This window comes from Equus caballus, chromosome 1 (assembly GCF_041296265.1).
Source record: "Equus caballus isolate H_3958 breed thoroughbred chromosome 1, TB-T2T, whole genome shotgun sequence".
In the NCBI taxonomy this organism is placed as follows: Eukaryota; Metazoa; Chordata; class Mammalia; order Perissodactyla; family Equidae; genus Equus; species Equus caballus.
In genome coordinates this window covers 64,945,971-66,098,260 of record NC_091684.1, presented here as the reverse complement: position 1 = coordinate 66,098,260, position 1,152,290 = coordinate 64,945,971, and the positions used below count along the sequence as shown (strand labels likewise).

Below are 1,152,290 nucleotides of genomic sequence, written 5' to 3'. Positions count from 1 at the left end.
TGCCACCCGTCCAGGATCCGCTGTCTAGTTTAACTGTTCTTTCGCTCCTTCGACTGATAAGGGCTGACTGTGTCTGAGGCGCTGTTCTAGGTCCTAGAAGTACAGCAGTAAACAAAACAGGTAAATTAGATGTTAATGCATCTGAAAAGAATTCTTCAGCAGAAGGGGGTGGAGCAAAGAGGTTGTGGATCAAACTTGGCAAAAAAAGGGTGCCCCGCACAGTCTGAGGTCAAAGTTGCAGAATCAAGGGCCTGGCTCCTATGGGCAGACTTGGCACGTCAGGCGTCACCAGGGCAAGGAGAATGGTCCCTCTGAGCCAGCGCAGCCCCCTGGTTCTAATCCTTCCCTACAGGGCCCATCACACCCCTGATTTGGCCTCCTTCCCTTGGGCTTAGATGTTAGAGGGTGTTCCGTCAGTGGAGGACACAAGCCTGGAGTCACTGGAAAAGGCTTCTACCTTCCTCTCCTACCCTCAACATACTTGGTGTTAATAAGTGGACCTTTCAGCCCATAAATATTTGTTAAACTTCTGCTCCGTGCCAAGTGGTATGCGGGGGGCCCCCAGAGAAAGTGCTTGCCTGCATGGGGCTTATCTGGTCAGGGTCACCTTGTGGTTAAGAGCCTGGGTTCTGGGGCCGGCCCCATGGCCGAGTGGTTAAGTTCACACACTCCGCTTCAGCAGCCCAGGGTTTCGCAGGTTCAGATCCTGGGCGTGGACATGGCACCACTCATCAAGCCATGCTTAGGCGGCGTCCCACATGCCACAACTAGAAGGACCCAAAACAAAAAATGCACAACTATGTACCAGGGTGGCTTTGGGGAGAAAAAAGGGAAAAAATCTTTTAAAAAAACAAAAAACAGAACTGAGAACATTTAAAAAAAAAAAAAGCCTGGGTTCTGTGATCAGACTGTCGGAATTCAAATCTCAATTTCCCCTTTCTATCTGGTCACCTTGGACTAATGACTCAACCCTCTGCCTCACTCACTGAGAAGATAGAAATGCTATTGAGTGGTACCTAACTCGTGGTCATTGTGAGGCTTCAAGCTGATTGTGCACATAAAGGTCTCAGCACAGAGTACACATGCATTAAGGATGTTTGCAATTATAGCGATTATTACTATTTTTACTAAAATACATGGGCTGTGAATTCCCAACTAAAAACCAATCCTCTGACCCTTTTTAATTCACTCAGATGGAGGTGTCCTTTGCAGCCTTGGCGATTGGGCCTCTAGACATAACTCCTGCCCCACTGCCTGCACAATCAGTAGATCCCGGGAAGTACTTCACCCCAGGGAGGAAGAAGGCCAGGGAAGGGGGCTGACATTTGGCAGTCGTGTGGCTGAGGGCTTGAACATTTAATTTGGGCCATAAAGTAAATGTGATCTCATTTTAAGAGTTGTGGGTAGTTAGACCAAAATAAGATTTTTTATAGAGAGGTATGGATATTGTTATATACGTTTGTTATATAACAGGGTGTCCCATGAGGTGGAACTTAACTTTTTTTCTCTTTAAAAGAGAGGCTGCCAGTTAAAAGTCATCAGCAAACAATATGTTAAGAAACTGGTAATACTGGTTGTCTCTGGGGATAGAAACGAGGGGACTGAAAGACAGAGGTAGGAGGCACTAGCTCTTTGCTCTGTGCTCTAGTGTACCTTACGTCTCTAATTTTGTACTTTCTGAAGGTATTGCCAATTTTTTAAAATTAATATCTGATAGTAAAGAAATCAAGTCATCTTGGAGCAGACTTTGTTTTGGAAAGTACGTGAGTGTTCTGTTCTGAAAGTAGTTGAGTGGTCCCTCCAGTTACATAAACATAAGGCAAGTTGGCAGCAGGTATTCAGGGAGAAGGATACGTTATTAGGATAAGGTGACAAAAAAATGTAAGTTAACACAGTCTTAAATACCTAAGATTTTCTTTTCTGACACTGAAAGTATCCACATTAAAAAAAAAATGGTGAACTTAATTTTAACAATATGTTTTATTTAGCTCAATATATCCAAAATATGATTTCAACATGCAATCAACATAAAAAATACAGATGAGATATTTTACACTTCCTTTCATACTAAGTTTTCAAAATCCAATGTACATTTTACACGTAACAGCACATCTCAAGTTTCAAGCACTCAATAGCCATTTGTGGCTAGTGACTGTTGTATTCTGATTGGACAGCACAGGTTGGTGGAAGAGAGTAAGCAAATAGAATTACAAACTGCTAAGAGCCAAGGAGGAGACGGCCACAGAGATGTCCATGGCCTCCTGCACCTCATGGAGCTGGCCACTCAACTCCTCCACTCACTGTCCGAGGAACTTCCAGTGAACACCTCTTGGGAGCTAAAGTGGCCAGAAATCACTTGCTGTTGTCTACCAACCTGGCCCAAAACCCAGGGCCTATTCGAAAGTGGATAATCCACACTCAGCCAAGGCAGAGAGAGCCTAGTGTAAAAAGACACAAGTCTCACGATCTCCTTAGGAAGATTTTTGGCACAGAGTACACACTCTGTGTAGACTGTGTGCCTTAGGCCTATGCTCCCAAACCTCTCCATTCCTGGGAAGTATTGCCTCCAGGGGAAGCCAAGGGTTAGAAGAATCATGCCCCTGTACCCTTCAGTCTGCTCCACCACCAAAGGACAGCCCTGACCAATCCGTTTATCACATACAAGTCGCGGAGCACATAGCCACCTGAGGTTAACATTAGAAATAAAATAAACCGGAGTCCCCAGATAGGCTACACAGTCTCCCCGGTACTCAAGACAAGCAATTTAGGGGCCGGCCCAGTGGCACACCGGTTAAGTGCGCATGTTCCCCTTCAGCAGCCCGGAGTTCGCCGGTTCGGATCCAGGGTGCACACATGGCACTGCTTGGCAAGCCATGCTGTAGTAGGCGTCCCACATATAAAGTAGAGGAAGATGGGCACGGATGTTAGCTCAGGGCCAGTCTTCCTCAGCAAAAAGAGGAGGATTGGCAGCAGATGTTAGCTCAGGGCTAATCTTCCTCAGAAAAAAAAAAAAGACAAGCAATTTATTCAGCCTGCTGCAAGACAGTGCTGAAGGTCAGTATGAATACCCAGAGTTCCCAATATGACCACTGGTCCAGCAGAAATGGTCCTGGACTAAGATATCCAAAACTCATGTTCTAGTCACCACTCTGCCCACCATTGGCAGCCTTGTCTTAGGCATGCTGCCTCCCCACTTTTGGTCTCAGTTTCCCAGTCTAGAATGGCGGTGAACACTCACCAGGTCTGCCTGCTTCAGTTTGTCTTGTGAGCTGTGCTGCCGGAACACGTGGAAGGAGCCACTGCTGAGAGAGTCTCCAAACTTCACCAGTTCCTCTCACCCCTTGCCCTCCTCCCTTTTGGGAATTGTCCCCAGAGCTGAGCTCCATGACTGTGCCCAGGGACCCGAGCCCTTTTGCCAGCGCATACCACAGCTTCTCCCACATTCCCTGGCCCCCTTCCCCAATACTTAAACCACCAGCTAGCCTGTTTCCATTACTGTGCTAATTGTATCCCTCAGTAGAAGGTAAGCCCCATGAGGACAGGTGTTTTTCTTTGTTCTAGTCACTGCTGCATCCTCTATGCTTAGCACAGTGCCTGGCATGAGGTAGGTGCTCTAAAAATATTGGTCTAACTACAACTAGAAGGACCCACAACTAAAATATACAGCTATATACTGGGGGGATTTGTGGAGAAAAAGCAGAAAGAAAGATATATATATATTGCTCTAGGGGCCAGCCTGGTGGCATAGCAGTTAAGTTCACCTGCTCTGCTTCAGCAGCCCGGGGTTCGCAGGTTCAGATCCCAGGCGCAAACCTAGCGCCGCTTATCAAGCCATGCTGTGGCAAGTGTCTGTATACAAAGTAGAGGAAGATAGGCACAGATGTTAGCTCAGGGCCAATCTTCCTCAGCAAAATAAAAAGAGGAAGATTGGAGGCAGATGTTAGCTCAGGGCTAATCTTCCTCAAAAAAAAAAAATGTATATATATATATATATTGGTCCAGTAAATGAAGGAGTGGATTCAATCTTAAATTCTCTCTCAGCCTTTAGCCTCAAGGAGTGAGTGACAGCCTTGGAGCCAAGCAGGCCTGGATTTGAATCCTTGCTCAGTCACGTTCCAGCTTCCTCTCAGCTGCCCCTCATCTTGAGCCCATAGTCCTATTAAGAATGTCCTCCTTGCTGCAGGATCTCTCTATTCAAAGACTGCACAAGCCTGCTCCTGCTTGTCCTCGCACCACTTCCCAAAAGGCTCCATTCCACCCTTGCCCAGAGAGGGCCCCTCGCAGTGCTAGAACCAGGGGTGGCAGGCCTGACCACCACCTCCCCCCACTTCTGCCTGCAGGCCTAGGCCCCAACCCTGGCCCGGAACATAAGAGCCAGAGCCAAACCCTTCTAGCATATACCACCATGGGTGATTTATTTAAGGGTCTCCAAATAATCGCTTAAGTGTTGCCATGGCAACCTGAAGAGTTGCCATGGAGATTGGAGCGGGAAATGTCCCCATGGAGACCCCTGGGAGACTCTCTAGGAAATCATTACCAGGTGGATGGGGTTTGGGAAGGGGGAGCTAGACAAATAAGGGAGCCCATGGTGGTGTGCGCTCGCAGGAGAAGGGGGTGAGGGGCAGAGTGGGAAAGAGTAGTTTAGAAAGGCAGGCAAGTTAATGATCACCAACTCTAGGGTCCTGTGTGATAACTCCTATTGTATCCACAGAATATATCTGCAGGGAAGGGCAGGAAGCAGGTAATCGTGGGGGGCCCCCAGAAGAGGGTGGAGGAGAGAGACATATTTTTCACTCTATGCTCTCCTTTGTATTCTGTTCAAATTTCTTTTATTGTAGGTATGTAAATATTAAATATTCCAAAATTAAAATTAAACAAGTTATTTACAGAGCATTTACTATGTTAAATATTTTATATCCACAAAACAACCCTGTAGGTAGGGATGATCCCCATTACACAGATGGGGAAACTGCGGCTCAGAAAGTGGCCCACATGGGGCTGGCCTGGTGGCACAGCAGTTGAGTGTACCCATTCCGTTTGGCGGCCCGGGGTTCTCTGGTTCAGATCCTGGGTGCGGACATGGCACCGCTTGGCAAGCCATGCTGTGGTAGGCGTCCCACATATAAAGTAGAGGAAGATGGGCATGGATGTTAGCTCAGGGCCAGTCTTCCTCAGCAAAAAGAGGAATGTCAGCTCAGGGCTAATCTTCCTTAAAAAAAAAAAAAAAAAGAAAGTGGCCCACAGTCAAACAAATCAGTGGGAATCAGACCCAGGGCTCTGCAGCATCCTAAGCAAGTCTGGGTTGTCTGATCTGCCCCCAACATACTGAGAGCCTTGAGGTAACCGTCACCCCGCTGGGCCTCAGTTTCCTCATCTGTAAAATAGTTTGGCAATTTGGACCAGATGAAGGCAGAAGTCCCGCTAGCCCTGACGTCCTGTGACTATGGCTCTTTAGAAGGATTTCTGAGGGCGGTTATCACACTTCTCTTCTTTTTCCTCGCCCTCACCCCACTCCCTAATCCCCCTCCACAACGTGGATCTGCAGGATTGTAAAGGAAACATTTAAAGAACTCAGAATGTCAAGCTAGAGGGACCCTTGAAGAACCTCTGGATTCCATCTTAGCAGGGGAGGAGGGTGTGGCCAAGGGAGGGAAGGCGAGCCACCAGGGAAATGCAAAACCAAATCTCGAGATGCCTCCGCACACCCATTGGTATGCCTGTAATCAAAAGAACAAACAATCACAATTGTTTGCAGAGATGTTGAGAAATCGAAACCTTCATATTCTGCTGGTGGGAAATTGGAACCTTCATATACAGCCTTAAAAGGCTGTTTTAGCTTGGGCTACTACAACAAAATACCATATTCTGTATGGCTTAAACAACGACACTTATTTCTCACAGTTCTGGACACTGGGAAGTCTAAGATCAAGGTGCCAGCACGTCGAGTTCTTGTCGACGGCCCTCTCTCTGATTTGCAGACAGCCGTCTTCTTGCTGTGTCCTCACACGGAGAAGAGAGGAAGCTCTGGTGTCTCTCCCTCTCACAAAGGCACTAATCTCATCATGGGAGCACCACCCTCATGACCTCATCACAACCTAATTACCTCCTAAATGCCCCACCTCCTAATGCCATCCCATTGGGAATTAGGGCCTCAACAGCAGTTTAGGGGAGGGACACAAGCATTCAGTCCATGACAAGCTGCTTTGGAAAACAATCTGGCAGTTGCTCAAAAGGTTAAGCAGGATTTACCACAAGACCCAGCAAGTCCACTCCTAGGTGTATCCCCAAGAGAATTTAAAATAGCTGTCAACACAAAAACTCATACATGAATGTTCATAGCAGCATTACCTAGAATAGCCAAAAAATGGAAACAACCCCAATGTCCATTAAGGGAGGAATGGACAAACAAAATGTGGTACACCCATACAAAGGAATATTATTCAGCCATAAAAAGGAATGAAGAACTGACACATGCCACAATGTGGATGATCCTTGAAAACATTATGCTAAGTGGAAGAAGCCACTCACACAGGACCACACAGGACCACATATTAAATTATTCCATTTTTTGGGCCAGCCCTGTGGCATAGCGGTTAGGTTCGCACATTCTGCTCCAGCAGCCTAGGGTTCATTGGTTCAGGTCCCAGGTGCGACATGGCACCACTTGGCAAGCCATGCTGTGGCAGGCGTCCCACATATAAAGTAGAGGAAGATGGGCACAGATGTTAGCCACTCTTCCTCAGCAAAAAGAGGAGGATTGGCAGCAGATGTTAGCTCAGGGCTAATCTTCCTCAAAAGAAAAAATTATTCCATTTATATGAAATGTCCAGAATAGGGAAATATATAAAGACAGAAAGTCGATTAGTGGTTGCCTAGGGCTGGGGTGATGGGAAGATTGGGTAGTGACTGCTAATGGGTATGAGGTTTCTTTTTTGGGGGTGATCAAAATGTTCTAAATTGATTATGGTCATAGATGCATGACTCTGAATATTCTAAAAGCCACTAAATTGTATACTTTAAATGGACAAATTGTATGGTATGTGAATAAAGCCGTCTGAAAAACAGTCAGTGGGAAAGTACAAACCCAAGGTCACACGACCACTGAGGCCAGTGGTCAGGGCCAGTCCTGCCTCCTGGCCAGCCTCCTCCTCCACCTTCTGCCCCATTTCAAGGGGGCCAGCAGGGCCTCTAAGGCTGCTTATGAAATGAGTGGGTGCCAAGGGCTGGGGGTTTCATTTCCTGCACTCCTCCCAACACCCCTCAGCCAGAGCAGCATTCTTTAACAAACTGGGCTGCCTCAAGATTTCATTTGAAGAAAGAGGTACACTATCAAAAAAAGCAAAAGGCTGAAAGCCACTGACCAAAGAAAGTATTATGGAGGGGTGGCAAAGTGATTAGGAACCTGGGTGTTGGCTTTGTAGGAAGCCTGTCTTTTTCTTTTCTTGAGGAAGATTAGCCCTGAGCTAACATCTGCTGCCAATCCTCCTCTTATTGCTGAGGAAGACTGACCCTGAGCTAACATCATGCCCATCTTCCTCTACTTTATATGTGGGACGCCTACCACAGCATGGCTTGCCAAGCAGTACCACGTCCGCACCCGGGATCTGAACTGGAGAACCCCAGGCTGCCAAAGTGGAATGTGTGCACTTAACTGCTGCACCACCAGGCGGTCATGAAGCCTGTCTTTTTATTCTGATACTTTGACATCTTGGGGCCTTGCTGACCCTAGAGAGACTGCCCATCCTAGGATTAGCCAATTCATAGAGATAGTAAGACTCTCCTATGAATGCACCTTTCACATGCTAACCAAGCAACTAGGAGCCCATACCCCAGCCGCCTTCTTTATCAGGTCCTCACAGGGCCCTCACACTCTGGGCCACTCTTCCGCTGCCCTGATCACCCCAGGGCCACGTAGCAGACAACTAGGGACAGCCCCTGCACCCCCAAGCTCACAGAGATTACTCAGAGTAGCCAATCCTATACCTGCTCACCCTGCCTCACCAGTCCTTCCTGCAGAAGCCACAGCAAAGGCTTTTGCCCATGTGTCGCTCCCACGCTGCCTCCTAATTGACCCTGGTGCTTCCCACTGTGGCCCTGCCTGGCAGGCCCCCTCCTCTTGGAAACTGTAACATACTATCTTTTCTTTCTTTTCTTTTTTCAGTTGAAGTATAATTGACATATAACATTATATTTGTTTCAGGTGTACGATGTAATGATTTGATATTTGTATATATGCAAAATGATCACCACAATAAGTCTAGTTAACATCCGTCACCATATATCATTACAAAAAAATTGTTTTTCTTTTTTTCTTTTAAGATTTTATTTTTCCTTTTTCTCCCCAAAGCCCCCCAGCACATAGTTGTATATTCTTAATGTGGGTCCTTCTAGTGGTGGCATGTGGGATGCTGCCTCAGCGTGGTTTGATGAGCAGTGCCATGTCCGCGCCCAGGATTCGAACGAACGAAACACTGGGCCGCCTGCAGCAGAGCATGTGAACTTAACCACTCGGCCACGGGGCCAGCCCCTGTATATATTTTTTTTAGTTGTGAGTCCTTCTAGTTGTGGCATGTGGGACGCTGCCTCAGCATGGCCTGATGAGCAGTGCCATGTCCGTGCCCAGGATCCAACCGGGCGAAACCCTGGGTTGCCAAAGCCAAGCGTGTGAACTCAACCACTCAGCCACAGGGCCGGCTGCTGATGAGGACTTTTTAAATCTACTCTCTTAGCAACTTTCAAATATGTGATACAGTATTATTAACTATTGTCACCATGCTGTACACATACTCTTTTCAATGACAATTGTCCCCAATCTGTGGCCTCACCGTACCTAAATAAAAAGGTCTGCATTTTTTTGTAAGGAAGATTAGCCCTGAGCTAACATCTGCCACCAGTCCTCCTCTTTTTGCTGAGGAGGACTGGCCCTGACCTAACATCCCTGCCCATCTTCCTCTACTTTATATGTGGGATGCCTACCACAGCATGGCTTAGCCAAGCGGTCCCACGTCCACACCCAGGATCCGAACTGGCAAACCCCAGGCTGCAGAAGCGGAATGTGCGCACTTAACCACTGCACCACCGGGCCGGCCCCAAGAAGGGCTATATTTTAAGGCAGGCCTCATTCTGCTCTAAGCTTGCCTTGGCACCTATGACCTCAGGCAAACTCCTTCACTAACATGCTCACTTTCCTCATCCGTCAGCCTGGTTACCAGCTGTGCCTACCCCAGGGCCCTCACACACAGCTGTGTTGTATATATAATTGATTGTGGCTTAAACAAGGGGGCCCTGCCAAGGGCCCCAGTGGGGTCTCCAATCCAGCGCCTACTCTGCTTTCCAAACTGTGGATCTGCCAGGAAGAATGAGTATCTCTTCCTAATTTACAAAAAGGCCACTGGGCCAGCAGCAGCCCTCAGCCACCTCATGGGGCTGCTGTCAGGACTAAAAGAGATAAGAGTTGCGGAGTACCTAGTACAGCACCTACCACTCCAGAAATAGTGCCATTGTGGTCTCCAGAAGGCAGGAGGGGGCTCCTAGATACTGTGACAACATCAAAGAAGGCTTCCATTCTTTTTTGTTTTGGGCGAGTGGGAGGCTGTCCGTGTACTCAAGTCAACTTTATTGAAATCTCAGTGGAAGATGAGCTGAGCTGACGCCAGGCTGCAAATGAACAGATAACCCACACCCATGGCCACAGCAGCTTCATTCACAATGGCCAAAAAGCAGAAGCAACCCAAGTGACCACTGGTGGAGGAATGGATAAACAAAATGTGGTATATACATGCAATGGAATATTATTCAGCCTGAAAAAGGAAGGAAATTCTGACACACACTACAACAGGGACGAACATTGAGGACATTGTGCTAAGTGAATAAGCCAGTCACAGTAGGACAAATACTGTAGGGTTCCGCTTATAAGAGGCGCCCAGAGTCGTCAACTTCTTAGAGAGAGAAGCAGAAGGGTGTTTGTCCGGGGCTGAGGGGAGGAAAAGTGCGGAGTTAGTGTTCACTGGGTACAGAGTCTCAGTTTCACAAGATGAAAAGAGCGCTAGAGATTGCACAGAAATGTGAATGTACTGAATGCCACTGAACTGTACACTTAAAAATTGTTAAAATGGTAAATTTTATTTGTATTTTACCACAGTTTTTTTTTTAAAAAGGCACAGCCAAGTCATACTTTCCAACAAACCCATGCACATTACTGTTCCCCTTCTTGTCCTATAGAAAAACTGCTCAAGGCAATGGGAAGTAAGCTTTAAAGTGTTTCTCTACTGGTGCGGTCGTGACACTTGTTTGGACTCCCTTGGGACAGGCCAGACTGAGCACTGTGTGATGTGGGTGGGACACTGGTCCCCTGCCCACCTCAGTTATTATAATCTAATTATACACACACACACATAGGTACGGACATTGGCTGAAGTGACAGGAGAAGAGCTCTCTCTTTATTTCAATTCCTGCTTCTTTGTTTTCCCCTGAGGTTCAACGTTTCCTTGACTATTTGTTTTCATGTTTGTTAGTGGCCTGTTATTACCGCTACGAGAGCAACCAGGAGAGAAAGTGTGCTCCTTTGTTTCTAGTCCCACTGGCTTCCAAACATCACTGTTGGGGCCGGCCTGGTGGCGCAGTGGTTAAGTTCGCATGTTCCGCTTCTCGGCGGCCCAGGGTTCACCGGTTTGGATCCCGGGTGAGGACATGGCACCACTTGGCAAAAGCCATGCTATGGTAGGCGTCCCATGTATAAAGTGGAGGGCGATGGGCATGGATGTTAGCTCAGGGCCAGTTTTCCTCAAAAAAAAAAAATCACTGTCCTGTTTTTGATAACTTGCTTCATCTTTGGCATCAGGTGTATTCATCAGAGTTCCTAGTAACAAGAACCAAATCTGGCCAATGACGCAGAAAAGTTTTGTCTTGTTTTGTCTTTGGAAACAGACAGCTCACAGAATCATCACAAAGGCTGGAAACCGACGATGAGAAAATTGGCAAAACCCGGGGCCAATGGCAGCAGAGAACCAGTTGGGTCATACCCCAGGTGTGGTCTGGTCCAGACCTGGGGCACCAAGCCAGTGGGCCGGGTGCTGCCTTAGCCCCACTGCCAACATAAGATTCTCTCTTCCCCCTTTTCAGAAGCATCCAGTTTGCCATGCTGGCCACCAGGGAGCAGGGACGGGGTAGTGAAGTTCTGTCCTTCCTGTCCTGGAGAATGGGAGGCAAGGGAAGGCCTTCACTCACTGGAGGGAACGGGGATCGAGATGCCAGGCCGTCCAAAGTAGGATGCTCACCAAGTTACTGAAGTACTGAACAAGTTACAAAGCATTTTCATGTCCATAAAAGTAATGATCAATGGCCACCGTTTGTGAGGTTTTGCTATGTAGCAAGCACCCTGCTGAGCGCATTAAGTGGTACATCGTCAACTCTTACAATGACCCTCTGAGGCTGGTAATCCTCTCCCTGTTTTGTAAATGAGAGTGGTTCCATCACTTTCCTGGGGCACACAATAAATGTTGGAACCAAAAAGCAAATGCAGCTCCTTGTGACTCTAAAGCCACCAGGCTTCCCAAGTGGTTGATTTGACAATCACAGCACCTCCCTCCCCAGGAGCAGCCAGAGCATACAACCCCAATCTTCTGACTCTAGATGCATTCTATCAGGACCTTTGGCTGCTCTTCAAGATCCCAGGATGCTCCAAACACCAGGGCTCCCCACTGGATGGTCATAAGGAAAAAGACTTCGGCTAGCTGTTTCCTGCATGTTCTCTGTTTTAGCTAGCATATTAAAAAGATGTATAACGTGTAAGTTAAAACTTCTCATTCCAGGGCCAGCCCCAGTGGCCTAGTGGTTAAGTTTGGCACACTCTGCTTTGGCAGCCTGGGTTCAGTTCCCGGGCACAGACCTACACCACACATCAGTGGCCATGCTGTGGTGGTGGCTCACATATAAAAAGAGGAAGCTTGGCAACAGATGTTAGCTCAGGGTAAATCTTCCTCAGCAAAAAAAAAAAAAAAAAGTATGATAATTACTCTATCATTGTGACTTAATTCTTTAAAAAAATAAATAGAAAAAGCAAAATCTTCTCATTACAGGTGTGATGGAGCAGCTGGTATCACATTTATCCATCCCTGCCCCCTGTGTGAGCGAGGATAGAGGCTGGACTAAATATATTAAATAACTCTTTGCCTTATATGCGACACCAACTAGTGCAGGTCTATGATCACCAAGAGAAAGTTTACTTCAGCATTCCCCATGAGGATGTTTTCTAAACTATGGAAATTAGTGTCCGAGGAGAGGATGGCAGTCTCGTCAGGTGTGGAAAAACAGCCTGGAGTGCACGGCTGCCAACGCCACTGGGATTTGGGGGCAGGGGCAGGAGATGCAGAGAAAGAGCCCAAAAAATCTACACTAAAACTCCCTGTGAGGGCACAAGGAAGCTTTTTGAGGTGATGGAAATATTCTATATTTTGTTTGTGGTGATGATTACACACCTGTTTACATTTGTCAAAAGTCATTGAACTGAACTCTTAAAATGAGTGAATTTCATTGTAAGTAAATCAATATGTTGTATTTTAAATCAATAAAGTTGATTATTTCAGAACTCCCCTTGAGGCTTGGCTGACTCCTAAACCACCCGCCGCACAGGGCAGGACTCTGGAAGCAGAGCAGAGAGCAGCCTCTGCAGTTAGACAGCTGAGTTGGGGTGTCACTGCTGGGACAGGGGGAGTTTGGCTCCAGCCGGAGTGCAGAGACCGTGGTGAAGACCTGAGGCTCTCAGACGAGGCCCAGAAGGCCATACACATGCAGAAATGGCCATGCCTTAGGAATGGGAATGGAGATGACAATACAACAATAACTACACAATTTTGGAAGCTGGAAAACAACGGAACAAGTGGTAACTAATTTAGCAGATCCAGACAGCTGAATCCTAAATTGGCAGGGGAAGAAGCTAAAAGCAAGTAGATTTACTTCATGTCATTTCCAGAATGCTTAGGAATCAGTGTCACCAAAGTTAGGGCTGAAGGTGGGGCTAAGAACAAGAGAATTTATTAAAAATTTAAGAAGAAATTAGATACCCCAAATGCCCTCTCATATTCTACTATCTAGACAATTAGTGGAAGACTAAAAGTTTATTCTCAGGAGAAAGTAAACCAGAGGCTATCTAGATTAGGAGGTAGTGATGAGGCTAGTAATGGGGCTGTGTACTTAAAGCATGGGGTGACGCAAATGTTCCAGACAGCTTGGAGCCCCAGTCTACTTCATTCACTCAGTGGCCAGGACACTGTCACTCCAGGTGATCCACGGAAGAGCCTATTTTGGGGGGTCTGACTAGTCCAAGGAAAAAGATCTAAGGATGCTGATAACAGGGGTTCAGCAAGGAAATGGCTCAGCCAGACCATCCTGCAGTGAAGCTCATAGTCAGAAAGCTCTGCCGTGTGCTCAGTTTCCCATCAGCTTTTTAGTGCCCCCATTCAGTAAACCAACATCGTGAGCCATCTGACAGAAGCCTCGAACATGGAAGGCACAGGCTGAGAAGAGAAACCTGGAGGAGATGGCTCATGCAGGGAGAAGAAAAATGTAAAAACAAAACAAAAAGTTTATCATTAATACCCTTAAAGAGATTTAAAAAATATAATGCATTGCTAAAACAGGAACACAACACTATTAAATGTATATGTAATACATATATAGACATATTTTATATAGATATTATATACATGTACATACAAACCTGAAACAAGGACACCATATTATTGTTTTTTAAAAAGACAACATTCAGGCAGACCGTGTGCGTCCCAACTGCCGAGGCCCGACACCAAGCTCTGGCTCGCTTCCCTCCTGCAACCTACACCACCGGCCAAAGAAGAGTGGGTAAAGTAAACAATGGCCAGTAATCACAAACCTTCAGCAGCTCGCCCTGTGTCACGAGGTGGAATTGGGTTGACAGGAAGGCCTCCTTCTGGAGTACGACCTCCATCAGGAAATATTCGAGTGGCAACTGGAATGCCCCCTGGAACAGCAAGACCAGGCTCTCGTAGTGGTCCCATAGGAACAGGAGGAGTTCTGTCTTCTCAAATCAAAGTTGCTGATCGTCCTGTAACACAGCAAGGTTTGAGTGGAATGAAAACTGGGATGAAAGGTCCCCAGAGGCAAATATTAGACAAATCTTACTATCTTGGGCTTCTTCGAAGTAAAATAAGTGAACTTACAACAGAAATTAATAAACTTCAGAAAGAAATAGAAATGTACAATCAAGAGAATTCAGTATATTTGTCATATGAAAAGAGAGCTGAGACTTTAGCTGTTGAAATCAAAGAGTTCCAAGGACAAATAGCAGACTACAACATGTTGGTAGATAAACTTAATACCAATACTGAAATGGAAGAAGTAATGAATGATTACAACATGCTTAAAGCTCAAAATGATCAAGAAACACAAAGTATGGATATCATATTTACTGAAAGACAAGCGAAGGAAAAACATATTAGAAGTGTAGAAGAAGAAATTGAACAGGAAAAACAAGCAGCAGATGGCATTATCAAAAATATGTCTCCTGAAAAGCAAGTCAAATACATGGAGATGAAAACAACAAATGAAAAATTGTTGCAGGAACTAGATACACTTCAGCAACAACTAGATTCACTGAACATGAAAAAAGAGAGTCTGGAAGCTGAAATAGCACACTCCCAGGTAAAACAGGAGGCTGTATTGCTGCATGAAAAGCTTTATGAGTTGGAGTCCCATCGAGATCAAATGATTGCGGAAGACAAAAGCATGGGATCTCCGATGGAAGAGAGAGAGAGATTACTTAAGCAGGTTAAAGAAGATAATCAGGAAATAGCCAGCGTGGAGTGACAGTTAACAGATATAAGAGAAAAAATAAATCAATTTAATGAAGAAATTAGACAGCTTGACATGGATTTAGAAGAACACCAAGGTGAAATGAATCAGAAGTACAAAGAGCTCAAAGAAAGGAAGGAAAGTATGGACACTTTTATTGAGACTTTTGAGGAAACTAAGAATCAGGAGCTGGCACGGAAGGCACAGTAGAAGCCCACATCATCGCCCTTCTGGAGCACTGTAGTCGAAATATAAATCGTATGAAACAGATATCCTCTATCACCAATCAAGAGCTGAAGATGATGCAGGATGATCTCAATTTTAAATCTACTGAGATGCAGAAATCACAAAGTACAGCTAGGAATTTGACTTCGGATAGTCAGCGTCTACAGTTGGATCTACAGAAAATGGAACTTCTGGAAAGTAAGATGACTGAGGAACAACAGTCTCTGAAAAGCAAAATTAAGCAAATGACAACTGATCTGGAGACGTATAATGATTTGCCAGCTTTAAAATCATCAGGTGAAGAAAAGAAAAAGAAATTACATCAGGAGAGAACAGTATTATTGACCCGCAGAAATGCCTTTAAGAAATTAATGGAGAAGCTAAACATAGAATATGAGGCACTAAAAACACAATTGCAAGAAAATGAGACGCAGTCTCAGCTTACAAATTTGCAGAGGAAGTGGCAACACCATGAGCAAAATAATTTTGTGATGAAAGAATTCATAGCAACCAAGAGTCAAGAGAGTGATTACCGGCCAATTATGAAGAATGTGACCAAGCAGATTGCAGAGTACAATAAAACCATTGTGGAAGCTCTGCGTAGCATGAGCAGAACCTGAGTCTGAACCAACTGCAAGTTGCTGTAGCAGTATCCTCTTGCTGCTAAACTTTGTACAGACTGCAAAAAAATGGCTTACGCTTGAAGAGTTTACTTACAGTTTTTGAATGCTATAATTTTTGTGGCCTCTGATGAGCGATGTTTTAAATAATATAATAGTTCAATAAATAGCTTGCCTTTTAAAAAGCAAAAAAAAAAAGACAACATTCAAAAAGCAAAGAGGAGCTCTTAAAAATTAAAAATATCAGAAATAAAACACTCAGTAGAAGTAATGGAAGACAAAGTTGAGGAAATCTCCCAGAAAGTTGTACAAAAACACAGACATGAAAAACTGGAGAGATTAGATGAGAAAATTAGAGGACTAATCCAGAAGGCCCACCTTCTAAATACCAGGAAAAAAACACACACACACAGAGAAAATGGAGTGGAGGAAATGATCAAAGAAATTTTTGAAGAAATTTTCCAAAACTGAAGGCTGTGCACATCCAGATTAAAAGCGCACGGAGGGCTGCACGCAGTGGGTGAGAAGAACCCGCACAGAGAGAAATTGCTGTGATGCAGACACGCTGACCAAAGGAAGGTGCTCTGTCTCCCAAAGGGAAGAGGCTGGCCAGGAACCAGGGCAGCCTGTGCGCCCCACAGAAGCACCGAAAGGCAGACCATGCTAAAGCAGTGCTTTCAAAATTCTGGAGGAAAATTATCCCCAACTTAAATTTCACACCCAACCAAATTATCCATCAAGTTTGAAAGTAGAAAAAGACATCTTAGGGTCAGCCCTGTGGCCTAGTGGTTAAGTTCGCATGCTCTGCTTCAGCAGCCCGGGGTTTTGCCAGTTTGGATCCTGGGTGCCAACATGGCAGTGCTCATCAAGCCATGCTGAGGGGGCATCCCACGTGCCACAACTAGAAGGACCCACAACTAAAAATACACAACTATGTACCGGGGGGCTTTGGGAGAAAAAGGAAAAAAAAAAAGAACAAGACATCTTGAGTCATTTAGGATTAAAAAATTAAATAAGGTAGTAAGCAAAGAAAAGAACAGACAACAGGAAACAGGAAGATGACACAGGAGAGAGGGGAGGGGAGACTGAAGGATGAAAGCAACGCAACAGGCCTGGCTGGCAACCGGCCTAAATGGATGAGGTCAGAAAGCTCTAGGAGAGAGATCTTCAAGAAAACTAAATTGGTAGAACATCATCTGAATGTTCTGAGGGGAGATTTCAACAGCTGGAAGAGTTTGGCACTGAGTACAAAGAAAACTAAGTGAATGGGGAGGAGGGGATAATTATTAACTCCAGGGAAAATAAAAACTTGTGCATGAAAAGAGAAGTAATGTGCTTACGGTGTAAACACATGAGAATGGTGTTTACCTAGTGCAATGATGTAAACATCCATGTTGCTCTAACTGAACCATTATATGGCTATATCAGGAGGATGGGAGCCAGGAAGAGTGAATGAGCTGTTGGAGTGGGGAAGACAATATATAGTACCTAAAACCGAAAAATCATGAAATAGTAAAAACAATATAACTTAGAGTATTGTGGTAAATGCAAAAAGAATAAGCCATAAAAATTGATGTGGGGGGTGCTGGCCTGGTGGTGTAATGGTTGAGTTTGCACTCTCTGCTTTTGCAGCCTGGTGTTCACAGGTTTAGATCCCTGGCTTGGACCCACACAACACTCATCCAGCCATGCTGTGGCAGCGTTCCACATGCAAGGTGGAGGAGTATTGCCACAGATGTTAGCTTGGTAACAGTCTTCCTCAGGCAAAAAGAGGAAGATTGGCAACAGCTGTTAGCTCAGGGCCAATCTTCCTAACCATAAAAAAAATAAAAGAAAAAAATATTGAAGGAGGATACCTCTGATTAGGGAGAAGAAAACAGCTCTTTTTCATAAGTCTTGCACCATTATTTGACTCTTGGAGATTTATTAATGAATAACTTTTATAAAAATTAAAACTTTGCCCTGATTTCTATCTTAGAATGTACAAGCTGAGGCAGGCAGACACAGGAAGCAATGCTAAGGAGATATGGACCAAAAATCTGAATCCTAAAAGAAAAGTTTAGTTGCAGACAGGGAAAGAAAGAGTTGAAGAACTGCACAACTTCCAGAAATAGGCAGGTGTGGGGGCCTGGAACTGGCCACCCCAAGATATGTCTCTTTGGCATGAGGATTATTTTGGGCTGATTACTTTTAGAAACTGCAGACAGGAAAGAAACTGAGAAGTGTAATTTACTTACCCTTTGATAAGAGACATTTACATTGTAAAGGAAACCTCCATCTATAAAGGTGTCTCCCTCTCTGTACCAGGAAGAAGGGGGGATAACCTTATCTCTAGAAACTCTTATCAATGTGGAAGGCAAGGACTTAAATCTGCATAATAATCTTACCCCTGTTTAGTGTACTTTTCTGGTAACCTCCCATAACTGACTCCCCCTCCTCCCCCAACATCCTCCTTTGTTTTTGGCTGAAGATGATATTTAAGGTGGTGGCTTCAGCCATTTTGGCGAGTTGCTCAGTTTGCCTGAGCCTCTCCCATGTATACATATTATAAAGCTTTGTTTAATTTTCTCCTGTTATTCTGTCTCAGGTGAATTTAATTCGTTCTCCCGCCAGAAGGACCCAGAGCAGGTAGAGGAAATGTCTTCCTCCCCTACACAGACTAATAGTGAAACCTCCTTAGACTCATCCAGGAAACCAGCACACATAACACGACCTTTAAACTTGACCTTCCAGGATGCAGCCCTGTTCCCCAGGGAAGGTGGCATGGGCTGGAAGTCCCTAGAACTCAAAGCAGCCATGGCTCCCCACCCTTTCCTCTGCTCCTCTCCATCCTCTGCTCCATCCTCCACCAGCCCTTGCTCCACCCCTTGGGACTCCTGCCTGGAGGTGATGACTTGTGCTCAGGCTTGCAGAGATCAAACTGGCTGAGGGAATTAGGATGCACTTCAGAGCCAGCAGACAAACCTGGCTTTATTTTTGTGCCCAACTCCCTCCCCCAACATCCTCTATCCTCAGTCATGGTCATGTTTATAGTATCTAGGTAGACAGCTCAACCGACCCACCTGTGCAGCTTCACCAAACATTCCACACGCAGACAGCAGTGCGAGGACTAAGGCTGCAGAGAAAGGAAAGGCATTAGAGGAGAATTAAGGTGAGGAAGTGAGTCAGCCGGGTATAAGACTGCAGGCTTCCGGAGGAGTTCTCACGTAGCAGTAGCAGCCACTTGTTTCAGCTTTCAAGTTGGCCTGGGAATCTTGCCAAAATATGACCCACTCTGCCCCACTGAGCACTGTGGGTAGGAAGGGCGAGCTGGCTGGTCTCCTGTCCTTCCTCGGCCCCCAGAGCACCCCTGGTAGGCTGGAGGGGCTTGAGTATCCTTGGATTTTGCATGCAATGGGTTTCTTTCTCCTAGACTTGTTTGCCTTGCCCAGGGTGGAGCCAGGTTGGAGAAGTGATTCTAGGAAGGGGCTGCCTCCCTCCCACCCCCAGAAGCTGCTCACCAAGACTGAGGATGGGTCTTTGGGGCCTGGCAAGCAGGAACAAACCCCTTGGGGGTCAGAGGAAAGCTACCGTTTTGTAGAGAGTTTGCGGTCTTGCAGTCAAACTATTCAAATTCAGGCTCTTGACCTTGGACAAGACATCAGCCTATTGGAGACTATTCATGGAAGAAATCCTGGAGAAAAAATAATTCATTCACTTGTGGTCGAATTCATTCATTCATTCATTCACTCCATAAACACTCTGATATGCCAGGGTCTGGGCTCATTTAGTAGGAATTTTTTAAAAGTTACCTACCTCAGGGGCTGGCCTGGTGGCGTAGCGGTTAAGTTCGCACGTTCTGCTTCCACAGCCCAGGGTTCACCGGTTTGAATCCTGGGTGCGGACGTGGCACTGCTTGGCACACCATGCTGTGACAGGCATCCCACATATAAAATAGAGGAAGATGGGCATGGATGTGAGCTCAGGGCCAGTCTTCCTCAGCAAAAAGAGAGGATTGACAGCAGATGTTAGCTCAGGGCTAATCTTCCTGAAAAAAATATAATAAAATAAATAAAACTTTTCTTTAAAAAAAAAGTTACCTACCTCCCATCCAATAGGATGACTACTATTAAAAAAACACAAAAAGCAAAAAAAACCCCCAGAAAATGACGTGTTGGCAAGGATCTGGAGACATGGGAACCATTGTGCACAGTTGGTAGGAATGTAAAATGGTGCTGCCACTGTGCAAAACAGTGTGAAGGGTCCTCAAAATATTACACATAGTATTACCATATGATCCAGCAATTCTACTTCTGGGCATATACCCCAAAGAATTGAAAGCAGGGTCTCAAAGAGATATTTGGACACTCATGTTTATAGCAACATTATTCACAATAGCCAAAGGTGGAAGCCACCTATGTGCCCATGGACGGATTGAATGAATAAACAAAATGTGGTATTTACATACAATGGACTATTATTCAGTCTTAAAAAGGCAGGAAATTATTATTATTATTATTATTATTATTATTATTATTATTGGTGAGGAAGATTGTCGCTGAGCTAACATCTCTGCCAGTCTTCCTCTATTTTGTATATGAGATGCTGCTGCAGCTTGGCTTGATGAGCGATGTGCAGGTCTGTGCCCGGGATACAAACCCACAAACCCCAGCCCGCAGAAGTGCAGCATGCGACCTTAACCACTACACCACTAGGCCAGCCCTGTGGAAAGAAATTCTGACATACACTACAACATGGATGAACCTTGAGGACATTATACTAAGTGAAGTAACTCAGTCACAAAAAAGACAAACACTGTATGATTCCACTGATAAGATGTATGTAGAGCAGTCAGATTCATACAGATGGAAAGCAGAAGGGCAGTGGCCAAGGGGTGGGGCCTGGGGAGATGTTCTTTAATGGGTACAGAGTTTCAGTTTTGCAAGATGAAAAGAATTCTGGCAATTGGTTGCACAACAATGTGAAAATACTTAACACTATTGAACTATATACTTAAAAGTGATTAAGATGGTAAATTTTATGTAATGAATATTTTAGTACAATTAAAATAATAATAATTTTTAAATTTTTTTAAAAAGAGAGACACAATTCCTTCCACCAACATATCCAGATCTAGCTGGGCAGTGGGACAGGGACACAGCCATGCCACATAATGCCCAGCACATGATAGGTGCCAGTGACAAGTGCTGAATACTTGTTGGAAAGTGCTGCAATCAAGAATGAGCATATGGGGCCAGCCCCGTGGCTGAGTGGTTAAGTTCTCGCACTCTGCTTCGGTGGCCCAGGGTTTCGCCGGTTCAGATCCTGGGCACAGACATGGCACCACTGATCAGGCCAGGCTGAGGTGGTGTCCCTCATGCCACAACTGGAAGGACCCACAACTAAAATATACAACTATGTATATTTTACATAGTTGGGGGGATTTGGGGAGAAAAAGCAGGAAAAAAAAAGAAGACTATAACTGGGGGAAAAAAAACTTATGCTAAAACTGGCCATGTGGGCACCACAGTTTCCTAGGTGAACAGACAGTATAACTTGCAATGTTTAAGGATGTGACCCTGTTAAATATGTATTTTGCTTGCCAACATTTTGTGTTGTGGGATACATATGTGTGTGTTTATTTGTGTAGCAAGGATATTAGGCAGACCTGCTTAGAAATTCACTTCTAAGCAACAGTATCTATGGCAGAGATTATTCATTGTCCTACAAATCCATGCTCTCTTCTTTGGCAATGATAGAACTCCCAGCTTTTAGCTGGGCATAGGGGCAATAAGAACAAAGACTATATTTCCTAGTATCACTTGCAGTTAGTTACATCCATGAGATTAAGTCCGGCCACTGGGATGTAAAATCAAGTGCCTTATGTGACTTTCTGAAAGTGTATTCAAAGAAAGTGTGAAACTTTCTTTTTATTTTCTTCTTCTTGTTGGCTAAAATATAGATGTGATGGCTGGAGCTCAAGCAGCCTTTTGGGAGTTGAAGCAGCTCAAGCCATGTGCAGAGGAGAGTGGAACAAGATGGAAGGCATCTATACCATGGAGCACTGTAGCAGCCTGGGTGGCTAACTGTGGTCTCCATTTACGTGGGAGAGCAGTATACTTTTATTACGTCTAATCTGCTGTTATTGTGAGGTTTCTGTCACTCACAGCAAAACATAATCTAAACTGTCAAAGTGGCCAATAAACCTTGGGCTTATTTCCTTTGGTGGCCTCTCTGAACCATTTTGCCTTCAGCTTCCCCCAAACTCTCAGCCTGATGAAACCAAGGAAGTTCAGTTGGTCTTACAGGCCTGTTTTAGAGAGACCACCCTGGTCCATTGAGTGAGATGAGCTCCAGGTGAGAATGCCTGGAAGCAGGTGCAAACACTTCATAAAACAGTTAGGCATTACCTGGTAAAGTTAAAATGGCATACCCCATGACCCAGCAACTCCCCTTAATATATTAGAGATTCATTTACATGTGTTAGGAGTCACGTGCAGCAGCATTATTGGTAATCACCAAAGATTGGACACAGTCCTAATAACCATGGATAGGAGAATGGCTAAGTAAATTGGGGCTGTTTACACAATAGGATCACCATGTAGCAGTGAGAAAAAGTGAACTACCACCATGAGTACCGACATGAGCCAAACTCCAAAAAGTCATGTTGCACAAAAGAAGCAAGCCACAGAAGAAAACACGCAGTCACAGAAAATTCAAAACCAGGCAACTCTAGATCATGTGGTGCCTAGTGACATACACATTCATGGCCAAACTACAAAGAAAAGCAAGAAAATGGTTCCCACCAGATTCAGGACAGAGGTTGGAAGAGGGGAAGAGATGGGGTGACGGGCTGTCACAGAGGGGAGCACAGGAGGCTTCTGGGGTTCTGAAAGGTTCTCTTTCTAACCCTGGGGGTGGGGGCAGGAGAGGGGGCATTTGCTTTGGAATTATTCTTTTCTTTAAACTATACATATTCTGTTCTGCTCTCTTCCAAATGTTAGAGAGACGGGAGCGGGGAAGAGCTTGGTCTCTGCTTTGACAGAGCAGGGGAGAGAGGATGGATGCCTTTGCCCCTCTTCCTTCCCCGTCAGCAATAATGAGTCACTCCACCATTTAGCCCTTACTCCATTCTGCCTGAATTACTGTGAGCTATTAACATGTCTGTCTCCCTCTGTCATTATTCATTCAGCTGACAATTACTGAAAGTCTCCAAAGTGTCAGCAGGAGGGAGGGGGCGACAGGAGGGGGTTAGCCTATAAGAGTCAACAAACCTGGCTTCTTTCCTCCTGCACTCGGAGTCTGGGGGAGACAGACAAGTCCCCAGCAGCGTGGCCTCACTGGCCCTGCACCTTTAGGCCCTGGGTTCTAATAGAGGTAGGAGCTCCGGAGCTGGGGAGGGATCTACCAGCGGCGATTCCTGCAGCTCTGTATCCCCCACTGCCTAGCCCATTAGCAGAGGCTCTGGGGAGTGCTGGTTAGGGCCACTAAGCAAGTCAGTGTAAAGCTCTCCACGCTTTGAATGCAGGCCGCATTGACCATCGCTGGAAAGGGGCTTCAGAGACTCCTGGTTCTAGGTTCACTGTTTCCCAGATGACTAAGACTCACTTGGGTGCTGGTTACAGATTCAGGTTCTCAGGCCTCTGCCCTGGAGGGCCTGGCCTGGCAGGTCTGTGGCCCAGGAATCTGGATGTCAGACTCACCCTTCGGGTGTCACAGTAATTGTCTAGTGATCGTACATGTGCTCTCTTCTTTTTTTAAAAATATTTTTAAAATATTTATTGGTTTTCTTTTTTTTTTTTTGAGGAAGATTAGCCCTGAACTAACATCTGCCATCAATCCTCCTCTTTTTGCTGAGGAAGACTGGCCCTGAGCTAACAACAGCCCATCTTCCTCTACTTTATACGTGGGACGCCTGCCACAGCATGGCTTGCCAAGCGGTACCATGTCCACACCCAGGATCCGAACCAGTGAACCCTGGGCCACCGAAGCGGAACGTGGGCACTTAACCGTTGCGCTACCGCGCCGGCCCCATCTGCTCTCTTCTGAATGGAAGAGACATGTCACCATTTAGGAGGCCCTGACGCGGCTGCTGGGGGATTAGCAGGGTGGCCACCTCATTCCTAGAAAAGTTCTAGGCCTGAGGTGGAGGAGCTACATTCGCTTCTGCCCCTCAGTCCCTCTCTTGGGGTTAATGAATGTTTGTGGAAACAAAATGAACTAAGAATACATGAGAGAGAACCCAGAATTTCTCTGGAACGTAAATGAATCTTGCTCCCAACTTTGAAACCCCCAAAGATTCTTCTATTAGTGATGGGTATTCATTTGCAAATGTTCAGAGGTAGTACAGTGAGGCTGTGAAGACCTCATCTCTGGATCTGGGTTATCATCGCTGTTCCACTTGCTAGTTGTGTGACCTTGGGCATGTCATTTGACTTCTCTGTGACTCAGTTTCCCCACTGGTGAAGTTGACAGGATAATGGTACACACTTTAGAGGGTTGTTCTGAGGACTAAGAGAGTTGATACATGTGAAGCTGTTAGAATACTGCATGGCCAAGAGCTAAAAAGAATGGTAACTATTGCAATTGTGTTCCCCATTGCCTTTGTCTTGTGATGAGAAGGTGGGACCAGCCCTGGGTGGAGCCGACCTCAGGAAAGAAGGGACTCCTCTGGAGCCAGCCAGCCTCCCCAAATAAAAGAGGCTCAGAGAGGCTGGGTGGGGCACTCCGCAACCAAAGAGGAAAACCCCCCGCAGAGGGCAGAGCTCCGCGGACCAACAACTGGCCTGCCCCGGTTGGGAGGCTTCTATGGCTCCTGGCAGCTCACTCCTGGGCGCACCTTCACTGTCTTTAGCCTGCTTCGGTTTCCCCATACGTATCAGCCAACATCTGTGGAGTTCCTGAGAAGGCTCATGTGCTTGCCTTCGGAGGGTGGGAGTACAGGGGAGCAACTGGAGACCAAGACTGGTTTCTCAGGGGCCTCCGGAGGAGAGGAGCTTGGGTAAGTAGGCACTTTTCCTGCCTGGGCTTCAGGTTCCCCCTTGAGAACAATGCAGGAACTGGACGTGTGATGAGCACACCCAGGTGTGCTCAGAACAAGAGGGGCGTGGTGGATGTGGCTGCTGAATTGAGATCAGAGGTGACCCGGGGAGGGGAGGAATATCAGGAGGCTCCCTGCAACCCAAGGCAGTTTCCTCCCAAAAGGTTTATGCCCAGAGTGATTATCCTATTTTACATGTAAGAAAATTGAGTCACAAAGCTATTAGACAATTAGGAGGTGCGGAAATCAATGAAAACCACCCAAATGAAAATAAACAGAGGATATCTACTCTGAGTTTGCTGTAGCAAGGGCATCAGCCACCACCATGTGCTTTTGATGTGTATAGAGAAGTGGTAAAGTTTTATAGTGGAAAAAAGGGCAGACTTCAGGTACTCTCTCACTGGAGGCTGGAGGCATGGGGAAGCTGGAGGCAGGTTAACTAGCAGTGGGGCATCCTGTTTGATCAGTTAGGGGAGCATACTTGGCTTTCTCCAGTTGGTCCTAAATTGCAAGTGGATGCGGGAATTAGGGAAGCTGTCCATGTGAAGTTCTGGCCATTTAGGGCGATTGTTCCAGAGGTGGTTCTTTGGCTTCCTGGCCTGGTTGCTACAGACAGACTGGTTGGCTCTCTGAACTGGTTGCTTCAGATTGTGGGTCAGAGTTCTATTTTTATATACAGCCTGGCCATTGTCCATTTGTATATTCAGTCTCTCAGAGGTCTTCACGGCCTTGCACTCCAGCAGTCACCTCTGCGGGGCCTACTGCTGCTGATGCATGAACACCCTGTGTGACTATGCTTGCCTAAATGAGGCCTCCAGGGAGGGGCTTTCCCACCAAGGAACAGCTCCCCCAGAACTGCACAGAGCTGATGCTTCCTGGCAGAAAGCTGCAGGCCAGTGTTCCATCCAGCAGCTGTTTTTTTTAGCTGCTGCTTCCACACAAAGGAGGTTTGCTTAGAGACAGCAGCCTTGCCGACAAATGTAGGGAGTTGTTCCTAAGGCCATTGATGCTAACCACAATTCCATCACTTTTCCATCTTTGTGATCCTGAGCAGGTTGACTTGCTTCTCTGAGCCTCTGCGTTGACTAGAGGCTTTGTTACCACTATGTGGGGGATGGGAGAGATGATTGAGTGAATGTCTGTGAAAAATGACTTTGAATGCCCTGGAAGGGGTGGAGCCCAGGTGAATTTCTGATGTACCCAAACCAGAGTTCTCAAGCTGCACTGCCCCTTCTAACATGCTGTTTCTGGCTTGGGTTCATTCTTTCCACCTCCAAGAGTCTAACTGGGCTGTGGGTCTATTTACATCTGATTTACATGTGTCTGCACAGATAAGACAACTGTTAATTTCTAGCTTGTTCTCCAGCAGCTGGATTTCACTCCTTTCAAGACAGGGGTAGATTTGATGCATCTTCAAAAGCTCACCTGAGGCTTCTCAGCCACTCCCTGGCACTAGAGATTCTCTCCCCTGTGAGATGGGAGACACATTAGCGCTGGGAGGGCAGGAATGCTGAGCCTCAGGTCCCTCACCTGTAAAATGGAGCTGCTCACAGTACCTACCGCCAATCGGTGTATTGGAGAGTGACTGAGGGCTGCAGGAGAAGCATTCAGTAAAGTGCCTGGCACGTACTTAGCACTCAGGAAGAGGAACGGTCACAGTTTGCTCTGTGGCTGGGGTTGTAGGAACCCCAGAGACACTGATCCTCTCAGACTATTCTCTGGTCTAGACTAGAGAGACGGAAGTACTCCGTTAGGGAGTTCCTGAGCTCAATTTTGGGCACCAGAAGCAGGTCATCTCCTCTCCTTCTCTAATTCAGTCTTCCAACCAATAGTTTTGAGCCTTTATCATTCATCAGGCTAGATGCTGGGGATACAGAGGTGAACCGGCCAGGGGTGCAGTGGAGCTTATGTCCAGTGGGAGGCCATCACTAACCACAGTCACATAAAAAGTAATGCAAAATGTGATGAGTGCCAGAAAAGAAAATTACTGCTCAAAGGGAATAGAAGCCAATTCTGATAATTTGGGGAGATGCTAGGACTAGGTGGGCTTCTGAAGAAGTGACCTTTAAATTGAGACCTAAAGGATGAAAAGGCGCTAGCTCCCCTTTGTCCCACTTTCCCTTGCCTTGGTTCTTGCAGTCCTCAAGTACTTCTGAAGTGTCTGCTCCAGGCCTCCACTATCCCAGGCACTGTGAGGGATATGAGAAAAATAACAGTGCAAGGTCGCTGTCTCCAGTGTGTTTCCCTGTTTCCCAGGGACACTCATGAATGATGTGAGGCAACAGATAATGGCAACAGGGGGAAAAGTGATTCAAAGTATCAGCACTCTGCAGTTCAGGGCAGGGGAAGGTGAGGTCAGCAGGAGGGTTTCCTGGCCCTAAATGATGAGAGGGGTTTGGGCAGGTAAAGAGGAGCCAGGAGGAATGGTCTCCAAGGGGAGATGGAGAGGGTTGGTCACTGGAGCACTGGGGGGTGGGGGTGGGGGCGGTGGGGGTTAATAGGAGATAAAGTTAGAAGACAGCAAGCCTTGGGGGTCTAGCTAAAGAGCTGCACTTTGTCCTGTAGGTAATGGGGAGCTAGCTGGGACTCTTGAGGAAGTGAGGGAGTAGTATAGTGTTCTGAACAATGGATGGAAGACTATGCTGGCCAGTCCTGACCCACTAGGATTCACGGGAAAGCTGCTCAGACCTGAGGTTCAGCATCGTTGTTGTCAAACTATGGGTCCTTTGGGAGAAGTAACCAGGAAGATATTATCATATAGTATCAGAACCCTTCCAAATGTGACTTTAGACTAACTTCTGGAGAAGAGTCACACCTTAAGAGCATTCTAACAGGAAGAAGGGATAAAGGGGAGGAGCTGGGGCATAAGCCTTGCAGGATTGCTGCAGTTTGGGTGGGTACTGGGGGAACTAAAAGCTGAACTCGAGGACTCCAAAGGAGGGCATGGGCTGGAGTAGAGGGAGCAGTGAACTGAGGTGATGAACTTAAGTTCTTGGCCCAGTTCTGACAGTAATTGGCTGTATAGTTTTGGGCAAGCAACTTTCCTGCTCTTCATTTGCAAAACAAGGTGGGATGCCTCAGGCCCTAGCCTAATGCCTGGCACACAGTAGACACTCAATAAACAGTTGTTAATTATTTGTTAATCATAAATTAATCCCTTCCTAGAATATGAATCTCTGATCTCAGAATTTTGCCCTGTCCTGGCACTCTGGGCAAGATTCATTACTAGATACAGGCCTCTCTCAGATTTCCTGTTTTAAAATCTGACGGCATTTGCTTCTGGGCTATTCCTGTACCAAGAACACGAGCAGTCTGAAGAAAAATGACTTCATGATTTCCGAAGCTACCAAGAGCCAAGCTTAAACTAATTTTTTTCTAACAGGTATAGTTCATTTCAATGTCATAAAATTCCTAAAAATTGTGGGAAACATGGCGTTTTCATAAATAGAATTCCATTTTCAGCATCCTGGGGGAGTTCATTCTTTTAAGGAACTCTTCAAGGAAATCCTTTTAAGTGTCACATCTTCTATGTTGGGCCACCTGCAATTTCCAGAGTAGGAGGGAGAAATGATCCTGGAAAGGATTGCTTCTCCAGTCACACACATCCAAGTGTTCATACTAGTGCAGTCTGTACTCACAGACACCGACGCTCACACTGAAATAGACCCGCTCCTGCTCACAACGCCCTCACACTCTTACTGTGCATGTGTGCACATACATGCTCACACATGCACACACGCTGTGCACGTACACACATTCTCGAAGGCAGCCTTGTTTACTCCCAAAGGCGCCACACACCAGGATCTGTTTCTCCAGGGAACAGCTGTTGCTTATCCATCAGGACATAAAGTCCAGGGTCAGAGCCCCTTGGGCCCCGGCTCACTCACTCTGCAGAGAAGGCCCAGTTTCTAGGTATCTTCATTTGAAAACTCCCCCTCCAATCAGTGGTGGAGAACTGGATTCTGTTTTTCAAAGATGCCATAAATAGTTACCCCAAAAGCAAGTCCTGGTGGAAGACTAGGTTTCCATTCACTCACACAACAGGGGTTTTTGAGTCCTACCAGTGGCAGGCACTATGGTAGGTGCTCAGAGCTTGACAGTGGACAAATTAATATTGCTCCCGTTCAAGCAGAGCTCATCGTCTTTGGGGACCTTCTATTGTAGCCATAACAAAATTTCCACAAACTTAGAGCTTTAAAACAACCTACAGGGGTGGCCCCGTGGCTGAGTGGTTGGGTTTGCCCTCTCTGCTTCAGCAGCCCAGGGTTTCACCGGTTCGGATCCTAGGCTTGGACATGGCACTGCTCACCAGGCCACGCTGAGGCGGCGTCCCACATGCCACCACTGGAAGGACCCACAACTAAAAATATACAACTATGTACCGGGGGACTTTGGGGAGAAAAAGGGAAAACAAAAAATCTTTAAAACCACCTACATGTAGCATCTCACAGCGCTGTGGGTCCATGTTGGCTTAACTGGGTCTCACAAGGCTCAACTCAAGGTGTCAGCCAGCTGGGCTCTGATCGGGAGGCTGTGGGAAGAATCTGCTTCTAGGCTCATTCAGGCCATTGGCAGAATCTAGTTCCTCGCTATTGCAGGACTGAGGTCCTTATTTCCTTGCTGGCTGTTAGCTGGGGATTGCCCTTCACTCCTAAAGCCTCTCTCTTGGCCCTGCATGTGGGCTTATACAGTAAGAGCCAGCAACGGCAAGTCAAGTCCTTCCCCTGCTTGGAATCTCTCTGACCTCCCCATCTGCTGCCTGCAGCTGGAGAAATTCTTTGCTTTTAAGGGTTCATGCGATTAGATTGGACCCACCTGGATAATCCAGGCTGCTCTCCCTATTTCAAAGTCTGTAATTTTAATCACATCTGCACAGTCCCTTTAGCCATGTAATATAACGTATTTCATATTCACAGGTTCTGGGGACTAGGGCATGGACATCTTTAGGAGAGTGCACTCTGCCTACCACAGGGATATAGGAAAGTAAGTTGACAATTTTAACAATAGACTTTTTTTTTTTTTTTTTTTTTTGCTGAGGAAGATTCACCCTGAGCTAAGATCTGTTGTCAATCTTCCTCTTTTCTTACTTGAGGAAGATTTGGCCCTGAGCTAACATGATGTGGTGATGAGAGTTATTAATAGAGCTCTGTGCCAATCTTCCTCTATTTTGTATGTGGTTCACCACCACATCATGGCTGGTGAGTGGGGTAGGTCTGTGCCTGGGGTTCCAAACTCTCGAACCTGGGCTGTGGAAGCAAGAGTGCTATGCCCTGGGTGGGCTGCACCAACAATACACGTTTTTAAATATTAATAAAGAGGAGGTAAAAAGTTGCAATGAGAGCAAGGAGCAGACAGCCCTTTCAAGAGGAGGTCAGTCTGGCTTCCTAAAGCAGGTAACATCTAAGTTGGAATACGCTCTGAATCAAAGGGTTAATGCTCTCTGGCAGTACTGTGCTTGCAGAAACCTGGAGGAGGCCCGGCCCTCAGGACTACATTAACTAGGGGATGGATTTCTGAGCAGGGGCATCTTCAACAGGCTCTGGTGGGCCAAGCTTGTACACAGGGCGAGGCAAGAGAGGGTGGGGGGCCTGGTACTTAGCCCTCCAAGGGTGGCTGCTCCACAGTGGGTGGAGTTCAGCTACCTCTGTTGAGCTCCCAACCTGCCGCCCACGTCCTGGGGCATCTGAGAGACTGTGTGAACCTCTCTCACTTTGCTTCTCATGCTGCTCCTTTCTCAGGTGCTCTCATTCCCCATCTTTCCATTTCTAGCAGATATTACTTTTGAAATGAGGCCTCAATGCAAACCTCTTTAGTTTGTTCATTCATTTACATATTCACTTATTAATTAAAAAATATCTATGAGCACCTACCACATGCCAGGCGCTGTGCTAGGGGTATACAGCAGAGAACCAAGTAGAAGGGGCCCCTGCCCTCACCTGCCATGTAAATACAAGTGAAATGGAAGTCTTTCAGCTGGAGTCCACAACCATTCATTCAGGGACCTGGAATCATCTGCTCAAAAACTGTTGCTACATGCTGCAGAGAGGCCTTCCTCTTAGATGGATGAGAGAGCAGAAGCCAAAAGAACAGTGACACCCACCATTGACTGAGCACTAACTACTTTCATCCTGTTATGAATACCCCTATTTTACAGATGAGGAAACTGAGGCACAGAGAGGTTTACCCAACGTTACCCAGTTAATAAGATGCAAAGCCACTATTTAAATCAGGCCTTCTGACTGCAGAAGTTGCCAGCTCAAGCACTACATTAGGGGGTTATATGCCTGCCAGATCCCAGGCATTGTGCTCAGGCTGCATATAAGGCCTGCCATCGAATTCTCCTAATTACCCTACCAAAGGGTGAGGTTTATTGCCAATTTCGAGGTGCAGAAATTGAGGCTCAGAACAGTAACTAGCCCAGGGATACACAGCCAGTGAGTGTCAGCACTGGGATCTGAGCTCAGATCTGTCTAGCTCCAAAGTGATTACCGTTTAGGAGGGAGGGAGTGTGGGGAGACAAGAGGGATGAAGAGTCAAGGTGGAGAGAAAGGAGCTGTGGGAGAAGCAAGGGTTAGAGGGAGAACAAGGTGGGGTGCAGTAGGGCAGAGTTAGAGGAGGTGTAAAGGGGAGGCCCCAGCTGGCACCAGGAGGTTAATGGGCGGAGAGCAGTTTTCTGTGGGAAGTTGTACTCAGAAGCTGGACTGCAAAGCACTAATCAAGAAGTAAGCTGTCTATGAGCATGTGGAGGTCCCAGTGTCAGGCAGTGGTTCTTTCCTGAGGACACGAGAGAGGGCAGCCGGGCCTTTGAGAATGGGGAGACCCGGGCCTCTTTGCTGACAAAGGGGAGGAAGGTCTGAGTCATACCAGAGGGAGACTGGTAAGACTATGTGCATGTGAGTATGTGAGTGTGTGTGTGAGGGGTGTGTAAGGATTGTATCCAGAGCATGAGAGTGCTGTTCTCAAGGAGAAGGGGCCCTCTTTTTCTATGATTAGAAGAAAAGAGGAAAGGTAGGTAAATCTATAGCGAAATTCTTACCCAGTAGAAGAGTGAGGTGAGAGGGTGATTTGTAAAATGGGGACACCCATCTTTGTCTTTCATCTGTCCCGCATTATGGTGAGATTGCATTAGTTTCCCTGGGCTGCCGTAACAAATTACCACAAACTGGGGAGCTTAAAACAACAGAAATTTGTGGCCAGTCCCATGATGTAGTGGTTAAGTTCAGTGCACTCTGGTTTGGCAGCCCAGATTCGTGGGTTTGGATCCTGGGTGTGGACCTACACCACTCGTTAGCCATGCCATGGTGGCGACCCACATACAAAGTGGAAGAAGACTGGCACGGATGTTAGCTCAGGGCTAATCTTCCTCAAGCAAAAAAACCCAGAAATTTACTAGCTCACGGTTCTGGAAGCCAGAAGTCCAAAGTCAGGGTGTCGGCAGGGTTGGTTTCTTCTGGAGGCTCTGAGGGAGAGTCCGTTCCAGGCCCCTCTCCTAGCTCCTGGTGGCTGCTGGCACTCCTTAGCACTCCTTGGCTTGTAGACACATCACTCCAACCTCTGCCTCCATCTTCACATGTATTGTCCTGTGAAGACACACACTGTGTGTGTGACTGTGTCCAAATTTCCCTCTTCTTATAAGAACACCAGTCACTGAATTAGGGCCCATCCTAATCCAGCATGACCTCACTTTAACTTGATTGTATCTGCAAAGACCTTATTTCCAAATAAGGTCACGTTCACAGGTGTTGGGAGTCAGGGCTTGAAGGTATCTTTTGGGGGGATACAATTCAACCCAGAACAGGGCACAAAGGAGATAGTGTGTGGGAATGTGCCCTAACAGGTATAAAATGCTACAGAAATACAAGGTCACACCAAGGTGACAGGTTAAAGGAATCCTAAAGTTGAATGTGTTTATAAAGTAAATGATTTCCTTTAGAATTTATGTTTTGATAAAACCCCAGAGTTTCCAATAATGGGTTTGCTGAAAGTAATGTCTGTCACTGTACAGCCCCTGGGAGAAAGCACTCTTAGCAAATGGGCTTCCTCACTGGTTCCGGAGAAGGCTTCCAGGGATGAAACACACATGTCCCCCACCATCCTTTTAGAAGTTACTGGGAGGGGCCGGCCCGGTAGCGCAGCAGTTAAGTGTGCACGTTCTGCTTTGGTGGCCCAGGGTTCGCTGCTTCGGATCCCGGGTGTGGACATGGCACCACTTGGCAAGCTATGCTGTGGTAGGTGTTCCACATATAAAGTGGAGGAAGACAGGCATGGATGTTAGCTCAGGGCCAGTCTTCGTCAGCAAAAAGAGGAGGATTGGCAGCAGATGTTAGCTCAGGGCTAATCTTCCTCAAAAAAAAAAAAAAAAAGAAGTTACTGGGAGACCATGGCTCCCTCCTGCCCCTTCCTGTCTCAGGCAGCCTTTGGATCCGGGATTTACCCACAGTTGATTCCAACCATAAACCAAATTAACCTACAACTTCTCCTCTCCTGTTCTTCCACACCCTAGATTTCTGGTTAATCCAGCTAAGAACAGAGGTCCACGTTAAGGGTGGATGCCTCTGTGGGTGATTTAGGCTCTGCACTTGCTGTAGAGGAAATGGTGGCCAGAAGGGGGAACCATCTCTCAGAGGGAGGAGGGGGCGGGACAGCTAGAGAGCCTGTCTAGATCCCTGGCACTGTCCAATAGCCAGCCTTACCCTCCCTTAGAACCTTGCCCAGCCACAGAAGCCCGGACTATCTGAGCAGGGTTTAGTTCTTAAAAGAGTTTAGTTCCGCCATTTGGGTCATGGAGGCCTTAAGAGTTTGATGAAAGCTATGGACCTCCATCCCAGAAAAATAATACACATCCACAAAAAGGTTCAGATAATTTCAAAAGCTTCACTGATACCCTGGAGCTTATTCACGAACTCAAGGACAACAACGCCTGAAAGAATATACTCTCTCCACCCGGTTTTCCTGAGAAAACTGAGATCAGTCGGGGTAATTGATTTGCTCCCAGCTTGTGCAGCTATTTACAGGGAAATTCAAAACTGAAGTGCAAATTCTGGTACTCTTGTTTTAACCACTATATCGAGTTTGTTTCCATTAAATAAAAGCGACTCCTCTCCTTAAAGAAGCAGAATCTTGTAGTAAGCTTTGCTTTTGGCTGGAGGAGAGGAGTTGTCGGGGGGGGGGGGGGGGGGGGGGGGGGACGGTGTGTGGTGGGGGGGAGTGACAGCGTCAGTAGAAAAAGCACCTGTGGCCCCAGTGCTTGTAAACAAGCTTCACTCATTCCAGCACAGACGTCTGCAATGGCGCTGGGATCCCTCTCGACACTAGCGCGGTGGGGTTACTGAGAGCGACCCGTTGATTCTAGCTTCGAAGGACCTCCTCCTGCAGTCGGGAGGTAAGTGTCCACAAAGGGCTGTGATGGAAGGCAGACGTTCTTGGACTTGGATCCGAACTGAAGATCCTCATTGAGCGCATCAGGGAGGCAAGGTTTCCATAGCCCATTGATTTACCTTCTCGAGACTAGCTAGAATCTGAGAGTGCCATATAGGGAGGAGGGCACCTCTCCTGCCAAAAACATCGACGGCTCCACTGCAGACCCCCACCTCTCCTCCTCATCCAGCAACACATCCCCTCCTCCCCTCAACATCCAATGCTCTTTAGACTCAGGACCAACTCACCTAAAATGGGGGTGAGGGGAAAGATCCTGATTAACTGAGTCTCAGGAGATTATACTGGGAAATTCTTTATAAAAGAGTTCCTGGATTGGGGGCAGGGCTTTGCTTGAGGGGGTCTCCAATAGCTTGGGAGCTTCCCGCGGGGCCCCCAGCTCCGTGTGCCCCATGCCCGGCGGCGCTTGGGCCTCGGGGACCCGCAGAGCAGGCGAGCGCGCCGTCCCCGCCTCCAGGCGGGCCGGGGGCGGGGACCCCTCCCCTTCGCCCATCCCCTGAGGGCCGGCCGCCCTGGCGCTTGAGGGAGGGCCGGGCGGAGGGGAGAGGGCGGCGGGGCGGGGCTCGGGCCACGGCGGAGCGGGCGGCGCCGCGGGGCCCCGGTGAACCGGACCGGGGCGCACGGGCCGGGCCGAGCCGAGGCGGCCGCCGAGCCGGGTCGGAGCCGTCGGGGGCCTGGCGCACCCGGCCTGGCCGCTTTCCCCGCGGCGCTGGGATCTTGGCTGGGGGCGGCGCCGGGGCCGGGGTTTCGGGGCGAGTTGTCTCGCGGGGCCGGGGAGGGAGCGGCGGCGGCGCGGAGGGGGCGGGGGAGCATGCCCGGCTGGAGCCGGGCCTTGGGGCGCGCCCCGGCCGCCGTCCCCACCTCCGCCTCCTCCTTCTCCTCCCCCGTCTCCTCCTCCTCCTCTTCAGTCCCGCCGCCGCTGCAGCCAACATGGCTGCGCTCCTGAGCCCGGGAGGCGGCCGCTGCTGAGCGCCGCTCGCCGCCCGGGCCCCCAGCCCGCCCAGGCCGCGGCCCATGGCCCCCGGCGCTGCGCGGCCCCCAGTGCGCTAGGGCCGCAGCCGGGCGCTCGCCGCCCCGAGGCGCCGCGGGGCCTCTCGCCGCCGCAGCCCGCCCGCGCGCCCGCCGGCCTCGAGCCCCGGAGCCGTCCGGCGGGGCGGGGCGGGGCGGCCCGCCACCATGGAGCCCCAGCGCCGGGAGCTGCTCGCCCAGTGCCAGCAGAGCCTGGCCCAGGCCATGACGGAGGTGGAGGCGGTGCTCGGGCTGCTCGAGGCCGCCGGAGCGCTGAGCCCCGGCGAGCGGCGGCAGCTGGACGAGGAGGCGGGAGGCGCCAAGGCGGAGCTGCTGCTCAAGCTACTCCTGGCCAAGGAGCGGGACCACTTCCAGGACCTGCGGGCGGCGCTGGAGAAGACGCAGCCTCACCTGCTGCCCATTCTCTACCTGAACGGCGTCGCCGGACCGCCGCAGCCCGCCGAGGGCGCCGGTGAGTGCCACCCTGCCCCGGCCTCTCGGACCTGCCGTCCACGACTTCTCTCTCCAGCTCTCCGAGGGGGAACGCACGAGGGCCATCAGTCTACCTGGCGCTGGCCACGCGTGGAACCTTCCCTCCTTTAGCCCGTCTCGGGGCGAGAGGGTGATGCGTGGACCCCTGCTTCACACCTCCTCCCTCCCGCAGTCCGGCCGTTGCTGTGAACAATGCCCGGCACTGCAGGCCTTGACCCTCCCAGGTGCCACGGCAGCAGGGTCCTCCCGAGACCACTAGGTCCAGCCGCGCGGCGACCTCGGAGGGATGTCCGTCAGTCCCTTTTTTAAGGCTCTTTACCATCCGCCAGGCCTTTGGGAGCCTCTGCTAGCCTTTAATCAATGACCCAGTCTAGAAGAATGGAACCAACGCCAGGACTGGTATTCCTGAGTTTTGGGCCCTGTCTTCTTGCAGGACCACTGGTGTCTTTTCACTTTGTGGCTCTCACATCTCCCTCTGCCCAGAGCTCAAATCTGTGTGCTCACTCAGACTTGTGGTTGATTATGCACAGTGCCTGGTAGGTTTCTTTGGAAACTATGGACCCGGAAAAGTTGGGGAAGTTGCATTGCACCATGGGAAAATCCTAGTAGTGGCTGCTGGGGCTCAGATCCCTCCCTGACGGTACTGAGCTGCCTGAGGGGGGAAAGTGGTGGCTGGTTCCCTTGGGTGGTGGGTGATGGGTTTGTGAGTGTGTGTGTGTGTGTGGGGGGGGGGGGTACTGCTGGGAGTTTGTGACAGGTGGTAGTCTTGGCCTGGCATGGTTGGGGAGTGTGGAAAGCCAGCCTTTTAGAGAAGGAAGCTTGAGGGAGAAGGCTTACCACTGAGGAAGGAAGAGAGCCAGCATTTATTAGGCACCTACTGTTGTGGCACGCCTGCATTTTATCACATTTACTTGTTACCGCTCTGAGCTGTCTATTATTCGTACTTCGCCAGAGAGAAAACTCCGGCTTGGAGTGGTTAAAATGCTCAAAGTACTGAAAACCAGGAGTTTTCAATTATGACTTATTGTTTTATTGAACACATTTTGAGGCAGGACGCAGCAACTGCCACCTTTTTAACGTCTTCTCCTTGTTTTAAGAGCCATCCGAGAGGGCTGACAGACTGTGCTTAGCAACTTGTAGGCCAAAGGCTATGAGACCTGTTTATTTGGCTGTTAAAAGCCTCACTTGTTAAGGGGATGATTTTATAAGCTGTTCCGGGTAACAGCTCCAGTGTATATTGGCCATCTCAACCTCACTTTTTATAGGGAAGGAAACTGACATACAGAGCCTAAACTTCTGGCCTGCAGCCCATCATTTCTTTGGTGGCCCGTCTGTCTCCACTTTGAGTTTCCAACTCTAGCATTTATGCCCCTCACACCTGCCTTCTGTCCCCTAGTTGTGATTATATATGAGTTTCTGGGCAAACTCAATTCTCTCCTGGGATGGTGCTTTGGAAGATGCTAAGAAGGGCTGTCAGATGTGGCCATGAGGATAAGGACAGAGGGAAATCTCACTGGGGTAATTTTTTTTCTTTTAATTGCTTTTATCTGTCTGTCTATCCATCTGTCTGTCTTGGAAGGAGAAAGTTTATCAAGGAAGCGCAGAAGTTGGAGTGCAGACTCAAGTCCTCATTGGGATGTGTTTGAATCAGTGCTAGCTTTAATCTCTGGAATAGATGGACAAATTGCCATTAATTAGGTCCCTCCCCTTTTCATTCCTGGTGGACAAGGTGGGGCCTCACAGGGTCAAAGTTCCAGGAGCTGGTCCTGACCTTCAAGGAAGGGATGGAATAGGGTTTGGATTTTATCCCTCAGGGCAGTGGTTTCAGACTCTAGGTTTATCACAATGCAGAGTTCTGTAACTTTGCCAGAGGATCATGAACTCCTCAGGAAAATAATTTTCAAAGGGGAATTTAAGTTTGTTTTAGCTAATACTTTAGAAAAAAATTAGGACAGCGTTTGATACGGCAAGATGCCATCTAGAGCTTCTGGGGGAGAGGGTGATGTGATGTGTAAGTAAGCGATAGAGTGTTGGGGCCTTTGTAAAGTAAGAACTACTGTGCAGGGGTTTGCCAACTTATTTTTTCTCTTAGCCAGGAAGCAGTGCATGATAGAGCTGCTGTGGTTGAAGGGGTGGAAACACCTGTCTCATCTCCAAGAAGCCAAAGTCAGGGAAACCCAGCACTGTGTCCTGCCTCCTTGCTCTCTCCAGCGGTTTCCACTCTGCAGGCAGGTCCACAGCTCTGTCTGTAAGTGGGCTTTAGTGCAAGGCCCTTGTGGGAACCTGAGAGAGGAACCAGTTGGCTTCCTGAGGATGCATAGCATCAAGGGGAGGCCCCTTTGTCACCAACTCTGCATAGGAGGTGCCACCATCACCTTGGTGGATTCCACACCCCGTGTGGGGCCCTGCTCCAGAAGGCCCATCCCCTGGCTGGCACTCTCTGCTGTGGGAGTTTGCTGTACTGCAGGCACATGATGTCCAGCAGCCCCTTCCCTGGGGTCTGGAACGGGGAGGAAGCTGTCCTAGGTAGTACTGGGCAAGTGAGCAAACCAAACCAGAGCAGTCTCTTCTGCTCGTGTTGTTTATAACCAGATGTTTATAACCCACCGTTCTCAGGCCTGGAGTATGAAGGGAACAAGAAAGTACAGTGCCGTTTTGTTTTAGGGGGTAGAGGGACTTCTGTACTAGGATTGATGATAACATTGCTGTTGGGCATTTTGTGTCTTATACTTAATATCTCGCCCCAGGAGATGAGTGGTGTCATCTCTGCCTTATGCTGGGTTCCGTTCCCCTGTCTGTGAGGTGTGAGGATAGGGTAGAAAGCAGCCGGGAGTCGAGGCTAAGCCCCACGCTCCTGATTCTGTCTTGGCATTTTTTCCTGTGGCCTGATTAGGCCTTCCCCTTACAATTGCAGGCCATTTCCTGCATTGGGGAACTCTGTGGACTTATGTAGCCTTTCCTTGTCCCAATCCTGGATCTGTAAGGAAGAAGTGGTCACCTTTGCCCTGGCTGGTGGTGGTGAGAGGATGGAACTCTTGTTCTTCCCTGGATGACTCAGGGCCACAGTTGTACCAGGATCCTTTGTTTTTCCTCTTTGATTTAGTTACTAACATCTGAGTTTTCTCACTTGAGGGTCCTTGACTACCTGCCTCTGGAGTGAGAGCCCCTTCCTGGCTGGGAGCCTCAGCTTCTTCATCTGTGAGATGGGGCTGGGGATGCTAGGCTGCCCGCCTCAGCCACTGGGAGGGCAGAATGTGACTCGGGAGGACTCAAGTGCCTGGTCCTCTGCTTGGTCCAGCGGGGGGGGACAGAGACAGGGATGTGTAGGATGTAATTCCAGCCTGCAGCTCACTGCCTCTTTGGAGGAATGGGACACTCAGGAGAGTGACATTGTGAGATAGATCAGTTGAGTGATAGACCTGCAAGCAGGCTTTTCCTCCTTTTAAAACTCTGCATGCTATACGCTTTCCCCAGACACTCGCATCCCTGCCTCCTGGCTCTAATTACCATCTAAATGTGGAGGGCTCCCCAAACCAATCCACGCTGGACCTCTATTATGGGGCAGAAGTGGCAGAAGTTGATGATTGCCCTCTGGCCCCTGTCCACTGTGTGGTCAGAGCTGAATGTGTCTTTCTTGTCCCCTCCATGCCTCTCTTTAGTTTCCTAGTGAGCTGGCTGACTTGGCTTTACCAGAGTTAAGAGATTGGAGACAGTATCGTCTGCTGGAGAAGCCGAGGAAAGCTTCATGGAGGAACTGGGGCTTGAGCTAGGTGTTGAAGAGGTGCTGCAAGTGCGCAGAGGGAAAGGAGGAGGACGTTCTGGGCACAATAAGAGTAGATACGACGAGAGCAGGGGCCTCGCCATGAGAGGAGCGGTATGTTTTCAGGTTGTAGAAATTAGACCAGCCTGAGTAGAGCTGGACATTGGCATTGGCTCTGGGTGGATGGGATGCAGAGGTGATCTGGAGGACCATGATGGCTAGGCTGAGCCAGGAGTTTGCATGTCACTTGGAATTTAGGCATTGTGCACTTGTTAGAAGTTAAAGCTGGACGAATTTTATTTTTTTTAAGGAATAACTCTGCCAGGCTTTTCCAGCAGGACGAGTGCGGTTTGCTGCTGACTCTCAGATGTGGATTATTTATTATTCATTAGAGGTTATCTGGGCCTTTTGTTCTCTCCCTACTCTTTTGGATACCAGCCACCTTTTCTTTGTCCACTCTGCCCTAGAGGGTCAACAGGGACATAGATGTAAGTAAAGGCTCCAACCACTGTAGTTTTTCTTTTGGTTCTTTTAAGTGTATTATTGAGAGGAAGCGATGGAGGAGCTTGATAGTAATGGTCAACAAGAGGTTTCTAAGAGAGAGGCTGATTTTATTTATCCCTCTGTGTATTAAGTCAGGGCATCTTTATTGAAAGTGACAGAAACGTAGCTCAAACTGTATTAGGCAGGAAAGAAATCTACTGTATAATATTCTAAAACTTTGGGGTGGATTCGGAAACTGGCCTTTGGATGATTGATCGTGAATGTTGCGGGCTTTTCCCGTGGGCTTAGAACATGGCCTCAGACTCTTCTGGGCTTCATCTTCACAGCCCCTGACCAGAGGATAAAGGGAGCTCTAGCCAATCAGCCCAGGCTGAAAAATCTTTTGGAAAGATCCTGATTGGCCTGACATATGTCTGCATGAAGCCCAATCACTGTAGCTGGGGTTGGAGGACTAAGGTTAGCCCAGCGGTGGACCCAACCAATAGGATAGGGTGATGGGGTACAGTGATTGGCAGCCCATACCAGTACCATTTGGTTCTTTAGAGTGAGGAGAAGCAGTTCTCCAAAGGAAGAAGATCAGGAAGGATCACATAAGACTGCAGGTGAATGTCCACTACATGTGGTCTCATCTTTGTGCGATTATACAATTAGCAGAGGAAGTCACTGCTGGAGTAGGGTGGTGGGGAGAAGGGGTCAGACTTCACTAGATTCTAGACCTTGAGCAAGGCAGTTGACCTTTCTGAGCTTATCTCCTACTCTACAAAATAATTAAAACAAGAACTACTTCACTTTGCTGTTTGACAATCTGTGATAAGAAAAAAGAGCATCTTGTTACTTTGGTAAGCAGTGCAGCCTGGAAGCAGTCTTAGAACCAGAAACCTGGGATTCTCCTGATATTGCTGAGGGTTATGTGAGAGCTCCTTGTAATTATGCTGAGGAGATGTCAGGTTGCTTTTGCTGTGGCTGTGGGTCACCAAGAGCTGAATTTGCTGTTGTAGCCTTAATCTAGAAGAGATCCTGGCCCAAGGTAGGTGTTCAGTAAATTTCTGTTGAATGGATGACTAGTCAGCTGTGTGTAGAGTGAATGGTGTGTCCCTGTGTAAGTCTAGGTCCTCCTCCGAAATATGTGCAGATTCCTAAGTGGTGACTTTGCAGTGACAGAAGGCTTTGGGAGTGCAGGAAGGCTAGAGTGAGTCCCGGGTGCACACAAGGATGTCACCACCCACAGTATGTCTGTGATGGAAGCAGGTGGTGTCTGAAGTCCCCAAGGTCACCCATCAGGTATCAGCACTGTGAGGCTGGCTGCCAGGAGCCATGTGGAGTGCCCACATTACCTGTTTTAGGCGTGGAGAGCCCTTCCCTTGTTGCACTCAGAATTTGAATGTCAGCTTGGTGTCCTTGAAAGAGTCCTGGATGGTGATCTGCTCCTAACTGTGCAACATCTTGACCTTGGATAAGCTGTTTAACTACCCGAGGCTTGGATTTTTTTCAGTATAACAGTGAAACTAGAAGTTTAGCACTGACTGAGGACTTGCTCAGTCCTGTGGGGTTCTCAGCTCTTCCAAGGTAGCATTAGGTCCAGGGAAGCTTGGTGTTGGGGTTGGACTAGATTTCTGAGTCTCCTTCCGTCTCTGTACCATGACTTCTGTTTTCTGATTTAGTGTTGGCACTGAGTGATTTTTGATACTCAGACTTTCTATTTTTTGAAAAAGTAAGCAGCATAGGAGAAATATTTTGTCTTAGTTTTTTGTTCCACTTCATTCCGACCACCTGTACATCTTGCAGGCCAGTGCAAGGAGGCTCTTCAGTAATTTCCTGTGACCTTGGGAAGACATGAGCCAGAGAAATATTGGGCACAGAGCAAGAGGACTGAGCTGCTGCTCAGTCTGTGCAGTAGGCATGCCAAGTGTGTTCAGCAGAGAGGGATTTTGAATGGGATTGAGCTGGGGCTACTGCATCTTTTTTCGCCTTGTACATGGGGCAGATTGCATTATCTCTGAATTGTGTCTCTATTGATCTTTTTGAGACAGAGTTCCATGACAGTGCTACAGAAACATTTTAAACTAAACACATGTTTGGAGTGACCCGTATGGGCCATCCAACACGAAACCCTTTGGTGAATAATTGTGAGGTGACTGTTTACCTTGATATTCATTGCACACTAAGGGTCGTAACCCATTTGCTTTGAGGTTTTTTTTTTTTAATTGTGGTAAAATATATGTAACATAAAACTTGCCATTTAAACCATTTTTTCCTATTTTTTTAGTGGCAAAATATACATAATATGAAATTGAGCATTTTAACCGTTTTTAAGTGTCCAGTTCAGTAGCATTAAGTCCATTCACATTGTTGTGCAGCCGTCACCACCATCCATCTCCCGAACTGTTTCATCTTGAAAAACTGAAACTCTGTCCCCACTCAGCAGTAGCTCTTCCTTCTCCCGCTCCCACCAGCTCCTGCCAGTCAACGTTCTGCTTTCTGTCTCTGTGAACTTGACTGCTCTAGGTACCTCATGTAAGTGGAATCATACAGTATTTGTCATTTTTGTGACTGGCTTATTTTACTTAGCATAACATCTTTAAGGTTCATCCACGTTGTAGCATGTCAGAATTTCCTTTTTTTAAAATTTTATTTGAGTTTAAAAATTTTTAATTATGGTAAAGAACACATAACATGAAATTTACCATCTTAACCATTTTTAACTGTCTAGTTCAGAAGTGTTAAGTACAGTCACATAGTTGTCTAAGAGATCTCCAGAATCTTTTCATCTTGCAAAACTAAAATAGCTCCCTCCCTTTTTCCCCTTCCCCTCCACCTCTGGTAACCACTATTCTACTTTCTATTTCTATGACTTTGACTACTCTAGGTACCTCATATAAGTGGAATCATACAGTATTTATCCTTTTGTAATTGGCTTATTTCACTTAGCATAATGTCCTCAAAGTTCGTGTTGTAGCATGTTTCAGAATTTGTCTTTTATAAGGCTGCCTAATGTTCCATTGCATGTGTTTACCACATTTTGTTATCCATTCATCCGTCAGTGGACACTTGGGTTGCTTCCCCCTCTTGGCTATTGGGCCTGAAGCTGCTGTGAACATTGGTGTACAAATATTTGTGTGAGTCCTGCTTTCAGTTCTTTTGGCTGTATATCCAGGAGTGGAATCACTGGTAATTCTAAGTTTAATTTATTGAGGAACCTCATATTGTTTGCTTCAAGTTTTAATTAAGGTAATTCGTTCTGGCCACAGTAACTTGACTTATGGGTAGGTGGCCTGGCTGGAGTCCTGGTTCCAACGTTTTCTTTCCTTTTTTCTTCTAAAAATTCTGTATTTTCCCCCCCAACCTATTTTGGAAAGTCTCAGGACAGTTCCTTTGGACTTTAAAGAAAGATTTGAGTTTCAGTTGTCATCTGTGACTCTTTTGAGGTCAGAAGTTGTTAACTGTATCATCCCAGCAGGATTCATATCTGGCAGCCAAAGGATGTTCACACATTTTCTTCTTGTTTGCAGTACTAACATCTCTATCCGCAAAGGCCTTGAAGTATGTTAGTTATTTCTGCTTTGTAGACGCTACTACCATTCAGGGTTGGTTTGGTTTTTCAGTCTTGAATTCAGGGTAATGGCCATCAAGATTTTCTTTCAAAAGGCCTAGATCAGTATTTCCCAAGGAAACGTCTTCTAAACACTAGTTCCATGGGATGTGCATGGTATTACTGGATGAAAGCGTTCTGTGGTCAAAGCATTTGAGCAGTGCTGGTTTGAGCAGGTCACACAGGCTCCTTTATTGGGGCCTCTTGAGAGGGCTTAGGAGCCAGTGTGCTTTGGGACTTCACTGCAGTGGGTTCACTATGCAGTGTTTCCCAAACCGACTTGACCACAAAATCCTTTTCCATGGAGCATCTTGCGACATCGGTGCTCTGAGAAGTGCACTTTTGGGAAACTTCAGCACTAGTGCACGGAACTGGAACATCTGTGTACACCATTATTTTTCATATTTTCTCCCAGCTCTCTCACTTGGGGCACCAAAACCTTAAACTTTCCTGTTGTTTTAAATTCTAATACCAGCTGAACTAGGCACATGTGATCCTGGGCGAGTAGATTTTTTAGATGTGTCAATGACTTAGATGTGTAGTAGATTCCAGGAGCAGTAGATGTTTCAGTTGTATGACGTTGGGTAGGGTGTGTGACTTCTCTGGGCCTCAGTTTCCCCAGTGTGGCGTGACAAGAATGAAGTCTGGTTTCGTGATGGCTGTCTTTGAGATGGTTCAACTTCTTGCAGTCTTCTCTAGGTGTTAGCGGGCAGGACCAGGCTTTGGTCCACAGTTGGGGCTTCCAGAAGCGCCTTGGAAGGATGTGTACAGATCTGTCTTGGTGGTTTGGTGACTGCAGGTCTGGGGACTGGCTAACTGTTGGGCAAGTCTTTCCTGAGCCCAGGGAGGTGCTGGGCTGGGGAGCAGGAAGATAGTCTCTGCCCTGAGAGTGTTAAGTTACTTCTGGGAAGACGGGTGATACAGATGAATGAGCCAGGTGGCCTGAGCATTGTTGGGGGGTTTCGAGCCAGGGAGGGAGTCCACAAGAGTAGAGACAGCTGAGTTTCATGAACCCTGTCTTGGGGACTTCCACAGACTGGGGTTTAGATCTTGGCTCTTCCTTCTTCAGTGGTGTGACTTCAGCAAGTTGCTTAACCCGTCTGGGCTTCTTTTTTAATCTGTAAAAGTGCTATTAGTATTCTCCTCCCAGGGCTTTGGTGGGGACTGAGGTGATGATGAGAGGAGAGGGCAAGCTGTTGGCCCTGCCGCTGGGGTGGCCTGCCCTTGAGTAGAGAGCCGATGTCCTGCCTGTGCTTGGGATCAGGAGGTATCACAGGGCACAGGCCATACCTGGAGTTGGAGAGAGTCTAGTGTGTGCGTGGACCAGGAGTCCCACACTCCTGGGGCTGCTCAAGACACACTTTCAAGTGCTGTGGCCCTGGAGCCCACATTTTAAGGAGGGCATCGCTATGAGCTGTGAAAAGTTCGGCTCCAAAGGACCTTGGGAAGAGTTTGTGTTGGAGGAAAGGAGCCTTCGAGGGGCTTGGATGCCTGTGTTCAGCTCGACATAGGGCAGTGATGAGACCCTGTTCTCTTTGACCCCAGAGAGCTGAACGTGGGCTGAGTGGTAGAAGATCAGTGGAATTGAGCTCAACTTGAGAAAAGACCTCTCTCCCTCCTTTGCTTTGAAACTTCGTATTATAAAATTTTCAAACATATGCAGAGATGGACAGCATAATATGACAAACACCCAGCTCGCCCAACAACTTTTGTTTTCTGTAGTATTTTAAAACAAATCCCAGACAGCATATAGCTTCCCCCATATGCACTTAAGAAATTGTCTCTAAGAGATAAGGGCTTTTAAAAAAACCTAGCCAGAAGACCATTTTCACAACCAACAATATTTACAATAATTTCTTAACGTCATCTTATTCCCAGTCGATGTTCAGTTTTCCTTGTCTTAGAAATGCCTTTTTATAGATGATTTTTTCAAATTAGGATTTTAATAGACTCATACATTGTGCTTAGTTGATGTCGCCTTCTGTATCTCTTTTGTAATCCCTAGCAGCTACCTTATGGGCCCTTTTGTTTAAGGAAGAGCTTCTCTTTTTGGGGGACGGGGTGGAATATTAGCCCTAAGCTAACATCTGCTGTCAATCCTCCTCTTGTTGCTGAGGAAGAGACTGGCCCTGAACTAACATCTGTGCCCATCTGCTCTACTTTATATGTGGGACGCCTACCACAGCATGGCTTGCCCAGCGGTGGCATGTCTGCACCCAGGATCCGAACCAGTGAACCCCGGGCCACTGAAGCCGAACGTGGGCACTTAACTGCTGAGCCACCCGGCCGGCCCCAGGAAGAGCTTGTTTTAATGGTTGGTGCCATCCAGCTATGGAGTGGACCATTCTAGGTGGTGACGTCCCTTCCCTGGGTGTCCACATAGACAGTGGGTGATCACAGGGTGGTTTCTCAGAGAATGGGCTGTGCAGTCGGATCGTAAAGCTCTTCAGCCTCGGTTTCCTCACAGGGCTGTTGCAGATAATTAAAGGAAATAACGTGTGAAGTGTAAATGTCCTTTATGATTTAAATTTTTTTTTTTTTAAGCTGTGGGACCCTTTTCATTAGCTGGACTTTTACATGAAAGACGTGTAAAACAGACAAAGAGGTGCTGTGATGATTGGGTGTGGAGGCCTGGAGCTTGCACCTTTTCCTTGTGGCACTCCCTGAGGTACCTCCACGGGGTTCCCCAGAGTTCTCCAGGGTTCCAGGGAACACAGTTTGAAAAACCACTGGCTTGGATGCTTTTGTTTTAAGATGCTCCCCATGCTGAGCGAGAGAAGAACCACCCAAAAGCCTCAGCTTCCTGTGCCTGAGCCGAGTGGGATTGGTGAGTCACAGCTGGACCCAGAAGCTGTGACTGTGGCAGCTGTGCTTCAGTGAGATAGTCTTGTCTTCACCTGCTCCTCTGTTCACCTTTGTAGGGTTCTTTTTGGGATGAATCATGTTCTCAAAAATGACAAATGACCACAATGCGGCTAATAGAAAAACCACTCTCTGCTACCCAAGACAGTGATGTGGGAAGGAACAGAGTGAAACTCCATCAGATGGGGTCCCTTGCTGTGGAAAGTGGTTGCTTTTTTTGAAAAATTATTCTTTTAAAAAAAGGTATTGTCACCAGCTCGTCCTACCCTTATACTGCATAAGAGAACTGTTTGCCCTTGATGTATAAATAAGTCCCTGCTGGTATGCAGCCTGCAGGTGGGGGCCGTGGAGCTGCCTGTGTAGGAGGCATTGTCCTCAGAGGCAACCCCCTGGGACTCCAGGCTGCTCACCTGGGACTCTGAGTTGCTGCCTTTGTGGCCGTCTCAAGCCAGAGTGTGTTTTCTCTGCTCACAGTGTTTTTCTAGGTGTGGTGTGTCTCTCTCAGGCAGCTCTCAGGCCTCTTTCTGAGTCAACTTCAGGTTGCTTGTCTGAATGGTACCTCTCTGACTCCATAAGATGGCCTGGAACCCTCAAATGAATCTTGTTCTACATCATTTTTGGCCATTGTGAACCTGCTGTCCACATGTGGTAAAAATCTGTCTAGCCAATAGTGAGGGATGTGATAACAAAACAAATGGGAAGAAACTTATTTTTATATTTTGATGTAAGAAGTCATACTTCACGAAAGTTTAATGACCTTTTCAAGACTCATGATAGCCTCTCTTCTTACTCCGGGTAACCTCTTTTTCTTCTTATCTGGCCAGAATTTTCGTTTTCTCTTTGTTTCTTAAGCAGCTTAAGATTGTTGCATATCAGGGCTGGAAGGGATCTAAGAGACCCCTTTGCCCAAACTGCTTATTTCACACCTGAGAAACAACAGTCTGGAGACACAAGGGGACTGCACTGGGATCTCAGAGCATGCCACTGGCAGAGCTGGACACAGGATCCAGGTTGCTTCCCAGACCGGACTCTGTCCAAGGCCTTTCTGCCTGCCTCAGGCTGGGCGGGCAGTCTGGGCCACCTTGGCTGGTTTTTCCTGATCCAGGCCTCGCTTTGCAGGCACCAGCCTTTCCAGTGAGGGTGAGTAAGTGACGTCGAAGTTAATGGAGTTGTGCTACAGCTTCTCATTCCTGACCCTTGAATAAAATCTTTTATTAGCCCACGCAGTTGGTATTTATGTTCTGCAGATGGACAAACTGGGCCAAGAGAGGTTCCTCTGCTTGCTCAGGGCCAGCAGCTGCTGGGAGTCTGGGCAGGCTTCGCAGTCCCTCTCAGTTTCTTTATAAAGACTGCATTTGTTCTGTATTCTCAGCCATCCTCTGAAGGTTTCCATTGAGATGTCTGTGTTCTGCACCTTGGACACCCCTCCGCTTGTCACAGTATTCATTCATTCAGCAGATATGTTCTGAGCACCTGTCACACAGGAGGACTGTTTGGATGCAGACGTAGGACATGACATCTAAATTTAGTGCTGAGTCAGAGAGTGGGTCTGATGTTGGCAGGAGGCACCTCGTTGTCTCATTCGTTTTGTGATACAGCAAAAACTTCCAGGGCTGACTGCCGTGGCTGCTTATTGCTTAGTCACAGGACAGAGTTCAGGCAGGAAAATGACGCCACCAAGCCTCTTGGCTCAGAGGAAAAAGCCTTTAATAAAGATAAGAGGGTAAATGCCCCATGGACACCGAGTTGGGGCCGGTCTCAGTGGGACCTGGATCTAGGAAAAAGCAGAAAAGTAAGCAAAACCAAAATGTGCTGGTCTGGTCCCCTGAAAAAAATATAGCTGAACTTGAGGCAACTTAGAATTTAGGGACTGTGTGTGTGAGTATATACATGTATATGCCTATGTATTCTCCTGACTCATTTCTGATAGAAAATGGTAGACTACCTTTGTAAATCATGTCATATTTCCTCCCTATTAATGAGCCCAGGGAGAGGGAACAAAACAGTGACCAGCTGTCCTTGCTTTCTGTGGGAAGTTGTGAAGTTTCATATAAACTCATTCTTCTGCCCTCAACCTCCCTTGTATTAAGGTTTCTCATGAAAATTCACTAGAGCCAGTCATGCTGTCTTCTTGTATGAGATCACACAGCCTTTAGCCTGGAGCCCAGAGAGATATGGACCCAGGTTTTATCTGTCCATCTGTCTATCTGTCCACCCATCCATCATCCATCCAGCATGTACCTGGTCAGTGCTCTGCACCAGGCTCCAAGTGCTGAGCATGCAGAGATGAGGAAGACATTAGCATCACGCATGAACCATACCACAGACCCATATTGAACACCCAGACCTCGATTTGTTCTTGTAGCTGGAATATATATCCTATTGTTCATCAAAGGTTTTCGTTTTTGGTTACTCTGTCTATTTTGGAGCTTTAAAAAGTGCCAGAAAGTAGTCAGCCTAGTTGATTGACTTCCTACTTCTCACCTCCCATTTGGCAGTTTCTAGCAAATGGTGAGTATTTTTGCAAAAATTTATGAGATTCTCAGAAGGGCGATGAAGAAGATGGTTCCTGCCCCTTAGGAGTTTATCATCTCATTGGAAAGCCCAAACCTGAAGGAGCAGGTGTCCAGCAGTACAGATCTTGAAGAGCAGAGGAAGCTGCCTCAAGGAGAGTGCACAGCAAGCTGGCTGTGAGGCTAGGTGGGCGCTGGAGAGGGGCACGGAGGGAGACAGGCCTGGTGAAGGTAGTGCGCAGAGCAAAGGCCGGAGACCAGGGAGAGAATCTGTTCCATGAATACTGGGTGTTTATGGGAATCCTGGGCTTCTGCTTGGGGCATGCCCTCAGTAGCCACTGGGAAAGTGAGGCCGGTCCTTCCTAGCTATCCCCTGGAAGGCACAGAGCTGCTGCTTCCAGTCATTCTCCCTGTGATTGGTTCTCTCTGAGGCTCCTTGAGCCCAGGGCTGGAGAGAGGAGTGGGAAGATTTGGCACAGGGTAGGAGGGTGGTCTGTGGGATATGGCAGAGGGCACTGTGTCCAGAGGAGGGTCTGGTGAGGTGTATAGGCCGACCGGCCTTTGCAGAATTCCTGAGGTGTCTCACTGGCTTTCTGTGAGTTGTTAGGTGGATTGGAAATCTTTTTCCTAAGTTTCAGGTCTGAGAGTTACAGCTGGGCTATTTAGAAATCATAGTCTGAGTCCTCTGGGGAACTTGAGACCAGTTCCCATCTGCTCGCTTTCTCTTTAGGGAAGAGAAGGGAGTGGCTGAGGGGGAATGAGTGACCACTGCTTTCTAGCTGTGTCCCCATGGCCACCTCACATAGCCTCTCCAAGTCCCTTTTTTTATTGGCCCTGAGCTAACATCTGTTGCCAATCTTCCTCTTTTTTTTTTTTTTTTGGCTTGAAGAAGATTGTCCCTTAGCTAACAGCTTTGCCATTCTTCCTTTATTTTGTATGTGGGATGCCACCACAGCATGGCTTGATGAGCAGTGTGTAGTTCTGTGCCTGGGATCCGAACCCACGAACTCTGGGCTGCCCAAGTGCATGAACTTAACCACTGTGCCACCTGGCTGGCCCCTCCAAGTCTTATCCTTATCTCTCAGATGGGGTCCTGATACCACCTCCTCCTCAATGCAGGTGTGAAAGTAGGTGAATGGTGCAGAGAAATGGTCATGTGCACGTAGATGGTTGTGTACTGGGCAGATAGTAGGTTTTTATTGCCTTTGTTGCTATATGGTGCCGTGTCTGTTATTTTTGTATTTTTCTCCTTTGAACTCACCAGCAGCCCTTTGGAGATCCTTACTCCGCCTTACAAGTGAAGGAACCAGGGGGAGGCCAGGTCACTTGGGAGTCAGTTGAGTGGGGTGGTTAAGAGTCTGTATCTAAGCCAAGTATTGGTTCAAATCCTGGGTCTGCTACTTACTGTGACCGGGGGCAAGTCACTCTCCCTCTCTGTGCTTTGGTTTTCTCATCTGTGAAATGCGGATAATAATAGGAAGTTGTATTGTAAGGATCAAAGGAGTTACTGTTAGTAAAGTGTTTAGAGCAGTGCCTGGCACACAGTAAGCGTGATGTCAGCATCAGCTGTTACCGGTATTGTTATTAGTGCTCCAGTCTCGTGGCTGGTTAACTGCCACCTTAAACTGTGACTTCCAGGGCAGGTTGGTTGGTTTGTTCCGTGACTCTAGCCCACACTCAGGGTTGGTCTATAGACCAGTGCTGATCTGCAAACTCTTAGTTCCTGGTCTGTGATGAAGTTAGCACGGAGATTGAAAGCAAGCATTTAACAACCTTTAGAGCAATTTGACCTTGCTGAGACTCATTAAGTGGGTATGGACTGCTTCAGGTGCTGTCAGATCACATGGGGAGTCATGTGTGGTATGAGCTGTGCGTAACAGTCATCGGTAGTAGGACCATGTGATTACAAATGAAAAAGTGGAGTGGCGTGAAAGCTTCACTCTATTGCTGCCCACCCCTGAACAGTCAGTTTCCTTGGCAGGATCCCCTGCTGACTGGAGCAGGTGGGATCTGTGGCATTTTGCAAGCTGGTACGTGATGTTTCTGCTCCAGCAGTCTGTGACAACTCAAGGCAGTGAGGTCTCTTGACGGAGATTTTTATTAATGAGCAATTGTTTCCATTCAGTGCTACTGACGCTTACTGGGGCAAATGCCTTTCTTGCTGTTCTACCAGGCGTGGTTCTGGCAGGTTTGGTAAGAACCCACAATGAACTCTATCCCTTTCTACCTCCTAGGCTGGCAGAAACTAGAAAGCTTGATGATGTCAACGGACAGCAGGGGGTGGGGATGCAGGAACTCACCCCTGCTGGTACTGCTGTCTGGAGCCTCTGGCAGGGCTCCTGCAAAGCCCTGACTCTGTCCCCTTCCTGGGTGTGCACCCCCTAGGCTCTCACACAGCTCCCTGGGGGGACAGGACCCAGAGGTTCACTGCAGTGCCGTATGGGGTGGTGTCATCCCTGAGAGAGCTGATGGCTGCAATGGTGGACGCATGCCCATAGTCCTCTGCAGCAGTTCCAGGAGACTGATGAGATGCACACGGCAACAGGATGGATCTTAAAGCCTTGTGTTCCATGAAAAACTAAGAAGTAGAGCAAGGTGGATAATATAATGCCATTATGTAAATTAATAATACAAAACAATACCCATTTTGCAAGAACACAAAGAAAAAGATAACCACACAAGAATGGTCACCTGTGGCCATGGGGGAGGAGAGTGGTAAGAGAAATGGGAATAAAAGGAAATAAATAAAACCAGAGAGGGAGGAAAGAAGCATCACTTTTCTGTTAGTTGCTGTCCTTGAGGGAGGGGCCCCTTGCCTGTCCTGTGTCAGCTGCACTTGATTGCTCAGCTTCTGGTAGTGTGGCGTCTGGGAGTCTTGGCTGAACTGGCAGCCTTAAGCAGATAGTTCACCCAAAAATGGCCTCAGTAAAGTTACCCATGTCCATACAGGGCTGTTGCAGTCCTAGTGGGGCAGGGGCAACTGTAGTTCATGGAACAATGGTCTTAGTAGGGACACGAGTCTTTTGGGATTCCTTTGGATTTTTTTTGAGGTCATATTGGCTTATAACATTGTGTAAATTTCACGTGTACATTATTTCAGTTTCTATATAGACTGCATCGTATTCACAACCAATAGTCTAGTTTTTATCTGTCGCCATACATATGTGTCCCTTTCCCCCTTTCACACTCCCCCACACCCCCTTCCCCTCTGGTAACCACTGATCTGTTCTTTGTCCATGTGTTTATCTTCCGCATATGAGTGAAATCAGTGTTTGTCTTTCTCTCTCTCACTTGTTTCGCTTAACATAATACCCTCAAGGTCCCTCCATGTTGTCACAAATGGGATGGTTTTGTCTTTTTTTTATGGCTGAGTAGTATTCCATTGTATCTATATACCACATCTTCATCCATTCATTAGTTGTTGGACACTTGGGTTGCTTCCACATCTTGGCTCTTGGTGGATAATGCTGCGATGAACATAGGGGTGCATAAATCTCTTCGAATTGTTGATTTCACGTTCTTTGGATAAATACCCAGTACTGGAATACCTGGATCATATGATATTTCTATTTTTAATTTTTTGAGAGATCTCCAAACTGTTTTCCATAGTGGCTGCATCAGTTTTGCATTCCCACAAGCAATGTATGAGAGTTCCCTTTTCTCCACGCCCTCTCCAACACTTATTTCTTGTCTTGTTAGCTATAGCCATTCTCATGGGTATGAGGTGATATCTCATTGTAGTTTTGATTTGCATTTCCCTAATAATTAGTGATGTTGAACATCTTTTCATGTCCCTGTTGGTTATCTGTATATCTCCTTTGGAAAAATGTCTGTTCATATCCTCTGCCCATTTTTTGATTGGGTTGTTTGGTTTTTATTGTTGAGTTGTATGAGTTCTTTATATGTTTTGGAGATTAACCCCTTGTCGGATATATGATTTGCAATTCTTTTCTCCCAGTTGGTGGGTTGTCTTTTCGTTTTGTTCCTGGTTTCCTTTGCTTTGCAGAAGCTCTTTAGTCTGATGTAGTCCCATTTGTTTATTTTTTCTTTTGTTTCCCTTGTCTGCGTAGACATGGTATTCAAAAAGATGCTGGTAAATCTGACGTCAAAGAGTGTACCGCCTATATTTTTTCTAGGAGTTTTATGGTTTCAGTCTTAGCTTCAAGTCTTTGGTCCATTTTGAGTTTATTTTTGTGCATGGTGTAAGAGAATGGTCTGCTTTCATTCTTTTGCATGTGGCTGTCCAGTTTTCCCAACACCATTTATTGAAGAGACTTTGCTTTTTCCATTGTATTTTCTTGGCCTCTTTGTCGAAGATCAGCTGTCCATAGATGTGTGTTTATTTCTGGGTTTTCACTTCTGTTCCACTGATCTGTGGATCTGTTTTTCTGAGGACACAGGTGGTTTTCAATAATCATCTAGGTGATTGTGAGGAGGAAGAGGTGAAGGACACCTGATTAAACATGACGTTATGAATATGTGTCAGCAGTGCTTGTAAAGACCCACATTCTCATCTTGGCCATAGTGGGAAAGCATGGGTGATCATCCTTTAAGTCAATTAAAAATAACAGCTCTGTTCTGTGTATTTATTAAGCTCTTGATGCCATGTGCTGCAAACTGTATTAGGGAGATGGGGATTTTAGCTTCAGGGAGGTAGAATTCTGCTCAGGATAAGGAACTTTTTTTTTTTTTTTTTTTTTTGGTGAGGACGATTGGCCCTGAGCTAACATCTGTGCCAATCTTTGTCTATTTTTTGTGGGATGCCACCACAGCATGGCTTGAGGAGTGGTGCATAGGTCTGTGCCTGGGATCTGAACCTGTGAACCCTGGCCCCTGAAGTGGAGCACATGAACTTAACCACTATGCCACTGGACTGGCCCCCAAGGAGCAACTTTTTGTTTACCAGGAACTACTGCTTTAGAGAAGGGAATGAGCTCCCAACAGCTGGAAGTATTGAAGTGGAACCTCAGGCATGGCAGGAAGGAGGTCCTGTCATGTCCATGATTGAAATAGATGCCATCTGCAGTTCTTCCTGCTCTAACTGAACTGGGATTCACGTTTTAGGTTTGATGCTGGTAGTTAAAACAAGAAGGTTGCTTGGTTTAAAGATTGGCACCTGCGCTAACATCTGTTGCCAATCTTTTTTTTTCTTCTTCCTCTCTCCAAAGTGCCCCTGGTACATAGTTGTATATTCTAGTTGTGAGTGCCTCTGGTTATGGCTTGTGGGATGCTGCCTCAACATGGGCCTGATGAGCGGTGCTGTGGCCGTGCCCAGGATCTGAACCGATGAAACCCTGGGCCACTGAAGCAGAGCACGCAAACTTAACCACTGGGCCATGGGGCCTGCCCCAAAAGTTGCTTGGTTTAAAAAAACATACCGGGGCTGGCCCCATGGCCGAGTGGTTAAGTTTGTGCACTCTGCTTCAGTGGCTCAGGGTTTCACCGGTTTGGATCCTGGGTGCAGACATGGCACCGCTCATCAGGCAATGCTGAGGTGGCGTCCCACATGTCACAACTAGAAGGACCCACAACTAAAAATACACAACTATGTACTGGCAGGCTTTGGGGAGACAAAATAAAAGTTAAAAAAAATCTTAAAAAACCCCCCGTATAATTAGCCATGTTTATGGCAGAGAAATTAGAAAATGCAGGTAGTCAAAAGGGAAATAAGTTGCAGGTAACCTTAATAACTGGAGATAACCACGATGAAGCTTTGTGCTTTTTTCTTTTAATCTCCTCTTGGATATTCTATAGGCATTTCTTTTCTTTTTTTTTTTTTAATGCTTTTTGGTTGAGGAAGATTGGCTCCTAACCAACATCTGTTGCCAGTCTTCCTCTTTTTTTTCTCCCCAAAGCCCCAGTACAGAGTTGTATATCCTAGTTGTAAGTCATTCTAGTTCTTTCATGTGGGATGCCGCCACAGCATGGCTTGATGAGCAGTGTGCAGGTCTGCGCCCAGGATCCGGACTGGTGAACCCCAGGCTGCTGGAGTGGAGCACGCAAACCCCACCAATTGGCCACAGAGCTGGCCCTGTGAAGCTCTTTTTTTAAAGAGTGAATAAAGGCATCATTTTTTTTTTTAAGATTGGCACCTGAGCTAACATCTGTTTTTTTCTTCTCCCCAAAGCACCTCCCCCGCAGTACGTAGTTGTATATTCTGGTTGTGAGTGCCTCTGGTTGTGTTATGTGGGACGCTACCTCAGCATGGCCTGATGAGTGGTGCCGTGTTTGTGTCCAGGATCCGAACCAGCGAAACCCTGGGCTGCCGAAGCAGAGCACATGAACTTAATCATTTGGCCATGGGACCGGCCCCAAAGGCATCATTCTTATGTGCATGGTATTGCCCTAGCAAGATGTATGTGACCAGTTCCCTTGGTTGGACATTTAGAAATCTCCCATTTTCCAGTGTCAGTAATGCCACAGTAAAGATCCTTATGCAGACATCTTTGTGCACTTATTTATTTCCTCAGGATAAATTTCTGGAAGTGGTGCTGTTGGCTCAAAGGGTGTGGACATTTGTAAGGCTGTTGATACAAACTGTCAGGCTGATGTGGATTCTAGTCACTCGTACGTTTCTCCAGGTGCCGTTATTGGACCGTCTTGTTCAGAACCACCTGGGAAGCTTCTGAAAAAGGAAGGCTCCTGGGCCCCACCCCAGGCCTCCTGAGGCAGAACCTGGGGAGCATGGGTCTTGGCGTCTGTGTTTTTCACCGGCACCCAGGTGATGCTTCTCCGCAGGGTGTGGTGCTTCCTGGTGTCCGAGCCTGCCCAAGGAAGGGAAGCAGAGAAGCCACATCTGTTCTGTCTCATCTGAGCAAGAGCTGTGATGTTTGTGCGGGTCAGGGAGGCAGCAGAGTGAGAAGAACACAGTTCAGGGACCTACCTCTGATCGCCATTTTCCTTATCTGTAAAGTGGGAGTCTCAGAGTGGTTTTGACGAGCTGGAAGTGCTCCGTATATGAACACGTGTGAGTGTTTCTCTTACTGATGTCACAAGGTGAGCAGTATCTCACTGGGCTGGGCCAGATCTGGGAAGGGAGCTCTGGGAAAAGTGGGTCAGGACAGAGAGCTCATCTTTCCTTCTCTTCCCCAAGGGGACCCGGGGCTGATAAACTGTTGGAACAGGTGCTCTTGGCTAAGGCCCCTCCAGGCCCTGGCGTCTTTCTGTCCAGGTCAGCAGAGAGGAGCTGCTTCTGCCCCTGGAGTGCTGCTTCCCATGTCTAGGGGAGAGAGTGCCAGGAGGACTGGGGGCTGAGCCCTGTGTGGGTCCCCCCGCCAGTGCCAGGATGGGGTAGAGAAGGCCCAGAGGTCCCTCCCCAGTAGTGTGGCTCCCAGAAAAAGTCACTGCTACTGCTTTTCATCCCTTCTTCACTATGTGAATGTACTACTTCCTAACAGGAGTTCGTAGTCCCGATGGGGTTGCTCAGGTTACCCAGCCTAAGATGAACTATTTGCTAGGTGTAACCTCCAGGAGGCTACTCTAGACGGGCTATTTACCAGTTGTCCCTGCAAAGGTCAAGTCTGCCTCTGACAGTTCTCTGCTTCCTGGTCTGTAAGTCTAGAAGGGAGATCATTCATTCACTTATTCAAGCAGACACGCTGAGCTGCGGTGCTGTCAAGATGAATGATCTGCATTAGGGAGCAGATGGCAGTGCCGCTGGCTCGGCGACTGTAAGTTGTGCTCAAACGTGGTTAGAGATGAGCTGCTGGGAAGCATGGCCAAGGAAGGGATTGCTTTTGTCTTGCGGAAGGGAGAGCCAGGCTGAGAGTCAGTCTCATGGAGGAGGTAATTTGAGAGCTGGGCTTTGAGGGCTGAGTCAAAGTCCTCGAGTGATGGTTAGGTGTGTTCCAGGTGCGGGGAGAGAAGCCTGAGGAAGAGCAGTGAGGCAGGAAGTGGGTGACCTTGGGCATCCGGGTGACTGGCTGGTGGCCTGGTCAGAGAGGGGGTGGAAGAGATGAGCTGCAGAAGGAGGTGGGGGCCGGGCCGTGGACCTGGCCTCCAAGTCTGCTTCTGATGCTTCTGAGCTGTGCAGCTTAGGCAGGGTGCTTAATGCTTCAGAGCCTTGACTTCCTCACCTGTGAGATGCGGTCATAAGACCAACCTTAGAGGGAGTTGTTAAATGGTGTAATACATATCAGATGCTCAATAAATGTTTGTTTCCTTCTTTTCAATGCTGGGATGAGACTTTTTGACTTTATCCTAATAGGCCAAAGAGAGCCATGGAAGGTTGTGGAGCATGGAGTTAATAAGATTATATCTATTTGCTTGGGTGTTTCTATGTTTTGAAGACCACATTGGTGGTCTGGTGGAGGATGCTTTTGGGGTCTAGGGTGGTGAGGCTAGAGACATGGCCCAGGATGTCCCTTTTCACTAGGATGGGTGAGAAGAACCCTCCCCTGTCATCGTCTCCTGCTGCATTTCTTGTGTGCCAGCTCTGCTGAGCTGCTGGGATGGCATGCCTGAGCACCGGGCAGAGGTTTTGCAGGGAGATGGCTAGGTTTTGAAATGTGTTCCCAGCAAGCCAGCTACCCCCAAGGGGGGCTACAGAACTGGACCCTTGCCCGGCGCAAGTCTGGTCATGAGAAAGAGGGATGAGTGTCAGGAGAGGAGCCGCAGGCTGGACCAGTGCATGTGGGCACAGGCCGTGATAGTCATGGTGTGGTGTGATGGTAGCTATAGGAGCCGTTTATTGACCACTTAACAGTGTGTGCCAGGGAGCTCACATGGACATCTCATGGGTCGTCCCAGCAACCCAAAGAGCAGGGGCTGTTATTGTCCCCACTTTACAGATGAGGAAACTGAGGCACAGAGAGGGCAAGTCAGTTGCCTAGAGTCCCAGCTAATGAGTCAGGATTTCACTCCTGATGGTTGGAATCCAGAGGGCACACCCACTGAGCCATGGTGGGACATCGGAGCAGCCTTTGGAGCCTCTAGATTTGGAGTTTTGCTTCAAGTTGCTATTGGCGAATTTCTGTTGCCCTAAGGAAGAGCACCTTGCACGGAGAACTGGTTAGTGATGGGAAGGCTGCCTTTGGTGGTGGTGAGTGCCCTGGGAGGGCCTAGATGGCTGCCTGTCAGGGGTGCTGCAGGAGTGGGAGGAAGGGGAGTCAGTGCCTCCTGCTAAGCAGACGGGTTACATGCTGCCCTTCCCTGCCATCGAGACTTCCTAATTGATGCTCCTTCCTTATCCACATATTCTTCCCCTGCTTCCTCTGAGGGTGGATTTTTGAACTGGGGCTAGAGGCGTGGGTGAGATGTGGATGTTTGCAGAGGCAGGCAAAGACACAGCCCTTTGTGTGGGGGTGGGAATAAGTCTACCGTATCTTAGAGAATGTTGCTGCTATATCCTTAATGACTGCAGGGACCTCAGACATCAGCGCTGCAGGTGGGCACCTCACTCTAGGCTGGTCCATAAGTTGTCCAAGTACATGGAGGCGTGGCAGGTCTGGGGCAGTACTACTCTCTTTCCTTGCCAGTCAGGATGCTCTGGCCTGCCCGGCCCTCCCAGGGCCACAGAATTCCTCTCATCTAGAATTGCAGGTAGCTCGTCACAGCCAGTTGATAACAGCTGTTCTTGAGCTGCAAACCTCTTTGCGGCATCTGGGTAAAGGGAGATCCTAGGATTGCTGCCTCATTCTGGCATGATGCCGGCCTGCTCAGTGACCTTGGGCCAGTGCCTTCTCTTCTCAGGTCTTTGCATCTAGCAGTTCCTGACCCTGTGCAGCACGGCAGCTTCCTCTACTTTCTCAGCTACTGACTCACCTTCCCGGCGTGCACAGGCCTGTCAGGAGCCAGGCCTTGGAGGGGCAGGGACCCGTACTTCCTTGGGAGCAAGGGGCAAGCTGCGGCCTGAAGGGACAGACGCAGGGCCCAGCCTCGTGACTCGTGTGCCCTCAGGAGCTGCTCCTGTGCTGGTGCCAGATGGTGCCATCTGGGGGTTGGATTAAGAGAGCTCTGTTGGCAGGAGGAGCAGTGCTTTCCTGGCTTTCATAACCCAGCCCCTGGCGATCTCCACGCGGCTCTTCTGGCCTCTGCTCCTGGGTGCCTCTGCCTCTCCTCTTGCTGCCCCCACACCCTGGAACCCGAACAGGACAGTTTATCCTCAGGTGGCGCCTCCACCTCTCTCTCCCTCACCTTGTCACCAGCCTCTCCTCTGTGGACAGGTTTTAAAATCCTAATGAGCAATTCAGCAGGATTTGCTTTTGTTTTTCTCACTCCCTCTCCGAGAAAAAGAGAGTCTCAGGGAACTGCAGATCGAAGTGTCGTGGAGCAAAGAGGAGACAAGGAAGCTGAGTCTAGGCCTTTAGGTGACCAGGTTGACAGGGGAAGTGGATGGCCACCTGGCCTAGGTGTAGGGGCTGGCTGTGAGCCACGTGTCACTTAGTCACTGATGGAGGAGGCTGATCTGGTGCCACAGGAGCCTCGGGGACCCTGGGAGGAAGGTGCTGCTTCGGAGCTGGGGTGGTCATGAGTAGTCTTGGGTGGTGCCACGGTCCTGGACCCTGACCAGGCAGTCACAGGAATCTTGAGGGTCTCTGGGGAGCCCCAGAGGGCTGTACTATCTGTGGGCAGTGGAGCTGGAGGGGAGAGCCCTGCCTGGAAATTCCACCACCTTCAGGTGACCCGGAGGCAAAGGGACCAGAATATTTTGGTAGAATATTTTCAAATGTCTTCCCCATGTCTCCTATCTTTGGACAGGCTCTCATTTTGGGAATCACATGATTTTTTTTTAAATCTGCCACTAAGAAATGGTACAGTAGACTTTTTTCTTTATGTATTGTTCTTTATTTATGGTTTATTAAGAGAAAAAATTCTCCTTCTTGGGTAGATAAAACGTGTCCGCACATACAGCATTACTTACCTTGTTATTTATTTATTTATTTATCTATTTAATTTTTTTATTTTTTCTTTTTCTCCCAAAGCCCCCTGGTACATAGTTGTATACTTTTACTTGTGAGTCCTTCTAGTTGTAGCATGTGGGACGCTGCCTCAGCGTGGCTTGACGAGTGGTGCCATGTCCATGCCTAGGATTCAGACTGGTGAAACCCTGGGCTGCTGAAGCAGAGCGCGCAAACTTAACCACTTAGCCACAGGACCGGCCCCTCACCTGTTTTTTTCAATCAGCAGTTAAAGAGCAACAATTCTAAAGAATTGTCAGGGCATTGGGATTATGAGCCATTTTATTTTTCTTCAAATTTTTCTGTTTAAACAACTTTCTAATGGTACTATTTTTTTTCCCAACATTTGTTTTGTAAATTTTCAGATCCACAGAAAAGTTGAAAGAATAGTAAAATAATTATTTGTATAATCTTCACCCAGATTCACCAGTGGGTAGCAGCTTACCAAATTTGCTTTTTCATTCTGTCACTCTCTCCATATATATTCACATGCAGTTTTTTTCCTGATTCATTAGGAAAAATGTGGTGGATCTCAGGACCCATCGCCTCTAAACCCTTAAGTGTGCATCACCTGTGAACCAGGACTGCCTCCCACAAAGCACACCACCATTGTCACACCTGAGGACTTCAGTGCTGATAGAAAAACAGTATCTACTGTGTTGTCTGTTTCACGTCTCCCTAATTATCCTAAACATGGCTTTTATAGAGTTTTAAAAATCTAGGCTCTAATAAATATATATTTGTTTGTTATGCTAATGTTATTTTAAAAACATGGATTATAAACTTGATTACTCGTGAGTGACATATCTTTGTTAGAACGTGTTATAATATAGACGTGTGTACACACTGCTGATATCTTCTAGGCAATCGTAGAATTCTTGAAACTTGGCAGGGGCCTGGGAGGTCTGTTCTCCTCTCTTTACAGAATCTGTGGTCAGAACAGTTGAGAGACCTTTCCAGGGTCCCAGCGTTGAGGTCTCCATGTGTGTTTTGAATTTCTTCAGTTTATGAAATCTGACACCTCTAAGTCTGGACATTTTAAGTTGTCTTGCTAAATTATTTTAAGTACCCAGGGCTCCAATGTACCGTTGCCTGGAGTGTTCTCGGTCATTTGACATAAAACAGAGAAAAACCAGTAGCATCTTTTGCAAAGCTCAAAACTTCTTCCCCTCCCTGCTTTTAGTGTAGGGTCACTGGCCTCCTCATCTCTGGACACCCTCAGAAGATCTGATTGCTTCAGTGGGCCATTGAGGACCAAAGCCCAGCCAGGGGAGGAAGGAACTCCTGGAGAGGAAGGAGGAGGGAGTGTGAGCAGTGAGCAGGAGGTGGAAGGGAGAGAGAGAGAGGGGCCGCGGCCAGTGCAGTTCTGCGCTGCTGGAGCCAGGCTGCTCAGTTCACCTGCAGGTCTGTTAGCTGAGGGCCTGCTGTCTGCCTCCCTCAGGGAGCAGCATTGGGAATGAGCTCTTAATTGGAATTGTTCAGACTGGGTTTACATCCAGCTGTGGGACTGGCTCATCACTTCCCGTCCCTGAACTCCTCATCCACTCAGGGCTGCAGCGAGGATCTAGGAGGAGAAGTCAGGCGAGTGCCTTGAAATGCAGAGGGAGGATGTGGCCCTGCCCTCACGACTGTCCATCTGGGGCGTTGGCAAGCTCATCACCCCAGGAACTGTCACAGACTGGTGCAAGATGGGCTTGCTCTGGAATGGACAAGCACCAGAGAGGGGAGCGGGGGTAAGGAAAGGCCGTTTTCGTTTTCGTGAGGAGGAAGCTTGCAGTGTGGGCCCACAGGGAGGGCTTCTCCGACGAGGTCAGGCTCAAGTCTTAGTGGATGGGCAGGGATGGAGAAGGGACATAGTGGGGGTCAGGGAGCAGAATAGTCCCGGCAGAATAGTGCCCTGGGCAGTGGAACTCCCTGCCCTGTAAAGGGGATCCCCCAAAACAAACCCACACTGAGAGGGCTGCTTTGGCACTGTGTGTTTGGAGGAAAGGGTTACTTGGGATTCTGAGTAGTTCTTCCTACCCCATCTCAAAAAAAAAGCTTTATTCTTTGCTGACAATAGAGCATGCATGTTCCTGTAGAAAATGCAATTAATGAAGAAGGAAAAAGCAAAGTGCACACAATCCCAGAGGCAACCATGTTAACATTGTACTGGGTGGGAATGGAGCTTTAATTGTATGCCAAGCATTGTGCCAAGTGTTATCTTATTTCATCCTCACAAAAACCCTGGGAGGTGGGTACTTCTATTTTCTCTGTTTTACAGGTGGGGAAAGTTAAGGAAGGTGCCCTGAGTCACACACAACGTGCGTGGGCTGGTATTCCCAGTAGCCAGGCAGGTTCCAGAGCTCACGCTGGTAACCCCTCCCCCCACTACTGAGCACCCCTGCAGGTACCTGATGGTTTTTGCATGTGCACACACATCCTTACAGACACACAGGCTGGGATTCAGATTCTGATGGGTGATAGAGCTTCTGGCTGGCATGCAGTGGATACGGATAGCCATGGTGGTTCTACACCATCTTCTGCCCCACAGCTCCTGTGTGAAAGCCTTTGGTCAGTGGCTTGGGGTTTAGAAAGAGAGATTTTGTCTACTTGCTCTGGTGGCCTGAGGGATAAAGAGGTCAGTCCATCTGTGGGAAGGACCCAAGATGGCCACACTGAGAAGAACTGGGAGTGGAGGAGGGGATGTCTCCAGCTCAGGTCCAGGGGGCAGGTAGGGTCTAAAACTACCCTCCTACTCCCCCTAGCCCCTGTTAATAATGTTTCATCCAAGGAGAACTGGAAAACCAGGTAATGGTGTCTGGAGTGACTTCTAGGTCATAGGGTATAGTTCTTTTTTACTTGACCATTTGAGCTTCCTTGGACTTCTGTCCTTCTGTCCAAGGCATGGAATGGTCCACAGCTGGTACTTCCCCATGGCGTCCAGAAACTGGCTGTGGACTTGGCAGGTCACAGACAGGAGTTGCTGCCCAATGAGATGTGGGATTGGTGGGTGTTGCTGTCTAGGGGGCAGGCACTCATAGATCCCTTCCTGCCCCCTCCTTCCGGCCCGGGACAGTTGTTAGAGCAAGAGTGAGCACCCGGGTTTCCAGGGGCACTGAGAACCTGGCACGACCTCTCGCAACCTTGTTTTCTCATCTGTCCAGTGGGGCTGCTGATGTCTGTTCTCGCTGCTTACCAGCGTTATGGGAGGAACTGAGCTGGTGGAGCACAGTTACTGGGGAGCGCAGTCCCGCTCCTGCCTTGCATTTAGTGCGTGTGCACATTCCTTCTCTCTCTCCTTGCTCTGATACTGGCAGGTAGGCTAGGTGAGGTTTATTTATCCGCCAGTCGAGAATGGAAGAAACTGAGGTTCAGAGGGGGCAGTTTGTGTGGTCCGATGGCCCCCATGCCAATGTCAGAGGCAGGGCTGGAAACAGGTCTGACCCCAAGGCCAGTGCCCTAATCCTGCAGCACACAGCGTACTGGTCTTGCCATTCTGAGCTTCGTGTCCCTTCACCTACTTATCCAGCACCCACTATATTGAGTCTGAGAAGGGAGGAAGAAGCTGGTGGCACAGGAAGCTAGGGCTCCAGATTGAGCTTCCTTTGCCCCTGATGGTGGCTTCAGGATGCCTTTGGTGGGTCATTTGTTTGTTCACCAGTTGTTTATTGAGCACATGGGGTTGCCTGGCCCTGTGAGAGATACTGGAGCTACAGAGATGAAAGAGGGACCACCCTGGTCTCAGGGCACTCACAATGTGAGCTTGTAAACAGTCAGTGCTAATACAGGACACAGGTGCAGTGTCCAGGCAGAGCATGGTGGGGCTTCAGGGGCACAGTTTGGCAGTCCTGACCCTGCTGGAGCCTCAGTTTTCCTGTCTGTCAGATGGGGGCATTGGACCACTTGATCTTTGGGGTTGCTTCTGTCTTTTACATTCTGTGACTCCTCATGACATCAGTGCTATCTTGGGGGTTAAAAGACACCTGGCATCAACCAAAATTTTATGTTTAAAGTGCTCCCAAATCAGATGGAGAGGGAGGAGTCTATTGTGTTATATATGTTTATCTTTTCCCAAACAATTACTCGTTCTCTGATAGGCCAAATACGTTTGTTTTGTATGGCCAGGGAGTGTTTTTCTCAAAAGTTGGCTTGGCTTATGGCTGTGTGCTGGTGCCAGCAGGCTGCTTATGGGTCATGGGGTAGGAAGGGATTGAGGGCATGTGTCAGATGTGTACTGCGGGCCTGAGCCAGGATTGGGTGTGACTACATTAAGGGGTGTCCCGGTGAAGCAGCTACCATCCCTGGACCCTAAAGCCATGCCTTGCCTGTGCGTGTGTCTATCCTCTGAGTCTGGGGCTTGTGGGCACCACACACATGGACTGTGAGAGCAGGGCAAGGTGGTCACTGTGAGCCCGAGTCTCTGAGCCAGGCTGCAGGAAGGGGCAGGCTGTGACCAGGTCTGAAGGAGGGCTGGAGGGTGAGGAAGGCTGGTGAGCACCCTGTCCCCCGGGGGCTCCCCCTTTCCAGGCCATGCTAGGGGGCTTGGTTAAGGTTATACATCCAGCAGGTGACAGAGCTGGGGCAACTCCTGAGCCTGTGTTCCTGCATCCTGAACCTCTGCAGAGAGCAGCTTTTCAGCAAACCAGTGTTTCATTAAGGTGAAGTACTAAGGTGCTGCATTTTCAATACAGTCTGAGGGCCTTTCCATGGTATCCTGTGGAGTGGGCACTGGAGGGGAATGTGGGTGTAGGGAATGGTCTGAGGAGAATTGCTGCTTTCTTCTCTGCTGTGTGTGTGTGAGTGTATGTGTGTGAATGGGGGGCAGGGAGGAGGAAGGGAGGGAGAAAGGTGAGCTCTCCATGTATGAGTGAGCTGCCCAAGGTGGCAGGGATGTTTATAACTGCGCACACAGAGCAGAGACACCTGGACTCTCACCACCTTTCCTCCTTCATTGAATCCCTACTATGTAGGCAGGTACCTACTGCGTGGGAAATGCAGAGATAAACAAAAGCCTTCTTTGAGAAGTCCTCAGCATGACTGGATACTTAATTTTTGGCCCAGTGCAAAGTGAAAATGCAGGGCCCCTTGCTCGTAAATAATTAAGAATCCAAGATGGAGACAGCAGAGTATGAAGCCCGGTATGGCACCTTGTGAGATGCACAGGCCGTGCATCTGTGGTGCTGGCCCTGGTCCGTGGTCTCATAGGTGAAGCCAGGCCTGGTAGACATCAGGTAGAGCCATAGTTGGGTATAAGCAGGGTGCTAGTAGAACAGGGAATTTCTGGATAAAGGGATCTGGAAGGCTCCTTGGAGCGGTCCCATTTAAAGCTGGGCCTGGAGGGTGGCTGGGCCCTTGGTAGAGGCGGTGGTGATGGAGGTGGGAACATCTGGGCAGGGAGGGATGAGCATGTGGTCCTTTGGCCTGGCCGGAGGCCTGGGTGGTTGAGGGGAGCACTGGGAGAGTGTGGACAGCCTAGACCCAGCCCTGGAAGACCCTTGAATGCTAGCCTCAAGGCAGGCTTTATTCTGCAGCCAGGGACTGTCGAGCTTGGAGATGGCACAGAGCTGGCCCTGGAAGTGCTCTTGGGAGGTGGTGCTCACTGATATCCCAGTAGCTTGGGATGACTCGGATGTTGAGACATTCTACACTTGTTACTCCCTTCATCCTCCCGAGCCATCGTAGATGAGGAAGCAGAGGTGCAGATAGGTATTATGCACCTTTCCCACTGTGCTAGGTGTCAGAGCTGGGACCCTAGAGAACTGAGGCAAATTGGGAGGTGGATGGAACCGTTGTGCTGTAAGAGATATCACTGGGATGGTGACAATAGAGAGAAGTGACAAGTATTGATAGGATGTGGAAGGAGGTCAGGTGGACGTGGGCACTGAGTGGGTCTCCATAGTTGAGTTCCCACCAGCTGAAGACATCCTGCTGCAGTTCAATGTCAGCAGTGGTGGGGCCATCCAGTTGGAGAAGCTGCTTGCCTTTCTCATCGGTAAATCCTGCTCTGGGTTTTTGGCCCGAATCTGTCTCTAAGTTTCCCTGTTTCGTTCTCATCACCCTTTGGCTATGTAAAGACAGTAGCCTGTTCCTCCAGACCTTTTGTTTTGTCCTTTTTGCAGCTCTTGATTCCTTCCTTCCTCCCACATTTGTTGTGGTCTTCTGCTGAATATGGTGGTACAGGCTGGTTGAAACAGCTGGGATAGATGCACCTGACTCAGCAGGCCTCAGCAGATGCTATTGGGTTTTGGATCATCCTGCACTTAAAAGATGTTTGTTATTGTTGACCCCTACCCACTGTGAGCCGTGAGTGCCCGTCCCCACCATGTGTCCACTGAACCATGTCCCCACACATTTCCAAACACCCCCTCAGAGGGCTGTACTCCCATACCCCTTGCCCCAGACCTGCCCAGGTGACTCATGTGACAAGTTCTAGACTCCTCCTTGTGACCACCTTTCTTCTTCCCCACGGTTTCAGAGGATACAATATATTATGTGGAGGGACAGGGACAGAGATGAAATAGCCTGTGACTGACTCCACCTGACACCTTCCTGCGTCCTACACAGTCTCCCAGCGTGGCAGGCGACTTGCTTGGTAATTCGACACTGCCTTGCTAATTGTCTGCTGAGGTCACAGCAAGCCCTTGTCACCACCCATCCACCAGGACCACAGTCTCCAACTGGGCCGACTGGTTGAGCCACTGTTCTGGGCACTCATGGGAAACAAGTGGCCTTTGTGGTAAGCTGGTGGACAGAGTGGCCCTCAGCATGGGCGAGATGGCTGTACACGTAGACCTTCCAGGCTGGGTGGGGCCCAGGGCAGCCAGCTCTGAGCTTGGTAGGCCCACAACAGACCCTACTTTTCTTGATTATGGGGGGCGTAGAGTTGCAAGGACTGCTCCTCTCCCCTCTTGGTTGCTACTGGAAACAGTGTCTCTAGTGTTCTTGCAATGTTGATATCAGGAGACTTCATTGGTTCTTCTGCCCGGCCTAGGCCTGCAAGTTTGCCTGTGGGCTGTGACCCTTCTTCATGGCTAGGTTTTTACCATGTCTCCTTGAGTTGCAGACACAGAGGGGCAATGAGACTTTAGGAAATTTGAATGTTTCGATTTTGGCAATTCTTCCTCAGTTATCGTGAGGGAATCTCTCCATCAGTCCCCCCCAAACACAAACCCCCAATGCACCACACATTGCAAAAGACCACACACCTCAAAGGAACTTGGTGAATATTAGGTGACCTGGCTTAATTAGGCTTAACACATGAAACTGGAGAGAAGGATATTTAGTAACAGGGCCTCAGAACTCTGTTTGCTCGACGTGTGCTGGTGCTGTAAAGGTATGCATTTGGGCACATGCCTGTCTGTCTTTTGAGACTATTTTAAGAGGCTCCAGTGAGTGATCTTAGAGTGAAAAAGTGGCTGGCCCTTTAAAATGGTTTAGAAGAATTAGTATCATTAACTAAAACTGTGTCCAACAGCTTTGCCTGATAAATATTAGTAATGCTTTTAACCCCCTCTTCTAATCCTGTTTACATGGGAATTCTACTTTTCTCTATCATCGTGGTTTTGTTACCTCCACCTTGAAACGATTTTTTTTGCATGTTCTTTTGTAGCATTTCCCTCTCTAGGACCTCACAGGTCATCTGGAGGGAAGATGTGCCAACATAGACTGGGACATCCAGGCAGGAGCTGCAGGAGAAGGGGAGCTGTCCACTCCCCCGTGGGCCTGGCTGAGGGCGTTTCTCTGATCGACTGTGAGGGGCTGAGCAGATAGGCTCCTGCTGCATTCTGCTCCTAGGCATTCAGCCCGCTTGTCCTGCACTTTGTTCTGCTCTGTCCTCTGGTGCTCCGGACAGCCCTCCCCACTTGCCCCTCTCATCTTTGATGTAGTCACTGTGGACAAATAGCTCAGAAAATGAAAGAACGAGTTGTAGACTCAGAATGTTTGCCCCCAAGGAAAGCGCATGTTTGCACAAAATCCTGTCTGATAGTTTCCATTTAAACCGAGAAGTCAGGGGCCCAGCAGGCTCTAGGAAATATGAAAATTGGCACTTTGTTGGGCTGCATGCTGATGGTAGCTCCGTGTCTGAGCCCTGTCTGTCAATAGAGATCCAAATATTTCAGATGAAAATCACTGGCTGGCCGTGGGCGGCTGTCGCCTCGGCCGCAACTGCACATGCTGTGTGCTGCTCGGGAGCCTGCTCATCTGCCCCTCAAGGTCTCTTCTTTGTTTTTCTGAAATGTGGTGAAATGGAACGTGCTTTTAAAAATAGACATTTTCTGGAGAAGGCCTAGCTGGGATTATTGGCTGCGGCTGTCCTCTTTCTGCCCCGTGAGTCCCTTATCTCATCTTGGCTGATGGGACACCGGCAAGGGCTGCTTCTATCTTTTTTCCTTTTTCTGCTTGATAGTTTTTCCAAATATATTCCTTTCGATCACTTATTTATTTGCACACAGGCTGAAGTTTATATAGAATTCCTTAACCATGTTAGGCTTTTTTTTCTTAATAGTAATTTTTTTTTTTTTCTGATTATCAAAGCACTGCTCATTAAAAGAAAGAAATGAAAGGAAAAGATTCCAGAACTATACATGGTAGGAAGCCTGAATTCCCTTATTATCCTGGGGGCCTGAGGCTGGGGAAGAAGGCACAGTGGTCTCAGATGGCAGTCTTTGGGGTGGGCAGGCCATTCTGGGGGGGATGTACTGTGGCTGCTGAGTGGGTGAGGGACAGGCAGCAGGAGCAGGGTTTGACTTAGAGGCGTCTCAGTGGTAGTTAAAGGTGCAGGGCTTGGAGGTGTGTACCTCTGGGTCCAAGTCTAGCTGAGTGATCTAGGGGTGGTTCCTTAACCTCTCTGAGCTTCAGGGTCTGTGTCTGTAAATTGGGGCTAATACCTCTTTCCTGGCTGCTGTGAGTTTTAAGTAAGGTAACATACTCACTTGATGGTTTTTCATGGCTTTCACTGTGGATGGTGTCTGCACAGAGCCTGGCTCTGAAGCAACTGTATTAGTGTGCTCCGGCTGCTGCAACAATGTAGCGCAGACTGTGGGCTCCAACAATAGCCCTTTATTGTCTCAGTCATGGAGGCTGGAAGTCTGAGGTGTTGGCAGGGTTGATTTGTTTTGAGGCCTCTCTCGTTGGCTTGTAGATGGCTGCCTTCTCTCTGTGTCCTCACATGGTTTTTCCTCTCCCTGTGCTTGCATGTCTTTGTCCAAATTTCCTCTTATAAGGATTAGGGCCCACCCTACTGACCTCATATTAATTTAATCACCAATTAGAAGACCCTATCTCCAAATACTCTCCGAGTACACACTGAGGTACTAGGGGTTAGGACTTCAGCATATGAATTTTGAAGGGGACACAGTTCAGCCCTTCACAGCAATGACATCTATTATACATGGTTCTGTAGTGATGAGGGGCTCTGAAGCTGGCCTCGGCACTATCTCCAGCTGGTGGTATGACCTGGCTCAGTGGTGCCTCCTCTGGACATCTGTAGAACATCAGGGCTGGGCCGTACAGGGCTCCCCTCTATAAGTTCTGAGGAGGCAGAAGTAACTGGAAAATGTGGATCTAACGCTTAACTCTTCAGGCTTTAACTAAGCATTTGCCTTGTACTGGGGCCGGGGTAGCAGGCGCAGTGATATAGACCTGGGGGGTTTCCGTCTGCTGGGAGGAGACTGGGCACGCTACTGTCAGGGCTACTTGCACACGGCCAGTGGACCAGGAATTGGGGGAGACAGGGGTCTTTGGGGGCTGGTGCGCTTTGGTGTCATTTGCTGTACTCTGTGGTTGTGGATGTGGATTTTGGTTTTTTTCTCCTTGCACAAAATAGTGAAGTATTTCCTCTTGTTACTCAAGATTAACTTTCTCTCCTGAGGTCTGCCGGTGTGTGAAAGATAACCCACATCCCTTTGTGGATCTCTTTGTGCATTTGGAATACTTCTCTGATTTCCTGCCCCATTTCCTGGTGTTGACTTGGGGCAATTCAAAGACCTTGTGTGACCAGATTTTGCCTGGGTTGGGGGTGGAAGGAGCTTTGCTTTCTGCATTTGAGGAAAGGACCATGGGCCTGTTTTTGAGGGCGGCAGTGTAAGATCGTTATGCCCTCAAGTTGAAGATAAATGTGAGCACTGGCTTCACTGAAATAATAGGTGTGAAACTGGAACACGACGGAAGGCTTTGTTATGGAGGAGAAGGATGCTCAAGATATTTCATCTTCATTTGGTAGGAGGTGGGGGTGGCCAGCAGAAGTAACCCTCACTGCTTGAATCTGTCGGTGCTGTGGGGAGCCCGAGGTCTGTCTGGAAGCTCCTCCCCCATGCTCTGGGCGTCACAAAGGTGACCGTGTAATACCTGAGTGGATTTCTGCAGGGGAGTGTGTGCAGCTGTCCTTTTTGTAGAACATTGTAAAAATCCTGTGGTTCTGGGAATGGACTCTTTCCACCCACTTTTTTTGTGTGTGTGTGAAACATTGGCACCTGAGCTAACATCTGTTGCCAATCTTTTTTTTTTTTGTCCTTTTTTCTTCTTCTCCCCAAACCCCCCAGTACATAGTTGTATATTCTAGTTGTAAGTGCCTCTGGTTGTGCTATGTGGGACGCCGCCTCAACATGGCCTGCTGAGTAGCGCCATGTCCTTGCCCAGGATCCGAACCGGTGAAACCCCAGGCCACCGAAGCGGAGCGTGCAAACCTAACCGCTAGGTCACGGGGCCGGCCCTCCACCCACTTCTGAAGGTTGCCTTTTCAAAATCCACGCAATCGCTTTGTAAATAAGAAGTGAGCCCTCCTGGACAGTGTCGCTGTCTCCAGGAGGAAGGGTGCGTAAAGCGTCCTAGAGCTCTACTCCGCTGGGAAATCCATCTTCTTTGGGCTGGGCCTCCCAGAGTCCCCCGGAAGGGCCAAACTCTTCTTTACACTCTCTGTTTCTCAGGGCCTCAAAAAAACAATAGATGGGAAGACATCATTGTCCTTTTATTTTCTCCTGAGTCCCCTTTCAGTCCCGGTCCTTTAAAGAATGTTGGAGATACAGATTGGATTTTAGAGTTAATTCCAATCAGTAATTAATTACAGTAAACTTACTAAGAACTGAGCACCATGAAATGGTGTTTCTCTTGGTGGACTGGCCCTTAGAATCCAGCAGAGCAGGAGTGATTCATGCTTCCTGTCCTGCCCTCGGCAAACATCACTGATCCATCGTGGGCCCCTTTCCTGATGAGCCCAAGTATGGCCTCGCTCTCTCTGCACAGTGGTACAGGCACTTGTTACATGACATGGTAGTTCTTTCATGATGGACCTCTTGCCTTTTCTGCTCTAATCCATGCCCTTCAATTCTCATGGAGAGACTAAAACCAATCAATTGTCTTATTTAACTGGCGGAGCGTCAGTGACCACCAGATGACCAAATCAAATGTTTCTTTGCCTTCTGTGTCCTACCCCAGCATTTGGTGTGGCAGACCAGCCCCTCCGACCACTCTTTGCCCCATTGCCTTCTAGAAGATTTGATTCTCGTGCTCCTGCTGTCCCCCTGAGTGGTCTTTCTGTGTCTCTTCCGGAAATTCTTATTCCTTCTCCTGTCCTCAAGTCTCGTATGTCCCAGGATTTTGTGCTGTGTACACCTAGAACAATGCTTACCACCTGGTTGTGGTGTAAGAAGTCCTAGATCTGGCTTTCCCATTGCCCTCACTTTTTTCTTACCCAAGGGCTTCGCATTATCAGTTAGTGACTCTGGGCTTGTCCCTCACATCCTCCAGGCTCTATGGGATGACTCCCAAGTGGATTGCATTAGCCTGAAACTCTCGCCAGCTCCAAACTCCAGGTTCCACCTGTCAGTAGGCTCTCGGCACAGGGATTTTCTTTAACACATTCAACTTTGGTCTCAATAATCTCATCATCCCCCTTGACCAGCCTTCTTCAGTTCTCTGCCTCTGTCAACTGCAGTACTTTCCCAGACGCCCCAACCCAAACCCCCAGCGTCATCCTCCACTCCTCCCCACCCGTGGTCTTCCTCATTCCCTGCTCCCACCTCTGCACAGTCTCTTGTGTCCTCTCCCAGCCCACACACCCATGACCAGCTCTTGCAGGAGCATCCTAACTGTTCCCTTTGCTTCCAGTCCTTCCGTCTTTCCATGTTTCCTGTTCACAGTTGCTGGACACAGTTTCCTGAAGCTCACCCCTGCTCTCTTATTCCTGTGCTTAGAAACCTTGTGCTTTCTTGGGGCCCCGAGTGAGGAGCTGGGACTTTGGCTTGTAGGAACCAAAGTCATTGTAGGATTGTGTGAAGCTTGGTGGGGTTTGGACCACCCTGAAGGCCCAAAGATTTTGGGTAACTGCAATGGAGAGGGAGAAAGATAAAGCTCTTACCATCATCCATCTCCAACACTCTTTCATCTTGCAACCTGAAACTATACCCATTAAACACTAACTCCCCATTCCCCCCTCCCCACCCCAGCCCCTGGCAGTCACCCTTCTACTCTCTGTCTCTATGATTTTGACTACTCTAAGCACTTCATATAAATGGAATCAAGCTGTTTGTCTTTTTGTGACTGGCTTATTTCACTTAGCATAATGTCCTCAAAAATCATCCATGTTGTGGAATATGTCTGAATTTCCTCCCTTTTTAAGGCTGAGTAATATTCCGTTGTATGGATATGCCACATTTTGCTTATCCATTATTCTGTCTGTAAACACTTGTGTTGCTTACACATTTTAGGTATTATGAATAATGATGCTATGAACATAGGTATAGGAATAACTCTTTGAGACCCTGATTTCAGTTTTTTTGGATATATGCCCAGAAATGGATTTATTGGATCACCATTTTTAGGGAAATTGCCGTACTAGTTTCCACACTGTCTATACCATTTTACTTTCCCAGCAAAAAGAGTTCTAATTTCTCCACATCCTTACCAATACTTGTTATTTTCTGGTTTTTTGATAGTAGCCATCTTAAGGGGTGTGATGTAGTATCTCGTGGTTTTGATTTGCATTTCTCTAATGACTAGTCATGTTGAACATCTTTTCATGTGCTTATTGGCTATTTGTATATCTTCTTTGGAGAAATGTCTATTCAAGTCATTTCCCTATTTTTGAATCAGGCTGTTTGTTTTTTTGTTGTTGAGTTTTAGGAGTTCTCTATATATTCTGATCTTACTTCCTTGTCACATATGTGATTTGCAAATATTTTCTCCCATTCTGTGGGTGGCCTTTTTACTCTGTTGGTAGTGTCTTTTGATGCACAAAATTTTTAAATTTTCGTGAAGCCCGGGATGTCTGTTTTTTCTTTGGTTGCGTGTGCCTTTGGTGTCATATCCAAGAAATCATTGCCAAATCCAGTGTCATGAAGCTTTTGCCTTATATTTTCTTCTAAGAGTTTTGTAGTTTTTGCTCTTACCTTTAGGATTTTGATTCATTTTGAGTTGATGTTTTTATGTAATGTTAGATAAGGGTCTAAATTTATTCTTTTGCCTGTGGATATCAAATTTTCCCAGCATAATTTCTTGAAAAAACTATGTTTTCCTCATTGAATGGTCTGGTACCTGTGAAAAATTATTGGCCGTCTATGTGAAGGCTTATAACTGGGCTCTCTATTCTGTTCCGTTGGTCTGTGTGTCTGTCTTTAGGTCAGTTCCAACACTGCTTTGATAACTGTAGCTTTGTAGTAAGTGTTGAAATCAGGAAGTGTGAATCCTCCAGCTTTCTTCTTCTTTTCCAAGATTGTTTTGGCTCTTTAGGGTTCCTTGGGATTTCGTATTAATTTTAGGATAAGTTTCTCTATTTCTGCAAAAAATGTCCTTGGGGTTTGACAGAGATCACACTGAGTGTTGGATCGCTTTGGGTAATATTGGCATCTTAACAAATCCCTTGCTTTTTTATTCATTTCTTTATGTTTGTTGTCACTGTTTTGTGTTTTGAATAAGAGTAGAAAAAAAGAAGGAGGCATTTCTGGAAGAAAAGAGGCTAGCAGCACAGAGGAGAGGAATGAAGGAGATTGGGAAAGATTCACAGTGGAGTCAGGGAGCACCAAGAGACCTGGGTCTCCATTTGGGAGCAGTTCCTTTATAGTTACAAAGCACTTCCAACATCTGTTATTTTATTTGGTCAGCACAACGGTTTCTGAAATACAGATGAAGACTTTTTATAGCCCATTGTACAGATGAGGAAACTTAGGCTCAGAAACATTATTTGCCCCTGGTCAGGCATGAGTTGATGGTCAAACCTGGGGGAGCCTGGGTCCATCCAGCTCCTGATCCTGTTTCCTTTCTACTCTGCAGAGTCACTTTGTACCTCCCCCTGTGGCAGGGGTCTTGGTGGGTTCAGACTCAGCAGGAATATTGTGGTGCAGGGAAGGTCAGCGGTTCTCCATGATCTCGGAGTCCTGGGGACCCTGCTCAGTTGCCTTGGTGGTCAGTGATTTTTCAAGGCAGCACATCAAGCAGATAAGGAGGGTGGTATTGCTGCCGTTGAAGGAAGGAGGGCAGAAACAGCAGCTCACTGCTGATGAAGACAAGACCTTTCCTTTGCAGCTACCCTCCATGGCCTTTGTTGACTGAACGTCCCTGACCTGTCCAGCCTGGAGTGTCATGACCTTGCCTGCTCTCCACCTCATGCCATGAGAGTTGGGCGGTTCCCAGAGCCATGATCTCCTCTGGCTGATCCCTCACTTACCCTGACTTGAGATTAGTGGAGAACGGCCATTCGGGGGATGATGTGGACAGTGGGTGAGAAATGGCTGGTGCACTTCTTCTGCATTCAGTCCGAGCATCTGAATCGTGAACAAGTTCCCCAAACCCCGTTGGTTCATTCTTTTTCCTGCTGCCTTCTTAGCCAGGATTGATAAGCTTATTCCAGAGACTGTACTAGTCTCCCCAGGGTGGACCAGGATTAGCTGATGGCTGGAGGAGTGACAAGGTTGGAGGAGTCAGAGCCAGGACAGAGGACAAGGCTGGAAGCTGAGGCACAGCAGAAATGACTGGCAGCCATCTTTCTCATGCTTCCCTTTCTTCCTTCCCACTGGTGGAAAAGATAACCTTGGCCACAGTGCCGAATGCTGGCCCATAAGCCACTTCCTTGCACAGCTCCTTGTCAGAGTTACTGACCCACCGTTGTGACTCCTAGATGTCTCTCCTCACCTGAGCATTGTCACTGAGCAGGGGAATGGCTGCTCACATCCTCTGCTGTCTGCTGGGACGAGGAACTGGTGAGTTTCGGTTTTTCTGATCTTATTGGAAAGGCAGTAGTACAGGGTTAGTGGGAAAGAGTTGTATTTGAATCTGGACACTTTCTAGCTTTGTGGCCTTGGGCAAGTTACTTGGCCTCTCTGAGCCTATATTTTGCCATCTAGAAAATGGGTTGTTTTCTCATAGTGGTGTTAGGGGGATTAACTGAAATAATCCACGTAAATAAATAGTGTCTTTCCTGCAACAAGTACTCAATAAATATTAGCTTCTGTGAGTAGTCAGAGTGTGATACTACATTCAAGAAAAACTTGAGCCCAAATATCTAAGTGTACTCATTTCTGTCAGTCTCTTTGATACCCAAGAAGTTCAGGGAGTAGGTGGATTGCAGGTACAGTTTGATCCGGAATTAGGAGGGTTGTGTGTCCGTCTTAGCTTCACCATTAAGCAGCCTGGGCAAATCAGGCCATCTCTCAGCCCCTGACCATGTGCCTTTGTGTTTTCAGTTCCTTTACTTGACCTGTTGGCTCTCCTCCTAGCCCACTGCTTGCTCCTCCTCTGTCTTCTTTGTTGACTCCTCTTTACACCCCTTAGCCTTGAATGCCCAAGGTTTGTTTCTTGGGCCTCTCTGCTGCCTTCCTTGTCCACACTCCCTCCTGGGTTATCCCATCCAGTCTCGTTGCTTTAAATACTAAGCGTATGCTGACAATTCCCAAATTATATGTGTGCCCCAATGTTACCGCTGAACTTCAGACCACGTGTCCGGCTGCCTGTCTGCCATCTCTGCTTGGGTGTCTGTGGGGACCTCAAACAGGTCGGCCAAACGTGAGCTCACGACCCCTCACCTTCCCCCCTGCAGCTGCTCCTCCTGCAGCCTTCCCGTCTCAGTAGCGACCACTCCATCCTTCCGGTTTCCAGGCAGAGAACCCCGGAGTCATCCTTTGCATCTCTTTCTTTCCCATTTCCCCTTTAGTCTGTCAGCAGATCTTTCAGTTCTGCCTCCAGAACATCCTCCAAACCCAGCCTTATCACTAGCTCCATTTTTTTTTTTTTAAAGATTTTATTTTTTCCTTTTTTCTCCCCAAAGCCCCCCAGTACATAGTTGCACATTCTTCGTTGTGGGTCCTTCCAGTTGTGGCATGCGGGACGCTGCCTCAGCGTGGCTCAATGAGCAGTGCCATGTGCGTGCCCAGGACCCGAACCAACGAAACTCTGGGCCGCCTGCAGTGGAGCCTGCAAACCCAACCACTCAGTCATGGGGCCAGCCCCACCAGCTCCATTCTTATCACCCCAGTCCAAGCTACCAGCATAGCTCTCTTGGGTTATTGTGTTTGCTGTCTGACTGGTTTTCCTGCTTGCGTCCTTCTTTACCTGTGGACGGTACTCAGTGTAGCAGCCAGTGATCCTATTAAAATGTTAGTCAGACCATGTCTGTCCTCTGCTCAAAACGTTCCAGAGGTTTCCATCTCACTCGGTAAACTCAGCATCCTCTGTATGGCCCACAAAGTCCTGCCTGAGTCAGCCCTGCTGCCCCTCTGACCTCATCTGCATCTTCCTGCAGGTCACTCCACCTGGGCCACAGCCCTCCTTGCATAGTCTGACCCCAGGGCCTTTGCATTTGCTGTTCCTCTACCTGGAACAATCTTTGTCTAGCACTCTGTACTTCCTTCAGGTCTTTGTTCAAATGTGACCTTCTCCAAGAGACCTCCCCTGACCATTGTACCACAGTAGCCACCTCTCCACCCCACCCTAGTCACCCTCCATTGAACTCTGATGTATTTTTCTTCATGGCATTTATTACCTGATGCAATTTGCATTTCTTTATTGGTTTATCCCCCTCCACTCCTCTCCTCCACTCATGTGAGCTCCACGAGGGCAAGGACTCTGTCTTGCTCCCTGCTGCATCTCCAGGACCTCCTGGCACAGTGCTCACTAAGCCTTTGGTGTGTGCATGGGCTCTGTGTTGCCTCGGGCAGACATGCTCACCAAGGGGCGGTGTCTTGTGTGGAGCACGGTCACTCCATCTCTTGCAGTGGGCTGATCGGTGCCCATGTGTAGGTGGTGGTGAGACTATGAGAAGGTCAGAGCGGGGCCTTTGTGATGCTGAGCACACAGTGAGCACTCTGGCTTGTTCTGTTTGAATCAGAGAACAAGAGATCCGCGAGGAAGCTTGGGGACGGCTTGAATGGGCCATGGCCGGGCAGAATGGTGGAAGGGGAGAGGAGGCTTCCTTACCCTCAAGGTGAAGGAGACAAAGACACAGGGCCATGCTCAGATGGTGGGGGGACACTCACATTGGTCGGTCAGGCGACAGTGAGAGCTAGTGTCCATGTGCCTGGCTCTGTCCTCGTGGCTTTACCTGTCCTTACTCATTTAGTCCTCACAACCCATCGTTCTTCCTGTTTTATAAATGAGGAAATGAGGTACAGAAAGTAGAAACAACTTGCTCAAGGTCACACAGCAGGTCAGTGGCAGACCTGAGCCCAGGTGGTCTGCCCAGAGCCTGCACTTGTGCCAACCCCCTCCACTGGGGCGGGCAGCACACTCCTCCGGGTCGCAGTCCAGTAGAGGCGGCGGCCTCTTCTCCGTGTGCTGAGTAGTGGAGAGGGAGCCCAGTGGAGAGCAGGAGGGAGCCTGCGGCTCCAGGTACCCTGCAGAGAGCTGCTTCCTGCCCATCGTGGCTGCTGGTGCTGGTCACTTTATTCCAGAGCAGACAAGCCCACTGTGAGAGTCCGGCTGCAGCCTTGTGGAGGCTGGTTGCCCTGTGCTGCCCTGGTTTCCTGTGCCGTCTTGGTGTGTCCTCTTTGCTGCTATGCCAGGGGCATGAGCTCTGGTGAGGGCAGCAGGGCAGTGACACTGCAGCTGTCCCCGCCTGCACTCCCTCATCTGTGTTCCTGTCTTGGGAGTGCCCTCAGGCTTGGCCGTGTTCACTGATGGTGAACATGCCCCCCTATATCATTGCGTTTTAGTAGAGACTCTAAGCGTCCCAGTCTTGTCCCCAGTCCCTCCAGGGCATAAATGGTAGTCGAGACTCCCTCCTGGGGAGCCCACCAGACACTGCTTTGGGCATCCTCCTGTGCCTTCCAGGTGCAAAACTGTCACCCCGCCCTGTCCGGAGCTGACAGAGCTGACAGTGGAAAGCAGGGCCTGTTTTTGGTGATGGACAGCCAGAGCTGAGGGGTGTTCCTACCTGGCCTGTGGGACTGATGGCTGTGGTTCCCATGCTGTTCTCCCTGTCCTAGAGCCCAGCACTCTGACAGGGAGACAGAACAAAGAGGGCAGCTCTCACCAGATGCAGCTTTGTGCCTACCAAGAGCGTCCAGGAGCCTTTCTCAGCTGTTGGGGAAAGCATGCTTTCTGACTGCTGACACTTTTTATCTCTGGAAATTCAACAAACCTCCATCTTCCCTTCTTCACGTGGCAGGGGGGAGGAAAACCAAAACAGTCCAACAGTTAGTGAAAGAGGGCTCTTTACTTTAAAGATGCTGAATGATTAATTCTGGGTGTGTGTGTTTTATTTCCCCTCCCTTCCCACATTTTGCCTTGGGGCATTTTTGGCTGGAGGTGGGGTGGATCGCAGATGACAACACTGGCAGCTGAGGGTTTGCTCAGGGACTCGGTTTTACAGTCGACCCCAGAGCCCGCGAGGAGGTTCCGCCGGTTGGCCTTCCGCATGTGCCTCCTTGCAGGTTGATGCTCCAGCTACCTGGGAAATGAACACCCTGCTCACCTTTGAAAGATGGACCACTGGTTCTTATCATGACCCCAAAAAGGGGGAATGAGCATCATTACTGTGATGCTTTCGCAGGTTCATTATTCTTGTCCTAAAACTTTGCAGAGTACTACAGCTGTATCTCAGTTGGGGAAAACTAATCTTAAGTCTTAACTTACAAACCTGGTACGCAGGGTGAGGGGGAGGTGGATTGTGCACACTCAGGAGAATCTTCACCTGCCCCTAAGTGAGCAGCAGGCCTCCTCTGTGTCACCAGCCTCCCTGTGCATGTTAGGGGGAAAGTGATTTTCCCACTCTGAGGTGGGTGTGTAGGGGGCACAAAGCAAGACTTCCTTGATTGATGCATCCAGCTTTGGCTGTCCCATTCCCAGGCCACGGTCACCCCATAACTCCCTGAAATGGTGGGGCTTGTCAGCCTCCAAGTTTGGGTCTCAGTGTCCACAGCCTTGGGCCATGCTTTTAAAGGGAAGGAGGCTGAGGCTCTAGGGAGGGGCATGGCTGCACAGAACCGTGGTTCTGCAAGAGGGCTTCTTAGCAGCCAAAGGAGCCCACCCTCCCAGCATCTCCCGAGGTCATAGAAGCAGGGGAGGTGGCTTGGCAAGAGGTGGCCAGGGCACAGCACTTTTCGCTCTCCTGCCTCCTTCTTCGTCTCTGCAGCTCATGGAGTCAAGGGCCCTTGAGTGAGGGCGCCCACGCTCAGGGACCTGCCTGTGCTCCAGCACGGGCATGGGTGTTGGGGTGGGTGGGAAGCAGCAGCGCATGTCAGGGCTGTGAAGCCATGACTTCATGTGAAGCCGTCTCTGCCTCCCAACTTTAGTCTCCATGCCTGGCTCAGCTCGCATTGCCTGTTGAGTATCCTCTCCAGCACTTTGTCATCGTGGACTGTTCAACTTCATCACTCTAGTCTAGTCTTCAATTTAGGTAATCGAAGATTGAGAGCGACAGGTTGGAAGGTCTGGTGACCATAATAGCAGCAGCTAACACTTAGAGCTGGCCGGGCCAAGTGCTGCTTCAGGCCCCTTTCCTATTAACTCAGAGTTGATCCTCTAGGAGCTAAGTATTCCTCTTTAGCCCATTTTACAGATAAGCAGGGGAGGCAGGGGGAAGCTGAGTGACTTACCTGAGGGCACACAGCTGCTTAGTGGCAGAGTTGGGAGTTGAACCTGGGCAGGTGGATGCACTGTCGATATTCTAGTCACTACTGCCTCGTTTTACAGATGAGGGCCTCAGGCTCAGGGAGGGGAAGGGACCTCAAGGAGTCTCACAGTAGGTGAGCACCCTCCTTAGCCTTGGCTTGTCTGCTTTCTACCAGACCTGGTTCAGTGCTATGCGGGGCTCAGGTGCGCCATGGGAACCTGATGCCCACCTGTGAGTACAAGTACAAACCCCGTGTTCCTCAGCTGTGAGCTAGGAGAGGGGACCAGGGTCTGGCAGGTGCCCTGGTGCTGCCTTCTGGCTAGGCCAGGGAGCACCTCCCTGCCAGAGCCCTCAGGGAATACAGCTTGCCGCCTTCCTCCCCGTTCCCAGGTACTGGGGGGGGGGCGTGACCTCCTGCAGCCAAAGCTGTCTCAGGTCGCCAGAGCTGTCTCAGGGCAGTGCAAGAGCCGGCCTCCTAGCCCTCCTGGAGCACAGGGAGGACTCTGCATGCTGGCTCAAGGCTGGAGCAAGCCCCTCTAGCGTGTGGGTTTCATGGGGAGGAAGTGTGAGTCACTCGGGCCTTTACAAGCTCCAGGTGAATGGAGGGATGTGTTAGGGGACATGCTTCTATCTCTCTTGTCCCCACAGGCTGTGGAAGGGGGCCTTGGGAGGGCTGGGGCATTCCGTTACTGCTTGGGTGATTTTACTGGAAGTTCTTTTGAAGTGGTCTCTGTGACCCAGTGGGGCTGAGTCACAGGGTAAACACAATTAGCAGGGCCCGCCGGGCTCTCGGGAAGGACGCAAGACAATGTGTGGCCCAGGCTGGTCCCAGAGACTATGCCCGGAGAGTCTGCTGGCTCTCTCCCAGGGCTTCTCCCATAGCTTCTGTTTGCATCCCTGTGGACCACATGCCCTGGGTGCTTGGTAGAAATGCAGAGTCTCAGGCCCCCCAGTCTTCCCAGTCAGAGCCTGCACTTTGACCAGATCCCTGGATAATTGCTGTGTGTCTCTCTCCAGTCCACACGTCCACGAAAACCTGGTCTTATTCTTTGCACTCCTTTTCTGGAAGTGTTTCCAGATCATCCAGCTTTCTCCAGGTCCTCTCAGGAGCTCTGCACAGGCTTTCCTGAGTTTGTGGGGAGCATCTTGAGCCTCCAGTGCCCTGCTGCCCTGTGGTGGGGGGCGTGGACAGGGAGGGAATGGGGGCAGTGCCCAGGGGGTGTGTCTGGTAGGGGAGCCAGGCTGATCTGTTAGCCTTTGTTAGTCCTGGGCCCTCTCTGAAGTAGAGGGTGTGCCTTAGGTTTCAGGGCAGGTGGGTACAGGTGCCTTCAGGGGAGCTCCTGGGGAAACATCTCCAATGTGGCCAAGAGTGAGGGGCTGGGAGGGGCCGGGAAGTGTGCACTGGTGAGACTCTACTCCTGTTGGCCTCCAGGTTCGATTGTGAAACCCCAGAGGTAGATGATGCCGTACACCAGCTTTGAAAGGATGCCGCGTGACTTGGAGGAGAGCGACTCCTTTTGCCTTTTCCTGACAGTCTTGACCACACAGGCTTTTTAAGACAACAATAGCTGCAGAGACAAAGCATGACCACGACAATGTCGTCTTGAGGACTTTTTTCCCCCTGAATGACGTCTAAGGCCCTGGGAACATGGTAAAAACTGGGCCCTGTCCAATTTTAATTGCTCCCTCCCAGCCCCCATCCCCAGGTCCCAGGAGCTCTGCCAGCCGACTTGGGGGGTGATGATGCCCAGAGATGCAGATAAAGATGTCATGCCGCCCCTGGGTCAGGCCCCAGAGCCCTGGCAGGACTTCTGGGACAGGGAAGAGGAACAGAATGTTGGTTGGCCAGTTGACTCCCCTAGCTGGGGAGGGAGGTGGTGGAGAGAGAGAGGGCTGTCTGCCGAGTGTAATTAACAGTGGAAACTCGCCCTGAGGGAGGAGAGATGATGTGAAGGGGAGGTACGGTTTACTGGAAGATGGGGCGCTGCTGATGCCCATGAGAAACAAGCAAGGCGGTCCTGCAGGGAGCGTCTCCCGGACACAGGCTGCGGTGTTGGAAGCAAGCTTGGGTTGAGCTCAGAGATTTCGAAGATGTGAGTGGGAGAGTTTATTTGTGCCTGCTTTTCTGAGTAGGTGTCTTTTGAAAACAGTCCATCCACATACCAGCCGGCTAGCCTTCCTTGCCCCTATAAAGGGAAAAAAAACTTAAGAAAATGGTGATTGAGTTCAGAAGATAGGCACTGTGTTGTGTTGGTGTCTTTTGAAGATATCAATGGATTTGTCTGAATTGCATCTGAGTTTTTCACAGATCTTTAACCAACACTTAACATTTATGATGTGGGAAGAGAGATGATTTGAGAAATTTGTGATGCTCATTCTTTCGTTGAGACAAAAGTGCAGAGATGTTGGACAGCAAAATGAATCATGTGGGTTGATCTTGAAATACGGGAGGTATTTCATTGAACATTGCTTATTTATTTTTGAGTAGGATCAAGGAATTTCGGGGCTGAATGGGGTTTTCTGGTTTTGTGTCCTTTCAAATGATGTGCCTGTCCCCCCTGTGATGTCCCTGCCAGGTGTGCATGGAGGTGAATGTGTGTGTTGCCCCCCCACTCCCCCCAGGTCTCTTGGGCCCTCCTGACCTGTTTAGAGCTGCGGCATGTTCAGCATCTACCTGCTGTTTCCAGTTCTGCTGCTGGAGGAGGCCATGTCAGACAAATTGAATCCCTTCTGACAGTCCTATTTGAAGACGAAACCCCTGCCGGCTTCCCTGGTCACCCTCTTCAATCCACACTAAACACCCGCAGGCTCTTCACAGCCTCAGAAAATTCCATAATGAGGCCACCGGTTCTTCCTGGCTGCTGTCCTAGTTCTTGCCATTACCAAAGTTCCTTTTTTCTTGTTTTCTCTCTCCTTTCATCTCTTTTTTGGTGGGCACACTGCTAGGTTACTTGCACACTGGCTCTCTTCCCTCCATGTGTGATCTCCATCTCCTCCCCCGAAGTCTTCCCCTTCCCCTCAGGGTCTCTACTGTCCCCCTGATGGTCTCCCCCACCATCAGTTTCCCTCCTCCTCTCCCTCTCCCCTGTTGACACCCATCTCTGCATGGAAGCCAGGATCATATTGACAAATGTCTGTAGGAAATCCCCAGACCTCGTTTTAACCTGGGCCTGTTGCTCTTTTGCTGAGCCTTGCCCCAGGTGTCCCAGCCAGAAGCCAGCTGGCTCACTCCAGGTTCCCCTCTGCCTTTAGGTCAATCAGTCTCCAGAGCAAGAGGGGGTCGGAAAGGTCAGGAGGCAGACACACCACAGCCTAGACCCTGCTGTCTGCCCCTCCCCAGCCTGGCCCCTGGGATTGGATTTCTAGGCCCTGGTGTGATATGGGCTCTCAGCCTGGTGTTGACTGAAGATCAGTTGGTCTGCCGTGGTTTGGGGTATACACAAGAGTGCCCTTTGGGGTTAGTAATAAATGATCTCCCCTTCTGTCCCCAGGCTCCACCTACAGTGTCTTGTCCATCATGCCGTCAGACTCAGAAAGCAGCAGCTCCCTCAGCAGTGTGGGTGAGTACCACCTTCCTGGGCACTCTCCTTACTGGAGGACACTGGGCAGGTCAGGCTCTGGGTGTGAGCTGGGGCAGCCCTGGGTTTGTGGGATGGGAAGTTGGCCTCACCTGTCAGATCGTTCATGGGGTCATCTTTTTTTTAATTATTATTATTTATTTATTTATTTTTTTAACTTTTTATTAAAGTATAGCATACATGCACAAAAGGCCACCTATCATGTGTGCCACTTTATAAATTTTCATAAACTGGAAACACTCATGAAATCCTAACCAAGTCAAGAAAGAGAGCATTGCTGGCACACAGAAGTTTGCCTTGTTCTCTCTTCCAGTTGCTAGCCAGCCCCATGGGGTCATCTTTTGTTGATTCCATTCACATTTTCTCTCATCGGCAATAGATCCTCTTAACGGAGGAGGCAGAAATCTGGCTCTGGGTTAGAAGGGAGGTGGGTGCTGGGGAGGCACGTGTTTTGCTGTTTCTTTACCTTTTCAGGACATAGGACTTCTCAGTGAGCCTATTGCCCCCAACCCAAGGCCTTATAGTACTCGTCCATGAGACTGGCCCCTTTTGGGACTGTCCTTTGTAAGTAGGAACAGCCCACTGGGCAGTGTGTTGCCCTGAGGACAGGAGTAGCCAGCTCATGCTGAAATGGATGTTTCCAGAAGTTTGTAGTGTGAGGCTGGTCCTTCTTTCATTCACTAAAGACGTCCCAGCAGAAAGGTTGTCAGAGACTTCCAGCCTTCCCCCACCTCTGTGGCCCACCCGCTGTGTTCTGTGCCCTCTATTTAACACCCCTAGTGCAGTTTCTGATGTCCTGACCTCACCTTGTTGGATGGATACACCTTCAGTGTGAGTCCAGGAGTTTGTGGGTCAGGAGCGCTCACAGAGGTCATCTGGTCCAATTGTTTTGTTTTCCTCCATATAGACAGATGGGGAAATTGACAGCCAGAGAGGGAAGTCTCATGCCAGAGATTCCAGAACTAGCCAGAGGCAGACCTTTCCTGTGTTAATTTGACTAACACTTACAGAACACCTCTGGTGTGCCAGAAGTGGTTTTGGGACTTAGTGGTGAATAGGCAGATGCGGTCCCTGGGCTTGTGGATCTTAGGGCCTATGGGGGAGACGGTTAAATGAGTAAGCACAGTAAATGAAGTCAGAGTGATGAGAAGGGAAGATGGGTACCAGTAGGGGCTACCACATTCATTGGCTAGGGCTACCATAACAAACTACCACAAACTGAGTGGCTTACATCACAGAAATTTATTTTCTCACAGTTCTGGAGGCCAGAAGTCTGAGATCCAGGTGTTGGCAAGGCCACACCTCCTCTGAAGGCTTCTGGTGGTGTGCTGGCAGTCTTGTAGATGCATCACTCATATCTCTGCCTCCGTGTTCACATAATGTTCTTCCTGTGTGTCTGTTTCCAAATTTCCCCTTTTACAAAGGCCACCAGTCATATTGATTTAGGGGCCCGCCCTACTCCAGTGTGACCCCATCTTAACTTGATCATCTGTAAAGACCGTATTTCCAAATAAGGTCACATTCACATTTACTGGGGATTAGGACTTCAACATCTTTTTGGGGGACAAAGTCCTCATCCTATCTAGGGTTCAGGGAGGACTCTTCGGGAACCACGATTCAGAGCGCCTGACAGTCTTTATTACTTCGTCTTTTCTGTTTTGGGTCGGTGAGACACATTTGTTCAATGGTGGGATTGTCCAAATTTTGAACTTGGGACTAGCTTTCAGGAAGCGTAGGGGTGGGGCAGTCAGGATAAGGAGAGCAGCAAGGTGGGACTTTGTAAAACAGTGACCTGGTTGAGCCCTGAGTGCACCTCTTGCCTCTCTCGTGCCTCACCCTTTCCGGCTCCCTGTGCCTCTTGCAAACAAGGTACACTAATCTAACTGATACCTGACAAATTCATTTACAGTGACGCTTCAAGGCTTACAGCGGTACCTTTCCTAGGAGTATTTCCATTTTCAAAGGTGACTCCACAGAGGGGTGTTGCTTAAACCACAGTGAGGATTGTTAATGTGGAATTTCAAGCCCCAGTAGGAAGATATTTTTTGTGCAGCTGTACCTTTACCTACTCTGGAGGAAGCATCTTGTCAGTGACCTACCATTTGATTCTCTACACTTCTGAAGCTGGTTGGGCCCCTGAGACGGCAGGGCCAACAGTGTCCCCAGATACTTGTCAGCAGGCAGAGGACAGAGTTCTGCTGTGCTTCCTGTAGCAGGCCGAGCCTCAGTATCTGTGCCCAGATCTCAAAGGCTGAAAGACCTGGGTGCATCCCTTCAGGCCAAACCCTCTTCAAGTCATTGGGAGCCACGTTTTGTTTCTCTTGCTCTTCTGCTTGCAGTTGACATTGCCCTTGGGGTGAGTAGCCCCATTTTTCTGCAGGCTTACTTGAATGTTCTCTGGCTGTATTGGCCAGAAGGCTTTTGGCTGCAGCAGTAGGGAATACCTGCTCACACTGCCTTAAACAGCAAAGTCATGTGTGGTCTCACACAGCAGGAAGCGCTGAGGCTAGGCCGAGAGCCCAGGATGTGGCTCTGCGATCCTCTGTGTGGTGTCCTCCTCTCAGGCTGATGGTAGGGGATCTAGTAGCAGTTCAGCCACCACATCTAGAGCTGACAGTGTCCAGGGCTGCAGTGTCCATTATGGGAGCCACCAGCCACAGGTGGTTATCTAAATTCAAACGAATTAAAATGAAATAAGATTTAAATCACTGGTTTCAGCAGTCACACTAGCCACATTTCAAGTGCTCCATAGCCACCTATGGCTAGTGGGTACCATATTAGACAGAGGAGATTAAAGAACATCTCCATCATCACAAGTGGTCCAGAGGATGAAGACGGTCGTCTGCTCTAGTGTCCTTAGAAGCAAAGAAGCCGTCCCCAGAAGTCCCTTGCCATAGTCTTCTCTCACTGATCACAACTGGCTCGCTACTTGTGGCTCATGCAGTGTGGTTCCTGGGCCGGGAGCACTCAGGCACTTGTTAGAAATGCAGGTTCCCAAGCTACATCAGAAGCTCTGAGTGTGGAGCCCAGCATCCACAGTTAACAACCCTCCAGGTTTGAGATGGGCTGACCTAACCTAACCCCTGGCAAGAGAACTGGAAGGTGTGTGGCTGGCGTGGACCAGCCCTGGAGTTGGTGAATGGTGGGGTCAGCCATGGGACCACTGCAGCGCCTCCTGGAGAATTCCTCCTGGCTCAGCCTCACCTAATGACAGGCACAGCTCTGCTTTCCTGGCCTTGACTGGTGCCTCATAGCCCTGGCAGAGGGAGGCTGCTAAGTCAGATGGAGACTAGCTGTGTTTGTTTATTCATGGTCTTTCTCCATGAACTTACGGAAAGGTAAGAGCAAGGTCTTATTATAAAAATATCACCTCTGCTTTCTCACTTATATCTCTCTAGCAGAGAACATTAGGGAAAACAACATCAAGTTATATTTAACATACGAGAAGACTGGTAGATGAAGCCTTGGGTATGTAGCATTTTTTCAGCAACAGTGGTGCCTGGCCGGCTCCCTTGGTTGGCATTAGATCTCCAGGTAGTCTGCCCCTTTTCAGCTCTCCAGCTTGACTCTACTAACAACTCACCACACCTTTGCTAACTAACAGTCTTAAAGGTTTCAGAGTCTTTCTGCCAAGGCCTTTCCAGACAGTTTTCATCAGCTAAGTGCATGTGGCTTCTTTGAGGCCTTCCCCCACCCACTGCGGCCTGTTATTAAGTAACCTGCCCCATGGGGAGGCCCCATGGATCTGCCCAGGAAATGCATGCTCGTTTCAGGCAATTGAAAGTTTTTCATCCCCATTTATCCTGACCTAATTTCTCAGGTGCCTTTTATTTCTCATCTTGGATAAATGGGAAGTTTTAAGAAGAAGAGATATTCTTTGGCGGCCTTTATAAAATAAGCCTTAAATTTGATGCAAATTGAAATACCAGGAGAGATTTCTCATTAAGCAGAGAGGTCTCTTGGCTTGTTGGCAGGAGAAGGAGTTGGAGGGCTTCCTTTGTATTCCAGTGAAGGTTCCTTGAAAGTGCAGCTTCTGGTTGATAGGGGAAGGTGGAGCGAGTCTTCTGGAGGCATGCTGCGCCCTGGCTCCCTGTACCCTCAGATCCTTCCTTCTCTGCTCCTTTTGGGTCAGGGGGCTGTTTTCTCTCAGTTCATCAGACGAATGGGAGCACCTTCTGCTCTTGGAGCACATGCTCAGCGCTCAAGGGATCACATAGAGGCCTGGCTCCTGATCTTAGAGTCCGTCCAGGCTGCTACATTACCACACAGTCTGGGCAGCTTAGAAACAAAAATGTGTTTCTCATAGTTCTGTAGGCTGGGATGTCCAAGATCAAGGCAGATTCTGAGTCTGCTAGGGCCCAGTTCCTGATTCATAGATGGCATCTTCCTGCTATAACCTCACATGGCAGAAGAAGGGAGAGAGCTCTCTGGGGTCCCTGTTAGAAGGGCATTAGTCCCTTTCATGAGGGCTCCACCCTCATGACCTCATCACCCCCCAAAGGCGCCACCTTCCAATACCACACCCTGGGGGTTAAGATTTCAACATAGGAATTTTGGGGGACACAAACATTCAGACCATAGCACCAGAGAGGAAAGTGACTGGCCCTTCTGCCTTGTGTAAAACAGAAAGAAACAAATAGCTCAGGGGAAGGAGCAGTTATTTCTGAGGGGGGAGGTCAGAGTAAGTTTTGGGGAGAATGTGGCCCTTGAGTTGGGCCTTCCAGGAATGGTACTCCAGATGCAGGAGGAGCCAAGAAGCAATAGGCTGTCACTGCATGTCTTGGTTTGGGTTTTTGCAAAGCAGACCCTTAGTCAAGGATTCAAGAGCAAGTAGTGTATCTGAGAGGAGATCTGGGAACTGGCAAGGCCGTAGCTGCTGTCTTGGAATCTAACCTCCTTTCACTTTAAGTCCTGGGAGGAGCTGAGCTGCAGGCCTATACTGACGAAGGAGGGTGTCCCCCTGGTTTCCATAGTTAGAAGAAAGAGCCCTTCCTGCACTTCATCAATGACATGGCTATTGGACAGCTAATGAAACAAGGGGAAAAAAGTCACTCTGACCAGCAAATGCAACTTTGGTCTAGACCAGAGGTTCTCTGACTTTATCAGACATCAGAGTCACCTGGAGGAGAGTGCCAGCTTCACCCCCAGGGTTTCTGATTCAGTAGGTCTGGCTGGGGCCTGATGGCTACATTTCTCACAAGTTCTCTCCTGAAGCGGAGGCGCTTCCAGCAGCACTGGTTCAGGATGTGGGTCGTCTATCTCCTGACGGCTCTCCTCTCCCGGGCTGGAGTGGGCATGGCTTAGTTTGCTCGCTGCCCGTGACGACCGTGTTCTGCTGCTATGTTGCTTCTGCCCCGACAGCCACAGCCGTTAGGCGGCCATCCCCACACCACCTGATCACTTTTGGCCAGTGCCAATTTTCTCCTTGGCTTCTGGCACGATGGGCCCACAGGGCTCTGAAGCAGAGTTGCAACCTGTCCAGCTGTAAATAAAGTCGAGAGGCTTGCCTTCAGGGCCAGCTGGAGCATGGTTAAGAGGGAGCTAAGGACAAAGGGGCTTATGGCCAAGAAGACCACCCAGCTGCCAGGCTGCTCGCTGTGCCTCAGTGGTCTATGGAGGTGGCTGCACCCACCCAGGGTGACTGGGAGGAGGAGCCAGGACTCTTGTGGTGGTGAGAGGGACTCTGCACCTGTCCTGCTCCCACTCTCCCTCTCACACCAAGGCCCAGATGAGAGATGGCTCTTTGTCCAAAATCCAGGGTTTGCGCCAGCTCTCCTGGCATCTTCTAGCACCCCTTTTGGGGTCATTTTAGTCCAATCGAAATCCCTTACTCTCTGGATCCCATCCTGGACATCAAAAGGAAAGAGGAAATCTGCCCTCTTTTCAAGTGGGTTCCAGATTTAGAAAGAGGAAGGAGTGAACTTGGGGAGAGTGGACAGGTTTGCATTTGAATCCAAAAGAATAGCTGCGGAGGGTAGGAGAACTGAGGGAAAGGCATCTGACGTTTTTGTGGACAATTCACTTGATGTTAGTTTTTATTTTGCTTATCATTTAAAATGTTTCCTGTAACTGCAGTGACTGTTGAGGGGGTTGGCAATCCATATCTCTTCACCACTCACACTGCTCCTGGGATGGTGGCTTCAGTTTAGCGCACCACAGGTTTTTTTAACTTAAAAAAAAATTTAAAAGTCATATTCATTAAGGTATAAATTGCATACAAGAAAATTTAGCCTTTTTAGTATATAGTTCAGTGAGTTTTAACAAACACTTATGGTCATTTAGCCACTGCCACCATTAAGATACAGAACAGTTGCTTCACGCCCCAGAATTTCCTTCTGCAACTTTGCAGTCTTTCTTTCCTCCACCCTCAGTCCCTGGCAACCATTGATCTCTTTTCTGTCCCTGTAGTTTTGTCTCTGCCCAAATGTCTTATAAATAGAATCAGTAAGTATGTAGCCTTTGAGTCAGGCTTCCGGTTAGCATAAGGCATTCAAGAGTCCCCTGTGCTCTTGTGTATGTTGGTAAGTTGTTACTAGTAGTTCATTCCTTTTCATTGCTGAGTAGTATTCTGTTGTATGAATGTAACAGTGTGGTTTATCCATTCACCAGCTCTTAGAAACAGTTGTATCCTGGTTTTTATGTGAACATAAAGTTTTATTTCTCTTATGTAAATACCTAGGAGTGGGATTAATGGGTGGTATGGTACATGCATGTTTAACTTTATAAAAGACTGCCAAAGTGTTTTCTAAAGTGGTGTATCATTTTGTATTTCTACCAGCAATGTTTGAGAATTTTAATTTCTCTGCATCCATGCCAGCATTTGGTGGTGTCACTTTTTAGCTATTCTGGTAGTGATAATGGGACTTGGTAATTGTCTTTAAACACTTGCAGGTCTGTTGTGTGGAAGAGGAATTACAGTTGTACCTTATGGCCATTAGGCAGGTGCATCTAGGGTCAGTGGCGAAGTTGAAGAGACAGATTTTAAATCAGTACACAGAATAATTTTCTGGGGAGAGATTAGACAGGCTTTGCTGCATAGTGAACTCCTTCACTGCAGAGGAGTTCAAACAGTCTTGGTGGCTATTTAAGGGATTCTGGCAACTGTTTGGATGAGTGGACTGCATCATCTTCAAAACGTCTTTCAACCTGAGATGCAAGTAAAAAGAGAAAAACTGTATTTTTAGTTGAATGGGGATGGAGAGGATTTTCTGTTAGTTTGGAACTTCCTGGCTTAGCACATCTTGGGATTCTTCTTGAGGTCCACTGCAGCCCTCCTCCACTCTCCGCCTTCCTCCTTGTGAAAGTAGAGGCACCTAGGCAGCATTTTCCCTTAAGCCAGAGAGCCTGCCAGTGATGGATTGGGGTGGCCTCACTTGTATGTTTCACGTGTGCTCAAACCTTTGGGGCTAGGGAAGGGCAACTGGAGACCACTCCTGTTGGGAGGCCATGTAGCAAAGTGGTTGAGGCCCCAGCTCTGGAGTTAGAGCTGAGTTTGCAAGGGGGTCCACCGTTTTCTGGACATCAGTTTTTCATGGGGTGATCATAGCAGGTACCTGGAAGGGTGCTGCGGGATTAATGAGGTGAAGATGGAGTGCATTTAGCACAGAACCCAGCTCCTGGCTTGTGCTGGGCAAATGTCGGCATTCACCTCATTGGTTGCCCCCAGATCGTCACGGCTGCACAGCCTGTGGCCTCATCCCACTGGAGACTGAGACAGGAGGCCGTGGCTGGGGTGCTGACAAGTCTCATAACCTGTACTTCTGTCTTGCTTCTTCTCCTCTCTCCAGCTTCCTTGAAAGCCAAGGGAAGCATCTTTCTGTTGCCTCATTTGTAAAATTGGGTGAAAATTCCTCATCTCCCTGGAGGTAGGTTGCTAGGCCTTGTGGTGCTTTTCAGTTCTGAAACTCGAGATTTGCTATTTTTCTGATACTGCTTTGACTTGATTATAGCGCAGAGCAGCCGTTCTCAAAGCTTGGTCTGCTGCCCCTGCGGTCCTTTCAGGGTGGTGAGGTCAGACTGTTTCCAGAATGATGCTAAGATGTCACTTGCCTTTTCCACTGTTGTCCTCATGCAGACTCCACTGTAGACTGGTGTTTTCTGAAGTTCCATCCATGGTATGTGATGTTGCACAGACAGGAGACTCTAGCTCTCTATATTAAGGCAGACGTCAGACAGCATTATAAAGATGAAAAGCAATACCACTCTTCTCATTGCATTTTTTGTTTTGTAATGGAAACGGTAGTTAATTTTTCATAAAAAACATCTTCTGTGAATATGCAACGGGTTTTTGGTTGTTTTAAAATTAGTAGATATTTAAAAATTCTTTTTAGTTTTACTTTCTAATCTGGTAGGTATTGTTAGATAGATATACCCAAATAAACAAAAGCTCTTTGGAGTCCTCAGTCATTTTTAAGAGTCTGAAGAGGTCCTAAGATGAAAAAGTTTGTGAGCTTTTAGGTTAATGTGAACCTGAGACCTTGGGCTCTGGGGTCGGGTAGGTGGAAGGCGGAGGTGAAGGGAGGGTCACATCTCAGTGCTGTCATTCTCTGGCTCTGTGACCTGGACACGTTGTTTGACCTTGGTAAGGTTTTGTTTCCTGATCCGTAACATGGGAATAACAGTGGTGTCTTCCTTAAGGAGATTGAATGGGGTAATATATGAAAAGCATTTCAGAAACTGCTGGGCATGAAGTCAGTGTTGTCATTTGGGAGGCAGCAAGGCACCGTGGCCAAGAGCCTGTGCTTTGGATCCAGGCACCTGGGCTGTCCTCCCAGGGCACCGCTTGCCATTTGTGCATATTTGAGGCCATTGCCTAACCTTGCTGGGCCTCAGTTTCCTCACCTGTGAGAAGGAGATGATAACATTCGTACCCACCTGTGGAGTTGTTGGGACGATTAAATTAATGCCTGAGACATCTGTGTTGGCTGCTGTTGTGTGGGTTGCTCATGAACATGAACGTTGAAATTCCCCTTTTACGGGTGCTCTTTGAGTCTTTTCATCCCACTGTCTTGGATTTGTCACTCTTCCACAGGTAATTTCCCCCCTGGAGTTGGTTAGAAGGTGAGTCATAGCATCTCCAGAACGGGCATCAGACACATGTCCAGAGGAAACCCTACTTGTCGGAGCTGGGTCAGTTACTGCAAATCAGATGACAGTGTGGAACTGGCCCTGGGCTAAAGCTCATAGAAGTGACTTCATTTGCCAGAGGAGGAAGAAGTGACCCAGCCCACACAGAGCTGTAACCAGCCTGTTTTTCAGAACTCCAGGGGACAGGGGTGAGGATATGGGGTCTTTTCGGGGAAGGCTTCTCAGGCTGTGTAGTAGAACCACGTGGGGAGGGGAGATGCTCATGGAAATGCTGGTCCCGGCATTTCCACCTTAGAGAACGTTCTGACCCCAGAGGTCTGGCCTGGAGCCCAGGAACCCTGGTGGTGGTGGTGGTGGTGGTTTTACAATACCATGTACTTCAGGGGTGCTGGTTCATATGGTTGGGGTACCAAGTCTGGAAAAATGCTGAGCTGAGGGCTTGAGGCACCTGCCTCAGACCACAGTCTAGCTTCTCACCCACAGTGTCAAACTCCCCATTCTCCCAGCACTTCTGGATGACACAAGGCCGCACCTGAGTGCCTGTCTTCGAGGACACTTGGTTTGTACGAGCAGTCAGCCATTAGAGATCAGCTAGGGGGTGGCAGTTGGAGTGGCACAGAGTCAGAAGTCGTGCCTCTTGCCCTTTGCACATTCTAGGGCGACTGAGGAGACAACACTGTGTCCTTGGGGTGAGTCAGCCTTCCAGATCACATCTGTAAGATGGGATGTCTTCTGTGGGTTCCTGTGACCCCACTGAGGATCTCTGAGGGTTAGAGATCTCAGGTGAATATATGAACAGTCAAATATCAAAGCACCATGGAGTCGTCTCTTTTTCCTGGGCATTTAATGAAGCACTTTCTTCTTAGAAACAGATTTTGATCTTGTCAGAGCTGCTTTGGAGCCAACTGCCTCGATCCTCAGGAACTTCTTTGGGTTCCGATTGTCCCTTTCTCCTCAGGCCGTATCTTCCAGTATGCTTGGGGCTCAGGTTGGCCTCCCCATGCCCAGGGGTGGGTGATAGCCAGTATTTCCAGACTAGGACCACAACAGTTCATCCTGGAGGTGTCAAAGCCGGGTTGCGACGAGAGTGGAGGTGCTCAGCCAGGGCCAGGAGAGTGGGTGGGTAACTGCCTGGATGCTGAAGCCAGACTGCTTGGGCTCAGGTCTCACTTCCACCTCTTACTCTCTGACTCAGTGTTATCATCTGCGAAAGAGGGATGCTAACAGGACCTCCTGCTAGGATTGTTGGGAGTAGCTTATGCAAGCCAAGCGCTCAGAACAGTGCCTGCACCTGGTGAGTGCTGTGTACATACAAGCTCACTGTATTACCTTCTTCCTTCCAGGTACCACAGGGAAGGCACCGTCTCCGCCACCCCTCCTCACTGACCGGCAAGTGAACGAGAAGGTGGAGAACCTCTCCATCCAGCTGCGGCTCATGACCCGAGAGAGGAATGAACTGCGCAAACGCCTGGCCTTTGCGACTCACGGGACGACCTTTGACAAGAGGTAGTGGTCAGCCCACACCCTGCCCAGCACTCACCACCTTGCCAGTCGGCCAGGGTTATCCTGATGCCATCACCATCGCCTGCCCCCCAGGGGCTCCTGAGTTCCCCGGGGTCAATGCTGCACTGCCAGGGTGTCCCCTTGCCCCAACGTTGTCACAGTGAAACGCTCTCCCTGTGGGCCTAGGGGGAAGGTCACAGTCTTATTCTGCTTCCTCCAGATGAAAATCAGAGCCCATGACCTGAATCTCACAACTCAGGGATTCAGTGGAGTTGGGGTGTGTGTTCATCAAACATTTGGCACCTGACAGTGGTGTGCTCATGTGTGTCTGTGTGTGTCTGTGTGTGTGTGGCAGAAGAGCCTGGGGCCAGCCTCCTAGCCTTTCTGTTGGCCTTGCAGGTGATCATTTGGTGGGCGGTGTTGGCAGCAGCTGAGGGGCCTGCTCCCACTTTGGCGCCTCCTCACTGGTTAGTTGGATGGCCTTGAGCTTGTCACTATCCTCTTCTACGCCTCTGCTTTCTGGTGCCAAGACAGTATGCTTCCTTCTTAATCCCTTGTCTGCTGCTGTGTGCACCCCATGCCATGCCCTAATAGACATAGTCATCCCATTGCTGAGCCCTTGGTGGGTCCACATGTGTGTGTGCCTGTCTCTGTGTGTGCGTCTGCATGGGGATCTGTCTGTATGCATGTGTGCACCACTGTCTCCCAGAAGACCCCAGCCTGCCTCCCGTTGGGTGGATCTTTATGCAGTTTGTAAACACATTAATTGAACCCTGCCATATATGCATTTTAGGAAGGGTGTAGTCTACCTGGCTTCTTTGTTGTTTTGGAGAAAATCTTTGATTTCTTCTTTTATTGGAATTTAGAGGTAGATACCAGGGAAGGGTGGCCGATGGGGTGGGGCAGAGGGAGAGCCTTTACCCACTTGCATAGTCCAAGAGGGCTTCATGGAGGAGGTGGAGGAGGGACACAGAGAAGTTTATCCTTCTGGGAGATGCTAGTAGGGTTCCTGAGGGGAGGGAAATTGATTTAACCTCTTTCCTTTAGAAGCATCAGGGGTGTGCACCTTTTCCCAAGAAAGTTTCCTCTGGGGGTGATGTCAGGGCTGCAAAGCCTGTTTCTTGAGGTTACCTTTCTGAGGATATGCCCCTCAGTCAGACAGCACGAAGGCAGGGCCAGTGAAGATGTGGTGCACTAGAGTGCATATTGTCCATGGCTGCTTTCATGCTGCCAAGGCAGAGTGGGTGGTTGCACAGAGACTGCATGGCTGGCAGAGCTTAAGGTGTTTACTCTCTGGCCCTTTACAAAAGTTGCTGATACCTGCTTTGGAGCAGGGGTTCTCAAACTCAAGCACATACTGGAATCACCCTGAGGGCTTGTTTTTGAAGCACAGATTGCTAGTTAGCCCTACCTCCTTCCCAAGTCCTGAATCAAGAGGGCTGGGGCCTAACAAGTTCCCAGGTGATACTAATGCTGCAGGTCTGGGAACTCCACTTTGAGAACCACTGCTGCTGGCCACTGTTCTCAACCTTGGCTGCACATTGGGATCCCGTGGGGAGTTTAAAAGGAAAAATCCTGATGTCTGAGTCCTCGCCTTAGGGATGGCTGATGTAATTGCTCTGGGCCTCGGTGTTCTAATGTGTGCCCATGATTGAGATCACTGTTCTCAGGAGAGGAGAAGCATCCTCACAGGTTTTTGGTGCCTGTAATATGTGTGCAGGCCTGTCACATGATCTCCCAGAAGCTCCTAGAGAACAAGACGGCACCTTCTCAGCTGTCCAGGCCCATGCAGGGAGCTTGGGCAACCAAGGCTCTTTCCGTCCTGGGGATTCTGACTCTGTTGGTCTGGGTGCAGCTAGGACACCTGAACTTAACAAGCCCCCAGGTGGTTGTGGTGCATAGGAGACCACTATTTGGAGACCACTGGGCGGGAGTGACCCAGGATATGGCTTCTCAGGAGAGAGATGTTCCTTGTCAGTGTGATCCTGGGGCCTGTGTTTATGGGGCTGTTTGCTGTCTGGGCCAGGCCCTACCACAGGCTGAATCCCGACTATGAGAGGCTGAAGATCCAGTGTGTGCGGGCCATGTCGGACCTGCAGAGCCTGCAGAACCAGCACACCAACGCCTTGAAGAGGTGTGAGGAGGTGGCCAAGGAGACTGACTTCTACCAGTGAGTGGGGCCTGCCTGGCACGGGCTCCCAGCATCCACTGAATGGCTGCCTCTTGCCCTCCCTCCTTTATATCTGGACTTGGAGCCAGGGGTTCTGGTTCTAGTCCTGCCACTGCCACACAACAAGTACTGGGCTTCAGCAAGTGGGATGTTTTTGGGCCTCATTTTCCTAAGTGCACAGTGAGGCTATTAACCCTTCACGCCATTGGCTGCAGGCTTTAGGAGCATGGTAGGTAACAGAGTGTTTGAAAACATGAGGTGGTAGGCCAGGCAGGTCACTGGGCTTCTCGGTCACTGTCCGGGGGCTTTGCTGCAGCTTCTGGCCATGGGGGAGGCAGATGGGGCCTGTTCCCTTTTGGTCTCCTTGTGTCCCTCTGAGGGTATATGCCTGCCCAGCCGCTGATGTTTGCCCAGGCCTCAGTACTTGGAGGTGCCAAGTCTATACCAGGTAGGGGCATATCTCTTTTTTTCCTTTTTTGGTATATATGCCTCTTTTGGTGTCAAGTTTTTAAAAAATGGTTTGCATCCTTCTGGCATTTATCTGATAGCAGGCTTTGGCCTGCCTCTGAGTGTTGCTGACCTGGCTGCTCTTGGCTCCTGTCTGGTGTATTGGGAGTATTGGGACCTGGAGGGGCTGGTGATGATTTGGGGTGGGGGTTGGGGACTAGCTGGGACTCACTGTGTGTGTGGGATTTCAGCACACTCCATAGCCGGCTCCTCAGCGACCAGACCCAGCTGAAGGATGATGTCAACATGCTAAGGCGGGAGAACGGACAGCTGCTGCGGGAACGTAATCTGCTACAGCAGTCGTGGGAGGACATGAAGCGGCTCCATGAGGAGGACCAGAAGGAGATTGGTGACCTCCGAGCCCAGCAGCAGCAGGTAGAGCCGGGCTGGGCAGCTGGGGGCAGACCAAGGTTGGTCATCTACCCACCCACCCACCATCCACTCACCATCCACCTGATTAGGTGTTTCTGGAGTGTCCGCCTCATGTGAGGCACTGGGATATCTGTGAGCAGACACTCAGCCCTTGCTTTTCTGTACTCTGCCATCCAGTTGGGGAGACAGACGTTAATCAAACAATCACACATATCTCTGTGTCATTAGGAATGTTTCAAGGGCTACCGTGGAGGAGGCGCTGTGCAGTATGTCACAGGAATTCTACTTAATCTGGGGGCTTGGGGGTCTATAGCTTCTTTGTATGGATCATGGGAAATCAGATGGAGAGAAGCTTGGAAATATTAAAGCGCTGGGCCAGTATGAGATGGAGCATTATCATCATTATTTGGGTCGGAGTGTAGCCTCTTGCTCTTACTGCTCTGTTCATCCAAGTGAGTTTCTTAGGTTTGCTCCTCTCTTATTTCACATTGACAAAGGCATGCGGATCAGGGCAGTCAGAACACTGGCTTGCTGTGAGTGGTGTTGGCCACTACTTCTCCTCTTGTAGCTTACAGTCTGGAACTATCTCAGCTGCCCAAGGATATGGAAGGGGCTCAAGACATGTTCTGTGTCTACAGGCGGTTAGATGTTTGGGGTTGGAAGGCAACCCCAGGAAGAGGCAGAGTGTCCTCTGAGCCCTGTACCATAGATCTAATTAATCAGAGAAGCCCTCCATCAGAGTCGTTTATGGTTCTCTGAGTTAAAGCAGGACTGTTGGGGTTTGCTTGACACAAAGCTGGTATGTAGTAGTCTGAACTCATTTGATGATTTAGCATGACATTATCTTCATTGCTTTATTTTCATTTACAATTAAAAATTGTGAAACTGCTTCAAACTTACAGAAGAGTTGCAAGTACAGGGCACGGAATTTTTTTCCCTAGGTATCATTTTAAGAGTAGGTTGTCAACCTGATGCTCCATCAGGTACCCTGAGTGGCTGAACACTCTAAAGTGTACTTCTTAGAAACAGGGATGTTCTCCTCTGTAACAGTAGCATAAGCATCAACATAAGGAAGATAACATTGATACATACTACCATCTCATCATCAGACCCTGCTCACGTTTCTCCAGTTGTCTCAGTAGTGTCTTTAATAGGAAAAGGATCTCATTCAGAATAAAGCATTGCATTTAGTTGTCACGTCTCTTTGGTCTTTGGAACAGTTCCTCAGGTGTGACCTGATGCTTTGGAAGGTTATAGGCCTGTTATGTTGTAGGCTGTCCCTCAGCGTGCATCTGTCTGATCCTCATGGTTTGATTCTGTTTATGCGTCTTAGGCAGGACTATCACAGGAGTGGTGCTGCCTTCTTCTCATTGCATCCTATTGATTGGGACTTGATTTGATACGACTGGTTACGATGCTGTTCACTTTGGTCACTTGACTAAGGTGGGGTCTCCAGCTTCTCCACTGTAAAGTTACCTGTCTTCCCTTTGCTTATCTGTCTGTCTCTATATGGATTCATGGTTTCCTGTCCTATTCTGTGAGTTATAATCCATAATGGCCAGTAGGAGCCCCTTCAAGCTAGCTTCTCTGTCTTTTTGACATGTCCTCCTCACTCTTTGAGCACTTCCTTGCTCTTTGGCACAAGAGGATGTTCCAGGCTCATTTTTTAATTTCCCTGCCCTAGCCCTGGAAATCAGCCGTTTCTCCAAGGAGTTCTCCTTCCTTTTAGTGGAGAATGATACTTAGAAGCAAGATCTGAATGCTGAGTGTGCTCATAGCTACTGGGGTGTTACTGTTCCTAAGCCCTCTCAGTGGACTGAGTAGGGAATTCTGAGGACATGCCACTCACATACACACATCTCTATTTCCATGTCCGTCTCTTTCCCTCCCTCTTCTATATCTATATCTAAATCTTCAAAGTGTAATATATATTGAAAACCATGTGTTCACACTAACACTTCCAGTTCCAGTCCAACACTGCTGTAGCACAGCCTTCGTTCTAGCTTTTCCCCTTTCCGTTTCTGTAACCCTCTTTCACAGCAAAGAGGAAGCCGGTCCCTACTATTCTTACTCTGTTTCCTTGGTCAGCCCCCGTGTACCTGCCTCCCATCCTGCTGCAGCCCTCTTCCCCACCCCATCCTCTTCCCGTCCTCTGTGGGCCCTCCTGCTCCATGCCTTCCCTCCCTCAGGCTCCACCTCTGCACTGCCCCTCCTCGGCCCTGCAGACTCTGATGCCCACTCGGGGACTACAGCCCTCTGTCCTGCTCTGCCTCACTTGATGGCCATGAGGTTAAATTTAATTTGTTCAGAAAGGTGAAGGCAGAAGTTTATTTTTTATTTTATATTATTATTTTTTATTGTAAAATTAATATGCTTTTTGTAACATAAAAGAATCAAACGATAGAGACATTTTAAAAATAAAAAGAATTCTTTTATAGTCTCATTCCTCAGAAACAACTACCATGAGGGCACTACCAGTGAAAAGTTTGAGATTTTTATCTGTGCACATAGAAACCTTTATATCCTATTAATTTATTTCACAAAATGGAATCATACCACTCATTTTGTTGCTAACATTGTTTTTTGCTGAATACATCATGTGCATCTTTCTGTTTCAGTACAAATTCATTTCCTTGTTTTTAACTTCTGCAGAGTATTGAGTTACATGGAAGTACCATAATTGATTCAACCAGTCTCCTGATCCTTGGGCTATTTTCAGCATTTTCCCGTTATAAGCTATGTTCTATTGAAAAATTGGCTTCTGATGTTTATTTTCTTTCGCTGATATTTATTGTGGTCTTATGTGGAACACCCACTGCAGGCTCAGGGAGAGACCTTAAGATGGATATACCTGGAGAGATCTGATGTCTCTTTTGTGAGCCCTCTGATTAGGGGATGTGGTTGTGTGAGGTCATGTCTGGAGGCAGAGGTGATAGGCTTTGACCGAATCTTGGTAATGGGAAGGGTTCTTGGAAGGGGAGGGAAGTGCAGGCCAGGGCAGCAAGAGTCCACCTGTGGGCAGAAAGCCTTGCAGTACAGCAGGAGGAGAGGGAAGGGAGAGGGGAGAGGGGACTCCATCACTGACCTGCGGTGGCATGATCTCAGAGAAGCCGCTTCAGCAGTCTCCGCGTCCTGCATCTCTTTAACAGTTCTGTTCAGGACTGGGGTGGGTGGTGCTCTGGGGGTGTTGCTTTGGGACGAAATGAGACACCAAGGAGAAAGTGTTGTATGGTTGTATGGTTAGTACCATGTTGAATGCATTGAATTCCCCCTGCAGAGATCCTTCCTCCTGCATGTCCACAGAGCTTCCTAGAGCAAACAGTTAGGACTGAGGGTTTTCAGTTTTTTTAAAGGCAAACCATTTTTACCCCAAAAGAAACCCCTTGGAAAAATCCAGAGTGTGAGGCAGCTAAGTATGAGCAGCTGTGGTGAGGCGGGGCGCGTGGGGCTGCCCAAGAGGCAGGGGCAGCCACAGCTGTCTGTTTGCCCCACTTCTCTGCATGGGGCTGTGAGTGGTGGCTGCCCCCATCTGAGGGCAGGTACCCCTTCCCATTGTTACCTTCACCCCACTTTGTTTCCTTGCTCTTTTGTTTGCTGACGCTTTTTTCACCCTGGTTTAAACTTGGCGTAGTTAACCTTTTACCTCGGGGTTTAGTTTAGATTTTATTTTTCTTTGAGCATTTCATAATTTCAAATGTGCTTGTGGTTCCATCTTAGTGTAAGGGAAGTTCCACAGCCTTGCTAGAAAGGGGCAGAATGGGGTTTTCTAGGTGGAGCAGAGCTGGTCTCTCTGGTTGTCCTGGAGGTTGAAGGGTCCTGTATATAAAGCAGTGGCACTGTGTGCCGGCATGTGTGAAGTGCTCCATACCTGATTGTTGTCATTATTGTCTTTATTCTAGTCCTATCAAGGCTGAATTAAAGTCTGATTAGACTTTAATTAGAGTAGTCACAGCCCTCATACTCTGCTGGTGGGAGTGTAAATGGTACAGTCAGTTTGGAAAACAGTCTGGCAGTTTCTCAAATTGTTAAACATTGGACCAGATGACCCAGCAAAAACTCCTAGGTTTATACCCAAGAGAATTGAAAAGATTTATCCACACAAAAACTTGTCATGTGAATGTTCATAGCGGCATTATTCATAACAGCCAAAAAGTGGAAATAACCTAAATGTCCATCAACTGATGAATGGATATATAAAATGTGGTATGTTCTATACAATGGAATATTACTCAGTGTGAAAAGGAATGAAGTACTATTACCTGCTACAATGAGGATGAAACTTGAAAACATTATGCTAAATGAAAGAAGCCAGAGGCAAAAGACCTCATATTATATAATTCCATTTATATGAAATGTCCAGAACAGGAAAATCTGTAGAGGCAGAAAGTAGATGAGTGGTTGCCTGGAGCAGGGGGATGGAAGGTTGGAGAGTGATGCTCATGGGTCTTAGTTTTTTTGTGGTGATGAAAATATTGTGGAATTAAATAGTCGTAGTTGTTGCACAGTCTGTGGATTCACAGCCTTGAGATATGACAAAAAACACTGAATTCTGCTCTGTGAAGGTTGAATTTATGGTATGTGAATTATATCTCAAAAAAAAGACTCTGGTTATCACCTTGTCATAAAAAAAAATTCTTCCCTCTTGAGGCATGAGGTTCATTGCCTCCCATTCTCTGACTTCCCTTAGAACTTTCACAGCTTGTACAAACATCCAGACTGAGGTTATCCCCTCTCACCCCCTTTTCTCGTTCTCTCCACAAATGACATGGGAAGCTGTCCCCCACACCCCACCATCACATTCCTTGTCTCCTTTCTTTTCCTACAGCTGTGACCCTTTGAGGGGGTAGTTTATTACAGTGGCCAGTGAGTTTCCCCAATTCTGTGCAGCTGGACTGATGCCCCTTAGCGAGTGTTATTACCTTGGGACTCCCCCAGGAGAGGAGGCCCGGCTGCTGCGGAGTTGGGGGTGGGTGGGTGAAGGGTGCATCTCTGAGCTGCCAGGGCTACCTGCTTTCCTGGGCTGGGGACTTCTCCCCTTCCCCAGATCTAGGGTAGGTGCCTGGGCTGTGGACAGCCTCAGTCTTGGGTAGGCCAGCAGCAGAGGAAGCAGGGGAGCCGGGGGTGGCCGCAGGTTTCCTCCCCACAGGGCCTGAGGGCAAAGGTTGGCCTCCTTGGACAAGGCCGGTTTTGTTGCCTGGTTCCTCCCACGCCTTGTTAACTGAAGAGGCCCTCACAGGGTAAATGGTGCTGTTTGACTTGAGTGTTTGCTTGAGGGATTTGTGGGGCTCCCCAGCCCTCTGCATGATTTATCTCTGAGGAAATGAGGCAGCCCTGGGTGGGAGGGGGGCCCAGGCCTGGGCCCTCTCGCCTGGAGAGCAGCACATAGGTGCTTTGCATGCATCTGTGTGTGGGGAGGGTTGCAGCATGGTGGTTCCGTCTCCAGGGTACCTCAGTTGGAAGGCACCATCTGGATTTTTCTGGGTTGCATCAGAAATGCCCAGGAGATCCTGGGCAGAGATTGTCAAGCCTTGGTTGGGGGAGCCACGTAGAGGATAATTTTGCATCTTCTTTCTTTACTACAATAATGCATATTCTTTGGTGAAAAAAGAAAAAACTTTCAAACAACATGGAGGTACCCACCCCCACTTCAGCCCAGTGTCACTCCCTGGAGATGACTGACCCCTCTGACCCACTTGGGATATACCCTTGTAGACGTGTGTTTAATGTCAGACAACACACACAGTTGTGATTTATTTTCTGCCACCTGCCTTTCTTTTTTTTACCCTATATCGTGAGTCTCCTTATATTTTCTGTACATTTGGAACATCCAACAAGATATTTCTTGGTTTAGCTGTCAGTTAATTTATTCACTCCATTCTGTGTGTGTTGGGAATCTTGGTTGTCTGCCCGTTTTCCTATTACAGATAGGTTTTGGTGGGTATACTTACATATGTCCTTATGTTCCGTTGTGGAGGTTTTTCAAAGTTTGATTCTTAGAGGTACATTTGCCAGGTTCAAAGCGATGCTCTTCTTTTTCTATAGGTTCTGCCAATTTATTTGGGAAACTTATAAGGCCCCAGGAGACTTCTCTCTCCTCCTTCTGGCCCTGTCCCCTGTCTTTAAATATACTTTTTTCTTTGGTGATTCATGAAAGTTGACTTCTTTTTCCAGGTGTCTCAGGAAAGGGGTTTCTCAGTCGTGGAAGGGCATGCCCCCGGAGGAGCCCAGAGAGGAGGAGTGTTTCTGGCTGGTGTGGACTAGAGATGAGGGCAGCTTTCTTGTCAGCCTCCCTGCGGGACGCAGCTCAGGCCCTTTGGGGATGGGACCAGACCCTGGCTCTGTGCCTCCTCTGGGCCAGTTCCGCCCCCTCCTGATGGGCTGGAGGGGAGTCGTCTCTAAAGACTGCAGCCTGCCTGAGCCGAGAAGTTGACTGCCTTTCTCGTTTTAGAATTATGGGCCAAATTTAAATATTCTCTTTCTCACTTGGACTTCCACTAGCCTTAACTGGGAAGCTAAACATTTGACTGTTTGTGTGTAACTACCTGCTAAGCACATAATCTTCTAATGATATAAACAAAATATTCTAGACTAAAAGATAGGATAGTTTTTCAAATTCTCTGGACTTATCTCTAGAGGGTTAAACTTCCCACATTTCTTCAGAGGCTTTTGATTATATTAGCACAAACATGATTGTTCTACAAGCACAGCCCTGTTTGTAGAGAAAAGCTGAGAAGTGTTGGGGGCCTCCGAGCCTCTTTGGCTATCTGGACCCTGTGCTGTAGGAAAGGATTATTCTGTGTGACTCTAGGGCCGAATGAAAAGGAGAGGTTGGAAGTTGAGGAGCTCATAATAAGCAAGAGCTTCTTGTGCAGAGTTTCACCTGTGGAATGGGCGGAGTCATGGCCCAAACAGCAGAGGGTGTCAGCCTGATCTCCCCAGCTCCCTTCTGACCAGGATCCCGTCATGCTATCAGAGCTGGATTGAACATCAGAAGGGATCCTTGGGTCTGCCCTGGGATTTTCCCTGACCAGCCCCATCTCACCGGGAACTCGTGACCCACCCTGGCAGCTGGTCACTCTGCCCTGAATTGTCCCTGGGTTGTCACGCAGGTGCTAACCCAAGCTCCCACGGTTAGGGCATTTTGGGGACTATTCTCAATGAAGAAAGACCAAGCCATGGTGTAAACTCAAGATTCTGTTGTGGGCTGGTGAACACGGGCTCTGCTGGGCCAGCAAGGGACCAGGATGACCAGAACTAGGTCTTTGTTTGCATCATTTTAAGGCCGCCTTTAAAATTTGTTTCTTAATGAAACTTAGAAGGCACGACAATAGTAGAGCACTTTTGGTTGGTCTACCCAGGGTTGCCACCTTGTGGGAAACTCAGGGAATGGCAGCAGTGCTTTTGTTCTGCAATAACTGCTCGAGTCATTTGGAGACACTGTGGTTCTCACCTGGCTTAGGGGATGTTTAGAGAGGAAAACATTTGAGGTGAGGTGAATCCGTGCCCATCTTCCTCTACTTTATATATGGCATACCGCCACAGCAGGGCTTGACAAGCAGTGTGTAGGTCCGCATCTGGGATCTGAATTGGCCAACCCTGGGCTCCTGAAGTGGAACGTGCAAACTTAACCACTGCGCCACTGGGCCGGCCTCAAGGTGATTTGTAGTTGGAGTGTCTGAGGTACTGCCCACAAATCAGGGCAATCCAGTGTAGAAGCTGGAATTTTTCCAGATGTAAGTGGAAGGCACTGGTTGACCCAGGTCCAGAGAGCTCTCCATTGGCTCTGTGTCCTGGGTATGTGCGGGCACATGTTCCTTCCCAGCTCTCAGTGCTGGGCGCGGCATCAGTGGTGTCCTTGGTGTCCTCAGCCCCACTGAATGCATCTGGACAAATTCAGACGTCCTCACTCTGTCCTGCACTCAGGAACCCAGCTCTCTTTTGTCTGGTGACTTACAGAAAAGAACAGTGTTGTATCTCTGTCTCACACCATACACAGAAATACATTCCAAGTCATTTAAATATTTAAATGTGAAAAGTAAAACGAACACTTTTTAGAAAAGATAATAGGAGACTATTTTCATGATCTCAGAGTAGGAAGAAAAGAACTTCTTAAATAAAACAACCAAAGCCCAAGCCATAAAAGAAATGATTGATAGATTTTACTGTATTAAAATGTGAAACTTCAGTTTAACAAAAGACACTGCAAGGAAATTTAAAAGCCATATATTGGGAGAAGATATTTGTAATAAATATGACTAGGAAAGGATTAGCACCTGGAATTTAAAAATAAATCCTACAGGAAGAAAGGAAGAGAGAGAGAACAGCAGGAGGGGAAGGAGGCAGGGAGGTGTGGGGAAGTGAAAGCTGTGGACAGGAGATTCATAGAAGAGAAAGTGTCTGTAGTCAGTAAACATAAGGAGAGTTGCTCCATTTTTCTAGTAATCGGGAATGCAAGTTAAAAAGACCTTATTTTTGGTCCATGCGATTGGTAATACTTTAAAACAATCTGACCATTTCACAGTAACCAAGAATAGAAACAACAGGAATGTCCTTCAGTGAATGAATGGACACACACAATTGTGGAACATACATACAGTGGGATATTTTCACCCTTCAAAAGGAAGGAAATCTTATCGCATACTGCAAAGTAGATGAACCTTGAGGACATTATACTAAATGAAATGTCAGTCACAAAAAGATAAATACCATATGATTCCATTTATGTGAGGTGCTTAGAGTAGTCAGATTGATAGAAACGGAAAGTAGAAGGGTGGTAGGGCCAGCCCTGTGGCCGAGTGGTTAAGTTCGTGTGCTCCGCTTTGGCGGCCCAGGGTTTCGCCGGTTCGAGTTCTGGGCGCCGACATGGCACTGCTCATCGGGCCATGCCGGGGCGGCATCCCACATGCTACAACTAGAAGGACCTACAACTAAAAATACACAACTATGTACCAGGGGGCTTTGGGGAAAAAAAGGAAAAATAAAATATTTTTAAGAAAAGAAAAGAAAGTAGAAGGGTGGTGCCAGGGGCTGGGGGGAGGAGGAATGGGGAGTTGTTAATGGATAGAGTTTCAGTTTTGTAAGATGAAAAAGTTCTGGAGATTGGTTGCACAACAGTGTGAATATATGTAACACTACGGAAACATACGTTTAGATATTTTAAAAATGGTTAAGACGGTTTTATGTTATGTGTATTTCACCACAATTCAAAATTAAAAGAATTATCGGACTGTGTGAGATCTTGGTGAGGATCGTTGATGACAGTAACTCTCAGAACTCCTGCCCACAGCTGGTGGAATATGAATCAGTACGGCCACTTTGGAGAGCAATTTGATATTGTCCAGTACGTGTGAAAAAGTCCTTATCCTGCCACTTAGCTGCTCTGCTTCTTGGTGTCCCCCTAGAGAAGACTCTCCCAGGTGTGGGAGAGGACAGGTGTACAGCAGAAACATGGAGACAGTGTAAACGTCCATCCGCTGGAAAAAGGAGGTGGTGTGACGTGTTCACACAGTGACAGACTGCCTGCATCGCTTGACCAAACCTCAGAAGCAGCCTTGAAGAGAAAGAAGTACATGTAGTGTGAGGCCTTTAGAGACTTTCATTAAATACATAGATAGTGTAAATAAAATGTTATGCACGCAGATGGTCAGCAGCAAATTTAGGGAAGAGATTAATTCTGGGGGGGAGGAGAGGCCTATTGGATAAGAGAAGGGTATTTGGGGGGCTTTAGAAACACCTGTAATGTTTTATTTCTTTGAAAAGCAATTTGAGACATGTGACAAGATACCAAGATTAGAGCTAAGTGGTGGGTACTTAAAATTTTGTTACATTATTTGCTATGCTTTTCTGTATGTTTGAAGATATTCCTTTTAAAAGAACAAAGACTTTAAATGACAGAGTAGGGCTCAGTCGGTGGTTTTCTCCGGTTTCTCAGTGTGCAGTCATGATCTGCAGCAGTGAGGCATTTTTACAAAACAGTGAAGATTTTAATTGCCCGAGGAACCTATACTGTTTCTTAAAATGTTTTGTATTTTGGTGTCCTTGTTAAGATTTCCTTTGAAGGAAAGAGTTTTGCTTTAAAAAAAAGAGAGAGAAAGAAAGAAAAAAAGAAAAAGGAGGAAGACTGAAAGCCCTGAGGAAGCTGATTTCTGAGACGCTCCTGCAGCCCGCAGCCCTAGGAGCTGGTGCTTAGCTCTTAGATGAGCCACTCACTTTCCTTGTTTCCGTGAATCTGATTTTTTAATTAGTTCTTCTTTGGCTTTTCCTGTTAATTGTGTTTATTGATGGCTAACCCTCCCTCTGAAGGGAATATGCAGCAGCCCTGGGTTCTGGTTCTCTAGGCTGAAAAGATCTGATAACTCAGGTCTCTGCTGAACAAGCCAGGTGATTCCTGGACTGTGGGAGCTGGAACGGCTAAGCAAGCTTTTCTGGTTCAGTCCTGTTATTGAGGAATAAGGAAACTGAAACCCAGAGATGTGGACTGACCCTCCCAAAGGCTCAGATCCCCTGAGGTGCTCAGCAGAAGTCAGCAGGCCCCTGACAGCCTCTTAACTTGTTGTTTACTCTCTGGAGCAGCACCCCAGAGCGCTTAGTTCCTGTAATTCAGAGTTGAACGCTTCCTTGCTTAGAACCCTCCTACGGCTCCCATTTCAGGAGGCGTGCTTCACCGTGAGCCTTGAAGCTATGCCTCCTTTTGACCCCCCTCCTCCATATTCACTGGGCTCCGGTGGCTCTGCCCTGCCCTTCTCTTTGTGCCTGGAATATGGCTGGGGATTCCTACCCTGGGACCTTTGCACTTGTTCTCCCCTCTGCTGCGTGTGCTCTGGGCTGCTGCTCTTCATTTGCATCCAAGCTTAGAAGTCACCTTCTCAGAGAACCTCCTTAGGTGTTAGCCTCTCTCATGGCCTTCTACTCTGCTGCTCATTATCCTGTTTTATTTTTTAATTTCTTGATAGCCCTTATTATGCTCTGAAGTTATTTTATTTGATCTATCTACCTCTCTCCCTCCCTACCTATCTCTGTCTGTCTATGTAAGTTGTATCCTTCCATCAGGATAAAAGGTCTTTGTGTGTCCTGTCCAGCATCACCAGCATCTAGAGCTGTACTGGACATAGTAGGGACTTGTGTTGGAGGTCCTCGACACCACCATCGGGGATTTGTTAGGAGGACTCACAAAGTTCAGCATATGATCATACTCATGGCTAAAATTTGTTTCAGTGAAGGGACACAAAGTGAAATCAGCAAAGGGAAGAGGTGTGTGGGGTGAAGTCCAGAGGAGACCAGGTGTACGTTTCCAGATGTCCTCCCCTGTGGAGTCACATAAGACGCTTAGTTCCCCAGCACTGAATCATGACAACATGCATGAAGTGTCATTGCCAGGGAAACCCTTGAGATACTTCCTGCCCAGGGTTTTTGCTGGGGGCTGGCCACGTAGGCTCCCTCTGCCTAGCGTGTACTGAAATGTCAGACCCCCAGAAGAAAGCAGGTACTCAGCCTAAGCCACACTGTCCAGGTCAGGCCCTGGGAAGCCCTCTTATCCCTGTGGGGAAGTTTTCTATCAGTTTGTGCAACTGTTTGTCATTCAGGTTCCCAGACGCCAGCCAAGGGTCAGCTTGCAAACAGGCCCTTCTAAGGACAGAAGTCTCAGGTCTGTTTGGCAACTCTTCTGCACACTACTTAAGAAATATCTGTGAATGAATGAATGGACCAAGTGTGTCTGCAGGGCCTGTGGAATCAGCCTGAGACTCCCGAAGGCCAGAGGGTGTGGCCTCCCCTCCCTTACCAACAATAGTACCTCCAGACAGATGGAGGTGAGAGTGATGAGTCTGTCCTTCCCTTGGTAAGTGTGACCGTCTGGTCCCCAGGTGTTGAAGCACAATGGGTCATCAGAAATTCTCAACAAGCTGTACGACACCGCCATGGACAAACTGGAGGTGGTCAAGAAGGACTATGATGCCCTTCGGAAGAGGTACAGTGAGAAAGTCGCCATCCACAACTCAGACTTGAGCCGCCTGGAACAGTTGGAGGAAGAGAACCAGCGCCTGCTGAAGCAGACGGAAATGCTGACCCAACAGAGGGACACAGCCATCCAGCTGCAGCACCAATGTGCTCTCTCCTTGCGGAGGTAGGAGCTGAGGCTGCAGTGGGAGGGAGCAGAGCCAGCCTGTCTCCGGCTCCATAATCACCAGAGGGCCAAATGGGTCTTCTCTGCCCTGGGGCCACTCTCCATTGTGGGCTTGTGGGTATCTAGAAGCCTCCCAGCCGTTTGGTGGGGGTGGGGTGGGTAGAAACAGCACAAGTAATTTTGCTTTTTCAGTCAGAAAATGCTTATCTCCAGCAAACGTTTTCTTGACACTCAATGTGTCTTGGGAATTGTGCTTTCTCCATCTGCACAGCTCTGGTGTGTTCTCACATACTCTGTTTCTTAGGTCTCCCCACAAGCCTCTCCTCTCTTTGTTAGTCACTTGTCCTAGGCATTGTTTCTTCTAAAGTTTCATTTTTTATTAAGGTATGTAATTTGTAGGGTGTGACCCCTGCCCTCAAATAGTGTTTCATAAAGTACATTCCTGCAAAACACCAGTTCTGGAGCACTCATCGGTTTCATATGAAAAGTGTTTTCTGGATATAGAAAGGTTTGGGAACTGCCAGGGTGCACACAGACAGGTGTCTGCCCTGTGAGACTTTTCAGAACCTTCACTCAGACACCGTGCCCCAGACTCTCCAAGAGGGTGGCACAGCATGCAGTGTGTCCCGAACCTCAGTCATCTGAGAACACCATCTTAAGGGAGCTCTGTGCAGGATAGACGTTCTCGGGAACACCCTCTCAGAGGTGCTGCTCGAGAGCTGCAGGCTCTAGTGTGCAGGGTTGCCTGTGTGGAAGGTGCCTCCTGGCCTGGAGGGAGCTGTGTGCTCTCGCCCTAACCTGGTGGCTTTGGGCAAGTCGCCTATGTCTCAAAGCCTTGTCACCTCTATCTGTAAAGGAGGTGGTTGGACTAAATGACCGTTAAGGCTACTTTTGTCTCTCATATGCTGTGATTCTAACATCGTTTTGTTTTTATTTTTTTGAATAATGTAGCTTGACTGTGGAAGAAATACGCTGTTATTTCTAGTAGAGCAGAGGGCATGAAGTCCTCAGTTCAGCTCTGGAAAGGCTGAGTAAAATTCCAGGTCCGGGGAACTGGTACTCCGTGACTTTTCTCTCGGGAGTGCAGAGAATGACCTCACTTGAAACTTCATGCTTGACTGTCCAGCACAGTGGAGCTGACCGGGCAGGTCCCCACCTCCCTGTGTCCTGGCTGCCTTTCTCCCCCAGGTTCGAGGCAATACACCATGAGCTGAACAAGGCCACGGCCCAGAACAAAGACCTGCAGTGGGAGATGGAGCTGCTGCAGTCAGAGCTGACGGAGCTGAGGACCACACAGGTGAAGACTGCAAAGGAGTCAGAGAAGTACAAGGAGGAGCGGGACGCGGTGTACAGCGAGTACAAGCTCATCATGAGCGAGCGCGACCAAGTCATCTCTGAGTTAGACAAGCTGCAGACCGAGGTGGAGCTGGCCGAATCCAAGCTCAAGAGCAGCACGTCTGAGAAGGCGGCGGCCAGTGAGGAGATGGAGGTGTTGCGACAGGTAGGCGGCTGGGCAGCCGGCCTCCCAGCTCTGGGAAAGCCGCGAGGGGGGAAGGGCTGCAGAGCCCTTGGTGTCCAAAACAGCAGTGTCCTTCTGAGTCGGAGCGAAGAGCTTCTCATCTTATGCCTGCTTGCTGGCTGGGTCATCAGCCACTGCCCAGGTAACTGCTAAGCTCACGCTCAGTGCCCAGCTGTAGTCTGGGCTACAGGGGACGCAAGGGGAGGTCCAGCTGTGGCCCTGAGCATCCAGAGCTTACAGTGTAGGAAGAAAGTCAGATGAGACGCACAGACGTGTGTGCTCCATGCACAGACAATGTCACACTCACACCTGTAGTTCAGTAATTGTAGGTCAGTCTTGTGCTGAAGGTCAGTGGGTGTCTCAAGAACTTGCTCATTAAGAAGCAAGACCCCAAGACCAAGTTCCCACAGCCATAGGCACCTTTGGCCTTCTAGTCTGGAGGAGCACCCTCAGGGGTTCTTTTCTCTCAACATCTGAGGAGTCTACTTTTTAAAGGGGCAGTCAGGCCCCTACTGGGAAGATGGTAAACGAGTCTGAGCCTGAGGCCATGCTAAAGCCTTGTTCCCTGGGGTCATGTCTCCAAGGTCAGGAGGCACTGCAAATGGGCTTGGCTCCTTGGATTCTCTGCATCTGTCCTACCTCAGCCTCATGGCTGACACGTCTCAACCCCAAGTCCAGGTGTGCCTTGGATGGGCCCGTGGACTCCCCCTATTTGGGATTCTCTTCCATCCTGTTGGTTGGTGTTGTGGCTCTCTTTAGGCTATGAACTTGATCAGAATAGACTTTTTTTCCCATTGACTTAGTTCTCTGTTCATGCCTCTCCATTCTGCTTTTCTGTGCAGGTCAGTGAGAGTGCAGGCATTAACATTGGTCTGTGAGAAGCGAAAAGCAAGGTATTAAAGGTCGGGCAAATTGGCAAGGGATGGTGAGTGTTGAACTGTTGTAGCCAGAGCCCTCTGGACTGAGCATGAGGCAGGGCTGATGCCCAAGGGGGAGGCAGGGCCTGTGAGCCTTTCTGCAGACTGTGGTGCCTCCTTATGCCCAGGCAGTGCTAAGTGCTGGCAGTGCAAGGGACACGGCCCCTGGTCTCAGAACTGTCTCCATTCTGCTCAGCTGAGGGAGGGGTTCTTTTTCTTTCTCACGAGCTGTGCCTTCCCTACGCTCTCTTCCCTTCTCTGTGTACCTCCCTCTTGGTGCCCCTTCTCTCTCACTGTCGTCCTCTCTTTCTACTCTCTTCTCCAGAGTGGATTGTAACAAAGAGAGGGCGGTCAGGGGACCTATCAGGGTCTTTGCCTTACTCTGGAGACCAGGTCAGCTCAGCTCTCTCTCCTGCTTCCCGCCTCCCAGAGTGGGCGTGTCCACGGGAGCTTCCCTCCCAAGGGCCACTGTCCCGGCCTCTGGCGTCGCCTGACGGGGTCTGGTAAAGGCTCACTGCCTTCAGGAGGGTGGAGGAACTGCCTGGGGCAGCTGATCTCTGTCACTGGGATGCTGTGGGCCCTGCTGCCTGTAACAGAGCAGCTTCCAGATAACAAGTCGCTTCCCAGGACAGGCCCCTCTACTCGAGTCCGTGTCCCATAGAAAGCGCAGCTCGGTCACTCCTGCTGGCCGTGGCTTCCCGTGTCCCTACCTTCCTGCTGCCCCTGAGTGCACTTGCATCTCCGACTTCAGTCCTGCTTGAGGAGCTGAGCTTGGCACTGGTGGACAGAGAGTCAACACGTGTGAGAGGAGGAAGTGCTATAGGGAACAGTGTGACAGAAGACAAGGCAGAGGACCAGGGTAGCATTTCAAGAACTTAGAGGCTGGGAGATGTTGTCCGAATGGAAGAGACAGGTGTCCCTGGGACCCTGGCGTGGGCTCTACCCCTGCAGGGGGCTGAGTTGCAGCCCATAGGCCTTTCTTGTTGGCCTCAGGCCTGGGCTGGGCAAGTGTCTCTTGAAAACCAGCCCATGTCTTCCTGAGCCTGGCCCCAAGATCACCCAGAGTGGGCAGATCTTGGTGCTTTTGCAGACTAAGGGCTGATGTTTGGGGACGGTACAGTATAGAGTAAGGAGCAGTGGAGTGAGAGTCTGAAGACCTGGGATCTGGGTTCAGCTCTCCCCAGTGGGTGGGACCTGGGGTAGTCACTTCCTAGACTCTGCGATTCCTCAGAGTAAATCGGGAGGCCCCAGCTCCCAAATTCTACCACCCCGTTTAAGATACCTCATTCCTACTGTTCTCTCCCAATAAAACTAAGTATGTACTTCTTGTGTTTCTCATAAAGAAACAGTGTTTTGGGGGTGGATTCATCTTGGAGACCAGCAATGATGGGGGCCCAGTGGGAAGGAAGGAGAGATGGGGGAGAGGGGAGAGCTGCCTGATTCCTCAGCGCTGGCCTCTCGTGGTGTCTCCATCTGTGGCCCTCAGCTTCAGATGATTATCCAGAGCAAGATGGAAAACCTTTCAGTGAAACCGTATGTTAACACATTTTGAATATAAAACTGTATTAATGTACAACACCAAGTAAAATGTAAAAAAGTTATTGTTAAACCTATTACTTATAATAAATTATTGACAGAATTAATAAAAATCATTTTTAAAAAATAGCAAACTAAACAAACATTCAAGACTGCATAAAAGCAGGAAAAAAATCAAAACAAATAATTTGAATCGATTGGGAAATGTGAGGTCTGAGCAGAGTGTGCCACTGTGTCACTCTTGAGTTAGGTGTATTTTTTGTTCCGGTTTTTTTTCAACTCTTTCTGACTCTATATTTGAGAGGTGAAGGGTAATTGTAAGCTGACTCCACGTATTTTCCTCTGCATCCCTCGTCCTTGTCTCTGGTCTCTCGGTTGATCCACTAAGGTCTTTTTGAGTGTGTTTAGCAGGGGTGGCTTCTCTGACTCTGTGGAGTGAGCTGTGGAGTCCGTGGAAGCATTCTTGGTGTGTTTGTCTTCCTTATTCTTAATCACTCAGAGGGAGAGATACCCGGTCCAGAGACAGCAGTATCTGTTCCTCTCATGCCTTGTTTGGATTTTGCTTCTTGAGAAAGCCTTTGAGTTAGAGTAGGAGTGACTCTTGCAGTAGACACTCACGATGTCATTTGTCGTTTTCCCCGTGTTCTCTAAGGAGTATAGAGGCACAGAGGGAGCTTTCTGAGTGCTTTTAAGAGTTTGACTTGAAATTTTAATGGAGCATGTGGTGCTTTGGGGAGTTGTCAAGGTGCAAATGCTTCGGATTTCAGCTTTTTAGATGAACTGAGATACACAGGATGTCCCCAGAAAAATACTGGTGTATTTTCAGATTTAAAAGTAACTTGGAGCTGGCCCCGCGGCCAAGTGGTTAAGTTTGTGTGTTCCGCTTCGGCGGCCCAGGGTTTCACCGGTTTGGATCCTGGGCGCAGACATGGCACCGCTTATCAAGCTGTGCTGAGGCAGCATTTCACAGGCCACAACTAGAAGGACCCACAACTAAAAATATACAACTATGTATGCTTTGGGGAGCAAAAGGAAAAAAATAAAATCTTTAAAAAAAATACTTTTTTTTTTATACTCCGTATGCCAGGTTATAAAAACCGGCATTGCCGACACAGAGGGTTGGGAATTATCATGAGCAGTGTCTGTACCCTTCACTGCAGTTGGACTCCCCTCACTACATTTTGTCACGAGAGCTCTTTCAACAGACATGGTGGGCTCTCTGTAAGATATCAACCACTTCACTGGCAGGGCAGATCCTGCAACAAGCACTCCAGCGCAGACATTCTGCCGGGGCCACTGACACCATGGCTGGGATTCTGGCCCAGGCTCCGTGGGACAATTAGAGTTTGGACTGGACCCTAGCCTGGTGTTACCAGGAGTCTGAGCATAGCCGTGAGGCGTGTAGTCGTAGGGGTGGGGAGTGCAGGGGTCTGCTGGGATGGGCTCTGGCTGGGATCCCAGTGTTTCCCTCCACCCAACTCCCAAGGGCTCAGCCCCGGCCCTTGCACTGGTGGGAGGGCACTTCCAGCCCAGGAGGCCCAGAAACCTCCCCTTCTGCGTGCCCCTCACCCCCACCAGATCAAAGACACGGTGACAATGGACGCTGGGAGAGCCAACAAGGAGGCTGAAATCCTTCGAAAGCAGTGCAAGGCTCTGTGCCAGGAGCTGAAGGAAGCCCTCCAGGAGGCGGACGTGGCCAAGTGCCGGCGGGACTGGGCCTTCCAGGAACGGGACAAGATCGTGGCAGAGCGGGACAGCATCCGGTACGGGGTGCTCTGGCTCAGGTCTTTCCATGAAGCGCTGAGTCTGTGGGGAGGGTCAGAATCATTGCTACATGTCCAGGTAAGGTGGGAGTGACCTAGGTGCCTCCCAACTCACCCTAGGTGATGCCCCAGCCTTGTCTCATAGCGTTAGAATTTTCCATTGTGTCTCTTCCCAATTCACTGCACCTGGATATCCAAGCATGCTCTGTGCCCACGTGAGAGCCCATGAGGTGCAACAAGGGCAGGCTTTTTTCTTGAGGGGCTTGTGATGAAACCAACACATCAGATGTGCATACTGTCAGCCAATATTCATTGGGTGCCTACTATGTACCAGAACCTTAGATCCCTTTAGCAAGGAGACCCTGGGAGAGAAACAGCCTCCCAGGCTGCCAGGCAGGTTGATGTGTGTGAGGAGCTGGTGCTGTGGGGGCCGCAGGCAGCTTCATTGGGCAGGGCAGTGGGGAAGGGGGATGCGTGGATGGTGAATTCCAGGGCCAGGGTCAGAGCTGTGATGGGGACATGCATGGCACTAGGGAGGATGGGTAGGGAGGTCTCCCCTAAAGGCATAGTATTCAGGGTAGAACTTAAGCATGAGTGGGATTTTTCCAGGTGGAGAAAGGGGGCAGGAGTTGCAGCCTGAGGGAACATCATGAGGAAAGGTGTGTGGTGTGCTCAGGGAAGGGCGCAGACATGGAGTGGCCGGAGCAGGTCGTGCATTTAGGGAGTCATGGGAGAGGCGGCTGACAGGGTTCTGGAGGGCAGGTTGTAAAGGCTTCGAAAGGGAAGCCCAGGAGCATAGACTTGATCCTTGGCTGGGCTGGAGCCAGGAGAGGCTGTGGTGGTGGTGGTGAGTAAGGACTTGGTCGTTGAGAGTTTCTGAAAGATTCCTTGTGGCCTTTGGAAGGAAAGACTGATGTCCTCTTGGGCTGGTCAGGAGATGAGGGTTCAGGGTGGTGGGGGATTTGGGATCATGGAGAGGTAGGGACCAGCTCTCGGGGACCAGCGAGTGACAGGATGCAATTCTAGAGGTGACACAGAGCACAGACTCCGCTGCTGCCAGGTCACCTATCCCCACCTCCTCTCTGAATGGCTGCAGTGGTCCTGGGGTCCCAGAAGCCACATATCCTTTAGTAGAGAGTTGTCAAGCCTGCACTTTGCACCTGCACAGAGCTCAGGGCTGCAGAGATGCATGAGGCATGATGCTTGTTGGAGTGGGGGCTCAGTCTAGTTGTGGGATAGGCGATAGCCCTCGAAAGGTCCATGTGTGGGTAGTTACAAGGCATGTGGTGGATGCGCAGGGGCCTGCCAGGTGGGCTGGGAGTGGGAGGGTGGTCATTAACCCTAGGCATATTGAGGGTGAAGCAGTGGGACAAGCATTGGACATTTGGAAGCCGATGCTTCTTGCCTGGTAACTGTGGGGGTGTCTCTTCTCCCAGGTCCTCAGTGTCCCCTCTGACCCTCAGTGGGGTTGGCCTGGGTGGTCTCATCTCTAGACTCTAAAGCACTCCTTCTGTGCATGTGGGGATGAGGCAGGCACCTGGGGTGTTTGGGAATTGGGGCTGCAGGACTGTCCACTGCAGGCTGTAAGTCCTCTGTCACCTGTCCCTCTCAGTGACCTTGTCTTCTGCCGCCTCTGCCAGGACCCTCTGTGACAACCTGAGGCGGGAGCGGGACCGGGCAGTGAGTGAGCTGGCTGAGGCCCTGCGCAGCCTGGATGACACTCGGAAACAGAAGAATGATGTCAGCCGGGAGCTGAAGGAGCTGAAGTACGCTGGTGGGGGTGCGGGTGGCCCCTGCCTGTGGTGAGCCCTGGGAGTGGTCCCCCCTGCCCCCAGGGCAAGGCAGTACCACGTCCAGGCCTGGCTGTCGGTCCCTTCACTCTGCCTGACTTTCTCATTCAGTAGAATGGGTCCAAATGCTGCCTCCATGCTGAGAGTTAATTAGAAATTCTTGGGTCTGGCCCTGTGGCCTAGTGGTAGAGTTCGATGCATTCAGCTTCAGTGGCCTGGGTTTGCCGGTTTGGATGCTGGGCATGGACCTCGGCGGCGGCCACACTGTAGTTGTGACCCACATAGAAAATAGAGGAAGATTGGTAACAGATGTTAGCTCATGGTGAATCTTCCTCACCAAAAAAACGAAAAGAAATTCTTAGACCAGCACAGAAGGGGCAGCAGCCCTTTGCTGAGCACATGAAGGTGGATAGGCACCGTGTGCGAAAGCGCATGGGAAGGAAGGTTCTGCTCTCAGGCGGTCCCTTTGGGCACAGGCAAGCAGGTGTTGCCCATTCTTTCCCTCCTCCCTCATTCATTCACCAACTCAACAAGGATTTACTGAGTGTCTGGTCTGTATGGGCCAGGCCCATGGTAGGCACCGGGGAAACGGCTGAACAAGTTGCCCTGTGGGGCTCACAGCACACAGGAGGAGACAGACCAAAGGCAGGTCCATCAGAGAGACAAGTGTGTCAGTAAACAAAGTGATGGCAGACTGATGCTGCGTTTTGAAGGCAGTTGTGACTACCCCTCGGCCCTCTCAGCCTGTGTTATCTGGATGTCCATTTGGAGGAGACTGGTTGGGGTGTCAGACAACCTCCGTCGGTTACAGGCCTGCTCCCAGGGGTGTAATTTCAGATTTGGTGGTCCTAAGCATTGGATTGAAAATACAAAGGTCAAAGTTTAAAAAGAGAAATTGGCAGAGCCAGACAGCCATCTCTGCAGTCCAGAACCAGACCCTAGTTGAGAAATAGTGGCTCCCTGTCCATCCTTGAAACTTCATAAGCTGTTGGAGTGGTGAAGGGTCAGTGAGAGGCTCGTGAGTCTGCAAGCCTTGCACACTCGAGCAACACCTTTCAGAAGGGAATGATAGCTTCCCCTTCCTCCCCATTCAGTAACATCTCCTAACATAAAACAAATAGCTTCATTTATTAAATAGAACCCCAGAACCTCTGGGGCTTGAATGCTGTAAGGAAGGTCTCAGGGTTTAAGAGGCAAAGTGATGGACTCTCTCCCGGGACCCACCTTGGGTCTTGCAAGTGATGGAATCAAACTGAGGCAAAGCCCGGGCCCTTGGAGTCTTGAGCTTGGGAGGAGGGTTTGCATTTTAATTGAGCTGGAGTTGCCTGGAACTTGAAAGTCGAGTTCCATTTGTTTGTTCATTCAGTATATTTGAATTTGCACCTCCTCTCTGCTGAATTCTCCAACCAGCTGGATGCTGATGAGGGAGTTGGTGTTGCTGCCCAGGAAGCCCCCAGTGTGCAGAAGCAGCACACATGCTCTGGTGGGTGAGAGGAGAGGAGCACAGCAAGCATTAGGCACAGAGCTTCAGGCTGCACAGGGGTGGGCTGGGGCTGGGGGCTGTGGCCCAGGAGGAGGCTTTGGAGCTCTGCCTCGGAGGCTGGGTAGCATTCTAGAGCCGGCCAGTGAGAGCACAGCCCAGACACAGGCACGGACCTGGGAGTGTGTCTACTTGAGCAGGATGCAAAGTAGGTCACGAGTGTGCCAGGAGCCCAAGGGCAGCACTGATGAATTGGAAAGGTCATCTGGGCCCAGGTTTTAGGGAGAAGGTTTATATGCAAGTCACTGCAGATAGTACAAGGTTTCTGAGTCTTTTTCCACCCTCTTAACTCGGTCTTTCTGAGAGCTTAAGTTTTTAATTTTGTTTGTCTAATTTATTGATTTTTATTTTTTTATTTTTTTATTTTTTTAATTTATTTTTTATTAAGGTTATAAAAGTTAACATCCTTGTGAAATTACAGTTGTACGTCATTATTAGTCATGTTGTAGGTACACCACTTCACCCCTAGTGCCCTCCCCCCACCCCCCTTTCCCCTGACAACCACCGATCAGTTCTCTTTGTCCCTACGTTAACTACCACCTATAAGTGGAGTCATACCAAGTTCGTCTTTCTCTGTCTGGCTTATTTCACTCAACATAATACTCTCAAGGTCTATCCATGTTGTTGCGAATGGGACAACTTTGTCCTTTGTTATGGCTGAGTAGTATTCCATTGTGTGTATATATATATATATATATATATATATATACCACAACTTCTTTATCCAATCATCAGTTGCTGGGCACTTAGGTTGGTTCCATGACTTGGCTATTGTGAGTAGTGCTGCAATGAAGATGGGGGTGCATAGAGATTCTGAAATTGCTGATTTCAGGTTCTTAGGATAGATACCGAGTAGTGGGATGGCTGGGTCATAAAGTGTTTCTATTCTTAACTTTTTGAGGAATCTCCATACTGTTTTCCATAGTGGCTGCACCAGTTTGCATTCCAACCAACAGTGTATGAGGGTTCCCTTTTCTCCACAGCCTCTCCAACATTTGTCACTCTTGGTTTTGGATATTTTTGCTATTCTAACAGGTGTAAGGTGATATCTTAGTGTAGTTTTGATTTGCATTTCCCTGATGATTAGTGATGATGAGCACCTTTTCATGTGTCTATTGGCCATCCGTATATCTTCTTTGGAGAAATGTCTGTTCATGTCCCCTGCCCATTTTGTAATTGGGTTATTTGATGTTTTATTGTTGAGTTGGGTGAGTTCTTTGCATATTATAGAGATTAACCCTTTGTCGGATAAATAACTTTTGAATATTTTTTCCCAATTAGTGGGCTGTTTTTTTTGTTTCAATCCTGTTTTCCCTTGCCTTGAAGAAGCTCTTTAGCCTGATGAAGTCCCATTTGTTTATTCTTTCTATTGTTTGCCTCATGTGAGGGGTTATGGTGTCCGAAAAAATTCTTTTGAAGCTGATGTCAAAGAGTGTGCTGCCGATATTCTCTGCTAGAAGACTTATTGTTTCAGGCCTAATCTTTAGGTCTTTGATCCATTTTGAGTTTATTTTAGTAAATGGTGAAAAGGAATGGTTGATTTTCATTCTTTTACATGTGGCTGTCCAGTTTTCCCAGCACCATTTGTTGAAGAGACTTTCTTTCCTCCATTGTAGGCCCTCAGCTCCTTTGTTAAAGATTAGCTGTCCATAGATGTGTGGTTTTATTTCTGGGCTTTCAATTCTGTTCCATTGATCTGTGGATCTGTTTTTGTACCAGTACCATGCTGTTTTGATTAGTGTGGCTTTGTAGTATGTTTTGAAGTCAGGGGTTGTGATGCCTCCAGCTTTGTTCTTCTTTCTCAGGATTGCTTTAGCAATTCGGGGTCTTTTGTTGCCCCATATGAATTTTTGGATTCTTTGTTCGATTTCTGTAGAGAATGACATTGGAATTCTGATTGGGATAGCGTTGAATCTGTAGATTGCTTTAGGTAGTATGGACATTTTAACTATGTTTATTCTTCCAATCCATGTACATGGAATGTCTTTCCATCTCTTTATGTCGTCGTCGATTTCTTTCAAGAAGGTCTGTAGTTTTCGTTGTATAGATCTTTCACTTCCTTGGTTAAATTTATCCCAAGGTATTTTATTCTTTTTGTTGCAGTCGTGAATGGGATTGAGTTCTTGAGATCTTTTTCTGTTAGTTCATTGTTAGCATATAGAAATGCTACTGATTTATGTATGTTGATTTTATACCCTGCAACTTTGCTGTAGTTGTTGATTGTTTCTAATAGTTTTTGTATGGATTCTTTGGGGTTTTCTATATATAAGATCATGTCGTCTGCAAACAGCGAGAGTTTTACTTCTTCGTTGCCTATTTGGATTCCTTTTATTTCGTTTTCCTGCCTAATAGCTCTGGCCAACACCTCCAGTACTATGTTGAATAGGAGTGGTGAAAGTGGGCACCCTTGTCTTGTTCCTGTTCTGAGAGGGATGTGTTTCAGTTTTTGTCCATTGAGTATGATGTTGGCTGTGGGTTTGTCATATATGGCCTTTATTATGTTGAGGTACTTTCCTTCTATACCTATTTTATTGAGGGTTTTTATCATAAATGGATGTTGGATCTTGTCAAATGCTTTCTCTGCATCTATTGAGATGATCATGTGGCTTTTGTTTCTCATATTGTTAATGTAGTGAATCATGTTGATTGACTTGTGGATGTTGAACCATCCCTGTGTCCCTGGTATAAATCCCACTTGATCATGGTGTATAATCTTTTTGATATATTGCTGTATTCAGTTTGCCAAAATTTTGTTGAGGATTTTTGCATCTATATTCATCAGTGATATTGGCCTGTAGTTTTCCTTCTTTGTGTTGTCCTTGTCAGGTTTGGGGATCAGGGTGATGTTGGCTTCATAGAATGTATTAGGGAGTGCTCCAGCTTCCTCTATTTTCTGGAACAGTTTGCGAAGGATAGGTATTAAATCTTCTTTGAATGTTTGGTAGAATTCTCCAGAGAAGCCGTCTGGTCCTGGACTCTTATTTTTGGGGAGGTTTTTGATTACTGTTTCTATTTCTTTACTTGTGATTGGTCTATTCAGATTCTCTATTTCTTCCTGATTCAGTTTGGGTAGGTTGTATGAGTCTAGGAATTTATCCATTTCTTCTAGGTTGTTCAATTTGTTGGCATATAGTTTTTCATAGTATTCTCTTATGATCCTTTGTATTTCTTCAGTATCTGTTGTGATTTCTCCTCTCTCGTTTCTAATTTTATTTATTTGAGTCTTCCCTCTTTTTTTCTTAGTGAGTCTGGCTAAGGGTTTGTCGATTTTGTTAATTTTTTCGAAGAACCAACTCTTTGTTTCATTGATCCTTTCTGCTGTCTTTTTTGTTTCAATATCATTTATTTCTGCTCTACTTCTTATTTCCCTCCTTCTACTGACTTTGGGCTTTGTTTGTTCTTCTTTTTCTAATTCCGTTAGGTGTCATTTGAGGTTGTTTATGTAAGATTTTTCTTGCTCATTGAGGTGAGCATGTATTGCAATGAATTTTCCTCTTAGGACTGCCTTTGCTGCGTCTCAAATAATTTGGTACGGTGTGTTTTCATTTTCGTTTGTCTCCTGGTAATATTTGATTTCTTCTTTAATTTCTTCAATAATCCATTGTTTGTTCAGTAGCATGTTGTTTAGTCTCCACATTTTTGGCCCTTTCCCAGCTTTATTCTTGTAGTTGATTTCTAGTTTCATAGCATTGTGATCAGAAAAGATGCTTGATATTATTTCAACCCTCTTGAACTTATTGATGCTTGCTTTGTTTCCCAAGATATGGTCTATCCTTGAGAATGTTCCATGCGTGCTTGAGAAGAATGTGTAACCTGCTGTTTTTGGATGAAGTGTCCTATATATATCTATTAGGTCCATCTAGTCTAATTTTTCATTTAATTCTATAATTTCCTTGTTGATTTTCTGTCTGGATGATCTGTCCATTGGTGTTAATGGGGTGTTGAGGTCCCCTACTATTATTCTATTACTGTTGATGTCTCCTTTTAGTTTTGTTAAGAGTTTCTTCACCAATTTTGGTGCTCCTGTGTTAGGTGCATATATATTTATGACTGTTATGTCATCTTGGTGGAGCACCCCTTTTATCATTATGTACTGCCCCTCTTTGTCTTTCGTTACCTGTTTTGCTTTGAAGTCTACTTTTTGTTCATTATTGGCTTGGAGTATTGTCTTCCACCCCTTCACTCTGAGTCTGTGTTTGTCTTTGGGGCTGAGGTGTGTTTCCTGGAGGCAGCATATTGTTGGATCTTGTTGTTTGATCCATTGTGCCACTCTCTGCCTTTTGATTGGAGAGTTCAATCCATTCACATTTAGTGTGATTATTGAAATGTGGGGGCCTACTGTTGCAATTTTATCACTTGCTTTCCGGTTCTTTTGCATTTTGTCCTGATGGAGAGCTGTTACTTTGTATTATTCCTTCTGCTTATCTCCTTTGTTCTGGATTTTGTAACCCCTTTCCTTTTTTTGACTTTTCAGGAATGAGTTTCTTCCTGAGCAATTCTTGAAGAGGAGGTTTTGTGGTGATGAACTCCCTTAACTTTTGTTTATCTGGGAAAGTTTTTATTTCTCCATCGTATTTGAAGGATATTTTTGCTGGGTAGAGTATTCTTGGCTGCAAGTTTTTATCCTTCAGAGTTTTGAATATTTCATTCCAATCTCTTCTAGACTGTAAGGTCTCTCCTGAGAAATCTGCTGATAGCCTTATGGGGTTTCCTTTGTAAGTTATTTTCTTCTGCCTGGCTGCCCTTAGTATTTTCTCTTTGTCATTGACTTTTGCTAGTTTCACTACTATATGTCTTGGGGTTGGTCTTATTGCGTTAATAAAGCTTGGAGATCTATTGGCTTCTGTGACATGAAGTTCCATCTCTCTTCCCAAGTTTGGAAAGTTCCCAGCTATTATTTCTTTGAACAGGCCTTCTGCCCCCTTCTCCTTCTCTTCTCCCTCTGGTATACCTATAATCCTTATGTTGCATCTCCTAATTGAGTCGGATAATTCTCGGAGAGTTTCTTCATTTCTTTTTAGTCTTAATTCTCTCTCCTCCTCTGCCTGCAGCATTTCTATATTCCTATCCTCCAAATTGCTAATTCTGTCCTCCATATTATTGACCCTACTGTTCAGAGAGTCCAGATTTTTCTTAATCTCCTCCATTGTGTTCTTCATCTCCAGTATTTCTAATTGGTTCTTCTTTATGGTGTCAAGCTCTTTTGTGACATAGCTCCTGAACTCGTTGAGTTGTCTATCTGAATTCTCTTTTAGGTCGTTGAGTGTTTTCATAATGGCAGTTTTGAAATCATCGTCATTTAGGTTGTAGATTTCATTGTCTTTGGGATTGTTTTCTGGATGCTTATCATTTTCCTTCTGTTCTGGAGATTTAATATATTCTTTCATACTGCTTGATGGTGTGGGTTTGTGCCTCTGCATAGAGATAGAGTTTAGTCGCTGCTTCCACTTGTTGCGACTGGTGTGTGTGGGGGGGCAGCTGTTTAGACTGCCCCAACCAGGACCCCTGTCAGCTGTTACTGACTGGGTCTGGACCCCTCCTCGTAGTCACAGTGGTCCTGTGGGGTCCCTTGTCAATTGTGGGGGCAATCGCAAGGGGGCCTCAGGCTGCTGGTGCCTACTGCTGCAGCCCACCTAGACGTGCTCCCTCCTTGTGGTCTGCAGCAGTGTTGTGGGCTTTCCCATCAACCAGGAGCAGGATCACCTATAATCTCTGATTTGTCCCTAACAGAGCCCACCAGATCACACTTGTCCACTGTAAGTCCCAGCAGAGCTATGGGTATCTTCTGCAGTCTGTCATTAGCTCTCTTAGCTGTGCTGCTTTCGCCTCAGGGCCTTCCTGCCTTGTGATTGCCAGTCAGGACCTCTCCACTAGTGCTGTGCAGAGGCTTTCACTGAGGCTGCTGTAAGAACCTGGAGTTCCCCCGTGGGCTACGTAATCGTTTCACTGGAGCTCTACTCTGCCCCACTTTACTCTCATGGGATCTCTGGGAGCCCCTTGCCTAGTCTGGGACACGGCCAGAGTCCTTAGGCCTGGCAGTGGCTTGTAAGCTGCTGCCTTCTGGGGAATTCTGCTCTAGGGAGCTTCCTGGGGTTCTAAATGCTGTGTGGGGCCTCCCTGCCAATGGCAAGCAGAGGCCCTCCCTGCTGGGGGGGTGTGGGATCCTGGAGCAACCCCCCGGGCCACAGAGCCGGGTGTTGGAGCTCCACCCAGTCCCCAGGCGCGTCCACGGGAAGTCCAGGCACCCCCTGTACTGACCCATGTGCAGGAGACCATGAGCCCAGCAGCAGCTTGCAGCCTGGAGCCGCCCCGGGGGATCCGCCCACCAGGAGCTTTCCTTTTTCCTGGATTCTGGGCATGGCCTCTCTGCTGATGGCGAGCAGAGGCTTTCCCTGCCGGGGAGATGTGGGACCCCGGAGCCTTCCCCCGCGCCACAGAGCCAGGCACTGGAGCTCCAACCGTGTCCCCAAGCACGTCTACGGGAAGTCCGGGCACCCCCTGCACTGAGCCCTGCACCGGGGACTGTGAGCCCAGCGGCAGCTTGCAGTCTGGAGCCGCCCCAGGGGATCCGCTCACTGGGAGCCTCCCGTATTCCTGGATTCTGGGCGTGGCCTCCCTGCTAATGGCGAGCAGAGGCTTTCCCTGCCAGGGAAGCGCGGGACCCTGAAGCCTTCCCCCGCGCCACAGAGCCAGGTGCTGGAGCACCAAACATGTCCCCAAGCACATCTAGAGGAAGTCAGGGTGCCCCCTGTACCGAGCCGTGCGCCGGAGACCGTGAGCTCAGTGGCAGCTTGCAGTTTGATGCCGTGCCGGGCCTGCCAGGAGCTTCTCTTTGTTCTGGCTTCTGGGCGGCGCCTCTCTGCTAATGGCGAGCAGAAGCCTTCCCTGCCGGTGGGTGCAGGACCCTGGGGAATTCCCCCTGGGCCTAGGTGCGATCGCGGGGGGGCTTGGGTAGTGGTGTTGTCACCTGTTTCCACCGTCGCTCCGCTGGTGAGTGCACACTCCTGTCCTTGGTGTCTGGCGATGCTATGGTGGAGTCCGTTGGAAGAGAGCCTCCTGCAGGAACTAGGCTGTCCGGGGGTCGGGGGTCGGGGGTGGGAGAGCTTTCACCTATTTCCACCTCCTCCCGGGGGGGAAGTCTGTCCGCGTTCCGATGTGTAGTAGCATGAGACTTTTAGACGTCTTGAGATGCTATCTGGATATCCTTTGTTAATCGGTGAATGTCCAATTAGTTGTAGATTTGACGGGGGAGAGACAAAGAAGACCTCTCACTCCGCCATCTTGGTCCCGCCTCAAATTTTCTATTGATTTTTATTTTTAATTTTTAATGTGTTGTGTTGTGTCTAAGAACCGCTAGCCTAGCCCTGGATCTCAGAGATCTTCTCCAGTATTTTCTTTCTAAAAGTTTTATATTTTTACATTTAAATTGATGATACATTTTGAGTTAATTTTTATGTAAGGTTTGGTGTTTAGGTTGAGATCCGTTGCCCTGATGTCCAGTGTCTCCAGCATCATTGGTTGAAGACTGTCCTCCTCTGTTGAGTTGCTTTTACACCTTTTATACTTTGTGGAGCTATTTCTGGATCCTTTCTTCTCTTCCATTGATCTCTGTGTCTGTCTTCCCGGCAATTCCACAGTCTTGATTACTGTAGCTATATAAAAAGTCTTAATGCGACCGGCCCGGTGGCACAGTGGTTAAGTTCACACGTTCTGCTTCTCGGCGGCCCAGGGTTTGCCGGTTCGGATCCCAGGTGCGGATGTGGCACCGCTTGGCAAAAGCCATGCTGTGGTAGGTGTCCCACATATAAGGTGGAGTAAGATGGGCATGGATATTAGCTCAGGGCCAGTCTTCCTCAGCAAAAAGAGGAATATTGGCAGTAGTTAGCTCAGGGCTAATCCTCCTCCTCAAAAAAAAAAGTCTTAAAATTGAGTGGTTCCTCCTACTTAATTCATTTTCAAAATTGTTTTAACCATTCTAATCCCTTTGCCTTTCTCTAGAAATTTTAGGTTAGTCTTGTTTGTATCTACAAGGTCTTGCTGGTGTTTCCATGGGCGTTGCATTAAACCTCTAGATAAATTTGGGAAGAATTTCTGAGTCTTTGTTTAAAAACCACTATGAAAACCCATTGATGTTCGAGAAGCCTTGACCTGACCCCTCTGGATTTATTGGGAAGCTGGCATGAAGTATGAGGGGGAAAGGAGCCCCACTCAGCTTCCATGAGTGGTCCGCCTTGTTTCCGAGCTGTGTCTTGGGTGGGCTGTTTTGCCTCCCAGAGGGCTGTCCCCATGGCTCTCTCTTCACAGGGAGCAGATGGAGTCGCAGTTGGAAAAGGAGGCCCGGTTCCGGCAGCTGATGGCCCACAGTTCCCATGACTCGGCCATCGACACGGACTCCATGGAGTGGGAAACGGAAGTTGTAGAGTTTGAAAGAGAGACGGTGAGCTCCCCTCATGGCTTTTCTTCCCTGCTCTCTGGACACAAAGACTTTGGGTGGGGGAGGGGGAGGATGGCCCTCTTGCAGTGTCCCCAGTTTCACAGCTGCTAGTTTGGAGGTACGACTTTTCCTCCCAGATACAGGAGGTACAACTTTTGGAGGACATGAATGCATCCTTTCCTTGCACATGTCCCTGCTGGGTTGCAGCAGGTTGGCCTCCTCTGTCCTCTCCAGCAGTGGACACTGGCCCAGTGCCTGGAAGGCAGAGGGAAGAGCAGAGCTCCTAGGGGTGATGCTGGCAGGGACGTGTGTCTGCCGTCGCTGAAAGGGGCAGATTTCAATCACTCATAGGCTTCATCCTGGGGACCCAGTGCCCCATCAGACATTGTGAAGGGGCAGTCCCCATGTTGGAGTGAGTGGCTTGGGGTTTAAGGGCCAAATGTTTCTCGTCACTGCTCTGTAAAGTGTGCTGCTGCTGCTGTCTTAACAGGAGGACATTGACTTGAAGGCGCTGGGGTTCGATATGGCAGAAGGTGTGAATGAGCCTTGTTTGCCAGGGGACTGTGGCATATTTGTCACTAAAGTAGACAAAGGAAGCATTGCTGACGGCCGCTTACGGTAAGAATTGAGGAGACCCATGTTCTAGAGGGAAGGTGGGACCCTCCAACCCAATGCAAAGGACCTGAGAGCCGATGGCAGTTAAACGAATGTAGCCCAGGGTCGAGGGACTCCCAGTCTGCCTGAGGCCCGCAGGCTCAACTGCCAGTGTCGTTCTTAAAGGACTCTCTGTCTCGCAGTTGCCTCTGAGTCTGGTCTTTCTCCAGTCGCCAGGTGCTGCCTTTGCTTCTCTGGGTAGGAAGGGGCTCAGGCGGTGTGTATGAAAGTGTAGAATGTGCATTGCTTGCTTGCTCCTTGAAATAGCAATGATATAAAATAGTGCTTACTATTTGTTAAGCATTGGTTTAAGCACTTTATGTAATTAGTTCATTAATCTTTACAGTCCTGTGAGGTAGGTGCTGTTTTGCCCCCATTTTACGTATGAGGACCCTGAGGCCCAGAGGGGCTAGGTCACACAGCTAGTAAGTGATAGAGCCAGGACTTGAACCCAGGCAGTCTGGCTTCAGTATCCAAGAGTTTAATCATTCGACCCTCTTGGAAGAGGAAGTCCTTCTGATTGTGTATCTGGGGCACCTGCTTTCTGGCATTCAGCTCCCCAAATGGGAGTGGCAGGGTCTGCCCCCTGGTCTCAAGGCCTGCATGAGCACTGAGCTGGCTGTGCCCCTCCCCAGGGTCAATGACTGGCTGCTGAGGATCAACGACGTGGACCTCATCAACAAGGACAAGAAGCAGGCCATCAAAGCTCTCCTCCATGGGGAGGGGGCCATCAACATGGTCGTGCGTCGGAGGAAGTCCCTGGGAGGGAAGGTGGTCACGCCGCTGCACATCAACCTGAGTGGACAGAAAGGTAGCAGGCCCGTGGGAGTGGGCAGAGCACCCCTTTCTTGTGCAGAGAGGATGCATGTGTCTTCAGGAGCACCTCATTACCAGGGATGAGGTGTTGCTGCCGCTTAAATGCAGTGCATGTGCTTCCCTGGCAGGGGGCCAGCTGGGTCCTGGCTCTTGCTTGTCTCTGAGTGTTTGATTCACCAGACCGTATGTGGCTGAGCCCCTAGGTGGTGTGACCTGGCTGGGATGCTGAGATGGACAGGTCGTAGTCTGCCAACCCCTTTATAAGTTTATCTCACAAAGACGAGATGAGACAACCAGAGGGCAATGTGACCCGGGCAGGGATTAACCAGGGCCACTGTGGTTCGCAGACAGCGGCATCAGCCTGGAGAATGGAGTGTATGCTGCCGCCGTGGTGCCTGGAAGCCCAGCTGCCAAGGAGGGGTCCCTTGCTGTGGGAGACAGGATTGTGGCAGTAAGTCTCGGGGACAGAGCCGGGGCCTTCTGCCACCGCAGACAGCTGGATTACGTTTGGGAGGTTTGAACAAGAAATAATGAGTGGAGTTTTTATATTCACCTTGTTCTTTAAATGTGAATATTTAAACCTGATTTTTTTCTTCTGATGGTATGTTTCTGTTTACTGTTAAAAATTAGGAAATACAGAACAAGTATGGGAAGGAAATAAGAATCCTTCATGTTACTACCACCTATAGATAAGCTTTATTAACATTTTTCATGTATTTTTCTACAGCCTTTATTCCACACATCAATGTATATTTAAGTCAGTTTAAAAAAAATAGGTATTTTTATATGACTTTTTAAAAATCTTTTTTACTAAAAATTATATCCATTTATTTTTAAATTTCTTTTTTATTACCAAAGTAAGACTTGTTTGCTGTAAAATATTCAAGCAATACAAAAATGTATAGAAAGTGGTAGCCCCCCTTTTCCCTTTAATCCTGCTCCTAGAGATAATCACTGCCCCCATTTGGAACATGTGCTCCCAGCCAGACCATAAGTGCTCATACAAATCTGTATACACAGATGTAGGTTTTCTGGGTTTTGTTTGCTTTGTAAAATACCATAATGGAATTATCCTATCATATTCTACAATTTGCATCCTACATTGTGGATATCTTTCCAAGTTGATCCTTATTGTTTTTATCCACCTCATGGTGTTCTGTTGTTTGATTATTTATAGTTTGAATCCTGCCCCCACTGATGGACATATAAGTTGTTTTCAGTTTCTGCAATTGCAAACAGCCCTGCCATGAACTTTACCTGTGTGCATAGCCACACTGGGGACACCTGATGGCATCCTTGGGGACCAAACCCCTGAAATGCTGTGAGATTGCTGAGTTGTAGGCATGCATGTTTAATACTTCTAACTGTTTTAAAATTGAACATGTCATACACTTGTTCACGGCACACATGCAGAATTCCAGTTGTGCAAAAGGCACACAGTGACAATAATTCTTCCTTCAATTCTAGACTCCTCATCTACCAGTTCCCACCCTGACGGCTACTCTTTTTAATGATTTATTGTGTTTTCTCCCAGAAACGTTCAAAACATGTATATCTCCCACTATTCTTTTTTTATACCTAGATGAGATCATAATATACACTGCTGCTAATTTTTGTTTTTAACAGTGCACCCTGAGGTTCTTGCAATTCACATCTTTGCATCTGTCTAGGTCATTTCGGTAGCTCCATGTTCCTTAGTGGCAGCAATACAAGCTGTTGAGTGAGTCCCCCTGATGGACAGTCAGGGTATCTTTGCCTTGACCAGTAGTGCTGCACAGTCACTGCTCCATCCTTCCATGGGGACTCGCGGGAGTGTGCCGTGGGTGAATTCCTGGGACGGGGAAATTGCTGGATCAGTGGGTATAAGCATTTAACGTTTGATAAGATCTTTCCATTGTGCCCCAGAGAGATTGTGGCCTCTTCAATCCCACCTGCAGTGTGTGGGGGCACTCCTGGCTTCACATCTTTGCCAATGTTTTTCAGATTTTGAGGGGAGCTGGAGTTTGAAAGCAATATGTGTCCATCATGAGAAAGTTTAAGATGTGGAAAAGTTATAAAGAAAAAAACAACCAAATGATTCCACCACTCCAAGATAATCACTCTGCATATATATTTTTTACCCTTTGATTTTCAAATAATTACAGAAATACTTATAATTCAGTTATAATGTTAAATAATAATAAATAAAGTTGCAAAGATAATACAGGGAGGTCCTATGTACCCTTCACCCAGTTTTCCCTAATGCTTACATCTTACATAACTATACCATCAAAACCGGCAGTAGACATTGGTATAGTGTGTGTGTGTATAGTTCTGTGTCATTTTATCACGTTTTAGGTAACCAGAAAAAATCAAGATACAGAACTGTGCCATCACCACAGAGATCTCCTTCGTAGTACCCCTTTAACGCCCACAGCCCTGTACCCCTACTCATAATCCCTGGCAACTGATTTGTTCTCCAGCTCTATCATTTTGTCAGTTGGAGAATATTATCTAAGTAGAATCAAATAGTCTGTGACCTTTTTTTTGTTATTGAGTCGGTAATAATTTACCTTATTGTGAAATTTCCATTGTACATTATTTCTTGTCTGTCACCACATAAGTGCTTCCCTTCACCCCCTGTGCCCACCCCCGACCCCCCTTCCCCTGGTAACCATTGAACTGTTTTCTTTGTCCATGTGTTTGTTTATATTCCAAGTATGTGACCTTTTGAGATGGCTTTTCTCATTCAGCATCGTGCCATGAGATCTGTCACATGGTTAGGTGTACCTATAGTGTGTGCCTTCTCATTGCTGGGTAGTATTCCATGGTGTGGATTCATCCCAGTCTAACCTTTCACCTATTGCACATACACTTTTTAAAAAGATTGGAACACATCTGAGGGATGTGGACAGAGATTTAGGCATAAGGGAGAGTCTCTGTGAACATTGATGATACTTCCATCTCACGTGGTACATCCATGACCTTTTACACCATGATCTTGGTTTCAGTCTCCTCCTGCCCTTTGGGGGTGTAGGTGTTTATCTTCCATTTAGTGCATGAAGGAGTTCTGAGCCGTGGTCCAGCATCACACAGCAGGAAGTGGCAGGGCCGGGATGTTCCCTGGGACCCTTGGTGTTCTGGTCCTAGACAGACAAACATCTTCCTCTAGAGTGATTTTGAGGCTGTGTGTTTCATTTGCCCCAGAAGCCCCTTAACTGGACTCCATGGGCATTACTGGGAAGAGGCTTTCTCTCCTTTGACGACTCCGGATTTGGGTACCTTACAGAACCAGGCCCACTGTCCAACACAGGTTGGCAGGTGGACAAAGCTCCTATCCTGGCTGTGGGCCTGATAGGCTCTCTCTTCGGCCCTAGATCAATGGCATTGCATTGGACAACAAATCTCTGAATGAGTGTGAATCTCTGCTGCGTAGCTGCCAGGACTCCCTGACCCTGTCCCTCCTGAAGGTAAGGGCCCCCGCCCCACCCTAGCTCTGCTCTCACTGTCCTTAGGGCTGGCGAAGCCTCAGCTCCATATACTGGAGCTACTTTTTCACGTCACTGGGATCCTTGAAAAAGGGTACTTATTTACAAAGTGCAGGATATGCATGAGGCCTGACAGGGTCCTGGTTTAAAACAAAAAGGAAAAATAGTTAGGAAGGATATTTTGGGCACAGTTGGTGCATGTGGATCTAGAGTGGATAATTAGATGACCTTAGGGAATTGTTAATTTTCCTGAGTATAATGATGGTATGGGGTTATATAGGAGAATGGCCTTATTTTGGGGGCAGTATATGCTAAAGTTGTTAGGGGTGAATTGTCATAATATCTGTAACCTTCAGATGTTCTGGAATGCAGATAGTTAGAGACAATTTGGCAAAATATTGTAGAATCTAAATGGTGGGTTTATGGGTTTATTGTACTTTTCTATCAACTTTTCTACATAGTTGAGAAGATAATAGAATGTTGGAAAAAATTCGCTAAGAGGTGTTTTTAAAAATCACTTTAAGGTTAACATGCTTTTTTGGGAGCAGTGTTAGGTTTATAGAAAGGTGGCTCTAGCAGAGCCTTCTCGTAGTCCCCCGCTTCCTCCATTAATATCTTCATTAGCAGGGCACGTTCGCTGCAGTTGATGAGCCAGTAATAATACATTAGTGTTAACTGAAGTCCATAGTTTACATGAGGATCCATTCTTGGTGTTGTACATTCTATGGGTTTGAACACATGTATGATGACGTATATCCATTATTACACTATCATACAGAATAATTTCACCACCCTAAAATTCCTCTGGGCTTCACCTTTTCATCCCTCCCTCTCCTAACTCCTGGCAACCACTGATCTTTTTACAGTTTCCATAGTTTTGCCTTTTCCAAAACATCATATAGCTGGAATCATACAGTTTGTATCCTTTTCAGATTGGCTTCTTCCACTTAGTAATGTGTTTAAGTTTCCTCTATGTCGTTTCATGGCTTGATTGCTATTTCTTTTTACCACTGAATAATAATCCACTGTGAGTGTACTATGTGACATGTATTTGTAATAATGAATTTTTTACTTTTACGTTTAACTTTTTAAAAATATGCAGGGCACTGTACAGGTGATTCAGAAAGGGCTTAGAGCCAAGAGAACTTTACGGTTCTCTGTGGATTCACAGTGGCCACGTTCATGAGAAAGCCTCACCTGTCAGGGAGAGGTGTACATGCGTGGATGTGTGTGTGCGTGTCTGTCTGTCTTTTGGGGAGGGGGTGTGGCGCATTCCTGACCATCACTCTACCTCCAGGGACATTTTTCAGTGGCAGCTCCAGGTCCTGTGGTCTCACCTGATCTCTTTCTCACTCCTCTGCGATCCCTACTTAGGTGTTCCCTCAGAGCTCCTCGTGGAGTGGCCAGAACATCTTTGAAAACATCAAGGACTCTGATAAGATGTTGAGTTTCCGAGCCCATGGCCCAGAGGTCCAGGCTCAGAATAAACGGAACTTGATGCAACACAATAACTCCACGCAGACGGACATCTTCCACGCAGACAGGCTGGAGGACAAGAAGGAGTTGGGCCCCCCAGGAGGCAGCAGCTCCTTCCTGCACAAGCCATTCCCTGGGGGAGCTTTCCCAGTCTCCCCCCAGGCCTGTCCCAGCACCTCTGAGCGCAGCCTGAGCTCCTTCCGCTCAGACACCTCTGGGGAGCCTGGCTATGGGCTGGTGGACGTGCGCAGCCGGCGGCTACTACTGCCCTTTGAGAATGAGGCAGGCCCTTGTGGGGTGACTGAGGCCCCTCTGGGTAAGGCAGAGTCTGAGAATGCCAACAGTGGTGGGACCTGGCCTAAGGCCATGCTCAGCTCCACAGCAGGGCCCGAGAAGCTCTCTGTTTACAAGAAGCCAAAGCAAAGAAAGTCTATCTTTGACCCTAACACTTTCAAACGCCCCCAGACACCCCCGAAAATAGACTACCTGCTCTCAGGCCCTGGGCCTGCTCACTCCCCCCAACCCTCCAAGAGGGTGGGGCCTCTGACACCCCCAAAACCTCCCAGGAGGAGCGACTCTATTAAGTTCCAGCACAGGCTGGAAACCAGTTCTGAGTCAGAGGCCACTCTGGTGGGCAGCTCCCCATCCACCAGCCCCCCGAGTGCCCTACCCGTTGATGTGGACCCTGGGGAACCCATGCACGCCTCGCCCCCTCGCAAGGCCAGGGTCCGCATTGCTTCCAGCTACTACCCTGAAGGGGATGGGGATTCCTCCTACCTGCCTGCCAAGAAGTCCTGTGACGAGGACCTCACCTCCCAGAAGATGGACGAGCTGGGGCAGAAGCGCCGCCGGCCAAAGTCTGCTCCCAGTTTTCGGCCCAAGCTTGCTCCAGTCGTGATTCCCACTCAGTTTCTGGAGGTAGAGACCGGCACCCGGGTAGGAGGTGGAGGCAGGGTGAGGAGTGGTTGACCTGAGAAGGCCCCAGAGTGGCCCTGAACGGTCCCCAGGCTCACCATCAACCTTGGCTCCTCTGCCCTTGCTCTTGGCACCTACCCAAGGGAAAGGGGTGGCAGGGGAGGCCAGTGGGAAGTAGCCCCCTCAGGAGATTGGAAAGTAACGTGGGGTGTGCAGTTGGTGGGTCTGTCATGCTAAGAGAGGAACCCTTTCTTGGGCATAGTGTTTGATTTGCTTATACAACAAGAAGATTTTGGACAAAACCAGGTGACATGACCTGCTTTGAAGGGTTTAGGGAGACAGGATAGCACACATGAGTCTGCTAGCCGGCAGCAGGAAAGGCTGGCTTGTTTTTGTGGGTACTGTAGTCGTTTCCAGAAGGAAGAGATGGCTGTGAGCTGGAGAACAAATCCATGCTCTCTGCAGACAAAGGGCTCTACACAGCTGTGCAAGTTGTGTGGCATTGTTACTTATGTGTGCTTAATGCATATGTGCATTCCACCTTCTACACACGTAATCTCTGTGTATTTGAAAGAATGGATTCTTTCTCTGCGATTTTCTTCCAGAGTATTTTTGAAGGAAGGGCTTCCCTTCCAGGTGTTGTAAGTCAACATGAATGAACAATGACTTCTCCTGACCGTCACTTCGTGTGTCCGAGTGGGAGGAGCTAGTGCACAGGAGAAGAAATCACTTGCAAAAGCCTGCACATTTCCCTGTTTCCAGCCACCGCGTCTTGGTTTTGCAGGAGCAGAAGAGCATGCCAGCCAGTGGCGAACTCTCCCCAGAGCTCCAGGAGTGGTCCCCTTACTCGCCAGGGCACTCTAGCCGGCACAGCAACCCCCCACCCTACCCCAGCAGAGCATCTGTGGGTGAGTCAGTTGGGCAGGGCTGGGGAGGAGGCTCAGTGTGGGCTCACAGGGCTGCCCAGTCCCGGGGAGAGTAGAGGCAGACATTTCAAGGAGCAGCTGTGTGTCCTCAGCCCAGAGGTTCAAAGAACTAGCAATTGCTGCCCCATCTGGGATGTTTAATCTTGTATCGCTGACATCTCTTAGCTTTTCAGAGTATTTTCTTCCCATAGCAGCCTGGGAAATAGGAAGCATTAAAGAGAGTTCTCCCATTTTACAGATGGAGCAAGGCCAGTAGCTCGCACAGGTCCGGGGCTGGCTGGTGCTTTGGGGCGATTGTTCTCACCCAGCCCATTTCTAGGCACCGTTCCCCGGAGCATGACCCCGAGCACCACTGTGAGCTCCATCCTGAGGAACCCCATCTACACTGTGCGTAGCCACAGGGTTGGCCCTTGCAGCTCTCCGCCTGTCCCCAGAGAGGTCGGCCCCCAGGGTTTGCATGCCAGGTATGTGAAGTCACCCCACACCTCCCTGCACCCCAGCCATCCAAGCCCACCTGGACATAGAGCCACTGGTGCATGAAGAGGCTCATGGACAGAGAAGCTTCCTTGCCTCACTGGAAAGGGGCTGGTTAGAGCAGTGCTGGGACCCCAGGGAACTTTAAGGATGCTCTTTATTCCCCAACATGGAGCTTGAAAGGGTATTGAAAGAAAGGTAATAGTGAAGGCAGCTGAGGCTTGAGTGCTCACATGCCAGGCCCTGTGCTCAGACTTTCATAAACATCATCTCATTGAATCACCACAGCAAAGTTGGGAGCCAAGGACTGCTATTGTCTCTGTTTTACAGATGAGGAAATTGAGCCTTAAAAAGTGAATGGACTGGTTCAAGGTCACTCACTCATTCATTCATTCATTCATTCAATTATTTGACAGGTTTTTATTGAGCATCTACTACCTGCCATGGACTGTTTTAGTTCCAAAGGGATACAGTGGAGAACTAAGTAGCCAAGCTTCTTCATGTGACATTTGTGTTCAAGTGTGGGAGGCAGACAGAAAAAATGAACATAGTGATTGATACCAGATGGTACTGGGTAGCTCTGAAGATTGTAACACAGGGCAACAAGCTAGGCTGTGACTTGAAGAGGGTGGAGAGTGAGATTCGGTGGTGGGGAGGGCCCCATGGTGGGGGGAATGCTGCCATGGCCAAAAGACTGTGAAGAGGCCAGCTGTACAAGACCTGGGGTGGAGTCCCCAAGAAGAAGGGCTGTGGGTGCTGCGGCCCAGGCACCTAGGAACAGTGCAGGGAGCTGTTGGGACAGAGTGAGAGAGTTTGGCAAAGGTATGGTGAGTCAGGAGGAGAGCACAGGGCATAGGGCAGGAATCCTGTGGGACTGCAGCCAGTGTGCAGACGTTGGACTGTGTTCTGAGTGCAGCGGAGACCACTGTAGGGTTAGCCAGGGCAGAGATGTAGTCTCCCTGCAGCGCTAGAGAAGGACATCGCTGGGCCTGCCTGCCTCCAGCCTGGCATGGCGATGCCTGGGCTCTCTCCCCTCCGGTTTCCTCGGCGTGCTCACCTGAGCGAGGCACGCAGGTCCTTCTCCAAGGGCCTCAGTGCCTGTCTAGCCTCTCTCTGCCCACCCCTGAGGAGAGGCTCTACTTCCCTGGACCCACCGAGGATTCAGAGCCTCTGTTTTCCCTGCAGAAGGCCCTTCCTCACAGAGAGCCTGATCCCAGCCCAGGGCTGAAGTGGATGTGCCATCTCTCCATTGGCGTGGCCCTTTCTACTGCATGCAGAGCTCTTTTTGTTTATTTTTTTAAGATTGGCACCTGGGCTAACAACTGTTGCCAATCTTCTTCTTTTTTTTAAGGATTGGCACCTGGGCTAACAACTGTTGCCAATCTTTTTTTTTTTTTTTAAGGATTGGCACCTGGGCTAACAACTGTTGCCAAGCTTTTTTGTTGTTGTTGTTCTTTTTCTGTTTTATCTCCCCAACCCCACCCCGTACACAGTTGTATATCTTAGTTGCAGTTCCTTCTAGTTGTGGCATGTGGGATGCCGCCTCAACGTGGCCTGACAAGCGGTGCCATGTCCGCACCCAGGATCCAAACCCTGGGCTGCCGCAGCGGAGCGTGCAAACTTAACCACTTGCCACAGAGCCAGTCCCCAGAGCTCTTTTTAGATACCGTCTCCAAGCATCCTGTGGACAGTCGCTGTCCTCGGCTGACAGCAAGTGGCTCCTGGATCTCCCTTCTCCCAGCTCAGGGAGGCCTTGGCCCAGGCCCATCACTTGTGTTTTTTCCTAGTGGCCTCGTCTGGTCCTGGTCTTCTTCCCAAACCCCTCATCTGTCTGATTCTCTCACAGTGTCCAGCACCAGGGCCGCCTGAGCCTGGACCTCAGCCACAGGGCCTGCAGCGACTACTCTGAGATGAGAGCCTCTCATGGGTCCAACTCACTGCCCTCCAGCGCCCGCCTTGGTAACTGCACCACTAGAACCTTGCTGTGGTGGGAGCTGGCCTTTTTTCATCTTTGCCTGGGTCCTCACGCCCAGACCTCTTGGTGGCCTGCCCTCACAGGCCTCTCTCCCCTGTTGGGGCCAAGGTCAGCTCCGTGCTGCACTCAGAGCCATTTCCTTTGGCTTCTTCTATGTCCTTTCTGCTTTCCCTAGTGGTCATGTGGTTGTTCCAGATGCTCCCTGTCCCTGAGCTTGTCTGTCTTTCTGGGGATTTAGTATTGCTGTTCGCTTATGGGAAATGCAACCCAGGGTAGATTCTAGCAGTTACCTCATAAACAGACTGGTGGCGCTGCTTGCAGCATTGTGGAGGGAAGGCGAGCAGTCACCTCTGTCACTTGGGTTACTGTCCCTGTTCCAGGCCTAGGAGTGAGATTTGTGTGATCCTGTTCTGGAACAGACTAGGCCTACACGGTTTATTCGACACTGGGCATTAAATATCTACTTTTCTTGACTGTTCCACATTTAGGCCCCATCTGGGATAAATGGTAGGGCCTCGCCTTGCATTTTGTCATGACCAAGTGTCTTTCCTGACTACCCAAGTGGTGGTGAGGGAGTGAGGGGTGGTGTTTAATCACAGGCCTAAAGTTCTGTCCCCTTATGGAACCATAGGATCTTCAAGCAACTTGCAGTTCAAGGCAGAACGCATTAAAATCCCATCAACGCCAAGATATCCCCGGTCTGTTGTGGGCTCTGACAGAGGTGAGACCTTCTCAGGACCCCCTCCCTGCCTCCTGTGTCACTCTGTCCTCATGATGGGGTATCTGGGCACAGCTTATAAGTTCCTCGTCATCTCAGCCAGTCAGGAAACACTGGTTGAGCCCAGCCTCAGGCCTGGTGATGTGAGGGGATAGAAAGACCACAAAGCCCAGCTTGTGAAGTCAAGGCTGTGTGGTGTGGCCACGGCAGGGAGCCAGGGGTCTGGATCGCAGCTCCCTCTTCGTCTTAGGTGCTGGAGAACTGAGATGCAGGACTGTGGCCCGCATTACCCTCCACCTCTCTTGGCAGGTTCCTTGTCGCATTCCGAATGCAGCACGCCTCCACAGTCACCCCTGAACATTGACACCCTGTCCTCATGCAGCCAGTCCCAGGCCTCAGCCTCCACATTGCCCAGAATTGCCATCAACCCTGCGGCCCTCGGGGAGCGAAGAAAGGACAGGTGAGTGTAATGTTGTCATCTGTGCGGGGGCACGGTGGTGGACAGTGCGTCCCCACAGTGGGCCAGGCTCGGTCGAGGGAAGGGGCTTGTTGGAAGAAGCAGTAGCAGGAGTTGGAGAGTTCCGACTGAGGTGATCCCAGGGTGAGGCCTTCTGGTTTGGGTCACATAGCATTCACTGCTGTGTTGCCCCAGCATGTCACTGGTAAGTTCTGTGGGCACGTGATGCAGGAGGAGGGGCCTAAGTAGACGGCAAGCTCAGAAACAGAGTGGGCTTCTTCCACTGTGTGTCCAGAGGAGGGGGTGGGCTACAGCAAATGATGCTGGAGACAGCCTGACGGTGATGACGATGTGGTGGCACTGTTCACTGCTTCCCAGGCCCTTGATTAAGTACTTTCCATGCATTAAGTCATGAAACCCTCACAACGTGAGCATCATCATCATCATCGTTATTATTGGCTCTGTCTTATAGATGAGGAAACAGGCCAGAGAGTTGGAATGATCTGTCTGTGGTCACGTGGTTGGTAACTGGCCCACCCTAATTAGAATCAGGACTAATTCTTTTTATTTTTTTGTAAATTATCTTATTGAAGTCATATTGGCTTATAACTGTGTAAATCTCAGGTGTACATTATTATATATCAGTTTCCATATAGACCAGATTGTGCTCACCACCAATAGTCTATCTTATCTGTCACCGTACGGATGTGCCCTTGGCCCCTTTAACACCCCCCGCCCCCGTAACCACTAACCTGTCCTCCTTACCCATGTGTTTATTTCTCTTTCACGTAGGAGTGGAATCATACGGTGTTTGTCTTTCTCTGTCAGGACTCATTCTTACCCTTTGCTTTTTGGCCCCAGAACATAGCAACGTTGTTTGTCCCCACCTCCCTCAAGCTTTTTATTGTGAAATAAAATACACATACAAAAGAAGTATGTGAGGCACAAACGTACAGCTCAGCCATTTGTTGGTTCCTTTTGAAATGCAGGCTGATCTCTGCTGAGGTTTTAGGTTAACTTAGGCTGATGTCAGTCCAGACACGCCCCCTCTGAGATGTCCATCACTCCCCCCACAAGCTCTGCGCACGCCTCATGCACCCCTGTTATCCTTCAAAGTGGAATTTGCTAGATCGCATTTATGTTTAAGAGGTTCTATCTAAATGTAGGTCTTTAGGAGGTCTGATTAAACTTGAACTTGTCTTTATTTAATCCTTTAAGGGGAACAGGGTTACTCTTATTGACTCAAATCCAAAAAGCTGAGGGTCCTTGTAGCTGTGAGCCATGGGAGGGACTCTGCTCGGCAGGCCCTTCATTGAGAAAATCTCATTTGACTTGGAAATCTGAACTTGTAAGACAACAAACCTAACAAGTATTAGCTAGAGAGAACCTGAGAGGGAACTGAAGTATACGTTAGCATGCCAGGCCCATGGGGGAATCAGGTGTGATTCCTGTGGAAACATTTGTGACATTCTCACCTGTGTGGTACAGACAGGAGCACAGACCTGCAGTGAGTAGTGCATCGGGGGGTGGTTTTACTCCCCCAGGAGAGGTCATTGAGAAACAAGATCTTCCCCAAATGAAGCGGCTTCCTAAGAAACAGAAAAGGCCTTGTCACATGTGGTCAGGCATCCCCTTAGCTTCCTACAGTGTACAGAGAACCAGGAACCGTGCCAGGGGAGAGAACAGTGTCAATGACTCCTGCCCTCACAGTGCTTAGGATCAGATTAGAGGCATAACATTTAACGTGTGTGATCTGACTAAAGAACGGATTACTTACTAAAAGTAGCCCCTTTTTCCCGCATTCTAAAGTACATTTTCATACAACTGCTCAGTACAGTAGTCCTCTCTTACCCCTGGGGGCATTTGTTCCAAGAGCCCCCGTGGATGCATGGAACCACAGATAGCACCAAACCCTATATATGCTGTGTTTTTTCCTATACGTACGTATTTGAAGTGCAACAACAAAACCAGCATGAATTTCTTTTTCTTTCTTCACATATTCACAGATAGAAGATTCATTCATTTTTTTTTTGAGGAAGATTAGCCCTGAGCTAACTACTGCCAGTCCTCCTCTTTTTGCTGAGGAAGACTGGCCCTGAGCTAACGTCCGTGCCCATCTTCCTCTACTTTATATGTGGGACGCCTACCACAGCATGGCTTGCCAAGCACTGCCATGTCTGCACCCGGGATCCAAACTGGCGAACCCCGGGCCGCCAAAGTGGGACGTGGGCACTTAACCGCTGTGCCATCAGGCTGGCCCCAAGATTCATTCTTAGCATAGATCTTAGTAACCTCAGCTTACGATTTTTTTCCTTTCCTTATTAAGATGAGAACTTTCACCTTTTCATTTAAAGGAAGCATTTGATGGCTTCTCTTTGGCATATCCGAATTGCCAGCATCACTGCTCTTGCACTTTGGTGCCATCGTTAAGTAAAACAAGGGTTACTTGAACATAAGCACTGTCATAGCCCGAGACAGCTAGTAAATGACTAATGGATGGATAGTGTATACAGTTTGAATATGCTGGACAAAGGGATAATTTATAGCCTGGGTGGGGCATAACGGGACAGCATGAGGTTTCATCATGTTACTCAGAACAGCGCACAATTTAAAACTTGTGAATTGTTTATTTCTGGAATTTTCCATTTAATATTTTTGGACCCCTGTTGACTGTGGGTAACTGAAACCATGGAAAGTGAAACCTTGGATAAGGGAGGGACTATGTATAGAAAATTGGGAAAATTAGAAAAGTAGAAAGATGAAAAGTCACAAATAATCTCATCAGGATTCAATTGCTGTTAACCTTCTGAGATATAGATATATATATATAGTTTAAATGCATGTTTTATTGTTTATATTATTTTATATACATAAACACTTCTTCCTTCACATTATGTCTTAAGCTATTTGTAATACTATGAAATATACTTTACAAACCTGTTTTACAAAGCAGCCTTAATGTTCTGAGAAAAAGTCTTGTGCATACTATAAGGAATTTAGATCATTCACGAGATTAAAAAGGAAGGATTCCCATCCCCCAGAGATGCCATTGTTAACATTTTGGTAAGGTCCACCATGGAAATCTCTTATGCATGAATGGACACATAAAGATCTGTACAGATTTATATAAATGGAATTATGCTGACCTGTCTTCTCATGACAGTCTGTCCTTTCCATGTCTTTCCATGTCAGTAAATGCTGATTATATAATTTTTAACGGCTTCATGGCTTCTGTTGTATGGCTATTATTATGATTTGGTTGCCTGCTCCTGTATTGAGATAGATGTATTGTTTGGAGTTAGATCAAAGGGAAGAGTATACAGTGAGGAATGAGGAGCCCTGGACAGCAAAGTAGCTCTGCCCACACCTGTAGCTGCCCTGGGAGGCAGCTTCCTCCCGTCTCTGGGCCTCTGTGCTGTCCTCCTGGGCTGGAGGCATGAGGATAGTGTTGGGGTGGCTGCTCACTAAGAGTTCTTACAACTGTAAACTGCCTGGTGCTCTAATGTGTGTTGAGTCTTCAAGTGACTGAGGGTGCAGGCCAGGACTGATCCATCTGAGCTGGAGGGTCGAGGAAGGCGTTGCAGAGCGGGTGAGTTTGGGAAGGGGAGAACACCTTGGAAGATGGGAGAGGAGAAGGCACAAGTCAAGAAGGATTTTAATCTCAGCATCGCCAGGGGACTGGGCCCTGAGTGGTAGGGATCCAGCCTGAGGCCTGCTGAGCCCAAGAGACTCCTGTGCCTCTGGGTGGCAGGGGTGGGTGATTCAGGCGCCTGCCCTCCAGCTGCCTGTCCTTTACCATGTTCTCTGGAGGGGATCCCAAGGAGATGGTGTTCCCGCTGGCTCCTCCTGTGGCCCTTGACTGCGATTTTGTCCTGAAAGGAAAGCCCAGGGCAGTGTGAAGTGCAGTCCTGATGGCTGGCTCAGCCTCACTTGGCTGTCTTTCTGTCTGTTACATTCCAGGTGTCTCTGGTTGTCTTCCTTCTCCGAGCATCTGTCTTTTCTTTCTAACCTTTTGCACCTTCCAGATGTCTCCACCACCAATTCCTCTTGAGATTGCCTGTGGCCACCAGGCCCAGGGCCTCTTCCCTGAGGAATCTGAGGTTGGCCTGTCATGAGGCTCCCTTGTGCCTCTTCTTGCTCTGGCGTGATGGATGGCTCCCTCTGGCCAGCAAGTGCATAGTTGCCACCTTGCTCCTAGCCTCCCCGTTTGCTCCCTTTTTAACGGCTTGGGTTTGCAGCAGCTTAATTTCCATGATCATTGTACATCACCTGTGTACTGGTAAATATAAAAACTGGTCCTTTTTATCGTTTCTTCTTGAGTGAATGTCATCCCAAAAGCCATTTCTTTTCCTCTCAGGGCATCTTGAGACCCCACTGGGGTTCATAAATTGCACATTGTGAGGCAACTCTCTAGCATTATGAAAATCTTTGTGCTTTTCCCCGGTGTATATCAGTGTTTATAATTCACATGGACCACTCTTTGTGGTTTTGGGACCAGGTACTTCCATGTCCTTTTGGGGGTGTGATGTTTATATTGCATGAATTGGCGGGAATGTGTATCACTGTCATACAAAGGTGGGGTCATCATGTCCTCATCCAGCTGTGTCATAATAGGAGCCCCCAGTGTTCCCTGGCTCTATTTGCATAGCTGATTGCATGCTTGACCTCAGATCTCCATACCTTTCCTTTGCATCTTGGTCCCCAAAACTGTTGGCTCTCTTCCAAGGCCCTACGTGGAGGAGCCGCGCCATGTCAAGCTACAGAAGGGCTCCGAGCCACTGGGCATCTCTATCGTGAGTGGAGAGAAGGGCGGTGTCTACGTCTCCAAGGTGACTGGGGGGAGCATTGCATACCAGGCTGGCCTGGAGTATGGAGACCAGTTACTTGAGGTAAGCGGGAGCTGCCCTTCTGCAGTGCATTCTTCTCTCCCTCCTCCCTTCCTTGGAAAAGCAGTAGCCCCCAAGTCGTCATCCTAGGTCTCGTTATCATTCCCCCTCCCCCGTCACTGAGCCTGCTCTGGGTCTTTCCTAGTTCAATGGCATAAACCTGCGGAGTGCCACGGAGCAGCAGGCCCGGCTCATCATCGGGCAGCAGTGTGACACCATCACCATCCTGGCCCAGTACAACCCACACATGCACCAGCTCAGCAGCCACTCCCGGTCCAGGTAGGACCTGGGCCTCTGGGCCTGGGACTGTCTGGGCTGGGGGAGGAGAGATGGGTGTGGCAGGTGCATAGCTCACTGTGGGGAGACCCAGAGTGCCAGCTGCAAATTCTGAGCATTCTGCTGCCATAAGAGGAGAGTTGACCAGCCCTGGAGTTTGCAAAAGGACATATGGAGGGAGGATGTCTCTTCCTGGAGTAGTGAAGTAGGATGCGGAAACAGATGACTGGGTCCCCTGTGCAGCATGGGTGTGTGGTAGCCAGGAGCTGAAGCCTGGGGGCTAGGATTCTTGCACAAAGTGGTTCGGCCCCTTGTCCACAAGCAGATGCTGCTTGTATCTGCCCCTGTGCTGTGGGTTGCAGGGCAGAAGAGAGATGGGGAAGACACGCTCTTGTCATGCAGCTTCGCTCAGCTCAGCGAAAGAGCGGGGCTGAGATGCACAAACAGGAAAAGGGACTGAATTCATGTGTCCCCGTGTCAACACTTGCGGAGAAGATCCCTCAGTTGAGGATGGGTAGGGAGGAAAGGACAGGCATATCCTGCAGGGTGGACCACCTGAGTCCATTCTCTTGAGGCATCTGCTCTTCTCAGGGTTCAGGGTGTAGAGCCATGTGACCTGGTCCCTGTTCACAGCCTAGCCCTGGTCACTGCCGGAGAGAGGGTAACTCTGGGTGGCTGAGGGCTTTGTGCTGCTCCTTATTCTTCCTGTTCTCCATCCCTAGCTCCCACCTGGACCCTGCCAATATCCACTCCACTCTCCAGGGCAGCGGTGCCACCACCCCGGAGCATCCCTCTGTCATTGACCCGCTGATGGAGCAGGATGAGGGCCCAGGCACCCCCCTGGCCAAGCAGAGCACTCCCAGTTCCAGGTCAGCAGAGACATGCTGTGAGCCTTCCATCTGTACACCTTGGCCCAGTGGGGCGGGTCAGGGGGTCTTTATTGTGGTCCGAGCACGTCTCCTAAAGGACGTGGGTATTGGACAGCTAGACTGCACACTGGGTTGTCAGGATGTCGGGTGGGAAGCACACCCTTCCTTTTTGTCTCCCTCCCTCCTGCCCTTTCTTTCTTTCTTTTTTTTAAAGATTTTATTTTCCCTTTTTTTTTCTCCCAAAGCCCCCCGCTACATAGTTGTGTGTTTTTAGTTGTGGGTCCTCCTAGTTGTGGCATGTGGAATGCTGCCTCAGCATGGCTTGATGAGCGGTTCCATGTCCGCACCCAGGATTCGAACCGGCGAAACCCTGGCCTGTCAAAGCAGAGCCCACGAACTTAACCACTCGGCCATGGGGCCGGCCCCCGTTTTTTTTTTTCTCGTTTTCTCATTGACTTGTTCTTGGCTCTGCCTCTTTTCTTTCTCTCCTTTCCTCATTCACTCATTTTCTGAGTCTGTCTGTAGACAGAATTACACAGTCATCACCCAGCTAGGCCCTGGGCTCTGGTGTCAACAGCAGTGTCACCTCCAAGGGGCACTGGGTTTAGAGGGTGAGAGGCAAGTGCCCAGGTGTGTGTGGCATAGCTGACGTGCTGGGAGGGGTCCAGGCACGATGGAGCAGTTAGGAGGAGTGTGGCAGGGAGTGGTGACAGCCAAGTCAAACGTTCAGGATGAGCAGGGGTTAGCCAGGCAGGGGTGGGTGTGGAGAGATCAGGAGGAGGCAGGGCACACAGGGAAGCTGGAGGGGAGATGGGGAGAGGGCCACCTGGGCCGGGGCATGCAGTAGCCATTCAACGGTCCTGGACGGAGCTGCTTCCCCGGCCTCACCCAGAATGTGGCCAGCTCTGCGTTCAGGATCAGTTACATTGGAACTGAGTGCAGCAAAATTATGATCACCTGCTGGCTTCTCCCCTGAGATCCCCCTCATCAATCTCCCTTGCTGCCCTGTTCCTTTCACTCAGTTGGCTAGCATTTATCTCCCTCACTCCGTCGTGAGGTCTTTGATGGCAGGGACACCTTTCCGTGCTTTAACACAGAGCTCGGGAAAAGCTGGATGAGTTCTTGTGCTCTGAATGGTGAGACCAGCTCTGCCTTTCTCAGACTGAACAAGTTCAGGAAAACAAGTATAATCCATGTGGGAGGGACACAGGCTGCAGCATGTGATTGACAGGAGCATTGATTTCCGCTCTTTCCCAACTGGCTTTGTGAGCTGGGGCCATGGTTTCCCCTCTACCAAGCCTCAGCCTCCTGCCTAAAAACTAAGTCACTAGGACTAGAGCCCGGGGTGGGATCTCTTTCAACTCCCTGTGGTTCTGAGACCCCATGGAACAAGCAGAAAGTGGGGCATTAGCCACTGTTTGTCATTTACATGTCCTACTCCCTCCCTGTGCATGATTGGGGAACTGCATTTTCCTTCCTGAAAGGATGGTGGGAGACGCCAATAAGAAGACCCCAGAGCCACGTGTTGTCTTCATCAAAAAGTCCCAGCTGGAGCTTGGACTGCATTTATGTGGGGGGAACCTGCACGGGGTGTTTGTGGCTGAGGTGGAGGATGACAGTCCTGCCAAGGGTCCCGACGGCCTGGTGCCGGGAGATCTCATCCTCGAGGTGAGTTCTGAGCTGCTGAGCAGCGGGCCAGGCCACCCTCCGTTTGCATTTCAGGCTTCCTATGGTCTCAGGTGACACAGGAGACCGAGGAGCAGAGCCTCTCACCTGGCAGCCCTTGTCAGTGTTGAGTGCTGCCAAGACCCTGTGGGTAGATCACCGGAAAGTGAGCAAGATGCCAGCTTGGCCCCTGGCATCTAGAGGGAAGATGCTCTGCCCTTGTCAGCAGCAGGACTCTCATTTGATGGGGAGTGTCATCTCCTTCTCACTGGGTCTCCTGTTTGATGAAAGAGGTGGTTCGTAGATATTGAAAGATACAGTAGCGCAAGCAAGATGAAGTGCTGCGTTCTGAATAGCCCTTACTGGCTGCGGGGCTGGAACAGGGTTTCTCCTGGGAGAAGCTGTGGGGGACAGAGCAGACACTCGGCAGAGGAGGCAGGCAGATTCCCAGTTAAGGAGAAGTTGAATCGCCTCCCACAACCAGCCCCTCATGGGTGCCCAAGACACCGCTGGCTTCTGCCCTCTGCCTTCTGACCCCAGTCCCCTATCCCTGGGCAGTATGGCAGTCTGGACGTGCGCAACAAGACGGTGGAGGAGGTCTACGTGGAGATGCTGAAGCCCAAGGATGGCGTCCGCCTGAAGGTGCAGTTCCGCCCTGAGGAGTTCGCCAAGGTCAAGGGCCTGCCTGGCGACAGCTTCTATATCAGGTATCAGTGGCCAGGGGAGGGCCTTTCAGTGGAAACTGTTCCCGGTGAGCATCTCTGTGTTTCTTGCCCCCAAAGGGTGGCACTGTAATCATCATTACTTGGGCCCCAAACCGCAAGCTCACGGCAAGTTGCTTGTGACTTAGATAAAACCTCAAGGGCTTACAGACCCAGATGGAAGGCTGAGAACCTCTTTAGGGTTTGGGGCCTGGGGAATTTTGAGGCTGCAGAGCCCCATTTTCATGTGGGCTGCATTCCTCTCTTGGTCTCCCCCTGACCAGGGTCTGCAGGTCCCTCTGCAGGTTTGTAGATGTTGAGGTAGCCACAGTGCCCTGAAGTGCTGTATGAAATGTGTGAGGTGGCAGGCATCAGGCATTTTCTAGGAGGGCCTCAGAGCTTGCTTCACATTCCCTAAAATCTGAGGCCACAAAAAGAATAAAAACACTGATCAACTGTATACCATGAGTTACGGGTCCCTGTTTCTAGGACCCCCTCCTGGGTGGGAAATGACATGTTTGCATCCTGGGGGGTTTCCAATCTGTAGGAGCCATGAGCCTTGACTCGGGGGAGAAAGGCAATTGGGAAAGGCCCACTTGGAAGGGGAGGTATGGCCTTGGTCCTTGGCCAGAAGTTCTTTATCTGATAGGCGTGAGGCAGCTCTTATCACCAGGGAGCCTCTGACTTCAGAGGAGGAAAGGCACCTTCTTTGTCCTGTATGTAAAGTCTGGGTTCCCTCCTTTGGGAACTGCCACCAGGATGGGAAAAAGTGGGTCCTGATCATGGTCTGGGGAAAGCTCAGAGCAGAGGAGAGTGGCCCCAGGAGTCTGGCTGCCACGATGTGTGACTTGTCCTGCAGCAGCCAGAAGTCTCCTGATCCTCTTCCCTTTGTCACTTCGTCTAGGGCCCTGTACGACCGGCTGGCAGAGGTGGAGCATGAGCTCAGCTTTAAGAAAGACGACATCCTCTACGTTGATGACACCTTGCCCCAGGGCACATTTGGGTCCTGGATGGCCTGGCAGCTGGACGAGAACGCCCAGAAGATCCAGCGTGGGCAGATCCCCAGCAAATATGTGTAAGTGTTCTCCATGTCTGACCTTGGGAGTGGGGTGGGGGTAGCATCCATGGAGCTTTCCCACAAGATGAGGGCCGGGGACGGGGATGCTGGAAGACTCATTCTGCTGCTCATCTCAGCTTCTGGTCTATACTTTTTGCTGAAATTGCTTGTCCAGAAAGCTGTACGTAAGTCAGTGCTATACGGAAGCACAGTCGCAACTTAGGAGACATAATTTTTTTAACAGATGTATTGAGATATAATTCATGTACCAATCAATTTACCGAAAGTGTACAAGTCAGTGGCTTTTATTCTATTCACAGATAGGTACAACCATCACCACAGTCCATTTCAGAACATTTTCCTCACTTCAAAAGAAGCCCTGTCCCCTTTCGCCATTGCCCCTCATCATTTGTCTCTCACCCCCTCCCCCCAGCCCCGGGCAACCACTCACCTACTTTCTGTGTCTGTAGATCTCCCTGTTCTGGGCTTTCATGTGGATGGAATCATATAGTATGTAGTCTTTTGTGACTGTCTTCTTTCACTTAGCATTGTATTTTCAAGGTCTGTCCATGTTGCAGTGTGTTTCAGTGCCTCATTCTTTTTTCTGGCAGGAAATGTAACTTGTAATGTCACCAAGTGAAAGCTGTCTAGCAATTCCTTTGACACTCATCTGAATATAGATATTGGTCTTCTCTAAGAGCTTGCCCCCAGCTCTGGTGCTTGTGTCAACCCCACAGCAGTGGTACAGGGGTCCTCGGCGTGGGTGGGTGAAGTTGCCGTGAAACCTGCAGAGGAGTGTTGGAGGAGCCTGTAGTCCCAGCTCTCGCTCTCCTCATGGGCAGGATGGGCAGGAGATGGTCCCTGTGGTCCCACCCAGCACTGCCATTCCCTGTGACTGCAGGATGGACCAAGAATTCTCCAGGAGGCTCAGCATGTCTGAAGTCAAAGACGACAACGCCACTGCAAAGACGCTGTCGGCGGCTGCACGCAGATCCTTCTTTCGAAGAAAACATAAGCACAAACGCAGTGGGTCCAAAGATGGGAAAGACCTTCTTGCCTTGGACACCTTTTCCAATGATTCCATTCCACTCTTTGAAGGCAAGTGGCTGAGCTTGCTTTTTTAACAGGCTCTCAGGATTAGATTTGCTGTTAACCACAGAAGCCTCACAACAGTGACTTAAACAAGATAGAGATTTGCCTACTTTCACACAGAAGTAGTCTGGAGGTAGGCATCTAGGTTGGGATGGTGGTGCTGGTGTCTTCAGAGTCTCCTATCCATAGGGCATGGCTTCCATCCTTAACGTTTCCCCGTGGTCACCACATTTCATTGTAGCTCCATCCATCACGTCCATGTTCAGGCAGCAGGAAGGAGGAAGGGGCAAGGCAAAAGTGTGCCTCAGTTTAGTGTACCTCTTTAAATAGCTTCCCTGGAAGCCCCACCCTTTGATTTCTACTTACATCTCATTGGCCACTTGCATGGGCAAGGGAGGCTGAAAAGGCAGGTTTTTGGCTGGAGCATTGCTGGCCTCAGTAATGCAGGTTCTGTTAGTAAGGAAGAAAGGAAGGAGAAGTATTAAGCGGGCAAAAAGCAGTTTTTGTTCAATGTATTGCTTGTAGTTTGTTTTGGGTTATTACAGGCTGCTCGGTGGTGACCACTGACCACCAGTCTCTGCAGATCTTTGGCCTTTTCTGGCCTCACTCCCTGTGTCTGTTAATGATTCTTACAAGATCCTCCCAGGCCCGGGTGCTGATGTAGGCCCAGAGTTGCATATTAGGGAGTATCAGATCCCCTGTGAGGTCACCCTTGTGGAAAGGCTGTATTTGTCCTGTAAAGCAGGAGGCTCTCATGAATGCTGCTCCTGGGACCCCGCATGTACGTCCATTGTTCTAGAATGTGTGCCCTCCTGGGCAGGCAGGGTGGGGAGGTGGCCTTGAGCAACAGAAGGTAGGATAGCAGGTTTCCTTCTTCCCTCCTTTCCTTGCTCCCTCCCCTCTTCCCCTCCTTCTTTCTTAATTTTTTAAATTAAGGCCTTAGGCACAGCAAGTTGAGTGAATCCTACCTATGTTCATGGCCCACTGTCATGTCAGTCAGGACAGGGCTTGAGACGCCACAGCCCATGAGCCAAATCTAGCCCACTGCCTGTTTTTGTATGGCCTGCAAGCTAAGAATGGGTTCTTAGACTTTAAAATGTGTGAAGACTGTATTAGTCACTGGGCAATAATAGTTGCTTGATTTTGCCTTTTGGCCTTCAAAGCCTAAAATATTTACTCTCTTGCCCTTTACAGAAGAAGTCTGCCGACCCCTTACTCAAGGCATGGTTTCTCTCTTAGATTGCTTTTGTTTTTTCTCCTTTCATTTCTTTGACCTCCGCTTTCATATCCCCCCTCCCTTTTCTCCCATAGACACCGTCTCTGGAGTAGTCAGTGGATGTCCAATAGATATGTTTGTCTTTGAAAAATAGCCTTTTGTCTACTCTTCTTTTAGTTCTTCAGGGTTTTTTTGCATTATATTTTTTGAAGTTGTCTTTAAGAGCACGCACCTTTTGAATTGTTATATCTTCCTGGTAAGTTGACCCTTTTGTCATCATGAAATGTCCTTCTTTATCTCTAGTCACGTCTCTTGCCTTGAACTCTGTTTTGTGTGATATTGTTATTGTTGTACCAGTTTTCCTTTGGTTAGCATTTGCATAGTTCATCTTTTTTCATCCTTTTATTTTAAACTTTCTGTAGCTTTATATATATGTTTTTTTTTTTTTTTTTAAAGATTTTATTTTTTCCTTTTTCTCCCCAAAGCCCCCCTGGTACATAGTTGTATATTCTTCGTTGTGGGTCCTTCTAGTTGTGGCATGTGGGACACCGCCCCAGCATGGCTTGATGAGTACTGCCATGTCTGCACCCAGGATTTGAACTGGCGAAACCCTGGGCTGCCGAAGCAGAGTGCGTGAACCCAACCACTTGGCCACCGGGCTGGCCCCTCTGTAGCTTTATATTTAAATGTTTCCTATAAGCAGCATGTGGGTTTTTTCAACCCACAGTGACAATCTCTTTTTTTCATTTTATTGAAGTATAATGTGTGTACAGAACAGTGTCACTTTTGGAAAATGCCTGGCCAGTGTTTCTTTAAAACTACTTCTGTGCTTGTCTTTCCACTCCTGCATCTTAGCTCTTTGACCATGTCCGTATGTGTTTTACACCTTCTTTTCCCCCTCTATTTTCTGTGTTTTTGGTTTTTTTGTCTCCGTGTTTCAACCTGGATAGCTCAGATATTTTCCACTGAACTTTCCCTCTTCATTACTCCACTCTTCTGTTGTGTCCAATGTTCTTATTTCAGAAATTGCATTTTTCAGTTCTAGTTTCTGTTTGATATTTTTGTGGTAAAAAACACATTTAAACCTACTATCTTAACCATTTTTAAGTGTACAATTCAGTGGTGTTAAGTATATTTGCATTGTTGTGCAGCAGATCTCTAGAACTTTTTTATCTAGCAAAATTGAAATTCTGTACCCACTGAACACTAATTCCGCCTCCCCTCTTGCCCCAACCCTTTACAGCCACACCACCTTTTCTATTTCTATGATTTTGAATACTTTAGATACTTCATATGAGTGGAATAATACAGTATTTATCCTTTTGTGATTAGCTTATTTCACTTAGCAAAATATCCTTGAGGTTCATCCATATCGTAGCATGTGACAAGTTTCCTTCTTTATTTACGGCTGCATAGTTTTCATTGTATGTATCTACCACATTTTCTTTATCCATTCACTTGTCAATGGACATTTGGATTGCTTCTGCCTCTTGGCTACTGTGAATAATGCTGGATGAACACAGGTGTACAGATGTCTCTTGGAGATCCTGCTGTGAATTCTTTTGGCTATATACACAGAAGTGGGATTGCTGGATCATATGTTAATTCTATTTTTAAATTTTTTGAGGAACCACCATACTCTTTTCCATAGTAGCTGTATCATTTCATATTCCCAACAGCAGTGCACAAGGGTTCCAATTTCTCCACATTCTTGCCAACACCCGTTATCTTCCGTTTGCTCGTTTCTTTTGATAGTGGCCATCCTAATGGGTGTGAGGTGGTATCTCAATGTTTTGATTTGCATTTCTCTTAATTAGTGATGTTGAGCATCTTTTTCATATGATTGATGGCCATTTGTATATCTTCTTTGGAGAATTGTCTGTTCAAATCCTTCACCCATTTTTAATCAAATTATTTGTTTTGTTGAGTTCTAGAACTTTCTTATAAATTCTGGATATAAACCTTTCAGATACACACACACACACACACACACATGTACATCATTTGCAGATATTTTGTCTTCTTCCGTAGGTTGTCTTTTCATTCTGTTGTTTGTTTACTGTGATGCACAGAAGTTTTAAAATTCAATGTGGTCCTATTTGTCTATTTTGATTTTCTTGCCTGTGCTTTTCTTGTCCCTATTCAAGTAATCATTGCCCACACCAATGTCATGAAACTCTTCCTCTATGTTTTCTTCTAGGAGTTTTATAGTTTCAGGCCTTATGTTTAGGTCTTTAATCTATTTGGGTTTAATTTTGGTATATGGTGTGAGATAAGGGTCCACCTTCACTCTTTTTCATGTGGACATCAGTTTTAACAACACTGTTCGTTGAAGAGACTTCATTTCCCCATTGTGTAGTCTTGGCACCCTTATCAAAAATCAGCTTGCCTTATGGGGGCCGATCCCCATGGCCGAGTGGTTAAGTTCCTGTGATTTGCTTCGGCAGCCTAGGGTTTGGATCCTGGGTGCAGACATGGCACCACTCATTAGGCCATGTTGAGGTGGCGTCCCACGTGCCACAACTAGAAGGATCCACAACTAAAATATACAACTATGTACTGGGGGGATTTGTGGAGAAAAAAGCAGGAAAAAAAATCATTTTGCCTTATATACAAGCATTTATTTCTAGGCTCTCTATTCTGTTCCATTGGTCTCTAAATATATGTCTTTATGCCACTACCACACTGTCTTGATTACTGTTGCTTTGCAGTATTTTTCAAAATCAGGAAGTATGAGACCTTCAACTTTGTTCTTTTTAAGATTGTTTTGGCTATTCCAGGTCCTCTGAGATTCTGTATGAATTTCGCATTTTTTTTTTCTGTTTCTACAAAAAAATGCTATTGGGATTTTGATAGGGATTGTACTGAATCTGTATAGATTGATTTGGGTAGTATGGACATTTTAATGATAATGAGTCTTCCAATTCGCGAGCACAGAATATCTTTCCATTTATTATATCTTTGATTTCTTTTTGCCATGTTTTGTAGTTTTTTGTAGTTTTCAGCATACAAGTCTTTTACCTCCTTGGTTTGGTTTATTCCTAAATATTTTATCCTTTTTGAGGCTATAGTAAATGGGATTGTTTTCTTAATTTCTTTTTCAGATTGGTCATTGTTAGTATTAAGAAATGCAACTAATTTTTGTGTTTTGATTTTGTGCCCTGAAACTTTGCTGAAATCACTTATTAGTTGTACCAGTTTTTTAATGGATTCTTTAGGGTTTTCTACATAAAAGATCATGTCATCTGCAAACAGATAATTTTACTTCTTGTTTTTCAATTTGGATGCCTATTGTGAATTTCTTTATCTTGTCTCATTTCTCTGGCTAGGATTTCCAGTACTATGTTGGATAGTAGAGGCGAGAGTAGCCTCCTGGCCTTGTTCCTGATCTCAAACCGAAAGCATGAGCTTTCAGTCTTTTGCCGTGGAGTGTGATGTTAGCATGGGCTTTTTATATATGGCTTTTGTTATGTTGAGGTAGTTTCCTTCTATTCCTAGTTTGTTGAGTGTTTTCTTTTTTTAATCGTGAAAGGGTGTTGGTTTTGTCAAATGCTTTTTCTGCATCAATTGAGATCATCATGTGGTTTTTGTCTTTCATTTTGTTAATGTGGTGTATCACATTGATTGGTTTTTGATTATCGAACTATCTTTGCTTTCCATGTATGAATCCCACTTGGTCATAGTTTATAATCGCTTTAATATGCTGTTGAATTCAGTTTGCTAATATTTTGGTAAGGATTTTTGCATCAGTATTTATCAATGGTATTGGTCTGTAGTGTTCTTTTCTTGTGTCTTTAGCTGGTTTGGGTGTCAGAGTAATGCTGACCTCATAGCATGAGCTTGGAAGTTTTCTCTCTTCAGTTCTTTGGAAAAGTTTGAAGAGGTCTGGTGTTAATTCTTCTTTAAATGTTTGTTGAGTTCTCTGGTGAAGCCGTCTAGTCCTGGGCTTTTCTTTGTTGAGAAGTTTCTTGGTTCCTGTTCCAATCTCCTTACTTGTTAAGGTTTGTTTAGATTTTTTGTTTCTTCATGATTTAGTCTTGCTAGGTTGTGTGTTTCTAGTCATTTATCATTTCTTATCACTTATCCAATTTGTTGACATATAATTGGTAATTTCTTATAATTTTTTAAATTTGTGAAATGTACTGTCTCATTTCTAATTTTAGTTATTTGTCTTCTCTGCTTTTTTCTTCATTAGTCTGGCTAAGAGTTTGTCTTAAAAGGTCTTAAAGACCTTAAAGTTTGTCTTAAAAATGTCTTTCAGTCTTTTCAAAAAACCAACTTTTGGTTTCATTGATTTTTTTTCTATTTTCTATTTCATTTATCTCTGTTCTTATCTTTATTATGTCCTTCCTTTTGCTGATTTTGGGTTTAGTGTGTTCTTTTTCTGGTTCTGTAAAGTGTAAACTTAGGTTGTTGATTTGAGATCCTTCTTTTTCAGTGTCAGCATTTATCACTGTAAACTTCCCTCTTAGAACTGCTTTTGCTGCATCCCATACTTTTTCGTGTGTTGTGTATTTTCATTTGTCTCCAGACATTTTCTGAATTCCCTTGTGATTATTTTTTTGACCCATTGGTTGTTTAAGGGTGAGTTGTTTTAATTTCTACACATTTGTAGACTTTCGTGCTGCTGTTGATTTCTTGTTTCATTCCGTTATGGTCAGAGAAGATACTTTGTATAATTGCAGTCTTAAATTTGTTAAGACTTGTTTTGTGGCCTAATGTGATCTATCTTAGAGAACGTTCATGTGCATTAGAGAACAATGTGTGTTCTGTTGTTGGGTGGAGTGTTCTGTGTGTACCTATTAGGTCTATGGTGTTATTCAAGTGCTCTGTTTCCTTACTGATCTTCTTTCTGGTGGTTCTATTTGTAACTGAAGTGGGGCATTGAACTCCCTACTAATATTATGTTACTATCTGTTTCTCCCTCCACTTCTGTCAGCTTGAGCTTTGCATATTTGGAAGCTCTAATGTTAGATGCAGATATATTTATAATTGTTGTATCTTTCTGTAGAACTGACTTTTTGATTGTTATATAGTGTCCTTTTCTGTCTCTTGTGATAATTTTTGTCTTAAAATCTATTTTGCATGATATAGCTATGGCCAGCCCTGTTCCTTTTAAGTTCCAGTTTTCAGGAAATATCTTTTTCTTATCCTTTGACTTTTACCCTACGTGTGTCCTTAGGTCTAAAGTGAGTCTTTTGTAGACAGCGTATGGTGGGGTCTTGTTTTTTATCCATTCAGCCAATCTGTGTCTTTTGATTGGGGCTTTTAATCTACTTACATATAACGTATTACTGATATGAAAGGACTTATTATTGCCATTTTGTTGTTTTCTGTATGTCTTTTAGCTTTTTTGTCCATCTTTTCCCCCCTTGCTGCCTTCCTTTGTGTTTCATTAATTTTTTTGTAATAACGTTTTGATTCCCTTCTCATTTTACTTCATGTATATTTTATAGATATTTTCTTTGTGCTTGCCATTGCAATTATGTAAAACATCTTAAAGTTATAACAGTCCATTTTAAACTGATAATTACAATCTCATATAAAATTATATTTTTGTGTCCCCCCACTTTATGTTGTTGATGGTACCAATTACCTCTTTTTATAATGTGTATTTATTAGCATAGACATAGTTAGTTTTAGCTTTTGGTTTTTAATATCTATACCAGATTTGAAAGTGATTTATGCATCTATATCACATTACTTCCAGATTCTCTGTCTGTCTGTATATTTACCCTTACCTGGGAGTTTTGCATTTTCTCTGGGCTGCTTACTCTGGTTGGATTCATTGACTGCTGAGATGCTGTCTAGCCTTATGATTCTGTAATTAGGAGGACTTCAGTGAAGCAGATTATTCAGGGAGGAACAGAATCTTCTAATTGGTACCTCACAGTGTGGAATGTTAACAGTCATTACCTGATTCTTTTTCAAGTAAGTTGAGAAGAACAGTGACTTAATGACCATAAACAGGGAAATGGAAAAATAGATGTAGTGTATCCATGTGTGGGATGTTCAAGAGGAATAAAAGAGATCAAGATGAGTCAACACGGATGCCTTCCAGAAACATAACACTGAGTGAAAGAAGGAGTTGCAGATTTTACAGTATCGTGCCATTTTTGTTGGAACACACACATACACAACATATTTTCTAGTCTTTTTGAGCATATAAAAATCAACATGTAAGAATAGGGAAGCATCTGGAAGGGTATACGTCCAGCTCATGATAGTGGTTACTTCTGAGGAAGCTGGTGGGGACCAGGATTGGAGAAAAGACATCGAAGAGGATGTTTGGCTTTATCTGTAGTATTCTAATTTTTAAAAGAGAGGATGTGTTCATCTCTTGCCCTGAGGCTCTTCAGAGTGTTTGGTCCAAAATGCTTGGGGTTCTTGGACAGCGAATGTGGTCACCAAAACCTCCCCCTGCCTTGTTAGCAGATGAGACACCAGGTTGAGACATGCTGTACAGAAAGCCATCTATATGTACATGGATAATCACCAGTCCTAGAAAATACATGTGGAGGTGTGGATGAGGGAAGGGGGGAGTGTTCACTTCCCCCTCATTCTGCTCACGCGCTCGGTTCTTAGGGAGCTGAGGCTGTACCCAGCACTGTGCTGTGTGTTCACTTACAGCTCTGCTTTCTGGCCCCTCCTTCCTCATCTCCTAGTTAAGCCTCGCTGTATAGTTGTGCATAGGCCTTCCAGGCTGACCCTCTCATTGACCTTTCCTCACAAATCCACCTTAGCCTACCCTCACCTCAGCTCTGCCCCTCCCCGTCGCCATCACCCACCGTCCTGCCATGCCGTGCCTGGGCGCAGCGCCCATCCCACCTGGCCTTCTGGTCTCTGCATCCTCTGATCCACATAGTGTTCCTCTCGCTTCTGCCGCTCCCCGGGCTCTCCTGTTCTGCTGCCTGGAGCTCTTGGGCAGCTCTTGTATGGTTATCTTGCTTTTCATGTGTTGCTGTCCTAGACATGTGATGCTGATTAGAATGTGAGCTTGACTTTAATGGCAAGGGCTGTGCTTTATATTCTTTTTAAAGTGTTTCCAAGATGCCAGCACAGTGATACCAGGAAGATGCCAAGAAAAGAGTTGTGTGCTGGTTTTTAGACCTCTCTTTCCACAGGGACTTTTTATTCATTTGGTGGGAGACGATACACATATCAACTAGGACACTAGTTGACTGTTGTAACTGAGACCAAATGACAGTGGCCGAAGCATGATAGGAAGCTTATTTCTCCGCCATGTAAAAGTCTGAGCTGGCAGGTGGTCCCAGGGAGGCAGCTCTGTTCTGGGGAATCACCCAGGGACCCAGGTCCCTTCTATCTTGTAGCATGCCATCTTCTAAGGGTTGTCCTCATCTGCGGAGTCAGAGGTGGCTCACAGCACCTGGTCCTGTGTTTCAGCCCATAGGAAGGGGGTGAGGAAGTGCAGGCTTTGCCTCTGCTCACCACACTGGGGAGGTCTGGGTCACCTGACCATGCCTTCCTGCAGGAGAGATTATACCTGCTAAACCTCAGAGGATGTATCTCTAGAGAGCGGAGAATGGATACTGGGGATGAGGGGAGCAGGCCTAAGGCACATGCGGGAGAATTTGAGCAGAAGAAAGTGCTGAAATGACTGTTAAAGACTGACTGCCTTAAGTGTTCATGGAGCAGGGGACACTTGTGCTGGACTCCAGGAGTGAGCATGCCCTGGTGTGCCCGGCACGTGAGACTCTCAGTGCTGAAACCGCGCAAGTCCCAGCAAACTGGGGTGAGATGGTCACCCTACCTGGCTCTGAATTTGTGGAGTGAAGGGTGTGGGCCTATCTGGGTGAGCAAGGTCAGGTGAGCTGTGGGCTCCCAGCCCCTCCCCGTCTGCTCCAGGCTGGTGCCCATGACACTGCCCCTCTCCCCTCAGATTCCGTGAGCCTTGCCTATCAGCGAGTCCAGAGAGTAGACTGCAGCTCCCTGAGGCCCGTCCTGATTCTGGGGCCTTTGCTGGACGTGGTGAAGGAGATGCTGGTGAACGAGGCGCCTGGCAAGTTCTGCAGATGCCCCCTTGGTAAGGGGTTCCCCCCTGGGCCTTCTGGGCTGTGTCTGTCCCTGTGTCCAGTCCACCTGTCTCCTGGGGCCAGATCCTCTGGTGTTTCACAGCCCTCCTGATTTGGGTGAGATTCTTGGCTTCCGGTTCTTTCTCTGGAAGAGTGGACAGCAGGACCAGGTTCCTAACAGCTCTTCTGCACAGTGTTCTTCCCCAGAACGTGCTGTGACAGCTCACTGTGCCGGGGGGCATCCTGATTCCCATGTGTGTGCTTTGCAGAGGTGATGAAGGCCTCCCAGCAGGCCATTGAGCGGGGCGTCAAAGACTGCCTGTTTGTCGACTACAAGCGGAGGAGTGGCCATTTTGACGTGACCACAGTGGCTTCCATAAAGGAGATCACAGAAAAGGTACCTGTTGCTTCAGACCAAGGCTTAGGTGACTGTTGAAGCATTGAGTGGACCCCCTGTGCCTTTGGACCTTGGCCTTCTGTGTCTCTCAGGCCACTGAGCTCACCTGTGTCCTGTTAGGGCAGATTAACCTACTCAGGGCTCCCCTGTTGCTTCCGAGTGCTTCCGCTTTCATCAGTAGGAAGCTAGCCTTGGGCAGGCATGTAGGAGTCTCCATCTGTATGTGTCAACTCTCCCCCTCTGAGGGGATCTCACAAGAGCTTTGAATTCTAGGAAAGCCCTCTCACAGGGAATTCTACAACAGGGTCCTGGCATTCCTCTGTTGGGCTTGTGTGCAGAACTTTGTGTGTGCCTTATCCTGGAGACGATGCACAGCTTCCACCAGGGCCCCTGTCCTTGAAAGGGTTACAGGTGGTGCTGTCTGTCTTCAGGCCCGTTTCCCAGGTAGCATGAGGAGGCACAGGGAACTCTGCAGTGTGTTGGAAAGGCCGCCCCCGAGAGCGTGGGCACTCCTTGGGCTCGGTCCTTCTCAGCAGGTCAGCTCACCTCGTTGGGCTTTGGTTTTCTTGTTACGTGAAGGAGTTGGCTTCTTACAGCTCTGAGTGTCGGTTGCCCAGTTGAGGTGGACGAGCTCCAGTCAGGGGTGTCCCGGAAGTTAGAAAGCCTGCCAACAGTTGGGCCCCCTCACTGGAGCTTCCAGGGGCTGGGGGGAGTGATAGGCAGAGTGCCATGGCCTTCCTTTGGCTCACACTTGACCTGGAGGCTCAGGGGACCCCAGGACGCATTTCAGCCACAGCCGTGCAAAGACACGCGTGACCTTTCCCCGCCGCAGGCCCTGCTGAGAGTCTTTGAGTCTTCGTTCGCTCCGTCTGGCGGAAGGAAGGTTTCTAAGCCGGGCAGGGGTGGAGCTTTAAGAAGGTCCCCATATCTGGGCAAAGGCAGGAAGGGAAGTTTGGAGTTGGTCTGTCCAGACCCTACTCGGCCCTGGCTCCCAGCCTCGACCACCATCAGAGCTGATAGCTTGTGGGGAGAGATTTTCCAGGATAAGGTTTCCCCACGGTTCATCATGTGTGGTCTTCCTGAGAGACTGGTCTTGCTGCCTTGTTCATGGGTAGAACTGTATGTGTTCACTCTCCCCACGTCCCTCTCAGAACCGGCACTGTCTCCTGGACATTGCTCCCCACGCCATCGAGCGGCTGCACCACATGCACATCTACCCCATCGTCATCTTCATCCACTACAAGAGCGCCAAACACATCAAGTAGGTGACCAGCTCCTCGGAGCTGAGCCTGGGGCCTTGCCGGGATGGGGCTGCTGGCTTAAACAGCCAAGGCAGCAGGGCTGTTGGCTTTGAAGTAGGTGGCATGTATAGGAATGAGCCTTCCCCCTAAAGCCCCCACCTCATGTTCAGAGTCACGCAGTGTTAACCAAGCACGGCCCTCCGTGCCTACCACCCTTCGCCCTGCTGGGTGCTGCCACAGTTCCTTGAGTATGTCCAGCTTTGCATAGCTCCCCTCCTGCCCCATCCCCCTTTCCCTTCTCCTGTCTCTCAGCTTGGTGCTCACAGGGATGCAGGAACTGGGTGACCTGGGCTAAGTCCAGCTTGCAAGGAGCTGGCTTGTGGCTTGGGTGAACCTTTACTTTCACTGAGCTTCAGTTTCCAAACTGGTTGGGCTAACAGCTCATCAAGGTCCCCCTCCACTTTGCCTTTCTGTGCTTTGAAGCTTCTGGTACCTGCACTCGAGGGCCTGCTCCCTGTGCGCATGCACTGGGGCACCCACCTTTCCCCCCTCTGCCCAGAGCTCCCCATGGGCTGCAGGCTACTGCTGTGCTTTACGAGGGGAGCTCATGGGGCCCCTGTGTGATGGAAAGAGGAGGGCCTGGGGAGGCGAGAGGCTCAGCTTGGTTCTCCGGATGTCCTGACAGGGAGCAGAGAGACCCCATCTACCTGAAGGACAAGGTGACTCAGAGGCATTCCAAAGAGCAATTTGAGACGGCTCAGAAGATTGAACAGGAGTACAGTAGGTACTTCACAGGTAGGTGGTGCATCTGAGCTGGAGAGGCAGAGCAGGGAGTGGGGATGGAAACAGGATTTCCAAAGACATGGTTCTGGAAAGCGGTAATAGCCCACACTTCTGGGTGCCTGGTGAATGCCACGGTAAGCACTTTTATTACAAATGTTCTGATTGCAGGCACCGGGCAACATCAGGAATTTTACACGTTGAAAGATAAAGTTCACTAATTTTGGCCTCAGGTCCTGGTCTGGCCTTTTCCTCTGGGATTTTTAAACGTGTTACATAGCATAGCTCCAGTGTTCCCTGGCAAGGCAGCACTTGGTGGTGGCTGTAGCCATCTGTCCTTCACACCTTCCAGGGCAGTCCAGTTTTGCCATGAGGTTTGGTCAAGAAAAGCGGTGTCCTTACATCTCTGGTCTTTGAGACAAAACAAACCAAAAGAGGCATGGCTCCAATTTTAGCTGCCATTTTGCTTTGTGTCTTTCAACCTCTTCCATAGAATCAGTCGTTTGTAGGGGGGTTAGTGACATTGTAGTCACAGAGAGGCTGGGACAGTGATTTTAATTAACTTGTAGAGAGTGCTATGATCTAATTTGGTGCTTCTCATGCAACAATTGGTCTCAAAAACCAATCTTCATCCTTCTGTCTATATATATGTTTGTGTTTTTTAACTTCCAGTCCATCGCAGACATTAACAATTACTAGAGACATGAAAATTTAAAACTCCAAAACTTACAAAACACAAGCCTTGGCTTTTTATTAGATTCAGCAGACATAAAATTACTCTGTCACATTTCCATAGCAGTTTCTAAATGCTCCCTGTCAATTTCTGTACGTACCTCGTGGCAAGCAGCTGGGGCCTGGGTTGTCTACTGGCGCTGTTTGGTGGAGCACACCGAGAGCCATGGTCTTGTGTCTTCTGAGGTTTGGTGTTAAAAGCCTGCAGAACAGGCCTGGGCCCCAGCTGGAGATGTGTCGTCTTCTCTGGGCCATGGGGTACCGGCTCCTGACACCCGTCCTTGCTTCCTATAGAATCCTACTGCCTATCAGACCATCACAGCACACGCCCAAACTGCCTTCCAATGTACTGGAGTCCCCACTGCAAGATTGGGCAGACCCAAGCCAGGGCATGCAGTGGGGGTGAGCAGTTTATGCGAGCAGTCAAATCCTAGCCATTCATGTTCCAGACGCTGGAAAGCCTGGCAGAATTTGACACCCACCTTCATTTGGGGCCTGTATTTTCAGCATCCTACTGAACAGTTGACCAGAGGGACAGATACGAAGCCAAAGGGATTTGCACTCAACTCTCAATTTTCTTTTTCTTCCCTAATTCCTTGCTGATGGATGAGAGTCAGGTGGGAGTAGGGCAGAAGGGTCAAGTAGCTCAGAATAGGCAGGAGAAGAGAAAGAGGAAAAGATGTATTTATTTGCCTCAAACCTGAGGTCTTACTCTGAGCTCAGTGATCTGTGTGTTTGGGGCTCTTTTGCAGGCATTGTCCAGGGAGGAGCCCTGTCGAGCATTTGCACTCAGATCTTGGCAATGGTCAATCAAGAGCAAGATAAGGTCCTGTGGATTCCAGCCTGCCCACTGTAGAAGATCACTGTGCTGGGGAGTGACTGCAGCTCGTCTGCCACTGTGAACACCTGGCTCAGCTCTTCGTTAGTGATGAGAAATGGAAGTCTATGTGTATATAAACATGAAGGGGAAGGATCCATGAGCAAGGACTCCAGAAGCACCTCCTTTGTATACAGAGGGCTGGCGGACTGTTCCTCTTACACCTGTGCTTTAAGACAAAACAAAAACCACAAAAGACTTTCAATTAGAGGGGTTTGACACCAGCCTTTCTTTAGCCAGCTGATCAGAGATGCTGCAAAGAGAACCTTTCAGATCACAGTTTACAAGCCTTTTCTAAGTATTTGGTTGTTTATGTTTACTTGAATGGCTCCGTGTTGTCGGTGCCCAGCCCTGCCCCTCTATCAACCCAACCCCCCGTGTTGCTTTCGTGTTGATTTTGTTCCTGTTTTCAGCCAAACAACTCTGGAACCTCACCGGGGGCTGCTTGCTTTGGGAGGTTCTTGTCGGTGGGACCAGAGCTTTGACAAACTTCCTGCTCCTCGGTGGCACCTCTCCTGGAAGGACCTCGCGACTGCAGATGCTTAGACATCTGTGGTGGCAGAACCAGTGCCTTTGTGGGGCTCACTCGCCAGGGGCAGTGTTCTCCCCACCTGCACCAGGGAAGGTGACTTTTGGCAGTCTTACACACTCATCTCTCAGACCTTCTCTCCTGCCTTCCATGTCTTCTCCTTCGTCTGCATTTGTTGTTTCAGCATTCTGTCTGGTCCGTTGGAGCGTCATAGGTTCATGATGACACAGCTCGTTCCAGGCAGGGCGTTAAGCTAGGGCTGATGCATGCCACTGGGTCCTTTTTAGGTTCTGTAAATAGTGACAGCCTTTATCAGTGCAGTTTTTGCAGGGTAATTCTTAAACTCTATCGAGTGGGCAGGCACAGTGCTCTTTTTGATATGAAAACATTCGTGTTTCAAACTTTGCATTGAGAGCTCTTGGGGGAAGCGTAATGATTAGTGTTATCACTGTCAAAAATCTAAAAAGAGAAACTGGGATCTTTTTAGTCTTGGCTACAGCACTCACGGCATGAACAGTACTCCATGAAGATGTCTTCATTCTTCGTTTGGGGTTTTTTTTGCACTTCTGACGCTGGATGTCTCTGGCTGAAGATTTGATGTGGTCCCTCCTTAAACTGTGCGTCTTGTTAATAATAGGTACTGTACTGGGCTCCATGTAAGTGTCACTGGGGTATGATCTATATTTTAATACTGTTCCTAACATTTCATTTTACTAGCAAGAAATCTTTGATTTCATTTTATTCTTTGTAATTCTAGACACTAGATTGTAGTTTAGTCATACTGACATTTTTTAAAAAGGGATATATTTTCTTGCACAATTGTTCAAAAAGAGACATGTTTCAGTCCTCAATGCTGCCCTTTGTTTTACAGGTACAAGTTTTCTAGCTCAGACAACTAAGACAACCATAGGCTGTCTCCAGGTCTTACTCGCATGCCCTTGGGGCTGTTCCTCTGAGTTGCAGACAGAGTGGGACTGTGATGGTACAGTGTGCGCAGGTACTGTTCTGACAGACTGGGATTTTCTGTACTAAAACCTTACTTTGTATCAAAAGTTACACAGACTTTAGTATAATAATAAAGGTCAGTTTCTGTAACTGGTTGTGGTGAAGACACCTGTGTTTCACTTGTTTCTGTCTTTTCCTGCTCCCTCAGCTTTCCTTTATTCCTAACTTGACACACCTTTCCTCCCTCTGCATGTGGCCAGGATTGGCTGATGTGTGAGGTTCTTTCTAGCTCTCGTGATAATCAGGAGCCCCTTTCACCTGCTGCATCAGCTTTGCTCTGACTCCGTCCTCCTCTCCCAGGTGTTCGTCCATCCGTCCAGCACAGCGTAGGTACTGGTTGCGGCCAGATGGCTGATTTGCTTAAGACTCAGATCCTGCCCCTGGGTGCTCACATTCAGGTCTGCAAGTTTGGGATGGGTTGTGAAAAGCAAAGGAGATTTGAAGGACACCAGGATCCCCTAATATTCTCAGTCAGGACCCTGTCTGCAAGGGGTCAAGGGCCAGACCAGGTGAGGAGGGCCCAGCCTGGCATGGGGCTGCATTGTGCTACCACCCAGCATGCAGGGCTCTCCAGAGCAGCCTGCTTGGGCCTTAAAGTCCATGTTCCAGAGTGGCAGGGAAACTGGGAAAAGTGGCCAGGAAGCCAGGGCTGGCCTCATTAAACAACCTGAGGCCTGGGTCAGAGCAGAGCCCACCTACTCTGTTCTTTTTGCTTGGAGGAGCTTGAGAGCAGAATGTTCTGGAAAAGCCTCATGCTGCCATTGGCTGGGCCAACAAGGGTAGACTTGTTATTGGTGCCTCCCTGGTTCTTTCCTGCTGGGTAAAGTTCCACCATGGACCTGCAGTCTTGGCCTCACCTTTGGCCACAGGAGTCACAGAGCTGTGTGGGGCTGTGGCAGTTGAGAGGAGCTGGGACCGGCGCAGCTCTCTGGGACCCAGGGCACACCCCTCTGCCATGTGTACCCGTCCACAGAGCTGCCCACACCTCCTTGACAGCCCAGACTCAGTGCTGTCCTCAGACGGGGGCAGCTGCTGCATAGATTTTGTTACCCACTCGGCAAATGGTACGGCGGCTGCTTGTTTTAGGAATAGTTTCTTTTAAAGAACTCAATTATGATACCAAAACCTTCACAGTTTGCGCTTGTGGCATTATGAGTGATTTTATTTCTTTAGACTTTTTTGTATTTTCCAAATTTTCTATAGGGGACTTAGTTTTCTTTTATAATTACAAGGAAAAAACCACTATGCCTTTTTAAATTGGAGGACCGGTTAAGTCCCTGAGGTCACAAACCGTTAGTTTCTGGATGCACTGAGGCCTTGTGGGGCAGCCCCCAGGGTCCACCTCCAGGCAGCTCCAAGAGAGGATTTGTGCTTGTCTCTAACCAGTCTGAGACCAAGGCTGGGGGGGACCCAGACAAATGAGGCTCTGCCCCAAGTTGTTGTCTATCTCATGCAGGCCCAGGTCATTCTGGAAAGGCAGAGTTGACTTTCAACTCCAGCCGTGAGGACTTGGACAGAGCATGCTCTCGTGGCCTCAGCATCTGAGCCTCCAAAGATTATGCAGACCTGATCATCTCTAAGGCCCCTTCCTGCACTGACATCTGTGATGTGGGTGGAGAACGAGACTTCACTCCTGGTCTCACAGAGCCAGAAGCTTTTTTCTTTTTTTTTTGGAAAAACTTTTTTTTTTTTTTTTTTTAAAGATTGGCACCTGAGCTAACAACTGTTGTCAATCTTTTTTTTTCCCCCCAAATCCCCCCAGTACATAGTTGTCTATTTTAGTTGTGGGTCCTTCTAGTTGTGGCATATGGGATGCCGCCCCAGTGTGGCCTGACGAGCGGTGCCATGGCCGCACCCAGGATCCAAACTGGCGAAACCCTGGGCCGCCAAAGCGGAGCACACGAACTTAACCACTCGGCCACGGGGCCGGTCCCCAGAAGCTTTGACATACATGACTTTTCGGAGGCTGAAAGAGACCCTTGACATCTAATGCTTTGGTGCAGAAACTGAAGGAGCCTGGACTAGGAGCCAAGCACTGGCCCAAAGCCTCAGGCCTCTCAGCTGAGACAGAGATCTGAGGCTGACCAAAGCATCTGGCCAACTGGCATTTGGCTTTGGCAAGCTGAGCTGCTGCCCCCATTGAGGTTGACAGGGCAGAGGGCAACCTGGGTCACGGATGCCAAAGACAGAGAGAAATACACTGAAGTGCAGGCTGGGGCACAGAGCAAGCATAAACTCACAATTGGGGCCCGTGGCTGGCATTGGAATGATCATCCTCTCACGGGAGGGAGATCCAAGGCCGCATCCTGGTCAGCCAGGCCTTCTCCACTGCTCCTTTCCACTGGCGTTCTAGCCTGCAGGTTTCCTTGACCTGATTTCACCTGTCCATGCTCTTTCATCTGCTTGTAACTTCCAGATTATAGGATCTGGCCTCTTGATGGTTCCCCCTTCGCTCCTTGCCCTTAGGAGTTTATATCTTTTTTTCAACTGTGAAATGTGTCATACATAGAGAAGAACATATACAATGTAAATATACAGTCTAAAGAATAATAAGGCAGACAGTGTGTTCGTCTTTAAGGAACAGAACACTACCACTACCTTAGAAGCCCTCTGATACCCAACCCAGTTGGATTCTCCACCTTTTCCACTAAAGTAAGTACTGTACTGACTTGTGGTTTAATCATTTGCTTGCTTTTCTGTATATTTTTACCCCTGATGGAGATACCGTGAAACAAGGTAGTGTTCAGTGTTAGAAACACTGGGCATCAAGCACAAACTTAGCTGTATGGGGAAAAAACAATGTTGCCACTATTAGATGAAGTCACCTGAAAAAGTAATGTGATCTCTGGGCCAGAGTGAACCTCAGCTTCTCTGGGAATTTACAAGGGCCCCTTCTGGGGAAGTCAGTGAGCAAGGACTTCAGTGAGTAATGGGAGGGGCGGGGCCACTGCAGTCAGGGCATGTGACAGTGCCATCCACAGGCTAGGTCCTCATTGTCTGGCAGAAATATCCTCTGTGGTTTGGGCTGTGGTTTTCTGTTTTCGCACTCAACACAGCTGTCCTCTGGATTTCAGCAGTAAGGCAAAGCTGAAGGCTTCTGTGGGGTGAGATGCTGATTTCTCTGGCTGATCTAGAGAGCAGGAAGTTCGTCTGCTCACATCAGGACAAGCCTAGTAGAAATAAGAATCTGGTCCAGGATCACCTTTACGTTCTGTTTTTAGCTAAGCCTCATGAAGTCAGCAGTGATCTTCATGCTGACAGCTTTAACATTTCTCTCTTGGATCCCTGCTCCAAACCAGACTCGTCCTCTAGATCCAGCTCTCATCCTGGTACCTGTCCTCTACTTCCCGGAGGATTTCCTGGGGTTTTCTTGATTTCTTTCTTTGGCTCTCCTCTTCTTCTGTCCTTTGATGGATCTCCTGTTTCCTTTGCCACTTGTGAAGAAAAAAGGGTTAACCCCTGACCCGAATTCTTTCTTCAGAGAAAGGTGGCTGGATTTACCCTCTTCGAGCACTGTTTTCTAGAAGAGTTCTGGATTAAGAAAAAAGTAGCCAAGTCTGTATTCACCGTCATCTTCTGATTGTCCGTCTGGGTTGGGAGGCCTGGGCATGGACACGTAAGTCCCAAGAGCAGTGGCTGTGGTGGCAAGTGCTGCGGGCTGCTTCCTGCTCCTCCTTTCTGGGGCTCCAGTTACTCATGTGTTGGACGTACTGTCCTTGGTCCCTCAATTTGTAATCTCCTGTCGGTGTCACTGTGTCATTTTGCTATTGTTTGACAGAGATTCACTCAACTTTTGTCTTTTAATCCTTTCTATTGAGTTTTTCAGCTTTGCTATCATGTTTTCAATTTCTCAATGTCCATTTTTTGTTTTTCCTTTTTCTCCCCATAAGCCCCCTGGTACATAGTTGTATATTTTTAGTTGTGGGTCCTTCTTCTAGTTGTGGCACTTGGGATACTGCATCAGCATGGCCTGATGAGCGGTACAGTGGCCATGCCCAGGATCCGAACCAGCGAAACCCTGGGCCGCTGAAGCAGAGCACACAAACTTAACCACTCAGCCACGGGGCGGGCCCCTCAATGTCCTTTTTTATATCATCCTGTACTTGTTTCATGCATATGGTATCTTCTCATATCTGAAGATAATATAGATTTTTTTCTTCTCATATAATTCTAATTATGTGAGAATTTTTTTCCCTATTTGTCCTGGTCTCAATCTTGCACATTAGAAACTTTGACCTCAGGTGTCTGGTAATCCTTGCGTGTCTGCTAATGATTAATCATGGGGATTTGAAGTCTAGAACAAATGGGTAGGAGTGTAGCCTTTGAGTTTCTCTGTAGGGGGCCTGGCTGGGCGGCTCACTGGGGACTCTCACTGATGGTCTCCTTAGGTCTGTCTGTGAGAGTTGATCAGATTCCCCAAAGGTGTCCTTCTCCTGATGGAAAGGGTCAGCCTGGCAGCATCTGTGAGTCTGCTGGGGGAAGGCTGGGCTCTCTGCCTTCAGCACTCACTGTGGCTGCACGCGGTCGCTTGCTCCTTTTGTTTGTGTAGGCCACCAGTTCTCCCATCTGCGCCTGGTGTCCCTTAGTCCACAGACCCTCTCTTACACTCTCCAGGGAAGAAGCCTGCCTGCTTCTGCCGAGTTGGGGGAAACGCAGTACCTGTAGCTTGAAATCCAGGACTCTCTTTCTTACTGGCTTTCCCGGATTCCGTATTTAAGCCATCCTCTCCACCTCAAGTTCTAGAAGCAACTATGCCACACTTCTTTGTGTTTGAAGATTCTTCGCTTTTTCCTCTTAGTTTAGGATTTGGCATGCTCAGGTCTGTCTGTTAAGTAATTTGCCACTGGTCTAGCTTCTAAAATGATTTTGTGCTTGTTGCCTCTCTGCTCTCCCCGTATTTCTGGACTTATGTCTTTTTAAAGAAATCTTTTCACTATATTTACTTTGTTTTAATGAGGTTTTAATAGAGGAGCAAAATTAAGCTTATGTATCAACCTCCTTTCTTAACCCAGAAGCAAGTTTTATACCTTTTTGTATTCCTTTACTGTTATTTTATTCTCACTAGGGTCTTGGAAGGACCTAAATTGTATACCTCATTCCTTTTAACAACAGCATCCCCTTCCAGTTCATGGGTCTGTCAGTCAGACTTCAACCAGAGAGGCAAAACCAGTAGGAGTCAGTACAATATATAAATGTAAATGTATAGATTTGTCACAGGGACTTAGCTTATATGATCGTGGGTGCTGATTCAGCAAGCCTGAGCTCTGTAGGGCTGTGAGGCAAGGCAGGAAGGGAAGAGTAGCAACAGGTTCAACTCCACAGGTACAGCTGACGCTGCTTTCCACTGGTGGAATTTTTTCTCTTTTTGTTCTTTTCAGGGAAATTTCAGTTTTTAAGACATTTTAAGGCTTCTGCTTCTAAGGCCTTCCAGGTGATTAAATCAGTCCCACCCAGGTTATCCAGGATGCTCCCTTACTCTTCATGTCGACTGTTTAGGGGGTTTAATCACATTCTGCAAAATCCCTTCACAACAACACCAAGCTTCGTGTTTAACTGAATAACTGGGGACTGTAGCCTGGCCGAGCTGACACATCGGAAAACCATCACAGTGGCTTTACCAGTAACTAACTTAGCCAGTTCCCAACAAATGGGCATTCAGCTTAAGATGGTGGTTGTTGGGTTTATAGACTTATTTAACTTTATCTTCATGGAAACTTTTATGCTGAGTTTATAGCTTATAGATAAGGACATCAAGGCTTCAGGCAGTTACAGTAAATTGCCTAAGCTCTTTCCTTATGCCTTGTTACCTTTAGGATAAAAGCAAACTTGTGCTTATTCTGGAGTTGCTCTCTTTAATGTCTCATAGATGCTACCTACTCTGAGGAAGTTAACCATCTAAGCTACTATTTGAGTCAATTAAAGGTAGACATAGATGCTAAGAACTAAGCAACTGTGAGAATAAGAAGAGAGACTGGCAAGGCCCTGGGTGCCCACGTGCAGACTGGAGTTCAGGAGGCCAGGCTACCCCCAAGCACATCGTGGGATATGGCTGGCATATGGTATGCATCTCAAAACACGTGACAATAAAGAACGGAATCAAAAGCTACTTCCAGTTCAGTGACAGTGCGTGCTGGCGTTGGTTCTCTGTGGAAGTAATAAAAATGATAAATTGAAAATTGCAACCTTTTTTTGGAAATGGCAGTGACTCTTTGACAGTTTATTTTTATTGAGGTATATCTGCTAATAGAATGAAGATAATATATGTTTAACTTCTGCATTATACAAGTTTACATTTTCCTTGAAGTACAGAAACTTGTTTTTACATTTTTGTGTTTGACATATATCAGATACTTACTTTTGATAAGATTTTATAATTTCTAAATAATTCCCTTTGCTATTTTTCTTTAATTTTTTATTGAGGTAGCATTGGTTTATAACATTATATAAAATTCAGGTGTACATCATTATATTTTGACTTCTGTATAGGCTACATTGTGTTCACTACCAAAAGTCTAGTTTTCATCTGTCACCATACAAATGTCCCCATTTACCCCTTTCGCCCTCCCCCAACCCCCTTCCCCTCTGGTAACCATCAATCTATTCTTTGTATATATGTGTTTGTTTGTTGTTGTTTTTTCTTCTTCCACATATGAGTGAAATCATATGGTATTTGTCCTTTTCTGTCTGTCTGTCACTGCGTATAATACCCTCAAGGTCTATCCATGTTGTTGCAAATGGCAAGATTTCACCTTTTGACGGCTGAGTCGTATTCCATTGTATAAACCTTCCCTTTGTTCTTAAACGCCAATGTATTTTTTTAAATTACATTTTTTATGACATCCTAAATAATCTGTTACAGTCACATGCTGCATAATGACATTTCAGTCAATAACTGACCATGTATACAATGGTGGTTCCATAAGATTAATTCCATATAGCCTAGGTGTGTTTTACCATCTAGGTTTGTGTAAGTTGACTCTGTGACGTTCGCATCATGACAAAATCACCTAACAACGCATTTCTCAGAATGTATACCCATCGTTAAGTGACACGTGACTGTGTTTCTACATATTACATGTCTAGACTAAGCAGGTGATTCTCTAGGAGTCTGCTGCTTGAGGTCGTCTTCATCTATGGGGAATACACTTGTTTGTTTAAAACGAAAAATCTCAGAGTTGAGTCTGAAAGGTATGTGTCCATGTGCATATCCTTGAAGATCAGAAGGCAAGTTCCTTATTTCCCATCAAAGCCCAGGTAACTGGCCCTTAAAAATGCAGGGACGGGACTAATCAAAATGTCAACAAATGCACAAGAACCTGCGATGGAAGCCCATCGGGAGAACTTCTCTGGGTCCCTCACAGGCTGTGCACTTGTTTCCCCAGCAGTCCCTGGTGGAGGGCCCAGGTGTTGGGGAATGGGAGAGTACTGGCCTCCATGCCAAAGCTTCATCCTGACTGGAGTCCATCTTTCAATCCTGTAACAGCAGGCTTGATTTCCTAGGCTGTGTAATGGGTGGATTATATGACGCTCTCGACACTGCTGGTATTCACAAGAGGTCAAGCGTTACTGCTAACCATCCAACTACCCAGTCAGCAAAAGTTGGTGCCATAGCCACTGCCCAGGAAGAGAGCTCAGGATGACAGGCTACTGCCATTGAAGTTGTGCCAGTACACACATGTCTTCCTGATAACACTCTTCAGCGTTATGTCAGATCCACAGAGAGGATAATTGCAAGGGCTGATCACATTCGAAGAAGTTGAAGGCCTTTATATATCTATCCACAAGCAGGAACTGAGTCAGCATCTGGTCGCTTACAGCTCAGCCCCAAATAACATCACAAAATCATTCCACTTCCCAGAGGAGGAACTAGCTGAGCAAGTCAAGATGTGGCTGAATGTGCCCAGATGACAGCAGCTAACTCAGGTGGGAGGGTACCAAGACCAAGGTAGGAGTGAGACAGTTGTAGTCCTTCAACTGCTAGCGGAGATTCAGCCATCCTGGCTGCAGCAGAAGAGGTTAAGAGGGCCCATAAGCAAGCACCATCAGTTATCCCGCAGGGATTAAACTCTCACCCAAAAGGTATCCTGATGTCTCCACTGCAGTCAGTTGGTGGAACAAAGAAGCACACACCACCATGTGCCAGGTTCAGAGCCCTGGAAAGGATACCAGGAGCTATAGTGACAATACCCAGATCAGCTGACAGGATCCAGTGTGTTTCTCTGGCGGTGAAGACATCCCCCAGGATGCACTCAGTGTCCTCACGCTAGTTGAGATAGTCGGACATGACAATGAACAAATCTATGGGAAAAAGAAATGTGAGGATGAAAAGCCAGAGGCCCACAATGGGGGAGGTGCATGTCCCGTGGTTGGGAGCCCACCTATGTGTGGGAAGTGCTGGGGGAAAAGTCTTCTTGGAGTCTTTGTTGTGGTTTCCCCACTGCAGGCCTCAGATGACCCTCTCGGACCCTATGGAGGCCTGTCTGTTGCGTGAAGGGACGTGGCATGAAACGCGTCAGTGAAGGGGTGGGGGTGGGAGAAGAAAGGTCTTCAGGATTTCCTTGTCGGGGGTCAGTGGGGAGGGACACTGAAAGCGCCTCCTGGGCTTAGAAGGCCTCTCTCTGGAAGGATTTGGTGACCAGATCTTCCTGAAGTGTTATTTTTTCCTTTTGTTGCTTTGAAAGTAGAAAAGATAGAAAAATAACGTACACTGAGTTGTCTCATCCCAGTCTCACTGCAGCCTTCATCCCAGACATATAGCACATTTTTGTCAGTTTATCCCTACTGCTTGTTGATGCAGACACCAGCGAAATCAAAGAGGAATCCCTCCCGTTCTCACCCAGGAGGAGCATATGCAGTGTTCTTTGTCTTACTTTTCTCACGTAACCCAATATACTGGATTAGCCTTTTGCTCTGTGTTCAACTCAACTGCTGTGGTGGCAAATGGAGCTGAGAATGCAGAGGCACCAGGCAAAGAGCCTGGAGGCAGGAGAACGCAAGCCAGGTCAGGAGGACACCAGCTTCAAATCCCATCATGTGGAGCCTGTTTCCCTGACAACGCAGGCACTGTGAAAATGCTGCCCAGCCCCTCAGGGAAGGCAGAGATGGAGACGGTGTCTAGGGGTGGGTGGGTGTACATGGGGAGCTGGGCATCCCTGGGGCTACTTGAGCTGCTATCATTCCCTATTCTTCTTAGGCAAGTTCAGAACAGGGAACGTGGTGTATAGAAAATGGAAACAAAAAGGTTTTAAAGATGTTTTATGTTGAGCCAGACTGGAAGCCCTGCTTTGTGCCCACACTTTGAGGTAAGGGGGCAAGAGAAGACTCGGGCCCTGCTTTGGGGTGTGTGGGTAGTAATTTCTATATGTGGAATAGCCTTGCAGACCCTGGTGTTACGAGAGGTGGAGATTTTTTGCTGGAATGGAAAAGTAAGATTGCCCCCCTTGCATCCCCCTTTTAATCACTATATAATTTTTGAGCTTGGTGTGTTGGCTGAGACCTTGATACATGAAGGGAGGAGCTTGGAGAAGGGGACACCAAGTGTTATTTTTCAGGGGTCCTGGGAAGTGAAGGAAAGAGAGTGTAATGGCTGCCCACAGAGGAAAATGGCAGTGCAGTTTCCACTAAGCGCTAGGAGGAGTCGTGGTCCTCTAGTAATGCCACCGTGCTGTGGGGGTGGCAATGCTATTAGGATGCACTGCAGGTCATGACTGAACATAACCTGGAAGAAAAAAGGGCTGGCCCCCAGCGATCTTGTGCTGTGTGCACTGCCATGGGAATGGGCCCTAATAATTGCAAAACACCTACTGTGTGCCATATGTTATACTAGCTGTCCTTCATAGGCTCTACACTTGACATTTTCCCAGGGTTAAATTTTTTTTTTAATGGTCAATATTTAATTGTAGCATTCTTTTATCGAAATCAAAATTAATCTCATTTTTATGAGACCAATTTAACTACATTAACTTTCATTAGATGAAAAGAGGGCCAAACCATGTCATTTTAAAACAAAACATGGATTTATTAATCAGATATGCAAAGCTTGACTTAAAATCACATGCTTGAAAGCACTTAAGATTAAAATAAATTCTAGATGAAAAACCTCTTTTTATTGCAAATATTAATATAAGCACATGGCAAAACAGGCAAACGATATAGCAGGGCATGAACAAGAAGTCAGATTCCATCGTCTGACAGTGGGAGAGGTCTGGTAATAACCACCTTAACTGTGATCACACTTAGCATCAGTAATCATTGTGGAAATACATGAAAAAATCAAATGAGAAAAAAAAAATCAAATGAGAACAAGCAAAGGCTATTTATTCCCAGCTTGCTATAGCAAGGGGGTCAGCCACCCTCACGTGCCTTGGGAGAGACTCAGAGGCAGGCAGGGGAGTGAGAAAGCTTTGTAGTGGGAAAGGGAAGTCTTCAGCTGTTGGCATGGGGAAGCTGGAGGCGGGCTAACTAGCAGTGGGGCATCCTATGCCATGGGTTAGGAGTTCATAGCTTTCTTTGGGTGGTCCTACTAAGCTGGAAGCCAGGTCAAAAACTAGGGAAGTTGGCAGGTGTTGATCAAATCTTGGCTGTTTGGGGCCGATTGTTACAGTAGTTTGGCTTCCTGGACTAGCTGTTAAATCCAGCTGCCAGTTTAGAGGAAGTTTAGGGAATGAAGAAACAATCAGGCAAATCTACCATAAGGAATATTCTACAAGACAATGACCCAGTCTCTTCAATGGTACGCATAAAAAAAAGGTGTGCGTGGTGGGGGGGGGTTGGATGGGTGAGGGGACTATTTTAGATTAAAAGAGACTTAAGAGACATATATAACCAAATACAAGAAAAAAAGTGAGGAAGATTTGGGAAACAATTGAGATTCGAATATGGTTTCAGAATTAACTGATGTTAGGTAATTGTTAATGATGTTAGGGTGCTGGTGGCATTATGTAGGGGACTATGTATGGCAATGCAAGCTTAACTCTTCAGAGATGTGATGTCTAATGTAATTTCTTTTGAAATGGTCCAGCAAAGGGTAGGTGACACAAAGTGGCACCATGTTGCAATTTGAGATCTGGATGGTGGGTACATGGGTTTTCATCACAGAAAAGCAGACTAGTCTGTTTGAACTTACAATAATGCTTTGAAAGGAGCCTACTTTGATCTATCCTCAGTTCTACTTACTTCAAGGAATTACCATTACTCGTTATGCCTACAGAGGAAAAAGACTTGCATTCCCCCTTCCTATTTTTACCTAGTGAAAATCATAACCTACCTACTTGATTTTCCCCCATCCAATGGGATGGAGAATTTTCCTTATCAGAACATGTGTATCTGTCTCATTCCTTTTACAACTACACACAGAGTAATTGGATGAATAAACCATTATTTAATATAGATGACTTAGTTTTTTATAAGCTTTTCTACTGTTAAAAGGATTATCTAATCCTACTCTCAAAGAAACAGTGAAGGAGGTGTTAATGGAACTGGGCTGAATGCTTGCCCCAAGACACACAGCCAAGTAAGAAAACCAGGCTTTGAGGCTAAGTTCGTGTTGTTTCCAGGGCCCTGGAAACAGGGCTCATAAAACCAGTGCTCCCTCTAGCACCCCCATTTTGGAACTGAGTTATCTTTGGCCTCTCAGAGAGGGATCTGTCACCTGGTGTATAATTTGGGGGCACTTGATCAAGAGTCAAAATACTTCAACCACCATTTTGGATCTAACAATGGACGGGTCACTTTAAACAATAACCTCTGATTTAGTTTCCTTTTGTATAAATGGGGCTGCTACTTTCTTATAACCAATAACATAATGTCATTGAAGGGTGAGGAACAAGCAGCAACCACTGCCCAGAAAGCCAAAGAGCTCACTCACCACCATCAATGGAAAATGTGTCCCACACCATGCGCTGCTCTCTTTCTGATTCAGCTTTCCTGCAAGTGTGTCTGATAGAGTCATCTGCCTGTATCCTAGCTGCAAGGGAGCCTGAGAAAGCAAATTTGGGTTTCTAGCTTGGAGAGGCAGGACCCACTTATGTGGGGAATTTCCCAAATGGAGGAAGGACTATTCAAAAGATGCTGGGTAGCTTCAAGCATAAAAAATGTACACCATGAATCTAAATGTCTTCAGATAAGATAAATAATTCATAACATGTAATAACATCATGCAGCCATTTTATAAGCCTATTTTGAAGAAAATTTAGCATGGAAAAATGCTCAAAATATGTTATATGAAAAAATATACAAAACCCTACACTGAAGATGGTCTCAGTTTTTAAAATGATGCATAGGGAAAAAGCCTTGTAACATGGGTGTCCATTTGGGTCCTCTGAGAAGCAGATGCCAACATGGGGATTAGATGTACGAGAGGTTTACTGGGGAAAACGCCTGTGAAGATAAAGGGGGAGGGCATCGAGTGTGCAGAGAAGCCTTCAGACTAGAGCAGCTCTGACTCCTGTGAAGAAAGAGGGAAGGAGGGACTGAGTAGGAAGAGCCTCAGACTGCAGTGCAGTTCTGAGAAAATCTTCACCAGGCCAAAGGCCCTGAGCAAAGACTGCTCTTTAGAAGAGTCCCACGTTGGGCAGCAGTGGGCCAGCGCTGCCACCTCTGCTGTGCTCAATCGCTTTCTGGAAGCAACCCAGGGAAACTGTGGCCTTGGGCTCACGGGGGCAGCAGCTAAAAGCTGTCAGTCTGTGAGGAACTCTGTGCTAACAGCAGGTTCTGAAGGAGATTGAGGGGTACATCCTCCTGGCCAGCACAACATGTTGATAAAATGAAGGGTGACTTTCGAGCCATGTTTCTTTGCGGACAAGGCGTATTGTATAGCAAACAGTGGTTATTAAAACTGCCCAAGTAACCCGTTTGCTACTCTTTTGAATTCCTTATTACTGGGAAATATGACACATGTACACAATGTACTAAGTTATGACTATAGACAATAATCGTACAGCAAGCATCCGTGTAACCAGCACTCTGGTGGAGAGCCAGCCCTCGTCCCCGGGGCCCCTGCAGTCCCCTCCGTGGGCACGTGGAAGCCCTCAAGAAGGGAACCTGCAGCCTGACGTCAGAGCAGTTGCTTCTGTGCTTTCCTTAGTAGCTCTACCACCTAAGTTTGCTCTCTCCCACCATTTACCACTTTTTAAAATTCAGTTTGTGATTTGGTTTTCCTGAAAATTTGCCTTTAAAGAGGATGAGGAGGTAGCTGAAAACTCTAAAGCTGTTTTCTTTTCTACTGTTCTGTGGTCTTGAGTTCTAAGCTTTGGTGCTTTACAAAAGTGAGGGTCGGTCATCTGGAAAACCAGCCCATTTATGTGAAGAACGTCATTTTATGATTCTGATTTTAATTAATTCAGATTTTAAGCCCTGCTATCTGCTGAGGGTTTCTTCTTCTACCAGGCGTGTTCCACGGTCCCTGAATTTAGGTTCTGTGGATTATAAAGATCCATAGGTAACTCCAGGGACCTTTTAGAATAAGCAAGATCCTAAAATGTCAGTACTTAAAGGGAAGAAAACTGGAGATTATCTGGTTTCAGCCTTACAAATTAGGAATAAGGAAACCTTGTAACATGGGTGTTACATTTATGGAAATTTTATGGAAAGTGACTTGCCCAGGGTCTCAGAGTCCTTGAAGGGCTTCTGCTTCTGCTCAGGAGATGTGGTCTCTCTGCCTCCCTGACATCAGTGTGATTGCAGGGTTAGTAGGGTGGCCTGTGCACCTCTTGTGGCCAGGTGCAGCCTCTCTATCCCTTGTCAACACTTCTACCCCAAGACAGAAAGAAGTGTAAGAGAGGTGGAATCCTTGGTAAGGGTGAGAGTGTCTCTCTGGTCTGTAGGTGTTGAATCAGAGTTTCTCAACTAGTTGTATGGCCAATCATGGGCCATCAGAGGAAGTGAAGACCTGTGATGTCCTGAGGAAGCAGTGATAATAGTAATGATGACAGTCATATGATTCTTGCTATGTGCCAGGTGCTTCCCTAACTATTTCATATGTATTAACTTGCAACATTTACAGATGGAGAAACTGAGGCACAGAGAAGTTGAGAAACTTGCTTAAGGTCCTAACAACTAATCAGTGGCAGTGCCAGAGTCTGTGCTCTTAACTCCTCTCCTGGAATGCCTGCCAGGGGGTTGAGAAGTGGCCATCCCAAACCCAGACCTGGGGCACTGGGCCAGCCCTAGGAGATGGACCTGTGTTTGGAGGAGTGGGCAGGTGTGCTGATCCAGCAAAGGACATAGCTTTGCCAAGGGAAATGGGAGCCAGAAGAAAGGGGAACCAAGCAGGACCTGGAACCTCTCCTCTGTGGAGACATCAAGCACAGCTGAGCAGTGTGACATCCTTAGGGCAGGGACAGCTGCCTCTCCAGCCTCCTTATGCCCTGCCCAGAAGGCATGTAAGCCCTCAGGGAAGTTTCTGAGCTGGCTGGCTGAAGGCGTGGCTGGAGGCCTGAGATAGCAAGCCTTGCTCACTTCCAAGATGAAGGCAGGATGGGCATCAGCCATTAGGGAAGGGCCAGAGAGGGGTGCGGAACCCTGTACTACATTGAGACCCCATGCGCTAGTAATTGTGGCCCAATGTGCAGACAGAGGATCTGTTCACTTAGGAGAATGACTTAAAATGTTGTCTCACAAGAGTCTGTTAGCTTTTGGAACAAGTCAAGCATGACACCCTCTTCCCTGCCACGCCCCTATCCCCTCTAGAGGTCATTAGGATGTGGAGGTAATCCATTTCCAGGATGGACACCATTGACTATGAGAGTGGTAGACTCCTTAAAAATCCTTTTAAGGAATTATTTTCAAGAAAATATTTTTAGAATTTAACTAGAAGGAACTGCTAGAAATAGACATATAGTTGGTTGCCTGATGGAGTAGATGTGTTTTTCAAATATTTTATCAACAAAGCTGCAATTGTATATGCCTCTGATATAGAAAAAAAGAGAAATTTTAATTTAATGGATTATTTTTGTGTGTGACTTCCCCTTCCATGTCCTAAACCTCCATCTGCTGTCTTTACCATACCTCTTGCAGTGCCCTCCTGGCCATTTCCCTTATAAACTTTGCTGGTCTAGCACAGAGCCTCCAGGTCACATTCTCTGATGGCCTAGAGCTGGAAGGATGCCCTCCCTGCTCGGAGCATCTTCCTCTTTATACTACTCCCAGAGCACCTCACGCTTTATCTCTGTAAGAGCTATCAACATGTTCAGATCTGTTTGAACTTTTCTATACCATTATTTTAATTTTTTTACAAAAAGTTTAGGATCCCTAATTTATGTCATAGTTGAGAATACTTAGCAACACCTCATTTGTGTAGAGGTTCTTTTACCTTGCAACCTCAGTTATCTGAAGTGGTCAAAAGGAAAATTAAAAAAAGACATCAGAACAGTGAGAATAGATGCCACAAAGACCATGCGCTAGAATTCACAACACTGCATTAAAAAAAAACCCAAACAACCCTTCCTTGTTTGGACAACGAACATATTGGGGCATATTTTGGTTCTTAGCGTTAATACATTTTATTATCTGTGTTTTTTAATTGACAGAAAATTGAACTAGAGGTTGGAGAGGATTGTTTTGGGCAGATATACTAAGCTTAACAAGAAGACAATAGACAGAAAAATCACTAAAGAGGAAACAACAACTCAGGCCATCTGTCTATCATATCTGGAGAGCCCCTGCCACTTTCCAAGCAGTGCTGCCTTACCCCTCCACATGAGGGGGCACCAGCAGGGAAATCAGGCTCGGGCAGCAGAAGTCTGGAGCTTTGTCGGCCAGCGAGCATGTGGCTGGTTCTATTTGCTCTAATGATGAGCTGATGATGACTGTACTTGATCTATTCAGGGCCTATCATGTGCCAAATATTTTACATGTATCATTTGTATCCTCAAAATGACATTGAAAAATAACTGCTTCTTACTTTCACTTAATAAATGAGGAAACCCACGATGACTATAAATAATTTGGCCCTAGATCACAAATACAGAAAGTGGTAAAGCTAGAATTGGAAGTTATGGAGCCCACCTTCTTTACACTGCCCTTCACAAGCAGGTCTGTTAAGCAACGCTGTCTTTTGGAAGGAGGAGAAACCAGAAGATGTCTCTTCCTGAAACAGGGAGTGGGGATTTATAGTGGGTCCCTTTGCACATGAGAGGCTCCCATATGGGCCAAAGCAATGGAGACAGAGGCCTGGGGGGCTCTATGCTCAGGCAGTGGCTCAGGCAGCCTTCGTAGGCTGCATGTGCCCAGTCCAGTGCTGGAAGCAGTGCAGCAGATAAGGAAAAAGAAGACCACGGTCTTAATCTCAGAAGCTTCTAGTTTAGCTGTGGAAACAAGACACTCAAATAGAAAATCACAAGGGGGCCACAGTATTCCTGGGTTATTTAACTGTTGTTGTTTTGTTTGCTTTGTTTCCTGACGTCTGTCCTGGCTCCACACCTGAGTGGGCCATCTGGGCACCAGGCTCTGGGAGGTCAGACAAAGGCGAGCTCCTTTTGTGAGGTAGAGAGTGATGCGATGGGAACTCCAGTGGACTTCTCAGCAAAAGTGTTTTTGAAATAGGCCCTGACCTATGGGCAGAGCTCTGCTAAGAGGAGAGGAAGTGAGAGGCAGTCTCTGGGTGGTAACATCAGAAGCCCAGTTCCCTCTGTTCAGTCTCTTAGGAAGCCCATCTTCCTATTGGGCTGAGTGGACAGGGCTGTTATTTATTGCCTAGACCTCCATCAGCTCCTGAGTCCAGAGAGCCAACTCACTCCTAGTTGATGTGGAGATTTGGATTAGAGAGGTCATTCTTTCTTTGTCCCACCCTCATGGGCTCCTAACTACACCTTTCAAGTGCCATTCATTGCTGTTCTTCATCGAACACCTGCATGTGCTAGGCGCAGGGGAACAGAGGTGAATAAGACATGGTCCCGTCCTGAGGAGCCCACAGTCTTGTGGGGAGACAGGCACGCCAAGCGGCTGTGCATCGATGGCTGAGCGCTGCGGTAGAGTCTGTCGAGGCCGCTCCCTGCCTTCTCCGCGTACCACTGTCCTTCTGTGTGGCCACCACTCCCTGGGTTTAGAGTGCTTTTTCCCTTTCCTCTGTGAGCATGGAAGATCATTCAAATTCTGGGATTTTCTTGCTGTCCTGGTTATGTTGGATGTGGGACCAGGATCAAGGGCCAGGGTGGCTCATACAGTTAGGATCCCTGAGTGCTTCTGGGCAGAGTGGCTGTTACACGATGAGCTCACAAGCATAAGATGAGGGGCAGCTCTGGAACAAAGGACCAATATGGCAGTGAGCAAGTGTTATAGCCCAGCTGTGCAGAGAGAGTCCCTCTTTGCCAGCACCATTTGAGGTGATGGTAGAACACAGTAGTGTTCAATGGTAGTTGGGAGAACAGAGAAATGGGGTGAGATAGTCAATTGTTTGGCTGTGGAAAAGGGATCCCTGTGAGCTGGGTAAGTCTTGGTCACACGCACGCCTTTGAGACAGGGCTGTCTGCTTTGATGCTCTGGCGGAGTAGTCTTGGTGCCCAAGGGCTCACCAGCCTTTTTGGCTTGTGTCGTTTCTTCTCTTTTTTTAGCTCACTTCAGGGTCTCCAAAAGGCAAGAAGCATCAAAAGGGGATGCTGACTGTGGTGACAGACAATTACTTCAGTCTGTCTGAGCCAATTTTGGAAGTTTTCACAGGGGAGCTAAAAACCTTCCTGGATGATGAACAGGATGAGTGGGAAGGCTTTGCTGCACAGACAAGGGGGACTGGGTGGGAGGGCTGGTGAGGGGGAACAGTACAGGTAGAGAAGCCAGGAAGGCCAGGGCACGGGTGGGATCAGGAAGGAGCCCAGCTCTTAAAGATGGTGGGACTATAGGATGTAGAAGGGAGAAATCAGCATAATTCATGGTTAACAGACATGTGGCTTTTTCCCTAGAAGGGAGTCTAAGGATTTTACAATGATGAGGGGACTTATACAAATTTGTGTTTCAGAAAAGCTCATGCCAGCATAGAGCTAATGTTTCAGCTTGTCTAGTTCAGAACTCAAAAATGCTCCTACCCTCACCTCCCCATTTTCCTCCCTTCTCTCTCTGGCCTCAAGATCAGTAAACATTGTTTTGAAGGACCACGGTGCGCTGTTTGGGTTGGAGGGCCAAGTCCAACGGCAGGAGGACAATCACCTCACAGAGACTCAGTGGTGGACAAGGCATGATGGTGGCAGAAGAGGTGAGGCCTGTGGTGACTCACCTAGTTTGGGGCAGTGGGTCCCCAGCCAGGATAATCATTCTGTCATCAGCATTTGGAGTAGGAAGAGGCCCCCGAGCCCACGCCGGCACTGCCCGGCTGCGTCTCAGCTCCTGTAGGCCTCCTCTTTCCTCTTAAGCCCCTATGCACTGGGCTCAGCTCTCCAAGCACATGATGACGATCAGCTCAGTCATGGCAAAAACCTTCATGGAAACCGCAGTGGATCAGGGCAAGAAAAAATATGCACAAGAGGAGCAGTTGGCATCATACAGCAGGGGTAACCTGTAGCTGGAAAGAGTGGGGAGAAAATGTGAGCCGAGGGGTGGGGATGTGTGAGCCATGAGAAGGGCGCTGCCAACAGTGTGACACCCATTCCAGGGTCTCCAAGTGAACGGCTAGCCCTGTAGCTGTGGGTGGAGGATTCAGAGCCTCCCCACCTCGGGTCTCTCTCTTCTTCTCCCGCCTGTATACCTTGAACCTGCACTCACAGAATTGGGGATTTACATGTTATACTGGACCAGGGGAGTGGGTGTCACTCCATTGCCTCTGGACTGACCCCGCTGTGTTGCTTGGGTAATGCACCATCCAACTGACTTTTTGATGGAGCATTGACAGTGTACCAGATTCTTTTCTTTTTTTAAAAATGTTTTATTTTTCCTTTTTCTCCCAAAGCCCCCTGGTACATAGTTGTGTATTTTTAGTTGTGGGTCCCTTCTAGTTGTGGCATGTGGGACTCTGCCTCAGTGTGGCCTGATGAGTGGTGCCATGTCAGCGCCCAGGATTTGAACTAGCGAAACCCTGGGCCGCCGAAGCGGAGCGCGTGTACTTAACCACTCAGTCATGGGGCCGGCCCCCCCATATTCTTTTCTGAGTGCTCAATATACAAGGACATTGAATCAGACATGGGCCCTGACCTTGAGATGCTAGCAGCTACCTGGTGATGCTGATGCTAGGAGGATCTGTCACTTCACACAATCATGGGGAGCACTCAGCCTCTGTCAAAGACTGTGGAATGTGCACTTCATTTAGCTCCCAGCAAAACACAGAGTTCTTTACTTATGCTGTCATCTTCCCCTTAATCCTTCTACTACCCCCCCACCTCCAGGTCTTTCAGAGATCCTCATTAATCATTCTTGACCATAAGTGGCTTTTCTCCCCAGGAATGGACTTCAGAACATAACCCCGACACACCTCCCTCCCCAATCCTCTACACACAGTCAAGTGACAACTATCCATTCAGAGATCATTTGTCTTGGGAGTTAGTCATAGTTTTAAAAAAACGACTTCTCAGATGCTTTATCTCAAATATTGTTGCTGTATTCTCAGAGAAGTGAGACTAATTTTAATGTTGCAAATATTGGCTGTAAGAAAGAGAGAAGCAAAATAATGGAGAGTCAGAGCCCAGAAGTCTGCGGTGCTGTATTCTAGTCTTGATTCTGACATGAGCCGACTCACAGGCTTTTGTACTGAGCATCATTTTCATCATCTGTAAGTTTGAGATTGCAAACAACTGTGCATGTGATTTATGGAATCATTCAGTGTGGTTTAGGTATGAAATGATGCATGGGAATTGTCAAGGATTCAGTGGTTACTTTCAGGGAGGGAAGGAATAGGATAGGAGAGTGACGCACGGTTCTCAGGGACTAATTCTGCTGCATGATAGGAGCAGTTGTTTTCATACAGCAGGGGTATCTTGTAGCTGAAAGAGTGGGGAAATATCTAAGCCCAGGGGTGTATTGTTTCTTTAACTGTATTACCTCTTGGGCTATGAGCTCGTCTTTAGCAGAGTTTTATCTGTGAGACCCCTGTGAGGCCTGGCTTGTGGGTGGGCCCCTTACAGAGTTATTTCATTTGCTTATGCCAGGTAACCTAGGGAGATCAGTGTCAATTTTTTGAGTTCCCCAAATATGTTGGTATTGTATATTTAAACTCCAAAGCCTTTGAGTCCTATACCTTGGTTAAGAATTCTTTGGGGAGACTTTCTTACCCAGAACCCAAGCTAAGATAGATTCCCTTGTCTTCCTGTGTGAACTTTTCTAATTTCCCCTACATCTGAGAGTAAATATTACTTTTAGAGAGTCTCAGTTTTATGTGTCTGTGTGAGGAGTGTCTTAGTTCCAACACCTTAGCAAGGCCAGGGGCTTCTGTCCCCTCTCCCTGTGTGGGCATTGAAGGCAAAGTTTCCTAAAATACAGCCCCATCCTACCACCCTCTCCCACCTTAGGCAGCTAGAGCAGCTGCTGATGCTTAATGCTCTGGAGTTCTGTTCCCTTGGTGTTCTGGCAGCAGGGCATTTCCTTACCCTCTTGCAAGCTCAGCTCTGCATCAAAATTATGTTAGAAGTTTTACCCAGTATTTTCTAGGTGTTTTGTTGCATGGAAACTCTTCAGGTCATCCTGCCTGCCCTCATGCCAGAACAGAAGACTCATGGGCATCAGCAGCATTTTACTTTTTGAAAAACTATCTGAACCACATTTGCTAGAGCTGGGAGGCGGGTATATGGGCATTCATCCTGAATATTTTTCAGTTTGTTGAAATATTTCATAAAAAACAAAGGGGTCCTGCTTCATATCTAATGTCCCTTTCTGTTTCCAACTAGGAGTAGCTTTAAGTGTGTGAGCGAGTTTCAGAGAGAGGATAGGATTCTTTGGTGTGAAAACTTTTCAGGGGTTGGGATAAGAAGTTTGGCTTCATGGATACAGGGTAATAGAAGTTACAGGCAAAGCCTCTAGGGCTTTGACCCTCTACCCCAGGCTGGATGAGTATGAGCTTATTCAGCACTGGGCACAGGGAGTCCTATTCCATTCACCAAGAAGTTACCAACTCTTCTTGCCAGATGGACTATCTGTCCATCTGTATGGGGTGTGGCCATTTATGGAAATGACTACAAATCCTCATCCTACTCGCAGCCTCAGCATCATATTGTACCCTGGTGGCCAAGTGGGAATAAGTGGCAAAACTACTGTGATTGCTACTTCTTCCTTCTTCTGAGCCTTCCTGTCTTCAGTTTACTCAGGTAGGTAAAGAAAACTCATAAAGAGACAGCAGGCAGCCAAGGAGACACTGAGAGTAAGGATAGTTCAGATGCAGCATCTACAGGACCACGACCATCTCAGAGGTATGCTTTGAAGGTTTTTGGTGAAAAGTTTTTGCTTAACAGCATGAGGGCACACTGCTTCATTGGCAATTAAGAGGAAAATCAGTCCTTGTGGATTTCAGGCTGCCCTCAACAGTGTCTGTTTCGATCTGAAATGCCTAAAATAGCGTGTTGCATTAGAAAATATATATATTTTACACATTCACATAAAAAGTTCAAGAAAGGGTATGATGAAACAAGGAGGTTGAAATACACACTGATAGAAGTTAAAAAAAATACACAAGATCACTTCTGTTAATTTTAAGGTACTGCAAAAACAGTTCTGGCCAAGAAAACATCTTCAAGTTAGAGTCGAGGAGTTTAGAGTCACATGAATATCTTGGAGTTGTTGCCCGTTTCTCCTGGGGACCTGTCTATCCTTCTGTCTGCCCAACTCTACTCTCCTCCTTGTTTCCCCTTCTTTAGTTTTTGATACTTGCTTCTTGGTGAAGCCATTCCGACGGATGGGGCAGCACAAGAAAAGTCAGGTGAGTTTCCCCAGGGACTCACATTACCTTCCTAGGGGACATCTCCCCTTTTAACACAGCTGCCATTGGGAAGGCTGCTTCCTCCTCCTAGTAGCTGAGGTTTTAAGATTGAAGAGGATTTGCCCAATATCAGGTACCTTCTAGTAGATGCAGTTTGGCTATTATCTCTTAGGGACAGGTCTGCCTTCCTCTTCCACTCCACTTAGGATTCAGATCCAGTCCCGCCTCTTCCAGGATCCAGGAGTATTGCCCTAACTGTCCCTCCTCTCAGAGATTTCTCCATTCTGAGAACTGGCATCACTTTTGTTGTCTATACCACTCATTTTACTCAAGGGCCGTTGACCAGAGTACAGTCATGGCCTCTGGGAACACTGTTCTCTTTAGACAAGTCTATCATTTGGGGAGGAACACAAGTGGAATAGGGGAGAAGTAAAGGGATATCCACATGGTAAGTGAGTTGAGTCTGATACTTCCTGGGAAACAATAGGATGACTGATGGCACAACCAACTCCCCCACTTTTGGGTTGCTCATTCTATACCCTACAGACCCTGCCTTACTCAGCTAGTTCCACCTCTGTCTCTTCTCTCTTGAGATTCTAAATTTCATTCTTCAAAGGGAAGAAACACTTCATCTTTTGCATCCCTTTGTCACCTAACACAGGGCTGACTGTGCCATAGGTTATCAACAAATGTATGTTGCATGAATGAATAAATGAATGCTCTGATAATCAAATGAGACTTCTCCATTCCTAAATTCCTAGGCACCAGATGAGCAACTCAGAGTCCATAGTTCTTCCATCACCTCAAGTCCCAATGTCTAAAATCGTCTCTTCTATTTTCTCCTTAAAATCTGCCCTCCTTCTTGACCTTCCCATTTCTTCTAATGGTACAGTCATTTTCTACACCTCAGCAGAAAGCTCAGTCATCTTGGAATCCTTCCCCTCTTCATCCCGAAATCATCGTTGAGCTGGTTGTTTCTTTTTACCTCCACACAGCTACAACCTAGGTTTAGGCCTTTGTCACCCAAACCTGGACTCTTGTGAAAAGACTTCTGCTTCATTGCCTTCTACAACCAGGCTAACCTTCCTAAAACATTTCTTTATTCAAGTCAGTCAACATTTAACAAATAAAAATGTCCGTGGTTCCTGTAACCGGTGAAATACTACTCAGATGATTTAGCCTGCACTCAAGGCCTCCCCAATCTGACTAGCAGATTCTTAGCCTTCCTCTTTTCACCTGTACTTTGCAAAGTTCCTGTCCAGCTGATTGCTCAATGGCTCCCCAGCAGGACTCTGGCATTCTTAAATCTCTTTTTTCATCCTGCTCCACAGCCCATTTTTTTGGTCTTTGCAAATCCTGTCTGTTCTTCAAGGCTCACCAGGCTCAAGTCCCATCTCTTTGACACCTTCGCCAGCTGCTTATGAAGACCACTGGCTATTTGCCCTTGAAGTTCTTGAAGCTTAACCTTCAGTGCCCCACACTCACTAGCTCTGGGCCTTATTTCGTATTTGTAATCTTGCATTATTTTTCTTAAAGAAGATCTCCCGATTTTATAAACTTCCAGCCCACATAAAACCTGCACCCCTCTCAGCTCCTGACCATGGCAACTCATTTGCTGTTTAACTGATCTGTGGGGCTGAGTTTGCTTACAAATTTCTTGTTACAATAGGATTGGAAACATGCTCAGAGCTACACTGTCTCCTACTTCTTTTACTTCCATTTGGATCAAATCCCCAAGAGTATGTTGATATGTATTTTGTGCAAAACTTAAGAGCTCCTGGATGGAGCAGAGGAAGGGAAGATTTTGCACTTGGCATCAAGGGACATGTCTTTGGGAGGATTAAGTACAAATGGCTGTGAAAGGAGGCAGGTAAAGTAAGTACCCTAAGAGAAGTACAAACAGAGTGTTCCCAGACTGGCTTTTTACCCACAGTGTTCCCACATCCCAGCAGGGCATTCTGGGTATGCTGGGAGGGGAGAGAACATCAGCCAAGCCTCAAGACTGACAGTGAGGGGACAAGGGGAGTCTGAATTTCTTCCTGGTGCCTAGCCCACCACCCTCTCCCACTGGACCCCTCCACAGCAGCTGACGAGCCATTCCCTATGCTCCTGATCCTGCCCGCCAGCTCTTTCCCGGCTTCCCCAGCAAGCTGTGGTCTGAAAAGAGGTTGAAGTGCTTCCCAGGCTAGCTTTCCAAAGGGCGAGGCTTTGAGGAGAGCACTCACTACTTTTCCTTTTGTTTCTAAATCCCTTTCTGTGTCCATGAATCTTTTTGAATTTATAAAATCAATGAAAGCAAAAACTAAGTCTATACAGTTTGCCCTGGGTGGACAGAAAAAGGGCAGAGAACTTGAGGAGAGGCCCTGCAAGTGTGGGGTCTTCATTAGCTTCAAGGCAATAGCTTCTGGTCAACCTTGTTCTTCCTTTTGAGCTAAACTCTTCATTCTCCTTGATTTGGTACTCCTCTCTGTCATTTCTTTGAGGTAAGAGCTCCCTGTGCTATGGATGCCAAAACCCTGTTTCAAGTATAAAGAAAAACAGAGAAGCTGTGGCTTGCTGTCTTGCTCAGATATCAGGAAGTCAATTTCCTTTCCTGAAAATTGGTACTGATGCTTCCTTCTACTAGTCAAAGAAGCTCATGTCACCCACCTACTCCCTTCTCTGCTTTTGCTGGCAAGAAGCTCAGAGCTACATTTTGTGCAGTTAGTTACCAGCCTCCTGAGGCTAATTCTTTGGGATTACATTTCTCCCCTCCTCTCCACTGCCTGAATCCCCGCCTCCCCCTACTTTTTGTGTTAACGAGCTTTGGTTCTATTATATTTTAATGTATTTACATAGGTCAGTTTGAAGCTTTAGCTGAATCCTCCATTTCATCTATTCCCTGTATGAGAAACCTGGGCCACCCCGAGCTGGGACTCATGGTAGCACAGCTTTCTTCCCTTCAGGACTGAGCAGAAGGACTTTCTCCTCAGCAGTGGCTTCTGATGGCGGCTCCTCCCAGACCTGGCAACAGCTCTGAGGCCTCCTTCTAACCCAGCTTCTGAAAGACAGCTTCAGAAGGCTCCTGCATTTATGGGACCCATGTTAGGGTCCCATAGGCCCTGGCTCTCTAAACCCTTGTAGGGACTACCTGTTTCCCTTTCTCCCCATCCCTAAGCGTCTTTCCGGCCTCAGGGAGTGGAGCAGCGCCCCGGAGTGCTTCTTTGTGGGCTCTTTCTCCCTGCCCTCCTCTCTTCACTGGACCTAGTTGCCCTGGAAACTTGGACCTGGGAGGCTGCCCCAGTCTTGGCAGGCCTGGTTGCCCTGGCAACGTGGGTGGGGCTAAGCCTACCAATTGCCAATGACAGTTACTCAAGAACTTTCTGTTGGTCCTCAACAGCTGGAAAGGTTGAATAGGCAACGGCTATTTAACTGCATTTCACAGTCTGCCACAATAGCTCCAGTGTCACCTACAGCCCTAAACTGGAAATGCTGCACCTGAGGGCATCTCAAAGATGTTCTTACCTGATAATTCTGATCTAGGAGAAAAAAATCTAACGCCAAAGTCCACTTAGGGCAAGTTTTCCGAAGTGTGATCTGAGTTCAGTACCGTTTAGGATACTTGTTTCAAATGCCAAGTGCCAGGTCCCCCTCCTACTCCTGGGGAGGGCCTCGGGAAGATGAGTTTTTAACAATCCTCCCAGTTGACTGACGTTTTTGAGGACCACAGATAGAGGGGATGATGTATCTACATATAGAGATATGAAGGCATGAGCAGAAAATTATAATATTTATAGTTCATTTTTAAAAAGCAACTTTATTGAGGTTTAATTTACATACAATAAAATGTACGGTTTGAAGAGCTTTGACAAATGTTTATACTTTGTAACCATCATCACAATCCAGATAAAGGACATTTCCTTTAGTCCATTTGAGGTCAGTCCCCACCCTCACCCCGACCCCCAACCCAGCTCCAGACCCACTGATTTGCTTTCTAGTACAACAAATTAGCTTTACCTTTCTAGAATTTCATATAAATAGAATTATACAGTATGTCCTCTTTTGTGTCTGACTTCTCAGCATAATGTTTTCGAGATGCATGTTGTTGCACTTATCAATACTTGGTTCCTTTTAATTGCTGAACGATAGTCTATTGTTTGGATATACAAGACTTTGATTATCCATTCACTTGTTTTGGTTTGGGTTGTTTCCAAATTTTGGCTATTATGAATAAAGTTGTTATAAACATTCTGCAGTGCAAACAAAGTTAATTTTTCTGTTTGGCGTGAGGTAAGAGTTGAGATGCTTTTTTTTCCCCCCCAGACTAATAATGGTATCTAGTTGTTCCAGCACCATTTATTGAAAAGACTCTCCTTTCCCCCACTGAATTATCTTGGCACCTTTATTGAAAGTCAACTGGCCATATATGTGTGGAGTCCATTTCTGGCCTTTATAACTCCATCAATCTACATGGCTACCTCCAAGCTAATTCCCCATTTTGCTAATTACTATAGCTTTAGAGTAAAAGTTAAAATCAGGTAGTGCGAGTCCCCAAAATTCTATTACATATTCTTTGCGTTCCATATAAATATTAGAGTTAGCTTATTGATTTCTACAAAAAGGCTGCTGGGATATTGATAAGGATTATGTAGAATCTGTAGATCAATTTGGGAAAAATTGACATCTTAACAATATTGAGACTTTTAGTCAATAAATATGGTATATCTAGTCAAATCTTTTTAAATTTTAGAAATGTTTTGTAGGCTTTTAATGTACAGATCTTGCATGTATTTTAATTTATTCCCAAATATTTCATATTTTTGGCTGCTCTTGTGTCATTTTTCCAACTGTTTGTTGCTAGTATGTAGTATATGGAAATACAATTGATTTTCATATATTGACCTTGTATCCTGCAACTTTGCTAAACTCTTATTCTCTTAGCTTTGTGATATATTCTTAAGGATTTTCTACATACGTAATCATGTCAGTGGTGAATAAAGACAATTTTACTTCTTTTCTAATCTGTATATCTTTTTATTTCTCTCTCGTTGCCCTATTGTAATGGATAGAGTCTTCAGTAAAATATTGAATAAAACTGGTAAGAACATTCTCCTGATCTTAGGGGAGAAAGAATTTGATTTTTCATTATTCTGTGTGATGATGACTGTAGGATTCTTTTTTTTTTTTTGAGGATTGGCACCTGACCTAATAACTGTTGCCAATCTTCTTTTTTTTCCTTCTTCTCCCCAAAGCTCCCCAGTACATAGTTGTATATTCTAGTTGTGAGTGCCTCTGGTTGTGCTATGTGGGACACTGCCTCAGCATGGCCTGATGAGCAGGGCCATGTCCACGCACAGGTGCCATGTCCGAACGGCGAAACCCTGGGCCACCAAAGTGGAGCGCGTGAACTTAACCACTCAGCCACGGGGCTGGCCCCTACTGTAATTTTTGTAACATCTCACATAACCATAGTACAATGATCTGAACCAGGAAATTAACATAGATTCAATACTATTAACAAATCTGCATACCTTATTCAGATTTTGCCAGTTGCCTTCTAATGTGATTTTTCTGGCCCACAATCCAATCCCGGACCCCACTTTGCATTTCCTCAGTCTCCTACAAATTCGAGGCAGCTCATGACTTTGACACTTTTGTATAGCATTCTTTTGCACAATGTTCCTCAATTTGGCTTTGTCTGATACTCTCTCCTGATTAGGTTGAGGTTCGCAGTTTTGGCCGGAACACTGCAGAAGTCATGCTGTGCCCTCTTAGTGCGTTTTATCAAGAGATACAAGACGTCAGTGTGTTTTATTACTTGTGCTGTTAACTTTCAGCATTTGCTTAAGGTGGTGTCACCAGATTTGTCCACTGTAAAGTTACGATTTCCCTTTTATAATAAATATCTTTCTGGGGATATAGTTTGAGACCGAATATCTCCTTTTTTTCATACTTTTGCCACTAATTTTAGTATCCATTGAAGATTCTTGCCAGCAATAATTATTAACAGAGTATTTCCCAAATGGTGATTTTCTATTTTCATCATTCCTTCTACATGTATAAATCGAATTTTACTCAAAGGAAGAGCTATCTCTTCTCCTCCATTTATTCATTATTTATATCAGTGTGGACTCTCGGATATTTATTTTATTCTATGGGTTATAATCCGTTACTATTACTATGTTTTCGTGTTTAAGTTGTCCCAGGCCTGGTTGTTGGGTGCTCTTTTCAGTTGGCTCCTGTCACTTTGCTGTTCTCCCATCATATATGTGATTGGATTTTTTATCCATTAAGTGATTTCCCCTCTGGTTACAGGTAGCACTTTCTTTCTTCTTCATCGACCTGGTAATTTTTATTGTGCATTTTTAATCTTATGTTTATCAGTGCTGTCTTTTGTTGCATTAAAGAGTGTTTGGTTTTGTTGTGGCAGGCTGTTAAGATACTCATGGTTCATCTCAATCCTTTTGAAGATTTTTTTCAAACTTTTAAAGGGCAGTTCTAGATTATCCTGCTCTAGAGTTGCTTAGCCATACTATTAAGACATGGCTCTTCTGGGATTTCTACTAAATCCCGTATGTATTCAACAAAGTGGCTCCACTCTGGCTTGTAGGCATTGAGATGATCCCAGCGCTGTGTGAGCTCTCAGAGCTGTCTGGCTTAGAGCTCCCTGGAAGTGTCCTTGCCCTAGGAGTTGTTCCCGTCCAGCTTCACTGAGTTTGACGCTGTGCATGCACACATTCATATTTAGCTAAAGATTCAAGTGCACCCCGTGCAGATTTCTGGGGCTCGTTCTCTGTGGAGCTCCCTCCTCTCCAGTACTCTGCCTTGCAAATTCTAACTGCTTCAGCCTCCCCATGTAGTGATAGCTCATCATGGTTTTAATCTGCATTTCTTTGATGGCTACTCATGTTGAACGTCTTTTCATGTGCTTATTGTCATCTGTATGTCATCTTTGCTGCAGTATTTCTTCATGTCTTTTGCCCATTTTCCAATGGGATTCTTTGTATTTTTTTTTTTACTGTTGAATTTTGAGCACTCTTTATATATTCTAGACATGAGTCCTCTGTTAGATATAAGATTTCTAAATATTTTCTCCCAGTCTATAGCTTGCCTTTTCATTCTCTTAACAAGGTCTTTTACAAAACAAAAGCTCTTCGTTTTGATGAAGTACTATTTATCAATTTTTTTCTTTTATGGATTGTCATGTCTAAGAACTCCTTTTTTTGGTGTCATGTCTAAGAATTCTTTACCAAGCCCTAAGTGCTGAAGATTTTCTCCTATGTTTTCTTCTAGAAGTCTTTGAGTTTTACATTTAAATCAATGACCCATTTTGAGTTAATTTTCATATAAGATTTGAGGTTTAAGTCAAGTTTAACTTTTTTGCCTAAAGATGTCTAGTTTCTCAAACACCATTTGTTTTCTTCTTTTGAGGAAGATTGGCCTTGAGCTAACATCTGTGCCAATCTTCCTTTATTTTATGTGGGATGATGCCACAGCATGGCCTGATGAGTGGAGCTGGGACCATGCCCAGGATCCGAACCTATGAATCCTGGGCCACTTAAGCGGAGCACGGGAACATAACTACTATGCCACCGGGCTGGTCCCATCAACCACCATTTATTGAAAGTACCGTTCTTCCTGCATTGGATAGCTTTTGCACATTAAAAAAAAATCATTTGGCTGTACTTGTCTGAGGCTATTACTAGGTTCTCTATTCTGTTCCATTGATCTATATGTCTCTCTCTCACTCCACCAATATCACACAGTCTTGATTACTGTAGCTATATAATGTCTTGAAATGGGGTAGAGCTATTCCTCCCACTTTATTCCTTATTTCCAAATATATATATATTCCAATACTATGTTGAGCATACTAATCAATGAACATGCTGTGTCTCTCTATTTATTTAGAACATTCTTAATTTTTTTATTGGCATTTTGTCATGTTTTGCATTCAGTCCAGTATACGTTTTGTTATATTTACACCTAAGTATGTAAAAAAATTTTAACAATTGTAAATGGTAAGTATTTAAAATTTCAGTTTCCATGGGTATATAGTATTACAATAGATTTTTGTATGTTAAACTTGTATCTTACAATCTTACCACTAGTTCCAGGAGTTGGGTGTTCTTTTTTGATTGTTTTGTTTTGGTATATTCCCTGGGGTTTCTATGTAGATTATCATGTCATCTGCAAATGGGACAATCTTACGTCTTCTTTTCTGGTCTTTATGCTTTTATTTCCTTTTCTTATGTTATTTCACTAGCTAGAACTTTCAGCACTATGTTAACTAGCAGTGGTCAGAGAAGAAATCCTTATCTTGTACCTGATCTTACGGGGAAAACGTTTGATCTTTTGCCATTAAGTAAGATGTTAGCTGTAGATTTTTTATAGGTGTCCCTTATTTTTTTCCAGCTTTATTGAGGTATAATTGATAGGTAAAATTATGCATATTTAAAGTGTAGGATGTGATGATTTAGCATACATATACATTGTGAAATGATTACCACAATCAACTTAATACATCTGTCACCTCACAGTTACTTTTGTTATTGTTGTTCTTGTGAGAATGCTAAAAGTCTACTCTTGTAGCAGTTTAAGTACACAGTGCAGTATTGTTAACTTTAGTCACCATACCGTTTGTTAGATCCCCAGAGCTCATTCATCTTATAACTGAAGGCTTGTACCCTTTGAGCAGCGTCCCTCCATTTCCCCTGCCCCAAGGCCCTGCTAACCGCCATTCTACTCTATTCTTCTGTGAGTTCAACTTTTTTTTTTAGATGCTACATATAAGTGAGGTTATACAGTATTTGTCTTCCTCTGGCACATAATGTCCTCTAGGTTCATCCACGTTGTTGCAAATGGAAAGATTTCCTTCTTTCTCATGGCTGAATAAATTTCCATCATATATAGACATACCACATCCTCTTTACTCGTTCTTCTGTCAACAGATATTTAAGTTGTTTCCATATCTTGGCTATTGTGAATAACGCTGCAACAAACATGGGAGTGCAGACATCTCTTCACAATACTGATTTTGTTTTCTTCAGATATCGACCTGGAGGTAGGAGATTGCTGGATCATATGATAGGTTAATTTTTTGAGGAGCTTCCATACCGTTAGCCAGAATGGCTGTACCAGTTCACATTCCCACTGACAGAGTACAAGGGTTCCCTTTTTTCCACATCCTTGCCAACACTTATCTCTTGTCTTTTTGATAAAAGCCATCCTGACAGGTGTGAGGTGATATCTCATTGTGATTTTGAATTGCTTTTCCCTGGTGATTAGCGATGTTGAACATCTTTTCATGTATCTGTTGACCAATTTATGTCTTCTTTGGAAAAATATCCTCTGCCCATTTTTAAATTGTATTGTTTGGGTTTTTTTTTTTTTTGCTATTGAGTTTACAAGTTCTTTATATACTTTGGTTATTAATCCCTTATCAGATATATGATTTGCAAATACTTTCTCCCATTCTGTAGGTTGCCTTTTCATTTTTATTGCTTGTGCTTTTGGTGTGATATCCAAAATATCATTGCCAAGACCAATGTCAAGGAATTTGAGATTTTCACTATGTTTTTTTTCTAGTTTTAAGGTTTCAGGTCTTATGTTTAAATCTTTAATCCTTTTCAAGTTAATTTTTGTGAGTGATGCAAGATAGGGGCCCAATTGCATTCTTCTGTGTGGTTAATCCAGTTTTTCCAACACCATTTATTGAAGGGACTCTCCTGTTCCCATTTGGTATCCTGAGGCTCTTGTCAAATATTAGTTGACCATATATGTGAGGGTTTATTTCTGGTTCTTGTTTCTGTTCCATTTGTCTATATGTCTATTTTTATGCCAGTAAGATACTGTTCTGATCACTATAGCTTTGTAATATAGTCTGAAATTAGGAAGTGTGATGCCTCCAGCTTTGTTCTTCTTTCTTAAGATTACTTTGGCTATTTGGGACCTTTTGTGGTCTCACAAATCATAGGATTGTTTTCTCTATTTCTGTGAAAAATGCCTCTGGAATTTTGGATTGCACTGAATCTATAGACAGCTTTGGGTAGTATGAACATTTTAACAATACTAATTCTTCCAACCCATGAACACTGGATATCTTTCCACTTGTTTGTGTCTTCTTCAATTTCTTTCATCAAAGTTTTGTTTTCAGCGTACAAATCTTTCACTTCCTTTGTTGAGTATATTTCTAAGTATTTTACTGTTTTTGATGCTACTGATGGAATTGTTTTCTTTATTTCTTTCTCAGATATTACACTGTTAGTACAGAGAAACACAACTAATTTCTTTATGTTGATTTTATCTCCTGCAACTTTACTGAATTTGTTTATTAGTTCTAAGAGTGTTTGGTGGTGTCTGTAGGATTTTCTCTATGTAAGATCATGTCATCTACAAACAGAGACAGCTTTACTTCCTCTTTTCTGATTTGGATGCCTTTTATTTCTTTTTCTTGCCTAATTTCTCTGGCTAGGACTTCCAGTACTATGTTGAGTAGGAGTGGTGAGAGTGGGCCCCCTTGTCTTGTCCCTGATCTTAGAGGAAAAGCTTTCAACTTTTCACCGTTGAGTGTGATGTTAGCTGTGGGCTTGCGATATATGGCCTTTATTATGTTGAAGTATATTCCTTCTATACCCAATTTGTTGAGGGTTTTTACCGTGAAATGATGTTGAACTTTTTCAGATGCTTTTTCTGCATCTATTGAGATGGTCATATGATTTTTATCTTTCATTCTGTTAATTTGATGTAGCACATTTATTGATGTGAGTATGTTATAGGCCATCCTTGCATCCCAGGGATAATTCCAGCTTGATCATGGTGTGTGACCCTTTTAATGTGATACTGAATTCGATTTGCTATTATTTTGTTGAGAATTTTTGCATCTATAATTCATCAGGAATATTGGTCTGTAGTTTTTTTCTGGCTTTGCTATCAGGTTAATTCTGGCCTCTTAAACTGAGTTAGGAGTGTTCCCTCCTCTTCAATTTTTTTGCAGGAGTTTGAGAAGGATTGACCTTAATTCTTCTTTAAATGTTGGTACAATTCACAGGGAAGCCATCTGGTCCTGGGCTTTTCTTTGTTGGGAGATTTTTGATTACTAATTCAAGCTTCTTACTCATTATTGGTCTGTTCATATTTTCCATTTCTTCATGATTTAGTCATGGAAGGTTGTATGTTTCTAGGAATTATGCCATTTCTTCTAGGTTTTCCCATTTGTTGATACATAATTGTTCATGGTAGTCTGTTTTGAATCTTTGTATTTCTGTGGTATTAGTTACAATGGCTCCTCTTTCACTTTTGATTTTATTTATTTATGTCTTCTCTCTTTTTTTCTTAGTCTAGCTAAAGCTTGTCAATTTTGTTTATCATTTCAAAAAAACCAGTTTTTTATTAAGTTGAGGAAGTTCTTTATTAGTAGTACTCTGAGAATTTTTATCATGAATGAGTGTTGAATTTTGTCGAATGCTTTTTCTTCATCAATTCATATGATCATGTGGGTTTTCTTCTTTAACTTGTCAATATGGTAGATTGCATTGATTGATTTTCAATTATTGAATCAGCTCTGCATTCCTGGAATAGCCCTACTTGATCATGGTGTATAATTCTTTTAATATATTGTTGAATTCTCTTTACTAATACTTCATTAAGGATTTTTGAGGGATATTGATCTGGTTTTTTGTTTCTTGGGATTTTTTTGTTTTTGTGTTTTGAATGTATTTGTCTGTTTTTGGCATCAGAGTAATACTGGTTTTGTAAAATTAATCTTGAAAAGATATCTGCACCCCATGTTCATGGCAGCATTATTCACAATAGCCAAGATGTGGAAACAACTAATTGTCCATTGACAGATGAATGGATAAAAAATATTCCATTGCATATATACAATGGAATATTATTCCACCATAAAAAAGAAAGAAATCCTGCCATTGGCAACAACATGGATCAACCTGGAGGATGTTACTCTAAGTGAAATCAGTTAGACCCAAAAAGACAAAGATTGCATGATCTCATTTACATGTGAACTTTAAGAAAGTAGAACACATGGATGCAGAGCATAGAATGGTGGTTGACAGGGGCTGGGGGCTGCGAGAAATGAGGAGATGTTGGTCAAAAGGTACCAACTTTCAGATATAAAATGGATAAGTTCTGGGGATCTAATATACAGCATGGTAACTATAGTTAATAATACTGTATTGTATACTTGAAATTTGCTAAGAGAGTAGATCTTAATTAAGTATTCTTGCCACACACACACAAAGTGGTGACTATGTGAAGTGATGAATATGTTAATTAACTTGATTGTGATAATTATTTCACAATATGTACATATATCAAATCATCACCTTGTACATATTAGATATATGCAATTTTTATTTGTTAATTATACCTCAATAAAGCTGGAAAAAATGAACTGGCAAGTTCTGTCATCTTCTATTTTCTGGAAGAGATTCTATAGAACTAGTGTTAATTCTTTTAGTGTTTGGTAGAATTTAGTGGTGAAGTCATTTGTGCCTAGAAATTTCTTTTTTGGAAGTTTTAAAACTATGAGTTCAATTTTCTTAATAGTTTTATAGGGCTATTTAGATTATCCATGCTGTATTAGATGATTTGTGTAAATCTGTGCTTTTCAAGGAACTGGTCCATTTCATCTAACTTGTCAAATTAATGTGTATTGAGTTGCTTGTAGTATTCCCATATTACCCTTTTGATGTCTGCAGGGTCTGTAGTGATATCCTCTGTTTCATTCTCGATATTGGTAATTTGTGTCTTCTCTCTTTTTTTCTTTATCAGTATTACTAGAAGTTTGTCAATTTTACTGTTCTTGTTGAAGAAACAGTTTTTGTTTTGTTGATTTTCTATATTTTTCTGTTTTCGATTTCATTTATTTCTGCTATTATCATTATTATTTCTTTCCTTCTGCTTGCTTTTGGTTTAGTTTGCTCTTCTTCTAATTTCTTTTTGTGTGATATTGGACTGTTGATTTGAGCCTTTTCCTAAATGTAAGCATTTAATTTGGTGCCATGAATTTTCCTATCAGCACTGCCTAGCTGCATCACATAAATTTGGTTGTGTTGTATTTCCATTGTCATTCAGTCTAGATGTTCATCCTTTGGACCAGGGGTCAGTAAACCTTCTTGGAAAGGGCCAGATAGTAAGTACCTTAGGCTTTGTGTGACTTCTAAGTTCTATGTCACTCTTCCTTTTCTTTTTTCTTCCTCCTTATAACATTTTTTCAATAGACTTTATTTATTAAGAACAGTTTTAGGTTCACAGCAAAATTCAGGGGAAGGTAAATAAATTTCCCATATATTCTCTGCCCCTACACATGCACAGGCCAGCCCCCCCGCCCCCCCCATTATCAACACCCCCCAGCAGAGTGGTGTGTTTGTTACAATTGATGAGCCTATATTGACATATCATTATCACCCAGAATCATAGTTTACATGAGGGTTCACTCTTGGTGTTGTACATTCTATGGGTTTGGACAAATGTATAATGACATGTATCCGCCATTATAGTATACAGCATATTTTCACTGCTCTAAAAGTCCTCTGTGTTCCACCTATTCATCCTTCTCTCTCCCCAACCCCTGACAAACACTGATATTTTATTGTCTCCATGGCTTTGCCTTTTCCAGAGTGTCATATAGTTGGAATCATACAGTATGTAGCCTTTTCACTTTGGTGTCTTTCAATAACTAATATACATCTAAGATTGGTCTATGTCATTTCATGGCTTGATAGTTTATTTCTTTTTCATGCTAACTAGCATTCCATCTTCTGGAATGTTAAAAAAACACAGGTTTTTTAAAAAATCCATTTGCCTACCTGGGGACAACTTGTTTGCTTCCAGGTTTTGGCAATTATGAATAAAGCTGCTATAAGCATCCATGTGCAGGTTTCTGTGTAGACATAAGTTTTCAACTCCTTTGGTTAGGAGTGTGATTGCTTGATCATATGGTAAAAGTATGATTAGTTTTGTTAGAAACTGCCAAACTGTCTTCCAAAGTGGCTGTACCATTTTGTGTTCCCACCCTCAGTGAATGAGAGTTCCTGTTGCTCCACTTCCTCATCAGCACTTGCTGCTGTCACTGTTCTTGATTTTGGCCATTCTGACAGGTGTGTAGCATTTAAAACCGTAAAACCATTCTTAGCTTGTATGCCATACCAAAGCTGGTTTGTGGGGCTACAGTTTACCAACCCCTGCTTTATACCCCTTCCTCAGCCTCCATATTTTGAGCGTGTGTCTCTAGCCTGGCATGGTGCATGTCCTGGATGAGCTTTTCTGCTTAAAACACACATGCACGCATACACACACTATTAATGGTTTACTTCCAATGTCTCCACAACGTTTTCTTTTTCCAGGGCCCATTTCAATTCTTCCTACCACTTCCATGAAATTTGTTCTATATGATTCATTCTTTACCTCTCTTTCTTCAGAAAACTTACTCCATGTAATTTTGATGACACTATTTGTGCTGAGTATAGACTGCCACTTTAACTGTTTTGGGTACTTTATTTCTGCCACTGGCTTGTGGTTCCTGGAGAGCTAAGATTTATCTTAACAACCACAATGATAACAATGCTTTGTCTGAAAACAACTGTTTCTGGGTTATGAAGTGCTTTCATAGGCTTTTTCTTTTTAATTCGTCAGAATCCTGTGAAGCAGTCTGAGTAAGGAGTTTTCTCTCTAGTTGGCAAAGGAAGAAACCGAGGCTCAGACAGTTAACATGGACCAAGGCTCCACAACTAGTAAGTGACAAAATCAGATCTAGACTCCCAGTGCTGGCCCATTGCTGCTTCAGCACCCTGACCCCCAGTAGTAGATGGGCCCAGCCTGTTGAATGAATGCCTGATGCTGAAAGTGTCAATGTCTGTTGCCTTGGCCATGTCATCCAGTCCACCACATCCATGCCTCCAATTCTTCTCCCCACTTCCTGCACTTTTTTCTGCTGCACGCTACTGTTGTTTTAGTGAGAACTTGGGCTGTCACCCTTTAAGAAGAGATGCTCAAAATAGGAAGCTTTATCCTTTCATATTTGGAAAACATTTCTCCAGCGAAAGAAGGCTCAGCCTGAAACATACTCATTTTTCAACATACTGGAGCTGTTCTTGGCAAGAAGGGCCACATTCCAGAGGGAGGGCTTATCACCCAGCAATTTTATAACTGTCCCACAAAGAGACCTTCCCCACCACTGCTGTGTCCTCCATGGGAGCACACTGAGGGTGGGGGTCTGGGTCTGTTGGGCTCTGGCACAGGAGACTGCCTCTTTTGCAGAGTGGTCCTTGCACTAACAGAGGAGATGTTGGTGGAGAAACAAGGGATGGGATTTTCACAGCCTCAGCAAGTGACTTGGCAAATGCTGGAGCCAATGCAGGCCTGCTCACTGTTGCTGTGCTACAAATATCCTGTGAGCCCAATGCCCTTGCACTTAGAGGAGGGTCTTCAGCCTGTACCTGGGATTTCACAACAGCCGTTTCCCCTCTGCACATGCTAAGCCCAAGCCCGGGCCCTGCCTGGCAGGGGTTGGCCAGTGGCATTGCTCTCTCCACACAGGCATGGCTCCCATGGGCTTGCCAACCTCCACACCTGCCCCAGAGCTGGAAGACAGCCTGGGCACAGACACCTGGGCCTGCTGGCTGCACATCAAACTCCTAAAGGTAGGACTTTAAAAGGAGAAGCTTGTCTGGACTCAGGCAAGGAGGCTCCCTGGAGCACACGACAGCGATGCTCAGGTCCCGGGGGCCCTTTCTATGGGGCTCAGCATGTGTTAATTAAAGAAAACACAGCTGTCCTGCCTGGAGAAACTCATTTTCCTTTAAGGTCCCTTCCTTTGTCCAGTCCTCTTCTACAATCATAAATTTTTTCACTCATTCAAGTCTTTCTTAGTACCCCCTCTCAAGAAGTCTCAGGGTTGGATCCTGTGGGGAGGATGGATGATAGGTAACATCATTGAGTGCTGAGTGCAGCGCGGGCACTGTTCTAGGCACTGCCCTCACATTATTTACTTAACCCTTAACAACAACTTCACGAGCTAGAGACTCTATTATCTGGAGTTTATGGAGGAGCAGACCCGGTCACCTGCCGAAGCACGCCATTTAGCAGGGCAAGAGCCTGGAGCTGGAGCACAGGTGTGTGCTCTTGACCTCTGCATTCTATTGTGCCTCCAATTTGTGTATCAGTCAGGGAGGTTAGGCACAGATAGAGAAACCAACCTGGGCTGGTGTAATCAGAAATGGATTTCTGAAGGATAAGAAGTGGACCATGGAATCTCTGAGAAGGTGGATTCTGGCTGGATGCTCCCCGATCCCATTTCATGTTTCTAACCACATAGGAAGATGATATTTCTCACCTTCCACTTAGGGCAATGGAGAGTGGGGGAATGATGTATAGCACTTCCAGGCCTGGCCCTAAAATTTCTTGCCAGATCTTTGGTTTTCACTCTCCTGTGAAAGAGAAGGAATCTGAGACAGTGAAGCCACACTACAGAAGCAGCTCAGGCCCCAAGTCACTGCCTGGATTAGTACTGCCCAGGTGAGCTGTCCAACCTGTGTGGACCTGCCTGTGACTGGGAAATAAACCTGGTTATGGTTAGGTGCTGAGATGTCAGGGTTTATTTGTTTCGTGGAATGGCCTGGCCTATTCTGACCAATAAAGCCAAAAAACTAGGTTTGATGGCTCCATGCTCAGATACAATGCCCTAAATCATGTGCCAACTGCTTCCATGGGGACATCAACGCTACTCCTGCAAACACAGATACAGCAACTTACACTACCATCACTGCAATGGTGGACAGCAGACACTGTGGATAGAGACTCTACTGGGCTGCCTCTGGAGAGCAGGGGCTGGCACCACCATTGCTTGAATGGATTCTACACAACCTAGATGACTAAATTATGGTTTCTACCCTCAAAGGGCTAACTGTCAAGTTGGAGGAATGAAAACCCATAAAAGGACATTGTAATGGAAGAGAAAGTGGTGAGTGTGCAAGGAAAGAGAGACACTGGACTGTGATTCCTGGAAGAAGAGAGGGTTTTAGGTCAAGATAATTGATATATGTGTCCTCGGGTTCCTGGGATATTTTCTAAATCTATGTCAAGTTAAGTTGCCATCTGTTGCAATTCAAGAAACTAAGGAAAAATATTGAAGATAAAAGTGGACACAGAATTTATATTTATTAGCAACAACAAAAAATCCTACAACCCCAAAACACATACACTCAGTGTATGTGTAGATGTGGATATACACACTTATGCCTACTCTTGACTCTTAGTGCGTAGTTAATTTCTTCTCCTTCCAGTATGACTTTGTTTGGCAGAGTGAAGTGAAAGGTAACTTTATTTGTTGTTTTAACTCTAAGATATTACATTTCTTCAGGTGTTTTATTAATGAACCCAAAGTCCTACTCTTTTTCAGTCAATACTTTCATTAATGACACAATAATAACAACATCATCAGTGGCTCTACTGCTACTCCTGATTGTCATTTATTGGGTTCAGTATCTGATAGAGTTCTGAAAAAAAAAATCCCATTGTGTTAAAATGCTTTTTCAGACAGATTTAATGGTCAAGACAGAGAGCTTTTAACACTGACGTCCCCAAATACACTCTTGTTTTTTCATACCCACCAATCATTCATTCTCAAGTCTACTTTCTGGTTAATAACATAAAACATTGCACTCATTAGTAGCCATTTAAAATACAATCCCTGGCAAAATTATTGACATATTAATATCATATTTGTGTTGTATGCTTCTGTTCCCAAATCTTCCTGGGTCCCTTGAAGGTTGATATCCTGCAGGTCTTAATAAAGGACAACCAAAGATTGGAAATGAGCCAAATATCCATAAAATGGAGACTGCTTTAATAAATTATGATACATTGCCCGTGGAATACTACACAGTCTTAAAAAATAATGAGGAGGCACTTCATGTCTTGATATGGAATGACCTCCAAGGCATATTGAGAAAGAGCCAAGTGCAGAACAGAGTGTAGAGAATGCTCCCGTTTTTGGTACAAACGAGACGTTAGAACATGTGTTGGCTTGCAAAAGCAAGAAATATCTCTGGGAAGATATATCCAAGAATAAGATAACATTTATTGCCTGTTGGAAGGGAAATCATGTGGCTGAAAGACTGGGTTGAGGGGGGAACTTTATAACATATTTCCGATGGACTTTATTCTTACACCCCTAAATAATTTAGTGTGTATTTCCTAAGTGTGTGGACATTCTCTAACATAACCACCATGCAATGGTCAAAATCTGGAAATTTAACATTAATATACTGTCACCTAATCCACAGTCCATACTGAAATTTCAGCTGTCTCAATAATGACTTAATAGCCATTTTTTTCCCCCGTCTGGGACCCATCTCAGGATCACATGTTGCATTTAGTTGTCATGTATTTTAGTCTCCTATAAGTTGGAATGGTTCCTTTGCCTTTCTTTATCTTTTTGTCAACAGCAGCAATGATTAAGCCCCTTTAAGTGGCTTCTGAGGCAGTAGATGTAGGCAGGTGGGAGCTGGAACAGGTGATCCAGAGGATGGGAAACACTGGGGCTGGTTACCAGCTTCAGCCTAGCCAGTGGTCTAATATGTGGAACCCTTTTGAGGACTTATTCTGGAGAGGGTGAGCATATGCTTCTGGGGCGTCGGATGGGTGGGTGTGGCTTACAGTCATTCTAAGTTGGGTCTAAATAGAAATTTGGCCCTATTTTGAGGGCACAGGCTGGTGAGACCAGGTGACATTTAAGTTACATTTTTAGGTACATTTACAAGGGGAGGTTGTCTATAGCTTTCACTAGAATTTTTTTTAAGGCTTTTTATAATGTGAAGTTTTAAACACAGACTAAAGCAGAGGAACAGTTTACTGACCCCCATGAACTCATCACCCAGCTTCAACAAACATCATTCTTCTGTTCTTCTTTGTTATCCCTCTAGTTTTTTCTGTTGAAAAACTTTAAAGAAAATTCCCCATACATCTTATGGTTTTACCTTGAAACACTTCAGGACATATTTACAACAGATAACGATTTTTAAAAACATGATGTGCCACAACTTTATCATATCCAACAAATTATTACTTTTGTCTTAATAAAATCTAATATCAATACACATTCCATTTACAATCTCTCATGAATGTCTTTTTGCAGTTGGTTTGTTTGTATCGAGGCCTGAACAAGAGGCCATTCTGTTGTGGCCCTGAAGGAGAGTAGTGGAGGAAAATACTGCCCCTGGGCAGAGCTTCAAACAGTGCAACTGGCTGTTCATTGCAAAGAAGAGATGACTAGAGGTGTGATTCATGGGCAGTGGCTAAAGGTTTGGCTGGCTGGTGAGGGACTTGGAAAGGACACAATTAAATGATCACGAGGTATTCTGGGAAGAGGTGTGTGGATAAACCTCTCTGATGACCACAGAATGTGAACACCTGCAGCCCAATAGTCATCTAAGAGTAACTATAGCAGAGGAAGATTTTGATAATCAGGTGGATTAAATAATCTGTTCTCTGAGTGTCAGTTAGCTTCTTTCCCCAGTCACCTCTGTCCTTGCCCTAAGACCTCATGATCAAAGTGGCCAAGGCAACAGTGATGGAGATTGTGCTTAGGCTCAAAAACATGGACCATCCACTTACTAAAGCCTATCTGCCTACAGCCCTGCTGAGTGGCCAAACTGCCAACAGCAGAGACCAACACCGTGCCCCCTGTATAGCACCATCCTTTGGGAGAATCAGTGAGCCACTTTCAACATGTAAGGGATAGTATTTTGATTTCACTGACATAGACACTCTTTTTTTTTTTTAATTGAGGTATAGTTGACATACAATATTATATTAGTTTCAGGTGTACAACATAGTGACACTTATTCTTGGTATGGGTTTATTTTTCCTGACTGCCATCCTTCTTCCAAAACTATTATCCTTGCACTGACAGAATATCTTCTTCACCACAATGGTATTCCACCTTAGCACATGAAGTACAGCAATAAGTTCATGCTCATGGAAATCACAGGTCTACCACATTGGACTGCGCTGGAACTGCTGTGCCGCTGGCTCTCGCTGAGCCCGTCTGGCCCCTGCTGCTGTGTCCAGGCTCTTTTGCTTCCTCCATCACTTTATTGTTCAGTTCCTTAGACATTTTTCCTGATATTTCCTCGTTTTTTACAGATACATTACTGTCACTCTTACCTTCCTTATAATCTGGTTTGAACCAGTTTCTCTTCTTCTTCATCAGTTTCTCTAGTTAAGTGGGAAGATGGAGAGGAGTGGCTTAACTGGGGTTTAGGCTGGATGACATTCTTGTCAATTTGCCCATTAATCTGCTCTTTTTTGAATCTGTGTGTCTAGTGGGTTAAGAATACAAAATAACTTACCACTTGGTTCTGTGTTGTTCCTTGCTTCTCATACGTGCTTCTCATGATCCTTCCAATGATATTTATCTGCAGACTTTGTCTCTTCACTTGAGCATTTAGTACCATAAATGACTTTGTGATCGTAAGATATTTTTGGTTTCCTGTGGGACTAGTATTACTCTTTTTTTGGACTATCCTGTTCCTGTTTTAGGCAACTCTCCTTCCTCAGCTTATTTTTCTGTTCATATGTGGAAGCTATAGGTTTTTCGTAGATACCTTTTATCAGATTGAGAAAGTCCCCTTCTATTTCAATATTTTGCTGAGAGTTTTTAAAATCATAAATAGTTGTTTAATTTTGTTGTTTTTTCTATGTCTCTTATGATCATCATGATCTCTCTCTTTTATTCTGTTAATGTCGTGAATTACATTGATTTTTCAAATGTTAAACAAACTCTGTATTCCTGAGATAAACCCCACTAAGTATTATCTTTTTATATATATTGCTGGATTCAATTTGCTAATATTTTGTTAAGAATTTCTGTTCATGAGAGATATTAGTCTACAGTTTTCCTTTCTTGCAAGAACCTGTTTTTCTTATCAGGATAATGCTGGCATCGTATAATGATAGGAGAAGTCCTCCTTCCACCCGTTTTTTGAAACTATTATTTCCTCCCTAAATGTTTGGTATACTTCACCAGTGAAGCTGTCTGGACTGGTGCTTTCTTTGTGAAAAGGGTTTTTTAAAATTATTATGAATTCAATTTCTTTCATAGATACAGTATCACTTAGATTATCTCTCTTCTTATGCCAGTTTTTGTAATTTGCCTCTTTTAAGGAATAGGTAATTTCATTATGTTGATGAATATATCGGCATAAATTTGTTTATGTAATTCCTTTCTATCATTTTAGTGTTGTTAGGACATCTAGTTACGTCTCCTCTTTAACTCCTGATGTTGGTAATTTGTGCTGTTTCTTGCTAAGTCTAGAGATTTACCAATTTTATTACATATTTAAATGATACAACTTTTGGCTTAATTAGTTTGTCTCTGCTCTTTGTCCATTTTCTATTTCATCATTCTTATTCCTGCCTTCATTTTCCACTGTCTTCTATTTATTTTTGGTTTAAGCTGCACTTTTCTTCCTACTTTCTTAATCTGGGAGCTTAGATGATTGCTTTTAGACCTTCTGTCTTCCTTCTAAGCATTGCCTCATCTATTCTACAAATGTCTTTTTTTCTTTTTCAGTCCTGATTGGTGTGTCTGATCCTGGGAGGGCACTAGTGAGTTTCTCAGTCCATGCAGCTGCAGCCTCCTGCATTGTGACTCCTCCTCAGATTTTAAAAGGAGTTTTGTGACCATAAAGTTCTAGATATTTAAAAACACTTAAGTATGGGTTTTTAGGTAATTTCCTCCTGAATCGACATAGAATCTTTCTACATAATAAGACCTAGAGCAGTAGACTGAATGTTCTCGGGGAAGAAGAGATGTGTTTCAGATTTTGTATTCTCTCTCTCCTGCTTCAGAAGAATTGTTGCTGCAAAGGGTCTCTTATGTCAGCCTCCTTTTCTCCTATTTTTCTTCATGTGAAATCGCATGAACTCTAGTTATACCCAAGTTTTTGGTGAGCAGAAAGTTGAACTATCTCTTCAGACTCAGTGGATTTGTTAGAGAAACAGGCTTCCAGATTTGGTTCTAGTCCAGTATGGACCAAGAAATGGAAATATATTGAAATGAGGATAAAGGCACTTAAAATTATATCAGAGATCCTATTTGGTGAAATAAGAGTAAATTCCTTTTTATTTCATTTCCTGAAATTCCATTTTAAAAGAGATGACCTTTTAAAGACAGACTTTTTTTGTGATGGGCACTGGATGCAGTAGCCTTCCTGGGCTTTCTCAGCAGGGATACAAGGCCTGGCTAAGATACCTAAGGTATTTTCCCTGAGTTAAGTTAGCATTAAATGTGAAGGAGATGGAGAAATGGAGAGGAGATGGATAGTCTCAGAGTCTACTAACATCAGAAACTTTCTTATCACCCTTTCTCTCTGTATTTTCAATTTATAAGTCTTTTTGAAAAACATTTCAGCTTCCACTTCCAGTTAGGACTTAAAAAGTTGCAAGAGACCATTACTCTCACTGGAACAATGAGAGTAAGCTGGAAAAGCCACAAAATCATAGTTGTAAAAAATTCATCACAGACCCGAGGATGCAAAAAATTTAAAATGAACTAAATTACAGAGAGAAAAGAGTCCTTTTTAGGGGAGTAAGACATGAGGCTGCTTTCATCAAAGGGGTATGGTGGATGGAAGAGCAAACCCACCATAGATGGGGAATTTTTGAAGACTCACTGAGAAACTAGCTGAGCTGGCTGAAATTCACATGAGCTGACATGATGTAGTAAAATCCTGAGATGACCTAAACATAAAGTGGCATCCACCTGCCAGTCCTCACCCATAGGGCCTCACCAACTGCATGGCCCTGGCCTGGTGAAGGTCAAGACCAGGGGATGAATGTGGAGGGAGACTGCCTACGAAGACTCACCCATCAATTCTTTCCAAGTCTTCACTGAGTTCATAGTAGCAGTGAGGACAGGGAAGGAGGATAGAGAGACTACCTTGAGGCACACCTGCCCACTAGTTCTTTCCAAATGAGCACATAAGCAAATTGAGAAGATATGTAAATAAGAAGGAAGATGCACCCCATAATCAAGAGGAAAAAATAGCCAATAAAAACAGGAAGGAATGACCTAGATGTTGGAATTAGCACACAAAAACTTTAAAATAAGTATTGTAACTCTGTTAAAGTGTTCAGTGGAAAAGATGGGCAAAATTAGTGAACAGATGGGAAATTCCAGGAGAGAATCTGAATCTCTATGAAAGAATAAAATGGAAATTCTAGAAATGAAATGAAAATTTCATTTGAAGGACTTAACAGCACACTACATATAACAGAAGAAAAGATCAGTGAACATTAAGATTGGTTAATAAAATGTATCCAAACTGATGCATATGGAGAGAAAAATTAAATAAAATTTAAATAAATGAAAAAGTTACAACAAACTTTCAGAGAACTGTAGGTCAATATCAAACATTGTAACATATGTATACTTGGAGTCTCTAAAATAGAGGAGAAAGAAAATGGGGCAGAGGGAATATTTGAAGGGTTTATGCTTGAGAATTTTAAAAAATTAATGGAAAATATCAATTCACAGATCTGAGAATCTCAGGAAAACTGAAGCAGAATAAATACAAAGAAAATCATACTAAGGCACATTATAGTCAAATTGCTGAAAAGCAAAATTAAAAAGAATGTCTTAAGCACAGTCAGAGAAAAAGGATATGTATTGTAAGGATACAATAATAAGAATGACAGCTGACTTCTCATCAAAAACAATAGAATCCAGAAGACAGTGGGATGATTTCTTTAAAATGCTGAAAGAAAAAATCATTCAAAATACTTACTTCAAAGATGAAATAAAAATGAAGACATTTTCAGGCAGAAAAAAGCTGAGAGAACTCAGCACTAGTAGAATTTCAGTATAAGAAATCATAAAAAGAAGTTCTTCAGGCAAAAGGAAAATGATTCCAGATGAAACCTGGATCTGTATGAAGGAGGAAATTGGAAAGAGTAAAGAAGTTTGAAGATGTGTGTGTGTGCACCTGTGTGCATGGGCATCAGGATGTAATTATTATTGTTTTATTTGCTCAAGGGGTATTTAGATTTACCCGTATATGTAACACTGTCTTTACTTCATATTAAAGCATGAATACTGGTATACTGGTGGTGAACTCTCTCAGATTTTGTTTGTTGAATTTATCTTTAGTTCATATCAATTGTTAATTTTTTTTTCCAGGTAAAAAATTTTTATGTTGGCGGTTATTTTCTTTCAGCACACTGAGATGGTCATTCCATTGTCTTCTGGATTCCATTGTGTCTTCTGAGAATTCAGCTATCAGTCTAAATGCTGCATCTCTAAAGATTTCTTTTAAGGTTTTCTCTCTCTCTCTCTTTTTTTTTAATATTGGCAACGAGTAACAACTGTTGCCAATCTTCTTCTTCTTTTTTTCTCCTTCCTTCTTATTCTCTCCAAAGCCTTCCAGAGATCTCGTCAAGATGGCAGCATAAGCAGACTCTGAACTCATCTCCTCCCATGAACACAACCAGGTTACAACTATTTTTGGAAAAATTACCCTGGATAGAATACTGAAAACTGCATAAAAAGAACCCCCACAACAAGGGACAGTCCTGACTAAGGCAGAAGGGGCAGAAATTCCTGCCGGAGAGAAAAAAGTCACCTTCAGGAGAAACAGAGTTTCTCAGCCAGCCAGGCGGAAGCCACCCTAAGGTACACAGCCCTCCCTGGAGGATTGAGGTCCAGAGGGGGAGGCAATACTGCTATAAGCATCCTTCAGACTCAGCACAACAGAGATGAGGGTCTTACTATCTGGCTTCACTGGCTATTAACTGCAGTGGGGATACCCCCAGAAAAGCTATTGGACAAAAGCTGAAAAGACCCAGGTCTTAAAGGGCCCATGCACAAACTCACCTGTCTCAGCAAAATAAAATCACCAGAGAGAAGGCTGACAGTCCTTTGGTGAAACGAGACTCACCTGGTGGGTTGGGGGGCATCTTGGTGAGAGGAGGGACCTCTCTGGAGACTGAGACGTTGGTAGGGGCCATTGTTCTGACCTGGTCCAGGCATGCTGACACAGACCCAGGCAGACGCCATTGAGGTTCTTCCCCTGGCCTGTTAGCCCAGGGGTCTACAACACCCACTAGAGCACAGATTTAATCCAGTTCAGCCAGGGCAGGCCTCCTGCCCTAGGGACCCACCCCACCCAACAGCAAGCCCTCAGGCTACTTGTTGGCCTGCATTGACTGGATGCCTTGATCCTCTACAGGCAGGCAAGTGTGTCTGCCTCTGTGAGGCAGGGCCTGTGTGAGGACCAGGTGAACTGTGGAGGGCATTGGTGGAGAGGTGGGGGCCTCTACAGTGGGACATCGGTGTACACTACAGGGGGTTGGGCAGTGTGCATGGACCAGGACTGTTTGATGGTGTGTGTGGTCCTGTGGGGGATGAGGCTTATCAGTGGCAGAAGATCTGTGCTTCACAAATAGCCATAAAAAGTATCAGCCCCACCTTCCAAAGCCTGAAACAATTGAGTGCTCCCTGCCTAGGGCCAGCCCCACTCAGCTGCACTCCCAAGAGAACTGATAACAGCCTTGTAGGCCTGAGGCCTATAGCAGCTGTAAGCCTCTGAGCCTAGCAACCAGCTACACTGGGTACCTACCCAATTAACAGGAAAACTGTAACAGGAGTGTGCAGTTAGACCTTGTAGCCAATGGTGCTGAAGCTCCCCAAACCGGATTTACAAACAGCTGGCCAGGGAAGGAAAGACTAGACTCCCTGGGTACCTGCAGTGGGAGCAACCCTGCCACAGCAGCAGGACACAAGTAGCCCACAAAGGAGTCACTCCTGGATCTTTGGGATTGGTGATGAGAGGGAAGCACACTGCTGGGCCTCAAAACGCATCTCTTACATAAGGCCACTTCTCCAAGATCAGGAGACAGAGCCGACTCCCCTAATACATAGAAATAAGCACAGAGAAAGAGGCATAATGAGGAGGCAAAGGAATACATTCCAAGCAAGGGAACAGGACAAAATCCCAGAAAAAGGAGTAAATGAAACAGAAATAAGTGACTTACCCGACAAACAGCTCAAACAAAATCTCATAAGGATGCTTACAGATATTAGGAGAAGACTGGATGAACACAGTGAGCTCATCAACAAAGAACTGGAAAATATAAAAATGAACCAATCAGAAATGAAGAATACAACACTGGAAATGAAAATTTCACTAGAGGGACTCAGTAGCAGAGTAGAGGATACAGAAGAACAGAACAGCGAGTTAGTGTAAAGACTAGAGGAAATCACCAAAGCAGAACAGAAAAAAGAATTAGACAGAATAAGAACAGTCTAAGGGAACTCTGGGACAATATCAAGCACACTAACATATGTATTATAGGCATTCCAGAGGGAGAAGAGAGAGCCAAAGGGGCAGAAAATTTATTTGAAGAAATAATAGATGAAAATTTTCCTAATCTAAGAAAGGAAACAGACATTCAAGTACAGGAAGCACAGAGAGTTCCAAACAAGATAAGCCCAAAGAGGCCCACACCAAGACACATTATAATTAAAATGTCCAAAGTTAAAGATAAACAGAGAGTCCTAAAAGTGGCAAGAGAAAGCCCATAAATGACATACAAAGCCCATAAGGCTATCAGTGGACTTCTCAGCCAAAACCCTACAGGTGAGAAGAGAATGGCATGACGTATTTAAAGTGCTAAAAGGAAAAAACTTACAGCCAAGAATATTCTATCCATCAAGGTTGTCATTCACAATGGAAGGAGAGATAAAGAGCTTCCCAGACAAGCAAAAATTAAAGGAGTTTATCACCAAGCAACCAGTTCTACAAGACATGCTGAAGGGACTTATTTAAGTGGGAAAGTGATGACCACAAATAGGGATAAAAAAAAAATCAAACCTCCCCCCCCCCAACAAAAACAGGCAATAAAATCACTGGTAAAGGTAAAAATATAGTAAAGGTAGCAGATCAACCAGCTGTGAAGATAAGATGAAGGTTAAAAGACAAATGTACTAAAATTAACTATTTCAATGATAAGAGGGTAATGGATAGGAGCACACAAAACAAGAGATTATATATGATTTCAAAAACGTAAAATGAGGGAGGAGGGGAGTGAAAAAGAACTTTTAGAAAGAGGTTAAGCTAAAGAGTCTATCAACTCGATATAGACTGTTATATACATAGACTATTATATAGGTTCCTCATGGTCATCACAAATCAGAAACCTGTAATAAGTAAGCAAGTAAGTAACACAAAAGATATCAAACATATGGCTAAAGAAAGCCATCAAACCACACGGGAAGAGAGCAAGAGAAAAAGAAAGGAACAGAGAACTACTAAAACACCCAGAAAAAAAAGTAACAAAAAGTCCATAAATACATATTTATCAATAGCTACTTTAGATGTCAATGGACTAAATGCTCCAATCAAAAGGCATAGGTGGCCACCTGGATAAAAAATAAGACCCATATTTATGCTGCATAAAAGAGACACAATTCAGACCCAAAGACAGTCACAAACTGAAAGTGAAAGGATGGAAAAAGATATTCCATGCAAATGGCAAAGAAAATAAAGCAGGGGTGGCAATACTTATATCAGACAAAACAGACTTTAAAACAAAAACTGTAACAAGAGGCAAAGAAGGGCACTACATAATGATAAAGGGAACAATCCAACAAGAAGATATAACACTTGTGGATATCTATGTACCCGACATAGGAGCACCTAAATATATAAAGCAATTATTAACAGACATAAAAGGAGAAATAGACAGTAACACAATAATAGTAGGGGACTTTAACACTTTAGTTACACCAATGGATAGATCATCCAAACAGAAGATCAATAAGGAAACACTGGCCTTAAATGACACATTTGACCAGATGGACTTAGTGGATATACATAGAACATTCTATCCCAAAACCACAGAATATACATTCTTTTCAAATGCACATGGAACATTCTCCAGGATTGATCACATATTAGGCTACAAAACAAGTCTCAATAAATTTAAGAAGATTGAAATAATACCATGCATCTTTTCTGACCACAAAGGTATGAAACTAGAAATCAACTACAGGAAGAAAACCAGAATACCCACAAAAATGTGGAGATTAAACAAAATGCTGCCGAACAACGATTGGGTCAATGAAGAAATCAAAGGAGAAATCAAAAAAATTCCTGGAGACAAATGAAAATGAAAATACAACATACCAAAATCTATGGGATACAGCAAAAGTGGTTCTAAGAGGGAAGTTTATAGCAATTCAGACCTACTTCAACAAAGAAGAAAAATCCCAAATAAACAATCTAACAGCACATCTATGGTCCTGGAAAAGGAAGAAGAAACAAATCCCAAAATCAGCAGAAGGAAGGAAATAATAAAAATCAGAGAAGAAATAAACAAAATAGAGACTAAAAACCAATAGAAAATATTAATGAAACCAAGAGCTGGTTCTTTGAAAAGATAAACAAAATTGACAAACCCTTAGCTAGACTCACCAAGAAAAAAAGAGAGAAGGCTTAAATAAATAAAATCAGAAATGAAAGAGGAGAAATTACAAAGGATACCTCAGAAATACAAAAGATAATAAGAGATACTATGAAAAACTATACACCAACAAATTGGACAATCTAGAAGAAATGGATAAATTCTTAGAAACATACAACATTCCAAAACTGGACCAAGAAGAAGTAGAGAATTTGAATAGACCAATCACCAGTAAGGAGATGGAAACAGCAATCAAAAACCTCCTAAAAAATAAAAGTCCAGGACCAGATGGCTTCCCTGGTGAATTCTACCAAAGATTCAAAGACTTAATACCTATCCTTCTAAAACTCTTCCAAAAAATTGAAGAGGAGGGGAGGCTTCCTAAATCATTCTACGAAGCCAACATTACCCCGATACCCAAACCAGACAAGGGCAACACAAAAAAAGAAAATTACAGGCCAATATCAGTGATGAACATCGATGCAAAAATCCTCAACAAAATACTAGCAAATGAATACAATATATTAAAATGATCATACATCATGATCAAGTGGGTTTCATTCCAGGGATGCAGGGATGGTTCAACATCCGCAAATCTATCAACGTGATATACCACATTAACAAAATGAACAATAAAAACCGCATGATCTTCTCAATAGATGCAGAGAAAGCATTTGACAAGATACTGCATCCATTTATGATAAAAACTCTAAATAAAATGAGTATAGAAGGAAAATACCATATATGGCAAACCCTCAGTAAATATCATTCTCAATGGAGAAAAACTGAAAGCTAGCCCTCTAAGAACAGGAAACAGACAAGGATGCCCACTGTCACCACTCTTATTTAACAGAGTATTGAAAGTTCTAGCCAGAGCAAGCAGGCAAGAAAAAGAAGTAAAAGGGATCCATATTGGAAAAGAAGAAGTGAAACTGTCACTCTTTGCAGATGACATGCTTTTATATATAGAAAACCCTAAAGAATCCACTAAAAAACTTTTAGGATAATAAACGAATACAGTCAAGTCGCAGGATACAAAATCAATATACAAAAATCCGTTGTGTTTCTATACACTAACAACAAAGTAGCAGAAAAAGAAAGTAAGAATACAATCCCATTTACAATTGTAACAAAAAGAATAAAATACCTAGGAATAAACTAAAGAAGTGAAAGATCTGTACACAGAAAACTATAATACATTGTTGAGAGAAATCAAAGACACAAATAAATGGAAAGGTATTCCGTGCTCTTGGATTGGAAGAATTAACATAGTTAAAATGTCCATACTACCTAAAGCAATCTACAGATTCAATGCCATCCCAATCAGAATCCCAATAACATTCTTTGCAGAAATAGAACAAAGAATCCTAAAATTCATATGGGGCAACAAAAGACCCCGAATTGCTAAAGCAATCCTGAGAAAAAAGAAAGGTGGAGGCATCACAATCCCTGACTTCAAAACATATTACAAAGCTCCAGTAATCAAAACAGCATGGTACTGGTACAAAAACAGGTACCAGACCAATGGAACAGAATTAAAAACCCAGAAATAATACCACATATCTATGGACAGCTAATCTTCGACAAAGATGCTGAGGGCCTACACTGGAGAAAGGAGAGTCTCTTCAATAAATGGTGTTGGGAAAACTGGACAGCCACAAGCAAAAGAATGAAAGTAGACCTTTCTCTTACACCACGCACAAAAATCGACTCAAAATGGATTAAAGACTTGAATATAAGACCCGAAACCATGAAACTTCTAGAAGAAAATATAGGCAGTATGCTCTTTGACATCAGTCTTAGCAGCATATTTTCAAGTCCCATGTCTGACTGGGCAAGGGAAACAAAAGAAAAAATGAGCAAATGGGACTACATCAAACTAAAAATCTTCTGCACAGCAAAGGAAACCATCAACAAAACGAAAAGACAACCTAACAATTGAAAGAAGATGTTTGCAAACCATATATCAGTTAAGGGGTTAATATCCAAAATATACAAAGAACTCATACATCTCAACAACAAAAAACCCAATAACCCAATTAAAAAAATGGGCAAAAGATCTGAAGAGAGATTTCTCCAAAGAAGATATACAGATGGCCAACAGGCATATGAAAAGATGCTCAACATCATTAGGTATCACGGAAATGCAAATCAAAACTAAAATGAGGTATCATCTCACTCTAGTCAGAATGGACAAAACAGGAAGCCAGAAGTGTTGGAGAGGACATGGAGAGAAAGGAACCCTTGTACACTACTCGTGGAGTGAAAACTGGTGCAGCCACTATGGAAAGCAGCATGGAGTATCCTCAGAAAATTAAGAATAGATCTACCATATGATCCAGCTATCCCACTGCTGGGCATTTATCCAAAGAACTTGAAAACACAAAGGCATAAAGATACGTGCACCCCCATGTTCATTGCAGCATTATTCACAATAGCCAAGACTTGGAAGCAACCTAGGTGCCCATCAAGGGACGAATGGATAAAGAAGATGTGGTATTTATACACGATGGACTACTACTCAGCCATAAGAAATGACGAAATCCGGCCATTTGTGACAACATGGATGGACCTTGAGGGTATTATGCTGAGTGAAATAAGTCAGAGGGAGAAAGTCAAATACCTATGATCTTACTCATAAGTAGAAGATAAAAACAATGACAAACACATAGCAACAGAGATTGGATTGGTGGTTACCACAGGGGAAGAGAGGAGGAGGGAGGGCAAAAGGCGTGATTAGGCTCACATGAGAAGTGATGGACTATAATTAGTTTTTAGGTGGTGAACATGATGTAATCACAGAATTCGAACTATATCACGATATACATCTGAAAGCCATATAATGTTATAATCCAATGTTACTGCAATAAAATAAAATTTTTACAAGCCCTTCAGTACATAGTTGTATATTCTACTTGTGACTGCCTCTGATTGTGCTATGTGGGCCGCCCACCTCCGCGTGGCCCAATGAGTGGTGCCACGTCTGCGCCCAGGATCCAAACTGGTGACAACCTGGGCCACCAAAGCAGAGTGCTCGAACTTAACCACTTGGCCACGGGGCCCACCCAGGTCTTCTCTTTATCTTTGATTTTTTGCAGTTTCACTGCAATGTGTGTAGATGTGGCTTTGTTTTTAAAATTTTCTGCCTGGAATTTAGTTGGCATCTGTCTTAGTCTGTTCAGGCTGCTATAACAAGATACCATGGACTGGGTGGCTTAAAAACAAGAGAAATTTATTTCTCACAGTTCTGGAGGCTGGAAGTCAAGGACCATGGACTAACCTGGTTGGGTAAGGGCTCTCTTACTGTTAATAGCCAGCGCCTTCTTGCTGTGTCCTTACATGATGGAAGAGGCTAGAGGTGTCTCTGGAGCCTCTTTATAAGGCACTAATTCCACTCATGAGGAATCCACCCTCATGGTGTAGGCACCAAAGTCTCCACCTCCTAATACTATCATCTTTGAGGGTTAAGATTTCAACATATGGATTTGGGGGGGACACATTCAGACTGTAGCAGCCTCTTTTATTGGTTTTGAACAATTCTCAGTCATCATTTGTTCACATTGCCTCTGTGCCCATTCTCTCATCTGTTAGACCTTCTCACTATGTCCTCTATGTCTTTGTCTATCAGGAAGTAAATATTTCCACGTATCTGCATAGTTAGGACTTTCTGAGCAAATGTTATTGATAACTTAGTTAAAGGAAGTTAAAGAGTGTTAGGACTGAAGCCATCTTCTCTCATTCAAAAAGTAACAAAACTTATCTTCACCAAACTCCCTGTCTCTCCAAGCCAAATGCTTGCATTCTGGATTGGTGACTTCCCTACTTTACTTCCTGACATAATTCCTTTACATTTCACAGGGGAACAAAACCTGGAACATGGAGCCAATTGTTTACATTTGGAAGGATAGTAAATGACTGGAGAGCCGATGTTTCACCCCATCTCCCCTGCTCTCTTAGAAAGAGGAGGTGGTAGCTGGGCATCATGTAGCTTATATAAACTGCCAGCCTCATAATTTCAGGATTTCTCTCCTGTAGCGCAAAAAACTCTTTGCACATACAGACCTAACCATATGGCCTTTATTGCGTCACCCTGAAGGTGGAAGAAATTAAGCACAGGGAACTGATATAGTTATTGATGTAAATTATAATCTGCCTTATTCCAAAACCTCATGTTTTCATTCAGGATAACAGGCAAAATAGAGATATTTAAAACTTATCACTTAGTCTTTCTTCTTTATTTTCTGTCTTCTTGTCTTGATTATTCTCCGAATAGTCTCTTCTGGTTTTAGTTTCTTCATTTTAGTTCACAAATTCTCTCTTCGGTTTTGTAATCTACCATTAAACCATCCATTGAAATAGCTTTTGGTAATAGAAATGTTTTATGGGGTTTTTTTTTTTTGAACTTTTTATTAAGATTATGATAGTTTACAACCTTGTGAAATTTCAGTTGTACATTATTGTTAGTCATGTTGTAGGTGCACCCCTTCACCCTTTGTGCCCTCCCCCCATGCTCCTTTCCCTTGGTAACCACTAATCAGTTCTCTTTGTCTCTATGTTTAACTTCCACCTATGAGTGGAGTCATACAGAATTCGTCTTTCTCCATCTGGCTTATTTCACTTAACATAATACCCTCAAGGTCCATCCATGTTGTTGTGAATGGGACGATTTTATCCTTTTTTATGGCTGAGTAGTATTCCATTGTATATATATATACCATATCTTCTTTATCCAGTCATCTGTTGATGGGCACTTAGGTTGCTTCCACGTCTTGGCTATTGTGAATAATGCGGCGATGAACATAGGGGTGCATGGGACTTTTGGAATTGCTGATTTCAAGTTCTTTGGATAGATACCCAGTAGTGGGATGGCTGGGTTATAAGGTATTTCTATTTTTAATTTTTTGAGAAATCTCCATACTGTTTTCCATAGTGGCTGCACCAGTTTGCATTCCCACCAACAGTGTATGAGGGTTCCTTTTTCTCCACAACCTCTCCAACATTTGTCACTTTTTGTTTTGGATATTTTTGCCATTCTAACAGGTGTAAGGTGATATCTTAGTGTAGTTTTGATTTGCATTTCCCTGATGATGAGTGATGGTGAGCATCTTTTCATGTGCCTATTGGCCATCTGCATATCTTCTTTCAAGAAATGTCTGTTCATGTCCCCTGCCCATTTTTTGATCGGGTCGTTTGATTTTTTGTTGTTGAGCTGTGTGAGTTTTTTATACATTATGGAGATTAACCCTTTGTTAGATAAATAACTTGTAAATATTTTTTTGCAACTAATGGGTTGGTTTTTTGTTTCAATCCTGTTTTCCCTTGCCTTGAAGAAGCTCTTTAGTCTGATGAAGTCCCATTTGTTTATTCTTTCTATTGTTTCCCTCATCTGAGGAGTTATGGTGTCCAAAAAGATCCTTTTGATACTCATGTCAAAGAGTGTACTGCCTATATTCTCTTCTAGAAGACTTATTGTTTCAGGTCTAATCTTTAGGTCTTTGATCCATTTTGAGTTTATTTTTGTGAATGGTGAAAAAGAATGGTTGATTTTCATTCTTTTACATGTGGCTTTCCAGTTTCCCCAGCACCATCTGTTGAAGAGACTTTCTTTTCTCCATTGTATGCCCTCAGCTCCTTTGTCGAAGATTATCTTTCCATAGATGTGTGGTTCTATTTCTGAGCTTTCAATTCTGTTCCATTGATCTGTGCACCTGTTTTTGTACCAGTACCGTGCTGTTTTGATTACTGTAGCTTTGTAGCATGCTTTAAAGTCAGGGATTGTGATGCCTCTGGCTTTGTTCTTCTTTCTCAGGATTGCTTTAGCAATTCGGGGTCTTTTGTTGCCCCATATGAATTTTAGGATTCTTTGTTCAATTTCTCTAAAGAATCTCATTGGGACTTTGATTGGGATAGTGTTGAATCTGTAGATTGCTTTAGGTAGTATGGACATTTTAACTATCTTTATTCTTCCAATCCATGTGCATGGAATGTCTTTCCATCTCTTTATGTCGTCATCAATTTCTTTCAGGAAAGTATTGTAATTTTCGTTGTATAGATCTTTCACTTCCTTGGTTAAATTTATCCCAAGGTATTTTGTTCTTTTTGTTGCGATTGTGAGTGGGATTGAGTTCTTGAGTTCTTTTTCTGTTAGTTCGTTGTTAGCGTATAGAAATGCTACTGATTTATGTATGTTGATTTTATACCCTGCAACTTTGCTGTAGCTGTTTATTATTTCTAAAAGTTTTCCTATGGATTCTTTGGGGTTTTCTATATATACAATCATATCATCTGCAAACAGTGAGAGTTTTACTTCTTCATTGCCTATTTGGATACCTTTTATTTCTTTTTCCTGCTGAATTGCTCTGGCCAACACCTCCAGTACTATGTTGAGTAAGAGTGGTGAAAGTGGGCACGCTTGTCTTGTTCCTGTTTTCAGAGGGATGGCTTTCTGTTTTTGTCCATTGAGTATGATGTTGGCTGTGGGTTTATTGTATATGGCCTTTATTATGTTGAGGTGCTTTTCTTCTACACCCATTTTATTAAGGGTTTTTATCATAAATGGATGTTGGATCTTGTCAAAAGCTTTCTCTGCATCTATTGATATGATCATGTGGCTTTTGTTTCTCATTTTGTTAATGTAGTGTATCATGTTGATTGACTTGCAGATGTTGAACCATCCCTGTGTCCCTGGTATAAATCCCACTTGATCGTGGTGTATGACCTTTTTGATGTATTGCTGTATTCAGTTTGCCAAAATTTTGTTGAGGATTTTTGCATCTATGTTCATCAGTGATATTGGCCTGTAGTTTTCCTTCTTTGTGTTGTCCTTGTCAGGTTTGGGGATCAGGGTGATGTTGGCTTCATAGAATGTGTTAGGGAGTACTCCAGCTTCCTCAATTTCTGGAATAGTTTGAGAAGGATAGGTATTAAATCTTCTTTGAATGTTTGGTAGAATTCTCCAGAGAAGCCGTCTGGTCCTGGACTTTTATTTTTGGGGAGGTTTTTGATTACTGTTTCGATTTCTTTACTTGTGATTGGTCTATTCAGATTCTATTTCTTCCTGCTTCAGTTTTGGGAGGTTGTAAGAGTCTAGGAATTTATCCATTTCTTCTAGGTTGTCCAATTTTTTGGTGTATAGTTTTTCATAGTATCCTCTTATGATCCTTTGTATTTCTGCAGTATCCATTGTGATTTCTCCTCTCTCATTTCTAATTTTATTTATTTGAGTCTTCTCTCTTTTTTTCTTAGTGAGTCTGGCTAAGGGTTTGTCGATTTTGTTAATTTTTTCGAAGAAATAACTCTTTGTTTCATTGATCCTTTCTACTGTCATTTTTGTTTCAATATCGTTTATTTCTGCTCTAATTTTTATTATTTCCCTCCTTCTACTGACTTTGGGCTTTGTTTTTCTTCTTTTTCTAATTCTGTTAGGTGTCATTTGAGGTTGCTTATGTGAGATTTTTCTTGTTTATTGAGGTGGGCCTGTATTGCAATGAATTTCCCTCTTAGGATTGCTTTTGCTGTGTCCCAAATGAGTTGGTATGACGTGTTTTCATTTTCATTTGTCTCCAGATAATATTTGATTTCTTCTTTAATTTCTTCAATAATCCATTGTTTGTTCAGTAGCATGTTGTTTAGTCTCCACATTTTTGCCCCTTTCCCAGCTTTATTCTTATAGTTGATTTCTAGTTTCATAGCATTGTGATCAAAAAAGATGCTCGATATTATTTCAACCCTCTTGAATTTATTGATGCTTGCTTTGTTTCCCAAGATATGGTCTATCCTTGAGACTGTTCCGTGTGCGCTTGAGAAGAATGTGTAACCTGCTGTTTTTGGATGAAGTGTTCGATATATATATCTAATAAGTCCATCTGGTCTAACTTTTCATTTAATTCTATAATTTCCTTGTTGACTTTCTGTCTGGATGATATATCCAATGGTGTTAATGGGGTGTTGAGGTCCCCTACTATTATTGTATTGTTGTTGATGTCTCCTTTTAGTTTTGTTAAGAGTTGCTTTACAAATTTTGGTGCTCCTGTGTTGGGTGTCTATATATTTATAAGTGTTATGTCATCTTGGTGGAGTGTCCCTTTTATCATTATAAATTGCCCCTCTTTGCCTTTCTTGTCTGTTTTTCTTTGAAGTCTACTTTGTCTGATATAAGTATGGTGACACCTGCTTTCTTTTGTTCATTATTAGCTTGGAGTATTGTCTTCCATCCCTTCACTCTGAGTCTGTGTTTGTCTTTGGGGCTGCGGTGTGTTTCCTGGAGGCAGCACATTGTTGGGTCTTGTTCTTTGATCCATCCTGCCACTCTGTGTCTTTTGATTGGAGAGTTCAATCCATTTACATTTAGAGTGATTATTGAAATGTTGGGGGAAATGTTTTATCTTTTTATCCTAGTGGTGGTTGCACGTCTATAGTTCATCAAAGTATGCACTTTTAATAGATGGATTTTACTGTATGTAAATTATACCTCAATAAAAAGTATAAAGTAAAAAGATAAAGCAGAAGATAGGGCAGAAAAAATTTCATTGGATTTTTAATTTTCACATATTGTATTTTGCAGTTCTACAAATTCTATTTGGTTCCCTTACACATCTGTTATGTCACTTTTTATAGTTTCTAGTTTTCTGCCCAAATGGTTTAGACTGGCTTTTTATCTCCTGGAACATAGTAAACCTATTTATTTTATAGCCTGAGGTGACAATTCCATTATTTAAAGTCCCTGTGGGTCTGTTTCTTTGTTTTTTCTGCTCATTCTCATTCATAGGATCTTATCTTCACATATGACTGGTTATCTTTGTATGCTGGACATTGTGTTGGGAAAACTAATTTAAAGTCTAGGATATGTCCTCATCTTTCTGAAAGTGAGTTTTCTACTGCTTTTGCCAGGTGACTGGGAGCTCTTTCAATCCAGAATCACTTGCTCCAAATTCAGGCCATGTTATTCCTCAGTCTCCTGAATACTCTGAAGACAGATTTTATCTCATCTTTGTGAGGCCAGCTTATTTCTGCTTACTCTTACTTGTAGTGTTCAGCCTTTGGGGCTCACAGCCCACAGCCAGAGGTTGCATCCTGATCCCACACTTGGAGGGACCTGGAATGCAACATTTTTTCCCATAGGCCCTTGAGGCCCCCAAAAGCCTAAAACTGCAGCTCAACTTAGGGCAATAGAGGCCCAAGTACCTCACATCCTCTCTACGTTCCAGGCCTCTCTGGGCTCTTGGCCAGACAATTTTTTACTATCTTTTGAGCTGTGTGATGCTTTTAAGAACATACTTATTTTTTTTGTATTTTGTCCAACCTTTATAGCTTTATTCAGTAAGAGTTTGTCTAAATCACCTAGTTTGCTATTGAGAGTCTTGAAAATTTAACACTGATATTTAAAAGAAATTTTTTCTCTCTCCGTTTTTTTAGTTTTTGTTAAGATTATGATAGTTTACAACCTTGTGAAATTTCAGTTGTACATTATTGTCTGTCAGTCATGTTGTAGGTGCACCCCTTCACCCTTTGTGCTCACCCCCCACCCCCCCTTTCCCCTGGTAACCACTAATCTGTTCTTAAAAGAAATATTTTTACTAAATTAAAGAAATATTGATTTCCCTAGCTATGAAAGTTATACCCATTCACTGTATTGAATTTTGAAAACTAAAACAAAAAAACAAAGATGAGGAAATATCTGCTCTAGGAATACCACCAGGCAGAGATTAATATTTGTTGATGTTGTGGTGTATTTCATTTTACTCTTTTTCTCTGTGTATTTAACTAAAAGAATTCTAATGCATATACATTTTTATATCCTGCTTCTATTTCTTAAAATCATATTGCCAACATTTTCACCCATAGTTAAATATTTTGTGAAAAAATGGTTTTGTTGGCTTTGTAATATCTCAACATAAGTGTATCAAAATTTTGTTTAGCCATTGTCCTATTGTTTGATTTTTGCAGGAATTATAATTTTTCTTCATTATGTATGGTAAGGTATTTCTGATTTTCTGGGGTATTCCCCTGCTTTAGCCAAGGATTGGTATTGGGACTCTCCGTTTTATGAAAATTTTGTGTTTATAATAGATTTCAGCCTCAGATTCTCTCTGCCTGGGACAGAAAAGGACATTCATCAACCCTCTGAAATAAGTCCAGAAAGAATGTTTCACAGCACTCCATAAGGTCTTGGTGCTCCTTGGCCATCCTAACGTCTGTGTGGGAACCTTTCGCTGGTGTAGGTGAGGGGTCTGAATGCCCATAAAGTATGTGATAGCCCCTTTGGACATAGTGAGAGGAAGAATCTTCCAGCACTTCTACATGTCAGTGAGCAGAACTGTGCTCTCTAGAGTCAGCTTTTGTTCAGACTGTAGTCACTGAGCCCTTGTAAGTTATGCACAGGTAAGAGGAGTTGACACCCATTATCCTTGGAAAAGGTACAGCAGGGCATCTTGGGTTTCTTTGAGTGTGTGCGTGTGTTTAGAAAATGCTGCTTTTCCCTTTAGTAGTCAGTTTCAGAGGGGGCGAACCAATTTGCGCAAGTTGCCCGGGAGGGTCTCCTGTGTGCAAAGACACTTTGACTACAATTTCAGTTTCTCCTGAAACTTGAAGTTAGGGGACCTGGTGAGGTTGATTAGCATGGCCATGCCCACAGGATTGTGGTAGGAAAGAACCCCAAGGACTCAAAAGGGATCCACCAGAAAGGAAAGAGGAGTCTGTGTTGATGGTCCAGAACCAATGAGGGGCTAGAAGCCCCGATGGATTCAGAGCCCCTACTCCAGCGTGATTTGAGGAACAATATCTAAGCATGTGGGTGCGAACTATAGAAGAAGTGAAGTCTCGGAGCCCCAGCGTTGGACCTCACTTTAGCTGGGACAGGAAGCTGAACCAGCAAGAATCTGTCAACAGACAACCTGAACCAACCTTGCAGCTTGGCTTTCAATAGTGACACCTTGTGGCAGCATCTAGCAATAGCAGCAGAGGGCTGAGCTTGTTCTTCGTCCATCTGGTGCCAGGAAACTGGACTGAAGAATTACGATTCTTGGACTATGCAGGGGAGGAGGGAGGGCTCAAGAGGGAGAGCCTGGGCTTCCTGTACGTAACGGTAGGCGGACGCTTGTGAGAGGTGGCTCCACTGAGTTCACATCCTTGCTCTGCCATGATCTGTGAGAGGTTGGCAAGTTACTGCATCTCTTTATGTCTCAGTTTCTTTATCTGCAGAATGATGATAATAATACTACCTATCTCCTAAGGTTGTTGTGAGGATTAAATGAGTTAATGCATGGTAGAATAATGCCTGGCACCCAGTGAGTGCTCAGTAAACGATGGAGGCTCATGTTGTTATTGTTGTTAGAAAAGATAAAGTGAAATGAGACAGTATTGGCACCAAGTTAGCTGATGCTGGAACAAGCTCAGGGGTAGCTGGAGCGATTCTCACTTTGCAAATGTTGCCACCAAGTTTCAGAGAATGTACGTGACTTGCTCCAGAGCACACAGGCATGATTTGAACTCTGGTCTTCTGATCTGACTTACATTTCCCAGAAGCTTGAAATTAACCTAAAAACCAGATCTCCATGATTCTTCAGCCATGATCAGAGTCAGATGCAAAGCTATTTTTATGGCAAATGAATGTGAAGCCCAAGGGAACCCTACAGGAGAAAAAAAGCCCTATTTATATCACCTCTGATTTTCTCCCTCAAATCTTGTCGCCTCTTTTCCCTCTTCCGTGCCTCTGCCTCAGTTTACACCTCATCTCCCGCCTGGACTCTGCAGTCAACTCCTAACTGGTCTTCCTCATCCTAGCCCTTCTCCATGCATCTGGAAGACTGATCTTCCTGAAATATACCTCCCCCTTGAGCCTCCCAGGGTCTCCTCACCTCCTCTGAGACTGTCTGGCCTGCTTAGCTGTGTACAGTCGGACTCCAGGCTCCTGCTGAGCCTCTCCCCCATCCCTTCTCCCAGGAGCCAGGTGCTCTTTCCTTCTGTTCCCAAAGCATCTGAACACTTCTACAGTGTCAGTCATCAGGTGGTGTTGTGACGGTTGTTTGCGCTCAGTCTCTCATTGTCAGTTCATTGAACTGTCAGTTCATTGAAGGCAGAGATTGTATCTAATCCACTGGTATCCCCTTGGTGACTAGCACAGTGCCAGGCTAGGCAGTGTTGAAGAACGGGACAGATCATCCTGTGGGCTCACTTAGCATACAGAGGTGGTCACTCCTTGAGTTTAGGGTCAAATGCAACGCCTCATTGCATCATGGGTAGTATGAAGCAGATGGGAAGAACATAAATGGCCATTATACACTATATTGATGCACCAATTATATGTCTTTTAGGAAAGCTAAAGCACTGCGGTTTAGCTATACCTAAGAGCTCTCTAATCAACAAACAAAAGAAACAAATTATTATTGCCAGAATTTATTGAAGAACTTTGTGCTGATAGCAGTGAGCAACAGCTCAAGTTGGAAAGCTTCGACAGGTCCCAGATGGCAGGTGAGAAGCCAGAGTCCTGGGGTACTCTGAAGGTTTCTATGGGCATGTTGGGGGCATCAACAGCATCTCCCCAATTCTTCTGATCGATGGTGAGACAGTGGAGAGGTTTGGTGCTGTTAACCGGACTCCCCGGATTCAACCCTACCTGAGCTGCACTAGCTGTGTGACCTTGGACAACCTCCTCAGCCTCTCTGTGACAAAGTTTACTCATACGTGAAATAGGAGTAGTGGTAGCACGCTTCCCTCATGGTGTTATTGTGAGGAGTTCCTACCTACAGAGTGCTTCGAACAGTGTCTGGCAAGTGGTAAGCACCATGCCTGGGTTAGCTCTTGTTATTATCAACGCAGGAAGCTCAGTCCTATTCTTCTGAAAACTGAGCACCATAAAATCAAGGGCTCCAGGGGAGGAGGGTCTTGCTTCCTTTCAACCCCTAGATGCTCCACACCCCTGTGCTCACCATCTCTGCGGTTCTTTTGCATACACTAGGTGTAGCTCTGGCTTTGAAAACAGGCAGGCCCCATCTCCTCTCTCCCACAGAACAGGTTAACAAGCCATCTTTCCTCTCAGAGTAAACGAACCTGGACCATCTGAGCGATAGATGACCTGAATGCGTTCGGCCCCAGTGCCCTGTCTCCTTAAGAAGCAGCCCCCTTGCTTCACTCCCTTGGTGTTGCAAGTTTAAAAACAAAAAGCATTCTGAGCTTTGAGTTATGTCTGCCCACTGTTTCTGTTGCCTGGCTATACTGAAGTATGTTCTTTCTTGGGCCCTTCCATTATAGGCACAGAAGGTTTTCCCCTGATATATTGCTTAAATCGCAGCAATCACTTAATGATACACAGAGTGCATTTTCTAGTACTTTTCCATTAGTGTCTCCTGGCTGGACTAGTTCATGAGCAAAATGTGACCCCGTATCTCTTTCCCTTGCCTCAATCCCCTCTGCTTCTGATGGTATAGTAGAGAGATCTCTGGGTTCTGGATCCCTCCTATCATCTATCAACTGTGTGAACTTGAGCAATCCTTTCACGTGTTGGGGCCCAGGGTCTTCTGTTAAATGAGATGATTGGACTAAGGTGATTGCTAAGGATCCTTCTAACTCAGAATTCTTTGATGCTTCAGCTCTTCTCCCCACTCCTGACTCAGAACTGATCATTCGTAAACCCCGTAAAGGGAATGGCAGGGGTGCCCCGTCTGCTGCATCTGGGGGAGGCTCAAGAGGGCCAGGCTACATATCATACCATAGAGATACGATGCCAGATTGCTCAGCCTGTGCGTCCTACCTCCAAACATGGACTCTGCTGATGCAAAGGATCCAAATGTTCCCAATGGGATAGGTGATGATGACTCCTTGGGTGTCCAATTTGGGGTCTGGAGATCTTGTCCAGTTGCCAGTTAGCCAACATTTCAGCAGGACTAAAGACAGCTCTTAGGAGCCTGAGACCAGCCTCTTGCTTCTCTTACGCCTGTGTGATGTGTAGCATAGGGCTGGGTGCACTGTAAATGTTCACTAAGTATTTTTGAAAAATGGTAATAAATCAGTGGTAGGTAATAAATCGTGTGGCTCCTGGAAAACTTAATATCATCTCAGGCTGCATTAATAGAAGCATGTTAACTAGAATGAGGAAGGTGATAGCCTCACTGTTGCATGCTGTAGAGACCTCACCTCTAGAACTAAGTTTCATTTTGATTACCTCTAAAGCTTCATGAGAGTTGGGACAAAGTTTGCTTTTTTTGTTACTCTATTGCCAGTAAACGCATTGTCAGATAGCGGACTTGCAATAAACGTGTTACCTATCTAACAGAGGGAGATCTTGTCCTTCCAGACTGCAGGGAGGGTCATCAGTGCGCCTTGTGGAGAGTAGCAGAAGTAACTGGGGAATATTTAACCCAACCAACCCGGAGAAGCCTGAGAGTCTTCCTCAAGTAGTGGAATAATGCACATCTGTGTTTTCTCCTACCTGACTAACAACCATTCCCTCATTTAGTCACCGTATCCTGATTTTACTTTGGAAATTCCATTGAGTACGGCCCTGTGGGACCTGCTGATCCCATGAGTACAGCCTTGGTGGGACTATTTCTCAGGTGCCCGAGGCTCCCTGGCTGGGTGGCACGTGATCCAAACTAGGTTTCCCTAGAGTGGCGGCTCTCACAGGACAGGCCCTGGACCGGCAGCACTAGCCTTGCCTAAGAACTTGTTAGAAATGCAAAATCCTTGAATCCTATCTCGGAATCAGAAGCTTTGGGGATGGGGCCCAGCAATCTGTGTTTTAGTAAGCCCTCCAGGGCATTCTGATGTTAAAGGGGGTCTCAGCATTATCTGAGGGTTTGACTCTTGATTCCACCAAAACATTGAAAACACTCTGTACCTAATGTCTGCTGGCCAGGAGTAGGGGTGAGGTGGGGATATGGGCTGTGTGACTCTCAAGAGACTGGCGAGGCATTCTTGCTCCCGAGATTCCTGGAGCCTGTCCTGTCAGGGACCCAAGTCTTCAGCTTTTCTTCAATTCTATGAGTTTCCCCATCTTCTCCAATTAAGTCTTTTGTTTTTGTTTTTTAATTTTGCTTCAGTTAGCTAGAGTCAATTTCTATTTCTTAGAATCAAAGAGCCCAACTGACACTAGATGGGACGGATTTGGTGAGGTAATCCATACGGTCTGTTCCAGCCCACCACACTCTGAATGAATGTGTCAATAAATGCTGTTGACGGAATGAAACTGGATCTCCTCTAGTTTGAGCTCCAAGAGAAGGTAAAATTAGGGGGCAGGGGGAAGGTAAGGAACCACATCTTGATTCTTGATATTGATTCCAGGCAGAATGACTAGAGTTCTGCCCAGACCAGGATTAGAACAAGTCCCAGGAAACCTGCCCCAGCACAGCTTCTTTGTTGACTGGCTGGTGACCTTAGGGAAGTCATGCAACCTCCCCAGGTCCCCGTTTTCTCTCTCTGAAGGAGAGGATTATTCTGTGCTCTTCATTCTTTCCTCTTTTGTAGCTAAATTAAGATGCATGCATGACTAACAGCAGCCATGGGGTGGCCTGCACAGAGTGCTGCCTGTTGGGTTGTGAGCAATCTGCTGAAGAAGTCTTCATCTTGGTAATTTGGGCCAGATGCTTCGGTGCAGACCCTGCTGACTCACCAACAGCCCTGCCTTCCTGAGGGCGGCACTGGGGGTCAGCTCTGAGCTAATACCATCTGCCTTCCCAGCAGCGCCCTGCTGGAGTAGGGCCGGGTGGGGCGGGGGACGGAGGGGCAGGAACAGCAGGCATTTAGGGAGAGGACACAGGGGTTCTGAAGGATGGAGAGCTTTGCCAGCTGGTATGAGGATTTATCGGAAGTGAGCATTTTCTAAGGAGAAATTGGTATAAATGAGTGTCTACCTGGAATTCAGAGGGGCTGTGAAACTCACATACATTTAGAACAGGAAGTGTTCAAAAGCACTGGTTCACGATGTTTTCATGGCTGTTTGGGGGCAGGAGAAGCAAGCTCAGGAACCAGACAGTGCTGCAGTTTGGGAGGATGAGCTAATGACGCTCTCACGCTTTGTGCCCTTTGATGGTCTGTCTGCCTCCCTCGCCATCCCTTTGCCCCTCTGCGCTTCTTCCTGGTCCTCCAGTCCTCTGGGTTTCAGCTTCTTGTTTCTGCATGCCTCCTTCTCTACAAGAACCCATTTTGATTGCAAATGACTGATACCTAACTCATAACAACTTGGGGACACAGGGGGACTTTATTGGTTCGTGGAATCAAATCTTGAATTTAAACAACCAGTCTTCAAAAGGAAGGGTGCAGCTGGCCATCAGAAGGGCTGGAGCCAGGGCTCACATCTGCCGGCTGTCTCGCCTTTGCTTCTCTCTGTGTGTCTCTCCCCAGAGACCACCTCTGCCACGTGGTGTGAAACATGGCTGCCAACAGGGCCCTCAGTTCACCCTTTGCAATTCCCACTACTGGAGAGAGGCTGACTTTTACTTTCTGGGTCGGTCCCAAGCTGAACTAAAGAAGAAAACTCAAGTGACTAAAAATCACAGCTCAAAATCATGACTGTCCTAGCTCTGCCAGTGACTACTGTGTGACCTTACAAAAGTTACTTCACCTCCCTGAACAGCTGTTTTCTCATCTGAGAAATCGGGACAAAGTTCCCAGATCAGAGAGGCAGTCGTCACCTAGTGGTTGAGAGTAGAGACTCTGGGGCCAGACTGCCCAATTGCAGTCCCAGTCCCTGGAAGCAGAGCACCCTCGGCAGGCCCCCCGTCTCTGGGTGCCCCGCTTCCTCATCTCCTATGTAGGGATAATAATAACACTTACTGATGAGGGCATTGTGAGGATTAAATGAGTTGTGCCTAAGGAGCACGGAGCAGCGCTGGCTTGTGAACTGTGGGCTATTCCCTCCTCAGCTGGTGGCCACTCTCCACCTTTCTCTGCTGCTCAAGAACACCAGTAAGAACTAAAAGGGATGTTCTGATAGGAATGAACTTGAATCTGCTCTAATTTATATTTTTTAAAGTAATCGTTCCAGAGCCTAGTTTCCCTATTATTAATGGACTGCTTTCAAGAATAGATTCTATTCTGAGCACTGTGTCACGTGCTTCACATCCATGATTTAATTTAATTGTCACAACAACACAGCAAGGCAAGCGTTCTCACCGCTCTCTTACACATTCAGGGGACGCGGCTCCCCGGGAGAGGAACAGCAACTTTCTAGAGGTCACACACTGGGCTCATGGAGGAGCCGAGATTCAAACCAGCTTGTCCAGCTGCAAAGCGGGTACGCTTGACCCCTGTCTTGGAGGCAGCTTCTGCTGGAGGCTGAGCCTGGGCATCCTGGAGGCCCCAGCCAGGCCTTCCCGTCTGACTCGCCTCCTCCCTGAGTCAGGGGGGCCAGTTTACCTACAAGCTTATCCTCGGTCCACTGGCGTTTGGTCTTCTTCATCTTTGTGCTCCTTTGGCCTGACCGTTTCCCCGACTAGATGATAAGCTCTGTGTGGTGGACGTTGTGCCTGAAGCATCTGTGCCCCTCACACCCCGCCCTGAGGGCAGAGGGCGCAGCCAGCACTCTGGAAAAGCCCCCTGACTGGAGATTTGGGTGGGAAGAGGGATGAGAAGGAGCATGTCAGGCCCCCTCCCCACCAGGCAGTGGCGCCAGTCCGCAGGCCAGGCCAGGCTCCCTGAGTGGCTGGTGCTGGCTCAGAGCAGACAACGCAGCCTCGAGGCGCCTCGGGGGGCCCCCAGCCAGAGAAGCACCAGTTACTGGCATTCTCCCGGGGATGGGTGGCAAGGAGAGAGGCCCAGGGGAGCAGGAAGACTGGAGCAGGGTGTGGCCATTTGCAAGCCCAGCCCTAAAGTGGACCGAGTGCTCAGGGTTCCAGCTTTCCTGGGGACAGCCAGGGTGGCTATGCAGCCCCAGCCCTGCAGCACTGACGAAGCTGGGCCACCCTGGGCTGGCCATTAGGACTTTTCTGAGCCTGAGATGCTCTGAGCATGACCACCCTGACGTGGACAGTAAGAAATAATAGCTGAGGCCTATCACAGCCCAGGGTGGAGGTCCGGGGGTACCAAGAGGGCCCTCAGACCCAGGCCCAAATCACAAAAGGCCTCAAATTTAGATTGCGGACGTAATCTCCAAATCAGAGCGTGGGTACGTTGAGGGAGAGCCCCTGCCAGCGTACAGGACAAAGGCCAAAACAACTTCATTGTTCAATGTGACCATTTAAGTTGGACCATCATTTCTGTAAGCCAGGTATTGCATTTCCTCATTTTTGTATGCCAGGGCCCTCAGAAAACGGAGGAGGCCTGGGCCCACCCCAGTGCGCAGAGCCTGGTGGTGGGAGTGCCTCCTGCCTCTCCCTCATTCTGCAAAAGGAAAGCAGGGCCTTGGGCACTTGCTCCACTGGTCTTCCCTCTGACTGCAGCTTCTTCCCTCACCTGTAAGCTGGCAGGAGCAAACTGGGGACTCCAGGTTCCCCTCTAGCTCTATTTTCTTAAAAAATAAAATGTAGAACCCTCCTTACACATGTGGGGCACCTGAAAGCCACCTAATTTAGGACTACTATTCATTCATTCATTCACTCATTCGGCATGGACTGGGTACCTCTGTGCCAGGCACCCTGGCAGTGGGCTGGAGACAGGGCTGAGAACCCAACAGACACCACCCACTGCTTCAGGGGGATCTGAGGTTTATTGGAGGAAACAGACAATTGAGAAGGCAACTGCCAAAAGGGATGAGAAGTGCCCCAGTGGGGGAAGTACACATGGAAGATCAAGAAGGGCTTCCTGGAGGAAGAAGAACCTAAGGTGAGGGAGAGTTAGCCCAGCTTGAGAAGGGAGCGGTAGAGCTGGACGTTGGACCTCAAAGACTCCTTGTTCATGGTGGGGAGGGCCTGGCTCTATCCCCTCCCTTCTTGGTCCCTCTCATTGCAGGGACCTATGACCTGGGGAGGCAAGAAGTCTATTTCCATCTGTCCATGGGCACTGCAGTGTCCTGCAAAGAAGGATTGAGAATCTGAGACAAGCTAGCAACCCTCTCCACAGGAAAAGCATATCTGTATGAGTCCTCCTTAGTTATACCCACAACTACAGAGATTCTGCAGGTGCACAGAGGAGCCTGGGGTGAGAACCCATGGATTAGAGGCAGAAGAGGTGGAGTTGTGCTCCCCTCTGGGAAGTGCCTCCCTTCCTGAGGAGGGGCTCTGCTCAGGCTTCTCTCCGTGCTCCCCACTGGCACGGCTCTCCTGGAGTGGGCATATTCCCCTACGGGGTACACTTTTGTTTTTGATGAGACAGACAAGCCCCATTCTTGGCTCACAGTAAGTGCCCACATGATGCCTGCTGAAACACCATTTGCAAAATGCGATGGGCCCAACTGGTTTTCCGCCAGGGCGGGGTGAGTTGGGCCTGGCTGGGCCGGCGTCCCTGCCTTCTTCATTCAGGGACTCAGCAGGATGGGTTCCCAGTGCTCACATTTCCAGGCCACTTGGGACTGTCCTGGCTCTCTGTCCCACTGTTCGTTTAAGGGCTGGCAGCTCACTTTGGCAGAGTGCTGAGGATGAAGACGGGTCTTAACAGCAGAGATTTACAGTCATCACTGCCAGACCAGGATCTCATCCTCTATGGGTCTGTGTCCCAGACCAGAGGATGGTGGGAGACAGCAGCTTGGAGCAAAAGGAGTTTTGGGGCTTGGAGTGAGAAGGCTGGGGTGCTAACCATGCTGTGCTATTAGTTTTCCAATGGATTCTTTGGGGTTTTCTATATATAAGATCATGTCATCTGCAAACAGCAGGAGTTTCACTTCTTCCCTCCCTATTTGGATTCCTTTTATTCCTTTCTCTTGCCTGATTGCTCTGGCCAAAACCTCCAGTACTATGTTGCATAAGAGTGGTGATAGTGGGCATCCTTGTCTTGTTCCTGTTCTCAGGGGGATGGCTTTTAGTTTTTGCCCATTGAGTATGATGTTGGCTGTGGGTTTCTCATATATGGCCTTTATTATGTTGAGGTAATTCCTTCTATTTTTGTTAAGAGTTTTTATCATAAATGGCTGTTGGATCTTGTGAAATGATTTCTCTGCATCTATTGAGATGATCCTGTAGTTTTTATTCCTGAATTTGTTGATGTGGTGTATCACGTTGATTGATTGGCAGATGTTGAACCATCCCTGTGTCCCTGGTGTGAATTCCACTTGATCATGATGTGTGATCCTTTTGACGTATTGCTGAATTCAGGTTGCAAAAATTTGTTGAGGATTTTTGCATGTATGTTCATCAGTGACATTGACCTGTAGATTTCCTTTTTTGTGCTGTCCTTGTCAGGCTTTGGTATCAGAGTGATGTTGGCCTTGTAGAATGTGTTAGGAAGTGTTCCATCTTCCCTAATCTTTTGGAATAGCTTGAGAAGGATAGGTATTAAATCCTCTCTGTAAGTTTGGTAAAATTCGCCAGGAAAGCCATCTGGTCCTGGCATTTTATTCTTTGGGATGCTTTTGATTACTGTTTCAATCTCTTTTCTTGTGATTGGTGTATTCACCAACCTCTAGATTGTCCATTTTGTTGGCATATAGTTTTTCATAGTATTCTCTTATAATCCATTGTATTTCTGTGAAGTCTGTTGTTATTTCTCCTCTTTCATTTTTGATTTTGTTTATCTGAGCTTTCTCTCTTTTTTCCTGTGTTAATCTGGCTAGGAGTTTGTCAATTTTATTTATCTTCTCAAAGACCCAGCTGTTTGTTTCATCGATCCTTTCTACTGCCTTTTTTGTTTCAATAGCATTTATTTCTGCTCTGATTTTTATTATTTCTCTCCTTCTGCTGACTTTAGGCTTTGTTTTTTTTTTTTTTAAAGATTTTATTTTTTCCTTTTTCTCCCCAAAGCCCCCCAGTACATAGTTGTATATTCTTCGTTGTGGGTCCTTCTAGTTGTGGCATGTGGGACGCTGCCTCAGCGTGGCCTGATGAGCAGTGCCATGTCCGCGCCCAGGATTCGAACCAACGAAACACTGGGCTGCCTGCAGCAGAGTGCTCAAACTTAAACACTTGGCCACAGGGCCAGCCCCTGTTTGTTTTTGTTTTTTTTTTTTAATTTCAGTTAGGTGTAATTTGAGATTCCTTATTTGGGATTTTTCTTGTTTGTTAAGGTGTGCCTGTATTGTGATGAATTTCCCTCTTAATCTGGTTTTTGCTGCATCCCATATGAGTTGGTATGGTATGTTATCATTTTCATTTGTCTCCAGATATTTTTTGATTTCTCCTTTAATTTTTTCAATAATCCATTGCTTGTTCAATAGCATATTGTTTAGTCTCCATATCTTTGTCCCTTTCTCAGCTTTTTTCTTGTAATTAATTTCTAGCTTTATAGCATTATGATCAGAAAAGATGCTTGTTATTATTTCAATTTTCTTAAATTTATTGAATCTTTCCTTATTTCCCAACATAGTCTATCCTTGAGAATGTTCCGTGCACTTGGAGAATGTGTATTCTGTTGTTTTTAAATGGAGTGTTTTATATATAAGTCCAGCTGGTCTAGCTTTTCATTTAATTCCACTGTTTCCTTGTTGATTTTCTATCTGGATGATCTATCTATTGATGTGAGTGGGGTGTTGAGGTCCTCTACTATTATTGTGTTATTATTAATATCTTCTTTTAGGTTTGTTAATGGTTGCTTTATGAACTTTGGTGCTCCTGTGTTGGGTGCATAGATATTTATATGTGTTGTTTCTTCTTGATGGAATGTCCCTTTGATCATTATAAACTGACCCTCCTTGTCTCTCTTTACCTGTCTTATCTTGAAGTCTACTTTGTCTGATATAAGTATTGTGACACCTGCTTTCTTTTGTTTGCCATTAGCTTGGAGCATTGTCTTCCCCCCCTTCATTCTGAGCCTGTGTTTGTCATTGGAGCTGAGATGTGTTTCCTGGAGGCAGCAAATTGTTGGGTCTTGTTCTTTAATCCATCTCACCACTCTGTGTCTTTTTATTGGAGAGTTCAATCCATTTACATTTAGGGTGATTATTGATGTATGAGGGCTTAATGCTATCATTTTATCACTCATTTTCTGGTTTTCCTGCATTTCCTTTGTTATCTCGTCCTGTGTGTTCTGGTCTACCCATTGAATTATGTAGTTTTCTATCATGTGTTTATTTGTTTTTTCCTTATTTATTTTTTGTGTCTCTGTTCTGCTTTTTTGTTTAGTGGTTACCCTGAGGTTTGTATTCAGAATCTTGTGTATAACATAGTCCATTTTCTGATGGCCTCTTATTTTCTTAGTCTAAATCAATTCAGTCCCTTTCCTCCTCGCCTCCTAAGCTGTTTTTCTCATATCTTATTCTGACTTATGTTGTGAGTTTGTGGTTAAAGTGACAAGATCGTCTTTGTTTTTGGTGTTTTTCTTCCCTTTAGCCTAATGCTATAGTTGAATATTTGCTGTCCTATTCTGATTCTGTCTACCTATTTATCACCTTACTCTGTGTTTTGTGACCCCTTTGTCTATTTTTTTCTTTTTTGAGGTATGAAGGCCTTCTTTAGGATTTCTTGTAGGGGGCATCTCATGGCTACAAAGTCCCTTAGCTTTTGTTTGTCTGGGAAAGATTTAATTTCTCCCTCATATCTGAAGGATATTTTTTAATGGATAGAGTATTCTTGGCTGAAGACTCTTGTCTTGCAAAGATTTGAATATGTCATTCCATTCTCTACTAGCTTGTAAGTTTTCTGCAGAGAAATCCAGTGAAAGCCTGATAGGGGTTCTTTTGTAGGTTACTTACTTCTGCCTTGCTGCCCTGAGTATTCTTTCTTTGTCATTCATTTTTGCCAGTTTTACTACTATTTGCCTTGCAGTAGGTCTTTTTACATTGACAAATCTAGGAGATCTGAAAGCTTCCTCCACACATATTTCCCTCTTATTTCCTAGATTTGGGAAGTTCTCTGCTATTATTTCTTTGAACACACTTTCTGCTCCATTCTCCTTCTCTTCATCTTCTAGAATACCTATAATTCTTATGTTGCATTTCCTTATTAAATCGGACGTTTCTTGGGGACTTTCTTCATTTCTTTTTAGTCTTAGTTCTCTCTCCTCCTCTGTCTGGAGCATTTCAACATTTCTGTCTTCGATTATGCTGATACGCTTATCTGTGATGTCCACATGAGCGTTCAGGGAATCTGTATTTTGTTTATCTCTTCCATTGTGTCTTTCATCTCTAATATTTCTGATTGATTCTTCTTTATAGTTTCAATCTCTTTTGTGAAGTAGCTCCTGAACTTGTTGAATTGTTTCTCTACATTCTGTTTTACCTCATTGAGTTTTTTGATGATAGCTATTTTGAATTCATTGTCATTTAGGTTACATATTTCTGTGTTCTCAGGACTGACTTCTGGGTGCTTGTTGTTTTCTCTCTGGTCTGGAAATTTGATGTAATGTCTGATGTTGGAAGATTGGGTCTTTCTCATTCTGATATTATTCGGTTGCAGTTGCTGCCTATCGCCATGGGTAGGGGTCGAGAGCTGTGTATTCTGAGCCCTCTGCCTTCAGCCGAAATCCCAGGCAGTGGAACAGCACAGGGTGCGTGGAGGGGAGGGGCTCTTTCTCCTGCATGCACTGCAGGATTTCTCAATCAGGTCTCATTATCTGGTCTCCTGGGGTCTTGGCTTGATGAGGTCACCCCCTGCAAAAGCTTTCACCCCATTCAAGGGCTTTCTTCTAGGCTGCAAGGGCCCTAGGGTGTCCTTGGTGATCCCGCGATCAAGCGGCCCCCATTCAAGGGCTTTCTTCTAGGCTGCAAGGGCCCTAGGGTGTCCTTGGTGATCCCGCGATCAAGCGGCCCCTCCCCTGCTCCTTCCCTCACGGATCCTCCTGGGGTCATGCTGGCAGTCTTTAGGCGAAGGAGTGAAGATCTCTCTTACCCCATTCCAGCTCCTCTGATGGGGGCTCCAGCCTCTCCATCCTCTGTCAGGTGGCTGCATGTCTCTCTGAGGTTTTTGTGTTGTTAGGGTGTCTTCTGTTGGAGTATGGATGTCCCTTTTTGTTATATGTTGGAGGGGAGAAAGTCCTGGGCAAGTTCACTCCACCATGATGCTCAAGGTTGGAAGACTTTTGAGTTCTGACCAATCAGAACAGGGAAATCTCGGCTGGGAGCATTTAGCAGTGACTTCAGACGACCTCACGTTAGAGAAAGGGTTAAACTAGCCCTAAAGAAGGCTATTCTAGATATACTTTAACAAAAACTGCTAAGAAATTGCCTTGAAAGTAGCAGGCAGATCCACAAGTAACTTAACTGCCAGAACAAAATACATTTATTTTTAAGGAAAATGACACATTCCAATACTCAAAAACATATCATTCATAATGTCCAGCATCTAATAACAATTTTTGTAAATCAGAAAAAAGAGGGGGCCAGCCCCATGGCCAAGTAGTTAAGTTTATGCTTTCTGCTTCGGTGGCCCAGGGTTTTTCCAGTTCATTTCCTGGGCATGGACATGGCACCACTCATCAAGCCATGCTGAGGCGGTGTCTCACCAAGCACAACCAGAGGCACTCACAACTGGAATATACAACTATGTACTGGGGTGTCTTTGGGGAGAAGAAGAAGAAAGAAAAAAAAGAAGAAGGTTGGCAACAGATGTTAGCTCAGGTGCCAATCCTTATTCTTTTTTTTTTTTTTTTTGAGGAAGATTAGCCCTGAGCTAACGTCTGCTGCCAATCCTCCTCTTTTTGCTGAGGAAGCCTGGCCCTGAGCTAACATCCGTGCCCATCTTCCTCTACTTTATATGCGGGATGCCTACCACAGCATGGCATGCCAAGCGGTGCTGTGTCTGCACCCGGGATGGAACTGGCGAACCCCAGGCCGCCGAGAAGCAGAACGTGTTAACTTAACCACTGCACCACCAGGCCAGCCCCTCAGGTGCCAATCTTTAAAAAAAAAAACAACAGGAAAAATTCAGTTGTTAGAAACAGACCTAGAAATGACAGAGATGATAGAACTAGCAAACATAGACTTTTGAATGAGTTTTAAAAAATATGTAAAGGACTTAAAGGAAAACATGAACTTAATAATAAGATTGATGGAAAATAAAAATAACAAAATAGAGCTTGTATAGTGAAAGATAGAATATCTGAAATGTGAAATTTCCTGTACACACGTAACAGCAGATTAGAGTATGCACTGTAGATGGAAAGACCAGTGAGTTTCAACCAGGAAATATAAACTACACAAATGGAGGTATATAGAGAAAAAAAAACATTGGAAAAAGTTAACAGAGCCTCACTGCCTGTGGAAAAATATCATCTGAACTAACATACATGTAATTGGCTTACCAGAAAGATGATGGAAGCAGAAAAAATATTTGAAGAAATAATGACCGAAATTTTTGCAAATAGGCTGAATATACAGATGTGGGAATTTCAACAAACTACAGAAGAAACGCAAAGAAAACCATACCAGGCACATCAGAGAATTGCTGAAAACTAATGATACAGAGACGATTCTTAAAAGCAGCCTGAGGAAAAAATTACATATAGTAGAATGAAAATAAAAATGATTATTGACTTCTTATCAGAAACAATGCAAGCCAGAAGATAACGGAAAAATCTAACCAAGAAATTGTGTCTCATAGAAATTAAGATATTGCTGGCTTGGTGGTGTAGTGGTTAAGCTCATGTATTCCACTTCAGTGACCCAGAGTTCACAAGTTCAGATCCCAGGTGTGGACCTACACACTGCTCATCAAGCCATGCTGTGGCAGCATCCCATACAAAATAGAGGAAGATTGGCACAGATGTGAGCTCAGGGCCACTCTTCCTCACACACACACACACACACAAATATATATATAGTCTTAAATCATACTGCAAAGTGGAATTTAAACTCAGATCTGTTGACTCTAAAGTCTCTGATTCTTTCTTTCTATTTCCCAGCTTGCCCCTTTTTAACTTATGATGTTATGTTTTTGTAAGAATTACCATGTTTATTGTAAAGAAAATTCAATATATGAAAGTGCTAAGAAGTAAATAAAAATAACCTGAAATCCACACATCACCAGTGATAAACCATTAATACGCTGCTATATATCCTTCCAGATATAACAATGTGTAAATACACATGTATGCACATAATTTAATGGGCATGGGGTCATACTCCATGTAACCAAGACTGATGATTGCTGCCAAATATATCTTCTCATTTTCTCCATTGGTAACAGGAATCTGGGCAACATGCCCAGTTGAAACATTCCCTTTTCCAGGCTCCATGGCAGTTGGGAGTGGCCACTGAATGGATGTGGCTTAGCAAGGCTCCTGGCAAAGCTGTTGTGGCCCTTCTCTGGGATTCTCAGATGATGGGAACCGATGGCTGAAGCCAGTAGTCGTATTGTGGCCTTGAGAGCAGAAGCCACCTTCCAAGAATGGCAGAACAGTAGGACTGAAGGATCCTGAGCCTCTGATGATTTCAAGGCACTGCCACATCAGCTTGAACTGTCTGTCTCTAACTTCTTTTGTGTTAAGAGAATAAACCATTAGTCTGTTTAAGCCATTGGCCTTTAAAAACTATGTGTTCCTGGGGCTGGCCCCGTGGCCGAGTGGTTAAGTTCGCGCGCTCCGCTGCAGGCGGCCCAGTGTTTCGTTAGTTCGAATCCTGGGCGCGGACATGGCACTGCTCATCAGACCACGCTGAGGCAGCGTCCCACATGCCACAACTAGAAGAACCCACAACGAAGAATACACAGCTATGTACCGGGGGGGCTTTGGGGAGAAAAAGGAAAAAATAAAATCTTAAAACAAAACAAAACAAAACAAAAAACTATGTGTTCCTATGTACATTTTTAAGTTGACATCTAAAATATTTTATACGTTTACATAGTTGCAAAGGATATAATTCTGACTTATTGAAACTGTTAACATGGTAAAGCTGTCACATCACTTTAAAATGTATTTAGGGGCTGGCCTGGTGGCTCAGTGGTTAAGTGTGCACGTTCTGCTTTGGCAGCCTGGGGTACACCCGTTTGAGTCCTGGGTGCGGACATGGCACTGCTTGGCAAACCATGCTGTGGTAGGTGTCCCACATGTAAAATAGAGGAAGATGGGCATGGATGCTAGCTCAGGGACAGTCTTCCTCAGGACAAAGAGGAGGATTGGCAGATGTTAGCTCAGGGCTAACCTTCCTGAAAAAAAATGTATTTAAGGAAATGTAAATTTCCTAGTAAACTTATACCATCATGTATTTGAAAATAAATGAACAAAATAACAGTCAAATTATAGATCAGTCATCTTTCTTCTTGAACTCTTATTTCCATTCCATGTATCTTACAGAATTTCATCTGAACATATTTTTTATGCTTAAAAGTCTTTTACAGATTACTCTATCTTGTGTCTCTGCAATAAAATCACACACACGTACACACACGTACATATACACACATTAAATTTTTAAAAATTTCTTGTGACCATATGTCTCCAAAGATCAAAAATTTGTCCTGGATTGAGTTATATTAATATCTTAATGAATGCACAATTGAACAAAACAATATAAGTAAATAAAATATTTTATAAATAATAAATATAAAAGTAAAAATATACGGAAATCCATTTCTTAGTAACACAAATTGAGCATTTTAAAAATTGTTTCATTTTTCCATGGTTGAATATTACTTACTGCTAGAATGAGACAGAGTTCAGCTAATTTCTGTTCCTATTGATTGTTCTTATAGAGGTAAGCAGTAGGAAACTTTGTTCACGTAAACAAGTAAGTAGGAATGGAATTTTTTTACAGCATCGTAATTCAATTCTTTGAGCTTTTTATGAGTTATATGCTAAAAATCACATAATATCACTAAAAACCATTTTTAACATTCTATCAGCTAATAGTTTGACTAAGTCTTCCTTTAGTTTTGTTGAAGGCAAAGAATTAGAAACTATTGATTTGCAAAGGATTTGTAACTCAATCATTAGAGTTAATTCACGTTCTCAATTTCTGGGAAGTATGTTGAAAAGTCTATGTACCAAGACCTATCAAATGACTGCTAATTATCCTCTCATTCCTTTACAGAGGGACATTTGTTTAAACTGATAGTCACAAAAAGAGTTGGGAAAAATCCAAACATAAATTTCAACTTACCCTTATCCACATAACATTTTTGATGAAATGCTTTTGTCTCATTGCAAGCTTTAAATATATTTTCATCCAAACCTTTGAAAATGTCCACCAAATATCCTGGATGGCAAAGTTTGTTCTCATTGCCAAACTAATTGCCCAAGTCAAGTTTACTTATTTTGAAATGTGATGCACATTCAGAAAGTTCACTAGGCAAACATTTATGGGTCAATAAACGAAAAAGGAAAATCACATGATCATTGCCTCTGCCGGAAGCCCACCTGGAGGCCCTCTCCACACATCCCTCCCTCCCTTTCTCCTGGAGGGTACCACTTTCCTGACTTTTATGGTAACCACTCTTTTCTTCCTTATAATTTTGCCATGTATATACTCATCCCTAAGCAATACAGTTTTGCTTAATTTTGAATTTTTATAAATAGAATCTTACTGTGTGTTTTTCTGAAACGTGTCAACATTATGTTTGAGAAATTCACATGTATGTGTATATCTAGTAGTAGTGTGCTAACGTTTTCATTTTGATACAGTTGTCCATCATATGAAATTACCACAAAATGTTTATCCATTCTGCTATTAATGGACATTCGAGTAATTTCCAGTTTGGGATCATGAATCATGTTGCTATGAATGTGCATTTTGTTCCACCTAGAAGTAGAGTTGCTGAATTCTAGGGTATGCTTATCTTCAATTATAGTATATAGTGCCAACCTGTTTTCCAAAGTGGTCATACCAAAATTACACTCCTACTCTTGATATGAGAGTCCCCATTGCTTCTCATCCTCACCCACACTGGGATTCATCAGTTCAAACACTGTGCATTCATACATTCTTTGTAACTCCTGTGTATCTGTCAGTCTTTGTCCTTTTGTCAGTTTTGGTAGGTATATACTGATACGGCACTGTGATTTTAATTTGCATTTCTCTGTTAATGAATGGGGCTGAGTTCCTCCTGTGAATTCTTTGTTCAAGACTTGCCATTCTTCTATTGGAATGTTTGCTCCTTGCTGTTTTGTATGTGATCCCATCGTCAGTTATATATGTTGCAAAGATCTCCCACTCTGTGGTTTGTCTTTCCAACCTTTAAATGGTTGTTTTTGATGAATAAGACGTTGTTAATTTAATGAATCTGAATAACAATCTTTTCCTTATTGGTTGGTGCTTTTGGTATTCTGATTAGAATGTTTTTTTCCTACTCTGGGGCCATGAAGATAGTTTCACATACTATCTTCTAGAAGCTTTATTGTTTGCTTTTATACTCAGGTTTACAAAACACCTGGAATTGATTTTTGTGTGAAGTAGGGGTTGTTTTATTCTTCCCCCTCTACGGATATTCAGTATTCCAGCTTTATTTATTAAAATATCGTCCCTTTCCCACTCTTGTGTAGAGCCACACTTGTTATATATCGTGCATGTGTGTGCGTGTGTGTGTGAGCGTGTGTATTGTGTTGCATTGCAAGGTTTCTGGGGTCTTTTCTATTCTTTTGCTCTATTTGTCCAACAATGTGTCAAAACAACACTGTTTTAAATATTGTGCTTTTATAACAAATCTTGATATTAAGTAGAGTGTGTTCCCCCAACTTCTTCTTCTTGAATGTCTTGGGTATTATGGTAGTCTGGGTCCTCCAAGAAGCAGACCCCAAGGTGACATTAAAAATTAACAAGTAAATTTTATTAAGGGAAATACTTATGTGAGAGAAAATAAGGGAGGGAGCTTGCTAAGACTGGGAGAGCTGTCAGACTGTAATGTAAGTCTGATTCCAAGTGAAGGGGAGAAGAGAAGATTGGGTAGAATCATTCTAGGCTGCTGTGCAGTCAAAGGAAGGCTTGGCAAAGTTATTGGTGATTCATAGAGACAAAGCTGGCTATCAGAAGGGTCTTGTGTCTCCCAAGAACAGGTCTGCTTTAGTATCCTAAGTGCATTGTCATTGGCTGGGAGCAGCCCATGAAAGGTGTGGCCTCAGTACAAATTTGGTGATGAATCTCAAAGTGCAGTAACTGGGGCCCTTGGTCATTTACTCTCCCTGTAGTTGGAGGTCTTCAAGTCTCATGCTCCTGACTGTCACAGTCTACACCTTGTTGTGGGCAGATCTTCGTCTCCACACAAGTTTAGAGAACAGCTTCTATAAACTTGCCTGTTGGGATCTGATCAAGATTACATTCAATCTACAGATCGGTTTGGGAAGAATTGTTATCTTTAAAATATAGGTCACCCAATCCATGAAACTGACATGCAGCTTTGTTTAGTTACATCTTCTTTTATTTCTGTTCACGGCGTTTCATTGCTTTCTGCAAGGTCTTACTGTTCGTTGAATTAATTCCTATGTATTTCATACTTTTTGCTGTTTGTTGCTAGTGTACACTGTAGGGGAGGAAGACACTTCTTCCACCCACTCTAGGTCCTTCTGGCTTGGCTATGAATTAAATTGACATGAGATAGAAAAACAGGAGAATATCAAACAAAGCTTTATAACATGTATACGTGGAAGAGACTCAGGAAAACTGAGCAACTTGCCAAAATGGCAGAGTCTCTCATTAAATACCATCTTCAGCTAAAGACAAAGTAGAATTTTGGGGGTGGGGAGAGTCAGTTATGCGAGATCACCAGAAAAGCACAGTAAACAAGAGTAAGGTTATTCCGGAGATTTAAGTCCTTGCCTTCTGCATTGATAAGAGTTTCTAGAGATAAGGTCATCCCCCCTTCTTCCTGGTACAGAGAGGGAGACACATTTACAGATGGAGATTTCCCTTACAAATGTAAATGTTTCTCACAAAGGGTAAGTAAATTCTACTTTCCAGAGTTTCTCTCATGTCTGCAGTTTTTAAAAGTAACCAGCCCAAAATAATCCTTATGCCAAAGAGACTCATTTTGGGGTGGCCAGTTCCAATCCCCCACAATACAAATGCAATTGATTCTTGTATATTGACCTTCTATAGAGCAACCTTGCTAAACTCATTATTAATTCTGACAATTTATTTGCACGTCATTTGGATTTTCTCTGTACACAATAGAATAATCTGTTACTGATTGTTTTATTTCTTTCTTTCTAATCCTTATGCCTTATATTTATTTTCCTTGCCTTATTGTACTGCCTACTTCTTGTACAATGTTGAATAAAAGTGGACATATTTGTCTTGGTCCAAATCTCAAGAGGCAAATTTCCCCTGTTTTACTAGTAAATTGGATTATGGTGTATACTTTTTGTTTACTTCCCCTGATCCATTCTCCACACTTTTCCACCTGCACTGTGCTCCAGGAGGCAACTTGCAGGGACTGAATCAATGGGCTCCATTCCCCTTTTGCTTTAGATTGGTTATGGCCAAATAAAGGCACTGATATGAGATAGAGTAGGGAGGAAAATTAAATTGGGGTATATATTCCCCAGTCTACCACACTGCCATGTCACATAGATTAGATGTGTCCTTCTACCAAAGGCCACAGCTTATGTCATGTAGCCCTGTCCATATAGCCACTCTTTCCTTCTTATAGTAATTCCTTCCTTCTCTTGCCTCTTCAGGTCTTTCTACCCATTATTAGCCTTAGGATACTACATTATCCGTTGTTAGTTTCTTTAAACTCTACCCCACCTTCATAAAAATGCCCATATTAAATTCTTTTCAAATCACCCCATCTGAGGGTGCTGTCTGCTTTCGGTTGGGTCTCCAGAACAATTGAAGTTTAATGTACATTTTTATTTAGTTTGCCTTTATCAGATAAGGAATTTTCCTTCTATTTCTATTTAGCTGAGTTTTTTTTTGTTTTGAGGAAGATTAGCCCTGAGCTAACTGCCACCAATCTTCCTCTTTTTGCTGAGGAAGACTGGCCCTGAGCTAGCATCATGCCCATCTTCCTCTACTTTTATATGTGGGACACCTACCACAGCATGGCATGCCAAGGGGTGCCATGTCTGTGGCCAGGATCTGAACTGGCGAACCCTGGGCGGCTGAAGCAGAACGTGCGCACTTAACCACTGCACAACTGGGCCGGTCCTAGCTGAGTTTTTTAAAAAAGTGTGAATCAATGTTGAGTTTTATCAAGTGCTTTTTATGAATCTATTGAGATCATAACATGATTTTTATTCTTTATTTCATTAATGTGGTATATGGCACAATGTTAAACCTTCTTTGTATTCTTGGTATAAACCCAATGTAGTCATGGTGTATTATCAATTTTATAGACTGTTGAAATTAACTTGCTAATATTTCGTTAATGAATTTTGCACTAATTAAATCTCAAGAACAAGATTTGGCCTGTAGTCTTCCTTTCTCCTAGTGTTTTTTGGCAGTTTTAATATCAATATTCTGTAGGCCTCATAATATGACTTGGATTGTATTTCTTCTTCTTCTAATATCTGGAAAAATTTGTAAAGATTGGCATTTTCTCTTTAAATGTTTAGTTAAACTCCATGCAGAAGGCATATGAACCAGAAAATTAAAACAACTCAAATTCATATGCACTTAATAACACAGCCTCAAATATATAAAGTAAAAATTGACAAACTAAAACAAAAAAATTGACAAAATCATGATCAGATTTTAACATTCTTCTCTCTGTAACTGACAAATAAAAAAGATTTAAACAACACAGTTAGCAAACCAGGCCCAATAACAATGTGGAACACAGAACCCAATAACTGCAGAGCGCACATTCTTTTCAAGCTTACATAGAACATTTACAAAACCTTGACCATGTTCTGGGCCATAAAGCAAGTATCAAAAAAATGTCAAAAGATGAAAAAAATACAGAGGCTTTATCGCCCCAAAATGTCATTCAGTTAGAATTCAATTTGAAAATTAGAAAAAGATAAGTAAAAAATTTACAAACATTTGGAAATCTAAAATTTGCTTTCAAATAACTTAAGCCAAAGAAGTAATCACAATGAAAATTGTAAATTATTTTAAACTGAATGATAATAAAAATGCTATATACCAAAATACGTAGGTTATAGCTAAAGCTATGCTTATAGGGAAATGTATAGGCTTAAATGCATAATTTTAATATAGTAGTTTTATATTAGTTAGGCAGTATAAATTTGAATACCAATAGTATATAAACACTATATTAATAATACATTAGTAATATGTTAATTATTTAATGTAGTTACTGATATATTTGAGTTTAAATTTACCATTTTACTAGGATCTTTCTATTTTTCTTGCCTATTATAGTTCCCCAATTCTTCCTTTCTTGCTTTCTGTTTGATTTATTGACTATATTACACCTTTGACATTATTAGCTTGGGAGTTATACATACATTGTACAAATATTCTTTTGGTGTTCACCCTAGAAATTACAACATTCATCCTTGACTTATGAAACGTCTACTAGTGATTAGTAACATTACCATCTTTCTGGACAAAGGAAGGTTGTCAGAACATTTTTAAGTCCCTTCATCCCCTTCTTAACTTATGTTTCCGTTGCTGGCATATATTTAAATTTCTTAATATTTTAAACTCAGCAATACATTATTATTCTTGTTTAAGCACCCATGGCCATTTGCATTTACCCACATTTTCATCATCTTCATCGCTCTTTATTCCTCCCTGCATCTCCAAACCTTCAGTCTGGAATCACTCTTCTTCTATTGGAAGAACGCCCTTTAGTACTCCCTTTTGCTGATTTGCTACTAAAAATTTTCCTCAGATCGTCTGAAAATGTCCTTATTTTCATTTTGAAAGTTATTTTTTGCTAAGCATAGACGTCTAGGTTGCAGGTATTTTCTTTCAGTTCTTTAAAGATATCATTCCGTTAACCCTTAGTCTCTCTTGTTTCTTTTTCTTTTTTTTCTTTTCATTTCTCTGAGGAAGATTCACCCTGAGCTAACATATGTTGCCAATCTTCCTCTTTTTGTTTAAGGAAGATTTGCCCTGAGCTAATATCTGTGCCAATCTTTCTCTATTTTGTATGTGGGTCACCATCACAGTGTGGCTGCTGATGAGTGGTGTAGGTCCACACCAGGGAGCAGAACCCAGGCTGTGCAAGTGGAGCATGCCAAACTTAACCACTAGGCCAGGGGGCTGGCTCCTCTCTTGTTTCTTTTGAGAAGTCAGTTGTTTGTCTAATTGCTGTTTCTTCAAAGGTAATCTGTTGTGTTTTTCTTTACTTATCTGCTTTTAAGATTTTCTTTTTGTCCTTCATTCTCTACAGTTTTACTATGATGTGCCTAGGTGTTTTCTCCCCTACCCCTTAATAAATCTTGCTTGGGGGTTGTAGGGAACACTTAAATCTGTGACTTTATGTCTTTCATCAATATGGGAGCATTCTCAGTTGCTATGAGTTTAAATATTGCTTTTATTCCATTTCCTCTCTATTTTTTCTGAGACTCTAGCTACAAATATTTTGGACCTTCTTGGTGTTTTATCTGAGTCTCTAACCCTTTCTTTGTACATTCCCATACGTATTTTCCTCTCTGTGCTTCATTCTGGACAATTTTTTCTAACTAATTTTCTAATTCACTGATTCCTGTTTAGGTATATTGACCCACCCATCGAATTATTACTTTTAGTTGTTGCATTTTTAAATTATAGAATTCCCATTTGTTTCTTTTTCAAGTCTGGTATGTCTTTTTTGTAGAGTTTCCAGGGCTTTTTTTTGTCAACATAGTTTTTTTTTCTTTTATGTCCTTGAACATAGTAAGCACAGATTAAAAAGAAAACTTTATTACGGACATTAGTGTATATATGGATCTGCATATCAAACATACATAGAGTGGAAAAAATAGTATAATGATTTCCCATGTACTCATTGTTCTTCTTCAATAAATATCAATATTCTTTCATTCTTTTACAAGATATATTGTCCCCTCCTGCTGCTGTCTGTATTCTTCCTCTCTTCTTCCTTCTCTTCCTCCTCCTGCGTCTTCTTCCTCCTCCTCCTCCTTCTCTTCCTCTTCTTTCTCCTTCTTCAGTGGAGTAATTTAAAGCAAATCCAAGACAGTAGTATATTTTTCTAACAGATATGGACTTTTTAAAAGCATAACCACAAAATCATCACACTCAACAACACTAACACTAATTCCTTAATGTCATCTATTACCTTGTCAATTTAAGCTAATTGTGGTTTGTCTTGGTTTTATCGTCATCTGCCTGAATTTTTCACTGGGTTGGTCAAGAACTCATTAAGAAAGTGAGTATGAGATCTCTCTGAAATGCTGCAGCGTGTGCAAGGGACCACTAAGGCTCCAACTAAATACTAATACAACCAGCTAAGGTGCCCCTTCACACACTGGTCTCAACCCCTTTTCTTGCCTCTAGACTGTTCACGTGCATAACATTCTCTCATGAATAACAGCTCTCATTAGACGTAGTGATTCTCACCTGAGGAAGACAGACACAGCAGAATGGGGTAGGGGTCAAGAAGGAGCTGAGACAACTACAGTCGTGCCACATAATGACATTTTGGTCAACTATGGACCACATCTACTGCAGTGGTCCCATAAGATTAGTACCATATAGCCTAGGTGTGTAATAGGCTATACTATCCAGGTTTTGTAAGTACACTCCATCACGTTCACACAATGAGAAAATCGCCTAATGATGTGTTTCTCAGAACACATCCCCATCATTATGCAAGACCAAGAGAACAGGATTAGGCAGGAACCCAGGATGCCCAGTGAGACCAGTGAGACCAGGTGCCAGGAGCTGGGACGCGTTTCTGCTCATCTGCTGGGCCCTCACCTTCTGTAGGGCTCTGCAGTCTGCAGGGCACCTGCGGACCCGAGGGTGGCTCAAAAGCAAGGCCTTGCATAGAATGAACGTGGGCATGCCACTAACTAGTCGTCTGACCCTGCACAAATCATTTGTCTCTCTGAGCCTCAGCTTCCTCATCTGTAAAATGCAAGTTGTGATGGTACCTCCCTTCTAGGGTTGTTGTGTGGCTCAAGCTAGAAAAGGCAGGAGTGGTGCCTGGCCCACGGCGGGTGATCAGTCAGTGATGGAGTTGTCTGTTACGGTGTCATTTCTGCTGTGCTGGGCTGGGCAGGGTTCTAGAGTTTATTTGACAGATCAGACGAGGCTTCAGGGAGGTGAAGAGACTATCCCAGGACATGTGGCTGCTAAAGGATAGAGCCCTATTTCAAGCCCCGGTGCCCTCTACCCAAGGTAATATGTCCTGGGCACATTGTCACCTCCAGTGCAGGGGCCCTGTGAACTGCACAAAATACAACAATCAAGTTGAGGACCCAGAGGTCAGCCTGGGACCCCTGTGCTCTTAGGTGGGCAGGGGTGTGTTTTATCTGGTTTGTGTCACGCTGTGGACAAAAGCGTGCCAAAGTCTTCAGCTGGGGTGGCTGGGGGATTAGGAAACTGAATGAAGAGAAACTTTATTTATACCTTTGTGGCTAAAGCTTTCATATGGGTTTTAAAGGACATATTCTGCTTGTTGTGTACTGCCTCTGAAACACACTTGAATTTCTGTACATGGGCTCAGGAAAGAGTCTTGCTAGTGTGAGATCCACACTGACAACTTGGCTTGAGGCTTGGAATCACACTGCCTGAGATCAAATCCTGGTTCCACCACTGATTGGCTGGGCTGGGGGCCTGTTGGCAAGCAGCAGCTTCCTCCTGTGTAGGACGGTGATGATAGCGGTGTCTGTTTCACAAGGTATCTGTCCAATAAGATGAGGCTTAATTGAGGCCGTGTTACAGAGGGCACTTAGCCCAGGGCCTGGCAAACAGGAGCTGCTCCATAGTGATAGCTATGACCACAATTAAGACACAGAATCTCACTGAGACTTACAAAGCATTATCTTTGCAACCAAAATATCAACAAATTGTTCTCCCCAGTTGTGGACATGAATCATAGCTCAGTTTGGAGCCCTGGTGCCTAAGCTCCTAAATGCCTATTACCTTCACGAAGCCAGCGTCTGCATCTGGTGCAGCTCTGTATCCCACCCCCCGGCCCCCTTCCTGCCCCAGGCACAGAGCTTAGCACAGTGTTCTCCATAATGATCTGCTCACCAGAACTGAATGTGCCATCCACCAGCTGGGGGAAGTTGTTCCAGAGGGATGGCATAATGGCAATGCCTGGGTATGGGGCCAAGGACAATGAAGCAAGGAGGACCCTATTGGACAGATACCTGGCTGTGACTTCAGCAATGTCCTTGCTGATTAAAGGTGGTGCCTTTCCAGGGAACTTTCCAGACGTGTAATAACTGGTGGGATGCTAATAACACATAGTGAGATTTGATACAGCTGATCCTGGGTTGGCCATTTAGCCCCCCTCTGACTCAATTCATATCTCAAAAAATGGGAATAAATAATACCTGCCCTTTTAGATCAAGGATCGAATTAGCTCCTAAGTGTGATGCTCTGTAAATGTAAAGGCTTTCTCTCTCTCTCTCTCTCTCTCTCTCTCTCACACACACACACACACACAAACACACAGTTTACTAGCAATTGGTTTTTCCATCTTCCCACCCTGACAGGCTGATGGGAAGATAGGAGAGTCCAGAAATCCCTTTCGCTGCCTTAGTTTGATCCTATCAATTTCCCTTCTTGACTGCAGGGTCCAGAGAGAAGGGGCTGGCACGCTGCTTGCTGGGCAGCAAGAGATGGATCATTAAACACGGTGGTGATGGTCCTGGGGGTTCTTCACCCCAGTTGGTCAGAAAGGAGACAGTTTTTGGAAAGGAGATTCACGAGCAAAAGGTAATCTGTCTCTAAGGGGAAACGCCTCCACGCCAGGGCAGAAGGGAGCTCAGGCGTTCACTTTGGGAGGGGAGAGAGTATCCTGATACCTCCACCCTCCCCTCCTGTGGAGTCTGGATGGCTCCAGTTCAGCTCTGAGTCATCAGGACTCTGCCTTCCTGTGGGCTTCTGAATTCACTCCTGACCTCCACTCCAGCACCAGCATTGCCATCTACAATCCTCAATAAACAATAGTAGTAGTAATAATCATCATAATAATGACGATTTTGTGTGGTTTATTTCATTTAATTCTCATGACATCCAAGTAAGGCAAGTATTATTCTTATTCCTATTTTACCAGTTGGGAAACTGAGGCACAGAGAGGTTAAAATGTACCATGTTACAAATTCATATGCCTGGTAAATCAGAATTCAAATCCTGGCAGTCTGACTCCGGAGTCTATGTGTTTTACGCCTACACCTTACTTGCTGCCCACCACTCAGATGGAAGGGATGGAAGGGATAGAAAGAAGGAAGGAAGGAAAAAGGGAAGGGAGGAAGGAAAGAGAAGGAAGGATGGGTGGAAATCAACACCATAAAGGAAAGCCGGAATCGTGTATTATAAATAGAGGATAGCTCTTAAAATTGCCACCACCACCACCACCACCACCACAAACTGAAACAGTGTTATCAAATCCTAGCTGGCTGTTATCAAATCCTACTGTTGCCTGCCCCATTATCTAGGTCAAAAAGGCAACAGCAAGTGTTGGAGAGAAGATGAAGAGAGATGCGCTCCAAATAAGGCTTTCTCCTACGGATCGTCAGAAGGATTGGGAATGATCAGAGAAACGAACAGCTTCCTCCCTGGGGAATTCCATCTAACGCCAGCTCCAGCACCACCTCCAACTGCCCCTTGGTTCTTTCCTTCCCACTACAGCCTAGGGAGATACCCCTCACTCCCATTCTGCCATTTGAAAAATGAAGGGTTTGATTACAGGACAATTGCTAGGGTCCTGTGCAGCTCTAACATTCCTTCCAACTTTCCTCTTCTAGGATTCTTCCATTCCTGTATGATTTCTCAGGTGGGCTATAACCAGCTGATGTCCAGGGAGGGAGACGGGGTCAGGGATGCACCATAAGCAGCTGCTAGCCCCACGGGAAAAGCATGCTTCTGTCTCCAAACTCTCCTCAGAGCCTCTCTGTACCGCCCCCCGGCCCCCCCTCCCCCACCATCCTCCCCGCTTGGAGTCTGACAGCATTGAGAGCTTCATGTAGGCTAAATGTCAGTTTGAAAAATAGGATTCCATTAGAAGATTATTGTCTGCCTCCTTGCTCAGGCCTCTAAGATGGAGCCTGTCCTTATTTGATTTGGTTCAGGGGCACTTTCTAAAGAAGGGGGTGGGGGAGACTATTTATCTCTGAGAGAGAGACAGAGAAGAAGGTTTCTTTTGGGGTTTCGTTTATAACTTGGAAAAATGCTTTGAAATATCTTCACCAGTGGGTGGTCTGCAGGGTGATGCCAGGTTAAGCAGAACATCTATGCCAGGATACCTCAGCACCTAGCTTGAAGCAAGTTCACCAAGTGAAAGTTAGGCCGGAGGAAGGAAAGGTAAATTAGTGGGTAATTATGCACTTTACACAAGAAGGATTTCTATAAGGAATCCTTTAAACAGGCAATCCCTGGTGACTTTTAAATAAAATTCTATTTCTTCCCAGAGTGTGGTAAGGACTTAATAAGACGACCATGTTTCAACCAGATGCCTTTTGGGGATTAATTTCCTCCTGTAAACTGCTAATCTCCTTTCTGTCTCTATGGATTTGCATATTCTGGGCATTTCACAAAAATGAAATCATATAACATGTGGCTTTTTGTGTCTGGCTTCTTTCACTTAGCATAATGTTTTCAAGGTCCATCCATGTTGTAGCGTGTGTCAGAATTTCATTCCTTTTTATGGCTGAATAATAATCCTCCATTGTGTGGCTATACCAACTTTTATTCATCTACTCATCAGCTGATTGACATGTGGATTGTTTCCACTCTTTGGCTATTGTCAATAACGCTGCTATGAACATTTGCAGACAGGTTTCTGTGTGGACATATGTTTTCATCTTCTCTTGGTATACACCTATGAGTAGAATTGCTGAACCATATGGTAACTCTGTGTTTAATTTTTGAGAAACTGCCAGACTGTTTTCTGTGGCAGCTGCACCATTTTACATTCCCACCAGTAATGGGTGAGAGTTCTGGTTGCCCCATAGCCTCACCAACACTCGTCATTGTCCGTCCTGTTGTTCAAGCCATCCTCGTGGGTGTGAAGCATTATCTCCTTGTGGTTTTGACTTGCATTTCCCTGATGCACACCTGGGATTTGAACCCAAGTCTGTGCTGCCAACAGAGTCAACAAGCACAGTGATTCTTAACGGTGTGCGCCCACCACGCCCTCCTTCCCTCCAACTCTCCCCACAGGCTGCCGCCATCTCTGCTCAGGCTGGTCCCTCAGGGATGCTGGGGCAAAATCAGCACTGAGAACCACTTCTCTTGTGGCTGATATTTCACAGGGTCATGAATTTCATCACTTTACAAGTGAATTATCAGTAATTTAAGTCTTTTTCAAAGGGCAATAATCATAGTTTTTAGCCTTCGAATCCTCAGTGTCTGGCATATAGTAGGTTTTGGTAAATGTTTGTTGAATTCATCCATCCATCCAACAAATATTTATTCAGCATCTACTTTGCGTCAGGCACTGTTCTAGGCTTCGGGGATACAGCAGTGAATAAAGCAACTAAAAATTCCTGTTCTCTTGAGACTTACTTTCTAGTGGATGAAAGAATAAAGTTTACAAATTTGTGTTGGAGACAATGAATGCAAAGGGAACTTGTAAGCTTTACACGCTACATGAAATAAAGGAGCATATTCATGAAGAAATGGCAACGATACTAAACATAGCAGCTATGGAGTGGCATTGACTATGTGCCAGTCACTGTTCTAAACTATATGCATACATATATGTATGTATTATATAATATGAGCATTATATATAATATATATAAGAATCATGTATGAGGACTAAATGGAATTTTATATACATTTCATACATATATGCACAAAAATATGTAAAAATCCATTTAATTCTCACAACAACCTTATGAAGTAGAAGTTATTATTACCATATCCACTTTATAGTTGAGAAAACTGAGGCACAGAGAGGTTAAGTAACTTGCCCAGGACCGTACAGTAAGTGGGAAAGACAGGATTTGAACGCAGGCACGTGGCCACAGTGCTTGCGTGCTTGACCTTTATGCTCCGGCCCCTCTCAATGGACAGGAAGCAGGCATGAACTTGGTCTGAGTTGGCTTTCTGTGCTCTGAGGCCTGCTTGCCACAGTTTTTATTCATTGGATCCAATCTGCTTGGCACAGGCCTGGGATATTTGGGTTGGTGGCAAGCTAGCCAGGTCATCAGAGTGGAGGCAAGGACCCACTCTATCATCTATCTGTTCCCCTATGGCTGTCGTCAGGCTGTGTGGTCCATGACCTCATGCCCTTGAAACTGACCCTCCCAGAGTTTGCTCCTTCTAGCGCCTATGCTGCCCTTCTAGCAAGAGTCCTAGCAAGAATCTGCACCCATTCCTGGCAGTCACTGAGTGACCTCATGGCTGTGGCAAGGGCTTAAGAGTCAGGAACCTTACTTCCTGTGCCGGGCCTGGTCAGCGTCCCCAGGCAGGGCAGAAAGCCTTCCAGAAGCTGTGGGAGGGAGGAAGGCAGGGAGCAGGGGACTAAGTGGGGTCTGTGCACATTTTCTCCCTAACCCGGGTGGCCTGTGAATGTCCTCTGGGTCTCTCCCTGTAGAGGGTGGGGTGGTCCATCAAAGGTTGGTCTCAGCACCTTTGGTTCTGTTACTTAAAATGGACTTTTGGGGGCCAGCCCGGTGGTGCAGTGGTTAAGTGCGCACATTCTGCTTTGGTGGCCTGGGGTTCGCCGGTTCGGATCCCAGGTGCGGACGTGGCACTGCTTGCCACGCCATGCTGTGGTAGGCGTCCCATGTATAAAGTAGAGGAAGATAGGCACAGATGTTAGCTCAGGGCCAGTCTTCCTCAGCAAAAAGAGGAGGATTGGCGGCAGCTGTTAGCTCAGGGCTAATCTTCCTTAAAAAAAAGGACTTCCGAAGTGTCTCTGAGCAGGAGTCATGGGGTGGAGAAACATGCCAAGGACCCTGAGAATCCAAGAAGCTAGGCCACAGGAGCTTTCTGCTAAGCAGCGAGCGGTGGGGCTGCCGAGTCTTGTTCATGGCTACACTCCACTGCCTAGGCCAGGGCCGTGCCGAGTAGGCACTCAGGGAATATCTGTTGAATGAAAGGGCTGAAAAGGAAAGTAAATCCTATCTAGTCCAATCTTCTCAGGAAACTGAGGCCCAGCTCGGAGAAGTGGCTCAGCTAAGCCTCTATTTATAACTAACAAAGAGGAGACACAGAGAACCAGGCCAGCCTCTGGCTGTGCACTTTAGAAGAGGTGTTCTTTCTATGGCACCAGGTGGCTGAGGTCTGCGGGTGCTTCTCCTAGAGGAGTCCATGCACCGAGCCCCTGCCTCTCCTCTCCAGTGACTCTCTCTGATCTCCAGGAACATCTGCTCATTAGCAGCCCAAATTGGAGAGGCAGGAGGCAGGGAGGAGCCGGGTAACCCTTGCGGTTTGAAGGGCCTTCATGGGAGGAGGAGAAGGAAGAGGAGTGGGAAAAAGGGAATAATGACATTGATAGTAATGGCTTTGACTTATTGAAGACCTACTGCGAGCCAGGCACTGTGAACGGGCCTCTTTACACACATCATTTTTAATTCTTCAACAGTCCTAAAATATGTTATTGCCCGTGGTCAGATGGCCCTGGTCGCTGCTTAAAACAAAGCAAATGATGGAATTCTAAACAGAATGGAAAAAAATATGGGTGGGCCCAGGTACCCCAGACAGATGCTCAGGGGTCTTGTGCTCAGGCCAGCAGAGGGTTTGGCCAAGCTCCTGCTACCTGAATTGTGGGCTGCCCACAGTCCTGAGGCCTGCAGCCCACAGCACAAGATACATAGTCACAAGGTCTTGGGTTCCATTCCCAGCCCACCACGTGCAACCATTCACCTTCTAAAAGTGGATGAGAATACCCACCTCCAGCATTGTAGAGAGGATAAAACACGCGTGATGGAAAGGATCTCAAATCCATAACACGCAGCATAGTAGGCAGTAAGCAATTGTTAATTCTCTTTTCTCTCCTACCTGCAAACCAATGGCTACTTCCAAGAAAGATCAGGGCCTTGCATCCTTTTCCCAAAGGAATCAGCATTTTAACTGATGGCTCAGAAATCACAGAGTCTGGAGGCTCAAAAAAGTATTTCAAAAGGTAATTGAGAACATAAAAATAACCACTGACTTGTACACATCAGAAAAATTGAAATGTCCTGACATTTTGAAGCTGATATATGAAAGAAACTTGATAGAGGTTTTCCCAAATTTGGTAACAATTCTGAAGATATACATGACGTTACCAATAATAAGCTGTGAAGTTGAAAGGAGCTTTTCTAAACTATCAGCGATAAACAAAATTTGGTAAAAAAAAAAAAAAGTAATTGGGGGACACAGGTAGGGGCCAAGGGACTTCCCCTAGGTAGTCCCTGAAGAGCCTTACAGACTCCTTAAAGACTAGGGCAAGTGTCACTGCATCTTTTTCTGGCTGCCTCTCTCTGTAGCAGGGCCAGCCACCTGTGCAGGGAGAATAAGGTCTGGGATCCCTGTGTAGCAGCTGACCAGGAAGCCCTGGCCTGCCCGTGTCAACCTCTCGGGGCTCAGTATGCCCTGATGTGCTCTGCATGGAGGCGAGGGATGGGAGAAATGGGCAGTGGAGGCTGCTACTGGGGAGTTTGAATGGAGGAAGGACACTGGTGACGTCTGACACCAGGTAAGGGAGTAGGGTTTGCTACTATGAGAGTGTTGCAGCGTCTCATCACCATCTTGACAGGTGGAGAGGAGGATGGCAAGGATAATTATCTTAATTGGATGTCCACTAGACGGGATGAGAAGAGTCCCAGAATGCCTGAGATTAACCCTTGTAGGATGGGGACTCAGGACAGATTAAGTTTGGTTTCAGAAAAGTGCTAAAGAAAGTAATGTTTCTTGTGTGTGAGTGTTGGGATAAAATGTAAATTTGCTATAGATGTCTATTACTAGCATACTTCAGTGTAATAGAACAATATGGATCCATACCGTTTTATGTTTCCTTTAATGATATAGCTGAAGCCTCGATGCTGTCATTGCTGGTTAAAGAGTAGGTGAAGAGAGTAATTATAAAAATTATGTTTACATACTTTAAACATTTTATTCTAATTTAAAATACATGAGTACTTATTAATTTGGCTTTTTTTTACTCTTTATTATGGAAAATTTTTAATGTATACATAATAGAATAGTATAATGAACCATCATGTACCCATCATCCAGCGTCAAAAATTATTGAATCATGGGGCTAACCTGGTGGCGTGGTGGTTAAGTTTGGCGCACTCTGCTTTGGCAGCCTGGGTTCACAGGTTTAGATCCTGGGCGTGGACATACACCACTCGTCATCAATTCCGTGGTGGCGACTCACATACAAAATAGAGGAATATTGGTGACAGATGTTAGCTCAGGGCTAATCTTCCTCAGAAGAAAAAAAAAGTTATTGAATCAGAGCCAAGCTTGTTTCTGTATCTGTTTCCCCAACCCATTATTACTTTGAAGCAAATTTCAGATGTATTTTTACTTCATCCTGTATATTTCAGTCTGCATCTGCTATGGACTGAACTGTGTTCCTCCAAACTTCATATGTGATGGTGTTTGGAGGTTTGGAGATTCATAAGAAGAGACACCAGAAAGCTGGCTTCCTCTGGTTCCACCCACACACACCGAGGAAAGGCCGCAGGAGGACACAGTGAGAAAGTGTCCATCTCCAACCAAAGAAGAGAGCCCTTGTCAGGGACCAACCTCGCTGCACCTTGACCGTGGGCTTCCAGTCTCCTGAACTGTGAGAAATGAATGCCTGTTGTTTAAGCCGCCCGGTCTGTGGCATTTTGCTATGGCAGCCCATGCGCGCAAATAGAGCATCTCTCAAAGATAAAGATTCTTTAAAACAAACAAACATAGTAACAATAACATGATTGTCCCTAAAGAACGTATCACTGACTCCTTCATTTCCTCAGATATCAGCAGGTGAACTTGCGGCGTGGGGCTCAGGCTCTTCTCCTGGGCGTGCAGCAGCTCATCGGAGCCCTGTGTTGCCTTTCAGTGAAAACCACATCCGTAAGGCACAATCCGCAAAGTGCAGTTAGAGTTTTTTAACATGGAATGAGAATTTAAAGATATTTTTGAAGAAATGAGAACAGGATTCTCCCAGGTGGTTATTACTCTCCTCCATCATCTTTTACAGTTGTCTCGCTCACACCTATTTTGACATCATTTTGGTTTTTTTAAGAAACTCACTTTCATTGTACATTTCCAAAGCATTTACCTTAGCTTTCACAGAAATGACTCTCATTTTTTTACTCATACTTAGTTAGTTTTTCATAATACTTAGTTGTGAGTCAATAGTAACAAATACAGCTGGCATAAATAGGTTTGGGAATAAACACAACTAATTCCTGCTAAGGATCCTACTCAAGTACTTGCAGAAGGGCCTTGGAATACTGGAGGGTGGGTCAGCCCATGGTGTGTTTTATGGAGAAACTAAGAGCATCAAATGATTTTGTAAGTCTGTTAGGTGGAGACTGAATAAATGAGCTTCTTCCGGGTATTTTGGGAGTCTTTTTTATTAGCACAAATGGCTCCACATCATTCTTTTCATATATTGCATAGCATCTATTGCATAGACATGCCATATGTCTTACCCTATATGTTTCTTATTGGTAGACATAGAAATTGTTTCTAGTTTCTGTCTGTTCATTTTGCTTTTTGCCAATATATAAAATGTTCTACTGAGCCTCCTTTCTTTCTTCCTTTTTTTTTTTTTTTGAGGAAGATTAGCCCTGAGCTAACATCCATGCCCATCTTCCTCTACTTTGTACATGGGATGCCTACCACAGCATGGCTTGACAAGCAGTGCCATATCTGTACCTGGGATCCGAATTGGGGAACCCCGGGCCACCGAAGCAGAATGTGCGAACTTAACGACTGCACCACCGGGCGGGCCCCTGAGCCTCCTGTCTCATATACGTGGATGTACTTTAACCGGTATATATCGGCAGCATACATTTCTTAGTGTGGAATTGCTGGGTCAAACAAAAGATATATGTATTTAAATTTTTTATTGACATTGAAAATTGTTCTCCAAAATTGTTGCAGTAATTTATAATCCCACTAACAGTATTTAAAAGTGTGTATTGCACACCCACTCACCAATCATTACCAAACTTTTTCATCCTTACCAGTCTGATAAATAAAAAGTGATATCTTACTGTTGTTTCTATTTAAATTTCTTTAATTTCGAATGAGTTTTAACATTTTTCACGTGTTTAATGGATATTTGCACCTATTTTTCTATGAACTACGAGTTCATATCCTTTGCTGTGCTGATCTTTTAAAATAGATTTGTGAAACTCCATTTAGTTTAACAATATTGGCCCTTTGCTTTTCTATATGTGACATAAATTCGCAAGGAGGCTGAGATCACTGACCTTCATCAGAAATATGCGCTCTCCCTCCCGTTGTGTGGAGTTGTCCCTGGGAGGTTACCAGCTGGGGACTTCACTTCCAAGCCCATTTTAGGGTGGGTGGGGCCGTGTGACTGAGTTCCAGCCAATGGCTACAGCGTGGATGATATGCTACTGCCAACCTTAGCCCATTAGAACTTCCAGCAGCTCTCCTCCTTGATGCTGAGGGTCTCGGCCGGCAAGCCCGCTGTCAGCTTGGTCTCTGGATGATTTAGAGGAGTAGAGCTGCCCTGTGCTGCCCGTCAGTTGAAACTACTGGGCTTGAACCATTGTGCGTTTTAGGGTCTCTCTATTTTTAAACAATAGTTAGCCTCCACTAACTCGTACACAAAATACCTAACAAGTAATCTAGTCTAACTTCCATATTAAATATGTGTAGTATTTATTTTTTTACATTTTCCATGCTATTTATTTTTTAACCATACAGATTTTTTAAAAGTTTTATATGGTCATTTTTAAAAAAATTACTTGGGTTTTGTGTTGTACTTGGAGAGACTCTCTCTACCTCAAGATTATTTTTTAAGTCACCTAGAAGTTTTAAGGTTTACATTTTTCATTAAAATTTTTGCTCCATCTGTAGTTGAGTGCAGGGTAAGGTATAAAGTGGGTTTCCAGCTTAGTTTTTTTTCTTTCCCTAAATGGTTAGGCAGTTGTCACCATTCCATTTATTGAATAATCTTTTTTTAATCACTGATTTGAATTACATGTTTATCATATACCAAATTCAAACATGCATTTGGGTTTTTATATAGACTCTCTCCTGTTTGCCAGTTTGTTTGTCTATTAATGCACTATGCCAAAGTGTTTTAATTAATGTACATTTACGATAAATACTTTAAAATATCTAGTAAGAAAGTCTGTCTTTCTTTCTTTTTTCTTTCTTTCTCTCTCTCTCTCTCTGTCTCTCTATTTCTTCCTTCCTTCCTTTCTTTTGAGGAAGAGTGGCCCTGGGCTAACATCTGTTGTCAATCTTCCTCTTTTTGCTTGAGGAAGATTGTCTTTGAGCTAACATCCATGCCAATCTTCTTCTACTTCATATGTGGGACACTGCCACAGCATGGCTTGATGAGCAGTGTGTAGGTCTGCTCCTGGGATCTGAACCCATGAACCCTGGGTCGCCAAACCAGAGTACGCTCACTTAACTACTTTGCCACTGGGCCAGCCCCTCTATCTTCATTTGTTCCCCATCATTTTCCTATATTTGTTTCTCCAGATAAACTTTAGAAAGAATTTGTGTAGTCAAAAGAAATTATGTGGATACTTTTGCTGGGATACTTTTGCTTTCAATGAGGAAAAGTGAAATTTTTACAAGACTGAAATTTGTGTTAAAGAATATATGTCACTTAATTTATTCAAAATATTATTAAAATTCCTCAGGGGAGAGTTAAAGCTTTTTTCATACAGATCCTGCACAGTTCTTGTGAAATTTATTCTTAGGTACTTTATCTTTTTTCTTCTTATTATAAATGGGGTCTTTTCTTCCAGTATATTCTCTAACTGGCTGTTGTTTGTCTAAGAAGAAACCACCCAACGCAACTGTGGTTTTGTTTCTAAAGTTTTTCAGATGATTTGAATTTATAATCATATCCTCTGCAAATCTTATTCAACCTGCTTCCTCCTTTATAATATATTTACTTCTTGTTTTTCTCCTTATCTAATCGTCTTGGCTTACACTTCCAGAAAAATATTCAACCATGATGTTGGTGGGAGATTTGTGCCACCAACAGGAGATGCTCTTTTGTCATCTGTTGGCTGCCATCAAACTCTCTCAGGAAAGGGGGGCAGTTTGCCATGACAGCCCTCTAAGGACAGGCAGTCCTCGCTAGACAGGCCCTCCATGACCACGCTGTACGCAATAGTCACCCTGCCAGCTCAGCCTCCTCACCTCCACCTTCAACTCCTCTGAGCACTGATGACGTGGCTCAGGAAACACTGTCTCCCCCATGGGAATATAAACTCTTCCAGGGCAGAAACAGGTCCTTTTGTTCACTGCTGTTCCCTCCAGCCTAGTGCTGTGCCTGTCACATAGGAGACATGCAAACCATATGTGGTCAACGAAATGGGACAAGCACTGATAGCCTTAGGCTGTCTCCTATCAAAAATGTCCTTCCCAATAATTGCCCCTCACATTTCTATAGCCCTTTCTGGTAACAAAGCCCTTTCATAGACATTATCTTGCTTGACCCTCTCATCAAAAGCCTGCAAATTTTTCCTTCTTAATTCTCCTTTTACAGATATGGAAAAAGAGGTGAGAGATGTTCAGTGACTGGCTCAAGATTGCTCAGCTAATAAATGGCAGAGTGGGATTCCTTCATAGCCTTCCGGTTCTTTCCATTGGGCTGTACTGCTGTTTAGTTGACCATCCTTTGGGAAGTAGATCTGAAGATTTTCTACCTTGATAATGCCATGTGACTTTTTTGAAAAGCTATCACTCAGGGGGAAGAAGGAAGTGAGGGAGGGAAGTTGTGCCCCCAGAAGTTGCTGTTGATTTTGTCCCTGCCAGCAAAGGTAGCTTTGTGTGGGACTCTGGGAAGGTGGGGTAGGGCTGTGGGTCTTTGGGGATGAGTGAGAGAGGGGTGGCAGCCTAGACATTCCTCAACTCATTATCTGGATGAACAGGTCTAAGCTGCGGTGTCTTGGGGCCCCTGGGAACAGTGATGTAACATTGGCCCCTTGCGGCTAAGTCTGGGCCTCTTGGTTGGTGGTCCTGTGGAGGGTAATACAGACCTCTGGTACTTTGTGGCCCTCCCTGCACACACAATCCTATTCTAGCCACTTTGGGACAGCTCAAAGGAGAGAAAAGGGGCACTTCACCCTCAGGGGTCCACGTTCTGAAGGGACAGAGATAATTTAACACCTACTATGTGCCAGGCCGGATGCAGGCCACCTCACACGCATCATATTTCACTTAGTCCTCACCACAACTCAAGAGGGAGCTCAATGATGTCCATAAACAGTCTCAGAGAGTGAGGGTCACAAAGTCTCCCTACTCACCAGAGTCAGAGCTGGAATTCCAACCCCAGGTCTGCAGTGCCCACGTTCTTTCTATTGTATCTTGCCGCCCTCCCACAGGAACGCGAGGTCTAACGCACATGGGGAAATCTAGGGTGGCAGCGCAGGAGCCCGAGGCTGCCTGGAAGGTGAGTTGGAGGAGGCGTGTGAATGGCCCCCGGGGAAGGCAACAGGCTCTGAGAGGGATGGGTAAACAGTTTGGTCTCGCAGTAAGGAGACACGAGAGGGATTAAACCCAGGCTCTGCGTTAAGGGATAACCTCTGAGTCAGCAATACTGAAGCTCACATTCCCCTGAGTGGCTGACCTTGGCAAAATGGTGATATCAATAAAGTTTAGTTACTTTTCCACCCCCCTCCCTGAGCGCAGATTGGCGGCTGATCCTATGAGCCCCTTCTGTCAGCTACATGTCAGCTCTCTGTCTCCCCCACTCCATGTCAAGCTTCAGTCCTGTGCTTCTGTGGATATTTACTCCACTTAAGGGATTCTCGGAGACCTGAAAGCCTTCTGGGCTGTCTGTGGAGAAGGAATTGCCACCATGGGCATTTGGGTGGTGTACAGGCTGCAGGAGGATCTCCTGGCACCCCTTACTGTCTGGGGGACTGTGCTTTGCCTGCTCCCAAGCGTACCCTAATGGTCCACCGGCTCAGGAAGTTGGGGAGCTCAGTAAACGACTTTTCCAGTCTTGATGCTAACTCAGAGAGAGTACTGCTGGTGGCTTTTCCCTTCCCTGGCCCTGGTACAAGGCCTTCCAGTGTCATTGACTCTCTTTAAATAAGCAAAGAGGAGCAACAATCCTGAGTGGCAGTCCGCAGATAGGCGACTCGATTTCACTAGCAGGATGGCAAATCTTCAGGGGTTATTATTTTCCAAAGGGCTGGCCACCTCCCACCCCTATCTCCATTAGTGGCTTCTTAAAATGCAATCCAATATCCTGGTGAATATCACTTTGAAACCAAATCTGGCGTCCCCCGTCTCGCCTGAATCCCTGTAAGCTTCCTGCCCAGTGCTCAGAGCTGACTCCACACTGGCGCCCTGTGGCTAGATCCTAACATGACTTGGCTTGGGAGGTGGGATGGAATGAAAGTGGAGGCTCATACTTATGGGATGGACAATGAGACACTAAATCTGAGGCACTGCCCTTAGGAATTTGGGTCCCTTGAACTGTAGGTAACAAGTAAACCACAAATATGTACGCCCTCAGCCAGCATGAAAAATCCTTAGTCAAGGATAATATGGATGTGCAAGGGTCCTGCCAAATTGGACGACGGGGTTATGAGCTATAAAACAAGTTGTGGGAGTCAATCCCTCTGAAACTTTCCTGAGGTCAAGGGCATCATTATCTTCCTAACCTCTGGGGGTAAAACAGACTTTCCCTCTCCTCACGAAAGCCCTCCCTCCCTGCGCAAGGGGCCTCCTCCCTCCAGCCTAAGCCTGGCCGTCTTCTTTTGCCCCAGGGCTCCTCTGATGCGCATGTCCTTCTCTTCTCAGAACGCAGGAGCATTTAGAACACGACTATACCCTCCTTTGCTTCTCCTGTCACTGTTTCAGCTCCTTGTTTTATGGGCATTGAGCCTTTCTTCCTAACTTGATTACAAACTCCATGAGGACATGTCTCCTCCTCTATTACCCCCTGTGCCTACCACAGGCTTGGTAAGCAGTAGGCCCTCAGGAAATACTGAATAATTGATTGAGAATTTTGGTTTCTAATCTCAACGAATAATTCCTAGTTGTTTTTTTTTAAAAAAAAAACAAAGAAGATGAAGTAGAAGAAATATAATCAGGAAGCATTTGGATATTTTTCGCAAGATATTCTAACTGTGCCTCCTGTGTATGTGCACATGTGTGTGTATATGTGGGTGTGCTTGCCCTTATAGGTATACATGTGGTGCTTTGGATCCAAAATTAGGCTCATTAAGAAGATGCTTGCTGACCACCTGCATATGGATGCATCCCAACAGTCCTTAAATTGTCCTCATTTGAGATGCTTTTTCCTTCGTACATTGCAACAAGCCCTCAGTAATGACAGGGAGCTGAGGCTGGAATACCTAATGAGCTGTGGATTAAGAAATGATGTGATAGCATCTTGCAGATTGTAATTAACACACAGTCTCTATTATGTCCTCTTGGAACTGCATCTTCTTGCTGACATGTAATTCCTCCAAATAATCACTTGTCTTTTAACATCTTGATGCAACGACTAATTGTGAAAAGCTCCTGCACAGAAAGGCCACTGGAGCAACTGGAGGACAATTACATAGGAACCAGTGGCTGTTGAGAACAATTACCTGGACTGGAATATGTGGTAAGTGAGACCAATGGAAGGCAACGAGACATTGGCTAGGCATGCAGATAGCACCTGCCTGTGGCTTCTGCCTTCTTAATGGGTTTTCTATAGAACTAACATGTGGCTCCAGAGTAGAGGAATAAAGCACTCATCTGGAGTATTTGAGAGGACTTGAATCTTTTTTTTTTCTTAAATGATACTAGTCATAACTATCTGTAGAAAAATTGGAAAATATAAGCAACAAAATCACTACCAACATCCTGGTTAGTATAGCCATCATCATCCACACCACCATCATCATCATCACCATCAAAATTGCTACCATTTAGGAGTTTATACTCCATTCCACATACTTTGCTAGGCATCTTAAATACGTTATCCCTAAATCTAACAAAAGTCTTGCAAGGGGGGTAACTGTAGTCCCATTTTATAGATGAGAAAACTGAGACTCACACCTGTCCCAGCTCACACAAAGCAATAGCTATTAGAGGCGGACTTTCAGTTCAGGTCTGTGTGTCTCAAATCTGTGTATATGCTGCCATGCCTGGATGTGTCCTCAACTTTAAGATGACCCTTTGTCTCCTGACTGCCGTAAGCAGTTGCGGTAAGAATTCAGTGAGATACTAGATGGGAAAGCTTTGCAAACTGTAAAGTTTTGGATAGATTCAGGGCTTGTTAGGCAGTGCCTGGCATCCATCCAGATACCATACCCAGTTGCCAAGTAAGTGAGCAATATTCACTGAATGGGGTTTAATTGGTTCTCATTGAGAAGCTGAGACTGGGAAGGGCTGTGCAGTTTTCCTCTGGGGAAGAGTAAGGAAGGGAGAGGAGCAAAGCTAGGCAAAGCTACTGGACATCATGAGTTGAGGGGAAAGAGAATGACTCACTGACTGCAACAGAGATTGAGCTGGGCAGTGGGAACACCCTGATAATTCCCATCAGTCACCCCAAATAAGTATTTATTCTAAATCAAAACAGTGTGCTTAATACGCAACTGCAGCCTCAAAACGAGTTCACCAGCCCCTCTTCCAACCAAATTATCAACCTCTTACATAAAAATTCTATAGCGACTGCGTGTGTGGGGACAAGGAGGGTGTGAGTTTAAAGATGTGGGGTGGGCACAGTTAAAGGTCTGAGTGTGAGAGAGGGACCAGAGCTAGACGTGGAACATTCTTCTCTCTACTTCTGCATCAGCCTTGCTGAGCTTTCTCTCTGCTTTGGTCTCTGCCTGCCTCACTGCCTCTCTTGCCTTCCTTTCATTCTGACTCTTGACTTCAGGAAATATGTGGAATTCAGAAGCTTTGTCTCTATTGTGTGTGTGTGAGTGTTGGAATCAGGAACTGGTTCTCATATTGAAAGGCAGAGGTACAGAGGCCTCAACATCCTAAATGTCTACCCAGGATGCCAGCCAAGTGCCCTGCCAGGCTAGGACACTGAGCCCAGCTTCCATGTTGGAGGTCCTGATGGCAATCTGAGAAATTAATTGAGGTTCTGTTGGGCAACTCTCTGCGAGGGCAACTCTCCAGCCCCCTGTGGCTTCTGCATTTGTCTTGGAAGATTACCAAGCGAGGAATGGAGTTTGACCAAAAGTAGGTGGAATTGACTCATAAGAGCCAACTCAGGCAGTCGTTACCATCCAAAAAAGAAAAGAGAAGGTGGATGAGGAGGAAATTGGGCAGCATCAGCGAAGATGGTACTTTACTGGGAAGAACTTTCAGCCACAGCCTGGGAGGGGACAAGGCTGGCTACGTGCAGCCACACATATCCTCCAGCTGGGGCCAAGGCAAGAAATGGAGCCTGACCTTGACCTCCACATCCACGCGCTGTGAAGGTGAATCCTCCCAGGTCCCATCTGTCCTGGTCTCGAGAAGTAACCAGTCTGGTGATCTAACACTGTTCACACTGACCAGGCATCTTGCAACTTGCTGCGTGGCCCTGTGATCAGTGAACCGGCAGAAGCAGGGAGCCAACGATTGCTATTCTGCTCACGGTTATGTGGTGACACCCTTAGAGGGGACACCAGTGGCCATGAACTTTCTTTCTTGGTGTTGTGTTCTGTATATCAAAGACCCCTTCTGCCTTCGTCCTTGAAATTGCTGCTGGGCTTGATAGAGAAGGGAATGTTGATGTGGTATTTGCTCCGGGGAGGTTTCTAGAAGTAAAGAGTGATGTGAGGAGGAAGGATAAGGGATGGAGGAGGTTTTATCAATGGAAAGGAATGAATGAATGTTTAGGAAATTAAGCTGTTGAGTTGCAGCAGTGAACACAGTACTGGATAATTTGAGCTGAAAAATCACATAGCGCAAAAAATTGCGCACATACATATAATCGAATGGGTCTTCTACACCAGGGATCTGCCAACCTAGTAACCACAATCCATCAGTAGATCTTGATGTTGATGCCAAAGCTCCCCCACAGGAGTCTGCAGGGATTTCCGGGGGAAGACAGTACTGTCGTCCTCAGTGTCTCCTCCCTGTTTCACAGCACTTTGCCCCTCCACTCTGTCCTGCACTGCAACCAGGTTATCACAGGGAAGTGAGAGAGAGATCTTCTGGTCAAGGTGGGACTTGGCCCCTGGAATGCAGAGCTCAAAGTTGTCATCCCCCAGCTTAATTCTTCACCTAGATAGAGAGGGTGACTTGGAGAGGGTGTGGTGAGCCTCCCTAATACCCTACTGAGATGGGCTCACATGAGGCAAACCTCAGAAATACTAATTAAATAACAAAATCTCCAGGGATTCAGCCATGGAGCTCTATCAAATCCTGGCATCCTTGGCCAGAGCTAACCCAGCCGATAGTCCAGAACTGGTGTCCTCACCGATCTCCACTCTGCAGTGAGACGTCAGGAACCATTTCTTTGAGCCTCTGATCCAAGATGCCCCTCATTTTTCATCCTGTTCCCTCAGTCTCTGGGTCCATCAAGTTCTACCTGCTCCTCGGCTGCATTGCATCTCCCTTTCATGGGACAGTAACTGCTCTCTCCTTGCCTCTCTTGTTTCAATCTGTCAAAATACTTGATGAGATTCTAGAAACCAAGGTTTATGAAAGATGCCTGAAGAATGATGGGATATTTAGATTGGAGAAGATGAAATGCCAGAAAGAACTATCATCACTCTCTTCAACCCACCGTTACGTGTGTGTATATCTGGAAGACTAATCAGATTTGGGGTGGCCCCAGAGGTAGAATTAAGATCCATGGATGGGAGCTAGAGAGGGGCAGATTCCAGGTCAGTGTAAGGAAGTTAGCAGCTCTAATAGGAACTGAGCCACCATTCAAGCAGCTGATACTGCAGGAAGTTTATCTGTTATCAACATTATCATCGTCTTCATCATCATCACTATTTACTGAGCACTTGCTGGGCACCTCTGCTAAGCACTTTACCTGCACGATCTGTTAGTGTGCCTTCTACTTACTGCCGCAGTCCTTTCTCTCGGAGGCTCATCCTCTCTATCCCCTAACCCCCCTGGCTCTGGTCCTCGTAAGGTTTGGAGCACGAGACCAGCAGTCTCGACAAAGATGGAAAGTCTGGGGAGAGGGTAGGTCGAGTAGGGAGGCGCCTACAAAACTGCAGGGCGTAGAAAACAAAGTCCTCGCCAGATGCAGAAATAGATTCGCCCTCGTGTATCTGACAACTAAGACTCACCCTTAGTCAAGTAAACAGATAAATGTACCACTTGGCCCAGCCTTCCCTTTCTGAGCCCCTTCACCTCAAGCGGCATGAGATATACCATAACCACTCCCCATCCTACCCTGTGTGGAAAGTGCATAGAGAAATGAGTGATCCACAAGTTTAAGTGAAATTTAAAGATTTTGTTTTCCTTTTCCAGGGCAATTTTTTCTACTAGAGCTGATCTCTCATAGTACAATGAAAGTTTTTGTTTCCTTATTATTAAAAGAATGTTACGGTTCTGAGAGTAAGTGGGAGTATTTCAGGGGGCTTGGCAGGTGGCTTGGTTCCCCTCTAGCCATGCTACAGGGACAGATAAGGATGGACAGAAGGGGGATGTGGAGTTTGTGTTTAATGGGTACAGAGCTTAAGTTTGCAATGATGAAAAAATTCTAGAGATGGTTAGTGGTGATGGTTGCACAATATTGTGCATGTACTTAATGCCATTGAATTGTACACTTAAAAATAGTTAAAATGGTCAAAGAAAAGAAAGGAAACAGTGGCTAGGCATAATGTTTGGAGACGTGGGTGGTAGCTAGCAAAAGAAACAATGAAAAGAATTAAAAGGGATTGGTTCCTCTTGTACATTGCTGGCGGAGGGGGTGCAAAATGGTAAACCCCAAAAGGGAGCAATTTGCAATATGGATCAGAATCACAGGTGCTCACTCCTTTGGAGTCAAGGATCTCATTACTGGGAATTCATTCTAGGAGTGTCCTGCTCTTAGACAAAATCGCGACAGACGAGGGTCTTCACTGAAATGGCGTCAGGAACAATAGAAGACTGACATTGGAAACAGCCCAGTGTCTACTCAGAGGGGGCTGGTTAAAGAAACTATGATGGAGCCACACCGTGGAATGCAGTGTAGATCTGTGTGTGTGTGTGAGAGAGCGAGCGAGAGAGCAAGCTTCCTAAATACTAATGTGGAAGCGTCTCCAGGAGGATCTGTCCATGGTAAAGATTTATTACAAGGTAAAAATATCAAAGAACAGAATCGTGTAAATAGAATGCTGCCTTTGTGTAGGAAAAGAGGTGAAAATCTGAATATATGCGAACTGTATATGCATAAAAGAACACTGGAGGATACATAAGAAACTAAAAAATGTGGCTGCCTGAGGGGGCAGCCGTGAGGAAGGGAGTGAGTAGGCAGAGACAGGGGTGGGAGCTGGACTCTCATTGTATGTTTGTATATTGTTTTGATTTTTTAACTGTATGAATAAATTACCTAGTCAGATTTTCTTTTTTTTTTAAAGAGAGTTTTTCTTTGTTTTCTTTAAGATTTGCTCTGAGTTAACATCTCTTGCCAATATTTCTCTCTCTTTTTTTTTTCTCCCCAAAGCCCCAGTACATAGTTGTACATTTTAGTTGTGAGTCCTTCTAGTTCTTCTTTGTGAGATGCTGCCAGAGCATGGCTACTGACAGATAAGTGGTGTGGTTCTGTGCCTGGGAACCGAACCAGAGCAGCCCGAAGCAGAGTGCACCGACCCTTAACCACTAGGCCATCAGGGCTGGCTCTAGTCAGATTTTCTTTAAAAAACAACAACAAAAGAATGACTAGGAGGACCCTTTGCAAATTCTAACACACTGTACAGATACAAGGAGTTAACAGTAAGAGAACAATAACGATAATAATAATACTCTAATTGCTACCATTTCTCAAGTACCAGATGCTTGCTAAATACTTTATTTCTGTCATCTTCTCTGATCCTTACAAAACCTTATGGACATAATGATCTTCATTTTTCTAGATGGGAGAACTGTCAATCAGAGGAGTTAATTAGACTGTCCAAAGCCACACTTCTAGAAAGGCATGGAGCTGGGATTTGAACCCAGATCTGTTTGCTGCCACACGTGGCTCTTGATCTGTGCCACTCTTCCCTTCATGCCCTTGCCCTATGGTAGATTTTATTACACAGGGAGCTTTCTTTATTTTCCACACTGCCAGAGCGTCCCTTGCCATTGACATGGCCATTTGCCAAGGAAAGCTCAACTCTTTAGTAGTCTTCTTCCATGTGCCATTCTTGGAAAAAACCAAACACCTTGACACTGTCAGTCTGCCTTAGGCCGTGTGGTCATTCTGTCTTCAGGAGGTATTTTTGGTCTCAATTTTCCTACAATATCCGGGCAACTGCCATGATTAGACACCATGCTTCCTTGCGGTTGCTCCTAGCCTTCCTGAAATATCCATTCAGGACCATGCTGACTCCACCGCCTTGGATGGAGCCCAGAAGAAGGTTTTTATGGAACACGTCTTTAAGCTGGTTAACGATTTAGGAAAAACTTGGCAACAAAGGCAATATGCACACGTATGCACAACAGAATCGTTTCCTGTGTTCAGACAACCTCAGAGCTGTGCACTTAAACCTGCAAATAGGGCCAGGTAATTACATGGTCCCAGAGGAGGCCCAACAGTCAAACAAAAATTTAGTTGTAAAAATAATTGGATTGCAGGATATTTAAAAATAGAGTCCAGAGGTAGAGGTGCCGGCTCCATCTTCATCTGACTCCAGAGAAGGGATCCAAAGTCGAGACGCAAACGTGCTGGTATTTTGCAGATTGAAATTCCAGGCTACATTTTCCAGTGTCTGCTGCTAGTGGGATCGCCAGATGGAAGGAGAAGGCTTTTCAAAAGATTCCATTGGGGAAGTTTGCAGCCTGCCAGTGCACAGTGTTTCCACAAATAGAGCCCAAACCCCATTTCCCAGCACCATGCTTAACGACTTGTCTCTCCCAGGACAGTTGATACATTTTTTAAGTTAGTGGTGCTCTGTGCCCAGAGAGTGAGGCAACTGACGTGCAAGTGCTTCCCTGGAGGGATGAGTTATGGGATGTCTTATGGGAGCTGAAGGACCAGTTTGTTTCAGGATAAATGGCCATTTTGTGTTCTGTTTTTCTTATCTCAGCTGATTTCCCACAGCCAGCCTAGTGCATTTGGGTGTAGCATTGGGGTAGGGAGAAGAAAAAGTAGTGTGTGTCTGTTTTTTGCCATAACCAGCAGGCAAGGTATCCCAGAATATCATCTTCACTCAGGCCTTCTCCTCCACCCGGGATCTGAGCACGAGGTTACAGTTGCAGTCTCCCTGGCTAAATCAAGTTTCCTTTCTGGGTTTCTAGACTTCTTCCTGGTAGAGTTTATTGGTGGGGAACTGACATTTCCTCCCAGCTATGGATATGTTGAAAACCAGTGATGCTTTCTGCAAAGATGTCAAGGGTGGCACGTACTACGATGGGGAGAGAGGACTGATAAACAAGTCCCTGAAACTAGACACTGTCTGACCATCTCACTGGGGGTTTCCAGCTTTGGGAGCACTGGCTCCTGTGCAGGTCTCACATGCTGCTGGAGCATCTGGCGATCAGTGATCCTGGAGGTCCCCTCCAGTTAGTGACACATTTGGTAGTGGCTGCTCAATGTAGTTATTTGCCTATGCTGTGGGTAGTTTCTCTTTCCTGTAGCAAGCTTCAGCGAGCCCCCAGCAAGATGCTGCTCCTGCGATTTTGTATCTTGCTTTAGAGTTCTCAGCCTGCTTCCTGGCAGCCCTTTTAAGGAAATTGTTCCCATGTTCCTAGAGTTAGGAAGTCACTGTAGAGACACAGTTACACCTGGAGCTTCTTACTCCATAAGAAAATGCTCCTGGGATTGCAGAGAGAATTCACTAGTCCTTGGTGGTTGCCTCTGACCTCAGGTGGCCATTGGTGACAGGTCCAAATTCTCCTTCCTGTGTCCCATTGTGGGCTAACCAGGCAAACGAAATCCCATGGATAACCGGAGTTCCCCCTGCTCCTTGGGATGGGCGTGCAAATCATCTCCAACATGACCCCTAGGTTATTTTCACTTAGGGTCAGGTACAGCAGAGTCTTGTTCAACAAACACAAGTGAGGTATGAGTGGAGACGTCCAGCTGCCTCCAAGAATCCGTTTATATTTTCACTGTACACAGGCAGTCGTCTCCTGCTCTGCTGCTGCTGAAGTGGCGCGGGTCTTGCATCCCTGCTTCAGGGAAGGCAGGGCCTGATGGGAGCAGCTCCACGGACACAGGAATGTTGGTTTCCCACATAGGCAACCACTCCACCATTCACACTCGATCCTCTAACGCAGGCTTTCTCAACACTATGGGCATTTGGACCAGACAGTTCTTTGTTGTTGGAGGCTGTTCTGTGCACTGAAGCATTTGCAGCAGCAGTCCTGGGTTCCACCTAATAGACGCCAGTAGCAATACCCTCCTCCCCTAGATGTGACAACCAAAAATGTCTCCAGACGTTGCCAAATGTCTCTTGTTGGGGGGGAGGTTTGTAAGTGGGGTGGCAAAATCACTCTGGTGGAGAACCACTGCTCTAATGATACCAACCTGCTTAGAGTTCCCTGCACATATCACGCCACAGGCGGTTTGATCTTTGCTCATGTTCCTACCATCAGGGATGCTTCCCTCCTCCCCAGTTCCTTGCCAGCAAACACCTGATCCTCTTTCCACTGAGACTTTCTCTCCCGGGAAGGCTTCCCTTACCTCCCCCTCCTGCCAGTGTTCCCACTGGATCTCTGCACGGCTCTGCCCTAGCTTTGACCATGTTGGAGTGGTCATTGCTTATGCATCTCCCTTGAGCTCCTAGGGATCCAGGACAGGATCTTACTCTAGACTGTAGAGTACCTGGTACCTGGAAGGCGCTCAGCTGAATGGGATCCATGTAGCCAATAGCAAACTGTGGGGTGTATCCTCTCTAGAGGGTTGGCACATCCTGGCCACTTAAGATGGTCACGCATGAATTGGCCCCAATCTTTTCAAGTTGCTTAAATAGCCTGCCAGTACTATCTATTGGGGGTAATAAGTTCTCTTCTACTCTCGCTGAGGCAGTTCTTAACCCCCAGGGATTCTTGGATGCACTTCAGGCGGTCTGCAAATTTGCTGAAAGTTTTTTGTATATGTGCAAACAGGCATTGATTTCTTTCCCCCTGGGGGTGGGATCCCCCAGGTTTCATCAGTTTTCCCAATGGATCTGTGAGTTAAAAGCTGTTAAGAATAATTGCTTTAGCCGCATAACCTAGAGCCAACAATCTAAACACCAACTGCTGGCTTAGCTGAGTGCTGCGGGGAGACAGGGAGGCGCTAGACTCAGACCAGCTATGAAACAAGTAAAGATCATCTCAGGGCTGGACTGCACGGCACAAGTGATCAGTGCAGAGGGGTTCCAAATGGAGGATCAGTTACGGTGCCAGCTTCACTGGTACCTGTGGAGGACCCCTGGGAGGGCTTTAGGGTTTTTGGCTCTCAGGTTCTTTGGTCCAAAACTTTTAGTGACTACGAAGAAAAGTGGTCACTTGTCACTATATACTATAGCTTCTTTAAAATCCATTCGTATCTATCTTGAGAACCTGCTCTATCCAAAGTTCTGTGTCCATTGTTTGGAGAAAAAGAGCAGCCTTTAGAGGACAAACAGCCTGGTTTCCCAACAGCTCTGCCCTGTAGAAGGTTGGGGCTTGGACAAGTCACTCAGCCTCTGAGCCTCAGAACCTCATTTGTGAAACAATGACAGTAAAGTCTCTTGCGAGTGGGTTGTTTTGTCTGTTCCCTTCAGCTGGAGAAGTGCTCCTTCCCCACCTCCATCAGAGGCTCCGGGTGGGATGTTGACTACAATGCCCCACGCCCCAGGCTGGAGAGACATTTGATGTGGGTTTGTCCAATCAAAATGGCCTATCCTCCTGGGCTCACTGAAGGGCTGGCAGTGGGGCTGGGATTCAAACTTGGCCAGTCAAAGTCTTTCCATGGGATTTTTTAAATGGGAGATCCATCTCTGTCCTGACTTTTAGGTTAGACTGATTTAAATTGGGGCTATTTTCTGCAACCCAAATTGTACTGACTAGCAAAGCACCTACATTGGACAGTTACTGAAGAAGTAGAAATAATGTATATAGAATAGCTAGTGTGGTACCTGGCACCTAGATGCTTAAAAACATACATTTTAAAAAATAACAGAACAAAGTGTTGCAATTAAGAATTTCTATTTACCCCATATTTGAATTTGGGCTGCTGAAATGTATTAGGCACACCCTCCCTTTGTGTCTTTGCTCCTGCAGATCTCTCTGCTTGCAATGGCTCCCCTCTGCACTGGCCATCACACTATGTCAGTTCTGCTTATTCTTATGCTAAAGTCTATTTTGCCTGATAATGAAACAGCTAAACAGCTTTTTTTTGGGTTACATTTGTCTGGTGCATCTTTCCCCAGTCTTTACTTTCAACTTTTCTAGCTTCTTAAATTATAGATGTGTTTCTGGGAAATTGCACATTCCTAAACAAGTTAAATCCAATAGGTACTTCTTTCTTTTAACTGGTAGGTTGAATCTATTTATACTCACCACAATTTTAGATATGTTTGAGTACATTCTGCCATTTTCTTTTATTATCTCTGTTTACTTTATGCAGCTTGCCCCTGCCCTCCTCTTTTCTGGCATCTTTATTTCCCTTTTAATCCCTCTTTGATTTGGGAGCTATCCATTCCACTTTAATTCTTTCAGTGGTTACCCCTAAAATTTTAACATGTTTACTTGACTTAACAATCTCAAGTTAATTCATATCTCTTACAAACGAAGAATCTTGATGTGTCCTGATGCGCTGTCTCTAACACGTTAGTGTGTCTAGTATTTTGGTTCCATCTTGTTTGATACTGTCCAAATTTATCATTAATATTATTGCCATTTTTTCAGAAATCAGTGCTCATTTAGTATTACCCATCTGGTAACAGTTATCTTTGCTCATCAGTGCTTCTTCCTGACTCCCTTCTAGGTTCACTTTCTTACCCTCTGAAGTTCATCCTCCAGAAAGTCTTTCAGGGAGTCGGTTGGTGACAGATTCTCTCAGTTTTTATTTGTCTAAAAACATTTCACTTCGGCCTCTCAGTGAGTCACAATGCAGCTCAGCACAGAATTCTAGGTCGACAGTCATTTCATTCAGTCCTTTGAAGATACTGTTCCAGCGTCCCTGGTTTCAGTTTTGCTGTTGAGAAGTCTGCTAATTGTCTTTCCCCCATAGGTGATTTCTCTTTCCTCTCTTGTTGCTTTTAACATTTCACTCTTTGACTTTGGTGAATTCCAGTTTTTCTACAAGGCAGAGGTGGATTTTTATTTATCCTGCTTAGAACTTGTGCTTCCTGAATTTATGAATTCTTGTTTCTCACCAATTCTCAGCCATTATCTCTTTGAATATTATCTCTCCCCATTGCTTGTGATCTTTTATTGGAACTCTCATTAGATATACTATATGACAGTCATTCTCATTCTATCTGCTGCACCTCCATGTCAGTGCTCTTATTCGTTTTTCCTTTTGTATATTACATTCTGGGCATTTTTCTCAAATCTTTTTCTTTTTTGAGGGAGATTAGCCTTGAGCTAACATCTGCCGCCAATCCTCCTCTTTTTGCTGAGGAAGACTGGCCCTGAGCTAACATCTGTGCCCATCTTCCTCTGTTTTATGTGGGATGCCTGCCACAGCATGGCTTGACAAGTGGAGTCTAGGTCCACACCTGGGATCCGAACTGGTGAACGCTGGGCTGCCGAAGCGGAGTGTGGGCACTTAACTGCTGCACCACTGGGCCAGCCCCTCTCAGATCTACTTTTATTTACCTAATTCTTATAGTCCAATCAAGTCTAATCTGCTATTTATTCTACTCACTGAGTTTTAAATTTTCAGTGGATACAAAACATTTTTTTCCGTAAGTTATTTTTGGTTCTTTCGCAAATCTGTTTGTTTTTTGTTCTATTGTGGGTTTTTTCCAATTTTTCTATTTCCTTCTTTTATACCTTTAATAATTTAAAGTTACTAATTTAATGTTCTTGCTCATATTATTCACCTACCTGAAGTTCTTGGCAGTCTTGTCTGATCTTGGTTTCCTTCTATCTATTGACCTTTCTGCATGATGTGACTCTTTTTCACCAGTTTTTAAATTTGGGATTATTCACTCATATTCAATGAGGCTTTATCTTTGGGAATCCTTCCCATCTTGAGTTGAGGATGGTATCTTCTTCTTTCAAGTTTTTTTATTCTTGGCATTTAATATACTTTCATGTGCACCTTAGATGTCCAATACACTCTTGTCTTTGTTGATGATATGGACAACCTACAAAAAGATAACTAAATCTCCTTACTCTCCTTAGTGGAAGGGGACCTATCTCTCCACCACATTCCCTCTAAGCATTTTTGCTTAACACTGTGAGATTTTCATTGTTGTTGAGACATACGTTCTTGGAACAAGAGAATGCAGCTGACTTTGGGAGAAGAGAAGCGAGCAAAGTTTCTGGAAAGGAGGAAAAGCGAATGGAATAATCCTTCAGTCACAGGAGGAATAACAATATTAAACAGCAAACAAAGATGAGTAAATAAGAATGCTATCATTCCCGGGTTGAGATAGGGGAGCAAAGACAGGAATAACATGGTGATGGACCAAAGAGGTGGAGGGAGGTATCTCATTGTATGCTTCAGAGGATGGAGACTCCAAGAAAGTGGAAATAGGTGTTTATAACCACTTTTCTGCTTTTATTAATAATAGCAAAGGACAACAAAAGGCCAAGACTTACCCTGTGCCAGGTACTGTGGTAAGAGCTTTATTCGGATTCTTTCGTTTGACCCTCCTAACAACTCATTGAGGAGACACTTTCATTCTCTCTAATATACAGATGAGGAAACTGAAATTTGAGAAGCTAAGGAACTTAACCCACACTCCACAGCCAGAGAGAGAAGTAAAGGTGAAATTTGAACCCAGCTCTGTTGAACTCCAGAGCAGGAACGTGTAGCCGATTCAGGGCTGAACTAGCACTTCCACTGGCTTATAATGTAAAATCCTTTAATCTGTGTGGTAGTTCTCGAGGGATCCCTCACGTGGTGGTGGGGAGAGCTGCTGTGGATGGGAAGACCCCATGTATTGAAATTATTAACAGCACAAAGCACATGGTGGGCGCTTAATAAATATTTGCCTAATAAATAAATAATGTTTTTTCCTTTGTAGATTTGAGGAGCTGAGGCCTGGAGAAGTGGAATAGGACATTTTAGGATTTTCCTCCCTGTTCTTCCCTTGGGTTTAAAGAACTGCAGAGTCAGCTGGAGAGACCAGTGTCCTGATCGCTTTCCCTGGCAAGGAGGCCGGGCTGGGTGGGATTCTCAAGAGGCACGCCACACTGCAGGCTGATAACAGTGACTGGGAGTCACTGGCTGGCTGTTTGACCCTCTCCTGGCTGGGGGGCAATTTCTAGATACTGATCCTGCTGAGCCCTATTATTGTCAATCCTCACCTTGGATAGAACACATAATGAAGGGATTCCTCCCTTGTCCCACCTTCTGCACACACAGCCCAGGCTCACCCCCAGCCAGTGCAAACTTCAAGACGTTGTAGGGCTGGAATGCCCATGCTGTGGGGTCTCCCTCGATCTGTGCTGTGCAGGCAGACCCATCATCTCAAGTATCTGTTCTCCCTGGGAAAGGAGACAGCCCAGAGTGACAGGAGTCTGGGGGGATGGGGAGCGGTGGGACGGTTCATCTGCCGGGAGTTTGCCACCATGATTCTATATCTTTCTTTTATAAGAGAAGCGCCTTGTTTCCTACTGTTGAAGCTTTAAACCTCCTTATAGTACAGCTGCAACCTGTCTGTGTTTACCAGGGAAGTGGAGCACCCAGAAGAGGCCACCAACTGGGGCAGCTCTGTGTTTCTTTGTCTTCCTTCTGTCTTGAGTCTCCTTTCTTTCTTTCTCTTTCTTTCTCTCTCCCTCTCTCTGTCTTCTTCCCTCCCCCCTCTCCCTCCCTCTGCATCCCTCCCTCTCCCACCCTCTCTCCGTCCCTTAACTTTTCATTGCCTTTCTTCCCTCTCCTTCCCTGCTCTCCCAGTTCCTCTCCCATGCCTCACACTTTTGTCTCTGTGAACTTTTCCATAGCTCCATTCACCTCCCAATGCCTTCCTTCTCTCCAAGGTAGCAGCATGACACCCAGTCCTGCCATTCTCCCTTACCCCCACCAGGCCTGAAAAGGTCCTGGCTTGCCTGCAACCCCAGGGCTCATCCCACAGAGGTTCTTCAAAGCTCCCATCCTGGCCTCAGGCTGCGTCTGGGTTCCAGGGAGAGGCCAAGGAGCTGGGCTGCCAGATGCACCTGCTGAGTTTAAAGTCCCTCCGAAGGAGCATTTCCTGGACTGAGGTGGGTGGCACAGAGTGCAGGATGCACAGAGGCCCAGATGCTGTGGAGGCAAACTCCCTGGGTGCCTGTTATCAGCCCAGGGGAATTCTGAGGTCCTCTGTGTGACCTACAGCAAGGCCTCACCTGGTAGTGGGCTTCCAATGGGGCAATGAGCCCCATGGGGCTCAGAGACCCTGATTAGCATTTTAAAGAAAGGTCAGCAAGAAAGTATTTCTGAGACCTGCTGGGAACAGGAAGCACGATGTTGAGGAAAGTTCACCACCCCCAGGCTCCCAACAAGCCCATCTGCTGACAAGGTGGCATTTGAGAGGGCAGAAAAGGCACCAGATAAGGAAGAGGGAGTGGTGGATTCCAACTTCAGCTCAGTCACTGATAAGAAAAGAGTCTGGGCAGGTTACTTATTATCTCTAAACCTCACCTCCCTCCCCTCTCAAGAGAAAAAGTCCAACAAAGTGTTCTCTGAATTCCTTCCGGCTCTAGAATTATGATGGTCCAGGGAGGCGGCAGAGGTTGGCGACTGCTGTCCACCAGCCTGGGGAAAAGCCTTAGAACAAACACTAGCTCTTTGTGTGACTTTGGATGGGATACTCGACCTATCTGAGCCTCAGTTTCCAAATCTGTCTAGTGAAGGTAAGACTTACTTTATGGGATCTTGTGAGAACTGAACCAAATAGCAAAGTACAGTGTTTCCTGAAGGATGAGCTGCGAGACCCCTGGTGGCACAAAGGATGTGTGCCATGCTTGATCCAGACACTCACTGAGAAAGTTGTGTCCTGTGCAATTCTTTCTCCACCCTGACTGCCGTGGGGATAGCTGGTGCACTTCTAACACCTCTGTAACACTTGCCAATTTCTCCTTTTAGCAAAGAGAGTGCAGGCCGCGGGGTAAGGGCCCTCAGTTGACAACACCAAGCTCTGACTTGATAACATCGTTTTTATTCATTCTGTCTATTTTTACACTGCCCTTCTAGTTATTATTTATTTATATTATCTCACTTATGTTAATTTTATTTATTATCATTTACCTTCTATTTATGGTGATGCTGGTTTTCCATGAAGGTAATGTTACCAAATTTCCTTTTGAAATAAATTTGAGTAAATAAAAGGAACCAATTGGAGACAAATATTAAGTAAGTAACAGTAAAGGCAGCATGACGATCTGGTAAAAACAGTGAAGGCAATCTAAGAATTGGGGAAATGTTTGCATTCAAGTTGGGGACATGTAAAATGCCCCCAGGGTCCCTGACATCTTCAGTGGATAATCATGACTATATCTGCCCTAGAAGGAAGGGCACTTACTGCCCGCATGCCGTTCTCCGCCTGTCACTTCTGCTCCCAGGTAGTGCTCATGCCAGCAGTCTCCCTGGAAGATCCAGGGATGAGCGAGTAGAGAAAGCCCTCTGGGCAGTGTGATGTGGGGATCAGTTCTGTTCAGTCTTTAGATTGGTTCTGACTCCAGAGGTCTCCCCCATTGAATTTAATGGAAAGTCATCGCAATGACTGCCACATTATGAACCACTGAATTTCTACACTAATGATAAAGGGGCTGGAATTCCCATCTGAGCCACTGTATTTTAAACGGAATATGTATTTCCCGCTGAAATAAAAGCCACTTATGCATACCAACCAATCTATCTCAGTATAGTGTCACCAAGACAGATCTTGACAGTAGAGCCAAGAGCAAGTCAAATACAAGCTTTCAGTCCATGACTATCCATCACCAGGGAGTTCCCAGGTCTGTTAAGGGCAGCTTGTGGGTTACTTTGTTCAACTTACAGCTTTCAATTTTGTTATAAGGAGGGAAGAACAAAGTGAGATTTATAGATAACCAAGAGGAGGTTTTTGCAAGCCTCCAATCCAGCCTAGCACCTTGCAGAAAATGCATTTTACACAGTATCTGGGTGCTTCTGGGGGATTTCTGGAAGTGAAGACTCAGCCACATGCCCCACAGGGTCTGCCTCTAACAGTGTGCTCTGTCCCAGCTGTGTAGTGCAAGGTGTCTTTCTAGAAGTGTCAACCGTATCTGGGGTTTGTGCTCACATAAGCCCATGTCAGAGGTTCCCAGGGACGAAGAGCTGGTGAGGTACTCGGTGGATGCCCCCAAACAGCAGTGGCTTTAGCACTTGTGGAGAAACCAGAGGTCACTCTTCTCTGTGTTTGGACTTCCTAAAATGGTCAGGCAATTGCCACAGCTCTCCTTGTGGATTGGTAGGACAGCCATGCAAAGTCCACAAGGAAAAACTCCCTTGGTGGCAGACTCAAGGACTCAGGTCCTGGCCAATGGTGAGGATCTCTCTCTCCTTCTTGTCCTCAGGCAGTATTCCTAGAATGGTGTTTCACACATTCTGGAAATCTAATAGTGATCTTCTGCTCAAACATGGCAAGCCCCTTCCTTAAAAGCTTTTAATGAACTTTCCTCTTGAACTTGGCGGCCAGTTTATTGGGCCATGTTTCCTTTACGGCTTATTCCTCTGCAACTCCCAGGACATTGCCAAATTGGGGTTTGTCTTGTTTGTTTCTGCAAAAACATTGAAAAAAGCAGGATTTCTTGGTTTCACATGGAGAGCTTTACCTCTCATAAGAATATCATGGTTTATAATTTTCTAAGCCATTAAATTATTACCTCATCTTTGGGAAGCAGGAAGCTTGGCAACTGTGGGAATAGATATTAAAATTGAAGAAGGGAGATGACTTCAGGGAGGCCAGCTGTCAGTGTGAAACGAAGGGATCCTGCTTCAGATAACATTCTGCCAAAGCAGACACCAAGGGAGCAAGCTGGGGTCAGAAGTCAATGAAACGCACAAAGACGGCGGACTTTTGACTCATCTCTTCTTATTCTCCAGTGGGTTTATAAGTGGGAAGGATGGTCTCAGCATTGTCCTTATTTGCAAATGTGGCAAGAGCTACTAAGCAGGGGCAGGATTTTGACTTGTCTGCAGTGTCTTTTATGATGGAGTCATTAGAGCACCTTGGAGCATGAGGGAGGAGTTGAGCCCTAGACTGCCCAGATCTTGAACCAGAGTTCTTGCAAACATCAAACCAGGGACCCTCTAAGAAAAGGATTAGAAGGTCTATTGGTCTGGAAGTCAGAAGAACAAGTAGGGAGTACTGGATAGAATCTCTTTCTCTTTAGTGCCTTCTCTTCCCATCAGTAAAGATGAGTGGACTCATTTTTGCCCCACCTATCTCCCGGCAAGGGCCACAGTACTGCTGTTCTGATGGGACCATATTGATCACAGAGACGAGAGGGAGATGGGAATCTGCAGAACTGTTATTCTGGAAGCCCTGCAGAATAGAAGTGGAAGATGAGTTCTAACGAGGCATGGTCTGGGAGCCGGTCTCTTTTGACCCAGCCACAGATGCAGTTTAGGGGAATGGAGACTATGTTCCTGCAAGTTGGTATCTTGGCTGGCACTGGGGACAATGATGGCTGAAGATATCATTTTCCCCAAAGGCACTGGCTTTAATGTGTTGGAAAAGGAGAGAATTTTTCTGTAGGTGCCTTGTCCTGGCCCACAAATTCTTCACTCGGAATTGTCTGACATGAGGCCAGTGATGCAAGAAAGGCTGGGGAGTAGCCCACAGCCAGGCTCCCTCCCTAGAAGACAGGCCTGGCTCTAGGATGTCAGATCAGTGGAAGTCTTCCTCAGGACATCTTTGTGACTACTATGAATCATTTACACACAATTTTAGGACTTATTTAAAACATGATAAATTACCGAATAACCTAAATATCAGCACTACACCATCTAATGGAGTATTATTCAATTATTTTTTAAAAAGTGTTTTTCATGATACTTAATGACATGGAGAAAAGTGCTTACCATTTAACATAAAAGGAAAATAGGATAAAAATTAGATATTTAATCTAGCCCTAATTTTGCAAACATACCTAAGAAAAAACTGTGGAAGAAATCTGTTAAAATATTAATAATGGTTATCTGTGGGTGGTGAGATTTTATATTCTATTCTGAAACTTTTCTTTTCTAAATTCTTTCTGAGTCCGAATTATTCTTATACAGAAATAAATATAAAAGAAATATTTATAGTAAACCCTTAAAGCTTTTTTGGAGTCCCTTCTCCATCCTGGAGATCAGTGTTCCACCTGGTACTCAAAGGCCCCTGGGCATGATTTCAAGGAGTGGGCTGCTGTGGTCTTTCTCCTTCACTCTAAATCACAAAGAGGTAAGCTACTCCAACCGTAGTGGGTCTCTTGTCATGCCATGTAACTCAGCAGATCCAAGCCTCAGCTTCCTTATCTGAAAGTGGGAGAATAGCTACTGCCCTTTCTTACAAAACAAAGAGATTACATATAAATACAAAAAAAAATAAGGAAGGAGAAAGTACCATTAGCCATTTAGAAGAGAACACACGGTAATTTAAGGAGTGGTAAGTTACTAACAGTAGTTATAGCTTGCAAGATCTGACATGAAATCATGGTAACAATATGAACCCTGTCAGCTGCCTTTATCACAATAGCTGGTAGGAGCGGCAACTGGATAGTTAATATTATTGTGGTTGGCTGTTTTTACAGCACAAGTTTTCTCTTTGGAATTTTCATATCTCAAATTTCTGACCATTTTAATATGCCCCCTTTCCGGACAGTCACAAAATAATGTTATGTGCCAGGAAGAGTCACCAGAGGGTGCTAGATCACTGACAGAATCCACCTGGCTCCACAGCAAAATCACCAAGATTATGTCAAGTATTGGAACTGGGTCCAGGCCCCAGAAAAATGAAATCTAGTGTACATTAATTATGATGTTGGGCCAACATTTAAGTAAGTAAGTTTAATTGATCTCCTTGGCTATTACTTTAGTCCCTCTACTTTTTTGGTTTGCATGTTTATGCACTTTCTTTTATCTATTTCTCTTAAATCAGTAGAGATTGTTCAGATTAGAATTCTTTAGAAACTTGAAACCCTGATTGGCTTTGAAAGCTGCCACAGGCATGGGTTCATATGGTAAAGAGGCTCTCTGAGAAGCTCTCCTCTCTGAGAAGCTTGTAAATGAATTTAGAAATAAATAAGTGGGCCGTATTGTTTTCAGAACACAGGAGGGTGAAATTTCTATTTTTGTTGAGGCTTTCCATTCTCGTGTAGTGGCCCTCAATTCCCAGCCTGCAGACACACCAACAGGAAGTGAAAAGCACTGGGCTATTCATAGGTGCTTCTCTGTACTCTTTACACTTCCGAGGCTGTCCCAGAGAGGCAATGAGTGGGCACGCATGTCAGGGGTGAGAGAGCCCATTCAGGCTGGAGTGGCTCTGCCAGGCCCTGGAGACTGTCCACACCTGGCTGGCTGTGGGCTGTAGTGTAATGTGGTGTAATGGCTGCAGCAGAGGGCAGGGGCAACTCGCCTCTGTTCTTATCCCAATGAAGGGCCTTTGTGGGGTGCAGATCAGCAAAGTGGGGACAGGGAGAAACAATTCTGCTTGTGCTCACCTCTTTCATGGCATGGTGCATGCACACACTTGAGCAGTGGCTTGTGGGTCAGAAGATCTGGTCCTGGTTCGGCTGTCTGCTTTTGGGTCAGAGTAATTACAGACAAGGTCTGTATGTCTTCTTTTTCATCCTTACAAATAACCATTTGAGGCAGGCAGGGAAATTCCTGTTTTTATTCCAATTTACAAGTGAAGAAACACAATGAATGAAAGAAACTTAGGGTTCCTTTTAAGTTTGAGGTTCTGTCCTGTTTGAGTAGAACCTCTTCTTCAATTGGTGAGGCCAGCTGCCGGGTTTTCTGAACCTGACACAGAAGTTTGTGGATGATAAGGAAGTACCAGGAGAGAGTTGGGCAAGGCCTGATGAAACCTACTTCTGGCGGATGGTGGTGGATGGGGGCACTGTTTTGTTCAGTGTCAACCAGTCAGGCCATTTGGGGAGGTGAGGGACTGGGGATTGTAGGAATGGTAGGCTCTTGACTTTGACGGTAAGGGTCTCTGATGAATCCCAACTAAGCCTAGGTTTGGGATAACATAGAAGTTGCTGGGGCCGGCCCTGTGGCCGAGTGGTTAAGTTCGCACGCTCTGCTTCGGTGGCCGAGGGTCTTGCTGGTTTGGATCCCAGGTGCAGAACAGCACCACTCATCAGGCCATGCTGAGGCAGCGTCCCACACAGCATAACCAGAGGCACTCACAACTGGAACATACAACTATGTACTTGGGGGCCTTGGGGAGAAGAAGAAGAAAAAACAAGATTGGCAACAGATGTTAGTGCAGGTGTCAACCTTTAAAACAAAAAAGTTACTAAAAGCTTCAATTAGCAAAGGCAGGGGAGATAAAGAAAATAAGAGGAGATGATGTCTAGGGGCCGCCCAGCACCCTCTGGAAGGATGATGAGATAATGAAGCTGATGGTGGACGAGAAACACAGCTGAGGATTCTGTAGTCGAGGTGAGTGAAGTCACAGCAACCAGTGGCCTCTTGCTAATAGCCCCAGACTGGCATTTTAGAGGAACCGAGGCAGTGGGGGAGGTCCAAGAAGGCCTAGAGGGGATTCATTGGTTTGCAAAGCTCAGTTTTGTGGGGGAGAGAATCTATTCTGGGGGTTCACTGTCTCCTCTACTGGAGAGATGGTATCCTTTGCTGCTCTTTGTATGTTATGGTTGTTTTGTTGTTAAATTTCAGATCTTGGACTTGATTTAAGGAAAGTCCTTAACTTTCCTGGCAGAGGCGGAGGCCCAAAGGTAGCAAAATACAGCCATTTAGAAGGCTAATAATTCAGGGAACCTCAAGACCACTGAAAGGACCCAGGGCCTTTGCACACATGGGACTGATGCGTCAGGGAGGTCTTCAGAGTGGCTGTTGAACACGGGAGACAGAGGCAGGAGCTACCACCCTAGAGATAGACAGTTTCACTTTCTGGAAAATACTGTCTGTAGCTCTTTTTTACGTGCTGCTTTTTGAGTACCAAATACTTAAGGAACTCTTCCCTTATTCCATTTTCGCCTTTGACCTTGGCTTTAACTCTTTTCTAATGGATATGTGTCTTAAGCCCAATGAAGGAATTCTGAAATCAAGCAGGAGAAGCTGCAAACATCCCCTTCAGCCTCTCTGCCCAGCTCTGCCTCCCTTGCCTGGTCCTCCCCTGCATCCTAGGGCCTCTGAGGGTGAGGGGAAGGGCTGAGCTCTGGCTCAGGCAGAAAGAGCACTGGTCTATACAGTGAAGGATGCTAACTTGGCCATCATCACTGGAAGGGCTGCGAGGAGCCTGAGAATTCCAGTTGGGCTTAAACTAATGAGCTGGAAACTTTGGGGAAACCACTGTGGGCAATGAGGGGATAGGGTACGCATTTTCCTTTTAATTAGCACTGGAAAAGCTTGTGGTCCAGCTGGTAGCAGGAGGATGGACAGTGTCCAGAGGGAGCAAAGTTTCTGAGAGTATCAGAAGGGAGATTCCCTTGGTGGTGTAGGGACAGAGGCTGCTGAGCAAACCCAGACTCCCTTCTGCATCTTTAAGGGGGGAGGAGGGAAGACCCTAAATGGGGAAAATTGGGCTTGAATGGAACGTAGAGCACCCCTTCTCCCAGCTGCCCTCCTCACACAATGGAGTCAGAGGCTAGATAAAAGAGGAAGACTTTAGGGGTCGGCCGGTGGCCAAGTGGTTAAGTTCACGCACCCCGCTTCCCCGGCCCAGGGTTTCACCAGTTTGGATCCTGGGCGCCGACATGGCACTGCTCATCGGGCCACGCTGAGGCAGCGTCCCACATGCCACAACTAGAAGGACCCACAACTAAAAATATACAACTATGTACCTGGGGGCTTTGGGGAGAAAAAGGAAAAATAAAATCTTGAAAAAAAAAAAAAAAAAGAGGAAGACTTTAGGGAACTCTCAGGTCTGTTCCTGAGGCCAGGTCCCTCCTGCCCACCTCCGCCTATTCTCTTAGGCAGTCTCTGTGCTTCATAAGGAAAAGGAAGAAAAGCCACCTGCTGCCGTCAAAGGTCACAGACCACTTGCCAGCCTCCCGGGTGGTCCTGTCTTCCAGCCATGCAAGGGGCACTGGGGCAACTGGGAAGGGGAGAGGGAAGAGCGAATTAGGGGTCAGTAGGGGCCGAACTAAGGTGTGTATCCTGAAGAACGGTCCTTCCCACTCAGGAAGCCCGAGAATCTTGGGGTGTCCGGCCAGTGGAATCGAGTCCACAGCCGGGCACTTCTCCCTTACCCACTGGGGACTCCTTTGGGAAAAATGGCCTACCAGGGGTGCCCCGCTATCCTTTTCGGGTCCCTCAGGGCGCTCGGCTGGGGCGCACAGCACCTTGGAGAGAGGTGCCGGTCCCGCGCTTGGGTTTGGGGCGCTCTACCTTGCGCACTGGGGCTCAGGGGTGTGTGCCAGGCCGCCGCCGAGGGGTCTGCTTGCTCCCTGCCCAGCCCCGAGGCGAGGCGAGCCAGCGTGGCGAGCCTCCTCCCTTCCCGCCCGGGCGGCCTGAGCCCGCGCCCGCTCCAGTTGCTGCAGCTGCAGCTGCTGGCGGCTGCGGGGATCGTAGGGCGCGCGCCGAAGAGGCTTGGGCGGCGAGGACCAGGACGAGGAGGAGCCGGAGGAGGCGAGGAGGAAGAACGAGAGCGGAGGCCGAGGAGGCTCAGCGGCGTGGCGACGCAGCTCAGAGATCCTGGGAGCATGGGCTGGCAGCGGCGGCGGCGGCCCGGGAGCTGGACGCGGTGAACCTGCCGCGGCCCGGCGCGCACAGAGGGGCGGCGAGCCGGAGCCGGGCGTAGCCGAGGGAGGAAGCCTGGTGCGGGGGCGTCCGGGCGGAGAGGGCTGATTATACATTATTAACGAGTTACCGCCTAATAAGCAAAGAGCGGCTCTTTAGCGGCGCGAGCGGAGAGGGCGGTGCGCGGGGAGGGGAGGGGGGGGGTGTCCCCAGCTGGAGCGCAGGGCACACGCGAGCGGCGCGGCGCCTAGGGCACCGGAGCCCGAGCGAAGAGCCGGGGCGGGCCCGGGGGCGGCGCGGACCCCCGGACGCGGGCGGCCTGCGGCTCCCCCTCGCTCTTGGCGCTCTGGGCCAGCGCGGCCCCGGGAGAGCGGGGCGCGGACCGCGGAGGGGGAGCTGCCCGCGCGCTCCATCCCCCCCCCCCCCCGGGCGGGCGGGCCGGCGGCCAGGGGGAGGGCGGGCGGCGGAGGCTCGCTGTATATATCTCCGCGCACCCCGCCAGGCCGCGCACAGCACCCCGAGCCCAGGCGCCTCCCTGCCTCCCTGCCCCCCTCCCCGCGCTCCGCGGCGGCAGCAGTAGCAGCAATATGGCTGTTGATGGGTGTTCGGGGTGGCGCTGGCCGCGGGAGGAGCTCCCCCGAGCCCCTGCGCCGGCTGCCCGTTGCTAGCTATGGCAAATGGTGGCGGCGGCGGCGGCGGCAGCAGCAGCGGCGGCGGCGGCGGCGGCGGCGGCAGCAGCAGTCTTAGAATGAGTAGCAATATCCACGCCAACCATCTCAGCCTAGACGCGTCCTCCTCCTCCTCTTCCTCCTCTTCTTCCTCCTCGTCTTCGGTCCACGAGCCCAAGATGGATGCGCTCATCATCCCGGTGACCATGGAGGTGCCGTGCGACAGCCGGGGCCAACGCATGTGGTGGGCTTTCCTGGCCTCCTCCATGGTGACTTTCTTCGGGGGCCTCTTCATTATCTTGCTCTGGCGGACGCTCAAGTACCTGTGGACCGTTTGCTGCCACTGCGGGGGCAAGACGAAGGTAACCGCGCGGCCCGGGCGTCCGCCCCCTGCGCCAGCCCCGCGGCTTCTCGGTGTTCCCTGCAGCCCACCTCCTAGCTCCACACGGCGCCGTGCCTCCCTCCATCCCTGCCTGCTTTTCTCTCGCCGCGTTCCCTTCCCTCCGCGCTCCCTGCGCCCTGGATTGGGGCAGCGGGTGGCGCGCCGGGGGTGAGGAGTTGCCCCCAACCGGTGCGCTCCGGGACGCGGACCCCCAATCCTGTCCCCTTGTTTATTGTAGGGTTGTTTGCGGCTGGGCCGGGGCCGGGGCCGGGGCCGGGTCGGGGGCGCGCGCTGCTGGAGTGCCTTGGTGCGGGGTAGGGAGAGTCAACCCCACGGGCAGGGAGGAAGCTCGGGGCCGCTAGGTGCGTGTTCCGCACGGCTCACCTGCCGCGGCTCGGCTCCTTGAGGTGGGCAAGGGGGAGCACACAGCCCGCGCTTTAGAAACCTGTTGGTGAGATGAGTTTGTGGAGTCGGAAGAGAAAATCCTTTGGGCAAGGGAGAAAGTCTTTTGGACTAAGGAATCCCGGGAGAGAAACATGGCCAGAGGAAGTGAGGGATCTTGGAGGGGCTAGAGAAAGTTGGGGAGATCCAGCCCAGTTTTGGAGGCAACCCATGGAGGCTGCCAGTTTAGGAATGTAGCCAGGTCACAAACCTGATGCCACCTCCCCCTCCATCCCTTAGATTTTCTCGTGGAATATTTTCCCACCCCAAGTTTTTCGTTCTGTGTATTCTCGCTCCTGGGCATCCCCTTTAGGTCCCCGGAAATGCCACCAGCAACGCTGAGCTGGAGCGGGAGATCCGCCCGAAAGCTGGCAGAGACCGCGGTTTCACGCAGAGCCTCCTCCCTGACGCTTTTGAGGTGGCTGGATGTGGGCTTAAGCTATTCCTGGCACAGAGACGCCCACCAGCACCAAGGCTCACTACACTTCATGTATAGTTGCTAGGCTGACTGCCTGGTCTGTCCCTGTCTCCCTAGAGATGTCCTGCGGCCCGCCCCCCCCCCCCCCCCCCACTGGCTGAAGGTGAGGGATGGGGGCAGTTTCTCATTGAAAACTGCAGAATGAAAAAGAAAGAACTGGAAAAAAGAGTGGCCAAGCTGCTTTCTGTTTGAATAATTCCCGTCCCAGGGAACTTCCCAGCGCCAACGTTTTCAGAGGGAGGGGTGGTCAAGGGGAAGAGGGCAACAGTGCACCTCCGAGTGTTCATGCCTTTTCTAGTAAAGTTAATCCAGAGGACCCCTCAAACTTCTACGGGGTACAGCAACTTGTACCAGCCTCCTTAGTTGCTATGGGAAGAAAAGGAAAGCAAGGGACTATGAGTGAAAGACCGGGGTGAACTGAAGCTCTCTCCTGATCATTAATTATACATTCTGTTGGGTGCTGGAGCTCAGCTGTGTTTTGTGGCAGCACATTTGTGTTTTGGAAAATACTGGTGTGTTGGAAATAAGGGAGAAAAATAAAAGCCATCATTCTCTTCCTCCCCTTCTTCCTCCTCCTCTAGATGTTGACCAGCCAGCTTTCTTTGGAGTTCCCTTCCCAGCCATAGAGGTTTCTCCTTACTTGACAAGGTGGAAAACCCACATTCCAGAGAAGCCCTCCGACTAAGCAAAATCCTAACTGTGAGACCCCGAGACCATGCCCCTTGCCCAGTGCTCATCCTAACAAGCGCTGATTCACAGAGCCTTCTTACTGGCACTTCCCCTGCCCCCTACCTCCCGACAGTCTTCAGCCCTGGGAGTCTTTCCCTTTACTGAGATTCAGCCTGCCCTGAGGCGAAAGGTGGCTCAGAGTTGTGTGCACCTCAGATGTTCTCTAGACTAAGTGATCTTGGTGAACTTTTTAACTGCCTCCTTATCCTTAAGGAACTGGGCAATCTGGATCATAATGAAAACTTTTTTCAGTGAGCCAGTTTTGGTGTTTGTGACTCGGGTTTTCAGCGCAGCTACTAAAGTCTTTCTACTCTAGAGGGTACATCAGTGCTGCTGCAGTGCCTGTGATGATGAAATGCAAATCTGATCGTTCCCATAAAGAATCTCTTTCCTAAATGGTGACCAAGCACAACTTCTGTCAGTTTTCTCAAGAAAGTAGGTTTTTGGCAGTGATCATCAGAAAAAACAATCCCTAAATATTTGCCTATATTTTGTAGCTACAAGACCTGCTGAGTTGACGTAACTGGAAGTTTCAACAAAGAATCTACGTGGAACGAGAGATGCTTGCAGGTGGTTGGGAAGATGTGAGGCCAATGGAGAATAAGATCAGGTCACTTTTGATACCCTTAGTGTCCATTTTAAAACACACCCAGGATCTCTTAAAACCTGCCCTTTGATTTGCCTCATTAAACTGTGTGTAGCCAGCTCATTATACCCAATAATAGTAACTTAGGCTTTTTATAAGCTTTTTTTCTACCATTGAGGTCTGTATTTTTACTGCAGTCATAGTTTTGTGTCCTTCATTCTTTTTGCTTTCCAAGTATTTGATAATTGTAAAGACTCCGTACGGAAGAATGCACTTGGCTTGTTTGGAATAATTGTTTTAGTGCTGGGTTTCCCAGGCAAACCTAGCTGCTTCTCCCCTGAATTCTACCTCAGATGTGTTCACCCTCATCCTCCTTCAGCCCTCAAATGGTCTGGCTGGGAGGAAGGCTGGTCTTTTTAGCGTCTGAGATTCCATGGGAGGTGAGTTTCAGCAGGGAGCTCTGGATTCGCAAGTGTTCAGCCGCTGAGACTGCACCGTCCTGTTTGATCACAGGCACCTGGAACTGGGGGTGTGCGTGATGAGGCCTCTCATCATTAGGACCTTTCGGCTCCAAATCTCAAATGGTGAATGACTTTCCTATTTTAAAAAGAATGGTGTGTGGATTTTTTTAGGAAATAAAGAAGCAAAATAATCACATTTCCCACCTGTTGGGAACTGGGCACAATCATTCCAGTACTGTGTTCTTCAAGTGTACTTTTTCACGTTCCTCTTTTTTTCTCTGTTGGGTTTCATCAGAGCTCTTTATTCACTTGGCCGTGATGTTTGAGGTCCAATCCAGTCACAGGCTGTAGTTAACAGGGAGCTACTCTGGCAGCTTGAATAAGGCCATGACCTTGAAGAAGTCATTTAACCTTTTGGTCTCTCTTTCCCTGTGTTTAAAATGTTGCGATTGAATTCTGTGAGTTTTAAGGTCCCTTCCTGCTCTATGGTTTAGTGTAGGAGAGTGGAAGGAGTTGAGGAAGTATGGGTAAAGTTTCTAGCTCAAAACGTGTTTTGCAATTCCTGTAGGAATTCAGCCTCGCAATGCCTATGTGTCTTTATTCCCATCTTCTCCTCTCCTTCTGGCACACAGTCTGCTTCTATTTAAATCTCTGGGGAGACTGAGGCCAGCTTTCTGATGGAGCTGTGGTTTGCTAAGGGGCCTGCCTGTGACTGGGCATGGACTCACTCCTGCTCTCAATTTGAGCTGTCCTCCTTGTATAGGTTTGGGCTTGATCGAGGCTGGTCTGCATATGATGAATTCTTGAGGTATTATCTCCATGGCTGTGTCTGAGAAAACAACACATTTTCTCTGTCAGGTTTGTGACTAATATAAATATCAGATCCCAGTACGTCTTGGAAGTTACCCAGGGTCTGGCCTGATGCATCCAATCAGGGCTGGTGCTTCAGTGTCTCAGAATTCTTGATTCCAGGTTGGCCCTGGGGTCTTATCTTGTTCTGGGAAATTGGCTACATTGGACGACCTTCAGATAATCCTTTTTGATCAGATCACTTAGGGTGGCCTTGGAGAAGTTCTCAGGTCTCAGTCTCAGGGGAGCTTGAACTCACCTGCCCTTGACCAGAGAGCTTTTGCTTCTCATTCCTGGCTCTCTTCATTGAGATGCACACTTTTAGTAGAGTCCCTGCAGTCAGACAGACCCAAGTGCAAATCGTGCACCTCACACTTATTAGCAGAGCGTCTTTGGCTGGCAGCCACTTCAAGCCTCGATCTCTTCATCTATAAAAAGAGCATGATGATGCTTACTTTGTAGGATTCTTATAAGGAGTGACAATAATGGGTGTATAGCACCCAGCAAATGCCTGGCACTTAGTAGGTTTCCTGTAAATGGGAGCTACAATAGGTCCACAAGGTGATGAGTTTATTGTCTCTTTGATTCCTTGAACTCTTGGTATCAGTAGGGCACAGACTACAACAGATAGAACTTTTGAGCCAATAAGAACCTCTAGACCCTGAAGTCTACTGTCCTTGGGTCAAACAACCAGTTAGGGTCAGACTGAGATTTGGGCTCATGGCCTTTGGCTCTTGCAAAGCCAGAAGATTGGGGAGGACAGCCAAGGAAGGGTCCGTGGATGAGGGCTTAGCAGGATGGCTAGTATTGTGATGGTAGGGAAGTCAGTGGACAAGCATTGACGTTGTGGGGCTCCGGGAGCTGTAGACCTAGCAGAAATGAAAGGCTTCGTGGGCAAATGTAGCTGTCAAGGGTCCCTTGAGAAAGGACAAATTCCATCCCTCTTATCCCTGGCCCAGAGCTCCTAGACATGTCCCCAGTAATGTAAGAGTTTCTTGGCCAGGGTGCTCTCTACCTGGACCAGCTTTACCTTGACCGCCCCCAGAGCAATGTTTCCCAAAGTGTGTTCTGTGGAGCAGTTGCCCTTGAAGTTACCTTGTGAAAAAAAATTGAGAGTCATGGCATACCTGAGTGCCCCCTTGGAGGGTCCCATCAGAGGCTTGGAGAAGTCCTGCGGTGGAGAAATTGGTTTAACTGCTCGTAACTGTGTTCACTGTGAGCAGCCTTGCCTAGATGTCAAGCCTGCTGCGCATGCACTACCCAAGAGTCAGCCTGTGACCTTGGGCCAGGGCTTCACTGTTTTATGCCTCAGTCTCCTCGTCTGAAAATTGGGGATTGTAATAGAACACAGCCCTAGCGCTAGGTACTCTCATTAACCCCATCACGTAGCATTTCCTGGGAGGACACTGGATGACCGCAAGCCATGGGCTGGCCCTGCTTCTAGGTACCCAGGGGCCTTTCCACACATGCATCAGGAAGAAAGGAAGAGGTGCCTTGGTGTTTGGCCTAGGGGAGAAGGGATTCCGAAGGGCAAGGCCAAGGAGGCACTGCACTAGAGTCTTCCTCCCTGGAAGGGGACGTTCTCTGGGTGCCTGGTAGCAGGGAGTAAGTGCTTGCTTTGAGCCTCTCTCTCTTACCAGGGCAAGAGAAGCCTGGTGCTGAAGCAAGCAGGATTGGATTGCAGTGCCAGGACATCCTTCCCAGAGTGGGCAGCAGGGGTGTCCCAGCTCACAGTGGCAGTGGTCGTGTGAACCTGAGAATCACAGCAGCCAACACCACCTTCCTGGGACTTCAGGGCCGGGGAGCCCCTGGAGGAACACCTCTGTGGTTCTGGTGAAAAGGACTGTGTGTGTGCTGTGATGCCGCAGCTCCTGGGGCCCTGCAGAGAACACTGGTCCTCATGGAGATGTGCCTGGGGGTCCCGCAAGATCACACCTCCCTCAAGACCTTTGAAATTCCACAGCCTTTTTGTGCACAGCAAGGAGTGGATCAAGAGAGTCTCTGTTTTTGAAATGCTTTTTGAGTAGCTGGAATCCTGGCTCTGGGCACACGAGGAAGGAAACTTGGGGGCTCCACCGTCAGAGTTAGGGTTGTCTTAGCACTCTGGGCCTAGGGCTCAGGAATGTCAATTAGGGTATCAGCCTCTACCTCTAAGGGCTGGAGAGAGCATCTACTTCGTCTAGTCCTGGGGCTTCTCACACCTCAACATGCACATGAATCACTTGGGGAGTTATTAAAATGCAGATTCTGATTCAGAAGGTCCAGGCTGGGGCCTGAGATTCTGCATTTCTGACAAAGACACAGGTGATGCTGAGGCTGTGTAGGCCACGTTTTGAGTAGCAAGGAGCCGGTCCATTCCTCAGTCTCCAGGCAGTCCCTCCCGGAAGACGTGCCTATTTTTAAATACGGAAATTCCCAGCTCGTTAGCAGGAGGCGGATGGGAAGAGGAAGATTCCCTGTGCTGGGTCAGCCAGCTCAAGAAAACTGCTCAGGCCTCTCCTGTGCGGTTCAGTCTGGACGCATATTGCTAAAGCTCATTGTTCTGGCGCCTGCTCCCAAGGAACCCACGAGCACTGGAGGTTTGGAGTTGGGCTGTGGTGGCCAGAGCAGCATTTTGTGGATGTACAGAGTGTGGTCTGTCTTGCCAATCAACATGTGGGCTCTCTCGCGCGCCATTGGTCCTGCTGCAAGGGGTGAGGCTTTCCGAAGTCCAAATGGCAACTCAGCCAAACCACCTTCTTGCAAAATTAAAGGCTCGCGGTGTAGCCAGGGTTGCACTGTGGTGATGCTCCAGGAAGCCAGCTGCTGGCCACTCCCTCTGGAGTGTTTGAAGTCAGCAGGCAGCTGAAACTGCCAGCCTGAGTTTCCATAGGGACCTGGGCGGGCCTTCCCAAAGGGAGGGTTCAACTTGAAAGGCTCAGGCTCCAGACTTCTTCACTGAGTGGGGAGAGATGTGTGGCCCTGTGCTGTGCAACCCTCCGGTTGTACTTCTCAAGAATTCCAGCAGATTGAAATTGAAAGTAGCTTCTTTTCTCGCCATAGCAAGGTTTTTCACAGCTCATACTGCCGAGGACTCTTTCCTTGAGATGTGCTTTTTATGTTGTTCCGTCATCAAAGAGGAGAACTTGGAATAAACTTCAGCCATTAGCATCTTCAGCAGCCACAATGAAGAAGGACTTAGCATAATGCCCAGCACAAGATGGGTTCTCAAATAAATCCTATGGTTATTGTTATCGTTGTTGTTTTGCTTTTATTACATAGTAAGTACATACTGTGTGCTGGAAACAGAGCTAGGTGAAAAATAAAACTGAGCTAGGAAAACAATAGACCCACTTCTGACTTTTATTTGACAGGGTGGGAGGGAAAGAAACAGTTATCTTCTCATAGGTGTGCACATGTCTGGTCTCTGAGTGGAGGCGGGAGCTGAGTCACAGAAACACAAGTGCACATGTATGTTGGGAGGACCCTTTCCATCGTGCTTGGCTGAGGGGCTGGGTGGGAATGTAGTTAGTGCAAACACATTTTGGTGCTTTTTTGCGGTAATTTGTTAGAAGCTATGGAGAAACTCTAGGTGAAAGGGATGGGCTTGATTTGGTGACAAAACGATATTTGAGTCATTCCTGGGTTTTAATTATTCACGCCGCTCAGGTCTCTCTTGACCAGTGGATAACAAGGATTTAGTTCATGACAAGCTGGTGAGGTGAATGAGTCAGGCAGGGGAAGGAAGGGTAGCTTCAAAAGAATGGCTGCTTGAAAATGGAATTTGCCTTGTTTTCTGCGTGATTTGGTGATTGTCTTTGGGACATTATGTCTAATTGCCAATTTGGAAATGTGAGTCTCACTCCAGGTCAGGAGTGGATATACTTCACATTGTCAATCCAGCCTCGGAATCATCTCCCTCTAAGATCTTAGTACCTGTATGACTAATGCTTCTTTACATGGCCCAAAGCCAAATTATTTAAAACATCTCATTTACTTTGTATTCTTTGTGCTGTTTCTTTGGCCTCCCCACCAGATTTTCTCAGGGACTGCTTCCTGTTGACTCTGGCATTTCAAAGGTAGTTAGCAGGGAAGCCTGTGTTCCTTTCTTCTCCCCTTCCTTCTGCTCTTCATCTTTTCCATTCCTTCCATTATTCCCTAGTGAGTCCTGCCAAGTCCAGGAGCAGAGGGACTGAAGTTTGCAGGTTAATGGATAGGGTCTGGATCTTACAAGTTGATAAGCACATGGAATTACAAAGTCATGGTGGTGGAAGGGAACTTTGGGGCCTGGGTCCTACTTCCTCCCCAGAGCCAGTGCTGGGAGCCCTCTGCTCCATTGCCAGAGGCGACGAGGGTGTTCATCATCTCCTGAGGTCACCATTCCATTGGAGACAAATCCGCCTTAGAATAAACAGAAAAACTTTCTCCTTGCACTAGCACCTCTTTGCTTCTGGTCTGTTTCCAGGACACACAGAACAAATCTTGATGAATGATAGATTTCAAATTCTAAATGCGGCCAAGGAAGGCCCAGAGCTGGGTAGTGTTTAGATGTTGGCAATGTTGTTGAGACGTAGAAGCCCTTAATTTAATTGCTCCCGTGCAGGCCACTTTTGTTTCCTGTCTCACGACTTCCAGTGTCCTCCTTGTCCTTAGGTGGTGAGGTTTTCTCTTGCCCCATTCCCCAAAGTTTGGAAAATGGCCCATTTTGGTGGTTGTTTCTGGTAGTCTGCCCTCTGAGAGCTGTTGGGTCTTGTCAGAAGCTGTGGCTGGAGGTTTTGACTGCCCCTGGGCCGTCATGTCACCTCTTCTTCACTGGCATGTGCCCCGGGTTTCCAGAGTTTTGCTTCCTTCACAGTTTAGTGCTGGGCTTGGCTGAGAGCAGATGTGATTTTGGGGCCATGCCAAGAACCCAGATGTGGAGAGTGATCCTTTGTTAGGATGCTGCAGTTGGACTCTGCTTTCTAGGTGTTGGCTCTCCCCAAAAGAGGAAGAAGATGTAGCGATCTTGGGCCTCTATCTGCATCACTTAAAGACAGCTGCTTCCTAGAATTGAGGTTGTCCCTCCCCACCGCTCATCTGTCTCTGCTCTTCTAGGCTTCTCTATATCACTGCTGACATTTCCTCTATTTTGTTGAGCAGAAGGAAACCAGAAAAGAAAAGAACATACAAGAGAATAAGGCGAGGGAGATGTTCACACAAAGAAAAATGGAATCTCTTTTCTGGGGGCTAGAGGTTGGATAAATATATAATTTGATGGATTTTGTTTTTAGTCTGTTCGTCTTTGTCTTAATGAGTAAATCATGACTAATGACCTCACGCCCAAGGAGTGAAACGTTATACAAAGACCAGTGGAAAGAGTGATTTCACTTTTGAAGATTTTAGCTTTCCAAGTGAGAAGTTCTATCTAATTAATTGCTAATGGTGGCCTGTGTGGCTCTGTGGCCCTGATGCTAGGAGTTGTAAGGCTTTGTGGGGTCTTGTTTACGTGCGTGTTACATGGGGAGCAGAATTCTTCCTTTGCAAGACTTTGGAAAGTAGACCTTTTGTGGTTCTGGAAGGGGAAAAAGTGGGCACCCCACGAGCATCAAATGGAGAACTCAGAGCTGGGGGCTCTGAGGCTTGGAAGAAAGGATCAGAAGATGAAAGGTTTATCCTAGTGCTGGGGTTTTTCAGGACTAGCATGAGCTGGCAGCAGCCGTATACAGTGCTTTTCTTCTTTGTGTGTCTGGGAGCACTTTCCTTACAGTGCTCAGAGGAGTTGTTTTAGCTACACGTGAATTACGGCCACTTCTCCCCTGGATTGTGGCAACCACAGCTGGTCAGGTGGTAAGATTCCTGAATGGTATAGGAATGGTGTCTCTAGCTGAAACCACAGATATCAATGATTTGCTTCAGTCTTAAAAAAGATATCCATTTCTTAAGTTCATATGCAACCCTATTTTCCTCATAATATTTCTTTTTCAATTTCAGTGTTTTACACTTTTGGCCTTCATCTTAAGTGCACTATGTGTTCATTGAACAAAATGTAGGCAATAGAGAGAGGTTAAAAAAAAGACACCTCACACCCACCAGGTGCTTTTTTTTCCACAAAAAACCAGAAAACAACAAGTGTGGGCGAGGATGTGGAGAAACGGGAACCTTGTGCACTGTTAATGGGAATGTAAAATGATGCAGCCACTATGGAAAATGGTATGGAGGTTCCTCAAAAAATTACAAACAGAATTAGCATATGATCCAGCCCTTCCACTTCTGTTTACATATCCAGAAGAAGATATTTGCACACCCATGTTCATAGCAGCATTATTCATAGTAGCCAAAAGGTGGAAGCAGCCCAAATGTCCATCAGTGGAAGAATGGATAAACAAAATGTGATATATACATGCAATGGAATATTATTCATCTTGAAAAATGAAGGAAATTCTGACATGGGCCACAACATGGATGAATCTTGAAGACATTATGCTAACTAAAATAAGCCAGACACAAAAGGAATACTGTATGATTCTACTCATGTGAGGCACCTAGAGTGGTCACATTCATAGAAAGAGAAGTAGAAGGGTGGTTGCCAGGGGCTAGGGGGTGGGGAATGGGGAGTTGCTGTTTAATAGGCATAGGGTTTCAGTTTTGCGAGATGAAAAAATGCACAACTATGTGAATATACTTAACACTACTGAACTGGACACTTAAAAATAGTTAAGATGGTAATTTTATGTCTATTTTTCCACACTTAAAAAAAAAGAAAGGGGAAAAAATCCCTCCAAATCCTACTTCTGGGAGATGACCATCATCCGTGGGCACGTTTTCTTCCCAAGACACGCTCTTCACCACGGTCCTCTCATTGGTTGGTGGGGCAGTTAATATTTGTCGTCCAAGGACTGGTAAGTGGCCCTCCCATGAGAAGTTCCCAGGCTGGCCCTGTTTGGTTTAGATGGAATCCACACTGAGAGCAGAAGAACAGACAGAACAACCCTCTTTCTGCGCATAGAGTCTGGTTTAATGGCGTCTATTCTTAGAGTGAAGTTGAAGGACTACTGGATTTTTGATTTGATGTATGAGTAGCTGTGGTATCTTAGGCATGTCATTGTCTCTGGGCCCCAGTTCTCACATATGTAACATGCTCTCTGCGTCAGTGATTTCAGTTTACAACCATGTCTTAAATCAGATTTCAAAGCTACCATTTTTATCCGATAAAGAACCCAAGACTAACTTATTCAAGGCGATGGCCAAGGGAGCAGTGCTGGTTCCACTATAAACCGCAAGAGTGAAGTTTGATTGACATGTCCCCAGAAATTCAATATTGACTTCGATGAGGTGGCGTATTTAAGTATTACATTCTCAGGACACAGGCCCCATTGGAAATATCATCATTTAAATTGTCACTTAAAAAAATTCTCAGAAATAGGTTTTTGTGACTCTACTGTTACTTCTAATGAAAGCCACATCACTGTTGAGGTTTTAATTTTAATTTTTGCTGTGGGGGAAATGTTAAAAACCTCTTTGATTATAGACTATAAATAGTGTCATATGATAGGCTGGCTTTGTTGAGGCTGGGCATAAAAAGAAACATTTGGTAAAAAGGGAGGTCGTGCAAGTCAACTTTGATGCTGTTCCTTAACTTGCCTCAGAAGGCAAGCCTGGAGTGAGACGGAGCATCTCAGCTCTGCTGCATGGAGTGTTCCAGCCGCCGAAAGCAGGGGTAAGAAGACCGGAGCTTCTGTGACAAAGGAGTGAGCGTCTGAAGGAATGATCCCCACACACTTAATAACTTCTGAAATACGATTTCCCCCAAATCAAGAGCAGCCAGTACATCAGAACTTACGGAAGAGTCTCTTAGGTTACATAACATCAATTAGCTGATGCTACTGGGGCTGTGTATTAAATTTTAACTTGTCACAAATACATTGCATTAACAGTTCACAGATCCATAGTGTATCAGGTAGCTTTTTGGTGTTATTGAGTGAATTGGTGATTGTGTAGGACTTGACAAAGCCCAGACAAAAATACTTGTTAGATTTTTCTAATCATAGTTTAACTTTTATTGGGGGGCTGCAGACAGCCTGCAAATATTTCTTGCAAAATAAACTAAAAATTTAGGCAGTAGTTTTTGTATCTGCAGTACTGAATAGTTGGTGTACGGCCATGAACCAGATATGACAGGGACTTTTAAAACTCAGGGCATCTTTTCACTTTCCAGTGGCAGGCAATGCAAGCACTGTATTTTTAATTGGTCCCTTTTTTAAGTCAGGAGCTGAAATGTTAGCATGCAAATCTCTCCTGAGTTGTATGGAAACTAATAAAATTGTGGAGGTTTCTGTTTGTGCTCCATGAACACAGAGTGTAATGAAACTGCAGCGGCTTCCTCCGGGATGATCCTGTTTACACGCCAGGCAGGGCTTTGAAATGATTTTAGTCGTGAGAAGAGAAACCAGCAAGTCAGGCCGGTCCTGTTCTTTCCTCCCTATCTCATGGGCGCCTCTTCACTTATGCGCCTCTTTCCCTCCCGACCTCAGAAAGTACGAATTTAGAACAAAGACCTCTGATCTCTACTATAGCCTGTCCGCCACCCGTTTTAGAAAACAGCAGTTGATTCTCGAACACTCTCCTAGCCTCTCTGTCTCCCTCCGCAGGCGCTGCGCTGACCTCCACACTTGGTGGTGCTTTTGTTTGGGTGAGTCTTTCTGTGTGACCTGGAGTAACTGGCTTCTTAGGAAAAAAATTAATAATAAACTTTTTCGAGTAGTTACTAAGCATTAAGCATTGTTTTAAGCTCCTCATGTTTATTATGTTATTTAATCCTCAAAACAATCCTCTGGAGTAAACAGTTTTGTAATCTCCATTTTATAAATTAGAAGACTGAGGCATAGAGAATAAATATATGTATTTTTTTGGATAACAAAGTTTGAGTGCTTAGTATGTGTCTGGTAGTATTTCTATGTATTATCTTATTTGATCCTCACAACAGCCCAGTGAATAGGTGGTATTATCACCCTCACTTTATAGATTAGGATGCTGAGGCATGAGAGGGTGAGTAACTCCCCCAGGGTCACCCAGTAGTGAGGGGCAGAGCCAGGTTTCAGTGCAGGCAGGCAGGCGTTGGAGCCCATGTGTCTAACCCCTGCACTGTGCACCTATAGTTACACCTCCTGTAGTGGTAGGTCAGCTCTGCTCAGCTCATCCCTGCCATGGAGCGAGGGGAACTTTGAGAACATGGATAGGACAGAAAAGAGGAGGTGGTGTATTGAGACTCATGTACCATGCCTGGATGAGACGTGAGATTCCTTGAACAAGTTCAAAGAATTCTGTACTGTCAGGATAGAAACGAACATTAAGGGTTATCTAGTCCTTTTAGTGTCTCTAAGTCCTGGTATTCCTTGCTGGAAAATGGGATAATCACTTTTTCTCTATCTGATAGTCAGATGTGCTGTGTGCAGTTGTGCAGGTTGCTCACTGCACAACTCTAGGGCTCCTATAAGATGAGATTCACATCAGATAATACCTAACTATACTTTATGAACGATGGCACATGTACCACATGTATGTGGAGGCACAGAATAAATATTGGGGCATTTTTCTGAGTATCAGTCTTCCTTGAAGTTTTGGATAAAAACACTATTTTTATTATAAAATAGTAAATTATTTTAGTTCCATTATTACATTATTCTTCCATTATTATATCTTCCATACATTATATCTTCCATTATTACATACATGGCAGATATTAGGAGCAGGATGCAGAATTCAAGCATATTTTTAAAAACTTGAGAGAGGGGTGTGTGTGTGCGTGCACGCACACATGGGCGCACACATGCGGGAAAGCATAGAGACGTGGAAAAGTTTGACATCCACCAGCAAAGTCTTCTTATTAAAGTATGGAGCTACACATCCTGATGTGGAACGATGATGCCTTAGTCTTCACATGCTGTTTGCTCATATCTCAAACTCTGAAACTGTTAATAAAAGAATGGGAATTCTATGAAAAGCAGATAAATATATCTGAATTCCCTGATCTGTTGTACATAAAGTGCATTTAGGGTGTGGGTGGGACACAGAATTCAGTCTGCACCCTCAGAAGAGGTGGTAGTAACTCCTTTGCTGGTTATGAATCTCCCCTTGCCTTAGGAAGGTTGGTTCGTTGCTCCTCTCCACCTCCACAGCCTGGAAATACGTTATTGTATCACAACACGGATTTCCTCCCAGACCGTTGGGCATTGAGGCCTTGTGTGTGCCAAGCCTCATGCCGGATCGTTTGGGCAGCAGGAACTGGGTCAGTCAGTCCGCACAGCTTTGGAAGGGTGGCTGTGCCTTGCCCAGGGATGCAGAGTCGTGTAAGACATCGTTTCCTCTCTGGCAATGCCAGTAGCCACATCACATGAGTCCAGGGGCACCATTCACTCCATAGTCATGAACGAATTCCCTGGAATTGTGCAGTGCACAGCCCACATGTCCATATCGTGGTTTTTCTAGGCATCTAGCTGGGTTGATATAATATACTCACATGAGAAATTAAAAACACAGTGCAAGGCCCATAATTCTTAACGGCCAAATGAGTAAGAGAAGCACTAAGAACTTGAAATTCAGAAAAGGTGGAGAACACTGAGAATTGGTCAGAGGGGGTGGCTAGAGAGAGCCCAGTGGGGAATGGGGTTGTGAAGGCAGACCCAGCCTGGTCATCCCTAGGCCCAGCCCCGAGGACAGACTGTTTCCATGACTCTGACCACTAAGTGGCTCCTGATGTGACATTGGAAGCCTCCCAGGTCCCCATACTTGTTTTGAGCACGAGCCTGTGAGATGGGTGAATGCTTGGGTGCCAGCCCGTGTGTGTCCCTAAGGCCTGTAGATGAGATATAACAGGACCCCAAGGATTTGGAAAAAGCTTCTCTGTTGCCAGCTGTGCTATTTTTAGGTCCCTCTCACGGCCCTGGCTGTCCCCAGGTGTTTGTCAGCAGAGCATCCTGTGCCTGCCTATGTGGAAAATGGCAGTCAGAGCCCAGGCCTGCCTAGTAGGCCACAGTAGTCTCACTACCAGGCCTGGTGACCAGGCTGAGTCTCTGAGCCTGGCAGGCTGCTGTGAGGGTCGTTGCATAACTGGCCTTTCTGCTGGTCGTGGTGCCTGCTGGTTCTGGGTGAGGAGGTTGAGCCAGAGCAAACAGGTCCACAGTCCACTGCCCCTCCCGAGCCCTGGTGCATTGGATTGGCTCACGGGCCCAGCAACAAGCTGGCACAGTCAGGAGCTGCTTTTGCTCTGAGCTGCCTGACCATTGCTGCAGAGTGCCCAGGCCTGAGTGACATACCTGTACTGGGAAGTGTGGAGATGGCCTGGCCTGGTCCACAAGTGGTCCAGATGTGGTGGAAGGCTGGGCGTGACCTAAGAAATGGCCCACTCCTTCTCTTCCACCCTCCACTTTGCCTCCCCCATCCTTCAAGGCTCAGCTCACTTGCTGGGAATGTCACCTTCCTGGGAAACCCACCTGAGTCAGATCTTGCTCTCTCCCCTGATACTCCCCACTGTTTGTCTTTTCCATCTCATGTGGAGATCATCCATCTGATGCTCCTTGTGGACAGATCTGGTAGTTTTCCTTTTTTGAACTCGTCCTGTGCCTGGCAGGTGGTCCTGGAGAGCAGGCAGTGAGTGTTGGCTGATCAACACCAGTGTGGGAGCAGTCTTCAAAGAAGGCCCTCGATGAACCACAACTCCTGGTATTCTTGCTCTTGTGTGGTTCTCTCCTTTGAATCAGGGATGGCTCTGGGACTTGCTCATAACCAATAGAACATGTTGGGAGTGACACTGTGACTTCTGAGGCTCCGTCAGAAGGACCCTGCACCTTTCTCTTGGTCTCTTGGAACACTGGCTTTTGGGAAGCCAGCCACAGTATATAAGAAGTCTGACTATTCTGAGACCCTGAGTCTGAGAGCTCTGAGCACAGGTAGTGTTGTTGAGAGATGTCCAGGCCACGTGGAAAGGCCCTGGAGGATGAGATGCCACATGTAGGGAGAGAGAGAGAGATTCTCCAAGGAGCACCAAGGCACCAGACATGGGGGGAAGACCCCATCTTGGAAGTGGATCCTCTAGCCCCAGCTGACATAAATCAGAGATGAACCAGCCAGCTCATTCCTTCCTGAATTCCTGACTTAAAAAGCGTGAACAAAATAAAATGTTTTAAGCCACTACATTGTGAGGTGATTTTTTACACAGCAACAGATGACTAGAGCAAGTAACTACTGTTTAGAGTGGTCCTTCCACAAGATCCAGCTCTTGCCCTCTCTCTAGGTTCCCGTTAGCCTCTCTTCCCAAGCTCTCTGTACCTAGCCATATAGGACTTCCTTCATTTCATTAAACTTTTTGTTTTTATACCTCCAGGCCTTCAAACATGCTGTCCACTCTACCTGGAATTTTCTTTCCTTCTCCCTCCTCTCCTATTCGGCTTAGCTGACTCCTATTTATCTGGTGATATGCTGGTAAATGTTTAACAACTGGATCTCCAGGAAAAAAGCCCCTATTTGTAGCATTTGTCAATTCCTGTGGTGTAAGTACTCCCCTCGTGGCCAATTTCAAGATACCAACATGATGTCACGGAACACGGAGGGAGGTATTATTTTCCGCATTTTTCAGATGTGGGAACTGAAGCTCAGAGAGGTTCACTTACTTTCCTAGGTAGATCACAAACAGATATGGATTCTGGTCTGCGAAGACCATGCTCATTCCCCTGTACTGTGCTGTTCTCATGAAGAACCGGCAGCTGACCCTGAGCACAGGAAATATTGCTGTGTAGTAATGTTGGATTGTCCTACTTCTAGAGTAGTGGTCCTTCCATTGCTTCTCTTGAGTTGCTGCTGCATCTTCTTCACACTTACCTACCTAACCAGTCACAGCGGCTCGTTTCTCTCTTGGAGCCATATTATGTTATCTAGACTCTGGTTCAGGTAGTGGTTATGGAAAGCAGGGAGCCAACAGGGACCCGTGAGTCCATTTTGAGGCTTGATTAACTGTGTGTATCAGTCAGGGTAGGCCAGCTGCTGTAACAAGAAACCCAGATATGCCAGGGATTTAATACAGTAGGAGTTTATGTATTACTCATATAAGGTACCATTGATGGGGTGTGTGTGTATGGGGAGGTGTGGGGACTTGTTCATGCAGTCATTCAGGGAACTTGGCTTCTTACACCTGTGGACTTGCCATCTTCTAGGGGGCCCTGAAGGTCTCTGCTGGGTCCTCTGCATCCATCTGACAGATGGGGAATGAGAAGTAGGGATCATGAGGTGTGGTTTTTGTGGGAGTAGTCCTGGAATCATTCCCATCACTTCCGCCACACAGTTCATTGGCCAGAACTCAGTCACGTGGTACCTTAACTGCAAGGGATCCTGGGAAATGTAGTAGTGTGCCCAGGAGGAGTAGTAAATGGATTTGGAGAACACCCAGACTGCAGAAGGGGCTCCAGAATGCCATGCTGGGAGAGAACTGCAGTGAGGGCTTCTGCTGTCAGTAGCTGGCTCTGCCATAATTAACGATTACGGTGATGCAATAATAATACTGACTGTTTACTGGGTGCTGCTAGGTGTCAGATGTGGTGGTAAGCACTCTACACGTTTCATCTGACTTAATCCTCTCAATAAGCCTATGATGTAGGCATTGTTATCGTCATCCCCATTTTACAGTTGAGCAAAAACTGAGGCTTGCAGTGGTGATAGCACTTGCCCAAAGGGTGTCAGTTAATAGTGACAGGGGACTCCATCTGAACCCAGGGTTTTCTAGCTCCAGAGTGTTAACTCTTAGCTGCTTCCTGTGATGCTCTGGTGTTCCTCAACTCTCCCCCTTCTTGTCCCTGCTTTCAGCTTATAAGCTACTCTGCTTCTTAAACACCTTCAGGAACAAAGGGACCAAGGGGCTTAACTGCCTCCTCTCTCCACATTCCAAAGAGAACAAAGGTGTCTCAGCTGTGGCCGGATGGCATTGCCCCTGATTCGTCCTGGTGAGCGGTGGTGAATTGACGGTGGTTGCCTGTGCTAGTCCCTATGGTTTGAAAGCATCCTCTGCCCCTCAGCTCTCTCCCGCTTTGAATATTACCGTAAGTGGCTCTTTGCCTGGAACATGGAGAGCATAAGGGAGAAGGATGGCACAGGCTGGGTCCCGGATCCCTCTCCTCTTCCTCCCTGTGGTGAAGTGCTTCCCCCTGGGAAATGTCACTTCACTTTAGCCTGTTCCACCCAGTTCAAATTTCACATGCTAGCTGAGCGACTTCAAGAGTTCACTGCTGAGACAATAGGGGATTGAAGGTGAGTAATAACGTGAGTAACGTGGCTGCTTTTCTGAAGCCCAGTGGAGAACGTATATGTCCAAATGAGCAACATCTCTCATTCTAGTTGGTTCAGTGTAGTTCCCAAGAGCGTGTCCTCTGGAGCTAGACTGCTTGGGTTCAAATCATAGTTCTGCTACTTTGCTGACTTTTAGACCTTTGGCAAGTTGCTTCACCTCTCCAGGCCTCAGTTTACTCACCTGGAAAGTGGGATTAATAATAGTAACCACTTCCGGGGGTTGTTGGGGGGGATAATATGTGTTAATTGCATAGAGTAGCACCTGATACGTATTAAGGGCTATGTAAGTGTCAGGTATTCTTGTTAATTCACTTTGGTCGTCGTTGGGAGACTGACTTTTGCCTGACATGGAACATGACAGTAATATCCTAGGTGGTTGCTTTATTGTCCAGAACTCTCCACTCTAGTCCCCCCAGCTCCAGAGGGATGGCTGGCATGCCTGTGCCCCTGCTGGAATGTAGCATTCCTGAAGTCTGGGACTATGGGTATCCTCCTTTACATCTGCAGTGCTTGGGGCTGTTGAGGTCCTTTGCAGAAGTTGAAGTATCGTCCCCATGTTAAGGGGTCCAAGAGGACGGGGACCTTGTTATGTTTATCTCTGTTTCCTTAGCAACCTAAAACAGGGTCCAGCCTCACAAAATGCTTTTTGAATAAATGCAGGACTGAAAGAATGAATGGTTTCATCCATACTTGGAAAATGAGGATCTCTCCTTGGGAACAGGTTTGTGATAGCATTGGTGTGGTCTTTAGAATGTTGCTGGGGTGACATCTCTCAGCATTTGAGAGTCAGTTTGATTTTAGGGAACCATCTGGGGTAGTTCGCAGGCAAGTATAAGGAATGAGAGAAGAAACCAACATGGGTAAGGTATTTCTGGTCCCCCAAATGTGTAATTATGATGTATCGAATCTGAAGGTTCTGGGTGGCGTATAGATTACCTCTGTAGGCGATTTCCAAAGAAAGGTTCCAGAGGTGCTTTGAGTTTTAGCAGCATTGGAATAAATGTGTAATTTCTTCTCCCTCCTCCCCACTGCAGAGGGGCAGCACTCATTTTAATGTTAACTTCAGTCTCTTAAATTCAAGCTTGTGAACTTAATAGCATAGCCTTAGAGTTGGATAAATGTGGGCTGGAATCCAGCTCCATCTTGTACTAGCTCAATAGCTTTGGACAATTTACTTCATCTTGCCAAACTTACGTTCTTCATCAGTAAAACGTGAATACTAAAAATACCTGCCACATAGGGTCTGTGTGCAGATTAAATGAGGTGGTCACCCTGAGCACTTAACATCTCTTGGGGGCTCAATAGATGGCTCCTGTTCTGATGAGGTTGACTTATTTTAGACCACTCTCCTCCTTCAGTGGCCATGGTGAGGGTGCCAGGATGAGGAAGAGGAGGCTGCTGGAGGGAACATGGTAGTGGGATCAGCAGTGAGTACCAAGATGGGCCAATAGTGAGGAGGTGACTTTTCCTTGGGACACTCCAGGTGGAGGCAGAGCTTAGAGCAAGAGAAAAGTGGAGCCAGAAATGCTTCCTACCTTCTGCCTCAACATCACCCTCCATCCCCAGCCCACTATAGGAAAGAGGAGGAAGGGGGAAAATGAGGGGAGGGGAACAGAAGAAGTTTGGAGGATGAGAGACTTCACTTTAAAAGTGAGGGGGCCTCAGTTGGCCCACCTGCAAAATGAGGCTTGGATGAGGCAATTCCAAGGGTCTCTTGCAACCCCTCTGTTTTTGTAAGAATTTTAAGTTTGTTCCTAAGTCTTCTGCCCTGTGCCACTCACCTTCCACAACCTCAGGCAGATGGAGACAAAAGGGATGGCAAGTTATGGAGGGCCTGGAAAGCGCTGCTTCCAGGGTCTGTGAAGAGGCTTTTGAGTCAGGTGGGCCCGTCTGTCTTCTGTCTTGGGCAGCCTTCCTGTCCTGTGAATGCCCGCAGGGGCCTACTGAGCTGTGAATGGACCAGAGGACCTTTGGGGCTGTAAGGGTGAAGAGGAAAGGGCTTCTCGAACCTCAGCCTCCCCACCTGTGTGGCTCGTTTCTTATTTGACAATTTCTCCCATTTAGGAAAAAGTGTTTCTCGGATACTGGAGGTAGGCCAGGTGCCTGTTTTAAGGTTTACATAATATGTGTTATTTGTCCTCAGACTTTTTCCTCTACTGGGGATTATGTGTTCTGAGGCACCAAAAACATCTTTCTATACACTGAACTCCAGAAAGACTTCTGGATCATCTTTCTTTCCCACCTCCTACTTCCTCTTATCTCAAGTTTATTCTGCCACAGTCATTAGTTAAGCAAATATTTTGCTCATCAGCAACTTGTCTCAAACCAGATTAGGCTGTGAAGAGGTCCCAGGGCTTCAGTCATGGTGGTGCTTCCTTGGGGGAGCCCACAGTGGAGCTCGGGCTGGGTGAGGGATAGACATGGGGGCTCCTTCCTCTGCTGGTGCAGTGAGGTGGAAGGGGCATGGGATTTGGGGCTCAAGGACCTGGGCTCAGCTTGTGCCTTCCCTGCAGATGGGCTGTGTGGTCTTGGGCAAGTTGTCTATCTTCCCCAAGCCTTAGCTGCCTTTGCCCGTTGTAGCAGATCACAGAGAAGATTCTACCTAGCCCATGAGACATACTCAATAAGATAGTGGCCACCGTTTTTATTATGGATCCAGGTGGAATGATGCCATTTAGCAGAAGTAGATATCTTCAAGCCCCCAGTTAAGCCTGCCTTACACAAAGTGCTGTGTTAGTTGTGGTGGAGACGAACCCTGGAGAAGTCCGTATTGCTTCACTTGCCCAGCTCTCCAGCTAGATTGTGAGCTCCTAACTCTGGTCCTTCAGGATTCCACACACTCTGGGCTGTGGGCTTCCTCTTCCTCTGTATCCCCAGAACCAAGCATGCAGTATGACACAGGGTAAGCACTTGGAAGACACTGGTGAATGAATGAACAGATGGGCATTCAACAAACTCTTGCTGATGGGTTGACTCATATTCCACACTGGGTAAGTTTATATTTTGGGCACTGAATCTCTTTCTTGTCTGTGGTTTCTTGAGCTCTGAGAGTATTTAATTATCTCTGGAGGCTGAGGTTGAGCCTTTCAGGTCACCTTCACCAAGTTTTGGGCTCCAAGGAGATGAGATGTCCATCCAGGCCTGGGCAGTGGCAGGGTGTGGATGCCTGGGGGTGGGCCTGCAAAGGTAACCTCTCCCCATTCCCTGTGCCCGTGGTTTGGCACGGGGTCCTGAAGCGCCTCACGCCCAGCTTCCCCAGAAGAAAGGGTATTTATATGCTCTGTGTGTGTGGGACAGCAGCTTCCTGCCTACAGACAGTCTTTGGCTGTGTTTGATAAAGTGACGAATTTGCTCTTTTCTTCCCCACCTCACCCTGTCTCCTTTTTTCATCCCCATGTGAAGGGGCCTCTGTCAGGCCAGCCACCAGCCATTGTGAGAGGAGCCAAGTTTCTCGTCACACTGCTCAGCCGAATTGCTGCAAGTGGGACGGAGGAGGCAATCTTAGCTTGAAAGCAAACATCCTGTCAGAGAACAGAGTGATGATGGTTTTTGCTGCACACGGGGGATATCAGCACAGAGGTGAATCTTGGCATCTGCTTCATGCTAATTAACCCCACAGTGCACACTCGCATTGCGGTGTGAGCCGGCCTGCAGCCTGAACCGCCTTCTCTAAGGAAGGACCCTTGGAAGCCAAACTCAGTTGGCCCAGATGCCCCCATGGGCTTCTTGCTTTACTTGTTACCCCTACTGGGTCTGATTTGAGACAAAAGCATTGTTTTGGGGCCAGATGGCATTAAGTTCCTTAACGAGGCACAGAGTGTGCTGGAGAGAGGTACACAGCAGCTAGGGGTGGGGCTGGTCAATTCCAGTCAACCAGGGTTTATTTGGCTCCTGGGGAGTTTTAAACCCAGTGCTGTGACTGGGGGAAGGTTAGGGCAGGGGAGCTGCCATTTACTGAGAGCTTACAGTGTGTTATATTATGAACTGGCCACTTTGCACCTTAACTGGTGAAATTCTCATAGCAAGCTTGAAGGGCAGGTGTTCTTCAGGAGCTGAGACTCAGAGAGGTTAAGTAATTGCCCTAGGGTCACACAGACATCCCAAGAGGTGGAAGACGCAGACCTTGAGAACTTACAACCTTATTGTGTGGGCACAAATTCCAGACCTTTGTAGTATATTCCCACAATAAACAATTATTGGGCACCTGTTGTATGCCTCTGCACAGTGCAAGTGATCCAGAAATGAATCAGCCCTAGCTTTGTCTTCCTGGGAGCAAATAGCCTCGAGGGGACTCTTCACCTTCATTGCTTTGTTTTGGGGTCAGGAGCGGTGTCAAGGATGTATGACAAGATGAGAAAGTAGGGACTCATTTTTGTCGGTGAAGAGAAGCAGCTCCCTCGATGAAGTCACATGCTTTGAATGATGAGAAGGAATCTGCCAATCTTTTGACTTTCATTTTGTAAATTGAGGTCTAAATACATACTGGGCATGCATCTTAAATATCCAGGTTGGTGAATTTTTACAGAGGTGTGCCCCTGTGTAACTGCCAGTTCTTGGAGGCAAGAATCCTGTCTTGTGTTGTGTGTTCAGGCAGAATGATGAGCTGCGGACTGGGCGTGCTCGGAGGAACCAAGAGGAAACAGAGCTCAGCGACCCTCCCCAAATCTGCTTTCCATCATAAGGGAAAAGACGATGAATATTCATGTATCTTGATCTCTTTTTGCATCGTTTACATTTTGCTTTCTCTGGATTTGAAGTTCCCCACCTGCCAATGGGTTCTGAAAAATAATTGTTTCACGCATCATATTCCTACTGCATTGGGAGGAAAAGAGGGGAGAAGAAAAGAAACTGAGGGAAAGAGAAAAATGCCTGGATTCCCTGAATAGTTTAGCCAGCTTTGTGTGAGTGCTCTGGAACGTGTCTGGGTCTCTGGTCCCTGGAATGTGTACATTTTCTTTGGGCTTTGTGGGGGAAGTGTATTTGGATCTGGGTAGGCCCATGTTTGGGAGCAGAGAGCCAGGAGAAACCAGACAGCCACCAGAACTCCCAGCTCTTTCTTCCTCGGGCTCTTAGCTTTTGCTGTCGAATTGCTTCCATTATGTAACGAGCAAATGTATGCTTTACTATTTGGTGGACCTTGGTCGTCTTGCCTTGCAGGTTGGATCATAAACTCCTCTCTCAGTTCATAATCACAGTGCCATGTTCTTCCCATACAGCCTTTCCCCTGCCTTGCCTCGTCTTGTCTGAGCACACCCAGTAGATCACCCACCTTGTTGTGTGCTCTGTTGGGGTCTTTGGTGAAGTTGTCCCTGCCTTGCCATCACAGGGATATGGAACTGGATTATCAGGTTATAAGCCAATATCTGATTGTAAGCCAACAGTGCTCATTTCTAGACATCTGGGTGAACATTGACCGCGGTGAATAGCATAGGAGGAATTTGGAAAAAAAATCACAATGTCACGGGGCCAGCCCAGTGGCATAGTGGTTGAATTCGCATGCTCCACTTCAGTGGCCCGGGGTTCCTGGGTTCAGACCCTGGGTGCAGACCTAGCATGGCTCCTTGGGCCATGCTCTGGCGGCATCCTACGTAAAATAGAGGAAGATTGGCACAGATGTTAGCTCAGTGACAATCTTCCTTAAGCGAAAAGAGGAAGATTGGGCAACAGATGTTAGCCCAGGGCCAATCTTCCTCACACACACCCCCACACAAATTGCAATAGCTCACACTTATTGAGAACTCACTATATGCCAGGCCCAGAGTGAAGGACTTTATGTAGCTGAATCACTTATGGTGCTTTTTGGTGGCAAGTAGCATAAGTGCTGACTTTAATTGGCTTAAACATTAAAAGGACTTCATTGGCTCATATAATTGAAAAGGTGTGTGATTTCAGGTGAGGCTTGATCCAGTGGCTCAATGATGTCTCCAAGGACCCAGTTTCTTTCTGTCTCTCCAATCTAGTTTCCTTACAGGTGGCCTCATGCTGAGGCTGCTTTGCCTCTGGGTTCCAGGATGGCTGCTACAGCTCCGGAGGGCACTTGCTGTTATGTTTATACTTGGCAGGAAATAAAACACCTTTGTTCCAGCATTCCTTGCACAGGTCCTGAGGGTCACAGTAATTGGACAGGCTGAGGTCAGGGGGTGTGGTCAGTGTCCCCAGAACCTTAAAGATCCCCAAATGGAAAACAGAGTTTGCAAGGATGTGGGAAGATGAATGTTTGGAAACCAGTCAACCAAAGTCCTCTACACATGGATGGCTGCATTTAATCCTCCCAACACCTTTGCGAGGTTGGCATGACTATTACCACCATTTACAGATAGGGAGACTGAGGTACCGAGAGGCCAAGTTGTAATTTTTCTGAGTTCCTGCAGCTCATGACTCGAGCCAGGAGTTGAGGCTAGACAGTCTGACTCCAGAGCCTGCAATTCTGACTACTCCACGGCATGTTTCAATGAGTCTTGTCTTTTTTTTAAATTGAGATACAATTTATCCTTTTAAAATGTATAGCTCAGTAGTTTTTAGTATATTTACAAAGTTGTGCAATGATCACCACTAATTTTCGAACATTTTCGTCACTCCAAAAGGAAGCCTTGTACCCATTAAGTTGTCACTCCCCATTTCCCCTTGTCCCAGCCCCTGAATAATCTACTTTCTTTCTCTGCACATGTGCCTAATCTGGACATTTCATGTAAATGGGATCACATAGCATGTGGCCTTTGTGTCTGGCTTCTTTCACTTAGCCAGTGAGTTGTTTGTGACTGGGATTTGCTATGCTTGACCCCAAGGATTCTCCATTCCAGTCTTTCCCATCATGAAAAGGACAGTGCTGCTGGTGGGCTGGGGAAGAAAGAGATTCTCTGCTATTGAGAGAGAGATGCTCCGTGGACAGGCTCTCTCTTTACTTTCTGGGGAGCCACCAGGCTGGGGTTCTGTGAGGGTGGGGCGGAACCTTTGTCTCTGTACCCCTGTGTCGTCCAGATATGCATGGCAAGGGTTTATTCTGCATTCTCTGGCATCTGCATGGGCCAGGTGCTGTTTGAAGCCTTGGGAGAACAACAAGGAAGAGGGCTGGTTGGGAGTAGGGGTGGATGGGGCAGATAATCCATAATCAATAACTGAATGGGATACTTTCTAGTGGCACAATGGAGCAAAATGAAGAGGGTGATGGGCTTGATGGTGTTTGAGGGGGCCACCTCAGTGGATGGTCAGGAAGGGCTTTTCTGAGGAAGTGGTCTTGGGGCTGAGACCTGCCTGAGGAGAATGGCGGTTGAGGATTCCGGGCAGGGCCCTGGGCCGGGACCGAGGAACTGCCAGTGTGGGGCCTGAGAGTGGGAACTGGGCGGTGTTCCAGCTAATCAGAGATGATGGTGACTGCCACCTTGTTTCTGCTTTTCCCAAATGGCTCCGCCTTCATCAGGACCTTCTTTTACAGCAGCCTCTGCCCCAGAGGCATTGGCCGCTGCCCAAAGGTTGTGGTGAGGTTCATCCCTGAAGGCTTAGGAGGCTGCTTGGGGCTTTATGTCCTGTTTTTTTTTTGAAACTTAAGCCCAGACTTCCTCCTGTTTCTGACTCAGGCCTGAGGGTGCTGATTAGCTGTCTTTTCGTTTTTGTTTTTTTTTAAAGAAAAGTTTGGTTATTCAAAGGCCTTCATGCTCTTTCTCTTTCAGCGTTGGGTCAGCCAGATTTCAGGGACTTTAGGGCCTGGTCCAGGCGCTCCGATGGGAGCTACGGAGGCTAGTGTTTGCTGAGTCCACCGTGTCAGGGAGTGGAGATGGGCAAGAAGATGAGGTTCTTGCCTTCAGGGATGTTCTGTAGTGGAGAGGAAAGACCTAGCACACACCATACAACCCACACCACAGCAGCAATGGAATGGCTTGTTTTGGTGGGGGTGCTAATGAAGCAGTTCCAGGCAGAGGGCATCACTGAAAATGCCCACCACAGTGGGAATGGATTCAGGAGTGAACAAGATGTCCACAATCCCTGCCTTCAGGGCCAAGTGGTCAGTTTGTCAGGGCCTGAGTTGACCAGATAATCTCCTTCTTACACACATGCACACACAGAAGTCTAGAGACTGATGAAAGACCATGGAGCATGGCAGGGTCCATCCTCATCTGCTGCGGGGCTCAGGGGAGGCGCCTCTGCAGAAGCAGGACCTAAAGGAGAGGAGGTGCTAGCCAGGCCCAGGTGGGCGAAGAATATGCAGAAGGATCAGCACGTTTGAAGTCTCCATGGCTCCAGTGAAGCTTCTTGGAGGGAGTGGGCTGCAAGCTGGAGAGACAGAGAGGACTTAGAGGGGCGGATGGCAGCATATTCCAGGCCACAGAGACCCTCGGCAAGAAGACGGAGGGAGAGAGAATAACTCTAACCTCTAGGAGGGGAGAGATAGGTCTCTTTTGCTCCTCGCTCAACCTCTAGTGGCTGGCACAGTGCTGAGTGTGGAGAAGGCACTGAACTTCTCAGGGGGACTGAGTGTGTCTTAGTTTCTTACTGCTGCTGTGACAAATGACCCCAAACTTAGTGGCTTAAGACACCATAAATTATTCTCCTACAGTTCTGAAGGTCAAAAGTTTGTAATCTGTTTCACTGGGCTTAAGTCAAGGTGTCCACAGGGCTGGCTCCTTCTGGGGCCTCTGAGGGGAGAATCCTGTGCTTGCCTTTTGCAGTGTCCAGTGGCTGCCTGTGTTTCCTGTCTTGCGCCCCTTATTCCATTTTCACAGCACATCCGTGCAGTCTATTTCCACCATCACATCTCTTACGTTCTCTTCTGTAGTCAGAGCTCCCACTGCCTCCCTCTTAGCAGGACCCTTGTGACTACATTTAGGGATAATCCAGGATTCTTTCCCCATCTCCAGATCCTTCACTTAGTCACATCTGCAGAGCCCCCTTTGCCATATAAGGAACATTTGCACGTTCTGGGGATTAGGACATGGACTTCGTTGGGGGCCTGCTTCAGCCCACCACAGTGTGCAATGGGTAATGTATTTCAGGGAGAGGGAGGGTAGGGAGTCTAAGAAGCACGCTCAGCAGGGGAGCAGCCCCTTGAAAAGAGGTGATGAGGACCAGTCCTGCACTTGGCTTGACTGGCCCGACTCTGCCGTGCTGCCCTTCGTCTGCGGCTGCTCCTGATCCCCTCTTACCACTGAGTGAGGCGAGCTGGTGTCCTCAGTCTCAGAAGCATCCCACTCACATCCTTTCCTGACGTTCAGCTCCTTTCCTGCCCCGTGGTTCTTCTTCCTGTCTTGTTTCCCTTTCTAGCTGATAAATCCCTGTATTTGCCAAAAGGTTGCCTAAAGATCTTGCCCTAGAGGCGCCCCAAGTCTGGCGTGACTCACCTCACCCCTGCCCTGTTGGGTTAGGGGAGTCAGAATTTGGGGCCAGGCCAGTGTGATTTATTGGAGGCAGACAGTCCTGGGAAGGGAAAATCCAGCAAGGCCACTGCCAAGGGCCTGCTGCCAGTGGGGGAGTCTCTGGGCAGGTCAGCTTCCCAGATGGCTTGTCGCTGGTCAAGGTGCCCAAGGTGGCACGGGGTGACTAACACAGCTTTTTGCAAGAGATTGTTGGCTGAACACCGTCAACCCCTGATGGCTCTGCCTGCTTCAGGAAGGGAGTGCTCCACGCACCAAGGGAGGCCTCGTGATGGAGTGACGCTGCCTGCTCGGCTCGGGGCCCCAAGAAAGGGCTTAGGAAGAAGGGAAGTGCCAGATGCAATCTGGCATATCTTTCTTGCCTCTAGGGAGAAATGCCTTTCCATGGGTTCTTGACACTTGCTGCTCTGGGTCTGGATGTTTCTCTGGAATAGGTGCTTGTACCTGACTGTTCCATCTCCTTCCTTCCAGACTTGGGGCAGGGCTGGGTGACCCTAAACTTGGAGCCAGCCTAGACTTTCAGCAGCTTTGCCTGCAAAGGGACTAACACAGAGGGGCCCAGGCAGGCAGGGCGTCTGAGTGAGAGGTGGAAGGCAGAGCCTGAGGAGACTGCCCGGGCTGCAGTTTTTCACATGGCTGAGATGATGGCGGCCCAGTGGGCCTGTCTATGGGTGTGGCCCCAGGGGTTAGAATGGTGTGGCAGCAGGGGCGGATTCAGTCCCAGCTCTGCCATTTGTAGCTGTGGGGTCTTGGGCAAATTGCATATTCTTCATAAATCTCAGTTTTCTGGAAAATGGGCACCTCCCTCATAGAGAGTTTGTGGCGATGCAGTGAGTTAGTAGTGGTAAAGTACGGGGTATTTAGGAAGCACTAAATGTGAGCCACTTCTGTTGTCATTACCAAGTGTCAGCTGGCTGGAAGGCCTGCAGGGTATGGCCTGGAACATGGAAAACCTTTCTAGAAAGGGGAGTAAGCGATGGAGGCCGCCCCTCCCCCAGCCATGGGAGAGTGTGGGGAGGCTTCCTGGGGCTCGCTCCCCCGGGACACCACTGGGGACTGTCCCGGCAGATTCAGGAGGCTGCCCTGGAAGCTGACATGCCCTGGGTCGGGAGGGCACTTAGCAGAGGGCTGAGAGGCTGCCAAGCCCCGTCTAGCATCCCTGATGGCCTGCCACCTGGCCTCTCCGAGAGCAATTGAGAAGGAGGGAAGTGGGCAAAGCTCATGTTTGGAGACAGACAGACCTGGCTTGAAGCTCAGTGCAGTCACTTCCTAGTTGTGCAACTTCTCAGAACCTCAGTTTCTCCATCTGAAAGATAAGAATCATGCCCAACTTGTTGGGGTGCTTTTAGGCTTAGGAAAGATGGAGGGTACCATTCGTGGAGTCCTTCCTGGCTCCAGGCACAATGCCAACTCTTTCTACTTGACCTCCTTCAAGGCAGGCATCTGAGGCAGTCCCTGGTGTGAGTGCTAGCGAGGACTCAGTGAAGCGCCTCTTCTTTTTTCTTTTTTTGAGGAAGATTAGCCCTGAGCTAACTGCTGCCATTCCTCCTCTTTTTGCTGAGGAAGACTGGCCCTGAGCTAATATCCGTGCCCAACTTTCTCTACTTTATATGTGGGACGCCTACCACAGTATGGCTTGCCAGGCGGTGCTATGTCCGCACCTGGGATCTGAACCAGTGAACCCCGGGCCACCGAAGCTGAATGTGTACACTTAACTGCTGCACCACCCGGCCAGCCCGAAGCCCCTCTTCTTACAGGTGGCCTCTGAGGACCTCGCAATCCTGTGGCTGCAGGATCGGGTGGGGTTCTAGGGAGGAACATCCCTCTGCAGTTCATGGGGAGCCCAGCAGCTGGCTTCTTTGCTCCAGCCGCTGGAGTGTTTGCTGTTAGAACTGTGGGTTTTATGGCTGTTCCCTTGTGCTCAGCCTCCAGGCTGTTTTATGGGTCTCTGTGTTCTTGGAGCCACACCTCAGATGGAGCCAGGCCTTTGAGATGTCCCAGAGCCTCTATGGGCTACAGTGGCATATGGTAGCCACAGCCAGCCGCCCGTGAAAGGAAGGGGCCAGTGGGGGGAGCGAGGTCACCAGACGAGGACCTAGGGTTTCCAGTGACCCCAAGGCCCTCACAGAAAAGTGTTGCATTTCCAGGAGCCCCCCTCTGATGAGAGCCATTTGCTAATCTTTGGGAAGGGAATGACAATCTGCTCTCTGTACTCTGACCTAAGTTAATCTCAAAGGACCTGAAGAGGAGAATTTGGTAACTTTTAAAAACTAATAAATGCCATGCCTGCTGATTTTTTTTTTGAAGAGGCTTATTTTATTTTCTTGTTTGGTTCCTATTTCCCTCTTCCTTGCTGTCCCTGATAAGAAAGCCTTTTTGTGCTCACTGTGGGTGTTATAGGAGGCAGTTTGGTATACTAGTGAGAGGCACGGGGTTCAGGTCAGACAAATCTTGGTTTGAATCCTGTCCTCACTGCTCGATTGTTTGGACTGTCACTGGACTAGGGGAGCACTGCAAGCATGTACTTCCCAGAGGCCTGGGAGAGTCAGCATCCGCTGTGTATGGGGCAGCCCTGGACAGTCAGGAGTTGCCTGGCCCCCAGTGCCAGTCGCTTCCCTGGAGAGACGTTATTAGCAGGTCCCCAACAATACCTGGCATTTATTGCATTCCCTTCTTGTGTCAGGCACTGTTGTAAGAGCTTCGGATTAACCCTGTGAGGTAGGAAACATTATTATCCTCATTTTAGAGGGGGAGAACTGAGCTTGAGTAACTTGTCTGAGTTCACACCGCTGGTAAGTGGTAGAGCCAGAATTAGAACCCAGGCAGCTGACGCCAGGTCTAGACTCATGATCATCAAGCTATATTGCTCCTGAAGCTGTTCTTTCTCCAAAAGACCATGGTTCTGCATGAGTATTGGGTAGGCCTAGGGGTGGGGGTCTGTGGAAGGAGCAGGAGGTGGCACTTCCTGCTGTGTAATGGGAGGTGATGGGTGTGAACTCAGGCTGACATATTGCCCGAGCTGTTCTGCCTCACCCCCACCCCCACATTTTGACTCCTTTCCCTAAACACTGACCAGGACCCCAGAGAGTTGAGGGTGGGGTGTCCCATCACTGAATGGATCTGTACTGCTCCCTACCCCGACCCCCGCCAACACAGATGCTTAGACACTGTTCTGAAGGGACAGAGCACTTGTCTGCATGTTTTTTTCTCAAGCCCCGAACTACGTCCTTGAAGTGGGACATCAGAAGGCAGTCTATCCCAGCCCCGTGGTCCGTAGAAACATTTCTCTCAGTCCTGCACTCCTTGCTGCCCCACCTTGTGCTACAGAAATCCATGCCTAAGTGATGGGGAAGGGGAGGCAAGAAAAATCGAAGGAAGCCCAGAGTGAGGCTGGCCCTGCAGAGACTCCTGAGAACTCCAGCATCGCAGATGCCAGGGCCTGTTGCTTTATTTTTAGCAGTATGAGGGGCCCTGAGGGCAACAGGGGGATGTGGGAATCCTATTTTTTGCTCTGTCTTGCTAATGGAACCTCCAGCAGCTTTTATGCCTTGTTTGTTTTCCTCTGAAGTCTGTCGTACCTGCAGCCCCAAATTGTGCTTTTCCTTAGACACAGCTTGGAGGAACACAGATGATGATGATGGCGTCAACTGTTGGGCTCACAGACTCCCTTCCTACCAGCTCCAGCTTCTCCAAGAAAGAAAGTAGCTGTCTCTGGTTTCGTATGCTTCCCCATCCTGGGCTTGGGTAAAAGCAGTCAGCTTCTCCGTCAGATGAATGAATATTCCCAGAGATGTTTCCTGGGAATGTTCTGAGAATGTTCCCACGCCTGCCCTTATTGCTTAGAAGTCTCGAGTCTGTGGGAGGGATGAGGACAGCTGCTTCAAAGGAGGGGTCTGCTGAGGGCTGGACAATTAGAGGACAATGTGTTGGGTGCTAGTCCCACCACTGTAGGACTGCTAGGAGCACCAAGGATGTGAGTACGTGGGCAGGGGTGACAGATGGTAAGATGTGGGGCAGGGAGGCATCTCCTAACTCTTATTCTTTCTCTCCATCATCAAAGTTTTTTAAAAAATAGCAGTTTTATTGAGATATCACTCACATACCATAAAGTTTACCCTTTTAAAATGGTTTTTAGTATATTCACGAAATTGTGCCACCGTCACCATAGTCTAATTCCAGAACATTTTCATCACCCCAGAAAGAAACACTTTGCCCCTGAGCAGTCACTCCCCATTCCCTTCAGCCCGCAGCCCTGGCAGCCACTAGACTGCGCTCAGCCTCTACGATTTGCCTCTTCTGGTCAGACTGTCCTATAATTCAGATCACACGATATTTGGCTTCTCTGGTCTCCAGGTCACGCCACACGAGTGAGCCTCTATCCTTTCTCTAAGCACTTTTGTCTGCAGTAGACACAGGAGTCATCAGAACTGGACAAGGTACCACCATGAGGGCATCTCTCTCTCTCTCCCAACTCAGGCTTCAGTGTCTGGGTGGAGATGGGACACCTGGCATGTCTACTATCAAATTTTACTGTCAAGCATTGGTAAATTTTGTGTGCCTTTCCAGGTGGAGTAAATTCAGAAGGCCCCTCCTGCCAACGGGCATGGTGAAATGTATAAAGGGCTGCCTCATTCTCAGTGCCCTTTAGTACAGTATACTTTTGGTGAGAAGCAAAGTTAGTTTCTTAGGTGGCATGGATCCTCTTGTAAACAAAGGAGCAAGGGTTGAGCATCTGACCTCTGATGATAGGTTCATCTGACCATTAGAACAAGACTGTGGCCTCCAAAAGCCTGAGCCTTCTGTGTTGGAACCAAACACAGGATCTAATCGTCCTGCGACTGGTGGGAGTGAGCTGCCAATAGATATTTTGGTTCCTAGATTATGAAAGGGGAGCAAATGCACACGCCATGGGTATAAAGGTCATATGGTCCGAGTCTAAGGCAATGGCACTATTTGTGCTTGATTGACCAAATCATGGATTGACTCCCTCCTCATTCATATCACCAACACACACTAATCAACATCACAAGTTTGGGTTTGAATATAGGTTTCCTTGTAGCTCTGCTTTTTAATGAAATTTTTGAGGTTGTACTTTCTTTCCACCTGTGAGGCTTTGGTTGGGATGGAGATCACAATGGGCCCTTGTGTCCCTGGACACGAGTGTGCTGGTCCAGCTGTGGGACCTTGGGCAGAATCTTCACTTGTGAGCCTCAGTAACCTTCTCTGTCAAGTCTCTGACTCCCAGGGGTGTAAAGCTCAGATGAGATCATGTTTCTGAATGTATTTTGAAAAGGTGAAAGGAGCTAGCCATACCACACAGTCAGATCTTCCTGTGCGTGAAGGGCCAGGATGCAGTCTTTCCTTTGCTTCACAGATGAGAAAATGGCCTTTGTTCAGTGGGAGGAACCTTTGACCATCTCCATATGGGGAGAATCATCATGTGGCTGTCACTGTGTTAGGCAGTTTAACAAGCAATTTCATGCCCTGTAGTGGGAGGCAGAGTGGCATAGTGGAGGGGACCCGAGGACTGGAGCAGAGGCCATTGGTGCATACCTAGGCTCTGTAACCTACTGATTCTGTTACCTTGTGACTGTGTTACCTGTTACACTATACCTTGTGTATTTCATAGTAACTTCTCTATGTGTCCTAATACCTAAAAGAACGATTGTGAGGGCTCAGTGAGAACTACGTGTGAAGTGCTTGGACATGATCAATAAATCCTACTGCTTGCTCCACCCTCCAGGCCTCCTCCTTCTCCTCCTCCTTTTGGTTGGTCTGCGACCCTCATTTTACAGATGAGGAGACCTGGGTCACTCTTTATCTAGTTAGGAATACCTTCTGTAACAATATTGGGGGTGGGGGTCATTCCCACCTCTGTTTGAATACCCCTGGGGGAGAGGGAGCTTACTACACTCTGAGGCATCCTGTTCATTTTGGCGTAGCTTCACAGAAATCTTCCAGTATGCTGAGGTGGATGGTGATGTATTTACATCACAGTAATGAGCTGTTCATCTTGAAAAAGTGATATGCTCAGCCCACTTCCCACAGTACAGGCTTGGGATGATTTTTCATCACATGGAGATGGGTTGGCAGTGAACTCTATCTTGACTTGATGTCCCCTGCATATAGACGAAGGCCCGTGGCATTTTAGGGACTACTGAGCATTCAGGATAAAGGTGGAGATTTGCCCAGGGAATGATAGGGTTGAAGAGGGGAGGTTGCCATCAGGAGAGCTCTGGCAGCTGAGGTAGCATGACATCATTATGTCCAGGGTCACAGCCCTTGTTGTGCCTGACCTCTAAAGTCAGCATTGGGTTAGGGGTGTCCAGTGCTGTGCAGTCCTCTCTTAAAACAGATTAAGGGGGGACAACTGTGTGATGATCTCTCTAATTGCGGAAGAAGCATTTAATATAATCCAGTGGGCACTTTGTGAGAGAACGTGGCAAACTTGGCATAGAAAGGAATTTTCTTAATTTGATGATGGATAGTTACTAGAATCTATAGCAAATGTTATTATTCTTAATAGATAAATGTGAGATGCATTCCCTTCAAGTTCAGGATACAACAGGAATACCCACTGTCACCTCTCTTATTTGACATTGAACTGTAGGTCCTAGCCAATGCAATAAGACAAGAAAAGGGCAAGAGAGACATAAGCAGCAGACAGAAAGAGATAAAAGTGTCATTATTTGTCGGTAATCTGATTGTCTGGCCAGAGGAAATCCTAGACTCTGAATTTATAAATTATTAGAATCAATGGAGTTTAGCCAGGTGGCCAAAGGCCAAGTACAAAAATGCATGGCTTTCTAATACACCAATAGCAACTAATTGGAAAACCAGGTCAAGGAAACCAAGGTTCTGTGTAGTGCGAGACATTGACATTATCCCATGTGGCATCCGTGGTGGTGATTGTCTCCTAACTTATATTTATACAGTGCAGTAAAGCACTGTCACGCACAGCCAGCCCACTGGGGCAAGACAGATATCTTTGTTTTGATTTTTACAGAGGAGGAACCTGTGGCTCAGAGAGGTTAAAGTGACCTTGCTCAAGATCCCTCTGTGAATAGGAGGCAGAGCTGGGACCTAGCCTCCCAGCTCAGCACACCTTCCTCTTTGCTGCTCTCCACTCCTGCTTCAGATCTTACTGTCCCCAGCAGTTGGTCTTGTCCTGTCAATTCTTTGTTATTCATCTCCAGTAGTGGCAGAACTCGATGGGAGGCATGGTCCAGAAGCCTTTATATTTGGGTTAGAATGTGCTCTATGATTTCTTTTATAAGCAACAGCTTGTCCTTCCTAGTATGCTTGTGTGTGTGATGCTGGGAGGGGTGGCTTTCTTCTGAGGATGCCCAGCCTGAGATGGGAGGAGGAAGACAGGTCAAGCAGTTTTGGGGCATGGTCTGGGTTCCCTCTTTTAATTTTGGCTTGTGTGCCCTCCACTCTGCTTCCTCTTAGTCTGATTTACATCTTTGCTTTTTTGTTTTATTAAACTCCTCTTCAACACTTATAACAATAGCATGTGTTCACTGTAACTGGTGGAATAATAATATAAAGAAAAGGTAGTCTTCTTTATTCCTTCTTTGACAGCTCTCAGCTTCACTCACCAGTGGTAGGAGCCTAATACAGACACTTCCATTCTTGTCTCCAGGTGCACGTCAAAACGTGCAGACAGGTTTCCCATTCATGCTGGGAGGGTTGACGGGCACTGTCTAGATGCTGGGGTTACTGCAGTGAACAAGAGAGAAAAATCCCTGCTCTTGTGGAACTTACAGTCTGGGGGTGAAATATCTGATAGTGAGGTGTCTAAAGTGCCAGCCAGTGATAAGGGCTATGGAAAAAATACAGGAGGAACTCCCCTCCCCCTTTGTAATTTTGAATGAGGCGGTCAGGGTAGAATTTACTGAGAAGGTGAAGTTTGTACAGAGACCTAGAAGACGTGGGAGAAAGCCATGCAGATCTCTGGGGAGGAGCATTGAGGGTGAGTGCAAAGGCCCTGGGGCGGGATTGTGCCTGGTAGTGCATTCTGTCAAGTGGAGCAGAACATGTGACGGGAAGAGAGGAAGGAAATGAAGTCATAGAGGGAGGGGGAAGGAATTGGAGGAGGGAAGATGGTGTAGGGCCTTGTGGGCTTTGTGTAGGGCTGTCTCATTGTGTAATGAAAAGGGAATCTTATTATACTCTTTTTCCTTGCAGCTTAATTTTCTCATTTAATAGTACATTATGGCCACCCCTCTAGGTCCATAGATAGAGATCTCATTTTTAAAAATAATTACTAAATATTCATGTACCATAATTGATTCAGCTATTCTCTTTTGATGGACTTTCAGGTTATTTTGAGGTTCTTTCTTTCTCCACTATGGCAGTGCTGTAATAAATATCCTTGTATATGTTACCTTCCATTCTGGTGCTTTTTATATGTTAGAGTGTAGGATTTCCAGATCAAGGGGTGTGTGTGTATTTATTTTTAATAGATGTTGTTAGATTTCTCTCTAGAAAGGTTGTAGCCGCTTTTTCTGATGGAACTGTTCTTGTGTTTTAGATGACTAGCTTTGTCCCCAAGTTGCTAAATAGCTCATCTGCAGAGAGGGGAGCTCACACCTCAGAAAAGAACAGCTCTGGAACCCTCCATCTGGTGGGAAGGTGCGTGGCCTTTTGAAGTGTACTGATGGTAACAATATCATTTGCTTCTTTTTTGGAGCTTGTGTTTGATGGTTGTGACGTCAAGATAGCCAAGAAGATGAAAACACAGCTGTTGCTGTGTTGTTTGCTTTATGGCTAATTTTCCATATGCTTAAAATAAGCACAACAGGGAGGAGCTGCACGGACACCGATTCACACCTTGTCCAATGCTGGACTGTGTTCCTGTAGCATCTTAAGGATGAGCTTCCTCATTGCGCCCCGTTCTGTCTGTGAGCATGTGAATGCTGGTGGAGCGGCGATGGGCGTGCGCTTGCTTGACCCCTTCCGCTCCCCGGGACATTCTGGAGCGGGAGCTTATAAAGTTTGAAGCCGACTTATCTGTTTAATAGCCATATGTACTTGTGCGATTTGTACTGTTGGACATTCAGGCTGTTTCCCATCTGTCACAGTTCAAACAAGGAATAATCTTGTGATGAGTCTTTTCACACATGTGTGAGGGTGTCTGTCGGGTAGATTTCTAGGAGTGGAGCCACTGAAGCAAAAGAAATTTGCCACTTACATGTTGATAGATATTGCAAAATTGACTTTCCTCCAAGAGGGACTAGTGTCCTCATCCACAGGCAGTGCAAAAGAGTGCTTTCTCCTCAAACCCTCTGCAGCATAGGGTCTTGTCACACATTTTTATTTTTGCCAGTCTGATGGGTGAGATGTCGTATCTCGTTGCCGTTTCATTTTATGTTTATTTCTCGTAAGGGCGAACACCTCTTCAGATGTTCAAGAGCTATTTCTGTTTTGTGTTGGTGAACTGCCTTTCAAATCCTTTGCCCTGTTGTATTTTTCTGGTGGATTATTAGTTCCTTCTCTGGCCCCTTCCAGCATGGTCTGTCCACATTATAAGGACATTTGACACTGCGATCAGATAACCTAACCTGTGTGACTAATTAGAGGTCGGTCCATGCTTTATTGTCAGGAGTGAAAATCTAGGTGTTGGAGAAGAGGAAGCACGTCTCAGCAACGAGCTGTAGATCATGGCTGTCTTCTGACAAGTGTGTTGTACTGACTGTTCCTCAGACAGGTTAAATGCAGATGTCATGGAGAGCTGTTGGGACTCCAGAGCCCGTCAGCCTGGGAACATCTTTTATATGGTCTCATTTTTATCCTGTCACTGGTTTGAGGAAATATGAGGAAATGTGGCTGTTTGCTACTGTGGCTTTTTTCTCCATTTGCTCAAATTTACAACCCCATTGTGGGAGCTGTCGAGTCAACGACTCCACTGGGTCATTCTGCTAGTCCAGGTGGCCTAACTGCTACTGCAAACAACTCCCAACTTCAGTAACACAATAAAAGGGGATCGCCCGCCTTCAAGATATGTGTTATAACACCAACGTGGGTGTTCCTGATGGGGCAGCCCCCCCACCCCAGGGTCTGGTCAAGGATCCAGGCTCCTTCTGTCTGTGGCTCAGCTCTATCTAGGTCCCCAGCGGGCTCCTCTGTGTCCTCAGCTGGCAGAGGGGAAAAGGGAGAAGACGATCATGAGTGGGAGGGTTTTGTGGGCCAGACGCTCTGCCTACACTCCACTGGCCAGAAATCAGTCTTGTGTCCCATCTAACCAGAGGGAGGCTGGGCAGTGGAGGCCGTGCCCGAGGTGGTCAGTCCTGAGCCCAGGTGCTTCATGTGCCATGATATCTTAGCACTGTGTGGGACTTGTAAGTTTTCAAAGTGTTTTCTCAAGTGTGATCTCCGTCCTTCAACAGCTCTGTGATGGGGGCAAGATGGGTGCTTATAACCTCTGTTTGGAGCCAAGAAGGCCCAGGGAGGTAAGTATCCTGCTCAAGGCGAGGCACTTAAGTATGGACACAAGGTGCATGTAGACTAGGCTGGAGAACAAAGCTCTCACCTGGCTGGCCCTTACTAACATGACACAAGAGCAATCATCCACTCTGGGCATGGCTGGGCCAACCTCTGTGCATGGGAGAACAGGGCTTTTTGGTTAGGGGACAGGGGAGGTTGGCCGGAGCACATCCTCTACCCTGGTGTGTGGCAAGAGTGGAAGATGTCTTTCACCCTTTGTAAAATAGCAGCCAAATGGCGAGGTGTGACAGTACTTCTTCTGGTAGGAAGGCTTGGCCGAGGTGTCCCATGTAGGACAGAATCACTGCAAACCTGGTGCCTCCAGGGGAGCTTTCCTTCATCTTGACTTTGGCCATGATCTCTTTCTCATCATTTCCATGGGACATGAGCATTGAAATTAGGGCTTTCTTCTTCACACTCCCATTTCCTTTTAATTAGTTATTTTAAAACATCTGATGCTGCAGTGCGATCAACATGTGAGCTGCGCTAGCTCATCTGTTCTATTTCTAGCAGCAGGGAAACAAATGTGGGATGCTGTGGCCTCCCTTCTGAGTATGGACTGTGTCTCCAAGAGCCCATTGGATGGACTGAGCCAAGGCAGCTCTGGGTACACTTTGGATGCTTTCACCTCCAGAGTGGATGCCTGGGTTTCCTTGTAGTGTGAACACCTTGAACTAACCTGGTCAAAGCCTGTAGAAACAGAATCACAGGTGGTTGCGTGGATGGTCATGGTAGCAAAGACAGCACCAAGCAACAGAAAGAAGAGGAGCCATCAAAATACTGATGGTCAGGGCTCAGCACTGTTAGTCTTAATTGAATGGCCACTGGGCTTGGTTTTCTCATCTGTACAAAAGAAATTAGATCTTTCCAACTACTCTCACTGGGTTCTTATGAGGATCACACAAGATAATATGTATAAAAGTGCCTTGTAAAATGAAAACCCCTTTGCAATATAAATTATTATATTAATAGCAACAACTGTCATTTGCAATCCTGGTGATTCATCTGGGGTAGGAGACCATGGATCTTACCACTGCTACTGTTATTACCCCTCATTGTGCTTCAAATTATTACTCCTCATTGTGCTTCAAAGCTGCAATTATCATGTGCAATTTAATTTGATTCTTAATGATCATGGAATGTTAGTACTGGAGAGAATCTTGGAGATTAACTAATCCAACTCTATCACTTTGTAGATGGTGAAATTGACCTGGAGGGAAGAGACTTATCTGTGGTCTCTGGAACCCGGGCCTTCAGACTCTCAGTTCTGCAGAGGGGGTGTTTTGCTTTTTGGGTTCTGATACCTTGTGCTTTCTGAAGAGGCTGGAAACTGGGAGCTTTGGGTGGGGCATTTTTCCTTAATCATTAGGTGGAGTTGCACCTCTGACTCATGTCTGCTTGCTCACACTGACCCCACTCCGAGCTCCATTGTTCGAAGCTCTGGGCAAATTTGGACAGTGCTCACAGGAGAAGCTCAGATGCTGGGAGAGTTGGGCACAGGGTCCAAAAGAGAGGGGAGTAGGAACTGAAGTGGTTTGCCAGCAAGAAAAGAAGACCAGGGCAGTTCCAGAACAAGGAAGACAGAGGTGCCCCTGCTTCTGACCTTAGTCCTTGTCAGGCCTCGCTCCTCCTTCTGTGGTCTCTAATTGCCTCTTCAGGGGGTGCTGGCTACCAGGGCACACGCAGGAAGTGCAGCTGTCAGATTGCGAGGCCCCCCTGGAGAGAAGACTGGGGAGGCACCAGTGATGCTTGAAGTGTTCAGAGAGCAGTCAGGCTGAGTCTAGACAGAGGAATAAAGACCACTGGGTGGAAGTCCTGACTAGACTGATTTTGGCTTCCTATTCATTCACAACCACCCCGATAGATCCCTTTACTGTCTTCAGGTCTTGTTCACATGTCACCTTCTAGAGGCCTACAGGATCCCCTCTATTTAAACATGTGACTCACGCCCCCACACTTGGGTCTCTTTCTGGACTGGGTTCACCATCCAAAATATACAGAAAAGTTGCACATTGGCACAGAGATATCCTGTCTAGCCTTCTCCCAGCTTCCCCTAATGCTCACATCTTAGATGACCACAGACAGAGCACTACTGGAGCCCACACATTTAACATTGGTATAATACCATTCACTGAACGTCATTCATAGACCTTCTTAGAACGTCACCAGTTTTTCCACTAATGTCCTTTTTCTTTTGCAGGATCCAATAAACAGGAGCCCACATTACATTTTTCTGTCATGTCTCCTTAGTCTTCTCCAATCTGTGACATGACTTCATCTTTCATGACTGACATTTGTGAAGAGCACTGTTTAGTTTTTTTGCAGAATGGCCCTCAATTTGGGTTTGTCTGATGTCTTCTTATAGTTAGTATGCATTGATTTTCTTTACTGTTTGTTGGGTCTCTTCCTGAACTGGATTGTGGGCTCCCTCAGAGCAAGCAGACTTGCCTGTCTGGTTTACTGATGTACCCCAGCCTCTACTGGAGTGCCTGGCACCTGTGCTCAGTCAATATTGGCCTGGTGAAAAGACGAGGGGGTGAGCTCCATGGTGTCAGCAGAGCCTCTGAGCTGGAGTGAGAGAAACCAGAGCAGCTGGGGCCTGGCAGAGCCTCGGCAGGCAGCTGCGCTGGACGGGCCCTGAAGTCTCTTCCAACATTCAGATTCTGTGGTTTTATAACCCAGTGGTGGTATATGAGCTCAAGTTCATGAAATTCCACAGGTGTTAGCTGAACATGTGCTTGCTGTAGAGCCTGTGCTGGGCAAGGTGGGGCACTCATGGGCATCTGGGAGCTGCGCTCTGGAGTGGATTTATATTCCCTGTGTGCCAAGAGCCCAGGGAAATGCATGGGAAGGGCCAGTGGGCATGCTGCAGACTTACTGGTCTAGAATCTCGACTCTAGATCAGTGGTTCCAAAGTTCCAGCTTGCTTCGGAATCACCCAGCTGACTTGTTATAACAGTTTGCTGGCTCTTACCCACAGAGTTTCTGATTCACTTTGTCTGGGGTAGGGCCCGAGAATTTGCATTTCCAAGTTCCCAGGTGATGACGCTGCAGGTCCGGTGACCCTGCTTTGAGAACCACTGTTCTAGATGTTAGAAGGAGAAACATGCCCCTGTCAGTTAGCAAAGCCAGGAAGGCTTCATGGAGGAGGAGGTCAGGCTTGAGTGGGATAGGATTTACACAGGTTGGGGTGGGACTTGAATCACACACAGCTGTCTTGCTGCCACCACGTGCAGTCTGTGGGTTTCTTTTGCCTGCCTTTGTCCTGTTGGCCTCTGGTCTCACTGTGGCCCTGTCCAACCTTCTTGGTACCAATGAGCAGTCTTGGCCAGGGGAGTCCGAGCCCCAGAGGAGGAGGCTGACTGACCTTTTGATGGGAGTTGACCTTGGCTGGCTTGCATGAAGTCATTCTGAGGCCGGGACGTGACCCGTATGGCACAGGCTTTCAAAATGTGTTTATTTGCCTGGCCTCCCTTGCTACCTGTTGGCGCTGTTGGAGGTGTTGCTGCCGGGCTTTGGGGCTCTGTTTCTGTTTTCCTGTCTGGCACCAGCTTGGCGGAGACAGACAAGGTGTGTGGCCACCGTTCCTTTCTTCCTGGCTCCATGTTCTTTTGGAGGCCGGCACTTAGTAAAATAGAGCATTTGCGTCTCACCAGAGTATCTGCCATGGAAGCAAATGGGTTCTTTTCAGGAGAGAGAAATTTTGTGAAGGAGGGAGAAAGCCTTTAGGGAGATAAATAATGAAATTATGTTTGGACTAGACACACTGATGATAGGAGTGTTCACATGTGTGCGTGTGTGTTTAAACTTCCAGAATCATTTGGGAATTTTTGTTCCTTTAAGTGACATTCAAAAATTGACGTTAGAGGTGAAGGGAGGCATCAGGAAGCTTGGGAGAGGTCATGTTGTTTGTGTGGTTGGAAGACTCTGGACAGGAAGGCGGTGTGTCATCCAGATCACACAATGTTGGAATAAGAGGGTCATCGGTGTGCTTCTGGTTCAACCCCATCATTTTAACTGAGACCTTGAAAGGCTAAGTGACTTGCCCTGCTCAAATGTACCCCCCTCAACTCTCCCAGGCCAGACCAAATTGTTCTCTCTTTCCTCTGTGCTCCAAAGTTGTTTTATTTATAACAGACCTCTTTTGTTTTATAAGTAGTCACGTACAGGTTTGTTTTACCCACTAAAGCAGGGGTCAGCAAATTACAGGCTGCCAGTCCAATCTGGCCCATTGCCTGTTTTTTTTTTTTTTTTTTTAAAAAAAAAAGCTAGGCCAAATTCTTTTTATTTCTACCAATATGCAATGTTACATAACATTTATAATTACACATAAGCACCTAACAGACAGTTGGTGGTCAGTAAATGTTTGTTCAATTAAATCATCAAAAATTGTCAAAAACACATTTGATACAATTGTGCCTCGGGTGTTAAACTTTCCCTAATATAGAGAATCCAATGGTAGACACCACTAACAGCATAATTGAATATTGCACAGTTCAAGCCCAAGTGTATCTAACTTTCTAAAACGCTTGGCATTTAAAAGCACATGAAGACAATAGCATTCTAGCCCTGATTCACTGCCTGTTTTTTTAGATAAAGTTTTATTAGAACGCAGCTGTGCTCATTTGTTTATGTACTGGACATGGCTGCTTTTGCACTACAGTGGCAGAGGTGAGTATTTGCTGCAGAGACCCAATGACCTGCGCAGCTTAAAATATTGATTATCTGACCCTTTACAGAAGAAGTTTGCTGGCCCTTGCACTAGAAGGTGAGCATCCTGAGGGCAGGAATGGAGTTTCATTTATCTTTTCATCTTCCATTCCTTGCTCATAGTAGGTGCTCAATAAATGTGTGTTGACTAGGCTTGAAATGCAGTGGATTGATTTGTCAAAGATTGAGTGTGCAGGGCTAGAGCCACCACTTGGCTGTCCTGGCTTCCCCAGCTTTCATCCCACTGTGTGCCCCAGTTTTCCCTCTAGATAAAAAAGATAATATTGTCTGCCCTGCTGAGTTCATTGGTGTGTGGTGAGTATAGAACAGGATATTAAAATATCTAATTAGAGCCGCAGGCCTGGCTTCGGATCTTCCTGACCATTCTAGCTCAGATTGGCACTGGATTTCTCTTTCTCAGACTGTCTTGCTCTCCTGCTACCACCCTCTCAGAAGCTCCCTTTTGCCTACAGGCTAGAGTACTCATTGGGCCTGTCATTCATGACCCTCCTTACTTTGGCCCAATCGACTTGTCTGTCTTGATTTTTCACTTCTCCAGTGTAACCTTCTGCTGCATCCAGAATCTTCTGCATGGTGTCCCCTATATATTTATTGCACCTTTGCCTGGGACCCTACCTCCCACCCGACCTTCCCTCTTCTTGCTTCTCTGCTGTCTGTGCTTGCAGGTCCCCCTTGTGCTGACCTTGCTAGAGTCCTTTGACTTTGGCCAGCGTGAGTGACTGTCTCATTTGCCACTCAGTGTAGTGTTTCTGTTGTTATATTTTAATTCTTGTGGATGCTTGTTAAAAAAACAGGAGCCCAGACCCCAGACCCGGGGAAGTAGAATCTCCACGGGGGACTCAGCCCGCTTATTTGTTTTTAACAACCACCTCATGTGGTTCTGATTCTGACCACAGTTTGAGGAGTGCTACATGAAAATAGAGTGCTTTACAGTAGTATTTATCCTCTCATGGGACTCTTTCTTGTCTCTTCAAATAGACTAGAAATGTCTAAGGCCAGACCTGGGTCTCACCTTATCCAGAGGAGCACATACATGTGTGAAGATGAGGGCTGTGGGATGATTTGTCCGTGAGATTATCCCCTACATCGGGCCTGCATCTGGTAGGCGCTCAGTAAATTTGCTTCTTGATCGATACAAGATATGAAAGTGCTCGGGAAAGCAAAACAGGCTCTGCAAAGCAGGGGTTTGTTATCGGCGCAGGCCTATGTGTGCCTTCTATGGATGCTGCTGAGGACATCCTCAGATCTCCGGGGACTCTGCAGCCCCAACACAGAGAGGCAGCCCCTGAGAAATGCTCACCAAGCAGAATCCCGTGGGCCTCTGTAGCTCTGTTCTCTTTACTTTGATCTCCCTAGGCTTATGCAAAAGGCTCCTTTTTTCCCTCTCCTTTGGGCTTATCCCAATAATGCAAAGCCATAGAAGTGCATGCTGCCGGGAAAACTTTGTTTGGACACTTAAGAATGTAGAAGAGGGTTTAGCTTGTGTAATGAGTTTTGCTTTCCCACTTAAAATGCCCGGAGAGAAGTGCAAATGTTTCATCTCTGCCTCGAGAGTTATACTGTGTGTTTACACAGGCCTGTGCTCTGCGGCCTCAGCAAGGGTTCCTCGCCTTCCTCAGGGTGTGACAGCACAACTTTGTGTGGAGTCTCCAAGCAGACATGGCGCTCAGGCCTCACGTCTTCTTTCCAGTTACGTGGCAGGAAGGTTATATTGCAGAAAAAATAATTTCAAACAGCGCTTTGTTTGTAGTCATTGCTCAAGGTTATGTAGAACATGAGCGGGGAGAAGAGAGCCTTGCGGGGACCACCCATCAAGGTTGTGAACCTGGGCCGGAGTCAGAGCTCTCTGTAACGGGACTGGAAATTCTTTGTCTTTATTGGAAAGAGATAAAACAATAAAAACAGATAAAATAAAAATAGGGCTAGGAGCCGGAGTGAGGGCTGAGTTAGAATTCTGTGTACTTCCTGAGAAGGGTACAGCCGTCTGAGCATGTATGTGAGCCTTAGCTTTGGCAAATCATACAGAGGAAAACTTCTTTCTGCTATTGTTTCATTATCAGTGCGTTTTCTGTGTGGGAAAAAAAGTAAGTTCTAGAACTTCCTTTCCTCCTCCCTCATGATTTCACTCCATTAATACTGGGCTTAATTATTCTGATTTATTATGTTAGAGGCTTATTGCTTAATTTAAAAAACGGAATGGATTATTAGCTTTTTAATAAACAATAGCATTTACTATCTACTGATGAGGCCTCAAATCATTTAATTTATTACTATATCTCTGTGTTGTTTCTGAAATGGAACAAACAAAGTGGAACATTACCTACCAGAAACTGGACTTGTTGCCTGTGCTTCTATGTATGTGGATAGTGGAGGGTGGCCTGTGCAGGATCCAGGACACATTTCACATGGAGCACGAGAAGAGACCATCCAACATGAGACAATGCAATCTGTGTCTGAATGCTAGAATCAGTCTTATTCCACCATCCCCAGAATCAAGAACATGGGTGGGAATAGCTCAGCGGAGTGCCTGTGTGGTCTTGTGTGACAAACGGAGACAAAATCTGCCCTAGAGACTCTCTAGTGATAACTCTGAAGCTGACTGAGTTCAGTCAAAGTGGAGGGTGTGACATCCTGATTTCAGGAAAATGTCCATTGAAAATTGAGGCCCTTTATTATGTAGAGGGGATAGAAAAATGTGTGTTTAGATAAACACATTGTTTGACTTGGACATTCAATTTCATTGTGGTATAAATTGTGCTTGGTCAAATTGGCTTCTATTTTTGGTAAAAATGAGATCCCAGAAGGCCATTCTGGCTTATGCACTTAGGAGAAAGAGTTTTTAGAAAGGAGTTTTGGTGTATTCCCTCGCAGAAGTAGCATGGCTATAATCATTCATAGAGGCTTGACACTGAAGAAGAAAAGCAGGAGTAGGATCAGTCTTTGTCCTCAAGGAGCGTGCAGTCTGATAGGGCGTACAGGACACCTGTGCTGTGTGTGACTAAAGGTGGTGAGGACCTGTGCTCTTGGATGCCGAGGAAATCCACCAATAAGGCAGGAAAGCTGTGCATCTGGGGGCTCACAGGCATGTGAGCTTTCCTACAGGAGGTGGCCTTTGAGCTTATCCTTGAGGAATAAGGAACAGATGGAATAGGTAAAGGGAAGAGAAAAAGGTGATAATGTGCAGAACATTTTCAAGGGAGGTTAAGGAATATTTTTTGGGAGCCTATTCTGAGCGTGGAGCTCCAATCCATTGAAAGAGATCAGAAAAGTACTTGATTCAAACCTGAGCAATATACCTTGCACTTATCTTCACTCCTTAGGAAATTATTGACTATAATAATATCTTTAACTGTATCAGTTAGTTTAGTTGTGACAACAACATGAGGAAGTAAGCACTGTAATTGTTCTCATGTTATAGAAGAGCAAACTGAGATGCTTGTAGTTAAGTGACTTGCTTGAGGTCATGCAGCTAGTCTGCTAAGAAGAGACTCGGTCCTGCTAGTCCCACCCTGGAGCTTGTGCTGTCGGCTGTGGCACCGTGCACTGCCACTTCTCACCCTGAGCTGCAGTGTGTCTTGCTCTGCTCACCTCCCTAGCAGAGTGTGAGCAGCTTGAGAGCAGGAACTCGTTCACTCTTCTCGGGTCCCTATCATCCAGCACACTGTCCAGCACGTGGTCTGAGTTCAGTAAGCGTACGTCAAGTACAAAAGATTTGCTATGGAGATTTTAAGGAGGGAGTGATGACATCTTCTGGGTTTTGAGGGACAGCTTGGAGAAGGTTAGGGAGGGCATTTCAGGGTAAGAGAAGAACATAAGCAAAGAGCCCAAGTGGGTAAGTGAGAGGGCTGTGAAGAGAATGAAGGATCCTGGTGTCCCTTGGGCAGGAGTGTGGGGTGCACATAGGGAGCTGGAGATGATGCTGGGGAGGGAGGTGGAGGCCATGCTGTGGTGGGTCATGCTGAAATGCTCGGGAGTGCTGGCTTCTCAGGGTCTGAAGGATTGGGTCAAACCTCCGACCTCTGAGTTGATATCAGATGGCCAGGCCTTCTCCCAATCATGCTTTGTGTATGTACCAGAGATAGAGTTTGGGACTGAATGACCCATGGACTGGATTCCAGGGAGCATTTCCTTGGTTAGAAACATTTATTGAACAACTTAAATGTACCACAATCTGTGGCTGGAGAGACAAATAAGGGTTGCTCACAGCCTAATGCTCTTATCTGTATGTTGGCTTGTTGGTGCTTGTTGCTGGGAGAAGACTATCTGGGTGGTGAGGCCCAAGGTCCAGCCCAAGACAGCCTGGGCTTAGAAAGAACCAGCACTGTACATGGACGCTGTTCTCTGACCCGAGTTGCTGATTGGTGGAATACCCATGTCCTGCTTTCTGGGTCTTTGTAACTGAGCTAAGCAATTGAAGAAATCAACAAATTGTCACTAAATCAGGTCCTTAGTAAAGTATGATAAAGGATAACATATGAAAAAGGATGCAAGTTGATTATCCTACCCCATAAATCAAGCCCTCTGCAATCTGTGTCATTTATGAATGAGACTTTACTCTTCAGAAATGGGAAGCTCCTGTTAAATTGACACAGGGTTATACCTCCTTAGTGTCTCCTTATGGTCATGACTTGGGGTGGGAGACCAGGTCTTCAGGAAGTGGAGTTGGATGTGGTTGCCTCTCCTGTTGAGCCAGCACTGAGGCTGAACTTGGAAGCCAGCGCTGAGGCTGACAAGGATGGGCTGTCTCTGGGAGAGTCCCAAAGCCGTAAAGAGTCAACACCCCATCTTCTCCGTATCTCTTCTGCCTCAAAGCCAGGACTAACCTCGATCCTGCTCTGCTTGTGTGGAGAGTTAAGTCATTCATCAGAGAAGGATGGACCAGTCTCCCTCGAGGATGGGCTTTTTGTCATAAAGCTGATTATTGTATTGCTCTCTAAAATTTTCAGATTTTAGAAAATTATAGCACCACAGGCTCCAAAGACCAAATATTTTATAATCATTTCTTTTTTGGGATTAGATTCTCCAGGTGTTAGGACTAGTCCCTGGAGACACTGCCTTCTGAACTGGTGTCCCTGTGTGAGAAATGATACCCACTCAGGCTTTGTTAAGCCTGTGTTTGCCAGGATCTGGATTCGAGTAGCCATTTGTGTCCCCATCCTTCTTTCTGTCAAACTGGGCCAGTGATACATTGACCTGATTTCTGATGATCTTCAGCTTCTCAGAGTAGAATTCACTGTGGTCAGGCCAGGATAGGGCTGACCAGGAAGAAGCCCAGCCTGGGAGTCCAGGGATCAGAAGCAGAGTCAGGGTCAAGGAGGAATGGGCAGAACCATGGGGGTCAGGCTGAGTGGTCAGAGGTTGGCAAGAGCAGCCCTGCTTGTGAGTTTGGCACAGAGGTGCCCATTAGCCATGACAGTCCTGGACCTGTGAGTGATATTTGTAGCCAGAAGAAGGCTGGAGGCCCACAATGCTGCTGACTAGAGCAGGAAGGGATGGAGACGCTAGGATTAACTCACCTCGGAGAGTCAGCTTTGCCCCGCAAATTGGCAGATGTGGCTGGTAGCCAGTCATGGGTGCAGACAAATTGCACAGAAAATGGGGCCTCCCTGGCTGGCTGCTTGCCCCATGCTTTGGGGCCATGCCCATGGCTAAGCAGCCACATGTCTATTAAATAAACTCATCTGAAAGTCTCATCTGGAAGCTAATATGGAACCAAACACCTGGGTGTCTGCCAAGGTCTCCACCACTCAGGTCAAGAAGGCCTCTAGATGGGCACGGCTCTGTTTGCTGCTCTTGTGGGTGTCCTGGCGGGGGCAGGCGCTCCCTTGCAGTTGGTCAAGAGAGGGCAAATGACTTGCTTGTCTTAGGGAACCCAAAGGGGAGAGATTCAGGGCATGGCAAAGCAGAGGCTGCTTCCTGGTGAGTGAGCATTTCTTCAGGTTCCTAAATTCCAGCTTGAAGATGATATTAATACTAATTGCTAGCACTTGTTAAGCTTATTCCACACGTATTAACACATTTACTCCTCATAACAACCCTGTATGGCAGGCATTGTTTTTTCTGTTTTACAGAGGCAGAAGCCGAGGTACAAGGAGGTTAAGTGACTTGCCAAGGCCAATTAGCCAGTGAGTGTCAGGGCCAGGGATTCAACCCCAGGCCTGAGCAGCTCCAGAGCCGCGTGCTGGGCTCAGTGTCAGTGACGGCGTCCACGACCTTGGGGATGGACTCCACTTGTGCCTCGGTGGGGCTGGGTTGAGATGCATTTGATCTTGCTGGAGAAATTGACAATCTTAGCTCGTGGCAATTTGGGAAGTGGAACCTCAGAGCTGTATCCCGAGGGTACGTCTCTTGGTTTGCTGAATTTTTAAAAAAGAGATTTTACTTTCCTTTTTATGGCAGCCCTTCTTGCCAGGATATGGGAGACCTATGATGGCTTACAGAACTGGCCTCTGTCCTGGCTCTCTTCCACCCCTCCTAAAACTCAAATGCTCTTTGAAGGCCTCCCTTTACCTGTCAAGAGGTGTGTACCTCTGTAGTGAGAGCCAGAGAGCAGGGCTGGACACGGCAGGGTGGGCAGTCCTTCCAAGGCCGGCCCCTGGGCAGGTTTCCAGTCACCAGCCCAGGCTGCTGTGGAGTACATGGGGACGGCCACGTGGGCCATTCCCCAGGGAGGGAGAGAGTGGTAGGAGGAGGCAATTGGGCTCAGGGACTGATTAGCCCCGGCCACCAAGTCTTTGTCTTGCCTGGGTTAAAAGTCCAGATGTGGGTGTCAGACAGATCCTAGTGCCTGTCCTGGCTTTGCCTCTTAGGAGCCTAGAATCAAGGAGGCACTTCACAATTGTGATTTCTAGCTGTGTCGTGGTCAGGCAGGCGTGTGCTGGGGTCCGATGGCCTGAGTTCACTAGTGAGCCATGTGACCTGAGCCTCTTTACTCTAAGCAGACAGCTACCTAACTTGCAGGGGCCGGGGCAAAGTGAAAATGCGAAGCTCCTTGTTCAAAAATTATTAAGTATTTGAAGATGGTGACAGTGGGGCCTTTCTGAGTGTGGGGACCTGTATGACTGTATAGGTTGTACTTGAAGCCTCAGTTTCTCATCTGCAAAATGCAGCTAATAGTAATATATCCCTCATGGGCTTGTTGTGAGGTTTACAAAAGACGATAATGCACACAAAGCCTTAGGCCACGTGGTAAGGGCTTGATAAATGTTAGCTCTTATGAGCACAATGTCAGAGATTTACAGCCTCTTTTTGCACCATTGGTAAAGGACTGGTAGAGTGAAGGGACCCTCAGGAATGACTCAGTGTAAGGAACAGTTCTGGGCTTTGTTCTCTGCCCTTGTCTGCTGTGACTTGGGACTTTCACCTTCTTTGCAAAGCATGGGTGCTTCCTCTGAGGGAGCAAGAGGCTTCCTACATGTACACAGGCTGGGCCCTGCTGTCCCCTGCCGAGGACTGGAGGAGGGTCAGCAGAGATGGCTGCTGTTGTTGCTGCATTCATTTTTTATTTGCTGAAGTATGTTAAAGTCAATTACTAACGTCACAGCATTTCAACCTTAAAGATTTGACTCCGCCTTTCTGAAAAATAAGGATATTTTCTTATATATGCACAATAACATTATTGTAGACATCAAGGTTTTCTTTTCTTTTAAACAGCATTTCATGGAAAGTTTAGCTGGGTGTACGTGGGGAGGTAAAGTGATTAGTGTAGATTTGCTAGGGTGAAGGGCTGTTATGCAAATTCAAACTCTGTAAGCTTGTTTATATTTAATTTAGTTGCTATCCATAGAAGGCAGTGGCTCATAATTTTGGTAAGAAAGATCCCTGGACACCTGCCTAATTGCCCCAGTGGGTTAGAATGACAACCACTTCCAGGAGGAGTCTCTATGTCTCATTTCCTTTGCTCGGGTCTTTTCCAGCTCCCTGCTCTGGGACTCACTGTTTGGATAGGAAAAAGAGAGAGAAGGCCAGATGCTCTGAGTGCTCAGCACAGGGGAACCAGGGCCTGGGGCAGAAATGGCTCACCCAGTCAGCAGATGTGGATGGAGAGGCTGGTACATGTCCCGTAGTCTAGAGGTGGAGACCACAGACTTGGGCCTTGTCTCTCAGGAAGACAGATGATTAACACATACGTTAACAAATGTGTGAGAAAGAGCTGCCAGTCCTTGCAAGTGCTCTGGAAAGGAGGTGGGGGTGATGGGAGGGTGTGTTGTCTAGTTAAGGAGGCCAGGAAGGTAGAGCACCAGAGAGCCGAAAGCTCTGGAGCTAGAGGGAAAGTTGAGCTCTCTTAAAGCTGTCTCTTCCCATTTCCTCCTCAGCCCTGAGGGGATGGTGAGAGGCAGTCCTTCTCTTCTTTCTCTTCTCCCCAGGCCCACAGCACCAGCAGCCTGAGAGGTCACACCAGGCTCTCAAGTCAGAGCCTTCCCTCATGGGTGGGCTGTACCTTCTCTCAGGCTCTTCTCTAGAGCCTCCTGGCATTTTGTCCCAAACACAGTATTTAAACAGCAGCCCCCTTTTGAGACCTGTGAAATGGCTTGGAGGGACTTCAAGCAATGGACCTGTCTGACTCTTTATTTCAAGAGGCAAACTGAAGCCCACAGAAGTTGAGTGCCTTGGTCATTGGGCTAATCGGTGGCAGAGCCAGGACCAGATCCTGGTCTCCTGGCCCTCAGAGAAACAGATCACTCATTTTTTGATTTTATTGGGGGATGCCAGGATTGAGATAAGGCCATTAGAGGCCATTGAGAAACCCTTTGGATCAATGCACCACCCAAGAGAAGAAGGCCCACTGGCTGAGACTCCTCCTAAGTGTCACCAGCGCTCTTTGATGGAAGTGTCCAGGGGCACTGTCCAAAGCTAATGGCCTCTAATCCCACTGGTTTAATTTAGCTCCAGTCCTGAGGGAGGCTGTGCTAATTATAGCCGGCTGACCATGCTTGGAGCTGTAAGTAGTGGGGGGAGGCACCTGTTTGGTCATTAGTAGGCATTTATCAAGGTACCTACAAAGGGTTCAGCCACTGGGCTAAGCATTGTGTGGGCACAGTAGGCATCTGGAAGCCATAAACTGTGCTCTTAATTTATAGTTTAGTCGGAGAAGTCAATGTGAATAGTGGAGTAGGAGGTCAAGACCATGACTTGGGAACCAGGCTGTCAGAGTTCAAACCCTGGCTTTTCACAGCTTTGAGACCTTGGGAAAGTTACTCAAACTCTCTGTCCTTCAATTTTCTCATGCAAAATGCAGGTCTTAACATCTACATAACAAGGATGTTGTAAGATTACATGAATGTATATATATGTAAATTATATTTTATATATTCATTTATATGGTATAGTTATATAATTATTATTATATGTAATTATTCCATTCTGTAATATAATTATATATTTATATATAAATATGTGTATATTATTTAGAATAGCCTGGTATCTTAAGGGTAATGAAATTGTTTGTTAATTTATTATTGTATGAAATGGCCTAAGTACAGCTCCAGGTGTAACCTGTCCAGGAGTGACCGTCTTGCTTGGAAACCTTGATCTTGGAAGAGCACTGAGTTGAGGCCCCTCGCAGCCTTTGAGGAGACAGTACTGTGTTGCAGTTAAGAGTGTAGGTTTTTCAACCTGGGGTTAAGTTTTAGCTCTGTTACTTCCTTTTGGGCATATAACTTGCCATCTGTAAGTGTCCATTCTTTGTCATTGAAATGGGGCGCCACGGTAATGAGCAATCATGGGGTTTTGGTAGGAGTGAATGAGACAATATTTGTAGAACACTTAACATAGTGCCTAGCACGTAGTAACTGCTAAATGATGTAGTCATTGTTAATACTCCTCTTCTCATCTCACTTTGGTAGGTCAGGCGGCATCTCCAGTCTGATGGAGTTATGTCACCTGGAGAAAGGGGCCAGTACCTTAGATGGCAGAGGGCAGCAGTCTTGAGACGCCTGGGCCTGATGATGGGAGGCCGAGTCTCCTTCCTTTCCAGTCCGCTGTTCCAGCTTTTAGCTGTTAGTGTCCCTCCTCTTAGGCCCCATGGAACCTTCTCTTCCAATGCCGTTTCTCTGTCCTTGCGTCCAAGCTGGGTTCTGAGTGCCTTGTCCCGGACACAGCATGTGGCAGCCACCTGGGAGATGCGTCCGCAGTGGACAGTTGTGTTTGTTGTGACAAAGGAAGAAGAATTAAAGGAGTGGGAATCATTTGTTCTGTATGGAGAGAGGCCAAGGGGTGGAGGAAGGGACAAGATACCTGGGAGCTCTCCTGGAAGAAGGACACATTCACTTTATCCTGCGCCCTCGAGCAAGGAGGTCAGAGTGGAGTGTCAACGAAGCAATCTGTCAGGGAAAGGGCGAGTTCTCTGGGATTAGGTACCTAGCTAGTCCAGGCCTTCCAACTCCAAGCATGGAGAGAGGACCAGTAGCATGAGTCCCTCCCCAGACCTGCTGAGCCCCACTCTGAATTTTAAGATGCCCAGATGTGCACACGGAAGTCCGAGGAACACTACTCTAGACCAGTGCTTCTGAAGCCAGGAGTCATTCTGCCCAACCCACAGCTGAGAAAACTGAGGCTGTTACATGGGCCGTGAGCACTGGTGCTCAAAGTTCTGTTTCTGTCCCTGGGCCGCCAGGGAGCATCGACTGTTTTCCTCGAGTAGCAGCATCAGCCGCACCTGGGAGCTTGTTAGAAATGGAAATTCTCAGGCCCCACCCCAGAGCCAGTGAGTCAGAACCTCTAGGGTGGGGTGGGGCTGTTGCAACCAGTGCTCCAGGTGGCTCTAAAGCATGAGTGAGCTTGATACCCGGGAGCGGGAGCGAGAGCACTGCTCCTCTGCCCGCTGTGTGCTGGAATCACTTGGGAAGATGAACAAAGGAAGTGCATGGGTCACCAAAGAGCATCTAGTGTGGCAGGGGCACCAGGAATGTCAGAAGCTACCTAGGTGATTCTAATGCGCAGCTAGGCTTGAGAACCAATGCTTTAGGCCCATGAAATAAGCCTCAGTTTCCTCAGCTGTAAATTGGGTAGAGTTGAGTGGAATGACCCCTGTGCCTGGCAGCATAGTGACAGTGCCTTGGGAGCCTTTCATTTAGAACCCTGGGACCTGGAAAATCACACAGGGAGGTGGGCTTCCCTCTGTCAGGAAAGGTGCAGCCAAGATTCCTGTGCTGGGGGAGGCTGGACTGGATACTGCTCCCTCCTCGGGGGGGATTGTCATGTGGTGGCTGGCTGTACTAAATGCTATACAGGTGATACCCTGCTTGATGCAGTGCTCTGCTCCAGAGAAGGAGCTCGCTAGTTCCTTGAGAGCCCAGCGCAGGCTTCCTTCTCCTGTGCTGCCCACCCTCTGCCACCAGGGCCTAATTCTGGGGCTTGCCTTTATGTTGGGGAGATGATGAATTCTGCGCCCTCCCACGCTCCCTTGGATTAGAATGGTGTGGCTGTTGGGGGAGCTGGGCCCCCTCACTCTGAGTACTGGTGGTGGCAAGAATGAGGTTTAGAGAAATATTTACCCAAAGTAATCCCTCTGCTATGCCACTGCTGGTCTCCCAGGAAGCTAGATAACAAACACAGGGTTCTGCTCGTAATTTATTGAGGCGATGGGCTGAGCCTTCCAAGGGCTGGGACAAGGCAGGAAGAAAGGCGGTGGTTATGGTCTCCAGGCCCAGGCCCTGCAGTGGCCAGGGTCTGGGGGCTCCTGAAAGTAGCCGTTAGCTCCGACGACAAGGGGCAAGCTGCATGGGCATCATAAATGCTGGATTCAAAAGCGTCATGAAATACCAGATGTGGAAAGTAACCATAATTTAATCTTAGAAACGACGTTACATGGTACTTACCCAGAGGCACTGTTCTAAGTATCACCTCACATGATCCTCACAACCACCCCATGAGCCATGTGTCATCCTTTCCCCCATTTTACAGGAGCAGTTGCTTCTGGGGAGTCTGTGATGGTCAGCCCTCTGCATTTCACAAATGAGGAGACTGAGGCACAGAGGTGCGGTACGTGCCCTAGGAGTCATAGTGAGCAAGCAGCAGAGACGTAATTAGAAGTCAAGTCCCAATCCTTAAAGCACGTCTTGAAAACCAAAGGGTTTAGCGAAACCTCTTCTTGGTTTTCAGTCTGGGATGACTTTAATACACAGTGCCTGGATTATGTAACACCAGAAAAAATAGTTCGCAGGATATTTGTCCTGAAAAGATTCACAAGAAATCATCTAGCCAGTAAAGTTGAAACTTTTTAGACCATGTCTCACAGTAAGAAACATATTGTACGTTGTGTGTATATGTGTTTATATGTGTATATTATATATGCATGTATATATGTACACACATGCATATGTATACATATATTTGTATGTACTATTTTGGATTATATGTAGTGTGTGTATGTATATATCTGTATCTCTACCTATCTACATATGTATATCTCACAGAAACAAAAGTTAATGAAATAGTAGCTGTTCTTACCACATGGGCCAACTTGATGTTTCTGTTCTATTCTTTTTTATTAAGAAAAATATTGCTCATAATCCAGTAAGTAGATTTCATGTTCACCCAATAGGCTAAATCCTGCCATTTGCAAATTACTGGCGTGGCCCAGCTCTCTCCCATTGCGTAAGAGGGAGCTGAAGCTTTGCCTCACATTACATATTTCTCAGTCACAAATCAGAGACTAGGATCCAGCTTCACTGATCGCCATTACCACCCTTGCCAACCCCGCCATTGCGCCTGAGACTTCGCTAAGAACATTTTGGGGCCACTTGCTAACATGCTCTGTGCTTTTGTGCCCACGCTTTTCTCCTCTTACGAGTGCACTGCAGTAGCCTGGCCAGGCCCTGTCTGGCATCGCCCATCCCAGTGCTTCGCTCCTCTCCTGGCCACTGTTCCTTGGCTCCCCTTTTAAGAATCAGAGCGTGGATTTTGAGACTGAGTCCCGAGGAGTTTTGGGTTGGTGGATTTAAGTGTGAGGTATTCTGAGAGAGAACTCATTTATCCAAGTCCACAACCCCTTGTTCACAATTCTGACATCCTTAAAGCTCTGAAAAGTGAGGGTTTTTATGTAATTCACGTGGGTGCAAACCTGCCCTGAACTGATGTGAGGCTGTTGCTGGTCTTTATTCATCCAGCTAAGTCCGAATGGTCGTACATCTCATGCAGAAATGGTGGTGTGTGTGACTGTGGTGAGTAGCCCAAACCCCACTGATTAATTTTCTAAAATCGGAAATCGTTGGAATTCTAAAACACATCTGGCCCCAGGGTTTTGAGTAAGGAATTGTGGACCTGTAGATATATTTGAAGTGTGTGTCAGTGTGTTATTGATTAATCAATGAATTAAAAAAAAATTTTTTTTTTGAGGATGATTAGCCCTGAGCTAACATCTGCTGCCAATCCTCCTCTTGTTGCTGGGGAAGACTGGCCCTGAGCTAACATCTGTGTCCACCTTCCTCTACTTTATATGTGGGACACCTACCACAGGATGGCTTGCCAAGTGGTGCCATGTCCGCACCCAGGATCCGAACTGGAGAACCCTGGGCTGCCAAAGCAGAACGTGTGCACTTAACCGCTGCGCCACCGGGCCGGCCCTCAATGAATGTTTTTTGAGAGGAAAGATTGGTAGATGGTAGAGGACCAGTAATCAGAAGGTCAACTGTTACGGCTATAAAATGAACGCTGCTGGGCTCTGTGAGGATGGAGCGGGTGATGCCTGTGAAAGCACTTCGCAAACTGTAACAGTCTGTACCTATAGCAGGTGTTTGGTGTGGTCTGGTTTTTTTGGAAAACTGAACTGTAGTCTCTAATGATGCACTCTTTTCCAACTTTAACAAAGGCCTGCGTCGTGTGTGTGAGTATGTGTCGTGTGTGAGTGTGTGTGTGCTGAAAAGGTGTCACTTTTATTTTGCTGTGTCACAGATGAGGAATAACTAAGCTGAACAAAAAGACAGAGAGGAATGTCTCTGCATTCTTTGTAGATTCTGTTCACATCTACTCTGCTCTAATATTTCCTTCTTCCTCTTTGTTCTTTCTTCTTTATAATATTTCAGAGACCCCTTAATAGAAACTGCTGACTACACACTGGAATGTGCTTTTCTTCATTACTATTAGCCTTGTAGGTCATTAAAACCGCACTCTTGCTGGGTTTTTTTGTTCCCAATAAAGGCTTTGAAATTTCAAAGTTTTTAAAGCTTCTGCCTTAGAAGGTCCTGGGAACTCTGGGCTCCTGAGACTAAAGAAGTGCATATCCAGCTTTCAGTCAGGTACAGGAAAGAGCACAGATCCAGGAAATCAGGCTAAGGGAGCATCAGATTTGAAGCCAGGATTGAAAGTGTGGCCTTTATGAAGGCCCTGGAGACCAGACCTGGGGCCCTTGCCAGGTGGGAAGCTGGATGTGAGATTCCTGCATAAAGCCAGCCTGTCCAGGGGGCTGTATCCTCAGGGATACATCCACCAGAGGGCAAAGGGAGCAGACAGGAACTTACCTGTTTTGACTTTGGCTTGGTGGTGGGAGGATGGAACAGTGTCTCCTGTGAGAATTTGTAGTCAGATCTGCCTGATTACAGGTTCATGTATACTACCTGCGTGACCCAGGAGCCCCAAGCTGTGAAATTAATCTGATGTAAGTTTGGGTTGGTAGTACCCCATAGTGTCTCTCAGAATCGAATGAAAATCCTCTCTGGAGGGATATACTCATCGCTCAAGCTTTGAAAGTTTCCTGTAGGTAAAACCTAGCCATTCAAACATGAGCTTTTTCTTTCAAATTACAAAACAGACGAGCAAACAAGTCACCATAAGTGAAAGTCAGCAGAAACAGCAAATAGAAGAATCAGACCCCCAAGTGTTTCAGACATAAGACTAATTGGCTATACAGAGATAGTGCGGGTTCGGTTCCAGACCATCACTATAAAGTGAATATTGCGATAAAGCGAGTCACACGAACTTTTTGTTTCCCAGTACATATAAAAGTTATATTTACACTATGCTGTAGTTTAGTAAGTGTCCAATAGCATTATGTCTAAGAAAACAATGTACATACCTTAATTAAAAGATACTTTATTGCTAAAAAATGCCAAGCACGGGGCCGGCCCTGTGGTTAAGTTCATGTGCTCTGCTTTGGTGTCCAGGGTTTCGCCGGTTTGGATCCTGGGCGCGGACATGGCACCACTCATCAAGCCACACTGAGGCCCTGTCCCACATGCCACAACTAGAAGGACCCACAAGTAAAATATACAACTATGTACTGGGGGCTTTGGGGAGGAGAAAAAAAAAGAAGATTGACACTGCTCAAGGGCCAATCGTTAAAAAAAAATGCTAACCATCATTTAAGCCTTCAGCAAGTCATAATCTTTTTGCTGGTGCAGGGTGTAAAAAATGTAATATCTGTGAAACACAGTAAAGTGAAACGGAATAAAACAAGGTATGCCTGTATAATGTATTTAAAATGTTAATAGAATAAAGTAAGTTGTAAAAAATGAGCAAGAAACACTATACTAATTTAAAAAATCTATGGATGTTTGAAGAAAAACAAATAGAACTTCCAGAAATGAAAAGTATAATGACTGAAATTGAATTTGAAAATACCTTCTTCAGCATCAAGCATGCACTTTTATAGGTTCTTTTTATTAGAAACATTAAGATAGCAATTCTAAATAAGGATACCTCAAAAACAACATGAAAAATATCAATTTGCACAGTTTTGCAGGATGCATTATAATGTGTTAGAAAGAAACCAGTTGTGGGATCCAGGCAGGCTTTCATTTAATGTCTGTATAACCTGGGGTTACTTCTTAACCTCTCTGATTCTCAACTTCCGCTTGTGTAGTCTGACCCCACAAGTTTGCTCTGAAGGTTCAATTAGATAGTTTTTGAAAGAGTCTTGATTTCACTTTTCCCTTCACTTCCCTTGATTCTGGAGACTACATAGTTTCCACCTCCTTCTCCCTTGGGAAGGGTCCTGCAATTTCTTGTTTAATTAAATTAGCTCCTCAGACAAATAAAGGGACTCTATTCGTAATTGCCGTTAGTTCCTCCAGGGCCTTGTATATGCTCAAGAGTTACACATTTTCATCTGGAAGCTAGTAGGGGAGCCTGGTGGCTCTATGAGGAGAGCGCCAGGAGGCCTGAAAGGTCAACTGCTGGCCAGAGAAGCCAGGCCCGGGGAGCGTGGCTCTGGCCAGGCCTCCCATCCTGGGGTGGTGATGGACGGCAGGGTTCTGACTTTGAAAGGGGCCTGAATGTGGTTAATATGGTGACAGATAACGGGTCTTGGTCAGACACAGCCTGCAAATCCTATCCCCAATTAATCTAATCCCAACTCTTGGGGAATCTGAACTGCGCATTGAGCTTGAACTCTACTTTAGGGCTCAGGCCCAATCTGTTACATGGCCCTGCAGGCATCCTGTCCCCTGGCCTCTTGGTCAGCTCTGGCAGAGGACGTCCCAGGGCCCAGGCCCTGAACGGTGAGGACGGAGGATGGGAGGTCCCTGAGTAGGGGTGCTTAGTGGCAAAAACAGCCTTGTGTCCAGATTTTCTTCCCCACTTTCTCCCTCCTTCCTTCCCCCTTCCCCGCTTTTTCCTCTTTTCACTTTCTTTCCAGCCATTCCTCTTTTACTTTCTCTCCTTTTTCTCTTTCCTCTTTTATCTCCCTTACTTTCTCTCTCTCTTAGCAGAGGAATGCCAGAGCATTTGTTTTTCATTCCGGGAAAGGAGTACAATGAGAACTTGAGGGGTGGGTCTCATCTGGGCTTGCCTGGACCCAGGACAATGCTTGGCACATAGTAAAGTTTTAGAAGCTTTACTTCTATACACTGGGGTTGTCCTGGACCTTGGAATAGCTTCTGGATCTTCCTGGTGTGTGTCTAAGTCATGACAGTAGAATTCTACCCAGGAAGAGAAGCAGCAAACCTGAGCAGCGCCGGCCTCCAGGAGGAAATGGCAGGTTCCCACTCCCCAGTGACACGGGCACGGCCCAGTCTTGGAACTCACCATGGTCAGGCCTGCAGATGACGTCACTGACCTTCCTGGGACAGCTGCAGCCAGCACCCGGACACTCCAGAAACGCCAGCAGTAATTGGAAACTTTATTTTCACATGCTTCCCACAGCATTGATGTGTAGAGAAGTGCCTCTGCTGTGGGACTTCTCAGGTGGCTGCCCTGAGCAGGGCACCTGGGAGACCAGGGTCCCTGAAGGCAACCTCCGTCCTTCCCGGAGCAGGGCTCCTGTGGGGCGGGACGCGTGGACACTGCCCGGAGGGCCGCAGCTTCATGTCAGTGGGATTCCATTTGAATAGGCCTCCAGAGCCATGGGATCATTCCTAGGCAATAATTTTCAAGGCCCTTTTTGGTTATTCCATTTAAAAAATATTTTCTTTTTATTTACCTATCTCTGCTGCCTAATCTTCTCTGTGCAGCAGGTGAACATAACAGAAGTGAAAGGAGAGAGAAACACAAAGAAGGATTTTAGAGAAGCGAGTTTTGTGGAGATGCAGCAGCTGCCTTCCTGTGTCTGAAGGTCTGTAATGGGAAAGAGGCATTAGCTGATTCTGTGTGTCCCCTGATAAGGGAATTCAGGCTGTGGGGAGGCACATTTCGTCTTGGAATTCCAGTCGGGGTGGGGAGCTCACATCTTGCACCTACTGTGGGACAGCCACGGTGTAGGGGGTTTGCTCATGAGCCTCAAGTGTTAGAGACCCTTTATGCTTTCGGAGATAGCCGCCAGCATGGTGCCTCGAATAGACATCAGTTACTGGCCACTTTAGTGCTAAGGGCTGTACTGATCACCTTATTTAATCTCATGACTGCCCTGTTGGGTGGGAGCTCTCATTAACTTCATATTACAGATGGGGGAGGTTGACTCACAAAGAGTCCGGTTGCCCAAGGTCACAGGCTAGTAAGTGGCAGGGGCTGAACTGGGACTGAGGCAGGCTGACATCAGTGCCCCCCTCCTCCCAGCTCTTAACCACCAGGACTTACTGCCCCATGTTCTTTTAATGTGGGTTCAACCCACTGGTCCTTCTTTTCACGCTTTCTTCTCTACTTCTTTTTACCGTAGTCTTAACTGTCATGTTAACATATTACCTTATAAAACTGCTGAGAAGATACCACTTTGGGAAAATGTGCTTCCCAGTGAAAGCTCTGTCCCTCCTCCTCTGCCTTGTCACTGTTCGTCTCCTTTCAGGGAGCGCGTACTATGGCAGTTGTCATCTAAAAATGGACCAGCTCAGCTCGAGATGGATTCAGGAGGGGGAGGTGACCACGTGCAGGAAGCCACTGCTGAGTGTAGTGCGGGAGACTAGAGGACACTTGGGGTCCAGTCTAATGAGGACAGTTCCCGGTGTGGCCCTTGATGGCGCTCCCACCGTCGTAGAGATGGGTGCTGCCAGAAGCGTGATTCGGCCGGGGAGGTGATGGCATCCTGGCCTTCTCACCACCTGCCTGAGCTATTGCGGCTGCCTCCTGACTGCTCTGCCAGGTTTGCTTCACTCCCTTCTCCAGGCTGTCCTGCATGCAGCTGCCAGATTCATCTCCTCAAATACCGATGTCGTGATGTCACTCTGAACTCCCTTTACTCTGCTCTGTGCCAGAAGCCTGAACTCCTCTACCCTGAAGTCCAGGCCTCTGCCCTGAGACCCTGGCTTGCCTTTCCGACCTCCCCTTCTTCGTCTGCCCTCCATGAACCCCACCCGACCCAGACTGGTCTGCAGTGCGTCCTCAACAAGCCCTCACGACTGACATACTTGTTCTTATCTGGGATTCTCTCCTCCTCTGCAACGTGTCCAAGTTCCCTGTTCATTCAGGGCTTAGTTCATTCTTTCATTCACTCAATACTCATCTCTCATGAGGTGACTTGGTGCCAGAAAGAGGCCGGGAGAGCCTAGATGTAAAGACAGGTCTCTTGCCCTTGAAGAGCTCTCCGTGTAGAGTAGGGGCATGTGTGAAAGCACCTTTGATCAACATAGTGAGAGCCACTCCAGGTCGTGTACAAAGCCTCCACTTACAGGAAGCCGTCACTGATTGCTCTGTCACTGTGAACTTGCCCTTTGCTGGAGCCCCACAGATAGATCCCAGTCCCTGTTCTCTTTTAGTGCCTTGTTTTCTGCCTGGTGTTATTCACTTTCATTTATTGCCAGTTTCTCTTGGACTTAATCCTAAAGGAACATATCATACTGCACTGCACCACGTGCTTATTAATAGGAATACGAGTTTCTATTGAGGTCTTATTACAAAGCACATATGTTCATATCTGTGATTCTCCGTGATTCTCATAACAACACTGTGGGACAGGCAGGACAGATGTGATCGGCCCCAGTATGCAGAGCGATTAGTGACTTGCTCCTAGTCACACAGTTCATATGTGGTAGAGCCAGGACTAGGGCCTGGGGTCTTGCATGTGTGTGCCACACAGCCCCACAGAGAGGTGGATGGAGGCAGTCCTGTCACTGTGGACTCTACCCTGGGCCTGCAGGGCGTTTGCTAAGGGTGGGATGAGAGAGTGGAGAGCAGAATCTCGTGGCTGAAATACAGGGGGTTCATTACGGAGCAGAGAGGTACACAGCGGGGTCGGGGCTGGTTAGGTAATGCGTGATTTGTACCCCTAATTATTCTTATCTAGGCACTCCACTCCTTCTCTTCCTCTGTGGAGACTGGGAATGGCTGCATGCAGCGAGTTGAAGGGATAAAGGGGTGGAGGCGGGGCAGGAGTGGGATAGGATGGATGAGCAGAGAGCCAGCGAACAACGCCTAGGGCCAGAGGCAGTCAGGTGACCTGTTACTTCTCCCTGTACTGGGATGGGCCCTCGGGTTTCCTTATCACCAAGAGAGGAGGAAAAGCTTCAGGCCCACCCAGTTTAAGAATTTCAGAATTCTTCGGGGTTCTTTAAAGTGTTCAGTGGAACTGGGGATAAGGTATGCAGAAAGTGGAACCCAGCTCCCTCTCTGCCCTGCTGTTGAGGTTTGGCTGTGCATTTACAGCGGAGGTGCTGCCGGCCATGGTGAATACTAGCTAGCTGGAACGGTTGGGCTTTTGAAGCTCAGCTGTTTGAGCTATCTATGTGTTAAGAAAAAAAAAAAAAATCTTACCTTACTTTAACAAGAACAAAATGTGTTTCTTTAGCCTGGCTGTGAATCAAAAATAGTTGAACTTTTTTTTTTGCTCAAGTTTAAAAATAAAAAGGTCACCTTTGGGCTGAGACCAAGAATGGAAAATTTTAGGGCACAAGAGTAATTTTTTTCCATCTGTCCTGGCAAGGGACGATAAGACGTTTTGATGGGAGGTTGTGTGTAAATGGTGGGTGTGTGTCCCAGTCCGTCACTGGCGTGCAGTGCCTGCTTGGTTAAGGTGCCCTCGCTGAGAGGCCCCTCCCTCCGCCTGGCACAACTGGACGCGCGGAGCTCAGGGAGACTGCGACTGAGTGTAAGCAGCCAGCTGGATGGGCAAAGGAGGAGATGATTAAAATTAATGGAAGCTTCAGCTCCTACAAAGGCAGTTTCATAACATAAAGTGCAGGTTAGTATCCCAAAGGATCAATTACCAAAGCTCTAGATTAGTTAGTGACCAATGTCTAGAGGTAACTGCCAGGCCTAAGGAATTGCACTGGCAAGTGAGAATAAGGATGGGGACACTTGAGTTTTCATTAAACAAAAATCTGGACAGTCCTTGACTACTGTAGTTAATTTTGAAGGATATTATGGTTAAAGCTTTGTTTGTTTGAGATATTGTATGCACCCTCTTAGCCATGGTTTCCTTTTCTGCAGTTTCCTGGGAAACAAAGGTTTCTGCGGGTGACGGAAATCTCGGAACTCGAAACCGCGGGTAAGGAGGAGAGCAAAACCGCAGATAAGCAGGGACTACTGTAGGTTTTGGTACTATCCATGGATTCAGGCATCTGCTGGGGGTCGTGGAATATCCCCCGTGGATAAGGGGGGGTTTTAGTGTACTTTCTTTTTATAGTTTAATATTGTTAAGATGTGAAGAAACTGTTTTATGTATGTTAATTTTACTGTTTCTGACAACATCTTCTGAGAAAGTATACATTTGTGCAACAGATTGCCTCGGATGTTAATTCTAAATTTAGAAGCTGCCAATGGATGCCAAAATCAGTTACACAACATTCAGGTGCTTACTGAAAAAGTCTGGATACCCATGAGGCTGGCACAGTCACTGATGAAAATTTAAGCAGCTGAGCTTCTCTCTTAGGATCCCAGGATTGTGAGGGTGTGGCATACCAGCTGTGGACAGGCTTTAGACATGTGCATCAACAAATACTTATTGAGCAGAATCAGCATGGATGGAGAAAAGACGAACCACCATGAACAAACCCTCCAGTTTGCACCAATCCAGGCGCCCTGAGTTTTCATCTTACTCTGTCATATACTGGCTGTGTGACCTTGGGCTTGAGGCTTCCAGTTGCAGCCTTGGTTTCTTCATCTGCAAAATGAGGGTGTTGAGTCATATATGCTCAAGGGTCCTTTCCAGATCCCCAACTCTGTAATTAACAAACCAGAATTCAAAGATTCAAGTAGGAACTTTAGCTGTCTCTTATCTGGGCTGTTTGTAGTGGTCAAAATTGATAACATAGTGAAAAACTTCCCCTCTGGTTAAAATAGCCATTGCCCTAAGCTCTGTGAGGATCTCATCATTCTGACTCCTTCCCTGAAAGCCTCTGGACCTCCTGTGAGGCAGATACTGAAGGCTCACGGTCTGGCACTGCAGGGGTCTTCAGCCTAGGCCCCTGTCTATCCTGATGGTCATGGCTCTGCCTTTCCCATTGTTAAATATGTTGACCATCCCCCTGACTTACGAGTACTGTCTCTGGGTGGAGTTGACATAGATGATGTAACATTTTTGAGTCTCTGTTTCTGCACCTGAAAATGGAGCTGATCATAAGCAGTAGAGTGGAAGTCGTTAGGAGGGTGGGCTCTGAAGCCGGACTGCCGAAGTTCAAGTCTTGGCTCTGCCACCTATTAGCTGAGTGATCTTGGGCAAGTCATGTAGCCTTTCTTACCCCAATTTATTGCCTGCAAAATGGGGATTATACTAGCACTTAGTTTATCGAGCTGATGATGAGATTGAATAATGCATGTGAAATGCTTCGACTAGATAAGCATGGTAGAAATGATAGCTCTGTGTGTGCATGGTGTTAATATAGCACCTGTGTCATAGGGCTTTGTTAGATAGCAAGTGAGATAACGTTATCGGAAGGAGATTTCACCTGTCCCAGGCTCTCACAAAGCACACACTATCCTCATTTTTCCAGTGGCCCCAGGGGTGGGCCATCTGTGGAAACAGGAAGGCTGGCTAAAGCTCTAGTTCCTTGCTACATCTCAGCTTGAGGAAGTCCCCCTTGGGCCCAGTGGCCTCATGGTTTGCTGGTGTCTGTAGGGACTTTGGAAGTGGCAGAGGAGGGTACTCGAGGTGGAGGCCTGGCCCAAACTGTGCTATCCTCAGCCTGGCTGTGGGAATGGAGGCCCCAACAAGCGTGTCTCTCTCGCGGCCCCCTGGCCAGGGTCAGGAGGTCAGGTGCTAAGGTTTAGTCTGCTGGTGCGGTAAGACCAACCACACTACAGACCATTTGAGTGCAGCTCTTGGGGGCTGAAGAGTCAGCTACTTAGCATCCAGGAAGCCCAATACCTGTGTCCAGAGCCAGAGCCGCTTAGAAGAGAGGTGAAGGCCCCAGGCCACATGGATCGTAAACCCTGCTCCACCCTCTCTCTAGTGGCCACGCACAGGTCAGGCTGCTTCTCTGAGGCTCAGTTTCCTCATCAGGGATAGGGTGGAATTAGCTAGATTAGGGGCTTTTAAAGTTTATTATTTTCCTTGAGACCCACAACAAGAGATACACTTTTTTCCTCCACCCAGCACACACAACCATGTATATAATTAAACGAAAGTGTCACAGAGCAGCACCTTCCTATATGCAGTACTTTGCATTTTCTATGCTGTTCTGTGATTTTCATTTCAGTTGAAAAATGCTAAACTATTAAATTGATTCTGTGACCCGCTAGTGGATCATAACCTGCAGTTTAAAAACACCAGGCTGAATAATAGTTGGGGGCCCTTGAGCACCGTTATGCTGTGATTCTGCCAGGACAGCAGTGGAGGGAGCAGTGGCTTCTCTCTTTTGGGCCAGAGACTGGATGAAATGTCTAGTGTTTTATACCAAGCAGGTTTTTAATTCTGGGGGTGGAGCCAGGAGCTGCTGATGCTGCTTTCCTTTTTTGCCTCAAAAACAAAAGGGTCTTTACAGAGCTGCATAGACTCAAAGGTCTGGATACAATCGTGTGGAGCTCGAGCTCCTCCTCCAGTATTCCCCAGTTACAGTGGGAATGAAGGGGGGGATCCCCAGCCGAAGAGGAGACCTGGGGTGAGCCCCTCTCACCCTGTGGGGAACAATAGATAGTGTGATCTCAACTGGTCCCCAGCGTGGCTGGGCCCTTCAGCCTTCCCATCAGTGTGGCGCTGTGGGTCAAGCTGCAGCCCCATGGACTGAGTGCATGCAGGGAGGATATTCAGATTGTTTGACAATTGCGCAGCCCAGGTACTGATGCAGTCCTGGATCAGGTCCACCTACTGCACCAGCTGCTAACTCTTGAGTTGCATGATCCTGAGGAGGTCTGGGGTTGCAGGTTAGGGGCCAGGGTGATGGTGGCAGGGACGCAGGAGTTGAGTGCAGCAGCTACTTATTAACATGTACAAAGTATTTCATTATTTTAACACTGGTAGAGCTGCATCACGGTGTACATCCCATTCTCAGCCCTGGGCTATGCCCTGTTGCCTTAGATTGTCCCAAAGAGGCCACCATTAGACCTCACCTAGTGTGGACCAGCTGAGGGTGGTCTGAGCATGTACTGAGTGTTGTCAGGTGACAAAGGCTGTGCTGACCAAGGGCATGGAGAGTGACTAGACTTTTGGAGCTGAAGCCCTCAGGCAGAATAACCCAATAGGTCTTTTCAAGTGTGTGTCCAGAAGTCAGTCACTCACACTCTCAGGGCAGCGTTGGAGCCTAAACATACACCGCTGTATTATGATGAAGTTGTTTCAGCAGCTCTCCACCTAAGGCTTATAGGCTGCAACCACTTTAAAGAAAGACTCATTAGAAAGTGTATTGCTTGGGGAGGCCCCGAGGCCCAGCAGATGGGGACTGTGCCAGGACTTCTATGTCTAGACACCTGGCTTACTTCCGAGCCTCTGTTTCTTGGGTTTATTTTGTGCCTTCTGTCGTCTTCCATCTGGACGGGCAGAGATCTTATTTGGAATTCCAGGACTGCTGTTGAGGCCTCTCTTGAGACGAAGCAATGTCCCTGACTGGCAGGGGCAGGTCTACTTTATTGTAGGAATCCTTGGACCTGGTTGGAAGCCGAGCCTCTTCTTCCTTAGGTCACCTGCCATCTAAGGCACTTTCTGGCACTGTCTTTAAGCTGGTGAACCATGGGTCTGAGTTCTCGGTTACTCCCTTCCAGGGCCTTGATTGTCCCCCTGTTCCAGCAGAATCGTGATCAAATGGATCTGATGAACTTGCTCTCTCCTCACGGCTTGGCGAGGAGTGGTGCTCAGCACATCCCTCTGCAAGTCTCTGCTCTGAGGGAGGTGCCACTGGGTAGCACTTGACTCAAGAGGCATGTCCTGTCATTTGTGTTCTTATTTTTGTAAGACCAGAGTTACAAACATTCCAGGAGTCAACTGGAATCTGGAGAAGTGAGAGCCCACTTTCTGAGCCTTTTTCCTTATCCATACAGTGGGGATAAGAATACCCATTTCACAGTTTGAAGATCAAACAAGACAGAGAACATGAAAAAGCTCGGCAAATGATTCAGCTCTAGGTGAAAGAAAGGAGTTTACTGTCATTCATTAGTATTGCCCTTATTTAGCATTTCTTATAATTTGCATATCCAAATGCCTTATTTGGTGCAATCTTTCTGTGATTCCGGGCTGGGATGTTGGCTTACTTGCTTACAGAATAGTATAAAGAGAAAAAAATCACTTTCCGAACAATCTCGATTTCTTAACTTGGCCAGATGGCTTAAATGTTTTTGTAAACATGGGGGAGAGGGGTCCAGAATCATCCAGCCCCTCTTCTACCAGCACATTATTACTGTGTTTTCTCCATCTCCTGTTCATCTCCGGAAATCTTAAAAAGGATGAGAATTATATTCTATGTCACTGCCCAAGAACCATATAAACAGTACTGAGCTGCACACTTGTTTCTCATAAATCCAGTTGGGCTAACATTATAGACCTGTTTCTGTCACCTCTGGCTGGCTGGGTGTTTGTATTTATCCACACATCCTTTATGCCCAGGGCACACACTGTATAGGTGAAGCTTGTGTCCTCCCAGCTAGAGATTGCCTGTAACTCAGGAACTCTATGTTGAAGTGCTAATTGTGGGCCTTGATTCATAGTGTTCCTGAAAGCTCTGGGGCAAGACTAAACTTCCTTTTGGCAGTTATTGACAGCTGCCAAGATTGAAATAATGAGCCCAGAGGCCCTGATTCCCCGCAAACCACTCTGGGGTCAATCTCCTTGCATGGCTCTCTCTACCTTTTGAAAAACTGCTTCTTGTGCTTCTCTTCGCTCATTCTGTTCATGTCCATCTCCTACTCTTTTGCCAGACTTAATTGCCAGAATTATCTGAGTGAGTTATTTATATTAGTCTACAACCAGCCAACTATTGCAACTAGAGACCCGTCAAATAGAACACATGCTCAATTGCCTTAGTGACTTTCAGTCTGGGCCCTTGCAGGGCCCACAGGAGATGGGTTGAGGGATTGGGGTATGGTTGTGCATATGATCAGTGGGTCAGAGGCTGGAGCTGGGGAAATGCCCCAATGGTTATATTTTCTTAGACTTACAGGTGTTTTTGGCTCACAGGTGTACATTGTTGTGGCATGACCATTGGGTGTTGATGGAAGATGGTTCCTTGGTGTTGGGTATGAGGCACTTGGCTGGGTGTGTTCATGACCCAGGGATCCATGCTCGTCTTGATCCTCAGTTCTGGATGGATCTGATCCATGTCTCCAAGGTCCTGGGCTCCACCTGAGGCAGCATGATCATAGCTTCAAGACGAGTGAGGAGTGGCCTTATTTTTTCACTGTCTTCATCGTCATCAACAACACGGACACTTCCATAGGAGCACTTTAGAGGTGACAGCGATCTGTCCCCTGAAATATGACTTTCCATTCCTCCCAATCACTTTGAAGACTGGAATCCCATTCTTAAAGGTGAGGAAACAGGTTCAGTGAGGTTAAGTGACTTGCCGAAAGTCCCCCAGATGGTAGGTGGTGGAAAGTGGCTTTGAACCTCAATCTTGAAGCCTAAGCTCTTTCTCTCTGGCCACACTGTGTATCCACTCTGGATTCTTGTCCAGTCCTCTTTGAGAAGAGCTCAGAATGCTTTTGAAAACATGAATTTTGCTATTGCTCCTTTATAGAATGTCAGTGTTTGCCCAAGTTAGTTCTTAGGTAGTGATGATCAAGAATATAATAGTTCATTGGGATTTACCTAGTTGATTCTAGCACAGAGCCAGAGGCCCAAAACACCAAGATGCCTGGCTTCTCTGGCATTAAGTCCCTCCGTAGATGCTGTCCTCTTGAGGAGTGTGTGTGCAAGGGGCGTGGGGAAGCTAAGTTTGGATCTCTGCTCTGTTCCCTTTTCATCTGTTTAGTTTAACCTCCAAAGTCTTATACCACGTTTTCTGTGCCAAATGGAAAATGATGTTTTTATATTGCTTCATACATCATTTTTAACTCCTGCTTGGGGGCTGGGATCTTGGAACACTTCAAGATACTTAGCACAGGACTCTGCTTAAAGCTATGAGAAGTTTTTGGATTTTTTTTTGGTTGTGAAGTTAGCTGAACTAGCAGAACTTACAGTTTTACAATTGTTTTTTGTGTTCGGTTCAGAAAGACAAGCTTGAAAAAACAGGTGACGCTGAAGTGTATTTTAGTGAATGATTTTTTTTCCTGTTAGAAGGGAGGTTGGTTATTCTTTGATTCTAATTTTCAGGTTATTTCTCCAAGATCCACATTTCTGGTTTTTTTTCCTGACCCATAGGGTCTTCAGTCCTGGATACTCATTACTTGTAATAGTCTGAAATGACCCTTGATCCATAGAGTTTTATTTGGGTTCAAATCAAGTCTTAAGAGGCACCAAAGGCCTTGTGACGTTGTCAATAGTGACTGTGGCCTGTGAGGAAGGGCCCTGTGGAGTCCATCAGCCACATCTCCCCATCTCTCTGTTTCCCCAGCCATCCAGCTCACTCCCCTAGGATGAATGCCCTCCTCTTCTCAGTCAGGGGGAATTCTTTGTCTGATACATGTTTCTGTGGTACACACCCATGTGCACATGTATGTGTGCAAATATGTGTGTCAGAGGGAAGAGATGGTGAGGGAAGAGGTATTGTAGGTAGAGTTCTCATTGGGGAATGGTTTTTTTGCAGAAGAGACACTTTCACATGAAGGGAGAAGTTAGTAAGATGTCTACGCCAACCCCACCACACTCCCTTTGTGACTGATTGTTCCTGCATCTTCCTTGTTTCCCATCTTCTCCGACTCCCTCAGGAATTGCCTAGTCCAAGAGGATGCACAGTGATGATTGACTCCATAGGCTTTTTGCCATGACCATGAAGTCAGGGCCTTCCAAGTGCAAGGAGTCTTTGCAGATGGCAACGTTTCCAGGAACAGGAAGGCCTTGGAAAGTATTTGAGCTCATTAGCTAGAGGCAAAGGTTCTTTTGGATGCTTTCTTGGTCTTCGTCATTTCCAAATTGTAAAAGCAATTTCCGCAGAATCTTCCTCACCTCATCAGAGAGGACTTTGTTCTCAGGGAATGTCTTCAGGGAGCCTTTGAGAGTTTCTCTGCTGGGCCCTATGGCATAAACTGGGCTGTCAGAGGGTTCAAGAAACAGCAGGCTTGCCTCAGATGTGGAAAATCTGGCTCTGACCTCGCACCAACGTAATTGCTCAGCCTGCTTTGAAGAGCTTGTATTGCCCTGCTGAGGGGCCTGTGGCTTCTCCTTCCATTATCTGTAGCAAGTGGCCTAGGCCAGTGCTTCCCAGTCACGGCCACAAGAGTCACCTGTTGTTGGAACCTGGAAAAAAGAAATCAACTTCCACCCCAGACCGACTGAATTGGAATATCCAGGAGAGGAATGTGAAATCTGTACCATTTAAACCTACTCTACAGGGGATTCTGTTGCTTTTCCAGGCCTGAGAACCCTTGGACTCTTTACTCATCGACTAGGCAGTGGGAGAAGGCAGGAAGAGGGGTGAGATGACACTCAGGTGGGTCCTTGTGTCCTTTTGGTCTCCTGGAGCTCAGCTTCTGGCTGTTCACCTTCATGGCACTAGAAATAGCCTGCTGTTGACATTGAGCCTGGGAGGTTGGGGGGTCAGTAGAATACTCTAGGCTCCGGTAGGCGCATTTCTCTGGGCACAGCCCTGAGATAGAAGCAGCTTTCTGTGAGTGGGATGCTCCTGACGCATTGCAGATGGGCTCACTGCTGAGCAATTCAGCGGGTCCTCCTGGCCCACAGAGGCGCCCAGGTCCTGGCTAGGTTGCATCATGGACGAGCAGCTTGGTTCATGGTGCAGGGGTGCTGGGTGACTGCCCAGTGGGAGACTGGCATTCTTCTGGACTAGTGCTCACTGTGGGCCCAGTGGTGGGGAGCTTACATCTCACCCAAGGAGTGCCGCCTGCCCCTGCCCTCTGTCCTCTCATCTCCCAAGTGCCCCTTTCTGTGTTGCAGGGGGAGAGGGAGGCTTGGGCGATGGTGAAGCACCATTTATTCATGAAGGCCAATTCAGGAACATTGAAAAGATCTTTGGGCCGCATTTTCAAAAATTCATAACTAAAGTAATTTTATGGAGACCCAAGGGGGCAAAAAGTGAAAACAGATTTAGATTTCATAGTTCATAAATATATGTGTATATTTCTAAAAACAAATCCCCAATACTTGAAATTCCAAAGGTAGAACATGCATATATGGGCTGCCTACCCACCTGGTAGACAAGTGCCTCCTTGGGTGTTTATGATAGCTACCACCTAGGAAGTGCTAAGTGCTTGACCTGTCTTAACACTTGTAGTCCTCCCCACACCCCAACGATGTATGTACGCAGTTACCATCCCTGCTTTCAGATGAGGAAACAGATGCAGAGAATTAAATACCCTTCTTAAGGTCACACAGCTGGTAAATGGAGGAGTTAGGTTTTAAACCTGGTCAGGGATTTGAACCACTGGAGGCCTTGGGTTTAGCTGCTGCGCAGCACTGTGTTTCATGAAGCAGAGGATAGCCTGGTTCAGGGCAGTCCCACCCCGTATGACACCTTCTGCTTTCCTGCCACCCTTTGTACTGGCAGGGATCTCTGCTCCTAGGCATCTCCCCGTCTCTTTGCATATAGTCTTCCTAGCCTTCTGCATCCAAACCCTTTCCTTAACCCTCTAGGTTTCAGAAATGTCTGGAAATTGCAGATTTGTCCAGGGAGTGTTTTCCCACCGCGGCTCAGGAAGGTCTGTGCCTCTGTTGCTGACATTGACCTCCTCCTTGCCACTTCTGGCCTTTCACTGGGGCTGGACTGTGCAGGCATCTCTATGCTTAGAAGTGTTGTGTCCTCTTTGTGGAAATTGACTTCCCAGAGTCATCCTGGGAAGGAGAGTGTGACTTCTAGGTGCACATCTGCCATCTGAGTGATGGCTGGAGTAGACGTGCTGGCCAGGCTGGACGGTAGGGTTCTGGTCCTCTGTCGGTGCTTCACACACATCATGCTTGGGGAAGAGAGGGTCTTCCTTGCACGATCAAGACTGCAGCATCAGCTAAACCCTGGCCGAAATCTCAAAGCATCACTGTGCTCATCAGAATTATTTAACTAGGAATGCATCTTAGTAGCGCATTGTCCCAGGCACTGGGCAGGACAAGTTAAATTGGAAACAGTTCCTGGCCTCTTGGGGGGCTCCCTAAGGCTGAGTGATAGTTTCCTGGAAAGAGCATTGATCATGGAACTCAGGGGCGTGGAATCCAGTCTGCATCTGCTCTTCTCTTTCTCTGATCTCAGTTTTCTCATCTGTAAAATGAGAAACAGTGCACAACATGACATCTTAAACTTACACGATGTTATCTGTCAATTACATCTCAATAAAGCTGGAGAAAAAAAGAAACTTGGTGCTTTTGAGAATTTTCTACAGAAGTTCTTAAAGGAGAGAGAAGAATAAAGTGAATGATCCCATTCCTCCATCTCTTCCCTCAAAATATAGGAGCAAAATCCAAAATCACCCACTGTGTGTACAACATTTACTTAATAAACTTGTGCAGGTTGTTCCTGTCACTGCATGATGTTTGTGTTTTATTCAGTATAAAAACAGTATTTTCCCTACATCTTTGAATCAATTTTATTCTCCATGAGTATGTTCTCTGAGTGGCTTTGCATACCACTGACACCCAGAATCTTGGTTGAGGCCTTACCTTTGGGAGACAAAGGTTAGGGAGCAGGGCCTGTGCCATGCTTGGGTTTCGGGGGCAGCATACAAAAAATAACCCACGTGGACTCGTGCTTTTCTCCTTTTCTGCTTGTTTCAGGGTCTTATTCTAACACTGCTCTAGCATCTTTCCTTCACAGACTTAACGATTATGTCAACATCTTATCTTAAGAATGCTTCACTCTTGAAATGTGCTCAGAAGGAGCACATCCAGCCCTTGCCACTCCCCAGCCTTGCTTGCTTCTGCCTAGACACAGCCTGGTTCCCTGGGGAGAGGCATGCCCAGATCTGAGATGTTTGCTCAGGAATATTTTCCAAGGCCCCTTCCAGCTCTTCTTTCTGTGGGTCTACGTGAGGTCACAGCTAAGACAGGCACGCTGACAACTGTGTAGATGGCACAGCAATATGTTAATCCAAGAGATAAAAGAGAAAGCAAAGCAAGAGAGAACAGTGTGAAATCCCAGAGGGAGCTCGAGGCCCCAGAGACTTCCCATTGCTTCCAGCAACAGAACGAAGACAACTCTGGATGCCGTGGCACCTCTGGGGACCAAACATGCTCAAGTCTACACTGCAGGCATTGAGAGAGAGGCAGCCCCAGCCAGAACCAATATCAGATGGGACCCTCCGGGGAGCGATGATCCGATGTGGTCTGGGAGCAGGGCCAGTCCTCTGTCTTCTCTGACACTCCACCCTTGTAACCGGATGCACCAGGACTTCCCAGGAGGCAAGTTCCATCTCTGCCTTCTTTTCCTTTCTCCTTTGCTCTGCACTGGCTTTGGTGGTGAGCATACCAGGCATGAGCATCATTGCCTGGCTCCAGAGAGTCTTTTGGATGGCTAGGGTGGGGTACCTGCAAAGCCCCTGAATCTTACACTTCTCTGCGCTCCATTCTCCCTCCCTCTTAACATCCTCCTCTTCTGAAAAGGAAGCTGTTATCTCCCTAAATAAACTAGCACTTTCATCCTTCAACATTGGCAATGGAGAAAAATACTCTATGTGGGCAAAGGTAGCTGAATGTCCCTGACTCTCTCTGATTTTACTTATGTCTTGGGGAATTTCTTACTTATTAGTACTACCACCAAGATACTAGTTTTAAGGGGGTGCCATTTTCCTCTAACCATGGTGGCCCAAGCTTGGGTGCATGGCTTTCCAACCTTTTCCTTATCCCTTCTGTTGTGTTGAGAATCTGGCCTAGCATTTAAATAGGACTTTACTGAAAACTTGGGGATAGCAAAAGGGAAATAAACAGAGGGTAACAGAGGCAGATAACTGGCTTACAGGGCATAACATATCCCTCTTAGCTCACAAGCCCCCTGTCAGCGTCCTAGTTTTTGGCCTGTCTCCATGGGCTGGGGTCACTGGTGTCTCTGCAGCCCACAACTAGATGTCAGCCCTCCAGAAATCCCCACCAAGAGAGTGCAGCCCAGAGAGGGAGATGCAAGGACCATCTCCTGGGCAGTTTTAGGCCTGTCTCCTGGGTACAGCTCTCCTGTTGGAAGCCATCCTCTTCTGCAATGCCTGAAACAGGGAATGAGAGCTGCCTTTCCTCATTCTGGGAGACTTCCTCCCAGTCTGGAGGGGTGTGACCTTACTCCTCAAGATCATGATGAGACGATTTCAACACGGTAAGTTCAACACCTCTGGCCAGCATAGGAGATATCAAAAGGGGTGCGGCACTTACATTTCCTTCTTAGTAGAAGCAGGATAACGTAGTGGTTAGAAACATGTGCCCTACTGTCACTGCTGGGGTCGTAATCCTGTCTCTGCCTTTGACTAGTTGTATTATCTTGGGAAAATGGCTTTGCTGCTCTGGGCCCCAGCTTGCTTGTTTGTCAAGTGTGTGTATTATAGTGTCTCCCTCAGTGTTGAGGGCAGCTTGTGATTGTGGGGTTAATACACACAAGGCATTTAGAACAGTTCCTGGTCAATGACTATTGTTGGTGATTTATTCCCAGCAAGTCTGCTCTGTGTGTGAGTCCAGCCCATAAAGGGCCCAGAGTGGGAAGTTACCACCATGATGCAATGTAGCACAGCCTGGTTTCTCAGAGTGTTCCTGCGTGTGTTCCTTATTAGGTTCCATCCAACCCTAGCATGTAAGCTCTGTGAGGTGGGACTTTTGCCCATCTTGTTGGCCACTGTATCTCAAGTGCTTGGAACAATGTCTGACTAGTAGTAGATGCTCAATAATTACTTGTTGAATGACTGAGCTCTGTGGGTTAGGTATAGCAGGTAGTATTAACCCATGTGACAGAAGAAAAAGCTGAGGTCCAGAGACATGAAGTGACTCTCCTAAGGTTGCATGAGGAGTCAGCAACAGAGCCGGAGGAGACCTGGGGTCTCGCTCAGGAGGAGGACTCAGGAGACCTGGTCCAGTGCTCCTGCCCCAATGTGCTGTTTTCTCTATCAAGAGTCTTGCCCTTGGGTAGGCTGTAGCAGGGCCTAGATAAAAGGTGGGCTGCTCTCAGGTCAGCTTCCTGCACCCCATCCACCCTGCTGCCCTGGGTCTCTCTGTGTGCACTTACGTGTGTATGCTGCGAGTTGGAGGCTCTGGAGCTTGTCAACCAGTGGTGTCTGCTGCATGAAATCCTCCCAGGGGACAGCTTCGGGCCAGGCTTCTTCCACCCCCTTGCTGAGTGGGGTGGAGCAGATTGCTGCATGCCCTCCTGAAGCAGGCATTGCCTGCATTAGGCTTCCAGGTCTGGATGTGGGTGCAAGGTGAGGGTGCACCAGGCAGGTTGGTTTGGTTTCCTGATGGTGGTGCACAGATTGCCCTTCTGTGAATAGGATATCTGTTACCTGAGGTACTGGGTACCAGGCACCCCTTGTCCCTTTTTCAGCTTCCTGTGGGGCTGGAAGGGTCCTCCAGGGCCATTTTTTAAATCTTTTTTCCCTCCATGCAAGATTGTACCAGATATAGTTTAGAGATATTAGTTGTCCTTTAAAAGGTGCAAGAAATAGGCCCAACCACTTCTGAAAATTTTTCTAAATTGAAGGTTGCAAATTTTTTTTTCTGTAAAGAGCCAGATGGTAAATTTTTTAGGCCTTGTGGATCATGCTGTTGCAACTACTCAACTGCGCATGTGTAGCATGGAATCAGCTATAGACCATCCATAAGGGATGAGCATGGGTGTGTTCCAATAAAACTTTATTTACAGAAACAAACATGGGGCCAGATTTGGCTCAGGTTCTGTTTGTTTGCCAACCCTTATTCTAGATGATCATCTTTGGGGTCAGCTCCTTTCCTTTGGTCTTGCTGGTCCTGGGTACTGCTGGAGTCAGATCATCCAAGGGGAAGGCAGTTCCATGTCGAATTTTCAGCCTCTGCTTCAAAACCCTTCTCAGAGAATACCTGTTCAGGAGAGGGCCTGAGATGTTCTGGAAACATGTGCCTCAATGCAGAAGGCTTGCTGTGTGTGGAAAGGCTGGCTGTCTCTCCAAATTCCAGTTGATCTGGAAAAGCCACACAGAGATGGGCCTGGATGGGGTGTCTAGTCTTGGGTGGGGCCGGATTACTGTAAATGCTCAGACCCGTGAGTTCCTGGCTCCATAGCCCCTCCCAGCCTTCCTAAAGCCAAGAAAAATGAAAGGCAAGGGCTGTCTGAACTTGGGCAAAATATTTAAGGTTTAGTGGGTAGGATGAAATATAAGTGACCAGTCTGCTCCTTCAGCCAAGCCCGCCTGATTCCTGAGACATTCATGGTGGGGATTGCAGATTGGTGGGGAGCCAGTGGGGAGCCTCAGCAGGCTTGGGATAGATGTCTGGATCTCAGGAGCTACTGCCTTCTGAGAGCAGATTTGGTACTATTTTGCAGCTCATCTTTGCACAAGGAGATTTTTATGGAAATTTGACCACTCCCAACTAAACACCCTTGCTATTAGCATCTTTCCTTTTGACAGAGGAGTTTTCTTCCTCTGCTCTGATGGATTATCCAGGCTGGGCTGGGTTCCTGTGTGGAGTTACGGGCAGTCTTTAGGGGAAGCATTTGGTGTGGTAGGAAGATCATGGTTTCTGGGATGAGATTTATGTCTTGGCCATGTGCCATTACTTGTAATGGCCTCAGGCAAGTTCCTTAACCTCTCTGAGCTTCAGACTTCACCTGCATGAGGGGCTGGTGGCACTGTCCCTACTGTTTCTGGAGAGGACTGAATGAAAGTTGATATACGAAGCACTGAGCAGAGTGCCTGACACATAGTAGGTACCCTGCAAAAGAAAAGAAAAATTCAAGTGTAATATCCAGGTCTGGCTCAACATCTTTGAGGTTGTCTATATGCTTCCCTAACAAGTAACCCCCCAGCAGTAATGTTTTAAGATGTGAAGGAGGCCTGAAAGAAGTGGCCACTATGTGAGGAACAGGCATTTTTGAGAGTCGGCCTGTTCCTTCCTTTCCCCATTGGAAACATTCAGCTAGGATGGGAGCCAGAAGCATCAGGGGAAGGGGTCTAGTCTGAGAATCTTGGGAAATAACCTTTTTGTGTGCACTTTTCCAGAAGAAGGGGACGGGAGTGGCCTGGGGCTCTGGATATTTCAGGATACCTGCTTTGAAGATCTTGTCTTGCCCCTCTTCTAGAACGGGTGCTTTTGTAGATTCTTGGAGGCCGAAATGTTCTTTTATTGTTGCCCTACATGAGGCACCTTTTGTCCAAACACAACCTACTTCCCCTGCTTCCTGTGTCCCATATATCTGTGCAGGCGGTGGTCCTGCTCACCCTTTTCCTGGCAGGTGGACCAGAGCTTTCTGCAGGTTCTCCATCGAGCTGGGTGCCCCTAGCACACAGTGAGCCAGTGGGAGGCAGTAAGCTGGGAATGAGTGTAGGACGGAGGCCTTGAAGGCATGGAGAGGGGACAGGACAGGACGAGGAGAAGACAAAGGAGGAGAAGGAGGCAGCTGAGATGGCGCTCGCTCACCGCAGAGAATGTGATCTCAGCCAGCCCCGTGCAGACTTTTCTCCAAATGAGAAAGGAATGAGAAAATGTAATTTTAGTGTCTGGCTTTTTTGTCTGATTCCCTGCAGAGGTTCCTTCTGGGCTGTGGTGTTGGGTATCGTCCTTCCCCTGCAGCGGCCAGCCGTCCAGCCAGGATAAGTGAGTTTGGATGTCTCCTGGGGAACAGCCTGAGGAGGAAGTGGAGAGTAATGCATGTGCCCAGGAGGCCTGGGGGGCTTGGATTTGGGGACGTGGAGGTAACATCAAGGATATTGCAGAGGATTTAGGGACAAGGTAGTGGGGTCATCAGCCTGACTCAGTCTGGGCTGAGCTATATTGGGTCTCTGTTCCTACGCCGAGGCACGAAGCCATGTTTTCCAGGCCCTGTTCCCTGGCCCCACTGCCAACACAGGTGTACATTTTGGTGGAGGCCTGCCGACCTCTGTACAAAACCAGGCAGTGGAATCTTTCCTTGGACTAATACCCGGCTGGGAAGTATGCAGTCCTGGGAGAATGTGTTCCAGGCAAGGCCTGGGGCACCCCTGTGCCCAGCTGCCTTGTGGCTCCTGGCACGGGAGATGCCAGGCCATATGCACAGCTGGCTGGACAGGCTGTTGCGTGTGTGTGTGAAAATCAAACTTGGGGAGATTATAAACCAGACAGACTCCCCCAGCCCAACCCTGAGGCCCTACCTTCCCCAGAGAGCGCTCAGTGATGCTGTAGGGAGGATTCACACTTGCTGGAAAATCTGCTCAACATTTTCAGCCTGCTCTCCCTCCCGTCACTGCCAGTCAGTGTGTTAGGGGAGTAGAAACTCATTTCAATATGAGTTTATGAAATAATATAATTAGGGAGATAAATTGAAAAATGCATATAATATGCTTACATGCCAGATATAAATTACTTTTATCTACACCACTACACCCACCCATTAACCTGGAGACTTGGGAGTTGTCTGCGGCATGAAACTCTCTTGGGAGATTTTCCCAGGGAACCCAGCTCCTAGGAACTCCTTAAAAGCAGAACTTAAATGATAGCACATAGATTAGAGCATCTTGGAACCCTCATGATTCCATTTAAATTTGTCTTTCAATGACTTCATCATGGATCAGAAAAAAATGCAATCTCTTTTTGGCACCTTTTGCACCTGGTGTGGCACAGGAGGAGGAAGGAGTCTGGCAGTGAGGATCATGGGATGCTTGTCTTTCTATGCTGGAAGGCAATTCCGTATGGAAAGAGAGTAGACTTTTTTGGTGTGTCCCCAGAGAGCAGATTAAGTGCCATTGGTTAGAGGTTATAGAAAGGTGGATCTTGGATCAATACAAGGGATCTCTTTCCAGCAAAGCATTTTGGTTAAAAACATGGATTTGAGAGTCAACTGGAATGTGGTTTGACGTCCAGATCTACCACTTACTAGCTGTGAGGCCTTGGGGAAATTCACTTCTCTGGGTCTCAGTTTCTTCAACAGGAAGGTGGATAAAATGGTAATGAAACCTCGTAAACTCGTAGGATTGCTCTGAGGATTAAAGGAGAATGTAGAAGAATACAATTAACTCATAGTTAGGCCAATTCAATAAAAGTAGGCATTGTTGATGGAAGATATAGCGTTGCTAGCAGTAGTAAGAAAATTAGGTATACTATATATTTAAAGTTGCCTTGCAGTGAGATGGGACGATTGGCTGACAGTGAATGCTTCTTTGTCCCTGGAGATTTTGGCAACAGCTGGCTGGCTTCTTCGCAGCGGTGCTGCATGGAGATTTCTGGAGGAGATTCAGAAATCAAATTCTTGGACTGGATTTAGTGATCTTCAAACTTGGCTGTGACTATCTCAACCTCTGGGGAGTTTTTTCCTCTTAAAAATAATAACAATTGTTTTAGAAAATATTCGCTACAAATAATTCAAGCAACAGCAATGTTCAGAGAGAAATTTTTAAAATAATTCAGAATCTCACCACCTAGAAATAACCATCTTGAACAGCAAGAGAAAGTCACTGAAGAATCTTTCTATGGATATATACAGCTGGAAGGATACATAAATCATAGATTGACAGAAATAATTTTAGAATAATAGGATCACACTCTACTTCCTAATTTTAACAGAGTATTAACTTACTTTGCTTAAGTTTCTGAGGTGGAACATCTGAAGGAAGTGCTGAACTCTGTATAAATATTTCTTCATTGAAACAGTTGTTTTTTAAAAGATCTCACTAAGGTTATGAAAAATATTAAGAAGTTGGAGTTATTACTTTCCATTATCAACTACTTTCAATTTTAGTCTTTTGAGTCCATACTATAAAAGACAAAAAAGAGATTAGCATTCACATACCTTCTCCTGCTCCTGCCTCTGCCTTATTTTGGTAATAGCATTGTTTTTACATTGTTAAAGTTGATAATATTTAATAAATCCCAGAGTTGTTTAGTGTCAAGCCTTTCCCTAATGCAGGCATTCAATTTTCACTTGTATTCTCTCTGTCTCTAATTTATCCAGCAATCTGAAATGGTGTTATTTTCGCCTTCAGTTTGTTTTCTTTGATCTGTAGTCTAACTTTTCTTGTTTTATTGAATATATATTCTGATTAATTTCTTCTATGCGTTAAGCATTCGTAGGAAATTTCTTCTATTTCTTTTTCTGTTTTCTTCTAAATGGGGTTCTTCATCTTCTTGGTGCTATGTTCCTTGTTTTTCCCCTGTAGTATGTGTATACAAATGCCATATTGTTTTTACCTTGCTTATGCTGAACTTCTGTAGCTGTGTCTAGTCCTTCCAATAGCTCTGATACTCTGGGCAGGTGCTTTATGACTCCTTTTGTAATTGATCTAAACTCTCTGCCTTGGTGTCTGAGCTGAAGTTTGAGATGATTTCTGATGCCCGAGAGCACGGTAGGGGAACCTGGAGACGAGGGAGGGTAAGAGCTCAGAGCTCTGTGTTCTTTTGGGTAGGACTGCACGCTGCTTTCCCGAGATTTTGTTAGATGTCCTGTTCCAAGGTTCGTTTCACTCATGGAGGATGTACCGTCTTCCATGAGGGGATGCCTTTAACATTTACATGATCTCCTTAATTAAACATTGAACCCTGGAGCCCATGCTTCTGTGACAGAGAGAGACCCCTAATTCTTCACACTGTTTTACAGTTGTTTCCAATTTCTCTCTTCATCTCTCTCCCTATCAAGTCAGAAAAGGGAAAAAAAATGATACGATCATCCTGCTTGCATACAGCCAAAGTCTGCTTTTTTCCAAATGTTACAACTAGTGAAGTATCTCAGGATTTTGGTCTCAGCAGTAATGCTTCTGGGGGTGGGGTGGGGACAGCAAGCTCGAAAGTCATGCCAAATCCTGTTCCCCTACCCTCACCCCAGTTCTCCTCCCTGCTGGATGAATGTTGATAGCATTCTTTGTTTGATCGCTGCTGGTTTTTCTCGTCCTTTTTTTTTTTGTTTAATTATGTATTGGGGCATGGAGTTACTGTGATCTGGCTACACCCTGCCATCTTTCTCCAAAAGCCTCTCTGAGTACCTTTTAAAAAAATGCCATTTCCCAGGCTTGGGCCCGATACATAGAATCAGATTCCCCTCCTGGGCAAGGGTACAGGAATGAATATTTTTACAGTTTCCGAGGTAGTTCTAACTCAACCAAGTCTAGTGTCCATTGTAAGTTTCCTGTAAGATTCTCTGCACCACCAGGATTCTGCCATTCATTCTGTTCTCTTGAAGAAGCAGGGAGGGGGTGTTAGCACAGGGTTCCTGCCAGCTCTTCTCCCAGATGTTCCCTTGGTTTCTTCTTGCTGTGTGGGAGAGGCGTGACATATCTCCCCTCATTCTAATTATTTCTTTTTCCAGCTGTAGGTAGGAGGGCAGAGGTTGGAGGGTCATCTAATTCCTGCTTTCCACAGCGACCTAAAAGTACCCTGTATCTTTTAGCAGACTTGCCCTTGAGTTTGTGTACTGATAAATTGTTCTCCACCCTGCATGTATGTTAGGATCACTTTGGGGCTCTAAAAATACTGTTGCCTGGGCCTTACCCCTAGAGATGCTGTGTTCATTGGTCTGGGGCCCAAATCACTGACCTTTTCTTAGAGCTCCCCTAGGTGTTCTAACTAATCTTCTTCCAGGATTGAGAATCAGTAGATTGTTCTTTCTTATTTCTTTAGTGACTCATGACCCTTTCTCCATTTCCCCTACTCATACTCCAGGCCTTGGTTATGGCACATGTATTTTCCACCCACTAAATATCTCCCAGGGTAATGTTACTTAGAACAATAGAGTGTTGTGGTTGAGAACAAGGGCTTTGGAGTAAGAGAAAGCTGAGTGTGGATCCTCTTTTCGCCCCTGCTGCCTGTGTGACCTTGGCAAGTAGCCTAACCTGTGTTAGATTCTTTAGCCTCTTTATGTAAAATAGGGATTTCAGATCTACCTGGCACTGTTTTGAGGACCCAAATTAGTTTTAAGGACTCAAATTAGTTTTGAATGACAATCATTACATATTATACTAGTCTTATTTTGGTTAGTGTTTTCCTGGTGTATTCTTTTCTGTCTCTTTATTCTCAGCCTTTCAATAAGATTTTGCTTTAGATATGTCTTTTGTAGTCATCACTTAATTGAATTTTGTTAACTTTGTAATCCAGTCTGATAATCTCTATCTTTTAATAGGTAAATTTAATCCATTTATGTTTATTATAATTACTGATATAATTTCTGAGTTTTTCCTACTGTTTTATTTTGCGTTTCTGTTTACCAGTCCTTTCCTTTGCTCTTCTTTTCTTTCTTGTCTCATGTTGATGGGACGTGAGGACATCCCCTCCTTTTTTCCTTTGCTGATTCAAAAACTATAGATCATTTTCTATTCTCTTGGTGATTACTCTTAAATTTTTAATATGCATACTTAGCCAAAAATCTTTTTAGAAATATTGAAAGTGATACAGTATTATTAATAAAATACTGTATATAAAGGATCCAGAACAGTGCCCAAAAGCCATTAAAATGCATAATAATTTCCAGTTACTAGTGCTGCCTTACTACTGCCAACACTACAATTAACATTAGTATCATCATTTTACCCAAAGAGCTGCTAAGCATTATTTTTATCCATGAGTACATTATCAAGAAGCTGAACATTATGAAAATAATTCAGAAGGAATTTCAGTCTGAATAGTGACAGTTTTTCCCAAAGGAGGGCCTGTTAGGAAAGATAGCTCTGTGTCCTGGTGAATTTTGTCCCTGGACTTATGACAACATCTTTTCACATGAGTCTTCTCATTTGTAAAATGTTACACTGAGTAATCAATGAGATAAATGTTGCAAAGTGCTTAGCACATAGTAGGTGTTCCATAATTGGTAGCTGTTTTATTGATACCAAGCTGAACTTCCCTTTTCAAAGATCACAGACTTAACTCATTACCTTCCCCTGTTCCCCTAAAAGGCAGTTCTTAGTGTGTGTCCCTCTGGCTCTGGCCCCTGACTCAAAGCTCCTGTGGGCTAAGCATGGCTGCGACCACTCAGCTTCACTTGGCTGGGGCACAGCCGGGTGGGAGGCAACCCAGTGCTGTGAAATCAATCACGATGATTCTAGGAGGAATTATTGGTGAATTAGCGGAATGCTACGATGGATGGCCCAGATGGAGGTAGGTGTAAAGCAGAACTTTGCTAGATGAAGTTGTTTTTGCATAGCATATTGATCTTCTTGGGGTGGGAGAAAAAAGAAGCAGCAGCTCCTCACCCCTCTCCTGGAGTGGTGGGTGGGAGAGGACAGGTGGGAGTCTGTGGGCCCCCTCAGCTATCTTTTTTTAGATGTACCATCAGGTACTGCAGCTGTATTCCCACTGCTCCCCCGGCAATGCAAAGGGCAGATTACTAAGTAGGGCTGGGCTGGCAGTGAGCTTTGCTCTGTTTTCCCTCGGTGGCTATAGTGTTCCCAGAGGTAGGTGGTGCAGATACTCTGAGATGGGGTGTTGCCATGCCTGGTGCCCACAGACTGAGCTCAGAACAGAGAAGTATGGCTGGGGATCCAACCCATGGCTCCCTAGTGCCTGGGTTACCCATCTCTGATGGACCCTGAAAATAGAAGGGGCTAGCAGTAGGGTGAGCCTGAATGTCTGGGGACGAGGGACCCTGCCAGACCTGGGTCCTCTCCTTGTAGTTGTCTCCCAGATCTACCCTTGAGAGGACAGAGTTCTGGTCCCCAAGTCTCAGTTCTGCCTCACCTCCACAATACATTGTCTGGGAAGTCCTAGGCCACTCACTTATCCCATCTGGGTGTCTATTCCCTAACCTGTATAATGAGAATTGCAGGTAATTTAGTGGATTAGGGGTCAGGAGACGAGATCTAGGCTTTAATTCCACCTCCATCACTGCATGTTCTTGGACAAGCCTCCTGACTCGGGTGCTTCAGTATCTGTAAAATGCAAAATAACAACACCTGCCCTTGCTCCCTCCCAGGGAAACTGAGAAGGGCAAGTGAGAGAATGACCTTGTAGGTTCTGGAGCTGAAAGAGAATTAGAGATAAGAGAGTTCCTCAGGGACATCTGCTTCTTAGCTACCGTGGGGGGAGCTGGTAGATGGGTGGTGTAGGTCTCAGAGTCCCCAGCCTCTTCCCAGAGGTTCTCCTGGACCAACCAGTCTGTACTGGCATCTCTTCAGCTCCATGGATAGATGCAGGGCCATGACTGGTAGCACAAAGGAGACAGGTCACTGCTCAGAGGGAGGAGGGACGTGCTCAGAAAGCAGCCCAGCCTTAGAGGTGACTTGTACTAAGCGGGGCTCTATGCCAGGCCCTGTGCTAACCAGTTCCCATGCAGCATCCCACTAGATCAGTATCTTAACAACCAGCCCCTCACAGGCATGGGTCAATCAGATTAGATGCTTTTTGTGGAGCTGGAACAGGATCCTACAGGCCCCCTGTTAAGTCAGGCTTAATACTTTGGTCATAGGTTGTGGGAAGATCCAGGGGGTCCACAGAGGAAGGACCAGGGTAGGGGGGTGTTTGGGGATTCATAGACTCAGGACTTCATGGTCTAGCTGGGCCAATGAGGACTGGCTTCAGATTAGCCCTGGACTTTGGTACTGGCATCCTCCAAGACACACATGAGGAAATTGATGTTCAGAGAGCTTAAGTGACTTTGCCAAGGCCACACGGCTAATAAGCAGTGGAGCTGGGATTTGAACTCAAATCTGGCTAACTAAGGAGTGTATGTGGGGATACTGATACCAATAATGGCTCCAGAGTTGGAAGAGGTCAGAGAAAAGTAGCGACAGGGGTGCTTCAGTGGCCAAAGAGCCCGGTGGGGAATCCTGGCCCACAAGACCACAGTTGGCATTCTTGGGTGCTGATGGCCAAGAGTGAGAGTGTGAGTATGTGTGAGTGTGTGTGAGGAGGCTGTAGGGTGTAACTTGTGTACAGAATGTGTGTGTAGGGTGGAGATTCTGTGTGTGTATAGGGTGGGGATTGTGTCTGTGGGAGTATGTGTGTAGGGTGGGGATTGTGTATGTAGGGTGTAGAGTGTGTGAGTGTGTAGAGTGTGTGAGTGTGTGTGTAGGGTGAGGATTGTGTCTGCTTGAGTGTGTGTGTAGGGTGGGGATTGTGTGTGTGTGCAAGTGTGTGTGTAGGGTGGGGATTGTGTGTGTGTGAGTGTGTGTGTAGGGTGGGGATTGTGTCTGTGTGAGTGTGTGTGTGTGTGTGTGTGTGTGTATAGAGTGCTCCTCAGAGGCTCCACTCTGCCAGCAGCGTGCTCATCCATCATCATAACCGAAGCCCATTCCCTTCCCGCTGAACCCTGCCAAAAAATTAGAGTGAGGGAGAGGCGTAAAGAATGTGCATGCCTACCGAGGAGCAGGCAGCAGTTTATGGTCTGAATGACCCATTGTGATGATTTGGGTGACAGTGGGGCCTGCATTGCCACCAAGAGTCTTAATGACTCCTTAGGAGCTGTTATATTCTAAATAACAGAATGTTCTCAGTTTCTCAGTGCTAAATAGGTTTTTTAAAATATTATTTCTTCTTTTAAAGGCAGAACAGAAGGAGGAAGAGTGGGAGACAGAGAGCAAGAGAGACTGAGAGATTTCAGACATCATCGAGTAAATTCTGAGGCTCTAAGTCAGAAGAAAGAGAATTCTGGGCGATTTTTATTTGTTTTTGCAGTCATGGGAGGGTTTCGATATGGAATATACTTTCTAAGCAAAGTCACATGTCTTTGACTGTGGCAGAGCCCTTCTCAGCCCTCATTCTGGTGTGTTTGTGGTTTGGGGAAGGTGAGCCAATGGGGAACTGGTGAGGATGAGATTTCTCCTGTAACAAGGCTTGGGCATTGCAGACTCAATTTGATTCTGTTGAGTGAGTGGTCCTGGTGAGGCATGGCATACGATGGAGCAAAAGGAAGGCATTTCTTGTCACTGAAATTGAAAGTGAAAGGAAAGGATGGAGAAGACAAGCTTGGATGTAGAGAGAATTCAAAGATCTTGGGAGTTGAGGGTTAGGTGACACGGTTCCCTCAACTCTGGGGCTCTGTGTTCCCTTGGAGATTTTAGAATTAGTGATACCCAGTGTTTAGGGCTGTTTCTGGGAAATAAACATGAACACAAAATAACAAGGGGCCCCTTTGAAGGAAATAAGTGAGGGTCAATAAGCTATGATTTCCTCTTCTATGCCAGGCATGATACCAGGTCAAGCAAATTGCTCAGAAAAGAATCAGACATGGCATTTGCCTCTAGGACCTCAGGCTCTGTACAGTAAAGTCTGGTTTTTGTTTGTTTTCCCAGTCATTGGCTATGGTGAATTATGCATCCTCCTTGTATCCAACAGAAAATATTGTCAAGATGGCTGTTGAAAGAAATGTACAGAGTTTGGCTTCTGTTGGGAGGAAACTAGTAATACTACTACTGTTTATTGAGGACCTACTGGGGCATTTTAGATAGTTGGCTTTTGAAGTCCAGATGATGACCCTGTCCAATGGGCTTTTTTACCCTCCAGCTGACAGATGTGTTAGAGTGTAATGGTAAGAGCATGGGAGACAGACTGCCTTGTTCAGTCCCAGCCTACTGCCAGTTAGCCGGAGGACCCTGGCGGAGTTCCTCACCTCCTGTGCCTCTACTTCCTCATCTCTAAAATGGGGGTGATAACAGCAGTACTGTTGCTATTCTCATAATCGGGTTGTTGAGAGGAATAGATGAGTTCTTGAATGTAAGAGCCTTAGCTTTAGTATTTAGCACATTCTAAGTGCTAAAAAATATTGATATTACTGTTATCAATGAGGAGATTTAAGCTTGGTGAGGTGAGGTAACTGGCCCATGGTCATTTACCAACACCTGGTAGAGGTGGATTTCAAATCCTCCTTCAGAGGGAAGCCACACCCCAACCTTGGCTTTTGCAGTGTTTTCTGTTAGAGAAAGGAGAAGCTTTTTGTCTTCGGGGACTCTGAGTCTCAGTGGCAACTCCTTCAGTGCTATTGGAACAACGCTGGAAAGACCATGGCGGGATGTAAGCCCTCTGGGAAAGCCCTTGCTTGCTGATTTTAACAAGAAGGTGTGCTGGCTTCCTTCTGCTCCGAGATGCCCGCCACCATGCCCTCACCTGAGGGCAAATTCTAAACCCTAATCTCTAGAGAAAGAGTAGTTGCCAATTTGAATAATCACACACAAAGCGCCTGCCATCATGTGTTTTCCTTTTCTTTGTCTTTTTTAAAAAAAAAAAACTAACTTAAGTCTTGTATCTGTATTTTTCAAAAGAAGAGTGATAAACTTCTTGAACCAAACCTGAGAGGTCCTGGGAACTGTCAGTAGATGAAGAGGACTCACATGGTGGCCATTTTGACTTTTGAACCCTGGTAGGGACCTTCTAGAAGGTTAGCTTTTCCTTCTGGAATCAAGATCCACGGAGTAAACTGATGTTTTTGGTATTGGAGTGTGTATGTGTGTGTAGATCTCAAGAAATCATAGTAATTTCCTGCCTCACCTTCACATAACATCTTCATGTAAAGATTGGCCCCCGGGGTGATCCCCACACCCTTATAAGAACTCTCTAGCTTGTAGATTTAGGTTGTAGGTAGAGGCATAGGTTATAGATTTAGGTTGTATTTGTAGATTGTAGGTGTGGGTGTAGTTGGTAGGTTATAGGTTGTAGATGTGGGTTGTAGGTATAGATTGTAGCTGAGAAATAGAAGCAAGAGGCCTTTCACATCTCAAGGTCACATAGCTTTGGGAGTAGACAGACCCGGACCTAAAACTCAGATCTTTTGATGCAAACATCCTTGATCTTTCTGAGTATATGTTTCTCCATGAGAAATGAGATGTATTTCAAAGGTAATGTTTATATTTTGCTGTTATAAATATACATAAATGTGGGTAGAAGAGGGACCTTATCTCTGGTCTCTCTACATAGAGACACCCATTGGTTACCTTTTGATGCATTTCCTTCAAGCCTTTTTATTCTGTACAGATGTTTAAATTATTTCCTTTTCCTTAGCTATGATAGTACTCTTTATCCAATTTTGTATGCTGCCTTTCCCCCATCCCCAGTTGCTCTAACATTCCCTGTGCTGCTGTAAGTCTGTAAACGTTTTTAATGACTGCTTGCTTCTCGGTGTGGCTGTACCACCCTTTTTCAGACTTTGTCTAGTGTGGGATGTTTAGGCTGTTTATACTGTTTGGCTTTATAGCTAAGATAACAGCAATCATCTTTGTGCTAAAACTTTTCTTAATGATATCTTTAGGTTTCCAGGGGGAGTGTGGGGCTGGGTGTTGCCACACCTAGGAGAGGCTGGGGAAGGCCTGGTTACTCTTTGATGGGGAAGCCTGGCCTGGGGTTACATGGCTGCCTGGCTCAAGTGTGCCCTTGGCAGGGGCTGCTGGTCAGGAGGCCAGCACTGGGGAGTACAGTGGGCTAGCCCTTGGGTAGATGGATCAATAGAGGGGAAGGTTCTCTCTCCTTTAGACAGTAGTAGGGTATTCAGGCACAGAGCTAAGGAAAATGGATGCCTATCAGAGATTTGCATTAGAGAGCCAGTAGAGGTAGGCCCAGGGTTGGAAGGAATAGCCACACATTTGGAACCACCCCATAACATGTCCCTCTCACATTTCTGCTATAAGTTGTCAATAAGTGACAGATGATTCTCTCTCACAGCCAAAGCCTAAGCAGCGGCAATTTTCCCTCCTTTGTCAGAGTTTGGGAAAACCTAGTTGATGCTGATCAGAGGGATCTTTGAAGGTCAGTGGCTGGAAGAGTGACGCTTTCATAGGGGTGGGTGAATCTTGCAGGGAGGGAACAGGAGAGGAGAGGGAGGGGCAGAGCCTGGCACAAAGAAGGGTGGAGGGTGGGATATGGAAGAAAGAGAAACTCAAGGAGGTTATGATCCTCAGGAGTCCTTCCAGCCCTGGATGTTCCCCATCCTGGGATGCCTTTCTTCTTCTTGTTTAGCTTGTTTTTGCATATGAAGCAGTCAAGTCCTAGAGAAGTTATTTGTCCAAAGCCATGTAGTCATTGAATGGGGACAGGAAACTGGACCAGAGAGCTCCAGCTTGCCTGGTGCCCTTGCGTCAGGGTTGTGTCTTACCTTGTTGAATCCCCTACATGTGTGACATGACCTTGTGAGGACACTATGGGCATGTTAGCAACACTGGGTGGTTTCCCAGGGTGAAGAAGGCAAGGGCCTATCATGGGGCAGATGGTCAGCCCATGTTTGGGGAATGCATGAGTGTTCTTCATCAGAAACACACGTGCATTCCTTCATTCTACAAATAATTTTAAGCACTTACTATGTCTATCCTGAGCATAAAAGAGAACTTCTATTTCTGCGGAGGAGAAAGTCATCAACAAGAGTTATAGAATTAATTAATTACAGATGGTAGAAGAGCCAAGGAAGAGTGTTTCCAGGTGCCAAGAGAATATATGCAGAACGGCATGGCTGTATTTGGGGCCACCTTTCAGGATCATCAGATGTCCTGGGCTCAGAATTCAGGGTCTCATAGTGCTAAGGGGAGAGTTTCATTAAAATAACTAGATTTTTCCACTTGGACTCTGGTTTTTGGCTCTACTGTTGACTAGCCAGATTACTTTCAAAAAAGCATTTGCTTCTTTACATCTCATTTGCTTTATCTATAAGCAAGAGATTACTTGAATGAAGACATTTTAAAATCCTGCTGTAAATCATTTAACTACCCCATTACCTCCCCCTTACCTCCCCAATGGAAACATACCCAGGAACTCTTAACCCTGCCTTAAAAATATTCAGTACATGCAATATTTTAGTGTTCTCTCTCTCTCTTTTTTTCTTTTTTTGCTTCGGAAGACTCTCTCTGAGCTAACACCTGTACCAGTCTTCCTCTATTTTGTATGGCCACCAACAAGTGGTATAGGTCTGTGCCAGGGAACCGAACCCAGGCCACCAAAACAGAGCACACTGAACTTAACCAATAGGCCATGGGGCCAGCTCCCTGTGTTTTCTCTTTTGAGTGGGATTTGACCATTGACTGGTTCCTGGTGGGTAAAACTTGGAGGGAGGGAGATGTTTTCCAGGCTTAAGTGAGTAAAGAAAAGATCTGGGAAGAAATATAATGACCCCAGCTCCTTCCTACCCAATGGGAGTGTGCTTGGTAGGGGACACATTTCTCTTTTCATTTGCCGATCAGTCCCTCATCTGCTGCCAGCCTCTTGCCCTCCCTATTTGGTCAGATGGTCCAGAGAGCCCACTGCTCTGCAGGAGAAAATCTGCCCCTTTTGTACACATCGTGGAGAGCCTCAAAGTCATCTTGTGTTGGAGTCAAATGACATCTTAGCACGTGCCTGCTTGGGGAGATCCTTCCGCAGTCGACACATTGCATGACACATGGTGGGGTTTCACATCACGCTGAAATGCATGGCAAGTGTCTTCTCTCTGGGAACGTCTATTCAGTGCGTTTCCCTCCCAGTTGCTGCTTTTTGTAGGAGATTATTTCTGATGCATATTGACTTGGTACTGCAAAACACTTCAGAGGGATAATGAGCTGGATAGTTTTCCTTTTCATTTTTCTTTGTTATTGTTGTCGTTGAATTCATATGGGTGACTGGGCTCTCCACTTACACTTTATTGATTCCTGAATTTAGGGGATGGCTCTGTAATTGACAATTTCCTCCATGCAATGTGGGCAGAAAGAAGTATTATACCTGTGGATGCTGACTTTGCCAGAAACCATGTGACTCTAGGACCAAGGCTCTTGCCTGAGATGAGGGCACTTCTATCCAGCCCGGGGTTGACACAGCTAAGTACCCTTGAGCAAGTCCCTTAGTGCCTCTTCCCTGGCTCTAGTTTTCCTATGCTCTCCTACCAGTGGTCGGACGAGGTGGCTTTGGGCGCCAGCCCTCCCAGTTCTCCCATTTTCCGGGCTGAGGTGGAAGCCCTTTTGTTTGGTAGTTTGGCGTGTGAAGGCTTGGGCATTCCTGCATTCACGGATGACACCGCTGACCCCATGAGTTCTTGCCATTGTTTTCCCAGGAGGCCTGAGGGATGTGTGCTGAGTCACACACAGGCACAGTCAGAGGCCCTTGTGACTAAGCTGTGCATTTTCGGGAGGGCTGGCAGGGCCAGTGGTGCAGCCTTTGGACTGGGACAGCCTGAACCTACTGCTGCCTGGATGAGGAATAAACTGTGACCTTGCCAGTGTCGGGGAGGGAGACCTGCCCATGGAGCTAACCCATCTGGGCTCAGACAGCGATCTCTTCTCCATTCCGCTACTCTGGCTGTCAGCGTTGCTTATGCTTAGATGAATTACTCTTGTTTCAGATTATCATGGAAAATCTTGCTGTCAGGTTCTTACGACAGGATTAAGTAGAATAGGTGATAAAGGTCGTCAGTGTTATTTACAGTCTCTTGACTTTTATTCACCCCTGTAGCCTGTAGACAAGTTGGATGCTTACAAGAATGGCAGAATCTTGGGATTTGGAATCAGGCACACCCGCATTTGAAGCCCAGCAGTGCTGCTTTTGCTGTGTTGCCTCAAACACTGGCCTCCCTGAGCCTCAGTTTACCTTCTCTAAATGGTGGAAAATAGCATTGACCTGAGAGGTTTGCTGATGAAGACTAAGTGAGCGAATGCTATGTTTTGCAGCATCCCCACACTGGTGGGACACAGACGAAATTTCTTATTATAGTCGTGTTTTTGAATTCATGTATGAAAAAATAGAACTAGCACATCAGAGCTCGTGATTTCGTAGACATTATTGCTCAGGACAATGCTAATTTTAAAGAAGCGAGAGAATTTAAAGTTGATTTAAAGAATAATGTGCAGTGAATTTTAGTGTAGGGCATACAGATATGGCAGAAACCAAACAGTGGGTGAATAGGACAGAATTTTGGGTACTCCAAGCTATGTTATACTGAAAATCTCATATAGGACACACGGTAGGAGTAGCATCAATGTGTCTTTGCTTTCTTGTCCACTCCTGGGGCAGGAGAGGTGTGGGGAGCAGGTGTAAGAAGCTCAAGGAGAAAGGTTGCTGGTATCTCAGCTTTGCATATCATGTCACCCTGATGGGCGACGCTGTTTGTTCCCAGCCATGAGTTTGCTAAGTGATTATGGGCAAGATGGCCACTTTTCCAGAGCCTTCCAGGACAAGTGTTAGTCATTACAGAATTAGAGCCCTGGAGGTAGAAGTGATCCTGGAGACCATCTACTCCGTTTCATACTAGACTTAGGTTACTTTTTAAAAACAGTTGTTTTACAAAAAGAGAACCCAGAGAGGTATAGACTTATTCAAAGACACACAAATAGTGAAGTGGCTGGGACCAGTCTTGAGGTGTCTTTCCCTGAAGATCTTTCTTTCCTCTGTCCTGCTTCTCATCATGGGCAGTAGCTTCATTGTTTGAAGTGCCTTCTCAGAACAGGACCACCCTGGCCTCCGATGTGTAAGTCCAGTACCATGAGGATCTACTCTTCAGCAGTGCCTGTGTTTCTCCTGTTGGTGAGAGGAGTGGAGAGCCAACTGTTTGGACTCTGTGGGAAGAAGAGGAAAGGAATTTTAAAATCACAAGTTTTGGCTTTTTGTGCCTGCAGTGTTGCATACTAGCTAAGTGACCTGGGCCTGCTGCTTGCCTCCTGGAGCCTGAGTTTCCACCTCTGTGGGATGGTTTGACTTTTGCAGGTTTGAATGGGATAAGAGATGGGAAAGACCTAGTGCCTGGCTCCCTTGATCCATGTAGTTGAGACTGAATCTGAGGCCAGACTGTGTGCTCTAACGTGAGCTCAGGACCTTTCCACTCCCCAGCCCCCGACTTTTCTGATAGGGGCTCATTCTGGCACTTTGAATTGGCCTGGTCACTGCCTGCTTGGAGTCTCAAGGTCCTTTTTTCTGGGTGGCTTCTGGCATGGGGGTTGGGGTTGGGGTTAGATGATCTCGGAATCAAATCTCCATTATTTATACTACTTTCTACTTCCTTTCTCATGATTTCTAGATAATAGTCTGTAATTTTACCTCGTCCCTTCATTTATGTGATTATTCTGTGCTAGGTTGTAGGGATACCGGGGGAATTAGATGGAGCCTTTGCTTGGGAGAACTTGCAGTCGGGTGAGGGGGCTCTGTGGGAAATGCACAGAACGCAGTGTTTTGATAAGGGTAAGTGGGGGTGCCAAGGTGGGAGCCCAGAGGAGGCCACCCAACCCAACTTGGGAAAAGGCAGCTCAAGGGAAAGGCTTACAAAGCAGGCAGTGCTTGAGCTGGGTCCTGGGGCATGAGGGGAGTGGGCAGGGTGCTTGGAGTGGCAGGGGGTGCACTCCTGGTGGAGGGAATAACACAAGAAAGGCCCAGAGGGGACGACCTACATGGCATAGGAGAGAAACTACAGGCAGTGTGGGCGGGGAAGGAGGGGGCAGGCATGGGCGCAGGAGTGGAGCTCAGTGCATAACAGCAGTCCCCCAACCCCGAACACTGGTCCCTCTGTCCGCCATTCCCCCGTCATGCAGGAGGTCTCAGGGGAGAAGGGTCCGAGTGCTACGCCTTTTCTGGGTTCTTTTGTGTGTGTGTGTCAAAGTATACATACCATAAAATGTACTGTTTTAGCCATTTTAAAATATACAATCACAATGTTGTGTAGTCATTACTGCTGTCTATGCCAGAACTCTTTCAACACCCCAAATAGAAACCCCCTGTCTGTTAGCAGTGACCCCGCATTTCCTCCTTCCCTTAGCCCCTGGACCCATGGACCTACTTTCTGCTTCTATGGATCATCCAATATATGGAAGCCTACAAGATATGGCCTTTGTACCTGGCTTCTTTCTCTCAGCATCCTGTTTTCAAGGTTCACCTATGTTATAACATGTATCAGGTCTCCCTTCCTTTCCGTGGCTCAGTAATACTCTGTCGTATGGATCTACCACATCTTGTTCAGTCATTCCTCTGTGATGGACACTGGGGTGTTTCCACCTTTGGCTATCATGAATAATGCTGCTATGAAACTTTGTGTACAAGGTTTTGTTTGAACACTTGTTTTTAATTCTTTTGGTTATATGCCTAGGAGTGAAATTACTGGATCGTAAAGGTAATTCCGTGTTTAATGTAGTGAGGAATTGCTGGATTTTGGAGGGAACATCTCAGCTCTACTCTCTACTTAGAGCTGAGCCCTTCTCACTTGCACAATTAGGGGCAAGCTCTGAGAAAGGGGCTGAACAATTACCATGTGCAGGCACGGCGTTGCATCCTCACTAGCAACCCCAGGAGGTGGGCACTATTCTCGTTCCCAATTTTCAGATGAGGAGACTGAGGTACATAGTATTTAAACATCATACCCAAGGTCAGTCATGCAGCTCCTGAGTAGTGGATCTGGGATGCGAACTCAGACAGATTGTGTCCAGAGCCTGGTCTTTCCCCGACACACCACATGATACCTTAGAGATGGGAGTATCCGCAGATGACATCACGGGCTGAGCCTGGGAGGCCTCCTGACTTGCGATGGGAGGCTCTCTGTGCAGCACGGAGCCACTCAAGTCCATGGGTTTGAGGGCTGCTGTGGGGCCCACTCAGCTGTACCACCATCTTTTTGTTCTTTTTTTTGCCTTGCCTCTCCTCTCCCACCCCTGCCAGCCTCACTTCTCTGTCTCTTTAATAAATGGAGATGGTTTATGGGCTCTTCTAGAAAAACACCATAGAAAGACCCTGCCTTGGTTATCTGGAGAGGGAGAGAGAGAGCGAGAAAGAGAGAGAGAGAGCACATGAGCTCTTTCAGCACATCTGGGGAGGACCCACGAGACCACCCAGCCTGGGGGTTTTCATGGTGCATCTAGGCCTGCTGCAGAGGTGACCCTGAGTTGGGCTGGGGCTCTGATGTCTGAGTGCGCCCCGCCTTGTGACTGCCCACAGAACTGTCGCCTTCATCTGCTGTTGTAAGCAGTGCCCACAGAGGACACTCCATGCTGGGGCTATTAACGGCTTGTTGAAGAGCCCATGTGTGCTCCCCTGGCTGAGGCTGCAGGTGGGGAACCGTGGGGAAGGGGTGGCCTAGCCTTGGAGAGGGGGCGGGCCCTCCTGGGAAGTGAAGAGGGAGCCCCAAACAAGTTTGTCCTGTGGGAGCTGACCCCGATTATGGTTTACAGTGCAAATTTGGGAGCATGCCAGGGCTGTATTAATACTGCATGAGGCAGTAAGGGGACCTTGGGCTTGAAACTGGAGCCCTGGCCTAGAATGGAACTGAACAGTGGGCCTTGTCTTAAAGGGACATGACGTGTTCCCAGAAGTATGTGCAGCATTATTTCCCTCTAATGCTGTTTACTATATGTGCACAAAAAAGGAAATGGCAATGGAAGACTTGGGAGGTGTTTTTTATTGCACATGGTAGCACCGTTTAATGTCATTGACTTAATTATTTTTTCTTTTGTTACCTTGATGAGGAGGGGGAGAATGAGAGAGAGAAGAGAGAAGAGGAGGAAGCCTATGTTTCTGTCTGGTATTTTGCTGAACTCTTTCAGTTGGTAAGCAGATTGAGAAGGCTAGGTCTCACTCACGGGTAGAACAGGACGGATAACACTTTGAAAGCTCAGACCCACCAACATAACCGAGAGTTCTACGTTCAAGGTGCCGATTTCTACTCATCTGCTCTTGTACTTGAGTTCATGGCTGTGCCTATTGTTACCACAGGGAAGGGCAAGTCAGTGCTGTTTCTTGTTGGACTATTCGGGCCACTTGCACTTGTCCAGAAACCTAGCAACTGCATAGTGTAAATATCTGGATGCTACTGGCTTATGAGGAAAAAACGAAAGGGGTGTGAGTGATCTGTTTGAAAGGGTAACCTCTATGCAGATGGTGTCCTACAACATTTTCCTAGACATTAAAGGAAGATTCAGCTGTGTGTAGTATAGTTTTAGTGTTGAGTGTTTCATGTTTTAGAATACTTTTATTCTTTTCAAATTGGTGGTCCACTATAGTAGTTAGGATGCTTTTGGCTGCAAGTAATGGGAAACACTGACTCAAATTGGCTTAAATAGTAAGGAAGTGTATGTTTCATAAGTAGAGAGAAGTGACGGGTGGGGGTGGGGGCCCTCCTGTGTAGATGGCTCAGTGGCTGAGTGATGTGGTTGAAGCCCTGGATCCTTTTGTTTCTCTGCTCTGCTGTCCTTAGTGACAGCTTCATCTTAAGTCTGTTTGCTTTCATGGCTGCAAAATGGCTGCAGCAGTTCCAGGCATCACATTGGTCATGGCAGTGCTGAAGCAGGGCAGGGACCATCTCTTCTGGAGGGCTTTCTATAGAGAGGAAACCTTTCTGGGAAAGCTCCCCAACAAGTTCTCCATCTATCTCATTGACTGGAACTCAGCCAATTGCCCACCCCTAACACAGTCAGTGGCAGGTGGAATTGGAATGCCCATTGATGTAGACTAGACAGCACCCATCAGCTGGCGAGGGAATGGGCTCAGCCTACCTGAGGCCCAAGGCAGTGTAGAGAAGAGGGGGGAACCTGAACAAAAAGGAGCCATGCTAGAAAAGAGGAGGGGTAATGTCTGACTTCTTTTGCATCGATGAATAGCGGAAGGCAACTCCCGTTTACCTGGGATGCACAAGGCATCATGGAATGCCAGAACTCGGAAGGAAAATTAGAGACAGTGTCAATCTCTTCACTTTACAGATGAAGACACTGAGCCCCAAGAGTGGAGGTGACTTGACCAGACTCACTGGACCCACCCTGGAACCCAAGGTCCCATTGTGTGGATGTGACCAGGCAGTCGAGCTTATACTGACTGATGTTACACAGCTTGTGGAAAAGTACCAGACCTGGGTGGGCGAATGATGGCAGGGCTTCTAGAAAGTATTTGTAAGGCCTGTCATTTTCATTCAGTAGATTTAGTGATGAACCACCGAGTCTCTAACCCTGCCCCCTCTGGATGCTGCAGGAAAAGCACAGTCAGGGAGCCTTAAGGGATCCACAGGAAAATATGCTCCGACCATGATGGTGTAGCAGAAACTGGGTATGTGTTCTCTTCTGGAGAGAGTTTTTGTTTTTCATATTCTCGCTACCTGATTCCAAGGACTTACTACAATGTCTGGAACACAACTGGTGCTCCATAAATGCATGTCAAATTACATCAATTACAACTGCATGAGGCCCAGGAAATGTTGATTTCATCTTATTTTAACCTGTACAAGGTGGCTATAAAATTAAGTTCTGGTAATGATTCTCTAGACAAGCTTCTCCAAAGAAAACTATTAACCCCCTTGCCTTCCTGAAAGTGACCCTGTCTGGCCTCCCTTGGGGGCTGAGACCTTGGTGGTTAGGTATTGACTTGGTTGGGGAATCGGGCAGTGATGGTGGTGCAGCCGGCTGGTACCGAGGGAGGCTGGAGCTCGTGTCTGTGCAGCGTCTGTGACTGCCCTTGACCCCAGTTTCTAGAGGAAATGTGTCCTCCTCTCGCCTCCTACCTGACCCTCAGGCCCTCCTCAGAGCCTTCTCTCGCTGTCAAGTGCCTCTGGTTGTCCGTTATGATCTGACATCAATTGGAGAAGATGTGGGTGGAGAGTGGCTCATGGATAACTAGGCTCAGACCCCTCAGTCTCTAGGTGCTGCCCTAAATAAAGCAAAAAAGCAACCCAGAGCTGCATCAGTGTGCCTGGCATTTTCCTTTTCTCCTCTAGAACTGAGTCACCAGGGCTGTAAATCATTCAGAACTCAGAACACTGCACGCACCCACCACCATGCCAAGGTTTCTAAAATCAGGATCGGGTTCCTGTGTGATCTCGAGAGCGTCAGAAACTCTAAGGCATTTGAAGATGCCCGGAGGAGCAAGTCACAGCCTTCTTCTTATTCCGAGAGTGTGTAGTTTGCACATTCTTGGCTTCCTGGACATTTGGATTCTTGAGCTCTGTCGATCAGGGATGAAGAGCAGACTCCGTCCAAGCTGCTCCTCTTGCTGCCTGAGGGGCAGTTCTCTGCGCCTGTGGTATTGATCGCGTGCCCTGTGCTCCCTCTCCACGGCGCGCACTCCCACTACCGGCCTTTGCGCAGTGGAGACTCCTCTCACTTTCTAGGTGTCAGCACCTGAGTTCTCTGTAGAGTGAATTTTTGTAAAACAAATTCTCTTCTTGCATTGACTTCACTTGGACAGCGCAGATACATTCCCGTGGGGGAAATATTATTTAATCATTTCTTTTCTACTTTTTAATTGAACTGTAATATGATACTGAGAGGTGAACACACCACAAAGTCTATGCGTCTACATAAACTCAACATACCCACGTCACCAACACCCAAATCAAGAAACAGAATATCTTCATAATGTCTTGAAATAAACACTTAGAGATACAAGGCACATGTATGTTCTTTCAGTAGCACTTCTGTACTCCAGCCTCTCCTCTCTGACACCATCCTGACTACACATCACCAGTGTGGGAATTTCTCTCCTGCATGGGGGTACCCGGCTTGCGTTTCCTGTGTCTGAGCGTCTGTCTTTGTCTTTTTGTATGAGTATTCATATACCTCCATTTTAAGCAAACCCAACATATGAAAAGCCAAATTTACCAATGAAACCAACTGGGAGCTGTCTTATTTAACACCAGTGTTGCTTTCTTTTTCACTGTTCCCTCAAATGGATGAGGTCCTCTCTTGCATTTATAAAGTGATTCACCTTAACAAGCCATAACTATTAAGCACCTACTGTGTGCCAGGCGTTCTGGCAGAGACTGTGTGCATGTGTCTGTGATGTGAGTGCAGTGGAGGAAGATCCAGGGTTGAGTGAGACATGGTTTCTGTTCTCCAGGATGTGCCAGTCTGGGGGGAGACGAGATGTGCACTGGCTTGACTGTCATCTTGCTACGTGAGTGAGAGCGGGGAGAGCTGCTGTGAGAGAATTGGGGGAGGGAAAATATCCCCATCTGAGGATGGGGAGGGAGATTCAGGAGGACTGTGTGAAGGGGGGCACCTTTTACACTGCCACGTGGAGACATGACTCTGCCCCTCGATGGGACCTGTGCTTCCTGTTATGATGTGAACAACAGGGAAAGGAGTCTTATTATGCTTTGATAGTACGTGCTGCTATTTAATGCATGAAGCTTACTCAAAGGGAAGATTTTGGGTTTATTGAAGGAAATTAGAGCTCTCTGTGTTAGCAGCTCTATAAGTTCACAATGTGATCCCCAGGTGTACTTCACCAGGTGGCTGCCCTGAGATCCATTGCTCGTACAGTTGGCAGGTCAGCAGAGTTTGAGACTTTGCAGGTCACCCTCCGAGGGTAGAGGCCAGAGGCAGGCCTTAAGCTAGGGCCCCCAACTCTGCTCCCTCCATACCCCGCTGCCCTGCCAGCTTGCTCAAGCCCTGCTCCTGGGCAGCAGCAGCTGGGAGGTGTGGGTGAGGGGCTGTTGCTAAGAAAACGCTGATTCCACCTTGCCTTGTCTGACATGTGTGTTTAAATTAGCATCTTTAAATGCACTTCCCAAAAGTTATTCCATTTTGAAACTACTGAGGATTTGGGGGCATGTGGGGGGTGTTGAGGGGGAGGAGAGGCAAATTGAAAAGGCAAAACATTGGGGGTATTTTTTAAGAAGTTAAATAAAGGAAAGAATGTCAGCTGCAGGAATGCAAGTCTCAGCATGGTTGCAGAACCCCCCTGTGGGATGACAGAACCCCTCTATTCTGCCCCAAGGTGCTAGCGGTGGCCTCGAGGAGCCAGTTGGAAATGGCTTGTGGGAACATCTAGGAGGTCCTGAGTCCTCTTTGGGTCCCTGGACAGCACTGTACTGAGTGAAGATTTGGGATGGGCACATCTGACTGATAACCACAGAGAGGGGTTGGGTGTTTGGGAATCTAGATGAGGTATTGAGGTGGGTGTCATTCATCTACCCAGTCATCACTCCCAAGGGACCAGGTGGAAAAGGGGACTCTAATAATAAAAATGATAATGCTTAAAATAGATACAGATAATGCTCACATTTACTGGGTACCACCTATGTGTTAGGGACTGAACTAAGAGCTTCACATATTTTAACTTCGCTAATACTTCCAGCAGCTCTCAGAATTGGTTCTCTGTTATCCATGGTTTAGAGATGTGGGAACTGAGGCACAGAGAGGTTAAGTAACCACATCACTGAAGCAGTGAGTGGTAGAGCTGGAGTTGAAATCCTGGCTTCCTAGCATTAGTGTGCCTGCCTCTAACCTTGCACTTTGTTGCCACCAGGAATTAGGCACCAGGATGGAAACTAAGGAAACCAGACGAGGGCAAGAATGTGGTAGTGGAAGATGGGAGATGAGGCTCAGAGAGATTTGCTGAATTGAAGATGGTGCATCCTGGGGCTTTTTAAAGGTTGCTTTTGGATGAGGGTGTCACAAAAGTGCCAGTCTGTCCTGGATATTGTCTGCCCCTAGAATCCTGTGTACGAAGAACATGCCTCGCTATTGTGTACCTCAGGGCCTTTGCATGTGCTGTTTTCAGGTGGCTAGAATCATTGTTCTGCCTGCTTTTTGTATGCTGGCTCCTTCTCATCTGTCACTCTTAGCCACTGGGACAGAGAAGCTTTCCTGATCCTCCAATCACACTGATTCAACAAATATTTATTGTGCATTCATACACATTATTCGAGGTATAGGGCACATAGTATTGAACAGAAACAAATCAGTGCCCTTAAAGAGCTTAATTCTACTGGGGGGAGATAGAAAATACATAATAAACACAACATGTAAGTAAGATTTTATAGTGTATGATTCTGTTATTCTCTATTTCAGCATCCTGTTTGCTTCTTTTAAAGCCCTTATCATGATTTGTCATTATTTGCTTTGTTTTGGCTTGATCCTTGTCTGCTAACCTCCAGTGAGGTCCCATGAGGACAGGGACCTTGGCTGTCTTGGTCACTCTGTGTCCCAAGTGCCCAGTTGAGAGCCTGGTATGCAGCAGATGCCCAGTAATTGCTAAATAAACAAATGACAAGTAAGGCTCTTGGACTTTGGGGAGTAGCTATATTGAGAAGTTTGAAAGAATTTTCTCTAGCTGAGCTTTTTGAGATTTCGATGCCTTCCAAAGGCCAGGGTTGTTGGGAGAAATGGTGCCCATCCCAACACAGGACGTCACCCGAGCTCTAATCTGTGCCTTTCCCTCCAGGCAGTCCTTGAGAAAGTCTCCTGGATGCCTCAGAGGCTGTCTCTTTAAAGTGGGGCTAGTAGCGCCCTTTCCTCTCGTTAGGTGAGGAGGCAGGGTGAGGGAGCAGGCATGGGGTGAGCTGCTCCAGGAACAAGGACTGTATGGTGTGGGCTGGCTGGTGGACCCCGCTGGGGTGAGTGCTGCACAGAGGGCAGGCTGAGGGAGAGCAGATGACACACCATTCTAGTCTGCATTCCTGGGTTGGCATGGGGACCAAAGAGATCACATCATCGTACTTGAGATGTTATTATGCTTAATAACTGTTATAATGGTAGCTAACGTTTAGGGAGTGCTGCTGCATGCCGGAAACCGCGCCAGGACCTTTAAGTACATCCTTCCGTGGAGTCTTCACTGGCTCCTGTGTGATGTGGGAACCTGCCAGGTGAAGTGACTTGCCCAAGGTCACACAGCCAGTGGAGCTAGGAACCCAGCCCAAACCAGCCCCAGACCGCACACTCTGTACCCTCAAACATGTCCCTTTTCTCACTTTTAGTGTGAAACAGAAGGCACTTACCTTGTCAACAGATTTCTAGCTTGAACCTTAGAAAACATTTTCCATTCTGTGTTTCACCAGGGAAGGCCTTAACTGTTGAGGTAATAGAAGAATTAATTTGCTTTATAAGCACTCATGGTATTTATTCTTCTTGCTATTAATAAAAACTACAATAACTCAGGCGTTGGGTTAGAGAGGCAGCAGGAGGGAGCTGGGTGACCTTGGCTGGGATATTAATACTCTTTTGCAGCCTCCTCTCGATTATTCAGGCTAATGGAATGGGAACCAGTGCTCCCAAATAATCATAAAACAAAAAAAATCAATTATCTGCTCCCTGGGGTGTTGACTGACGAGTACGTACTAAGCCTTTTATGAGGGGGGCTTCAAATGTGCAAGGTGGGAAATAATCCATACTTTGCAAGTCAGGGATGGAGAAGCAGCTTTTGCTCTGGCCTTTCATCTCTGGGTAGAGATGGTGTGTGGATAGCATCAGCAGCCAGGTGGGGCTAGTACTGTTTTTCTCTTTCCTAAAGCAATGTGGGTGATGGAGCAAGTTGTCTTAATCACCCCTGAGCATTTTGCTGGCTGGTGCAGCTGCATGGAAAATGTCGGCGTGCTGGTCTGGGCCAGGCGCAGGTTGAGGCCAGCATGTCTTAGAGCTCTGTAGGGCTGACGTGGCGTGCAGCTTGAAGGGAATGGAAAGGTCATAAAGGCCTGAGACAAGGGAATGCACGGAGCCAATGGCACTGTCCCGTAACATTATACAGAAGATGAAATTGTAGCATGGAGCTGAGAGATGCCGGGCTGGGGAAAGAGACCTCAGCATTTTCCATGATTAACTTTCTAATAGTAACTGTGTGTGTACAGCTGGTGCTTAGCAACGGGGAGATGATCTTCACCGAATGTGCATTAATAAAAGTGCACGTGCCTTCCCACCAATGTTGGATTTTCCCCATTTTGTTTCTGTCACTGTCAGACCACCAACCTATTGTTCTTGATGGCAAAGTGGGGAGGCAGCTAAATTTGTCTAATCTCCTAATTGACCCCCCTTCCCCCGGAATCCCCAAGCCTTAGGTGACCACAGAGCTCCCTTTCAGCAATGTCATGAAGAAACGGCTGCTTAGTGAGGTTACCCAGAAGTTGAGGACGGAGCTGGGACTGGTGCCCACGTCTCCTCCTGTCCAGTCCTGTGCTCTGGAAGGCAGTCCTGGGCTTTTTTCCTCCTCCGCAGAGGGGCAAGGGGGTGGGCTGAGAACACCCCGTAGGTATTTGTCTCCTTGTCTCAGCCCCTCAGGGAGGGGCTGGCAGGGAAGAGGGCTTCTTGCCCTGTGAGCCCCAGCCCAGCAAAAAGACCAGCAGGTCGTCGTACCTCTGAGCCCTGCTGTTCCCACAGACTGTGATGTTCATTAGATGCATAGCTCATAATAAAGCGCTCACCTAACTGCACTAATGCCTCTGTTGCTTTCTGGAATCTCCAGGGAATCCAGTTCTGTGTGTTTAGCCCTGATGCAAAATCTCTAGGAGCCTGGGCTGCCTCTGAGGAAGGCTGTGACCCCACGCCCAGGGAGCCTGCAGCCCCCATGCTTGGTGTTGGCCTGTGTTTTCCAGGGGCTGTTTGGACTGCCTGCTTGTAGCTGTGTATTTGCCTTCCGGTTCTTTAACGCAGGAGGCCTGGGTTTCCTTCTGATATGGTTTGATATAAGTTAGGCAGCTGGAAACAGGGCGGAATTCTTGCTGAGGACCCAAGGGCAGTCTGTCCTCCTTGTCTTTGTCTCTCCAGCCAGAGTTTGCAGCAGGGAGAGGAAGCACTAGCACCTTCTCCCCACAACACGCCTCCCCTGCGTTCGCACACGCCTGCGCACGCACGCATGCCCGCTCCCGCTCACCGTCGCCTTTCTTTTTGTTTTGTTTTTGGTGAGGAGGATTGTCCCTGAGCTACCATCTGTGCCAGTCTTCCTCTCTTTTGTATATGGGATGCCACCACTGCATGGTTTGATGAGCAGTGTGTAGTTTTGTGCGAATCTGCGAACCCCGGGCCACCAAAGTGGAGTGTGCGAACTTAACCACTATGCCATGGGACCGGCCCCGACCCTTGCTTTTTTAAATGCACATCCTCATGTCCACAACACCCTTGCCCCTCACCCCCTCACTCGTGTGCCCCCACACACCCATTGCCCGATTGTGTACATTTGCTCACACGCCTGCAGCTCCCCAAACATGCCTCCATCGGTCCACCTCCATGCACTCAGATGCTCACCCCACACCAGCTCCCCTCACATGGGCACCCCCATCATATCCTTTTACACGTACACAGAGGGGTTCTTGACCTGCTTTGGGGCACCTGAGCTGCAGAAATGTGATGAGGCATGAGAAGCGGAAAGTTCTGCAGGTGTCCTGCTCACTGATACCATAAGAGCAGGAGGGTGCAGGGTCCCAGCTGCTTCTCGGGCACATGGGGACTTAGAGGCCTTGGCTTCAGGCAGTGCTTTTGGGAAGGATCTTACTTTCTCCTTCTGAAATGTACTCTTCAGCCAGCATTTATTATGCCCCACCGTGTGTCAGGCACTGTCCTAGGCACTGGGGATATGCCAGAGAACGAGGCACACGTGGGCCCTGCTCTCGTGGGTTTCTGTTCTGGTGGTGGGATAATTAGGTAAACAGAGTAAGTCAGATGGTGATAGGGGCAAATGGACAAATAAAGGAGGAAAGGGGGCCCTAGCGATGAGGAGGCGCTTAGTAGACAGGGCCAGACCAGCTCTTTGGGAAGGCGAGCTGTTAGCAGCTGTGGGGAGAGCATTGCAGGAGAAGGGGCAGCAAGTGCTGGGTGTGGAGTGGATGGGGGGATGGAAGGGGCTGCAGTAGGCAAAGGCCAGGACCACGGCACCCTTGGGTGGGGGCCCCAGGTGGCAGGAGGAAGGTCCCCTTGATGAGGGTTTCTTAAACATGTGTTACCCTCAAATGACTGTGATCCCTTGAAGCCCCTGGATGAATGGGACTCGTCTCAGTGGCCTTATGTGCCCCTCGTGTGGCACCTGGCACCCGTTGATGCTCTGATCACATTTGCTCCTTGACGCTCTGTCTGGTTCAGTTCTACACGGAGCTGCTTCTGTGTTCTGAGATATTTGTGAGGCTGGCTTTGGAGATGATGGGATGGAAAGACCTAGCTCGTCCCTCGAGAAGCTCCCAGCTAAGGACATACTCAAGGATGAGTGACTATTTTGAGTGCCCCGAGAGGGGTGTGCTGAGACTGGTGGACCCAGGGCTGGCAGGAGGGCACTACACAGGGGACAACTCTTTGGAGGAGCTGATACTTGACCAGAATCTTCAGGAAGGAGAGAAATTGGCATTGAATGGGGGAAGGAAGAGGAAGGAGCCACTGCAGGCAGAGGGCTGACTCACAAGGAGCTGAGAATGACACCCACACAGTGTGCGGTGGGGGCTCCCAGCAGTTGGGGGCTCCAGCAGTTCTGTCTACTCTTGCATTCCTGCTCTGTTTGTGCTGCGCAAAGGAGGGAGCAAGACAGGCCCCTAGTACTTCACCTGGCGAGCTGCTGCTGTCATGGGCCAAGCCCTGCAGCTCCCTGTCCTCCCTCCCTAACCCCTGGGACTGGGGGGTGGAACACCTGAGTCGCGCCGTGCCCTGTCCCTCCTGCTCATCATCCTAGTTCCCTCCCCCAAGTGCTGGGAGCCAAATTTCCTGGCTTACGGGTCCCGTCTGGCCTTCTGGCCCGTGCTGCTGTTTGAGAGACAGGCCAGGAAGGCCTCCCTAGGGATAAGCAGAGTACGATGGAGGCCTCTGAGTGTGCCCCCCAGAATCCAGTGACCCCATGCTCCCTTTCAGAGGGAATGACTGGTGGTCTGCAAGTGCATTTGGTTTGGCCTTCAGGGTATCATAGATTTGTTTTTGAGTTAATTGCCTACATTTACAAAGCAAGAAGTTTTTCTTAAAATAATTGAATTTCTAACTTTTCTTGAAAACAAGATTGAAGATGGGCATTTGTGGGCCGTGTCCCCTTGTGGTGAGGATTGCTGAGAGAATAGTTACAGCCCTCTCACGCAGGGCCCCTTGCCTACCGTGGCAGCCTGGCCCTGTAGGCACATGGGCTTGGACCCTTTTTTGCATTCAGGAATCAAACGCGTAGAATCGTGCTTCTGCAAGTTCTCAGGGATGGCTTTTGAGCCCTTAAACTCTTCCAGGTCATTCTCACTTCTCAGCTAGAAGCCAGTGGGTGGGAGCCCCCTCTCTGTTTTCATTTGCTGCAGGAGAGCTGGGTTTCACTGTATATTGTCGGGGGGGGGAGTGGGAGTGGGCAGGGCTCCAGATACAGGCCACATCTGCCAACTTCTGTAAAACTGGTGTCTAGATGTGGATGAAGAGGTAGAAGGTCAGAGGTCTTGGAAATCTCAAAGGCTGAGTGCAGAGAGCTCACAGGGGCCGAGAGTGGGGGCACAGCCAGGGTCTCCTTTTCTTCTCTCTCACTCCTCAACTTTTCTCTCATCCAGGTCTACTCACTAAGCCAGGTCCTCAGTGAATCTTTATAGGAAGAAAGAAGACATGGCTGATATGGCAACGGGTCTAACGAGCTGGTTACCCCTCCACTATACCCATAGCACAGGGTTCCCGCTGGCTTCTAGGATTCACATGTGGTCATTTCCAATAAGTGGGAAGCCTGAGAGTGGACTGGGAGGAGGCACTGCACTGGGAATTTGCCTCTTGCGTCTTCGCTGAAGTGGGGAATCGTGTTCTGTTCTCTCACCTCTGGCCCATGCTCAGAGGAGGGGACTGAGCTCATACTGCCTGGGTAAGCTTCTCTGATGGGACCACACGTGGAGTAGGCATCAGATGACTACCTGGGGAATGTGCTAATTGGACAGCCAGGACACAGAGGGATTTGCTTCCCGCCCCGCGCCCCCCCCCCCCCCCCCAGCCCAGTCCTTTCCAAGGTGTGGGGTTTGCCTGCAGCTTCTGGAGAGGCCTGGCCTCACTCTGAGGGCAGATAACCCTTGGGCTCAGAGGTCTGTAAGGTGGCACTGCCAGGTGCTCTGGAGCTAGAGCAAGGCCTGCTGTACTAGGGCAGGTGGGGGAGCACATGCCGCCTGCCACTGATGTTAGCAGGGAGGTTCCAGGCTTGGGTCCAGGCAAGTAAGTTGGTTTCTCAGCCTTCAGAACTTCTAAAGATAGGCTTGAGTGGTGTTCTGCTGGCACCAGGAATGACGGACCATCTGGGCAGCACGGGCCCTGGGCGGGCAGTGCTGCAAGGAGAGGGGCCCAGATGCGGGAGGGAGGGCTAGTGCAACGAGGGTGAGTCAGCCTTCTTGCTAGGCCAGGATCTCCTCCTGGGCCACCCCCAAGGAGAGGGTTCTGCTGCCTGGTCCGGGGAGACTGCAGCCGCCTGTAATTTATGTGGTTCCTATGGCTGAGTGGAGCAGATAAAGCCTGAAAAGAATAAATGAATTGTCATTGCCATTTGTGCTTCTCAGGCCAGAAAGCCTCACATATTTAAGAAGATGGGTTGCTTGGTTTATTTCTTAAATTTCCATTTGAAGTCCTTCCGCATTCATCCTGAATTGTCCATCCTCCCCTTCTTTTTTCCCTATTTTCCCTGAATTACTCTTTTCCCTATTTTCCCTGAATTGGCTCTTTTGGGTACTTGGGATATTCATTTGTATTTATGCAGTGCTTTACAGTTTGCAAGGTCCTTTCAGGCACCACGTATATACTGCGCTCCTTCTAGGTGCTAGATAGGTGCTGGAGAAGCAGCAGCATATAGGCAGACGTGGTACTTGCTCTTGGGAATGCGATGATAAGCTATTGCTAACATCTAGGAAGACAACAGAAAGAAATGATACTGAGTGTTTCTTTGTGATAGGTGGGAAAGGCCTCTCTGAGGAGGAGACATTTGATCTGAGAGGAAGCCAGCCAGGTGGAAATTGGGGGGAAAAGCATTCTAGGCAGTGGGAACAGCTAGTGCAAAGGCCCTGAGGTAGGAATAAGCTGGATTGTTTTAGAGACAGCAAAAAAGCCAATCTGAATGGAGTTTGGGGCATGTTGGGGGGAAAATACTATGGAAGAAGGTTGGCAGGGGCCATTTCTGTAGGGCTGTGTAGGTGGTGGTGCAGAGTCTGGATTTCCTTCCCAGTGTGATGGGGTATTATTGGAGGGGTTTAAGTAGCTGTGCATGTGACCTGATTAACATTTTTAAAAGCTTGCTCTTGTAGCATGAGGCCAGGAAGTGCAGGTGGGAGTAGAAGCAGAAGGACCTAGAAGGAGGCTACTGTGTGTATCTTGCTGAGAGTCAATGATGCAACTGTAGCGTAGACTCTAAGGCTCAATGCAAATTTACTGTCTCCATCCTTTGGGCAGCCCCACTAGAGAGAGAGGAAGAAACAGAGCTTCAAAGAGTACCAATGACTTGTCCCATGGCCAGCAAGCAGCAGCACTAAACTCGCACCCAGAGCCCCGGTTTAAGGACTTCCACACTCTCCTGACCTCAGCTCTTGTGTCTTGGGAGGCCTCCTGCCTCTGCCTTGCATGACGTGATGCTGGGCTGTGAGCTGAGGGGCTCCCTGTGAGTCCTGTGTTAGTTTGCTCCGGCCTGCCATAACAAATACCACTGACTGGGTGGCTGTTACTTCACAAAGCGGCCCCCGACGCAGAGGGCAAGGAGAGACTGGATAAAGAGGAGACCTCTCCAGATTGGTAGGTGGCAGGTTTAACAAGCAAGGGGACTTACTTATGAGGCTTGTTTTGGGCGGCCTCAAAATGAGATCTCTGCACCCGCCCACCAGAATCTTAGAAGTTTGTATAGAGGACTTAACTGGGTTCAGGCCCCTGTTGTTCAGTTCAGATGGTCTCAGCAACACCTTACCCTCTCAAGGCTGCGTCCTTGGAAAAGCTCCACTGTGGGACCAGCGGGCAGAATATACATTTCAGGGACAGGGGCAGGGGTGAGGAGCCTCTGGTTGCCTGGGTCCCACTGACAGGTCAACTGATGGTCACATCCTCTTGATGACCTCCTCCAACAGTGACTTAGACAACAAAATTTTATTGTCTCACAGTTCTGCAGGTTAGGAGTCTGAGCTCAAGGTGTCGGCAGGGCTGGTTCCTTCTGAAGCCTCTCTCCTTGGCTTGTGGATGGCTGCCTTCTCCCTGTCTGCACGTGGCCTGCCCTCTGTACGTGTCTGTGTCCTCATCTCATCTGAAGACACCAGTCAGATTACATTAGGGCTCACTGTAATGACCTCGTTTTAACTTGATCACCTCTTTAAAGTCCTGTCTCAACACACAGTCACGTTCTGAGGGACTGAGGGTTAGGACTTCAACAGAGGAATTTGAGGGGACACAGTTCAGCCCTTCACGGCCTCTTTCTTCACAGAGCCAGCTTGGTGGGCAGCGTGAAGTCTACACGTGGGGCTGCTTTCCTTTCAACACTCGGGGCCCACACTTGGTTTGTCTCCAGGACGATGACCGGCCAGTGCTAACAGACATTTATGGTGGCCATGTGCAAGAGTCCAGCCCCATTGCCACAAGTGTGGGAGGGAAGATGGGGTCCACAAAGAGGGCGGTGCACTTTGTTTGTGCGAGGAGGTGAGTGGAAGAAGGAGTGAACTACAGTATCTCTCATAACAACTGACTTTACAAAGTGTCACCTGGCAGCGCACAGACGATGAGCTGTTCGCCGGATCAGGTGGTTAAATAACAAAGTTATCAAAAGGAATAACCAGTGTTTCTCGTGCACTTAGTAAGTAGCAGGCACTCTCCCCAGCATCCCGCGTGCTCTATTTTGACATCACAGAGATTCTAGGAGCTAGATGTTATCATTATCATCCTCCTCATTTCAGAGACGAGGGAACTGCCGCTTGTACAGTTTTAGTGACTTGCCCGTGCTCCTCGGCCAGGTGGTGCTGGGGCAGGGATTTGCACCTCTGCTCTTTTCGGATACAAGAGCCTGTTTATTGAACTACTATGAAATGCTTCCTTTAAGAACTTGTCCCGAAGAGAATGGATGTTTCAAGTTCTGAATTAGGCTTGATTTCTTTGGTGTTGCAGAAAGTAGACAGATTTCATCTATGTCGAGTGTTAAGTTTGTACGTGAGGAGTTTTTTCCTGGCTACACCAGTGGTTCTCAAAGTGGGGTCCCTGGATTAGCAGCATCAGCATCTGAGAATTTCAGAATTTGTTAGAAATGCAAATTCCCAGGCCCTACTCCAGGTCTACTGAATCAGAAACTGAGGCTAGGATGGATCTAGCACTCTGTGGTTTAACAAACCTTTCAGGTGATTCTCATGCTTGCTGAATTTTGAGACTACTGGTCCATGTCAACCCCAACATACTAGCAGGAGTTTGCATTTGGAAATCCATGGCTGGATATCCTTGAAGAACCAGATTTCAAGGCAGGTGGGATGAGGACTAGAGCAGCATCTCTCAAAGTCAGTTCCATGTGATGTTAGTAGGTGTTACGCCAGAAAGATGTCTGTGGTCAATATGTTTGAGAAACGTGGGTTTCTTTATTGCAGATCTTTAATATATTGCTTCTTCTTTTGCTCTTTTTGGAGATCCTGATATTTGTATTTCTTGAACTTATTTGCCACCACTCCCTTTTTGGGGAAGCAAATGATAAGACTAATTTTTGTGAAACATTACACTCCATAGAGGCATCGGGGAGATACAAATGATTGGATTGGGATCCTCACAGTGATGAGTTTCAGTCAATCAATTAAGCAGTATTTCCTGGGAGGTATGCTGTGTTCCTTCCTGCGTCAGAAGCTATGAACAGTTCCAGAAATGAATAAGGATCATTATTTATCAAACACCTACTCTATGGCAGGCTGGGTGCAAGGCCCTATTACCTTAAGGGGTTGATACCATCGGCCCCAATTAGCAGATGAGAAAACCAAGGCACAGAGAGGTGAAATTGCTTGTCTTATAGCTGGTAGGTGGTGGAGCTGGGGTGCACTCGAGGACTGTGTGAGCCCCAGTCTCTTCCCTTTCTCTCTCTGTATCACCTCATGGAGCTTGGAGAGGGAGACAGGAGCCACTCATGGAGCAGAGGACCAAACCCCCAAGTGGCAGCTGAGAGATTATGCTGTGCAGTGCTGAGGGCTGAAGGAGGACTTGAGTCAGCCTGGCAGCATTGATAGATGAGGTAGGCGCATTCGATGAGCCATTCCTCAGCACAGTTTTAAAAAACAACATTAGTTATTTTTCTGATTATACACATAATTCATGCTCCTGGTAGGAAACTCTGAAAATACATAAAAGTTTAAAAATGCATACCTGTTAAGATGGCTATTATCAAAAAACCAGAAAATATGTGTTGTTGAGGAGGTAGAGAAGTTGGAACTGTTGTGCATTGCTGGAGGGAATAGCTGCTGTGGTAAACGGTATGGCGGTTGCTCAAAAAATTAAAGATAGGATTATCATAGACTCCACAATTCCACTATTGGGTATATACCCAAAAGAGGTGGAAACAGGGAGTCAAACATATTTGTACATCCACGTTCATAGCAGCATTATTCAGAATAGCTGAAAGGTGGAAGCAACCCAAGTGTCCATTGACAGAAGAGTGGATAAACAAAATGCGGTACATACACACACTGGAATATTATTCAGCTTTAAAAAGGAAAGAAATTCTGACACGTGCTATAACATGGATGACCCTTGAAGATATTATACTAAGGGAAATAAGCCAGTCACAAAAGCACAGTGCTGTATGATTCTACTTGTATGAGATTCCTAGACTAGTCACGTTCTTAGAGACAGAAAGTAGAAGAGTTGTCTGGGGTGGTGGTGGGGGGAGGTGGAGTTAGTGTTTAACAGGTTGGGGCAGATGAAAGTTCTTGAGATGGGTAGTGGTGATGGTTGTATGACAATGTGAATATACTTAATGCCACAGATTGTACACTTAAAAATAGTTAAAATCATAAATTTTATGTTATGTATATTTTACCACAATTTTTAAAAACTATAAAAATGAAAGCAACTGTTACATCCCAGAGATGATTGCTGTTAATATTTGGGTATATTTCATGTCACTCTTTTCTCTATGCATTTAGATGCACTTATAGATCTTTTCCCATTTCATCAGCAATGCTTTGAAAATATCCTTTTTAATGATGCATATTGGTTTCTCAAGTAGATGTGCTGCAATCAAATAAAACAGACGGTTAAAATGTTTAGCCATCTCCCTGTTGTTGGTCCTGTAAGGTAGTTTCAGTTCTGCACTGTTGTAGGCTGTGCTGTAGTTCAGGTCTGTGTATGTTCATTTCTGTTCGCATTGCAGATTGTTTCCTTGGGCTAGACTCTGAGAAGTGGAGTTCACTGGGCCAGAATGTGCATGTTTTTAAGATTCTTTCTGTGCATTGCCAAGTTGCTTTCCAGAAAGGTCGTGTAGCTTTCAGGCAATCTCACCAAAAGTGTGTGAGAAAGAGTGTCTTTTCTAATTACCTTTCCTTGCTTCCTGAAAGGGAGCCTAGAGGGTGCAGAGGGAAAAACAGAAGGGCAGCCTGGTCACCTCAGCCCTCAGGGCTGGGGCTTGGCCTGTGCACTTTCCTCTTGGGCAGTGAGTGGGCGCCTGGCTAGTGAGCCAGGTCTGGGCTGATTAGCTGAGTGGCCAGGGGTTCGGAGCCCGCCTGCGGGAAAGAACAGCCAGTTCAGGGATAATCCCTTGGTATTGGCGCTGTGGTTCCAGTCTAGAGATTTGTATCAGGGCCGATTGCCAGTCCAGCTCTGGGCTGGGGCAGTGCCGGGCAGTCTGCCCAGCTGGTCAGGCGTAGTTCACTGAGCCTCCTGAATCAGCCCTCAGGTCTCATTTCCGGGGGAAGGCTTGAAAGCCGCCTCTGAGCTGCTTTTCTCCAGTATTCCCTGGTGGGACGTTTTAAGGAGGGAGAAAATAGCGCCTGCTCTCTCATGGACAGTCTTCTATTCAACAAGGAGCTAAACTAAGTTGCAAGAATGTATGTTTTCCTGTAGTGTTCCAGATAGCCATTTACCTTTTGAATGAAAAAAATGAATTGGGAGGCTGGAAAGCATTTTCTGTTTTTTAAATTTTTAAATTTTTTTGCGGATTGTAGAAGCAAATGTTTGTTTGCCCCAGCCAATTTGGGCCATAGCATGCTGCTCTTTATTCTGAGCCAGCAGCATAAACATTGGTCTGGAATGAATGGCCTATTCCTTTGGAATTAAGCTCTGTGATGGGCGCTGGGAGGGACTTAGAGATCTAGCCTGGGAGGTGGCCGGGACCTGAAGGCGTCAGAAGAAAAACTCTTTATCTGCATCTCTCTTTCTCTCTCCCTCTCCCTTTTTCTGTCTCTCCACGTTTAAAAGTTTCCTTTCTCTCTCTCTTTTACACACACACACACACACACACACACACACACACACACATTTGGGACTTGGCAGCATCAGCTTTGACTGTGTCCTTGGTTTCTTTCTGAGTGTTGGAAGTCCAACAAGACTCCCTGAAAATTGCTTTCGATTTTGGATTGTTCTGGAAAGGACGTGTCTCCGGGCAGTTTCAATCATGCCCAGGGGAGTGGGGCTCCCTTGATCTGTATCCCTTGGATGTGGAAATGATGCGAGGAAACAGGATGAGTCATGGACCTAACGATTAGGGTTCCTCTGAGAAAGCTCACTGTCGGTGGTTTGAGAACTTTCAGAAGAAAGTCTAATTAGCTTTATGCGTGAGCCAGTGGGATTAAATTCACCAAAGAGGGATGGGGAAGCCATGCTACAGGTCCCTAAAAGGACATGGCAAACAGAGTCTGTGTCTCCCAAGTAGCATGGTTTCAGGGATTGATATCCCCTGGTACCTTTTCTAGTCTGTTGCTAAATCCTAGTCGTTCTCCCTTAGCCATTCCCTGCGTGCATTCCTCCTCTCCATCGCCGCTGCCTCTTGTCTAGTTCAGGCTACCAACGCTGCTTGCTTGGACTATTGCAGTATTCTTCCAGCTGGCCTTATGACTCTCTTGTGTTTGATTATTGATACATCTGAGTACCCAATTAAAGTTTCTAAACATTAGCTGATTATTTCACTTTTCTCATCAAATATTTTTTCATGGCTCCTCATTAGCCAAAGGAAAATGAAAAATCCAAACATCTTTTCTCGGTGTTCAAAGATCTCCATAGTTCCTGCCTGTCTTCCTTCCCCTATATGTCCCTGGCACCAGCCCGCCGAACTCCTTCCTGTTTGTGCACCTCTATTTCCTTCCTCCCGTGGTAGTTCATTCTATCCTTTCTGCTTCCTTGTCTGTGCACTCTAAATCCCACTAATTCTTCCTAGTCCAGAGCCAAATCTAGATCTTCTAAAATGCTCCAAACTAGGAGTAATCGCTCCCTCCTCTAACCAGCACCCCTCCCCTCAATTCCCTCTCTTAAAGCACTGATCTTTTGTGCCTTCTATTAAAGTTTTCTGGACACTAGTCTCACCTCCTGGAACTATGTAAAGCTCTGATTCACCATTGAGTGCCCCGTTGTCAGAGTACGTGCCTTGCATGTGGCAAATATGCAATAGTATTTGATGACTAAGTGCACAAATGACCAAGGGGGTCCTGTGGTTTGCCCAGACCTCACTTGGACTGGTTCCTACTGGCAAGCAACGTGCTGCCCAGGTACCACTTCACTTAAGCATGCTGGGGAATTTCCAGGCATGCAGCAAGGGGCAGCAGGTTAGGGATTCATGAGTAGGTGGAAAAGGTGATCACCTCAAGAGCTGGTGACTCAGCCGCCAGCCACTAACCTGGGGCTTCTTTGGGCTGTGACTCAAGAGCGATGGTATGAATGAACAGACAGTTATGGAATCTCAGGGGGCCTGGGTCTTCTGGATCGGTACTTCCCAGCTTTAGAAGTACACAGCCCAGGGCCTCATGCAGGAGTGCTGGAAGCCTCAGTATAAACATGGAACGTTTTCTTGGGGAACTAGTTCTTCTTGAAGGTTTTGGAATAAATATTCTTTAATATTCAATCCCAGTTGTCATGGGGAGGAATGCAAATATGCATGCATTTTAAAAGATGAAATGTAACACTTTACAGAAGCCTCCTGCCTGTGGAAGGCTTGCTTTAGATTTCAGCCTAGGCTCCCCCAGGTAGGAGGTGTTCATTCTTCTTGCCTTCAGGGGCTGTGATGGAAAAGTTTGCAAGGATCTGGGCTAGTTCACCCACCCCCTGACCTGGTTGCTAGTTGCCCCATCACTGCCTCCCCACCCCATGGCCAGTCTTCAGCAGGGTGTAGACTGTGACTAGAGATGTGACTTGGAGCCTGCACAGAGCTGGGTCCGAATCTCTCCTGATGGACAGATGCTATATCCAGAGCATGATGGGGGAGGGTCCCTCATGCTCTGTCTTTCCAGAGGAGAGGTGTGAATGCTGGAAACACGATGAGACTGTGAAAGGTACATGTGGCAGAACTTACATAGCTGGTGAAGTGTAATAAGCCCATGGGGCTCAGTGTAAGAAACACACTCTTTTCAGGCAGGAGCATGACCCAAAAGAGGGACAACTGGGGCACTTCAGCTGCTGCTGCTGCTCAGCTGTGCCGGTCGTGGAGAGACCCTCCAGTGCCACATCCCAGCAGCGTGTGCTGCTCCCCCTCCTAGAACCCCTCCCACCTTTCAGTCTCACTGAACATTGCCTCACATGCTCTCTCCCTCAGTGTCTGGCTTGTTAAATGAGTAAACACCTGATGCAGAAGGTTCTTGTAATGACAATTCACATAAGTTTTTTTGTGCTTGATGCCTTGTGATTAATATGGCACGGGCCCCTCCCTGTACTGGAGAATCCCACAGCACCTTTGCAGTTCAAACAGGGGAATCGACCAGTTGTTTGCTCCCTTGGGTTTCTAGAGAAACAGTTTAAAGAATGCCAGCTCCACTCAGGCAGGGACTTGCCTGATTCATCCCCATATCCCTACCTGCTGGAACAGTGCCTGGGGCTTAGTAGGTGCTGGACCAACGTTAGATGGCCAGATGCAGGAAGTAGATCTGTGAACACACAAGGCAGCCAAGCACCAGAGGATGTGCTCAGAATCTCTGAGAAAGTTGTTTACTAAAATGTTGTGAATTTAATGACCTCTTCAATTTGAAATAAAGCTACCAGGCTTTTCTGGATCTTTCTTTAGGAGCCTAGAACTAAACTCTGGGTCTCATGCAGTCCCCCGGCTGGGTGGCTCGGTGGGAGTCCCTTCATGTAGATGTGTATAGAATACCAAGTGAAGTGACCTCTCTCTCCAAGCCACTGGTCCTGGGGGGAGAAGTCAGCGTGCTCTCTTTTTAAGGGATTGAACTGACTGTCTGAGCCTTGGAGGAAAGAGAAAAAAATCTTGACATATATTAAAACAGTGTTTGAGGAGATCAAGAATCAGCCTTTGCGGAGGCCGCCGTGATGCTCCCCCAGGTAGACTGCTTTACCTGGGCCGTGTTTATCTGAGTCATGAGGTCATCAACTGTCTCTAGGAAATCACTGCCACACTCAACTGTATCTTTCCTTTGGTATATTTTACTTACATGAGTTGGGCCTCCTTCTCCAAAAAACTTAACACCCCGGATATGATGTGGCTTTTGTGCCTTTATGTACCATATATATTCATCACTCAAAAAAAAAAAAAAAAAAGAAAAGGAAAGAAAGACGTTGATCCCTATGGTGAAGAGGTGAGAGTTTCACCTTTGAACTACCCTTTGTCTACTTCACTGAGATTCGTGAGGTGGTGAGGTTAGGTTTTGTTTGCGAGATGGATTTTATTATTACATTTTTAAACCAAAAAGTCTGTTACCATCCCATCTTCTTCCTTGACCTAGAGGGTTTGGAGTTGATGAATCTGCAATATTCTAGCCAAAAAGGGTCTTACCTCTCTACAAAAAAGGGTCTTACCTTTCTACGCTTCTTGGAGTGGCCAAGTGGTCTTGGACAAATCAAAACAAATTGAAAAGTTTGTATTATACACGCGATATTTACTATCATCATTGTCATTGTCATTTTTATTATAACGACTTGTATTTGGTATCTATTGGGGGTGCTTGGAGCTGTACACATATAATCTCATTTAATCCTCACAACAACGTGGAAAGAAGGTATTGTTACTGCTGATTTCTAGATGGGAAAACTGAGGCTCAGAGAGTTTAAGTAGTTTCCCCAGTTACACAAGGGGTGAGTGAAATTTGAACTCGACCAGGTGAGAAGTTGGGCTTTGCCCTCCACAGACCTGGTCCTTCTCTTGGTGTCCATGCGATGTCAGAGAGGTGGGCACCATGCTCTTTCCTTCCAGATCAGACACAGCAGGCAGTCTGAGGACAATCCAGATGGTATATGGTTAAACCTGAGCTCTCATTCCTCTAGGGGATCCTGGTGGAAAAGCGCAGAGTAAGATGAAGTTTGCAGAGAGGGCTTCCTGGAGGAGAGGCTCTGTAAGGGCTGGGAGCTTCTGGACAGGTAGGAGGAGGGGCAGGTGTTTGTGTGCAGGCGGTAACCTGAGAAAGGATTCAGAGGCAGCATGCTCAAGTGTTCTGGCCTCAGTCTCCCTGTCTTCCTAGGCATGTTTAACTATGAATGAAGCAATACAGGAGGCATTTTCTCCAAGTAAGAAAAGTGTTATCACGAAAGGAAGGGCATTCCCAGTGTCAGGAGCATGATCATCAGTGGGAGTGCCAGGTAGAAACGTCTCTTTTCGTGACTTTCTCTTTCATCCCAGGCAGCTGTTGTGTCTCATGGCACCAGGAAGTAGTAGAGAGAAGCTACTTTGGGAGTCTCAGACGTGTGTTTCGGTCTTCGCTGCTAGGGCTCCCTGCTGTGGGTCAGCGGGACTGCCCAGAGACTCTGCTTTGTGCGGCTCACCTGCCGGATGAGGGGTTACCCCGGGAGATTCCCTTGGGCACTTGTCGCTCTCAAATGCTCAAGCGGATGATCTAATTGTGATGACACACAGTCAGCAACTGTGAAATCCCTGCCACATCTCAAATTTGAATTACATCTTTTTGAGTGGAAAAATTGTCTCCTGCCTCCTGGGACATTTGCATTTAACTAGGACACACCTGACCCTGGTCTGCTTACAGTCTTGGAGCATTTGCCAAGGAGGCCGAGGCATGTGCCCACCCCTGCTCCCTTTCCCCATGAGAGCAGTGCCTGTTTGGGGTTTGGTACTTGAAGGCAGTGTCCTGGGACATGCCTGGGGCCCCATATGTGCTGGCTTTCTCTCCTCTGCAGAGACTAGGGCCTGGGGTCTGGGTCTGCTGATGACCAGCTCTGCAGACTCACCAGGGGGAGGAGGAATGGGGCCAGGAGGCAAGGATGGAGGGCAATGTGGGTGGGGGAAGCAGGCCTGAAATGATAAGCTCAGTGAGTCACTCAGTGTCTGCTCCAGCTGGAGAGAGTCACGGAGGGGTTGATGGCACTGCCTCATGCAGCAGGCAAGGAACCAACCATGAGATGGCATCAATTCATTGTCGGGGGTGGCACATCCTCCCTGGGTACAGGCATGGAGGAGCGGGCGCGGAAGAAGGTTCACTGGCCTAGGAGGCAGGAGAGCAGAGGGCTTGGAGGTGGGCTTTGCTGTGCATCCATGAATGGGAGCGAGAGCCGTCCATTGGTGCTCACACTGCAGGCACCATGAGTGCTTACAAAAGTGATCTCATCCCCTCCTCATTGCCATACCTGGAGGGAGGCACTATTATTCTTCTCAGTTTGTGGATGATGACTCTGAGGCACAGAGAGGTTAAGCATCTCGTCTGAAGTCACCCAGCAATGACTAAACAGGTCTGGATTGCTCTTGGCCTTGGGAACCTATGGGCTTAATTGCTGCATCAGTGATTCTCAGCCTGGAACCTGCATCAGAACCACCTGAAGGCCTGGGCCCCATGCCGTGGTGTCTGATTCTGATTTGGCCTGGGATGGGCCCGAGAATGTGCGTTTCTAGTAAGTTTGCAGGTGATGCTGATGCTGTGGATCAGGGACCACACTTTGAGAACCACTATTGTATACTCTACTCATCCTCCCCATCCCAGTCTCCACACCTGTGAAATGAGAGGGCTGGAGTCTCCTACCATGAATGCCATCCTTCTAATCATTTATAATTACATTTTGTTTTGGCCAATCTAATTTATGAAAGAGCAACAGCAGTTTCATAAACTCTCCTACTGCCACTGTGTTTCTGTCACTTGTCTCCTTTCATTGTTGACAGTTTGCTGTTACATGTTTTGACCCTTTCTTACTTCACCTAAGGTCCTGAACTTCCAGGAGTTCACTTTGGATTATACCCTTTATCAATATAAAACCTCTTGTATTGTCTGATTCAATGTCTCTTGTCTTGCTCCAGATACCATTGCCTCCAGCCTGGTATCATTCCTTTTACTTGATTTTTGCTGACGTATTTTGGTCTGTTCTTTTACTTTTAGCTTTATTTTATCACTTTGTGTAGGGTATATTTCTTATAAAAAGTATATAACTTTATACATTTATTCATCATATGTTGTATATTTTATAGTGTATGTATGTTTGTGTGTACGTGTGTATATGTATATGACACACATATATGTGACATGTATAGATTTTATTCTCTCTCTATATTTTATTCTAAAAGTGACTATGTTTTGGCCTTCTGACTTTCTTCTATTTTTTTGTGTTTCTTTGCCATCTCTTTTGTCTTGCTATAATGAACCATTTTTAATTTTATTTTATGCTTTTCTCTAGTAAATTGAAATGTTGGCTCTACATTCGTTGCTTCTCATGTATTTATAGTTACTCTTCCGCCGTGTTTGCCGATGGTTAGTGCAGTGTGAGACAGCATCTCCTGGCTCCCTACTGTGTACAGTAAACAACAGTAAGTTTCCTTCTTTTCATTCTCCCCCCCAATAATGTAACATTCCTGCTTTTATTATATAATCTGGTATTTTAAATCTCTATTGCATTATTATTATATTTTACGTTTTTACACTATCTTCTCTTTAAAGAAGTTTTATTCTGATTTTCTTTGTGATGTGTGATCTACACAGTTATAGCAATTATTTACACCTAATGGATCTTAATGTTCACTGTGGGATCTTTATTACCATTGCATCCCCTATTATTGAATTCCTTATTTGGGTTAATGTCTTTGTCGTAAATATGAAAAGCTTAACATCTACATAAGCTTCCTGAAAAAATTTGTTCTGATTTATTGCCCTTTGTGTCTTTCAATATGAGTGACAACTTGGCCCTTTTGTTGAGTTTTGCAGGAGACAAGTCAGATACCAGCCAGAGTTTTCTTTCTTTCGTGGGTAATCTGCCATTTTCTCTTTGGATGCTTATACTTTTTCATCATGAAATACATATATATATATATATATGTGTATGTATACATGTACATATACACACAATATTGTATATATACAATACATATATGTATAGATATATACACACACACACACACATATACGTATACATGTAGGGACATATATATATATGTCCCTAGTGGTCAGTGAGCCTTTTGACCTTCAGACCTAGTCCATCTTCAGTGTTGGAACATTTTCTTATATTTTCATAATTTTTCAATTCAGTTCATTCTGTATCTGTCCTCTGTATCTGTCATATTTTTGTGTAACCTGCTGTCTTAGACTTCACAGTATTTCTGCCTATATCTTTCTTCTCCTTCTTTTTGGGAGTGCTTTTATAATTTGTCCTTCACAGCACATCTTGTTTCAGAGATAAATTCTCTTGACTTTTATTGCAGACATGGAGTAGATATGGTTTCCGAATGCTTCAGTTATCCTAAGAGTTATCCTTCACCGAGCACCTCTGTGCTCTAGGCGCTGTGCTAAGCGTTTTGCGTGCATTACCCCCTATAATGCTTGGGACAAGTCTGAGAGGCATGCACTCTGAGTTCCTCACTCTATAGATTGGGGAAACAGGTGCTCAGAGAGGTTGAACCCTACTCAGGCTCACCTGGGCAGCCATAAGTGCTGGGGCCAGCATTCGGGGCCAGCTGGTTTCATGATAGAACCTCTGCTCTTGGCCATGATGATATGTAATGCTTTTCTAACCACTAATTCTTTTTCACATCTCTTCTTTCTTCACTTGGAATGCTACGTTCTCTGCTTTTTGTGTTTAAGAATACTTTAACAGGTCTGCTGGGAGGTTTTTGTGTTTTCCACCCATGAATGTGGACAGTGTTTGCTTGTAAATAGGGAGGGTCAGTTCTCCTGGGTCCCTTTGCTGTCCACCTCACTGCTGATATACCAGTGAGGTGTCCTTTCAGCTCTTACACTAGAGCACTGGTTGATGAAATGAAGTCTTGTATGATCCAGCAAACTGTAAGGCAGGGCAGGTGAGCTCAAGTCATGAGTAGTCCCAGAAGGGAAACTTAATCCCTGTGATATTTCTTCTCTGACTTTGGTGAACCCATTGCACCATGAGCCAACTGTTTGCATCTGGTTTGTTGTTTGACCTGGCCACCATGCTGGGTACAAACTGTGCTTGAACTTGTCCTCCTTCCTGGAGCTGCCACCTGCCATATCAGGGACAAGTCCTAGCCCCAGCCAGTTCTGTGCTTGGCTTACCTGCCATGTGATCCCTGGGGCTTCGCAGGGCTGCTGCTGACACATGCTGCTGCAGATCCTCAGTGAGGAGAGAGAGCCTAGTGCATGCGGCTTCTCTGCCCCGTGCGTGGCTCACCATCCCAGTCAGTCCTCCCATCTAGGCAGCTCTGATGTGCAGTTCTTCAACGCCTCCACTCCTGTTGCACAAGCATTCTGCCACTTCTCACAAGGCAAGCCTGCCCAAGGGGACTCACTGCCTTCTCTCTTTCTTCGTCACTTTCTTTTTCAGAGATTCTTTTAGGTTTCTGGCACAGGGATGGCACCTATTCCTAGTTTCCTGAGCTGTGCAGGTTTTCCAGGCTTGCTGTACTTGTTTGGTTATGTCAACAGGACTCTGGGCAGGAAGGCGTTGCACACCTGTGCTTATGTTGCCGAAGTGACTCATAAATGGACTGTTCCCTGTGAAGCTGGTTGGATAGCCTTTCTCCCTCCACTGCCCGTGCCCGGGGACAAGTTCCTACTTCCTCCTGACTTCTCTACTCACCTACTACTTGCATCTTCCACCTTCTCCCTTTCTCCCCACCTCAGCTCTCAAGTCTTGGCAGGAGAGGACTGGGGCCTCCAGATTTGACATTGAGGCCATTGAAGCCTCAGATTCTACGACTCTGTGACAGCACTTGTCCTGGTGATCGAAGTCAGGCTGAACTAAGCTTTCTTTTAGGAGACCAAGAGACTTTATAATAAAGAGTGAGTCCTCTGCCAGCTCTCCTTGTACATCACATGGTCTCAGATTAGGGACTTGGGTTTTAGAAGCCTGTCTGGTGGTTTCTGGAACTCAGAGGTAGGTGCAGTAATGCAGCATTGGTTCACTGTTGGGAGGTGAGAGCAGCAGCAGTGTCAGGAATAGACTGAATGTATAAGCTCAGTTGCTCTCAATGGGAATGGACTTGGTGTATCACTTCCAAATACATTCCAGGCATAGTCACATCCTTGAGGTTTAGTTGCTGGACAGTCATTTCAACCAAGGTACCTGATATTCCAGAAGCATCAAATGTGATATGCAAGTGGCTTTTGCTCCCAGGCTGAGAAAGGATGATCTTTCCTCCTTGGACTTTGATTATTCATAAGTGATGGTTGATAATAAAGCACTGGCTGCTTCAGAAGATTCATTAAGCAAGGTTGCAGGGATTTTCCAGTGAAAGCTAGGACAGAAAACCAAAAGGACACATTAAGATCAGTGATTAACTCCCCAGATGAGTTTGAAGTTTGCTTTCTGAGATGTTGCTTGCTGACATGCATTGGCCTCTGGGAGACACTGGTCTTTTGGTTTGCCTTGTTAGAAGAGTAGATGGTGATGACCTAGTGAGGAGAAAGAGTACAAGAGCAAGGTTGGAGGGCAGGGGGCTGGTGAGGAAGGGGAGCAGGAAGCTCGAGGGGAGGAAGACAATGAGTTGAACTTTGGAGAGGCTGAGTTTGAGGTGCCCACGGGACACTAGGTAAAGACAGCCAGTAGATAGCAGGAGTGAGGAAAATAGGTCCATGGTGGTGCAGAGGGTGTCATCAGGGTCCTATTTAGCTCTTTGTTTTGGGAAACTCACTTAAGGCTTTTGAACTTCAGTTACCTTACCTATAAAATAGGAGTGTTCATAGCTCTCTCCCAGTGCTGTTGTGAAATCAAGTAAGTCAACAAACCTGGTGTTGCTTTGGGTTTATATTAGATGATATAAACAGCACCACCAAGTGTGTTTGTGTGCACACATACACACATACATATTTATGTCATTTATGCAGTTCCTAGGAGGAGGATGCAAAGATGAATTTACTTATGCATATATTGGAATAAATGGACTCAACTTTTATTAGAAATTATAAACATATCTTAGACCTCAGGTGCACATAATTGGGTGAGTCAATTTAAAATTAATTAATATTCCCCAATTGTCTTTCAGAAAGTTTATAGCAATTATAATTTACATTCTCATCACATGATGTTTAATTATCACGAGAAACCACACGATATTTGTTTATCATCATTTGTTGCTACTGGTCTGACAGGGTGCTGAAAACTTCTTCCTTGAAGAGTGCTTTTTCTAGAATATTCCAGGAAATAAGACAGCCATGAAGTGTTCTCTTATCTGGAGGGCCTGTCCCCTGGTGAGGAGGATTTTGAGTAGAAGGGTGACAGACATAGGATTTTGTCAGTGGGGTGGTAGGGAAGGTTCTGGAGTCTAGGATGGTACTGCAGGCTGGCCAGGCTATGTGGTCAGGTGGCTACAGCTGCATCACAGATGATTCGGGGGCCCTGGGGCCAGGGAAGAAGAGGTGGGCAGGAGAGTCCGCAGGCAAACCTTGTTGGAGATTAAGTGCTCTCCAAGACCATCCGTACCCAGATGAGCCTTCTGCCTACTTCCGAGGTTGGGGCTTCTAGGCCTCCAAGGAGGGCTCTGCTTCTTTAGCAGGCTGTTGCTTGCTGAGAATCTCTGGCAGATGGTCTCGGCCAGCCTTGCTGCCAGCGAGCTTCCCAGGCAGGAAGATTTCCAGAGACTGGCAGCCTTCAGTGAGAAGCCACAGGGAGCAGGTAGAGGTGGCTCAGTAGTCCTCTGCTTCCTCCTCAGGGAAAGGAGATGTCTGTCTCTGGTCTGCCTCTGCATGGCGTGGGGCTGCTTCCCTTCTTTGCCCACACCTTAGGCTGAGGCCAGAGCACGGCCACCTGTGACTGCCTGTGCCAGTATCTGAGGCAGCAGCCTGGACTCGGGCTCCTAGCGCACTTCCTCGTGGTTTCTCAGGGGGACATTCTGGGAGTGGATGCATGGAGAATTTGCTGTTTCTCCTTTTCACAAATGAGAAAACAGGGCACTGAGAAGTTAAGGGCACTCATTGGCTAATGTTCTTGTTGGCACGTATCTCCAGGGATATGTGCAGAAGGAAATGGGCAGGCCATGTCCTATCCTCTAGCTGTGGGGAGCCGTTGGGGGCTGTAGAGCAGGACAGTGGCATGACAGAGATGGGACTTGATGGTAAGATTCAAGGTCGGGCAGCCTGATGCTGGAGGGTGTGGGAAAGAGACAGACCAAAGTCAGAGCAGCCAGCAAGGCATCCGTCACGGTGATGCCAGCACCAGGCCACGAAGGCAGGGGCCAGAGCCAGGAAGGCATTTTGGACTTCTAGCCTGCTTCTTGGGACTCTGCCCCGGTATACTAGTAATGTTAGGAATTCCAACTTGGATTTTTTTAAAAACTGTTTTTCTTTTGGGGAACCCAAGTGTTATAAATTGAATTATGTCCCCCCAAAGATATTGAAGTCCTAGGCCGCCCCCCAGTACCTGTGAATGTGACTTAATTTGGAAATAGTCTTTGCAGATGATGAGTTAAGAGTTAACTTGCGAGTTATGAGTTAACTTACAAGTTGGGAGTTAAGTTAAGATGAGGTCATTAGGGTGAACCCTAATCCAAGATGACTGGTGTCCTTGTAGAAAAGGGAAGTTTGGACACAGACACACACACACAGGGAGAATGTCGTGTGGAGAGTAAGGCAGAGATGGGGGTGATGCATCTGTAAGCTAGGGAACGCCAGAGATTGCCAGCACAGCCCCAGAAGCCAGGGGAGAGGCCTGGAACAGATTCTCCCTCAGAGCCCTGTTGATACCTTGATCTCAGACTTCTGGCCCCCAGAACTGCGAGACAATAAATTTCTGTTGTTTGAGCCACCTAGTCTGTGGGACTTTCTTACCGCAGTCCTTGGCAGACCAGTACACTAAGCTTTCCAGGTCCTATTTTTCCACTCCTTGGAAACTTGCTTCCACTGATGTCAAATGATCACGTGTCTGACTCCCTGACCCTGAGGAGTTCACGATGATAAGCCCTCCTCATTGGGTGGCAGAGGCTGCTCTCTGAGCCACAGGGAATCCAGGCGGCTCCTATGGGCAGAGGCTGCCAGTTCCTGGGGCCTTTCCTCCTTCCTCCCTTTCCTCCCCGTGTACCCGCCTGACCAGCCCCTCCAAAACCCCCGTGGGGTCTGCCAGCAGGTGGAGCTGCCCCTGCCACCGAATGTGTGTGCTGAGCCCAACCAGGCAGCTGGGCCACCCTCCTTCTGCACAGCCCTCCTTAGGAATTCCCTCAGCGCCTCTCTTGCCCTTGACCCTAAACTAAGGAGGGGCTGGATCATGAAGACTGGGACCTCATGTTTGGGGCCCCCACAGGCTGGTTGATGAGACACGCAGACTAAACAGAGGCTATCTTTCAAAGTCAAGTGCAATGTGGTGAGTTTCTTTGACATTCAAAGTCCTCTGCCATGGTTATCTCATTCTCCTGAGTGGCACAGTGGCTTGTGTGTTTATCCCGTCTGCCCTGTATTGTGGTTGTCGACTTTTCAATGTTTGGTTGCATCGCCTTTATATTACTTACAAGCTCCTGGAGGGCAAAGACTCTCGCTATCTTGTTCACTGTTGCACAGGGGCAGCCGACATTTGCCCTGGGCTTGCCTCCTTCGGCCTCAGTCAGCAGGCCTGCCTGGGATGTTTTATCAGTGTCATCCTCATTGTGCACGGGAGGAAACAAGACTCCAGGGCTGGAGTGATTTTTGTCTAGCAGAACTAGACACAGGAGTCCCCTGGCACATAGTAGGATCATAAGAAATAGGGTAACTTGATTGGCACCATATTGAAGTTCTGTGTTTAATCATGCCCTCCATTGTTCCACTGGTGCCAATCTTGTGTCCTCGGCTAAGACCATGAACCACCGGGGACAGGGATAAGATCTCTGCAGCCCCAGGACACCCAGCCCTGCTTGGACATGTTCCCCTCCTGTGCTGATTGATGGGGGGGGGTGTGAAACGTGTGGCCTTTTGCAGGCAACTCTAGGAGGGTGATGAGCTTTACAGATCTGCCTGGTGCCTGAAATGGAACCACACACATAATTCACTCACATGTATCTGCTCAGTCGGGCTTACATTCGCTCTGCCATCCTGCCTCCAGCTCACGCTTGATGCCTTACAAGTCTGGACTCCTCCTCCAGCACATGGTGGCATGGCTGGCCTGTCCCAAATTCCTGACCTTTAGGCCTTGGGTCCCTGTGGGCAGTGTACTGCCATCTGAACGCTGGGCTCTGGCCCTCAGTGAGTCTCCTCTAAGTGTCCTGATGCCTTCCTCTGCTTTCGAAGCACGGTGCCTGCCTGGTGGTGGGTGTGGAAGAGGGTGAGAAGCCAGGGTGCCAGGGAGGGTGCTGGGCTCCTTATCCGCAGCTAGGGCCCCCCAGTTAGAAAACCTTGCCAGAAACCTAGAGTTGTTATTGAGTCTGTTTAAAGGGTACGACCCAGTGCCAGGAACTGTGGGGAAAGTGAAAACACAATCCCTGTTTCCAGAGAGACAAGACAACCAGCAGAGAATTCTAGTTAAAAGTCAGACTTGTGTTCAACTACTGGTTCAGATCCACATTTACTAGCTTTGACCTTAAGTGAATGATTTCATGTCTCTTAATTTCTTTGTAAACTTTCACAAGGTTTTCGTGAGCATTAGCATAGCACGTGGCACATTGCAGGTACCCAGTAAATGTCAGCTTAAAACACTGGCATCTGTACCTCCCCTGCAGTGATGACAGCTGACCTGTCGACAGTGCCTGCTGTGTGTAGGCCCCTTTAAAAGGGCTTTATAAGCATTAACTCATTTCATCCTCACAGGAGGTCAGGGGAAGACTGAGGCACAGACTGGTTATTAGGAACTGTCTAAGACTCCAAGGTGCGGACCAGGGTTGGACACAGGCAGTCCAGCCCCGAATTGCACCTTCACCACCATGCTATGTGGCCTTGCTTAGATCCACCTTTGAGACCTTGGACAACTTCCCTAACCCTCGGTTTCCTCATCTTTGTATTTGGGATGAGCCTTGGGAGAATTCCTGGAGCTTTGTAAAGGGCTTACAGGATGCTGGCACATCATAAGCACTTAGTAAAGGGCAGCAGGTCATTCAGTAAGGAGCACATGTGCACAGGTGAACAAAGGTGCAAATGATGACATACAGAATGCCAGCAAGGTGACACAGCTCTTTCATTACAGGTGTTTAGAGTGTGGAGCTCAGCGTGGGCTGGACTAGGAGAGATGGGGAGGGCGTTCCAAATGAGCGTTAGTTGGGCAACAGGGTGGAGGTGGGAAAGCAGAACACAGAGGCTGGCGTGCCATGAGGGTTTGGGAAGTTAGCTGGGGACTTTCAGTGTGGATTGTGACCTGTGGGCCATGGGGAGGCACTGAGGCTTGTCATGCTCGTGGGATCATTTCAGAGTCTTCTGGCCTGTTCACAGGTTGGCTGTCATGGACGGGAGGGACTTCTCGTTCATTTGAATTGGTCACCTATCCCTGGTGAGCAGAGCGGTAGTCACAAAGGCAGGGACCAGCAGGGCACATAGGGTGCTCGTGGGTTCCCTCCACCTGCTGTCCCAAGGGCCTGGCCCAGACCCTGGACACATCCAAGGCTGCAAGTTTATTGCTTTTCAGCTGCTGTTTGTGTCACAAATGCCTGTCCCACCAGGGGCATTAAAAATAACCCAGTGGCTAATAGCATTTCTCAAAATAACTGCTTGCAAAGTGCTTTGCTGAGGCGAATGGCTACTAAAATTAGACTCCCTGGAGAGTGTGTGTGTGAGATTTTTAAACCCATTTCCCCCAGGGTGAGGCCCACAGTTTGTGCCCTTTTGTTCTGTGGTTCCTCCTGCCATCGCTGGGTGTTCTGAGTGTGTTTACTGGCTCATCTTGAGATGCCCTCTTCCACCCTCCAGCCCTCGGCAGGTTGGAACAGCTGCTGCCCTACATTGCCTGGGTGTCCTGCCCCAGGAGCAGAATTTTGAAGAATCTTGGGGGGCGGGGTGGCCTCATTGTAGCAGTGGCCTCATTCCTCAATGCGCCAGGTAATAATAGCACGCCGTGGGGGAATCTCACTCAGCACGCTGTCCTGGGGGGGAAGTGGGCCACGGAGCAGTGAGGCAGCCCCACTCAAGGTGCCCTCGTAACTGAGGGCGCGGACACATGCTGTTCAGGCCATCGTTCCAGGCCAAGCCTCCGAAATTCTTCAGTCCTTTGGGCCCCCAGGCAGTCAGGCCACTCAGGTCCGCTCTGCTCTCCATTCACTCATGATCCGAAATGGAACGTGGGTATCCTGAGAGCAGTGACAAAACAAAGTGAGTCAGCACGGTGGGGACATTTGGATGCAGGACAAACAGAAGCTGAGGGCCAGTGGCTGGTTTTCCCAGAGCTAATGACTTGCATTGAAGGAGGTAGGCCTCAATGTGCCCTTTTTTGAAACAGAGGAATATTTAGTGATCCAGCATTTATTGAGTACCTGTGTGGGCCTGGCTCTGTGGTAGGCACTGAGTTACAGAGACTGGGTCAAAGTGAGAATGAGGGCAAGAAGCATTTACAAGCCAGTGTGCGTGAGTGTGTGGCAGCCCCATAGGGCCTGGGGTTCTGCATTGTCCAAGGTGAGAAATGCATCCTGGACGGGCCAGCTGCATCACCGTGCTGCTGGCCTTGAATGGTCCCTAGAGATTTGGGTCCTATGAGCATTTTACCCACAATGGAGGCCCAGGGAGAAGTCAATTTCCGGTTCCTTGTGGGAATGTTTTTATAGTGGAAAGAGCACAGGTTCTGGAGTCAGGGGGACTGTGTGACCTTAGGCAAATTGCTTAACCTCTCTGAACCTATTTTTTCAACTGCTAAATGTGAATCAGCAGAGCACCGCCCTCTAAGGGCTGTTGTAAGGATTAAATGACATAACAGATCCAAAGTGCCAAGCACGGGCCTGGTGTGTAGCAGGCATTTCACATATTATAGATATTAGCAGTCATAGTCATATTAGTATTAAACTGATCAAAACTGTGTGTTTGCCAGAGAAGTTCCAATAATCATCGCCTTCATTCAGGGTGATGATAATTTCATTTTTGAGTATTATCAAGTCATTGCTGTCTGTAAGGACCTCAAAAAGCTTGAGTTACTTACTGGAGACTGGTTAGGTTCATTTCTGAAAGTTAGAGTCAGAGTGAGATGGGGTACATTTTTTAAAGTTTACATGTAATCAAATCTTGGTGAATCACCACCTATGTTAGATTCATTATGGGAGCTGGATATTTAAGAGGAATCTTTTCCACAAACCTATGTATAAAGCCAGAAATTGTTGACTCTTAAAGTTGGCAGGGACCAACTTTAAGCATCAGAGCAAATGGTCCTCTAACCCAGTGATTCTCCACCAGGCGTGATTTTGTACCTGCCCCCGCCCCGCCCCACCCCGCCCCGGGGACATTTGGTACAACTTAGGTGGGATGTTACTGGTGTCTGATGGGAAGAAGCCAGGGATGCTGCTAAACATCCTACAATGCCCAAGACAGCCCCCAACAATAAAGAACTATCTGGACCAAAATGTCACTAGTGCCAGGGTTGAGAAGCTCTGCCCGAACCTGAAGATGAGAGAACCAACCCCTGATGAGGGGAGGTGACTTGCTGAGGTTGTCCAGCCTGTCTGAGCCCGAGCTGGGACCCAGTACTGAGTTGGCTGACCAGAGGCCAGGTGGTTTCCTAATGCGCCTTGGTGCCTTCATCTCATTGTGCGAAGCAAATCATCAACTGGATCGTACTCCTGGGGCCTTAGTCTACACTTCATCACGTTCAAGAGACATTCTCTCGTGATATGCTGAGTCCTGTTTGGGGAAATCCAGTCTTCCCATTTGGGCTTGCTGATAGAATCAGGTTGCTAGATTTAGCAAATGAAAATACTAGATGCCTAGTGACATTTAAATTTCAGATAAACAGGATATAAGTTTTTAGTTTAAGTATGTCTTCTGCAATATTTGGGCATACTATATTAATAAGTTACTTTTTGTTTATCTGAAATTCAAATGTCACTGGGCATCCTATCTTTGACGTGGCAACTCTGTGAACTGAGATCACATGCAGGCCGGGGGACCTCTCCGCCCCTTCATGAGGATTCCATCCTTACCTGTAGGTCCCTCCGCCTGGACAGGAAGGTGGAAAGGGATGGGTAGCCCTGAGAGGTGAGCACACATCCCTAGCTCCTGCCCCTCAGGTGTTTGGGAGGGACTGGCCATCCACACCGGGCTAAAGGGATATGGCCTGTAAGCTGAGAGGGGGGCCAAGCTGTCCCTTTTTATAACTAGAGAATAGTTCAAGTGAAGCATCAGCAAGTGAGCTGTGTCCCTGGAACATCAGGTCTGGGGAAGTCGTGGCTACTTTGCTCCTGAACCAGGAGCAGAGTGTCCTCTTCATTCCACTGGCTTCCAGAGAACACTGCCACCTGGGACCAAGGAACGTGTGAGCTGCAGCTGGGCCAAGGCACCTTCCAGGCCTGAGGTGCTGTCTCTGCATGGTCCATGCGCTCTGGGCCTGCCCCCAGGGCCAAAGCCAGGCAGCTGCAGTCAGTGCAGGGGGAGAGATGGGTGCAGGCACATGCACCCACAGAGCTGCGTCTGAGCTGGTGGGCCTGGCCATTACCAGCTCCTAGGCCCTGGCCCCCTTGTTTGGAAGAGGACTAGTTGTGGAGGCTGTCAACAGGCTGGGTGAGTAGGGATGCTGGCCTGGCCGCCCCACCCTCTCAGCCTCACCCTGTCCTGCCTTCTCTGTTGGCCCTGCTTCTTTGCTAGCCCAGACACTGGGCTCCAAAGCTGGTAGAGGTGAGGTGCTGACAGCCAGTAGCGGGGGTAGATGGGTCGGTTGCTGTCCCAGAGCATCCCCTCTGCCTCCTGACCTAAGGTCCAGGCTTGCTGCTCCTGGGTGTCAGGATGCTACCGTTTCCCTCTCCTGTGGCTTCCTGCTAGGGAAGCTCATCCCCCTAGCCGTTCCTGAAGGACACTCAGCTGGCCATGGCCTCAGCATGGTGGCCTTTCTTCATGTTGACTGAGAACAGCCTTCAAGGGTCTTTAGGGGTCACTGCTTAGGGGATTTACCACATTGCCTGCCATCTTGTGGACATCCATGGTCACTTGAGGACCAACAGGTGCATCTGGCCTTTGCTGTGTAGGTGCTTAATAAGTGCATGTTGAGCAAATACGTGAAAGAGAAGAGCGCAGTAACTGCATTTGCAGAAGGTGTCTGATGATAAATGTTCTCAGCCGTGAGTGGCTGTCAGCATCAAGGCCTTGCTAAGACAGAGACCGGCCCCAACCTCAGGATTCCTGGCTCCAGAGGTCTGGGGTAGGGACTAAGACTCGCATTTCTAACGTGTTCCTAGGTGATGCTGCTGGTCCAGGGCCACACTTTGAGAACCACTGCCTTAAATTACTACCCTTCTCAAAGGCTTTGCATTTTAATTTTATTTTTCTTAAAATATTCATTAATTAACCAATTAGACAAATCTTTATTGAATATCTGCCATGTCCCATGCACCAAGTTTGGGGGATAAAAGAAAAATGGCCTCAAGGAACTCATAGGACAGTGAGGGAACTGCACATTAAAAACACTCACCAACTAATCTAATTGCTTTTACTGGGATGTTTTGTCAGAAGTGCCCTGGGAGTGTAGAAGGGGCATGGGGGCATCCCTTTGAAGGCGAGTGTGATGCTATCTCTCGCTCTGTGTATTGTACTTCTGTGTGGCTTGTCTCTCTAGTTGACCTGTGAAATCCCTAAGGGCAGAGGCTAAGGTGAATTTTGGTCTTCTTTTTCCAAGTGTGTTTTAGTTCTGGGGGCATAGTAGGCAACCAAAAAATGTATTGCCCAAAGAAAAGATGTCAGTGGCAAAGAAGTGAATCCCTAATGGTGCAATTTCAAGCCCAGGTGTTTGTGGGGGCTTACTGATTTGGATTCTATTATATATGCCTACTTCTGGTGCTGACCTGGATGGAGGCCAGCGTAAGCAGGAGGGCACCTCCCTGGTCCCCAGCATCAGCTCTCTACCTGAGTTTATGGCGAATGCTGTTGACATCTCACCTTCAGGGATTCTTGAAACCTGCCGTGCTCTTAGCAGGCTTCTTTCCAAGAGCCTTATGGCCCGAGCAGGAGGAGGAGGCCTGGGTAACTTTCTTTCCTCAGAACCTGGGGACTGAGGAGGGAGCGAACCCCCTCCATGGTGACTGCTTGGGGCTACGACTGGAAATGAGATAGGAAAAGCCTGCTGCTTGTTCTGACCAGGGCCAGGAGAAACCCCCGGCTTTGCCCAGGGCCAGGGCTGGCTTCCCTGTGGCTTTTCCTCCACCCACCTCTGCTCTTCTCTCTAGCTTCAGGAGTGGCAGACAGGAGAAGAACTAAGCCTGATGTGCCATCATGAATAACAAAAGTATTCGTAACAGCTCACACTCGTGGAGCACTTACTTTGTGCGGAGGACTGTTCTTTACAAATAACTTTAGATTCATAACAGATTAAAAAGGGTCAAGAGAGGTTAGGAATGGTCAATATTAATGGAGTACATGCTCTCAGACACAGGTCTGAAGCACTCTGCCTGTGTTACTCATTTAATCTTTAAAACAACCCACAGAAGTAGTTGTATAATTGGCCCCATTTTAAAGAAAAGAATACTGAGGCTGTAGGAATCTGAACAAAGCTGTCCTTTGGCATATGGGAAGAAAATAGTAAGACTTCCATTTCTTTTACCATCCTTTTAAATGACCGTTTCCATGTATATTTGTAATGTATGCAATATTAGCACAGTATGGTGTCTGATGCACATACAGGCACCCACATAAGGGTGTACACTGATGGGGGCTGCTCATCCAGGAGTCCTGCATGATTCCAAAGTAGAAGTACTTTAATGACAACGAGATTGCCTGGCTTGAGGATAGACGTTAGAATCTCTTTCAGCAGGGGGAGGTCTGGATGAAGAATAAACAGAGTCAGTTTTAGAGTAAATTGGCTTAGAACATCCCTCAGTTGATGTTTGATTGATGCAGATGGTGCTTAAGTGTTTCTGTGGATGATGTGTAATCTATTTATGGCAACAAGTCTCAAGAGAGTGGTTCTGTGCACCGGGGAGGTAGCTTCCTGCAGTCACATTTTGCACACCTTGTTTCATCACCTCCCTAACAGGATGAATGTGGTAGTTGATGGGTGACAGGAGGCAGCATTAAATAGAGCAGTGGTTCTTAAAGTGGGTTCCTTGGATGAGCAGCATGAGCATTACCTTGGAACTTGTTGGAAGTGTAAATTCTTAGGCTTCACCTCAGACCCCCAGAATCAGAGACTCTTGCCCCCATTTGCCCAGCATGCTTTGCTTTAATCCACCCTCCGGGTGATTCTGATGCATGGGGGAAATTGAGAGCCATTAAGATACACTGGCAGGAGCCTGGAGTGTGAGAATGGGTTCTGCTGGTTCTGTGGCATTGGGCAGGTTACTAATGGCCCTGAGGCTTGGTTTTCCCATCCGACTAACAGGAGTTGTCACACCTCTCTCCCAACTTTAATATGAGGATTAAAATAGGAGATAATTGATGCAAAGTGTGTAGCACCATGCAGAACATGTAAGAGGTGCTTAATATCAGCATAAGCTATTGTTTTCCTCATTAACTGGATTGCAATGAGGTGGTAGTACCTTTCTGTAAGAAGGAGGCGCAGAAACGTCTGATTCCCAGTTCCTTCACTCACCACCTCTGTGACCTTGGGCAGGTTTGTCTCGATGTCAATCCGATGGGGAGAACAACATCCATCTAACAGGATCAAATGAGATAAGGTGCCTAAAGTACTTTGTAATTTGTAAAATACCAATCAGATATGAGAAATGTCTAGGTAGTTATTCACTGAGGAGGCTCATACTCTGTCCTCTTGGAAAATACTGCCCCTCCTCCCAAATAATAAAAGACAGTCAGGAACCTCTGCTTGCTGGACCTGCAGGTTGTGCCACAGAGGCCTTTTCACCCCAAGAATCACTTTGTTTTCTCTCTGTGCCACTTCTGTTCCCTCCCACCATGATCCTACCCTCCAGATCCTGTCCTCAACTCATTACCCCCGTGGTCTGATGTTGATCCTTTATTAAAATGTCAGCTGCAAGTCATGAAAACTCTGTCTGGTTTCCTGGAGGAGGGAGGGTGGTGGTGACTATCCAGCTTGCCCTTTTGTCATTACAATAATTGCTTGGGTGGCTGTGCCAAGACAGCAAATAAATTGCCTCCTCCCATTAAATGTCTCCATGCTGTTTTTGCAACGTGAATTGCCCCAGTGTGGAGATAAGCTTTGCTCATAATTTCACCAGATTCTTAAATGAGGAAAATGGGCAAACAGCTTTCCCTTCCCCACACACTCCCACTTTTTCCATGACAATGTCCAATGACAACACATCCATCACCAGAGCCACCCTGAGTCTGCCAGCACGGGCTGTGAGAAGGTTCCTGTCTTCCCCCAAGAATACTGAGGGCCCTGTGAGGGTGTCTGCAGAGCAGGGATAGAGCGGAGATCTGGGCGAAGAGAGCCCTCCACCCTGGTATTTCCCATCAGGAGGCAATAGCTCTTCCCTCCAGGAGGAGAGGCACGTCACTTTCCTCCTCGTTGCCTGCCTCAATGAGCCACAAGTTGATGAAGTGAGAGCTGTGTCACAACCATGACTCCTCATTAGGCTGATGATGAATAAGGACAGCAGGAAAAATGAGTTGGGCTCTGCGGTGGCATTTCTCTACTTTTCCAGCAAACTGCCAGGATGTCGTTCTCCTGTAAGAGCTGAAGGGAATGGAGGAGAGGGGAAGGGTTGGAGTAGAGAGATTTCTGATATGCTCTTAGTGGCTCAGCCAATTAAAAAGAAATTAAAATCTCTTCTGGCTGCTGAAATGCAAAGGCTCGTCCTGGCCCCTCTGAACACTTGAACAAATTAATCGGATGGATATTGACCGGGTATCAGCCAAATTCTTAGATACCAGTTCTTCTTTCTGTGGTGGGCAGAGAGGAAGAAGGAGTGTATGGAGGTGGGAGGGCTCAGGGGGGATGGGGGCATCTTGGGGGCCGTTCAGGGATTGAAAGCATTTAAGGGTAGAGGAGACAAAATCTGCTGAGATTTCATCTTGAAGATAATCAAGGGACTGGGAGAGAGACCTTCTCTAGCCCTGGAGAAAACAGTTTGAGGCTGTGAAGCACTCTTGCCTCTAAATTCTTCTTTTTCTCTATAGACTCTCAAGCCTTGTGAAGGATAAAATGAGCTATAAGGAAGACTTTTGTGACTGTGAGAGTGTTGCTGGAAAGGGCAAGTGAAAGGTCCAGAATGGCCCCATGGTGCTATTAGTTGGCAGGGAGATAGACGGGATGACTTTGCCCTTATGCAGTGTCACACATTTGTCTGGAAGCTTTTTCCACTATGTGGTCAGGTGACCTCGGAGAGACAGAAGGAGGAGGCTGCCTCTCCTTCCTGGGCATTTTGGGTCACCTCAGTTCCTCCCTGACCTTGTGAGGTCCTCAATCTGCTTCCCCACAATGTCTATTTCCTTTTTGTAAATTCTCTTTAAGAACTTGGAAAATGGCAGCTGTGATCCTTTGGCCCGAGAATCCAGACGGAATGTCTCCTCGTGGTCAGGGCAGATGAGCAGGCAGGGAGCAGAGCCCTGTCATGCCTCTGCTTCTGGTTGCCTTGGCCAGCTCTTGCTGTGTCCCAGGGACAGTGCTCCCTCTTTGGGAGCAGTTCCCGCCACACACTGAGCCATAAAAAATTAAACTGCAAGGTTACCGAATATTTAATTTGCCCGAAGAAGAAAGGCTTGCAGATTCTTATGAATTCTTTGCTTTGATTAAATAAAATTGAAGGATGGGAGTTGTCTTCTCAGCACTTTAGCCAAAGGCGGGTCAGAACAGTTACTTTCTGCCCACAGTGTGGTCTTGGTTAACAGCTGGAGTCCTGCAGAATGCACCTGCCCGTGTGTCATTGCTGCCTCTCTCTGCTCCAGAGGTTTGGACTTTGCCCGGGTTGTGGTCAAGAAGGCCAGTTCTAAGGCAGCAGCCCTTTATAAAGCATTATCTCAACAGATCCCAACTCCATTGTTCTCAGCCTTGGATAACCCTCTGATCTTCATTTTCCTTACCTATAAAATGAGAACAATAATAATACTTTACTTATAAGATTATTGTGTCAGATAAATATCAAATGCCTCATACCTAGCACCGAGTAGGTGCTAAGAAATTATTACTATCATTATTGCTTTGTTTCTACAATACCATGATTGGGTTGATTATCTCCTTGTATTTTGGAAAAGCATAATTTTGGAGGAGGATGTGCTTATCCAGGCTGCTGCTCGCAGTTCCTTGGAGTTATCAACTGACCCGTCCATTAACAAGCCCACTTCTTCATTTGTTCGCTAGTTCAAGGCTGTTGGATCCATTCTTTAGCTAGATGCAGGAAGTATAAGTGACTGGACTCCTGCTTTTAAGTAAAATATGCTTTCACTGGAGAAATAACATGTATACACTATGTATATATGTATGTGTGTGTGTCTTAATATGTTCGTCATACAGGGAGAAGAAAGGGTCATAGAAGTTGGGATTACTATAGGTAGGGGTATCAGGGAGGGCTTTACTGGAAGGTGAGACCTGTGAGGGCAAGGTGTGGGTCCAGCACTTTGGAGAAGCCTGCAGCAGACCCTGTGGTTTCAAAAGAATTCAGAGTGTGGAGACACAGCCCACTGTCTCCAAATGTGCAGCACCCTTGGGGCAAGCCTAGGCCTAAAGGATGCAATTGTAAATACAAGTCTTCTTCCCCAGGCCTTTATTTGCTGAATTTCCTGCTCTGGGAAAGGGGGACTGCTTCCTTATTTGCCTGGGTGCTTTACTGGTGTGGTAAAAGTAAACATGGCCCTGGCTGAGTACCTTTGGCTCAGCTGGAAGAAGATCTGCTCTGCTGCAATTTAGGAGGGGGCATCGTGTATCAGTTCACGTCAGACCAGAGTTTTATGACTTGGATTTGCCTACTGGAGCCCTGGGTCACTGTGCCAGACCCAACCACAGGGCAGAAGCTTGAACTAGATCTCTGCAGCCAGATGGGAGGCGGGCAGGGCCAGCCCTTCCCTGTCACTGGCCTATAGCCAGCCCAGGTTTGGTGGGAAGTGAGGGACACGTCCTGATGTCTGAGTGCCCTGTGATTTATTGGCCGGTAGCTCAGTCCCTTAGGGAGCAAACGCCAACTTCTTGGTTGCCATACATTGGTGTCCTGATTGGCGAGGTCAGCATGTCCCGAGGGAGGTACATCCGGCTTCTTTCTTGGTTGAAGGTCGAGGTGCCCCATGGGACCATTCTCCTCTTTAGCCTATTCAATCAGTCAGTCGATGAGCAAGTATTTCCTGAGTCCTGAGGTGTCAAGTATTGGAAAAAATCTCTAGGTTTGGCTCTGCAGGGGACACAGATATTATAATGTAGGGACCCCGTCCTCCACCCAAGGAGCTCCCAGTCCCATCAAGGGAAGCAAGAAAGAGACACATGTGAAAGGTTAAACAACTTATACTAGCCTCAAAGATAAGAACTACGAGCAATAATCCAGGAGACGTCCTAAGGCAGGATCTGCTCAGTGCTACACAAGTCCAGAGCAGGGAATAACCGGCTGGGCACGGAGCGGAGAGCCCGCCTCCTTGGGCAGCTTCTGTGTCTGTTTCACTAGCTTCTTTACGTGAAAAGAGAGAAATTCTGTCTCTTTCCAAATCCCAACAAGGATGAATAATATCTGGACATCCTTTTCTATTTCCTAGTCTCCTCCCACTGCTTATGGAAGTCTTATGGGCACATTGTAAATATTTGCAAAGAACAGAAGAGTGCAAAGAAGCAGAGGTAGAATCACCCATAGTCATGTCAGAAACATTGACGACTCTTCACATTTTGCTTTATTTTCTCCCAACGGTAGTACTATGCGGTTTTCTTTATAATGCTGAGATCACAGAGTACGTGCAGTTTAGGGTTTTGCTTTTTCCCTTAATATCATCATACTGTCAGCATTTCCACATGTCTTGGGGACACTATAAACATATTTTTAAATGACTATTATGCTGTGATATGGAGACTTACTCCTTTTCCTTATATTTGCCCTTTAGTTTTTCCTCTTTTTTGGGCTATTTTAGGTAGAATTGAACTTAGTATCTTCCTGCAGATTTATATACATTATCTCATCTGTTCATTTATTTAAAAAACTTGGAGTATCTGCAGTGTGCAAGACAGGGGGCTTTCAGCCCTGAGAGGGAAAGGGCCTTTGGACACAGAGTTGGGTATTGAAAATGTTACAGGACAACTTGGGAGGAAACCTTCGGAGGAAATGGCAAAAAGGCACATATATGAATTAGTAAAGAATATGCACGGTTTTGTGATGCTGTTATTGATAGCCACTGTTCCAGGCTTGTGATAGGACCGTGGGCAGGTTAATTGTTCTGGGCCTCAGTTTCTACATCTATAGTCACTAGATGGGTTCAAAGCTGCTCCCTGCCTCCAATAGTCTGTGGTTCCAACTACACATGTAAGATCACTCAAGGGTCCCTCTTTCCTGATGCCTGCCTGAGGCTATTTATGTCTGTAGTGTTCCTGGTGCACAGATGCTGCTGCTGCTGGGCCTGGACACAGCCTGCTCTCTTCTTCTCTTGGTCATGATCATGGTGTTCATTTGCTCAGCTCATCTTTTGTGTAAATAGTTCAGGGCTTGACTGCAACCCAGTCCATTGGGAATTAGCACAGATAGAATGGAGTTTTGTAAAATTGTGAGCAGAGCAACCAAAGAAGTAAGACTCTTCACCAAATGCTGACGTGCCAAGAGAGAAGTCCCCTTTAAACCTTGAACAGGGTAAATCTTGGACAAATGGGAGGAAGCCCTGCTGCCTTAAGCCCATGATAAACTTAAAGGACGTATTGTCCTGAGAAGTGATGAAAGCCCTGACTTTTAAAAGGTGCCATGGAATTAAAGGCCAGAGGATGTCTGGTACCTGCAAGGTACGTTAGCTGAGTGATTTTGTGTGGCAGGGCCCACGTTCCACAGACCCCAGATTATGGCACGCAAATTTATGAGATATTGTTCTTGGTTTGTAAATAACATGATTGAGACAAGCTAGCACATTTAAACAGAAACTGAGAGACCAGCTACTTTATTAAAGATCATAGTTTCCTGCTGGGATCACGCCTGTAGCTTTGCTAGCTCAAAGAACTTAGTGTTAACAATTCACACAGAAGGAATCAGGATCAGGAAATTGGCCAATACTCAGCTTACTCTGGCATGACTGGAGGATACAACCACAAAGGAATGCAACAGAGTGTGGTTGAGTGGGAGTATCATCTGTCATAAATGACAAAGTGCCACCTCCTATGCCATACTCATAGCAGACATCCTTAATTTATCAGGACACTCCTTTCAGCCAAGCCAAGACGCAGACTCAGAATCCTTCTTGATACAGTGCTCTAAGCAGCCATTGCCAAACAAATGGAGTTAATTTGCTCCTGGAGTAAAACCTTTTTGTCATTCCCACACGTAGATGCGTTATTTCTTCTATGGGCGACACCATATGGAAAAATAAGTCACCATCTAGAAGGTTCCTTGGTAAACAGAGACATATGGTGGCCTGATAAATTGCCTTTCTCTCCTCTTGTGATGTTTTCCATGGAAGTGGGTGCTGTCTTAAGTAAGGCCAGCGAATGTGAAAAAATACAAATATTCTTTTTATTACCAGTCACCAGAATGAAGTTTGTCCCTGTTATGATAAGGAGTTCTGTTATGGGCACTTCCCAAAGGGCTCGTCGCTGCGATTTCTCATGCGTCCTCCATAGCAACACCTGAGGGCTTGGCCAGGTCGGTGTTATCTCCACGGGGCAGATGATGGAGGCTCAAGGAGGATGTGACCCTGACGCAGGAAGTCTCACAACCAGGAGCTTTTCCTGGAAACCAGGTGTGCCTGCCTCCAGGTGCAAGTTCTCTTGGGGCTCCTTTTTAAAAATATTTAAATTGTTTTAAGCTGTCGAGTTTGTGCTAATGTGAATTCCCCTAGGGTAGGGTCATGTCTTACTTATTTCTGTATCTTTGACTACTTTTCCTCCCCAATCAGAAGTACTGTGACTAACACACAGGAAGTGCTCAAGAAAGTATTTATGGCATATAAGTCAGCAGAAGATTCATTCATTCAGGTAAGAAACGGGGATGCTCCCTCCCATCCATGCTGGCCTTTTCCAGTCCCTTCTAGGGGGGAGTGTGCTGAGGTTTAGTCGCAAGAGCAGTCGGGCTGTGAGGCTGCTTTGGCACAGGCACCGGAGTAGCAGATAATGACATTATCACTTCACTGGAGGCTTTCTTCCCCACAAAGAGGCTAGTCATTAAATCCTTATTTGTAGCCCCTGACAGCAGGAGAACAGCCCCAAGAACAGGGTTTAGAGCTGCTTGGGTCCTGAATGGAGGGGACCCTCTGTAGGACTTCCAGGAGAGTGGCGGTGCCTTCATTGCAAAGCCTTGGGGACCAGGGACTCCCATGCCGGGCACTCAGGGCAAGGCAGCAGGTCAGACCAGCACCAGGAGGGAGTGGGTGGGAAGTAGATTGGATTTAGGGCTGTCGAGAAGGATGGGAGGCCAAATAGCCAAGCTCCCCAGTCCCTCCCTGGACCATCTTTGTTTTCTGATTTAGAATGCGTCCCCTTAGGGGATGGCCTTTTGACATGTGCTAATTATAAATTGTCTTTTGGTGCATTTTGAGAGTTCTAATAATTAGAATTTCTAATTCCAGTCTTCTGCGCTGCTCCCAGCAGCCTGATCCTGAGAGAGGAACACTTGACACATTTGCTGTCCTGCTCAAAGTCACTGCAGGAGGCCAGGGGCACGCAGGCTGGAGGAAAGATCCAGATTTGGGGATTAGGCATGGAAACTTCTTGCAACCCAATACAAATGTCCCAGAAGACCTTCTCTTTGTGGTTTGTTATTTTTAAAGTGGAATGTTTTCAAGGCAAATGGATGGGGCAGGGTGGTCTCAGGAATAGACCCGGGTTCTGGTCCTAGCCTGGCCAGAGCCTCACTGTGGGACGCTGGGCAAGGGACTCTTTGAACCTCAGTTTCCTTGCCTGTAGACCTAGGGAGTCAGATCTCTGATTTCCCGGGGCTGTTCCAGTTCCAAGATATTTGAATCTGTGAAATGTGGTCATAGTGTATTCTGAGTTGAAGCCCTCAGATGATGGAATGACTCTTCCAGGGCTAGCTCTGTGACTTCATTTGCATGTAATTTGATAACAAGATATTAAATAACTTTGTTCAAGGTCAAAGTAAGAGTCCAAGCCCTGTGTTTTTTTCCACCCTAACACATTGTCTTGCTTAACCTCCCCAGCCTTGATTTCTTCATCTGTGAAATGGGAATGATGATCCTTGGGAGACAGTCTCGGTGAAGCTCTGTATAAGGTACAGAGCCATAAGCATGCTTCGGCATCTTCATACTATCACTCTGGGCTTGCACTGATCCTTTGGAAGAGGCATGTGACACTTTCTTCACTGCCTCATTCCACATAGGGCCACAATCCTAAAGCATCTTTAGGGCCTTGCAGCAGTTGGGTGCCCAGAATTCTGGTGGGGAGAAGACGGATGCTCCAGGGCCAACTCTGACTGAAGACTCACCCTGCTTTGTGGGGGAGTTGCCTTGTGGGGACTCTGATGGACATGGACGTCAGTCCTGAGAACCACTGGGCATCCGCGCTTTCTTGTGCGTTTAATGGCGAGAATGTGTGGCATGCAAGGATGTTTTACTGGTACACAGCCCATAAGCTGTCATTATCATATTTATAGATGCTAAGTGGGGGAGGGAGGTGCCCAAGGCCCATGTAGCTAGTGAACTGGGGAACAAGACAGGGACAGGACAGGAACTGAAGTTTCTAGCTCCAAGAAACAGCCCAACAGCCCCATTGTGTCACTCCCCACCTCTATATGCTTCTCTTGTGGTTGTCCCAATATCCCCTCCAGGCCTCTCGGTCTGGGCTTGTGCCCTAAAACTGTCCCTTTCTAGGTAAGGTCCTCAAGCCTTAGAATTTGAAAGGAGAGAGTGTTAGTGTTGGAGGGACCCTTAGATGTCATTTGGTCCAACTGTTTCAGTCAACTGATGCTGGAGTAGGGGCTAAAATGGTGGAGTAGTTCCATGACCTCATAGCTTGTTGAAAGAGCCTGGGGTTACCAGCTCTACTGACCAGGGGGCCATTGCCCTTTCTCCCACACTCTATTGCCTTTCTTCCCTTGGAATTCCATCAAGGAGTCAGAAACTGGTGAAAGCAAGGTCCAGGGCTCTGTTTTGTTTGGCTGATCTTTGAGAGAGAGGAAAAAAAAGTATTTAAAGCCTCCAGACATGACATGCACCACACTCCCCATATCAGTCAGCTTGGGCTGCTATAACAAATACCTCAGACGGGGTGGCTAGACAACAGATGCTTTTCGTCTCAGTTCTGGAGGCTAGAAGTCCAAGATCAAGGTGCTGGCCAGGTTGGTTTCTTCTGAGGCCTCTCTCCTTGACTTTTAGATGGCTGTCTTCTCTCTCTGTCCTCACATGGTCTCCCCTCTGTGTGTCTGTGTCCTGATCTCCTCTTCTTATAGGGTTGCCATATCAGCTCATATTGGCTTAAGGCCCACCTTAATGACCTCATCTTAACTTAATCACCTCTTTAAAGACTCTGTCTCCAAATCCAGTCCCATTCTGAGGTACTGCAGGTTAGGACTTCAACATACGGATTTTGTGAGCGCAGATCAGCCCCCTAAAACTCCCTCTCACATTCTCGTGTCGGATTTACACCTCTGGCTGTTTGTGTGACCCCTGTGGGCATTTGCATTTTCAACCCTATCATCTACTGGGAGTCTTGGTGGATGATCAGGAGAGACCCCCAGAATGGAATGAATGTCCCAGGGATGATAGAGAGCGGGAAGCAGCAGGGGCTGCCTGTGGTCACCCCCACCTTCATCCCACAGTGACTGCTCCATGGACCTGCTTGGAGTGAGGATGGGAGGATGGAGTCTGCTCAGAACACGGTCAGTACTGAGGAGGGAGCTGGTTGTCCTTCAAGGGTGCGTGGCTGATTAAAACAATCATATTTACTGGCCCTCAGAGAGACATATTTATAGCCATGGTGACATGTTATTAAGGATCTAATTTGGATCGAGACTCTGGGAATCTTATTTTTAGGCCTAGAGGAGAGTTTTTCAGGTAGGTGACCAGGAGGTCTCCAGTGGCTGTGGGTTCATTCCGTTGAATTTGAGGCTCTCAAGGTTGGAAGAAATTGAAAGGTCCTGTCAACCCATCCTTCCACGTGATGCTTGTATCACTGCTCCAGTGTCCCCATCAAGGGACCACCCAAGCTCCTCTTAAATGCCTCTAGTGCCAGGGAGCTCTTTCCATCCAAGAAGGGCCATCCTTCCTAGGAAAGTCAGAAGGAACTTTCTTCTTTCTACATCATTCAGCTGCCGCTTGTGGTTCCACCTTTGGGAGGACGGAATATGTCTAACTATTTGGCAGCCTCTTCAGAGATCTTGAAGACCGAGCTAAAGGTCTTCTTGGCCTTCCCTGCTTCAGGCTAAGGGCCCCAGTTTATCCTTCAGCAGTTCCTCTCAGGATATAGTTGCACCCTGTTTTTTTGAGAGATATGAATGTTCAGTTCTGGGGTCCAGGATCTCCTCCAATGACTTGCCTCATTGGGACAGCTGAAATTCTATCCACTTTGCCAGTTGTAGTAAACTGACTTTTGTTGAGGAAGTTTGGGGAAAACAGGCTACTTCTAAAAAGAAATCCCTCCACAGGTACCTGTGCTGTAGGTTCGGCGAGGAGAAAGACAAAGCCTGAGTGTTGATAGAGGGGCATTTCCCCATGTGAGGGCCAGCACCATACACGTGCGGGGACCCAGGTCTGGCTACAGCACGGGGCGGGGGGGATAAGCCACAGCACGCCAACGACGGGTAGTCCTTCCGGGAAATGAGTGTTTGGAGAGCTTTGCTTTGCACTCCAAGCCTGCCCAGCCTGAGAACAGTGGAGTCTCAGTCTCTGTCGGTGCCCCTGACAGGGAGAGCCTGGGGTGCATCTTGTGCATGGCTGTCTCCCCAGGTCACAGTGGCACGCCTTCAGTGTCACACTGAATGGCTTTCGTGCACTCAAGCCCCCACTCTGCAGCTGAGCTACCCCTCGTGGGAACTTGAGCGTGTCCTCACTTCTTGTGCCTTCAGGCTCTCCCTGCCTCCTTTGTTGTTCTAAGGATGAGGTGCCATGATGCCTGTCATAAACACAAGCTCTGAAGTTCTCCACACATGTCACAGATGGAAGATTAGGAAGCTGCCTCTGCATGCACAGGTATTTATATTTCAGTGCCTAACAACAAGAACAGAACAGAAAGAAAGAAATTAGTTTTCACCTGTGGGAAAATCAGACTTCAGAAGATGCTTTATAGGAACTGTTGTAGTGGGGTTGGCCTAATTGTCCAAACACCAATTTTTTTTCTATTCCCTTTAAAAATTCTCTATTTTCTATTAAAAACAAGAAAACAAACTATGTGTATGTATATGTGTGGATATGTGTGTATGTGCATGTGTATATGTATGTGTATGAAGTATGTGTTGTGTGTGTACGTAGTATGTGGTGTGTGCGTGTGTATGTAGTGCTTGTATGTAGAATGTGTATGTATGTGTGGTGTGTGGTGTGTATATGTAATGTGTGTGGTATGTGTGTACGTATATGTAATGTGTATATATAGTGTGTGGTGTGTGTATGTAGTGGGTGTGTGGATGTAGTATGTGGATGTGTGTGGTGTGTAGTGTGAATTTATTCTTTGGACAAACCGGGGATGTTTCTCTGGGCAGGAAAGCCCTCATACCCACTCCCACACCCCACCCCGGTTTCCTCCTCTCCTCCTTGGCTGGCATAGTTGTGCTTACATTACCTGAAGGATCACAACAGGAGAATCCAAGTTTCAGGACGAACAAATGCCTAGAAATCACACTTCTCAGGGAAATAGCTTTTGGTGGCTCTTCTGGAGAAACCCTTGTCGCTGAAGTAAGATGAGATTTTCCCAAGTTAGACCCAAGCAAGGCTGCAGATCCTGTGGGCACGCTTTTAAAAACGATTACAGTAGTTGTCAGTATGACCAGGATTATAGTCCACTGGCTTATTTCTACTCTTCTGCCTGGCTTGCAGCTAAAAATAAGATTCAGGTATTAGATTTTTCTTTTTGTCTTCACCAAAGAGCAACCTCTGTGAGTGCTGGCACTGTTCCCAAGAAGAGTCCCTCCTCAGAGGCCTTGTACAGTGACCGAGTCTTTCTGCAGCTCTGGGCGCTCAGGATAAGGTGTGCAGCCTTTGGTTTACGTTGCTGGGGTGAAGCTCTTCTGACGTGCCCTTCTTCCAAGGGTAGACTCCATCTGGATGCCGTCCTACAATTGTGACACCAATCCCAATCCTGATTACCAAGTAAGATTCTAGTCACCAGTTACAATGTGTGGGGTTTTTTCCTACCAACAAGCAACTCTTGGACACCAGCTGGGTGTCCTACAGTTCAACTCAATTCTGACTCTATTTACCTAGAGATAGTGTCAGATCCCACAGGTTAAGGGCTCAGTCCCACAAGACTAGGCTCACATAACTCACAGAAGCATCTTACCCACCAGATTACCAGTGTATTATAAAAGGATATAACTCAGGAACAGCCAGATGGAAGAGATATGTAGGGCAAGGTATGGGGAAAGGGCGTGGAGCTTACATGCTCTCTCCCAGCACCCCAATCTCCACGTGTCTCCGACCCTGAAGCTCTCCAAAGCCTGTCCTTTTGGGTTTTCGTGGAGACTCCATCACACAGGCACCATTGATTAAGTCGTTGGCCGTTGGTGATTAAATTCAACCTCCAGCCCCTCTCCCCTCCTCAGAGCTGGGGGTAGGGGTGGAAGTTCCAGTCCTCTAATCAGATTGCTGCTTCCTCTGGTAGCTAGCCCCATCCTTGGGTAACTCAGGGATGGTCCAAAAGTCATCTCATTAATGTAACAAAAGACACCTTTATAGGGTGCTCAGCATTTAGGAAAATTTAAGGAATTTAGGAGCTCTGTGCCAGGAAAGGGGTTAAAGACTAAATATGTATTGCTTATTATAAATCACAATATTACACACTCCAGGTGTTCCCTTTGCAGTGACCAGTGAGGGACTTTAATGACAAGATTCTGTAGCATCACCTTGGTTTGCTTAACCAGAATCGTTGCTGGACCATAAACTCCATGAGGGCAGAGACTGGATCCATCTTAATTTTCATTGTATCCACGGCATAGTGTAGACAGTCCATAATCATTTGTGGGATAAGTGAATATATTTCCATTTTCCAAAGCCCTCCCCAGAATTGGCACAGGGAGCAGAGAATTACACCTGTGTCTCTTTCCTAGATCCCTCCAGTCAGTGAGCGTTGGAGAAGATGGCTCTGGGTTTCTCCCCCAGCTCCCAAATCCTACGTCCATCCAAAAGAGGCTCAGAGAATGGAGAGCTAGAGGCACAAGTAGGCATCTGACCATTGCCTCCTTGTTCACCATGACTGATGGAATTAGTATAGTGTTGGCAGCATCCTTAGGTCTTCATCTGCTATTAGCTAATTGAAATTACAAAAAAAAATCTGCATTCCCGGACAGCCTGTTCTTGATGCAGTTGAAGAAAGACTAAGGAGTTATATCAGCTACTTCCTGGCTCCTGTGGTCCTATTTTTGGCCTCAAACCCATTGTGAATTGTTATCTTTCCCCCCACCATCAGTGGGAAAATCCATTAACAAATTAAAATTCCCCCCAGAGTCAGAACGGCTTTAGTTTCTGGGTGACTTTTTCTTAAGTGACCTTAATTTTAATCACCAATGCCATACAGGTTTGGAAGCATCCACAGTCACTGAAACTCTTGTTATTTGTTGAGACACCAGAATGCTGGGGTTTCCACAGTTTGGCCAAGCTTCTGGGCTCGTGGTGATCCCTCTGAACGTCTTGTTGGTTTCTGAAGGTCTTTGCGCTCCTTCCTTTATTGGCCTGTCCCAAACAGTTTCTCAGGTCACTTTTTAAAAGTTCACACAGTCATGGGAAGTTTTCCACCACCTCGGGTTAAGGTATTCTAGCCCCTCAGGAGTCCCCTCTGGAGACTGTTACTACCTTTAGGAGCCTTTTGAAAGACACATTGAGAACAAGTGAGACTCAGTTCTCAAGCTGCCCCCAACAGGCTGAGTTATCCTTGGTTGGCTGAGAGAGCTGTCCAGCGTCATGGCAACTCCCCAGCTCATTTCAAAGTGAACTATCTTGACCAGAAATCCTCCCTCTCCAATAAACTGAAAGGGGAGGCTTCCGATTTCCATAATTCCGGGCTTTGGTGGCCTGCAGATGTTTTTCTTTCACCTCTGTTTTCTGGAGCTGCATTCTACGTTGTCTGACTTTGATAAACTGGAGGAGAATCAGAGTTCCTATTGGACCTCCGAAGGTGTTGGTGGGGAGGAGGTGGGGATTGGCAGGCAGGCCCTAAAGCAGTGATCTGTGGGAGTGACGGCCAGATGGGTGGGAGGAGCAGAAGGAAGTCCTGTGAGTGCAGGGTGGGAATTCAGACCCTTGTGCTTTGAGGTACTTGGGGCGAAGGGGTTTTTGGGGGAGAGGCAGAATGGTGAAGAGTTTGGCTAACCCGGAGAATTTGTTGTTCTCAGCTTTAATTGTAAGCCTCTTTGCTCACACAGAAGAGTAAGATAAAGTGGTTTGCCAAGACCAGGTTGGGTTAAATTTCCTTGTTAGTAATAAGAAGTGTGAGAAGCATTTATTGGGCACTTGCTGAGTGCCAGGACTTGGAGACTCAACACAGCTCTGTGAGGAAGGGACCATTATTATCTGCATTTTCCTGATGAGAAAAGTAAGCCGCTGTATTAGTTTGCGAGGCTGCTGCAACAAATACCACAGACTGGGTGGCTCAAACAACAGAAATGCATTATCTTTCAGTTCTGGAGGCCAGAATTCTGAGATCAAGATGTCAGCAGGGATGGTTCCTTCTCGGGCCGTGAGGGAAGGCCCTGTTCTAGGCCTCTCTCCTTGGCTTGTGGACGGCCATCTTCTCCCTGTGTCTTCACGTTGTCGTCCCTTCTGTACTTCCCTTCACCTGTCTCCAATTTCCTCTTATTAGAAGGATACTGTCCTTTTGGATTAGTGCCCACTCTAATGACCTCATTTAACTTAATCACCTCCTTAACGACCTTATCTCCAAGTATAGTCACATTCTGAGGTACTGGAGGTTAGGACTTCAACATCATTTTTTTGAAGGGGACACAGTTCCTTAACAGTTCCGTAACAGGCACAGACAGGCTAGGTAACTTGCTTGAGGTCACACAGCTACAGGATTAGAAGCCAGGCAGTCTGACTCCAGAATCCCCTGATTCTGTGCATACAAAAATGAGAAAATGCCAAAGCAGGGTTATGCAAATTATGGTCTATTTTAAATGTTTAATGTCTTTTAATTAATTTAAAAAGGAGGTCTTTTAAAAAGAAAAAAGTTGAATACAATATGACTACGCTATCAGAGGACAATTAGTTAATATGTAAACAATATTAATTCTTAGTGTACCACCAGGGATAAAATCTGGTACAGGATAGAAGCCTAAGCTTGACAGGCAATGGTATCTCTTCCCCATCCCATGAGCGCATGTGCGTGGATGTGTGTACACCCTCATCAGGGATAGCTTCAGGCTCTAAATTTGAGGCTCTCTGTAGAACTTGGCTAGTGGCCTCCTGCGCCTCCCTGCCCCCTTGGGGAATCCTTTCTGAAACTTTGGGACTCCCCAGTTTTTGGTCTTGAACCACTGTGCTCTGCTTCCTCCAAAGTCTAGAAACTTGGGTTCTGGTCTCTACTCTATCAAGAAGCAGCAGTGACCTTGGGAAGGTCAAATGCCTCACGGTTATCTTCCCTGTCTGCAAATGGAGGTGTTGGGTAAAAGGTGACCCTTCTGGGCTCTGCAGCTCCAAATGTCCCCATGACTCTGATGCCGTGACTGAGAGCTCTGCCACCTGATTCTGTGCTGCTTATTAAGCCAAACTAAACTGCAAGGTCTGGGACTCTATTGGATTGTCCTGGATGGCACCCAGAATCTTTGGGGTCTTCTAATCACCCAGCATTTTATCTGCTGAATGCTGCTCAGCCAACATCATTCCAGACAACTGCATGCGAGACGAACTTTCCATCATGAAAAAATACGATCAATAAAGAGGGGATGGTTAAAGTGTAGTTGTTTGATGTGAAGCCTGTCCTTTCCTACCAACAGTGTAGCAATAGCCTCTGCAACCCAAGATTTGTTTTAACAGATGGATATATAAGGCCAGGAGCCACTGAAGGTGATGCTGCATGTCAGAGAGAGGTGGCAATAGCTTTATAATATGGTGTCCTTCATGGTGTCTGGCTAGAGGTCACTGTGAGATCTTGGGAAAGGCTCCGTGTTCTTCCAGCTGGGTTTTCCCCTTCACAGTTTCTATCTTTTTTCTTTCTTTACTTTTTCCCCTCCTCTTCCTTTTCATTCCTTTCCTTTCTTCCTCTCTCCCCCATCCCTCTCTCCTTCCTTCCTCTCTTTTTTCTTTTGAGTACTGTTTATGTGATTTAGGCTTCACTCTCTCCAGGGCTTTCAAATTAAAGGTGACAACTTGCCTCCCTTGTGGGCGTCACCATTCCATGTGACATAACACGCGCGTCCTCAGCTCTGCGAATGAGTGTCGAAGCGTACAGAACTCTCTCGCATAGAAGGGTTATTTGCTCCTGTTCTCCCTTCTCTCTTATCTTTCTGGCCCCTTACTATCTTGGTGGAGCTAGATTCAGCCCGTCTCATCTGTGACTCTTTCTCTGACTATTGATGCCTTCAATGATTGATTATAAAATAACAGTGACTCCTTTCTTAGAAGTCATCACGATTTAACACGTATATAATATACATAATACAGTTGTATGCTTGGCTGGCCTTTGTCTCTCACTAGAGTATGGCTCTTTGAGGACAGGGACCCTTTCTGCCTTTTTCACTGTTGCCCTCCCAGAGCTTAGCACAGGATGTGGCTTACAGTAGGTTCTCAAAGTGTGTTTGTTGAGTGAGTGTGTGAGGTGGGTGGGAGGGTAAACCAGTCTTCTTTGGAGCTGAAGAAACAGGTTCAGATAGCTAGGTGGCTTGTCCAAAGCACCCCTGCTAGGCAGCAGATGACACAGACCTGGGCTCTCTCAGTGCACTCCATTCAAAGGGACAACAGTGGCACCAGCCACTCCCCTGCCCATGGGGAGCTTACTGTCTAGTTGGGGAGACCGGGGGAAGGAAGGGGAGAGCTGTGCAAGGAGCCCATGCTAGGCAGAGTGAGGGGAGGCATGGGCAGCCAGGCTTCAGAGGGGCAGGGAGCTCTGGGCCACAGATGAGTGGGTCACCCCTGAGCCACATGGCCTGTCTTTGCCTCCACCTTCAGCAGCTGCAGTTGGCTCCCGATGTTCTTGCCAAGGGTGTGACTTTACAGGACTTCTCACCTCCTGCTGGCTGAGCCCCTGCCAGGAACACTTTTCTGGGGTGCTCCTGTTCCCTGCCAGGGCGGATTTGGGTCTGTCCTTTTCCTCCCAGCATCCCATGGACACCTCCATAGGCTGAGCAGGGTGTGGACTGCGCAGCCCTAGGGGCCACCGGACATCAAGACTGTGATGTAGGCAGCACCCTCTGTCCCTGTGCAGTGGCTGAGGGATGGGACAGGGACTGGCAGGGACTGGCACACTCTCTGAATATATGAGGGAAGCGATCATTTGCAGGAAGGGCCCACCCCTGAACAGCATTTGCTTTACAGTGGGGGAAGGAGCCAACACTCATTAGATGCCTGCTGTTTGCCAGGTGCCAAGAAGGCTTTGCATGTGGTATTGTATTTAATCCTCCCTACTGCCCTCTGAGGCTGATACTGTTGTTATCCCCATTTTACAGATGAGAAGGCTGAGGTTCAGTGTTTTTCAGTGGCTCACTCAAGGTGGGCAAAGCCAGTAAGTAGCAGAGTCCAGATTCAAACTCAGGCTCCTCCCACTCTGACCCCACAAGTATTTCCATGATACCACCGTCCCTCCTAAGACCTGGGAGAACCCAGGAGACCGGAGGTCCTGTCCTGGGGCCAGCAGGGAGGCCCAGCCGGGACGCCAGGACTCCCTCTTTCCACTCGCACTAAAATGCCCTTGTGGCTGCAGGCTGCCTGGTGTGCCTGGGCCCGTGGATCTCCAGCCTCCGAGCCCTTCCCAGAGCCGGAGAAGGCCAACCAGTTGCTCTCAGCGCTTGCTCTCTGAAGCCAGCTGTGAGCAAGGAGCCTGGCTTCTGCTGAGGCCTCTCTGCTGCCCCCAGCATCGTCAGAGACTGTGTTTGGGCCTCAGGTGGGCTGGCCTTTTCGTGAGTTCCATTTTGGGTGTGCTTCAGTCTGTCATCTATTTTTGGTTTAGAATTTGTGTCATATCTCTTTCTTGCCTGCCCCTGCCGATTTACACACAACCACAGTCCTGTGTAGAAGACAGGTGCTCGGCCATCTCAGCCCCTGGGGCTAATGGAGGGAAGCAACGACTTTGATGTAACAAGATAAGCAATAATTTAGAACGTTCTGTCTAAGTTCTATGATATAATTTTCTCCCACGGCAGATTTACCTCCTCAATTCTGTTCAACTCAGACCAGTATGAGAATGGCTTTCCCCTTCCTGTCTGCACACCAGTCTGGGTTGGCTGTCAAGAACACGAGTACCCTGAAGCCCTGAAGAGAGTTTGCCTTAGAAGGCAGGGAGCCTGGTCCTTGTCCTGCCCCTACGTCTCACTGGTTGTGTGACTTTGACACACCCACTTAACCTCTCTGAGCCTGGGAAGACTCATTTCTCAAATGGGAATTCAGTAGCGATACCTGAATTGCCCAAAGGAAGGGACAGTGCTAGACTGCGATTGCAAGTGGAATGCTCTATGGCATACCTCAGATTTGCTGCTTCCCCATTAGCAAGAGGCTTTGTGGGGGGCGGATTGAGAGCTATTAAGATTTGAAATGAAATTAGGAGACCATCTTTCCAGTCTCTGTGTCCTTCAAGGATCATCTCCTCACCTTTCTCTCTGTGCAATGATGACCTCAAGAAGGGGGAAGGGAGCAGCCTGGTAGGAATGGAATAATTTACTTGTAAAGGCCTTCCCACTTCTCCAAGGGCTTGCAGATGGAGGATTTGACTTGAGCCTCCCAGAACGGGTGAGAGAGGAACAAGGCTCACTTACCTGGTAGCCCAGATGAGGACATGCCAGCACCCAGAGAGGTCAAGTGATTTTCACAAAATCACACAGCAATTTGAAGGCAATAGCTGGGGCAGAACTCAGGGGTTTTGACTCCCGATCCAGTGCTTATCAAACTTTAGTTTGCACAGGAATCTCCTGAGGATCTTGTGAAAATGCAGCTCAGGAGATCTGGGCTGGAGCCTGAGATTTGGTATTTCTGACAAGGGCCAAGATGATATTGATGCTGCTGGTCTGGGGACCTCACTTGGAGTAGCAAGCGGCCCACTGAAGCCAGGAGGCTGGGGTCTTTGCAGCCTGATCAAGCAGGAGTGAGCCCTCTGCCTGTGTGAAACCTCAGCCCCCCCTTTACTGATTTGTGTGCCCCTGGCTCGCTCCCGAGGCTTCCTTCCCTGTGCTGTGAGGGCCTGGGCTCCTGCCCGACTGCTTCCCTGGCCCGCTGGCTCCAGTTTCATCTTGCTCAGTGTTGAAGTAAACGTCACGTCTCAGCCAGTTTCTTGCAAGCCTGCTGGTCTAGGTGCGCAGTCCCCGTTCCACGGAGATCTGAACGCTGGAATGACCTCCTCTTGGAGCAGCAACCATCCTGAGTGCTAACCTAGTTTGTATTTTTAGAGTGTGCTCCATCGATTGCTTAACTTGCAGAGCAGCTCCTCTCTGCTCATTGGGGAGGTGCCAGCAAGGAGTGTTCTTCCTCAGGCTTTCTCGAGCTACCTCCCTCCTTGTTCCTGTCTCTCATGAGCTCAGAGTCCTTTTTCCTTGGTGCAGTATCCTTAGCATTTAGGATGGAGAGTTTATTCACCCCATTTGGTAGATGTGGTGGAAACACTGAGGCCCAGAGTGAGTGACAGGTCAGGCTTGGGCAGCACAGTGTGACACGGCCGAGAAGCAGGGCTCCAAAGCCCTTCACCTCCCCACTGGGCAGAGGTCATGGAAAAGGGACATCGTCCCAGGCCAAGCAGGGTCAAGGGCTCTCTCTGAGCCAGATGAGATGGCGGTCTGAAGGGAAGCCAGGTGGGGGCCGTGTCCCGTGTCACCTGCAGGTAGAGTGAGCTCCTGGCTCTGGTTTTTATTTATAAAGTTCAGCTGGAAAAATCCACATGCTGGGAGAATGGGGTCAGGGCCACTTAAGCCAGTGGTTTCTGCTACACCCTCCCCACCCCACGGAGACCGTTGACTCCAGCCGGAGACAAGTGGCCAAATGCCTCTGTTTGAGTTTCACCCCAGTGTCTCCCCATCTGGCAGAGGTGCAGATGAGCAGCACTCAGCCAGGAGGCTGCAAGAGGCAGACTAGCTCCCAAGCTGGGCTGGGCTGGGGAGGCCTCTCTGGGTTGTGGGGAGGGAGGTGCTCTGAAACTCGGGGGTGATGTGGTCAGTGGCCAGCACTTCTTAACCAAGCTCTGTCCTGGACCTAAGGCCCGTGGATGTGACAGCTTCGTTTATTCTTCCACCCATTAAATGTGAGCATCAGCTGTGTTTAAGGCACCAGGTGGGATGCTGTCGGTGTTACAGGGCTCGGGGTGGGGCAGGACGTGAACAGGACAGTTTCTTTCTCAGGGACTTGAGATGTCTTCCTGGGAAAGCGTACTGTGTATATCTGTGAAAGTAAAGGCTAAAAGCATCAGGCAGTGTGTGCCTGTGTGTGCTTGTGTGTATGGGTCTGTGGGAGTATGTGGGCATGTATAGGTGTACGTGTGAGCGTGTGTCTATGTGTCTGAGTGCACATATTTGTGTTTATGTGTGTGAATATGTCTGTTACAGTGTGTGTTTATGTGTGAGTTTACATGTGTGTTTATGTGTCTCTGTGTGCATGTATCTGTATGTGTCTGTGTGCCTGCGTGCTCACGTGTATGGATGTTCTGTGTTGTCCATCAGTGTTAGTGTTTATATGTGTGTTTGTGTGTGCATATGTCTGTGTGAATATGTGAGCCTCTGTGCTTATGCCAATTTGTGCATGTGTCTGTGTTTCTCTGTCTCTATGTGCAGGTATGTGTATGTCTATGTGCAAGTGTGTGTGTGCATGCACCTGGGTGGATGTGTCTGAGTTTGTGTGTCTGCAAGCATGCTTTGGGCTGTGGCTGTTTGAAGTCCACCCTCAGTGGGAGGCACCCAAACAGCCCCAGGTCCACGCTGCTCTGGAGTTGGCCCTTGATACCTTGGATAGCGGATGAGACAAGGACACGTTCCCTGTGGAATGTCTCTGTTTGGGTCCATCCTAGATGTCCCCGCTGCACAGAATACACTGGGCAGTACTTACAGGTGAAAGGAGAAGAAGAAAAAGCAAACAGGACCGACTTCACTTGATTCAGCATGTGCCTGGTCCCACACTGCATGCACAGCAGACCTGGAGTGCACCAGACCTGTCTCCTGTGCTCTGCGCAGAGGGAAGCTGAGGCAGGAAGTAAAGAGCCTCTGGGGGAGGGGGCAGTGTAGCCCAGCCTTAAATTGAGACTGGAATGGCCCCTGGAAATGGACAGTAGGTGGTTGGCAGTCGAGCTTCCACTGCTGGGCAATCTGCCCCCTCCCCCCTCCAATATTGTAGCTTCGTTAAGCTTAAGACTACACAGAGTTGAGACCCAGCACATCCATGTCTGGTCCTGACCCTTACTGTGTGACTTTGAGAAAGTCACTTGACCTCTCTGGGCCTCACTTCCCTACCTGTAAAATGAAGACACTGGATCATCTCCTCATCTTATAGGAACCATTAAATTCTGTAACTGAACAAGTCACTGCACAAGTGGCAGTCTGGACAAGTGTCACAATAGAAGAGAAAGCACAGTGCTCTGGGAATAAGGCTAGAAAAGAGGGAGAGTCTAGAAAGGCTCCTTGAACTTGGACTTGAAGGATGAGTGTGTAGGGGGAGACAGAGAAAAGAATGCAAGAAGAATCTGAGAGGCACAGGATGGCACAGCATATTTGATTCATTTAGCAAACATTCATAAAGCACTTACATAAAGCAGGCATTGTTCTAAGATAGGGGTTGGCATTGTTCTAAGATATGGCCTGCAGGGCAATCTGGCCCCCACCCCTGCTTTATAAATAAAGTTTTATTGGAATATCCATGCCCATTTGTTTACCTATTGCCTGTGGCTGCTTTGGGCTCCAGGGCAGAGTTGAGAAGTTGCAAGAGACTACATGGGCGCAAAGCCTAAAATACTTACTACTGGGCCCTTTATGGAAAATGTGTGCCGCCCCATTCTAAGTCCTTTACAAACGTGGACTCATTCAGTCCTCACAGTTTGAGAAAGTATTATTGCGCCCATGTTACAGATGAAGAAATTCAAGCTCAGAGATATCAGATAATGTGCCTGACTCCACACAGTTAGGAAGGAGGAGATGGGGCATGACCCAGGCTCTTGGGCTCCAGAGGGCCTGAGCTCTGGCTCCTGTGCTGTGCTGAGAGCAGCTCCCTGTGGAGGGAAGACAGACGGAAGTTTTTGAGCGCTGGTCTTCAGAACACTACTTTGACCTTGCTAGGCTTTTGACCAGGGCAGTGATGTCTCAGAGCTCTGTTTTGGAAATTGCCATAGCATGGATATTCAGGGGCCAGCCTGCCTAATGGGGGTGCCCAGTCTCCAAACTCTCTCTCTCAGGCTCTAGATAGTTCTTGGAGGCAGCACCTGCGTGTATTACCCAGGTGCTGTTCACAAGGGCTTCTCCATAAAGACTTCCTAATTTAGTTTATTAGTCAGTGTTTATTCAGTTGCCATGTGCTGTGGTATGTGTCCTAGTTGCCTGCCTTGGATTGTAAATGATTGGAAGACCTGGGTTATGTCTTTCTTGGTATGTTGTCCAGGGGAGAATGGCTTCTCATCAGGTCAGAGGATTCCAAGGCCACTATCCTATCGGGAAGGAGCTGTCAAAATGCCTGTACCCAGAGGGGCTTCAACACGAGCAGAGTTACGTACAGGAGTGACCAGTGATGGTAGCAGATGCTGTCAGTGCCCTGCGCATGTCCCCCAGCACTCTCCATTCCTATCCCACCCAGCTGCTCCTCCTGTCAGCTCCTCCCGCCCCCCACTTCCTGAAGCCAAAGTGAGCCAGGACAGCTGGAAGTGCCCAGAGTCAACACCCCCAGGAGCAACCCCAACCATAGACCCTGAAGGGAGTATAAGTACCCCAGACTCCAGCCCCTCAGGTAGCATGTTCTGAGGCGTGTTCTATGCCAGCGCTGCCCGTAGAACTTTCTGGGATGATGGAAACATTCTGTATCAGTGCTATCTAATATGACGTCTACCAGGCACATGTGGCTATTGAGCTCTTGAAATGTGGCTAGTAAGACTGAGGAACTGATTTTTTAATTTTAAGTAATTTAAATGTAAGTAGCCAGGTGTAGCTGGTGCCTGCCACATTGATCAGGGCAGTTGTGCCCTGCTTCCCAGAGGTCTGCAGTGGGACTGAGCCGCCCCCGTCCATAGCAGTGTCCTGACCGTTATCAAACCCTGCATCAAATGCCTCTGCTTCCCTGCTCCCTGCTTGTTTCTTCCCTGGAACTGCCACCCAAAGAAACTATTCGTGCAAGTCATATGAAATCACCATTTTTTAGGTCAGAAAATGGTTGAATGGCTGTACTCTCATATGACTGAGTTTGGCGCTGACATCTATGCTTTGGGTCTGTGCCTGGGGGAACCCAGCCTCACGGGGTGTTGAGGTTTGTGTTGGTTCTTGTGTGCAAGCCGTGGGAGGGGGTTGAGGTCATTCGCTGCTCTGGCTGGGTTCTAATCCCCACTGTGCCTCAAAGTGGCTTTGTGGCCTTGGGCAAGCCACTGACCCTTTCTGTGCCTCTGTCCTCAGTAACGATAATCCTGCCTGTACCCCTGGCTTGGTGCCTGCCCTGCCTGCCTTGCAGAATGTTTAGAAGGAACAAGGGAGCTCATGGGTGGGACTATTCATTAAAGGAAGTGAGTCCAGTGAGAACGTAAGGTACCCTCCTGTGTGGGGCCGTTCCCAGCTGCAGTGTCCCAGCTGTATTCTCTCTGGGTGGAAGGATGCCCATTCATGGCTGATGGAATCCAAACGGTGTGTATCTTTGATGCTATAGAACTGGCATTCTCGCCTGCCCCAGGCCGCTGAATGTGAGTACCCTAAAGCTGTCTTTGCATATTTGGGTCTTTTTGGCAGGGAGCACTTAGCAGCTAGCATGAGCTCCTGAGCAGGAATGCTGGGAAAACTCAGCCTGGCTGCCATTTGATCAGAGCGGGAGCACTATTTAACGGATGGCTGCTCAGGGCCTCACATTTATTTCCCTCGTCCACAAAAAGTCAGCAAACAGTCTAACTAGGAGGTGACGGTGAGGTTTTTCATTTTTGGCTTTTTCCCGGAATGGAATTGGACAGGATGGGGCAATGCACCTCAACCCTGTGGATTTTCCTAGCCCCTCCATCTTCGTGAACTTCCTAGGGGTTTGTTTCTTCAGCTCAGGCTGGCCTTTCCCAGAGCTGAGAGCATCCTAGAATGCCCATGCTGGAGGGAGGCTGCTGGTCCATCAGACCATTCAGGAAACCCGAGCTCATGCCAACAAGTGTAGCAGGAGTTTATATGGGGAGCTTAGGTATAAAGGTGTTGGAAGAGGTCAAAAGTCAAGCAGGCGATGGAGAGGCAAGCAGGAAGGAGCAGTGGTAGGAGGCTGCTTGTGGGCTGGAGGGACAGGGAGGAGGCAGTTTAGTTTCCTGGACCCAGGCTCCAGCAGCACCTGGGGATGCTGGGACTTTGGGAGGCCTGCTGAGTGGGGCAGGACTGCCACAGGGGAAGGACTCTCTGGGGAGAGCAGGAGATGTGAGGTGGAGAGGCCCTGTGGACATACCACCCAAAGCAGAGAGAGAGGGAGAAATACCCTTCTCTCCTCCTCCTTACAGGCAGAATGCAGTCTTCTGCCTGTCTTCCTACTGGCCAGGCCTACTAGAAGGCAAAAGAAGGGAGCAGGGCGAGTCTGAGGGCAAGCAGGCGAATGCCCAGTGTGAGGACCGGAGAGAGAGCCTTTAGATGAGATGTTCTCCCCCTGGGGCCTGGGGATGAGCTTCGGGGAGTCTGTGTACCTCTGGGAAATGTAGGCGCTATTTTGTCTCTATGTCTGCTTGTGCCTTTCACTAGAAAGAGAGTCAGTATCTTTCTTCAGATTCTCAAATTGGCCTGTACCCACCAAAAGTTTCAGTTTCAGCATAATCAATAGTCCAAACACCTCGTCTTATGCATGGGAAATCTGAGGGTGCAGAGAAACAACCATAGGTGCCTATATTATACCTGTATCTTTATCTATAATAGAAACTCTGCTAAGTGGCTGTTGTCCTTCAATTATCCTGAGTGAGCCTGTTAGGAAAGTCCTCACTCTGCTCTCTGCGTCTCCAGAGCCAGGTGTGTATCTTCTCCTCCCGGGCAGCCTTCCTGAATTCAAGCACACAGACCAGCTGCCTCCACCATGCTCCTGCCGCCCATGGCAGCCGTGCCATCGATCTAGTCCAGGTGCACCGCACAGTGTGTGAGGCAGGCAGAGCTGGCCCTGGAAATAGAAGTCAGTTCGCCTTCATTCATTTCCCTCCTTTAAAAAACATGTGCCTTGCACCTACCATGTGCCAGGCCTTTGGCTACTTGCTGGGCAGACAATGCTGATCAAGATAGATGATGTCCCTGCTGTCACAGAGGCAGGGGTAGAGTCAGAAAATAAGACAGCAAAAACACAAACAAGATCATTTCTAATCATGATAAATGCTGAGAAGATAACAGAACAGGGTGATGGAATAGAGTATTGAGCGTGGAGTATGGGAGTTACTTTTGATGAGAAAGCCCTCTCCTAGGAGGTCATTTTTAAGCTGAGATGTGAGGGGTGAGGAGTCGGCTTTCCAAGATCTGGAGAGAAAGCATATCAGATGAGGACAAGAGCCCGTGCAAAGGCCCTGAGAATAAGGACAAAAACAAAACAAACCCCCCAAAACAGGCCTATGCCATTAAAGCCAAATGAGAGCTCTTGCCTTACAGTCCTTGAATCTTCAGACTGGCCCTGCCTCGCCTCATGCAGACTCTTCTTTAGTGCGTGAATGGGCTGCAAAGTGCCCCTTTCTTAGCCATGCTCCGTTCTCAGCTGGATGTCTGGCAGGTGGCTAGAAGCTGGCTCTCTTCCTCCCAAAACAATGGTGAACATTTTTGGTGTCTCCAAGATGCCAGGAGGACGGCAGATTGTTTCTGTTCAGTCCATCAGTCTCACAAAAGCCCTGAGATCAAAGAGCATGGGCTTAATTTATTTTGTTTATTTTGCAGAGGAAATAGTGCTTCCTTGGACTGAAAGCTCTGAAGACTAAAAGCTGAATGGAGGGGGGGGAGTTTGGATTAAATGAATGGGCTGGCCAGCTCTGACCCAGTTTCCACCCAGCAGAGCAGTGATGGGGGAGGGAATTGCATTCCAGTTCTCTCTGCGCTGGCCCAGGGGCCAGTCACTTCTCCAGCCTGCCCTTTCATGGGGGACGGCCCTCTGCGTAAGTCAGGCTTGATGCAAGTGCCCTTGAAGGTAGCTCGGGAGGAGGGGCGGAGGCTCATGGTGTGCAGCAGCCTCGTGCACTGTCTGATCCTTCAGGTCTGCCTGACATTACCCCCTCACCCTAGCAGTGAGGGCAGGTGTAGATGTAGTGAAGGTCACTTTAATTTTTTTATGAAGCCGTCAAATGTGAATGAACTGGGGAGAAGAAACCACTGCTCTTCTAGACTGCAAAAGAGCATTCAAAATGGGGAATTCTGAGGAGGCCGTGAGTGGGCTGGGCAGTGAGGGCAGGGGACATTCCAACTAATTGCTGGAATAACTAATTAGTGCTGTGGTCACAGTGAGCAAGATGTGCCCATGAGAAGCTTGGTTCTGGGAGTTGTGGGTTCATGTTCCTGGTCCACATTTCATTAGCTGTGTGCCGTTGATAAGATCACTCTGTCTCTTTTAGAGGCCTCAGCTCCCTTACCTCTAAAATGGGGGTAATGATACCTGTTTGTTTTACCTTTCAGGGTTGGTGTGAGGTTCCAAAGGGACACAGGGCTTGAATGTGCTGCCGGGCACATAGTAGGTACTCAGTAAATACTGGGTTGCTTAAATGAAAGAATGCATGAATAAGTGAAAGAGACCAAAGCTGGTATATTATTCTAGAACTTTACAACTGTGAGGAATGATGATTAATATGGTAGTGACAGGGAGGAAGTTAAGGGAGACGGTTGCAAAGGACCCATGGAGGTCCGCCGCCCCAGGGGCTTGGTCAGCTCTTTCAGGAGCCCTCGCTGCAGGAAGATCAGTCTCTGGACAAATCGCAGCTTGTCCTGCTCATGCAGGATGGGTACCTGGGAAGCACAACCCTGGGGTGCTTGGGTCTGTTTATGGATTTCTTGTTCCTCTAGATTGCTTTTAGACAGCTGTTCATGTGAGGACCTTAAAGGAGAATAGAGCCCAAGAGTGGTGGAAGGCTCTAACTATGGCATTTTGAGTGTGCTCCACTAATTAAATAATTACATCATTGATCCCCAAATGAGGAAGGAAAGAGTGAAGGCGTCAAAAAAACAGGACACGTTCATATGTAGTGATCGCCGACAAGCTCTGATTGTGACAGGCCCTTATGAATGAGGAATGAAGACTTCTCTAACTTAGGGCTGGTCAAAAGAGGTTCAGGAAGGCTGAAACACAGGATAAACCCAAACTAGTAAAAATGGCTAAAGATAGCCACAGACCTTTGTAAAATAATAGGCCCAGAGTTAGAAGATGAATGAGCCAGGATGATATCACTACTCAGGACAGGTGACTCTGTTAGCAGACAGAGGGACAAAACAGAAAGTGAGCATTTCTGTGTTTTCTCTCTATATTCTCCACCTAGAATTGTTTTTCTAAAAGATAGAGCTAGGAACAACAAAAGATCCCGAAAAGCCAAAGGAATCCTGAGAAAAAAGAACAAAGCTGGAGGTATCACACTCCTTGATTTCAAAATATACTACAAAGCCATAGTAACCAAAACAGCATGGTACTGGCACAAAAACAGACACACAGATCAATGGAACAGAAGTGAGAGCCCAGAAATAAACCCACATATCTATGGACAGCTGATATTTGACAAGGGAGCCAAGAGCACAGGATGTAGAAAGGAGAGTCTCTTCAATAAATGGTGTTGGGAAAACTGCACAGCCACTTGCAAAAGAATGAAAGTAACCATTCCCTTACACCGTGCACAAAAGTCAACTCAAAATGGATTAAAGACTTGAATGTAAGACCGAAAACCATGAAACTTCTAGAAGAAAACATAGGCAGTACGCTCTTTGACATCGGTCTGAGCAGCGTATTTTCAAATGCCATGTCTGACAGGGCAAGGGAAACAAAAGAGAAAATGAATGAATGGGACTACAGCGAGCTAAAAAGCTTCTGCACAGCAAAGGAAACCATCAATGAAATGAAAAGACAACCTAACAATCAGGTCTCTGCTACTTCCTTTGGAGGGTCTTTGATCCCACAACAAAACACCCAGCTTGGGTGGCTTAACACAGAAATTAGTCTTCTCACTGAAGAAGATGGAGGCCAGAAGTCCGAGATGAAGGTGTTGGCTGGGTGGCTCTGTCTGAGGCAGCTCTCCTGGGCTTACAGATGCGGGTCTTCTGCTGTGTCTTCACATGGTTGTTCCTCTGTCTGCATGTCTGTGTCCTGACCTCCTCTTATGAGGACGCCAGTCGTATTGGATTAGAGCCGGCTCTAATGACCCTATTTTAATTCATTTACCTCTTTTTTTTTTTTTAAAGATTTTATTTTTTTCCTTTTTCTCCCCAAAGCCCCCCGGTACATAGTTGTGTATTCTTCGTTGTGGGTTCCTCTAGTTGTGGCATGTGGGACGCTGCCTCAGCGTGGTCTGATGAGCAGTGCCATGTCCGCGCCCAGGATTCGAACTAACGAAACACTGGGCCGCCTGCTGCAGAGTGCGCGAACTTAACCACTCGGCCACGGGGCCAGCCCCAATTCATTTACCTCTTTAAAGACCTTATTTCCAAATACCGTCACATTTGGAGGCACTGGGGGGTTAGGACATCAACATAGGACTTTTGAGGGGGCACAATTCAGCCCATAATAGTACCCCACCTGGTGCCCTGTGAATTTGAGACTTCCTGCTCTGACTGGTGGGACATGACCTGTTCCCAGCCCATGTGAGCTCCGGCGGCTGTTCTCTGTGCTCCTTCAAGGCGTGTCTCCCCCTGCCTTGGGCAGTTGTCTCACACACCTGTGCTGATCAACGCTTAGCTAAAGACTCATGGGGGCGCCTCGGCTGATCTCCAGAGTGTTGCCTGAGCCCTTCTCTTTGGTGCCCAGCCTCCAGCCCGGAGACTGTCCAGGCCACAGCACAGTGAAGGGGGCCCCAGGTGGAGCCCAGGGGTCTTGCTGAGTTGAGGAGATGGAGCTGGGATTCCAGGGAGGCCAAGGCTGGAGGCTGGGGCATTCGTGGGCTCCCCTCCTTTGTTTCTCTCAGGAATTCTCAGGAATTGCTCTCCTGCCCTGCCTGAGCTCCACTGTCTGCAACTCCTTGTTTCAAATGTCAAGTCTTATTTTGCAGTTGTTTCATGAGGGGGGTAAATCAGGTCCCTGCTGCTTCCTCTGGAGGGTCTTTGAGTAGTGGGAAACACCTCTAGTGTTCTGGAACTTTTCATTCTTGCTAGTATTTCTCAGTGAGTGTTAGAAGATGGGTTCTGGAATCTTCATTCTAATGATGTGGTTTATCCCTGGGAATAATTTTTGATTGGATTGTTAAGCTGAGTGCTTGTGAGCTCTTAAAGATGCAAGTGGTGGTCCTAGGAGCCAACCTGGGCTCCATACACACAGGTCAAGCTAGAACCACCAATTATTAAGGAACACATCTCAACCTGTAGGGCTTCCTTTACCATGAGTTAACCTAAAGTCACAGGAGTGAGTTTTGCTATGTACCAGGATTTCCTCTGTGCCAGGTTTTGTCCCTACAGTATCTCTGTCAGTCAGTTGCTGTCATCCCTGTTTTCCATATGAGGAAACTACAGAGAGATTAAGGAAATTTCCCAAATCTAGGGTTTGAACTCAGTTCTCCCGGCCCTTAAATGAGATGCTACATTGTCCAGCATCTTCATCAGCATCTTGATTAGGGAAGATCCAAGAGCTGGAACTTCAACTCAAATCAGCAAAACAGAAGCAACAGATCAGACACGAGATGAAGGGTCCTTCTTTGTCCCTGCATTGAGAGAAGAAAACATCCTCAGAAGCAGATGGAAGCTAAATACTTAGTCCTGGAAAAGGCCTCCTTTTTGAAAGGGAACTTAGGGCTTATTCAGTTCCCAACTTACAGCTGGGGTTAGTGGTGGCCAGCAGCCAATAGCTCCTGAGTTCGTGTCACACTCATGGGCAGACAGGAAGCTTCCCTGGCAGGACTTTCTCCCCGTGGTCCCAATCTCCGTTGTATGGAGGGACTTTTCCTTGTACATTTCTAAATTGTATAATTATCCGAGTAGCTGGTGGATACAACTTTGTCGATTATAAATAAATCATCACCTCGCCTCCTCATCACCATCAAAATGTCTTTCACGCTCCAATTAAATTAGCTCACTTACTTCTTTCTCTAATAAACTTTTCTGAAAGTTAACCCCCTTGACTCCATCTGGAGAAGAACCCTGGTTAGATGTCAATTATGCCTTGCTCTCCTGGGCACCCGCTTCCCTCTGTCCTGTGAGTGTAACTCACTCTGCGTGACCATCATGCCTGATCTGGGGTCACGCATGTGGTCTGGGTAACCACACAAGGCATCACCAGTCTTACTCTATTGTGTGGGGGACCTGGACTGAGGGAGAGCAGGGGCAGGTGAGGAGAAGATCACCGTCTGGTAACTTCCTCCTTCCAGGGGCCGGGTAGGGCAGTGGGGGGAAGGGGAGAGTCTTGCTGAATTTTATTAAAAGAGCACTTTGCTGTCTTGGAATGCCAGCTCATGTCCAGAGCAGTGAGGAAATATAGGATTTGTGCTTTTATTGTCACGCTTTTAGCAAAGTTTTGATGGGAAGGAGACATCAAGTGGGGAGTTGAGTCAGAGCCAGGGGTTTTCCCACGCAAAATGCTTGTGAGACGTAGTTTTCTGTGGTGAAAAGACTCGTGAAATTAAAAAAAATGTTTGGTGAATATCTGCAAACTTTTGTTTACTGCAGGGTTATAATTGAGCTATATGCTTTGGGTAGAAAAACCCAGGCATGTAGGTCTCTGTAAATACAGGTGCCCTGACGTGGCGATGGCTGGTAGCCTGGCCTGTAAGCAGGAGGGGCAGTCACTAGAACACGTGGTCCACACGCTACAGAGACTGCCCACACCTGGGCGGGTGAACATCTGGCCTCTGTTTGAGTACACCAGGCTGCCAACCCAGTTTACAGGTTACCTCTTCTGGAGCCTGTCCTTGTAGCCCAGGCTAGAAGTGAGCTTTCCTCCTCTGAACCCCACTTGCGCTTCATCCATATCTGTGCTATTAGGGCTCTGGACACTCTCTGCCTGAGATTTGAGTCGGTTACATACCTTTTTACCTCCTTACCTGGACTGTACCCTCCTTTGAGGACAGGGTCCAGGTCTGGGTCATCTTTGTGACCTCTCCTTGGTGGACAGGTCACCTTCGGGTTAAGAGGTTCCTTTTTCTTTCTCCCCAATGTCCTCCAGCCAATGTGTTGCTCAGGGTGAAAATAAGAGGGTGGTTCCTCCTCTGTATTCTGGGAGCCTCTGGGTCCGGCTGCCCTTGTATTTCAGGGGCTCAGAGCTGATGGAGAATGGCTTCAGCTGAGATTTGAAGCTAAGCCAATAAGAGTTTTGGTTTGCTGCATTAGCTGGCCTCTTGTAGTGGGTCTCACGTGGCCCTCCCCCTCACCTGGACTCAGGACAGTGCGGCCTTTGGGTGGGTCTGTGGCAGGACATGACGGCTGAAACCCTGAAGTCTCGAACGTCTGTATGAGGGGCAGTACATCCTCTTCCTCATAGAATATCTTAAAGTTTAAAAAAGAGGCTTTTTATGATAAAATCATGTGTCTATGGTAGAAAACTTGAGAAATACAAAAAAATTATAAGAAGAAAGCAAGTTCAACTGTAATTCTACAATGCAGCCATCATATTTTGGTGTATTTTATTATTATAATGAAATGTTATTCTGAAAACATGATTGGATCATAATGTATGTAAAGCTTCAAAATATAGTTATGTTTAAAAATAGAATTAACACATATGATAAACATTCAAATAATTCATAAAGTATAAAATGAAAAGGAAAAGTTTTACTCCTCCCCCTCACCGTCCCTGACACCTCTCTCTAAAGGTGTCTACTCTCAGAGAGCCTCTTGTACCCTCCATGGAGGGGTGTGCATTCACTGGGTTTTCTGTGTGTGAGTCGTTAAGCTTATTTCTTACTTTTTAAACTTAGAAATAGGAAATGAGCATTTTCTTCTGCTATTTCTAATATATTTTTAATGGCACCACCTCAGTCTGTCATGACTGTTTACTCTGTTGTTGGACATTTAGTTTCTTTCCAGTTTATTTGTTACTAAAAGTAACACTTCATAATAAAAACATCTTTTACATATAATTTTTCCTGCCTCTGCTTATTTTTTCTGGACAGATTTCCAGAAATGGAATTATTTTAGCAAAGGACAGGAACTTGTATGGCTGTTGGTAGATACTGTCAAATTATGATATATATTTTTCTGTAGAAATAGGACCATTTCTTTTTCCCATAAATTCTTTTTGATATTTTGAAGATTAAAAAAGTAATACAAGAAGACCTGCTCTTTATAACAAGTTCCAATGGTACAGAAGTTTGTGGAATGAAAAGTAAAAGGCAACCCTCATCACCATCTCACCTCTCCTCTGAAATAAGGTCTGGTGGAGCCGAACCAGGAATCAGACAGACCTGGGTTGGAGCGCGGATGTTGCCATTGATTAGCTGTGTGGTGGTGGGTTGGTTAAGCAGTTGCTGGGATTTGGTCTCCCATCTGTAAAATGAATGTGCCAACCCTCGCCTTGTCAGATTGTGTGAGGATGAGGTGGGTGTATGCAGAGGGCCTGGCCAACGGTCGGCACTATTACTATTGTGGTCTTTGTTGAATGACTGACTGCTGTTCTCTGTGTGAGGTGTAATCCACAGACTCAGGCTGAAATCGTGCTAGAAAGCAATACCCTCATTCTGATGAATGCCGGTCCTTCTCTGTGAGATTGCTTTCAGTCTGAGCTGATAGAATCACAATGCTGTGAGCTCCCCAAGTAGGAGACAGCATTCCCAGCAGCGTGGGGAGCTACAGCTGTTCCACTGAGCTTCAGCTTGTGTCCTGGTGTGGTTGTCTAGGCCCTTCGACTAAGAGGATATCATCGCTCTTTTATTAGGATGGACACACCCTGCCTTATTCTTCCTGAGAACTCTGACAGTAAGGAGAGAAGAATCAGGCAAGAGAAGTCCCAGCGAGTGTCCCCTTGGAATGTCAGCCTGCTCAAAATTGTAGGCGTGACACCATATACCCTGCTATTTATATTGCACTAAATTCTGCAAATATCTTTAGTAACACTAAGCGCTGGGTTGTTTTAACAGCATCTCTAATTATAACCTTTTTAACGTTTCTCGTGCTGTCATGCCATCCTGATTAAAGTGCCGTAGTGAGTAAAGCTGTTTGCACCTAGTGGCAGCATTGCTAATGAGAAGGTGCCACTAAACTGACCTCCAGGAAAAAAAGGCTGAGCCATCATTTAGAATACTGAGGACCCAATGAGCCACTGCTCTGGATCCCAGGATCCAAAACATCCCAGATCAAGCGTCTCCCGTGTGGTCTTCAGGCTGCAGGTGCGAGATGAAAGAGCAAGTGCGCTGTGTGATTCCAAGGGAGCCAGAGGAAGGCAGTTTTTTGTAAGGTGTTTCTATTTTAGTGGCCTCAGCATCATTTAATCTACCTGATCAACAGCTACTCTGAGTGTGCCTGGAAGAGGGGCAGGCCCTGTGAGAGCTCAGTCACCAGGTAGAAACTTATATAATTCCATCTATTTGTCAAATGTTTATTGAGCATCTTCTCTGGGAGAAACCCAGATTATAATAATAAGAGGAAACCCTTGATACCAAGGGGGATGAGCACTGCTGCAGACTGGGTTCTCTGGAAACTGATACTGAGTTTGGCGAAGGATGTTTATTAGGCATCAATGCCTGTGAAAGGAGGGGCAGAGGCAGGATCAGAGGGACAAGTGGAGGGCTGATGCAGGACCCCCCACGCCTCAGCCAGCCCTGCAGGAAGCTCAGAGTGAATGTTGCCCGACAGAGTTGATCCCTTTGGGCCGGAAGGGCTGGACCTCTATACTCACCTCTCATGCAGTCACCAGATGCTGACTATTCCAGGAAGGGTGTGACCTTGGGTCAAGCTACTTTGTAGCTGAGGCAGATCCTGATGGAGCTGCAGGCTGTCTGCTGACCCCACCTCCTTTAGCTGAGCCACACGTCTTTCCCTGAAGGTGCATCGGGCCAGGGTGTCTCCACAGGCAGGCACGGCTGATGAGGGAGGGCGTATGAGTTCCACAGGAACCTTGAAGGACACCTCGGGCTCTGGGAGTCACAAAGGAACAGGGAGGGCTTCCAGGTGAGGAGGACAGTGTGAGTGAAGGTAGGGAGGTAGGAAAATAGCACATCACAAGGCAGAGAGAGTATGAAAATCATTGCAGCTTGGAGGTCTAGGCAGAGATCCTGTCACCATTGAGAAACGGGTCACCTCTTATGTGACCTTTCCTGTTGTTTGCTGTGTAGCTATTCTCTGAAGCCTGTAACTCCCATCACCTTTACGGAAGACAGGCAAACCTGGTGATGCATCTTCGCAAGTGACCTGGAGTGGCCTTTGCTCTGTGTCCTCCAGCCAGTGCCCCTTGGGCACCTGGGGAGATTGTCTGCTTCTTCCTGCACAGAGCCTGGGTTTTCAGGGCTCGTCCTTCATAGAGGTGGCGGTGACCTCTGGGGCAGCTGACCAGGGCCTTGAGAATCTCATTGAACCTGGGCACCCATTTCAGTTCACAGGCTCTTCTGAGGTGGGCACAGGGGATCTGGATAGAACTCTCCAACTCCCAAGCTTGGTAGGGCTGCCCTCGCCCTCTGACCCACATCTGGATGAAGCTGCCTGCCAGACAGCCAGATTGCTGGGCATCTCATAGCCCCTCAGATGAAGAAAGACTGGTCTTTGGCCTGATGGCTTGTCTGTTTTGATTCCTGAGAAAGCCCCCAAGCTGAAGGGAATTTTGTAGGCAGTGACTCTGTTCAGCTTCACTGGTGGTCTGGGAATCTCCTTAGCCAGGTGCTTGAGGCATCAAAGAAAAGAACATGGAAACAGAAGTCATATCCCAAGGAGGCAGGTTACCAGGTCCAGCCAGCTCCCTCCTGGCACCTGCCTTCCCCACTCAGTGCCTTCCTCTCACATGCTCCCTGTTCCTCTCCCAGCCTCCTGCCTTCCTCTGGCTCTCTAGCCCATGCTATCACGTGACCGACAAGGGCCACACCGTGAGTCCTCATTGCATGAAGTAGGATTTCCTCCTGACTGTCCTCAGAGGCCCTGGCTTGGGTGTTGTGGTGGTATTTTAGGCTTTGACAAAGGAGGAGAGATAGAGTGGCCCCTTGGCCTGTTTGTGGCTAACCTCCCTTGGCCTTAACTGATGACTGTGGTGACATCTGTGGATAGTAAGCGGGTCCCAGCGCAGCCCTGTGTGACTGAGTTTCCTGAGTTATCCATATCAGCAGTCAAGAAGCCAGACCGCTTGGCTGCTAATTCTGCTCGCTGGTACCTGGTGTGGAGTTTGGGTTTCAGGTCCCTCCTGCCCACTCACTACTGAGTTCTATTAGGAAATATTGCATACCTAAAAATAGCAATTACTTATAAGTATAGTAATAGAAGTGTCAGAAGGTAAAGTTAATTAGGAATTTTCATTAAAGGATCTTGTTGAAATTGGTCATTCGTTTATATTTTTCTGATCTACAAATCAACCGTAGGGACATTTATATCTTTTTATTTTCCCATATGTGCTAGCATTGTGTGTGTATCTATGAGAGAGAGAGAGAGGGAGAGAGAGGGAGAGAGAGAGAAAGAGAGAGAGAGAGAGAGAGGGAATCTTTCTGTGGAAGATCCTGAATGGGTTGTTTCCCTTTAAATGGGGCTTGCGTCAGCTCAGCACACGAGATATTCTTGGAACTTGCCTTGATAGAAAGCTGACATACTAGCCACATTTTTTTCTTGTGGCTTCCCTGGGTTTTCTGAACCTGAGCAAAGCTTGTTTTCCATCTCTAAATACTGCTGGCTGGTTTTTGCTGTTGGGATTCCAGCATTTGGGCCTATCTGGGGCAAGCTTTGGGCATCTCGTAGGTGTTCCGCAGCTGTAGTTGGGTTGCTATAGGAACCAGATGTCACTGTGCGGCATGGGGCCTCTTTAGTTCTCCATGTGCCGCCCCGGCCTGGGGAGTAACAGTGACAGTGACACCCTTGTTCACAGCCCCAGTGGGGAATTCCCTGTTCCATCCAGCAAGGCTTTGCAAGGCCCCAACCATGGCGACCACCGCAGGGGGTCAGGAATTCTTGAGGTGTGTTTTTCCCTTGCTCGGGGGAGCCTTCACCTTTAGACAGGCTGCCCAGCTGCCCCTCGGGGCTCCGCAGCGCTCACTGGGGCAGGGTGTCCTCGGGCATTTGGGAATGCCTGGGAGGCACCAGGATAACCTCTAGAGTGGTTGGGAACACTAAGGCTGATAGCCACCCTGGGGCAGCCTCCCCCTAAACCTGGAGACAACTGAGGCATTTCATGTGGCATTTTACATCTCGAGAACCAGCTAATGGGATGGTGAATGTAATTGCCATGTGGCAAATTAAGCTTACAGTGCTGTTTCATTATTAATTTCAATCAAAGTCATTAGTTACTATTTAAGGATCTGTCTGCTTGGCCCCCTACACCATACTTCATCCGGCTGCCTGCAGCTTTTGAAGAAGAGGGAGAAATGGTCTCTTTCTCTTCGCTGCTGCTCATCCTTGGAGAATTTACTCTGGTGAAATACTGGGTGATTCTCAGGACTGAGTCTTTGCCAGAGCAGAAGGAGTCTAGACAGCTCACCACAATAATTCCATATGCTTGGAAGTCTCAGCCCCATTAAGCAAGTTCCTACTATGTGCTTACCACCTTTCTAAATTATATCCTTGTATTCTCAAAACAGCCCTTTGTGGGAGGCATTTTTTAATCCCCATTTCTCAGATGAGGAGATTGAGGCTCAGAAAATTAAATGAATCACCAACGTTCGCCTAGCTAGGAAGTGGCATAGCTAAGATTTGACCTTGGTCTCTGATTCCAAAGGCTGATCCCTTCATGTTCCACCTGAGAGCCAATGCAGGGCCAGGCAGGCCTGATTCCTTGTGTGCTGAGGTCTCTGCACTTCATGAGGACTGTCATTCTCTCCATTGGGCAGTTATCTCATCCTGTCCTCCATGGACCCCATGAAGCCCAGCCTAGATGAACTCCCCTAAGAAGGATTTTGCAAGCCATGACCACCACCAATAAGTGACTCTGAAAATGCCCATGAGGGGATTTAGTGATGGATCCAAAGGAGGCAGGTGTCTGTGGCAGCCCCTGTCGGCTGGAGCATCCCAGAAGCCTGCTGGGACCACTGAGAAGAATTTTCCTATGGGAAAACATGCATGAGGAGACAGTCTGGCCTCTCAGTGGGAGACTGGTGTTCCCCAGGGGCTTTTCTCTCACCCAGTTGCCCATCTGTATGTGTGTACCCATCTGCTCCTGCATCCTGGGTGATCTCGGGCCATCACCATGGTATCTGTGTTGCTGGGCCAACACATTAGCTGAAAAGCAAACACATGCCAGGAAGGAGGGCTCTCCCTGCACCTTGGTGACCTGTGCAGAGCGAGGACTCCTGAGCCAGGATGGGAGGAGGAAAGATGACAGGGTAAACAGCAGGTGTCAGACACTTAGGGAAATGTATTCAGATTCACACTGAACAGGATCAGCAGCCCCAAGTACAGAAGTCGAATGTGCAGACTCCTGTTGCCACCTTGCCTTCCGCTGGGGGCTGAAGAGGTAAGCGGGAGGGGGAGAAACCAGCCACTTGCATACTAAGTCCAGTGCACATGGGGAGTCGGGGCCAGATGTAGATAAAAGCTGCCAGTGACACTCTTTAGGGAGCATTGCCATGTGCCAGGCTCCAGGAGAGATTTCTCTCTCACTGGTCCTCATCAGCAATCCCAGGTCAGTACCTTTATTGTGCCCATCGGATAGTTGAGGAAACTAAGGCACTGAGTGACTAAGGCACTTGCCCAAGGTCTTACAACTGGTAAAGTAACAGATCCAGAAGGCAAGGCCAGGCTCATCTGACATCAAACCTGGGTCCCCACTGGGGTTGCAGGGCCTGGAGGGCAGCATAGGAGCCGGGGCAAGAGAGGGCTAACGTGTAGGGTGCAAAAATCCCATCTGGGAGGGTGAGGACACCAGTGGGGCAGGAGTGACAGCAGTGATGGAGTTGGAGAGGTGGCATATGTCCAGGTGGCATGGGGAGAGGAGCCCTCGGTTCCAGGCTTCCTTTTGCAGTCATGGGGAATCTAGGACTGGTGCTCCTGCCCTTGGATGTTCATTTAACTCACCTCCTGGTTCTAGGTCAGGAGAATCGACCCCTTGGGGTGGCTGGTATAGCCTGGGAATATGGTGGGGTGGGAGTGATGGCTGAACAGGGACACAGTGGGTGGTCAGGTAGGAAAGGCCTTGGGTGGCTGGAGCTAGGTCTTGACTCCGTGAGCAAGGAGACACTCAAAGCAAATGGACCTTTCCCGTCTCCTGGCCGATCACTTTCCTGACCCCCACCCTCCTCTAAGAACTGTGAGTGGCCAAGCAGTCTCCACTGCTGGCTCAGGTGGGAGAAGGGTGGTCCCCATAGACCCAGGGAGTTTCTGAAGCTTTCCTTAGGCTACACTGGCCTGGATCAAGTGAGTGAAACCCCCATGTTCCTCATTCTGCCACCTGGGGACCCTATCTTTGTTTGCAAGACAGAAAAAAATCTCAGCCTATTGTCCAACACTTCTATTTACAGCCACCAAATAATTAAGCAGATCAACCTGTCCAGGATCAGTAGGGGCCACCCGGCTGGTGGGCCATATGGTGAGTCTGCAGGGTCACCAAGTGGCTAATAGGAGAGAGGAGAGTTTGGAGAGCCTCTTGTTGATGTTCATGCTTCATTTCTTCCCAGTGTGTTTTTGATCAACAGAAGGATTAAAAATAGCATTTGAAAAAAAAAAATTCTGCTCGCTGGATATGACCCTGGAGGGCTCTTTGGATCACATTTACTTGCTTCCCTGGTGACACAGTGTGCTAAATTCTAAACAGCCATAGGAAGAAGCCCAGCTGAAGACTCCAGGTGTCCCCTTTCTTGGTCGGTTTCTGAGGTGTATCATGACCGTAACTTCTTGTTTGCTTTTGTCAAGACCCAAGGGCTTCTTGGCCAACTCCTGTGATAGTTCATCATATTCTCTCCTTGCCACCCTCTAGTGCATCCAGTATATCATAAGACTTCTCTACCCTCACTCCAATCCCTCCATGGCTCACTATTACTTAGAGGGTAAAGATCCAACTCCTTAAACTAGTGTCCAAGGCCGCTGAGGCTTGGGCTCAGCCCACCTTTCCAGCTCTGTACCCTACTCTCCTACGCCATCTTCAGTCACTTGGGCCGCCCCACCCTTCCAGATACGGGGGCTGCCTCTTAGAAGTTTGACTCTCCCTGGAATGCTCTCTCACATCCTCTTTGCCTGTTCAAATCCTGCTCACCCCGCAAAATCCAGTTCACATTCAATCTCCTGGGCTTCCTACAATCTCAGAATGATGTCTTTTTTTTTTTCTGGACCTTTAGAGCAATTCTGTCTGAGCGCTTTCATTTGGCAATTAATCATGTTCTGCCTGGCAGTATTTTCCCCACTATTATCTCAAAGAGTTATTTAAATATTTCATCAGCGTTTAGTCTTCATGTTTGTCCTGCCACCTCAGCTGGACTGAGTCTGCTAGAGAGCAGAGACAGGGTCCTTGCTTCTCCAGTGGGCAGTGATGTGTGGTGGTCGCCCACGCGGTCTCCAGAGCCTGCTGACACGTCTCATCCTCGCTCTGCCTTTTACTAACCGTGGAATCTTAGGAAAGTTTTAACTTCTTTGTGTCTCAGTTTCCCCAACTATAAACTGTGGATAAAAATTGCACCCATCTCTTAGAGTTGTAAGGATTCAGTGAGTTAATATGTGCAAAGAAAGGGCTTAGAACAGGGCTTGATAGTGTTTGCCAAGATCCTTATATGCCCACTTCCTCTCCACCCGGCCACAGCCCACCACCTTGGACGCAGTACACAGGCTAGACCTGCTTGTTCTTTTCATCTGGTGTAGAGTCATTTGTACAGATGAGAAAGCTCTGACTCAGAGAGGGTAGGAGGGTTTCTGAAGGTCACACAGCAGGAAGTAGCAGAGGGCCTAAGGTGGCAGGGCTGAGATTGCAGTGCTCCAGGGGCCACAAGGCCTTTCTTTTCATGTGCTGCCCTATTGAGGGCAGCTCTTATACCTTTTCACTCCAAATTCTTACCTGTTGTAAAAACTATAGAATAAGCACTTTAAAAGACATTTAAAAAATCAGTCATAATTCCACCAGCATAGCACGACAGCTGTCCCTATCTTTCATTTTTAAAAATACTTTAAATCCCTGAAAAAATTATTCTTATTTTTATCCTGTGCCAATGACAGTATATTTTAACGGCACTTCCTGCCTTCCCGTCCTTTCTTTCCCTTTCCTTCCATCCTTCCCACCTGATAACCTCTGGGTAACATGATGCTTCCACCCTCTGTCCAGAGTTTATCTCCTGAAGGAGGATGCAGTCGCCAGATCCCACTCAGAAAGCAGCCCTGGCTCACTCTTGGTATTGGAGCTCTTTGCTCTGCCGTCTGGCGGCCACATAAGTTCCAGATGCTAGAAGGCCAAGGGGAAAGCTAGGCAGCAGGGAGAAGCTGGAAATGCCTCCTTAGTCCTTACTTTTCCATCCACTCAAGTGGAGCATTTTGGCTGAAGGATGGTGTGTATGTGTGTGTGTGTGTGTGTGTGTGTAAAGAAATAGGACTGGAATAGTTTTAGGCACCAGGAACCCCCTCACTTTCTAGCCTGGTACATTCAGATAATTTTCTTTTGGTGCCTCTGACCTGTAGTAAGTTTTAAGCTCTATATAGTCATCTTTACTGCATATGGCTTTCTTAGCACTTACGTATGTTCATTTTAGACAGTTATTGAATTGTGTGCCAGAGGGGCATATTTCAGTACATGTGATAACAAAATGCAAATGGCACTTCCCTGGGAAGGCCATGCCCTGTGCTGCTGGAAACAGCCCATGCTTTTGGTGCCGTAGTAGCTGTGTGACCTTGGGTACGTTACTTTACTTCTCTATGCTCAGTTTCCTTCTCTGTAAAATGGAGGTGATCACTCCTAACCACGCTTGGCGCATTAGTCGAATGAGATGCTGTGTGTAAAGCCCCGAGCAGAAAGCCTGGCAAATAGCAGAGCGGGGATAGCAGTCCCCTCCTTCTTCCTTTCCCGAAAACTTTTCTTTAGAGCTTGTGAAACTGCCAAGGAGTTAATAAGCTGTTAACAAACACTTAAGTGTTCCAGGGAAGCTCAGACTACAAAGGATTGCTTTTGGAGAGTGAAGAATCTTCTTGTAATGTAAATAGTCAACTCCAATTTAAGTTTTGAACTTTGCTAAGCCTCTAGTTTAACCTGTTAAGCTCTAGCTGGGATTCTGGGACTCAGTCCCCGCTGGGTCTCCACTGAGAAGCAGGGCCAGGGCCCGTGACCCGTGGAGGCCGGCTGTGCTGGGGTCTTGATTTCCTTAGGAAGGGGCTTGGATTGGGCCTGTTGTACAAGCCGCCTACAGCCGCTCTTAGGAACATCTGGGGATCCCGTTTCATCTTCCCCTCCCAATTCAGATACGTCTGCACCTGCCGAGACTGCTTCACTGCCTCCACTTTTTGGGTGTCATTTGTCTGAATTCCACTCATGGTCTAAGATGGGGAATGAAAGCATTTGAAAAGCCCTCCTCCTTTTCAGGGTTCTGGGTCCCGTGGTACAATCAAAGACTGAGAACTCTTCACCTTGTCACTGCCAGCCGGTGAACTGAGCAAGTCCCTCTCCTCGCTGGTCTTTTGTGTGCTCATTTGTAACCTGAAGACCAAGGATATATTTAACCCTGGAGGGGCTGGAAAATTTGGAAACCTAATTCATGCAGCAGCCCAGTGTTGTGTGAGCATTGTCTGTCTTCCTGGTGCCTGATTTCTCAGACATTTAGTCGTGTACTTACCACGTTAGAGAATCTGGCCATGGACAGAAACTTAGAGTTTGTTTAGGCTTTAGGGTTTCCCTGCGTGCGAGAAGCACCCCATGGGAAATATGCCAGGGCCCTTCTGGTGATATATGGACAAGCCCTGGAATCACCAGGAGGAAGAGAGTCCCTTTTTAGTTTTCTTCTAGTCCTTCCAACTATCTCAAGGAGAAAGTTTCCGATTGGTGTTTTGAACACCTCGCAATGCTCGCTTGCCTGTGTCCCTTTTGAACGAAGGTGCAGCCAGCCTCCTGCCAGGAGCCTTTGCCAGCAGTGACAGCCTGCTGGAATTTTGTGACCCGGTTTTGTTTTGCATTGTTTATTTTGAAAGTTATCTTCTGTTTTTTTCACAAGTAATACCAGTTTTTCACATATGGTAGTGTTACAGGGTTTCATTAAAATATATCTACTTGGGGCGGGCTCCAGGACCGAGTGGTTAAGTTTGTGCATCCGCTTTGGTGGCCCAGGGTTTGCAGGTTCAGATCCTGAGTGCAGACCTAACACTGCTCATCAGGCCATGCTGAGGTGGCATCCCACACAGCAGAACTAGAAGGACCTACAACTAGCATATACAACTATGTACTAGGGGGCTTTGGGGAGAAGAACAAAAAAATATCTCTACTTAATTAAAAAAATACGAGTCTGCTTAAGGAAAAAGCTTCAGTAGTTAAAAGTGTAGGTGGCATGCAGATAGGGCAGAAGCTGTGATGGGGTGTGTGAACAGCACCTTTAGGAGGCACTGCTTGAGTCCTTCTTCTGGATTAGTCCAAGAGCAGCTGACCTTGACTCCATTTGTGACCTCACCATTGACAAATAACATCGGGGCAACTTCCACCAGCCAGAAAGTTCATTGAAGTTGGGGCAGCATCTTTTTCATCCTTGTCATCCTGCACCCTGCACAGGGACCTCGGCATATTATTGTTCATCTTTTTAACTCACATATCTATGAGCCACCTGCTTTTCAGCAGCTTTGTGCTGGGCCTGAGGATCCGAGAGTGAGAGCCAACACGCATCAGGCTCTCGGGGCTATGAGGACACTGGTAGATGCTGTGTTGAATGTGGAATGTCTTTATGTGAAAGAATTAACACTAGATTCATAATGATCCCAAACACTCGTCACACAATCAGGTCGGCCTCTCACTGAGGTAAGGGCTATGCTGCCATCTCGAGGTATGGGGAGGGGGTTCTCGGTAATGGCTGCTTCTCCAGAACACCATATCTCCTGGTTCTGGTCACCTCCAGCTCTCTTCCACACTGTCCAGAACCATGATCCTTCCCCAGGAGCCTGTCATTCTCCCCCAACATGGCAGGAAGGATACTTGTTCCAGTGCAGTCCAATTTCCCAGCAGTTGGTTCTTCCGTGGGGAAAATGGCTATGAAGGTGAGAGACAGGCCCTGCCGCAGATGTCAGAGAGTGTGCTTAAGCCTCCGCCCCACCCCCTCAGTGATCCGCGCAGCTCTGAGGCTAGCCTTTGTGTGTTACTTCAAAGAGGCAGGTGCTATGGTTGTACGGTTGGGAAAGCAGAAGGAAGCTGGAAGCTAACTGGGGATGGTGGGGATAAAAGTCCTGTGTTGGGCAAGGGAGGGATATCTTTGAGGTGACGGCATGTTGGTGCCGTAAAGTTTAGCTGAGCTCCTCAAAGGGGAGGCATTCTGTGGCCCAGATGTGGCTCTGATTGCATCGCAGTTACCTTTGTAGCCTGGGATCCAGGCTTGGGATGATTAGGACATTTTGATACACACAGGCCTGATGCCACCATGTGGATTGGTGATGACAAAATGATCTGTCAAAAAATGAAATGCCTTTTTTGTGAAAAATTAAAGCAGATGTCATGATCGTTGCCTGATTCCTGAGCCCCTGACGTTTCTCAATTCTGAGATATGGAGTCATTTCTTCTTTCTTACTCTGAACAGACTTTGGTGATCTTTCCTCACCCCTGACTCTGCTCCATCCCTGACCTTGACCCCTCCATGGCCCTCGCTCACTCCCTTACCTCACACCCACCATTCTTGACCCACACCTTTCTCCCCATCCCACCCCTGGTCCCTCTGTAAGTCTCTCCCACCCAGGTAGAGGAGGGCAAAGTCAGTTTTGCATCTTGCTTGATAATTTAAAAAAGTTGAAAGTTTAAGCCTTTGTTTTTTAAGTTGTAGCAGAATGTCCCGGCTTTAAATGACTGTGTAAGGAGAGTGCTGGGTTGAAAGTGAGGGTCTTTGAGTTCTCTGCCTTCTGGGCCTGGCTCGACGCCACTTCCCTGTGTGCTGATACCTGGGGCCTTTCATTTTCCTGGGACCCCGTTTTCTCACTGGCTGTTGAAGGGGTTTGGGCCAGATGAGTGAGTCTTGTTATTTCTGGATGTCAGTCTGCTCCTAGGTGTGACAGTGACGCCAAAGCTAATCTCCAAGGCCCCTTCCCATTGTAAAGTTCCATGAGTCTGACACTGAATGGCTGTACTTGAGTCCCACAGTTGTGAAATGAGGAAGTAAAATGAGGACAACTCCTTGTTCTAGATGGATTTTATGAGAAAGGCATCGTAAGAGAATAAGATCAACAAATGAGCAGGGCCTTCTCTGTCTTGTTCACCACCATATGCCAGATGCCTAGAATAGTGCCAATAAAATGGACTGGTTGAATGAAACAACACTTGGTGATTGTGTGTTTTGTGCAAAGCAATAAATAAGCCTCAAGGAGGCAAAGTCTCTTTGGCCTCTCCTTAAGTATCATCCTACCCCAGTAACCCAAATGTGCCAGCAAGGGGAAAGAGAAGGAGAAAGGAAGAGTGAAAATGTGGCTCTCTGAGTCTGGAATCCTGCACATGTGAGAGTTTTTCCAGTCCTGAGGGTCCCAGCCTCGGAGCCCCTTGCTTAGTTTTCTAATTGCACAGACTCCAAGGGGAGGCTGCAAATATCCAGCAGAAGCTGCTACATTCATATTGTAGCTATTGAGACACCTGTTGGCTGCAGCTACCCTGAGGCCGAGCCCTCAGCTTCCGCTCAGTGGCCTGTGGTCACCTCTGTATTCTTCAGACTGGCTGGAGCCAAAGTAAACTAGGAGAGGGGTCCCAGGCCTGCCCTCCAGCTCAGAACCTTCCTCATCCCCAGGTCCTTATGCCCTTCTGCTTCGATAGTCACAAAGGGCCTGATGCAATCCCTAGGATCCTCTTCTGCTCCCCAGGGCCGAAAGAGTGTCTGTGGCATACCAGGGGCCTCGAGATACGATTATATTTTAATCCTCATGCAAGATTGTAGATTGTCACACCATGAACAGTTTCCCTTTTGAGAATATTTTGATAGTTTTGCAATCTGAGAATGGGAGCGAGTCTCTGGCCCCTTCAGCGCTTGGTCTCGACAACTGAGACCTTCAGGTAAGCAAATGATCACTCACTACGTGTGGTCTGGCCTAGAGTAACAGGAAACTGGTGCCTTGATATGCTGCTTTCAGGAGAGACATCAGACTAGCTGATCTGAGCTGGAAATTAATCTTTTATCTCTAGGAACTGGTGCAAGTGCAGAGATGGACAGTGGACACTTTGAGGGAAGGGGCAGCTGCTGTCCCTAAAGAGAGCGGTTCTCTGCAGCCTTGAAAGACCAGGGTGGAATGTGACCCAAGAAAATTGGGAAGAAGACAGAGAGGAGTGGAAGGGCTTTGTTGTGTTAGGGATGATCTGTGAATTTTAATCAAGGCACGTTGATAGTCAAGGCCCCAGACTTTGTTGGCTGACATATTCCTTCCACCAAACTTCACTGAGGCCCACTTTGTGCCAGCCACGATACAAAGGTGCATTGTATCCATAGCAAGATGAGTTAGGTTGAGTGACTGTGGCAGGAACTGCGCTGAGGTAGGCTGGTGAGGTGTGCATGGACGTAACGTTGAGTGAACGGCACCTCTCTGCATCCTCCGTGGTTATGAGTGTCCCCATTGTGAGCTCCTCCTTGACTGCTTGCAGAAAGCACCTGCTTTGTTGGCTCTCCTGGGGAGTATTTATGCTGATAGTTCACTAGCTTTAGCTTCCCTGGTGAATGTTCTGGATGGTGCTGGAACCAAATTGTGGCATGGCTGTGGGAGGATGGATTTCTCTTTTGTTGTGGATAACATCCAAATAATTTGTACAGCAAGAAGTAGACTGGGAATCAGGACACCAGGCTTCTAGACATGGCTTCCCACACATCTGTTAACAGGACTTAGAAACATGATTGGCTTATTGCTTCAGTTCATCTGGTCAAGGGAGAGGCTGGGTTGCCTGGTATTTTGTGCATGCACACACATATATGAAAATCTCACAATGTATTCTTTTGAACATTAGCTCTGAAAGAGGTAAATAGATAGTAAAGGGATTTTGTTTGAGAAAATTTGCAAAATACTAGGTTAACCAAAATTATTAAACAGGTTTCTTCTTACGGCAAAACTTTTCAGGGCCTTTCATATACTAATATGGGGAATCATCACAGGGGTTACAGTATGCAGTGATTCCCAAACTTAGTTGACCGTGGAATACCTGTGTTGTAGAGGAGCTTACTGAACTAATGTTCCTTGTCATCTACTTTGAGAATTGATAGTCTAGAGCAGTGGTTCTCAACTGGTGTCAATTTTGCCCCCTAGGGGACATTTGGCAATGTCTGGAGACATCTTAGTTGTCACAACTGGGGAGGGGAGCGGGTGCTATTAGCATCCAGTGAATAGAGGTTGGGGATGCTGCTAACCATCCTACAATGCACAGGACAGAGGCCCACAGCAAAGGTTTATCCAGCCAAAATGTCAACAGTGCCAAGATTGAGAGACCCTGGATGAAATGGTCCCTGAAGCCCCCACCCTCTTTCCAGCTCTAACACTTGGGGGATTGGGTGGTTTGGTGACACTCCTCCACTTGGCACAGCAGTCCACCTTGAGGGATCTCTGGTCCTTGAATGTCGTTTCTCTCAAGAAAGCGGGAGAGGTGAGGCCATTCTGCCTCCTCCTTGTAGATACTTGCATACTCTTGGCTTAAGAGCCATGTATCTGTAGATCCATATATTCAGGAGCCATGGTCCTGGCTTTCTGGCAGTTCAAGGACTAGTATCTAGGTGGGAAGAACACGAAGTCTCACTTTCCTAGGTCTTGTTTCCACCCTCAGTGGCCAAGCTAGGGGAGCTCACTTTGCTCTGTTGCCTAAGAACCTTGGATTTCAAAGCCCACAGCCGGCCAGGAGCCCATTCCCACAGATGGAGCTGGGATTCAAGAAGAATCTCTAGCTCACAGAGATTCATCATCTTTATGAAGTTTTAGAATCACAGATGGTTTTTGTGGATGCTCAAGGTATTCCAGCTTTTCATGCTTCCTGTTGATCCCCCCACCCCTCACCTTCCACAAATGTAAATTTTTCTCCAGTAACCAAAACACAACATGTAATGGAAATTCCATCACAGGCTGACCCACAGAGACCTGAAGGGGATCGGTGCAATTTTATGCGAACAAGGTACTGTCATGACTAATTAGCCTCTCACAGAAATGCATTTTCCTATGGACAGCTTCAGGCACATCAGCCTCCCACATCTCGGGGTATACTCTTTGTTAGCTTCCCTTCGTTCTCTAAGCTTCAGAGGTACGATCTCTCTAAGGATTCTCTGCCTCCATTGGGTCAGGGGAACAGTCCAACCCAAGATGGAAACTCACTTCCTGCCCAGCCTCCACCCCATCAATCCTGTGCTTATTCTCATCACAGGGAGCCTCATTATCTTTAGGGATATGAGCCGTTTACTGAGAAACTTGCTTCTCCCTTGGAAGGCCTTGGAAGGCAGCGTACGCAATGATCAGCAGGCTCAGCAAGCCCAGCTCTGTCACCAATAGTGACTTAGGAGGCCCTTGGGGAAACCATGTTGGGATTTGCCATCTCTGTCTTTCCCATCTGTAGAGAGGGGAGCAGTGTTCTTTGTCCAGAGATATCAGATGAGAATGCTGAAATTTATGCAACAAACATTGTTGGCCACTGGCCCTGGAGGGGATTGTATGAAACACCTTTTTCAAAAGGGCATTCAGTGATGGATGACTTATTGGGTGCAACTCCAGGCTCCAGCTTAATTGGTTCAGATATTATGGAGTGTTAACCATGGGCTAGGGAGTGCTGCTATTTCTTCTGAAGGTTGCAGAATCTGTAAATATGGAGACATAGAGAAGAGGTGGGAAGGCTCTTGTAAGGTTTTGGTCAGGCTTAAGAGGGGACATCAAAGACCTCCACCACCACCAGTCAGCACCAGTGCAGCCCTGGCAGTTTGCCTACTGTTTTCTGTGTCTCAGCTAATTCTCACCGATACCCTCTGTGGTGGATATTAACAACTCCCATTTCCAGGTGAGGGAACGGAGGCTCATGGGAGGTTAAGAACCCACTCAAATTAGTAACCAGCAGAGCCAGGATTTGAACTCATTTCCAGCAGACTCTAAAGCCATGATCTTAATTCTGTGCCTCCCATGAGTGCTGACTTGAATCTGGGTCCTTAGCTCCCCGCTTGTACCCGGTCTCTGTGGCCTCAGGCTTGAGCCTGGCTCGGGGCTCTGGAGGAGGGTCTGAGTGACCGTCTGGGCCGTGACAGCACCCTGATGCTCACATGCAGTAGTAGGCAGGGCTGTCTAGCTCCTCCTTTGGGAAGGACAGCTGTGCACTACACCCAGAAATTGTACGACCATGTTAGAACTCAACTCCTCTAAGAAGAATTTTTTTAAGCTGTAGCCGCAACGAATAAGTGGATTATAAAATCAATTTAGTGGGTCACAACCACTGCTAAAAAAAAGAAGATATGAAAGTATGTCTGTTGTAATAAGGTTAGGTATTGTTTCGTAGGTAGTCCCTTGTTGTCATTACTTATATACTAGATGTGTATGCGTCATGATGTAATACATATTTCTTACTTTCAGTGAAGGTCACAAGTTTGAAAGCACAGCCCTAGAGGGAAGATAGGCAGGCAGCAGACTCTCCCAAGAGAGGCGTGTAGTGTTGCTCTTTGAATCTCTGCTAGGGTGTGGGTTGAAGGAGGCAGAGGGCACAGCAGGTCTCGGTAGGTCGGTCAGCAAGGGTTGGCTGAGAGTCCACTCCATGCTGGACTCTGTGAGGGGCTTTGGGCGCTTCAGAGACGTTAGAGAGGAGGCATCTGCCAGTCCTTAAGCTCCTCGTTTCCAGTTAGAGAGAGCAGCTCTGCCCAAGACGACAGGATGTAGCCAGGCAACAACTGCAAGAATAATAATTGAGCAGTGCAACGTAGCCGTGGTTTAGAGCAGGAACTCCAGAGCAGCCTGCCTGGGTTTAAATCTCAGCTCACTTCAACTTCTTATAGCTCTGTGACCTTGGGTAGATCACCTAACTTCTCTGTGCCTCAGTTTCCTCATGTCTAAAATGGGCATAATAATGGTACACACTGCATAAAGTTGTTATGAGGATCGAGTTAGTATTTACAGAATGCTGAGAACAATGCCTGGCACAGAGCCACCGTAGATTTGTGTTTGTTATATAAGAGTGAGTTATAGGAGCTTTATTCGAGTGCCTAAGAGACAGCTTTACCAAGGCAAGACTTGAAGCAGGTCTTGAAGATTACTCCATTTATTATTATTCTTCCTATCATGATCATCCATAACAACTCTTAGTATAAATATATTTCAGACACTGTGCAGTCTTCCACATATGTCCAGTGAAGTGGGAATCATTATGCCCATTTTACAGATGAGAAATGAATGTTTAAAGGGGCTGAGTCAGTCCCTAGACCCCCGGTGGGTCTGGCTCTGAAGGCTGTGCTCTTGAACCAGAGGATTCATTCTGTCCTTGGCCTGCTGCCACGGCTTCCTTTGAAGATGTGGCCACTTTGGTCTTTTCCCGGTCCTGAGAAAGGGTGCTGGCCTCTCCATGGGGCAGAGGGAGGGTTTTGAAGCCCATGGGTTCTGCAGAGTGCCCCAGGCCCACCCTGAGGGAGCATTCAGACGTCCGCTGTGGAGACCTGGTTTCCTGATGGCTCCGATGGTTGTTCGGCCCCCCAGATGGCCTTGTCTGGTAGCGCTGAGGTCTGAGATGTGTCAACAGCCCACTCTGCCTCATGCCTGGTTCATCCTCTCTCAATCTCAGAAGCTAAGGCCCTGCCTGGACAGAGAGCCTGTGACAGACGCAGGTCCCTATTTGCAGTGCTGTGATAAGAGGCTTCCAAACAGGATGCTCAGCCCAGCAGAAGCCTATGCATTTTAAATGCCCTCCTGCCTTTGGAGAAAGGTCCTAGAAAACGGCTGGAATCATTAGGGCTCTTAGTCATCTGGCTCAGCACCGGGGAACTGAGGATTTTGCCTCTATTCTCAGCAGAAGTCCTGCTGTCATGCTTCCAGGTGGGTGTGGGCTGATTGGCAGCTGACTGGTGGGAACAAATGAGGTCAGCGTGAAGGTGGGCCCCTCAGCTACACCCCGTCAGTAGACTTCCACTCAACAGCCAGTGGATGCCCCGGCCTCCCCCAAGCATGGTGGACAAACAGGAAGGAGAAGGCAGGGCTGGGGAGACACCTGCTCACGAGCCTAAACCGAGCACAGTGGGAGCCTGGGGGTGGGACACGGGGCTGCAGGGTCGTGAAGAACTTCCCACAGGAGAGAACTCAGGCAAGGGTAATGAAGGATGTGGAATTACTACGATGGTAGATCTGGGCAGTGTCTTTACGTATAACATTCACTCCTTCTGGAAGCAACCACCAGCCCTCCAACACTTACCTCATTCATTCATTCATTCAACAAATATCTCCTATGTGCCTGCTCTGACCCAGGCCCTGGGGGAACCATGGTGAACACAGTAGCACACTGCCTCTCCCTCTGGGCTCATGGTCTAGTGAGGGACATCAACATTAAATAAATCTGCAAATGTATGTGAAATTCAGATACAGAGAGTCTGACAGAGGAAACAAATGGGTTGCTGTGAGAAAGAAGAACAAGGGGGCCCTAATTTAGGCTGAGCCATGCTGTGTGCATCTGTCAGAACCATGCCTGTCCTTTGAGCTCTGCAGAGATCCCCCCTCCTTTGTGAAGTCAGCCTGCTCCCCAGAGGCCATCTCCTTCCACTTCACAGGCCTCTGCCCTGCTCTGTCTTCTTCTCTGGTGTCGTATTCTACTTTTATTTAGTTTTGGGCACTTGTTTTATTTGCCCTGATAGATCTTCAACTCCTGGAAGGAGAGGCCGTATTTTATTGTCTGAGAACCTGCTACGAGCATTCCCTCTGTGAGCGGTGCACAGGTAAATTGTTGTTGAATGAAGGAATGAATATAGGCCTTCTTTCCTAACCCTAGAGGTACCCTATGGGAATGTGGCAGATCCCTGTGCTGAGAGCACAGGTTCCACAGCCAGGTTGCCTGGGCTTATCTCAGTTGCTTACTGGCTGTGTGACCATGGGCAAGTGCTTTGACCTTTCTGTGCCTCTGAGTCCTTCTCTGCAGAATGCGAGGTGTTAGTAATAGTTGTGAGGATGAAAAGGGTGAGTGCATGTGTGTTGCTTAGATTCGTACTTGGCACATAGTAAGTGCTTGACAAGTGAGCAGTAATGAATCAGACACATTCAATATCTCACAAAATCCCCACAAACCCCTTGCAAAGCATTTGTTGTTATTTTTATCTTATAGCTCAGAAACCTGAGGTTTCAAAGGGTGTACTACCTGCTCAGCAAATTAGCATTTACTACAAAATAAACAAACATAAAATGAGGAAACCCTGCAAACCCAGGACTGTTTATCCCTTATGAGAGCATACCATTCCTATGACCAGCTTAATTCTCGACTCCGGAGTCGGAGGCTGAGACGTGGATGTTCCAAAGTCCCCTCTCCTGGCCACAGACTAATGTGCTGTTCATGGATGGGCTGGGCATTTGAGATTAGATGCTGGCCTTGGAAGGGATGAGGGAGGGAATACTTAACTTCTGGGAGGCGGGTCTCTGCTCTGCCCATCTCAAAGAATCAGACTCCTCTCTTATCTTTCAAGGGCCTTGGGGTGGAGATGGCATCCTGAAAGATCATGCTCTGCTGTGGCAGCAAGCATGGCCTTATCCCACTTGTGAAACCCCTGAACGTTTTCAGTTCACACCGACTCTGTGTGAGTAGCCAGCCTGGTTGGCATGGACTGAAGAGGCAAGGAGGGCAATTGCTTGGTTTTGATTTTTCATTCTGTGGCCTCTGAGCTTGAGGATATAGATTCCCTACCCTTGGTGTCTCTTTTCTCTCCATCAGCAATGACAAGCTCTGTCACATTCTCTTCTTGGCTCCTTCCTAAGGTATTGGGCACATAACTATGTCTGCCTCTTTTGAGAATAAAAATTATACCCCTTATTTTTCCAAAAGGAGAGGGGTATAATTTATGACTAAAATGAGGGTGCTCAGACTGCGAAAATATCTCCTGTTTAGCCATTTCCATGTCAATTAGAGAAGGCATTTCTAGCTCAGACCCAGAGGAGAAGAAACTTTCTCTGTCACTGAGAAGCCCCTTGGGAGTGTCTCCTGGTGAGAGCAGGACCAGTAGAACCACGATGGGGAAAAGCCAAATCTCCTTAATTTATTCATTGACTTTCTTTTTAGACTGAAAAATAATCACATGCTTTTTGCCAAAACCAGCCCTGGGGCAAGAATCCAACAAAACATCACATTAGTTAGTTAATCTAATTTCCAAAGAGAGACCCTAGCTCAAACACTCACCAGCTAGCACTGATGCAGAGATGAGAAAAGGATCAGAGAGCTGGGGCCTGTCGTTCCCTTAAAATTCGCATGAACACCCACCAAGGTTAAGGCTTGGCCGGAGCTTCATCTGTCCTCAGATTAGAATGTTTGAGGATTGTGTGTGCATATGTGAGACTTTTGTATCTGTGATGGTGAGAAACACTCAGTCTGGGGAAAGGATCTTACAAACTGGGTGCTTAGAACAACAGAAATGTATTCTTTCACAATTCTGGAGGCCGGATGTCCAAGATAAAGGGTCTGCAGGACCAGGCTTCCTTGCCTCTTCCTAACCTCTGGCATTGGCTGTCCATCCTTGGAGTTCCTTGATTTGCAGCTGTGTCACACCACTCTCTGCTTCTGCCACCACATGGCCTTCTTCCTGTGTCTCTGTCTTCACATGGAATTCTTCTCCCTGTGTCTCTCCTTCACCTCCTCTTCTGAGGACACCAGTCATATTGGATTAAGGGCACACTTGATTACATTGGCAAAGACCTTATTTCCAAATAAAGTCACCTTCAGGTACTGAGGGTTAGGACTTATACATATCTTTCGGGGGGACACAACACAACCCATTACAGGTACCTTGCCCTGATGCTGGAGAGATGGGTCAGGGTTTCTTCTGCCACTTGGGGCTTTCCTGGGAATCAGGTCCTTGGAAGGAGGAGGAAACCTCAGGGGGAGGACTTAAGCCTTGAAGGTCCTTGTTTTTTAGCTCAGTGTTTCTCAAAGGGGTCCTCAGACTAGCAGCATCAGTATCAGCTGGGAACTTGTGAGAAATGTAAATTCTTAGGCCCCATCCCAGACCTACTGAATCAGAAACTTGGGGATAGGGCTCAGCAGTCTCTGGTTTAACAAGTTTTCCAGGTGATTCTCATGCACGCTAAAGTTTGAGAACCATTCCTCTAAGTTCTTGCCTTTTATCCTCACTGCAGCCCTTTCTAATGGGGTTGCCTGTGGATATTGGTAAATGTTTTGGGTTAAAGTAGAAAGTTCCTTGGTCAAATGAGTTTGGGAAGCACTGTATTGGTCTAAGTCAAAGAAGTTCCTTGACTGAAGGGTAGTTCTGAGCTTTTGATATGCTTTATGGACTGAATGCTGAAAATTTCCAGGAAGGAGAACAGTAGCATTTCCAGATTTCATTGATAAAGAGACTGTCATTTTTGTGTGGAGTATCCCATTGGACTGGTGTTATGCAGAGCACACACTGGGAAATACTGCTCTAGTCTGCATATCAAGACAGTCACCAAGTTTTTTTGAATCGCCTTCTAAGAACCAGGCCCTGTGCTGGGGGAATACATCAGTGAACAAGACATAGCTTCTCTCTCCATGGATCTTACAGTCTAGTGCAGGAGCTGGCAAAATACAGGCCATGGGCCAAGTCTGGCTTGCCATCTGTTTTTGTATGGCCTGTTAGCTAAGAATGGTTTTTACATTTTTTAAATAGTTGAAAAAAATTTTAAATGAAGGCTATTTCATGAAATGTGAAAATTGTATGAAATTCAAATTTCAGTGTCCCTAAGTAAAATTTTATTGGGATGTGACCACTCTCATTTGTTTGCATATTGTCTGTGGCCACTTTTGCTCTACGATGACAGAGTTGAGTAGTTACTGTAGAGACCATATGGTGTATAGCCCACAGAGCCTAAAATATTTACTGTCTGACCCTTCACAGAAATAGTCTGCCGACTCCTGGTCTAGTGAAGCAAAGAGGTGCTGCACAAGTTTTTGCAGGTGCCTTGAATGTTGTGGAGGAGGAGTGCAAGGACCACATGATTGCAGGGCTTTATTTACTGATGGTGATGGTGGTGGTAGAGGGGGAGGGAGATGGGGTGTTAGGAAAGGCTTTCTGGTGACAGATCTTAAGGATGAGTAGAAAGTCTGCAATGTGACTAAATGGAGAAGGTTTTTACAGGGAAAGGAAATGGTATGTGCAAATCCCTGAGTCAGAAAAGAGGATCACTCATTGAAGGGGTGGAAGAAAGTCCTGTATGGCAGAGCATATGGAAGGTGAGGCCAATAGTAGTTTGATATGTGACCAGCTGCCAGGCAAAGGCAGACATGCAAGAGCACCTTTGAAGGCCATGCTGAGGATTTTAGACTTTACCCTAAGAGCAGTGGAGAGTCACTGAAGAGTTTCAGTACAGGAATGATATGAGTGGTCTAACCTTTGTGAGGTCTCCCTGGCTTCAGTGTGGAGAATGGATGGGAGACTGGAGCAGGAATGGAGACTCGGCAAATAATTATGAAGCTTAGCAGTCAACCAGGGGAGAGAAGGTAGGGATGGAGAGAAGTGAGTGGATTTGAGGTGTAAAGGCTCCCTGTGATGCTCACCCAACCTCCTGGGCCCTATGTGTTCCTTGAAAACCAAAAGAATCTTGTTGCCTGGGTGCTAGGCCTGCATCCTTTTGGACCCTGATTTATTAATAAACATTGATTGCTTATTGCATGCCTATTACCTATCCTTAGGCACAGTGCTAGACGTAGATATAAGAATATTTATTTATTTATTTATTCTATAAAATGTGTACATATATTCTATAGATATAAAAATTAATAAGACCCGGTGTCTGACCTCAAGGTTCTTAGCTGGGGGAATGATGGATGTGTCCATAGTCCTTGAATGTAATGAGAGCTAATAACCAGAGGAACAAGTAATACTCTGAGGGGACACAGAGGAAGTGTTGAGCTAACACTACTGGGAGATGTTAATTCTAATTAAGAAATCTGGAGAGACTTCATGACAGAGGCAGCTTTTAAACTGTATCTTAAAGAATGTGTAGGATTTGGACAGGAGGGGAGAGGTAATTAATCTAATGAGCCCAGTGATGGATTTGTGACAGTGTGAGGTATGGGCAGGGACGGACTGGGGGACTAGGGGAACAGCTGGAATGAGTGATAAGTAGCGGCTTATGGAGGGCAAAGAGGTGGTCCTCGGGCTCCCTATCTGGCTTGGAAACTTGACCCAAACTGCTGTTTGCTCCATGTTCTTGCCACCTTAATCCATCAGCCATCAGGCTGTGCTGAGGCTATGACTAAATCTCAGGAGTGGATCAACAGGGCAGCAGAAGGCTCACCCTTTCTCTGATGGTCAGGGCCCTGCCTCCCTCATTTCATGGCCTCCCAAGGCAGGTACAAACCATGAAACACATCCACCTCCCCATGACCTTGTTTATAGGCACAGCCCTCAACCTGGGCCAACAGCAGACTGTTGTATCAACAAGTCCTCTTTGGGTTTCTTTCCATCCATCCTATGACTTTAATTGCCTTTGACCTCTGCTTCCAACTTTCTCCTTCTGGATGGTGGTTGGCCCCTGGCTGTGCCCCAAGACCAATTTTCTGGTTCTTGGTCCTACTGTCCAGGGCTGTGATGCAGTTATTTCTGTCCTGTGCCAGAAGATACTTAATAAATGTGGGCGATGATGATGGGTCCCTTAAGAATAGTTTGGCTGATTGATTTTTAAAAGTCCTTTTAAAAATAGTGAAATGAAACAAACATCTGGAAAAGCATATAAAACATAAAAGTACAAAATAGTGAATAATCATGAGAAAATCTGTGTATCCACCAACTGGGTCAAGACGTAGAATATTTCCAGTCTCCCCAGAAGCTTCTCCATGTGTCCCTTCTCCTTGGCTGGCTTCTTACCTTTGATGTAGCAAGTCTAAGAAATCTGAGTAAAAATGATCTCTGTCTAGCTTTCGGTCAGAAAAGCAGCTTCAGAAGAAGAAACACAGAGACTTGGGATCCAGGCAAGAATCTGACCTTTCTTCCAGAGCAGCCCACGTAAAGGTGGTCCCTTCTCCATGTGTTCTAGGGGCTGGACTCACAGATGTTATGGCCACAGGGGCTCTCAGGCTGCCGTTCTCAGGTGATGACCACACTGCTCAGACAGGGAACCCTGTCCTCAGTGCAGTTCTTAGATCCTCTTAAGAAGAGACTTCTGAGATTTAAAAGAAGCTTCCCATTTCATGTTACCTTTGTCGTGGTGGGCTTCTCCCTCTAGGGGGATTGTCCAGGGGAGGTTCTGGGTCCTCAGGTGAGAATGTGGCAGAACCAACAACAGTTCAGTAATAACTCACTTGTAAGCCTGACATTCAGGTTAAGGCCATTTTTGCAAACTGCATTTTCTAGCAATTGTCTTTGGTTCCCTTCTGGTTCGAGTCTGTATTTGTGGAAGGAGGCTAGTCTGAACAGGCAGGAGGAGAAAGACGATTTCCATCAGAAGAGAAGGCTGAAAAGCTTTGCCTTCTCTTGCAGAAGAAAGTATGTTCTTCTCGTGATTTCATTGCTTGCCCCAGTAACTCTCCAATATTTATACTGGGTGCATTGACACCAGATTTGCACATTCAGAAAATTTGGGGGAGAGAGGGATGCTGTAGGGAAGGAGACCCCTGTGTATGCACGCGTGTGGGCAAGACCTTTTGGCTTCCTGTTGGCTGGTGTTCTCTCTCTGACCTCATCTTTGGAGTGGACCTGCCACTTTGTCAATTGTGGCCCTCCTGACGGAGGTCTGGAGACCAGGAAAGGGTGTGGGTGCCCCTGGGGGTAGCAAGCCGAGGTCCAGACACTTGGTGTGCTCTGTCTGGGTGGAAAACCTCATCTGAAGCCAGACTGAATCACACCAGTTTCTAAGACATTCCTCAACCATGTTAGGCAAAAGAGTCCCCTGCTGACAAGCTGGGGTAGAAGGAAACCTGATATAATTTTGGAAAAACCTTCTTCGAGAAAGAAGGTTCTCACAGCTGCTGAGCCTCTCGCCGACGTCCAGGGTTGGAGGGGTCCCAGGCCACAGGGAGGAGATTGATGGGTCCAGGGGTGCCAAGTGGTGAGCTGAGGCTTCGCAGTGCCGGGGTGCTTGCCATTCCTATCTCCCATCAGGGAGCAAGAAGGAGAAGAAGTAGCTGCCTGAACCTGATAGAGATAGAAGTCCTCTCCCCTCTCTCCCGGCTGTTGAATTATTGTTATTATTTCACATTAACAGCCAGCCCAGACTCTCTTGTATTTGGCTGCTGGATTGGAAACCTAGATGGAGACTAGGACTGTGGGAAGCCGGGAGCATAGGAGGCTGAGGTTTCGGAACCCAACCAGGCCTCCCGAGGGGGTGCAGAATCAGAGCGCAGGAAGACAGGCAGCTCTTTGGGGCCTGGAAGTCTGAGCCTGGGGCCCCACGCTGGGCAGCTGTTAGCATTACTTGGTCCTGAGTGCATCTGTATGCCTGGTAACCTGGCCATCTTTCTCCTTCTCAAGGTCTCTCTCACTTGCTAGGCTTTAGTTTCCTGAGTGGGGGTCATTGGGAAAGGCAGTGGAATGACCTAATTGCGACAGCTCTTTTGACCTGAAGCGAAACCCAATCCAAGTTTAGCAAATGGATGAGGCAGAAAAATGTTCATTTGGTGAGGGCTATAGGCGCGTACTGGATTAGGTCCTAAATCACGGTGGAAATTTTCCTGGAACGGGACAAATCCTTTTGTAAACAAGAACATTCATCTTTCTTTGACTGACGTGCCTGGTGAGGCATGTGCCTTTCAGAAGCCCCGTGACATCTGATCTTGTTGGGATTTGGTGTTTGTATTTGAAAATGTAGCTGCACTGAGGAACAGCGATTTGGGAGCCAGCACTCAGTTTGAGCTTGAATCATGGAAACTGGCCTGCTTTAGCTAGGATGTCAGTGCTGCCTGGGAAAGGGCTTGCTTCTCCAGTGCTTACTGAACAGAGTTTTAATTTACTCAATCAGTACATATCTATTAATCACTTGCTGTATGCCAAACACTCTGGGTATGAAAAAAATGGACCTTGACTTCAAGGAGCTTTCAGACTAATTGGGGCAATATGACATGCATGAATAAAAAGACAGCTGAGGCTACCAGCCAGTGCCTGTCTGGTGTTGAGTGAGGGGACTGGGGTGTTGGCATGGGAGTTAGGGCAGGGAGAGCTTTAGGGTGCTGTAGCCAGGGAGAGGGCTTCACCAGACCCCTGGGATTTGATTGAGGGGGGATGAAGATGGGCGGAGAGCAATGGAGAGGGCGTCCTAGGAGTGGGAACGGTGGGCACAAAGGTGTGCAGGTAAGGAGGACCAAATCAGATCAGAGATATCTGGTGGGAGAGCAGGCTCAGTGGGAGCAGGGAGGGCAGCAGGCAGGCCTGAAGACTAGGCCGTTAGGGCTTTGAGTTCTGTCCTATGGGCAGTGAGGAATGGGGGAGATTTTGAGATTCCAGAAAATATGAACATAATGAAAGCAAAGCAGAACAAAACAAAAAAACAGAATTTGATTAATCATTCTTTTAATACCTTATTAAGTGCCCACTATGTGCCAGGCACTGTTCCAGGCTCTGAGGATGTGGAGGGAGAAAATCAGGCCAAGACCTTGCCCTCCTGGAGCTTACCCCGCCATGGAGGTTGATGGGGAATAAGTGTGCCGTGTCGGAGGTTAGGTAGTGGTGAGTATTGTGAGGAAAAGTGCACAAGCCAAGGGGATGAAAGCTATCTGTCTCCTCTGGGGCATGAGGCTCTTGTTTAGATTGTTCATGAGTTACTCAGCTTTTTACTTTGTGTTGCTTCTGTCTGTTGACTTGGAGGGCAACGTTCAACCACAAGCAATTTATCCCACTTGCTATCTGTTGGTAAATTCTCCCCACTTGTCCCCCGAGTAGTTTGAGCCATGGCAACAATTGCAGGGTTTCCAGGGAGGTTGTTTTAGTTCTGTGTGTTTCCCACTGAAGAGGTAGTGAGGGCTTCCAAACTCAGCAGTGAAGATGGGAACTCGAGCTCTTTGGTTCGGCCCTGACCCCTGACAGCCAACGCGTTCCCTTCTCCCTGCTCTCTGGGCCAGTGCTAGCTGAGCTGTTGGAGCCTGAGGGACCTTGCTTCTATTCCTCAGGCCCTACTTTTTGCTGGCCTGAGTCTGCCCCTGACTGAGGTGACAGGCACACCCTCAGCTCCACGTAGTTGGCCTGGCCACTATGAGAGTGACCTCTCTGGGTCTTAATCTGCCCTCTGTAGAATGAGAACTAGGTGAATGGTTCCTAGACTTTCCATGGGACAGTCAATTAAACTTTAAAAAACATATGGAATATCACAGGGTTGCCAGCTTTTTATTTTGACAAGCAAAGGCATAAAAAAGAAACTGTCAAATGCCAGCTCTGCCATCATTGTCATTTCATTAAAAGGGCATGTTAATACCCAACAAAGGAGTGATGACATAATGTCAAAGAAAAGGACAGTTCTTCCCTGGAGAATGTTTCAGCCATCTTTCACTGACATGCATACGTTACATCATGCTGCTGCTTTTCATCTCCAAACTCCATTCCGGAGCAGTGCTGTTCCATGGCCTAACACGCATGGACTGCGGCCCAGAGGGCCTGTGAGCCAACCTCCCAGGATCCTTTGCTATGGAAGGCAAGACCCCACCTGGGTCAGGTCTTCTTCCCAATCCACAGATGGCGATATGCTCCCTTCCTTCTTGTGCTTCTCCCTTCTTGACCGTTCCAGTGTCTCTTTCTCTCAGTAATTCCTCTCCAGAAGTGGGGACATCCCCGATTGTCCTAGGCTGCCTTTTGGGAGCTAGGAGAAGCTGAAAGAGGGGAAGAGCCTGTGACCTCACTGACCAAAGGTGCTGGTCCCTCGAACATCTAAGCTCCTTGTCTTTGGGTGGCATTCAGTTGTTCTCCAACCATGGTCACATGCTTCTTTAGACTTTATTTGCCTCTCCCCCAATACCTTGAGTTATAAAAGTTCCTGTGGCCATGGTATGGAGATTTTCCCCTTCTTTTGTGAAAATGAGGGGTTTGGATTTTCCGTAGGTCTTAGTTATCCATATCCAGGCTGCTTGACTAGAAACCAAATTTGGCCTCTGCTTTGGTGAAGTGGACAGATGAGATTTACTGTCTGGAAAATATGGATTCACATCTTGATGAACTGTTTGTTAGCTGTGGGACCTTAGGCAGATCATTGTCCAAGGTCATACAAGTGCATAGTCGGACACTTAGCTATTAATAGTAACTGCTATTTACTGAGCCCTCACCATGTGCTTTGCATTCGTCATCATGGTTGACCCTCACAGGTACTCTCTGAGGAAGGTATTTGGAAGCCTACTTTTCCAGTGAGGAAACCGAGGCTAGGATGAGGTGGAGTGACTTGCATTGAGTCACGTAGCTGGGAAGAGGGGAAGCCAGGAATCAGACTCAGACTCTCAGACAATGATGCCTGTGCCTCCCACACTTCTCGTGCCACAGCCTCTTGTACGAACAAGGTGTATTTCCTCGAAAAGGCTCCCACCCTTCTATGACCACAGGCTCTTCCTTTCTAAAGGAAGGGAACCAGACCCCACAAATTCTAAGGTCCCTTGCAGCTCTGACCTCTACAGCTTTGTGACTTTGAGAGTCATTTCATTTTCCAAAAAAAAAAAACCAACAAAGCACTTTCTAAGGGATTTGAGTGATCTCCTTGAAACGAGAAGTCATGCTAGATTGCCTTCTCATAAAATGCAAGATTCTTCCTACATGGAAAAGGGATTTGTATTGAGCTCACTGGGCCTCAGTGGGATTTGCAAGGCCACTGTGCTAACCATAGACCTTCAGAGAGCCCCAGTGCCTCAGTTGTCCATCTTTCAAATGTGTAATAATGCCTAACTTGCGATATTAACAGGATTAACTGAGCTAACACGAGACATTCAGAAAATTGGATTCATTATTAATCCTCCTGAACTTCTGGCCCTGCCTCAGCCTTGCCTGGTGTGATTATAAGTTATTCCTCAACTGGAAAACGAATGTGATTTTTGTCTTCAGACTGGGCCCCTCTGCCGGTTTTCTTGGCTGGGTGATTCCTGAGCAGTTCTCCCAGTCGCTGTGGCTGAGGGAGCAGAGCTGAGGACTCTGCTAATCCAGCTCCATGTCTTGGATGCTCAGAGAGTGGACTCTGGATTGTCACTCATATGTTTCCATGTTATGAAGCTAATTGAAGGAGAAGGAGATCATTATTTTGCAAATGTGGTATATTGGCCAAGATGTTTGCATTAGTCCTGAAAGTTTGGGGTTGACATTAATTTTAAGTAGCAAATGTGGCCATTTGAGAACACATCTCAGCACAGGACATTATGTCTAATGTGTCATTCTCTTCCCAGGTTAGAACCCACTCCCCTAGGCCATTTCTCCAACTCCCTATCCATCCATGGCTGCTTAGAACCAGATTTAGATGTCTGTATTACAAAATGTTGTTATTTAGAAGCCATAGGATCTAAGAGGATTGTTTCAGTAGTAGTAATAAACAGCATTTCATAAGGAGATTCCATCTCTTCTTTGTATGTTTGTCTATCCTGAGGCAGCAAGGACTAGAAGAAAAACATGGCCTTTAGTCTTAGAATAGGCTAGATTTAAATTTCAGCTCTGCCACTTACAAGATGAGTGATCTTGGAAATTACCCAATCTCTCTGAGCCTCATAACATTCCTACCTCACAGGCTTGTTGTGAGGATTGAATAAGATGCTGTAGAACCACCAAGGAGAGAATACGGCACGTAGATGCAAGAGGGAATCAAGCATTTCCTGAGGGCCAGCTGACCCCCTCAGTGCTCAGGAGACTGGTGAGCAGCTTAGAGTGTGGCCCGGAGAAGAGCCCGAAAGGACCTCCATCCTCCCCCAGAATTTCACACCACTGGACATGTGTAAGTGAGGGATTTACAATCCAGACCTCAAGGTCACACAGTTTCAGAGCCAGACAGAACCTTGGGGAGCGTTTACACAGCCTCTTTGAAATTGAGACAAAGAAACCTGAGGCACAAAGATGGTAAGCAACTTGTTGAAGGTCACACAGCCCATTTCTGCTGTCACCTTTTCCCCCACAAAGACCTGTGAAGAGCACTTGTTCACACACAGCACAGGGGTGCTCCTCAGAGTGAGAATCTGGTCGGCGCACACAGGAAGCAATAGCTAAAAATGCCTATGATGGTGAAATATCTTGTGAGACCCAGTAAACTCGGATGGTTTCCCAACATCCCAGAACAATCACTTTATCCAAGCTTCTTTTTAAGCTCCAGTGGCCTGAATCTGTGCCTCTTTCCTGGATGTGTAGCCTGCAGTTAGCACACGGGTTCATCTGAGACAAATGTGGTCCCAGGGGATGGATCGGGAGGCTGCAAGGTGCAAGGGGCCTCTGACCTTCCAGGGAGGGGCTGGGTAAGTGGACCTTCCCAAGGGCAGAAACCCACCATGCCACTCCCTCCCACCAGCTCTGGGTGGGGCCTGGGTCCTCTGCCGCCCTCTCTCCCCTGCCCATGAATATTAGAGCAACCGCCTCCCTCTCCTCTCCCTTTGCAGAACTCTTGCCATGAAAATTCCAGCTGGTGGTGCCCACATTACGCTTTATTTGCTTGAGCTGCTTTAGGTAATCGGCCTAATCCCTAATATGCAGGATTATTGGTACCTAGGAGAATCCCACAGCCGGGCCACCTGCCCAGGATGGGGAAGAGGCTGCCGGGGGAGTTCCCTCTTAGCTTCTTTGGCAGGAGTGGAGGTAGCTGGAGGACCCTTCCCCAGCATTTAGACCTGGGCAGAGGAGCCAGGAGAGAGGCCCACATGGAGGTATTGTAGGTTTTGAAGTTCAGGCATTTCTGGGTCTTAGGCCAAACTGTGCCACAGAATGTCATAATCATTGCCATGAAATAAAGCATCTTTTAAAAGCTAAAACGGGTCTGTGGACTTTTACTCAGTGGATTTCAAATTTTTTTTCTGCAGAAAGCCCCTTCACTCAGATGCAATCTAGCACAGAACTTTAAAGGTGAAAACTACTTAGTGTAGAAAGGCCTTGATTTTCCTGGGGGCCGGGGGACCTTGCCTCCTTTGTCTTCCTTTGCTAACCCCCTAAGGCATCTAACAGAATGCATAACACTGGGCTCCAAAGAGCAGAAAACTGTGGGTTAAACCCACTGCTCGCCCTGTTTCTCAGATGACGACTTTGCTTGGAGAGGTTAAGTGACTGGCCAAGGTCACACAGCCTGTCCCTGGCAGAGGCGGGGCTAGAATGCAAGATTCCTAACTTTCGGCACAGAGCTCTTCACCCTGCCACCATCTGCCTAACAGGAGAGAAGGACTGCCGCTCTGTGCTCAGCAGAGGGTGGCTGCATACGGGACTGCTGGGTCAGTTTTGGTGGATGAGAGGGGGCAGGGAGAGGCAGGGGAGGTTGCTGGGGATGGAGCGAGGATGGGGGTTCCAGGCAGATGGAAGGAATAACTCAGAAGCAGAATCTGTCAGTGCCAGTTCGGGAGAAATGGCTTTCTGATGTCGACCAGAGAAACTTGAGGACAAAGTAGGCCTGTGAGACATGAGGAGAGGACAGGTGGTGGCTTCTAGGTCCTTCTTTGCCCTGCAGCCTCTGGAAGTGGAGCACAGAGGAAATGCCCTGTGGTGCCAAGGCCCTGGGCAGAGGGTCCAGGCATGGACATCCAGGGATGGAAGGTGCTCCTGGCCCCTACTCTGATACCAGAGGGATTAGGGGAGGCAGTTCTCTATCAGACTCCCTGCCCCCCGGGTGCCTCAGACCCTCCCTGCAGGACTCGGCCAAGATTGCCTCCCAGGGTGTTGGAGTGCCTAGGGCCACTGGGCGGAGCAGGCAGGCATTAAGGCCCTCTGAGGATGCTGATGGCGCCGAGGGAGGCTGAATCTTCTCCTTTGGTGGCATCTGCCTAGAGAACCGTGGTGCTTAGCAGGAGGTTTCACAGCCTGTCAGCTCTGCCATGTCCATTTCCAATTCGATGCTCTGCTCCGTGAAGGATGATTTATGGTTCCAAGCTGGTTCTTGGCTGAGAAAGGACCCGTGTCCCTCTGTCCTTGATTTAACCGCCCTCTCAAGGCACAGGGACCTAGAAGAAGGGTGTCTGAGGCCCACACAGTACCCAGACGTGGGGTGAATTGAGTGCTCATGATGATGATTAACCTTTCGCCGGTACTTTGCAACAGCCAATAATCCTTGTGCATGCACAGCTACTCATGCTGCCTCTGGGAGGACGTTAGGACAGATTCTTGTCTCTTTCTGGTGTCAGACAGCTGGGTTTAAATCTCAACTGTGTCTTCCTGGAACAGCTCCTTGACCCCTTGTCTACAAATGAGTGCATTCGTACCCACATCATAGAGTTACTGGGACGATGCTCAAAAACGGTAGGCAGTGTTATCATCACCACTGATTAGTAGTATTATCTGTTCTAGATATTGTGCTTGCCAAGAATCGACTTCCCATTTGCTGCAGCTCTCCTTTCTCCTTCTTCTACTCCTTCCCTTCCTCCACCATTCCTTCGTACCTTTCACCAAGATGTGTCAAGTGCTTACTCTGAGCTCCTAATGTTTCCTTGTTGAGGATCCAGCAGTGAGCAAAAGAGATGAAATTCTTTCCCTTATGGAGCTTACAGTACGCAGGTTACCAGATGGTGGTATAAATGCTCCGAGGAGGTATAGAGCATGGATGGGGAGTGATCAGGGTGAGGTGGGGTGGCAGGGAAGCATTCATCAGTAAGGTAAGGATTTGAACAAAGACCTGAGCAAGACGCCAGAGCAGCTATGTGGATATCTTGGGTCGGGGAGCAGCCAGTGCAATCAGCCCGAGATGGGGGTGGGCCTGGAACATTCAGGCAGCATAAGGAGGCTGATGAGCCTACAGTGAGTGAGTGAGTGAGTGGGAGACTCGTAGGGTGATGGGCAGGAGCGGGACAGATGGGTGAGTTGGACCGTGTAAAGTATGACTTGTCCTCTGAGTAGGACGAGAAGCTAAGGGGTGGGTGTCGGCCTGGCAGGGACAGGATCTGAACTATATTTTTAAGAGTAGTTTTCCTCCCAGATGATCACTACTTCAACAGCTTCCCAGATCTGGGATGAGGAGCCAGTGTCCAAAGAATTGAGACATAATTAAACCCGAGACAGACTTGGAGTTTCAGGACTAGGGGCAGTCCCAGCACGGAGCAGTGAGTGGACTCTGGAACGCTCCTGGTGGCTGGCCTCCCCATCCCCAATGCAGTCACCTGGCAGGTGTGGTGCCCAGGGTGGCCCTTGGCACCTGGCTCAGCCTGACAGGTGTTGGTGCAAGTGTGCCCAGGGGTGAGCAAACTCAGTCGGGCGGGAGCAGGTGTGGCAGTGCCTCACAGGACGGGTGTGGCCAGCATGGCCTGCCTCATGGCAGGACTTGGCAGTTCCAACATCCTGTTGGGGTGCAGGTAGATAACCAGGGCCCTGCCTGACAAGGCGCAGTTGGGTGGGGATCTGAGAGTTGAGCCACATGTTCTGCGAGGGCTGGCTTTGGAGTCCAGGACTCCTTTCTCCACAGCAGCACTGCTTCCTGCTCAGAATCAGAGGACAGCAATGCTATCCTTGCGCACCTTTCATAAAGCAGTTGGTCCTTTCAGAAAGTGCTGTGTTTCCCCCTTACCAGATTACAAGGCAGGACTCGTCTCTATTTACAGAAGAGTCTTTGAGAAATGAAATGACTTGTCCAAGGCTATCCAGAAGAGCTGGACTTGGACTTGGGTATCTTTCCATCCTCGGAGATCACCCTACCACATCACAGACTCAATGTTCCCAGTATACTGGGTCCAATTCAGGAAGGATGAGAGACGGAGAGACAGCCCGGATCTGATGACTGGGGGCTGTGGGGTCCTGGGATTAGGACAGCCTTGCTCCCCAGCACTGGGCCAGGGCAGCTCCCACTTCTGGGGAAGGCTGGGCCTTTGAAGCTAAGAAGGGCTGCCCTGTGGGGCCCCGACACCCAAACCTGCCCGAAAGAGGCCAGGTGGAGGCTTCTGCTGGTCCTAGGAACACCCAGACTCCAGGTTGCAGGCTGGTGAGGCAGAGGGAACTGCTTGGGAGTGATGGCTTGCCTTGAGCTAGATTTGGAGGAATCATCTTGTCAGGGAGGCAACAAGAATGCGAGAAATAAAGCCAGCCAGGAGTTTATGTCTTGGCTCGGTGGTTGCCTGGCTGGGCTGGGTGACACTGGGCATGTGGCTTCCCCCCAGGTCCTCAGTGTTCTCATCTCTACAGTGAGGGGTTGGGCATCTGAAGGGATTGCTGAGGTCCCTTCTCAGGCTTTGAGATACGTGCTCTGTATAGTGGGTACTGGGGATTGTGGTACTGTTGGGCCGTAGGCCACAGGTGACGTAGGAGGTATGAGGCTTTCTGTGGCCATGTCAACAGAAAGCCACTGAACAGAATGCTGGTAAAAGGAATGGGGAGAAGGCAAAAAAGGGATGAGGCCATGAGCCTGTGAGAGGCTGCCCATGTGGGCAGGCAGTAGGAGGGGACTGCTGGCCACCCTGTTCTCCAGTGTGCCCCCCAGATACCTGTACCCTGCAGCCCTCCTCACCCTCTGGTCTTGGCATTGTCCCCAGGAGGCAGCTGTGGCTTGTTTTACACAAGACTCTGGTGGGGGAGTGGTCAGGGCTGGAGGGAAGAATGGCCTCCAAGGCAACACCGAGCCGCTTTCTCAAGGGGATGGCTACAGCCGGACCTCCACCTTCCAGGATACCCCCATGCCCTACCCAGTCCCAGCTTTTCTCTGCTCCTCCCTCCCCCATGTTCCTCTTCCCTACTAGGCATCCTTTTCTCCATTTCAGAGAATTTCCGGTGGCCTGTCTGTGGCCCGGGTAGCCAGAGCCTGCAGCTGGTTGGGTTTCTCTCTTTTACACACACACGCATGTGCACACACACACAGTGATTTTCTAGAGGATGAGCGGGGATCAGGACCAGGTCTTTCCTGACATGGGGGAGCCTGTCTGACCTTGCTCAGGAGTCCTCCCTGCACAGGGGCTGGGTCCTTCCCTGCAGTGGGAAGTGGAAGATGTGGGGCTTGATGATGCCCACTGCGCTATTCAGACCAAAGCACCTCTTCCCCCTGAGGCAGCACTCTGCGGGGCACAGGAGAGAGCAGTGTGCGGGGACCCAGGAGTCAACCTCTCTAGGGGCCTCAGTCTCATCTCAAATGGGACGTTGATCTGATGGAGTTTAGAGTCAGGAGAGATCTAGGAGTCATCTGGTCCAGGGCTCACTCTGTGTAGGAATCCCTGCCCTAGCTGTCCTTGGGAGAGTGCCACACAGCTCCTGCTGGAACCCCTCCAGAAGTTGAGGCACCTGAGCTCCCAGGCGCCCATTGCCTGTATGAAGGATCATAGCCGTTAGAACCTAAACTTGGTTATCCTCCATTCTGTAATTCTTTTTGCTTGTTTGTTTTTGTTTTTGCCGAGGAAGATTTGCCTGAGCTAACATCTGCTGCCCATCTTCCTCTTTTTGTATGTGAGCTGTCACCACAGCACGGCCACTGACAGATGAGTGGTGTAGATCTGCGCCTGGGAACTGAACCTGGGCCACTGAAGTGGAGCATGCTGAACTTAACCACTAGGCCACCAGGGCTGGCCCCTCCATTCTTTAATTATTTATTAAGGTTTCACTTTGACCAAGTGTCCCTCCCCGGGCCACCAATTGATGAAGTGGTGCAGCTTTAACTGAACATCCTTGGAGGTAGCCAGTCCCATCAATGGGTGGGTGCTCTGCCTCATAAGCTATAACTGCTGTATGCCAGGCACCATGCCAAGCACTGTGCATCACTTATCTCACGTCAGCTTTGCCACCACCTTGATGGGGTTGGCATGCCTACCCCTGTTTCACGTGGAGGAGGCTGAGGCTCGTGAGCTGACATGCCCGTGGTAGTCAGCTTGTAAGCGGTGGAGCAGACCTAAGCCCAGATGGGCCCTCTGCCTCCAGCCCAAGCTCTCAGACTCTGTGCCTCCCCCTGAGAAATGCCTGCTCTCAGTTGCTCTGCCTGTAAAATGGGGATAATTCCACCTGCCTGTTGGATTTAGCATAAGCTCTAAGTGAGATGATGCATAGAAAGCACTTCATTTTTAGCTGCTGGCACCCAGTTCTGGCTTGATAAATGGTGGTCAATCACTATAGACTCTGCCCCTTTGCACCACCCCCACCTCCCTCATGTGTCCTCAACAAGCCCAAAACCTCTCTGGGCCTCTGCCGTCTTTCCTCTGGGGTGTGGATTATACCTGCTCCCGGTGAGGGGTGCTTTGGCCAGAGTAGGTTAGAGATAGACAGGGCCTTTCCCGTCAGGCCAAGGAGCCCTAACCTGGCCACTGGCATCCGGCTTTGCAGAGCTCCCACCTCCTCCTCATTCCCCCACCCCCGCCACTCCCCCAGTCCTGCCTCGCACACTTGATAATTAAGCACACAACATCTAGTGTAAGCAAATAATAACAAGGGCATTATCTCCCTTTAGTCTATGTGTTTCTTTGCCTTTCATAAAGTAATTAAAATAACGAATGCCTTGTTAAACAATCTGTAAGAGAACTGGCGAGAGCGTTATCTGCCATATACCTCTTGTGCCGTAAAGTACTGAAGCATGGAAACCACTGTGATGGAGAGAACTCCCTGCCTCCCAGCCCTCTTCATGCCATTCTCTCCTCCAGGGTCAGCCAGGTGGCTGTGGAGCCTGAGCCCGGAGGGTTGAGGAGCAGTGAGCTAGCCCTCCAGGCCTCCAGGCTGTGGCCATGGACCAGTTCAGAAATGTCCCTAAGGGACACTACTCAAAAGGAAACATAAGAGCCTCTGATTTGTGGGCCTTCTCCCTTCCCTAATCTCTTCCCAGTCCACCCCACATTCTCTGTTTCTGTGCTTGGGTGAAGGGCGAGGCCAGGAAAGAGCTGGGGTTAATATGTGTGTCCCATTTCAGTTCAGGGCAGGGATGATCAAGCCATGCCAGGATAAGTAAGAGCAATAGTTCTCAAAGTGGGATTCCCAGGCCAGCAGCATCAGCATTACCTGGGAACTCGTTAGAAATGCTGGTTTGAGGAGGGGTGCAGCACTCGGTGCTTTAACCAGCCCTCCAGGTGCTTCTGATGCCCGCTGAAGTTTGAGAACCACTCCTAGAGTGTCAATGGCTCAAGGAGAAGTGGGAGGTGGGGGGACTAATTAATTGAACATGTACTATGTGCTTTGGGCACTGGTTAATCCCAGAAAAACCCATGGGGCAGGCAATATAGTCCCTGTCTTATAGGGAAGGGCCCACAGGGGTGGAGGAACTGAATCTACATCTTCGGTTACTAAGGCTGCCCTGGGTCTGGGCCTCCATGTCTTCCACAACACGCACCTGTGCAGAGTCTTCACATGGCCAAGACTTGGGGTCCTAACAGGCCACTGAGACTGTCCTTAGACTTGGGCAGAACGCTCCATGGATGTCAGCAGGCAGCCCCCAAATATGCCTAACCTGTGCTCCCCCACCCCCTGCCCAGTTTCCTCTTGGACTGTTCTAGTCCTGTGGGGCCCAATATGCTTGGAAATAAAACATGAGCTCTGGTGTTGTTTCTCTCTTCCCAGCTTCTCCAAGCCAGGGGAGGCTGCAGGGGGAGGCGTCAGGAGCAGCTTCCGGCCTGCCTGCAAGTCTCCAAGAGGATGACTCACCCAGTACCTCCCAGCTCCCCTCTCCCCACTCTGCCTCACCCCTTGCCCGCTGCTGCTTCAGACAGAGGTTTTCACCTCTGCCGTAGGTTACCCCACCCCCTACTCTAAATCACAGTGATTTCCAGTGTCGATTTGCTTTGGAAATTAATTCTAGCATTTTCAATGATGAACATACTTTGCTGATATCTTTTTGAACATCTATGTCTGCAAAAATAGTCAGTGGGTATTTGAGTAGGGGGCCCAGTTAAATTTAAATTTTAGATATATAATGAATAAGTTTTTATTATGAGTACCATGTGATGTTTGAGGCATACTTACACTAAAAAGGTATCTACTGTTTATGTGAAATTCGCATTTCTCTGGGTATCCTGTATTTTACTGGGCCACCCTAAGCCTGGGCTCTGTGGTCAGTGAGGGGCTTACACTCATAACCCTTTTTATTCATTCATTTAGGTTTGTTGAGCCAGGTGCTCTTTTAGGCACTCAGGATACAGCAGTTGGGGGAGGCAGACTGTAAAGGAAATAAGTGTGTGAATTATAGAGTGTATTAGAGGTTTTAAATGCTATGGGGAAGAATAAAGCAGAAAGGTGGTACTGTCAGAAGGCAGAGTTGCAACTTTAAAAGAGTAGCCAGAGAAGACCTCATTGAAAAGGTAATATCTGAGTAGACTTGAGAGCTGTGAGGCAGCAAGCCATGCTCTCTGTGGGAGAAGAGTATTCCAGGCAGAGGGCACACTGCATGTAGAAATGGACAGTTTAGGGTCCCATATGGGGCTCAGTCATCTGATGAGTTCAGTCTTGTTTCCTCAAGCACATTTTAAGCCATGAAAGGGAATGTATTGTCTCCTATAACTGAAAAGTTCGGATTTCAGGCACAGCTGGATTCTGGTGTTCAAATGATGACATCAGTATTCTCTCACTTCTACTTTCCTCTCTGCTGCTTCATTCTCAGGGAAGGATTGCCCTTCCTACTCTTCCCAGCACAAGTCTTGTGCTTGAGTCATATTGGGTTGGCATGGGTCGCATGGCCATCCCTGGCCCAATCACTGTTGCCAGGGACGTGGAATGGTCCAATTGACCCGTCTTCATTCTTGGAGCCAGCGTGAGCCTATTAGTCCCTTTAGAATCACACAGACTGAGATGACGAGATGGAGATTTCCTCAGGAAATGTGTTCCTGTGGGAAGGGCATGAAGGCTGAGCAGGCAGAACACAGCATGCCAACCCACGTTCCTCCCAGCCACTCTGTGACCCCTGCAGGATGCTTCGCCTTCTGAGCTGTGCGATTTTTTTTCTTTAAAGCAGGAAGAGAATAATCTCCTTCTTCTTTCTTTCACAAAGATATTTTAAGAGGAAATAAAGAGAAGATTCTTTTAAAAATGACTTTAAAAAGATCAAAGCCATATCCATCCCTTCTACGCTACACCTGTGCCTTCAAGCCAGTTCCCACCTCAGCCTGGACCCTTCCAGTTTGGTTCTTTGGGTGGGGTTGTGTTTTTTAAATCCAGTTGGTCCCTATGTCTCAACCTTTGTTCTCTCTGTTGCCAGGAGGCCCAGAAGATTAATAATGGCTCAAGCCAGGCGGATGGCACTCTCAAGCCAGTGGATGAAAAAGAGGAGGCGGTGGCTGCTGAGGTCGGCTGGATGACCTCCGTGAAGGACTGGGCGGGGGTGATGATATCTGCCCAGACACTGACTGGCAGAGTCCTGGTGAGTCCCCAACTCCCTCTTCACATTGGTCCTGCTCTCTGGTCCTTGATTGCTTTGTTTATAGGGACGTGGTGTTTCACTGAGTCTTCTCCAGGCCACTGGCTATTGGGAGGTGGGGGTGAGCAGGAAGTGCTTATATATGGTCATGGAGGACAGTCTGGGTTCTTCATGCACATCTAACCCAGTGGTTTTTGGAAGGATTTGCAGAGAGTGGGCCAGTGTCCAGGGAGAGAAGGTCTTTTGGGGAGGGAGCCAGGGAGTTCTGAGTGTGTGTGTGTGTGTGTGTGCGTTTGCTAGCCTTCTGAGGATGCTACTGTGCTCCTCTGGCCATCATGCAGAGAGCCTCTTTTGGGGGCAGTTTCCTAATCTCCTGCCCTCTGTGACCTGGATCTTGCCCACAGTGGAAATCCTCAGTCATGCTGGTGGTGAAACTTGTTGGCAGCCTACCTGCAGCCGCCTTGCCCCATTTGGTGCATTGCCCATATGACTTTATTTCTGATGAGGCTGTCTCCTAGCTCCATCTACAGCCAGCACTCATCCTCCTCCTTCTCTGTGCATCTCCTGCATTCTCTCTGATCTGCTTGTATAGAGCTTGGCTTCACTGGCTGGTTGAGACCATGAGTGAGTTTCTGGTTCTTGGCAAGTATTGAGGGTGGGACAAGCATAGAATGACCAACCATCCCAGTTTGCCTGGGACTGAAGAGTACCTGGGACATTGGTCTTTCAGTGCAAAGACTAGGCAAACAGGCATGAATTATTCACTCTGAACTGGCTGTACTCCTGCCATATGTGGGCTCTTCCCTGGGGTAGCCATGCCCACCAGCTTTCTTTGGCCTGCTTTGGGTCAGGAGTTTCCCTGAGAAGGATGTAACCTTCAAAATGATTTCTTGTTATGATTCTGGAAGCTGTTTTGTATGGGCTGCCCTTCCTGGGCCTGAAGCTGGGGCTCAGTCAAGAATCATTTGGCTCATAGATAGAATGAATGGGGGTGCCCTGATGGCTGGGAGGATCAAAGATCAGGCAGAGATGCTGGAAAATAGATGTCAGCGCCCTCAACGTTTTGTGGCAAAAACTCAGTGAGGAGATGATAGTAGCTGTAGGGAGGTAATGAAAATTTCACCATCAGAATCCTTCTTGGGGAGAACTCTACGTTATGTTTGGGATAAATACCTCACAAATGGCTTGAAGGAAAAAGTAAGACACTGAATGCCATGCTTGAGTGACAAAGGCGATGGCCAAGCAGGCTTTAAAGAGGACAGGGTTGTGTTAACTGAGGGACCAGTCCTGAGCTGAGCCTTCTGAAGAGTCCAGATATGAAGCCCTGGCTGATATCAATTGGTGGCATAATAGAAAGGGGAGAAATTTAAAGTTGGGGTTTTGGCGGAGGAGGAAAGAGAAACTGGTGAGGCCAGGTGCTGCATGAGGAAGACAGAGAGGGGACGATCTGGGTTGGTGGGGCCCAGGAGAGACTGGGCAGCACTGAGTGTCTAATGAGGCATTGAGGGTGGCTTATTCTGGACTGTGCTTTGTAACCACCATCCTGTCTGCCCTCCTGATTCTTCAGTAAAGTTTCCATTGCTCTTTTGTGCTTGTATATGAGTGGATTCTATATGGGAAACTTAAAGACACTGAATTCTGGGTCTGGGCATTCATATGGGATGAAATGGCGGCAGTGCATTCTATACGGATGGTGGTGATGATAGATGATGAACAGCTGACCGTTTGGTTACACAAATAACACCTGCTACTTCCATGTGGCCGTTGTCAACAGTTCTAATTATCTTTGTCAGCATTAACCGAGAGCTACCAAGCACTTACTCTGGGCCAGGTGTTTTTTTCAGGCGTGAGGAAAACAAGAATGATCCTGATTTCATTGTACCATGGGTGGAAGTTTTTGAAGGAATGTCCGGAGGAGAAATACTATGGGTACAAGCATTGTGTGTGTGTGTGTGTATGGGGGGTGGCCGAGTCTACAGGAAGTATAGGGGATCATGAAAGCCTTGCTAGGGAGGAAAGCCTTTAAGCTGAAACCTCTGTTTCAAGATGAATTGAACACATGCTTTATGATAGAGATGATATAAAAAATAAAAAAATAAAAACATTCTTGAGCTTGAAAACAAGAAGGGGAGGGGGGACTGTGGCCCTCTTTTTCTAGTGGCCGCTTGGAGCCAAGTTCGTGGCCCAGTGAAAATACACAGCATCTCAGAGTTTTTATTCTATGTATTTACATCTCCCTGGCTTTGTCTCCACATCTCTTCTGTCATTTTCTCCTTGCCCTCATTTCCTCACTGTCTTTTTGGAACTTTACATGTAAGTTTGTGGTTATGTGCTCCATACAGTTTTGTGAGCCAAATTAATCCTTTGAAGAGTAAGGCAGGATATATATAAATAAAGAGGGCAAGAAACACACAGTAGACTTTTGTATTGTTTGGTTGTACTTTATAGAATCGTAGGCCAAAATCAATATTGGAGATAGTCTAATTCAGGATTGGTAAGTTTTTCTGTAAAGGACCACATAGTAAATATTTCAGACTTTGCAGACCATAGGGACTCTGTTACAACTACTCAACTGTGCCATTGTCGTTTGAAGGCAGACACAGACAATACAGGAGTGTCACTGTGTTCCAATAAAACTTAATTTACAAAAACAGATGTGGGCAAGATTTGTTTCATGGGCCATTGTTTGCTGACTCTTCGATCTTGTTCAACCCCTTATTTTATAAATAAAGAAATTGAAAGGCAGAACTTCCTTAGGGAGGAATTTCTTAAGATAATATAGCACAACAATGACAGTATCAGAGAACCCATTTATAGTGGGAAAAGTTATAGACACACAGAGACACACACAGATAAATGTAGGCACACACATGCATGCCATCTCCATTAGCACCTTGTTTCTGAATATTGATATAATTTCCACCTTGACCTCAGAGTGACTATCTCCCTGGGAAAACTATGTCTTGGGGCCAAGCATGGCCTCACCTCAAGGAGTAAGCAGTGTTTACGCTGCTTGGGCTGTACCTCAACCCCTTTACAAATTCAGTGTTTTGTGCTGCTCTTCAAAGACAGGTCTTGCCAATATAGCCATCAGCTCCTTGAGGAAAGATAGAGCCCTGAGAATTACTCTTTTGGTTGATTTCCCCCCTATTTCCATGCTACTACTTTTGAATATGGCTCCAGGAAACATGCACGTCTAATCTATGAACTGAAAATATATGCTACTTGCTTTAATGTCAGGGGGATGATCCATTGAAGTCCGGAGAAAGGAAAACACAGACCTTTCCCTTTATCTTCTTAAATATATCGCATGTGTGGCATGTTACATTAACATAAGCTGGACCATTCTATCCTTATCTCCTAGGGCCCAAAAGAAAATGTGTATCAAATACGCCTTCCAAATACAAATAATCCTATTGGTTTAATAGAGGCAAATAGGTGCATTCCCTGCTGTGCTGTTTGCACATGAATTTGGACCAGTTGAACAAAATGGAGGTGCACGTGGGTGTACACTTAACCAAATATGTGACATTCATGGCCTTCATTCCTCTCTTTGGGTGGCTCATGCTGCTGATGACATTTCTCCTCAGCATCCTCTACTTTTCTTTTTCAGTGGTCCCTGGTGGCAGCTTCACACCTGGTTCACATTTCCATCTCACTCTTTCTTCCTCTCATCTAAGCTCATACTCCCTGCCCCGCTTATTTATTTATTTATTTTTTTACATTTTAGGTAAATCTATATAAAATTCTATATATTCACCTGCAGATGCCCTATGTAAAGACCAGAGGTTTCACAGGCCTGTACTTTTAGTAAGAATGCCCCCTAGCAAACAGGTAGGTCCTTCTCTCTGTGCAATTGGGAGTAAATTGAGATTTTGGTTTTTTTTTTTTTTAAGTCCCCTAAGTAAGGTTTCTTCTCAAGGAACCACATGGTAATTCCCCTCCAGGACTTCCTTCCCCTCTTTGTTTTATCCTGTGCATAAATAGAGTTATATTTTGGGGATGAATCAATAAGTCGAAGGTACGCTTTCTTTATATTATTAAACATGAACTTTTGTCTTCGTCTGATGAAAGATGCACTACATTGCACTAGACTTGTTACTTGTGACCCAGCATCACCAAATGGGAAAACATGAGTCAGAGGAATCACTTAATCCAGCAGGCGCCCACGATAGATAGTGAGCTGCCTGCCACTGAAAATGTTCAAAAGGATCACGCTTGGCGGCACTGTTGCTGATGGTTGGTCAGACTTCATCCTCATAGCTTTAATTAGGTTTACAGAAAACTAGATCTAGGAGATGCTCCAGGATAAAAATGGAACTTGGACAGATTTCATTTCTCATCCCCTTTTCGAGATGGCCATGCTTATCAACATGTAAGGCGCAAAGACATCTTGCAGTAAGAAAGCAGAAGGACTTTGTTTTGCCCACCATTTCCCATTCCTCTTTCAGCATGGAACTTTTTCCCCATTAAGCACCTGTGGGCATCACAAAGCACACACTCTGGGAAACATGTAACTGCCTAGAGATGGGCAAACTGTGACCTGTGGGCAGCAGCTGGCTCACTGCCTGTTTTGTATGGCTCACAAGCTAAGGATGGTTTTTACATTTTTAAACGGTTTTTTAAAAAATCAAAAGAAGAATATTTTGTGATGTGAAAATTATATGAAATTCAAATATCAGTGTTCGTAAACACCGTTTTATTGGGATGCAGCCATGCTCACTTATTTACATATTGTCTGTGGCTGCTTTTGCAATGTGCTACAGTAGCAGAATTGAGTAGTATCCACAGAGTCCGAAATACCTGCCAGCCTAAAATAGTTATTGTCTGGCCCTGTACAGAAAAATTGTGCCAACCTCTGGACTAGATCATCTATGACATCCGTGACTGTCAATATTCCTAAGTAGCCAATAGGACTTGCTCCACACTTCCCTATGGCACAAAGTGATGGGTAAGATATACCATCTATCCTGTTCTCATAGAGACCCACTACATTTACTTTCACTAGCTCAACTCAATAATGCAGTAGAGATGGGGAGACAGAGGCCAGAGCCAGCTGGGCCCCCAAGTTCCATAGCAGGTTCTCAACTGGCTCAAAATATGGATTTCCTGTTCCCAATGTCAGTGGAATGTGTCTGGGAATTCTGTAGCAGGGTTACTCCCGAAGTCTTCCCTCCACCTGACTGTGTCCCTTGCAGTCAGCACTCTCTAGGCCCCGCCCGGTAGCCCAGAGTCTAGTCCCTACCATGAGGGCACCCCTGGTTCAGGCCTGCAGGCCAGGCGCCTCAGCCGCCCTGGCTGCTGGTCTGCACAGCTGGTCTGCAGGCCACATGCTCTGTGTGCCAGCCTCTCCTGTGCATTCTGTAAAGAGCAGCTGTTAATTTTACTAGCTGGTTTATTGGCTCCTCTGATCTCCGCTGGGAAAATGAAGGAGAGGTTCAGAAATCAATCTTCAACTCTGGAGAGAGGAAAATCTTCCTGGCCCAGGAGGAGCCTGCTTCATCCCGGCTATTCATCTACGGCTCCCAGGGCCTCTGGGCTCCCATGGCAATTGCTTATGCTACTGTTGGCTCTCTCCTCTGGAGTTTCTGGGGGGAGTGAGTGCCTCCTTTGTCCTTCCACCTCATCTGTCTGTGCGTTCATCCATCTATATCCATTCATCCATCTATCCAGTCCACATGCCTTTAAGGTGTTCGCTGGCACAGAAAATTGAGGGTAGCGCCCAGTCAGTGGGTACCTAATGACTAAGGCAGGGCACTCCGGCGCCTTCCCTTGCCAGTCACCTGTGCCTCTGTTCTCTCTGTTTCAGCTTCTCTGTCAGGACTGGAGATAGGAGCCCTGCCCCTTTGCTGTTCCAGCATTATCTGAACTGGGGCTCCTGCTCTCTTTTGATCTCCATCTGGCTCCTTGTTTCTCTTTCTTATTTGATTGGAACCATCAAGGAGGATAGGTGGAGCACTTAGCATCCCCAGATCTCCAGCTCATGCTTCTCTGTCCCTGGAACATGCTTCCATGGGAAGGGGTGCTGAGGCCCTTGGAACGTGGAAGGCTGCTATGTGTGGTGCAGTAGGGTGGTTAGGAACCCAGCCTCTATAGTCACTCTGCTGAGTTCCAGCTCCACCCCTCCCTAGGGCTTTTACCCTCAGCTAGTCACTTCATCTTTTGGTGCCTCAGTTTCCTCATCTGTTCAATGGGCATAATAATAGTTCCTGTCTCTTAATGTTGTTGTGAGGATTTGATGCATTAATGCATGTGGAATGTTCGGAATAGTGCTTATTACATGGTTAGTGCTTAATAAGCATTAGTATTATTATTGTGTTATTGTTGTGTGAGCCCAGTCACTATGTCATGGAGGAAATGGGCTGGTGTGGAGACACACAGGGTAGGGAGTGGAGTATAAATCCTTTCCTGTGACAGAGATGGAGCAGCCCTCAGACCTCACCAAACTCAGCCGTCCTCTTAGAGTGCTGAGCTAGCTCTGGCATGGCCACTTGAGGGACCCTGGTTTGGGTCCAACCAGCTGATGATGTTTGCTCCATGCACACAATTCAGGCCCTGTCATTTCTGAAGCTGGCTCATGTAGCCTGACTCACCATTGTCAAGTCAGCCAGGAAATTCTCACTTCCTATAGCCGCCCTAAGCTGGGCTGGGGCCAAGGGTGGACTGGGCTCTCCCTGGGAGGTGGGCGTTTTTGGTACGTGTGTCACAGGAAACGCCTTGGCAGGATGACAGATGAGTCTTCTGGAAAGAGGGTCAAGTGCGTTCACTGTGGTCCCCATATCTAGTCCTCCCTGGATGCAGGATGAGGCTGACAGATATGGGGCTGGTTTCAGAGGGCACAACAGCATCAGTATGTGGGGAGCTGTCTTTAACATCCATTTTGGTGGGCAACAACCACAAATCCATTGGAAGGAGGCAGGAAAGTGTGTTAAGGCACTAGACAGTAAGGACACAGATTCTACTGTACCCACAAGGCATCTCCTCTGAGCTATTCATCCATTTCTTCAAATTTCCTGGAGCGCCTACTAGGTGTCAGATGCTTTTCAGGCACTGGACACATGTTGGTTCCTCTAGCAAAATCTGCAGAGTGAAATCATCCAAAGTACTGAAAGTGAAAATGTGATGCCTGCCTTTTGCTACAATGCTTTTGGGTGGCAAGGTTTGTGAAGTAGTTTGGTGATAAATCAGAGCCTGTGATCTGTGCATCAGTCCTTGGACAGGCCTGGGAGCCTGACTCTTCTAATCTTGATCTCACATCCTGTGGCTTCCTGCTGCTGGACCCAAGGGGCCTCAACAAATGTGTTTCTATGACTAATATGAAACTAACTCCTTCCTCCCCTCCTCCCTTCCTTCCATCCTTCTTTCCTTCCTTCCCAATCAGTAAAAGCTGGCGCCCCCTGGAAATGGAGCGCCTGTTTTTGGAGCCCACCATCTTCGGTTTCTCACCCAGCTTTTCCCCCAGGGCCTTCAGAGGATGCCTATGGTGTAGCAGCCCCTATTTACCAGAAAAATATGCTGGTGGACTGAGACTCTCTTTAGAGCCTCCATTTCAGCTGCGAGGAAGTTTGTTCAGCAGGGATGCTCAAAAATAGAGATGATGATGATAAAGTTGCCAGCCATTGTCATTGTGGGGGAGCACGTGCTTGGAAAGTCACACTCGGGACCATACGCAAGCTGATGCTTCCAAGTTTAGTTTACTGAGCTATGTTTAGGAGGAGGCAGACTGACGTGTGCTTCCAGGCCCCAAACATCCCAATTTGGTGCACTAGAAGCCCCATTTTTAGGGTCTAGATCCAGAGTGAGGCTTTTTCCAGAAAAACAACTACTTCAGGGGAATGACAACAGAAATCCACCATTTTCCCTAAAAATTTTATTTCAAAAAATATTGTCTAGTGTTTGAGTAGTGAGGGAACTAGGACAGGACAGTTGCTTCTTTGTCTTTCCTAAGGAATTAGGGCACTTGAAAACTCAATTAAATGCACCAGGCGTCTTACGCGCCAGGGCTATCGTTTTGCTCATCCAGTTAATTTTAGTTCATGAAATTGGCTTGGTGCTGACATGGACGGCACAAAGAAACTGCGAAGCCAGGGGCCTGTCAGAGTGGAAGCTCGCTTCCCAGTTCACTAGCCTGCGGGGGCACAGATCTTTCCCGAGGGCGTGGAGGGTTACCTGTCGACTGTTTGTGCCTCTTTCCTGGGCAGCAGACCTCGGAGCCTTCCTTGTTTGTTGGAGGTGGGTTAATCCAGAAAGTAAATGGACTGGGCATACTGGTTTCTTGCACCTGTGGAGAATTTAGGCTCCAACAGATTAGTCTGAAGGCTTGAGAAAGCATGACCTTCCCAGAGCTGTTCCCAGACTGCCCTAGCAAAGAGGCTGAATTTTGACCTTTTCCCCATTTCTCTTTTTAGTCTTTTTTTTTCCTTTCCTTTTTGTGGCTGTTGGTGGAGTGACTAAGGGAAACGGGGAACAGGTCTTTGGAAAGGAGAGAGGAAGAAAAGACCCTGTTTCCACACTACCCTCCCTCAAATTCAGGCTTTGTTTACAGTAAAAATAGCTTGAAACAGAGGCTGAATCACAAAAAGGTGGCATTTCAGAGGGCAGAGGCTGCTGGCTCCACACCAGCCTGCTGCGTTAGTTGGCCTCTGGGCCCCAACTTGCACAGGAAGGCGTGGGGTTTGCCATCTCATTGGGAGGGCTCCAGACCATCTTCCTTATGTGTCTGCTAGAGCTCTCTGGCGCTAATTATACCAGCTGGGCACTCACAGAGCCTTCTGCCTGGGCCTGTGCCCTGGGGCTGAAAAATAACTTCCTGCGAAGGAAAGCAGCTGTTTTCAGGAGCTGCTTAATCCCACTGGTACCTGCGTGGGCTCCCAGGGAAGCTGCCATGAGGCCCTTGTCTCCCTCTGAGCCATGAAGGGGGCAACTTGGTTTCTTGCCACCTTAGACCTCTCCAGGAAGAAAGCTTAGATCATCAGAAAGAAGGAAGAGTTTACTCACCTAGGTTCATCCCGTGTTGTCTCTCTGGGCCTTGGGGCTTGGTGACTGTGTTTGAGATCAATTTGGGATCTGAGAGTAGAGGTGACAATCACTTTCATCTGAGGAACTGTGATCAGCAGAAAACTGGGTTCTTATCCTGGCTCTGTGGTAACCTCTCTGGTGACCTTGGACAAGTCAATTCCCTTTCAAGGTCTCGGTGCCTCCATGGATAGTATGAGTGGGTAGCAAGCATCTATGACTTGTAGCCCAAAATGTTTCTATGTTTTCTCATTTCCTCTACTGCCCTTCAATCAGCCAAGGCAGCAAGGGTTTACCTCAGAACTGTAATGCACTTGGCAATGTGCTAGGCACTGGGAGAGCTGCAGAAGGAGAAAGAAGGTTAGTCCTCTTCTCAGCTGCTGGAGCAGCCAGAGAGAAGCAGGATATAGTCCAGGGGCGTCCCTGTGTGGCCCTCTCCTGGCTTTGCATTTCATTAAAAATAAATCCTGAAACTCCGTCTGTGTGATAAGGTCTGTGCCTCTCACTAGTCTCCTACAATTGTTTTCCTTCTAGATTCCTTTCCAGGTGGATCTCAATATGCAGAGAAGGGAAGCATCCAGCAGAGCGAGCATGGCCTGTGACTGTGGAGTTGAGCAGGAGGAAGGATGCCTTGGGAGGAGGGATCACATCCCCAAGGGCCAGGTCCTTCCCAGAGAAGTTGCCTTCTTTGAAGCCATTTCAGTCTTGAATCCCCCTCCTTGAGCTGTCTTCAAACAGTGGGAAACCTCTGAGAGGATGACGTTCCAATTCCCCCCAGTGTCAAAAGAGCCTTTTTCCCATTGAGCAGTCTCTGCTTGGGGAGACTCTGGGTGAGATACAGCCTCTGTCCTGTGCTCTTTGCTTTGCTTTGACAGAACAGCTGCTGAGGCAGTCATTGTTCCTGAAAGTCCGTTCCTCTTCTGGAGGCAGAAGCAGCTCCATCTCTTGGTGCCTGTAAACATTTCATAAGAGGCACATTTATTTAAAATAATGACCGGCAGAAGCACCCAGGAGGGGCTGGGGAGTGAGGAAACATCACCATTGCAAAAGTCATTTTTTATTTCTGGAGCTGGCGGGAGCTGCCAGGCTAACCCCTACATTTATAGCAAGGACGCGAATGTGGAGGGTTACTAATGGCTTTGGTGTTGTAGGGATTCTCCAAATGAAGATTCATTTTAGGTGAACTTCTTAAATGAACTTAAAAAACAACCACAACAAACCCTCAATTGGCTGACAGTTTCAAATGTTTCCAGTTTAAAAACACAGTTGAAGCAAAGACTGTCCGTATCCTTGGGAGTGAGGACTGAGCCCTTCTCGGGATGCCAAATTATAAAACCTCACTGTTCCTCTGACCTGTGTTCACTTTGCAAACCAGCGCATTTATCTGATGGTTTTTCCCAGAAAGTTTCAGCACTGAAGCAGGTTTCCATGGCGTCTTGGCCCAGAGGGAGTTGCTGTGTGGGGGCTCAGGGTCGTCTCCAGCAAGCAAAGCTTGTAGAGGCAGTTCGGCAGGCCACCCTTCCAGTGCCAAAAGATACAATTCCTCCTCCCTGGGTTGTGATGGAGAGATCTAGATAGAACAGAAATAAATAAGTAACCAGATTCTCTTTCCTAACTCTTTCAAACACAGCCTCTGGTGCTAATTATTTCTGCTGTAGATTTTGTCAGACCTTGAATCCCAATCCTCTGCCATAGGTGGTATATTTTAGAGATGCAATATGACATGAAAAACAATCCGCTTTCCTGAAAGATAATTTTGTGTACGTTAAACAGACATGTTAACTCATTTACAAGTGAGTTGTTTGTTCTTAGGAATCTGGAGGGAATCTGAATTTCTAATTCTGGGCTCTTTAGTAATTTTCAGAAGAACTGAGGGTAATAATTAAATTTATTTGAACTTCCCCAGGCTGTCTTCTTTTCCACAATCTCAAAGCATTTGAAAAGGAAAGGAATTCTCTACCTTGATGAAATTTTTAAGAGGGTAGAGGGGACCTTGGCCTCAGGAGGAACTTTATAGCAGAATGGGGGAACCTAAGGTAAAGAGGGTCAGGAAAAATGTACAAGGTCACTTTTGGAGGTTCGGACATGGAGTTGAGTGAATGGCCTTCAAGCTGGTTTTGTCTTCATAGCCTTGGCTGCTAAGACTTGGGAAAAATACCAAGCAGAGGAGAAAAGAGAGATGGAACTTAGTTAAGGGTATTTGCAATTAGAACACATGTGACATGTAGCATTTTATAGCTTTGGTGTTCAAGGATTAGAAGAGATCTAGTCCGGGGACAGTGAACAAGTTTCAAGTCCGAGGCCCGTTCTGATTAATTGGTAGTGGTTACTGAGAATGCTTTGCCCGAGATTCAAAGCTCAGCAACAGAGTACTTGGGGCTCTGCTGTACAGAATGCTGTGATTGATTAGTGATGTCTGCCATGAGCCATGGCTTGGAGGGTGGCAGTACCAGTGTTATTTATGCCTTTTTGTGCCTTGGCTATCTCTGTTCTGGATCGTTTTACCCCAAATTTGCTTTATGTGTGATTTAAGTGAGGCTTGTCCAAGGTCACACAGTCAGTCCCAAGCAGCAAATGGACAAAAACTCATGTTTCCTGACTCTGTCTAGTATTTGATACTCCAGCTCCATAGGTTAGATCTCAGAGGAGCAGAAAGTTGTCAGCTTCCTATGTGAGCCTTTTTTCCTTTCCTTTTCTTTTTTTTTTCGTATTGCAGCCTGACTTCATATTTTACCATCTGGAGACTTTCTTTAGTGTCTGGAGAAGTGGAGGGGGTGGACTTCAGATTCACAGTGATTCTACAAACAGAAATGCAAGCACAATTTTCCCACTTGTTAGGTCCACTCTCAACACTCTTTTAGCACAGAGCACACATTGATCATGGCCCTCCCACTGCAAAGCTTTCTCCTTGGCCAGCTCCTGGGGTTCCATTCTCCCAATCTCTGCAGATGCCTTTCCCCACGCCCCACTCCCCTGGCACCACACCATGAAAAGCTTTCCGTGGGGGTTGATGCGTCATTGTTTCCTCTTCTTCTGAAGAAGCCTCACTTTCTATTTCCTCCTATTTTCTCCCTTAATGTTTTCTCTCTTCAGGTATTTATGCTCACATCTTAATGGCTATGCTTTCAAAGATAAATACATTTTGCCTCTGACCAAAAGCAGTTTCTGCCCTGACTTGAACTGAAAAGGCTGCGACAGTTGCAGGTGGGAGCAGGGATAGAGTCCTCAGCTTCATCCTGGAGCCATAAAAGTTTGCTAAGATTTTATTGCTTCCATCAAAATGAAAATGGGATTCCAAGGCTTCAAATGTGATAGATAAATAATAAGGAAAACTCCTGCTTTTGTAAACAAAATTCTCTTCATCAGTTTTATGAGTCTACCTGTTGTGTCTGTTTCCTGGCATCTATTTCATTCTGATGTCAGACAGAACCTTCTTCAGGAATTTATGCAAAACTGGGGCTGAATAGAGGATTTTAGACAATTGGTAGCGCTTGGAAGAAGGCTGACAAATCATGTTCTTGGGCCATAACTCACTCCCAAACTCCTCATCCATTCCTCAATTCTTGATCCTCCCTTCCAGCTTAATGGGAATTGGAATAGAAAGCTCCACTAGCTGGAAGACCCAGGCTGGGCTCAGATTCCTGGGTTGTGATTGATAGGGCAATGCAACAGACAGGACTGCAGTTTGATGGACCAGGCTATCTTTCACGTTTGAGGTGGCTGGGATTCTTCGTCAGGACTGAATTGCCATCTTGGCTTCAGTAAACAGCTGCATACAGATGGGAAAAGCTCAGCCTACACTTCCAAGCACTGCTCAAGAGAGCCCCATGCTTCACCTTCTCTGGAAGCCAGTGCTGCGGGGAGCCCAGGTGCCACTCTGGATGGCCAGGAAAGTGCTCAGTGAATGCTCCCTGGAACTTGTTTCTGATAGGAGTGATTTGAAACTGATATAGACATCTTACATCCTGGCCATAGCCAAATCCTGTGGATTTGCCCTCCATGTTCCTGCCTCCATTGTCCTGGTTTAGACCCCATGACCTCTTCCTTCGCTCATTAGAATGGCTGCTGTGTCACTCTCCCAAGTTGCCCCATCTCATCCTTTTAGTCCACCTTGCATGCTATTGCCAGATGAATTTTCCCCAAAGCCAGCTGTGCTTAGGTTCCCCCATGGCTCAGAGACTTTCAGTGGCATCCCATGGCCTAAAGTCCAAATTGCTTATGCAGATGGTCAGGGCTCACCATCATCTGACCCCCACTCTCTTTCCAGACAATCTTCCCTCTCTTCTCCTCCAATGCTTTTGTGTCTGCAAATCCTACTGGTCTGTAAGATGCAGCATAGGCTCTTCCCCTCTTCTGTAACCCACTTCTCTTGGACACTCTTCATGTACATTTGTGCAGGTGACATATGTGCCTCATTAAAGGCAAAAACTGAATGGTTAAGGACACTGGTTGTAGAGCCAGCCTGGCTGAGTTTGACTTTTGCTCTGCCATGTATTAATGTAACCTTGGGCCAGTGACAGTCCTACAGATAGTACCTACTTCATTGGATTATTATGAAAATTAAATGAGCTAATATTTACAAAGTGCTTAGAACAGTAGCTGGCACAGACTAAACATTATATAAATTGTTTGTTAAACAAATATAGCAAACTGTAAATTCCTTGAGAATAGGAAACATGTATTTTAGTAGTATAATCCGCTTTGTCTTGTACTGAGCTAAAATAGTCCTGAACCCAATTGCCATGACAATGAATTGAAAAGCAAGAGAGAGAAAACATGTGAAAGCACTTTGTTACTTCTTCATTCAACTGATATTGTTGAGTGTCTAGAAGTACCAGCCTCTCTGCTAGGTAGTTGTTGATGGTCAAAATGGAGTGAGGTATGGTTTTGGTGTTCAAGGAGCTCAGTCTAGGGGAAAAGACAGAGATATAAATCAGTGTCTAAACACGTTGACTATAACTGTATGGAAGACAAATAGCAAACATTATTCTGTTCTCACTCCCATGTTACAGATAAGGAAACCAAAGCACAGAGATTTTTTAATAACTTAGGAAGACTGTCCAATAAGCATCAGAATTGGAATTTAAACCTGGGTTCCAGTGACTTGATGGTCCAGACTCTTTCCGCTGTGTCATGGTGCTTCTCATTGAAGAAAGACTGAAGGAATGAATGAATGTATGAAAGAACGAATTAGAAGGTCCCAAAAACACATGGCTCTAGGAAGAGGAGATCAAACCAGAGATTTGCCGTAGAGGATGAGTTCTAAGTCAGGTTGGGCAGGTAGTAAACACCTGAAGCGATAATCATTTGTCCAGTAAGCATTTGCTATGGTGGACAGTTCGGGCAGTTTCATTGCTTCTCTTTTTGGGGCCACCTCACCTCAATTGTCATACCTTGATGTCCTCCAGCCATTTCTCTCTGAGGCAAAGGTGGCTTTATTTTCTTCTCTGTTGGGTAACCCAGGACAAAAGGTGGATGTGATGATGGATGGAAAAGGTATGTAATCATTCCCTCTTTCATCTACTTTCATCGTAATGGCCCCGTTTGTAAGGTTTCCATAGGTACAGGGACAATGCCTCTCCACTGGGGTTCTTCAGCCACCAAATGATCAAGGCATCAGGGGAAAGACTGGAGTGAGGCTGGCTGGTTTCCATGGCAACCGCTGCTTGGCTCAACCCTGCACATGCTTCCCTCTTTCCATGGAGACATGTGTTTATTTATTATTGCCTCAGCCTGGGGGTGCCGGAGTGGCTACAGAGGTGCCATCGCCCCCTCTACTGCTGAGTCACTCTCTCAGTTTGGAGGTGGACCCTCAGATGGGTGGCCAGAGGCACAAGATTTGTCCTAGCAAGAGAAGCTCTCCTTTAGGCCCCAGACCTTCTGCTATTATAAGCATGATGATGGTGATCCCAGGGGTGGGGGGCATTAGAGATGCTGATCTAGAACCATTAGTCAGACACCATGAAGGGTCCTAGGGTGAATCACAAACTGCCCTGAGGGCTGATGGTGATGCACCTACCTTTCATAAATGGACGGCTTGTTACATGCTCCTGGGGATGCCTGTGAGCTGGCTGAGTGTGCATGCGTCTGAGAAACTCTAGACCTGGCTGTCCAACACAGGAGTCACCAACCCCAGGTGGCTGTTGAGCATTTGAAATATGGTCAGTCTAAATAAGTTGTGCTCTAAGTGTAAAATTTAGCACAAAAATTTAGTACAGAAAGAAGACTGCAAAATATCTTATTAATAATTTTTATGTTGATTACACCTTGAAATATTTCAGATAATGTATCAAAAACCTAATCCAGATTAAATTACGTTTCTTATTAAAATTAATTTCACCTGTTTCTTTTTACTTTTTAAAAATGTACCTCCTAAATGGACAGTGGTGATGACTGTACAATGTAAGTGTAGTTAATGCCACTGAACTGTTACTTAAAAATGGTTAAAATGATAAATCTTACCTTTTGTATTTTTTACCATAATTGAAAGAAAGCGAAAAGAAGAAAATGTTTGATGGGAAAGGAGCCATCTCTTCCAGGCCTCTTTCTCAGGCGTCTGGACCACTTTCCCAGATGCCCCCAGGACACCTCCTGTTTATCTCAGGGGCCAGGACTGAATCACATGCTTGGTCCTAAACTAATTGCTGGTAAAGGGATGAGACGGCCTGGCTGGCTCCGACTAAATAGGTCTACCTATTTAGGAGTGAGACCAGGGTCTCTGCTGTGTGTTACTTGCCTCCCTGAACAAAACTAGGACTCTCTGAGGATGGAAGACAGGGAAAAATGGCAGCCAATACTGTGATCTTAAAGGGAAACATACAAGAAAATCAATGTATGTGAGCTTCAGATGAAAACAATTTGAAAAAGTCCTCCCCTCACTCAGAATATTACTGTCTTTAAATCTGTCTATAGTTGTAAGTAAATCAGTTAAGTGTTAAAAATATGTTAGAAGTAAGTGTTAGAAAATTTAAAATTCCATACATAGTTGCATTATATTTCTTTTGACAGTGCTGCTCTGTACCATTAGTGGTTAAATGCAGGGTCTGGGCTATTATCTCCCATTTGCAAACTCTGTGACCTCAGAGAAGCTGCTTTACTTTGTCTCATTTGCTTCATCCATTACATGGGAAGAATGATAACACCTGCTTCATAGGGTTGTGAGTTGAGTTTATACACGTAAAGTACTTAGAACCGTGTCTGGCATGTAGGAAAAACCGAAGGAAGCTCAGCTCTCATGAGAGCTGCATGGGGACTAGTGGCTCTTACCAGAGCCTCCATGCCTTCCCTAACCTGTACGCCACAGCTCCTCCTGCAGGCAGAGCTGAATCCGAGATGCAGAGGAATCACCCCAAAGGGAGTTTTAATCAGATGCGGTGATGAGTACTTGATGGATGGCTTTCCTCCTCTGGATGGTCCCAAGCTGACTCTTCGTAGGTGAAGGGCTTCTTCCTGAGCCTTGTGTCAGTTTTGTGGAAAATACAGAGAGGAAAAAAGATCCACAAAAGGAAACTGTTTTGGGGTGCTATCTCATCAGGGCAGCTCTGAATTAACTGAATTCGAGCTGCTGTGCTCACTTGCGTGTCTCCAGGATAAGCAGGCATTTAAAGCCAGGTTGGCCAGTGTCCTTGCTGCCAGAGTCCCACTTTATGACTCTTTTTAGGGGTTCATGCCTATCAGGAAGGTATCTTGATGGTGTCTCAGGGGAAGAAGGTTTAAAGGTTTAAAGTTGTTTCCAAGTCAACAATTGAAGAAAATAAAACCACAAGTGAATTTGTGATTGCTCTCACAATTATTTGGGACCAAGGGCACACATGGAGGATTTGGTGGGATCTCCAGGGAATGGGGACGTTCTTTATGTCATTGAAGCTTAGACTGCAATCATTAGATCTTGACAAACTCTAGTCTCAACTCAAATTGCTACTTATTACCTAGAGAAATAGAATTTCAGTGCTAGAAGGTACCATGGAGAGTACAGCAGAGAGGAAACTGAGGCTTGGAGGGAGTAGTGATGAGGATTTTTAGGCTGGTTAATTTTAAAACTACAGATGAGAAGCAGGCTCCGGGGAGTGGAATTTGCTTGTCCCTTTGTTGGGAAACATTTACATTTCTAAGGGAAACCTCTGTCTGTGAAGATGCCTCCCTCTCTGTGCCAGGAAGAAGGGGGAGGGCCTTATCTCTAGAAACTCTTAATCAATGCCAGAGGCAAGAACTTAAGTTGTTTACTGTCTGGCAACCTCATGTAACTGACCCCCCCCCCCCAAATCCTCCTTTGTCTTTAGCTGAGGATAATATTTAAGCGGTGACTTCTGCCATTTACTCAATCCGGTTTGATTCTTATCTAAAAGTTGTGGGACCGCCAAATGGCCAGACCATACAGGGCACTGATACCATTTTAACTTTTTTACATATTCTTTCCTTTGTCTTGTAAAGAGATAACTCACATACCTATGCCTTAAATTTAGCCTTACTCTCCACCCAACTTTGCAGCAGAAGCAGCGGCAGCAGCAACATGCCGGCAGCAGCTCTGCCTGCCCATGGGTCCTGTCCCCATGCCAGCAGCGGCAGCAGCAGCTCCCCATGCCAGCAGCATCTCTGACTGCCCTTGGGTCCTGTCCCCATGCTATTCCATACTATTCTCTAAATAAAAGAGCACTACTGCCAGATCTTAAGAGTCTAAGAAATCTTTCTTTCGACTCCTCGGCTCACCCATCCCGCATCAGTAGGAGATGTGTGTGTGTTTACACAGCAAATTAGTGTCAAGCATCACCTTTTGCTGAAGGAGTTTTCCTTATATTTTTGTAACTTTCAATTTTTTTTTTGTAACTTCCCCCTATTTTAAATTACTTCTATTTCCTGGCTTAGGACCTTTCATTTTTCTTTATAACACTCATAATTCTCTAGTATAGTATATACTTACTTATTTATTGTATTTGTCATCTATCTTCTCTTGTCATCCTCCTCCCCCCGAATCCATACTAGCTCCTTAAGAGCAGGGATTTTTGTCCATTTGGATCACTGCTGTATCGTTAGCATCCAGTTCCTGGAATATGTTATGTGCTGAATGAATGAATCTGTTGAATGAGTCGATGAGAGACTAATGGGTTTCATTGATCCATCTAATTCAGACTCTCTTGGAAAGAAATAAGAAAGCCATTTCCACCTTAATTGGGACTCTAAGGTCAGAAAGACATAGATTTGCCTAGGACAAAGCTGTAAATATTGACTTTCTAAGAGGTCATAAGTTTTGGGACGTTGTACTTTCCTCTTTTGAGGTAGAAAAGTCATTTCACATCATCATGCCCACTATGCTGCTTGAAATAAACAGTAGACAGGGTGGATACTTGGGGCATCATTCCTTCAAAATGGAAGGCATCTTTCCTATGAAGTACCGGCAGGGTTTTACTAGGCTAAGGGGAAGGGAGCAGGTGTTCCAAATGAAGGGACTGCTGGAAGCAAAGCTGTGAAGGCAGGCGCGCTCCTCCATTCAGTGATCCTTCATCTGGGCACCTCTCCTGTGCTGGGCTCTGAGCTGGATGTGGATCTGTGGGTTCTTTATGGGTGCACTTGAGGGAATAAGGGTTCATGACTAGGACACTGAGGGAGAGAAGGATTAACATTTTCTGCCAGGTTCCTGAAATCTGCCTTCATTCTTCCCTGATGTAGGCTGAGCAAGAAAGAAAGGCAGGAAGAGTCTCGTCAAAGGAACTGTGCTAGGAGCTCTAGATGAAAGGGTTCCTTTGTGAGGGAAATGAAGGAAGGAAACAGAAGTGATTCTGTGGTTGAACCACAGGCTGAATGAAGACCTGAAATAAGGGAAATGCTTCTCAAAATTAGAGTCCGGCTCGGCTTCCTAGAGAAGACTCATGGGCAGGGGGACCCACCGAGCTGGAGGGCTCAGTGTGAAAACCCAGACAGAGGCAGGAAGGCAATGCAAGTCTTTGGTAGAAACTGAAGAATGTTCTTAATGTTGGGTATGAGAGGAGGATGCTGCTGAGTAGGACGGCCTCAACCTAAGGAAGAACTTCAGGGTGATGATAGAAAATTTCCAAAATATTTTTGTTTAGTCTCTATACACACATTCATTCTTTAGCAAATTCGAATATTTATTAAGGGTTTACTGAGTGCCACGTCTGGTGCCAGGTCTATGTTCTCTCTTTAATCCTCACATCCCTATCTGAGGTGGGACATGTGCATCCCCACTCTATGGACCCTGTAGGTGAGGAATCTGGTGTGAGGAGGCTATGTAACTTCCCTTAGTAAGTGGCAGCCCCGATGGAAATGCTGGCCCATTTAGACACCAAATGCTTCACATTGAAAAATAATACAGCATGGCGCTGTGGGCCGGAGATGAGGAGCTGCTGGCCTGGGAGCTGGATGCAGTCTTGATGCCACTTTGTGCCTCTGAGGAAGCATTTACTAAGAGGTTACCTACGCTTTAACTCCTATAATTGTAAATCTGTCACGTAGCTTTAAAAGCTTTTAGTGATAATCTTCCAAAATTAGAGGGTGCTTTATGACAGTTTCTCTTTATTTCTCATTTTATTGTTGTTGTTCGGTTGGTTGATTATTGTCTTTTCTGCTTACCTGGTCTGATTTTTTCTTTCTGTCTGCATCCTAGAGGTTTTTCTCAACCACTTCTCTCTGTTTCTTTTCCATCACTCTTGTTTTCTCCTCCTATATATTTATCCAGCTGTCTTGTTTTTTTTTTTAACTTTTCCCTTTTCTCTGTACTATCAGCATCCCTTAAATGCCCGTGAAAAAAAATTCAAGTATGTTCTCATTGCTTGTTGAATAGAAGACAGTTTTATGCTTCAATGTTAAAATTGTTGATGATTTTAATACTTCTCTCTTTAAAATATAACAATGTTAAGCTGGTTTTTTACTTAATTAGTATCCGAAAAATACTGATTCCCTGTTGGGCAGGGGTCTTTGATGGGGGACAGGTTGCAGTTCTCTGTTAACAGTCGTGTCAGGAAGTTCCTGTTTGAGCTGTTGTTTCTCCTTGTTAGTTATTACTTGATTTAACAGAAATTGTTAAGCAAACACTGTTTTCTACAGTGTCAGGGGAAGGCCTTGTTATTTCCCAAACATCAAATGAAACAATGCTCGAAAACCAAGAACTTCTGAATAGAAACCAGACAGTTGCCTGGGTGTCATCCGCATCTCGTGTTGGTGTTTGTAACTGAACGATGAAAACGAATGTACATGGAGGGCTGTGGATGCAGCTTTTAACTTGGATCAGACGCTGGGTGAAGAGCTGTCGCTTACAGCATCCCACGAACAGTCGTATAATGAATAATAATTCTGTCTTGAAATGACTTCCTTACATTCTTCCTGCCAAGTGATCACTATAGGTTAGTTGGTTTAACATGAAGATAATACTGCTTTATATGTGCATATAGTACTTCTTGCTCATCAAGTTACTCTCTCATACACTACCTTATTCGGCCTTTGAAAATCTCAAATGTACTGAAAATAAGGAGACCTGGAACTAAAATCTCTCTTTGCGTTGTGGAAGCTGGGGATCAGAGAGGTTGCGTCACTTGCCTTATGACATACAGCAAGTCGGTGGTGACAGTTGACCTAATCCAGGTCTCCAGACTCCAGAGCCAAGGTTGTTTCCTGAATGCCTATGGTGGGAGGACGACATCACTCTATGCATATGCTGAAGGTGGGGGATGGAGAACTGGGCAGTCAGCTCACCAGCTTTGTGGCCCTCACCTTAGCAAGAGACAGAGTCTCCTTCCTCTTCCTGAAAAGCCAAGACAAGAACAAACGGTGTACACTTTTCCCAGCTAATCCTTTGCCCCAAACCTTAGGCCCTTGTGAGACGGGGGTGGGACAGTGAGGAGCTGCAAACATGTGACCCACATGAAGGCGACAGCCTCACTGCCTTGCTGAAACCCTTCCCCTGCTGGCCTGAGTCAGCGCATTGTATCAGCCATCCGTTGGCTCCAGGGGCGCCCGGGGCTGTGGGAACCAGTGTTGCTTCAGAGGGACAAGGACAGAGCACTTTCAGAACTAGGCCTTATTTTCTCAGGTTTTAAACTATTTAAACGCTAGAGACTTCTTTGAACTCAGTAAAAGAAATAAGGCCCCTGCCTTTGTATCCCTAAGATTGGAAGTGCATCTTCTACTCCAGACACTGAAAAGGGCAAATGCTCACTTAAAGAATATATCGTGTTCTGCCAGTGGTTTCTCACATTTGTTGAGGAGTCACTCTGAGCCAGGCAGGAAGCACTGAGTGGGCCTTTCCTCATTTAACCCTCACACCCAGACCAGGAGGTACGCACTGTTATAATCAGCGTTTTACACAAAAAGAACCCCTGGCTCAGGGTGGCTGAGTGACTTGCTGAGGGCTGTACAGCCACTAAGTGGTCTGACTTTGGGCCTCTGCTCCCCAGGATCTCCAGCAAGGGAGGTCCTCTAGAGCAGTGGCTTTCGCACTCTTCCAGGCCCAGAGCTCTGTGTAAACTGACAAAAACATATGTGCTTTGGTTACAGGGCTAGAGTTGGGGGAGGCTAGAGCTCCCTTTTCTGGGAGCCTGTCTACTTTGAAGAGGGGTCCGTTTCCACCACACCCAGTAGGGACCCACTGCAATCAGTGCTGCCTGTTGAGCCTTTGCTTCCCTCCTGTAAAATCAGGAGTCCCATCCTCTAGGCAGGGAAGAGCCAGCAGCTGTCTCCTTGGCCTTCTTCCTTTGGCGAACCAGCCGCCAGGAGTCGCAGAGGTGTCCTCTTGGTCCTTGGGAGTGGGAAAGGGAGCAGGCCTTGTTTGTGAAGACATAGATGTGAGTGCAGGAGATGGGGGTCCTTCTCAGCAAGCCCCTGGTTTGGGGGGAAAGCGCAGGTTGGGGAGGGGTGAGGTAGAAAATGCCATTCTCCCGTGGTGGCTGGAGGTTGCTGAAAGGTGAGCTGAGACTTCTAAGGCAAGGTGAGCCAAGGAGGCTGCTCCGCAGTGTGCTGTGGGCAGACCTGCCTAGATCCCACTACGCCCCCTTCTTCCCCAGCTGCCCACTCTGTGGGAGCCGGCTCCGCCCAGGCCTGAGGGCAGGCGGGCTCTGCCAGCTCCCTTGCTTCCTCACCTCACTGCCAAAAAAAGAACTTAACGGCATTTTAAATCTAAGTGTTCCAACTCTTTGTTTAAAAAGTGAAGCATTTCCTGTTTCTTTGAGTTACCAAAAAAAAAAAAAAAAAGCCACAGTTGATAAAATAATTATTTTGAAATTAGTCATTTATCTTCTAGAAAAAAGTTTTTCTGGTTCTTCTGATATTGGTAGGCGCTTCTTCCTCCTTCAGGTGACTTTCCAAATAATGCCCTGAGGTGACTATCCTTCACAATTTCTGTTATCTGAGCCATTCAAGGCCCTCAGTGACTCCTGGGGTAAAGAAGTGGGCACTGTCCCATTGCGGGTTTCCCTCTTGTGTGTTCCATTGCTTCATTCATCTCCCTGCCCAGGACTGACCCTTCTAGCTACATGGGGACATTGAACCTGGTGGCTTTTGTGGTGGAGAATGTCTACAGAGCCCAGCCTATACCTGAAATTTCCTAGCCCCTGACAACTAGATAACTGATTTTCCCTGATGTGGTCGTTACCCATGTGGAAGGGCGGCCCTCTGGGTGGCCACAGCCCCCCCACGTGCCATTTCGCTTACCCTGGTCTCTTGGCCATGCCAACAGCAAGAGCACCTATGACCTAGAGGGGCCAGGACCACAGCCTGGCTGTGCACATGGGCCTGGGTAATGCCCTGGATTTAGCAGGCAGGGAGTCTTGTTTCCAGGATTTATTCAATCAACAAATCCAGGGTTTGTTGCAGGTAGAGTTCTTAGTAAGCAGGTTCTGAGGCAGAGTTGAGTGTGCAGGATGTTTATTAGGGAGTGTCTATGGGCCCAGTGCCCATGGGAGGAGGGGAAAGAGGCAGGATTCCACAGAGGTTGAGCTGTGATGCAGGCCTGCTGTAGCCTCAGCCAACTGGGTGGAGAGAGCTGGAACTAAGATGGTTTGCCAGCATTGTCCAGGGAGGAGCTGAAATGGGCCTCTATCCCCTTGCCTCAGTCAGTCATAGGAGGTGGGCTGCCCCTGAATGGCATGACCTTGGGCCAGGCAGCTCTCTGCTTCTGAGCAAGCCCTGAAGAGGTTGCCGACAGACCTCCCTACAGCTGGGTGGCAAGTCTGGCCTGGAAGAAGGGGTCCGTGTCTGTCAGGGTTTTCTCATGGCTGTGGTACTGTGTTAAGGCACTGCAGGCAGAGGCGAAAGGCTGAGTCTCTGCCCTGAAAGTGCCTACAATCTTGTGGCTCAGACTCCAGTGTGACGGATGCTGCCATGGAGGGCACATACCTGGTCCTCCACGGCCTTGTTACCCGCCTTGGCACCCTTATGAGGTATATTGCCAGCACCTCATTTTGCTGATGAGGATAATGAGGCTCTGAGATGTTGAGTAACTTGCAGGGGTCAGACAGCTGGTAGGGGAAGCACCAGGGTTCAGATTGAGGTCTGACTCTGAAGGCTGTGTGCTTTCTCTTATTCAAAATTGCCTCTGAAACTGGAGGCAGGGCCAACAAGAAAGATGCAACTGTGGGAGCTCGGAAGCCGCCCCTCTGCTACCCCTGCCCATGCCCAGTCTTACATCGGGGCCCTGGCTGGAGCCATACCCCTGCCTGTGATGCCGTCTCTCCACGCTTCCTCCACAAAACCTTGCCCCCTTCTCCAGCCCACATGGCTTCTTCCTCACCTCGACTTTTCTCAGCTGGCCGTAATTATGTTCTCATGTCGCTGCACTGGAAAAGTCCCACTGATGCTATAAGCCTGCACACTTCCAAAAGGCAGGAGTGTTGTATATGTGCTGACCTAGGCTTGGTGGGAGATTCCTGTGCTCATAGCCTAGGAAGTTTGGTGTGAGCTGCTTCCTTCCCCCAACAAAACTACTTCTCTAACTCTCCTCTCTGGGAATCAGGGTGTTGTGAAACTCTGGCACCCACTCAACCTCGGGGGTCATGGGGAACCCACGAGCATGCCCACTGGAAGTCCAACTGGTCAAATGTCCTCATGTCTGTGCCTTCTTGAGGGGTCTGTCTTCTTTGACCTCATGTACCTGTGAGAGGAGGTGGAGGACAGACCAGGGCATCAGCAGGTCTGAAGTAGTCCAGTAATCCCCATGTTTACTGAAGGAGGGGGCTAACATTGAAGCCATTTGAAAGTAGGTTTAGACAAAACCCAAAGGTTCCAAGGCCTTGACATCTAGCCCCCGTGACCTACCACTTAATCAAATGACCAAGGACACGTTAAGTGGGAGAAATGTGTAAATGTTTAGAGAGCAGTGAGTTGTGAGCTGTAAATGGCCCTGGCATGTTTATAAGAAATGAGCAGGCCAGAAGAGAAACCCCCATAGCTTTTTTTTTCCCTTGGGTAGAATTACCAAACTGATGGATGGAGGGAGTACTCTGATTGTTAAATATTTGGGCCTTGGGAATCTTTTGATGTAGCACCTTGTGACAACTGCTTGCAAAGTGAGCTCAGACTAGCTTAAATTAGCTCAGGGCTGCATGTTTGGAAAAGGAAACTAGAGGTTGGAGGAGACTCCCTCCATGGTTGTTTTCAGCTCTACTTCCAAGCGTTCAGGACTGTAGTAGTGGCAGTATCCAGCCTAGGCCAGATCAGGGCACCTGGGGAAGCGTTTGTCTCTGCTAATTTACCACCACGTATGGTACTCCCGTCTGGGCAAGTGTGGAGAAGGATCAGATCAAGGAAACTTATGATTCTCAATCAGGTATTGACATACATCCAGACCAATCAATCTCTCTTTCCATCTCCATCTGCTGCTATCCACCCTTCCCACAAGACTTCTCAGCAGCCAGCCACAATTGCTCCCTGGTCACTCTGCATGTCCCCCTCCCCTGCTGCCTCCAGTCCTTTCTGTCACCCACGGTTCCTTCAGTGGAGGATGCTCATGTGACCTCTCTCTAAATAGTCCTGCTTAAACCTTCAGGGGCAAGCTCAAAATGGCATCTCTTCCCGGACCCGCCAGCTAGAAACAATCACAATCTCTTCTAAATGCCACGTAAGTCAATTTGATAGATCCAGAGTGAAAGTGTGAACCATCTTTGTTTTGTATTAGTTGGCTGGATGGGTGGAAAGATGGATGAGTAGACAGGTGAAGAAATGAATGGAAGGAAACATGGATAGAGGGATGAACGTAGTGTCTTCTGACTGAAAAACACTAGATTTCAGCTTTCTTAACCTCATCTGTAAATAGGACTAGTAACAATAGCACCTATCTCATTCTGTGAGAATTAAATTGGAAGTGCTTGATGCCTGGGGTTGGATAAGTGTTAGCTATTGTTATTGTGGTTTTTGGAAATAACTCCATAACATGTTCAACCGTATTAAGAAATTATCCTTTTTAAGATTCTATATTAAAATTCAGAGATTCCTTGGGCTTGCATTTCCCCATCTAGACCCACTCCTTCATGTTGCTGATGAGGAAACTGAGTCCAAAAGAGGAAGGGTGAGACTTGCCTACACTCTCAGAGGTGGAGGCAGGCGTGGTGTCAAAGCACAATTTTCCAAAAGTTAGAAACAATGACTCGTACAAGCATCAAATGTGCACATGTCAAAAAGTGCATTTAGCTCCTTAATGAGGGAGTCAACAGGATAGCAAAGTGTAATTATACAGGTGCTGGAGAAAGAACATTGAAATAAGATTGCTAGATTAGAGACAAAACTAGTTGATGCCTTACAGGGCAGTAAAAGCATAAACTTTGGGATTATCTTCTCTACTGAACAGAAATCATTTGAATTTCTACTCGGCAAAACCCCACACATGAGCATGCGACTTCATGGACTCTGAATCTTTAATGATAGTAAACAACAAGTCAAACAGAGGGGCTTTCCCGGAGGTAATTAAATATTCTTTGGGTGGGATGTTAAGCAAGTCCCCAAATATGACATTGAAAGGACATGCTGCCCTTCCTGTGCTTTAATCCTGATAATAGAACCAAGTCTTCTCACCAAACCCACTCCCTTTCCTTCCTCTTTCTGCTCTCCCCATACGTACATAGAGCTGGGGTCCTTGCTTCCATTTCATCATTGTTAAAATGAGGATCGTAGTACCTCCCTTGTGGGCTGGTTATGCTCATTTATGGCTTGGCACTGGGCAGTGGCAGGGCAGAGGGTCACACAGTCCCGGCACTGCAGGAACTTGACAGCACTTAGAGAAGCCAACTTGTGCAGATAATTGCACAACCATTTAGCAATGGCTATGACAGGCAAGAGTGAAGTACTGTGGGAGCCCAGAGAGAGGGGTGACCTGGCAGAGTAAGGGAAGAGAAAGGGCCGAGACACGAATGTTAGATATGGCGTTTCCAAGCCCCATAGATCTGGTGGTGGGTGAAAAGGAGGAGAGACATGTTTGGCCAGGTGAACAGCATATGCAAAGGTGTAGCGAATAAAAAGTAAGGTGCTTTTTATTTAGTGTGTATTTCTTGAGCTTCTGTCGTGTGCTAAGTTCTGTGTTTGACCCTGGGATGTCTGTAGGGAGTGGAAGAGAAGGGGAGACTCATCAGTGAGGTGGAAAACAAGTCCTAGTCCTTTAGGAGTTTTCCAGGACACTGGGGTCTTGGGTGCATCTGGGAGGATGGAAGGGAGATGGAGTGGAGTAGAGACAAAGGAGGCTGGAGAGACGGGAGAGCCCAGCCTTTAGCTGAGCGGTGATACAGATGATAACCCTTGACCAAACAATTCATCTTTGTCCAGAACTTTCTCTGTGCAAAGCCTGTGTCTGCCCTCTGGGGGAGGCAAATGAGTGTAGGCACCTGGTGAAGCTCTCAGGCTGGGGAAAAAGGACACACTCACAGGGAAAGCAATCAATGTGCGATGGTGGGTGAGATAACTGGTTGCTCGAGGCTCTGGGGGATGGGGAGCACTTTGTGGCTTGGGTGGTCAGGAAGAATTTCTGGAGAGGGGGCGTTCTAGATTGAGTTGGGTAAACAAGAGCAGAGAGGGCATTCTAGGCAGGATTACAGCTCCTGGCAGAGGGCTGGAAGCGGGAAGATTTTCCAGGGTTCCTGCGAGAAGAGTTTGAACAGGTCTGGCGGGCCCAGTGGTGAACACCTTGAGTGTCCAGTTGGTGAATGGAAAGTCGGTATTGTATTAGGGATTGAAAACTCAGATGCTGATAGGGGCTAGGAAAGTCATGCAATGAGGGAACTGGGGGTCTTGATCAGCAAAGTGAGAGACTTCCCAGCAGAGGGAGCGGCTGCCTTGGAGCTCTGGCTGACTGTGGCCATTTGGCTAGTTTGTGATTTTTCAGGGGAAGTCAGAAATCTGAGTTCTTGTGAAGTTTTCTGGCTTTTTACATGTTGTCAACTAAGTGAAAAAAAAAATTGAAATCACTCTCTGGATCAAGAAATAGATATGTGACCTGTGGGGCTCCGGCCTATGACTTCTCTATAGACAATGTGGTCACTGAAGGTCCTTACAGGCTTGGTGCCACAGGGCAGATGGTGGAGGGAAGATGGAGGTGCTGACCTAAAGAACTAAGCAGGGAGCAGCAGCATCACGGTCAGGGCCATGTGCAGTTGTGGCCAGGGGTCACAATTAATACTGAGCAGGGCTCACCCTGACCAAGAACCACAGACTCAGAACAGAGGGAAACTAAAGGAAAGGGAACAAGGTGTCTGGTTCAGGGCTGAGTGAACAGCATGAATCCAGTTTTTTTCCTTGCTGTCTTTAGAGAAGCCTAGGTAGCGCTGGTCTGTACTTGTGAGAAGGGCACCCTTAAACCAGGTGGGCTTATTGGGATGGCTCAGTGTCTTCTTATAGTGGCACTGTAAAGAGAGCACTGGACTGGGAGTCGGGAGATCAGGCTTATGGAAGTCATTGCTGTTTACTGAGTATCCACTGTGTGTCACGTACTCGGTGCATCTTCTCACTAATTCTCCTAATTCCCTAAGCTTCCCTGTGAAGTAGAGAACACTGACTGTACTTGTTCAAGGTCAAAGTCACAGAGCTGATCAATGGCAAGGCTAGTATTGGAATTCAAGTCAGTTAGATCCAAAGGCCAGGTCCTTCCCCGTGGACCCTACTACTGCTCTGGCTCGTGCTGAGTCCCTCCCCATGCTCCATGTCCAGCACTGTGTCACCTTGGTTGGTCACTTCCACCTTCTCACTGAAGAGCAAGAGAGGAAACCACAGGGCTTGCCTGGTCCAACCTCAGCATGCTGTGATTCTGTAATTGAGGCATTTGTTTGTTGGGACTTTATGATCTAAAGGTCTTGAATGTTTAGCTTTAAACAAGGAGCTAGGATTCAGAGATGTGTCATCCTCAGATAGCCAGTGGTGGCAGTGTTGAGAATGAACTTGGCAGACCTGCAGGAAAGGATGTGTTCTCATCATTCTCAGAAGGGCTTTTTGTAGGAAATAGGTACATGGATGTCTAAAAAATAGGCATTCCAGAACGGCGGTCACTGAGGCTCCAACCTAGGGGCTTAGAATGCAGCTTTTGCTGTTTTCATATCTTTCTGCCCTTCTGTCCTCTGTGAATGTTCACAAACCCCCCAGAGGACCTGCAGCTTCAAAGAGAAATATTTTTGATGTGTTGAGTCTATTTTTGGCTGGCTGGGGTTGGTGCACATCCAAAATGAAAGCATTAAGTTTTACATCCATTTTATCTATATCAGCTACTCTCTCCCCCAAATCCCTTAAAAAAATAACAGAAACAGAGCTGTCTTCAGGCAACGTTCAGTTGGTTCATATTTTGGGGGCCAATATGTCATGCCTCACCTCGCCATAGCTGAGACATGCATTTAAGATTTCCATGGAGCCACAGAAAAAAACACAGGAAAACTTGCACTTGCCCTTAGAGATTAGAGGATGGTTTTTTTTTTTTTAAATGTGGAGCTGTTTCTCTGACTCAGCAGGGGAATGAGGTGGATATGAAGGCAAAAGATGTCCTCTTGCCATGAAACAAGTATTTTGGGTCGTGGATCTTATTGATTAGACTTATGCAATTGGACATTTCTCTTGTGCACACACACGTTCTCTCTCTCCCCTATCTCCTACTGCCTCAATAATTTCCAGAGAGACTTCTGAAGACAGAGGCAGCCAGAAGATGGGCTTCTGGAATCTTGCATCAGTTCCTGGATTGGCTGGGGAAAGGAAATCCTCAAGTATAGGAGAGGTCTTGGAGCAACAGAGGGAGTTTGGTAAATCTGTGTATCAAAATTGCTCCTTAAAAATTCTCAGTGAGGTAACTCTTGTCCTTAGGTGATTCTAATGTGCAATGGGGTTGAGGAGCAATGAACCGGGGGCCTTAATCAGACTGACTTAATGAGCATGGGGCAAGAGTCATGGAGCCCAGATTCTTATAAGCCCTTGTCTGAGTCTAGCCTAGGCTTTCACACCTAGCTGCCACTTAGAATCACCTGGAGAACCTGGAAGATTCTAGTGCCTAAGATTCTTATTCACTTGGTCTAGGTGGGACACAGACATCCATATTTTTTAACTCTTCCTAGATGACTTCACTGTGATTTCCGCTCTAGAACGGTGTGCCTCTCAAACTGTAACATGCAGAAGAGTTAGTGGGGATCTTGTTAAAATGAAGATTCTGAAGACCTGAATAAATGGCAAGATGTATCATGTTCATGGACTGGAAGACTCATCAGTAAAGGTGTCAGTTCTCCCCAAGTTTCTCTGTAGATTTAATGTATTTCCAATCAAGATCTAAGCAGGACTTCTTGTAGATATAAATAAGCCAATTTTTAAAATTTATGTAGAAAGGCAAAGTAGCTACAACAGCTAAAATAATTTTTGAAAAAGAGTATATTTGGAGGAATCACGTTACCTGATTTTAAGACTTATAAACTATAGTAGTCAAGAGAATGTGGTATTGGCAAAGAAATAGACACAGAGGTCAATAGAGCAGAATAGAGTCCAGAAATAGACCCACAACAAATATGGCAATTGCTTTTTGACCGAGGTGCAAAAGTAACTGAATGAAGAAAAGACAATTTTTTCCACAAATGGAGTTGAAACAATTGAACATCCAAAGGCAAAAAAACCCTCACCTGTACCTAAACTTCACAGTCATACAAAAGTTTACTCAAAATGGACTGCAGATATAAATGTAAAACTATAAAACTTTTAGAAGAAAATGCAGGAGAAAATCTTTGTGACCCATGGTTAGGCAAAGAGTTCTTGGACGCAATACCACAAAGACGATCCATGAAAGAAAAATGCATCAATTGGACTTCATCAGAGTTAAAAACTTTTGCTCTGTGAAAGACACTACTTTGAGAATGAAAAGGCATGCTACATACCTGGAGAAAATATTTGAAAATCACACATCTCACAGGGGACTTTGTATAGCTAGGATACATGAAAAACTATCAAAATTCAATAGTAAGAAAACAGCCCAATTCAAAAATGGGCAAAAGACTTGAACAAATACTTCATCAACTGTCAGTGTCTGACAGTTGGCAAAGTGCTCCCTTGTAACTAACTCCACAAGTTAGGAGAATCCTAAGGAAGATACCTGGAATTATTCACCTCAGCACAGTCTTTCAGAGTTTTATTCTTTTCTCAAAGCTATTATGTATTATTCTCTTCAGACATTCTACATTTATGTGGGATGCTCGGTAAGGATTCTTCTCTGCATCTTCAGGCAGTATCACTGAGACCCTGGGAAGTTAAAGTTATAGAGGACTGTTAGTGAAAGAGCAAGGAGGAAGTTGGTATCTTACCCACCAGAGTGCCCAGGAGCCTGCTGAAGGCATGTTGAGTGGCCTGAACCAGCACGGAGCACAAAGCACAGGGAATAGGTTCTCAGGATTCTTGTAGGGAGTCTGCTGCAAGCTCACACATGAGGGTGAAGATAGCAGTATAAGAGGCTGGATGGAAGTAGAGTAAAGAGCAGGAGGGAGGAAAAGAAGAGCAGAAGCAAAATGTGGCTGTCAAGTGCAGGTTCAAATATATAGTGAAGGACCGAGGGTGCGCACCTTTGACAAATGGCGAGTCTGCGGGAAGCCATACCTCCTCCTAATTACTTTTCCTCTGCTTCCAACCAATGGAGGTTGGGCATGAAAGTTCCAGGGTTGAATGGTAGGCTCTTTAGAATCAGAATATCTGGGCTTCAGTCCTGCTTCAGCTGACAGCTACCTTGTTGAGGCTTCTTGAACAATCAATTAATGCCTCCGGAAGGTCCCTGGAAAGGGTATCTGGGTTGCTCTAGGTTTGGGAGTGGAAGATGTCCATGGACAATTACCATTGTCTGCCCTGGAGTGGGTTGTGGTGCTTTTGAGTGAGGCAGCAAGAGGAGCCAGGGGACCTCCAGGGCAAGGTGCACTATTTTGTAGGTTGGGGTTTGAGGTGTGAAGTTGTGATGGCTCTCTCATTTGCTCCAAGAGCCGCTGTCCTCAGTTGTGCTTTAGTTAAAAACCTCAGTTGATTCCTCTGTGCAGATGGGTCTCGCGCCTCAATTTTCTTGACAGTTACTCCTCGACAGGACCCTCATTGCTGCGTACAACCTCAATTAATCCTTGGTTAAAATGCACAGAGACTGAAAGGCTGTTTGCCCTTGTTCCTCTTGTTCCCTCTGAGCAGACTGGATTTTCTGCAGCTCCGTTGGAAAAGGAGTCAGCTTTGAAAGCAGGTTCAGATTTTAGCCCAGTTCCTATTTATTTATAGCCCAAGTTATTTCTGCAACTGCTGTCAAAGTGAAAATTCTGTTTAATCCGAGGCAGGTAAACCTGCCAATTCCATTTTATTACCCAAGCAGCCTTCTCTGCTGTGGTGAAGGAATGATGCCATGTTGGGTCTGGTCCTGGCTGCCAGTGGATTGGGGACCAACACAGTTAAGTCCTGCTCCCCATTCAGTTCTGGGTGCCCAGGTTATTGCCACTTATGTCATTTGGTGGGAAAAGCAAGAAGTTATGAGCCAAAGGTTCCTATTCTGGTTTGGCTGCTTGCTGGCACCATGACTTGGAAAAGTTACTTAGCTTCTTGGAGTCAGGATTTACTCATTGTAAAATGACAGTATTACTAACTACAAATATAAAAGAGCTAATGTAAGCCTCCAGCACAGTGTTTGGTAGGCAGTGGTTTCTTAATTCATGGTTTGTGGAAGCTCTTTGAATGAATGAAGTCTGACATTGGAGAGTTGAATGAAGAAATGAACACATTTGTTCAGCAACAATTTGTTGAGAATCTGCTAGGCGTGAGACAGTATACAAGCTGGTGGAGAAAATTATTGTCCCTGGTTTCACAGAGCTTACATGATGGGGAAGGAGAGGACAGTGAATACAGAAATGTATAATCATGCATCTTAAGTCTGGTTTTAAAAGACCTGGAAGGGAGAAAGGCGTGGGAATAACTTGCCTAGGGGAGTAGTCAGGGGAGTTATCTTTGAGCAGGCAGCATTGGAGCTGAGACCAGAAAGGGGGGTGGGGATTAACTGAGCAGAGAGGAGGAAGAGCATCTACCCACTCCTAAGGCAAGAAACAGCTACACATATGCAAGGAAGGAAAAATAAGGCCAAGGAGGCTGAAGTGTGGTGAGCAAGGAGGGGTCTGACAGAAAGGAGGCTGGAGAGACAGGCAAGAGCATGTGAGCCTTGCAGGCCATAGGAAGTATTTTGCATCTTATCCTGGGCACCACCAAAAGCCATCAAAGGGTTTTAAGCAAGGACATAGTGTAATTCTATTTATTAGGACCAGATGAAGTTGAATTGAATAAAAGATTACTAAGAGTACAAATGCCATTTTTATGGGAAGAGCTGTGCACTCAGCCCTGAGGTTCTGGCATAAAGCAAGGTTGCTGTTGATGATTGTCTTTGGTTCTTCCTGACTCTGGTCCCTGCTGTGGAGCTGGAGACAGGCTCATAGATGCTGCAGCCTCTGGGGTCCATGAGGTTCTGCTCATCTGAAGCTGTAGACTTTCCCATGACCTGGGCCTATTACACCTTTAGTTCTGAGAATCCCCAGGAGTGGGAATCCAGAAAACGTCAGCTGCGTGGCCTGAACTGGAACTCCAACTTGATGATTTAATTCCACTATTGATTGGAAGAAGAATAGTGAAGCTGTGATGTCAGCTGAAATAAACTGGGTTGAGGAGGCACACCATGTATTTTTCAGAAAAAAAATTCTTAAGAAACTCAAACTCCCCATTGGGAGATGGTTCATGCTAAGCCAGCCGTGTCTCTCTCCTTCCACCTACCAGAGGACCCTAAGCACTTTGAAAGTCCCCTCTTCAGCCTCATCTGTGGAGCGGCCTGGTCTAGAGAGCAGCAGGGACCCTTTCCAGTGTTCCTCCTCTTTATACAAGCAAGAGTCTTGGGAGAGATTCATCAGAGGTCCCTTTGACTGATGCGTGTCTTTTTATAAGCTAACCCTGCAGGGGAGAGTCCCTTCTAGGAAGAGGCTATGGCAGAGCAAGATAAGGGAAACTCAGGAAGACAGGCTGCAGCTCCCACGTCCTGCAAGGCTGCAGCTGCCCTGTAAGCTGGGTAGCCAGGGCTGAGGCAGGGCATCAGGCAAGGTCCACCCAAAGAGCATCTTGCATTTATTGAGAGCCCACTACCTTTGGGGCTCTGCCCATTCCTCATACCATCCTGTTTACTCTTCCTAGTGATGCTCTGCTTTTTAGATGGAGCCAGTGAGGCTTGGAGTGGTTACATACAGTGCCCAAAGGCATAAGGGCAAGAAGAGGTTGATATAGACTGAATTTTTCTGTCACCCCAAATTCATATGTTGAAACCTAATCTCTAATATGATGGTATTTGGAAGTGGGACCTTTGGGAGGTGATTAGGTCATGAAGGCGCACCTGTCATGGGATCAGTGCCCTTCTAAAAGGTCTCAGACAGCTCCCTCACCCCTTCTATCATGTGAGGACATGGGGAGAAGACAGCCATCTGTGAACAAGGAGGCGGGTTCTCACCAGACACTGAATCTGCCGGGGCCTTGATCTCGGACTCCACAGCCTCCAGAACTGTGAGAAATAAATGTGTGTTGTTTAAGCCACCCAATCTATGGTATTTTTGTCATCACAGCCCAAATGGACTAAAACATGGGTAGGACTGGATTTGAATGCAAATCTTTCTGGCTCTGTCCGCATTGTCTCACAGCCTATCCCAGTTTCCTCCGTGTGTGTGTGTGTGTGTGTGTGTGAGGGAGAGGGTCAGTGATGTTCTCCTCTCAAGCATGTGTCCTAGAGCTAAGCCATTGTCTTTAGGGGGGCAGCAATGAAGGGGCACTGGCTTCGGAGGGTCCCAGTGTTGGCTCTGGACGGTCGGCTGGCAATCATTTCCTCCTCTGTGAGGCAGGGTCAGTGTGCCTGCCTTGCTGGCCTGCCCTCTGCCAGCCTGCTGTGAGCCTGAGTGAGATAGTGGATGTGAAATGTCTTGGGAGGACAGAGTGCAGGAGAGGAGGCCAAGGTGTTAATGGGCAGCCAGGACTGCAGCTGCCTGCTGAGGGAGACCCTGGGCCTGGATCAGCTCAGTTCTGAGAGGATGGAGAATTGGGCCATGGTTTGCCTTGGCTGGGTCAGAAACAGTATTTCCTGAGCCACATTACCAGCTTCCATTTGAATGGCCGAGGAAGTGCCTGGGTGTACTTCTCCCTGCCTGGCTGTGGGTGTAGACACACTCATCCCTTGTCTTAGAGCCCAGCACTAGCCAGGGGCAGCTCTTGACTCGCAAGATGGACGACGCAGACTAGCCAGAAAGGCCCTTGGGCTACTCCCAGCTGGAGTCAGTACTCCTGTTGGCAGCCAATGACCTGGACCACCACCCCTCCCCAGCTCTCCTCCTACTTCTGCTCTCACCTCCTCCTTGCAATTACTCTGCAGTTGCAGTGGGAGGTTGTGGAGCAGTTAGGTGGAAACATGCTTCCTATTGCCTCCAGTCTTGGAGCTCTCGGAATCTCATTGGTTCTAGTGCTCTCCTGCCCTGTCTGTCTGTTCTTTGCTAAAAGCACATCCAGACACCAGCCAGTCACCTTGTTGCTGGGGGGAAAATGGAACCCCAGGCAAGTGGCACAGTGGCCTCCCTGGGAGGAAAGTCTCATGTTTGGGAGCACACACTGTTTGGGACTCCTCTAGGCCTGTTATACTTCAGGGCCCCCCTTCTCATTCTTGTCTGCCAGAGCAAAGGGCTCTGGATTCAGAATTGGGAATTCAGGCCTGGGGCCTGGTCTGAGATCTATCTAACTTTCATGATGATAATGATGATGATGATAGCAATACTTAATACTTAATATTTTAGTTAAAATAGCTATCTTTCACCAATGGCCTATTTAGTGCCAAAGAAATAGACCTCATTACATTTAATCCTAACAACATTTCTGAAAGACAGGCATTTTAGTTGTTTTACAGATAAGAAAATTAATGCCCAGAGAGGTTAAATGACTTGCCCAGAGGTAAACAACTGGAAGATTACTAAACTGAGCTTTGCACCCATATCTCCATGACTATAAAGCCTAACTCTGTTCACTGACACACTCTGACATGTGACTTCAGAGAGCCCCAGGATCACTTACTCACAGGCCCCGCCAGAGCTGGTGGGGCTCCAGATCATTCCAGCTCCCTCACCCTGGCAGTGATGATGCTGTGCCCTGGCTCCTTAGTTCCTGCCTCCTGCCCTCCATGCGACTTGCAGAGAGCCCAGCTATCTGAGCAAGTCTTCTCTAGGCTGGATGCTTTGGAAAGTCCCGGGCAGTGAAGGAAACTCAAAGCGGCTTGACTCAGCTTCTCCCCTGAGTTTCCTTTTGGAGGCCTGAGAAACACCTCTCGGAAGTGGATGGGAAGAGGAGAAGTGAGTAAAACTGGAACAAGAAGACAGAAGACCTTGGATGTGCAGAGGATGTTCATCTCCCCAGGTGCTCAGGGAAGCACTTAGCTTCAGAGTGCCCTGAGGAGGGATTGCACCCCCTGGCACCACAGAGGTCAAAGGGGAGTGAGACTCTGCTAGCCTTGACTCTCTACTTTGCTGAGACAACCAGAGACCAGAACAAGGAGGGCTTCCCCAGGCTGGACATAGCCTCACACTCCACCAGGGGCCAGGCCACCCCATCCCTGGGAGGGCTGGGAAGTCCAGCAGCTCTCTGGCCCCTGGGCCCACAGAGTAGACAGTTCTTGGAAGCTGTCCTCTCTATCCGCATTGGCTCTCCTGCTTCTCCCTAGGCTCTTATCCTTCCTTGAAGGCCCACTCGTCACCTGCTCTGGGAAGCCTTCCCTGGCTGCCCCAGAATCATGGCTCCAGACCTCATTCTAGAACATCTATTGCATTGTAGTCTACTTACCACTTTATATACTTTTCTTCCTTTTCTCCAAGACAAGACCATGAACTCTTTTGAGCCTGGGATGGTCTCTTTTTCTGTGCATACTCAGTTCCATGAAATATTTAAAATATTGCTGTCAGGGTGGGCCCTGTGGCCCAGTGGTTACGTTTGTGTGCTCTGCTTCGGTGGCCTGGGGTTTCTCTGGTTTGGCTCCTGGGAGCAGATATGGCACCTCTCATCAGGCCATGCTGAAGTGGCATCCTACATAGCACAGCCAGAGGGACCTACAACTAGAATATACAACTATATACTGGGGGGCTTTGTGGGGAAGAAGAAGAAGAAAAAAAACGAAAAAGAAGAAGATTGGCAACAGTTGTTAGCTCAGGTGCCAATCTTTAAAAAATAAAAATACCAGTGGCATAATTTAACATACACAATGAGTTTCTCCTCTTGTATGTTTAGATCAGTTTATCCTCCCTTTCTTTGTAGTTGCTATTAATTATTCTTATTCTCACTTTGCTCTGCCTAGTTGTTTCTTTTTTACAGCTTTGCTTCTCGCTGCCTTTCCCTCATTGGCCTGTATCTGTTTTTTCAGCAAATAGTCATTGAGCACCCACTATCTGTCAGACACAGTTTTAGGTGCTGGGAGTACAGAAGTGAACAAAATATTGATTGGCTCATGCAATTGAAAGTACAGAATTAGGGCCAGCTTGGGGTGAGGCTCGATCCGTTGGCTCAACAATGTCACTTCTGGAGCTGACATCCCCGTGGGAGTTCCCTTTGTGGGTTAAGTAATTGGGGACCATTTCCTGGACAAGCCTCAAGTCTATCTTGAATGAGTAGTTCATCTGGTAATGAATGAGGGCACCCAGGCTCACACACTTGTTCCTGGAGTTGGAGCCTCCTTCTAAGGTTTCATAATGAGAACATGCTTTTTTTAGGGGAGCAGGTGTGTAGTAGATTCTGGACTCCTACGTGGCTGTCTTCTGATTATTCCCAGAGAACTGCACCTCTCCGATCTGGTTTAGCTAGGGCTGTTTTTGTCACCCCCACAGGGCTGCGTTATTTGTTCCTGGAGCAGAGAGACATCTGTCATCCTTGCTGAGACTTGACAGATGCCACATTCAAGTAAGTGGCATCCGTTTAAACACACACACAGCAGCAGTAGCTCTGTTATTGCCACCCTGGCTCAGACACTGCACCCTTGTTTTCCCATCCTGTGGCCTGCCCTTCCTCCTGCTGGGCACAACTTCCTGCACTTCCCTGCCAACCTGTGTTTCCACTCTGCAGGTACAGAACCAACAGTACCTGTGTGTGCTATGACACTCAGCAGACTTGAGCAAGAGGGTTTGAGCCTATGAGATGCAAAGGAGTGTCCCACTGCAGAATTGTAGATTGTAAGTGCCTGCTGGGCAGTGAGCACAGCCCCGCTTCTCTGAGCTGGAGCAGGATTTGGATGGTTAATTGGAGCACATGGGAAAAGCAGACAGGACGTTAGCTCCTTTGGGATATGAATGGGTCTTCCTATGGGAAGGGCTTCACTTGGCCCTGTTCTCTTTGGGAGAGAGAGCGTGGGGAAATGGTATGGACACACAAAAAATGGAGCTCACTTTTAGTGTTAAGGGGAAACTGAGGATGCTCTGCCCGTATTATAAGAGAGGGAAGGCTTGACTGAGGATGACTTCTAAAGCATAAAATCATCCTAGTTTTTGATACTTTATCACTCCCTCCCTATCCTAGCAGTAATAATGCTGAAACAAGTTTGTGGACTTGTTATGGAAAAGGTTGGGTTGAGTGTAGGGAATATCTTCCTCCTTGGGAGGCTCCTGGAGGGAGAGGGTAGCCCGGGGGAAGATGCTGGAGGGCCAGGTCCCTGGGGCCTTTGAGAGAAAAAGGAAGAGGTGAGTCCAGGCATCGCGGGGACAATCATTTGTTAGGTCCTAGGCAGTGTCCTGGTGTCCTGTCCCAGATGGGAGGGTGGGGGAGATATCAACCCATAGATAACATCCTGCTCTGGTGGTTGGGCGTGGGAAATTGGGGAAGGAGACTGTTAAATATATTTAACCAGTTCTACTACAGATAAGTTGATAAGTCCTACTGTTTACTATGAATGCTTATAAAAGACCACTAGTTGAAGAAGACTGGTGGAATCCTGGAGGGACTCAGATTCTCAGCTGATCTTCAACTGTTCCTCTTAAACCCTCCTCTTTCACAGAGCCCTTCTACTTATATATTTTTCTTATATTTTGCTTGTGCTTAAATATTTTGTTTGGAAAACGTCATCAGGAGCTAAAATGTTTCTTTATATCCTGGATCAGATTATCTGCAAGCTCCCTCTGACTCTAAGCTGGTTTTGTGACTTGGTGTCCCAAAGACCCCAGCCCGCTTCACCTTATCTTGCTTTTTATTTTTAAGCTCCTCTTTCTTTCTTAAGCTGACATTTGAATCCCTAGGTTGTTCTTTCTACATTTCCCCAAATTATATTTGTGACTAATCCTCTTCACATTGTTTTAAGTAATGAAGAGAATCTGAATCTGGCAGTAAAACTGAAAGCCTTCTTTATAACTATGGAAGTTTCTGGAATCTATAAAACATCAGTTTATATACAGGAAACTATAGTTTAAGAAATACTAGCTTTTCTCTTAATTTAAGTGACTGCATCTCATGGGAAATGTAATTTTTAAAATAAGTCACATATTCCAATAAAGAGGAAAAAACGCTGCTAGATAAACAATGAAGATGTGTGCTTAAAAAATGATTCTTTATTCAGCTAGAGAGGCACCAGGGGAATAGAGGAAGGGAAAAAGTCTGAATGGAATCTATAAGACCATATTTTGAGATTGAGGCTGAATTTATCATCTGTCCTTCTCAGTGGATTCTCCCCAGGCAGAGCCTCTCCTGGGCCCTCCCTGTCCTGGCTTTAGCAGAGGAGGCTGCCGGAATACTCCCAGAGCTCAGGAGTGTCAGGGGTAAAGCCAGGATCGGTTAAGGGATGGAAAGCCTCACCAGGGTGAGAACCTGTATCATCCAGGACTTTTTTGTATACAAATGAGAGAAATCTGGTTCAAGCGGCTTAAGTGCAAACAAAGGCAAAACACAAACAGAGGAAGAGTGGGGAGGGATCGGATGATGCTGGGAACTGAAAAGCCCAGGGAGTTAGGTTTGGCTTCCGACTTAGCTAACTCCAGGCACTTGAATGATGTCTTTAAGTCTCATCATGCCTGGCTCCCTCCATTTCTCCTTCCCTCTCACATGTCTGCTTCTGTGTTGGTTTTATACTTCAGCAGGCTTCCTCCTCGTGGGGTCCCACAACAGAATAAAATACGTATTATATTCGCTTCTAACCCTTAGCTCTCAGTGGAAAGACAACTTGTCTTTTAGATAAGAAGTTCCAGCAAAAGTCCCAGAGCTGACTCTCATTGGAACAGGTTTGTTCACATGCTTGTGCCTGAACCAGTCATCATGGCTGTGAAGATGAGCCTGGTGCTCTTAATGGGCAAACCTGGTGGATACCCATTCCTGGAGCTGGAAGGCAGAGGTGGGGCCTTTCTAAGATTGAGAGTGAGGAGGAGTTTTGTTATCAGAAGGGTCAGTGGATGCTAGGCAGGTAAAGACAATAGCTATTCACTGTTATATGGTGCTCAGGTAGATTTGAGGGGCCAGGCCTGGGGTGACCCATGTTTGCCAACTGATACTGTTTGGTGATTTCTTCCTGTTTGATTTCCTGCAAAGTACCTCAGTTGTTGGCATGGTATTCCTGCCATCCTGATCCTACATGCTGAAAGGTCACACAAAGCCTAATTTACCAACTTCGATCTGATCTAGAAGGCAAGGCAAACTCTGTGCTCACACTTCCTTCCCGATTACAGAGTAAAGAAACCACTTCTATCCTCTAGGTTTAATGTTAATTTTTGGCCATCAATTGAGAGCTGATGGCTGTTGGAGATTTAAAAAATTACCTATATATCTATCTTTCTATCTGTTTAATTTTACTATCTGACTTAATTTTATCAATTGAACAAATTTTTATGAAATACCTCAGCTGCCTGTTATTGAGTACTTACTCTGTACCAAGAAGTTACATGCCTTATAATGTTGTCATATTTTGACAACAACCCCATGAGATACATGATTAGCCATATTTTACAGGAGAGGAAACAGGGTCAGAGTGTTACGTGACTTGTCAGAGGCTGTGCAGCCTGGAGCATCCTGTGTGCTTATGTGTTTGTGCTGGGTTTGATACATATAGGGATGCATAAGACATGTTCTGTGCCCTTGAGCAGTGTGTAATTGCTGTGTGTTTATAGTTACATAAAACAATGAGTAATATGCTTCTACTGGAATAAAAAATAGAACAGAAGGAAGTGATTAATTTTGCCTGAGTGCAGTCTAGAAGGAAGGAAGGGACATTTGAGCTAGCCTTTGATGAGTGAGTAGGAGTTTCCCACATGGCTACAGTGCAGAGGGAATTTGTTCTTTAGCTGAGTAATGCATGAGTTCTGTATGAGAGGGAGCTGCCAGTCTCAGGGGATGTAGTATCACCTTGAGCTCTGCCTTCTCATTTTACTGTATGGCCTAAGTGATATGTATTTGTATTAGTTCAGATGCTTTAATTTGCAAAGAACAGAAACTCCAACACGAGCTGGCTTAAACAATAAAGGGGATTTATTGTCTCATCTAATTTAAAAGCACAAAATTAGGGCTGGCTTAGGGCGAGGCTTGATCCGTTGGCTCAATAATATCACCAAGGGTCTGGCTTCTTTCCCTCTCTCTGTTCTGTCTTTTGCTGTGGTGTTTTCATCAAAGCCTGGCTCCTTTTAGAGCCCTAAGATGGCTGACAGAGCTCCTGGGGCTATATGCTTCTTTTGTCATGCCCATAAGGAAGGATAGGTGGTTTTGTCCCAGCATTCCCAGCCAAAGACCTGAGAGTCACTCTGATTGGAATGGCTTAGTCACATGCTCAACCCTTGTTGCCAGGGGACAGAGTACATTGATGGAGTCAGTTTCCCTAGAACCACATGGATTCCCAAATGGAATTTTTTTTTTCTTTTTTCCCAAATGGAATTTTTTTTTTTTTAATTTTTTTTTTAAGATTTTATTTTTTTCCTTTTTCTCCCCAAAGCCCCCCAGTACATAGTTGTATATTCTTAGTTGTGGGTCCTTCCAGCTGTAGCATGTGGGACGCCGCCTCAGCGTGGTTTGATGAGCGGTGCCATGTCCGCGCCCAGGATTCGAACAGACGAAACCCTGGGCCACCTGCAGCGGAGCGTGCGAACTTAACCACTCGGCCACGGGGCCGGCCCCCTCCCAAATGGAATTTTTGAGGACTGATGGAAGGAGGAACTGGACAATGGATGCTGAGAAGGCACCGAAGAAATGTTTATTACAGCACTCAAGTTTGTATATTCTCTCTTTTGAGTGTAAAGGTGGTATACACTTAGTGCACATAACCTTTGATGCTCAGTCTGTGGTACCTCAAACTCTAGGCTTGACCTTGGGCAGTCCAGCCATTGAATTACCTTTTTTCTCTGTGTCGTCTCTTCCTAGTTTGTCCTTTGGACAAGCTTGCTTTGACTTTGTCTACGGACACCCACTCTCTGTTAGTATATGATGAATTTTGTGGACAGACAAGGGTGCTCTGGGCACAATGACATAAGTATCACTCAGAATGGTCTAAAACTTTATAGCAACTAATTTCTTAGGCCTTTCACAGAGCTGCTTTCTTCAAAGAGGGTAAAAATCTGACACGGCATTTTCTAAAACTCTTTCTAATCACCAAGACCACTACTTTAGCTAAATGTATTCTCAGTCATGGAATAGCAAAAAAAGGGGCTTCCCAAGATGTTTTGCAGGATGAGAGGAAGAAATATGCAAGGCCATTAGCCAGAGGTGGCAAATCCTATGTGGATCTAACTGAGGTAAGGTGGCTCTAGGAAAGGCTGAGTAGTTGGAGGCAGGCAGACCTGGATTTCAAGTCCTGGTCCTGTCACTTTTTAAGAGGCAGAATGCCATGGGGGCGAAGAATACAGACTGTAGTCAGATGATTTGTATCTAAATCCTGGCTCTACTGCTTATGAGCTATGCCTGGGTTCAGTCCCAGCTCTACCATTTACTAGACCTGGATCAGGAAACGGTCATCAAGTCTGAGTCTTCCATTCAGGGGATGGTTTTCTGAGGTTTCCTCTCGTCATTTGGCCTTCCAATTTAGTTGGGAGGGTGATGACTGTCACCTGACCTCCTTGGCTGTAATTGTTTCATCCGTAAAATATGGATATGAATAATATCCACACTATAGGGTTGTTGTAAGGATTAAATGAGTTAATATGTGGAAAACACTTGGAAAAGCATCTAGCAGGCACTAACAGTGCAGATCTTGTAGGGTTGCTGTAAGCCTTTGAGACATTGGATATATATTGTCTGGCATATAGCAGACACCTGATAAATGTTAGCCATTATAATTATAATTATGTTGATCAAGTGCTTAATAATAACGTGAGTCATCTAAATAGAGCTTTGTCATTTCTGGAGTGCTTGCTGCCAAAATTGCCCTTTGGATCTCACCACTGCTCAATGATGGGGTTCCTTCTCCTGTCCAGTGGCTCTCAGGGGACGGTTGAGTGCCTTTCCAGGGCGTCATGGCCAGGTGGTCACTATCAGGACCAGGACAGAACTCACGGGGAGAAGCTTCCCAGGCCAGGGCTCGTTTCACAACCCCCTTCCTTAATCCCTGGGGCTTCCCAGCCATTTGTCATAGGCTCGTTTGAAATGCATGTGGTTCTCATCTGTAATATCCTGATTGTCCCATTAATCTCCTTTAAGCTTCATGAAAAATACAAAGGGCCAGATCAGGAAATAGTCACCAAGTCCTAATTTTTCATTCAGGGGATTGTTTTCTGTGGACGTGAAGAGACTGATGTTTCCCATTTGGTGTTTGGTTTTCCAGCTAAGTCGGGGTGATCTGTTGCCTTCTGAATTATCAACCAGTTTACAAAGTTGTGTCTATATTTTGCTTCTAATGTGTCTGTATTTTTTGTTGTTCTCTGTCTGCAAGTGCTCTTCCTCCTAATGGTTGTTGAGCTATACTGCCCAGAGGGAGGTGCTAAGGAAATTCCTTTGGATAAGACCTTAGAGCAGCAAGAAGCCTAGAACTTCCAGTCACCCACCCTGTGCATATTCCTTAGACCCTGACCACAGATCAGTGTTTACTACAGAAAGAGCAGTGTTTGTTTTGTTAAAACACACACACACACAGACACACACTCCCAAGTCTTGACTTATAGATTAATTCACTGTTGAATATGGTAACTAGCCATGTGTAGCTATTTAAATTTAAATGAAATCACAAGTTCAGCTCCTCAGTCTCATTAGTGCTCAAAAGCCAGATGTGGCTAGTGGCAACCATATTGGATAGCACAGATAGAGAACATTTCCATCAGTGGAGAAAGTTGTGTTGGAGAGGTTTTCCATAAAGGAGAAAGGGAGGGGGCCTGGCACATGAGTGTCAGGGCTTAGCTACATGGCACTGCAGACCAACAAATATTAAGTATTCCTCTTTCATAACTCTTTGCGTATATTTGCCCTGCAATTTCCAAGGACCCATATGTCAGGAGAAATAAGAGACTATTGTTCCCTGATCTAACACAAGCATTCAATGAAAATAGGATTTTTTTTTATGTTGTAGAGAGATATAAATGCATATTTTGTTACCTAATGTGAACAATGAACTTGGACAACATATTTCATATGTTTCATTCTGTGGTGGCTGGCCTTGTGTGACCAGAAAGCAGGGTAGAGCCTTGCTTATATTAGAGAGGGGAGGTTCAGGAAGACTGTTTGTGGACATTGCCTGACAAATCGAGCACCGGTCAAACACTTTTCAATATTCCTCTACAGTCTGAACTTTAAAATTTCTGGCTGTGGACCACTGTGGTGGGCACATCTGCTTGTGGACAACCCAGTCTACTAATTTGTTTCCAAAAAGCACACATGGAATGACTGGAAGAACAGACTGCTTTGAATAATATCAGGTTGGTGTTTGCTGTTGTTTTGTTACTATCAGTAGATTACTCAATAGTACCAGATCCAAAGAGATGAGAATCATTGCACGAACATTGTAAAAAATCTGTGGACCTCTTGGGGATCCTCCAGACCTGGTTTTGGTAATGACTATTTTAATCAGTTTGCAGAGTTTAATTCACATACTCAGACAAGGGTTCTGAATCCTTTTGTCCTTGGAAGGAAGGAAAAGCAGAGGGTGACATTGGCTGTCTGGGCTAACATGAAAGCAGGGAGGGTCTATGCTGCAGGGAAGTGCTCATGTAGCTGCCTGAAGTGGGCTCATCCAAGCAGTGCCCAGAGCCTCTGGTGAGTATTGGGGTCATGGTGTTCCAAATCGTCTGTGGCCAGCTTACCAAATAGGCTGGAATCTGGTGGAGAATATCTGTAGAATTTTCCAGAAACCAGAACTCTCAGGACAAGAAGTTGATCTTCCCCAAATATCCTCTTTATCTTGAGCTACTTGTAGCATCCTGGGAATTTCAACCCATGTTAAGGGTCATCTTTTTGGTGCCCTTTGACCTTTAGTCTCCTCAGAGTTGACTGGTGACATTAAGATGAGAATTTCTTGACTCTTGTCACTGATAGAAAGATTTATAATACTGTAAACATATCACATTAATAAATGTAATAATATCTCTTTACATTTTTGCAGGCTTTTGAATAAAACCCCCCTGAAACATTATCCTAGTGGGTTTCAAACTTTTTTTTGGGTCCTTCAAAATTTTTGTTCAAATGGCACTTTGGCTAGAACCCAATATAGTACAGATAAAAGTGGCACTGTAACTGAAGGCAGAGAAAGGGTAGAGCCCAGATCACTGAACCTCTGGCCCCCAAGACCCTCCCCTAGCCTTTGAGTCAGCTCCTGCGTCTCCACTGAGCAATATCAGAGCACCACCCACTGAGTCCTCAGTCACCAGGGAGGGTATCGTGTCCTCTGGTCATCACAGTGACACAGTGCTGCCCTAGAATTAGGGAGGCAGCTGAAGAGGAGAGAGTGGCCCCCACCCTGCTTGGCTCAATTCAAGGCAGATCTGTAGTGATAGGAATGCAGGGGAAGGGACTTGTCCAAGGTCACTGGTGGGGTAGGGATTCCCCGTAGGCTCTTTTCTAGAGTAGAGCACGTTCTAATAGAACTTGACTCACTTTCCTAAGCAAAGTTAGAGTTTTTGAGCACTGGCCTCCATGGAACCTGTCTTCACAGTGGCTGTGGGCTCCACTCAAGGGTTCTGCTGCTAAGACCCTTAGGAAATTTTTCAACCTATCTTGAACTCTAGGCTGCTCCAGTTCCTCTGGATTTGCAAACTCAGGCATGAGCACCTGGAAGCTCCTGCTGTAGTCTCCACCGAGGCTCATAAGATCCACCGTGCTCATTTGGCCTCTTACACTGTCACCAGAAATGCCACAGCTGCAGTCATATTGTCCTTGGGCGCATTTGGTTTTTGCACAAGGATGAAAGAAAGTTGTCCTCCAGGGACTCTTGTCTCTGTAATGTGCGATGTACCCAATGCCTCAGTATTTTTGCCTGTGAAATGAGCATATAAATAAATCTATGTAAGACTCACTGGAAATTAAAGCTCCTAAAGAAAAATTGTCTAACAGCAAATTTTCCCAAATAAGTGTTGATTGTAGGCCCAGAAAGTTAGAATGGCTGGCCTCTATCTCAGAGACAGTTACCACCATGCTCTATGAAATATCATTGCTGTTCTTATTCTGAACCTGAAACCAAAGGAACCAAAGCTGTGGCTTCTTGTCTAACCTTTGCTAATTGTTTTCAGAGGGACTCTCTGTGCTGAGCACTTTCTTATAGGGGAAAGCAGAGGATGGGAAGGAAAGGACCTGAGCTTATTTTCCAAACTCCCTTTCCCTGCTGACTCACCCAATGGATTGGGAACAACTTTCTGAATCTCCATATCCACCATAGAGATGGGGGTGATGTTACCCTTTTGCCCAGCCAATGGGAAGATGCGGAGAATTCCAAGGATTGCATTAAGAAAGTGAGTCGCAGAGCAAAGGAACTCCTCCTCAGAGGCCAATAAAATCTTAGTAAGCTTATGAAAAGCCTTCCTAGTTTTAGAAGTAGCTGCAAGGAATTTGGCACCAGATTTTAGATTTGTTCAGAGAGTGAGAGAGAGGAAAGGAGATGCTGCTTTTGTCTGGAATTCCAGTGTCTTCCTTTGCAAGGCCAGCAATGCAGAGATATACCCCAAAGAACAGCAACAGCCTATACTTGGAGTGGAAGTACTTAATTTGGTCTAATTGTGGCAATTTCTAGGAGTCATTGGGAAATTCAGCACCTAATGAATGTAACCCTCTTCTGTCACATTCCTATTGGAATATTCAATATTCTCTTTTTCATACTTGTCAGCTAAGGGAATTACAGCAATATGTTTCTGGAGTGTGCTGGGGTTAAGAACAAGGATATAAAAACCTCCTTCTTTCCCACCAGATGGGTCCCAACAGCTCAGGTGAATGTCACATCTGTGGTAAAAGAGCCATTGATTCCCAGCAGGCTCCAACCAGGGCCTCCACTTCCCAGGACTGTGCCAGGCTGACCTCCTTTCCTTGGGCTCACCCCTTGCTGGGTCCTCTGTGGGTCATCCATTTAGCGTGTGGCTTGTGGATGTCCAGGTCTGCAGGCAGATACACTTCTTCTACAGCTCTGGACTGGAGGACAGAAGACATAGGAGGAAGGACATTGGGCTGTTCACTTTTCCCTTCTCTCTCCTTTTGCCTTGAACTTAATGTTTCCAACGGCTGATGGGAGGCTGTTCTATGCAGAGTAAACAACTCAGATATGGTATTTCTGAAATGATATTTCATATTCTGCATACTCTATCGGCCTCTTGATGATTTGCATACTTATTTACGTATTAAGGACCATGAAAGTCCTGCAGTAAAGTGACCTGGACAAGCTTTCCTCTGTTAGTGCCAGCAGTCCCTACGAGACCAGGCTGCTGCTGTTCTACAGGGCACAGTGTAGATGTGCTGCTTCCTGCACTGACTCATCCTGTGAATAAAGTTTGGATGCAATCAGGTGACTATCAAGACTAAGTTTTTGGCATCTGATTTTGTGCCCTTGAGTAAGTTACCTAACTGTTACATACCTCAGTTTCCTCATCTGTAAAAGGGGAAGTACATACTTCATAGCTACTTCATAGCTTCATACCTACTTCATTGTCATAAGAATTAAGTGCTGGGGCGGGCCCCATGGCCGAGTGGTTAAGTTTGTGCACTCCACTTCAGCAGCCCAGGGTTTTGCTGGTTCAGATCCTGGGTGTGGACCTAGCACCACTCATCAGGTCATGCTGTGGCAGTGTCCCACATAGCAGCGCTAGAAGGACCTACAACTAGAATATATAACTAAGTACTGGGGGCCTTGGGGAGAAGAAAAAAAAAAGAGAAAGATTGGCACCAGATGTTAGCTCAGAGCTGATCTTTAAAAAAGAAAAAGAATTAAGTGCTTTAGTTAGGTTCTTAGCACAATTCCTGAAATATAATATGTCCTATATGTGTTAGCTATTATTATTATTAATGTATTAATTATTGTTTACTGAAAGCTTTTACCGTTGTGCTAAGTGTTGTCAATGCCTTCTCTTTGTGTTGTAGAGCATGGGATAGTATAAGAATCCTACCTTTGGGAAGGATTGTAAGCACCGTTGTTTTGTTTAAGCCTCACAACAGACTTACAAGGAAATTGCAGTTGTCTGTCTCCTAGCGGAGGAAGGTGAAGTATACACACCTGAGCAGTAGAGACTAGTCCTTAGTCCCACAGCACAGAGGACTCAAGGTCAGCCTTGCTGGCTCCAAGTCCACGATCCCCAAGCATCTCTGTAGAGCTGCCTGTCAACCAGCCCTTGATGGGCACCTGGAGACATGAGCCTGGTGTCAGCTCCACATGGATCCTTCTCACATGGTGAAGGGAAACCTGGGTTCAAATCCTAATTTCACCCCTCCCCTGTTCCTTGCCTTTATGCAGGTTACTTGACTTCTCTGATCTTCAGTTTTCTCTGCTGTAAAATAGAGATAGTAATACCGATGTCTTATGGGCACAATGAGGCTAATGACATACAATGTGTGCAAGGGTCCAGCACAAGACCTGGCATATAGTTAGTGCTCAATAAGTCTTAGCTCATAATGATACTCTGCATCAGACTTTGCGCTAGGCTGCTTAACATGCATGATATCATGTAATCCTTACAACACCACCTGAGGGAGATCTGTATTCTTCATTTTTCAGATGGGGAAATGAAGACTGTGCGATTAAGTGACTTGCTGAAGGTCATAAAGCCATGGATTGTGAAGTTGAGGTTCAAACCTGGCAGCCTTACTCCATGGAAAGACCTTTCCCATTCCTCTTCTTTAGAGCCATGTGCCTGTATGCAGGGTTTGTGCATGACCACATTCCTCGGTCAGCAGGACAGTCGGGCAATGACCATTTTTGTCATTTCTTTGTGGGACAGTACTGTCATTTGGACTTGAGGACAATGTTCCTGAGGCAGGATAGTGAGGCAGCAGTTGAGTGCTGTTCGCCAGGAGGGATTCACCATCTCCAGTCTTGGGTCCACCGGTTCTGTCAGTGCTGATGGTCCATTCATAGGTGCATGCTTGGCTGGGGTTAGCATCTGTGCCCCCAGCACAGGACCCAGCAATCCCCTGGGTCTATTTACCTATTTAACAGTCCAGGTGACCAGAAGAGACACTTTGTTGCAAGACGAACTGAAGAAGTACCCAGGCAGTCTTCCAGCTGATTAGGGTAAGAAACTCAATGCGTTGCAGGACAATGAGAATTTGAACAAATTCGTAATCTGAATTCTCCAGATAAACTCAAGTTAATGATTTCAAAACTGTGGATGCCCTTCAGCCTGATGGAAAAGAGCAAAACAAATGACCCAAGGTACCAGATGCAAGACACTGGAATAGGAGGGAGGGAAAGAATGCAAGGGAGAGTCCAAGATGACTACCATGCTTTTCCTGTGCAGTTGGCTCTCTGAATCCAGGGGAAGACCCAAGTTGGGTTATTAAGGGAGCATTGATTTGGATGTGCTGAGAGGATGGAATGTTTTTGTTTCCCAGACAAGATAGCACACTTGGCTTTGCATGATTGGGTTTTAAATTCCTCAGCAGAGCATCACTTGGCACTGGCCTGAGTCTGTGAAGTGCCATAGTTTGGGAAGAACATCACTTTTGCATTTCAAGGTTGGTCGTGGGAGCAGCAGATTCCAGGGCTCAATTAAAGCACATTTTCCCAGGATTTTCTTATTTTATGTTTCTTGGCTCAGGGTCCTAAAGGATCCTTCTGGGGGAGGGGAGTACACATCCAAGGTTAGTCAGTACATGAATGTGTCCAAGACGTGGGTCCAAGGGGATGGAACCGGGTACAATTGGGCTGTTATGGAAGAGGAGGATGAAGGCAAAGCCAAGCCAGGGGGGAATGGGGATCCTTCAGTCATTGATCCAGTCAGCATTTACTGAGTACCCACTGTGTATCAGGCATTGTTCAAGGCACGAGTGTAAATCCGTGGTAGATGAGGTCAAGCAGAACTCCACAGAGTCACCTCACAGACAGAGTGAGCCTTGGGAGCAGCGTGGTAGAGGGGAGGGAGTGCTTGATTGGGGGTCACAGATGTGTTGTATGACGATGCTTCCTTAATAACCCATCCTCATTCTTCTTTTCCACTCTCAGAGCCAACTTAGTAGGAAAAGCACTTTACTTTCTTCCTCTCCTTCCTCCCACCCAGCAACTGGTACTCTAGGATATTTATTTTGCCCTTGCCCCTCAGGCTGAAAGGTGGACACAGATATGAAACTCGTAACTTCATCTCTCTGGGATTCAGTTTCTGGACAGAAGGAGGGAGGCCAGGGTCTTCTGGACCCACTAAGGTAGCCCTGTGCTTCTCGTGAATCTTTGGTTTGGATTTGTTTTCTGAAGGAACTGAGTCTGTCATTTGAGATCAAGGCAGCACCGCCTGGCAAAAGGGGAGCTGGGAGACCTGAGCTGGACAATGAGTACCAGACTTGGGGTCGAGGCCAGGGAGAACAGGCTAGAGGTGAGAGTTCAACTGAATAATACATGGAGAGAATGTAGGACCATGCCTGGCATGTAGGGGCTTCAATAAAAGTTGAAAAGAAATAGTCCTGGGAAGGAAAGCAGGAAACCCAAGGTAGCCATTCATTCCATATTCATTCATTTAATTGACAGATGTTTTTTAAATACCAAAGTCAAAAGGGCGTGGATTCTGGAGCCAGACTGCCTGGGTTCAAATTCTTGCTGTTGTATTTATTATCTTTATAATCTTGAGCAAGTTACTTAATTATTCTCTGTGCCTCAGTTTCCTTATTTGTAAAATGGGAATAATCAGTAACAAAAAATGGAGGTTGTTATGAGGACTAAAAAAGACTAAGAGCTGCATGCATTTGCTATTAGTATCTTTTTGTTGTCATCATTATCTTTTTGTTCATCTCTTCAATGGCTGTTCATTGGTCAGGGGTTGGGATCTAGTCTGTGGGGACAGGCAAGGTCCCTGCTTTTACTCATCTTATATTCCAGTGGAAGAGCCAGATTATCAAAAAAGCAAATAAACCGACAAATAATATATTTTCAGGTCATGATAAGTGCTCTGAAGGCAACGAGAGGATACTGGGAAGTGAATGATTGGGGTAAGGACCAAAAGGACATAGAGAGGCCGGGAAGCAGGCTCCACACAAAGACCATTCTATTGAAAAAGAGGAAATAAGCAAGTCTTTGGAATTTACCAGAGAGAGAGACAGAGAGAGAGAGAGGGAGACAGAGAGAGACAGAGAGAGAGACAGAGAAGTGAGAGAAAGCACTCCTTGAGTTTCCAAGAGAGGCAAGCTGGATGAGCAGCCCAAAATAAATACAGTTAAATAAAGATTGATTCTGGGGCCAAACAGGCTTCAAGATAATTATTTCTCCTGGTAGTGAATCATTATGGCTCACAAATAAACTTATCTTTTCATGTTTTCAGTAGCAAAGGTCCTTGATAGATGGATTAATCCTTCTTTCGCCTGGCTTCCTTCACCTGATTTTCTTGTCTCATTGAACTGAAATTAAGAGCCATTCATTTGGCAAACCCTTTTCAGTCCCTGCTCCTAGATGGCTCCCTTTCCACTCAGCCTGGCTGGATTCCACCTCTCAGGGTGTGAGACCTTGTGCATCTCTGCTGTCTCCATTAGTGGCCCTTTTGGGCCTGGGGCCGAGGCAGTAATGCCCATGAATATTCCATTTGCTCCTGTACATTTCCATCCTCTATGGTTGGGGGGACATGGGAACCTAGGAGACAGGGGTCACCTCTGGGCTAGGTGGGGAATCTCTGTGTGGGGTGCTGCTGTCACTCCCTTTCCTCGCAATGGCACCTGAGGAGATGGGGTGCTGCTGATGGGGCCATGAAGATGGCAGAGCCCCGTGAGCCTGGGCCAGCCCTGAGAGGGTAGTAGAGCTGAGGCTGCTTCCTTTGTCTTCATGGGTCTCTAACTTCTGACTTCTCAAGGGCCTCAAGGACTGGTTACTCCCTGCATTTTGAAGGCATTCAGAAACCTCTACCAATGAATTATCAGCCTTGGCTAGGCCTGCTTCTAAATAGTTTTCTCTGATTCTTAACTTTTTCCCTCTTGAAACAACTTCTAAACCTCTTCCTGCCTGGTCACTCTATCTAACCTTCCCTGTTTTGTTTTCTTTATTATATTTGCCATTCTATGACATTGTCTTATTTGTATGTTTATGTATTATCTGTGTCCTCTCATTAGACTATAATCTCCTGTCTCTTTATGCTCCACCATCTCCTCAGTGCCTAGAATAATATCTGATGCAAAGAAGGTGCCTGATAAAAATGAGAGTGAGCCAATGCCTACCCTGTCACGTCTCCCATCCTCCATCCCTTACTTCAGGGCTTGGCTGTGTGGACTCCTGAAGCAGGAGAACGTACGTACGGTTAGGACGATGGCTGAAATCCAGCATACCACCTGTGCGACCTTGTGTGAGTTCATCTTGTGCCTCAGTTTCCTTATCTATAAAATCAGGATAGTAGCAGTACCTATCTATCACCTAAGATTCTTTTTCAGATTAAATAAGTTATTATATGCAAAACACTAGAAAAGTGCCTGACTGATAATAAGGGCATGTAAGTATTACCACTGTCACCAATTGTTGAGGGAGGAGGGGGCCTGTCCCCTATCTGGCAACCCCCTTCAGTCACCTGGAGACCTGGCCTCACTGCTCACCTGGGGCCCCCGGGGTCCATTCAGCAAGAAGATACAGTCACAGTGAACTCCAGCCTGTAAGCCCAGGAGGCATGGACCGAGCCAGCCTAGAGGAGGAGACCCTGAGAAAAATGGCCAACCTGGAAGAGGACAGACGATCCTTCTCTCAAGGTTGTTCTCCGAGGCTCAGTGAGATGCTGTCCTCAAGGCTCTGTCCTTTCCTCAGCCCTTCAGGAATATTTCCGTAATGTTATTAAAAACTGACATGTGCTGGCCAGATGAGTGACACTTTCCAGTGATGGGGCTGTGCTCTGCTCCTCTGGGCACAGAGAACTTGTTCAATTATGTGCCACCCTGTGATGAGCCCAATCACAGGCACACACATTAGCTTCTGATTATACCCTTGTCAAGTTTCTCTTGACAGGAAGGAAATGAATTTACCTCGTGTCACCTCTGTAGTTTGCAAGCAGCCTCAGCTTCTGTGATAATAGCACTTTTTACATATTGTGAGACCAAGGAGGAAATGGCCGTTTGGTGGCCAGTCCTTAGTGGCCTGCGTGTTCAAACCTGCAGGTGGCTGGAACTGCTTCCTCGCAGGGGTGACTGCCTCAGGGCTCATAGGGAACAGGGCTGCAGTGAGCAGAGCCCGGGAGTCACACTCCTGGGCCTTGAATCGCTGAGGCCTTGGGTAAATTACTGACCCTCCCTGGGCCTCCACTTCCATTTGTAAAATGAGAGTAATAATAGTAGTTATCTACAGGGTTGGTGTGAGATTAAATGAGCTAATATATGAAAAGCACTAATAACGGTGGTTGGCATATAGTAAATGCTACGTAAGTTTTTCTTTTATTGAAAAGTTTCTTTTATTAAAAAGATTTTTTTTTTTTAGTAAAAATAGGTGGGTCTGCCATGTATGGAGACCTGGTGCTGTGCCAGCAAGGGATGAGATCTTCAGAAACTTGGGCCATCTAGGCAAATTGCTGTGTCCCTCCACTGTGAAAATGAATGGGGGTTGGGGAGAAGGGAGGAAAAGCCAGATAGAGACAGAGACACCTGCAGAGATGGAGACGGAGAGAAGTAGAGTGAGACCAGGAAATGAGAAAACGCTTAGAAAATGAGTCGGGAAATGAGACAAACTCACAGAAGGGAAGGCAGAAAATCATCATGATAGCTATCAAGTATTGACAACGTAGCGTGTACCGGGGACTGAGATACACACTTTGCATGTTCTGATTCATTTAATCTTTGCAACAACACTATGGTGTAAGTACTGTCCTCAATTTCATTTTACAGTAAAAAGAATGGACATTCAGAAAGGTCAGGTACCTTATCAAGGTCACACAGGTTTTGATAAGGAGTCAGGACTAGGACACAGGTCCACTTGACTTTAAAGCTCACGTGCTTATGCTCTTGCAGAGAGGCTGTGACCCCAGAAGTGGGGATCAGTGTGGCAGAGCCTCCCTGAGACCCCTGCATGCCCAGACGTTGAGAGGCATAAGGCATTCTCTTTTCTCTTTTGTAGTAGAGGTGTGTTTGTAAAGAGACTTCAGGGAAGCAGATGGGTGAGTATTCTGCATCTCACCCCTGACCCTGTGTTACTCAGAATGCTTTTGGGAAACAACAAAGAAAAGAATTTTTCTACACAAAAAGAGGTCTTGCCAGAGGTGGTTGCTGGTACTAGTTCAGCTGCTATATTGTGTCAAGGTTGACCTCTCTAGAATGTCAAGATTCTCTTGGCTTTTCCCTTATGGTTTCAAGACCAATGGGCAGTTTCAGACTTGGTGCGTACTTCAAAGTAGGAAGAAAGAGGAACAGCAACATCAGGTTGAGCTGTTTCCTCCTCCTTCTTAGACTTCCTCCCCCGCAGAGTATATGACATGGCCACCCATAGCTGCAAGAGAGGCTAGAAGGGGATTATTTAGCTTTCCAGCCTCTGGGATAGGCAGGCTGGGAATCCATCTTGGGTGAGCCAAACTACGGTGTCTGCCATTTTCCAGCAAAGCAACTGAAGCCCTAACAGTGGGTAACCGTCAGCTCTTGGGTGGGGGGAGGCGGCTCATTTAGTTCTCATGAAAGTTGCAGGCAAGCCATTCTGAGTGGAGCTGGGTGGCCGAGTGCAGGGGCGACAGAAGCGCTCAGCTCCTTCCTGCCCTGCTGCTGCTGGAGGCGGGTATGAACACAGTCACATCTGTCTGTCTGGAAAACCAACACTAGAGTCTCTCAGCTCTCCAGTGCCTGCTGTCTCCGCAGCCAACTGCACGGCTCACATCCCAGGAGAGGCAGCAGATTAGATCAGTGAAGGAGCAGAGAGGCCAAGAAGCACGAGGAGGAGGAATGAATGTGGATTTCACAGAATTTTTGAAAATGTCATATTATTGATTTGGAAGCGACACAAGAGAGGAAATGTAAGAGACAGGTGATAAGAGGCTCAACTGAGATGGGCATGAGAGAGGCTGCCCGGTTTTAGGTTGGAGGTAACATCAGACCAGTGTTTCTCAACCTATTTTTCATTACTGCCCACCTATGGAGACTTTCAAAACATTTTTTCCTAATCATCTCCCCTCCACCAATGAAATTTTAATGTCACAGAGATACTGTATATCTATTTATGTACTGTATGTATATCTGTGCTTGTACATAAGAGGTGTAAGATTTTTTTGCACCCCAAATGCCAGTTTTTGCCTCCTGGGAGGAGATATTGCCCCTATTGAGAATACATGCATTAGACACATCTCTGGGGCACATCTGGGCTTCCTTGGGGCGGGGAAGAGCTATCCCCTGCTCCCCCCCAACCCCTCTAAGCTCAGACCTTTGTGTGGAGAACGGGAACTGGGAGGAGACTTGCATTTATGGAGCACCTGTTATATGCCAGGCCCCAAGACAGGTGTTTTGGATATATCATCTCACCCAACGGGTGGGCAGAGCTGTGACCCCAGTTCACAAATGAGGGCATCAAGATTTAGAGGTTCACCCCTCCTTTGAAGAGACCAAACTTGCCCAGGTGAACGAGGTAACATTATTCCTGTGACAAGGTATGGTTGGGTGTCAAATGGTTCATCAGAGCTGGTAGGATAAGAACAGAATGGGCTGGAGTTCGTGTGGCTCTTTCTGGAGGAGATGAATGGGAACAGGCTTTGAAGGCCCAGAAATAAGAAGCAGGAGGCAGTGGGGACAACAGGAGCTTAGGAGTCTTAGGGTCTGTAGGGAACCCTGACTGAAACTGAGGATTCTCCCTGTGGGGCTGAGGGAAACTGAGGTGGAGCCATCCAAGGCAAGAAGCAGCAGCCACGGGTTGCCTGTTTATTCTACCGGCTCCGGAGCTAGGGATCCTGCCCCATACTTAGCATGACTGCCGTAAGGCACCAATGCATTCTTGCTGTGGGTGAGGGCAGGAGGTGGAGACATAAAAGGCAGGAGTCTAGGCTTCCTAACTCAGGGGCTTTTGGAAACTGAGTGGTCTTTTCAGAGTGTCCCTGTGGAAAAAAGTACAGTGTGTGTGACCAGGGAGAGACTAGAATCTTGTTTCCTTTTCACTCCCAAGACCCTCTGGCTCTCTCACCCACTCCCTTACGGGGACTTCGCTGGAGCTCTTCTGGACGTGACTAGATCCGTGAGGAGAGACTTCAGTAACAAACCACCCCAAATCTCGTAGGGCAGTGCAGCAAAACTGTGCTTCCCACTCATGTTTCATGCTCCTCATGCTTTCTACTGGAACAGGCTTCTGGATTACATTTTTCCCCCAGAGCGTTTATTTTCACATGCGCTTTCGCTGTCTCTGCAGTCGGGGAGAGAACATGGAGAATCATGCACGGCTTCTGAAGTTTCTGCCAAGATGTGACTCATGCCACTTCTGTGGACATTTCATTGGCCAACGTAGGTTACATGGCTTAGCCTAACTTCAAAGGGAGCAGGGAAATGTACTCCTACCGTGTGCTCCGGATGTGAAGAGCAGGAGATATTTGCGAACAACACTAAAGATGACCACAATGATAATAAAAAATGAAGATATTAAATTGATTTTTCAAGATCAAGTAGAAATCTTTTTTTCTCTGTTCTCACTGCTAGCACTCTGTTTCTCCATTAGTGCTCGTATTATGCTATTTGGTAAATGTTTATTTATTGCCCCAACTATAGCCAAAACTCATGAGGGCAAAGGAGTGTGTTGAATGAGAGACCTACAAATATTTATTGAGGTCCAACGCACTATATACCAGGCACAGTGCTGTTACACAGAACAAAATCCCAGTCTCTCAGGGTGATAGGTCTAATGAAGGTAACAGATGAGTTTCCTCTGACTTCCAGAACAGCCTGAGAATAGCTCTATCCTAGCACTAACTAGTCCAACTGCTTGTTGACTGACTCTCTGAGTTAGAAATGAGAAGTGGGGTGGAGGGAGCTTCCAGAAGAAGATGGTCTGTGAACCAGTGACCTAGCAAAGGCCCCACATGATAGGTGTATGATGCATTCTTTCTTTTTTTTTTTTTCAGGGGAAGATTCGCCCTAAGCTAACATCTATTGCCAGTCTTCCTCCTTTTTTCTTCCTTTTTCCCCCTCAAAGCCCCAGTACATAGTTGTGTATAGTTGTAAGTTCTTCTGGTTCTTCTATGTGAGCTGCCGCCGCAGCATGGTCACTCACAGATGAGTGGTGTGGTTCTGCACCTGGGAACCCAACCCTGGCTGCCAAAGAGGAGCACACTGAGCTTTAGCCAGTAGGTCATCAGGGCTGGCTCTGTATGATGAATTCTTGACCTTCATAGTACTTTGCTTTTGGCATTGGTTCATTCATCCTCTTATGCCACTTGTTCCTTTAAGTACAGCAGATATTATTAGCCCCATTTGACAGGTGAACAGTCTCAGAGTTGGCCGGTTAACCTGGTCGGCTTACTTCCTTGAGGATGAGAGCTTATCTCATCTCTGGCTGTGTCTGCTGAGCTGGACCTGCCAAGTTCAAACTTCCCATCACTCAGCTTCCAACGCCATCAATCAAACGTTCCCAAATTGATGGAGCTTAAAAATGACAGCCATTTGAAATTGAGTAGAATTCAGTATTATTAAAATAGCATTCTAAATTTTAATCTTGTGCATCGACTTTTTAATAGCTTCTACTTTCACTAAAAATTATGAGCCCTGCTCACAGACATTCAATTTAAATACTGTCAGGCAAGACTGATTTCTCTTCCAGTATTACCAGATCCTTCCTTCCTTCCCTCCTTCCTTCCCTCCTTCTTTCCTTCCTCTGTTTTTTTCTTCCTTTATCTTTGTATTAAGTTAATTTTTCAGTACTTGGTGATTTTCCAGGGTGAGAACTCTAAGAAAGAGACTCTGTCTTTGCTCACAGCCCTTTTCTTCTTCCTCTTCTCCTCTCTGGCCTTCTTTCCAGTCTATCCACTGAGGAGAGAAGGCTGGCTCCTCTGTGGGAGATAGATAATGGTATTTTTTTCTGGGGCATCTTTTCTCCTCACTACCTCTTTGTTTTGATACCAAACAAGTTTAGCGATCAACATTGGTGCCCTTTGCGCATGTGCTCTTTCAATGCTTAGTCTCTTCAGTATTGGCAAAAGTCTGCCAGGAAAGGCTGGCCTTTGGTGAAGGATGCTTCTCCCTCCCTGATGCATCCACTACTATTGTTCTTTCCCAACTCCATTCCAACCCCTAAACCGCCACCGCCCCCCCCCCCACCCCCCACCCCGCCAACGCAGAACCCCTTCCTACCTGGTTATCTTCATCCTCTCATTCCCATCCCAGTTTCTCACCTTGGACCAAGAATTGGGGCGGGGGAGATAGAGACAGAATTGATAATGAGGAGGGACAAGGGCTGATAAGGAGGGATGAGTGTGGGTTTTGGAGTCAGACCTGGTTTGAATTTCTTTCTTTGGCAATTGCTAACTGTGTGACCCTGGAAAAGTCACTTAGTCTCTCAGAGCCTCAGTTTCCTCCCTGTAAAATTGGGTTAGTGACACCTATCTCAGAGGATTATGGTATGGATCAAATGAGAAAATGTACATAAAACACTGTGGATAACTGTGGCATCTATAACTAACAGGCCATTCCTTCCTCTCCTCCACCCTGTGGATCCTACCCTAGCCCAGTGGTTTTCGGTCTTAGGCATGCATTGGACTCACCTACGAACCTTTAAAAGATGCCAGAATCCCCAGGCTTCACTCTAGACCAATTAAATCAGAATCTGGGGGTGTATGTTTGTGGCATCTTAACTTTAAAAATTCTTTCCAGGTAAGTCTGATGCATGCAAGGGTTGAGAACACGTCTGAGTCCCTAGGGTTGCCTAAAGCCTGAATATGCTTTTCTTTTGAGATCAGAGGAATCTGATTATAGTGCTTGTGGGCAAAGACCCAGGTCTCTCATTGGCACTGGCATGGAATTTCACCTTTTCTGACTGAGAGAAGAGGTGGGGTGGAGCAGGAGTTCTCAGTGGGTGGGACTAGGCACTCCCTTTGTTTCTTTCTTGGGATGCCTGTGCATTCCTGCAACCATCACCCTTGCTTCCAAATGGTGGGTGGAGGGGGAAGGGAGGGAAGGAAAGAGGATGAAGAAAGGAGGGAGGAGGGGTGACTCTCATGGGGTCTTCTCCAGACTCTGTTGACCACTAAGGTACTCGTCTCCTCTATACTCTGAAAACCCTTTGGTCTAACCTTGAGCTGTCCAGTATGAGTTGAGGTGGCCACTAACCACACATGGCTATTAGACACATGAAGTACGGCTGCTCTGAATTGAGATGTGCTGTGTCCTATACATATATAAAGACTAAATAAAAAAGAATAAGTACAAAAAAGAATGTAAAATATCTCATTGACAAAATTTTTAAAATATTGGGTACATGTTGAAATGATAATATCTTGGATATATTGGGCTGTGTTTCTTTTAAATTTTTAATGTGGCTACTAGAAAAATTTAAATTTCCTGGGTAGCTCACATTGTTTTATTTGTATCAGATAGCCCTGGTTTAACCTCTCATTTGACAGTCAGTACATGTTTCATGTGTATGTCTTCACACTTCCATTGGACGGGCAGTTTGAGGACAGGGAGCTTAGCATCTCATTTGTTTTATGTCCCCCAAACACCTATCATCAAAACACATTGTACTCAATAGGCAGTGGTAAATGTTTTCTGTAATTGCTGCTGATGGTGGTGGTGTAGGTGGTTATGGTGATGAAGAAGATGATGATAATGTAATAAAGCTCAAATGATATATTGGGGCCAAGTTGCAAAATTTTTGAAAAAAACATGAAAATGAAATGGTTACTTTTTTTAGAATAGGAGTCCTCACGTACGTCTTAATTGATTAATTTACACATATAAAAATCTTTGGTACATGGATCAGAAACATCTTCAATTGTTTCTATTTAGAGATGCAGCAGTTTTTAAAAAGTCTCATGCTTAAAGCTCTCCGAAAAAGTTTAGTGAACTGTTGCTAGGGGCCAGTACTAGGTTTGCCAGAGCAGTGAACAAATGAGATAAAATCCCTGCTCTTTGGCTTGCACAATATGTGAACATCAACACATTTCCACGTAAAATGTTTCTGAGTCAGATGGTGTAATACGCAGCCTGGAGAAAAGTAAAACAAGGCAAAGGAGACGGGTGCAGTGGAGTCAGGTGAGTGACTTGTGAATTTTCCATAGGGGTGTCATCAAATTAATGACAGTTAACCAAATGGCTGAAGACGATGAGGAAATCTCTCAGGGCTCGCTTTATCTTATTATTTCTGTAATTCACCTAATATGTTTCTTTCATTCATTGATTTATTCCACGAATAATGTGTTGAAATCTTTTTACATGCTTCAAGCAATAATGAGGTGAGGAAGTGGCTTCCACCCCGCAAGGAGCTCACAGCTTAGTCTCAGAAGCGTGAAAAATGCACCAATTATGTACATCACACTCACATCCTCTTTAAGGAAGATCCTCAATTAGGCAACACTTCAGCCTCTGTAGTGGTATATATACTCTGTAGTATTCTCAGGTAACACAAGTGCATCTCATCTGAGATGTCCTTTGATGCAGGATGCACTGGAGCTGTTGTCTGGGGAGAGACCTCTCAAGGTGCATGGATCCTGTGAGCAAACGCTCTGAGGCTCTGGTTATCCTTTTGAGCCAAAAATGAGTTGAGGGCTAAAAATGCTGCAATTTCATTGCAGTCTGGTAGTTTGAATTTAGGCACAAAGGTTATTTTGGAATTATAAGCATCTGATTAGTTTGTGGTGATGTGGTTTAAGAAGACTGTGGGTTATTTTCCAAGCCATTCTTGATGGACGCTGTGTCTCACTCACTTAGTCCATTAAGAGTGGAGCCAATAGGCCCTCTGTCCAGGGCAGTCCAAGGTAGTAGAGCTCACATTCTGCTCTATACCATCTATGCCATTGCTTTTTTTACCTTTGGAACTGACTGGCAGAATCAAGATCCAACTTGACCATATGAGGCCATCCTGGAACTACAGGCAGGAAGCAGAATGACAACATGTGTTTGTTTAACTCATAGCTGGTGAGTCTGCATTCTCTGTGTAACGGCCCTATTGGTTAAAGAGAGAAGGATCTCTTCTTTGTTAATTTCACCTTTGAAACTAGAAAAATTGTCTTTAACTAGATTAACACACACTCACAGCTAAAGTAATCCAGTATCTCTCTGAGTTAGTCTGAAATTTGGAACCTGGATGAGGCTGGTTAAATGACTTTCTTCTGAGAGGTATGTGCTTCTGTGGTTTCCATTTCTTTTCTTTCAGTCCCTAATCTATCTTCTTCTGGCTTTCTTGCTGCCATCCTGCCAATGTGTTCAAGTAGACTGCTAGTTTCTTGTCACTTTAAAACGCTGCTAGCTCTGCCTGGTGACCCCATAAATCCCCAGTGTTTCATATCTGGTGCTTTGGGGAGGGAAGCAGATGGCAGGGCTGTTCATTCTGCCACCCAAGGAGGCAGGTGGAGGGGTACCTAGGGTTACAGCAGCGGGTGGGGAGGCAGGGCTTCAGGGCTGAGCTTGAAGGAGACATCAAATCATCCACAGCCCTGGGGCAGAGAAGCTCACCTGGAACTAGCACTGCCAGCGGAAGGTGGCAGCAGCTGGGGGCTGCCTCAGCTCTTGAGCAAGCAAGGAGCAATGCTGGGTAGGTGACTGGGAGTTGCTATATTTGTGGATCCTCAGTTGCTGCTCACCACCTCACATCTTTGCAGTGACTACACTGAGGTCCTCAAGCTCTGTGATAAATGGGTTTTTGCCCCAGTGTTCTTGATCCAGAGCAAATTCCTCTTATTTTCCCCCTCTCCCTCTCTGGCCAACTCTTTGAGCTGAATCTCCTGAGTTCAGGTAAAGTGCCCCTCCTCTGTGCTTCCCCAGCCCAAAGCACTTGGCCCACCACAGTGCTTTGTAGTTGCCTCTATAGTCTCTTTCCCACACTCGGTGGTGACTTCCTTGGTGGCTGGGACCATGTCTTGTCTTTCATTGTATTTCCAGGACCCAGGTATACTGAAAAGTATACCTGGCACTGTGAATATTTGTAGCCTTGAGTGGATCCCATCTATGTGCATGGTATCATTTAGTTAATTACAGACATCTCTAGATTATCCACTAAGTGAAAGGAAGTAGCAGGCTGGAAAAGCCAGAAGAGCAGATAATCTCAAATTTATTTCTTTAAGGCTTAGTAGTGCTCCATCGGGCAATTTGAGGAAGGGGAAAGATTATCTATCTTCTTGATCGTTGCTACATTTGTTAAATAAAAATGAGGATTTTGGTGGTTTGAATATCAATAATTATAAAATGTTTTTCACTGCCTCCCTTTTTGGCATCATTTCATCCTTATTTGTTCTACTTAGTCAAGGCAGGAAAGATTGCTTATAGAAATAGATGTTTCATTGACCTACCATTGCCATGATGCCGTACATCATAAAGGACTATTGTATAAATTGAATGTGAGGATGAGCAGGGTTTCCTAAGTTATTAGCTATTATATTCTTCATGTTCAAACCTGCTACCAGTCAGTGTTAGGAGTCTGAGAGTATGCCAAGTGGGGTGAGCCAGGCCAGAATGAGATTGAAAAGTTCAACAGATAAGCCACATGTGATAACTGAGCTCCCTGCAGCCCAGGTATGTGACTGGCAGGTACATCAGAGGGGGAGGGGAGGGTACAGTAGGACACTGCATTTGTTTGAAGCCAGTGTATGTCACTGCCTCCTTTAGTCTAGATTCTGTGTGTCTTTGCACATTGGAAATAGAACTGAGCTGGCTTGACAGTGACAATAATGACAATAGTGTCTTTTTATTTAACCTCATCTCTGTGTCAGATGGTAGGCTCAGTGCTTTGCTGGCATTATTGTTCACCCTCCCACATCCTGAATGGAAAATACTCTGTATTTCCATTTTTCAGATGAGGAAAGTGAGTGTTCATAAGTTAAGTCACTTTCCAAAAATCACGCAGCTGGTAAGTGGAACTGGGATTCAGAGTTCTCCTTGGCTGCTTTTCCATGTTTTTCCCACTAAATCTTGCTGCCTAAAGAGCCAGCCTGGGTTGTCCTGAATTTGCCATTCAGTGGTAGCAGTGTGACTTTTAGCAAGTCATATCAATCTCTGGGCCTCAGCTACCTTTTCTGTATAATGAGGAGGACACTCATTGCCTGCTTTGGAGAGATGCTAAGAAGATTGAGTGAACTAAGGTGCATGGCAGTGTTTAGGTATCGTGAGTTCAGGATTAGATGGGGTCATTATCTTTGCTTGTCTTCCATCCTGACTGCTGAATTTTCTGGGTCACAGACTGGGAACGCTGAGCTAACATTGAGCTTTCTTCAAAGGAGCCAAGCAGTTGAGGCCTTGGCTTTGGGGATCTGCACAGATTATGTCAGCCTTGTGAGCCTACTGGGCTCCTCTGGAGGCTGACAGAGTGATGGAGAAGCACATGGGGGGTGGCCTCAAGCCTGACTGAGCAAGGGGTGGAGAGTGGCTCTGTTGTGCTGTGGACTGCGGGCACTTAAGCTATCCATGGCTCTTAGGGGAATTGTGGCCTTTGTGTTTTTACTCTCTCACATTTTAAGAAATTCCTGAGTTCTTTTTATGTTGAACTCAGCGGGTGGGTGAGTAAACAAACTCTCCTCATGTCTTACTTGATGAGTCTCCACAGTTTGCTTAGGAGAGCGCTAGAAGGGAGCAGACAATCGGAGCAGAGAGAAGGAAGGGCATCCATGCAAACCAAGATGTAGGAGAGAAAAAGAAAGTTTTGTCTTGGTTAAGTCTGATTTGGAATAATGATAACAACAAAGACAATTATAATATTAATAACTTAACACTTATACCTACTGAGTTCTTACTATGATACATGCACTTTCTGAGAGATTTAGGTGCATTATCCTGTTTAATTTTTAAAATAACCTTATGAACTGAGTACTATTTTGTGTGTGTGTGTGTGAGGAAGATTGGCCCTGAGCTAACATCTGTGGCCAATCTTCCTCTATTTTATGTGGGATACTGCCATAGTGTGGCCTAACGAGTAGTGCTAGGTTCACACCTGGGATCTGAACCTGTGAACCCCAGGCTGCTGAAGTGGAGCGTGCAAACTTAACCACTGCACCACCGGGCCGGCCCCAAACTGAGTACTATTTTTATGGTTGTTTTTATAGATGAATGAACTGAGACATGAAGACATGAAGGAACTTGCCCAAAGTTGCCTCTTGATAAGTGAGGAGTTAGGATTGGAATCCAGGTAGTTTGACTCCAGAGCCTCACACTTAATAAGTGTTCTCTGCCACCTCTTTGAAGTAGGTAAATTAGAGAATAGAAGAATTAACTAATTTCAGGATAAGAGACCCATGTTTTTCAATTTCTTATTGTCCAAGCCAACAGAGGGGAGCCAATGATTCCTCAAGTAGTTTATGTTAGCTCTGGTATGCATTATGAGGTTCTTTTTGATGATAAGTTTAGAACTGGGAGCACAATAGGTGGGGAAGCCAAGTTGCTAAGCCAAATCACATTTGTTCTCAATAAGTGTGTTTACATAAACATGATTTCAAAGAGTCTCTCTCTTTCCTCCTTGGCAATCTCTCAGAAGTCATGGCTTCCTATCAGTCTTTGGCCTCTTCTCTTTTTCAGGACCATGGACAGGAGCCTGGGCGTTGGAGTGGGTGAACATTTTATTTAAACTACGCCTGTGTTTTTAGCTCAGTTTATCTTCCATAGGACATTTTTCTAAACCTTGTAGGAAGTCACACTAGCACTGTCTGAGTACACACATGCTGACATGCTTTAGACATTTTTAAAGGATAATCTTCAAGGTCAGTAAGTGGCCCTTTTCTGCTTTCTCTGGCCTTATTGGGACTTGTTAGGTTTGACTCTTTGCTTTATAGTATGGCCTGCTTGCCTGAGATTTTGGTTTTCCAGTGTGGTTAGTGCCAAAATCAAAGAAATAAATAAGAGCCAGGCTCTGCCCTGAGTGCTTTGCATGTATTCTTTTATTTAATCTCCACAACCATGATGGTCCTAGGCAATATGGGTAACTATCACATGTTTATAGATGAAGAAAATGAGACACAGAGAGACTAGGTAAATTGCTCAAGAGAACCCAGTTAGGCAGTAAGCAGTGGAGTAGAGCCCACACTCTGAACCTCAGTATCATCCTGTGTCCACTCCCATGGAGTCCTCAGGGGAGAAAGGGAGGGATGAACTTTTCCAAGCAGCTGTAGGAGACGTGGTTGGTATTGGATAGGATTTGATGCTCAGTTTCTTGTTCTGCTTATGATCCAAGCTTGTCCAGTTAAGAGGGTAGTGATACTCTGGAAGCCAGAGATGGCAGGTGTAGTTGCATTAAGAGGCATAAAGCGTGGGTCCAGAAGCAGAAATGGATGTGCCATGCAGAAGGGATAATAAGCACCGCCTATCTGGATCATTTTGCTGTAACTGCTGCTGCTAACCCACTGCTGGGAGAGGGAATGTCAACCATGGTGCTGCCTGGAGTAACCTTTAAAACAGAAAACATTTGCGTGTTGCAGTGAGGCTGGTGTTCTGTTGGTTGGTTGAAACCATAAATCCCAGTTTCGGCCATTTCCCCAGTGGTGTGCTTGCATTTGTGTTCCAAGGCATACAGGGTAGGGATGACCCATCTGGATGGAGGGCCAGCGCACTTTGGTGTCAGCTAGTCTCATTAATAACCACAGAATTGCAATATCATCACTAGATGGAACCTCAGATCCTTCTAGAAAACTCATTTTTATGTAGCAGAGGAAGCTGACTAAAAGCAGGAGTAAAAGTCAGTATTTGACCTCTAATCCAATGCTCTCTCCATGATTCTATGCTGTCAAACCTGCAAGCATGATTAATATCAGTAATATAAAACATTATCAATAGTATTAATATTATCAGTAAGCTCCCACTAAGGATAAAGCATTAGACTATATGCTTTGAAGCTTGTCAATGCAAAGTAAGTAGTGGTTCTTCCCCTTAACGAGAGGATTGACAATTTGAGATATAAAACAAGAGTTATCACCATCATCGTCACCACCATCACCATCGAAGAAACCTATTTTGAGCACTTACTATGTGCCAAGAACTGTGCAACATGCTTTATTTATGTTGTGTCTTAATTTAAAACTTGTGGCAAACCTATTATTAACCATGCTTACAGGTTAGGTTCAGAGGTGTTAAATAACTATTACAAAGCCTTCCCTTATGAAGTTCCACGTGGGGGATACAGTTAATCGGGTATGATAGAAGCTTAGAAAAAGTCGAACAGTTTAGAGGCTTCAGGGAGAAGGTGAGTCTTGCAGGGGACCTTGAGCTAAGCTGCAAAGTGTGATTAGGACAGTGAAAATGAACAGGATGGAGAGGACACTCTAGAGAGAGGGACTATCTTAATGGTTTTTGGAGTGAAGAAAGCTGAAAGTTAGACCAGGGAACAATGTGTACAGTGGTCTGAGTAATGAATGAATGACCTTTCGGTCACTGCTGAGCACATTCACTCACCCAGACCCTGTGCAAGGGTGCAAGGTGGCACTGGGCATGCAAACCCTGCACTAAAGAATTGAGGAGAAGATCCCAAAATAGACAACCATTATTCTGTATGATAAGGGCTGGGCAAGGGGGAAACTTAAGGGGCCCTGTGCGTTCAGAGGAATGGGGTCAAACTCAATCCTCAGTGGCTTGCTAAGGGTTTGGGCTTTCTATTGAAAGCTAGAGGAGCTTGGGAAGGATTCAGAGTGAGAGTGTGACCTGGGCAGGTCATCCATTTGGGGAGACACTGCTGATACTGTGAAGGATGGCCTGGGGACAAGGAGACCTGTTGGGGCAGTGCAGGTGAACACAAGGTCCCAGCTGGTAACTAGCCTTGAAGGTTGTCCTCTCTCCCTGCCTGCCTATTCCCTGCCTGTGAGCAGGACAGGGAGAACTTCTGTTAGTGCCACTCCCTGGCATGGTCAGGTGCCATAGCTTCAGCCTGAAGCCCGGAGCTCCCCACAGCTCGAGCTCAGGGCTGTCAGAAGATCTCACTCCACACAAAGACTGTTTCCCCTCTGTGGCTGGGCTGGGCGTGTTTGCGTTTGCTGTGCCAGCCACTCCTGCCTCCTCAGTTCCCAGTGCTGAGGCTGGGCAGCTGCTGAAGGGCAGGCTTCTGGGAGACCAGGCTTATGGTGGGGGGCAGAGGGGAGGGACGCAGCTGGTGCCAGGAGAAATATTAACTTGACATTTAGCAAAAGAGTGAATCCATTTATTGCGCTGCAACAATGAAGTGTTTGTATCCTGAGTCGCCTTCTGTTTTCCTCTTGTCTTTCCTCCTCAGGGGTCTGGCCAGGCTGCAGTCTTGGCAGTTTAAATCAGCATGGTGATGAAGGGAAGTCTCCTAGTCAGTCCAAAGGCAGTCTCTCTCTCTCTGTCTCTTAACTCTCTCTCACACATACACAGACACACACAGAGTCCACAGAGCTATACTGGTTGTTCAGAAGTCTGCTTCTCCCTGGTTCCCTCCTTGATATTCCTAAAGTTGGTGCTCTAGCCCAAATCACTTGGATGTTTTGAAATACCTCCATCCTGGCCTGGCTTTCCAGCTACTAGCAAAAACCATTTCCACACAGGATGGAGCATGGATTGAACTCATGCTGTATACATTCAGGAACGCTGAGAACATGACAAAAATCACCTACAGAGCCACACAGGATTTTAGTATTTACAGGACTTTTGCCCTTTCATCATCCCCCAGTGGTTCTGGGAGACGGGTAGGGCAGGTGCCATTCTAGGTGAGGAAGCTAAGACCTAGGCTCTTGGATACTTACCTAGGCTCAGTACTGAGTTCTTTAACTGCATTACATTATTTAATTCTCACCAGGACCCAGTGGGGTGGGTCTAGTTGTCCCATTTTATAGGTGAGGAGACTGGAAGAGTTTGAGAATTTTCTCAGCTTGGAAGTGGCAGAGCTGGGAAGGACACTATATCTCCATGACCCTGAAAGCTGCCACCCCATTGCCGCAGGGGGCATGGGTCAATCTGGAGAGTGGGTAGTATCCAGTGGGTGCTACGCTTTCTGGTCCTCAGTCACTCCAGTAGCCTGCAGTGGTCCATGATGGAGGGGTGGGTATTCTGGAGGAGGTGGCAACATTCCTTTTGCTTCAACATCCATCCTGTCCCCAGAATAACCAGAGCAAACATTGCTTCTTACCCTCTTTTCTTGCTGAAACTTGATCTGGTAACTCAGCATCTGAATATCTACGTCAGAACCACTCAGAAGCTCATAAAATATTCCCTCCAGAAATTTCCTCCAAACCTCACCCATGACAACCCTAGGCTAGTGGATGGCTCTACTGCTTTGAGCCCAGTCTCAACTCTGGAACACTCTTACCCCTCAATCACTCTGCCCCAAGAGGAAGATCCCAAGGCCTGACATGATACTTGACCTCTAGGGTTTACAGTGATATGTGAGGCAGGAGTGAGAAGTGGAAAACACATACAGTTGTCCCTCGATATCCATGGGGGATTGGTTCTAGGGCTCTCCACGGATACCAAAATCTGCAGATGCTAAAGTTCCTTATATAAAATGGCATAGTATTTGCCTATAACCTACGTATATCCTCCTGTATACTTTAAATCATCTTAGATTACTTATAATATCTAGTACAATGTAAATGTTATGTGAATACTTGTTATACTGTATTGTTTAGGGAATAATGACAAGAAAAACAAATCTGTACATTTTCAGTACAGACATAACAACCATCATAGGCATTTGCATCCATGGTTGGTTGAGTTCGCAGATGTGGAACCCGCAGATACGGAGCACTGACCATGTTCTACTATATGTTATGCAACTTTTCTTCAATCTCTAAATTAGCATTCTCAGCTCTCCCAAAGCTATCCACACATTCATATCACCCCTCTCATAGCTCAATAGGTATGATAAATCTCTTGCCACAAAGTTGTGCTCTTGTAAAGTGATGGGCCTAACCACAGTTGTGGAGGAGACAAGAAGCAAACCCACAGGTCCAGAGTGAAGTCCTGTTCTTTTAGACCCATCCATGTGCCTGTGTCCCAAGTGGATTCCCAATCTGGCATGGAATGGAAAAGCCAGTAGTACTTACCATTAGCAAAGATTTTGTTCATTAGAATTTGTTCCCACCTCAAACTCATTGTTCCAAGCCTATAAACATCCTTCAAGGGAGTTCCACTTGTCACTAAAGGGAAAATGCAACCACGGCTTCCGTTTAGGAGACTTGGTTTCCAAACGAGGGGACCAGTCACTTATGTGATGTGCTAGTCTGTTGTCAATATGAAGACCAGTCTCAGCCCCTTTGCCCTCCACCATATGTTGATGAGAGCTCAGTGGTCTGCTGATCTTGGTTTGGTTCAAATCAATTACTTGGCTTTGGCTCTTATTTTATTTTATTTTAAGATTGGCACCTGCACTAACATCTGTTGCCAATCTGTTCTTTTTCTTCTTCTGCCCGAATCCCCCCAGTACATAGTTGTATATTCTAGTTGTGAGTGCCTCTGGTTGTGCTATGTGGGATGCTGCCTCAGCATGGCCTGGTGAGTGGTGCCATGTCTACACCCAGGATCCGAACCAGCAAAACCCTGGGCTGCCGAAGCAGAGTGAGCGAACTTAACTACTCGGCCATGGGGCCGGCCCTAGGCTCTCATTTTAAAACTGAATAAGTCAATCCTAGTACTAGCGGGGACCTTGTATTTTCCTCCAGTGCAATGGCGGCCAAACATGGTTGTATATTAGGATTACCTGGGGGTGTTTATTAGTATGCAGATTCCTGGCTCCATACTACATTGACTGACTTAGAATTTCTAGAGTCTATATATACTTTTAACAGTCAGTCCTCCTTCTGGTGTTTGGGAATAATGGTCTCATTTATCTGCCAGGTCCCAGGCAGAGGAAGATTTGCAATGAAATTCTCCAAGCGTGGGTGCTCTTGGCCAGTCCTCACTTGTTCCCCAACCCTGATGAGTTTTATTCTGCTTCTGAGGAGCAGGTCTCTCATCAGAAGCTCAGGGTGACCCTCCTCTAGTCCATTCTTCTCTTCCCAAAGCACAGGAAGTAGTTCCATGTGGTACTCCTGGGATACTCAGAGGACAAAGAGAGGAGAGGGAACCTTTGAGTTCTGATAAACACACCTGCACCACATACTTGGTGAGTTGCAGAGTGTTCTGTATCCACTTGTCACCTCTGGTCATGATTTCATGGTGAACTTGGAGCACAAACTTTAAAGGCTGGTATTCAAGAGTTGCTAAGTAGGTAACAACATAATAAAGAGTCCCAACACTGTAAAGTGATAACCAATGTGGAAAGACATTTAATGATTACCAGGTAACCATGGACTCTACCATGCTTCCATGGCCCCTTGCAGTTGGGTGGACTCTACAGAAATTATGTGTGTCACTTCCAGCCTGAGTTGGTGAGAAAACCTTGCCTGCTTCCCCATGCTCTCCTTTGCCCTCTTATGGCAATTGCAGAGGTAGAAGCATGAGATAAAACCAGCCTGGATCCCTGAGTCATCTCTTTAAAAGAAGCTACTTTGGAGAGCTGCCAGACCCAAAGTGACTTTGTATAAGTGAGAAATAAATGATGAAATGTGAAGTCTTTGGAATTTTTGGGTTTCCTTGTTACTGCAGCATAACCTTGCCTATCCTGATTAATACAGTTGATGTCTTCCTGAAGCAGACTTCCTTGTGGATGAAGCTTCTAGTTCTTCACATTTGTGGGTTACTTCTCCTCCAAAAGACTGAATGGAACTAGAACTTTCCAGGAACCCTTTCAAGCTGCAGTAATGATTTACTGAAGCAGAAAGAACATGGTTATTTTGAGCCACAGAAGAACAAAACAAAACAAACTTAGAACTGTTGTCTTCCCCCAGAAAGGAATTAAAAATAGAGGCATATAGAAGGGGAAAAAAACAACTCTGCCTGATCTGGTGTGGATGTCTTCTTTGAAAGTATAAATTACACACTCATGCCATTTAAAAATATTAATTTAAATGCACGCAGCTTATAAATCTCTTCTTATTCCATCTGCTGGACGATTTGGGACAAAGTCAGCTGAGAATTAATTGATTAATAACGAGCTATAGCCTATGTGTGTTTTCACTGACCATATTCTCAGGACTTGGGCTTCTTAGAGCTGCTTTTCTGTCTTCGAGAGAAGTGATTTCCTCTTTAGGGGAATTTTACCACTCAGCAGAGTTATCTAATCTGACCCTTTTCCCTCTAGCAATGGCAAAGTTGTTTATTTGAGAATGGATACTTATGTGGTATTTTCAGAGTTGTGTGTAAGGGTCTTATTTGGCATATGTGATATATAGAATGACATGAAGGGTGAGGTACTCAAGAAAAGGTCTTTTGTCCATCATGACATCAAAAGGGTCTTCTGTCTATTGTGACCCATTGCAAACTGAAAAATTCCTCTACGAGTAATGCATGTCTTTACATTAAAAATATAAAGATATAGGGGCTGGCCCCATGGCATAGTGGTTAAGTCTGGCATGCTTGGCTTCGGTGGACTGGGTTCGCAGATTTGGATTCCAGGCGTGGACCTACACCACTTGTCAAGCCATGCTGTGGTGGCAACCCATGTGTAAAATAGAGGAAGATTGGCATGGATGTTAACGCAGAGCTAATCTTCCTCAAGCAAAAAAGAAAAGAGGAAGATTGGCAGCAGATGTTAGCTCAGAGCGAATCTTCCACACCAAAAATGATTTAAAAAAAAAAAGAAGATATAAAGATATAGCATCCCCAGAAGTGGTTTGGTTAAATATAAGTATCTTCCTAGTGAGCTGTTAACAGCATAAAATGGAAATTTCCTTGTAAAATCCTTGAGACAACGGGACACAGGTCAGATAGGTTTTGATGTGGGATGTGAAATAGGGAGATGAGCCACTTAGGACAGAGTGTAGTAGGGCAAGCGTGAGCAGGATGCTGTAGTGGAGGCTGGGCAGCCCGAGAGCTCTGGCCCTAGATGTGGATGATGAAGTGGTTTTGGGCGATGACAGATCTGTTTTTAAGAGTCGGCCATGAGTGCTTGCCTTGGTGTGTCATAAAGGTCCTGTAGGGTTGATTTCTTGTACATTACATACAGGCTTCCTGAACGTCTCAGAACTGTGTAGGGGTTTTTCCTGTAACTCCTAGGCTGGAGTCATGTCATAACATATATTGGTCAAGTGATCTGTCTGCTATCCTCAGATGTGGTGGGGCTGGCAGGTAAGAGGGAGAGAGAAGTGAGGCAGGGGTGAAATCAGGAAGAACTGATCTTTGTGCATGCTGGTCTGGGGAGTGGGCTGGGAGGGGACAGGATTGGGGAGGTCTGCCAAGGCTCTGGCACCAGCACACCTAGAAGGTTTGGCCCGGTGACGCAGAGGGCCGAGCACCACAGAGCTCCTTCTTCCTTCTTCAAGTTTGCCAGCGCTTCCAACCTCAGCTTTAGAGTTCAGAGCCCCCTTCAAATTAGATTCTTAGGGAATTATTCCCTTCCTTGCTCACAGAAGAGCTTTCGTGAGGGTTTGGAGGATATCACCTCCCTCCTGAAGGCATCTTAAATCCAAATTAATCCTACTATTTCTGGTGCCCCCACTATGTTGACACCTACCTTTTTCATGGCATTCAGAACATGTTTCTTTTGTGCCACTTAGAAGTTCCTTCTCCAGAATTCTTCTTGGAGTCTCCACCATTTTGTTTAGAAAAAATATGTTGATGAGTCTCTTGAGGGCGAGGGGTGAGACCTCAAAGAGAGTCATCAACTATAAAAAGATGCCATAAACTACCTTTTGCATAGTGTGGATTCTATTACCTGCAGGATCTTTTTTTGTTTGGTGAGCACCAGAATTAGTTGAGTGTGACAGTGTGCATGTAGATCAAGGCAGAGCTGAATGGTTCCGCATCACAGAGGCTGTATCAGTCAGGTTAGGCCATGCTATGCTACAGTAACAACCCCCTGACAGTGGTGTAACACAAGAAAGGTTTATTTCATACTCAATGCATATGTAGTATCAGTCATGGAGGGCGGTGGGGAGAAAGGGTGAGGCTCTTCATTAAAGTCACTCAGTGAACCAAAGTGATGGACGCTCCATCTTGGCATTTGCTTTGAACATCATCCTGGCCCAAGGAAGTGGTGCACCACTCTGCCTGAAATGCCTGAAAGCTTCCATCTGGAAATGGCACACATCACTTGGTTCATGATTTACTGGCTAGAGCAAACCACTTGGCCAAATTTAATTTCAAAGGAGACTGGAAAGTATCCTACCAATTGCCCAGGAAGAGGAAAGAATTGGAATGTTTCTGAATATTCCTGATGATGTCCATAGGGTGAAGCCCACGCTAGAGGGAGGGTGAGGGTCAAGGGGCATTTGGAGGGAGAGTGAGGGACTTAGTGTTCTCAGGGCCATTTCTATCTGGAGGGGCTGCGTGGGGAAGGGTCAGGGAAGGAATCCTTGGTTGTGCCATGGCCTAGAAGAATTGAGGTGAACTCAAAATCTCCTACTAGACCCATTTGCCATGAGGTGTATGATTTAAATCCCTTCGCCAGCTTACCTGTGAAATCTTCAAGTCTGTGCTATTTCTTATCGCTGGTGTCTGGGAGCATGGGGTGGAGGTGTCAAACAAGTGCCACATTCAGTTGTAAGTCATTCAGGGAAAACCAGAGGCTGGAGTCAGGCACTGGATAAGCCAGAGATGGCTGACATCTGAGTTAATCTGTTATTTTCCTCCTAGATCATAAATTTCTCTGGGTCAAGGACTGCTTCTTATTTACATGTATGTCCTCTGCAGAGCACAGGACTACTTTGGATGTAGTAGGTGCTCAGTTGCTTGAAGCGTGTTTGTGGGTGAATGAATAAATGAGTGAGTGCATTTCTGCCTCTTTCCTTTGTGCTTGGAAGCCTTGCTGTGGGCCGGTGGCCAGGGAGGGACATGTGTTGCCAGAGCTCTCTAGGCTCAGAAAAGCAACTCTCCTCACCCTGCATCCAGCCTTGACTTCTAAGCCTGTTACAGGAATGAAGGCTCCAACTGCTCTCAGAGTGGGATATAGGAAGCTTCCTCAACTGTTCTTGTGCTGATGGATATTTGGCTCTGGAGAGTGGCTGCACCATTCTGCCAAGAGGTGGACGTCAGTGTAGTAGCCCTGGACTAGGAAGTGGTCAGGGGCCGGCAGGCAGGGGAGCAAAACACCTGTGAGGAGTGAGGGATGGGTGTTGTGGGTGATGGATGGGACGCTGGCCTTGGAATACCTTCCTTCACTTGCCCGCTCACTCATTTGCTCACTCACTCCTTCACTCTTTTATTTGTGACTTCATTCATTCCCTCTGTTATCCACAATGATAAAACAGGATCGTGTACACAGAGCTCCTGATATGGTGCCTGGCACAGAATGAGAGCCAGGGAAATGTGTGTGGCTCATTCCTTCATCAGCAGTGTCTTTTGAGTGCCTCTTTTGTACCAGGCGCTCCACCGGAGCCTGGGGCATAGCAGAGAACAAACAGACAGACCAAAGTCTCTGCTCTTGTGGAGCTTGCATTCACGTGGATGGGCGGGAGTTATTATTATTACTTTGAAGTATTTATGATGTTATGGGAATCCATAGAAATTGACAACATGGTCTCACTCCTCAGGTAGGTGAAAAACTAGTGTGAGACAAAACACACACACATGGAATATGAAACACCATGAAGAGGGCTCTGTGAGGGCCCCAAGGGCTGTGTGGTCCGGCTGTCAGACCCCGGGGGAGGGGGTGCTCCTGGCAGCTTCACGCTCTGGCAAGGACCAGGGGCAAGGATGGATCTCGGGGGGTGGGACAAGGGTGAAATGTGGCGGGATGGATTGGAACTGCAGACTGCTCTACTCTATACTAGCTTTGTGACTGTGCACAAGTTACCTAACCTCTCTGTGCTCCTTTTCCTCCTCTGTAAAACCTCAAAAGGCTTGTGTGAGTTAATATTTTGTGAAACTCCTGGAACATTATGGGGCTAACCACTACATACAAACAACCACTACATACAGGTTTGTTATATCAATACATGAATAAAAGAGGAGGGTTGGAGGATCCGTCTTGGAAGGTGTGGCCAGCCAAATAGAAGAGAGCCCTGAATAGTCCTGAAAGATTGTGTGTGGACAAGAGCCCACTTGGATGTCCTTTCCCAAGGAGACATTTAGTTTCCTTCATCATTCCTGTCCCTCTCTCCTCCCTGTTTCTCTCTGCCTCCCAGCTATGTGCAGCATCTGATTCACCCCTGCACTCACAGTGCCCAGCACACTGCTGGGAAGACACATGGTGTGTGAATGTTGTCCAATGAGCCAATCAATATTCTTTCATCAGTGTCATTGGACTTCACATGGTTTTATGTAGGAACTGACCTCTAACTTTCAGGTCCCCAAACTCTCACATGGGGCTTTGAGGAGGCCAACAGCCTAGAAATCCTTGTATACCCCCAACTCACCATCTACTGAATGTCATCCCATCACTGACCTTCAGCTGTTGGCCTTTCCTCTGAGCCTCCGCCAGGGCACAGAAGGGAGGCAGGTCTGTCTTCAGCAGGACTCCTCTTGAGTTGTTGCGGGAACTGGATGAGAGTGTGGCTGAGCTGCTGGGAGAGGGAGTCATTCCATCAGCTATTGCCTTCATTATCCTCTGATGGTTCCAGTCTTCCTTCTCATCTTCCTGAGGCCAGCAGTAGTCATACTGATCATTGTCATCATGATGACAGCAAATAGCACCTAGGATGGAGTGTTCCCTTCTTACCAGGTCTGTTTCAAAAAGTTTACCTGTATCGAAGCAGAAGTTCCCAGTGCCTTGCCCATATCCCCATGCCAATCCCAGAGGTCGCTGGAAGGTGAGTCCTGAAGATGGTCCCCTGAGGATGGACCTCATCCACACAGATGGCTCCCTGCATCTCCTGCCTGAGGATGTTCTATCTCTGTAGGGGGCAGGCCTGAAGTGCCAGGGAGTTAGTCACCCAGCAGTGACCCTCTAGTAATGTCGAGTGGGTGGGTGGAACAGATAACCCAATTTCCTCACCCTCAGTGAGAGCCCCTGGTGGGACTGAGCCCTAGTTGCCCACAGCGGGAATAACCCGTTTGTCAACGCACCCGTTATTGGTGTCCTCCTTTCCCTGTCTCACTTTCCTACCTGTCATTGTGTTTCCCTGGATCATCTTCCCAATAAATTACTTGTACCAGGCCTTAGCCCTCAGACCTGCTTTAGGAGGAACTCAACCGAAGACTCACGTTATTCTCCCCATTTTATATGTATAGTAAAAGAAGTAACTAGTCAAGGTGCCACAGCTGGTAAGCGGTGCAGCCAGGACAGAGCCCAGCCTCTACTGACTTGCAGCACCTTCTCTCCTTCGGACTCTGATTTTTAACTCAGGTGCTGCAGGCTGTTTGCTCCAAGTCTTGGGTCCCCAAAAGCAGACCCGAGTTGCCCCCACGTCCCTAGCGTGATATCCTTGGGAACAGTCCAGGCAGTGAGACTCTGCCTGGTTCAGGCACAAGCTCCACTCCCTCCTTTTTTTGTCAAGGAGCTGCCAACCCCTTGTCCACTTAGTTTTGTTGGCAAGACACAGTAAAAGCGTCCCTGAATTAAAGGCACGGTGAAATGACACTTGAATTCTCCGGGGAACAATTCTGCTCTGATGGATAAACATGTTAATTACTCAGAATTTAACCTCCAGCTGCTGCCTTGGTGGAGTTTCTCCTCGACCTGAGCCTGAGGCCTGTTGTGCTGGATTCTCCGGGGGCTCCCTCTGGCCCCGGGGAGCCTCCCTAGCCCTGCCCACAGCCAGCACCTGGGCAGCCATGAATGGAGGGATCCAGAGCTCGGGCTCTGGTGCTGCATGGCTTGGGTTCGAATCCCAGCTCTACAACTCATAGCCTGTAGGCTCTTGAGCAAGTACTTCAACCTTGCTGTGCCTCACTTTCTCTATCTGTAAAGTGGGTTGCTGTGAATATTAAATATGTTAGCATCTGTAGAGGACTTACAGACTTAGCTGTGCCCGTGCTATGTAAGGAAGTGTTTGCTTTTACTATTATTACAAGCCCCAAGCAGATGGCCACCTCTGTGTCCTGCTCTCCCCTCCACAGGATTTTCTGGGTTCTTTTCTTTAGTGTCCCCACTGCTCTGCTCCAAGCCCTCTTAGAGAACTTCGCAACTCACTTTTTCCTAAGCCTAATCTCAGCTCTCCCAAAGGAGAGTGGAGCGGCGCACATTTGTCAAGTCTTCTAGGACATGAGTGGGAACTCCCCATCAGTTCATTTGTGTATAAAACCTTTAAAGATGCCTACTAGGTGCCAGGACCTGTACCAAAAGCTGGCACTGCAACCTCCAGTGAGACGTGGCCCGTAACTTCACACAACTTTCTTACGGGAAGGCAGATCCACAGAAGATTCATGGAGCAGTGGGTGGTATGACAGAGGCCAGAGGGTCCTCTCTGGTGACGTCCCCTGCAACACCCCTGTAACAAGGGCAGCAAATGGCAGCACTGGCATCAGAATCCAATAGACATGAATTCCAATACCGGCTGAGCAACTTTGTTGCGTGACCTTGGGCAACATGTTTCACCTCTCTAAGCCTCAAGTTCTAACTTTGAAAATGCGGATAGTAATAGTGTTCAACTGATAGGGCTATTGTGAAAATACAGGTGAACCCTAAGCTCAGTTACCTAGAAAGCACCCAGTAAGTGTCAGCCAATGTGATGATGCCGATATTGCTAATGATAGCCTCTTCAAGTTGAGTGTCCTCGCCTAAAAATAGTGCCTCCTCTACTGAGTTTATGATAATTAAATGAGATGATTGGTACAAAACACTTATTAGCACTTTCTGGGTACAACATAATGACGGGTGCCATTTACTTGGGCCTCTTTTTGGTCAGTGTCCCTCCTCTCTCAGCTCCTGCCTCACCTGGGTGCCTGGAGAAGCCCCCTGGTTGGAGCCCCAGTTGGGCTCAAGAGTCTCTAAGGAGCCAGGCAGGGAGATTCCAGCCTTCAGATTCAGAATCGTAAACTCCTGGACTCTCCAGGCTGGAAATGACTCGGTGCTGATGGGATCATTAAGAGCGCCAGCCAGATCTGATCTCCACATTCAGAGGTTTATTAATATCACCTCGAATTTATCTTCTTCGATGGGGAAATTTTGCCAGCATCTGATAAAAGCAAAATGCACAGTGGCCTTGTGCCAACAAGAGCCCTTTCCCTGTCATCAGCTGTTAGCAGACAGCTGGTGCAGCGGGCTGCGATGGGGCTAATGAAAATATAACGGGGAAATGAGTTTTGTATCTTTAGTGTGGAATTTGGACTTCCAACCTCCTCCAGAGGCCTCACTTCCCCAAACTGGGCTGTGAAAATAAATTTCAGAACTGCGTCTCCCTCTGAGATTGTGTGCCTTATCCTCCAATACGCATCTGAACACAACACTCCCAATGAAACCATACTTGTCCCCTCTGAACACTTCATGCATTCCACTTATCTTCCAGCCTAGAGTGCAACCACAAAAGAATATCGATGAGTGGTATAAGTGGAGCATGGCTGCAAATGAGAGAAGAAAATCATGGCAGCATGCAGTAGGGCTTCAGCAAGAAGGATCCCGGCTTGAGCTGCTGAGGAAGTGGGCCCCTTAGCCTACGTTAGCTGAGTCAGGTAGGGTACAGCCAATCTAAGGACCCTCCAGAGCAGAAGAATCAGACCCATGATTCCAAGGCAGTCTTGAGTTGTCCTGCTGGCAGTGGGAAGCCTGAGGTGGCAGGGAGTGTTTGGGGAGGCTGTGCTGGTATATAGGGCTGAGTGGTAGTTGGAGGAGCAAATGGCTTTGGAAGCTTCTAGCTTGAAGGCACCTTCAGTCTATTATAAAATGTCTAATTCCCTCATTTTATTAATGAGGACGTGAAGCCCAGAGAAGGGAAGCCATTTGCCCAGGATCACACAGCAGTGGTAGCAGGGCTAGAACTAGATTGGATGTCTAGCTTCCCTGTCCAGCAGTCTTTCCACAAGACCACATCCCTTTTTTTTTCCCTTATGTGATTACCTTTAATTGAACCCTTTCTACTTGCCAAGCACTCTGCTAAGCAATGGATGTTCTCCATTGACCCTCACAACAACCTTCTCAGAAAGATGTTCTTGGTGCCTTTGTTGACACTTGGCGTCAGGGGGCTGGGAGAGTTTAAGTGACTTTCCTAAAGTTCCAGACTAGTAAGTGGTGGATTCAGGGCTCCAATCTAGTCAGCCGGCTCCAGAGCGTTGCTTATAATCAGCAATCTAAACCAGTGCTTCTCAAAGTGGGGTGCCTGGAGGAGCAGCATCAACCTGGGAACTTGTTAGAGATGCAAATTCCTGAATCAGAAACTCTGGAGGTGGGACTAGCCATCTGTGTTTGAATAAGTTTGAGTTGGTCTAAACCATTTAGGCCACAAATCCGCTGGTTTTATAGTGGGTCTTCTTTTGTAAACCAAATTGCTCACTTCTCACAGCTCAGGAAATTTACAAGGTCATTGCTGTCTCTCAGCAGCCCAGCTTCCAGTAGCCCCTTTAACAATGAGATTCTTCAGGAAGCCTGAGATTGGCACAGGGTCTCCGCCACCCAGAGGGGTAAGTGTGTGTCTGAGCTTGAAGACAGCAAAATTGGCATTGCTCAACCTTCTGTTTGCCAGAGGGGATTTTGAGAGTTCTGTCTACTTTCATATGAACTTGGACAATTTGGTCAGTCAAGTGGAAAATTAACAAACCAGAAAGGAAGGGGACATGATTTGAGACCAAATGTTCATTGCAACCAGGGCGCTGTCATACTTCTAAGCATTGCTCTTGTGAAGCCTTTAGGAATCCCACACTGGAGAGGTTTTCTTCTTGACTGAACAGACTTATCTTGCACCCACCAAATGCCAGGCACTTTGCTTAGGTCAGGGAATAGAAAGATGAAGGGATGTGGTCCCTGCTCACAGGGAATCCACAGTCTAGTTCGATTAGTTAGTGATGGGATTCTTCATTGGGGAGAATACAGTGGCTTTTGGTTAATGCAATTAATGATATCTCGTTAATAGAGTGTCTTAAAAATAAATCCCCTGATTACCTCTTTGGTGATCAGTGACCCTCCATACTAGTGAAGGCAGCACTCTTTGATGGTGTGGGGTAAGACAACTGCAGCCTGGTGAAGCAGAGTCTGATGAAGACTTCATTATTTAATGAACCATGTCGTTGTGAACAGCTGTGGTGTAAACTAGCCAGGACAATTATGCAAGTTGAGTATGTCTCCAGTAAATTGATTCTACTCTATTTGATTAGGTTGGTTCTCCAAAGACAAATTCTTCCAAGTTGGGTTGGGGAAAAAGATGACCATTTGAATTTTGCTCCTAACTTTTAATCTTGGAAATGCTTTTGCTCTTAAATCTTCAGAGGAAACACACGATGGCCGCCATGTTGTTATCAGCAAGAGAACCAAGAATAATCCTTTTTTACAATAGCTATTCACATGCTCTGAACAAGACTCACACAGTCTTCTCTCAATGAGCTTGCCCACAGGGTCAATAAGAGATAGGCAGGAGATTGTGACCACTCCTTTGTGAGCTACCAGACCAGCCAGGCTCCAGCTTACCAGGTGGTTATCTTTCTTTACACACAGCCAAAGGTAGGCATGCAGCTGAACATAATAAAAAGAAATGAGATTGATGTGAAATTCTTCCCAGAACCCCATCCTGCCATTTTCAGGGTATGAGACACCATCTAGTCCAGTGTCACTCTGGGCCATGATGCATTAGTAGCTTGTGTTGGGTCATCACCAACATCATTAAAAATGAAATAGAATAAAATGAAATATCATAGTACATCTCTTTTTATATATAGTAGGGAAGAGTATTGCTTCATGAAACTGTATCTTGGTTTGTATGTGTGTATGTGTATGTGTGTGTGTCTGTGTGATGTGGTGTGTTCCGAACCATGTTGCAGTTCCCACAGCCAGACAGTTTGTAAATGGAACAGACTGCTTCGAGATGAAATTTGTTTCCTATAATAAGAGGAGTCCAGAAGGGCTGGAAAATTATTTGTCCCGGATGTAGTCTCTAAGGTAGTGAAATTGCTGGGTGAATGTTGGATTCGTCAGTGGCTTCTGGACTTGTTAAGACAGGGTACACTCAGTACACACACCCTTACCCCACAACACAAGTCTGATTCATCTATACTTATCTTTACCACGTGTGATGTACTCTGATCTATTCTATCCTTTTCTATTCCATTCTCATTTCATCTATAGAATGATAGTCAGGACTCATTAGGTAGATCAATTTCATGATCTACTAATGGGTTGCAATTTAAAAAACACCTGATTAGGTTACATTCAAATTCCCTTTCAATCCCAAAATTCTGTGAATCCAGTGTAAATTACCACCATGATATGAGGGTGTAAATTTGTATGTGCAGAACGGTCCCAGATAAAGTTGTTGACTGAAAACCATCTATTATTAATCACTCATTGATTCACTCGCTCATTCATTCCACTCATTATTTACCATGTACCAGGTCCTGTGCTAGGCCATCATGTGACGTACAGTCAATCAAACATGGGGCCCCTGCCCTCAAAGAGTTCATGGTTATAGGGACACTAATTAGGTTTCCTGGGGTTGTGAGGGTCCGAGCAACCTAAAGTTGGCTCTAAAGTCTTGGTCCAACAGCAGAGAATTTAACATGCTGCAGTTAATAAACAGAAAACTCAGAATGAACATATGCTAGAAAATAAGGCCAGTGGAGCTGTGGAGGCCCCGTCTCCTGTTGGGCTCTCTCACAGGTATCAGGAGCCCTAATTAGTTGCTGTGTATTGATAAGTTTCCTATATAGACCACTCATCCTGTGGACTGACTCACAGGGACTAATAAATGAGATTGCTCAGTGTTTGGGGCTAATTAGATTTCTTATGTTTAGATCTGCTTTATGCTGGGGCTTAAGGGAGCTCTTGACTGAGTCCGGGAAATGCTCTGTTTAACCATTCCCCAGACGGGTCAGAGGTAAACTGTGCCTGGGGTTGTGAAGAGCAGGCCCAGACATTCCCTAAGGCTCTCCCACAGTGAGAATCTCTCCTCAGATGTTCCATTCGATGATGGCCCTTCCTGAGCCTTAGGACTTCTGAGGGCAGTGGGGAGGGCAGCCACATGTTGGTTTAGAATCATTTGCTGATTTTTTCTTGCTTGTTTATTTTTCTCCCCAGCTAGATTTTATACTCCTGGAAAGGAGTAGCTGGCTGACTTGTCCAGTCACTCCATGGCTCTGAGGTGCTCCTTTTTCATGCATAAAATGGGAACAAGTATGCTGCCCAGCAGGCTCTCCCTCTAGTCCCCCGCCACTGCCTGGAAAGCCGGCACTGGCCACATGGCTTGCACCTCCAACCCAATAACTCCCTTTGCTTCCCTCAATCCAGGCCAGGAAATATCAGCATGTCAGTGAACCTCCTGACATTTCATCCATGCTTCTGTCCTACCTCTCTGCCCTCATCTCATGCTGCACCCCTAATTCCACTTTAGACCAATCAGGCAGAATTACAAATTCCTCCCCAAACTCAAGAGACTGTTGGAGTTCACAGTCCCCTGCTTCTGCTCATGGTTTACCCTTTGCCTGGTAGTCTGCTTCTCTCTCCCTGCAATCACCTCACCCCAGCACTCTCCACACCGAACAGAATGACCTCTTTTGGTGTTCTCTCTTGAGTTTCTTCACTTGAGCAGTATAACAGGGGTCAGCACCTAGTGGGCTATGCACACCTGAATTTGAAAGTTGAACCCAATGACATCAACAAGGTGAGGTGCAACTGGCTGGGTGGGTACCATGACGTTCTGGCTTGCCTGCCATACTGTGGCTTGGGTGAGCTCCAGGAGACCCAGGCACCCTCGGGAATGTGTGTGATGGGCCCACTGAGATGATCTCCTTGAGAGCAGACCACTGTAAGGGAGGCAGTGTGGCTTGGCAGATAGATAAGGCTCAGGTCTCTGAATGAGGCAAATAGATTCTAGTCCTGCAGAGTGTCATGCTTATTTATGTCTTTCATACTGAGGGCTGCAAGACAAGACAGGGCCATTCCTAATGACTAGCCTGGTTAGACAAGCGATTGGATTCTGGGACATTGGAGTTGCAAAGGTTTTGCTGGATCATCTCTAGCCCAACCCTCTCCTTTTACAGATGAACAAGCTGAGGTGCAGAGCTGGGGCATGACTCGCCCAAGGTCAATGAGAGCTATAACCACCAACATGTGGGGTGGTAGCGTCCTGGGCTGCAAGGAAAGGAGGCTTGTTGCTACTTCTCCTCCCCCAGTTGCCACTGTCTTCTCTTGGGTGTCTTTGTCTTTCCCAGGAGCCAAGAGACAGGGAGGAAGGAGCATCTATTGCCATGGAAACCAGCCCACAGCACGGGTAGGCTGCTCTCCCCACTGACTCTAGCTCTGCTGACAGGGGCTATTGCTGATTCTGTTGCTGAGTCTTGGTGGAGGCAATGGGACCAGTCACCATATTTGTCAAGAGAGAAAGCTGGATGAACGACAGACATCTTCTAACATAAATTGACAGGCTTAGCACAGTGGGCCTGAGTGTGCGTTGTGGCCAAGTTTTTGCTTTCTTACACCAGTTTCTCCTCTGCAGAGAATGCTAACAGGATTTAAGAATCATTTTTAGAAAGAATCAGCCTTCAGCTGACTTTGGTGTTCAGATGCCAGAACTAAACTTTTGAACTGACAGCAGCTCTTGCTGAAAAGGTTCTGTTTGTCAGACCCGCCAGAAGAAAATCTAAAATGAAGAAATGGAGTTGAGGGAAAGAGAGAAGGAGGAAATCTGTTTTGTTTTCAGATGTATTTCAGTCTCCTAAATCCTCCAGGAGTTAAGTTGGGGCCATAAAAATCAATAGACTTTCCTGTTCACCTGGGACTGAAGAGTTCAGGGGTTGGGAAGGGACTTACTGGGTCATCTCATCCATCCCTCTGCCTCCAGGCCTGGTCTACTCCCTCATGTTTATAAGACTCCCTGGAGACGGTGATTTCATAAACTCCACAATAATTTGTTCCACTGTCTAACAAGCCTTGATCTTGAAACCATCTCACTTATAGCAGGGCCAGATTCCTGCTGCTGCCTCCAAAGCTGGTCTGTCTCCGGGCCGAGGCTGCTCAGAGGCAGCTGGGATTTTATGAAATGAGCATGGACTTGGAATTATCATTGACATTCAAGTCCTACCCTTTCCACTCATAGAATAAATGACCTTGGACAAGTCACTTAACTGTTCCAAGCCTCAGTTTCTTAATCTGGGAAGGTCATTGTGAAGGTTATAGGAAGTAATACATGTGCATGTGCTTAACATGGGGCCTGACATTTTGTGATGCTCAACAAATGCGTCACGTTGCTCTGGGTTGGCGGGGGCATGCCACTGTCTGGGTACCTTTTGGATCAGGACCTTAGGCATTAACCCTTTGGTTGTTGGCTTATAGGGTTGATGGGGAATGGGGGACTGGAGCAGTAGGGGCAACTGAGGGCACTCATGGAGCTTGACCATGGGCTGTTTGCCAACCAGTACAAAAGGTTTCTCTATTTTAGGGGCCTGTTTGGCTGTACCAGCACATACTGTCTAAAGTATCAGCCTTGGTGGTCCTTTCAAAAATGCCAAGCAAATCTCTACCTCCAAGTCCTTGTCTGTGCCACTTGCACCCCCATGCTTTGATTGCCTTTGTGAATCCCACCCAACCGTCAATGAAGACCAAACTCAAGTCCAGCCTCAAATGTCAATATGCCTCAGCTTCAAACCCATAAACCTCATGCTTTGCATTCTTTATCTGAGAGGGAAGAAAGAGGAGGACAGGTTGTCCCTGCATGGCTGGTGGAGCCACTGGCTGAGTCAAGTCATTGCAGAGCCTCTGAAAGCATTCAGCCCGAGAATCATAGATGAGAAAACCAAGGCCAGAGCAGGGCAGGGACTCGCCCCACTCATCAACAACAAGGTCTAGAACTTTAGTCTCCTGACTTGCTGCCTAGGCTTCTTATTCAGTACTCCTTTACTGAGGCTGTTCTTCAAGCCTGGAATTAGGACAGAGTCAGCCCTGACCCTGCATAGCACCTCTACTACCCCTGCTGAGTCACTGGGAGGGGAGGCCAGTAGGGGGAAGAACTCACATTTTTTTGGAGAATGAAGGCACCAGTGAGGAAACCTGAAGGCAGGCAGTCAGTATGGGTGAGGTCTTCCATCTGGGTTCGCACTCCAACACTCACATCAGGGTTTGGGTGCTGGGGAGATGAAAAGCACTGGCATCTTTCTTACCCATCTGGTGAGGCAGGGGTGTTTTTAAGACATATACTGGGATGGTGGCAGTTTTACTGTTGATTAGATATCTTCCTTGGCTTAGCTTTTCTAGGATTTGCTTTTAAATGGAAATTCTTAGACAGACTTGTTCTACTGTCAGGGGATTGCTGGCCAGTCTCTGAAGCACCTGGGTTATAGAAACATCTGGAGGGCGTTATTCAGGCTAAGAGGCCATGAGGTAGACATTTGTGTGTTTGTGTGTGCATGTGTGTCAGATCCCTTTTGCTGGCTTCAAATTCTGTCATTGCGTCATGGAAAAATCTTTCCTAAGGAAAGTAGCAGGTACAAAGATGCTGATGTTGGATCCATTCAAGAAATACACTGTTGGTCATAAAAATGGTATTTGTGCACTGAGTTGAACATGGTTGGCCCCAGATGGGGAAAGTACTGTTGAGATGGCCAGGATCCTTTGGGTCAGGGACATAGAGTGGCTCCTGGAGCACAGGGGACAGTATAGGATAGGGAAGCATGGCGCGTTGGAGCTCACAGGACTGGAGTTCAAATCCTGACTTTGCTGCCCTCACCTGAGTGTCCTTAGGCACCTCTCCAACCCTTGAGCCTGCTTTGTGTGTAGGGGCTCAGTGTAAATTCCAGGTTCTTTTTCTTGGGGCTTTCAAGGATAAGCACAGCTGAGTATCTCAGGGGAAAATGGCTCATAGTTTTGAGTCTTCCAGCCTTAGACATCAGAGTGGACTCAGGTCAGGAAAAGGTAAATATGGTGGTGGAGAGACCCACACAGAAAGTGACCCCTTGCGCTGCCATTTTGGCCACATGTCCCTGTTCGGAAACTGCCAGCTGGCCTGCTTCATTCCCTGCGTCCTGACGGGGCAGCACCTGGAGTCTTCTTTGCTGACGTCTGAACAGCTGCCGGGATTTCATGGCGCACTTAGAGGAATTCCCTGGAATCACAGCGGACATTGAGAAATGGGAATGCATTTCTGTAAGCCAAGCTAATGTTTGAGAGTATGAGAGCAGGCTCTTTCCTTCTGTAGTGGGTGAGACACAAAAAGCACAGGCCTGTGACTGTGCTGCAAGTATGAGCAGTAATTTCATCTGGGTTGTACTCAACATATGACGGAGGTCGGATAGTGTGTGAAATGAATGAATGGATCTGATTGGGAGACCTCTTTTCAGAGCAAATGCTCAAGGAGGCCACCGTCTCCAGGCACCTGGGGGAGTGACAGCCAGTACATGAGGACAACTGTGAACAGCACAGTGCCCTGAGCCCATCCCCCTACTCACTCTTCCCTGTTTATCTGGCATCATAAGAGTCCCATTAGGTGTCTCCCTCTCTTTCAAGCCCAGATGTTCTTCTCTCTAATCAATCAATTCCATTTCCTAATATTTAGTTGGTGCTACCCTGTGGCATCACACTGCTGGGTGTACTGTGCCTGTCTTCTAGTGGTTTAAAGTCTTTTTGGGAACTATGACTAATGAATGTACAATTACAATGAAGAATGAAGACCGTATAAATTATGGTTGTAAATTGAATCTAAGCAGGATAGTTATGTAGAGGGTTGATATAAATGCCCTTGGAGCTCAGAAGAGGAAGAAACTTCTCAAGGCTGGCAGAGAATGTTTTGGGGTGAGCCATATAAAACCAGAGCCCTGTACAGCTTATTTGGAAATGCACCATCTTCAGGGGCCATGCCCCCTCTGCTGACCCTGCATTTGATGAACTTTGAGCCTGAGGCAATAGCAGAGTCTGAGTTAAACAGAAGGAAGAAAGTTCTGCCTCATGTGTCCTCTTGCAAGCTAAGGCTTCTTTCTGGCCTGGGGACTGCTTGAGGTTGCCATACATCTGCGCTGGTGGCCTGGATAGGGGGTCACTTAAGTTAGTACTAATACTGGCTGCTGAGTGGCTTCTAGCTGTGACCTTGGCTAGTGAGATTGGATTCAAAGCACGTTGCAGATGCTGTCAGTGAAAGATTGCATTTAGCTCTGGTGCACCTCCTCAGAGCCCTGCCCTGTGATGTGCTGAGCACCAACAAAGCCCATGCCGAGGCTGACAGCTCCAATCAGTCCAGCCTCCCAGGTGTTGCTGTGGTCCGTTCGCTTCTCCCCTGGCTCATGCCACCATCACTTCTTGTGTAGGCAGCTGTAATTGTGTCCTAAAAATCCACTGGCATTCCCTCCTGGCCACTCCTTCCCCATCAAATCCATTCGTCCAACAATGACCAGTGGGATCTTTCTAAAATGTTTTTCTGATCCTGTTAATTCCCTTTAAAAAACTCTTCACTTGTCCCCGTTGTGCTTAGAAGAAAATCCAGTGTCCTTATCATAGGTTCTTGGCTTCTGAACTTGTCTCATTCTCTATGTGCTACTCATAATGTAACTTAGAAACAAACAACAACTGGCCCCTATCCCCATGGATCCCTCCACTAGGAATGTCTCCCCTCTCTGCTGCCCTCCCCCCATTTTGCCTCGCTCCCTCCTATCCATCCTTCATGGACATCATCCCTTACCAGACCAGGATGGCTGTTCTCCTACGTCACAGCGTGCTGAACTTTTCCTTTGTAGCAACTCGTGAATTACCATATGTTGTCTGTGTAGTTTTTTGTCTGTTTGATGCTGCACGTCTATTTTTCCTCTCCTCTCCTCCTTCCAACCACTCACAAGGTCCCCGAGGACAGGAACCACTGCTGTCTTATTGGCTACTGCTCAGGACCCAGCACAGAGCCTGCAGCTCAGCAGGAGTGAGGACATGTTCATAGAGGCAGTGGATCCTTTGGGCTTCCAGAGCTTCCGCAGGGGTTCCTGCCATGTGTTCTACTGACCAGGGATCTGTGGGGGTGACACGAGCACCAGCCAGCTCAGGCAGATGTTTCCATCTTGAGATGAGCTTTATGCCCAGGTGCATAGCAAAAGAAACTATTTCGACTCATAAACTGAGCAAATTTATAGTGGAAATCAGTGGGAGAGAATAAATATGAATCCCCCATGATGTCATTTTATGAGCTACTTTATAGATTGTAATCACCCATTTAGAGTTTGCAGGCTATTAATTTTGTTTGTGGAAAGCCAGGACTCTTGGGGACAGAATTTATAGGGCTGTGGTGTCAGCCGTGTGGATCCAGGCCTTCAATGCTGAACGGTTTTGGGAAGAGAAGGAGAAGCAGTCTTTGTGTGATTGGGGCTCAGGGTCCTTTCCTCTAACTCTCTTCCTGGACATAATTTTTTAAAATATTTGTTCACTGTTTATCAATTCCCCCTCCTTCCTGTAAGCTAAGTGGTGATGTGGGATTCTGCATTCAACACTGGGCAGAGAGAGCTAACTTTCTGAGAGCTTGAGGAGGCCTGAGGAGGAGTGGTGTTGGGTCGGACAGAACTGTGTGGAATCCGGCTCTGCCCCTTAGCTGATGATCTCGAGCCAGTTTTTGTTGTTGTTAATTTTTTGATTCTCCTTTTCTTACTCTATTAATGGTGATCACTGTCCCCAACCTCAAAGGGTGATTGTAAAGACAAAGGAGATGAAATAGGAAAAGCCCTTGGTACTCAAAAAGAGCTGTAGGTAATAAAATTATTATGGTGATTGCTATTTTACAGTAAGCCTGGTACAGTGGGAACAAAGTGAACACTAAGAGTCAGGACACTTGGTCCCAACTCTGTCACTGACATGCTGGGTGATCTTGGGCAAATTAATCAGCCTCTCTGGTCCCAGATTGAAATGAAATGAGAGATTTGGCTCAAATTATCTCGAAGATGGTGCTGCTCAAAGTGTGGTCTATGGGCCAGCATCACCTGGGGATTTATTAGTAATGAAGATTCTCAGGCTCTATGTTAACTTCTGGCTCTAACATGTCATGTCCATGGCCCTAAATTCATGTCTAATGTTGGCTCCCCAAGCAGCAGTCCCCCCTGGAGCCTTCTTCCTTGGGGTCTTCAACCACAGCGGCCTTTGGCAAGAGGAGGAACAGAATGGAGTAGGAGAAAGAGCACAGGAACCTAAATCCAATCCTAGTTGAGATTTGAACCCCGGCAGCCTGATGCAAGAGGCTGTCTGTGCAGCCACCGCTTGGTTCCCTCTCAGTGGTATGGCCACTGCCTCTTCCTGGGTCAAGTTATTCAACCCACTGGGCCCCATTTTCCTCATCTATAACTTGCACCTATATTATAGGGTCGTTTTGGGGATTATGTGAGTTACGTGAGAAGAGTGCCATAGGACCTGCGCAGAATCAGTACTGAGTTGCCATTAGTGTCCTCTTCCTCCTCCTCCTCACGGCTCCACAAATATAACTACGTAGGACTTTGAGTGGGATGGAAGATAAGGGACCAGAACTCACGCTTCCTAATTTGCTCTGTGACCTTGGACAAGTCATTTACACTTAGAGAGGCAAAATTTCCTCATTTCTAAAATGGGAATGTTTATTTTTCTGCTGGTGTTTATTGAGTGTCTATTAAGTACTGACACTGGGCCAGGCCCTGTGTCGTGAGGAAAGCAGATGTGGTCCCTGCCCTCACTGTGCCCACTTTCTCTGAGTCCTGGGCTGGTTGTGGGATTTGATGAAATAAACATGAGAAAGCCAATCATGATTGCTAATCAACAACTTACCAAGACAGTTGCAGAGTATGTTGTGGACTTCAACCCCGTTGATCGTTCTCGTGCTGTTTCTGAGATTTATTCCCAGGAGTTAGGCTGCTAGACCCCTCAGAGATAAGGAGGAGGCCTTGCCTGGACAGCACTAGGTGCCGGTGGCAGATATACCTGCTTCCTAATAGGCTGACTGACTGCTGTGCCCTCAAACTAGAGGGCTCCCAATCCCTGGTTTGGGCCATCATTGGAGGTATCCGTCAAAAAACTGATGTGGAGGTGAGCCAAGGCACCTGTGTCCTCTGCAGTCTCTGCTTTGAGCAGGTCTTTTTTGAAGTCTTTATCCACTGGCTGCACATGTTCTGTCTTGGAGGTTTCTTTGGAGCCTCAACTGGGTGCATCAGTGCATTAGGTGCACCTGGAGTCTTTGCAGCAGCCCGGAGACTGGAGCTACGGAGCGGCTGGGGAAGGAAGGGCAGGTCCTTTAGAATAGTATTGATTGGGTTTGTCTTTGAGAAGGTGCTTTAAATATTTAATGTGGGAATTGCACTTGGCCTTGCCCTCAACCTGACTATCTGCAGATGATGTCTGCCTGTGGTGTAACTTGCTGGCCAACCAGAGGAGGAAGGCAAGGCTCTGTCCCCTAGTGCCGCATTGGAGTTGCAGCAGTCCTACCAGTATCTGGGGTCCTCAAGAGCCCCGCTTCTCTTGGGGAAAGGAGCGCGACTGTCAGGGCCGCCTTGTCCTAGCTCACCTTCTAAAAAGCATCTTCCAAGTTCAAGTTTGGGGTCCACAGTCTGAGCAGTGGTCTGTTCTTTCTGTCGACCTAGGGTTTAATAAGCGTCAGCGGTGAGTCCAGCCCTCCGCTAAGCAGAGGGAGAGAGAAAATGATGCCATTGCTTCTGCCTTCCATGAGTTTGCTCTCTAGTTGCCAAGGTGAATCTAAATCACAGGAAAAATGCCACTGTTCACACAAGGTGGAATGTAATTTATGACTTGAGTGCACAGGTGGAAGTGAGAGGAGGAGAGGGCCTTGAGACCTGGGGATGAGGCAGGGCTTCGTGGAGGACACGGCGCTGCAGCTGGACCTGAGGATGAGAAGACCAATGCGTGGGCTTTTTGAGGGAGAAAAACACCTGGACAAAGATCCAGGCAGACACGGGGCGATTGGGTAATTCATAACCATAGCACCTGTAGTGAGCAGCTCAATTCACAAACTTAGGTGTGCAGACTACATCATCTTTACTTTTTATCTTCTAATCAACTGAAATCTGATTCCACGTTTTCACCTACATGTTTGTTGGGGGGATTTTCTCCTACTCAGGGTTGTGCAAAGCTGTTGGGCCTAAGAAAGCACCCGGTCACAGGCTCCTGGCCACTAGTGCACCTGGTCCCTGCTAGGTGCATGTCGTGACAGCCGAGTCCCTCTGGGTTTGGGGTCCTGCTGCATTTGTGCTGCACACAGAGCGTGGGAGTCTCCAGTCAGGCTGGAAACCTGCGCTGGCAGTACCTCCTCCTCAGGGTCCCATGCCACCCCCACCCCACCCAAGGTCTTCTCCTCTGGCTGCCACCAGGAGGTTGAGAATCTCTTACTCATAAGCCCCCACCTCCTACTTCTCTTTAGTTTGGAGAAATTCTCTCCCTCTCTCCTTTGGCTGCCCTTAAAGGCTTTCCCTGGCACCCATCTCTTCTGTGAACCCCGTTGTATGAAGCAGAAGAAGAGCCCTTGTCGTCAAGCCACCTATGTTTTCTTGTCTGCAGAAATCCCCCGGGTGAGACCACCCGCTGTATGTGAGCAGTCTACAGGGAGGAAAAACGTAAATTGGTGTTTCTGGAAATTATCCCACCACATGTTTCAGAGCCAGAAGAACAGGAGCAGCATCTTGAAGCAGCTGGAGTCAGTCCTGCCCTTTGCACAGGCGTTAACTGGTTGCTCAGGGCTGCACAGGACCCCAGTACTGAGTCACTCGGGAAAGGCTGAGATCATGCAACTGGTGACCAATAACTCACCTCTGGGTGGCTTAAGACAAAAGCAAATATTTCTTTGACCATTCACCCCAAAATGATCTCCCCAAGTCATTTAACCATCTCAGCACATGTTGGCCCTGGAATACCCATTCTCCAGAAACAGGAAGCAAACAGGAAGAGGGTCCTCCTCCAGTTGGCTGTCAGGACTCCCTGCTCCTGGCCTCGGGGACTGGCCTGAAGGCCCAGGGCAGGGAGTTTGTGGAGACCCTGGTACTGAGGGTCTCTCTCCTGTGGAGATGAAGACAAGAGGTGTGACTCACAGTGGACGGGGGATTTGAAGGGGATCATCTCCTCAGATTCTTGAAGACATGATTATTGGCTATTGCTAAGTAGTAACAGATGGCAAGATAATATTATTTTTCCAATCCCTTGCTAATAGCATTCAATTATTTCTCAAAGACCTCCACAGTTGCAGAAGATGCCTATAAGGTGAGGACTGCGGCCTCATTCTTTCTCTTTGCCATTTTTCCTTCTATCATTTCTCCCTTCATATATTTCAGGGCGGGGGTGGGGGCAGAAGGAAGTTCAGCTCCGTGAGTAGGAAAATCAGGAGGCTGGGCTGTGGTTTGAGGTACCCATTATGGACCTGTGGCCCATCCAGGTGTCCCATTGATTCCTTATCATTGGCCTGAAATGTTTGTATTTCTTCTTCCTTTGGGTCAAAGCATACAGACATCTGTCAAAATGCCAGTCTTTTCTCTGATATAGAAAATAAGAGGTGATTAACTAATTTAATGTGAAAAGCTGAAATTGTTTTAGAGTCCATAGTCAGTTTGGGGCTGGCAATGAGTACCTTGCAATGAGTCTAATCCTCGGCTTGGTTGCTGAGAGAGAAAAACTGTGTGGTGTAATGGTTCAGAGAGCAGACCCTGGAGCAGGACTCCATGGGCTCAAATTCTGGAATTTTCTGGATTGGACAAGTTACTCATCCTCTTTGTTCCTTAGTTTCCTCATATATAAAATGTGGACAATATTAGTACTTATATTTGGATAAATATAAGATAAAAATTTTAGTGGATAAAGCTCTTGTGTTAACATACACTGAGAACAGTGCCTGGAACAGAATAGTCACTACTTAAGTGTTTGCTAAAATTTCTTTTGCCTAAGGGTGCACTGCTGGTCTTTGAAGACCTGAAACTAGAAATGTGCATTTTCCCAGGACCACAAAGATTCTGAGGAGCCTGTCACTTAGATGTAAGTGATGTGACCAAAACATTTGGATGGGGCGGTGAGAACCAAGGAGGCCTGGTGACAAAGATCTCCATCAGTGCACATTAGAGCACTCAGGGAACTTCCTAAAACCCCAGCGCCTGGCCCATCCCTCCCTCCATAGCAACTAAATCAGTCTCTGTAAGTGGGGCCAACTCTTTAGCATTTTTTAAATTTCTCCCAGATGATTCTAATGTGCAGCCAGAGTGTCAAAATAGTGGTCACAGCTTCACAAGTCTTACAAAAATTATCTTGTAATCTCGTTAAAACAGCTTCTGGACCTCCGCCCCAGCTATTCTGATTCTGTAGATTGGGGTCCAAGAGCTGGCATTTTGAGCCAGCTCCCAGGGTGCTGGTGCTATTGGTCTCAGGCCACACGGAGCAGCGGGGTCAAAGCACAGGGCGGGAGGGAATGCGCTGTCTGTGGGCCACACGTGAAGGCTGTGGAGGCCCAGGGGCAACATGAGATTTAGCTTCACTTACAGCACCTGTGGATTTTTCTGAAATGGGAGTTACAGGCGGAGAACAGGATGGCTGGGTTAAGTAGTAGGAGTCTGCTGGAAGCCCCTTCAGTTGAGACAAATGTCCTGAATGGGCTTCAGAATCCATTCTGAGACACTGACCATTAGGCACCTACAGCGAGCTAGGCCCTGAGGGGATAAAGGAAAATCAAGACCCACCCTGAAGGGATATATGAGACCACACCCTTGAAAAGGTGGATAACAGAGCTGCGTGAACCTGTGCTGCTGGAGACATACTCATAATGGTGAGAATGAGCAGCCAATTCTTGTTCACTCTTCCAAAGGTCATCATAAATGAACTCATTTAATATTCATAGCATAATAGGTGTTATTTCCATTTCAAGGGTAAAGAAACTGAGGCCAGAGAGGTTAGGTAACTTGCTCAAGGCTACACAGTTTGTAATTGACAGAATGGGGGTTTGAACCCACAGTTGGTCACAGGACAGCATTAGATAAGTCCTTAAGGAGCAGTGTAGAGGGGGAGAATACAAATGCAAAAACAGAGTTCTCCACCGAGAGCTTCTGGAACTCAGGAAAGCACCCCATTCTCCAGCTCTGGGCTCATGGGGTGGGAGCAAGTTCTTCCCCGTTTTGGTGGAAAGATCCTTGGAAGTCAGAGGGACCAGGGCTGAATCGCCCCGGTCTGCTGTTCATTATCTCTGTGACCTGTGGCAGCCGGAATTGAATCCCTGCCTCCCGGCCCTGTGAGAAGGAAGTTAAATGAGGTAGTCCATGTGAAGGACCCAGCCCAACTCCGGGCGCCCAGTGTCCCCTCAGTATTTGGTAGCTCTTCTCCACTTGGCCCATCGCGTCTCTGCTCCCGGGCCCTGGAATCTGGGGTGAGACGTCACCCTGCCCAGCTTTAATTGGCTTTGATTTGCCACATTGTTTCCTAGGCTAGCAGCGACTCTGCTTCTGGATGGGTTGAAAACATTAATCTGTTGTGAGATGTTCCCATTATTGTGATTTAAAAGCATCCTGGATGCCTAGTGGAGCTACGCACCGGATTGCCTATTTCCCAGAGAATTAAACATTTAGTGCCCAATCAGATAGCTTCCAATACTGAATACACGTGGAAATCTGTGCACTCTCTCTAGGGGGTCAATTAAAGTGCAGTTGAAGCCGACTCACACTAATTGATCGATGCGACGGAGCGTCTTTGTGGTTGCTGAAATGAGGAATGTTTATAATTTGCTGGAGTGTATTTCTGAAAGTAGAAGATGGAGGGGAAACAAGATCTGCCATAAAGGGAAAAGCCTGGCATGGAGGCAAGAGGAGAAGGAAAGGGGAAAGATTCCTCAGAAGAGGATCTTGTTTACCCGGAACAGGCTGACCTCAAATGTGAGAAGAAACTTGCTTCTGATGATTATCCTGGCCTCACCATTTCTGATGGAATCAGCCAGCAAAAAAGTTGTCTTGCATCCTCAGCATGACTGGTTTAGAGAATTAAATCATTTGTAAGTCAAAAGATTTCTACAAAATTCAAAATAGGTTGATATCCAGGTATCTGCACTTAGCTGGCTAGGAAGAAGGGATCATTTTAAGGTAGATTTCTTCATTTCTCAGCTTAAAATCGTCTTCAAGGTCTTCTCCCCATAGCAAACAACAGAGGCCCTGTGTGAGGAAGAGCTTCTCCTTTGTTCCAGTGTTCTGCAACCTCAGCTCCTGAGGGCTGTGAGTCTCCTGGGACTCAAGAGGCTGGCCGACTACTTGTCAGCTGCCGGGCTTAGGGGGCTCAGACATCGGCAGGTGGCGGATGGACTAGAGCAGCAGTTCTCCATCTCGGCTGCAATTAGAGTCGTCGCCGAGCTTTCAAAACTCCTGAGGCCCAGGCCTCACTTCCACTAAATAAAGCAAGACTCTGGCACGGCCCAGCTCCCCAGGGTCTCAGATCCTCCCTCAAGGCTCCTCGGAGTTTGGCTTTGAGAGCACTGGAAGGAGTCTGGAGGCTGGGGGCCCGGCAAGGGGAAGGATGCTGAATGGCACGTGTACCCCAAGGGGTGTTAGTAGAGACTAGGTTGCAAAGTTCTCCAAGAAAAGGGGATTCTCGAACACTGCATTTGTTGGTATACATGAAATGGTAATTAAAAGACTATATTTCCTTGATTCTAAAATACATTGTTAGTCAGATACACCATTGATTTAATAACTGCTCTTTTGGAAGATAGGGATAGGAGAAAACTGTATACTAAATATGTACTAAAATATCCATTGATTATAAAATATATCTCAACTTCACAATCATATGTTGTAAAATGTGACTCAGAATTGATCTAATAACATAATGATATAGTGCTTTACATAAATATGCTCATTTAATCCTCACAACAACCCTATGAAACAAGGGCTACCATTGTCTCTATTTTATGGGGGAGGAATTTAAGGCACAGAGAGGTTGAATAATCTGTCCAATGTCACAGAGCTGCTTAGTAATGGAAGTGGAATTTAGTTTTCAGAGATAGCATAGAAAATGTAGTGAGAGCCAAGGCTGCACTTTCTTAGTTTTCCTCCCTTCCCCAGAGCCTAGGGAGGTGGCTTTCCCCATAACCAGGGCCCTATATCCCTCAACAGTAGGAGCATCCTGTACAGTTGCTCCTGTTGTGCACTGCAGATGGGTGCCTGGTTGAGGGAATGAATGGGAATGAAATCCAACTTGAGGTCCCTCACTAGGCCCTGAACTCAACGGGTTTCTTCTTCTTATTCCGCAAGGGCTTAGCGTGAGCCAGTGGAACCCTGCCTGCGGGAGAGCAGCCCACGTGACGGGGCCCAGGAGAGAGCACTGAGTGGTGCGCAGGGCCTCCCTGCACTTCCTGGTGGCTTTCACCTCTCATGCACCTCTTCGGGAAGAATCACTGTGGTGGCCCTGTTGATGGCGGAGGATGAGGGAGAAGGAATTTGAGGTCCTTCTAGCCCTGGGGCCCTCGACGCTGTGCTTTCAGAACCAAGTCTCTGCTTTCCATGGCAGTTCGCTCTGACGAGCGTGGTGAAAGTGGAAGTGGGGCTGACGGGCTGAGCAGGAACCGCAGGACCACCAGCTCTGCGTTCCTGACCCCAGTCCTTCTTGTGCAGGTTTCGCCTCCTTTGTTTTTTCCTTCTCTCAAGCTCCTGACGGGAAGGGCAGCTGCATCTCTTAGGAGCTGCATTCCAGAGTAACCTGGTAATGGAAAGTGCAAGAACAACTTACACTTGTCTCCAAAGCTGTGATGCTTACACTGACTTCTCAGAAAGCATCCATTTGGACCCAGAATATGAAATCACATTTCACAGCCTCCTGGAGGGGGGCCAGGGGTTACGCAGCTCCGGGCGTGGGCCAGATGGGAAATCCAGACGATGGCCTGGTGAATGAGGTCCTTTTTGCTGCTCATTTGGGCTGTCAAAGCAGCAGCATCCTTAGGACCCTCACTGCAAGCCTTAAAATGTTGCTCTGTGGGGAGAATTTCCGATGGGAGGGAATGTTTAACCAGTACACGTGGTGTTTCACTGGCATTAGAATGAGGGTTGTTGATTAGAGTGGTGGAAGGACATGGGGGCAGCAGGAAGTCAGGGGTGCGTGAGGTGGGTGGGAATGTTAGAGGATGTCGTTGTTAACTCTCTCCAGCTCTATCCCATTCCAAAAATCAACTCTATTTCAGCATACAGTCTAAATTAAAATAGTGTGCTGGCTCTGCAAATGCATGTTAAGAAGACCCCAAGCTCCCCTGTGCAGTGAGACCGCGTGATTGTAGAGCCAGCGCTGGTGAATGGGTTTGAATGCAGAAACAGTTGTCCCACACACTGACTTAGTATTCCTTAAAGGGGAGCCCCATCTGACTTTCTGGGGGGCAGATTTCTAGGGTGGCTGTAGGGTGGGCGTCCAGGATCAGCTCTGCCCAGACCAGCCCCTGCCCCAGCTGCCCACAGTGAAGACCTCCTACACGCTCTCCTCCCTGCCCCGCACACAGCAGGAGCCCAGTCTGGCTGTGGGTTCGGTGGCCATCACTGAGGTGGACATTGGGAAAAACACCACTGGATTCTGAGGGCCGTTCCTCTCTAGACTTGCTGGCTCTCAGGCAGGCAGTGACAGGGGACCTTAAATGAGGGGACCTTTGGGAGGTCACCTGATGTGGGAGGGCCTAAACTCAGCTGGGTATTAGAATCATCTGGAGATTTTTTTAGTAGAGGATACCCCTCTTCCCCATTAAAGCAGTCTGCAGTGGAGCCCGGACATCCGTTTTGAATAAGCTTCTCAATTATATCTGGTGGTTCGGGGAGCCCCTCTGATAAACTCCTTCTGCATGACTCTTAGAGGGGCATTTGTGGCCACTCAGTTCTCCTTGTGACAAGCTTTTTCTGGTTTAGCAGAGCAGGCTAGGTTACAATTATTGTTGCATTCTTATGATACAATTCCTGAAGCTGGTTTGGATACACAAAAGAGGTTATCTCTTGACAACTTTAAGGGCCTGCCTTGGAAGGAAATAGTAAGCTGAAGGCTTTTGGTATGGATACCAATTGCTGCCCTGAGGGTTAGCGCTGTTTGGTGTGGCTACTGGGACACTCATGTGGGGGCCAGTTAATGCACAGATCTCTTCATTTGGGTTTCCCTCTTGGAATCCAGGCAGGAGAGATTAACCAGGGAGTGAAGTGCATCTCCATTTCTCCACAGCTGTGATGTTCAGATCTTGGGAATAAAGAGGCTGAGGAATGGAGAGCAGATATAACCTGGCTGAAGAAAGAAGCGTGGTTTTTTTTTTCCTCCCCTTCCTCTCATAGGTGAAAACTGTCTCTTTTGTACCATCTGGCTTAGAGCGCTGAAAATTAATTATATGTGTAGTTAGAGCTTTACTAGCCTTGCATCAGACGTGTGTATAGTGCCTCAGTTTACACAATGGGTTCACATACCAATCTCCTTTGACTTAGCAAGGTGATGATTCAGTGGGTTATAAATCACCAAAGCAGCGCCGTGCACCATGCATGACAACCTCGGAGCTTAGGTGAAGTTGTCACCTGAATGCAAGACAGTGATTAAGGCTGTGTTCCCTAAGCAGAAAAAGAAAATAGCTCTAAACTTTCCATTGAGGTTCTTGCTATTATATCTTTAGCTCTTTAATAATCTCCTGTTTAAGTTCTCTAAGAATTTTGGGAACAACCCTCTGTAAACGAAATGTGGGTTAAGACAACTGATTGGGCTCCACGTTGCATAACGTTGGGTGAGACAGGGCCGCCTGGTATGGCTGTATTCTTCAGAAAAGAGACAGTGGGACTCTGTCTTGGTTTGTAGTTCTCTTGAAGCCAGAGGAAGGCTATGATTATAAGCCTCACAACTCCCAATTTCCTTTGTGTCTCAGCAAAGCCTTCTTCAGAGGGACCAGGTCCTTGGTCTTCATAGTGAGGGGTGGGCTTCAGTTCTAGAGCAGTGAGACAAGTCTACATCCTCCTTGGATGTCTTGAGTGCAACCAGGTGAATGGGTCAAAGGCAGGGGAAGTTCAGGCTCACAATGGGCTTTTCCAAAGGCCCAGGAAGAGCTTTGTTTCTCTCCACATTCACCACCTAGACATTCCTCTTACATTTTGTAACCCCATCAAACAGGTTGGCGGGTAGGGCATCTCATCTGTTTCCTGTCTATTGGCGTGTCACCTGCGTGACAAATGGGACTGACACATGCTAGGGTAGAGATGCCATTCTTTTAAGAGAGTAGCAATTAGGCCAGATGGATGCTGAGTTCACCCTAGTGTGGGGCTGGGGATGGCAGGTGTACCAGACTGACTAAGGGAGATGTTTGTCATTCGTCAGACTTTACTGTAACTGATAATGTTCTGGAAAACCTGTTGCCTCTCCAGCAAAGGATCAGTCATGGCTGATGAGCTGCCATTTGGGGCAATCCTGTCTGCCTGTCTCCCTTCTGACACATGAATGAGACTGTTTTAAAGGTGTACTCCGGTGTTAGTTTCTGATTCCTGCTGTAACAAACTGCCGCAAACTTAGAGGCTTAACGCAACACAGACTTATTTTCTTGCTATTCTGGAACTTGGAGGTCTAGAATTAGTCTCACTGAGTTAAAGTCAGGGCATCCACAGGACTAAAGGCTCTGGGGGAGAATCCATTCCCTTGCCTTTACCAGCTTGTAGAGGCTGCCAGCATTTCGTGACTCGGGGCTTCTTCCTCACATCACTCTGACCTTTGCTTCCATTGTCACTTCTCCTCTGACGCTGACCCTCCTGCTTTCCTTTTATAAGGACCCTGTGATTACGTGAAGGGCCCACCTGAATAATCTAGGACAATCTTTCATCTCAAGATCCTTAACTTAATGCCATCAGCAAAGTGCCTTTTTCTGTGTAAGGTGATACATTCACGGGTTCTAGGGGTTAAGATGTGGACATCTTTGGGGACCACTATTCTGTCTACCACAACAGCCAATCAGTGATTTCTCTGTTTTATTCACCAAATCCTCAGGAGCAAATTGCATTTGCTCTTTTAAAAAATTATTTTTGAGAGATAAAATATGCACTTGCAAAAGATAAAGTACAGAAATGGATATACTTAAAAATGTCTCTTCACCTCTGGTTTCTAGTTCTCCTTTTCCCCTGCCCAGAGGTGAAAACGCATTCATTAACAATTTCTAGTGTATCCTTCCAGTAGGAATCTGTGCATATACAAGCAATCCATGCAGACATTATACATGTATATACAAATATGTGTGTCTATGTATAACTCTCCCATCTTTTAAAACAAATGATAGCTCCTTTCCACGCTACTATGTTAGTGATCTGTTCATATCAGGATTTATATACCTGCCCTTTTTAACACCTACATAATTTTCCATTACATTGATGTGTCAGAATATATTTAACCAGCTCCTTATTCATAGACCTTATTTTTGTTTCTAATATTTTGCTGTAACAATAAAGACCTTCTTACATTTGTCTTTGCACATTTGTGCCAGTATATTTATGGGGTGAGCTCCTATGAGTGTCATTATCAGGTCCCAGGTTATGTGCATCTTAAACTTTGATAGTTATTGCCACATTGCCTTCCAAGAGGAATATGTCACCATGCACTTGGAGACCCTGGCAAGTGGGCATGGCCAAATGCAGTGCTCAGCAGGGCTCACTGGCCACCCCTGGGGCACCACATCAGAGCCCTGCCTCTGACCACGTCCACCCGCCTTATATGAAGAATAAGTCCAGGATTACAACCCCCGCCCCACTGGATGAGCCACTGCAGACCTGGACCGAGTTGCAGCCAGGATGGACATGGGCGTTCAAAGGGATATTCATGAAGCATCGCATTCCCAGATACTGTATCAAATGCTGGAGACACAATATTGTGTCTCCTTGAAAACCACCAATTCCTTTTGTCTCTCCCAGTCACTGGAGCCAGACAGTGTCAAGACTTTGACTCGAGTACCACAGTGGTGGGCTGTTCTGAGAGAACCAGAGCTGACAGATGCACTGCATTTGCCAGATTTGCAGCCGTGCTGGCTGGGGCGAGAGTGCGTGGATATGACACGGCTATTGTTTGTGAAAGAGATTTGATGCTTCATCAGAGAAAAACTGTGTACAGAAATCGGCAGAGATTTCTTAATGGCATTCTGATTAAAGGAGCAAACAACCTAAATGCCAGATCAGTAGCATTTCAGGGAAGAATGCACGATGGGGATTGCGATTCTACTTTCTCTTTTCCCTCAGCTTTGCTTGGCAGCATACATTTGTCACTTTGAGCAAATAAGAAAGAGGCCGGCTGATGTAGCAGAGAAAGAACTGGAAAGCAAAGCAAAGTGTGGAAACTTGCAGCTCTCTGGTAGTCCCAGGGGGTGGTTGAGAGCTACTGACAACGAGAGTCCTGAAAGGAAAGTCTGGACGGTCCAGTGGACCACCTTGGAATGCAAGGCTATGCTGGTGTGTACCAGTCTTTCCACCAGGAACCTTCCAGAATGCTTGAGGAGGGGACCACCAGGGCCTTTGAGTGACAGACCATCATGCACACCAGAGGTTACCCCTCCTCTCATGTGGTCTTAGAACATGGTGGAGGTGTTATCAAGGGAACCAAGATAACTCCCTAAAAACCATGCTTCAGGAGCTGTGGTTGTCCCCTGTCTCCCTCTTTGTGCCAGTTGATTAGGGGGGTGGTTAGTTGTCTCTTAGATGGGGTAATATATCTGGATATGGAAGCATTTTGGGGGTAGGGGATTTAAGAATCTCTCTGTCTCTCTGGATAACAAGGAAAATTCCCTATACGTTGGCCAAAGTGATTGTGGCTCTTTAAACACACAAGCTAGTTTTTGCATCATGATCTTTGTCAGGCTGTCTCCTCTGCCTGAGTGCCCTTCCCCTGGCCTCTCATAGGCGGATTCCACTGCATGCCCTAGACCTTGGGGGAGATGTGCCCTCACCATCTGACATAGCCTGTGCCCCTGGCTCCTGCCATCTTGCTACTAATTTCCTTCAAATCACCAGGAACTATTATTTATTCATTTATTTGACGGTTTTCTGGCCCTTTGGGTTTCACCCCACTAGAATGTAAGTTCTAAGAGGGCAGGGATCTGGTCAGGTGTCTGCCATGCCTTTAGGGGTCAGAGTCCAGTCAAGAACACAAGATGGCTCAAGAGAGGGAATTTAATGTGGGGAACTAGGTACCAGGGTTTAGGAAGAGCAGAGAAGCCAAATAGGCCACTAGAGGGCAACCCAGAGGTTAGGAAGAGAAGGGAACCTGGACCTGGAGGGACCAAAGGAGGAGCTGGTGATATGGAGGCGATCCCATCACTGCTGGAGGCACCACCTAAGGCAGAGGGAGAGGAGGAGGAGGAGGAGGAGGAGGAGAGGAAGTGGGGAGGAAGAGGGAGACGGACGTGGGAGGGAGAAGAAGAGAGGAGCTGGCACAGTCCCGCTTCTCCTTCCGCCCATGTCCAGGCTCCTGCTGTGCTCCCATTGGCTGAACCCACCAGTGAACCAGCTGGGTAGGGTACCACCAGGAAAACTCAGTCTGTGGGGTTCGCACCTGTAACCAAGAACAGAGCAGGAGAAAGGCAGGGAGTAGGTCTGAGAACAAGCCAATGACGAGTGACTTGCCCTATGCCCGGCCAGTCTTTGGCACATAGTAGGTCCTCAATAAGTAGTTGTTGAAGGGATGCGGGAATGGAACACACCATTCCACATGAATCAGTTGCAGTGTCAGCTCTAATGGGGCTGATCCCTGTTAAAAGTGCCAGAACCTGAGCCGGAGGAGCTTTGAGGCCTGGGCTTGGCAGTCACTCCCTGTGGCCCTGAGAGGTTCTGAGCCCAGTGTGTCTTCTCTCTCTGTTGCCTTCTCCTCGGGGAGTGAGAAAGATTCTCCTTTCTGGAAATAACACTCATTCATGAGCCCTTTAATCTGAGCCTGCTGACGCTTTTATAAGTGCAGGGTCATATTACTTGAGGAATTCCTTTGAAGACAATTTCAAACTTTCATTCCTTCCTGCAGTTTTAAACTTTGCAACCTTTGGGGCGCTTCCCAGAGCCCTGGGTTTATTCGTGGCTTCAGGGTGTGAAGGGACTGGAGGTGAATTTCACTTCCTCTTGATCTCTCTGTGGTGATCCTGGGGAACTGATTCCCTGTAGGGGCATCTCTATTTGTCTGCGAAGTGGAGTTAAGAGCACTTTGGAGGGAGCGTGAAATAGTGAAATAAACAACCCAAGCAGAGCACTAGCACTAAGGAGGCACTTGATGATGTTGGATTCCTTTCCGCCAAACACTGGGAGGCGGCTCCAGGGTCCCCTCTTCCAGGTCCCACCCATGGCTCATTGCAGCCTCTGCATTGACTTTCAGCTTTCGTCCTCTGATTATCTTCCAGGGAAGAATTTGGCTGGAGCAAAGGCGACCGTTAGCCACTCATTAACACATCTCCTTTTCGTTGTGACATTTTGCCCTGCTAAAGGAGTAATTGTGTGTTTTCCATGAATTTTTCTTTAAGGGTTTTCTGTGTTAAAAAAAAATTGTAGTCTGCCTGAACTGATTTATGTGGGTAATTTATGAAGTGCGTGTTTTTCTTTTTTTTTCTCTTTTTCTTGCCTTTGCTGCCTCGTCCCTGGAGTTTTGCATGACGGTTAAATTTTGAGCTGCAGCTGTTTTTTCCGTTTAAATGTTAGGGTTGACTGGTGTTTTATCAAAGTTCTGTAAGTACCTTTTGTTACAGGAAATCTCAGCGGGTTTGAATTCAGGGACTTTTATTTAAGCCTCCAATGTAACAGTGACGATGACCTGTAATTAAGGCATTTCTGGAAGTTACTTCCATTGAATTGCAGAAAGGAAGGTAACAGCTCTCGGGGGCTGGCACTGAATTCTTGAGACGGAAATGCAGGGAAGCTGTGGTCCTGGAGAGTGTGGTGTCAGGGGTATGTGTGTGTTAACTTTGCAAGATTTCAGTCTGAATTGCTAGTATGACAGTAGGTGAAGGGCGCCTTTTAAAGAACACTGTACGTCTGGTAAACATCCTGTAGATTGAATCTCCCGGTCTGCTTTCCACAGCCACTCCTCGGCTTATGAGACGCTGATGGAAAATAGGCTGCAGCTTTCCAAACAGTTAACCTCTCCCCTATCAATTCACAGAACTGGGCTGAGTCAAGCTTGTGATGACACAGAATTTTCCTCGCTTTCAAAAGTACTGGTTAAGTCTTTTTGTCTCCTGCTCTTCAAAAGCAGAGTCATTGTGTTTTTCTTTTTCAGAGGCACCGTCAGGGCTGTCAGAAAGTGGAATTTCCCACAGGGCCTTCATTCATGACCTTAGTACTTTCAGTTTTAAAGGACAAATTTGCCCTACTTTGAATGTTGAAGGAAAACAGCTAACTTCCAATTATGGGTCTGTGCATTTAAATAAGAGTGAAATAGAATTTAAGGACACGAAGAAACCATCTCCCCTCAAGTGCCTGCTTTACAAATGAGGAGAGGGAAGTTCTAAGGGGCCGGGGCCATGGGTGGGGGGGATCCATGCCCTCTGGGCTTTAATGGGAGCTTGCAAAGCCTAATTCGATTTCTTTCTCCAAACACTACAATTCCCATTACATCTTGCATGTCTTTTTTATTTTAAAAGCATTTTAATGTTATTTTATTTAATCTCCATTGCAATATATCCACTTAAAGTTCTTATTAGATAATCAATAGTATTCTAAATATGATCCAATTTACAAAAAAATATGAAGAAAAATCATCTTCTGGAGAACAATCTGTTCATGGGCCATTTAAACATTTTTATTTTGCAAATGATCATACAGTGAATTGGATTTTTTTCCTTTTGTGTACAGTTGTGTGAATTTTAGGACAGGTGAAGATGCATGTATCCACCTCATAATCAGGATGTGGAACTGTTCTTTTACCCCATAAAGCTCCTGTCCTCCACCCATAACCCCTGGCACCCGTTGGTCTATTTCCCATCACTATCGTTTTGTCTTTCATAGAGTGTCAGATAAGGAGAATTCGCAGTATGTGACCTTTAGAGACTGGCTTCTCTTATGGGTCTTTTTTGGTTGAAGCAGACGCTCATCCTTTGGGGTCATCTGTATCATTTCATTACTTACTCCTTTTATACAAGCTTGGAAGCGTTTGAAAGGCTAAAAGAGAACTTACTCAGGAAATTGGTGCCAGGGACTAAAGAGTGGCTTTGAGACCCAAACTTCTGTCCCAGACACTGACACCTAGTGGGCCCTTGCTAACTTCTAGCTCCTATCTGTTTCTCTTACAAAAGTGCAGGTGTGGGTTGTGCTCCTGGAGGGAGGCCGGCTGGAATCCCAGACGCCTGCTGATAACTGGAACATCATCCTCTTAGCCAAGGGTGCTGGAGCCACGGGGCCCTCTCAAACACTGATGACATATGGTTGTGGTGGCGGCAGGAGTCACATTAATGCCCTGGGGAGCCCCGTGCCTCTGGGACTGGCCTCTGCCAGGAGAGTGGGGCTGTCTGCATAGAGGGCAAGAGGTTGCTGGGCTCAAGGTGGTAAAGGAACGGCTTCCTTGTGGTCCCTAGCCAAGGAGGTAATTGGGAGAATCGGTTTGGAGCTCTCCATCTGACAGCCAACAGGAGATTTCTCAGGGAGCAAGAGGAGATGTCAGGACCCTTCCTGCTGTTTCAGGCCCAGGACTATCACTGCTGCAAGGCAGGGCTTTGGTCTTCCCAAAAAGGGAGCAAGAAAGTTGCAGCAGCGCCAAGGAATCACAGACCCCATGGCTAAGCTCGGTGGAACCAATCATGTCGTCTGGTCAGCAGATGCCGATCAACCTTTCTTTGGGTCTAGAGAGTGGATGGTATTCACTTTAGAGATACAAGGTTCAGCTTGTGTTATAAATCCATCCCTGTCTCTCAAAGAAAACATGTTGAAATGTGGGTGAGAATAGCCTTTTATCTTAAGCCTCACATCTCCTCTAATTGACAATCTGTCAATTGATGGCAATAACTGATGGTTGTTATTAACCATTATTGAGGGACATTATAGTAGAGTAGTTAAGAGCAGGGCCCTGGAGCCGAAATGATGCAGGGACGGTGAGCCGAAGAGTCGAAAGAAAGATTTCTTGGACTCTTAAGGTCTGGCAGTGATGCTCTTTTATTTAGAGAATAGTGCGGAATAGCATGGGGACAGGACCCATGGGCAGTAAAGAGCTGTAGGCATGGGGACAGGACCCATGGGCAGTCAGAGCTCCTGCTGCTGCCCTGAGTTGAGGGTTAGGGCTAAATTTATAAGGCATGGGTACGTGACTTATTTTTACTGGAAAAAGAAAAGATGATATAAAAAGTCATTAAATGATTTCAGTGTAGATGGGGTCTGGTTATTGTGCGGTTGTATAACTTTAGATATGAATCTGGTCCTATAGATTGGCATGTAGGCCAGGTCACCTTGGGCTTCTCTACCTGGGGCAGCCTTAATCCACATCAAAACCACATGTGTTCCAAGTCCCACCTCAGCCTCTGGCTGGCTGGGTGACCCCTGGGCAAGTTGTCGACCTTTCTGAGTCTTGGTTTCTCCATCTGTAAAATGGGGGTGACAATAATACCTCCTTCACAGGATCAGTGTGATGATTAAATTAGTCAATACAGATAAAGCACCTGACAAATACCAGCCTTTCATTATAAATTAATTTTGAGGCCGTTGTATCTGGACTCTTCCACTAGTGTGTTGCCATGTTCAGGTTGAGAACTGCTGCTCAGTCTAATAGTCTCACTTTGCAGAGAAGAAAGCTGAGGTCTGTGAAGGCTCGGTGATGTGCCCAGGGACAGAAACAGGACTGGAGATGTCCCTTGACTCTTAATCCCTTTCTTCACACCGTGACGCAGAAAACTGATGATCTATATAAACTGTTCTTGGGCACTTTGTTAACTGGAAATCTCTTATAACTTGGGCTCTCATGCCTTGTCAAGACAGTAGTAATTGATTTGCAGATAAACAAACCCAAGTCACTGGAGAAGGTTGTCCCTTGCTTCAGTGCAGTTCTCTTGTGAAGCATATTTTTGCCTGCTTATTTATCTGCATAATGACCACCATCTATGGTACATGCAGTAGTTCAGAGTGAACCTAATGTTTGCTTCGGAGCAAGAACCGTTTTTTTGCTGACCAGGAGAGGTGACAGTTGATGGCCTCTTGATCCCCTTGGCCAGCCCATGTGGGTCAACTTGTTTCTCTCTGGTGTTCACCCCTTCCATCAATCGTTCCAGTGACTAACAGCCTGGTTCAGTGATGACAAGTTTGTTAACAGTGGAGCTCAAGATAAGGCAGTGTTAACTCCCTTTGCTGAGAGTTTGCTGCCTGCCTGTTGAGTGATCCAGGGACCTGTCAGCCCTCTGAGCTGACAGGTGAGTTTCTGGGAATGGGGAAAAGCACTTGGTGTGCCTTCAGCTTGCACATGTGTCCCCAGGCTCGGCACTTAGCTGGCCAGCACTCCACCCCTTCCAGGAAACCTCTCTCTCTCCTTGTAGACAATACTCATCTAAACTCCCATCTAAAAATAACTCCCATCTAAAAAATAAATGCCTTTGGCTTAGAAATACATTTTCTTAGATGCACAGAAGGTGTTCAGAGTTTAGGCTTTTGCTCAGTCCACAAATCAGATAACTCCCATTGTCCATATGAACGATCTGTAGTAAAATTTAGAATCCCAGATTGGGATTTCCTGTCGCCGATCGACTTTCTGGACTAGGCGGCATCATCTAACCTTGCTAAAGTGAAGGTGACAGGCAGAGAGGAGGAGCTAACACCGATTCAGAGCCTCTCTGTGCAGGTAGATAGGGCTTGCCTGGTTTAGGATCCATGACTATGAGGATTGTTTGTGGAGTGCGTCTGAGTTACCTGTGCAATACATTTGCCACTCGGAGCGTGAGGAAGCAGAAGGTGATTGTACACACAGGGAAGGGACTTCCTCCACGTGTATGTCTTTGCCTTTCCATTCATCTTATTAGAGTGGTGCAAATCCTGAAGCAAGAATTAACTGGGCCTGTGGCTGAATGAGTTCAGATTTGCTGAGCAGGCCAATTCAGGAAGCTGTCCTTGATTCCCCTGCTGTTTACGGTGTACAGACACCCTTCCTAAGTGAATGTGGCATTTGTATTGGATGAAGGCCGTGGCTCAGTATGAAACGTGATTACATGTCTACTCTAATTCTCAACAGGCAACGCTTTCCACTTGGGGTGTTTTAAAGGACATGTGTATTGGTGGACTCATAATATTTGGGTCAAAAGCATTTATAGACAGAGATGGAAGGTATCAGAAATGAGTATCTGACTGAGGATCATAAAGTCTGAATTGCTCCCCACCCCGCATACCTATATATGCATACATATAAATACATGTATATATATGTATGCATATATATGTATGTATACACACCATCCCTGCTCAAATTTGCAAAGGCTCACTGATAAGCTAATAACATTACTGCTTGCCAGGGGAATTCACAGGTCTGTAAATTTCATGAATTCTAATGTCTCACTCTGCAATTTTAGAAATGAATGGGCTAGAATTAATTGGAAGTCTTCCTTCCAAGGGAATATTGGCAGTATTCTTGGCTGCCATGAAACACTGTTTGTTTATCAATGAAACATTACAAATTGCAACAGCAGTCACACTAGATGACTTTGTGAGAGATGGATATTACTAGGATTTTAGATGATAGACTGACCCAGCAACATATAGTACAGACTCCTGTGGTGAGAGGGTTGTTTCCCTTTACCTTCTGTTTACCACAGGGAGAAAGTCTCTGCTTGGTTCTACTCCATCTTTAACACCTCTCTAATCAGCCTCAAGCCTCAGGCTCTGAGTCTTAGCTGAGATAACAGTATCAAGGTAGAATCTAAATTATATGGGTTTTTTTTTTCCTATATATTCAGGGTTACTTTCTAGTTATAGTAAGTGAGATGGGCTTTCCATTTCTGGTGGTAATAGAAAGTTCCATTTAAGCAAGAAAATTAGAAGGATGCAATTTAACTAGAAAAATATTGCATAATTAATTGCGCAATGTTTCAGGACAGGACAGGTTAGCAGACCCTGGCATGGGGATGATGAGTGCTCTGATCGGGGGTGAAGCAGGAGGGATGGGCTCCTCCTTCACCTTGTAAACACTGCCACCATTTCCAGCAGAGGAATGCTCATCTCTAACCTGTACAGAGGCTAAGCAAGTACCTTTTGTATATCTCATTTAGTCATTCAAACAACCTTATGTGATGTGTATTATTATAATTCTCTTGTTTTAAAGACATGGAAGCTGGAGCTTAGAGGTGGTGACTGATATTTCTAAGGACACAGGCCTAGGAAGGGGCAGAGCCAGCGCTTGAACACAGGCAATGTGACTCCGGAGCCTGGAGGAGCCTGGAGTTGCACTCTTACGCCATATCCCATTTCACACCTACTAACACCCCAGGCAACTGACCTGGGAAATGGAAAAAGAAAAGAGATTCTAGTGATTCCAGTTTACTCCCTCTTGGCAAGTTGAATTTACAGTGAGGGAAAAGAAAAACACATTTTTAAAAAAGAGAGAGAGAGAGAAAACACCAACCTAAACTTACACAGTTGAGATCCATATGCGGTCCCTATGTGACACCTTAGTTTTACCTCTGTTTCCCCGTCCATTCTGTTTTCCTCATGCTGGTCACTACTGAAGATTGATGAATGTTCTTGAAATCCCTACTTTGCTCATTAACAATTGGATTTTATTATTCTTTTCTCAAAGTCGGGATCACTAAAGCCTTTGGATTTGGAATGCCTGGCTTGGCTATATGCCAATATTTATACATTGATCTGAAGGTTTTTGAAACTTTAAAGGAGGAATCATTTCGCAGCTAGACTTGATTTAGAGTCCATCAGCAGTATTCTTACATATTTAGCACAGCCATTGTAGAATAATATATGCTGCCTATAAATATACACGATGTTCAGCTCAGCTGAATGCACTTACTCCTTTTTTGTAAGTTTTCTGGATAAATTTCAAGACTATCAGGATATTACTTAAGTTGATAGATTTTATTAAGCCTCCAAGAACATAATTAACTCATTTTACAACTTGTTAATGCTTATAGAAACTCACGATAAATGAGAACACTTAAGACCATTTCATGAGAAAACAGGAAACGGCAGTGTGTTAATGCTGGTCCCTTTCTCTGATATTGTGAGAAATAAATGACTGTTTATCACTAGCTGTTAAAACCTTCATTTGAGAATTCTTTAAAAAGCAATTACATGTATTTACAGAGAAATAACACTGCCATTTAGTTCATTGTTTTCAGCTTAACAGAGTCTCTCCTGAAAGAGGATTGCAAAACCATGTGGCATCAGTCAAAGATACATTTGAGTTGGTTCTGCTCTCATTTTAACATTTTAATATGGCTGTATCACAACTTTGCCCATTTTAAGAAATAAAAATTATCACTGGTCAGTCTCATCCTCCGTTCAATTGCATTTTGCCCTGCTCTGCAGGATTTTGTTCTGGCACTTTTGTTCCAGATGCTAACTGTGCGGGCTGTATTTCCATCACAGAGTTTGACAGCGTACCCCCTTCTTCTACGCACGCCCTGTAACCCAGTCCTGCCCCTGAACCATTTCGAATGGTCCTCCTCTTCCCAAGCCCTCTATTTCCCTCTCCTCAGAGTTTGGGCTCCAATCGTGTTGGCTTTGCCCAATTTTCCAACGTACCGTACCCTTTCTTGTCAGTGGGCTTCGTCATTCTGCTCCCTCTGCTTGGAGAATTCCTTCTCCTCTTCTCCTCTCCCTTCCACTACAACGCACACCTTTCACTTGGACAGTACCTGCTTACCCTTCAGATGTCACCTCAAGTGCTCCTTTCTTGGGAAGCTTTCCTTCACTCTGTGCCTTTGTTGCAGCAGCTCTCCTAGAATTGCATTCTGTTCTTTTATACTTTTATCTCAGTTTGAGTTCACCTGTCATTGGGGGTGACTATTGGATGAGTGTCTACCTTCCTTGATAAATTAAGTTCCCTGAAAGTAGCTAAAGTCTAGGTTTTGCTACAGTTATAGCCATCCCCAGCATCTGACTCTGTGCCCAGTACACGATAAGCACTCAAATAAGTATTTGTGGAATATGTAAGTGAATAGAGGTGTTTGCCAGCCTCCCTCCATGTTCTGCCACTCTCCCCACAATGCCAAGGAACTCAGGTCTCTACCATCCTCCTTGAATTCTCACTGACACGGCCTCTGATTTTGACCTCACACGATGAGTATGTGAAGGGCCCAGAGAATTCCTGGCATTTGCTGTAACTTCTCAAGAACCTGATGGGGAGAGTGGCTGTCTCTGTTGAGCTATCAGTCTGTACATCTGTGTGTCACTATCCTGGTAAGCACCATCCTGGCTAGCTGTCGGACCACTGGGGTTTCTTTCTGGGCCACAGGCTGACCAGGTGCAATGGACTGACTGATTTGGAGAGGAAACCCTGCCTCTTCCACACTCCTCCTCGAGTCAGAGGGAGGTGGTTTTAGGTTCTATTTAGAGAGTCCAGAGATTGGCAGAAGAGAAAATATAAAGTCTTATTGAAATTATTGATAAAGAAAGAAGATGCTGCAGGTGAAGAAAGAAAATGGATATTTACTGACTACTCACCATGAAGCCAGTGCTGGGCTAGGACATGCACCAATGACCTCCTTTCATTCAGCTATTGTCACCCATTAGTAAGCTAATAAAGAGGGAAAGTGTTGGTATTTAAACCGAGGCCTGTTTGGCTCCAAAGCCTGTGTTTTCCACTACAACATGCATCCACAAAGGCACCTCCACCCTTTCTGGTCCAACTCCAACAGCACGGAAGCGCATACAACAGAGGTGGGATGTATTTGGCTTCAGGGGCTCGGGCCCTGGGGCAGCTTGTGTTTCTTAGGCTGATGATCATGACCATGATCGCTAGAAGGGCAGAATGGATGACCATTAACGAAATGAAAAGCCGACCTAACAATTGGGAGAAGATATTTGCCAACCACATATCTGATAAGGGGTTAATATCCAAAATATATAAAGAACTCATACATCTCAACAATAAAAAAACTAGCAACCCAATTAAAAAATGGGCAAAAGATATGAACAGACACTTTTCCAAGGATGACATACAGATGGCCAACAGGCACACAAAAAGATGTTCAGCATCACTAATTATGAGGGAAATGCAAATCAAAACTACAATGAGGTATCACCTCACTCCTGTCAGAATGGCTATAGTTAAGAGGACAAGAAATAACAAGTGTTAAAGAAGATGTGGAGAGAAGGGAACTCTCCTACACTGTTGGTAGGAATTTAAACTGGTGCAGCCACTATGGAAAGCAGTATGGAGATTCCTCAAAAAGTTAAGAATAGAACTACCATCTGATCCAGCTATTCCACTGCTTGGTATTTATCCAAAGAACACAAAAACATGAATGTTTAGACATATATGCACCCCTACATTCATTGCAGCATTACTCACAATAGCTAAGACTTGGAAACAATGTAAATGCCCATCAATGGATGAATGGATAAAGAAGATGTGGTATATATATACACACACACACACACAATGGAATAGTACTGAGCTATAAAAAAAAAGGTGAAATCTTGCCATTTGTGACAACATGGATGGACCTTGAGGGTATTATGCTAAGAGAAATTAGTCAGAGGGAGAAAGTCAAATACCGTATGATTTCGCTCATAAATAGAAGATAAAAACAACAACAGCAACAAACAAACACGTAGAAACAGAAATTACATTGGTGGTTACCAGAGGGGAAGAGGGAAGGGAGGAGGGTGAAAGGCGTTGTAGGAGAGGAAGATATTTCCTCTTCCCAAATGGGGGTTCGTCTGGCTGGAGAACGAGTTAAATTCACATGAGACAGAATAGCAAGAGAAAATTAAACAAAGCTTTATGAGGAACCATGGCCCGGGGCCTGTCTTCCCGAAGAAAGAAAGGGCACCGAAGAAGTGGGGTGCACACAGTGGTTATATACCCCCAAACGGGGTGTTTCACGTGTGATTGAAATGTCCCTCCCACAATAGTCACAAGATTGCCCTGTCAGCACAGTGCTTGATGGACACAGCAGGTAGTGGTCTGCTGTCTCAGAGGGTGTAGCAGGAGGCAAGTCTATTGTCTGGAGCTGGGTGGTCACAGGTGAGTGCAGCAATCGGTTCCTAGCCTAAGGAAAGATGCTTAAACCTGAAGGAAATGCCACCGTTGGGAGGGGGAGGGAAGTCAGTTACAGGAGGTTACCAGACAAGCACAATAAAATGCAGATTTAAGTCCTTGCCTTCCCCATTGATTAAGAGTTTCTAGAGAGAAGGTCATCTCCTTTCTTCTTCCTGGTACAGAGAGGGAGGCACCTTTACAGATAGAGATTTACCTTACAAATGTAAATGTGTCCTAACAAAGGGCAAGTTCCATTCCTCAGAGCCTCCTTCCCTGTCCCAGTTTATCAAAAGCAATCAGCCTCAAATAATCCTGATGCCAAAGAGACACATCTTGGGGTGGCCAGTTCCAGGTCCCCACAGGGTGATAGGGCACATGTTTACAATGATGGGTGGTAATTAGTCTTTGGGTGGTAGGCATGATGTAGTCTACACAGAAATCGAAATATAATGATGTACACCTGAAATTTATACAATGTTATAAACTAATGTTACCGCAGTGGGAAAAAAAAAGAGAGAATGGATGAAACACTATTCCATAGAAGAAGTCTGTCTGCCTCTGATTCCTGGGGCACCATCTAGTCAACAGAGTCCTACAATATGTGAATTTAACTTATAGAATTCAAATACATCTGCCCTGTGCATGGACACACATACGTGAAAAGTGTTGCTGTGAGAGCCAGTGGATTAAACATCAGGAAAGGCTTTCCAGAGCAAGACTTGGCTTGAGCTCTGAAGGAATAAGTGTTATCTGGTGGAAGTGGTATGGATGGAAGAGGGTGGGAAAGGACGAGTGAATAGCATTTGCAAAGGCCTAGAGGGGGATGGAGGAAGGCACACTGAGTCACTGAGGAAAGGCCAGTGTGGCCGCGGCTTGTAGAGGGTAGGGAGCCTGATGCCAGATATCAGGGCAGTGAGAAGGACCCAGTCTGTATCGATATTGTTCTCTTGCCATCCTGTCAGGAAAAGAATACAGGGGATAAGGGGTAGGAGCTAAGTGATGGTGTGAAAAAGCTGGTGAGAAGGACTATGATCGTAACTGAAAATAAGGGTTCTAAGAGCATATTTTAAGGCTAGTGGCAGAACTAGCCAGTAGTGAGGGTTGGGAGAATAAAGCCTAACAATGAGTTAACCTATCCTGAGGTCACTGTTCCCTGAACTCCTGGACTCTTCGTCATCAACAGTAGCATAACATCCAGGGACACAGCTGGGGTGTCTTGGGGAAACTCCTTCGACCATCTGCACCAAACCCTAGCCCTAGGCAACCACTAATCTGTTTTCTGTTTCTTTAGATCTGCCTATTCTGGACATTTAATATAAATTGAATCATATCATTCGCCATCTTTTGTGTCTGGCTTCTTTCACTTAGCATACTGATTTCAAGGTTGATCCATGTCATAGCAGGTATCAGTGCTTCATTCCTTTTTATTGATGCTCAGGTACTTCTTGACCCCTGAGAAAAGCATTCAATCATGGGGCAGTCACTAGTTCTCATGTCTGGTTGGAGCAGAGTGCCACAGAGTTAGTGATTGTTTTCAATCCTTTTGGATCTCAGTGGTCTAAATCAGGTGTGGGGACCTGGAAATGGCCACCCCAAGATATGTCTCTTTGGCATGAGGATTATTTGAGGGTAGTTACTTTGCAGACAGGAAAGAAACTGAAAAGTAGAATTTACTTACCCTTTGTAAGAGACATTTACATTGTAAAGGAACTCTCCATCTGTAAAGATATCTCTAGAAACTCTTAATCAATGGGGAAGGCAAGGACTTAAATCTGCATTTTATTGTGCTTGTCTGGTAACCTCCTGTAACTGACTTCCCTCCCCCTCCCAACGGTGGCATTTCCTTCAGGTTTAAGCATCTTTCCTTAGGCTAGGAACCGATTGCTGCACTCACCTGTGACCACCCAGCTCGAGACAACAGAATTGCCTCCTGCTATGCCCACCGAGATAGCAGACCCACTATCTGCTGTGTCTATCAAGCGCTGTGCCACAGGGCAATCTTGCGACTATTGTGGGAGGGACATTTCAATCATATGTGAAATATCCTGTTTGGGGGTTCATAACCACTGTGTGCACCCCACTTCTTCGGTGCCCTTTCTTCCTTCGGGAAGACAGGCCCCGGGCCATGGTTCCTCATAAAGCTTTGTTTAATTTTCTCTTGCTATTCTGTCTCATGTGAATTTAACTCGTTCTCCAGCCAGACGAACCCTCATTGGATAGAGGAAAAGTCTTCCTCCCCTACACAGGTCAACCTGGGCACAGGCCCCTCAGTTTCTCTCTTGCCTTGCTGAGTAACAACTATTTTCTAGCTGTACATTCTTGTTATGGTTCTGGGTCTTGGGCTATGAGTGTTCCTTCCAACCAGGGTCACCATGTACAGTTGTATAGGTTGAGCACTGCCCAAGGGTACCCAGCTGAAGGCACAAGAAAGGGCTCAAATACAATCTGCATCCCTCTTCCCAAATGTTGATGCCAATAATCCATAATCAGTCTATAAATCAAAATTGGGGCGAGTTTATTATATGAGCCAGGTCTGAGGACTATAGCCTGGGGCCTTCCTTCCCCAAGGAAGGAAGCACACCAAAGAAGTGAGGCATACAGAGTGGTTATATATCATCTTGGAGCAAAGAAGCATATATCACATATGCCAGGAACATCTCTTTTACTCCTGTCGCGAGGTACTTAGCTGGCACAGCAAGTCAGTGGTCACAAGGTGAGCACAACAGGTCGGTGGTGAGCAGGTCAGTGGTCACAAGGTGAACACAGCAGGTCAGAAATTAATTCTTAGTTTCTAGGAAGAGATACTTATCCTTAAAGAAATGCTGATGTAGGGAGAAAGCTATATCCTTATCTTTAAGGACATCATTCTTGTCTTTGGGACATTGAAAACATTTAAAGCAGATGTACAATGCATGCTCAACAGGCCATGTCAGGCCTTTCTGGGAAAATAAGTTCAGGCCAAATTAGTTTTAAACCAAATGGTTTCCTCATATACTCCAATATGTCCTATTGCTTTTCATTTATTCATCACAAGCCACAAGTCCCAGAATGGGGCTATTTCCAACCAGAGGAGGTCTTCTTTTTCTAACTCACATGAAGCTTTACCAGGGCTTCTGGCAGTTCTTTGCATGGCATGCTGCCCTGTCTTTGGCACTTGTGAGAGCTGAGGTCTTAGGCCCAGTTAACATGCGTTATATTTGAGTTAAAAAGATTTAGGTAGTGACATGTAACAGGATAAAATTACAGATACTTCCTAATTTGTGGATTTCTTGCTATAAGAGAAACGTTCAGAAATCTACAACTCTACCATGCGCAAGGGAAATTTTCAACCTCTCTATTTTCTCCATCAGTTTTCTTCTGAGTTCTAACATCTCTTGCTGTTCCCATCTGTGTTTCTAACTTTGGGTTAGAGCATTTCTGAGGCTGAATTGGTGTTAAAAAATAATTTTCACGAAAAGCTTAAAGTCCTGACTGTCGTATATCAAAATGAATATGTGTTACAGATTTTATTCTACTTCCTAATCAATGAGTTAACCAGGCAAATGTTATAACTGATTGAAAAGAACAGACACATATACATCAGGAATATTGGAAGGAATGTGCAAATGGAGGGAAAGCTGTTTTTTTTCCACAAGGGGAGGGAGAAGTCAATTGAGGTCTCTGGGGCAGGACAGAATTTACATGTCTATTAGACAAGAATTACTTGCATTGCTATCATTTGTCTACAGTTTACAGAATTGCAAAGTCGCTTCTACCCGATCAGAATCAGATAACTCAGGGCTATTCTCTAGTCTAACAATGTGGTCTTTTTCCATGAAATCACACATTTCCCCTACATGGGTATTTGTGGTGTCTCTAGCACATTAGCCAACTTAGGTAAGATTGTGTCGTTCCAATGGAGATTTCAAGACGAGGCCAAGATTTCCTTCTGGTTCCATGTTATCTTGCTACTGAACCAAAATGAGTTTGCTCCCTGGTGAGCTGAAATCAGCCTCTCCACCACAAGTAGTTGTCACACAAAGTAAAGTATATCTGTAGCATACAGACCACACAGAATCATTTCCAAAGTTGTGACGCCCCCCCCCAAAGGGAAGCAGGTGCCTCTTATTTTGGGTGGGAAATGAATATTTAGAAGGGAGTTTTGTCATCACATATAAAGGTGAGTATTAGCTGGCACAGGCACAGTCTGAAAACACTCTAGCATACATCGCTTGTTATGCTAATAAGTCCTAGGATGCTCCTTGAAAAAGGGTGTTTTCTGCTCATCTTCGGGCCATCTGCACAGGCGCTGCCCTTGCAGTGGGGCTCGATCAGGTTCTGGCTGGTTGACACTGGTACCTCTTCTTGGCATAGCTCTGAGAAACAGCCTTGAGGGAGTGGTAAGCATCTTAAACTTTCTTCTAGCTGCTTAGGGAGTGCACCACTGACAAACTTTGCTGTGTGATGTTCTCCATCAGAGAACACGAATCTGGATGTTTTCAAAGACACTAGGGTTGATTGAAAGAACAAGAGTGAGATGCACTGGCGGGCTTGGAGGGAGGAACCTGTGAAACCAGAGACGGGGAATAAGGTCTGGCTTTTATTCTTGAAACCATCCACACTTCCTGTGTGACCTTTGGACTTGCCATTTATCTCCCTGCCTCTTGGAGACAGGAAAATAAGTATTCTTTGTAAAGTGTGTTGAGGTTCCCTGATGAAAGGTACCAGTTAACTGCAGAGTGGTATTATTAATTTGCTCAGCCTTGCCCTTTGTATTCCTGCTCGATTTTGACACCCTGGGTAGATTTGTCTTCTATCGCTTCTCTCTTGCCTCCATTAATTTTCACTGTAGCAGGTGGGGTCCCACCATGGGATTAAGTATTTTCAATAGCTGCTTTGGCATTTCTCTGGTTATTCTCAAAAAATCAGTTATAAAAAAGCCTAAAACCTCCACCCAAATTGCTTTGCTCTAAAATGTTTAAATAATTAGCTGATGGAATAGTTATTCCAAACGTAGTAGAGTATCACGTTGTCTTATAAAACTTGCTATAAATTCAAAAGTAGTCATGTCAAAGCTTAGTGCGATTCTTCGGCTCTGCCAGGCACGGCCCTACTGGCCGAGTGTTGCAGGTGGTGGAAAGGAAAATGCTGGAGCTTTCCGAAAAAAAAAAGTGTGGGAATGCTTCCGAGATCTACAGGTCTAGAATTGACTCTGTTCCTATTATGAGGGAGTCTTCAGGTATATTTTCACTTTTTGAGAAAAAGCCATTTATGTAGGAAGGTCTGTAATATTTGCCATGTAATATGCTGTGTATCTACTCAGTCAGCTTATTTCACAAAACTGACTAGCAGTGGGATGGCTAATGGGGGCTGGAAGACGTATGTTTCCTTTTAGGTGTGCTGCTGCAATGACTTTCCTGTGCCTCAGTTTTCCTCTTGGGCTGAGGTAATATTCTTTACAAATTAAGTCATGTGATTCTTAACTTTTACCACACCAAATCTTATATACCTGACTTCGATTGATGAGTTGCTTTGGGTGACCCGATGTGGCAGGGGAAATATTTTTGTCTTCACCATCAGGACAAATTTCCATGGGCCTCAGATGAGGCTGGAGTTTGGAGACAGCTGTGTTATTTCCAGACAGAGGCAGGAGGGAGGACCAACAGCAGCACGTTAGTCCAGTGCACTAAATATTTGTTGCTTTTCGGACGCAGTGCTGGGGCTCCATTACGCTCTACACATTTATCACTTTACCTACTTTTGATAGATTATTTTCCCAGTTATTCCAGCCACACTGATTATCTGCTTCTCAATTCCCAAGGTTTTTATCATCTTTCCTAGCGAAAGTTTCATTTAACCATACAATCTGGTATGATCATCAGTCTGTTTGTTGGGTGTTCATTTTGTCTCCCCGTGGGACGTATATATTTGTTAAAAGACAGAATCAGTTCATATTTCTCTTTTGTCCTCTGTAGCACCTGGCAGGTGACCAGAGTCACCATAGGTGTTGAGCAAATGCTTTTCAGTTTCCTAAATGCAAATGCCAGTGGCTACTCCTGCACTAAGTTACCTAGATCGTCACAAAGGTCTACAACAGAGCACACTGGTTGTATGCACAGAATCAGCAGGAGTGACTTGGGAAGTAAGCCATGCTCAGTTCTGAAGGGAGTGGGCATGGAGCGATTTAGCTGAATGGGCAGCCCTTGGCATTGGTTAGTTGTTTGGGTGGAAAGGAAACATCTCGAGCGTTCTTCTTCTTCTTGGATGAGCTATTAGAAACTGAGAGAGCTCCATAGCCCGTTTCCATGGGGATAACTGCAGACGTCCGCGGCGGCTTTTACCGGCAGCACCCTCCCATCAAGCTGGCGCTGGGCCAGGGGTGGAAGCAGGGAGACCAGTTAGGAGGCCAGTGGAATGATGTGGTGAAAGGCGATGGGGCCTTGGACTCAGTTTGGTGCAATGGGAGTGGTGAGAAGTGTGATCTGCTGAAGCTATTTAGAAGGCAGAGCCGGTTAGTTACATGGACAAATGATCGGGGCCCTTTTAGTGATTCCAGAAGTCCAGAGAATGAGGCCCAGGAGAAATGCCACTCTCACTGTGGAGATGCTCCCTGTCTCTATAGGTGAGTTGCCAGAGGCAGATCTTGGGTGCTGGTGTCTGTGTTGTTGTCCGTCCCAGCTTCTCTGGTGAGTTGGCATGTAGACTGTGCGATCCTCTTGGCTAATTCCTCTCTCTAGAGAGGCAGCATCAACCATTCAGAAGTTTTAAAAATGCGTCAGCTGGCTGGACAGTCCTCCCAACCTGAACCTAGCCACGTCATGGAAAAGCTGTTAGGGTGCAGCCTCTGCATTTGCATTAGTCCTCCTCTTTATTGTGAAGATCCCAGAATCCAAGCCCCTCGGAATGGAGATCCAGGCACTGCCCTGCAAACGCTGCCAGTGGCTGGCACAGGCATATTGACAGCGCCTCACCTCCTCCGCTCTTTCCCTGGGGGAAGGAAGGCTTTTTCCGGGGGAAAGTAAAGCTGTCTCGAAGGCAGGACTGCTTGCTGAGCACATCTCAGCAGATCCCAGGGCAGAGACAACAAAGAGAAGGGACGAACCCTGCAGCCAGCAGACGTCTCAGGAAGGAGGGGCGCTTATAAGAATCCAAACTCTGCCATTTGCTGCTGTGGGATGTTGGGCAAATGACCCATAGCCCTAGGCCTCACTTTCCTCAGCTATAAGATGGGGAGAAGAGTAATAATTCTTGTCTCCTAGAATGTTTTGTGGGGATTAAATGGGTAAATATAAGTAAAACATTTAGAATAGTGCCTGGCAGAAAATAATTACCATATACATGTTTGCTGCTATTAATATTATATTATTAATTTATTATATAATATGTTATATATTTATAACATTGTTATTATATAGTTTTTATGCTGTTGGTATGCTCCCAAGCCAGGCCCAATTGCTAGCCCTTTGATACCTACCCCCTGTTGATTTGGTTCAGGTTAGTTACTTGGTCAGCCTGTGTGAATCCTGGCAGACCTCAGTCCTAATGCACACACTTCAAATTGAGTACCTACTATGCACAGATCTATTGTAGGAAACTCCACATCCATGAGCCACGAACCTGCAGTGTCTGTTTTAGAGGTGAAGAAGCTGAAGCCAAGAGGGTTAAGAAACTTCCATGGGCCTCATGAAGAGGCTTAAAATCAGGTCCCCTGACTGCCAGCCCAGGCCCCTCTCCATGACCAGCATTTACAGTGTTGGGTCAGCATGTGTGTCCTCATGGCCACTCTGCATCCAGTGCTATGCGAGGCACTCGGAGGCAGCTATTCTCAACCTGCATTAAGATCCTGAGTTTGCAAGTCTGGTGTTAAGCCTAGGCTTCTGCATGTTAGCAGGCACCTCTGGGAGCTTCCAGCGCAGGCGGCCTCAGAGCATACTCCAGGCACATTGGTGGGAGCTATTCAAAGGATGGCCTCAGCTCCTGAGGGGGTCTCATGATGGAGGTGATCACCAAATTTAAAAAAAGGTGCATAGAGGCACTAATTCTGTGCATGTCTGCTATGGCCGCTCTGAGAAGCAGCCCGTTTAACTGGTGAAGTCCGTGACATGCATGTTGTCCATGCTCAGGGAAAGATGATGTTCTGGGGGCCAGGAGTCACTGTGAGAAGCTTCATGAATAGAGCTCCACAGACTGGGAAAATTTATGAATGTGGACAAGAGGAGTTAGGGCAGTGCACATGGGGGCACCATTTGAAGAAAGGTTCAGAAGTGAAAGAAATAATGGCATCCAACAGTGATGATGAGGACTGTCCCTTGGCATATTTCCTCACTCTCTCCAGTGAACTGAAGACTTTTCCTGCAAAATCAGTGGCTTTTTCACATTGCTTTCCTCTGCTTTCACCAAGGGGACGCTTGGAGGAGAGTTGGAAGGTGGTGTAAGCTCCCCATTTGGCAAGAGGAGTGGAAGAAAGGTATTGCAATAAATGAGTTGGACCTCATGTGGACCTAAATGTCTGGGGCCTCCCTTGTCATCCTCTTTTTCCTATTGACAGTGTTGCATGCTCCTCTTATCTCCCTCTTGCCCTTCTGCTGAGAGGTGATGGTAGACCAGGGTAGCACACTGACAACGTCCTGCAGAAGTGAAAGGTGCCCATCTGTTTTGTGTGCTTTGCTGTGGGTTTGTAAGTCTTGTGCTTGTGAGTAGATTGACCAGGGGTGCCCTCTCTGCGGGAACAACCACTAGGACTATGGAAAGTTGAAGGCAGACCCTCTGGGCTTTTCCCTTCCTTCTTTGTCATCCATCCTCCTAATATTGCCTTTGCCTCTGACTCACAGTAGGACCTTGGACAAATCAATTTCTCACTGGGTCCCAATTTTCTCTTCTAAAATGCAGGCCCTGGCCTAGATGACCTTGATGATTCCTTCTCAGTGTAACATTCAATGACTTTTTGGAATCCTTGGAACCATCCTTGGTGTGCGGTTCTCTTGGCTTTGAAAGTACTTCCTCCTTTGCTGTTAGGTACTCCAGCAAGGGCCCAGACTTCCTGGGTTCATTCCCTTTGAACCTCCTTCTAGACTGGAGCTAGTCAAGATGTCAAGAAGGGAATCCTGATGCCTAGGGCCATTCCCTCAATCTTTTGCTCATGAACTTTTTTTTGCTGAGGAAGATTCATCCTGAGCTAACATCTGTTTCTAATCTTCCTTTATTTTGTATCTGGGCCACCACCACAGCATGGCCACCGACAAGTGGTATAGATCTGTACCCAGGAACCGAACCCAGGCCATGAAAGCAGAATAGTGCTAAGCTTAACCACAAGGCTACCAGAGCTAGCCCTGCTCATGAACTTTTAATTGGCAAAGGTCTGAGGTCTGCGATCAAAGCCTTCCAAATAGGAAGAACCTGCCGTCTGTGCAGATGACCATCTGTGATCATCCAGTGACCATCCGTGCAAGAGATTCTCAGATGATAAGCCTTTCCATACACAAGATATCATTGCCAAGGTTTTGCACAGAAGCACAGATCTGAACAGGGACCTTATGACTAATCACTGGGTGTGAACTGCAAAGGAAGCAACAAGCATCACTCTTCCATCTAGAGGGAGAAAAATCTCCTGGGATGGTGGACGCTGTGGCAAGCTGAGTACCATGCCCATCTCCATTTTTATTACTTCCTTTCTCAGCTTCTCTCCCTCCAAAGCTTACCACGAGATCACTTGTGGCAGTGAGGTTTACCATCCAACAGAAAGGAAACCCAAGAGCACTTGGCTAACAGACCAAACTGACTCCATTTCCTCTGACAATTGATAATTATTAAGCTCCTCCTTTCTTCCAAAAGCTGTCTACCTGCCTCCCTTTTGTGTCTCTGGTACAGCAAATGGAGCCAGGGTTTAACTAGCCAAGGTTTGTGATGCCCGGTGCACTTGTGTTTGTACTTTTGGCTCACGGACTGCCTTTGCTAAGGATGAAATAGGGGGCCTTCCACTAGGCGTGGCTCGGCAGCTCTGCTAGTGTCTGTGCTTTATTGGGCAATAAATTAATACAGAGCACTGCCAAGGAAAGAGATAAATGGATACAACAGCAAGTACATTTTTAACAAGGAAAATGGCTCTGTTTCTCAGTAGTGTCATTTAAATGATTAGCTCAGTAATTGTGTAGCTTCCTTGATTGGGGGTGGGGGAGGGGATCCTGATTAAATACATCCCTGGGAGGAGGTGTGTGGTCAATTGTTGCTGCTTCTGGGGGATTTGGGGAAGAGGAGGAGATTTGTTTAGGATTTTGGGTCCTGGGAGAGGCTTGCATTTTCATCATGTGTGATACAAATTCTGCATGGGTTTTAAGCCTATAAATAGTGCGTGGTTCATGGCTGGCTGTACCTGCAGGCTATAATCAGGATAGTCACACTTGAAGGTGTTAGAGAAATCTTTTATGATTTGTCATAGTCATTAACTCCATCCTATGGTTAATAATGGTGAGAGGGAAGGAGAAAGGAAAGGACAGACTCTGTGAGAGGTTGCTCCTTGTTTGCAATGCAAATCTCAAAGCCCAGAGAAATTCTAGATGTCATCATAAAGGAAAACCTTCGAGACTGAAGAAAAAGAAACAGAAAAGAAAAAATAAATCCCTCCCTTTCCTGTATGTACATGTAAACATCACATTGTGTGTGTCTTTTTTTTTTCAGAGGTATGCTTTTTTTGGTGAGGAAGATTGGCCCTGAGCTAACATCTGTGACCAATCTTCCTCTTTTTTTTCCTCCCCAAAGGCCCAGCACATAGTTGTGTATTGTAGTTGTAACTCATTCTAGTTCTTCTATGTGGGATGCCGCCTCAGCGAGGCTTGATGAGTGGTGCCATGTCCGCGCCCAGGATCCAAACCGGTGAACCCTGGGCTGTCCAAGTGGAGGACGTGAAATCAACCACTCAGTCATGCGTGTCTTGTCATAACTAATTTCTGGAAAGGGTCCTCTCCCCGTCGGAAGATCAGCTGCATGAGGGGTCTTTGTCCCTTGTCCTCTGCAATATTCCTCATGCTGGGAAGGTTGCCCAACATATAGTAGGAGATCAATAAATATGTGTAAATAAATGAAATTATCAGTGGACTATTTTCCACCCTCCAAATTCTACCCTTATTCCTTCCCAGTTTAACCACACTTCCACCGGTTCCTTCCCCGACTGCACCCGCCTGAATGACTATTCTCCCCTCTGCTCACCTGAGCAACTCTACCTTTTTTTAATTGGAAATTGAGTCCTTGCTTTGAACCATCTTTTCTGTTGTCTCAATTTGACATTAAAATCTTATAGTATTGATCTTTTTTATATCCATTCCACAAAACTTTGCAGGTTGCTATAACATTTTTATCTGCATTGCTCTAGGAATAGATGAGTTGTATAAATGTGAATTCAATTCATTTGCAAGTGTAATAGCTTATCATAACAGACCCTTCATGTAATAAGTACATCAGAAAATAATTTAGCCTTAATGGGATTTTTTTTCCCCGTTTCAAATGACTGGTCTGTATGCTTAATTGCTTAAGAACTCAGCTTTCCATAGAAACTGAATTTATATTTGCATGCGACCAACTTTGTGATTTTTGTTTTAGAAAGACAGAAAGAGAAGAAGCATAAGGGGAGGCAGGACAAAAGAAAACGAAAGAAAGAGAAAGAAAATATAGGTGTATATTCATGCCCATAGCTTACTTTATTATAGGTTTTGAGGACTGACTTACAACTATCTTATAGAAAATACTTACAAAAAGTAAGTGCCATAGGATTTGAAATCGGAGAAGAGAGGGTAGAGAGATTGATGCTTCTTCTGCTTTAGGGAGTGTATCTTGGTGATTTCTGATAAAGGGAACTTTTCAAGCTTCTCATCCCTGGCGCTTATAATGTTTCCATGTATCTCTTCTTGGTAGGGGGTTTAGAAGATATGGCAGCTTTTTGCCAAGGAATTGCTTTATTGGAACAAATTATTTGCAATAGAAATACGTTTTCTAAGATAAGTGCCATTTTAAATGTAGTGTGCTGTACCCCTGGCAAAGAATTTTAAAGATGACTCAAAGCTTTTCTGAAGAATAATTAATAATTAATAATTAAAGGAAACCAACTTAATGATCTAACATTTGACATTATCCTTTACAGTTGTACTCTTGGACTGGAAAATAGTTGCAAAAATAGCTTCATTGAATTAGAATGAGAAACATAAACACACACGTATATATGTATTTGTGTATATATATTTACTTCATCTGGCAAGTTATTATTTGCAGAAATAGTCCACTATATGTGACAGAAAAATTAATTTAGGGACTGTGCTTTATCCTTCTCATTCATTCATCAGGAAGTATTCACTGAGAACGTGACTTATGCTGGGCATTAACAGAGCCACAGGAGGAATGTAACATTCAGGACACAAACTCAAGGGGCTTGTAGTCTAGTTGGGGACACAAGACATATGCACAAAAATAGTTAACCATATATATCAAGCAGTATGGAATGGAGTGTCCTCAAAATGTGAAAAATGAAATGTGCTTTGGAATATCAAACAAGGAGAAGCAGGGGAATCCATTCATCAAGGAGGACATTCATTCATTCATTTAGCAGTTCTATATAAAACCCCTGCTGTGTTCCAGCCACTGATCTGGGTGTTGGGGTTACAGCAAGGACAAAACAGACCTGGTCTCTGTCCTTATAGAGTTTATCTTCTCTTGAGGTTAGACAAACCATAAACAAATAAAGAAGTAAATAAATGAAGTGATTTCAGGGATTGAAACAGTGTGATGGGACAGGCCAGTGCTGTGCACCTGTGTACATGTGCATGCTCACTCGCACACACATGACATGGCTTTAGAAAGGATAGGCTTCTGTGGAAAGGCTTCTGTGGAGGAGCTGGCCTGAGCTCAGGCCTGAATAAGGAAAGGGAGCCTACAGAAGGGATGGCTTTTCATCCTTGCCTTGGAAGACCAGAAAGATATGATTTGGAGGATGGGAAAGGGACAGACATTCTGAAACATTTCAGACTATCTGAGCTCCTTTCCCCCAAGGCATAGGGTCACAGTGCTTTACATAAAGTAAGAATCAGTAAATATTTCTCGAATGAATCAGTGAATGATACTGGCAGCCAGAAGGTTGGTAGCTGTTTACAGGTGAGATATTTTTTTTTATATCTTCCAGTAAGATCATTCTGGAATGAAATATATTAGTGTGCTCAGTGCCCAATTGGCAGCCATCATGCTAGAAATTTATTTATTTTACATTTACTTATAGAGCACTTACTACATGGCAGACACTGTTTTGAGTGCTTTACAAATATTAACTTATTTAATCCTTATAACTCTGAGGTCGATGCTCTTTTTACTCCCTTCTGACAGATGTGGGAAACAGGCACAGAGGAGAGTGATCTGTTAAGGTCACATGGCTGGTAAGTGTCTGGGTGCATAGTGCAAGCCTTTAACCATTGTGATTCCTTTCCATGAAAGGAGGGAATGCCCACGTCACTCAGGACATTTCTGACCATCCTTATCCTGGACCAGTAGAAAGAGAATAGGGACCTTTTCCATTGGATAAGGGGTCTAGAGTGGTGCTGCCCAAAAGTACTTTCTACGAGGGTGAAAACATTCTCTATCTGTGCTGTCCAGTATCTTAGCCACTAGCCACGTGTGTCTATTGGGCATCTGAAATGTCAGATGCTCCAGAGGACCGAGTTTTCAAGTTTTATTTAACTTTAGTTAATTTCAATGTAAGTCTCAAAACTGAAGCAATCAAGGGGCTAGCGTAGTGGTGTAGTGGTTAAGTTCACGTACCTCGCTTTGGCAGCCTGGGGTTTGCAGGTTCGGATCCCTGGTGTGGACCTATTCATCGCTCATCAAGCCACGCTGTGGCAGATGTCCCACATACAAAATAGAAAATGGGCACAGATGTTAGCTAAGGGCTAATCTTCCTTAGCAAAAAGAGGAAGATTGGCAACAGATGTTAGCTCAGGGCTGGTTTTCCTCATCAAAAAAACAAAGACAAAAAACTGAATCAATTGAAAATATTTTCTGTTAAAAACAACTTTGTTGTTTCAGTAGGAATAATTCCCACTAAATGCAACAACTGTTGCGTTACATACGGTGTAATATAGTGAGTGTGTTGAGCTCACAGACTGTTTCTAGCAACTCATTAATAATTTTCAGTATTAATTACATGTTGAAATAAAAATATTTTGGATATATTGGGTTAAATATGAAATATTTTAAAATTAATATCACTTGTTTATTTTATTTTATTTTTTTAAATGTGACTACTAGGAATTTACTGATGGTCTAGTGGTGAAGATTTGGTGCTCTCACTGCTGCCATCCAGGTTTGTTTCCCAGTCAGGGAACAACAGCACCCCTCTGTCGGTTGTCATACTGTGGTGGCTGCATGTTGCTGTGATGCTGAAAGCTATGCCACTGGTATTTCAAGTACTAGCAGGGTCACCCATGGTGGACAGATTTCAACAGAGCTTCCAGACTAAGAGAGACTAGAAAAAAGGATTTGGCCACTGACTTCCGAAATATTGGCCATGAAAACCCTATGAAGAGCAGTGGAGCATTGATACAGTGCCGAAAGGGGAGAGGATGGCGCACAAACACCAGGCAGGGTTCACTCTGCTGTCCACAGGGGCGCTAGGAGTCACAATCAACTGGGCAGCACTAACAACAACAAACTAGGAAATTTAAAATTGCAAATGTGGTTTGAAATCCGTTGCTGTTGGATGACGCTGGCCTAAAGTTCACCCTTATTCCACTAGAAAGAGTGCTTGAGCAAAGAGGAAACAATTCCTATTGTGTTTTTGGTGGACATTGTGCCATCATCCTGATGGCCAGTTCTCCATGGACCCTGGGGTCCTCACTCTCCTCATTGCAGTCCCCAGTTCCCAGGGACCAACATATGCTGCTGTTACTCAGGTTTTGCAGATGGAGTGCCACAAGATAGAGGTTTGTGGAAACTTGTAGATTGCGTATGACCCTTGTTTTGCTCAAAAAGCTGTGGAATTCATTGGAGTTTGGGAGAGTCTCTGAACCAGATCCCATTCCTACCTTCTGCTCTTGCCTATTTCTTGTCAAGGGCTGACGCCTGTATTACCACTGGCAAGAAGCAGCTGTCCACCCATCCTGATGCTTGAGGACCAAACCCTGAATCTGGCCCCAGGGTTGCCACGGAGCAGGGAGTGAGATGGCTGTGCTTGCTCAAGGGACCCTGCAGAGCCAGGGAACAGCCTACCAAAACAACTGAGGCTGCTGAAACTCAGGCGGCATCAATGGCTCAATCAATGCCAGACTCTGGCTCAGTGCTAGCCTTCACATGCCATCCCTGTCACCCTAGAGGTCTGCTGTGCAGCAGCCTCCCTGTTGGCCTTGATTTCAAAGACGGGTGTGGGTATGTGTGGGAGAGGCGAGGCTCCTCAATGACTGAGTTAACTGAGGACCACTCTTACAGGGCCTCTCAAGTGGAAACATTGGAGACCAGGTAGACCCCTACTTTGTCAACAGAGACCTGACCCTCTGTGCTGGGCTTTCATTTCCCCAGGCCCCTGACTGTCGTTGCATATTCTATTTCCCTCTGCCTTAAGGTTCCTCCCAATCACTGCTCAGGTGATCACGGTTTTTAGATACATGTAATTAGTGGTTCTTAGTGCAGGCTGGCACGTTTGAATTACCTGGGGAGCTTTATTTTCAGATACATAAGAAAAATACTGATGCCTGGTCTTTTTCCCCAGAGATGCTGATGTCATTGCTCTGGGGTGTAACTTGGTGATCTGCGTTTTAAAAATTCTTGAGTTCTTCTTCCCAGAGAGGAACTGATGCATTAAACAGACCTTTCTCAGAATTGTTAGAATTACAGGGGTACGGCGTGCTTGTTGAACATGCATTCTGAGTTCTTTCTCATACCATTGGAATCAGAATATGTGAAAATGCATTTTTGACCAACAGCCTCAGTGGATCACAGGCACACCATGATTTCAGCATCACTATATTCAATCACTGACAGCTTAGTAGGGATTTGTTTGTTAACCCCCGTGCTTATTAAGAGGGCCAAGAAAGAGGGTTAATGTAAAACTCAAAGGAAGTAATCTCTAATGGTAAAATTTCACAATCGTTGATGAGGAGATCTTTTTGGGGATGAGGGGGCTCTTCCAGAAGCTCCTGAAGTGATGATGTAGAGGTGATCACCCATTCCTAAAGCTAGAACTGGGGCAGTGTTTCAATGAGTCATTCGTGGTGGAGGGCAATGACTATGCAGTGGGAAAGCAGCCTATGTCTTGGCTTGGCCAAGCCTCCTTGAGTCGTTCTCTTCTTTGCAAGCTGAGGATTTCCGGGATCTTCTGCCATGAAATGCTTGGGTTATGTTTCTCTATATTGGTGCAATGTCTCCTGGGGATCGCTTTATGTTTAGTTATATTGGGGCTTGTGTTCAGTGAATCACTCTGCTTACATGGCAGCAATTCAGAGTCACCCTCTGCCAAAATTGAGCCAACCGTATGTGGCATTGTGTTCCAGCCCATTCTGTGCAGTTTAACATTTTCTTTAGAAATAGTAGCCACTGTTGAATACAATTTGCTGGTATTTTGTTGAGTATTTTTGCATCTATGTTCCTCAAGAATATTGGCCTGCAATTTTCTTTTCCTGTAGTGTCCTCATCTGCCTTTGATATCAGGGTAATGCTGGCCTCATAAAATTAGTTTGGAAGTGTTCCCTCCTCTTCAGTTTTTGGGAAGAGGTTGAGAAGGATTGGTGTTAAGTCTTCTTTAAATGTTTGGTAGAATTCACCAGTGAAACCATCTGGTCCTGAGTTTTGCTGTGTTGGGAAGTGTTAAATTACTGCTTCAATCTCCTTACATGTTATTGGTCTGTCCAGATTTTCTATTTCTTCATGATTCAATCTTGAGAGTTGTATGTTTTTCAGAATTTGTCCATTTATTCTAGGTTATCCAATTTGTTGGTGTATAATTGTTCATACTAGTCTCCTCTTTCATTTATAATTTTATTCATTTGAATCCTCTTTCTCTTTTTTCTTGGTTAGTCTAACTAAAGGTTTGTCAATTTTATCTTTAAAAAAAACCTCTTAGTTTTGTTGATCTTTTCTATTGTCTTTCTAGTCTTTGTTTAATTTATTTCTGTTCTAATTCTTATTATTTCCTTCCTTCTGCTAACTCTGGGCTTAGGTGTTCTTTTTCTAGCTCCTTGAAGTGTAAACTTAGGTTGTTTATGTGAAATCTTTCTTTTTTCTTTTCCTTTTTTTTTGGAGGAAGATTAGCTCTGAACTAACTGCTGCCAATCCTCCTCTTTTTGCTGAGGAAGACTGGCCTTGAGCTAACATTCTTGCCCATCTTCCTCTACTTTATATATGGGATTCCTACCACAGCATGACTTTTGCCAAGCGATGCCATGTCCGCATCCAGGATCCAATTGCGAACCCTGAGGTGCCAAGAAGCAGAACGTGCGAACTTAACCGCTGAACTGCCGGGCCGGCCCCTCTTTTTTCTTAATGAAGGCATTTATCACTATAAACATCCCTCTTGGGACTGCTCTGGCTGCATCCCATAAGTTTTGGTGTGTTGTGTTTCCATTTTCATTTCTCTCAGATACTTTTTTATTTCCCTTTTGATTTCTTCTTTGACTCATTAGTTGTTCATGAGTGTGTCATTTAGTTTACACATATTTGTGAATTTTCTAATTTTCCTCTTATTGATTTCTAGTTTCATACCATTGTGATAGGAAAAGAATTTTGATATGATTTCAGTCTTCTTAAATTTGTTAAGCCTTGTTTTGTGGCCAACATATGATCTATCCTGGAGAATGTTCTGTGTTAAATTGAGAAGAATGTCTATTCTGCTGCTATTGGAAGGAATGTTCTATATATGCTTGTTAGATCCTCTGGTGTATAGTGTCATTCAAGTGTGCTATTTTCTTATTGTTTTTCTGTCTGGAGGATCAATTCATCATTGGAAGTGGGATATTGAAGTCCCCTATTGTTTTGTATTATGGAACAGAATAGACAGCCCAGAATAAACCCATGCATATATGGTCAACTAATCTTTGACAAGGGCACCGAGAATATACAATGGGGAAAGGATAGTCTCTTCAATAAATGGTGTTGGGAAAACTGGATATCCACATGTAAAAGAACTAAATCGGACCCTTACCTTACACCATGCATAAAAATTAATTCCCAATGCATTAAAGACTTAACTGTTAAGGCCTAAAACCATAAAACTCCTAAAAGAAAACTTTCTCCTGTAGGGAGAAAGCTCCCTGACGTTGGTCTTGGCAATGAGTTTTTGAATGTGACACCAAAAGCACAGGCACAAAAGCAAAAATAAAGTGGGACTATATCATACTAGAAAGCTCTGCACAGCAAGATAACAATCAGCAAAATGAAAAGGGACCTACAAAGAATGGGAGAAAGTGTTTGCAAACCATCCATCTGATAAGGAGTTAATATCCCAAATATATGAGGATCTCATACAACCCAATAGCAAAAAAGCAACCCAATTAAAAAATGGGCAAAGGACCCAAATAGACATTTTTCCAAAGAAGACATACAAATGGCCAACAGATAGTTGAAAAGATGCTCAACATCACTAATCATTTGGGAAATGCAAGTCAAAATCACAATGAGATATCAACTCATACCTATTAGAATGGCTATAATAAAAAAAAACAAGCAATAACAAGTGTTGTTAAGGGTGTGAAGAAAAGGGAAGCCCTGTGCATTGTTGGTGGGAATGTAAATTGCTACAGCCATTATAGAAAACAGTATGGAAGTTCTTCAAAAATTTAAAAATAGAGCTACCATATGATCCAGTAATTTTATTTCTGGGTATATATCCAAAGGTAATGAAATCAATATCTCAAAAAGGTACCTGCACGTCCGTGTTCATTGTGGCATTATTTGGAAGAGCCAAGACATGGAAACAGCCTATGTGTCCATTGATGGATGAAAGGATAAAGAAAATGTAAAATATATATATCTACAATGGACTATTATTCACCCGTAAAAAGAAGGAAATCCTGTCATTTGTGGTAACACGTTTGAGTCTGGAGGATATTATGATAAGTGAAATAGGCCAGATAAAGAAAGACAAACATTGCCTGATCAGTTATATGTGTAATCTAGAAAAGCCGAACTCAGAAAAGCAGAGAGTAGAATGGTGGTTGCCAGGGGCTGGGTCATGGGTGGGGATGAAGAGATGTTGGCCAAAAGGTACAGACTTTCAGATATAAGATAAATAGCTTCTGGGGACCTAACAAACAACTTGGTAACTATAGTTGATAATACTCTATTGTATACTTGAAATTTGCCTGGGGAGTTGAACTTAAGTGTTCTCACCACACACACACAAATGGTAACTATATGAGGTAATGGATGTGTTAATTAGCTTGATTGAGGTAATCATTCCATAGTATATACATATATCAAATCATCACGTTGTACACCTTAAATATATACAATTTTTATTTGCCGAGTATGCCTCAATAAAGCTTTAAAAAAAAGAAACAAAGTAGTAGCCTTGAACAATTTGTTCCCACCACTTCCCACTTTATTATTTTGTTCAAAGAGCATGTGACCAGGCCCAGACCCCTCCATGGGTTGGAGTTCAATGTGGGATCAGAAGCTGGAGTGTTCTTTTCACTAAGAACGAATTTTGAGAGCAAATTGTGTTAGATGCCCCTCTAGCCTGCAGATACCACTTCTTATGGCTTCAAGAACTGGCTTTCATGGTCTGCTTTTGATCTGAAATTTCAAGATCCATTTTCCTCCTTCTCAGCATCCAATGATTCAGTTGAAGTGAATCAGTCCCCATCATCTCCAGCAATTTATTAGTCATGTTCAACGCCAGCAAAGACCTTTAAAAAAATTTCATTCATCAAGGTCCCACAGGTTTCATAGAAAGGCTACCAGCCTCTGCCTTTCTTGCACTATGCAAACTATATGAGTGTCTGTGTGTGTGCACATGTGCACAAGTGAGAAAGCATTTGTCAGAAATAATAGAAGTTTTAGATATCATCATTCACCTATTGGTATGTCAGGTATATCAGGTTATTAAACAGAGAACAAGAAGTTCTTCTGATGAGGCTATGAGAACACTACAAGTTCTTAATAGTCCTTTCCCATCTTCTTCTGGATATTTAGCAGCCAGTGTATTCAGCCTTTCCAAGGGTCCAAGTGTGTCTTAAATCAGATGATCATATTCTTTGTCACTTGAGAGTGAAAAGGGGACACTCGTAATAATTATTCCAGGATATCAGGCAGACTAGGAAGTATAGTCACCATGCTCATACAGACTTGACACAGTCTCTACTGTTAAGAAACTTCTAGTCTTGGCTAATTAAGGTGGGATGAGAAGCTGATATAATAAGCAAATTACTTCCATGGTATTCCTGGAAGGTGATCTCCTGCATCTACTTGAATATCCCTGGGGACAGAAAGCTCAGTACCACATGCAGCAGGTCATTCCATTGTTGGATGATTCTCATTGTTAGATTAAGATTTAATAGAAGAATTTTCCAGTATGGGTATAAGACCGGAAAATATGCTAATAATACATACAGTAATGCAGTAAACATACAATTTCCTTAGAAATGAGAGAAAGGGTTGCTTATGGTTTGGGGGACAAATGGAATCAATGTCTACCTTTTGTGTCTCCATTTTTGGGGGTCTACCATCATGGCCATCCAAGAAAACCTTCCAGCCTTGAGGCTTCTTCACCGTGGAGCTCAGAGAAAGCTGATGGAACTCCATAAAGTTCCACCAAGGAAAGTGTGATGAAGAGGGTTTCTGGAACATTGTGGGCATCATAACTCCAAATTCAGGAAGTGGCTTTGGTGTCATGGATTAAAAGAACAAAGGCAGGGAGGCAAACTTGGATTTGAGGCCCAGCTCTGCCTATTGCAGAACTCCTTGTGCCTCAGTTTCCCCACTCTCAGAATGGAGGTACCTCTAACTTCTTGAGGACAGTAGGTTGTCATTCAATTCAATTTAGCCAGTGATTCACCCTGCCCTTACCCCATCCTGTCATGATGAGTGCAGAACATCGTGGTCCCTTCATTCACTCAGCAAACATCAATGGGACAGTGATTAAGAACCTTTGGAAGTGCTGTTTTCTGTGTGTGAAACACTCGTCTTATTCTAGTTAACTCCTTCTCATGCTTCTTCCTCTGGCAACTTCTTTCGGCCCCACAGTAGACAAAGCTCTCTCCACATTAGTGTGACCATTGGTTGAGTGTCTGTCTTTCCTCTAGACCGTAAGGTTCATGAGGGCAGGGACCTCTTTGGTTCTCTGCTGTATATCCAAGTCTACCACAAAGCTTGGTATGCAATAGTCACTCAATAAATGTTTGTGGAATGAATAAGTGAATGGTGGGGACACAGACATGAATGACACATGTTCTCCCCTGAAGGACATCACAGACAAGACGCTGAGAAGAAAACTGGTGACTACAGTAGAGAATGTGAAAAGTGCTTTGATTCAAGTCTTCCAGGGTCTTTCAGGAGGCCCTCTCAGTGGAGCAGCACATGAAAGGTAGTTAGGGAAGGCTAAGAGTTGTCACTTCATCTACGTCTGAATGGCTTGATTTTGTTTCTTCAATAGAAGAAACAAACCAAAAAAAAAAGAAGAAAAAGAAACAAGTCAAAAATAATCCAACCACTCTGTGTAGTTGAATGAGCATTTAAAACAAAATCTAGAATGGCAACTTAAAATGACACACATGGCTGCTACTGGAGAGAAAGTTCCAAGCAGACTTTGTTCTCATGAAGGTCTGTCAGCACAGAGGACACAGGGAAGCCAAATTACTTCCAGAAAGTTCTTGCAGGGGTGGAGCGTAAACAAAGAGTGTTGATCTGTTCTCTCTCTGTCTTAGACATGTCTAAGGAAGGTGGCAGAACCATGACCTTTGCTTCTTTTGTTTTGGGAAGCCACGTGGCCAACTGTTCTTCTGTAACACTGTTCCTCTCCAACAACAAAGGCAATAGTTTCTTGATGAGCTCCCATTTTCCGTTTGTGGTACTTTCTGATTACTTCCTTTGGAAACTGAAGTCTGCTCAGCCACACCTTTTATAAATCTTATAATCCTGAGTGGAAGTATGTCTCCAGAAGTCTAAGCCTATGGATTGGAACTGGGAGTTTTAATAGTTTTCTTAGCAGGAGGAGCATCCTATCTAAATTCACGAGATAGCTTTCTGTGGAGAAGATATATCGACTTAATTAAAAACCAAAAACATCTTGCTTGCCTTGTCTAGCTCATCAAACTAGAGTATGAGAATGATTTTGAATAATATTTCAAGATAAAGAGTTATAGCCAAATTTTTCCCTTTCAGAAGACTTTGAAGTATCTCTTTATAGATATTTTAAGAGAATTTTGTCCAAGTAGCACATACCTAAAATAACCAATTTAAAATGTTTTTACACCCATGTTCAAAAAAGAAAGAATATCTTGAAAGGATATTTTCTTATTTTTTGATGGTTTAAAGCAGTGGTTCTCAAAATATGGTCCCTGATCCAGCAGCATTAATATCACCTGGAACTTATTAAAGATGCAGCTTCTCTGGCTCCCTCAGACCTCCAGCATCAGAGTCTCTGGGATGGGTTCAGCAGTCCATGTTTTCATAGGCCCTACTGATAATTCTGATGCACTCTCAAGTTTGAGAACCACTGTTAGGCTAGGGTGTAAACGTCTTGAAAGGCTTTTGATGGTCAGAATCTCATCTTGGCATCTGTCATCCTGCTTTGCACAAGAATGAATACTAGAGTTCAAGCTCTCTAAAGCAGGAGCATTCTTCTCCAACTCTATCCCCTGACAGCTGAGTCCATAGTGGACACTGAGTCACTGTGTGCACTGAATGAATGAATGAAAGGATACTGTAGAATGGTGTAGGGCGTTCAGAGGAATGTGCATAAAGATCTTTTAATGGGATGGATGGAGAGGGGAGTTTGGTGATGGTAGACTACGACAATAGAGCCCCTAAATCCCAAGAAGGTGGTGGTTCTCCCCCACATAGAAATTGAAAACTTGGAAAACCCATACAAAAGGCTGAAGGACATCCACCTCAGTTCTGATTTCTCCTCGATAACTACATTGAAGCTCTTAAAAATAGGAAATAAAAAATTCTTCCCCCATTTTTTGGCACATTTCCCTGCCTTGCTGGAGTGCTAACCATGTGCCTGGTCTGCCTGTCAGAGATGCTGAAGTATGAAGCAGACCTAAACATCAGACACATGTTGTTCCTCTTTTTAAATGGCCTTGAAAAGACAACAAGTGGTATTCTACAGTCTTCTTTTCTCCTTTTTTGTTTCCAAAATAAGTGTAAGGCTGAGACAGGCAGGAAAGCTTGAGTTACCTGACCATGTTCACATTCCCTACCCCCTAATATGTGTCACATGAAAGTGGAGCTTGTGGCTTTCTGACTGTTGGTCTCTAGTAAGCCGGAGCTCCAGTTACCCTGTGCGGCATTATTAGTATCTGATCCTCACTGGGTGACAGGGAGATTTGTGAGACGTTGCAGGAAGTGGGGTGGCAGCTGGGGCTATGGCCCAACCTTTCTAAATTAGAAATGATGCAGTGTTTGGTGGGGCGTCAAGCATCGCTCAGGGCAACCATCATTACATGTGTTGAGGACTGTGCTGCCGATTGACCCTGCCTTCTGATTTTCCAGGCTGTGGGAGTGAGAATTTGTAAGCATGAGGAGTGTTGTCTTGAGAAGCTTTCTACTTCCTTCAGGAAGGGTAGCTTATCTGGAAGAAGTCAATAGTAAATACCATACAGACAAAATTATTTTCCCTGAGGTGAGGGGAGAGGGGAGAGATGTCAGAAGTGGGCAAGCCAGTGCCTTCTCTTTGGAGACCTGGCTTTGTTTCCATCTGTAAACCTTAATGAAAGGGGCTTGCTAGTTTCCTTCTTATCCCAGATGGCACTTGCCAAGGCCAGCCCCTTTGTAATGGTCAGCAGTTGGTGCTACAGAGGAGAAAATGGAGTGTAATGCTTTTGGAACCAAGTGTGTGAATGTTCACATCCCTGCTCAAGCCCAGCATGGCGTGGATGACTAATTTTGAAGCTTGGTCGGTGTCAGTGTCAATGTTGTATTGTCAGTGAGTGATTGTTTATCGTCTTTGGCTAACTTTCTTGATGCTGAGGGGCTTTGGTGGCACTTTTTTCTAGGGTACATTGACAATCCTTTTTAAAAAATGCCCTGTGTCTATTCCGTTGTCTTCTAGAGGAAATTATGTGTTTTTTAAAGTAGTTATAAGCTAAGGGCACACTCTTTTTTTCTTACTGTGGTAAAAGGCACACCCTTTTAAAACTCCCAACTACATCTGGGATTTTAGCTGCAGTTACCAAAAGACAAGTAGGTTCTGGCTCCAGTCAGAATGCCCGATCCCTAGGAAACTCATAGCTCACTTTCTGTATAGGTAATAGACGAGGATGGGAATGGGAGGAGAAGGTAGAGATCCACATAAGGTCTCTGTGGCTGAGTGGGGTAGACTCTGGAAACTAAAGGGAAAAGTCTAGCTTACTAAGAGATCAGATCAAACATCCCAGAGAGGCAAGAGTCACTTGTATGTAACACAAGTTTCTTAGAGATACCCACTGCCATTGAAAGGAGAGATATTAGTATACCTCTGAGAAGGTGATTATGTTTGAGTTTTGAAATGTAAACATACTGCTGGGTTCTACTTGCAGGTTCTCAGAATTTTCCTTCCATTTTTTGTATTGTGATGACATATACATATATAAGATTTACCATTTTAGCCATATGTATGTGTACAATTCAGTGGCTTAAGTACATTCACAACATTGTACAATCATCACCACTATCCATTTCCAGACATTTTTCATCAGCCTAAACAAAAACTCTATGCACATTAAACAATTACTCCCCATCTCCTTCTCCCGCCTGACAACCACCATTCTACTTTGTCTCCATGAACTTGGCACTCTAGGTACCTCAGAGAAGTGAAATCCTGCAATATTTGTACTTTTGTGTCTGACTTATTTCACTTAGCATAACCTCTTCAAGGTTCATCCATGTTGTAGCATGTGTCAGGCTTTCCTTCCTTTTTAAGGCTGAGTAATATTCTATTGGATGTATATATCACATACATCCGTCAATGGACACTTGGGTTGCTTCCACCTCTTGGCTATTATGAGCAAAGCTGCTGTGAACTTGGGTATACAAGTATCTGTTTAGTCCTTGCATTCAATTCCATTTTTGTCTTTAATATACTAGAAGAACATCCAAGATTTTAGAAAGTAGGACAAAGATGGCCATAAATTTAGTCCTTGGTGACAATAACTGGCAACTGGTGATCTGACAGTGCTACCAAAGTTTTCTTGTCTTATAAACCTAATTAAATTAAAAATCCAGTTGGCCAAACCCACGTGCACTTAAGCCAGACAATTTCTCAAAAAGCTCATTAGCTGCAAACTTGGGAGCTCTATCAGCAGATGGAACTTTTTCTCTAGATTTTTCAGTAATTAGAAAAGGTCTTTCAAACTTTAGACCTCAAATGGGAGATTTTATCTTGCTTGCCAATGCATTTGTTTTAATACCCTTGGTAAAAATATGCAAAAATCAACCTTTTAAATTTTATGATGCAACGATGTCAGATTTCAGTGTCATTAAACCTTGGCTCTCAGGAAGGACACAGATTTTAGGGAAAATTTTCTGACAATGCTACAATTGCTTTCCATCATTTCAGTTTCTTATTTCGGTTATAATAAATTGAGGCCTTAGAGGAACACATTTAAGTCTTCTGTATTTTAAGTTATGCAAAATGAGATGAGCGTGGTCAACAAAATCCAGGATGTAAGAGAGGTGACACTCCCGTGATGGCTGGCCAACATTCACTTGCAGAAGCTCACCCAGCTCACGCCCTAGAGTTACATCAACATGGATTCTCAGAAAGGAAAAGATTAGGTAACTGGCTTGTAATTTATGCCCAGATCCTTCTCTGGGAAACATAAAATAATCCAAGAATCCAGACCCTCTTTGTCTATCTGTATTAGCCAAATTCTCCTCTGTCCTCTCCAAAAAGCCTCTTCTTGTACTTAATTTTGTTTATATGCCAGCAGATGTGTGACTTATCATAAACTTACCCTTTGCAGCTTACACTAAGAAGGAGCCCTGTTGTTTTCCAGGGCTTCCTTTGTATCTTTGGTAATTCCAAAATTACCTAATTTGAAAATGGACAGAGACACATTGCTGCAAATGTAGTTGATCAGTAAATATTGATAGATAAGTACTGATTGGTTAATGGAGTATCGGTTTATCTCTCTGTCCTTTGCAGGGTGTATGTGTGTGTATACATACGTACGTTTACATTCATGTTTTATTTATATATTTATACGTATATTATTTTGTGTCTCACCTCCTCAGGACATGTGCTTCACTTGGTTTTCACAGATTCCTAGCCCTGATCCCACTCTAAATTCTCAACTTCTTCACCTACCACTCCTGACATCCACCACCTTAACTGAGCCTCTTTTTCCTAGAGACATGGTTTACCTCACTTCTCTCTGTGGAGGTTGCTTATTTCTTCATAGCCCAGGTACCACTGGACACTCTGGCCCTCTGTTGCCTCTTCCATCCTTGTGCAAAACCTTTTCTCTTGAGGCTCCTGCCATCCAGCTAAATCCTCACTCTGTCTCCTCTCCCTGCTGCTGTCCTCTGTCCACCTCCAAGCCCCTCCAGTACTCAGTGATGGCTTCCATCCTTGACTCTTTCTGCTTTCAACCTCATCTCCAGCCATCACCTTCAAGTCTGTGCATGTGAATCTCCCAGCCACCCCTGTGCATCCCAGATCCTTGACCTCCTCAACTATGATGAGCTTCAGCCAGATGTCCCTTAGATCTTGCCATCACGGGGAACTACTCCTCACCGCTGTCTGAGATTTGAAACTCCGAAGTCTTATTCAGTGAGATTCCAAATCCTTCCAGAAATTTTTTGCTTTCACTGTACCCAGTTTCTAAACTTATTCCCCAAATACTCATTTATTTAACAAATATGCATTGAGACACTTTGTTAGCTTCTGGGAATTTAGCAATGAATGAAAATGGACATGCCCCCTGTCTTTATAGAACTTGCAGTCCAGCAGAGGAGAGCGGAACTAACCAAATGATTGCACAAGGAAATGTAAAATTGCTGCTGTGATAAGTGCTACAGAGTACAGACTACACTCGCAGGGGACCTTCCTACATTAAGTGGGCAGAGAAGTGGCAGTCAAGCTGAGATCTGAAGGATGAATAGTCTTTGAGGGGGAGGAGGTAAGTTTTCTAGGAGGAAGAAAGTGCTTGTGCAAAGGCCCTGTGGTAGTCAGGCAGAGGGGGGAGCACATGGTGAATAAGAAGAACACAAATTTCCCTTAACTTGAGTCTAGAGAGGGAGAGAGTGTGAGATAAAGCCAGAAAGGAGGAAAAGGGCCAGAGTTTTCAGGGTCTTGTAAGCTGTGTCAGGAAGTTTTTTGCTTTATACTAAATCCATGGAAGTCATTTGAAGCAATTGAAGGGGGGCCGTCTCCAGTTTATATCATGTTTCCTAAACATCAAGTCCATTCTACATGGAGTATGGCTTTATAGTATTGCATTTTTGGAAGCACCAGATTTAAATGCCCACAAAATCACAGGCATTTTGACCAGGCTTCTTTACTTTTGAATAAAGTGGTTTTACTCTTATCTGAAAGTCCCATGTATTCTATTTTAATGCTATTATTCTAAATACCAACTATGAAAGCCCTTCTTTCTTCCTCTTTCCTTTCATCTTGAATACGTCTATACCTAGACCGTTGTTTGGAGTCAAACTGACTGTTTCCAGGGAGTCAGTTTACAGCATTTTGTGTAAGCACTGCCAGAAGTCGTGTCGTGTGCCCTACGTTAGATTGGGAACTTAGGGGACCTTTGGGTGTTTAAATGGCACTATCAAAATACTGGTTTTATACTTTACAAACCTTTTGTTATTTATGATAACAAAAATACCTTTTATATCTTCTTCCATTGAGAACCACTGATGGTTTAGGACAAGAAAAACATATTACTATACTTGCCAGATTGTGAAGGAAAAAAACAGCCTTCCCTATTTCCCTTAAGAAAACGCTGGGACAAAGTGGGTGAGCTTCTTGGGGTAAAACCAACAGAAACATGGACTTTTCAAAGAATCACAGAGGCAGGAGAGGGGGCTGGGCCAGACCACCACTCAGCTCCCTGTAGCACTGGCAGAGTTCAGCACAGACCCAGGAAAGAGCCAGTCAATGGCCCTTCTAGGTTGTGTTTTAAATGGCATAGAGGTGGCATAAAAGAGTGCCGCCTTTTCAGACCAGAAATTTTTAGTTCTTTCCCTGTATGTAGTAACCTATAAAGGTACCTCTGATAATAATCTGTTCCAATCCCACCATTTCACAGATTGGGAAACTGAGTCCCAGAGACATTAAGTGATGTGCTCAAGGGCATACTGCTTATTGGGGCAGAGTCGAGATTCAAACTCAGGCCAGCCTCCTGACTGGAATCCTGCGCTCCACCCGTCATGTGTCAGGCCTATGATGCACCTGGCGTCTGCCCTTCTCTGGAATAGCCAGGTGGCTGTGAAGTGTCAGGAATTCTCCTCTCCTCTTCCTTGGTTTTCTATTCTCTCCTTCCCCTTCCCCTTTGGGAGTTTGCTATGGTGGTTGTGTTACTTCTATGCCCCTCCCTACTTAGACATCCCAGAGGTGTCTGTTTATATGTGTAGCATTCACTAAATTCACAAGGGACTGCTCAGTAATTTAAACTTCTGGATCCCATGCAGCATTGAGGGCAAAGACCAGGGCTGACTTAGCTGTTTTCATTTTCTCTTTCCCTCTCTCTCCCTCTGGACCTTGTGCACAAGAGTTCAATAAATGTTTGTCGGAGGTGTTAAATTCACCAGACCAAACCTTATAATTTGGATGTTGGAATGAAGTTATCTCTCATAAACAAAATGTCCCCAGATGGTTTTGCCCTGGGAGTTCTTATGTCTATTTTTTATACATAGGTAATCTTATTATATATAAATTATACCTCAATTAAAAAAAAAGTCATGTACCTTCGGGATCATAGATAGAAAGCTGTCCATTATCTGAGGGGTCGCAGCCGCCAGTAGATGGCTAGGTCCCCATCAAACATGCAGAATCATTAATTAGGGTCATTTGTTCTGCTGTGAGCTGAGCAGAATGTGTAAAACCTGCTCAGGAGAGAATTAATTCCTCCTCGTCTCTGTACTTTTTTAGAGCGCTCCTAGCACGATTCTCAAAGCCTGCAGGCCGCATACATGTGTTCTAATGGGCTAATTGTTAAGGTGACATTTGTAAATTAATCTCTGACTTGAGCTAAGTGGTTTCTTCTAATTCAGTAACTGCAGTTGTTGGCCACACATCAGATTCACTGGAGGGGCTTGTTAAAAATAGAGATGCCCAGCCTCCCCGTTCCCAAGCTCCCGATTCTCTGGTCCCAGAGCAGGAGAAGGACCTCTTGGCTTTTTAGGATTCTGGCGGTAGCCACCTTTGTGGGCCTCTGCTCCAAATCCATGTCTGAAGGCCCGTGTAGCCTCATGTGCTGATTGAAAGCATTTAGGCCTAAATCCGACAACTGGAAACCAGGTCCTAGAACAGGCAATATCTCTGAAGAGCCAACTCTCCTGATTCATTTGCCTCTGTATTCACATCTCTGGACCTGTCTCTTCCTTGAGGCGCTCTGGTGAACTGAGGGAGGATACTCTGTGCTTTGCCATATTGTTTTCCATTTTTACGAACTTTCGCAGACATTTGGAAGATCTTCAGGGCCTGTTGGAATTTCCGTCACGAAGATGGCTGTGCATTTCTCCTCTCTGTTCTCCACTTATCATCAGACTCCTGGTGTCAGGTGTGAGGCACAGACATTCTTTTAGTACACTCTGTGTGTGTCTGTGTTCCTGGCATTCTTCTGTGCAAACACACGTCCTGTTTGATCTTGGAGTTTTGAAAATAGATGACTCATGGGCACCATTGTTCCAATGATATTTATCAAATTGCTTTTGTATTTAGGAATCTGGCTCTCTGTAAATATCACTCAGTACTCAGTATATTCAGTATCACCACACAGCCTATGAGTGTTTTCAGTAAACCTAAGAATATGGCAGTGAGCACCATGCAAGGTAGCTGAGGCGCTCTGGTGAACCCAGACTATGAAAAGTTAGAAAGGCTGGACAAGCTCTAGCGAAGGTTAGCACAGGTGTGCCCAGAGAAGGAGTGCTCACCTATCCCGTGTGTCACAGTGTGTTCACAAGCTCTTGTTTGTAACAGTGCTTTGTAAGGTGCTTGGTGAGGGATATTCCATGACTCAGCTGCTGGAGGGCAAGTGCTGCCTTGTTTCGTGTATTATGCTTTTCTTGGCCTCATCTTACCATGTCCCTCGGGCTTCAGTGTCCCTCATCCCTGGGACTATAGAAGCACATGGAAGGATTCCCAGTGGCCCTCCCTCTTACATAAGGGGTGTTAGAGTGGCCATAACATGGGGGGAGAGGGGACACTTTGAGAACGAAGATGATATTGAGACAAGAGCCCCTGTGGTTCCTACCCTTCCCGAACTCCTTCTCCATTTATGTATGTTCCACCTAGTTAATAGCTTATTATATACTGACTAGACCTATACTGTACAAGTGAGCACTAATTGCATAATAACAGAGATACGTGTATGTAAGGATTCCTCTATAAGGGAGTATATTTTATGACTCCAAGTGGACGTCATTCTCTTGTTTTTCCTAGGGGCTTATGCATAGCTGATATGAACTAAGTACTTAGATGATTATTTGGAGGTACTCTATCACATAAACATTACCATTTAGGCTAAAATCTAATTGTTTTGTGTACTTGGACTGAATTTTTTCATATTTAGAGTAGGGTTTTCAGACAATGGGGTATTTATCAGAGAGATAAAAATAAGAGATGGAGAGACAGAGAGATTGAGACAGAGAGATAGAGAGGGAGAGAGAACTGGTCCTTTGCTAGGGCTCTGTAGAAGATGCATCTCTGTTGGATTCCTGTTTTCATGGCCAAATCCAAAGGGTTGATTCATTTTCTGCAGCACTTGGATCCAGGTTGACAGTGTATTCAAGCCTGACATGATAAAGAGCCATTTAGCAAGTTTAAAAATCACACGCACAGTTGCCCCAATGCTGAGAAGCAGGTCCTCTCCCCTTGATTGTTCCTGCCTGGAGGCTGGGTGGGGGTGCGGGGGGTAGTTGGCCCCCATGCACCTCATTTAGAGAAATCCTTCTGGCTGAGCCTGAGCACAGGTCCGCTCGTCAGAACCTTTACTTCCTGGGGCTTTGCAGGTCCTTTTCCTTCTGGCCTTCTTTCTCCCTTACCCACTCAGAGAGATGCTGATACACGAGTTTGCATCTTAAGAGGATAGCAGGATTCCTTCCCTCTCATTGGTGGGTGATTTGCTTAAATATGCTGCACATTATTCCCCATCACAGAGGCCAAGCGGAGGCAGCTGGGACAAATTAGTGTCAGCTACTTCGTCTGGCCACCCCAAGGCTGGGGAATCATCACCGTTGCAGGAGAGCTTAGATTTTGAGTTCATTTCAGAATGATGTCCATGCTATTTGTAAGAACTTCTTTCCTTTTCCTTTCCTCTTTCCTTTCTCTCCTCCCCTCCTCCCCTCCCCCTCGGCCTTTCTCATCTTCTCTCCAGCTTTAATGGAATAGGCGTGTGTAGCCAGCACTGACAGAAGCTCAGCATTCACAGACACAAGCACACACAGCCAAATTGAAGAGATTAGTCTTGGATCAGCTGTTTATGAATGAAGACGAGGGCCTCCTCTCCATTCTGGCCACACCCCTTCTCTGCAGCATTTTGAGAATGAGGTCAGGGCTAGGATCGAACTGCTTATGTCTCAGAAATAGCAGCACAGATCAACATTAATCTTAAGCTATTTGTTTTGCTGCCTCATTCAGATAAGAGAGGGAAAAGCAGAGGCCTTGTTATGTTTTGTTTGGTTTTGTGCGTACCTTTGCAAGGAATGCGTGAATGAATGTGTGTCAGGGGAGAGACTGAGGTGAGCCTGGGGGACGAGCGCTGGTCCATGGCAGTTACTGACGGACTGCAGGAGTTTCCTTGGCTTCCACCAAAGCATGTTTTAGTTTTTAAAATGAAATGGAAGAATAAAACAAGTCCCAGTGGTGTATTGTTTTAACACTACCTTTCATAAGGAGCATTTATCAGGTGCTGTGAAATTGCATATTCCTCTTACAGTGTCCAGTTGTTTTAAGTGTTAGTTCTTTACTTTGTAACCCCCATCCCTCCCCAGTAGCCTCATGGAGTTTGTAATGTTTTAAATGAGTATCTCATATAGATTTCCTTTTCTATCAGCCACTTTGGCACACGCACACACAATACAGATGTGTATGCGTACACAGATGTGTGTGCATGATTCTCTCTCTCTCACACACACACACACACATACACACACACACAGCTCGATCACGCCTAGTCTTTACATCAGTTGGGATCGTTTCTCTCTACCAGCCAATGTCAGAGGGATGTCAATATGGGGGTACTCTGAGGAGACTGACACTTCTAATACCTTTCAGTCTGCAGTCTCTACAGGATACTAGCATGTCTGAAAGGTCTTTGTTGATCCCTGGCATTGTGTGTGGTGGTGGTGTTTACCTTTTGTTCTGAAGCTTAATTGTTGTCTCTGGCGTCTTTTTTTATTTTTGAACATCCTTTTAGTGGCATTACTAGTCTCCTCTGCGGAAGATTAAAGAAACAAATTGGAATGTTGAGTGAGGATAGAAGTGTCAGTATCGGCCTAATCGGCCGCATGTTCATTTGACGGACTTTAGTGTGACAGGCATCCTTCGAAGGAGATGCCAAAACAGCCTTTTATATCAATGGTGATTAATTTTGAGTGACAAGTTTAAAGAAGAACAAGGATTGTCCTTTAACTGGACTAATGTGTTACCTAAGTTGGCTTCCTGCACCTAAACGGTTTTCAGAATCCTTCAGATGTACTATAACCACACACACACATACACATGAGCGTGCATGCACACACACACATACTTTGTATATATGGGGTGAATATATATATATATGTATACACACACACACACATACAGGTACACACATATATGGACATTTGTCCAAGCAGCGTACGTACCCACATATGTGGAAATTTGTACTTTTTGATTGATATTTCTTGCATACAAACAGAAAGTAAATTAGTGAATTAGTGGTTGTCTAGGGCTGCAGGTAGGAACAGGGATTAACTGTTAACGGGCATGAGGGATCTTACTGGGATGATTAAACTATATTATGGTGATGATTGCACAACTTAGTAAATTTATTCAAAGTCATTGAATTGTACACATAAAATGGATGAATTTTATGGTATGTAAATTATACCTCAGTAAAGCTGTTAAAAATTGATATTCCTGTATTTGAGTTCCTTTGGGCCTAGATTATACATAATATGAAAAATTGTATCATCTCAGTTTTTTACCTGCTTTTTTCCCGCTGAAGTGTATTGCCTTCAGTTGTGGAGAAGCTGGACCCTGAGATAACAGGGCCAGATAAAAACCTAGGGCCATGCCATACAAAAGTCTGACCTGACCCCTGTTGGCCAGCAGCGAGGTTGCTGCCCACTGCAAAGTAAAGAGCCAACGTCAGGGTGGTATGTGGGGGCCCCAAGGGGATGAACTTTCCAGGCAGGCCCCAGAAAGCGATGGACACCAGGCTTCGGCGCTGCTGCTGCATTTGTCAAATAATAAATCAATGAAACCCCAGTGTTCAGCTCTGAAGTGATGGTGTTTTCTCTTCCTTTGCAGGTTGTCTTAGTCTTTGCTCTCAGCATTGGTGCACTTGTAATATACTTCATAGATTCGTCAAAGTGAGTATTCAAATATGCTGTCTTGTCCTCTTTTCTTTACATTGATCAATTGATTTACTTTAACACCAACCGTTGCAAGAGCCTCCTGAGTGGGGATGACTTTTAGAGGAAGGCAGGGCTGTTTGTGCTGATTTTCTGAGTGGGAAAGCAAGCTTTCATGAGGAAGGCCACTTTGATTATGCTGGCCTAGGAGGGAGAGAGAGGCAGCTGAAGTCAAACCTTTTTGCTGGTTATTATTTATTTTTAAATAGCTGTTTCCTGATCATCAAGTATTTGCACTGAAGGTGTCAAGAGGTTAAGAGGGCTTTCATGTGAATTGACAACCTCTGGTAGAGTTACAAGAATGAACCATTCTTGTCACGGTGGTAGGGTCCTTTTCTTATTAGGGTTTCCTATGCTTTAACCTTATTGGAGGTCTAGTTAGAAAGCATGATGCTATCCTTTGCACCTGCCAACCGAACATTCAGCAGAAGTATCACTCACTGGTGCTTCCTGACTTCTGAAGGTAAGGAGATGGGATAGAGGAGTTCATGATGACTCCCAGAGGTGGAGGCCCGTGGCCATCTGAGAATTCCTATGGTGGGCACTCGTGCAGGTCCCTGGGGTCCGGTTGAGTGAACTGGTGCTCCAGCCTGGGGTGGAGTCTGTGCAACAGATAGTAAAGGCTTTGTAGGAGACAGAAGAGGTCACTGAGCAGAGCTGCTAGGTGGTGGCCAGTTCTGCCCTGGTTCATGCAGGTGTTACCCTGGGTGCATCATTTGTTCCAACTATTCTATTGCAAGCTTGAAGCTGTCCACATCTGGGAAACTAGAGTTGAGTCATCTGACTCGCCTTTCTGTGGTGACTTGAACTTGACAACTGCACAGTGGCCTTGAGCTCTTTGCCTGCGTTGTCCATTGTGAGAGTGTTTTTAACTCCTTGAACTCTATTCCTGATATGGCTAGATGCTGGAGTTTGATCCAAGGAAACCTGCTTGGTGTTGTTGTTGGCTTAGACCCTGGTGTACCTGAATTCTGAGCTTAGAGTTCTTTTCCTGTGGCTCAGGATGGTGATAGTTTCATGCACTCCCAAACTCTGAATTTCTCAGAGTGATCTGGTCACCAGCAAAAGGATTTTGTGCATTTGGGTGCCAAGGCCAAAACATCTTGGCAGGGAAAATAAAGAAAACATCTTCTCTAATCACCTGTCTCTGGGAATCAGCCGCGTCTGAGAATGTTAGAGATTCTTCAGCCCATGCCCCCATACAAAGCTGGTCTGCCCTTGCCCATCTCAGTTGGAGGGTCCTTTAAAAGTCCTCCAGAAGACGAGATTCTACAAGCTCCTTCATCAGCTCTTCCTGACCAAGAAAAAGAAGAGCTTTTTAAGTTTGGAAACTCCAAGCGATATGTTACCGAAGGTAAGCCTCTTTTCAATATCTCCTCTTAATAATTTTGGATCATATTTGAATTGAACCAAGATCTTCTAAAGCCCCTGGTCTTTTTTCTCCATTCTCTCGCTAGGAGTGAGGAGTGTTCTCACAGTCATGGAGTGCATACCCTGCCAACTACCTGCCAGGCTCAGGAAATAGGTTCAAGTATGTAGTCTATGTGCCCCAGACAGAGCAAACCCTTACATGGAGGTGAATGTGTTGATTGCTCAGATGGACTGTTGCCTCGGTGCCTTCTTTCCCTTTCTGTCTCTTTTTACTCCTCTGTATTTCTCATCAATAAAATGCTCTTGCTAGATGGATTTGAATTGTGTCCTTTTTTATGGTGTCTACTATAAGGCAGTCTTTTGCTCTGTAGATCTGGGTGTTCTCGGCTCCATGTGAGAGGATGGAAAGGGATGGAATTCCCCAAGGAAGACCCACTTCCCTGGAGCCCTGCACCACTTCAGTGTCCTTTGGATTTAGTTATAATTCTGCTAAGCCTTGGGAAAGCTGGCATTGAGAATCCTCTCTGGCTGTGCTTTCTTTTATGGACTTGCAAAGAGTTAATCCCAAGGATGGACCTTCGGCCTATTCTCAGCTTTGCTCAGCAAAAATACCAATAATCTTAGAACCAAGGCTGACCTCACTTTCCCTGAGGACTGTCCTAGCCTTGTCCTAACCTCAGTCTTTCTTTTTTGTCACTAAACTGTGTGGTTTGGCATAGTGAAACTTTGTTTATAAGATGACCTTATGTTTATTTATGTAGCTCTTTCCACTTTTCATTTGAATTACATTTAGTTCTGAAGCCGTATCCCAAGGTTCTATTCTGTGGGTGACCTGATCAGCAGACTCAAACCAAGGAGGCTACCCTCTTCCTGGGGAAAGCCAGCAAGCATGCTCACTTTAACTAAAGGGGAGGATTAAAGTAGAATCTCTAAAATAACCTTTATGATAATCCAGAGATTCTCAGGAATAAAAAAAATAACCCATCAGAATTAAGCATAGTAAACAAGATAAAAAGTTCTATCCACATATAAGATGCAAACGGAAATCAGGATGTAAATTCTTAAAATCAATCCTTTTCATTCAAAACTGTTGCTGGTTTTATACACTCGTGGTTGGCTGGCCACCCAAGTAGCTTGGAAAGAGAGCTGTAAACTTTTCTTGGAAGTTATGCTAAGTCATCACCCTGAAAAAGAGTACCCAATATTTTTCAGATGAGCTTTAGTTAGTATAGTCATGTACCTTATAATGACATTTCAGTCAATGATAGACCATATATACAATGGTGGTCCCCCAAGATTACTGCCATGTAGCCTAGCTGTGTAGTAGGCTATACCATCTAGGTTTCTGTGAGTACACTCTATGATGTTCACACAACAACAAAATTGCCTAACAGTGCATTTCTCAGAACATATCCCTGTCGTTAAGTGACATGTGACTGTATATGCTTCAAATAAATAAGTCAAAAGACAATACATAGGCTTTCGTTTGCATGAACCTAATTGGGCAGACATTGTCCATGAAATGGCTTGTCCCAGTGAATTTTAACCAGAGCTGGCCTCCCCCCAAATGGTGGGAATGCCCCAGCAGCACAAGTTCAGGATGTGAGGTTCTCTGCACCCAACCTTTTGAGAAGAGGGAGAATGCAGATTCGTGTATAAAACAGGCTCTCCTGGTCTGCTCTGCTCGCTCAGTGTCAAGGCAGGCCAGTTCAGCTTGGGTGAGCAGACAGGCAGGCCTGGTGCTTGTTCTGCTTCTGTGCAGCAGCAGGTGGGCAGGGCAGTTCAGATAAATGTCATAATGGGTGGGTTTATGATCTTTTTAACCTTTCAAATCTTATCTTACTATCAAGAGGCAGTTGATAAGTCATTTCCAAAGATGTCCTCTCCTACACATCTTTCCTTTTCCTTTATTGGGCCCAGATATATCCCTGAGTAGATCTTTTTCATTCGGGAGTTTGAGAAGCCTGTCTTTGGGTCTTAATTTTCTTGGAGTGATTGCCACAGAAGGATCACTTGTGCAGCCTCAAGTGATTACTACCTAGCTAAGATGGATCGTGCTCAGAGCTCCTGGAGTTGAAAGCCAAAAAGAATTACATTAAACTGTTAAAGTGATGCTTTATCATCCCAGGAGTAGACTCTAGAAACACCCAAGCAGAGGGAGATATTCCACCCAGTGTCTGGATTGATACAAATGTCAATTTCTTGACAGACTCAGAGAAGTATTAAGCCTGCCACACACAGTAATCCCATCCCCCAAAAGATATTAAATTAGCCATGCATGGCAGATATTGTCCAAAAGAACTCCATTTCCTTTTTATTCTTTTTAAAGGCATTGTGCCCAGTGTAAGGTACATGGCACTCCAGCTCCTAATTCTGATGTCTCTCCATGCCTATGCCAACCCTTTCCTCCCAAATTCTCTGATGCTCTGTGAAGCAAAGATTTTTAAAAAATTGTCCAACCAAGTCAAAAGTACCCCTAGATGCCCGGTGGGTGATAATGTCACCATTGCTGTTCCATCTTTGTCTATTTTCTCCCTTTGACATAGGAACAGTAATTCTTTTCTAACAGATAAGAAAAAAAAAGAGACCCAGTGATGTCAGTGTGAGGGCAGGATTCAGGGACTGCATAACACAGCAGTTCCTGCTGCTTCTAGAATTTCAAGAGACCCTTGGGAGAGAGAGAGGCTCCAGATCTTGGTTATTTGCAGTTTTTCCAGAGGCATTCTGGGAAAGGGTGACTCACCTGTGTGAAGATATTTATTCCTTTGATTCATGTTTAAACTCTGCTATTTCTTATGCTACAGTTACGTGAATTATGAATATTTAATGCTGCGTGTACTGAAAATGAAGGTCAAGTCCTGCTTACTGGTGACTTCAGTGCAGGCTCATGTCTCTGAAGGGCAAGCTACCTGCTGTTAGCAGAGTAAAGCTGAAAGGTTATACATTGTTCAAATTTTTCTTAATGACTTTATCTCCTCCAAAACGGCTCGTGCACAGCGGGGGCACCTGCTGATTTCTCCAGTCTTTGCTCTTGGCTTCTGGTATCAGCAGTGCTGTTTTGAGGATATGGACATCAGGAAGGGAGACGGAATAGCAGTACAAATTGTGGAGAGCCATTAATCCAAGGGCTGGATTCTAGGGTAACAGTGGTGTTATGATGTGAAAACGGCCTTCCCCTGTCTTTAAAATTTTACATTTGTATTCATTGATTCATTCATTTTGTATTCATTCATTCATTCGAGACACCTTCATGTGATAATGCTGAATATTTTCCATTTGGTAAAATAGCTTATAGTTAGCTATGGTTAAGGAAAACTATCTTTAAGATTGCAATAGAAATTGACCAGATTGTTTTCGTAGCCTCTGAAAATAAAACTGGCACCATTGATGTAATGGGGATATCCAGAGCTTTAGCAGAACCGGCTAGTCACTCAATTATTTTACCCACCTGAGTCTTTACACAGCCAGGCCTCTAGTCCCTCAGCCTAGAAATTCTCCTCAAAAGGGAAGAGAGGGGCAGGTGGTTGGAAGGACCTAACACTCACTGATCATGTGCTGTGTGCGAGGTATAGTGCTGAGCACTTTAAAATAAATATAACATGCAATCTTATTGATGTCTCCTAACAGCTTGACAGGGTAGGTATTGTTACCTTTCCCACTTTCCACATGAGGAGGCTCAGGCTGCAACATCTGCCCAAAACCACATAGCTAATAAGCCATGGAGCCAGGATTTGAATCCAGGGTATCTAAAGGCATTGCTCTCTTCTGAATCTTAAGAAGTGAAAGTACCAATTGTGGAAGTGGCTAAATGGTTTGAGTGAGATGTTGCAAGAATGAGAGGTGGCTTATTCTCATCTTACCCACTCGTCTGTCTTGTTTTCTCTTTTGTTCTCCATCTCTCCATCCCCATTTCTCACCTTTGGGGCCAAGTCTGTAAGTCAGCAGTGCTTACGAGGGTCCTATCACAGCTTTCTCCTTAGGACAGGGACATGTGCTATCTGATGTCTATTTGGGCCTTATTTCATTTCCACCTAAATTATGGCTTAATATGACTCTCTTTTATCTCCGTGAAGTGGCAGGATTTCATGATGGAATAGGGTCAAGTTAGCAAAGAACAAGGAAAGTTGATTGTTTCCACAGGGCTCCTCCCACTTAAGGATTCTTTCCCAGTAGAAAGACTCTTTGCCCTCCCCTCCTTACCTAGTTCTCTGTGCCTGTTATTTGACATACCAAAGTCAATAATGACAGAGGCCTTGCTTCCCCATGAGATAGAGTCTTTATCTCTTTAGAGGTAATTTGTATAGTTTTTCATTGTGTGCCTAGAGAGTTAGTATTATCAAACCGATGGACTTGAGGAAAATTTGGTCCAAAAGAGGTTTCTATGGAAGTCTTTAAAACAATTAAGATATCTGACCTCCTCCTCCATTCTTGGTCTTACTGTGCACACAGGTGTTGACCCAGCGTCTCCCACGTGCCTCGAGCAGGTAGGTACCTAGTGGAGCTATGAGGACAGCATAGATCACATCCATGACAGTGCATTGTAAACTGTAAAGTACTGAAATGCTACTTTCATTATCACCATTAGCACATGCTCTGCCCTGCAGCAAGAACAGCTGTGTAGCCCCTGGCATAGAGAATAAAGCTCACCATCTCCCTCTGTGCCCAGCTCCTTTATGGAACTGAGTCTTTCTAGGGAGTGTTCTGGGAAATTTGCTCCAGCTCTCTGCCTTTATGCCCTTTTTGAGAAGTCATGGCATGCATTTAAGCTTTGTTGAGGAAGTCAACACAAATCACTGTGTATGTAAAGCGTCTCCCTAATTGTTTTTTTCCTTTTTAAATACTTCCCCCAATTTTCTCCATCCTTCACTGACATTTTTATTGCCAGGCTTTGGTTTGGAAAATTATGGGTAGGGAAAGTTCAAGGGCAGGATGTTCAGAACAGCACTGCACATCTGTGAAGAGAACACAACGGGAGAGCCAGCAGCTGTTGAAAGAATGGAATGTCAGATGGTGGAGGAGCAGAGCCCACTAAGGGGTGGGGTAAGAGGAGATGCCTTTGGGGCAAAGAGGCCCTAAATAACTCCCAATGGGAAGTCCTTGTTTCCTCTTAGAATTTAACCTTTAAAGACAACAGTCAATTCTCTGACATGGGAGCAACCCTAACTCAGCCATTCTACCTCATCTAGTTTTCCAAATTGCCATTCCTTCATCAATTGGGTATAAACCTGATAGAGAAGACAGGTGGAGGATTACCAAGAGGGTAAGCACTCTTCCTCCTTCCACCGTCCACATTGGTGAGTGGTCTCAGCTTCCTTGCTTGTCTCTCGTTGTGTGGGTGATACATAGGTACCACATATGACAGCATCTAAAAGCATCAAGAGAACTGCTCACCTTTGGGATTTCCTTGGACAACATCAGGGACTCTGTTAGGAGTGGGAGGGAGGATGGAGCTATATCTTCCAAGTTTTCTACAGAAGGTGACTTCAGAATATAATATTAGATCTGAGGAGGCTTCAGAATCTACTTGATGTGACCTCTGCACCTTCCCTGTGCCTCAGCATCCTCTCCTGAGAAGAAGGGTTAAGTGACCTGCTCAAGGTCACCCAACTAGCCAGGAGCAGTCAGTGGCCAGAGCTCTTCCCTCTCAATCCAGGCCCTTTTCTGCTTGATCTGTTGGGTTCTTTCTGCTAAAGAAAAAATGAACAAAGATGTGATAGCAAATATCGTCCGTTGAATAGTGAAGCAAATAGTGACTTTTTACTCCAATTTTGGAGTTTCAGGCTGTCATCATGGGGGAAACTTCAGGGCCATGGAAAAGATAAAGTACCAGGTAGAAAAGATCAAGCCCAGCCAGGTGGGTGCTTGGGAATCGTTTATTTCACCTCCTTTGGCAAGAGGCCTTGGAATCCTTGATTTTATGATCCTGCTGCTGTTTTTTTCTTTTTTTTGTACTATCATGTGGGAGGGAAGAGTTTAACTCTGTTGTGGAGGGTTAACAAGACTGAAGGCATTGGTTTGAGCTGTTTGGCATTTATTGTGCATAACTTTTGAGGACATTTTGCCCAATTGCTCATTTGTTTCTCCCATGCAAACACTATCTGATAACTATGTCTGTAAATTCACGTCTACTCTACCCTCCAAAATTAGGATGAATGATTTCTTCTCTTCTTACCACTCTCCAGAATTTAAAAATGAAAGCTTTGGATTATCTCACCCTGTCTTAGCCCTCTTGCTTCTTTTAAAAGAATGATTATTTCAGGGCAAATTGAAGAAAATGCATTCCCTTTTAGGCCCGGTTAGTTATTTATATCTTCTGCAATTAGCATGTGTTTATACCACAGAGGGCTCTATGTTCTCCTCATTGCACAACACTGGTCCTCTACCTAAAGTCATGGCCAGACATGCAGGCAGAAACTGCCAAGAATCAGGGTAGGAGCCAGCTGGAAGGCAAGGTTAGAGCTGGGAACAGTTTAATCCAAACACAAGGGAAGAGCTCGTGCTTAACACAACCATGGTTGTGTTGAGCTGTAGTGTTGACTGTCACAGTTTCGTCACGGGGTTTATGGGTGGCAGACGGGCATGGGGATGTGACCTCTGTCTTTGCTTTTATTCCCCTGCCCTTCTTCCTGACAGCCTGACAAATTGTAGCTTTGGGGAGACCCTGGTCAGTGATGAGTCATCTGTGGTTTAAAAATAGAATCCCTTGGCAGCAAGGATGTCCTTGGGGCTTTTTGATACACGTCACTATTCACAGAATTTGAGAGAAACGAGTGTGTATGTGTGTGTGTGTGTGCACGCGCGCACGTGCATGTGTGTAGGGGATGTTCCTGTCCCACCTATAAATTGATGAGAAAGCATACCATGGGAGGATTGGCCACCAGTCTCATTGTAATAATGGAGACGAGACTGAGAGCCATGTATCTGTGCCCTTAAAGGTATCAGTCAGGTAGTAGATCTCTATTAAGTAACGACTGTGTGCAAGACATTTTACTAGGTACTGTGGGATTTCAAAAACTATGCATAAGGCTAGATCTTTTTCATTAATATGTTTAAATTATATATGTTTTTACCAAGGGTCAGGAAGTCCAGCTATAATATAGGAAAAATGGGGTAACAAAATAAGATAACAAGTGAGATATCATGAAGCAATATATTATCAATTACTAATATGAACATTGCTAACAATAAGTGCTAAGGATGAAGAGCTGACAAGATAGCTGGATCTTATGGAATTTTGGGGGGAAGTTTTGAGTTGCGGATACAGAAAACTCAGGCTCCCACCAACTCTAGGAATCCACAAGATGGGACTCTCATCATGATCTGCACTTTGGCTTCTTGGCTTTTATTTTCAGTGTGTGCTGAGTCTGGCGAGGCCCTGCCTTGAAATCAGCCACTGAAATTAAGGGTTGAGAATGCTTCAAGGATGGCATAATGGAATCAGAAAATCAGACTGTCTCTGGTGGCAGTAATACCTATTCTCCAATTGCACATGATGAAAACCTTTGGAAACTTCTGTTTGGAAATTTCCGCAAGTTGTGGACTGAAAGGCATCCACTCCAGCTTTTTGAAACCAAGGTCAAGGTGTTATGTGCCTTGCAGGGGCCTCGTTTATGTACGTGCCACATGCAGACCATCCAGGGATGTGGTGGGGAGGAAAGTGAGGCTGTGCTACTGGCAAACTGACCACAGCATGACCCGAGATCTTTCTGGAGACCAGTGTTTGCCCGAGGATGCAGGATGAGGTTCATGGGCCCTAGGTACTTATGCCTTCTCCATAAAGATTATTAAAAGTTATATTTTACTACTGTGTTTATATAAAGATGAATATAATCCAGGCTGGATTCATTATTACATATTCATTATTACTATATTTATTTTTCTTCTGATTTTAAAGAAATTAAAATGAAGATATTTCTGTGGGTTGCAAGAAGTATGGTAGGCCATAGGCGCTGTCTGCTGTGCCTAGTGGAGAAGTTGGCCCTATTTCCTTCCTTCTTGTCAGCCCTTCCTTTTCACAAATAAGAAAACATGCCCAGAGACAGATGCCTTCAACCATACCCCTCCCAGTGTCATCTAATTGTTTCAGATGAGAAAATAAAAATAAACATTCCATTTCAAACCATGTCTTCTGACTTGGCTTTGGGAAATATTAACTTCAGTAATCCAGCATTAAAAAAAATAATGACACCTGTGAATATGTCAAAAATTTTAAGAAAACATAATAATCTTGCTTTTCTTGAGTTTTGGAGAAACGTGTGCTCTGTCCGTCCTTCTGTCTGAAAAGGCGTCTTGGCAGTTAGGAGATCTGTTTGCTGAGAGCGCCACAGTAAAAAAGTCACGTTTCCCACACCGGCAGGAGGGTGTTAGAGACCTGGGAAGCCGATCTGGTGAGGACAGGGTGAGCCGAGAGCCTGAGCCTCCCCTCAAGAGACTTCCTAACTCTGGCTAGTGGGCCCCAACCAGGAGTGCAGACTGCACGGCCAGATCTTCCCGGCTTTCAAAGAGAGGAGAGGAAACTGGGCTTTTATGTTGAATCTCCAGTTTTAAAATCTTGCCCACGACTCCAAAACTTTTCATGTCCTCTGCAGGCCAAACCAGATAGCTCTGCAGGTCAGCTTTGGGCCTCCCGATTTCACTCTCTGTTATAAACTGTCCCTCTTTCTGGTCTTGAATTAGCTCTGCTCCCTGAGTGCCAGAAAATGTTCTTAACTCTTGGTCTTCCATCACCCAAAGGGCTCCTTCCCTCTCCAAGGGAGGTGTCTTTGGTCCCTAGGCGTTCTGGCTTGTTTCCCACTTAACACGTTTTCAAACACTGCTAAAGTAAATGTCCACATTTCTCCAGGCAAATACTGTATGTCACAGCAATAAATCACCCACAACTTACTGTAAAGCCCCAGAGCTACATATCACTGACTTTACGTCATCCCTGAAAATAACGTCCTTCAGACCTCATAAACATACACTCTGTTTGTTTAAGAAATGCGAAAGCTTTTTAAACATGGTTGCTAAGTCACAAGAGTGTATTTTCCAGGACATAAATGGAAGCAAACATAACCCCTTAAATTGTCAGATTCTTTATGAGAAAAGAGGCCCAAATCTGTCTGTTCTGCCAGTGTATTAACTTGACCAAAGCAGAGGTGATTATACTAAGGATGTGCGTGTTGATAATTGTTTGAGACTATTTTCTGACTTATTTGGCTAAATGGGCACGTTATATGAAACTTCTTTTAATTTCTAACATATATGGATATGAGGGCGTGGGTTAATATAGATAAATTGGAAAAATTAGGAGCATCACTGGACCTTTCTTCCCAGACATGGTCCCAAGTCTGAGCTATATCGCCACCTCCCGACCTTTCACTTTTCAAGTGGAAACTTGACTGTTAATGTTAGGGTAGTATTAGGTTCTGCTTGAATAGATGCTTTCAGAGCTGAGGAAAAGATGGCTGCTCCATTATGACAACATTAATTTATCAGCCTGGTTTCCAAATGGAAAATACTTGCATTACCTTTCACCTATCATGATTCTGTCAGGAGGAAACTCTAGGTAGGACTCCAAGCCTACTTGCTAGATGTTGGAATCTACTGGAAGGCATTTGTCCTTCTCTGTCCCATGTTCCTGTTCACACCCAGGCAGAGAACCCCCATCTCTTCCTTTGAGAGCTGGTGTTTTCACCTCCCCTCCCCCACCCCAGAAATTGAACCCATGCCCAGTTTGAGATACACTTGGTCTTGATCCCTAGAGGAAACTGCAGGGACAGGAGATGGAGAAAGGTGAAGACCATGGATGCTATTAGATGACTCTACCTGGCATTTGCTTTTCCTCTAACAGCAGGAGGAAGTGGGCAAGGAGTGCATTAGAGATTTTGCCCTCTTCATAATAGCATGAACAGGGATAATAAGGCAAGGTCTATAAAGAGCAGCATTAATAATTGAGATGTGCTCCAGGCAGCCATACCACCTGTCAGGGCCTTTGAGCACAATCTGTTGTCAAGTATGTGGTGAGCTTGGGAGTAGGCCAGGAGGGTGCATTTAGTGGCTCTGTGTCTGTGTGCACGCATGTACATATGCTTGGAGAAGGCGTGGATGAATAAGAGTTGGTAGCTACAGCAATTGAAATTATAGAAGACAATGTGTACAGATTACCATGTAGACTGGTGGTGGTATTTTGTGAGCCAAGTACCCCTTTGGGAATTTGGTGAATGCTGTAGATATTTTGCTTACCAGGAACCCTAAAGTTGGTCCCTGGACCCCAAGCTAAGGATTTTTGCGTGTAGGATTGGTTCATCTGCTCACTTACTCCTCTTTCTTCTGCTCTGAAGATCACATGGCAGACAGAGGGCAGTCTTCCTACCCAAAGGTCAAGCAGAGATTGATCAGGAGCCCTCCTTCTCCTGACATACAAAACATGTCTGAGTGCGGGTCTCTCTACAGTGTTCTTTCTTTTTGAACAAGCATCCCGCTTCCCCGAGTGCATTTGAAATCTGGAAAATGTAGGGGCAATGCTATTGAAACTGGGGAAGGGAGGCCCTAGGCTTCCTAGCTATTCTTTTAATACCAGGCAACACTGAGAGCAGTCTATGAGGTGGGGTGAGTCCACAGCACAGAGCCTAAGCCCTCTTTGTTTTCTGCTTCTCTTATACATCATGGGTTAGCGCCTGTTTTGGGGGGAAAATTTCCCCCTTGGGCTGTTATTCAGGAATGCAAATACTCACCAGCCAAAATCATTTCTTCTGAGACCCAGTGCCGGGACACCAGGACCTAGGCACTGCTGGGGTGCCCAAACGGATGCAAGCAGCTGTGTCTCTTACCCACCACTGGAGAGTCCCTGGGGACCTCGGTGGGCTGACCAGTCTTCAGACCAGTTTGACGGAAGAGTGGCTTCTGAGAGGAGCCCCACCTCCCCTGAATTCTCTGCTTCCTTCTGATTTCTTCCTGCTTGCACCTTTCTCCAAGCCAGCCAACTGTGACAGTTTAATTGGTGTAGGGGAGGCAGGGCAAGGAGAAGCAGGCAGTGGTGACTGGCGTTCTGCAAGAAGGAGACTCCCCAGAGATGAGTGAAGGGAACCATGACAGAGAGGCCTGAGAGTGTGGTGTACGGGCAGAAGGTCGCTGACCCTTGTTTGGAAAGAGCACTGGCTGAAGAGGAAATGTTTGCCAGCTTCCTCCTCCCCAAGCCACCTGGGCCAGTATCATGTGTTCCTGTGTATTGTCAGTCCCCTGCCCACTGAGGGACAGAGGTCGGCTTGGAGGCTGTGGCCCAGATTGAGAATGGGTGAAAAGGAAAGGCAGAGCTGTCTGGTGGTTAGCGTCAGGATTCAGAATGAGAATTTCCTGGGCTTGATCCTGCTCTCCCTCTTTATGGCCATGTGCCCTTGGGCAAGCCAGTTATAGGGTCTTTACTTTGTGAAATGGGGTGAAAATGATGATGAAGGATGACAGTAATACCTACTTTGTAGTAGTGTGTGGAAAGAATGAGATGATGTATGGAAAAGCTCTTAGTACAATGCCTAGCATGAAAGTGGCCAAAAAAGTGTTACATGTTATTGTTGTTTTCCTTTGGAGGTTTGTTTTGAAGCTTTTAATCAGGTTTTTAGAGAGACAAGATGTGGATACATTAAAGTTAAGAAACAAAACAAGATGTATTGCAAGGCAGTGCTGTGGTTAATTAGCGAGGTGGTGGACAAGACCTGAGCTGCTTTAAACTGCAAATCTCGACTCATTGATGATTTGTGAAAGCAATAGAGGGGGTCACAATGAGCATTTTAAAAAGATTGGATTGAACAGTTTTAGAGAAAATTACTGCTCTGGAAGCTCAATGTGATTACATGAAACTTTTGTTTCAGTTATATACAGAGATCCATATATACTGTATAAACATATGTGTGTACTGATTCGTGATTTAAAATATATTTCTTACTGTGGGTTTTGCTAAAAAGTGGTTTGAGAAACACTGGCTTTGAGTCCAGAAGACAGTGTGCTCTCTGGGCTGCAGTAATTCCTTCAGGGAGGAAGGGAGACAAGAACTGGGTCTCCAGGCATGGCTGGAACTTAGATAACGCATAAGAAGAGGAGAGGGTGAGCAGTCCACAAGACCCCCTCACTTCTGACACTAACTGCAAGTTCAGGGAGTTCACCAAACTACCTTCAGCTTTGACAATTCACTAGAAGGACCACAGAACTCATTGAAAGCTGTTATACTCGCATACAGTTTGCTACAGGGAAAAGATAGGGGTTAAAATCAGCCGAGGGGAAAGGCACCCGAGGCAGACCTGGGAAAGCCCCAAACGCGAAGCTTCCATCGTTCTCTCCTTGTGGAGTCATGGACAGTGCTACTTTCAGCATCTGTGTGAGACAACATACAAGGAGTAGTGCCAACGGGGGAAGCTCATCTAGCCTTATTGTTCAGAATTTTTACTGGAGTTTGATCACATAAATTTGGGCGACTGCCCATGTGGCCGACCTCAGGCTCCAGCTGTTTTGGAGGTTGACAAATACCAATATGACCCAAAGCCCCCACCATATACTACATGGTTAGACTTTCTGGTGTGGTTAACCACTCTCCTTCCCTCCGCAATCACGTCACCATCTAGCTGACCCAAGACACTCAGGCAAAAAATTTTATCAGGCACGACATACCAAGAGCTTAGAGATTGTGTCCCAGAAGCTGAGGCCCAAGGCCAGACCTCTCTTTGGGCAAGGTTAACATCTTTACAGCAGACTCAGTGAGGGAACTGGGCTGGCTGGAAGAGGACTCTCTCCTGGAGAGGACTGGGAGTGAGTTCTTTGGTCACATGCAGGAATGGCAGAGAAAAGAGAAATGCTGCTCCAAAAAGTCTGGTGTTTCCAGGGTCTGGTAATGTCAGCAAGATCACTGTTGAAAACAATGTGATTTATCCATCCCCTTGACTGCTGTGTACACCATGTTGAATGAGTTATCAGGTGAGCCTGTGGCTGGTACAGTAAAACTGGGCCCAGGGGTTAGGAAAGGGGCTGCTTGGATACATGCTCCGCATGTGGGTGAGCTGCCCTGGGCACCGTGGGCCTTTGGTTTGACTGCATTTGCTGCCATCTCCAGGTGACCAGGACTCTTCCTGCACCCTGTTCCTTTGCAGATCCAGTGGATGGGCCTCTAGGTGCCCTCAGCTGCTTTGGTAAGGGGAACATCTGTCTCTCTGCTCCAGTTTCACTTCCTTACTGTGAGGCTTGATGAGGTCAAAACCGGAAAACACTGAAACCTCAAGCTGGGGATAAAAGGCAGATCCAGCATGTCATTAGGCCATGCTGCCCCCTTGCCCCCTGACAAATGAGACAATCTCCAGCTAGGGACAGTTTGTAATTGTGCAATCAAATTAACTTGGATTTCAGCTTAATGAAGTGCTTAATGTCCTGAATGAGGCTGCGCTGTAATATTTAGAGAAACAAGCTGGACCCCAAGAAAGGAAAGAACAGATTTCAATTAATGTCTGTTAGTATTAATTGCGCTTGCAAAGTAAACCTTTTCAGAAATTCATCCTCTCATATGAGGCAATCCATTAGCACCCAGTTATGCTGTATTTTTGCTAAGGGGTCTTCCTGCTGTGGCTCATAAACAGGACAGTGGAAAGAACATTTTACTGGAAATCTTTGCTGAACTCTACGTCCCAGGGCATATTTCTTAACTTCACAGGATCTCAGCTCTCTCAATTGAATAATAAGAAAAATCCTCCTCTCATTCTTTGAAATTCTTATTTTTTCCCCTAGAAGTGGTTTTTTTTGGGGGGGGGGGGCCAAGATTAGCCCTGAGTGAACATCTGCCACCAATCCTCCTCTTTTTGCTGAGGAACACTGGCCCTGGACTAACATCCTTGCCCATCTTCCTCTACTTTATATGTGGGACACCTGTCACAGCATGGCTTGCCAAGTGGTGCCATGTCCGCACCTGGGATCCTAACAGGTGAAACCCGGGCTGCAGAAGCAGAACATGAGAATTTAACCACTGAGCCGCTGGGCTGGCCCCATCCCCTGGAAGTGTTTTGTTGTAGTTAAAAACTGATGTTCTGGAGGTAGGTAGACCTTGTTACAAATCTTGACTCTGTCACCTACTAGCTGTGTGACCTTGGGAAGAAATTCACCTCTCTGAGCCTTAGCTTCTGCAATGGTAAATATGGATAATAATAATTCTTCTCCTTAGTACTGAGAACAGTAAATAAGATGCTGTACACAAAGCACTTAGTACGGGACATAGGACAGATTGGCGTTTATTTAATCTGATGATGACAATATAAATATGAAATTATTTTCAGTATGAATTATACATCACTATCTTGATATCAATAGTTGTTATTTTCATTAAGCTTATCATTTAGCTCTTGTTTAGAATATGACTGATGACTCAGTAATTAACTCAATAAATATTTATTGAATGGCTATTAGGCGTTAGGCACTATTTTAAGCACTAGGCACTTACCAATTGTAGTGTCAGATGAAGACAGACAACAAACATGTCGACAAGTAAATAAATAAGACAATTTCAGTTGGCAATCAGTGCTGGGAAAAAAATAAAACTGCTAATGGGAAAAGCAGAGTTTCTTAACATTTTTTTGTGCTGAGGACTCATTTGGCAGTTTAGTGAAGACCATGAGCTCCTTTTCAAAATAGTTATAAATGCATAATATAAAACATTGGATTATAAGGAAAACCAATTATACTGAATACAGTTATTAGACTATAAAAAACAAATTCATGATAGAGCATGTATGCTTCTTGATTAGGGCATTATTATCAAGACCAAGTGCAACAGTTCTAACATGCTCTATAATTTTAAGGTAGGATTAATGTAAATGATATTTTGAGATATCTGCAACAATTATAATCTTCTATGCAAATATCTGGGATTTTTATTGCTAACAAAGTCATTAGTATCATTAATGCTTTTCTAGTTTATTGTCCACATTTATAATTAAAGGAAATGCTAAACTTGAGTTAGAGGTTAATAAAAATAAAGATGTAAGTTTTCTCATACAAGTTCATGGACTCCCTGATTATTATCCAAAGACTTCTTGGGACTCTGTGCCCTGGGTAAGAACTCTTGGAATAGAGTGACTTGTGCTAGAGGTTAAGCTGTTTTACTGAGAGATGACTAATGTAATTTCTGCTTTTAAAAAGCCATTCTGTACATATGGATTAATGGAATAAAATGGAGAGTCCAGAATTAAACCCACATATACTATAGTTGACAGACTTTCGGCAAGAATGCCAAGATCATTCAATGGAGAAAGAAGAGTATTTTCCAAAAATGGTGCTGGGACAAATGGATAGCCACATGTAGAAGAATGAAGTTGGACCCTTACCTCACACCATATACAAAATTAACTCAAAATGGATCAAAGACCTAAATGTAAGAGCAGAAACTATTAAACTTTTAGGAGAAAACATAGGGATAAACCTTTGTGATATTGGATTTGTCAATTAATTCTTAGATATGCTATCAAAAGCATAAGCAACAAAAGAAAAAATAGATGAATTGGACCTCATCAAAATGTAAAACTTTTGTCTTTAAAAGGACACTACCAAGAAGTGAAAAGACAACCCATAAGATGGGAGAAAATATTTGCATATCATCTATCTGGTAAGAGAATTGTATCTAGACTATATAAAGAACTCTTACAACTCAGGAATAAAAAGACAACCCAATTAAAAAATGAGCAAAGGATAGACATTCATCAACACAGAAGTGAAAACCAAAACCACAATGAAATACCACTTCTCACTCACTGATATAGCTCTAATCAAAGATAGCGCATAACAAGTGTTGGTGAGGATGAGGATGTGGACAAATTGCAACCCTTGTACATTGCTGGTGGGAATGTAAAATGCAACAGCTCTGGAAAGCAGTCTGGCAATTCCTCAAAAAGTTAAACATAGAGTTACCATAAGACAGGGCTATTCTAATCCTAGGTATATAAGCAAGAGAAATGAAAACATATGTCCACATAAAACTTGTACCTGAATGTTTATAGCAGCATTATTTCTAATAATCAGTAGACAACTGGACTAACAAAATGTGGTATTAGTCATACAATGGAATATTATTTGGCCATATACAGGAATGAAGTACTGATAATAGCCACAACATGAATGAACCTTAAAAACATGCTAAGTGAAAGAAGTCAGTCATAAAAGACCACATATTATGATTACACTTATATTAAATGTCCACAATAGGCAAATATATAGAGATGGGGAATAGATTAGTGGTTGCTTAGGGCTTCTAGGGTGAGAAGATTGGGGATTGATAACTAAAGGATGCAGGGTTTCTTTTTGAGGTGATGAATATGTTCTAAAATTGATTGTGGAGATGGTTGCACAACTCTGTCAATATACTAAAAACCTTTGAATTGTACACTTTAAATGGGTGAATTGTGTGGTATATGAATTATAACTCAATAAAGCTGTTACCAAAAACAGTCATTCTCATCTTGATGTGGATCATAGAGTGTAACATGCAAGAAAAAAGCAAGGAGAATATTTGGGAGGCTGTTTCATTAGTCTCAGTTGAGAGGATGATGTTTTAGGCTGGGATGGAGGCAGTCGAGGTGGTGAACATATGCTGGAGGTATCATGGACAGAATGTGCTGTTTAGTTGAAAACAGAGAGAAATCAAGGATGATTTCTAGGTTGCTGACCTTAATTACTGGTATTTTCCTCTTAGAAGACCTGAGTTTCAGTTACGATCTGTAGAAACGTTGAGAGGATTAGTGGTAGACCTAAACACTGCAAACTCCTTGGAGAGTTGGGTTACAGGTATTATCATCATCAATTTCATTGTACATTTTAACAAGGGAAAAATATTCATTATGCACATGCATATGCACACAATCACATGCATATTCAAATGAACATTCATGCATACAAAGCAACAACATAAAAACTACACACTTGAGAAAACCAAGCCAGGGGAGAAAGAATGAACCCACAGCCTCATGATTTCTCATGATGATGCTAAACTTGTTCAGTGGAAAGAGATCAGTGATCAGAGCATGTAGGAAAGAATCTATTCAAGAATTTATGTATCTTAAATATGTCCATCAAGCATCATTTTCTCCCAGTCACATGTTCAAATAGTAAAAGAGAGGAAAATATCATTTCAGGGCCTTAAATATTGCAGGATTTGGATAAAGTCAGCAAAATAATGGATAAAATAACCATGATTTCTCCAGTCATTTGGTACCAACTAAAGCCCAGGCTAAGTAAATTGTCAGTCCAGACATGTTAAAATCCGAGTTATTTAGGGTCCTTCTCTAGAGGCAGCATGGCTTCAGTAGTGAATGAACTCTGGAAATTAAAGAAGTAATCAGATTGTTAATTGAGATTATCTGCTTCACCTCAAGCAGAAGAAAATGAAACAGACTCTTCCTGAACATGTAAATTGCTCTGTTGAGGGGAGTCAAAGGTGTTGCTTGGTGCTGAATTCTCCATGCCTGTGTTCACATAAAAATAGAAGGCCATTTTCCCTGGGATCCGGGTGGAGGAAGCCTTCCCAAGAACCATAGCCTTGAGCCAGAGAGGCAGGAGTTGGGACCCACTCACTTATGCTTGAAGAAGTTGTATTTCCCTCAATATTTTTCTCCTGTTCCTCTGGTGTCCCTTGGGAGCCAAGATGTCCAGCTCTGTTAAATTAATTGACAGAAGGGTCATTTCTAATCCTGTCTGCACCAGCGGAACTTTAACTGTATAACTCCAGGTTAGAGAGTTAGACATACCTGGCTTACTTTCCTCATCCACGGAGGAGATGGTGGAATAGAAAACTTGAGAAGTCATCTTCTGCTCTTTACCACTCAGTGGTTGTGCGTGTGTGTGTGTGTGAGAGAGAGGAAGATTGGCCCTGAGTTAACATCTGTGCCAATTTTCCTCTATTTTATGTGGGATACCACCACAGTGTGGCTTGACAAGTGGTGCTAAGTCCGTGCCCAGGATCTGAACCTGTGAACCCTGGGCCGCCAAAGTGGGGTGCATGAACTCAACCACTATGCTATTGGGCTGGCCCCACTTGGTTCGTTTTTAAAATTGAGGAGAAATTCACGTAGCATAAAATTCACCATTACCCATATTAGAGTGTATTTAGTGGCATTTAGTGCATTCCCAGTGTTATCCAACCATCACCTCTATCTAGTTCCAAGACATTTTCATCACACCAAAAGGAAACCTTGTACCCATTAAGCAGTCACTTCCTGTTCTCCCATTCTCCCTGCTCCTGGCAACCACCAATTTGCTTTTTGTGTCTATGGATTTTGCCTTTTCTGGATGTTTCCTATAAAAGGAATGATACATATGTGACCTTTTATGTCTGCCTTCTTTCACTGAGCATATCTTCAAGGTTCATCTGTGCTGTAGCATGTATTTTTTCTTCATTCCTTTTTATGACTGATTAACATTCCATTGTATGGATATATCACATTTTGTTTATTCATTCATCAGTTGATGGGCATTTGGGTTGTTTCTACCTTTTCACTCTTGTGAATAATGCTGCTATGAACGTTTGTGCAGGAGTACTTGTTTGAATTCCTGTTTTCAATTCTTACAGATCTAGGAGTGGAATTGCTGGGTTGTCTGATAACTTTAACTTTAACTTTCTGAGCAATCACTAAACTGTCTTCTGCTGTAACTGTACCATTTTACATTCCCACCAACAACGTATGAGGATTGCAGTCTGTCCACATCCTTGCCAACATTTGTTATTGTCTATTTTTTTCTTTTGTTTATAGCCACTACTCTTTGTTTGTGATTTCTAGAGTAAAAGCAGCTCACGGTCAGCATTTGATTCCCACTCTGTTTCATCTCAGGGAGTGTGTTACACCTACCATGACAGCTTCAGGAATGGGCCAGCAGGGCCATGTAGGAAGAGCACAGACTTTGGGCTCAGACAGAGTTGTGATTCAAATTCGGGTATGCCTCTTTCTAGGAGTGTAACCTTGGGCAAATTATAATCTCTGCAAATCTTGTAATTTCACCTGTACAATGGCCGTGATGCCACCTTCCTTAACACTGGGGCAAAGATATGAATAACTTCCTAGCACATGCCGGGCAGAGAGTAGGCTGACTAAATGCTCTTTCTTCTCAATGATGAATACCAGCATAGAGAAAGAGATGGATTTTAAACATTTTGATTTTAAATTCTTCTTCATATTTTTGGTATTAGAACTTTTGTCATAAAATGTCTTCTTTGCAGTGGGTTTCTTGCCAAATGATGCTTGATTAAATTAATATTAAAATTTTAATATTTTATTCTCTATGTGTATACCAGATGGTGGGAGTGAGGGAGACAATCTGCATGACAAAATCAGGAAGATAAACTGGGCTAACTCTTTTCTTTTTTTTAGGAAGATTAACCCTGAGCTAACATCTGCCACCAATCCTCCTCTTTTTGCTGAGGAAGACTGGCCTTGAGCTAACATCCGTGCCCATCTTCCTCTACTTTATACATGAGACGCCTGGCACAGCATGGCTTAACAAGCAGTGCATAGGTCCGCACCTGGGATTCAATTCGGTGAACCCCAGGCAGCTGAAACGAGGCATGTGAACTTAACCGCTGTGCTACCGGGTTGGCCCTGGGCTAACTCTTGACCCTGAGATCTCTCAGGTGGATGATCCACCCTTGTTTACTTTCCATTGTGTCCATGTTTCAGGATGGACTTGGAGTGGTTATTGATCTCTGTGTTCCTTCTAGAACATGGCATTCTTATCCATTCTAAAAAAAATGAAAACTGTTGGCCACCAACTGCTTCATTAATTTTGGAGGAGTCAACAACTATTTATATTGCTTATGATGTAAATATGCATCTCTACATAAAAGTTTTAGCCACATCTCCCAAGTAATACCCACTGATAAGTCCCAGTGATATAGTTTCCATTGTAGATTATTCTTTTCTTCTTCCCAAGCACTGTAAGTCCTCACACAGCTGAGAGCTACCCCTTCCTTGGGGTTTGGCTCTGATGGGGGTGAGGGTTTTGGACTGGTGCCTCGTGAGGAGGGAGGTGCTACGTGACTATAGGTGGTCTGTGTTGGAATTCCTGATCACTGGAAGTGGTTGAATAATGGAAGAAAATGAGAAAAGCAGTGAGAATGTTTAGGCCCAATGTCCAGTTAGCTCAGAGCACGGCAGACCAAGGAGATGCCTGGACAGGCTAATAATTTTGCATGCCTTCAAATCGATACTCTACATATGTATTAGATATTTATTTGGTTGAGAGACAGAGCTTTGTCGGGGGAAGAGAAAGATGTGGAGGAAGACCACTATTACAGAAGTGCCTCTGAGGCCTTGGCCAGCTGCCTTAGCCGTTCAGAGACCCTCTGATCTTTGAATTTGTCCTTATGGAGTCTTAGCTCCTCACAGGGTGCTTTTCCAAGTATTCTTCCTAATCATGGGTAGTAAGTACTCTTGCTAAAAATCCCATTTTTCCATCTTGTTCCTTTTCCAGTGATCTCTTGAGCATCTAATAGATTGACTCTCCAGGCAACTGACCAGTTGGCCCACGCCAATACATCTCTGGCCGAGAGTTTTCTAGAAAATTTTTAATTAAATGCTTACTCTGTGGCAGGCATTGTGCTAAGCCTTTGTAAGTCTCACCTCATTTAATCCTCGCAACAGCCTATAGGTAGGTACTAGTGTTCTCTCCATTGTACAGGTGAGGAAACCAAGGCACAGAGAGGTTAAAGAGGCTTGTTCAAAGTGACAGCTGGGACATGGCAGAGGGAGGATTTGAATCCAGACCTTTAACATTAATCCCTACATTGGTCTTGGGCAAAATCACATATTATTTACTTCAAAGTCAGGATTTCTGACCCCTGATAATGGCAGCAACATGAAAGCAGTTTGGGGACAATTTGATCCTAAAACATCACATGTACCAACCCTACTGATTTATTTCAGAATCAAAATTGTTATAATCATGAAGTAGAAGTATCTGTAACACAGGTCTTTCTGAGAACAGGTAGGAGCTATCTGTCTATAAAGGCAGTTCTGTTTTAATTTGGTTCCCAGGAAGTATAGCATTAATGTCATAATTAGTGTTTGGCAGTACCTACCAAATCACTGACTAATACCAAAGCTTTAGAATGATGGAACTCTGAAATTTGCAGGCGTCTTCTGGGGCCTGGTGAACCTCAGAAGCAGAACCTGGGTTTAATCAGACGCTCAGGAAGCAAAGTGATCGATTGCTTTTCCTATCTGTAACTCACTGCAAAAAAATACTGGGAACTTAACAGGAAAAATTTTCCGTCTTCTGCTTTTTTCCAAGGACCTTTATATTGCTTGATATTCTGGCTGTTTCTAGGGTGTTGACGTCAGTGGAAATGGCATGCACAGAATAATTATCTAATATGCCATAAACTCCATGCTATAGTCTGGCAAAGGAAATGCTGCCCCAGGCAAAGGAGAAGTCTGGTTATATAAAAAAGCAATAAGCCATTCCTTAATTAGTCCCAAAGAATTAGAATTCTGGCTTTTAAGATGAACTAAAGGTACAAAAAAGCGTATTTTGTAATGAGGGAGGTACACCTCCCAGAATACTGAAATTATTCTTCTGGATGTTGGCCGTTAGTAAAATGGAGATCATAAAAAATCTCCAGTTACACACATGGGGTGTGTGACTGTCCTAGTAGGACCCCCTTCTATCTGAAGCCCCTGTATGAGGCGAACAGGTTTCCTCAGAGCTGATATGAATTATTCCTCTTCTCTCCTGAAAGGATCAAGTCCTGGGCTGGGCAAGGGAGAGATAAATGACTCCCAGTGGCCGTGTTGTAGATTACTTAGTGCCAGTTGTCCGTTCTTTTCTCCCTGGGAAGGGTTTAAAATGAGATTGTTTTCGACAAACTATCCATGATAAATGATTTTCTGAGTAAGAAATTGCTTTCAGTGCGGAACCTCACCAAATCACCCTGACAAACGTTTGTAGCTGCAGGGGCCTTCTGCTGCTGTCTCATGCTTGGGGGAGTGGAGGCTGGGATCTCAAGCCGGGATGGAGCAAATAAGGTATCTCTTGGATGAAGACAAAGAGGAACAGAGATCTTTGTTTCTGGGCTGTGCATTTGGTCAGTTCTTTTCTGCTGCTGCTAAAAACCTATTTATGGCTTCTGAAAATCTAGAATATTCCAGATGTGAGAGAAGAAGAAGGTAAGGGATGTACACACTTGTTAATTCTGGATTATTATGTCATTTTGGTGTATAGCTATTAGGAGGGAGACGACTAACGCTGGTTATAAATAGAACAGTGATATATACACACAACAGGGTAGAAACCCTCTAGGTGACGTTCTCAACCTCTTAGTCCATGGCCTTTCCTGAAAAGTCATAAAAATAGCATGTCCTCCTTTAATATTATTTGGCATTTCAAAAGAGATTAAATACCATGTCTAAAATTGCAAGGACTGTCAGAGCATGCCTTTCCTAGCTGTACACAGCCCCCTTTCTCCCATAGATTTCTGAAGAGTAGGGGCCTCCTGCGTGACAATCACTTGCCACTTGGCAACAGAGGCCCCCAGGGCAACAGCAGGAAGATACCTCTAGAGCTAGAATCTGGAGTCTCAGTCTGCAGCATCACTGGGTCATTTAGTCAGGGCCTGGTTGAGATAATGATCCTGCAGTAGGGGGCCACAGTGATGTCTGAGCTCAGTTGGGACCCCAGCAGTTCAAGTTTCAAAGGGGGTTGTTATTCTTGTCCATTTGGACCCATGGCCTCCATGGCTCCTTGGCTGCCTGCCAGGTCCCAGTCCCTGCTTCCTCCTGAGACCACAAGAAGAAGGCCACAAATGCCTTTGCAGTGACAGTTACACAGTGGGCAACAACCCAGGCCAGCCCTGTGAGCTGCAGGAGAGTCACAAGCTTCCTGCTGCATGGGTTCAGAGGGGAGACATGGGGGAATGCCACACTCCAAGCACCTGTGCTAAGGAGGAACTGGCTCCCAGGTAGGTGGGGGGCAAAGACACCCTGGAGAATTACTGGGGATGCCAGTTGCATTCTAGTGTCATTTCAGAAGCAGGGCTTATTGAGAGCTTGCTGGTTTTTCTAATGTTGGTTATTGATGATGGAGTCTCCTGGGGCAGGTGGAGAAAAATGGGTCTTTCTCCCTCCCCACCTGGTTCTTCCTGAAATAATGCCTCTTCTTCCTAATAGTTTCAGCCTCTGTTTAAATGCACAATTAGATGTGCCGAAGACCACCCAGCTGGTCAACTTCACTGCTAGTCTGTTTTGCTGCAACATCCATTCCCTTTTGTCTGTTCTCACCTCACTCAGATCCTCTTTGCCTAGTGTGCCCAGTGACAATCTCTCGTCTCTCAGCATACTGCAGGTGGACTAGCAGTGCCTCCTGGACTGACATCATTCGCTCATCCATCAAACATTTATTGAACCTTATTATGTACCCTTATTATACACACTGTGTGCTGGGGCCACAGAAGGAAATAGAAAAAGTTTCCTGCCCTCAAGGGGCTCAGAGTCTCACATGGAATCTGACAAGTGGTAGTAGTGGTGACGACAGCAACAGCAACAGAAGTATAGAGAGTGATTGCTGTGTTCTCCAGTCTATGTTCTAAGCTCCTTCTTATTAACTCATCTGAGCCTTACCACTATCGTCATCCTCATTTTATAGATGAGGAGACTAGGGTTCAGAGTCACATAGGTAGGAGGCAGCACCACCAAGATCTGAATCCGGGGAACTCCAGCTCCAGGGATAGATGCTCTAAATCGGTGCTCCAGTGAAGGTGAGTCTAGGGCAGGGTGGCTGTAAGGGGAGAGAGTGGTCAGCACCTTAATGGGGTAAGGGAAAGCTGCTCTAGAGAGCTGATGTTTGAGTTGGGTCCTGAGTCCTCCCAAGACATCCTGGTCTTCGGTGTTGATAGGAAGCAGCCCTGCTTTCCTGATCCTCTGGACTTGAGCTCTAGGTGCTGGGATTGCTTCATAGCCTTTGCTTATAGTGTGAGGACTTTCACAAAGGAGACAAGTTCACCAATGTTCTTCAATTGGATCCAAGGATTTGGGAACTGTATGCGAAGAGGAGAAGATATGTATATCTATGTGCTCAGCTCTGTCTTTAGAACACAACTTTCAAAGTCACGAAAGCCTTTAGGAGCCATTCAGAAGGAATGGTGCTTCTCCCAATCTTGGGTTATGAGCCATGGCCTATGCCATGCCTTGTTGGTTAGTACAGAAATTAGGACAATTGACTCTTCATTTTGGGATCAGAAACACCTAGGGCTAATTAGATCAGTTGAACCCCAGGTGTGTCTGAGTCGTGTGACATCCCAGATATTCAGCAAAGATGGCAAAAGGAGAGAGACAGAGGCTGAGAATGAGATCAGCTGACTCATGGAAAGCACTCCTTTTTCTCTACCCCGATGTCAGCAGCAGGCCAATAGCAGAGGTGTGGCGAGGAAATCAGTGCAAACCCTTCTGTAGCCACCAGGTTTGTGCTGGGAGAGTCACAGTCAGGTTGTTCAAGGACTCCTCTATTCTGGGACTCCTCTGACGTCAGGCAGTGTTTCAAGTAGGGAAGACTCCCACACACTTACTTAGTGCCATAGATCTCTGGCTCGTTGGACTGTGTGGCTCTGCAAGTGAACCAGCACCATCAAGACTTTCTACCTCCCTCTTCACTTTGCCCGTGACCTCTGTCAGGTGGCTACATTCTTGGCCTAAGCTCACCCTCCTTGACACTGTGCTATCTGAAACTGTGCTGCCTAGAGAAAGCGTCCTCGCTTAGGGGACCACCCCTGCAAAATGAGGCAGGAAAGGAGGCATGGCAACCAGTGAGAGCCAGGAGAGAAGGCAAAACACCTGTGTTTGAGAAAATGGACTTGTGGCCTAGTGAGTGTCATTGGCCCTGGCAGTGGCTCTTAGAGCCTTCAGCCTGATCTTCCTGCCTTCTGGGTTTCCTGCCACCATGTCTGCATGTCCAGTCAAGAAGGTATCCTAAGATGCCACCACGGTTATGTGGTTCTCATCTTTGATTCAACCTGGGCACATCCTAACTCTCCTGCACTTTCTTTTAAACTTGTTTTTGGGTCAGATAACTTCTCTAACTGGGGAGTGAGGATGAGAATAAGGATTTTAAAGATGATAACACAGATGGACCAGAATCACCTGAGAAGTACCAAAATGAGCAAGTGGCTGGGTCAGTGTCATCCAAAAAATCAACACATTCTCTGCTACAACACGGTCTGATGAGAAAAACTATGACCATTATAAATGGCTTCCAAATTATAGTTCTTTAAAGCCAAAGAGAAATAGCATAATTGTTTAAATGCAGTTCAACCCTGCAGTAACACATCCCACACTCCAATTCGTAATGTAAAATCAGAGATCTAGAGAATGGCAATTAGCTTCAATCTCTGGCCTAGTTTCAGCCAGTTAGGCTAAAGTTCTTTTTTTCTGGTGGTTGGGGCTACTTCGCCTTGGGAAGCAGAAATGTGGAGGGTGGGGTCCTCTTGTCTCCACTGTTCTTTTATCTTTATCTCCCTGGAGTCTGGAATCTGCCCAATAAAATGGGAGCCATCTAATCAGGATGTTCTTGGAATTATTGCTGTTGTCCCGGAAGCACCCACAACCAAAGGATCTAGAATCATCCCTTTGGTGTTTAACCCAGAGCAGCCAACTGGCCCAGGTAGAACCAGGGAGGGAGAAGATGTGGATCTTGCAGCAGAACCCCTGGTGGCTGGCTGTGCAGGCTCCTTCAGGTCATTTTTGTACACTTACAGTGATGCAACTTCACAGTTTACATGACTGAAATATTTAGACCTTGTATATCATATTATGTTGGGGGCGAGGGACTAGTGGGTAGAGTGGGTGGGAAAGCAGAGGGTTGGAGGTTTATTTTAATTCAGTCTGGGCATTTCACTGTGAGATCCATAAAAAGCATTATAATCTAATATGATGCTAAAAAAAGAGTGCTCCTGTTATCTGGTTTTTGTTAGATTTCCCAGGGACCATGCCTATCTGATTGTCTTTGTAGAACAGTGACTTTCATTGTAACAAAGCTTGGGGTGCACCTCTCAAAGACAGGAGAGCAAGTTCATTGCTAATGAGCCCAAATCTACCTTTTTCTCTCTCATGTAGAGAGGATTTTGATTTTGTTTCTTCTGTATATGAATGCTGTATGCTTTCATGTATCATTTTGTTTAATCACCCAAAAATCGTGTAATGAAAATGTTGTAATGATCATCATTGTACAGATGAGGAAATGGAGGCTCAGGGAAGTTAAGACACTTGTGTAAATTCATACAGCCTGTAAGTGACAGAGCTGGGATTTGAACCTGAGTCTGTCTAGCTCCAAAGTCCAGGCTCTCCTTGGACTTGTGATGCAGCAGTGAGGTAGGTATGAATTAGTTCTTTAATGCTTAATACTCTTTTTTGGTGGGTGGTGGCCGATGTAGACCTCCTTGAGAATTTTAGGAAAACTAGACCTCTGGGTGGGCAGGGAGTCAGGAAACACCCTACTCCACAATTTTGCATACAGTTTCTGGGAGTCCTTGTGGCCCCTGAAGCCCATTTCTGGATTATTTAGGCCTAGAGGAGTCCCTGGATCCCAGGTTAAACTAATTAGGGTCTTAGGAAGGTTCATTAAAAGTAATAGGTTCATTAAAATTTTTTAAAGAAAAAGATTGGGTGATTGGAAGACCATTTCCAGAAATTTTCTTTGGGCTCTTCAAGAATAAAGAACAGGGATAAGGAGATGGGAGGATGGATAGGAAATGAGTAAAGGAAAGAGGAAGCAGGATGGACAGCATTAAGGAATTATCCGGCAAGCAGTAAAAGCAATTTGGATTGTGAATAATTAAGGTTGTTCAGACGCTATGGACTTGGCTAAAGCACCATTCACAAGCACTTTCTTTTCAGGTTAAAATTAATTGGAGTGTTGGTTCATTTATCTTTTCCCTTGGTGAAACAAATGACTCATCTTGATTTATAAACCTTCCACCTATCCTCTCTCTGTTAAGATCACTGGGGGTACGCGATTGATGATGTTGAGTTCTGCAGGGCCATTGTTAGTAAACCCAGATGATGGTGGCTGGGTCAGTGACTGCAGAGACTTCTCAGAGCCCCAGAAAGAGAGCCCCTATGGAAAGAGAACACAGGTGGCCTCAGGAGTCTGAGTGTCATTTATGTCTTCAGGCAGACTTTTTAAAAGAAACTAGAATATATGGCTAAGGGAGTAAGGAGGATTAGATCCAAGAGCTTGGGGATTTTTAGATTTCAAAACTAGAAAGTATTTTGGACCCACCAGGAAGGATACCTGATACAAGTTCCTTCTCCTTGTCTTTAGAGAAGACACCTTGGGACCACTATCAGAGTGCCCTCTTTATATGCACAAGAATGACCCAGAATTCCTTCATAGGGCTTATCTCCTCTGCTGGGAGTTTTTAATCTCCTGAGATTTCAGAAATAAATAAGACAAGGCAACATTTTTCCAGCCCAGCTCTGAGGAAGGCCCAGCCCCTGTTGGCCAGTCTTTGGAGATACTGCAGAGGAGACTTGACTCCACAGTGATCTAGAGAGGTCCCAGAGTGCACAGCTACTCCTGAGACTCTCAATTCCCACCATACGGGTCAACTTGCAACTGTAGTCCTGACCAGTGGTATGATCTTGACAAGGCAGCCTCGAAGTTAAAGCACAGCTTTGGTGTCAAACTGCTTGTGTTCAAACTCTGCCTAATCACTCGAGAACTTGGTGAACTTGGGCATGTTACTTAACCTTCTCTCTCTGCCTCGGTTTCCTCCCCCGTAACACGAAGGTAATAACATCAGTCATAAGACAAATAGGTTGTTATGAGGATTGATTGAATCAACATATGAAAGCACTTAGAACAGTGCCTGACATGTTTAGAGGGTTAGAGAGCCCTTAAGGAATCTTAGTTATTCTTCTCAGTTTCAGGTTCTCCACTTTATAGAATAGAGCTGATAATAGTGGAGCTGTTGTGAGGATAGTGAGATAATGCAGCAAATGGGCTTAAAACAGTGGAGGCAGAGCACTCATGCTCAGTCAGAGTTTGGCAGTCCCAGGTCGTAACTCTAGGCACAAGAAACAGACAAGGGGGGACCTCGACAGTTCCCGCGTGGATTAAGAGTTGCAGTTGCTGGGAAACCTTATAGTCAGTAAGAGCCCTGAAAATGCTAGTCTTTACCTCCCATGTCCTCGGTAGCTTCAGTCAGTGCCAAATCACACCTCTTGGCAGCTGACATATCAGGCCTGCCAGGGGTGGGATTTGCATCTTTGTCATAGCCCCCAGTTTGAGCACAGTGAACCTGAGTGCGTGTGCCTTTGTATATGAAGTTTCTGGTGCCAGCTCACTGGTAATAGTGCTTAAAAGAAATGAATGTATTAGGTTCTTCTTAGAAGAATGACTTCAAGATTACACTGTGCTGATGGAAAGTAGAACATAAGTCAATGCTCCTTTCTAGGCCTTGTGGCCTCAAAGGGTGAAATTAATTTATTAAGCATGTCTGTGAAGCAGAAGCTCCGGGGGTATGACTCCAATGTTGACACTGGGGACAGCAGTGATGTCACTAGACGAAGAGAGCCAGGCAGGCACTTCATGATCAGAGGAGATCATGGATGTTTGCGGGCTCTTGGTGGGGTTGGGTAAAGCTGAACTGCCCTGAGCTGAAGTGGTTGAACCATGTGCTGTGGCTTAGCTCCAAAGGGCCTTCTTCGGGGATTAAAATGGCCCACAGGAGTCAAGCTGGAAGAAGGAGTAGTGGGGACTGGAGAGACCTATCTACAGGGGACACCTACTCAGCCTAGTGAATTATTCCCCAGTAGGAACATGATATAAGTTTTTCAGGTCTTCTATTTATTCAGGTGATTCTGGAAATGCAGTTTGTGTGTTTTTTTTAATGTAGCACTTCTGATTTTAAAAACTATGTGGGTGGCCATTTTGCAAACTTTGACTATAGAAGAAGACCAGGAAGCTAGTTGCTTTCTTTGTGTAAGGAGGTCATAGGGGTCATGTGGCAATGGGGTGCTGGACTCCTTCAACTTTGGCCACCCCATCAGCTGTCAAGAGAAAAGGGCTCACAGCTTCTGCGAACCTGAGGGAGATACTCTTCTCCTCTATGCATGCCCCCACCCCGCCTCCAGTGGTGGTCCTGGAATTCCATTACAGGGCTTCCGCTTCCTCATGCTCTTCTGGGAAGCATCCCTTCAGCCCTCCCATTGTATTGAAATATATAGTTAAAGCCTTATGGAAATGACTGTTATAATTAGAGTAGATAGGCATGTTTTTAAAGTGTTTTAAAAATCTTTTAGTCTCATGACATTCCTGCCCACCAAGGTCCGAATGGGGTTATAGAATATTTATTTATAGGTGGGCCCCACTTAAAAAGAAAAACGAAAACTGAATTCAAAACAGAAATCGGGAATTGACTGTTCTCAGAGGAAAGGATCCTTCTCATTATAAAAGCTTCCATCACAAGATTCCATCACAGTGTTCTTGTTGAATTTACAATAGGATTTAATTTATAAGTTAATTTGATCTATACATAATTTTCCAGAAAACATCTGCAGCATAAATTGAGGTGGACTTGCACTTCGGACCAGTTTTTTCTCATTTTGTTTTTCATTTTCCACTTTGTTCTGTCTGTGTCTTCTTTAAGTATCTCTGTGTTTTCATTATTGCAGCTCTTGGGGACGTAATTGCAAACCTACATATTGAAGGTAGGGAGTCCACAGATGGCCAAAAACACTCTCCACAAATGCATCATAATTCCTATTCCTATACTATATACCAATTGATGTTGGGAGGAGGTGACCAAGAAAAAGTGGGGGATGAGATGATAGGGATTGATCTGGCGTCTATATCTCTAGAGCTGATATAGGAAAAAATAGGGTTCATTAAAAAAACCCATACTGAAAGCCTCTGCTCACCAAGTTTTCTCATTTGAGCTTTTCATTCATAATCTTGTGGCAGAGTAGAGACTTAGAGATGTGGCTTAGAATCCTGGCTATGCTACTTACTATGGGACATTTCTGCAGCCTATTTCCTTGTGGGTAAATTGGGAGCATAATACTTGTCTTGAAGGATAGTTGTTGAGGATTAAATGAATGATGTGTTCAAAGTCAAAGTCACATGCAAAGCTAATGTCCAGCTTATAGTACTCATTTGATAAATGTTAGTTCTTTTTTTCTTATGAATGAATTCATGGTTAAGGAGTTCCTTCAAAAAAGTAATTTCTATTTAGAAGGCATCAGAAACTGAGGCTTAGAACTGAGGAAAGCTACCATATTTCATTCTAAGACGTACAATTTTAAAAACTATTTTAACATTTCCAAAATCAAGAAATGTCTTTAAAATTGATGGCTTCTTAAGGCTATAATTGGCAGGCTATAATTATATAATATAATATAATATAATATAATTATAGCCTTAAAGGCTATAATTTCCTTCTTGGTGGTACATAAAATAGTGGTCCATCTTACTGATGGCAATTTAGTTTCAAGGAAATTGAGTATTTGTAATTTTAAAGGTGAGCCTGTAAGCTATCGATTGCATTCGTAATGTATCACTTCTCCTTCTCCTCTTCCTCCTCCTCCTCCTTCCTCTTCTTTCTTTTTCTTCTTATTAACAACTTTATTGAGATACATCTCATATATGATAAAATTTACCCATTTAAAATGGTTCAGTGGTTTTTAGTATATTCACAGAGTTGTGCAACCATCACCACAATCTAATACTAGAACATTTTCAACACCCCAAAAAGAAACCCTGTATCTGTTATCAGTCACTCCATTATCCTCACTCTTTTGAGAGGAGTGGGAGTGACTCCCCTGCCCCCAATCTTCCCATCCCTAGACAACCACTAATCTACTTTCTTTATAGATTTTCCTGTTACGGCATTTCACATAAATAGAATCTTACAATACATGGCCTTTTGTGACTGGCATCTTTCACTTAACATATTTTCAAAGTTCATCCATGTCATAGTGTGTATTAGTACCTCATCCAAATAATATTCCGTTGTATGGATATGCCAAATTTTGTTTCTCCATTCATCAGCTGATGGACATTTAAGTTGATTCCACTTTTTTTCTATTACAAATAGTGCTTCTATGAACATTTGTGTACAGGTTTTTGTGTGGATGAATGTTGTCATTTCTCTTGAGTATATACCTAGAAGTGGATTTACTGAGTCATATGATGTCTTAGTCAGCTTGGGCTGCCATAACAAAATACCTTATACTGGATGGTTAAACAATGAGACGTATTTCTTCTACTTCTGGAGGTTGGGAAGTCCAAGACCAAGGTGCCAGCGTGGTGGGCCTCTGGTGGCGTCCCTCTGCTCGGCTTGCAGACAGCCACCTTCTCCCTGCATTGTCACATGGCAGAGAGAGGGAGCAAGCATGCCCTCTTGTGTGTCTTTTTGTAAGGGCACTAATCCCATTGTGACGGCCCCACCCTCATGACCTCATCTAAACCTAATTATCCCCCAAAGGCCACATCTCCAAATACCATCACATTGGAGTTAGGCCTTCAACATATGAATTTTGGGGAGACACAATTCTGTTTGTAGCATATGATCTCTCTATGTTTAACTTCTTGAAGAACTTTTAGCTTCTTTTATTATTAGCTCTGTTTTGACCCCAGCTTTTATTGTGACCCCTATGAGTTTACTATGAGGTATATAATCTGCAGCTTACTGATGCCAACACCATGGTCATTCATTTGTTCATTCAGTGGAAACTTACCTGATCTGTGCTGGATGCTGTAAATTAGCAAGCTGGTAAACATAATCAGGGATCACTTATAATCTAGTGGGGGAGACAGGCCAAAAAATAACAAACAAACAAACAAAGATAAAAAAACAATTTCAATCATGCTCTGAAGATAAAAAAGGAGACCGGTCAAACAGAAGGTGGCAGTGGCTTGACCTAGGTAGGTGGTAAAGCAGAGAAGTTAAAGAGGAGAAAAAAGACATCTCGGACAGCAGTGACTGATGGGGTGGATGTGGAGTGAATGAAAGGACGAATCAGGGATCCTTCTCAGTGTTTGACTTGAATGACAGGTGGTCAATGGTAGTGCCATTTACTGAGAAGCGAAGGGCTGCATTGGGGGTAAGTTGTTTGGGGGAGAAATCAGGATTTATGTCATGGATATGTTAAATTTGAGAAGTCTGCAAGACATGGAAGAGGAGATGTCAAGTAGGAAGTTAGATATGAGAATTCAGAACTTGGAAGAGAGTCTGGGATGGAGTTATACTTTTGGGAAATATAAAGATGATTTTGAACTTATGGGAATGGATGAGAACCTCTAGGGGAGAGAGGAGAAAGTGGTCCTGGGTGGAGGGAGGAGTGTCCCCAACATTTAGAGGTTGGGTAAATCAGGAATGGCCTGGATGGGAACCTGAGAGAGTGGGATGGTAGAAGCCTGAGGAAGAGAGCATTTCAAGGAGGAGGAAGTGGTCTACCGCAAAAAGCTGCTGAGACATCAGGAAAGACCTGGGCCCAGAGTCTAGAGAGTTTGTTACTTGGGCGTTGTTGGTGTCCTTGGTGAGTTCAGACTTTGCAGGTGGTAGAGGGGACCACAGTAAGGTGGACTGAGGGATGGAGCTCTTTTGGAAATCTGCTGTCTATAAAGATAATAAGAGCTGAGAGTGGGATATGGGATCAAGGAAGGTTTTGTTTCATACAATGGAAGATAGCTGAGCAAGTTTATATTTTGATGCCACGACTGCAGTAGTGAGGGAGAGATGACAAGAGCAGCATAGACAGAACAAAGCTGAAAGAGCATCCATGAAGCCTTGGCCTTTGGTGGGAGGAGGGAAACTTTGGTGGGAGGAGATAAGAGGAGGGACTGTTTGTCTGCGACTGCAGTAGTGAGGGAGAGATGACAAGAGCAGCATAGACAGAACAAAGCTGAAAGAGCATCCATGAAGCCTTGGCCTTTGGTGGGAGGAGGGAAACTTTGGTGGGAGGAGATAAGAGGAGGGACTGTTTGTCTGAGAGCACAGGCTTGGGGGGCTGCTGGTAGGATAAAGAGCAAAACTTGAATCTGATTTCGCATATTATTTTTAATGACATGAAGCGAGGCCATCAGCTGAGCGTGATGGTGCAGAAAAGGACATGGGAGGTTAGAGGTGAGAGAGAAACTCTGAGGTGGCAGCCTTGGGAAATTGGAAAGCAAACCAATTCAGAAAAACGGCAGTTTGCCAGTCGGTATTGAGTGTCAATTTGCAGAGTGAGAACATGAGTTTAAAACGAAACCAATTGTGTCAGTTGTGTGGTTTCATCCAGGAATTTTCAGCTGCTCAAGAGCCCAGGTGGAGCAGAGGAAGAGTTAAGTCTATCGTGGGGGGGACTCTTGTTAGGGATGGAGGGTGGCTGCAGAGGGGCGATGATAATGCTGGACTGTAGAAATTAGGCTGGACAAGGAGGGTTGTGAGGTGAGGCAGGGAGCTAATGGCTGTCTGAGGGGGTAGAGGTGGATGGTGGTGGGAGGTGGGATTTGGAGGGTTCCCTGAGTTTGAAGAATCATGCCAGTGGGGAACTCTTGAGCAGGTGAGCCCAAGGGCTAAGAGCCTGTGGCTGAAGAATGGGGTGTTTGTGGTCGTGATAGATGTGTTGCAGTTGCTGCTGCTGACCAGTCCAAAGCATGACTACAGAAGTGGGTGGGTGGCGTGCAGTGAAAGGAAAGGTCACGGACAATTAGCAGAGCAAGAAACTGAGAGGCCAGCATTTCCAGTGTCTCATCCATGTCACAGTTATCAAGAAGATGACAGGAGGTGGAGTGGATGGGGAGGACTCTGAGCCAGGAGCTGCGTCCCCAGTCATGATCGTTAGGCCGCTTGTAATTGTCTGCGTGAGTCTTGTGCCCTGATTATAATTTTGAACTTACAATTGACATGCAGGAATGAAAATTTCACAAACCCAAGTCCTTCCCTTGCAGTTCCTGCTTTATGCTCTAAGGATGGTTGTTTTGGTGACCTGGTCCTTGGAGATGTGGGTGCTTCTGCCCTCACAAATGTCTTCTTTGTGCCTCCTCTGCTGCTGCCTTTGATTTGCACAGAGTATAGACATTGAGGGTTAGATTAATGTGATAAAGATGAATAGGATGTTCGTCTAGATGCTGACAGCTACTTCCCAGGTCTCCAAGCTTAGCTGCATTCCACACATTCAGGACTAGAGCTGTTTGCTCTTTGCAGGGTACTCTGTGAATTATACCACATTGTTGCCCATCATAATTGTATCATTGCACGTCATAACAATGGGATTTTAACAGGCGTTATTGAACATTCTAATTATGTGATTACTCAGTCTTTCACCAATTATGTAATTAGATTTAATTACACCAATTGCACAAATAAACGATAGTCAACTACAAATTACTTAAAATAAAATCCAGAACTGTGCATATGTCAGCAATTTCCCTGAAAACAAGAATAGAAAACAAGAAAAGAAAGAAGGCTTATGAAAGCAATTAGCAAGTGAAGGAAGGGTGTGATCTGGACAGATCTTTAAGGATCATGTCAGGGAATCACCTTGTCTGGAAGTTTCCTGTCATTTTTTCCTCCCACAGAGTGTGGTGGTAAGAACTGAAGATGCTGAAGTCAAGAATACTGATCTGCCTTTGCCATGCCTGGAAGAGCAGATTACTCTTATTTCCCTAATAAGGGAAGAGGGAAGGGAAGAGAGCAAGAGAGAGAAAAGAGCAAGACAAGTTGATGAGAGGGAGGCAGGGACAGGGCGGAGAGAGGGAGAGGTAGAAAGGAGGGGGAGGGAAAGGAGAGGGAAAGAATAGAACAAGTTTCACTTTAGGGCCAGGGGCTATCTCGCAGGTGACCAGTTTTTTCTATGGAGATATCCCAGAGGGGTGGTCTCCTTGAGAGTGGGTTTTTTCTGGCTCAAGTCTCAGAGCCAGAATGTGGAACAGTGATAACTGCACTCATTACGGTTTTCTGAGCTTCTTCTGTGCCTGGGAAAAAGACTACTCCAGTGCTTCTAGAGAGGGAAGGCAGAGAGGACTCTGTGGGGATGGGAGCATGCACTCATCTGGGAGAGCACCCGACACATTTGCACTCTGACAAAGAGATATAATTGGTAGGTGCCATTTAAGCACGTATATACTTAGGGAAAATTACCCACTGGGCTCGGCTGGGTACACATAGTTACTGAGCACCAGGATTGCTCAGCATCTGCACCGGGATCTTACAATGGTTGACAGGATGAGGATTACTTCAAAAGTATACGTAATGGCTGGTGCATGTACTTCACACTGCTATAAAAATAAGTCTCAATGCTATTGAGGATCAGATTGGTGGTTCAGTGTACTTGGTTAGCTCTTGCCTGTGTTAAAAATGAACAAACTGCCTAGCTGCAATAACACAAATGAGGGGTAAAATACGCCTTTAAATTTAAACTAAAGGCATGTTAATGCATTCTCTTTTCTATGGGTTTGTCTATGGAAGCCCCTGATATAGACAGTGGAAGCTAAGGGATCTTGATCTAGACATATTCATCTGTCCTCTGGTTTCTTCATAGCTCCAGAATTGCGTTTCATTTTTTGCTGTCTATGATGGGCATTCATTTCTGCATGAATTTTAATGCCTGTTGAGGTCAACCTGCAGTTGTGGAAGGTGGCACCCAGTTAGTTTAGTACTGTGATGTTAGAAATTTGAGCAAGCAAATCCTGTGAAGTTGGAACTAAGGTGGGGCAGTCTGGCTGGAATTTTGCTGCCCAAATCTCTCTCTTCTCCTCTCCAAAAATCCACCAGATCAAATAAGGTTAAGTCGATGGTTATCAGCAAGTTTGCAACAGTGTGGCATTCCACTCTCTGCTTTTCTTGTCAGAAACTAGAGGCAGGGACTGGCCCCATGGCAGAGTGGTTAAGTTCCCGCACTCTGCTTCGGTGGCCCAGGGTTTCACCGGTTCAAATCCCGGGCGCGGACATGGCACTCCTCCTCAAGCCATGCTGAGGCAGCATCACACATGCCACAACTAAAAATACACAGCTATGTAGCGGCGGGCTTTGGGAGAAAAAGGAAAAATAAAATCTTTAAAAAAAAAAAGAAAGAAAAGAAATTAGAAGTGCGAGAAGTGTGTGAAAAGGAAGATGTGCTAATATTAAGCAGCCAAAGCTATTTTCTAAATGAGAGCGATAAAAGCATAAGCAGTTTGCACAAACAAGTCAGCTCACTGAGCTCTTGTAATCTGCATTCCAGATTCTCAGCCCAGAGCTGGTCATTCCTGGTTAGCTAGCTCTTCTAAACAGAAATGCCAATGTAGAGATTAAAGTGGAGTGTTCTGGCGTATGAAGGTATGAGCAGGAGCTAGCATCAGAGTCTTCCAGAGGCACTTCCCTAATTAAGCATATATGATGGTATGCATGCAATTCTGGCTATAATAGGCTCAAGGAAAGAGATTCTATGAATTGCATTGCATAAGTGTAGGAAGCACCATACAACCTGAACAGACATCAGCAAAGAAAGGAGGGGAGGGCCATCATGGGGCCAGTCACTATGAAGCAGCAATTCATTTGGCCAATATTGATCAGATGTTCATGAAGTCACACACTGGCTTAGCTATCTCTCATTAAGAGATTCTGGCTTTAGTTCTGATTTGCTCTCTTTAGGCCTGTAAGCAGTTTCTGTATTTATTGAAAGCTGACTATGTGCAAAGATAAGCCCTTTACGAACTTATTGTTCTATTCAGTAGCACCCCTGTGATTTTCTTCATTTGATTGATGAAGAAAGGGAGCCTGAGAAAGATTAAATAACTTGCCCGAGGTCACATGGTACTAATTAGCAGCAAAATTTGAACCCCTGGTCTGAATCCAGAGTTTTTGTTCTTAATTCCAAAATTATATACTTGTAATATGCCAATATCTAAGGAACCCTGGACAATTTCATCATTGTAAGCTCACTTTAAGTGTGGGAGATTTGCATAAGTGGGCTAAAATTTATTTAAGGGTACTTCTCTATTAAATGTACCTAATAAGAAGAGCTTTGGATTGACATGGGATAGGCTGTCAATTTCTTCTTCACATATCCTAGAAAAGCAAGTGACAAGGAAATGTTCTGTTTTGCCTTCAAATGAGATTGGAAGTATGTGGTTAAGTGTTAAGTCAAAAATTAAATGTTAAACATCTTTCCAGGTGCATATATTATAGAATATTAAATTATCAAGAGACTCCTTACGTTGGAATGAGAGAAATGAAAATCCTTTCATGTTGGTACAAAAGTCATACATACATAGGAACTGAGGAGGGTGCAACCTCATGCTAATACTGATGGTTTGACATGGGCAACACTAGCAAACTATTATTGACCATAGACTGAATCTTAGAGAGGTTGAGCTAGAACTTTAATCCCCCTCCCTCCCTTTCTTTTATTCCTTCTGTCCTCCATTTATTTTTTTATTTATTTAGCAAAGTTTGTTGAGTACCTACCATGTTCCAGGCACTAGTGTTGGCTCTGGGGAGACAGTGAACAAGACAAGTAAGTTTTCTGCTTTCATGGAGCTTGTATTTCGGTGGAGGTGGACAAAAACTTGGGGAGTTTGGAGAAACAGAAAGAAGGTGAATGTAGTTGGAGCTTAGCAGGCAAGAGGGAGAGCACGCTGTACTGTGAGGTGTAGAACCTTGCATAAAAGCAAAAGAGGTCGTTTGCAGTGAGACCTGCCCAAGAGCAGGCAGCAGCTTGGTCTGTGGCTTTACATTGTACAACATCAACAAGTAACAGTTAATGAGCCCTTACTGGGTGCCAGTGTCTGTCTAAGCACCTGTTATATTTTAACTCTTTTAAACGTCACAACTCCACTCAATGAATTTTGAAACATCTCTACTAAATTGAAAAATAGTGAAGTCAATGTCAGATTAATAATTCTAAAAATTTTTATTGACTTAACAGTGACTTAGGACACAACATTAATTATATTTTTTAAACAGTGAAGGTACTGTTCTAATTTAATTGCCTTAGCACTAATAGATTGTTTTTTTTTTTTTTTTTTTGGTGAGGAAGACTTTTGCCGTGAGCTAACACATCTTCCTTTTTTCGCTTGAGGAAGATTGTCCCTGAGCTAACATCTGTGTCAGTCTTCCTCTATTTTGTAGGTGGGATGCTATTGCAGAATGGCTTAATGAGCACTGTGTAGGTCTGTGCCCAGGATCCAAACCTGCGAACTCTGTGCCACTAAAGCAGAGCACACTAACTTAACCACTATGCCACTGAGCAGCCCGGAGATAATTTTTAACTGAGGAAAAGTATTTCATATTTAACGGGATAGTTTTTAAGCTTTAAACTGGTGTTCTCTCTACTTATGGTGAAACTGGCTCATTTGCAAGTGAGTCCTCTGAATGGGTTTGTTTTGCTCTGTTGCCACTATGATATGTTGCTCATAGTTTCTTCTGAGGAAAAGTGGTGTTTTCCTTTATACAATTTCGTTACTACTCAAAATAAACAAATATTATTACATCTTTGCTTCTTTACTATTAGTTAGCTCACAAATAACTTCACATAGTCTTTTTACAATAGCTTACACAGAGCATGGTGTTTCAGAAGCTAGTGACAACTTTAAAAATTTTTACAATTTTATGCAATTTAAGAAAATAATCCTGATTTTTGTATCCACTTAATATTTAGGGAGGGTGATGACTAGAAGGAGCTGTCCATCAAAATATGGTGATTTGAGAGGACTAATTAACGGGAAAGTCACTGTTAGATGATTTAAATACTGGGTTCAGAGGCAGTTTCTAATGGAGCCTTCATCACATGTGCAGCACAGAGTAAAGGCTGTGATTAGGCCCCTCTTCATCTGTGTGAGACTGCATTAAATGTTACTGTATTTTTTGAATGTTAGAATGTATTATATTCAGCATTACTTGAACAATAGAGCATGTTGGTTCATATCTACTAAGACTAGTGTGTTTGCAAGCAGACCTGTTAGGTTCAAATCCTCATCTAAACCCCCACTCCATGTGTTTTTATGGGACCCTTTAATTTGTCTCTTTCCATTGTTACTGCAACACTTGATTCTTTGGGTTGGATTCCTGGAGAAGTGGATCAGCAAGAGAGACTTGAGTTGATTTCCTAACATCTGATCTGCAGACATATCTAGATTTTTAGCTTGTATCGTTAATACACTTAATGTCAAGTTTGGATGGAGCTTCTTGATCCAGAGCAGAAAAAAATATATCATTTGAAGAATGAAGTGAGACTCCAGTCATCCTTATGTATTATTTCCATCTAGGCCTCCCCGCGACAGAGGATAATCCTCATTTAAAGAGAAAAATACATATCCATGAGTTTAAGAGAAATGAGTTTTAATTGATTTTAGGTATTTAGTTTTGTGATGCTTAATGACACAGAGAAACCAAATGCCCTGGGGGCACTCTTCCTACTGTAGGATAAAATCTCCCATAACCCTCTCCTGGCTGTGGCATTTCATGGTAACAGGTCAGATGGCTTTGCTGAGTGGTGAATCCTGCTGTCTCCAAGACCATTCCCCTTCTAAGGCTTAGACTTTTCTCTTTACACATCTTAGGTGAGGTAACCTGTAACTCCTGGGAGAGGGGAGGAGTTAGGAATCAGTCCTTTGAGGACACTGCATCCTCTAGAGATTGTAGTAATGTCATAGCTGATGTTCCTGTCATACCATTTAAGTTCTGAATCCGTACAGGATCCTGAGGCCATTTAAAGTCAAGTCGGAAGGTGACATGTCCCTAGCAGGCTTGGCACCTCATCAGTTTTCCCCAGGCCCTTTCATTTTCTCACTCTGTCATTGTGTTTTTCTCCTCTTTCTTAAACATTTGCCGAGGGCCTGCATGGGCACTGTGCTGGTGAGGACACAGACACAAAAAACAAAGACCCTCTCCTTGTGGAGCTCACTGTCTAGCAGAGAAGGGAGAGAGATGAACAAACACATAAATGAGCGCTGCATGAATGATGAGTGCCCCCGTAGAAGTGCCCAAGAAGGGAGGGAAAACCCAGCAAAGGAAGGGCTCAGTTACCGCAGGGTGAGGGGAGGATCAAGGAAGCCTTCCTGGAAGAGGTAACCACTGAGCTGGTTGTTCAGAGGCAAATGAGTAGAGTTTGCGAAGGTATAGTATGAGGGTGAAACAGAAGGGTGAGTTTAGCAGCCTATTCTTTCTTAGCTGTTGTTCATTCTTAGAGATGCTAGATATTTCTGTGCATCTTCTGTCTTCCACTGGTTAAGAAATTCATAAAAAAATTATTGCAATTAGGATAGGATCCTTGTTCAGAGGAGGAGTTTCCCAGCCGTGAGGGAAGGGTTTGAAGAACTCAGTTTCCAGTTCGAGCTGTTCTGGCTGTTTATCTTTTAAACAGCTAGAGAAAGGTGCCCGCTCCAGACTCCTTATAGGCCCAGGCCACCTGCTGTAATAACAGTGTCAGGTGAATGGCAAGGCCACATCTTCTATTTCATGAAGGGTTGAATTGGCTCTTCCTGGATATTCATTTGTGAGGCTTCAATTCAGAAGATTTTATTCTTTGCACATTTCTCCATTTTTCTTTCATTCCTATTAGAGAAAGCTTCTTAAAAGATAAATCGGTGGACATGTTCCTTGTAAAGTCTTGGACACTCTAAGGATCCTTCCTTACTGCCTCATTTTGGCCTTGGCTTGACTTCTGATAGAATTGCCCAGGACAAGCATTATTTTAGTAGGTAGAGTGGATGGCCACCCTTGGGTGATTTTGGGGGTGCTGCAAAGACCCCTATACTCCAAAATATCCCTCCTTGTAACTTGGAAATTACTGGAAATTCTACAATTAGAAATTTCTTCTTGAAGCCTTCCTGGTTGTTTTTAAAAACCTCAGTAGCTCTTGGTGTCACCTTTTACCTTAATGAAGCAGGCATCCGTTATTGGCTCCTTACTCTGGCAAGCGCTGAGCCTGAAAAAGGGAAGAGAGGCTGAACAAACAAGCAAAAGGAGAGCTTAGTCCAGGCCCAGCTTTATGTGCAGTGGGGAGGTCACCGTAACATCAGTAGCATCATTCAAGGCAGCTTGTTACCTGACATCTGGTTACCTGAGGAGACTACTGTGGGTTAATTCCACGAGCTTCCTCATCACATGAACAACCTCTATTTACTGACAGGGATTCTGTCTTGAGAGATTGTCTATGAGAATTTGCATAGTAGATAAACAACGTCTCTGCCTCAATTAGCGTTCCTCTGAGAAAGGGAGTAAGATAGTTAATACTGATTGGTATTGCCAGTCTGTCTTATACCTGTTTTGTATCTTTTGGAATTGAATACATTACTACACATACAAGAGGTGCCAAATAAATGCTTTTTAAATAAATCAGTTGACATATTTTTTTCAGGTTCATATCACCACAAATAGAATACTAGCCTGACACCTGGCTAATGTAAAACCAAGCAGGCAAAATAACTGATTGTTTTGTTATTATAACTTTATTTTGAAATAATTTAAGATTCTCCAGAAGTTGCAAAAGTAGTACAGAGTTTCCGTGTACCCTTCCCCCAATGATAGTACTGTATGTTACACAGCCATAATCAGAAAATTGACATTGCCACCATACTGTACTCAGATACAGACCTTTTTTGAGTTTTTGCCAGTTTTTAGAAGCACTTTTTTTCCTTTATGGTTAGAGGACATTTTATCACATGTAGATTTGTGTTTTTTCTTCCCCAATCAGAATACAGAACTTTTCCATCAGCACAAAGACACTCCTATGTGAGAAACTAAATTTTTCAAAGTGAAATAAACAAATTGAACAACATGCCGCCAAATTTTAATAAGGTCACATTAATGAATTTCAAAATGGTATTAATTTCAAAATCACTTAGATTGAGGTTTAAAATCAACTAAAAACCAATTGTTATTCAGTTGACTACTTGTAAATACAGTATGTGTACGTTTGAAAAAATCATTGGTTTTCTTTTTTTAGTCTCTGCAAAGAAAACCATCCTAGAACTTTGGCCAGTTCTTTTGATCAAAATGTAAACTTGCCATCTGCTGAAAGTTATTCTCACTTTGTCATGCTCATCTAAAGTCACACCCAGATGCATACATACGGAGGTGCACACAGTCATCCCTGTTTCTTGGCCAGAGCACAGATTTTGGTGGGAGCCGGTGAAGCAGACCTGCTTACTGAGTTGCTGAGAAAGACGTTGGGGAACATGGACAAGCACTCTCAGCTCTTGCCTTTTTTCTGTTGGTTTCCATTTGAAAAATACCAGGAGAGTAACCTGGGAGAGGTGATGAGGCCTGATGCTACTTTATATTGTGACCTCTTTGGAATTCTCTGCATGTATATTCGTTCATCTGCTGGGGCAGCATTAGGGAGAAAGCTGCTTTTGTCAGGTATCCGTCTTTTTACCCAGTTGGGAGAGAAAGGGAGAGGCATTATGTAGCTGAGAATAATTCACAATAGTCCCAGACAAGATAAACCTATGCCTTCCTCCATTCTTCAGAGATAGTAGCCACCTGGATTGGATGTTTTCTTTTCAGCTTCAGTTACAACCTAGTACACTCTCCTTTGAAATGAGGGAACGTGCTGGTGACTGCCCCATAAGGATGCCTTCTTGTTGAGCCTGACCATTTCCTCGAGTGTCTGCTAATAACACAGCAGCAGTCACTTTAAAGAATATCAGTCTATATTCCCACCAAGAGTTCCGTTCATCATGTTTTCTTCTTTACAAGTCCAAGTGCAGAAGGTTTATTTTTCCCCCATGTCAGCATTCGTACTGTTGTCCCGGCTTCATGGAAACTACAAATTAGGATGGACTTGGGACAAATGAAAATCCACCAAGTAAGTATGATCACATGGTCACAGCAGTATATAAACCAAAATTTCCTGTTTCTGCTTCACCAGCTGAAGGTACAGAGTTCCTAGCATGCTTCTGCTTGAAAGTTGGGCTAAGTGAGCATCCAACACACTTGGTAACTTTTAAAGAGAAAGCACGTTATCAGAAATGGCCTTTTCCTCTCGCTGTCTTGACTCCAACCAAAAGAAAGCTATATCCCTCAGGATTCATATTCTCAGGTAACCCTCTGGGGTCTGAGGAAATCTAAACCCCCTGAAAACATGACTCTGTGAAGGAAAACCAATTCATTATGCTCACAGAAGCCTAGATGTATATAGGGTTTGATGAACGTTTCAAAAGTGCTTAAGTATGACAGCTTGGTGGCATTGCTAACCAAGTTCTTTAGAAAAAGAGCAGAGAAGGTGGAGGCAGAGAAAGTGTTAGCTGTAACTTTCTTCTACACGCCTCTGTGTGTTCACATGTAATTTGTCTATAATTGTCGGCATGTACAGGTGCCCCTCATTCAAGATACTGAAACTTTTCCATTGCATGTAGATTCTGTCTCTAATTTAGAGGCTGCTCTCCAAAGAGCAGAGAGAGTAGCTCTTAACAGGGGGGGTCCTTTCAAAAGAAAGGGAAACACATACTTTGTGACACAAAGATTGCAGTAGATATGGAAGCAGATTATGGTGTAGGAGAAATAACCGTGCGATTTCGGTAACTGCTTCAGTAATAGTGTGAGCATAATCCTTCTTCCTAAAGAACCCCTGGTAGCTCCTGCCCTGAAGAAGGGGCATTTCCCAGGACTTTTAGGGTACTTTAATTGTGCTGCAACAACAGTTTCCATCTTAGCATTTGCAGAGGTGACTTTTTTCCTTTGGAATTTTATTTGACTCGTTGACCTCTTTGCCTCCACTTTCTCCTGCTTCCAATTCCTTCTCCATATCATCACCAGAGTTCACTTCCTGCAAAAGAAGGACAGTGGCATATTCTCCTGCATTTAAACTTCTATCAACTTCCTTTTCCCTGTAGGATAAAGACTAAACATGCTGCAGAGGCACATACGTGCTCCACAGTCTCCTATCCGGCCTCCTCTCTTGCCAATCCTAAAGTCTACTTAGGCTCCAGTCATATGGTGCCTCCTTACATTCCCAGAGTGCACTGTGTCCTCTCGTGCCTGCGAGTTTCTGCCCATGCTTAACCCTCTGCTTCAATGCCTTATCTTGCCTTCTCTCCCTGACAAATTTCTGCTCATCGCTCAAGACCCATCTCAAAGTTAGGCACAGGCCTCTTTTACTTTCAGAGTCCTTTGTTTCTCACCTGTATTTAAGTACCAATGATCATATTATCTAAAAGTGACATTGCATTTACCAGCCAGCCACTAATGAAACATTTAACATTTACTAATTCATTTATTCTTCTCCGTGACTTGAGGAGGTAGGTATTATTTCATTTTATACATGAGGAGACTGAGGTACAGAGAGATTAAGCAACATGCCCAAGGTCATATAGAATTTCTCAGCAAGGCACTCTTGCATATATGCTTCCAGAAATTAAAATCTGGGTGGATTCCTCTACGAAATGGAAAGCTCCTCAAGAGTAGGTATCATGTTTGATTGAATTTTATGTCCCTAAAACTAGTATAGTGCCTGTCACAGAAGAAGAAGCTTGGGGAAATTTGTTGAATGAATGTACAGACTATTATGTTTTCGTTCAAAACTATAATCTTTTTGAAAACATGCCATTCAACTTAAGCTTTTAAGTGTTTAATTGATAAGAGGGAATAAATTGTGATCAAGTGGAAACAGCTGCATCTTGCGGCATGAGGAAGGTGGAGCTGGGAGGCATCCTGTGTGTCATCTCTGCCTGCATTCACTCACATGTTCCACTGTGCTCAAGTCCTGCTGGATGTTCAGCTCTCACTGAGCACGGAAGGTTGAGATAGTCCCTGCTCATTCACACGGGGCCTGGGTTCACCCTCATGGCTGTAATCACACATGCAGGGGATGAGAAGGCTGAGCTCCAGGAGAACATTTTAAGAGAAGAAGCTGCTTCCTTCCCACTATTTCCGGTCAGAACCAGGAGGGAGAAGTTGTGAGTCAGGGGAATGTGTTAGAGATCACATGAGGCAAAAGGGGAGGAAAAAAGAAAACAGATCTTGTGTTTAGTAGGCAGTTTACAAGAAAGCATTTCTCAGACATCCCATGTAACCTTGATATCAGAGGGGAGCTTGAGGGGCCCCGGCTGAATCAGTAGTATTTTTATTTCTTTAAGGAGAACTTTAAATGGTATTTTGTGTTTTTTTTTGTTTGTTTTTGCTGATCAATTGATTTTGATAAAAATACCTTTGCGGAATCTCACCTATAACTAAAGTCCTGTGAAATGGTCAAGGTATATGTGGTGAACTCACTTTTGATGCCATGCGTGCTGAGATGAAGAAAAGATGGTTCCCCCTGGGAGTGGGTTTAAATTCAAGGTCATAGGTGGCTCCTGGGGGTTGTAGTTGCATAGAGTCACCTACCCTTGCACCATCCCAAGCTTTCATGACTGTTGGGTTCCTTCAATGCCATGTTATGCCTCGGGAGTCACCATGAGCTCTATAACCAAGGTGTTGAGAATGTTGGCACTTAACTGTCTCTTATTTATCTGACCAGCTTAGCTCTGCTTCTATAATGAACTCTAACCACAGGAAATCATGGTGTGTATCTTTATGTAACTGATGCGTTGCTTCTCCTGAATTTTCACAATATCTTAAAAATGATGGTTGATGTTAAAGACTCTAATGAGGTTATTTGTTGAAGCAATATATATTATAAAAAGACATGCACATGAAAGGATGGCCAGGGAAACCATCTCATCAGAGTAACAACCAGTTCTGTCCTTACCCTCCCTGCTCTGTTTCTTCCCTCCTCGTCCCCAAAGCTTCCTCTTCTCACGTGTAATGCCAGTGCTCTGTACAGTGTTCTGTTTATAGTGGTTTGAACGTTTTTCTGCCCATGTCTTTCATTGCTGAAGTAACTCACCTCTCTCATATCGACTCTTACCCAGGAGCCGCACTGCAGACTCTTTGATGTAGGTCTTTTCTGCATGGCAGCTAAGGCCAAGCTGTGGTTTTCATTGCATGATGCAACTTCACCCTTTTGGTTGTCGCCTCCAGGTTAACCAGATCCTTTTCCTGCATTGCTCATGCATGTCGCGTGCTTTCTCCCAGGGCCCGGACCTGAATGTGGTGAGCACTGGGTACATGCATGGATTGAAGCAGAGAGCGCTCCAATAGTCTGAAGCACTGGGATTTGGCATTCTCTTTGGATATCCTTGTGGGCCCCCAATTTGCTGTGATACCACAAAGGCCACTATCTCCCTTAAAAACTCAAGACTAGAACATTGGGAAAGAGAGAAATAAATCTCTTGTTTTTAGGTGTATGCTGAGCAAAGGCTAATGATAAGGAATTTAGAAGAGAGGGTCAGTTTTCCAGGTAACAACTTGCCTGATGATCAATCTTACAAATTCCAAACTCTGCTGGGTGTGCCTAAAGTGACCAGTATTATGATACCTTATCACATCTTTCTTAACACTGTTATCTAGTTTGGTTTTGCTTAGATCTAATAAATATCTAAATGTATACACTTAAAAAGAACACCTCTTAAGCTAAATGCTCTGGGAAGTACAATCATTGGCCTTTGTCTTAGTTTATTGTGTAGACAAGAGTGACACTAATTTAACCTCAAAAGACATGAGATGGCAGTGCTATAAAGGAATACCATATTCGTTGAAGCATGTTGGCGTTGCATTATTGATTAGTAATTGTGATCATTTTCTCTCTTTGAAATATATTTTTGCCTTAGGCCTGTCTAATGACTTTCTCTAAAACTGCTTTTCTTTTTTTAACATGTGTTTTTGTCCCTTGTTTTTTCTCCCTTTTATTTGCAGAATGGACTTTTTAAAAACATTATTGTCAAGATCTGTTTTCTTACTGGATTTTTTTGTTATTTCATAGAAGTAGATGCTTTATATTTTAGATGTAACTTGACTGTAAATTGAGAAAGATGACTGATGGGTGTTACCAAGCTTTGATAATCCTAGGGTAGAAATAGGAGTTCCCAGAGAATTCCCAGTGGTACTGGCTTGCTAGAGCCTCTTACATTAAAACTACACACTACACAGTCATAATGGCACAAAATTGAAGGCTTTGTATCTTGTTTTTATTTTTCCTCCTGAGTCGTGATTTCCTCATATCTGGGGGATTGAGTAAATTGAAGCTCTTTCCACACTCCTTTTTTCCCTGATTCTTTTAAACATATCCTATTCACCCTATAGAAAGAGACTTTGCTTAGAATTTCATAACATGTTCTTGTGGTAACCAGTATAAAGGTCCTGTGAATTGAGAGCATTCTCTTTTTGAAAGGAGCTTAGGCGGAGTTACAGTGCAGACCTGTGCAGAGCAGGTAATCCTGAACAGCTCACTGACATGCTCTCACTTCACCAGAGCTCTCCTCTAGGGGTTTGGTAAAGGAAACAACTGGTTCTCCTTTGTGATGTCCTTCAGTAAAGAGACCCACTCCTCTTTCTCAGAAAAACACAGTGCTTGCAGATAAGATGAAAGGATTTCCAACACCCAGCATAGGGTGAGGGTAAGCGGATCCATTCATGAAGGCAAAGGAGAAAATCATAAGAAATCAGCTTCCTAGGGGCATCCTGGGTCCCTCACAGGGATGTTTTTACTGTGATGGGAAGAACAACTCTAGAGAAAATCAGAGATACGGCAATAGAACTAAACCGGGAAACTGCAAGAGAAAGCAAGCAAAAGGAAACCTTACCCCGAGAGCATGTCATTCATGCTATTCCTTTCTAAATTTGGATCCAAAGTCAAGTGGACACCATTGGTATGGTGAAAAGAGCTATTATTTCTGAGGCATGAGCAGGAAAATTTTGATAAATAAGTGATTTCCAATGCTAACCAGAAGCAAGCAGGAAAGGAAAAAATGAAGGGAAGAAATGTTCCAGGAGATAAGAAGTTATTTTCATGAAGTAGTTAAGAGGGAAATTAAAAGAGTATATACTTGCAGGTATGTATATTGTATAATCATAGAATTTAATGAGATATTATAATTTCTCTGTTAATGATGACAATTTGTTTCTAAAGATAACTTGTCACATCTGATTTTCTGTTGGTCTCCACTACCCAGGTTGCTTTATGGCATTCCTAAGGAGTGACTACTGCTTTGTACTGAGCAGACTCATGACTTCTAATCAGCAACATCTCAGACTCTCCTTTTTGGCTGTGAGGCTGCTGGGCTCTCCACAAATCTCCTAAATAGGAATACTTACAAAACTTCCATGCCTCAGCTGTCAGCCAAAGACAGAGCTAAGACACAGCTATTTTATTGCCTTGTGTAATAAAGGTATAACTGTTTTCTATGCCAGATGTCAGAAAGACTTGTACTGGGTCTTTCTCTGTATCTTCTTGAAAAAAATTCTCAGCTGAAAAACAACCTCAGGATGTCAGAAATAGCATAATTATCTTTTAGCACCACATATAAATTTATGTGTAACTTTTAAGAAACACTAGTGTCGTAGTGGTGAATATCACATGTGACAGCATTTTCTATTCTTCAAAGTGAAGCAACAGATAAATGAAACAACAATTTCTTTACATAATTATTTTTCCCCAAATGCTCTTGGGCCTCCTAAAATCAGTGCCAGGCAGGTCTTCAGTGTTGGCACTCTTTGTCATTGTAGCTCTTTGATTGAGACCACTCAAGGGATTTTTTGCCATTCTGCTTGGGTCTAGAAGTGGCTGGGAGGTGGCAAAGGTGAAACTGTAGTAGGTCTTAGGCTACTGGCAGAATATTGGAGTTCCTTGAAGAGACTAGGAAAGGGATCTGTCTCACGCATCCTCAGTATCTCCATCTGATTAGACCACTAGTCTGGGTGGGCCTGGCTATAGCATGAACAATTTCGGCTTCCCCACTCTAAGTCCTTGCAAGTAGATCTATAGCAAGGAGGCATTGCCAATGTGAGGCTATCCAGGTGAGTCAGGATTACATCAAAGCCAAGGAGGAGGCCAGGGATGGGAGCATAGGGCATAAGCTAGGTGGGAGACTAGTGAGCTGACCAGGGAATGCCCAGAAGAATCCAAGACAAACATCTGGAGAAGAAGGCTCAAACAGAAGAATTTTGAGATCTGCACTCAGTAGCCACCCAAAGAGGTGCCACAATGATCTGAAAGCCTGTTGTGCTGTGGGAATCCCAACCTACCTACTCAATCTTGCCCTGACTGGCCAGCCTTTGTAAATAGAGGGCTCTTGCTTTTTCTTAGGTTCCCTTACCATTCTCTATGCGATTATGAGAGCTTCTTATTTGGGAAGACTTGAGGCCAAAATGCCTTGAAACTGTGCCCTCAGGCTGCTTCCTCATGGTTACTCTCTCCTTAAGAGACGGTGACACCAGGCAATTGCCCCCCAATGTCTGGGAGATGGCTATCAGTTATTACTGGCTAGAGATGATTGTTTATGGGCCTCTTCATACATGTGTGGCAACATTTAATATCCAGAAAAAAGGCATTGGAGGCTGAACCTAGTGGTAGGATGAATGCTCTATTCTTGCTTCCTCAGGTATAAGTTTTAGTAGGCATGAGAGGAGTATGGTTTCAGGCATTGTGTCTGGATTCCCTGCTTTCCATTCAGACCTGGGACTTCTTCTCTTCCCGCTTCTTCTCTCCATTTCTATTTATCTCACCCAGACTGTCATGTTTTGTGTATGGTCCCAGAGTGGTTTGGGGCTGGGTAGAGAACATGCATTTGTGCTGGAAGGCTTTGGATATATGAATGTGTGTGTATATGAGTGTGTGCCCACCCACTTGTACCACCCCACAACTATACATGGCTCACTGACCCTTCCCTTGAAGAATTCTCAGTCTGTTTTGTAGTATTTGTATGTGAGTGTGTATACATTAATTACTATTTGAATCATCTACTGCATCATGTCCTTCTAATAGATAAACAAGAATTTATTAATGAAGAAACAGCTAGAGTCAGTGGAGGTAGGGAAACGAGAGAGTGAGAATCAGTCAGTTATGACTTCTCAGACAGTTCAGTGAAAACTAAAGCAGCATTCATTCGTCAAGTCTCTGTTTTATGTAGTAGCTTAATTGTGATTTATTAGATAAAAGTTGCTGGCAAATATGAACACTAATTCTACTCTGGTAACAACTGTGATTGAAATAATTGTAGTCTGTAGACAAGCTGGAGAAAACAAGCCTTAGTGGGTAGGTTGTCTTGGATATCATTCTGAGAGTCCAACAGGGAAGAAATACATAATCTTACAGACCTAGAACTGGAAGAGACATTCAGAAGACATGTGAGTGGTTCCTCCCCCTGCCTCTCCTCCAGATCCACGCTAAGCCAACCAGGCAAATGAAACTGCCTCCATGGCTAACGACTTGGGAAAAGGAGAGTGCACAATCTCCTGTGGCCACCTGTTAAGGTGACTCATGCCTTTCTCTGTCAGGAAAGCTTGGTTAATTATTTAGTATTTATGAGACTGTGTGGCTGCCTTCATGGAAACAGGATTTTACTGGTGTTTCTTCTTTAATATTACCCAAAGTTGATGCTCTAAATGATAGAATCACATCAGATGTTAGCTCATTGCACACCTTATCGAGCATTTGAATTATATTGCAACCCCTGAGAAGGAGGCCATAAAGCGGATACAAATGGAAAAATAAGGTGTGAAGTAATTGATTCTATCAGTTTTTGTTCATTTGGATGATTGCCTTTTTTGGCGTTCTTCTCTAAATAGTTCTTATGACCACTGTAGTTATTACCCTAGTTTCTAGAATAACTATCACTTGTTCAGTGCTTAGTCTTTACTCATTTGATTTCATCCTCACAACAGCCCTCGAGGTTTGTATCCTTATCTCCAGTTTACAGATGAGAAAACCAAGGCTTAGAGAGGTCAAATTATTTGCCTACTGTCATTTAGCTAGCAAGCGATGGAGGTGGGATTTTAACTCTTCCATAGAACTTCAAAACTACCTAACGGCTACTCCTCTTTAGGTCAACTTGTAATGCTCACATTTTGCTTTTGATTTATTTATTTGGGTGCATTTGTGGCTGCAAAGATGTGGAATGAGGATGAGAAGGAGAACCTAAGCTCAGATAGTTTACTGAAATCTTGTAAGAAAATTTAGAAGAGCTCCATGAGAAAGTGACAGAGATTTCACCATCTGAGTTTCATGAAAACAAATTATCTATGTTTCATTGAGAAATCCAATGTGTAAGACACTGACATATTTTGTTCTCTCCATCAGCGATTTCTGTCATTTTCTTTGTCTGCTAGAAGAATACATAATTATTAGGACTATTCAGGTAGACACCCTGAGCCATACAACTGCTCTGAGGTCTACCGCTATCATTGTTCCAGAATTCTCCATATCACTCAAAGCTCAGGAAGACAGAGCACATAGAATTCTGAAGAGTAGTGAGGGTTTACATACCACCTCTCCTTTTGTTCCAATTCATTTCTACATGACACTTGTGAGGCATGTGATTGTGGCTATTGGATCACATCTCATCAGTTGAGGAGAGGAACAAATTAGAAGCCTGCTGCTGTCAGAAAGATTAATAGATCTATTGATACAAACTCATAACTGAAGATTTCTCAACAAAGCCATTTAACCAGTGGCTTGGGATTGTGATAGATCAATATCGCAAGTAACAAAAAGTGTTTTCTCTTCACATTAGAATCATTGCACGGTCTAAGAAAAGTGTTTTGAGATAAAACAAAGGGACCATTTTGATGTTGTTGTCATTAGTATTGATTAATGATTGAAACACAAACTTACCCATCAACGATAACAACATCTTAGAAGATAACTACTCCAAGTTGTTCTGGGATAAAGTCACGATGATAGTCAACAGAAAAGCCTTGCTTCTATTTGTTAAAACTATTAAAAACTACACAACTCATTGAATACATGCCCCACCCCGTGTAAACACTAAAAGCACCAATGTTGGAAAGATAAGCTCTTAAATACGTAGCTCTGAGAAGGTGATTAAAATTGGGGCACTAAGAAAAGCAAAAAGATAGAAAGCCTTCAACTTTGATCCTTTCAGGATCTGAGCAGTCCGTGGGTGCTGGCCAGTTTAGAGGGCAGTCTGCTACATAAAGATTATTGCTTTCTCAATGATTAATTGATATCATGACATTCACACTAAATCCACTATAGTTATTAGCTTGCAAGATATTTTTCTGAGACCTAAAATTATGTAAATAATACTATTGATTTCTAATTTGAAGTACATTTTTTATAATTTTATATAATTTTATATATTTTATAATTTTTTCTAATTTTATAATTTCTTTGCCTCATAATCAGATTAGCTAGGTGCTTTTGTTCCTATTTTGTAGGCAGGAAAACTGAGACATTTTGCTTATCCAGTATATCCAGACATTACTAGGAAAATCTCAAATCACTTAGATTTACTCACTCCTGGTTCCAGCTACCTTCCATAGTATCCATGACTATATGATGTCATCATTTTTCTTTATTTCGATTGAATGGAATGGGATATGAAGCTTATTAATTGTCTAGTCTATAGTTAAAAGTATTCAAAGTATCTAAATATTATAATCCATCACTATGTTCATTCTTGTTCTTCTAAAATAAGAGAGGGTGAGAGAAAACTGAGGAACCTTGAGGATCATCCATCTTTAAGCAGATGGATAACTAGGAGTTATTCCTCTATAAGCAGAGAAACTTTCCCTCAGCAGAGGGGGTCAGGCTCTATGATGCCACTACCATTCAGGGTCCTAAGAAGGACTTCTGGGAATTAATAATGTCCCACAAGACAGTCTTTACAGAGAAGAGTTAGATACAGTTTGTACAGGTCAACTTCCTCTGAATTTTCCCAGGCCTTTTGACAAATGCATGAATTTTTTCTAGGGCAGTTTGACTTCCTCGATAAATCCATCAACCCCCATTGTTTTTGCATGAGCTCCATGCCAGGCTCTGTGGATAGCAGATACCATGTCTTGTGCCTCTTCCTGTTGCAATTCAACAGGAGAAGTGAGTTGGTATGAGAGAAGGGATATTGGGTCTCTGTCCCACCTCCACCACTTAGCTACATGATCTTGGTTAGGTTTCTGAGCCTCTGCTTCTCTGTCTGTGAAATGGAGATGATGACAAAATATTTACTTTGTTTTGCCAAGCTGTGAGGACCAAACGCAATAGTATGTGTAAACGCTGTACAATTGCCAGGTATTATTATATTGAATTCAATACGAACCAACATTATGAGGCAGTTTAGAATTCCTTGCTCCTCATACCATAGGATTTCAGAGATGGGGGAGGTCAGTGAGAGCACAAGTAATTTGCCAAGCCATGCCTTTACGTTGGCCTTGAAGGCTACCTAAGGTTTGAACACAAAGAGGGAAGAGCATTTGAAGAGCAAAAGCATAGATTTAGAATTAGGAATATAGGAATGTGTGGGTCACATTCATGAAATCATGAAGACACCAGCTCATGGTAGCAAAAAGCACAGTAGAAAATAAAATGGGAGGTGGAGTGAGGCTAGGTGTTAGAGGTTCTTCACAGCCAGGCGTAGAGTTGATGTACGAGGCAGGAGAGAGCCATGATGGTGGCTGAATGACATCTTTTAATTAAATTAATCTGGCAACATTGCAGAGCTGAGACTAGGAGAAGGGTCTGGAATCACTAAGCTTATTGTATTGATCCATATCTTCAGTGATGTGGGCCTGAACTCTGGTGGTCCATAATCCTGGTGGGAATTGAGAAGCCTCCATCCAATTTAAAAAGAGACTAGCCACAAGAGTGAGGATAATTTACATGTTGGAAATTATTTCACAAAGTGCTGTTTTGTTCCTCAGCTAGCCCCTTGGCTCTCATGTGGTTATTTATTAAATCACGTTGGATGTTTGCTATTGTTGTTGTTGTTCCTAAGCTGTTTAGCATTTCTTTATCCCCTATAAATGGTGGTCTCCATAACCTCTCCCCATCTATATTTTACCATTTTCCTTTTAATCTTAAACTAAAAATGTGCTCCTCAGGCACTCTCTCATTGTTAATTGGATGTCACTGGTGAAGCTTGCATGCTGGTGTTGTAATTACTTCCCTGTATCGTCTTAATTTTTTCCCCCTTGTTCACATCTGAAACTGAAAATATCTGTTCAACACCTTGATCTCAGCAATTAGTTAAGTGGTATGCAGCTGGTTATCTGGGGTGTGGGCTCAAACGCTTCATCATCTCTATTCAGGTCTGAATGGGGATCTTCTCAAACAGTAACACTTGTGATTAGTGTATAATTGCAAGAAAGTTCTTCTGAGCAGTGGTTCTCAAAGTGTGGTCCCCAGAAGAGCAGCAGGATCTGAGAAATTGTTAGAAATGCAAATTCTTAGGACTTCATCCCAGACCTACTAAATCAGAAGCTCTGGGAGCTGGGGCCCAGCAACATTTTAACAAGCCCTCCAGGTGCATGCTGAAGTTTGAGAATCATGTCCTGGAGAAGTGTCTTCACAGGGTTGGGCAACCAGACTCAAGGAGGTAGGAAAACAGACCCAGAAAACAGCAGGAAAGTTTAGAGGCTGAGAAGAGAGGGCAATTACTTCCCTCTTGGAGATGATGCAGACGTCTAGAGGATCAACCGTGAGAAGTGGGATTTTTGTCCTTAGCTACCTGCCCTTTGAAAGTAAACCTGAGTAGCCATTGCTTGTCTCGAGCTTTAGAAAGACAAGTTCTTAAGTCAGTCTTCGGGAAGGACTGTTGGATCTTCCTGCTCAAGGGTTTTCATTGGACATTATATTGTTAAATGGATGAAGAAAAAGTATACTTCCTACTTTGGATGAGTCTTATTTTCCTCTATAGAGACATCTAAATACCGGATGTGCTTACATGATGGTCAAGAGGAATTAGGAGTTCGTCTTTCAACCTCTATCCTACACTGAACATTTATCCCGTGAGAGGAAGCTCTCCACTGAGGTTCTTTTGAAGGTGCCCCAATCATAGAGTCCTGGGCAAAACACTAAACTGGTCTAAGGTTTTAGTATCACACTAGATCTGTGGACTGTGAGAGCCTAGGAATGAATAGTCCATCAGCTTAGCAAGTATCCTCTGTCCTCTAATTAGTAAGTCATTAGTTAATCAAGAACAATTTAGGGAAAATCAGTTTGCTACTACTAGGATCAGAACTTCCATCCATATTTTAGCTTTTAAAACTCCTCTTTTTTTTCCTTTTGGCAACGTATGCCCATATAAAGTCTATTCTGATGTGGGCATACCTTGTCAGAATGGCAATCCAAATTTGTGAGTAATCCAGAGTCACTTTGCTTTATAGTTTAAAAAAAGTGATTTCTCTTGTAGTTTTTGAAAGTTCTGTGTATCTAGACAAGGAACTCTCTATTTTACACAAAAAGGGAGAGGAATTTCTATTTCATTCTCCATCCTACAATGAGCATTAATCATTAAGATGAAGTCTCTTTAGGAGGGAAATAAACCCTAGCTGATATAGCCAACCCTTTTGTTGTTGAATTATGTATTTTCTTTTTATAAGATCAATGAACTTCTCCATGGGTTGTTTCCATTTGGATAATGAAATGATGGAGCTTTATAATCTCACTCCGTGGTCTCTGATTGGGTAAGCTACTGTACTAAAGGCACTCGGAGGATTTATCTTGGAGGGGATCCTAATAAACAATTGTGTTGACACTTGAGAAAACTAGGCAAGACATTTCTCCTTGGACTGTTATGGCTAGCAGGAAAGAGCTAAAGGGATAGAAAACAAACTCCCTGATCACTCTGGTCATAGCTGGGTCCTAGGGCTTGGCTCTCTTGTCCCAGAGCTTCCTGCGTCTCTCCCTGCTTCATCTCAGCAGAGTGTGCTCATATTATTGGTGAACTTCAGCCAGAGGAAAAGCTGCTGGCACCAGCAATGTAATTTACTCCCTTTATTATTTCAGCTCAAAGTCTAGGACTCAAGGCATGATATAAAACAATGATTAAATCAGTTCTAAATTTTTGAAAGAAAGACTAGAGAAGAGGTCTATTATAGTTTCGGCATTGGTCTCTGTAAATCAGGGGTACTGTTGAGAAATATTTTTCAGCACAGTGTGCTTTAGCATCCAGCCCTCTCATTGTTGCCTTTGGGTATGGGCAATATAAGAGGGAGCAGCAGAAATGACAAGGAAGGCAAGAAACAATGGAAAGAAGCTGCTACAGCCTGCTTCCTTATACTCTAGAACATCTGCTTCCACTTATGTTGAACCAAAATATCCTCAATGGCATTCAGCTAACATCTCTCCCCCTACTATTCCATTCTCTTCCATAGCCTAGCAAATACTTTCCATAAGAGATGTATTTCAGTGTTACTACCAAATTAACCAGGAGGCCATGGAATTAATAGAAGCTTGGGAACTCACAGGAACCCCAAATATGCCACCAATAACTATGGCAATCAAAGGTTATTGTTTGGCTTTGATGATGTGATATTGGGTTTTCCATAATAGTCTTGGGAACCAAGACTTTCCTTCTGTCCCCTTACTGTGTACACATCAATCTTGATGAATACAAATTTAGAATTCACAGCTTAGTCACTGCAGGCAAGAGTGAAGACGTGAGTGCAATGTTTACCAACAGAGCTCTCCATTCTCACTCTCTTGCTTACTTTCTTACCCACACACCCCATTTATTCTTCAGTAGCACATCATAGCAGTGGCTTACATAGCACAGAGATGCATTATGTCTTCATCCGTTGGAATCTATAGTGGGTTTCTGGACAACCTAGTTCATGTACTTCTTTTCACTGCAAATAGAGTGGCTAAGAACTCTGACACCTGTGGGCCTTTTGGGTCTTGTTCTTGAGTTAAACAGAACTCTCTCATGGCTTGGGAGTTGCAGAAGTGTCCTGTATTAACTCTAGATCTGTATTTTCCTTTTTTCATTCAAATTAACACCTATATAGGAGAGCAGGCAAAGAGCAGTGGTAGGCTGTGATGTTTTAGCTTCTTTTGCTCCTGTCTCCTTTCAGCATTGGACTAGGCAAATTCATGCTGTCTTTCTGCCCACTTCCCTACTTTAGTGAAAATCCAGCAGTTGTCTTCTTTTTTTTGTAAAAGAACTATTTTTCAGTGTGTTTTTTGTTCAGTCTGCTTAGTTTGTAAATGTAAACATAGATTCCTCTTAATGCTTGTCTGAAGGTTTTTCCGTGTATTTGTGATTTGGGAGATTACAAAGGGCATGTTTGACTTGTAATGGAGATGAAGAATGGATCAATTCAGTGCATGTAATATGATCAGAGAGTCCCACGGACTCACCCACCATGCCTCTAAGTGAGCCCTGCATTCCCGTACTGCACAGATTCCTGCCTGTTGAAAAACCAAGCATTATCCTTATAGAAGTACAACTATACTAACTGGTATTGCATACAGCGATTTCCAAAGTGGTGATACTAGGAAATCCTCCATCCTCCATTTCTCAAGCTAGCCCTCTCCTGGCCCAGAGGTCCATGTTGCTTCCCCACTGGGGAAAGTATTTTGCTTCTCCCTCTCCCCCTGCCCCCTTCTCTCACCTCACCTTCTTTATGTCCCTGGCCTGTTATCATTTGCTTACCAATAACAGTATACTATGAATTTTCATTCACAGCTTTGAGATGCTTATGAGGCTTTCCTGCTCCCCACCCAGCCCCAAACTTGGGACTTTTCACACACTGATCCTCTGATCAGTTTGATGTGGGAAAGCACGCAGAAGCCACGTACCAGTTTGTATAGTAGTACCCTTTTGACCCGCCTACTCTTAAACAAAGTAGAGTGTGCTGGGGGTTTGCGTTGGCTGCTTGACACCCACAGAGCCAATTAACCTGCATGCCGAAAAAAGAAAAGCAATTAACCCTTAGAGTACTGCTTCAGCATTTTGTTTTGTGGTCTTCACTGTCACCAGTTGGGCAATGCTTCTTTCCTCGGATCAGAGAGCTATACATAATGTCCACACAGTCTAGTCAGAACACCAGCCAGGATCTTCTCCTCTACAGCTTTCCTGAGATGCTCCTGGGTCCTTTTTCATTAATCAACTAATGGCTTTAGAAATGTCCAAAATATAGCCACTGTGTTTGATTGACAATGGGCTCCACTTCCAACGTGCTGGAGGGTGTGAGGGACTGTTTTTAGCTTTGGTCTGTGTCCTTTAAAAGAAAGAAGTCAGTTCTTTAAGGGTTAATATGAAATTAAGGGATTTGTTGGTCTCTCCTGCTTGTCCTTCTTCCAGGGTGTCTGCATGATCCTCTTTAGATTCTTAGCTCAACTGTTGAATGATAATAAAAAATAATATATATATATAAAATTACGAAAACAAATAAAAGAACAAAAGACTGAATGGTTGAATGGAAAGATCCCTTGGCAATGCTTGCTTGATTATCACAGGGGGTAGAAAGACCAAATGTTTGATTCTATGGACATTCATTTTGTCCTCTACCCTGAGCACCAGCACTGCACAGCCTTGTGGAAGACTTGATGATGCTTTCCATTTACCTCTTGTTTTTTCTTCTTCCTGTCTAATAGCCCAATAGAATCCTGCCAGAATTTCTACAAAGATTTCACATTACAGATCGACATGGCTTTCAACGTATTCTTCCTTCTCTACTTTGGCTTGCGGGTAAGTTTGCGCAACCCCGCTCGGTGTTGCAATGGGGCATGCAAGTCTTGTCCGCAGGGACAATTCCCCGTCAGCGTCTGCTCTCGCAGGGCAGATGAAGCCCAGTGTTTCCAGGGGAGATAGCAGACCCGCATTCTGATTTTCAGGCTATGAGAGAGCCCCTTCTTTAGCTCAGCATTCTCTGAAGTACATGTTAGTTTTGTTCCCAGGAGGAGACATAGGGGTTGAAATCACCGTATACCTCTACTGGTTGACTGTTTCTCTTCCCTCTATTCAAACATGAGTGCATTGTTTCTTTAAATAGAAAAAAAAGCTTTCTATTCTTAAAATTATGTTTATCAGTGCTCACTTGGCTGAATCCTGAGAGAACAGTTGTGAGGGTGAAATGAAGGGGGTAAATTGGCAGATTTGGGGACTTATACTAGACTCTGGTTATGAAGGGAGCTGTTCAGAATGTAGATTATAGAGGTGTGCGTGTGTATGCTTCCGTGCATGCCATGTGTGTATGCGTGTGAAGGAATGCGTACATGTATGCTTTATTTACAGTTATGTTTACTTTAGAGAGTCTAATGAAGGTGAGATCACTCAGCCTTCCCTATGGCGCTGTTGAAAACCACGTAAAAATATACTACCTGATCTGTCTCTAAGGCTAACAGAGCATATAGTCACACTCTGAAAAAGGCTGTGTATTGGAATTCTAGGACAAAAATAGCATGTGAGTTGTGTAGATATGAGTAGAGTATAACATCTCCCTCTGGAACCCATGAAAAACCTAAAGATACCCTTTGGCAAAAGAGTATAGTTTGAATGCTGGCACCGTGCTTCTCATTTTTCTCTCTTTGTTTTTTTTCTTACCCTCAGTTTATTGCAGCCAATGATAAGCTGTGGTTCTGGCTGGAAGTGAACTCTGTGGTAGATTTCTTCACGGTCCCCCCAGTGTTTGTGTCTGTGTACTTAAACAGAAGTTGGCTCGGTAAGTCCATCTCTTTTCTTTGTCCTGAGCCATGGCTGAAATATAGAATCTAGGGTGGATCAGAGGGTTCGGCTGTCCCCACAGAAAGAAAGTTTTCTGTATTACTGTGAACAGCTCTTAGAGTTTTCAAAGTTGATGGTGACAGTTCTCTTTCAAGCACTAGCCCAGAAGGATTTGCACAGTTAGTGCTTCACGTAATGCAGTTTTGTCATTGTTGAAGACTAGTGGTCATCACTGTCACAGCCAGGACCTCTATGTTCATGCTTCTGTCAATTTTCATTCAGGAACATGGAATTAGGACTAGACAAAGAAGCCCACAGGGACAAAACCAACTTTCCAAGTAGCTGGTTCAGGTGTCCCAAAGGCCTCCATGCCAAAGTTAGCTTCTGTCTGCTTCTTAGTTTTCTGAAGAGTGGGTCCAGCATGCTTTATTTATGTTATGAATTCCTTTGTTGGACAGGCTAAGGTAAAGCATCTTCAGTCACCTCTCGTCTTGAAGGAGGTTGAGCTCCCTTCCTGTGTTAAAGGAAGAGCTTTTGCTGGTGCTGTATTCACATCTCACTTCCTGTATCTACTTGGCATGTCACTTCCTGTATCTACTTGGCATGTCACTTCCTGTATCAGGACTAGGACACTTTGGTGGGAAAAGTAACTGCTAGCTCAGAGGATGGCTGTGGCAGCCAAAGGCTCAGAGAGACAGCTTCAAACGTTCTCTTTGCTATGCTGAATACTTTTCTCAAAATGTTCCTGCTGCCACATAGACCACTGGGGAAGAAGGGAGGTTGAAACAGGTCTTGGAGGACTATTTGTGGGTTCCTTCTGTCTTTCTTTTTTTTTAAATTTATTTTCTTAACCTAATATTTTTCAAAGTAATATATATGTATTGAGTCACTATAAACATTCAAAGATATATAAAGAAAATATTAATCATCTCTTCCCCCTACACCCATCACTGCTTTCTCCCTGGGATGTTCAGTGTTAACAGTTTCCGTATCTGTTATGCTCATTCCAACACAAATCAACATGGATGTGCACGTATAATAGTGTTATACAGCTGGTGGTCTTTGTACCAAACAATCGTATCAATCACATTGCACTGCAATTTAGTTTTCCTGCTAATTAATAAATGATGGACATCCCTTCAGCTCTGTAATAATTCACTTTGTAACAGTAGCGCGAGGTTCTATAAATTGTTGTACCACAGTTTATTCAGCCATAACCCTAATGTTGGGCCACCTGGTTGTTTTCTTTTGCCTTTTTCTTCCACTCTAAAGCATGGTTTCATAAACACCCTCATCCACATATATATACAATTCTATTTCTATTGATAATTCCAGGTTCCTGGAAGAAGACTTGTTGGATCAAAGAATATGTGTATTTTAGTCTATACGGATATCGTTGGACAACTTGCCAAAAATGTGTCAAGATATGCTTCCACTAGCAATATGTTTTGATGTTCTTGCTATCACTGTGAATTTATTATATACCCAGTAGCAAGTATTTAGGAAAGCGAGCATACTTTATATATAATGTATGCAATGATCACCTATACACATATATGTGTGTACCTCTATGTGTGTGTGTGCATGCATGTGTGTGTATCCTTTAAGGTTTCTAATTTCTACTGGTTATTAGAATTATATTCACTTGCTCAGTGTAGAAGTTTTCACCCTTGAGGTGAGACGTGCTTGCTTTGATTGGGTTTTCTAGCCAGCATGATGAGACCATTAGAGCCGCACACCAGTCTCAGAAACATCCTGAGTGTGACCTAAATGTGCTCAGGTCCCAAGGCTCCTGGCTGCCTCAGCTTAGCTGGTAACTGGCTTTGTGATTTGGGGAACTCGTTTTTCTGCGCTTAGCCTGTTGCTTTTCATCTATAAGATAAAAGCTAGACTACGTGATCGCAAAGGTTCTTGAAAGGTTCTGAGCTGAAGCTCAGAAAGTCTAGACTAAATTACCTCAGTCTTCACACTTCGTGGATCTAAATTTTATGTCTGGGTCCATTCTCTCTTGGCTCCTTGTGATCCTAGATGATTGAGGGGACGCCCTCATGCTTGTGGTGGAGACATCCCTCCTCTGTGCGAGCAGATCTCGCCCCGGGTGAGAGTGTGGAGCCGAGTCTCCTTGTTGGGAGGGAAATATCCCCTAAAGCATCTTAGGGTCAGGAGAACCTGAATGTTTTTAAATCCATGCCTCTTTGTGGATGATTTAATCCTGATTTTTGGAGATGTGTTCTGATTTAGTGAAAATTTATCAAAGCAAACAGTAAAAAGGGAAGAAACAGAACAAAAAGGAAAAGGAAAGAGTAATGAGATACACCTTTGCATCAGCTGTGGTTGCTCTTCAAAAGAAATATCCTCTAAAATGTGCTTCAATTTGTTCATTAATTGAACGAGATTTATTAAGAACCTACTATGTGCCAGGCCCTATTCCAGATGATTAGAAAACAACAGTGATTAAAATACACAGCATCCTGCCCTCTGACATTGCAGTGGTGGCAGCGAGGGGAACAGGAAAAAAAAGAACCTAATAAATAAGTACATTATGTAGTATGTTAGAAAGCGTAAGTGCTATGGAAACTCAAAACATAACTTTTGGGGTCATGAAATAGTAATAATAATAATAGCAAAAATAACAACAAAAATAACCTTTCTCCTCTGTAGGAGAAGGCACATTTAATGAAATACTTTTGGTTCTTTGGTAACTAAGCCCTCTTGGGTGAAAAGTAAACCTAGTTTGCCTGTTATGGAGGAAAATTCAGCATAATATTTCAAGGAGGTTCCCATGTCTGATTTAATACACAGGCTATTACATTGTGAGACAATTATTGTACTGATGATGATGCCAGAGATAAAATGAACATTCCCGTGAGGTATGGCTTATAGTAGAAGGAGTAATCCCATTAAAAGGGGCATTTCAGGAAGTGCTGCCCTCCTCTAGGAGAATGAAAAGGTGCCACCTTCACTGGCTGAAGTTTGGGATAAAATGCAGGAAACTGAATCTATCTTGCACATACGGCCGGAGCAGTGCTGTGAGCAGAGGGCGGTGCTACAGCAGGCTCCTTGGTGGAGAAAAAAACAGAATGAATGCCACAACCCCCGCCCATACCTTTCCCAGAGCACAGCCCACACCACATTTGATTTCTTATTGTTAGTATGTCGTTGCACATTATCTAGTATAGTATTTAGTTACTTTATCGCATGTATCATCTTAGTGCATTTGACAGTGTATTAATAATAACAGCCAGTATTTATTCTGTTTCTACTATGTGTGGGGCACCCTGAAAAGCCCCTTACATACATGAACTCGCTTAATCTTCAGAGCAAACCTGTGAGCTAGGAATTATTTTCTCCATTTTGCAGATATGGAAACTGAGGCTCAGAGATTAACGATAACTCTCTGTCCAAGGTCACAGAGCCTGGGAGTGATGGAAGGGATGATTTGCCCAGGTTTGGTCTGACTATGTCCATATTCATGCTGTTCTTCTGCCTCTGTCCTTACCCTTGAGAGCTTTTGGGTTTTGAGGACTGGTTGGACATGACTGAGCTGATTTTGATGCTTTATGTTGGCACCCTTCCATCTCTTCTTACTCATAGAGGGTGTCACTTCAGGCAGGAAGGGAAGGGAAGAGATCTTTTTTAAGAACACACATCCTCATGTCTCTTCTTCGCCTTCCCACTCCTCCTTGCCCACCTTCAGTTTCTAGAGTTGCCACCAGGATCAGACAAAGACGTAGAGCTAGGATGGTGTCTCCTGAGTGCCAGGGGACTCAGCAGCGTGGGGACTGGGCCTGCTCCATGTCTTCCATCAATAGAGCACGGTGGTCCAGAGTCAAGCTTTGGGCTCAACCACCTCAATTCACATCTTGCTCAGCCACTTGCTAAGCCACTTGCTACTTTGAGCAAGGTCATTTTACCTGTCTTAAACTCAGCTCTCTCACCTGTGCAATGGGGGTAATTATAGTACTCACCTCCTAGGGTGGTAGTGGGGATTCAGTGAGGTAACCTGAGTCAAGTACCATGTGCATTGGACACAATTAATCATTACCCCTGGCCTTTCTTTCTAACCTATCATATTTTAAAGTGCTAGGGAAGAAAACAAACCAGAATAGAACCAAAAATAAGCAGTGAGATGTGAGGACATCCATATTGGCAGGCAGCAAGTCACTGCTTATTTTAATTCCCGTTGCCACATACCAGCTTATTCATTTTTGTTTCTCACAAATCCTTATCCTACCTCACTAAAATAAATGGGCCTTGACATGAGAGATGTGTCTTATTTTGAGACTTGAACACTTTCTGGGGAGAACTCCTTTGTTTGTCTCATCCTTTTGGGAACTGTATCCCCAAGGTAGTCAGTGGTCTGTGCCTCCTTTGTATATTTATTTATATGTTTTTGTTGAGGGCTACCTTGTGTGGTGAAAGGAAGAGAGCAGAGAAGAAATAATAATGCCCTCCCTGGCCAGTCAGCTAACTGGTTTTATTGAGCACATACTGTGTACTCAGCACTGGCATGAGAGGAACACATGCATAGCCACCTTTCCTAGTTTTTCTCACACCCGTCACCGCAAACCTCGGCTGAGTCCCCCTAGAAAACCTTTCCTAGTTTTACTATGACTTCCAACATTGTCCCCTCTTCTCTGACTGATGAAATCAGGGTATGGTAAGGAGCTGCAGTCACTGGAACTCTGGTTGAAAAACTGCAAAACTCGTTCTCTACCCCGTGTTAGACCTGGCCTTGCACCTTAGACCCTTCAGCAAACTTTACTAGAAAATAGAAAACTCTTCCAAAAAATAGAAAAACGAGTTAGTGCCCAGCCGCGGGGCAATTAAAATGATTTAGGATATCTGCTTATAACTGCCTGGGCAGTCCCTTTTTGTGTCAAAAATGATAAAAACAGGATTATAAAAAAAAGTACAGGTCCTTCAAGACAATAACAACAAAAGGACAGAATAGTTTCTGTTTGAGACCAAGGTTTCAATCTAGATTTGGAACCAGAATAAACACACATGCATCAACAGCAGGTAACACTACCCGCTGTATAATTAAGTCCAAAATTGCAAGGCACAGGCTGTAAGAGCTGTGGGAGTTCGGAGGAGAAAGAGCTCACGTGGGTGGAGGGAGGTGAGGAGGCTTCTGCCAGAGGCTGGGACTCAGCCGAGGTTTGCGGTGATGGGTGTGAGAAGCAGAGAGGGAAGTTGTGAACATTTCTGGGGGAAGAGAAGCATTTCTGAAGGAAGACAGGATGACAAGTGCCCATGAATGATAATACCCTCCTAGATAAGGAAGCATCTTTTTTGTGTGCCAGGCATCAGCCTCACAACCCTGTAAGATGGGTGTATGTTTCCTCTTGCTGCAGTAATGGATTGCCACAAACATAGTGTCTTAAAACAATACAAATTTATCGTGTTACAGTTCCATAGGTTAGAAGCCAACATGGGTCTTTCTGGGCTAAGGTAAAGTGTTTCACGGCTGTACTCCTTTCTGGAAGCTCTAAGGAAGACTCCATTTTGTTGCCTTTTCCAGCTTCCAGAGGCCGCCCACATTCCTTGGCTCACAGCCCCTTCCTCCATCTTCAAAGCTGGCAATAGTGGGTTGAGTCCTTCTTGTATTGCGTCTCACTGATCTTGCTCTCTATCGTCACCTCTCTCTTATTCTCTTTTCTGCCTCCCTCTTCTGTTTTTAAGGACCCTTGTGATTACATTGGGGGCCCACCTGGATAATCCAGGCTAATCTCCCCATATTAAGGTCAGCTGATTAGCAACATTAATTTGTCTCCTACATTGATTACCTTTTATCACATAAGTTACAATATTCACAGGGTCTGAGGACTACAGTGAACATTTGCAGGGCCATTATTCTGCCCACCAAAAGAGATATTATTATTCACATTTTGCCAAAGAGGAAACTGAGGCCCAGAGGAGTTAAGTAACTTGCCCAAAGTCAGAGAGCCAGGAAAAGTTAAGAGCTGGGACCCATGCCCTTGTTCAGACCCGCCAGTGGTTCTGCCCAGCCTTTGGGAGCCCGCAAGCCCTAGCAGGCACTCAGACTGTTTGTGTCTGTGCCTCATACTTTTCCAGCCTGTCATGGGGGGAGACCCTTGGGGAGATCTTGTTTGGGGCCTGAGACCTTCCCTTCTCCTTACTTCCATGTGGTTATTTTCCCCCTTGGAAACAGGTGAATTACTAGACAGACATGCCTATTATCCATTGTTGTTAAGCAAGTTACACTGAGGTCTGGGCACCCCTTCCTGCGAGGCTGCAGCTCTGAGGGGAACGGGTTAGTTCTGCATATCCCCTGCTTAAAAGCCCTCCTTTCTTTCTTTCTTTTTTTTTTTTTTTTTGAGGAAGATTAGCCCTGAGCTAACTACTGCCAGTCCTCCTCTTTTTTGCTGAGGAAGCCTGGCCCTGAGCTAACATTGTGCCCATCTCCCTCTACTTTATACGTGGGATGCCTACCACAGCATGGCGTGCCAAGCGGTGCCATGTCCGCACCCGGGATCCGAACCAGTGAACCCCGAGCCGCCGAGAAGCAGAAAGTGTGAACTTAACTGCTGCGCCACAGGGCCGGCCCCTGCCCTCTTTTCTTGTAACTCATTCCTTCCTGCTTTTTTGGAGTTTACTTAAGAGAGTAGAGAGAAAACGGAATTTTAAAGTGCCAAGCCAGGTAAATGAGTGAGTCTCTGTACAATAAAATAGTAATGGACATTTATGATTGCTTATTAAGAGCGGACACTGGGCTCAGCAACTCACAGGCATTATCTCAGTTAATATTCATGGCAACTCAATGGGTAAATGCTTTTAGTCCAATTTTTCAATTTAAGAGGCTGAGGTTTGGGGTTAGGTAATTTCCCAGGTAGTAAATGGTGGATTCAGAACTCAGCCGAGGTCAGTTTGAATCTGGAGCTCATATTTTGAAAATTATAAGGCTGGTGGTTCTCAAAGTGTGGTTCCCAGACCAATAGCATAAGCATCTCCTGAAAACTGAGTAGAAATGAAGATTCTCAGAACCCAACCCAGTCTCACTGAATCGGAAACTCAGTGTTGGATCCAGCAATCTGGGTTTTAACAAGCCCTCCTGGTGATCCCGATCTTCACCCAATTTTGAGAACCGCTGTCCTAGGCTCTGCTGGGATGGTTATCACATTTGGCCGTGCATTGCAGTCCCCTGGAGAGCTCTTAAAATTCATCATGATCAGGCCAAACCTCCGACCAGTTAAATCAGAGTCTCTGGTCTGGAGGGGGTTCACCTAGGCTCAGCAGTTTTTAACTCTCCCCAGTTACGTCTAAAGTGAAATAAGGATGAGAACCACTTGTATATATCTTCTAACTGTGAATGCTGAGTTAATTCCTCCCTAGAAGAGGGCTTTCTAAATTTCAGTGTGCATAGGAAGCACCGAGAGCTCTTGTTAGAACGCAACTTCTGATTTAGGAGGCGTGAAGTGGAATCGGAGGTTCTGCATTTCTAAAAACTCCCAGGTGATGCTGGTGCTTCTGGTCCAGGGAACATATTTTAAGTAGCAAGACTCTCCAGTCTGGACTGTCTGTCCAATAGAGCAGCCACTAGTCACATTTGTCTTTGTAAATGTAGATTAATGAAATGAAATAAGAGAAAATCTCAGTTTCTCACTCGTACTAGCCACATTCCAAGTACTCAATGGCCCCATGTGGCTAGTGGCTATGGTGTTGGACAGCACAGATACAGAACATCTCCATCATTGTAGAAAGCTCTATTAGGCCATGCTCTCTGGAATGGGAGTCTTGTGATAGAGAGCACCAGGAAGTTTTACTTTTTGTAACTCCAGGACACTCTTGCACACAGTGGAAGCTTAACAAATGTTTATTGAGGTGATTTTTAGTGAAAGGACCAGTGGTAAAAAATCTATATCTAAAAGAAGTAAATAACTTTCTTGGATGCGTGATAGAGCATTAGTACACTGTCAGAATGAAACCCCACCACCACCCTATCTAAAATTAAATTAAATGGACTTAACGCCCTGGTGAGCACAAAAGCACAGAAGACTTGGGCCTGGCCGGAGCCCAGACTTCTTCCCCAGGACTCTCTTACTGCAGCTGAAATGACCTTTTGGGCTCTGAAAGGAAAGGTCTCTGGTTCCCCCTACAGGACTGTCCCGGAGTTTGCTGGATTAGAGTGAGATTAAGTAGGCTGGAGGAGGGAAGGGTGACAAATTAGCTCACACTCAAATGAGCAGTCTGTGGCTAGCAGAGGTAGGGGTAGGCTCACTTTGCACTCCCATAAGGTCTTTGGCCTCTCATGACTTGACTCAACCACTATGACCATGAACTCCCCATTTTCCCACTTCAAGGGGGTTCTGGGTCATTGTGCCCAAGGTCTGGAAGGAAGGTCACCTGCTCCGTAACCTGAGTCAGACATCTTGATCCTCTAAAGCCCAAAGCCACCTTTTTTTTTGAGGAAGATGAGCCCTGAGCTAACATCTGCTGGCAATCCTCCTCTTTTTGCTGAGGAAGACTGGCCCTGAGCTCACATCCGTGCCCATCTTCCTCTACTTTTTATATGTGGGACGCCTACCACAGCATGGCTTGCCAAGCAGTGCCATGTCCGCACCCGGGATCCGAACCAGCGAACCCTGGGCCGCTGAAGGGAAACGTGAGCACTTAACTGCTGTGCCACCGGGCCTGCCCCCAGCCCAAAGCCTTCTAAGCAAATGCCTCTATATAGTCAGTGGTTTTATTTAAAATAATAATAATAAAATAAAGAAAAGAAAAGGCATGGCTTCTTTTTGGGGGGCCAAATGTCTTTGGGGACAGGGAGAGGGAGAGACAGAGCTCTAAAAGAGACAATACCCAGAGTAGTGTTGGATGTGCTTATATTATACATATGTGTGTGTGTGTGTGTGTGTATGTTTGTGTGTTTGTGTGCATATGCAGATACAATGTAATTATTTCAGGTACTCTTCCAAACAATACTGTGAAATAGGTGTCATTTTTAGCCCATTTCACAGATAGGGAAACCAAGGCCTAGAGAGGTTCAGTCACTTGCTGAGAGTCTCACAGAGAGGAAGTGGCAGAGCCCGGACCCAGGCAGTCTCCCTCTGAGCTCCATGGCCCTCGATACTGTATTATGCTGGCTCCCAAACTATAACCTTACCCAGCCATAATAGTTACACTTAAAAAAATCAGTCTAATGGTTTTGTCCAATCAGATCAAGTACTGGATGCTGCTGCTTCTGCACTCCAGCTCCCTGACAAAAGGCAGAGAGACTCCCTAACAGAATGTCACTGGTACTCCCAGGTGAGAAAGGAAATTAAGAAGAAAAGTAACTCAGTCCAGTTTTTGGAAAAATTGAGTTAATGCAACCCTTTCAGCTCACCAGCCTCCACACTACTCTTTTTCCCTCTTTAAAAAAGTATTGTTTCCTTTTTACCAGGCCCCACTTCTGAGCTTCTTGGTTTATTCTATACAAGTAGCCAGACAAGTAAAAATGCCCATGTTTTTTAGACTGTTAGACTATCTTGAAATAGTGTCATATTAGAGATTATGGGCTCTACTCTTTGCTTGTGCTTATTTTGTGTGGGGGGCCCTCAATGGCAGTATGCATCTTGGGAATAGCATTGAGACTGAATTCCTGTAGTGGGGCAAGAGAAATGAACTCATTAACTTCTGTTGCTGTGGTTGGGCTCTGAAGAAGGCAGCCTGGCAAAGTGGAATACTAAAGTTTAGGTGTTTTTCAGGAAGCTGATTGCTGTTCCGGTAGCTGCTGTAGCTGAAACAGCTTCTAGAAAAATTATTCCCCTGTAAGAGATTTCTAATTTTGTTCCCTTTATATTGCTTTGTCAGGAACATGCTTTAAATAAGATTCCCTCTGTAGGTAGCAGAGATTCTAAATCCTCATTGACTCGCACAACTCTGCTATATGCCAAATTGGAAACAGCATCCTAAAATGAATGTCTTCAAGGAACAAAGTCAGCAGTAGGTTTTCATAGATGCCAAACCTTCTCCAGATGGCTCTACTTTATCTGGAGTGTTATTGGAACAGCCTTCTCGAACAACCTAAATCTCTAGGACTGGACGTATATTTACCTTTGCATCACCTTAAAAAAAACAAATACCTTGATTCTCCTCAAAGAGATCAGGGCGGTAAGGGATTCACCTGGCTAGCAGATTAGGTAGGGAGAAGATGAACGCGGGAAAGTAGCTCTGAGACACTACCGCACTTATTCACTTGAACACCTACTATGGGCAAGGTACTGATGCCTAGGAGTGCCCCAAAGGTGGGGAAAACATAGACTTTGCCCTTAAGATGTTCATAATTTAGTTGAGTAGGTACTTTATAAGGAAGAACAATAAATGTATAGGAATTCAGAGGAGAATCAGAGGGAGGAAAGTTGGCCATTCCAGCCCAGAATAGATTTCAGATCTCTAACAAGCAAGTGTCTTCCTCCTAGAGCAATGCTACTAAGGTGTGTTCTGCAGCCCAGCACATCACCTGGGAGCTCACTAGAAATGAAAATTCTTGGGCCCAACCCCAAACCTATAGACTCTTTGGGGGGTGGCACTGAGGAATCGGTTTAATATATTAGACACACAATTCTTACACAGGCTCAAGTGACCTTAGCAGTATATTAGAGTCACCTGAGGAGCTTTGAAATTTCCCCCAGCCAGGCTATACTTCAGACCAAGTACATGAGAACAGCTGGCTTGGAACTCAGCTATTGGAATGTTTGAAAGTTCCCTGGGGTAATTCCGTCATGCAGCCAGAGTTGAAAAGCCCTGCATGGTGGTGGTTCTTAAATCTGGAATGCACCTGTATACCCGAGAAGCTTAAAACCCAAAAACACAACATTTAAGCCCCTTCCCAGCTCTGTTGAGTCAGACTCTCTGGTCGTGATTACAGACAGTTGCATTAGAACATGGACACTACATACTCTCAATAGACCAATGGTTCTCAAGCTTCAGCCTGCATCAGAATCACCTGGAGGGCTGGTTAAAACACAGGCTGCTGGGCCCCATTCTCAGAGTTTCTGATTCAGTACATCTGGGGTGTGGCCCATGGACTTGCATTGCTACCAAGTTCCCAAATGATGGCTGATACTGCTGGTCTGGGGCCACACTTTGAGCACCACTGGTCTAGCCGGACATGAGGATGAACTTGAATTCTAGTAGAGGCTGCTATACCAGTTTCCAGGATTCTTGCATTCCAGTAAACCTTGCCATTTTTGTGCAGGAAAATATCAGTATCTTTATTGATGCAATCCCTTATTTCAGTATGTTTTTTAAATTAATGTCTGAATCATTTACATCTTCAGGTATACCCTGTATATTATATTCCACATTATGAATTCAACTTGAACAGAGGAACTCTCTTTAGAAAGACTTCTGGTCTCCCATATGTGATCCTCTTCCAAGGTGTTCCAAATCCTGGGTTGCTAGTGAGAGTGACGACCTTTGCTTGTGTTTATTAGTCACTAATATTTCCTCTAGAGCCAGTCTGGGTTATCTCCTCCTAAACTCCCTGGAACTGGGATAGAGTAGGCTCATTAGGAAAAATAGGAAGAGGGTGTGTTGGAGAGTTGGGAAGGAGAGGGGAGGAGGCAGATCCCACGCCCAATTGTCATTCCTTCCTTCAAGCCTGACCTCCTCCCTCCCCAGAGATAGAGCCCTTCAGCTCCCTCCTCCAGGGAAGGATTCTCTTAGGACCTGACCCCCTCCACCCCCAAGATAATTTATTTTAACAGACATTCTTTCCTAATCATTCTGCCTGGAGACACTGAGATGCCCAGGCCTGGACCTGGGACTGCTTGCAAAAGAAAAGGCAGATGCTAGTGATGAGAAGAGCTCCGTTTTTAATGGAGTACCTCATATTACTCTAAATAAATACCAAATACCAATGTGGTGCAACTTTGCTTCCATGTCACAATCACTAAATTAAACTTCTCTCTTTAAGGCCAGGTAAGAATTTAGCAACCCACCTCATAAAGGGTACCATTAACTTCTTATTTCCCAGGTGGATTACAAAACTGCCCCCTGACAGATTGGAGCACAGTAAACAAGTAAACTCTTCCTTTTTGTAAAAACTCACTCTTATTGTCTTTGTCTTTTATATTCTCACCCAGCCTCCTTTTCCACCCCGTTGTCTGCTTCTCTTTGAATTCCTTCTCCAACCAGCCTGTTTACCAGACTCTCCTACCCCAAATATATTCCATCTCCATGAATTTGATAGTTCCTCTGTCTAGCAGGTGCTGACCCATCCTCTCTACTCACCTGAACTCAACCAGATATGATCTTGCCTCTTCTAAGACAATTATCATCTGAATCACTCGTGGTGGTCTTCTCATGTTGGCTGTATTTTTATAAGTAATATGTACATATCCTGGCTCATCAACTAGATCAGGAATTGGCAAATCTGGTCCACTGCTTGTTTTTATAAATAAAGTTTTATTAGAACACAGCCATACTCATTCATTTACATATTGTCTATGGCAATGAGACAGAGGCCTACAGCCCACAAAGCCTAAAATATCTACTATCTGGCTCTTTACAAAAAGTTTCTGATCTGATTCTTGCTCTAGATTAGTAGTTACCTTATATATTGTTGCATTCCTCTAAATGTCTGGCACTGTGTTTTGCACATAGTAGCTAATAATCAGTATTGATAAACTGGGCATGGACTTTTCTCTGGAATCAATTAGAAATGTAATAGTAATAAAATAAAGCATTATTTTTGCTGTTGTTATTGTTGTTAGTATTCTAGCTACCATGTATTATGTGGCAGGCATTGGATAAGCTCTTTATATGCCTATCTCATTTAATCTCTAACAGCCCTATAAGATAGGTAGAAGAACCTGGGACTTAGAGAGGCTTAGGTATGCTAACCCTTACATGTGATCAGAGACAGAAATATTCAGAAACCCTATCAATGAGATAAGGCCTGTAAACAAAACTGGTGTATGTTATAAAGGGAACCAGGAAGAGGCAGTGCCCTGGAAGTGAGTACTTCCTGAGCCTGTGTTCCCTGTGCACCTCGCTCACTTTACCCTAATCTTGGCCTTGGTTAAGAAACTCTATTAACTATTGCCACTGTTATTATTATTATCATCTTCGTTTATGCATTCACTAAACAAACTGTGAAACAAGTGTAATGTGTTAGTTACTGTGCTGAGCTTGGAGTTTAAACCGTAAGACATCTTTCCCCTGCTGTGGGAAAGACAAGTCTATAAACCCCAGGTTGCAAACCCAGATGTTTACAGGGACAGGAAGATAACAAGTGAGTGAAGCATGCCAGGTGGAGGCTGTTTCTAGTGGGAGAGCGAAAACCCCTCTTAAAGGGCAGCTATTGATCACTTTTGGCGATTCTTGCCATATTGACACCTTCTTAATGTCCAGTAGTACCTTCTCCTCCTGACCCCACCTTCCTCCCTGCCCCCACCCCCAACAATGAATTATTTTTGGCCATAGTGACTTGCCCTTTGGAAACTGGTGTAGGTTGCAGCGTTATTTCTCTGCTTGGGACACAGGCAATTCTGATTTCTTCTCTGTAGGAAATGGTCGTCTTAGACTGTTTTCCTTCTTACCCCACCTATTGTCCAGTATCATTACAAAGCCTCTCTTTGTATGAAACTTGACGTCTGCTAACAATACCAGTTTACAGCAAATTGACAAATAATTCTTAGTGTGGTAGGTGAATATCTTAGGAAACTTAGAACACTATAACTTGATTTTGCAAACTGAGTCAGAAATCCTTTTTCAGATGTTATGGCATTTGGAACAAAGAGCTCTGAGGATTTATTCTTCCCATTTTTGGCTTTTTATTCATCTTACGCAATCGCCTTTACTTCCCTCCCATCAGTAAAATTGCTTCTAGTCTGGTGAGGAGGAAGGTTCCAGGCTCCATTGTAAGCACAAGGGAACTTGTGGGAAACGCAGATGTTACAGGCTTTTCTCTGCGCTCACCTGCCCCCAGGGTCTGCCGTCTTCCCACAGCCCTCGGAGGCTCTCCCTAGTCTCCCACCTCGGCACAGCTGGTTTCCCAGGCCACTGTTCTGAAAAGATTTGTTGTGCGCTTCTGCCACCTAGTGAGAGAAAGTGGAATGTAAAGCATAGTGGCTGTTCTCGGAATTCTCTCTCCTTGAATCCTGGTTAATTAACCTCAGCTGAAATCAACCCCTAAGTTGTTGACTCCTAGAAGATAACACATTCCTCAAAGGGGCCCAAGACTATGTGGAGAAGCCTGAAAAGGACAAATGTCAGGCCAATAGCTAGGATTTGAAAAGTACGCATACGTCTTCAGGCTAAGCAAGCACTGAAACCACTCCCCTTACAAAACCAAATCTCACTGGACTTCCAAGGCAGGTGGGAGGGAGGAATTCTAGCCCGACTCCAGAGTGAAGACGTGACCTGTTCCACTAAAATGAAGGACCATCTTCAATTGTTTATGTAATCTTTCTAATCCCAATAAGATACTTTCCTTATGTCTTCTGACTGAATTGATTTTGGATTTGAAAAAATATTGAGGTGATCTGTCACTTTCCTTTTTGCATGTCAAGCTATCAGCTTCAAGAAATGAAAGAATGCACAGATTCTGAAAGATACGTTTATTAAACCTGAACAGAAATAGGAACTGTATGAATAAACTCGAATGTAGTCATGATATGTGTACCCCAATAAAGCGGCACTGAGGTCTGAACCAGAACTCCAGCACTGAAGTGAGGACTGCCCTCTGTTAGTGTCTTAAGTGTTATTATTTAATACTCTCTTCCTGGGAGGCGAGTTAGCATAATATCACCAGTGACTACCACTGGGTGGGTCCCAAAGGTCATTTCTGTGGAAGATAATAGAGCTTTTCATATGATATGCATTCAGCCACCTAGAAGATGTGGCATAATATGAAAAGAGGCCAAAAAAAGTGGTGAATATTTTTATCCTGAGTTGTCATTCCTTGTATCAACTCATTTTTAGGGAAGTGAAAGCCTGGCCTTTTTCTGTTATGACGTTTCTGTCGTTTCCTTTGACACTCTGGCTGGACTTGATCTCAGAAAAGTTGAAAAAAATATATTTTCGGTAGGAACAAAATGGGAAGAAACTTGAAGAGGAGTGTAAGCCATGACACAAGGAGAAACAGAACTCTGGATGCCCTGTAGCCATAGGGATTGTTCAGGGTTTTCAAGGAGGAAACACATTCACGCAATGGGTTCTGTTATTCCAGGGCTAACAGGAATCCTGGAAGCATTTGTGGCTGGGCAAGGGACACCCCAGTTATCTGGCTATGGTGGCTGTAGACCCAGGCAGTTAATTAACAGGGCAAGAAAAACAAATGACCCATGGTGCAAGTGTGCTTTTGTCCAAACCACTTCCATGGGTTCTGGATTGCAAAGAAAACCAACTGCTTCCGAAGGAAGAAAGAGCTACAAAGTAATCCTGAAATCAGGTTTTCAGAGCTCCTTATGTTCCAGGATCTTTAAAAAACAACCAGTAGCGTGTGTGTGTGTGTGTGTGTGTTGTGCATGGGGACAAAGGGGGTGATTTGTGTGTGTTTGTGTGTGTTTTAAAATAGCCACCCATCTTGAAGTTGCAATTTAAAAATGGTTGTGGAAAGAAAACCATGATTCTTAGCTCTAATGGTACAATTTATGAAGCCAGTGTCATCTCTCTTCTCTGCTGGTGTGTGTTCAGCCTGGCCACACTTTCTGCCAAAGACCTTGAGCAGACCTTGGCTAAAGCCCCAAGGTGTGCTCCCTGCTCACTGTCAGCAGCCATCTGTGGAGTGGATTGGTGTGGGCTGCTTTGCCTTGGGCAGAGTTCACACGTCATTCAGGAGACAATGAATCGGGCTGCAGAGGCAGAAGGAGGCTGCCTTATGTCCACGGAAATGAGGAACCAGAAAGCCAGATGGGGGCCAGCTCTAAGGACATGAGGAATCACATAGCACAAAACTGGAAAGACTTGGGAACATCACGTCCTTTATTTTACTTAGAAATCTGAGGCCCAGGGATGCCAAGGAGTTTGCCCACATATCTTCCATTAATTGATGAATTCTTTCGTTTATTCAGCAGTAATGCCCGAGTGTCTCCTGTGTGTCAGGCTTTCTTGTAGGTAGGATGAATGCCACACAAGGAGCAGAAGCTTGTCACGAGTCAATCTAAAAGAGAAACTCTTTTGAGAAGCAAGAGTCTTAGGGCAGAAAAAGAGAGCCATCTCAGTGCTATATAGTTTGGGCACTTATTTGACAATCTTAAATAACTTTGGTAACTATCACTGTATAAGGAAAGTCCCCCCATGCAGTATTTCATAGCAAGCATTAGAGTTGTAATTGCGAAAGTTCCTGTAAGATTATTTGATTGGTTTCTTTCTCCTGCTCCAGACTGTGAGTTTCATTGTGCCAGTACCTTTCTTGGCTCTGTATTTTATCCACAGAACCTGGTAGAACACTTGACATGTGGTAGATCTCCATTCAGTGAACAAGAGAATGAATGATAAAACAATCAGGGTGCTCAGGTTCCATTCTGTGGGACAGGGGTCAGCACACTTTTGGAAAGAGCCAGAAAGTAAACCTTTGAGGCTTTGGGGACTATAGAGCCTCTGTCCCAACTATTCAACTCTGCCTTTGTAGTAGGAAAGTAGCCACAGACAGTATATGAAAGAACAGGTCTGGCTGTATCCCAGTGAGCCTTTACACATGGGCCCTGAAATTTTAATTCATCCAATTTTCACACCCATGAAATATTATTGTAATATTTTTTCAATTATTTAAAAATGTAGGAAAAAAATTCTTAGCTTGAGGCTGTACAGAAAGAGGTGACAGGTCAGATTTGGCCCACAGGCTGTAGCTTACCAACCTCTGCTATAGGAGTAGATGAATGGTTAGAGTAAAGGTTGTATGAAATTTTTGTTATTTTTATATATTTATTTATTTTTTTGCTGAGGAATATTTGCCCTGAGCTAACATCTGTGCCAGTCTTCCTCTATTTTTTGTGTATGGGTCACCGCCACAGCATGGCCACTGATGAGTGGTGTGGGTCCATGCCTGGGAACTGAACTCGGGCCACTGAAGCTGAGTGCGCCAAACTTAACTGCTAGGCCATGGGGCTGGCCCCAGGTTGTATGAAATTTTTGATTTATTCATTCATTCATCCATTCAAGCTTTTGTCAAGCAGCTGCTCTATCCCAGGCTCTGTACCGGGACCAGAAATAAGACATAGAATCTGTCCTCAGATGGTTTAGCATCTAATTAAAGAAAATACATGTAAAAAAAAATAAGGGCAATAAACATATAGTGGAGTGACCTTAGCTTGACATAGGGAGGGAGTGGTCAGTTCTATTCTAGAAGGAAAGGAGAACCTCATGGAGACGACGTTGCCTGCATCAAGGTCTGAATGATGAGTAAGTGATGGCGAGGAATAGACAGGGAAGGAGCCACATGAGGAAAAGCTCAGAGGCAGTGTCTTTTATGGGACCCTAATTGCTCTCCTATAGGTAGATGTGACGAGGACAAAACCCTGAATAGGCAGCTGTGGGAGGCAGGGGTCCTATCTGCCAGGACCTTGAGTATCATGTGAGGGAGTTTGAAATGTGCAAGTCTGATCTTGACAGCGTCTCTCTGAAAATCTTTTGGAATGCTATAGCCTACAGGAAAGAGTGTGGAGAACACCCTGTGGGGTGTTAGGTTGGAGACAGGGGACTACTCGCCACCAGTTCAGAATCTAGGGAAGAAGTCCTAAGGGCCTGTGTTCATTAAGGCAGTAGCAAGAGTTATGGAGAGGAGGGGAAAATCAAGAGGAACATTAAGGAGGAAGACTCCAATAGATTTTGTGGCTGATAGGTATGTGGAGGATGAGGGAGTAGGAAAAATCTAGAATGACTGGTTTTTGACCAGCTTGTCTTCCCATTGATGGGGAGACATCATCCACACAGAAAATAGTGAAGCGGGGGCATGTTTTGGGAGAGGCTGATTGCATCTCTCGTGATTCCTTCTTTGGTGAGTTTTGAAGAGTTCTCCTCATGAAATTTCATTCCTACATCTGTGTATAATTATTTCTGTACTTTTGGGAAACAGAATTGGTATGACCAGCCTCTGGTGGCAGTCATAACGATGATTAGCCACTGGTATAAAGATAAGATCATTATCCTCAGCAGGTCAGACCTTTGAAGGATGAGTCATGATCATGTAGTAAATAAAAACCTCACAGTCCATTTAATGAATATATGTGAAGCACTCTAAAATTAATTAGGGATTTATAGACTACACCTCCCAAACATCACAAGCATCTTTCGAACATTCCCTGTTTACAGGTTGGAAAAATCAATGTAGATGAAGTGATTGTCCCACTATCTCTAAGTCCATTTGCCTGTCTAGTGCTCAAAAGCTTTCTGCTCATTCTCTTGTTCTTTGCCATTGGAGACTGCCAGTGGATTTCTAGATAACTTCCTTAGAGATTAGAGAGAGAGATTTAGAGAAAAGCATTCCAAGCTCCTGTCCTTTGGCTTGGATCTTCCCATTCTTCATCCTGGTTAAAACTGGAGGCAAAGATGTATCTCTGAATTGTAGCCCCAAAACAGTAAAACTCCCTGTCTATTTTATTTCCTGAAAATGGAAAGTTGTCCAGAAAAATACTAGTAAAAATAGAAGGTGAGATCAGACCCTTAAAAGGTTTTGTGTAATACTTTTCTCATTTATCTCTTTCTGGCCTCTCTTAATTCAGTGATCTGTTATACCCCAGCTAGTAGTTTATTTCTCCATCACCAACAATTTTGCAAGATTTCAGAATCCTTTTGAGGATTCCAGAGCAAATGACCTTCAACAGGAACTTAATTGTCTGAGAGATTTTGTTTGCTTATTAGAACTATTAGGTCCCCAGCATCGTCTGCATGGGGAATAATTCCATTAGCTGCAGTCAGCTTTACAGTTCTTGCTCAAAGGATTACAGTTCTTTTTACATAAAAAGATGCTTGGAATGGGGCCACCCAGGGTGCCAATTTTGGGTGCTCCAAAGTAATAACAATTGAGTACAATCAATGTGCCTCTCAAGGTCTGGAAAAAAAAGAGAAAGAGAGGAAAGAGCAGGATTTGAAAATGACTCATTTGACAGATAGTGTATTGATCATAGCACTGTGCTTGTTATGCAGAGTATACTGTGAAATGTAAGATACAATTTCAGATTAGAGTATCTTAATCTAGTTATGGATTTGGGAGTTCAAAATATCTTGTCTACAACAGGATTTTAAAGTCTTTGGTGAGTAAATATAACAGAGAAATGAATAAAAGTTAAATAATAATACAAGAGTAACCATAAGAAGGTATGCATTGAAATGCATGCAAATGTCCTTTTTACTTTGGATATAATTCACATATTATCCATGTGTTGATTACATGAGACACACACATACCTATACACACACATAATTGGGTTCAACCAAGTAGGATAGTAATTAACTGATGGACTCTAGTGTGCCTGACTTTCTCAGATCAGGTATCTTATTGGCATAATGCAGTAACTAGTATTAAACCAGTGACTATGTCAGTGAGTGCAAATGGAAAGTCTCTGTCTTCACCTTGCCCTGAATGAATGAATACAGGCATCAGAGAAACAACTGTTATTTATTTCCCTACCTCACATCTGTCCTTGAAGGCCATCACCTGGGCGAGGACCATGGAGCAGGCAATGTTTCCATCAGCTGGTCAAGCCTGTGGCTGACCATGCTGAGTGGAGGAAAGAGCCTTGGAGGGACTGGGCCTCCCGGGAAAATCGGCTTGCAAGTCCAGAGCGGGTGTCAACTCCCTGTGTGTAGTTCATGGGGGAAATGAAAGCAGACCTAAATTATGAGTTGTTGGGTCTCCTGCTCAAATATTCAATTCTTAATTTGAAAGGAAGCTCAGTGCTAGGGGAGTACAAATAGGAAAAGTGTGGCCTCAATGACTAACAGAAACCAGGGCCTATCAGGACTGCTTGAGTTTATTTACGTGTATTTATGAGACATACAACATTTCTGCAGCTGTTCAACATTTTGTGAATACTGTTGTATTTAATCAATTCTGTGAGGTAGGTGTTATTGTTCTCCCCAGTTTGGGAGATGTGGACAAGGATGTTCCAAGAGGTGTGTGATTGGTCCAATACTCCACAACTATGACGTGGCATGGCCAGGGCTAGAATGAGCATTCTTTTCACCAGTCACGTTCCCACTATCATGTGAGAGCTATGGAGTGTCCCTGCCTTCTCAGTGCTGAGCAGCTGGTTTAGGCATATGTTCAGATGGGTAAGTTATCATCTGCTTAGGAGACAAATGTATGGTGTGCACAGTGCTGTGAGCTGAAAGCAGGGAGATGGGCCTGTTCCATGGGGCCTGGCTCAGGGTGTGGGACTTGAGTCTTACAGCATGGGTAGAGTTTGACTAAATGGAGTGGAGAGGAAAGCAGGGGGAGGAAGGTGCCTGCTGCTTTGGGGAGCCAGTAAGTACACTAAGGGTGGATATTTCAGTATTTGTGGGAGTGGGGGGTAGCCACTGGATCTGCAGTGGTGGTGAAAATAACTGAAGTGGATTTACTCCAGGGAAGGCAGCCTGGTTGAAGCCTTTGGGGAAGACTGGGGAACTGGAGGAGAGCCTTTCCTGTGGGAAGTGGCACACAGGCTGAGGAGCTCTTTCATAGGGAAGAGAGAAGTAAATAAGAATTCTAGTGTGTGGAGCTTAGTATGGCAGTGTAGTGCTCTGAGAACAGACAGACAAGAGAAGCCCAGGAAAGGCTTCTCAAAAGAAACCATGTTTTGGTTGGTTCTTGGAGTCAAAAGCAGGATTTTGCTAGCTATAGAAGGGGAGGATAGGCAGGTGACATTGAGTTACTGTTTGCCAATGAACAAAGATCTCAAAATTTGTGGAAAAGCAAGAAAGTAGGTGTAACTCAAGCTGAAGTGGGGAGGAAGGTAATGGCAGAAGATGCAGGAAAATGCTTCCATGTCAGACAGAACAGGACCACCTGGCCCAAGGTCATGTCTACATCCCGTTAGGCAGGCCCTGGGCAAGAATGGTACTGCTCGCAGAAGTTTTCTGATTCAGATCCCAAAACTGAGCTCATATTTCTGACAAGAGGGCTGAAGGAACAGCTGTCTAAGGCTAGATGCCCAGTCATTTAGGAAGAAAGAGAAAAGGCAATGACACAACATAGAAGAAAAGAAAGAAGGGAGGGAATGGTGATACTGGACAATTTTTTTCCAAAAACAAAAGCAAGAAATGATGTACCTTTTAATAGAATGCCATTCTTTGGGCTTAGGAAAAAATCAAAATGTATTGGAGCTCTCTTCAGACTTTGGATGGTTTATGGCAGCATCTAAAATTGCTGGTAAAATTATGAGCTTGTAATTCACAGCCTGTGTCATAAATTCTGTAGCCCACAGTGTGATTTATATACCAAGCCAGTTGCTTTGGAAAAGAATGAAGAAAAAACTCACACAACAGAAAGTTTATAAAGTGTTGTTATTTTTAATGTGTAATAGGTTTCACCTAAACCTGTATTGACAGGCGGCGAGGGGGCAGGGGGTCTTCTTGGTCAAGGTTATTGGCATAGCTCCTGCAGGCAGGGGTGAGGGAGTGAGGATTACTTATTACATTTACACATTGGGTGGCCAGGATGCAACATCCAGATGTGCAATCCTACTCCTCTCTCTTCCCCAAAGAGAGCTGTCACCTTGAACCCCTTCTTCCCTTGAAATGATACCTGAGCATCTACGAGAGCTTGACCTTGACTAGCATTAAACCCAATCAAGAAACTTAACCTCCCCTGGGAATCCTTCCCCCCCAGGAAAAAAGGGGTTCTGCAGGGCAGCCTGTTAGGAAGTCATAAATGGGATTTCCACCAAGCTTTTCAAATCAGTATGGTTTTGAGCCCTGTGATGGAACTAGTAAGGGAAGGAGCTAGGAGCAGGCTAGGACCCCTGGAACAGGGACCGTGGGGAAGATCAGAGTTGTAAAACTCTCACTTCTGTGAGAAGGTGGAGGGAGAGAGAGAGGACACCCCACATCCCAGTGATCAGGTGAGCAAAGCCTGGACATGAGTCCAGAGACCCAGCTGTGGCCCAGGCTAGACTCAGTCACTCTGGTTGACCTTGAACAACTCCCCTGTAAAAAGGAGCTGAGCTCTTGCCTTTGCTACCTAAGGGAGTTATTGTGAAAATCAAAGGAAATATATCTTTTAATCCTAAGCCAATGACTAGGGTCATTATTTTCCTCTTGCTCTGCCTGTTTCATTTTCCTCTTATTTCGTGCAGCCCTTTTACCTCAAAGAAGATTTTGAGGATGATGACCTGACTCAGACTTCCTTCTCTCTAAACGTATTTTCTTCTGTTCGGTCTCATTTTTGTCTTTCCAGTTATTCCTGATTGTTTTCTCTGAGCTTGTTGGAAATCTGATCATTTCCCTGGGTAGGACCTGCTCACACTCCTTCTTTGACGTGACCACCAGCTTCTCTAGATCAGACCCTTGATTCTTCTGGCTCATTTCCTGCCTGCCCCCAACCCACGGGGCACCAGAAGCAAGGAGAAGGAAGTCAGCTCATCACTGAGCAGAAGGAACTTGCTGGGGCATTTGGGATGCAGGTGATCAGAGGCCAGAGCTCACTGCACTGGTCCCCAAGAAGGTGACAGGACTCTGTTCCCATTAAAAGCAGTGGAGCTTGGAGGGCACTGCAGCGTCATGCTCAGAACCTCCCAGACTGGGGCCCTCACTGGGGAACCTGGCGTAGCTCAAGGCAGGATGAGGGGCTTTGTTTTTTGGTTGGTAGATTGCATCCCAGAAATCATAAAAATGCTTCAAAATCCTCCAAGAGAAGGAAGCTCTTATTTTATCCTAACACGAAGAAGATTTTATCTCATGGGATTGAGTAAATGAAGTCTGGACATCTTAATTTTATATTTTCAAAGTAATTCCTTTGTAATTTTTATAAAAATGATACAGTGTCATTTGAAAGAAATGGAAGCAACACAGAAATTACAAAGAATATGTCAAGCTAAAACAAACAATATAAAAATTTTGATAACTAGATGAAGATCATTTTAGACATCTTTCTATACATTAGGTAAATGAATGTTAGATAAAGAGAAATTTATATAAAATGAGTTCATACTATATATACTATTTTTAAAATAAAAATGTTAATTTAAGTTTATGTGAACATAACAGGAAAAGAAAATTGAAGGAATTGCTAAACTTTGGTAACTTTTTGTTCCCAAGACATGCTGGTATGATTTTGGGAAAACAATTAGGAAAAATAATGCCAGTGCAGTCATGTTTTCTTTCAACTCTATTTTTTAATGTGATGTAATACAGATGAACTTTCTGCTATGAAAGGAGAGAAAATTACCATATTTACATTTCCTCCCACATTTTTTCCCCCTCCCTAATTAGTTATGTTGTTATTTTCATTTTGTCAAGGTTTTATAACATTCTCTTCTGGAACTAGAGTACTCATTTTTATTTAGTCTTAATTAAGTATTTTAAAGTGTAGTGTCCTCCCCCCAGGTGAGGTTTCCTTGCATATCTTCTTCTTATGAATAGTGAAGCCAAGATTTTAATTTAATAACACATTTATTGAGCACCTACTATGTGCCGGGCACTATCCTAGATGCTGAGATGAGAAGATGGAAAAGAGCCCTCTGTCTTGCGCAATAGACAGAAATGAATTAGTCCAGGCCTATCTTTCTTCCCAGTCTCTGCCCTTAACCGCAGTCCTCTACCAATTTGCCCAGGATGGATGCTAGACCCCTTCTAAACTGGGAGACCCTTTCCGTACCAGACCCATGGTGACCTCTGAGTTAGAAGCCGTGATGTTTGGCTCCTACACTGCCCTTTAAGCCACACAAAAATGCATCAGATCAAGGCTTTTGGTTCATGATAAATGCTGGAGAAAATGGTAAGATTTGCTGACTCACTGATTTTCCTGCCCGGTGTAACATCTCTCTTAATTAATGAGTTGTAATTAGCATTCAGAAAAAGAAATCGTTTTACGAGGTGAGGCCACTGAGATGTAACATCTTGTTCCAAAGCTGTCCTCCTGGTGTGAATGGGATCATTCAGAAATTAGGCATCTTAATAAGCCTGGTGCTCCAGCATTCAAATGCATCTGGTCCAGCTGGGAGGACAGGCTCTGCACCAGGCACAGGGAGTTATACAGGAGTGAGTCTGCTCCATATACAGGAGCATTTACTCGTGGTTACAAAGTAGTTACAGAAATCACAGATTTATGAAAATGAGTTGTATTTTTCCTCTTTTGGCTATTTTTAAAGTATTATCTCTTTGCTCATGAGTGACCTCTAGAAGCAGAGAGCCACATAATTATAGAAATTTGATTTGAAAGTGGAATTATCTACTACTAACAGTCCCAGTTCCTTCCTTCCTTCCATCCCTTGCTCCTTCCTTCTGATGAGAAACCTAAATCATAAAGAGGGAAATGACTTGTCTAAGTTAACACGGTATGCTGGAGCACTCTGAAACTAGAACCCACTTAGTTCTTCAAACTCTCATACATATTCTTTCCAGAGTCACCAAAAATGTTAAGTTTTTAAAAAAATTGTCTTCTTTATCTCTCTCAGCAGTTCTGACATAATAATTATCATGAAGGGAAGTTTCCTTTGTCGACCAACGTAAGCTTTTGCCTTATCCATGAATTTCTGCCTTCTGGACCATGCTGTCCACACTCTTAAAATCTTCATAATCTGTTCCAATAGATGGTTATGATTATCTATTTGTGATTTTTCAGTTTTGATTTTATTTTTTGTTATTGTTTGTGCTTCTTTAGAGTAGAGACCATGACTTAAAGTGTTTTTGGCCCTAAAAGCTCCCAGAAAAGGACCAAACATGTATTAGGGATGCAGTGACTTATTGCTGATTAATTCATTTCTTTTATCTATATTCTTCCTGTTTGTTTACTGGGTTTGAGAGTTGTGCCCATTTATTTCCTCTCTTGTTCTCTCACGCACCCAGTGCAGTGACCACAAGGAAGGCAACTGATGGAAGAAGAAGAAAGGGCTGGCCTATTTTACCCCCTAATTAAATCATCAGTGCAGAATAATGGTGGCTTGATTTTATTTGCAAACCCACACCTCAGGCAATTGGTGAAGAAAAACAGCATAAGTAATAACACAAGTGTGTTGTTTATTTACATCCTCAGTTCATCTGTGGCAGTAAGCAAGAATCCACTTATTGCTAATGATAAAGCAGTGACTTACCTTACTTATTTTCACATAAATCATGTCTCAGCAGGAGTTCTCGGAGTCCAAGACCAGCTCGAGGCAGTTTGTTTGTCTTATCTGTGAGATGTTTCCTGTTGTGTGTGAGCTATTTTGTAGAGATCAAGAATCAGTGCTTAAGTGTGATCCATCTTCATCAGTGAAGTAATATGCTGTAAGGACTTTCCAGACATTATCTGTTGCCATGTGACCCTTAAGCAGACGGTTTTATGCCTCCCGCACTGGTTCTGTGAAATGATGGAGATTTCAGTCTTCATCCCCTGTCACTCAGATTTGGATGCAGGAATGGGTGAGGCCAACAGAACTGGCAGGTCAATGAAGCCTGCTGTTCAAACTCAGATCAGTGACGTTCTAGTACTTGGGCACCAATTGGGGTTAAGAATGCAGGCTGAGATTGGAGAGGGATTATTTCATTAGGTAGTGCTGAATTTGGGTTTGAACTAAGCAGCCCAACAGCACAAGGTCTTGCCTAACAGAGTGTTGTAACTATCTGAGACATTGGCAAAGGTCTTCAGCATAATAAAGGGTTTATGAGCTAAGCCCAACTTATATTCATTTCCTCATCCCTTCAACAGATATTTATTGAATGCTACCTTATGCTGGACATTGGGGAATATGACAGAAGGAGACAGAAATTATATAGCCATTTATTTATAGGAAAAAATGCTGAAATAAGCACATGAGCCAAGGACTTTGAAATCACAAAGTGGGATTTGCTAACTTGGTTTTTGTCAGAACAAATTGGTTGGTGCCTTTAACATAGTTTTATTCAGGACTTATTAGAAGCATGATGCACGTGGGGAGGGGGCATGACAATCCATCCTTTGGTGAAGCTCTTTCTCCTATGAGGTTAAAAAGATCTCCAAGTCCTTACATATCAAAACCAGAGATGTGTATCACTGTCCTTCAGCAAGGGAAGAAGTCATTTTAAGCAAGTGCAACATGCTGGGCTTGCTAGGCATTAAAGATTATACAGAAAGAAAAGGAACAGAGACCCTGACTCGAGGATTTTGTAGTCTGAAATGGTTTATACGTGCTGGAATTGAGTTAGGAAAATAAAGACAGCATGATTTTAGGTGCTGAAATGAGTGTTACAGAAAGCAGAAGAAATGCCAAGTGTTGCTAGTAATGGAAATCTAACTTGTAAAAGTACCTGTTGGTGAATTAACTATTCATTCCTCTCTCCAAAACATCAGTAGATCAGAGGCTGGCATGGTAAGGCCTGCAGGCTGAATCTGATCCCCCACCTATTTTTGGAAATAAACTTTTATTGGAACATAGCCAAGCTCATTTTCTTTTTAAAATTTTTTTTTAAATTGTGGTCTAAATAGTTTATAACATTGTGAAATTTCAGTTGTACATTACTATTTGTCAAACACCATATAAATGTGCCCCTGCACCCCTTGTGCCCACCTTCCCCCTGGTAACCACTAACTTGTTCTCTTTGTGTGTGTTTGTTTATATTCCACATATGAGTGAAATCATACAGTGTTTGTCTTTCTCTGTCTGGCTTATTTTGCTTAACATGATGCCCTCAAGGTCCATCCATGTGGTTGCGAATGGGACGATTATGTCTTTTTTATGGCTGAGTAGTATTCCATTGTATATATATATATACCACATCTTCTTTATCCATTCATCAGTTGATGGGCACTTGTGTTGCATCTAAGTCTTGGCTATTGTGAATAATGCTGCAATGAACATAAGGGTGCGTAAGTCTCTTTGTATTGTTGATTTCAAGATCTTCGGATAAATACCCAGTAGTGGGATAGCTGGATCATGTGATAATTCTATTTTTAGTTTTTTGAGAAACCGCCATACAGTTTTTCCAGAGTGGCTGCACCAGTCTGCATTCCCACCAGCAGTGGATGAGGGTTCCATTTTCTCCACAACCTCTCCAACATTTATTATTCTTTGTCTTGGTGATTATAGCCATTCTAATGGGCATAAGATGATATCTAAGTGTAGTTTTGATTTGCATCTCCCTGATGATTAGTGATGTTAAGCATCTTTTTATGTACCTATTGGCCATCTGTATATCTTCTTTAGAAAAATGTTCATATCCTCTGCCCACTTTTTGATGGGATTGTTTATTTTTTTGTAGTTCAGTTGTGGGAGCTCTTTATATATTATGGAGATTAACCCCTTATCAGATATATGATTTGCAAATATTTTCTCCTAGTTGTTGGGTTGTGTTTGCTTTTTTTTTTTTTTTTTTTGAGGAGCATTAGCCCTGAGCCAACATCTACTGCCAATCCTCCTCTTTTTGCTGAGGAAGACTGGCCCTGAGCTAACATTTGTGCCCATCTTCCTCTACTTTATATGTGGGATGCCTACTACAGCATGGCTTGCCAAGCAGTGCCATGTCCACACCTGGGGTCCAAACTGGTGAACCTCAGGCCGCCAAAGTGGAACGTGCACACTTAACCACTGCACCATCGGGCCTGCCCCTGTTTTTTCATTTTGATCTTGGTTTACTTTGCCTTCCAGAAGCTCTTTAGTTTGATGAAGTCCCACTCATTTTTTTTTTTCTTTTATTTCCCTTTTCTGAGTGGACATTGCATTTGTAAAGATCCTTTTAAGGTTCATGTCAGAGTATGCTGCCTATATTTTCTTCCAGAAGTTTTATGGTTTCCAGTCTTACCATCAAGTCTTCAAGTCTTTGGTCGATTTTGAGTCTGTTTTTGTGTGTGGAGAAAGATAATGATCTACTTTCTTTTGCACCTGGCTGTCCAGTTTTCCCAGCACCACTTATTGAAGAGGCTTTCCTTTCTCCATTGTATATTCTTGGCTCCTTTGTTGCAGATTAGTTGTCTATAGATGTGTGGTTTTATTTCTGGGCTTTCAGTTCTGTTCCATTGACCTGTGTGTCTGTTTTTGTACCAGTACCATGCTGTTTTGATTACTATAGTTTTGTAATATATTTTGAAGTCAGGGATTGAGATGCCACCAGCTTTGTTCTTGTTTCTCAGGATTGCTTTGGCTATTTGAGGGTTTTTTTGTTGCCCCATATGAATTTTAAGATTCTTTATTCTATTTCTGTGAAGACTGTCATTGGGATTCTGATCGGGATTGCATTGAATCTGTAGATTGCTTTAGGTAGTATGACCATTTTAACTATGTTTATTCTTCCAGTCCATGTATGTGGAATATCTTTCCATTTCTTTATGTCATTATAGATTTTGTTCAGTGATATCCCATAGTTTTCCTTGTATAGGTCTTTCATCTCCTTGGTTAAATTTATTCCTAGATATTTTATTCTTTTTGTTGTGATTGTAAATGGGGTTGTATTCCTGAGTTCTTGTTCTGTTAGTCTGTTATTAGAGTATAGAAATGCCAGTGATTTTTGTATGTTGACTTTGTATCCTGCAACTTTGCTGTAGTTGTCGATTATTTCTAATAGATTTCTGATGGATTCTTTAGGATTTCCTATATATAAAATCATGTCATTTGCAAAGAGCGAGAGTTTCACTTCTTCAATGCCTATATGGATTCCTTTTATTTCTTTATCCTGCCTGATTGCTCTGGCCAAAACCTCTAGTACTATGTTGAAGAAGAGAGGTGATAGTGGCACCCTTGTCTTGTCCTATTCTCAGCAGGATGGCTTTCAGTTTTTCCTCACTGAGTATGATGTTGGCTGTGGGTTTGTCATAAAGGGCCTTTATTATATTGAGGTATTTTCCTTCTATACCCATTTTATTGAGAGTTTTTATCATGAACAGATGTTGCATCTTGTCAAATGCTTTCTCTGTGTCTATGGAGATGACCATGTGGTTTTTATTCCTCCTTTTGTTAATATGGTGTATCACATTGACTGATTTGCAGATGTTGAACCATCCCTGTGTTCCTGGTATGAATCTCACTTGATCATGGTGTATAATGTTTTTAACGTACTGCTGTATCCAGTTTGCCAATATTTTGTTGAGGATTTTTGCATCTATGTTCATCAGTGATATTGACCTGTAATTTGTCTTCTTTGTGTTGTCCTTGTCTGGTTTTGGGATCAGGGCAATGTTGGCCTTGTAGAATGTCTTAGGAATATTTCCATCTTCCTCAAGGTTTTGGAATATTTTGAGAATAATAGGTAATAAATTATCTTTAAATATTTGGTAGAATTCTCCTGAGAAGCCGTGTGGTCCTGGACTTTTATTTTGGGGGAGGTTTTTTGTTGCTGTCTCAATCTCTTTACTTGTGATTGGTCTGTTTAGATTCTTTATTTCTTCTTGATTCATTCTGGGGAGGTTGTAAGAGTCTAAGAATTTATCCATTTCTTCTAGACTGTCTAGTTTTTCATAATATTCCCTTATAATCTTTTGTATCTTTGCAGTATCCTTTGTAATTTCTCCTCTTTCATTTCTAATTTTATTTACTTGAGCCTTCTCTTTTTTTTTCTTAGTGAGTCTGGCTAAGGGTTTGTCAGTTTTGTTTCTGCTCTCAAAGAACCAGCTCCTTGTTTCATTGATCCTTTTTACAGTCTTTTTTGTTTCAATTTAATTTATTTCTGCTCTAATTTCTACTATTTCCCTCCTTCTGCTGAGTTTGGGCTTTGTTCTTTTTCTAATTCTTTTAGGTTGTAGTTTAAGATTGTGTATTTGAACTTTTCCTTGTTTGTTAACATGGGCCTCTATTGCTATAAATTTCCCACTTAGGACCACTTTTGCTGCATCCCCTAAGATTTGGTATGGTGTGTTTTTGTTCTCATTTGTTGGAATTTTTTGAGTTCTCCCTTTATTTCTTTGATGTCCCATTGGTTGTTCAGCAGCATGTTGTTCGGTCTCTACATTTTATTCCTTTTCCAGCTTTTTTCTTGTGGTTGATTTCTAGTTTCACGGCATTGTGGTTGGAAAAGATAGTAGATATGATTTCAGTCTTCTTAAATTTACTGAGGTTTGCCTTGTTTTCCAATATATGGACTATCCTTGAGAATATTCCTTGTGCACTTGAGAAGAATGTGTATTCTGCTGTTTGGGGATGGAGTGCTCTCTCTATATATCTATTAAGTTTATCTGGTCTAGTTTTTCATTTAAGTCCACTATCTCCTTGTTGACTTTTTGTGTGGATGATCTATCCATTGATGTAAGTCGGGTGTTGAGGTCCCCTACTATTACTGTGTTGTCATTGATATCTCCTTTCAGGTTTGTTAATAGTTGCTTTATGTATTTTGGTGCTCCTGTTGTGGGTGCGTACATATTTATGTGTTATGTCTTTGTGAGGGAGAGTCCCTTTCATCATTATATACTGCCCTTCTGTGTCTCTCTTTACCAGTTTTATCTTGAAGTCTACTTTGTCTCATATAAGTATGGCAACATCTGCTTTCTTTGTCATTAGCTTGGAGTATTGTCTTCCATCCCTTCACTCTGAACCTATGTTTGTCCCTAGAGTTGAGATGTGTTTCCTAGAGGGAGCATATTATTGGATCTTGTTCTTTAATCCATCCTGCCACTCTGTCTTTTGATTGGAGAGTTCAGTTCATTTACATTTAGAGTGATTATTGATATATGAGGCTTTATACTGCCATCTTGTTGCATGTTTCCTGGTTCTTCTGCATTTCCTTTGTTTCTCGTCCCATGTATTTTGGACTACCACTTTGATTTAGGTAGTTTTCTATGTTGGTTTTCTTCTTTTTCTCCTTGTTTATCATAAATGTCTCTGTTCTAATTATTTGTTTAGTGGTTACCCTTAGGTTCGTATAAAAAAATCTCATAGTTGAGATAGTTCATTTTCTGATAGCCTCTTGTTTCCTTAGACTATACTAATTCCATCCCTGTCCTCGTCCCCTTCTATTTTTGTCATATCTTTTTCCATCTTGTGTTGTGAGTTTGTGGTTAAAAAGATGGGATCATTTTTGTCTTGGTGTTTTCCTTTGGTTTATCCTTGATGTTAAAATTAAGTGTTTACTAACCTGATTTGATACAGAGCTGCTGTTTTCTGATTATTGCCTACTTATTCGTCTCCTTGCTCGGTGCTTTGTAGACTCTTTCCTATTTTTTTTCAGGTATGAGGGCCTTCTTGAGGATTTCTTGTAGGGGGCGTCTTGTGACAGTGAACTCCCTTAGTTTTTGTTTATCTGGAAAAGTTTTTATTTCTCCATCATATCTGAAGGAGATTTTCGCTGGATAGAGTATTGTTGGCTGAAAATTTTTGTCTTTCAGGATTTTGAATATATCATTCAACTCTCTCCTAGCCTGTAAGGTTTCTGCTGAGAAATCCACTGAAAGCCTGATACGGGATCCTTTGTAAGTTATTTTATTCTGCCCTGCTGAAGAAAATATTTTCTTTGTCCCTGACTTTTGCTAGCTGCACTACTATATGCCTTGGAGTGGGTCTTTTTACATTGACAATGTTAGGAGATCTGGAGGCTACTTTCACATGGATTTCCAGCTCCCTCCCCAGGTTTGGGAAGTTCTTAGCTATTATTTCTTTGAACAAGGTCTCTGCTCCATTCTCCTTTTCTCCCTCTGGAATACCTATAATCCTTATGTTGCATTTCCTGATTGAGTCAGACATTTCTCTGAGAGCTTCCTCATTTCTTTTTAGTCTTAGTTCTCTCTTTTCCTCCCTCTGAAGCATTTCTATAGCACTGTCCTCTAACTGGCTGATTCTCTCCTCCATGTTGTCAGCTCTGTTATTTAGGGAATCCAGATTTTTCTTTATTTCATCCATTGTGGTTTTCATCTCCAACAATTCTGATTGGTTCTTCTTTGTGGTTTCAATCTTCTTTGTGAAGAAGCTCCTGAATTTGTTAATTTGTCTTTCTGTGTTTTCTTATAACTAGTTGAGGTTTTTTAATGATACCTCTTTTGAATTCTTTGTCATTTAGGTTATGGATTTCTCTGCCTTCAGGGTTGGTTTCTGGGTACTTGTCACTTTCCTTCTGGTCTGGAGATTTAGTATATCTACTCATACTGCTTGATGGAGTGGATTTTTGCTTCCTCATGGTGCTCTTATCTGGTCACAGCTGCCATGTACCACCACAGGGTGGGGATTAGGCACTGTGTATTCTGGGTCTGGCACGAGCAGGGCCTCCCCAGCTCTGGCCACTGACTGCTTTTCTCTCTGAGCAACTGATCCATGGCAGATCTGGAGCACTGGGCAGGGGGAGGGATACAATCCTTCCCCAGTGCTTCCCCCAGCCCCTGCTTGTCTCTCTGTTTGGAGCTCTGGGCGATTGCAGGACTGTGCACTTTCCCTTTCTCTGCTGCCACTACCACACTCTCTGCGCCATGCTCCAGATGGTTCTGGGGCTGGAGTGCTGGGTGGGGATGAGGCACCCTTCTCACCTGTGCCTTCCCACCTCCGTGGCCCTTCTCTCACCACAGAGCTCCTGCAGATCAGCTGCCACTTCCTCTGGAGGATCCAGCCCCACCACCACCTTCAGGTGGATGGCTGCAAGGGTCTCCCAAACATCTTTTGTGATGTGTATATGTCCTCTGTTGGTGTATGAATGTCCTTTTAGTTGTATCTTAGAACGGAGAGTCCAAGGGACAAGCTCACTCTGCCATGATGCTGACCTGACTCCAAGTTCATTTTCTTACATGTCTATGGCTCGTTTTCACACTACAATGGCCAAGTTGAGTAGCTTCAACAGAAATTATATGGCTCACAACCCTGAGGTATTTGTTATTGGTCTTTTACAGAAAAAATTGTGCTGACTCCTGATTTCGATTATCCAGGTTCATCCTTGTGTTAATTTAGAGCATCAGAACAAAACATAGCTGAGGTATACCTGGGTGGCAAATTAATCTCCCTAAAACAAACTTCATTTTCATCCTCTGAGTTTACCTTAAATTGATTTTAAGTACCAGAATTAAACATAGCTAAATCTCATGGCACCTGAGGCCCTTGTGAAAATGATTTTCCTGACCGGAGATTCAGCATTCTGTTTCCTACTGTTATAGATAGCTAAATCAAGAACACCCATTTGGAAGGAATACCTCTGTTCTTTGCAAACTGTAATTGAAGATATAATTCACTGTGTTCCTCAGTCTTTATTCAAAGCTGCTGGCACAAAAATTCTGCTTGAATTTAATTTTAGGATAATGTTGATCTCTGAATTGACTTTATAGATTTTCCCAGTTCACAACAACCATAACCTAGTATGTTTCCCTCTTGCCATAGGTGACAGGAAATTCTGAGCCAATTTCAGAGCCGAACGTAGTAGTAGACCTGTTGCAGGTGCTAGTACTGGAACTAGGGTGAGGCAAGAGAGGGACGTAAGGTGCAAGATTTAAGGAGGCACTCACTCCCAGGGCAATGCAAAGGCAGGATTGGCCTTAAAAAGGGGTACCTCCTTAAATTTTGTGCCTTAAGTGCCTCTCTTTTATCCTGATGCTGTTAGGTTCCTGGTAACATCCATCCCTTCTACTTCCAGATGGCTAGGGAGCTGTCCTGGTTTATCCCTATACATGGATTTGTTTGGGTTTTTTTTCTGACAATGTAAACTGATTCAGGTCCTCCCTTCAGTAGATGGGAGTACAAATCTCAAAAATCAAACTTGTGGGCACTTCAGTGACCGGAGACTGCCATCTGTCCCCTGTTGGTCCAAATGTCAGGTAGGAGGGAAGCTCAGGGCCGTGTGTCAGCTTCCCAGCTGGGTTTACCATGGGAAGTGGGATTGGGGAGGATTATTCCAGTTCTCTTCATTGAACTGAGATTTTCATCCTGAGGAAGAGGAGGGGATATTGGATGCATCTCCAACCTCACATGTGGTGTGCTAGGACAGACAGAGGCTGTTATTTGGAAATGAGAGGAAAGTACAGGCACCAAGAAGTTGGTGATATGCACTGCTAGCTAGCAATGAGGGGGAGAATGGGGAGGGGAGAATGGGCTGAATTATAGACTCCTCTGCCCCTCACATGGTTAGTTCTCAGGAGGAAGGAAGGATGGAAGGGAAGGATGAAGGGAGGAAGATGGTGTGAGGTGGGGGAGGCAGATTGACTGGAGATTCAGTGACATTTTCTGAGCTAGACAAACCAGGGACCAAAGTGACGCATTCTTTTCCCTTGTCACTTGAGGCCTGTGCAAACGCTGCAGGCTTCTGGTCTCCAATTTTAAAAAGAATAAGAGTGTGAGGAGGTGACCTGGAGGCACTTAATTCAAATGGTCTGGGATTTGAGGAATAACTTATAGTACAAGTAATATGTGCCTGATCATAGATTCAGCCTTGACATGTGTTGTCTCTATTCAAATCACAGACGTTGGATGACTCTTAGCTGAAAAGAGGGCCATCGCTTGCCCACAAGGGGAGGTGGTTTAGCTCATGATTTGCTTCACAGTCTCCCCTTTCTACTCCATCCTCTGCACCTGCTCCCCTCCCCCTGGCTGATGGCTTTATAGCTTTTCTCCCACCCCTATCAACCTCTTCTCTCTACCTGAGGGATAAATGACTCCTAGGCTGATGTGCAGGTTAAGAGGGACGAGACCACTAGAGCCTAGGAAGTGTGCAGAGGCTTCACAAGAGACCAGGAGTGAGCATTATGCAGCACATTCTGTGTGTTGAGTATTTTAAAACATCCGTTAACTTATTTTCACAACCCCTTAGAGGCATAATTATTATATTTATTTATTTATTTATTTGAGGAAGGTTGGCCTTAGCTAACATCTGCTGCCAATCCTCCTCTTTTTTCTGCTGAGGAAGACTGGCCCTGAGCTAACATCTGTGCCCATCTTCCTCTACTTTATATGTGGGACGCCTGCCGCAGCATGGCTTGATGAGTGGTGTATAGGTCCACACCCAGGATCCTGACTGGCGAACGCCTGGTTGCCAAAGCAAACTTTACCGCTATGCCACTGGGCCGGCCTCTATTATCTTCATTTTTTGTGTGCAGTAATAGGCTTTCAGGTTTCATATAACCTGCCCAGGTTCTCACAGTGCATAAGGAAGGGAGCCAGGTTCAAGCCCACATCCATCTGAAGCCAGAAGCACGGGTGTGTCTTACTAACTAATGGTGCTTCTCTACGGATGGGATTCAGGCATCAACGAATGAGTGAGGGAAGGTGTTAATTTTGGGGTCTTCCCCTGAAATAAAATGAGGTAGGTAGTTGCTTTTCCTGTCTAATTAAGTATAACTGTATATTTAAGCTGCTCCACAAGACTATAAATTCCTTGTGGATGGATTTATAACTCAGCATGTTTGTTTCCCCAGTGTGCCTGGCTCAGTATCTGACTTGCAGTGCAGGCGGCCCTCCGTATCTGCGGGTTCCTGTCCGAGGATTCAGCCAGCCTCAGATGGAAAGGCCTATCATGGTTGCATCTGTACTGAACATGTACAGACTTGTTTTTCTTGTCATTATTCCCTAAACAATATAGTATAACAGCTATTTACATAGCATTTACATTGTATTAGGTATTATAAGTAATCTAGAGATGATTTAAAGTGTACAGGAGGGTGTGCATAGGTTATATGCAAATATTATGCCATTTTATAAAAGGGACTTGAGCATCTGCAGATTTTGCTATCCTTGGGGGTCGTGGAACCAATCCCCCAAGGATAGCAAAGGAAGATTGTGACAATAATAGAAAACATTCATTGATACTATGTGCCTAGGACAATTTTAACTATTCTAGATACATGATTTATTCCTTACAACCACCCTATGAGGGGCGTTAATGTTGCTATTCTCATTTTATACTTGGAGATACTGAGATATTGTGAGTTGAAGGAACTTGCCAATGTTCACTCCCAAGTAATGGCAGAGCAGGGATTTGAATCTCGTCATTCTGGGTCCAGAAGCTTGCCTCTCTTCTAAATAGGTGTTTAATTAAAATTTGTAGTTGGATAAATATACTACCAATTTGTACAGGATCTAGGGAACTGGATATCTATTGATTTCACTGAAGAGGTCAATTGTGTCAGAGTTAATTGCTTGGTCAATATTTTTAAAGGAATGGATTAATATTCTCATGTTCTTCTTTCTTGACCCTCCCCCTTCCCCCCGGTGAGAAACAAGCCCGGTGCCGAGGAGAAGAAGCAGGGTGTTTTCACACAGTGACTGTAGAGGAAGGACAGTATTCCGTGTTGGCAACACTGGGCCTTCAGGGACAAATAACACTCTCATAGAATGACTTAGGGCAGATGACATAGGGTAGCAACTGTGGGACGCACTGAGGTGGGTATAAAATGTGGATACAGTTGAGGACACTTCTTTGCAAAACACACATGTGCAGAGAAATGAGCCCCAATTCATCTGAGAGTGTGCAGATGTTTGCATAGAATTCTTTTTAAATTTTTAAAAATTATTGTAAGAAATGCTTTATCGTGGCGAACAGATTTATTTTGAGAAGTTTTTCCCATTTTAAAAATCAATGACTTGAGGCAGGGTTTGAATAACTTTCCCAGGAGCACGTGGTTCATAAATGGAGATGCCAGGACCAAATCCTAACAGTCTGGCTCCAGAAGCCACACTTCTCAGGACCACACCAGTGGGGTGTTATGTAGGAGCTGGCAGCCCTGCTGTGTGGACATAGGAAGGGATTTTAGTATCGACACTAGGAAGCCAGGTTGCCCATGAATGCTGGGGCATTCCATGAACCAAAGACAGACCAGTTTGGCCAGGCCTCAGAACTTTGATAATCGATGGAGGAGAATCTGCTGCATGTGACCTTGTGTCAGCTCCTTTGCAGGGCGTCACACACATTATAAATCTGGATAGTTGTCTGTGAGGTAGATATTAAAATCACTATTTGAGAGACAGGGAAACTGAGGCTAGGGGTCGCATATTTTGTTCAGCCCACAGCTATGATGGCAGAGCCTAAATTCAAGTCCTTTGCTCTTTCCGTTCAACCAGCCATCTCTCTGAGTTGCTGGGGTTTCATGACCCTGCTGTCCCCTCAAAGTTGGGAGGGAATTTATAGGGTTACAACAGATGATCTCTGTGCGAGACATCAAGGTCAACTTCACCGTTCCCCCAGTTGGTACAAGCAGCCTTTGTTTGAATACCTCTAGTGACCAGGGGATCACTGTCTCAGGAGGCAGCCCATCTCAATATTTTTAGTGAGGTGTATTAGACATACAATAAAATGCCTAGATTTTAGTGTTGCAGTTCAGTGAGTTTGACAGATGTATGCACCTCTGTGAAATCGTCTGTCCCCCGTATCAAGATGCAGGACGCTCCCCTTATCCTGCGAAGTTTCCTCGTGCTTCTAGTCAATAGCTGCCCTCTTCCCTCAACCACAGGCAGTCATCGTCCTGCTTCTATCACTATAAACTAGTATTTCCTGCTTCTGAACTTCATATAAATGGAATCTGACAGGGTATTCCTTTTTGTCTCTAGCTCCTTTCAGTCAAAGTAAAGTTTTTGAGATTTGTACATGTTGCTGTATATATCAGTAGATTGTTCCTTTCTATCATTAATACTGTCCTATTATGTGGATATGCCACAATGTATTTATCCAGTCGCCTGTTGAGGGACATGTAGGTTGTTTCTGACCTTGGTTATTTTGAATACAATTGTTATGAACATCCTGTACAAGTGATTTAGTGGGCATGTTTTGATTTTTCTTGAATAAATACTTGGAAATGGAATTTCCAATTGGAAATTGGACCAATTGGAAATGGGTCATAGGATAGATGTATGATTAACTTTATGAGAAACTGCCAAACAATTTTCCAGAGGTTACACTATTTTACACCCGTGCCATTAATGTATGAGAGTGGCAACTGCTTGGTTTCCCCACTAACAACTGGTATTGCCAACTTTTTAATTTTCACCTTTTTACTGGATTTATGGTGCTATTTTACTGAAGTTTTACTTTGCATTTCCTTAAGTTCTTTGTCAGGTAAGTGTTTTGCAAATATTTTCTCCCAGTCTGTGGCTTATCTTTTAATGTTCTTAAGTGTCTTTTGATGAGAAGTTTTTAACTTTAACGATATTTAACTTATCAGTCCTTTTTTTTAACAGTCAGTGCCTTTTGTGGCCTGAGAAATCTTTACCTACTCCTGTGTTCTCAAGATACTCTCCAACGCTGCTTTTTAGAAGCTTTATATTTAGCTTTTACACTTAAGTCTGTGATCCATCCCAAACTGATTTTGTATGTGGTGTTAGATAAGAGCTGAGGAGCATTCCTTTCCCTTTACAGACACCCAGTACTCCCAGCAGCATTTGCTGAGGACTCTGCCCTTCCCCATGGAATTACATTGGTGCTTTTGCTGTACGTTGATTGACTGTATCTGTGGGTCTGTTTCTGGATTCTATTCTGTTTTGTTAATCAACTTGTCTTTGTTTAGGCCATAACACACTGTCTTAAACACTTATTGTATATAGCTTTATATGTTGTATTTTGTCAAGGTTTTTTTTCTGGCATCTATTAAAATGGCCATCTGATTTTTCTCTTTTAGTTTGTTAACGTGGTGAATTACATTATTGGTTTTCATTTGTTAAACTAATCTTGTATTCCTGGGATAAACTCTACTTGGTTATGATGTATTATCCTTTTTATATTCTTCCAGATTAATTGTAATAGTATGTATTTAAGGATTGTTGTGCCTATTTGATGAGGTATATGGGTCTGTAATTTCTTTTCTTTTTTGGTAATGCCCTTGTCAGGTTTTGGTGTCATGGTTAGGCTGACATCATAAAACAATTTTGGAAGTGTTTCCTCTTCCTCTATTCTCTAAAAAAAAGTTTGTGTAAGGTTAGTATTGTTTCCTTCTTAAATGTTTGGTAGAATTCTCCAGTGGAAACCACCTTACCTGGAATTTCCTTTGTGATGATGTTTTTAATTGAAGTTTCATTTTCTTTAGCAGATATAAGGCTGTTTAGATTTTCTATTTCTTCTTGTGTCATTTTGAAAAAGTTGTATTTTTAACAAAATTTGTTTCATTTAGTTTTCAGATTTGTACACATAATATTGTTTATGATATTTCTTCATTGTCTTGTTAATGCCTGTAGGACCTATAGTTACATCTATCATTTCTAGAGAGCCTACAGTGTAAAAAAGTTAGTCTCCTTTCAATTGTTTCATTTTAGACACATTGAGTTCACTTCAAGTCAGGAACAGGAAATTTTCTTCCCTCTTCAGGATATTTGTCATGCTCTTTCCTCAGCCTAAAAAAATTCCCCTCGCTACAACCTTTGTTTCTTTTCACCTGGCTACCTGCTACTCAACTGTTAGTATTCACAATTAATGTGAAGCCCTTTCTGATACATACATCGCAACATTTTCCACCCACGTATGCATCCAGATAGACATATGCATACCATACACACACCCACACTCACATAGATAGCTATTTGTGCTTTTCCTTTGCAGCACTTTACTAAAATTATTAATTAATTAAAATTATGATAGAACCTTTACATTGCTTCTCTTGCCTACTACACTATAAACTCCATCAAGGCTGGACTTGCATTGTTCCAGGGGACTGCTGAGTACTTGGTTCCCAGCACCATGCTTGGCATATGATTGATGCTCAATATGACATGCTCGAGTGGATGAAAGAATCTACATTGAGGAGAAATAAGTTATTTTTTATGAAAATTCCTTCTGATAATGTTAGCTTTGCTAGAAAGCAGTGTGAAGACTGGAAAAGAGGACGGGGACAGATTGTGGGGAGCCCTGACTAACAACTTATGGAATCTAGCTATTTCTCTGTTTGTATTTTTAATATTTTCTCTGTCTCTATCCCTGCTATATTTTTGTTTATGCTCAGTGCCCTGAGGGAAAGGGGATGGTGTTGGTAATGAGAGGATATGCTGAGAACTACAGGATAGGGGAGTGTAGGGGACCAGGAGCTCTCACAAGAGTGTCTCCTCTTGTCTTCCTCTGGGAAGCCCAGAGCCTTTCCTCTGCCTCAGTCCTACACGTAGGATTAGCAGAGGATTTACGTATTTGGGTTATGTTGGTGGTGGGAGGTGGGACATAAGGAATGGGGCCATTCGATTTTTCTCTCTAGTTGGGCATCACATCCTATAAGGAAGTCCTCCCTGTGAATCCTCAATCATCAGACAAGATCCTTAAAATAAAAGAAATGGCCCAGTGGGCCCCAAACTGCAGCCTCCCCCCCACCCTATTTCATATTCCCTGATTTGAAAATTATAGCCTTTTCTCCTTCCATCCCCCTAAAGCATGTCCAAAGGAGCTTATGTAGTAATTTCCAGAGTGAAGCTGATTGATCAGCTTGTAGAACATAATGGATCAGAGTACTTCCCCCTCCCTTCCCAGCCGCCTTTCTGAGGTGGCTTCGTGCAGCTAATGCCCAGAGCATGCTGGGGTTCTTGCAAGTGCGCTGATGAGTGAAGGAAGGGAGTGTCTCTGTGTGCTCCATGAGAACATAAATGCTGGAGAGCCGTACCGTGCTGGACAGGAGGACCTGTTTGCAGCAGCCTGTGTCAGGGGAACACAGGCTCCTCCAGGTCCTTCCAGAGCATCAGCTTGTGCAAGAAGTGAATCGAAGGGAACTGGACCCCAGCCCAGCTCTCTTCCTCTACAATGATCCCCAGTAAGATTCTGGCCTACCATCACCAACCCAACAGCACCAGCACAGAGGTTTATAGACCCACCAGGCGCCGCAAAAAGTCCCTGGGGGATTTGTTTCATAACGGCTACCGGGTGAGGTCCGGGCCCGCCACTCCTGAGAAGGAGGAATCGCAGGACTTCTGGCAGTCGTTGGTGTCTTGCTGCAGGGTTTGCACCTCTTGGGGTAAGGTCCCTCCCAACCCCGGCATTTATCCCCTGCAAAGTATCCCATATGCCTGGAAGCTGCCCAGGAAAGAAGTGCCCTCCCTAATGACTGGATTTGGTGTACTGTCCCATGGACGGGTGATAACCTTCTCCATTTCCCTTTGCTTGGCATACCCCCTGAACTCAGATGTGCTGAGCCAGGCAGAAATCCTGTCCTTCCTTTTTAGATGAATTTAACTGCCCTGTAGTGCTTCTGAATGTTTCTGAGCTATTAAAGAATATATTTCAGAAATGCTGGGGAAAGCTTGGCAAATGATGGGAACAGCCTCCTTCTTATTTATTAAGTGGTAATAATTTCCAGTGAGTCAGCGTGTTCACAAGAGGCGTTTGAAGGTATCGACAATATTTCTTTTCAGGGCCAACAGTGCCATTGCGGTATGTTTTCTTCTGTCCTCACATTGTGCCATAGGAGTGCTTTCTTGCCTGTCTTGGGTGGCACTTCATTATTCTCACCCGGCAGAGATCATAAGAGATGTACTCTGGGCAGATTTTCTTGTCTCAACTGCTTTCCGACAGGGATTTGGTTTTATTTGGGCATCCATAATGTATAAGAGTTTGAAATAAATGGCTTAAATTTACATTTCTGGACCTAAAATCCCAGTCTTAGGAAGAGATTTCTTTTATTTCCAGAAAGGTTAGTGGTACCAGGAGCTTCTTTAAAATGATGTATATTCCCGTTGGAACCCCACTTAGGATTCTGATGTGGATAGGCATGGCTCGAACTACCTCTGCATTATATAATTATGTATGGCAAAATTCTAATTAGCAAGCAGGAGATCGGTGATTCCTAGTCAGTCCTTTTCATTAGAAACTGGCATGAAAGTCTTCCCTGGTCTGAAGCATCTGCTTGGACTTCATCTGGAATCCAATATTCATGCCCCATGTCTATGACCCCGGATCTGCTGACCAGGTTATTATCTTCCCTTTCCCTTCACTTCAGGAAAGAGCTGCTTTATGCTTTATAACATCCAGCATTGGTGAGGGACGATATTAAAGCAGCTAGAGAGAGGAGCATGAATGATGGGATTATTAAGATGAGAGGAAACAGACCATTTCCTGAGAAAGAGTTGTAACTGAGTAAAACCACAGGTTTAACTTAGTATTCAACCTTCTTCTTACTTTTCCTTTGAAAGGGTTTCTTATAAATTCATTCATTCATTTTCAGTAGTTGAGTGCTTACTATGTGTCAGCCATCACTGTTCTAGAAGATGATGGACACAGTGGTGAACAGGTTTATGAGGTGCGTGTTGTAGTGAAGCTGACTTCTACTGAGGGAGATACGTAAATAAACAAGCCAATGAGATGATGTTAGATAGTGATAGATACTCTAAAGAAGAACAGAGTGATGGGGGGCACATGAGATCATTGTAGATAGAGATACATACTCTCAAGAAGAATAGAGTAATTGGGGTGGGGCTTCAGATTTGCTGGCCAGAAAAGACCTCTCTGAAGCAGTGTCAGTTGAGCCAGCCTTACGATGATCTAGAGGAAGAACATTCCAGAAAGGAATGGAAGAGAAGGCCCTGAGCTGAGAATGAACTGGAGTACGTTTGAGGAGCAGAGGTGCAGTGTGGAGGGTATGAGGATGGGGAGAGTAGAAATGAGATCATGTAAAGCCTCCCAGAGCAAGGTGAGGAATCTGAACTTTATTTTTGGTGAGATGGAAGGCATTTGAGGGCTTTTATTTGGGAGTGATGTGATCTGATTGACATCTGAAAAGGTCATACTGGCTGCTTTCTGGAGAAGGGACAGTGGGGCACGACAGGCTTGAGGGAATAAAAATGAAGCCAAAAGACCAGCTTGGGGGCTGTTGGCCAAGCTAGAGGCAACAGTGGCTTGGACCATGGTTCTGGCAGTGGAGAGGGAACAGATGAGTAATTTCTTATATATTTAAGAGGTAAAATCAATAAGACTTGTTGGTCGCCTTTAAAAATAATTTATGTCTGCTCTCTGGCTCCCCTATTCAAATAGAAGACTCCTGAAACAGGAGCTTCACTCCTGGGCCTTCAGAATCTGGAGCAGTGAGTGACTGGCACAGAGCAGGGACTCACTGCACATGTATGGGATCAATGAATGAATGAATGACTAGGTGACAATCGCAATTTGACTATCAACTGATGCTTAGTATCTGAGAGACAGGAAGCAGGACTGGTATAAGGTAGGGAACAAAACAGCCTGGGCAATTACCCAGGGAAAAGATCTGAAAAGGTCAGACAAGCAAGTACTGTTTATGAAACATGCTCTCTGACTAGGGGAACAAAAGCCCAGGGGCGTCTGAGAACAAGACAGTCCTCTCCCTCTAGCTGGGAAGGAGAGGCTCTGATTCACTCTGGGCTGGGGTTGAGGAGCACGTGGGCCCGGCAGAGCTGGAGCTGGGGCCTGGTGATGGCAGCAGGGTGCAGGGGCCCACCCTGGGGAAGCCTCCCTGTGCTTGTGTCTCTCCTTCTTTACCCTGATAACTCCTCTCCTCGTTTAGAGCTCTCTTGAGCTCCAAGGCCAGATGGCTGTGACCTTGTCAGACACCACAAAAATAATTACTCTTCAGGATTTGCCTGGGGGTGGAGGGATTGGAAAGGATAGAGGTTTATGTGAATGTTTCTGCTTTCTGGATTTAAAGATTAAGGAGTTAAAGGGAATGGAAAATAGCAAATTGGAAAACCCCCAGCAGGCTTTCCACCATGGGCTGGGTTGAGTTTGCTTTTGTGTTTTCTCAGTCTTGTACTCTAAAGGAACCTTGCTTGTAGGAGACTCCTGAGTCCCTTCTCTCCTGGGATAATGGGAACCCTGAATGGTGGATGATTTTTCATTACCTGCATGTCCGTCAATCTGTCAGTATTCCATCCAGCTTTGATCTGAGAAAGGGGTTTTAAATCTCTTAACCTTAGTTGGCCAGTGAAAAATTCCATGGCAATAGTTCACAGGACGACCCTAACCTGGTTATTCAAGTCTCAGACTGAATTGGACTGAGTTGGACCCTCTGAAGGGACAGCAGTGGCTGGGGGTCCTCCCCACCTGGAGCTGCTGGCCTCAAGTTAAATCTTTGCTATGGGCACAGGGCTCAAAGCCAGAAGACCTGCGCTCAGTCCTGACTTGCCACTGAGTTTATTACAACAGCAACAAAACATTACAAATAAAAACAGAAATTTTCTATAAATATTATAGAAAATTAGAGAAATCCAAAAATCTTCCCTCTGTAACACAACTACTTTCATCATTTTATTTATTCTTCTAGTTTTTATTTTTTGCATACCTATAGATTTCATAGTTTTATCATAGAGAACATGCATGTTATATTTTACTTTTTTTCTTCAGTGTTTCCAGTTTGCTATTTTTTTTATTGTGGTAAAAAACACAGAACGTAAAATTTTCCATCTTAACTGTTTCTAAGCGTACAGTTGAGTAGTGTTAAGTGCATTCACATTGTTGTGAAACAGATCTCCAGGATCTTTTCATCTTGCAAATCTGAAACTGTGTCCCTTAAACAGTTACTCTTCCCCCTGCTGCCCACGCCCCGCCTCCCGTCCTGCCCCAGCCTCTGGTAACTACCATTCTACTTTCTGTGTCTTCTATAGCCTACTGCTTTAATTTAACATTATATCATAAGCATTTTCCTCGTTGTTACATTATTTTTTGAACTCATATAATATCCCGGGAAGAAGATGGACTAAGGTTAAGCAGACCTATTTTTAGATATTAAGCTGCTGTCTGTTTTTCTTCTTTAATGAATAATTTTGCAATGGACATCTTTGTTTTTGTAGCATTTTCCCATATTTTGTCATATTTTCTTAGGCTATATTCCCAGAGATGGAGTCAGTTTGTCTCAGAATGCGGAGTTACTTGAAAATGCTGTATCAATTTACAATTCCATCATCAAATTATAAGAGTTTCATTGCAGAGTCGTCTCTAGTAGGTGAAACTCAAATTTATTGCTAGTGAAGTACAATAAACACAATGTTACTGTATTTTTGTTTAATTTGCATTTCTTTTATTTCAGCCAAGTGTAATAATTTTTAGTGGTTGCTTACTAGTTGTATTTCTGATTTCGTGAGGTACCTGTTTATGATTTTTTTTTTTGCCTATTCATGAACTAGTGAACTAGTATTTTACAGACATGCTTTTGACATTACAAAGAATTTATCCATATTATATCATATTTGATTAAGTTATTTTTCTAGTAGGTTATCATTTTATCTTCCTTACTTTTTTTTGACATGTAGAATTTTGATGTTTTTATGATGGCTGATCTGATATTTAAAAATTTTTATGATTCCTTTCACTTCTGAGTTTAGAAATCCTTCGTGTCTTCAGAGAACTAATAAATATATAATTACATTTTCTTCAGTTTTTACATGGCTTATTATTTATATTTAACTTTAGTTCTTCTCAAATTAATTGCCATTGTGATATGAGGTGGCTGTTTAAATTGATTGAATGGGTTAGGTTGAAGCAATTGTTCCTTTATTCTTGCATAGTGCTTGCCTCCCTCTTGGTTTGTTATGACTTCTTTATCATATATTAAATTCTTCTCTATATAATATAATCTATTTGCCCTATCCTTTTGTGATTTTCTTATTCTGTTGTTTTGTGCTAAATGTGGCCTATATGATTTCTGAATTTTGGAATTTGGTGAAATTTCTCTGTGGTCTAATACATGGTTAGTTTTTGTGACTGTTCAGTGGTTGTTACTTAAGAATGTGTGATCCTTGTTTACTGAAGAATATACAGATGTTCTGTCTGTCCATCCATTCGGATAGATATATATGAATAAATCCCAAGGAATTCTATATTTTGCAAATATTCTGTATTTTTGCTTACTTTTTGGATAGTTTCTGAAAAATGGAGATTAGAGTTTCCCACTGTGATGTGTCATTGCCAATTTTTTGTTGTTTGATGCATTTTTGTCAGGTTCTCTTCTGTATGTATCTCAAAGGTATATTCTTAGGTGTATAAAGTTTCTTCACTGTCACATATTCTTGGTGGATTGTTCCTTTTATCAATATAAAGTATTATTCTTTATTTCTTTTATACATTTCCACAGCAGCTGCCACTTTATTTGATATTGTTATTGCTTTGTTTGCCTCATTTTTTGTCAGCATTTGTCTACATATCTTTCAGCCTTTCATTTCTAACTTTCCTATAAATTTTTTCTCAGTGTATCTCTTACAAATAGCGTGCAACTGGAATGTGTTATTGCTGTTTATATACTATCTGAGTCTTTGTCTATTAACAGATGAATTTAACTCATTCAGTTTTGTTGTGACTACTAACATAATTAGGCTCTTTTTGCTGTTGCAGTAGTATTTTCTAATTAATATGCTTTTTTTAGTTTCCTTTTTCACAATTCTTTTCCTTTATTTGAATTGATCAAATTCTTTTGTTCTGTTTTCCCCTCTAAGATTTGGAACTTATAATTCCAAATATATTCTTAAGTTTTTGATACATGTACTTAAATGTAAATTTTTCTATTAATATCAATTATAGATTGATATCTAATTAATATCAATATTGATATTAGTATCAATATTGATGTCTAATTAATATAAGTATCAATTTTCTATTAATAATCAGTAGTATCTTCTCCTGAAGCAAGACAAGAACTTTAGCACACTTTTCTTACCTTCACTGCCCTTTCTCCTTCATACCTCCATCTTCCATATAGTGTCATCTGGAGGTTTTACTTTTGGATCATTACTGTTATTTATTATTTTTTATAATATTCAGTCAACATATAAAGTAATCCGTTTCTTTTACTCTTTTCCCACATTGCTTCTTGTTTATCACTTCTTTTTGGATTTATTTTTCTACCAGCCAGCTAAGTATGTCTTTCTTGGCTCAAAATAGTTTATCCTGAGGGGCTGGCCCCGTGGCCGAGTGGTTAAGTTCGCGCGCTCTGCTGCAGGCGGCCCAGTGTTTCGTTGGTTCGAATCCTGGGCGCGGACATGGCACTGCTCATCAGACCATGCTGAGGCAGCGTCCCACATGCCACAACGAAGAATACACAACTATGTACCGGGGGGCGTTGGGGAGAAAAAGGAAAAAATAAAATCTTTAAAAAAAAAAAAAAATGGAGGCTTATACGCCAAAAAAAAAAAAAAAAAAGTTTATCCTGAGAATTATGAAGATATCTTTCCTTTGTTTTCTTGCATCTAGTGCAGCCAGGAAAATTGTGACAATAGATTGATTCTCACTGCTTTGAGGGGTTTATATCTTCATGCAGATGTTCTAAAATTTGACCATACTATGCTTAGATTTGGGTCTTTTAAATTTTAGCCTGCTGGATACTTAGCAGACCTTTCCAGTCTGAGGATGCAGACTGCTTTTTTGGTCTGGGAAACTTTCTTCTAATATTATTTTGAATTTTTCCTGCTTTCTATTGCCTTTACTCCTTCTGGAATGAACCCCTGTCTTCCATGTCTCTTAATTTTTCTTTTGTACTTTTCATGCTTTTGTCTCTTTGTATGAGGAGACCTCTGTTAGATAGTCCAGCCCTCTGGTTTGTATGTAGCTATGTCCATTCTTCTGTTTAGTTAGTCTTTTCAATTTTTAATACTCAAGATTTTAATTTCTAAGATATTTAGTTGATTTTTGTTGAGTTGACGTATTATCTCACAACTCTTTATGTGTTCCAATTAAACTTTTTCTAAAGTTGTTGCTTTGTCAATATTGTATCCTCAAGGTGTCAATTTGCTAGAATCTGTGCCTTTCTTCAAAGAAGGATTGACTTTCCTCAGATGTTTGGTGATTCTTGATTTGATGCTCCTCTTTGCATTTGAGATTTTCTACTGGGCTGTATGTGAATGCTGTCTTTGTTTGTTGCAACTTGTCTGGGGAGTGCTGGAGTGTGCAGCAGTGCGTTTTGGTCCAATAGCTGGTTTTACAGCTGTGGACAAAACCTCTTTTTTCTAGGAGTTCCAGTTCACTCAGGATATTGCTTTAACAACTAAAATGCCCACACTTATACTGTGTACTGGGTGATCTTGTTTGTGCCCCAGTCAGTGTCGTTGTCGCAGCTTCCCTCCTTCCAGTCTCAGTCACCTCATTTCATCTTTTGAACAGTTTTTCTTTTCTTCACTATGATCCCCCCACCCCCCATCTCTGTCTCAGTCTTTGTGGTATTCCTCATCGAAATTTATTTTCCAAGGACATTTCTGATATTATGTTATTATTATGGATAATATATTTTTTCTTAGAATACATATGATAGAATATATATAGAAGAATATATATATATATTCTTACTATATGTGTTGTACAAATGTGAAGTTAGGTTTTCCAATAGAATATCCACTTTTCATTTACCAACATGTTATCGTTTTCTCTTATATACTTTAGTCTCTTTTTCCTTCTTTTTGTCCTTGCGAGATTATACTGTTTTTTTCCCCCTTTAGTATTATTTAGTGAGGTTTTGAGAGGAGGCAGAGATAAACTATTTGGTTCAATCTGCTATGTTTAACCAGAATGCTCTGGATTATTATTTTAATGAATTTTCTCTATTGATATTTTATGTAGAATTTTAGCATCTCTAATCTTAGTGAGATTATTTTACTTTTGTGCTTTGAAAGTCAGTTTTTGGTACCAGGTTTATGTAGCTTTCCATCTTTTTTTGTGTTATGGAATAGTTTAGTATTGCAGTAAAATGTAAACATTTTTAAGAATTTAATAATAAATTATATGTGTACAAATTCTCTGAGAGGAAACTGTTAATAAATTTCTCAAGTTATATCTCAATTATTATTCTATAATTTTTTTGTGAGTGTGTGTCAACTTTAAAGTTTACATTTTTCAGAAAGTCGTCCCCTCCTTGAGATTTTCAAGTTTTATTAGGAATTAATTGTGCACGACATTTTTTCTATTTGCTTCTTTATTGGATCAGCCAGTACTTTATATTATTTTGTCTATAATATTATTGTTATGGTTTGCCACCATAAAATAATTTGGAACATTTTATCACTTTTAATCTTCGTTGGTTTTCTCATTATTTGATTATAAACACTAAAGTAGAAATCATCTACATCTTAATATTAAGACTACTTTTTCTCTAAGATCTTAAGGTGAATGCTTTATTTTATAATTAGTTTCTTATTATACTATTGATTTCTTCTAACTTATAGTTAGCCAGCATGTTCTTTAAAATTACTTTAAGTAAAGAGGCAGCAGGTTTAGTGGGTATATTACCAGTTTTAGATTTTCAAGTGATTACTCAGGTAGAGGGAAATTTGCTAACTGTTTAGGGGAAAAAATAAAACTTGGTCCCTTTGGTACACTATTAACCAAAAATAAATAAACACATCAAGATGGATTAACAAGTTAAAAGTTAAAAGAAGTAAAGAAAAGATACTCTAAACTGGTGGTTCCCAAACTTGTCTGCACGATGGAATCATCTGGGGAGTTATAAAAAATTCCCATGCCTTGGGTAAGGTCACTTCCCAGGAGCCAGGGATGAATCAAGATCCCTGAAGAAGGAAGGGATATGGGCTGCACCCCACAACACCCACTACAACTCATTTTTCACTTAATATATGATAGGATATGTTAGTGTTTTATGTAGGATTCTTGTGGTTAGTCATTAGTGTGATGAGCTTGCCAATTTTTTAAAAATGTGTCGGGTACCTGTTTCTAGGTAATGCCAGCTTTCTAAACCAATACAGAGCACAGAACAAGGGAGAAAATTCCATTTTCAAGTGAGGTTAAAGGAACTCACTTGTAAAACCATCTGGACCTGGTACCTTTGTGGGGGGGTGGCATAATTTGTGTTTTTTGGTACACACACATTTTCTTGCTCACAACTGTTATAGCCATTTCCTATTTCCTTAGAAAATCATTTTATTTCAGAGATTTTAAGTTGTATGGAATAAATAATACGAATATAGTAGTATAAAGCAAAGAAGATGAATAATTCGTCACTTAGGCATTGCCCATCCCTTTCCTTGGCCTCCTTCTGTAACCTGAGGTTGCTGTCCATGCTCCTGAGAACCTCTCTGGATGCAGCAGAGTGACCACTGGTGAAGGCTCTTCCCTGATTGGGCTTCTTTATATTTCCTGAGAGCGTCAGCCCTGACCTCTGTCAGGTGAACCTTCAGAGCTTGTGGCTTTTCCTTTCAGTAAGCAGTGTGTGGTCTCAGAGTTCTGAATTCAGAGTATCTAACCTTTAGCTCTCCACCATCTAATTCTTTCTCAAAAGTTTGATTCACTCATTCAATTCAAGCAAGTATTTACTGCATTTCCACCATGCCAGCCACTGTTTTAGGTACGTGAAGTGAAGCCATGCGCGAAGCTGACAGCAGCCCCTCCTCTCACAGACCTGACACTAGAAATAAGAGGACAGAAAGGAAATAACATAAGTACATAAAACACTAGTGCTTCATGCTGTGGAGAAGAGTGAAGCAGACAACAGGAGTAAAGAGTTTTGGAGGGTGGTGAGGGGGCGTTGCAGTTTTGGTTAGGGCAGCCAGGGAAGGTCTCACTGAGATAGTGACATTGAGTAAACACCTGAAGGAGGTGAGGGAGTGCATCATGTGGTCATCTGGGAAAGACCATTCCAAGCAGAGAGAACAGCATTTGCAAAGGCCATGAGGCAGAGCATGCCTGTACAGTCAAGAATCACTGAGGAAGACAGCCAGATCAGAGGAAATGTAATAGAAAGAGGAGGCTGTCAGCTCCAAAAGGAAGCGGTAGGTGGAGTTGCTGCAGGTCCTTGACGGACTTTGACTTTTACTATGTGTGAACTAGGGGACGTGGGAGGATTCTGAGCAGAGGGGTAGCGTGATCCATTTTACCTTTTACCAGGCTCACTCTGGCTGCTGTGCCGAGAATAATCCTCAGTGGGTCCCAGACAGAAAGCAGTTAGGGAGCTGTTGTGAACTGCAGGCTGAAGGATACATACTTCAGACCCACCTTTTCTCCAGATAGCTTGGCTTGATCTAAGGATAAAATGTAGACTGATTTTTTTTTAACCCATGTAGAACTTTGTTTACTCCTTCACGTTAATGAAACCCAATGCCTTGAAAATGACCAACACAAAGCAATCAAATACAGAAAGCCCATCTATGTTGAGCCCATGAGCATGTTGCTCCTGTTGATCCTGAGTTCCTTTTGCAGGGAGACATTTCTCTCTGGTCTTCATCCTGGGAAAAACTGCTCTCCTGAGAACTGGCTTCTTTTTTGTTTGTTTGTTTGTTTGGTGAGAAAGATTTGCCCTGAGCTAACATCTGTTGCCAATCTTCCTCTTTTTCACTTGAGGAAGAGTGTTGCAGAGCTAACATCTGTGCCAATCTTCCTCTATTTTGCATGTCGGACACTGCCACAGCATGGCTTGATGAGCAGTGTGGAGGTCCACGCCCAGGATCCAACCCGTGAACCCCAGGCTGTCAAAGCAGAGTGCGGGAACTTAACCACTACACCACTGGGCTGGCCCCATTGTTTTTCTTTTTAATAGCTTATTAATCTTATAGTGTCTCCCTGCTTGCCTTTGTTGACATAGTACTCGGGGCTAGATCTACACTTTACCTCTAGCAAGTGTACAGGACCTGTGGCTGCTGCATTCATTTTTTTCCCCACCTTTATTTTCGTACATCTCAATTAAAAGGAAAGCTTTTATTCTATTATATTTTTGTGAGTCACTTTAAAACAATGGCAAGCTACAAGCAAATAATACTACAGGATGCAAAAGGCATCACTTAATGATAAAAAGAAAGAAATCAGTTCAAAGTTTGGGTCATTTGTATTCTATTTTTGTTTCCATAAATGGAAAAAAAATATGCACAAACAAGATTTTCAGGATAAAACTATCAGTGGGTAATTCATTACTAAAGCATTCGTTAAGTCCCTGACTGGTTTCAGCGCAGACAGTCTTTTTCTGCCTCAAGTTTCTAAATTGTTATTTTATCTTCCGTAGTGTGTGATGATGGTGATGGAGTGAGATCAGCTGTATCTGGTGTGCTGGATGCTTAGGACAAAAAGCAGTTTGTTTAGCATGCGCCTTCCAGTCCCCGCTGTTCATTCTGATTGAATAAGGCTTGGGAACTTCTTTGAAGATGTTTTGCGCAAACAATGTATTTTCTGAGACCTTGGATATTTGAGAATATTTTTTCAATTGTGTTTACTGTTGAACAACTTACTTGACTGGTATAAAAATCTTGGGTTGGACTCTCCTTGTTTTAACATTCTGCGTGTTGCCCAGTTGCTGTTTATCACCTGCTGTGTATATGATATGATCTTAGTTGTGTTAATGGTGACTCTCTCCCCACCCTGATACATCATTCCTATTTTTATTTTTTTCATTTATTTTAATGCTTGAAATTTGAAGAAAAAAGGTCAGATACTTTTTGGCATTGGTCTCTAAGAGCTGGTCATTCATTTTACCTTTTAATCTCGAGTGACTATTTCATATCTAGAAAGTTCTTTCCCATCATGTCCTGGCCATTACTTATGATCTACATGTTGTGTGATTTGTACTTTCCTTGGGAACACATTTTATTCATAGGCTGGATCTCTGTGATATCCACTTCTATCTTCGGAAGTTTCGTCTTTCATCTTTTTTCCTCTCTTTTCTTATTTTCTCTGTGGTCTGAGGTGACTTCCCCATTTTGCACTCTGCTTCCAGTTCACTTTTCAGCAGTGTTACGTCAACCTTTCTTTAGTTTGGTTAGGACTGTGTTTTGGCTCCTGAGCCTTTTCAGTTCATCAACATCCCTTCTCATCTCTGCACTTTCTTGTTTAATAAAAGGAATATAAATATCATTTAGGCTAGAGGCCAGTGCTTTCTGAAAAAATCTTCTCTTCATGAAGGCAAATCCTTTTCAGATGAGAAATTTTCCTCTTGAGTCGTTATCCTTTCTCCCTCTTGTGCAGTGGGGATTTCCCCCCAAGGGCTTTAGGTTGGTTTTTCCTTGTTACCTTATGCTAAAGAAGAAGTAATCAACTGGGCCCACAGTGGAGCTGTTTGGGAAACACTTCAGTCTGTTTCCTTTCCTTGATCCTTCCTGGATCTCTAGTGAATCCTTACTGCTTCTTCCCACCACTGTGCATTCTACTCCCCTTTCTGCTTCACTTTTGGGGGCAGAATAAAGTCTCACCTGTTGACTTTGACCTGCCTGTCAGCACTTTAGCCCACCCTGGCACGTGGAGACACTTAATAAAATGCTTTCAGAAAATCTGCAAAAGAAGATCCCCTCTGGAGAGGACATGATATTGAAAGTACCTCCAAGCTGTGCTAATCAGTATTTTGTAAGCAATTCTCTTGCATGATGGCCAAGCATCAAAGCCCCATGAGTGACTCAGAATGTTTTTGACTGATGAATTTGATCTCAACAGAAATATGTTTTACCCTGGGCTATAAGAACACAACAATATTGTATATTTCCTTTGATCCTTAGTTGTGTCTTCCTTCCCCATCTCCCTCTCTCTTCTGCCACCTAGAACACTGGCTCTTCTCCATTCATGAGAGGTTGCTGATTTAGAAAGGACAAACATTTATCTTGACACTTAGTAAAGTAGAATTATATATAAGTTTTGAATCCTAAAGTTATGGGGTGAGATCTTACGGATCTGATTTTTTTTTTTGATTGGGAGAAAAATATGGAACCTTGTAGAAAACAGATAACACTGTGGGCTATGCTTTTCATTTTATCAGGACTAAAGATAAAGATTAATAAAGTCCGTCAAGGATATAAGGTTATCTGATTTTTTCCTAATCTACTCTTAGCACAAGGGTTACCCTGAGCTATTCCCAGTATTTTTCAGAAACAAAATCCTCTCAGACAACGAGGTAACTTAAAAACAGTGCTTTAAATCAGAGATGGACAAATGAGAAAGCTCACTGAACTGGGCTCTCCCCACCAGACCTTCCTCTACAGAGGCTCTCACAGGCCTCCCGTAATGAGGTCAGTTTACCAGCTGAGATTAAACCAGTCAAGAATCAAAAGGAAGGACTAAGTCCAAGGCACCAGATGGTTCAATCTTCTGCAAGAACTTCATCTCCCTTCACCCCTGGCAGCTGTAAATCAAACAGCTAAAACCACACATTGTAAATAAAGCATCTCTATTTCATTTCTCTTTCCAGGTTTGAGATTTTTAAGAGCTCTCAGACTGATCCAGTTTTCAGAAATTTTGCAGTTTCTGAATATCCTTAAAACAAGGTAAGATGTTATTTTTCATATTTTTCCCTCATTCTAGTCCCCGATGCTAAGTTGTAAATATCAAATGTCTTTGCTTTCATCACAATAAAGTTGAAGTTCTTTCATTCACAGAAAGAGTGGTTTAACACAGAGATGTGGAGAAAGCCCAGAATAGGGGTTGGCTTGCTCTCTTTTGCAGGGCTGGGGTCTGTATGGTAAAGAGAGAGAAACAGCCATGCATGTGGGGAAGTAGAGACAGTTTTGGGGGACTGTGTGAGGTTGCTTGGAAATCAGCCTAACATCCTGGGGAGAGGTGCGCAGTGGGTGAGGGATAAATCTGCTCATTGACTGGGAAGTCCTTGCTCCCAGGTTCTAAATCGCCTCTTTATTACATCACTAAATAAGAACTGCACCTGGCTGTAAAAGCAATAGAGGCAATACTCTTTGAGAGGCAATCACAAACCTCATACGGCAAACAGAAAATCATTTCATTTCAAAGTACATTTTAGTTGTTCACTTTACAGCTAGTGTAGCCCCTGGGGCTTGCTCTGTGAATTGCCTTTTGGGGAATACCTAAAAACCTCCTGCCGAATGCACCATGGCTACTTCTGTTAACTGTGTTGTGATCTGGAAAACACTACTGGACCAGGAGGAAAAATCCCCCAGAGATTCCTTTCCTGATGACCTGTGGTTTCACAGAGTTGGCCCGAGCCCAGGGCTGCCTTGATGAATAAACTAATAAAAGAGGTTAGATGTGCTCTAATGGAGAATAAGTACAGGTCATAAATTTCTCTTATAGGAAATTACACTTTACGAAGCTCACTGCTAATGTTCCATTTCCTCTTTGGTTGGCTTTAACATGTTTGATAAGTGATTAAAAACGGGGCACCTCTGTATTTTGTGATTTATAATTAACGTACCTGCATTTTGGGGGCTTTGGATTCAGCACCGTTTTCCCAATAACTGAGCTGGGACTCAGCTTCCCAACTTTGTCACAACCAATAAATGCAACTGGATCTTGGTCTTCCTCTTTGGGTCTCAGTGTTTTTTATTTGTTTATTTTGGTTTGTTTTAATCCAAATTGGTTTCCCCTCCCCAACTATTGGTCTATGTGGATGTGGGGTCAATTCATTTTCTAATAGCCAAGTTAAAAAGAAAATGAGCGTCTAATGTCATAGAAGTCTTCTGTAGTATGTCCTACCACCCTTCACTTTCATTATCTTGGAGTCAGAATTTATCTGCCCTCTATTTAATAGTATGTAATATAAAATGATAAAACTGAAGCTGTCATACCTTGGGCGTGTCATGAGAAGGCAGGATTCTTTGGAAAAGATAATAATGCTGGGAAAAGTAGAAAGCCGCAGGAGAAGAGGAAGACCAAATGTGAGATGGATTGATTCCAAAAACGAAACCGTAGGCATGAGTCTACAGGAGCTGAGTAGGGCTGTTGAGGACAGGACATTGTGGGCATCATGCATTCATAGGTGCAGCAGGAGTTGGAGCCAACTGGATGGCACATAACAATAATCAATATCATTGATATAGAGTGAATATTGTTATTCTTCCAATTTCCTTTTAGTGACAATAATCTTGATTCTGCCTTTTTATGGCTCTTCGGTGCAATGAACTCATGGTACTCTTGAAATTAAAATTATCAACAAAGCTAACAATCTCCAATGTTTGCCCATATTGTATTTGCTCCACTAGATATCTTGAAAGGTAGAATCGGTGAGTACAGGGGCTGTCCTTAAGAGACACTTGTTTTTGTTTTTTCTATTAGGGACAGTTTTATGTGTAATCATCCACACTCTAACCTGGTATAATGCCTCTGTCTCCCTGTTTTGCATTTACCTCATAAATTAGGGGAATTTTGCTTCTCTGACACCAGCGTTTTAGGAAGGTGCCATTACTCTGAGGAATAATGTGAAGAGAACTGTGTTCTCACCTTCCTTGTATTCTGTGTGGATCCTTTCTGGACTTGGGAGAATGATGAGCCATCTGAATAAAATAGCTTTTTCTGGACTTTTGCTGAGAGACCCAGGGGCTTCCCATTCCTTGGAGAAAATGTCTTTCTTTTGGATGCAGGAAGTAGCATTGGCATCCTGCTGAACAGTCCACCTGCTAACTCTCCAGCCATGGGTGGCTCATTCTCCCAGGGCAGAGGGGAGAAAGCTGAGCAGCCAGCTAGGGAAAGAGGTGGCTGTAAATTGAGAGAGAGTGGCCCTCGGGAAGAGTCATGGAGTGGCAGGCTGCTGGGCAGTCTGCATTTCCCCAGCACCACCCGCCCCCTGGAATTAAACTCCTTCTATTGTCAGAGGGTGCTTTTCATCACAACCCCACAACCTGGATTTCCCAGTCCCTGTTGCTTATGGTCACTATCAGGTGATTGAGTCCATTCAACAAGCTTGAATTCAGCACCCTTTTGTGCCAGCAGCAAGGTGGGTACTAGGATATTGTCCTGCTATTAGAGAGCTCACTGGGGGCGGGAGAGCCAGACTAACTGGCAGTGTGCTTGCTCTGAGATACAGGTACGCCCAGGGGTGTGAGGCACGGAGGAGGGTAATTTAGCAAGGCTTGGCATGAGTGTGGGGCAGTCAATGATGTTTTCAAGGCAAAAGGGGTATCTTAGGTAAGCCTTGTGGAAAGCTAGGTGTTATGCTGTTGAGGCTGGGGTTGCATGTGAGAGATAGGGAAGGTGAGGCTGACTTCCAAGCAAGGAAGCTGCAGAAAGCACACAGGTGAGCGAACATGGCCCTTTGAAGAACTTTGAGTGATTCTCTGCTCCTGGAGACTAGGGGTTCTGTGGTGGAAAAAAGCAAGATGAGGTTAGGAGGGCAGGTGAAGAGGCCAGATCACCAGGCACAGGTTAAAACTTCATTTAATTGTAAGAAGTCGAGAGCTTTAGAACAACTCTCTGAGCCCGTTCTCTCTCCAGGTGCCTGGCTAATCTTGGCTCCTTCCTTCTGTACACCAAGCACAAGCACAGATCCCACAGGCTCTGCCACAGAGAAATGGAAGCCTTGGTTTTTGTAGGGCTTCAGACTTTGAGCGATTTCCTGGTGACTTGTCTGTACTCTGCTACTTTCATGGGGACTGTCCAGGAGGGTGGGTGGAGCCCCGTAATCTTTAGGGGGTTTTTGTCTGGATTTTCTCTGGTGGCCAGTCCCCACCAATCTGTGGCACAGGTAGGGATGGAGACATCGCAGACATGATTTGAAATTGCAGTTTCATTTTCTGTTCTTTGGCTGCCTCACTTGGCCAAGAGCTGGAAGAAACAAAGCAGAGAGTTATATGGGTTGGGGGTGGCTGGAGAGGAGAGAATGAGAACAAGAGAGAAAGAATTAAGAAGCAGCAAAAGGAAACCAGAGTAAATAGGATTACAGGAAAAAAACATAGATGGAAGAGACAAATCACAGTTATGGGACAGCATCAGGACCTGCCAACAGAAGGGCCTAAAATACCCTGTATCCTGAAAATGACTTTTTAAGGGGGGCACTGGGAGACTCCGTGTCATTGTCTGAACTTCTGGAAGTTCCTCTGTTGCCCTGCAAACTGGCGAGCAGACTTACAGGTGACCAGACACTTATTCTACCATCAGAGCAGAGTAAACAGCTCTGTGTAAAGGCCATCATTCCAATTCTCATTTAATGTAGTAGATATTGTTAACGAAAACATGATATCACCTAGTGATGTTTTTAAAGTGGAAATTGCATTACTGTTTCCTCTAATTATTAAAGTATAATGTGCTCATTGTAAGCATGTCAACAATATGGAAAAACATCAAAGATAAAGTAAAATTTCCCCACCACCACCAATGGTTGAGATAACCATTACTGATATTCTACCGTGTCACTTTTATTTCTCACATAGCATTCCATTCCATGATATGTATGTATCATCATTTACCTAAAAAACACATTTTTGGGAGGGCATTTTGGGAACTAAAATCACTGTACTACCTATATGACCTCAGAAATAGCTCCAAGGCTAAGGTCTTAAAAAAGAATATTTGATGTGGAGACTGTAAGGGGAGGTGTAGGTAGAAGCCACCTCATGAAGGCCCTGACATGTCATGGATTGCACTCAGAGGGAGAGAGAGAGTTGTTGAAGTGTTTAACAGGAGAGGGAAAGGTCAGATTTACGTTTTAGAAAGATCCACTATTTCACCAATTGTTTAGAGAGTGCATTTGAAGTGTCTAAGGTCATTGACCAAGAGACCAGTTGGGGCAATTGTCCAGGAAAGTGGTATTGGGGAATGGTCTCAGGCAGTGCGAGTCAGGGGGAGCAGAGGAGGAGGGATCTAGAGATATTTAAGGGGTAGAATTGACAGAACTCAATTTTGCTTCATTCCGTATCATATAGTTCAGACCGTTTATCTCAGTGTGGTACAGTCCAGTCGACTTTTCAGGGTGGGTATTTCACATCTGTCCAGCAAAGGGAGCATAAACCAAATTAAGGCTGTTGGTACCTGGCTGTACCCTCAGCCATAAACAAAGAGGAAAATAGTGGACTGGTAGAATAGGGACAAATTTACACTTTTTTGTTGAAAATGGATGATATTTTCAATATTAACCAAAACATATCTTGTTGACTACACTGAAGGCAAAGATGTCCCCCAATGGCTCTGGGCTTACAGCTATCATCTCAGAAAGAAATAGACTCTCATTTTCCCAGTGTCTCTGGAGACAGACTCTCATTCTTCCGGTATCTATGGAGACAGACTGTGTCTCCTAGGATCTATGAAGCCCTGGAAAAGGTCTCTGATCCACAAGAACAGAAAAGTTTCTTGTGCCTGCCCTTGGATGATTCACTGCATCCACTCATGCACATTTCTCTAATGGCTGGTAAGAACTCACAAGATAGGGACCCAGAAACAACAATGGAAAACTTGAAAATGATTTTCTTTAGATGAGTTAGGTTCTCATGATAAGGTCACAATCCATCCCTCCCTCAAGTCATGGGAAGGGGGCTAGAATCTAAAGAGTTCCAATCATTCTAACCATTGGGAACTTAGTTTGGCTCAGACCCCTGGGCTTGGCCATGAAGCCTATGACTATCTCCAGTGGCCTCTTTTGCCTGCAAAACACACAGCCCTGCCCCTCCTCCTTTCAAAGACCCCTACACAACCTGATGAGGATCGAATTTCAGAGTATGGAGAAAGTCCCCCAAGACTTAATCTTGCATCTTTTGCACAGAGCTTTTAGATGATTGCCTGGTCGTAGAGTTTAATTTGGAAAGCAAATTCCTAATACTGGGGTTCCATAATGATGCCGATGCCATACAAGTAATCAGATTTCAGTGCTGAATATGGACCCTTTCAGCAACCATGATTAAATGTTCTACGCACAGCAAGAGCTCCCTTAAGCACTATTACCAGCACTGTGACAATCATTTAGAGATTAATAACCACCACCGTATTTAGGTCATTTTTCCAAAGCACCAAGAGGCTCAGAGACTCCAATAGTTTTCATCTCTCAAGAGGGCTCCACATGGTTATTGTTGGGACACTGCTTTGTTTAGGCCCCAAGGATCTGGGAGTATATAAGTGAAGCAACCTGGTACTTAATTATCGTCTGAGAAAGTGAACACTACATGCTTCCCTGAGATTTCTCCATTTGCCACCAGCCACCTGCTCCTCATCATTTGTGTTGGAGCACACCGTGGAGGGCTTAGCAGGTAGAGGCAGGAGGATTTCACTCTATTTTGACTCCCCATTGAGAACTAGTTGGCGACAGGATGTGGTGGGGATGTAGCCACAACAATGTTCAGCTTATCGATTGCCAGGGTTGCTTCACCTGATACAGCTCGTTTGGTGGATGCCTTATATCTATGTGTCTTACTTCCATTCCTCCAATCTCTGGTTGTGGGGGGGTGTCCTTCCAAACAAAAAGACCCTAGAAGGCCATTGATTAGGCCTCCAGGGCTGGTCAGCTGCTCCAGGGAACAGAAAGGCAAGAGTTACGGTATCTTTCAGCTCTAAGGAGAGGCTTAGATGGAAGACTTTAAACATTATTTTGTCAGTTGGTGATCTCCATTCACAGCTATAGAAAACATTTAGAGGTGAGGTGGTGCTAACGTGGCCCATGGTAGTGTCTGGAAAAGGAGACCAAGGCCAGGGTTTGCCGGATGTGTGCTTTCCTTTGTAAATGCCAGATTCATAGCAGAGCTTCCAGAGCCACAGAACTAATTGCACAATAGTGGGTCATACAGGATCTGCCCTCCTTACTCAGATGGAGAGTCCCAGATCTACTTCATAGACCTGATCCCTTGTTAGGTTCTCAGAGAGCATTTTGGATATCAGTCCCTTCCATTATAAGCAGATGACTTTTTTTTTTATTTTAAAGATTTTATTTTTTCCTTTTTCTCCCCAAAGCCCCCCGGTACATAGTTGTGTATTCTTCGTTGTGGGTTCTTCTAGTTGTGGCATGTGGGACGCTGCCTCAGCGTGGTCTGATGAGCAGTGCCATGTCCGCGCCCAGGATTCGAACTAACGAAACACGGGGCCGCCTGCAGCGGAGCGCGCAAACTTAACCACTCGGCCACAGGGCCAGCCCCATAAGCAGATGACTTTTAATTGCAAGTGATAAGTCCACCTCAAGCTAGCCTTGGTAATGACTGGAGGTCCAAGGGGGAACTAGGCATGTCTAGATCAAGGGGTTCAGATTCTCTCATCCGGATTCTGTCTCTCTCTCTGTCTCTTTGGAGTTTCCCTCTCAGGCAGGCTTTCTCCAGGGCAGGTGGCCCTCTAGCATTCCAGGCTTATGTTTTTTTACACCCAAATCTCTCTCTCCCATTCAGTTTCTGAAAAATGTCTCTGATAAGCCCTACCTCGGAGCTCTTCAGAGCTGGGAGTTCCTCCACTGGCCAGCCTGGCTCAGGCCACTTGGGTAGAGGGAGAGGTGGGGACCTTTGATTGACACCCAACGCATCCACAGGGCTGTCCTTGAGGAAGAGCTGTAGAAAGAGTGATAGAAACCAGTGGTCCACATGGCTCCTCTGTACTGCCTCTCCCAAGGCTTTAGGTGAGCAGCCTTTGGATCAGATGCTCTCAGGTTTGAATATTGACCCCACCACTTACCAACCATGTGTCCTTGGGAAGCTTCTTAAGCACACTAAGCCTCAGTTTCCTTATCTAGTTGGTGGGACCAATGATGTATCTATATCCAAGGATAGATGGTAAAACTCTGAAGAAAATGAAGAACTCAACACAGTGCCTAAAGGATAACAAAGCTTGATAAATATTGACAATTATTATAATCTGGAAACTCTAGAAATGACCAAGAAAGACAGAATGGACATCTTTGTTGTTTTTCTAGTCTGTTTTTGAACCAGAAGGAGGTTTTTCCACACATTTCAAAAGATCAGTCTCACCCACAAAACTGAGAATACCTGCTGTTTCTTTCCCTGGACTGTCAGAACCAACTCTGGGAGACTAAGACCGTGGGTTCCTCTGCTCAGTTACTAAGAGAAAAAAGATTGAAGAGAAAGGAAAGCTGGGCTCTGGCATCGTGCCTGTCCTCGAACCATTGACCCTGACCTCCTCTGAGGGGTCCTCCTCCAACCCCTGGGCTGCCTGGCCCACTACAGCCTCTTCCTGCATTCCTCCACATGTGGCCCCCATAGAGACGTAGTTAGCAGAGTTTTTCCTTTCCGTTCTTTTCTGTGGCAGTTCAAGAGGGTGATCAATATGTCGAGATTGTCTCCCTCCTCCTTGGAGCAGCGCTTTCTGACCTTTTTGACATCCTGTGCGCAGACTGTGGGGGAGGCGCAGCTTTGCTTTCACGATCAAGAAAGACTTTCTGATGGATGCCGGTCTGTGACTGTTGTTCTGCAGTGTGGTGGCCCAGACGGCAGACTCTGCCGCCAAACTGCCTGGGTTCAGATGCCAACTCGGCTGCTTTCTGTGTGAACTTGGGTCAATTTCTTAACCTCTGGATGACCTCATAGAGAGGTTGTGAAGGTTAGAAGAGTTAATATGCATGAAGCACTTAGCACTGTGGTGCATATGGCAAGCACTGTAAAAGAACCGTAAAAGTGTTAGCCCTTCCTATTACTGTGAGCATAGACTCTTAGAATTCACGTCGTTGGTTCCCCTTGAGAGGGAAGTGGGAGAGGGCAGAGATCAATCAATCAATGATGACGGGCTGCACCCCACTGTGGGCTGTTAGGCCACTCTGGGGAGACTGAAAGAGGTAGAACCCAGAGTTCTTGTCTGCAAGATGCAGTTAGGGACACAAGAGTCAAACAGCAATCTAAAACAACGTTACGAAAGATGTCTTAAAACAGTGGGATCCATTACCAATGAGTACCTGCAGGTCAGAGCCACGAGGAGAAGTCACTCTGTATGGCAGGTGGGTGGAACCACTTGAAGGAGGAGGTGGGGATTGAACCAGGCTTTGAAGAGAGGGAACTATTTGGATAAATGGACAGGGCTTTCCAGCTGAGTAATAGCATAAATGTAGACATAGTAAATAAGTTTGGCTGTGATGAGAGTTCCAAGAGCTTATGGTAGGTGAGCCTGGGACCTCAGTGGGTGTTGAAGATGAAAGGAGAGAGTTTGGACATAACATTTAGGTGGAAGGGAGCCTTTGGATGGGGAAGTGACCTGCTGACAGTAGCATTCAAGGAGCTATACCCCAGTCGGGGTGAACAGGGTGAAGTTTAGTGGGAAGAGTACCAAGGAGGAGACCAGTTAGCATCAGTACATTTTCATAGAGGCCCTACTATGCACCAGGGACTCACTGCTCCCAGGATACAGAGTTAGTGAGTTCCAACTGAGCCACTCAAGGAACACGGGTGGATACTGAAATTATTAGATATAAGGTTGTTGGGGAACAAAATATTCATATAGTCTCAGAGTGTCACTGCACGGTTGACACATTAATTATGAAGGGAAATGGATGCCTTTCAGTGGCAAAATCTGATGTTCCTACCTGAATCAAGCAACTGAGTTAGGGTTTTCAGATGTGACGCCATCCTAGCCAGATGTTCATAACAGAAGAATTTATACAGAATCTAATCATGGGGGAACGATCAGACAAATCCAGAATCTGGGACCTTCTATAAGACAGCTGACCTGGGTGCACAGAAACGTAAATGTCATTAAAAAAGAACAAAAAGAGCAGGGGGCAGATTATAGATTAAGGGAAATAAAGCAGGGATTGGCGAATTACACAGCCCATGAATAATCTAGCCCACTGCCTGTTTTTCTAGGTAAACCTTTATTGGAACACAGCCACACCCATTCCTTTACATGTGCTCTAAGGCTGTTTTCATGCTACAGTGTCAGAGTTGAGTAATTGTAACAGACCCTATGACCTGCTAAGCCTAAAATATTTACTATCTGTCCTTTACCCCTGGACTAAAGCAGCATCATAACCAAATGCAATACATGAACCTCGATTAGTTCCTGGATCAGGGTGAAGAAATGAAAACACCAATACACATAATTTCAGGGCAACTGAAGACATTTAAATAAAGAGTGCTTGTTAGATGACATTATGGAATTCATGTTCACTTTCTTAGGCGTGACAATCGTATGTGATCGTGTTGCACAGTGTCCTTCTTAGGTGTTGAATGCTGAAGTATTGAGGGGGTGTCTCATGTAGTTTGCAACGTACTTGTACTGTAAATGGGTCAGCCAAAAGAAGAGAAAGACTAGAAAAAGATAAAATGAAAGAAAAAGAATAGGGGCTGGCCCGGTGGTGCAGCAAAGTTCACATGTTCTGCTTCGTTGGCCCGGGGTTCACCAGTTCGGATCCCGGGTGTGGACACAGCACCGCTTGGCAAGCCATGCTGTAGCAGGTGTCCCACATATAAAGTAGAGGACGATGGGCGTGGATGTTAGCCCAGGCCCAGTCTTCCTCAGCAAAAAGAGGAGGATTGGCAGCAGATGTTAGCTCAGGGCTAATCTTCCTCAAAAAACAAAAAAGAAAAAGAAAAAGAATAGAGATAAAGCAAATATGGCAAAATGTTGATCAATCTAGGTGAAGGGCATACAAGTGTTCATTACACTGTTCTTTCAATACTTCTGTAGATTTAAAAAATTTTTAAATAAAAGTTAATTTAAAAAAAATCTACGCACAATTGGAGGGGTTAATTTAGGGAGCATTTTCAGTAGCCCGGATGTACTCTTCCTCTAGGCTCTGGCCTTCTGGGTATCCCCCTACAATGGAGAAAACACTGCAGAGTGAGGGGGGATTGCCTCTCCCCTAGGGGGCATCGTCACTGTGGAAGCAGCCCCGCCACGGTCTTGTGTAACTTGGGGATTTTGCTTGTTGTCTCTTTTGCACAGTAATTCCATCAAGCTGGTGAATCTGCTCTCCATATTTATCAGCACGTGGCTAACAGCAGCCGGGTTCATCCATTTGGTAAGTGTCTTTGCAGATGCTTTAGCTCTGGCTTTTCTGGAACAAACCCCTCTCTCAGTCATTTTATTACCTGAAATTTTTCTCCCTGGAGAGAAACTTCAGCCCAGCTGTAGAATGTAGGAAAAGGAGAAGCAATTGCACAATTGTCTGGGTTTCCAACCCTTTTACCCCAAACTAGTTCCAAATGGTGAGCAATGTTCACACTGTTAACCTGCGTTTGTCAGTGCACTGGTATTGCCCCTGGGGCTTTGGTAGATTTTTCATTCTGTCTGCAATAACCCCAATGAGCCACAAGATGGCAGTGCTTCCTCAGCAAACACATGAAAAGGCCTGGGGACGAGGTTGGAAGTTTGACCCACATCTCTCAGTAAACAACAAATTCACATCCTTCAGTTTCTCTCCACCTTCCCCTTACGAAAAGCTACCTTTGATCCTTTTGCTTGATTACTTGTCAAGTTATTTTGTATCTCAAAAATATTAATTCCTTTAAATTAATAACTCTTTGAAAGCCTTATATCATTAAGTCAAGCTGTTCTTAACCTCCCAAGGCAGATTTTCTTTCTGCTTTTAGGGAACATAGCGATTGTCGGAAGCACATTTCATCCAAACACAAACTGTTACAACTGGAAGGAGCCTCAGCTAACTCTGAAGCTTTGAGTAAAGGTACCCTTCCCTTGCCGAGCCTCTCTCTGCTTAAGGCTTAGAGGATGCATTTAGTTACCTACCCCTGGGATTTCTGTAGTTATCATCCAAAGGAAGATAGCCTGGGTTGGAAGCCGGGGCTCACATTCAGTCACTGGATCTGATGGTCGTCCCCGCCCCACTTTCTGCTAGCGGGATTCTTGGCTGAAATCACCCTTAGATAATCGCCCTAATTCTGTCAAGTGCGCAAATCACAGATAGAGAGGGCTTAGTTGTATTCACTAGCCCAGTGACCCCACCTGGTACTTCCCCTGGTAAAGTACCTTCTGCTTCACCAGGAAATCTCTACGAAAATGGCATGGTGAGGACAAATACTGATGTGTGGAACAGGCCGGGTCCTGGAAACTTTCTGCAGAGGCAGAGCTGTAGGCCTGGGGGCCTGGGGCCGTGCTCGGGGATCATAGGCCTTGGCCATCTGGTATATATCGTAGGGCTGTGATCTGGGGTAGACCTGGAGATCCAGCCCCCGTCTCCCGCTCTCTCCTGAGAGTGGCTAAAGTACCTCTCCTAGGTGCCTCACAGCTTTGTTGGCAGGTCAAGTGTGATGAGAGGAAAGGAAGTGTTTCGTAAAGTCTAAAGCAGAGATGGGCCAACTACAACCCTGGGGCTGAGGCTCCTCAAACCTGACCACGCCCATCCTTTAAGTATTGACTCTGGCTGATCTCGTGCTACAACTGCAGCCTTGAGTTGTTGTTACAGAGATCAGAAACTATCGGCCACAAAGCTGAAAATATTTACTGTCTGGCCTTTTACAGAAAAAGCTTGGTGGCCCTCAGTCTAAAGACTGTGCAAATGCAAACTGTTCTCATGAGCTTACTTTTCCTGCTCCCCGGGGAAATTCCTGCGGTGTGCAGGATAGAATCATTGTGGACATTCTGCAAAGCAGGGAGAGCAGAGTCAGACTCCAGGAGGTGCTGTTTGGGGTTCGGCCATGAGATCTGAAGGAGCGAGGCCCACCAGGCGTCTCCTTGGTCAAAATGATGAAAGACAGGGGCCCTCTGTGGGAGGGTCTAGGATTTCTTTGGGAGCCCCTGACCTCGGCCTTTAGATATGGAGCAGGAAGTCTCAGAGAAAGGGTGGGGCAGGGCTCTCAGGCTCTTTCTGTGAAGAGAAGGCTGTAAAACATGGCCAGAGGCAATGCCCTAAAATTCAGCTGGCCTCAAAATTTTCATGAGAAGAAAAACAGTCGAGGATGTCTCCCTCCATTCCTTCCCTCTCTGCCCGAGACAGCGAGGCAGGCTTGTCTGTGTTCTGACCACTCCACTCTCTCTGACCTGCTGGGGGTTCTGAGCCGTCACTTACAGGACTTGGCCCAGGCAGCAGACCCCTTGTGTTGAGGGGGCTGCGTGTCCTGAGCTTTTCTGTTCCTGGTTTATTGTGTATATATAACATTTTCCTTTTTCTCCCTTTCTCCTTGCTTTAGGTGGAGAATTCAGGGGACCCATGGGAAAATTTCCAAAACAACCAGGCTCTCACATACTGGGAATGTGTCTATTTACTCATGGTCACAATGTCCACTGTTGGTTATGGGGACGTTTATGCAAAAACCACACTCGGGCGCCTCTTCATGGTCTTCTTCATCCTCGGGGGACTGGTAAAAACTCTTTATTATGCTCTTGATTTCATGGTCGTTAATATTTTCTATTATTCATTTCCTGAAAACTCTGAATTTTCGTATTGTGTTTCTGCGTTGGAAGCAAGTGATTGCCTTAGTGTTACAATCAAGTCAAGTGGATCCAAATGCGATGGTGACTTTTCTGCATATGTCTTTAGTGTATTACATTGTTTCCCAGAGACTTAGGCAGATTGCCCCTGTCAGGGACAGCCATTTAGCCAAGAGAAAATCTAATTGTCTTAAGGAAGTGATGCTTGCTTATTAAGTGAGAGTGTCTGTCCCTTAGTAATGTAACTCAGCATCTGATATTCTGCAAGGGCAGTGGCTGTCACCTGACCTGATAGATGCTGCCCATATTCTGTAGACAGTTTGCGGTTTTAAGAGCTCCCACAGCCCCTTCATGGTCCTCCCCAAACTTCCAACAAACACTGTGGCTGAAGCCTGCCCTCAAGATTCGAGTCCCGCGTCAGAAGATAGACAGCCTCCTGGTCACGTCCAGGTGGACGTCACCACATGAGCTGAGGACGCATTTGTAAACAGCTGGCAAACTCCATATGCAGCAACACGTGAGATATTTTCCTCCCCCATTCTAAGTCACAGAGTTTTGCTATTTGCTTTTCTGGTCTATACAGATCATCATGGTCTGTTATGGTTTAATTTTCAAGGGGGACTTCTGGCAACACATTGGCAGTTGCTGCATTTTATCTTTCAAAGTAGCTCATTTTAAGTTTAGCTTTTTGCTGTGTGTGAGGTAAGTGATTAAAATCCTGATTCATGCACAGCTTTCACGTATGTACACTGCACAAGCATTTATATTATGCATACACGTCTCTTCTTTGTATGCATATGACATATACATTTGAAAATGTATATAAATGTCCATGTGCATATGTACATTAAGGCGAACATTTTCTCAGCATCTATGAGGTCCTTGTAGATAAGGAGACCCATTTATCCGCCACGAGCACAATGTCTGTTGGACGAAACATGGCAGGTTTGTGTTTCTCCTCGCTGTCCCTTCCTCCTATGTGGTTTCCTAGATTTACCTCTAGTGCTTTTTAGCGATTTTTTTTGAATGGAAAAGTTTAATATTTTTTTAATCTCCTTTTGGTGTTTGTTGTCTTTAATCACTCATAAAGGCATTGACTTTCCTTTGAGTTTTAACTAGAAAGAAAGGTCTCCTCTTGTACTGATGTGTGTGTGTGTGATTTCAGCATGCACCCCCTTCACTTATTTCTCTTCAGGCAGAAGTAGATGTCAGCTTATTTATTTCTGTCTCCCTTGTAGTTTTCTCAACTGTGATTTTTTTCAGTTGTCTAGGTTGGCTGATGTTTGTTTTGTCCTGTGTATTTTCAGGAGCTTGACCTTTTTGTGCTTTAATTTTTTATAATTCAACATATTAATGTATACCTTTGCAGTTCTAATCCTCTTGTGTTTTCAGATCTTAGTATCCCCCCTTCTGAAAAGGTCTCCCCCTTTCTTTGGCCTGTCTTTTTAGTCTCTCTTCTGTCTCCTATCTTCTCCTCAGGCCATGTTTGCCAGCTACGTCCCTGAAATCATAGAGTTAATAGGCAACCGCAAGAAATACGGGGGCTCCTATAGTGCGGTTAGTGGAAGAAAGTAAGTATGCCAAGAGGTTTTGCTGCCTCCCCTGTGGTAGAATCCTCTCTGCATGCCATTTTTTTTTTGGCTCTTGTTTCTTTGTTTCATGCATGTAGGCAATGTTTGCCCGCTACGTGCCCGAAATTGCTGCTCTCATCCTGAATCGGAATAAATTCGGCGGGACTTTTAACAAACATGGAGGCAGAAAGTAAGTCAGTTGCATCAGACAAGATGTGGTTGAGTGACTTTCAAGAGTCCCTCTGGCGATGATACCTGAATCCTGCCCTTCTCCCGCCCCACTCGCTGCTTCTGTGAGGGAAGGGCCACATTCTGCATGGGGTGTGAGGTCAGAAGTTACCTAGGAAGTTGTCACACATGGTCAACTCCTTAGGCCTGTTCCCATTCACAGCTTTCTTCCCCACCCATCTTTCCAAGAGACATAATGGATTTATCCTTGAAGGGGTCCGTATGTCGCTGGGCCCATATTTTCTGTTCTGATCCCTAAACCAAGCTGATTCATTCTTCACACCAAGTGGCTGTTGTTACGAATGTTACGTTCTGGTCCCTCAGACTAATGTAATGACATCCTTTGGGGTTTTTGTGCAGCACCAACATGGGCTCATACTCCAGCAGGGAAGTCCTGGGGAAGGCGAGATCAAGGTCATCTTGCCAACTGTAAGGCATTGTGGCCACAGGAAACCAGTTCTCTTTAGCCAGGAGACACTCAGCTTGTCCTCACAGAGACTATTAGTTAGTTGAAATCCCTTCTGGGCAAGAAATAGCACATTTATGGGATGTCAGGGCACTACACATTCTTCTTGATGAGTCTTTATTTGGCTCCCCATACATGAATGCTTTCTTCTTGGGGACTATTTAATTTGTGCTCAGATCGCTTTATCACTGTTAATATCAATATGTGGGTCCATTATCAACCAGAAGTTTTACTCCTAAGTAAACGGCAGGATCTTACCGCTCTGCCCTCTCTGCTAGAGCGCCATCTTGCGAGGAGAGTGCTGGAGGGAGGCAGGGCTGGCAGCAACCATGCTTGACCTTTTTTTCAAAGTTTCTTCTTGTGCACTCAGCTTTGTTTTTGTTTTTGAGGTTTTTGGTTTTTGACTTTGAATTTTTGTTTTAACTGCCATAGAGTAAGATATATACATCTTTAATGTGCAGCTTGAGGAATATATACCTATGTACGCACCCAGTAACTACCACCAGATCACGATGTAGAATATTTTTATCACTCATGCCCCTTCCCAGTCATGGACGCTCCATACAGGGAACTAGTTATTTTTTTTCCCCCATTCATTTTCAAATGAACTCTTGGATAGTCTATTGTATTTTTTAAGAGAGAATAAGACCAGTAGCATCACATTTCTCTCCATCACCGTTCCTCCTTTGCCTGACAGTCATGTTAGATGGAGCGAACCTCCCCTCCTGTCGGTAATTCCAGTGCATCCTGAGCTCAGGTGTCCAGTCCTCCGTTCAGAAAATGAGGAGGTGGAAAAAACCCTCGTTTTCTTGAACTACCCACAGGACAGCAGTTTCCTTTCAAAGGAACAGAGGACAGTGGGTGAGAGGAGGCCAGTTGGCATCTTTCCCATGGAGGCAGCACGTTCCTCCACCTTCCCTCTAATGGAGCCCTCCTCTTCCTATTATCTTAACAGCCCTGCATGAGATTAGAACCAAGCTGTTCTGAGTTCTGGGCCATTGGTTGGATCCAAAAGGCCAAATAGGTCCAGAGATTCCCATTGGTCATTTGTTCCATGCCAAGAGGAAAACAGCTTCTCTGTTCATTTTGCCTTTAAGGTGTGGACAGGTTGCCATAAAGCAGAAGGCATTCTGAGGGCTGGGCTCTTTATGGCCTTCCTACCCACTGTCTTAGCCAGCATTTTCTTATCACTGGCCCTGAAGAAGTCAATAAAATCAGTTTCCCGGGAGTCTATATTGAAAATATTTTTTGACTCTCATTCCAAGTAAAATTTTTTCCCCCAAAATACTTTCTCTAGTCAAATGTGGGTGGGCCTGGTGGCTGGAAGCTCTTGTTGACGCGTGATCCAGAGAAGGCCCTCTGACTAGTGCTTGCTCATGGCCCCTGGTCTGATTCAGTCATCTTTTTGCCTTGACGCTTCCACTCAAAGTGCCACGTGCTGCTGACTTCAGATCATAGACTTCCCTCAACTTTTGTTCTGGGTCCATCTCTGTAATCTTTTATCACCGCTTTTAGCCTGGTTTTTTCTCTCTCTTTTTTTCTTCTCTCTTTATGAAAATGCACACTTTGCTTTTAATCTTCTCTTTGGGTCTCCAGTGTCCCTCAACCCTGTGGACAGCGAGTCGGTTCTGTCATCAACACTGGGACTGTTCACTTTAGGCATTGTTTCCTGGTTCAAAGCTAATTACTAAGTAGTTTAAAGAAGCCTTTTGGTCACTTAGATCTTTCATCAGAAAATATAAGCTTGGGAAAGGAACGGTAATAAAGGGCCATTAGCTCCCTTTGTTTGATGTTGTTTTTCCAGTTAGTAGAACAAGATTGATGAAATGTTATGTTTGGCCAAAATTTGAGTTTTCATTTGGAATTCAGTGTTGAGAGAATGGGCTGTCAGAATCAATAAGTTTTCTTTCGCTTGGGATATGGGCATGTGGTAGTAATTAGCAATATAAGGTCTTTAGTTGAGCAACCAAGCATGGATTCTGGCAGCAAACATAATGAGAAACTACAGTTGTTCTATTTCTAACGTCAAAAAGTTTCCAGATAAAATTAAATGCATTTGCAAAAGGAAAGCAGCTAAACTTTGTTGAAAGATAGACTTCAGACTCTTAAAATAGAATGCTGTGCCCATGTTTTTGTGTATGCATAAATGTGTGTGCTGTACTCTTGGACACATGTACATATATGCTTCTCCCTAAGATTTAGTAGAATGAATGTCCAGAAAGTAATTACAACATATACATAGTTAAAGGATTTGTTTACATGTGTGTATTTTACTCAGTAATCACCTCTCTAACAATGCATTAACTTGTCAGAGAACTCAAGGTAACTCTTGACCAAAGCTACGGAGACACACAACTTTGAAATTCAAAGAGTGTTTAAAGTAAAGAAAAATTAGACAGAGAAACTCAGAGTTTTGTTTATGCAACACCCAATTTCAGGATATTGGGGAATATGAAGATTTCATTGGCACCTCATTTTCAGTTTAATCTGCGTTTGGCATAATGTAAACACTTCAGAAGCATCCGCAGAATATCTTTACCATCAACCTGGTACCAAGAGCCTATAGTGGCTTACTTCAATGCTCTCACCAGTATTCCTCACCTGACCTCCCGCAGGATGTCGAGAGCTAGCATTGGGTGTGGGGACATGTGCATGTGTGTGAGTGTCAGCTGGTTTATCTCATTATGATGATATCAGGCTCCTAAAAATAGAGACTTGGGTGTTAACAACCAAGGGTTCAATGAGTGGCCAACACAGGCGGTATCTCTGAGTGGGAGGTCTTGGGGACAATTAGTCTCTTGGGTGGAGTCCCCAAATCTTATTCAAAAGAGTAGCCCTCGTAGAGCCCAGCCTGCCTCCGGAGTCCACTGCCTCCTCCTCCTTCCCTTCATGTAAGGTCAAAGCAGCTCAGAGGTGGGTTGAGGCTCCCATGGCCTTTGGGATCCCAGCCTGCTCTCCTTCCTCCCACAGCTCCCGCTGTTTCCCCCAGAGGTTTCCTCTCTGCGTGTGACTCAGCCCACTCCTGGTTAGTTTATGAGAACTGACAAGATCATGGTCCGAGGTCACATGGCTAAGGGCCATGGGAAATAGTCGACCACAGAGAGGAATCCATCTGCTGTAACCTCCTTGTTAGAGGCGGTTGGGCCGGGGAGCCCTCCAGACCTTGTACTTCCCATGATGGGCTTCTGGGGCCTGAAACTGAGGCAGTCCTAGGCCAGATGTTTGGGACAGGAGAATGGGATGGGTATGGATGATTGTACTGATTCTTGGTAGCCAAATGCTGAGAGGACACAAAGAGAAGAATGAATAACAGACGACAACGAGTAGGCAAAAAAGGACAGGAGAGTGAGTGTGATTAACTGGAGGAAGGGTCCTGGCTGGATGAGGCAACTGGGCCCCACTTCTGGTTGGGGGAATAGTTGTCACAGACTAACCTAGCTTTAGCTTCAACTCATCTGTGAAATTTAAGTGCTATGGCTTCTTTTAGAAGTCTTCTTTATATAGACAGAAGAGTGCCACACACTTCTGGCAATGAGAACGTGGATCAATACAGCCCAAAGGCCTATGATGGTAATAATACCTACAAACACTTGCGTATTTCTTAATTCTCACAGGAACCTTGTGAGGGAGGTATTATCATCATCTTCATTTGGAATGGGTGAGGAAACTGAGGAACAGAGAGGTTAAGTGAATTGTCTGACATCACACAGCTAGTAAAGGGTAGATTTTGGATTTGAACCCAGGGGCAGTCTGCTCCATTGGGCCATGTGGCCACTCTAGATCATCTCTTGAGACCCCTTTCCGCCCTAAACTCCATCCTATCGTATGTTTTCCTTCACCGTGCCCATGATGGGGAAGAAGAGAAAGGCATGAGTATCAGTGTCTCCTCCTTCTGCTCACCTGTTACCTGTAAGGATCTTGGCCCTGGGGTCAAGGACAGAAAGGTGGGGAGGAGACTAAACCCTTTTTTCCATGATTTATCTCATTTGGTTAGACTAAAAATGTATTTACCTCCTGAACACTTGTAGCAATGAAGGGCTCTCAGGGATGGGCAGACACACCATCGCCCCAAATGAGATGTGTGCCTTATTTGTGGGTTTTAACACTTTCAACCCTTTCCCGGCTCCATCCCTTCTGGGGCCATGATCTGCCAGAGGTGGACTCTTGTTCCTGGGCAGAGCCTCACTGCATCCCACCTTAGGAGGAGCGTCCTGTGCCCTGGCAGACCTGTCGTACTGTCCCTTCCATTCCTTGGCTGGTCTGCAGCACAGCTCAGAGGACTGCTCCAAGGGTGACTTCTTAATTGTTGGTGAGAATCAGAGTAGCTGAGCTCTCCTGGGAAATCCTCTGCAGGGTGCACTCTCTGGGTTTATTTCCCAGCTTTGAGTTGGACTGTTAGCCCTCATGGGGCTGCATCCTCCTGGAGGGAGTTGGGGAGTCTGCCTTCAACCCCAGACGTATCCTCAGAGTTGTAAGAAGGAGCCTTAAAGCCACAGAGGAGGGCAGAATTTATCTTGTTTTTCCACTTAAAAATGAAAATAGAGTGTTTTAATTTGTTCTTTTATGTGAATGCTCATATTTTAAAGAGTAGTCAGTAATCTAGAACAAAATTTCAAGAACTAAGAGTTTCTAGGCACAGTTAGTTACCTGCCTCACTATCCATTCCTCTTCTCATCTCTGTTGGTTCATTCATTCAGTCCTTGGGCATTCACTGAGTACCTCTGTGCCAGGCACAGTGCTGGGTCGTGTTGGTGCCAGGGATTTGGTAGTGAGCAAGCTACCCATGGAACCTGTCCTCATGGAGATACAGTCTCCAGGAGGTTACAGGCAATGAGCAAGGATATAACTAAGGAAATACGAAATACAAATTTTAATACGTGCAGCAAAAATGAAAGCAAAAAAACTAAGTTTCTGTTATGGAGCAAAACAGGGATTATTTACCCTTGATAAAGTGGTGCTGACAGGTGACACCTCAGAGGAACGGAAGTTACAGCCTGTTCAATGACTTCTTAACCCAGCTTTTGTCACCTCATATGCTGAGGGGAGCTAACACTCTAGGTTTTAAAATTCTGATTACCTGAACCCCTGTCGCAATCATCAGTCTTTAGTTCTGCCTCCATGAGACTAAGTCTTAAAACCTGATTTCTCTCTCCGGCTCTAGTTTGCCTGAACAGTGCTCCCCATGACCTAGCAGGAGAGGGCATCCTGCATACCTTTCCTGGCTCCTTCTTATTGGGTCCTTATTTTACTCTGTGTCTTTCCTCTTATTAAAAATAGGATTCCTTTCTGAGACCACTTTCTAGTCCCTTCTGCCTGGCTGTCTCGTATAGCATGAAATTCCACTCCATTTTCTCTGCCACACTCAGGTTTTGCCCACCATGCTTGTAGGTCTTTTTTTTTTTTTTCCTTCAGAGAATTAGAGTTTTAAATGATTTGAGATGCCAGAATATGGATTATTTCTTTGCAAAGACTCATTTAATCTTCCCCCCATAGTCCACCCCCACCTACAAGAGAACTAACATGAGTCATGCCTTCATCTTCGTCTGTTTCACGTGTGTTTATTGAGTGCTTGCTACATGCCAGCACTGGGGATAGATGTGTTTCTACACACTTGTAAAAGTCTCCACATACTCCACATCTCTCTTGAACTTCACGTTATATTATTTGGCCACCAGAGTGGTTGGGGAGTTCAAACTCAGAGCTTATTTAAATCTCCCGTGTTGGCTCCCAGAGGTGACAGTCTTCCTAAACAATATTTCCATCTCTATTATTTTTGAGGAGGCCTGACCCCAGGGCTTGGAAATAGGATGCGGTGTTAATTTACCTGGGGTTGTCTTGGGCTGATTGTCTTGGGCATCCTTTCCTTTCTCGTCTATATGTGGCTTGGGCGACACTCACTCTCCCTTCATCACAACCTGCAAGGAGGGACTGCCCCTGTGAGGGATGTTCCCTATAAGAAGGCACTTAAAATTTCTGTGTCACAGACATCACTCTGGTTGAAATGTGACTGAAGCTCCGCATTTTATACAAACTTTGATCCCTTGACAAGTAAGCCATTCAGCCCTTTTGTTGCGTTGCCCACGTGACCCCCAGCCTGAACTCCCCAGCAACGTCTTCAGATTCCTAGATTTTAAAAGCCACAAATTAGCAAATCATCAACATATCACCAGGAAGGATCATCTGGTAGCCATTCTAGTCAGACGGAAACACAGGCCCCAATAACTGATCTTCACAAAGATATGAAGAACTGTAGACAGACAGATACAGTAAATAGGAAGACAAACAGATAATTCAAGTTGACAGGCCATCTTGGATGGATTAGGCATTCTGCTTTGATTAGCATTAAATTTTTGAGGAAGAAAAAAAATAAGATTGCCCTAATACTTTGGAAAAATGACCCCTTGACTACTTCTGAAATTCAGTACTGAGGGGCAGATACCAAAAGCAAGTGTCATTAGATGCCGTATTGTATAATGTAGTATGCCAGGTATTCCTTTCCGGTGAGAGAGGTCTTGGTGGATGTGGATGTGGGCACTTCTTTCTCTGCCTCTGCTTTGGATTCTTGCAAGCCACGTCTTCAGTCCCTTTCAAACTTGAAGCTCTATTTAAAGAGACTTGGATGCATACTAAATCAATTTCCTGATAATCCTAATGGAATGAAGACTTGTTCCCCACCCCTCAGCACTTTACTGCTGTCTCTCTTCCTTTCCACACACTTATCAAAATGTTCCAGCTATTGTTCTGAAAACAAGAATAGAAATGTAGGTGGGAGATGAACTGTGTACCTAAAAAAACAAAAAGTCATATTCAAGCCTAGACTTTTGCCTTCAAATATTCTTTCTTCCATTAAAATACCTCTGAGTATGACTTTTCTATTTATAACCCCTGAAGATTCTTTCTGCTCAACTTCACATTTGATTGGGTGAATCCTTGCTGGGTAGATTCTGAATATAGAAGAAACCCAACCATCCGAGACTAAGTTGCACTGTGTTCTCTCTTCCTGCTATGTCATTTGTTCTGATAGAAGTCTTTCCATAGCTGTGCAAAGTGGTTCCTAGCAGATTTAAGGTTCATACCACTGATGCTGCCATAGCACATTGAAAATACACCAGGAAACTTTCTAAGTGGCCAAGTCCAGTGTCTCTTTTTACTAAAATAACTGTAGAGGCTGATGCAACGTGAGACTCATGGAACCCTGATTCTCTGGCTCTCAGAGTTGGAGCCTCCACAGTTAGTACTGGTGTCGCATAATAATGGTCTGCTCTAACTCCCAGAACCACAGTGACTGCTCCAAGTGTGGGTACCAATTGTCAGTAAAAGCAATCTTATCTCTCCTCCGTATACCTTCTCAAAAAGAGGACATGGAGGCAGTTCAGAGATAGATGCGTGCTCATCTCTGTGAGAGTGACCTTTAGCCACAGACCCCAAAGGCAAATGTCAGCTAGTATATAGAACAGCTTTGGGAAAGCTCCCGTCCCAACATATTTGCTCAACCAACAGTTATTTGAGCCCCTGCCATGTTCCAGGCACTGTACCGGGTGCTGTGGTTAAAGGAATGACCAAGAAATGTGTTTCTTGCTCTCCTGGAGCTTATCCAAGACTTTGACCAATCAGAATCATGCAAGAAGCCAGTGGCAGCTAAACAGAAGCTTGATTACATAGGAGCATTGTCCCAGTGAAATGCTCTTTTGTCAGGAATTTCATTCAATAAAATCATTTAAGGTATGAAACAATCATGGAGGCTGTAAGCATTTCAGAAGGAATGCTCCTAAAAGCATTTGATAGTTCACGTTGTTAAATGTACCCACTGGAGTAGTTTAGGGGAGAGGTAACAGCAGGGTGACTTGCACACCTGAAAACCAATGGATCTCGTGATGGACCCAGTAAAAGAGAGGTGCAGAGATAGTTGGAGGGTGGGGAGCTGCTGATGCTATCCTGAGTTCTGCTCCTTTCTATACTGTACACCTGTCCCTCTGTGGCATGTGATGCCCTGGAACCTGTGAACTCCTTCCAGGTCTTGTGTGCGTAACGGGTCCTGGAGGCCTGATGAGGCCTTTGCAAATGTGTTGGGTTTACTCAGAGTGGTGGCTAGCAGCATATGCTAGCTGGGGCAACACCCTTGGGTCTCGCTGGGGAACAAGGCCAGGATGTGTCAATTTGATTGTCATTATGGGAGGGTCAATACCAACATCATGTACTCTAGGGCTAGGATGCATGAGTTACCAGAAGTCTTAGGCAGGAAGGTGGGGCTCAATTTGCAAGTCAAAGCTACACACCTCCCCTCTCCAGGGCAAAATTAAGAACCATTTCTTTGCTTGGGACTCATTCTCCCTCTATTCCACTTTCATCCCCAAAGGGAGTGGCTGACCTTTGCCTTAATCTTCTCTTCTCTTGGTCCCTCCTGTTCAGAAGCAGAATTACCATGTGGAGATAGGCAACTCTGCTTTGATCTGAATAGAGGAAAGTGCTGTTCGGTGGTGCCCTAATTAATCTGTAAGAGGAAAGAACCATCTAGGATTGGAAGAGTCAGGTCAAGGAAAGAGTGGCTTACTTAAAAATGGCCAAAAGTCACCAAGCTTGCAGTAATGAGATGAATAAAATGCAGAGGAACGAAGGTGTTGGGGAGAGACACAAGGAAGAACCAGTGCAATTTGTGAGAGTTGGGCAATTATGGAATTGCTTACTTAAGAAGGCTATATAATTCCTCTTCCAGGAAGGAAGGAAAGAAAGAAGAGAGAGAAAGAAACCAAAATGCTGGTGATAATATCTGCATACTGGGTTATTGTGAGACTTAAATGAGAAACTAAAGTTAAGGTAAACAAATCAACCAGTTAGAGTTCTTTGATTACAGGCAACAGAAACTGAGTCGTGCTGACTTAAGCAGAAAAGGAATTTTTTTTGTTTTTGAAGGTTAGAGTACCTTATGGAATTCAGAAGAAAGCTGAAAAGCAAGATTCCAGAAAGGATAGGGGTGAGCCAGAGAAGCAGCTCTGGATCCAGCAAGAGAAACTCAGGGGCAGTCATTACAGGGTTTTGCCATCAGGATGAATCAGCTCCCAACCTGAACTAGTGTCTCTCCATTTGAGGCTGAGAAGCACTGATTGGCTTAGCTTGGACAGGGAACCTTCATTAAAGGTCCCAAGACTGTATGTGATTAGGGAGGGGTGGTTCCCCAAATTAAAAATGAGGTGCTATTGACAGAAGGGAGGGTGCGTGCTAGACAGGCAGAAACAACCAATGTCTCCTACACTGAGGTTCTCAGAATTTAGTTTTAAGTCTTAGACTGAGAATCCCTTTAGGCAACAAGCTATAAAAAATGTGTGCTCATTCCTCATGGGCATGGTGTAATTATGGAGGTGTAATTGTGATTTGGGATGGTGGAGGTGCAGACTCACACCCCTCTAAGGTGGGGATATCCTGACCGTTAGCATATGATAAGATGCACCCCCTTCATGCAGAAAGTTCTGATCTGGTCAGGACATCTCAGTATTCTCTACGGGGGGGCCATTAGTCTGTCCTCTGAGCTTGGGCTCTGTCTTACAGAGGTGCTTTTGCTGCCCTGTTGGGATTTGCTCAGCCTTCTGCCCCCATTTAGGGAAAGAGCAAAATAGCCTGTCTCCCTCAGAAGAGCTCTATTGACAGCTGGGTAAGATGGTTACTTTATTTTCTTCCTCACTGGGAGGGAGAAAGCATTTCCTTGCTTTGTGATAGCAAAGCACTAGATGTTGCCCTGAGTAGGAAATTATCTTATCTCCAACCTCCTTGGATTTTTTTTTGTTTGCTTGTTTTTGTGTTTTCTTAGGAAATAGTTAAAGGCAGGGTTTGAGACTGGGGGCATCATATGTGCTTGCAATTGTTTTGTTTTGGTTTTTGTGACCCTCACATGTACTGTTCTCCCAGAAACTTTAAATATGGTAATAGATCTGATGAGGCAGAATCAGCCAATGATCAGACAGGCTTGCTGTTAACTGTTAGATTTCTTCTCCGCTTACGATAGCATAGGGTGTCCAAGGCAAGCACACTTCGCCAACCAGTTCAGTGGTCAACAGATAGTTCTTATAAGCCCAGCAAGTCTCGGCGTCCTGAGCTAGGCCTTGGGATGCAGGGGGAAGGATGGGGCCCAGACAGCCTGGATTTACATTTTTTTTGCCTGATGATCTCCCTGGCATGGAAGCCTTTGGGACATGCTCTCAGTACAGGGGAAGGTGGGAAGGCAGGAGTTGGATTAGCCTTCTCCCTTTGGACGATACTTTGAGTCCTGACCACTGTGTGATTTGGATGGTGGGGTCTCTTGTCTCCCCCCACTGCTTTCTATATGATAAAATGCTGCTGAATTCCCTTTACAAGTCCTTCTTAAAATTCATTCCCATCTAGTCAGTGGCTACCAATGGTTGGAGGCATTGGGGAGGAGGTGGGACGAGGAATGCATGATGAGAAGGCTTAGCAGAAAGACAGAAGAGATTCTAGCCTGTGTATCTGATATAAATATTATAGTTTTACAGAGACATCTAGATCAATATATGCCACATTTCCTCTACCTCTTTGACAAAGTGAGCACGATGTATTCAGGGAAAGCTGTATAGGATTTCCAATTTACTCTGTATGATTTATTGTGACAGGATAGCTATGGGTTTTTAAAGTTATTTATATTTGTTCCAGTAAAAATGGATATAGTATCTTTAAAAATAAACAGCCCGGAGCTGTGCATTTTATATTGTCTTCCTAGAGTGAGGCTCTGCTAAAGAGAGAGCTAAGACCCCCCTGTCCTTGTGGGATCTGATGCAGTTGCATTTGCTCAGTCTTCACTCTTTAGCTTTTGGAGGGGTTGGGAGTTGTGAGGAGAGTAAACAGGCAACTGAATTAGGAAGCTATTGCAGCCATCTAGACAAGATAGGATGATGGCGCGAAGTACGGTGGGAGCAGAGAACTGGAACCGTGTGGGAAGATTCATCAGTGTCTGTGGGTGCAGCCCATTCAGTCTAGGCCTCTTTGTTTTATAGTGACCAGCTCCAGGTCACACGGGACTGGCATCCAAGTCTCCTGATTCCCAGCCCGGGCTCCTTTCAGCCATACCAGCTGCTTCCTCTATTTAGAAGGCATTACACTGTGGGGGTAGGTCTGCCCTTGCTCTGGCATTCACCTTGCACTGAGTCTCTGGACCTCAGTTTCCACATCAAAATAATGCAGGCACTAGACTAACCATTCCCCAAGGGTCATTCTGATAAACATGAGAACACGGAAGGGAGCACATCACTATCACGGCTCCCTTTTTAAAGGGCTACTGGCGCTAAGAAACACTACCTGAGTATTTTTAAAAGTGTGTAGATTTTATTTTTCATTGAGCTAAACTCAACCTCAGTGGATCTCTGGATGCCTCATTCCCTGGAGTCTTGAAAAGCTTTATCTGGTGGCCTCCTCTCTATCCTCCTCTTATGCTTCCTGCCATAAGTCAGTTCTCCTAAGTTTTCCATTCTGAAAGGCATCAGTGGAATTGAGCTCTAAAACTGAGGTTCCAACTCAAGTGGGGCCTTCCAGCTTTCCTGGTCCATATCCAAGAAGGGAGCAGAGTGATTGAGCAGGATGGCCAGGATTTCATTCTGGAGGTGGAGAGGCTTACTAATGGGAGAGGTACACCATTATACAGTGAAGATGCACCCGTGAAATAAGCAATTGACACTTTTCTGGTGAGCCCTGATAGAGTTCATAAGCGTTAAGCATTATTCTTACTCTGATTAAGTCACACTCAGCCACTTGATGCTATGCTTGTTCCATGACCCAGTGTTACCCATCCCTACTTCAATCTAGCTTGTGTTTATGGAGCCCTTACCCCAAAACGGACATGCTTGCTTACACTGGAAGAGTTACTTGTTCCCGTAAAATGCCATCTGCTACAATTTTGACATTTAAGATGCTTCCTTGTGGGTTTGAGATGGATTTTTCTTTTTTTTAAGGAAGTTTAGCCCTGAGCTAACTACTGCCAGTCCTCCTCTTTTCACTGAGGAAGACTGGCCCTGAGCTAACATCCATGCCCATCTTCCTCTACTTTTATATGTGGGATGCCTACCACAGCATGGCGTGCCAAGCGGTGCCATGGCAGCACCCGGGATCCAAAGTGGCGAACTCTGGGCCACTGAGAAGCAGAACATGCAAACTTGACCACTGCGCCACTGGGCCGGCCCCTGAGATGGATCTTTTAATGCAAGCCGTTAATATTATTTTATCCCAAGAAAGACTTGTTCACAGAACTAGACAAACTTTAATCAAACTTTGATTTTAATCAAACTTTAATCAAACTTTGATCTGTCAGAACAGAAATAGTTATTGATTTAGGTTTGTTGGCCATCTTCACAAACCAGGTTGCCAGGCCCTCTAGAAATCAGTCATTAAGATTGCTAGTAATCTAAAAAATTCGAATTCAGAGCCACAGATGGAAACAATTTTAGCTACCTTCATGGCATAGCTTTCCTAATTATTCTCCACCGTAAATGGATCATTTAGCTTTCTGTTATCTTCTGGATCCTTGGGCTGATGAGGAAGTCCTAAGCTGGACATGGCATATAATATCTAAAATGGACATTTGCATCATGTTGTAGCCCCTTGGCTTGCCAAATTGTGTGGCTTAAGTTAAAAACTTGGTGTAGAGTTTCCACTGTCACTCAGCCTTTGCTGTCTTGAATCCACTGGTCCAGCTGACTAGGTGTAGTCAGAATCTAGTGATGCCGCAGTGCTGTGATGCTTTAAGTGAGGTGCATCTCTGTCCACCTCAGTCCGCAGGCTAAGCCTCTCTCCTGGCCCACTGAGGACCCCTTCAACAGCCCCTCCACCACGTGTCCGAGAGAATCTCTTGTTGACCCAGCCTAGCCTGTCATGAAAGAGCAGAAGCTGAAATACTCAAGCCTTTGCTCTCTCTATATCACCTTTGTCTTAGTGAGAATTAGAGTCAGCAACCTGGATCTCATCCTGGGCAAGTGGCTTTTACTTGTTGTGAGATGCCAAACATGTGACTTAAGAAAATTGAAGTTCAGAGAAGTTATCTGAAAAGATGCAGATAGCAGGAACACAAGGTTGTTTGAGGATTAGGTGAGACTCTAAAGGTCACAGAGCACTTTATGTCTGTTACACACTGATTTACAGATATCTCATGAATCCTGCCATTTAATAATACTTACAATGAGCCAGACCCTTCACCATGCCCTTCATGTGTATTATCTATTTAAATAAATCCTCAAGATAACTTCATGAATCAGCTACTAGCTCCAGCCCCTCAGAGACTCTAACTTTATAGTTGTAAGATGCAGAATTGGTACGTAGCCCAAGACTATTTAGTTATTTAGTGTCTGACCTGCGCTAACACAGGGCTATCAAAGTATGAATCTTACACAGTAGATTTGTAGGTGTCATGGAACCCGACAGAGATAATTCTGGATGAGGATCTTTTTGGCATTCTTCAAATCATGCACCACAAACAACCATGACTGTTTCCAAGGCGGGCATACCCTGCTCTCAGTCTTAGAATATTTTCAGTCATTGGAGGTACAAGAAATTCTATTTCTCTTCTCCCTGAAATAGTATCCTTCCCAAAACTTCTGCCCCTGGAAAGTTCAAGTGTCCTGAGGATATTTCTGGAAAATAAATTTTCCCCTTTCACCATCCATCCCTCAGGCCCCTGTAGGCCCTCAGCATGCCTAGACACAGACACAGGCTGGTAGGAGCGGATCTTCTAATGCAGATGCTGAGTTAGAGAGCTGACTTCTCCTCATCCATCAACTCTAACTGCATTCAAACATTTTCAATATGTGGGCTCCTTGATAACTTTCACTGTATGGAAAACAAAATGGACGGAAATGATTATTGGCACAAAAGGAGGAAGCCATAAATCTTCAAATCAGATATAGGACAGATTGGAACAATATGGGTTCTCCAAGGGTGCCGTGATAATGTACCTAATAACTCTCCTGGGGCAAGAAGGCAATCTGCTTTCAATCAATCTCGCTTTTTCTGAGCAAAAATACCGATTATGTTGAAGGAAGATTTTTTTCCTCCCTTTTTGATAAAGACTGTTCTCCACCCCAGAAATCATGCTGTAGCTAAAAGATATATATTTTCAATTGTCTAGAATGGTATTGGACAGCTAGCACCAAATGAGAAAGGTCAATCCTTTTTTTCTTCTCTCTCCTGCCAGCATTTGTCTACTTCTTAAGAGAAGTGAAAGCTAATTAAAGGCTTAAGGGATAATATTGATTGCAGTGGAATATATTTTATATGGACCCAGCACATTTTCAACTAAGAGAACCCTGACTCTTTCTAAGGCTGAATAAATCAGCTGGCCGAGCCTTTGATTCAAGGGTGGGAGGGTGAGCTCATCTCCATCCCTTTCACTTCTCACACCTCTGTCCTAGAGATGAATGATCTCAGAAGAGGAAGAGGGAATGCTGGCAGATGTTCATTCACTTCTTTTCATAGAGGATAGAAAGGATGGATGTTCAGGCATTTCCCTGGACTTATCATTGATTTGAGTCCAGTTTTGAATAATAACCAGGCTTATGCTGGTACAGAACTTTGAGTTTTGCAATGCCTGGTGCAGGAGGCTGGCTGGGTGGTATTAACCTCTCAGCTCCTTCATCTACTGAATGGGCATAAGTCGCTTGCCCAAGATCACACACACCCTTGGTGGCAAAGTACGAACCAAATCTGGCTTACTTTCACATCCAGGTGAGGGGCAGAGCCCCAACCACTTAACTGTCCTGTAGAGGGGCCCATAGTTGGATTTATGCTGGCTTTGTTCTAAATCATGGAAGTTTGTGTTAGAAACTTAGAAAGTGTTAGAAAGTGCGGAAAATGTTAGAATTGCTCCCAGCAGCCTCACCGTCATTTGTGGAGAGGTCAAATCAAGACAGAGATTCTGTTTCTTGGTCACTTTCTGCACACACTTGGCAAATGCAGCGTCAGAAATCTTATTCAGAACATGAAAATTCATTTTCAGCCTGTTTTGTCCATATAAATGCACATATACCACAAGAAATATTTTAAGATATGACATGATAAAAATGTATATAATCCAAGTGTTCAGTTTACGTTGTGTATTCTGACATACTGTGTGTTTCAGGAGGAAGTTAGCCACATGGGTTTTGGGCATAAAATTTGAATGGGTGACCAAGGGATCTTGCTCAACCTACCTGGTACTGGCTAGAGAGCAAAGTGATCATGGTAAAACCTCTCTTCTGAGGTAGCTCATTGACATTCTTCCCTCCCCATGATGGCCTCTGCTTGCCCATTTGCTAAGGCAGCGCCGTAAAAATAACAGTCCATAATGGTGATATTATTAACTGCATCGTGCATATTATTGATTTACTCTTTGTTCTGCATCATTATCCTTTCACCAATGAGTTTGCTGCCTTATTCTCACATACTTAGTCAAGCACCAAATTACAATGAAAGGGCAGGCTCTTGTAATGGCATCTAAAGGAACATTGCGTAAGTGATCATCACTGCCTCCTATTATGAGCAGTCTCCAGCCAATGAGTTTCTGCCTTATTGGAATGTGTACAGAGCAATTATGAAGTGCAAGGGGCCTGGCCATTCTAAATTTTTCCCACGAAATTACGTGCTTCCTGTTTGCCACTTGCCCAGCCAGCGATTCAGCCTATATCACTCTCAGCCTGAGAGGTGCAGGGACCTGGGTTGCCCTTTGCTACAGTCTCTTTACTAGAAGCCAGTGGGTTTCATCTCCAAGGTCAGTCCCCAGCTTTTGGTCATGGGGCTGACTCTTGCACCAAATTGCTTACTCTCAATCGAGCATCGTGTATCGAACATAAGCGGCCACAGTACAGCCCGGTGTCAAAGTCAAATCAGTCCAGGAGTGCAAAGATATTGGGGAGATTGTTGTTTCAGCAGTTCTGGAAGAAAGGCTCATTTCCTCAAGGGGAGCTACCATCTCCAGAAACAGAAGTCCAAACCACCCTGGAACAGGGCAAACAATTTCAGCCTCCTCCCTTCTTAGCTTCTCCTCATCTTGAGGTGAATTCCTTTGGCTCTTGTGGAAGTCCTAGGCACCCTAAGGAATCAGCTGTCTGGGGACACGCAGCCTGCAGCATGATCTCCCATTCCATAGGCATCCCATCTTCATTTAGCCCTGAGTAATGCTCACTTACTGTAAAGTGTTACATGCCCCCATTGTCGGAGGAGTTATGGCAGAAAAATGCAAAATTTCCTTTTTACTGCTTATGGCCAGCAGAGCCCATAATGTGTCAAGCCGCACATTAGCCACCCTGATAAAAGTCCGCTTTCTTACACACAAAATCATCGTTTCAGCAAGATTTGTTATCTCATTACCTGATAAGCTCTATGTCATAAACCAAGACTCATTCGGTAAATCTCCCAGGAGGACGCTTTGTGGGCAGAAAGGGAGAGATATGAATCTTCAAGAGACTTGATAATGCAGCATTTAAGCACAAGCATTATGTCACTTATTGTTAAATGCATAAAATCACTTGGCCAAACGGTTGGGCTTTTAATAGGATTTTGTGCAGCATCAGGTGAGAAGCCATATGCCTTTTCTGTCGAGGAGTCTCTGAGCACCTGCCAGCACCGCAGCTTTGCCTCACAGCCCTCTGGGGATGGGAGCTGGGCTTTTATTGAGGCCTGGGGGGAGATGACTGCTTCCCTGCAGCTGCTTGCTTCCTCTGTCTTGCTGGGTGTGGGTGCCTGGTCGTCACTGGGTTGGCCTCCACTAACTGGCCTCTCCCATTCAGGCACATTGTGGTTTGTGGACACATCACTCTGGAGAGTGTTTCCAACTTCCTGAAGGACTTTCTACACAAGGACCGGGATGATGTCAACGTGGAGATTGTCTTTCTTCACAAGTAAGAGGCCCCTGCTGCCCCTGCTGTTTTTTTTTTTTTGAGGAAGACCAGCCCTGAGCTAATATCTGCAGCCAATCCTCCTCCTTTGGCTGAGGAAGACTGGCCCTGAGCTAGCATCCATGCCCATCTTCCTCCACTTTATATGTGGGACACCTGCCACAGCATGGCTTGATGAGCAGTGCCATGTCTGCACCTGGCATCTGAACCCGTGAATCCCGGGCTGCCGAAGCAAACGTGCGCACTTAACCACTGCGCCACTGGGCCAGCCCACCCCCTGCTGTTTTGAGACCCTCTACCCAACCAGGCACCCTGAGGGGCCTCTCTGAGTGTCTGTAGGTGGTGAGTGGGGCACCGTTGTGGAAAGGGCAGAGTTGAATCAGCACCATCTCTACCGCCCTCATAGGAGAAGACGATATGGAACCAATGGAAAGGGAAGCAACACATTAGTTCATTGATGACAGCAGCACCTGCCTGTGTGGAGGCAATTCTGGCAAATAACAGTAGAGTTCATTATGGGTCAAACACGTCATACTGTCCCCTCAGCTGTCTGGATCTGTGCGATCCAGGTGTGTCCACAGGGTCTGGTGTGGAATTATTAGCTATGTGGTGTGGACGCTTTATGACTGCAGGAGTGACATAATGACCAAGCAAGATGCAAATACAAGAGGAAGCAGAGGATAAGGTAATAATAACAATAACAACTGCCGTTCCTAGAGCCCTTCAGTGTGGGACACTGCTGGACACCATGCGCACTGTCTTCCTTTAATCAATAGAGTACATGCTCTGGACTCAGCATCCTCTATCCGAATCCTGACTCAACCAATTACTTGCTGAACAAGTTACTTAACTTCCCTGAGCCTCGGTTTCCACATCCATAAGGTGGGGAGATCATAACGGTTTCTATCTACCTCCTTGGGCTGTTGTGACATGAACAGAAGTAATCTATATAAAACATGCAGAGCAGAATCAGACACACAGTAAGTGCTCAATGAATGTTAGCTATTATGTGAAAGATAAAATATATTAGGCTGTGTTGTCAACTTAGGAGGTAGCTCTTATCATGTTTGTTTTACAGGTGAGGAAAGCGAGATAGCTTCCATCCACTGAATGTTTTGAGATTTTTAAGCTTTGCCTTTTAGGTAAAAGGTAGTGTGCCACAGGGATGTGCTGGAGGGCTCAGGCATGTTGACGGTGACACCATCTTTTTTTATGGGGACAAGGCACTCATGGAGCCAGCTCTAGCCCCAAGTTGCCAGGGGATAAAAGCTCACATATTGGTGTTGGTTCGATATGGGGTTGACTGACCAGAACTCAGTCCTGCTCTGAGAGCCCACTGAGGCTGACTTCCCTACAAGCTCCATTCTGTGCTTCTCCTTCATTTTGGCATTTGTTCACAGAATACCAAACTGGCCACCATGTTTGAGCACCAACATTTTTCCTCTCAGCACTGACTTCTCTAAGTTCTGAAAAGACCAGCTAGGCCATAGGCATAGGAGCAGAACCTACAGATCCAACAGTGCTTAGCCACTGATTACCAGCTGTGGAGCCCGTCCTCTGCTGAGCGTTTAGAAGGTTCAAGAGAAGTATAATGTGTGAGTTCTGCCCTTGTAGTGGTCACACATTTCAAGATATTAGACCACAACATTGACCATTTATTAACAGACTGAAGTCTGCTTAATCAAGAGGCAGAACTGCATGGGACGTCTGTATTAGGGAGAGACCACCAATTCTTGCATTACCAGGGCAGGCTTCCTAAAAGAGGCCTAACTTGTAATGGACCTGGAAGACCGGTTGCATTTGCACAGGCAGGTGCTTTTCTCTTACCTACTGCTTTAGTCTCGATCAACAAGCTGGCTGCTGATGCTTCAATTGTTAGGATTCATCTTTGTGTCCCCTGCATCTATCAGTGTCAGCATTGTGGAAGATGGCCCAGTTAATTAAGCTCTCAAAGCTTTGGGTTGATAACATGCCTTTCTCTAGGGTTGTTTTGAAGTTTAAATGAGTTAATACTTGTCAAGTGCTTAGAATGGTGTCTGCCACATAGTAAATGCTCAAAAACATTACCAATTATTATTATTACTAAGTACTTAACAAATGTTAGACAAGTGTTGATTAACACAGTCCTTGGCACCTAGTAGATTCTAACTAAATATTGTCTCCTTGGGCCTAGCAGTTTACCCTATAGAGAGAGTAGATATTTTCCATCCCTGCAGAATTAACAAATTAATGAATAGGTCAATCAGTGTTTTACTTCTTGTCCTCCAGTGGGAGTTCACATGTGTGACTCAAGAGCAGTACTGAGAGTAAATTAACTCTACATGTGGCTGCTCTGGGGTGATGTTTTTGAATCAGGCCCTGGGGGATGAGAAGTCCATGAGGTAGAGAAGCAGAGAAGAGGCTTTTGATGGAGGTTGGGGCAGGAGGCTCTGCCAGGGGGCCCTTCTGCCAATCCTGATGTCACAACCTCAGTTTCTGTATTCTAAAATAGGGATTCCATTCATAATGAAGTCAAAGACATTTCTCCCCAGAGACCTCAGACTTTGTAAAGGTTGGGAGCCTCTTTATTTGAGCTTGGTGCTGGTTTCGGTTTTCTGTCGGGCTGGAGTTTTACTTCTCTTGAGTGTGAGCCTTTTATTTATGGCAAGAAAGGGGGCTGCTTTGAAGGTGAAAGCCTTTCCAAGGTCTTCCTCTGTGGAAATCCAAGAGAAGGGAGGCCATGGAGGCTGAAATGCCTGAGTCTGTTATATTAATGCCTGTTTCTTCTTTCTCTACAGCATTTCTCCTAACCTGGAGCTTGAAGCTCTGTTCAAACGACATTTTACTCAGGTGGAATTTTATCAGGGTTCAGTCCTCAATCCACATGATCTTGCAAGAGTCAAGGTAAGAAGGAAGAGGTGACTTCTGCTTTTACTCCATCTGTGAGGATAGTCTGACTCTGTGGTAAGGGAACATGCCTCCCAGGATGGCCAAGAGTCACTTCCAAACCCCTAATGAGTTGTCAGATACCACCAGCCTTGACATCACGCTTGCACTGGTCCCGGGAACTCATTCTGCTGGCACATGCTAGACCACCTATAAGTGTTCCACACTTGGACTAGTTATAATGTGAAATTTACTTTGCTAGTTCCCTCAATATCAGCATTGCCAAAGGAAACAGACCAGTTGTATGGACTCAGTAGTCTCATATACAACATAATAATCGAGTAATCCCATCTTGAATACTTAAATTGAACTCATCGTAGCTCTGAAATCTATTATTTGCATCAGACAGGAACATTAAGGATAAAGTGTAAAATAAAAATTTACCAAGCCATAAACATTTTGAATTTCTTCTTTTCCCCTGCCAAAGACTAAAGGTGCAAAACTAAATATGCAGGTATCTGATGTCACTTGAGAATGGGCTAATCTTTCTTTCCAGAACCTGCTAAGTTAGAATCTTCTTATAAAGCACACCTTGTACAGGAAGGGGCATCTGCTACTTTACTCATTTTATACAGGTTTTGTAAGCATGTCCAATATTTGCATGTGAGTGGGTATAGATTAATATTGTGAATCCACTGATTTCTAAATGCTAACTGTGATCACCACATAATTCAGTAAATGATATAACTGGCAAACATGAGTAAGCCCAAGAGGATTTGGGTAAATTCTTTGGATTATTAAAGAAAAGTAGAGACAATTTGTAACATACCATGGAAGAAACCATGCCCTCCCACCAACTGCAGGAATGGCCTGTTAAGTACGACATACCAAGTAGGACAGATTGCAGATCTGAGCTAGCATGAGAATTCTTATGCTTCTAGAGTCCAGTTAATCTTAATATTATCCAGACATGATCCAAGTTGTAGCTAATGTGAACTCTTATAGAACTTGGAGAAAATACTTATTGTTCATGGACCTAATTTAGATGCAAACAATTATTAGCACAACTCATCATCCCCTCAAAGGAGTAAATTTTTTTTGGCTCATGTTTAGATGAGTCAGTAGGTTGTATTTTGAGCTCATCTGTAACACATCATTTCATACACGTAGATTTGTTGTCTTTTGAATATCTGAATGCTAACTGAATACTAAACAGCCCTGGGCTGTTATCTGATTTAGGGCTCTCATTTCCTCTTCTTCCGTAGTTAATGAAGATGTGAAAAAGTTTAGACGAAGGACTTTGGAGTCTAAATTTCTGAATCGTCAACTACTCAGTTGACTTGGTAACCCGAGAGGAGGGGGTTAGCCCACCTAACATTTCCTGACTGGAAAAATTAAGATGATGGTGCAGATGGTGGGGAAAGGAGGCAAGGAGGGGACTGAGGCTTAATTAATTGTTATTTAAAGAAATCTGGAAAGCTTACATGTAAGAGACTATGCAAAATGAAAAGTATAATTACCAAGGTACATGTTGGACCCTCCAACAGCAACCAGATGAAATGTTTATACCATAACAAGTACTTGCAACCTACACTTTTGACAAAAACTGTAATCTCTCAGGATTATTTTTTTCTTTCCTTGCAAAGTGCTGGGTTCCCTAAGAGCCGTCAACAGAGAGAAACTACAACCAAGCATGGCTATTTATATGTTTCTGTTCTGTGATTTTCCTTTTGGTGTCTTAGATAGAGTCAGCAGATGCGTGCCTAATCCTTGCCAATAAGTACTGCGCTGACCCAGATGCGGAAGATGCCTCCAACATCATGAGGTAACTGTAGGGAGGCCGGGAAGGCTCGGGGCTTGGCACTCTGCAGCCCTTTTGTGTCCTCTGCAGAGCACCATCTCTGTGGGACCCTCTTTCCCCCATAGGCCACCCCACAACTTGCCACAAGCATAGGTCTCGGGGAAATTAAGGCTATGGTGGCTGCGGGGCAAGGATGCAAGCCGTCGTCAACAGAAAGCTCATCCTTAGCAGGTGGGAGCTCTGGGGCTTACCATCTGTCTTGGTTTGAGATACTTCAGACAGGACTAGAAAAGGAGAGACAGATTTAAATGAGTGCAGGCCTGAAATAAGGTACTATGTTTCCTAAGGAGGAGTGGGCCTGAGATATCTTAACTGTGGCCAGTTTTGTCTCCCTGGGGACATTTTGAAATATCTGGAGATGTTCTTGGTTGTCATAACTAGGGGATAGTGTCATAACTAGGGGATAACTCATGTCTAGTGGGTAGAGATTACGGATGCTGCTCAACATCCTACAATGCATGGGAGAATCCCTCACAGCAGAGAATTCTGTGGCCCACAATGTCACTAGAGCCAAGGTTGAGAGCCCCACATTAGAACTTTCCAAGTGTGTCTATAGCACATTGATGAATATTCCCCACAAAGAGGAGTTTGTTGACCGATTATGAAATAGTTTCCCAAAACGAAATAGTTTTGTTCACTGAAAGCCTTCTCAGTGCTTTTAATACTGACAGGAATTTCTACAATAATATTCTACAGAGAATTTATCAAGCCTATTTGGTCACAACCCATGCCCCCAATTTCTACAGAACATCTCCTGGGGGAGCACGCTTTGGAAAACACTGCCCAATGCCTTTTCTGCAAATGCCTGACCCATCTACAGCCATTCTCCGCTCAACTCCTACTCCTCATTCTTTTCTCATTTCAGAAGAAAATCGTGCCATTTTTGTTCTTTTCATAGACCCATATTCTAGACATCTTGTGACTATGACGTGACCAAAAAGTTAAGATATTTTGCTCCAGATACTTGAAGCCCTTTTGGATTATTTCTCCTTCGGCATAAATTGCAGAATAGTTAAGAGAGCTGGGAGGGAATAATAAAGAGAACCTTCTAGAGAAAAGATGAACTAAGAGAAAACAATTCACTCCCACTGTATTCCCAGGAACTCTTGCCTGATTGTGAACAGCCATCCTTTCAGTCCAGGCAAAGATTCCCCTCTCTCTGCAGCTTGGTTTACTGTGTCCTGGGAGTTTACCTGAGGTGGAGGGCTGGGAGGTGGCCTTTACATCATTATAATGCTCGCATCTCCGTTTCTTTGCTTTTAATCAATGGCCTCAAGTGACACGATCTTTCCCATCGGGGTGGGGGAATTCCTCTGGCACGTTTTGGATGAGCAAGGCCTTCCCTCAGCATCTGGTCCTTGTGTCTGGCAAGCGACATCTGGCACAATTTTCTCTTTCCACTTGCTTTTCTTTGGCAATAGGCTTAGTGATCTCATTTTAAGGAAGTTGATGTGTAAACTCTTGTAAGCATTGGGCTTGCCAGGCTGCAGGGAGATGGTGGTGCAGGGACATGCTTCCACACCTAGTCCACCCTCTCGCTAGTCACAGCTGGAAAGTGACTGCAACAGCTTCAGCTTAGGGTCAGTTGGCCCTTTCCTTGAACAAGGATTTCCATCCTTCACCACGTTTTTGTGTCATTTTAAATGATAAAAATGTAGCCTTTAAGGAACTAGGCTTCAGTATCTTCAAATTTGCAAATAAAAAACCAAAAGAGGATGAAGTTTAACATTTTGATCCCACATAGAAGTTTGGGGCTAGCCCTGTTTTGTTTTTCAAAAGTGAATAACTGAAATGAATAATAGCTTTGAAATGGGCATTTCTCTTAAACACAGTATTTTCTTAACCCTGACTGCAATAGGGTTAATATGAAGACATATAGGTTATCAGGGTGATTGGCATGATGCCAAGGCATAAAAATAACAGCAAAGGTGGTGTCAGAAATGTAATTAAGCCATGCGTTAACCAGAATCAGAACTGAGGCCCAGGCAGCAAAGGAAAAGGGAAAGTTCAGGGTTAAAAAATGGGCTCTGTCTTTCCCTTATTTGTATAATCCTCCTTTCTCCTTAGTTTAATGAAACCAGTCTGCCCCTTTTGAAATTAAAATGTCAAAGATCCATTTGAAATGAGCTAATGCAGAAAACTGGCTGATGCTGTGAACTGAATTCAGAGGGCTGACAGAGCCTCAAAGTCCTTGAGTTATAAGCACAGGCCAACACAACACATTTTTTAAAATAAAATGAAATCCTTCAAGTGCAGAAGCCCAGGGTGAATTTGTGCAGGGAAAGGCTTATGCATGATCCATTTCCTAAATTCACAAGTTGTGGCTTTTCAAGCAAAGCTGCTCCCTGGCTCCCTTCTTTCCATCTTTGCACAAAAAGGGACGAAGCGTAGAGTGTTTCCTGGTGGTCACAATAAATGCACTTGCATTTCTGATTAGGCTTAGGAGGTGGGCCTTTCTGTGGAATTCCATTCTTTAGACTTCCTTGTCACAGAAGGAAATGTACAATGTCACCTCTGACAGAGTCGGTAATGACAAAAACCATAACTTACACATGGAGAGAGCTTTTAATGATTTCAAAGTATTTTCACATCTGGTCTTTCATTTGCTCTTCATACCAAGACTGTGAAATAAATAAAGCAGGTGCTGTTGCTCCCAATGTCCTGATGAGGAAACAGTCACAGAGAGGCCAGGAATTTCCTGAAGATCACCCAGTTCCTTAGTACAATAGCTGGGACTGGAATCCAGGTGTTTCTGTTCCTTTGCTCCCTGCCACTCCCCATTGAGCTCAGTGATTGTCACAGGGAGCAGAAATGAGGATTCTGGTGGAGGCAGGCAGTGGTTAATCCTGAGTATGGACTGAGGGCAGTTTGGAGGGAATTTTCTACCTGGTTACAACCCCCACAAGGCCTTGATGCTTATCTCTAAGTAGCCTTAAAGTCATCGTTTAGATGCTATTAGCATTGAACCCATCCTAAGAGCCCTGCTTAGAAATCATTTTTGTCAGAGTGGTCATGTGTGTCTGATAATTAGAATCATTTGTTAGGCTGCTTGTTTGATTTCTCATTATTGTCTCAAATTGTTATCTTGTTGAATTGGACCCAGAGCAAATTGTTTCTAGGCTGGTCCCTAGGGTATGTAAGATTGCAAACCTCTGTTGGCCCCAGGAGTTGAGCTTGCTTTATTTAGATGCCTGCATAGGCAGTAAGCTCGTGACCCCTGCTCCGGAACCCGCAGCCCCAGTACACACATCCTCACACACCATCACCAGGGCACCACAGGACCTCTCTCTTCTTTTATGGCCAGGACACAGTCTGTGGCCATTTTGTGATTTCTTTTTCACACTACCACAGGATACAGTGGTGGAAACAGGGTTTAACTTGGCCCAATGCCTGCAACCCCTCTGGGTGGCCCTGGCTGCTGGCCCCAGATTCACTCCATAAAGGATGTAATCAAATTAATCTACTCATCAGATTCGAATTGTAAAGTTGACCCTCCCTCACTTTGGCTCTTTCTTTTTCAGAGTAATCTCTATAAAGAACTACCATCCGAAGATAAGAATCATCACTCAGATGCTGCAGTATCACAACAAGGTAGGATGGTGAGAGCCGGTCCGGGGCTCAAAGATGCATGTGTGAGTCCAGGCTCTTCTCCCTCACCATACAGCTGCAACCCACTGATGCAATCCAAACACCTGGATAAAGAGGGATATGGGTAAAAACCTCCATGGGACAGTTCTTCAGTCCAAACACCTTGATTACAGTTGGTGACTAGAAGGAAGCTCCTTCATGTACTGATCATTCATTCAGGAAGCTTCTGTTGAACCCCTAGGTTTAGAAATATTAATGCATTCTTAGATCCCATTGCAACAGCTTCCATTTTTATGTGCTGCTCTCATTTCTTCAGTCAGCATTTATTGAATACCTGTGTGGTCAACACTCTACTTGACCCTTCTCAGCCTCCAGGGATAAAACTGAAGGAGAAGTCCCTTTTTGTGCCCTCAGAAATTTAGCAGTCAAGGCATAGAGAGTGTCCCAAACAAGTGGTAGGACTTTTCTACCTGAGACCAGGTGAGCTAGGAGGAATGGAACGCACGCTGGGTGGAGAATATGGAACATGGAATTCCCAAATTCAAGATCAGAATTTGCATGGTTGAATTCAGGAAAATAGTTGGCTATCCAGAGATTAAACATAGTGGAATTTTCCTAGTTTTGCAGTTTATAAGGGGGACTGGAAAGAAAACAAATGTTGGAGTCTGTGGTGTGATATAGACTTGTGATTACTTCTCAGTAAACCAGAGTCCAGTCTCTCATTCAGAGGCAAGGCTTCTTCACTTGGACTGTCATTAAACTCCTAGGAAGACAGCTTTCGGGGAGGGAAAGTGGCACCTTTCTCTCTGATATGGAACCGGTTATGCCCTTAATGAGGCTCAGAAACTGGAGGCTGCTCAGCACCTGGAACCAGGTGTCCTGTATGAACAGAATAACTCCCTGCTCGGTTATGAGTGAGCGTGTGTCCCATCTTATAGGCCATATTCCCTACGAAATAGGCAGTCAGGTGACCCAGAGAAGAGCCTGTTCTGCCAAATGCACCAGAGCCATGCCATTATTCCTTAATTGCTGGCAAGAGCTGCCCCATTTTGCTGTGTTGAGGCCCATCAGAGGCTGTCGTTGAGTGGAGCCTGCTGTCAGTGACTGGCCTGTCACCCGGGGCTGCTGCCCAGTGCCAACCATTGCCCAGCCCTCGGCAGGTGCTTCTGTTGCAGAACATGTTGCACTCCAGCCAGTTGGTTTGGTGGTGGGCACCCAAGGTCACATTTTCCTGTCTGTCTCTGGAAAAACCAAGGACTGAAGAAATAAAGTGAGGATAATTGGTAACTCATATGCATCGGTCTGGAGAAGTTTTTGACAGCAACTTCTGTAGGTGGAGGTGAATTTTATTAGCAAGGCTGCGGCTGGTGACAGCTCCTGAGGCAACGAACTCTCCTTCTTTCATTTGTGATTTGAAATTTCATTTAGTGTGGGTGTGCTTTAAGCTGGTGTTTGGATTTTTGGCTGCATTTAGATCGAATAGGAAAATTAATGTTGTATGTTTAGGAAGGGAGGGCAGTTCCTTTTTTTCTCCTTCTAATGAGTGCTGATGCAGTGTCTTCAAGAAATTAAGGAGGATTTCAGCTATGTGGTTCTTGCCAAACTCAAAGTATCTCAATAGACCTAGGATCCAGATGGCACCTGGTCAGTATTCACATGATCATAGCATGCGGAATGTCTTTTACAAACCTCTGCCATGTAATTATTCAGAAACAATGACGAAGACATCAACCGATCCGTGATTATTTGCAGAAAACACATTTTGTTTATAACCATGCCAGTCTATTTGGGTTTCAGAGTTAGGCAAACTCACTTATGAGACTTTGCCCCTATAAGATTAGTAAGGGTGCAAGGGACATAGTGACTTTGATACAGGGGATTTTCTCTATCATTTCATTTCTTTCTTCTAGAGAAAGAACAGAAAGTCCGCTGGTCATTGTTTGTCATATCATTCCTTCATGTGCATTCTTCATGCTGCTTAACAATTTTGCTCTGTTTCCTAAGATGCTCCACCTTCCCTTTCAATATGTTTTTTTCCTATTCCCTTACAATATTATTTTTCTTTCTCTATTGGCACTTTCTCTTCACCTGTGACTAGATGTCCAGCGATCTCCACCATTAAAACTTGCTTTCCAGAAAGAACCTGGTACATGTGTGTAAGCTTATGTCACTGTTGACATGTTCCAAGAGATAGTTAATTCCACAATTGATACCTGATTTAAAATACAAAGAATTTCAATCCCCTATGATCTAGTGATGGTGGTATCCTAGGGCCTAGTAGCATTTAGGGAAGCTGCCTACTTTCTCTCCATGTAAAACTGGTCCTGAGTTTGTCATCATAGTAATCTCAGACATTTGTGTCATATTTTATGGTTTTAAAAGAGCTTTGACATACATTATCTCATTTAGTCCTCATTTGACCATCTGTGCATTTTAGCATCCCAATGTGACTCCTGAGCAGGGTCTAAGCTGTGTCTCAGACACAGCAGCTCTGATGGGTACAACTCACAGTCTCTTGGCAGACAGAACTGCCAAATACCACCTGCTCTTTAAATAGGGCCACAGCCCAATGAACCAAACTGTGGTTCCTCAGAGTAGGCCTTCTAGAAGCACTGATGTTCTCCAAGTGGATCTGTTTAATATTGCTGGAATTCTTGAAGAAGAGCACTCAGCCTGGCCATCTCTGGACACCAATAGAAGATGGTGCAGGGCATTTTCTGGCTTGAGTGTAAATGGCTTGGAGCTCTTCAAGGAAAGAATGGTTTATGACATTTTGGAAAAGCATCACTCCTGGTGATTTAGCTTTTAGTGAATTTTTTTAATTGTCCCAGCAGACTCAGAGAAAGAGGTCTTTGTCTCTGACCTAGAAGCCAAGTCCCAATGGCCCAGTGGACATGCAAGTTCTCTGAGTTTTCTCCATATAAACCCTTACACTTGGGCAGGAGTGTTAAGTGTTTTCACTGAAATAACCTTCTTTGTTCTTCAGGGTGGCTCCCCCAAAGTTGCATGTGTAGTGAGAGGTGGAACTGGGACTGGAATTCATCTCTGCTGGTTTCCCAGGACAGCTTACTTTTACATTCCTTCTTCTTGAGATGAGGCGTGGTCCAGTTGCAGAAACAGAGGGAAGCCCTGGTCTTGCTAGACCTGCTTCAGCAGGTCTATTTCTGCAGATTAGAGAGGATTTGCCTCTAGACTCCCGTGCAGTAATGCTGGCACTTTTCACCAGACCAAAATTTCCTTCAAATGAAAAAGGATAATGTTGCCAGAAGCAAAGAATTTGAATTCCTGGGTCAATCTCTCTTTTGTTTCATGCACATAGACTTCCCTCTCAGCCTTTGGCACATCCATTATGGCTCCCTGCCCTACAATTGGAGAAAATATGGTGGCAAGAAAAGGAGGCTGTGGAAGTCTGAGAAATGAAACAAACTTGACTTTCTTTGTGTAATAACATGTAAAATATGTCTAAGGAACACAAACCAGATGGGAACATGAAGGACCCAAAGCCTAAAAGCCTGGACATCATCCCATGGATGGCGCATGGGGATGGCACATGAAAAGGTTTGGTTTGTTTGGAGGTGCCATGAAGGTTATGTGGTGTCTAACTGGGTCTTGGACCACCCAAATCTCCTTTCATACTTGATGATTTATTTGTTCATTACTTAGATTTAATTTCTCCTCATTTTTCTCAGTTGATGTTAATGCAAATGAGTATTTCTTCACTTAGACTAATGTATTATTCTCTATGATGACAGAGAAGTAAGGGGAAAAGTGGCCTTCTGAAGCTAGTGAAGAGTAGGTAGAGAAATGGGGTAAAGGGCAGGCCTACTTGCTGGAATTGAGTATAGGATGTGGGAAGGTCTCATACTCAACTTGATAGAAATTACCATCTGCTACGGCCCACACATGGGACTATTTTAACTGCGCTCTCGTCAGGGAGGATAAATCATCTCTCCCAGGAATAAACACTGCTGGGTTAGGACTCACGATATTGTTATAGAACTGAATTTTGCAAGAAGGAATTTCACAAGAGTGGTATTTCCGAAAGCAGAGCACAGAGCCATTGGACTTGCTCTTTGTTTCCACAGTGGAGTCTTCCATCTCCTTCTAGTACAACTATTGTATGTTGTCCTGAAACTGAAGGGAAGCCTCCTGAGTGCTCTTTGAGTTTGTGGATACTTGGAGAGAAATAGTCATTTCAGGGCCATAGAGTCTTGGCATTAGCAGGGACCCAGAAGGGCTCTCGGATTCAACCTCCCATGCAAAGCAAGAAGTCCTTCCACTGCGACTTGGAGAAGCAGTTACCGAGTTTTAAGGACAAAGACCTTGTACTTTTGGAGGCAGCCATCTACATTTATTAGACAAATTACATCCTTAGAGAGGTCTCTTATAAAACAAGCCAAACAACTGCTTTCTTGTTGTATACACTTGTCAGTCCTACTTCTGGGCCCTGGAACAAAGCAAGACAAGCCTAATCTCCCTTCCTCACAGCAGCACAAGGTGTTGCAAGGTGACCATCCTGTCTCCACGATGGCGCGGCCCTTCTTCAGCCAAGCGCTGCTGGCTCTCTTCACTGTTCCTCAAAAGATAGTTTCCAGAACCCATACCTCTCCTTGTGTTTGTCATTTTTCCCTGGAAGTTATTCAATTTATCAGCTTCCCTTTTTAAATCTGACTGTTACAACTGGGTCAAGCACTCTGGAACTAGCCTGACCGGTTCCCAGCAGAATGAAACAGTCCTTTCCCTTGATCCTGAGACCATTTCTAACAAGCGAGCCTTGGCTTTCTCTATAATCTGTCACACAGTTGGCCTCTCTTTGGGGTTTTAGTTACCCATACACTCAAGTTTTTCTTTTCTTTCCCCTCATGTCTGCTGCCAAGTTAATTCTTCTCATTTTGAATTGATATAATTGATTTTTTTTTTTTAATCTAAATGCTGTACTTCACAGTAAGATCTTTTAAATCTTTTCTGGTTGGTTTTTTGCCCATTTTTTTCAACTCTGGAGAACTTTTTGAATCTTGATTATTTTATCCAATGTATCATCTCTGACTCTCTGCTTCATGCCCCTTAAAAATAATTGGATAAGTGTGCCTTTTGGTCCTTATCTTAGGGTCTGACCTAGCTGTCGAATAGGATCAGTCTGTCTGCAAGAGAGCAAGAGATTGTAGCATGTCTATGCTGGGTGTGTCCCTGATGATTTAGGGCAGTGCTTCTCAAAGTTTGGTCCCCAGATCAGCACTCAGCATCACCTTGAACTTGTTAGAAATGCAAATTTTCCAGCCTTACCCCCTGCCCACTGAATCAGAAACTGTGGGAGAGGGGCCAGCAATATGTATTTGTTGCATAAACCTTCCAGGTGATTCTGATGCCCACTCCACTTTGGGAGCCACTGATCTGGAGAATTGGGAAGGCAGATAAAAAAGAAATCTAAAATACACAGACATCTGGCAGTCTTAGAGTCTGTTTGAGGATCCAGTTTAGAATAACCTAGCCAGCCAGACACCTTAGTAGCATGCGCTGATGTGTCTGTTACAAGATGAAATTCCTTCTGGACTCTATCTGGCCGAATGACAGACCCTAGGGGAGGACTTGGTCTTGGTAGGTGCAGAAGCAATGTTCCAGAGAGACTGAAGTCTGATCAATATAAAAGTTGAATAAAACACCAAACACCAGACACAGGAAGAGAAAGAAAGGAGTCTGGATGACCCTGAACATTGGGCAATGCTGCATTTCTCAGAGGAGATTTTAAACAATTGAACATTTAACACAGTAAGGTCTCGTACCTGTTTTTGTTTCTACAGGCCCATCTGCTAAACATCCCAAGCTGGAATTGGAAAGAGGGTGATGATGCAATCTGCCTCGCAGAGCTGAAGCTGGGGTTCATAGCCCAGAGCTGCCTGGCTCAAGGCCTCTCCACCATGCTCGCCAACCTCTTCTCCATGAGGTCATTCATAAAGGTAACGTCTTGTCCTATTAGAGCACATTAGCCCCGGATTCAGTTTGTCGTGGGGTTGAGTAGAGAGCACAGCTTAAACTCAAAACAGATCGACAGGCTTTAACCACTTTGGTTAAGGAGAAATTCCTTGTTACAGATTTGGGCATGAGGCCAACTTCTTTCAAAATTATGTTTTTATTTTTATTTGGCACATCCACGGCCATTAAATGATTGTTCAAAGCACAATCCTCTCTCTTTTTAGATAAACCACATGTTTATCTATCAACAAAGCCTCCGCTGTTAAAACAAAAATATGATTTATATCCATTCCATATGGCTCCAGAGCGCCTAAAGAAAAGAATTATCATTTTGCTCTCTTACATCAAGTGGCTGGTGGACCTCTCACTGTGCAGATAAATGCAGACCATGTGTTTGTGCTGAAGCCCAAACCCCAACAACATAATTCATTTATTTATTTCTGCACAATCAAGGAAGCCAGCAGGGCTGACATGCCATGGTTATTTGAATGAAGAGTTAAACGATGAACTGAGTCCTCAGCGGCGGCGCCCTTTACACCATGAGACAGGCAGTCTGGTTACGCTCATCTCCTTGTCAGCCGGTTCACCCCACAGAGCTGACTGGGCAGCCGCTCCGAAGTTCCCAAAGTGGCCCCTGCCTGCTGGATCAACTCAGACAAAGAAAGACCCAACTCTGTCCTCATAGGCCAGGCCAGGAGTGTTTCCAGGACATTACGTTGAGGTTCCTGGCCTCTTAGTAGAGGGCTTTAGGAGTGCAGGAGAATGATAACACCAGTCCTTATCCTTGGATTATTCTTCAGCTAGACAGTCAAGATGGCAAACCAGTCCAGTAAAGCCTGTCTAGTTTGGGCCTTTCTGATTTGGCCATTCGCTCAGGATCTGGGCTTAGATTTCCCTCCCTGTTATTCATTGATTTACATTCCTTTCCCTGAATTAGTAGTGGTTGTGGTAGGAAATTAGTGAGTCACCAGGAGGTCCCTCAAAGCAGGCTAGAAGCTCTGAAATCAAAGGTGTGAGCTCTCCAGCCTTTTGCTGCCATTGTGCTGTAACCACCGGCAATAAGTTATTCGAAGGAGTTGAGGAAATAGCCCTGGGTGCAATGAGAGGGATGGGTGGGAAGGATGCGGATGCAGGTGATGGAATAACTCTATGTTAATGTTCATCCTGGGCATCCACAAGTTGTGTGACTTAGAACAGGGTTTTTTTCTGGTTCTTTACCCTCTATACCCATCTAGTTTACATTATTTAGCCAATTTGTAGTTAGTATTACTCTACGTAAAAGAACAAATTGTTTGAGAGTCCCTTCAATCACATTAGCAATGGATGCTTTGATTTAAAAATCCTCCCACTCACTATGTGCCCAAAGACCTCAACTCCACAGAACTCCTGGCTCAGACCCAGCTCACAAATAAGGGCGTTGCATTCCTTTAAATGGCTTCTTTTATCCAGACTGCTGTTCCCCTCCCTGGATGAAGCTGAATGCAGGCAAAATGGGCACAACAGGGAGGTCTGTGTGGCTGGACTTAGAAACAAGCCCAAAAGCCAGATGTAGCCTTGTGTCTCCCAGGGCTTTTATATTTAACACAAGGAGCCCAGACCCAGGATAAGGACTGTCACTAAGAGAGTTCCTCTGGCTTGTTGATCCAAGTTCTGGTGGTTTCTTCCAGCAGGAATTGCCCACAGGACCAGGCACAGGGTCTGAGGACCTGGGCTCTGCTTCCTCATGTTGATGTAACATGGCCTTGGCAGAGCCTCACCACACGTGGGGCATTTGACATGCGTGTGTTTTGATTTTGTGGTGCCTGCACGGAAACTAGAGCTGCCTGTCAAGAAAATTAATAAAATGAATGTGACGCTGATTCTTCAGTGTTGTTACCAGCAGGGAGAAAGAACTTCTGTCCAACTTTCCTCAAGACCCTGAAGGGCTTCAACTCTGCAGCCAAAGACATCCCCTCCGGCCTAACTAAATCTCATTGCCAAGTTCCTATTTAGAAAGATCCTGTGGGAGACGCCTGTTCAGTCCTGATATAACTGAAAACACATTTCCCTCTTGGGTTATGTAATTTGTGTTGGAGGCCAACTCCTCTGAATTTGGAGGTAGCTCTCTGAATACAGCCTTTTGACATCGAGATGGTCTTTGTGTTGGAATTTGCTAAGGCACATGACCTGGAAATAACAAGGCCTCCCTTCATATATTTTTTTCATTTAGAATAGAGGCAGTATGTGTTCCCCATTCTGTAGTGTCCTCTTTGTGCACTTACTCTCCAAATCCCAGATCCATGTCTCTTTTAGGTCATAATAAAAACATAATGATGCTCCCCTTGAGAAGTCTTATATATTATCTCCCATTCCAGGGGTCACAAAAGCTTCACTGATTTTTGTTTGGGGGGCAGATGGAAAAAAAGGGAATCTATAAATGGATTATTGTTTACAGGAATGGCTTCCTTCCTCAGTGTCCCTTAATGTCCTACCAGAAAGAATTCATCAGCGCTTCCATGGGGACAGGTGGGCCTATTAGGATGGAGGGAGATGGAATGAGGTTTTAGCAGCGTTTGCTCTCTTGAGAACACTTAGCGTTTCTGGAAGCCAAAGGTAGAATGTGAGCCTACCTGCTCCCTTGCCCCGGGCAGGTACAGTGTCTGTTTCTTGGTTCTGCAGAATGCGTTGTACTCTGCTCCTGCTGAAAGAAGAAGAGAGAGAAACAAGACCGAAACAGTGATACTATGTCACAGGCAGAAGCACAGTGACTATCCACCAGGCTTTTAGTATGTGTGAGACCAAGAGACCAAAAACCAAGACTGAAAGTGAGAGTGATACAGCTCAACAAAAGAGAGAGAGAGAGATGGTTGGTATATAGGAGTTACAAAAGAGACGCAGCCCAAAGGTACCAGGAAGTGTTAGGGGAGCACTTGTGTTGATGAAAATAATCCATAACCAATCTATAAATGAAAATTTGGGAGAGTTTATTCTGAGCTGAAATCTGAGGACCATGGCCCACTGAAGAAGTGGGGTGCACAGAGTGGTTATATACCCCAAACAGGATGTTTCACATATGACTGAAATGTCCCTTTTACAATAGTCACGAGACTGCTCTGTCGGCACAGCGATTGATGGAAACAGCAGGTATGTCTGCTGTCTCGGTGAACACAGCAGGGTGGAACTGGGTGGTCGCAGGTGAGCTGGGTGGTCAAAGGTGAATGCAGCAATCAGTTCCTAGCCTAAGGAAAGATGCTTATCCCTAAGGAAATTCCAATGTGGGGGGAAGTTGCACCTTTATCCTAAGGCCATTTGTTCTTGCCATAGGAAGTGTTTTAAAGCAGATATACAATGCGTGCTCAATAGCCACAGTCAGGCCCTTTTGGGAAAAACAAAGTCAGGTCGAGGTTTATACCAAATGGCTTCCTCATATACTCCAATGTATCCTATTGCTTGCCGTTTTTATTTGTCACTTGTTTATGCCCTCAGCAATGTCACTTTCAAGGATCCAAGTCTTTGGCCCTGAAAGCCTGGTTTCCATTTTGAGTGTGTTATTTCTAAATTGATCTACACTTTTTGGGAATCTATTTCTATTTTTAGCCCACATCTCCAGGGGTAATGAATTCCTTAAGTTTGCTAACTACAATTAAAGACTTTTTTCTGGCTATTTGTCCCTGATTTGCTCCACTTAACCTTCAAGGCATGCTCTCTACAGTTTCTGTTGTGCTGAGATTTATTTAACAATTCCATGCTAACTTTGTAGCCATTACCTTTATGAAAGAGGTCAGGTTGGCCACTCAGGAGTCCTCTGGCGTGCTGCTAATGATAGGTTAAGCATTTTATACAGCAACACCCAGTTTTTGCCCTTGAGTTCCTTTAAGGAGCGCAGGAGAATGTCCTGGTTCCTGTGCCTTATCAGCATCTACATTATCTTCCAGGCCTGGAACATCTTGCTCATTTACCACTATCTGATCTCCTATCATGCCCTTGTCAGGTTCAAGTCACAATCTTCCTAATGTCTGCGTAAAGACCAGGACAATGAACTGACTTAGCCTATCTGCTGTCACCTCCTCCCTGAATAAGTAGCCACTTATCCTCTACTTGGCTTCCTCACTTGGATATAATTTAAGATCCACTGATTCTTTTTTTGTTTGGTTTTAGAGTTTTACCATGTAATACTTAATTTTCTCTTCAACGTATCTGGTTTCAACTTGGAGCTTGACCTGCCATCTTTGCAAATTGTGCTGTTATTCTTACTGGGATTAGCTGTCCTTGGACATGATAAATTGTATATGTGACGGGGTGTGTGTGTTTAGAGAGTGATTAAATCTTAACATTTCTTTTCAGTCTACTCTGAATCTTCAGATTTAGCACATTGAAATCATTCACAGGGTTGCCAACTATTTTAACTCTGCTAATCTACCATTTGACACACACACACACACACACACTCACATTCACACAGCCTGAAACATGGCATGCGTTCTTGGTTGAATAAATCAATTATGAAATTGGAGAAAGAATGTGATGCACTTCTTGTATTTTTTTCCCCTATTTTACAAGATTTGGAATTTGTGAGTGAGATGTTACTTAATATTCATCACAACACAGTCTTCTCTATCACATTTTCTGAATGAGGAATTGTTAAATCAGGCCCATGTTATTCAGACTGTATCTTGGCTGAGTAGACTTTGCTGGACATGAAAATCACTTGTTCATTATTATTTTTACCATACTGAGATAAACGTTCAGCAATATATAGTCCTAGCACTAATTGTAGCCAAGGGAATCATTTTTAATACCTTTATGTTGGGTTATGTTTATGTGCATATGTGTGTTTTTATATATGCATGTATAAAAACATTATGGTTTGGGAGCTAGAAATATAAACAAGGATCTTTAATAATAGCTAAGATATACTGAGTTCTAACTGTGTGAAGCCCTATGCTAAGTGCTTTATAGGTATCATCGTGTTTAATTCCCACAATGACCCTACCCAAACTTGGCACTACTATTATCCCCACTTTCCAGTGACAGACACTGTGGGTTAGGAGAAGTTCAGCAATCTGTGTGAGGACATAAAGCCTAGAATCGACAAACTCTCGTGTCAAACTGGGTAAGCTAGTTCTAGGTTTGTCCTGAGTATACCAAGAGGAAATATGGTAGATGACAAGAGGGAACCTTAGCTAGTGCCATCATCTTAGCTTTCTATAGTTTATTTTATAGAAACTATTGATTCAATAGAGATTCCCTGAGCACTTACCATATTCCAGGCAGTGTGCTAATCACTCTGTCATCCTAAAGGCTAAGAGGCACTTATAAGCTTCAGGAAGCTTCTGTTCTCACTGGGATGGGTAGGCACAGCCCCATCCTGTGGATCTTCTTGGCCTTTATCTCTGGCCAACTCTGCAAGGGCAGAGGCTGCTACATCAAGACAGATGAGGGGTTAGCCTAGGCTGGGATGAGTCAGGGTGAGGAAATGAACTAGACTCTCAAGAGGGAAATGACATTACACACTGCTTTTCTCGGGCGGTAAAGCTAATTGGCTCAGGTTGATGCTTCTGGGAGATAAAACAAGCAACCCTTACTGGCTGACGTGTGTAAGCTCTGTAGACAGGGGTGATCCTCCAGGCGAGGGAGGCCTAGAAGCAAGGCTTGACCCTGTGTGGAGTGCGAGAGAGGTAGGTGACAAGGTCTCTGAAATGGGGCCAGGGCTCCAACTGATGTGGCTGGGATCAAGGCGGCTTTCCTAATTCCAGGAGAGAATGCTAATTGTGCCAAAGTAGAGGGTTTGTCAGGCAAAGTAAACCCACATAGTGTATAGGTAGTGAGATGCAAACTATTGCTTATTCCATACCCATGGGCAATGTCACCCTAATTACATATGGTGTCATGACAGTGGACTTCTGCAGATACCCTTTACCAGAGGACAGCACCTCCCAATAAAAGTGTATTCACTTTCTCAGTAATCTCATTTATTCTCATAACTTCTGCATACACAGATGACTCCCAGATTTGTATCTCCATCCAGAATCTCTCCTCTGAACCTAGTATCATCTATTTAATTGCTAGTCAGCATCTCTATTTGAATGTCTCATCTCATCTGAGACCTAACGTTTCCAGAATTGAATATATTCTATATTCTTAAACCACGTCTTCCACCATTGCACTGTTGGCAATGCCATCCTTCCCACTGGTCAGACTAAAATCTTTGGAGTCAACCTCAGCTCCTTTCTTTTTCTCATGTACCATGTGCAATTCAGCAGGAAGCTTCCTCTTGGTTCAATTTTCAAAATATGCCCAGAATCAGAGCACTTCTTATCACTTCTATTCTTCCTACCAGATCCAAACCACCATCATCTATCTCCTAGAGTATTACACTAGCCTCCTAACTGATGTCGCCACCCTGCTCTTTTCCTCCTCCACTCTAACCTATCCTCAAAAACATCTATCCTGAACAGTCTTCTCAAGCATGAATCAGATCCCCGTCACCCCTCTGCAAAAATCTCTCCATGATGTCCAGTCTCATCAGAATAAAGTTCTTACAAAGGTCTGTAGGTCCCAAGCAATCAGGTTCCTGTGACCTCACTATCTCATCTTGTAAGTGCTCCTCTGCTCCTTAATGTCAGCCACACTCTTTTTAGCTATAGGGGTTTTGTGCTTACTGTTCCCTCTGGCCAAAGTGCTCTTCCCTTTGGCTGCATGAAGTCCCTCCATCAAATCCTTCATGTCTTTGCTCAGTGTTAATTTCTCAGTGAGACCTTTCTCTAAAACATTAGAATTGTATTTTTAAAAAGAGATTAGAAACAAACTTTCAGTTGAAGTGTAATATACAAACGTAAAAGTGCGCATCCAGTAAATGGACAGCTTGTTAAATATTCACAAACTTAACACCCCCATGTAACCAGGACCCAGATTAAGAAACAGTACATTGTCTGTACCCCGGGAGCCCCTGTTTTTTTATGTCATGTAACAGCATATGTGTGGGTGTGTTTCTGGGTTCCCTTGGGGAGTATTGACATTTCCACAATGTTGACTTCTCCAGTCTATGAATATGAGATATCTCTCGTGAAAGGATGCTTTGTGATTCAGCAATTTTCCTGGCAAATGTAGGAAAGTCAAGAAGAAAGTGAGTAAGCTCATAAATTTCTCTGGGGCTTCTGAAAGTCCCTACAGGGAGTAGATGTCCTACTTCACCATGTTCTCTAGGAAGGATCTAGATGTTCTCCTTGGCTTCATGGGGTGAATAAAGTTTCCAGGTGAAAAAACATCAGAATTGCATTTTAAAAATTTGCATCGCTCTCTCCTCCACACCCTGTACATCCACATCCTTATGTCCTTATCTACCCTCCTGGCTTTGTTTTTCTCCGTGGTGTTGTTTCTTGCCGCTTTTCCCTGAAACAGTGTAAGCACTGTGAAGCTTAGGTCTACTTGCTGAATCCCCAGTGCCTAGAATAGCACCTGACTCATAACAGGTCCTCGATAAATGTGTGTTGAATAAATGAATTAATAAATTGGCCTCAGCCTAGCCTGGCCAGCCTTTGTTACAGACAGCTCGGTGGGGCCAGGACCAGCAAGAACTTATGATTTGGGGTGATTTTGGTGCTGAAAACTTCCTTTGCTACTGTACATGGTTCCCTTGCCAAATTAAAGAGCTTTGACTCCATGTAGAAACTTGAAATGCAAAGCTTTGTAATCCTTGGCGAGGATGCGTGGAGGCTGGTTAGATTTGGTTATAAACCATTTGGACTGCCAGAAAATCCAGTCAATGTGTTGTTTAAATTCACAAATCAAAATAAATACTCATGAATTGAAATGAATTTGCTAAACCTCAGTGTGCCATTTGGGTCAATGTCATTGTCCATCCTTTTTTTTCTTATTCAAATCTCATTAGCTAGCAGCTCTGCCTGCCTCCCCTAATGCTGTTCACCCTGCCCAAGATGAGCAACACCCACCTGAAAGCAGAGCAACTTCCCTGAAAACAATTTCAAATGGAGAGAGAATTAATCCATGAAGTATTAACAAGGATTCCTTTCCCCTCTGGCCCTGGTAATTTCTAGAACATTGAATTAAGGAGTTCTCAGACCTTTACAAATTCTCTAGGCAAACATTATTAGCAGAGAGAAGCCCATACAGCATGTTAGAAGATTGCCAGAAAATGTCAGTGAAATTTCTGAATAAAATAAAAGAAATTGAAACTCCACCTCCCCATTTTCTCCTCTTCTCCCTCCCTTCCCATAGCATGATTAGAAAGTCATTTCATGTGTCTTATATGTTTGCTCAATCAAAGGCAAACATACATGATTGATGGTGACAGGGAACACATTTAACTCATTATTCTTTACTTTGCAGCAAAATGATTTGTGTAAACTGTCTGCCTAACATTAAAGGTAAAACAAACTTAGAAATCCCAAAATGTTATATTTTTCTCTAATATTTTCCTTTTGGTTTTATAGCTGTAATCACATATGGATTCTTTTATTTGGCTCTTGGCATGGACTGAACAAAGAAGAAGGCAGCACAGAAAAAGATTATGTAACGTACAAACAGAGCCCTGTGCCCAGTGAGGATGGAGCCACAGAAGCTGCAATGGCCAAGACTCAATATGAAAACCAGGAGAAACTGCCATTCACCCTGGTCCTTATCAGCTGGCAAGACATTGTCACTAATGTGAAATGAGGCCCTCTTGACCGAGCCTCTGGTCAAACATAAAAATGAGCCATTTCAGAGATTATTGGCCTTTAATTGTGTGCACTTCTGAGTCCATCTGGGCATCCACAGGCTGAGTCCTCCTGGCCTAGCCCTCCTTCCAGTTTTCAAACTTAGGTTTTATGGGTGCCACCCACCATTGGTGATTTTTCAAGCAAAAATCTGAAAATGTTATTAAACCATTAGTAATAAAATCTCTGACTCCCTTATTGAACCTATTGGTTGTCACTGCCCTAGAGTGATACCAAATGTAAATCTATGCCCAGAGCAATGATGAGGAACCTGGGACTTTGAGGGGACTATTCTACATATCTAGGGGGTGCAAAGCAGGGAGCCACCATTGATTCAATACAGTGGATATTTTGTCAGGGACTTTAAAATTATAATAGTACCCTAAATTTGCATGGCACTTTACAGTTTATAAGACATAAATTTTTACCTATATTATTTTCTATTTGACCAGATACACAAGCATTTTATTGAATATCACTTGGGAAACATGCCTAATTCAGAGTAGCTGCCATCTCTCACTCTTCCTCATTTGTAGAGTTGGAAGAAATAGGAGGAAGGGAAATAGGAAGTTGATTGACTTCTGGTTGCACAGCTGGATGGGAAATGGGAGAGTGAGGGCCAGAACTCCACTAGATCATTGAGTTTTTAGCTCTATCCTTTCCCCACCATTAAATGTTGCTTCTGCTAGAGAAATGTCTCAAATGTAAACACTGCTTGGTTTTGTATTCAAATCAATAGCTTCTAAGAATAGAAATCACTTCGCAATATTTGTAAAAGTAGCATCCTAGGTTTCCCCAGCTGTAGCAAACTCTGTGATATAAAAATTAATATATTTTTCAAAGGTAGGAAGTACAGATATCTGCCACATTCCCTCCATGGTGCCTTAGTCTGAAAAAGACCCAGGCAGTGCTGTCTTCCTAGACCGTAATGCCTTGTCATGGGCAGGAATTTGTTGCTCACGTCGTCTTATAATTGAACAGGGCAGAGAGATGATGACCCACTTGCTCAGGGCGATGTAAGAAAGCTAAAAAGCTTAAGGAAGGATTGAGTGGGTCAGAATACAGTATGGCGGATTTCCAACATGAGCAGGGAGTGATGCCGAAGGGTTAGGCAGCGCTGATCAAAGGAAGGAAGGAATGAACATGTGTAAGGGGAAGAAGAATGGCTGATCCTAATCCTGGCAGGCTCCCTCTGATCATAATAAAACATTCACGTAACTCAAACAACTTGGGCACACGTGGTAGAGCTTTGAATTGGGATGTCCTGTAGATTAGTAGGGAAACCTAGTTGTGTTTACTTCTGGCCGTTTTCCATTATAGGAACATGCTCACAGTATGTGGTCCCACTGAGTCAGAAGTAATTTCAATTATTGTCTGGATATCTCCTTTAATTGTTTTTAAATCAATTTACAGTAAAATTGATTGTGTGTCTGTGTGTCTGTAGCTCTTTGCCTTTTAACACATATGTAGAGTCGTGCAGTCACCACTAAAGTCAGGATACAGAACAGTTTCAATACCCCCCAAATTCCCTCACTTTGCAGTCATGCCATCCCTGCACCCCCAGCCCCCTAGCCCCCGGCAACCACTGATTTATTCTCCATCACTATTGTTTTGTCTTTTTGAGAGTGTCTTGTAAATGAAATCATACAGTGTGTAACCTTTTGAGACCAACTTTTTTCACTCAGTACAAGTCCCTTGAGATCCATCCAGGTTATTGTGTATATCAATATTTCATTCCTTTCTATTGCTGAATAGTATGGCTTTTATGGATGTGCCTGGTTTGTTTATCCATTCTTTCCCTCAGTGGCATTTAGGTTGTTTCCAGTTTGGGATGATTATGAATAGAACTGATAGAAATATTTGTGTAGAAGTTTGTGTGGACGTAAGTTTTAATTTCTCTAGGGTAAATACCTAGAAGTAGGATTGCTGGATTATAGGGTAAGTGTATGTTTAAAAGAAACTGCCAAAGTGTTTTCCAGAATGGCTGTACCATTTATTATTCCCACCAGCAATGTATGAGAGTTCTCGTTACTCTGTATCCTTGCTAGCACTTGGTATTACTGGTATTTTTTATTTTGTCCTTTCTAATGGGTATGTAGTGGTATCTCATTGTGGTTTTAATATATATTTCCCTAATGGCTAATGATGTTTAACGTATCTTCATATGCTAATTTGTCATCTGTATCTCCTTTTTGGTGAAGTGTTTGGCCTATTATTTTTAATAGGCTTTGTTTTTTAAAGCACTTTTAGGTTCACAGGAAAATTGAGTGAAGATACAGAGAATTCCCATATACTCCCTGCCCCTGCACATGCAGAGCCTCCCCATCGTCAACATCTTTCACCAGAGTGGTACATTCGCTACAGTTGATAAACCTTCCTCCACTCTCGTCTCTGGCAAACGCTGATCTTTTTACTCTCTCCAGAGTTCCGCCTTTTCCAGAGTGTCACGTGCTTGAAGTCATACAGTTTGCAGCCTTTGTGGATTAGCTTCTTTTACTTAGTAATATGCTTCTAAGTTTCCTCCATGTCTTTTCATAACTTGGTAGCTCATTTCTCTTTAGCACTGAATAATATTCCATTGTCTGGATGTACCACAGTTTATTTATCCATCCACCTACTGAAGGACATCTTGGTTGATTCCAAATTTTGGCAATTATGAATGAAGCTGCTGCAAACATTTGGTGCAGGTTTTTGTGTGGATATGTTTTCAGCTTCTTTGGTTGAATACCAAGATGTGCAATTGCTAGATCATATGGTAAGAGTATGTTTAGTTTTTCAAGAAATCACCAAACTGTCTTCCAAAGTGACTGTACTATTTGCATTCCCACCAGCAATTTGGTGGTGGGAATCCTTGCTGGCATTTGATGTAATCAGTGTTTGGCTCATTTTTAAATTGGCTTGTTTGTTTTTTACTGTTGAGTTTAAAATTTCCTTATATATTCTGGATATCTTGTTGGGTATGGGATTTGGAAATTTTTTCTCCCAGTTTGTAGCTTGTGTTTTCATTTTCTTAACACTGCCTTTTTGGATAAAACTTTTTAAATTTTAAAATTTGGAAGGTTGTCTCAAATGTTAAATATAGAGTTTCCATGTAACCTAATAATTCCACTCTTAGGTATTTACCCAAGATACCTATGTATTAATACCATATGTATTAATTTCCCATGGCTGCTATAATACATTACCACAAACTTAGTTGCTTAAAACAGCACAAGTTTTTCTCTTCCTTTTCTGGAGGCCAAAAGTCTGAAATGAGTCTCACTGGCCTGAAGTCAAGGTGTTGGCAGGGCTGGTTCCTGCTGGAGGTGCTCGGGGAGAATCGGTTTCCTTGCCTTCTCTAGTGTATGGAGGCTGCCTGCATTCCTTGGCTCATGACTCCTTCCTCACATCGTTCTGAGCTTTTGCCTCCTAAGTCACATCTCCTATTTCCTCTTTTTAGTCAAATCTTCACCTGCCTCCTTCTTATAAGAACACTTGAGATTACAATTAGGGCCCTCTTGGATAATACAGAATAATCTCCCATCCCAACATCTTTAACTTAATTATATCTGCAAAGTCCTTTTTGCCATACAAGGTAACATTCACAGGTTCCAGAGATGTAGGGCATGGATATCTTTGGGAGCCATTACTCAGTCTACCATAATCTGCTCTCTGGCCCTCAAAGATCCACATTCATCCCACATGCAAAATGTATTCACTCATCCTAACATCCTTAGAAGTCTCAACCCTGAAGTACCAATTCAAGTTCAAAGCTTCATCTAAATATCATGAACTCAAAAGTCCCAAATTTCATCATCTAAATTATCTAAATCAGTTATGGGTAAGACTCTGGGTATGATCCATACTGGGGCAAAATTCCTTTCCATTTGTAGATCTGAAAAACTAGAAAACAAGTATTCCGCCTCCAAAATATAGTGGTAGGGCAGCCATAGGATAACAGTTATAGGCATTCCCATTCCAAAGGGGGGAAAATAGAAGGAAGAAAAGAGCTACTGCCCCCAAGTACCTTCAAAATCTAATCAAACAAATTCCTTTAGGTTTTAAGATCTGGGAATAATCTCCTGTGGCTTCAAATTGGCATTAGATAATGTGATTCCTCCAAATGTATTCTTTTTTAGAATTGCTTCGGCTATTCTAGTGTTTTGGCCTTTCCATATAAATTTTAGGATCAGCTTGTCTATATCTACAAAAAATCCTACTAATATTTTGGTTGGAATTATGTTAAACCTACAGACCAAATTAGGGGGCATTGGCATTCATGAACGTGGATTCCAATCCATGAACATTGACTCTCTATTTATTTAGATAACCTTTAACTTTCATCAGTGTTTCGTAGTTTTCAGCAAACAGATTCAGTATATTTCTGTTAGATTTATATGTAAATATTACATTTTTTTGAGCTATTGTAAATGGCATCTTAAAAAAATTCAGTTACCAATTGTTCAGTTCATTGGTGGTACGTAGAAATACACATTATTTTTCTATGTTGACCTTTTATCATGCAACCACACTGCACTGGCTAGCACTTCTTGCAAGGTATTGACTAGGAGTAGTGAGAGAAGACATCTTTAATTTGTTCCCACTCTTGGGGGAAGATATTCAGTGTTTCACCATTAAGTATAATGTTAGCTGTAGATGGCCTTCTTTTGAGCTTGAGGAAGTTCTTTTCTGTTAATAATTTGATGAGAGTTTTTCTCATGAGTGGATGTTGAATTTTTCCAAATGCTTTTTGTGCATCAGTTGATATAAGCATGTTGGTTTTCTTCTTTAGACTGTTAATATGGTGGGGTTAGTTTCCTCTTCTAGCTTCTTAAGATGAAGCTTAGGTTATTTATTTGAGACTCTTCTTTTTTAACATAAGCATTTAATGCTGCATATTTCCTTCTAAGCACGCTTTAACTGCATTAGCTGCATTCTGCAAATTTTGATATGTTGTATTTTCATTTTCATTCAGTTAAAAATATTTTATAATTTCACTTGAGACTTCTTCTTTGACCCATGGATTATTTAAATGTGTGTTGCTTAATTTCCAAGTATTTGGAGATATTCCTTTCATCTTTCTTTTATTGATTTGTGGTCTGATTCCATTCTAGTTAGGGAACCTACTTTGTATGACTTCAATTCTTTTAAATTTGTTCAAGTGTGTTTTATGTGATCTATCTTGGTGAATGTTCCATGTGAGCTTGGAAAGAATGTGGGTTGTGCTGTTGTTGGGCAGAGTGTTCTATAAATGCCAATTAGAGCCCGTTGGTTGATGGTGGTGTTCACTTCTTCTATACCCTTGCTGATTTTACGTCTACTAGTTCTACCCATTACAATGAGAAAAGTGCTGAAGTCTCCAACTGTAATTGTGGATTTGTCTATTTTACTTCTGTCAGGTTTTGCCTTGTGTATTTTGAAACTCTGTTAAGTATATATACATTTGGATTGTTGTATTTCTTGGTGAATTGACCTTTTTATTGTTATATATTGTCTTTAATATCCTTGGTAATTCTCTTTGTTCTGAAGTCTAGTAGTCTCCAGATCTGATATTAATAGACCCACTCAAGCTTTCTTTTTGATTAGTGTTTTCATAGAAAAAATATATCGTTTCTCATCATTTTTTGTTTGAACCAAACTATAACTTTAAATTTTAAGTGATTTTCATGTAGACAGCTTGTTGTTGGGTCATTTTTAAAAAACCCATTCACTGAATCTCTGTTTGTCAAAAGGTGTGCTAGACTATTTATCTGTAGTGTAATTATTGATATGTTTGGATTTAGATCTAATATTTTGTTTCCTCTGTTTTAGTTCTCCTCTTTCCTTTATGATTTTGGGTTATTTGAATGTTTGTAGTATTCCCTTTTATTTACAGTGTTTCTTTATATAGTTTTCTAACTGGTTGCTCTTGGCACTGTAATGTACATACTTAACTTTTCAAGTCTACTTACCTCTTCAAGTGTAGTGTAGAAATCTTACCAACCTATAGCTTTCTTTATTTTCCATGTTTTATGTTACAGTTGTGTTATATATTACATCTATACATTGAAAACTCCATCAGACAATGTTATAAGTTTTTGGTTTCAACCATCAAACATTTTTTTAAAGAACTCAGTAGAAGTATTGTCTTTTTGTATTTGTCCTATTTCCCATTTCTATTGTTTTTTCTTCATTTCTGATGTTCTAATTTTCCCGTTGGCATCCTTTCCATTCTGACTGTAAAATTTCCCTTAGCAATTCCTTCAGAGTAGTCTCCTGGAAACAAATATTATTTTTCCTCATCTGACAATGTTTTTATTTCACCTTCATTCCTGAAGGACATTTTTAGTGGATATAGAATTCTAGGTTGACAGTTCTTTTCTTTTGGTACTATAAAAATGTTTCACTTCCTTCTTGCCTCCATTGCTTCTGATGAGAAATCTATAGCCATTTGAATTGTTGTTAACTGTAAGTAATGAGGCATTATTCTCTGGTTGCTTTCAAGATTGTTCTTTTTGTCTTTAGTTCTCTGTCATTTGATTACAATGTGTTTGAGCATTATTTCTTTTGTTTTTTCTGCCAGGGATCACTGAGATTCTTGAATCTCTAGGTTTCTCTTTCGTGGAATTTGGGAAGTTTTCATTCATTATTTTTTCTGCACCATACACTTTGTGCTCTCTTTCTGGGATTCCTATAACACAAATGTTGGGCCTTTGTCTAATGCACCACAGGACCCTAAGGCTCTAGTTATGTTGTTTTTTCAATCTTTTTGTTCCCTCTCTGTTGTTCAAATTGCACAATTTATATTGATCTAACTTCAAGTTCAATAACTCTTTCTTCTATCATCTCCATTCTGCATTGAGCCCATCCACTGAGTGTGTTAATTAGTGTATTTTTCAATTCTAGAATTTCCATATGAGTTTTATTTTTATTTATTTATTTTTTTGTGAGGAAGATTGGCCCTAAGCTAACATCTGTTGTCAATCTTCCTCTTTTTTTCTTTTTTTTGCTTGAGGAAGATTGTTGCTGAGCTAACATCTGTACCAATCTTCCTCTATTTTATGTGGGATGCTGCCACAGCATGGCTTGATGAGCAGTGCCAGGTCCACACCCCAGATCCGAACCTGTGAACCCCGGGCTGCTGAAGCAGAGCACGAGAACTTAACCGCTATGCTACTGGGTCAGCCCCAGTCTTTTTTTTATCTTGTTTTTTTTCACTAGGGCTTTCTGCCTTTCAATTCTTTACAAAAGTGCTATTCCTTAGTTATTGGAACATTTTATAATAGCTGATTTAGGCCCTTGTTAGATAATTCTAATATTTGTGCCGTCTAGGCATTGGATACAAGTTGAGATTTTTCTTATTATTTATATGTCAAATAATGTTTTATTGTATCCTTGACATTTTGATTATTTTATTACGAAAGTCTGGACCTTGTTTAAATCTTACAAAAATGTTAATAATTTTATTTTGGCATGTAACTGGCCTGTATGATTTTAGGCTGCAAGTTCTGACAAAGCTTCTGTGGATTGTGATTCGAATGGTAGTTCAGTTTTCAAAGTATTGGCAGTGCTGTTTGGATCTGTCCCACATCAGCCCGAGACTGGGTGGTAGTCTATATTATAGTTTAGTTCTAAAATCTATATATGCTGTGTAGGGTCACTTCTCTCCATGGACAACTCAGGGTGAGCCCAGGGATTCACAAACAATTGTAAGGAGCTACTTTCCCAAGTCTTCTTTCTCTGTGATCTCCAGGGAACTTTCAGTTTCCGTGGGACCTTCCTTTTTATCCTCTGAACAGAAAGCTGGGGCTTTAGTTACCCTGCTTTGCTGTACACTTCCTGATACTGTGCCTTTACCTGGGGCAAACCAGTGGGAGGACAAGGAGAGATAAAAAGCAGCAGGGCCTTGCCCCATTCTCTTGGTGCCTCAGATTCTCTAGCCAGAGAAGGTTCTTTCACCTCCTTTGATCTCCTTCCACCTCCCTTTGCCACTGCTGCTACTGCTACCACTGGATGCCTTAGGGGCGAGGGTACAAGAAAAGAGTAGAGAATAAAAGAGAAAAAAGAGAAACTATGATTTCCCCCCATTCTGTTTAAGTGCTAGGAATTCACCCTACTGGTCTTTGAGCCAGAACGAGAGCTTCTCTTGGAGCTTTCTCTGTCTACACCCTGGTCCTTACTTACAGGTCTGGGATGCCCTAAGGTCAAGCTAGAGGATACAAGAGGAAAAACAATGGCAAGCTCACTGCTGATTTGGTGGTGCTTCCAATTCTGGTCATTTTCCCCAGTGTGCCTGCTACTATTTACTTCTCAGTCTTCAAATTGCTGCTCCATGCATTCTGTCCATGTTTAATAGATGCATGTTTAATAGATGAAAGGTATGGGGTAGTGTGCTTATGCTGTCTTATCCAGAACCAGAAACCCAGATACGATTTTAGAAGCCATTTTCTATGTTTGTCCTTTATAGCAGGACTAGGGAGAATATTGCCTCCAAGGCAGTGTCATCATCATCGTGTCCTTTTAGCATATTCAATAATCATTTCTCTTTGGGGGGAGTTTGAGATAATCCGCCTTTTCATCAGAGGCTATGAATAACATAATATGGGAAGCCGGGTTACAGTGGAATCCTTTGCCTCTCCTGGTAGAACAATGTGAGGTGGCTGTTTCAACTTCACACTCATTTGGCTGATTTAGAGAAACTTTGGGACACCAGTAAAATGATGCTGAGATCAATTTAGGCATCCATCTGCCATCCTGAAAAATGACATGTGACAAAACCTGTCAACTGGGTATAATTTTTGTAGTTTTTATCATTAACTGCCACATGTATTTCACAGTAAGAAGAGTGATGCAGGCCCACTGGTTAGGGTTTCAAGTTCAAAGAAATACAGATTTCCTGCCTCAGTGCTGTGCTTTGTGTACACTAGGGGATGAGAAGTAGGATGGGAAGTGGATGGAATTAATTAACCTATATGAGTGAGAGATAGCACTTCTTCCCTTTTCCCCATACCGTGTCAGTAGGAAGGGTATCTCTGCCCACTGAGAAGTAACGTACATCTCTGTGCCCACTGACCTTGGTGTGCAAGGTTGCACACTTTATTGTCAGTCTGCCAAGAGAAATCTGTGTTTATTCCTAGCCTCCCTATTTATGGTGCTGCTTTTTAGGACAATGGATTTAATCAGTTTCTCCTTTTTCTAGACTGTGACAAAATAAACATCATTTTTTACGGAGTTTCTGTTGGTTTCTTGTTTTAGTTAAAGTTTTGCAGTGAGAAGGCCATTTCTTTCAGTGGATGGGTATTTTTTCTTCTCCGTGAATAGATGAGTGAGGAAAGACTAGTGAGAGGGGAATATGTAGTGCCTGTTTCAGAACTGGATTAGGTATTAGACTTGATTGTTGGAAGATCTTGGATGGTGTCTCCCTATCTAGATATATCCATGGACCACTATGTTATCCAAATTTGTCAGCACAGCCCTCACTCTTCACATTTGTGAAATGTGAAGGAAGTTGTGTAGCTGTGCAGCGGGCAGAAGGATGGGGTAGGGGAAGAGTTCTAAGACTCTGATGTAGGACATGATTTGTTGTAAGAACTTGGACTGCCTACTCAATTTTCCTGAGCTTCCTGTTCACCCACTGTAAAAATTGGAAGAGCCTAGAGGGCCGTTGGAAAGATTACCAGTGTATGATAGCACCTAACCCCCTTCTTCCCTCTCAGGAGTGGGTGGTACTGTTTGAGTTTCTATTTTTGATGAGACTTGAGACTGGGTTAGGATTGCGTCACTGGTGGGAGAAGGTAGAGCGATGGGCTTAATATAAAACCATCCTATAGGATGGCATAAATGCATCCCTCCCTATATTGCTTGCAATTTTGTGTTGCCAACATCTTTGTAAATAACTGATTTTGGGGGAAGTCCCTGGAATTCTTTGTGGTGAGATACAGAGCTGGCAGAATTTTCGGCCTGGATGTGTTTTCTTGGGCAGCAGCATTGTTCATCAGCCTAAATGACACTGGTTCCCTCTGCCCCTTCAAAATTTCTCTCAAAAATCCACCTCCTACCCCCAGAGCTAGAAGATTTTATCTGCACATACAGGTGAAAGCTGAGTGCATCTGTCTGGCTTTTCCTGGACCTCTGCAGTGAATGGATGACTGTTCTTTCTCATGTGTAATGAAAGCCCAATGAGCAAATGCAGCCGCGCCCAGGACAGAGCCCTGCAGTGGCAGTGACTGGAAGGATGAATGGCTATGTGCTGGAGTGAACACCTGTGGAGGACTCAAAGACAGTAGCAAACTCCTGGGGCCTTCCCAGGATTGAAATGTGCTATTGACTTGAACTTGCTCATGGGACCAGTGAGGAGAGGGACAGAGAGATGTCTCCCTACCCAAACAGGATCATCACAAATCCTCTCCTTCTTCTCATCTCAGACCAACTGCAGGGTGAGGGCCAGCCTGGCAGTTTTCTGGGAACATTGAACTATAGTGAGTGCTAAAATCTTCCTAGAAGTGCAACAAGGAGAGAAATGTGCCTCCTAGAGCTCTTCTCAGGGGCCTTAAAGTCCATGGTTGGAATGAATGCTTTGGTAAACTATTTGGTATGGGAGGGACGAGTTAGTTTTTCCCAAGAGGTATGTTCAAGTAACAACAGATGTTTTCTTTTCTTTTCTTTTTTTTTTGAGGAAGATTAGCTCTGAGCTAACATCTGCTGCCAATCCTCCTCTTTTTGCTCAGGAAGCCTGGCCCTGAGCTAACATCCATGCCCATCTTCCTCTGCTTTATATGTGGGACGCCTACCATAGCATGGCTTGCCAAGTGGTGCCATGTCCGTACCCGGGATCCGAACCGGTGAACCCCGGGCCACCAAAGCAGAACATGCGCACTTAACCACTGCACCACCGGCCCGGCCCCACAACAGATGTTTTCTAACTTGCCTTCTAAAGAGGGTGAGTCCACTTAACTGCAAGGCTTTGCTTTTACTGAGGGGAGTATTCAAAATTGGGGCCAGATTGAATTGCTGAGGGCAGGAGAGGCTGAGGGCTCTGACCAGTGGTCATTCTCCTCTTTTTTCTCCCCAACCAGTGCTCAGCCTCTCCTCCAAATACAAAATGAAGAAGTATTTTTAAAAATAATGTTTGAGGGGCTGGCCCCGTGGCCGAGTGGTTAAGTTCGCGCGCTCCGCTGCAGGCGGCCCAGTGTTTCGTTAGTTCGAATCCTGGGTGCGGACATGGCACTGCTCATCAGACCACGCTGAGGCAGCGTCCCACATGCCACAACTAGAAGAACCCACAACGAAGAATATATAACTATGTACCGGGGGGCTTTGGGGAGAAAAAGGAAAAAATAAAATCTTTAAAAAAAAAAAAAATGTTTGAACAAGCACCAGTTTATTTGCACATCTATCCTGTGGACCAAAGATGTGCCAGGTGTCAGCTCAAAATCAGTCTTGGAGGCAAGGCTGGAAACAAGAAGGAAAGCCATTTGCTAGGAAGGAGGATGAGAGGTAAGAGTAAAGTGTAGGGAGTCCCCAGCTGAGGAATGTGGACAAAAGTCAAGTCCAAGAACCAGAAGATGCTAATCCTGTCTACTCATCAGGGTTGCTGCCTCAGGGCTCCCTTCAGAAGGCCAGGCTGGGTCTTCCTATATTCACTTAAAGGTACTGTCCACACATGACCCTTCTCCTATTTTGGGAGACCATCATTTCTTCCAAATACTTAACTTTTCTCTTATCATCATATCTGTTCAGAGTGAACTTGCTGGCCACTGGGAAAGGAGGTGAGTAAGGAGGACCTCCAGAGAACACTGTTATCTTGTGGGGACAAACTCAAGCTGCTTAGTTTTTCGCTTCAGCACAGAGGATCATTTGATGATCAGTGATATTCCATGCTTTTCCAGCAGCAGCTAAGCAATAGGAAGCCATGAATTACAGGCCCAACATCTAACTGGCCTATGTTGCTTTGTATTAGCAGTAAAGATGTCTTCATCGTCACCATCACCGTCATCACCATCATCATCATCATCACCATCACCATGATCACCACCATCATCATTATTATCACCATTATCATCACCAACACCATTATCACCATCACTGTCACCATCATCATCACTCATTACTTATAATGATAGCTAACATTTATAGAACATCTGCACAGTACATGCTCAATAAACGCTATCTTTTAGTATGATTAAACCACAAGGGCACCTGACACATAGGAAGCACACAGCAAACATTAGCTATTTGCCAGGCACTATGTTAAGCACTTTATATACATCATCTCATTTCACTGCCTTCCTAGGAGGGAGGTACTATTGTTGTTGTCATTTTGCAGGTGATGGGAATGAGGCCTTGGAGAGGTTATACAACTTGGCCCAGGGGCACTCGGTGAAGCTGCGATTTGAACCCAAGCTTGCATGTGCTTCAGTACTTCTTACACTGCTACTGCACCTCAGGATCATGGCACCCCTTAAAAGGAAACTGCTCAGCCTAGCTAAACACCTCAGCAATTTATAGGCTACCCACTTTCAATCTCTGAACCAAATGTCTTTTTGATGAGGCCTAAAATCCATTCTAGGAAGTCACAGAGGGAAATTTCTGAAGTCATTTCTAACTTCCTGTGAAAATATTCTCTAGCTGGCAAGAGATTTTCCAGATAACAATGAATACACAATAAAGCGGGTGGCTCAGCCTTGGATACCTGGCTCACAAATAACCCATTTGGCTTCCCAATCACCCTGATACCTAAAACTAGCAGAATTTATGCTCATGGCTGGAATGGCTCTGTTCAGCCAGAAAGCAAAAGTTTATGGCTGAACCCTTTGCTCTGAAATGAAATCTAGTCTCTTTGGCTCGACTTTATTAGGCCGTATTGTACAGCGATAGGAGACATAAGTATCCAGAATCTGCTGTCACTAAAACAGAACTGAGTTGGCAAGCATTTTCATCCTCACACTCAACACTGTGTCCTAAAATGGGAAAGTTGAATAGAAATTAGGGATACAAATCAGGGCCATTTTCTGAAACTTTATTTTTAGGCGAATTAAATATAGCCATGTTCTTGTTCTCTCTTTACAAGCCCATGCTGAACTGGAGACTAAGCTATCATTGAGGTCACTTGATCAATGGAGAGAGACTGAGTAGATAAATCTGGACCCCTGAAATATTATTTAGACTAATTACCACAGCAACCCAAACACTTTGATACCCATCTTGTGCTTAATTATCTCCAAGCTTTCTCTGTAAGTGGCTCCAATATTTAGGGATACTCATGGAAAGCATTCTTTTTCATCTTTAACTCAAATCCTTTGGACTGCAATTGATTCCCTTTAATCTTGGGTCCTCAAAGGCATGATGGAGAATACTTGTTTCTTGTTCTTCTCTGTCTTTTGGAATAGCTCTTTGCTACTCAAAGAGTGGTCCATGTTCGGGCAGCATCAGTGTTGTCTGGGAGCTTGTTACAAATGCAGAATCTTAGACACCCCGCCTTGCCCCTGCTCCCCACCAGGACTACCAGCATCACAAACCACATTTTACTAAGACCATTGGGTGATTCACATGCACATTAGTGTTTGGGACATGTTGGACTCAGAGCTTGAAAGGACGTTTGTTAAGTAAGCCCTCAGACACACCCCTTGGTGAGAAATTATCCAGAGTGTTAACATCAGTGGATGTGGTGGGATTCTCACTAAACTGTCTAAAATGTTGAAGATTCTATAAAGGCATAGGCAAATTTCTAGTGGTTTATTTCCTCAAAAGCAAGTTCATAATTCCTGTGCTGATTCAAATACTTTACTTTCTAACTCATTTCCTCTTCTGCCAGTTCTAAATAGGTAGGTAGATAGATAGATAGATAGATAACCAATCATTGTTTCTGACCTCAATTTTAGAATTTAGGAGTGATGGAATTGCCAAATATAGCCTTTGCTGTGCTCAGTCTATTTCCTGTTGAATTGTTGTTCACCTCTACATTGGAATCCAAAAAGTGAAGATAAGCAGAAGACAGGGCTAAGTCTCATGGGGAAGACAGGAGAGTCACGAAACAAGGGAGAAAAGGGGCTCCTTTCCGCAGGGCTGGTGATGGGACTCCTAGTTCGTAGTTGGAAGGACTTCAGTTAGATTGGTGGTGATACACTAGTTTCTGAGAGTTATTTCTTTCAAATGCAGGCTTCTAAGTTATGGGATTTAGAATTTAGAAAAGCATAAGCTGCTTGCTAAGTAGCCCAAGATGTTCTGTGATAACAACATCTCCCAGAAAAATATTGCTCATAATAAGAAGTTTTCTGGAAAGTTTAAAAATGACCCAATTATATATGCTCCCTATTAGATCCCAAGAAAGCAGAGTTTTTCAGTATTTGCAGGCAGAAGTTGGTTCATTTCATGGTCTGACATTAAATGCTATGAAGTTATCAATGCTCACTTACGATTAGATGCCTGGAGAAATTGTGTTTGTTTCTTTGTGTCTCTTCTCCAGTTTTGTCTTGCTCAGTTAAATTCAACAAATATTAATTATTAATAACTATAATTACCTTATAAAGTAATATCCTGCTTGTTCTAGAAGATACAAAGTTGAGCACATCAAGGGAGGGGCTCATGTTCCAAACTCCACTTTATTGTAGTTCTCATCAGATGGCTAGAAGACTCAGATGCTGTGATGGTAGCTAACGATAACTAACATGTACTGGGTGCTTACTATGGGCCAGGTTGTGTTCTCAGCATCCTATATTGATCATCTCCTTTACCCCTCCCAACCTTCCTGGAGGTGGGCACAATTAGTGTTCCCAGTGAGGCAAGGCAGAACACATCAAGTTGGGAAAATGAGGGAAGGTCTCACGAGGAAGTGGCGTATGATGTGAACTTTATAGGAAGAGTTGGATTTTGACAACCGGAAATGGCCATAGAAAGATACGTTTCTACAGAAGATCAAGGGGAATAAGGCAGTGGAAGGGAGAGGAGGTTTTTAGATTAACATTGTCCATCTCCATGTTGGAGCAGCTGCTCCTTGAAATACAGGATTCTGAGACTAAGTACCATGTTTCCCCCTTGGAAATTTACAGTTCATATTAACATGTTAAATGCTCTAAGCATGGCCCTAAAAAATCCCCAATTTGGCTTCATTAAATCCAGTGCTTCCCAAATTTACTTATTCCTTTTGATAAATATTATTGAGCCACTACTATGTACTGTGCATTGTTCCAGGCACTAGAGATTCAGATAAAATTTTCTGCCTTCAAAATAACCCATAAAACCACCTCTCTACTCTCTTATGTGCAAGATAACACCTGTTAGTAAGTTCTCTCAAGCTTATTTTGGGAAATCTTAGTTGAGGATAATTCTTATCTACTGAAACTTGGGGCTAATTGTGGGAAGTAAGGTTTGTAAAATACAGTGGGACCAGCACAACTTCAAGTTCAGTCCGTGGTTAGTTGCAAGGAACTGTTTGTTAGTTATCCATGAAGAGATAAGTACAGACAATGAGAGTAAGTGCTTAGACGCTTTTATAGCAATTTGAAAGATTAATTTTATCTTGGTTGACTCTGATGGTAAACATTTGAGACTTATACTTTGTGTGTCTTGTCTTTTTATTTCTTTTTTTGGAATTCATTTCTGTTAGATTTTGTAGAAGTTTGAGCCTGCAAAAGAATGGATATTAGAAATAAAAACGAAACCCTGGTCCTTCACTTCCAATAGGCTGAGAAGCTCTGTCCTAGAAAATTCTGCATGCTGGGGGCTGAATTGTCCTCATGAGGATTGCTCGGCAGATGTCTGCTTGAGGACATTTACTTCCTGCTTGCTCTGCCCAGATTAGAATTATTTTTAGTGGTACTTTAAGGACCTTACTATTTGAAGCACAAATGAGAATGTTCTTAACTATTAGCAAGATTGCAAAACTGAAGTCCTATTTGGACAGGTAGGGACTAGGCCAATCTTTTGAAAGGTCTGACATCTTGAGCATAAATACCTCTTCCATGTTGGAGAGAAAAATAAGGAGAGGGTAGAAAACCTTCTACGTGTTGAAAAAAATACCAATTTCCTGCCACATAGGCAACACTTTCTTAGATAATTTCTAAATAATAATTATTTTTAAAAGTTCTCATATCACTCTTTCTGCTAACCCTTCCTTTAACCTTGGTTTCTCTGGCACTCTGTCTCTTCAGAAATAATCTGGTTTGGGGTAAAGTAGTGAGGAAAATGACTCGTATTCTAACACTTTTGCAGGTCTGTTAATCTCTCTTTGTACATCTCATGTGGGCTAATTTTTTCTTCATATTGGAAATGGAAGAAATCTGATGGAAGAAATCTCATTTGATAGTCTGCAGCCCACTAGTCTGGAATAAGAGATTTGGCTCAAGTCCACCCAAAATTAATCTTTGGAGTTGTTTGTTTATTCATTCAGAGCTGAAGCAACCAGTTATCTGGCATTCCCTCAAATCCCAACTGATTTGTTTTAATGGACATTGTCCTGAAGCCTTTGGAAAAGTCTGAGATCCTTTCGTCCATTCTCACATTCTGGAAAATGCAATCTGAAATAGGCCATAATTGTGGAATGCCAAATCGTAACGGAGCTCCTGAAATCCATTGCTGCTCTCGAAAGGGCAGCTGACCTGAGTCCACATCCAAGAAGTCCAGTGTTGATATGCAATTTGGCACAGAGAAGAAATATATTCTGAAAAGGTGCAAATCACCATTTGTTCCCCGTCTTTTCTGTCTCCTCCCTTGGTTTCAACTAACTTTATCACCGGTTTGCTCCACCCCTGGAAATCTGTGCAGTGAGACATTCTCTGTTCTGGCACCTGTGAGGACTTACACAAACAAGATGCAGGCGCTTCGTTTTTGAATTCCGTGAATTGATTTTAGGATTTGTAACTAAACTGAATAATGTTGAGGTGAGAAAGGGAGGGAGGAAGAGATAGCCACATGCCATTGGGCAAGTTTGTTAGCACTGGACCATAGAGGGAGATAAAGGGGGAGAGAGTCCAGGAAGCCCAATTATACTCAATTGTCCTTAACATTGTTCTTTCCAGCAAGAAACAATTAGATGCGACATTAAATCAGATTTTCCCCATGCGATTGAGAAATGGGGATAAATTACCCCATACATTTTAGTAACCAGCCTCTACGCTCTTCAGCCTAGAGCCCGTAAATGCTGATTCCGTGTTTATTATTGTAGTCAAGGGCTCGACACTTCCTGTGAGTATTCTGTCTTTTTTGTAGGAACATATTAAATGTTTTTATGGGATCTGAGGTATGTTGATCAGTTCATGTCACTGCATTCTGTTTTAGACTGTCACATTATAAAGGATAGTGACAATGTACTGTGTAATTTATATGTACAAATGTTCATTCACATGTGGCCAATTAATTCTTATTAAGCAGTTTTATGATATAAAACCGTGCGTTCTTTAGAGGAAGCATGTTAACTGAGAATTTGGATACATTTTTAAAAATTAGTAAATGCAATAAATACCTGATAATACAGTAGCCTCCTACTACCAGTTTGGGACAAGGTTAGTGTGTATATCACAACTCACCTTTGCTTATTGCAGCTATTAGCATAATGGTTATTGGTTTTTATAATTTCCTTTTAGTTCATTATTTTTGATGTGCATAATATGACATATATTTTGATTAAAACAGTGTGCTTGTTTTCAATTGAATAAGGATTGTTATATGCTAATCTTTGGAATTATTTACATGACTCCAGAGGTAGGGATGGACTTTTGCGAAATTATTTGGCTGTAATCAATACAGTTATTCAGACTCTTTGCTGGGAACAGAAGATGGTGGTTGTAACATATCCTAGCCAAGATGGTTGATTTTTTACATTCACAGGGCTGTTAGCATTAGAGAAACACAGTTTCACTCTAATCAGAGAAAGCATAAAAAATAAAGGGTGTCGTTATCAACCTACCACTAGTAACACATGCAGAATCTGGGATCAAGAAGGTGTTACTTTCCTGGGAGCCAAAGCTGATGTTTCTGGTTGGAAGGAGTCTTTGATGGATTGGTATGAACCATTTACTTTGGGGGTTGAACTAGACTGGTTGAAAAATTAGATAATGAAAGGTAGATAAATAAGACCATGAGAAGTGTAAACGAGCTAGCCCAATGGCTCAATTCTCTTTTCGCACTGAAGGTTCTGTGAGCATTTGATGAATAAGGACTTACAGCACACCACCTGCACATCTTTGCTGGATGCTCTTCTAAAGCAGCCGGAGTTTGATCTGACAGCCAAGGGAGAAATTGCTGCCTCAGGAAATGCTTCGCCTTTGACTGATTGTTGAATGGCTGGCAAATTAATTTTGGTGCCTTTCCCTAAGTCATTTTGGTCCCATTCTTTCATTTTTCTGCTGGGATGTGTGTATTTGCATTACAGCTAAAAATACGTTGACAACACAAATGTGGAGAACAGCATGTACTATTTTAGGAAAGAAGTTGTAGGCTAGGATGGTTCCATTTCATAGGATAGGAATGATGCTGTCATGCTCTGAGAGGGAGCCTGAACTCTCCTTTCAGCTCTACTCAAAATCCGTTTTACTTCTCAGTGAACGCTTACAAAGTCATGGGCTCCAGGGTTTAAGATTTTGAGTCATTGAGGGGCTTCTGTTCTGATATTTTCCCCTTAGGTACTTATATACAGCAAACCCTCCCTGCCCGCTAAAATCCTAGCACACCACTACCCTATATATTTACCTTGTCATCTCTAGCAAGAGGTATTATGGTGGGTGGTAAAGAACGTGAACTCTGGATCCTGTCTGTACCGCTAAGTGGCTTTGTGACCTTCAGTGGGTTACCTAACCTCTCTGTGCCTCTGTTTTATCATCTGTTAAAGAGCAGTCATAATGACAACAACTTGCTCCACCCTCTCTAGATCTCTTTGTTTACTGTCATTTTCTCCGTGTTAAGGCACAAATGTTTTAAACTCAACATATTTTACACTTATTTTTCCTTTCCTAAGAATGCATTTCATTACTGCGGACAAAGGTAAAAGTGACAAAGGTGCACTTTTGTTTTTGCTTTTCCAAAGTCAGTCAAAGTTGTCAAGGTTGAGATTTAGAAGGGTAAACCTTGACAGGAAGTGATCATTTAAGCACTCGCCTTGGGATGAAGGTTGACGGCCTGTTGCCTAAGTTTGTGACGTCCTACAGTGTCAGAAGGCTGGCTGTCCACTCCCTGACTCTCCTGGTGTGACGGCCTGTTCCTATGCTTGTTCTATTACAACTTGTCATTCTTGACCTTACGGATTAAAGAGTCTCAGTGTAATTATGATTATTGATTCTTCTGTTCTTCTGTTATAGATATGGGTTTAAAGATTTTTTTTGATTGTGGTAAAATACATGTAACATAAAATTTAACATCTTAACCATTTTTAAGTGTTTTCTTCAGAAATACTGTTAAAGATGTGGAAATCTTAAAGGGTTCTGCTGCTGAATTTAAACTCCTCAGCATGTATACAGCGCATTCAGTGCTACTGTATCTAGCACTGTAGACACCAACTGGGAATCTGCATACGGATGTGAAGAGGAATTTGGCTTTCTAGAAAAGTTCTATATATTTTTTCCAGTTTGTTGACTTTCAGTCCTCAAGCATTTCAGATCAGCCTCAAAGGCAAACTTGCAGAAAAAGAAATATGGGAAAAATCAGTGAAAGTCACATATATCTAGTCAGATATATCTTAGCCAGATACATCTGGCTGGTGCTTTTTCTGGCAAAGAGAAAAATATGGGAAAATAAATACCAGTTTAAATAAGATTTAATTGGTAATTAGAACAGGTCCTAAGATACAGAAGTATTTGCTGAATGAGTATAAGTATTTGCTGAATGAATGAATGAATGAATGAATGAAACAATCTTTGCTAATTCAAAATGAACATGAATAATATTGTTATCCTACAAAAAAATCTGTTTCTACTTAAAAAGTTTAATGATTAACTTTAGTAATTAATAAAATTTGATCTAAAGAGTAATTCCATTAGCACATAGAGACATGAAAATATGACCATAACTAAAAGAACCATATTAATTGAGGAATACCACCAAAATCAATAATAATGGAGATAAAGGTTCATATTTTCATTATTTTTGAAAATCAAGTGTAATATTTAAATAACACGTTATAAAAAGAACGTCTTTGCTAAAAGAATAGGCTAAATTCTTCCACTTTAACAATACTACTTGCCCATAAATATCTACTATAAGGATTTATAATTGGCAGTTGCTCATATAGTATCCTATCCACTGGTAAAACAAATATTTTCAGTTATTTACTAATGTAGACTAGGATTTTTTCAAATTAGTTAGAATTAATGACTTTTGCTTACAAAGTCAAGAATATCTTTTATTTGAAAAAAGTTGACATCTTATGATTCAAGGAAATTAAGAAGTTTGTGCTTAGCTAAACACATTGCAGTTAATTTTTAAAATCATACAGTTTAACAATAGAAATGGTTGAGTGCCTTTTTTTTAAAATACCGCACTCTGGGGAAGACCAATTTGTAGATAAACAACCCATACCCAGCAGCAGTGCATAGCTAATGTCTAACGGGTGGGAGTAGGTTAGAAGCAGCTCAAGCTAATGAAGTTAACCCACATAATCTAATCCCCCAGACTGAGCACAAAGCAGACAAATAGCATAGAAGCAGGGAGCATTCAATTTATTTCTAAATTATTCCTGGCTTTTGTATTGCAGAATGTCACCAAGTAGATGGTAGGTGTGCATTTCCCAGTGTTTCCAACTCTCTCAACTTCACACATTGCATTTCCCCTCATTGACTATTGGGCCACAGGCAAGATGACTTTTAATTCAATATCAGCACAAAAAATTGTAAAGAGACACTTTCTCTTGGCTGGGAAACTGCCTATCGTCTTCTCGCTAACCTCAGTAGAGGTGAACGTGGGAGGCAGCAGCTTGCAGAGACCCCAGGACCACACAGCCTGCCCGCCTGTCTTGGGAATCCCTGAGATCATCAGCATTCTTGTTCTTATTCACTTTATAATTTTTTTCTAATGTTATTTGAAATTTCCTGTCATTGGTGAATTCTTTTTTTTTTCTTGTTTTGTGGAGAAGAAACTTCTTCTTCCTTTTTTCTTTCTTTCTTTCTTTTTATTTTTTGGTGAAGATGATTGGCCCTGAGCTAACATCTGTTGCCAAGTCTTCTTCTTTTTTTTTTCTCCCCAAAGCCCCAGAAATTGTATATCCTAGTTGTAGGTTATTTTATTTCTTCTATGTGGGATGCTGCCACATCATGGCTTAATGAGCAGTGTGTAGGTCGGCACCCAGGATCCAAATTGGCAAACCCTGGGCTGCCCAGGTGGAGTGTGTGAACTTAACCACTCAACCACGGGCTGGCCCCCTCACTTTTTAGTTTTTAAAGATTGATTCTAATGTAAAATCCTTCCAGAAATGACTACCAGGAAGAAGGGTGTTGGGAAAACCAGTTGAACTTAATTGATTAGAAAAAAAAAAAAGCATTTTAATGATATTTGGGGTAAGATAACTCTGAAACTATATTTTACCTTTTGTGATATTCAAGGTGGAGTTGGAAAAATCTACTATTTTTTTTTCCAAACTAGAAATAGATGTATTGTTTCACTGTAATATCAAACAATGAAGAAATCTATAGAGAAAAAAATGTCATTTTACATCTCAGAGATAACAACTATTAGTATTTTGGTATAAAGCTTTCTAGATTTTTCTATGGCTTTACCAACATTCAGGTAATTATAGTATGTTTTAAAAGAATAGGATCGGACTATACGTACTAGTACTGTACCTTTTTACGTAATTTCCATATGAACAGGTACACATTTTCATCATAATTTTTAATTGCTTTTCTCTATTCCATTGAATAAACATACCATTTGTGGTTATTTCCAATTTTGCATGAATAGAAGGGATATTCTTATACATGTCTTTTATACTTGTCTGCTTGTTTCTTTGCTATGAACGCTTAAAATGGAATTGTTGTGTGAAAGACTATGTACTTTTATAAATTTTGATAACAATTGTAAAATTTCTTTCCAAAAACTTGTATCTATTTACCTGCCCACCAGCATTGTGAGTGAGCGCCCATGCCTCCACACCCTTGGGAAACACACAGGTTAAAAAGAGGTGGTGCCTTAGGGGGGACATACTTGTAGTCTATGAGTTTAGGGTCATGGAAAGCTTCATGTGGGCTGTGTAATTGTGTGCCTGGTTGCTAAAGAAGGTCACCATCACATAACCAGTGCATTCATTTGTTTACTAAATGGTATAACTCAAGTTTCCCTTTTCCATCCTACTGTCATATCTTAAACCCTCCTCTTGTGTTCTCCTTTAGATTGAGGAAGACACGTGGCAGAAGTACTACTTGGAAGGAGTCTCAAATGAAATGTACACAGAATATCTCTCCAGTGCCTTCGTGGGTCTGTCCTTCCCTACTGTTTGTGAGTAAGTGACCATTAACCATACGCTCTTTGGCTCTCAGGGATATTTAATGTGCCCCTTGTAGGACAGACATCCCACCTCTGCCCAGCACAGTTGGGGCACTCAACAGTTACTGAGGGTATCCTGTGTGCTCAGCCTTGTACGATGAGTGGGAAAGTGGGTCATTACATGGTCCCTGCCTTGGGGATTTCTGCTGGCCCTACATTTCCCTCCAGTCCTGAGAATCTCAGGCTTGGACGTATCATTTGTACGAAATTATGAACTGCAGTTTTCCTGCTTGTCTTGAATTATTCTCCTGCGACAGAGACTCATTTGTGAAGGGTGGCATGAACCCATGACTCTCTGATTTTACCAGGCCAAACCAATCTTGCTAACTCCTTGATGAAAGGGATTTTAATCTCTTTTTCAATTAAATCAGATCATAGAGACATCAGAGAAGCCACTGTTCAAAGTGTGTCCTCAATTTGCTGAGAAAATGTGGAACCAAATGTACAGAAGGAGGCCTTGGAAAAGTCCTTAGCAATTTGGCCCAACATGGACAACCACCGTGTTACAACAAGAAGGCTTGAGGCTGGCCCAGTGGCGTAGTGGTTAAGTTCGCCCACTTCACTTTGGCGGCCTGGAGTTTGCTGGTTCAGATCCTGGGCACATACCTACACACCGCTCATCAAGCCTTGCTGGGGCGGCATCCCCCATAGAAAATAGAGGAAGATTGGCACAGGTGTTAGCTCAGCAACAATCTTCCTAAAGCAAAAAGAGGAAGATTGGCAACTGATGTTAGCTCAGGGCCAGTCTTCTTCACTAAAAAGAAGAAGGCTTAACTTGTCCTTATACTGGCTCAGCAGGATGGATCTGAGCAGGACCAGTCCCAGCCTGTCATGGCACCTCGAGGTAGAACAGGGAATACCTAAGGGGTATAATCTCAGAAGCTCCAGGTGTCTTGGTCCCCAAGAAACTTCCTTAATGACACTGCCTCCGATTCCCCACTTAGAATCTCAGATGTTGGGTTTAAGTCAAACAGGGGCTCTGTCCCCTGTGAAAACACAATTTTCCTGGGAATGCTGAAACATTAAGCCTGATTACCGACACCTTAGCAAAGGATTTGATAAGCTCAGTCTCACTGATAAAAACTAGGAAGAAATGGGAATCTGGGAACCCATTGGGCTGAGGAAGCAAAGCTGCTCTCTTGTGCTGTCTGCCTGTCTACACACCAAACCTGCCTTCTGGAAAGGGAGATCTGAAGAGGCTAGTCCTGGGGGCTCTCGGGCTCCTCTGTCTCACGGTTTCCTGTCGGTGTGCAGTGGAGAGGGGACAGAGTGCCTAGGAGTCTGGTGTTTGCCTGGAGCCTCCTGTCAGTGAGCACAGCAGGCGCACTCTCTCCATCCCTGGCCCAGACCTGAAGCAGTCCAAAATGGTTTGGCTGTTTACTGACATTTCCCACCCTGTCTCTAAGGGAAAGTCTAAATGCTCAATGCACTGGAAAAGTGAATAGGTAATTGATTCGGAAGGAGTTATTTTCTGAAAATGGATGCCCTGTTGTAACTCCCACGTGTTCCTTTATTTGAGAGCTATTTCTCTTTCTGCCACACAAAGAAGTTAACCATTCAGAGACATTGGGTCCTGGAACACTGAAGCTGTCCCAGGGGATCATTTCCACCTTGGAGCTTGGCCTGCCTAGGATAGAAAGCCCAGGAGAATTCAGGACTTACAATAGAAGCTGGCTTTATAAAAAGGCAATCGAGGCCCCCTATAGCTAAGGCAGGGATAGTCTGAGCACACAGCAGAGCTGCCGGGGCCTGGAGATGTCCTCTGGCATTGGGGGCATTAGCAGGGGAGCGTGCAAAGCCCCCTTCCTTGGCTGTTGATTTTCCCTGGCTTGACCAGTGTTTATGTCTAACATAAGTTTTCCCTCGGGACTTTCCCACTGCTTCTCTTACTCTGCTCCTTGGAACCAAGCTTAAGAGTGTTAACCTAGAGGATTAGGACTGCTACCCCTAGGGGCTGCAACTGTGATACCTACAGGGTAAATTTGACTCATGTTTTTGCCCTATACAGTATTTAATTTCCTAAAAGTTAGTTGCCAATATTTCAAAAGAGTTGTATTTCACATAAAAACTGGATTTCTGGCCTCTCTTGAAAATCTGATGAGCCAACACAGGAGTTGCATTTCTGCCAAATGCTCACTGGCTCCAGTCTGCTGTAAGAAAGGGTTTAGTGTAGGCCTTCCCCTCCCTGATGTCTTAAACCAGACCAAATTTGCATTTACATCCCAGGCCTGGCCCTGTAGACCTGTCAGTTTGCCAACTCTGACCCACTGTGTGGTGTGAAACTTCACTGTCCTTTGGAGCCTTTGGAGCTAGTGCTGGACACTAGTGGCTGCTGAAAACATTTCCCTTGATAGATTTCCAAGTTTAGAACAGTCGCCAAGGAGGAGAAAACGCCTCAGACACACCTTCTTGTCAGAGAATTTAGTATTTGTTCAGTACAGCGTCTGCAATACAAAGAAACTTCTGATGTGAGTGAGAATGTGTTCAACTTAGTGCTATTATTCGTTTAACACAATGATACAGCAGAGGTAGAAATAATCAATAAAGAAAGGACATTTAATGAGATTTAGGAACCTCCCAAAACATTGAAGCTCTCCTCAAGCATTTGATTATCTGGAGGCTTAATTATCTGTGCTTTCTACTTTAAATTAAAGAAAAGCCATAACTCAAAGTTACCAGCAGTTTAATGATAACACTCTTCAATTCAGGTTAATTAAAGCACAGCCGTAATTAGAGTGTAGTGTTGTATATCACCAGGCTGGTGCAGAAGTATTTTCATTACAGTAAGAATTGGCTATTCAATTTCAAGATGACATAAAGGACGCCAAAATATATTTTAAGCTGGTTCATGTAGAAGAAAAAGAATTGGGGATTATTCTGGGTATAATAAAGCACAGATAAAATATACAGATTTTCAGAGCAGTTTCTGTAATTACGTGCTGCATTAAAACAATATGCAGCCAATAACATCTTAAAGCATGAAAAGAAATAAATTTGCTCTTGCCCTGAGCTGGCAGAGCCCCCTTGAAGAGTGGAGTCATCACACAGGAGAGCTTGGCGTTTTCTCAGAAGCTGGGAGAGTCATTCTATGAAAAGATAAAGGGGAAGGAGAAAGGGGTGAAATTTGAAGTTGTTTCCAAAGAGAACAGAATGGGGGAGGAAGAGAGGCAAGAGGGGCCGAAGACACCCTGAGGCAAGCTTTTTAAAAATTTCAAGCAGAGAGATGCTCTCCTGTCCAGGTGAGACTCATGCCAGTTATACATTTTGACTTCTCTGCACCAGCCTTTTGGCTTCACCATGTATATCACTAGAAGATGCAGCTTTGTTCCAAAAACAGTAACTAATTTAGGCAAAATGCAATATCATTTCTAAATATTTCATTTATGTTTTCTCATTTAATCCTCACAACAATCCTGTGAGGTTTATATTAATATCACTGTCTCTGTTTATAAATGAGGACGCTGTGACTCAGAGGACGTTGGTGCCCCTTCCAAAGCCACCTAGCCGACAAGTTATAGAACCAGGATTTCGATGCTGGGGCCTCTTGCAATTGGGAGCAGCTTGGAGTAGCTGCTAGATGAGGCTAGCTAATTAAGAAACTCCTAGGGAGCTTATTAAGTGGAGAGGTTTCTAGGCACCATTTCCAGATTTTAACGTATGGGATAAGTTCTAAAAAATCTGAATCTTTTACATGCAAGTCGGGTGATTCTGATTCAAAGTCTGATGACTGGGAGCCCCAACTGACTCCATCTCTCCACACCACAGGCTGGAATAACCTCTTCTTATTCCCCACTTTGGGCTCAGTGACTGGAATGTTTTTCTTTGATTGTAGCCAAGTCATAGAATCGTAGGTGGGCCACATCTTGCAAGCTAATGTTTTTGGGATTGGAGCCTTTGTGTGAGCTTGCTTGCCATCATTCCTTCTTCACTTAGGCTATTCTACAATCTCCAGGAATAAATCTGCACTCTACCATGCCAAGTAAACCTCTGACTGCTCTCCCTACTCCCCAGACCTCATCCAATTCAATATAGAGAAAGGATCTGGGGGCACTGAGCCCCTTAATGCTCTCCACCAGGTTTTCACTAAGGATAGTAACAGCACTTTAAGGGTGGGAGAACTGATAAGTGCTAAAATGCAAAGAAGTACAGAGGAAACAAGGGCAGTTCAGGATGCAACCCTCAAAGATGCCTCTTGGCCTTGTTGGAGATCATGGTAGACATGTTCTGGACCTTCCCCAGGATGCCCCTTTAAGCTCCAGCAACTCCTGAGCATCTCCCCTGGGTTTTGCATGGCTGGCTTACCCCTGGGTCTGTGTGGCTGTAAGATCAAGGCAAGGAGCTTTGGGATATGAAGGAGAGAGTGCCACCCGTTGTTCTCTGAACACCAGAAAACTACCTGCTTCCTTTTTCCTCCCACTCCTTTCCTTCCTCAGCAGGCAACTGTGGAGGGTGCAGATGGCTAGCTCACCCCTGGCAGAAGTGAGGGGCTGGGGTATGAGGCCATGTTTGACACTATGAGCAGTTCCAATAATAAGATGCTGTGTGATGTCATGGAGTATGAACTATGGAGTCACAAAGGCCTGGGGTCAAACCCCTAGATCAGCCACTTGCTGGATATGTGATTTGGGACAAGGTATTTGATTTCCGCATACCTCCTTCCTTTGCTAGGTACCAGCTGCCCCCCAGTTTCCTCATTTCTGAAACAAGAATGATGTTACTTATCTCTCAGTAGTAGTTAATATCCTTTTCCACTCTCCTACCTCTCTTCCTCCCACCCCCTCTCTATCTTGTCCCATGGAATATAATGTAAGCATTGAGAAAGAAAGAAATACATTGTGGCATTCCAGGTTATATTTACTCTTACCTTTTAGAAAATTCTGCCATCAGTTACCAGCCAGCCAATCAATTAGATATTTAATGAACTTGGTATATGTGTGCCAGTATGCCAGGCATGGTGCCATCCCTAGAGGAACCTGCAATTAGATTTGGTCAAATATATGCACATTAAAAGATTAATACCAGTACTTGTGAATGCCAGGTAAAGGATCTGTTTCCCTACAGCAGCTGCCTTCTGAGAGTTTGCAGTCTGGCCAAGGAACATAATACCCATCCTCAGGGAGAGCTAAACACCCATTGATAAGTGTTTGATGAATATATGCAACTGGAGGACGGATGCTAAGAGTTACAGGGAGAGAGAGCTCCCTGTAGGCTGGAGGTGACCAGGAGAGGGTTCTTGGAAGAAATGACATTTGAGCTGTGCCTTGTAAGGCAGTTGGATTCAGAGAGGAACTAAAGACGGAAAAGGGAATTCTAAGTGGTAGGGAATCAGGAGGCTGGGAGTACACAGTACCAAACAGAACCATCTTAACACCCATGTCTCTTTGAGATTTTCCAATAACAGCCAATTGGTTTCCCCTTTAGATGAGAGAAGAAGAAAAATCAGATTTCTTTTGACATGTGATGTTTTCAGGGGGAAACAGCGATAGTGTTTTTATGATGAGAGCTAGAAAAGGTGAGGATGCACCCCGCTGCCTCAAGGTAAGAAAGTGAAGGCAGAGGGGAGAGGAGGGAGGGAGGGAGGGAAGGAGGAACTGAAGGAAACCACAGGTTCAGAGGTTGGGCTACTCCAAGAGCAAGAACACTATGTTCCAGGTTCTGAATCTCACAGTGAGCACATTAGCCAGTCAGTCATCACCTGCAAAATAGAAAATCTTAACTGTATCAGGTTTTACAGCTCAGAGGGGATTAGGACAAAGGATGTATTTAAAATAAGGTGTCCCTCTTTGTCCCCTGCAGATGATGGAGCAGTTAAAATTCAGATTTGATGTGGAGTATTTAATGCCTGGGTAACTTGGGGAACTCTGATCAGATCTTTGCTGTGCTAAAGGGCAGGAATTCTGCCCTCAAGCCCAGATGGAAGTGTGGATGCTCTTGTGCTGGCTTAAGAGTGTGGGGCCTGGTGGAGGGCGGTTCTCTATCCTCTCATCCACCTGCATTCAGGGCCCCTAAACATTCAGAAAATCATGCTCTCATCCTTTGTTGTTTTCATGGACAGATCTTTCTAGTGAAGCCACTTGAGAAAGCAAAACTTAAGACTAGCTACCTAGAGAAAGCTGGGTCTCCTGCCCAATGAAAGCTACAGCTAGTTTAACTTGAGTTCTGTGAAATCATTAGTTTTTAGAGAAAGACATTTGAATTTGAACATGGAGCATAAAGAAACTGGCAGACCCGAATATTATATGATCGATTTATTTAGCCAGGCTGCAGAAATGAGCATTTTATGAGAATTTGTGGAAAGGCTCAAGTCTCATATTTAAAAAATATTTTTCCTCAAAAAACTAGCCCTATTCATCCAATTATTTTGGTGGTCTTATACATAGGGCTGAGCATATAGGAAAACAGTAATACAGTATGTATGATTATTTCTGCTGCAGGGACCCAGAAAAGGACCAATTACCCTTCTACATGCTAGTGAACAAACCAAAATCTATTATCACCTTTAATCCATTAAAACCCTTTATCAAAGGCTACAGAGGCAATGGCAGGTCTAGAAGTCTCTACAGGAGGGGTCAGGGATGCAGTCCAATTGGAAATGGGATGAATGCTAGGGGCTTGACTTGATGCTGGGTATGCATAACAAACACACAGTTTACATGTTATGTTTCTGATTAATAATAATAGCAAAGCCTTCTAAAAATGCATTTATTCACATTTTAGGAAAATTCTAATTGTCTGTATCAAAGAATGTAATTATTTTTAAATTCAAGTGTCATAGGTGTGCTAGTGGAGATAAGGTGAGTGTGTGTATGTGTGTGTGTGTGTGTTTGAGGGTGGGGGTGTTCCAAAGCTTCCCATTCCACCTCTATCAAAGTCATTTGGAAATGGAGTCTAAACATCATTTTAAATCACTTCTGTTTTCTTGGTTCTGAGTTTTACAAATCACACTGTTTCAAATTTTCTTTAGCTAGATGTTTCCATTTCAAGAGCCTATCATTTAAATCAAAGCTTTTATATGTAAGTCTTTTTCATTCTAGCCCCTAGATCCTAAAGATCTGGGTTCCCAATGTCCAGGATTTCCATCTGCATCTACTCTGATTGCATGTGTCAGCCTGACATTCCCAGGGTCCCTCTGGATAACTGAAGAGGAGCCTGTGCTTCTGGGTGGAATTGGGTTTGGAGGGCACAGTGAGAGCTGCCTCTTTTGTCCTCGCCCAGCTCGCTCCTGGGGGAGCCATCTTCAGCAGCCCCAAACCACGTCTTTGCGTACTCTTCCTGAGCACATTAGAAGGTGCAATCCTTACCGCAAGTTTCTATGCTTAATTCACACTAGCAAGCAATCTTTCTAGTCAAGGGGACTGATTTAATGGCAAGAACATTTTATTTCCCTCCGGGTAGGTAGAAACAGTTGGACTCTAATTCTTAAGAGCCTTTGTTCAGGAACATCTGGGTTGAAACTACTGTAGTTAACAGATGATGTTGGCAGTAAAAAAAAGAAGGCTTTGTATAATGTCGTTGTCAAATTTGGTAGACCTCTACTTAATAATTATCAAGAAAGCAATCTAACTTTTTATTACAACAGTTTTATTGCAGATTGCTGGTTTAAGACCATTTTGTGACGTGGCATTTTTTTTTTTTAAAGAAGGCATTTCTATTCCCCTGTAATTATTTTTGCAACCGGTGACAACTTTCTGCATTGGACATATTGAGACATTTTATTTTAGAAACCAAGAGATAAATTCTGGCTATCTTAAGGCTAATTTCTTCCTGTTTATCACATTGTGAAAGCTTTCTTGCTTCTTTCTAATACCCTACCTCACCCTAAGCCTTTTTTCTCACCTACCCTAGTCCTGTATGTGTTAAAACACCATAGACTGAGTAAAGCCATAGAATGACTATAGAGCTTGGTTGAGCAAAGCCCATTTTGCTTCACCAAAAAAATGATATTGAATAATGCAAGTAAATATGTAATCTCAGGACATCAGTTCTAGGTAGCCTGAAGGCCCATTCCTGAGAATGAACCCCTTGGAACAGGATCTGTAGACAGTCCCAAGGAGAAATTGCTGTCTATATTTTAGAATTGTACTTACATCATGGCATAGTGGATTGAAGGCAAAAATTAGATCCCCAGAGCATGTCACTGTTACTTCCTTCTACGGCCTTCTTTTCCAATCTGTCTGCTTCTAAGGAGCAAGACAAGTTAAGAAGCATCTTGTTTCAGGATTCTGTACCCACTTCCAAGCCTTCTCTGCCTAAACTAGCCTTTCCTAGTTTACCACTTTATCTCCTCTGTGTCATTCCAGCAACTCATGACGTTCTGCTCCCCAGTCTTTCATACATGTATTTAATCAGCATTTAGTCAAAGCTTACTCTCTGCTCTTTGCAAAATACCAGGGAGACAAAGCCATGTCTTGCACTGAAGAAGCTCAGTCTTGAGGGCAGAGAGATGAGTAAACAAGTGATGACCACAAATCCAACACCCAGTCTCCTGTTTACTTGCCTTGATCTGCTCTTCTCCACTGGCACCTCAACAGAGGCTGCACCTCTGCTGCAGCCTTAAGCCCAGGACCCTGACGTTGGCAACTCTTTGTGGCAGAATCTAACAAAAAACTGTCATTTTAACAGGGGGAGACATAGTTGTGTTTCCAATGTAAATTGTAACTTACTCAAGATTTGTATTTTGCAAACTTCCAGACTATGATACTCATTACAGCAGAGATTAAAAGCTTAGATGCCTGTAGGGGGCAGGCCATTAGCAACAAAGAGTGGAAGAGAGAGGAGATCTGAGACACAGGGAGCGGGGGGGACTGTGGCTCATTGGAGAGCACATGTCCCATTCAGAGGGTTAAGTGCTTCGAAGCTCTGGTCCCTTTTAGCCATACAAAATGTGGCTCCAGGGTGGCCATATCTGATTTATCAAGGAAAGCTGAAAAGCTAATTTTTATATGAAATCACCTGTTGGTATCTAATTCCAGTTTTTTAAAAACGCTGCACTGAGCAAATAGAGCAAGTCTGCTTGTTGGGCTTCTGGCCCCCACTTCATTTCCTCTGCTTTGATGAGAAGCGTCTGTGTAGCACACTGCACTGAGACTTGATTTCTACTTTGACATTTCTACATAAAAGTTGTTTAGCCTTGAACAAGTTGCTTGATTTCCACTTTTGTTTTTCTACGTAAAGGCCATTTGACTTTGGGCAAGTCACTTTCCCCTCTTTTGACCTCAGTTGGTCATCTGTATAAGAAGCACAGGCCCAGCCAACTTTGGGAGCCTGAGTCTGAAAATCTGCAGCTGTGGCACTATTTGCATATGATCACCTGGTTTATATCACTCTGTCCCTTTCCTCTTTGCGTCTTCGGCTAGTGAGCAAAGGTTTGTTTTGGGCCAGAGGGCTTCTTAAAAAGAGACTTCCATAAGGCAATATAGAATCATCCAAGATATGTATTCGAAAGTTGTGAAAGAGGACTCAGAGATCTGCTGGCCCACTCCTTGCTAGATTAAGGAATGTGCACAAGGCCACATAGATTTTATTGACTTTTCTGCATTAGAAAGCTCCTTTCTTTTAAATCTAGTTGGTAAATGGTATCATAGTAGCTAGGAAGACATACTTCACCATTACTATGAATTGTTTCTTCCCTTCTCACCAGTAGGATCAGGTCATTACAGCAATTAAGATCCTTGATCCCATGAACTGCCAGACTCCCAAACTGGCGTGGCCATTGCTCATAGAATAACAGCTGAGTGGCCTCTTCATAATCCATGCTAAGTTAAGACCAGTCTTTTCTTTGAGTTTTTGGCATTTAGGTGCTATTTACATTAGAAAGTGATTACTTAATCTGGTAATTTGGTTCAACAAATACTGCATAAGCCATCTGATACTTAAAACAACTTAAGCTCCAGAAGTAACAGCCCCGTCAATGGTGCATGTTGACGGTGCTCTATGGGACAAATTAAGAAGAACATTTTCCCAGCTGTAGTTGGATACATGGCTTGGTGCTTAAGCCAACTGAATGATCAGCACAAAGCCCAGGTCATTAGAGTCTGACAGGAATCAGAAAACCTGCAAATCACTGGGAGGGCCCAAATATGCCTGGATGAAAGTGGTCCTTTGAAATCTGACTGTCTGTTCAGAGCAATATCGGGGACCGTGACTTCACATGAAAGAATGAGCAGTTGCTCTTATTAGTGGAGAGCATGGGGCCTTCACCAGTACCTTACCTGCAAGCGACACATCCACAAGGCCAACACATCTGATTATGTTGCTTTTCAATTTAAAACTGACACAAAGCCTCCCATTCCACTTAGAATAAGCTGCAGACTCCTTGCCGTGGTCAGCAAAGGCTTCATGATCTTGCTCCTGCCTAGCCCCTAGACCTATCACTCTAGACTTTTCTCAATCAGCTGGAGTCTCTCTGTCTTTATTGCTGATCCTCAAAAACCCTGAGTTTCTTCCTGCCTCAGGGCCCATGCACTCGCTGTTTCCACTCCCCAGAAAGCTCTTTCTCTGGATCCTTTCATTGCCTGCCTCTTCTCCTCATGCTCCTGTGCTCTGTGCTCTAGGGTCACTTCCTCAAAATGATCCTCCTGGACCATTGCAAATAACATACCTTCCAAGTTCCTCTTTATCCTGTTAGGTTGTTTTATTTTCTGCATAGTACTTGTCCTCATCTGGAAATTTATTCCTTATTCACTTATATATTTGCCTATTGCCTATCTCTCCCGAGACAAAATAGGCTTCACTGAGGATGAAGATGTTGTATATCTTGCCAGGCACTAGCTGGAGACCTTGGACAAGTTACATGGGCTTTCTGAGCCTTAGTTTCATTACCCGTAAAATAGAGATATAAATAGAAGTGTGAATAACGAGGGTAATATCTCCCTCTTTGGGATATCACGGGGATTGAGACCACCAAGAAAGGCCCTGACCTGTGCCCCAGCCTCTCCTCCCCCTTAGAATGCTGGAACTAAATAACCATCAGCTCATTTCTTAATCTAGCAGTCAACTAATGTTTTATTATCCAAAATGTCCATAAAACATAAGTGATAATGCTCATAGTAGAAACTTGTAATATAATATATAATTCTTTTTTTGTTGGTGTGAGCTTTTATTTCTATGAGCATATAAATATATATTTTCATCAAATTGTATCATGTTATTCACATGTTCATATCCATATAATATTATTTGTTGACCTTTTACCTTGAAATATTCTTCAGAAAGTTATTTTGAATGCTATTACTATATTGTACCATACTTTACTTAACCATTGCCTCATTATTGGACATTTAGGTTGCTTTCAATTTTTTTTACTCTGTATAAATATTACTACCTTGAACATCTTTGTGTATAAATATTTTACTGGACCTTTTATTATTTTCTAAGAATTGAACCCCGCTAAGTCGAAATCATTCATTTGTTGAGCTTCTCTATATCAGTGGTTCCATATATGGCACTATGGGGAATTTTAAACAAGCCCCAAACTCTTAAAGAAGTTATGCTGGTTGAGGAGAGAAAGTTCCTACACATGAAACATCAGGAGTAGCCACAGTCAGTATAAAATTGACGAAGGGCTAAATGATGTGGCTGCAGAGAAGGTGCTGGAGGAGTTCTGAGAATAGAAAATCAGAGGCTGGCAGCAGCTGGAGAAGACCTACACAGAAGGCTAGATTTGACATGGGCCTGGAAGGATGGGTGGGGTGGAGAGGCAAGGAGAAGACATTCCCGGGGGGTAGGAACAGCATCAGTGAAGGCCTGGAGGCAGGAATGAGCTAGCCTCAAAGCTGTCTGGGCTGCGGGCATGAGCACTGGGCAGATGAGGTAAGACAGCTTGGATGAAGCCAGGAGTGACAGTGCTGCAGACATGTGCTGGGCAGTTACACGGAGGCTAAAGATTATTACCATCATTCCGAGCGCACAGGGGTCTGCTTGGAACAACAATATGAGCTATTTGCACAAAAGACAAAATGGAATCCAAATAACAGGTCCAGCTGCTCCAAATACCTCCCTCCCCCTGCAGTTAACATTTTACTACCCAACTAAGTAGCTAATGAATCTGGCCAGGCATGAATCCCCAGGCATAAATCCCTGCTTGGGGTCTGTGTCTAGACATCCAGACCTGAGCGCAATTTGCACTTGGAACATTCAGCGCCTTATCACTTGCAAGAAATCAGGTTTAATGGGGAAGATGGGGAGGTGTCGCTCCCACCCCCCTACCTTTGGCACAGTGACTGTGGAATGAGGGTCTCTTGCATAATGACTGCATTAGGAGATGGAAAGGTTGCAACAGTGTTTGTTATGTGGCTCTGGTTGTTCAGAAGCACTGACTAGGAGGTTTCTCCATTTCATTGCAGGCTGTGTTTTGTGAAGCTCAAGCTCCTAATGATAGCCATTGAGTACAAGTCCGCCAATCGAGAGAGCCGGTAAGTTTGGCATGACCCAGCAGCCAGCTGACATTATGATGGTGAGAATGCGCACAGAACGCTCAGTCCACTTCTCCTTTTTTACACATTATTTCTTTGCTTGTAACCCTGATGCAATACCTCTCTGACCCTAGGGCACATTTCAAGGCATGCTCAACTAAACACTGCCGCTTCTATCTCAGAGCTGCCTGGCGTCCCAAGCCCACTGGGCATTCACAGAGAGTTTCTCCAGGGGAAAGCGATGAGGCATCTCAGTCTCCACCCAATCATGTCAACTTGTACTTTTCACCCCTCAGCATGAAACAAGGGGACAGACCCTGTCCTAAACCCATTTTTTTTACTGCTGTGAGCAAAAAGCAGGTGGACTCTGGTCTCCTTCACAGCAAGCATGGGGTAGGGTTGTGATGGTAGATACCAGCTCTCTTGATAGCCAAATTACAAGCAGCCTGTTGTGTACCATATGTGCTTCTCCCGGTGCTACTGAAATCCAGGTGGCGTAATATCAGCCTCATGTAAATTAGCCAGGAGAGCAGGGCTCAGAGGCAGGAGCCCTCTTTATTTATTTATTTTGCACTTAATTATGTGCAAATCACACTGATGAGGACCTGGGTCTGGTTGGAATAGATAACACCCCAGTCAATATATGAGTTCATGCTGGAAGAAGGAAGCCTCACATAAACAAGGAGTTTTGTTGATGGAGTACTGTACGCATTACAGATGAAATACAGATGGTTTTTGCTTCCCACTTCTTAGCAATAGTTTTGGGGGAAAGAGAGCTCATTGAGAGATGCCCGGGCTTTTGTCCTCTGAAATGACATTCATGGTTTGCTCCCACCTATAGAAAATTAGTCATCCTGTACATGCCCAAGTGTGGAGTACAGATGCACTCCAACATAGGCCTCAATAACTCAGCAGAGTGCAGGGCAAGACTAGAAGTTTCCTACTATCGTCATTTAAGGAGTTTTCATTATCTGGATGAATGACTTAATAAAGCCAGCCTTCCAAATGTGCAGTCTGTGTCTCTATGACAAAAACACTGGACTGTAAGCAAGTCGATCGAATGTTCTCTGTTACCTTAATCTCCAGATCAGATTGCTCACAAAGTCAATCTGATCAAATGTTAAGCTATTTTGAAAATCCAAATCAACCAGCACAAAGAAAAAATGGGGGGCCAGCCCGGTGGTGCAGCGGTTAAGTTCACACGTTCCGCTTCAGCAGCCCGGGGTCCGCTAGTTCGGATCCAGGGTGTGGACATGGCACTGCTTGGCAAGCCATGCTGTGGTAGGCGTCCCACGTATAAAGTAGAGGAAGATGGGCATGGATGTTAGCTCAGGGCCGGTCTTCCTCAGCAAAAAGAGGAGGATTGGCAGCAGTTAGCTCAGGGCTAAACTTCCTCAAAAAAAAAATGGTAGATTTGGTGGCCACATGTAGAACATGGCCATAGCAGTTAACAAATATGTATACAGATATACATTCTTCTTTTCTTTGTTGGCAAAATGAAGAACATTATTTGCAAAACCTTAGAGCCCTGGATATTTGCTGTTCAACAGATAAGGTGGATGTCTCTGGGATTGCTGCTTGCCCATGTTGTTGCCAATACTGACTTGTACCTGTCTTGGGGAAAATGTGTATCCTGGGTTTTTGCAAACGATATTCTTCATGTTGCCAAGTTAGTAAATCTTTGTGTAATTCAGCGTTCTCTCTTCATCACTTTTGTGCATCTCTCAAAAAAGTGTGATGATGTGGGTGATGCTGATGCTGAGTAGTGTTTCTCGGCCATTCCAGAATAATTTCATGGCAGAAGACTGCACCCTGAACCTTGACCAGTCATCTCCCACCTGCCACCATTTGGTCACAAGGAGGGAGGGTGAAAGGCTGTTAATGATTCAGTGTGAATCTGCTGTCACCAGTTTAAGAAAATAACTCAGAGCTCTCCCTGAAGACAAAGTCTTTTCTTTGATGGGCCCTCCAGTTAATTCACAAGTCTGATGTTTTCAACAAAGCTTTGTTGATAGTTTTTTAGATTTTCTTTTTTTTTTTTTCAGAAAAGGGCAGAAAGAACTTGTTTGGCTTTGTTTTGGCTTTCTGTGTGCGGTTACTAGCTTTAATCCTCAAAAGTGGCTTGGTCTCAGTGTGGAAGCACGTTGGTTCTTGTGGAAAAAGGTGTGTTTGAGGGAATGTGGAGCATGTCTTTGAGAAAACACAGGACTTCTCAAACACAGTATCCATGTTAAGATGGATCAAGATTTGACCCTTCCTGAGATAATAATTTTGAGTTTTTTCTTCATTTAAAGATTTCGCATTTTTTTTCCTCTCACATTTTCTCAGTGACCGGATGTTAAAATTCAGACAACCCCGCTTCTCCTGCCCGCCCCTGCCTCCAACCTGTGTTTAACTACCTCCTTTGTGGTTGTTTCACCCCATGATACTGTTTCCATGCTTTGCTGAAAAACCTTGTTTTCACATACATCCTTCAAATAATTCGAAACAAAGGTTTTATTCCTTCTTTCCTTCTGGTGTCAGTCAATTTATTATCAAGTTGTTTGATTTTAAACTCTTTTCTTGTCGTTTTGCAGAAGCCGAAAGCGGTATGCACTCTTCGTTAACTTTCCTTCCACTGTTCACCCTCTGTCTTCACTTCTAACCACAGGACTAACCATTTGCCAAGAATTCAGGAAGATAGAGATTATATATATGTGTATATGTATATATAATCTCATTCCCTTGTCTAGTATATATATATATTTTTATATATATGTATATTTTTATATAAACACCTCTCCAACTAGAGTACATAAAAATTGAAAGTAGCATATTGCTTTTCTTGTTGGATTTGTTGATTCTTTTGGATGACGCACTAACTTCTTTGCAGGAAATCTAAAAAAAATGAAAGGCACGATCCCGTTTTCAGTCCTGGCACCAATGATGGGAACAAATGTTATTAAAGTTGAAAAGGAGGGTGTGTCTCTCCAGCCCTTGGTGTCTGTTTCTGTCCTGTCCTGATGTGTCTTGGTGTCCGCCAGACTCTGTGGTGCCATTTGTCTGCATACCACATCCACATTCCCAGTGACCTCCTCCTCCCTGTGTCTAGTTCGAATTTGTAGAGCAGAATTTGTGTTCTTTTATCCACAAAACAGAGACCAAGCCCTTACACTTAACTCTCTTTCCTTACACTTATTTTGATGATAATATTTTGTATTTTTTATTTCTCAGGCAGTACTCAGTACAGACTTAGAATACTGCTACTAAATTGCTAGATTATCACTTTTGATTTACTAAATGAGTACTGTTTATTGAGATGAACTCATGGCTTTATCTTTTTCCTAATGTGTTTGGGCATATTTCTTAATATGAAGCATCTCAACTTTCACCATGTGACCTCACCCTGTTTTGCTGCTGTTTTATGTTGCATGAAGCATGACTAAATCTTCATTGACTGTTTTTTTTAATTTGGGGGTTAACATTTTTACTGTAGTTTTTCAATAATGTGTTCTCTAAGACAGTATTGTTGAAAACATACCATTGAGATGCCTACTAGTTCATCTTCTCAAGAGTTGTTTTTCTTCATAGTTGTCATCACTGTCATATTTATGTTTGTACTTGTGTGTGTGCGTGTGTGTGCGTGTGTGTATCTGAAATTCTTTCCAAAGTCAGATTCTTATATGATTTTTTGAGTAGATGTGTGAAAATAGAGGTGGCTTCCTGTCAGTTTGGTATTATTGATATGATCCAACTGCGAGAAGTTACTGCAACACTTTGCATCTTCAGAGGTCCACAGTGGTTGCACCTCTACTGTTGGCTTTTGGCCTTTGAGTCTTTTTATCTTGTGGTGAAGGCATGTTGTGATGTAGGCATGACTTGTCCTAAAGTGTACCAGAAAGTGACATGGCTTGCTCCCAGAACCAAATATCCAGCATTGTCCTTCCCAAAGGAACTACCTCTTCCCCATCTCATATGGCTGCTTTTTTTCCTTATGTGCAAAGTATATTTTAAAATACCATTTCTAAAATTATTGAGATTGATTTAGGCTAAGCAAGTCTTTGCCCGTATCATTGGCAGACCGCAGTGGTGGTCATTCAAGTCTGACCAACTGGGAGCAATCTTTATTAAGCTGTCTCTGTGTAAGTGAACTGGGCTTAAGTATACTGAAGCATGGAATACACAACTGTGTCTCCTAAATATATTTTATTAGTAAAAGTGTGTGTGTCTAGTTGTGTGGGACTCTAGCAGCATGTATTTTAAGGCCCAGAAGAAATGAAAAGTTCCAAAAAGGCAATAAGATTTGAGATTTGGGGTTTCTGTAGGCTGTGTCCTAACACAGCCCACAACCAGAGGGCAGTTGTGCTCCCTGAGAGGCGAAACAATTGGTTCAAAGCCCCACCCAATAGCAATTGTCTATGACCTTGTATGGTCAGAGAGGCAACTTCCCAGGGGCGTGATTCATCTGGGCACAGCATGAACTGAAGGCCTTGATGGTTCTAATTCTCTTGCTCTTGTTAATGAAGTCCCATTAGCTTGCTAGACACATATGATTACCATGTATCAAGTACAAACTATATTCTCACGTGAGTGATATTTTAGCACTTGCTTGGGGAATGGTACATTACACCTACCAAAAATGGAATGGGGAGGAGAGAAATACACACCTGTCATATTTATCCATAATGGATAAAAGTTTCCTTTAAAAAATATGTTTCAGTTGAATTACCAACTGTTTCTATATTTACATATTTATACTTTCTGCATCTAGGAGATTGTTAGCTCATCTGCCCACCTCCTAGAAGAAGTGTGATCCCTCCTTTGGTTGGCATGAGCGATGAGATTGTAGCTTGGTCTTACTAGAGAGGGAAAGGAACGCTTTTGGAACTGAGGCCAATGATTTATGTTTTTCGTTCATTCAGTAAACAGTTGAAAAGTGCCTATTGCATGCAGGGCTCAAAGCTTGATACTAAGAGAAACATATTTACAAAAGTAAATAAAACATGATCAGACCTTTCACTCCTTTACCCAACTGTGAGTTCCTTACACAAAATATGTATTTGCTCCATACAGTGGGTGAGGAATCAGAGACTAAGTCTAGATTCAAAACCAGCCTAAAGGGGGCTGGCCCCGTGGCCGAGTGGTTAAGTTCACGCGCTCCGCTGCAGGCAGCTCAGTGTTTCGTTGCTTCGAAACCTGGGTGCGGACATGGCACTGCTCATCAAACCACACTGAGGCAGTGTCCCACATGCCACAACTAGAAGGACCCACAATGAAGAATATACAACTATGTACTGGGGGGCTTTGGGGAGAAAAAGAAAAAAAATAAAATCTGTAAAACCAGCCTAAGAGCAAAAGAAAAAGAGAGAACAAGAATCCTTGGGGAAGAGACCACACCAGCCTTTCGCCTCCAGCTGCCACTGAATGTTTTCACTGGAAATGAACAAGGTCATACAAGAATGGGGATCATTTATAGGTTCCTTGAAATGAGAGAAAGCTTGCCCTTGCCAAGATGTCCCTAATGGAATTCTGCTAATTGATCTGTGGGTATTTTTCTTAGAGATTTTCTTGATTCTCCACATGACACATCTCAAAGTTTATCTCTGATAAACTAGTGAATTAGACAAAGTTGGAGCCAGAGATTAATTTCAAGTGATGCACAGGGAGGGAGACCTTTGGCAGTCATAAGAACAAAACAAACTTGACGTTGGATATTCTTTTAGGAGATCAAAGATCTTTGGAAAGATTTGTGTATTCCCATTAGAAGGTCAATAACAAATTCTAAGAGTAGTAGGCACTTTGCCGGGAAAAAAAGTTACTTCCGTCTAGGATCCTTATCTTTTTATATTTTTGAAAGAGAAAGATTAAACTTTATTTAAACTTTATAGATTTGGAATGTGCATAGAAGACTTAATGTCTAAAATATTGAAAAGGCTAATATATTTCCCCAAAGTCTTTGAAACTTTGTACCTTTACACAGGGAGTACTATAGTAGTGGTCCCCTGGAATCAGGGACACATGGTTCTTTGCCAAACCCTTAAATATATGAGTGGAATCCAGCACAATGGGCATCTTTGTGTATCTAGACTTCTCTCCTTCGTTATTCTCAAGAGCTGGGCTCATCCTTTTGATTTCCACCCAGAAGTCTGCCTTAGCCTAATCCAGATAGCTGTGAATGATACAGCCTCAGACCTCATGCAGAGATGACTTAAACCCTCTCACCCCGTCATAGAGAACAAGAGGGCATCCTGGAGTAGCTTGGTCAGTCATGTCGTTTGGAGGTTCTTTGGTGCCTTACACAATCAGCCATAAGGTTTAAGGAACAGAGACACTCCACTGTGCAGCCAAAAGCCGGTCCAAATTACCCCATCTCCAGATGTTATGCAGCAATAAGATGTTTTGGATACTGCAGTCAGTAAAAAGGTCTTTCACTGACAATGGGTACCTCCTGGGTAGTTTATTAGCACCCAAGAACAAAATGGAGAGCTATGATGCTGTGAGAGATTATTTACTTCTCATTTAGTTGCTGTAATCACCTTTCTTACCATTAATAGTGACCATGTATTAGGGATCTACTATGTGACAGTCACTCAGCACATAGTATGTACTTTAATTCTCTTAGTGACACTGTAAGCTAGTGATTATTCACCCCGTTTTACAGACGAGGAGAGTGAGGCTTAGCTGCATCCACATGCCCAGGGCCAGACCCTGAACTTGTAAGGCCTGACAACTGCACCTGCTTGTTTAACCAACATTGGCAGAAAACCTGAGACTTAAAAAAAATCTGCCTTACATCTGTGCCCCAAATCGTTCCTTTCCACCTCTTGACTAAAGCAAGCTTGAAGGCTATAATAAATTCTTTCAACCTGCAGTCTCTGGAATGCCAATCCCAAATGCTCACTGGAGGCCACTGCTTGTTCACTGTTGATAAAGAACAGAGGAAATGAAAAGAAACTTTCCATTGATAGGAGCCTTGCCATCATTGTATTCGCACCATGACACAGTGGGATGGATCATGGGAGTGCAGCTGCTGAAGCACATAATGTACAAATGGGAAATGGTTCTGTGCGAGGCTTGTTTTACACATATGTATCACCCAGACACTGATGAGTGTCCAGTTTCTCCTTTTGAATTGTGTTGTTGAAATCATGATAGGGTTTTTTTCACTCAGAAGCTTTTTTTATACTCTTATATGAATACATATTAGAAAGTAGACTTTTCCTACTTTAGGAATTAACTCCTTTAGACCCCAGAAGTACCTGGAATTTTTTGTGTGTCCTTGTACAATATTCTGGACTGTACAGTTCTTCACCCTGTAACTTCATCTCATTGTAGACAGGATATTTTGATATGAAGTCCTGTGTTCCGTTCCATGGAGCCAGCTAAAGAAAATCTGAAAATTCCGTTGGAAATGAAATATACTTTTGGCTTTTTTTACAATAATAAATAATAAAAGTAACAGGAACCAACATGCATTTAGCCTTCTGGGCATTATCTCCCTTAATTCTCTGAAGAAAGACCGTGATTATCATCATCCCTAACTTGTAGATGAGGAAATTGAGTTTTAGGGAGGTTTAGTAACCCACCAAAGTCAGACAGCTACTAAATAGCAAGGCTGGAATTTGGAGCCAATTTCTAATTACAGAGCCAGGGCATATAAGAACTGCCTTGCAGGAAAGAGGGTAAGAAAATGTGTAAAATCCAGAATTCTGCCTTCTAAAACAGCATATTTAATTGGCTTTGAAAAAAGAATCCATCTAAACTGTATAAGGCCTGAATCTTTTCTCGTGATCTTGAAACGTCAGAGCGCTAATAGACCAGCACGAAGAGCGGGTGCAGGGTAATTAGTCGGTGCCGGTACAATGCTGCTGCCCATTGCAAGCTGTGCTGTCAGTGTGGCCTGCTGCTTCCTGATCTGTGAGGATTCTCGTTGTTGCCTGTGGTTCTCGGGCAGAACAGTCAAATCTTCATGGACTCTTGCTGTTATTTAGCGTTAAAAACAGCGATGACACAGGATTGGACACCTTCTGTTAGCTCTTGTTATGGGTAAGAGTGGATATTCTTATGATGACAATTATTTTGCGATAATCATCTACTCTGAGTTGTCCCAACAGGAGAAAAGTTCACCTGAGTCCTTCCTATGTTGCTACATCACTGCATTGGCTACAGCACGTTTCTGGAATGGTTTTACCAGCAGAAAAAGATTACATGTTAATTGTCCTCCTCCATTTTGATTGTTTTAGACTGTTGAGGACTTCCTTTAGCCTGATTCCAAACATTTATTACCTTAAATACCAGCTTTTCAGATCAAAGAATCTCTCTGTTGTATACACTGCTGCATTTAGTGACCCAACTTGCCTGTCCATTCAGCCCAGAGCCTCATCTCAGTCTCTGTGTAAAACATTCCTGTATTCTGTTTTTGATCTGCATAAAATTAAACTTGTTTATTTCACCCATTTATTAGACTAGTATACATTTATCTCTTCTGTCAGTCCAAACACAACTTTGTCAGCTAATCTATTTCTACCACTCTGAAATAGGACAGGGTAATTCTAGGTTCATAGTTCCCTGCAGGGAAAGTTTTCTTAGGGGTAATTTGCATTTGTTTTCTAATGAGTTTGCCCCAATCAGGATGTACTACACATGCACCTTATTCAAGCACTCCCATCCATTTTTGTAAACAGCAGACTGGAATCATTAGGTATTTCCAACTGCTGACATTTTCATTTTTCACTTTTCTGGTAGACCTAATTCTTTCTACATAGGCTGCACATGGAATCTACTTCCATGTTCTTCTCAGTGTCATGCAGCTGTTCTGTTTGCTTCTGCATTGGTCACAGGTGTCTTGTACCATTCCCTGCAGTAACACGTGGTATGTATACATATATGTGTCTGTATACATATAGGGGTCCCATTAATGCTCTGTCATGTAATGAGAAATTGGTGTGGCAGTAGCTTTATTAGACCAATAACACTCAATGTTGACCATCCATTAGCAGTTTCCAAGGGGAAACATTATTAGAACTTTGCTTTAAGTCAGAAGCCCATCATGGCAGCCTCATTATACAAACCCAGCCTTAAAACCTAGATTTGCTTTGATTTCTGCATTTGGGAGAATGCCAGCCTGGAACTTAAGCAGTAGAGCTTTATGATGGCATTATTCAACTAAACGTGTGGGACAGTGGACATCAGGCTCTAGACAAAAATCTTTGGGGAAAGAATGGTGGGCCCCCTATAAAATTAACAGCACAGTGTGCCTTCAAAGTTTTACTCAGAGTGTGACCTCACAAATGTGTCTTCTTTGTTTGTTTTTGTTCGTTGAGCAGTATATTAATTAATCCTGGAAACCATCTTAAGATCCAAGAAGGTACTTTAGGATTTTTCATCGCAAGTGATGCCAAAGAAGTTAAAAGGTAAGAGTTTATTTTCACCTGCCTTTCTTTCTGGCCCAGCTATAGACATCTTGATTCACTGAGCTGGGGCATGCTTCCACTATGTACAAGGCCCTAACCCCAAAACTTCTTGACATGTCTATGGGCATCAAAAGGTGCTAGTCTTAGGAAAAAGAGAGTGTGCTTTCAAATGCTTCCATGGACTCCTCTTCACATAATCAATTCCACATCTTTGACTTAGAATAATAGCATTTTAGAACTAGGAGGGCCTAGTTACCTGCTCCTTCATTTCCCAGATGAGGAAAGTGAGTCCCAAAGAGAATCATCCTGATTCTTAATGACCAGAACAATATAACATAGGACAACTGGCTCCTTGTCTATACTCTTTATTTAATATCATGCATGCAAATTTACTTGAGAATCATCGATTTTCTACCTTGAATGCTGAATGGAATCTCAAAGAGTTTGTATTAACTTCAGATGAAATACTAAGCTGGCTATATTTCTATTTGTGGTCTTCTAGGTAAGCGGCTGAAGTTGTCAGGTTCAATTCTTAAGTATCTGCAGGTACAGCCCAGGATTTCACTGGCCTCAATGTTTTATGACACTTTTATTAGTACCCTTGAACCTGTTTAAGCAGCTTAGGAAATCACAGAGCTCTTTGCAGAACACCATGGAATATTGTTATATTTGATTCTATCCTATGAACTAGAAAAAAAATTAGCAGAAAATGTGACTCACATGGTCAGACAGGTCACTCAGCTCAACAATAATATCACATAAAATATTTTAAATAAATAGTAAATAAATTATAAAAGTCTGTAATTATTTATATAAGCCTATTGTTTTCATTTAATGAGTTCCTACTCAAAGCCAGGCCTGTGCTAGGTGTTCGACATATTTTATTGCTGCTTCTCAAAATAACCTTGTAAGGTAAGTTTTCTAAAACACTCAGGGCTTTGGTTTTCTCATCTGTAAAACTGAGATAAATGAATTGTGCAAGGCCATGCAGCAGATAAGGAAGTGGCAGAGCCCAGATTGGAATTGGTCTTTCCTTTTCGAAAATCCACACATTCTACCAAATTTAATAATACTAGCAAATTTTTGCATAGAGTTTAATGTGTGCCAGCACTGTCCTAAATAGCAGGTGCCAGGTATTGCTGACCTCATTTAACCCTCTCAACAACCTTAGGAGCTTGGGGCATTACTATTCCAGTTTTACATGTGAGGAAGCTGAAGCACTCATGGTTAACTTGCCCAAAGCCACACTGTGAGTGAGCAGTAAAGCCTGGTTTCAAAACCAGGAGGTTCAGTTCCAGAGCTTGTGTTCTTAATTATTTTCCAAGAGGTGAGCCTGGCATGCTGAGCACAGAGCTATAATATTTGACAACTGATGCTTATTATTTTCTTCCTCTTCACTCTATGCAAACTAGCCATACCAGGTATAGAAGCTTTTAGGGAAAAAAAAATGGGATGGAGAAGCAAAAAAAAAAAATCCTTAAAAGTGAGCTCTCTAATCACTTAAATTTACTTCTGCAAATTGGGAAAGGATTGCCATTATTCAGATGTGGGAGAGGAAAACCTCCTTATCCATTTCATGGAGTATCCCAAGAACAGTGTTCACCTGAGAGAAGAAAGTGAGGGTGAATGGGACTGAAGCCCCCCCAACCTCTGGAAGAGAAAGTTGTGCCCACGTCCAGACTGTGAGATACAAAAGCTGAAAGCAGCATCTGAGCACCACGTCCGGGGGCTGGGGAACACAGCGGCACCGCAGATCACATGTGTCTCTCAGATAGCAAATATAACATGAAGCTCCCATTTGTGTAATTCCATTTCCTATTGCATCTCTCACTAATGAATGTCACAAATACCAGGCAGTCCAAAAAACAAATTACCTCCTATATTAGGGAGTGCAGTATGTCTCATTTCACTGCTTTATGGTATTCACAAATACATGCTGACACAATCAGCTACCACACCAGCCTGTAATTTTCCATGGTATGTGATGTGTCAGAGCAAATGCTGTCAGTTAGGGGATTTCAAATAGATGAAGACTGCAGAAAAACCACAGATTGGACATTTGAGATTTGAATGAAACTAAACAAGTTTTGTAGAAATGGAAAAGTAGATTATGATGATCTAGTATTGAATTTGCACCCTCCACTGCAAAAAACAACCAAAGAAGTGAATGGATTCTACCTTGTAGCAAGTTTCAGATGTGGTGTTTTAGGAAAAGAGGAGTGAAACCATCCATTTCCAGTCTTAGAAAGCTCACTTTGGGATGAGCATTTGGGCACTTGTCCTTTAGTTCTTGCCACTAAATAGTTTCCTTTTTAAATAACCTTGGAACATATTCTTTAATGTAAGAGTCACAAAATGGTGCCTCATTGACTCACCTTGGCTTACAGACATAATTCATGTGAGTCACAATTTTAAAAAATAAATTAGTTGCCAAGATGAAGAAGTCATATCTTTATATAAAAATCCTTACTGGTTTTTCCTGAAAAACTGCAGATCCAGCATTACTGAGCAGCATTCTTACACTCATTCATTCATTCATCTCTGTAGGTCAGTCACTTTCTAGAATATTCTATACGAGGTGCTGGGGAAATAGTGGTGAACAACGGCGGGAAGTCCCTGTTCCCATGGGCTCACACTCTAGGGAGGAGAGAGTTGTAGTTTTGTTTATTCATGGTGCAAAGAATTAATGCAGCTGGGTCACTGATTGAGATTGGGTATTAGTGAAGGCTACTCTGAGGGAGTGACACCTGAGCAGAGATGGAGGCGATAGGAAAGAATCCATCATACCAAGATCAGAAGGGAAGAGGAGACATGGTGGGAACAGTTTTCTTGTGTTTAGGGAGCCGAGGGAAAGAAAGTGTGTGTGGGGAGTGGACTGGCGAGATGAGGCTGGAGAAAAAAGGAAGGATGGTTCCCATAAGTCTTTATAGAGTGGTTGGATATGTTATACAATGCAGTCATTGATGGTTTTAAGCTGGGAGTGATGTAGTCTGATTATTATTAAAAGGCCTTTCTACCTGGGAATGGGAGGTAGTGGAGTGGGAAAGGAGGCTGAGAGACGTGGAGACGGCTGCAGAGTTTAGGTGGTAGAGGATAGCTTGGGCTAGACCGGTAAGTGGAGGTGGAGAGAAATGAGACCACTTCAGAAGATGTTAGAGAGTCTGTGGGACTCACTGATGAAGTGGATGTAAGAAGTGAGGGGAAAAAAGAGTACTCTAGAATGGAGCCTAGGTTTGGAACTTATACAGTTGGGTGGATGATGGCTCCATCTTACTGAGATGGGGAAAACTGGAGGAGGAGAAAGTTTATGCGGTAGGAAATTAAGAATTCTATTTGGATTATATTAATTCAGAGACATCTACTAAACATACACGTGGAGATGTCATAAAGGCAGTTGGATCTAAGATTCTAGAGTTCCAGGGAAAGGTGAGGGATGGAGATGTAAGTTTGGGCGCTGTATCAGTAAGGGTCCCGAGAAGAAACAGATGACACACTTAAATGCGAATAGGGAGGAGGGTTTTATGAAGGGTCTGTATAAAGCTGTGGGCAGAGAGTTAAGGAAAGTCAACAAGGGATGGCAGAGCACCCCAGAGCTAGCAGCAGAGGGGAGCCACTCTCAACCCTAGATGTGCAGAGTCAAGGGACAGGAGGACTGTCAGAACCTGGAGAGAGAGGTCAGAGTGTGGGAAAGGCTGCCTGGTAGGAGCTGTGTCCTTCAGGAGAGAATTGTTGTCACTACCATTTCATGACCTGGAGGGAGGAACTCATCTCTTCTCACCCTCCAGTCTCCTGCTGGCTTCTCCCACTGGCCAAACACAACAGGAAACCAGAGGACAAGGAGACCCTAAAGACCAGCCTCTTAGGATGTGGATCTGGTCTTCTTGATGATGCCTGTGTCAAGATCACCAGCTAAAGGCTGCCTGGGCAAAGGGTGACGTGAGCAGGAGAGGAAGTGGAAAGGAGAGCAGAGAGAAGTGAGACTGGAGGAGGAGGCAGAGAGCAGATCTTGAGGAGTGTGGGAAGGCCCCTGAAATCCACAGCCATGGATTTCAAATGAGATCAGTCAGGACAGTTGTGTTTCCTTTCCCCAGCAACACTCAGCTGCTCAGTGCAGGTGTGCTGTAAGGCGGGGGCTTTGCCAGGTGAGCAGGTGAGAGGCAGAGAATGGTGCTTGCGAAGAAGTGCCACTCGGCAAAAATCAGCTGGAGCTTAGATACTCTGCCCCCTCCAGCTCACCACAGACCCTCACCCCTGCTCCATTTCACTCATTACCTGTCTGGCCCCTGTGGTTGTTTCATTTCAGAATCTAGCTTTAATTCGTGAAGAAATCACACTTCATGTTTTCAACAGTCTATTCAGACTCATCATCATTTCATCACCTCTTTAGTAGAGATGTGTTTAAGACCTTGGGCTCTGGGACTAGACTACGTGGATTTGGATCCTGGCTCTGCCACTTTTAGCTGTGTGACCTTGGGCAGGTCACTTAACCTCTCTGTGCTTCAGTTTTCTTATCCATGAAACAGAGATACCAATCATACCTCCTTCAAAGGATTGTTTGAGGATCAAATTCATTAACACATAAAATGCTTAGTGCCTGGCCTATAGTCTGTGCTCTATAAATGTTAGCTATTATTTTTCTTGTCATTATTATTATGTGTAGGAGCATCAAATGGAACAGAAAATGGCCAAAGGAAGTGGAAGCAAAATTGCTTCCTCCTTTCCTGTCCTTCCCCTTTCAAGGCAGGTCACCACTGATTGGGTTCTTAGCCACATTGCCCCTCCAGGCAAACAGTCAGCTACCTTTTCTTTTTTTGCAACATGCATGAGAACTGGCATTTAAAGAAATAGTGGGGGCCAGCTCCGTGGCCGAGTGGTTAAGTTCGCGCGCTCCGATATAGCGGCCCAGGGTTGGGATCCTGGGCTCGGACATGGCACCGCTCGTCAGGCCACGTTGAGGCGGCGTCCCACATCCCACAACTAGAAGGACCTGCAACTAAGATATACAACTATGTACCAGGGGGGTTCGGGAAATAAAGCAGAAAAAAAAAAAAAAAAGATTGGCAACAGTTGTTAGCACCCCCCCCCTCAAAAAAAAAGGAAGATTAGCAACAGTTGTTAGCCTAGGTGCCAATCTTTAAAAAAAAAAAAATAGTGGATGAGCTGCTAGGTTGGAAGGAGCGTTGGGCTTGGATTTAGAAGTCATGTGGCCAGCCAGATTCCAGCACCGGATGGCTGTGGGCAGGTCATGATGACCTCCTCAATTTACGGATGAGGACACTGAGTCCCAGGGACTTTGGCTGCTTATCTCCAAGACCTCTTCCAGATCCAAAAGTCTTAACATTGACTTCCAGTCAGTGCCCATCACAAATGCAAGTCCTGTGAAAACATGGACAGGGATCCAGGAAGAAAAGGGTTAAGAGTTGTGTTTATTTCTTTATAGCCCTGGTCAAGGAAAGACCATGTTTATCCTGGGCATCCAATTTCACATGGGGAGTAGTCAAAGTGTTAAGCCAGGGATTTTGTTAGTCCCCATATCCAGAAGTTTGTAAGGTTGTTCCAATGAATTTTATCACTGTACTCCCCAGTACTGAAAGGATGTAGGCCTCCAGTGCCCTTCTTCTAGGCCCTGTGCATTTTATTTTATTTTATTTTATTTTTTAAAGATTTTTTTTTTCTTTTTCTCCCCAAAGCCCCCCGGTACATAGTTGTATATTCTTCGTTGTGGGCCTTTCTAGTTGTGGCATGTGGGATGCCGCCTCAGCGTGGTTTCATGAGCAGTGCCAAGTCCGTGCCCAGGATTCGAACCAACAAAACACTGGGCCGCCTACAGCGGAGCACACGAACTTAACCACTCGGCCATGGGGCCGGCCCCTGTGCCTTTTAAACAGTCCTTGAATGATCTTATTTTGTCTCACCGAGAATACTTTGACACAGCCAATGTACTTTGTAATCGCAGATTGATGCTTAAGGCGGAGGAGGGGATTTTCTCGTTGATTACTTTCTGTGAGTGTCCTTCTATCCACCCCAACCCTATAATACCCGCTGCCCACCCCAGTCCAATGGTCAACTGCGCTGTGCCCCATAGGGAGAAGAAAACCTTCATTTATTACATGTTTCAGGGCTGGAGAGTATGGGAATTGCTCCTTCCGGTTTGGGAGTCAATATGGCTGTGAAATCCCAGAAGGATTTTGACAGAAGACTCGCTTGATGCATCACTTTTGTTTTTTCCACTCCACCTTCCTCCTCAACCTCTCTCACTTTGAAAAGAAATGGTGCATTCAGAGTGACAAGGCTAATATTTTCATTTGACTGAGGAACATCATCCTTCCCCTTTAATGTATTGGACTAGATCGTGAGAATTTCGGACATATATTTAACTTCCCCACCTAGGATCCAGGTGTTGCCCACATGTCCTGGTGAACTGCATTGAATGCTCTTCTCAAAAATGAAAGATGAGCAAGCAGACGCAGTGTGTCACATCAACAACCTTTCCCCCGTTCCTTTTCAAATGAAAGTTTATTAAAAGAAGCACTAACTCAAATTCCAGAGTCCTGTGTTTGAAATAAATGGTCTTGGAACAAACATTTCCGTCTGTAAATGTCTAAACGTTTCAAAAGATTAAAGGAAATTAGTGCTGGCGTGTTTCATTAATTTGGCACCACAGTGGAGGAAATGTGGTACTCGTTTCATTTGGGTGGATTATGAAACGTGTCAGTTTTTCCATTTTCTTTCTCCAGGGCATTTTTTTACTGCAAGGCCTGTCATGATGACATCACAGATCCCAAAAGAATAAAAAAATGTGGCTGCAAACGGCGTAAGTAGTGTTTCTTTCCCCCTTCCCTCCCTCTCTCCTTCCCTTTCCCCAAAGTCCTTTCCCTTCTCCTTTTCCTATTAAAGAAACACTAAACATCAAGAGATTTCTTGCATATGTTTGTGTTTCACCCAGCAGTTTAAAGAGATAGGAAATAAATATCTGTCCTCGCTTTATTAAAGCAGAGGATGAGAAATCACCACCATCAGCACCCAGGAGTGAAGCTAGTGCCTAATCCCCACTTCTTGACTCTAAAGGGATGCCCAGGTAGATGCATCCAGTCCAACAAAGTAAGTACAGTGTGTGAAAAGGAGGACAGCTCAGGATGTGAAGGAGGGAATATTTTTGAGTAGTGATCTCCAGCAGATTGGGGACTAAGTGTAAAGATGGCCGTACTAGGGCTGAGAGGGAAACTGAGTCTGAGGACTTGGTCTCCCAAATGGGAGCTCACTCTCTTTCCATTTGGGATTGCTGCAGGTTTTGGTACCAAAGACTGGAGTTTTCAATTGTGATACCCCTAGACTAGCCTAAGAAAAGAACTTGGCCATCACCCATGGGCTTTGCCATTGTCCCAGTGACCAGCCTCAAACACATGCCCTTTGGGGTGGACTAGATTGGGCTCAGCAGCCTCCTGCATATCCTCTCTCAAATCCCTTCCAAAGCAGCTTGCCAGTGGGGCCTCTTAAAAAAGATATGGTCAGTCAGGAATGTTGGATTGTGAGCCCCTGAGAAACCGGGGCTTAAAGTGGGCGTTTCCTTGAGAAGCCTGTGCCTTTTGCAGTTAATTACGTTGCATTGCCTAATAGAAATTGTTCACAGCCCTAAAGACAACAGTAGTAATGATGCCTTCCTTCCTATGGTGATTTGGTCTTTTCAAAGCTTCTTAGGATCATTATTTTCTTTGATCCTCACCGTAACCCTGTGTAATTGGCAGCAGGGGTGTTACTAATTCTGTTTTACAAAAAGAGGACACTAAGGCTTTAAGTTTAGTGTGAGGGTGAGATTGCTGAGAGTCACACAGACCCAACAGGCTGGCGTTCAGGCCCGTTGGTACTGTGCTCTCAATGCCCTCATCTTTTTTTGCAGGAGAGAAGGACAAGTGAGTGACCTTGGGTCTGATTAGTAAGAACCCAGTTGTGAAAGATCATCCCGTAAAATACTTTTCACAAGTAGAAACCAGACAGAAGAGCACCATTCCTGAAATACACCAACTGAAGCAAAGGCTTTTTTCACTGCCCTCCCAAAGGGGGGTACAGTAAACACACAACCAATGAGATATAAGTATCACTCTGCTGGAGCATGGAGAAGACATTCTCTTAGGAAAATACCCATGGGGACCACTCCTGGTCTAGAGCAGTTTCTGGAGAAATTCTCTCAGGCTGATTCCCAAGTTTGGGGCAGCTTAGGCCCACAGTTTTGTTCCCCTTTTCTCCACTGACAACACACAGCCTTCACTCAATTCTGACACCTCACCAAGATGAGTATTTATTGATGTCTCAGAACAAGAGCCTTGAACTTCTTGGGGCCTAAGAATTCTCTGATTCTGACAACCTACCAGGAAGAGCGTCTAAGGGCATGTAAGGTACAAAACAAACCCACTCCCCACGAATCCCCCCAACTCCATGACACACAAAAGGCCCTTTTCACGAGGCAGTGCACCCCACTCTGCTCAGGGCTGGTTGTGAACACAGAAGCACAGCTCAGCTGAGCAGGCGTGTCCCAGATTATTTCCATCAGAAGGCGCACAGCAAGGTGGAAGTAAACAGAGAGGAACAAATGCAAGAGGGTGAACTCCTTTGTAAGGACACTCTTGTAGTGGAGGTGGTTGGGAAGCCCAGGAGAGTGTTGAGGCCAATAACCCATGACAGCATGTTTGCCAGAGAACCTAGGTCCATGGGGGTATCAGTGAAATTCACTTATTGATTAATCATTCACATATTTTTGAGTACCTTCTTTGTGCTAGGTGCTATTTTTAGTACTAGGGAACGAGTGTCCCTGCCCTCCTGAAGTCTTCACTCTAATGAATGTAGACAAACAGTGATCATAGAAACCATTAAATCCATTCAGATGGAGAGAGGTGCTATGAAGAGAGAGGAGACCGCCCGAGAGAGTGAAGAACCTTGTAGGGATGCTGCTTTAGCTGAAAGGTCTGGAAGGCCTCCCTTGGGAGGTGACACTGAGACCCGGTCCAGGTAGGCAGAAGAGCAAGGGCAAAGGCCAAGAGGTGGGAATAAGTCTGTAGTGTTTGAGGGAAGGAAGAAGGTGAGTGGGGCTGGTGGGATTGGGGAGAGCGTGGTACAAGAAGAGATCAGAGAGGAAGGCGGGGCTGTGGTAAGAAACTTGGGTTTTAGTCCTATAATAAATATATCCATTGGAAGATTTTAAGCAAGGAAATGACATCATCAATTCCTATTTTAAAGAATCTTCCTGGTGACTGGACAGAGAACAGATTCTAGGGAGGCAAGAGTGGAAGTGGAAGGATGAAGAGAGAGCATTTTGACTTCCACTCTGGTACTGGAATGTTCCTCACAGGGCACTGTAGTGGAACCCAGCACACAGTTTATTAAGTCTCTAGAAATGAGGATTTGGCCTCTAGGATAATTTTCCATCATGGTTCCAGGCAAGCAAACAGAAGCTGACGTTAACTTCATCCTGGAGAGAGAGGCACATAAGTGTTTGGAATAATTTTATTCTCTTCATTTCCCTTAAAGTTGGTTCAGCTAATGAAGCGTATGATCCCCCATCATGCTCGGCACAGATGCTGCAAAAGGACCACCTCCCCAAAGCCAAGCCAGTGTGACAAGGGTCTCCCTCCCTTCTCTCTGCACCCCATGCCTGCCTTGGGCTCTTCATTTCATAGACACCCTCAGCTGTGAGGTTAATATTTCATAACAATCAAATTGTCCAGACATGGTTCTTCCTAATTAAAAGGCCATAGCAGCCTGTGTTACAGAGGGCAGGATGCAGATGTGTACGTGTAAGGGGTGGTTAGAATAAAATGAATTATTAAGCATGAATCTCCCCATGCATACCAGGAAAGTGAGGAAATTGGGGAAGATAGGTTTTGGTTGCAAAGAAACTTTCATTAGAAGGAGCTAGAATTGTTAATAGTGCTTTGGGGGAGTTCCTGTGCCTTTGAATGCACATTGCCTGGTGCCCTGAGTTGGAGAGGGCAGTTGACCCACATAGTCATTTCTCCAAACCTGTTAGGCCAGGTATTAATAATTCACTCTGGAATGATACACCTCCATGAGGGCCGAGCTGGTGACAGTCACTGGTCTTTATCTACAACTTCCTAACCCTCCCTTCCCAACCTAGCTCTTCCGTTTCTAACCCTTCCCCCACCTCCCTGTTCGCTTTCATTCAGTAACCTTAAATGCTTCATGTCATACTATCTGGAGAACTACTGAATGTGGGCATTCCATTTCTGAAAATTCTGTGGTAGTATAGTTTAACTTGTGCATTTCTTTCCATTTCTTCATAGCTCTCCATCAAGGAAGAGAGTCAAATTCAGCTTTCTGGCCAAGGAGCAAGCTCTCAGAGTCCACTACTCACTGATTTTCTTTCTCTGTGTAACAAAGCTGGTCTAATGATTTACATTTTCTCCTCCATAGCCTCTAAAAGTTTGCCAAAGGGTGGACTCCTAGGGGACAAGTCATGCCTAAATTAATGTGTTTGAAGGAATTTCTTTAACTTCTAATCATTGACATATTTTTGATTTATTTTTTTTCCTCTTTGCTGCCTTGGAATACGGGCCCTACTCTATTTTAACTGCACACTGGTAGTGATATATTGTGAGTAAAACGGGTTCCCAGAAGCCCAGAGTCCAGTTCCCCTGTCTTTTTCTAGAAGAGATACTTCTTTTATTTTCTGTACAGTTTCAGTTCCTCTTTTCTTTTGGTATTTGTGTTGCATGTAGCAGTGACATCCTGCCCCAGCTCCCTCATCCAGCGCCGTCCGCAGAGTAGCCTGGAGCCGGAGAACCCTGAGAGCAGGGCACGCCTCCGTTCATCCACCCACTCCCAGCCTCTTGCCAGCTTCTGGTGCTGTCTTATTTTTCCATTTGAAAATAAGACCTTGACAACAGTGTTCCTTTTGAAGGCCTTGTCTCAGTGACCTTTAGGGGACACTGAGTAGGCTGAGGTAATTACCACTCTAGCTCTAGATGCCTCGTCAATTGAGGGTCATTGTCATGCTTGCCTTTGATAAATTATACTTGATCTCCTCTGCTATTGAGCTTGAGTTCCTATCCTGAAGGAAACATATATGCTACATATATATTCCTGTGTTGTGATATATATATGATATGTACCAATACTTTATATGTAAAAATGTATATATTTTTATATATAAGCATAGAGATATTTCATAGAGAGTGACATATTTATCACAATATCTGTGCCTCTCTATACGAGAAAGTGCTTGCTAGAGGATTAACTGGCTGCCCAGTTTTGGGACTGCGAGTATTTAAACCATGTTACTGGAGACAAGTCTTTCCACAGTGGTAATTATTTCCTACAGTCTATGAAGTTTCCTTGCTTTAAAATAAAGTTTCTTTTTCAATCAGTACCCACTAGGATATACTCACTTCCTCTATCTCTATGGGTATTAGGAATATAGGCATCTTGGAAAATCCATTTACTTGTTTAAGGTGGAAAATATGGCTCAAGGAGAACGTTCCATTTCATTAGTGAGCTATGGAGAAGTCTGGACGAGTAAATGTAAGTCTTCAAGCCTCTAACTGATTCAAGGGTAGGATCCCTCTCAGCCGACAAGATGCGGCAATTTTAAGGCCAGTATTTTTGTGTGTGACTTAGAGCAATGCTGCTTTCAGTGGCACCAGCAATGAGCATCAGGTCTTTACTCATGTACAAAAGACTCCACTGAGAACTAGAAGCAACCTGCAGACCAGTTCAGTCCAACGACCCTCATATTTGAAGAAGATGTCCCAGCAACTCAGTCCTTTCATATTCCTTTGCAGCAGAAGAGTCAAGTTGGATGTCTGATCTTGGCTAGTCTTCAGAGTTTGAGGGTATAGAATGTTCCATGTACAAACAACACAAAACAATGACCTTCTTCAGTTTGATGCACAATTCTGCCAAAATTGACTCCGTGGTTCCCTTTATCTGCAGAACACCTTTAAGGATGGCATGAGCGCATGAACCACTTTCATACCTACAGAGCTGCCTTCTGTATCCAACGGTCCTTCAGAATTGGAGGGAAAACGTGATGTCAATCAACAAACAACTCTAGTGCCAATTTCTTCTGCCCACCCTAGCCACAATATGATGTTGAGGGCAGGATCAACTAGCTCTGTGTGCTCTTGCTGCTGACATTAACTAGTGTTTTCTTTCCGTTCTTTCTGTTCTTGGAAAACCACCTGGAAGATCTCTCTTCTCCCTCCAGAAGCTAATAGGAGGAATTTTGCAAAGTGAAGACATCATTCCTCATTTATAGGACGTGAAAGAGTGCTCTCTGATTCCCAGTGTCACATCAGACAAATGCCTTAGCTTTACACCTTGGTGGACTTTCTCTCCCATGCATATTTTTACTTATCATTTTAGTTCCTGCTGGGCATGTAAAGAGCAGCTCCAGGGTTCTGGCTTTGAAATAATCAGCCCTTCACTGGACTGATTTTAAACATGAGCTTGTGATCTGATGGTGTCTGTGAACTGAATGGCAGATTTTTTTTTTCTTCCACACCAGTCTTCCCCTAAATTGCTCCATTTGAAACCTAAAATACTCTCCCCAGCTGTTGGAAGACTCCACCTGAGCCTCACAGTCCAGTGCTGCTTTTCCTGCCCCTTCCAATCCACCCTGGAAATTAAGATTCTGCAATTGGAAATTGGCTGAAAATTTTGTTGCTGATGTGGGAGGCAGATGGTGCTGAGAACAGGATGGAATCCAACTCCCTCTTCCATTGCAGGCTTGGCTGGGAAGGGCTAACCAGCCGAGAACCTGCGTTTGACAGCTGATTGTCAGTTTGACGCAAGGAAAGAGCAGTAACTAAGCCACATCGACAGCAGCCATTTCTCCACAGGTTTCCTTTCTTGTGATCACCACTTTTGAAAATTTAGGAAAAGTTGTCCAAGGGTATGTCTGAGAAATCTTCCAGTTTTAAACACTTAAAAGTAAACAGATATCTTTGATGATGTCCATTAGGGAAATTCTTTTATTTTTGTCTCTAGAAATAGCACTAGGAAGTCATATGGAAATGCTGGTTGAATATCCACTTCATTGTGGTGAAGGAAAGCACGTAAAAGCTTTTTGGCAAATCGTCAAACTGCTAGGACAGAGTTCTTGGGAGGAGAGACCCAGGGTCTAATTTTTGGCAACCACATAACCTCTTTGAATCTGTGGCACTGGTCCAAGAAAAAGAACCTTATGATGTGGGCCAAAGAGAAAACTGAGTCCCTGGAGGCTTTTTTTTCTGCTTTCCTGGAGTTACACCAGCCTATGGGGCAATTGATTGAGCATAACGTCCCAAGAGCCCTAAGAGGGAATGACAAGTAGCTGCAGCATTCACACCTACCGGAGGCTGGCTTCCGTCTGTCTCCCGTCTCAGGAAGCTGCAGTAGGGCTTGGAGACCCAGCTAGCTGGTACTGAAGCAGTCCTACTCTTTTGGCCATGGCTACAGAGCCCATGTGCTCGCCAGTTGCCACTTTTGAACACTCTAGCACCACCTCCTTGAACCTCTCACCCCTTTGTCCCGCTGTCCCCTAAACATCTGCTGTAGATTGTGAGAAGCCAGTGAACTGAGATGACACTGCACACATTTCACTTCCTAGAGACACACACCGTCCTATTTCTACTCCCTTTCAAAGAAAGGCTAGCTGGTTCAGGTGGTCCGTTAACTAGCTGCTCTTCCACACAGATCCACTAGATGTCCTCATAGGTCTACTTTGTTTTACCATTGAAACCCTGGGGAAAACTGCCTTTCCTGAGGTTTGGGATTTAGGAAGAGAGCCTCGGATGACTATGTAAAAAAGATCAGCAAACAACGAAGGAAAGAGAGCACTTCATGTGGCCACGGAGTAGAGCTATGAAATTTACTTCTGTTTTAAATAAATACTGAAACTTTCAAAGTTGCTCTTTGAAACCCAACCTTGGGAGTTTTAAGTGGTACTCTGCTATCTGAAATTAACCATCTAACCTACGTGAGCTCTAGACAAGGAAACAATGACGGAGAAATGGAAGTAAAATACCAGTGGTTCTGAATATTCATGATTCCCTAAAGCAAAATCAAAGGATCAGGAAGCCAGAGGGAGAGTTGAGGGAGACGAGGGGTGGTATTTTCCAAATCAGGAGGTCCACAACTTAATTTTGATATAATTTTATTTTACAACTTGAGAGTAGAATGTTACACACAGAGTGTCCACACCTTTGGAACAGCTACCACCAGGGGGACAAATCCTCATCTGCTTTTAGTTAAAGAGCTTGTTTGTGACTCATATCACAGCCCAGAGGAAGGCTTTTCCTGGTTGGGAGACATCCTTCAAGTCTGACGGATCACTCCACCAGATGGGAGCTCAGAATGGGCCTTACCTTTTAAGAAAGTCGACCTGGAAGTATATAGGTGAAGACACCTGACAGGGGGCCAATGAAAATAAACTATTCCAGAAGTAGAGCAAAAGAGCCACTCACCCAGTCGGTGGCACCTTGGTCTAGGCATTGTTTTTCACGAAGGTTTGTGAATGTTTGGGGCTCAATCATTTTTTCACCGTTTCTGTCTTGTCTTTGAGCCTCTCATTGATCATTCTTGCTGACTTTTTGTGGCGGTGCTTGTTTGTCTTCTGAGATTTCTATTTTGTATTTGGTGTGAGTGTAAACATGCTGACTGGGAAGGAATGACGAGTAATAGCATGTTTTCCTTTTTATGCACAAGCTGCTTTGGAATGTGACTGCTTATAATTAACATTTAATCTTCTTATAGAAAATGGTTTTTTGCTGCTTCGATTACCAGTTTCAGCCTGTTCCTGCATGCTAACAATATGAAATTTTAGAACAATGCATGGTCTCCACAACAGCCAACATTAACAGTTGCAAACAGTCCCTGAGAGGCACTGGTTTGAAGTGTGTTTCCTCCTGGACTCTTATCAAGTAGGAGGTTTAAATCATCCACTATGATAGGCTTACCTCTCACAAAATCATTTCAAAAGTTATTTCACTCCAACCTCCCTCCCCTTGTCCTTAAAAATAGTATATAAGAAGTTTCTTTTGCTATAAATGTGTCAGATTCTGTTATTGTATATGAACACAAAATGGCAGTATGGAAATGAAAACCAGGGACTGTTGCTAATGAGAAGCATAGCATTTCAGAGTTTGATGGGCTTCTCTTCTACTACAGCATTTGATTAAAATTTTTTTTCAAAACAATTTATCTGCAGTGAAACAAAAAAATCATCTTCGTTTCCCTCCTCTGTGTAAATAACAAATCAATATTTCTAGTAAAAGAACCAAGAAAGAAAAAACAAGCGATTTCTCCCCAAGTCGTACACCAGATCTGGATGCATTTAAAATAACTTTATTTTCATGTCTTCAACTGAAGACTTTTTTCCCATTTCTTGACTTCAACAGCTGCTGTTTAGGGTGTCTGGGCATTCACACCATACCTTCTCAATTCTTCTGATTCAAATGCTATAGTGGAACTTTTTTTTTTTTTGTAAATGCTGAGCTCAGGAATGATGTTCCACGCATTGAACGGGGCTAGGGCTGCATGATGATGATCTGAACAACTGACTAGCTAGGATGCTGAAAGAACGTGCCACTAAGACGTGAGCCAAGTTTACAGGAATGGAGTTGCTGCTGAAGAGATCTCTCATTCATCCCCCCCGTGCCTGTTCTTCACAATCATAACGTTACCCTTGCTTGACAAATATACTGTATGGCAAGTCATAAAGGTCTTAGAACAGGACTTGACCCATTCGAGAGATTTAAACCCTTCTTCCTGGTGACTGTAACACTCAAAGAGGGCAAAACCACAAGCCATATTTTAAAGTAAAAGTGCAACCATTCTCCACAAAGAAAAAGAAAGAGGGGAAAAAATGGCTTTCCAAAGGGAAGGTAGGGGCCCAGGGAATAACACCTCTCCAGTTCAGCTTGCAATTTGACTGTGATCCGTGGAATAAATATGAATTCTTCTCCCATTCTGTGAAAGAAGCAAGCCAGATCACGCTAAGTGAAAGCAAACATGTTTGCCTGTTGTAGCATCAAAATGAGGTACAAAAAGCTTCTTGTTGTACTGGAATATAAATTGACCTGAGGGTAAAGGTCAAGGGCCTTGAGAACTGCTACAGTGATGTCCACCAACTTTTGTAGGTTAGCACCCGCAGTGGATCCCCAGGCAGCACAGAACCTCTGATACTAGCTTTAGAACTATCATTGCTGTATGCAAATCTCAATAAGATATTTTAAATGGGATCTATTCTCTTATTTCATGCTTTGTAATTTTTAATCTATTTTAATCAATGTTTTCTGTATAAGAAAAAATTATGATTAACCAATAGCCCAATTGCTTTCTGACTTTTTGGTGGTTGGAAGAGAAGAGCAGATGCGATTTTCAGATTCTCTTAAGCTTTAAGCTGAAAATACACCCATGAGTAGCTAAATGCATTCCAATAGACCAACATCTCTTATGCTTTTGGTGATTTCTTATTTGTGAACTGCCTTTAATGTCAAATACGCAGCATTAGCCTTGAGTAGCTGCATTTCTTATATGGACAGATTTGGATATTTGTTCTGTCAAGAGTAAATTTAAATTCCTGTAGGCATCATGTAAACTCACTCTGGGGAAGTTCAACAGAGGCATCCTCAGATTCTATATTAACATGTAATCGTTTTACATCTAATTTGATGAAAGCTTGTCCCAGCCTCTGCCTAATGCTCAGAAATGGATGGAAATTAGGAAGCCTACATATTAGATGTTTTTGCATCTGCAAAAACCATTTATGGTACCAAATAAGCAATTGATGGATTGGCTGTGTGTGTATGTTGTCCTCCTGTATTAATTGTGCCAGGGGAAAAATGTTGGTTACATTTTTGCTGTCTATAATGTGCTCTTATTCTCATCCAAGAACCTGACTGTAATCAGCTATGCTCTTTTCTTGTGGTCTCCCACTTTACCTAAGGGAGAAAAATAATATGCAATAGCTTTGGGAGACTATAAAAGCAATTTATATTTTTGCTGCTTTTTTTGATGTACAACCAAACTGTTCCCAAAAGTCACTCTGCATTTTTTTCTGGGTCAAGACTGTTAACGTGAACTAAGACCTGTGTTAAATCCCTTTAGCTCCCTTCTGGCTGCCTCGCTGTGTGTGACCTTGCCATTAACTACCGCTCTTCCTCTCCTCTCATCCAACCACATGGTTATAGCCAAGATGTCCATCTACAAGAGAATGCGACGGGCATGTTGTTTTGATTGCGGACGTTCTGAGCGTGACTGCTCGTGCATGTCAGGCCGTGTGCGTGGTAACATGGACACCCTTGAGAGAACCTTCCCACTTTCTTCTGTCTCTGTTAATGATTGCTCCACCAGTTTCCGTGCCTGTAAGTTTAACCCCAACACATGCACTTCCATGTCTGTGCTGTCTGTGGTATCATCCCCATCTTGTGTCCTGCCCTGTCGGTTCTGTGAGTCCGTCAGACTGATGTTTTCTTCCCCGTGTGACCTCGTGTGTGGTGACGTGTTTCCCCAGTTGCCTGTGTCACTGTGTACGTGCTGGGGAAGGCCTCCTTTCCCACTCTGTTAACTCATGCTTCCTGTAATAGCATGCAGGACTGTGATAGTACAGTCTGGTGATATTCTCCCTCTCTCCTGTAAGTAAATATCGATGGAAACTAACGTGACAGCTAATCAAATGCTATGTTAATAGAGAGATGTGTGGAAATGTATATCTTAATATTTGGGGAAAGGATAGACATTGGATTGGGTCAGAGGGAGGGAGGAAAAGGGTGTAGAGACAGCAAGCCAACTCCAGCATTAAGTTGCTTTTAGTGAGCTTAGATGGCTTCCAAAATACAACAAGGTTTCGATGCACAGAGATATTTTTTAGTGTGTCTGCCTCACCTGTACCTCATTCCTCCAGTGCCAGATTGTGTCCTCTGTTCTGAAAAAGAGTCTTCTAACTCTGCCAACCTATATAGACTGCTGGATTCCAGAGCTTCCCCTCAGAAAGATGACTAATTCAAAAGATCATTCCATTAATATCTTTTATTTTTCCAAAAATATAACCCCCTGTTTAACTAAGATATCTTGTAGCAATTTTAGCAAAATAACAACAAAAACTGTATGCCATGAACCTCCATGATTTCCCTAAGTACATTGCACAGGCCTTTGAGGTCAGTCGTCTTTATCACCCACGCGCTCAGAGATGTTAAAGAACTTGTCAAGGTCTTGCAGCTGGTAGCTGACAAAGCTGAGATACACCAGATTCCTGAGACCTCCCTCACACTGGTATTCAGCGTGGACTTTGCTTGTGTTTTATTGACATAGTTTGTAGGTGATGTTACTGAAAGCTCCAGCTCATACACTGAGATGCTGGGACCTGGGTCCTCATCTAAGGGCCGAAGGGGTTGTGGTTCCACAGGAGGACTAGGGATGCCTTAAAGTGTGGCTGTAACCTTATTTTCACATTTTCGCAGCACAGGAGATAGAAGAAAGTTCTTCCTTCTGTGCTTCATCCCTCCTCTTGAAGCACCCAACACATGTATTGACACCCATTCTCTCTCGTTAAGTGCCCAGAGCTGGTTGAACTAAACTTTCACCAACAGGAGTTAATTCACACTGGCAACAAGGATGGAGAAGAGCACTAAACTCTTGAGTATTACTTGCTCAACTCACATGTACTGGTGTTGAAGGTGGTCCCTGTGGGGTGTGCTTGTTTGATGGTGATCCATAGAGGCTTCCAGGGTTGAGGGAGCCCTAACTTCGCTGTGTGCAGCGGAGTGTTGTGCCATGCCAGGTGTGATGTTTGTGCCTGCAGTTCAGGTCTGAGGCATGATCTGTGCATTGAGCTGTCTTAGAGGCATTTGGAGAAGTTCCATCTGGGACCAGAGACTCATCTTCTGATTCATGACTCACTGCCCCTCCAGACAGTGCCAAGAGACATTTGTTTGTAAAAGTGATACCTTATGGAGGATGTATTGAGAGGGATTTTGGACTGTCCCAACCACATTGGCTTAAAAACAAACTTTTTAGAAAGGAAGTTTCCTTTAACATCTTTCTTACAAATGCCACAGTATGAACCCTTACCCTTTTATCCTTACCCTAAGAGTTCTCTCTAGTCCATATGACACTACCGAGGTGGATGAGGTCACAACCACACAAAGAATTTGTCTACAGTGTGTGGAGAGGCACTAGGAGCTGCAGAGGAAAGGCAAAGGGGTGAGCTCTGGTGGCACAGTTTGGCCACATCTCTTTGATTGTGGCACATGTAACCACCAGTCACCTGGGTTATCCTTCTGCCCTAAGGCTCATCTTCTGTTTTCAGATAATCACTAGGCTCTAAAACCTTGGCCAGAGATTCAGTGGAGAAAAGGAAGGAGCCACTCAGGCTCTAAACTAGGGCCCTGCGGTCATGTCTTGGCACTGGTCACCCATACCAATCACAGAAAAATCTGTGTCCTCTGCAGGAGGCCCATGATACCCAGTGTGTGTAATTTCCATTTTATCTGGGAGAAACCATAATTGGAGGGATTATTCAGCTCTGCAAATTAATCCAAGCATTGATAGAGGCCAGGAGAAGAAAAACTTGAGGTGGGATTGTCCTGTCCTCTCAGAAACATCCTGTGCATGAGGTTGCTCTCCTTCCTACCCTTCTGAAATCAGCCTTACTGTGGAAAACATGGGGCTTTGGGTTGTATATTGAAGACTTAACTGGTACTGACAGCTCAGGGGGGTTCGCCTCCTCTGTTTCATCAGTCTCCCTGCTGTCATCACTCCACCAAACAAAAGCAGATTTCATCCATCTGTGGGTGAGACCACTCACCTTTGACCATTAATAATAAGTTAGAAAAATCCATTTCGATTTGAGCCCCTTCGTGTGCCCACATAAGCCCTTTTTCTCCAATTAAAAAATGTCTCTCTTTCTGTGGAATTCCACTGGCAGAGCTCCAAGAGCAATCCCTGGGCTTCCCTCACTGGTGGTGGGGTTGGGTGGTGCCCATTTGACAGAGCTAGTTGACTCAAAGAGCAGTGGTGAGAGTGGGCTTTTCATTAAATATGAGCAGATGTGAAATGTAGAGGGTTTGTCAATTAGAAATGGCAGGAGAAGGGCCCTTGAATCAAAGTGAGGTCAGATGGGTGGATCAGATTACTTCTCATACATTCTTTAGTTGTTCTGAAAATCATGTTGAATTAGTGTCAGCAGAGCCATGATGGGTTTTGCCCTTTGTCTTTTCTGCAAGGGCTGTATTGTTTCCCAAGACACTCATTAAAGGTCATTATATTATTACGGTGCTTGCTTTGGTCGCAGTTTCCCAGTTGAGCCAGTGTGCTTTGGAGACTGCCTAATTCATTTCTCTCTTGCCTTCTTACTATTTTTTCTCTCGTAAAGGGAAAGATTTCCGTTTTCAAGGGGCTTTAAATTGAAACACAAAGTCCCATTATGCATTTTCTGAAGTGGGAAGAGAAGTAGCCAATTCCCAGGGGAGTGGTAATACATTAAAAGTGTTCACACAGTTTTAGAAGTCTGCCTTCTAACAGCAGGCGCTGCCTGCTCCAAGCACCTCTCCTTGGAGGCGTGGCCTATCACCTTGCTTTGGCGGTTGTGAAGTCACGTGCTGTTCTAACAGTTGTCTCCTTCTGTTGAACTCAGGAGGTGTAAGGCCAGACTGTGCTGACAAAAATATCTGCAGAGAAGAAGGACTCATTTACAAAAGATTTAAAGAACAGTGTCAGAAAAGTAAAAGCAATGAGTGACCTATGATGATGCATCACAAGATAATTCTATTTTTGGCAAGATTGAATTGTTCAATATGGTAGGCTAGAATACGTGTACATAGCACCATTTTCTGATCATCCCAATTTTGTTTCCACTTCGTGTGGTCCTGGGCAGGGGTACTAGCTCTCTTAAAAGACGCTAGGATGGTATGAGCCCCAGACTTTACAGAAGTAGCTGTATTCTAGTACTATCAAATATAAGAAATATATGTCTAGGCTATTGTGAATAATGCTGCATACATCTCTTTGAATTAGTGTTTTTGTTTTTTCAGATGAATACCCAGAAGTGGAATTGCTGGGTTGTATGGTAGTCTACTTTTAATTTTTTGAAGAACCTTCATACTGTTTTCCATAGTGGCTGCACCAATTTATATTCCCACCAACAGTGTACGAGGGCTCCTGAATTGCTATGATGTACACCTGAAACTAATAGGATATTGTATGTCAATTATACTTCAATAAAAAAGCATATGTGTCTGTGTGTGTGTGTGTGTGTGTAGCAACATACACACCCAGATAAATATCAGTCTCATTTCCCCTCAATATAATTTTGTAAAATGGTCCTTTTTCTCTGTTCAGCATCTATTCTTGTTATTTCAGTCTTGCTTGATATCTGATTGCTAAGTCTAATAAAAAGGGACAATTAAAATTATGATATAGTGACAACATAGGATCCTATTGATTCACACCTGCTGAGAGCTGCCTGACATGAGGCTGGCCACAAACCGTCAGTAACCCTGGCATGAACAAATTAATCATGTGCTGGAAGAGAGACAGATCTTTAGACTTGCGCTTGGAAATAGTTCTAGCTAAAGTACATGCGTGATCACTCACATCAACCTTTCAATTTGCTGATAGTTTAAACCTGTACAGTTGCAACCTTTGCAAACTACTGGAGCTAATTTTAAATTGTGCATGACTTTTATTTTGAACAGAAATATAATACAGGGAGGCATTCGACTCCATTGGTTAAGTTGAGAGAAGTCCGATATGATTAGGTTGAAGGGAGCCATACCAAAATCAGTTTAGTGTAATCTTGAATCTTTTCAGATAATAAACAAAAATCACCTTATGCCGAGTAGACTTTAGTTTCTACAGGCAGAGAATTAACATTGCCAATAGAACTAAAGTCACTCCATGAACCGACGGCATTGTGGAGTATGTAAAATCAGATACGAGGCGGGGGTGCAGCTAGCTCTAAGAAAATGTCTAAAATAGGACACACTCTCTGCCGACAGTCTCCAATGCCTGCTAAAGGGAGACAATTTAATAAGCTTCATTTACAAATCGACAGCCTAGAATTATCTCATTCCTTTTATGTATAGTTTTGGATGACTCCCTCAAGCTCCTCAATCCTAAATTTTATTTGTTTATTTTACTTCTGGGCCCTGAAACCAAAGATTCTCCCTTCCTACCATCACCCATCAGTGATAGAAAGATACGAAACATGAGAGCCAGAGGAAGCTCAGCCCAAATCAATTCTGTCATAGTTTTCCATGCATTTTTTTAAGCCCATTCATTCTGGGTCTGCAGTTTCTCTCATTTCCTCATGCACGTTGGTATGGTTCTCTCCTCTCTCCCTCTCTCAATATTCATGACACCAAACACTAAAGCTGCTGTTGAATTCTAGCTCTTTCGCTATCCCTGGCCCATGAGTGCTGATTCGGTGATCTGCACTTCATTGCAGGAAGTGAAAACAGGAGGACAATAGGGCTAGGCAGCCACTTAGTCATTCCTTGAGACTAATAATGTCCCTGGGTGGGCTTCTTATGGCACTTGCTCTGGTAATGGGCAAGGCTACAGAAGCCAATGCTTCTCACTTGATTTTGTGGTAGCCATATTTAGCAATGGTTGACTGGAAATATGCCTTCCTACGTGCTTACGCAGTGGTCAGCTCATTCAATCAGCATTGCAAGGCAAAAATCATGCCTGGGCAAAATTTCCTTTGACAAAAATCCCTTAAATTACCCATCTCTAAAGAGCTCCAAACAAACTAGGTTTTCATACGTAGGAAACAGCTGGTTTTTTTCAGTTTAGTGTCAGGGAAGCAGTTGGCTTTCATTTGGGGTCTTCATTCTGCTCTCCTCTTGTCCCCAAAAAAGTATTGTTAAATTCTTTAAGGTAAATACGCTATGAAGAGGCACCACATATAGATGAAAGAGAATAGAACAGTAGGCAAAAGGCAGTCAACTTTTCAAAAGAAATCTTTTGCAACAGAGTTGGGAGACAAGCAGTAGAAAGGTCAGAATGAGGAAAGATGAAAGGGTCCCTGTGTTTACCCCATTGCTTGGACACCTCCCTTCCCAGGGATATGATGCTTTAATAGGTGACTGGGCTCTTCAAGGACAAACTAGAAAAGACGTTGGCGTGCCACAAGTAAGCTGAGCAGAGGTCCTTATGCAAGGTGACATGGAAATTATGTTTGCATTTCTATTCAAGACAGTGCCAGTTGTCACGATACTCACCCTGACAGCTCCTACCACCAGGCAGCACATTCTCCATCTTGCCTCCATGGTGGAGGACAGATGAGGCCAGTTAGCTCTTCGTCTCCCCTCTTCTCTGCTATCTCGGGCGACAGATGTCAGGGCCAGCCCGCCTTTCACTTGAGCTTTCTTGTCAAGGCTCTGCCTTGAGCCCAAATCCTGACCTTTACTGTATGAAATAAAGTACTGATGAACAAGCAGAGGTTTGAATTAGAGCAGGCTTGGAGCAAATGTCAAGTCCATCTCTGCCTCCCGCCTCCACCTGCACCAGTCTGGAGTTTGCATCGCCTTAGGCTTTATGGGTCTGGAGAGACATAACTTATTAACAAAGAGTTATTAAATTTTTATCAATTTTACAACACAATGTAAATGCCTCCTATGAATCTACATTGTATTCATTATCATTTAAAACGTTAATTAAGTCGAAGTTGCATTTGATTTCTCTCTAAATGGGCCTCTGGGAAGAGGCTTTTAGAAACATCTGTGGGAACGTGTGGCTCATGGAGACAGGGAATCCCCCAGCCCGCGTTCAGGATAGCCCCCTGAGTTGACTGCTATCACGTGTCTGTGGCTAATTTGTTGTACTGTGATTGGCCATTGTCTCAAATTAGTATCAGACCAATAATGGTGTAAAGCCACTGGAGAGAGGCCTGTGAGACAGCACAGGCTCCACTACATTCTGCCTTCAAATCCCATCCAGACGGAAACGAGCAGTTGATCTCAGCACCTCTGCTCTCAATCATGCCTTGGGATCCTCCCTTCTCATATGGTGCCCATCATTTCAGTTGGATGCTTCCTTCGTCTGAGATGGGCGTTTGTCATCTGGCCCAACAAACTTAGGACATATGCCAGCATGCCTATGGGAAAGATCTTAGTGTTTGTGATCTTTGACTTGCATTTAAGTCTAGAAGCAATGAGCACAGAACAGCGTAATGGGAACCATTTTCAGAGTGGAGTGGATGTGGAGATTATAAACAGATCATTCTCAGTGGTGAAGAGACAAGGAGAGTGAGGCCTACCAAGATTTGCTGAAAAATTGCTTTCCCCTTTTGAGGCTAGGTTGATGTTTTTGTCTTATCTGAGCATAAGCCCACTCCCCAGACAGATTTACTCTCATTGTAGGTGTCTTCCATTACCCATTAATAGCTGTTAATGTGATGGTTCTAGGAAATGGCCAATTGCTTAATTTGGATTCACATTAAGACTAAACTTAGTGTAGTCTCTAATCTTACTATATGCAAGGTACTCTGCCAACACGTGAAGGGTGTGTGTGTGTGTGTGTGTGTATGCATGTGTGTATGTTGTTGTTAAATTTAACACTCACATGGCATTTGCTTCATTGCAGGCACTGTTCTATGTCCTTTATGAGTATTAATTAATTTAATCCTTATTATGAGGTAGTAACTGTTATTCACAGTTGAGGCACTATAAACTGAGGCCTCTGTCAACTGTGCCATTTACAGATGAGGCAAGGAAGGTGCAAAGAGGTTAAATGAGTTGCCAGGAGTCGCACAGCAAATCAGTGACAGTGCTGGGATTGGAAAACAAACTGGGTGGCTCCACAGTCTGAGTCAGTTGAGTTCTCAGTTACTTACACAGTTGAAGAAGATTAATAGGTCAGTCCGTCTCCAAGGAAGGAGAAAAGATAAAGATTCTAGTAATGAAAACTCATGGGGAGTGCCGTAAGAGAGAGGTGCGAAGTGCTTCACAATGCAAATTTCACCTCCTGTTGGTCAGTGAGGAAAGGTCCCATGGGATGTGGCATTTCGGAAGTGCCTTGAAGAATGAGAGAGAAAGGGTGTTCTGCCTAACAGCATAAGAAAAGGCGTCGCAGTGGAGACGCCTGGAGCCTCCTGCTCAACAGCTGGTCACCCAGTTTGGCTGGGGCTTAAGACCTGTTCAGGGGAGTGCGGGGAGAGAGCCCTGAAGGATAAATAGGGCCACCCTTGGTAGGGGCCAGGTGATGGGATTCTGTTCTTAATCTGTAATACAATAGAAAGTATTCAAGGTGTTTGATCAGGGAAATGGCTACAGAGGCTTTGTTTTGGGAAGATGTCTCTGGCCATGTGGAAGAAGGGGCTGGAGCTGCGGAGGCTGTGGAAGGCAAAAGCAGCACAGAGCTGTTCTGAGAAGTCTTAGGAAGGAAGGTGGGATCGCCAGCCTCCAGGACTCCACAGCTGAAGCACATTACCCAAATGCAAATCAAAAGAATTAAAATCTTTTGAAAAGAAAGTTTAATTAATGGCGCTGAAGCAGTTGACTTCTATTAGTTAAGTTTCTTGAGCACAATTCTCCCCAGCTGACCCGGCACTCATCGCAATTCCTACTTAGGCTCACTGGTGTTTTCTTCTTACTGGAGGAGAATTTACTAAAGTCTTGACCAGGACTGGAGACCTACAGGGCTGCATCGACTACCCCTGGTCTTGGGGGTCTATTCCCTCTCTTTCCTTTTTCTGACCAATATTTCTTCTTCTTCCCTCATCATTTCTCCCTATTTCCAGTAAGACTCACATCTTGTGTGTGTTGAAGGTAACAGGGCAGGCAGCTCTGAGTTGCTGACATGATGGCATTGGCCCAGGCTGGGGGGCAGAAAGAAAGCAAATCAAAGCCACTATGTGGGACATGAGACCAGCCCTGAGGGTCTTGGCTCAAGCTGCATGCAGTAGCTTTGGTTAGAGCTCCTGGGAATTATTTTTTAAATCCCTGTGTATGGCAATGAGACTTTTCTCCTCCCATCTTTCTCAGGGAGACAGCACGTCCCCTTACATCTATGGAGGAAAAAAAATAATAAAGTGCTTCACATCCCATTCACTGAAAATCCACTGTAGTTTTCAACCACTTATCCTACTGCAGTGGAAATACAAAACACATTTTCTGTGAAGTACTGCCACACAAAATACGAGGAAGTCATGTGGCATCTAAGTACCATGGCACTATTTTCTTTTCCCTTTTATTTCTTTGTGTACAAGGCCTTTGCCTGCATTCATTGTATCTGTATGTCAGCATCCATGACTGTAGGATTTGTACACACCGTCGACCCTAAAGGATTGTTAAAACAGCACAGAAAAGCACTTGAGTCCTGGGTTCTCTCACAGTGTTAGAGTGTGAATGCTGAGAATGCCAACTTCTGGAAGTGGAATAAGGCAAAATGTACCCACTCAATTGGCTATGTGTTGTCTTTCTTCTCTTGGGGGCTTTCTCCCAAACCACCGTGTTGAATTATCATTAGATAATTAGCGAGTCTTCCGTCCCCACATTTGCTTACAAGAGCAACGATTTGCTTACCCAGCCAATGATTTTCCCAAGAGGACTCTAAAAGTCCAGCCTTGTCAGGCCCACACATTTGAAATCTGAGAGGGCATTAAAAATCATTTTGTAAATAGTGCCTAGTTTGGAGGGAGATTCTAGACATGCTCACAGATTCTTGTTCTGAGGGGACAATCTTCTGATGTCCAGCTCACACAAGCTGGGTGAACAGTCTGCAGATTCCAAAGTGACCATTCTTCTCTGACCATCTCATTCAGTCATCCTCATGAGGAGCTGTCCTCCCACAAGGAAGGGAAACAGCAAGAGAAAAACTCCCCTGGCCTCTTCTGGTAAACCTGGAAGCCCTCATTCTATGCCTTTCAATATGGCAGGGTGAGTAGCACCAAATATTCCTGAGCTACAGAGAAACCCTATGCAAACTCAAAGTGGAAGCTTTTGAAGAAGATTTGCATCAGGGGTGATCAACTGCACTAAGAAAGCTTTAAATGCAGTGAGCAAGACTGCTCCCTGGAGCTGGAGCCATGCAGGATGTACAGACAGTGCATAGAGGGGCATTTGTAGACCACAGAGTGGGGCCCTCTTCTGGGAGTGGAGCTGACTGCTTGCGTCACAGTGATTTCCATTTTGGCTGATGCCAGCTTTTGGGGCTGGAGCCTCTTGGATTGCACTCAGTCAAGAAAGGACCTAGGGGCTGCCTTCCTTCCTTCCAAGGTCAGAAATGTAACATGCTGGCATCCTTGACTGGGCTTCAGATGTTGGCAAGAAGCCCTGAGTAGGAAATGGCCTGAAGGATTCCAGTTCAGTAAATGTTTGATGAGTAAAAGAATGAATAAATTAAGCGATTCTCAATTGTCAGTTAAATGAATAGGGGTACGCGAGAAGCAGGATATCCCTGGATCCATGAAGTTTCCTAAAACTTTCTAAGCAGCTAAGAACTGGGATACAAGAAGATTAAGAGGGAAATCTAGCAAGAAAAAAGGACATAACTAAACGGTCTTGAAAATCATCAACTAGTAGGCACAATACACATTCTTTCTGAAGGTTAACTATTGGGAAAGAAAGACGATCTAGAAACAAAGACAAAAAATCACAGTAGGCAAAAATCCACCAATGTTTCAAGTGAGGAGAGAGAGGGATATTACCCCACAAAAGATACACGTATATGTAGAGCATTTGTCCTAGAAAATAGAGGACATATGATTCAGTTTTACTAATTTTGATGAACCTGATCATTTTCCTGTGAGTGAGGGTGACACAAAAATATTAATGCATCAAGTAGGGGCAACATGAGGAAAGGGGCCCATTTGTAGAGAGCTGTTACCATCTGCACATGGCCACGTCTGCCTGTCCAAATGTGAAGCAACATTTAGAGCCAGTCATACCTATTAGGATCATTGCCTCGGACTTGAGCTGGGCAGATTGAATCCAACAGCACCCAAGTGATAATTCCTCCCACCTCAAGGTGTCCAAAGGCTGAGTACCTCATGGATCTCTTCTGTTAAGTATCATTATTCTGTTTATTCTGCTCTAGACAAGGAGGGGGCAGGGGGCTTTTTTGATTGCTTGCAGAGCCCTCTCAGGCTGCACCAAGGCTTCTCTTACCTTTGAGTGGCTTTGAATTGCTCTCTGCGTTTTGTCAAGGTTGATGTGGCCATTTCTTCAGCGCAGATGAGTAAATTTCCACATATGGCCTGTAATATATCCAACTGAGAGAACATGTCCAGCAGGGATGCTTCAAAGCCAAAGCCCTAAACAGGTGGTACTGAGAAAGGAAGTCAATGACCTGCAGAGAGGAGAGACACTGGTGAAAATGACAGAATGAAACTTGCTAGGAATGTAGATGGGGAGGAGGAGGGCATCAGGTCATGTGGCCTGGAAGTTTTGGGATGTGGATGTGAAATGTGCAGGGGGCTTGTTGTTGGAAGAGCCACTCCTCCACAGATTTCTTCAATGAAGATCGACATAGATATCTGTTAGGCAGACATCTGCTGTCTTTTCTCTGCTGTATATTAGGGGATTCCTAAGCCATTCTCCTCAATGTGCAGTGAGCTAAGTCATTTCCTTGGCAATTAAAGCCTGAAATTCTAGGGAACCTCAGAGCAGGAAAAGGAGATGAGGCGTGAGATTTGTGTGTTTTCTGGGGACTTTGGAAATCAGTCCTGGTGCAATCATGTTTTGATATGTTCACCAAATGAATGCTCAGTGGTTGCCGATTGCTGTAAGAGTAATGCTTTCCATTTCCATGAGTCTTTATGCTTCTCAAGGCACCAACATCATCTCATTTCATCTCAGCAAACTCAGAATAGGCATCCTCCCTTACTACCGTGGGACTTTGGGCAAATTCCAGAACTTCTCTATTCCTTAATTTGCCCATCTGTGAAATGGACATAATAATAGGCCCTATCTCATGGAGCAACTATGGCTTTGGTTCTCATCATCCCTCCTTTTACTGAAACTGCCTTTATAACTTTTCTGTCTTTAAAATGGACAGGGAGATAGCAAATTCAGTGTGTTCTTGGAAGATGGAAGGAAGATTGGAGAGCAAACAAGAGGGGAAGACATGGTGGAGAGAGATGACATTTCTTTCCTTTCAAATTCTATTAAAATTTCTTTTCTTGATGATGGTCTTGATCTCAACTCATCTTTGAGTTTGGTGTTGAGACTTGACAGCATCACCTTTCCTGAATTGCTTTATGAGTAGTTGGGCTCTGCTTGTTGTTGATTTTCTCATTGATGAGATTAATGCAAGGACCGAGGCCAAGTCCTTTCCCTATGCCCTGACATTGCCCCTTTCTTTGAGCAGACCTGATATGAGGATGGGTCTAGAAGCTGGTTGAGTGAGTATCAATACACATTTTGAAATCCTAAGGATTCCATTATCCTGCTCTCTCCTGCATCCTGCTGATGGCTGAGTTCTGTGATTTGATCTATGGATTACATTTCAGATCTTCTCTCCTCATTCTCAGTGGCACTGCCAAGTTTAGACACTCATTTTTTTCTCACCTGGCCTACCACCACTGCCCTTCAATGAATTAGCCTCCTTTATCACTAAACCACCACCACTTTTATTATGTTAAAGCGCAGGTTTGATCTTGTCATTCCATTTTAAAGAGGAAAAAGTTTGGCCTCAACCTATTTTTCTAATTCTATCCTCCATGTAAGTATCCTTCGTCTAACCATTGTCTAAAAATTTTTTGTTTTTGTTACTTAACATATTTCTATAACTTTTTCCTGTACCTGTGATTCTTTCCTCCTGCTTTTCTAGCTGATGGAAGCTTACCCGTCCTTTAAAGCAGGGTCAGCAAATTATGGCCCACGGGCCAAATCTGGCCCATCACCTGTTTTAGTAAATAAAGTTTTATTGTAACACAGCCATGGTCACTCATTTGCATGTTGTCCATGGCTCCTTTCAAGTGAAAGCAACAGAGTTGAGTAATTGCAACAGAAAGCATATGGTTCACAAAGCCCAAAATAGTTACTACCTGATCTTTATAGAAAAAGTTTGCTGACTCTTGCTCTAAACACACAGCTCAAATATCCGCATCTCTGAAAACTTCCTGACTGCCCTACCCCCCACCTCAGATCAGAATTAATGAATCTTTCTCCTGTAATCCTGTAACACTTCATATAAACCCCATTTAGAGTAGTTTTTGTGTTGAGTGTTTTAGAAGTCAACAACAAGAAACAACAACTTTCACTGGTCTTCAAATTCTCAGCATATTGCACACAGCAGCCAAGGCACACAGTACAAATTCAACAAGTGTTTGCTGAGTAACTTATAAACTGTGTTGGGACTATGTTCCCATAGTTTATTAGGCACTTTTCTCAAGAGAAAAGAGGACCTTGCACTTAGAGGCCTTGCTTCTTGTTACCTTGTACCATCCTGAACAAAACGTGTTTCTGAACAGCTGCTTCTTTGACTGCTGGAGCACTCTTGAATAACTTGAACTAGAATTGATCACTGTTTCTTTTGAAGGTGATATTTTTTCCACTGCTTTGCTGACAGGCACAGTGTTTGGACTCTAGTGGATCTGAGGATGCTGACGTATTCCCCTTCCATACGCCACTGGGTGTTGAGTCTGGATGGATAGAGGTGCACATTGGGAATGCATGGCAAAACTAGTGCTTCACTACTCCCTGAGTGACCTCACTCTGCCCTTCAGGTCTGCAACACGTTTCTAACTCAGATAAGCTCTTTTCATCCATCTATGATTCCCCATTGATTTGAATTTACCCTAAGTGTTCTGAAGCCAGGGCTTGTACCTTAAATCACTCAGGCTCCAGCTGGCTGCGGGGACCTTCTCTGGCTTTGCTGATACACTGGCTGAGACACTAGGAGTTATGTCCAGGCAGCGTAAGCCCCCAGCTTAAATCCTGACAGCCCTAATATCCACCAGATTCCCCTGCACGCTCCACATCTGCGTGAAATGGCTCCTGGCAACCCCGTCTCTCCACAGCTAGTGGTAACCAGTGGAGGTGGGAGATGAGATGCTCTCTCCTACGCCTGAGACCCTTCTATTCAAGTTCCCTGTAATAGGTAACCGGAGATACTTTGGGCTCAAAGGAAGCACTTTGACATTTGATTCTCTTTACATGTATGCTTTACCCAACTCAGACAGATGGAAGAACTGAATGTCGAGGGGTTCCACAGCTCCCGGCGGAAAGAACAAAATTGTTTGTGGACATGTTTTAAGGGGTACCCTTTTGGTTGCTGCATAAGCAATCTTTTTTGTTGTAGTTGTTAAAGATTAAATCTCAATAACTTTTTGAAATTAGAGTGGGCTTCCCACCAACGGAATGGGCAGTGGCACTCAGCCTCCTCTCAGAACAATCCAGGCTGCCTCCCTCCTAAGCTCTGGAATGTTCGCAGCATAGTGGTCTTGCTTGAGATCAAATCAGGGCACCATAGGAACTGTCATTTTTCATTTACTGGGGCCCTTTGATCCCATTTGGGGTTTATTTGTTTCAAGTGAAAAATACAGTCCCTCCTGCATACATCTATCCTGTAGAAGACTCTTAGTTTTTTCTGTTAGAGATCAAATCAGAGTGGTAAGCAGTGTGGTCATTAGTTATCACCATCAGATTTCTCAACCTACACTTTATTGCTATTCTTACAAAATCACCAGCCTTCTCTGTTGCATAACGATCACTTGTAGAAGCTACAATATGCCTTTCGTGGGTGCTTGGGTGTTAATTTATTTCACAGTTTCCTCTGCAGATATAATCAGAGTCAGCTATCACATTCCTGTTTCTTCCTTTTATTATGTTCCTTTGCTATCGTGTTTGTGTGATCTTTTTCTGAAAAATGACAGGTAGGGTTTCTCTGCTTCCTGTATCTGTGACTTATATTCTCCATGACTACTCTATTGCCATTTAAAAAATATAACATTTTATAGATGTAATCTTAGGTTATTTATAACTCAGATTTTGTTAGATGAGAAAATCTCCTAAGTGACATTTTGGTTTAGGTACATTTTTTAAAGAAAGGGAAAATATTCTCTGCAAAAACATTTTCCTCTAAATTGTAAATGAGGGAAAAGCTCTCAGTAAGATTATAATACACTTTTCCTGATTTCTTAGTACATCGAAATGTATGGACATTATTTTTATGTAAGTGATCAAGTTGTGGTGTTTAATAACACGTTGTTAGAGGAAAAAGAGCTACCCCTTTTGATTTATTTGCATATTTACTGGGTGACTTACAGTGCTTTACATATTAGAATTGGTTTGTCAACAATTAACATTCTAGGTTTTTATATAACCCATGCTTCAGGTAATAGAGGATTATTAAACTGCAACCAGTGTGTTAGAAATCTGCCGACTAGTAATAAAATTCTTATGTATAACGGCAGCTGAGAAATACTGCTGTATATTTATGCATAGACTGCAAGACAGATGATGGCGGGCAAACTGCAGAGTGGCTTGAAACACATCTACCAGCAGGTGGCGCTGCTTTTCTATAAATGAAACCCTCTACCCGGCTGTATCTAGGTACTCGCCACCCCCTAACTTTCTGCTTTTTCGTTTCCAAATGCCCCTTTATTTCTCTCAAATGAATTTCGAAAACTGTGTTTGCTTGTTTGTTTGTTGAGGAGATATACCACCACTCAGACAACACCTCTCAATTGCTAAGATTTCTTTAAATCCAACGTGTTCGATGTAATGCTCGTTTGGAACAAGTCCTAGTTACCATGTTTTTAAACGGTAACTACACAATGCCAGATTCTCACCCCTAAAACGGATTACCTCCACCATCTGATTATTGTTATGGGGCAAGTCTCCATTTTTATCTAATAATTATTTATACAAACAAATTCTCTAGGCTGCATTCCAGACCAGGGTAATGAGGAACATTTTTATAAATGTGGACTACGTACCAGATTAATGTGCCGTATAGAAATAATTTTAATGTGATGCTCTTTCACTGAGAATTACTTCAAAATCCAAGTAACCAAAGAATGTTGCTTTTCTTACTTGGCCAGAACTAAATTTCTGATAACAGGATCAGAGATTTGTTTTTTTCTTAATAAGATCGTCCATACAGAGGCGGATCAGCTTGTCCACGTGGGCCTCAAGGAAGCAAAAAAAAAAAAAAGATGTACAAGCAAAACATTTATTTTCTTTTGGTTGTTTAGTCTACACATAGCCTATTTCTCAAAAAAATTTTTTAAAGACACTGCTATGTCTTTTTACTAGCTTTATTTTTCTTTTAAACCTATACTATTCCTTTTATACATGATATTTGGGTGTAAACAGGGGCCTGTACAGGAGACAATGGATTTATTGAGGTTATGGAGGGGGAGAATTAAAATACATCCCAGGATGACTCATATATTTGTTTATATTCTTCATTTTTAAGTGTTACCTATCATATCATAAAGAACTTTGAATGCAAGTATTTTACTCTTTTTGTAATTTAAAAATTTGAAACCATTCATTTTGAGACTCCAATAGGAATTCTCTCTTTTGAATTTTTAAATGCTTTTTAGGTATACTAGAGTGGGGGGCCAGGTCAAGGATCCAGATAACATAAGGTACGCTCTTATTTTGTTCACTCATGTGCATTTGGCATGGAAAATCCTGAAGCATTGTTGATTAGGTGGAACCAAGGAGGAGAGGATTGGGGAAACGTTTCCTTCTCAGTGAATCTGCTCGAAAGCACTGGTTTTGTTGAAGATGTTTTTGGAATGTTGATTGCAACCAGTTTCTCTTTAACGTTCCTTCTAGTTCTCTTTTATAGGGGACGGATCAACCTGAGTAGTTGGAGACAGGAAGTAATCATCCCAGGGTACAGGTTGGATTCACCTGCCTGGCTCTGAGGAAACAGCCTTGTGAGTTTCACAGGACCCCTTTCCAAGGCATTAAATAACTTTATTTTCCTGTCAAATACACTCTCCAGAATAAAAGCAAGACCTCCAGTGGAACTGGACCATTGCCAGGGGCCTCCTCGTCTTTAGTTTCACGCACGTACGTGTGTGTCTTATCGTGGACCCTTATAACTTTCAAGTGGCCAGAAAGAAAATAGGCTGAGTTAAGGAGTTTTGATAGCCTTTGCCAAGCTGCAAATCACCCACTGCCCTCTTTGAATTTGAGTATTTAAATTGAAGGAAAAATAACTTTCAGAGGATTCAGATTATTACCCAATATTATCAAAATTCTGTCATTTGGAATTTAAAGCTCTACACTGTCTGCCCCTTCTATTCCCGACTATGCCCTCAAATGAATCTTCTGCTCCAACCAAGCTGATTTTCTCATGGTTCCCTAGCTTAGTACTTTGCTACCTCCTTGCCTTTGTTCAAGCTGTCCCCTCTGCCCAGCATGCCCTTCCCACCCTTTGCTGCCAACCCCTAGTTTATTTAGCATCATGGCTTAAGTGCCCCCAGTGTGCCAGGCCTGTATTTGGTTCTGGGGATATGCAGGTGAGCAAGGCTGACATCTCTATCCATCCCACTCTTGTTTCAAGTTTTGCTTTTTTCCCCTGACCACCCCAGATCTTTCTAGCAATTATTGTCTAAAGCATTTCATTTAGCCCTCAGCTGCCATTATCATGCATCTTTTGTACTGTTATTTCATATAAGTTGCAAATATGCATATGTATTTAATGCAATTGTCTCATTTCTCCAGCTAGACTTGTGATTCTCTCTTATTGTGCATCTTTAAAAAGATTTTTGAAAAAAAGAAAAAGCAAAGCCCAGCCCCCACCCTCAGATTTTTGTTGAGTTGGTCTGACATGGGACTCAAGCATCAGTGTTCTGTAAAGTTCTTCATTTCATTGTATTGAAAAGCAGGGTTGGGAACCACTGAGCTAGACCGCACTTTCCTTGGACCAGGAATCCTGTTTGTCCTATTCTGTAGTGCTTCTGGGTTGAGTCTGGTAGGAAGTGCTGGATAATTATTTATGGCAGGAGAGTTATGAGGCTGTCAGTCCATGGCTGGCTCCTGTGATATCCATCAAGTGACAGAAGAGAGCATTAAGCCCAGAACCATTACAAGTCAGAGCTGTAAAGGTCCTTATACTTAATTAATACTGATCCTCCAGGAGTGGAAGTATTTTGCCAAAGACACGCAGTGGATCCAAGCTGAGACTAGAACCCAGGCTCCTCACCATTAGTCTGTGCTTCTCCTCTCCGCAATGCCGCCTCCCTGGCAACTAGGAGCTATTTATTAGGAACCTCACTAGGGGCTCAGCACTACGAGAGATTCAGAGATTTGTAAACTACCATACGGGTGCTTATAAGTCCCAGTTGGGGAGCAGGACACATTGAAATGGAAAACAAATTATAATGCAAAAAGTAAGGAGACGTCAGAGGGGTGTGAGATGAGAAGTGCCAAGGGGTGTTTAAAGAAAGGAGAGATTCTACCTCGTTACAGTCATCAGGGAAGGCTTCCTGGAGGATGTAGGCTAACCTGTTTCTTGAAGAGTGGGTAGAGTAGGTAGGCGAAAGAAGACCTGGTGGGAAGGAATAGTGAAGGAGTCACGGCTCTAGTCCTTCTTTCCCCTGCCGCTCCCACCATCTCCCACATGCACACCCAATCCCATGACCTCCCAAAGAAATTCCAGGGACGGAGCCCCTCACAATCAAGCAGCATGATTTCCTTTAATTTAGAGGGAATGGTGGGGGTTTCTCCATGTCTCCATCTGATTTTCATTTGTTATTGCTCTGAATGGCCCCAGCCTTCTCCAATTGAATCCTGTTTAAACATTTTCTGGCTTTTCTTGTTTTTATAACACTTGGCATAACCTAATTATGTTGACCTGAGCAGTTCATTAGGGCCACAAGAAATATGGGGCAAAGGTGACAGTCGAACAAGATGCAGAAGATGGGCGTGGGGGTGGTACATCTCACCTCATTCTTGAGGTTGAATACCAGATCAATTGCTTGGGGCAGAAGAGAGAGTGTGAACCCATTTAAGTAGATGAGAGTTGAAAGATAGCACATGGGCATTGTGAAGGACCCTGTGCTTGAGAGCTCTAATTGCTTTGATTTCTCAAAGTCAAGATAATGGTGATAGGTAACATTTATGAAGAGCTTACCAGGAACTCTTCTAAGCACTTTTCATGTCTTCAGTCCATTCTCACAACAACCTTATGAGGAAGGTACTCTGATTATTCCCATTTTATGGATGAGAAAATTGAAGTTAGATAATTTGTCAAATACCCCGGTTTGGACCCAGCAGGGTAGCTTTGAGGACTTTGTGCCTAATTAACCATTATCTTTCTTATTCATATTGCAGCTCAGTTTGAGTTGCCATTTGTAGAGGGATCTTCTATGCCTTACAGTTCTTTTCTCAGGGATAGCACACGAGTGTGGCTGGAGCCAGGGCCAGAGATGTAACGGCGGGGTGCCGCCATAGGGTGGGGATACCGGGCAGCCTTGGGGCAGTTGACCAGCTGGTGACCTCATGCACCATGAGACAGTTATCTTCCCGGAATAGGAGCCCAGTCCTCTGCAAGATTTTAAAGCAGAGGTTAGAAATCCATATTTTTATGGACAATCTTCAGACTTAAAGCAGAGCACACCAAGACACTATTTTGGTCCTCAAGCTGTCAGTGTATGTGGCCTTTGGTTATCTCATTTAACCCCACAGCGTCTCCAAATCTTGGCGTCTTCATCTGTCCAGAGGGGATAACAAGAGATCTTGTGACGCTGAGGTGTTGAGTAACTTGTCTGAGATCACAGCTCTGACGAGGGTCAGAGCTGGAACTTGGGCAGGGGGCCTGACTCTAGAAGCTCATATCCTCATACTCTTCTCATGTGCAGAATTCTGACAGCAATGATCTGGATTAGAAATCAGCAGACCTTGGTCCTGGTTCTAGGTCTGCATTTTAGTGTAGCCTTGAGCCAAAAGAAAGCGAGGCCAGAACATCCCTATGCCCTTTCCAGCCCTGCTCCTGCATTCCATACCTTGTTCTCTAACTCTGTTGATCAGAACAGGGCCCACCATGCACTAGCATTTTAAAATGTTGCATGGGATATATCTGAGGATAAATTATAGTAGAATACAGACAATGATTTTATAGTTCAAGAACATCTTTAGAAGGTGACTATGCCCTTAAGAAATATACTAAATGCTGTGTTTAGTGTAAAATCACAATACAGATTGGTCCTTACCTCCCAAGGTTAAAAGCAAACAGTCTTTCTAAAGTATTCTGGCAGAACATTCCTCATCAGGCCATGCTTTGCACCTGGGTTGCACTAAAAACCCATGCATTTTATCTTTATCTGAGTTTCAGAGAAAGTGCAACCATCTAGAATACATATTAGAATTCTAGGAGGCTCTTGACAAAACTGGCTCAATGGAAGATATGGTGTTTATGGATGAGCAAATAATAATAATGATATTAATAATAATAATAGTCTTTATCTGTATAGCGTTTTATGGTTTAGAAAACAATTTCACATATACACTTAGATTCTAGGCTGGGCTTCAAATAGAATCATTGGGGCAAGCATTAATTTTAAAAATGTAAATAGAAAAGTGAAAATATGATTGACATTTTCTGCCAGTCATGTTTCCTTGAAGCTACTTAGGGGAGGAAAAACAAAAAGAGAAGGAAGTCAATATCCGAGTCAAAACATAGAAGCAAATAAAAACTTTTACCCCAAAGTGGAAATGTAGATCAACAGTGTGTTAACCGGGGGAATGTGATGTGTTGTGTGAAATCGGGTCCATGAGAGACCGGACCCTTTCTGTTTTCTGCTTCTCAGCCTGGGCAGGTGGCAAATCTCAGATTCCTGAGGCAGCATGATCTTTTCTCCACTCCTTTGGGTATCTGACAATTTGTAAATCCACAAGAAAGCCTTTCTCACAAGGCTCTTCCTTAACAATCTCATGCAAACAGCGTGAAGTGATCAGCAGAAAAACCTTGCTTTGTCCAGTGCTGAACAAGGGAGCACTTAGACACATAGGCAGATACAAACTAAGATAACTTGTTTGTAATGACAGGAAGGGCAGCAGAACCAGCGCCTAGAACCCCCTTGAGAAAGGGCCAGGGCAGGGCCAGGAGTAGAGTGAAGAGAGCGGGCATTTGCCTTGGGCACCAAAAACCTCAGTAATCAAGATAAATATAGTTTAAAGCAATATTTTTTGAAAAATCAAAATGCAAAAAAGTCCATGCTGAACGAAATGGTCAGAATTTTAAACACAGACAGAATAAATGGCCATTTTAATGCTGCATTTAAGTACTGAATTTCACAAATCAGTATGGCTTATAACAACAAGCACAACAGAAAACTGACAGCTGCGTCCATTTCTGTGCGCACTTCCCGTGTGCCAGGAACAGTGTGCAATACCTTACAGGCATTTTCTCTTGATGTATTTCAGAGGGACCAGATTTCCCTCCAGGAAATCCAAATCTATTTGGTAATAAACCGTATTAGAAAAAGAGTTCCTTTATAGGCTCCACAAATCCCATTACAGTCCATTTTGTCTTTGTTAAATGTATGAGTTGCAGATTATGATCCCTTTATTCACAATGATGATTTTAGACACTCAGCTCAAAAATACCAGCATTAACTTAAAAAAATATATTAGCATGCTTGTATCTGTTAAGCATTATTGCTTTGTAGGCTCTAGCTGATGATTTTATTAAATATACTGCAGGAGGGGAAAAAAATCAAGGATAATTATAAATTCATAAATACATAATTCCTTGGCATAAAGTGATTTTAATGGAATGATTGCAGAATTATCTATTTCCTCACGAAAATAGCAGAGATGTTCTGATTAAGCCCATAATCTAGCATATGTGAAATTCCAGCCAAACTGATGTGGCACATTTTCTTTTCTGAAACTACCTTTGATAAGAAATGCATTACAAACTCATCAGTTTGGCTTCCTGTTAACAAAGAGACAGCAGCCGTCTGGATCATCCTGGATTCACAGTGAAACTGCCACACCATGTATCCTCCAACTAAAGCTGTGCAAGTTTGACAAGGGGCAGATGAATCCAGGAGTTATTGTGCAGGGCTTTAAATCTATGCGGCAGCTGACGGTTGAAATAATCATCTATATATGGCTGTGAGCTAGCTGGGGAAAGGTTGAGGCTGTATATTTGCAGCATATCTGGCCTAATGGTTAATCTGTTGTCTCGTGCAGGCTCTTGCAGGGCGGACTTGCAGCACACACTGACAGCTGCGAGGAATTGCTCACGGTACACGTGGTTTGCCTTAATTCTCAGAGTACGGATAGGATGACTCTAACTTAGCTTGAGTTGGAAAATGGGACTTTCACCTAACTCATATCCCTAAATGCAAGGAGACCCTCAGGACTAGCAGCAGGTTGGGTGGCAGGGACACTAGAGTCACTAAACTACCTCTGTCCAGCCTGACTTCCCCAAATCTGTGCACTTGAAGTGGGCTCCATATGTGTTTCTTTCATTGTTTGGCTGTCTTGGCAGTTTGGGATTGATAGCGTCCTTTTTGAAAACTGGAAAGCTAGGAAAATGTGAGAAGATAAATGAGAGCAGGGATCAGCAAGGGCCAGCTGGTGAATATCTTAGGCTTTTTGGGCCATACCTCTCTATTGCAACTACTTAGCTCTGTTGTTGTGGAGCGAAAATAACCATAGGCAGTAGATAAACAAATGACCATGGCCATGTTTCGAAAAAACTTTATTGATAGTCACTGCAATTTTAATTTCATATCATTTTAATGTTTTAAGAAATACTCTTCTTCTTATATTACCCCCCCAACCATTTAAAAATATAAAAACCATTTTTAGCTCATGGGCCATACAAAAGCGTGTTCCAGACTACAGTTTGCTAGCCTCTCAACTTGAGAAATAGAAGAAAGAAGGTAGTTGTTTGTGCCAGGGACTTGGCAGGTTTCATCCCTATTCAAAGACTTGTCCTCCACAAACATGTACTGCACATGCCAGGGCTATGTAAAGGAGTCTCGTACACTTTTTGGCCTCAAAGCCTTTACCATTGGTGGTGACAGTAGGGAGTAGAGAGAGAAGGAGGAAAGTTGAGAAGAAGCTTTTTTTTTTTTTTCCTGAGGAAGATTAGCCCTGAGCTATCACCTGTGCCAGTCTTCCTCTACTTTATATGTGGGTGACCGCTAGGGTGTGGCTGATGAGCAGTGTAGGTCTGTGCCTGAGAGGTGAACCGGTGAACCTGAGCTGCTGAAGTGGAACACACCAAGGTTAACCACTACACCACGGGGCCAGCCCAAGAAGAAGCTATTTTTGCTGTACTTCAGTACATTTTTTTTCCAGTTTAATTCAAAGTGAAAGTTATCTTTTATCTTCTACTACCTTCCCAATCACCAAACTCCATTACAATAATTCAAGGAAATTCTTACATTTCTCCTTTCAGTTGTGTATTTGGTCCTAGAATTCCATTGTTCATCTCTGTGTCTCATCTCTGAGAAGCTAATATCTAGTGATCTTTGCCTGAGTCTTTTCTTGGCCCTTGAGGTGATAGAAGCAGTCTGTTCCAAGAAAAAAGGAAAGAGGAGAGCCAAAGACAACCAGATCTCTAGAAGGAATTTTTTTTTACCAAATCCTGAGGAGAGCAGAGCACTGGGCAAGTTACTATAGCAAGTCAAGATTTTAGTGAAGATGTGTGAACTGAGACTCTAGGCACAGGGGACACTGATGAATGTGGGATTCTTACCAGGATACATATGGAACCTGAGGCTTATGGTTTGAGATGGGGGGCAAGTACAGCAGATACATCTAAAATCCACCAAATTTGGTTCTAGAGGATCCATTAGGCCCGCCGTGTATATGTAGAGAACATCGCAATTCAGGTTATGTGGATTCCATTAATATATTTATATAGTATTTTTTCTGTCTCCCATGTAGGAGGTGAATTCTTTCATTACTCATGTTGATGGACTCAAACTTACACAATTCAGGTTTCCTAGGCAGTGAATAGAGCCAGAAATATACCCTGTGATTAATTTCTACATAACCTATTATTCCTTAAAGTCTCCCTGCCCATTCTCCTGTTAGCACCACAAAAGCCAGAAATGAAAAAGCTCCAGCAAGCCTCCCGTTCCCTGCCACCTCAGCCTCCCTCGGGGTGGGTGCTCCCTGTGCCTGTGCCAGGGCAGGGCGGGCCACTGGGAGATGCTTTCTGTCCTCATTTTACAAAATGACAGGTTGTTGTTGTTTTCAACCTACATCATCTAGGTTTCCCAAATAAATGTATTTCCTATTTCTCAGCTAGAAGTTGTGACATTATTCTGCCTGATAATGTATGTGATAAAGTGATTGTTCAACTGTAGAGAGTTATATATATGTCGGAGATATTATTGTTGGCATTGCTTTTGAGAGGCAGCATCCTTCATCTTTTCATTATCTGTGTATTAATATTCACCAAGATCTTTCAAAAACATAGCTTTATGGATTGATCTTATCAATAATACTGCAAAATGTTCACCAAACTTTTTGGTGATAGATGTTGTCCCAAGGTCGTTAGACCAGAAACTCTCGTTCCAAGGATATCACCCACTTTAACTCCCCCATGTTCTGATATTGAGCTGCCCCTCACCCTCTAGGCATAGAACTTGGCTCCAACGGCTGTCTTACCTTCCTAGCTGTGCTTAGCTGCTCAACCTCACTGATGGGCACATGGCCTTCCCCACCACGGGCTTCATCCTAAAATAACAGTCCAGTGCTCCTTTATGGTAGTTATAGGACCAAACTCACAGTATGGGTTATTTATCTGGCATTTGTTGATCTTGTTGTTGTTTTTCCTTCATTGCTTATGGAAATGTCCATACCTTCCCACTAGTCTGGTTTATGTGACAGGCAGCCAGATTTGGTAGTCTATGATTACAAGACAGGAAATGTTGATCTGGAAAGCAGGCACCATTCTGTGCTCCAATCCAGGGACTGCTCTTTCATGGTGACATTGTAAGACCTTGATAGTTAACTAGCCCAGATTTTACAGTGAAGTTCTAAGGCAGTCATATTAGAGAGAGGTCGGGTCAACTTGGGAGTTTTGTTCATTTTGAATTACTTATTGCAAAATGAGTGTAATACTATGACTTACATGATTTTTCTTGGGAGGAAAGTTTGGTAAGCCCACAGAAAATAGGAAGCACACTGTTAGATCCCTAATCCAGCAATTTTCCCTCTCTCCTTACCCTCAGTTTTAGTAAAATGATGTTTGCATCCTGAAAGACTGAAAGCGTACACCCAAGTTTTACTGACGTCACTCATGATACAAGGAGATGCTACACATCCCCTTTTCTTAAGAGTGGCAAACCCATGGCATTAAATGCAATTTAGGCAGCAATATCACAACCAAGAGGTCTGACCAAGCCAGCAGTTTGAGATGAAAATGATAGTTTAACATTGAGAGTTGATGACTTAGAATATAATGCTTATTCAGTAGGATGCATTTTAGCAGGTTTCAGGAGATAATGGTCTGGTCTTGCTGCTAAACTGAGTTTTCTGTGTCTATTGTATATTGTAGAGGAGAGGGGGACCCTGTATGTTTTTGGAAATTATTGCACACACAAGATTGTCTTCTGCATATTATCCCATCTGATGTCGATGAAAATAACACAGCAAAAAGAGTTTCAAGAAGTCATCAGGGTAAAAGAAAAGAAAAAAAACACTTGAATTCAGTTGTGAGGGAGAAACTTCCATTTTAATTTAAAACTATATTTCTATTCATTGTTAAGACTGGTTTGGAACATTTCTAACGAAAAAATGCACAAAGGATTAATTCGCATTTTCTTCTCTCGTTATTATTTGGCAGTCAAGATTCAAGCTAGATCCCGCTATCCCAAAGATCCATTTGTGTTCAAGAACACAACTCACAATTTTCAGCTTGTGACTGAGCCAGGTGAAGGAGTTCTGTCTGGAGCCCGTCCCAATTTGTAATAACTGCACCCCTCAATGTTCTACCTTAACATGCTGAGTTCAGTTAAGGAGAAAGATGCACTGCTGTGGCTGTCAGCATGCATTTAGCTTGTCGGATGGCAAAATACCAAACAGCAAAACCATAAAAAACAATTAATAATTAAAGCTACCTTGCCCCCAAATTAGTAGCTTGCTCAAGACTCCAGTCGGAAGCCTTTTAGCTAGAAGCCTTTGCAGTCAAGCCACTGTGCATGCCTCTTACTCAGAGTGGCTCCAGTGTGAATATGACGTTACTAACGACCTGCTAAGTGTGTGCAGATGTGGGTTTCTCCAGATGTGGTGATTAATAACGTAATGGAGATAGCCAGTCGACTCATGTTTATGGGTTGTTTGTCTTTTATTACGTTTCCGAATTTATTTGCTTTGAACTATTTTTTAACTCCAGCCAACAAATTCACCTGTAAGTCTCAAAAGACTTTATCCCTCTAAACACTAATGAGGAAACAGGGAAGAAGGATTGTGCCCCCAGGCTGGAATTGAGCATCAGATCTATCACATGTCAGCTTTAGACTAGTTGGGAAAGCTGAAAGTTTTCTGTTGCTCCATTTTACTGGAAGGGCCCACAAAGAGGCATTGGTGAACACTGACACAGTGTTTTCAAGCTGGCTAGGCCAATAAAGAAAGAGATTTCTTTTTTAAAAAAATCCAGTGAAATAGATGATCATCTTGAAGTAAGTCCAGAGTTCTGGCCAGTGTTTCTGGAAGATGTTGCCTTGCTTTCGTTTGAAAACAGAATGCCAATGAAAAGTCGAGTAAAATGTTGTTACAGATGTTCAGCTGTGCATTAAGGCTGTTGGAATTACCACCACATCTTAAAATCAATTCCCAGAACATTGTCTGGAGGTTATGTCATTGAAATAATGAATCCTCTTTAGTCAAGTATAAGCAAACATGTTAAAACATCATTGTAACTTTAAATTAAACTCTAGTGCAAACCAAGGGATCTGGAGCCCCATTAGAATTGCCTGACATTTTTCTAGCACTGTCTTCCCAAACTGTAGAAGTGTTAGCTTCAGTGCCTATTAGACAAGCGAGTACTGGGAAGTTACCACAGCACATTAGGTGTTATGCTTAGGGCTGTGCAGAAACAAGCCCTTGCATTTTATGAGTGCTTGGAGACTGGATTGAATTCAGCTCCTATAAAAATTCCACAGTGGATTCCTGAACTTGTTTGTGTTTTAAAGAAGCTGGTAAGTCAGCTTCTTTTAAAAGACCATATCTTCATGCAGCTTCCACAGCACGATACAAGTGAAAATGCTGGAGACAGAAGTGTTTTGTAATTAGCCAAAAAGCAGGTTAAATATGAACCTGTTAAGTGTGCACCGACATGAGATAGTGGCCCGTTACTTCAATACATTTGTCTTTCGTGAAATTAAGTAAATTTGTCTCCCTTTTAATTCAATTTTTATTCCTCTCATGTAGTCACAGAAGCAATGAAATGAAAATTGTATTTTATGGCTTTACTAAAAGTTTTCCTAGATCTACTTTCTCTAACTATGCAGAAATTGATAGAATCCATATAAAGGATAATAATTAAATGTGGTTTATATCCTACTTATGAGAAAGAAGTTATCACAGCTTCTCTTGTGGGATCTAAGCCGTATGTAATGGTCTCCATTACACAACGTTCATATATTTAAGCTGGAGACATTTTCCCCCATCTCTTCAGGGAACAGATCTGCATTTCCAGGCTATGAGTACAGAACGAAACCTTTGAACACGAGTTTCCTTTAAAAGAACAAATCCCAGTTTAAGTGCAGTATGATTATGCTGGATGATCTTTCTGAGTTGCAGTGAAAATAGTTTCCTTGCATAGAAGGAGGCATAATTTAGCACCAGAACAAGGTGTCTCCCTGGAGCTGGGTAACAGGTATTAACTTGCAAGTCTTCCATTTGAAGATTGCCACACGTAATCAAACAGTGACAAGGTGCAAGGATAATGGACGCTTACCTGAAGAGGGTTATTTATTGTAGGCACAGTGCAAAGAATCCAACAGAAATGCCAGTGAGGGTGACTCTTGTGCAGATCTTAGCTAATATAGACTCATTGTATGATTGGACAAAACTGTGGCAACGTCTGGTGGCCCTGAATAAAGCTAGCCCTAGTAGACTAGGTTATGTAAAAGACCTTTTTGGATATTTCATTCTAATCATAAGAAGGCTTATGTGATAGAGAAGAAAAGTAGTTTCACCCTCACGAGACCCACTGATAGGCACACGTTATTTAGTCCATCATGCTACTCAACTAATCTAGGCCACCCTGAACACAATACAATTACAATGGTCCCTACTAAAAGGGATGACCTTGTATTACGGGTGGAGTCAATGCAAGACTTTCTCCCCCATCCTAAAATGGGGAAAGTGCAAAAGTATACCTATCTATACACACACACATTCTCTCTCTCTCTCTTAATATAACTGCGTTTCTACCCATTATTGCCTGGGATGCCTGGCCCTCTGTCCTGTGAAAGGAAGATGAATTCAGGTCAAGCTCAGAGTGCCTGTTTGCTTGCCGAGAGATGCATATCAACTCTAAGTGATTTTTTTCAATACCATTTATGTGGCTTGTATTTATTTCCTTTAATCTTTTAAGTGCTGTTTAGTCTCTGTGTGATTTGCTGTGGATACTCATTTCTGATAAGATGCGATATCCTCCCAGTTACAATTTCTACTTGGAGCCCTAAGTGACTGATATGGTTGAAGCCTGAGCCCGGGCCTCTGGTGGGCAGCACGGGGGGAGCAGGTGGTAGAGTGAGTCGACTGTGGGCATTTGCAGGTGCTTTCTGGCCTTCATTTCTTCTGGTATTGCTCTCGCCTAGAACCACATGCTTGTTCTCTTCCCCTGTGTTGGCCAGAATTTAGACAATCCCTAACTGCCCGTAGAATAGGGGCTTTGTACCAAGTGTGACACTTTGCAGCAAGTTTGGAGGGTAGTTTGATTATTATAATCCCTTTGGAACCGTGCATCATAACATACTAAATTTATTTAGAGTTTTCATGGATATGCCATATAATGCATGTCCTGATGTGGGTCTTCCTGGATAGTATCAAGTAGCTGAGATGGCATTTTCTCCCCCTCCTAAGACTTGTATACCATTAACATATGTCAAGCTTCTTTTAATGTTGTCACTGCTAATATTTCTCTTCTTAGCTTTAAGGTAACTGCTGTGCATTCTGGGTTTCAGGGGTGCTTCCTCCCAGTCTGTGTTGCAGTCAACTATAAGAATCCAAGGATCCTATTTTTCCCTCTTGACATTACAGCTTTGGCATGATCGTGGGGGTGGGGAGAGGAGGACTAGAATTTTGCCGCTGATGCCCTTGGGTGACAGGCTGGGTATGCATCTGCTAATTATCAAGCAGCTTTCTTAAAAAGAAGCATGATGCAGGCTAATACATCTACTAGAGCTTATTAGTGGGTGTCTTTGGGCAAAAGCCATAGAGTGTGCTGCGTTGTTTGTGAGCAGAGCTTCACATTGCTTAGCGATCTGCCTGGTTTAGACATTTGGAAAACAGCCTTTGGTTTCCAATCCCCTGTGCTGCCTTCCCTCCCTGCCCCCAACCACAGCATCAGAGAATCATTCAATGGCAACCTCCTCCTTCATTTGATGCTCTTCTGCAGCCCAGTTCTGCAAACTCACAGCCTGGTCCTCCTGTCTTAATGAGTTAAGAAAGGATCCCACGTGCATGGTCCCACGTGCCCTCCCTCTTGGGCGGTGAGCTGGGTTGGGCTGGGGATTCTTGAGCCAGCATGCACCCATCCTCCTAGTCCTGACTGACTGAAACATTGGCTCCTGAGGCCTCAAATCCTTGCCTCTCCAAGGCTTCCTCTGATGTGCAAGGATTAGGAACCAGTTAAGTTGGTTCATTTGCAGAAGCAGCAGGCTGGCAGCTATTATGTGGCTATTTCAAATACAACTTTATATCTGATTTTGGTTACAAGGAAACCCATTTGATTGCCCAGGAAAGCAAAGTAACCAAAATTAGATCTAAGAATAATGATTGAGTCTTCCCATATACATATATATTTTGTATACAGATAAATCATGCTTTCTATTCTTTCTTATGGCAGGGCGTTTACAAACTGTTTTAGTCTGTATAAAGTGCACGTTCAAATGCTGGCGTGTGAAGAGGCGATGCTCCCACCTTTTCTAAGCCGGCCTCTTTAACTAACACATTTGGTCTTTGTCGTTGGGTCCTAAAAGACAGCCATGAATTCCTAGTGAGTGACTGAGCCGTGAGTGTGTGTCCTTTGATATCTTGCCTGTATTTCACAGTCTGCCTTCAAACTGTTCATAATCTCATGAGCTGCCTGTATTTCCAGTTGAAGATGAGCAGCCATCAACACTGTCACCAAAAAAGAAGCAACGCAACGGAGGCATGCGGAACTCACCGAGCTCCTCGCCCAAGCTGATGAGGTAAGGAGAGGGGCCTCAGCCGCGGGGGTCCCCCCCAGCTCCTTCTCTTCCTCTCCTCGCTCCTCCCTAGCCTGCCCAGGCCCAGAGCCTCCCCTCCCCAGCCAGCATAAGGCGGGGGAGGGGACGGGATCATTAGATGGCTTCTTAAAGGCTGGAGTATTTATTCTGTCAGCTTGTCAGCAGTTAATGATAGAGCTGAAAAAATTCTGTCATGAAAAACAGTTTGAAAAGCTGTTTGAAAAATACATAGGCTTTAAAGTCTTAGCTGTCACCATGTCCTGTCTATGTGTAGTTCCTAAACAGCAGTGGCACTAATGACGGCAGCAACCAATCAGAGGCACTCGTGTGGTTAGTTTGCCTCTGGCAAGTCTCTTTCTGCTGGAGTCCCTCCGAGGACTGTTTTCTGTACTTAAGGCCATATGTGAGATGTATCATCACAATCAAAAATGAACCTGAAGATTACCTTCCTTTTATCCTGTCGATTGAAATCAAATTTCTGTTAATTGATTTTGACTGATAAAACAGTCTAATAATCTGTGGACTTGCCAAAGTAAAGTTCAAAAGTAATCCAGTTCTGCTCAGGCTAAAAGGAATATTAATTATGAAATACAGTGTGTGTGCACTCTTTCTTTCTCTCTCTCTTCTTCCTCCTTTTCTCCCTTCCTTCCTTCCTTCTTTCCTTCCCTTCTTTCTGTCTTGACTACGGCTTTCTCTAGGAAATGGCAAGTGAAAGCAAATTTCAATAGAGCTCTGCAAGGCCCTCTTCTCGGCCTCTTCATCTTTCATCTCCCTTTTTTGTCTTCAATCCATCTCCCAAGCTCAGTGCTTATTTCTTCCAATATCCTAACTCTCTAGCACCTCAATGAAACAAGAATGATTTCAGATTTGCACTGCTTCCTCTAAATGGTTACTGCCATGGAAACACCTGCCATCTTGACATTACTTTCTTCTTTTCATTGCCATTGGCCACTCTCCTCTCTATGATTATTGAAATACAATAATGGCGATTTCTCCTCCTTCCCCACTTCTCCATCACATTTACATCTTCCTGGCCCTCCACAACCACCTTTCTAGGATGTAGACGTGGGCAGCCCTTCTTCACGCAGTTGAGGACACAGGTTCCAGTGGAAGACTCACCCAGACTCATGGCCTTTTCCATTATGAGCATCTCTTTCTGTTAAATGTTTCCTTAACAGTTCTCTGTCTGCTCCTTGGCTCAGTCCTGCTTGACTGTTGCTGATTTACATGCTTGTTTACAGTTTATGAGGAGGAATAAAATGCGCCAACTGCCAAGCTTCTCATTTTTATGACTCCAGTTGTCATGCTAGCATCTATTTCCTATTTATTCACCTTTAGGTAATCGTCTTATCTAATGCTAATAGTTTTATCCATTTAAAGTAGAGAAAAGCCCATGTGCTTCCTTTTGCCTAAATAGAGAAGCAAATAAATAAATAAAGAGAAATCTGAAAAATCCGAAACCTTTGGAGCAATTCCCTGTCCCTGTTTGCTATGTAAAGTATGGCTCATTTCTTTGATCTTGAGTAATAATAATTCTGAGGAGTTATACTGTTTTCATATGCTTCAAAGCTGTGTCAAAGTTTTGCTGCTTAAGGGTACTTCTTTATTCTGTTGGCTCTTGGGTACTAAGATGACAGGTCTTCTGTACGAGGTGGAAGCTTTTTTAAGTCGTAGCCTTCAGCAAAACATCAAATTACCAAATCCAGGGTAACATACTTCTACACAAATGCCTCTCCTGTAGATATATTATACCATATATATTAAATACTTTAGTGTTACATGCTACATTTTACGTGCAATAGAAAGTGATGGTTTGAGGTAGCCTTGGGGGGACTTCTTTTCCACAAGCAGAAAAAGCTAGTGTATACCATATCAAGTATGGTTTTTACAGGACTTTCTGCCCGAAGGCCTTTGTAAATAAGTAATGATCAACAGATTGGCTGTGGGTTTTTGAAAAGCATGCCTTTGTCAGTTTGCATGATGGGGGAGAATTTTCAAAGTGGGTCTTGCTTTCACTGCCTGTCGGAGAGGGGCTGAGGGAGGCAGTCATCCTGGGCTGGAGCTGTCTACTCTGTGCTACATCAGAATTGCTAAACGTGGGTCAGGCAGTGAGCTGAAACTTGCCAAGCTGCAGATCTTGGGTTTCTGGTATTGGTGCCTTTGGCTGCTACAGCGTGGCTACTATTTTATCCCACCAGCCCACAATGGTCTCAGTTGCAGCTCAGCCAGAATAGGTGAGCTGTCCCATGACAAGTCAGAAAGTCTTAGACATTCCTCCTTTATCATGACTTTCCGTGTTCCAGGTGCTCTTCATGCTCTATCTGATGTGGGAGCAAAGACAGGGTGCTGAGCCCTCTCTCTATTTCCCTTCATTTCCATGGGATGAATGAAGAACCCATGGGCAGCTTGCTTTGGTTTGAATATTTGGCACTGGCGATGCGGTTGCCAGGACCTATTTTACTAGATCCCTCTTGTTGATTGACAGAAAACAGAGGGGCTCATGCCTCTGGACCTTGTGGCTTCACCAGGTCCCCCTCACATCTTCAGACACTCCCTTTATGCTTTACAGATATCTTCTCCCAGGTTCCCAGGTTCTCCCAGTACTCCCAGGTTCTATTCCTGATGACCTGAAACATCCATAAAAGAAACTAATGACTTATTTGAAGTGGGTGTTTTGACATGAGTTTGTGGCTTACTGTTTGAGCAGAATCAATCACTCTGAACGTGGGCAGGTTTTAGTAGCCTATGGGCAGTGGTAGGAATAGCTCCAAAAGAAACTGGAGAGCCCAGAATGGGCTAGGATGGGCTTTAATTTACCACTGTGGCTTCTGCAAATAAAACAGGTTCCTGTGTGAGGGTCCCTTGCAAACCATCTGCCAGCATGAAATGCTACTGAGACTCTGCACTAATGGTCTCTGTCAGACTTACCCTGGTTTTTAAGAGTCACTTAACTCTCTGCACGATCATTAGGTGAACAGCCTTGTTTTGTGTGTCTGGGTGCTGAAGCAGTATGTTTTTCAGTCACCCTGACAGAAGACAACCCTCACAGCCAGACTGAGCCAAATGGCAAATGTCTGTGCTCGAAGCCAGGGATGCATGTGTCATGATAGATAACCATTGGCTTCACACCCTGAGGAGGACAAGCCATGGAGGTTACCAGGGCCCTGTTATTTGCCTTCCTTGTTGGTCTCCTAACATGGAATTATTCAAGGAGCTTTTCTTAGTTTTCTTCTAAAATCACCAAGCACCTGTTTGTAATTCTCCCTACTTGGTGGGTTTTTGCCTTGTAAAGATAACTGTGTCTTCCCTCAGTTGAAAGGCCCTAGAGGGCAAGAACTTTGTCTCTAAATAACTAAGTCAGGCGTTCTTAATTTGGGGGCCTCACAGACGGCATTGAATATTCAATGAAACTCTCTAGAAAAAAAAGTACAATGGACACAGTTTTGACTACAGGTGGAGCAGATTCATGAATTCCCTAAATTGCTGCCCTGGTTACAATCACACTCAATTCATTCCACAGTCCCCTTCAAGTAGTTGCATTCACAAATGCTTTTTGGATGCCGAGAATATTTCTCCAGTGGGTAGATGATATGGAGTAAGTGCGTGGGCTCTCACACTTTATTCTCAAATGCAATCCGAAAAGACTGTGCATGTCAGCTGCTTGCTTCTATTTCTTTTCTCAGACTAATTCCGATCCAGGAAATGTTTAGTGAGAGCCTACTGTATTCATGGCACTGTATTCATGGTGTTTGGGGAGGTCTTTGAGGGGTGTAAAGTAAGATGTACTAGAGTTGGTCCCTATCTTCAAAATGCTTACAGTTTGATGTAGGAGACAGGCAGGCATGTACAGCAAAATAGAAGAGGAACAGCTTAGAGATCTACTAGCATGGGCTGTGAGAGCAAAGAGAGCTGTCATTACCTCTGGTTTGGGAGGCTGAGCCTGGTTTGTGAAGGAGGTTTCATTTAACCTAGCTGTGTAGGATGAGCTATGATGTGTGATATTACCTACGCTTGTTCATCGTTACCCGGGTGCCAGGCATCATTCTAAGCGTGTTATGCCTCTGAACTCATTGAATCCTAACTACAACTCCATGAGTACATATTACTTTTTCCCCCATTTACAGATGAGGAAGCTGAGTCCCAGAGATGTGAAATCTGGTAAATCTAGTAAGTCTTACTTAATTAAGAAGATCTGAACCCAGATAATTTAGCTACCAAGCCCGGGTTATTAACTCTTTCACTATTCTGCTCAATGGAAGAAATAGGGAAAGTGCTCAGGCCTCAGAAGGTGACTTGGCGTAGGTGGAGCATCCTTAGAGTAGGATGACCGGAGTTGAAAATATGAAGGTATTCTGGCATCCACTCCTGAAGGCCTTGACCTGTTGGAGACATTGGAGAACCCTTTCAGGTTTTTGAGGAGGCAGTGCCCTAACTGGTGTTTTAGGAAGATCACTGATGGCAGTAGAAGGAAGTAGAACCCTTTCTCAGAGCCTTCCAGAGAAACAGCTAATGTAAATACAGAGGTGGGAAGAGAAGGCCCAGCCCAGCCCCAGCCTCTGCCAAGTCCTTTGGGTCCCAGACTACTCAGGATCTACTGTAGAACCGTGGACCAGAAGTGGGCTAGACAGTCTTCCCAGGAAGGACACACAGCATTCCTGACATCAGTCCATGTTACGCCTATTTGTCCAGAATCTAGGGGCCTTGGAGTAAGATAGAGTAACATGGGCCATGAGGATTGATGCAGGATACATCAGGTAGACAATTTACACAAAGAGATAGCCCCCAGCCAGGCTAGCAAGGATAACTGATGACACCAAAAACAGCAATTGAACACTATAAAAGGAGCTTTGTGTCATGAGACCCAGGAAATGTTAGATGTTGGTTTCCTGAATATGATTTGAGGAAAAGAGATTACCCTCTTGGGCATTAACTGATCATTAAGTGAAATAAACTCATCTGCTTGTTAAGTCCCATTCCCTCTCTTTTGATTCATACCTTTCATGGAGTGTTTGTCAGGACTGTCAGCTTGAAAGGTTTTGTAATAGAAAATGGCAAAATGGCCTGAGCCCACTCAGACTCGGGGACAGAATGCCACTCTCACTGTTCCTTCCACTGGGCAGAAGAAAGAAGGAAGGCAGGGACAGCTTAGCTAAGTAAATTCACCTCTTAATGCACAAACAAATAGCAAATGGCAGGCCCCCATGGGACCGGAGAGGAAAGAAATAGTGGGTCTCATCATACCAAGGCTTGGGTGGATTTGATACAATGTCCCTGGACAAGATGCATGCTCAGCAGAGGGTCGTTATCCTGTCCTCTTGTTTCAGGAGCATCTTGTACACTCTTCTTTTGGACTGGAACATGTCAGTTCTCCTGTGTTGTCTCCCAAACATAAAGGCAGTAATTTCTTTCTTCCTCTGAGAATGGTGGCTGCCTAACAAGAAATGATGTATTAGGTGGCAGTAGTTACTGACTGTTTACTTGTTAGGCAGAAAAAAAAATGTAAGTAGATAGTTACAGAGAAGTTGAAAAGGATAATTTTGCCAGAGTAGCTAGGGCCAAGCCTGAAGGTTTTGTCAAGGTGGGTCTAGGGATGGCCATCTGGTGGGAGATGGGGGCAGGGGTAGGGGCCAGCTGTGTCTCAGGAGAGATGATCATTACACAGGAGGCTAGAGACAGTGTTGAAAGATGAGCTGAGGCAGGAGACAGAATCTAAAAGTCAGGCTCCTTGTAACATACAACAGGAACTAGTATTCACCTAGCCATAAAATGACCCCTAGAATGAGGCAGATCCAGTGGGAACCATTTATGGTGAATATGAGCCCTTTTGAGGACATCATCTGAGACTCTCTCCGGTATCCTGTGACCAGCACCACCAGACACTCACTCGTGTGGCCTGACCCTCTTGAACGTTGCATTTAGGGACTTAGTTACTAACTGCCATGTTGTCGTCTACGGAGTGGAAGAAGCAGTGGGGAGAAAGGAGGATAAAAAAACTGAGTTATAAGTATTGCACTTTACAAGAACTAAGATTTAACTTGTTTTTCATGTTTCTTTATTTTCTGACTAGCTTATGAAAATAGAGGTCAGCAAGAGAGAGTCAGTGTGGCATCTAGGTTAGGAATCCCCATCAAGTGTTGACACAACTCCTCAAGTTCCAGAGTCACAGAGACAGTCAGGGTAGGCGACCTGTCACTAGTTCTGTGCTTCTCATTTGAATAGCATGGCCAGGATTAGGGTAAGGCATGTGAGGTGCCTTCTTATATCTTGTATGTGGGCCCCTGGCTTGCCCCACTCTAGTCCTCGCCTTGCTGAGTAGAACCACAGCCTTCCAGTCAGTATGTTGAAAACACTTGCTAACTTGAATAGAATTGACTCAAACCTCACAGTTTCTCTATCTGGGAAAAGCTTTATAACAATAGTTCTAAAATGTTAACATGCATCAGAATTATCTAGAGCACCTGTTAAAACAGAGCCTGATTCAGTAGGTCTGGGATGGGCTGGAGAATCTGCGTGTCTGTCAAACTCCCAGATGATACTGCTGCAGCCGGTGTGGGGCTCACTTCGAGAATCACTCTTACACAAATTAGAGCAGTGAGGGAAGCTCGACGTGATAGGGGCCCTCCTCGCAGAAGTGTTCAGACTTGTCATTGGAGCACTGAATAGTTGCTTAATTAAGAACACCTGTCCTGTCCACTGTTGCCATCAAACATGAGTCCTCCCTGCTGATCAGTTACTGCAGCTGGCTCTAGGCACATTTCAGGCAGCCTGACTGGTTAAAGACTTATTTCAGAGTCTCCCTTCAGATCGTGATGCCTTACTTCAAATACAGTCCCTATAAAGTGAAAAACAGTGCAAGAGCCTTGCTTATTCCCCAAACAAATTGTCACAAAGTAGCAAAGATAATGGGCTCACACTGGGCACATTTTCTGGCCTCCATAAAAGGTCTGGTGAGTTTCTGTTGACTGGTTTGAGAGTGTTCAGAGACTAGAGATCATTGGTCAGCTCCTCTTGTTAGTCAGTGGTTTATTGAGTATCTACTGTGTCCTCTGCTGGGTTCTGGAAGTACACCAAAGAGTAAAATAGGACTTCCCTCCCCTCAAGCAGCTCACATCTAATGGACGACACAGACATGCAAATTATTATCTCTGAAAGAGCATCTCTGACTTTTGTAGGGGCTTCTTAGAAGGGAAAATGACTTCTGTCTCTGTGTCATCAAGGAGGACAGCTTAGAGAGCGACATTGGAAGCAAACTTTGAGGCCTCAGAAATGTCCTGGTACCCCTGTGTTGAGGCCTGAACTCATAGGTACTCAACAAAATTGGTATTTACCACTTGGGTGAAAAGTCTGCAAAGGGATAGAAATTTGTTTGCATTTTATCAAGTCTCCGCTTCCCAGGGAAACCATTCAGGGTACACCTCAACCTAAATGGGGGCTATTAATGATGGGAGAGACCTTCTGTGATGAGAAATGAGGTCTTGAAAATTGAGCAAGGAAAAGGATGCAGTTTTAACACCATTTTGTAACTTCCCTCTTTTGTAACATTTTTTTAGGTTTGTTTCCTTGTATTTTAATGGAAATTTCTGAAGTCCAGCATTGTACCCACTGCCACAGGAAAAACTGGGATTTGGTGTATTTGCCTGTAAGGGGAACTGTGCTCTTTAAACTATAATGCTGGCTTCCTAAGAGCAGGTTTGCTGGAAAAGGGGTTTGTGGTTTTGCTTGAGGCTGTTGTCTTCAAGGCAAGCTTTTTGTGTCTCTGCTGTAGCAGGGCGTTTAGTTCACTTCCTGAGATTAATTGATGGCAAGTGGCATTCCTTATTCTGCAAACCCTCAAAACAATGATCTTTTATTCTTTACTTGAAGTCAGGCATGCTTGATTTCTAGCTGTGGACTCTGGAGGCGAGAGCTGAGATTCAAGGAGCATAGATATGAAAGATTTAACTCACTGGAGCTCCTCGGTTGTTATTAAAATGTGGGTGCTCCTAAATGGAGCCTTCAGATATTGGGAGAAGGCAGAAGTTCAGCCAGGCTTGATTGATTGTTGAGGCTCTCCTTAGCATGGTGTCCTGACAAGGGCTCAAGGGGATTCTCTTGATTATTCACATCAGCGGTGCATTTCATAAATGCCCGCCATGCTGGTCTCCCTGTCTGTGCAGCTTAGGGCACTGTGGCTTGGGGCACTGCAGTGGAGAATAATCAAGATCCAGCTGCCTCTTGCAAGTGGGAGAGCATGGGATGGGGGCCAAGCAGCAGTGGCTTCTAGTCAAAAGACCTCTCTGTTCAAAGCCTTCCCTCTCCTCTCACTAGCTGTGCCACGTTAGCCATGTCACCTATCCACTCTGTTTCCCATCCATACATATGGGTAATAATAACAGAAATTAGCTACAGCTGTTGTTGTGATGGGTAAAATGTAGGTAAAAGTTTTAGCACAGAAACATTTTTAACAGTTCAACTCATGGCAGCTATCCATCATAGCAGCAACAGTAGTGGTAATAGTAACCCCACATGTTTATTTTTGAACTGCTCTACCTTTGCTATCTCCTTTTACCATTATAAGAGCTATAATTATATGAGTGGGTTCTAAGCAAAGTATAAAGAATGATCATAATAATAGTAATTAACACTTATTGAAGGCATGCTATGTGTCAGGTTCTATGCTAAATGTGTAACAGGACTTTACTCATGTAATTCTCAAGTTGAATCCATTAAATAATGATTATGATTAACACTCCCCTTTTACAGATGAAGAAACTGAGGCAAGGCACAACGTAGCAAGGAATAGATGAGCCAGGACTTGAAGACAGTCATTTTGGCTCAGGAGCCATTGTGCTATATTGTCACTAAGGAAATAGGTTGTTTTCTGCCCTCAGTAGTATCCACCCTAAAACTCTCCCTTTGGAAAAAGACTTTTGGACAAATGAATTGGCCAGTGTCCAGGCTTCCTCTTTCCTTTGGGTTGGGCCATGATAGGTATTAATCCTCAAATGCAGGTGAGAGTTAAAGACCAGAGAGAAGTTCCCTCTGGAGCAGAGCAAGTCTAATTGTGTATGTATGTTGGGCATGGGGGATGGTGTTGGGGAAGGGAGGGACATGGGCTCAAACTCTTTAAAGAATATATTGTGTATTGTGAAGATAAGGTATATTTCCATGTATTCCTAAACTGGTGGCAGGATGCTTTTCTCCTGTAAAGGAATAGGTGAGACTAAAGTGCAAGAAGGTCAGCAGGGGTCTTCAGAGGAGTGATATATGATATAATGTGTTCATTTTTCTTCAAGGTGGACTATTATATTAGTTTATTAGGGTTTCCATAACCAAGTACCATACACTAGGTGTAATAAGCAACAGATATTTATTTTCTCACAGTTCTGGGAGTTGGAAGTCCGAGATCAAGGTGTCAGCCGGGTTTGTTCCTTCTGAGGCTGTGAAAGAAGGATCTGTTCCAGGCCTCTCTCCTTGACTTATAGATGGCTGTCTTATCGCTATGTCTTTGCATTTTCTTCCCTCTGTACATATCTGTGTCCAAATTTCCTCTTCTTATAAGGACACCAGTCATATTGGATTAGGTCCCACCCTAATGATCTCATTTTAACTTAATTACCTCTTTAAAGAATGAATCTCAAAATATAGTCACATTACGAGGTACTGGGGATGAGGACTTGAACATACAGACTTCATGGGGGACAAAATGTGGCCTCTATCAACTATACAGCAGATACACCTCATCTCATAGAGCTTCTATTGCTCTATGTACATTGTACATTGGCTAAGAGCTAAGTGACAAACAAACCTTGAATTAATTAGGGTGCATTTTAGGGGGGTTGGGATTACTTTGTGAGTTGAGGGAATACGTAAAATAATTGAGATGTGAAAGACAATATCCAGTATTGCTCTTCAGTTCCAAGTAAGTAGTCTTTGAGGAGTTGTCTAAGAGCCTGTGGAAGTGGTTCTCCATCATTTGGAAACTGATAATGTCGGATGCTTTGTTCAGGGAGGTTTCTGATGGTCCTTCTTGCCATGGACAACAAACTGCCTAATTCTTCTCCTGGGCCTCCCCTGACACACAGCAATGTTGGTTGTTGTGCTCAGTGGCAAATGCTTGGACTTTCTTCTATTAATATAAACTCCAAAAACCTCAATGTAGAGACATAAGTTCCTATGGAAAACTGAGTCTTCACTCTTCACCTGTGTCAGAGATGTCTCCTAAGCCAACCTAAGGCACTTGAAATTACTGTAGGAAGAGACAGGGTAAAGAAATTTACCCTGTCTGGCCCAAAGTAGTTACAGACTCCTGTGTTGCTAGAATGAATCATGTTCCAAGCTTCCTCCCAGACAGTAGAATCCAGTGAATGAGGAACAGTTTTAGCCTTAATGGAACTAGAAAGTAATCAGTCTTCAGTTCTTCTTGTCTCCCATCTTCGTTCCAACAACAACTTTTCTTCACTTACTCGGTACCCTCTGTCCTTTTGATGCCCAACAGTGGTCCAATACTTCCCAAATTCTTTTAGCCATCTCTCCCTCAATGACAGCACACTGCTTCAAACCTTAAAGGTCTTCTAGGCTCACCAAACATTTATAATGAAATCCTCTCCATATCCCTAGCTCTTCTGAAACATTTCAAATGATGAGAAATCCACTGCCTTGGGAAACAACTCGTGTCATTTTTGAAAAACCTTCAATTTTTATAACGTTCTTTCTTTTTGGAAACTTGATTTTTGTTCCATCTAAATCCCACACATCATTACTAACTTGATCTCTATGAGTCATACTCAATCAGTTGACTCCATCTTCCACTTGACTGCCACTGCATATTTAAGGACAGCTAGTGTGCCTCGCCTGAGTCTTGTATACCTTAGGTTAGGCACTACCATAACTGACATCTCCAACCAAAGTTTTGGGTGCCATTTTTTGGCTCTTTTTATCTGGGCCTCAATTGTCTGAGTGGGTCCTAATGGCTACTAGTGGATCAATGCTGAAGTATGCTGAGATTACTCCTCACCTTTCAGGGCTCAGATCAAATGTCACTTCCTGTTGAAGCCTTCCTTGATGTTACTCAAATATCAGGCAATTAACAGCTTCTTTCTTGACATTCTCATACCACCTAGTATATGACTTTGCTATAACGCTTACTACAGTGTATCACAACCTTTGATTGACATTTTCTCTCTTGCTATGTTATGAAGCTCTCTTTGACTAGGGACTGTGTCTTAACCTTAATCATTACGGTGTGCCCCGTTCCTGGCTTCGAAGTGGATTCACGTTTATTGGTTGCTTTGCTGATTCAGGAAACCAAAGTTCAAATTCAAGGTACAATAACTGGTCAGAAAGGGAAATTTCTTTTTTGTGGGAGATTTTTGATGGTGTTTAGATCAGACCCTTTGAGGAAAATTTTGGAAGACGTATATTTAAATTCTCCAGTGCAGGCCAAGAGACTTTTGGGGAGTACAGAGTGCAGCATGGCATACCACTGAGACTTCTCAGATGCTTCTGGAATTCCAGTGCAAATCATGGCCTGCATCCCTAGTGTCAAATTATGTCTGGTTTCCCCAAACCTGTACCCCATTGAAAAGCTGTCTTTTCTCCCTTTCTTTGAGGGGAGATTCATCATCAGGCTTGTTTATTTAGTTTTCTAAGGTGAGGGTTGGAGGCCCTTATTACCAAGGAATGATTCCTCCCCAAAAAGGTGGGGAACCAAAATGTATGTTCTCTCTTCCAAGGGATGTATTTTCTAAAAAGAATTTTGTCCAGCTTGCTGTATAATTTGCTTGCTTGCTGATGTTATGCGAATGAAGTCCTGGATGTCTTTTAAAGCCTGAATGCATTAGAGTCAGGTCTTAGCCCTTCCTGAGATAATCTTCCTCTCCAAACAATAAACAGGGCAAGGACATTTGAATCTAGCTGTATATCTTCAGAGCACATTTATTAAGATCCTCTTGTAACTAAAATATGTTCTGGGGCTGGAAGAGTTCATTCTGTTCATTTTCTCAAATGTCTTCTTTATAGTCATTTCTGTCCACCCACCTATCTCAGATGGATATCTATAGAACTATTAAAGTTTCGTCAAGGACAAAAAAAATCAAAATTTGTTCTTGTTCTGATCTGTGACCAGTTCTTATCAGTAACTGCCTTTTAATTTTAGCATTTTTTACCAAGTTCAGTATTTGAAAGGTGGCCTGGTGGTTTACAACACTCTCAAGACTTCCCAACAACTCAGCTACTGCGATGCAGTTCAGAGGTGGATTGTTCTCCTTTTAAGATCATATGTAACAGTTCATATAGTAATCTAACATGTTCGTTAAAGATAGCTTTGCAGGATTGCTTCATATGATATTTGTCATTTGGTGTAGGATTAAATCAAATTCTCAGTAATAAATAAATGTGGCGAGAGTTTTCCTGTCTTAAGTTGGGGTGGGAGATGTGTTGGGAGGGTCATGGTCGATATCCCGAAGGCCTAATTCTACGTCTGTGAACCATGTAGTGGGATTGCTGTCCCACTCTCTGTGTTATGGATATATAAATGAGAAATATCAGATAAATTTCAGAGGGAGAAATGCTAAAAACTAAACCGAGTTCACCCTTTGATGCTTGAAATAGATCTTTTAAAAGATAAAATCAGTTTATAGTAAATATTTGGAATTTGAAGCTTTTTATATTTTCTCTCTTGAGTTGGCAATGTTATTCAGAGAAAATAAATCGACTGCACAGGCAGTTAGCTATTCCTGGGACATTGCCTAATTATATGCGGTCATTGTTGTAGAAACTCAAGTGACCTCCCTCAAAACTGAGGTAGAGAATCACTATCAGAGAGAAAATGTGGACAGTGAATATGGTCCAAGATGCAGGAGTGTATTTCTTATGCTGTAAGCTTGTCAGACCTGCCTGATTCTATTGAAATTCTTAAGTTTGTATGTGAGACTCTGCCAGGCCCCTGGAAGGGAGGCCTCTGTAGAAGCATCTTCCTTTTCCACTAGTAAAAAAGGCAAGAGAGGGTAAATGTAGCCCTGAGAATTCAAGACAAGTTATTAAGATGCATCTGAGCTCGAGGCTCTCATCCAAGGAGTGCTGCAGTTGCAAGGTGAAGATGGGGGAGGGGGAGACAATCATCGGACAGTTAGTGCAGATACAGTTGTCAAGGCAAGGAGAGAGGGTGGTGTTTAATATTGAAATCATGTATTCCAGATGTGGCCAATTGGTAGTCAGTCTGCTCTGAAGTGACATGCTGCTGAATCTTTAAAGGGCTTCAGCCGGGGAGAGCAAAATCTGATTGGGCAAATTGCTAAAATATTTAAAGTGCAGCCTGTTAAAGCTTTTACTGCGAAGAGCATCATGTCAGAAGTTGTAGTCAGAAAGAGCGAGTAATTGGCTTTCCATCCTCATGCCAGTCAGTCAGCACGAGGCTCTGTTCCTATTCCTTCCTCTTCATTGCCACTGCTAATAACAACCCTTTGGGGGGGGGTGTGTGTGTGTATGTGTGTGTGTGTTTGTGGTGTGTATGTGTGTGTGCTAGATAGCTGGTAAAATGAGAGAAGGAGAAGTTAGAGATCCATAAAAAGGGAGACTAAATCCACAAAATGATGTGAAGGCCCTTTTAGAAAAAGAGAAACAGGAGAGAGAGACAGAATTATTAGCTGACAAAGGTCACCTGTACTTCCAGGTGGTGGTGGTGTTTGGGACAGTTGTCTTTTAAAGGATGAATGGGTTCTGCAAGCAAAAGAATGGCCTTCAGTAACAACCACTTTCTCTGCACCTTTCATCTCCTCTGAGATGTAACTCAGGGGATGCTTTCCATTTATAATTTATCACATTTTCCACTTAGGTTTTCCTGTCCCTTTCTCCTCAGGCATGACCCCTTGTTAATTCCTGGCAATGATCAGATTGACAACATGGACTCCAATGTGAAGAAATATGACTCCACTGGGATGTTTCACTGGTGCGCACCTAAAGAGATAGAGAAAGTCATCCTGGTGAGTGATGGACGGTGGAATCGATGCCATCCACTACTGTCCCAAACTACATTTGCTTGGAGTGAAGTTTTCCTAACTGGATGGTGGGATGATTCAATCTCTGGTCCTAATTATTTTTGATAATTGAAATTCGGGACACATATTGAAGAAGCTAGAACTCTCATCAGAACATGAACTGAGAGTGGTATTTTCAAACTCTGAATATTTATTGACTCATTACAGTAGGGAGTGATCACATGCTGTATGAAAGGCATCATAGGAGGCAGTATGCATCATAACTCCTGCGGACGTGGCTCTGGAGCCAGAGCCTGCCTGCGCCATTTAGTAGCTGCACAGCCTTGGACAAGTCACGTGACCTTTTCACACTTCAGTTCTCTTATCTGTAAGAAGATGAGATGAGAATGACCCTAACTCGTAGGTTGTAGTGAAGATTAAAACCCAACATACGACTCAATAAACTTACATGTTATTAGTATTGTTTGTTATTATTAAATGCCATGAAGAAATCTGAATGCTGTCTGTATTGTTACTTGTTTGTAACAACGTCTTGTTTCCTTCTAGATAAGAGCCTTGTGTATTTGTGATCCTTCTTAGCATACAATGTAGACAAGCAGAATGCATTTGCTGATGATGACAGTGATGATCCACAGTTGCACCTCTGGGAGTAGGTGCTCAGAGTTTTATTTTTTGGTTGGCTCATCTCAGTAGCAGCAGCAGGCTTCTTCTGGTCTGTCCCAGGAATGTCAGCATAGATAACAGTCCATTCTACTCTTTAGAGTTGGCGTCTTAACAGCTTTAGGTTTTAATGCCTACATGGACTCTCCTACAGTGTCTTGTCTTGCTAATCCATGAAAAATGCATTACTAATCAGGAAGTCAGATGGAAGAGTTCTTTCTCCCTTGTGCCTTCTAATCCCTGGATTGCTGTGGCCTGCTCCTTTATATCAGCCAGGAAAATCCTATCATTTCTGATGTCACGGCTTCCCTTCCTAAAAAAGGACTGTTCCAGTTCCTCAGAATGGTTTTGTATTCTAATCCACTAGATTTTTCCCTGTGTTTTATCTGAATGTGAGTGTGCGTGTTTTCTCTAATTATAATCGAGCATTCAAGGCCAATACAGCATTGTGCTGGAGGTTGTCTCGGAGGTGTGAAAGTCACAGACAAAAGCACAGAAAGTCAGATTTGTCAGGAAACAGCTATTATCCAACTTACCAGGAGTGCAAATGGTTCTAATCACAAAGCTGCTCCATATATTTACATCCTGATGTTGTGTCCACTGCACTTTTGCTCTGGTGATCTAAACTCAGCCTAGCGTTACCTACCTGTGGCAGGTGCAAAGCTTGCTGCCCTCTCTGGAATCAAGGGTTTTAACAGCTTGCCTACATATTCCTGAGGAGTAAATGGCTAACTGACGTCCAATCAAAGTTCCCTTTCGGCATGAAAGAGTTTAAGGAGGCAAGTTACTACTTCTCTCATCTGAAGAATAGTATCATTTAATGAACATTTATAACAAGCCTTCTATGTGTTAGGCACCGTTCTCATTGCAGGGGGCACAGCCCCTGACATTGACCTCTCTCATAAAGTTTGTATTCCAGTGGGGCAAAGAGAAGACCTCCAAGTAGACAAATGAATATGTAATAACATTTCAGATATTGATAAAGTGCTATGAGGAAAATAAAATAGGGTCCTGGGCTAGAAAGGGACTGGGAGGTGCTGTTTAGCTGGTGTGGTCCAAAAAGCTTTCTCTAACGTAACATCAGAGCACAAAAGGAGAATGCTTGTAAGAGCCAGCTATGTGAAGTTTTGGGATTGTGAGTACCCACTGGGTTCAGGATGCTAACTACTTTGGGTGTGAGGAAATGGGAGATGGCCTCAATCTTGAGGAAATGATCATCTCATTAGAGAGAAGTCACAAAATGTAACCATGATATAATATATTTGAAGCTAAGTGTTAACGAGACTCAAAGTGCTGTTCAAATTTAAGGGAGAAGACTAGTGTGCATTTAAGTGGCCAGAAAGTCTTACTGGACACAAACAGATTGTGCTTCAACGGATTTAAGGCCATTAAGGCCCAGCTTGGGTTAGACCTTGAAGGCTGCATAGGAAACTCAAGATGCACACATGAGTAGTTTCTCTAGTGAGTCTTAAACCTGGCAGAATCATACTCTCCAGTGTTGAGGCCCAGGAATTGGGACCTTTTCAAGGTTCTCCTGGTATTGTTGCTGTAGCCAGTCTAAGGATTGGTGTCTTGGTCCCCAGATCTAAGCTAATGGGGTCAGCATCTGTGCCTCGGCCACTCTGCTAACTCATGCCTTCCCTATCTCCCTATTCTAGAATTCTATCCTCCACTCTAGACCCAGTTTGTATTCCTTGGGCTTGCCAAAGAGAGCCAGCCTCCCAGGTGACCTGGACAGTTAAAAATAATTAGGAGCTCCATCACAGCATATTACAGACTGGTTGACCCTATGCTGGTGGTACCCAGGCACTCACACTTCCATGCAGCCAAGATAACTAACTCCAGGTCTTCTTCATTGAAGTGCTGATGTGGGATGTGACTCCCCAGTGTGTCCTTCTTGGTCACCATTTATAAGACATTTCTTATAAATGCCCCTGTCTTACTTGTCCCTGTACTGTTGCAGAGGGAAACCAATAATGGTGACAGCCCTTGCTTTATTCTAATGATTAGGGAGTGAGAGCTAGCTTCTTCCTCTCCTTGGGGGTTACTATAATAACCGTGACATTGTCATGAATTGCAATATTGGCATTTAAACAGTCAATACACTGCTCAATTCTAGGGATTAAATCGAGCAGAGTTTGATATGTGCAGTGGACATTAATATGCCTCCCCCAAAGCATTGTAAGCCACATGGGGCCATCCAGGCATGCCGTGGGTAGACAGGGAGGGAGGAAGGCAAGATGAGAGGGATTGGACTAGAAGAGGCAGAGAAAGGCCCACAACTGGCCTCCTTGTGTTGTTCTCTTCACTAACGCAGTAAGCAAAAGGGCCGGCAGCAGCTAACCATTTTCATTTCCTGGGAAGCTGGGGTCCTCCTTTAACTGGGGTGATTTTATTCTTTAATTTGTCTTTTTTGTGGATACAGGCCTGGGGTTGGGGGAAGACGTGGGCTTGTTGCTCTTCCTGATCTATCTTTGGATCCTTTTAATTATTATTTGGGAATCTTCCTCTACACAGTCTGCACAGGTGGGCCACTCCAGACATTCCCCTGGAAACTCCAAGGCAGCAATGGACAACGGTCAGCAAACTCTTTCTGTAAAGGGTCATATAATAGATAGTTTAAGTTTTGCTGGCCATACGGTCTCTGTCACAGCTAATGAACTCTGCCATTGTAATGTAAAAACAGCCATAGGCAATACCTAAAAGAATAAGGTTGACTATGTTGCAGTAAAATTTTTTTGAAATCCGAATTTCACATAATTTTCACATATTATGAAATATTCTCCTTTCAAATTTTTTCAACCATTTTAAAACTTGAAAACCAATCTCAGCCCACTGGCCATGGCCATAGAAAAGCAGGTAGTAGATGAGATTTTGCCCGTGGGCCATAGTTTGCCAGCACCTGGCTTAGGACAGCATGTTCTATCCCCTGATGCAATGATGTACTGTGAAATCCCACTGCTGAGCCTAGAACTCAAAACTCAAATTTCTCAAGCTGAGACCAACATAGGATCTGACCATTTTATCATCATCTCAGCAGGAGACATGGAAAAGGCAGCTCATTTTATCAACAATTTCATGGAAACTAAGACATCTCTTTCCAAATGTCATAAATATTGCTATTTCTTCTTATTTTACCACCTGAAGATCAGTATTAAAGGACTCTTACTCATATGCCTATCTTTCTTAAATCTTTTATCAAAAAAGGTAGTGATATGTGTGGATATATGTTTCATATGTTTATTACACCAATATAATATATATGCACATATGGTGTAGTATGAATTATAAATTATAAATATATATGGCACATATATAACATTAATGAAATAAAAATAATAGCACACAATAGCACATAGTACACACTCAACAAATGTTTACATGATCCTTTATACAAATGGTTCTTTTAGTCTTTACTGCAACCCTGTGAGGTCTTTTCGCCAATCCTTGTGCACTTCTCCCTGTTGCAGACTCGAAGTGAAGCCGCCATGACTGTCCTGAGTGGCCATGTCGTGGTCTGCATCTTTGGCGATGTCAGCTCAGCCCTGATCGGCCTCCGGAACCTGGTGATGCCACTCCGTGCCAGCAATTTTCATTACCATGAGCTCAAGCACATCGTCTTTGTGGGCTCCATTGAGTACCTCAAGCGGGAATGGGAGACACTTCATAACTTCCCCAAAGTGTCCATATTGCCTGTAAGTCCAAGGTCACGTTATTGATGTTTTTTTCTTTTCATTCGCGAAAGAAAATCCCAGGTGAATATAATGCTTGTAGCTTTGATCATGCCTCTGCTTCTTCATCTGGTTTTGGGCCTGAGGACTCAGCCCTTCCCCTGTGCTCTCTAGGAATATCCAAACCCTGGGAGACCTTATTAAAAGGAATTTGCAGCCAAGTTCAGCTGCTCATCAGGCATGAAGTTTCTCTGGTCTCAAATGTATTAACCATATTGGTGTCTAAACACTCTCTCTCTTGCCTATCCAAACCTAATGCTTTGAGATATTATGATGCTTGTAGCGCAATTTACTTATGGAACTATGTAGATCATTTTATTTATGACGTTATTAATGCTTGGCAAATCTTGATTGTACCATGTTCTATTTTTAACCAAATGTATTTAACAAAGTTCTTTATTTATTTCTGCTGTACAGAAGGCCAACTTCTTCTGCTGGTCAACCCCTACCTCCCATTAGTTTAGAAACCCAGCAATGTTTTCATGGGTTTGTGTGTGTGCGTGCACATATGTGCTTGTGATTCTTGACTGAAAAACACTAGTACCCAAATCTGAAAGAATAGTTTGGAACACCACAATTTAGTGTAAGGACATGGGATACATGATCTGGGAGTCATGTAACTAACTACTTGTTAATCACTAATCAATATATTTTCCATAAGCTTTCCAAAAATTGTATTTTACATTTCAACATTTGATATAGTTCTCCATGTCACAAATCCATGCACATGTCACTTATTCTCGACACATTTTTCTTGGAAGTTCACATTCCTAAAATTGAGCAACACAAATTTGATGCTACATTTCAAGAGATCTGGGTTATTTCCCACTTACAGAGCTGAAATTCATTATTTCGATTATCAGCTGCTGGAACCTCAGAAATGGAAAAAAAGAGTCGAGTAATATAGTTCAATGAAGAATGCATAAGAATCTACCCATAAGTAATATTCATTAGAAGCCACCGTTTGACCTTACATATGCCTGGCACCAAGGTACTCAACAAATGTTTAAAGAAGTGAGAAAAATATAGACAGATATCTTTTCAATGCTGGGCCAAAAACTTACTGACTTAATAAACGCATATAGGTAAAAATAGTCACCTGCAGAAAAACAAATTGTCATACACAGAGAAGAGCATAAACAGATACAGACCTTGGTAATTTCAGACATGATAGATTTGATTATATATTTGCATGATCTTCCTACATGTGTGCTTCCACATGGTACCCTGGGAACACATGGACTAGGATCTAAAAGTATTTTGTAAAGACCTTATTATTTTGCTGGGCTATGTGAGTCTGTGTGTATGTGTGTGTGTGTATATGTGTGGAGTGTTGGGTGTGTGTGTATGATGTTTGGTTTGCATTTGTGTATGTGTGTGTGTGGAGTGTTGGGTGTGTGTATGTGATGTTTGGTATGCATTTGTGTGTGTGTATTGTTGGGTGGTGTGTGTATATTTTGTTTGGTATGCATGTGTGCATGTTGTGTGTGTGCATGTTTCTTCTGTGTGCCCTTGTACACATTCACTCACCTGCCTGCGTATATATATAAATGAGCTGCCATATTTGTGGGTCCTTTTCAAACCCTCCAAAATTCAGCACACTCAAGCACAACATATTTGTACAAAATGGGCCTTCACCTACGTCTCCACATATTTCATCGTTTAAACAGTGCCCTACATTTAGGGCCAGCCTAGACAAACACAAGGTGTTTCTATGTATGTCATTTGTATTCCTTGAGTTTTAAAATCATGTGTACACGACTAAGCAGGGATTGTCTTATATCACAATTACTGCTGGATTCCCTACAAAGTGAAAATGAAAAGAATATTGATGTAGGCAATTGAGGCTTATGCACTGGTGAAATGTTTCAGAAAGTCGGTCAGACTTATTTTGTATGAAGAGATCCCAGGAAAAGAGGGGATTCTTCTCCTTCCCTCACAAGATACTGCTCTGGAGCCTGGAACTAGTAGCTTCTAAGCCCCGTAGCACTAAATGCCTCTTCCTTGATAATTCCACTTTGCAGCAATATTTTGGGGGCTGAGAATAGAGTCATGACTGTCACTGAGTTATAAAAGGGAGTTGATGGTTTCGATCTCTGCAGCCAATTCCCATCTTCTCAAAAGTCCCTTCTCCTGGAAGGAGAACGAGAGGAAGGCCTCCAGAGATAGATGGCAGTTGGCAGACCTGGCCTCTACACAGTCAGTGAGTTGAAGGTGACTTGAGTCTCCATGTAGAAGCTGGATTCAGGCTGGAGGACTAAGAAGGCTGGTGGCTGGCTGTGAACTCCAAAACAATGCCACATGGCCCTGGGGAGCTCTAATATGGGACGGCCTGATTAGTTCTGCTGTGACCCCTCATGAGGACACAGAGCATGTGGAGGTCGTGCCACTCTTCTCTTTTACCTGTGTTTGCATTCTCAGCCTCTTCGTCATTACCTCCTTGATCTGGGTTTTTTCCCACTGTTTTTTGCTGTTATGAGATGTTTGAAAAATCTGTTTACTGGCTTATTTATTTTTAATTACTCCAGTAATATACAAATACATTCTTGTTATAAAATATTCAAACAGTACAGAAGTATATAAAGTAAAAAAAAACCTTTTCCCTTCACCCTTGATCTTATTCTCCTCCCCAGAGGTAATTACTGTTATTAGTTTAGTGTGAATTTTTCCTGAACTTTCTCTCTGAATGTACATACACTTATAAATACATAGTTAATAGCTACATAAATGTATAGTTTTATTTTGTGAGTTTCTTTTTACATAAATGAAATCATCCTTTTGAGTTGTTTAGAACTTTTTTTCACTTATCTATTTTAGAGATCCTTCCAAGGTGACACCTGCATGACAGCTGTGTCAGTCCCTTCACCTGCTGCATAGACTTCTGTTGTATATATGTCCCGTGGTGTGTTTAACCATTCCTATGTTGTTGGACAATTAGCCAATTTCCTTGTTTTTTCTTGCTGAAAATATGCAAAAAAATTATATGACCTGAAGCTTAACTCCTTTTCGTCTCCCCTTTGCAAGAGGCACATTAATTCCACTGCCTCCCATATCCTCCAAATTGAGCAGCAGTTTCAGCGCCCCCCAACACACCCTCCTCACTGGCTATTTCCCCTTGGCTGCCTTGGAAATTTTAGTTGGAGCTGCTGTCTTTTGCCTGAGGCAGAAGTGACCTGCTATTAAATAAACAGGCATTTGAAACCCACCCCCTTGTTACGTTCTGAAAGCCAGAGGTTGCCACAGGACAGTTACTGAAATCAAGACGATTGCCAGGCAGGAAGAAGATGTAGAGCCCTGGCCTTATTCCTTTCCCTTGTTTGTTAGTAATGGCTTGATTGAGTTTTGAGAACAAGCCTAAAATGCTGCCATCAGCACCGACTACCCTTTAGATTAGCACACAGCTCCTAGTCCCGTGAATGCAGTTAGGCCAGCTTAATGTCAAGGCATAAAAAAGATACTTGTTAAATAATTTCCCAAAGCTCCAGCTCAATCTTTAATTTGTTTTTATTTTTTCCTCTTTCCCTCTCGTCCCTCAGTCTCACTTTTGCTTCTCCTTTTTCTTCTTTCTTCTATGCCGAAGGGTACGCCATTGAGTCGGGCTGATTTAAGGGCCGTCAACATCAACCTCTGTGACATGTGCGTTATCCTGTCAGCCAATCAGAATAATATTGATGATACTTCGCTGCAGGACAAGGAATGCATCTTGGCGTCACTCAACATCAAATCTATGCAGTTTGATGACAGCATCGGGGTCTTGCAGGCTAATTCCCAAGGTAAGGACAGCCTGTAATACTTCTCTGCTGTGCCTACAGGGGACAGGGGCTGGCAAAAGGGATATCCTTCACTCAATAATTCAAAGACGCTCACATCAGCCTGCCTGGCAGTGAAACCTATGGTCGCTGTGATGGTTTTCAAAAGGGCATCTGCTGCCTCTTCTTGCTGTCCTGAGAAGCAGGCTTGAGACCTGAACTCCTGCATTCAGAATAGGCTGCCTTCCCAGAGATTAAACCAACCTTTAAATCACCACCCACCCAGCCATTCCAAACTGTGGCTTAATGATCAGAGTCATCAGCTAAATGGTCAGAGCACAGAAAAGATGCTGGCTGAACAATTCCCAGTGTTTCTCCCCAGTATATATATTTCCGTTTGACCTATTAAGCTTTGCTATTGTTATAGCTGCATGGAGGTGTTAAGCTTTACATTGTGATCTGCTGACCAAGGGATGGTGATCTCTGGAGAGTGATGTCTATATGGATGTTAAAAGTCATTGAGCAAGTGGTGATGCTCATCAGTCCACACATTCTCTATAGGAGATAAAACAGCGTGAAATGATGCACCTCTGCCTTCTCTGCTTTGCCCCGGTCTTCCCTGTCATTTTCTCCAGGATCTGGAGCAAGCTAATTACAAGTAAAGATGTCATCTATGGGTCTTAGAGAGGCAGCACAGGGAAAACCCCACAACAAACAACTTCACTCATCAGGGCCTGGCAGGATAGGATGTGAAGCATTTTCCTCCAAATAACGCCTCAGTGTAGGCTTGCCATGAACTGTGTGTAGTCTACTGGATGGGTGGCATTGGGTTCCTGATGGGGGCCTGAATCCCATCTTTCCAGTATCAAAGGTAGAGAGAGCACAGCCCATGAGAACTATGGCTGCTAGGATGTGAAGTTCCATCTTATTGATATGATAAAGCTCAGCTCGATCATGCGGCCTGGACCTGTGTGCTGGATTATCTTCTGTTGACTCAGCATCACGACACCTCCTTCTAATATCTGCTCAACATTGCAGCAAAGACAGGAAGAAGAGTCCCTAGAATCTTCTTCCTTGCATGGTTCTAGGCTGGAGTCTGCTAATGAGAGAGGAGCACAGGGGTAAGATCTGGACATTAGAAGAGATAAAGAAGTCTTGATTCTTTGGAGGCAGCTGCATGCAGACACTGAGCAGGTGCAAGCTTCAGAGAAACTCTCAGGGGAGCTTTCTGAGAACCCCTGGCTTTGCTGCTAGGGACTGACAAAGGGTCTGTGGGCTTCTTCGAGGGTCTTGAGATTCACAGCACCTTCTGGTGAAGTTCAAGAGAACCTTCCACTTGGTGTTGCAGGTGAAATGGCTAATGATGGCCTCTTTGACTTGTGCTGCTACAGTCCTTGCAATGGTTGTGTCAATTGTAATTTTCTCCACAGTTGGAACAGAGTGGCTTCTATTCTTGACATAACTCTGCCTGATACAGCCTGAAGCCTAGTTTTGACCTCTCCCTTCCATCCTCCTCCACCTCTCCCCCAAATCTAGCTCTTGGTATCCACTTGCTCAGCCGTACCCACAGGGCAGAGCAACATGTCAAGGCTCTAAGAAAGAACTCTTATCTACCCAAGTGCATACTGGGGAGGCAGGGCCTGCCTCCTGCACGCCTACTCAGGGAGTAGAGGTGACAAAGGATGTGAGAAGACAGTAAGCTGGCCTTCTGGGAACTGGAAGAGGCAAGCTAGCATTTGGTTCCTGCTTTTAAGTACTTGTTCTCCAATGTGGTTCCTCCTTCCCCCACTCCTACAAGGACATCACCCAGGGACTTTGTTAGAAATGCAGAATCTCAAGTCCACCCCAGACCTTCTGGGCCAGAATCTGCATTCTAACAGGGTTCCCAGGTGACTCAAGTGCACTGCTTTAAGGCACAATAAATCTTCACACTAACAAAACCAGGTCCGGTGAACAAGCTGACCAACTCGAGTAGATGCTCGCTCCTCTTCTGGTTGGAACTAGTAAGGGGAATGGAAAGAAATGGAAGCTGGAGAAGTGCTCCCTTCGGGAGGAGATGGAACTAAGCAGGAGAGGCAGGAAACCACTCCCTTTCCCCAATGTGCCTATCTCCTCCCAATCCACTAATTATGTTTTTCAGTCCATAGATCAAAATATCAATGTATAATTTAGTTACACGATTATACAATGTATAATTTAGTATGGATCTGACATAGGTGTTCCTTCCAGCTCTCATAAACTTTATCCCAGCCTCTCGGATCCTGTATGATGGAAAAACTGGTAAAAATGCTTCCCCGCCCCGCCACATGATATTCACCCAATTTTCAAAAGCCTTCTTTACTGTTTTTAGCATAGGAATAAGTAAGAAAAGTAGGTTTTGGTGGGAGATGGGAAGAAAAGCAAAGGGAGCTCATTTCTCCTGCAAAAAAAGAGAAGGGCACTCCTTATTTTGTACACACACACACACACTCCCCAAAAGAAGACAGAGGATGTGCCTTTGGCCAGTGGCAATTTTCGTAGACTCCTCGTCAGCAGTGGAGTGGCACATATGCCCCACAGTAGCCAGCTGTCTGTTCTTCTCTCAGTGAGAGACTGTCGAAGCTATAGCCCACCAAGCCCATAATTCCCCACGTCTTCTTACTCCATCTGCTTTTCTCTTGTCCTTGGTTTCTAACGCTCTTCTCTGGTGACACTGTGACCTTCCAAAAGGCAGTAGTCCAGTGGTGGCCATCAACATGGGAAGTAGCTTCCTCCCTGACAGGCGGGTGCTGTATGTTCATCTCTGGCTGCTCCTGTGCAGCTCACTCTTCAGACTCATCCTGGCCTGCGGAGCCAGATGGACGAGCTAAATTTCCCTGCCACTGTCCCTTCTTGAGACCCTTCTGACCAACTGAAATGCTCATTGGCTTCAGATACTTTTGTTACCCTTCATCTGGAAATTTGGCACGATCATGCTCCAAGTGGATGGGAATTACAGAGTACAAAGTGGATTTTATGTTACTCTTTTCATTTTGGGAAACAAATCTAACTTCCAACCTGAGTGATAACTACATAGATTTTTGGCTGCTCCTGCCTGGTTTTCATCGGTATTTATTCTGGAGTTCTTACGAAACCCCATCCTTTGTCCTGAGAGCTACATTATCATCTCTCCAGAACACAGCAGGATAGAAATGTGGACTCAGGACAAATGTGTGTGCTCTTGGACCAGAGTATTCACACATCCTTATATCCTTATGGAAAGTTTTTCTAACATAATAGATATAACATCAAAAATGTGTCTTAACATTGAGGAGGCAGTCTTCATTGGGATTTGTATTTGGACACTTGCCACTGCGTGTTACCTGCTCTCCTAGACTAATAAAACCTCTTTTCCCTCTTCTCTTTTTACATTCTCTGCTGGTGTCACTGTTCTAGCCCACATGGTGGTCAGAACCGACCAAGCCTAGGGATTCTGGACCAGACAGTTTCTGAAAAGATCTGAGATGTGATGGCTGCTTGTCAAAAACAATTACAGAGAAAGGTGCATACCCCATGCTGGATGGTGTATCCGATGTGACAGTTGGGTCTATGAGATGCAGTTTTAATATACAGCAGGCAAGACTGCTGTGACAATTATCTAAAGCAGGTGAAGCCACTTCTTGCTGGTCAGCAAACGTCAGCTCAGAACCACTTTACAGCTCTTTACCAGCAACTAAGTGCCTTTATTTACAGAACGCCTGTCACTTCCCTTTGGCTGGAGAGCTGGTGTATTATTTAGTATGCATTTATCTGGGGAAAACATTTCAATTTAAATCAGCTGGTACAACAGTTGCTCTTGCCAGACTGTTTCCCTATGGTTCTAAAAGACAAGAACTGAGTCTGATTTTGGAAGGGAGTGTGAGCAGAGGGAGGAAAAGTCTATTCTCAGAGCCGCTTGAGTAAGTACCTGGAAAGAGGGAGTCTGTGGTTGAGTTTCCCATTATACTTTATGTCGAGTTGTGAAATGAGCATCTTATAGTTTCTTCCTGCTTATTCTCCCAGTAAGGGTAACTCTTAAGGGAAAGAAAGAGGAATAAATGAGTTCCTGCTGTGCATCAGGTGCTATAAAGGCCCAGGACACAAAGATGACTAGGATTCAGCCACTCACCATCCTCAGGTGAGTGGAGGAGGCACCTCCATAAATAATTACAGTGCAGTGAGACAGGACCAGGCTAGAAATACAGGAGCACAGAGAGCTCCTTATTTTATATATTTCAAGGAGTCAAGAAGGCTTCCAAGAAGAAGTGACATTTGTAGATGGCTATTGAGCACTGAAATGTGGCTAGTGTGACTGAGGAACTGAATTTTTCCTTTTATTTGATTTTAACAAATTTAAATTTAAAAAGTGGCATGTGGCTAATGTGTACCATATTGGACAGCCCAGGTCTAGAGCATAGGCTTGTTGCCTTGCTAAGGGTTCGGGTTTATAGGAAGATGATTATTAAATCCATGTTTTAAAAAGATAGCAGGCAAAAATATGAACACAGTTTAGAGGTAAAAAAGAGAAAATGGCCTGAGCTATGCAAGAAAACTATTACAATGGACTAGAAGGGGTGGGATGACGGCTGACGTACATCTTTAGTGATGGCAGTCACAAAGGTGAGACAGAAATTCAGATGGATTTGAAACAGAAAAGATAGCCAATGAAGGCTGGTTGGATGGAAAAGAGGTGTGGGTGAACAAAAATGAGAAGTGAGGAATGAGTTTCGAGGTTGGCTTCTGGGGAGATGTAAAAGTGATTAAGTAAGCAGAGGACCCAGGAGGAGAAACAGGCTTGGGGCAGAAAGTAAAGAATTTGGTCCTGGTCCATTTGAGTTGGAAGTATCTGTAGAGCATCCAGCAAGAAATAAGAGCATACAGCTATAGGGGTGAAGTTAGATTTGAAGCTATAGACTTGGAAATCATCGGTAATGGACAGTATATAGGCCTTGAAAGTGGGTTTTTCCCAGGGAGACAGGCAGAGCAACTAAGAGAAAAGAATTTAACATGGAACCTTGGGAAGCATCAATATTGAAGGGACAGACAGAAGAAAGGAATCCCGTGAAAGGGGCTGAGGGCAAAGACTTAGGGAAGTAGGAATGGGTGCTGTGAAAGACAAAGGAGAAGAGAGCTGAATAAATTCCAGATAGCAACTTAGAATATATCCTAATTGTTGTTGATATGTGTCTTTCTTGAGTAGCCTGTGAGCTCTTTGAGAGACAAGGACTATTCCTTGTCTTGCTCATCTTCATGTCCCTAAGTGCCTCTAGCACAGGATCTGACATAGAGTTGGTATGCCATAAAAATTTGTTGAGCTGAACTGATTTGAAAGGAAGCGATGATTAGTGCTATCAGATACTGCAAAAGAGTCAAGTAGATGAGGGCCGAAAAGAGGCAGCACTGCATTTGATGCTCAGGAAGTTGTTGATGAGTAGCTTGTTGCCTGTAGAAGCCCATATTCAGGGGTCTGAAGCCTTAAGGTGAGATGAGAATTGGAGACCATATATTACTCTTTAAGTGCCGATAGGGAGAGAAATAGGATGTTTTGAGGATCTCATCAAAGAAAAGATTTCCTTTTTGTTTTTAGAATGGGCAGAAATACAGCATATTTGCTGGCTGCAGTAGACAAAGGTGAGTAGACTCACAAAGAGAGGGAAAGTTTGAAGCTATAGGAGAGAGTTGTTAAATGATAGAGAGAAGCAGGAGATAATGTGGCTTTAAAACTGAGAAGGATTGATACTCATTCCTCTGATGCAGAAGGCTGGATGGGAAGAGAAGCTGGAGGAAGCTCAGTCCCATGGCTTCTACTTTCTTCAGGAAGCAGCCAGTTTTGCTTTCCTTGAGGAGTTTAGGGAACAGGACAGTTGAGACAGGGAACTGATGGTGATAAAGGCTTAGAGCAGATATCATGAGAAACAGGTAAGGGAAATGACTGGAGTTAGGGGAAAGCATGAGTGAGCGCTGGTGAGAACCAGCTGAGGTTGGCACTGAGAAGGTGTAATGAACCCAGTCAGCACAGTGCTGCAGTTTTCTCTGCAGTGCTTGTCAGAAAGAGCAGAAAAAGTGGAAATTGGCTTTAGGTTGGGATGCACATTTGGAGGAGGCAAAGGATTCCATGGTGCTGTTAATTAAGAGAGTATTAAAATGAGTGGCTGCCGGGTCTAAGATGGTAGGTGGAGATAAATCAGAGTTGAGACTTATTGACAAAGAGGCCAGAAAACAAGCAAGAAATAAATCCCTATGAGGTCAAAGAACAGGGGTGTGAAGTAAGGGGTGGGAGAGCCAAAGGGTGGGAAGTTTGATCAGAGAGAGGAATATGTGATGACCTCAGAGAATGAAATATTCCTTGCAGAGCCAGAACAGAACTTGGTGGTATTACACTGAAAACAGTTTTTCTCCATGAGAATTCCACACCCAAATCAAAGCCCATCTGAATACTGCCATCACTGCTACCACCACCTCATCTTCTCCCCTGAGGCTCTCCTCTGCTCCTAGTAGATCTCTAGCTGTCACCCTCACCTGGATTCAGGACTTCATTTCCACCCATCTGCTTTTCATGCCCACCTGGATTTTCCACTAAGTCCATGTGGAAATGAACCATGACGAAAAGCCAACACTACCAACAACAACCATGATAATAATGCTAATGCTTTGTGAACATTTGCTGCCATTTTGTGGTAGGAATTTTGCCAACCAAGACAATATGCTTTTCTTAGATCACTGTTTTTCACCCTTGGCCACACATTTAATCACCTGAGAAACTTTAATAAATATGGATGCCTGGGTTGCACCTAAGCACTTGTGATTTAACTGGTCTAGGGTACAGCCTGGGCGTCAGGAGTTTCATAAGCTCTCAGGTGATTCCCCTGTAGAGCCAGGGTTGAGACCCACTGTTCTAGATGGCACTCAGAAAAGGTGTGTGAGGGAAGGAGGTTACTATTTTGATTGTAAAGAGTAAGACACTGAGGCATGCAGAGATTGAGTAATGATTTAAACCTGGGTCTCCTGACCTCCTGGGAATCCTAAACTTTAAACCATTTTGCTTCTTCAGGACAATTCTTTGGCTCAACTTGTTGGTCTGCCTTCTACCTTTCATATTTTTTTGATAGTCATTAGCTCTCCCAAGAAGGAAAAGCCCTAAGTGGAGAAAGAGGGATGAGGGCATGTGGTAGAGACACTAGACTCTAACTGCTTTTTGCCTCACTGGCTGTGTTTGTCAGTCTTGTCTCTGCCGCATGTCTCAAGGTGATAAGTAAGGATATTAGTTGCTCAGTAGACAGGCTGTCTTCCTTACCACAACTTTGTAAAAGCAGCAGAGCTGAGATCTAGCAATATACTGCTATTAAAGAGCAATGTTGCTCACCTCCAAAGCCAGCAGCCAGGCTCCCCTTAGAGCCTGGGTCTCTTTAAGAAGATGGAGCATGTGAATGTCAATGTCTGGGCTAAATTTGGATGTTGGTGTTAAGGTTCCTCTATTGTTCCCTTTCCTGTTATATGCTCTGCATTCATTTGGTTCATGCTGCCTGTCCTGAGGGTGTTAATCTAATTCTATAGACACTTACTAAGCACCTGTCATGTGCCCAGACTGTGCATGGCATGTATTGCTGGGAAGATAGGGTCATAAAACACATTCCTGATTCTTGCAACTACTGATGCAAAAGTATAACTGTTCAGAATGCTGGTTTATTACTGTGAGAGAATTACAATCCATGGAGGCTAATATTAGAGACAGGAAGAGGAAGAGGCTGGGTTTAAGAGACATTCTGAAAAAAATGCATAGGATTTCAGTAAGTAGAAACAGATAGAGTTGGCTGCAATCAGAGAGAAGAACAGAAGTGAAAGAGCAGAGGTACATGGGGACATGTTTGAGGGACAGCAATGAGTACAATTTGGCAGAAATACAGGATGTATATAAGACAGCAGGGAGGCATGAGGCTGAAGTGTGGGTTGGGCGTTGAGGATTTTTTCTTTGGTTAAGAAGCTGTAAATAATTTTTTTATCAGTTTATGAGTTAGGAAGCTATAAATAATTCAGTAGGCACTCAGGAGCTATGGAAGGTTTCAATGCAAGAGATTCATGGGATTGGACCTGAGATTTAGGGAGATTGATCTGGCAGCCCTGGGAAGCATTGTTTAGAGTGGAAAAGAAGAGGATACAGGGACAGGGGGTAGGAACTATGGTTATCCAGAAGGAGACCAGGAACCTTGAATGGACGAAGAACAGGAAGTTCTAGTGTGAAACATAGTAGATGTAAAACAGACTGCATGAAAGTGGTCTTCCTTTCCAGTGAGGGAGGATGGTGACACACTCCTGCGAAGAGGCCTGTGGAGAGAAGGGGCTGACCGCAGGAGAAAGTGGTATTGGTAGCATTGTGTTTTAGTGATGGTTCATTTCCACCTGGACTTGGTGGAAAATCCAGGTGGGCATGAAAAGCAGATGGGTGGAAATGAAGTCCTGAATCCAGGAGAGGTTCACAGCTAGAGATCTGCCCCGTTGCTCATGCTCTAGGAACAGAGGAAAGGATGAGGAAAGACAGGTGAAAGACAGAAGTCTGAAGAATGTCTTAGAAAGGGCAGAGAGAACTATTGGTAGAAGCAGCGAAACCACAAACTGAGCTGGGCTCCCAATGTCCCCAGTGGGGAGGAGAATATGTCCCAAACCCAGGACGAATGTCCCCTGCCTGGTTTTCCTCACTTCCTCTAAATTATTTTTCCATATTCTATGCCTCTTTATAACCACCAAGTTAAAAAAAATTATAGTGGACTTACACAAACACACCAACAGGCATACAAGTATGTATGCATGTTCACAATGCACACATGTGCATGTGCATGCGCACACACATGGTTCCTTGAACCTTCCATGGCCCTCAGCCACAGTTACACTAAGTTATATCCACATATAAGCGGATGCTTTTCTTTGTCTGCATTTCAACATAGGTTAAGAGCCTCAAGTTGGAAATGACATTATTTTTGGAAGTGTGACCGTGGTCCTTGAAAAGGCAGCATTAATTGGGGGCATAGGGAAAATCCTAAGGTCTAAGAAAGATTTTACTGTTCCAGAGAAGAAAGTGTGACTTCTATCTTATGTTTGGGGAAGACCATGTGGATTAGGATCTCTAAATTATTGGATATCAGGAGTCAGGATTCAAAATGATCTTCCTAAACTGAAACCTTGGGGCAAAACCCATAGGATGGAAGGTAATGAAGACCATTGAGCATTGTTTCAAATAATCACTAAAGACAGCCTGGATAGACCTCATTGATAGAAGCATAATTTATTTTGAACAGTGGTAGTTTCATCCTGGTCAGTCTGAGAGTGAGTGTGTCAAGAGCTATGAAGATTTGAAGGGAGGAATTGACAAACATGAGAATGTTGCCAAGGGGATGACCAGAATGGGGAAATGCTTGGACGACATGTCCCTAGCCAAGCAGTTAAGAGAATGGGGCTAGTGGACCGAGAAGGCCATTTTATCTTCTGCTCCGTTGGACAAAACCAGGACCAATGGCTAATGATTAAAGAGAATAAGATTTTAGCTCTACAGAAGAAGACATTGCCAGAACAGAATGGGCTGCCTAAAAATGTAGTGAGCATCCTATCTTCGCATGTCCCTTTGCCAAAGGAAAGTTACTGATGTGGTCTTTGTGATGGGAGAGAAATTGGATGAGATGAGTTCTGTGGTTCTTTATAACTGAGGGTCTCTGGTATTTTCTTGATTTTTATGACATAGAGATCTGTGTTTTAGATGATTTACATTCTTACTCCAGAGAGAGAGCTGTGCTGTTTGGCAGGATTGGGGTCATAAAGGGTCTTTTAGTGGAAGCTTTCACAGCCTTCCAGAATGGCACTGTCTTTGTGTCTAAGATGGGGAGCAGCCTGCAATGGGGTGAACAGCTGCACATCTGGCTTTTCCATTAATCTAACACACCACTCCCATCTTCAACTCCCACGTCACCCTCTTCAACACCCACCCTTCCCACTTTTCTCCTCTTCTATTCCTCCAAGCCTTGCCCCTGCACACAGGTTGCCCCCTCTCACTTGCAAACATACCCATACACATGTCCTCACACACATTCTCCCTCCCTGAAATCAGAGAAGCATTTTTTCAGCTGCTCCTATATAACATTTCATGACCACAATGTTCTCTCTCAGTTCTGAAATGGTTGTGGGGGAGAAGCCATTTCTCTTTATACCCACCAAATGAACAAAGCTCAGTGCTAAAATATTTTTCTTCAGTTGTAACTGAAACTGCTGTTGGCTTCCTTCCCAAAAACCAGAAAGACAATTATACTTAACTGTTTAGAGATTTATAAATACCACACTGGAGTAGCCTCTAGGTAGTAACTTTAGATACCCAGCCCAATAATTTTCTTTTATTGGTTTGTGATTTAGATCTTATTTTGAGTCCTCTATAATAAGAGTAGTACATTTCATTAAAAGAGCTTACTGAACAATAAAGAAAATCTGGCTTAGGGCTCCGAGCAGGTCTCCAATACAGAAAGGGGCCTGCCCTGTTGCATTTCTTCCGTGGACATCACAAGACGAATCTCAGCCCAGCGGTGCAGATGTATTTCAGCAACGCAACCATTGGAGCTGTTTTCTAAATGAGTTCAACTTGGGAGAATTTTTCCTACATGGCATTTTTCACCACATGAGAGATCCTCTTAAGACTGTTGTTTACTGTTCCGATAATAAATTCCTAGTGAAGGAAACAAGGAAAACAACGGTAGCTGTAACAAGAGATCGAGAAAGCTGGACTACTTTCTGAACCTGTGGAGGTTTTTAGGCCCTTCATAAATGAAGGTCTTCTTTGGGGAGTGGATGTGGGGAAGAAAAAGGAACAACAGACAAAATGACCTTTTCCTCCTAACTGCATGCAGAGCACATTCGCTTCCTTGCTCAGGCTGTGCTCAGCCTGGGACAATTGCCGTGAAAGGAAATCTTAGCTTCAGTGACAGAAAACAGATGTGGGGTGGTGTTGGGCTTGAGTTGAACTCATCGCCCTAGCATCGGGCTTTCAGAAGCTTCTTTACTCCTCAAAACTTGTGTGCCTAGTTAATGCTCTTTGTTAAAAATTAGAATTCCTTTATTTTTCAGCTAAGTGATGCACCAGGCACATTCATATACAATATCTTGCTTGATCTTCCTGATAATCTCCATTTTACAGATGAGAAAACTGAGGCTCAAGAAAACTCAGCAACTTGTCCAAGTCTCTTAGCTAGACAAGAACAGATGGAGTTCATCCCCAAACTGTCTGATTCCAAAGCCTGGGCTTTTCTCACCACATCAATCTGCCCCATAAAAGAAAACAAGTGTTATTCTGATGAGAACAGGCCTGAATCTGTACATCTGCTTTTAAGGGCCATGGAAACATCCCTGGGAACAAACATTCAGGAAAATGAAAGCACTCAAGACATGTGCCAGCTCCTCTCCTAAACTGCTCCTTGCACCTAAGGGCTGGAGTTTGTTTGCATGTTCCTGTCTCTGTGTATCTCAATTTTGTGGGTCTCTGGCTACCCCCGTCTCAACAATCAGAGACTCTAGGATTCTCTTGCTCCCAGTCTTCCTCACTACAACAACCAGACAAATGAATGGAGTTGGGAGAAGTATGAAGAGTTCTGCTTAGCCTACCTCCTCAAATAGTATAATTGTTGGAGCTTTTTTTTTTCCTGTATAAACAGGAAAAAAGATTTGATTTTGGAGCTGTCAGAAAGAGGGTGGAAAGTTTGAGACCCAAATATTGCTTTCTTTTGTCCAGAAACTTACAAAATAATTCCAGGTTTTATCTACTCATCCCAGTCTCTGGGTAAAAGTTTCCATAGAAGGGAGAAGATGAGAGTGAACAGACCACTCTAGCTCCCAAAGCCTAGGGTTTCAGGTGGTATGTTATGCTCAGAAAATGGTCCAGACAAATTGTCCTGTAGGAGGAAAGTGCAGTTGTATAATCAGAGAAAGGTAAAAGAAGTCTTGTCATCCCATGGACTCTCTAAGGGCCCTGTTGAGACTCTGGACAAAGATGGATCAACCAATAGTTCTTTTCCTGAGCATCAATTTGGTTTATATCCTATGCCTGAGGTTAGTGTCCTTGCTCTTTCCATGATGCTCTCGTGATGCTAATGGGATCTATAGGCAGAAGTGACATAGACATATAAAATAAGTTGTATGGAACAACTTTAATGCACATATTTAACAATATGGGATTTGGAATATTCCAGAGTACCTTGCAAAATGCATGGTGTGAGTCATTTGTAATTTTCTGGGGCATGAATTTAATCCACATACTGTGAAGATAGCATGCACGCCTCAAGCTAGCAAATGACCCCAGCCAACCATCCAATGCATTTTTGTCTTTACTCATTCTCTTATAGGAAAAAACTTATGTGTAATCCTAAAACGTTTATTTCTTTTCTTAAAAAATGGCCCTGCTGAGCCAGTCCCAGTGCCCTAATGGTTAAGTTCAGTGCACTCTGCTTTGGCAGCCCGGGTTTAGTTTCTGGGTGTGGACCTACACCACTCTGTTAGTGGCCATACTGTGCTGGCAGCTCACATACTAAAAAGTAGAGGAAGATCGGCATGGGCATTAGCTCAGAAAGGCCCTGCAAAGAAGCCAACTGATTTATAAATGACTTCAGTTCTGGGTTTATAGAATATTTAAGGATATGAATGGTCCTTAAGTACTTCAATTATACTTCAAGGAAGATTTGGGGGGAAATTATTCCCCAAATTCTAGAAGAGCAGTGTAGTAGTTATTGAGCATCCTCTTAGATATCTCCTGTAAAGATTTTCTACCAGATATTCTAAGTCCATGGATGGTACCATACAATGTGTTATGTGAATGCAGAAGTTGCTTTGGGTGCAATGATCAGAGAGGGGACTCCAGAGTAAGCGGAGTTGAATTTGAAAATAGATATAATTATCATAAGTGAAAGGACTTTGGGAAGATAAAAGGGATCAAGGCTGAGTGAGAGAAGGCACATAAGCAGGAAAGGCCAAGTGCGTTCATGAAAGGGCACTTGGCTGTGTGTCTTCTAATGATGTAACTGAGGGGGCTTAAAGGTTTCACAGTGTCAAAGGAAATGATTGTAGGTGAGTCACTGTTTACTTGGATAGGCCCTCAAAAGAATGGCCTGTTCTATCATCTTAATGACCTCCCCACTCCCACCAACAGTAAGAAATATATTTAAATGCTTACGGGGCACCTCATACAAAGTGGTCACTTAGTAGAGGTTTGTGTGAGCAGGTAAATGATTTAAGCCCAATATCTGTTGTTTGCAGGATGCTCTGTCTTAGTTTGCTCTCCAATGAGATGAAACAGCTCAATATCTTTATTAAACACCACATCCTTTCCTTCCAGGCTTAAGTCACTCTTCATTCATTTGACAGCCGGGCGCTAGGCAAGGCTTACAAAGATGGAAGATGTTGGACTTGTTGGTAGGAGCTGTGGTCAGACTTGTCCAAGCTCTAGTATAAATCATCCCATTTCTTTAACTTTTACTAGTAGCTCCTGATCATCCACTTTTTACTGGCCTCATTGCAGGTACGGTTACACAGTACCAGCCCAAGGCCTGAGGAAGCTGTAGGATTAAGACCTCTAAAGTTCAATAAAGGGCAGAAAATGTCTCTACTTTCTGCTCCAGGGAGCTTTGAATGGTTCCTGAGAGCTTTCCTGGCCACATGGAGGTGGACCTTCCTCTCAGCAGCAGACTGGCAAATGGTGTTCTAGCACCTTGGCAGGAGGAATTCAGCAGATGGGTTTTGTTGCTGTAGTTTATGATGGTGAATCACAAACAGGGCTGTAGGAGTGATGACACAATCACGTAGGGTCAAGGTACCAGGTTTTAATTCCCCGTTACGTCAATCATGTGTTATTTGACTTTGTATAAACACTCCGTGATTTTATTTCTTCATCTGTAAAGTGGAGTTTGTTAAAGTGGCCCCATCTAAATACCCTAAGGGATCATGTGTGAATCCAAAGAGGTGATGGCTGCAGAAGGGTTTTACAAAACATCAGGGTCTATAGAAATAGCACTTTGCAGTCAAGTTTAACCATGGCATATGTGGGCTCTGGAACAGACAGCTTGGGTTTGAACGCCAGCTCTGCCATCTACTAGATCTGGGCAAACTATTTAACCTCTCTGTGCCTCATTTTCTTGCTGAGAACACTAACTGCACCTGAGTCATCAAATTGCTGTGAGAAATAAGTGAGAATCGGGGCTTTCTCTAGTCCATGTGGTACCTTTACATGAGTCAGAAAAAGTCACTCCTTTCTCAAGACGCTTTACTTCCGTCTGTTGCAAAATTCTCATAATATACTGATTATGTTTGAACAATACACTTTACTACCATGTTCTAGGAAAAAAAATTTTAATAAATGCAAATATAGCATGTCCATGATATGAGTAGCGGCCACTTAGATGAGCTATTGTCCCGTGCCCGACGTTCACAACCATACATGGCAGCCCTGAGTGAATGGATGTAAAGCACTTAGTACCTGGGATGTACGTAGAGATCAAGCAACATTAGCTATTTTTGTTACTATTATTATTTGATATTTTTATCATTTTCTTTTATATGTTCCACCAAAATAACATATAGCAAGGTGGGGTTATCTCTTTGCACCCAGCAGGCAGAATTCCTGTTGATTCTGCTTCTCAGTAGATACACATGGAAACCAAGACAGCTGTGGGACGTGAGCAGTCCAGGTAAGGTAGGCTTACAAAAGCCTACAGAAGAGTTGAGGAAGAACTGGGGCAGCCACTGGGATTTTCCTCTGTAGACAGGCTAGGGTGGCACCTCACAACGGAGCTTCTCTATGAGGCAGAGAGGCTAGGCCTCAGACAGCTTCACTGACAGAAGACCTCATTCACATCCGCTCTATGGCATTTGGTTGTGGCAGGAGTCCTAATGATTGGGTGAAATGACACCAATCTGAATTTGCTACTGGCGGAATAGGGCCCGTGCTACTCCAGCTAGATGGTAAGTGGCACCTGGCTTCCCTCTTTTTCCCTTAAAAAAGTAATTTTGGCCCTCAGCCTGGAGACCTAGGGGATTATTAGTTCTTAATTAGGGAAGGGGTCTTGGATCCCTTTAAATATCTAATAGAATGATGGATCTTCTCTCTGTCCCTAAAGATGTATGCTGAAACATTTGCATACCAATTCAGGAAGTTTACTTAGTCCGGTGATTTTTCCACCTTAGGGGCACATTATAATCAACCAGGGAACTTTTAAACCATGCCGTGCTCAGGGCACATCCCAGAGCAATTAACTCAGACTCTAGGCATAGGATGCAGGCATCAGATTGCAAGCATAGGATGCAGAACCATGGTGTTGCCCCAGTTGAGAAGCACAGGCCTAGTCCCTTCTTTACCCAAGGTAACCATCAGTGATCCTCTCCCCAGGGCTGCTGACTCAACAAGCTTGCATCTCCATAGAACTGGCAGCCTCCTAAGGGTGACTGCGAGAGTTCGGAAGGTATAAGGAACATTATGAAAATGCAAGGTATGTGAGGAATGACTCTGACTCGTGGACTTCCAGGTGGTTCCCAGCCTTATACCATCCTGAACCAGCAAGAGCAGGGAAAATAAACCCAGAAAGTGTGCCTGGGAGAGATCAAGGCGGGTGGATGCAGGTAGTTCTCAGAACGCCTAATCAGTTAGGAAATGAAGAATTTTGAAAATCAATCAGACCCTGGGTCTAACGACAAGGAAGGATGGTAAATAATGAGAATGTCAGGGTTGATGTTCCACACTTAATCTATAAACTTACTTTTAATGGGCCCCAGGTGATTATAAATTCATGGCAGCTTCCTTTTCACTGGATTATATGAGGCCGTTCTACATTTCTAAAGGAAGTCCAGGTGTGTCTATTTCTGATTTATTTATTTATTTATTTATTTGCCTTTAGGATACTGAGGAATTTTTTTTAAAAACCCTCTTTTTATGAGCATTAATTATATACCGTGCAAGGAAGCAATTGCCTCTGTGTTATGAAATATTAAATCAAAATGCTTCCCATTCCCAGATGTCCCAGAGATAAATACAGCAGTATTTTGAAGCCCCTCTTGGAGCTGTTTTGCCTGCAAATTTATTGTTTTGTCTCCATTTTCAGAAAGCCCTGTTTTCTGTGAAGTATAGCACTCTAGGTAGTTTTTAAGGCACAAACTCCTCTGGAGTTGCCTGTGTCGGCAACAACTCTTAAGTAGATGGCACACGAGGGACGGCGCGTTGATCGGCTCTTTTAAGATGACAAATGGGCAGACAGTGTTATTGTCTTTGATTGCACGTCTTACATCATCTGTATGTAGGAATAAGAGGGCCATACTTTATCTTTAGCTATTTTATAAATATTTAAGTCCTTACAGTTGCCTAAAGATATTAAAGCATATTTTACAGTAGTTGGAATATAAATATTATATATAGCACAAGATACCAAAGTAGTTTAATGAATTCATAATTTTCTGTTCACATTTATTGGAATGTATTTTATGTTCCAAAAGTTCCATTTAAAGAATAAGATACCATTCTGCTTCCTGACAACACACCAAGTGCTGGCTGGCGTTTTGGGCGGGGTCTCAGTTCCAGTGTCTACAGAGGTTTTCATTAGGAAGCAGAGAGGCAGGAAGTCGGGGCCTTGGGATATATTTCCTCAATCTCTACGTTTAAAAATATATATAAATAACTTTTTGAATAAACAATTCTGGTGCTTATTTAAATGATAAAGTGTTCCAAAGAGAAAACTTTTTATAGTTCCTTTCCTCTATTTCAAGGAGATTAATTCAAAAAAACCTAAGTAAGAGTAATAAAGATATAGTCTGCAGTTTTCCTGTCCTCCCCACCCAATTGCCTTTTGCAAATAGAGACACAGACTCTCTTTGCCCATACACAGCCCAACTCAGAGTATTGATTTGGACAGTGACTTCCCAATGCATTCTTAACATTTCTCCCCAAGTCAGACTCTCAGCTTGCTCCTTCCTTTTCCTAAATGGAAGGGAGTGACAGGGAGAATATTAGGAGAATATTACTGCACCTCTTCAATTTTCCAGTGAAATATAAAGACTTCCCTCTTTAATATTTCACAAAGTTTTCTCTAGCTCCTTGCAGGAGTCCATGCTGGGTAATGTTTGCTAATTACCAACAGCAAAACTAGACATACAATGCTGGTGAATTACCTGACCCTTTCCATTTTAATGAGACAACAAGGATTTTGCGAAGTGATGTTGTTTCACTGGTTAATGGTGTCAGCGATGTTGTAATTGTGGGTTGAGACACATTAGCTGAACAACCACATGTAGAAAGGGCTTTCTCTCAAGAAGACAAGCCCTTTGGAGACTAGAACTGTATTATCATTAAGCCTTTGTCATTTGCATGCTGCTAATCACTTACTTTATTATCCAAAGTATTCATTGTCTTTCTTTAATTGCTCTTTAAATTAAAATTAAAAGTAGTTCTAAAGCCCACAATGGCTGGGGATAGCATCTTGAATATGAAGATAACTTCAAGAAAATGGAAAAACTGGTGGCATATTGTGAGGATTAGGAGAAAGCCGCACTGTTATGTACCATGCCTGCGGACTCTGGGAGCCTAATTGCAGCAATTTCTCTTCCTTTAGCCCATACTGTTTGTTTAGTAAATGGTTATTTATGGGCTTTTCAGCCATTATAACAACTTTGGAGAAAGTACATCCTTCTCATTGGTTTGGGCACTGAAATTTTATTTGGTCAAAGGTATAAAATTGAATTGAAAGGCAGGATCACCACTAGAGCTGGAAAGAGCCTCTGTAAGAGTCTCTTGATTCTTGCTCGTTTATTTTGTGTGAGCTTATTTTTTAAATTTGATCTGATGAAAGAGACAGAAACTTCGGAGCTGAAAGGGACCTCAGACTCATCCCCATTTTACAGATGAATAGACTGAGGACTAGAGCAGTTGCCGTGACTATGATCACACAGCAGGTGATCGACCTGTATTGTCTGTTAGTGAGTGGGGTGGATGCAGGGCTCCTGAAAGGAAGATCACGCCTTCTGGGTTACTCCTGAGAGAAGATATGATGTCATGCCTAGAGTTGGGATGTGCAAGCCACATGGTTGTCATGGTACAGTGCATTTAGTCTATGTCTCTTGTATGCATATATTGGTGTGTTTGTTGATACAGACTATGTGCTAGGATGCTGGAAAAGAGGGCTTGTATCTTCTACTTCCTTAAAAAACAACCCTGCAGTCATTCCTGAATATTGAGTGATTAAACCCAAAGTTATCATGGTTCCAATATTGTATACAATACCCCAGAACTAGTATAATAGGTTTTTGAGAGCCAGAAGGGGTTGGGGCATTGCCTTGAGTTTGGGTAAGACATTGAATCCCTCTCAGTTCTCACAAGGAGTTGGTAATGGACCTGGGGCCAAAACCATGTCTTTGGATTCTGTCCATTTCTCTGTCAGCATTACCATTATTATATTGAAATAATTTAATAATAGTAATAATAAGTAAGTTAGTACTTATAAAGTGCTTACTCTATGCCAGGAACTGTTGTAAGTAGTGTATCTGTATTACTTAACTCATTTAATCTTTTTGACGTATTACTGTTCCGTTTTACAGATGAGGAGACTAAGACAGAGAATTTAAGTAAATTGCCCCAGATCACAAAACTAGAACCCAAATGAGGCAGTACTCAAACTCGGGCAGTCTAACTCCACAATTCAAGTTCTTAACCACAACGTTATGGCTCATTTCAGGTTGTGGTCAAAGGATATTGACCATGGTGTAAAAAGAGTTGCTCAAAATCAGACTAGCACCAATCAATCTCTTCTTTAGTGAAGGTTTTGTGTGTGTGTGTGTGTAGGAATGCCTGACGCCAAAGATCCAAGATCCTGGTTGTATATTCATCTGCTAGCGTAAACATATATGCAGGAAAGCCTTTAAAACTCAAAAGAAAACATTTACAGTGCTTTCTTTTAAAGGACTATCAAATGTTTGGCCCCTTGGCCACTATCTCAGGCCAGGTGCCGTGTCTGTAGAACCTGTCAGAGACAGCTGGCGGAAAGGTTCTGTGATGGCATTCTGCCTTTTCTGAATTGCATGGCGATACTTTGGATCACTTTGCCAATCTATCTTTTACAGCTACTTAATTTTCTGTGCACTGAAGATGCGGATGTTTTAGTTTGCTTGTGATTTCGTAGCTCTGGTTTTTGCTACGCTGGCTATTGGTTCACACTAAACCAAACAACTGGGCCCATTTGGCATTTGGTGTTTTAAATGCAAAAGGACATTTGAACTACATGACAAATGCTGAAAAAACAAAGCCCATAGCCCTGAGAATGTAAAGAGACTGTTTACAATGTGAAGATGGCTACATTTTCAGTCAATCTATCACTTTAATGAGCGCTTTGCATTTCTTTGATTAATGCTCATAAAAGGGGGAGAAAAAATTGATGTAATGGAAACAAACTGGTATATAGTCTTGGCAGCACAAGGAGGTTTCTGTGTGTTTATTAGTATCCACTTTATATCACTGGCTTGCAATGTATCTATCTACCTTTTCTCTGGCACAGTATGCCTTTAGTTTATTGGAAATGCAATCCAGCATGAAAGAAGAGATCCTGTCTTAGTGGCAAAACAGCCTTTGTCCTCTTGCAGTGGCAGCAAAGAGTCCATGCATAGTCTATGCCATATTGAAATGAAGAATTCAACAGGTATGAAGATAAAACAAAGAGAACATTAAAGATGCCCAAAACATATAAACATTAGCATGTAGTAATTAGCACAGTTTAAAATAGTAAATAAAGGGAATAAAAAAGTGCAGAAGAAAATGTCTTCATGAAGTAAGTAAATGGGGGAGAGAAGTTAGTCAAGGCAGACTTCCTGGAGGAGGTGAAGGAGGGGTAGGAGCTGGGTTGGGAGACGCCAGGGGATGGATTTCTGATCTGGGTAAGCCTTGGTGGGAGCAAGGATGAGAATCAGCAAGTGCCTCTCTTCTGTGTTGGAAACCAGCTGTAACTGCTCCTCCCCTCAGCCATGTTCATGGAACTCTGTGGGTTTCCATGGGCTCTTTAGAGCCACATGAACACTCAGGATCCTTTGCTCTAAGATTGAGTGGCTATTATAAAATGGTGGAAAGTTGAAATAAAAGAGATCCAGGAACCCTAAAAACTCTTTCTTGGCCCTGTTCTTCTAAAGCCCCTTAATCTGTAACCTTCAACTGGTCACTTCCATCCTAGAGCCTCAGTTTCCCAAACTTCCAAAGCAAGTGGGTTCTCAAAATGCCCTTTAGGATCCTCATAGCTCAACAAGTTGAGTCCATCCACTATGTCAACCAGCTAGTCTCAGCCTGTAAAAATCACACAAGGTTTCAAAGTGTCAGGTTCTTTTCTTTTATTAGTTTATGATTTGGGCAATTTTTTTCTCCCTGCACAAATAAAACGTATTAATTTTAGAAAATTTAGCAGCTACATATAAGCAGAAGGAAGACATTATGCACTCCCTATAGGTTTACCATGCAGATATAAGAAAGTGGACACGTTAGTGTCATTTCTGTAGATATAAATACTTTCTCTTCAAAAATAGATCATATGTATTAGTATAGACCTGTATTTTCCCACACATATTCTATCATGGCCATTTTTCCATGTCATTAAATGTTTTTCTGCATAGTTTTAGTGGATGCGTACTTAACATAATCAGTTTCCTAAAACTGAACATTCACATTGTTTTCAATTTAACATTATTGCTTAATAACTACAAAGGAAGAACGTTGTAACCAAATCTTTAATATAAGGAAATTATGGCTGTATACATATTTTTAGGAGTGAAAATGATTACGCTAAAGGATAAGTGAAGTTTTAAGTCAGTTGATTCATATCACCAAAGTATATCTTGCTTTTAAGTTGTAAGATGAATTAGAGGTGGGTAAAAAGCAATTGAAAAGTGGAAAATTCACTATGACACTGTGAGTGCTTGGGCAAATGCAGACATTAGACCAGGTGAATAATTAGGTTTCTTTCCAAATCTGTGGTAAAGTTGTGTTTGAGTTATGACTAGTTTGGTTCTTCCCTCCCTCCCTCCCTCCCACCCTTCCGCCTTTCTATCAGCCCTTCTGAGAGATGCATATTAGGAACAGTAAGCTCTTTAAGCTAACTTTAAGGAAAGAGACTGTCTGCTTGGAGAGACAACTCTTGCAAATATATTTGCTTCATGTGTGTAAGACTTATCTAAGTGCTGAATAGATCTTATGAAGCTTGATGAGCAAATAGCTATAGAGAATTTTGGTTGGTTGGTTGGTTGGTTGGTTGGTTGGTTGGTTTAGTTTGCTTTGGTTTAGTTCAGACCCAAAACACAGACTCTAAAAAAGACGAGGTACTTTACACAGTGGCTAGGACCAACTTCCCAAGGCCTTCATCAAATACAGTCTCTAGAAAAAGTACTGTTAAAAATATCATTTGTACTTATTGCAAATAGAGAAAATAGAGGTGAGTATTGACCCAGTTCTCGTCCCTGGTCACTAGAAAGGAAGAAGAAACCTTGAATGAAGATACAGTCACTTGTTTTGATAGAAATTCAGACATACATGAACCATTTCACTAAGTAAAGAACAGAGATTTTTCTCAATTACTGTACTATTTGGGGCACTTTGGTTGCAAGAGACAGAAATCCAACTCAAAAAGGCTTAAACAAAAAGGGAGTCATGTAACTGGGGTGCCTGTGGCTTTAGGCACATTTGGGCCCAGGAGCTTGAATGGTGCTGTCAGAGCTGTGCCTCGTTCTCTTCACCTCTTGATTCATTTGCCCCATCATGGGCTAAATGGTCACCAGCGGTCCCATACTTAACATCTTTCTGGCTTTGCAACCACAGCATCTTTAACATCTTTTATGTCAGGTCCTAGGGAGAACAGGGATTGGTCCCAGCTTGGGGAACAGGCAATCTTAAACCATCCATGTGTCCAGGATGATGGGAAATCATGTTGCTGACTCTGTGAAGTCAGATTTCCTGTCTTCATGTTGCCTCTCCTGTGGCCACAGTGGGGACAGGGCTGCCCCTACCCACCGCTACCACTAAACACTGTGGAATGGGTTCCTTAGGTGGAGAAGGAGTTAAAGAGGAGCAGATGACAGCAGATATCAACTATCCTGGCTCTGCTACCAACTGGTTCTGTGACCTTGGATATAATAACTTCTCTGCTCTGAGCCTCAGTTTTTTCATCTGTAAAATAGAGGGATTGACTAGAGGGCTTCCAGAGTCCTCGCATCTCTTACATCGAGTGATTGGTAAAAAGGCAAAAGAGACCCAATAGTGTGGTTTAGGTTTCTCAGAATTCTCTATTTATACTGTTTCTAAGTTCTGTTTTCAGCCTCTGGGTAGGGGCAGTTATCAGCTCCAAGCACACGCGTTATGTAGACTAAAGCAGATAACAACACAGTGGAAACTGTCAGGGGCATTTCCCCCCATGCCTCCCCGACATTGACCTCCAGCACCCTGTTGGGGCCAGTGCCCCCTTGGGCTCCTAAGTGGAAAGTGGTCAGCTGGAGTAGCCTTTGCGCAGTGTCAGGAGAAGCTACTGCCTTGGTAAATAATCCTTTTTCATTAAGTCAACACTGGTCAGCTGCCTGGCCTCCAGGACTCAAGACTCCAACTTTGTGGAAAGCCGCTGAAAACTACTGTAAAAAATATTACAAGGTTAAACTGAGGTTTTGTCTTTGACAGATCTCTCTTACAGAGTTTTCCAAACCCCTATTTCCCAAATTAAGCCTGTTCATGTGGATTTTCCCCCCACAAGGTAGAAAGCAATTGTGCATCTATACATGAAATTTTCTGTACTTCGGCTGCTAAAGAATTTGTTGGAATACATACTGCAAAAAAATGACTGCTGTGGCTATTACTGCATTTGCTCAGGGGAGCTATTCAGATGCCTCATTTATTGGAGCTTAATAGATTAAAAGTCCAAATTGAGTCTCATGATATAAGCCTAATCAAGTTCTAATCTGCATAATTTTCCCATAAGCAGCAATGGGAAATTTGGATAATTTATGTTTCAGCAGTTGCCAATCATGTGTTAAATAGCATTGTTGCGTTTACTTATCAAAATATTTTTATTGATCTTCACTTCATTTGACATTTGGCTTTGGGAATTTTTTTCCCCGGCATTAACAGGAAATTTAATTCATCTCATAGATGATGTAATATGAGATGTTTCTCTTGATTTTAACATGTCTTTATAGATCATTTTTAATGGTGATCTTTTCCTTTTACAACTTCATATTGAATACCTGTCTCAGCAAACCGAGATGACTCTGCCTAATTTATTTCCCTAGTTTAACGTAGCATATGGATTTCTAACTATCATTTATATGCACACAATAAAAGATAATTTGGCCCACCATTCAAACCAATTCCTTTATGTTAAATCTATGGGGGTGGTGGAGGCACTTACCTTCATTTCTCCATCTATTCTAGGGGAGGTGATTGATAAGAATTTCTGTCTCCCTCTCTCCATGGAAAGGCTTAGGGATTTAACTAGGGGAGATTTAGAAAGTACTTTGTGTTTTCCCCCATGGAAAAGTGCTGTAATAAAGCATTTGTTATAGGTACTGAGCTGTGCATGCTACCATACCAAAGCAAGTTAAGCATAACCACAATGGCTCCCAGTTGTCATCTGCTATTGTTTAAAAGTGAAAACAATAAAAGAGTAAGACTGGCTCGGGCCTCAGACTTACCTGCTGAGGTCGGCACGTGAGGAGGAGAGAACATCACCTGCAGAGGGAGGCAGCAGAGGGCACGGTGGTCCCTGGGCTCTGAAGTCCGAGTGCCTGGCTACAGCTCTCACATCTGCTTAGCAACTGTGTATGCTTGAGGGAGTTATTTGGCTGCTCTGAATCTTATTTTCCTCTTCTACAAAATGGGAATAGCAACAGTCCCTACACTCATAGGGTTGTTATGAGGAGGAAAGGAGGTGGCCTGTGAAAAACCCCTCAGTACAGCTTTGGCACGTGATAAGAAGCCATATGGTGTGCTGGTTTAGAGGAGACTCTGGAGCCAACGTACCTGGGTTTAAATCTGAGGTCTGCTAATTCCTAGATGTATGCCCTGGGGCTAATTGCTCGCCTTCTCTGTGCTTCAGTTTCCTCATCTGTAAGATGGTAGAATCTACATAGGAAGGTTTTAGAACTAAACCTTATTACATGAGCAGAGTTTGGTGTATAGTAAGCACTCAATAAATATTGGCTATTTTTTTTTCTTGAGGTTCTGTTTATGCCTATCTTCTTCATTCTCAATTATCTTAATTAGTCTAGATTGAGAACATCCTTGCCTTTGCTTTAAGTTCCACAGGGACCATCCCATTGAGTCTTTCTCGTTTTCTAATGCATTCATGTCTTCTTTACCCTGGAACCCTTTTATAGCCTTTCCCTCTGGTAGATCTTGTCTGAGTCCCACAGTCTTTCTTCTTGTAACTACATGGTGCCTCTTCGATCCTGTGCATGTATGCATACGTGCATCAGGTACCCCAAACAATTAACTGAAAAAAATGAAACCTTGGCAATCTTCCTGTTGTCTTCTTGTTATTCAGTGTCTCTTCTCCTTGCACTTCTTAGGAATAGGCCAAGGATTTTTATTAAATTCTTTAATTCCAATCCATCCTAACTGAAACATCCTTGTCTAATTTAACTAAAGGTCACTTAACCTTCAGTAACTTGTGTGGCAGAGACGGAGTGCTGCCAGCCCTTGGCTAAGCAGCATCATGAAGAGAATATCAGACCCTGCTGGTTTTGTTCACTTGAGCCCAGTAGCGGTCAAGAACACGAATGCTGGAAGAGAAAGTAGAGAGTAGTGAAAACCATTTTAAAAGGAACCTGAGAAACAAAAGAGGAAAGTTTATGCCCCTAAATAATTAAGGGAAATGGGAGATCAAGTCTAGAAAACAAAAGACTACAGAGAGATTCTCCAGATGCTAGAAGGAATTAGGAACCATTCATACATGAAGACTGGTCACCAGTTTTTCACGTACCTAAAGAAAATCCTAGTTATCCCCATATCCTGAATCTTCCTTCCTTAAATATTTTGGGCTATATTTTTATCACTGGGTTAGTCTGATTATTTCTACCAAAATATATTCATACTTCTAATTGCCTTCCCATTAATTTTCCAGGATTTTCTCTATATGAAAATTCCTTTTAAAATCTACCAAAAGCCACTTCAGTTCTTTACCCATAGAGAAGGGGTGGTGATGGATGCTGTGCCTGTCTGCAAATATTTATTGTGTACCTAGTAAAATATTAACATCAGTAGTCAACATTTTTGAGTACTTGCTTCATACGAGGCATTGTACTAAACGTTTTGAATACACTATTTAATTTTATCTTCAAAACTGCCCTATGTAGGAGATACTTTCAGTTTATAGACAATGAATCAGACACTTGGAGAGAGTTTGTGCTATGCTCACAGTTACATGGCTAATAATTTGGTGAGCCAGAGTTTGAACCCAAGACTACAGACTTCAAAGTCCATGCTCTTAATTATTGCACTCTGTTTCTTCTCTACGGGCCAGGCATTCTGCAGACAATCTGAGGAGTTTAGAGAAATAGAAAACCCAGTCTTTGGCCTAAAGTTCTCATACAGCATATGGAGTGAGCATGCCTGATGGGGCAATGTTGGGCCCAATTATGCCTGATGCCAAAGGAATAGAACTGGTAACATAAACCCATTACCTCTGCCCCCGAGGATTGGAAGGAGGTCCGGTAGTCTTTAGAAGTCATTTTTAGTCCCAAACTTCCCCCCCACATCCATGCTCAATAGAGAGCAATGCAGACACATCTGAAGATTCAGGAGGCCATCTCGGTAAGAGCTTGGGGTATAGATGACTTGAATCTTTTCCTTCTCATTCCATCTCTCTAAAGACAACATTCTCAGTCATCTCTTCTGTCAAAAAAGTGGTTGTTTCTAAAATTAATTTCCCAAGTGTTAGCTTAACTACTAAAGGGAGTATTTCCCAGTTTCACTATTTTCTAGCTATAGATTAGGATCCCTGGGATATGTTCCATGTGTCAGCACTTTCACATGCAGAAGTAGAGCCCTGTTTTATGTAGAGAGACTTAAAGTTCAACCACAAATATATCCACTGCAGCAGACAATAATGGGATGGGGAGCAAGACAATCAGAGACCTGGACCCAATTACACCTGCCCCTCTATCAATGGCTGCTTTGATGAATGGGGTAGGTGTCATCAAATGGCATCAAAGGCTGGATTGCCTCCTCCTTTCAGAAGAAAGGTGCCTGAATTTCTATTCTCTGCAAGCTCACTTAGGGAATCTGGGTTAGCGCTGCCATTCCAAACCATAATTTTCCCATATTAGGACCTCTGAAGAAGAAAACAGTGCTAATAAATTCTCTTCATCTTTAACACAACTCTACACAAAGGGGAAAAAATTGAACCTATTTCTTTTCTTTGCCTTTTGTTTTTAAAGATGTGTGGCTAGAGAAGTAGCCAAATAGAAAGAGACATTATCATTGCTGAAGTTTTCTTGCCAACAAAAGTGCCCTGTTCTTGGGGTCATGCGTAGGAGAGAGGAAGACCTTTAATGGAGAGATGTCTTTGGACACCCACCTTAGTTTGTCATTTGCAGATGCTAATGGAACCAGGCTTGGTGACTGAAGGAGAAAATGGAATATGAAAGGAAAATGAGAGGCCTATGAGGCAGGCATGTCATTTCTAAATGAAGGTTTCATGCAAAGGAATTGAGTCTTTTCACAGCTGAAAATGGAGTCTTTAAATAAGATGAAATAAAATGATGCTTTGGCTTGTTGCAGATTCTGTAATGAAATATAGTTTTCCTAATACCGTGTGACCTGCATTTCTCCCTGTTTTACGGGTGCTATTCCTTGATGTACAAGCTCGTATTTTCTCAAGTCAGCATTTGATGATGGATGTCAAAATACAGGCCATGTATTATGCATATAGCATTACCGATTTAAGGTGTTTACTTGTCAAGTTGAAGAAATTCAAAAACGTCACATCCACTGAATCTGCACAGCTGTCACTTGCAGTTTTTCATGCTTTTGAGTGAAACTTCTGATGAAAACAGTTTAATTTTCCCCTCTACTATTCTAGGGGAAGAAAACAGGTAGCATTTAAAATGCATGTTCTTGGTTATGTGGTTGGCTGAAAAGCACACATTCCAAAGTCTGAAAAGATGGACACTACACTGTCATTCACAATTGCTTACCCTGTGCACAGTATTTCAATATATAGAGAAAGCTTATGTGCAATCAGGGAATGAATAGTAAATAAAACTTCTTTTTCTTTCTGAAAGTATGGCACTCAATAGTATGAAATTTATACAGGGGAGAGCAGAAAATAGGAAAACCCTTTATATTTTTCTGGCATTTCATGCATTATGTACCTCCAAAACAACAGGCAATTATTGAACGCCTGTCATTTCATTTCTGAGAGAGAAAGCTTCACACATATCCTTATACTAGAATCAACCCAATCTTGTCACATTACTGGAGAGTAAGTCAGAAATCTGGTCACACAATCTATTTGGAATTTTGTCCTTGAAAACTTAGCAAGTGATTTTTTATCTGTAATTCCCTAATTTATCGATAAGCCCGCATAGCCATCCACTGAGGGCAAAGAGGAGAAACCAAAGTGAATGTGAGTGTCCGTCTGCCCGTCCTCTAAGGTGGGGGCACATTGGGCCTTGCAGCCAGCGTGGAGCTGGTGGTACCCCTTGTCATGTGCCTCACCTGGTAAAATTAATTTTCACCAAATGAATGTATGAGGTAAATAAATGTCTCATGTTTACATGTCTCTATGAACATCCTTAAAGAGGCAGCCATTCAGTAAACGATTTCTCACCCTCAGTAAACTTGAAGTTGTGGTTGCACCAAGCTCATTCTAATATGTACTTGGGATTTGGTTCTGAGACTCAAAGAAGCCCAAACTGGAAAAATCAAAACCAAGTTGCCTTCTTACCTGCCTCATGAGGTCTTTGTTAGGCACACACTGGGAGGTTCAAGGGTCCACTGTGGCAGATGGCGCACATGGCAGTTGGGGTGACTTCAGGTGCGAGTAAAAACTCCACAATTGACTTAAACAAAGGGAAATACAAACACACACACACACACAGACACACACTCTCTCTCTCTCTCTCTCTCTCTCTCTCTCTCTATACATTTATAGATATATAAAATTATCCCACCTTAGGATTTTTTACTGTAAGAAACTATGTACATATGTGTGTGTATCTATCATTATTAATATATATAATTTCATATTGAATATTATAACCTCATTTTATATATATGTGTGTGTGTGTGTGTATATATGTGTATATATATAAAATCTCCTGTAGTAGGAAATCCTGAGGTCAGTTGGTTTGGTTCTGGGGCTGATTAATTCAGGAACTCATGGGCAGTTCTTTCTGTCATTCAATCTTTCTATCATTCAGTTTAGCCAGTATCATTAAGCTGGCTTTGTCCTCAGCTGGTGCCCATCCTAGTTGCAAGATGGCTGCCGCAGTTCCAAGTACTACAGGCCAAAAAGCTATGCCCAGTGGATTAAAAGAGAATCTCTTCCTATGTGATTCTTTTTAAGAGCAAGGAAACACTTCCTAAAAGCCCCCAAGCAGATTTCCTCCCACTTCTCCTTGACTAGAACTGTGTCAAAAACCCAGGCTTAAGTCACTCACTGCAAGAGAATAAGCAATCAATTCGTTTAAGATAAAAGTCAGGATAGGTTAGGTTATGCTGTGGTAACAACAACAGCTAAATAAGTCTCAGTGGCTTAAGCACAACACAGATTGCTTTTTCACTCAGAATGCTTGGTGGGTCTGGGCTACTGTCCAGGGCTGCTGCCCGGCCTTCATTTCCATAGTAACCCGTGTTCCCATGGCTGACGAGACCAGGGGAGAGAGGCAGAGAGTCAAATACTTGTACCAGAAGTGATGATGTGCATTGTTCTGCTCACTTTTCATGGGCCAGAGCATTTCCCATGTCACATGGCCATATCTAACTTCAAGGAGGCACAGAGGTACAATCCTTGTGAATTATACCTGGAGGGAGAGGGGAACAAAAATCTGTGAGCAAGGTCACTAATTGGTGTGGAGACTGGCTTTTAGAGAACTATCAAAGTGGGTTGGAATTATTTAGAATGGTCTCCTATTTTGTTCTCCTAAAAAGCAACTCATCACAGTTTGTCCTGCGAGTGCTAATTTTTGACCTGTAAATAATACATAAGCTACATTTTTTGCAGGGGGGATTGTATATGTACATTATACTTTCATTATTTCCAAATTTCCATGTCTCTGATTTTTCTCCCTTCTCTCTTTCCTTCCCACTAGGGTTCACACCTCCAGGAATGGACAGATCCTCTCCAGATAACAGCCCAGTGCACGGGATGTTACGCCAGCCATCCATCACGACTGGGGTCAACATCCCCATCATCACTGAACTAGGTAGGGGTGAATGTCAGCTTTGGATGAATTTTTTTGTCCTCTCTTCCAACCATGTAGGATATGAAGAGGTTGGCCTGTTTCTTAGCTCCTTTAGCGTAGTAGGCTCTAGTGAGGTTTGTTTTGGGGGAGGTTGGAAAGAGGTATGGGTGACAGTATGACAGATTATCAAAGGGAAAACTGATCTGTCTTTCCTCTAAGATGAATAGACAGTTTCCTTCATGCTGGTCCCTGTTTTCAAAGGAGCCTGAGATGACGGATTTGAGATTGGGTCATAAACTAGGGAGGGAGAAGGAAGAAAAGAAAGGCAGAGACCATGGATTCTTCTGGTGATTTTCATTGGAAGCACCTCAAGACAGCTTCTACTATCTGAACCATCCACTGAGGTGCAAAGCCTCAGGTCTAAGCCAAACCCATTTTGAGAACTGAGTGGAAGCACTGGGCTAATGTGTAATAACTACATTTGATCTATCCTAGTTGAATTTCTCAGCCAAAGGCCATTTTCAGTGAATGCCACTCTGGTCCAAAACATAATGGGGTCTTGAGGGCCATGATCATTGGCCAGTGGAATCCAACTTTTAAATGGGGCGTGACACTCCTTGCGGCCATTTGTGAATTTGCAAAACTGCTGAGTGGTCTTTTTCCCCCAAGACAAATACTACCTACCTCTGGTCCTGGGTCCCTTTACTTGAGAATGTTTCCTCTGTTATTCCCTCACTCTTTTCTTTTTCTGTACTTTCCTCCACTCCCTTTCCCCAACCCTTAAATGCTGTATCCAATTAGCTAAACCTGGCAAGTTGCCTTTGGTATCAGTCAATCAGGAAAAAAACAGTGGGACGCACATTCTAATGATAACTGAACTGGGTAAGAAGCACTGTTTTTCTTCACATCAGTATCTCCTTTTGTTCTGTTGTTGGTGTTTCCAACTATCATCAGCTTGTTTTTTATTTTACCGGCTGTAACAGAAAGGCTACCCCATGGCACTGCTTTGAATGTGTTTTATTTGTGGCTCTGGTTGGAATCGACTGTCTTGTTCTGGCCTTTCTTAATGATTTTTTTCCCCACACAGCATCACTAAACCTTTGATCACACCCATCTGACCTGGCAGTTGTGTCCAAAGCATCTTTGCTCTAATTCATTTTCTTTGGCCTGGGCCTTTTTTTCTTTTCCGTGTTCCCCCTCCTCTCTCGCCTTCTCCCTTAGATTTCTCTTCCAACACACTGTCAGTTTGACTGACATGTCTTCACAGATCTCAGAGGAAGTCAAAGGAGAAGTATAAAAATTTTAAGATAAGAAACCTGAGACGATGCCTTCCCTCCAGCTGTTTATTTTCCTTTATTCTGACTTCATTTGCCTTTTTTCTCCTACTAGACCCCTTCTCAGAAGCTCGGGTTCTGAAGCCATAAAAGCAGCCAGCTCCTAGGGGACATTTTCTCACTAAAGCCAGATTTCAAGAAGGATGCCAAGAAGGAGGTTAGCAGTCACTGAGGCACAGCCCGGCACTCTGACCCCCACCCCACTGGCCCAGAGCCCTCTCTGGGAGATTCAGAGAGGACTTATCAGGAAGGTGAAGGGCTTCGGTCACGACTGCATTTGTCAAGCCCTTCCATGATTCCCCATGACTTGGTTAATGATTCTATGAAAGGCACCCATCAGCAGCAGGTCCCAGAACTGGGGATTGATCTAAATAGAGACAGCAAAAGTGCTGCTTGGTGGAGGGTGGATAAAGAGGTAGGGGGCTCCTGCCTTCAAATGACTCACAAATGAAACTAACATGCCGTTTTCTTGGCCCCAAAATATGTTTCAAAATAAGAGATCAGACTTTTAACACAGTAATCTTGCTTGTGAAGTGTCTAGAAACTAAGGACTAAATTGTTCACCATTCAGCACTGCATTATTGTGGACACAGCTATTTATCAGGACAGATTCTCTCAGGTCAAGGAGTATCACACTATTTTCTATTTCCAACAGTAGAAGAGGTGTCTTTGTCATGTTTAGAGAAGTGGGCTAAAAGCCTGGGTTTCTGGATTGCTCTTCTCAGAACCTTAGGGTTGTGAGAGACCCAGGGAGCTTGTGTGGCCCAGACCTCTGCTTGGAAAATTCATCCAAACATCTCCATCTCAGAAACCTTCAAGAGGGTTTCAAAATCATCACTGCTGGAAATTTCTTTTTCTATTTGGAATTCATGTGCTGCCAACTAATTAGAATATCTTGATTTGTGATTAGTGAAAAAGAAAAGAGGGCCTGGCCCCGTGGCCGAGTGGTTAAGTTCGCGTGCTCCGCTGCGGCGGCCCAGGGTTTCGCTGGTTCAGATCCTGGGCACGGACATGGCACCGCTCATCAGGCCACGCTGAGGCAGCATCCCACAGTCCACAACTAGACAGACTGACAACTAAAAATATACAACTATGTGCTAGGAGTCTTTGGGGAGAAAAAAGCAGGAAAAAAAGAAGAAAGAAAAGAGAAAGCCTGGTGCGCCAAAACTGAGGCAACAGTTCAGGCATTCGAATAGTGTAACTGAATCTCCTGAAGCCTTTGTCTGGCACCAGATTTCTTCTATGAGCTCAGAGAACCTTCCATTTGTTCACATCACCCTTACCTTCTGCCTTAAGCCCTGTTTTTCTAGTGGTCATACCACCTTTGACAATCATACCGTCATTGTCTGACCACTTCACCTCTCTGCAGCCCCACAAATATTTACTATTGAGCTGCATGTTCTGAGATGTGTTCTGCCTTACATCAAACTAGTAAAATGCCTTTTTCAAGACACAGAGGATGCCAAGGTCAAGCAAGTTTTTTGAGCTCTATAGTATATTCCAGTCTTCAGCCACTTGGAGAGTCTCATTTCATCTTAGTGGGTCAAAGGCTCCTAGGAGTTCCCAGGGAGGAAATTTGTTTAAAGCTGTTTAACCTGTTTCCTAGCTGTATTTGACCACATACATTTGGCAATGATTGTTTTAATCACCTCTTAGCACCCATATAATTACTGTTCTGTGAAAGTGGCTTTAGGCAATACTGGCTGCTCTCCCTCTCAGACTGGGTAACCCAGAACAATACGGAGGATTTTCACTGAACCCTGGCTCATGCCTTGGAGTTCTTTCCCAATGACTCAAATCCCCAGCTCCCTGAAAATCTGGAGTCATCTCTCCCTACTTGTGGCCACTTCCCTTCCAAGTCTAGTCCCAAGACTTCCCCATCATCCTGAGGAGGGGTAACAGACACTGCTTCTTTTGGTGTGTGATGCACATGCCCTCTTGCCTATCACAAGTAATTAAAACCACATTCCTCTGTATGTTGTCCTGAGTTCACATTTTCTGATTCACAAAGCAGGAAGACTAAATAAACTGTGGCCCACAACATGCTTTTGGGTAAATGGAGGAAGGGGAAGAAAGGCTATGACTTGACCCTGGTAGGATCGCTGAGCAAGTCATTACATACTTCTGAAGGGAGGCAGGGAAGCTGAGAATTTTACCAACTTAGTGGGTGGACAGAACATGGATCATGAGAGCAGCTAACATTTATCAAGGAGCCAGGCCAGGTTCACCAAGCACAATCTTATAGGAGTCTCCTGACAACTTCATGAAAGCTGCTGCTATTTCTCCCATTTTACAAAAAGAGAAATTAAGAGGTAGACTGATGAAACACTTTGCCCAATGGAGTTAGTGCAGAGCCTGGATTCAAAGCCTAGTTGTCAGATCCTGCATTTTGCATTTTCACCCGTTAGTCTGTGATTCAAGAGCTGCTGAGACAGCGGGGGGCTCAGATGTGATAAAGTGGAAGAACAGAGCAAAGATTTCCCCCATTAGGATCTTTCTCTAGGGAAACAAGATGGTGTCATTTAAAAATAATTCCATGTCTAGCCTTTATCCTATTATCATTTATTCTACCTCATATAATAAACAAACAAATGTTAAAAAAGGGGAAAAGGTATCCAAAAAGTTACTTTTGGAAAAAAATTGCAACAATAGCTCTGAGAAAGAGAATTAGCTGCTGATACCTTTAGAAAGAAATCAGAAAAAGGAAACCTATCTATTCTTTTCCTAAAAGCACGATAATTATTCCAGAAATCATGAGTGCTCATCTCTTCCCCAGCCACACACTTTCTCTCCTATTACTTGCTCTTCAAAACTGATAATTTCTGAAGCCAAGATGGGAATGGAAATTAATTTGTCATTTAATTTTTAATAAGTTAAAGACATCTCAGTGACACAACCAATCAGTCTACACATGCATGCCGGAGGAGTCCTTGAGGAATCCTCAGATGGAAATGAAATACAGCATCAAATGCTGCATTTGCTTGAGTTAGAGCACATGAAAGATCCAGCTGTTTAGAAGGGGAAAGGGAGCACGTGGGCATCTCCATGCAACTCAGAATGCAGAGCAAGTCCTTGTCAGCAGGCAGCTGGAGACAGCCAGGAATCTATCCCACCTGGGATCACCTTTGTACCAAACAGGGCCTGTTGGGTGCGCGCCTGTATTCAGGGCCAGGGACACCAGGCACTACTCAGGCAGATCCCCAGGCAGGCTGTGGGTTGTGCCTGCTGGTGAATTCCTTGCTGTTTACCTTTGCTGTGTTCTCAGTCTATTGCTCTTCACTCTCAAAAAGTTGCTTTCTTTTCCTTGTGGCTAAACTTACCATCCCAGCATGGCTACTCATCATTGAAATATGTCCATCTCTCAAAGGACTTGGCTACCAAAAAACGCTTCAAGGTGTTTTTCAGTCATGATTCTAAAACTATACCAAAGGATTGACCACTACTGTCACTAGTCCTCCAGCAGCTGGCCATGGAGCAAATCTGCTTGAACTCATTGCTCTCTAGGCCCTGGAAACTTGAACAATCAAGTAGGAGCAGTCCATTGAGTCCCACTGACCCCCACCCTAAGATCCATCCCCGGCTTCTCCCATGCTTTTCTTTCCTTTTCAGTGACTTCAGTGTTTCTAAACCACTAGCCTGCTCTCTCTCTGGCTCAGCTGCCTGTATGTGACTTTTGAGTTAATTCTTATTTTACGCTTTTTCTAGTGAATGATACTAATGTTCAGTTTTTGGACCAAGACGATGATGATGACCCTGACACAGAACTGTACCTCACACAGCCATTTGCATGTGGGACAGCATTTGCCGTCAGCGTCCTGGACTCACTCATGAGCGCGGTGAGTGGGTGGGGGTGTGGGAGTTGAACACCTCCAACCTCCAACATGAGAGGCACTGGGCTGGAGCTTGAGCTACAGTGGAGATCAAAACCACCAAAAAAGCTTGCAGTTTGGAAGGGGTTACCAAGGTTAATCAAACTACAGGCATACCTCTTTCATTGCGCTTCACTTTATTGCGCTCCACAGGTATTGCTTGTTTTACAAATGGCAGGTGTGTGGCAACCCTGCATCAAGCAAGTCTATCGGTACCATTATTCCAACAGCATTTGCTCACTTCGAGTCTCTGTGTCATGTTTTGGAAATTCTCATAATATTTCAAACTTTTTCATTATTACTATATTTGTTATGGTGATCTATGATCAGTGATCTTTGATGTTACTGTTGTAATTGTCTGGGGCACCACAAAATGGACGCATATGAGTCTGCGAACTTAATTGATAAATGTTGTGTGTGTTCTGACTGCTCCAACGACCAGCTGTCCTCTCATGTCTCTTCCTCTCCTTGGGCCTTCCTATTCCCTGAGAATCAAGAATATTGGAATTAGGTCAATTAATAACCCTACAATGGCCTCTAAGTGTTCAAGTGAAAGGAAGAGTTGCAAGTCCCTCACTTTAAATCAAAAGCTAGAAATGATTAAGTTTAGTGAGGAAGGCATATCAGGATCTAGTGAAAGCCAAGATAGGCTGAAAGCTAGCCCTCTTCACCAGATAGCCAAGTGGTGAATGCAAAGGAAAAGTTCTTGAACGAAATTAAAAGTGCCACTCCAGTGAACGCACAAATGATAAGAAAGTGAAACAGCCTTATTGCTGATATGGAGAAAGTTTTAGTGGTCTGGACAAAAGATCAAACCAGCCACAACATTCCCATAAGCCAAAGCCTAATCTGGAGCAAGGCCTTAACTCTCTTCCATTCTACGAAGGCTGAGAGAGATAAGGAAGCTGCAGGAGAAAAGTTTAAAGCCAGCAGAGGTTGGTCCATGAGGTTTAAGGAAAGAAGGCGTCTCCGTAACATCAAACTGCAAAGTGATATAGAAGCTGCAGCAAGTTATCCAGAAGATCTAGCTAAGATAATCAATGAACTTGGCTACACTAAATGACAAATTTTCAATGTAGACAAAATAGCCTTATACTGAAAGAAGATGCCATCTAGGACTTTCATAGCTACAGAGGAGAAGTCAGTGCCTGGCTGATTCTCTTGTTAGGGGCTAATGCAGCTGGTGACTTTCAGTTGAAGCCAATGCTCATTTACTATTCTGAAAATCCTAGGGCCCTTAAGAATTATGCTAAATCTACTCTGCTTGTGTGCTATAAATGGAACAACAAAGCCTGGATGACAGCACACCTGTTTACAAGGTGGTTTGTTGAATATTTTAAGCCCACCTCTGAGCCCCAATGCTCAGAAAAAAGATTCTTTTCAAAATATTACTGCCCATTGACAAAGCACCTTGTCACTTAAGAGCTCTGATGGAGATGTACAATGAGATTAATGTTGTTTTCATGCCTGCTAACATCCATACTGCAGCCCATGGATCAAGGAGTAATTTTGACTTTCAGGTCTTATTATTTAGGAAGTACATTTCATAAGGCTGTAGCTGCCTTAGACAATGAGTCCTCTGATGGATCTGGGCAAAGTAAGTTGAAAACCTTCTGGAAAGGATTCACCATTCTACATGCCATTAAGAACATTTGTGATTCATGGGAAGAGGTCAAAATATCAACATTAATAGGAGTTTGGTAGAAGTTTATTCCAACCCTCATGGATGATTTTGAGGGGTTCACGATTTTAGTGGAGGAAGTAACTGCAGATGTGATGCAAACAGCAAGAGAACTAGAATCAGAGGGGGAGCCTGAAGATGGGACTGAATTGCTGCAACCTCATGATAAAACTTTAACAGATGAGGAGTTGCTTCTTATGGATGAGCAAAGAAAGTGGTTTCTTGAGATGGAATCTACACCTGGTGAAGACGCTGTGAAGATTGCTGAAATGGCAACGAAAGATTTAGAATATTCTATAAACTTAGTTGATAAAGCATCAGCAGTCTTTGAGAGGATTGATTCCAATTTTGAAAGAAGTTCTACTGTGGGTAAAATGCTATCAAACAGCATCCTATGCTACAGAGAAATCGTTCATGAAAGGAAGAGTCAATTGATGTAGTAAACTTTATAGTTGGCTTATTTCAAGAAATTGCTGCAGCCATCCCAGCCTTCAGCAACCACCTCCCTGATCAGTCAGCAGCCATCAATATCAAGGCAAGACCCTCCCTCAGCAAGGGGGAACACCAATCTCAAGGAAGCCAAAGAAGCCGGTGTTGCTGGACCACAGTGAGAGAGGGAAAGGGGAGGGTGAGGCAAGTGTGGACCCCAAGACCTTGAACCCATTTTCATAGTTTTGGTCTTTTTCTTAAGAGCAATGAGGAGGTATTGAAGGGTTTTAAGCTGGCAAGTGATGTGATCAGGTTTATGTTTTCAAAGGATTGCCTCAGCTAGTGTGTGGAGAAAGGCTCAGGAGGCAAGATGGCCGCAGGAAGTCTCAGTGAGAGGCTCTCATAGCCTAGACTAGGCTAGAGCTGGCAGAACTGGAGGGCAGTGGATGGATTTGAGTGGAGTTTGTCAGTAAAATCAACAGGCCTTGGGAATAGATTGAATATGAGCAGAAGGGGGAAGGACAAAGTGTCAGAGGTGACTCCTAGGTCACTGCCAGTCACTGAGACAGAGTCCTAGGAGAGCACCAGGCATGAGGGCCAGGGTTGGCCAGTTCTCTGCTGCAGGGAAGGGATGGAGTGGTGGCAGAGAGAAGGGTGGGCTGCACGAGGGATAAAAAGCATCTTTGGTTTCTTTTATAACTCAATATGCATCAAACAGTCAAGCCGGTTGTTCTCTCACTTTTGCGACCGAAAACAAATAATGAGTAAAAAGTAGGTCCCACTTTAATGGAACCATCTTGAACTGCAAAGGCAAGCAGACATTAGAATGGGTCATAACCAGGAAATTGTGAAGTGTTCCCACTGAGTGTGTTTATTTATTATATAGAAAAGCCTCTTTATTCTGGAATTCTCAAATTTACGATTTGTGAAAATACAGACATAGGCTGGCTAAAAATTGACCTTTGGAGAATCCATGAAGAAAAGTTTTATTGAACACATTAAAGCCATAAACATAGCTCAGAGAGTTTTTATACACATACATTTCTTAAAGTGCTTAAGAAGGCTATTCTCCTGAATGTGTTAAACAACTGATGTGCTAATTATGCATTATTCCCATCTATTCATTAAAGCTAATCCCAGAAGGACCTCTATTTGAAGAAAGAAGAAAACATAAAGCATTTTAAGACTAATTTAGGTTACTCTATATTCCTTAATGTGGTCCAACTACAAGCATATCTTGGTTAAAAATCAGAATTATGGATTTAAAAACAATTATGAAACAACATTCATCTGAATTAAGGTTGACTAGGCTGCATGCCATACCATTGCTTTCCAAGCCAAGAAGGAGAGAAAATGGTCCCTAGAGAAGGACTTTCTTGGTTTCCCAGGGCTCAGGATCTTCTGATGGCCTGAGGATACTGAGTTTAACCCTTCTACCTGCTAGTGATGTTGAGCTCAGATTGGGCAAACGCCTAAAGCAGGCTGGAAGGAATGAGAGAAGCTACAGGATGTGCTCATTTACAGGGCCATGTTGTCTGTAATAGTGCTCGTATTCTCCAAATTCGGTTTCAACAGATTTCTGTAATTCATCTGTTTAGAAATTTCATTTTACTTCTGATCCTAATTCGAGAGATTTCAGAAGACTATTCTCACTAAGAGATGATTAAACTCTTTACAATAGTTTTTTTTCAGAACTACAAAATACTTTATTAAAATTTTTTGAAATCCAAATTTATAAAATTATTTATGTTTCTACATATCGACCATTTGGTATATTCCAGGCAGGACCTGCTACATCATTTGCAAGGCTACTTTTTCATAAATTATTAAGAATTTCAAAATAGGTGACAGAAGAACATTAAACCAAGTAAAAGACCTTCTGATCGTGGGCCCTGGGTGACTGCACAGGCCACACACCCATGAAGCCAACCTTGGTTCCAAGGAATAAAACTGGTTTTAAGCACCAAAGAACTTTACCTTTATATAGCCAAAGGGGTGCATGGTGGCCATAGGGTGGGGGTGGTGGACACATCTGAATTTGAATTGCACAACTATCTGTCTCAGCATCACTAGGGAGTCAGTTTTTAGAAACTCAGATGAGAAATCAAAGTAGATTGGTTTTAAGTAAAAAAAAAAAAGTTACCTCTAATCTCCTTTGAAATGCAAACGAAAATGTTTGGGAGAGGGTGACTAAGGCATTATTGTATAGATACAATAGTCTGTGAGCAGCGTTTCTTCTGAATTCCAGCCTGGGAAAAGAGGGCGTCGGGAATCTAGTAACTGTCATTGTAATTAGCAGCAGCAGCGTGCATTGAGGCTCAGAACTATGTGAAGCACTTCAGCCACAGCATATGATCTTTTGATCATAATATGAATAAACCTGGTTTAAGTGTTGAAGCAAGACATATTTCACTGATCTACTGATGGTGACTTTCCAAATCATTAATCAAATGCCTATCCAATTATTCCAGGTCTTGTTTTCATTGTCTGGGATGAACAAATTCCACAATGAGGTCTTGAATTGGATCTGGTTCAACAGACTCAGTTGGATCTAGACTGTCTGATAAAATGTTACCTGGGATTTCTTTGCATTCCACCCAACCCTAATTTATTAAAAAAAATAGGAGATCAGTCAAGTACCGCGGCAATAACTAGAAGGAACTGAAAGGGTTGGCAGGAATATAAATTGAGAAAGTGAGGTTCCTCCAAACAGCAGGAGCCAGAGGTCAGCTTCCATCTCAGGCATTCTTTTATATGCAACATCACGACATCCACACACACATCTCTGTAGATGTCGATGATCTTCTTTTTCTAGCACTCCTCCAAAAATTGCCATTTAATCATGTGTCTAAACATTCCCTGAATATTGTCCTTCATAACTCAACTCCTGCTGCTTACTGCTTCATTTGTTAAAAGAACAATGTTTTGATTCTTCACAGGCATTCCTAGAACAGATAGGGATGTTACAGACATGGCCTTATGGCTTTCTCCTGCAAATCAGCAGCTGAAGCACATGATGAGAGGGAATAATTATTCTTATGGGTATATGCCTCTAAGAAGAAGATCGTAACTAAGAAATGTATTTTTCAGATTGATACCAGCTTGCTGCTCACATACACACACACAAAAGATGAAAAGAAGCCTGTCTATTTAGAGCTGAAACTGGTACATGAGTATTCAGATTTCTTTTCCACACAGCCACCACTTCCCCCTACCCTCATCCCGCTTAGGGGTTCCACCTGGACCCTCGCTAGAAAGAAAAGATAGGTCATGGACATGAGAGCCAGGCTGCTTGAATGTGAATCCCAGCACCATCATTTACTGGCTGTGTGACCTGAACCTCTCTGTGCCTCAGTTTTCTCGTATTTAAAATGGAGATAATACCTCATAGATATTATAGGATTGTTGAGATGATTCAATGAGTTTAGGTCATAAAGGGATTAGTGTAGTGCTGAGCATATGACAAGCTCTGTATGTATTTGTTGTTATTAATCAATATATTTATTGGGCACTTGCTAAATGCCAAGCACTATTTACCAGCTGGGGATTCAACAGTGAAGAAGAAAGGTGAAGACCCTGCTCTCATGTTGTTTGAACCTTCACTCTAGTGGGCCGTAACTTTGTAAGTGAGTAAGTGAACAATGTTAGATGGGTAACTGATTTGAAGAACACGAAATAGTTGGAATGGGTGTGGAGACCTGTTTTAGCCATAGTGGTCAGATTCAAGCTGTCTTAGGAGGCAGCTTTGAAGCTGACACTGAAAAATCAGAAGAAGAGGGCACCTAGGGGTGAAAGTGACTAGCTTTCCTAGGCAGAAGGGAAAGTAAAAACAAAGACTGAGAAGTGGTGATGTCCTGGGTTTGGTTCATCTGAGACAATGGTTGCAGCCCGTCGTGGTTGGAATATGGTAGATGTGGGAGAGAAATACACAAGAAGCAGTCAGACGGGCATGGCCATCAGCCACACTGTGAGTGTTCTGAGTACAAAAGACCACATCCAGTGCAGTTCGTGGTCTGGGGTTAGACCCTTCAGTCTTGGTTAGAGGATGCACTTTCTTTTGGATACCACCAGCATCCACATAATGCCACTGTTTCCCCTGTGTACTGACTGGGAGGACAAACCCGTCACTGAGTTGATTCCTGAAGTGTAACCCCTGGTTATTTTCCCATCCAACACCCCATCCTTGTCCACTTATTTTAGGAGAAGAAAGGAAGAGAAACAGAACAATATGTTACTGTGAGTACCTGGTTTGATATCTTGCTTCTAATAAATGATTTATCATAGAATTCTCAAAATAGCACATTGTAGGAGATACCCATCCCATAGACTTCTACATTTCCCAAAGTTTTAATTTTCAAATGGAATTTATTGACAATATTTTTAAATTACAAGATTTTACATAAAATATGGATTTCCAGCTTCTTTTGATTGTAGTCATAAGGTAGATTCCCAGATTCCCACAAAACAATTGGCTAGAGCTGAGCAGTGCTCCCTTTAGCCACAGTCCACACTGTGCCCTATTACATACCACCAGGCCTGCTTCATTCATCCCACTGGTCCCGGCCTTGTCCATTTCACTGAATGTGCCTTACCAGCCTCCTGCTTCTAATTTTGTGAGCCTATGTTGCAACGTCTGTCATCAGTCAGCATCCTCGATCTTCTGGCCATTCACTGTCCTCTGAGTCAGAAGGTTGAGCACATGATGTCCATTTTCCTTGAGCCCTTGACCTTTCCCAAACAGATGTAAACCACACTGAACCACCAGTATTGAAGGAGCAGTGAGAAGACAACCCCTTCTGGGGAGAAAAAGGAGCAACCTACTATAAGAGCTAATGAATTTCAGTGCACACAGCTTGGTCGTGTGGTCACTTTTTTAGAAAATAAGATTTCATGAAGTTTCAGATTTGTAGGGTCTACCTAATCTGGAAAAAATAAAGAAAAATACATACCCTAACAGTGTAAAGAGAAAGGGTAGAGAAAATCCAGAGGCCCCCTTTGCCAGTGCACTCTAGGAAACATTATAGGCACAATAGAGGACTTCATCCTTGAGGGATCCTTGCTGCCAAATCTCCCAGGAACCCAAGAGAAGCTTCAATATAAGCATTATGTCAGGTGTGCCTTTGCTTTGCCCACTACGCCACAGCACCCGTAGTGGGTGTTGCCTGTCCAATAAATTAGTATTTCACAACAAAGGCAATGACTTGGAGGAGGAACAATGTGGCACTGGGCCATAGGTTAGGGCTTATAGATTTCTGGTCCCAGCTCACCAACAGCCCCATGTCTTTTCCACTATCTGGGACTCAGTTGGGTCCAACTGTTAACAGGAATGATATTAACAACCCCTTCCCACTGTAAAGTAATCAGGTAAGGACAAAGTTATATGAAAATCTTTCACAGAGCAGACAAATATCTCTCAAGATCAAATGTAACTCCAAAGAAGTAGGTTTATTATATACATATGTGTGTCTATGTATATGTATGCATATGTATATGTGTGTGCACTCACACTCTCACACTCATATACACACACACATATATACATATAATGTTTCTCTGTTCTATTTTCTAACATCAGAGAGTTGGCCTCTGTTTGCCAGAAATAACTGAACTTAATGTTGGTAAGACTGGAGAAGGTGACCATCTAGAAGATGAACTCACTTGATTTATTTTCCTAACTGTACTTGCATCTAGGGCCAAACCCCTGAAGTGTGTTATGGAGAAGACCAAGTTCTTGGTCAACCCAAGCTAACCCGGTGCCGTGTGAAGTAAGTTACATAAACAAGTTACTCCTCCATGGCCCTGTTCCTTACACTGTACTCCAGAGCCTCCATTTCTAGTGTTCACCAGGAGAGACACCATTCATGGGCAGTCTTGAGGCAGATGAGCTAGCCCAGTGTCAGCATGGCAAACAATAGTGTGTTCTGTTGGACTCAGAATGTACCACTGGCTGTCACATCAGGCCAGGCAGGCCTGGATTGAAAAAAAAATCTCAAATAGTTTTCATCCCTCATGAAAGAAAAATACTAAAAATAAAAATCTACACCATGAAAACTAGCAAATATAAAAAATGGCAGCTATGACATGGAAAATGACAATTTTAGAGCAATTATAAACGAAAGGCAGAGTGCCATTAAAGTTAAGGCAATGTTATTAAAAGATGTGTTAATTTTCAGTTAAATTTTCTATAAAAGACCAATTAGTTTAAAAGGCTTGACAGCATTAACTGTGAAACATAAGCTCTGGTAATTATACTTTAAAAAAATAAAAAGAGGAAGACGCTCCAGCGTGTTGGAAACACACTCAGAAGGCGTCCACAGAGCAGGCTAGATGGCGCTGTGGGCTCAGATTTCCCTGTTGCAATCAGTGGTCCTTCCCCAGCATTTCTTGGTTTCCTTCCATGCCTGTTACTCTATCTACTTACAGGATCTGAGAATCATCAGTTTAGAGGCCAAGGGGGGCTCACCCATGTGATCTGGGCCAGCTCTCTGATATTAGAGCTCAGAACACAGAGGCACAGCGAGAAGGGAATTTTCTAACTTGGTTGCATGGCTAGTTGGTTGATCTTTTTATAAACTACTATTTATTGAGTATTTGTTGTACATTAGAAGTTCACGATGTATCTCATTTAACACTACCCTATGAGCTGTTTTGTTTTGTTTTTTTAATCCCTCTTATATGGATGAGGATTCCGATGCATAGAAAAGTTAGGCAACTTTCCCATTGTTGAATGACAAAAGAGAGATTTAAAACCATACTAGCTGTATTCTGAAGTCTGTACATGTAACTGGGGTGCTGTGTTGCATTACTTAGAGGAAAAGCTTCCCTGACCAGGTGTGGAACCCTGACCTTGGCAGTGGGAGGAGGGACTCACATATGCCTTAGAGTACACAGGTCTGTTTCCAGGCTGAGCAGGACTCTAACTCAGTTCTCATAACCTTCCCAATACCCATGTGACACAGACACAGCCATAGCAAAAGCCTCTGCCCAAAACATCCCTTGAAACGAGTCCTGCCAGGGTTAGAAGTTCTATGGAAGAGTTCTTCACAAGACTTCTAGCACAGGTGTACTGAACATGGGCTGTGGTAAGGCACAGAAAGGACTAGCAGTACAAAAGCTTAGGAGGCAAAGGATCACACCTACTTATTACAATCCTTCCTTCAGAATTTTCTTTCTTCGCTTTTGGTGTTTCTGTTAATCCAGAAAAGAATTGTGCCTTCTGGGTCAGGTCAGTTGTAGAGAGGTTTGTTCTAGCTGGTACATCATCTGCAGAAATGGTCTCTGATCCTTGGCATTTGAAGTCCTAACACCAGGTTTGCCACATGATACTGAAACAGCCACTTCCTGTGCAGAAAGCCCTGGATATGATACTTAATTGCAGACTGCCATATGCTCTGTGAGCAGTACTCCGATGACATAAAGAAATTTGTGCCCTCTAATATGACTGACTATATCTCTTTTCAAGGAAAGTCATTTCTTTTCACCAAGCTACTCAGATCACAAAAAGACCTTGATACAAACTCAGAGCACACCCATATGCAATGCTCAAGGTACTTCTCTGCGGCTGAATATTGAGACATTAAAATGTGAGCAAGAGTGCTCTACTGACAGAAAGACGTCATCCTTGTCTGTCACAGCAGATACTGCTGCCCACAGCGCTGCTCCTTGATGCCTGCATGGACAAATCAAGGAAAGACATCTGGGATACAGTGCCAGCTCAGAGGGTAAAGAATTGTGTTCAGAGTTGTGACTGATGCCAGAGTTATTCAGGCACCTTTGACACCCTGTGACCCACCCTCAAATTATACCCTTTGATGGGCAATTTTGAAAGTGACACTCTCTTTGAAAAGCATACAATTTCAGGCCAAACCAAGAGCCAGAGATTAGTAGGTGCTCAATAAATGTCAGCGACTCATTGATCAAAAAGATTCTGCTGTTTCAGTGTAACTGATTTCAGCACCGAAGGGGAAACATATGAAGGTCAAATCCTAAAGACCTGTAAAACAATAAACTTTCATATTGATCTTCTAAAATTATCATTGCAAAGCAGAACTTAGAATGTTCTTTGTTTAAAAATCATTGACTGTGTTTTCATTAGAAAAGTTATTCATGCTCAGTGTGGAAATTTGGAAAGCACAGAAACATATAAAGAAGAAAATTTAAATTAACCGTATTCACAAAACCCAAAGATAAGCATGGTTAATATTTTTGTATATTTACTTCCAGATGTGTACATAAATATGGAATCATCCAGTTTTATGTCTTGGTTCTTCTTTTCACAGTTAGTGTTTTATCCAGAGCATTTTAAACATGTCATATTCTTGGGTATCATGATTTGCAAAGCCTCTACAGGACTTCATGGGACTGGATTTTCAACAAATATAAACATTTTTAAAGTTCTTTATATATGTTGCCATATTATCTCTCAGAAACAATTTTCCCAATTCGCACTACATCTCTGGTGTGTAAATGCCATCTTATGCATTTAATTGTGTTTATGATAGTTTTGAAGCATATAAAATTTAAATTTGTGTGGAGTCATATAAATCATGTTGTCTTTTGTGAATTCTATAATTTTTATGCTTAAAAAGTTCTTGCCCAACAAGAGGACTATCAGGTATCCTGAGATCAGTTAAGTGTTCAGCTATATTTTCATCAGGTTGTTTGTGGCTACATTTTTTGTATTTAACTATTTTATAATATTTACTTCCTTTTTTCCCCTCAGCTTTATTGAGATATAATTTACTTATAACATTATGTAAGTTTAAGTTGTACAGTGTAATGATTTGATATGTGTATATGTTGCAAAATGATTACCACAGTAAGGTTATTTAATACATTCATCACCTCACAGAATTACAATTTTATTGTGTATGAGAATTTTTAAAATCTCCTCTCTTAGCAATTGTCACATATATGATACGGTATTATGAGCTGTAGTCACTGTGCTGTACATTACATCCCCAGACCTTATCCATCTGATAGCTGGAAGTTTACATCTTTTGACCCCCTTCACCCATTTCCCCCACCTCCTACCTCCTACCCACAACAACCACCAATCTATCATCTGTTTTTATGAGATCAGCTGTTTTTTAGATTCCACGTAAGTGAGATTATACAGTGTTTGTATTTCTCTGTCTAACTTATTTCACTTAGCATAATGCTCTCAGGATTCAACCATGTTGTTGCAAATGGCAGGATTTCCTTCTTTTTATGGCTGAATCATATTCCGTTGTATATACATATGCCACATTTTCTTTACCCATTCGTCCATCAGTGGACACTTAGGTTGTTTCCATGTCTTGGCTATTGTAAGTAATGCTGCAATGGACTGGGAGGCAGAAGATATCTCTTTGAGATAGTGATTTCCTTTCCTTTGGATATATACCCAGAAGTGGAATTGCTGGATCACATGGTAATCTATTTGTAATTTTTTGAGAAACCAGTGTACTGTTTCCATAGTGGCTGCACCAATTTACATTTCCACCAACAATGTACAATGGTTTCCTTTTCCCCATATCATCACCAACACTTTTTATTTCTTTTCTTTTTGTCGTTCTAACAGGTGTGAGGTGATATCTCATTAACATTTTGATTTGCATTTCTCTAATGATTAGTGATGTTGAGTGAGCACTTTTACATGTACATATTGGTGATTTAAATATCTTCTTTGGGAAAATGTCTATTAAATTCTTTTGCCCATTTTTTAATTAGAATTTTTGGTTTTTTGCTATTGAGTTGTATGAATTCCATTTACTTCCTTTTTTAGAAGTTTAAAATAAATACATTTTCACAGTAGAAAATATATAAAATAAATAAAATTATAGGAAAAAATAAAAATCAGAACTCTATCAACAAGAATTAATCACCAAATAAAATTTGAAGGTACTGAGTATAGTTATTTATTTGTTTGGTTTTTTGTGGGGAAGATTGCCCCTGGGCTAACATCTGTTGCCAGTCTTCTTCTTTTTTCTTGAGGAAGATCGTCACTGAGCTAACATCTGTGCCAATCTTCCTCTATTTTATGTGGGATGCTGCCACAATATGGCTCGACAAGCAGTGCTAGGTCCATGCCCAGGATCCAAACCCATGAACCCTCGGCTGCCAAAGCAGAGCATGTGAAGTTAACCACTATGTCACTGGGTCAGCCCTGAGTATAGTTATTTTTAAATAAATATAAATTTATCAATTCAGGTCTGTACTTTTAACGTGAATTTTTGATGATGGTGTTTTGGGATCCTGCCTTTTTGAATGTTGTAATATTATATCATATTATTGTTAGCACGCTATTAAATATTCTCTGAAAGCATATTAGTATCTGTACAATACAAATCATGTAAGTGTATCATTATTTATTGAATCTTTACCATATTTTCGAAATTTTTTTCCAGATAGCCAGTTTCCCTTAAATCATTTGATGAATAAACATTCCTTCCCCATGGTGTGTGAGCCTTTCCTTATCATATTAAGGAATGGATCAGCAATCATGTTTTTGTAAAGGACCTGATGGTAAAGATTTTAGGTATTTGAGAGCCATACTTGAGTTGAAACTACTCAACTCTGCCACTATGGAACAAAAGCCCATTTGTAAACAAATGGGCATGTCTGGGTCGCAAAAAAACTTTATTTACAAAAACAAATGTCAGGCCAGATTTGGCCCAAGGGCGGGATTTGCCAACTCCTGTTGGCAAAGATCTTATAATCTTATAACTACTAGACTATGGTTCTCATTAACCTGTTCTGGTTGATTAACCTTCTAATTTTTAGTATTGTTCAAAATGTTTAATTATGAAATCTTTAATATTTATTATAATACCTGGGAGGACAATTTCATAAACTATTTTCAGTGGAAATTTAGCATAATTGTATCAAGTTTAAAAAACATCCAGGTGAATCTATAATTAGGCATATATCAACCTTAAAAATTTTACTAGAAAAATATGACATTATAATGTCCAGTTTACGTGTTATGGAACATGGAATTTCTTTTTTAAAAAATAATCTTCTCTCTCTGTAGATGAGCATTATTTTGCTTTCTGCTGAAAAATGGTAGCTCTTCTTCTTGCTCATGTCCAGTGACTGTGGTATTAAAGAGAGCTTCCAGAATAATAGTCTTAATTCTCAAACATGTACGACACTGTGTTCTCTTTCCTATTTCTAAGGTTTTGTGGGGTTTTTTTATTATATTTGTCATGTTTGTTTATTTTATTTTTTCAAAGAATTATTTCTTTTTTAAAATTTTTTTAATTGCAGTAACATTGGGTTATAACATTATGTAGCTTTCATATGTATATCATTATATATTTTGAATTCTGTGTAGATTACATCATGTTCACCACCAAAAAACTATCCATCCCCTCACATGTGAGCCTAATCGCCCCTTTTGCCCTCCCTCCTTCCCCTATGGTAACCACCAATCCAATCTCCATTGCGGTGTGTTTGTCATTGTTTTTATCTTCTACTTATGAGTGAGATCATACAGTATTTGACTTTCTCCCTCTGACTAATTTCACTCAGTGTAATACCCTCAAGGACCATCCATGTTGTCACAATTGGCTGGATTTCATAATTTCTTATGGCTGAGTAGTATTCCATTGTGTATAAATACCACATCTCAAAGAATTATTTCTTGAATTTATCAATTCACTAAATAAATATCCTCTTGCTATTTCATTAATTGATGCTTTATTATTTCATCTTGCTGCTTTTCTTAGATAAAAAAGAACAATAAAAGACAATTATTTTAATGCTTAGCATTATTTATTGTAATTTTCTTGTTTAATAATAAAAGCATTTAAGGCTCTGTATTTGTCTCTGTAGCTTTGGCCTTAATCCATAAAATTTTTACATGTCATTTTCAAATGGTCTTTAATTTTGAAGTACTCTATGTTCTAAGTTTGACTTCCATCTTGACCTACAGTTATTGAGGATTCTTTTTTTTTTAAACTTGGAAGTGTTGAGATATTTACTTTTGTTTCCACTATTATATTAATTTTTAAAGTGTAGATTGTATAGCTTATAATTTATTATATATATTGAAGTTTTATATTTTGGGCCATTGATCTTTTTTTGTAATTATTGTTTGGAAGCTGTCTAAAAATGTTACAAAGTTTAGCACAAATCTACTAAATCACTCTTATTATATCCTTAATTTTCTTATATTTTGGTCTGTTAGAGCTGTGAAAGTTAGAAACACAGCGATATATCACATATCACTTTCACATGTCACTCTCAATCCATGTTTATTTTACTGTAATTGTTAGTTTTGCTTTCTATATTTCAGTTATGTTATTTTGTCAATAGATAAGTTATATCTTTATTGTAAATTTTGACTATCAATATAAAGTTAACTCAGTGTACTACTTTAAAATTTTCCCTTTAAATATTCTTTTCTCTGACTGTTTTGTTTTTTTCCTGTTGGTCTCTGAAGATAGAGTTTGATTTTGATTTTGGTTTTGAACAAATCTGAGAATCTTTGCCATTTTATCAAATCACTTAGCTCATTTATGTTTAGTTAGATGACATATAATGCTATAATTTTGCATTATGCTTTGCACTTGCTTCTATGAGTGTGTCTTTTAGTCTCTGTCTTTGGGTATATGAACTATATTTTGTATGCTTATTTTCTCTAGTGGTGTGTAGCTATTCCTTCTGTTTTTAACTGTAGTTAGTGGTTACCAGATGTTCTGTAAATATACTTGAAACTATATTTTCTAAGTATTATTATCTAGAAAAATTTGGTAGCTCTTGATTCCTTCCTCTATATCAGGGAATTTACATACCTTTATGTCCATCCTTCTCCTACCTCATTTTTCTGACTTTTAAAAATAATTTAATATTACTGTATTAATTTGTCCTGTTCTTTTCTTTCAAGAATTACTTTTGACATTTGCATTCACTTTTGAAATAATGTATACAGCAGCTTTTCTATTCCATGTTTCAGTATGCTTCACTAGTATTTTAAAGTCAAATATGCTCATTTTTTAATTTTTAAAAGTTTTAAATATTCTTGAAGGAAGATGACTTTTGTTTTTGAGTATTTTTTTAATGAATAAATCAATAAATGCTTAGGTACTCAGAGATTCAAAAATACTTTTATTGACTTCACAAGTGGTTGACAATTTAGCTGCATGTAGAATTCTTGGAATAAATGTGTCCTTTCAAAACTCAGTTGACATTGCTCTTAAGTTTTCTAGAGCAGTCTCTGGCTAACCTGATCTTGTATTTTTTTTCTCATAATATTGTGTTAGGTCACATTTTTTCCTTCATTTAACATTTTAAATTCAAACATTCACCTAGTACAGGTCTAAGTGTTGGCCACATTTACTTGGTGAACATTCTGGTCCTCATCCTCAGTTCATTCTTCAACGCAGGACAGGTTGTATTCATTTGTTTCCTTGCTTGCTCATTTTTACTTGCTTGAATTTGTTTACAGCTTTAACTTGTGGACGCTTGCTATTTATCAATTTGACCTCTGTTGTCTTTCATCAGTATCTACCAGCATTCTCATTGAAAAAAAAAAGAAGAAAGAAAATCTACACATTTCTCTATGTACTTTAGGCAAACTTCTTAGTTTTACTTCCTCATCACTGATTTGTGAGTGTGTGTGTGTGTGATTTTTAGTTTTACAACTTATTGCTGCTTCTTTTCTTTATTGTAATAAGAATAGTTAACATGAGATCACCCACTTAACAAATATTTCAGTATGTAATACAGTATAACAGATAAAAACTTGACTATCAGAAGTTTAGCTACCTTTTAGCTATTTATTTTTTTTAATGTCTTTGTTGAGATATAATTTAACATCAAGCAATTCCCCCATTTAAAGTGTACAAGTCCATGGTTTTTAGTATAATCACAGATATGTACACCCATCACCACAGTCAAATTTAGAACATTTTCATTCCTCAAAAAGAAACTCCATACACTTTAACTACGCCCACTGCCCCTTCCTCTCCCTCCCCCAGCCCTAAGGAACCACTAACCATTACCTATCTTTGGAGATTTGCCTCTTCTGGACATTTCATCTAAATTGAATCATATATGTAGTGTTTTGTGACTGCTTTCTTTCACTTAGCATAATGTTCTCAAGTTTCATCCATACTGGAGCGTGTATTAGTACTTTATACCTTTTTATGGCGAAATAATATTTATTCATGCATGGATATAACACATTTTGTACATGCATTCATTAGGAGATGGACATTTGGATTGTTTCCACTTTTTGGCTATTATGAATAGTGCTGCTATAAACATCTATCTGCAAGTTTTCATATGAACATATTTTTTTTTCATTTCTTTTGAATGTATACATTGGATTAGAATCACTGAGTTATATGGTAACTCTATGTTTAACCATGTGAGGAACTGACAAACTGCTTCCCAAAGTGGCTGTATCATTTTATATTCCCACCAGCAGTGTGTTAGGGTTTCAGTTTCTCCACATCCTCACCAACTCTTGTTATGATCTAAGTTTTTGATTATAACTACCCTGGTGGGTATGAAGAGGTATCTCATTGTGGTTTTCATTTGCAATTATTATTAGCGATGTTGAGCATCTTTTCATTTGTTTCTTGACCATTTGTTATCTTTTTTGGAGAAATTTTTAGTCAAAATTTTTTGTCCATTTTAAAAATTGGGTTATTTGTATTTACGTTATAGAGCTATAAGATTTTTTTAATATATTATAGATACTAGACCTGTGTTGGATATATGATTTGCAAACATTTTCTCTCATTCTGTAGGTTTTCTTTTCACTTTTTAGATAGTATTCTTTGATGCACAAAATTTGCTTAATTTTGATGAAGTTCAACTTATCTATTTCTTTCTTATGTTGCCTGTGTTTTGGGTGTTATATCTAAGAATCAATTTTCAAATCAAAAGTCTTGATGATTTACCCCTATGTTTTTTTCCTAAGTGTTTTTTGTTGTTGTTGTTGTTGTTTTCTTTTGAGAAAGATTAGCCCTGAGCTAACTGCTGCCAATCCTCCTCGTTTTACTGAGGAAGACTGGCCCTGAGCTAACATCTGTGCCCATCTTCCTCTAGTTTATATGTGGGATGCCTGCCACAGCATGGCTTTCCCAGTGGTGCCATGTCCACACTCGGGATCCGAACTAGCAAATCCCGGGCCGCCGAAGCGGAACGAGCGCACCTAACCACTGAGCCACTGGGCTGGCCCCTCCCTAAGTGTTTTATAGTTTTAGCTTTTACATTTAGGTCTTTGATCCATTTTGAATGAATTTTTGTATATGGTGTGAGGGAGGGGTCCAACTTTATTCTTCTGAATGTGGACACCTAGTTGTTGTAACACCAGTTGTTTAAGAGACTATATTCTTTCTCCATAGAATGGTCTTGGCAGTCTTGTTGAAAATCAGTTGACCAAAAGTGTGTGAGTTTATTTCTGTCCTTCAATTTGATTCCAATGGTCCACATGTCTCTTCTTATGTCAATACCACACTTTTTTTTTTTTTAGCATTCAGATGTACATCGTAATATATGTCAAATTCTGGGTAGATTACATCATGTTCACCACCCAAAAACTAATTATAGTCCATCACCTCACATGTGAGCCTAATTACCACTTTTGCCCTCCCCCTGTCCTCCTTCCCCTATGGTAACCAGCAATCCAATCTCCGTTGACATGTATTTGTTTGTTGTCGTTTTTATCTTCTACTTATGAGTGAGATCATACAGTATTTGACTTTCTCCCTCTCACTTATTTCCCTTCACATAATACCCTCGAGGTCCATCCATGATGTCACAAATGGCCGGATTTCATCATTTCTTATGGCTGAGTAGTATTCCATTGTGTATATATACCACATCTTCTATATCTATTCATCCCTCGATGGGCACCTAGGTTGCTTCCAAGTCGTGGCTATTCTGAATAGTCCTGCCATGAACATAAGGGTGCATGTATCTTTATGCATTTGTGTTTTCAAGTTCTTTGGATAAATACCCAGCAGTGGGATAACTGGATCATATGGTACATCTATTCTTAATTTTCTGAGGATACTCCATACTGCTTTCCATAGTGGCTGCACCAGTTTGCACTCCACCAGCAGTGTAGGAGGCTTCCTTTCTCTCCACATCCTCTCCAACACTTCTTGTTTCCTGCCATGTTAATTATAGCTACTCTGACTAGAGTGAGGTGATACTTCATTGTGGTTTTGATTTGCATTTCCCTGATAGCTAATGATGTTGAACATCTTTTCATATGCCTGTTGGCCATCTGTGCATCTTCTTTGGAGAAATCTCTGTTCAGATCTTTTGCCCATTTTATAATTGGGTTGTTGGTTTTTTTGTTGTTGAGCTGTATGAGTTCTTTGTATATTTTGGATACTAACCCCTTATCTGATATATGGTTTGCAAATATCTTCTCTCAGTTGTTAGGTTGTCTTTGTGTTTTGTTGCTGGTTTCCTTTGCTGTGCAGAAGCTTTTTAGTTTGATGTCGTCCCATTTGTTCATTTTTTCTTTTGTTTCCCTTGCCTGGTCAGACATGGTACTTGAAAATATGCTGCTCAGACAGATGTCAAAGAGCATACTGCCTATGTTTTCTTCTAGAGGTTTCATGATTTCGGGTCTTACATTCAAGTCTTTAATCCATTTTGAGTCAATTTTTGTGCATGGTGTAAGGTAATAGTCTACTTTCATTCTTTTGCATGTGGCTGTCCAGTTTTCCCAACACCATTTGTTGAAGAGACTCTCCTTTCTCCATTGTATGCTCTTGGCTCCCTTACCAAATATTAGCTGTCCATAAATGTGTGGGTTTATTTCTGGGTTCTTGATTCTGTTCCGTTGATCTGTGTGTCCGTTTTTGTGCCAGTACTATGCTGTTTTGGTTACTATGGCTTTGTAGTATATTTTGAGATCAGGGAGTGTGATACCTCCAGCTTTGTTCTTTGTTCTTAGGAATCCTTTGGCTATTTGGGGTCTTTTGTTCTTCCATATAAATTTTAGGGTTCTTTGTTCTATTTCTGTGAAAAGTGTTGTTGGAACTTTGATAGGGATTGCATTGAATCTGTAGATTGCTTTTGGAAGTATGGACATTTTAACTATGTTAATTCTTCCAATCCAAGAGCACAGAATATCTTTCTATTTCTTTGTGTCGTCTTTGATTTCTTTCAGCAATGTTTTATAGTTTTCCATGCACAGATCTTTCACCTCTTTGGTTAAGTTTATTCCTAAGTATTTTGTTCTTTTTCTTGCATTTGTAATTGGGATTGTATTCTTAATTTCTATTTCTGCTACTTCATTGTTAGTGTATAGAAACGCAACCAATTTTTGTATGTTGATTTTCTATCCTGCAACTTGACTATTCATTCATTATTTCTAAAAGTTTATTAGTGGATTCTTTAGTGTTTTCTATATATAAAAGCATGTCATCTGCAAAGAGTGACAGTTTCACTTCTTCTTTTCCAATTTGGATCCCTTTTATTTCTTTTTCTTGCCTGATTGCTCTGGCTAGGACTTTCAATACTCTGTTAAATAAGAGTGGTGACAGTGGACATCCTTGTCTGGTTCCTGTTCTTAGAGGGATAGCTTTCAGTTTTTCTCCATTGAGAATGATATTTGCTGTGGGTTTGTCACATATGACCTTTATTATTTTGAGGTATTTTCCTTCTATACCCATTTTATTTAGAGTTTTTATCATAAATGGATGCTGTATGTTGTCAAATGCTTTCTCTGCATCTATTGAGATGATCATGTGGTTTTTATTCTTCATTTTGTTAATGGGGTGTATCACGTTGATAGATTTGCAGATGTTGAACCATCCCTGCATCCCTGGAATGAAGCCCACTTGATCATGATGTATGATCTTTCTAATGTATTGTTGTATTTGACTTGCTAGTATTTTGCTGAGGATTTTTGCATCAATGTTCATCAGTGATATTGGCCTGAAATTTTCTTTTTTGTGTGTTGTCCTTGTCTGGCTTTGGTATCAGGATGATGTTGGCTTCATGGAATGAGTTAGGAAGCCTCCCCTCCTCTTCAATTCTTTTGGAAGAGTTTCAGAAGGATAGGTATTAAGTCTTCTTTGAATGTTTGATAGAATTCACCAGGGAAGCCATCTGATCCTGGACTTTTATTTTTTGGGTGGTTTTTGATTGCCATTTCGATCTCCTTACTGGTGAGTGATCTATTCAAATTCTCTACTTCTTCTTGGTCCAGTTTTGGAAGGTTGTATGTTTCTAAGAATTTATCCATTTCTTCTAGATTATCCAATTTGTTGGCCTATAGCTTTTCATAGTATTCTCTTATTATCTTTTGTATTTCTGAGGTGTCCCTTGTAATTTCTCCTCTTTCATTTCTGATTTTATTTATTTGAGCCTTCTTTCTTTTTTTCTTAGTGAGTCTAGCTAAGGGTTTGTCAATTTTGTTTTTCTTTTCAAAGAACCAGCTCTTCGTTTCATTAATTTTTTCTATTGTTTTTTTAGTTTCTATTTCATTTATTTCTGCTCTGATTTTTATTATTTCCTTCCTTCTGCTGATTTTGGGCTTTGTTTGTTCTTCTTTTTCCAGGACCCTTAGATATGCTGTTAGATTGTTTATGTGGGATTTTTCTTCTTTGTTGAAGTAGGCCTGAATTGCTATAAACCCCCCTCTTAGAACCGCTTTTGCTGTATCCCATAGATTTTGACATGTAATATTTTCATTTTCATTTGTCTCCAGGAATTTTTTCATTTCTCCTTTGATTTCTTCATTGAACCAATCGTTGTTCAGTAGCATTGTGTTTAATCTCCACATTTTTGTGGCTTTTCTAGTTTTCTTCCTGTAGTTGATTTCTAGTCTTCATACTTTTGTGGTCAGAAAAGATGCATGGTGTTATTTCGATATTCTTAAATTTATTGAGACTTATTTTGTGGCCTAATATGTAATCAATCCTGGAGAATGTTCCATGTACATTTGAAAAGAATGTGTATTCTATGGTTTTTGGATGGGTTGTTCTATATATATCCACTAAGACAATCTCTTCAAATGTCTCATTTAAGGCCAGTGTTTCCTTATTGATCTTCTGTTTGGATGATCTATCCATTGGTGTAAGTGGAGTGTTAAAGTCCCCTACTATTATTGTGTTACTGTCTATTTCTCCTTTTATGTCTGGTAATAATTGCTTTATATATTTAGGTGCTCCTATGTTGGGTGCATAGATATTTACAAGTGTTACATCTTCTTGTTGGATACTTCCCTTTGTCGTTACGTAGTGCCCTTCTTTGTCTCTTGTTACAGTTTTTGTTTTAAAGTCTATTTTGTCTGATATAAGTATTGCTACCCCTGCTTTCTTTTCTTTGCGATTTGTGTGGAATATCTTTTTCCATCCTTTCACTTTCAGTTTGTGAGTGTCTTTAGGTCTGAAGTGTGTCTCATGTATGCAGCATATATATAAGTCTTGTTTTTTTATCCATTTGGCCACCCTATGACTTTGGATTGGAGCATTTAGTCCATTGACACTTAAAGTAGCTATTGATAAATATGTATTTATTGCCATTTTGTTACTTTTCTTTTCTGAGTGTTTTAGTAGTTCTTCTCTGTTCCTTTCTTTTTCTCTTGGTCTCTTCCCTTGTGGTTTCTGGCTTTCTTTAGTAATATGTTTGATTTCTTTATCTTATTTGCTTACTTATTTTAGGTTTCTGATTTGTGATTACCATGAGGAACCTATATAATATTCTATGTATATAACAGTCTATATCAAGTTGACAGACTCTTTAGCTTAACCTCTTTCTAAAAGCTCCAGTTTTTCACTCCCCTCCTCCCACATTTTCTGTTTTTGAAATCATATATGATCTCTTGTTTTGTGTGTGTCTATCCATTTCCCTCTTATCATTGAAATAGATAATTTTAGTACTTTAGTCTTTTACCCTTCATCTTTTCTTCACAGGTGGTTGGTCTGCTAGCTTTACTGTGTTTTTACCTTTATCAGTGATTTTATTGCCTGGTGGGGTTTTTTTGAGTTTTTTTTTTTTGATAGTTTTTTTATCCCTATTTGTGGTCATCATGTTCCCACTTAAATAAATCCCTTCAACATTTCTTGTAGAACTGATTTCTTGGCGATAAACTCCTTTAATTTTTGCTTGTCTGGGAAGCTCTTTATCTCTCCTTCCATTCTGAATGACAACCTTGATAGATAGTGTATTCTTGGCTGTAGGTTTTTTCCTTTTAGCACTTTAAGTATGTCATGCCATTCTCTTCTCACCTGTAGGGTGTCAGCTGAGAAGTCCACTGATAGCCTTATGGGTTTGTATGTCACTTGTTGCCTTTCTCTTGCCGCTTTTAGGATTCTCTCTTTATATTTAATTTTGCACATTTTAATTATAATGTGTCTTGGTGTGGGCCTCTTTGGGCTTATCTTGTTTGGAGCTCTCTGTGCTTCCTGTACTTGAATGTCTGTTTCCTTCCTTAGATTAGAACAATTTTCATCTATCATTTCTTCAAATAAATTTTCTGCCCCTTTGGCTCTCTCATCTCCTTCTGGGACACCTATTATATGAATGTTAATGCACTTGATATTGTCCCAGAACTCTCTTAGACTTTTCTCATTCTGTCTAATTCTTTTTTCTTTTTATCTGTTGAAACTGGGTTATTTCCTCTAGTCCTCGTCTAGCTCACTGATCTGTTCTTCTGTACCCTCTACTCTACTATTGAGTCCCTCTAGTGAATTTTTCATTTCCAGTATGGTAGTCTTCATTTCTGATTGGTTCTTTTTCATCTTTTCCAGTTCTTTGTTAATGAGCTCACTGAGTTCATCCAGTCTTCTCTTAATATCTGTGAGATTTTGTTTGAACTCTTTCTCAGGTAGGTCGCTTATTTATGCTTTATTTAGTCCTTTTTCTGGGGTTTTGTCCTGTTCCCTTGCTTGGAATGTATTCCTTTGTCTACTCATTATGCCTCTTTCTCTGTACTTATTTCTATGTATTAGGTGAGATGGCTATGTCTCCTGATCTTGGAGAAGTCACCTTACGTAAGAGATGCCTTTTGAGGCCCAGCAGTATGCTTTCCTCTCGTCACCAGTCCCAAAGATCCAGGAGTGACCCCTTTGTGGACTCTTTGTGTCCTTCTTCTGTGGCAGGGTTGCTCTTAATGCAGGTACCCAGGGAGTCTAGTCTTTCCTTCCCTGCCCAGCTGTTTGTAAATCTGGTTTGGGGAGCCTCAGCACCATTGGCTACAAGGTGTAACAGCACACTCCTGTTGCAGTTTTCCTTTTAATTGGGTAGGTACCCAGTGTAGCTGGTTGCTAGGCTCAGTGGCTTACAGTTGCTATAGGCCTGAGGCCTACAAGGCTGTTGTCAGTTCTCTTAAGAGTGCAGCTGAGTGGGGCTGGCCCTAGGCATAGGAGGACTCAATTGTTTCAGGCTTTGGAAGGTGAGGTTGATCATTTTTAGGGCTATTTGTGAAGCACAGGTCTTCTGCTGCTGATAAGCCTCACCCCCCACAGGACCACACACACCATCAATCAGTCCTGGTCCATTCACACTGCCCAGCCCCCTGGAGTGTACCCTGATATCCCACTGTAGAGGCCCCCACCTCTCCACTAATGCCCCCCACAGTTCACCTGGTCCTCACACAGGCCCTGCCCCACAGAGGTGGAGACACTTGCCTGCCTGTGGAGGATCAAGACACGCAGTCAATGCAGGCCAACAAGTAGCCTGAGGGCTTGCTGTTGGGTGGGATGGGTCCCTAGGGTGGGCTGCCTGCCCTGGCTGAACTGGATTAAATCTGAGCTCTAGTGGGTGTGGCAGATCCCTGGGCTGACAGGCCAGGGGAAGAACCTCAATGGCATCTTCTGGGGTCTGTGTCAGCACACCAGGACCAGGTTAGAACAATGGCCCCCACCAATGTCTCAGTCTCTGGAGAGGTCCCTCCTCTCTCCGAGATGCCCCCAGAGCCCAGCAGATGAGTCTCTTTTCACCAAGGGACTGTCAGCCTCTGATGATTTTAGCTTGCTGAGACGGGTGAGTTTGTGTGTGGGCACTTTAAGACCCGGGTCTTTACAGCTCTCATCCAGGTGCTTTTCTGGGGGTATTCCACACTGCAGTTAATAGCCAGAGAAGCCAGATAGTAAGACCCTCGTCTCAGTTGTGGTGAGGCTGAAGGATGCTTATAGCAGTATCAGTCCCTGCTCCAGACCTCACTCCTCCAGGGAGGGCTGCGTACCTTATGGTGGCTCCCACCTGGCCACCTGAGAAACTCCACTGCTCCCAAAGGTGACTTTTTTCTCTCCAGCAGGAATATCTGCCTCATCTGCCTTAGTCAGGACTGTTCCTTGTTGTGGGGGTTCTTTTTATCCTGTTTTCAGTTTTTTATCCAGGGTGATTTTTCCAAAAATAGTTGTAACCTGGTTGTGTTTGTGGGAGGAGATGAGTTCAGAGTCTGCTTATGCCGCCATCTTGATGAGATTTCCCTAGGTGTTCATTCCACACTGTCTTGATTACAGTAGCTTTGCAGTGCATTTTTAAATCAGCAAGTGTGAGCCCTCCAACTTTTTTTTTTCTTTTTCAAGATTGGTTATTTGGGATTGCTTGCAATTTCATATGAATTTTAGAATCAACTTTTTCATTTCTGTAAAAGTGATCATGGGGATTTTGATAAAGATTGCATTGAATCTGTAGATCGTGCGGGGATTATTGCCATTTTAATAATAGCAAGTCTTCCAATCCATGAACATAGGATGTCTTTCCACTTATTTAGATTTTCTTTAATTTCTTGCAACAATATTTTGTAGTTTTCAGTGTACCAGTCTTTCACTTCCTTGGTTAAATTTATTCCTAACTATTTTATTCTTTATGATGCTGTTGTAAGTGGAATTGTTTTCTTAATTCCATTTTTGTGTTGTTCATTGCAAGTGCATAGATACACAAATGATAGTGGCATGTTGACTTTGTATCTGGAAACCTTGCTGAACTCACTTGTTACCCTATAATAGCATTTTAGTGGATCCCTTATGATTTTCTATATATTAGATCATGTTCTCTGTGAATAGAGACAATTTTACTTCTTCCTTTCTGATACGGATACCTTTATTTCTTTCTAGCCCTGGCTAGAACCTCCAGTGCTATGTTGAATAGAAGTGGTGAGATCTGACTTCCTTGTCTTGTTCCTGGTCTTAAAGGGGAAGCATCTAGTCTTTCACCAATAAGGCTGGTGTTAGCTGTGGGTTTTTGATACATGCCCTTTATCATGCTGAGGATATTTCTTTCTATTCCTAGTTTGTTGAGTGTGTTTATCAGGAAAGTGTATTGGATTCTTTTAACTGTTTCTTATTACATCCCTTTTAATTTCAATATCTAACATAAAAATAATTGGATAGTTGTATGAATTCAATTTTCTTATTATCTGATCTTTTACTTGTTATAGATACTCTATTTTAAAGTTTTCATTTTGATTCCAAAACACATGCTTCCTAAATTTTTCTTTTACTTCTTCCAGTAACTATTTAGCCAGTTAAAAGGGTGCTTTTCTGTCTTAAACGCCGTCATTCCTTTTTAAAAAATACTTATATTGACTTTTCTTTTGTCTCACTACCTTTGAGCAAGGAGGGGTCTGGTTTTCAGTATATGAGGTCTTGAATGATTTGCTGTCCACCTTGGGTGCTGCTGAACTCTTCTCGGTCTTGATCTAGAAGGGTAATTAGAGCCCAAAGGCCTTGTCAAAGTTCTGTGTCTCGCACTCACTCATTTAGTGTGCTACAGGGCTGCAGAGGGGCCTCCTGCTTCTAAGGGTGGGTTATTGGACTGTAGGGAAGAGGAGTTACTTCTGAAAACTTTGGGAAATGTTTGTATATGTGCCCCAAACCACTAGAGTCCCCCTCTGGTGGCCTGTCCCGCTGCTGTCCCATCCCAAGATGCGGTCCCCTGTGACCCTCACTGGGGTCTTAGAATGGAAGCAGACTGAGAAGTGTGGATTCAAGGGTAAAATGAACAGCCTTGGTTTGCCCACACTCCTGGAAAAAAAAAAAGATTTTTTTAAAGGGAAGGTTGGGAATGAGCTGACTGTTCCTTTTGTCAGCAAAGACCCCACCTCTCTCATATCAGGCCCAACGTGTTGATTGGTGCTTCCTTTGAGCCAAGTACTTGTCCAAGTGTTTTACATGTATTAGGTTGTACAGTCCTCATAACCACTCTATTATGACATTTTACAGATCAAGAAACTGACGCACAAAAGTGTAAGGTAACTTTCCAAGGCCCTGCAGCTTCTGAGCGGTGAAGTCAGCATTAACCCCCAGCCTGACTCTCATCCTTAACCACTCCAGCAACATTTCATCCTACTTGTCCGTGTTCTGCTTCTCTGCCCTGGACACATCTGAGCTCTGGTGGATGATACACTCTCCTCACCCTCCAGCAGGTTTTGAATAACATTCCCAGTCTCCTTTGCTGTTAGAATTTTGCATCACTTTGGGTGTTTTTGCAAGCATTTCACTGAGGAAAGTGAACCCAGCCCCCACTAGCAGCTATCATCTTAACTCAGAAGTCCTCATGGAATTCTTTGCATATAAACTTGAACTTAATAGCTGTGCTTATTTTATGTATGAGAAAATTGAAACCCAGAATGATTAGGCAGCCTCCCCGAAGACACAGAAAGAGTGATGGCAAAGCACGAGAACTCATCCTTACCTGGTTCTTTCCCCACTATGTTTTTCCAGGTAAACTGTCTAAGAGACTGCTGAAGTAAAAATGCACCTGTCTTTTCTAACCTCTTCTAAAGGGCCATATGTACTCAGAAGCCACAGGTGAAATCTGGTTTGATTTTATTTAGCCTGTTGGACTTCCTCTTACACCAGAAAATGGAATGCAGCCCTTAACCGAGATTTTCTCGAGTTAGACTGGGTGACAAATGTCTTTTGGAGCTCTTTTATTTGACATCTTACTAATTTTTTTAAACTCCCATTGTTTTGTTCCTAACAGACCTATTATGTTTCAGATGTGAGACAAAAATATACATAGAGGGAAACTTCTCCAATAAGCTATTTTTGCCTCACACTATTGAGGTTATTTAAGAAATAAAACCAAAAGTGCACACACCAGGACATTCACCTCATCATAAATTTGTCTATCGTATTTAATTGATAGAGACTTCTGGGTTAGACTGTTATCAAAGCATGTGATACATTGTTAAGTGTGTGGACTTAAGATGCTCGAGCATCTCATTCCAACACAGACAGAAGTTTTGCCTCTATTGAGGGGAGGTGGCTTCCTAGCAGATGGGTGACAGGACCTGAGAGGCAGTCCTGCTTGGGTTAACAGCCTGGGCAGGCTGCATTTTATTACACACCTCCAAAGTCTCTTGTAGACACATGGGACTCGAAGAGGGGAAGCAGTATTTATATCCCTACTAACACCAATTATGGTAAACACCAACCATCTAGACTTTAGCCCTTTAATAAAAATCCCATGAGGAGCTGGCCTGGTAGTGTAGTGGTTAATTTTGTGTGCTCCTCTTCAGCAGCCCGGGGTTCACAGGTTTGGATCCCGGGCATGAACCTACATACCGCTCATCAAGCCATGCTATGATGGTGTCCCAAAAACAAAATAGAGGAAATTGACACAGATGTTAGCTCAGGAACAATCTTCCTCACCAAAAAAAAAAAGAAAGAAAGAAAGAAAAAAGAAAAATCTCCCATGAATTGTTTTTTAAAAGTCAGGCTCCTGTGGCAGAACCAAGTAGGAGAGAAAAGATTAGAATAATTGGAGGCTGCTGTCTTGTCACTTCCCACATAAAATTATTTGAAGAGACAGGCCAGAACTTTAAACAGAAGATACGAAGAAAAGTTGTAATTTGGACATCGGTTGTTGTGACTTTAGGGTGTTTGCTTAAAGGACTCTTCCCCCATCTCCCTCTCTCCTCCCAGACATACTTCAATGACAATATCCTTACCCTGATCCGGACCCTGGTGACCGGAGGAGCTACGCCGGAGCTCGAGGCTCTGATTGCTGAGGAGAATGCACTTCGAGGGGGCTATAGCACCCCCCAGACGCTGGCCAACAGGGACCGCTGCCGCGTAGCCCAGTTAGCACTGCTGGATGGGCCCTTTGCAGACTTGGGGGTAAGTTCATGGCACAGAGGTCACCTAGGCCTGCTGTTTGGGAACAGCTTGGTCCAAATGAACTGGGTGCCAGACAGTGACAAGCTAGGCATCTGTCTTTTCTATGTATGGTAAATAACAGTAAGAGGTGATGTTGATGGTTTACTGTGTATGCGGAACTGTACTTTACGCATAGTCATTCATTTTTATCCTCGTGGTGACACTTTGATGTAGGTTCTATTATCAGACACTCTAAGGAAACTAAGGCTCAGAGAGACTGAGGACCAGCCCTCTCAGAAATTCGCACCAGGAACCCTGGCTTCAGAGCCAGTGGACTTACTCACCTCAGGTATCTTTGACCATGAGATAGGAGGCAGCAGGTAATTCCAACATGTAGCCAGTTCTGGGGACCCTTTCTATAGGGTTTAGCAAAGCTCAGAGCTACTTAACCCCAACTGCACATTAATAGCCATGAGGAGTGTTTAAAAACCACTGATGGATGTGCGCTGCCTCCAGGATTCTGAATTTTTGTATCCGAGTATGACCCAGGCACTGGTGGTTTTCAAAACACCACTGGAAATCATGTGCATCCAGAACCACTGGCCAGACAAACAGCATCTCATGCAGATCCTTTAATGTCTCCAATTCCAGACCTAGATCTTCTGATTTCTGGGCTGGACCCAGTTGCTCTTTCCCATGCCCTCCCTGCTGCAGAGGGACCAATGCCTCCCTTTGGGTTCTACGCACCAGCCTGATTCAAGCACTTTGGCAGAAGTGTGCAGCCTTGATCCTTATTCCAAGCCTACTCCATGGAAGTGTTCAAGGGGTGGAGTCACAAGCCTTGGGAACCAGTAGACCCATTGTACAAACAATAGTGTCACCCAAGGAAAGCATCGCTTTCTCCATTTCTTCTGAAACCCTGATGCCGACTTGTACTGTATTATAATTTGCTTATAGGCAGGGACCTATGTTAGACTGGGCTTTTTTGAAAGGCAGCTTCCATAGCTAGTGGCTCTTTTCGTCTATCATTTACTTAATGATACACTTTAAAAGGACAAAAACTTTAAATAATGGTAAGATTTGGTTCTGTTTGTGTCCTCTAATAAGATGCCCCATGGAAATTCCAATGACAGGAAGGACAAATGCAGTCACTTTATTCCCACTGAAGTCATTCTTCAGTGCCCTTCCTATAATAACTCCTACCTGAAGCCACCTGGCTGCATGAAGCCAGCATTTCCAAGTGAATGAATTTGCTTTCACCTTCCACATCAGGCCCCAGACCCTTGGAAGGTGATTGTGAACTGATTAGAACTGTGAATCCCAGTTATTCAGCCTGCAGACCTTCAGCTCCTGGGGAAACACATTCTCTTCCACCCTTGCCATTTCTGAGGTCTGTAAATTGTGCTTTTCGCACAGTCCTTCCCTGAAAGAGTCTGTCACCATAGTACCTGGTGGGGTCTTTTCTCCTTGCAGTGATATTAATTATCACTCAAGCAGTTTTGACAACACAGTCAGATCACAGTGATTACAGCTGAGCTGGGGCTAAACGTAATCACCATTTTGCAGAGCTGGTTTCTTCTCCTCAGTGAGCATACATCCGAGATTTTGAAGCTTTATGCCCTCACTGTGAGGGAGAGGTACAGTTTCCTCAGAGCTCTTATTGCTACAGATGGAAAACTGCAGAAAGCCAGAGGAAAACCTCGTTATTATCTGATCCCTAAAAATCACCAGTGTTGGGTGTAGGCTGTTAACTACATTGACTTCTTCAGCCACAATCCATCAGTACAGACCCTCTAACTCAGGAGATACCAAAACAAGCTTTCATGAAAAGGCCCTTTTCTCCCAGGACCTCTGCTTTCAGGCAAATAAAGATGATGTTTCTCTCTGTTCTTTTGTTGACTCCCAGGATGGTGGTTGTTATGGTGATCTGTTCTGCAAAGCTCTGAAAACGTATAACATGCTTTGTTTTGGAATTTACCGGCTGAGAGATGCTCACCTTAGCACCCCTAGCCAATGCACAAAAAGGTGAGTGTGTTTCCACTCTGCTCTCTCATTCCAGAGCTGAGACACAAATGCCCTCTCCTGTCCCCCACTGTGAAGGCAAAGGTCTAAATACAGGCTCTCAGTGTGCAAATTACCCTGCCGTGATTACAGCCAACACTGAGTTTGCAGGATTTTTCCCTTTGGGAAGCTTTTTTTTCTTTAATTACTCATAGCAGATGTAACGGCATTATGGGAAGAAGCCAAGTTTTATAGAATAATTTTATCATCTAATTACAAAAGTCTGAATAGAAGCATCTCCTTCAAACTCTAGCTACTGGGATAATTCTGTTGGTACTTAATATAGAGATATTGCATATTGCTAGTGTTTAAGATAAATAGTTCCTTTGCCATGTCTTAGACACCTATATTTTTATTTAATACAGTTTTTAATTGACTCACTTTTTTACTTTTATATATTTATTTTAAGAAAATTATATATTATCATCTTAAGCAGAAGAAAAAAATAAGTTTTTGTGTGCTAGTTATATTTTTCTAATATGCATTAAAATAAATTCATAGCAGCCCCGAATTGAAACTACCTGCTAGAATTACCAAAATCAGTGCCTTTGCATAATATGCCCTGGGAAACAATGCTATAGAAGTGAGTTTTCTCAGCCCTGCTCACATATTAGAATGACCAGGGGTGCTTTTTAAAAAATACTCTGATTACTCTGACTTAACTGTTCTGGAATGAAAATATATATAATTTTTTAATGCCCAGAGATTACAGTGTATACCTAGAGTTGAGAGTAACTACTGTAGACCAGTGTGTTCTCAAAGTTTAGTAAGTTTGAGAATCACCTGCAGAGCCTATTAACATGCAAATTGCTGGGCTCCACATCCACAGTGGTTGATTCAGTAGGTCTGGGGTGGGGTTGGTTAAGAATTTGCATTTTTAAGAAGTTCCCAGGTGATGCTGATATGTCTGACCCGAGGACTGCACTTTGAGATCCACCACTGTACATGAAACATAGTGATTTTTTAGTCATGTCTGATATTAACCAGAGAAAGCCTGATCATATTGAGAACAGTTAAAGTAGGACTGACAAATAGGCAGGGGTGTGCTTGATAGTCTTTCATTTCGTAAAAATCCCACCAAATTTTAAAACGTAAAGAATGAGGAAGGACTAACAGGATGCTAAGTCATGGTAAACAAAGATCCTGTGACATGTGTCTGGGCTTGTCAGAACATTCTAGAATGAAAGTCACAGTGCAGTTCATGAAACCTCCTTCATGCAGTTGGGCTACTCAGGCTCAGCAGTGAACTTGACATTGTATTGAAAGGGCACACAGACCATAGGAAGCACAGCTTGGTTCTCCCATTATTGGCACTAATTAAGCATCCCTGCCAGGGCTCATGGTTGGCCTCTTCTGTTGTCTCAAACAGAGGAAGATTTAGTTCAGATTGGAAGATAATTTTTAAGGCCTTGGATCAGCTAGAAGTCCATCATCCAGATCCTCTGGCAGACCTGAGGAACCAGGCAGTTCCTTCTGGTTCAGACAGGAGTGAATTCTCTACCCAGTTATCCCCAGGCTGTGACCTCTTTGCTTTCCCGTCCAGGTATGTCATCACCAACCCCCCATACGAGTTTGAACTTGTGCCGACGGACCTGATCTTCTGCTTAATGCAGTTTGACCACAACGCCGGCCAGTCCCGAGCCAGCCTCTCCCATTCCTCCCACTCATCGCAGTCCTCCAGCAAGAAGAGTTCCTCCGTTCACTCCATCCCATCCACAGCAAACCGACAGAACCGGCCCAAGTCCCGGGAGTCCCGAGACAAACAGAAGTACGTGCAGGAAGAGCGGCTTTGATATGTGTATCCACTGCCACCGTGTGTGAAACTGTATCTGCCACTCATTTCCCCAGTGGGTGTTCCCAACAGTAACTTTCCCCATTTTCCCCTGTAGTCCCCCCTTTTTTTTACACATATTTGCATATGTATGATAGTGTGCATGTGGTTGTCATTTTTATTTCACCACCATAAAACCCTTGAGCACAACAGCAAATAAGCAGAAGGACCAAAAGTTATTTATGATTCTAGGGGAGAAATAACCCGAAGGCATGCTCCCGACATAAATAGCTCACTGCAGGAACGAGTTCACAGATTAGAAGAGAGCACGTGCGATCAACGTCAGTTATGCAAAGCAAGTTTAGTTCATGTAGAAGAAAAGTTTATTCTGATTTATCAGGATTATCAGGGTGCTTTGGGTTTTGATTTTGTTGTTGTCCTTTCTTTCTTTTTTATACATACACAGTAATATATACACACACGTTTATCTGAAATAAGCAACCAAAAAGCAATGAAACCATATCAATTGTTTCCGCTCTCTGGGCCGAAGTATCGAGAAGCATTTGAGAGGCTTTCGCCATTTGTGTAGATGATTAGTAAGTATCTGCTTGTTATAAGAGAACATTAGAGATTTTTTAGTTACTCACCAAGGCCTTTTGTCCCAGAGCTAGCTTCCTTTAGGAGTTCCTATGAACATTTCTACTCTTACTATAGAGTGAGAGTAGATCCATTCGTGGATGTATCAAATTCTAGTCATTTAATTTAAGTGAAAAGAGCTTTGATTGCATATTGTTATTTTGTCTCCTTATGCTGCCATATGAATAGCTGTTTTTTTCTTTCACTTTTGACATTTGGGATGAAAAGCCATATGTATCATAAATATCAGATGTGAGTCATTAAAAACTGCCTTCCTGGGACTTTTACATCCTTTAAAAGGTGAATCACTTACCTTATGTACAGAATAAATAATGCTCAGGAAAGAGCAAGTATTTTTCCACGAATTCTCAGGGGACCTTTTTACTCCCCTTTGTTTGATTAGCTCGGTCCCCAACACCAGGCAGGAGCCAGGGTGAGGGCCATGGTCCGGGAGAGGAAGATCAACCCAGCAGCAGATCATGTTTTTCTAGGAGCCGACATGCTAAATAAATCAGAATGTAGGAGGATCAAGCCACAGTTCACGCAACAAACACAAAAGCCAGCTACCACCTTAACTGCTGGCACAGCTGCATGGTGTAGGCTGTCCCAAAGCAGAAAGCTGGTGGGAGACATTGCTCCTCGGCAAGTTCTTTAACACAGCCAATTCACTTAGGCAGGTGAATGACAAATGGAGAACTGCTCCTTGTCATTATGAGATGGGGAGAAGAAGATGAGTACAACAGTGAGCCAAACACATTTTGGTTTAATTATTTTTTCTTTTGTTTTCTTTCTTTAACAGTAAGCATGAGTGGAAAGGTAGAAAAATAACCTTTTTTCCATATACAGTTGTCAGATGTTTTATGCACACAAATCATGCTTTATGCAGTGCAGTAGTTCTTAAAAATCAACCAACTCCACCGTAACCAAATTCTGGGATGAATGGACTAGCCCTGGCCTGGTATACACATATGTGAAATGTTTACTTTAAAAAATTCCACCAAACAGAATAGGGGTCGATGGGAGGAGAAAACTGTCACAGCTGTACCTCTCTAAAAAGGTGTTTTTATGGTGAATGTTTTGGGTTTAGATTTTGGATCCCTTGTCCCCCCAAGCATGATAGTTTTGGAGATTTGCTTGCTGTGTGGATTGACAAGCACTTTTACTGACAAAATGGTGAGACTCAGTCAAAACCTCCGCCCCCACACCAAAGACAGGGCAGTGCAGTATTCAAACCAGTAATGGGGTGGGGAATAATTGTATACGTGTATATCAAAATGCCCTATGAGTGCAAGATTCTTTTCAAATTATTTCTGTCCCTATATATTGATTTATATATTATGTATCTTTTTATATATAATAACTACATATATATATACACACACACACATATCCCCTAGTTTTGGACCATGAAGAGCTCTTCATGCATTCTTTGCAAAGGAGTTCTATATGTTATGCTTTCATAAATTTATGCCCTCAGAACATTTATAACTATAAGAATGTGCCAGTTAAAGTGCTCAACAGGAAATATGACAGTTTAAAAGCATTGTAAAACTCACATAGCTTACTTCTCTCTCTAAAGTGCAACAAGGATGAATAGAATGGGCCAAGGTATGACAATTAATGGTTCTGCATGACCTAGCCACTGCTGGGGGTTTTCTTCTATAACGTTGTCCTTGTGAAAACTTTTGTGAAATTAAAAAAAAAAAAAGGAGTTAAAATTTTATTCTGTTATTGGTTTGTTTATTTTTATTTATATTATTCTGTTTGTGGTTTTATTTATTTTGTTTTGCTTTCTTCCTCCCCATTTCCCCTCCTTTTCCCTTCCTTCTCCTCTTCCTCCTTCCTCCACTTTCTAAATTGCTCAGCGCAATGAGGCTGTGCTGCTGCTACTGCTAGATCCCTTAGAGTTTGTTTTGGTGTTCCTGGGTATGGGGTTGGGTAATTTGGGGGGAACTTCTCTCCATCTGGCTTGCCTTTAAATCTGCACGTGGCCTCCCTGCCCACCTTGGTACCTTGCTCCAAGTCCAAAAGCATTTTCCCATCAAGAAACCCAGCTTCCTCCACTTCCCCCCATTACCACCACCCCAACCCAGTCCCCCATCAGTCTGTCCACATCTCTGTGTTTATCTTGGCAAGACCTACTAAATCAAGTGATGATGCCAGGTGATAAACTTTCCTGGAAAACATTTGGAGCTATTCCATTTGGCAAACCTGCTTCTCAGTTAATATTTTATCCTCCTTTTGGTTTAAACCAGGAGGGTTATTAACGGCAAAAGCACTGGTCTCCTTTATGTTTGAACAGTGTGACCTCGAATTAAAGCTGTTTAGCTGTATCTATCAACTCAATAGCCCACACCCAGTTATCGGGGCACTGACGATTCAGTCTCTTTATTACCCAGGTCTCTCCTGCCACCTGTCTTTCAGACATTTGTTAAATCCCAACCAGAGATTGGGCAGATAGAGAGAAGTAAATCCGAAATGCATTTTATATACAATCTGTTAGCAACTCTGATGAGATTATTTGTGATGGGAATGGAGTGGGAACAGACTGTGACATGAGGTGAAATTTTGGGATTTTCCCCGGACTTTGGCCACACAACTAAGAGGTGACTGTACTTGGGTAATGATATATTCAATGATGAAAAAAGTGTCATTATTACTCCTATTTTATTAGCCAAAACTACTATATTATACTTTCCTCAATAGAACAAAGAGTCTCCTCCATTGTTTTCCATGTGACCCCAAACTTCCCATTCCTCTTTCAGGTTCTCTTTGGAAGAAAGTATATAAGGCTCTTATATTAGGTCTCTCCTCTTCCCCCTCCCCACCAAAAAAAGGAAACAAGTAGATAAGGATAGAAAGTGAAAGAGTTATTTGAAGAGAAAGTACGTGCATTTAGAAAGAACAACTGCCAGAATCTCAATTATCTGCACCATTCTAGAAGAGAAGCAATTTGTCAACCATTCAGTCCAATTTGCTTTAGGCTTTGAGGGGTTGAGCCTTAAGTAAGTGGGTAGACCAGAAGGCGCAGTGAAGACTTCTCAGCCCCAACGCTCAGATGATCATGAAATCAACATCCCTAATGACTGCTACCCAGTGTCCTTCTAGAAACCAGTTCAAATGGAGGAAGAAAAAGCTGGACCCTTATACATATAGTTAAATTTACCACAAGTGAGAGAAGTTTTAAATCCTGTGATAAATATTAAAGGTTATGACCCAGAACCTTACTCACAATAGGTAATCAATGACTGTTTTGAAATAAGTTGACCTTCAACACTTTTATACCTTTCATCATCTTATAAATTATCTTTACCTCCTCAGCTTATCATTTAAAAAAAATACACCGGACGCCTTTAGGTGCTTCAGAAAGCTGCTGTGCTGTCGGCACTTTCTCCAGCTAAGTACACAGCTTCTGAAAAAGGAGGACAGCCTTGTAAGTTCAGTGAGTAGAGAGACTGACTGTGCTTCCTGCCAGCATTGTCAAGATCCCAGATGACCAGAAAAACCTTTTGACTGGCTCTTCCTCAACATGGGAAAAGCCTAAAGGTGTCTGCGTCCCAATAGAGACAATTAAATCAACCTGCCAGGTTCCTATAGCAACAGGCTGCTGAAGGAGAAAGAGGAGAGCGCAGAAACTTCAGGGCTTGTGAAAGTCAAGACAGGGTAAAAATCAATGTCTCAATCACTTCTTTCAGCCCATCCTTCCTTTGTCATAACATGATAAAGAAGTAGCTGTGAGCACCTGTCACCATATTGGTTGACTATCTCCCACCAGGAGGTTGCACATTCATTGCATAGGGAGGTGAGAGGGATTATCCCCTGCCACCTGAAAGTGAGGAGTGAAAAGTCTGCCCTTGAGGTGTCAGCTGGACCAAGGGCCACAAAAGAGGCCAGGAGGGTACAGTTAGCTCTGCTCAGTGAATGGCAGCATTTGACTTTCAGTCATGGTGGACATGTTGCAAAGAAGTGAGACAGATTCATAAACAGAAACTACTCTGGTTCTGATACTATGATTTTCATTTCTATGAAATAGCCATACTTTGCCCATGGAGAGGAAAGGTGGCAGTGTAGATGGGTCAGATCCACTGGGGACATTGAGTTCTGCCCAGCAGAGGATGAATACCAGACTGCCTCTCAGAAATGTGAGATGCAAAACCACGCAGCATTACTCTTGAAGGCATGAGCTCCTTGTTGGCTCTTACTGTTCTCAACTATTGTCTCTATCCAAATGGAACTTTTTCCTTTCTAGTCCTTTCTCTCTAAACCTCAGCTTGTGTTGGGTGAGAACGGGGCCAATTATTCTAAATGCCTTTGCTGTATCATCATCTCCCCTTTAATGCACTCTTCTCTGGGGAGTAGTTATGTGAAAAAACTAAATCCCTCAGCACTTACAACCCACGGAACCAACAAGGAGGCTCAGTTTTCACAGGGCAGTCTGTTTCTCTGCTGCTGAGTAACCAGGCAGTTATATGAGCCCAGGTCTGGGGCCCTTCCCCACCATAGCCCACTCCTTTGGAGGAAGTCGTGACTCTTATTCTGGACCCTTTCAGTTCAGTGACGAAAGTAGAAATGGAAGATACAGATGGTTTGAAGATGGGGTAGAACACCTGTCAAGTGAAAGCCAACATTTCAAAGACACAGGTACCACAGGAGGGTAGCAGCCCTGAACTCCCCAGACAGAGCATTGGGCCATCCCTTCCTCTCTTCACCTTCCAAATGAAGACTACCCAACCAAAGCCTCCTGTCATCTCTACTGCCACAATCCCCATTCTTCAGACTAGCACCCCAATTTATACACCTCAGTTCCCCACCTCCAGCCATTTTCAATCACACCAAAAGGTACTACCCATCCTTATGTAGTCCTTTAGTACTGAGAGTACTCATATTAATGCTAACCTTATACTAAAAGCTAACACCTTAGTGCTTACCATGGGCAAGACACTCTTCTAAGCTCTCTACGTATCTTAACTCATCCAGTCCTCACGACAACCTCAGATGGAGATGCCGGTAGTATCTCCGTTTGAAAGATGCGGGATCTGAGGAACAGATTTGTTCAAAGTCACCCAGCCAAGAAGTGGCAGAGTGGAATTTAAAACTAAAGTCTATGAACTTTGCCACTCTGCTCTATTGCCTGCTAATACTACTAATAATACTGATAGTCTTAACAGCTCACATGTATGTACTATGTATCTGGACCTGTGGTAAGTGCTTCATGGGCACTAGCCCTTTTTATCGAAACATCAACATTGAGAAGGTTGCCTTCTGCATGCTCAGAAATTTGTGAGAGAGCCAGATCCATTGGACCTTAACCAAGTGCCTTACGCCACCTCCTTGGCCTATGCCTCATTGTTTATTCATGGTGGACAGCTCACAGGATGGCTGGTCTTGACAAGTGACATCTCCCAATAGCAGTGTTTTTTTGTTTTTTTTTTTTTTTTTTTACCAGCGTCTCTCTGTAGTTATATTCTACTAGTCCGCTTGCCACAGGCTGTGAAATCCTCTCCTTCCCTCCCTCCAGGGAGGTCACACATTGTACTCACAGTGATGACATCATGTGTTGCATCCTCAAGAAGCTTATTAACAAATGGAGCTATTTTTCTCTCACAGTGAGGAGACTGTCACAACCAGATCCATTGCCCTTCTCATTTTAGGGATAAAAATAAAGCTCCCGGAAATCTTTCCAGCATGTAGAATGAGGCAGGGAAAGGAGATAAACTCAGGGACTGGATTTATCCTGGACCACTTCAGCACTCATTTGAATTCCTTCTCTGAGTACTCTTCCTGCTGGCTCCTTTTGGAGTCACTCATTGGTGCAGTTTCTTCTTTGGAAGGCAAGAATCGATGGACCAAAATGTCCTTGTCGTATCGAAGCACTCTTCATTGCAGTGGAGTGGCTGGCGATCGATGAAGTGTGCGTCCCTCTGAAGCCCTTTGGGAGAATTTCTTCATAAAAACACCTTCGCCCCAAGACATTTTAGTACAATCTCAGAACATTAATATATTTCTATTTCCTCGCCATTTATCTAAACTAACCAAGTCTCCAACAACACATATATTTATAACTTACAAGACGCTGAATTAAAAAGCCTATTTCTCAGGCACAATGAAAACCTCACCTCATCACCAGGGTGTGCTTTAACACAACTCCTTGTTGTGTTGAAGTTGACTAAGCAAAACACAGTGTTACTCTGGTTAGATTTTTTTTTATGGCAAGAAATTTAAAAAGAAAGAGAGAAAGAAGCTTAAATGGGGAAATAATGTTCTCTTTCTTACAGACAGCAGAAGGAAATTGATATTCTCTCTACTGTGAAAGGTCAAAATGCCGACTTTGTATTGAACTGTAAAGACTAAATTCTGAACAATTATTCTCTGCAGCAGTTATAAAATTTCAGCAAATTGCAGCTGTCTTAGGTCTTTCACCCCGAAGACCTACTTGTTTCCATCAGCAGAGTTCACTCTCCCTTCCAACCTGGCATGTCCAACCTAGTACGAAATCCCTTTGCAAAATCAGTCCACATAATGGCTGGCCGAAACCAAGGGCGGCTCAGACAAACAGCACAGATCTGGGCTCTTCTGAAAATCATCTTTACGTATAAACTGTTGGAAAAAGTCATGGTTTGAAATTGTTTCAGCAGCCTGGCAATGCTTTTAAAACATGATAACCACCACACTTTACTTCTCTCTGAAGGGTTAGTTTAATAGTAGATCACAAAAAATTGGTTTCCACAAATGCATAATGGTTCATCTATGTCACACTTGAACTAAATGGTTTTTTAAATGGAGCTGAAATTATTTTGATGTGTACACAGTCCTGGATTTCTATACAATCTTTTTTAACCAGCCCATCAGGAACCTTGCCTCTAAAGCCTCATTAATAATTCAGATGTGCTGATGACTTTAAAAGATCTATGGAATTGAAGCTTAGGGGAAAAAAAAAACTCTGCTTGACAAAAAGATAAATGAATGTAGAAAGAAGCTGTAGGAGTCTGGCAAGCTGTAGATCATCTCAGAACAGATTGTAACTTTATCATTCTGTCAGGGGGAATAATTTAAAGCACTTAATCAGTTAGCTTCACTGTGAGGATGTAGCATTATGAATTCCTATCGTCCAATCTGTTCAAATCAAAGTGAACTTAATTATAATAGGTGAGAGAGCCAGCACAGGAGAAAGGGCAGTGGAGAATGATCCAAGAGGCAGTAAGTTTCCTGGGGGTAAACTGAGCTGCTGAATAAAAGGTAGTGAGTGGGCTTTCATCAGGGCACACCCCACTCCAGTGACAGTGTTTACATTGAGGGCTCAGGGCATTTGACACAGCAAGAGAAAGTATGGACCAAGGAGAATAGAAGCAGAGTGATCGTGAGCTCATCATCGATGCTGAATTTATGAATCATTAGTCAAACAGGGAGAAACACATACACACACACATGTGATCCTCTGTCAAGCCAGGTGAGCAATTTTTGTTAACGTTATCAATCCAGGACCCCTAACAAGGCAGTTTGAATTGTTATCATAGGCTGAAAAGGAGACCAGAGAGGCCATTGTCTATAGCAGTGGGTGTGCTTGAAAGCTTTTTCCCTCTTTCTTTCCTTTTACTAAGCAACTAAAATGAGGCATGTAATTCCCAAGTTAGAACGTCCTATTCTCCCAGTCTCTTCATATCTACACACCTGGGTGATTTTGTAGAAATTTTTGATCCTGGAAGGCAGTGGGGATGAGGACCAAGTCTTGTGAAAGAGCACTGAACAGCTACAAGGATGTTAGGCTGTTTCCATTCTCATCCCAGCCCCGGATGCCCTGACTCAGCATTCTCTCTCAGCCCTCTCTGTATTTAGGGTGGAAATGAAATGCCAAGACTGTGTGGAGTTCTTCTGTCGACAGCTTGGGTTATTATAGTTGTTTAAGATATTGCCACTATGAATTCTTTTTATAACTTTACACCAACACAGAGTTTTCTTTTTGAAATAAAAGCCATCTCAAAATCCTTCTAAAACATTGGGTGCTATTCTGATTTTCGCTGTCATTTGCCAGAAAAATCTGTGGCCTTACTTTAAGATCCCCAAAACTGGCTGCAAAAGAAGCAGAAGAGAGGTCTAATTGAGTATACCTTTAAGTATGCTTGTTACAAGCAAAGCCAAGTAAAGGCTGGGAGGAGGAGATCCTGCATAAGATTCTAGGCCACTCACTCTGCGGCAGGGACAATGGAATAAGATCTAGAAACTTATTCCACTCAAATTGGTGGATGCACAATTCTTTCCTCAGCCACAATGTCCATATCCATTATTTGATGTCCTCAGCATCTCCTCCTCACCAAAGTTTTTCAGGCCACTAGAGGAACCCCAGGGAACATTGCCAGAGTTTATCTTCCAACCCTCTTTATTCTCTGAAGTCCACCCACGGTGCCTCCAAGTCCCAGTGTTCCATTGGTTCATCACTTGCTACAGGCAGCAGAGGTATGTTTCAGGTTCTGGGGTTCTCCCTACACTGCACTGTCTCTGAGCAATTACTCACCGTAAGCTTCTATCACTTACCTTTTTGCAGTTTTCAATGAGCTTTCCAACATCTTTACCCTAGGACTAATTAAGCTTCTCATTTCTCCTTTTTGTTCTTTATCCATTTTGTCCTTTAGCAGAAAAGAAATGGTTTACAGATGAACCGGATAATGCCTATCCCAGAAACATTCAAATCAAGCCCATGGCTAACCAGATCAATCAATATAAATCCACAAGCAGCTTGATTCCACCAATCAGAGAAGTTGAAGATGAATGTTGACTCCCAGGAGACCAGAACTATTTTTTTAAAGCCTGACAAACTTCATAAATGGTGATGTGACTTTTCTTCCTCTTACATGCTGAATCACTGGTGGAAACGTTAGGATAAGCAGGAATAGCAAGAACAATAAAGTAGAGAGATCTTTCTCTTTGTCTGCCTTGAATATTGCTTCCATGTATTTTGGAAAAGAAAATGATTTCATTTATAAATGAACATACTAAAATAGTCATGTATAGCCTCTAGCATTTTAAATTATTTTTATTTATTAGAAAGAAAATATATTTTTTCTTTTTTTTTTTCATTGTCAAATATCTTCCCTTCATCTAACAATGCAAAATCAAAATGACTTACTCTGTGGCCAGGCTCTTTAATGCAATTTCTCTTATTTATCTCTTTTTCTTCAAGGAGAATGATGGTTACCACCAGAATTAATTGCAATTAAGGGAAATGGGTTTTTAAAACAATCTAAAAGTGGTCCAGTGATGTAAACATATATTTTAGTAAATTCAAAAACGAAGACAAAAGGGAGCAGGTGAATTTCCTGGATGGGTGTATATTTTGGCTGCATTGACACCAGCTCTTAATAAATGGACACATTTATTTTCACAGTTGAAAGTCATATTTTTGTAGTTTTAGTTTTCCTTCTGTATTTCTCATCCCTCTGTTCATGTGTTTAAAGGGAAGACCTTCTTGCAGCTTTTCTGTAATTGCCAGATTAGACTTACCCGGCCAGCTATGGATACCTGGAGGGTTGTGAGCATGCCTAAGACGCGGGTGTTGAGGATCAGACACATACAAGATACTGCTCTATTTGTTGTTCTAATGATGGGGACTCCTACATGTTATTGTGCTTTTTGTTTTGTGTCTCCAAATCACTCAAGCAAGTAATCTCAACTTTGCAAGAGTCTGGCGGACTTTCTCCCCACTCCCTAGGTCTCAGAGCTTTTAGCCTGAAAATTTGTAAACACCAATGAATAGTTTTACTTAACAATAGGATATGATAATACATTCATTCTTTTCACTGAGGTTTTGTGTAAAAGCCAGAAAATTTTCAAAGAGACGACTTTTGCCCAGATTTTAATTTTGCAGACTTCCCTTTAGTTGCTGGGATAAAACATACAAACTTGGTACAACTACATAAAAAACAATAACAACAAAAGGAAAGCAATGAATGCACTTAGTATAGACTATTAGAAAAGGCCTTTGAAAATTACCAGTAATGAAATTAAATCTATCAGCCACTTTAAACTGTGATCAAAAGATTTTTCTAGCCATCAGTCACAAATTATGATGTCTCCGAGCTCTGTGGTCACTTGCATGCTCCATGTACAGTTGTCCAGGCAACTGTTATGTTCCAAACAATTTAGCAAGTCTTTCAACTTCAAAATTATCAATCTTTGATGCAATCATCAGGGTCTCTGGAGAAGCATGGCTGTGACAGTGATTTTTATTTTCTTAAAAATGTAAATTGTGAACACTTGGAGAAACAAAACCAACCAAAATATCCCCTAAAGTCCCATGATATCTAGTCCATTAATTCTTTATGCCATGACCCTGTGGTACCTAGTATGTTAGTGCAAATCAGATCAGAGCCAAGCAATGAAATCACCATGAAAACATATGTCCACTAAGTACTCCAATTGTCAACGTAGGCAAAATGAGCTTCCACCTCTGTCCACTCCCTGCAGAACCAGTGTAGTTGTGCTCCCACCTTATAAGCGCCATCCTAAAGTGACTTGTCAGACTGTGGCTACCGTGTCGTCACATTTTGTAGCATTAGTTCTATAAAAGTATTGTGAATATAATGTATGTCTAATTGGATGGTTTAAAAACTACTTATAACCAATCACTAGTCTATTCAGAAGACGAAAATGACTTCAGCAGTCTATATTCAGGCTTATAAACATTTTCTGGTTTCCAACAGAAGTAAAACAGGTTTCTGGGGCAAATCTCTTGCTAGGATTTTACAACTTTCCTGAAAGCTAGGCCTTCTTCTATATGACAATTTTGCATTTGGGTCACCTTAGTACATTCACATCAGCCCACGCTCTTCTTTCCTTCATGAACCCCCTTCATGAATCCTAATAACCTGATAACCTTTTCTGAATTTGTTGTAACTATGTGGTCCCCTCTGGCAGGCACCGTGGCCACCTAAACGATCTTCCGTTAGAGGAAGATCTTCCATTAAGCCAGTGTCCCATGCCTGATGCCCCCTCCTCCCCATCTCTCCATACCAAGGCAGTCTGGAAGCAGAAGTGAAAACTCCATGTCCATAATGGCTAGAGATCCGAATCTAAACTTCTTTACTTTTTTTTTAACCAAAATGGCTAAGATGATTTCCTATAGCAAAAGACTTCACCCCAAAAACCAATTGGCAGGAATCCACTTTCTTCTAAGGTAGAGAAGCAAGCTCATGCTATTTTGCCTTTGTAATAATGAATTGTTCTGGGCCAGAAAATAAAATCAGGCATTTTTTTTTAAAGGAGCATGCAAAATGACTGGTTGGTAACTCCTTTGGCAAAAACTGGTGCCTGGTAGGTTGAAAGTGAAATCAAAACAGAAACTAGACTGTAAGACCACTCAAGGGCTCAAAAGCATGCCAGAGTTTCCCTGATTTGTCTCTATTTGTTGAACTCTCTGGCTTTGAAGGAGTCCTCATCCCATCTCCCTGTGAAAAGAGCCGTCTTTCTGGCTAAAGTGAGCATAGACCAATGATGGTCATCATTGGTACAGTCTGTGTTATAAGGTTCTGATCTCCTATTCCAGTTTAGGGTTCCAGAAAAGCCATTTTTCCCTCACTAATGATTCTTGCATCCTTTGAGAATCAAAGACTCACAAACAGGCTATTTAAAATGCAGAAAGCACCTACTTACAAAGACATCATCACCATCATCATCTTTCTCATTAAGAAAACTTTAACTTTTGTCTGAGCAATTTTACATTTTAAAATGTCACTTTGAACCAAGATAGGACACCTTAGATAAAAATGATTGTGACTAAAGCAAGTTGATGACACCTAGAAGCTCTATCCTTCCAAAGGTTGGAGCATCTTATGATGCACTTTATAAAAATTTAATTGAAGAATTTAAATAAACAGGGAATTAGAACTGTTTGGTTAGGGTTGGGAAGGAGGAAAGTGAGAAAACATAAGAAAATTGGGGATATTTTCATGTCGAAAGGCAAGAGAGTCCAAATTTCCTACTTAAGTTTTCACGTGAGGGTTCAACAGCTACATCTGCAAATAACTAGCTATGCACTTCGAAAGTGTTCTTTAGACTCTCCAAGTCTCAGTGAGCTCATTTGTAAATGAAAGTGGTTCATCTAGATGAGTCTAAGGTCCCTTTCAGATCTGAGAGGACCTGACCTAAGTTAGGAGTGGGAGAATGCGAACAAGCCAAGCCCTTGGAGACAGTCTTGTCCTGTCCTAGAATAACGATCCTTCTTACTGCATCACCCAAGCAATACTCCAGAGGGTAATGTATATTTTCTGCTCTGGACATATAGGAGTTAGCTTCATTCCTCTGCTTTACACTTTGGAGTCTCTTTAGAGTCAAAATACAAATTTAAAAATTCTAATCCACCTGAATCGTGTTGATCAGAGTTTCCTGCATGTTCCTAAGGTTTTCTTCTCCATCTCATCCCTGTCTGCCTTTGTTCTTGGTTTAAGGCACAGTTTAAGTCTGTCCCTGCATCTCTAACCCATAGCTACAATTTCCAAAATGTAGTTAGAGCCTCATGACCCCTAGATTCCTGCAATTTTCCTCATTTTTATTTCTGCATGTGGATCTGGGCTTTGGGAGTAACCAATCTTACTTCATTTCCTATCCTCTGTTTGATTTTTTTTTTCTCGTTAGTATACTATCTCCTTGCCACATACATTCATAAGGCTAATTTTGATCAATCATTTTTTATTGTCAAAGAGAATCTCAGTAAAGGAAAAAAGGGAGGAAAGGACAAAAGGAGGAAGAGAGAGAAAAAAAGAATATCACATCAATTGACTGCGACATGAACTGCCTTGCTCATAGGAAACAAAGCAAATCCATTCAATGTGGATAGAAGTTCCAGAGCAGAATCCGTCCACTTTCCATTCTGTCCCTAGCGTCTATTTTCTATTCTGTTCCTCTTTGCTGCTTTGGAATGGTGGTGAGATCACCAATCACTGTGGCCCTTGAAAGGGCCTTTGCTATTTAGGGCTTGACTCATCCTCTGTAAAAAGCAGAAGGAACTGAGAATTCACTTACCACTTCCCTGATAAATTACATTTCTGCCCCTCCTCTACTCACCCAATGTCCCCAAAGGGCATTATTTTTCTATCCAGTAGAGATGATTTGACATTTAAATCCCATGATCTTTTGAGGAGGTGATGTGGCCCTTTGGGTTTATTTATGAGAGAGTAGTCATTAGAAACCGTTTCCAACCAGTTTGTACTAGTGGTGCCTTATTGGCGAAATCTGTTTAAGTGAAATCTGTTCTGGTTGGTTGTTGCTCACATAATGCCAGTTGTTAATATTTTCAAGATTTCCATAAAATAAGACAATTCAGAGAATACTTTTATCTTTAATTTTATTTCCCAAGGAATTACAGAACCTAATTTGCCATTCCTATGGTAAATTTGTTTGGAACAGGTACGAAGAGAAAGGAGCCCGTGTGTCCAAAGGCAGTAGCCCTTTAGCCAATGGTTGGAGGCACCATGATATCACAGCCCCACAGGATTAGACTAGGGGAGGAGTTGTGTGTTAGACTATCTGTACCAGACTTCCTTTTTGCCTCATTTTCTGGTGTGAAAACGGGCCTGACACTTCTGCATCTAACGACAGGCCAAACTCAGGACATATATCAAAAAGGTGGGAAGAAAGAACAAAAACAAAAGGATATAAAAAGTATTTTAAGACACCATCAACCAGGAGCATGTATGTGGTGTTCAGAGTTAGTGCTTTGTGTTGAAAGGAGAAAGAGATTACATTGAACTATAATCCACTGGGAAGAGTGCAGAGGAATATGATGCTTGATGGGCTTTGGAGGTATTTCAATAGGAAATAGATGGCTAGAGAAATGTGGAGTATAATGGATTTCCAGGGAGGGGGAGCTTAATGGGCCATGGCTGCCAAAATGGAGAATGCTGAACTTAACCACTACGCCACAGGACCAGCCCCTACAACCACATTTTTAGGGGCTCAAAAAACCAAAATAAGTAGACACTCTTGAGATAGGAGATTGAGGGTACTCCAGAAGCAGGAAAGTGGGAAACAAGAGAGGGGGACTTTAAGATAGAGAGGGTGGGTCGTCTATGAGGTTGGAGATAAAGGGCATTGGAGATAGTGACTCAGAAGTAAAAGAACTCACTTGACAAGGGCAGGGGCTGTGCTTATTTGTCTTTCTCTCCAGAGCTTGTCATGAGGTCTCGCTCAGGGTGGGCAGTCAGTAGGCCACTATGTGTTACTTTGGATGCCATGGGTAATGGAGTTTGGACAGGATTTCTAGGTCACTGGCATTCTTCCTGGAGACGGACTCAAAAGAGAGAGATCTTGAGGTGGCCTCTTATTCCACCTTCCTGTTCATGTTGCTCATTGTACCTCATCCTCCACCAAACAGCACACATATTGGCAGCTTTGACTTTATGGTTCCTAAAATAAATTTGATCATCACCTTGCGTTGGTGGCTTTTCTGGACAGGCAGCATGAGGAGAGAGGTTTTTTTGGCCTGGTGAAAACCAACCTTAATCTCTAGGTAGATTTTAAATTTAAAAAGATTTCCTTTGGTCTGTTTATCCCCTTGAGGACTTCTGTGTTTCTTCTCCTCCACCTTGCTATTCAGCAGAACAAGGATGAAAGTGACTTGAAAGCTCTCCAGTGTGCCTGCGTTAGGAAGCATTACTGGGCCCACTGTTCAGAATCTTAGACAGAAATGTACAAACGGCACTGACACATGCCTGCCAGAGCAAACCAGAGCTTTCCTCACAAGGGGATTCAGGGTCAGTGTGAGAAAGCAGTGAGCAGATGAGGGAGCCCCACTTCCACACTAAACCAAAGCCCCAACTGCCCCAGAGTGGCCTGCTCCTCTTCCTTCCTTCCACTGAGGACAGCCTGAGACATGTTTGACCAGAACTGCAACATTTCAAACATAAACCAAGATCTGCTTAGAAACACTAATTAAAATGTTCCATTCCCAGGTGGCACAATCACATCCTGCCTAAAACTTCTGGCCCACATCCTCCCACCCAGATGCTGAAAAGAACCCTTCCCCCACTTAACACCAAAACCTGCACTCAACATTTCTTCAGGAGAGGAAGAAAAAAAGTACACTTACACAGATGTCAGCCTACATGGTCATTAAGGAAAAGAGCATGGCTTATTCATCTATCTTCCAAATCTTTGATTGCTGGCATTACGTTATGATTAATTACTATGACCTAACAGGAAGTGGAGGAAAGAAGGAATGCTGGTGCTCTGAAATGATCTACCCACCTCTGTCATCTGTAACAACCAGTGATAACTCTCTTGTCTTGTAAAAAGGGTTTGTACATAACTTGTACATGGTTTCATTTTGTATTTTTCTCAGAATAAAAATTTATGTATTTGTGTTCTAAAACAACGAGTGTTCTCTGTGTCTCTGTGGCGCCCACATGGCCATAGGGGGGTGGGTGGCAAAGTCCCTGAGTTCCTGTCAGGCTGCTTTAGCCAAGTTGTGGACTTCTAGAAGCCATGGGCTTGCCTTTCCAGCTTCAAGTGCAGACAGATCCCTAGACCTCCAAGGAGACCATCATTGGGTGCCAGCCCAAGATTGCAATGGACAGTGGCGGAGAGGGAGAGCTGCCGTCATTAGATGCAGCGCCTGTGAATCCACACAGGGCCACATCATGGCCAGAGGACTACATGCTCCTGCAGAAGGCCCCAGCATACAGACCTCTGAAGAAACAAGCAGTCCTCAGATTGGCCATGGAAAGTTAGAACGTTTCTTTCCTCAGCCACCTGCTCCTAAGCTAGTTACCCTTTCTTGACATCTGCACAGTGAAGCAATGTTCTTTTCTCCTGCGTTTAACTGATCAAAACTCAGGACAACTTTCTAAAGGTTTGACTCATCCTGCCCCACACTCACCCCTAATAAGGTGATAGGTGAAACTTTAACTCAAGGCAAAAAAAAAAAAAGGCCTCCAAAAAATTAGTGCTGTGATTTCAGAGCCATGGTTTAAATCTTCAGAACTCGTGCTTTGAACTCTTTTGGGAAGGCTGGACTCCCAAGGTTAAGGCTGGTCTAGCCTGGAGGAAGGGAGGGAGATAAACTGTGGAGAAAAGTATTCTAGAGATTGTCTCATTTGTTCATCAGCCAAATATTGACCAAATAGCTATTATGTTTGCATTCCTCTACTGGGAGCTAGGGATACAACAGGGTGTATCTTCATGATCTCAGCTTACAGCCTGGAGAGGGATGCAACCAACAAATAAACAGGTAATAGTCATGTGTTAAAAAATATTCTATAGGAATAAGTACAGTATGCCATTGGGAACACATGAGAGAGAACAATCTTAACAAAACACATTTGAAGAAAAATATACCAATTGCTTATACTTTCAAAAACAAATCCCTGTTCTTCCTAAACCAATACCAGCCCAAACCAGAACTCATACATAGGAGTCAGCAAAAAGCAGGTTTACCTATCACAATGTGCCAATTCCTGACAATCTTTGCACTCTAGTTTCTCAACTTGCCTTCTTAATGGTTGCTAACAACTCTGAACATTGTTGGGGAATATAATTGCAGAGCATATGGTCCCCATTAGTTAGGCAAACTCCACTGCCAAACTCGGCTCTGAGAAAGAAGTCTGCATAACGAATGAAATATTAGGAAAAGATCGACAGTGACAGAGAAAGCAAATAAAAGAGATGAGACGGTGAGTTACAAAATAGCAGGCTCGGCATTCCCAACACAATGAATGTGGGACATATTTTTCTATTTGCTGAGGAAACAATATATGTGAATTTGTACTAAAATCTCCCTGTAGCAAAAATCAAAGTAGACCATTCACCAGAATCAATGTTAACTGCTTTGCGATGTCAGATAAGATAGATTCTGCCTGCAAGAAAAACTAGGGGCCACAGAATAGACAGTGTGCAAAGGAAATAAAGCATGAACAACATCAAAATGTAAATGCGGGCTTATTGCCATTTTAAATGGTAATGGACCAGGCCTTTGAGAGAAGAAACACAATCTCCTGCTTACTAACCTTTCATATTCAGACTCTGAAAATGTAGGCTAAAAACCAGAGATAAGACGTCCCCCAAGACCTGGAAAGGATGATTGGGCAAGGTGGGAGCCTAGGGTGTCTTCAGGCAGAAGGCAATTCCCCTGCTCAGTTCAGCCTATGAAAACTGCCAAGGAAGGAGGGCAGTGTCTAAGACCGGACACACCCTCACAGCTTGGCCTGCTGTTTCCAAAGAGCTAACGTGGAGGCCTTCACGTCCACTGCCCACTTCCTGCTCTTTTGTTTTCACTCTGTTGTAGTTATCTCATCCAAATCTAACTTGACAGATTTCTTTTTAAGCAATTAACCTTAATCAGGTCTTTCCAAGAATAACCAACTTTGTTTTTGTAGAAACAACAATTGCTTTCTTGGTCAACATACTATTTAATTAAATTTCCTACTACAATAACAAGTGCAAATGTTTAAACAAGCCTGGGACTGCTGGTGAAAGCACAAGAAGACAGCTGGAGTGAAGAGCAGCCTGCGAGGCATGCAACGTCAGTGCACCATGGAAAGCAGTGAGCACGTACACAAGGGGATGGAAAGAGAGCATCACCTAACCCAGCTAGTCAATAAGTAGTGTTTGGTTAAGAGGGCTTCTAAGGGAAGTGATTGTAGATACCTATTAACGAGGGATGAGTTAAGTGAATTTCTTTATTCGTTCAATGGAGTACTAGGCACCCAGTGAAAAAGATGAGGTAGATTTAAGTGTATCAGGCAAACTTAGTTGGGAAACTTGGTCTCATAGGCCAAATGTGGTCTGCTGCCTGTTTTGTAAATAAAGTTTTATTGGAGCACAGCTATATCCATTCATTGTGTATCATATACGGCTGATTTCCTGCTGTAACAGCAGAGATGAGTAATTGCAACATAGACTGTATGGCATGTGAAGCCTAGAATATTTACTATCTTACCTTTTACAGAAAAAGTTTGCTGACTCCTAGCCTATATTTCATACAGGGAGAAAATATAATGTGTAGTAGAATTCCATTTATGCTAAATGATTAGGTACATTTATACATTCATTAAAATTTGGAAGGAAATAAACAGTGATTGTCAAGGTAAGGCAGGAGGTGGAGGAGAAAATTAAGCGATGTATGAGGGATTTTGTTTTTCATTTTATACATTTTTGTTTTATTTAGGCTTATATAGATTAAATATGCATAATAATCACCAGGAGAAGTCTTAAGATATTTCTTTTTAGAAAAAATAAACAAATTTGTGGCCTAAGGCCACAAAGGATGTAAGTGGCTTTACCAATATGGGAATGAAGTTCTTCTCCCTCCATAGACCATTCTAGGGCTCTGCATCTCATAGTTTCCTGTTTCCAAGTGTCCAATATACAGCAAGCAAGCCTGAGACACTGTGACATTTTCCCTACCATTGTGAGTATATTGCACTTGCTGAGCTCTGGTCCTGCCAGGCTAGCAAGCCTGTGTCTTATTCCACCACAAACTGTTCTTCCTGTAATTGCATACTCAGCACCAACACAGCACTCTCTGCACACTGGACACAGCACCCTCTACACACCCGCAGGAGTGGGCTGCAGGACTGAGCTGCCTCACTCCGAGCTCCAAGGCTGCACTCTTGCACAGTCCTCAACTTGGCAACACCAGTCTGGATTATGGCCTTATTCTGTTTTGCACAGTCTTTTTTATCAAGGCACTGTCCCAAGAAAGGATATGCCTTTTAAGGATCTTTTATCCATTAACTAATTAAAAGAAAAATTAATTAATTAATTATAATCGTGCATACTAGTCGCACACATCTTAAAGGTATAGAATAAGTAAGCAGTGAAAGCCTCCCTCTTATTTCTGAGTCACCCAGCTCCCTCCTTACAGGCAATCACGGTTAGTACTTTCTTCTTTATCCTTCCAGAAATAGTTTATGCATATACAAGCATAATCCAAGCATGGCATGCTATGCACTTTATTTACACCCTATATAGCTTTTTAAAAACAATATAACATATAGGTTGTTTTTTAATCCATCCATCAATCTTTCAAAGGGCTACATAGTATTCTGTTTAAAAAGTAATTTATTTAGCATTTCTCCTACTGACTAACATTTAGGTTGTTTTCAGTCTGTTTCTATTTCACCCACAGCTTCAATGAACATCCTGTGCATATATCTCTGTGCACAGACGTGAGTATGACAGTAGGATAACTTCCTAGAACTGGGATTGCTCTGCCATTTAAAAAACATTTTAATTGTATTTGATATTGCCAAATTATCCCCAAAGGAGAGTGTCTTGTAGCATGGTTTGTCCATCTACCACTGACTCCCTGGTTTTCCATACCTTCTTCAAAGTAGGATATTATATTAACCAGGGTGCTTTTGACTGCAAGCAACAGAAGATAAAAGTGGCTAACACATTAAATGTTTATCGTCTGATAAAGTGAAAAGTCCAGAGATGACTTGGTCACAGGGTTGGTAGATGCAAGAACGCACCGTCTTTACCAAGAGTCCCAGCACTTTCCATTTTTGTGTCCTGTTGCCGTCAGCATATTGACAATGTCTGTGCTCACGGACAGACGATGGCTTCAGTTATTTCAGCAGTCACACGAGACACAACAATGTCCTGTGAAGTAGAGGATATTTTCTCTCATGAGACTCATTTATAATAAAAAGAGTTTTCTAGAGGTACCCAGAACACTTCCCTCAGGTGCCATCGGCTCAGATGGGGTCCTGTGACCACACTCAAAATAATAACCAGAAAAGGATCTGATAATTGTGTTTGGTTTAGACTTTCAGCATTCCTGCTTCATCCATGTTAGTCTTGGAGGTGTGATCACCTCTCCCGTTACGTGGGTTGGGGACCAAGCAAACAGAAAAAGAAGAAGTGGTCACAGAGCAGCCACCAAATAGCAGACCATTCTGGGAGTTGCAAAATGGACTTTCATTGTCACTTAAACTTAAATTTTTAAATTGTGAACAAAGCGCTTTTTCATATTTTTAGTGCCAATTTTTCCCTTTATAATTTTTCTTGTTAAACCTATTTTAAAATTATACATTTCTTTAATTTGTACATTAAATTTCTCTTTAAAATTTCAAATGCAGCACATGCTCACCACAAACAATGAGATGATAAAGAAGTAATCTCCCCACACCGACTTTATTCTCTCAAGCCCCTCAACTGTGAAATCAACGTTAAGACATGCAAATATGTAAAAATATGTGGAGAAATATTTAACAATTTTTTTGAATAAAAAGGCTCATACTGTAAATATGAACACGCAATTTGCTTTTCTTAACTAAAAATATGTAAATATATTCCCTCCAGAATAATAGATATAAATTTAGCTTATTCTTTTACATATTAAATTGCAACAATAAAAAGATACTGAAATTTACTATGTTGTATTATGCATATACCTAAGTTAAAAAGCCACTTATTTTTTTTTCAGTTTTTTTTTTATTGAGTTATTGATAGGCTACAATCTTGTGAAATTTCGGTTGTACATTAATGTTTGTCAGTCATGTTGTAGGTGCACCACTTCACCCTTTGTGCCCACCCCCCACCCCACCTTTCCCCTGGTATCCACTAAACTGTTCTTGGTCCATAGTTTTAAATTCCTCATATGAGTGGAGTCATACACAGATTATCTTTCTCTTGCTGGAAAAAGCCACTTATTTTTTATGACATTCAGGCTGTTTCCTTTCTTTCCCCACCTCTGGAGCTTCCTAGTCTCTGAGAGAGCAGGGGTGATGCTCTCCTGAAGAGACATAGGTGAAAAAGTGGGTGCAATTGAGGGTGCAGCTGAAGTGAAGAGTCTTAAGGATCATGGTCTGTAGATTAGAGTTTTCCCCTTGCTCACCAAAACCCCAACAGCTCTTGCATAGTAATACTCAAAAAGTGGAATATACACATTCTGAAATTTCAGAACTAAAACACTACACAAAGCAAAACTAACATAGGCATATTGTGAAAGATAAAAGAGGTGACAAAAAATAGAAAATACAATGGCAAATTTAAGACTGGACATATTATATAAAAAAAATAAAAATGAGATGACTTTGTTTTTTAAAAAGACATATGATGGAAAAGTAAAACCTAAAATTATGCTGTATAAAAACATTAACAGGGGCCAGCCCAGTGGCATAGTGGTTAAGTTTGCTTGTTCTGTTTTGGCCTGGGATTTGTGGGCCAAGATCCCAGGCGTGGACCTATATACTGCTTATCAAGCTATGCTGTGGCAGCATCCCACATACAAAATACAGTAGGATTGGCGCGGGTGTTAGCTCAGCAGTAATCTTCCTCAAGCAAAAAGAAGATTGGCAACAGATGTTATCTCAGGGCTAATCTTCCTCACCAAAAAAATCACAAAAAACAAAAAATACATTAACAAAAAAGGGACTTAGAATAAAATTCAAGCATGTGCAAAGGCATTTTGGGCAATCACATTTTTTTTAAGCGGATTCTTAATACTAGACAATGTGCAACATCAGGACAAAAATCATTAAATGAGAAAAATCCTTGTGTTTTTTTATGATAAAGGTACAATGACAATGCAATGTTAGACCAAGGTCTAACAATCACAGTTGTCAGAGTTGAAAGTCACATTATTACATTTCATAAAGTGAAAATACATGAAATGTAAGTATAAATCTTTAGAGGCAAATTAGGAGTAAGAGAAATTAGCTCATTTCTCTTATTCCATGTATTATCAAGTGGACAAAAAAGCAAGTTTATAAAAGAATTAATGGACATTATCAATAAAGTATACACTCTGTAAGTTTCACATACATGTACAGATATTCATATTTATGTACACACACATATATATACTAAAAACAGAGAATACACGCCATTTTTAGATTCCCATGAAACATTCTCAAAAATATACCATGTATTACCACACAAAAAGCTGATGAATGCCACAAATAGAAATTATATGCATTATTTAATGCAAGAAAATTAATAGCTAATAACAATACCAGAAAGTAAAAATAAACCTACTAACAAGAAATTAAATAATTTTTTAAAGCAAAAACCAAATTGAGAGATTATCTAGAAAACGACAATAACAAAAATACTACATGCAACATCTATGGAATGCTGCTAAACACTGCTCAAAGGAAAATTCATAATCTTATATATATATTTATATGCAAGAAATAAAATAAATTCAGTGTATAATACAAGGAGTTAGAAAGAAAATAAATTAAATCAACTTTAAAGAAATAAAAGAAATTAAATATAAAAAGATTTCTGTGGATGTTAATGAATTAGATAACAAAAAAGTTGTTGAACTAATGCATATGAAAGAGAATTAAATAACGAGAACAAAAAATGAAAGAACAAAGGAGAAAGCACAAGTTCATAAAGTAAAAATATGAATGGAAAAATAACTACAAATACAAATAATACAAATCTCAAGTGTGTTCAATTCTGTTAAAGTAAATTTGAAAATTTGAATGAAAGAAAAGTCTTAGGAAAATATAAACTAGTGCTAGAAGAGATATAAATAGAAATTAACCAATTTCCATAAAAAAATAGCAAAATTTTTGAAGTACAATGACCTCTAATACAAAACTTGTTAGGCCTATGTAGTTTTGCAGGTAAATTCTACCAAAAATTGAAAGAATAGAAATTTCCAATGTTATTCCAGAGCATAGAAAAAGAATTATTGCTCCCAATTATTTTATGAAATGTTCAAATCATTGCTTATAAAACCTGCCAATTATATAAAAAATTTTAGACCAATTTGACTTATAAATATTGATTCAAATATAGTAAACATTATAAAATGAACCCTGAGCATATATACAAAATGAATCTTTCAATATTAGGAATTATAATAATATAATTCTTCATACCACTATATCTGAGGCAAAAATCATCATATCATTTCCATATATAGTGAAAGAGATTTGATAAAATCCAACATCTACTCTTTTTTTAAATTTTATTAGGGTTATAATAATTTATACCATGAAATTTCAGTTGCATATTATTGTTTTTCAGTCACCATATATATGTGCCTCTTTACCTCTTATGCCCACCTCCAACCGTGCTCCCTCCTGGTAACCTCTAATCTGTTCTCTTTGTCCATGCATTTGTTTATCTGTCACATATGAGTGAAGTCACGTGGTGTTTGTCTTTCTCTGTCTGGCTTATTTCACTTAACATAATACCCTCAAGATCCATTCACGTTGTTGCAAATGGGACAATTTTGTCTTTTTATGGCTAAGTAGTATTCCACTGTATATGTATACCACATCTTCTTTATCTATTCCTCAGTTGATGGGCACTTGGGTTGCTTTCATGTCTTGGCTATTGTGAATAATGCTGCAATGAACATAGGGGTTCATAAGTCTTTTTGAATTGTTGATTTCAAGTTCTTTGGATAAATACTCAGTAGTGGGATAGCTGGGTCGTACTGTATTTCTATTTTTAATTTTTTGAGAAATCTCCTTACTGTTTTTCCATAGCAGCTACACAACTTTGCATTCCCACCAGCAGTGTGTGAGAGTTCCCTTTTCTCCCCATCCTCTCCAACATTTGTTATTTTTTGTCTTGGTAATTATAGCCATTCTAATGGGTGTAACACGATATCGCACTGTAATTTTGATTTGCATTTTCCTAATGATTAGTGATGTTGAACATCGTTTCATATGCCTGTTTGGCATCTGCATACCTTCTTTGGAAAAATGTCCTTTCACACCTTCTGCCCATTTTTTGGTTGAGTTATTTGGCTTTTTGCTGTTGAGTTGTATGAGTTCTTTATGTATTTTGGAGATTAACCCCCGTGGGATATATGATTTGCAAATATTTTCTCACAGTTGGTGGGTTGTCTTTTCATTTTGTTCCTGGTTTCCTTTGTCTTGCAGAAGCTCTTCAGTCTGACGTAGTCCCATTTGTTTATTTTTTCTTCTGTTTCCATTGCCCAACTAGACATGGTATTCAAAAAGATGCTTCTAAGACCAACATCAAAGAGCATACTGCCTACATTTTTTTTTTCTTTTCTTTTTATTGAGGAAGTTTCGCCCTAAGCTAACATCTATTGCCAATATTGCTCTTTTTTTTGGCTTGAGGAAGATTAACCCTGAGGTAAGATCTGTGTCAGTCTTCCTCTATTTTGTATGTAGGATGCATCCACAGCACGGTTGATGGGTGGAGTATGTCCACACCTGGGATCCGAACCTGCAAACCTGGGCCACCGCAGTAGAGCGCATGGAACTTTAACCATTCTGCCAAGGTCTCTGCTGCTGCCTACATTTTATTCTAGGATTTTTATGGTTTTAGGTCTCACATTCAAGCCTTTAATCCATTTTGAGTTATTTTTTGTGTATGGTATAAGATAATGGTCTTCTTTCATTGTTTTGCAAGTGGTTGTCCAGTTTTCCCAACACCGTTTACTGAAGAGACTTTCCTTTCTCCTTTGTATGCTCTTGGCTCTTTAGTCGAAGATCAGCTGTGTGTAGATGTGTAGTTTTATTTCTGGGCTTTCAATTCTGTTCCATTGATCTGTGTGTCTGTTTTTGTACCAGTACCAAGCTGTTTTGATTACAATTGCCTGGTAGTATATTTTGAAATCAGGGATTGTGATGCCTCCAGCTTTGTTCTTTTTGTCTCAGGATTACTTTAGCTATTCAGGGTCTTTTGTTGCCCCAAATGAATTTTAGGATTCTTTGTTCTATTTCTGTGAAGAATGTCTTTGGGATTCTGATTAGAAATGCATTGAATCTGTAGGTTGCTTTGGATGGTATGGACATTTCAATTATGTTTATTCTTCTAATCCATGTGCATGGAATATCTTTCCATTTCTTTATGTCATCATTGATTTCTTTCAATAATGTCTTAGAGTTTTCATTGTGTAGGTCTTTCACCTCCTTGGTTAAATTTATTCCTAGATATTTTCTTCTTTTTGTTGCAATTGTAAATGGAATTGTATTCTTGAGTTCTCTTTCTGTTGTTTCATTAATAGAGCATAGAAATGTAACATTTTTTTAAGTTGATTTTGTACTTTGCCACTTTGCTGTAGTTGTTGATCATTTCTAATAGTTTTCCAATGGATTCTTTAAGGTTTTCTATATACAAAATCATGTTGTCTGCAAACGGTGAGAGTTTCACTTCTTCTTTGCCAATTTGGATACCTTTTATTTCTTTTTCTTGCCTAATTGCTCTGGCCAAATCCCCCCGTACTATGTTGAATGAAAGTGGTGGGAGTGGGCACCCTTGTCTTGTTCCTGTTCTCAGAGGGATGGGTTTCAGTTTTTCACCATTGAGAATGATGTTGGCAGTGGGTTTGTCATATATGTCCTTTATTATGTTGAGGTAGTTTCCTTCCATACCCATTTTATTGAGAGTGTTTATCATAAATGGATGTTGGATCTTGTTAAATGTTTTCTCTGCATCAATTGAGATGATCATCTAGTTTTTATTCCTCATTTGGTTAGTGTAGTGCATCATATTGATTGATTTGCAGATGTAAACTATCACTGTGTCCTTGGTATAAATTCCACTTGATCATAGTGTATGATCCTTTTAATGCATTGCTGTATTCAGTTTGCCAGTGCTTTGTTCAGGATTTTGGCACCTATGTTCATTGGCAACGTTGGCCTGTAATTTTCCTTCTTTGTGTTGTCCTTGTCTGGCTTTGAGATCAGGGTGATGTTGACCTTGTAGAATGAGTTAGGAAGCATTCCATCTTCTTCAATTTTTTTGGAATAGTTTGAGAAGGATAGGTATTAATCGTATTTGACTGTTTAGTAGAATTCTCCAGAGAAGCCATTCTAATCTTGGACTTTTATTTTTGAGAGGTTTTTAATTAGTGTTTCAATTTCTTTCCTTATGATTGGTCTATTCAGATTCTCTATTTCTTATTGATTCAGTTTTGGGAGGTTGTGTGAGCCTAAGACTTTGTTTTTTCTGGGTTATCCAATTTGTTGGTATATAGTTTTTCATAATATTCTCTTATAATCCTTTGTATTTCTGTGGTGTTCATTGTAATTTCTACTCTTTCATTTCTTGTTTTATTTATTTGAGTCTTCTTTCTTTTTTTCTTAGAGAGTCTGGCTAAGGGTTTGTCAATTTTGTTTATCTTCTTAGAGAACCAGCTCTTAGTTTCATCAATCCTTTCTACTGTTCTTTTGCTTTCTATTTCATTTAATTCTGCTCTGATTTTTATTATTTCCCTCCTTCTGCTGACTTTGGAATCTGTTCTTTTTCTAGTTCTTTTAGGTGTAGGTTAAGATTACTTATTTGAGATTTCTCTTCTTTGTTAAAGTGGGCCTGTATTGCTACGAATTTCCCTTTTAGGGCTACTTTTGCTGCATCCCATATAAATTTCTATGGTGTATTTTCATTTGTCTCCAGATGTTTTTTGATTTCTCCTCTAGCTTCTTCACTGATCAATTAGTTACTCAGTAGCATGCTGTTTACTGTCCATATATTTGTCACTTTCCCAGCTTTTTTCTTGTAGTTGATTTCCAGTTTCATAGGGTTATGGTCAGAAAAGATGCTTGATATGATTTCAGTCTTCTTAAATTTGTCGAGGCTTGCCTTGTTTCCCAATATATGGTCTATCTTTGAGAATGTTCCACCTGCACTTGAGAAGAATGTGAATTCATCTGATTTTGGATGAAATATTTTTTATATATCTACCAAGTCCATCTGGTCTAGTCTTTCGCTTAGGTCCACTATTTCTTTTTTGACTTTTGTCTCTCTGATCTATCTATTGATGGAAGTGGGGTGTTGAGGTCCTCTGCTACTCAATAGTAGCAATTTATACAATTATTACTGTTAATTTTCCCTTTTAGGTCTGTTAACAGTTGCTTTATATACGTTGGTGCTCCTGTGTTAGGTGCATATGTATTTACAAGTATTATGTACTCCTGGTGGAATGTTCCTTTTATCATTATATACTGTCACTCTCTGTTTCTCTTTACTAGTTTTATCTTGAAGTCTACTTTGTCTGATATAAGTTTGGTAACATCTGCTTTCTTTTGTTTGCTTGGAGTATCATCTTCCATCCCTTCACTTTGAGCCTGTGTTTGTTTTTAGAGCTGAGATGTGTTTCCTGGAGGCAGCATATTCTTGGGTCTTGCTTTTTCATCCATCCAGCTCCTTAGTGTCTTTCTATTGGAGAATTCAATCCATTTCCATTTAGAGTGATTATTGATATATGAAGGCTTAATGCTGCCATTTTATTACTTTTTTTCTAGTTGTTATGTACTTCCCTTATTTCTTGTTCCATGTATTTCGGAGTGCCCATTCATGTTGGTTATTCTCTATGATGGTTTCCTCAGTTTTCTCTTTATTTATCATTAGTGTCGCTGTTCTGATATTTTGTTTAGTGGTTACCATGAAGTTTGTATAAAAGATCTCATTGACAAGATAGTCCATTTTCTGATTACCTCTTATTTCCTTAGTCTAAGCAGGTTTTATCCCTTTCCTCTTCCCCATCTAAGTTTTTGTTGTCACAATTTATTCCATTTTGTATTGTGAGTTTGTGATTAAAACAAAGTGATTATAGTTGTTTTGATGCTTTCCTGCTCTTTATCTTTAATGTTATAATTAAGCATTTGCTAACCTGTTCTGATAGAGAGCTGCAATTTTCTGGTTTTGTCTGTCTATGTATCACCTTGCTCTGGGCTTTGTAAACCCTTGCTTTTTTTTCAGGTATGAGGGCCTTCTTGATCATTTCTTGTAGGGGGGACCTTGGGGCAGTGAACTACATCAGCTTTTGTTTATCTGGGAAAGTTTTTATTTCTCCATTGAATCTGCAGAATAGTTTCACTGGATAGACTATTTACAGCTTAAAGCTTTGGTCTTTCAGAGTTTTGAATATATCATTCCACTGTCTCCTCGCCGGTCAGTTTTCTGCTGTGAAATATGCTGAAAAGCTGATAAGGGGTTCCTTTGTAGGTTATTTTCTTCTGACTTACTGGTCTGAATATTTTTTCTTTGTCATTGACTTTTCCCAGTTTTATTAATATCTGCCTTGGAGAAGGTCTTTTCACATTGATGTAATTAGGAGTTCCATTGTCTTCATTTACATGTAATTTCAGCTCCTTCCCCAGGTTTGGGAAGTTCTCAGCCATTACTTTCAACAAGCTCTCTGCTCCTTTCTCCTTCTCTTTCCCCACTGGAGTACCTATAATCCTTATTTTGCATTTCCTAATTGAGTCAGATATTTCTTGCAGAATTTCTTCATCTATTTTTAGTTTTAGTTCTCTCTCCTCCTCCATCTGACATTTCTATATTTCTGTCCTCTACACTGCTAATTCTGTCCTCCATAATATCAGCTCTATTTTGTACGGATTTCAGATTTTCTTTTATCTCATTCACTGTTTTTTTATCTCCAACATTTCTAATTTTTTTTATAGTTTCAATCTCTTTTGTGAAGAATTCCCTCTGTTCATTAATTTTGTTCCTGAGTTCATTGAACTGTATTTATGAGTTTTGTTGTAACTCATTGAGTTTCTTTATGATGACTATTTTGAATTCTTTGTCATTTAGATTGTAAAATTCTGTGACTTCATGATTGATTTCTGGGTACTTGTCATTTTCCTTCTGGTCTGGAGTGTTAATATACCTCTTCATGCTGTTTTATGTGGTTGACTTTTGCCATCACAAAGTGGTGGTAATCTTTTGCAGATTCCACCTGTTGTCTTGTGGGGAGGGTAGGAGCTTTGTTTTCTATACCCACTGTGAACCCTGGCAGATGTGCCTGTCCTTTGCAAGCTGTGCTGACAGGACCCATCTGTGCTTGCCCACTGGTCACCACTGCTCCACACACATAAGCACAGGCACTCTGTTGGGAATCCTCTACTCTATGAGCCATGAAAAAACTCTGAGAGCAAGAGTGTTCCACCAAAGGGATAGACTTTCTCCATTCCCCTCTCAGAGTTGCATGTCGGCCACCATGCGAGGTCCTTAACCCTAGATTGCTGCTGCTTGGAAGGGAGAGGAGATCCCTGTATCTCCTTCCATTGCCTCCTGGATGTGTCCAGGACCCTCACCTTCAGACACATGGCTGTGTGGATCTCTCCAACATCTATTGTGCTGTGTGACTGTCCTCTGTTGGTTTATGAGTGTCCTGTGCATTGTACCTTAGTGGGGAGAGACTAAGGGAAGAGCTCACTCTGCCACGATGCTGATGTCACTCACAACTTCTATTCTTGATCAAAACTTATAATAAAATAGATATCAATGATTATATTCTTAATATTATAAATAAGATAAATTACATTTAAAACCCAGCATTACACATGATGAAGATACTCTAAAAGTCTTTCCATTCAAGGAGCAATTCAAGAAAAAAAGTCTAATATTATTTAACTTTGTTTATTATGCCTGGCTTATTTTAACAGATAATAAGAATAAGTAAAATGTCTTCAAATTTGGAATGGAGGTACGGTTTTTATAATTTTCAGATTATGATTATGTCTATGAAAAACCCAATAGAATCAACTGGAAAACATTGACAAATTACAAAAGAGTTAAATAAGGTGGCTGGGTAAAAAATTGAACCACAGAAGTCAATAGCTTTCCTAAATTCAATCACAAAACATATAAATGTAAAAATATAACGTAAAAAATATTTTAAAATATTAATAGTAAGCTTAAAAGAAATGGTCCATGTACACATGCTCACTCAATACCATTACTATCAGGGAAATGCAAACTAAAACCAGAATGAGATGCCAGTTCACATCCGCTAGGACGCCTAAAGTCTAAAAGACTGATAATGCCAAGGGCTGTGAGGATGTGGAGCAGCTAGAACTCGCATACATTGCTGGTGGGAATGCTACTTTGGAAAAAAGTTTGACAGTGCCTAGTAACGTTATACACACACTTTCAGTGAAACCCAGCAATCCCACTTCTAGAAATAAAATACATAGCAGCTTTATTCATAAGAACCTCAAACTGGAAACAACACTAAATCCATCAACAGGTGAGTGTATAAAAGAATCATAATATATTCATGCAATGAATTGCTACACAATAACAAAAAAGAATGCACTAGTGATATATACAAGAAAATGGGTGAATTTCAAAAATATGATGCTGAACCAACGAAGAAACACGAAAAAGATACATGCTATATGATTTCACTTCCATGAAACCCTAGGAAAAAACACTTCTATAGTGACAAAAAGCATATATGTGGTTGCCTGAGGACAGGTATAGGAGGAGAGGATTGACTGAGATGTGATATGAGGAAAATCTGGGAGTGATGGAAATTTTCTAGGTCTTAATTGTAGTGATGGTTATGTGGTTGTATAAATTTGTCATAATTAATCAAATACATAGTTAAAACCAGTCCACTTTATGGCATGTAAACCGTACCTCGATAAAGTTGACTAAAAAACAAGAGACATATTATAAAGAGACAATAATCAAAACTGTAGTACTGATGTATAACTTGGCAGACTGATTAAAGAAATAGAGAGACCAGAAATGTCTCCCAAATATCTGGTAATTTAGATTATGATAAAGATGGCAATACTTATCAGTGGAGAAAATGTGGTAATTCAAATGACATTGAGATAATAGAGCACTCATAGGGGAAAATAAAATTTCATGCCTTCTATGAGTTAAATTGTGTCCCCCAAAAAGATGTATTGAAGTTCTAATTCCTAATACCTCAGAGTGTGACTTTATTTGGAAATAGTATCATTGCAAACAATTAATTAAGAAGAGGTCACACCTGAATAGGATGGGCCCCTAATCCAATATGACTGGTGTCCTTATAAGAGGAGACAGAGACACAGATGGAAGAAGGCCATGGGATGATGGAGGCAGAGGTTGGAATGAAGAATCTATAAGTCAAGAAACATGAAGGATTGTTGGGCACCACTGGAAGCTGGGAAGAGTCAAGGAATGATTCTACTCAGAGTCTCAGAGGGAGCCTGGACCTGCTGATACCAAGATTTAGGACTTCTAGCCTTCAGAACTGGGAGAGAATAAATTTTGTTGTTTTGTCATCCAGTTAGTGTTACTTTATTATGGATCTAGGAAACTGATACAAGGCTTATCTAACTCCTTATGCACAAAATAAATTACTTGCAAGATGAGTAAGTTCTAGATCTGCAGGACAATATTGTGCCTATAGTTAACAATATTGTATTACACACTTAAAAATCTATTAAAAGGGTAGATCTCATGTTGTGTTCTTAATACAATAAGATAAAACTAACTAACTAAATAAATGAAGGATTAAAAAGAAAAAGTAATAGAAGAAAACATACCAGATATAAAAAGTAAATCTCAGAGTGGGAAAAGTATTCTAACTATGACATAACATTCAAAAGGCATAAGTGAAACACTGCTGTAAATAGCTATGATTTTTAAAGTGTTCTTATCAAAAAATAATTAAATATCACATATAATATCCTAAATTAATTTGTCAAAAGACAAAGATGGGGAGCCGGCGCTGTGGCACAGCAGTTAACTTCGCATGTTCTGCTTTGGCAGCCCAGGGTTCACTGTTCGGATCCTGGGTGTGGACCTATGCACTATTTGTCAGGCCATGCTGTGGCAGGCATCCTACATATAAAGTACAGGAAGATAGGCATAGATGTTAGCTCAGGGCTAATCTTCCTCAACATAAAGAAATAAAATAAAAAGGAAACAAAAAGGACAAAGATGATATTTCTATTTCTGATAATCACAAGCTGGTAAATTGTTTTAAATGTTCCACTGAGAGCAACCAGGAAAGCTATAAAATTTTTTTAAAAGACAAAATGTCTTCTAAAGGCATTGGCAAGCTAAAAAGGCATGAAGAGTTAAAAGGTCAAGATTTATTACCAGATATTTAATGCTTTTTCATGAACTTTAGTGGATTAATTTTTAGAATTTCATATTTTTTATGTTTCTCACACATAGACATTCATATAGATTTTTGTATGTTGACTATAAATACAGTGACTTTCTCAAATTTACCTCTCAATTCTAATAACTTGGCTTTATTCCTTTGTATATCCTGCATACATAATTACGTATGCCAATAATGGCAGTGCTATTCTTCATTTTCAATCAGAATACTTCTATTTACCTTTTTGGCTTATTGCTCCAGCTAAGACCTCCAGTGCAGTGTTTAATAGAAGTGGTGTAGTGAGCATACTTGTGTTGTTCCTGATACCAGGGAGTAAGTTTTCAATATTTTAGCATTAAGAATGATGTTTGCTGTAGTTACTCATTATCAGATTAAAGAAATCCTCTTCTCTTCTTAGTTTATAGAATTTTGCATGTTCACATAAATGAATATTGAATCTTATAAAATCTTTTTCCCCCTTAAGCCATTGGAGATGATCTTATGATTTTTCTCCTTTATTTACCTCAATAAGTAGAGTACAGTCATTGGCTTTTGAATGATAACCACCTTGTATTCCTATTGTCAACTCTGGTATATTATTTTTTGTCTCTTCATTTGATTTGTTAAGTGTTAAGAATTTTTTCTACGTCCATGAGAGAAATATCCTGTAACTTTTCACTCTTTGGAAAGGTTTTCTATTCATTGTCAGGTGTTGGTGTCAAGATCATCCTGGCCCGATAAAAATGAGTTGGAAAGTGTTCCTACTTTTTCTATTCTCTGGAAGAGTTTGTGTGAAATTCGTTGGTTTCCCCACCTTAACTATTCGAAGAATTCACTGATGAAGTTTTTTGTGCTTGGAGACTACTTCTCTCTTAACCACTTTATTGAGATATGATTGACATACAAAAAGCTGTATCTATTTATTGTTTACAGCTTGATGAGTTCGGAGATAAGTATACATGCATGAAACCATTACCACAAGCTATGCCATAAACATATCTATCACCTCCACAATTTTCCTCCTGCCCTATATAGTTATTTATTATTTTTGTGATAAAAATACTTAACATCAGATCTACTCTCTTAGCTAATTTTTAAGTATATAATACAACATCAACTATAGACACTATGCTGTGTAGCATATTTCTAGGACTACTTCATCTTATATAACTGAAACTTTGTCTCTTTGACTGATACCTCCTAATTTCCTCCTGTGCCAAGCTATTGGTAACCAGCATTCTACTCTCTGCTTCTATGAGTTTGACTATTTTAGAGTCCTCAAATAAGTGGTATCATGCAGTGTTTGTCCTTCTGTGTCTAGCTTACTTCACTTAGTATAACGTTCTCCAGGTTCACCCGTATTGTCACAAGTGGTAGGATTTCCTTCTTTTTAAAGGCTGAATAACATTCCATTGTATGTGCATGCTGTATTTTCTTTATCCGTTCATCTGCGATAGGCATTTAAGCTGCTCTTATATCTTGGCTATGTGAATAATGCTGCAATGAACATGAGAGTTCAGATATCTCTTTGAGATCCTGATTTCAATTCTTTTGGGTACACAACCAGAAGTGGAATTACTGGATCATATGGCAGTTCTATTTTTAATTTTTTGAGGAACTTCCATGCTGTTTTCCATAGTGGCTGCACCAATTCACATTGCCATCAGTAGTGTACAAGGGTTCTTTTTTTCTTCATATCCTCACCAACACTTGTTATTTTTTCTTTTTTTGCTGATTGCCAGCCTAACAGATGTGAGATGATATCTCATTGTGGTTTTGATTTGGATTCCCCTGATGATTAGTGATACTGAGCACCTTCTCATGTAACTTTTGGATATTTGTATATCTTCTTTGGGGAAATGTCTATTCAGGTCTTTTACCCATTTTAAAATTGGGTTATTTGGTTTTTCGCTATTGAGTTGTAGGAGTACCTTACATATTTTGGATACAAACCCTTTATCACATATATGGTTTGCAAATATTTTCTCCCATTATGTAGGTTGCCTTTTCATTTTGTTGATTGTTTCCTTTGCTGTGCAGAAGTTTTTTAGTTTGATGTAATCTCACTTATCTATTTTTCCTTTGTTACCTGTGCTTCTGGTGTCATATTCAGGAAATTATTGCCAAAGTCAATGTCAAAAAGCTTTTCCCTTATGTTTTCTTCTAGGAGTCTTAGGATTTCAGGTCTTACATTTAAGTTTTTAATCCACTTTGACTTGATTTTCTGTGTATGGTGTGAGCTAAGGGTCCAATTTCATTCTTTTGCGCATGAATATCCACTTTCTCAGCACCATTGCTTGAAGAGACTATCCTCTCCCCATTATGTATTCTTGGCACCCTTGCTGAAGATCAGTTGACTACATTGCCTGGATTTGTTTGCGAGCTCCCTATTCTGTTCTATTGGTCTATAAGTCTGTTTTTATTCCAGTATCAAACAGTTTTTATTACTTTAGCTTTGTAATAAATTTTGAACTCAAGAAGTAAGATGCCTCCAGGTATGGATTTTTCATGTATGGCCTTTATTGTGTTAAGGCAAGTTCCTTCTATACCTACTTTGTTAAGAGGTTTTTTTTAATACTAATCTTATCAGTACATCTTCTTAGACAGTTTTTGTTGCTGTTTGCTTGTTAATTTGTTTACTGACTCACCTGGACTATTTTAGTAAATTTTATTTCTCCCTACAGCATGAAGCCTCTGATGTCACTCCTTAGGGGTCTGACCTAAGGCATGGGGATAGTCATGCTGGGATTAAGTGGTTTGGCAGGGCTCTATGGCTATCTCTTGCCTTGTTTCTCTGTTAAACTCTCTCTCTTGGTGTCACACCCAGCTGTTTAGGCTCCATGCATTGCAGGCTGATTGCTCTATTGTTTTTTGACAATACCCTGGGGCATAAATTGTTCCAAGTTTGATCCAATTAAATTACTCCCTTTCTAAGGAGTAGTTTTTGAAGCAAGTTGTTGAGGCTTGTTTTGACTCCAGGAGAGCTCTTCTTAGCTGCCTCTTTCCCTGGTTCCTAGAAAAGTAAACTAGCTGGTCTACAGTTCAGCTGATACGGTCATGGAAATACCAGTCTCCTCTTAATTGCCTACTATCAAAATCTCCATTATTTTCAAGAGTGCTCTTAAGCTTGAACTTTCCCATACTCTGTTCCAAATAAAGTAAGTTTCCTTGGGGAGAACTTTGGAGCTACCTCTCTATTCTTTATGCCCTACTTCTTCTCCTGAGAAAAATTTTTTAGCAGCTGCTGTGGAGCTAGGGGTGGGGACAGTGGCATGCTTCTGTTGAGTGACACCCTTGCTTTATGAGCACATGTTGAATGCCACAGGCACAGCAGTCTCTGGCATTTTATTACCTCCCCAGACATGGAACTTTTGCCTTACAACTGTGCCCAGGCAAGGCAATCAGGGCCCCAGTATTCTTAGTCTGCTACACAGGATCTAGAGCCTCTGCCCTACAAGTCAGGCCTGGGTAGAGTCAGGGAGCCCCTGACCTCTTGGTCACACCCACCTGGAATTTAGCCTCTGCAACATGGAGCTAGAAGGGGGATGAGAAATGCTGGTGGCCTGCCTCTCAGAGAGAGATACAGTATTCCTTGACGACTGGGGGCTGGTTGGAGAGGGAGCCTCATCTCTTGGATCAAACTCACTCAGAGTAGTGCTTCCATCATGCGGAGCTGGGAAAGGGGAGGGAGAGACTCATGGCTCTAGTAAAACAGCCTCCCACTGTGTTTACCAAGATCTAGTCGATCTTCTTCAATAAATGTTTCTTCATCTACTGCATACCCCTAGGACAAATTCCAGAGACTTTAAATGTCTGTTCTTTTTATAAACTTTACCAGTTATAGTTATTCTACTCAGGAGAGGTTCTGCATAGCTCACACCACCATTTTGGACATTATCTTCTTCAGGAAGGTCTTTTTCAAAACATAAAGTAATATAAACCACAAGAGACAGAAAAATACTTAAACTGCATTAAAATTAAGAAATTCTAGGGCCAGCCCCATGGCATAGTGGTTTAGTTTGGCACCCTCCACTTCAGTGGCCTAGGTTCACGGGTTTGGATCCCAGGTGTGGATCTAAACCATTCATCAGCCATGCTGTGGTGGTGACCCATATACAACATAGAGGAAGATTGGCACAGATGTTGGTTAGCTCAGGGCCAATCTTCCTCAAGCAAAAAAAAGAGGAAGATTGGCAACAGATGTTAGCTCAGGGAGAATCTTCCTCACAAAAAAAAAAGAATTAAGAAATTCTCTTAATTAAAAGAGAGTACAGCAACAGTAAAAAGATAGGTCACATATTGGAAGAAGTTTTCTGAAAAAATAAAACGTATAAAACCAGGAATAGGTATGTAGAATATGTAAAGAACTCCTCAAAAGTGATAAGAAAGACCATAATCAAATGGAAGAAAATGAACAATTAAAATGAATTAACAATATATGGGAGCAGAAACTCAAATGGTCAAAATATTCATACAAACACTCAACCTAAGTAATTATCTAGGTAACACAAATGAAAACCACAGTGGGATTTTATACATTTATGCCATTACACACTCATCAGATTAACAAGAATTTAAATACCTTGTGAACAACCCTGAGTGCCCAGATTGTGCACTCCAAAATGCCATTTCCCTCTAAAAGAAACCAGGACTCCTTGGGGAAGTGGCTGATTCCAGTTCTGGGAAAGGATAAATACAGGATGAGCATGGCCTATCCTGTCAAAGTAGATAGCAAGGAAGACAACAAAACTGTCAAAGGGACTCAGGATTCAATTCAAGGAAGTTCCAAGACAAAGTTTGTTTCTCAAGACAAAGTTGAGAAATCTGTGCATCAGAAAGAACAAGAACTAGAGAGGATTGAAGCTCATTAAATATATCTGAATTCATGAGCTTTTATAAATTTTCTTATCACTATGAATTCAAGATAAAAAAATAAATTTATTGGTTGTCATTGAAGGGTGGTTGTAAACCAAGTTATTTTTTCAAGAACTGATAAATAAATGGAATGAATCATCTTTATCCAACTGCTAAAATCAAAGGAAATCAGACAACCAGACATCATGAAGGAAAAATACGCCACCAACCCGGTAGGTGTAGAACAAACTAGCTATTTACAGGTGTGTCAGCAGCATCTGGTCTGTGGGACATTCTGTAGGACAAAATATCTAATTTTTTAACAAATAAATAAAGGGTAGAATGGAAAGGGAATCTATAGACTAAAAGATGTAAGAGACACATAAACCAACTGTGATATGTGGATTTTATTTGATACTAGTTAAAAAAACTGTTAAACATTTTTATGATGATGACGCTAGTGGAAATATGCTATTAGGAAATTATTTTTAAGGTGTGGTAATGGTATTATGGTCATTTTTTGGGAGACTTCTTATAGTTTTGACATAATAAAATATTTACAGATTAAATGATGATACATATGCCAGAGGTTTGTTTAAAAATAACATATGATGGAGGGAGTGGGTAGAAGCACAAATGAAACAAGATTGGCTGTGAGATGATAACTCTTGAAACTGGGTGATGGCTACATAGGATCTATTATAGTATTCTATTTTTCATATGTTTGAAATTCTCCATAAAAAAACTTCAAAGTTTTTGACAACACTAAGTTTTAGTAAGGATTTGGAGCAACTAGTACTCTTACAGACTGCAGGTAAGAGGGGAAAGTGGTTCACTTTGGGGTAGAAATATAGGAATCTCTAATATATTTGAAGATGTGCATAACCTACAACCAACCAATTCTGCTCCCTCATATAAACTGTAGAGGTACTCTCACAGATGTGCACAAGCAGGCAGGCAAAATATTTTCAGAGCAGCATATTTTTGCATGTGAAAAAAATTAGAAGCACCCTAGCTGTCCATCAACAGGAAAATAGACAGATTGTGGTATATTCATCAAATGTATTTCAATAGAGCAGTAAAAGTTAATGAACTATAGCTATATAAATCATCTTCAATGACTCTCACAGACACAATCCGGAGATGAGAAAAAGGGAAAGGAAAAAAGCAAATTTTAGAAGACTCTATAGGTTTTGTGTAAAGTTTTAAACATATTTAACAACGTTATACTCACATTTATAAGAATAAAGGTAGATGGTGTAAAATTGTAATGAAATGCAGAAGAATGACAGGTGCTGGATCCCGGGTAATGGGAACCTGCAGAGGAGGAAGGAAATGTGTTTTGGGAAGGGTCCAAAATGGGCTTCCAATGTATTAAATAATGCCTTAACGGTCATGCTTGAGTTTACACACGTTACACAAGCATTTGTTTCAATATTTTATTTCATTTTTTATATCTGAAGTTTCACAATTTTAAAATGTCAAAATGTGTGAAGGAATAAAATTAAAGTTGTGAGCGAGGCGAAGTATGAGCACAAAAGAGGGGACATAGGGCCAACCCGGGCACTTGCAGGAAGCTCCATGGAAGGAGACACATGTGCTGAGTCTTGAAGGACGAAAAGGAAATGAACACTTTCTTCTAAGAGGCAGAAATACAATGAATGTTCAAAGTAAGATCTGTCGCTTTTTTTGTCAGGTCTTCAGGCTAAATTGAGGCAGCTGACTTTCTTTACCCTCTTTCAGCCCAGGTGCTAAGGATGGTTGTTGCATTTTCTAAATGGTTACATTTTAAATGGTTATATAAGTGTCTACATAATACACTCAGTTTTACCTCTTAGTCCACAAAGCCTAACATATTTACTATCTGGCACTTTGAGAAAAAGTTTGCTGGTTTTTGGAAATTTAAATGTTTGTTTCCTAGTAATTCTGGGTGTATCTTACTGATCTGGTTCAGAAGCAAAAAACCCACTTTTAGTTATAAAACTTCCTATGGCCTCAATGGAGTAGATGCAGTTTTATATTAGTTGCAAAGGATAGAAATACAACTAAAACCCTCTTAAGCAAAAGGAGTGAATTATTTGCTTACAAGTCTAAAAAATTCAGAATTATGGCTTCAGGTGCAGCATGATCCAGGTGCTCAAATGATATCATAAGAATTAGTCTTCATGTCCCTTTACTCTGCTTTCCTCTGTGTTGAAATCATTCTCAGGTAAGCTCTCTCATTGTGGTGGTAAAGATGGCCAACAGCAGCTCCAGGCTTATAACTGAGCAGCTGTGCAACCTCCCATTCATGATTGTTGCGGGAAAAGTCTGAGGATATATATTTCTTTTCCTGGCTTGGATAAACTGTCTACCCTTGGATCTGGGGGTGGGTATTATACCTCCTTAGAAAACAGGGCCCAAAAGTGGAGTAAAATTACAAGATTGTTGCACATGAAGGAAGAATGGATTCAGATGTCCCCTAAACACTCGATGGCAGACACTGCTTTTGCTCACCCAATAGCTATTTCACCTTTACTCCCACCCCTGCCTCATATCCCAAGGCTGAAGATAAACTGACTCTCCTCGCTCCTTGGCTGTAATACGTTCTTCTGAACTTCCTATTTAGCCTGTCCACTTTTGGGTGCACCATGTGTTCGGATTGCCTCTGTTTTGATTTCAGTACATAACTTTGAATTCACATTTGCCATCTCCTTGTAACTCAATGGCTCTTTTGCTTTGGTTTCTCAACAACACTTTTGAAAATTCAATTCTTTAGATTTTTCCTTTTCTGTCCACATTGGAAATTAGTGGGAGTTATGGCAAAGAATAAAACCAACAACTAACTGACATTTGGAACACCTACAAGACAAATAAATCTTTGCCTTGTCTATTTTCAACATAATTAAAACGTCTTAGGATGGCAATGTGCCTCTTTAGCCAGTTTTACCAAAGCCCAATTTCCAACTAGGAGTAGGAATGAGGAAAGGAAAGACGAAGGTGAAGTGGTAACAATATTCTTCCACATTTACAGTGAAAAGCTGCCTACACACTTGCTCACTTCTAGGTAACAGCCTTAGTTATTGTCATCAGTGTGGCGTCTGATTCGACCACACAGTCTTTAAGTCACACTAGGGAATCAGGCATGGGCAAAACTTCTAGGTCCTGATATCCTTGCTTAAAGCAGGAAATCTACCTAAATAGTAAGTTTTGTGGGGGAAAAAAAGAAAATGCACACACATATGGACTGCCCAGACAAGTTCTCTGACATCAAATTTGGATACAGAGATGCAGAGATTTCAGAAAACTTTCCCCTTTGACTGAACCAGACTAAAATTAGAGCTACAGGACCAACCATTAGGCAGTCAACTGCAAAGAATGTCTGCCAGCAACAGTCTTCCCAACCCCTGACACCACCGCTCCAAGCCCTACCTCCTATCTCCTATGTTCCTGAGCATCTCTCAGTTGCGCAGGCCCATTTACATGTGGGCCATTACTCCATCACTGGCATTGGAGCTACCTCCCCATCAATGGGTGCATCTAGTCCTTCCCATGCACAATTTTCTAACCAGAAGCTAGTTCTCCCAGTTCTGGCTGTAGCGGCCCCAAACACAGGGGGTCCTATGTTATTGGAAGTCACTATTCAAGCAACCAGTGTCCTTGTTAGGTACTTGCAACTATCCTCCCAGAACAAGAAAGAGGGACAAATGTCAGTGAAAACCTCAGAAAGCTCACCTCCATCCCCTCTAACCTAGCACTGTGTACATCATATCACCCCCAACCCAACACTGATGCCAGGCACATCCTCCACATAGCACAGCAAGCCAGGACTGGAGGTGGGTGGCTTCTACAGTCAAACTGCCTGGGTTTGAATCCTGCTCTGCTAACCATTAGCTGTGTGGCCTCTGTTTCATCTCTGTTCCTCAGTTTCACTGTTTGAAAAAACAGAGATGATAATAACAGTGCTTACAATCATTACTATGAAGACGAGCGAGTTAATGTTGGTAGCCGTGCTTAAGACAACGCCATGCACACAGTTAGTGCTGTATGTGATGATTAAAACAACAACCCATCAAATGCTAAAAGTCTTCTTTAGACATAGCTGCTCACTTTCTAAGAAGCCATATCTGTATTTCCAAGACCAGAAAAAGAAAACTGTCAAGAATAATGACAGGCTGAGGAGAAATTGGGCAAAAAAAGGAAACCTGGAAAGAACCAATCAAAAGGCCACTATGTAGCTCATCCCAGGAAACAGCCTTGAACCTGGGCTAGCTCCCATGAAGTCAGTATCTAAAACCTTGACCCCCATTCACAGAAACGGAGACAGAACCAACCAGGGAGGAAGCACAAGTCTCCAGCCAGAGAATTAACAAGCTTCTGTCCACTTGAAAAAAAAGAAACCAGGCAGAAATTCCTAGTTGCAGCTACTGAGATGCTTCTGGAGGAAGGTGGCTGAATTTTTATCAGACGTGTCACTTGGTGAAGTAATTGCTGGCAGTAATGGTGCAATAGAAGTCTACTCAGAGTTTTATTTATCCATGTCTATTCTGTCTCTCACCTTCAAAGCACCCATTGCCTCACAGAGCGCATCAAAATGACACCATTGTTGATAATGACAGTGGTATAACGCAACACACAGAAGTCAAGTGATTTCTCTAGATAGGCAAAAGAAAAAAATCTCTCATGGAGAAGCAAGGCGTGTATGTGCACATGGTAGGTGCTCCATTTTAATTCACAGGTGGGGGAGACGGAGCTGGATTGCAGATGTAGTTACCCTCAGGAAATGCTAGACTCTGAGGAAGGCAAGGGGAGACGAGGCGTGGAGGAAAAAAGCCGATATAGAGATGAGAGAAAGAAGATTATTTTTCTGATTTTCCCAGGAGTTTGTTCCCATATTGCTGGTGACCAGGACTCCTTGTGATATCAGAAAAAGCATGAAATCAATTGTGAATAAGAGGGCAAAGGCTTCCATTGTCTTTTACCTCCATTCAACTTCAGCAAACTACTTGTACCACCACGCCTTTTTCTGACCAACTCCTGTCATTCACTGCAGAAAAGTGACATTTAGACATCATGGCATCCTTAAATCCCTTAACCTTGGATAAGCCTCCCCATCAGTCATCTCCATCCTGGGATTATTTCTACCCTACCTGTGTGGTTACTTTGGTTTAATCAAATCAACTACATTCTCTTAGACTTGTTGGTTTCATCTTCTTGATATCTTCCTTACGTATCCTTCAAATTTCATGTATTCTGGATCACCATATCCCTCCCTTCTCTTTGAATCTATCTCCCAGCCGACTACCCAGAGTTCACGCTGAGATGCTGATAACCATGATGACGAGCTACTTCGCATGCTTACAATTTCTATTCTCACCTGGGCCTGTATTTCTCCAAATCCATTTTCTCATCTCTGGGCAATTTGCTTTTCATATTTCTAAAGCAGCTCTTCACAAAGTTCAGCATGCATAATAGTCAATTAAGGGGATTTTAAAAACATATTTCTGGCCCCATTTCAAGAGATTCTGATTCAATAGATCTACAATAGATTCAAGATCTGCAGTAAAACTTGTAGCTCTAACAAGCTTCGAGGTGACATTAATGATATTGGAACAGGGGCTCCACTTTCAGTGGCACTAACATACAGCTCCTGGCCTATAGTAAATTTCCATTATATAATTGCTTTAAAAGAGCTCAATCTTTCCTTTTCCTACTTTAGCCGACTTCTTCTACCTGGCAACAACAAGAATGACTGTAAAATAGAGACTCTATTAACTTACTTTCTTGCCTCCCTAAACTTATGTTTTTACCCAACTCTAACCTTTCCCTTCATGTGTCAAAGGAAGAAGGTGTGACTTTGTTGCTAGCTTCTTGAAGCAGATGGGACAATGGGAGGTTTACAGATGAAGACCCGGGTCTGGTCCTTGGCTGACTTACTCCATCATCTGCCCTCAGCACTGAAGGGAAATAAAAGCAGGAAAGGTTAGGGACCTCCTCCTGGCCAGACTTAAAAGTCTGACACAGCCAGCCTTTTTTGTCTTGACTCTACAAAATAGGAATGTGCCTTACAAACAGCATAGTAGCAAGAGCAAGAATTCTGGAGCCAGGCAGATCTAACGCTATATACAACTTCCATCATGGCCTACCTGCATGGCCTTTGGAAATCACCTTAACCTCTTCTCCTAGGTGCAATTTTACTGACTATTGCAGATGTGATTCTGTGACCACAAATTTAGCAGTGCAAGAAATATCACTTCCTTTATTTTTCTCCAGTGTTTAAGGCTCCTATTTGGCTAGAGGAGCAAATACTCAATCATTTCAAGGATTTCCTTGTTCTCCAGGACTCATACAGTTATCTGGGTTGAGGATTTCTGATCCTGGATTAGTCAGGATCCATCCACACTGACATCTGCTGAGATGCCCACTCCCATCCGGTCTTTCGTTGTCAGTCCATGCAGGTTGCCCCTGAGTCATGCCTCATTTGGGAACCTAAGGCTTCGTCAGGCCCACCCCAGTCTGAGCTAGTTTCATGCCCTTCATGTGAGTGTACGGGAGCCAGTCTGCTTCTCCCTGGCTTTGTCGGGCTGTAAGAGACTCAGAGGGGCTCTTTAAGATCCTTCTCCACTTCCATTCCACTCTCAACTTGAATCCTTCTGCTGCCGTTACACCTTGCTGGGACACCAGGAGCTCTGTGAAGCTGCCTATGGCCCATAATGCAGGACACATCAGGGTGCCATATCTGCCCCAGGCCTTCCTGCTTCCTAGGGCTCTAACTGAGAATTACAGACACGAATCTCTTCGTCTTCAAATTGCCTAAAGCTTTTTATTTTTGAAAATTAAGTCCTAGGCTCCTTAAAATCAAAAGACTTTTTCTCCTACTTTCTTTTGTAACATTCGTTCTATGAATTAATGGGTGCCACATGGGAAAAGGCTAATGGGTACACAGAGACTGCAGGAAAAATGTCAGTTAATATTTCAAAACATCTCAACCACGTGTATAAAATGGGATGAGATTATTTTTAGGCCTATTATGAGGATTCAATGGACTAACACAGCTTAATCTCATAACAGCGTGTGATTTAAAACAGATACTAGATAAATATTAGTTCCCTTCTCTTAGTTCCTCCTACCCTTCTGGCCGTCTGTCTTTTCCTCAATGGCTATTCTTTCGCTATCTTTTCTTTAAAATCTAGTGGCTCCTAAATTGCTATGTGTTTATCTCTCAGAACGTCCTACTTTTTATAATCCACAGACACCTCACACTCATCTTGCCTGGAACTGCACCCAGTGTCAATCTTCATGGTGATTTTTAATTCTCTCTTCTTTTTCTCGTCCTTTCTCTTTCATCCACACCTCAAATCAATGCTCAGCGCTGGTGTCAGCAAAATAAACTTGATGGGATGACTAACTGTGACGTGACACAAGAACTTTATCTCTACTTAAAAATTAGAGGTTTGGAAAGGTACATATTGTACTATATATAATATACATATTATATATAAATTATATATTTATATAACTTATTATTTATTATAAATATTCATATATATCATTGCTTTTAAAAGACCTCAATTCTTCCCTTCCCTCGCTCCAGCAGACTTTTTCTACTTGGCAACAACAAAAATTACTGTAAAATATGAATTCTTTTAACTTATTTTCTTGTAAGTTACTTTCTTGTGTATGTAACAGCATGTATTATATAATATATAGTATATAAATTATGTATAGAGTAATGAGTTCCTATAATGATATTGAATTTATTTATTTTTCCTTTTTTTCCCCCCCAGGAAGATTAGCCCTGAGCTAACATCCACTGTCAATCTTCCTCTTTTTGCTGAGGAAGACTGGCCCTGAGCTAACATCCGTGCCCATCTTCCTCTACTTTATGTGTGAGACCCCTGCCACAGCATGGCTTGACAAGCAGTGTGCAAGTCTGCACCTGGGATCCGAACCAGCGAACCCTGGGCCGCCGAAGTGGAATGTGCGAACTTAACCACTGTGCCACCAGCTGGCCCCTAATACTGTCACATTTGTAACAGAATAAAAAAAAAAAGAAGAAAAAAGAAAAAGAAGAAGGGGGGAAAAAAGCTAAATGTTAGTTCCCCATCTGTATCATCATGGTGCGTATCACATCATTTAGGGCTTGGAACACAGTGGACCATCAACACACAGTTCCTGACTAAATGAATGCGCCTGGGAGGCTTTGCTGCTGCCCTCCTCTCCACCTTGCTGGGTTGCTCCTACTGGGTGGAGCGCACATGATGCTAATCCCTTAGACGCTGCTGCTGGGAATTCCCTTTTCCAAATCAAGCCACTGTGTTTCCCGCTTGGCTCAATCATACTTGTTTTCAAGCTCAACTTAAATATGAACTGCTGTGTTAAGCCTTGTCGACACTGTAGGTTATTTCTCCCTTCCCAGTGAAATTGTTTCCTTCTTTGTCTTTCCACATCACTTTGTGACTGCCTTTTCCAAGTATTTCAGCACTATGGATTTCACTATTTAGTATATGTATTATCTCTTATTCTCACCCTACAAAGTGAGTTTCTTGAAAAGCTTGTTTTCTTCTTTTGATTCTACCATCAACTTGCACAACAGACACTCTGAGTTTTCATTTAGTTTAGCTGGGTGGAGAACTTGAAGGCAAGAAGATTAAGAGCTGTTAACCCAACCAAACACATTGAACAGTATGCTTGGGTTTTATTGTTTTTAAGCAGAAACATGACAGTTTGCCTATCCAGGACGTTAGACGCACCTTTACCTAATAATACTTCCTTCCTCCTATTGGTTCACTCAGACAGAAGGAAAATCCAGGTCCTTGTTCCCCAGGAGCTCCTGAGGGGACAGCACATTACAAATCCATGGTTTTCTTGCCTCCAAAACTTCTAACACTCCAGTGAACAAACATGCATTTGAAGACACTCTGTCCAAACCAAAGCAGTGATATAGAGCAAGCAGCAGGAGTATGGGAGATCAGTTGGGGCAGATCAAGTCAGTCTTGTTCTCCTGGCACACAGAGCTTTAGAACACAGTGGGATGCCCATTCTGCAACCCATCTCCAGCATACTCATTTGGTTAATGGTGCATTCTAGTCCTTGGGACACAACATCTGCTCCTTCTCTCAATGAATAGTTGAAATACATGGTCCAATTTTTTAAGGTAAACACATTTTTCACCTGTTAGCACAGGTTTCTGCAAAGATAAAGACAAACTCTTCTCATTGGCAAATTTCCTACTCTAGCTAGAGTTCATCCTGTTGCCTCACTATAAATCTTTGGTTTCCATTTTTGTTCTCCCAGAAAAAAACAAAAGACATTCCAGAAATTTTGGAAATCAATTTCTCAAGTTATTTACACTGAGAGACTCAACTTAAAAATTATCCATCTTGAAGCACCTTAGCCCCCAAAAGAACACTATCCACAGTCCAGCTGATCTCAACACCCAAATGTAGAAGCTAATTATTGAAGCCACGTCCTCCTTGATTTAAGATCTTTTAATGGACAGCTAGAAGCTTAACCATCACTTCACACTTGCCATAGAGCCAATCAGTTGGAGGAAAAAGATATTTTTATGTCAATCGAGAAATCCTTGGGGATGTTGTAGCCTATTACAATGCATTACCCTTTGGCCACTGTTATTTAAAGGCTCTGGCATTAAAGAGCATGTGCCAGAAATAATTAGAAGCTAATCTTAATTGCATTCATAAATAAACAAAGCATTTATCACTGGGGTGTTTCTACTGTCTAAACAAGAAGGCTGGGGAGTCCATCTTCCCTTATGCCAGCATCACTGTCGCTATTAATCAAAGCAGCGGGTTGAGATTCAGAGGTATTGCTTGAACACTGCAAATATTTAACACCAGTGTGATTACTATTATCCTGCATTAATGTCCTACCACAAGCATTAACAAGGCTAGTATAGCAAACTGACCAATTTTCAATGCCCCTAGCACCCCGTGGTGAAAGAGATGGATTTTCCAGGAAACAGCCATCCTGGAAAACTGCAATATATAGGGCTTAGGCTGGCCTTACACATTTTAGTGGTTACAAAAAAGTCTCACCCCACCCCTCGAGAGTTACAGCTCACTAAGGTATGACACTGAATCACCTTATCTCTTCCAGTAACTGCTCTGTTGTGCCCGGCTCAGGGGCATTCATCTGAATGACACTAACCTCAAAATCAGAATTTGAGTTCTAAATCTTGAGCATGTGATATTTTTCTTTATGAGCAAGATTTCAGAGAGTCCAAAAGAAGAGAGAGAACCACCAAGACACACCTGGCTTGCACTTGTTCACAACTCATCTTGGTTATTGCAACATCCTGTCCTTAGAATGACCTTACAGAAAAGGAGAGCTAAAGGGAATAGCCACAAAAATGAGAATGGCTGAGGAGTAAATAAAACAACAGGAAGGCAGGCGGGGGCTGCAGTGCCCAGACTGAACCAGAATAAAGCAAATTCATTATACTGTAAATTGCTCGCACTCTATGGGAGTCTATTAGGAGGAGTTTGTGAGAACTAGGAAAGGGGGCTGGATTCCTACTATATTCAGAGCCCATCAATCACTCTCAAATCCCCAGAGCCAAAGAAATCTAACTCCCGATGAATTGTTCGCGGGTGTAGAGGGTGAGTCAAGAGCAGGTAAATTAAACCCCCGATAGCCCTATCCATGGTGTGGAGTACATTTACAGGTCTTTCTTCTGCATTTGGGCTGTGAAAGCTTGTGGACAACTTGCCATTGTGAGGGCCCAGTACAAAGCCAGCCAGAGTGTCTAGTGCTCAGTATATTTCTGTTGACTCTAAGAGGATAGTGCTGAAGCGTTAAAGCACTTAGCACATAGCAAGCGCTCAATAAATATCAGTGATTCAGCAGCTGCACAGTCGCCTCCTGCATTTAAGCCTGGCCTCTCCAGCATGGATGTGCAATCCACATTACAGGATATATGAGCCTCCTCATTCTCACATCACTGCTTCATTCATTCATTCATTCATTCGTTTGTTCATTTATGATAAATATTCATTTAACAAATGCTGATAGAGCAGTTACCATGTGCTGGGCACTGTTAATCACATGTTTTGGAATCTGGTAAAAGCTTTGGCATCAGATGGATCTGGGTTCAAATCCTGGCTCTGTGATTTGAGTAAGTTCCTTAATGTCTCTGAGCTTCAGTTTCCTCATCCACAAGATGAACATAACAATAATACCTCCCTTGGGTTATCATGAGGATTAAAAGAGCTTGTACAGCGAGGTATTTAGAACAGAGCTTAACACATGGTGACTCCATAAATGTAGTGGCTTTAAGGCCCCACCTGCATCCAGCATCACTGTGACCCCTACCCTGCCTTTCAAAGCCCTTGTTAATTTTATCTTCCTCTGAACTCAACTAATATTTGCTGTCTGTTCTATCAAGTTTAGCTCTTGACTTTTTAATTCATTTGGTAGTATTTCCTCCTTGGCCTATTTCCTGAGTCTCTTTCTTTGGCTTTGCTCATGGAGAAGCACAATCTCAAAGCAGCCCAGGCTATGAGTAAATTATGTGGTGGGGACTCAGTCCAGATGAAGATCAGTGCAGGAAAAAGCTCGTCTTCATAGAGGCAGAGCAAGGCTGGAGGGAGAATGAATAGACTGCTCATAGGATGAATAGAAAAGCAGGACGGGGCTCAGAAAGGAGAGGAACAGATGAGTGCCTGATGCCTATCTCAGAGAGAGTGGGGCATATTCTGCAGTGTGAGGAGTCCCCTAGAGCATAGGGATTCTGTGGGGGAAGTTGTATGAGGACAGTGGTTCATAGAACCTGGATGGGGAAATAGAAGATTTCCAAAATGAATTATGGGGCACTCAACATAGTTAGGGGCCATCAACAGTCATGTTTATCCTATTTCTTCATCCCTAATCTTTAACTCTTGTTGGTTATAAGCAACTTTAGTTTCATTGGTAGGAAGAGAGTGCCCCAAAGTGACTTTACCTCTGCACCTCCTGAGCTCCTTGGCACATCTGGATGCCCAGTCATGGGCTGGGATCCGGGAACACAATTCCAAAGAATGGACTGATTAGTAGCAGAGAGGTGAGAAAGAGGCAGTTATGGTCCCTTAAGCTCAGTGTTACTGATTTTAAAGTGGGATTCTTAATACTCTGAAATTGTGAGCAAAGTTTTATGAGTGTATATATGTGAGCATTTTTTTTTCTCTAAGAAGAGGGTCGGTAGATTTCATCAGCTTCTCAAAGAGGACTGTGAATTGCCCCTCCCCTGCTGTGCTTGGAGGAATGACATGGGACAGTGTATACTCCCTTGACATCCACTGAATAATCTTCAAAGGCTGCCACCAGGGGCAGGAAAAGAAGGACAGAGAATATAGGGTCAGTCCCCGCCTCCCCCACTTCAGTAAGAGCAATTCTTTTTTAACTTGTTTTTTCATATAGAAATAGTTTCACTCTATAAAAAGTTGGAAGAATAATCAGACAAATGAAGAGTAGGATTATCTAGCTAAAGTGAGTCCTTTAGCTTTATATCCACCTCCACATTGCAGGCCTGCCTCTTATAACAGGGTGCCTGGCATCTACTCAGTGTCTGAGGCTACAGTCCTGGACCACAATCGTGCAATAGACTATATGCTGTATTGATTTCCCAGCTGATGACTCCGTTTCTCATTTCCTGTTTTCATTCTTTCTATGTCAATATTATTTTATTTATGTAGTTTCTGGTAACTACTATGATTTGTCTCAAGGGTGATTCTGTTTCTCCATGCCAGCTATGCTGCCCCAGATCTCCTTGGATAATGCTTTTTACAATTCAGTCCAGCCCCAGCCCTCTCCAGGCCCGACTCCTATTATATAGGTACAATGTCCACAGGCTCACTTGAGTCCTGGGCCCTATAGGCAGATTTGGATATCCACCATGCATTAGGAAATATGACCACTGTGTAGATATAAGCCCTTCAAGCTCCACATCCATTCATTATGTCTTCTGAAACCCAGAGGGTATTCATATCAGCCCATCCCAACACCAACCCACAATGGCAGCCCATCACAGTACACAGCTGCCTATAGCTCTCAATTCCTCAAATGGAAATAATACAGAAATTGAAAAAAACATATTCACAGCAATAGGAAAATGGTTAAATATATTATGGTATATTCATTCAAGGTAATGGTATGTGGACAATTTAACTGATACTAATGAATAATATTTAATGGCATATGAAAAACATTTATGATTTAATCTTAAGTGAAAAAAATGTAAAACCAAATTATACAAAGCTTCATGAGAAGTGATGAATAAAAAACAAATTATTTGAGATATTGCAAATCTTTATGTTTCTCCTGGTTATTTCTGACAGTTACAAGGTGGCTGCTGCAGCACTAACCATCAAGTCTACATTCCAGCAGGTAGGAGGAATAAGGAGAAAAGGATATTACCTAAATCAAGAAGCAAAAGCTTTCCCCGAAATCCCAAGGCACAATTCTATCTATATCCCTTTGTCCAGCACTTTGATACATGACAAGGCCTGGATGGAAAATACATAAAGAAAAGAAGCTTGGGAATGGGGTTTGAGTCAGTCAATTGATAAGTGCCCTAGGTGGTAAATGAAAAGTTCTGGGCTTGGAATAGTCTATCACAGTAACTACTGAATTGAGTAAGATCAGAATATAAAGAGAAATTTTCTTCCTTCCTTCCTTTCTTTCTTTTTTTTAAAAAATTTTTTATTGAGTTAATGATAGGTTACAATCTTGTGAAATTTCAGTTGTACATTATTGTCTCTCAGTCGTGTTGTAGGTGCACCCCTTCACCCTTTGTGCCCACCCCCCACCCCTCCTTTCCCCTGGTAGCCACCAATCTGTTCTCTTTGTCCACATGTTTAAATTCCTCATATGAGTGGAGTCATACAGAAATTGTCCTTCTCTATCTGGCTTATTTCACTTAACAAAATTCCCTCAAGGTCCATCCATGTTGTTGCAAATGGGACGCTTTTGTTCTTTTTTATGGCTGAGCAGTATTCCATTGTATATATATATATATATATACCACATCGTTTTTATCCAAACATCTGTTGATGGGCACTTAGGTTGCTTCCACATCTTTGCTGTTGTAAATAATGCTGCAATGAACAGTGGGGCGCATGGGACTTTTGGAATTGCTGACTTCAAGCTCTTTGGATAGACACCCAGTAGTGGGATAGCTGGATCATATGGTAGTTCTATTTTTAATTTTTTGAGGAATCTCCATACTGTTTTCCATAGTGGCTGCACCAGTTTGCATTCCCACCAGCAGTGTATGAGGGTTCCTTTTTCTCCACAACCTCTCCAACATTTCTTACTATTTGTTTTAGTTATTTTTGTCATTCTAATGGGTGTAAGGTGATATCTTAGTGTAGTTTCAATTTGCATTTCCCTGATGATCACGATGATGAACATCTTTTCATGTGCCTATTGGTCATCTGTATATCTTCTTTGGAGAAATGTCTGTTCATGTCTCCTGCCCATGTTTTGATCGGGTTGTTTAATTTTTTGTTGTTGAGTTGTGTGAGTTCTTTATATATTATGGATATTAAGCCTTTGTCGGATGTGTTACTTGCAAATATTTTTTCCCAGTTAGTGGGTTGTTTTGTTGTTTCAATCCTGTTTTCCCTTGCCTTGAAGAAGCTCTTTATCTGATGAAGTCCCATTTGTTCATTCTTTCTATTGTTTCCCCTGTCTGAGAAGGCATGGTGTCTGAAAATATCCTTTTAATACTGATGTCAAAGAGTGTGTTGCCTACATTTTCTTCTAGAACCCTTATGGTTTCAGGTCTCAGCTTTAGGTCTTTGATCCATTTTGAGTTTATTTTGGTGAATGGTGAGAAAGCATGGTCAATTTTCATTCTTTTATATGTGACTTTCCAGTTTTCCCAACACCATTTGTTGAAAAGACTTTCTTCTCTCCATTGTACACCCTCAGCTCCTTTGTCGAAGATTAGCTGTCCATAGACGTGTGGTTTTATTTCTGGGTGTTCAATTCTGTTCCATTGATCTGTGCTCCTGTTTTTGTACCAGTACCATGCTGTTTTGATTACTGTAGCTTTGTAGTATGTTTTGAAGTCAGGGATTGTGATGCCTCTAGCTGTGTTCTTTTTTCTCAGGATTTCTTTAGCAATTCGGGGTCTTTTGTTGCCCCATATGAATTTTAGGATTCTTTGTTCTATTTCTGTAAAGAATGTCATTGGGATTCTGATTTGGATGTCATTGAATCTGTAGATTGCTTTAGGTAGAATGGACATTTTAACTATGGTTATTCTTCCAATCCATGTGCATGGAATGTCTTTCCATCTCTTTATGTCGTCATCCATTTCTTTCAGAAAGCCTTGTAATTTTCATTGTATAGGTCTTTCACTTCCTTAAATTCACCCTGAGGTATTTTATTCTTCTTGTTGCCATTGTGAATGGTATTGTGTTCTTGAGTTCTTTTTCTGTTAGTTCGTTGTTAGAATATAGAAATGCTACTGATTTATGTAAATTGATTATATACCCTGCAACTTTGCTGTAGTTGTTGATCACTTCTAAAAGTTTTCAACGGATTCCTTGGGGTTTTCTATATATAAGATCATGTCGTCTGCAAACAGCGAGAGTTTCACTTCTTCCCTCCCTATTTGGATTCCTTTTATTCCTTTTTCTTGCCTGATTGCTCTGGCCAGGACCTCCAGTACTATGTTAAATAAGAGTGGTGATAGAAGGCATCTTTGTCTCGCTCCTGTTCTCAGGGGGATGTCACTCAGTTTTTGCCCATTGAGTATGATGTTGGCTGTGGGTGTGTCATATATGGCCTTTATTATGTTGAGGTAGTTCCCTTCTATCCCCATTTTGTTCAGAGTTTTTATCATAAATGGCTGTTGGATCTTGTCAAATGCTTTCTCTGCATCTATTGAGATGATCATGTGGTTTTTATTCCTCAGTTTGTTGATGTGGTGTATCACGTTGATTGATTTGTGGATGTTGAACCATCCCTGTGTCCCTGGTATGAATCCAACTGGATCATGATGTATGATCCTTTTGATGAATTTCTGTACTCGGGTTGCCAAAATTTTGTGGAGAATTTTTGCATCTATGTTCATCAGCGATATTGGCCTGTAGTTCTCTTTTTTCATGCTGTCCTTGGCAGGCTTTGGTATCAGTGTGATGTTGACCTCGTAGAATGTGTTAGGAAGTGTTCCATCCTCCCTAATTTTTTTGGAATAGCTTGAAAAGGATAGGTATTAAAGCCTCTCTGAAAGTTTGGTAGAATTCCCCAGGAAAGCCATCTGGTCCTGGGGTTTTAGTCTTTGGGATGCTTTTGATGGCTATTTCAATCTCTTTCCTTGTGATTGGTCTGTTCAAATTGTCTGCTTCTTCTTGAGTGAGCTTTGGGAGATTGTAGGAATCCAAGAATTTATCCATTTCCTCTAGATTATCCATTTTGCTGGCATATAGTTCATAGCATTCTCTTATAATCTGTTATATTTCTGCGGAGTCTGTTGTTATTACTCCTCTTTCATTTCTGATTTTGTTTATTTGAGCTTTCTCTCCTTTTTTCTTTGTAATTTTGGCTAGGGGTTTGTCAATTTTATTTATCTTCTCAAAGAACCAGCTCTTTGTTTCATTGATCCTTTCTACTGCCTTTTTTGTTTCAATAGTATTTATTTCTGCTCTGATTTTTATTGTTTCTCTTCTTCTGCTGACTTTGGGCTTTGTTTGTTCTTCTTTCTCTAATTCAGTTAGGAGTAGTTTAAGATTGCTGATTTGGGGTTTTTCTTGTTTGTTAAAATGTGCCTGAATTGCAATGAATTTTCCTCTTAATACAGCTTTTGCTGCATCCCATATGAGTTGGTATGGCATGTTATCATTTTCATTTGTCTCCAGGTATTTTTTGATTTCTTCTTTAATTTCTTCAATGATCCATTGCTTGTTCAATATCATATTGTTTAGACTCCATATCCTTGTGCCTTTCTCAGCTTTTTTCCTGTAATTAATTTCTAGCTTTATAGCATTATGATTGGAGAAGATGCTTGTTATTATTTCAATTTTTTTTAAATTTGTAGAGGCTTGCCTTGTTTCCCAACATATGATTTATCCTTGAGAATGTCCCATGAATGCTTGAGAAGAATGTGTATTCTGCTGTTTTTGGATGGAGTGGCCTATATATGTCTATTAAGTCCAACTATTTTAGCTTTTTGTTTAGCTCCACTGTTTCTTTGTTGATTTTCTGTCTGGATGATCTGTCTGTTGATGTGAGTGGGGTGTTGAGGTCCCCTACTATTATTGTCTTATTTTTGATACCTTCTTTTAGGTTTGTTAATAGTTGCTTCATGAACTTTGGTGCTCCTGTGTTGGGTGCATAGATATTTATAAGCATTATTTCTTCTTGATGAAGTGTCCATTTGATCGTTATATATTGGCCCTCTATGTCTCTCTTTACCTGCCTTATCTTGACGTCTGTTTTGTCTGATATAAGTATTGCAACACCTGCTTTCTCTTGCTTGCCATTATCTTGGAGTATTGTCTTCCACCCCTTCACTCTGAGCCTGTGTTTGTCCTTGGAGCTGAGGTGTGTTTCCTGGAGGCAACAAATTGTTGGATCTTGTTCTTTAATCCATTTTGCCACTCTGTGTCTTTTTATTGGAGAGCTCAATCCATTTACATTGAGGGTGAGTATTGATGCATGAGGGCTTAATGCTGTCATTCTGTTGCTCGTTTTCCGGTTTTCCTGTGTTTGCTTTGTTTCTTGTCCTGTGTGTTTTAGCCTACCCATTGACTTCCGCAATTTCTTATGCTGGGTTTCTTAGATTTTTCCTTATTTATGTTTTGTGTCTCTGTTCTGTTTTTTAGTTTAGTGGCTACCCTGCAGTTTGTATTCAGAATCTCATGTATAACATAGTCCAGTTTCTAGTGGTCTCTTACTTCCTTAGCCTAGACTGTTTCAGTCCCTTTCCTCTGCCCTTCCTAAATTATTATTTTCATGTCTTATCCCAACTTGTGTTGTGAGTTTGTGGTTAGAGTGATAAGATTGTCTTTGCTTTGGTGATTTCCTTCCCTTTATTCTAATGCTATAGTTGAATATTTGCTATCCTATTCAGATTCTATCTATTTGTCTCCCTGCTCTATGTTTTGTGACCCCTTACTCCCTTTTTTTCTTTTTTCAGGTATGAGAGCCTTCTTGAGGATTTCTTGTAGTGGAGGTCTTGTGACTACAAAGTCCCTTAGCTTTTGTTTGTCTGGAAAAGATTCAATTTCTCCCTCATATCTGAAGGATATTTTTGCTGGATAAAGTATTCTTGGCTGAAGATTTTTATCCTTTAAAGTTTTGAATATGTCACTCCAATCTCTCCTAGCTCATAAGGTTTCTGTAGAGAAATCCACTGAAAGTCTGATGGGAGTTCCTTTGTAGGTTATTTTATTCTGCCTTGCTGCCCTGAGTGTTCTTTCTTTGTCACTCATTTTTGCCATTTTTACTACTATATGCCTTGCAGTAGGTCTTTTTTTTTTTTTTTTTTTTTTTTTAAAGATTTTATTTTTTCCTTTTTCTCCCCAAAGCCCCCCGGTACATAGTTGTGTATTCTTCGTTGTGGGTTCTTCTAGTTGTGGCATGTGGGACGCTGCCTCAGCGTGGTCTGATGAGCAGTGCCATGTCCGCGCCCAGGATTCGAACTAACGAAACACTGGGCCGCCTGCAGCGGAGCGCGCGAACTTAACCACTCGGCCACGGGGCCAGCCCCGCAGTAGGTCTTTTTATATTGACAAATCTAGGAGATCTGAAAGCTTCCTCCACACACATTTCTCTCTCAATCCCTAGATTTTGGCAGTTCTCTTCTATTATTTTGTTGAGCACACTTTCTGCTACATTTTCCTTTTCCACACCCTCAGGAATTCAAATGATTCTTAAGTTGCATTTTCTCATTGAGTCAGCTATTTCCTGAGATTTTCTTCAGTTTTTTAAATTCTTAGTTCTCTTTCTTCCTCTGTCTGGAGCCATTCAGTCTGTCTATCTTCGATTATGCTAATTTGCTCCTCCATGGTGTCTACACAGGCACTCAGGGAATCTGTATTCTGTTTTATCTGATCCATTGTATTTTTCATCTCTAGTATTTCTAATTGATTTTTCTTTATAATTTCAATCTCTTTTGTGAAGTAACTCCAGAACTTGTTGACTTGTTTCTGTATATTTTCCTTTACCTCATTGAATATTTTGATGATAGCTATTTTGAAGTCATCTTCACTTAGTTTACCCATTTCCAAGCCCTCAGGACCTAGTTCTGTATTTTTATTGTTTTCCTTTTGGACTGGAGCTTTTATAAATTGCTGGATGGTAGAGAGCAGTTTTTGCACATGATGCTATTATCCGGTTGCAGTTACAGCCTGTCGCCACTAGATGGGGGTCAACAGCCTTGCGTTCTGAGCCCTCTGCCTTCAGCCGAGATGGCAGCATGCAGCGTGGTTTGAGGGAGGAGGGGCACTTTCACTCACACTGACCTGGATTGGATCAGCTCTCGCTTTCTGGTCTCCTGGGCCGTGGCTTGCTGGAGTTCCCCCACACAAAAGCTTTCCCCCGTTAGAGGGTTTCTGCTGTATGGCGTGGGAGTCCTGGACGATCCCCGGACACACAGCCCCTCCCCCGCTCCTTCCTGAGCCCCTGGCAGCAATCCCCTTCTCTAGGGGAGGGAGAGAAGGTATCTCCTACCCCATTCTAGCTCCTCTGAGTGTGACTCCAGACTCTATGCCTTCCGTAGTTTGGCTGCTATGGGTCTCTGAAGATTTCTGTTATTAGGATTTTTTTTTTTTGGTTGGAAAGCAGTTGCTCTTTTTAGTCGTAATTTGGAGGGGAAAGAGTCCTGGGTGAGCTCACGTGGCCATGTTGCTGACATCACCCCCCTTCCTTCATTCCTTCTTCCCTTCCTCCCTCCTTTATATTGTAAGATCTGAAATTTCAAGTACTGCCTTGACAGCTTTGAGCTTCACAGGACACCAAAGGCATAGCTGTGAGTTTCCCTGTTCTTTAAGATCTGCCCCCAACCCAGCAGGAAAGGCTCCTTCCTTGATAAGTTCCCCTATCAGTTGGAACAGCTGCACCTTACCAACTAATGGGTTTCGCCTCCATGTCAGATTGTGAAATTATTCAAACATGCCAATCACATCCTCCCATGTGGATTAAGGGTCATTTCATTCTCTTGTCACCACAAAGCCCCAGCTGGTCCACTCTGCCCCCAAGTGGAATCCTTGTGTGGTCCTGCATGGCCTGTGGTGTCCTCCTCCCCTGGGCTGTATTTATGGCTGATCAACTGCTATCAGTTTCACTGTACAATGTCTGCTGTTGTGTGTTGGGCTATCTCAAATTTTTTAGGGGAGATGATCCTTTCCACACCAATGGGCTGCATAGTTGGTGATCAGAATACCCTTCAAACATCCTTCTTCTTTCTTCTTTCCTGCCTAACTGCTAACATGCCAGGCACTTCTCCAGGCACTGGCACTACAACAATGAACAAGGTTACACTCAGGCTTTGCCCTCAGGTGGTTACCATCTAGTCAGAAAAATATTTGATTGTATTGAGTGTCTGCTTCTCCAGGTACTGGGGTAGAGTGCTGTGGGAGCACATGACAGGAACAACAAATCCAACATGGAGTGTGTGTGTGTGTGTGTGTGTCTGTGTGTGTGCGTGCCTACATCAGAGAAATCTGGGGCAATAAGCAGTTACCTAGGCAGAGGGACTAAAAGAATGAGAGAGGGGATTTTAAGTTCAGTGTAGCTGAAGCTGAGAGTTTGAGGAGCTGAGAACTTCGTAGAGAGGGTTCAGTAGAAAAGAGCTGGCTGAAGGAGAGGCTAGAGAGGGACACAGAGGCCCAATCATAGAAGGCCTTCTCAGCAGAGTGAAAAAGTTCAGACTTTCCTGAGTGAGCACTGGAATGTTCCCTTCAGGAGGCATGTATGGATGAATGTTTGCTTTTAGAAAGACCTGTATGACTTCAGTGTGGAGGATGGGAGGCCACCACAAGCGAGAACAGAAGAAGATCAGGGAGGCTGTGGCAGTGGTCCAGGAAGATGAAGATCATGCTCTGTACCAGCAGTGTCAAAGCTATGGGGAGATGTGGAGAGAGGGTCTATGAAGTCATGGACCAGTAGAGGGAGAGAAATCCATGGCCTCCAAGTGACTTTACACTCAAGGGTTTCAGTTTCTACCATCTGCATAAGGGGCAGGAAAGTAAAAGTTACATGCTCACTCAGGACAAGGGTTCAATCGCCCATGGTATAGCTTCATACCAGAATTTTCTGCGAGTAAAAGAAAATACAACTCTAGTGGCTTATATAAATTTGGACCTATTCTTACAGAAAAGGGTGGTAGTCAAAAGACATCAGAACATGAAAAGACAACCTAACAATTGGGAGAAGATATTTGCAAACCATATATCAGATAAGGAGTTAATATCCAAAATATACAAAGAACTCATACAGCTCAACAACAACAACAAAAAACCAACAACCCAATTAAAAAATGGGCAAAAGATCTGAACAAAGATTTCTCCAAAGAAGATATATGGATGGCCAATAGACATATAAAAAGATGCTCAACATCATTAGCTATCAGGGAAATGCAAATCAAAACTACAATGAGATATCACCTCACTCCCATCAGAATGGCTGTAATTAACAAGACAGGAAACAAGTGTTGGAGAGGATGTGGAGAGAAGGGAACCTCATACACTGCTGGGGGGAGTGCAAAGTGGTGCAGCCACTATGGAAAGCAGTATGGAGTATCCTCAGAAAATTAAGAATAGATCTACCATATGATCCAGCTATCCCATTGCTGGGTATTTATCCAAAGAACATGAAAACACAGATGCATAAAGATACATGCACCCCTATGTTCACTGTAGCATTATACACAATAGCCAAGATTTAGAAGCAACCCAGGTGCCCATCGAGGGATGAATGGATAAAGAAGAGGTGGTATATATACACAATGGAATACTGCTCAGCCATAAGAAATTATGAAATCCAGCCATTTGTGACAACATGGATGGTCCTTGAGGGTATTATGCTGAATGAAATAAGTCAGAGGGAGAAAGTCAAATACCATATGATCTCACTCATAAGTAGAAGAAAAAGCAATGACAAACAAACACATAGCAGTGGAGATTGGATTGGTGTTTATCATAGGGGAAGGGGGGAGGGCAAAAGGGGTGATTAGGGTCACATGTGAGGAGATGGACTATAATTAGTCTTTGGGTGGTGAACATGGTGTAATCTACACAGAATTTGAAATATATTATGATGTATATCTGAAAGCTATATATTGTTATAATCCAATATTACTGCAATTAAAAATAATAATAATAAAAAAAGAAAATGTGGGAAAAAAAGAACAGCTATCACTTTTAGAGTTTCCCTCATTGTCATAAGATGGCTGCTGCAGCTCCATCCACTATGCATTCAAGGCAGTAGAAAAAGTAATTGGGAAAGGCTTTGTCAGCTTCATGTGTCCTTATATCAGGAAAGATAAATATTTTACAAAAGACCTTTCCCAGAAGACTTCTGCTTATTCCTCAAGTAAACTGGCTGCCCTTAGCTGCACAGGAAGCTAGGATGGCAAGCATTGGTTTTTAGGACTATATAGGAGGCAGAAAGAGAGAAGGGGGCTGAGAATGGCTGTTCAGCAACCAATCAACAGTGTTTTCCACAAGTGCATTATAAGTCTGGGTTGTATTTGACAGGGAAGTGGGAGCTATAGAGGCAAGAATGTAGCAGAGGTCAGTCACAGTCATGAATTTTATGAAAGGTTTTCTGGGAAACTACATTTAAGAAAATATATATGGTGACTATGATTCCCCTGACAGCAAGACTGAGTGATTTGCAATGTATTTGCATTTCATGGCCCTCGTTCCAAGTACTGTCACTCGCTTTCACGTCAGGCACTTGAGTTGTTTCAAATTCACAAGGCTGAGCCACTATTAAATTACATACACGTGCACACTCATGGACTCTTTAGGAGTCCCCAGTGTATGGTGAGAAGTGTGGTTGCTCTTCTGATGGCTGTGGCATCAACACTATTGATTTGTTTGGGAAAATAGGCTTCTTTGCAAGACTGGAACCCCAGGAAGATTAAAACTGCCCTCTGCCCCAGGTCTCTTGCCAAATGTCTGGAGTCTAAATTCATTTAAATCAGTTTTACGCTCATGGTATTATTTGATTCTCATGGCAATCCTGCAAAGCAGGCTTTGGTCACCATTTTAGAAGGAGAAACTGGCCCAAAGAAATGAAATGATTGTCTTAAGGTCATCTAGTAGAGTGTGGAGGTCAGCAGCCCTGCTCTGAAGGAAGTCTTCTTGGGTTCAAATCCCAGCTCCTTCTCATCTGGATGACTCAAAAGACATTCATGGAGCAGCAAAGCAAGGCCACTGGAAAATGAGTGATTTCACTGATGAACAGTAATTTTAGTTTAGGGCAATCAGAAAAGGAGCTGTTCTGTTTGTCTATGTGCTAACAAAGCACCCCAGAACTTAGTCTCATAAAACACCGACTGTTTTAATATACTTATGGATTCTGTGGTTCGAGAACTCAGACAGATGACAGTGGGGATGGTCTGTCTGCTCCATGATGTCTGGGGCTTCAGGTGGGAAGAGTTAAATGCCTGTGGTTTACTTCGTGGCTGGGAGCTGGAATCATCTGAAGACTTTCACTCACGTGTCTGGATCCTGGACTAGGATGACTCTAAGGCTGGGGTCAGATGGGACTATTGCCTTAAGCACCTATGCATGGCCTGTCTATGTGGCTTTGACTTCCTCACAACACAGCAATCTCAGGATAATTGGGCATTTTATATGGCAGCTCAAAGTTCTAGGAGATTGTGTTCCAGTGAAGAAAGCAAAAGCTTAGTGGCCCTTTATGGCCTAGCCTTGGAAGTCACATAATGACAATTTCACCATAATCTATTGGTTTAAGCAGTCTCAAAGCCACCTAGATTCAAGATGAGGGGATTCCTCTTCATGGGAATTGTGTCAGAGTATTAGCAGCCATGTTTTAAAACCAGTACAGAAGCCAATCTGAATTCGTGACCTTTATTTGAATTGAAATTGGGTAGGAGAAATGTATTATATTTTCTTTTCAGAGCTTTTTAATCTCTAAATGTATTTATCTTGCCCTAATGCTATCACTTACTAGCTGTGTGACGATAAGAATTTTGCCTGGTTTCTCTGAATCCCACTTCCCATGTCTTTAAAATGGAGATAATACTTATACCTACCTCACTGGACTTCCACGTGAAGGAAATGAGATAATGTATGTAAAGTGCTTAGCAAGAACCTATTCCATATTTATTCAATACACATATCTAGCTCATACCATGTGTCAAGCTCTACTCTAAGGGTTTCACAAAGATTATCTCATTTAATCCTAATTTACCCCTAGGACATAGACACTGTTATTATTCCTATTTTAAGGATGAGGAAAGAGAGGTGTAGAGAGGGTAGTGACTTGTTCATGGTCACAAAGCATGTAAGTGGCAGACCAGGACTTGAACCAAGCAATCTGGCCCTAGAGGCCATACTCTCCATCACTCTGCTGTGCTGCCTTTCAGTAAAGAGTATAGCTGTGAATACATTCATTCATGTATAATTTCTTGAGCATCCACAAGTAGCAGTGTGAGCCCAGGACTTTGGTTTATGCAAAAACTCTGTTCATCTAGAACAGGGGTCTGCAAACTGTGACTGTGGCCCAAATCCAGCCACTCCCATTCTTCGTGTATTACCTATGGCTGCTTCTATGTTACAATAGCAGACTTGAATAGCTGTGACAGAGACAGTATGGCCTGCAAAGCTGAAAATATTTATTATTTCGCCCTGTATGGAGAGGCCAAGCCCTATTCTAGATCTTACTGGAAATAGTCTTTTAGCATGGATTTCTTGGAATTTCAAACATGTAGAACCTTGTCTTGATGAATTCCTTCATTTAACATGTGTTTAGTGAGTACCTAATATAAGCAGCCATTGTTCTAGATCTTGGAGCTACTTGGTGAATAAGAGAGATGTGCTCCTTGCCTTCAAGAAGTTTGTGTTCTGGCAGAGGGAAATTAAAAAAAAAAAATAGCAAAACCCAAATGATTGTAGGCTGTAATAACTGATATTAAAAAAAGAAACAGGATAACAAATAACTGAGTTAGTAAGTGGATTTCTTATAAATAGAAGCCATTTTAGTTGGCAACTCTATTGCTGCAGCTAAAAACATCCTAATAAGAAAGTAAGTGGAGAGGATAAATTATGAAATTGTCAGCTCTGAGAGAAGAAGAGACTAGCAAGTATGGAAGGATGGCTTCTCAGTGCAGAGAACTTGCCACAGGATGTGAGAGTGAATTGAAAGTGAAGCTGGTAAGTCTGATTGTATGGTTTTTCTCTTCTGCAATCTGAAGCAACTTGGATGCAAACATGGGGAAAGCAGGTAGTAAGTTTAACAAAAGTTGAAGTCTGAGAGATCAGCAATCAATGGAAATAAGGTGGGAGGTGAATGGACAAATTTAGCCTGGAGGCAGATTTTGTTTGGCTTGCACGTTGTATTAAAACTACACATTTGAATGCCATTAGATGGAGCACAGTTTGGTACGCCACGTCCCTACAGGCTCTTGCTGTGTTCTGTCTTGCCTGTTTCACTTGTTTGTCTCCTGCCTCACTTTGTAAGCTTTTGAGATTGCAAGCCCTGAATTATAGTGATAGATGATGGGCTCTTACCTGCATGAGAAGGAATGAGAAGAGAGAGAAAACCAAAGGATGATGAGAGTGTGGTAGGATTAATGAATCAAAGACAAGTTTTGATGAGGTCAGATGAGAGCTAAAGAACTATTAAAGACAGAACTGTAAATATAGGAAGATCTCTTAAGAACAGAATATTAGAGATCAAGATTCTGAAGGTAGTAGATCGATGTTTACAAGTTAAAGAGTGTGACACTGAGAATGGGTGGCTGAGGTAAGGAAATGTAAAATATTACATATATTTATATACATGCACACATATGTATATAGAATGTGGGCATATAGCATGCATATATACATATATGTAAATTCATACACACACATGTTTTGAAGTGATTTTAAGAGGCTACCCGGCATTGAGATCTAAGAACATATCTCCAAACAAAGAAGATGTACTTTTTAAATGGTTTTTCTAGACATGTGATGAAAAGAGTCATTAGGAAACAGCCCAAATGCAATCAGCCAAGGGCAAGCCTAAGCCAGAATACAAGGAATCCTTTTTCTGACAAAACAACTTTTATTTTTCTACAGAAAAACCAGGACAATTGAATTATTAAAAACTACCTAGGAGGAGTGACATCAGCATCATGGAATAGTGAGCTTGCTGGGGACTCTCTCCCCTCCAACATACAACAAAAAGGGGTCACCGTAGTCCAACAGAAAATACCTTAATAGCACAGGAATCCTCGGAGAGTCATGGCAGCCAAAGGACGGAGGGCAGAGAGGCTGGAGACCCCCTCGGAGGAGCTGGAATAGGGTAAGAGAGATCTTCGGTTCCTCTCCTAAAGACTGGGACTGCTGCTGCAGGAGGCTCTGTGATGGAAGGAGCGGTGGAGGGGTTGTGCATCCGAGGGATTTCCCGGGACACCCTAGGGCCCTTGCAACCTAAAGGGAAGGCCTCCAACAGGGTGAAAGCTTTCACGCGGGGTGACCTCAGCAAGCCAAGACCCCAGGAGACCAGATAGCTAGAACTGATCGGGAAACCTGGGACTGCATGCAGGAGAAAGTACCCCCCCCCCCCAGCACCACGCCATGCCACTCTGCACCACACCATCTCAGCTGAAGTTGGAGGGCTCAGAATAAGCAGCTTTCGACTCCCATCCAGTGGTGATAGTCTATAACTGCAACCGAATAATATCACAATGGGAAAACCCCGTTTTTCCAGCATCAGACAGTTCATCAAATCTCCAGAACAGAGAGAAAATAAATACCCAGAATTCAGTCCTGAGGACTCAGAAATAAGTAAACTAAATAACAATGAATTCAAAATATCTATCGTCAAAAAACTCAATGAGGTAAAAGAGAATATAGAGAAACAATTGAACAAGTTCAGGAGCTACTTCACAAAAGAGATTGAAACTATAAAGAAGAATCAATCAGAAATACTAGAGATGAAAGACACAATGGAAGAGGTAAAACAAAATATGGATTCCCTGAATGCTCGTGTGGACACCATAGAGGAGCAAATCAGCATAATCGAAGATAGACATGTTGAATTGCTCCAGATAGAGGAGAAGAGAGAACTGAGACTAAAAAGAAATGAAAAAAGTCTCCAAGAAATATCTGACTCTATGAGGAAATGCAAAATAAGAATTACAGGTATTCAAGAAGGTGAAGAGAAGAAGAATGGAGCAGAAAGTATGCTCAAAGAAATAATAGCAGAGAACTTCCCAAATCTAGGGAATGAGAGGGAAATGTGTGTGGAGGAAGATTTCAGATCTCCTAGATTTTTCAACATAAAAAGACCTACTGCAAGGCATATAGTAGTAAAACTGGAAAAAATGAATGACAAAGAAAGAATACTCAGGGCAACAAGGCAGAAGAAAAAAACCTACAAAGGAACCTCTACCAGACTTTCATCAGATTTCTCCACAGAAACCTTACAAGCTAGGAAAGAATGGAATGACATACTTAAAACTTTAAAAGATAAAAATCTTCAGCCAAGAATACTCTATTCAGCAAAAATATCCTTCAGATATTAAGGAAAAATTAAATCTTTCCCAGACAAACAAAAGCTAAGGGACTTCATAGCCATGAGACCTCTCCCTACAAGAAACCCTCAAGAAGGCCCTCATACCTGAAAATAGTAAAAAGGGAGAAAGGGGTCACAAAACACAGAGTAAGGTGATAAATAGGTAGACAGAATCAGAATAGGATAGCAAATATTCAACTATAGCATTAGGCTAAAGGGAAGGAAAACAGCCAAAACAAAGGCAATCTTGTCACTTTAACCACAAACTCACAACACAAGTTGGAATAACATATGAGAATAATAACTTAGCAGGGGAGGAGGAGAGGGACTGAAACAGTTTAGACTGAGGAAATAAGAGGCCACCACGAACTGGACTATTTTATGCATGAAATTCTGAATACAAACTTCAGGGTAGCCACTAAACTAAAGAGTAGAACAGAGACACAAAAAATAAATAAGGAAAAACTAAGAAACAGAGCATAAAAAACTGCATAACACAATGAGTAGATCAAAACACACAGTATGAGAAACAAAGGAATGCAGGAAAACGAATGATATAATGACAGCATTAAGCCCTCATAAATCAATAATCACCCTCAATGTAAATGGATTGAGCTCTCCAATAAAAAGACACAGAGTGGCAAAATGGATTAAAGAACAAGATCCAACAATTTGTTACCTCTAGGAAACACACCTCAGCTCCAAGGACAAACACAGGCTCAGAGTGAAGGGTTGGAAGACTATACTCCAAGATAATGGCAAGCAAGAGAAAGCAGGTGTTGCAATACTTATATCAGACAAAACAGACTTCAAGATAAGGCAGGTAAAGAGAGACATAGAGGGCCAATATATAACGATCAAATGGACACTTCATCAAGAAGAAATAATGCTTATAAATATCTATGCACCCAACACAGGAGCACCAAAGTTCATGAAGCAACTATTAACAAACCTAAAAGAAGGTATCAAAAATAAGACAATAATAGTAGGGGACCTCAACACCCCACTCACATCAACAGACAGATCATCCAGACAGAAAATCAACAAAGAAACAGTGGAGCTAAACAAAAAGCTAAAATAGTTGGACTTAGTAGACATATATAGAACACTCCATCCAAAAACAGCAGAATACACGTTCTTCCCAAGTGTACACAGAACATTCTCAAGGATAGACCATATGTTGGGAAAGAAGGCAAGCCTCAATAAATTTAAGGAGATTGAAATAATAACAAGCATCTTCTCGAATCACAATGCTATGAAGCTAGAAATTAATTACAAGAAAAAAGCTGAGAAAGGGACAAAGATGTGGAGACTAAACAACGTGCTATTGAACAAGCAATGGATCATTGAAGAAATTAAAGAAGAAATCAAAAAATATATGGAGACAAACCCCAAATCAAGGACATTCTACAAAATGACTAATGCTCTTTAAACAGGTCAAGTCATGAAAGACAAAGACTGAGGAACTGTTTCCGATTAATGGTTACTAAGGAGACATAATAATTAAATGTAACGTGTGATACTGGATTGGACCCTGGACCAGGAAATGGACATTAGTGGGCCAATTGATGAAATTTTAATAAGGCTTATAGTTTAGGTAATACTATTGTATCAATACTAATTTCCTGATTTGGGTTATTGTTGACATTTGAAAAATCTGGGTGAATTTCACAAAGGAATTCTTTGCACTGTTTTTGCAACACTTTTATAAATTTGAGAATATTTTGAAATGAAAAATTAAAGAAACAAACTTCTAATAATCAAATTTCCCTTTTTTGTATAGTGGCATATGCTTCAATGATGTACACAACAGCATTTTTTTTCTTTTTCTTTATGTAATTATGCAAGAAACAGAGAGATTTAGCCACTGCTTCCTTCAGTGTTCTCTTGATATAGCAGTTAGAAAGAAATATGTAAAGTACCCTTTGGACATTCAGCTTGCCAAACTAAATATATTCATCTTACCCTCTATCCAAGATAATTATTGGCCATTCAGCGATTCACCCCCTCCCATTTATTAATGAAATTAAAATTACTTTTAAATGGAGAATCTTCTTTTAATAGTGATCTCATTGATGTTTGCTAGCCAGAAAGAAATTAGTAAGAGCTCAAGATATCGCCAAAAAACTTGTTTTTTGTGGGTTGAACAAGGCAAACACATGGTTCCCTTCAAAAGTTTTATTCAGGCACTTGGGAGCTTCCTGTTGACTCTTTATCTGGGCACATGGGAGGGTCATAGTTAACCAAACGTATACGGTCAGCAAATATTCTTCTTCTACATGAGGAGTTGTTATTGTTCTCATTGTTGCACCGGGCAAACTAATCCACTCATGGGCTGGACTGGAAATTCCAAAATGTATATTTAGAGAAAGTCTCCCATTCTCAAAATGCCTGAGCCCTCTGAGCACTCACCTTGCCCTTCCTGTAAAAGATCCACACTGGAACTTCCCAATCCACCACCACAGCTAGATCAATAGTTGTGCTGTATATAAAGTTATGTCTTACAGGATGTCAATATTAACCTTTTAAGTGTGCATCTTTTATGATTTATTCATCAATAGAACTGCTAAATATATTTTGTATGCTGCAAGCACTTATATTTACCAGACAAGGAAACTGATGTTTCAAAGGTAACTACCCTCCACTGGGACACTGTCTCTGGAATCAGGGAGACACCTCACCTCACTGGGCTGGCACTGACTGGCCCAGTACTAATCTACAGAAGTTCCAAGGTGGCTCCCCTGTAACTACCTTAAGGGTACATATTTTTAAACCCACTACAGCACCTCAGATTGTCCTGAGCACTGAGTAAATGCTCAATAAACACTTCCAAATTGACTTCAGTGTGAATTTAAATGTCACCAATTTTGTCATCAATTATTTAACTATTAACTGTTTAATGGCTATACTTTTAAAATTAGTTGCTGCATGGCAGGTACTGACTAAAAGTTTCCAAATTTTACATAATTTCATTCATCCTCAGACAAATCTGGAAAGGAAGATAATGTTACCCCTTTATATAGATAAAAATATGTATATAAAAATATGTATATGTATACATATATTTATAGATAAATAAAAATAGGTAGAGTCATTTTCCCAAAGTCACTTGGCTAAATGGGAGAGTTGGTATCTGCATCCAGGTATAACACAAAAGTGGTGATCAATCTTAACACAATGTGTTCCAGCACCACCCACGGGGGAATAAGACTTGGAATTTAGGAGCCCTCCAAGTACTTCAAATCTGTCCTGTTGTGACAAGCAACATGTGCAACTATTCATATAACACAATTATCTAAGGGCATTTTGTGCCTGGGTAACAAGATATAAATTTTGAAATTTTGCCTGAGGCACCATGATACCTGTATTAGATTCCTATTGCTACAGCAACAACTTACCCCAAACTTTGTAGTTTAAAACAACACAAATTTATTATCTTATAGTTCTGGAGATCAGAAGTCTACAATCAGTCTCACTGTGCTAAAGTCAAGGTGTTGGCAGGGCTGATTCCTTCTGGAGGCCCCAAGGGAGAATCTGTTTCCTTGCTCTTTTCAGGTTCTAGAGCCTACCTGCATTCCTTGGCTCATGGCCCCTTCTTCACATCACTCCAACCTCTTGTTTCTGTCATCACAGCTTCAATGCTGACTCTGACCCTCCTGCCTTCCTCTTATAAGGAGCATAGTGATTTTATTGGTCCTACTCAGATAATCCAGGATAATCTCCTCATCTCAAGATCCTTACTTAATCACGTTAGCAAAGTCCTTTTTACTGGGTAAAGTAACATATTAAAAAATTCTGGAAATTAGGATGTGGACATATTTTCAGACCCATTATTCAGCCTACCACAATACTACAGATATAAAATTCCAAAGTGAGCTGACACACCAACATGCAAAATTTCAAGGCAATTAACTGAGCTGGTTTCATGACTCTTAAAACCCCTCAGCCTCTTGCCAGGCATAGCGTTATCAAGAGTGGATTATGAGAGGAGGATTTCTTTGGTGAAAGCTGGGCTGTAAGTCCTTCTCAAAAGGACAAGAAAGGAAGCACCTACTCCCTCACTTTATGACTCCTGGGAAACCAGTTGGGGAGCTGATATATGTCCCCTGGAGTTTGACTGCTGTCAGGCCATGTCTGAGGAATCTCAGAGAAAAGGGCTGTGGCTGCTGACCTGAACAGCAGGGCTAAGAGAAAGTAAATGTCTGCATTTGAAAATAACCGTGCACTCACTGAAGCATGGTATTGAGTGTTTCCTATGGACCAAAGGCAGGCCATACCAGGGAAAAGAGTGAGCCTGGGGTAATTTAAGAATTTTACTGTTGAGTACCACCTAGAGGAGTGATAGGGTTCTAAGAGAGAGAGGTTTAGGAAGAGGAGTTCTCCAACAACCTAAAGCTGGAGAAAAGCCTGGAGAATGTACACTTCTCATATCACAGGATTACAGTCAGAGGAGCCCAAAAAACACCTGCAAGAGAAATCGTCAGTTTAAACTCCCCTCTACTGCCTGGTGAAGGGGAACCTTTCTTCAGAAGAAGTATCAGCTCACATCTCTACATTTTTAAAATATATTTATAAAATAAATAAATTGTTAGAACCCATGAACTCATAAAAAGGTGCTTACTACCATTAGTCATCAGAGAGATGCAAAATAAAACCATTATGAGATACTATTATATACCCATCATGGCTAAAATGAGGTGTTGGAGAGGATGTAGAACAACTGGAATATCTTATGTTTGGGGATTCCCAGAAGGACTGTGACTAAGAGTTGGGCTGTACTTGCTCAAGACAAGATTATTTGAAGGTTTCCAAAGAGCAGGTTCTATGGAGATGAGAGCAAAGTATCTGGTAAATTATTTGGAAATACCTTCTAAAGCTAAATATCTATGTAAGCCATAACCCAATAACTCCACCCTTTGATATGTACCCAACAGAAATGAGAGCTATATATATCAGAAGTCATATAAAAGAGTATTCATAGCAACTATATTTAAATACCCCCGTCAGGAAGCAGCCTCTGTGACCATCAAGAATAGAATAGTAAACAATGTTTGTAAATTCAGACAATGGAATAATACACACAATGAGAAAAAGCACAAACTATGGGATACACAGGACAACATGGATGAATCTATCGTAAAGTGAAGGATGTTAGACACAAAAGAGTACCTAACGTTGTTTCATTTACATGAAGCATAAAAACTGATTTGTAGAGATGGAAAATCATAATAATAGTTACTTGTAGGGGACTAGTGGCTGGGAGATCAAATAAATTAAAAAGATCAAATAAAATGTCTAGATTTAAAAAAACACAATATCTGGATTTAGCTTCTAGTTATGATGATGAAACTGGTACTAAGCTAGCCCTCCTACTATTAATAAATGCAAACCCCACAAAAGTTTATAAAGCATTGGGCAATCAGGAGCATGGGACTGTAATCCCTGAAGAAGAGAAACTGAAGAAATAGGCCCCACTTCAGAATGATTGCCCTAGATTTCTGCCTGAGGACAAATTTTAGATCATTATGCAGCAAGCTAGAGTCCAAACAGAGTTCAAGGGTCTTGCTAAACTGAGAAGGTAGAGATCAGAGTTTAGGGCAGCTAAAGAGTCTGGAATCTGTGAATGGGACTTGAGAAAGGAGAAAGCTGTGCAGAGATGAGGCTCCAGAAGTACGTGTGACAATTCTCTGGAAGGCTGTGACTAAGAGCTGGGCTATATATGCACAGGACAAGGTAAGCTGAGGATTGCCAAAGGGTAGGTTCATCAGAGATGAGAGCATATCAGAGAAATGAGAGGTCAAGCAGTGCCAGGGAACAATGGAAGTCCAGCCTAGCTGGAGTGGAGAGGTTTCATTAACTTCTTGCTGACATCTCAGGCATCCAACTGAGATACCCAAAAGGCCAAACCTTCAGAATAGGGACCTGCTCTAGAAAGCCTACTCTAGAGCCTCCATAATAAAGCCTAAAACCGACACTTGACAAATTCTAGAGAGAGGGCAGAGTCCTTCCAAGTGAAGGTGAGTCCTTCCATGGTAAAACAAAATTTTTTAGTTAAGAAAACTTTAGAATTTTCACAGGTCTTCCTTAAGAAAGCATAAAATCAAGCCTACACAAATTTAATTTGATCAACTCATAATGGAAGTATACACTTGAATAAAAATCAACTTTCTGCAGAAGAATGTAATAAAATCTAGAGTCTCTAAAATGTATCGTCAACAATATCTAGTGAAAAACAAAAATCTACTAGACCTGGAAGGAAATAAGAAAAATATGGTCCATAGTCAGGAAACAGATCCAAGTAGGCCCAGATGTTAGAATTAGCAAGACAGAAACTTTGAAGCTGCTATTACAAATATATTCAAAGAACTAAAGGAATACATGTTCAAGGAATTAAAGGAAAATATTGTCTTTTTAAAGGAATAGATAGGAAATCTTTCAGATAACTGGAAACTATAGAGGAAAAGCAAATGGAAACTCTAGATCTGAAACAAAATACTGAAATGGAAAAAAATGAATGTACTTAACAGCCAATTTCAGATGACAGAAGAAAGAGGCAAAGAAGATAGATGAATAGAAATTATCCCAACTTAAAAACAGGAAAAAAGAGTTGAGGAAAAGTGAACAGTACATCAAGGACATGTGGGATAATGTTGTATGGCAGAAAATATGTGTAATAGGAATCTCAGAAAGAGGAAAGAGTGAAGACGAGACAGAAAAATATTTTGAAGGAATAATAGCCAATGTTTCCCAAATATGATTTAAAAAACATATATCTTTCTGAGATTCAAGAAACTCAGAAAACCTCAAGCAGGATAGATATAGACATACACACACACCCCTAAGCACAACATAGTAAAATTGCTGAGTAAAATTTCAAGCGAAATTTTGAAAACATAAAGAGAAAAACACACTTTATATCTTCACATACAGGGAAATAATAACATGAGTTAACATTGACTTCTTAGAAACAATGAAGGCCAGAAAACAATAGAAAGTCATCTTTAAAGTGCTGAAATCAAGAAATGTAAATGCAGTGAAAATATCTTTCAAAAATGAGGATAAAATTGTTGGACAAACAAAACCTGAAAGAATTTGTCAACAGCAGACCTGCGCTATAAGAGATACTAAAGGACGCTCTTCAGACTGAAGGAAAATGATACCAGATGGACATTCAAATCTAAAGGACTCTGAAACAAGAGAGTGTAAGATGTATACCTATTGCAATGCTCTTTACAAAAGCAAAAAATTGGAAATATCCTAAATGGCAGACAAAAAGAGGTCATTAAATTTTATGGTGCAGCTATTCAACAAAAACTATAAAGGCATTAAGAACGAAATTAAAGATCAAATGACATAAGAAAATGTTCAAGATATCTTACATTTTTTGTCTTCTTTATCTGATAATTTATGAGAAAACTGTGTGAAAGCTTTCACTATAATTGTTTGTCTGTGTGTGTTGTAGTTGGATACATGAGTTGGTGATTTATATACGTCTTGATTAATTGCTACTTCTATCTGTAGTCATTGTATTTCTAATGATATTTTTTATGTTAAATTGTACGTTGTTTTTATTGGCAAAGTCACGCTAATTTCCTTTTGGTGATGCTTTCCTGATTATCTTTTTTTCCAAATTGTTGTATCTAACTTTTTTGCATCATTTTTTATGGCATTAGCTTATAATTGGGTGGTTTTTTTTAATTCAGTCAGATAGTCAGTCTTTTTAAATGAGTATAGTCTGTCTCTCTTTGTCTTGACTCCTGAAGTATTTGCTCTCATGTTTTCCATCCTATTTTGTCTTTCTTTTTTCCATCTCTTTTTCTTGAATTTTGTTTACATTGTTCCCTGCCTTCTGTTCATCCTTCTTGCCTCACTGAAAATTATAGATTATTAAAAAATTATTATTATGTATATTTGTTTTTAACATTTTAAGAATTATTTTTCGAACTATCCCCTGAATATAGAAGTGAATCATCACGCTTTAACTATCGGTTGACATGTTCACCTCCCCATCTCCTCTCAAACTCACAGTTTGATCCAATAGAACAGTTACACACAGAAAAACTCGACACATTTACAATGATCTCTACTATGCAAACCACCTTTTATAATCACAATAAAATAAAGTTAGAAACAAAAAATAAAAGACAATAAAGAACAAACATAAGTTTGAAATGAACATTCCTGTCTTTAACACTCAAATTAGAGAAGAAACCACAAAGAAGTTTATGACACATTTAGAATCACAATAGGAATATTGTATGTAAAAGTTTGTGAGATGCAGATGAAATATTACTCAGAGGTAAATTTATGTCCATATATAAAGACAAACTGAAAGAAAAAGATACTGAAAATAAAAGAGGTAAACTTGCAACTATGTAAGAAAGGACAAAACAAAACAAAACAAATTATGAGTGTACATCAAAGTGAATGAAATGAAGAACAAAATAAAGTTAAAAGCAGAAAATAAAATAAAGAACAAAGAAGTACCAGTAATCACAATAAACTGAAAAACTTTTTTTAAAAACAGATTGATAACATAGACAAATCCTAGGTTATATAGATCAGGGAGACAAAACAAACAATATAAAGAAGATAAAGAAAAAGAAGGCTGAATCTAGATACTCTGGAAATAAAAAATCATTTAAAAGCATGATGAATAATTACGACAATAAATTTGACAAATGTAGATAAAATGGACAACAGACTAGGACATTACAGATTGCTACAGTTGTCTTTAAAAAACTTGAAGACCTGGATAAATCAATAACCATCAAAAATCAAATCAATTTTTAAAATCCTTTCTTCCCCAAACAACAGCAACAACAAAATAGTTTTATAGGAAATTTGCTATCCTTCAAAAAACGTGTATTTTATAAATTGTTTTAGATGATAAAAGCGGGAAAAATGTCCCGCTCATTGGTTTAGGTTAGTATAACTTGGATAGTATAATCAGACATGGATAGGTCAAGAAAATAAAGTGATAGACTGGTTTTACCTATAAACATAGATGCAAGAATTCTATATATAATGTTATTAATTGTATGTGAGCATTGTATTAAATATATAATATCAAATATTTATATTAAATACAGTAGTATGACTATATATTTATATAGAAAATTGGCAGATCTATATGGTTGTATGGATGTATATGAATGTATATGGTTTAACTTCTTATTTACTTATGAAAACCATGCAAGCATAGTTTATTATGAAGAAAACTCTGCGTATTCTATCAAATTACCATCAAATATATTAAGTATATAAATATTATATTTGGGTATTAAATATATAATATATGATGATATACTTATTAAATAAAATCAATACGTATATTAAGAAATCTATATCTGTATGTGTATTAGACAAAGGAAGGATTGCTCCATATCAGGAAATCTCTCCTGTAAATCATGAGATTAAAAGAGTAAAGAGAAGGAAATCTGGTCATTTTGATAAACAGAAAAGGAATTTAATAAAATTCAATGCTTATTGTCACTTTTAAAAAAGGGAAAGATCCTATCAAAACGCAAAATGAAGGAATCCTTCCTTAATCTGATAAAATATTATTTCTCATAAACCTACTGAAAACAGCTTACTTAGTGGCACAACTTTAGAAACCTTTAAAGTTGATACAAATTTAGGATTCCTGCTATCACTGCTTCTATTTAACATTTTATTGGAGTTCCTAACCAACATAGGAGAAGGAAAAGAAACAAAAAGTATAAGTATTGGAAAGAAAGGGGCAAATTCTGTCACGAGAATATCATTTACAGTAAAAACTCCAAGAGAGTCTAGTAGAAAGTATTAGGAATAATAAGATTGTTGAATAAAAGATCAAAATGAAAAAATTAGTAATATTTCTATGTGCTGATAATAGCCAATTGAAAAATATAATTTAAAAAACATAATTCCCAACAGCAACAAATCTTTTAGAACATCAAGGATAAAAGAAATACATTTTATTGATAGACATGAAAAATGCATAGATAAAAGGAGAGATATACTGTGTTTATTTCTGAGAAGTTTCAATATTCCCAAATTTTTCATTCTGTCTAAATTTATGCATAAATTGCAGGCAATTTCAATCAAAACATGTGAGGGAAAACAGCTTCTATGGATGCTAGAAAGCAGATGGCAAATAAAATGATCAAGATTGCTTGCTGTGAACTTGCTTTCAAGTGCCAAGACAGACCAGTGTCAACAAATACTGCTTGGATGGAAGCATTGAGTTTTCATGGCGCATACATCTTCAAGTATAAAGGAATAGTAGTGCAACAAGGATTTAGCAGTTTTTGGATTTGGCAGCACCCACAATTGCACACTTTCTCGGAGCCGTTGGGTTAGCGGTAGTCACATTGATGTATGCTGACATCTGTCTAACTTCTGTCGAGTTTCTATTTTTGTGTAAACAAATCAGGAACTTACAGCACCTGTGTATGGTCTCCCTTCCTCCCTCCACCTATAACCCATCTGAAAGAATGCAAAATGGCAGCAGTGACATTTTGTGGAACTTAGCAAGGTGCTTCTAAAATTCATATGAAAAGGTAAAAAATATAACAAAAATAAGGCCAATTTTGAAAATAAAATGAGGGGAACTTGCCTATTGAGTAATGTCTTATTAAAGTGATACTTGTTAAGACACTGTCGTATTTGTGCATGGATAGAAAAATTAACTGGTAGGTCAGAGCAGCCAGCATTAGAGCCATAAATAAATGTAGGAATCTCTTGTCTGACAGGTGTGCCAATACAGATGAGTGGGGAAAGGACTCACTAAGTAAAGGAAGTTGAGGTAACGGTTTAGCCACGTGGAAGCAAATAAAATCAGGTCCTCGCCTCGCACGTTAGATTTTTTTTCAGAAAATTAAAAGTGTGAAAACCAAAACTTTAAAATTTTAGATGAAAGAATAGAAGAATATCTTTACATGATTGTGGAAGGATATCCCAATAAGACACACAAAGCACAGATCATAAAGAACAAGACTGATACATTTAACCACATTAAATTCTTGTGTTTAACCAAAGTCTTCAAAAAAAAAGTGAAAAGACAAGCCACAAACAGGAAGAAGATACTTGCAACATATATAATCGACAAAATTTTAGAATTCAGAATAGACAAAGGACCCCTACACATGAATAAGAAAAAGCTGCTCAACCCTATCAAGGTGACAATAGGCAACTTACAGAGGAGGAAACAGGGTGACCAGTACCTATGAAAAGGAAGGAATCTTATGAATAATGAGGAAAATGTAAATTTTAAAAGTGAGATATTTCACAATCATCACACTTAGAAGTCTGAAAAAATGAAGTGTTGGCAAGAAGTAAAAGAAAAATAATTCTTGTATACAGCTTGTGGGAGCCAGATTAGTTTAATGATTTTGAAAAGTATCTTGGAAATTTCACTTATAAGTATACTCACCAGATAAACTCACATATATACACAAGGTGACATGGTCAAGAATAATCGTTGAAGCATTGTTTTTAATAAGAACAAATTAAAAATTTCCTAAAAGTCCATTAATAGGTAAATAGGAATAAAGTTGGCATATTCCTGCAACGGAACATTATACAGCAGATGGAATGAACCAACTACAGCCAGATGTGTCAATATGAGTAAACTGTAAAAGTGGGTGCCTAGTTAAAAGACAGGTTACAGAATTATCCATATAGTGGGACGCCGTTAATATAAAAATTTAAAACACATAAAACAGTAGCATGAATTTTATGGATACATATATATGCATTAAAATTTCAAAAATATACATGAGACAGACATACAAAACTTCCTGATAGGGGCGGGCCCCGTGGCCAAGTGGTTAAGTTCATATGCTCCACTTCGGTGGCCAGGGGTTCGCAGGTTCGGATACTGGATGCGGACCTACACATGGCTCATCAGGCCATGCTGTGGCGCCATCTCACAAAGAGGAACTAGAATAACTTGCAACTGGGATATACAACTGTGTACTGGGGCTTTGAGGAAGACTGGCAACAGATGTTAGCTCAGGGCCAATCTTCCTCACCAAAAAGTATTAAAGAAACAAAAAACAACCCTTCCTGATAGTGTAATCTCCAGGTTGGTAATGAAAGGCTAAGATTTGGGTGGAGTACCAAAGGGATTTCAATTGTACCTGTAATGTTTTATTCCCTTCAAAATGATTCAAAGCAAAAATAGAAAAATGTTAAGATTGGCTAAATCTTGATAGTAGGTACATAATTGTTCATTATATTATTCTTTCTACTTTTCTGAATGTTTGAAATTTTCATAATAACAAAAAATATGAAAAACGAAAGTGAATTGCAAAACTTTATACTCATCCACTTTTCTTTAAAATTTTAAAAAAGTGACTCTGTGTGTATGCATATGCGTGTGTATAAATATGCTAAGGTTGCCAATGCAAACACCACAGACTATTGTTTAAGCTACTAGCTTAAACAACAAAAATTTATTTTCACATAGTTCTGGAATCTAAAAGTCAGAGATCAAGCTGTTGGCAGAATTTTTTCTTCGTAGGCCTCTCTCCTTGGCTTGTAGATGGCCATCGTTTCCCTATATTTTCAAATAGTCTTTCCTCTGAGAATGCCCGTGCTCTAATCTCTTCTTATGAGGGAACGAGGGATTGGATTATATTGGATAATATTGGATTAGAGCCCACCCTAATCACAGTATTTAACCTTAATTACCTCCTTAAAGGCCCTAATTCTAAATGTAGTCACACTCTGAGGTAGGGGATTAGGACTTCAACATATGAATTTAGAACTGACACAATTCGGCCCGCAACAGTTGTGTGCACACAATATTTTTCCATCCTCTCATCTTCTCCTCTCCTGTTCAGGGTCCCAGCCCTGAGGTAAATCATCAGCTAAGCTTGTCCTGTCTCTTTCTTCTAGGAAGCCGAGTCATATACACATGGGCATCTCCTTTGAGCATCCCATTCCTTTCCCACCCGTGTGGCTGCCCGTGAATGGGTTCCCTTTAGGGATCTGAGGACCTTCCTTTGAAACATTAACTTATAACACTTCAGACCGAGCCCCACAAAGACAGCTATGCCATATGTAAAGCGTAGAGACCAATGGATCATTCTGCTGGTTTGCTCTGTATCTTCTATCCTATATGGATCTCCTTGTAAGATTTTTTTTTGGGGTCTCAGGATTTATGCCTAACAAAAGCAAACAAATAATCATTAGTGTGTAAGAAGTAAGACTCTAAACTTCATAAACATGAACAAGTTTGTTTTTTAAAAAAGTCAAATTAAAAATGACCCTATCACAATACCAAAACGTTACTGTAAACAAGAAAATCTTTCTTTAATCTAGCTGCAAACTTTTCTATTCTACCTCAACTCGGTTGTTTTTTTTTCATTCAGCACTCCTTCACAATGGAAATGAAAACAAACTCATGTCATTGACCTGAAGTGGTGGAGACTCATTTAGAGAATGAGAACATTATTAGAGGTAATGATTGATGACATCTTCAAAAAGTGGCTTAAAAACTATGAGCTCTGCCCATGGTGTCTGCCTACACTCAAATGGATAGAACAGAGGTGAACCCATTTTTGGCAAGACTTGTTATTGTACAGATCTGGAAAAAACAGCTCAATTACAGTCCCTGACACCGAAACACTATGAAACAGATCAGCCGTGTACATAACACTAGAGCAATAAAAAAGTTCCAAACGTTAGGAGGAAAAAGGAGGTGGGGGATTTTGATTTGAAATCTCTAACCCCACCTATTGAAAATCCACCTCATCAACAATCATTTTCTGAATGTAGATAGGGTGCCAATCCCTATACGTGGAGCTCAGGGTATATTTCATGGCCTAAGGAAGACTGGGAAAAATGTAATATGCATTCATACAACCACCCTCAGCTGTCTTCCAGGATTATTAAGTACTCAGCACTGTAAACTCCTACTTCTTTCTTTAAAAATTCTTAAAGCATAGATGCCAGCATGTCAATAGCAGAGTAATATCCAGATCATATATTATTCCTTCCAAGAGGCTGGAAAAAGGCAACATGCATGCCCCAATGAGGACAAGACTAATCACAGAGCCAGTGCCAAGCCTGTGGAGATTTCCCTGGGGAGCCCATCATTTTGTCACATGTCACAGCTTCTCTCAGTCTCAACACATTCTCCAGAGCAGATTGCCTTTCCTCCACAGGCACAACCCATTCTGGGGAAAGAGCCCTCTAGTAAAATCTGCCTAGGATAGGGCTGGCCTGGTTCAGGCATCTAAGGTAGTTGCATACTGAGAAAACAGAGAGATACAGTGGTCCTGCCCCGACATGAGGCCAGTAGCTTGACTCATACCAGCATTTAGACCAGCAATTGGCAATTCATGGTGATTACTTGTTTTGGGTACTTAAGTGAAATAACATCGGCTGCCAACAGCCCACATGTCATTCCTCCTTACATTGCTTTCAGTCTTCTTCATCCCTCCACATGCATAGCTATGATGGGCTTTGGAAATATAAGCATGCTCATATGCACATGTGCATACACGTACACACACGAACACACATGTAGAAGGCAGGTTGTCAACACAGTTTGCCACTCTGCTTTTGAAATTTCTTCTTAGCTAGGTCAAGTTGCATAACTTTTATCATCATGAAAGGCTGCAAGATTGTGCATTACTGCCTTTCTCCTACACCTGGATTGTTCAGAAAGGGTTAACCCTGTCACTTCCCCATCATCTATTAAACAAAATATCCTCTTGGCTTTGCTCATTTTGACCTGATCCTGAAAGTCTAGAGAAATGCATTAAATTATCCATTTAGTATAGGTGTGATTAAACTTCATAATGATGGAGAACGTCAAGCAGTGCCAGGATGCAAAGCATTGAGAAGTCACAGCAGCATGTTGGTTGACTTGGCCTGAGGTCACTAGAAGCCAACAGCTTCCTCTAGTGTTCAAGACCTCAAGCAGATAGAATGATGGATAATAGACCCCATATAGAGCACAATATTGGCCACAGGGTCAAAGAATCCTGGGATTCTTTAGGGTTCCTGGGAGGTGGTTAGAACTCTTCCCAGCTCTAAAACTCCATGGTTGTGATGCAGAGTTGCCTCAATCCTGCTAGCCAAAAAAAAAAAAGTTAAATGTTCACTGCAGTGGCATTGAATTGACTTGGCCAGAGATTAAAATGTTCTTTCTAGCCTTTATTCTCCCTAGTTACACTGCACTCGATCAGCCCACACTTCTGAGAGAACCAAGATGGATGACAGGTGCTGTGCAATATCTTGGCTGACGCTGTAGAGGAATGAAGAGGCTGTCAGCGAAGACTTCTGTGAAGGTTGCAGGGACCGGAGAGGGCAATTGTTTTCTGAAGTATAGTTGTCACTCTGTGTTAATAACTGCATCTGACCTTTCCCTGACAAAGATTCTTTGCTGGGTTCCACACTGAGTGGCCAGAATGATTTAAAACGTAAGCCCTGACAACAGGGGACCGTCCATTTGAGTGAGCCAAGCACCGCACTTTGTTTTCTCCCAAGCCTTTGCTTGTCATAGAAGCTCTGCAGAAGGCCAAAAAGAAGGACAAAAAATAACTCCAGGGCCGCTCCCTAGAGCACACTGTGCTGGGAACTACAGAGCTTCATGCTTAAAACTACAACTCAAGCACTTTTTAAAAATCAACTGAGGCACCATTTCTTCTTTTGTCTCAGGTTAACTGACTAAAAATAACTAATAAATATTTGTCTATCCTCTCCTCTAGCCTAACCTCCCACTATCACTTTGCTTCCCCCTCCATTAAAACTGATCTTTCTATTCAACTCCAACTCTTAGTTGATGTCTCAGTCCAATTCTTGTTTCATATTCCTCCTCCTAGCTTTCCCACAGACTCCTATGCATGGCTAGCCAACTGTTCCCTGAACTATTGGCACTGATCATGAGCTCTCCAGAGACGTTTAGGGTATATCTTCAGCTATTATATAATTCAGGAGCTTCTCATCTACTTCTGTAGGAACCCAACAAGCTTGCCTCATCTCTAGAAGCAATAAAAATTCAATAGCAAAGGGGTGATTTAATATGAGGACCTATTAGCTGAAGACTCTGTGTTAGGCTCTAGGGAAAAACATGGAAGGATCAACCGTGAGCTTTACCCTCAAGGCTCTTCTTGTCTAGTGGTGGAGAGACAGCCAGGGTGGGAGCTGATGGAAGACGACATTCAAGGCAGAGGAGACAGCTTCTAAATTGAGATCAGTAGGATAGTAGGACCCAAAATCAAAAGAGTCTTAGTGCTAAAATTCCTTCAATTTACATATGCTCAAACTGAGGCCCGAGAGGTGTAACGATTTGCTATTGGCAAGGATCAGCAGAGTAAGGATGGTATAATGTTATAGGAGCCAATAACAATGACTACAAACATTCATGAGCTCTTGCTAAGAGTCAGGCCCTGCGCTAAGAGCTTTACATGCAATTGCTCATGTCATCCTTACCACAACCCAAGTGGCTGGTCCTGTTGTTTTTCTCCATGTTTAGCAATGCATAAATTGACATATTAAGTGGCTTTTCCAAGGCCACAGAGTTAGGGAGTTGGTGAGCCACGCTGAGAATCCAGGGCTCTGCCACCACAGTCTGTGCACCTTTGGCCCTCTATTCTTGCTCTAACTTCCTTCAAATAAGAAGAAAATAAAATGAAATTAAATTAAACTTCCTTACCTGTGTGCATGATTTCCTTGCTCTCTGTGAAACCTCACCCTGGTATCCTTTGGTTCAGGGCTCCAGGTGTCATTAAAAGCGTCAGTCACAGATAGGCTCTCTCACTACACGGCCTTGGTTATCTCACTTGTAAAATGAGTGGGTTGGACCAGATAATCTCGGAGGTACCGTCTAGTTCTTACGGTCTATATAGCAAAGATTGCCACCCTCACAGGCTATGAATTTCAGCTTCTTTCACAAGCCCTTAAGAGGAAGGAAAGGAAAGAAGAATTGGTCACATACTTGTGCAAATTTAAGTAATAGAGAACAGAGATGCTACCCTTGTGAATTCCTGGGTGATATGCGTGATTTGGAAAAAGAAAAAAGGTATTTCATGCAATACTATAGGGCACCCTTAGTTCAGCCTTTGTTCCTGAAATAAAAATACAACTGAGGTTTTCAAGTTAGTTGGTTGATGTATTACCTTGTTCGCCCTCATCATTCTTGTAAGATTCAACAAACATTAGAGAGAAATTTTTCTGCTTAAATTCCTTCCTGCAACAGAAGTAAACATCTTACTTTTATAAAATACATTTCTTAAAGATAAAATACAGTTCTACAATGCTGCTTGAGATAGATTTGCCATAAGTCAGATCCCCTTGTTCAAATAATGGACTATGAACATAATCCATCTTGGGGAGTCAGGAAGTACAGAACTTGGTCTTATTAAGGTGCTCTGTTATGAGGTTCACTCACTGATACAATAAATTGTTTTTCAACTGGGCTGTGGCTGCCACCATAAGTCTTTGGCTTGAATGAAAAGGCAATTAAGAAAGGAAGTTGGAACAAGAAACTCAACCTAAATACTCTTCTTTTTCCAGTGCTAACATAATTAAAATGGTGTTTAACTGCCAGTTGGCTAAAACTAACTAAAAATGTGCAATTAAGGACACCAGTCAGACCAACAATATCTCAAAAAACTCTCTCTCCTGCTCTTGCCACTTGATTCTTACTTTTCTTTCTTGCAGAAGTTTCTTCTAAGTTGTAGTAAACTCTGTATGGGGTAGTAGAAAGGCTGCAAATCCCAATTCCCCACTGCACAACCTTTAGGTGCTCTAGAACTGGTTGGCCCTGAAGGACATAATGCACTTCCTGCCACTTTGTACAGGGACCATTAGCCAGAGAGTGTTCAAAACTTAGAGCCCAACTTACTTTCTGATGTAACCACGAGAAGAAAGCCTTAATCTCCCAAGAAGGCAAAAAAAACACCTCTACTCCATCAAGGGCTGTATTTGTAACCTATTGCTATGTACGTGGCTGGAAATAAAAAAAAAAAGAATTATTATCTCACTGTTTTTTGGGCCAGAAATTTGGGCCTAGCTTAGCTGGGTCATTGAGCTGAGGGTATCTCATTAGACTGCAATCAAGATTTAACTGAAGGGGCATCTGCTTTCTAATTCATTCAGTGGTTGCTGTCAGTCTTCAATGCCTTGAGGACTGTTGAACTGAAGCCCTCAGTTCCTTGCTGGCTATTGACTGGAGGCCACCCTCAGTTCTTTGCCACATGGCCTCTCCAATATTGGAGCTTGTTTTATCCCGGCTAGCCAGCCAGAGAGTCTGCTAGCAAGAGAAAGTCACAATCTTTGCTAAATTAATCATAGAATTGACATCACATCACCTTAACATATCTTATTAATTAGAACTAAGTTGCTAAGTCACTCATTTGATGCTCAAGATAAGAAGATTCCACAAGGGTGTGAATACCAGGACCTGACAATCATTGGGAGTCATCTTAAAAGTCACTGACCACAAGGACAAATGGGGATCCAAGACTTGACCAATCCTCATATGATAATTAGAGGCTGGGTCTAATCAATTAGCTTCTTTCCCAATATTTACAGCAAAATTATTGTTCTAGGAAGAATATAATCATCAGTTATAGGTGCCCCCTCATTTCCACTCCTACCTGCACATGTGTAATCTTCATAGCTACTACTTACAAACAGAATCTTTTTGTATATAGTAGTTAAAATTACACTGTTGTATTGTTTCTCTTAGAATCCACAACAGTAACTCTTTTAGTTTGGTTGCTGTTAATACTAGTGTGACCTAAGCATATAAAACTGTTCTGAATGCACCAATAAATCCTTTCCCCACTTTGGGCCTTAATTTCCTTACCTGAAAAGCAAGAAGTTTGCATTAGATGGTGACTAAACTCCCTACAGCTTTGTCATTTTATGGTTTTATTTTGGGTCCGTTGAAAGAACTGCAATCAAAACCTTGCTGAATTTCTTATGGCAGATATAGCCAGCTGATTGTATCTGATGTCTATCTGTAGCGTTCTCTGTTTTAAGCAACAGGAAATGACTCTGCCCAGCTCAAGCTCAAAACAATGGTTTGAGGGAGGAGGGAGTTTATTGGAAGAATAATAGGGGCTCACAAACAAAAGGAGCAGTAAAATAACTGGGCCACAGAGAAGGAAAGAAAGCAAAGCACCCCCAGCGCTTGCAGCAATGGGTCCATCTCTCTGGGGCCCCTCCATATTGCAGTATGGCACCAAATATCTTACATCCCAGTATGTCCTCTCTGATTAGGCCAATATTTAAATCCATAGGAGAGAGATTCTGCTTATCTTCACATGGATTATCATCTTACCTCTGTGGTCAAGGGGAAGAGTCTTATGATTGCCAATCTCACCAGAGCCACATATGATGAGGGAGGAGTATTTCCCTAAAAGATGTGATGTTGAATAGATTAAAACAATTGACATCACTACTTTCAGTCAAAAGGGTGGCTGGGACAATGGACTTTGTGGGAGACAATTTAGGAATATGTTATCTACCTAGGTTCTCCAGCCTTATTTATGGGTCAAGTTAGGCCACAGAAAATAACAAGGTTAGTCAAATTAGCTTTGTTCTAAGAATGCCATCATCAATCAGTAGTACTTAACGGTAGCCACATCTATTCCATTAGAATGTAAACTCCATGAGGGCAGGAATCTTTGGTTTGCTGATGCATCACAAGTGCCTAGGACAAGGCATGGCACATAGTTGACCCTCAATAAATAGTGGTTAAGTAACTGGATTGAATGCACATTGTTGGCACAAATGTACATTTGTATAAGTGAACCATATCTCACACAGAGGTTAGATTCCAAAGTGAATTTGTAAAGGAGAGCTGTGTCTCATAAAAATTATCACATGATGAATATCATGGAGGACTTTGTAAGCCACACTGAACTTTGACATTCTAGACCATTTTTCCACATAATAACTACAATAAATTTTTTTCTTTCTGAAGTTTTTTTTGTTGAGCATGATAGATAAAAAGTGATTCCTTTGTACTTAGTGGCCATAGTGTATAAAAATGTCCATCATTAAACATTTCACGACAGGCCTCAGGAACCGAGAAGGACTGAGCGTGAGTAGCTTGTTTTGTCCTGTCTTGTGCTCCCACCAGGATATACACTTGCACCTATGCTGCCTTTTTTGGGGAAAGTATCAAGATCCTTAGAGATGTTCACACCATTGGATCCAGTATTAGAAATTATCATAGGAAAATAATCACAGCTACATAGGGATGCTTATTGCAGTGTTATTTTTAATAGCAAAATTCAAAGCTATTAAAATGTAAAATCGCCAGAGAAAGGTTAAATAAGCACTTTATGTATATATAATTAAATTCTCTGTGGCTTTTAAAACTCTTGCTTGTTGGTAGTAAAATGTTACCACACTCATTATACCAGTAGGGAAGCTAAAGTTATAAAGATTCAGTTCCTGGTACAATGTTAAAGTGTCATATAATCTCTATGCTGGCAAATTGACCTCTGGTCATTTAGTCCAACTCTCATTTAAGTGAGAGTCTTCTATATACTGCTCCAAGAGGTCCTCTGACACACTTGCTTCCCCCAATAGATACTGTGATAGGCAGAATGAAGACCCCTCAAAGATGTCTACATCTTTATTCCAACGAACCTGTAAATATGTTATTTTATACGGCAAAGAGAATTAAGGTTGCAGGCGGGATTGAAGTTGCTAATTAGCTGACCTTAAAATAGGGAGATTTTCCTGGATTATTTGGGTGGGCCTAGTGGATTAAGGACCACTTTTAAGGGTCCTTAAAAGTGAAAGTAGAAAGAAGAAGAGAGTCAAAGGGAGTTGTGACTATGAAAGAATGGCTGGAGACATGGGACACTGTTGGCTTTGAAGATGAAGGAAAGGGGTTACAAGCCAAGGAATTACAGGCAGTCCACAGAAGCTGGGAAAGGTGAAGAAACAGATTCTCCCTTAAACTCTCAGAGAAACACTGTCCTGCTGACTCTGATTTTAGCCCTGTCAGACCCATTTGGGACTATGCCTTCAGAACGCTAAGTTAATAAATTTCTATTGTTTAAGCCACCAAGTTTGTTGTAATTGGTTAGATCAACTATTGGAAACTAATACAGTGAGAAGCTCACTCTTGTCAGATCTTGCAAGGCAGTGAGGAACAGATTAAAGGTGGAGGAATGGACTTACATATTTTATTGACCAGGATAAACCTGGAAAATAAACTTGGAATATATTTCTGATGTCTCACCTCAAATCTTAGCATAAAAACACATTTCCACTCATTGAAATTATATCATATGACAGATCTTAGCACAGTGTCTTGCAATTATACACTGCTTTTGGCTATCTCAGTCTGGGTTACCTCTCAAATGGGGTGGTACATAGTGCCTTGAATTCCTCTGCTTTCTTAAAATTGTTGGAACAGATCTGGTGAGTAATTAAATCTCTTTGAATAAGAGAATAGGCTATAGAAATTGATGAAGTTGAAGACCTACTCAAAGGCTTATTCATAACCTACCTCCTGGGCTTCTCAGTAGGGATTAAATAAAGAGTGTTTTCCTTTTACACAGTTTACCAGACTTGAATTGTTAGAGAGGAAATAAAGGAGTCATCAAGTTATATGGTTACATATTAATCATTATATTTTGTGGTTGGTCATAGTTATTTTATTTATTACCATGTTATGCATCAACTGCAATATTCAGAAGCATAGAGACAGTTACATATATTCAGGAGCTTATAACCAATGAAAAGTGGGCTTGGTTTCTCTCTGTGTCCGATGTTTACTTGCATGAATCAAAAGACGCATTTCTAATTATGTAGGGACAGCACCCAAAGATGTGACTATTGTTAAAAGATCACAAATTAAACAGCAAAAACCGAAGGCAATCCAGAGTTTTTCGAGAGCAATCTTAGAGCTTGGAGAATTCATAAACCAAGTAAACCTTCTGACATAACTATAAAATGTGGTATAAACCCTAGAAAAAAATGGCCATCTTGAAAGGGTAACAGCACTTTTATGAGAATTCCAACTGCACCATGGCAACATCAACCCGTCAAAGCAAATGAAGGGTAGTAAAAGTAAAATTAAACATGATGAAGGGGACACCAGCTTGCTAACAGCTTTCCAAGCAGTAAAGCTTTCAAATGTTATCTCTTCATTGGTCTGTTCAATCACACATGCCTGCTACCAAGCTTTATCATATTATGTATCTTTCTCATCACTGCAGCCTGCCACGGGCTTGATGGACCTGTCTGGATATTCACAAAGGAGGGGAAGAGAGTGTTCCCTTTCCCCCACTGCAGTGACCCCCCCTTGTGTGCCCTTATCCCTCTTCTGTAATTCTTCTTTCCCGCAGTCCTCTCTTGCCTTTGTTCTGGGGTCCAACATGAGGCTCTCTGGCATAACAAAGGTGACTGGGAAGCTCTGAGCTTGAGGAACTAAATATAGATCAAATCCTATCCTACCCTCAGTCATCCAAAGACAGATTCCAATGGGCGTCTGACTTTGTCCTCTCGGCTTCCAAAAATCAGCATCCTTCTTTCCTCAGGATTCTTTTTCCTCCCAACTAATCCCTCTTCCCTATGCCTACTCCAAACTCCTACAGGGAAAACTGTGACGGCATTTTCATGTGTTAACTAACAGACTAGCTAATCCCCTGGTCTGAATACCTTTGCCCTGTTTGCGGAGACCCAGAAATCTCAAGGTTACAATTATCCTCTGATCTACTCAACCACCAGGGAGTCAGGACAAATTCTGGTCTTTTCAGTGTTTTAAAACTCTGCCTGAATCTATATCCCAGTTCTAAACAAAAAAGATTCTCGTTCATTGTGTGTGCACTGTCTGCACATGCCAAATTCCTCAGCCTGTAGGCTATATGAGTTATCCAACTGTATGGGAAGGAAAAAGAAAAACAAATGACTAATCAACCAACTTAGGCGTCCTGGAGCCCACACAGTGATGAGGAGATTCAGGAAAAAATAAAAAAGCCGGGATTCTGTGCTGTGGTGCTTATAAATAGTCAGCGGGAGGGAAAGTAAAGGAGAAACTAGGAAAAGAAAAGTGAGGTTGCCTCAGCTGAGAATCTCATAAAATTGCTGTGTTTTAGCCTGAGTTTATTGTCCGTTAGTGCTGGTAATTGAATCGCTTTCTCTACTGTGCACTAGTTTGGGAACTCACCTTCTTTTTCTATGAGCAAGAAAAAGTGTGCTCCCAGGTAAATCAGCTCCTTTGATTCATTCATCCATTCAACACATACTTCTCGAGGCTCAGCAGTCACAGAGGAGAGCTTAGAAGGCATTTGCAGTCCGAGAAAGGGCAGCACAAAACTTAGCCAGGGGCACTTGGTGGGGAAGATCCCTGATGTGCTTTGATGTCTCCCACCATCTCTCTCTTTGCCCCTTTCTCTCCATGATGCTTCATATGAGTCCAGTCTCAGACATTCAGTTATTCTAGCCCTAGCCTTCAGACAGGAACCTGGATGTGTACCTTTGCTGATTTTCCATCTCTTACCTGTTCTTATAGGATTCATATCCTTCCCCATCTCCTGTCTGCAGTTCCTGCTTAAAGCACAGGCATTTATTTGGGAAAATTCTAAAAGTATGAATGAGATCATGGTTCCAAAAAAAGCCCATAAGTATTCTGACAAATTTAATCATGTGTGTGATTGTATACATGCACAAACACACACATTTGTGCATGCTCGGGCATGTGGGCACACACACACACTTTACATTTGTTGCCTTATTCTTTACTTTAATTGATCCTAATATAGTCAAGTCAATCAGGCACCTTCTTTCAAAATGTAAGAATTTGTTTATGTGGTTTACGGTGTCAAAGCCAACATGTTGTACCTCTTGGAGGGTCCTCACATAAACTGAAAATCATATAAATTGAATCACACAATCACATTAATTCGGGTTGAAATAGGGTTGAGATCTAGATGAATAGAGAGCTGTTTTTCTAATCATACTTTCTCACCAATTTGCTCTGTGCCCTTGGACAAGTCATTTTTATTTTAAAATATAAGCATAAATGTAAATAAAGTTATAAATGCAAATATTTATCTACCTATATCTTTAGCGCCAACTACAGGTGAATTCTTTGTACTAGTTGTATTGGTTTGCTAGTGTAGGGGAGGAAGACATTTCCTCCACCAGCTCTGGGTCCCTCTGGCCAGACAGTAAATTAAATTCACATGAGACAGAATAACAGGAGAAAATTAAGCAAAGATTTATAACATGTATACATAGGAGAGACTCCCAGAAAAACTGAGTAACTCACCAAAATGGTGGAACCTCTCACCTTAAATACCATCCTTAACTAAAGACAAAGGAGGATGTTGGGGGTGAGGAGAGTCAGTTACGGGAGATTACCAGAAAAGCACAGTAAACAAGAGTAAGATTATTATGCAGATTTCAGTCCTTGTCTTCTGCATTGATAAGAGTTTCTAGAGATAAGGTTTTCCTCCCTTCTTCCTGGTACAGAGAGGGAGACACCTTTACAGATGGAGATTTCCTTTACAAATGTAAATGTCTCTTTACCAAGGGTTAAATTCTACTTTTCAGAGTTACTCTCATGTCTGCAGTTTTAAAAAGTAACCAGCCCAAAATAATCCTCATGTGAAAGAGACTGTCTTGGGATGGCCAATTCCAGTCCCCCACACTAGAGTTGCCAAAACAAAATATCGTAGACTGGGTGGCTTAACTAACAGACATTAATTTTTTCACAGTTCAGGAGGGCAGAAGTCCAAGACCAAGGTGTGGCAGGTTTGGTTTCTCCTGAGGCCTCTCTCCTTTTCTTGTAGATGGCTGCCTTCTGGCTGTGTCCTCATGTGACTTTTCCTCTGTGTGCACTCATCCCTGGTGTCTCTTGCTCTTCTTATAACTGCCTCATTTCAACTTAATCACCTCTTTAATGACCTTATCTCCAAATATGGTTACATTCTGAGGCACTAGGGGTTGGGACTTCAATATGAGAATTTGTGGGGGGATACAATTCAGGACATAACACTAGGCACTATTGCAACAAAAATAATTGGAGCATTGTCCCTGCCCCTCAAGGATCCAATCATTGAGACAGAACTAAAGTTGGTTACACCCCAGTGTAAGAAGTGAAGCAATAGAGGCAGATACTGAGTACAGTGAAGGCACAGAGGAAAAGTAAGCAAGTTGCTTGACTGGATCACAGAAAATCTCCAGAAGGAGACAGTATCTATACAGGGTCCTGAGGTTTAGTAGGTGCTCTCCAGGCCATCAAGGAAGGGTGAGGAAATGTATAGACATTTTATAAGGGTAGGTATTTAGGGTTGACAAATAAAAATGGCAAGCAATAGGAGTATATGAGGAAGCCATTTGGTGTAAACCTAATTTGGCCTGACCTTGTCTTTCCAAAAGGGCCTGACCGAGGCCATTGAGCATGCATTGTATATCTGCTTTAGAGATTCCCTATGGCAAGAGCAAAGGTCCTTGAGATAAAGGTGCAACCTCCCTCCCCCTCCCAACATTGGCATCTCCTTAAGGATTAAGTATCTTTCCTTAGGCTAGAAACTGATTGCTGCGCTCACCTGTGATGGCCCAGCTCGAGACAATAGACTTGCCTCCTGCTACGCCCACCAAGATAGCAGACCCACTACCTGCTGTGTCCATCAAGTGCTGTGCCGACAGGGCAATCTTGTGACTATTGTGGGAGGGGCATTTCAATCATATGTGAAACACCCTCTTTGAGGGTATATAACCACCCTGTGTACCCCCACTTCTTTGGAGTGCTCTGTTCCTTTGTGGAAAGACTCTCCCAGGTTATAATCCTAAGATTTAAACTCAGAATAAACTCACCCAAATTTTCATTTGTAGATTGGTTATGGATTATTTTCGTCAACAGTGTCAACCCAGCAGGCCATGCAGGTCAGTGCTGTCTCATATTAAGGACCTTCTGTGATACTTGAAGGAGAGAGATGTGACCAGCTGTCCTTAGCCAACTAGATCCCTAACTGGTCTAAATCTCATCTGAGCCCATTTGAGCCATGGTGAATTTTGTAGGTCTTTACTCTGTATGCAGTGCCGTCCTAGGGTCCCTGGAGGATAGAAAAGACTAACTCTGTCCCCTCACAGTCTGAATAGGGAGATCAGATATATTTGAAATAATGGGAATAATATTACAAAGCAACAAATGAATGATTCCAGAAAATACTTGCCTCTTTCCCTCTGACCTAGTGTCTTCCTACATAAAAAGAAGAATGTTAGACTGAATCTTCGCTAAGTTCTGCTCAAGAAATCAAATGGACTATGACAGTGTTTCTCAAATTTGAGTAATATGTCCAAAGGAAGAAAAAATCACAGATCTTCCTAATGTTAGCTTAAATTTTTAATATTATTTAAGAACATAGATTCAGGAGCCACACTGCCTGGGTTTGAATCTCAGATCTGGCATTTACTGGTTATGTGACGCTGGCCAAATCACTAAACTTTCCCTTGCCTCAGTCTCTTCAACTATAAAATGGGGGTAATAACAATACCTACATTTATAATATTATGAGAATTAAATGAGTTAATATTTGAAAAGCACTTAAAACAGATGCCTGTCATCTAATAGGTGTTATATAAGTATTAAATAAAATGCTTTATAAATATAAAACTAAGAATGAAATCTTTATGCATATAGCTGTTACTCAACTATAAAATAGAGCAGTTTGAAACTATCAGCTATAAAGCAAAAGAATAGAAAATTAAGTTCAAGCAAACTATAAAACCAATAAAATTCAAATTTACGTTAATTCACTATGATAGATAATATTGTTTTTGCTGAAACTGAATCATAGAAGTTGTCATTAATTATAGAAAGATTTAGCCTAAGATCTAGTTATACAGTGAATTTTTCCTGTATTTTGACTTTAATAATATTAATTCAGAGGAAGTCTGCCTGCAAAGTAAGCTTTTCAGAATACTACAAGTACCATCAAGACTTTGTTTGCTAGGTCAGGACAACCAGACCTCCTTCTTTATCGATACTTTACTAGCAGGCAGTCCTGTACATCAATTTTGATTAAAGATAATGTGAACATCATTATTAGTGAAACCTGCATGAAATTGTTCTCTAAATCACAAAGTTGCTCAAGTCAGAAATTGGGAGCTCATTTATGATTTCTATCTCTTTCTCCTCATCCTTTAACTGAGCAAATGTATCTCTAAAATATTCCTGGACTCTGTCATCTTTTTTTCATCACCTTCTAAATGTATGAACTCCTGAGAATATGTATTCAGATGCATGGAGTTAGAGACACCAGTTTGAGCTTATAGTCTCTGTGAAGACTATATAAGAGGGTTGTTGCATGGGAGCACTGCCTACAGAGGTGGAGCTATAAGGTGGTCATTCATATGTGCACTTCTTCTTTGTATTTCCGTTGGACAGAACTCTGGGTTCTAGAGTAACCTAGAGTTGCCCATTTGGTATGATTATGTCCTTGATAAACAAAAGTTTCAAAGTGATTATCCTATGGCTTTCTGAATTCCAATTTCTATATTACAGTCAAATCTAACCTGGAAGCTTCTTTCTCATGGTAACTGTTATGATGCAGTCTATAATCCTCTCCAGCTTCAATCAATACATTTCACCATTAATTAGATAAACCTCCTTGTAAAGAGCTTTGCGTTTTAGCTGGACTGGGGTTGTGACTGCCACAGAAATGTCCTATTGTGCTGGCCTGTGGGCCAATGGCCCTTAATAAAACCATGCTGACTGCCTGTTTAAAGCACAGAATCATGAAACCCCAGCAGGCAGCTGTAAAGACCAAGTTCAATCTCCGTGGTTTACATGTTGAAAAACCAATGCTGAACTTCCCAAAGAGAGCAAAAACCTTAAAGATATCATACTTCTTGGAGCATCTCTCTTGGTTGGGAAGAGTAAATGTGGAAAATATTTTCTTGCTGGAAGCACTGTGGTCTAGTTCAAGGTGCTCTGGGATGATCCCAGTATCTCCGTCATTTGGCTATGTAACCTTGGCTTAGATGGCGGAGCCCTTCTTGACCCCTTGGCTAATGCAGAGGCAGATCTGACCCCTCTGTGCACTCTGTTCTCAGGCTGCTCAGGCCATCAAGCTGTCCCAGACTTTGTTACAGGCCATTGCATGTGTTTGCATGTCATCCCCTCTTACTACGGATTTCTCAAATAATACGAATACATGTCTTGCTGGCAAAAAGATTCTGTGGTCAAATAATTGTTGAAGTGCAGAATTAAATAGAGAGGTTTTCCTAGGACTTCCTAGAACATTTAGTATACCCAGGTGCAGTGCACATCTCCACCAGGGGAATAAGAAGGAGGTTAAAATGCACATGTTTTTGTTGAACCAGAAACTTTCATTTTTCGGGCAATCTGGTGGGACCTTGAAAAACACTACTTTACCTAGATTTGAAACCCCTGTACACAGTTATAATGTCTTAGTCCTCTTTGTTCCCAAAACATAGAGCACTATGCTGAGCATACGATAGATTATCAAACTTGTTTAATGAAATAATGAGTGAAGTAATGCATTTTCTTGAGTTTTCAATTTGCTCATCCAAGATATGGAGAGTTAAGATACATGTTATCTTGCTTGGTGGTTTTCAAGTGTTCAGGAGGAGAAGGATTTGAATGAACATAAATTGTTAAACTGGAAAATACTTTGCATGCTTTGTGTTACCATCAACATCACTAATACCACTACCAATCTATCACTATTAATAAGTACTTCATAGAAAATTTTTCCTTTTAATCTTTGTTCTACAGGGGGTATTAAATATCTCACAAGTTTTATTACTCTAACATATATAGTTTTTAAAAAGAGTAAGGTAGAATTAAATAGAATTCACCAAACACAGCTGGATGGATCACTTGCTGGATCCTTGCTTTCTAAGTTGCCTAGGGCTGAAAGAAAAGGGTACTCATATATCTTAATAAATATTCACCTGAAACCCTCATTCATCTGGTTATAGTTTTTAGAATTATAATTATTACTATAACTATAACTATGTATATGGTTATTATTATAGCTATATGTATATATATGCACATATGTATATACACATGTGTGTATATACATACATATATATGATAACATATATAATTTATTAAGCAACTACCAAGTGCCAAGTATGGTGACAGGCACTTTACATGTATTGATTTCAGCATCACAATAACCCTGCAAAAGCTAGCATAATTATCCCTACTAAGAAGAGGAAGCTAAGCCCTAGAAATGTTAGATAACCCACTAGAAAGGTAGGCACCCTGTGCCTTAATTCTCTGAAAGAATCCTCAAGAAGTACTTGCTCATCCTAGAACAGCCTTGCTCGTATCTTGCATTTATACTACTTCCTGTAACAGGTTATGCCCAAAACAAGAATTCCACCCTGAATGGAGGGCAGATTGTAGCGAAGCAACAGAGTAATATTTGCAGCCTAACGCTGTGTTACTGTAGCTCAGGACCCCCACCCAAGGCCCAGAGGAAGAGCGATTTGCCTCAAGTCACAGTGAATATTTGTGTGATGCCGTCACACACCCAGCGTTATTCTCAGCTTTTCACCTTGCTCACAATCCTCACAACAACCATATGTGGGCCACAATTATTTAAATCATTTTCCAGATATGGTAAAACAGAGGTCTAGAGAGTTGGAGCAATTTGCCTGTGATCACAGAGCTAGTAAGTGACCAGCTGGGACTTGAACCCAGCAAAGCTAAATTTAGCAGCTGGGTGCTTAACTCTTATACCAGTACCAGTAGTTTCAGCACACTTGCTGCCTACTTAAATCCTGCTCCACCTCAGTTGCTAAGTCCTAATCAATCCAAGGTTCCTTCTAAGCAGGTTATCCTGTAACCATTACCTTGTGATGTCTCATTACCATAACTGTCTCCCCAGTGACTCTAAGCTGATTCTCCCATCTGTGCCTCCACAAACCCCCATTGAAGTCGGTGGGCCACAGGCATTCAGCTGCTCTCCCTTGCAGTCCAATTCTACTCCTCCCCACTGCTCAAACTACTGCTGCAGTTTTGACTCCTGATGCCAGGTTTGTAAGGAAGTCATGATCACACAATTGCTCTCAACCATGCAGCGCTGACAATGCCACCATCTGTCAGCAAATGAGCTGAGTGGTTCCTGCATGAGGCTGTCTGGACCATAATTGGCAAAATCAGGTTATTACCTTCGTGCCTTCTAACCAAACACAAACAGTAGAGCTCTCCATTACCCAGAATGGGAGCACAGTTTTCTTCGGCTTTCCTGGGCACACACTGAGATTCAGACAGAAACTACAAAGGTAGGGGGAAAATCTCTTAAGAAAAGCTGCCTTTGTCCCATCTCTTTAAAAAGATTGCATATATTTCATAGAAGGCTTTTGGAAATCAATTATAATATTTCCTACATACCTTTTCACCAAGGAGTGTGTTCCACGTGTGGGCAGGTTTGTCTCCCAGATAGTCAAAATTCAATCATTTTCTCTAGTCAATAGACAAAGGTAAAAATTGATTTAGAAACTCATGGGATTCTGAGCATACAAAGCCCCTGTGTTCTGTTAATGCTGACCAGGTAAAGACCTTCCATCTCAACTCTCTTTTTCCTCCCAACTTTGTGTTATGAAAAATTTCCAACATACAGAAAAGTTGAAAGGATTTTACACTGACCCTCCCTCCACAACCTAGGTTTTATTATATTTGCTTTATGCCAAAACTATCCACCTGTCCATTCCTTTATCCACGTATTAATCCAACTTATATTAAAAGTGCATTTTAATGTAAGTTACAGACTTTGATACACTTTACCCCAAATACTTCAGCACACATATCATTAATTAATTTTAATATTTATTTATACTTCTTCTTACTTTTGAGTTTTGAAGTAGAGTTTGCATGCAATATAATGTAGAAAACTTAAGTGGACCCTCCGCTGAGTTTGACATATGTATACACCTGTGTAATACAAACCCCTACCAAGATATAAAATATGGCCATTGCTTCAGAAAGTTCCCTCATGCCATATCTCAGTCAATCCTCAACTCACCTCCCCAGAGGCAACCACTATTATGATTATTTTGCCCACCATAGATTAGTTTTGTCTGCTCTAGAGTGTCGTATATATGGAATCATAGAGTAAGTACTCTTTTGTGTAAATTTCCTCTCTCAGCATAATGTCTTTGAGGTTCAACCATGTTGCTGCATGTATCAGCAATTCATTCTTTTTTATTGCTGAGTAGTATTCCCTGTGGATGGATAGATCACACTTTGTTTATCCATCACCTGCTGTTGAACACCTGGGCTGTTTCCAGATTTTAGCTATTGTGAATAAAGCTGCTGTGAATATTCGTGTACAAGTCTTTGTGTACACGTAGGTTTTCATTTTCAGGTAAATACGTAAGAGTAGAATTGCTGGTGATAGGGTAAGTGTATGTTTAGTTTTACAAGAAATTGCAAATGTTTTTTCCAAAGTAGTTATCTCATTTTACACTCTTGCCAATGTTTGAAAGTTCAGTTTGCTCTATCTTCTCACCAACATTGAGTGTTGTCAGTCTTTTTAATTTTAGTCATTGTGGTGGTGATGTAGGTATCTCACTGAGGTGTTAAGTTACATTTCCAAGATGACTAATGATGTTGAACACTTTTTCACATGCTTATGTCCATTCATATATCTTCTTTTGTGCAATGTCTATTCAAATCTTTTGCCCATTTTTTTTTTTTAAGATAGGGTCTGGTCAAACCTTAGCCCTCATTACAAGGAGACAAATCTGCAACCTTGTGCCTGTGCATGCATTAGGAAGCCCCAATCCATCTCTGCTTCTCCACCCCTGCCCAGGCTCAAAAGAACCTGAAGAGATAATTTTTGAATAAATGTTGGTTCCACTCCTCATTTGCTGCGTGCTGCCAACATGCACAGGGAATTGATGGCTTGTTAGCAAAGCCTGGCCCCTTTGTGAGATGTTTTCAGAATGATTTATTTACAATAAAGTGGTTCCTGCTGGGTGCATGTAGGTGGAACTGATGCGGATCGATTCCAGTGGTGCTAACTAATCAGCTGTTTAAACTGGCAAGGAGAGCGCTCAGTGACAGATGCTGTGTGACCATCATTTTCCCCCTAAGATTACAAATTAACTTGTTGGAGTTTGCTGGGATGTGTGACTACCTGGAGCCCAGCCTAAGAGGAAGGGAGGGTGGCTGTGCCTTCAGGGAGGCCTCTGTGGGATTTCCTTTCCTATAAGGCTGGACCTAGGCAAAAAGCACTCTGGCTGGAGGAAAAGAGTCTCATCTAGGAAAGTGTGGGGATTTTCCTCCTCATTGAAATTCATCTCCCCCACTCTAGTGAGGGAGCTAGCTGAATTTTAAAGGGTGCACTCCTGTTTCTCTTTAATTTTTTTTCTGTTAGCTATTTGCTCGACCACATGGCAGACTGATCTCTCTTCCTTTCTTCACAGAGGATGAACACACAGGGAACCATCATTTTTTCTCCCTCTGCTCTTGACAAAAACTCAGTATCCTCAAATCCAAGCTCTTTGGGATTGAGGAAGGCCATTAGTTTGCTTGTCTTTAATATTCTTCACTTTATAGCAGGATTATATTGTGGTATCTTTTAAGCATTGAGGTATTTGTTTTTACAGTATTGATTACAAAACTTGATCCTGAAAATTGCGAGGTTTTAGGCTGAAGAGGCCATCTAAGGTGTGGAGGGCAATGAAGATAAAATGGGAGAGCCTGGTGTGACTGTGGCCCAGTCACGGCCACCAACAGGAAGGCCTAGCCCTGCACCAGACTCTAGGACCCATCTTGGCCTCTTGCCCATGAAAGGTTTTCATCTATTACCTTGTCCTTGCCATAACTTCATGGGCTGCACAGGGAGCACCGTCTTATACATGGGAAAGCAGAAATTAAAGACATCCTTGAATAGATTCTGGAAGTTGTGAAATCTGACCTCAAATGCAGGTCTTCGGATTTTTGAATTTCTAGTTACAGCTCTGGAAGTCTGAATTGGCAGGCTAAACAATATACGTGCTCTATGAAGTGTCTGGAATGGCATTCCAATCTAAGGTGGTGAACCTGTTAGCACACTCCAAGCTAACACTTCAAAAGGATTTGTTTCTTCAGAACTAAATACTGTTATTCTAAAGTGCTACTGGAGGAATAACCAGGTGAGAGCTAGGACAGGCTGCAACCAGATATGAAAATTTAGTGTAAAGCTCCAATAATTGAATCGGGTGGCCCCAGGGATGGACGAACAGACAAAGTAGAATAGGTGGCTTTGTAACAGACTCTAGTATTTGAAAAAGTGAAGTATGATAAAAGAGGTATCAAAAATGTGTAGAGAGGGGATGGGTAAGATTAGTCAACAAATGGCTCTGCAAAAATTATAAAAGTATTAAGAGGAAAAATTATATTTAGATCCTTAACAGGTGTTGTGCTCCAAAATAAATGCCAAACATTTCAATATTTAAATGCATAAATCCAAATCACAAGTCTTCAAACCTTCAGGTGGTCATTTAAGTCTTTAGATTATGAAAGCCTCTCTAAGCAAAAAAGCAAAGGAAAAATTACAAATGAAAATATTGGTGGATTTAATGCACAAAAATAAACTTCTGTATATCTACAAAACAATGCAAAGATTAAAGGTCAACAACAAACTAGGAGAAATACTTGTAAAAATTATGCTGAAGGGCTAATATCACAGTATATAAAATCTTGTTCATATAAATAAGAAAACAGGAATCTTAAAGGATACACTGAGGTCGAGGAGGTGAAGAGAGAAATTACAATGGAGAAAATAAAAGTGTTACGTTACCTTTTCTTTGTCAGTTCACCAGTAAACAAAGTATTAAAAATTGAGTAATGAGCTATTTTTCATTTATCAAGTCAGTAAAGATGAAAATATGATACTACTTAATGTCAGCAATAATTTGATAAAACAAGACACTCTCATATGCTTATGGATGAAGGTTAATTAAACTGTACAACTTTTGGGGTCTACATGGCTGTATGTTGTCCCTCCTGACCTCTCTGGTCTTATCTCACATTGCTTTCTCCTTTGCTCTCTATTCCAGGATAAGGAGATTTTCTTTCCAGTTGTTGTCACACAGGTTTTCCGTATGCCTAGAAAGCTCTCAGACTTCCCTTCTCTTCCCTCATCTCACTTCCTCCTCTTCCTTTTCATTCCCCTCTTCCTCAGGGGCCCTGCCCCCTCCTCCATTTTCCTTGCTCCTCTCCTCCTTCCATTTTCCTTTCCATTCTTTCTCTTCCTCTTCCCCTTCCTCTCCACCTTCTTCTAGTTAAGACTTACTCATCCTTGAAATTTCAGATCAAACATTACTTACTCAATGTAGACTCTTTATTGTCCCTAAAAGTGTCTCATTGTCTGGTGATTTGTTCTGGTAACACCTTGCAATTTTCCCTTATAACACTAATCACAATTGGAACTTATATATTTGTAATTTTTTGATTAATATGTTTCTCTCTCCCAGAATTACATGGACTGTGTAACGTTTAGTCACCATTGAATGTCCAGTGTATAGCAAGGTGCCAGAAAATAAGAGGGTTGATACATAGTTATTGGATGTTTTGACTGCTGAATTTCCAAAAGACCACTAGAATAAACTGAGGCTGAAGCAAAGCTAACTTTATTAAACCTACTGCACTAAGGGAAAATCTACCTTGACAGAGTCTCAGTCATGTCTCAGAAGAGATCATGGGTACAAATTTATAGGGGTTTGGGAATCTGGGTGCAAGTGGTTTAAGGCAGGTCTTTAGTGTAAAGATCTGATAGGAATGGCCAAAGTTTATCACATAATAGTTTAAGATTGGTGAATACAGTAAGATAAGGATCTTTAAGCAAGTCTTCTAAATAATAATAATTTGATATGTGGCCTGTTCACCCCCCTGAGCAATCTCTTCTTTTCACAAGGAATCTGTTTATCCAGATGAAAAAATTAATTATTCATATAGCTTAGTTTTCAGAAAATTTATGAAGCTAACAGTGAGTTATTTTTTTACATCCTTATCTTAACTGGCAACAGTGCCCTGGAAGAAAAAGTAAAATCATATTGATATAGCCGGCCTCAGTTCTCCCTCCTGAGAGTTAAGCTATGTGGCTGCAGGAGGTCTCAGTTCTAAGAAAAATAAATGGAAAGCCATTTTGGCAATATATATTAAGGTCTTTAAAAACGTTTTTACAATTTTTTGTAGTAGTTCATTTCTAAGAGTCTATCTTAAAAAGAAAATCAGGAACACAAAGTTTTAGTACAGGTTTTGGAAATGTCACTTTGGGAAATTGGGGCAGCCATTAAGAGGCAAGATGATCCAGCCCTTGGGAAAAAAGAAGAGCTAAAACTTATAAAGGAGAGGTGATGTGGAAAAAATGCCAAGGATTTCTCAATTTTGCTTTTGATCCATTTATGGAAACCATATTCAATATCTGTTGATGGATTCTCCTCTTCTCTGCCCAAAACTGATCACATGTTTCTAAGACACACACACAAATGACTCAAGCTCCAGGAAAGCCTGCAGTTAAAGCTGTGTCTCTACAGTTAATCAGTGAGTGGGACACATATGGATCTCAGCTCATGTCAGAGTAACAATTGCCTGATGAGACTTCAAGATGGGGAAAATGCTACACATTCCATGTAGTGACAAGGCTAAGGTTTTTTTCGGAATATCTAGAGCTCTTTCACTGACTCTTCCTTATCATAACAATGCATGTAATATTCAAAATAAAGTCATGTTTCCTTTGGTCTTCCAGTTTTTCTTTTTTTCTGAAGATTGGCCCTGAGCTAATATCTGTCACCAATCTTTTTTTTTCCTTCTTCTTCTCCCCAAAACGCCCCAGTACATAGTTGTATATTTTAGTGGTAGGTCCTTCTAGTTCTGCTATGTGGGATACCACCTCAGCATGGCTTGATGAGTGGTGCCAAGTCAGGATCCAAACTGGCGAAACCATGGGCTGCCAGAGGGGAGCCCAGGAACTTAACCACTTGGCCACAGGGCCAGCCCCCAGAACATGTTTTTTGGTACTGAAATCTGTGGTACTGAGTGTATGGTAACTGAGTCCCTAGATAGTTAGGAAGATTGTAAGAGAGTGAGTTGTGGTCCTACCTGAGTGCATAGCTCATTAATGGCTGGACTTTTATCCCAAGGTATGAAGACAGCTTCAAGATAAGATCCCTAACATTAACAGAAGTGCTAGACAACAAGAGAGAGAGACAACATTTGGTTTTCCAAAAAGGAAAGGCACGACAAACTATACATCTGAGATATTTTTGATCAAAAATACAAGCTGCTTACAAAAGACTGCGAATTGCTAAAGCAATCCTGAGCAAGACAAACAAAGCCGGCGGAATCAAAATCCCCGATTTCAAAACATACTACAAAGCTACAGTGATCAAAACAGCATGGTACTGGTACAAAAACAGGTCCACAGATCAATGGAACAGAATTGAAAGCCCAGAGATATAACCACACATCTATGGACAGCTAATCTTCAACAAAGGGGCAGAGGGCCTACAATGGAGAAAAGAAAGTCTCTTCAACAAATGGTGCTGGGAAAACTGGACAGCCACATGCAAAAGATTGAAAATTGACCATTCTTTTTCACCACACACCAAAATAAACTCAAAATGGATCAAAGACCTAAAGATTAGGCCTGAAACAATAAGTCTTCTAGAAGAGAATATAGGCAGTACACTCTTTGACATCAGTTTCAAAAGAATCTTTTCGGACACTATACCTCCTCAGTTGAGGGAAACAATAGAAAGAATAAACAAATGGGACTTCATCAGACTAAAGAGCTTCTTTAAGGCAAGGGAAAACAGGATTGAAACAAAAAAACAGCTCACTGATTGGGAAAAAATATTTACAAGACACTTATCTGACAAAGGGTTAATCTCCATAATATACAAAGAACTCACACGGCTTAACAACAAAAAAACAAACAACCCGATCAAAAAATGGGCAGAGGACATGAACAGACATTTCTCAAAAGAAGATATGAATATGGCCAATAGACACATGAAAAGATGTTCATCATCGCTAATCATCAGGGAAATGCAAATCAAAACTACACTAAGATATCACCTTACCCCCGTTAGATTGGCAAAAACATCCAAAACCAAGAACGACAAATGTTGGAGAGGTTGTGGAGAAAAAGGAACCCTCATACATTGTTGGTGGGAATGCAAACTGGTACAGCCACTATGGAAAACAATATGGAGATTTCTCAAAAAGTTAAAAATAGAAATACCCTATGACCCAGCCATCCCATTACTGGGTATCTATCCTAAGAACCTGAAATTAGAAATCCCAAGAGTCCCTTGCACCCCTATGTTCATCGCAGCATTATTTACAATAGCCAAGACGTGGAACCAACCTACATGCCCAGAAACTGATGATTGGATAAAGAAGATATGGTATATATACACAATGGAATACTACTCAGCCATAAAAAAAAAGACAAAATTGGCCCATTCGCAGCAACATGGATGGACCTCGAGGGTATTATGTTAAGCAAAATAAGCCAGTCAGAGAAAGACGAACTCTATATGACTCCACTCATAGGTGGAAGTTAGTATATTGACAAGGAGATCTGATGGGTGGTTACCAGGGAAAAGGGGGGGTGGGGGGAGGGCACAAAGAGGGAAGTGGTGTACCCACAACATGACTAACAAAAATGTACAACTGAAATCTCACAAGGTTGTAATCTATCATAACATTAATAAAAAAAAAATACAACCTGCTTTATGAGTGCTGAGGAGAAAAAGCAGTTCCCATCAAGACCTAAGTTGGGGTCATTCAGAAAAAATCATGACAAGCCCCATTTCCTGTTTTTGATGTTGTTTGTAAATCAAGCATCTGTATACGTTGTACTTGGAATTTTTTTTTTTATAGCATTTGACCAAGTCCTCAAAATATCTTTGTGGACAAATATGGGGTTGACATACTCAGTAAGGTGGCTAGTACTTGGCTGAAGGATTATACCCAAAGGGTATGGATTAATATATTAGTTTCAACCTCTATTAATATATTCAATTCAACTTGCGGATATCAGAATAACTATAAACCAGCAAAGGTCAGTCATAGTGCAATAAAAGCTTACATTATATATAAGACCCTGATGGACCAAGATTATATTCAGAATCAGTTAAAACTCTGTATGTCTTGCAACAGAAAATCAGTAAATGCTTCCTGTCTCACAATATTTTAAAAAATCATGAGATTTGATGTTTTATTTATTATTTTATTGCAGCAACATTGGATTATAACATTATATAGCTTTCAGATGTACATCATAATGTATTTCAAATTCTGTGTAGATTACATCCTGTTCACCACCCAAAGACTAATTATAGTCCATCCCCACACACACGTGGCTAATGACCCTTTTTGCCCTCCTCCCTCCCCACTTCCCCTCTGGTAAGCGCTAATCTAAACTCTGTTGCTATGTGTTTGTTTGTTGTTGTTTTTATCTTCTACTTCTGAGTGAGATCACATGGAATTTCACTTTCTCTCTCTGACTTATTTCCCTTAGCATAATACCCTCAAGATCCATCTATGTTGTCTTAAATGGCTGGATTTCATCATTTCTTATGGCTGAGTAGTATACCATCGTGTATAAATACCACATCTTCTTTATCCATTCTTCCCTTGATGGGCACCTAGGTGGCTTCCAAGTCTTCGCTATTATGAATAATGCTGAGATGAACATAAGGATGCATGTGTCTTTATGCATTTCTGTTTGCAAGTTCTTTGGATAAATACCCAACAGTGAAATAGCTGGATCATATGGTAAATGTATTCTTGATTTTCTGAGGAAACTCCATACTGTTTCCCATAGTGGCTGTACCAGTTTGCACTCCCACCAGCAGTGTACGCTAGTTGCCTTCTCTCCACATCCTCTCCAACACTTATTGATTCCTGTCTTGTTAATTATAGCCATTCTGACCAGAGTGAGGTGATATCTCATTGTAGTTTTGATTTGCATTTCCCTGATAGCTAGTGATATTGAACATCTTTTGATGTGCCTGTTGGCCATCTATGCACTTTCTTTGGGGGAAATCTCTGTACAGATCTTTTGCCCATTTTTTTTTTTAACTGGGTTGTTGGTTTTTTGTTGTTGAGATGTATGAATTCTTTATATATTTTGGATATTAATCCCTTATCTGATATATGGTTTGCAAATATCTTCTCTGAGTTGACAGGCTGTCTTTCAGTTTTGTTGATTCCTTTGCTGTGCAGAAGCTTTTTACTTTGATGTAGTCCCATAGGTTTATTTTTTCTATTGTTTCTCTTGCCTGGTCCGTCATGGTATTTGAAAAAATGCTGCTAAGACTGATGTCAAAGAGCATACTGCCTACGTTTTCTTCTAGAAGTTTCATGGTTTCAGGAGTGGTTCAAGCCTTTAATCCACTTCAGTTGATTTTTGTGCATGGTGTAAGATAATGGTTTGTTTTCATCGTTTTGCATGTGCCTGTCCAGTTTTCCCAACACCATTTATTGAAGAGACTCTCCTTTCTCAGTCATGTACTCTTGGCTCCCTTGTAGAATATTAGCTGTCCATATTTGTGTGAGCTCATTCCTGGGCTCTGTTCCATTGATCTGTATGTCTGTTTTTGTGGTAGTACCATGCTGTTTTGATCACTACAGCTTTGTAGTATATTTTGAAATCAGGGACTATAATACCTCCAGCTTTGTTCTTTCTCCTCAGGATTCCTTTGGCTATTCGGGGTCTTTTGTTGTTCCACATAAATTTTAGGGTTCTTTGTTCTATTTCTGTGAAAAATTGGAACTTTGATAGGGATTGCATTGAATTTATAGATTGCTTTAGGAAGTATGGACATTTTAACTATGTTAATTCTTCCAATCCAAGAGCAAGAACAGCTTTCCATTTTTTTGTGTCTTCTTCGATTTCTTTCAATAATGTTTTATAGTTTTCCGTGTACAGATCTTTCACCTCTTTGGTTAAGTTTATTCCTAGGTATTTTATTGTTTTTGTTGCACTTGGAAATGGGATTGTATTGTTAATTTCTCTTTCTGCTACTTCGTTGTTAGTGTATAGAACCGCAAATGATTTTTGTATGTTGATTTCATATCCTGCAATTTGTCTGTATTTATTTATTATTGTTAAAATTTTTTAATGGATTCTTTAGGGTTTTCTATATATTAAATCATCTTGTATGCAAATAGTGACAGTTTCACTTCTTCTTTTCCAATTTGGAACCCTTTTATTTCTTTTTCTTGCCTGATTGTTCTGACTAGGACTTCCAATAATATGTTAAATAAGAGTGGTGACAGTGGGCATCCTTGACTGGTTCCTGTTCTTAGAGGGATAGCTTTCAGATTTTCTCCTTTGAGAATGATATTAGCTGTGGGTTTGTCATATATGGCCTTTATTATGTTGAGGTATTTTCCTTCTATACCCATTTTATTTAGAGCTTTTATCATAAATGGATGCTTTATCTTGTCAAATGCTTTCTCAGCATCTATTGAGATGATCATGTGATTTTTATTCTTCATTTTGTTAATGTGGTGTTTCACGTTGATAGATTTGCAGATGTTGAACCATCCCTACATCCCTGGAATAAATCCCCCTTGATCATGGTGTATGATCTTTTAATGTATTGCTGTATTTGATTTGCTAGTATTTTATTGAGGATTTTTGCATTGATGTTCATCAGTGATGTTGGTCTGTAATTTTCTTTTTTTGTGTTGTCCTTGTGTGGCTTTGGTATCAGGATAACGTTGGCTTTGTAGAATGACTTAAGAAACTTCTCCTCTTCTTCAAATTTTGGAATAGTTTGAGAAGGATAGGTATTAAGTCTTCTTTGAATGTTGTGTAGAATTCACCAGGGAAGCTGTCTGATCCTGGACTTTTATTTTTTGGGAGGTTTTTGATTACTGTTTTGATCTCCTTATTGGTGATTGGTCTATTCAAATTCCCTACTTCTTCTTGAATCAGTTTTGGAAGGTCATATGATTCTAAGAATTTATCCATTTCTTCTAGATTATCCAGTTTGTTGGCATATAGCTTTTCATAGTATTCTTTTATAATCTTCCATATTTCTTAGGTGTCCATTGTAATTTCTCCTCTTTGATTTCTGATTTTATTTATTTGAGCCTTCTCTCTTTTTTCTTGGTGAGTCTAGCTAAAGGTTTGTTGATTTTGATTATCTTTTCAAAGAAGCAGCTCTTGGTTTCATCAATTTTTAATTTCTTTTTTAGTCTCTATTTCATGTATTTCTGCTCTGATTTTTATTATTTCCCTCCTTCTGCTGATTTTTGGCTTTGTTTGTTCTTTTTCCAGTCCTTTTAGGTGCACCGTTCAATTGTTTACTTGGGATTTTTCTTGTTTGTCAAAGTAGAGCTGAATTGCTATAAGCTTTCCTCTTAGAACTGCTTTTGCGGTATCCCATTGATTTTGGCATGTTGTATTTTCATTTTCATTTGTCTCCAAGTATTTTTTTTATTTCTCCTTTGATTTCTTCATTGACCCCATCGTTATTCATTAGCATTTTGTTTAATCTCCACATTTTTGTGGCTTTTATAATTTTCTTCCTGTAGTTGATTTCTAGTTTCATACTTCAGCAGGCAGAGAAAAGATGCTTGATAGTATTTTGATATTCTTAAATTTATTGAGACTTGTTTTGTGACCTAATATGTGATCAATCCTGGAGAATTGCCTGTGCATTTGAAAAGAATGTGTATTCTGCAGTTTTTGAGTGGAATGTTCTATATACATCTACTAAGACCATCTGGTCTAATGTGTTGTTTAAGGTCAATCCTTCCTTATTGATCTTCCTTTTGGATGATCTATCTATTGGTGTAAATGGAGTGTTAAGATCCCATACTATTATTGTGTTACTATCTATTTCTCCTTTTTTGTCTGTTAATAATTGTTTTACATATTTAGGTGTTCCTATGTTGGGAGCATAGATATTTACAAGTGTTGTATCCTCTTGTTGTATTGTTCCCTTTATCATTATGTAGGACCCTTCTTTGCCTCTTGCTACAGTTTTTGTTTTAAAGTCTATTTTATCTGATATAAGTATTGCTACCCCTGCTTTCTTTTCTGTGCCATTTGTGTGGAATATCTTTTTCCATCCTTTCACTTTCAGTTTGTGAGTGTCTTTAGGTCTGAAGTGTGTCTCTTATATGCAGTGTATATATGGGTCTGGTATTTTTTTCTAGTTATCCACCCTGTGCTTTTTGATTGGAGCATTTAGTCCATTGACATTTAAAGTAGCTATTGATAAATTTATATTTATTGCCATTTTGTCACTTTTTTCTTATGGGTGCTTTTGTAACTCTCCTCTGATCCTTTCTTCTTGTGCTCTTCCCTTGATAGCTTTTCTTAGTAATATGTTTGATTTCTTTCCTCTTACTTGTTTGTTTATTTATTACAAGTTTCTGGTTTAAGATTAGCATGAGGTTCAATACAATGTTCTGCATATATAGCAATCTAAATTGAGTTGATAGTCTCTTTAGTTTGAACTCTTTCTAAAAGCTGTACTCTTTTACTCCTCTCCTCCCACCTTTTCTGTTTTTGAAATCATACCTAATCTCTTGTTTTTTGTGTGTCTGTCCATTACCCTCTTATCACTGAAATAGATAATTTTAGTACTTTTGTCTTTTAACCTTCATATTATCTTCATAGGTGGTTGATCTGCTACCTTTACTGTATTTTTGCCTTTACCAGTGTTTTTATTGCCTGGTTGTAGTTTTTTTGATAATTTTCTTATGCCTATTTGTGGTCTTCTCTTTGCCACTTAAATAAGTCCCTCAGCATTTCTTGTAGAACTCATTTCTTGGTGATAAACTCCTTTAATTTTTGCTTGTCTAGGAAACTCTTTATCTCTCCTTCCATTCTGAATGATAACCTTGTCAGAAAGAGTATTCTTGGCTGTAGGTTTTTTCCTTTCAGCACTTTAAATAAGTTGTGCCACTCTCTTCTAGCCTGTAGGATTTTGGCTAAGAAGTCCGCTGATAGCCTTATGGGCTTTCCTAAGTATGCCACTTGTTGCCTTTCTCTTGCTGCTCTTAGGATTCTCTCTATCTTTAATTTTGGACATTTTAATTATAATGTGTCTTGGTGTGGGCCTCTTTGGGCTTATCTTGTTTGGTGTCCTCTGTGCTTCCTGTATTTGTATGTCTGTTTACTTCCTTAGGTTAGGAAAGTTTTCAGCTATTATTTCTTCAAATCGAGCCTCTGCCCTTCTGTCTCTCTCCTCTCCTTCTGGGACATCTATAATACAAATGTTAGTACACTTGATATTGTCCCAGAGTGCCCTTAGACTGTTCTCACTCTTTCAAATTCTTTTTTCTTTTATCTGATCAGCTTGGGTGATTTCTTCTAGTCTTTAGTCCAGCTTGCTGATTCATTCTTCTTTATCCTCTACTCTGCTATTGAGTCCCTCTAGTGAATGCTTCATTTCCAGTATTGTATTCTTCATTTCTGATTGGTTCCTTTTTATATTTTACAATTCTTTGTTGTCATTCTCACTGTGTTCCTCTCGTCTTCTCCCAATATTTGTGACCATCCTTATGAGTTTCTGTTTGCACTCTTTGTCAGGTAGATTGTTTATTTCTGTTTCACTTAGTTCTTTTTCTGGGTTTTGTCTTGTTCCCTTGCTTGGAATATATTCCTTTGACTCCTCACTGTGGCTCTTTCTCTGTGCTTATATCTGTGTATTAGGTGACTCAGCTATGTCTCCTGATCTTGGAGATGTGGTCTTATATCAGAGATGCCCTTTGAGGCCCAGCAGTATGCTTCCCTCTTGTCACCAGACCAAATGTTCCATGAGTGACCACTGTGTGGACTACTTGAGTCCTTCTGCTGTGGCAAGGTTGCTCTTACTACAGGTACCCAGTGAGTCTAGTCTTTCCTTCCCTAGCCAACTATTTGTAAATCTTGTTTGGGAAGCCCCAGCACCATTTACTATAAGGTCTAATAGCACACTCCTGTTGCAGTTTTCCTGTTACATAAGTAGGCACCGAGTGTAGCTGTTTGCTAAACTCAGGGGCTTGCAGTTGTTGTAGGCCTCAGGCCTACAAGGCTGTTGTCAGCTCTCTTAGGATTGCAGCTGAGTGGGCCTGGCCCCAGGCATGGGAGCACCCAATTGTTTCAGGCTTTGGAAAGTGGAGCCAATCCCCTTTGTGGCTGTTTGTGAAGCACAGGTCTTCCACTACCAGTAAGCCCCACCTACCACAGGTCCACACACACCATCAACACAGTCCTGGCCCATGCACACTTCCTGAACCCCTGGAGTGCACCCAGTCCCCCCACTGTAGAGGCCCCCACCTCTCTACCAATGTGCCCCACAGCTCACCTTGTCCTCACACAGGCCATGTTCCACAGAGGTGGACACACTTACCTGCCTGTAGTGGATTGAGGCACACAGTCTATGAAGGCCAACAAGTAGCCTGAGGGCTTTCTATTGGGTGGGGCAAGTCCCTGGGGTAGGCTGCCTGCCCTGGCTGAACTGTATTAAATCTGCACTCTCATGGGTGTGGCAGATCCCTGGGTTAACAGGCCAGGGGGAGAACTCCAATGGTGTCTTCCAGTGTCTGTGGCAGGATGCATGTACTAGGTCATAACAATGGCTGCCACCAATGTCTCATTCTCCGGAGATGTCTCACTTCTCACTGAGATGCATCCAGAGCCTACCAGGTGAGTCTCTTTTCTCCAAAGTACTGTGCACCTTTCTTTCCGGTGATTTTAGGTTGCTCTCTGAGATGAGTGAATTTGTGCATGGGCACTTTAAGAGCTGGCTTTATTCTACTTATGTCCATAGCTTTTCTGGCAGATTCCCTGTTGTAGTCAGTAGCCAGTGAAACCAGATAGTAGGACACTCATCTCACTTGTGCTGAGCCTGAAGGATGCTTATAGCAGTAATGTGCCCTGGATCAGGTCCTCACTTCTCCAGGGAAGGCTGCGTACCTTAGGATGGCTCCCACTCAGCTAGCTGTGAAGCTCCACTGCTCTTGAAGGTGGGTTTTTTCTCCCAGAAGGAATTTCTGTCTCTTCAGCCTCAGTCCGGACTGTCTCTTGTTGTGGGGGTTCTTTTTATCCAGTTTTCAGTTTTCTCTAATGTGTGATTCTTCCAAGAATAGTTGTAACCTGGTTGCGCTTTTGGGAGGAGGTGAATTCAGAGTCCACCTATGCCACCATCTTGACAAGACCTCTGATGTTTTAATGATAATGATATTTTTTGTCTGAGTTGCCTGAAGTCAACAGCTCCTGGGTCGAAATATATAGCCTCACTGAGTTATCTAAACAGTGTGTAGAGTTTCTTATTTTCATAGTACACATCAGTGTCAAATCTATTTCAGCCAATGATTGTTAACTTCAACAACAAGCCCAAAAAACTCTTCAGTAATTGAAGGAAGTAGATGAGTTGGAGATAATTATGAAACAATTAGTCAAAGTCTGTGAAGATAAAAATATGGGGACCAGCCCGGTGGCCGAGCGGTTAAGTTCACATGCTCCTCTTTGGCGGCCCAGGGTTTCACTGCTTCAGATCCTGGGTGTGGACGTGGCATCTCTCATCAGGCTGTGCTGAGGTGGCATCCCACATAGCACAACCAGAGGCACTCACAACTAGAATATACAACTATGTAAACCATGTACTGGGGGGCTTTGGGGAGAAGGAGAAGAAAACAAATAATAAAAGGAGATTGGCAATAGATGTTAGCTCAGGTGCCAATCTTTAAAAAAAATTAAAATAAAAAATATAGGACTATTCTATTGGTACATAACATTAAAAGAGTCATTCACCTAGCATATATCATTGTGTTCATATCACTCCAGTCACCAACTAGACCACGTTAGGAAGTCAGGCTATTAACAAGTAGATGGTAAGTCACAAACAATAAGATTATGGATGTCAATTACTTTGTACTTATGTATAATGTAAATCTCATAATGCATGTGGTAACCAGATAGAAAATAGAATATCACTTTTAATGCCATAATATTATATAGTCTATAAAAATTATGGAAAATATCTTTTAATCTAATGAAGAAGTGACCTTTAAATTGATTCCTGAATTACTAGGGAAAATCAGCCAGCCATGTGGGGATAGGAGCAGAAAGTTCTGGGCAGGGAGAGAGAGGGGAAAAGTCCTAAATTGGGAATGAACATGTTATATTTTAGGAACCAAAGAAGCCTTTCGCAGCTGGAGTCGAGTGAAGGGTTTAGAGCCAATTATTGAGGTTGAGAGTTGGACAGGGGCCAGTTCAAGTAGTGACCTGCAGTCCAAGGACAAGAAGTTGGATTTCAGTCTAAGCAAAGTGGGAAGCCATTGGATGATTTTAGGGAAGGAGGCAATATTACCTGATTTGTGTTTGAAAGGTCCTCTCTTGGCTGTTGAGGGCATCATGGAGCATAGATGAGTAAAAACAGAAGTGGGGAGACCAGTTAGAAAATTATTACATCAGTCTAGACAAGAAATGATGGTGGCTTGTACTAGGGAGGAAGCTGAAAGATGAGAAGTAAAGGTGTTCAGGATATACTTTGAAGGTAGAGCTAAAAGAATTTGAAGGTATGGATGAAGTGGAGTGTGAGGGGAACAGATAAATCAAGGATGCTTCCTAATTTGGAAGCTTGACTGAGTTTAGTGGATGGTGGTGCTGTTAAGTATACATTAAACATTGTATTTTACTGAGCATCTACCGTGTGGATGACTCTTTTTTGGCAAGATATACTTTTCTAACTCCTAAATTACTTTTACTACTAACAGATCGTGGATGCAAATTACATAAAGATTTAATTGTCATCAACATTTCTATTTTATTTCAAGTAAATATTCTAAGTAAGTATTTTTTTCTGTCTCTCTCATTATCTTTGTTGTTGTAACATAGATCAGAGGTTGGCAAACTTTTTCTGAAAAGAGCCAGATAGTAAATATTTCAGGCTTTGCTGTCTAAGTGAACCTTATTGAAACTACTAAATCCTGATGTCGTAGTGTGAAAACAACCATAGACACTACATTAAGAAATGAGCGTGGCTGTGCTTCAATAAAACTTTACTTACAAAATAGGCAGTGGGCTACATTTGGTCTGTAGGCTGTAGTTTGCTGACCCTTGACATAGACTACAGATTCCTAGACAAGACCACTGAGAGGGAGAAAAAGAAAACTAGGTTATGAAAAATGAAGCTGAATACTTATTTGTTGATTGACAACAATTCACAGTGGCACTTAGAGTTTTTATTTATTTTTAATTTTTTCCACTCAGTATTATTTCCAAGAGTCACTCTTCTGATTTCTTCAGGATCTCTCACTCTATATAATCCTCATAAGAATATAAATCACGGTATTTTGCTTTCTACCACAATGGTAGATCCTTACCCAGATTGGCCAAACTGAGTAGTCCCTTTTCCATGGTCACAGTGATTGGATTAGAGGCAGGTGCAAAAGTTAAGCAAGTGCAATTAGACTCTTCCCTGAACTTGATATACAGGTGGTAGGAGTCAGGTTTCATGACTGAGGGACTGCTTAGAGAGGGGCTGAAGGTCTATAACTTACACTGGCTATTCTGCCAGGCATTTGATTAGGGCTTATGTTCAAAACAACTCCAAGCAGGGACAAACAGAGCCAAGAGCCAAGAGCCAAGACAACATTGTTTGGGGAGCGAAATCCAGCTATATCTAAGGCCAGAGACATGCCAAGACTTCCTAGTTATGTGAATTAGTAAATTCCGTTTTTGCTTAAGCTAGTTTGAGTTGAGTTTTGATCAGTTGCAGACAAAAGATTTTAGACAAATTATTCCTTTATTGAACATGGAAGGAGAAGACAATGAACATGTGAATTCCTTGAATTTGTCAAGCATAACACATGCTAATCTTAGTTAAACTTAAAATAGCTGTATGTTTAAGGTTGAGAGAACAGGATATCAGAGACAGTGATTTGCCTGAAGTTGCCCAAGTTTCTGGTAGAGTTATGGTTTGACTGCTGATGTTTCTCACTCCAAACGCCATGCTATTTATATGATATCATGTAATAAGGAAGCATAGGAATTAAATATATAATAAGAAAATATACTTTTGGATTTCTCTTTCTTTTTTTTTTAAAGTTAATTTAATCTAAAATTGAGTGAGAGAATAAAGATGATTCTTGGAGCATTGGAAACATAGCTGAATCTCCAAGAAGTTTCTTTAGTATATGTAGAATATGAACTTTTAAGCAATCAATCATGGATGGACTTTCAAAGGTGCTTTGAATCTTAAAATGGAATGTTTCTAGCCTAATTGTCCATAGGCTAAAGCTGAAAAATGTTACCTTTTTTTCCCTGCTTAGGGAGACCAGATTTCATGTGTGTGCAGGAAATGCGGAGTCAGGCAAACTGTTCATTTCCAGATCTCTAAGTAGGTTGTGTGAGCTTGACAAGGAAAGGCAAATAAGGGAGATGAAATCACCATCAAAGATTCATGCCAAGGAAACTCTTCTTGAGAGCTATGTGGAGACAGGGGTACAAGAGGGATTTCTTTCTAGGTGGAAAGAGGCAATAATTAAAAACAATTTGTAGAAGAAAATTGTTAGTGATAAACTTGAATCCTTTCTAGCAAATGTAAATTTCAAAGCCATTTTGTGCAGAGAAGTAAAAAGCTGTAATATATGGCTGAGTGGTATACGCTGACAGTAATGGTCCTCTTGTGCAGTGAGTTATTAAAGACTTTCATCTTGGGGTTTTCAATAATGAAAAGGGAGGCAGTTTGGGGCATTTTCTGAGATATGTCCTTTGTGTTGATTTAGCTTGTACGGCAGAAGGTTATCTCAACAGCTGTATAACAAAGGTTAAATTTGCTGAAGAGGTAAATGAGTAAAATGTGAGAAGCATGCTATTTTAGAAAGATGTATTATTTTTTCTCAGAGACTAATAAACTATGACCTTGAGGAAGTCATTTAATCTCTCTGGGGCTTGGTCTCCACATCTTGGCCAGGGATCGTGTCCATGGCTTTTTCCAACTCCAATAATCTATGATTCCTTCTTATGATAAAAATATCCTCTTGGGAATGAGTATCCCTTCCCCCCTTTAGGGAGTGTGCCCTGAAGAAACCTCAGGGATATTTTGATTGGAGTCATTTTCTCTCTCTCTTCCCTTATTTTTGAAATGGATTTTAGAATCAGCTCCAGCACTGAATCTCCTTCTTTGAGCAAGGACAGAGAGAGTGAAGGACCAGAGACATTTCACAAAGGATGTTGCTTAAATTTTCAATGGATCTACAGAAAGAAAACTTGTCTGAGAAACAATAGTTCAGCTTAACTGGGTCACAATGCAAATGATTATGAGTTTGAGGTGTTCTTGAATAGTCTTGCCTTGTGAGGACTGGACCATGAGGAAATGAGAGATGGGACTCTGAAAGAAAGAAGAGGTCATATATATATATATATTTTTAAAGATTTTTATTTTTTTCCTTTTTCTCCCCAAAGACCCTCCAGTACATAGTTGTATATTCTTCGTTGTGGGTCCTTCTAGTTGTGGTATGTGGGACGCTGCCTCAGCGTGGTTTGATAAGCAGTGCCATGTCCGCGCCCAGGATTCGAACCAACGAAACACTGGACCACCTGCAGCGGAGCGTGCGAACTTAACCACTCGGCCACGGGGCCAGCCCCAAAAGAAGAGGTCATATATTTTTTGATAGTTTACTTCATTTATCAAACTTCTGAGAAGTTGAATATAGGGGTTTATTGTTAATAAATCATGTTTTCATAGACCTTAATAAATCATTCATGTTCTGTGGCAGAGATAAACAGAGATCTTACATTAGTATGATATATTTGAGAAAACTAATTAACCAGTATTGAGTCATTACTGGTAACTAATATCCAAACTTTAAACAGATTTACTTAGTTTTTACTTAACGTCTTATTTCTGTTCCAGGATTCCACCTAGAATAGAATATTACCTTTGGCTATCATCCTCCTTAGAGCCTTCTAGACTATGAAAATTTCTTAAATATTCCTTGCTTTTGATTACTCTGACACTTTAGAAAAATACTAACAGGTGTTCAGTAGCATGTCTCTCAATTTGGGCTTGTCTGATGTTTCTTCTCACAATTAAACTAGAGTTGGGGGCTCCTGGAAGACCACAGAGTTTCTAAAGTGTCATTGTTATTACAGCATATTAAGTGTACATGCTATTGATGTGATTTATCACTGATGATGTTAAACTTGATCACATGGCTGAAGTAGTGTTTGTCAAGTTTCTCCATTGTAAAGTTACTCTCTTCCTACCCTCACTTTCCATATTATACTCTTTAGAGGAAAGTCAGTCCCTCCCACACTTAAGGGAGTGGGGAATTATTATCTGCCTCCTTGAGGGAAGAGTAACTACATATATTGCTTGTAATTCTTATGTATGGGAGATACATCTATCTTTATTAACTGATTACTTCAATCATTTATTTATATCAGTATAGACTCATAGATATTTATATTTATACATTGGGTTATATTCCAATACATATTATTTATTTTCTTGCTCCAATTGTTCCAGCTTTGGCCAGTAGGTGCTCTTTCAGTTGGCTCATGTGTCCCTCTGATGTAACCCTATTTTTTTTTTTTTAGCACTTCGTTACTTTTTCTGACACTACAAGATGTTCCAGGATCATCCTGTATGTCCTTGCCTCAGCCCTGGAAACAGTTCTTCCAGAAGCCCCCGTTTCTGTTATTGGAGAATGGTATTTAAGGGAGGGAGGAATAAGGAGTTATTTTTTAGTGGGTAAGAGTTTCAGTTTTGGAAGATGAAAAATGTTCTGGAGATGGATAGTAGTGATGGTTATACAATAATGTGAATGCACTTAATGCCACTAAACTATAAACTGAAAAATGACTAAGATAGTAAATTTTATGTAATGTATATTTTACTGGAATTTAAAAACATTTTATCAAAAGAAAAAATCTTGCCAACTTGTTTCCAAAGTGGTTGTACCTTTTTGCATTCCCACCAGTGATAAATGAGAGTTCCCGTTGCTCCACATCCTAAACAGCATTTAGTTGTCAGTTTGTTTTCTCGTTTTTGTTTTCAGCTATCCTAACAGGTGTGTACTGATATCTCATTGTTGTTTTGATATGCATTTCCCTAACTACATATGGTTGTTGAGTATCATTTCATATGTTCATTTGCTATCTGGAGATCCCCTTTGCTGATGTATTTGATAATTTGCTTCTTTTTTGATTGGGTTTTTTGTTTTCTTGGTGCTGAGTTTTAAGAGTTCTTTGTACACTCTGAATACAAGACTTTTATCAGATATGGGATTTGCAAATATTTTCTCCCAGTTTGTGGCTTGTCTTTTCGTTCTCTTAACAATGTATTTTGCAGAACAAGTTTTTAATTTTAATAACATCCAACTATCCTGTTGTGTTTCTTTCATAGATCATGCTTTTGGTTTTGTATCTAAAGGCTGTCACCAAACCCAATGTCATACTGGTTTTCTTCTAGAGTTTTATAGTTTTGCAATTAGCATTTAGGTATATATCCATTTTGAGTTAATTTTTGTGAAATTGTGAGGTCTGTGTCTATATATACATATATATCATATGGATGTCCACTTGTTCCAACATTATATGTTGGAAAGACAATATTTATCCATCGAGTTGCCTTTGCACCTTTGTCAAAAGTATGTTGACTATATTTATGTGTTATCTTTATTTTCTTCCATTGATCTGTGTGTTTATTCTTTCACCAATAACAGTGTCTCTAATGGAAGTGTAAAGTATACTATGTCTTGAAATTGGGTAATGTGAGCCCTCCAACTTTGTTCTTCTTGATTCAGTATTGTGTGGCTATTCTAAGTTTTTTGCTTTTCTATGTAAATTTTAGAATCGGTTACCAAAAAGCCTTGCTGCCACTTTGATTGGGATTGCATTGACTCTTTAGATCAAGTTGGGAAAGAACTGACATCTTAGCAATTATGAGACTTCTAATGCATGGATATGGAACATCTCTTGATTTAGTTAGATCTTTTTTCATTTCTCTTATCAGTGTTTTGCAGTGTCCTACATACAGATTTTGTACATAGTTGTTGATTTATAGCTAAGTATTTCTTGTTTTTGGTGCTATTGTAAATGGTATTTTTAAAATTTTAAATTCCAATTGATTATTTGCTTTTATATAGGAAAGTAATTGACTTTTGCATATTGACCCTGTATCCTGTGATCTTGCTATACTTGCTTGTTAGTTCCAAGAGTTTGCTTGCTTATTTGTTTTTTGTAGAATTGTTGAGGTTTTCTCCATAGATATCATGTCATCTGTGATGTCTATACAGATTTCCAATCTGCGTAACTTTTATTTTTTTCTTATCTTATTGCACTTCCTAGAATTTCCATTATAATGTTGAATACATGTAGTGAGAGAAGACATCTTTGTTTTATTCCCAAACTTAGGGAGAAAGAGTTCAGTTTCTCCTGCTGTTAGCTATAGAGGTTCTTTAATGTATCCTTTATTAGGTTAAGGAAATTCTCTTTATTCTAGTTTTTAAAAATCCTAAATGGTGTTGAATTTTGTTAAATTTCCACATTTATTGATATGAGCATATGGGTTTTCTTATTCAGTCTGTTAACATAGTGAGTTACATTGATTGATTTATGATATTGAACCATCCTTAACTTTCTGAAATGGACCCCACTTAGTAGTGCTGTATTATCTTTTTATATATTGCTGGAGTCAATTTACTCATATCTTTTTAAAAATATATTGTCCATGTTTATGAGATATATTGGCCTATAGTTTCCTTTCTTGTAACGTCTTCAATTGGTTTTTGTATTAGGGTAATGCTGGCCTCATAAAATGAGTTTGGATGTGTTCCCTCTTCTTTCATGAAGAAATTTTCTTGAAGAGATTGTGGAGAATTGGCATCATTTCTTCCTTAAATGTTTGGTAGAATTCACTAGTAAAACCACCTGGATTTGGTGATTTCATTTTTGGAAGGTTGTAAACGATGAACTTAATTTCTTTAACAGTTGTGGTATTATTCAGATTATCTATTTTTCCTTAAGTGAGTTACAGTAGTTTATGTAATTCAAGACATTGGTGTATTTCTTCTAAATTATCATATTTGTGGGCATAGAGTCGTTCATAGTACTTCCTTGTTATCCTTTCAATGTACTTGGAGTAGCAATAACGACCCCTCTCTTATTCCTGATGTTTATAATTTGTAGATTTCTTTTTTTCAGGTTTAGCCTGTTTAGAGGCTTATCAATTTTTATTAATCTTTTCAAAAAAAAACCACTTTTATGTTTCATTTATTTTCTGTACTTTTCTTGGTTTAACTTTTGTTGATTTCTGTTCTAGTTTTTATAATATCCTTTCCTCTGCTTGCTTGACCTTTAATTTGTCCTTCTTTCTCTAGTTTTCTTAGATGGATGTTTAGATTATTGACTTTAAATCTTTCTACTTTTCTAATATATGTATTTAATGCTATAAATTTCCCTCTAAGCACTGCTTTTTCTGTACTGTGCAAATTTTGATGTTATATTTTCACTTAGTTAAAGTATTTTTAATTTTTTTTGAAACTTTTTATTTGACCTAGTGGTTATGTAGAAGTATGTTGTTTAGTCTCCAAATATTTGGGCATTTTCCAGCTATCTTTCTGTTTAAGTCTGTGGTGATCTGATAGCATACTTTGTATGACTTCTATTCTTTAAAGATTTTTAAGGTGCATTTCATGGCCCAGTTATCTTCCATCTCAGTGAACATTCCACCTGCGCTTGAGAAGGATGAGTATCCTGCTGTTCTTTGAGGGAGTCTTCTATATATGTCAACTTGGTCAAACTGACTTACAGCACCGTTCAAGTCACTTAAATCTTTGTTGATATTTGGCCTGCTCTATCTATCAATTACTGACAGGGATCTGTTGAAGTCTCCAAATATGATAGTAGACTTGTCTATTTTTCTTTCTGTTCCATTAGTTTTTGCCTCATGTATTTTGATGCTCTTTTGTTAGGTCCATACATGTTTATAATTTTTTAATGTATTCTTGAGGAATTGACTTCCCTCAATCATTATGTAACATCCCTCTTTATACCTAATAATCTTTTCTTGTTCTGAAGTTTGCTTTGCCTGAAATCAATATAGTTACTCCAGCTTTATTTTGATTAATGTTAGCATGTTATATCCTTTTCCATCCTTCATTTTAGCCAGCGTCTTTGTATTTAAAGTGGCTTTCTTCTAGATGGCACGTAATTATGTTTCTTTCTCCAATCTGACAATCTCTGACTTTTAATTGTTGTGTTTAGACCATTTACATTTAAAGTGATTATTGACATAGTTGGATTAAAATCTACCATCTTTTTAACTGTTCTTTAAACATTGCATACATATATATATATAAAATCTCCCCATACTTCTTGGGTATTCTATCCTGTTATATTTTTCTGTTTGTGTTTCAGTTTGGGAAGTTTCTATTGATCTATCTTCAAGTTCACTTATTCTTTCCTTGGCTGTGTCAGGTCTTCTTTTAAGTCTGCTGAAGATATTCTTCATTTCCTGTTTTTGATTTCTAACATTTCCTTTCCTTTTTTTTATAGTTTCTGCCATTCTACTGACATTGCTCAATGATCTTGCATGTTGTCTATTCTTTTTCTTTAGAACTCTTAACATATTAGTCATAGTTATTTTAAATTCCTCCTCTGTTAATTCACATATCTGAGTGTGGTTATGATGATTGTTTTTCTCTTCTAATTGTGTTTTTATTTGCCTTTTGGTGGTGCCTTTTAATTTTTTATTGAAAGTCACCATGTTGGATCAATAGTAGGTACTGAAGTAGATAGACTTTTGGAGGAGAGAATTTATGTTTATGTGATTAAATGTTGGGCTGTGTTTAATGTTTCCTGTAGCTATAGGTAGTAGAGACTCCAAATTCTTCTAGGGGTCATTGTTTCTGTTTCTTCTCTTGGCTTTCAGTCTTCTTTTTGTACTACTTCTCATAAGGACTCTATGTCTTATAGCTTTTTCAGTTGTAATTCTGCGTTATGATGTGAAATAAACTGAAGGTTTGTTGGTGCAGTGACTGGGTGGGGGGAAGGGAAGAAGTCTCAGTCTTTTAGTGGACCTCTAACTCAGGGTGTGGCCTTCACAAGTGTTTCTGTCCCTCCTCAAGGCACATAGCTCCCCCCATCTTCCTTGTACCAAGTTCCCAATATATTTTCTTTAAGCTCTGTCCCCTGTTAACTTTTTCTTTCCCCTCTTAGGTGAAATACACACACTAGAAAGGACTGAAGGAGAAGGAAATCTCTTTCCCCAGGTGAGATAAGGTTTCAGTATTGCTCTATAGCAAAGTACTTATCCTTAGAGCTTAAACAAGCCTTTGTTATAGAAAAGTAAATGAGACAGTTATACTTGCTGCTTTTCGCCTCCCCTTGTCAGAGCCACAGGAGATTTTTCTTGGATCCTTACTATGAGAACTTGTGGGATTTCTGAAAGGAAAGCTCAGAAAAGTGTGGAGGCTCTCTTTTGAATGCAGTCTCTGGGAATTTGTCATGATCAAACTAGTTAGCACTCAGCCTATAGCAATTGGTAAAGGAAGTGGTTTTACAACTTATGGCTTCCAGTGACTTCAGCTCCTGGTAAGCAGATCTCTACAGCTATATCTCTCTGGATTCACCAGCCTTACCAGATTTTGGAGTGGCACTTTGCCTTGTGACCTCAATTCTCTGCTGGGTTTAAGAACAGTTGTTGATTTTCACTTTGCCAGGCTTTTTCTTGTAATGACAGGAGCGATGACTTGCAAGCTCCTTACATGTCAGAGCTGAGATGGATAAACCCGTGTCTATTAACTTTAATGGGAAAAATTAAAGGTGTTCCATTTCAAACCTAGAGACCCACACAATTCGCACAAATGGAAAGATATGTAGGTTGGACAATTAAACTACTTTATATAAGATATAAGCAATAATTTAAAAACCTATTGTTTTTTCATGATTCTGCACATATTTCTTAACATTTTGGAGTTCTTGCACTCAAACTCTTATAAATAAAATCAAAGAACAGAAAAACATCTAAAAAAATAAAGACTAAATCCAAAAGCACATTGAAACATATGGGAAAATCACACATACTCAATAGACTGGAGAGATGAAGCAGCAGCTCCTCTTTATCTTTCTCACTTGGCAAATAGTCACAAATAAAAATGTTTTGGTTCATTGAACCATGACCTGCAGTTTAAATTTGTTCCATATGATATTTTCTGACTAGAAAGTGTGTCTAGTAAATTGGTGAACATGTCTTTGCTTGAAAATGTAATGTTGAAATACTACATCTTAGAATATATTTACTTAGTGTGTTTGTAGGTGAAAAGTCATTACACCTAAAGAAAAAAAAAGGAACTGTGTTCAAAAAGTGGTATACTTTTTCAAGAGCTGTTATAGCAAAACGTCATTAACTGAGTAGTCCATATGTGAGGTAATTCTGTAATTAGTTATAATTTTTAAAATCTGTTAATTAGTAACTATGTTTCCTCGAGAGCAATGTAAAAACCATAAGAAATTTTAATTTTCCTCAGTTTTCCCCTTAGCCTCCACCAATGCCCTTGTGGAAACCGCCAGGAATTTTAGTTAATATTATTGTTAAAATTCTTTTCTTCTCGTAATAAATACTTAATTAGATTTAATAACAAGTGGTTCTCACTTCTCCATGAACTATTTCTTCACACGTACTCCTGCTTCTTTCTGGATTCACTTTCTTTCCTGATGTAGTCCATCCTTTAAATAGTTATTTTCAGACATGGTTTATAAGTCATAGACCTTCTGTGTCCAAACATACCCTTAAATCACAGTGTGTGTGGGTATGGACTTCTAGAATCAAAGTATTTTCTCAGCACTTTCAAGTGCTGCCTGTCTTCTTGTATCCAATACTGTTGATGACAAATATAATGTCACCTCAATTCTTGAAGCAGGTTCTGAGGCAAAGATATGAGAATAAGCAGATTTTCTCTTTGCTGTTAATGCCCTGAAGTGTATTTACGTCAATATTAGTGCTGTTGTTGTTGTGTGCATTTTAGTACTGCTCTGTCATCTCTTTCAATTTAAGAATGTATGTCTTTTTGTTCTTACAAATTATCAGTTATTATTTGAAATATTGCTTTCCATTCATTCTCTCTATTCTTCCCTCCAAAACATCTGTTACATATGTATTGAGACTCTGTTCTATCCCTGTGATAATAGTCTGTACATACAGATGGGCCCTGACTGACAATTTTCGGCTTTACAATGGTGCAAAAGTGAAACACATTCAGTAGAAATCGTACTTCAAATTTTGAATTTTGATCCTTTCCCTGGTTAACGATATGCCCTATGATACTCTCCTGTGATTCTGGGCAGCACCGCCAGCCACAGCTCACAGTCAGCCATGAGATCACAAGGGTGAACAACCAGTATACTTACTGCTATTCTGGTACCCATACAACCATTCTGTTTTTCACATTCAGTACAGTACTCAATAAATTACATGAGATAGTCAACATTTTATTGTAAACATTTTATTGTAAAATAGGATTTGTGTTATATGATTTTGCCCAACTGTAGGCTAATATAAGTATTCTGAGCACGGTTTAAGATAGGTTAGGCCAAGCTATGATGTTCAGTAGGTAGATGTATGAAATACATTTTCAACTTATGATGTGTTTATTGGTATGTAACTCCATTGTGAATAGAAGATCTTTATTTAAAATTGGATTTTTTGCTTCTTATAATGAAATATTTGAAGTTCTTTATATATTCTGTATACAGGTCCTTTATCAGATATGCGCTTTGCAAATATTTTCTCCCAATCTGTGGTCTGTCTCTTTATTCTCTTAACAGTATCATTCAAAGAGCAGAAGTCCTTAATTTGGAGAAAATCATTTTTTATGATTTCTCCTTTTAATATTATATCTAAGAAAGCTTTTCTCCTAGAAATTTTATAGTTTTAGGTGTTATATTTAGGTCCATAATCCACTTTGAGTTAATTTTTGTAAATATTGCAAGATATGAATTAAAGTTCTTTTCTTTTGCATATTGATGTCAACTTTTTCCAGTATCATTTATGGAGATGGTACTTTATTCTCTACCAAACAACTTTTCCTTCTATGTTGAAAGTCAACTAACCATATCTGTGAGGTCTACTTCTAATTTCTCTATTCTGTTATGTTGCTCACCTATCTTGAATCTAATATCACACTTTTTTGATAACTGTAGCTTTATAATAAATCTTGAAGTCAGATGGCTTAATTCCTCCAACTTTTCAAAAAAAATTTTTGAAAGTTGTTTATCATTCCTAGGTCCTTTCCATTGTCATAGGAATTTCAGAAATAGCTTTTCAATATTACTGAAAAGCCTTCCACAAATTTGGTTGGAATTGCATTGAGTCTATAGTTCAATTTGGGAAGAATTGATATCAAAATGATACTGAATCTTCAGATCCATGAATATAATATACCTCTCCAACTACTTAGGTATTCTTAAATTTCTTTCAGCTGTAGGAAGGAAGATTCATCAACCTAGTGAAAAACCTACAGCTGAGATTATATATAGGACTGAATGCTTTATGCCTATGATAGAAAACAGACAAGGATGTCTGCTCTCATCATCTCTACTTAAAGTTGTGTGAGAGAACTTAACTAGTGAAAAAAGGCAAGAAAAAGAGGTAAAAGTGAATAGACATAAAACATTTAAAAAGAATAAGGAAGACGATGCTTATTTGCAGAAAACATGATCCTCTAAGTAGAAAATCCAAGAAATATATAAAAAGCTCTACAAACTAATAAGTGATTTTAGTAAGATGGCAGGATATGATGTCAATAAACATAACTGTGTTTCTATACACTAAAAATCAACAATTAGAAATTGCAATGAAAAATAATAACATTGGCAATATCATAAACATGAAATATGTACAGATAAATATAATACAATCTGTACAAGAGCTGTATGTTGAAAACTGCAAAATATTACTGAGAAAGTTATACAGTGTTTATATATCTGGAGACTGAATAATGTTGTAGCGCCAGATTTTACAAAATTAATCTTGAGATTCAAGGTAATCTCAATCTCAATCAAAATTCCAGCAGGATTTTTAAAGAGATTGACAATTTCATTCTATTTATGGAAATGCAAAGGCCAGAATAGTCAAGACTATTTTGAAAGTGAAGATCATTGGAGCATGTTACCTGTTAGCAAGACTAACTATTAAGCTACAGTAATTAAAACAGTGTCATAAACATATAGTTTAATGGAATAGAGTAGACACTCTAGAAATATCTCACACCTATATGGTTAATTGATTTTCAACAAATCTGCCAAGGTAATTCAGTGGGATAAAGAAAATTATTTTCAACAAATGGTGCTGAAACAAATGGATCTCGTATAGAAGAAATGAACCTCAACCCTTATCTCACATTATATATAATAAATAACTCATCATGGATCATAGAACTGAAGTGAACAGCTAAAACCACACAATTTCTAGAAAAATTTAATGGAGAAAATCTTTGTGACCTTGAGTTAAGCAAAGCTTTCTTGATAGGACACAATAAACATGAATCATAAGGAGAAAAAAAATGAAGTGACTTCATCAACATTAAGGAGTACATGGTTTTGAAAATGAAAAAGCAAGTTACACACTGGGAGAAAATTTGCAAACATATCTGATAAAGGACTTGTATTCATAATAAATAAAGAACTCTTACCATGAAATTTTAAAACGGCCAAATGATTTGAACAGATACTTCACCAAAGAGTGTATATAACTAGATAAGAAATGCAAAGATGCTAAACATCTGTAAAAAATTGAAATGGAAGTTAAAACCAGATGAAAAACTGTTACACATCCAGCAGAATGTCTAAAACAAAAAGACCAACAACCTAAGTTTTGGTGAGAATATGAAGCAGCTAGACCTCTCATATATTGCTGGTGTGAACACAAAGTTATACAGCCACTTTAAAAAAATCTCGACAGTTTCTATTAAAGTTAAACATCTTTACCATTCAAGCAGCAATCCCACTTCTGAGTATTTATTCAAGGAAAATGAAAACATACATCTGTCAAAAGATCTGTACTCAAATGTTCATGTCAGCTTTATTCTTAATAATTAAAAACTGGAAAAAGCCAAAGGTTTTTGGTGAATTGGTGATTGGTGAATGAATAAATATACTGGGCATATCCGTTCAAGGCACACTACTCAGCAGTACAAAAGTACAAACTATTGAAATAATCAACGACACGATGAATCTCAAAAGCGCTATGCTAACTAAAAGAAGCCTGTTACAAAAGACTGCATATTGTATGATTCCACTGGAATAAAATTCGAAAAAAGGCAAAACCATAACAAAAACAAGCAATTCAGTGATTACCTATGGCTGGCATGGGAGGAAGTTGACTGCAAAGGGGCGGAAATGAACTTGTGGGGCTGATGGAATTATTCTATACCTTGATTGTTGTTGCTGTTACATGACTATATATACTTGACAAACTGATAGACTTGTACATTTAAAATTGATGATTTTTTTGTATGTAAAGTTTACCTCAATAAAACTGATAACAAAAAAAGAAAGGCTCAGAAATCACAGAGAAAATAAAGAAGCATTTTTCTTTGGAAGAAAAAGCTGAGGGCATTATAACAGACCAGTTAGAATATTTTAATTTCACCAAAATCAGAAGTGATGGCATGAGGAAACTCTCCAAAAGAATCTAGCTGTGTTTTTTGCTCCAGACCAAAGTTCTCGTTTCTTTCCAGTTTCTTTTATTTCCTTTTTCTTGAGATTAAAGATTAATTTTTACTTCATTGGCAAAGAACCTTTAAAATTTCAGTTTTGGTATGAAAAGAGAAAACAAATGCCAGTATTCTCATTTCCTCATTTCTGAAGAGACAGAACGGGAGAGGGAGAGTTTGTTGTTGGGCTGGTAAAGTCCTCCCCAGCCCCCCACCAGCCCCTACCTCCTGTCCCTCCACAAACACCCGGGAACATGTTACCTGCAGCTCCAAGACTGATTGCAGAACCATTAGCCCCGACCATCAGTCTGGGTTCAGACATAGCCTGCAGAATGAAGAGCTTTGTGAATCTTTCCCTTACTTGCCTTAACAGCTGCTTAGGCCTAGCAACTGTCTCGCTATAAAAGATTTGTAACACAACAGGAATTGTAGACTCAAGATATTTCTGACTATGGTAAACAAACAAACAAACAAAACCCAGAGGTGATGGTAATCATTTTCAGCCATTCTTGTTAACTTGCCATGCACCTATCAATGGCTTCATTACCAACTCAGTCACACAGAAGTATTTAAAAGTTTACTTCTACTTGGAACATCTTTATCCCACACCTTATACAGCGTTTTCATCTCCCATAACTGTCATCTTCAGCATTTGCAGCCATTCTCAAGAGAGAGGAAGAAAATTATGTTGTGTATATAATATATGAAGACTCAACCCTATTGTTATCATCACTCATAGGAGAGAGAGAGAATCATAAGGTATGAGTTATCCCTCACTCCTTCATTCACAGAGATAAAAACACAGAAACGCCGTCTCAACATTTAGGCAAGATATACATACTAGGAATGGCAGAGGACAATAAATTGTCCCAGTGACTCCTATATTCTTTCCACAATAAAAATAGTAGGATTAAGGGAAGCAATGGAAGCCTTTGGAATAAAATCACTGTTTCATCAAATTCAATTTTTATACTTATTTGGGGAAGAAAAAAGTCTCCCAGTGTTTTGCGTATTCCAGCATCTACAGGAACCCGAGTCTCTAAACACATCTACTTGTACCTGGAATGGGCAGATTCAAGTAGATAGTTCTCTGATATGAGAACTAGATTTGTTTGTGGGATTTAGGGAACCATGAGACACTGCAAACTTTCTGAGCAATAACCCTAAAAAAGAGCTTCAACTTTGTAACCTTGAACTTGTTCTTCACCTTACTCAGCAAAAATGTACATTCTGCAACATGACCCATGTTAATTCTATGCACAATGGCCTGTTCCTGGATTTGGCTTCAAGATTCTTATTTAAATGTGTTCCCATATTGTAACTTTGTATATTTGGAGCTCTGAAAATCATAACAATCAGTTCCGGTCTCTGTATGAGATAATCACTGTCCCACCAAATTTCATCTGCTATGTTGCATTTCTACAGGAATTTGTGAACCTGTGGTATTAAAATCCCTTAAGATATATGTAGAGTAATCCAGTGATATTTACTGTTCAATATATTTTTCTCTCCAGCAACATATAGCTCTTTAAATAGTGTTCTTAAAAATATTGAACACGTTTCAAACTTTCTTGCATGTACCAGCCCTGTTATACATCATTCTTTCAAATTAGCATGGGGACTGAAAAAAGAAATTGAAAGACCATTCCAGAAAGGTTTTACATGTGGACTCTTGTTTGCGGCAAAATCATCTTTCATCCTTAGTGAGACTATTAGAACTGCACGGGAACCTTAAGGACTGTTAAGATGATTAAGAGCCACATTAAATAGTTGCTCCAGTAGTATCTTGACAAACATTTTAATTTTATATCTCTCAAGTAAGCTCATAAAACAGCATGATCTAAAAATTCTTAACAAATACATTAATAAAAATTTAAACATGCATGTATTACTTATGCTGTTTTAGGTTAATTACATAATAATATTGCTTTGTATACACCTTAATTAGATTAAATATTGATCAGTGCACTTTCCGTTGATATTTCATTAACACACAATAACCGTCTTGTTATATCTAGAATGTAACTTTAAATTAATTAAAGAGTCTGGCAGTAAACGAAAAGTTATGGAAAGATATACAAAGCAAGTCCTTTTAAACATAAACAGGATTGGAAAGCTTAGCCTGTTAATTAAAGCAGAGAGGGAAAAATTAAACTCTACCTGCTTTAAGAGTTTAAAGTAATTAGATCTATGAATGACGATTCATAGGGTTTCAGCTGTAATATCGGTTACTAGGTGCATCTATCACTCTGTATTAAGGAAGAGGTTATGAAATATTACAATTATTCCTGAGGATGGTCTTTGTTTATTTCAAAAAGAACCTAGATTTTAAACAGCATCAAAGATTTCTCAGCATGTGATGAAGGCTGTTTATTTTCATGCTGATGAGCTGAGCGCTGTTTCAATGGAGGAGATGCTGTAATTTTCCCATGATCCGGAAAATAATTCATGGCACTTTTTATGTTGTCATTAACTGTCACATCTCTTGAGTTAAATATGAGCCCTGTCATTTGGAAGTCAGAAAGCGGCTCCTAAATTCCTCAATTTCATTAGCAATTGATTCAAATCATTTCCCGAAAATAGTCTGAATTGACATATGAATTGTAGTGGTTCCTTAGCTTGGTGATTAATTAATCAAGCCATCAGGTTCACATTAAACTATTTATCACTCTTACGATTTCCTGCTTTTCAGAAAAAATTAAAAAGCACTCTAATGATATTTTATGAGTTTTGAGAAAAATTAAAATGGTACCAACAGAGTGGTATATCCATCCTGATTCAGAAGCTCCATGATGTCGATTTCTGTAAACCACGGCGCTAAGAAGAGGGCATGGTGCTGGCCTCGCTACCTCAGGGAAGGCACTGCAGTCATTTCTATAGGCCTCAACTTCCTCATCGATAAAATTAAAAAATTGAAGTAAATAATTTCCCATTTTTCTCTAACTCAAAATTACGTTTATCTGTGAATCAAAATGCAATATGATTATTATTGTTACTTTTTATTTTTATTATTTTGATGTGCCATCGTCCTTCCATTAAAAAACAAACAAACAAACAAACAACTTGTAGTTATTGATAGACCCTCAAAGACTTCAGATTAAAATTATAGTTGATGTTCTTGGAGCAGCATTGGATGCTGTTTTGCAATTTGCATTTGAAGTACTGTTTTCCACTAAAGGCCACATTAGTCTGGGTCTTTTCTATTGTGCTATTATAACAAGAGTCCACAGTTGATTGCTTCAGCCCAGAATGACAGTCTCAACCTTTCCAAGATTGGGCCACACCAAAAGCTGTTTGTTGGCTGAGAAAACTGCTGGCAAAACATCAAGTTGTTTGCCTATTTAATTTCATTCAAACTTTGCTGAGTCCAGTTAACAGCTAGTTCTTTTCAAAATAAACAACTAGTCAACCAAATTCAGCCCTTTTTCTTTCAAATTTGCTGTGTGTCCAACTACAAAACGAATGTCTCATTCCACACAAATCCCTCTGGTATTATTTACAGAATACTGAGGTCTTTCTTGTAGACCTCCCTGCATTTTTAGTGCTGGGCTGCCTCTGGTGTTCTAGGACAGAGGCTGCGAGCCAGACAGAAGGAACCTACACGTGCAGTTCGAGTAGGCTTCCATCCCCTGCCTGCAAGGCCGGGACAAAGGCCAGAGGTGTGGTGTCTAAAGTGACAGAGGTAGTTTTCCTGGCTTCATCCCTCAGCCACTCCCTTCTCAGGAAGGTGAGAGGGATTCACAGAAATGAAGCATTCTTTTCCTCCATTTCTTCTCATCCTCAGGGAGAGTCATGGCTGGTTCACCCTGCACAGCACAAACCGCAGAGAAGAAGCCTCAGACAGAGGGCGGCCTAACAGAGAAACCGCCCCGAAAGCGGTTTCCTTGGAGGCTGGCTGAAGGTGCTCTTCTCTGTAACTGCAGCAATAGACTGGCTCTCATCCTGAGGAAAGGGGCTAGAGACCTTTGGGTTTGAGGTCTCACCCTGGACTACTGCAGCACTGAGAAACCCCGTCTCTATCCTTGCCAGACACACATGCGCTTTATAGATGAGGAGAACAAGAGCCAGAAAAAATAAGTAAGTTGCCCAAGAATGAAGCTTTTTGGAAAGCTATGCCCTATAGGAGAATGGGATGGAAATGGGAAAGGAGAAAGCCCATTTGACACACAACACACAAAGGATTTCACGTGTAGACTCTAACTTTATCTTGAAATGAGGTTATTCACACAGTTGGTAAGGTGTCTGACAGAATTGGAGAAAAAATAAAGTTCATCATGCAACCAGAAGCTGTGTACCATGATGGAAAAATATTGTCCATAACCCCTATTTTTATCAATTCTGTGATTATCTTAGGTGTAGGACAGCAATATTGCTTTTTTTTTGGTGACGAAGATTGTCCCTGAGCTGACATCTGTGTCAATCTTCCTCTATTTTGTATGTGGGATGCAGCCACAGCATGGCTTGATGGGCAGTGTGTAGGTCTGTGCCTGGGATCTGAATCCACGAACCCCAGGCTGCCAAAGCGGAACATGCTAACTTAACCACTATGCCACTGGGCTGGCCCCACATTTTATTTTATTTTTTTAACTTAAAGAGTTTATTTGTTTGGCATAACCGTTTAAAAATATAACATGATTTTTATAACTCTGTTTCAGTGTTTCTTCATTTTTTTTCATATACCAAGAGCCTTAAAAAATGGAGAAGCCCAGGCCTCTTTCAACCTCTCATGGCCTTGCACTTTTGTACTGTGCATCCTTCATTTCAGTCTCCACAGTGTCACAGTCCCACCCTGTAGTAAAAGGAAAATAACATCTGGGGGAGGCACATTAGAAGGACCCAATGAACGACCTAAGTCCTGTGCCAGCCCTGGTGCATTGCCAAAAGACACCTCCAATTATATTACTAAACAGAAGGGAAAATCTCTAACCTCTAGATTACATCCTACTTCTGCTATTTTGTTATAATACACTTGTAGTGCTTTACTATCGCAAGCCCTTTCTGGAATTTGCCATGCTTTCAAACTCCTGGGCTAGCACCATGAGGATGAAAAGGAATTGCATTTGCAAATGTCAGCCTACCTCATCCATCTCCCCTCATTCAAACAATATGCATTTGAGGTTCAGCAATCAGAGTTATATATTTTTCCTTAATGTTGTTGTAAGGTAATGGTTCTCTTATCTGAAATTCATCAGCTGCTATAAATTTAAACTCCATTACTGCCAATAGAGAAAAGCTAAGCACCAAACCACTTTCAATAAATTTGCACTTATGCAATTGAACTGATACGGCCTCAGAGGAAAAGGTGAAACTTGTCTTGAGATATTTAAGTTAGTCTGAGTCACTGCTTCGTCTGGTGTTAAATTGGATCCATCGAGAAATGTAGGGCAGCCTTCATCAGCCCTGAGTTATAAGAAGAGATTTCAGGCTGAAAAAAAATTCTGTCTCCAGCATTCATTATTAGACAACGTAATTCTAAGAAACCACTGGCTGTCTCTGTTATTTGGCACAACTAAATGCTACAAATGGAAACCCTGATGGATGAATATTTTTATGAATAACATTAGTCAGGCTTGGGCCAGCCCAAGTCCTGGAGATTTGTCATGTCTAGTGGTGAAGCTGTAAGTGAGGATGTCTATACACTCAAAGCAAAGAGGGTAATTACAAACCTTTGCATGAGGCTTCAGGATTTACAGATAACACTGCTTTTACACCCACCTGGGGATACAACAGTTGTTGTTTACTATCTTCTATTTTTGATGAGGAAACTGAGGCTCAGATATGTGAAATGACCACCTTCACTGGGTGTGTGAGGGTGGTGACTTGATACCATGTCTTCCTGGATCTGTTTTTGGTGGAGGAAGATCAGGAACACACCCAATTCAGCTGCCTCAAAGGACTGCCAGGATCTCTTAGTGATAAAGGACATTTCGATCAGGAGCCAAAAGAATAAAATGAGCTACCCACAGAGTCATGGCTGTGGCTTCCTTGGAGAGGAGGCCTCCAGAGGCTGACCTTCTGAAGCAGTCCAGCTTGGGGAGAGAGGTCTGCTGGCCAATTAGAGTTGATGGTTTTACAGGCAGAGGACAGCATGACCAGGCAAAAGCTCCTAGCTATTAAGGATTGAGTTTTTAGAAATTTAAGATGAGTTCTATTTATGGTTGTAAAAAACATCTCTCTGTGGACTCCAGCATGGAAAGTTTAACTTCCAGGACATAATGAGCATGCTACAAATTGTGGGGGCTTAGTTGTCAGACACACACCCACATGCTCACAGCCACACATCCTCCCCAACCCCTTCTCCCATCCCCAACCGCCTCAGTGCCCATTCTAAGGCCAGAACTGGCATCACATACCAGTTGCAAGAACTGAACAGCATTTGCACTTAATTGGACGATATACATTATTCATGAGTCTTGAGTCTGTGATGATTTGGGCATTCATTAGGGGGGGAGAATGGGGCATTAGTTTTCTTGGTACAAAATATTCCATGTTAAATTTCATTTGCAATCTGCTTTTCAATGTGAGGAATTAGAAATGCTTTTAAGCAAAGTTAGGAACTATGAAATATCTGGAAAACAAGCTGCAGCAACTTCTAAGGATGGTGAAGACAGGAATAAGAGCTGGGATTTTCAGATGTCTCAATATTCAGGGCTCAAGTATAGGAGTATACTCTGAGTATAGGACAGGGAGAGTCAGCTTAAAATTCGAGTAGATTAATAAAAATTATAGTGATAATAATGGTAAACGTTTGTATGCAGATACATAGACTTATATATGTATATACCATATATAATATATATGAATATCTGTACCTTATATTTGAATATATATGTATATATACACACATATATGCAAAATTTATTTCAAAGCAATGGATGAGACGTGGGGATTTTTTCCCACCTGTATTTTCCCAAAATAAAAGACATCATCTCTTGAGAGATAAATGAGTCCAGGTTTAGGGTTGTATCGTGACCTTCTTCATTCTATTTAGAATAAAGACTTTAAAACCTACCAGAAGCTTCTGTAGACTGAGGTTGGATTTTCCTAGTTTCCCTTTTCATAAGTGTTTCTGGAATCTCAAAATTGAGATCATATAAGTCAATCCCTTTATTTTGCAAATGAAGAAACTGAGGCACAATGAGGGGGCTGGGATCCTTAGTGTCCAAGGGATGAGAAGTGGAGAAAATTGGGTTTTCTCAGCAACTTTCCTGCACCCCCTCCCACGTGACCACAGATCCCTGGGAAAAAATCTTAGTCAGGGGCTTTGAAGTCAAACAGATCTGGGTGCAACACTATAGGATCATGGGCAAGCCCGTTCATCTTGTTAAGTCTAAATTCTTCAATTATAAAATGAAGATAAATTTTGGATGTGCGTTCGGAGGTTTAGAAGCGAACTACAGGTAAAGCCTGTACGACAATGCCTGGCATATGGTAGACCTCCATAAAGGTTCTCTGTGATTGTCTTGTTTTTATAATGAAGTTTGAACACAGCCCACCTGGACATTCTTTCTATAGCTTGCTAGTTGTCCCACATTGGTGACATTTGTCTAATTTTCTCAGTTAGACGTGGAATTCCTTAGATCAGAGTTATATTTTAGTCTCATTTAGTATCCCGCAGTGCTAGGCCTTAATTCAATTAGCAGGTGCTCAATAATGATACAAATTTTGTTTTACCAGTGGGACAACTTATAATCTGCAGTTTTTCCACGTGTCCCTATGATGATGATGTACCTGCCATCAGAAATCCATGCTGATTCTGTGTTTTAATACTGCAGAAAAATTCCATTTACAAGAACATTAACACCAAAATCCCCCTCTTTGTCTCAGTTAGTGCTCACAAGAACACAGGCAGGCAGATACCACCATTCCCATTTAAGAGAATGGCAGAATGAGTTTTGGGGAAAAGGGAGCTATGTGCCAGAAGTCCAGTAACAAGGGGGTGGGCCTGGAAAATAATCTCAGGTTTCCCTTCCTACATCCCCAAGGATTCCTCTCAATACCCTGTCTCTCAATGTAGACTCACTGTCTGTTTTTGTGGGGTGAATCTCATAAAGTGAGGTCTCTATTTAAGGGTGGTGTATTCAGAAGAGTAGGATAAATAGGTTGGCTCACTTCTGAAAGTATTTTATTTGAGAAGGCCCCAAAGTCAGAGTAAGACGATTGCCTGTCACCAAGGGTCGGAAGCGTAGCTCCAAGAGGCTCATCACGAGTGAAATTTCATTGAAGTTCCCTATTAAAATTCACATCCAGTTGAGTCAATTCCACATTAAAATATATGTGCTTATTTTAATACACATTTACTCCTTAAATCTTGAAGTAAAATAAGCATTCCAAGAAAAGGTATCATTTTATCTTACGGTTCAGGGAACCCATGGCCCGCAGCTGTACCGAGATTCAGCAGAATGTTTGCGGGGCTATCTCTACAGTAATCCCCAAATCTCAGCTTAAGCCTGAATGGTGTGATGACCCCACAGTCTATTATCATCAAGGCACAGCTAATGGGCTTCGATGAGGGTATGCCTGCAGACAGCAACCAGGCTGACCCATCCATCAATTTTTCTTAAGGAGCCACTGAGGATGTTTGCCTTCCCACAAAAGCCCTAAGAGCAGCTGAACTCATTTCTCTTCTGTCCATGTGTATTAATTCCTGTTTCTGTAATGAGATACAGAGGAGAAAAAAGGGGAAGAGGAGTGATGTGGAATAAGATTGGGCCTGATGAGTTATGGAACCTGCCTTCTCATCAGCGATGTAAAACAGCCAGGCTCTATTTACTGCCGCTGTCAGCAGGATCGATAAATAACATTTTCAGTGACATGAAGAGGGAATGCGTGAGCTCAATGAAATGAAGGGGAGCCAGAGGTAGAAGCACACAATGCCCTTTTTCTCTTTCTGACCTGGCAGGAGTCACCTGTTTGGCTGGCAGATAGAGGGGGGCATAAATTTGGTTTGGCTTTTAAGGGGGGAGGAGGATGCATCCCTGGGAGGAGCAGAGGGATTCTCTGCTGAGAGGGGAGGAAAGAAGGATATGGTCCATTTCACCATAACTTCCTTCTTATGTCGAGCCATACTCCCATCTGAGCCTATAAGCCACCATCAGCTGGCTTTGGTGGGCAATCTTCTTGGCCACTTTAGAGGGAGGTATTTAGCTTATTGTTTATGCTTGAGAAAGAGTACAGGGCTAAGGTAGAACCCAGAGGAAGTGTGTTTGTCTGCCAGAGGACTGAGAGGATGCTGACCATTAAGAAAGACATCCGTGGTTAGAGGGGTTAGGTGGGTTAACCTAAAGTACAGCAGAAATTCAGTTCCCTCCAACAAGAGTTTGGAGTCAAGAATTAACATAATCATAGAAATTCCACGTTGAAGGAATCTTGTCTAATCTCCCACCTAACATCAGAATCATCTCTGCAGTACATGCGGGGGGCTGACTTAGTTTCCAGACACAGGGAAATCACTAGCTCTTTCCATTATAGGTCTCCACTATGCTGCTTGGGTGGTTGAAACATGTGATGCAAGACAGCAGCTTAGCTAACTGCAGTCTGTCTGCTTTGCGTGCCCTGTGAGATTGGCATTCTGCTGGTGGTTTCAGACACCGGGAACACCAAAGATGGCACCCGGGCGGCCCCTCCTGCCTTTGCTTGGTGGACAGCTTTGTAACAAGATGCCCGTAGCTGAAAGTATGGAAAAGAAGCTCGGTTTCAGGTTTGGTGAACGAAAATAACTTTGAGGGCTTTGTTTACATTAATTTTTCTTTTCCCCTGACACTTTCCTAGCATGTTAATTTGGGCTAAAAACTGTGGGCAGTTAAGAGTCATTTATAAATCTTGTATATCTCAAATTCTTTGTAGCATTTAAAAGTTTTGCCAGAAACCAGTTGTGATAGATCCAGAGCTTCTGGGGGAGAGATAGGAAGAGAAAGAGGAAGTCCTTAGTGTGGGAGTGGACAGAATGGTGGGCAGAGATGGATAGAAAGGCAGTAAGAAAGAAAAGAGGGGAAAGAGGGACACAGTAAATAAAAGGAAAAAGAGAGAAAAAAAGAAGAAGGGGGCTGAAAGAAGGGAGAGGTGAGAAGGGGAGGGTGAGAGAGAGACTGTTCAGCAAATCCCTGCTCTCATCGACTCTGCTCCAAATTCATAAACACTGTTAATTAGGTGGAAAACAACATCATCAAAAGAAGCTCTTCTCAAGACACTGTGCTAAAAAGTTCCAAGAAATAGAATCAGGAGATTATCTGTATATGTCTGTATATATATATATACATATATATATATATATATATACACATATATACACACACGCACACACATTCCAGATTCTAATTCCACATATCCTTTGGGGAAGTCTAACGAAATCCTTCTGTCAACACGAATACGTCAGAATTAAAGTCCTTTTTTATGCTTAATAGTGGCTGTTTACTAGATACCGTGGATTGTTCAAAGTACTTTACCAGTGTTAACATATGGAATCCACCTGCCAAGCCTAAGAAATTGGGGCCATTACCATGCCTGTTTTTCCAGGAAGCTTAAAGACTGAGTAGCTAGGGCCACATAGCCAGGATTTGATCCTGTACAGTCTGGCTCCAGAGTCTTGGCATTTGACCACCTTATAACCCAGCCTCTCAATCACATTTGAATCATTCATTCATTCAATAGATATTTATTTATTTATTAAGATTGGCACCTGCACTAATGTCTGTTGCCAATCTTTTTTTTTTTTTCTTCTTCTTCTTCTTCTCCCCAAAACCCCCCAGTACATAGTTGTATATTTTAGTTGTGGGTCCTTCTAGTTGTACCATGTGGGACGCCACCTCAACATGGCCTAATGAGCGGTGCCATGAGCGCACCCAGGATCCAAACTAGCAAAACCCTGGGCCGCTGAAGTGGTGCGTGTGAACTTAACCACCTGGCCACAGGGCTGGCCCCATCATTCAATAGATATTTATTGAGCCCCTACTAGGCATCAGTCAATCAGGCTTGAAACTTCCCCAATAACACATCCTGGGCACAAAGGATATAAGCAACAACAGGCTCATTCTCTGCTCTGAAGGACAACTAGTCTGATGGGTGAGACCACACAATGAATGGTAACTGCTAGTGAGGGAAAGGAGATGGTGCCGAAGAGGCAACTCAGGGGCTGGGTAAATTTCACAGAGCTCTCACCCAATCCAGGAGAGGGTCTACTCCTCACTAAAAATCCCACTGAGGTACCACATAGGGTTTGTTGCTTCCAAAAAGTGAAGTCATCTTTTGATATGAAAGGCAAGTCAGATTTCCAATCACTTACATGTCCTTCCTCCATCTTCTCTTGGAGAATTTGCCTGGGCTGGACAGACCTCATGCTTCAGTTGCTACTGAGAATAGTAAACATGCACAAGTCAATGATGTGGCTTTGTCTGTGACAAAATCCAGCTCTTTACGGTGATCACATAGGTGACTGCTTCTGCAGGTGGTTTTGAGATGAACTGGAAGGTCCCACTGTTTGCTCAAGAGGTTCCAAATCCAACTATTGTGGCATTCCTTTTAATCTATTGGATCACCAAGTGACTCCTATTAATATGCAAATATGTATGCAGGAAAGGTAATTTATTACTGTCATAATCCTCTTGAATACAGTCATAGAGAGGAGTTTATCAGGATGTCTACTTGTTATCCATGGCCTGGGCTGGGGTAGGGGGAGTAGAGGGGTCTATCTCAACCCTGGGGTCTATTCCCTGATAGATGTCTCCTCCTGCATAGAAGTCACTGCTATTTATAATCACCTGACTGTGACAGACATATGTACACACAGCTGTGTCCAGGAGCATCTGTACACACATCCAATTTGATATTCATTGACAAGTTCATTTCAGTCCATGTGATGGTTGCCTCAGGGTTCATATAGGTAGACACATACATTCTCTCCAGAACCGTTTTACTGCCCCAATAACAAATGGACATCAAAATTTTAGGAGCCATATCTTAGGGGTAGAAGGTGACAGTGGGTACCTAAGTGGGTGGTCATTAGGAATGTGTAAAAATACAGCATAAAGAGAAAGAGAGGAGTGGAGTAAACTCAAAGTGGACTGGGAGAGAGAGGGACAGAGAAGAGAATAGTTGGGGCAGCCCTGGGTACCAAATGCAAAACTCCTGTCTATGAGGCTCGTGGCTTAAGATTCTGTTGGGGAAGGAGTGGGCTGAATTTACATAGGTCAGTGAGTTGGTTGTAGGCTCAGCAGAGGCATGATATTACTATCTTGCTCTCTAAATGAGATAGAATTCTGGACTGGAATGGTGGACTAGCACAAATCTTTCAAGATAGAAACTAAAAGAAAAACCCCGAAACAAAAAACACCCCTCAACCCATCATTTAAGCTCTGAAATGTCAATTATAGTTTCAGTTTTCTCTCCTTCTGCCAGGAAGTATGCTTTATAGAGTACCTTAAAGCATCTGGCAGGGGCTGGCCCAGTGGCGCAGCAGTTAAATGCACACATTCTGCTTTGGCGGCCCAGGGTTAATGGGTTCGGATCCCAGGTAAGGACATGGCAAGCCATGCTGTGGTAGGCGTCCCACATATAAAGCAGAGGAAGATGGGCACAGATGTTAGCTCAGGGCCAGTCCTCCTCAGCAAAAAGAGGAGGATTGGCAGCAGATGTTAGCTCAGGGCTAATCTTCCTCAAAAAAAAAAAAAAAAAGGGGGCATCTGGCAGTTATCCTGGGATGACATAGGTGGGGATGTGGCATAAGGAATGTAGATAAGGAGTTCTAATTCTCCCAAACATTGCAACCACTGCTAATACAAAAAAGTGACACTTCCTTTTAGGTGTGAGTTAGCAAGATCCAATGAACTTTTTTTTAATCCTCATCAGATGTTGATCAGCAGGACTGTTAATGTTTTCTCCCTGTCTCTCTAAACCTGATACATTTCAGGATCCTGTCTTGTTAACCACAGATTTGGCCATCATTAGTTGCTGATTCAGGTGACTACCCCATTTAACTTGGCTTTATATATTACCATGCCACCATATACTGGTGTATAGGTATTCTTTTATTATGCTCAACCATCCTTCAATTTAAAGGGACACACAAATTTAACTTCTTCAACCTTTAATTTGAGTAGTAGTAACACAATATGGGTGTAACAGACAACATACAGTACATTAGCAACTTTACAGTGAATTACTGTTAGAGTCTGCCATCTTAGTATTCATTTAACTGAGTCACATATGATCTAATTGGACATTTCATATATGACTGTATTTTGTCTTCTGACAACCTGTGTAGAAAGCACATCTAGCATGGTGTATGAAATATGCACTTGTCCTCCCATGAGAATATTTATAAATATATGATGTTAATAGTGAAAAATTTACACAAGGATGACACAATTGATTCTACTCCAATATGCATATTATTATTGAATTTGTAAGCTCATTACAAGAAACAGTCTAAAGAAGGAAGTTTAAGAACTGGAGACTCTGCGTGAGTTTTACGTTTCTGAGGCTCTCTTCTGGGAGAAGAGATGGGGAGAGTTTTCAGTTAGCCACCAGACCACAGCCAAAAAATTCATTGACCTTTTTGTGATTATGGTGGGAACGTTTTTCTTATTTGTTGCTTTAGAAAATGATAAAAAAAGACCCATAAGAAAATTCAAATTTGTGTACAAGCACTACTAATTCAATCACAACAGCACACAAATAGATCTAAAAAGTAACAGTGTATATATATACACATACACGCACAAGCACACACACATCCATGAGATTATACAATATATATGTGCGTATGTTTGAATATACATAAAATATGTGTGTGTATACATATATATAGTCACTGTGTGAAGGAAAGTTATATCTCATCTTCCACGTTCTCAAACTCGGTTTTGAATCATTCTTCTCAGCTCATTCCTTACTTGTCCTTCAGGCGGTCTTGGATAACTGCCCTGTTTATGTTCCTTCAAACCTTTCAGTTGGCTATGCCTTGGCTTTATTTAGCAATGGTGCTTCATTCCTAGAGTATTAGTCCAGATCATTTTTATCAAAAGTGCTAATGACTTTCCAGTTACACCAGACAATGATTTCCTTTGTTGTTATGTTTTGTTGCTGTTGCTTTGTTTAACCTAGTTTGAAATGGGTTATAGGATATGTAGCTTTAGGCATTGCTAGATCCAGCTGCTCAAATAATATTTTTGAGGCTCTAGCTATCTTGCCATGTCTGAATTCACTTCCCACCGTATGATGTCTCATTCTCAGATAAGCTCTTTCCAGGTGGTGAGAAAGATGGTTGTTAACATCCCCAGGCCTTTATACTAATGGCTCATGATCTAAAAGGAGGAGAAATATTCTTTCAGTGCCAAAATGTAGGCTCTCAGGGAGGTTTCTAACTGGCCCTACTTGATCACATCCCAGATCACTGGACTGATCACTGCACCTGCTTACACATTGGGTCTAGCCTGGTCGCTTGAGCTCAGCTTAGGGCCAAGGGACTAAATGGGGTTCCATGATTAACAGTTCCATCAGAACCACATGGAAGGGTATGCGTGTTGTTGGGGGTAGATTGGGGAGGGCAACTGCCATAGAAAAGGGGAAATGGAAGTAGAAACCCTCACCCCACCTTAGCTACCCAAGTACCTTGACTCAGATCACCTGACATAATCATCTCTCCCTATTTTACCACACTTGAGACTTTCCAATCCCTTACCCTCCAGCTAGGACTCAACTACTTTTTTTCCTAAGCATTCTCTAAATCACAGCTGAAGTCATGCAGGACTTTCCCAGGGAAGTCATGAGTCAACAAGAGCCAAGGAGATAAAATACTTGCATGGCCAATAAGCCTTAAAATAGGCAGTGAAAGATGGGCAGATGGTCTCCATTCAAAAGTCTTGGAAAAACAGCCAGATGTTCTGTGCACACTTAATAAACATCAAACAAATCACAGGCACCCATGAAAATGGGTTCTTCTCATGACTGGCTAGATCCCTGGAAGAAGAAGAAAAACATACTCTCAGTTGTGTTTCCTAGCCCAGTTCCTCTTTCCATCCCTAAATTATCTTGCCATCGAATAGAAGCCCTCTGTAGAGTGACTTGTGGTGTTGTACATGGTGCTAAAATTCTAGAGTAAGATAGACTTATGACAATGAGGGCAAGTTACCTAATCTCTGTAAGCTTGCTTTATCCTTTATTTTTAACATAGGAGTAGGAATATTTACTTCATGAGACAGTTGTGAGAGTTTAATCTCTTAACCTCTTTAAGCTTCAATTTTATCATCTGAACAATGGGCGTATAGTAATACCTTGCTCATAGGGTTAGTCAGAGTTGTCTGCTCAATATCCATTCTGCTCATCTTCCTTAATGACATAATCCAAGCTTTGGTAGGGGTGGCAATATGCTATGATTTTAAAAATACCCAGCTTTCCTTCCAGATATGTGTGGTCCATGAGCTATTAGTGGAAATTCTTAAGAGTGATGTAGAGAAATCCTCTTCAAGGGGGCTGATGCAGCTGAGAGCTATACTCTTTTACCTTTATTTCTTCTTTCCATCTGCAATTAGCATGTGATGTCTTCAGCTTCAGCAGCTATTTTGAGTCCATGAGGAAAAGACAAAAGAGACTTACTGAGACACTGGCTCTGACATCCTTGAGCTGTTGAAACAATGCTAGCAACCTCTTATATCTAGACTTCCTGTTATTTGAGAAAACAATAAATCCTTTTGTGTCTAGTCCTCTGTCATTGGGTCTCTGTTACTTGCAGCCAAATGCAATATGTAATTGTACAAGATTTTTGAAGGATCCAAGAAGTAATCTGTATAAAGCACTCATTGCAAAAATCTGCAATATTGAATCTAAGACCCTGATGCTGTTGTTTTTTGTTCTTACTAGAAGATGTCAACAGAACCTTTTCTCTCAACTATGTCACAACTGCTATCTGGCTGACAACAAACGTACACTGGGATTGATTTATAAGATGTACCTGATTTCAGAAATGTTAAGATGGGCAAATGGTGTACCCTAGAATCAATGAAATAAGATAATAATGGAAGCTAACATTTATAGAGCAATTCTTACGTTAATTCATAAATGTAACAGTGCTAACACATTGCCAGTTACGTGGTAGGTGCTCAAAGTGGTGTTTCCTTTCCTTCTGTTCTGATCCCTTTTTCTAATGCAAGGGGTGTCTGTAAGGGAAGACACAGCCTCCTTCAATGACATGTAAATGGTACTAAGTTCCAGGTGCACTCAGGAGTTGGTCACAATGAACAGCACTTTCTCACTACAATGAAAACCTAAATATGAATTTTGGGGAAATTAATGAGTTTTGTAGCAAACTGTCTTTTACAAGGGACCTGACAAGGCTGGGCCCTAATTCCAGTTGGCTTTTCAGAGTAGGTCTGATTAATGGGCTGGAATTATCACTATTGGGACCAACCAGTTCATTGAAATATTCAGAGTCTCCTATCAATGTCACCCTCCACCCAGGCGTAGTGGGGAGGCAGCCTCCACTATCAGCGTTTCCATGACAATGCAGTACATTTAGTCAGCAGCACCTCCCGAGTAAACAGTAATCCTTCAGAAAAACAAGAAGGTCATTACAGCAACTTGTCAAATCAATGCAGAGCGTGTCGAGGCCGATTAAGGCATCTTTGCTCGCAGCTGACACAGTGTCAATAGTACTGGGCCACTACTGCTCAGGCAGATGATTGAAGTGAAGTGCCCATCAGTCAGGGCGTTGAGGTGGACTAACGATTCCCTGCGCTGCCTATTAGAGCTACATGACAACTCAATCCTATTTACTGGCAAAGAGAGAGAGGGAGAGAGAGAGAGCAGGGAAAAAAATAGTGACCTTGTTGCTTTGTTTGAAGCTGAATTAAATTGACAAGAGCAGCTAATCTTTACCCAGGGCGATTAACAGAATTAAGGACCATAACAAAGGCACCCAAGGTTTTAACATCTACGTTAGGGATGTTTATGATGGAGGAAGCTTTCCTTTCATATTCAGGTACAATCCAGATATATATTCTGGGCCAAGCCTTCTCCAAATGAAGCGTGGGTAATCCCATTAACACCCTGCCAAGGCAACGTGTAAGGATACAAGGCATTCACTGAACGTGCCCCTCCCCGTATCAGCTGGGAAGGCTACTCTCCCCAGTGGCTCTAGCTGATTATTGTAGGCTTATGAACCTGGGCTCAGGAAAGCCATAAATACACAGAGTTTTTAATATATTTTCCTGGAGAAATATTTTACCTTATTTTAAATCTTCTAAGCCCATGATTCCACAGCAATGTTTTCCAAACCATCGATGGTTCAGCAAAATAAGGGAAGTGCCTCATGGCAGGAGAACAAAATTCCCAAGGAAGAAAATGAGCAGTTCAGAGATTCGTGGACAGAAATTTTTTTTCTCTCTTACTGGAACATTCTATCCTTGACACAATTAAAGGTATGGGATCTGGCATGAACAAAGTAGAACAATGACATCAAGAATGAAAATCTTAGGGGCCAGCCAGGTGGCATAGTGGTTAAGTTCGTGCACTCAGCTTCTGCAGCCGGGCATTGGTGTTTTGGATCTTGGGCATCAACTTATGCACTACTTATCAAGCCATGCTGTGGCAACAACCCACGTACAAAATAGAGGAAGATGTACACAGATGATAGCTCAGGGCCAAAGAGAAGGATTGGCAGTAGATGTTAGCTCAGGGCTAGTCTTCCTCAAAAAAAATAAAAGAATGAAAATTTTACTTTTATATGTAAAATTACACTTAACATTTACTAAGGATACTCTTCAATGACCAAAAGCAGGGGTCATCAAATCTTTTTCTGTAAAGAGTAAGATAGTAAATATTTTAGGATTTGTGGACCTTATCATCTCTGCTGCAACTACCGAACTCTACCATTGTAGCATGAAAAGAGTCATAGACAATACGCAAATGAGTAGGAGTGGTTGTATTCCAAGAAAACCTTTATTTACAATAACAGGGTGTGGACTGAGTTTGGCCTGCTGACTGCAGTTTTCAGACCCGTGACCAAAAAGATTGTATCAGTTCTGTTCAACCAACTAACATTCATGGAGTGCTTTCTATTTCTCAGGTATAGGACTAGCTGTTAGAGAAAAAAGATGGCACAGGCCCAGTCCCTGCATGTGAAGAACGTGCAGTGTGTGGAGAAGACAGCTATTTGTGTGCATGACTATAATACAATGCATTAGGTGCCGTAGTTTAAAAACACACACACGCACATGAAAGTAATAGATTCTTCCTAGGGCAAAAGAGGTCAGAGACAATGACTGAAAACAGGAGATTTGGGGGCTACACATTCAAGAAACTCTGAGTGGATAAGGGCATTACAGATTCAGTGTGGTCAGGGTTTATAGTGTTTGTGTGCATGTGTGTGTGCATGATGAGAGAGAGAAAGGAGGGGGTGTGTGTGGTGAGAGAGAGAAGGGAGGGACAGAGGGAGATCCGGAAACAGACAAGTGAAATAAGAGGGCCAAGGCAAAGGGAAGAAGACTTTGGGAGACAAACTAGCTACCGAAAAGACTAGAGAGGTACTTGGGGAACAGATAAAGGGATTTGTATGACAAGCTAAGGAATTCAGATTTATTCAACTAAAGGTAATAAAAAGCAATTAATGACTTTAAGCAGGAAATAGTGCAATCACATGGCTGTGTGGAGATAAGGAAAGACTAGGCAGAGCCTGTTATAATAGTCCCAGGAAAAAAGAATAAAATCCTGGATTAGGGTCTATCAGGGAATAGAAAGAGGACAAAAATGTGAGAAACAGTTTATAAACAGGATCTATCAAGAGCCTACTCTGCGGGATAGGGCAAACATGGCTGAAGGGTTACCTTGGCAACTGTTCCTAGAAAGTTAGTCTTGGAGGAGTGTATGACATTGAGAAGAATTTTCACGGGGCTAACTAAGGCAGCACAGTCAAGGGAGACACGTAGTCTAAGAGGGTAGCCAAGAATATCACCATGAAAGAAGGTCCAAAGGTAGGAGTGAGGTATTGGATTACTGAGGTGGGAAGCTCATCAGTGTTGGTGGAGGTCAGAAAGCAGGGCTGCATACATAGTTGGACAAATCGTTCAGGCCAGGTGAGCAGGAGATGGTTCCTCACTTTGGTGTGGTGCCAGTGTAAGGAGATTATTAATATAAGGGCTCATATAAACTCAGATATAATCAATAACACCAGGAATTATTCCAAGAATTCTAGCTGGGCAATTCAAAGCAGGGTGATTTTAACAGAGGTGGGGAAAACAGAAGGTGATGTAGGCAGTGATATTGAGTTTACTTTGGGGCATGATGAATTGAAATCACCTACATGTTAACTGGTGGCTTGTTGAATGTAATGAGGTAGAGCTTAGAATTAGACATAGCACTTTGAGACTGATCAATATGTAGCTGTGGCTGAAGTCATGGGAATGGATGAGAACACCCAAAAAGCAGTTGTCTGAGGAAAACTGGGAGAAAAACAGAATCCTATGAAAGATTCTTATGGAGAGGACAGAGAGAGCTGACTCCCTGTAAGAGACAGAGAAGGATTACTCAGAGAAGCAGGAGGAAAGTCAAGGGAGAATAACAGTTCTGAAGTGAAGGGATGGTTAACAACAAGTGCTATGGGGAAATGAATTTAGTTAAGCACCAAACAGAACAGAAAAGCCTTTGGGCTAATTGTTGGCAATCCTGGGTTAGAAAAGTAATGTGAATAGAAACCAAATTAACCTGGTGAGGTTAGGGTGAGGACTAAATGGGAGGCACGATCAAGACTTTTGATGATAAAAAGGGATGAGAGATATGTTGGTAACTCTAGAAGGTATATAGAGAGGGAAGATGACTTAAGAATGAGAAATACTTAAAGATATTTGAGATCAGGAGAGAAGCCAATAGAGCGTGAAAATATTAGAGAGGAGCTACAGAAAAGTCTAGGATAGTGTTTCCTAAATTAACCTGTAAAGAAGAATTACGTGTGGGTACTTGTTAAATATATTCCTGGGCCCCAATACAGGCCTTTCCCTCTGTTTCCACCTGAGGGACCTGGGGATCTGAATGTCTAGTAAACATTCCAGGTGATTCTTTTAATCAGATAGTTCACAAAGTTGCTCTAGAAATATTTGCAATTAGAGCAGTGGTCCATGAATATGACTGTTCATTGGAAACAACTGAGGAGGTTTAAAAATATATCCATGCCTGGATCCCACCCCCAAGAGATGCTAATTTAATTGGTATAGAGTTCTGCCTGGATATTGAGAATTTTATAATTTTTATGATGGGATTCTAAATGTAGCTAAGTTTGAGATGTAGATGTGGAAAGATGAGGATGAGTAGAAATAAGTAGGGAGGAAAATATACTTATCTCATACTCCCATGGCTTCTATTAAAGAAGTAAAAGCCTCCATCATCTGTTGAGAGTGAAGAAGCAGAAGTGGAGTGTTGGACTTACGGAAAGAGGTAAATGGAATGGACAGGAATATGAAATGTAAGAACACTAAAGATGTTGCTAAAATGATACTCTTTTGCAACAGAGGAGAATTATTCATAAATAGAGTAACTAGGTCTGTCTCTATCTGGTTCTGGGGTTGACAGGGAAAAATGCAGCCATGTGACCAGGGAGAAGACAACTGAGGGAATTGGAGAGAACTGTACTAACATCATTCAAGAAGGAGGCATGGTTACATGGGGACTGTTGTGATTAGTAAGTCATGATTTTAGTTTATGATCTTGGAACCTCAAGTCCACACAGTATAGCCACAGGGATGGCTTTCCCGGATGGAGTGAGAGTGAATATCTTTGGAGTAGAATTGGTTAAGGAGTATGAAGTTTCAGTTTGGGGATATGAGATTGCCGAGTGGGGTAAAGAGCTTGAACTCTAAATTTGGCAAACCTGGTTCTTTCACTTAATAACTGTGTAAGCTTGAGCAAGTTCTTCAACCCCTGGAATCCTCAACGTTTTCATCTGTCAAATGGGGATAATAATAATCATTAGAAAATTGCATGAACAAGTGAACGGTCAACAATGTTGAAGGCTTCAGAAAAGGTCCAGTGGGATAAGAAATAAGGAGAAGTCTTTGAAGTGGTCAATAAGATGATTGTTGGTGATCAGTTTCAATAGTGGTGAGGGCAGTAGCCAAATTCCAATGGGTTGCTGGGGAAAGTCATGAAGTAGAGACTCTTTCAAGAAGTTTGGTGAAGAGAAAGAGATATTTTGTGGTAAATTTAGGAAAAGGCATGGCCCATGGGTTATGTATAGGGTTGTTGTGATGGTTAAATTAAATAACGAGCATAAAGTATTTAGCCCAGTGGGCACACAGTACTTAATAAAAGCTATCTGTCATTATTATTATTACTACAGCTATTAACAATACCACAACTTTGTGGATGATAATCACTGCTTTGGGAAAACAGGAATATCATTTGCTTTGTGGGTTTGGTGATTGTGTTGACTGAATGAAAAATTCATGATGTGGCTTGAAGTGGTGAAAAATATTATATTTGAAATCAGGGGCGTTATAGCAGACTGATGAGTACCGTAGCTATACAGGTAACCTAAGTCTACTAGACGATGTTCTGACTATTTTGTTGACATGTTTGCTGCTAAAATGGGGTTCCATGACAAATCTATTTGTAACTATTTTTAAAACTTGGGGCCATTCCAAACTTGTTTGATGAAAGCTGCCTGTGTATTTGCATCACGTGTCTATGCAGCTCATCAGTTTATATTATTGATCTACTCAATCAAATAGAACAAAATACTGCCAGGAATGGGAAGAGTGAGAATGAGAATAAGAGAATCCATTTCAAAACAATGTGAATGAGAGAAAGTATGAGAGAAAATCAGAAACAATAGCTTTTGTTACTGGTCCTGAGCCCTCCTGGGCACATGTCTATATCCTATAACTAACTAATGCCCTCTAAGATGCAGAAAAAGAAATCACTGCCATAGATGCTCTGCTGTATGGAAGGGCTGGATTCTAGAGAAGATCCAAAATGATCATTTCTGAGAGGGATCTGGTATACTTAGAAAACTTGGAAAAATATCCTACAACCTATCTTCGGGACAATCATGCAGAAGCCTAGTTATTTCTGCAAATAGAGCAGAATCAACCACCAAAACAAGGAAAGCTCCACAATCAAGGAAGACAGGCTTACTGGAGCACTAGGTTTCAAATAACAACTCCAGTGAGCCAGACGTATTTCTGAGGCCCTCAGGGCGCTGGGAAGTAGAATTATTATAGTGACTTTTAGTTGGCTACACTGGATCCAGTGGATGGAACTAGAAGAGAAGGAGATGTCAGGTTAACCCATGCCTAAGAAAAGGCATCTGTACAACCACAGATACCAAAAATATAAACAAAAAATAGGCTGCTTAGGAAATAGTGATTTTTTGTTTGTGATGAGAAACCTACAAGATGACATGAATAACCAACTGCTGAAGATCTTGTGGAGGGATTTAAACATCTAATAGATTAGACTCTCATGTTCCCTTCTGACTCTGAGATATTATTTGTGATGTTTTGAAAATATTTGGGCTACATTTAATACTCTCATGTTAGGATGAACTTAACTCTTCCTTGCAGTAAGCCAAGATTGGATTGGTTGAAGCTCTTTCTGACTAGATAGGCTGCAGGATATTGTAGAACTCTGAAAAAAAGTTGTGAAGAAAACATTTTTTTAGTGAAGGGGCCTTCCATTTATGTCTGTTGAGGCATATCATGTTAGAGATGTACTATAGAGTTCTTTTTAGTATATCTCATTTAATTTTCACTAAAGGACCACGAGGTAAGTACTATAATCCCTCATTGTTGGGCGAGGATATGGAGGGATTAGAGTAGTTAAATGTCATGCATAATCACACAGCTAGAAAATCAGTATTTAAAACCACATTTATCTTATCCTATAGTTTGGGCTTTTAGCACTATACTCTATTGTTCTCAGCTTCTGTCACTGACAAGCTGCATGACTTTGAGTATACTACCCATACAACCTCAAAATTTTTACCTTTGAATATAAAATTGGAGTGTTGTACTACAATGGTACATAGGAGACTTCTGGGTAGTTGAAAATAATAGCAGCTACCCAGGTCTACACTTTCCATATAGCCTATAAAAATAATAGAGAACAACAAGAAGAACAAATAAAACTACATAAAACCCATTTTTCTCAGCATAGCCAGAATAAAGAAGTATGAAACCTAAAAATAATGGCAGAAATAACATTTACCAAATCCCAGTGAGCTGTCACTCATGCTTCCACCAAAAGCTATTTAATATGAACAAAAGCAGCTTGCAAAAACCACATGAAAAACAAAATATTTTTCTAAAACAATAGTCAGAAAGACAAAGTTTACTTTAGGTGTGAAAATACTAAAAATGTCTATTAACAGATGTGATCATTAATGACAAGAAAGGTCCTTGCAGGCCTTAAAAGTATACATGATTTGAAAGAGGATTTTCTGTAAATCATGGCTTCAGGAAGAGGAAAGAGTGAGGACTCCTTTTACCATTGAATAGTGAAAGAGAAAAGAAGCAAAATGGAAGATTTCAGGGTTCTGCAAGAAAACAAGCAAAAAACTACCCCCAAAATAGAGGCCATGGACGGTCTCCCCCACATCACACACACACAGACACAAAATCCACTAAAGAACTGGACTTTGTCACACTGGCAGAAGAGGGTGGCATTGAATTAGACGTCTTGTAAATATCAACAAATCTTTTAAAAGAAATCAATGGAAGCTGATAAAAAAGTCTATTCAAAGTTATAAAACATCAGAAAACAAGAAAACACATTTCAGTTGATGAAAATTCTCCCTCAAAAAAATAACCACGAAACAGAAAAAACCTGCAAGACAACACCGTAGTTAAATATATACACAAGCAAACATTTGGAAACATGAAAAATCATCTTGAATCAGAAATTCCAAAAACAAAACCAGAAATAAATAAAAATCAGGAAAAAATGAAAATATAGTTCTCTGAACCAAGGAAAGAAAAGAAAAAATAATCAAAATTACTTTAGGAATGAAAACTAAATTACAAGAAAGTGAGGAGAAAATAGATCCAAATGAAAATTTAATAAATGGTACTGAATAAAGTTTGGAAATAGCCAAGAGAATGTAAAAGAGGTAAAGAAAAAAGGAAGAAGTCAGAGAAAAAATGTTGGTAATGGAAGACAGGCAAAGCAGAAATAACATGCATATAATTGGAGGCCCACAACAAGAAAAGTAAAATAATAGAACATAGCTAATATTTAAAACTTTAATTCAATACTATTTTCCAGAAATAAAAGAAAACTTGAATCTATATATTGAAAGGGCCTGTCAAATTCTTGGAAAATTAACCCAGGATGATCAACACTGAAACGTATTATATAAAACTATTGGACTTTGAAGATAAAGGAAAAATCCTGAGGCTTCAAGTAGACAAACACACACACAACACACTGATAACAGAGAATATACCTTCCTCTAAAAAACTTACAGATCATCACATAATTAATTCTATATTAAGTCACAAAGAAATAGGCAGTTAAGTTTCTTGAAGTAGAAATATAAATAATACTGTCTGATCACTATGCAGACACAAACACGCACCTAGATACCATTAAGAAAACTAAAAAACCCAAAAGCACTTCTACCTTAATTGAAAAACAATCTCATATAAAGGGAGAATACAAATTGAAAATGTAGAATTTGTAAAAATTAATGATAATGGCATCACCAATAATTAGAATCTATGAATATATTTACAGCAATGATTTAAGTAAACTGCATAGCCATAAATACTCCTTTAATAAAAATGAAACAATGGGGGTAAGTAAATTACATATTCAGCTCAACAAAAATATGGAAAAGTTAGGGGCCGGCCCTGTGGCATATTGGTTAAATTTGGTATGCTCCACTTCAGCAACCTGGGTTCGTGGGTTCAGATCTCAGGTGTGGACCTACACCACTCATCAAACATGCTGTGGTGGTGTCCCATACACAAAGCAGAAGAAGACTGGCACAGATGTTAGCTTGGGACAAACTTCCTCAGCAAAAAAAAAAAAAAAAAAAAAAAAAAAAAAAAAGAGAGCGAGAGAGGTTATAAGAAAATAAATTAGAAGAGTGCAAGGAAGAGAACAACAGCATAAGTAGAGAATGGGTAAGAGCATGGAGAGACATCATTCTGTGTCACAGGAGCATGGGGAAAGCTGACAGTTGAAGGTGGAACAGGAGCACTGAGAAGCCCTATCCCATCCAGAGCCCCCAACTTAAACACAAGGTAATGCTAGGAAATTTTTTTTTTTTAAAGATTTTATTTTTTCCTTTTTCTCCCCAAACCCCCCCGGTACATAGTTGTGTATTCTTCGTTGTGGGTTCCTCTAGTTGTGGCATGTGGGACGCTGCCTCAGCGTGGTCTGACGAGCAGTGCCATGTCCGCGCCCAGGATTCGAACCAATGAAACACTGGGCCGCCTGCAGCGGAGCGCGCGAACTTAACCACTCGGCCACGGGGCCAGCCCCGATGCTAGGAAATTTAAAGTGAGAATACATTGTAGGTAACATCAGAAACAATAAAACCCAAACCACCTCAAGTCCTAACTCAACTGACTAAATCCTCACACTAATGGCCCAGCAGAAAAATTTGCCCATTCTAGGTATAAATACTATTTATCTCAGTGGCTACTGGTTTATACATAATGTCTGCCACTCAATCAAAAGTGATAAGATGTTAAAAAGCAAGAAAATGCACCCACTGGCAAAAGACAAAGTAATCAGCAGAATCAGAAGCAAAGGTGAACCAGATGTTGTAAACATTAGAGAGGAAATTAAGCATAACTATGATTAACATGTTAAAGGCTCCAGTAAAACTGGTAGACAATGATCATAAACAATAAACAGTTGGGGAATTTTTGAAGAAAGAAAGAAACTATAAGAAAAATCCATATGGAAATCCTAGAAATAAAAATAAATGGTAACAGATATGAATTCAAGTTTCATAAGCCTGGATTTACAAACAGCTGGCCAGTGAAGGAAAGACTAGACTCCCTGGGTACCTGCAGTGGGAGCAACCCTGCCACAGAAGAAGGACACAATTAGCCCAGAAAGGGGTCACTTCTGGATCTTCTGGACTGGTGACAAGAGGGAAGCACACTGCTGGGCCTCATAAGGCATCTCATATGCAGCCCACTTCTCCAAGATCAGGAGACATAGCCAACTCACCTAACACATAGAAATAAGCACAGAGAAAGAGGAATAATGAGGAGACAAAAGAATACTTTCCAAGCAAGGGGACAGGACAAAACCAAAGAAAAAGGACTAAATGAAACTGAAACAAGTGACCTACTTGACAAAGAGTTCAAACAAAATATCATGAGAATGCTCACAGATATTGGGAGAAGACTGAATGAACACAGTGAGCTCATCAGCAAAGAACTGGAAGATATAAAAAAAAAATCAGAAATGAAGAATACAATACTGGAAGTGAAAAATTCACTAGAGGGACTCAGTAGCAAAGTAGAGGATGCAGAAGAATGGATCAGACTGGGGAAATCACCCAAGCAGAACAGAATGAGAACAGTCTAAGGGAACTCTGGGACAATATCAAGTGTGCTAATACTCGGATTACAGGTGTCCCAGAAGGAGAAGAGAGAGACAAAGGGGCAAAAAACTTATTTGAAGAAATAATAGATGAAAATTTTCCTAACCTGAGGAAGGAAATAGATATCCAAGTTCAAGAAGCACAGAGAGCTCCAAACAAGATAAGCCCAAAGAGGCCCACACCAAGACATATGATAATTTAAATGTCCAAAATTACAGATAAAGAGAGAATCCTAAACATGGCAAGAGAAAGGCCACAAGTGACATACAAAGGGAAACCCATCAGTTTTCTCCCCAAATAAAACAGACTGAGTATATTATCCCTGTGGAGCATGGGGCCTTGGTAAATGGCATACACTTTATAAAAATAATTAGAAACATTTTAGACAATAGAGAGCATGTTTTTAATGTCCCTTTTGCAACCAACTGTCGCAGGTCCTCTTCAGTATCTGAGGGCCCCTAAAAGTCCTCACATTTAATTACAGAGCATTGTAGAAAATAGTTCAATAGATATTGAGATGGGGCTGCAGGATGAGGTAAAGAAGGCAAAGGGGTAAAATACCTAGCTGTCCAGTATTTGGACCTTTAAAAATGTATGAATAGCATCTTCTTATACCTTAAATTTTAAATTTTTTAAAAATTTGACAAGAATTTGTGTTCTAATTGGACCTAAGATGCAAAAGAAATCAGCGTTATGTGGCATTAGGTCAGTCAACCAAACTAATGGATTCTCTGGCCTTTTGTCTTCCCATAAGCAAAATGGGAGAAAACTCTTTGTTCTGAAGACCAAAGCATGGCTCACTGTTAACTGTGATGATTTCCCACCCACTACTTCTCACACCCACTCCCCAGGCAGAGTGGTGGGATGGATTAAAAAACAAGACCTAACAATGTACTGCCTCCAGGAAACACATCTCAGCTCTAACGACAAACACAGGCTTAGAGTGAAAGGATGGAAGATGATACTCCAAGCTAATGGAAAACAAAATAAAGCAAGTGTTGCCATACTTGTATCAGACAAAGCAGACGTCAAGATAAGACAAAGAGAGACAAAGCGGGGCAGTATATAATGATCAAAAGGACACTCTACACGGAGACATAACACTATCAATATCTATGAACCCAACACAGGAGCAGCAAAGTACGTAAAGCAACTATTGACAAACCTGAAAGGACATATTGACAACAACACAATAATAGTAGGTGATCTTAACACTCCACTCACATCAATGGATAGATCATCCAGACAGAAACTCAACAAGGAAACATTGGAATTAAATGAATAACTAGACCAGATGTACTTAATAGATATATAGAGAACACTCCATCCAAAAACAGCAGAACACGCATTCTTCTCAAGGGCCCAAGGAACATTCTCAAAGATAGACCATATTTTGGGAAACAAGGCAAGCCTAAATAAATTTAAGAAGATTGAAACAGCAACAAGTATCTTTTCTGATCATAATGCCATGAAACTAGAAATTAAATACAAGAAAAAAGCCAAGAAAGGGACAAGTTTGTGGAGACTAAACAACATGCTACTAACCAACCAATGGATCATTGAAGAAATTAAAGGAGAAATCAAAAAATATCTGGAAACAAATGAAAATGAAAACATACCATCCCAACTCATATAGGATGCAGAAAAAGCAGTCCAAAGAGGGAAATTCATCACCATACATGATCACCTTAAGAAACAAGAAAAATCCAAAATAAGCAATCTCAAACTACACCTAATTGAATTAGAAAAAGAAGAACAAAGTCCAAAGTCAGAAGAAGGAGGGAAATAATAAAAATCAGAGCAGAAATAAATGAAATTGAAACAAAAACACAGTAGAAAGGATCAATGAAACAAAGAGCGGTTTAACTGAGAAGATAAACAAAACTGACAAACCCTTAGCTAGATTCACAAAGAAAAAAAGAGCGAAAGTTCAAATAAGTAGAATTAGAACTGAAAGAGGAGAAATTACAACAGATACCACAGAAATACAAAAGATTATAAGAGAATACTATGAAATATTATAGGCCAATAAATTGGACAATCTAGAAGAAATGGATAAATTATTGGACTCTTACAACCTCTCAAAATGAATCAGGAAGAAATAGAGAATCTGAATAGATCATCACAAGCAAAGAGATTGAAACAGTAATCAAAACCCCCCTGAAAAATAAAAGTCCAGGACCAGGTGGCTTCCCTGGAGAATTCTACCAAAGATTCAAAGATTTAATACCTATCCTTCTCAAACTACTCCAAAAAATCAGGGAAGACAGAAAACTTCCTAACACATTATACAAGGCCAACATCACCCTGATACCAAAGCCTGACAAGGACAACACAAAAAGGAAAACTACAGGCCAACACTGCTGATGAACATAGATGCAAAAATCCTCAATAAAATATTGGCAACCTGAATACAGCAATACATCAAAAAGATCTTACACCATGGCCAACTGGGATTTATACCAGGGACACAAGGATGGTTCAACATCAGCAAATCAATCAATGAGATAGACCACATTAACAAAATGAGGAATAAAAACCACATCGTCATCTCAATAGATGAAGAGAAAGCATTTGATAACATCCAATGGCAATTCATGATAAAAAAAAAAAAACTCAACAAACTGGGAGTAGAAGGAAAGTACCTCAACATAATAAAGGCCATATATGACAAACCCGCAGCCAACATCATGCTTAATGGGGAAAAACTGAATGCCATCCTTATGAGAACAGGAATAAGACAAGGGTGCCCACTCTCACCACTCTTATTCAGTGTACTACTGGAGGTTTTGACCAGAGCAATTAGACAAGAAAAAGGAATCCAAATAGGAAATGAAGAAGGGAAACTCTTACTGTTTGCAGATAACATGATTTTATACATAGAAAACCCTAAACAATCCATTGGAAAACTATTAGAAATAACAACTACAGTAACACGGCAGGGTACAAAATCAACTTATAAAAATCAGTTGTATTTCTATGCTTTATTAATGAACTAACAGAAGAGAACTCAAGAATATAATCCCATTTACAGTTGCAACAAAAAGAATAAAATATCTAGCAATAAATTTAACCAAGGAGGTGAAAGACCTATACAATGAAAACTATAAGGCATTACTGAAAGAAATCAATGATGACATAAAGAAATGGAAAGATACTGCATATATATGGATCAGAAGAATAAACATGGTTAAAATGTCCATACTACCCAAAGTAATCTACAGATTCAATGCAATCCCAATCAGGATCCCAATGACATTCTTCATGAATATAGAACAAATAATCCTAAAATTCATATGGGACAACAAAAGACCCCGAATAGCTGAACCAATTCTGAGAATAGAAGAACAAAGCTGGAGGTGTCACAATCCCCAACTTCAAAATGTATACAAAGCTATGGTAATCAAAACAGCTTGGTATTGGCACAAAAACAGACACACAGATCTATGGAACAGAATTGAAAGCCCAGAAATAAAACCACACCTCTATGGACAAGTAATCTTCAACAAAGCTGCTAAGAACATACAGTGGAGAAATGAAAGTCTCTTCAATAGATGGTGTTTCAAAACTGGACAGCCACATGTAAAACAATGAAAGTAGACCATTATCTTTTGCCATACACAAAAATAAACTCAAAATGGATCAAAGACTTAAAGGTAAGACCTGAAACCATAAAACTTCTAGAAGAAAATATAGATAGTAGACTCTTTGGCATCGGTCTTAAAAGGATATTTTCAAATCCCATGTCTTCTTGGAAAAGGGAAACAAAAGAAAAAATAAACATGTGGGAATTCATCAGACTAAAGAGCTTCTGCAAGGCAAAGGGAACCAGGATCAAAAGAAAAAGACAACCCACTATTGGGAGAAAACATTTGCAAATCATATATACAACAAGGGGTTAATCTCCATAATATATAAGGAACTCACACAACTGAACAACAACAATAAAACAACCCATTCAAAAAATGGGCAGAGGAGATGAACAGACATTTCTCCAAAGAAGATGTACAGATGGCCAATAGGCACATAAAGAGATGTTCATCATCACTGATCATCAGGGAAATGCAAATCAAAACCACGCTAAGATATCACCTTACACCCGTTAGAAGGGCTATAATCACTAAGACAAAAAATAATAAATGTTGGAGAGGCTGTGGAGAAAAGGGAACCCTTATACACTGTGGGTGGGAATGCAAACTGGTGCTGTCACTATGGAAAACAGTATGGAGATTTCTCAAAAAGTTAAGAATAGAAATACCATATGACCTAGCTATCCCACTACTGGGTATTTATCCAAAGAACTTGAAATCAACAGTTCAAAGAGATTTATGCACCACTATGTTCATATAGCCAAGATGTCGAAGCATCCCAAGTGCCCATCTACCGATGATTGGTATATGTATACAAGATGTGGTATATATATACATGGAATACTACTCAGCCATAAAAAAGACAAAATTGTGCCATTCGCAAGAACATGGATAGATCTTGAGGGTATCATGTTAAGTGAATAAGCTGAACAGAGAAAGACAAACACTATAGGACTTTATTCATATGTGGAAGATAAACAAACACACAAAGAGAACAGATTAGTGGTTACCAGGGTGAAGGGGGCTGAAGGGTGGGCAGAAAGGGTGAAGGGGAGAACTTATATGGTGACTGACAAACAATAATGTACAACTGAAATTTTACAATGCTGTCAACTATTATGACCTGAATTTTAAAAATATAGAGAGATTTACCTAGACAATTCAGGTGGTCCCAATCTAATCACATTAGCCTTTAAAAGCAGAGAACTCTCTCCAGCTGGGGTTAGAGGTGATTTGGCAAAAGAAGCCAGAGAGGTTTGAAGCATGAAAACGACTTCTGTCACTCCTGGTTTGAAGATAGCGACAATGTGATGAGGAATGCAGGCAGCCTTGAAGAGCTGAAAGAGGCTCCTGGCTGACAGCCAGCAAGGAATCAGAGACATCAGCCAACCAGCCTCAAGGAACTGAATTCTGCCACCAGCCTGAATGGGCTTGGAAGCAGTGTTTTCCCCAGAGTCTCCAGATAAGAGCCCACATTGACCAACACTTTGATTTTAGCCCTCTGAGACTTAAGCCAAGGACTCAGCTGAACTATGGTGTACTCGGACTTCTGTGAGGTAATAAATGGGTACTGTTTTTAGCTGCTGAATCTGTGGTAACTTGTTTTGGCGGCAAAGAAAACTAATATAGAAATCTTCACGGCTACATCTTCTGGTTTTATTTGTTTCCAAAGTACACTTTTTAATAGGGAAAGGAATGAATCAAGCAGTATTCTGGGCATTATGTATGATAATGATTTGGTATTCCAAGAAGACAATTCTTTAATGGAAAGTATGCATGAACTGGTCAACCTAATTATACCAACCAACTCAGAAATTATTATTTTAGTCATTATTGAATTTACTGAATCATTTAATCAATAATGAATTACATTAAAGTTTACCAGTCAAAAAAAAAGCATATGAAATTGACTTCTAGTTTCTGATCTGGCGTGTAAAGAACTTGAAAGTTGTCAGTCCCATCCTCACAACAATAAGAAACCTACCAAAGTGAAAATCAACAGTTCTTCTTGGGGCATCAGAGAATTGAGATCATAGGGTAAGCCACTGTCTTGAAAGCTGGAGAAATAACTGGATTCAAAGAATCATAGTTTATTGAGAGCAGAAGCTCAGGAGCAGAGGCTGCCCCTGGAGCCTGTTCGGGTAGGATCAATTAAACTGTAATCCGAAATTTTCTAGAGGCTCAATGTGAACTAGTTTGAGAGACAAAGTCTTAGGGGGACCATGCACTTTTGCGAGCTTTCCCTCCAGGAGACCCACTAGGTTCTCAGGGTGTACACTGGAGAAAAACCACCTTGTGTTTCTGGTGGTGGGTAAGGGGATTGGGGAAGTAATCATTTTGAAATACTCCTAGATAGTCCATTCTCCTTAACAAAGTATGTCCCTCAAAAGAAACCATTTTATGTACCCCTATGAATGGTGGTACATAGAAATCACTATGTATGGTGACAGATGTTAACTAGACATTGTGGTGATCATTTTGCAGTATACACATATATTGAATCATTGTGTTGTACACCTGAAACTAATATAATGTTATGTGTCAATTATACCTTAATAAATAAATAAATAACTGTGTAAAAAAAAAAAAAGGAAACTATTTTGCCAGAGCCTAATAACTTGGGTTTTACCAGAGACTAACTAGCCTGGAGGAAGGAAAATACCCAACTTCAGGCCCCTCTAGCCTTCAACATAAAGATGGGAAATGCCAATGTGCAGCCCCCTCTAGGCTTCCTGTCTCACCTAAGTGGCAAAAAAGCTGAGTATCGCTTCTGAAGGTTACAGCCCAGGTCACGAGCTCACCAAAACAATGAGAACTAATTGCTGGACTATGGAACACTTCCACTCCTTCCACATTTACCACCATGTCAATCAGGCTCCTGCATAATAACAGTGCATAAAAGGTAAAAGAACATCAAGGGCCAGACTCTATTTAAGAAATCTCTAGGGAAACTCAAAGACAACAGGGCAGGCAAAATAAAAAATGCTAGAGGAAATTTTAGTCTCCAATACCTACAGCAACAGCAAACAGTAAATGCAGCCCAACTCCTAGCCAGATAAACATAAAAACCCACACTAAGGGCCTGTTTACCTCAGTCTCTTTAACCCACTATATCACATCTGACTTTAAACAAAAAGTTACAGGCATATTAAGAGGGAAAAATGCAGTTTTAAGAGAGAAAGCAAGCATTGGAACCAGACTCAGCTATGGCACAGATTTAGAATTATCAGACCAGGAATTTAAAAATTAATTTGATTAATATGCTAAGGCTCTAATGGAACAGGTGAACTACAGAAAAGATGGCTAATGTAAGCAGAGAGATAGAAACTCTAAGAAAGAATCAAAAGGAAATGTGAAAATTCAAAAACACTGTAATAGAAATTAAGAATGCCTTTGAAGGGCTCATGTGTAGACTGGACACAACTGAGGAGAGAATAAGTGAACTTGAAAATATATCCACAGAAACTTCACAAACTGAAAATAAAGAGAAAAAGGAATGGATGTAAGTAAAAAGGAACAGAATATCCAAGAACTGCAAGAGAGTTAAAGAAGATGTAACATGTGCATAATGGGAATACCAGAGGAGAAGTGAGTGAAAAAGGAGCAGAAGAAATATTTGGAGTAATAATGGCCAAGAAATTTCCAAAATTAATGACAGACAAAAACCTCAGATCCAGAAAGCTTAAAAAATACCAAAAAGGATAAATACTAGAAAACCTACACATAGGCATATCATATTTAAACTGCAAAAAATCAAAGAAAAACTGATAATCTTGAAAGAAAGAGAAGGGTGGGGTCACCTTACATATAGAGGAACGAGGTTAAAAATTACAGAAACCATGCAAGCAAGAAAACAGTGGAGAAGGGGGCCAGCTGGGTGGCATAGTGGTTACGTTTGCATGCTCTGCTTCGGCAGCCCAGGGTTCATCGGTTCAGATCCCGGGCACAGACCTACACACTACTCATCAAGCCATGCTGTGGTGGCATCACACACAGAAGAACTAGAAGGACTTACTATTAGGATATACAAATATTTACTGGGGTTTGGGGGAGAACAAAAGAAGATTGGCAACAGATGTTAACTCAGGGCCAATCTAAAACAGAAAAGAAAGAAAGAAAACATCGGAGTGGAAAATTTAAAGTGTTGAAAGGATAAAAAAAAATCCCCCCTCAACCTAGAATTCTATATCCTGCAAAATTATTCTTCAAAAGTGAGAGATAGCTAAAGACTCTCAAACAAAAATTAAGAAAACTTATCTCCAGTAGACCTGCCTTGAAAGAAGTTTTAAAAGAAGCTCTTTAGAGAAAAGAATAATGACATAAGGGAGAAACTCAGATCTATACAAAGGAAGAGTGCTAGAAAAGGAATAAATGAGAGTAAAATTAAATTTTTAATTTTTCTTATTTCTAATTGATCTAACGGATGGCAGTTTCTTTAAAATAACAATAGCAACAATGTATTAAGTGATTGTCACTTATGCATAAGTGAAATGAATGACAACAATGTTATAAGGGATGGGGAGGACGAAATGGGAAAACTCTGTTACAAAGTACCTGTACTAGCCATCAAGCAGTAAAGTGTTATTTGAAAGTGGACTTAGATTAACTGTAAATGTATATTAAAAATGCTAGTGAAACCATTAAAAAC

The 1,152,290-nt window shown here is 43.9% G+C and overlaps 2 protein-coding genes, 1 long non-coding RNA gene and 1 pseudogene across 33 annotated transcripts; 3 read left to right on the top strand and 1 right to left on the bottom strand.

Moving 5' to 3' along the window:
* The first annotated feature begins 13,835 nt into the window (after nucleotides 1–13,835).
* LOC100073000 (intraflagellar transport protein 74 homolog pseudogene) lies at nucleotides 13,836–15,863 on the top strand (annotated as a pseudogene).
* A 19,310-nt stretch (nucleotides 15,864–35,173) lies between these two features.
* Nucleotides 35,174–163,932, top strand: DLG5 (discs large MAGUK scaffold protein 5). 4 transcript variants are annotated; one of them, XR_011423411.1, is made up of 33 exons: nucleotides 35,175–35,605; nucleotides 83,263–83,331; nucleotides 93,780–93,942; nucleotides 95,966–96,109; nucleotides 96,808–96,991; nucleotides 108,850–109,109; nucleotides 110,298–110,610; nucleotides 114,660–114,844; nucleotides 116,485–116,610; nucleotides 126,479–126,611; nucleotides 127,099–127,226; nucleotides 127,898–128,073; nucleotides 128,426–128,529; nucleotides 131,435–131,527; nucleotides 132,920–133,939; nucleotides 134,721–134,844; nucleotides 135,182–135,326; nucleotides 137,183–137,295; nucleotides 137,943–138,032; nucleotides 138,339–138,489; nucleotides 143,213–143,375; nucleotides 143,518–143,651; nucleotides 144,371–144,517; nucleotides 146,002–146,185; nucleotides 146,741–146,889; nucleotides 147,788–147,958; nucleotides 148,842–149,038; nucleotides 158,149–158,292; nucleotides 158,551–158,678; nucleotides 159,830–159,939; nucleotides 160,605–160,714; nucleotides 162,184–163,474; nucleotides 163,709–163,932. XR_011423411.1 is itself a non-coding variant. In XM_023645967.2 (32 exons), exons 1-32 carry the CDS (start codon nucleotides 35,302–35,304, stop codon nucleotides 162,285–162,287), a joined length of 5,847 nt encoding a protein of 1,948 aa, XP_023501735.2. In that variant the 5' UTR covers nucleotides 35,174–35,301; the 3' UTR covers nucleotides 162,288–163,932. The 4 variants fall into 4 exon arrangements, 3 of the variants coding, with proteins under 3 accessions (XP_023501735.2, XP_023501751.2, XP_070083968.1); XM_023645967.2 differs by having other exon boundaries at nucleotides 35,174–35,605; nucleotides 135,101–135,326; nucleotides 162,184–163,932; XM_023645983.2 differs by having other exon boundaries at nucleotides 162,184–163,932.
* Nucleotides 163,933–288,723: 124,791 nt separating this feature from the next.
* Nucleotides 288,724–1,007,925, top strand: KCNMA1 (potassium calcium-activated channel subfamily M alpha 1). 28 transcript variants are annotated; one of them, XM_070263742.1, is made up of 32 exons: nucleotides 288,810–289,318; nucleotides 326,928–326,990; nucleotides 494,834–494,995; nucleotides 641,992–642,053; nucleotides 701,786–701,879; nucleotides 702,741–702,852; nucleotides 756,802–756,877; nucleotides 767,151–767,226; nucleotides 769,352–769,522; nucleotides 771,072–771,163; nucleotides 788,609–788,719; nucleotides 791,494–791,599; nucleotides 793,324–793,406; nucleotides 796,964–797,033; nucleotides 802,829–802,984; nucleotides 833,965–834,074; nucleotides 846,463–846,531; nucleotides 849,108–849,119; nucleotides 855,837–855,923; nucleotides 862,661–862,737; nucleotides 873,107–873,280; nucleotides 903,129–903,222; nucleotides 917,078–917,201; nucleotides 921,347–921,571; nucleotides 925,188–925,380; nucleotides 954,676–954,789; nucleotides 955,570–955,650; nucleotides 959,808–959,938; nucleotides 987,923–988,117; nucleotides 990,003–990,121; nucleotides 991,701–991,925; nucleotides 1,001,192–1,007,925. In XM_070263742.1, the coding sequence occupies exons 1-32, from the start codon at nucleotides 288,959–288,961 to the stop codon at nucleotides 1,001,214–1,001,216; spliced, it is 3,849 nt and encodes a 1,282-aa protein (XP_070119843.1). In that variant the 5' UTR covers nucleotides 288,810–288,958; the 3' UTR covers nucleotides 1,001,217–1,007,925. The 28 variants fall into 28 exon arrangements, with proteins under 28 accessions (XP_023501578.1, XP_070119914.1, XP_023501658.1 ...); XM_023645810.2 differs by lacking the exons at nucleotides 326,928–326,990; nucleotides 849,108–849,119; nucleotides 873,107–873,280 and adding an exon at nucleotides 994,144–994,172 and having other exon boundaries at nucleotides 288,724–289,318; nucleotides 1,001,195–1,006,320; XM_023645884.2 differs by lacking the exons at nucleotides 326,928–326,990; nucleotides 873,107–873,280 and having other exon boundaries at nucleotides 288,794–289,318; nucleotides 1,001,195–1,007,925.
* Nucleotides 836,654–838,650, bottom strand: LOC106782055 (uncharacterized). Its single transcript, XR_001378904.3, has 2 exons — nucleotides 838,515–838,650; nucleotides 836,654–837,204 (listed from the first exon to the last, which is right to left on the bottom strand). It is a non-coding gene; the product is annotated as an uncharacterized lncRNA (long non-coding RNA).
* Nucleotides 1,007,926–1,152,290: the final 144,365 nt, after the last annotated feature.

Coding starts and splice junctions, on each gene's coding strand:
- DLG5 (XM_023645967.2), top strand. CDS start 35,302: ATGGAGCCCCAGCGCCGGGAGCTGCTCGCCCAGTGCCAGCAGAGCCTG. Junction 143,376..143,517: donor ATGGAGACCAGTTACTTGAG/GTAAGCGGGAGC, acceptor GGTCTTTCCTAG/TTCAATGGCATAAACCTGCG. Junction 158,293..158,550: donor GTTCTGCAGATGCCCCCTTG/GTAAGGGGTTCC, acceptor TGTGCTTTGCAG/AGGTGATGAAGGCCTCCCAG.
- KCNMA1 (XM_070263742.1), top strand. CDS start 288,959: ATGGCAAATGGTGGCGGCGGCGGCGGCGGCAGCAGCAGCGGCGGCGGC. Junction 797,034..802,828: donor TGCTGCAGTATCACAACAAG/GTAGGATGGTGA, acceptor TTGTTTCTACAG/GCCCATCTGCTAAACATCCC. Junction 959,939..987,922: donor TGGACTCACTCATGAGCGCG/GTGAGTGGGTGG, acceptor CTCTCCTCCCAG/ACATACTTCAATGACAATAT.